We start from the raw sequence: 1,148,478 nt of genomic DNA, 5'->3' as shown, positions 1-1,148,478 counted from the left end.
GGCAGAAGGGCTTGCTGAAAGCAGCAGTGAGATGGGGCAGCAGAGCCAGGACGTGAGCTCAGCCTCACCCGGCTGGGATCGCACTGCTGGGCATGGCTTCAGGAACAGACAGGCTGTACCTCCCCTTGCAGCTGTGAATAAAAACACCCAAACTGCCCATAAAGCAAGCACACGTTCTTTTTTTTTTTTTTTATTCTAGTTCTTCCCCTACTTTATCACTACCAGCATATTCATGCCACTGTCACAGATGAGTAAGATTCAACGTAATTTATTGTGTTACACTGCTGCGAATGTCTACTTCTCCTACGCAGCCACGTGCTCAGCAGCTCTCAGCTATCTCCCACCAAAAAGGAAATATTTTGGTAGAAAAATGACACTTGGCAAGGCTTGGTGCCATTGCGCTCACCAGGCTGAACTGGGGTTAAGGAGAAGGGTGAACATAGGGGAAAGAATAATATTGCTCTCAGCATGAGATCTCATCTTCTATATCCACGGCAGTATGAATAGCTGCTAAGTGCTGCTGTGAGGAAAAGTATATTCTTATGCATATTTATATATATGCATAGAAATAATTTGAGAAACAATATATCACCATGTAATACAAAGTAAATTGATGTATATTTTCAGAGGCAACACAGGCTGGTCTCATAATACCTACGCTTGCATTGAAAAGACTATGGAGGGTAAACTGCTTATCATACTCCTATTAACACTTTACTCTTCTTCTTTTAAGGAATGGTTTTAAACTGCTATACTTACTGCTTTTTACATTTCACTGTTTGTGTTAGAAGGTAAACCTGCCCTCGAATAATAGATTACCCCATCTGAAGTGGTGCAAAGGTTAATGCAAAGATTTTTTGCTCTCATTAAGCTGCATTAGCCAATATGATGGCTTTTTCTAAAATGCAGTTTCAATGGTTCTGCTATTTCAAAATATGTTTGACTGTTTTGCTATCTTTTTTTTGAAGCTCATTATTTCCCAGCTGGGAATAGAGCAGACTGTGGGCTGAGGCAGCTGGCAGATGGACGGGGAGGAAGAACTGCCATCCCCCAACAGGCTTCACCCACACTTGCTGGGGAATTGCTTTCCTCAAAGCACAGCCCCAATTTAGGTTAGCTGGAAGCAACTCATTTTAAAAGAAATCTTATGATACCCAGTGTTAAGAGAAATGCAGTCAAGACTTCTGAGGTGTATTGCTACATCTCACCCCACTTTAAAGCAGTAAACCCCCCCCTACAATACATAATAGATTAAAAAAAAATCTGTCCCAAATGAAGACTTTAACTGTTGTCCCTCCTCATGTTTCCTTTTCTTCTTATGTCTTGATCTATGGATATTCAGAACTAATTGGAAAACCCACCCTGCTAATTTTCCTTTTGGTTTTGGAAGGAGGATTTCATCAGATATTGACAGCATGGAAATACCAAGTACTCCAGCCAAGTTTTTTGAGGGGGCTGAAGAAGGAAGTCCATCCAAGCACACTCCTTTAGACATCTGAGAAAAGAAGTCAGAGTGAACTTTTGAGTGATGAGACACAAGGATTCACAAGGGCCATCTTCACTGGTGCCATCTACAGCAACAGCAATAAATAGCTTTTTTGTTGTTGTTGTTGTTGTTTTTCTGATCTTCCGCTTCAGACACAGTTTGACTATGCAGCTGGAAAAGCCAGTGAGTCTCTTCCACATATGTGCTCTGTATTCCAAAATATACAATAAAATGTTCATGGTGCATATGGGACTTGGCTGTGCAATCGCTATGCAGGCAGCAAAGCAAGGGGCTGGACCACCAGGCTGGGCCATAAATACACTGCTGCTGCACCGGGGCTTTAGTTTTGGCTGCAGCTCAGAGCCCTGCAGAGCACACCCCCACCGGGACTCCACATCCCCTCCAAGTGAGCCCTCACTTGACTGCTGCAAACTGTGGTGACAGTTCAGACAGTCACAGCAAAACTGACACAACAAAATTCCCCTTTCACTGCCATTTACCTCTTAGCTTAAAAGAACACAAATTCACGTGCCTTCATTGACACCAGCTGCTATGAATGACTAAACCCCATGAATGACTAAAATTCATGACTTTTCCTAGACATTTCTCCTGTGGTAAAGTTGGCATGGCTAAATTATGGTAATTATTTGCTAATGACAATGTTTAGGCTCGCAGTAGGACTGTGGACTTAAGAGCTTCCATCTGTCCAGCTGGAGGGTAGCAACTACAGCACCTTAGGTGAGTCGTTCATTTCTCTGTGGCCGCAGTGCTGTTTCTGGCTCTAAGTAACCACTTCCAGCCCACAGGAAAGGCACAGCACATCCAGGAGTCCTTCTGGGACCAGCAGAGATTCACCGTGACAATATTCACTGGGTGATCACAGTGAGTTATTGGAGTCGTCCTGCGCTGCACTGCATTACACTTCCTCAACCAAAAGCAGCCTCTGCTCTACGAGAAGATCAAGCATATGAGCTAGGTCCACAAACAAGCACTGGGTCCTCCAAGGCAATTTCCAGTTTGGCTCCAGGAGGGCTGTAGTGCTGTGACTGACTGCTCCCCTGCATCCAAATGTGCTGGCACGGCACTTGTGTTCTGTAATTTACAGGGCTTCTGTAATTTACAGGGCCTGAGGCTTTAAATCCCTTAGGACGGGAGACCTCTTTTAGCTGGGGTTATACAGAGGGCATAATAATAGCCCTGTGCCTAGCACAATAACGGCCTACCACGTCTACTCATTATTACTGATGATCATGTTACGGTGTTATTAGCAATTCTCTTTATGCCAAAATTTCTCCAAAAAGCAGCTGGATGGCAGAAGGCACTAAAAACTTCCCCTCCACTATCCTACCCTGTGGCATGAACAGGTAACACTAAATCCCTGTAAAAAATGCCCAGCTCAGGCATCCTTCCTTCTCTCATTAAAAGGCACTTTCTTAGGGGGAGGTTAATTATTTAACGAGCTATTTGATTCACCTCCTTAACCCACTTTGCTTGGTCTTCCGCGGCTGGCTGCCCCGATGTTCCCCATGCTGCTCGTGCTGTGAGGATGCCGGGCGGTCCCTGGTGGGCACGATGCTCCTGCACCTGCCGAAGTCTGCTGGAGGAGGCTCCTTGCAGCACAGCTAGGGGGAGAGAGGCTGGCGTGGCTGCACATTTCCCACCTGTATCTCCCACCAATAGCCCTTGCTGCAGTGGCATGTGGCCAAGAAAACACACTTGCGTGTATCGGGAGCCTCCTTCCTGAGGCACGGACTCTCTTTGTTGAATTGCAGCTCTACATCCCACGTGCTGGCCTCTGCCCCAGCCCAGCCCTCCAGCACCCGCTCTGGTTTTAAATTGCTTGAAAAAGATCCCGCAGCATTTTCTACCTTAGCAGACACCTCTTTTGTAAGTCTTTCTTGATCTGCCTCAGCAGATCCCTATCAAGTGACTTTGCTGCAAAAAGACCATTGTCCGGATGTTTAGAGCAACTGTCTTGCTGCTGGCTCTGTGAGCGCTGGTGTTCGTGTCCAACACAGAGTTAGAGGGCTGACTGGGTAAAGGACTGCCTTTTAATTTCAAGAGAAACCTGTGGTTTCAAGCAGGTCAGTGTTGAGGCCCCCCAGGATAAATTAATTTCTGAGCTGGACATAAACATATTTTCTAAGCCAATGCACTGTATTCTACTCCTGCACATACTGTAAAAATTACAGAAAAGAAAAAAAAAAAAGCTTTAAAGGGCAATTATAGACCATTAAGCATACTTTAGCAAGACAGCATTACGCCTAAAAGACAACCAGAGTCCCATGAAGGAACCAAGGGAAAAATTAACAACGTCGGCAAGAAAGCTCAGTGCTGTGGAAATCAGTCATTAGCAATATGGCCGTGCTGCAGTGGTTCAGCAAAGCCAGCCGGTCCGATCGCCATCCTGCTGGTGCTGACCAATTTCAGGACGTGGCTGGTCATAATGACTTGCAGTTTTCATCTCAGTACTGGAGGGTACATCCCAATCACTCTAAATATTGCTTGCCAGTAAAGAAATATCATACCTGAATAGTGGAAATAAACTCTTACCCGCAAGGATTTTAAGACGGACCTTTACAGTATTTAGTTATATTTTCATTTGAAGCCCAAGTTAAGGCTTATAGACTGTTTCTAAATAAAAGCATGTTAACTGTAGATGGTGAGAACATTTGTTCCAGCTTAGTAAGAGACAAATTGACTTGATTAATGAGTACCTTGCTGGAATACTCACTTTAATCAGAAGCTTCATATCAATAGTTTTAATATATCAAAGATAAGGAGAAGTAGAGATCCGATGATTGCTTATTAGCATCATTCAAAGTTTGTCTGCTTCTGCCCTCCAAATTTTGCTTCTGTGCAATAAAGAATTTCTTGGCTGATATTATCCAGATATTATTATAGGCTGAAATAATTCAGATATTATTTTATTCAAGGAGCTTTCAGGAAAGGAGGGCTGATAGCTAGTGGAAAGGTCTTACCTGTATTTCTAAATGGAGCATTAATACTTTGTGTTATCTAGGGAAACTCATTATATTGTTGGTTCCTTGAGTTTCCTCAGAGAAACCAAATACATACTTTACTCCTATGTACCGTGGAAATTATTTCATCAGTACTTGTAAGCAACAGAAATCTTCAATGAAAGGTACGACACATGTGCTATTTCTTTTCTCTGTAGAAATTTCTTGGAGCATAATGCTACGAAATTAAATTTAAAATAAGTCTTGCAATTTTGCTTCCGGGTGAAGTATATTTTCCTGACGTGGCTCCGTTTGCTGATGCTGGGCCCACGTGTCAGCCCCAAACTGAAATAAATTCACAGTACCACCGACAATATGGCTACCTCTATTTTTAGGACCAGTGTAAGCAGCCAGCGAGCTGAGCTAGCCACACATAACGTAAACCTCCCTTCCAGCTGCTGAGCTCATTAAAATTTCACATATAACACTGTAAGATGGAGCCCATCACTTTTCCAGCAAAGGCCGAGCCACCGATGCTGAGTGGCTGCCTGTTTGATGCTGTGTCTGTCTGTGGCACATCACGTACGAGGTTACACCTCTGTGATAGCCCATCAGCTGGAGCCATAATCATCCAAAGGTTTTAATATGCTCTGAGGACTGTTTTTCAGGCACTCTCCTCTCTGTACAACTAATGGGCTCAGACAGCTGCATCTGTAACGAGCGTGCTCTCATTAGAGTATTATCTCAAGGTAACGTTCAGCGAATTTACTTTTCTGATGTGTTCAAAACTCTGAAATGAAATCAAAATATAAAACAGCACAGTATGGCTAACACATTGCTGTTCCTGCCGTCAGGAAGCCCTGTGGCAGTCATAGGAAAAATGTCTTACAGAAATTCCCAGGCCCTCATTCCTAGGGACCTTGGTGAGTTGTGTGTCTTAACTCAACTACATATTCAGCCTGTGGGAATAAGCTCCACAAATAAATACATAAATATAAAGGGAATTATATATGTGTCTGTATAATACACACACACACACACAGTTTCAGGACCCCTTTCTGTTTGAGATGTAGGCATCAATCCGTTGGTTGCCTTCCCCAGTATGCTCAGCTGCTAACGATCAGAGATAACATACCAGCTTTTCCTGAGAGCATGCTTGAACTCTCATTATGTTTGGGGCACAAAAGACTTCTTTTGACTGCTGAACTATGGAAAAGATCAAGCTTTAGGGACTTTCAACATAGCAACTTAGGACTAGCTTCATGGCATCAAAGCAGTGGTCTACCTGAAAGTGCCCCAAACCAGATGCCAATAGGGAAGAGTAAGTGGGTGTTCCCTCTGGGCACCCTCCCGAGGTCTGTGGAGCAGAGAGAGTCCCTTTAACTTGCTTTGTAGCCCCTCTGCCCTACAACAGGTTCAGGCTGGGATGGATGAGGATTTATTCACAGATTCAGCTTCTATGACCACATGAATCATTCAGGGTTTACTGACAACCATTAAAACCAAGTGAGCTAAATGTTTTTATCTTGTAGAGCTGTCCTTAGGGTATTTAATTAAAAATAGGCTCCTGACCAAAAGAATTTCATCAGATTATTTCTCATGAAAGCATTTCTGTGAAAGAAGGTAATTGCTTGGAAAAGACTTATCCCATGGCATGTTCTTCTATTATAAAAGCTGTTTCTGCTTATATTCCAGGTATTCTGCCAAGAAATGAAGGACCATAGCTGGGTATATATATATATTTTTTTTTTCCTCTGTATAGTATTTCAAGATAATATGACAAGCATTTGACAAAAAACAGTTTTTGCTTGCCCATTAAAGCAGAAGTTAAACTCTTGGCTATCATGGGAGGTTTGATGACCAGGTTAAAATTAAAAAAAAAAAATCCAGTCCTAAAAAATGGTGTTGGTAGTAACACGATTATAGGTTTTTCAGTTTCTCTTGCAATTTAGTCACTTGTCCATGAGATCTTCTTGGTTTCCACCCCCAGAGATACTTCAGCACATACATGGAAAGCTACTTCAGCGTTCATTAACGCATTTCTCCCTTAACACACCTGTGAATTGCTTTTATTCTTGTGTCTATAGCTAGAACAATGAGGCCCAGAGAGAGTGCCCCCTCCGCAGCCACAGGAGAAGTCTGCACAGCACGACAGCCATCTTCTCCAGAGTCCAAAAATAAGATGTTAACCACCTGCTGGAACATCCCCACTTGCTGCTGGCCAGCCCTGAAGCCTTATTCCTGCAGCTGAAAGCCCAAGCTATCGTCTTCACAGACTACAATGCCTTACTAAAGTTATTATTCAACAAACAGGATTCCCATTCCACACCTAATTCTGGCATTTTAAATTCTGTTTTTATGTTACAATTTAATACATGTAAATTATTTTAAATTAATATATTCCAAGATTTTAATATCATGTATAAGCCAAAAAGGAATATATTACCATTATTTTTTTTCCTCTAACTTTACCATTTTTAAAAGCATTCAGTAATGTTTATGAGCATTATTGAAACATTTTTGGTGAGATAATGAAAGTCATCTGGTAGATTTGGTTACATATAACATATTATTAAATATGCTTTACAAAACATCTAACACAGCCTTGCATTTTTTACTTGGAAACAGGTCTTTTGAAAAACTTCCCCCGGTTCAAATTACCAACAATTAAGATCTCGTAAGCCAAATGCTTTCAATTGTACTTGCCCAATCTTATTGTTTGTGATTCTGCATTTACAGCAAAATCTAACCAGGTTTTGGGACACTTACTGGAAACTTAGCTTTCCCCAAAGTTGTTCATCCATGATTCTGTCTTACCCTAAGGAAGGAAGAGCAAAAGCAAAGCACTGTTGTCATTCTGTTCTCTGCTTGTACCACATCAGCATTTTGTTGTGCACTAGGAGTGAGGTCCTGCCTCATTCGTGAGGGAGCAGCACCCTCCTCACACTGATTCAAAGACTGATTTGTAGTTGGCTACCAGCAGCAGGACAACCAAGAAAAAGCCCAGACCTTGAGGATAAACCTAATTAGGGGGAGGGAGTGCATTATTCCAGCAGTCCAGAATTGCTTTACTTCTGTTTGGGGCAAAACTTAAGGCCAGTTATCTTCTGTATGTGCTAAGTGTACAGAGCAGACTACAGCTTCTTATGCCATGGGTTCTGCCATGAGAGTTGAGCAGTTCATGCAAGGGGATGACTTGTCTTTCCTACAAACTAACTGCTGTAGAGCTGTTTGACAGCGTAATTCAAAATAAAATTGGGCAGCTAGGTTTAAACAAGAAGGGAAAAGCACTTTACAGGAGGTGCAATGAGTGCTGTACTTAATTCCCTTGCTGGTCCAACTTGCCCGCATCAGAATCTAATGCAAACTTGCTCTCTCTCTTTGCATTGGTGTCAGCCTGATGAGATCCATGCTTTTTCATACTTGTTCTTCGATAACATTCTTTCTGATCAAACAAAAAAAAACCCTTGCTCCTTTGCCCCCAAACATCAGCAAGGCTTTATCTTTTATTAATCAAACATAGCGCAGGTGACAACTTGGTTTGCCACCTTGATTTTGATAGAAATACCAGGATGGCCTTCCCATTCCCCCCAGCCCACCCCCTCGTTCTCACCAGCTCCTCCACCTCCTCTGGCCAGCGAAGGTGAGCAATGGGTCCCTGGACTAATGAGCTGGTCCAGCACCTGTTTCACTGCCTTATTGTCCAAACAAAACTGGTCCAATGTCTCTTAATGGCAAGGGAATCAGTCCCCCAATTTAATGAGAGAATATTTTAACCTCCTGGGGGACATGCCACTCAGAGACATTATTTTTCCCTTTTCCCCAAAATATAATTAACCTCTGCAAAGTGTGGAAAGCGTAGACCCTCTGCACTGAAGCCTTTTTTTTTTTTATTTAATGAAAAATAAAATAAACACACACATCCCTCAACCCCTGGTGCACCTCATTATGTTGAGCCCTCTACTAAAGCTGTTCTGGGATATTAGTACTAGCACAGCCTTGCCCTAACACAGTGAAGAAATGAGATGTCACAACCTTAGAGGTATGGTGTGCCAAAAGACACCACACAACGTGTAACAGCATGCCCCTACAACGTTCACCTCCATTTAGGAATAGACTGACCTTTTCAGAAGAAAGAGGGCCATATACAGACGTTGAAAATATTAATAATAATAATTAAGGTGGGCTATTTAAAAGCACAGCACTGGCTAACCCTGCTCACACCCAGAGCCCTGGCACAGCTGCCCTGTTGGCTGGATATCCTGGGCGCAGACCCACAGAAGTCTTGAGGTGGTTCAGGCGCACAAGTCCTAACAATTTGTAAGTGATGCAGGCACATTTATAACACTGCCCTCACTCCCTTGGGCCAGTTTCCTCCCTCATTATGCCCCAAGAGCTCAATCTGCCCAGGTGTTGTGGCAGAGACGTACAAGAGTTAGAGTAAGCACTCACCTGCTGCTCTCCGGAGCGCAGCAGGGTGGATGTCAGACCTCCCTCCTGTGTAATTCAGTATCTGTGGGTTCAGCTCAGTTACTTTAACCAGGGACTAATCCATCACCGACGCTTGAGTAACAGCACAGTTATTCCCAAACATTTGGTGTGTTTTTCTTCCCCTGGTAAGAGACTTTTACAATCTTAGCTGGCCCCTTGGCTGACATAATTCTGTTCAAGCCTGGAATAATATGTTCTTCACTAAGTTTGTCATATAATAGCCTCTACAACACTGAAGCAGATCAGTGTCCAGTTTCCCTTATTTATCCCCCCCAGTACAGTGCCTTTGTATAAACCACGTCTTTCATCATTCCCCATTTGACAACAGTAACTTTATTCACCACACTGAGGAGGAAATGTTTTATTTGCTCCACATAAAGCAAATATCCCAGAGAATTATTCCTTGATTAAGCATTAAGAAAGAGGGTAATGAAAGATCTTGTTTCACTGGACAACTAATTACACCTGTTGGGCATGGCAGCCTAAGAGTAATGCAAGCAAACACAGCGATGCAGTAATTCCCCTCGGGATACACACACAATTCTTCAGTGAAGTCAGCTGAGACTCTCTTGGTCAAAATGTCATTAGTGACATTAGGAAAATGCCACTGCCTGCTGATTTTTGCAAAGTCCAGGGACTCCTCAGAACTAGAGAAAATGTTGCCTGTGAATTTTAAGTCCAGCAAAAATATAGTTTCATATTGTTTATACGAGTATTTTTGTCGCTCCCACTCTTTGCCCTAAAAAGAACAAAAATAAATCTTGATTTTTTACTTGATGCAGACACAGAACTAAGAATATAATTATTACACTGGAATAACGGACTTTACACTACAAGGTTGACAGAAGATTAAAAACTTGATTTTTTTTTTTTGGGGGGGGGGGTTGTTTGTTTTTTTCTGGTTTGTTTTTAAATTAATACCATGTACCTCTCCAGAGGATATATGTCTGAGTATACTGCTCTTTATTCAGCTCCTGAAGCTTTAAACAGAGGAATGTCTCTTTCTTTTTTCAGTTTCCTTTGAATGCCATTTACCCATGATTCTGTTAGGAATAAAGCATAATTAAATAAATTTCTTTTGCATGGTGTTAGTATAAGCAGAATTAATATATTTGATATGGGAGTTACCAACCCAACCTGCCTTTTAATTATGTTTTGTTAGAATTACCCCCATGTCATTGGTAACAGTTATGTCAGGTTTACATGTCAAGGAGAGAACCCAGCTCCAAATGACATTTTTCCACCAAACCAAAAATATAACAGTTCTGTAAATACACTACTGAGCAACTATATTATTATATGTCAGATGCAAATGTCTGTTTGTAACTCTTGAGCAAATAAATGCATTCTTCCCTAATAAAATTATTGGATGTGCCACTTAGTTTATGCACAACTTGCTCATACTGCTTTAACTTATAACTGATAGCCCTCTGCATTGTGTTCAGATGAGATAGTATTTGGGGGATACAGACAGGAACTGCATATCACTTCATTCTGCTCTAACAGTATTTGAATTGTTTAAGGGAGTGGTCACCTTGACAAAAAACACACGCAAATCTGATCCAGTCGTGGCATGTGGAATTCCCTTCTAGAGACATCAAACTCATCAGAAGCTATGTAATTAGCATCACTGATAATTTTTTGTGTTTTTTGGGGGAGGGTTATTTACACTTTTATAGAGTTCCTGTTAAGAGCTCTCCTTAAACTTCTAGCAAAATTAATACACAATAAGATTGTGTGCATGCAAAACTACAGTTTTCTGATTTTGTCAGCTAAATCCTATTTCCTCCAAATCTTATGATTTTCTAATTAGGTTTACTGCTATGGTAAATTTTCTCTTTTAATTACTTTCTCTCTACATGGCACACAAACATCAGTGAAAAGCCCAGTGTAGAGAAGCTTTGCAAGCTATTCTAAGAAAAAAAATGAAGATGGTCCAAGATCCAGTGAAGGCAGTGAAAAGCCTCCCTTCCTGCGTCCTTTGGGAAGGGCTTCAAAGGGCAGAACAAGGTGCTGCCAGACTGCCCACTCACAAAGGTCTGGGCTCCAGCTTCTGTTCCTTGCACAAAAAGGTGGAAAATAGCGGGTAACACCTCTGCTCCATACCCATGCACTCCCACATGCAAGCCCAATGCATTTATACAGCCACATATATAGGTGCTGATATGCGAGCCCTGTTCTTAGAGACTCTCACTGTAGGAAAATGAGAAAATAAACTACTTAACTGTGCAAGTAATTTCAGCTGGAGCCGATTATCCGTCTGCTAATGCAGTGCAGCCTGGAAGCTTTGCCAATGACAGATTAAGGTCAAACAAATGATCATTCCTAGGAGATGCGCTCCTCTTCCTAAACGTGTTTTTCTTTTCACATGTTGCCCTACAGTGAAATCAAAGAGCCAACAATTATGTTGTATTAGTACATGTTTTGAACTGAAGGTACAGCAAGTTCCTACAGTAACTCTGGGGTCCAGACAAGCCAGACAGTGTTTATAAGAAAGACAGACCCTGGTCTAAAGAGCTCAAAGGCAAGACAGACAAAGCGGAGGAAAAACTGCAAGAAGACAGCATTGCTAGTTTATTTTACAGTAGCACAATAAAAGCAGACGCCTTGTGGGAACAGGGCACTAGGTGTGCAGACACTTAAATAACAGCAACATTAAAGCCTGCATCCAGTGGTAGGGTGAGGCCGAAACCCCTCTGTGATATATGCAGGGATAGTTTCCCCTGACCTGAATTTATGCCAGCTTGTTTTTGCAGAAGCAATTCTTCTAAAAGGCCTTTAGAGATCTCTGACAACCCCAGCCTGAGCAGCTGGGTGCACTCACATATACTGCATACAACTGAAAGCAAAGTCTTCCTATGGAAACTTAAGCAAAGCGAGTTATAGGCACTGCTAGCTCTGTGGCCTGAAATATGAAGAGGTCAGACAGCCTGGTGATTAGTAGTGTTCAATTTTATGACTAAAAGTTTGCAGAGAAAGGTAATTCAGGCTCACATCAGGCTGGGATGCAGGCCCTGAGTACGAAGCAGGCAATCCTCATCCACTCAGGCACACTGCTTTTCAGCTCAAGCGTTGTGAATCTTTGCACCATCTGTCTTGCCTCTGACCATGAGAAAACGCTCTTTTCTCCCAGCCAGGGAGCAGAAGATGCAAGCTGAGGACGGTCACGCCGACCTCCTTTTGCAGAGCACTGCAATGCCTCCTGACGAGGGACGGGTACTGCCTGGGAGCCGGGTACCTTACGTAAACCCGGCATCCTCGCGCCGGTAATCCACAGATATCTCCCGAGGGCTTGTGTAACGGGCTGGTGGGGTGAGGCATCCACAGGGCCTCCTCCCAGAGAAGCTGCTTTACACAGAGGGCAAGGGCCTGCTCAGTGCCCCTTGATGCAGTGGAGCCCTGCGGGTGTCCCCACAGAGGGACCACAGCACAGCCTGGGTGTGCAGAGTTGGGGTTAGAAATGGGTTGAGTTGCATTTCTGAAGGGGGAAGAGGATGGTAGGTAAAAACAGGAGTTTGCTGAAAATGGAGACAGTCTGGCAGAAATTTTAGGTTTTCTTACATTTTCATTCTTTCAAGGTAGTGCACAAACTACTTAGTCCCCATCTCTCCTTAACTTTTATATTCCCTGGTTAAAAAAAAAAAAAGGAAGGGGGGGAGGAAGAATAGGAAAAGTGAGGCCTGAAAAGCCTGCCTTCTTAAAGAGAATAGTTCACTGTGAAATACATTTTGTCACATACAAAGAAAGCTTTTTCAAAGGAAGTAAAACATAAAAACGGGTCATAAATGTCCACTGCTTTACAGTGCACTGCTGCTGGAAGTGCTTAGGACATGGATTTTTTCAGTACATGTGAGGTAAAGAAACATATTTAGATACCTAACACGTGCCTAATTTCTTCTATCTTTCCCTTAGGAACTATACAGCACCTATATTTTACTATTTCTCTGTAACATGGATATGCTTCAGTTGCAGCAGCGAATGTTCAATACTTTTGAAAAACAGATCAAGGACTTTGGAAGGAAGGAATCAAGACCCTCTGAAAACAAGGAGCATACAGGTAGTGACCACTAGACAGCTTGGTACAATGGGCTGAAAGAAGGTATCTTTAGGAAAAAGGGTTTGTTAAAATTGTTATGGAAAGTTGATTTAAAAAAAGAAAAAAGTGTTTTTTTTGTTGTTTTTTAAAAACATGCCAGAATACGCTTTTTTTTTTCCTTGAAAGTAGCAAAACATATTAGGGTTAAAAAAAACCACCAAATTTATAAAAGCAACCTTCCTAAAAACCAATAATTTTTGCCTGAGCATTTGAAACTCGATGAAGTTTTAAGGGTTCCTTGCAACAGGAAAGTGTTAAGCTGCCTTAAGCACAGAAAGACCCAAGAGGCTAAATCTTGTTATGGAAGGTTTGGTATCGATCAGGAACTTCTCTTCGAAAGTCCAGCACGGATCTATAGCTAATGAAACTTGCCCCCCACTAACAGAGGTTGGTCATGTGAATTGACTTTATGATGTCCTTGGACCACACATAAAAAGCATACAGTGAAGGAACAGAAATTAAAGGCTGACACAGAAAAGTAGCCAAGAACTTGGTGGGTTGTAGATGCTGGACTGCCAATTATTTCTGAGGGGGAGCTCTGTAGCCACGCAATGTGGTGAAGGAGCGCCCAGCTACCACTATCCTGTATCTTCTTCATCAGAACCATCAGCCAGGTATTCTTCCAAACAACTGATTCCTGACAGCTAAGTTATGCAGAGTTTTTACTAATTAATGACTAACTTGTGAAGGCATTGAGATGCTGCCTCACATCAGCAAGCATTTAGAGAGTGGAAGCTGAATCAGTCCTCCTTCCTCCACACCAAAAGTGAACCTACCCATGGCACAAAGGAGGGGAGGTCGATGGCAGGGAGTGGCAGCACCGGTGCCGTGTGGCCCCAGCACCACTCGGGGGGAGAAACTCCACCTATTGCAGTACCAGTGCTGCCTTAGCATCTGCAGTCCAGAAAGACTCACTGCAAAACATTCAAATAGGGAAACTGTGTGTGAATTGAATGTGCATCTCACAGCACTCAGATCTGCATCTCTTGCAATTCTGTAGTGTTTTAAAGCATTGCTAATGCATTTGCCATAGCTGTCAAGGGATTCATTACTCAGAGGTAAACAAAAGTTGGGTGAAGCGCATAGCGTATGCCACTAGAAGGAAACCTAAATCCCAGTAGCACAATTACAGAGTTAGGTATAAATCAAAAGGCTAATTTGCTAAATTGTTAGGTTTCTTTTATTATTATTATTATTGAAAAAATATATATTTTTAATTTAGTCAAGAACAAAAGAGAGGTATGGGAGGAGTTTTTTTAAAGTCAAAGGCCACTTCACTCTTCTTAACTGGCAAACTGCCCTTCTCAATCGATCAGATAAGTGTTTCAAAATCCCAGGGAAACCTGTTAAAAGCTTATCTCTTGTGGTTTAACTTCAGAGCACGCAGTACAGCGTGGCACAATGAAAAATCTTGTAGTGGTACTGACAGGTTTGTTACAGCAAGAATGTATTTCCCTATCTCTGTAATATTATTAGAAGATTTTTACCTTTACAACGAAAATTAGCAATGGTCTTTGCTTTTCTCAATTGTGTTGTAACCCATTGTTCCCAAAACAACATTTTCAGCAGTGTTTGCAATCAAACACAGCTCAATATACAAGTTCCTGTTGGTAAACCACATTGCGAGGTGATAAACAACATAAAGTTTTTATAAAACAGTCAACAAAAAAAGAAAAATAAAGTCAGCTTGCTAGCAAGTTCCAAATTCTCTCTATTTTGTCAGTAAAATCCTTCCTGGAAATTTCTAGGAAATGTTAAGGTTTATGCTCCCTGCTTTCATTCTGAAATGGCATTTTTTGCAGATCACTTAGCTCACGCTGAGCCCTCGTACCAATTACGCTTCATTATGTTGCTTGTATTGCTAATAAGACCCCTTTTTATCTGGCCTCCTGTTGGGCAGAGTGTGCCCAGGATGCTCCGTGCCCCCAGGCAGTACGTGCCATTGCTGGGTGGTAAGAAGAAAAGAGGCCTGACTTGACTCTCACCCGTCTTCAAGGGGGAGAGAAATGCACAAAGTGAGGGTGACTGAGCACGTGAAGGATGAGCTAAGACCTCTCATTTAAAGTTGTGTCTTCTATACTAGCATGTTCCTGTCGTGTCTGCTGAAAATGGGAAAACCTCTGTTTTGGCCACATGCCTAATGTGAGAGAGGGGGCTAAAAGGGCCAAGCAGTCCAAAAAAATTATGCTTTATAGTTAAGTAAACCTCACACCTTTAAGAGTCCTACAAGATCCATGCATTCTTGAATGCCGCATGGTCAGCACTTTATTAAAAAATTGCTCATAAGCAAAGAGATCACATCAGCCATACTGCTCCATGTCTGTACCACTGCTTGCCACTGTACTCTGGGCTCCCTTTCAAACAAGGTTGTTTGGACGCAGAAAAGAATTGACTGCCAATCCTGCCCTGAAAAGGTGCCTTGACCAACCATGTCCCGTCTCTGCTACTCCCTTCTGGGAAAACAAGATGCTCTCTCTTCCCTCTTCTCTCGTCATAAGGAAAGCACGTGTGTTCATCTTTTCCACAGCCTCCCACAGGATGGATGGTACGTTTTTCCTCCACCAAGAGTGCAAGTTCCTTCATTAGCATGAGACAGGCAGTAGTGAAGGAAACCAGAGGAAAGCTAAGTGCAACTTAGCTTCAAGAGCAACTGAGATTTTAAAGGAAAAACTCTTCCTAAGATCTCGGTACAACACAAGTATAAATAAATAGAGGGGGTAATTTAAGTGCAGATGTCTTTTGCTGAACATAAGACAAAACTCCAAAAACTAGGGAGACTCAGGGTATCTTTGACCGTGACCTAACATTGCCTTAATCATTAAAGCAAGAATGTTTAACTTGGTTACACCACTTTTGGCATATACATGAGTTCAGATTTTCATGATTCCCAAGAATGCACAGTCCTTTTGACTTCATAGGATTTAAAAATTTGCAATTCATTTCACTCATTTAGCTGTTGAAGTACAACCATATATTTTAAATTGGAAGACGTTGACCTTGACCTCTTTATTTCAGTTTCACCAACTGAAAGGCAGAGATAACAATATTTACCTATCTCGGTGTCTTCTGATTATTAATTGCTGTTTGTGAAGCAGCTTGACAGTGGAAATTTCATCCCTCAATGCTGCCTTCTTACAAAGGAAGTTAAAGACTTTCTTGTTGCTGGATATGCAAGAAGCAATCAAAAGGAAAACACACATGACTCGTAGGATGTGTCCAAAGAAAGCACAACCACGCGGAAGCATATATTTCCTTCACTGAATCAGTAACAGATTTTTTTTTTTAATTTTATTTATTTTTTTAATCTTTAAAGGAACAAGAACAACACAGGAAGGAGATATCATAGTCTCAGTTTGGTGTTACTTGTTAACTATCCCTGTATTGAGGGCCAGAAAGACCCATACTATGCTTTGAACTGTAACAGCTCTTAATTTTAATAGACTATATCCATACGGAAGAGAGCTGTACAAGGCAACAGAGATGAAACCAGAAGAACTGTGTAGTTTGCCACAGACACTGAGTCAGTGTTATTTACTGACCTACCCCTACCCCTATAATTTCTTCTGTAGCAAATGAAAATACCTTTGGTATTTTCTTGCCAAAGGGTGCTGACAAAAAGAGATACGAAGGAGTAAGAAAGGTACTTCAAATTGCATAAATGATGATCACATGGGAGTTATGGCTTCTAAGGAGGTACACTATAGGTATAATATTCAGCTTTTACTTTGGCATTTCCTGGAACAAATCCCATTATATTTTTGATTTGTGAAAATTGCATAATGAAAACACCAAGAAACAAGGGAACTTTCAGATGAGACAAATGTCTATTTATTTTAACCTGGCAGTATGGCAATTTAAATGATTCCAGGAAAATGTTAAATAAATAATCTCATTGAAGAACACATCTCTGTAAAGATGAAAATGAGTATGATCCTGTTAGAGACAATAAAAGCTAATAGATATGTGCACAACAGGAAAATAACAATAGCCTCACAGTCATTCTATGAGTTTCTAAAATGTTTTCAAAGCACACATATCTTCACCAGGGCACTAATTCACTGGATAAAATTGATAAAATACATGCATAAAACATTTTCAGAATATTTAAGCATGTTTGTCTTGCAATTCAAACCACTAGTGAATTGTATGATTGCATAGTCTGGTGAAACACCAGTTAATGCCAGAAAGACCAATTATCTCAGGAAGAGGTGGGAGAGGGAAAAAAAAAAAAAAAGAAAGAAATCGTCTGAGGCATGATTCCTGGCACATACAAGGAAATAACATTTTCTGATTTAAGGTATTATTATTTTGATACCATATAAGTACAGACTTTGAAGTAAAATCTGAAGCAACAAAGTAGTCTTGTATCCAAGCAGCCTTGCTGGAGACCACTTTGTTTATCAGTGCTCTGGTTTAGATTTAACTATCTAGAAGAAACAGTCTGAGAACAATGTAGTATACTGAATATAGTAACTGTGTTTGACTTAGATGTCACAAAGAGCCTTTGACAGTATTTACTGGATGGCATTCGTTACGTTCTGAAAGGAGAAATACCTTCAAGATGACCACTTGTTGCCTTGGTGGAGGTACACTGTATGTATTTTGATGGATTTCTCTAGCCATTCCCATCCTCCTAGCTGTATGGTGTTGGACAAGACATTTAAACCATGAGTCATTTAAAGCATTTGAGCAGTGCCAAAATAAGACATCTGCATGTTTAAAGTCATATTTTGCATTGATGTGCTGTATCTGAATACTCTCTAATTCAATTTCAGCACCTACAAAATGAGAATGATATTAACTTTCACAATGTGAACTCAGATTCTGTGCTGAAACGTGCCTCCCGATGCAAGGTATGTAAAGCGTAAAGCACTCCAAATTCTCAAAAGAGTGTGCCTGTTAAGATAAGATGGCACATATGAAAAAATTTGGGCAGCAAAACTTCTAGACCTTGCCTTTAATTTCTTTACTTTGAGAAATTATTTCTTTTTCTGTTTTTGTGTAAATGTTTTTCCAGTACTGCATTGCATTAGATAGCAGTCTCCAACTCCCAATTTGTTTTAGACAAAACTGAAATAAAAAAGAGGATTAAAAACATAATATTTCAGAAACAGAAACTAGGTCACATATTAAGGTTTTCTCTGTGGTTTACCAGAAAAATCAGAATCAGAATGAATTCAGTACTGACTTCTGTACAGTTCACTGGTGCTGAAGAAAACAGTGAGGATAGAAGGGCATGTATGCGTGGTACTTGGCTGGTACTTGGTACCCATGGCTGGTAGTCAAACATCTCTTCCAGACTGTAATGCCATGTCCTGAACATCCCAAAAGTACAGAGATGTATCATTATTGTCACTCATGAGATAAAACTGAGGGATGGGTAGGCTCAAAGCCCCCACAGTCATGCAGGAAATCTGCAGAAGAGGAGTGAACGGATCTTAAATTTTAGAAGTGCAAGGGTAGATGTGCTACACATTTTGCCCATATGGAGTGGCATCATCAGGCTTATTCATACCAGTATCAACACAACCTATTTTTGGTTGCATAATTTGACAATAAAGTCAGAGGAATTATTTTAGGAACATGTGAAGCAAATACATGGCTTACTCTCTGTATGTGGAAAGAAATTCTATTAGGGAGGAACAAAAGATTATGGTGTAAAGATAACATTGCTTATTAATTTTAGATCCCAATTCAGTAATATGTTTTCACACATATGTGGGGAGTCCTCTGCTACACAGATTTCAAAAATAAAATAACAGTTTGCAAATACATTCTCATACATGCTAATACAGTTAAAAACAAAAACAATGACAAAAAACCACCAACAAATGAACCAGTAATAATAATCTTGTAGTGGAATATATATGTTTTTTTCCCTAGTCATTTTTATACATTCATTCATTTCTTGTATAGTATTATTTCATTAAAAGATAAATTAAACTTATCATTTGAGAAATACTTTGCTTTTCTACTCTCAATATTCCTTAGCCTCTGTCCAACAAAAAACACAGCAACTGACATTTCAAACAATGACCGTTGCAATACCATTATGTTCCTATGTGTAATATTTTAAGAAATAATATGCAAACTAAAAAGAAAAAAAAAATACTTTAAAGTGGAGATTTTTCTAATCCACTCCCCAGAGGTGGCAGAGCCCTGGACAGAGATACAATGCAAACTTCTGTTTTCCCTTATTATTTTGATAAAACAACATATGAACACTAAAAATACCTCATCAGTTTTCTCTCAAGAAATTCCTTAAGACAGAAGCAAAGAGAAATATGAAAACAAAAGTTGCACACTGGAGAATTATTAGAAGCCTCAAGGTCCTTCTTCATCATTAACATTGTCTACAGTAGCATATATTAGAAAAGAGCAGCTGTGTGGAAACTCCATCCATCTCTATCCCCCCTTCTCTTGCACTTGCTCCTTCACCACTGGCCTTCTATCCACCACCTTCAAAAACATCAGAACAACACATAACAGCACAACGTATTTATTTTATTTAATTTTTTAATTTATTTAATTTTATATTTATTTTATCAGCGTGCCTTAGCAGGAGCATGCTGCAACAGTTTGAGCTCCTTGGGGAGCTCAGCACGGGCATGGCTTGCAAGGTTCAGTACAAGCTGAGCCGAGAGCAGCTAGATCCAGTACCATGCCTTAAGGAAATAAGCTTTTTTTCTAGAATAAGTCACGTGTTAGATTTCAAGTAGAAACAAAATACGGGTTCATATTAAAAGCAGAACAGCAGTTATGACCAATCATAGCTAGTAAATGAATTGAAAAGAACCAGTATCAGGTTTTTGCACTTATGCCCCTCTATTATGTTAACTGGACAGAGACACCAACAGGCTGGTATTACGGATACTTTAAGCAACATTTCCTCTGACTGAGCTCCAGCTGGAAAATAACAGCAACTGAGAAAACACTAACATTTAGCAAGATGATTGCTAATATTTCCTATTCTCTGGCTCCACTCTCATCATTCAGCTCAAGGCTTTGGTTTCTAGGAAACATCTTGCAATTTCCACCTGTAGCTCTTCAGCAGATGTCACTTCTCAGATCAGGCAGGATTTCTCATCAAATATTGGCCAGAACTTAAGAAAACTGAAGCTCCAATCCTGCTCCTTCTAAATGGGGTGAACTTTATAAGTGTTGTGGTCTTAGCAAGTGCTGCTAGGTTCACGTTTGTAAAGGCTCTTCCTCACACTCCCCTCCGGTCGGGTGAATATGAAAACGAATGCTGCCTCTCTTTGGCTCTTTGTATCAGCAGGAAATACTTCCTCAGGCATCCCTTCAACTTAATTCTTCATCTTTACCTTGAATGTCTTCTTCACATATATCTCACCGACAGTAATGCTCAACGTAGTCCATTACCTGACGTCTTTGGACAAAGTTAATTGCACCCCTGACTCACAACAGCATTTTTGTAGTCCTGCTTCGGCCCTAGCAAGTGGGATCTGCTCTGGATATTTTAATTTCCTGTCTCGTTAATTCCAATCAATAAATTTTGATCAGATGTTGATGGTAATGACTAATAATATTAGGCTATTTGCTTTAAGATAATCTTTATTATTTTTGTTTGTTCGTTTTTACTACAAAATTTCTAAATACAGCATTTAACTTAAATGACATTAACTGGTACCTCTTCTAGATGAAATGTTTGATCCCGTCCTCTTACAAAACCTATGGGAACAGCTTTTTTGATCATTTGAAAACATTTGCGGGCATTTTTGGCCTTTCTTCACATTGTTCTAATTCAATTTGCACACTGAAGCACAAATGACGAGAAACCCCACTTGCCATGCACAAGCTGTGTCACTGGAGGAATTTACAAACTGAGCATAATCTGGTTTAAATACACAACCATGCCCAAGTGGACCAGCATCGGTGGGAGCCTCTGTGCTGGCAGACGAATGGCTGCAGCATCACCTCAGGGAACTGCGTGAGGGTTTATGTCCAATTAGCTGCACCCTTCTGTGGTAGCTCGCTGCTCACTGTCAGGCTGCACAGAGATTAACTAATGTGAACTACGGGCTTGACAGCACTTGTAAAAGCAACGAAATTAAATGGGAAACATGGTCCCTGCTCTGTATTAGCCTGACACCTTGCTTTGAGAACTCAAGGAATATAGCACTGCTCTTTGAGAGAAAGGGTGAGAGTGTGGAGCTAGGATGATAGAAAACAGTTTTCATCTGAGGTCCCTGCAGAGTGTCACTACAGCTGTGGGAGTGGACAGATTCGTTTCTCCTCCACTAATCAACAGATAAGCTGGAGTCTGAACATAGGGAAAAAATCCACAAATTTTCAGAATCAAACTTTTTTTTTCCCTAAATGGAAATAATTTTTGTATCCTTCTAGGTGGAATCAGGGTGCTTTTTAAATTTTTTTTTTCTCTTTGAAGTTTTTACTGCCTGCATCTTCATTAACACATTTCTTGTAATTAAATAATATATACTTAGTAAAAAAATAAACCTTTACTCTTGTGCATTTATTTCATAAAACTCAAAGCAAATACATTTGATGAATTTGTTCCTACAGATGAGCCGAATTTTCACCAAAAACTTTTTGTTCCCGTTTTGTTAGAATCCATTCTTTTAACTTTTCTGCTATTCAGAGTTACTACAGGCAAAAGTCTTTCTGAGCACTGAGGTTTTATGATAAGTTCTGGCTGGGAACAATGCAAATGTTCCCTGTCGGCAGCAGGGTCTCAAGGAAAATTGAAGCCCTTCCAAAACACAAGTGGTGCTCTAAGAAATCGCGTTGAGTTGGCCAGACCAACGGCCATGCTAAGTGAGCAGGGAAGAAAAAGTTCACTGAACGGAGCCCTTAAACTCCACAAACCCGTAGGCAACAGGAGTAAAAAGTCAGCCCCACAGCGCTGTCGTGCTGCAATTAAAGCCATGTTTGAAGTGTGAGACTGGGGAGCAGCCAGAAGTGATGGTGTGGGGGCGCAGGGCCCTTTCTGTACACACAAATAACCGGGAACGGGCAGCATCAGCACGCCCATCGCTGGGGACGAACGTCAGCCCTGATCTCAGAGGTGTCTGGAGGTGAGCGAACAGTTTAATCTCATTTCTTCCCGGTTTAGCCTCTTTGCAGAGGCAGCCAATCGGGGAGCTATTTATTGCTAATTCTGATTACAGATATCCATCTGCTAGACGCTGGGCTAAACCCTCCAGCCAGGCATCGGCAAGAAGCCGCTGGGCTTGGTATCAATGGAGACGTCTGGTTCGCACGAAGTTTTCTTGCAAGACTGCAAACACCCACTGCTCAGACACCTTTACACGCACCTTCGCTTTCCTTGCAATTCATACTCTTAATTTTAGAGACGTGTCTCATGCTCTGTCTCACCTCATGCCGAAAGCTTGTTTCTCTCCCTTCAGACAGGCAGGGACTTGGCCCCCGGACCCGCTGAAGCCTCTCATATACCTCAGGCTCACTTCAAACTGCTGTGGAAGAAACCAAACGCCCTGTTTGGTTGCCTGGCGGGCTTTCTCCCACCTTCTCCCTGCCAGAGAGTCGTGCCGATAAGGCTTTTGAAAAGGGAGAAAAGTTACAGAAGAACCGTGGCAACGTGACAGCTCGGTGTGTGCACGCACGATCGCTCCCAAAATAATCTCTCAGTGCCTTCCACCGGAGCTATGTGCCTGGCATCTGCGCGCACGTGTTCAGCTGTCGGTGCTGTGCTTTCTCTGTTAACCAACTGCTCACATTAAAGCGAGCTCTCCCTCCCGGCACAGAGCTCTGCAAATCGCCGTCCTCCCTCCATCGGCCGGCGGTCCCTCCGCCAGAGGCAGGCTCCGGGTGCCTCTCCCACCCCCCCCCCCCCGCCCCCGACGAGCCCATCCCGGGGTCGGGGGCTCTCGGGGGCTGCCTCTGGGGGTCCCTCCGGCCCCGGGGGGCTGGGGTCCCGCCGCTCCCTCTCCTCCGAGGCTCCCCCCGTCGTTTTGCTGCGCCTCCCCGGAGCAAATCGCTTTCCAGACGTGTCCCTGATGTCAGCGCGCTAAGCCCAAGCCCCAATCTGCTCCGAGAGATGCTGATCGGCTTACGGGCCGGGAGTTTGCTCGCCGCCCTTCCGAAACCCCAGACCTGCCTCCCAAACCCCTCTCCCCTCCCTCCCGGTCCCGGGGGGGTCCCCGCAGCGGCATGGCCCGGCCCGGGGGCGGCCGGCGGGCAGGGGGCGACGAGACCCCCCCCAGGCTCCGGGACGCCTAGGCGGCGTGCCGGGGTGCCGGTGTCAGGGCCGTCGGTGTCAGGGGTGTCGGTGACAGGGGTGTCGGTGACAGGGTGTCGACATGGTGCTGCTGTCGGGGGCCGGGGGGCAGCTGGCCGGGGAGCGGGTCTGCCCCGCGCCGGGCTCCGGCAAGGAGCTGCCCGAGGCGGAGAGCGGCCCCGAGCAGGGGGCGGAGGGGGCTGCCGGCCAGGGGCAGGGCGACGAGGAGGGGGAGGAGGAGGAGGAGGAAGAAGAGGACTGCGAGGAGTACGAGGATTTCTCCGAGCTGCCCGACACCTGCAGCATCGCCTCGGACGACTCCTTCTACCCGCCGGGGGGGCTGGAGGACGAGGCGGGGGACGGCTGGTCCCTGGAGCAAGGGGACGGCGACAGCCCCGAGGCGCTGAGCCTCTTCCGAGCCTGCTGCACCAACAACGCCGTGGTGCTCCGGGCGCTCATCCGACAGGGCCCCGAGGAGGAGGAGGTGCGGGAGACCGACCGCAACCGCCGGGTGAGCAGCCCCGCACGGCCCGGGGATGGGATTTGGGGGGTGCGGGGAGGATCCGCTCGGGTTTTGGGTCCGCAGCCCCACGGGGGGAGGATGAGGTACGGGGGAGCTGAAATCCCGGACCGCCAGGGCGGGCAGCCCTCTGGGGGGCAAGGCTACCCGTCAGGGATATCTCCTTTAGGACCAAACCTTTCCCTTCGCCACCCCGTCCCTCCCCTTGTCACCTCGAGAATCTGGACTACGGCTCCAAGTCTGCCTTCCCCTTTCCGTTTTGTGTTTGTTTCTCTTTAGCTCTCTGAAAAGTTTGGGCTTGCTCTCGGTTCCCAGCACGCCAGGGGCAGAGCTTGGGGAATTCCTGCTCTACAGTCAGGCTTTGTGGAATTCACCTTGTGTTCGCTTTGTTGCCGGTGGCCTATTTTTGGATCTTGTGTCATTGCAATCTTTGTGATTTGGTTTCTGGCTGTTAGTTAGCTAACTGCAGGGCTGGACGGGTGTTTCAGTAAGTCAGAGGGTGAAAACTTTTCTGGGAATATGCAGCTGGGACATTTAAGTAACACACAAAATTATCAACAGCAACTCCAATCACTTGTTTTTTTCTACAGTTTATATTGAAACTATTAAAACTAAGTAATTTTTACTTGCAGTTTGCATAAGGAGTCTCAAAAAAAAACCAAACCAACAAACAAACAAAAAAACTATGACTACTCTGTGACAGGAACCTTTTGGAGGAAAGCCTGAGTGATTTTAATTGGGCAAGCGACTTGTAGGTTTTGGCAACTTAAGAGGACTTTGCATGGCAAATAAGACAATAATTTGGCTTGGGACCTGTTTAGAGATGGACTTTTCTTTGATCTTAATTGTATTTACCTGTAGGATTCTTTCTACAAAGAATCTTTCATCCCCTCCCCAAATGATTATTTTAATACAACTGTTTCAGCGATCTGATTGACAGTCTATTTCTACAAAAGTTACCAATGCAACAGGTTGTATTAACACATGCAAGGGGCAGCCATCTATGCCGTGGGGGCAGGAATGAGCTGTAGAGCACAGAAATGCTTTAAATCTACTTTTCTGCCAAAGGCAAGATATAGAGCAGGTATGCTCCTTGCTGGTGTTGTGTGAGATCCACCCCTACGTTGCAGCAGGTCTTGAAAGCCCTGCTCGGGTCCCTCCATCCCGTGCACGAGGCTCAGGCCTGTGCGTGTGGTGCTGGCCCGGGCCGGAGCCCCAGCCATGGCGGCTGGCCTCCATCTGTGTGGGTTCAGCAAGGCCTGGGGCACACGTGGCAGGGGGGCAGGTTTGGCACAAAATGCCCAGAGCTGTCCCTTTGGGGACACTTCTGGTGGGAAAAAAAAAAAATCAACAATACCAGCAAGTAAGAGATGTTTTGGAATACAGCGACTTCTGGAAGCCTCACTGGTGACATGGGGGGCGTGAATTCAATGCTCCCTCTGCCTGAGGGGATCTGAGCCCGCACAGAAGTGACCTTACAACAGCAACGCAGAGCAGGGCAGTATGACTTTTTCAGACCGATGAAAATGGGGTGCTGGAAGCTGTTGTCCCCATGGCAGGACTCCTGGGCCCTCTTTCAGGCCCTGCGTGGAATCAGTCTGTGAGCTGGCAGCCTGGACAAACCACAGCGCGTTCTCCGTTGAGTTTAAATAAAATGTACAAGAAAACACTGATTCCTCTTCCGATTTTGTGCATCTACTGCCAGTACTTTCCCCAGCCACTGCTGCTCAGAAAATCAGGGCAAATTCGTATTATTTTGCTATAGAAAAGCCACATTTCTCAGGGAATTTTACCTGACAAAAGTGAAGTTTCTCTCAGCTCTTTCTGTTTCCTGTGGAATTTTTGCTTCTGTTAAATTTGCAAGTTATATAAAATCATCGCACATTATGCATAAACAAAACTTATTTGTACTGCCAAAAAGTAACTTAAGAAGCTACATATTCCGCTTGTGCGGAATATGTAGCTCCTTTTTTTTTTTTTTTTTATTGCTCATATTTTTACTATTAGCTTGCAGAGTCTTCTTTTTGGCCAGGATGCTGTTTGTTTACAATGCTGTCCTACATGCATTTATTGGAAAACACCTTTAACTTTTTTTTTTTTTTTTTTTTTTTACACTGGGAACAAGTAAGATGAACTTTCATTTCTTCTGAAATTTTGTTTCTTTTCTGTGTGAGGCATGAGAAAGAAAAATTACTTATTTCAGGAGAATTGGGGTGGTGAATGGAGGGCTGTCCAATTGAGTAAAGTGACTATCTTCATGTCTCTGATCTAATAACTTCTGTAATGTTTGTACTGTGTAGTTGCATTTTCACGTTTATTTTTTTTTCAAAAAAAAAAAAGTGTAATAAGTAACTGTAGTAAGACAAGGCCATATTTTGATTCCCAAAGTAATTAAACCTAAATCTCAAAATATAATATGAGGAAGAAACTTCCGAATGGTTAAAATCTTAAAATGAATTTGGGAGCAAACATCTGGAATTTTGACATTGTTTTGTTTTTAATTTTTGACCCCAGCCCTGAAGTGATTCAATGTGTAGATTTAGATTTGGAAGAAATTATTTCCAAAAATGTTAAGATCCAGAGGTAACCTTACTTCTCACATATTTTTTTCTTGATGCTTTTATTGAAATACACCAATTTTCTTTTTTGAGACTATTTTCCAAGCCTAAACAGTGACTTTTCGCAGGGTTTCTGCAGGAGCTGACTTTTCCCATGCTGGGTTTATGAGCCGCAGAATCTCCTGCACAGGAACCACCTGTCAGGCACAGGCTTTCATTAAATTCACCTTCCTGCAGTAAAACAGACTTCGCTACACCCAATTTATTAGTCACCACATGTAGCCTGAAGACTGTCTCATTTTCATTGCCATGAAGAGAACAGCAGTTTACACCATTGTCTGTGTACGTTCCCGAAATGCTTCATCCCTGCATCCTCTGCCTGAGTGGGGAGTCCTGAAAGGCCTCTTTGATGTTGCCTCTTTCCTCTCCTTGGCAGGTCTAATACCAAAATATTTGGAAAACAATTATGACAACATATCATATACTAATTGCAGATCAGGCAGAATTGCCTCTCATTCCTTAATGTGTTTACCTGCTTCACATTGACAGTATTTACTGTGTTTACCTGCCTCACACTGGCAGCGTTGAGGGCTCTGCAAATATATATGAGAAGATAAAATCTTGGCTCCAGTGAAATCTCTTGACCCGATTGGGACCAAAATGCCATCCAGATAATGACAGGCTGGTGACAGACTTTTCACCAGGTGGTGTAAGGACTGCTTTTTTTTTTCCTCCTTACTGGCCACATTTTCAGAATTTCAGGTATTTGCATTTTGTAAGTTTAACATAATATTAAATCCTGTCTGGAGACAAGGATTATATATACTCAGAAAAAAAGAGTTTCAAAATTTGGTATTACCTAACCACAAAATGAGAGCCATGACAACAGAGAAGTCAATGAAGGAAGGGAGGAAAAGAAGGCAAAGAACATCCCCACGCCAGATTTAAAATAATCACTGTTGCTTATCCTCAGAAAGGTTTTGTGTCAGCTACTGAAGCTGTATAATCTGTTTTATTACATATGCTGAAGGTCCATATTTTAGAGTTGATATATGTGTACAAATGTTCTGTTGTAGTCTTCTTCAGCTTTTCATTTTTACGTCAGTATTCAGGCAGTCTTTCACCCAGCTCCACATATAACCAGGAACCACTGCTTGAAAAACAATTGGAATTAAACACTTTAGTGTTGTAAGTACACCATTATACAGTGGAGGTTGCGTATTTGTGATCTTAGCTGTTCCCTCTTAAAAGGTGTGAAACAAAACAATATAGGTGGCTCAGCTTGTGAGCTCTTACTTCTCCTTTCAGAAAATATTCTTAAATCCATCTATGAGCACAGTTAATTTTTCACATAAATGCTTCATACAGGATGCTGTTAGTCTGTACTGCTCTGTAGCAGGTTGTGCTTTGAGGCATCATAGTTCTGTAGCTCTGCCATCAAACAGGCCTGAATCTGTTTGTTTGGTCTTCTCTCCTTTTTCTTTTGAAGGGAGAAAACAGAGTTTCCAAGGTTGTTGTTGTTCTTTACAATCTAAGTTTCTTTTGATTTCCCCTCTCATTAGCAGCTGAAGTTAAGTAGAAAAAACAAAAGAATAAATACCTGGGGAGGGACAACAATGCTTCAGAAGCCTGGAAGTCACTGTACTCAATAAGCAAAACAAGGTGCTGATGTACTGTCTAGACACCTACCTGAAAAGCTTGTGAGATTGCGGGGTTGTGCCAACCATGGCAATAAGTCAAGTGAAGTAGGACTTCAGGTTTCCTGTGGGGGGGTCCGCACCATGGTGCGGTGCATGAATTAGGAAGAAGGTTTCTGCACGAATTAGGAAGGTTTCTGCTCATTCCTTCTCTACTCAGCAGAGAGCAGTGGATTTCTCCAGGTGGTGTTTCAGGGGTCTATGTTATGCTCGTGCTCTGATTGCTGTCCCCTCAAGCCCCTGTTGAAGAGCTTCTCTCTGTTGACTTTTGAGAGAGTTTACAGAGATTGCCTTCCTTGTTTGGGCACCGTGAACACCTCCTGAAGAAGATAGGATGTGTAGGAGGGAACCAGAGACAGACCCCCTGAATCGAGTGGAGATGTTTCACAGAATGCAACCTACATTTGTTTGCACGTTTCTGGCTCTAAAAGGATGTTTCAGAATGGCATTGCTCACCTAGTCTCCTTGGTGGACTTACAATGGTATTCAAGGCATCAAACATTTTTTTTTCCCTGCCTTGCACTGCAGACTGCTCCTCAGCAAGGCAAAATAGCCCCCGGATTTTGTGCCGCCACTGCTAGACTGCCTCAGGTTTCCAAGCTAGTTTAGGTACCATTACCCTTCACAGAGATATGCACGGTGAGTACTCCATGGAGATGACACCTGAATTTATATTTGCCAAAGGGTTGTGCTTCTAAAATTGTGACTGGCTGAGGGGGACACGGAGCTAGGGGTTCCCAGTTCGTGGGCAAAAGAGTACTGGGCTTGATAAGACTCTTCCAGAAAATCATGTATCACAAAAAGTATCAGAGCTTGTGTAACATGTAACGTGGTTGTTTGTTGTTGTTTGTTCTGTCTGCATGATGTTAACTTGCAGAAATGAAAAATTAGGACTGCCGTATTTTGCGGTGGGAGATAAAGGTCTCTGTCACATACCACTTTCAGCTGTTGTGGCACATAGTGTCTAAGTCCTCCCATGTCAGAAAAAAAAAAAAACAAAAAAAAAGAATGTCATCTGCTACACTTGTGGGAAATTTTTCATATTTCCATAGTCAGTTTCAGTTCCCTCATGTTCTCTCATGAAAGGTATTCTCATGGGAGGGATTGTATTGAAACGTAACATCATGACATTAAACCATAAAAGGGAATTTTTTAGGGTGGAATTAGTTTTAAAAAGACCCTAAAGGCAAAAGTAGTGTAATTTAAATCCTTATAAATAGTACAGAAATACCCAAACACACCAAAAAAAAAGTCCCCGGGGATATTTATATATTTAAAAAGGAAGTGAGTGAGCAAAACAAAACAAAACAAGGAATAGTAGATGGCAAAATACAGAAACAGCTCAAAATGAGTTGTGAACCCTTCAAATACTGTATTTGCAGCTCAAGCAAAGCCATCAAAAAGGAGCGGATAGACCATGGAAAATATGAAGTCATAGGCTAAGAGGGAATTCTGTGAAATAATCAGAGCATGGACCAGCCTGTCACAAATAGGCACTTGGAGGCATCGTCGGGATAGTGTAGGCAGGTTAGATGACTGCCTGCCCTTGTCTGCATTCATCCGAAATGTTAGGTGACTAATGCCTTTCTAAATCTGGCACAGAAACACATCCTTTAAAATAATGTAGAAGGGATATATACACGGAATGTTATTACTATGGAGTCAAGAGAACAGTTAATAAGGATTATGAGGGTGCTTAGAAATAAATGGAAACTCTTTATCAGACCACTGTAAATGCATAATGAGACCCGCTGCATCCTCCACTCATTAAGCAGGTAGTAAGACATGATTCGTACTTAGTGTCAAAAGCAGCATTAGCTAACAGAAGCAACTTAGTGGAATTGATAGATTCAGATTTGAAGATGTCGTCAACATGAGAAACTTGTACAAGTTTAATCTGGTTTCAAGAGATGCAGCTCTTAAAGAAACCAGATGAAGAGCAGTTTCCTTGAAGAATTTTGACAAGTTGTTTCTTGTAAAGTGTATTGAACAGGAGAGAGGTTTTCAGCCGGGCAGTAGCCCAGAAGTAAAGGTCATAAAAATCCTTTGTTCTAATATAAGTGATATTTCACGTCAGTATCTTAAGTATTTGGACTTGCAGAGCTCCTCAGTGACGATCCTGGTTACCCAGCTGAGCACAGGTTGACTCCAGATGTAATAAAATATAGCTGCATTAAGAGTCTAATGGTATTCTAACGAGACTGATTTCTGGGAGATTTGTCATTAATAATTATGACAGACTTATAATAATGTTTTCAGTAGAACACGTCTGTAACACAGATAAGAAATGTAACCTTAGTATGCCTTAAAGCATTTTTCCAGTAGAATCTTTCAGGTTTATTTTACAATGCACAATGTGACATTGCTGATTTCCTCATCCATTAGGAAATGCAAGTTCATATTCTTGACAGGGGACTATGGAGGAATTATTCTAGAAAGAATACTGACACTAATTTTTTCACTTACATGCTCCTAAGTTCCTTTCCCTGAAATTTTGTTGAGGTATAAAGTGCTCTCCGAGTTTCAGGATTTAGATAAATTTCAAGTTCTTGTAGTTTGGTATTTTAAAATTGTTATTTGGAAGTAATGCACAGACATTGTAGATATCTAGGCAACTTCAGACAAAAGTTCCTTTTGATGCTGAAACTGCGAAAGAGAGTAGGTCTAAAAACAGGAGGAAAGAAAGAAGCACTGGGAAAAAGGAGCTCAGAAAAATCCATTAAGAACTTCAGAAAATTCAGTTTTAAATCCTATAATAAAGCAGATGGAAAAAGATATTACTCTCCTCCTTGCTTGTGGTGGTGCTAGAATTTCCCATGCAGAAGACTTAGGTTTTTAACTGAAGCCTGATACAGGACAAGAAATCCATAGAAGCATCCTGGGACATGTAAAAGGTTATTTTTCCTTTTGGCTCTCTAATCTAGTGGTCACATATCTTCTTGTAGCAGGAAATGAACAATTTTTGATAATTTCTTCCTGGTTTGTCTCTTTGGTTCTGTTTTTTCTCCTTTCAATTTAAGTATTGCAGTTCTGTTTTTTTCAGCTCCATAGAAAGTCTTGAACAGATCATTAGTAGTGTCACGAGGATGCCTTAAAAAGTACCTGACTTTGGACTGAGAAACCTCAGATGCAGGATCAAATTTGCTTAATGCTTCCAGCATAAAACCACATCTGTGACAAAGTTTGTGCGTCTGAAACCTGTCAGAGGTGTTCAGTACTTAGAGAGAGCGAAAAGGCAGGAAGTTTTTCGAGGGATGGCCGTCAAGTTTCAGTAATGATTCACCTCTAGGCATAAAACAACCACAAAACTTGAATCTCAAGAACTATTCTGAGTATGAAGAAGTTTAAGAGGAGTGTTTTAAAGAACCTGCACGTGGGATACAGACAGCATAGCTGCTGCAAATTCAGCATCAAAAGTTCAGAAGTAGAAGGCATTTTCCACTAGTACAGAACTATACAAAGGTTCACGTTCCCCAAAGCATTCATTTGCTGTTCTTGCTGCCTTAGTTTTTCTGTGCCATTTGTATTTTCATTAATAGACTCAAATTTTTTTTTCAAAGAGGGTAAGACCAAAATGAAATGATGCTGGAGCTCTGTACTGTTTTATAGTGGCATTAAAACATTCATTTTTGAGCCATTCATTCAGTTTCAGTGACCACTGACATATATAAAGAAAGTGTGACTGTACGGAGAATCCACTTGTTTTGATTCCAGCAACTCTACTGATACCTGGCATACTAAAATATATACTAGTGGAAGTGATTAATCTCTGAGCTATGTTGTTGTTCTACCTTCCTCTGCCCTCCTCAATGACTAAGATATCTAATGTAGATTATAAAAGCTTCTAGTTTTCAGTAATACTTCTCTATGAGTCTAAGACAGAACAAATGCTTGACCATAGGGGTATTTCAGATCTCTGGACAAGGAGTGCTCCTTGAATTAGGATACTGTTCTGTGTAGAAGTCACTTTTCAGACCTCATGCCTGACCTGAAACAAAGTGCATGGCAATAACATCTTTCAGGAAGAAAGTGGAAGTTGAACGAGATGGCACTCTTAAGTAAGAAGCATCCACTTGTTCTGAAAAACTGGGTCCTGTTGGGTTTCAGTAGGTTGTAGAAGCTACCATGCTTCAAGTATGCTAGGAAAGGATGTGGGCTCAGAGGTCCAAAAATTCCAGAATTCTTCAGCTTTAAGCTAAGTACCAGCTGTTATATGTCTGGTGTCTTGTACGTTAAGGTTTTTGGTCTCAAGACATGAAATCTGAAGAGGAAGAACAAATGTTCCCATCTCAGGCGCTGGATTCAGAGCTTCCTGCTAAAAGAAGCACCACAGGAGCGATGGGTTTGGGTAAAGGCTGAGGGTAACAGCAGTTCCTCGTTCCACATCGTTCAGAGTCATCGAGAGCTTAACTTTGAGTTCCCTTCATGTCCGTCACTCCCAGTAGTGCTGGAAGTAGTGATTTGGGTTTTGGTTTCTGAAGGACCCCTGTCAACACTGACTTGTTGAAGGGAAGAGCTGGGCATCCCTCCCAGCAGGAGGCTCTTACTACTTTTCCTTCTGCTAGTACACTTCTCAGAGATGTGAGATGTGTTTGTTTTCCACTCAGTCTGGCTTATCTCTGGGTTTCAGGGGCCATTTCATAACGGTTTTGAAATATGTATGTGCCTCTTTTGCAAGTGGCACAGGAATTGCTTTTTTTCCATACTAATTTTACTCACTTGATCTTGTGTATGTGCTTGGGAATAATATAAACTGTGAAAATAAATACAGCTAAATGTCAAACAAGGAATACAATCAAAATACCTATTTGGATCTATCCAGACATTTCAGCAGGTACTATTACATTCGAAATCTGTCTTACTGTTCAAGAAGTCATATACTGGAAGATAAAAAAAACAAAGCCCTGTTATACATAGTGGTAATAACTACTGTGCAGCAGAGACCAGCAAAAATCAGGTAATTTATCACAGTACAGTTCTATGTGAGTAGTACTTCATTTTCACAGAGACTCAGTAGTAACTCTTGCATTACTTTACAGGTGTTGGTTGCTTAGTGCCAGATGAGCTTAATGCATATCAGGTTTATTTTAAATTACATTTCATTAAAACACAATTTTCTTCCTCTACAGAAAAGTGATACGTGATCATTAACTAAAAATCAGTGCTAATTTTGCAATAAAGATTGATTTAGATAGAGTCGGCAGCTTTTTAATGTAGAGGGACACACTCGATAAGCACAGGCTGTGTGATCACGGCCAAAGGAGATGGTCTCGGGCACTGGAGGATGTGTCCAGCCCAGCTCACATCCACCCTGCCCAGGGTCAGCCCTTCTGGAAGTGGCCAACAGTGTCCACACATCTAGCACCTGGACTAGACCCAAGTGGTTCTCCTAGTTCGTCATTTATTTCAGGCTTTTCAACAAATGGCTAACTATTTTTCTGTGCGCTCTTCCTGTTGTTGTACTGTGGAGTCAGATATAGCTGCACAAAGGACACTTACTAAAAACTGCTGGTAGTTTTTAAAATAGAAATTAAAATCTCTGGAGTATGTGCAAGCCATGAGGAACTCCTACTGGCTTTATTGGAGACAGGAGTTCTCCTTTAATGCTTTCATAAATAAGGCTGCTCTCAGAAGGTTACGTTATTAAATTATTTAAAATGCTATGCCACATAGATATGGATTTATCCATCTCTAAGGGTTCCGTCATTAAAAACAAACCCCAAAACCCCTCCAACCTGGGCTAAATATAATTTTGTTTCATGCCAAGAATATTACAATAAGAAATAATTAAGTACCATATGAAGGGGATGGTTGTCACAGAGTCTGTAGTTGCACATCTGGCAGCGAATTAGCAATTCAAATCGCAGCCACTATGGGAAAAACCCACAATGTGGAAATAGTTCCCATTTTTCAATTCTATTATTTTCTATTATGTCTGTTAAATTCCACAGGGAGTAATTTGAAAGCAAGCTGATTCAAAATGGGAATGACTCACGGTCAGGCTTTTGTTGCTTCACACATTTCGGATGTATAATGTTTCGAGCCTGACCCTGTAATACTTGGGCGGCTGATCTGGTGATATGTTAAAACCCTCTCACATATGTGCTGGGTTTTTGCTTTTGTTTTTGTTTCTTTGTCTTCTGCCTCTCTGTACATGAGGCCCTGTCTTTGAAACAGCCATTAAGTAGGCAAGCACTGATGCTGATACCTGCCAGCCACCACCATAGCCCAAAATTAGGCCCTGGAGGGAAGTTTGGTCTGTATTGCTACTAGAGGGACAGGCTGGCACTTAGAGCTATTGTTATTAGTTTTATGAAGAGGAAAAGTGGCAAGTAATGGAATATATTCATTATGCTTGAAAAAAATAAAAGGAGGTCTTTGGCATTTTTCTAGAAAACCTAGTAGGTATCTTGCTATTTGTAGCTCCTATGAAAAAAGTCTTGGCACACCATTTGCTTGGGAAACAGGGGAAGACCAGCCATGTTCTTGTAAAAGTGCCTTTAGGCATGGATGAAAGCAAAACAAAGCAAAACCAGCCCCAGCCCATGTCGAGCTGCTGTCCTCTGGCCGCTGACTTAGGGGAGGGCTGAATCTTCCTGGCCATCTGCCTCTCCTGTATGGGAAGGATGCTGCTGCAGGTTTTGCTTTGCTTTATTTTGCTGCTTCTGGCATTGGTGGTGTTTTCTCCTGCTGCCGCATGGGCTGTGGGCATTTCCCAGCCAGCGAAATCCTTCCTCATGAGAGTGCAACAGGGCTAGCCATGTGCAAAGGTATTCCTGAGCATAAGTGCTTGTGTCGTAGGACCCTTAATTGAGAACTAGGTACTTCATAATCTTGTTAGCGTCTTACCTGAGTTAAAATAGCCTGTGTGCAGCTGGCTGAATTCAGGTGTCTCAGTGCATTTACAACACTCATCTCCACACAAGTTCCCACGAAGTGCACTGGATCCATGACATAACTGTGGAAAACTCCCTGTGAAAGAGAGGTAATTTGATGTGACAGACAAGAGCTGCCTCACCAGTCATACCTGTTACAAGAAATGTAGCTGCCTGGAGACTTTGAAAAAGTTGTTTTTGAATTTTAAAAATACAAGCAGGTACCGCAGGCCTTTACTGCCATACATTACCTCCCAATCATCCTGTTAGTGATACAATGTGAATCAAATCAAAATATTTAATGCTAAACAGAGACACTTTAGAAGCAGTAAGGCATATGAGGTTTCCAGGAACAAAAAGGAGGAAAACAATGAATGAGGGAGGCATGGTGAATGAACGTCAGCCTTTCTGTTAAAACTTATCACCAAAATTGTTCTTCTCTAAGATGCAGGATTGTGAAATGTCTTTCACTCGCTATTGCCATTTTATCTTCTGCAAGCACTTTTAGATTGACCCAGTTTATGCTTATGGCAGGCAGTGCAGCTGATTTATGAGCAGAGCTCCTTGTGCACGGAGCCTCCCAGCAGGACTGCCTACAGGTGGGTGCCCGAGGAGCAGCGCTGTTTTTGTGTGCGGCTGTGAGATTGTCGCAGTACATTTCATGGACTGTGTGCGTACAGTGAACAGATCTCCCTCAAAGAATTTGAATTCAAATAAGAAAGAAAAAATTGCCTGGAGGTTTCTAGTAAGGTGATGCTGCTCCTCTACTTCTCATATCTCAGGTCTAGCACTTTGGTTTTTTTGTCCATAAAACTCCCAAATGACCTGACCTTAGATGAGGTCTGAAACAAGAAACTGCAACATTTAGTTAGCAACTGTAAACCATCTAAGTAAATTAGCTTTTACTCATCAAAGAAAGAAAAGAAAAAAAAATGTAGCTTCTGAAATTGTGACAAAGATGCTTTGCCTGATGAGCTGCAGGTGGAAGCTTGACCATATGGCCATACTTGTTCATATTTTTTTTGTTTCTATTTCATTTCTGTAAAAAATAGCCTTTCTCATCTGTGAAGTTGAAGGAAGATCTGAACAAGCTTTCCTTTTGTTTTTACTACAGTGCAGCTTTGCTGCACAGACCTGAGTCACCTTTATTCCTGTTGAATTAAAAATAAAAGCCAGTGGAAACTGAGCTTCACAGCCTATCTCCATATCAAAGCATTTCTAAAGAGTGATGAAAATTTTAGTAGACTTGATAGGGGAACTAGAAATGACTTATATATTTAATTATAAATTCTCTGAAAAGATTTTAAATCTCTGTAAGTTTACTGGTGTTTTTGTTCTTAAGTGAATGTTTAGGCCAGAGACTTCTGATGCAGAAAGCCACACGCTGATGAAGTTCCTCATGCCACAAACAATTTACCAGGAACCAATGAAGATATATGGAAGGTAAAATGCTATTAAATCAGTAATTTTCAAATCTGGCTGTGAAAACTATTTTACTTGTTCATGAACTTAAAAAGAGAAGGAAATTGTAAGTTGTCAATTTTCTGACAGAGGCAAGATCTTCATATTTCCTCCCTGAGCTTTGTAATCCAACTGAGGATGATGAGTTAGCACACAATTTTTAACAGAAGAAAAAACAAAACACAAACAACAACAACAAAACATGTCTGACTTAAAAATGGAAAGGATCATATCCTGCAAACAGTGTTTTCTTTGGAATCTGTAAGGTGCACACCTCCTTCTTTTTACTGCTCCTGTATGAGTCATCGCCACTGTGTGGCTGATACCATTTCATGTACTTCCTGAGGTGTGGAAGGGGCTTTTGGGTCTCATTCAGTAGTGCTGGCACAAGAGTGATGGACTTCTGTGGGGAGTTTTAAGTTCTCTGTTAAATACAGGGTCTGGAGGTTTAGAAGGCTACAAAGTGTGCATGTCCCTTCTCACCTTTTCACAACTGAGTGTTAGTTGTACATTTATTTTCTTTGGAAAAGAAGTGGGAAAGTCAGTCCTAGGAAATGAGACATTTGGCATCAGATGATAAAACACACATTAGAATAATAATAATCAAAAAGAAACACAAAACATCACCACCAACAACAAAAGCAACAGAAAATGCAGACCTCAATGCATTAGATTCCAGAGATTATGGCTGAAGAAACAGCACAGATGTGGATTTGGTGGCAGTGAAGGGTAGTGCTTGTGGCTACCACGGGTCCTGAGGTCCAACAGAACAGCAAGCCTGGGGGCAATGCCTTGCGCTGTTGGTGTGCCCCGGCTCAGCTCTGTGGGGAGATCAGGGAGGCTGGATTTACACAGAGCATTTCAAGGATGCTCAGAGGGGTCTGCTGTGGAAGGAGGATGGCAAATTCTCCACACACTCAGTTATGGTAATGTGACAAGAAGCCAAGTGCTAAAAAGGTGCAGAACAAAATATTTACCATTTAGCATCTTTGTTGTGGTATATTTAATCATCAAGCAAACCTGGAAATGTCACTCTTCTGTTTTTCTTCAGCCTCCTGCAAAATTATATGCTTTGTCCACAAATGTGACCTTTGAGTAATTGCTAAACGGACAAGGGGTAGCTTTATAAAAATGACTGTTACTCGTTTATAGTGTAAAAATGTCAAGTTAGTTAGGTTGCTTGGTTTTTGTTGTTGTTGTCTTCAGAATAATGTATATAATTAGGCTGCAGGGCTGAAAATTTACATTAAGAATGTCATACGTCACTTCTAACTAAATGCCAAATTTATAATAATAGAATCATAGAATGGCTTGGGTTGGGAGAGACCTTAAATATAGTTCCAACACCCTATAATATTTAGTTGTACCACTATATGTTATCTGCCTTTTAGACGCAGAAATACCTCTTCATCCCACCTTTTTATTCTCACTATTCCTGTTTACTGCTAACACTCCTATGGACATCCAGTTGTTGGAGAGTTTCTTTATCATGCTCTCCATCTTTATGAAATAGAAAAATTGCCCAAATGTTAATGGAATAATTTTTACAATATTTCTTCAAGGAAAATGTGTTTCTTTGTTCCCATTTCCTAGTCCAGCGCTGTGGAGTTGAGCACCACAAAAAATGAAGAAAATTGTGTTTCCAGGCCATTTCTACACTGGTTTAATGGGCTAGCGTCTCTAAGCAACCAAGTCCATTTCCACCAGAGGTCCTCATTTACCATATTGGGATCTCAGCAGTTGTGGGTATACCTTTGTTTATACCTTTAGCAGAAAAACACTTCCAGTTTTCCGCGCTTGCCAGCCTTTTTGCTAAGATGGAGTTCTCTAACAGCAACAGATCAGCCCTGACAGCCTGTGTGACCTTGATGCAGTACTGAGCTGATGGGAACTATCCTTCTGCTATACAAAATCCTGGGAAGCAGCACAGAGAGCTAATGGGTGTGCAGGCCCATTTGTTAATCTCTAATTTTTTCAAGACACGAACAGTTATGGCTGCAGCCAAAAGTGTAGTTAGATGAAAGCGCGAGTCCGATAATTGCTATGATGTTTGGCAAACACTGGATGTAATAAGGCGTTGTTATAAGATTTAATAAGATGAACGTACTGTTCTTGTGAACAGTAATAGCTAACACAAACCGAGATGGAGTGCATCGGGTAGCCAGCCAATATTTTTCTGTATCCTGTTATTTTATATAAAGGTATTCATTTGCTGATCTTCAGATGGAGAGATTGGAAAGCTTTGGTGGTGAGTCATGGGCATAAAACTATGTTTATTTTCTTTTGAAAGCTGTACGCTGCTTTGCAGCCAGCTAAGCAAAACTATTTTTCTTTTGTTTGCTTGGTTTTATTTGTTTGTTTTGGTTTTGTTTTGTTTTTAGTGTGTAGTTTCTGACTGTGTATTGAAAATGCTCTGTAAGACAGAAATCTTTCCTCCAGGGGCCTGGAGCATCATTCAAAAGACCCTTAGTGTGTCTAGATACTGCTCTCATTAGTGAGCCACTAGCAGGAAAAATACCATCCTGCAGTCAAACACTGCCCTGAAGCACCCAAAGAGCCAGTGTCACACTGGTGTAATTCTTCAGCTGCTGTGTCAAGCTCACTGCAAACAGCTCTGAAAAACTCAGTCAGATATGTTTGATATATACTGCTTTTTTTTTTTTTTTTTTTTTTTTTAAGCAGGTTTCTTTTCAGCAAGAATGTTACTTTCTTTGGAATACTGTGTTTTAAATGTTTCCTATTTCTCTTATAGGCACAGGTCCTTAAGAAGTAGATTGCTTATATGAATTCCTGGAGTTCAGACCCAAATATTTTCCAGTTTAATGGAGTAGAAGAAAAATAGTTTCTGGATTGTTTGACTGAAACAGTATTCCATAAAGTGGATATACAGTATTCTTGATTTAGCAGTCCTTTATACAGGCAGGTCATCTTTAGTAATTCTAGATATTTGAATATAAATATGAAATTACTCCTCCATCTTTTTATTGTTATTATTTTTTCAGATAGTTAATTCTGTCTTCTTTTTTCAAATTCAGCAATGTATTAATGATCAGTTCCCTCCCTACATGTCTTTATTATTTAGGTGAATGGGTTGTACTCATAAAATGATGAAATTCTTATGTCCAAACACAGAGGCAGAAGATGCTTTCCTGCCCTTATGGCATGAAACTAGACACTCAGCTGAGATGGACGGGGTGGCCACAGGCTTTGATAAGAGGAAGAACTGCACAAGTGACAGGTAGAACTTCACTCAGCTCTTGATGCTTAGTGACATACAGTTCAAACATGTACTGCATTGGCTTATTCATCTCCAGTTGCAGTACTGTAGTTGACTTAAGACAGGTAAGGTCTTCATGCTAGTGTCTCACTTGGATATTGTAAATACAATTTTCCCCTTAACAGAGCTGTTTGCTCATATATTGACACAGATTACAGCTGCAGTGAATGACGAATCCTTACTCAACTTATTGAGATAATGAGAAAATTAAAATATCTGCATATTAATAAACAAATAAACAAATAAATAAAAAGCTGCCTAAAAGCCATCCTCTTTGAGATTTTAGAAAATTGAATCTACAAAAAATGGTAACGTACTAGAGGTAAAAATGTCCCCTCTGAATTCAATGTCATGGTGTGTGGTTGCTCAAACAAAAAGTCAAGCTGAGCCTCTTGCAGGTAAGCATAAATGTGGACCAGCCTGTTCCCTAAATACAGTGCTAAATAAATGTAAGGCTGCTCCCTAGGACTTGAAAGCCAGTAGCAACAGTGCTCTTGATCTAGCTAAGTACTTGTCTCTGATTTTTCAGAAATACCATCCTGCCTTTTGTTAAAGCAGATGCATTTCTCCTAGGGTGATGCCAAACCTACACGTTCCTTACTGGGTTTCCACTCCAGTGGCCATATGCATCAGTTACTGCATTTATAGAATAGCAGAACAGTAGTTGGATGGTTTTTATAGCAGGAGTTAGTTCTTGCTCTCTAACCCAGTCATGAACGTTACAGAGTTGTCAGTGCTTGATAGTGTAAATCACAAGAGCACAATTTTCTTTGTCCTCGATCAAAGCATTTTCATTGTGGAGATTGGTCTGTTCCTCTATGTGAAGTTTGATTTGAGACACGCATGTGCATCCCATAGCCACACTGTGTGGGAGCTGGCATGCAAGACAAGTAAGGTGCAAGACAGCTGAGAGCTGACAAGCCTGATTTGTATCATCTTGATTTATATCAAGCTCTTTCTTAACAAGGTTTGGGTTTGGTGTGATTCCGCTACGAGATGGTTCAGAGAAATATAGGCCAAATGAATTTACAGAAGTTGGAGGAAAGGAACTGAAATTTCATGGGAAGTCTTTTCTAACACGACTACAGGAGATCACTGCCACAAGAGGGTGCTTGCAAACTCATCACTGGTAGCGTCTCTTCAGAGAGCTCCACAATGAAAATGCTCTGCACTAGGGCCTTTGAAATGTATTTTACAGGACAGGGAGATTAGAAACAATGATAGATTATGCGAGAGGAGAAAGTTGTGCATTTGTTTCTCACCCAGTGTCAAAATAAAACTTCTAGTTTCCAAAGATTTTGTGAATCATTATTTTTGGAGAGAGCTTCTGAAAAAAAACCCTATGCATTCAAACACTGTTTAGCCTCTTGCAACAGATCTAAGTTAGAGGCAGCCTGTGTCTGAAAGAACACAACAGCAAGAAAAATGCATCTATTGAACACACAGAAGAAGAGCTGAATGATATGCCTTGAAAGTCAAGGGAAATATTTTTTGATAGTTATGTTAGCGCACAAAATGTGTTTCACATTGCTTCTGAATATGCTACATAATATGTTTATAAAATGGTGCAAACTCTCCTTTTTAATCTTAAATGTGTGTGAACGGATGAACGGATGTGTGTGTGTATATATATGAGTGTGTTTAGATGCCAGAAGAAAAATTAACAGTAGCATCCATAAGGCCCAAGACTTGGAGTTCAGATCTAAACCGATTTCTGCACGTTCCTAAATGTACTGTGCTGAGAGACAGCACTGGACTGAAGTCACATCAGGTCTGGGTTATGCTGTTAGATGATCTGTCCATCATTTTGTTTAGGTCTTAGGGCTTTTGCCTTTTTGGGAAAAAAAAAACAAATCAAAAAATCAAATCAAAAAACAAACAAAAACATAAAAAAACGATGTTTCAATAGTGTAATTGATAGGAAGATAATTATTATAACTCCAGATTTTGAAGTCATTGGAAATTGAGGGATCCCCCAAAATGGTTTCTATGCACTTCTTTCCACAGAAAGTTTGATCCTTATGAAAATCTCATTTTTTTTCAGTGGTTCCCAGGCTCCCTGCAGCTTTGCACAGCAATCAGCAGGAGCAGTCAGAGCTCCCAGCCTAAACTTATTCATGGGGGGGAAGTGTTCAGTGCTGCCCTGTCTTAAATCCATCGCTCATTGGAAACACCTGTTCTGAGCAAGGCTTCCTAACCTGCTGTTCATTTTAGGACCCAGAAATGCATTATCCTTGTTTACAGGACTGTTTACGGCCCTTGGAAGCCTTGCTAAATGTTGCATAGGAAGACGGTGAAAGACAAAGATATGAAATTGAGATCAGCTCACCATTCACTGAGTCAGGATCTCTGTTAAAATGAAGTCCATCATTTACATTGTTTTCTGAAGTCAGACCTCTCGCTTCTGCCTTATCAATACCTCCTCCCTTACTTTGAAGCCAGAGAAGACCGACCTGTGTCTAGCACAAACACTGAAAAGCAGGCATAGCAAGGAGGAATGTATAAATTTGGCTGCCATGTATCTTGCATTATTACTGTCAACACCACCAAAACATAGCGCTAACATTTGACGGTATTAACACTGATTACTATGTGCTATAAAACAGTAAAGCTAGGATTAGTAAGGTTGCATTATTTGTCAGGGATCGTCACTTCTTAGTAGTTGTACCTAACATAATGGTCAAAATAAACTGAAAATGTGAAATGTAACCTGATAAAAATATTATTACTTCCCCTGCCATCTTCCCACAGTATTTTTTGTCCTCTGCAGCCAGGCCCTCAAAAGCAGAATACAGAACTTTTCCCCAGAAGCAGAATCCTGGTCTGTTTTCAGTGGTAGTGAACCCAGAGATAACTTCCTTTTAATGTATGGCTAATGGAAGTAAACTAGCCTAAGGCAACTCTTCTAGATGAACTGTCTGTTCATTTTAAGTACGTTTTATTTTTATTAAACACAATTTCTCTAAAGTTTCCTTACATATTCCTTTTCTACTATTGTACCTTGTTTACTTCTGCTGTGACCATGTCACATACATTGCAAAGATTAATTTTGCATTGATCTGAATACAATGAAAGTAGCTTCTGTTTTCAGTTATGGAACAATGATCCCAGTTCCCTTTATTTCCATATAAATGTCTTCATGATCTTTATAGGTTCTGCTGCACAAGCCTACTGTCACTAGCAATGGCATTTCTCCTACCTGATGGAGCTTAAGTCTGATCGGTACATACCTAATGTAGTCTCACCAGCTGTCACTGTAAAATTATATATTATTTTTACAAATCTTTTCTTTATCATGAATGTGTATACCTGCTAACAACCTGAACAAATAAATTATTTACATATATATATGTGTGTGTATATATATATATATATAAAAACTTGTTTATATTTTCAAGGGAAATTTAATGATTTTTTTTCCATTAAAATTCCTAATTCAAGTGCCCAAAAGTTAAAGTATTCCTGATTTTGTGGTACCTGCAATTTGCTTTTAACTGTGTGTTCAGGTCTTCAGTTCTTTGCTTCAGGCTAGAGTTCAGAGTGGAAACTACAAGAAAACATTTTTCATGCAGTAACATGATTCTGATTGCTTCTGTTTTAAGAATAATCACCAAGTGTCATCTGAACCCACAACAAAACATCTAGCAAGGCGATCCACTCCCCCTTGCAACTCAGCTGTGCCCCTCAGATCTTTTTATTTTTGCAGGGCTATTTCCACTCCTGAATGCACTCTGCTCCTGGCCTCCTGCAGCAAAGAGGATGGCAGAGAGGATGCAGGGGACCAAAATGGCCCTGCTTCTGCTCCATGCAGTACAGCAGTCAGGATGGTGAGGTGCTAGCAAGCACTGGCTGTTGGTCAGGTTATACAACCAAAAAATTTCTTCTGTACTGCAGCAGCCCTCCAGCCCTTTGCACACAGCGTGATTTGGGGGAAATGCAGGCAGAAGATGGCAAGGATAAAGGAGTGCTTTGCACACTGCGAGAGAAGAAGTGGCCCTCTGTGTCTGAGCCTCCCTTAGGAGATAAAGTGTGGTGAAGGGCTCCTGTACAACCAGCTTGCCTCAAGGGAAGGTCACGAGAACTTCCTGCAGGAGTGAGAAGGAAAAATGCTTGCTGCTTTCTGTGTAACAGTCCTGTTTTCATCTCATTGAGTTCATTTTTCTTGTGTGTTCCTTAGATCCTCGAGCAGCAGCTTCCCGAGGCTTCTGCCAGCTGCTGGTATTGCTAGTAACACTGAAGCCAGTTCAAACTGTACATGTCGTTAAAAAAGAGACATCACACTGCTTTAATTGCCCATTCTTTTTACTTCATTCATTACACAAGTGGCACTGGTTTTATTGGTTGTGTAATGCAAGCTTTTGCAAGTTCATTCAAAAATGAACTTTCCTGAAACTATTCTTAGAGGTGATTACCGAGATTTAGATTAGATGAGGTTAAGTAAGGGCCTTTGCAGAGATGATACGTATGCTAAACTATCCATTTATTTAAAGACATGTAATGTGACTGATACGACAGGGGTTTATTGTATAAGTGACATAAAACATATCCCACAAAATGGAGGGGGAAAACTGTGGCTCATCATCTTCCTGTCTGAACACTGTCCCGTGTTTTTTTCTCCTGGAGTGGGATTTGCATTGTAACATAAATCTGTTTGTAATGCTGTGAAGCAAAGGTGGCATTTTTGTGCCTTTCATGTTCAGCTGCTGGAATGGATAGCATCCTTCAAGCTTGCATTTGGGTACAAAGTTCTGCTTTAGGCTGCTGTGTTCCTCTGCAGATCACGGAGTTCTGCATGCCGCTGCATCACTTCATGCAGGGATACTCTTTCTGCTTTTGTCTCATTGCTTTCCACCGTGCAAACAGCATCTCCCCAGGCCAGGTGTCTGGGGTTTTGTCCAAACAACAGTTAGACAAAAATCATTTAAATTCCTGATTTTTTTTTCCAGTTTCCAAATGTAAATGTGTATGTGACTAAGCTGTAACAGTTCTTTCTCTCAAAGGTCAGCCTGAATTATTTTGTGCAGATAATGTTGAAGCTTATGCGCCTGATGGATTTCACATAAACACCACTTGACATGGGACTGATGACCTGAATAATTACCTCATCTCAGTCGCCACTGACATAATCAACTAAACCAATTACACTATAAGCTCAAGCCACTTACAAAAGTTTCTCAGATTGTTTTATTTGGACTGGAAGTTTTCATGCATTTTACACAAATTAGTACATAGCCAATAGTGATGCTCAGCACTAAAATTTTACTCTTCGCTAGTATGTAAACGTGTAGTTTCCCTGTTAACTCAAGTTCCACAGAGTTGCAGAGTATTTAATGGAGATCCATATTTCTCTCAGATCATTTTGGGAGATTTCTTTCTTAGTCTGATTATCTTGCCTTATATAATTAAAAAGTGATACACTTTAAGGTTACGTGTAACATGAAATATTACATTTATGAATTATTTTCATTTTCAGAAATTAATAAGAAAAAAAATAAAACCAGCTTTTTATTCCTTTATGTTTTATTGATCTTCCTTTTCTGTTACTCACCATATAGTTTGTGTAATATGCTTTTAACTTAGACATAATTTTTATAGTTCTCCCTGCATATGATTATGGATTGCAGTGAATCATTATCTCATTTAATTGAATTACAGGCTGGTTTAATCATTGCTGTTAAACCAACCTTGCAGAATTGTCATTAATACCATACAGGCTGCACGCAAAGCAAAGCGGACAGTTGTTTATCCTGATGTTTATAAAAAGATGTGAGTAGTGTCAAATGAATCTTCTGCCAGACTAAATTTTTGTTTGGGATAATAAGCAAAAAGCTATAATAATCTGTTCTCATTTTCAGTATCTTGGTGGAAAATATGTTGCCTGAAGAGATTTTTTTAAAAGCTAAAATAATTGTGTGTGGTATGTGATTTGCTCTGATGATCAGCTTGGATTATTTATTGATCCTCTAGTACTTTTTTTTTAAAATCTCTATTATCCATAACGATCTAGTTTACAAATAGCATTACATCTGTAATTTTGTCATAAAATCTGATTTATAAAATTGTCTCCTGAGATATCCACGGTCTCACTTAATCAGACATGTTCCTATATCATTAGCCAACAGAGCTGAGCAAATCAGACTGTTTTTGTAGCGGCAACATTATTCCAGTCTTACATGAAATCAAAGGCACATGAAGAAATGTCAGTTTAAGAGGAATCACAAGTTTCCCAAGACTATCTTGTTCCATTTCAAGTATGCACATTTCAAGTTTATGGTTCTATGGAAAATTTTAATAGAATACATATATTCCAGTTACAGAACAACACTGTGAATCTCTTCGAGTTCTTGAACATGGCTCGAGGAAGATGTTGCAACATCTGGTTAACTTTAGGTAGTCTCATGCCTGAAAATGTCCATTTAAGTATCAACCTAGTGATACTTTATTCAGAATATATGGAAAATCTGTCTTTTATCTCAGGCTGACTACTTTGCTATACATTTTAAATAAAATACTGTTAATTTTGCTCTGTCACTTCAAAACAAAAACGTTAGTTAAATAAAAATAAATACGTCATAAAGTATGGAAAAACTGTGCGGCAGCTCTTTGTAGTGCTAAATATTCCACAGAATAAACACAGAGCCCTCCACACCTGGCAGTATCATGGCTTGTAGCTGAAAAACAAACAAACAAACAAACAAAAAAAAGAAACCACCAAACTGTTACTGAGCTCAATGTCACACACACACAGACACACACACCCTTTATGGGAAACAATCTGCAGTAAATTTTAACATAGTTGATGTGATGGATGGCTCATACTTTCTTGTTTGTCACATGGAGCCTGTACGTGATATTTGAACATGAAATAGTATCTCTTGCACGAGTCAGGGAAGCCAGCAGCCCCAGTCTCCTGTAATGAAGAAATCACCTTTCCTACAGTTCAGAGGCATCAATGCTCTTTCGCATTTATGGTCTCCTCAGCTCTTCTTCTGCACAGAGAATTGAAGCAGATTTTTTGCCTGTTGTGTTTCATTGGTCTTGGGGAATGACTGGCAGCAACCCTGGGTGCTGAACAGGAGAGAAGAGGTCTCGGCCAACAAACCAGCCCTTGCAAAGCAGAAATACTGTGCTTGCATGGTGTGACCCACCAATAGCTATTCCTTCAAGTCATTCATTATTATTATTATCACAGAGTCATAGAATCATTAAGGTTGGAAAAGCTCTCCAAGATCATTTGGTCCAACCATCACCCCACTACCAATGTCACCCACTAAACCATGTCCTAGGTATTATCAATCTCTCTTCGAGCAAAGCACACACACCGACCACTTCACAGCTGCCCTAAGACCATTCATACGTGGAGCAGAATAATTGATGCCTTGGTAGAATGTTAGTGAGATAAAGTGTCATATCTTTTGTGAGGATAACCAGATTACTCAGGTTCAGGATTTTCTAGATAAAATTAATTTATACCGCTTTATGTTTATCTTCTGAAAAACATTAAGTGCTCAGCCGTATTTTATTGCAGACTGCTAAGATACAGGCTACTGCTTTACTGACTGCTTCAAAAAGCAATTTGCTGAAGACACTGTCGTATCAGTCGTAATTATTAACTGAGATTTTTGAAAAGAGCTTAAAACATATTAAGGTGGTGGATATTTGGTAGAGGAAGTTAAAAATGCGATGCACTGATTGTGTGTCCTGACTTATCTGTGCTAGTAACTTTCAGCAAGCAGAGTACAGGCAGGGCAAGAAATGGACGCAGGGAGGAAAAAAGAGGGAAAAAGAGCAACCTGAAACCACAAATTTTCATGGTGTCATTGAACTGAGTTTGGGGAAATAACAGTTGAATATGAGGGTTTGTTACAGCTTTCATTCGAAAGCTGCAGCCTCCTGCGACTCGCTTCATACCTAAGGCATTCCTGAGCGCTAGGCCAAGGAGGGCAGTCCTGCAGCACACTGCCTCTCCCACCCACCGTGCCATGAAATGGGGGGGGGGACTCACATCAGCTTTGCAGCCCTGGGCAGTGCTGGGAGGCATGCAGCACTGTAAATGAGTTTTAGAGTCTTGGGCAACTGCTCATCTTGCTGCTCAGCCAGAGGACACAGGTTATGCACTGTTAAATGTTGGGTTGTTGCATTCCTATCCGAGCCACTTCAGATTCACACAACTGTGCCTCAGAAGCGATTTTGCATGTTGCTGCACCATACCATACCCCGGAAAGCTCCACTCTCCGTTGTCCTTCCTTATCCTTAAGCAAGCAGACTTTTGACGGCGTCTTTGGAAAACTGAGTTTAGAAAACGTTGATACCTAACTAATCTCCTCATTTTGTAAATGCAAATGGTGAATGAGACTGACTTATTCTGAGGTACTTTGTGCCTCATATCTCCTGAAATCAGAATGTCGGTATGTGTTGGGCATGTCTTTAATGCTCTGTTTGTTGGAAATGCCTACCAAAAGTCACCAAATGGTCCCTACACACTGTAATGCCAAAGCTTGCTTGCAAAAAGAAGAACTAACGCTTGTAATTCTTTTCTTGTCTTACTGCTTGTTTTATTTTTAAAAAGAACAATAAATGAGCTTTTTTTTTCTTTTTTTTCTTTCTTTTTCTTTTCCCTTAGTATCTCGTAAATAACTTTGAAACACAAAATTTTCCTCTGAAAATATTCTGTCAAAATACATCTCAGACACTGAGTGAAACACATTCTTCCCTTAGAGACAATATCTATTTATCTACTCTAAATAATTCACAAGACTTTGCTGAAAATTCCAGTCTCTCCAAGAATTTTTCATTAAACATTAGGATCCCCCTTCTTATCGTCAAGAATTTTAGGCCTCCAAATTATTGTATGATGAGTTTTCTGATACATTTGTCATTGACATTTTTCTGGATGATTGAGTGGTATTTTAAATCTGCAGAGTTTTTGGATTTGTAAAGACCTATATCCCAAACATTAGGTGAAAAATGAAATTACTAAAGAATTAAAATAATGTTCAAGTTCTTACCAAGTTGTCACTGGCACATTTTTTTTTTCTTTAAAGCTAAGAGTGATTACATTGTAGTAAAACTTGGATGAATCTGAACAGTCCCCAACAAAAGAAATCTTTTAAAGTAATGATCTTACCCAGCGATGCAATTGCAAAATATCGTACGTAGCCTGTGAGCATCCCAAAGACCTGGCATTGCCTCTGTATCTTAATGAAGCTGATTGCGAACTAAATCAAAAGGACTATCCAGAATAATAATGAGCCAGGACACTGAAATATTAATACCTGGTTATCATGGTAATAAATCAGAAGCCATAGCTGTGGTCATTTGGTGACTGTCTCTGCCTCAGCAGTGTCCGCAGGGAAAAGAAATAAAAAGAGCATTGAGGCAAGATCAGCTTAGAAAAAGGGTGGGGGAGTCAGGCTGGACCATGCAGTATTTTACACTTATAAAGGTTTTAGTTTTTTTTTTTTTAGTTTTATTTCTTTTCAACACCAAGCTCTATTTCCTGCTGCTCATTTGTGGTTGTGAATTGATAGCGAGTCTGCGTGAGTGCATTTTCAGCAGGCAGGGTCACCAGAGAGGCTGAAGTGTATGTCATTTCTCCTACCCTTTCAATAGCCAGATGCTGATGCTACTCTGGAAAGAACTGAGCCACGTGTTGGCCGTGCAGAGGGGCTGCAGGAAGCTTTGGTGCACCTGCAAGTGCCCAGCTCCACACACATCAGCCCCGCACAGGCGAACACTGGGCTACCGAGTCATCCTGACGGCTGGGGATAATGGATTTAATCCCCGTGGTCAAGCAAGGAATCAGGATTATGTACTGTCGTTCCATGTAATTAATGACGACTGTATCTTGATACATTTTAGAGAAACTCGCAGTGTGTTGCCTTTGAGTGAAATGCTAGCTGGACACCAAGCTGAGTTGTAAGGTTCACCTCCTGGCTTGGCTTCCTCCTGGAAGTTTTACAGCTGTCATAAAGCACATGAAACAGGAACTCTAACCTCAATTTTATGTTATTTGTGCTCATCAAAAATGTCAGGTTCTAATGGGAAACCCCAAACCTTTAAGGACAGCAACAGGCAGCACGAACACATGGCTCCTCCCTATTGCTTTCCCTGCAGAGAACAAGTGCTCAATTTTCAGAGGATTAATATTCAAGTTGGGTAGAATTCATCTTACCTGCCTGGTTCATTTTATTATACAATAAAATCTGATTTATTCTCATTTGGATACGGAGTATATAGCTGTATAAGCATGCAACGCTTATAAACAGTTACTTTCCAAGTGGTACAACATAATACCTACTCTCGGAGGTATTTCTGAGGAATGACAAGTGTCACTTGCCAAAGGGCAGAGATAAAAAGCAGTGTTTTGGATCTGAACATTGTGCCTGGAGCTGATGACTAGTTATGCTGATACCTGTTCAGTTCTTCAGCCTAAAAAAAAAAAAAAAAACACACACCAAAAAAAAACAGCAAATAAAAAGCAGACTACTATGCTGATTTCTCAATGAACTTTTCTGAGTCCAGTAAACCTATATCTCTCTTTATGTTTTGCTTACAGAATGGTCTGATCGTTGCCTGTTACCAGGGGTATGTGGATATCGTAATAGCCTTATCACAATGCCCTCACCTTGATGTGAACTGGCAGGACAACGAAGGGAACACGGCCCTCATCACAGCTGCGCAGGCAGGTAAGGTTCTTTGCCTCGCCTCTTGTACAGGGTCTTAGGAGAAACGTGTGTTGTGAATATTATTTCCAGTATTTTTTTCAAAGCTCTAAAAGACATTAGTCTGTTTAAGGTTATCCTTGCCAAGCCTGCTCCCAAATAAGTCTGTCATGATTTTTTTGAACTAATAAAACTAAAGCAACATTTATCCTAGGGACAAAGAGAGAAAAAGATATACGTTTCTTGTATTTCTAGTTCTTGAATTAAAAATACAGAAAAGCATGCCCCACATGTGCAGTCCTGTATGACATGTGTCCTTTAAGCTTATTTTCCTATGTTTGCTCTGCCAAGCCACCAGCCATCATTGTGGTGGTATAATGCGCTGTTAATGCACAAAACTATGATCTCTTTTTCTCAAGCTTGTTGCACCTTCCTCAATGGGTCTGTACCAACTGCCGGCTGTAGGAAAATGTATCACCATTCAGAAATATCTTAGCTGCTAATACTTTCTTCAACCAGTCCACAGTAAAAAGCAAAAAGCCCTTCTTATAGAGTCTCAGCAGGACTCAGTGGCGACCAGCGCTGATTCTATCACGGACCGGCTGTATTGACATCAGCCGTGTTAATCCTGGTGCAGACTGGAGTGAGAGCAGAGCTTGTCTCCAGGCTGTCTTTTATCCCACCCAGCGTGGTGATATTCTGTCAGCAAGTGTAACAGATCGCATACGTGCAGGGGGTGCTCCCTGAAGCGGTACCGGTTCTAAGTGTACATACACAAAGCAATCTGCTGATTATCTCTGTTAAAACTGTGACAATGAATGTTAAGCCTTTAAGCGAAGCTCTAGCTTTCTTTTTCCAAGTGGTAATAAAATGCTGAAGCATACGGATTAGGAAAAATCTGACCGAGGGGGCTATCCCTTTGTAGTCTAAAAGCCGTCCTCTGGGCCTGCCTGGCTCTGCGTCCATGGGTTCCTTTGCATCCCTCAAGCATGCTCCCCAAAGGCACTTTGTAAGGACTGCACACCGAGTCTCTACCATTTCTTCTCACTGATTAAGAATATGGGAGACCATGGGAAATAATATTGCCTCTCAGAGCCTGCCTGTTCTTCTCTGGCTGGATAGAGGAAACAAATTTCTGTCAGACAACATCAATGGACGTTACAAGATTGGAGTGCTTAGGGTTTGATTTTAACTCAGAAATATTGCCACTAAGAATTTTCACTTAGTAACCAAACTTTGCTCTGTGTTGTACCAAAAAGTGAACGGTGCTAAAGATGTCACTGTGAGACAGGTCTTAAACACTGGAAGAAATAATTGCAACCAGAGTTGCCATGTTCCTGGCAAAGCCATGGGTATAGCAGTTCTCTAAAGAAAGCAGAGAAGTCTGCAAAACTCTCTACTTCTATTTATCTGCCTAGCATGAATCTGGACTATAAAAGTTTTAACATTAATACCGACTCCTTCCTGACCCTTATAACTCATGCTAATAAGCTCAGAATTAATCCAGGGGGCTGACATTGACCTGACTCTGTCTGCCAGCACTTGCTATTGATTCCCGACGCAACTGGAAACGACGGCAGTCAGCAGAAGCTAATGCAAACTCCTAACAACTGGGATGTTTTCCCCTGCCTGCAATAATCCCGAGCTCTGGCGTTGACACCAGTTATTTCATTCATTATCACAAGATACTGCTGTAGCATTAGTACAGATTACCATGTGGTTAACACTGCAATCAGAGGAGCTGCAGTGTGATAGATGCTGCTTAATTACTGCTGAGCGTTAAGTATTAACACCGAACAGTGTATTGTAGAGAACTGAAGGCAAAGTCTGTACGATCTTTCCTTTAGTGGTGGGTTTATTCAATTTTTACTCACGGGCCGTGGAAATAATAATATTTCTGCAAAATAAATTATTTTCAGAGATCACTGCTCTTTATGACAAAAATATATGATTTATGAAATATATGATTTATGAAATATATGATTTATGAAAAAAAATATTTTTTTTTCTTGTGGAAAGTCTAGTAGCAAACCCACATTCTTTCAGTTAATTGCAAGATGATATCAGGTGGCTTCAGAGAGCACTTCTGGTTTTGTTATGATGCTCTTCTCAGCTGGGCCATCACCTGTGGTCTGACCCCAGAAAGCAGCTTTGGGGTGGGAAGAGGCCACAGTCCTGTGGGATTCCTCTGTGGGCTTCAGGGGCTGCATCTGCACAACAGGGCACAGGTGGTGGGGAGACAGCAGGGAAGCCTCTTTCCTTTCACCAGAGGAATTTAAAATCCACACTTGCTTATGCAGGTTCATGGCTGCCTAGACATGCTGCTCCAAACTGAGCGGCAGATTGAAGTAAATAGAATTATTTTAAAGACCAGCTGAAGTCTCAGAAGATAATTGAATTCAGCTCCTTATAGCCATCTGCTTTTGATGACTTTAGATTCACATCTTTCAAAGAACCAATCTTAAACCGAAGGTCTTCTGCATGGGCTGACCTGAAAAAAAGTAGTCTGGAGGGACCAGTGGAAAGCAGTAGGTTCTTAATAAGCTGACTAGTATAGAAAAATAACCACAAACGAAGCACTTAACTGCATGTGTCAATTTCAGTTTAGAAAATCAGTCTGCTTGCTTGCTCTTCTCAATATTTCTTACAGACATGGGATGCTTTCTCAAAGAGAGCTTGCCCTTCAAAGCTGAAAATTTGTTGCAGCCTGCAGGAGATGGTGCCCAGAAATGGGTGCTAAAGCAGAAGCAAAGTCATCACGTGGCAGTATGAGGGCAGCACGGAAAAAATGGGAGATTGATGCAAATGAGTGAATGGAATAACAAGAAGTGGAAAGAGAGGAAGGAAGGAAAGTGGTTACAAAAAAGGGAAAAGGAAATATTACGTTAAATAGAAACTGCTGATTCTCAGTTTCTCTGTTCACGAGGACATAGTTACATCAGTGGCAACATATGGTAATTGGTATGTTCTGTTATTTACAGAGAGAATTTTATTTGCTCCCTTTTAAAGTATAGATGTTATATGATACAAGATTTTTGGGGCAGGCTTCAGCTCTTCAAACACAAAATCACAAAGTAACCCAATCTCTTTTCGTTAACGAAGACATGAGAACACAACCACCTAAAGCACACAGATCATAAAAGATTCGGTTCCATCTATCCCCCAGAAAGCATTCGCTGCTCATAGACCAAACACAGTCCATGACAGAGCATCTTCCTTACTATGCAGATTATCCTTCTGCCTGTATTACACAGATTATTAGGTAGCATTGTATTCATCATATGTATTCCTTCTGTGGCAGCAATTAAGTGAATTAAGCTATTACAGACATCTGTGCTGATCCCTAAATATGTCTCACAGGGCGAAGAACTGTGCCCTTCGCACGCCGGTTCTGCCAGTGGGTAGATCAGGCTGGCAGACAGCAGGAGCCTGATCCGAATTCAGTACGACCAAACCGGCTGAGGCCATGCTCATTTATTTTAGAGCTGCAAACAGCTTTCAGAGCAGGCTTTAAATCATCGAAGGCTCACCTGGTTTACGATTTAGATACGCGCTTTTGGTTCCTGCAAATGCAGGAGAACTGAAGCAAACGTTGTGGCCTTAAATCAAAAGCATATGACACAGTTTGAACAAAAACTTGGCAGCTCTGAGTTTTGCTTTGAATTTGATATTTGTTTGAACTTGAAATTTGAAGCAAACCTCAGAGGACAGAAACTTCTGCAGATTGTAACTGAAGTGGTTTTCAGGAATCCTTGTGACATGAAACTTCTGAGAATCACAAACCTCTCTTTTTCTTTTTCTTTCTTTTCTTTTCTTTTTCTTTTTCTTTTTCTTTTTCTTTTTCTTTTTCTTTTTCTTTTTCTTTTTCTTTTTCTTTTTCTTTTTCTTTTTCTTTTTCTTTTTCTTTTTCTTTTTCTTTTTCTTTTTCTTTTTCTTTTTCTTTTTCTTTTTCTTTTTCTTTTTCTTTTTCTTTTTCTTTTTCTTTTTCTTTTTCTTTTTTCTCTTTTTCTCTTTTTCTCTTTTTCTCTTTCTCCTTTTCTCCTTTTCTCCTTTTCTTTTTCCTTTTCTTTTTCCTTTTTTTTTCTCTTTCTCTTTCTCCTTTCTCTTTCTCTTTCTCCTTTTTTTCTCCTTTCTCTTTCTCTCTTTTTTTTGGTTGTTTTTTTTGTTATTTCATTGCTGAGTTTTGTTTTTTCTTCTCCCCATATCATGAGGCCATCTGTAGTCCCCTGGAGAGTTTTGCACGAACAAGGTCTCTCAGGATTGACTCTTAGGATCACCCTAGATTTGCAAAACATCTCTTACTGCAGCTATGGTTTTGGCAAAGGGAAGAACATCTTTAATAATGTAATAAGTGCTGAAAAATCTTCCTTTTTATTATTTCTCCTTGTTTCAGTTCCTGTCTCCAATTTCTGTGGTAGAAAAGCATTATTTCAGCTGTTCCAAAACCATCCTGAAGCACACTGTACATGAACAAAATAGAGCAAGTCCTGCAAAACAATTCGGGAACAAAGATTCTCCTGGTAGTAACTGATATCCTGTCAGGATCTGGTCTCATGCCATAAAGTCAGTGAAGCTGAAGCCTCTGTGTTGAGTAAGCAGGATCGGGTCACTTGATCCTGCCATGAACCCAGATCACTTTTGCTTTGCTCAGTTTGCTGTATCTTTATGTTTCATTTGCATCAAACTGGGAGCTCTTCACCTGATTTTCCCTGACTCTGGCATTGTCCAACTGATCTGTGCTCAAGTTTCAGCAGAGTTTCCAGTTATGCAGCAAGGTAGCAGAGTCCAGCAAATTCTAGGAGACCAAGAGTAACACCTATGAAACATCTTAAATTAGTTGGTAAAGGTTTTCTTAACTTGCTTTCCAAAGTGAGTGCAGGGCTGTGTCGGAACAAAGCAATGGCTGATGAAATCTGCACCTGATGTGACACCACAGACTTTAAAAATCGTCCTGTATGAATTATAATCTGTTTCAGTAACATTTGTAGATGAATTTGAGTGACACGCATCACAGAATATTCAGCTGGACTGCAGAGTGAGATGAGAGAATATTTTTACAGCTCCTGGTAATTAAATTGTGATTGTTGCAGCTGCCTGACAGACTGCGTTATTTTATAAAGCGTCAAAGCATCATAAAATGAATGACAAGTGAGGGAAAAGCTGTTTTGGATGACTCATAATGGCACTAGATATTTTTTCCTGTTCTGATAGTCCAATTATAATGGCTTGATGTTTTAATCGGTCTTCCCACCATCTAGCCAGAGACACCTTCAGCTACTCAGTACACCCTTGCTGACACCAGTTATCCGGGCTCACGAGGCACATGAATGGAGTTTGCTTTTAGTAAGAGAACTTCAGTTGTTCATTTTGCTACCAACATTGAAGAGCAGACCCATTTTGCTGTTGCTGGAGCAAGTGACTTTACATGGTCAGATGGAAAAATAAAAGCGTGGGATTCAAAGCAGAACATTTATTTGTCTAGTATCAGGCCTGAAATGGTTTGTTAGTAGTGTTGACTGGAACTACCACAAGTAATTGCATCTTAATGGAGCACTGTGAAGGTAAGGCTCAAATTTACCAGAGGAGTGAAAAAGCTGAATCTTTGCAACCACTTTCCCCAGGGGACAGGCAGTACTACCCATTGATCCAAGAAACTGAGGCCCCTTGCAACCTCAAAGTGACCACTTCTGGCCTTTAATTATGCCTTTACCTCAGATTGATTTCCGGAGAGAGGAACCCCCCACTGAGAGCAGCTTGAGGGAAGATGGGAGCCCAGGTTTCCAGGCTCCTATCCCAACACTCTTGCCACAAGACAGTGCCATCTAATGCTAAAGCTAGTGACTGCAGTGATCAGAAAAGGACATGAGGAAAACAGATCTCATAAATTGTCTGTATTTTTCCAGTTTCCAAACCTGCAGGATAGATTTTTGATTTGACCTTGAGACTGCCTCTTAATTCTGTGGTGGATTTTCTCTGTTTTTTTTTTTTTTTTTTCTATTTCTTTAAAGGGCACATAACCATTACAAACTACTTGTTGAACTATTTTCCCGGGCTTGACATTGAGAAGAGGAACGTGTTCGGATTCACAGCACTGATGAAATCTGCAATGCAGGGACGAACAGAATGTGTGAAAGCCTTGATGTTGGCAGGTATGCAAAACACTTTGCTGCTTCTTCTTCATCATCTAACTGTAAATACGAGACGGGCACAAACAAGCAACAACAAAAATTGCCTCTTGATGTGTGTATTCTGAGAGGCTTGGTGCAGCCTCCCCTGGAAATGGGTGCAGACTTCAACGAAATTGTAGGCAAGGAGGTGAAGCCACATGCTGCAGGAGGAAGAGTGCTCTGCTTGTCTGTGGAACCTCATCCATGAACTCTCCAGGTACTCTCAGTGTCATATTTGTTGTCTCCAGGAGAGGTCAGGGAATGTGGTCACTGAGATTTGTAGATGGTGAGCTAATGAAAGTTGTGACACAGCTGGGAAAGACATGCAGATCTCTTGCTGCCAGCTGCTGTGGCTGTGATGGTGCAGGGGTGGGTGATGGTAGTGTAACCACAGGGCTCCGTGGCTGGACATCCACGTCTCCCTCCAGCCATGGAGTAGGGAGTTTTGGGTGCAGGGTTCACAACCCACCAGGGATATTGGTGGGAAATTTGGCAATATAGGGAGAAACCTCTCTTTCTAGCCCCCCTACAGAGTTATGTCTCAAGGTTTATGAGTAATGGTGCCAGAAAGTCTGTACGAGCTGCAGGGAGGGAATCGCAGCCCAAGGAGTGAGGAAGTCCAGCTCCCTACCCACCTGCCTCTTTGCATCCGTGAACAGGAAATATGTTTCTCGTTGTTGGCCCTAGACTTTGCAGCTGAATTTCCAGCTGTAGTCATAGTGAGGTGAAGAGCTCCTGGAGAGGAAACCTGGAAGGGTGAGAGGCACTGGGGCAACATCCTCTACAGGAGCAGTACCAGACCCCTGGCAGGGCTGTACAGCACCTTTTAGCCACAATATTGGATGCTTCTGTTGTGTTATTAATATATAAATTATTAGTTCACGAGTATATAAGTGTATTAGTATATTTCATTGCAGGTATTTGGCACAAATCAAATTTTACGGACATGATAATAGATAACTTAGGAACATCATTGCTATTTAGACTAAAAATCCTACAGGTCCATTTCATTGTAGACTGAGATGTTGAATGGGTAGTTTATTTCAGCTATTTTGCTGTCACAGAAGTCTAACCCTTCATAATTTTAGTGTTTTAAGTAGAAAGCATTTGTCAAGCATAGTGATATTACTTTCACAATATCCAGTGTATAGATGTTGATATGGCACAGAAAATGCTTGAATGATATAGTAACTGATGTTATTTTCTCCAAGATTCTCTAGCTTTTTACACTGGAATCAAGGTTTTGGATTCAGATCAGTCACTTTGGAGCTAAATTTTTATAAATAAAAATTATAAAATGACTGTTAGAGCACTGCTAGACACAGATGCAGTTTCTGGACTAATATCTACTTTGTGCAGATGCTAGTTCAGAATTTTCCAGTGGCTGCTACGAATTATCACTTAAAATGAAACTTCAGTCGCCAGACCTTAAAACTTATCAAATTGACCTGACAGTGTCATGGCTTTCTATTACTACCATTGGAGATCTGATGGAAACTTGTTCTTTCTGTTTTGGTCACTAGAAGCTATTTTATAACCTTTCCATTTTTTTATATAACTCAGTCCAAGTTATTGTATTTCTTGTACAAAAAGTATCAATATCAAAGTTGAATATATGGTTGCTGACTCTGTCATCTGGATAGCCACCTTCTCTTTTTCATGTTATTTAAGCAAACAGAAGAGTGCGAAGAACAAACCTTCAGCCAGCCAGAAAATAGGTTTGTTAGCCTCCTATCAGGTTTACCTACAGAAAGTTATATTGGGCTGTTTGTTCATTATGGATAGTGAGGATACATACATTGGCTAAAGAGTAAAGGATTAATATACTCTGAGTTTCTAAGCTGCAGTTTACTTAAATGTTTTAGTAAGTATTTTGCAGGTCCACACATTTTCAGCTTAAAATAGGGACTTAAAACAGAGGAAGTGTGGTAAATTGCCTGCACCCATTTTAATATCTGATTATTGTTTAGTATTGGACAGTCTGGTGAAACGTAGGCAGGGAGCAGCTCATTCAGAATGGATTTAGACATAGTTGAAGGGAACTGAGTGGCTGCCAGCAATAAAGTGCCAGTTTGGTGAAAAAGGTGAAATAAATCATTACTGAAAGATCTGGGGAAAAAACAGTTTCACAAATAAAACAACCCCTCAGCTTCTAGCTAAATTCTATGTTAAAAGAATACTTGGAGATAAAGGGTCAAAGCACCCATTATCAGCCATGGGCCTACGTGCAGAACCTATGCCTGTAGTACAGCTACAGAACAGGTGTGTGTCTTGAAAAAAAGAGTTAGAGCCAGGCAGTTTTTAACCCCAGTATCTGCTTAATGGCTTGGGTGAAATCTCTGTTTTCTGGCACCTACTTAGGGCAATACAGGAGGTCAGTAAAGGAAAATAACTCACCTTTCCAGCTGCCCAAGTAGGATTTAACAATCAGATGGAGAAGAGGCAGCAGCAGAGCGTGACAGATGGCTAGAGCTGGATTTTCAAAGTGACTGCTCTTCCTGAAACTTGTGCTCCTGGAGGGTAGCCAAGGTCAATCACTACACGACGAAGATGTGCTGAGACACTTGGCCGTAATGTCTGCTCTTTCAAAGCGAGCCTTTGGAACATGTGGATTTGCTGTTTGGGAATGCAAAGCGAGTAAGAGAGGACCCGAGCTGCTCACGGGCAGTTTGTCACAGGCTGCTGCACGGCCAGGACCGCAGCGCTGCCAGCAGCCAGCCAGCCAGAGAGCCCGGGCAGGAGCACAGAAATGCCAGCCATAATTCACCACACGAGACCCATCGCGATCTCCAGTGTACACTGAGTGCTGCTTTAGTAAAGCCACTGGAGTGGCAGTGGATCTAGAGACTGGGCTTTAAATACTGTGTGTGAAACAGCTCGGTGACAGATGCCTGTCTTTCTGAGCTCTCCCGCTCCCTGTCATTAAACTCAGCTCCCTCCTGGGAAAGCTGTCCTATGGTTTCGCTTTCGTCTTTTTAATCTGATGTCTATTCCTAAGCCATGTGCTGTCTTGGGAATTCCCGAGTCTGAGGAATATTCTGGAGCTAAGAGCTCCCCAACCCACAGCCCTGCTTCTTGCACGTCTTCTGAGTTACCATGCGTGAGCCTCTGTGACTCTGTGCTGGAAAGGCCCTGCTCCTCCCTACCCCTGTCCTGCTGAGCCAGCTCAGCAATGCTTCTTAAGCATCTGCAGTGGTGTTCAGCACCTCCAGGCCCACCACAATCCTTTCAGAGGAAATAGAGGGGGACTCAAGCCCCCACCCTTAGTGTGAGTGTTGTCTGAAGGGAATCGCAGAGCTGATCTTGAAGTTCCCTCTTTCTCTGGGCCCTTCAGCATGGCAAGGCCAAGCAAAAGGGGCCTGGTTACCTATCAGGAAACCCACTAGGGTCTGATGGGGGGTCTGAGATGGAGAGCCGAAACTGTGGTTGTCTAGTTAATACTTAAAAAAGGACAAGACTATTCACGTCTCTTGCAGGTGACACGTTCTGTTGAATGACACCTTTGTTTAGAAATGCCTCTGGATTTGTACAGAAAATCAATACCACTGTAGTAAATCACTCCTTAGAGAGATTTTGTGATACAAGTTACAAAGTCAGCATTGATTTTTGTTGAAAGATCAAGATTTCCGTACTCTGTAGTATTGTTTCTCTACACAAAGTTTCCAAAATACCTGGGGACACATCTGTCAGGGATCAGCAAGTGTGGGCTTCACCTCAGAGGAAGGTGAGCCAAGGGTGACAGCAAGGCACACAGAGAAGACGCTAGTTTCACCAGCAAAGGTACTTCTTTAAGAAATGGAGCAGGTCTGGTGGGAACAACGAGGGTCAGCCTGTACTGCAGTGGCTGCCAGGCAGGCCTGTGGTGACGAGGCAAGTCCATAGGGTCAAGGCCTGAGGTCAGACCAGGAGCCAAGCCTGCAGGTCAAGGTCCAGACCAGCAGGGCACGAGGCCAGAGACAGCTACAACACAGCTCAGGCAAGGACCAGAGCTGAGAGTCTGAGCTTGAATGCAGCCACCAAGCAAAGATAGGGAACCCCCAGTGACACTTCTCACAGCACTTTCTCACACAGCTGTTTTTGTCTGGGACTCGTCCAGGGTGCCACAGCTGCAGCATATCAGAGCTGGCACTTATTTTTCTTGAAGATAATTGTAAACAGCTGTCTTCACCTCTTGCCTGCTTACAACCAGAGAATACTGTTCCTTAAAACGTATATTTAGACACAGTTCCTTTAGCTACTGCTTTTTCTTTAGTAAATCCATGGCTGTTATGTGTACAACAAAGAAACATCTTCCACATAGTTTGCCATGTTCCCAGTCACCTCTAGTGGGAAGGAGTGCAGACACAGGCAAATGTTAAGAAGGGGACAGGAAAAGTGGCTAGCCTGAAAGGAGAGTCAGGGATAGGAAATTTGTGTAGGGTGGTTTCAAGAACAAGCTAGTGAAGCGGGTGGACATGTTTTTGTGTGCCTTTTTCCGTCCTCCCCTCATTGGTTTGTCTGTAGCTTCTGTTGTCGTGAATATCTTCAAATCCAGCTGCCTTTGAGCTCTCACAATCCTTTCTTCAGTCCACAGCTAATGAACTGTTGGACTTGATTACACCTTCCTCTTCTTTGCCTCCTTCCAGACTGGGCCCCATGCTTGACTCTTTGAAGTGCTTTTTCTTGGAGCAGTCATTTCAAACTTCACTTAAACTACATTTAAATCAAGATCAACTTATTTGCTTAGGGTGCCTCCTTCCATCCACAGTCCAACCTGAGAAAAATAGTTTATCATGATGTTTCTCTAGCCTTTTCCCCAGGTCTCAGCCTCTGCACGCTTCTATTTCCCAAAGCAATGTGACAGAATGTCTTTTCTTTTGTGCCAAGATCTGTGTAGGTCAATTATGCGTTGACTGTTTGAGAATGGTGCTTCAGCTGGCAGAGAAGAAGTCAAAAGTTGTAGCCTGTTCATTTTTTAGCTTAAACCTTTTTCAATATACTCAGAGGTTATCTATAGTACCAGTGATACACATAAACCAAAACTGAATATGAAAGTGCTCACAAGTATGGGAAGTTTTGTTAATTAACAGTATTTGTTTTTCTTTTCCTTGAGGGGCCAATGTTCACTCGACTGACCCAAGCCGTGGACTGACTTCGTGGGAATGGGCTTGTTACACAGGAAGATCAGAATCTGCCTTCATCATGCAAAAGCTGATGGATAGGCCATGCCCAGAACAGTTATGTGATCAATACAAACCAGAATGGCCAAAGATGAAGGAACTCCTTGCCAAGGCTGCGGAGCCAAAGACCTGTTTGCAGAGGATTTCTGAGTGCATGAGGTCAGCTGTCTCATTCCGGGCTTTCCATGGCCCAGAAGAAGATGGGGTCCTTGATCACATGGTGAAGGTGACCACAAGTTTAGGCAGCCCTTTCATTGCTCTGTCATGCAGGACTGTGTGCCCAGGAAGCCCACCTTCTGTGGGAAAACGCAGACTGGCTGTGCAGGAAATCCTTAGAAAGCAGAGAGCCGAGGAGATCCGATCCCTGGACAAAGACCATGTTAGCAGCTATGAGAAATTATTTCAGAACTCCAAAATCACATTGATCCCCAAGAAGAAGGACCGGCGAGCCAGTCTGCAGCCCGTCAGCCTTGCAGTGTCTCAAGTGAACACTATAGCCACCAGGAAAACAAGCCTCTTGCCGCTCCACCTGCTCAGACGGAGCAGTGTGAGACCAGGATTTGTCATCCCCAAAGTCCGTATCAGCAAGGCTCCTCCTCCCACCTTCCAGCCAGAAAAGGCGAGAAGGAGGAGCAGTGCTAAAGATGACCCCTATTTGCAGATTCCTAAATGGAGGTACAAGGAGCTAAAAGAGGAGCGGAAGAAGGCAGAGGAACAGGAGAAGAAAAGAGCCGAAGAGGCTCAAAAACAGAGGCAGGTGTCTCCTGCCAGATCCAGGACCTGATTTAATGGCAGCGAGGAAGGTTTGAGAGCCATTAGTCTTGTTATCTCAGCAAGATAACAGACTGCATGCCATCATGCATGCCTGCTGTTGCTGGAGCTGGAATACTGAGCAATGGCCTTTACAGTGCATAAGCAGGGCAAGGGCTATGCCTCAGTGTGTCTGATCATGGACGTGAAGGTACTTTGGGGTGGGAGACAGAAAAGTTTACCTGTCTGCTTTTGATAGGAAGTTTAAGTGGTGCCATCCTTTTATGGTTTCCTTTTTTCCAGTTCCATGTGAATGACAGAGGAGCAGCTTGAAAAACAACATGTGTGAAAGGATCATATTTTGTGTTTGTTCATTTTGTAATGGACAAAATTGAGGAGTTGTGTTTTTGACACTAGATATTTTTCCTCTCCTTGTATAGGTAGACATATTTCAAAGTTTTATAGTAATAAGGAAAAGTTTAAAATATACCACAGAGTCTCAGTGGGCAGTGAAAATCCAATCCTATAATTGTTTTGAATATACCAAGCACTTTATATTATATTAATACAGTAATCAAAGTTTAAGACAGTATAGGTATTAAACTGTACAGCTCTATATGGTCTGTATGGATACAATTCTTAATGATATTGTTTTGTTGAGTATAAAGAAGGGCTGTATATGAAATATTTCTATAGTTGAGGTATTCACATCCTCTGCAGATAGAAATCAGGGGCAAGGACTGATTTCTTTGGAGCAACAGAGAAGCTGAACTAATTTTTGTATGCCACAGTCACCTAACATTTGCCTCCCCCATTAAGTTTCCCTGAATCCACTATCTGTTGTCTCCTCTTTAGTCTCAGGGATTTCTTTGTCATTGAATTTAACTGTGAAATGAGGGAGATGGTGAACCACAGGTGGGCTTTTTTTTTTATAATATATATATATATATTTAAATTCCTATTTAAAAAATAAAACCACCAGGCTTATTGTGTCTACTCTAGGACCTTTTTGCATTATAGCCAGGACAGAATAATCATGCAACTTCTGGAAATTCAAGCAATTTTCCGAGGTATCAAGTCTAGCCATATGCTATGAAAATCCAGTCAGTATCAGGCAGCTCAGCCACTGATATTTGGAAATCATGGCTGGATTCGTTGTGAGCTTTGATATTTTGCACCTGGGTGCCCACAGAAGGCAGGACACTACTCCACTTTCTCAACACTGGAAGAAAACACTCCCTAGCACTGAAGGTAAAGCAGGAATGGACCATGATGGTCCACAGTAAAAGACTGCCACATCAGACATCCTGTCCCAGACCCTGAAGCCCACTGGATATGTGGGGACGCACTGTCCTCACGATCCAAAGACTCTAAGAGCCATTCTCCCATCCCCAAACTTGATTTAAATTGTTGGGTTGGCCAGGGCAGCACACTGTGCTTACAGAAACACATCATTTAACTTGCTGCTTACTTAAAAAAAAAGAAAAAAAAAAAAAGAGCACATTCATAACGGTGGAAGTCAAAAGCAAAAAGCAGATGCTACAGTAAATGTCCATATTTTTGCTCAGGCTTTGCTCCTGTTTGATAAGAAATGGGCTGTGGTGTGTTCTCCTCATGGGGTTGTTCTGCTGGAGCCCAGGCTGACCACAGCTGCTGCTCTGACCAGCTTCTTCCAACAACTAAATACAGAGAAAACATTTACACCCTTTACTCCCACAGCACAAAGGCTGGCCAGAGTCTCACTGAACATGTAAAGAAACTGTACGTGTCATGGGAGAAATAAATTCAATCGATTGCAAACTGGTGCCCAGGCTGGTATTGCTAGCTAGCAGGGCTGGGGTCAGGTCTCCACAGAGGTTACAGCAGACTCGTGAAACAAGGATTTTCCACAGATCCTGTTCTTTGTCCATCTTGCTGGAATAGCTGTGCTGGCTAGGCTGCTTTGCCAGATAGCCCTCCAGCCCAGAGCTGATGGAATAAGCACCCTGCTAATAAACCCCTCCAGCACTACGAATATAAAGAGGATTTGGGTCTGTGACTGCATCAGTTCTGTGCAATTCATAGGCACTAATGTTGTAATAGGTTTTCTGTGACCAGAATATAAGGTAGAAGCTGAACTCATTTCTCTGGAGGGTAAGAAGATGCCCTTTTAGCCATCTGTGGCAGAGATGCCAGGATGGATTTTGATGTGGTACACTGTGTTGAATGGTTTAACTACTAATTTCTGCTTACTGCCAGCCCAGTGTACTTAAGATTTAGCATTCAGATTCAGCGTTGAAAAGCAACCTGTGCTGCAGGTGAATTTGCACTCTCAGGACCACTTGCAGGAGACACACAGTTGCCAGGTGCTCTCAGGGATTAACATACAGTGTGTTAGACACAGGGGCTGAAAATGAAGCCTGTTTTCTAACCCTTTGTACTTCACTGTGTAAATGTGTATAAATACGTGGTGTTTCCATTAAAAAGAGGCACAAGCTGTTGAACTTATCTGGTGACCTTATTCTTCAGAGAGCAGTGGGGAAGTCGCCTGCCACTCCTCAGCGCAGGGGAGCAGGGAGGGGCAGGGGCACAGCTGCCAGGCGGTGGAGGAGGAGGGAGAGCTCCCTGGCACAAGCTTGGCAGCTCCAAATGACATCTCTCTGGGTGAAACGCAGAGGTGACACCCCCTGACAGGTGTCTGTGTTTCTTCAGAGCCCCAAAGAAAGGAGCCTGGGCAGTTTTTTGGGTGTTCAGGAAGGTCCCAGCCCGTCCCCTCACGCTGCTTCTGAGCCCGCCGTGGCCAGACCCAACGAGCACCAGCAGCAGCAGAGCTCCTCGGGGATGCCAGCTGTAAAGTAGGGCAAAAAGATCTGCAAGAAACGGGAATTATCCTCACATTTTTCCTCCTTTTAAATCATCACAGGTAGAGCTACAAACCAATGCAGCCATCTGGGTCATTTAGAGAGGCTGTTCATTACTTAGTTAATTACTCACCAGCAGAGTGTATTCAGCAGAGACAGCAGCCGATGAGGCAGCCAGCAGTCCTCTCCAGGCAAGCTGAACTGGACTGACAGTTCTGCAGACTCTCTGTACAGTAAATTGTGCAATTAAACCTCTGAATTCCCAGTCACTAATGAAAAGTGCTAAGCCAACATTATTAGAGATAACAACCAGCAGAGGTAATCCCTGGGCAGAGAGGAGAGTGGACAAGAGCTAGTGGAGGCAATGAGGGGGGAAGAAAATGCACTGGCGGCTCTGTCGTGCCTCTGATCTAAACCAAGGCTGGCTTTTTGACCCAGCCGTTTCTGGCTATTAAGCAGACAAGAGTTAAAAGCAGTCATAAAGGCTTGCTGTGGTCCACCAAGGAGTATATTACTCAAAAAGAGCGGGATTCAGCATGGGCCTCCTTTGGTGTCTCCTTAGTTTCTCAGGGCTGGCTTTTCTACTTGTTTCAAGTAACCCTTTTCAGCACCTCTGCACACCTTCCTGAGCAGAGTAACTGGTTTGTACAACATATGCAAATACATTCACTTACTTTCTTAGTAAGGTAATGGTATACTCCACTTTCTTAGAGGTAATGGTATAGATATTGAAATATTTTAAGCTTCTTTTTTATTTTAACAATGAATAGCCTGTAAAATGTCACTGCAGTCATTAGGAGGCAAAAGTTATTGTTACAGAAACAAACAAAAAAACCAAGCAAAACCTCAACCCAAGCCCCCAGGTCCCTCAGTCTTTGTTATCAGTTGCTCTGATGTAATGTAGCTGTAGTAGATATCCCGCATGGAGAAAAGAAAATAAATACATTATAAGTAGGATGAGCAGGTGACATCAAGTAACTGATTTCAGTATAGACATGTTTCTGCTATTGCTCCTCCTCAAATAAGTCCAGAATTGCTCCTTTATGTTAATAGGGAGGCCGAAGGTGATGAACACAAACCAACTTTAAATAGTTTGTGAGGCAACAGGTTCCTCATAAATAAAGCTCTTCAGCTGAGTAACTCACACAGTCCTGTATCAGCTCAGTCCTACCAGGTTTTCCATGGGAGCTCTACAGGCTTTTTATCTGATCTTCCTGGGAACATTGTTTCTCTAGGATCTCCCCCCACAACCCAAATCATAATAATAATAATAACAACAATGATAGACTAATAGAATATCCTGAGTTGGATAATAGTAATAATGATGATGATGATGATAATAATAATAGTAATGCTTATTTTAATTGGTGAGTATTTAAAAAAAATGCTCATCATCCCCACATAACATATCTCTCAAACCACTTCCTCTGCTTGCAGAAGGCCAAGGGAGAATTATTTCCAGGGAAAATCAGTTTGGAAAGCCCACGAAGGACTGGAAAGTTGTATTAGGATATAATATTTGCAGTGTTTCTGACCACAACTCCTGGGTCATCCAAGTAAGCAAAAATAATGACATTCATACTTGAAAGGTATGGCAGGGTGTCACGGTGCTAGAAAAGAGGCCTGGATTACACAGAGCATCATGGGGTAGTTGAGAAGGGCCAAGTCGTATTGCTCTGGAGAACAGGAATTTTCTTCTGCCTGGAGAATTCCTGTGTACAGATAAATGCAGCACTTAAGGAAAACTTCATAAGCTGTGCACTCTTTTTGCCTTGGGTATAGAGCTGCTGACCACTAAGCATAAATTTCATCTGCCAGAGCCACACTTAGACCAAGACATGCTTTACAATGCTAAATATTCTGAATAAGGACATCCCAAACACGGTAAACTGAATGTCCCAAACCAGCTAACACTTTCATTCCCTGCCTATGTAATTAAATTATATTAATTATGCATGGTATTAAATTAAACCATACCCATAAAAATATCTGAAGGTAACAGTCATACATCATTAATATATATAGTAGTAGAATTATATATTTAGCATTTATATATTCATATGTATTTACAATTTTTTGAAATATACACATACAAAAGGCCTCTCACCTCCCAGCGATGATGTAGAGTGCTCCAATATGTTAATGGTGACCGTTGTAAGAAAGCCAGCAGTAAATAATTGTTCTGTAATAGCCTTTTATTCGGGCTATAATACAGAAGCTACAGAGAGAAAATAGACCAGCTGCCTTTTCACTGAACACTATGGAGCTCTTGCATGGAAAAAGGCAGGGGGTTCTGTGAAAAATCATACTTCATTGGGTAATTAAAGTTTTTATGCATATTAATTTTGCCTAGTCAGGTTAAAATTTGGCACTTCTCTCTGCATGTTTGAATTCACAATGTTCTTAGCACTCTTTCACGGCTACAAAACTGCAGAGAGGCTTGTGGATATTTAGCAGGCCAAATGTTTCTGGTTTGGGCTGCTCTTAGGGAAGCAGGAGAGGCTGGGGAAATGGTTTCAGGTGGCTCCTTTCCCCCCTCCCATTGCAGCAGCTTCCGACATGAGTGGCAGTTTTTTTGCACAAGCCCTCCTCCCAAACAAATAAAAAATGAATGCAAGCCCTGAAGAGGCAAATGTGGAAAAGCCATGCTAGAAGGCTCCATCCTGGATGCATTTAGGCACCAACTGAACTGTGAGCACTGGTAAATGTGGATCAAGAGATGCTCCAGCTTCTCTGCCCGGTGTGTGCACGTAAGGTATTTTTATCAGGGCTACAGTAACGGAGACCTGCTCAGGGCAGTGTTAGCACCTGAGGCGTTTCTGAGTATCTGTACTCAAGGTGGTAAAATATTTACATCCCAACTGCATCTGGCGATGGGATCTAAGGTTTCTTCATGCTTGTCTCCGCTGTATTGAAGCCAGTTTCTTGCAGAAGCTGGTCGCGTCGGGATGATCCGCTTCATTATGTGACACAAATCAATACGTGATTCAGTTAAGTAATTGCCCCACTAAAAGCCCTATTCCAACACAAGGTGAAACAGCATTTCAAAAGAATATACAAATGCAGTTGCATTGAAAATAGACATGCTTTATTACCAGCTTGGCTCCTTTCCCAGGAAAGTGCAGTGAAATAGCCATTGCTCAGGATTTGACCAGTTTCCACGGCCTTAGAAGTGATCGCTTTGACCACCTGGTACAATCTCAGGCTCCCCAAATATGTCATTATAACTGAAATGAAACAACTCACTTTTGCTGAGCAACAGAACTGAACAGACGAATCGTGCTAGATTAATTTTGCTTTGATTTTTTTTTTTCCTTGAAAATTTGTTTTGCAAACTTGAGTTCTACTAACATACTCATTCAAAGAAGTACTCTGTGGATGTTTGACATGATCATTTTTTCGCTTGTAGTGTGTGAAAACTATTTTTTTATTCTGTATGTGATGGATTGGATTAGCCTACTTTTTTTTTAAATACATCCATGGGCACAACGAGCAGCGTTTGCATGTGGTTTCCGAGCCACCAAGAGGCATCCTTCTCTGAGAGCCTTTCTGGGCTTCCCTGGGGCTTTCTGCACCAGCAGTGCAGAGTATTTATGAACCTTAAATTGAACTATCATAAGGCTTTCATGACTGACCTAGCTGCTGTGCTCAGAGAAAAACAAGGATAACATGCTGGACTTCAACTGCAAGTCAGCTCTCCAAAGACAACATAGCCAGCTATCTCGGTAAGGTCGTGTCTGTATTTAAAATAAATAATAACAGTTGAACTTGTGTAAGTGAAGAGCTGAGTTGAACAAATAGGTACCACAAGCAACACCCACTCTCTTATGTTGGTTTAAATCAGGCTTATACTCACTTGGTTTAATTTATCAAAAAAAGTTTGAGATTAAATTGACATAAATCATTCATTCTGAAATTAGAGTTTCTGGACAGAGAGTGGTAGTAACTTAATTAAATTGTTGGTGTTCCTTTTAAATAGGGAGTGCTGCCCTTTCATGGGCAGAGGGCTTTACCCTCCTCTCCTGCTTGAGCTCTGGCTTGAGCCCTGGGCCCACCCATTTCATTTTCACAGAACCACAGGACAGCTCAGGTTGGAAGGGACCTTAAGGATCACCCAGTTCCAACCCCCTGCCATGGGCAGGGACACCTCCCACCAGACCAGGCTGCCCAAAGCCCCATCCAGCCTGGCCTTGAACACCTCCAGGGATGGGGCATCCACAGCTTCTCTGGGCAGCCTGTGCCAGTGCCTCACCACCCTCTGAGTGAAGAATTTCTTCCTTATATCTAATCTAAATCTCCCCTCTTTTAGTTTAAAGCCATTTCCCTTTGTTCTCTCATTATCTTCCCAAGCAAAAGTTGCTCTCCATCTTTTTTTTAAGCCCCATTTAAGTATGGAAAAGTTGGATTAAGGTCTCTCTGGAGCCTTTTCTTCTTCAGGCTGAACATCCCAGCTCTCTCAGCCTTTCTCCATAGGAGAGGTGCTCTGGCCCTCTGATTGATCCGTAGTCCTCCTCTGGACCTGCTCTAACAGGTCCACACCCTTCTTGTGCCGGGCGTTTTCCTTGTACTGGGCTGGGCTTTCCTTGCAGCTTTCATTTCTTCAGCAGGACAGCAAGGTCCATGTTTCTCATCCACAGCCCGTGAGCTCTTTGCTACACAGCAGAGTCAGTGGCACCTCCAGCAGCAGGTCACCGCCTCTTACTTACCCTCAGCCAATTAGCAGTCTCCCTTTCATTAACACGGCTCACAACTTCTGCTCACACGCTCCCCAGCACCGTGCTACAGGTTTGCATTATTGTTTGGGTGACTAAAGTACTGCAGTGCAGGGTGCGGAGCCATATCGCTACAGTCCTGCTCAGGAAGCTGCTCTTCTTCCATCAGGTAAGACACTGGCTTCATCTTTAATTCAAGGCTGTCTTTAGAGGATCACAGCCCCAGCTCAGGAACAAAGTGAGCCTGACAACAATCGGAGGCAGATGATGAAATATTAATCCATGCTTTTGTGACATCCAGGCTGGATTATAGTAATTCCCTGTTTGCAGGTCTTCCCAAGGCCTCCTCCTACAAAGCACAGCTTGTAGGGAAGTCAGCCGTGGGATTTAAATGTGTCCTGCAGACAAGCAGTCGCCCTCCCAGCCACTAAGCTTGGAGCTTACTCAGAACCATCGATCAGTTCTTTATGTAAAGGTATGCCGTGAGCAGAGTGACAGCAGCAGTTATTTTTAGCCACTAAAAACACGTCTCAGGTTCAGGATGCGTCCTACCTGCGTGAGAAAGAAATGGAGAAAATCTATAAACACAGTAGGAAAGCTCTGTCTCTTTCCTTCCTCAGCCCATCACCCCAGGACACGGAACATGTGCTACATTGGTCACCCTCCTTCTAAGGGGTTGGGTGGTATTTGCTCAGTGCACGAATTAGTTAAACTGAAAAAGCAAGAAATGAGGCAGCAGTGAAGAGCTGAGGGTTGTGTACCAGCAGCTGGAATACAATCACAGTAAAGAGAAGGTGAGGCTGGGGAAGAACAAGGAAACCATCAGCACAGGGGACATGGCTGATGGCAGCTCCAAGAGAAGAAAAGGAATTAAAGCCAGCATCATCATCCAGATGGCTGCAGAAGCATCGAAGCTTCAGCAGTTCCTATCTATGTAGGCACATGCTTGGTTGCTTCTCACCTCCGTGCCTCGGTTTCCCTATCAATTACATAGAAATACTTGCCTAAATCCCTAGTCAACTCAGAAACAAAGCCACGTAACAGAAACTATGTCAGTAGTGTGCCATCAGAGCACACGTAATTTCTTCAGAAAGATGTGCAAAGTCCTCTGCAGATGGTGGAGGCAGCTCAGAGAGCAGCGGAGCCTGGGGCGACCCTGACGAGTGAGGCCTGGCACATCCTCAGTGTTGATCAGCTGCTGCTCGTGGCTAAGAGGAGACTGAACCTGTACAACTGCTCATGACAAAAAAAGCCTAAGAGTGCTTATGCATTCCCTACAATACGCAGACGTTGAACATATCAGCCTTTCAAACCCATGAGAGAAAAAACACACGTGCTTTCCCCAGCATAACAGCAAGGTGACAGCATCTTTGGCCTGTTCTTCCCACTAACTGCCTTCCTGAGATAAATGACATACTGAAAGCTTTGCTTAGAAATGCGAGGCTAAAAAGTTTTGCCTCGTATACCGCCATCACACACCACGTTTTCGGATAGCTCCAACTTATGGGGATTCCAGTGGGCTATTTAAGAGATTTATGAAGTCATGAAAGCAAAAGCCAGGTCCGTGCAGTCTAAATGACATTAAATCCCTGTGTTGCCATTTCCCATTAGCTAGACTCCTGAAACCCTCGTGGCAGCCCAGAAGACACATCAGAGATGACACTTAGAAGGGATTTAAGTGAATCACGGGTAGAGTGACAGAATGCACGGAGACAAGAGGGAGACAGATGGAGGCAGCAATCCAGCTGCAGCAGCACATGAGATGAAGCCAAATTCTAATTTAACAGCAATTGTCTCCCACCAGGGTTATTTAAAAATCACATTAATGTATGGACATGAACTTTGAATCTTCCCAGGCAATCGTGGGTTTGCACCCATCCCAATAACCTTCATATTTCTAGGCCCAAGGTGGAGCTGATTAAGTAGCATTGCCTTCTCTCAAATAGCCCGAATGCCCCCCACATCCCACCAGATCAGACATGTTTATCTTGCCATAGTTATCAAAACCAACCCAACTAGCTGATAATAAAGCTTGTGAAACAAGTAAAAGATGATCTGAGCATGAATTGATACATGCTTTAGGACGAGATATTTCATTACTTCAGGCTGGGCAAGATCACTTTTTAAAAGCCATGCAGTATTCAAGCATCATCTTTCCTCAGCTCCTTTGATTTTTTTCATAAATATAGCCGAGGCAGATGATGTTTGGATGGGGTTATAAAAGCTTCCTGTGCAGTGAGGGAGAATCACGTGTGAGGATGAAGCAAAAGGTGGTGAGCATGGCCCCAGGGACACCACAGCCAGCTGAGCCCACCCCCAGTCACAAGATGCAGGACACGCAGCAGTTTTTCATCTGTTTTAAATGAAGTTATTGAATTAAATATAAAAAGAAATGCTACAGTCAGTACAGGAGTCAGACATCTTATTCTGATATGAATTGGAATATGTCTTACCCTGCCTTCAGCTTCAATTTTAATGATGCTGCCAATTGTCAGCTTCAGCTTTCAGAGTCAACAATGCCATTAAGATGCATGAAGAGTCTCTTGTTTCTCAGAAATGGAGCTTAAGGTGGCCTGCAAACTCCGTTATCGATGTGCTGGTGACACTGTTCACAATTTTAAGAACACCATGAAAAGCCTCATGGTGGAAAGGAGGGGCAGCTGCAATTCTTGCTCACCAAGCTGCACCCACACCTCTGCAGCAAGGTCTGTACCTGTGCAATCCTTCATAAGAGGCTCACACCTTTCCTAGGATTCCTTGAAAAGCATTTCTGCTAACATTATTTATATATGCATTTTTCCCTTGAGAAAATATCTACTGAGTTAGGCAGTGAATGCTGGGATGCTGGCAGAGCATGGAGCTATTTAAATGGTTTTACACATCTGTTTTCACGGGCAAACCCTATCAAATTGTAACATTGACCACATTTTACTGGTAAGCAATCAATTTTGATGAAAGACAACAAAAGCTTCCACTGAAATGGGCTAGAAATTCAGATCCCTTAAAATCTGAGTCTGTATGCCACTAAATGCCACACTCCAGGCGTTGCTGTAAATGCTGTTTATTGAGGGACTCGTGCATGCTTTTATTAAGCATCACCAGAAGACATCGTCACACGTGGTGGGCAACCCCACGTATTTTGTGTGTGGTGCAAACTCTAACCACATAGCGTGGTCTGGAGGCAAACACTTGTGTCCCCCCCTCTCCTGCCAGCAGCTCACCAGCAGCAGCCTTCACAGGGTGCCCTCAGGGGTGGATGCTGCTGGACACCAGGAACACCCCATGTGCTGGGGCTCTCAGAGCTGCCTGAGCCGCACAGGCCATGCAAGACGGTGTCCAGAGCAGCGGCCCCCCAAACTCCTGCATCAATGGCATTTGGGTGTAAACCTCAGAGACCCTCACCAAGGAAGCATACAGAGATCACGTTCTGGTTAAGACCAAGGGCTGTACATCACATCATTCCTACAGCTGACTGGAAGAGACCAACACACGGTGACTCATTTCTAATGGCAGAAGCTGTTGAGAAGACTCGCAAACACTTTCTGATACTTCAGAAGATCTTTTAGGCTTTGTTGCTGCTGATTGTTCAGAAGATCAAAGACAGCATTCAAAATCCTTTTCTTCGAGTATCTGCTCTTTTCTCTGCTGTACAAATTTCTGTCAGGCCTGGACTCTCCCTGTGCAGCTAGGGAAATTTTGGGAAAGCCAAAGGCACCTTTTCAGCACTACTGTTTCTCCCCTTGCCAGAAGCTCTCACTTGGGATGCCAAGAGGCTCTCACCTCAGATTTCAGCAGCATAGTTGACTCCAGCAGGGCAGCTCCAGTGAGGGTAAATTTCAGGGAAGTGGGACAGGGGAGTTTGGGGCAGGGTCACTAGAAGACCACAGAACAGCCACCTTTTCTGCAAGAGCTGACGGGAAAAGGTGAAGAAAATGGGATCTGTGCCTACAGGAACGATGAGGCCGGGCAAGTGAAAGCTGCTAGTCCGTCACACATGTATTTCTCCCTGTCACAGGGACATCATGATTTGCTTATTCTGAGTGCCTTAGACAAAGTAATCCTGATGTATTATGTGAGCTGTATACACTTTTTTCTGAACTTAAGAGGTCTCATGTCCTCCTCCCAGCTCCAACCTCAACAGGACCAGGTGCGTTTCCAAGAATGCCGTCTGTAACATTTCCCTCTCACAAATTCACAATTAAATCAGCTCAGTTTGCTACCACGATCTTCTGGTAATATCCTCCCCAGATTTTGTCTGTTTGCCAAACTGTCCCTCAGCAAATCCACAGAAAATGCCTACCTGGCTTCAGCGTTCAGTGGCGATTTCAGGGAGTGAAGATGGGTGCTCAGCATGAGGTCTCTCTGGGTGCTCTTCCAGCCACTGCTTTTAGACACCCTGGACAAGCTCTCCCTCAAAGAAACCTAGCCCAGCACCAAGCAGTCCCAGCTGCTATACCGTTTGCAAGGCAGGAGTGGGAGCCAGGCCAAGGCATGGCATGGCAGCCTGCCCCTGAGAGGCGCCAGCAGGTGGGACAGGCCTACGTGTTACATGCTGCTGCCTCCCTGGCTCCCAGGGACTCCAGGCCCAACAGGCTTGGCTCACAAGTTAAGTCCCTCTTCCTACCCCTTAGCTGATGTTTTTTTCAAAATATTTTTCTCCCTTGTTACTACTGGGAATGTCTGTGAAGCAAAAAAAAAAGTCTCACCCAAATCAGCACTGATCAGACTGAAGTGATGCCGCAGCCAACTCCAGCAGACGCTGTCAGCAAGCTGCACAGGGACAGAGGATTTCTTCTCAAGAAGCATTTCTGTTAAGCGTGCACTGTGAAAACAAGCCTGTCTCTCCTTTTACACTTGAACAGGTTTTGCCGCACAGCTGATGGAAAGCAAAAAGTCTTCAGCCGTACTGTTATTAATGCCAGCAAACATGGCTGAAAATACACAGGGCTCATATTCATTGCTTGTAGCTTATATTACCCATTAGAACTATAATGCTATCAAAGTAATATTCTCTATTTACATCAGCACTAGCATTTTACCTTGAGTGCATACCATAAGCTAGCAAAATGCAGTGGCCCATAATGAACACAAAAGTGCCATCTTCAGACACCTTTCAGCGCACTAGTGCTAGGTCACTAATGCTGTGTAGAATTGCTTCTCAGGGTAATTGGTGTGCCTCTTAATCCTGAAGTGCTGTGCTTTAATCTTTTCACTCCATAATCTCGGCTCCTTATGAACAGCCACAGAAATATTCGTATTTTCGGAACATAAAGGACGATAAATCATGAGTGAAGTTCCTGCTTGATTCTGACTATTAAAAGCCTTTCAACAGTACCTATTTCTGGGCTGAGCAGGTACTTTGCCAATTGCTTTGCAGTCTTGCTTGGTCACAGGATAAGCAAAATGTGAAGCCTGAAGTTAGAAGAAACTGAAGAACAATAACCCTGGGACTGCTTTTGTTGATAAACTTGGGTTTTTTATCATGCCTCAGAAAAATGACTGTGGTAAGACTTACATTTCTGCTGAGATATACTATATATTCATTTATTAGGAATAGCAAAATCAGGGCATTTTTCCCTAGTTATTTAAATTGGGTAATACCAAATTATATAACGTGTACATAAATATATGTATACCTACATGTTATATGAGTGATTATTTTGCTTCCTATCTAGTAAGCTCATTTACTCCACACTATTTTGTTCAGTCTTTTCCAAAATAACTAATTTTTTTTTTTTCACTAAAAATATCTTTTCTTCTGAAGTTGCTATTCCAGCAAGGATCACTGCATAGACAGGCGCTCCTGATTCCAAGGAGCTCTGCTGAAATCCCATCCCCTGTTTTCAAAAGCATGAGACCTAGACAACAAGACACTGGGCTTATATTTTACATGACAAATTTTGTTTCACTCGCTGAAACCAGGGCCTTACAACACATTTGGGAGTCAGCAAGAAGCCCAGAAGCCAACGTTAGAGCAGTGGTTTAGTAGCCACCAAGCCCCAGAACTGAAGCACATAAAGTTGTCTAACGTTGACATCCCTCTGCAGAGCTCCAAGAGAGTAATGCACATAAAGCAAAAGGTCTGCCCTCCAGACTTCTCTTTCACCATTTTTCAGGTTTATAGGCTTACGAGGTCTGAGAAGAGAGACATTTGGAGGTCCATACCTTAAGTTTGTGTATGATCTAGCTTGACACTCCAGTTCTGCAAAACAAACCTGACATTAGCTTTACACCTTGGAGAGTATCACTGATGTTAGCAGGACTCCCTAAACACAAAGTACAAATCCTCTCTGAAAAACCAGTAGCCTTCACAGGATGGAAAAATACTATTTTGCATTACAGAAAGCTGAGTGTTTAGGCATCATCAATCTTCTCAGGATGGATCTGGTGGTAACGCTGGGTAACGTCATGCACCGGGGGGCTGGCAGAGGATTCTGCCTTTTAACCTGCTCCCCGCTGAACAAAGTCACACCTTTTACAAGGGACCAACTATCCGTGGGTGACACATGCTGCGCACAGTGACAGCCAGGAAAAAGGCTGTCTATAAACTAACCAAATGCCATGAACCTAGGAGAGAGGAGCGTTCTGAGTCATGATAAATAGTCAGATCACGCTCTATACTTTCCATAAATATTTATCTTAGAAACAATTGGCTAATGGTGAACCAGCTATTAGCATGTAAAGCAGAGCTCTTACACTACAAAGTATAGGTTTCCAGTGTGTACGTTTTAGGAGCTATTTGGCACGGTGAAAAGCGAGGCTGTGTGTTTAACAAACGTCCTCATAATAGGCTGAATTGAAAGGCTTATTTAAGGTTTCAGCCTTTCATTCCTGACCCCTCCAGCTGTCACAATTGTCATATCAGCAGCAGTGGGCTGATGTTTATTCTGTTCTGGATGATAAATCAGGCCCTAAAAAAGAACTCTTGCATTTGCTATTCATTATATTTTACCCAGCAAGTAGGGATTAGGTGGGGAATCTGCTTCTAATGTATTTTTTATTAGCAACTCGTATTTAAAGCAGTGAAAAGCTACCTGCAAGAAGGATGTCAAAGGTGTTCATCCAAACTATGTGTTCCTAGAAATCTGATCTCACGTTGCTCAATGCACCTGGGATGAATAAAATATTAGATTTTAGGTTCTAAATCTGACTACTTTCTTTCTTTGTAGGTATACACACACTACAATATTAATTAGGTCTCACTTCAACTGAAATACATCTCAATTCCACAGCCTACATGCATGTACACCCAATGCTGGCTCTTGCGGCAAAGAGAATGCATTTCTTTAAATCTTTTGGGTTAAAAGAACCATAAGTTTGATAAAATTTGTTTGCATTTGTAGATTTTCCTCATCCAAAGTTCCCTCCTGTGCAAAAAGATTCAAGGCCATGTAGATTTACGGATCAATGAGTTGTATGCTTAGTGCAAAATTAAGCAGTGCAAACTGTGGTCATTGTGTACTATAGGAAATGTTCAGTGTCCGGTCCTGAAACATGACGATACCTCATTTTTTTCTCTCTCATGATCTTCTAAGAGCACTTTCACAGAACACTACTGAATTCACTACTAGACATGAAGCCAGCTTAGTTGCCGTGTTTTTTAATGCATTTGCTTCTCCATATGTACAGTGATGTCAGTATCTTTTTGAATATGGTTTCAGACATCCACCGACACCTGACACATCTACCAAAAATGACTTGTAAGAAGTTATTTTACTTTCTTTCAAAACCTGACATTTGTCAGCCAAACTGAAGGATAAAACCCATTTTGCTGAACCAGCTTTAGGCACAACAATGTGAGAATATAACAAAGGTAATCCATGTGTCCTACTCTTGGCTGTAGAGAGCTCACAGCTCGTTAACAGCTAAACGATTTTTATAATCCTTAAAATCACTGTGGATTACAAATGCATTTCTTTTTTAAAGCTGGGAGTGACCTACAGAACCCTAGCCACTTGAGTTTTCTAAAAATACCTTCACTACAAGCTGGGCAGCAGAGATTATATTACAAGGGGTCCTTTCAAGGTCACTTGCAAGATTTATGCTTGCAATGGGTTTAATGGCTCTGTCTCAGTGTTGTCCCAGCCTGGCAGGGTTGGGAGTGAATTTTGGAAAAAAAAAAAAATCAGCAGCATCCATGTGTGCTTGTCAGCTCCAAGCAATATTAAATTATATTTAAGATTGTATTCTGTTCTCACCTGAAATCAGCATCCTCAAGGTAAAGGGAAGAGGTCTTTGTAACATACTTCATTCATGGAGTGCTTTGTAAAATAACACATTGCACTTCTCGTCTGGGGTTTCCTATCTACACACCTGCGTTAACTTTTATGAGAAGATTCACAGAAATAGCATACACCATATGCAGTCTCTTTTCTGATGCAAGATGAGGAAAACCAGTAAATGTGTTCTTAAAGGAGACCCAAGAACACACCAACAAGCAAACTACAAGACTCTGCCTTCTTAAGAAAAAATCGTACATGCCAGAGGTGTCATAAAGAAATTTTGAGGAAAAAAAGGAAAAAAAGGAATTCCATAGACTAGCAAGTTAAGTACCTTTACCAGTTATACATAATACAATAATGCACAACACTTACCAATGTTACACTGACAATGTACATTATATTTACCCATCTGTTGAGGAAGTTTGAAGATTCAACACTGTACGCTCGACTCAAGTTTCTTCTCATCTAGGCTCTTACAGTCAATATAATCTGGATTCCTAGACTTAAATCTCAATTCCTAGACAATATAATCTGGATTGGCCTAGACTTAAATCTCATTTAAACTTGATATACCAAAATCTGAAGGGGACACGAGAAGTGGTTTATAATATCCACACCTTCCTCCTCTGTGAAGACCATGAGCATTCAGAATAGTGTTGTTCTAAAGTTACAAAAACATATGTGCAAACCATCCCCTTCACCTCTGTATGAAAGAGATTGTTAGGAACATTTTCATTAAAGAGTCAAGGAGCACATAATGATTATACTACCATGAATAAAAGTCTAATACTTCTGTTTCAGTCTATCCAGTGAAAAAATGTTAGGCCATACTGTTGAAATTAGAAGCAAATAAACTCTAATTACTACTAACTGCTGAAAACAGGGCCATGGAACTTGGAATAATTATGGACAACTCAATCAACAAGCATGCCAGATGTCACAGCCATGTATTTTTCCAAAATTTAATGAAAGAAGACAGTTTTTGAACAATGTAGTGCATGACTGCTGAGGCTAAGGAGCTAACATTGTAATAGTCTCAAGAGAGCAAATCTATCATATTTGTACTGCGAGGTATCCTTTATGTTTACTATATACACACTAACCATATAGTAAATATAGGATGCCAAAAATATTAGAAAGCTTCCAAAAACCCTGTGGTCACTTATCCAAAGTCTTCTGTGAATCACTTGTGTAATGGCACGTACGATGCAATGTTATCTGTGGTATTACAAGAAGCCTGCCAACTCTTCTGGTTATAAAACTTTCATTTCTGAAAGAAGACTAGGACTTGAAAAGTAGCAGAAAATGTTAAATCTCATTTCCTTTACCATACTGATTTATTACTAGTCTAAGATTCTACACCTTGGCAAAGACCTAGTGGGGAAACTCCAATTTCATAGTGGAAGACAGCAACTTGCCTTCTAGTTGGAAGAATCCAAAACAGCTCATCCACTATGTCATAAAACTTCCTAATAATTTTCACTAACTATAAAATGTTGATTAGTCTTGTGGCATTCTGTACTAAAATTCCATAAAACCCACAAAACTCCACCCTGATTTGCACTGTGCTTATACAAAAATGAGCCCAATATACAATCTCATGCTTTATTGTTGCATTCTTGTCACTTTGACAATCCCAGAAAATTTCTTTTGCAATCATTTAATACTAATATCTGAACATCTGCTGTGCTTTTATGTTATTGTGACATATTTACTTACTTAGAAAGTATAATAATCATCAGTAGACAATCCAGATCACCAGTTATGATTCTTTATTCTCAGCAAGGTAACACTTTGGTAAGGCAACCTATGCATCAACATGGATACCTTCCAACAATACAGAATACGCTTTCATACAGAGACATTTTCTAACTGTATATGAATTCCTGCACTCTAAAAGGCACTAAAGCTATCTTGGGAGTCATACTCCATTGTACAAACATATATATCCATCTAAGTAATCAAAGACAAAATTCAGATACTGTCTATATAAGCTGTATATATATTGCATTAACAACCAGGAGCAGTTCGTAAGTCAAAAGCACCTGTATTCCCAATTTTTAATAAAAGGCTAGAAATATGGTGTTGCTTTCAAAAGGTAGAAACATACATTTGTACCTGCTGTTACTAGACACAGAGTAGAGGTATCCAGCCCCACTAAATTGTGTGCAACTATACCAAAGTACGTTTAGTTTTCCACTTCAGTCAATAGAGTCAAGAATGATTCAGGTTGTCTTGAAAATATTGGTCACATCATACCTACACCGACTGTTTTGACTACATTATTGTCTACAGTTTGAGCGTAGACACTACTTCAGATGTAGACACAAAACTAGAGCTGAATCCCATCCACATCACTCCCAATCATGGTCCATGCACTACAGTGCAATCAACAGTCCCATGCACTGCCAATGAGATGCCACCCCTTGCTGTCCTGAATCTTGCAAATGTTCCTGCCAGTGAATTAGCTCACATAAATATTCCACAAGGTTCAACAGTTCTACCTTTATGAATAAATTACTCATTTGTGAATCACTTGGACACTCATGAGTGGCAATGAACAAGGCCTCAGAAGTACCGACATCAGAAACAAAGCATATTTAAAAATTATGCATATTCTAATACAGAATAATTCTTAAAACCAATGTTCTCATTCTCTAAGACAAGTAGTCATCTAATTAAATTGAAAATAAGGACTGCATACATGGATTGTACATCCCTCCTCGGGTGCAGAATAAATATATGCATGCCTATCCTTTGTAGAACACCTTTTCCATTTCAAGCCTACAAAGAGATGGACGTGTCAGGTCCCTTTCACCCACATGAAGCGAGTTATTTCGCTTGTGAAATGGGCCATATTTCACAGAATTGTTGTTTTATATCAGTTATTCAAAGAATAATTATTGAAACTGCAGATATTTAAAGAAAATCTTAAAGAAAATCATGTTTTGAAACCCTCTTCACTGTTTTTTCCTAATATTTGGTTTTAAACATAAATGAACTAGTAAAGCCCCAAGTGACGCCAAACTTTAACTAAGTTGGCAGGTAAATAATTGCAGAGCTTGCTCCTGTACCCAGTTTTTGAGGTTGTTAGAAGTTTTATAAACCTACAGGGCATTAAAACCTGCACTGTATTTATAGTCAGTTAAAAACAGAAGTACACTTTAAAAATGTAGGTGGAATGTTTAAAAAATAATTTTTCCTGGGTTTTATAGAGGTGAGTTGTAGAAGGAAGATGATAGAGCTTGTGATTTTTTTCTTTTTGAACTGTGTAATGAAAAGATTTAATTATGTGGCCTAACCTAATCCAATTGCTTTATCTGAAAGGTAACTTTTATTCCCTTGTACCATTATTGTCCTTACAATAAAAAAAGGATGCACAACAGAGGTTGGGTCATAAACCTAAACACATTTAATGATGTTATCACTTATCTTCCAACAGTGATCTCAAAGTGTAATTTAAAAAAGAAAACAGATTTTTCTTCAGTTTATTTTAAGTTCAGTTCTGGAAGGTCCTGAACTGCTTCAGCTTGTTATTAGAACTGAGAAATTATCACCTCATAAAAATACAGGCCCCAGTGAGACCCATGAGATCATGGACCGGTAATCTACAGCAGCAGTGTACTTGTAACTCTGACTACGTCTCCCTCTCCATTCCACAGACCTCCGTACGTGCAGAGCTTGCACTGAAGAATTTCAGCAAGACTATGAGTGCGAAGGGGTAGAAAGAAGATTCAACTGGATTTCTGTCCATTTGAGAATATATTTGGACCCTTTTATCATTTCACTAGTTCAAATCAGAGGGCACAGCCACTGACACCTAACATCTTAGGAAGCTATCTATGGAATCTGTCTGTCTCACACACAAACTCCCTCCAGATAATAAAAGTAGCAGTACAAAAGGGTTGTTCTGTACTGATTTAGCATAAAAACTACATAATTATCTGCTATTGTAATGCCAGAACTAAAAGTACAAGCTTTAAGCTCATTAATCATATTCATACTAAAGTTTTGTCTTGGCAATAAGAGAGTCTTACCAAAAAAAGCCACCCTTGATCAGCAAATACAAAACAGAGAAGGGGAAAATTCTCCATCTGGTAAATCAACTGAATAATGTCTTCATTCTTATTAGCCCTTGGGAATTAAAGTAAAAGAAACAGAATATGATTTTAGGGGTCAATATTACAGATTTGATAGTGTAAATCGTAAAGTGTCATTGTCTTCTCTCAAACATATTCACTGATGGCAGTTTGGCTGAGATTTTGATGGAGAGCTCACTTGCGAGGTTGGTGAATATGCTGCTTGACATGTTGAGGGTGAGGAAGCTTTTCCACAGAAGGATGTGGTTTCTGATGAGCCACCTGAGCTGCAGCTGGAGGGAAGTCCTTATCACCCTGTATGAAGAACACATCGGGAAAAATTTAAGACATCTTAGAACCCTATGTTCCAGTTCAAGTGAATATAAGTTTTTCAAAATGTAAAGATCAGATGCAAAATAGTGCAACATATTCCTCTGAAGTCCCCCTGTACATGTACTATCTTGCTATTCTTTCAGACAACTTCAGAATCTCACTTGCACAGATTTAGTTTCTTCCAATTATACATAGCACCTAAGAACACGGTATCTTAAAGCAATCCAGTAGAAAAAAAAACACCACACAACACATTTTATCTTCAGCATTTAATAGATCCTTCTGCCAAGTCACTTTCACTGTCTCTGTACGGTCAGATCTATTCAATGTATTTGGTTTTCACAACACAGCAAGAAAGAGGAACTATTTCACAAATAATCTAAGGCAGCTTGAGAAATGACCTGCACAGGAAAACCAACTGTAGAAATGCTAGTTCTGTAGGAAGAAAGGCAGGATCTAAAACTATTCTTGACTCAAATCTCAGAGCTCCCTAGCTTTTAAGTTTAACTTGCTCTTTTAACGAGGTTTTAACGAGGTCTGCTAGTCTTAGTTCTCACTTGCTACTGTTCTACACTATCAATTCACATGTAATACTCATGTCACCAACTTAGAACTTTCTTTTCTAGGGTCAGTCCCATGAAGTTTTCAAAAAGCAGTGGGAAACAACTTCTATGAGTCCTCAATGACAGGGAGAGAACAGCACTGCAAATTCTGTTTAGAAAATGGGACAAACGCATGCGAAAAGTCTGTATTCCATGGGTTCATGGGGTGACAATGTTACACAGAAATATTTTGTATAAAGCAGACACCTCAGATTGCCTGTTTCACATGTGACCCCATTCCAACCTACTCCAAATTATTTGCTTCTACTCTGACAGCATTTTATTTTTATCTTGATCACTAGGTTAGCTTTTTACATTTTTTCTACTTTGTTCCATGCTCCAAGCTTCTTCTAATTTTCAAACACCTTTTCTCAGAATTGACATTTTCTACCTTTTTTCCCCTTCATGCTGTTCTGCGTTTTCCATACTTCTCTGCCCCCTTACACCCTATTGTCTCAAACAGAAGATGTGAATGCAGGTCTTCTGTGACTTGTTTGTAGACATATAAACCACATTACACACCCTAGTGATAACTATCATGTAAAGCCAAGATAAAAACCCTGTGCACAAGGCATGAATTACTGACCGGATGATTAATGGCTTGTTAATACTAATGATTAAGCTTATGGATTTCCAGGTCTTGCTCGCTGTTAAAGTTTAGGGAACAATGCTTAGAATTGCCTGTACCCCAAGGCACATAGGGTAGCTCCGTGTCTTCAAACATGTACCGCCACAGGCAGAAGTGCTGCTCCTCATCACAGGTCAAGCTATAGCAGCAGACTTAAATGCAATTGCCTTTAAAGACAGGAATGCAGTAATATCTCCCTTAGATATGAAAAGAAGATCCAATAAACTTTAAGTGCTGAAATTAAAACAGTGGAAGCCATTTCAATAATTTTAATTTCACACAAAACCCAGAAAGAATGCTCAAAGGGACTGAAACAAATGTAGAAAACATAAAGCTCTTTATAATAAAAGAGAAAGGGGAATGAAAGAGATTAATTTTATTCCGATCAGTAATAATTCTGAAAAGCCTACAATCATTTTCCTATGGCTGAAAGAAATTTAATGATAATCTTACCCTAGCAATGACACCAGAGATGAACACCGTTGGCTTAGGTGGGCTGAAAAAAAAAAAAAAAGGGATTACTTGCACAAAATATTTAGAAGATAAACATGAAAAGTATGTCACACATTCAATGCAAAAAAAGAAAAAAAAAAAGCATTTTTGGCAATTAATGTTTCAAATCAGAAAAATTTCCTCTTCAAATGACTTTTGCCTTACTACAGCCAAGAACACTGATACAGATCTGTATGTTTTGACTGCTCTTACTTCATGTTAATTGAGAGGCAGTGGTAAAAGACTAGTCTGAAAGCTTACTTTGTTACTTAAAGCTGAGAGTCTTGGTTTGTTTCCATTGGTTTATTAATCCTCCAATTTTATATATAAGCTGCCACCAGTATACTTTGGGCTTAGTATATTTGTATTGCAAGAAAAAATTGAAACTGTAGTTAGACTAAACTTACTGCTGTTATGGAAAATAAAATAAAATCCAACTTTATGTGAGTCAGTCAAATGAATTAAGATTCCGAGTCTCAGAAAAAACAAGACCTAATACTTTAAATCACAGATTTTAAAGCAGATATTTATCTACTCTATTACACAGTAGAACTATGTCCGCAATAAAACAAATGTTAAAAAAAAAACATAAAGCAAACTCTGCTCCACTTTTTGATTTGCAGACTTCCACTCACATCAATAGGAACAGACTCAACAGTAGAATTCAACTCACACTCCCAACACAAGGGATCAGATTCCCTGGACCACTGACCTACTGAACTGACAACCTCTAGAAGAAGACCAAACTGCAGACAAGCCAGCACGTATGGTGGTGTGCATTGCCATAGCATCTACATTTCATATGCTCAGCAACTTTGCTGGTGTATGGTAAGACCATACACCTGCGTGGAGGTCTGCAACAGGATCAAGAGCAGCAGCTTTACAAGATCTCTGTAATAGCTACGCAGCTTGTACAGATTTTTGGTATGATGCTATGCGAAGTTAGGGTGATGAGCAGCACGCTATGAGGCCTTGATATAATGGTCTAATAAATATCATCTGAGCCCTGATTAAGTGGGGGTATTGCTAGAGTCTCTGAACACCCCAGATGTTTAACAAAACTCACCACACCCTACAAATTTTTAAAAGTGAGAAAGACAGGATTAGAAAAAGGGGGAAAAAAAAGTTTTGCTTTATAATAGTTCCATTTAAGAGTACCAGTAATATTTTCTGCAATGAGAAAGAGTATTTTGCTAGCTGTATTAGCACCTCTTCAAATCTAATTTTCTGTCGGTATAAACTAATATCAAGCAAAGATCAACAGTAAAACACTTTCATTTTACCCTGATTGTACTGAGCCAATTAGTACATTACAGTCTGGATAAGGTATCTTGTATGTCGACCAACAAACTCAAAGAAATAACTCTGAGAGAACACAGATGTACTGTGGTGGCTGACAGCTCCATTCATAAACTAACGCCATGACAGTATAAAGGAAATGAATGGCAAAAACAGAAAAAAGACATAGCAAGTTCTTTACACATGGAATCTGGCTTTAATCATACTCAATGCAATGTCAGACCAATAACTGTTTCTCTATTAACAATATTAGATTATCAGGAATTCAAATGAGACTGATTTTTTCTTATATTCTTACTATGACCTTTGAGTGTTCCCTATGCTTGGGTGATGCATGAAATTCAAATCAACGTTTCCTGAAAAGAGCCTATATTTGCTGAACATGCTGTCGCTTGTCTGACTACCACCACGTCATACTTCTTGCTTTAAAAACAAATTAAATGTTTCATTGTTTTAGCCAAAAATGAAAACCAGAAGGAACCTCTAGCATAATGGTTGTTTCAAATAGAGCTCTTCCCACTGTACATTTTAAGTCTTCTGAGAAATTCTGGTATCCTGTTTAGGAATGTAATGCTGTTAATATTCAAGGAGCCAGAACTCGCAAGTCCTAAGTTCTCTGGGTACACAACAAAGTTGGACAGAGAATATTTGGTACATTTCTGTACTTATTTTTCACTTAGTTGTATGTTCTCTTGTCTAAGGAATTAGGCTAAAGATCATATAAGGATCATTTTCATAAAAAGTTATGCTAAAAGTCAGTCAGTATTCTACATTTCAGGTAGTAACACAAATGTAGTTGACATCTCCCTGTAGAGATGAAAAGAAATCAGTAATACCATTTTCCTGGTAAGAACTATATCCTTCATATATGACGAATTTACCTTGAATTCTATCATGAAATAATGTTTTTAGCCTTGTTTGTGTACAGCTTGTTCTGGGACTGTCATTAGCAGCACTATCTTAAGAATAAGAGAGTAATCAGGACTCACAGGTGTGGCAGTCACTAGAATGCCTTACGCTAACTTGACTAAAGTTAACGCAGAACATTTTAGGATGGCACAGAGCAATTCACTGACACAAAGGGAACAACCTACATGGAAACCAGAGTTGTAAAAACTTACCTACATCCAGCCGTAAAAGGATTTGACCTCAATTTTCACCCTTGTTTGCCCTTTGTGGCTTTTTGATTGGACTCCTCTTGCTTTATGCTAGATTTCCAGCCAACAGGAACTAATGAGAATGCTGACCTGACTTCCAGCTCAAGAACTTGTACTCTCCATCCAAAAGGCCTTTTTTTTTTTTTTTTTTTTTATTCCCCTCAGAAAACCCTGCATTCATTTCTGGCTGACCTGAGCAACCACACTCAATAAATGCTGCAATGAAGCTTCACCTCTGTAGTTAACTGATTACAAAAGCCAACAAGTGAACACTTCACTCCTATGGAAGTAACACCAGTCGACCACTAGGCTCATTTACATACGTTAATTATTCTTTTAGCAGGGAAAAAGACAGAAGGCTGGCCAGAAACGTGAATGATTGAATGTACCTGTATCCTTAAGATTCTATCTTAGAGCCACCGTCTTTTTCCTAATTTCTACTAGATCACATTGTCCCAGAAAAATCTTTAAAACTTTAATATTATCAATTATCTCAGATGATCTATTGAACCAGAATCAGGCCAGAGCATATATAATCATACACCTATACTAATGAGGAATTCAACTGATCAGAGAAAGGCTTGGATAATCACTCACTGAATTTATTGTGAAGAAGATCATCTGTAAAAAGATTTCTCTCATTAAAAATGAAATTAAAGCATGAATCAATCTCCACTGCCAGACTCTCAAACCATTGGCTTTGTCAGATACAGATTAGCTGCCAGGCCCGTAATTTCATAATCACACTCCAGGACATCTAGTGCAGTTGTGGTATTCCAACACCACTCACTATCCTTCCGAAGAGCTTACCAAAAATAGACACAAAACTAGAGAATATGCACAGGCTATTATTGCTACATTTGTAAAACACTGTCAAGTGCTTTAAATTCTATTGGTGTTTTATGTAAAGCACAACCTACATTTCTATTATTTTGTAAGCTGTGGTGGTTGCTTTGAGGATATACTTAATCTGATGAAAATTGGATTGACAGATGTTGTTTTGAAGATGCAGCATTCCTTTGTTTAGGCATCAGTAAGCAAGACAGCAAAAAAAAATTACTTTCTTATAAAAATTGGACTTGTTTACAAATATGTTTTAAAGCTATTTAATGCACACATTTGTTTATCATTAAATAATAGCCTTAGCGGATATTGTGCAGAAATACAACAGTGTATTTTCCAAGACTGCTTATTGTGTGTCAATATTTTCAGAGATAACACTTGTTTTATTATAACAGAGGAAAAGAACACATCTGTCAAGATTTCAGAGTTCGAAGAACTTACCCTGATTTTACATGTGTGACGCTGTTAAGAACTGCACCTGTTTAACTTTTGAATCTCCACTAGATTCATTTATCCCAATTGTATTCACATAAAATAAAGATTTCCATTATTTCATAATACTTAGCTTAAATAAGGTCTTTATCTGACATTGCAAGTAAATCACAAAGAAAATGGAATACTTGAAAAGATCATTAACTAGATGAAATGAGGCATTAATAATACTAAAATCTTACGTCTTCACCTTAGAGGGATTGGCTGAATTCAAGTCTGACAGAAATATTGTAAAGACAAACACAATGGCATTACTGTGGAATCTCCTATAGTCCACGGAAAATATGCAGAGGTGATTATTTATCCAATTCCATTTGAAATATAGAAACGGAATGGATCAGTTTTCCAACTAAATAGTGATTTTTATAGTCATTAACTAAATCTGTGTAGTGTACGCACACCCACACAGAGGCTATGTACTTATACAGCCTACACAGACCCACAACTTTTTAAGAGTGGTCGCGAGCACAGGAAAGAGCACAGCTTTTCCTGCCCTGTTTGCAGCACCTGGATTGCCTAGCACGGTGTTACTTGACAGGGTGGATCTGATGCCAGTTTCCAGTGGCTGGTTGAGTGGCAGTCTTGATCTGGAGAAAGGACTATGAGCATTACTCAAAGCATGATTCAGACTAAAAGACTATATTTAGAGATGACTAACTAGGAAATAGAACCATGGATCAAAGCTAGCACTCAATAATCACTGGTGATTGGAAAAATCAAAACACACTAAAACAAATAAAGAACAAGAAAAAGCAATGGTAAAAATAGTACCTCACACTATACGTCATTTAAAATACTGTATTCAGTCCAGGAACACCATAACAAAAGAATCAGAGCAGAAATAAAGATGGAAAAAATAACCAAAAGAGTATGCAGAACCTTCTACGTGAGTAAAGAGCTAAGACCTATTTGCGTTCTGTATACGCAAGGCTGGAGAATATTGTTCTCATTTATCTTCTTTATAGTATACATAAAAAGTAACACTTGCAGAAAGTAGAAGATGTCCATTTAAAACTAGTAAACACCTTTAAAATAACAGAGAATTGAATGCAGAACCTCCTGAAAATAAAGCAACATTAAGACCAAGAGTTTAGGGAGATTCAAAACCAGAATTAGACATTTATATGGCTTAAACACATTCACATCAGTATAGAAACATGAAAAAGTTGTAAAAATGCTGGTATTCTGGGGCTCAAGTTAACCTTGAAATTACAAGGTCTACAAAGAAACACCTGCACAGAGGTTAAACTTGGAAATTTCATTATCTTCTCCACTTTCGATTAGATATCACAAGAGGTTATTTTCCTGATATATCTGATTCATCAACAATTCATCTCAGTACTGTAGATCGGGTACAAGCATGCACTCAGGATTCCCAGTGTGGAAACATTTAAACAGGCTAGCCTGCTTTAAAAAGGATAGGAATGAACACATGCCAGTCTTTTGCTAGGCTAGATTTTTTTTTTTTTCAAAATAGGTACAAAAATGGTAAATGCTTTAAAACTACATTAAACTATATTATCTTCTAAATGTGAGTAGTTCATATTTGTCTTTTCCAATACGTGGGAATTAATTAATTATATACCTTCTTATCAGTGGTCATCATGTGCTGTTATGGGGGCCTGGCACACAGATGCATGAAATAATGGCATGACATGTTTTTCAAAGACTTAGGAACCACAAATCATGTCATAATTTTTAGCTATCAAAACCTGACGGTGAATTCTTTAATTTTGTGTTTCCTCGACCCTATCAAGCCACCCAGTGGCATACACTGTGACCTGCAGCTGGCCTCTCTGACCATGGAGCGTGAAGGAGCAACGCCAGAGACCTGCTGCCAACTGGAGAGGCACCTGAGCTGCTGGGCAAAGGCAGCATGCAGACAGCGCCTAGCCCCTCGAATACCCCAAAATAGCAAGGGCTTGAAAAGGGAGAAGAACCTTCTATTGACCAGCTTGCCCTCTATTTCTTTGCTCATTTTCCAAGTAAACATACCATGCACTCTCTTTAACAAGTTGCTTAGGCAAGCAAAGTGAAAAACATTAAGTAGTGTGTTCAATCACCCCTTGATCCCCCAACTGTTCCCTCATTAGAGCAAGTTTTGCTATTTTATACCTTGTGCCCACCAAAACAGTCACTCTATGAACAAAAAGTCCTCAAAATACTCTAGTCAGAAATTCAACTTCAGTCAACAAAACTTCTGACTTTAATCCTGCCCTTGGCTTTCTAGAATTAAAACCATTTTGGCAAGTTGTTCAAACCACCCAGCTTAATCTTCAAGGTTACTTGGAAATTCATATATTCTGGTTATGAAACATTAAAGCTAACTATTCTTAGTTTAATTCCTTTTTAAAGATGTCCAGATACTACTTTCTAGTGGTGCTTATTTGAATTTACGTGGTTGCTTTTAATTTTGGCATTGTCTGCAAAAATAAATTCTGAGATGATTAAAAACACACTGAGATGATTAAAAGCACATTTCTCAGCAACAGAGAAAGACTAACAAGCACATTGCTCATCAGCTTGCCTGAAATACTTTCCAATTGGCTGTAATGCATTTAGGTTATTAATTTTCTGGACAGAAAAGTAATAATTAGCCTGACTGACTACCAGAGGGAAATATGCTAGTTGATTGCGCAGGGACATACAGTATCTGATATTCCACGATAATTTATCCTGTTGAGGTCATTTATTTATCTGCCATAACTTTGAAACCTTTAAGATCACCCACAGGATGGCACTGTTGAACCTCTGAGTTTTCTGTACAGTAAGTATACACCCTCAAAGAAATCCAGGTGCCGTGGCAGATACTAAGACAAGTAAAAGCAATGCTTCCTCTCGATGAACTGAAATGCGTGCGTATATATGTGTGTGTTTATATATACTTATATATATGGACACCCAGGCATACACATAAATACACAGCCACACCCTACTTTTAGAGAAAAATTTTCTTGTCTCCACGTGTTTAGTTTGTGTTCCAGTATATCCCATGAGCTAGGTTCCACTCTGCTCAACCCTTCTTCTTCCTATGCAGACAAATGCAAGCTTTAAGGAAGAGCCTAAAACCCTATCAGGACATTTTAATGACTATTTGCTTGGCTATTCACACACAAGCAAATTGGGTATCCTGATCTTTTAGTGAGATGGTAAATCACTGCCCATTACATTTAATAGCAACTGATTGACATTCATTGTTCTTACAATCGCTGTCAACTTGCTGCAGCATATGGCCTGATTAATCTCACCAGATTAATCTCATTCATCTTTGGTTTTAGTGCACGTTTTAGCCACGAAGACAATTATTTAAGAAAGCTATCCACAACCTCTCATCTACATTGTTGTTCAAGCTATACAGAGAGTAAACTTCTTTCTTGCCTACTTCCGATCACAAAATGAAGACTTAAGTATTTCACTTTTCCTATAGACTCAGGGGATTTAGAAACAGACCACAGTTGGTTTGTTTACTGGGGTTCAACCTTGTCTAACTGCAGCATTAGCCCACATAATGTTTGTAGTCCCTTAAACAGAAAAATGAGAGCTACGAAAACTGACATAAAACAAGTAACATTTAAATGCTGACAACTCCAATGAAAGTCTAAAATAAGGAATTAAGAAGGGCAGACTTCAAGTACTTGCAAAATGGATGGCCAGCAAAGACCACGGTGCCAAAGGGAGAGAGGACCAAGTTTTTCACACTAGTCACACAGTTAAGTGCATTTCAGAATATGCTCCCATGATGGTAACATGCTTCCACACTGAGAATATGACAACTATGGGCCTGCACTACATTATCTCAGCATCAGAGATACATTATTCAGTTGCAGCACTGTCGCAGCTCCTCCAGCATCTGTAGCAGATGGAAGATGGAGTAGAACTTGAAAAATACCATTGACACTGCAACCAGGAATACATGATACGAGTGCAACGAAGGAGATGCAGAAATTAGAAGCTAATGAGAAGGCTGAAGTCTTCTCACTCCTGTCCTGGTGAATTTGTTCATCTCAGAGACACACAGCAGTGGCCCAGAACGTCCCAATCACAGCTGTTAGAAGCCATACCTCAACCTTGCCTTCACACGCCTCAAGCCATTAACCAACTCAGTAGGCGTGCACATTTCACTCTCTTATCGCTTTCAACAATTGCATTATCTTTTCTTATTACTCCAAACGACACTCTAGACACAGAGAGACATGTATGCATATTCATGTATGTAAATACTACACCATCTTCCACATCCACAGCACTATTGCAAGAAGCCTCCTTAACCCAACTTTACACTTCACATTCGGCACAGTTTCCATGCTGCAACAGCACCCTACTGTTGCACGAGTCTCTCCAATGCCAACACAGACAAAAATCAACTTTTTTGTTACTCCTGTGGATGTTCACAGCTCCCCCTGCAGCAGAAGAGATCATGACAAAATTCTTGCCCATTTCAATACACCACACCTGGGAAAGCTCCAAGCACAACCAAGGGTGTTTTGTAACGTTATGAAGACACTCTTGCACCGTCAGATCCCAGGCTGAAGATTGTGCAAGTTGGCTGGACTGGTCCGGAATATACTTTAGTTCAAACCCTTCCAACGTTATTGACACAACTCTCCTTACTAACCAGTGGCAAGTGCAGTTTCTAGAGGAATAAATCTTGTCATAGGAATAAGAGACTAGCAAATCTTAGAACACAAAATTTCTCTTAATTCAGACACAGGAAGCAAAGGAATCATTCTTTCTGTATTCTTGTATTTGGAGCTCATGAAGAAGCAACAGAAGACAGTTAAAAATGTTTTCAATTTAATAACTTGCTTTTAATAATAAAAAAATAAACAACAACAAAAAACTAGTCACTAATGAACTTAGCCCAGCTAGGTTTTTAATAAGACAAAAGACTTGGAACAAAGTTCTCTAAAAGAGATTCAGACAAGTGTATTTGTTTAAGTGAACTTGGAGAAACTCAATTTATCCACAGAGAAAACAACCTCCATTGACCTACCAGGAAGCAACCACTTAATTCCTCTACTACCATTGCTACCCCGCTGCTGATCGATCTGCGGTGGTAGGACAGCCAGGATCTTGCTTTTTCATCTAGAAACATCCAGTCACCTGAACAGTCAGAACAGATGGTTTCTTCCCTTATTTATCTTAAGGGCTTAATCCAGAAGGTCAACATTTGATATTACTAAAATCAACTGCAGAACTTCCACTAATGTCAATGGGACTGGAACTTCATACTGAGGAAATACACACAAAATGACCCTGAAGAAATCAATGGCAATGGGATTTAAAGCATTACAGTCTGAGGATTTCAAGAGGAGTTCTTGGATGTTAAACTTTCACTCACTGTGAAATAAATGTCCAGCTTTTTAAGTGATAATAAAATCTGTGGCAATTCAGATGGATAACAGATCAATGTGCTGTTAAATCTGAATATAGTTCTGTAATAGTACCCATTCATTTAAATGGGATGTAGGAGTCTTAAAGCAACTAAAAACCCCTGAATGTCAATACCACTACCGATTTTTCTGTTAATCTAACAAAAACAACTGCTAATTTTCTAGTACCAGGATGTGATAGATCTAACAGACTGAACATTTGTTTGAATGGCATTTATTAATAATAGCTACGGCAATTCTTTTCATTAAACAAGTATTATAGCACCTGCAAGATGGCAGCTAACCACTTGGCTACATTGGTTTCTACCATTCAGTATCAAACACTTAGTATAATATGGTTAGATTACACCTTTCTCTGTGACACGTACATAGCTCTGCTTCTTCACTTTGCTTTTAGAGGACAAACAGATCAGTCTGAGGAATTAAAACAAGCATCCAGAGCCTCAGCTGAATTTAAATTCATTAAACAGCAGTAATACTGTTGGCACTTTATACTAGTAGTTTGCAATAGTATTTTATACTCATCGTTTCCATGCAGATGACAACAGAAATAAAAAGACTGTAAAAATGACTCATTTTACCTTATCCACTACCTGGTGTCGCATTTCTTGCTAGACTGCTGTCTGAAGTTATGTTTCTGTAATTGTAGCTATGGGGTGTCCTCAGCAAGAACACAGCTTCTCCAAAACATCTGCATGGTGGTAGTACCTCTGGCTACTGTCTGGATATTATTAAAAGTGACAATATAATAATGGGAGTTGACTTACTATGTTATCAACTTCCTTACCTTTGAAATCAGGGACAACAGACATAAGTAAAGTGCATTTATTTTAAAAATAAATTGCACCTAAGCATCAAAGTTAAATTAGCAAAAAAAAAAAACAAAAGGGGGGGGGGGATGGTTCAGAAGATCCCTTGAATCTCCTGAATCTCCTGTACACTTTAAAGAGCCATTTCTATCATTCTGTGTGTACTTGGAGATATAAACATTTTAATTAATAATTTCCTAATGAGACAGGACAGAGCTTTTGTAGAAATTCATCAACATCTAAAGGTGGAGAACTCTACCAATTCAGTAGGTCATTTTTACTTTGCAGAGGTTGACAGAGTAATGGAGTTCCAGTAAATCACTGTGAAAATTAATGGATAACATATGATACCGGAATGAGATTTTCAAACAATTAAAAAAATGGAAATAGCAATTACTGCAGTAAGTGCACCTTCTATCACACACACAACCAGGTGTGCACATTTGTAACACTATAGTGCAGGACATTTCATAAAGTGGTGTGACTGATGGCTTGTTCTTTTCAATGTTCACATTTTCAAGAAATATTTTGTAAATATGAGACATTTCCACTACAAAAAAAAATATTTCCTTTTATTTTGTTTGTTTTTCAGCTGTTGGTTCTATAACATTTTCTTATGTCCCTTCCCATTATTAAGACCCTCCAGGCTGCTGGGACTTACGGATAACCAGCTGCGTAATGCTGACTACTTTAAGAATTCAGTACAAAACAGCTCCGTTTAGATTTAACTACAGAAGCAAGTGGTTAGAGGGAGCTCAACACCTGTAGGAGCAGGAACCAGAGGAAATTTCTAATGGTACTTTTTGGTAGAGGGTACAAGGAAGGTAATGGTCCCATCCTCTCCATTCCCTCAACCTCTAGCTGCCTCTAACAGTCTCTTAGCTCCCAAAGACTAGCTCTCAAATCAATAGCTTTTTGTTTGTTTTTAATGATTAACACATTAACTGTGCACAATGGCTAATTAATCATCCAATTGTTTATTTTCAAAAGAGTGAGGAATTTAGGTAACATTTCTCCAAACCTGCTGCTTTCCTAAAACGCACCTTTAACTTACAGCATAATCACTTCACATGTAAATAGATTGAGAATTTAGAATTTGTAGCGACCAAATTTTGCTGCAGTCTGGAGTATAAGATGATGCACTGCCTGATTCAGCTAAACTCTTCTGAATGCATGTGATCTTAGAAATCCCTGAAAACCTCTGCAATAAGAAGTCTTAAAATACTTTAGAGGAACTGGATTATTTTAGATCTTAACTTCCTTGTTTTTTTCAAGTCAAAAATTTAGGAATAAAAACACAGACACACTTGTCTGAGATGGCTAAGTCAAAGATCACCAAGAAGGTGTTCAAATGATTAACTTGCTTGCATTAGGAAAGCGTACCACGAAAGAACGTGAATGGTAAGAGAGACAGACAATAGGAATTGTACAGAGAGAAATATATGCATCTGAGAAAGGTCTCATACTCCATTAACTACCTAAATTCTGGTTTGATAACTTACAGTATGTACAAATCTTAAGAATTTGTCACTGAACAATTCTAGTGCTTCATTTATCTGAAAATTTGAAATACTATTTGAATATGTTATTCAGATGAGACAAAATTCTGAAACAAAATAGCAAAGGTTACTGGAAAGCAAGGGAACTAGATACAACCATAATATATTTTGAGAAATGTTGTCTGTCTATAGTCACTTCTTCTCGGTCTTGTAGTGATTCGCTACCGTATGGTAGGTGCAAATCAAGTGGTGAGGCAGGATTCTGCCCCCAGAAACATGCTGGGGTTCAGTGAAAATTAAGTCTCTGATGGGAGATAAAAAACCAGTCAGGGTGAGTACTACACGTTTTTGGTCAAAACATGATAGTTATGTTTATGAACCCAAAGAACAAAAAGCGATAATAACTCCAGACACTTTTACTGCTTGTTTTTGTATTCATTTATAATCCTCCTTTCACATTCTTTCCTGAGATTGTTTTATAAACCGATACGCATAAACCTTCAACCAGCAAAAAAAGTTTGCAGACTTCATACCAAATACCTACCCATTCATTTTGAGTTTATCATCACTAAGAAAGCAAAAAGACCAGCTGTAAAGAGAACACCTTTAATTTATCAAAAGACCAAACCATTTTCTAATTTTCATCCTCTATGGCAAAATTTTGTATTAACCAGTGTGGCATTCCTATTATTAACCTGCACGTTCAGAAGAGAAGACAGGCCTCTTGTGTATACTCGCTCTGAATTCTTGCTGCTATGACATTAAAATTGACAGAAGGGTATTGGGCTCCTGTCATATTTATTTAAAATCTTTATAGAGAAGAAGTCTGTTGAGACATACCCTAGGCACCCAGATGACAGCAATGCTATTGCTGCAACATAATGGCCAGCTGCAAACTGAAGTTTAATTTCTTTTTTGTCTATCAGAGGGAACTCGTCTAGATACTTCCAGTTGCAATGAAAGAAATTTCCACAAATTTTACAGCAGCAATTCTCGTTCGTTGCTGTACATATCAAGGGAAGTAGAAAGTAAAAGAGTGTAAAGGAGCTTCAAGCAATAAAAGAATTCTTTTTTACGAAGCTCTGCTACAAACAACAGCAACATTTCCCAGTGCAACACATATATACTAGCACAACCCACTGTTCAGAAAAATCACAATGGAAGCACGCTGCTTGTTCTGTGAGTAGAAGTAAGAAGAGAGGGCCCATTCTTCCCAAGGAACAGATAGCTCAAATTTTGTTTATTTTTTTTAAACAAGAGGCATAAGTACAGAACAGGAAACTGTAGGGGCAAGAGGAGGAAAAGAATGGGGAAAAGGATTTCCTAAAACACAGTGGAAGGTCAAGTTCCTGTGACAGGCCTAAATAACATGGCAGTAAGTGACATCAAGAGAAGCACTTCTTGTTACAAGAACCAGGGCTGAAACCTGCAGGCTCAGATGTGCTCCCATTAAAAAATAACCAGGAAGGCAGTTAACAGGCAGGTACTGCAGAGCTCAGTTGATTGCAACAGGATCACTGAAGTAAAGCAAGAGGACTGGGGAGTTCTCCAACAGGGCACTGAAAATCCAGAGTATCAGAAGCGAGAACATCCTCGTGAGATACAAATAAACTGCCTTACAACTACAATTAGAGCAAGGCAACAATTAATCTGCCTTACCTCCCGATTGGTAGTGAAGATCTCTTACAAGGATAATGGAGGACTGAAGCAAAAAGGAGATTCGTTCAAGTAACAAAGGCTGTTAGCAAGGATGCAGGAAGGGAAGCCAACCACTACCTCACAGCCAGGCACACATAGCCCAGTAAATATCCAGCACAGTACACCTCCATATACAAGGAAATAAACACATGTTCAGTGCTATCTGCCAGAAGTCTGAAAGTTCAACGTACCTTTAGCCTCAGTCATTTGGAAAATACAGCCCCATACTGCAAGTTAAACAATTGTGTTTCTTTACTTACTGCAAAACCACTATTGCCTTAAAAAATACACAGCTTTGATACATTCTGATCCTTCATTTTACATTCATAACACGCTTTTAAACATGAATCTAAAATAACTCTCTGGCTGTTCTATATATCCAAAGTTTGTTGCTTGAACTCTTGCAGACTTCAGCATCAAAATTTCTCATGGCTTCAGGCACCTGATAGGAGCAACAAACTACAGAGAACACTGATAAACTGAAAAGACACCTTAGCTTCTGATCTTGCTGCTAAAATGGTATTAAATTTGTTAACCTTTGTTAACCTTTCTAAATGCAAATCCTGCCTAATCAAAGCAACTTAGAATTATTAGCCATAAATGCACCTTGTTTTGTAGATAATACAAATAGTAGAGAAAGAATATGAAAATACATTGCAAAAATGCCATTGATTTGTGCATGAAAACCTTTGTTGTAGATGTTGCAGGGTACCATTAATGGGCATATTGCCATGGGCTTACTGCCTGGTCCAAACAAAGAACTCAGCTACAACCTTATGAAGCGTACAAAGGGAGTAAACATTAGTGCACAAAAATTCTTTCTTCTCCCTTTTCCATGTGTTTCCCCCTCAAACACGCATTTTATTCATGTCACATGAAGAAATGATCTGAGTGTTTTGTAGTCTACGCAGGGACGAGCACTCTCATTCTGCCAAAAGAGAGCACCAAAAGATGCATTTGAAAATAGGAAGCCAGCAAGTGTCAACAGCAGGCAATCACCCAACCTTGGAATCTGTTCTGTTCTGGCACAGTACAATCACGATGCGTGACACAAAGGATATACCCAGCCTGTGCTAAAGGGGGAGCGAGCTGTGATCGTTATCAGAAGTAAAAGACATCATGCTGATTTGCATCTGCATTTGCTTTGCAAAGCTTCAAGTAATAGTAGGGTGCCAAGGCAGAATGGAAACTCTACAGAAAACATCAGTTGAACCCATTCACTATTAAGAAAGCACACCTCTGTGTAATTCCTGTCCTTCTCTAGACAGAATCACCTATGTTGGAAAAGACCTTCAAGATCATCAACCTGACCTATCAAGTACCATCACTAAACCTTGTCCCTTCATGCCACATCCACACATCTCTTAAATACCTCCAGCTGTTACAATGCTTCACCATCCTCTCCATGAAGAAACTTGGTACATCTCTGAGGTCACTCGAGGTCATTGTGTCCTATCACTCGTCACCTGAGAAGAGAAACTGACACCCACCTCAATACTTTCAGGTAGTTGTAGAGAGCAATGAGGTCTCCCCTCAGACTCCTTTTCTCCAGACTAAACAATCCCAGTTTCAGTTTCCTCAGCTGCTCCTCCTAAGTCATGTTTTCTAGTCCCTTCACCAGCTTTATTGCTCTTTTCCGCACACACAAGCAACTCAGTAGCCTTCATGGGGGACCCAGAACTGAACACAGTATTTGAGGAGCTGTCTCACCAGTGCCATATACAAGGCAACAATCACTTCCCTAGTCTTGGCCACATTATTTCTGACACAGACCAGGATGCCATTCACCTTCTGGGCCACCTGGGCACATTGCTAGCTCACATTCAGCCAGCTGTAAAACAGCACTCCAGCTCCTTTTCAGCTGGGCAAGTTTCCAGCAGCTCTTCCCCAGTCTGTACCACTGCATCAGGTTGTTATGCCCCAAGTGCAGGATCCTGCATTTAACCTTGCTGAATATCATGCAATTGGACTTAGCCCACTGATCTAGCCTATCCAGATGCCTCTGCAAACCTGCATCTCACACACTGGCAAGCAGTCTCGCACAACCTTGCCATCAACTAATCAAATGCTCAAAAATTCTCATATTGATTTCACTTAATGGTCTCGCTGACATTTTTGGCATAGGAAGCAATTTGATCACCTGTTATTACAGTTTCTTTTATGTACAGTAATCTTGAGGGAAAAAAAAAACGATTACAAATTTAAACCAGGCTGACAGGTTTTTTTTTTTTGTTGTTGTTGTTTTAATGGACATGCATATTTACAACTTCAGGAAGACTTTACTTCATGATGAAAAGATTCAATTATTTCAGGTAGGTCAGGTTTGGGATCAGATCAAGATGCTAATATAGCTATGTGAAACTGTAGTTTAGTAGTGTTTATCTCCTTTGTCTAATCTAAACAGTACCTACCTATTCAGTATCTCAGCTATTGTGCACATAATGCAGGAGTTTCAAAAGCAGATTCTAAACTTGAACTTGAAATTTGGGTATTTACATTAATATAACCTGCCCTAGTTTTCACACAGATTAGGCATTCGCAATTTCACATGATGTAAACATGAACACTGTATCTCTGAAAATTGTGAAGAGTCTCAAGCAGGGTACTTGCACTCAAGAAACCGCTTCTGAATTTTCAGTAGAACGTAGCCTGAATAACCGCTGTCAAAGAAGCAAAGCAAAAGGCAAACATCTGACATAATCCTTGGATAAAATGCAAACAGAAGTTGAGAGTGAATGCACTGATTAAAGAGGACAAGGCAAGACAGCTTGTTGTCCACAACTTGGTCTTGATTCTTCTAGTCTATGTAAGCTGGTTTTCTGTATCTAGCCAGTATTTTCCTATGAACAATTTGGCCGTGATAAGGAAACGCAACATTCTGCAAAACACGGACTTGACAGCCAAAAGAGCTCAGTCCTTCCAAGTACAGAAGAGACAAAGAAATCAGAGGCAAACCTCAAACACCATTGCTATCGTGACCTTGTTCCTGACCTGCACTTCTGTATCGTCCCTAGTGGTTTTCCTGACTGTTAGCTTAGGCTCTGCTAGCCATGCCAACAGGCACCGGGCTACAGATAACAGGCTCATCACTACACTGCTGCAGTTGTTCAGTGCTCAGGGCAGATTATCTCTGGAGATTCAAATGCCCATGGCAATTTGCAGCACGTTTCACTTGGAAGACCACTGGGTTTTTCTTCCTTTGTATGTCACTGTTATATTTGATTATATTTTATACAGTATGTCACTGCATACGAACTTTTTTTTTGCAAACACACACATCTTACACTGGCACTCTGTTGGTCAGAAATCAAACCAGACAGTTTGGACCAGTGGGGTTGTAGAGAGAACCAAGAAGTAGCTTTCAGTTGTCCCACTGGAATCAGTAACCACAATTATTCCACCCCCAATTAGTAACATCTGGGAATACCTGCACGAGGTTTCACCCTGAAAAAGCTAAGTGACTCTACTAGATGATCCAGACTCCAGCGTTTGCTGCTTAGTTGGCTCCTCCTAGACAGTGGCACAAAGGAAAGTGCTTCCTCCCAGACAACTCTCACTAAAGGTCACTGCACGTTGGATTGATTTAAAATTGCTGTCTTGGATTATATTACTCCTTTACAATGATACAAGTCTCTTAAGGCTGCTCAGAGTACCGGAAAAAACTAATTCCTAACCTATTCACTGTACTTACTGTTTACACAATTCATAAAGTAAAACTGTCTTCAATGATTCTGCTTACTTTTAAGAACTACAAGAACCACTAAAGCTGGAAGACAAACACCACAAATAATAAAAAACCACAGAGCTGTAATTACAGAGCAGCCCATTACAGAATTACAGAAGGGCTGATAATTGCAGGGAACCTCTGGAGGTCATCTGTTTCAAACACCCCCGCTCAAGCAGGGCCACCTACTACCTGTTGCCCAGGACCACATCCAGGTGGCTATTGAAGATCTCCAAAGAGGAAGACTCCACAAACGCTCTGGGCAACCTGTGCCAGTGCTCTGTCACCCACACAGCAAAGAAGGGCTTCCTGATGTTTAGACAGAAGGAACCTCTTGCCTTCCAGTTCGTGCCCACTGCCTCTCATCCTGGCACTGGGTACCACTGAAAAGAGCCTGGCTCCATCTTCTTTACACCCTCCATTTAGGTTTTTTTTAGCCTTCTGTTCTTGAGGCTGAACAGTTCTGGCCCCTTTCAGCCTTTCCTCATCAGAGAGGTGCTCCAGACCCTTAACCAACTCCGAGGCCTTTCACTACTCACTCCAGTATGTCCATGTCTCTCTCTTGCACTGGGGGGGCCCAGAACTGGTCACAGTGCTCCAGGTGTTGCCTCCCTAGTGCTGAATAGAAGGGAAGGAAAGGACCATCTCCCTTGACCTGCTAGCAACACACCTGCCAATACAGCACAGGACACAGTTAGCCTTCTTTGCTAGAAATGATTGACTCGGTGCCCACCAAGAACCCCAAGTCCTTTTCTGCAAAGCTGCTTTCCAGCCGCGTGGCCCTAACATGTTAGTTGTTTCTCCCCAGGTGCAGGGATTCACACTTGCCCCTTGCTGAACCACATGAAGTTCCTGTAAAAGGCCCTTTCTATAGCTTGTCAAGGTCCCTCTGGGTGGCAGCACAAATATCTAGCACATCAGCCACTCCTCGCAGCTGTGGTCTCTGCAAACTTGCTGAGGATACGCTCTGCCCCAGCATCCAGACCACTACTGAGAATGTTGAACACTGTTCTGTTTAATTGCACCTGGGGTGCAATGCTTGCTGTTGGCCTCCAACTGGACTTCACACCACTAATCATCATCCTCTGGGCCTGACCGTTCACAGTCAGGTCTTACCCACCTCACTGTCTGCTCATCCAGCCCATAAATCAACTGAAGTCAAGGCAGATAACATTCACTACTCTCCCCTTGTCTACCAAGCCCATGATTTCACTGTAGAAGGCTATCAACTTGGTAAAGCATGACTTTCCCTTGAATTGAATCCATACTGACTACTCCTGATCACTTTCTTGTCCTAACGCTTGGAAGTGATTTCCGGGAGTAGTTGTCCCATCACCTTCTTGTGGAGATGAGGCTGACTGGCTTGTAGTCTGCTGGCTCTTCCTTCCTGTCCTGCTTGAAGTGCTTATGAACTTAGGAATTTTCTTCTTATCTTTGTTGACTCAAGTACAATTTTTACTGTATTGCAAGTTTCTCTTGAGTACTTTATGAAAACAAAAATGCAACTACAAGGGTGGTATTGATATACCAGTTACGAACAAAAATTTTTTTAAGATTAATGGGCTTTACTGGTACATACAAGTAAGATCTTTTCTTCTTCAAAACATTTTATTTTCATGTACTTTGATGAATTTGGCTCACAGCTTTTAACTTAAGAAAAGCGAAACTTTTAAGTGCCAAAGACAGCTCCATATAGAGCAATTAGAATTTCTGGAGTTGAGACATGCACAAGATTACATAGTATTATTCCGCAATAAATACCAAAGATAACTACTGAACTACAAATAAATGAATTATGATATACACATTTACTTTTTTTCTACGGTTTAGGATCAACTTATGTACATACACATTCCTCTACAAAAAGCAGAATAGGAAGTTTCAGCAGTAGAACATTTGCATTCCCCCAAAAGTTTGGGATTTACATAAGGTTTTAAAATTATTATCTACATAAACAGTTTTTACATGGCACTATCTGCACAACAGCATTCAATTTTCTCTTTCCTGGCATTCATGAGCTTAGCTTCTGCTAAAAGAATTCAAGCATTCTAATATCCTAGCCTGCTTTGCTTAGACGAGTTACAAGCACATAGGGGCACATTAAAGTATAGGAATGTGTAATTAGGGTATTGTTACACAGATACATAAAGGGTCGACTGCCTTAAAAGACATGTTTTTGTTTTGTTTCATAGACTGACCAGCACTAGTCTGATGAACAGCTAAGGTTCAGAGCAGGACTGACCACTGCCAGTATGTGCTTGTTGAAGGATATTCTGTCACGGTGAGGAAAGAACATTGCAAGAACTGAAAGTTAAGCCAAGAAGGAACACAAAGAAAACTTTCAAAATCATCAGCAATCTTGAGATGAGTCTCCAGACCCTAAGAAGGTCAAATGACAGACTGTACAATAAAATCTATGAAGGTACTTTTTCATAAGGTCTACGATTATTAGCCACCTCAATCAAGAATCATTTTTGATCGTGCTAACAGCTGGATGGGATGCTCACCTGTGCTACCAAGAACTAGAAGCCAACGGCATTCCGCAATCCTAAGTGACAGTAATCAAACCTGTAAATCACACACCCTCTGCCCAGCGATGTTTTAAATTGCTTCCTACTGGGATGCAGAGGAAACATTTGGAAGCATACTGTACAGAGAGGGCAGCCCTGAGAGGTCATTTCATTTCTTGTTTCTCACAACTGACGAGGCTGTGTATCAGTGCAAGAAGGTAAGTTGCCAATCCTAACAAATCAAAGTACCTTCTAGGCCCAGCCTCAATTCGCTCAGTCCAACTTTCATGTGTAACATCAGGATTCCCTGGCTACCTATTCCCGTTCTGTACTCTGGCAGCGTAAGTTCATGCATTACTCCTAACCTTCTCTAGTTCTAAGAACTTTGGGCCCCTCGCTACAGGAAGGACATGAAGGTGCTTGAGAGTCCAGAGAAGGGCAACAAAGCTGGTGAGGGGTCTGGAGAACAAGTCTTATGAGGAGCGGCTAAGGGAGATGGGATTGTTCAGCCCAGAAAAGAGGAGGCTCAGGGGCGACCTTATCACTCTCTATAGGTACCTTAAAGGAGGCTGTAGCGAGGTGGGGGTTGGTCTATTCTCCCACGTGCCTGGTGACAGGACGAGGGGGAATGGGCTAAAGTTGCAATAGGGGAGGTTTAGGTTGGATATTAAGAAGAACTTCTTTACTGAAAGGGTTGCTAGGCATTGGAATGGGCTGCCCAGGGAAGCAGTTGGGTCACTGTCCCTGGAGGTCTTTAAGAGACGTTTAGATGTAGAGCTTAGCGATATGGTTTAGTGGAGGACTTGTTAGTGTTAGGTCAGAGGTTGGACTTGGATCTTGGAGGTCTCTTCCAACCTAGATGGTTCTGTGAACTTCATCTGTCTCAGTAAAACGATATCTGAACGACATCTGTCTCAGTAAAAATGAATCCCTTGTGCATTGCAGAAAGTGTTCTCTGAGACACTAAAGTAGTCGCAACAGAGGGATGACAATCCCACATGCTCTGCATTTCGTATTCTACAAATTGAAAAACGACACACAAGACAAGGTATCTGGGAGGAAAAAAAAAAGAGGTAGTTTAAGAACAACATACAGATTAGCTAAGGATTGTTTTCCAGAAATAGGTAATTCTTGGAATTTATCGGGTAAGAGAAGGTTAAAAAAAAAAGTGCACACCAGAAGTCACATGAGGTGACTTCAGAAGGGTTGGATTCACATAACGTGATTCACTGGAACACCTCTAGCTATACAGAAGTCAGAGTATATTACTACTCAACTTTAAAAAAAATTCAACCTGATGCTTCTTGAAATATTCATGTATGACTGACAGCAGAACTCAAGACAGTTCCCACTGGGACTTGACTTCCCACACAGCAAAGAGGCTACTTACCCTCTGCAGGTAGAATTCTTCTCACAGGAAAAAAAAAGGGGATGTAGCCCAGCTGTTTGAATAACTAGCTTCAATGGGAAGGTAAGTTGTTCTGCCACATGAAAACTGGAACTTTAAGAAGCAGTAGCATTACCACAGCTTAGAGGAGAGGCTCAAATGATGCTTCCTCCCTCCAGCATTTGTGAGAGGGGGGCAAAAAAAATATAAGGGGTCCTTGAGGTGATAGCAGATAGCATTCATCCCACAATGGCATAAGAACATGGACAAGGCAAGATGTGTAGGTACTTTCAGGTGTGAAACAGAAGTCTTCATATTTGAAATATGAAAAGAGGGGCAGAGCCCAAAAGCTTATCTAAATTTCCAATGCTCTAATGAGATATTTCATCAGTGCTTGTAAATTACGCTTTGAAAATATTTGTGCTTGCAAGTATCTACTAGGCACGTGCTCAGGTAGAGTGAATACAGTTCACCCTGTACAAGATTCCTCAAAGCTTCATAGGTCAAATGGGACTTCCTGCAATTTCAGCAGGCTGCAATATCTACCAAGAACAACACATAAAACACCATCTATGCTTTATTATCATTGCTTCTATGTTGTCCCTATTATATACCCTTACACAGACAAATCCCCAAGAGGACTAAGTGCAGAAAATATGAGCTTGACAGGAAAAGCAGGAACAGATGAATACAAAAAAAAAACAGATTGGGATTTGCAGAAGAGAGGAAAAGACACCTGAAGCTAAACCAGAGAGAAACCTAACACAGAGTGCTAAGTGATAAAATACAGGCTGTAGGTAACGAGGCCAAAGAAGAGATCAGAAAGTTTTACATCTAATACTCTGGTTTTCTTGTGCGGGTGAACAGCAAACTGAACATGCCAGCAGTGTTCCCTGCTAGCAGAGAGGAATATGGGGGGATTGTGTTGGAGATTATCTCCTTCTGCTGAGTACTCATTGGACCACATATGGAATACTGCGTACAGTTTGGGGCCTCAAATATATAACACACCAGTATAGTAGAGTGAGCTCAGTAGAGCCACCTAGATTACCAGGGCATTGGACCACTCAGCCTGTGAGGAAAGGCACAACGAACTGGGTTTGTTCAGCTGCTTTGGGAGAAACCTAACAATAGCCTGCCAATACCTACAAGGAGGCTATCAAGAAAATGAAGCCATGCTCTAAACAGCAGTGCGTGGTAGCAGGATAACAGGCAATGGGCATAAGTTGAAATGAGAGGTCCACATGGGCTGTAAGGAGGAACTTACTCTGAGGACAGTCGAGCAGTAGGACAGGTTGCTTAGGGTGTTTCTGTGGGCTCCATCTTTTCAAGACCACGCTGGATATAGCCCTGAGTATCCTGGTCTGATTTCATAGCTGACGCTGATTTGAGGCCAGACTCCAGGTCCTCTTGAACGTGAATTATCCTATAATCCAGAGCCTGGAGTGAGTTAGTAATACACTGTAGTTTACAAGAAACTTAGAAGTATTGTACCCTAAACCAATCTACACCAGGCAATTTGGTTCCAGTGATCAACAACAAACCTTTAACAAAGCTGCTAATAGCTAATGAAAGCATACTGTAATCAGTTCCCTGCTATTTATCTCATCAACAGCTATTTGCCTTCATCTGTTCCCCTCCAGCTTGGCAATCTGCAGTTGAGAGATTTTTTGAAGTCTCGCCATTGCCTTTGCTGTCAGCATATACCTGTAATCAGCTCCAAAATGCAACTTATGCTTCCATTTAACAATGGCCTGAAAAAAATACACAGGTCTTCCACAGCTCCTGCTATTTTTATAAGAAAATTGCTAAACCAAAGCTCAATGAAGGTTAAACAGATTTATTTGTATTAAGCTTAGTTTCACCTAGTAATATTATTCAGGCTACCTGAAATCCCTCTTGCAGCAGCAGGGTGAGTAAAAGGATAGCTTGTGTTCTTCTGAAGATCACTTTTACAGGGTTGAAGGGTTGCACACAAGTCATCAGATGTTAAGTCTGCATGGGGTGAAATTTTCTCTAAGTTTGCTTTTAAAAAAACAAACTGGAGAAATCTGAGAACAGATTTTATCACACATCACCCCACTGACCATCACAACGATGAGCATCTGTAGATTCTTATGTTCACTGTAAGTATTTCTCACTTCAGCCAGAAGGGTAAATGATAGCAGCAATGAGCTGTCATCCTCTGCACTGGCCAGCACTGCATGAGGAAAGGACACTACTAGTGTTTTGCATCTAATTCCTGGCCACAAAGTAGTAGCAAAATTAGAAGCAAATATGCTTTTCTGCACTCCTTTCTGTTCCTCAAGTTTAATCTCTTCTGCCATTCCACTTTGAATATTGATTTCAGTCTCCTCCTTCCTTTCCCCCTTTCGACCTAGCTCCATACAAATTTCAGCAGGCTTCTCACTCACTAGTGGGCCCTCTGCACTATCGAGTACAGTTCCGGTCTCATACTTGCACAGCTTCACCTTCCCATTATCTTTTCAGACAATTACAATCTCTTCTTCCAAGTGCCCTGAATCTTGCTTTCATCCTAGGAAGACACTCATCCCCTCAGGACCTTTAATTCTTCTCCTTATTAACTAGCTCTGATAAATTGCTGCTTGGAGACATTAGGCCCCGCGTATTTCTACAGCCAGGATCCTCTGCTGATTTACATCTTGTTGCAGAATCAAAGTGGAAATTCAGGAAGTGCCACGTTTCTCTGCTGCCAATAACCAGTAACACTCCAAAACTGAAAACTTAGCAGATTGCAAAGCAGAAAAAAAAAAACACAATTCTTCAGGAAGAAACAAATGCCTACATATATTTATTTAAATGTCAATTTAACTTGACAAGCTGTGCTAAAATCCTTCTGGTACTGTTGTGCAGTTCTGGCCACTATCACAAGGCACGAGCTGATCAATGTACATTACTTCTTCAGAAAAACTAAATAACTGATGGAACAAAGCAAAGATAAGAAACTGGTGGTAAAGACAGCTGTCTTCAAAGACAGCACTTAATCCAGGTTGGTGCCTGAAGTCTTACTTTCCTGAGAAAACTGCATTTCTAACTTCAAAATTGGTCTCACAGAATTGTTTCACAAGCTTCTTTTCATTTTGGAGAGAACCAAGTGCATTCCGTGACTGCCTAAAAGGTAATGCCTAATTGCACGAACTAGTATGAAGCGATCACAATAAAACTGATTACTCATACAACTGGTTTCAAGCTTACCCATGCCAGTTGCCAAACAGTTCTTTTCAGTCTTTGGTTTGATCTGAGAAAATGACTTTGTTGTCCTTTTAATCCCAACTGTAAAATAAGCTTGCAATTAGATCTTTAAAGTTCAAGTGATTCTAATGAAATCTCTCATGACCAAAAATGCAAATTAATGCTTTAGTTCTACATCTTGATAGTTTAGGGAATTCAGATTGTTCTCTGTCCCAGATACACCAAAGGAAAGAAAATATACGAACAAGACCAAAAACATAGGGCTAAACATACTAACATGTCACCAGAACCAGCAGTATTTTTATGCTTGCACTAGTTAGCAAAGATTACAAAACAAGAGTAAAACAGTTTTTAAAGCCTTTGATGGAAAGAGTACAAAAACTTACATTATTTCTACAGAAGTGCAATTCACAGGCACTCATTCCTGAAAACATGCATGTTTCAGCTCTTCCTTTCTCATTAAGTCAAACAACAGTTAGATAATACAGCTGAAAACAATTTTGGTATCCATGTATTGAGTTTCCCAGCACATCAAGCTGTCAGACTAACAATTAGTTTCATTTCAAATTAAACCTGACAGGCAGTTCCTTGATGAAAGAACATGTGTTGAATTAACTAAAACATCTCTTCTCTTTCGAAATACCTCCTTCATCAAGCACTCAGCTTTTGCAATAGCCTCTGCCTACTAGGTGAATTTGTTCTTCCTGTCATCCCACAAATTCTTACTATGAACACAGCAAACCTCTAACTTACCCTCAGGTGGTATACAAAATGAAGACTTCCTCCCTCCATCCCTAAAGAAAGGGACACGAAATCTGAACTTAGGCTTCCCATAATTCACTAGTGTAGCAGCTAATAATTTATAAAAATGGAATGGCAGAGAGAACTTCTACGTTAGTCTACTAAGGGAGGATGACACTATACTCTGAGGAACTGATGCTTAACAAACACAGTGTCCTCTATACTTCATTGTTTATCCTCAGTCAGATTCATTGAGGGCAATTATCCATGCCCTCAACTCTTTTGCAACTGAGATCTACAAAGCTGCTCCAGGAGAGAGAGCAACAACAACCAAAGTAACACAATGAGGACAGTGGCCGCTTAGCTACCAGGAATTAAGGACACTGAAGGACAGCTGTCTTCCCATATCGAAATGAAAAGAAACACTCTGAGAAATACTAGCAAAATTAGCCTTGAAGATTTCCTTTTTTTCATTTAGCATCAGCCAGTGCTCCCTCTCATTCACAGGCTCATCTTGCCTCAGGAAAAAGTGTCAGACACACCACAGTTAGCAAATTATGTAAGAATCTGATAAGGAAATTTATTCCTTCTATATCACATGGAAGATTTTTTTTTTTTTTTAGGACTGTTGATATATAAATGATACTATAAATATTGCTATTTTAAGTCTTTTTAAACCCTAAAAAGTTCTTGCTTGCAATGACATCAAATTTCTCAAATGTGCTTCTGTCATTTTTTTGCTTGGACATTTAAAAATACAGTTACAAGCTGCCCAGTCATCTGAAATTTCACCAAATTAGAAAACAACATAATTAAAGTACTAACTGTAGATATAATCTATCTCAACTCAGTCCTTACACTCTCTTAGGAAGTTCCAGAGTATCTTACTGATCTGTCTCTTTTTAACAGATTTGGAGTACGTCAGAGATTTTCACAACCTCCTCAAAGCACTCTTACAGCACAATGTATTGAGAAATCTCAAGTTCAGCAGCAATGTTTACTGCATGCCAGATAATGATGAATAAAACCATTTAGGACTTACAGATGAAACCAAAACTCCACATTTGATTCATTAACTTAAGTTAAGAACCAACACATCTGCACAGACCACTGTTAAACTTATTGACAAAGTCAACTTCTGCATCTTAAGATGTGAAACTGCACTGGATTCAACTTCTCAGTGATCCATTATGGAGCACACAGCAGCAAAGGAGGGATATTTGTACCTCAGCGGTGATAACCCAGCAAAGGTCCAAGGCTTAAGGCCAGATACAGAGGGGAAGAGAACAGTTTGAAACTAGCACCTCCACACCTTAGCCTAAGAGTGTAGCAGCCACCTGATCGATCCCCTTGCAGGGCTCCTCAGCAATCTCTCATTTCACCTGGGCCTAGCTGAAGACAGATTGGGAAGTCAGCTTTGTCCCCCCATAAGACTCAACGCTTTTCTCCTCCAGAAGGTATCACAGACGGAGGTGGAAGGCTAGCAGTTTCATCTGCAGCTCCAAAAGCCTTAGAAGCTGCTTCCCTGGTTGGCCTGGAAGAGTAAATATAGGGCTCAAAACCTACATCAATAACCTCAGGCAACAAATTCTTCCTTGCAGGTGGATGCAAGGGAAAGAAGTTGATTCGCATTCTGGCTGCAGCCTAGATTTGAGTAATTTTATCTGTTAACTAGCACAAAATTGTGTTAGCCCACGACCAGGGCTCCAAGGTTAAATGTTCTAACAAAGGCACAGCTCTTACTACAGAACAGAGAGATTTAAGTATTTTACCAGTTGTCTTACCCTGCTCACAGCACACTATTTCTAACTCAATCTTTCTTTCTTTTCCCACTACCATACCACAGACAGGAATCTAGCAAAGATGGCAAGGTACCACATGAACATTTCAGACAGTAATCAGCCTGCAAGCCTCTCAGAAGCGTTACCATGTGTGAGGCAATACAGAGACTACAGTGCACTTGAAGGAATCTTTAGCAGCTTCTCACATTGCTGTGATGTATGATCATAAAAAATTCTCTACACACAGATCAGTTTGCTAGGAGACCTACCAACAAAACTTCAGTCATTTCTTTCTAGTTCATCTGAGAACAGCCACGTGTTTAATAGTTTGCTGTTCATGGGATATTCATCTTGTGTTATGGAAGAGGGCAAATAAAGGCATCACACATCACCTCCCTACCTGATTTACTGATACTTCTATTAGATCCTTCTTATTTCATAGTATTACAGAATAGTTTAGACTGCAAGGAACTTGGAGCAGAAGGTTGGACTGGTCACTTCCAAGTGCTGCGACATTACTGTGACTTGACCTGTCAATTTTTGCATACCTCCAAGAAGGATTCTGAAAATCTCCAGACACCTTCTTCAGCACCTGGACACCATCATCACTACATATTATTTTTTCCCTTCCTTATACCCAGTCAGATTTTCCTTCGCTGCCATTTGCAATCCTTGTCTCTCACTGTAGACTGCTGGGAGAAGTCCACCCCCATCTTCTCTACGATCACTCATTACGCTGTTTACTTACCAGATAATGTAGTGATCAGGCTCTCTAAGAGGGTTTACTTCTCTTTGCCCATGAAGGCCGTTTCAAATGCATTTTGAAAATATTGGTACAAGATACCAATTCTTTCAACCAACCTGTTTTGTTAATAAGGTTTTCGAGTATAATCACAGAATATCCCAAGTTGGAAGGGACCCACAAGGATCATGGAGTCCAAATCCTGGCTCCACGCAGCACCACACAAAAATCAGACCATGTGTTTGAGAGCGTTGTCCAAACGCTTCTTGAACTCCAGCAGGCTCGGTGCCGTGACCACTGCCCTGGGGAGCCTGTCCCAGTGCCCGACCACCCTCTGGGTGCAGAACCTTTCCCTAACCCCCAGCCTGACCCTCCCCTGTCCCAGCTCCATGCCGTTCCCTCGGGTCCTGTCGCTGTCCCCAGAGAGCAGAGCTCAGCGCCTGCCCCTCCGCTCCCCTCGTGAGGGAGCTGCAGGCCGCGCTAGACCCAGCTCACTGACCTCTGCTCCCAGGCAGACCCCAGCCCTGACCCACCACCTCGCCTGGCTGGCGATGGGAGCTGCCCCAGGACCACCTGTCCCTGCTGTGGGACTGGGGGCACTGCCTTGCTGCACCGTGGCAGCTCCAGGCCAGGTATGCACTTTGAACTGGGTGGTTTTGGCTTGGCTCCCAGCACGTAGTATGAGCCACATAACAAGTGGGCTTCCAGCACTTACTTGGCTAGCACTCCCAGAGTTAAGAGGTCAAATGTCTTCAGAACACAAGTCTTGCCTCAGGAAATGCTTCTATTGCCCTAGCTTAAAAAGATTTACTTTCTAACAATGTTGAAAAAGTGTCTCTGGTCCCAACTACTATGTGAATAAGTGATGGACATCAGTTCTGAAAAGTTACAGGATTGTCTGTAATTACTAGTTCACGAGTGCTACTACAGAAGTCAATGTTTACTCTGCCAATCGAATAGGAACACTTTGAGGACACTGCCTCCAAAACATCATTTCCAAATTATTTCAAGATGCCTTGCAGATGGACCAGAGACTTGCACCCTAAAAGAGAATTATCACACCAGGAGTGCAGTAAGTGGGACATGAAGGGAAGCTCAGTAATGAGTAGGAAGTCATGAACATCAAATACCAAACACTGAAATACAGCAACTGTATTCCACATACAGATTTTTTAGGTTTCTTCACATACACTGGCATTTCATCTATTCCAACAGTTTACTTTATGGAAGTCAAAGCACACAAAAGATGTACAGAACCAAATTAGACTTCTAGATCAAAAACATCCATGTCTTGACATCTATCCAAAGACCGACTAGCTTCACTGCAGGATTTATTTGCAGAGACTATGCTAGTTAGACTAACATGTGATACTTAAGTTTTTCATCTATATTTATCAGGTTTTCTCAGTCTTCAACTGAAAAAACAGACAAATCTGTACAAAACCTCTGCCAGTGGTTTTTTTTTTTTTTTCTTTTTTTCAGCTACTCTACATTTCCTTCCTTTCCCATATTTCGAAAGCTATAACGTGGTGTTAGGGTTTTTTTGTTCTCTTTTTAATCAAGCTGTGTTTGGCAGATCATGAATCATCAACCAACACTGCAACTCATACCTACTTTCATCTTAAAAAAGAAGAAATCAAACGAAAATGTATAAATTGAAGCTCCTCTTCTCTTTGCTTTAATGACCATTTTCATTCTTCTCTCTTTTCTGATACAAAAGCTCAGTCTGTACTTATGCACGTGACTGTAGTCTGAAGAAAGCAGGAAAGAATATCAAATTTATGCTGCAGATTAAAGATAACGGAAACAACTAAATAAAGCTTAGATGAGTTAAGGTGCTGACCCATGTATTGACGTGCCAAAACTGAAGTCAAGGAAGCACTCACTGGCAATCAAACCTAAAGAAGTTCAAGAAGAAGAAAAAAAAACTTGCATCTTGTTTTGTATTAAAGAAAACTCTCAGCATCTAAACCTAGAGAGTATGTCTTGGAACTTGGTCATACACCACAGCAACAAAAGCACCTCCTCTTTGAATGCATTAGCAGTCCTAGGCTTACAGTATTGCATACATTCTAAGGAATGAGTTCCAAAGAAACTCCAACTCATTAGAATTAAGATTTATGTGAATCTTGCTGAAGTATTTTCTGCTAATTGCAGTTTATATAACAGGATGCCTCTGACCAAGCTGCAATCATATAAATGTTACAATAAAGTCAGAAGGCAGCAAGTCTACTGCAGCGAACACTTTCCTGGCAAGTAATCTGCTGCAATGGAACAGCTAGCTCTATCAACTGCAACAGCAGACTAAATAAAACTCTGATGATATAACAAGCATTTTCAATGTTTTCTTCAATTCTCTCATGCCTTTCTGGCTTCTGGTACCAGTGCCCTGGAAGCAGCTGAGTGAAATTTCTTTCTGATTTGCCCAATGACAGTTTAAAAATAAATAAATAAATAAATCTTAAGTTTATTTTAATGCTAAACTGCTTCAACATTCAGTGCCTGACACAGTTGAGGCAGAAGAAACTTAACAAGGGAGAGGAAGGTGCTACTTGAAAAGCTAGATCCCCCCTTAGCACACATAGTGTCAGTCACACCTCCTACTCATTTTTAGCTCATGGCAATTTCACTTCAAACATAGGTTTTTGATTCTAAATAAATGAATAGCATCTGGTTCTTTGGCAGCTTTTTCTGATGGAAATTCATACCTTTAGCTTCAGAAAGGCCCCCAGAGTTGCCGAATATTTAAATAACAACTATCTGGGCTTAGTTGGCATAATGAAAAACATTTGATTATACTGTTGGGTTTGGAGATTCCTGTGTGTTACAATGCCTATGTAATACCTCTTTCAACATTGTTTTCTGCGTTCAAATTAGCAGAGTGACCTTCATTCCATGTATTACACTACTTTGGAAAGATACCAAGAGAAAAGCACAATGCAAAATACCTGCTAAAGTTATTAGCTTGAGGTATTTTACTTTTTGTACAGACACAATGTCGTGCTAAATAAGCTATGTCACTCAAGACACTACTTCGCTTCAGATCATTTTACTCCCGCATATGACTAAGCTTTTCTCACTTTCTTCATCACACAGAATACAAATCACAGGCTTTCATTCTTCTAAAATCATTTTCTTATACCAGCTTGGCTGACAATTCAACTCAGCTTTCTAGCTAATTTCATAAGACAACATATGTTTCTTTGGGACTGAACCCGGCTCTCACTGAGATGGATGGTGTATCTTCTTACTCACTTTGGGGGGGGGGAACATCAGATCTTTTCTTAGTTCTTTTCACACATGCACACAGTACTTGGTGAATATGAAAAGAGCTATCCATATAATACCGTAACTAGCACTTACATTGATGGATTTATCAACTTACTGCTTCAAGCATCAAGAAATACTGGAAGCATGCACCAGTGTTTCAGAAGACTCATATCTTCCTGTAAGAGAATGCTTCATTCATAATCTTGTTTAGTTTCTCTTCCATTCCCAACATGCACAGATGTTTTCACTTAATCAGAGATATTCACAAACTCTTTTCTTGCTTTACAGAAGTTCTGCATTTAAAAGTCAGTATTATGTATGCTATTTCTGTATTTATAGTTAAATCTATAACCATAAATGCATTTGATAAGGTTCAACACAGGTCATGGTAATTTTTTTGCTACTTCTCCTAGTGACTGGTCATCTGGAGAAGGTATTGTCCTGAAACAATTGCATGAAAATTGCTAATACTTTTTGTTTTCATAATTAAACAAATTATGCATGGATTAACAGATGCTCAAGCCTAATAAAGTTAATCATAAGCACTATGCAAAAGATTAAGACATGAAAATGAAGAATGAGGTGGGAAAATGTGTTGAGAGCAGTATCACTGAAACGAGAAGAATGTGATGTGTAAGAAGCTGTTCTCTTTACTGTGAAGTGAATTTAAGTCCAAAGTAAAGATGAAGAGGATGGGAGGAATGAAACAATACAAGACAAAGCACATTCTTCTGAGAAAAGAAAGATGTTTTTGAGAAGTAGAAAGCTACTTTCCCTCACTGTACTAAGATGTTTTATTCTCTGCTTAATAATATCACAGAATTATAGCTGCAGATTTTTGCAGCCCTTTTGCTAGCAGAACTTCCTTTTAGTCTTTGAAATATTTAACCAAGTAAAGAAAAAGTTCAAGTCACAGCAAACTCTGCTATGAAAAGGAGATAATGCCCAACATTTGCTAAAGCTTGTATCTTTCCCAGAAACTGCAAGCACGGTGTTTGCAGCCCAGTTGTTTTTTCCATTGCATTATCCCCAGACATTTCATTCTCTAACTAAGGCTAACTGCCTGCAAAGCTCCATACCTAAGTAATAAGAGCTAAAAGACCAAAGACATGAATAAAATCCTCAGGAGTCATATCCACTACACCCATACAGTTAATCAAGTTTTTGTTGTTTTGCTTGACCATGTGAAAACTCGCTCTTTGTACATAAACTTTGTATCAAGCCGACTCAGCTCACAGAGGTAACAGAATGAGGCTCCAAAAAGATCAGGAAATAGACTGGTAAAAGAAATGTGAATTCTGTCAAAGAAAAGGATCTGCATGTGGATGACTAATGCTTGTACATAACATCAGTTTATTCCTTCAGAGCTGCCTCCACCAACACAGTAGCACAAGGGGCCTCTTCAGGCAACAAGGTGGCACTGTTCCCAGAAAGGGAGTCTCAGTCAACCCTCAACCTATCTAGGGATTTTCCTCTCAAAAAATTAAAGCAGATGATAGAGCCTATCCTACTAGAGCTTGTCCTACTCCATCTCTTAAAAAAAAAAATATTGAATATTCATTACACTAAATCAATGCCCATTTTTCCAACATTTTGTTTTTATAGATATAGGAACATAAGAGTTCTTTCAAATATATGTTGGTGAACTACATGTGACAAACACTAATGCACTACTCATTCTGAGTATGTGCAGTAGTGCTACATGTTCACAGGGCTCTGGTTTCTATGTTTAACAAGCTGTAATTTTTTTTTTTTTTTGCTTAGAACTTCCAAGGTTTCCTTCTGTCAAGCATCCTTGTCTCTAAAACAGACAATATTAGAACAAATTGGACTGAAACATCGTCACCCATGATGTTAATTACCTCCTACAAGCCAGTGCAAGTGAACTGAATACCAGATGTCATTTCCAGTTCCTGGCCACGGTGAATGGCAGCTGCTTCAAAATTGAAGGGTCAAGACTTAGACTCTACAGCTCCTGCCCCAGTTAAATAACCAGAAAAGGGTGAAATACAAGGAACAGAAATAATTTCCAGCATTTCCATATTTAGGGTGTAAAGAAGTATACGTGTCTGCTCTAATGGCTTAGTTGTATAATTTTTTTTTTTTTAATTCTGTCAGAAGTTTGCATAACAAGGGACACTACATGGCAAAAAAATAAATATTTCAGTGACAGCAGACTCTTCAGTGGCAAATGAAAAATGGAAATATTGCCTGCAGCTTACTTCTTGTCAGTTACAAGAAAGCTACGTGAGGAAAAGGAAAAACAAATTGATTTCTGAATGAAAGTATAAATCCACAGACTAGACTTAAAAAGATTTCCACTGCACTTCTAGAAGAAAAAAAAACATGTGTAGCTTAACTAGAATATTCAGACTTAAATAACAGAGATACCTGAAGAATGACAGGGACCTTCAACAATTCCTCTCTCACTGTGAAACTGAGTAAGAACGGAGACAGGCTCTTTGACATATGGTCACCCATATGCTTCATTAGCACGGTTTTGCTTTTGAGTCCCCACATTCTAAATTATCCTCTTCAATTTTTCTTTTTCTATTGCACAATAAATACAGCCAAGGCCAATACCCCCATCCTAGACTGAATTAAAATCCAGGCTGCATAATTTATTCTTTCCATAGTTTAGGGGAAAGTCAGATGTAATGCTGGATTCACAATTTCCAGGTAAGCTGAAGATACAAACCACATACAATTTACATATGGATACTGAAATACCACTCTACTGCGTTTATGCTCAGTAATTACCCCAGTTTGTATTAGAAATACAACAGAAGAAAAGGAAATACTCTTTAGTCATGAAAGCCTTTGCAGTTTGTCCTGTTTGTTACAGGATAAAATGAGCCAGGTTTGCTTTACTTTTTCTGAAACCATCCAGATACCAATATGTGATTATAGTTTCTTCTTCCTGAGGTCCTAGAGAGACAGTTAAATGAAGCTGTTGTGCAAAACTGAATGAGTCATTCTCACTTCAAGTTATCTGCTTTTCAGTATTTATTATGGCCACAGTCAGATTTTGGCACAGGACTGAGCACAGTGTTACAAATCTCAGTTAAACATGCATTCTAATAAAGTCCTGAATTATGAGCAGCCTATTTATTCCAAATGACAAACAGTCCTGAAAAATGATGGTTTCTATTCATCACCCTACTTCTAATTGTTTCACCTTCATCCAGTACCACAAAACTTTCCAGCAGTAATCAGTATGACTGTCAATCAAAACTGCAACCATATCAAAAAAAAATAATGAATCAACGCATGTCTTAAGCAATTACAGAAACACAAGAAAAACAATAACTGATCACACCAGAAGTTCATCCAGACAGCATACTATCTCCAACCAAGCTGATCAAAATCACTGTTGTCCTAAAGAGCACGTGGGCCGCAGACCTCACCCTCACATTCAAGTTCACTGCTGACATCCTGACCACAGCGGTGCCACTGGTTTTGGATGCCACGAACACATGATTTTTAGTTCACCTAAATCCAGCAATGCAACTCTTCCCTTCCTTCATTGAGCTCTTCCCATATAATCAGATCTAGCCATTCCTCTAAATAGAGCTTTATTTATGGCACACATATAAAGACATATAAAAATGCTTCCATTAGCATTCAAGGCTGAGAGTTGTCTTGTAGGAAGAGTTTAAAATTAGTATAAGATCGTCTTACCACGTATTGTTTTAAGGAATCACAAACTGCCATGATGACAAGTCAACCTACCACAAAATGGCAGGTTGTCATAACATTTTTATTTTAGGAACCAGGACCGAATAAAATACTTTGCAAAGTAAATTACAGTAACTGGATTGCAAGGTGTTAAGTAACTAAGAGATAGAAGTATCTAAGATCTACATGGTGAATGTTATTTTAAAGGCATTTTGTCACTGCACTGTATCAGCTTTGCTTATATTAACACTAGGAACACTAACCCAGTGTCTTATTCTGCAAACACACTGCAAAAACAATGTTATCTGTCTTGAAAGCTACAGGTACTTTTATGAACTCTAGCTGCAAGCTTTCTTACTTGGCAACTATCTAGATTCCCATGCTGATGTGCAAACTCAGACAGGACACATTCTGAGAGTTCCCAGGGAATTTTGAAAGAATTTGAAATCTGCTGCAATTTATTGCTAGTTCCACTAATCTGTCCTCAACTAAGCCTACAGTAAGATTAAAACAATCGCTAGGTCATCTTAGCCTCCCTCTTAACACACAAAATTTGTTACTGTGTTTTATTATTTTTTATTGTCAGCTGACAGTATCACCTAGTAAGAACTGCTTGAAGGTCTATTGTTTCTTTTGACTTTGAATGCAACAGGGAGCACAGATTGCATCATACCAAAATACCACCTTAAAATTGTCTTAAAATGGGAAAGACTGAAAATGTAACAGGAGAAAGTTAAACATCTGCTCTCCTCATCTGCTTAGTGAGGAGACATAAAATACCAGCTAGCAATGACCGAAAACTACATTGATGCCAGAGAAACCAGAACAGAATGCTAGTGGCTTCTTCTACCCCTGCTGATAAACCTCTCTCCACTGGCATCAGAAATACAGATGTTTTACAAGGTCACCATGGATCACCAAGAGCAGAGGCACAGAAACTCTAGGGGACTGCACCTCCCAGAATGAAAGCAGTGAGCACACTGCAACCACGTAATTTAAAATTTGCAAACTGCTTTATGTACTATGGCCCGTGGAATTTGCTTATTCTGCCTATAGCTTTGATTTAAATCAAAGAAAGGAAATTCAGACCAAAGCTGTTTGTATTAAAATACATGCTCAAGAATAATTGTATGCATGAGTGCCTAAGGGACAGATAAAGGATTATCTACAAGAAAACCAAAGCAAAAAGCAGACTCCAAGTTCGTATTTTGACAATGAATTGATTGGATGGCTAAAGCCATGGATTTTGAGGTGCCACAGCTAACTATACACTAGTTAATGAAGTAGCTCCAGAAGTCATTCAACTTTCTACTCTCCTTTAGGCGCAAAAATTGCTCCTGGATCTGCTTTACAGTATTAATAGGGGACACATATTTGTTAGCATCTTATTTAAGACCATGGACTTCCCCTCCTGGTCATTCCGTCGGTCGCGCTCTGTTTTGCACCGTGGATTGATCTCGGGGCACCTGACCTGGACTTGCTGCAGAGAAAGCTAATCTCCAAGGACACACCTAATACGTGCCAGCTATTATTGGTCATTTGGAGCAGAGAACCAGACTAACTGACCTCCAGAACACACGTGTGTGAACATTAAGTTCTCAGCACTGTTTCCCTCTGTAGATCTGCTTTTATTGTGCCACAGTACTTGCTAGACCAGGCACAGCCAAATATAGCAAGGTAAAACTTTAACTTTTCCCGACACTGTTTGACTGAGAGACGAAAGTGATAAACTTGTTTGAAGAAATGAATAAAGGAGATAGCTATGCTGTACTACAGGTTTAGATCTGTGAGCAGCCATAAAAAGTCTTCTCATTTGGATCCTAATGAGATTGCCTCAACACAACATTGGCATGCCAAGAAAAAGGAAGAAATGGCAGGTATAAAACATACCCTAAATAAAAGCATGCATTCCCAAGAGTAACTACAAAATGCAATTTCATCCTTTGGACAAAACTCAACTGCAATACAAACTCTGTTGCAACTTATGTTCCACTACGCAGAATTACAAGATGACTGATTTGGTTAAAATTTAGTTTTCATTTAAACATATAAATTAAAATTACTTTCTCCTTCACGTAAACATGCTACTTCTTTCCTATTCACATTATGATTTAGTAAATAAATTAGTTTTATTCACAGACATTTTCACAATGCCTTTTTTCTTACCATTGTTTTAGATATTAAATAAACATTATGTAAGTATGCCTACTTACCAAAGTACAAGAGTAGCTATGACTTTTTTTTCTTGCCTTGAGCAAATTGCAAGGACAAAGCAATGGTAGTACATAAGGCTTTTACATAAATATAGTGTTGGCTACAAAGAAAAACAGCAAGCCAAGGAAAGCAGAAAAAAAAAAAGAAAGCTTTTGTATGAACATATAGCTTAGTTCATTGAATCTTTCCTGCCTTCATTTCTACACAGCAGTCACTTAGCAGATTTACCAGGTAACAGCTGTCTGTCTTGGTATCCTCCAGCACTAAAAGTGGAATTACCATATAAAACAAAAGTGGCTAATATTAATAACTTTATTTTTACTTGTCTTTGACTACCATATTGTCAAATACCTCTCAGAGAAGGGATTATGAACTGAACAGCAGAAGGAATCAACTAGCACATGGCAAGAAGACTTCACATACAGGATATGTAGGCTGACAGTCTAATGCTTGTGTCCAAACGTACCCAGACCGTTTCTGCACAGTCTGAAATGATGTTCAGAGATTTTTAGGAAAGTTGATGTCTTTCTTTAACTGCATTTTTTTCCCTCTATCCTTCTCTTACCTGCCAGAATCATATAAAGGAGGTCTGACAAGGTAAAAATACCTAAATTCCCCAAATATCTTGAAGGAACATATAACTTGCTACTGCTTGAAATCAATTTTGATACAAAACCAACCGTACCATTTGTTTACTATCCGCAAGGAAAACAAACTGCTGATAATGTTCAAGGTGATGGAAATTAGCTGTAGCATATGCACAAAAACAAAATGCTCACCTGCTGGTTTCCCAGTCTTGGTCATCCTTATCTTTTTCTTCTTTGGCATCAGAATTGTGTGGGTGTTTCTGCACAATCCGCATCCCGCCTGCTTTCACTGGAAAAAAAAAAATGGAGAAAGACACAACAAGTCTCAGTCAAACCAGTATATGTGAAGAACGAATGTTTTAAGGATGACACCCCCTCACACACACACTGTATTTTGCAGAGTAATTTAATAATAATCACAGTTTGAGAAAGGAGCCCAAGCTGTTTAGAAGTGGCAAATCTAAGGAGCAGCTACTTCAGGACTGCCTCTGCCATCTCCACTCATCCTGGGAGGCAGCCGCTTGTTTTATCAACCGCTTTCAATACTGTTTTAGGAAATTCAACTCTGTTTTAACTCTTCCCCCCACGTCTGTTAACTTGTAGCAATCAGAAGAAGAAACCAAGGTGATGGCTTGCATAATGCTACACAAAAGTCCACAAACTTGGAAATTAAATACTCTCATAAAACAAGAAGGGCTGAGGAATCTCATTTGTCATTTCAAGTTAAAAACTACAGCTATTATATAGTCATATTTTGTAAACAGCATAGTATAAAGCAAAGTTTAGGAGGCCTCCTAACTTGCATTTAGAACAGAGCTTTTCATTTTGCAAAACTATTACCGCATTTCCAATCCTTGTCATGATTTAGTTTTAGAAATGATGCAAACAGAAAAGAATCTCTCTGAAACACAAAACAAGAAGTGAAAGCAAATCCACTTATGTTCATCATCTATCCCCAGTAATGCTTAAATTTGAAATAGGAGCTAAACCCAGACTTTAACGCTGCAGCTACTAAGTGGAGCAACAGGCAGGATGGTTTTGATCTGCTTTCTGTTTTAATACTACAGGGTTTCGTCTGCTTCAACTATTGCTATAGGTGCTTACAGTGAAACACGGGATATATGATGCATCTTGTCAGCTAACTGGATGTGCTACACTGCAACCAGTCACCAACCAGAAAACCCCTAGGGCAGTCAAGAGTCAATGAGAACACCTACAGATGTGCTGCTCTGTGCTGGAAAGTCCACAGGCAGCCTGAGACATCACATAGTGGCAGGGCACAGACGTGGGTGACTGAAAAGGAGCTGAAGCAGCTTGTCCGTGTGGTTACGGGAGGCTGGGACTTCTGACAGCCCTTTTGTACCCAGCCATAGAGAAATTAAGGCACCTCACAACCATTCAGTACCAATCCCTGAAGCCTAGGAGCAGGTAAAGTTCTTAGTTTTTAGCTCAGCTTTTCAGAGCAGCGACGAACAGACACTCCTGAGCACAGGAGTGCTCAGCCTGCTTCAGGGAAGGAAATAAAGGGAAAGTGACCTGCCCCAAGAAGAACTGCATGTTTGGTCCCTGGATTTGTTAAATAGATTTTTAAGCTTTGTGATATTTGAAAGACAAGATTCTGATTTGATAAAGGACCTTAAAGACAAGCAATCAACAGAGGAAATAAAAAGAACTTTTATCAACAATAAAAACTCTGGCATTATCATGCATTGAAAAAAACACACAACGTATTAACCGTTTTTGTATTCTCTCCAGCATACAACCTACAATACTTAAATTTGTGAAACATGTTTGAGATGGCACAGGGAAAGACAGAAAGATTAGGTAACAAATAAATGTAGTTTTAGAGATGGCACAAAAATAAAAATTCCTATTATTTTCTCCTGATGCAAAGTCCTTACACATTCAAGGTGGTTCATAAAAGCAAACACTGAATTCTACCAAGTGCTGTCCTGTTCTAATGTCTCCATTTAACTTAATCAAAGTGCTTGATACATCCACAAGCCAGAACAAGAGCAAGACTGATCAGCTAAATAGCTGACACTATATGCCACATCTGAGACAGAAATAAACTACATCTAAACATTTATGCTTTTACAAATCCAAGTATTCATCTGTATTCTGTAGAAAACCTATCAACTGAACTAAAAAGAGTACAAGGCTATAGAAATGATTTATTTTTAATCTACAGTCTGATGGGACAGCATTGACCTGCAAAAAAAGTCCTAAAATCCTTACTTGCAGCACTTGTTTTACTTTACCTTCATTATTTTTTATTAACAGTAATTTATAGACTTAAAGCCTTGCACAATCAGTTCCTCTTAGCTCAATTTAAAATCACTTTTTGTGGAAGATGCTATCGCCCATCTGCCAGGTCACAAAACAGCATTTCCAGAGAACACCTGCGTGCTCCCACATTGCAGCTTTTCACCATCTGAGAGAGAACTAAGGGAAACAACACCCAAGGACTTAGCACAAACTTAGCTGGCCAAAATCCCTCCTGGTTTACATTATCTATCATCAGGCAACCAGCCACTTGTTTTCACTATTTGTCACTAGCAAGGACATCCAACTAACACGATCAGATTTCTCTACAGGTAGAGTTATGAAGGATTAAAAAACAAATAAGCAGACAATTAAAAGGCACGATAGCGAGTGACCAATGCAACAGGTTTGTTTTTTTTTCCCCCTCACTAATATCTACTGGCATAGTCATCTAGAAGTACATTGGTGCATAACTGAATGATCTTCAGTAATCCAGGGTTACTGTGCAAATCTGAAAACCAAAAGAAGAATCCAGCTGACAAGTGCAGTAATAATCTGAATTTCTGAGAACAAAAGTGGAATATTTATATAAGCATCCTGTACATGCAGCTGAGGTACATCTATGCCACCCAAGATACGATACAGTCATACCCAATCTGGTTTCAAAAGACTTTGCTTAAGAAGAGAAAGAATCTCTCTGCAACATAAATGACTTCTGTTTTCAAAAGATTTCAACCCAGCTACATGTCAGTGTTGGGCAGAGAAGAAATGATTATATGCACCAACTTAAAGTAAAAAATGCTCCATTTGTGAGATTTTCTTGGATTAAGAGGATTCATCTATTTCTTACTTGCCTGGTTTTCACCAAACAGCTTCACTGACGCTTACTACAGTGATTTTGTTACTTAAAAGTTGTTATTAAGAGAATATGAGCTCAGATTTTCCTACAGCAAATCCTTCACAGAGCGGAAAAAGCATTTAAATAACTGAGAAATCACCTTCCAAAACGCTGCCAAAAATAAATGCCCAAAACAGGAAGGTGTCAACAATTGTACTGGGAGTAGGAACAAGCCAGTTTCCACGGGCCTCAGACTGCAGTTACTGAGGGGGATCCTGGCAAGGGCAGGAGCCCAGGGAGCAGCTGCAGGTGGTAGGGAGCTGATGAGAAGCCACCAGCTTCTAAGGCGAGAAATAAAGAGGGGAACCAGTTACCGGCAACAGCAGAAGTCTGTTTGCCCAGTTGCTGGATGACAGCTTAGCTCTGGTTATTAACTACTGTTTGCCATGTTTGCTCTGAGGGGTAGACAGAAGCGTCTTGCTTATTCTGTGACTGGTAACCTGTGTTCCCCTTAAGGGTACATCTCTGCCAGACACCCTTTTGGAAATGCATTAAGCTACCACGTTAATCAATTAATATTCAAGACAATCTGGAATCGGTAATCATTCTCATTTTACTTACCCCTTCCTTCCTCCTAGTTTCCAAGACTTACTCCCGAAATAAATCACACCAAGTCACAGAAAGCACCAAGTGCCTGCAGAACCACTGCAAGCCTGGGCACTGCTCATTTAGATGGGTGATGTGCAACCTCACGGCCAGAGGCAGTCCCTTCTGGGCAAACCTTTTGGTGCAAGTGATATCACCCACTGTACTAGAAATCAACAGTACAACCAAGATCTTTAGCACCTCCCTGCTTTCCTTCAGCGTAGTATTAAATATTAATACAAAATTTATTTCTCATGAACCATATCAATATAATGGAATCTGTTATTATAAGATGTATGAAAAGCTAATACTGAGGGAAACTTTAAACAAGCCCTTCTGCACGCTTAAGGGAACATACGTTAGTGTCTGACAAAACAAGAATGGAAGTAAGAGTTATTATATACCATTATTTCATAGAAATCCTGGCTTAGAGCTATTTTTTTTAAATGCAGAACAAAAGCACGTAACTATTTCCATGAATCTATTGTAAAGCTTCATAAATAAACTATTAATACAATCACCTTGCTTTATTCATCCACAGTAGCTATTAGAAGAAATGAACAGCTGAAAGCATAATTACACAGCCGTTTTCAGAGTGACTGCAAGCCGTACAAAACCTACTCAGCATTGTATTATGGATACATTGATCTTACTGACAGATGGATATATATATTTATACATGAGGGTCCCAACTTAAGCTTTATTAAGTTTCAGAACGGAGTTCAAAGTTGCTTCGTGTACCCTGTTGCCAGCCTGAGGTCTTAAGGTTTCTTTCCATTTCATTATCCTTTCTGTTTTCAAGTGTTTTTCTTATCTTTCCGCCTCGCCCCCCATGGGAAAGATCAATGCAGAGAGGAAGCTAACAGACTGAATGCAGTCATAAGCAAGGGCTAACCGGGCACGTGAAATATAACGAGTTTGTCAATTCAGCTTCAATTTCATGATCTAAATCTTTCCTAACATTTACGCACGCGATTCATACTCAGCGGGGTAATACATCCCTAATTACAGAAACAACCATATGCAGCAAAACCAGAGCTGTCGAGCCATTAGTCAAAAAAGTTCCCCCATTTGCATCTTCGCCTTGCTAGAAATTAGCCTTTTTATTTATGAGCGCTATTCCAGCTGCATACAAGTAGTCATTTTTTGTTGGTGTTTTCAAGAATTCCTTACTTCTATTTTATTAAAACTTCCTTACAAACTGCCATATGGCATTACATTATTATTCGAGGATCTAAACCAGCTTGGGATAGAGGATTAAAACCCAGCTTCAGCCTGTACAGTAAGTATAAACTGCCATTAGTCAGCACATTTATTGTGGATTCTCGAAGTGTTAAAAGGACCACGCGTCAGAGGGACTTTCTTCTGCCAACCAGTTCAAAACCACCCTCCTGCAGGAATGACTTGAGGATACTGTAAAACATCGGTTGTCTCTGGCCTCAAAGACAGAGTTGGCGATCCCCTTCCAAAGCTGAATTGGTGCATACTCACAGAATACCCTCAGGGTTGCTACGGACCTTAAAAGGTACAAAGCTGAGCAAGGTCTTCAGCTCGTACGTGGATGCAAGTCTTAAAAAGGAAAAGAAAACACTGAAATACTCTGACAGCAATGAAAACCTGTATTGTACTGCAATTACAATTTTGCACTGTGCATTGCTCATTTCTAAAGGTGGCCTGTGAAGCCTAAACTAGGCCTTTAAAATAAAAAAAATCCCACGTTTAAAAACACAGGTTTTGAAACAAAACTTTAAAACATACAACAAAATAACACAGCCACAAAGCAACTAACTGGAAATAGATGCCACTCATCCTTTCTCCCTGTCAGTCGATGGTTTAGCTGTGCCCTCTGGTTGCACCAGTCTAACATCTCAATAATTCCTTCACACTGAAGCTGAACTGAAAGTGAGTGGATTTGAGGAGCTATGGCAGCAAAAACCATTGACATCTGGCAAATTAGTTTGGCTTAGTTACCTGAACCAGCTCACCACCAGGTCAGGCAAGGGCTAATGCTGGGACAGGGCAGGCTGCAGAAGTGGGACAACTCTGCTCAGCCAAGGGATCAGCTTAACTCAGCTATTGAATTGCATTTGCCACACAAAGGAAAGCAATTACCTCTCACTTCTCTTATCTATTTAAAGGAATTTCAGGTCCTCGCTATAGTAAAGAAGCAGAATTCAATTCAGGTTCGAGGACTGCTTTCAAATCCGCAACGTAAAATTTAGCTATTATATCCCATCAAATTATTTGAATTTGAAACTAGCTGTTCTGTGAATTGAGAATTTCAGCATTTTTGGACTGAAATACTTGAAAAACTATTCCACGAGGAAGCGTTACAAAACATAAGAAAAGGTGTCAGCGCAGGGACACTGTTCCCCTTCTAATAGCGCAGTTCCCCTTTCAATAGAGCAGCAGTAAAGAGGAAGAAAACCGAACAGCAGCAAGGAACAGTCCCACTGTGCAGAGGAGCTCTGGCCGTGGCTGGTGACGGGTCGATGCCACACCAAAGGCAGGCCCAGCTGCTCCCCACGCCCAACCACTGCTTCCCTCGCCCCTCAGCACTTAACACCGGGTGGAAACGGCCAGAACGGCCTCGGCGGGGCACTCAGTGAGCACCTCGCTTCCCACCAGGCCCACCCCCAGGATTAAAGCTGGGGACGAGCCAGCACCCAGCCAGCTCGCCCCGCTGGCGCAGCGAGGCAGAGTGCCGGCACAAAATGGATGTGGGGCGCGCTGTCAGCTCCCTGCCCGCGGGCTGCTCCTTCCCCGCCCCGCGCAGGCAGGGCACGGCTCCCTCCCTAAGGCTGCGGCGGGACGAGAGCCGCACAGAGCCAGCCCGGGGGCTCCGGGGGGCTTTGCTCCGCGGGGACGCGGCGCCGGAGCAGCCCCTGCCCGCCCTCCTGCCCGCCCAGCCCGGGGCACAGCTCCGCTCCGCTCCGCTCCGTCCCCCCCCAGGCCCGTCCCCGGAGGCGAGCGGAGCAGGAAGGAGCGGTGCGGCGGCGGCAGTACCAGCAGGAGGGTGTCCGGCCCGCGTCTCGGCTTTCTCCTTGGGGGGCGAAGACATGGCGGTGGTGGCGGCTCCCGCAGTGCCCGCACGGGCGCGCCCCTACCCCGCTCCCCCGCACCGGCCGCTCCCCGCTCCCCGCCGAGGCCGCGCCCCCTGTCAACGTGGCTGCCCCGGGGCTCCGCCGGGCCGCGCCCAGGCACCGTGGGGGCGGCACCGGGCCCGGCCCGGCCCAGCCAGGCCCCCCGGGCACGGAGGGTGAAGCCGGGCCCGGCCCCCTTCCTCACCCGCCTCGGGGCTGGAGGCTCCGTGGCGTACGCGGGGCCCGGGTCTGAAAATTTACTGCTCGCCGCCGCTGCTGGGCGTGCAGTGAGCGTTGTGAAACCGCCACCTTGGTGGTTTCCGTATTTTTTTCTTTCCTTCTTCTGCCCTGATATGAGTGCGGTTTGTGCAGCCGGTTCCTGCCTTTAAAAATCGCGTTTGGCTAGCGTGTGCTGTTTTAGAGGGCAGTACACCTTTATTATTTAATCATTAGGGTTGGAAAAGACCTCCAAGATCATCTGGTCCAACCATACCCCCTACCACCAATGTCACCCACTAAACCATGTCCCCAAGCACCCCGTCCAACCTTTCCTTGAACACCCCCAGGGACGGGGACTCCACCACCTCCCTGGGCAGCCCGTGCAATGCACGACCACTCTTTCTGAGAAGAAATGTCTCATGAGCAACTAACCGGCAGGTCAGGCCTTCCCCCTCGTCTTGTTCTGCCAAACCACACACGGGTGAAGTGGTGTGTACAGCGCTCATCTTGCTTGCACCTCAGATCTCATTATCTTTTCCTTTGAAATCACACTGCTGATTCACACCCATACAAGATTTTTTAATTTTTTTTTTTCCAAACACTTCGGTTACACTATCAAAATAACATGGAAAGGTATTGAGCACAGTGCCTAAATCAATTATATTACCAGCAAAGCGTAAACCATACAAGTTTGGGTTTTCTTTTATAACTTGCCATAAGGAAATCTAGCCCCTGAAAGCTGAGCGTGCAATGGTTGCAAGTTGAACCCTCCGAAAGTGCTGTAGTGGTACTGCCTCCCAGGTGTACCATAGGGAAATTAACGTAGCCATGGGGTGCAGGTCTTTTTTCCAATTACTATATTACCCTTGCCAAAATGTAAGTAATGGGTAATGGCATGTGGGGATTTTTGGCGATAGACCAAAATGTAATCACATCATAGTATCCTTAGCAGTCTGCATGAACAAATGTTATCAAAATACTGTAACTTAGTTGTTGCATTTTGCTGCTGGGTAATTTAATTTTCTTACACATACGGCACTTTGAAGTCTCAGATTATATTTTCAGCTGTCACCTTCTCTGTAGCCTAACACAAATTACTCCAATTCCCCTTCCAGTCTCTGTCAAAGCCTGTTCAGATTATAATTTTTTTTTTTCTGGGACAAAATTATCTCCTAAATGGAGATTATAATATTTCCCTGTCTACTTTCCTCTTGGTTTGAATGAAAAGATTACATGTTTGGTTATTCTTGGTTTTCCCAGGTATGCTTGGCTTGGAATTCCCTCTGCTGGTTATGGCAGTCAGTATGATGTTTTGCTGTTGCAGGTTTACTTTAAACCAGCTATTATAGAATTGAAATTCAAGAAAATGTGCTTTATGACATTAATTTTTTTTTTCCTCTGAGAATCAGTAATACTTTCATATTTCAGTGCAAGGATTTTGATGTGTGGGGGTGCACTGCAAGGAAGCATTGCATCAAAGATGTACTTGGCTGTTGTTGGGAAAGCTGCCAACATTTCATAATGCTCCAACGCTTGAATATTGCCATTAATACAAGTCCTCGTATAAAGGCTTGCTGTGGCTTCACTACTAAAACATGACATCCACCCTGAGTATGTGTCAGAAATGCAGGGCTGGAACAGGGCATTTCCTGCAAATGCAGCTGTGCATCAGATTTGGGAGCAGGGATCGCCAAGCAAATCATTCTGGTGCAAGAACTGGCATGGGGGAATAGAGATAAGAAACGGAGATGCCAAGGTGCAGGAGGACTTGGCCTGGGTGGACAAGGAGATGACGAGAAAGAGTTGAGTAGGAGGCGGCTGAGAGGTGAAATGAGAATTGTGGCAGCAGGGTGAATGCCAGAGTGGGAGAGCAGAAAATCCTCTTGTCACGCACTGAAGGGAAACTGGCTGGCTGGATGAGGCTAGGATGGGAAGCCCAGAGGGAGAGAGGAAAGGCCGAAGGTAGGTCAGGCAGGAGCAACACCCAGAGGATCAAGCTGCCGAAAGGGAGAGGAAAGGATCTTCGCTGCCTTCCAGAGCCTGAAGATTCTTGGGTGGTGTTGTACTTTCTGGAACTTATAGTTACTCATTTCCTCAAGTGACGGGTCTGTGCAAAAGCTGTTTTTCTGCTTGCAAAAGAGCTATATAGGTTTCAATATGCCATACGATAAAATTTCATTTTGAGTTATTAATTTATTAGTGTATTTAAAGTGTTTCAAGAGAAGCAAAAATTCAAATTAAAAATATATATATATAATAATAATAATATATTGAGATTTGGAAAATCAAGCACTTAAATGAGGAAATGACATAAAAGTTCTAAGAGAAATTTAATTTTTGTGCAACAGAGCAATTGGTTTCTTGGCAGACCTAAGGCAACAGGCATTCCTCCTGCTAGAGGCATTGCCGTAATGTCCTTCTCGATTATGCCAATAAGCAAGAAATACAGAGGTGGGTGGTAGACATTAAAATGCCAGGAGCTGTCAGTCACTGACGTTTCTAACAGTCCTGTTATTTCTACCAGGAGGCATGAAGGATAACAACTGTGGGAAACTTGTGAGGAAAACAGGCAGAGCATTTACAAAAAGTTGGCCTAACTTCCACTGCCAAGCCAGCCACACCTGGTGCTGACACCCGTGTCTCAGGGGTTGTAGCAAAGGCAAGTCTCTACTGGAAAAGCAGTAAATGAGAGCTTCACAGGACAGGGCACTGAAATGCAGAAGCACTGCGAGGGAAGAGTACGTAAGTCAGGCTGCTTAGAATATTTTTATTTCCTGCTTTAACCTGTTTTGAAGACCAGTGTTTATTTTAGAATAAGAGCACTTTTGTGAAAGGTTCCACAGCACACCTCTTCAGTTCACAGTTAAGAGCTCATAATAGGCATCTTAAGCATCTACAGTGCTATCCGGGACAACCAGGAAAGAACACTCTCCAGCTACTACTAATTTTAGCTAAAATAACAAGCAAAAAGAAGCTACGTGTTTTGTGGTAATGGTGGCGGCAAAAACCCAGCTTTCCATGTTCCTTCCCATCCCACAGTTAAAGGAAAAAATAAATAAAGAAAAAGAAAATAGGAAAAAGCCCTTTACAGAAGGAAAAAAAAAAAGAAAAAAAAACAACATGAAGAGATTAGATAGGAAAGCATGCAAAAGCATGCCAATAGAAACTATTTTCAGTTGCACTTGACCATTCACAAGACTTCTGACAATAATACTAGGTTCTTATTTTTGTGCTCGATAGCCCAACGTATGTTCAGTAAGCAGTCTATTTTAAAAATAGGCAGTCTGTTGAACTATGATTAGGACACCATTTGTGTCTATTTTGAAACTAGCCCACAGTACTTAACAGATGGCTACAATTTTTTTGTGCTTCTTCATGGGCCTGCAGCAAAGCTTTATGTTCTTCCTGAAAATATTAAAACATGTAGAAAAGCCTTTTCTTGGTTCAAGGCAGGGAGAAATTACAGTAATGCAATCTAGGGTCACTCAGCACTTGAAAGACAGCTAAATATTTTGCTACAACCCTCAAATTCTACCATCATCTCCAGCACACATAAGCACACGTATGCTGTAAACCTTGGGGAGCATGATAAATTGCTCCATATTTAGCCATGGAGTGGGCAAGACTCTTTCAGCGAATAGGCTTGTGTCAAATTTATAGATGAGCATAAAGTCAATGAAAACAACTAGCTGATTTTGATATGTATATAAAACAGTTTCACCTGAAAAGTTAGTTGTTTTGAAAGTTGAGCTGTTTTGTTTGAATGTTTTAAGATATTGGTATTTTTTAAAGATTAAAAAACATGGGGAAACTAAATGGTTTTTTAACTAAATCATTTTTTAAATGATCAGTTCTCCATGTAGTTCTAATCCTTCATGACATTTTCAGGATAGCATTTCTAAGAAATGGTAGACAAACCAAAGGGATTTTTTAGGGGAGAATTTTATCCTTCACTTTGACCTTTTGTGTTTGTAGATTTTTACTTGTATATCTCACCACCTGCTAATAAAACAACGGTTTCACAATATGATACAGTCACAACATGGGAAAATTCCCCGCTTTTCCTCCTCTATAGAAATAAATAAAGCCTTTATCAAAAGCCCCATAATGGTCACTTTAGGTCTGTCCATTGCTACTCTGCATTAAGAAAAGAGTGCATTTTTAAGACTATGGTTTGCTAGGAAATCTTCAGAGATTTTGTGCCATTCAAAAAGGTGATTTTGTTATAATGTACAGATCTGGGAAACAATTTATGTAAGAAAACAGGCAAACAAATCTGGGACAATGCTTTTCCACTCTTCCCTTACCGATTTTTGTTATATTGTCTTAATGATTAAAGTCACTTGGTTTGCCACTGTTTGCTAGTTTCTCCATATCTTGATGATATGATTGATTCCGTGTTGTTACTCCAACTGCACTGTTATTCTGACAAGAAACACAAATTTATTTGCTTGCTGGATTTACTAATTCAGTTTTCCAGGAAAACCTATATAATTCATTTTTTTTTTCTTTGGTTTTAGAGTAGGTTTCCACTGGGGCAAACATATAAATCTGTGAGTGTTAAAAGTTACTGAACTGAATCATAATGTGATTGTAAAACTCAAACCCTCTTTCATCTTAGTGTTTTATTAAATTTTCTTGGAAATGTTTCTGCTAAAGTGTGTGCAACAGGTCTATCTCATCAGAAAGGTGGAATGATATTTTCATAAAGAAATGTTGCAACCTTATACTGTCACTCTTTCATTATATTGTCATAAAGTTCAGGCTTCTGCGCTGTTATCAAACATAAAATCAGCACAAAAAGCAATTTCTCAGTGTGATGGATTACTGCTGAGATGCCAGTCACATTCAGGAGTTTCCTAGCAAGCTAAGAAGTTGTGCTGTATACCTTTTTCACATAAGCATTCTATTTTTCTCTAAGTAGTTAACTTAGATGTAATTATTACTTTTTATATTTGCTTCTCCCCACTATGGTTTACAATATTATTCTAGCTGCTAAGTTTTTCGCACAGTGCATGCTAAAGTGACATAATTTGATGCTAGGTGTCTTTTCTTTCAAGACCAGTCTCAGGGTTTTTTGTGCTGTGTGGCTGAAGCAGAAATTGGTTTGGACTTCACTGGAGAATTCTACCTTTACAGAAAACCCAAATGGAAACCATTATCACAATATAGCCTCGTGTTAAGCTAAAAGGTAGTGCTTTCCATTGAAATCTTTATAAATGTGTCTACTATTAAATACTGAAAGGAAAATAAAGAAAAATAAAGTGACTAAACATCTGTAAGTTTCCATAGACTTTGTGCTATAAAATGGCATTGTTCACTCTTCCTCCAATGCAGCGCGATTCAATTCTACTTTAGGACACTACTTACAGTGGTAATACTACAAAAGTATTCTGATATGTAAGACTGATACAGCAGCGTATAGATTCAAAGGAAGGAAGGGCAGAAGGAGGGAGGAGTACAAGGGAGAAGGGAAGGAAGGGAGGGAGGAAGGAAGGAAGGAAGGATAGGAAACTTCAGACTATCAGAAGAGATGAAAATGGAATCCAGGCCTCTTGGGGCACAGTTCTCTCCATTAAGTCTCATTAGTCTTGGACCTATTAAAGAAAAGAAATTGCAATATATTATCATTACAGATAATGGATACATTAGTGTTGCTCAGTTAGAGGGTGTTGCTTCTCCAGCTCTGTAGATTTCAAGGCTTCTTTTTGCACAACTGTGAGTGTGCACAATCTTGATTTCCTGAGTCACATGGAAGCACCACTACCAGTGGAAATGGGGACTGTGATTGCTCCTGTGAACTACTGCCACATCCATGGTAAATAACACCAAACTTCATTGATTTTAAAGTCTTAAGATTCTTTCAATTCTCTCATAGAAATTGTTTTTGGTGTCAGAGGGAATTTTGTGGAATTTTTTGGATCCAAATATGGTTTGTTGGACCTCGCATCTTAAAACCCATTTAAGACTGTAGGATCCTAAACCCTTTTTGACGTTTTAGTACGTGACGTGGCGATCCTCTTGGTACTAAAGCACAAGCAACCACTCCTAAGCGACATGATTGAAGTTGGTGTTCAGCTTTACACAGTAACAGGATCTGCCATTGGCTTTATCTAACCCCACTTCATTCATCCATGAGATATTCCAATTAAAAAAAACCACCAACAACAAAAAAAAAATAAAACAAAACAAAACAAAACAAAACACAACACTTTATCTCCTGGAATAGCCTCAGTTTCAGATCTCTGTTAGTCGACCTAAGATTTCTGTTAACTCTGCAGAAAATTTATCAATTGCAAAGTTCAGGTATTTACTCCATGCAATATTTATTTATGTTCCTTCCAGAGAACATTAAGTAATAGACAACAACAAATTATATCTTGTGGTATATATTTAGTCCAAATGTGTCTTTGTCTGGTGTAATGTAGTGTTTTTTAATCTTTGAACAGGCCATAACACATAGCTCAGTTGTAAATCTAGCCAATAATTTTCCTTTAGAAACACTACCTTATATAGAGAACAAATTGATAAACAGCAAAAATTCCCTTTTCATCTGAATCCTAAATGCCAGATTTCCATCCATAATTGTACCTCCTTCTTATTAGAAGGAGTCTGAGTTTGTCAACATTCTTATTGATGTTTTCTGCTGAATGCTTTGTTATAAAATGAACATAATTAAATGTAAGTAGACTGGTATTTCATCACAGCTCAAGGGTACAAGGCTAACACATTCTTTCTCCTGTTATCTCTCTCGTCCTCTTTCTTCTTACATGAAAAGAATGCAAAGTATCACAGTTCTTTAGGTTTGGGATGTCTCATGACCTCTCTGCAGGAAACTGCAATGTTTGAACAATGTTGGAAGGGTTATTTTATTTTTCAGTTGTATTCCAGAACTGTGTCAGTTTAAATGAGTATACTTACAAAATATTTGTTGGCTGAGAGCTAAAAGTTATGAGACGTGCTTGAGGTATGCATCTATATTTTATTTTTCTTTGCACAAAAATTCATTTTGTTTATTATTTGTCTCTTTTTTTTTTTTTTCAATTGTCCAGACTACATAATTTAAATTAATTTATTTTATTTGCTAGTATTACATTTTCTATACTGTTCATGGAAGTCTAGTTTTATGTTTAGCAATTCTCCTGTGTGGAGCGTTTATCAAAATATAAACAGAAGGCTTTTACTGTTTCATGCTTGTACTGGGTCTGGCTGGGATGGTGTTAATTCTCTTCCTAACAGCCCCTGTAGTGCAGTTTTGGATTTGTGACCAAAACGTTGTTAACACAGCAGTGTTGGCTGTCACTGAACAGCGCTTGCACAGCATGGAGGCTTTTTCTTTTTTTCACTCTTCCCCCCACAGCAAGTAGGCTGGGAGCGGGCAAGAATTTGTGAGGGGACACAGCTGGGACACCTGACCCGAACAGACCAAAGGGATGTCCCGTACCATATGACGTTCTGATCAGCAATGAAAGTTCAGGAAAAGAGGAAGGGGAGGTGTTTGGGATTATGGCTTCCTCTGAAAGGAAATTCTCCATAACATTTTTGTTTAATCTGGTGGCAAATTGATAGAAAATTCTGTAAACTGCTAAATGCAGAGTCTGACGTATAGTGTCATAACAGATATCTGTCATAAGACTGCATGTAAACAAGTGTTTATATACATATATTAAAAAAAAAAACAAACAAACATAGGATATGTAGAGGTATATTTGTTGCATTTGCAGCAGATATGGATAGACCAGTTGGAATGTCATATCAGGAATCATTTCATTTTCTTCTCAAAACACCAAAAGACAGGTAAGGCACACTTCAGTGTGCATCACCTACTGCGTAACTAATAGCCATGTGTGAAGGCAGAAGTCTGTGTGGACTAATGATTGAAACTCTATAATTGTCCATAAGTAGGGGGGATGCGTTCTCCACTTTTTTCCAAGAAATCCAAGTTTGACCATCTCTCAGTCCTAACCGGGGGTGGGACTCCTACACTGTTCCATGAAATCCGTCAGCCCTGTACTCAGAGCAACAACTACTGACTGACCTCTAGGGGTATGTTGCCAGGTCTTGCTCAATGAAGAAATCCATATCATGCAACCTGCAAGCATCACAGAGGTCATTTTTCTCCAAATTTACTTACATCAAGAACCTTAGAAAACTCTTCAGAATGTGCTTTTTTAGGCTCTCAGTATCTTCGGTGCAAAACAGATTTGCCTCCCTTGACCTAGTCCTTATTCAGGATCCATAATGCAAAGGCATTGCCCTGAGCAATTCACTGTCTGGGGAGCTAGTTTCCCAAACCAGCCTATTTTCCCGAATTTGAAATGTATTGTCTCATATACATTTACTCGACCCCACTATATCCTCATTTGGAACAAGATGTAATACCATCAGCAGTGCACCACAGGCTCCTTCCAAGTTAAGATCTAAGTGTCCCTCAGCAACACCCGCAGCTGTTTGAATGATCCTTCTTGTCCCCCTTCTCGTTCTGATTTCCATCTGCTCCTCCTGGGGCAGAGGTTGCTCTTACGCGGGTTCCTGCCATGTTTACCCTTTCATGGCAGTTTCTACAAAGAAAACCTCTGTCCTCTTACATGTCCATAGGGACTCTGTCTCCCTGCCACCACAACCTGCCACCACATCGTTGTGTACTATTGTCTCTTCGCATCAAAGTCCTCAGGATGGTAAGCTATCAGAGACATTCCACTTCCCATTTCACTGCCTATGCTGCGTTTTCATGAACTACCAGAAGCTGCGCTGGCCACAACAACCTATTGACATTTCTTTCTTGAAGAAATACTGTCCCTGGATCTTGAATCCCAGCAAACTGAAATCACGATGGTGAACTGGTAATAGCTGAAATACCAATTTTGTGTCACAATTTGCAAGTTGTGTTACAAGGCAGTAGGAAAGAAAGACTGATGCTGCTAGGCCAAGGAAAATGTATGTCAAAGAACTAATTGAGGGTCACCACCATCATTTATGGACCCTCTGTGAGGATGGGGTGGCGGTGGTGGTGAATGGATCATCGTGAATTCATTGCATCCTTTTGTCAATACCTGTCCTAGAGGAGTAAAGGGACCCATAATCCTCCTTGCAGCCACCTCGTTTATTATTTTTTGATAGGCCATTTCGTTCCAGCCCTTCACTGACTTTAAATTCTTGGCTGTTACAGTACTCCCGATTCTCCCTCAAGGACAACTCTGCTAGAAATATTGTTTCTTATGGTCATCCTTAAACTGAGCCTCAAGTTCATAAAGATTAAGTGGAAGACGTCTGGCTCCCTAAACTCCCTTCTCCTTCTGCACAAGGATTAGTGCTCCTTCCTTGCCCTTTTCATCTAGTCCTTATTGTTCTTCGTGCCCTTTTCCCTGGCACAAACGTAGCCTTAGTTTCCAAACCTACATCTAGCATAGCAGCATGAAAGTTTACAAGCTGTCAGAAAGGCAGTGCTCTGCGTCAAATCTGAACTTCATAAAGAAGCTGGGAAAAAATCCTCCTTCCTTTTCCTCTGTCCCTCTCTCCACTACTTGTCAATGCAGACCTATTGTCTGGAACCTGCTGATCTGTCACTCTGGCTGTCATTATCAACAGCCACAAGTCACACTTCACTCTGCTGTCCCCTGGTCAGCCATTAATTCTTGTCTATACTCAATCACAGGTTAAAAGCCCATCCTTCAAAAGATGCTATTTGGCCTGCCTCTGTTTCTGTAATGCTTGCTGCTATCTCGGTTTTCCCCTTCCTCTGCTCTATAGCTATCTTTTCCCAATGCAGCAAGAAAATAGCTCCATATGTTCCTGTTCCAAATGTCGTCTTTCTAGATTAGCCAGTCCTCCACATTGCTACCAGCTCTGAACGTGTGATGGAAATCCCTCCACCAACAGATTGTTCAGGAAAGAATGTCCCATTTCTTTGCTCTGCTCAGTCCAATAAATACCTGTTGTTTTGCCTGCCTTCTGTTCACATAATCCTCTGTTTGTCCTTTGGAGACAGTCCTGGAAGACAATCCTGCAGCATCAAGCTCGCCCTCAGCAATTGAAATTTATATGAAAACAATCTAGCTGCTTTTTAGCTTTTCTCACATCTCATGACTCCCAAGCCCTCCAGGGGAAAATAATTAAAAAAAAAAAAAAAGAAAAGAAAAAGAAAAAAAGAAAAATCCCAAGTAGTCTCACGTAGTCCCCGAGAGCTTCCGTTCCATCTGTTGGAGTGTTTTTTGTGGTCTGCTGTTGATACCCTTTTTCCCATCTGGGCATCTCTGCTGTCCTTTCAGCTATATGGGGCTTTACCCTGGACATTTCCTTGGCAAATGCTGGAACTCCTGTGCCTGGAGAGCACTTCTGTTCCAGTGGCCCTGGGGTACTGCTGCGATGTCTGAGAAGTGCTGAGTGAGAACGTGCACACTGCATTGACACCAATTAGCTGGATCGTGGACCCAAAATGAACCAAACCCCATGCTACAAATGTAGCCATCAGCTAGGGATGCCCTGCAGACATCAGCATGACATGAGCAGACGCGAGCTCAGTTGCATGTCTGTAATTGCTTCTGATAGCCAGATGTGGCATAGTCCATTGCTATGGTTGTGTAAAACGTGGCTGAAGCCTCATGGAAAATAAAAGCTTCTGAATAAAGCAATACTTCACACTGATTTTCTGAAGTATTTTGGTTTTGATCACATAGGAAAGGAAGCATATCAGTCAGCTGATTACCTGTTTGCTAATACTCAAACCAATGGGTTGGCTATGTCTGGTTTGCTGAAGAGAAACCATCATTTTCAAAGAGGCAAGGGCAATTAATAGGCAAGATGAAGATCCAAAGTGAAGGATCACTTTTCACTTAAGAGGTGAAGGTTCAAAATTTTGTGAGAGAAGAAATTTGATTTTGAATGTATTCTTAAAATATATTTTAAAGGAACGTAGTATAAAGGGTAACATTCTTCTCTGAGCCAAGATCCATTTGAAGTCTGGATCCTCAGCCAAGAGAGTGTGAATTTCTGCCAGTCTCTCAGCTGCATCATAATGGGTAAGAAGAAACTTTAGAGGCAACATAAATAATGACCAAAGATCTGCATGTGTTTTCCATTTCCTTTTTGCAACTTGACATTAGATAATTTTGCAACCACCTATTTTAAATTCCATAGACCAACATTCTTCTTCCTTTTAATGGTGGCTGGCTTGAATTAAGGATGATTTTGTGGTAAATAGGTAATGACTTAATCCCTTAGGTGCAGCTATTCTTAAACTAATTTCCTGGAATATTCTTGCAATGCCCAGCTTCGCAATGCATTTTTCCTTTCTGGAGCCTGTAAGATAGGGGTCTAAGTGGAAGAAACGTTTTCTGGTGTGAGTGAGGGAAGCAGCAGAATGGGGGTTAGAATATTTAACCTAAGAATTATGCCAGTTTGGGTGTGAGAATATTGCCTAACACTGAATGAAAGGATTTTTTAAATGTCGACTTTCATAAAATGAAAGGCATGCAGCACTGTGAGAAGCTGTAGGAAAATGATCTGTTATAAATATTTGAACTCTTGCTGAGGTATCTTTTCTCCTTTGTCCTCCCTGGAACAGCTAAAACTAACATCTCTATTGATCTTAAAGGACCAGGCCAGTCAACTATTGAACAGAGAGCGTTTGTCACCTAGAGGAGTGAATAATTAACGTAGCCTCACTAATCTGATATCAAAGGGAAGAAATTGTAAAAGCAAATATGCCTATGCATGGGGGAAAAAAAGACAATAGTAACATCCAATCAGGTGTGCATAAGTGCTTCACACACGTGAACCTGAGCTGAGGGTGCAAACTGAAATGCTTAATGGAAATAGGCTGACCGAGAAGCCAGAGTAATTTTTATATATATATATATATATATTTTTTTTTTCTGGTAAAAGAAGTGAGATGAAGGCAGAAAAGATTTCTGAGCCTGTTCAAAAGGAAGCAGAGGAAGTATTTCCAGCTGAAGATTTTGGACTTAGGAGATGAAATCACTGCTGCTAAGCTTGGCTATTCTCTAAGGTAATGAAAGATTCAGGCTTGTTGTATTTCTGTAACTTCTACAGTATATTCTGCCTCTGAATATAACTTAGGCAAATCTAAAGGTAGAAATCCATTTCATTTTCTATTCATTGTCAGAATATTTCTTTTAATGGTTCTTCCTCAACTTTTATGTATGTATATATGTATATATTCTGAAGATACTCCTATAAATTTGAACCAGCTGGAAGCTTGGCCACATTTTTGCAGGTAGATACTGTAGACTAAATGTTCAAAAATGTGCTAGAGACAGTGCAATCCACAGAGACAGTGTGGAAAAAAAACACAGGGTGAAAAGTAAAACAGGCACTGGTGAATAGCAAGTGTAAGCACAAGAAAATGTTTGGAGATTAGTAAGGTCCCCAGCAGCTGCAATGAAATTTATGCATATTTCTGTTTTGGAAACAACTAAAAAACTGTACTTGCAATCAGAGATGGAAGTGTGGAAAAGATGGGGAACTGACAGCATCGAAGAAAAATGCTCTGGGGGACTGTATATAATTTTTTATCTTACTGTGTGTAGTTCAAAGACTTTTCTCTATAAGCAAGTTGCACCAGGCTATTTAGATATGCAGTTTTAAATAAATATCCCAGACATTTCTATTTAAGCTTAAGCCCTTCCCTTCCCTTCCCTTCCCTTCCCTTCCCTTCCCTTCCCTTCCCTTCCCTTCCCTTCCCTTCCCTTCCCTTCCCTTCCCTTCCCTTCCCTTCTCCCTTTTTTCCCCCCTTAAATGCAGGACAATGAAAAACTTGCATATGCTATATACCAAGTAAGACAGTCTACACAAGAATTTGCTTTAGTTAAATTGAATTGGTTTTAAGCCTGGTTTAAATTAAATTGGGACATTTTTCTGTTTTAAAGAAGGCTTTAAGTATGTGCACTGTCCACAGTAGAGACACCTTGATACAAGAGTCAAAAAGTACTTCACTGCCAAGAAGGTACAACTGAGAATTCATTATTTTTTCAGATAAATACTTCAGGAAAGAAGCAAGAATTAAGAAAAATTGACTGCTTAATGGAAAACAAACAAGCAGGAAATTCTACATACGTAGCATGAAATCAGAGCACAAAATCAGGAACAAAAGGCAGACTGAAAGACAGAAAGTGCTATTCAACAAGCAGCATTAAAGAAAGCCAAGAGCATTGATACAGGCAGAGAAATATGTAGCATTTAGTGTGATGAAGAAACCAAATGACCTATTCAGAGAATTTAAACTATGTCATGTTTAACACTTTGAAAGATGAAGAAAGATTCAGTGACATGTTGTTGTTTTTAATGGATTGAAGCAAAATCTGAAAGGCTGCTGAGTTGCCATCTCATAGGCAAAGAAGAGCATACATAAAGTCACGTTTATCCCTGCTCTGCTCAGCACATAAGAGAAGTGAAATCCATTCACTTTTTTAGAAAAATCCATGTAACTTCCTGCCGCGAGGTAGGTGGGCCGTTGACAGTCTGTTGTGTGAAAAGGAAATACAACTCCTTGTTTTAGGGTGATGTGGGGGTTTTCTCTTCTCCAGCAGTCATATATCTTTTTAAAAATACAGCAATCAGTGGAATGCGGTCTGGGTAGAAGGCAGACTGTACAGATCTAGGAAATTATAAGAATTTCAGAACTTGAGGAGAAATAAAGGGCAAATTTTGCAATAATTTTCCTGGAAAATGTTCTCATTTTCAACAATCTGTGTGTACTAATGGAGGTAACCATGAGAGAAATATGAAAGGATCAAGCATATGCGATTCAGTAACACAGAATGGCAGTGAAGGAATAAAAGCAACTCTGTTAATAAATGTAAGCTAGGAAAAGAAAAAGGCATAGCTGATAAATAAGAGAGTCCATGGACTAAAAATACCTAGTGGTAGTAGTAGGAGACCATTACATGGCTGACTGCAGGCTAATTGCATTTGTTCAGTCATTGTGAAAATGGATACAGATGGGACGCACAAGTTTGGAAATATCCTACCGTTCAAGAGAAAATAAAGTGAATGTTACGTGATAAGCCATTACCTAAGATGATGGTGTTGGAGAGAGCTCAGAGGATCACATGTATGAAATATTCTTTTCTGCTTTAGCAGCTCTTTTATTTATTTATTTTTACATTTTCTGTTTTCTCTTTCTCTCTCTCTCTTTTTTTTTTCTCCTTGTCAAAAAGAAATGTAGGATGGTGACTGGGGACACATATCTTAGCCAGTCAGGTAGGTTTTCTTAGTCTGCCACTGACTCAAGTAACATAACACTTCCTTGCTTGAAACAGACCTTAGTTTCGTGAAAACCTACTAGATCCGGTTGCAGAGCTCCAGTGGCTCAACAAGTATTTTGCATTTCCTTCACTGCTGTGGAATTTCAAGCTCTTACTTACATGCCTTAGAAGGCACAGTCCAGATTTTACAAGGTTTTCCTAAGTAGAAACAGATGGGGAAACAGCTAATATCAAAGTTAACAATTCCACAGAGGTCTGAATACATTCCAGATTAAGAGGGAGGGGGAAAAAAGGGCAGGCCAGTCTTTTGTATCTGGTTTTCATATACTGATAGTACACCTAGTGGAAACTGGAACTCACAGCTGTTAATCCTGACTGCTCTGACTTAAACTACATGGTTCCTGGAAAGTTTGATCAGGTCCCAGCAAATCTTGTGCTGGCCAGAGGGGGAGCATAAAGCAAAGAAACTCTGTCTTCAGCTGCATAAGCAACACAGAATACTGTTCATTATCAAAATAGTAGGAGGTAGCTGATGTGTGCCAGGAAGATCTTCCTTACTAGTTAGCGTCCATCACGTCCCACAGTTCAGATTTACCAGTCAGAGGCCTTTGGGCTGGATGGTGGGCATGTCATTCTCTGCAGCTAAAGAAGGACAAATGTTCACAGAATCACAGAATATCCCAAGTTGGAAGGGACCCACAAGGATCACGGAGTCCAAATCCTGGCTCCACACAGCACCACACAAAAATCAAACCATGTATTTGAGAGCATCGTTCGAACGCTTTTTGAACTCTGGTAGGCTCGGTGCTGTGACCACGTCCCTGGGGAGCCTGTCCCAGTGCCCGACCACCCTCTGGGTGCAGAACCTTTCCCTAACCCCCAGCCTGACCCTCCCCTGTCCCAGCCCCATGCCGTTCCCTCGGGTCCTGTCGCTGTCCCCAGAGAGCAGAGCTCAGCGCCTGCCCCTCCGCTCCCCTCGTGAGGGAGCTGCAGGCCGCCATGAGGCCTCCCCTCAGCCTGCTCTGCTCTGGGCTGAGCAAACCAAGGGACCTCAGCTGCTGCTCCTATGTCTTGCCCTCCAGGTCCTTCACCATCTTTGCAGCTCTCCTTTGGACATTCTGTAATAGTTTCTAGTAGCAGTTTCTAATAGCTTCTAGTAGTTTCTAATAGTTTCTCTAATAGTGTTACACCTCATTAGCAAAATTTTAAAGATGTACTTGGCGGTCCATTCATCTTAGCAGCGTGACTATGATAGTTCATGTGAATCTATTACAGAGCTATTTCACTTTCCATCTCAGCACCTCAGGTAAGTCAGTTTTACTATATGCGTGTGTTTACTCATCTCTCAGAAGCACAGTGACAAAAAAATTAGTAAATATTTGCAAAATGCTCTGAGACTGCTGGATAAAACAGAATGGAAATGCAAAACTGTATAGATTTAAGTCTGAAGATTACAATAGTATTGTGTAGTGAGCAACACTGAGACATTTAGGTTGTTTCTTCAGACTGTCAGTTACCCTGATAAAGAGTCAGAAGGTCCCTGAGCTCTGGTAATTTAACACAAATTTTCATTCATTTTGGCTATATTGCTACAAACTTATGCAATCCATACTAATTAGATGAGCCATGGGAACTCTCTCTATTACAGCAGGAAGAACCTGTGAGGAAGGACCTTAAGACCTTTGAAGAAAACTCTAGAAGAAATGAACCACAGGGAGGATTGAAAATATACAGGAGAAACTCGGAAAATTGAAGTGTCAGGAAAAATAAAGAGCTTACGAGAAAGGGAACAATAGGGAAGGGGAGACAGAGCCAGTGATAATAGTTTCAATATCATTTAGAAGAAGGAAAAGGTCAGGTAGAGCAGTGTGCACCAAAGAATTATGTCTGAAGTTCACAAATCAGGAGGAAAAGCTCACTCTTTCTACCAATAATCTGCCTTTTTCAGGTTTAACTGACAGCAACAGGGGAGACTTAAAAAGCACTCCTGCAGGTACATCATAAGAAAGTTTGGGGAACATCACTATTCATTCTGTGAAAGACAGATGCTAAATATTTAAATTGATTTAAATGCAACTGTTCCATTGTAAGTCAGAGAAAATCTGTAACTGCATCAAAGACACACAAGGATTTTGGTAGCAGACTTTCCAAGGAAAGGACCTGAAAAACAATTACCTGAAATGTAATATCAAAACGTCTGTCTTCCATATCTGAAAAACAGGAATTTAAGCTGGTGTGACAAAGTCATTTACCGAATGTGTGGACTGTAGCTGCAAAGCAAAGGCTCTAACTAGAATTCACAGACTTGCTTCCTGTGTACTTCCAACCTCAGAGACCTTTGTGTGACCTCCCATCTGAACCTACAACAGGCTGATGAGAGGTGCCTAAAGCAGTCCAAATATCTCACAGCATCACTGAAGTCATGACGTCTTGCTGAGTGAGAGCAGAACTTCCAGGTGCTCTGGCTGGAAGGAAGAGGATGCTCTGTCGAAGGGAGTAGAACAATAACAACAAAATATTACAGAGGAGTTGCACAAGTAGTTACATTTAACACTATAATCTTACATTGTATTTTATCGTTTTTCTAAAATCTTTGCCATCAAGTTTTGCATTTTTATGTGATTTTCACTATTTTTCACTTTACTATGTGTAGCTGACTGTATGTTTTGTTGGAACATTGTGGTGTGTTGGTCACTCATGTCCAGTCTAACAGTTGGCTATCCTCTTTTGCCTGGATTAGTTGTTTGCGGTTTTCTATGTCCCATCAATAAGCAGGCCAATGTCACCCACTGCTCTCTGGGCTGGGACTGCTGGTTTCCCTCTGGGAGGGCTGAGACTCCTGTGCTGGTGACCAGGTTTGAATGAGGATGCCCACTGGTTATTTATCTGGCTCAAAACCCCTCTGAAAATGATTGACGGTGATTGCTTTTCTGAGCTAGGAGGCCACAAAACTTTCTCTCCAGCTCTGCAAGTACAGTTGTGTTTTCCATGTTGTCTCACTAGCACAGCCTGGATGACAGGAGCTGTGGTGAGCAGTCAGTCTTTTCCCTCACTATGTTTTACTGTTGATCCTGTGATGTTTCTTTTATGAAGTGCTGCATGTGTATTCAGTTCAAACCAAATTGTCATTTAAGTCCCTGAATGTTCCAATGAATGTACCATCCCCTTGGGTATCATGAAGTCTTTTCAAAAGTTAGTTTTATTAGGAGGTTCAGGAAGAGTATCCAGAGCAGCAGGATTCACTGTATGACTAAAATGTCTGGGCAGAAGCTGCCCAGAGGTTTGACATGATAGCAGTTTTAACTTTCATCCTGGGAGGTGAAGTACAAGCTCAATAGTGCACATTTGCCTGAGTCGAAAAGTTTGTTTGGATGTGGCGCCACGTTGATGATAGCTTCTGGCTGTCATGATAAATAGTAGCTTGTGGTCAAGCCAAGATACACATCCCTGCTATGCATAGCTTCATCAGTTTGTGATATTTACCAAGAAATCAGCTTCACAATAAAAATTAGTTTGTATAATTCCTCATTATGCCTTTGACATTTGATTTATTTAGGGTTTCTTTTCTTAAATATTTCATTGTCTTACTTAATCACCCCTCAGTAACTAACATTTACAGCACTTCAGGGACTTCTCTATCTTCAGAGAAAGCATTGACTGTCTGCATTTTTAGCATAGTTTCAGCTTTACAGTACTTAATTAAGTATCCAATTAACTTAAATTGTGAAAATTTAAATGGGCCTTTTGGTCTTGAATTACTTTGCTAAGTAGTTATTATCTAGCAAAGTAGTTATTTAGTTAGTACATTTTACTTCAGGAAATTCTTAATAGTAATTGCCTTACCTGATTCCAAGCTGCACTAAATACTCTGTCTTTGTCTTCACATCTTGCCAAACATATTTTTCTTGCTGTCATGACATTTCTTACTATATATGTGTCCTGATACTTGGGTCATATATCTGGTGAATTGAGCAGAAGCTTCAAGTGGCGTGACTTAGGTTTTGATGGCACTAGTCCTTAGGTGATACAAATAATATATCTTTCTAAAAAAAGAATTTCATGGGTGACAGGCTTTAGGAGGGGTCCTGAAACCATTATTCCTGTCATAAAGCACTCGCTCTTAGTGAGACAGGCTCTTCATACTTTATTGAAAGTTAATGAATGAGAAATAGAACAGAGTAGGATTTGAGTACAAGTTTGATACATACTGCATGACAAATTCCAAAGTATTAGAAAGAATAGCAGATAGGTAGATGGCATATGTACCTAGGAGTCAGGTCTCTGCAAAGACGGTATATGAGATGGCCTTAAGCAAGTCACTTAAGAATAATTCTCTGAAGAGAATTGTGTATGTACCATAATGCCTGATGTAATAGCTCTTAAGTTTGAGGTCACCTAGTCACCTGAGTGGGAGCTCTCACTAGGAAATGGAAATCAAAGTTCCCACTTTTTCCTGTGCTTGAGGAAGGTTCAAATGCACATCTTTTATTTTTTTATTTTTTTATTTTTTTTCTAGAAGTATATTCTCAACATTAAACAGTTAGATATCCCAATGGAAGGGAGCAGGAGAGACTGTTCCTTCAGGGACATGCCTCTTGGTCGTACCGGCTGAAGCATGCCTAACCTAAGGATCCATACTATATTTTTAGAGATATGTCTGACTACTCAGCTGCAATGACTACATCTGTACCAATAAGCTAAATAACACTAAAGAGTATCCTGTGGCCCTGAACTTTGTAGACCAGAACTGGTCTGGCCCAGCTTGGTTTGAGTGCATCCACTACATAGCAACTAACCTTCAGGCTCCTCCATGGGGTGCTTCTGAATCTTTCATCTCATAGTGTCTGAAACAATGAGGGAGCTTTAATACAGCCTGAAATGAAATGAAATGAAATGAAATGAAATGAAATGAAATGAAATAGAAGGTATGTGCTGCATGCATTACAGTATGGCACAACAGCATATAAAAAGGTTTGAGATTGCATGGTTGCCTGCAATAGCATTGAAGGACAGTGCAGGTGTGGTGGTTTTACCTGCTATGCATCTGAACTTCACCACAACTACTTCACACATTCCCCCTCCTCAAAGTAAAAGAGGGAGAAAAAATGCAATGGGAAGGGCTCAAGGGTTTAGATAAGGACAGGAAGATCACCCACCAATTATCATCATGAGCAAAACAGACTCAGTGTATGGAGATTAATATAATTTATTGTCTACCACTAGCAGACTAGCACAGTGAGAAACTAAAAGCAAACTGAAAACACCTTCCCCCCATCCACCTTCTTCTACCTCCTCCTCCCAAGCAGCACAGGGGAACGGGGAATGGGGGCTGCGGTCGGTCTCTGACGCTTTGTCTCCGCCGCTCCTTCACAGTTACTCTCTGCCCCTGCTCCACGTGGGGTTCCTCCCATGGGATGACGTCCTTCTCAAACTGATCCCACAGGCAGCAGCTCTTCAACAACTGCTCCCACATGGCTCCGTAGCACAGGGTCCATCCCCCAGGAGCAAACTGGTCCAGCACGGGTCCCCCATGGGTGGCAGCACCCCCAGACCCCCTCCTCTAGGTGTCTCAGGGTGTGCACTAGGTGTCTTAGGCAGGCAGGAGCTTCCCCCGGAAATGTGCCTGAAGGCTCCCAGGCAGGAGCTACTGGTGATTCTTCCAACCACACAGGAGACCTCTTCCTCTGAACGTGGAAGTAGAGAAGCCACAAAAACATTGAGAAGGTTTCTCCTTAACACTAGAGAAGAGAGCAAGGGTGAACCTCAGAGTGACCCCCACCACCCCTCCACCTCCAGGCCCCCAGGACCTCGGCAGCCCTCCCACAGACTCCCCGTGTTGTGGCAGCACAGCAGCGCAGAGACCAGGCCTTCTCCTCCCCCATGCCTTGGGACACAAGCGATGGCACCTCTTCACGCTGCGGGGGCAGGGGTAGGTGCAGGAGATGGCCCCTGAGAAGGGCTCATGGAGCACTTGATCATCAGCAGAGCTTTTATTGACCGCTGGGAGACCTGGTGGCACCTGGCCGTGCCTCCCTTGCCCATCTACAGGATGTCTGGGTGCTTTGCCCCCTCTCAGCTGCTGTCAGCATGGGGGGCTGCACCACTTGCAGGGAGCCTGGTTGGTGGCAGGGGGGTAGTGGAGGCCCTGCCCCTCCGGAAACACTGCTGCCACCATCTTGTGGCACAGGGAGCCCAGGCACAGGATGAGGAGGGGGCTGGAGGCCAGGGCACAGGAGGGGAGCTGGAGGGCAGGCCCTGTGCCCGAGGGGCAACCTGTCTCTCTGGCAGTCAAAATGGCCAGGGAGAGCCATCCCCAGGAAAGGGGCCCTCTGCCCCCTGACCCTCCTCCTCCTTCCTCGTGAGGGCGTCTTTCAGGCCACAGACACCTCTCCCAACACAGCCACGTTTGGCCATGCGTTGGCCACCATCACAGAGGCTTCCTGATGTCACAGTGGCATCTGCCCCCCGTATTGTTCCGGGCCCTATAAAATGCCCCTGCGCAGGGCCCACCACTCGCTGAGCTTCCAGGCCCTCTGACGACAGCCATCATGGATGGGAGGAAGAGGACCTGGAGCAGAGGCTGCCCACCCTTGAGTGGGTCCAGAGAGGATTCATTCCTCAATGCAAAGAGCAGGAGGCCACTGCCTATTATAAGGAAGTGGAAGAGGTCCGGCGCCCATGGTAAAAGAGCAGTGCCCTGCACTGCAGCTAATACTGTGGAGCCCATGGAGGTGGATCCACCTCCAGATGAAGAGCCAATGGAGGTGGATCCACCTCCAGATGAGCCAATGGAGGTCGATGTGCCAGGGCTCCCCGCCATCAAGACCCATCGGCGGCATCGCAGGAGCACACGACCAGCTCCATATGCACGGCCCGGCCTCCGTGCCTCGAAATAGCTGAGACCATCCACAGCCATCCTGCTGGCTCGCCTGCAGGGTGGCCTTTTTCCTGTCCCCCATCCTCCATCCCCCACCCCCACCTCGTCCAGAGGTGTCATCCCTTCTGCACGGAGTCCTGAGGAGTGGGCAAGAGGGGACTTGGCTTCCTCTGGGATGCTGCACCAGGGCGGCAGAAGGAACCCCTCAGAGAGCCACGGTGGACCTTGGGCCCTGGAGCCCGGCGATGTCTCCATCTGCGGACAAGAAGGCTGCCCCATGGCTGCTTGAAGAGGAAGCCGCACCCTCCGTGGCAATGCACAAAGAAGAGCAGCGGATCAGTCAAAGCTCTTAGGGAGACAGCTGCTCCTCTGAAGAAGCAGAAGACTTCAGGTCTGCCAGGAAGAAGTGCTGGGGTGCAGCGTTACTGTTCGTTCAGAGAAGAATGAATAAGAGCTTCATTAGGAGCTCTTCCAAGACCGGGCAATAAGTAGCAATAATAAAAAAAAAGTAATAAAAAATAACAGAAAGTCACTTTCTTCTTTGGGGACAATTTAGTGACTGTGTCTGTACTGCTGCATTCCCTTCTGTTCTCCACAGTACAGGAAAGATACTGATGTGCGTGTAGTGTGGGCCCAGCCCAGGGCATTCAAGACAGCGTGGGCCCGGGGCACACGGCGTACAAGGGCAGGCTGAGGGAACTCCTTGGGTCAGCATTATGGAGTGAAGGCTCAGGGGTGGACCCAACTGCTGCCTACAGCTGCCTTCTGGGAGCCTGTACAGCAACCCAGTAGCCCTCCTGCTACCAAGCCCTTGCCACATAAACCCAGTACAGCTACTGGCCAAACAGACTTAGTATGGTCTTGCCTGTGCTCCTATTGGTCTTCATCTTTGGTTCAGCTGTTTCAGAGGCTGCCGGTAGGCAGGGGAGAAACACATGCTAGAGAGCATGCAAACTTCATCGAAGCAAGAATAGTATAAGACAACCACTGAGTGCTTGAACATGTTTCTGAATCCTGTCCTAGTAAAGTGCATGAGTGCTCCCAAGAAAGGATTAGTCCATTTATAACTTTAAACATCTAAGGAGCTTGATTGCTAGAAACAGAAAAAGCTCATTGGATAGAAAGGAGTTTTGAAGAATTTAGAATTAGATGCCCCTCTGCTCAGTGTTTTGAGGACAAATAACATAATGATTTTACAGGTTTCAAGTAAAAAGAATAACAAGGGCCAAATGAGGACTTTGAGTAGTTTGACCATCAGAATGATAATGCAGTCTGACCACAGTACTGTCCTTCAGAGTTATAGACTATTTCAGCTCTGTCAACTACAATTAACTGCAATATTGTAAATTGACCGTAGTACTGTGTTGAAATTTTCCAGTTCCAGGTATCTGTGTCACCACTTGGATGGCCATTGATGTGCCCAAACCTCCTTCCTCTGACATGACTGTTGATAAGTATACCAAAAAATATTACATATAATTATCCTCGCCCTGCTTCCTCTTATCTGAAATACCCATATTATTTAACAAAGTCTTCCAAGTACAACACATTAGCCTCAGAGGTCCCAGGCAGGCCAGGCCCTCTCCGTGTCACACTACAAGTTATGTGACAACACTATGAAAATGGAACTTCCTTCAACCTCCTGAAACTGGAGGTTCAGTGCAGAGTACTGTGTTAGTCTCTTCCCAGGCCAGGCCTAGCTCATCTTATTGTATGCTGGATAGCAGTCTATCTGATGCCAGCATTTCATTGCTGTTAAATGCTGCCAGAAATCCCAATGAGTTATTTTTGCCTCTGTCGACCAGAGAAAATATTTTAGATGTCTCCTGGTGTGTTGCTTTTGGAGTGGTTTTAAATTTTCTGAGACTTATGGAGCTCATCTCCTTTAGGCTTTGGTGCTACTCCTGTAGTATATTACTGAGTCCAACCGCTATTCCGTTTGAAGGACACACAATAGAGGAACTTGGACTTTTGCCCAAGTACATAACATAGTAACACTTCAGGTTGGAAACATGAAAGCCTTTGCTTGGGGTAACTGGGAGCTTTGTGAGGTAGCAATAGGACTAACAACATTAGTGTTCATTAGTGTTTGAATCAGATTGTGTGTACTCTGTAGCAGAGAAACAGGATCTCTCATTTTGGGAGATACATGCTCATTTCCAAGGTGATGTTTAATTTACTTCATTTGTAAAAGTACTCTGTAAAAATCAAATCCTTGTGCTTGTAAAATGAATATAGATTTGCATGCATATAATTATATATTCAAAAACATTTCTGTATATAAATTTATAACTTTTGTATGAACTAACTGTTCAGCACAGATACATATGTAAGGAAAGAAAGAGTATATCTCTGTGAGGTAAAATCAGGAACAGAAATCATGTTCTTCAGACCCATGCTGACTCCCACCTCCATGAGCATGGAAGGTGGTTTAACATGCTGCTTAGCGTGCCTTGATGGTGCTGAGCCAGTCTTGGAATAAGGTCCTGGGCATGGTCCGAGACCTTTCCTCCACTCTGCTCTGCTTAAAATTCCCTCAAACCTAAGCACTCCAGCAGCCTTGCAGCATCATGGAGAAATGCTACAAGGGTTCAGCCCGTGCTGGAAGCCTGATGCTGCAGGCACCCAGAGCTCCTCAGCAAAGCGAACCTGCCCAGATTAGCAGGAAATGGGGCTGCACCCCAGCTAATAAGTGAAATGGGGGAAGGACACAGCTTCACAGGACATTGCCTGGTGAATGTCCAGACTTTCTGGTAGCACTGGCTGGTACTCCCTGAGAAGGTGCCAGGACACAGTGTAGAGTTACCAAGGATCAGAAACTATCTTAGGGTCATCATTATGCGTCAGGCCACAGTGTTTTGGGAAGAAAGGGTTCAACTGTATGCATACCAGTCCTTCGATGGTATTTGCTCCCTGGGACAGAGCAGAGGGGATTTAGGCAATGGGGTTTAGTGAGAAAGCATCCATGGCATTACTGCACTTCAGTGGACAGTATTTTGATGCTGTGGTGAGGGCCGTGTCTGTCCTTCGTCTCATCTGGTCTCACTTCTGGCCCACACATACAAATTAAGAGTCGAACTAGATCTTACCATGTGATTTCCAGACAAGGAAAGTCCTGGCAGCACAGGGGAGTGCCCTGTAGCCCAACTTGCTCTTCAGCGACCCTGTCTCCCTGCTGTGTAGCCCATACACCCCTCTGAGCCTCTATGCTCATATCAGTGCAGCCCCAGGACATGACCTAATGTGTCGCAGAGAGCGGGGAGCCCCAGGAGGCCCATGGCAGTGAGAGGATCCACTGCAGCTCCTGACTGCTTTACCTTTGTTAGGCATAGGAATTGACATAACAGGAGGAAGGAAACTCTGGGAACCTGCCCCCTGCAATGTGAGCTTCAATAGCTGTCACTTGTGAGGTTAACTTTTAATGCTCCATTTTCCTCCCTCTCCTGGAGTTAGAGGACTAGCTTCAGTCTAACCATCTAGTTAGACAGCTGATGGTTAGCTGTCAGTAGACTAAGTCTATCCGAAGTCAAAGCTATCTGACACCAAGTTCATCTTTATTGCTTTTTTCGAATGTGAGCAAAACTTCTTTGTACTCAGAGATAATTTAATCAAATTTCAGTCCCTGAGTGCACACAAAAAATCCCTCTGGCTAAAAAAAAAATAAAATAATAAAAAATAAAAATTCCATGGTATTTTTTGTTCTGAGATTTAAGATTAACAATTCTACTAGCCAAAACCACAGCAGCTGCTACTTTTCTGCCATTAAACTGGGTGACACAGCTATTACAGTTCAAGACAATTTTGATATGCTGGAGATAACTTGAAATGACTTAGCAAAATGTAAAACACATATGAATTTAAATTTTCAGTTTGTATTGCTATATATTTTATGGTTATTCATGTTTTATAGCATTACTCTGTGGAAATTCAGGAAGTCCAAATAAAATATAAGCACATAAGTATCTTTGTTTTTGCAGTTAATATTAGCAGAATAATAGCATGTATGGAGCAGAATAACTTATTTAGGTTATAGTATCTGTGCCCATTTCAGATGCAGAGTTTCAAAATTTTAATAAGCCTACCTGAAGATTTTTTTAAGCCAGAGAGAGCTGTGTGTTAAACATAAAATACTAAATTAAGGATATTAAATGGAGTTATGATATTGCCAGAAGCAAAATTTTGCTACAGTGGCAATACGTTTTTAATACTGTGCATGTCCTACATTTTGCAAACAGAGAGAAAAGTGAATATAACTAGATTTGGTAACCTTAACATCAGCATACACATGACGTGATAAGAAGCCGGGTATTGTTCTCTACAATTCTGTGCAGTATTACATATGTGCTTTAACTTTCTCTTTTGAGTCTGCCTGGTGATAAACTTAATAATCCTCCAATAACTATTGCAACAATTATCCCTCAAATGGTGATAAATCTGTTGCCTGTGATGTGTGGATGTTATTTTCAGTGTTTTCAATGAAAATGTGAGATGTTCCCCAAGGATTCTGCAAGTAGTAATGCAGATAAAAATCTGTTTAAATAAATGCTGTGGATTGTTTAAATTTTAAGATTATTATAGCTCAAATGCTATAATATGACAAATATTAGATCCTACATAATCTTTCTGTAGTTTACGACTATGTCTTTATGGAATAGTTATAAATGTTTGACAGAAGCTGACAACCACCCTAGACTCTTGGTTTTGTTCTCTTCAGGTACTACTCAATTGTGTTTCTGTTTTAAAACATTTTTTTTGAAATATGCTTAGGCTTTACATTTTTTTTATTTACTTTTTTTTTTTTTTCCTAGATAGGGAGGAGCAGAGCTTTAGTTTATCAAATTTCTTGAAGAATTTAAAAAGCCAGTAAAGAAGTGATATATTATCCCAACTAAATGTGTCCAAGATTTGTATCAGGTTTTCAGAGTACTGGCACCACAATACCTCTGCTTGTCATGTATGTCCCCTCCATGTATGGTCACACTGATACATAACACAGCGTAGCTTAATTTTGCGTCTCATATTTATTGCTTTGGGGAGCACACAGAAACAAGTTGATTTTCCTCCACTATTTCCTTGTAATATAACAGGTAGTCTTGCCTTGTGCTACGGCACAACTTGAAGTGACAAGCAAACCCAGTTAGCCTGGGCAGAACAAAATGCTACTACAGGCTTTGTTGTATCTTGCATGCCAGTGGGCACTAAGGTGCAAAGTCCAATGCTGATTTCTCAAAACTCTGCTAATCTGTTTATTCATGAAAATATCTCAGTTCCTCAGGCCTGGAAGCTTCTTAGAGTAGTAGCCCAGCAAAGGAAAATACTATGTCCTGCACCTGGAGAGGAATAACGCCATGTACCAGTGCTGGTTCGGGGCTGACTGGCTGGAAAGCAGCTTGGCAGAGGATGGCCTGGGGATCCTGGTGGACACCAAGTTGAACGCAAACCAGCAATGTGCCTTTGAAGGAAATAAAGCCATCAGCATCCTGGACTGCATCAGGAACGGCATTGCCAGCAGGTCAAGGGAGATGACCTTCCCTCTACTTAGCAGTGGTGAGGCCCCACCTGGAGCACTGGGTCCTCTCCTGGTCTGCCCTACAAGAAAGACATGGACTTACTGAAGCACGAGTGAAGTGAAGAGTAACAAAGATTATTAAGGGACTGGAGCATCTCTCATATGATGAAGGCTGAGAGAGATGGGATTATTCAGCCTAGAGAAGGATCAGAGGGATCTCGTCAATGTGTATAAATACATTTTGGGGGGGTGTGGTGGTGGTGCCAGATTTTTATCTGTAGTACCCAGTGATAGGACAAGAAGCAAACTGAAACATAGGGAATTCTACTTAAACCTAGGAAAATCACTTTTTTTTACTGTGAGGGTCAGTGAGCATTGGAACAGTTTGCCCAGACCAGTTGTCGATTCTCCATCTATGGACATATTCGAAACTTGACTAGACGTAACCTTGAGCAACCTTCTCTAGTAGACTCTGTTTTGAGCAGGGAATTTGGATAAGAAGATATTCAGAGGTCCCTTCCAGACTCAGTGGTGCTCTGGTTCTGTGATTCTGTTTTATCCCAGTGTCCAAGGTGTGTTTTTCTATCTTACAGAGATACTACAAGACGTGATAAAGGATGTGAGGTTCTTAAACACTGAAATAATAGTGTAAGAAATTAGCTATAAAGCCTAGCTTTGAAAATACAGTTTTTTTCCTGCATTATATTGAAGAAATAAAAGGCTGGTGACAGCCTCCTTCATGCCTAAGTACATTGCTCACTGAACTCTATATGTAAGCTGGTGCAGTTTTAGGTGTTTTAAGTACAGTCATTTGCTATTTGCTGAGTACCAGAGATACAGTTCAAGCTGTCCAGGCACATTTAAAAACTGTATCAGGAACTTAAAATGACACGGAGTCAGTACAGTGAATGCTACACTAGGAGTTTTTCATCTTTGTTTTCTGTCATGTTTTAGTAATCATTTCATAGACTGCACTGCCAAGATTCAATTTTGGTACAAAAGGATTTTTTTAAAGCAGAAATTGACTGTGGTATATGTTCTAAGTAGCACAATAGAAATATTCCACAAGTTGAAAAGCCTAATGCTACGTTACATTGCATTATTGTTTTCCTGTCATGGCATATCCGCATCATTTCCAAGCAGGGTACATTGGAGAAAAGGAGGCTGAAGGGAGACCTCACCACTCCCTACAATGACCTGGAAGGAGGCTGGAGCAAGGGTGGTGTCAATCTCTTTTCTCAGGTGACAAGTGATAGGACATGAGGAAGTAGCCACAAATTGCAATGGGGGAGGTTTAGATGGGTATAAGGAAGAATTTCTTCAAGAAAAGGGTGGTTAGGCATTGGGACTGGTTGCCCAGGGAAGCAGTGGAGTTGCCATCCCTGTAGGATTTAAGAAATGTGTGGATGTGACACACAGGGACATTGGTTAGTAGTAGACTTCTTGATAGTTAGGTGGACGGTTGGACTTGATGATCTTAATAGTCTTTTCCAACCTAAACGATTCTATGATTTCTGTGACGCCACAGCAGATTCTCAGTGCAACGGAGTTTTTATCTACCACATTAATGAATGGTTTAATAATACAGTAAGATAAACTGCTCACATAAAATGGTTTAATGATGGATGTCAGAACAGTTTGTAGATTGGATTTGTTTTAACATAGGCAAATGTGTTTCCTCAGGCATCTGTGGGATTACTACTAATAAAAGGAATGAACGTCATTAAATGGGTAACATGATGTGCCTACGCTTTTATTGTCCTTACTTTTATTATGTTTTACTAGGTGTTTTGAAACGTGAATCATAAAACACTCTTTGCCACATATATCGGCAGAGTTGAACAACCTGTGTTCATTGCAGTGTTGCCCAGTGTGTGCCCCTCATGGCATTCATTTAAATATATCTAAGCCACACACAGAGGTTAGAAGAATACCACTGTGTCAATTAGACTGATAGAATAATCAAAAGTAAATGATGATGCTATAAAAAATACAACTATTGTTCTCTATTTAAAAGAGAATATTAATAAGCTTTTTTTCTTCTTTAACTGACAAGTCATAGCTGCATTTTGATTCAAGCTGGAATAAAAGTTCTAACAGGCAATTTAGATTATTATGTTAAAGTACAAAGCACCAAACCTTTCTTCTTAGTATTTATGTAAAGATATACTTGGAAAAGTTATGTGTATTTTTTTCTGTTAAAACCCATGAAAGCAAGACAAGTTGGAAAAGGAGAAGTCCTAAGAAAAGCATCAATATTAAAGCCACTGCAGCAGAACAGATTTAAGGACAATGCAGATTCCCTTACAATACTGAACCTCCTTAGGGTTATAAAATAACAGCTCTCAATGAATGTGTCTCACTCTCATGTTATACTAGTCTCTAAAATAATTTACAAAATAATTTTAATTAGGAGTCAATACCTGCAACATATCTAGTTTCTTATTTGCTTGTTGAAGTAGGAAAACAAACAAACAAACAAAAAAAACCACATTCTTTTATTTATCATTATTTATCTTTATAAAAAACATATTTGCATTATATGTGTACTATGTAAAACCTGGATAAGGAATTTAGTAGACAATCTTTCCTCTATGCATGAAACTCATTTAAGTGAGCATAGTAAAATTAGATAGATTAGATTAGATTAGATTAGATTAGATTAGATTAGATTAGATTAGATTATTCACTCTCCTGTTACTGTGGTTTTGCTGCATAGGAATCAAGAATTTGAAAAATTATATGAAATATATTTCACTTCAAGTCTGAAATCCTGCCTCTGGCAGGGGCCAGTCCTTGGTGCATCAGATGAGGGCAGCAAAAAACAATACAAACCAAAATCTATAATTTGTCTATCCAATCATGTAATACTAAATATCTAGGGGAGAAATTTCATCTTGACCCTTACTTGATCATTACTAGCTCTGGAACAAGAGACATGAATGCCCATGTTTCCAACATTTATGTCCTAATTTAATCCAAAATTACTTTCTTGAAACCTACTGCTGGTAAAACAAGTATCCACTGTAATACATATATATATAATGTATGTATATAGATATGTATATATTTAGGTGTATCAAGTAAAACAAAAACAGAATGCTATATAATTTTAGTACCACATAACAGAATTTATTCTGAGAAGTCCTCCACATTGCTAGTTTCATTGATGAAAATAGCATTTAAAGGTCAACTGCAAATTGTTTTCAAAGTATTCCTTTTCTGAGGTTTTTGCCCTGACAGCTGTACTCTAAAGCTTTGACAAGTTTCCAAGGGAACTAATGGCTACAAATGTGACTGATAATTGAATAATACAATTTTATTTCCTAATGCAGCTACTAAATCTAGTTGGCACAATGTCCTTCCTGAAATCTTTGTATCCTTAAAAAGCAACCCTTATTTCTTCACTTCTATTAGGAATACATAATTAGTCTTCATTATTACACAGCAGTATGATTTATCTTTTTTCCTTCCTCTCATGAAAGCTGGGAAAGGATATGTACAAGCAGACCCACAGAACCATTTGGATAGGATTTCGATAGATTCTTAGGCCAACATTGCAGTCCTCAAAAACCTGTGCTCTGCTCACTCCTAACTCCCTCAAAATTACCTTTTTTTTCTTTTTTTCTTTTTTATTTTTTTTTCTCTTTTTGACTGTCCATTTGTATTACACATGCACTTCCATTTATGAGGAAGCTTAGAAATGTCTCAGTTTTGACAGGGCAGAGCATCTCTAAACCTACTCATGCATAAACCCTGTTAGCACCCATTAGGCAGGTACTTCACCTATTTTGCCAAAGGGCCTCTGTCAACAGGCACTGTCTAAGTGCATTTAATGGCTGGCTCTGCTCGAACTGCAGCAGTGGCTGCCATTCCTCTTGACTTCCACTCACTTTTGCTCACTGCTCTTCTACAGTCCCGTGCACTGGTTTAGGCAACCTGAATTAAGTCTCTGCTTTCTTTGCTTTTGCTGAGTGACCGCAGCGCCTGCTTTGCAGGAGTTGGTTTTTAGAATCCAGCTTTGGCAAGACATGACTGAAATTATTTGCTCCTTTGTATTCGAAGCTTCTTAAAAATGTCGTCCAATTTATTGAATGAATTGAGAATGTCATCCTGGAAAAACGGCGAACTTTTAACCGTGTTTATGGTATCTCATGTTTATATATCCAGATATGATATCTCATGTTTATGTATCCAGAAGCCCCAAGGTTTCTGTCCTCAGCACAGGTTCCTTGAAAGCAGGTATTATTCCCACTTCACTATGCTAATCTGCACATGCTGTTTTTCCTGAGAAGGTCATTCTCCATGACAACTCGAGCCTTGAGCTCCTGGCTAAAAATAGCAACAGGGATCCCAGCTGTGTCAGTCATCTCTGCAAGGCAGCCTCTTAACAGTAGACCAGCTGCAGGAGGCACAGAAATCTGCAGAGCAAAGCCTCCTGCATCCTCCAGGGAAGGATGGGAAAGGAAGACATGAGGGACTTGCCAGGCAGGAGGAAGCAGCAAGGCCCTAAAAGAGGGTGGCTGGGAGAGATGTGGTATTAGCCAAAAGCTCCTGGAGGATAGGGGAAAGAAGTCAGCTGGTGGCAGACAGAGAAGGACCACTACTGAGCTGATAGGGCATCAGATGAGGTGGCAAGTTTATAACAAGCGCATGGAAACAACTCCTCATGCATCTTCTGGCTAACTTTCCAAACTCCCTTCCATCAGATGATGCACCTACTGGGAGCTTGTGTGAGTTAAGAATAACCAGGCAGGAAGAAAATGAATTAATTGAAAGCTATTAGATAACCAAGACACCACATCTAGCACAGATGGTCCCTGAATCATAAACTGTGGAGTGCTGGGAGCAGGCCCCTGCCCACTGGGCCAGAGCTGTTACTGCCGTGACCCCCTGCCGCCAAGGCAGGGCCAGGCATGGCCTGAGGCCTTGCGCTGCCATCTTCCTAACGCGCCTCTGGCCTTCTGCTAGCAACAGCTGTAACTGTATTTACTTGGCTGCAAACTGCTTGCCCACTTTCTTACATTTTGGTCATTTTTTTTCTCTAGTTTTGGTCATTGTCACAAGTAAGATACAGATTGTTGGACTTCTGGATCAACCTTGTATGGCTGCTCTTAATTTCCAATGCAAGACTCCCTCTTCTCCTGCTTAGTGTTGATTAGCTGAGGGCAGAAATAACGAAGGAGGAATTAGACTCCAAAATTCACATTCAATCTTTCTGTTCTTCCATTCTTAGACAACAGATATTCCACAAATCACTTCCAGTCATTCTTGAGTCTCTTCTGATCTTCCCCAAAAGGTAGTTTTCCTGTAGAAAAAAATATTTTGTTACCTCATAATGACAGCAAAATACATTTTGGCGTCCTCTTCAGACAGAAAAATTCAAGCACACCTGTACTTATGCAAAGCCTTGAGCCAGCTCTGCCTCAGGTTACAAATGTGAAATTCATATCATATCTTTACTTAACCTTCATCACATATTTTACTCAAGCAAATTCCCTATGAAATAAATGTAGAAAAAGTTTTGAACTTTTCAATAGTTGCAATAAAAATATCTATTAATAAATAATCCTCCAGGACATTCACAGTGCTTTTGAAAAAGTTGGGTCTTTCTTCATTACAGTAAGCTTGCAGGAATGTTTTCTCAACCACAGAGGGCCATACATCAGACAAGACTACAGCCTACCTACCACTAAACCAAGGTACACAATTTCACTGATAAAACTTTCAGAACATATGATTTTGATTGTTCGAGAACTGACAAAAGTAGAGAAGAAAGACCAGGGAGGTCAGTCTCCTCCAGTGTGCAGGGCAAGTTATCCGATCATTCTGAAAGGTGCTCCTGTCAGACTTCATTCAATATTGGTAGCACTCCAATTTTAGTATCTTTTGTCTTTTACTCTCTACTTGATCAGCACAATGCATCAAACCCCCCAGGTACAGAGAGATCTATGGCCACATGATCACTGCTTCTGTAGGAGGGCTCACAGGCTTCTGAATCATTAAAAAATTTATTCTGCTTTGATAATATGCTTTACTCACAGTATGTTGCTACATTATTCTCCATTCTATGCTAACCTTCTTCAAAATCAAATATAAATTAAAAGCAAGAAAAGGAAAGACTCAAATTTTTAGTTATACTTAAACTGTTTGGCTAGAGTTATGCTGTTAGACCCAGATCAATAATCACATCTAAAAACATCAAGAGAACTTTTATGCTTCACTAAGGGAAAATAAAATAAAAGTTCATATAAACAGAATTTATTTTCAGAATGATCATTTTTCTCCATTACTTTACGTGGTGGTGTCATAGAGAGATGCTGCATACAAGACACTGAAGAGTGCTAACAAGGCCACAAAGTATTAATTTATTAATTCTTTTTTATTTTTTCTCTTCTCTTCTCTTCTCTTCTCTTCTCTTCTCTTCTCTTCTCTTCTCTTCTCTTCTCTTCTCTTCTCTTCTCTTCTCTTCTCTTCTCTTCTCTTCTCTTCTCTTCTCTTCTCTTCTCTTCTCTTCTCTTCTCTTCTCTTCTCTTCTCTTCTCTTCTCTTCTCTCTTCTCTCTTTTCTTCTCTTTTCTTTTTCTCTTTTCTTCTCTTTCCCAGCACACAAATATCTTTCCATTTCAGCACACAGCATGGGCAGAAAAATGGACAAAGAACTGCTTTAGTGATTGAAATTGTGCCTTATATTTACCAGTACTGAGAGCAGCTTACCAGTGAATTTCAGCAACAGCAAACGTGTTTGCTCTGTCAGGATAATTTCCTAGCTTGTAAAGGATGTAGGCAAATGAAAATGCAATTTCAAGTGGTCTTTATATTTCTCTTTACAGTTAATATGTAAATTTTGCACAATAGCACTCTAACAAGTCTGTGTCCTGCATTTCACTAACTACAAGACACAGGAATACTCTTACTACAGCTACTACTATCCCAAGTGCCTTAAATACTGACAAGTGGCAATAGCAAGGAATATCTCCAATCTGGTTAGTTTTGTGCTGAAGTGTAGTGTTTAGTTTAAGGAGGTGTTTCATACATCTCTGTGGAATCAACATCTTCCTTAATGTTCAGAAATGGCAAATACATGCATTTCTTTTAACTGCTTGCTGAAGGCTATATATCTTTCCTTCTTTATATTTTTTGTTGAAAGCCATTTTCTTGTTTGTTTGTTTATATAAACACTAATGTCCAGAATCCATTCCTCATTTCCAGTGCATCTGCATACAACTTTTTTTAGAGTAAGTCCATACTCAGTGAAATTTCTTGCTCTGCCCATTCAACATGGCAAGAACCAGCCACTTATACCAGGCACTCTTCTGAGGTAACTGAGAAAATAAGTTCTTACATCAAGAAACAGCAAGATTTTTTTCTTCTTTTGAGGTTGTTTATTAAATGATTTATTTTGCAATCATATGCAAGTATGTTAGAATAAGGCTGTACCTTGTGGGGAGGTTTATGAAGCACATGTACCTCCTATATCCTAAAAATATTTCTAGTTGGATTTATGTATCTACTTTGGCAGGGCCCTAATGTCAAACACGTGGAGGAGTGCTTCAAGGACTGGAGTAAGCTAAGGTAAGAGCCAAGGATAAATGTAAAGATCAATGGAGACATGAGGAAGACCGGCAGAACATGTAAGCACATGGTAACAGAAAACATCTGTGAGAAGCAAGATGGTTGGTTTTTGTTTCAGTGTAGTTGAAAAATAACAGACATAACCTATGGAAAATGTTAAAACTAGCAGAAATAAAAAGTTATTAAGGAAAGGCATATTTCTACTATGAGATTATCAAAAGTTCCTACAAATACTTGGCCTTCCTCTAACATAATTCATATTTTTATTTTGCAGGGTCTTGGCAGATACATGAAACAAATCACAACCACACTGCAGCTTTACTCAGTGAGGAATAAAACAGATGACACTAGAGATCCCCAAGATAGAAGACATCCAAGTCTATAAATGTAGCATGCTGCATTATCTGATGTAGTCTTACTTGGACTTATAAATATACAAGATCCCAACTGTCTATCATAAAAATAAATAAATAAATAAATCCCAGAATGCTTCCAGCAAGAGAAGAAGCTTGTGTTGATAGTGTTTCAATTCTGCTTACTCATGCTAGAGGAAAATGAATTCAAGATGGAGCAGATGTTGGAAAGAAGGTCTACTAGAATTACAAGAAAAAGAGAGGTTTGCAGAAGGCTATTAAAAAAGCTTTTTTAGAGAAAGGAGTGTGAATGTTATCTAAGAGCATCAATGTGCAGGATTTAATAACAGGAGATAAGAAGTATTTAAAATATCGGACAAGTAGGAAAGGTGTTCTGTGGAGCACTCAACCGTGACTCAGAAAAATCAGTTTCAGCTGCTTCCTTGTAATGTGGATAGTGACCTGCAGTTTCTTTCTGCCCAGATATCCAAATCAGTAGGCTAGAGGCATGTTCATTCTTTCTTTTGTAGTTCACAAGAGGTGGAACTAGTGTAAGAGAAGAAACGGAGTCTACCCCCCAGTCTTTTACATCAGGGTGCTGTAGCCTGGTGGTTTCTAAATTATGACACCACAATGAATATGAATTTCTTCCCCAAGAAGAAGGTGGGAGATGTTTACTGTAGCAAAATATTTTACATAAATTTTACATAGCTTTCATCTCCAATGGCATACAAAATGCTTCTCTTTGCTAGGGCCTCTACTGCTTTTGGGACTTCTGGAGCCTGATGGTCAAAACATGCTTCATAAGAATTATATCAGGAGAGAGATGAACCAGAAGCTCCCACTTCAGTAACTGAGCTGTCATATACAATCTATTTCTGTCCTCTTCATTTTGCAAGACATTGCTTTTGGCACTTGACCCTGGGAGAGGATGCAGAGAGGATGCAGAAGCCCGAAGGGAGCCACGCACCTTCCTCTATGTTAGAATAAGGCATACAGGCTCTTAAAGAGGACAAAATGTAAGACAGACCTCTCAGATTTTTTTATTTTTATTTTTGGTTAGGTAAGCTATCTGCCTAGAAGAACCAGCCAGCTGGCTTGTGTGGATCCCTTAGGCATGCATCCCTCTGTCTCCATGGATTATACAGAGAGCCTAAGCCTGAAAAAAAATCTGTATTCTACCTTGTTGATGGTTCTGTGACACTCGTGTGCAAGATTTAAGAGTATGAGAAGACAAGGTTGTGACAGATGTTAGTCAGATTGTTTCACACTCTACTGGAAGGTCCTCAGATAACAAGGAGTGTAGCCTAGTTTAAAAATTTCTGCATGCAGATGTTCAAGATCATATAAAGCTTTTGTTTAATGGAGGCACTTGCCCACATAAATCTAGCTGGAAATCTTGCGGTGTAAGTGAAACTCCAGTTGAGATCAGAGCATATCTTTATTATACTTTTCAATCTGCCTTATACTTTTAGTACATATCTACCTAGTCTGTAAATTCAATACACATTTTTAGTGCATCAGTGTTCAGATGACTAGAGGCCAAGATGTTCTGATCCCCATATAAACTTTTCATTGTTTTGTCACAACAAACTTGTTAGTCTAAAAAACAGAGGCTGAACACAATGCCACTAGCTTTGCCTTGATGCTTTTCTTTCCCATGTCCCATCTTCCCAGAACACACAGCAAAGTTATTAAAAATTGAAAAGCAGAACCATTAATGAGTCTCAGCCAACATGACTTTTTTTTTTTTTTTACTGTGCATCAAAGAACCATGCATATTTTTCCTAGTGTAGCACAGTTCCTTAAGGCATCTCATCATAAAAAGGTTGGCTTCAGACAAGGAAAGAGTGAAATGTTTAGCCCAACCTAAGTCAATACCTATTGAAAAATCCCCTTCAAGAGAATGTAATGCCATATTCCTTGACCATGCTTTCTTTCTGAATACTCTGCCTTTAGCATTATAATTTGCAGATAGCTCTCAGAATTCCCAGAAGATGGCTGTTGAAGCTGGTAAGCAGCTAAAAAGAGCATCAAAGGTAAAATTACTAACAATATAGTTGAAATGATGTGTGAAAAGCTGAAATAAAAAAAGTGAATAAGTGAATAACTTTGAGTCTGTTGCCAGAGCAAAGACAGAATATTGAGGACTACACATTATTCAAAATTTGTGGGTTTAGTTTTGTTCCCAAACTAGCATGCAGACAACTTTCTGAATGTCTTTTTTTTTTTTTTTTTACAGTCTTATTTGTGAGTAATCCCATGAGTAATCCCATTTAGCCCAACATTTTGAGCTAAAAGCCCAAATGACTGATCTGATGTAACATCTTTCCAGCTACCACCTATAGTCTAGACTGCAGGCAGGGATTGACACTATTCTGCAATGACTGGAGTTAATGAATAAAATATTTTCATGTTTTTAGGACTAAACTAAGACTATCAATGAATAGCCAAGCTGCAGAGGAAGGCATTAAAGACCTCACTACATAAAAAGACAAACAGAAAGTAATTTGTTTGTGTCTTGAGATGTGCAAGACTACACTGCAGACTAAACACAAAAGATTTCACTATGTTATTTTTTACACATTTTTGCATCTCCCCTTCATACACATTCTTAAAACCTTTCTGTATTGCATTTTTGTCCTTACAGATAAGCCTGTCTTCTGAACGTGGGATCATTTTAGGACATGGGCAGTTTGTAGCTACAAGTGCCCTTTGCTGTCTGCACCATTACACAGGCAGTTCTAAATTAGAGTTGTTTTTGATTTCCGTGAGTGGTTTCTAGGAAAAGGTGAACACTGTCTCATTTGAATTTTAGTTTCCATGAGTTGACATTCTTTGTATTATAACATTTGGGGCTTAACAAAAGCAGAAAGCAAAATTTTGCTTCAATATTTCAGAGAACAGGCCTGTATCCCTTTTGCACACTGCTGCTTAATTGCCAAATCTATTTGCAACCCTTCTTTGCTATAGTTAGCACGTGCCTTATTACTTATTACATTAATGACAGCTACAATCAGTTGCGTTCTACCACTGCAATGGGAAATCAGACATTTTTTATCTCGTCAGAAACTTGAGGTACTCAGGGAAAAGGCTTTCAGCTCACTCTGGGTGGACAGCTTTCTCCTTTGGGGAACCTCATGTAGAAATCACTGGATTTCTTAGTCAATGTGTTTAACTGGTGTGTTATGGATCAAAAGGCTGCTTTCTTAAGAAATTCTTTTGGTTCAGTAATGCAGTTTTGAGGCAAATCCCATTTCCATTTACTACCTTTTGGTAATTTCTCAGTGTGGCTTAGGTGCACAAAAGTAGATCTACTTGGAGAAAACAGCTGGAAGCTCTTCTTCAGAAATCACTGACTTTTAAATGGGAGCATTAAGTTCTGAACTATTGGGTGGGACACATCCAGTTTTCCAACATGAAAAGTTTTATTTGGAAAGTTTAGAATCTAAATTATAGTAAAAGCACTTGGGCCAGGGGATAAGACTAAATTTAAACTGAATTAAACTTCCTGTTATGGAGCTACAGGTGCAGGTTGCTCCACAGGGGAAGGCAAGCTGAGGACCAAGGGTGATGGTGGGGCAGGCAGGAGCAGCATCCTCAAAGACAAGGGGAGCAGAAGCATGTGCATGAACAAGATGAGCAGAGCTGTAACCAGACTCAGCTGACAATGATCACCAAAAATATGCTCCAATGATGGAGCAGATCTGAGGTCAAGCCAGGAGGTCTGATAAGCAAGATCAGGGAGGTCAGGGTCAGCAAGATATATGGCTGGGCACAGGCATACCACTACCATGTAACATAGGCAAGGAGCAAGGGCAAGGGCCTCAACTTAACCCCAGGCAAGGCTTCTCACAACGTAGCTGTTTTCATGGCACCATATCAAATTGATCCTGAACACAGCCAGCTGAACCCTGCTTCGTGGGGAAAGATGTTGAAGATCCTGTTGGTGTACTCATGGCCAATTTCACCCAGGGTTTGCAGGCTCTGCCAAAAAGGTGGAGACTCTAGGAGCATTACAAACCAAACAGGAGCTGAGTTTCATAAGCTGTCAGACAGCAATGCAAAGAAGATCTCTGTGTAGTTTTATATTCCATCCCTTATTCACCTGTGGCATTTGAGGAGCTCTCTCCTGACTCTCAACTCTTCCTTTCTGTTGCTGTTTTCTTGTCACCCATATGTTTGTTTCAATTTGTCAAAAATTGGTAAGTATTTCATTAAGCAGATCGTGTCTGGGTTTTTACCTTTTCTCATGTAGGAAAAGACCCAATGTTCAGGATTTTTTTCCAACCTAGTCTAAGTAGCTGTTTTAGTCCAGCAGGAGTGAAGTCCTTCCAAAAAATGAAAGGCTATGCCCTTTCTGTTTGCAAAAAGAAAGAGAATCCTTGCTGTATTTTTTGTGTCATGAAAAGAATTTCTGTATCAGCCAAGATTTGCCTGAGCATCAGCCTGAGATTAGCTGAGGCTCAAGTTAACTTTGTTCAAAACTTGGCCTGTCCCCCAGAAATTCAGCCTTTGTTTGCCAGAATCTTTTAAAGGACTTCGGATACACCCACTGCAGCCTTAGGACTAGATTAATTTTGCATTATTACTTATTTTTTATGAAGTAACACATAATTCCTACCCAAGCATCTTACTTATGCTAATTAGCTGAAATCTAGATGTTCTAGATGTGCCTTTTTTTTTTTTTTTTTTTTTAAAGATCATTTGGCTGTCAGTACCTCACAAACATTCAGGATGGTTTGCTCTTTTCCCATCCACCACATTACGATTTGCATTCAGGGTACATGCCACCACACTCTTCTCAGAGAATGGCAGTGAAGTAATTCCAGAGCAGCTCCACTGACTCCTGTGGAAGCTGAAAGTGTCAAGTGCCTTTGAAAATCAAGCTCCTTATTTAAAGACTTAACTCCAGGCATTCAAGTCTCAGTAAAGCTTATCCTTCAGTGCTCAAATCAGAGGATAATAAAGGGGTACAGAAGAGAAACACAGGAGAATGATACAATGCAGAGACCTGGCAGCTTTTAGACACACAAAGTAAAAAAAAAAAAAAAAAAAAAAAAAAAAAAAAAAAAAAAAAAAAAAGGAAAGAACTGTGAAACAGGGGCTTTGGAGTTTTTGCGGAACAACTTCAAAGCCACAGCCACTCTTTCAGGCAAAATGTCCCAGCTGGATTTCACAAATTTTATACAGATTCCCTAAATTCTTCAGGTTTGAACTCCCTGTTATACACCTACTGGAAGAAAAATTTCAGGAAGGGTTCTCAGAATTCCCTGTTAATCTGACTGTCTTGAGAAATGTGATTTAGATTTCCAGTTCTCACTTAGAGCAAATCTAATTGTCCAAAAAATAACAGTGACAGAATTGTTTAAATGAGGTAATCTGATAAACAAGAATAGAAATGATCTTTTATTATGAGTAAAACTTTCAGCCTAAAAAATGCAGTATATATACATGGAAAGGAATAGAGAATATTATAAATAAGTAGAATCAATTCTGTTTCTACCATCTAAGGCAAACTGGTGAATTTGAGAACTGTTCTGCTGTTTGTATTGTCACCATATACTGTGGTTAAATTCACTGATGTCAGGATATAACAACAAATTCAGGACTCTGAAAGAAGCAAGTTTTACTTCTGGTCTATTCATGATGCAGGTAAGGGATTTCAAAGCATGCCAGTTTCTGCCATGAAGGTAAATAGGGTATAAATATCTAGACAGAGACGGGCATTCCCTGGCTAGTAGATCTTCTTGTGATGGACCTGCAAATTGTTGATCAGCTTAGCAGTAGAAGGTGTATCTGGATGCTCAGTAGACTTCAACAATGATGTTGTAAAGAGACAGCTTCCTTACAATCCCCCTCACCTTCTGTGTTTGTTTGTATTCAGCTCTGAGTCACTGCTGCATGACTTGGGTTTTGAATCTGGGAAGTCAGTCCGCTTCTATCTCATGACAGGCTTAGTCTGCCAATAATGTAGTGTGATCTCCCCTGACATGCAAAGGCCTGCATGCCAGTGACATACCACTTATTGACTTCTTAATGCTACAAGGACTGGGATTATTTATTTATTAATTTATTTTTATTTTTTTTAGTTATTCCACTTTCAACCCTACCCTTCTCCTGTACATGTGTATTTGTGTGTGTGTGCGTGTGATTTCAAGGAACTTATAAGTGCCTCCATTTGTGCTGAAGACTCCAGCTATGAAACAGGTTTCTGAATTAACACAGGCTAAGAAAAAAGAGATGAAAACTGCACAGGTAGAACAAAACAGTTGTGAAATCCTCTTTTCTTCCTCAGCTGACTTAATGACGAATAATATCTTCCCAGTCTGTTCCTCGGCCATTTGGTGGAGCTAATATGATGGCATATTTTTATCTAATCTCTAATTATTCTATGAATATAAACCATGGTTTGTGAAATGCAGTGGAAAAAACTCATTGTGCCAATGTGTTAAAACAAGGTGCTGAAACACTCCACGAGTTTGAAGTTTAAACTGTTTCCTTATTTACTAAACTTAGTACTCTCAGGTTAGGTCTGAAAACCAAATGAAAATAACACCATAGGTTGATGTGGTTCACACAGGCTAGCAATGCCCATGATATAACCAAATCCTTATACTGAGTATGGATTGTCTTAGTAACAACACCCATGATTAATGTAAAATGTGATGCATCTTACCAGAGAAGGTACTACAGAGTAATTGCTAAATTGTTTTGCCTTCAGAATCTAAATGAGGTTTGGTTTCAGCCTTGCTTATTTGTTAAGAAAGTCCAAGTAGATGTTTGATAATTCATTATTGCATATGTTTTATTATCTTGCAAGATGACATTAGTTTAGCTATCTAACACACTGTACATGTCATGAGGTTGAAGATGAAGACAGGCTTAAGTTAGAAGAACAAATCAGATATTACATGTTTCTGGAGTAATTCACAAGCATCAAAATTATAAAAGGGAAAAACTGAAAAGCTCCATAAGCTGAAAGAAGGTATTATCTTACAATGAGAATTTTTTTCTCTCATAATGTGAATTCTTGTGTTTGAATAGTTCTGCATAGGAGATAATGGCTTGTTCAATAGCACCAAAACTGACTTATTTGAGATTAAATAAGTCAGAGACCTGGCCAGCTCTGCCTGCGCTCTCAGGACTCCAAAGGGTGAAATATGCTATTTGGTTGGAGTAGCCCCTAGCATTTGCAGTTTTTGCAATCAACAAAGGCTGCTGCTGCCAAAAAGATTGCTTTCTGTAGCCTAGCTAATGCCTGGGAGCACGTGTAGAACAATCTACATCCTGCAGTATACACAGAAGTCATGACTGTAATAACGCAGAGAAACCCTCCAGCACCCATGACTTAGGCAAATCTTGTTTCAAGCTAATCTGCAACCAGAATGTGATCATCTTCTTCACTCTCCGCTGCCCTGTTTCTGATACAGAGTGCCAGGGACCAGAACTGCACATCCGAGGCAACTTCAGGCCAACACACAAATTCTCTCCTACAGAAAATCCCTATTAAGAGAATTTAGTAACTTGCTAGACTTTTTGCTTTGAGGGCCATTATCCATGTTTTTTCTTGAGAGAATTAAATCCTCTCTTTTAAAACTCTAAATCCTCTATAATGTAGTAGTCATCACAGCTGTAAGTGATAGTGACAGATGGTCTCAGATGCTATGACCCTAAAACGTAATATATTCCAGAATATCAGTGAGCATGTCTTCTTAAACAGAAGGCTTAGAAAGCAATAATTTGCCATGGAGTTTGTTGGTCTATTTGCTGTAGTTTCCAAAGGTTTCAAAATAGAAATTTCTATTTAAAAATGCTGTTTTAAATAGTAAACTCTACCTGATAATAATTGAAGAACTACCTTGTGATTTCAGAAGCCACGGTATCTGGGGAGGTTCTGCACAGCACAGGGTCATCCTGGCATTTTTTTTTTTTTTTCAGGACTGAAGCTTTGCTCAGCTGCCACTGAAGGGAAATATTTGATTAGTATCAGAAAGTTCTGCTATGCTTTGCTGATATACTGAGGTTTTAATTTTATGCTCATTGCCGAAGGCCCATACTTTGTCACCCTCACTGAGCTCTCTGGAATTTCGACTTGCTACACAAATCCTTGCTTTGTGGAGATGCTGTAAAATCAACCATAACTAGATAAAGACCTACAATTGGTGTGGCCCTAGGCAAAGGAGATATCTGCCTTCTGGTTAAAGACTTGGGGAAGTAAAAGTGGGCGTAGAGGAGAAGAGAGGGGAGGAGAAGGTGGATGTTTCTGATTATGCCTATGATCAGTCCTAAAGTGTCAGGCTGGCCGTTGCTGCAGTCTCAGAGGTATCAGGTTCTTCACTCGTGAGATGGAGATGGGGACCCTGGCTCCTCCAAGCAGTCACGGCTGCCACCTCCCTGCTTCCTGCTCCCTGGTGGTCCCCTGAGTAATAAGCCCAACTCGGCAGGACTCTTTTCTAATGACAAAAGATTGGTATTGGTCTGTCATCCTTGGCTGAGAAAATTTGATTTTGCGTATTTCCTATGCCTTTAGTCAGTTCTGCTTATCTGTGTCACAGCTGGAGCCTGAAGATAAGGGATAATTTAGAATTTGGAAAGGTACCTAATTCATAAATAAAACATTATCTATACAAATCTTCTATTCCTCTGTGAAGTAGTTCAGATTGCATGACCCAAACTCAAAGGAAATTGAAATGTTACATCACCTGTAATGCATACCATAATCCTCTTCAGCCACAGATGTGCATCTTCCTGTGATCAGAGCAATCCAAAGGGAACTTCAGCTTGCTTAGCACTGGAAGCTTTCCAGAGCTTCCTTAGCCAAACTCACAGCATTACATACTCAGATGCCAGCCATCAGGTGGTGTTGTGAATTGGAAAAATCAGGCAAGGAACACTGGAAATGAGCGTGTTGCCCAATTTACGTAGAGGGAGCAGGTTGGTTTGGGATGATGAAAAATTAGCAGCTGAGGTTTTGTGGCTATGACAGTGAGGCCTGATGTTACCTGGAGCACTGAGATGGCACTATCAGCACTCTCCTTCTGGTCAGGGCTTTCCTGGTTGTGACATGACCTACATCACCTCCCCTGGCTCTCCAGGCAAACATCCTCTCACTGTTTCGTGCCCATCCACTTCTTGCTTTTCTCAGCCATTTCCTCACTTGCTTAACACCTGCTCTCCACCACCCTTCACCCAGCCCCATCCTGAGCTGACACTTCCCCTGCCCTTGCTCAGTGGATCCCAGGGAAAGCAAGAACTATCTTCTGCTCCACCCAGAGATTCCTCCTGACACAGACTACAGCAGCCAGGACAAGACTCTGAAATAGGGCAATGGATACCACACAGAAAACCACAGACACAGCAGATGTCAACTCGAAAGCTGCTCACTTCCTTCGGTTGTCTCTCCACCGTTTTTGTGGGTCTGTGTGCAAGAAATAGCATGCATTAATGCTAACAGCATTAATTCTACTGATCTTACAGAGAAAATATCCTGATGATACAAGTAAATATCCTGACTTTTACCAAGGATGTAATAAACACCTCTGCTAACACATATGTAACAGATTTCACTTGCAGAAAAACAGCAGAATAAATAATCATGCAAACTATTCATAAGCACCTAGAAGATAATGAGGTGAGGTGGCATATCCAACATGGACTTCCTAATTTGTTTTTATTTTACGGCAGCATTACAGGCCTTGTGCATATGGAGGCAGCAATAAATTTCATATATCTTGACTTCAGAAAGGTATTGCCCAGTCTCTAAGTAAGTCAGAGAAACACAGACTACTACATGAATTACTTTTATACAGGGAGGAAACTCTCTAGAAAATGTATCATAACAACAACTCACTGTCAAAATAGGAGAAAATATGTCAAGCAGGTTTCCACCAAGGGTTGATCTGTATCCAGAGTTTTTTTTAATGTTTTAATGAATGATCTGGATCAGGAAGTCTGAGAATAGAAAGTGGGACAGTGGAAGCAATGGAAGGGAAAGCAGGACTACTGAATCTGCATTTGGTGTCAACCTGTGAAGGACCTTACAGAACAACTTTAGGATTCCTGATAAACTTGTCAAATTGGAGGAATATTCTGCAAAGAAGACAGGGTACCATTCAGTCATAATCGGTCATATGCTTGGGCAGGAACAATCTTTTATGTAAACGGAGGGGCAAGAACATGCAAGGTAATGATTCTGCAGGAAAAAAAAAAGGTTTATCGTGAATAACATCTGTCATGCCATGTTATTGCTAAAAATACTAAGTCTACTATATTGTGAATTATTTTATATTCTTATATGTCTATATACAGGTAGAGAATGAAGGCATTATAACTCAGAAGATTGGATTCTGCTGCAACCAACATTGCTAGGGACTCAGCAGGAGTACTCTGTCCAGTTTCGGTCACATGCTTTGAAAAGGATGTGAAAAAAAAGCACTGCAGGGACGATGAGTGCTGGCAAACATCACCTACAGGGAAAAGTTAAGTCAGTTGAGGTAATTTAATCTAGAGAGGATAATGTCAAGGAAGATGTGTAGTAACAGTCTTTGGATGTGTAAAGATGTTGCTGCAGAAAGGAAGTGAATAAGCTCTTCTGTATGTCTGTAATAGGCAGGGGATAAAGTAATAGGTTTAAACTCAGGAGGAAAGATTCAAGTTAGACATCTGGGTATCAGGCATACTATTTTTCCCACAACAAAAAGAAAATTTAACTCAATCGAGGTTGACTTATTTCAGCAAGGGGACTGCATGTAATGGGGACTCAGAGAATGATCAGAACTTTCCAGACAATTACTGAATTAGATGTTACTCTATTGATGACAAAGAATGAAAGGAAAATTATACAAGTTGTGATGTAGAGAGAGGAAAAGTGTGGGATCCAGTGTAAATAACATTGCAGAAGAAAGATGAAAGGAATATTGGAGGCAGTATGCAAGAGGAAGCAGTGGGAATTAAATTAGGGTGGCGAGGGAAAGTGAGGATACACCCAGAATATAATAAGATGGGGATGGGGATGAGAAAAGAGAGACCCAGCACAGAAGTCTCAGTCTTAACTAGATCCCATGAGAGGTCTGGGGTATAGATGGAAAGATGGTCAGAAAGATCTGTTTTCTCCTAGATACTTCCAGACCACCGGTTTTCCAGACATTTCCACAAAGTTCTCTGTTTATATACTTCTACTTTCAGGAGTGACTGTGAAACCTATGGGGAAAGTGTTTCATCACTTTCTTCTTCCTTATTTTCTCACAAAGGATATAATAAGCACCTATGCTTCCTTACTTTCTCACAGCAGTTCATTGCACAGCCTCAATGTTTCTCAGTCACTGTTCTGAGAGATCAACACTTCTGCAAACCTGGCCCTGCTTGCTTTTGGGTACCAAGGAACTAATTACCCTGAAAAGTTTGATAATGAAGGAATCCCGCAGTAGGAGGTTGGAGAATAAAGCACATTTCTCCATGGCACCATTCTACTGGCTCGTCTCTTCTTTTTCTTTCTGCAGGCTCCTTCTTTACTTACCACATACTTCCTAAAATCTGCAATATAAGAATCAAGGGTGCTATAGGAAACAGTGTAGTTTGATGCTTGACTGCCTCTTCCATCCGCACATAGCCTGCCCTCACTTCAGAAGACATGGCACGGCAAACACAATATTTCTGAGGGTCTTGCAGTAACATATTGGTATCTTTTACTGCTGCAGTAGCATAAATATAAAGTAATCATTATTAACTTGCAGGGTATAGTTGTTTGTACTTGAAGAAAGGATGTATAAATAGCACAGATGGTAGCTCCTTTGGGGCAGGTAGTTACATTGCTCCCAGTTTTTCTGTGGGAGTAGAAAAGAATCACCAGCCACAAGGATTTCTTAGGGTAGTGCAAATGACAGTGGCAAAATGACTGGGAGGAGAACCATCAAACACCATGCAAGAGGAAAAAAAATGAGCCATTTGCTTCCTGTGGCACAAAACATAGCATTGTGTTTTGGACTGCCAAAGATTTTAACTGCGAGGATCACACATAAGATGTATTTATAGCTTACTGCAAAAAAACAACCAACCAACCAACCAAAACCCAGCAACAACACCAACAAAAAACCCATCAAGTTTTTCTTAAAAATATGTTTTCCCATTAATGTTTTTAGCCGTGTGTCTATTATTCATTTATTGGCTAATTCTACACAGGTGCATTGTCTTGGAAGTTTATGGCTTTTCCCCCTCAGCAACACTGTTTAATGTGATGAACAGTGTTGTCACGATGAGCTCTAATAATTTTCCCCTTAGCCAATAATTCACTGAATTACAGCCAGACTAGAAAATCTTTATGGAGTTAGAAAGAGCTCCCAACAAACCCCGTTGTGAGAAAAGAAAGCAAGCACTCTGATGCTTTATTGCCTAGGAAAGGGCTAAGATGACTGTGACACCAGTTTAAAGAAGCCACAAGGCCAGGCATGCTCAGGTTATTGGGGGGTGAGGGATGTAACTAAAAACCAACTTTTTTTCCATCTTAGGAACACATCTGTACATCAAAAATGCAGAAGTCTCCATTTTTTATGAAGCCCTCTTTCTCATGCCTTTTTTTTTTTTTTTTTTTTTTCCCTTTTGGGAATACTTTCTGTCCACCTAGCTAGATCACCCCTAACATCAATGTTCTTTTTTAATACAGGTTGTTTAACTTGGTAGTGAAACTCAGAGAAAAATGGCCTGGTAATGAACATTAAGATGTCAGGCTGAAGGAAATGTCATGAACAGAAGCAAAGCAAGGACAAACTAATAGCAAGCAAATAGTCTCCAAGTCTTTTATGCAATAAAACTCTGAGAGGCTGAATACAAAGCCCTAGTTCTGTCATTTTGCCCTTTTGAGCCCATTGCAGCTTCACTTTTAAGACTATTTCCCAATCACAAGGGAAAGAAAAACGAAACTGGACAATTGTGAGGTCCCAGCAACCGTACAGCGTGTCTCCCCACACCCTGGACTGACACACAGGAACATTCCTACTGTACAAAGAAAATGTGCTAATGAGCTTATTTCCTCCCCCCCTCAGAGATAAAAGGTAGCTTTCCTGAAAGGGAGTTGCTGTTAGAAGTTACCATTGAAGTAAATCAGCAGCAGACAGCAGGTTGCCATCATTTCTGGATTTCACTGAGACCAGAGGAAATTATATTCTTGTTTTGAACAGCAGATAAATTTCTGCAGCTGAAAACAAAATTCAAAAGACTTATAATACAAATCTACCCCCCTCCAACACTTTAACTTCATTTAACAGGTTCTCTCCATTTCCTTTTCCCTGCTAGTGAAAGTGCACAACTTCAGTAAGAATTCTTCACACAGGGATTATGAAATCTCAGCTCTCAACCTTCCTCCACTTTTTCATCAGAAATTTTCAAAAAGATGAAAGCACTAGGAAGCTTTTTTTTGATGTCCCAGAGTATTTCCACTGTATCAGATGTTGGAGAGGTTCCATAGACAGCAAAATATTTCTTGGTTTCAACAGTGTCTTTGTGAACAGAAAGACTATTAAATGTTACCTTATTTTTATTTTTTTTTTTTTGTTAGTGCTGGCTTGTGTTTACTTCATACAGATTCAGCAATCCTTAAAAAGAAAGCTGTATTTTCTACCCCTCCCAGACATGGAGAATGAAGCTACTCAAGACTTCAGTCTAGCTTCACCATCCATTCAATTCCCTTGACTGTATGGACCAGCATGTTTGATATGATACGCTTGTAGTTAATGACAGAGTACCTTCTGGAGCATGAAAGCATGCATTGCTTAAGCACTGCCTTGGAGCAGTAAAACAGCTTGTATTCTACATGTTTCTCTTTAGGCACAAAAAACATCACATTGCCACTGTGGCATTAAAGGTCAAAACCAAATGGTTTATCTAATTGCATGCATACCTTTAACCACCCCAGACATAGATCAGACAGGAAAAGAACAGAAGGTAGCTTTTTCCAGGGAACTAGCCATCGTGTGCCTGTCTGCAAATGGAGTAGATGCTGCGAGAACATCTCAGAATAAATGTGACAGAAACACAGCTCAGAGGGCAACCTGTGAAAATTTACAAAGCCAACTCATGTGGAGCTGCGAGACAGCAAATCAAAAACACGCAAGTAAAATAGTTTTACAGCTGCAGTATACTGTCAATTACTGCAGATGTCCTGAAAGAAAGAAAGAAAGAAAGAAAGAAAGAGAGAGAACACTGCAGAAACAGCAGAAGTTGTGCTGAGGTTTATCACAGAGTCCAACCTAAAGTGAAGTTCCTGTAGTAGATGAGCTTGTGCTCAGCATGAATAGAACCAGTACTGTTCGGGTTTATCAGGATGGCTCCAGAACAGTAAATCAATGTTGGACTCGACTCAGTCATTTCTGTACATATTTGAATCCATTATCCCACAGTTTCTTGGGAGTCTATCACTTTCTTAACCTATATTATGTGGTTGGTTGCCCACATACAAATATGTCTTTTGATACATATTGTGTAGCTGCCGAATCCTGTGTAGTGGATAGCTGTACCGCTGTGCTAGGCAGAGATTTGCTTGTTGCACTTAATATGCAAATAGCAATTGTTGCACTGTCTCAATACTACCAAAAAACATTAAAATGCAAACTGCAGTTTGAGTTATTACAGGAGACAGTACTGTGAAGAAGTTTGATTGTGCAGTTTGTTCAAAAGATTGAAGTTCAACATAATGTGACGTCTATATAAGAATGACTATATCCCTATGATTTTCTGTGATAGAGGTTATTCCATGAAAGCATAAAAAATCAAATATTTTTTGTTATTATTTTATTTTCTCATAACTATATTTCAGCAGGAGGTCCTTTCATTAATCTAGGAGAGTCAAACAAAACTGTGGTACTGACAGCCTCTTCACTGCGAGACTTTGAACAAGTGCTAGCAGAACTTTCTGAAGATTTTTCACCATCAGTTTTTGGGACAATACTAAATTGAGGGGTGTGTGTAGGGGTCCATACTCTGAATGGTAGAGCTTCAATTCAAAGGGATCTCTAACAGTTTGTGAACAGCCATCAGAAACCTCCTGAAGCTCGGTAAGGAGAAACGCAGAGCTCTGCTCTTGGGACAGAATAGCCCCACGCATGAAAAGAGGCTGGTGAGTGACTGCCCAAGTCATGGCCCTGCTGGGAAGCAGACGAGGATCATGGTGGACACCAAGCTGAGTAGGAGCCACCAGTGAGCTCCCACCAGAAATAAGGCAAATGGCATTCTACATTAGGAAGCCACATTAGGAGAATCATGGCAAGCAGGCCGAGGAAGGTTTTTATTCCCCTCTGCTCACCACTGGTGGGGCTTGGAGTATTATGTCCGGGAGTGGACTCCTCCTGTTCAAGAAGGATGTTGAGAGGCAGGGCAGAGTCCAGCAGATGGCTACCTGGGATGATCAGGGGCCTACAGTTAGGGGGAGATGGCCTTGTGTAGTCCAGAGGAGAGGAAAATAAGGGACCATGTAACAGACGCCCACAGCTACTTCAAGGAAAGGCAAAAAGATGGGAGAGCTGGGAGACTGCAGACAACTTCTGGTGATGGTTTTATTTCATTCACTGCCTTTGAGAGCATATGCATATTGCCCAGGGCAGAGGAACAATTCAGCAGCAAATTACTGAAATCGTAATTCATGTTTGGATATTCTAACAGCAGAGTCATGCCTGACTCACTTACAACAGGGAAAAAACGACAGCCTCAAACAAACCTGTGGATTTAAAGCTGTAGCTGGCAGTGTACAAACACAGGACAGAGTCCCCAGTGGGTCCTGAGCTGGTTTGGTTTTGGGGTTTAGCAGATCTGACAGACTTCTGGTGTGCTGTTCTGTGGTTTCCATAACCAAGGGTGAATGCCAAAGCCAGACATGCCACATATTATTTCCCCCTTCAGGAATTCCAGAAGCTATTCTCTCCTCAGCTTTTCTGCATTTCTGCAAAGTAACACGCTACATAGCAAGGAGCTTTAGTGAGTGCACTTCAGCTGCCTGTAGCGGGTACATTACAAAAGCAAAATCAAGCATCTCGCACAGCTGGAGAGCAGCACAGATAAAGCTTTTTAGACACTAGGGAGGTGTTGGTATGGATACTGTAATAATATGCACAGTTATGTATTCTAATACGTCTTCACAATTACGGAGAAGTTTCTGCAAAGCTTAATGGGAATATGGGGATTTTCTATTTTTTTGTAAACCAGAGCAGATTTACACAATGCATGTGCCCCAAAGTCCTTGTTTAGTGCCCTGTCTGCTGTGAGATAACAAACGATGTATGCCCAGTGTTGCAAAAGAGGTGATCGGTATGTGTGTAAAAAGTGACTACACAAAATCGTGGTAGAAACATCCCATTCACAGCTTTTAAACTAAAAGCACTGATTCTGCTCCAGGAAGTCCCTCGAGTGATGGCAGTTTGCTGGAAGCTGTTTGCACTCAGAAACTATGCACACTCGGGGAGAGTGAGGATAGCCCAGGATCAGTGGGTAGGGGATAAGGGAGAGCTGAGATGACGATGATTCCCTATCTAAATATAATCTTATATCAAGAGATTTGCTACATGTTCTATTGAAGTCTTTGATGTATACCTGATTGACTCATAAAACTGTTCCTGTTTGGATACCAAAAAAGAAAAGTTTGTATCTCTCAGCTGAAGAAAGATAAATGCAAACCCCAAATTATGTAATAAATAAATGAAAAATTACAACTTGAAAAAATAGTTGAGTACCCACTGACACCTATGTTGTGCCTGCTGAACCTTAAAGGTTTTTGTATAGCAGCATGAATCATTACAACATGGACATACAAGTTACAAAATTTCCTATTTTTACCTTTCCTATAATTGTAGTGCACACTTAAAGCACACATTTTAGAAGGTGCTGGCAACTCCTCTTTCTGGGAAACCCAAAACTTCTTATCTTTTGTCTCCTTTCTCTTCCAGTGCCAACATTACAGCAGTGGCAGGACCTCTTCATCCCGTTCCTTAAACAAGTGCAGTCCTTTCCTTACAGAGTTAGGGCACAGACAAGTGATTACTTGTGACTTTGCTTATCAAGTCTTTTCTCCACAGAGGATGATTTTCATGTTGCAAAGTAGTTTTCATATTCTTCAATGTATTCATATTTCTAGGGACACAGCCATAACTGGAATAAACTGGAGTAGCTCCACCAGCATCAGTGATTCAAATTTTAATATTTATTAGTATTAATTTAACACATACTGACTTTTTGATACATTGTGTATTAACATTGCATATTGAATTCCAACATTTATTTTCACAAGTCAGAATTATTAGAAATGTCTGTCAATACTGTTTTGTAATATGCCTTTTTGAAACATGTTATTAGGAACTTATTGAATCTATTGATCCAGAAAGAGTAGGGTGGTAGGACTGCATTTTTATAGACTGCATGTTGCCTTCATAAGCCAATTGATCTAAACAACCTGCTTCACGCTGGAGCATGACTCTTTCAGCGTTAACTGTTATTTTACCTCTGTTATTAAATTACTTTCTAATTGAGATATGTTAGATTAAATCATTTTAAAGACCAAACAAACAGCTCCAAATTTGATTAATTTGCAATTCATGAGTCACACTGAAGTCAGAAGAGGCTTTGTTTAGCAGCAAATTAGTATTAAACAATGCAAGTTCATGTTCATACAATATCACTGAGAACCCATTGAGAATATGCCTTACATAAATAGTTTCTGACTGAAAAGAACAAATCACCAAGTTTGTCAGTTTCTTCTTGATTGTACTGTAAAACATTGGGAATATTCACACTGAATTAATTGTAGTAGCTCAGATGCAAAATTCGAGATCTATGAGAAGAGGAAGGCCCATATTCCTGACAATGCAGTCACCCTCATATTTTTGAAGAAAGAAAAACAACTGCAGTGGAATTATGTAGATGTATATTATCATGAGAGAAGAGTCAGGCCTTATATTACGGAAAGACAGCTGATGAGGTTGTCATCTGTCCTATTGATAGGTTGGGGTGGGGGGTTGTTTATTTTGTTTTTCAGATGTTTTGTTTTAAAGTCTTAGCTCCTGGAATCATGATCCTATTGTAGGATTTTATCTTTCTTCTTTTAAACATTTTTAAAGTCTTGGAGACTGCTGGTCACCAGGGATTGCCTGTGTTTTCACTTGAATTCTCCCCGAATTTCTAGTTAACACTGTAAACAACCACTCATACAACTGCAACCTTCCTTATGCAGGAAAAGAGAACCAGCTCACATTGCTGTCTCCACTCACTGATTCTTTCAAAGGTCACTTGAACGTCTTCTTGTCTGGCAGGTGTTTGCCACCATCTTGTCCTTTCCTTCCCCACATGTATTTAGCAATGTTTGTGCTTTAAATGTCTATAGGTATATAGGAGGTCATGACTAGTGACTATACTGACAGTGGATATACTAAACATAATCCCCTTTCATGGGAATTATGCTTTATCCTCATAAAAGACAGATCATTGGCTTAAAGATGATCATATTAGCTCCCTTCATAGAACAGAAAATAGTCGCTTCCAGAAGTCATTCCTTCAATGGTAAGATGAATCCTTCTTTTAGAGGAAGCCTAAGAAACTAGGTTAAACTAGGTGCCTCATAAATGGCTGCAGTGTGGTGGGACATAGCCTCTCTGTAAATACTGAGGAATGAAAAAAAAGCTGTACCCACTACAGACTGAAATTCAACATGGTGGATAATATCCTTAATGGGGAATACTTGAAAATTCATCCCTGCTAACTCACCCAGAATTGCAACAACAGGTCACTGAATTGCTATTTATAGTGAAGCATATTATCATTTATCTTACTCAGGCTGAATGACCTTGGGATTTTTTTTCATCAGACCCTTGAAATTTCATTTATTGCCTAGTCTCTGGCAAGAAAAGGAGCCCAGCTACATGCTCTGCTTGCTAATGTGAACATAGAAGCACTATTTGCTATAGTGTTCTAGCTCTACATTTCAGCTTTTTACCACTGTCCAGTGTCAACAGCAGGCTGTTACTGACAGTCACTCTTTCTAAAGAAAGGAGAAGCTACTGAGTTTCAAGCTAGCACAAGTGCTACCTTTAAGATTTTTTCTGTTCTTCCCCTCCCCCCCCTTTTTTATAAGCCCGTCCTTTTTCCTTTTTCCTTTTTCCTTTTTTTTTTTTCTTTTTTTCCTTTTCTTTCCTGTTTGTATTTTTTCTTCAGTGTATATAAGCACGCAGGACATAAATAACCACCTGTGCTGAATCCTGTCCCTTCCTATCACATGCACCATGAAAAAAGCTTTAAAGGTGGTGTGTAACAACACAAAATATTAATATAAAGGTATATATATAAAAGTCATAGTGTAGAGAGCTTCCTTGATCCTGGGCAATTAAAGGTAACCTCCTGAAAAACTCATGGTGTTGTATAGGAGATAATCATCGCTGCCTTTGGATTACAAAGAAAATTCCTAGCCACATTTCCAGTTACAGCCTTAGTATGGTGGGACAGCCTTGAATGCAACGAAGAAAACTTGCCACAATAATTTCAGGATATTCTCTCTTTTTTATCATACTGTATTCAAATGTTTCAGTTATCCTAGTGCAAAAGATTGCTTTTGTCTTTTTAGTCAGTTGAAGGAAAACTTTTGTTCAGAATGATGAAGCATGGATAGAAAGGGTGAGAGCATACTTATGCTAAGTCTTGAGAAAGACAAAATCTCAGTGCACTGAGAGAAATCCAGAAATTCAATAATGTGTGATGACATCATGTGGCCAGACTGACGTATGAAGATGTTGTTTCTGAAGCTTACTATCTCAGCACTCTTACTATCCCAGTAACTGGATAGTATCCCATCACATTCCAAAGGCAACACCACTAACTGGTGCAGACAACTCAGGGTGGTTCACTGGTGCCCCTCTGTTCCAGGGAGACCAGCTTTTGTTGTTTTCAATCCAGTGCAGAAGAGCTTTATATATATATATATACACATATATATATATATATTTAATGATGCTATTTCCCACGTAGAGCAAAATTGTTCCCAGGCATTTGCACATGTAGTTAAATGCATAGACACATTGACACAAGCTAAGGTGCCAGGGCACTCTGGCTCTTGCTAACTTGGTAACATGACCTTGCAGCTGTAATAATATGCTCCCTATTAATGCATTTCATGCACAATTGCTTACAGTTCTTAAAAAGCAAGCCTCCGCGTAAGAAAATCAACATGAATAGTCCTGCCAGTGTGCCACCAGTGGCATCATGTGGCTAGAACTTTTTATTCTGGTGTTTCCTTACGTCGAGGCAAACTTTTATTGGAAGTGTTTTGGCATTCTTTATTCATAAATGGCTATATTCTCAACACAGTGCACAGAACATAGTTCTTCAAACTAATTCCACATTTATATCTGGTCTCCAAGCAGCCAAACCACCTCTCTGCAGAACTGCAGCGTGCTCCTGCAGAGTATCCCATTTGTTCTTTCCAGGCTGCAATCACTTCGTTGTAGTGGGCCACTTGATGCCTCACCCTAGCTCTTTCACTCACAGGCATGAATGGAAGTGCTTTTTGACACTAACTTCAGGTAGCTATTCAAGTCCTTTTTGCATGTAGACAACAGTAACCCATTACTCCAGCCAAGATGCCTGCTGGAAGCTCGGTGAGGCTATCAAGACAGCAGGCACATACTTGCCTCACACTTAATGGGTAAATCCTCCCATCCGCCCCAAAGGGTCTTTCCATTTTCTGCCAGTTGGTTTTAGCTGGTTGTCTGCAACAATAGATGCCTTTTACTGGAGAGGATAAAATATCTAAGGGGGAAATTTTTCTTTACGTGCTCCTTCTCTAGTTTATTTAGTTACCACAGCTTGCAATGGTACTGAGGATGGTGATGTAGACAGATTTGACTGCAGCAGTCCCCAGGAAAGGAATTAGTGCTTTGGGATTGAGAACTAGACCAGACTTTATGCACAGAGGATAATCTAAGTGTCTGTATTTAGCTCTTTGTTTTTCACAAAGCCTTCTCCAGGACATCAGCAGAGTTCAACAGATAAGGAAAAAGCTCTAAATGTGTTTTCATTCTGGCTCTTGGGCATGTGAGCCTGAATCCTCTCAGATATGTTAGAGAGGTTCTCTGAAAACCACGCGTGCTGTGAAAGGCCATTATGGTCCTACTGTTCTGTCCTGCTGGTCTGATGTTGGGGTGTCTGAAAAGACAAGCCCCCAGCAGGCTCCCTCACCATCACAGCCTGATGCCCCCCACCAAGGAGGGCATCTCTCCATCATCTGGTGTATCCTGTCTCTAAGGTCAGCCCTGTTAATACCACCAAAATATATTTTCCTCCTGTATCACTAATAATCCTGGGAAGTGGTGTTAATAATTAAACTTACCCTTTTCTCTAGTCTTCACACCAAATATATAGGTTTGAACACCAAAGGCTTGCAAATAATACTGAGACTTGAATTTTACAAAGCTTTTTACCCTTTTTCATCACATACCCCACCCAGTTATTTAATTCCTCAATGTTTTCATTTTGCTTCTTACCTTCTCTACAATTCGGAATAGGTAGAGTTGAAGCAAAATAATCCCTGTTATTTTCAGATCAGCTCTCTACATTTCTCCTCATTGCTTTAACAAGTATCCATTTCTTTGTTTCATGCACTGTGCAATATGTGGTCTCTGTGGACTCTGCAAATTATTCCCTGTAATGTCTACCAAAGGGCAAACTACTGGAATTGCAGCATAATCTCACCAAGCCTCACTTCTTCATTTTAAGAAGCATATATGAAGATAACCAAACAGTATGCCACATGGGGCCTATTCATAACCTAATCAGGCAGTTTCAAATTTGAAACACATTATTCCAACAGCAGCTTATATAGGTAGTTGCTAATCATTAAGAAAAATAGATATACCATTTACTGCTGGATATTATACTGTGCACATTCTCTCTGCTTTGTGGATCCATGGAGAAATCCTGATTGTAGGCACTTTTTTTCCTGTCCCATACAGTTTAAGCAGTTCTCTGTCAGCTGCTTGTAGTCTGTATGCAGAGAATCAGATCTTGATAAGTAAGAGCTGCTGGGAGTTCAGAGGGTTCAGACAGTTCTCCTGCTTACTGTCTCTCAGGAGATCCAACAAGGACCTAGGTAGGACATGTCACGTGAATGGTAACAGCCCAGTAACAAAGATTGCTGTATCTCTGGACGCTCTTCAAGTATTTCTTGTATTTCATTCCTTTGATCGGTATTTTGAAGACTAAGATTGTTTCTAAACACTCCACAGTTACTCTCTTCTGCATCTGCTAATGCGTTTCATAACAATTTCAAATACCCAATCACACTGGGAAAAAAAGTGACTCTACACTGCTCTCTGCTTTCCAATGCATCATACTGAAAGGTAGCTTTTAATTTTTCACTGAGAGCTCAGACACCTGATCTCTAGAACTCACGATCTGAGATAAAAGAAAATTGCTGTTATAATTTGGCCTTACAAACCCACTGAAACATTTGGATTCTGCCTGCTATAGTACTTGTGCACAGCTTATCTCTGTCCCTCTTACATGGCAGCAAACATGCACCAAATTGTATAAATACATAAATACACTATATTTACTTTTTCCCTCACTCCTTTCAAATCTACAATTTGCATGTACTATTTGTGCATAGCTCCTAGTAAATCACTGTAATCAGAAAACGTCCAAATACCATCTGGTGTTCGCCAGTCCAGCATGATATTAGTCATAAACATGTAACTACCCATAGCTTTATGCCTGTTGCTGTTGTATGTAGGAGCCACTTCATAGCATCAGTGGGAGCAGTGCTCCCACTTTTGCAAACACACTGGACTCCCATATGAACTTTGGGGGTTGGAGCTGGATGATCTTTAAGGTCCCTTCCAACCCAAACCATTCTATGATTTTATGATTCTAACATGAGGAAAATAACCTTTAGATTTAGACAAGTACATAACTTACTGTGTGGCACAGAGCTGGTCTTATTCCATATGTGCATGAGGCAGTATATCATAGCGTTTTTTAGATCATGTCTAATTTCCCTTTCTCATAAGCCAGGGTTTTTGCTTGGTCATGACAGCTATAGTACAGTATATGCGGACAGTTTTAAATTTTGATTTCTAAGCAAGAAGATCATTCTGTAGGCAGATATGGAAGACAGGATCCCAGAGAGAAAAAAAAATAAATATATATATATATATATATATAAAGAATCCTGGGAGATTGGGCTATTTGTTGTTGTTGTTTTTTTTTTGTTTGTTTGCTTGTTTGTTGATTAATGACTGCTTGTGTTCCATTCATTTCTGTTCTGCATTAGTGGTAAAACAGGTATTTTCTCACAAAACTGAGATTATTTAGAAAGAGTTTAATATTACTTATTGGGTTTAACTGTACATTTGATGCTGTTAACAGATGGACATTTACTACATGGTCTTAAAATTTACCATGAAGAAGGCTGTAGGCATAACTCAAATATTAATAAGCAAAATAAGAGATACTTGAGAGCCATATTAGCCACATCTTGATGTCCTGGCATCTATATTGCTGAGTCTTGTTCTTGGCCTTGGTCTTCTTCAGAGCTTTCCTTCAATACAGTGCCTAAATATTACTTGCACTGCTTTAAAACAATTTACTAGTTTTTATTCATTTGTTTTTCTCGGGAGCACAGAAAGGTGATGTCTTTCTAATAAGCTGGCCTACAACCAGAGAGCAAGATGAAGAGAAAATATGCTAAACATCACCCAGGCTGCATGCTTAACACTAATGACATTAGCTTACTAGCAGCCTGCAGTAACATACCCATATAACAATCTGTCCAGAGGTCACAAAACAATGACCCTTCACTTGAAAGTAGACCTGAAATCGCACCCTTTCAATTGCAAATATGTTAGTCATCGTTCAAGAAGAGTGATTAGTCTTAATGTCAGTAAACTTCAAGACTAACTTAACCATCTTCCCCGTCCACCAATCTGTTGCGCCATATGTCCAAATCTACAGCAAAGGCATGTCTCCAGAGAAGGTGACATATTTTGTGCCTTGAGACATCTGTCACAGCTGGGGCTATGCTCTGCCTTCTGAAATTCCTTCACCTGTGTCAGCCACTCCATTCCCCATAGGTGACATCCCAATGAGGCTGCTCACAGGGTTATTCAACTGCTCCAGGTGACAGGAAAATGGGGAATGGTAGTCTGAGGCCTTACAAACTAAAAGCCTTCCCTTGAAGCCCGTCAGTACCCAGACAAATGATGGAGCATGCACAGCCCGGAAGCTAGCCAAGACAAGCTATTACAAAGCAGCTAATAATACAGGAGCTGTAGCACTGACAACAAACATTATATGCAGTGCCTTGATTTATTTGCTGAGAATTAAGATGTGATAAATGTGTAGAAGAGCACCAAGACACAGCAGCTGGGGACTCTCAAGCCATTTACCGTGCTTTTTTCACTTGGCAGTGAATAGGAGATGCAGTTACATGTATTCATGTAGCTTCTGAGAGCATTGATTTGTGCATCTGGGTGGTTGATCTAAGAGGCCTATGCTTGACTCAGAAATACAGATCGTGGTTTGCTTCTTCCTCAGAAAGTTGATTAAAAATGCATGCTCCCTAAATTCATCTAAAACATCGATGAAAGTAACTTTTAACCCTGTAATAGGCAGGCATTTATTTTTCCTTTAGTAGGCAGTGGAGCTTAAGGCCAATCCTCAGTGAGCTCCATGATGTGACCCCTTTAATGCAACAGATGCTTAAAGGTGCCACAGGGAAACTGGAGAAAGAAAGGCAACTGAGTCAGAGAGCAGCCCCAGACCAAAAGAAAAGTCCATCTGGCAGCTCATTTTAGAGGGGGATTTATTTATTTATTTATTTATGGCAGTTACTGTTTAGGGAGAGTAAGGTTCTCTGTATTGCCTCTACTTGGAGACTCCTTCATCATGCAACAGAGTGGCTGAGGAGTGGAAGCCAAGTTTCGATGAAAAATCTTGTGATGGGGGAAAGACTAGAAGAAGAAGGATTTTCCTCACTGAGATTTGTGACACAACTGAAGCTACGTGATGTTCTGGATGCTATTTGAGTACAGGCAATATTCTGCAAGAGTATGAGGGTTGGCCATAGTCCTAAATATTTTCAGGACTGTATTTAGCTATATTTGATGTGTGGATCATGAACCTGATTCTCTTGACTAAAATTATATCTTCAGCTGTGTACATGGTTGAGCTGAGCTCCTCAAAACTTTGTCTCCTGAAGTAGATAGAAAATCTCTCTTGCTTAGAACCTCTTGTAAGACTGGGATCTCAAGAAAAACTGAATATATATTTAATATTTTACAAAACACGTGCTATAAATATATATAATCATATATATGAAAGCTGAATTATTAATATGTAAATACATAATATACAATACACAGTACACAAACGTAATATGCGATATACGTATATAACAAATTATAAAGCTTTACTTTTACAAAGTACAAGAAAGAAAGAAATAAAGAAAGAGAGAGAGAGAAAGAAGAAAGAAACAACAAAAACTCAGACATCTTTGATACGATTTTCAAGTTATCTTTTATCAGTCCTTTTATTGCTTTCAGCCTTCCTTGGAAAACAATAATTGAAGTTCACTGCAGACCATGATTTCTAATACTCAAATGAATTCTTCTCTCTCTCTGTCTCCTGGCAATATTCTGTATGATTTTTAACCCTATTTTTACTTCCAAAAACTCCTATGGCTCTATGGCCCTTAAAAATGTGTTTTACTTGTTTAGATCAAAAAGCGATGCTAGACTAGGCACACTTTTTTTTTTTTTTTCTATTCTCTTTTGCATATTCCTACTCTCTCTTGCTATACATAATGTAGCTGGGCCAGGCAGGATCTTCTCTGGGGCAGTATTTATTGAAACACTCATAGCCTTCATGCATCAGTTCCAGTGCCTGAGTGCTTAAAAGAGTGTGTTGTGGTAAGTGGTATGGTGTTTGCAAGAAGCCCTAGCATGTACAGAAAAAATTCTACAAATAAAGAAAGAGGTAGAAATCCATCTACCCATCTGCAGCTAGTCCTTGGAGGTCTGGTGGAGGTCTTGATTTGTTTGAAAGAGGAATGGAAAAGAAAAGAGAGCCCAGTATGTTGCTCCATATTTTAGAAAAGCTTGTGAAGAACTCCAAAAAGCCTTACAAAAATCTTATTATTTGGTAACCCCCAAGGAACACAGTACTTCATAGTTTGGATATGCTGAAATTTCTTCAAAAACTGTGAATCTCTTTGAACTACAAAATGACAAAGCTGCTTAAGATACCCCTTGTGTGTCAACAAAATATATTTTATATAACAAATAAAAATTGTGATTATGAAGTTAGGCTATACAAAGAAAAAGACAAGAGTGTAATATAAAAAAATATTTCAGAAATGTCATATGCCTTGCTATCCTTGCCTTGAGTAGCCTGGTCTTACCTTATTACTTAGATTCAAAAGGAAAATAAAATTTCAAAAGTGAAATAAAAGGGATTGGCTTGAGAAGGGCCACAGGAGATATGAGAGCTGGAGCTGCTGTGTGAGTGGAGTAAAAATGACCATTGCCATTACTGGAAAGAATATTAAGACGATATGATAAAGGCCATGAAATATTGCTTCAGCTCAGGACAGAGAGCTGCAACTCAAGAAAGAGATCTTGGAGACATTGCTGAAAGTTCTCCAAAACCATTGACTTGATGTGCAAGAGCAGCCAGAAAAGCCAGCAAAACCCTGGGCTTCTCTAGAAAACATATTGGTAAGAATATGCAGGGTGCCAACTACAGAAATCGGCAGTCATGTGCTCTCTGTAAGAAATGGACCCTAATTCTGAACTCTCTGGGCATTTCATACATTCTTAATAAAAAGTGCAGTGAAGAGTAATGCAGATACCTTACACCGGTCTGTAAAATGTAAGCAAGTGGACACTTGGTTTATTCCATAATCAATCAAGTGCAAACAAAAAAAAAAATTGAAGTTGTTTCACATATTCCAAATTCATGGAAATGATTGTGAATGACATGGAGTTAAGTAGGTCATCCAACCCAGACTTGAGCCTACCCACCAGACAGGGTAACAGCAAGAGAAATGTTTGTCAGTTAATCCCTGAAGACAGGAAGAGATTCTTTTTGTGTATAATCTTTTAATCACAATATGATTTGCGTTGGTTTGTTTGTGCTCTGGCACAATTATTCTGTTGCCCATGTGGAAGAAGGGAATTAATTCACAGTGTATTGCTCTCACTTTCTACAAAGGCAAAAACTTTAAAGGGCAAGTGGTAAAAAATAAGTAGTGACTTCCATAAATGAAAATGCATTTACTCTTGCTTTCTTAACTGTGGCAATTATGAATTCAGGACAGGTTGCTGTGTTCAGTTTTTCTCTGCACAGATTATTTTGAACAAATTTTCTCAAGTCCATACCTCTCCGATGGTCATGTCCACCAACTTTTGCCGTTTCTTTTTATTGTCTGTCAATGTACGGGGTCGGTTTTATTTTTCATTGTTGTTGTTGGCTTTGATTTTTTAATTGCTATTTTTTATTTTTATTTTAGAGCAGCTTGAGGACCTGTACTGCCAGAGTTGAGCACTGTGCTAGAGAGACATCTCCAGTAGCACAAGGGAAGCCCTAAATCTAACAGTTGGAAAACATTTTATAATTACAAAGCAGGAATGAAACCTCAGTTTGTGACAATGTGCATGATTTTGTATAAACACTATTTTTACAACTTTTCACCTTGATAGAAAAACCAGGTTTTCAACAGCCAGATTAATGGAAGTTTTAGGACATTATTATTATTTTCTTTCTAATTCTAGGTTGCCTTTATATTAGTATTTAACAAGATAAGTTAAGCCACTGCACAAAAGAGATTTAAAAACAAAACAAAACAAAACAAATCAAAAAAACCTTTGACTTTCTAGCTTAATAAAGCCTTGAAGATTTAGGCATATTTTGCTGTTCTGGTTTTCTTCCTCTCCATGACCCTCTTATTAAACATGGATATTGTACTATGAGAGACTCTGATGTGGGGCTTTAGAAGTTACAGCACAGTAATGTTGCCAAGAGCTATTCTGAGTGCTGAATCTCTAAATTAAAAGGAAATGACTGAAAACTCACCTACAGTATTACTTCCATGTGAAGTTACAGCTATAAAGAATGTTTTGCTGGAACTCTGATTTACAGAGACTTTAATTGTTACTGACGTTTCTGGGAGACAAGTAATTGTTTTCCCTGTAGCCTCAACAAACGAGGACTGCTTCTGCAAAATTTGAGCAGTTTGAGCAAAACTGAGCAGTTTCAGAAAGTCTCTTTTGTTCTGCTTGGGGAAAATGCATTACAGAAATTTCTAAACTTTAAATGCTTTATCTTGTAAACCTACTCTCTTACCCTAGTCAGCATCCAAAGTTCCTGGGCAATCCAACTTGCTCATACCTAGATAATGCAAGAAGACAATCCACATGTCCTCGTGGTGTTTTGTAAATGTAGGTGCCTGGTATCACAGGATGTACGGCATCTGCAGCATTCTTGTTTCATGGTATCTGTGTTCAGCCCTTGTGCCAGGACTTGACTGACAGCAACAAGGGCCCACTTCAGGTTTTAGAAGTCCCTAACAAAACGCTGGCTTGCAAATGCTGGGGGAAATTAAATTAAACTGGCAGTTGCTCAATGACCTAATCTTCCTCACTTGTGAGCAATGAATCAGCTGGCTTAGAACAAAGAGCAGAGCGTAAAGGAAGAGCAAGAAAAATGTAATGGAAAAAAAAACAGGTAGATGTATATTAACTAGATATTAATTTCCCAAAGTATATCCACAGCTATTTACAGTTCACTGCAGTGCCCCGTGAAGCAGTTGCTTGGTGAACTGGCTGCTTCCCATCTCCTGCAGCAAACTCTTGCCCACACTTTGGGGCTGTGAAGCCCCTGGGCTCTGTGCCGGGTCCAGCAGGAGAGCCCCCGCAGCACTCATGCCCACCAAAGCCCCACCAGCCACCCCAGTTGAGCTCCTGCTCTGCTCACGGCCTGGCTCTCAGCTTCCATCCTCAGCCACTCCTGCCTCTGAGCAGAAATAAATGTCCTCGGCAGGCCGCCCTCTGTTTCTGCAATCTTCTCCTTTGCACCATCCCAGTGCAAACTGCCTTAGCTTACCTGATGTGACCACTTACCACCTCAGAAACACATAGCCCAGGCTTTTATTATTGCAGTTATAACGTTTATTCAACTTTATGGCTCTTTCCTTTAGTGGAAGCATTCCCACATATATTAAAAGAAGCCTTGTTCCATTTATCTGTTTTATTAATCTCTCCTCTCCAACAGATGTTGGCAGGAGAGGCCTTTCTATGTTTTCAGGCATCAGCCACTTCAGTCTCCTGTGTAGTATCTGGTTGGACAAGAAGGGGCTATCACTGCCAGAAAAGCAAGAGAGCATACAGGTATCACCACCTGTGTTTTAGGGCTTCAGTCCACATGCAGATGAGACTGTCACACCAGACAAACCCGTTCTTCAAAGTCAGAGGTAACGCCACCTCCAAATTCTAGACAGAAAGAAAGAAAAAAGGAGCAAAGGTAGCTGGTTTTGCTTTAGAAGATCTTATTGACAGCAGCAGTTATGAAATCTGAAGTCCAGGACCCACTGATGTCAGAGCAGTGACTTTGCAGCTCACCAGAGGCTGCTGCACAGACTAGACATGAGCCTCGAGGCAATGCAACGTGTAAGGACTTGAATTTTATGGGATGATATATTTTTTTTTAATCTTACCTGCTACCGTTGGATTTGCTTCTGAGAGAAAAGGAGAAGGCTTTGTCAGGAGCAACTTGGAAGAGGTCACTGAGTTTTGGGGATGCTCTTCATCTGGGTTCAATGCTTTGAAAGAAAGCAAGCGTACCTCTTAGTTGCCATTCAGCAAGAGCACAGGGTAAAGGGATAGAGGATGGGCTGTACATGTCCAAAAGAAAGGCGGCTGGAGACCTCCAGATATGTTTTTTGGGAAGCAGTGCTGCTTCCAATACACGTATGGAACAAGGACATGTAAATTGAAGCCTAATGGGACAGAGGCCCTTCAGCATTTACCACTTCATGCTCCAAACTGCGTGTGACAGGACTCCAGATGGTGTGTGAAAGTGAAGAGGATTTGCCTGGACCTTTTCCTGCATTGAATTCCCCAAGCAGCTTTTAAACTCAGAAAAGCCTATGTTCATTGCAGCACAAACTTCACTGCTTACATTTGTGAATGGAGAAAGCACAAAGGTACTGGGGTTGCAACCCAGAAAAGGGGTAGAAAAGGGGATCTACAGAAGGGTCTACATGCTGCAGAAGTCAGGAAGCATGCAGTCAGTGCTGTGCCGTTTCTTCACGTAACTATAAGATTTCAACTGCTATTAGCGTAGGAGCTGGAAATATTTCCCCAACTAATTCTTAACGTCTCAATAACTGGGTTCTGTTTATTTTTTTTAGAGGAAAGTTTTTTGTTTTAATTAAGCTCAAAATGTTGGTTACATGACTGGTTTTCAATTCCTTCTTTCTTTCCATAGTTCCTTTCTAAAGAGATCTTTCTCTGAGCAGCCTCACAATGTCATCATCTTCATGTTGCAAGACTGTGGTAATTAGCTGGAGCATTGCTGAGTTTGTGGAAATCTTGTGAGTAAAGTCATTATAATAGTTTAGTGTTTCAGCCTATTGCTTTTATTTGCAAGATTATTGGCTTGATAAAAGAAAGAGATTTTGACAAGGTGATGGCTGTAGATACTTGAAAAAATGTCTCCAAATTCTTTTCTTTGTTAAGCGTACAGTACAGTCCCTTATTTAAGGAGCACTGTGACACTGTGTGTAGGAAGTTCAGGGAGATGGTGACAACTAGCTTAAATAATAAAGCACACACTGTCACCAATTTAGTTATGAGTCTCCAGCTGTGGCTAACCTCATGTATTTGCATCCTGTTACCAATTTTTGTGGGTTCACATTTCTCTTTAGTTTAAAAAAAAAAAAAAAAAAGGAAAAAAGGAATTAAGGAATTGCCTACTCTATTCTACTTAGCAGTGATTCAGAAAACTTGTGGTTGCCCCCTCCCTGGAAGTGCGCAAGGCCAGGTTGGATGGAGCTTTGAGCAATCTGTTCCAGTGGGAGGTGTCCCTGCCTATGACAGGGTTGGAATTAGATGATCTTTAAGGTCCCTTCCAACCCATAACATTCTGTGATGCTATGATTCTATGAAAAAAAAAAAAGTTATAGATTTCAAAAACATTAAAAAAATCAGCGTTATTAATTAAAGCACAAACTTAAACGTCTTCAGAAACAATGTCCTCAGCTTCTTCCTTTGAAAAGTGCAGTCTCAGAAAGGTAAATCCTTTCCAGGCAAGGCAGGCATCTGCCAATGCAGCTGTCTGCATAGACTATTTTGAGTGAAATATTTTGATAAAGTAGGTAATAAACTGGTGCTGGAATAGGTACAGTAACAAAAGGAAGGTGGACATGTTTGCAATAAAAGCCATCTGATGGGAAAGCCAAACAATTGGTGCACGAGTTAAAGTCTGACTTAGAAATATACCAGGTGTTAATGTGCTCCAGTGACTGAAATGACTTTTGAACCAAAAAGGTGTGAAAAATTTGGGCCAGGATAGGGATGGCTGCCTGCTTAACTTCCACCTTACACATCTGATGATATGAAAGGAAAGATGATGAAAGATCAGCTTGGATTCAGTATTGGAACATGAATTCAAAATTAATATGTTTTAATTTCCAGTAATGATATCCAAGGCTATGTGATGGTGTTTAAATAAGAGAATCTGTACACGAGACTTGTTCATTTATCTTGGTAAGAGGGTAAATGGTGGGAGCCAAAGACAATTTATCAGTATATTTTCTAAAACCTGTTTATTTCACATAGGAATTTATTTCAGACCTGAAAGTCCTTATGGCTAAATAAAATAACTCAGTGCAACAGTGAAGTATTCAAATAATTTTCTGCAAATAATTCTATGACAATTGTAGCTCTTTTTTTGCTAGCAAATTATTTGCCAACAGGCTATGAATTTTGAGTTTGTTCCAAAACAATTTTCAACACATTTCTTGCATATAATTTTTGTCAGCTTGCCATGATGAGTATTCAGTGTTTATTTGTGCCATATGAATATTCATTCAAATTTGCAAAGATGTTTTTCTCTACTGATTTGGCAACAATCATGTACACAAATAATTCATTGAACAGTTGTAATTTTTAAATAAAGCCTTGGTCTGAAGTCTACCAAGAGCATTGCAGCACTGCGAATCAGCTGCAAGAGACAGGGTTCTTTTGTCCAGATGCTCAAAAGTATTTGCATTAGTACTTTTGAAGTTTGGCTCTTGATAAAGACCCGTGAAACCATCATCCTCAACTTGTCACCTCAGCGTTACAGCACAGACTCCAGCCACAGCTTTGTGCGACTGCTGAAGTCTGAGCTACAGATTTCATAGTTTATTCACAGACTGGATAATCTATTATACACAAGCTGTGGTAAAACCTTGCCCGGTAGAGGCAAGCCTGTGTCAAGTGTTCCATGTTTACGCAAGATGCAACTTTTCCACTAAAGCTCTTAAAAGGAACTGGCTGGTTAGCAAGGGGACTGAAAAACAACATAATACAGCATAATGAGGATAATGTGTTGATTACGTGCAATGACGATGATTTTAATTGTCCAATTTCATGATAGAAAAAAAAATAAAAGTGAAAATGGATTTTCAAATGGAAATGGATTTCAGAAACAAGAACTTTTCAGTTTTTCATTGCCTCCTGTATTCTTACTATACTTGTGTACTTCATTTTTTATTTTAAAACGGGAGAGAAAGTAATTAAAAGTACATTTGTGTGCAACACTTTTTCTGCCGCCTTCACCATTTTTTTACGTCTCTCAAGCCAACAGGGAAGTCATAAGGTAATTGTGAGGCTTTTCTTGTGATTTTGACTTGGTAATCACATACACATAGCTAGTGTCATGGTAGCCTTTTCAGAAACATTTTCTATCTCAACAAAGTGTTGATAAAAAAGATAGTAAAAGTGATACACAGATATCGTAAAAGGGTAGTGAGGTTCAATCATTTATGTGATAAAATTTTGGGGCAGTATATTGTGAGCTCCTCTGCAGTGATTCATTCTAAAGCTACTTTCCAATTTACAGTTTCCATGATTATTTGAGTGGAATAAAACCTGGAAATAGAATGAAAATAAAGGACTTCATCACTTTGGGTTATATTTAATGTTTGGAAGACAGAAATTTATCATGTAGCTGGAATAAAGGGTTTCTTTTTTCATAATTGTTCTCTGTGTGATAAGGTATATCTGAAACAGAACATTTTAGAAGCAAAGCAAATATATTACAGTTACTGTTTAAGGTATCCTTAGTTCGTCTCATTGTTCTTTTGTTAAAAGGAAAAATCATTAAGTCTTATGGTCAGATTCATTGATATACTCTGCAGATAAAAGGGAACAATAAGCATGGCTTGACTAAATGTTTAACGTGATTTACATTTTACTTGGAATAATGGAGCATATTGCTTAATCTCCTGTTCAACATCACACCTCATTCTTAAAGCAGGTAGTAACTGGTACTCAAGACAAACAGTGGTTCTGGGACTGGTAATGGGACATCAGCTATGTGTGGGACTGAAGATGTGTAGATATACATTTATATACACTTACACATGCACATATATATATATATAAATCTGTGTGTTTGTGTGCACATGCATGCAGAAGAACCTATGCGTGCAGAGTCTAGATCTCCAAAATAACAATAAAAATTAACCAGGCAACACATTCTGAGAGTTATATCTGATTTCAGTACTAATATTTCCTTTTATTTATTTGTTTTAAATACGCATGTGATTTCCTGTCTGAACCTCTCCTAGTCACATTATTTTGCCAGACAAAGACAAAATTTATCTTCTTTATTTTCCATTCCGTGTTCTTTCTCAAAGAAGTATCTCAATTTCCTTCTCCAATAAAGATATCTACTTCAAAATTACTATTATTATTTTTTTTTCCTGGAAATATGGCATTCCTAGCAGACCAGCACCCTATAGTGCAGCTACTTTGCAGTTTTAAATTCTTCTCCACCCTCTACACACATTGGTCACATTCCCCTCTGCGTCGTGGATCTCACTAAGTTTATCTTGGGCAGAATGATGAATTTGCCCTGTAGACAGGCAGTCAATTCTTAAAATGAAGTTAGGTGTTCATTAAGAGCAATGATGAAGTGATGCAATTGCAACTGCCTCCTAGCAGCGTGCACAGGCTGCTTCCCTCATGGCTGCCTCAGGCCTGGCTTCTCCTCTCCCATTCTGGTGCAGCTCCACAGATGATTTGAAAAACATTTTGTCAGGGCTCGGATTTCTCACGGTGGTCCTACCATCAGTGTATCACTATTCTATCTGTACGGCACTACTGTGAAACCACCTGTGTAGCAATATGTTTTTAATATTTTGAAATTGGGTGATGAGCCTTGAAACAGCATTTCAAAATAATTTTATTGACCAGCACAATTAGTGTGGTTGTTGCAATATAGTCTTTTAGTCAATTAGCTTTGCTAGACATCCCATAATCCTCCTTCCAAGAAAGAAAAATGTCCTGGAGAAGTCTTTCATATGCTTTTGAACAGAATTAGTGAACATTTGGGCAATGTTTTATGCATTGGTTTATGTGAGATAAACTTGTCTTGGAGAAATTGATCGTAAAATCCGAGTAAAACCAGCATGAAACTACAGGCTCCTGCTTCTGTACTGGCAGTAGCAGTACAGAGCTCAATAACAGGAGCTCAGTAACAATAGCTCAACTGACCTGTTGGAGCTTGTGTGAGGAGCAATGGCAATGCCCAAACTATTCCCTTCTCCAACGAGAAAAGGAAAAGCTCCATCATTTGAAGTGGTCTGAGGCAATTCAGTAAGGTTGAATGGTGAATAACTTCCCCCAGTTCTCACACATGATTGTACTAAAAGAGACAACCAGTTAACAGTTGACATGGATCTTTCAATTAAAAACTTTTTTTTTTCCAGAAATAAAAATTGTTCTCATTAACACAGTAGTTAATTCTTCAAAGCATATGTTCAGAAAGTTTAGTAAAATCTATTTCTGTGCAAATGATGTGAGACTTTTGCAAAGTGTTGTAAAAAAATTAACTACAAAAGAAAGCACAAGCCTCTGTCTTCTCACAATTATATGGGAGCCTCCAGAACTTCATTGGCTTAATTGATGTTGAAGAGTGTTTGAACGGTTGTGAGTAGGCTCAGGCTTACAGATGGTGGTGTCTCTGGTCTGAATGAGATATCTTGCCATAATCGAGATTTTTAAATTATGGAGTATAAATAAGCAAGAGAAACTAAGGCTGTCTATATTGCCAAGCAGAGGCTATGGGGTGTACTGGGGTGTCCATCTTCCCAGCTCTTGTTATTGCTCCCATTAGGTGTTGTTCAGAAACTCACTGTGGATTTGCCCCTGACTCTGTGCATGGTTCTTGTTTTTGAAGGGAACTAGGATGTGGAAGCATCTTCTTGCTATGAAACAGGGATGGACCCCAGGAAGAAGGATGGGGGCATACCACAAGTATGTTAGATCGGTCTGGGTGCTGTGACTATCGTTTTCTGGTTTTAGTATTGATCTTTGCAACCTTGATGGCCCAAATCTCTGTCTGTGACATCATTATGAATCTGGAGATAACATACATAAAGGTCCAATTGGATTGGATCATTAACTACACCACAATTGTGCTAAGCCAGCAGCTGAAATAAATACTTCCATGCCAAATATGCTAACACATACTCACACACAAAAACTATGAATATATATGACATGCACAAACGACAAGACATGATTATGTAATAGCACTCAAACTCTTAAAAGGGTCTGCACTTAATTAACTAAATTTTATTTTCACTTAGTCTTTATGAACTTCATCTTTAACCTTCGCAGTCAAAGTTATGGCTCAAATGTTTTGGCTGTTTCATTTAAAACAACAACAACAACAACAACAAACTATGTTGTAATGTTGAGAGCGTTTTTTTTTTTCCCTTAAAAAGGCAATATTGCTTTGTAACTGAGATTATTATTTATAGATTCCAAGCCAGGTGCTGTAAGTAGATATCAAGATGCTATGATAAAAAATGCAAACAAAATTTCAGAGAGCAGGTACTCTTATCAGAGATATGAGAAACTAAATCTTTTAAAGATTTCAAAGTCTTTTTTGTTGTTTCTTTGTTTTTGTGAGTAACAGTAAACAAAGTTATATTTCTTTATGTTGGCCATATAGTCAAGTTGAGGACTGACTTCAAGAAGAACCTGCCTATTAGTTTGAAATGTAAAGCACTAATAATTGAAAACAAAGTCAGTATTTCGGATTTTGGTAATCGTATTATAACCAAAAAGCATTAGGTTTAAGTCATCATTTATCACTTATGAAACTTTGAAATGAAACATTGAAATGATTAAGTGTCACACCACCCAGGAGTAAAGTGCAACAAAGCTTTCCAGCTTCAAGACAGACCAGTCCACAACAATTCTCTTGAGGCAGAGGGGCCCTCTGCTCCCCGACCCTCCTCCTCCTTCCTGATGAGGGCGTCTTTCAGGCCACAGACACCTCTCCCAACACAGCCACGTTTGGCCATGCGTTGGCCACCATCACAGAGGCTTCCTGATGTCACAGTGGCATCTGCCCCCCGTATTGTTCCGGGCCCTATAAAATGCCCCTGCACAGGGCCCGCCACTCGCTGAGCTTCCAGGCCCTCTGACGACAGCCATCATGGATGGGAGGAAGAGGACCTGGAGCAGAGGCTGCCCACCCTTGAGTGGGTCCAGAGAGGATTCATTCCTCAATGCAAAGAGCAGGAGGCCACTGCCTATTATAAGGAAGTGGAAGAGGTCCGGCGCCCATGGTAAAAGAGCAGTGCCCTGCACTGCAGCTAATACTGTGGAGCCCATGGAGGTGGATCCACCTCCAGATGAAGAGCCAATGGAGGTGGATCCACCTCCAGATGAGCCAATGGAGGTCGATGTGCCAGGGCTCCCCGCCATCAGGACCCATCGGCGGCATCGCAGGAGCACACGACCAGCTCCATATGCACGGCCCGGCCTCCGTGCCTTGAAATAGCACAGCCATCCTGCTGGCTCGCCTGCAGGGTGGCCTTTTTCCTGTCCCCCATCCTCCATCCCCCACCCCCACCTCGTCCAGAGGTGTCATCCCTTCTGCACGGAGTCCCGAGGAGTGGGCAAGAGGGGACTTGGCTTCCTCTGGGATGCTGCACCAGGGCGGCAGAAGGAACCCCTCAGAGAGCCACGGTGGGCCTTGGGACCTGGAGCCCGGCGATGTCTCCATCTGCGGACAAGAAGGCTGCCCCATGGCTGCTTGAAGGGGAAGCCGCACCTTCCGTGGCAATGCACAAAGAAGAGCAGCAGATCAGTCAAAGCTGTTAGGGAGACAGTTGCTCCTATGAAGAAGCAGAAGACTTCAGGTCTGCCAGGAAGAAGTGCTGGGGTGCAGCGTTACTGTTCGTTCAGAGAAGAATGAATAAGAGCTTCATTAGGAGCTCTTCCAAGACCAGGCAATAAACAGCAATAATAAAAAATAAAATAAAAAAAGTAATAAAAAATAACAGAAAGTCACTTTCTTCTTTGGGGACAATTTAGTGACTGCGTCTGTACTGCTGCATTCCCTTCTGGTGTTCCCAGTACAGGAGAGATACTGATGTGTGGGTAGTGTGTGTAGTGCAGTGTGCCCAGCCCAGGGCATTCAGGACAGCATGGGCCTGGGGCACACGGTGTACAAGGGCAGGCTGAGGGAACTCTGGGTCAGAATTAAGGAGAGAAGGCACAGGGGTGGACCCTGCTGCTGCCTACAGCTGCCTACTGGGAGCGTGTAGAGAAGATGAAGCCTGAGATTTCTCAGGGGAAAGGCAAGCACCCCCAAGGCCACACTTGTAGATGGAGACATCCCAGTGGATAAAAGGAAAAGATTGTCCCCACAAGGGTGCTCAGACAGAAGAGGTGTCCAGAGAGGCTGCGCAGTCTCTATCCTGCGGGACACCTGAACTTGACTGAACAAGGTTGGATGTTCCCAGAGGTCACCTTGTCCTTGGTGTGCCGCTCAGGGATCTTCAGGCAGATGTAGCCCCTAGGCTTCCCAGATAAGGAGGGGAGGCTGGTCAGCTGGTTGCTTCTTGGATCCTCTGATTTGCCTGTCTTGAAGATGGTCCCAATGCTTGCCTCTTTCTAGTGCTCGGGAACCTGCCCCTGCTCCACATGGGGTCCCTCCCACGGGATGCTGTCTACTGATCGCTACTGATCTTACAGATAGGTGGGGGACGATGCTGCATCCCGTAGTCTGAGGGGAATGAAGAAAGATTTCGAGGCCTTGGGTCAGTTGGTGAAAGAGTCTGGGGCACAAATCATTTTTTCTTCCTTCCATTATGGGGTGATGATGTGGGATGGAAGAGAAAGATCCAGTCCATAAATGATTGGCTCTGTGACTGGTGCTACAGGCAGGGCTTTGGGTTCTTGGATAATGGCTGGTTTTATAAGATTCAGGCCTGACAGTAAGATGCAGGAGAGGTTTATCTCACAGGAGCAAAAGGGTTCTGGGACAGGAACTAGCAGGGCTCATTAGGAAAGCTTTAAACTAGATCCGAAGGGGGATGGGGTTGTAGCTGGGCTTGCACCACTACATCACTGCATCACTGCCCTAGCAGTGATGAAGACTGGGAGACCTCCCACCCCCTAGGGTGACATCGTCTTGCTCAGCTCGCTCCCTAAAGTGCTTGTGCACCAACGCAAGTAGCATGGGGAATAAGCAGGAGGAATTAGAAATCCATGTTCGGTCAGGAGACTATGATCCAGTGGCAATTACAGAGACTTGGTGGGACAGCTTACATGACTGGAATGTGGTCATGGATGGGTATGTCCTTCTCAGGAAAGACAGGCCAGCAAGGAGAGGTGGCAGAGTTACTCTTTACGTGAAAGAGCAACTACATTGTGTTGAGTCTGGGGTGGATGAGGAGTGAGTTGGGAGTCTGTGGGTGAGGATTAAGGGGCAGGCTGGCGTGGGGGATACTGTTGTGTCTATTACAGGCCGCCAGATCCAGATGAGGAAGTTGACGAGGCCTTCTACAGGCAGCTGATAGCAGTCTTGCAATCACAGTCCCTGCTTATTGTGGGGGATTTCAACTACCCTATCATTTGCTGGAAGGCCTACTTAGCCAGCCGTCCGCAGTCCAGGAGGTTCCTTCAGTGTATTCATGATAACTTCCTGATGCAAATGGTGGATGTGCCAACCAGGAGAGGAGCGCTGCTGGATCTTGTCCTGGTTGAAGCAGTGAAGGTTGAGGGCAGCCTTGGTTGCAGCTACCACGAGATGGTGGAGTTTAGGATCTCACATGGCAGGAACAGAGTACCAAGCAGATCTGCAACCCTGAACTTCAGTAGGGCTGACTTTAGTCTTTTCAAGCATTTGCTAGGGGAAATCCCATGGGACAAAGGAAGGAAAAGGGGCCCAAGATAGTTGGTAAGCGTTCAAGGACTGCTTCTTCTGAGCCTAAGAACAGAGCATCCCAACAGAGCAAGAAGGAGGACCCGGTTAAATATAGACTGGTCAGCCTCACCTCCATCCCTGGTAAGGTGATGGAACAACTTCTCCTTGGCATAGTCTCTAGTCATATCAAAGATGATAGGGTAATTAGGGGCAGTCAACATGGCTCCACCAAGGGGAAGTTGTACTTGACACCAACCTGATAGCCTTTCATGAGGATATAACTGGGTGGATAGATGATGCAAAGGCAGTGGACGTGGTCTATCTTGATTTCAGTAAAGCCTTTGACACCGTCTCCCACAGCATCCTCACAGCTAAACTGGGGCAGTGTGGTCTGGACAATCGGATAGTGAGATGGACTGTAAACTGGCTGAAGGGAAGAAGCCAGAGGGTTGTGGTTAATGGGACGGAGTTGAGTTGGAGTTCTGTATCTAGTGGAGTCCCTCAAGGGTCGGTACTGGGACCAGTGTTGTTCACTATATTCATGGATGACTTGGATAAAGGGAATGGAGGGCACCATCAGCAAGTTTGCAGATGACACTAAACTGGGAGGAGGGGCTGACATGCCTGAAGGCTGTGCTGCCATCCAGCGGGACCTCGACAGGTTGGAGAACTGGGCGGGGAGAAACTTAATGAAACATAATGAGGGCAAGTGTAGAGTCCTGCATCTCGGCAAGAACAACCCCAGACACCAGTATAAGTTGGGGACTGCCCTGCTGGAGAGCAGTGAAGGGGAGAGGGACCTGGGGGTCCTGGTGGACAGCCGGATGTCCATGAGCCAGCAGGGTGCTCTTGTGGCCAAGAAGGCCAATGGCACGCTGGGGTGTATCAGAAGGGATGTGCTTAGTAGGTCGAGAGAGGTTCTCCTCCCCCTCTGCTCTGCCCTGGTGAGACCACATCTAGAATATTGCGTCCAGTTCTGGGCCCCTCAGTTCAAGAAGGACAGTGAACTGCTCAAGAGAGTCCAGTGCAGAGACACGAGGCTGATTAAGGGAGTGGAGCATCTCCCTTGCGAGCAAAGGCTGAGGGAGCTGAGTCTCTTTAGCTTAGAGAAAAGGAGACTGAGGAGTCCTTATTAATGTTTATAAATATGTAAAGGGTGAGTGTCAGGAGGATGGAGCCAGGCTCTTCTCGGTGACATCCAATGACAGGACAAGGGACAACGGGTGCAAACTGGAACATAGGATGTTCTGCTTAAATATGAAATAAAACTTTTTTATGGTGAGGGTGACGGAGCACTGGAAGAGGCTGCCCAGGGGGGTTGTGGAGTCTCCTTCTCTGGAGACATTCAAAACCCACCTGGACGCATTCCTGTGTGACATGATTTAGGTGTTCCTGCTCCAGCAGGGGGATTGGACTAGATCTTTCAAGGTCCCTTCCAATCCCTCACATTCTATGATTCTATGATTCTTTGTGTAATTTGAAGCAAAATCTTTTATCGTTCTCAACATTAAAAATTCCCATTCTATGGTCAAATGTGTTCAAAATTTCAGACAATAACCACTTGAATCAAGATGTTACCTGTTCTCGGTATAATATACTTCAGATGTCAGAGAAAGTACTGCTGGGTCAGCCTGAAAGCTATAAAATTCACAATGGAGAAATTAATAGTTGCTTTACTGAGCAGTGTCCAATATTACAACTAAGGTGACATAAAAGCAACAAAGGAAAATGTCACCACATTGATATACACCCAGCTGAGCTGTGGTGCACTGATTTGTTCCAGGCCAGGTCTCCACAGTCCTTTCGCACCCTCTACTAGTTTAGAACATTATGAAACAGGGATGTCATACAATAGTTTTTCAGGCTAAATATTATGTCTGTCATTCAGGCTCCGGGGAGTGAATAATATCACTTTCAGGGGAGAAAAAAAATGTTATGACTGGAAACTCCACTGATTTACCTGGCAGTGCTGTGGGAGAGGAAACTGGAGAAACTCTGTACCACCTTCAAGGTACGGAGGCACATTCTGCAACTTGATAACAGAGCCAGAAGTTAGGGCTCTGATCCTGGAAATAGTTCACAGCCCTGTGCACCTGAGCATCTAAGAACGGCCCCACTGAGCTGTGGGTCTCTGAACATAGGCAGTGGTACTCATATACAGAAATGCCTGCAGGATCAAGCCCAAATGATCAGATAAGTCCTGTTTCTAAGGCCTAGTTCTAATCACCAGAAGACAGGTTGAAACTGAGCAATACTGCTGTCCTAATAATACAGTGAATGTGGTCATTTATCACTCTGTAATTGTCTAAATCACAATAAAAATAAAAACAGGTCTAAACAACCTTTTTGTCTTTTTCTTTTCCAAAATACATCTTATTTCATTTCCACCTCACTGACCCTGTAAACTGTTTCATTTTCATATTTTGCCAGACCTCTATGTCCTCTTGGAGAGAAATAAGTGTTCTCAAATTGGGAGGGCTTGAACAGTTTATGTTTGCTGATTAAAACTGGAAAATGTCAACCTTGACTTTGGTCCTTTAAAAATTAATCTTTTATGCACTTCTGTTGTTGTTGTTGTTGTTAAAATATTCTAAGTACACCTCCAAAATCTCCTAAAAGTTAAATTAACATCTGGTGCAGGAACTACCATGCCAACTTTTATCCTCACGGTAATGCATATTTTAGCCCAAATTTCACCTCAAAATAAAAAGGCAGAGGGGACAGCAGTGATTCAAGACCTGTCAGGTTATGCTTACCTGTCAGGTTTCTTTGTATCATCTGCCAACTAATTAAGGTAACCTTGTCACAGAATTAAATTAACACTCAAGTGAAATGACAGAGCTTTAGATGTCCTGGTTAGAGGTTAGCCCATTTCTCTTTTCTTGGCTGCAAGTGGCTGTTGCACACATGCTTTCTGATGTCCCACTGAAATTATATTTCATTGCAATGCTGAGACTTTTTAAACATTAATACCCTTTCCTCTAGTCTTCAGTGAACCATTTTTTATCTTCTTTCTTTTTGAATTTTATGTACAGTAGCCAGACAGAACAAGGGTTGCAAAGCAGAAAGATCTCAGGTAGCAAAACCACAGGACAGTAAGGCAGGACATGGTACTCAGTTTCTCTGGTTTTACTACAGACACACTCTGCAGCCATCAGCTGCTTGATTGAAGACATTTAAAAAAAAATAAATTGTCAAAGTCACATTTGTCAAAGTCACATGAGATCTTTGAAAAAAATATCTGACCATGAAAATTTTATTTGAAACTTTAATGTGCTGAGAATTTTACAAGATTTATTACATGATTGGTAGGTTTACCTGCGTGCTTTGCAGTATCTTGATTCTTCATCCATATAACAGTGTGTTGACTCCTACTGATGTTTGGAGCAAAGGAAGCTATTGCTATCTAGAATGCTCAGGAAGTAGTGACTGAGGTTTTAGATGGCTTCACAGAAGCCTCTCATCTCCTGCGCATGTGTAATTTGAAAGGGAATTTATGCTTTCAAGTCACCTTGGAAAAATCACTGAGACAAACACACCAAATGGATAGAACTATATCCTAGTGCATACATGCAATGCCCATTTTACATGTGATTTTTAACAGCAGAACAGAGTTGTGTTTAATACAATTAAGGTAAAGGGAACACCGTAGTAAATATAGAAATATTTCTGAAAATTGTGTAAAAAGTCCCCTGTACTAATAGTGGAGCTTAATTGGATAATAAAGTAGACTTACTTATGAAAAACTCAAGTAAAAGAACCTGTTTAGTTGGAAAGACAGTACAATCACATGAACAGTGAAAATATGACAAGAGAAAAAGGAAGCCAAAGAAGCAGTGTCAGCTCAAAGTAGAGTTAGCTGCGAATTTTATAACTCTCCAGAGAAGGGAGGACTCAAGAGATGGAAAAAATCATTTGCAAGCTCATCCAGGCACGAGAACAAATGGTAAGAGATACAAACAGTCTTGCTTATGTTAGAGGTAAATAAGGTATATTGGAAATGAATGCTGAATTAATTAGCAGTGCTTAGAGCGATTATTTTGCAAGAGTGCAACATGAAGAGAACGCAAGAGAGGAATTAAATCATGTAAATCCAACTGGGATGAGATTGGTTGTATTTAGAAGGAGCAAGTCATAAAAGCAGGTAGGGAAATGAAAATGAGGAAAGTATCTTGATGAAGCACCAATACATTTGCTGAAGTGACTTGTTATGGAAGGCATGTTTGATCGCTTTCCTAAGTCAGAGAAAGTACTAAACAAGTGTTGCAAAAGCTTTGCAGAGCTTATATTTAAATGTGGAGAAGTATTAAGCTCAGCACAAATTACCCAATGAAATGGTGCTGTAGAATATGAAGCCTTGACATAGATTACTGAAAGCATCTGGAGAGCATGAAATTTAGAGGTGTTAGACAGTTTCAGGGTAGGAGAGAATGGAGTTAATGGGAAGCTTGCTGAATGTATTTTCTTGGAAATTTAAATAAAAGAGGTAGCTCCTGGGATGGTCTTTGTAGAAACAGAAAAGGCACACAGACATGTAGTAAGAATGAGCAAGCTGGTTTGGAGAATTTGTATATGCTGCCTCTGCAAAAAAAAAAAAAAAAAGGTGCTCAAAAGTGAGAAAATATGAAGGGTACTACCATAGAATATGATATTATTTAGTGAGATGTGCAAAAGCTTGTGATGTCATATTAGGTAAATGTTGTCAATGGCAACATTTTCTTACTTAAGCATGAGTTAGAGTGATTGTTGGTAAGACTGAAGCCTCAGTAGGTGGTGAAAGGTATTGTTGTGGTTTAACCCGGCTGGCAGCTAAACACCACACAGCCGTTCGCTCACCCTCCCCCCTCCCTCTCTGGGATGGGGGAGAGAAACGGGAAAGTGAAGCCTGTGAGTTGAGATAAAGACAGTTTATTAAGACAGGAAAATAATAATAACAATAATAATAATAATAGTGATAATGGTAATAGTATTAACAATAATAATGTGTATGAAACAAGTGATGCACAATGCAATTGCTTACCACCCGCTGACCGATGCCCAGCCTATCCCCGAGCAGCCGGTCCCCCCACCCCGGCCAGCCACCCCTATATATTGTTTAGCATGACATCAGATGGTATGGAATACCCCTTTGGCCAGTTTGGGTCAGCTGTCCTGGGTCTGTCCCCTCCCAGCTCCTGCTGCACCCCCAGCCTGCTCGCTGGCAGGACAGAGCGAGAAGCTGAAAAGTCCTTGGCCTGGTGTAAACACTGCTCTGCAACAATTAAAACATCAGCATGTCATCAGCGCTCTTCTCATCCTAATCCAAAACATAGCACCCTACCAGCTACTATGAGCTACTTAACTCTGTCCTAACTGGAACCAGGACAGATATCCTCCTGAGAGGAAACAGACGACAAGACCTTAGAGAAAGCTAATAATAAAAGCCTTTCCTTCCTACAAGGGCATGCTGACTAAATTCTAATTTCTTTCTGCTTGCTTTTTTATTGCACCTCAGGTCTATGGTGTGACTCTATTCTTTCAAGAGTCTTGGTTAGTTGCAGTGTGGGAAATCAGTATGCCTCAGTTTCTGGAAATTCAGTTGGTGAAATGTAAAATTCAGTCTACTTCGTTGATCAAATGGTTGTCTGCTCTGTGAAAGGATAGAAGGAAGGAATAGGGCATTTTAGTGCAGGTTGTTCCAGCCAAAGTCATGCTGGGAAAAAAAAAAAAGGCTGAACTTTGCTAGCGGTGCATATAAGCACCTCAGGACAGTATTAGTAGGATAGGTCTAATACTACAGTGAAGTTACAACTGTAGGACAGACTATAGACCTTACATTCAGACAAGATTTACCAGGAAGCAAATATGCAAGAGATACTTCTCTACAGATATGGTAAAAAAACCTCCAGATGTCAGTAACTCCATCCAAGGAAAACTGCAAAAAAGAACTTTAATAACTTTAGTCTCTTCTCTGAAATGTCTGTCATTACCAAAAAAAAAAAAAAAAAAGAGTACTGTAGCGTACAGAGAAAAAAAAAAAAAGAAAAACAGAGAAAACATTAGACACCTACTCAAACATAGGCAAATAACCTATATTGTACATACGTTCAGATTTCCACATCTTTTCACAGGAAATTTATGCCTGTATGTATGCAAAGCATATGTATAGACAGACATTAGAGCATGTCTTTGGTTCTCCCACCTCACCTTTTGAAGCAGTCAAAGGGCTTTATTCTAACACCTTCAATGCTCAAGTTTATGACTACACGGATGCGATTATTATAGCCATCAGTCAGGCAGCACATTAAATCCTTCATAAGAGAGATGTCATATTGCTCATTCTACCACTTTTACTGATAGACTAAGGAGGCTAAATCTAGGTCTAGCAGTTGGACTTTTCATTTGAAGAGTCCACGTCACTTATTCAATCCTTGACTTGTTCTGCATATTGCCAACAAATATTGGCTTTGTGATGCTTGTTTTTTTTTTGGTGTGTGTTGTGGTTTTGAGTGATTTAGAGTAATCCATGTCCTTCCAGCTCAGGTCTACAGATACAGAATAATATGTTAGGTATTCTCATAATGATGTTGTTTTACAGATATCTGTTGGAAGATAAAAGCCTTTGAAACAGAATGCTGTCTTCAAGCAGTTAAGGCCAGGCTGGATGGGGCATTGAGCAACCTGGCCTAGTGGGAGGTGTCCCTGCCCATGGCAGGCGATTTGGAACTGGGTGAGCCTTAAGGTCCCTTCCAACCCAAACCATTCTGTGATTCTATGTTTCTATTAACCCAGTGACTAGCTACTGCCTTGTTAGTTCTGTAATAAGTTATACGTTATTTTGGTCTCTGTAATTATTTTCTCTGTGTTAGGCTAGCTTACAGTTGGCATCAAAAGCCATGGACTGTGCTCACACTGTTTTTCTGTGAGAAGAAACAATTCCTTAATGAACAAATCTCAGAAGCAAAGTTGAATTTAGTCAGAGTGCCCTTGAAGGAAGAAAAGGCTTTTATGAAAAACTCTAGGTTACATTTATGCTTCTAAACATGATGAAAAAGCTACTTAACCCTTTAGGTTAAGTAGGAAGATGGTGTCCTTATGAAAAAGAAATTATTCTTGCACAGGATATTAGCAAAAAAGGAAAAGGGGGGGGGAGGGGAGAGATAAATTAGTGGGAAGGAGAATATGCAGAATCAAAACAGTAATTTTAACAAATGGTGCAGACTTATCTGTTACTCCTTCCTTATTTTGTTGGACAAAATGCACTAACTCTAGTCAACGTGATAAAACAGCCTGCCCTTATATACCCATCATGGGAATCCATCTGGAAAATAAATTACTAAAAAAGGCTATCTATACAAATAAATGTTAGTAGCAGCAAATAAAATTGGCTTCAGTTACAGTGCTATATGAGGGTCATGGACTGTAAGCAGTACAGACTGACATGGGATATTGCCCTTCATGATTCTTCATGTTTTGAAATGCACACTCAGGCAAGGAAGATTTTCTAGTGAGAGTGGTTCCCTCCAGGACTGAAAAGCAGTATCAACTTACTGAGATTTATAAAAGCACTCTTTAACCAGTCCATGTGTTTTTCAAAAAACAAACAAACAAAAAAAAAAAAACAAAAACTAACAAACAAAAAAAAACCATACACAAATATCTAGCACAAAAGCGCAATTTAAAGTGGATGTTTGTCCTAAGTCAGAACTTACTTATCCAACCTCCTGCATGTTTGGGAAGTCCAAAACAAGAGATGCTCCCTGCAACACAAGATGTTTACTGACTTTGATTGATCAGAAGAACAAAGGAATTCTGGAACCAAGATTTAACCAGGATGAAGAGCCTTAGGCACCCTCTGATGTAAATCCAGTTTTAGGATCTTATTTTTTCTTTTGTGAAGACAATTAAGACAGTTTTACAATAAGCAGAGCTCCAGAATCTGTTGGGCTATATGAATTGATCACACTTCAAACCTGATGTTTTTGAAAAGCAATAGAAAGCCAGTTATGCACTATTTGATTATTGCTGTAAGGCATAAATGTCTTCAGTGAATTAATAGAAATTGCAGACAAATATTTTGTTTCCAGAAAAGAATCAATAGAATCCATATTTTGCTACATAGCTCTATAATAATGGAGGAAATTAAATAAGTAAATATTGCAAATAAATTATCAAACACATAAAAATAGACGTAATCATCCTTTCAGGGGATAATGACAACAGCATAAAGAGAACAAAGAAGAAAGACAGTATTTGGTCTTGTCTGTCCACACTGAATTCTATCTACATTTTAAAGCACCTGTCCTAATCTGCATCAGATTCAGCCAGACACAGCCAAATGATCCTATCGTTCTGCTTTTAGAAAATGGAGGTCAAGAGGAAAGGTTGAATATAGCAAAATCACTTCCTGCTGAAGCACAACGCTTTCATTGTCACCTGGAGATCCCTGCAGCCTGAGCTCACCTTGCACAGGGCTTTTGCTCCACAGAGCACTGAGCCTTTTCCTGTCATCTTCCAGCAGGAAGGAATGACATGGGGCATTCTCCCCTCCTGAAAGCTTTCTGTTTTATTAAATCTGACCCTGAGTTAACAGATGTGCTGAAGGAATTTTTTCATTCCCAGCAAAGTAAGCCAAACCCAAAGTTGAGCGGATCTGTGGCTTTGACAGCTGATAACTGACTGAAACAATATCTCATTAAAATGATTAAAATTTGAAGTCCTCACCTATAAACTCACTGTTGCAGGTGTGCTAGGGAGAAGAAGCAACTCACCTTCTGGTAGATTTTCGTTCTGGAATGGGCACAGACACTGCACTGTTTTGTAGGTCTTGGTCCTGTCTGTGCTACACAGCAAACCAATTGACAATACCTCTTGATTCTTGACGTAATTTATGTAATTTTAGCACATCTTACACTTGTGAAGAACAGACACACATTCAAAACTAAGCTAATTTTCCTTCCATAAGCTTGCCAGGCCTGGGAAATATTGAACTGGAGCTCCTTGCATGCAGAGCATCCTCTTCTGGTAACCCTCCAGTGGGGGAAACGTAATCTTCCTTACACATTTGCTGCCAACCAGGTTTTCTCCTCCTTCCATCCTCTTCCTGGCTGGTTCATTGGTTTGTGGGCACAGCCATGCTCTGCAATACTTACTAGATTGGCTGGCCTTGGATGCTGCTGCCCATGCCTCAGTCTACAGCTGTTTTATTGGTTATACTTTAACACTCCTGTGTCTGGATTAATATTTTTTCTCTCACTGACTGCTGACACCAGGCAGTTGTGCAAGGCTCAGCAAAACCCCAGCTAAGACTGATAAATGCTAAGACAGCTTCAGAAAGATGGATAACAGATTTGCTGCTACAGAAGTTTTTAGGACGATTTTTGCAAATACTGCTAAAATAGGTTAAAGACCAGACAAATCCAGACAAGGCCTGAGGCTTAATACAGTCTGTTATTGTCAGCAGGTTTAAAAGTTACTATTAATAAGAAATCATCGTTTTCATTAATACCATTATTGGTTGACAGCCTTTCCGACCTCGGCCTAGGCCTATCTCAGTGGCAGTGCCTGAGTCTGGGGAAGCGCTGGCTCCTCTGTGGCTCTCCTTACCTCTTGTGCCTTGGCCTCCCCTGCAGCACAGTGCCCCACATCCTTTCCCATGCCTTTCCAAGATTAAGGGAGATCTTTCAACACACGGCACTGCAAATGGCCCCAGGACCTTTGTCTTACAAGTCTCTTCAATTGCATCAAACTGGTTTGCCTTCAGTAGGCCTCAGCTGACTTCAGTTCCCGGTGGCTGTATTGCTTAACTTGCTTGCTGACCACAGTACAACAGCAGAAGTGAGAAGAATAAGGACCTAACAAAGAGGTAAAGGCAGCATTCAGTTGTGCCCCATGTTGTTCCTTGCTTTGCCAGCTAGGTCTGCAAGCAATTCCTGTGATTTTTGCCTTGCCACAAAGTACTATCTCACTTAGGACCTATGAAGTCCTTTACACATGGGAGGCTCCTAGAACAGCCTCTTCACTTTACAGTTGGCTCTAAAGATCATAAACAAAAGTGTTTCGTTGCTGGTGTTATTTTTTTTTTTTTTTTGAGTATAACTTTTGCATCCCAGGACTGGTTGCTATTGCTTTACAGTAGAACAGTTTCTTGCCCCAGGCACCTAATTGGCCCAGGCATCCACACACACACAAACACTTACCTGTTTTACAGAGCACTTTTTTTTTTTTTTTTTTTTTTTTTGGAAAATGCCTCCCAAACACAATGAAATGACTAATACAAGCTCTACCTGTTACAGGTCTGGTCATTCTGCTTGTCTGTCCTTCTCTCCACCACATGTTCATAGAGCACATCTCCCTTTGTAGCAACTTCTCCCCTCTGGAATAACTTTGTAGGTAGAATTGCTTTTGGTTGTCAGCCACTAGACCCATCCATATGGTACAGAAGAGTGAGTAGCACCTGGTACATCTTTGTTAATAGCATCTGAATTACCTGATGTTTCCAGTGGTTTGCCTACGCTGAAATTGCCCCAATCTGTTCCTGCTGTAAAAAAAATAAATCTTCTTCTATAGCCTTTTAGCTAAAATTATATATTGAAACCGTACCAGAAGCCACACACCAACAAAACAACAGCTAAAATGCCTTTAAACAGTTTTGTATGCCCCAGGGCGAAGGTGGGCTTTCTGTGTTTCGCCATGTGGCCGTGCTAAGGGCTGCACCACAGGACAGCCTGACCCCCCCACCCGCCCCCCCCTATTTCATCTTGTTTTTCTGTCAGCATGGCAATGTGCTCACCTCCTGTTTGGCTTCCCAAACTCAGACCCGTGTGCTGAGAGCTGATAAAAATATTGTTGGCTGTGCTGTGGGGCTCAGGTGGTGTTTTGTAAGTGGCCTTGCAGTGGGTAGCGAGGACCACCAGTGAGCACAGAGAGGAAATTCCTGGGAGTGAAGAGTCCCGGTCTTTCTGGGATAACTCATGATTGCTGGATGTGCTATTGGAAACACAGTAAAACATTACAATTTTCTGTCTTGTAGCACTTTTTTAACCTTAACTTTGGTATAGATAGGTATGTACACCATTAGCTAGATAAGGTACACACAGCTACCCTGATAGATACGGAACTTCACAGTCTATTATACTAAATTATTTGTATTTAAATCACGGTGTTGTTAAATCAGATTTTATCTTAACCTACACTTATATATCTAATTTTAGGAAGTCATAACGGCTTGTCTCAATCTGTCTTTTTCAATTATAAATATTAACATAACTTGTCCTTTTACTTAACTCAAAACACATTCCACAGATCGCTACATCAACATTTTTATTACCCTAAACCCTAATTATGAAAATAAAAAACAGCAACAACAAAAGCACAAACCACATCCCTTAGCGGTGGGAAGGGAACCCACACTTTTCCCCTGTGTTAAAGACTGCAGCTTTAATTCACCTGGTGTCTGGCTTTCAACTTGAAATTCCCTTCTTACTAATGTAAAATACCACACCCCGTGTGCTCCCTGAGGGAGAGCCTAGGCCATGGGCATGGCCTATTTAATGTGCTATCAGACTATGTATGTTTGAAGTATCCAGGTTTTTATTTAAAAAATTGGCTATCATGCAGATTTTGTTCAGGGCAGATCATTATCCTTACCTACTAAACAAGTGTTTTTTTAATTCTCATTTCTTCTCACCACCCCAATAAAAAGTCAAACCCATGGTAGCTTAGAGGAGAAGGTTGTTGCTGTTGTTGTTTTTTTAAAGGTTGTAAATCTTTTTTTTTCCAAAGTGACATATTTGCTATGTGACGTTAGGCTTCTTATAGTACATGCTCTTTTTTTTTTCTTTCTCAGTTGACGTCAAGTAGAGGTAAAAATCAATCGTGTTTGTGTACAGCAGCCTGAGTTCTCTGTTACACACTCTTCAGCCTTGATATGTTTAGTTATTAACATTTCTGCCTACATAACTTTCATGTACAGTAACCAAATTATTTAAAAAGCAACTCTCATAAGGGTTATATATAAATGAAAAGCTCTATGTCAATTAATACTTTAATTGAATTTGTGAAAAATGGTGAATCAGCAAACAGCTGTGATTTTTGCTTTCTTAGATTTAGTGCTAGGTTTCCTGTCTGGAAAAGAAAGTATTTCAGTGTCTGAAAGTACTCATCATGCTACTGAAATTAACTGCAACAATCAGTCACTGAGAGCACTTTTTATCCAATTTCTTAAAACCGTGAAAATAAAATTACAGAGAGCTGAATGCTATACAGTAAATTTTGAGAGACAAGTCCTAAGAAATAACTGGCCTTTTTCTTCTGCTGTCTACTAGTGCACTGCTGCCATCAGCATGGTTGCTGGGATGTCCCTGATGTCCTTTCATCCTTTAAGATGTTTGCACCAACAGTCTTTGACACATCTCACTTTGGGCCTGGCCCATTCCTCCCTGAAGTTACTGGAAGTCTTTCCAGGGACATCTGTTGGCTTTAAAATAAAGTGTGAGCTAAAGGTTTAAGCTTTGCAAGAGTTTAGCATGTGCTGTCTTCTTGGAAATCAATACCAATGCCCATACAGGAATGAAGCTGTTTTTAAAATTGCATTAAAAGTAGGCTTGATTGGGAATCAGTTTTAAGGGTAATGCATAGGCATGGTGCCTGCTAGAGGGCCGTGCCTGGCCGACACCAGGCCTCACACACGGGCCTTGCAGCAGGCCGTGGTATGCAGGTCTGAATGACGTGGCCCTGTCAAGATCATGTAAAAAAAAAACCTGGGGGAGTGCTAGGGAGAAAGAACTTGAGGTGCTTGTGCTAGCTGGAGTCATGGGCCTGGGACTCAGAAGACTTAATCCTGGAAGTGCTCCTAACGCAGATGTATCACCAAAGGTGACAGTCACTGCTTGTCTTAAGGTCTTTTTTGAACATCCTCGGCAGTGGTGATGCCCCCCTGCAAGTCAATGGCAGCTGCGTGCTGCGATCCCTTTAGACTGGGGCAGGCAGGAAACTCGTATCTCCCACTGTCAGAACAAATGTCTGAAACTGGCTTTAGGCTACTATTTAAAAAACAGTGAGTCCTCTGGAAAAAGAGGCGGCACAGCACAGCTCTTTAGGAGATGGACACCTCACCTGGCCTTGAGGAAAAACACTGGGCTTTGAGTTCCCAGTGGCTGGAGCCACTTCTCAGCTAGCTTGGGTTCAGACCCACCTATGCTGATAGTAAAGGGCTTGTGCCAGCTGGGTCCTTAAAGGAATTGTGCCCTATGTGCATGGTGTCCCCGTACCTGCTGGGGAGACAGCACTGCCACAGAGGATGTGTGGTGGGGGAGGGATTTGCAAAGAGCTGCCTCTGTTTTAGCTGTCTAGTCTCTTTTTTGGCTTAAAACCTCTGATTGAGAGTAATCCCCATCCTCTGTCCTTCATAGCAGCTAGCAGTCGGGTCGCTGTCCTTGTGCCCAGTGTGCTCTGCGCTTGGCTTGTTGCCTTGCAGGACAGAGCTGGAAGTGCCCAGCAGTGACCTGTGACTTCCCTCTGCTCTCCCCTCTTGCTTGGCTAGTGTAAAGCTTTGTGTGCAGCATGTCGCTGCTATTAACTCTTCAGTGCATCAGACTGTCAGTAATATTTGATGATCGCAGTACACAATGTACTGCCAGGCCCCATTCCACTGTTGGTCATTAGGGCTGTGTACAAGCCCTCTGTTTCTGTATGCTTATGCCCTTATGCTCCCTTTTTTTCCCACTCCAACCCAGGTTGCTACCTTCACACCTCCCACTCCCCAAGATACGAGCAGTAGCACTAAGCTCAGACCTTTTTCTGCTTGTTGGCAGGAGAGGGTGAGTAATAAAGGCAAAGGAGTCAAGAAAGCCTGCAGCACTTTACTTTGCACAGCAGCCTAAGCTGTGCCAAGGTAGAAAAAATAGTCAACATTCCTAATTTTAGTTGCAAGTCTCCCTGGCAAGACACTTCTGCAAGTCTTAGGCAAACTAGTCCCCATAAACACTCCTGAGCTGCTACATGTACGGAGGAGGCAAGCTCCTCAAACATGCAGAATTAAATCACTGGCTTTCTCTGAGTTCCTTGGCCACAGTCTACTTAACATTGGCGCAGTGATAGTAATTTTTAGTGTGCTCCCATCCAGTCGCACCATCCTTGAGGTTTTTCAGCTTTTTCAGCCTTAATTAGGGGTGAATTGGGTGTTGATACTGTTCTCAAAAATACCTTTCCCCTTTGCTTGCTGTTGAAAGTTGTGCTCATAAACCTGATTGGGGGTAAAGGGATGTGCATGACTTGAGAGATGATTAATATCCAATTAATAGTTAAAATAAGGGAATTGCAGGGGGTTGTTGGCTGTGTGAAGCTAGGAATCAACCTATGGAGTCAACTTCTGAGTTTAAACATATTGCACTATGACCAACAATTCTCCACAATACAGTAGGATTTATTCATAGAAAATATGTCAATATGAGTTTGTCTTTGTACATGTTAGCAACATGTACAGTGAAACACATTTTTTCTCAATCTATATTGTTATAGCTCTTTTTGTGTTATTTGACATAACCATTTATATTTTGGGCTTAAATATGTTATTTGTCAAAATGTACTTTCAGTGTTAATATACCTTTAAAATCATAGTTTATCTTTTAAATATTGAATTCACTTTTTTTTTTTTCAAATCAATATTGCTCATGTTAGTGCAAATTTGTTAATCTTGAGATAGGTTAACCATTCCTTCCAGACCATAAACAGCATTTAATAAAACAGTGAGATTTATATAGGTCTACACAACTGATCAAGATTCTAATGCGAAGCTTGTTAAAAAAAAAAAAAAAAAAGAAAGAAAAAGAAAAATCCGACATTTTACAGTACATCAATTGCATTTTATACATTTTTTGGAACAGTTTTGTTTCTCCTCTATTTCTGTGTGTGATCTAGTACAAGAATGAAGGGAACAGCAACAGGCAATGATACTTTCCTCAGTATTAAAAAGAATGCATCATAAATATCCCGTTCAGTATGGCAGCAGTGTTGGATTTCCAAGCCTGGAAAAGAAGCCAGGTAATTCCACACTTCTCAAAACTCAGTACAGCAAGAGTGAACATTATTAGTTGGAGCACTTGCCACTACAGAAGAATGGAAACAAAAGAACACAAACTATAGACAAAAGGTATTTTATGCCACTTCATCAGTCCAAAACGTCTCACTTGAGCAATGGTCAACGTTTGACTCCAACTAATTTCTAAGAGGAGCTGCAAGGGGGCAATATGGGCATTTAAGTAGTTTGAAGAATGGAAATAAATCCAGTTTACAATAACTTTCTGTCTAAAGAACTTTAAACAGAACAATGGGTCCCTTCAGCCTTTTTGCAATCCTGCATCTGAAGAACTGCACGAATCTGGTGGTTATTAGGCAGGCAAGAAGAACTTCAAGTTGCGAGTGACATTCTTTATTAAAAAAAAGTTTTTATACTGAAAATGTGCTTTGTTCAAAAGAGCACTGCAAATGTCACTTATTAAAATCAATGCAATAAATAAAATATAAACAACCTGTGTCCAAAACTATGAATAATATTTTCATCTACCTCACTATACATCTGGCCCGCTGTGCCCCTCCCACCCACCCTTTTTTAAATGATTTAAAAATTTTTTTGCATGCGATTTTTTTTCCCCCTGTTTACTACAAAGAGCAGATAAGGTTACATATCGTACACCGGGAAAAGCTGCCAAAAAAGATTAAACTATAGTCCTAGATTACCAAAAACCAATTCTACATCACAACACCTGCCTGCATGAACTACTCAGTCTGCATCCTACAGAGCAGGCAATGATTTGCAAGAGACTTCTTCCCCCGCACACAGCCAGAAGTGTGCCAGGTGATGTTGAGACTATTACAATGACTAATCACAGAAATGTTTGCAACCTAAAACAAATTCCTTAATTGTAATTTAAGCAATTTACAACTACTCCTTTTGTGTTGGATCTTATTCTGTGGAAACTGTATGCCAAACTCTTGGCTGAATCAAAGAAATGCTAGATTATTATTATTTTTTTTTAACTTCCCAAGAGCTAAGATTAGTATGCCAGCTCTTCTGGTCTCTTAGCCTAGTTTTCTTTCCTTTTGTTTGTTTGTTTGTTTGTTTGTTTTTTAATTCTGTTCCTTTTTTTTTTCAATTTTTTTTTTAGGGTTTTATTTTAAATGCACGGAAATGGCCAGTATCTTTCATATTTGAGGAATGCATTTTGTGTGTTGGGTTTTCTTTTTGGTATGGGTTAAAATAAATGATTGTCTGAATGGTTCAGGAGTTGGACCCTTCTGTAGCCTGAAGAGTTTGGAGACTCCAGACTTTAGTCTGTTGGGTCTTTGTTTTCCATTCCCTCAGGGAGATGGCAAGATCAAACTCTCTTCCTTGAGTGCTTGCTGGTTGGTGGCTGGAGAGTAATGAAATTTCTTTCCCCAAGAAAAGATCAAGAGATGCTATTTTAAAGGAAATGGCACCTAAGGGTGAAGGACTCAGTGAAAAACATCCTAAAACCCCTTCCTTTGTGAGTGTGTGGCCTAACAATTTTGAATTGCTATCAATGGTTAATAAAGTGAGTAAGAGAAAGCACATACTGGAGTTTCCACTGTTTAAAAAAAAAAAAAAAAAACAAAAAAATGAAAATCAAAAAAAAATGAAGTTTGAACGAGGAAAACATTGGATGAAAGTAAGTCTTACACCACACAAACGCACACGCTCAAACACATACACACACACAATACTATGCATACGTGGACACACACGAGTAAGAATGTATATTTGTATGATAGATTCTTGGAAATAGACATTCTTAGCAAATATGGATGACAGATCAATTGTAATTTATTTTCTTTTAACACTGTATCATCATAAAGAAAACTGGTATAAATGAAAAAATCTATTTCAAATATCTACATCTAAAATTTTAGGCAGTGAAAAAGCACTTTGTTGACAAGGAGTGTGGAATGATGAATGTTAATTGTCAGAAACTGCTGAATGCCTTTTTTTTAGTTGCCACAAACAAATTCACATATCAGAACGAACAATACTGCTAAATATTCCTTTTTTTTTTTTTCTTTTTTTCTTTTTTCTTTTTTTTTTGTTAAAACGCACCGGGGAGAAGAAAACAAAAAACTGGAAATTCATACATCTTTCAAAATTTGAAATTGAAGCAATATTTAGAACCATAGATGAAGAAACACTGTGGCATTGGTGTAATATACACAATGCACTTGTTTTTTTATCTGTAATGTACATCAAATACTTTACAACAATGCATTAACAAAAGGCAAGAAACATCTTGCTGTACAGAGGAAACCCCAAATGCAACTTGAAGCCTAGATTCACAATGAATGAGGATATTAAACAAAGTGTGAGAAGCTGTTCCCCATAAAATATGTACGCTGCTCAGTTACTTGTGCTTAACTCTTAACCCACATCCACTGTCATGTTCTCCCTACTTCCTTCAGCCACATTCAACACACAGCACCGAACTTTAGACTCTACAGGCCAACAGTAAAGTTGTCCCACACGTAAAATATATATATGTGTATATATATATATATTTCTTTCTAATTATTCCCAGGTTTAGCTTTCATTTCTTTTAGCCTTCTAAAAAAAATCTCTTAATTTTTTTCCTTACTGGTTATCTGGGCCTTCCTATGGAACAGGCTTTAACAAACTAAATTTGCAGGAAAAAAAATGTCTTGTGGTATGCATGCACATGCACAGTTCCTGGAGCTTTTGTATCTGCCCAAGTCTCAAACCCAGGAGTCGGGAGAGGCTGGATAGTGGCTTGTTTCATAGTTAAGTTCACTATAGGGACGAGCAGCTGAATAGAAGTCGACGTAGTTGCCAGTTGACTTTAGTCCCAGGTGCATGTTGTATTCACTTGCAGGTGGGCGATGATGCACTTGGTCCTCAAAGAAGGACTCATCATAGTTTCTGGTTGAATTCTGAAACGGCTGATATGGTTCGTAATCTTTTCTGCTGGGCTCCTGTGGAACTGGCTGTGTTGAAACCTGAAAGATAGCAATGCCCGCAGCTTGTTAGATGCAAGATGTTGTTGTAGGCAACAAGAGGGAAGAAGGAGTGAATCTCATTCTACGTTTGTCATGCTGGAAATAGAAAGTTGTGCATTGTCTTAACCTCTGCCCCAAAGCAGTGCTTGGTAGTCAATTAATTCCACAGCTCTGCCTTGTCAGTACGTTCTTTACATTTTCATTTATTATTTTATGTTACTGCTGCTAACAGATGCTGCTTTCTTTCAAAAGTGATTCAAATCTGGATCTGAGCAGTGTAGCTCACAGTAACTTTAGTAAATATGATCTGTATATAGCTTTCTGACTACTTTGCAGCTATACAACGCAAACATTGTTGGTCAAAACTCAGCCTTGAAGAATCTTAATGGAAGCGATACGCACTCCAAAGATGTTAAACGTTTTGCAGCTTCCTTTGCCACAGGTGAGATTGAGTAACAGCATATTGTTAAGAACCAAGTAATAGTCTTCGGGGCACTGACACGAGAACATTTCAAACTAAGTGCCCTGAAATGTGTTCTGCTGTTGTTGTTAAGTTGAACCAATTTCTTACCACTGCCTCAACGCTTCATGTTGACAATCTTGTGTTGCTGCAATGTTCCAGCAAGTTGCCTTGAGGTTGAAGTATTTATGATATACAGAAAAAAAAATCTCATGCAGTCCCCTAACCTAAGTCTGCCATAAAGCTTTTTTCAGACAGTCCTAGTGAGACTCTGCTTTTATACTTGGGACTTAATGAAAATCTGAAGTTTATAAGCATTTACTAAGTGTCTTTGTGACTGCAAAATGACACAGACTTTCAGTCTTCAGATGGTGTCTTTTCCAGTGAGCTACCACTGAGAATATCGATGCTCCAATGTCAGTGTTAGAAGAATTTTTGCAGAACCTGCTGACTATGCACAAGGTCATAAAGCTCCTTCAAGAAGAGAGGAACAGTTGCACTGCTGTGTCACAAACTGTTGGATACTATGATTCTTTGAAAGTGTCTGTGTTGGACTCTATGCACAGAATGCAAAAGGTAGTGTCCACTGCCTTTAACAGTCCCCCAAGTGATCTTACAACACTAGGCACAATATTAGAATGGCAATAGGAAGCATAACAACTCTGATTTCTATTTCTTGCACTGCTGTCATCTCACTCCACGTGTTCAAACACAGGTGCTTCATTTTGGACACAGTAGAAAAATTCTATACTAAGCAATGCATTCATAAGCCAAAAAGATAGAGCAGGTTGATTTTTTGAGTAGAAAATAGTGGACTGAGTTAGTCCTTTTTAATTTATTTTTTGTTAAACACATTATTTCTGATAGGTCAATCATAAACTTGACATTTCATTGAGACAGCAAGTGGGAAAAGGTGGAAAAGCACTTTTTTTGGGCTCTCACTCCAAAAATCATATTAGTTCATTCATGACTGCAGCTACATCGCACCAGCTGTTAAAACATCTCATACCCTTACTTTCTCTAAGTACTGTGTTAGTTAGAAGGGCTTTATCTCTTTAAAGGCAATAAAAGCAGAAACACCTCCATGCACTAAAGTGGTTCACACAAAGAAAGGACACCGCACAAAATCCTGTCTAAGAAGCAAAACCAATAAAGGGAAAATGGGGGCACGGAATATCAGAAACTCTCCTCACCTTCAGTTTGTGGACTGAAACTGAAATATCATTCATTGAAACTGAAATTTCAGGTAATCTAATTAAAATCTTCAGGGAAAAAAAAAAAAACTTTTTATCAATTCTCCTAAATATTCCTTTACTTGTTTCTTACTAGTAATAATTTAAAATGCTTGTCTGAAATGTTTTTTGGCCTTATATCTCTATTTGCTGCAACGTTTTGCACATTGCTTAAGGAAGCTGTGAAAACATTAAGGAACTGTGGTAATTAAGTGTAAGGTAGCATTACGCATAAGGATGAAACAAAAGCCTATCAATGCAGAAAAATGTTTCCGAGGGAGTAAGGAAATGCTGTACTGGAAACATATGGCCATATGAATGAAATACATGTCAATATTGTGACAACTCTTTTTCTCTTTCTGTAAGGTTGTGTTAGCTTGGCACCCATGCTGCCAATTATACTTTTCAAATGCCCTCCTTATCCAGACATACTTTTCGCTTTATGGTTTTCAGGGACAGGGCATTTTAGATGCTCAGTGTTCCTGACTGAATGGTTTGGATGTAAACCGGTGGGAAACTGTCCTTTCCGATGAAATGCTAGATTTTCTCTTATGCCCAGAAGCACACATTTAAAAAAAAAAAAAAAGGCAAACAAACAGCTTTGTTACAAATCATAGTTGTGGCGTGGCGAAATGACAAATCTGAGGGCTTTAGGTACACATAAGTACAGGGCACATGTCTGTCTAAAAGATACAGGGGAGTGCCTTTTCCAGGCCTGTTCAATACTTGAGTTTCTTCCAGAATGACTAAGCCTGTGACTCATGCAGTGCCAGCAGTAACGCTGAACGCCATGATGGATACACCCAAGTAATGAGATGTGAAGGGACTTCACCAAGTTCACTGGCATGGGACATCACAAGGTATTTGACAAAGTAGAAGTGCCCATTATATTAGTTTGGCTTTGAGAGTATGCATCACATATCCAGAACTTTAAAGGTCTCAAGCCTGTCTTGATTTCATTAAGAGTTACCAGCCTTAATACCTTAGATAATTTTTGTGCACATGCTGTCATAAACCATTGGACATTTTTGAAACTTGGGCTGAAATTCTGCATTAGCATAAATAATATAACTTGCCTGAAGCCAGTGGAATTGCTAGCATTTGGTCAAGCAGATGACTCATTTCTTCTAATCTAGGCTTTTTAATTCTTGTGATATTTTTATTAGTTTCCATTCAAAAATGTGACATTGGTGTCTTGCCATCTAGAACAGTGACATTTTAGTCTCCTTACTTACCTGGTTATGTTTGATATCTTCAGCAGGTGCACCGTAAGAATTCCTGTACAAAGTTGAGATGCCAGTGCTCTGAGCTGGAGAGAGAAAAGAGGAAGGAAAAGCAGTTTTACCAAACATACCTCTTTGGTCTAAAAATGAGTTGTTAAAGCTTCATTTAATACTTACATAGTGCCCATTTCTCATACACAAATATCTTTAAAAGTGTCTGCAGTCTTCTATTTTCTCACCCTCCCACTAAACAATTTTAATCTTTGCTTTGGTGAACATGCATGTACATGGTGTACCCTTATTAATGGTTACAGGCACTATGTTGTGTCCATACCAATCTCAGGCACTTCACACATAAATCAACAAAATAATTCCATATACAGTTAGCATTCAGTAATATATTCCAAATTATATATGGGATTTTGTATCACACATACATTGAGCAGGTAACAGTTGTAAATATTGAAATTAAGAAACATTTATCTCCTTTCAGTTCAGTTGCATGATGTTACATCAAATCCTACCCTACAGTGCCTTTGCTATATTGTGAACTCATTCATGGGAAAAGTGATTAAATAAAACAAAAAATGAGTTATGCAAAAATGTAATAAGCAGTTACACCAAAGAGATCTAGTCAAGATAGTCTCAAATCCATAAACTGCTGTCATTTTCTTCTCAGATGTCCTGCTACTAAAATACATGGACAAAACTGAACTAAGTGTTTGAAATCAGAAGTAACTCTAAGGAAAAGGATGACATCATACTGTTTTGCAAAAATATATTGCCATCCTCTCCGCCCATCCCCCCCCCCCTCAAAAAAAATAAAAAAAGACAAGGATTTTTCCTGCAAGGCTTTAGCCTTCACTGATGACCTTGATTTGGGTATATGGCTGAAACTCAGCCTTCTGGTAGAACCAGAAACTTTGTATTTCTCTTACTTGAAATAATATGAAGGAAAGATGTGTGGCTGCTGCACACTGTTCTTACTGGATACGCGTTATTAACTTCCCAGATATTTGAACCAATGTTTTGATGATATAATCATGACTCTCATTATAAGAGCATGTGCCTGAAAGAGAATTTTAGAAGTAGCTGTGAATCAGAATCATCACAGGAACTGAAACATGTTGCCCATTCAACTTCTCTCAGGTCTCTGTGCAATGGTATAAAGCCTGGAGGCACCAAAAGATGCTTTTAGTACCTTTGCAACGCAAAACTTTGAGGGCAAGGACTGAGCAGCAGAGCTGAAAGTTGGGTGTGGGACCCATGCTAGTCACGTCACTAAGAAGAGCCACGGTTACTGAAGAAGTAACCACTCCTTCTTCCCTTTGCAACCTGCTAGCATGGACCCCAGCGTGCAGAACTGCCTCCATCCTTCTTCCCCCAGCCACTACTCTCTGTGGAGAAAGGGAGGAATGGAATGGTCGTTAGTCAAAGTCGACTGCGAAATGTCAATCCTGATCTTCACATCTGCCACAGGTACCGTGCCGAAGGTACAATTTTTGACAGAGCTTGATGCACAGTCTCATGTTGTCACTTTACAGATCTCAGATGGTGCTCTTGAAGTTCTCCAGTATGGTCTTGAAACGGGATGAAGACAGGGCTTATATGGTCGGGTGATGAGATTTAACAATTGGGGGGGAAAAAAAACAACACATTTTTTTTTCACTTGATGACCATTAGCTAATAGGGGTGAAAAAAACCTCTTGGTTCTTCATGTGCTGGATGCAGTTACTAAGACAGATCATAGTCCTGTGTAGGAAATGTTGCAGAGCCCCACAGGTCTCCGAGTAGTGCAAAGGGATCCTTTCTGTGAAAGTGGGAAGTAAATGAGCTCTGGTAACAGACAACGGTTGGTCTTTTTGGTGGGAGATACTCTCAATTTTGCGTGTGTGCCATCAGGTGGTAACAGATGGAAGTGATGCCTGCTTGAGTAGTTTATATTTGGCCATAGACGTTAGGACTGAAGGGTTGATCTACAGAGGTTCTCTCTGTTCAGGATGCATTTTGTCACCAAACTTGATTGATGTGTGAGACTTGAGTGTTATTTCGTTTTTTTTTTTTTTTTTTTTTTTTTTTTTTTTTTTTTTTTTTTTTTTTTTATGAATTACAGCTGCATCCTCTGCTTTAGTGTTTGAAACTCTCCCTCCTGAAGACAGCGTTTGGTATTACAGGAGCCCGCATCAGCATTACTGTCTACATGTCTCCTTATGCCTATGTGGCTCTCAGTAGTGCCAGTGACAGATCCTTCTGTGATACCATCTTTTTTTATGCTGGCTTTATGAATTCTTTGCTTGCTCCATGGAGTGCTACAAGAAGGTGGCTTGAACAAAATGGAAGTGATACTCAGTGTCTTGGACTCTCATAAACCTGTAACCATTTTTGTTTCATGCAGATAAATCTCAAGCAGGACTTAAGTTTCATGCATGCAAGTTTTCAGGCAGGCAGGACCGAAAGATTTGATCTGGAGAGGACAATACTATTCATCATTGTTTGCTGTCAAGAACAAAAGAGGTGAAACACCTGAGGGTTTTATGGAGAATCTGATGAAAAATAGTAGATTGGTCACATGCTAGTTTAAATAGTATTCCCACAGGCAATCATAAAGACTTCAAGGAGTATCATGACCTTTCCATCTTTTTACAGGTAAATAAAAGGGCACAAGGATCCTGTATGCCCCTAATAGCCACGATTATTAAAAAACAGGAACAGTTCAGAGTTGGTGCATATCTGTCCAACACAGTCGTATTTGTCACATGCTAGATTGAAGACTTGCAGTCTCACAGATCACAGATTCTGCGATGGAAAAAATGGGTAGTCTGTGTATAAAAATAGCTGCAAGGTCTGCGCTGCTGATTTCACTGCAGTCACATGAATACAAATCCACAAATTCAAAATGCAAGCAAACTGTGGTATTCTTTTCTTAATGCGATAAAAAGGAATACAATGACACATTAAACGCTTGGAAATGAATGCCAAGAGTTCACAGACAAGAAATCTTGGCTTTGCCTAGCTGCGAGGCTGAGATAATTCTGTTTCTGGAGGAAATGTAAGTCAAGCAATGTAGCTGCCAGTAACGCATGCCGCCCCACTCCAGTACCTGCTTCTGAACACGCAGGCAGCATTCCTGGGAACTCCATTCCCCCTCTGCCATGCCTCAGTGAGCAGTTGACTCTTGCTGTCCAAAAGCAGGGGGCAAATATAAAAGAAAGAAGGGAGAGAATGAGCCAGGTATTGGGGTGATTAGTAACTGATTCTTGATGTTATATGTACAGGTGTCATCACAGTAAAATTATCAAACAGAGAGAGTTAATGAAATAATCTTCTTTTTTAAAACATGGCAGGAGAAGGGAAAGGGGTACAAGGAGCAGGAGATGGAGATTTTCCAGCAGCCATGCTTCCTTACAGAGATGTGAGAATTTTTGCTGCAGATGAAATGATTCCAGAATTGATGAGTGTGTGCGTGTGTATTTTATGTAGCATATAAACATCAGCACCATATAAACATCAGTACAAGATAGTACTGAGAGGTACATCTTACTGAGAAAAATTGTGATGGTTCTAAAGCGAGTACTGTGATCAACCTGCAGCATTTTGTGGTTGCGTTGTATAAAAAACAGAAAAATGCCTTACTTTTTATTTTCCTCATTCAGTTTTAAAGGTGATATTGATTTAAAAAAAAATCAAATAGTTTCCCACAGCAGTCTTCTCCACAGCTGATGACAACTTTGAAAATTATGTCAGTCAATGGTTTATGTGACAAAGTTATCGTTGACCAAAGCCCTCCCCATATATCTCAGTCACTTGGCTCATGGTTTAACATTCAACTTTCAGCTCCTAAAAGTATTAATTCAGAACTGATTTACAGACACTTTCAAATAATAAGGTACTAACCTTTTACACTCACAAACACAGACTGATAGTAAGAAAGGAAAGATCAATTGGGCAGGTAGTCATCCTCAGCCAGTATTGCATAGCCTGCTTTTTTTTACTGCCATCAGCAGGACCCCATTTTCTAAAATTTAGTTCAAGACAGTAAAGGCAAATGATGTTGTGCCTCACAAATATCATCTAACAGAGATCACTGCCTCACTTACCACTGTCACCTTCTTGTGTGGTGAAAGGGCATGACAAAAGATTACAGTGTACTGTGGTTTCTTAAAGTAGTAATAAGTTCAAGTAACCCGAGCATCTCTATCTACTATAACAGACTGTGGTTGTTTGTGTTTAGACAGTGCAGGGACTTATAAGTAAGCTGAAATGAGAAAAGTACAGATGTTAGATTACTGATAAGCAAAAGAATAAACTAATCAGGAGTTTCTGCTGGTGGAAGCAAAGAAACAGGAGGCAGACTGTAATGCACATATTAGTTCAGTAAGGGAATTAACAAAGTAAAAGAAACTTTGCAGTAGAGTCCCCATGATAGTATACAGTAAGCTTATCTTCTTTGTTCTGAAGGAGAGCACCAAGGCATAAATAACGTTATCACATTCATTTATAGTTCCTGTGTTTTTTTAAAGGACTATAATAGTTTTTGTCTTAAAAATATACTTTAGGTGATAAAATTTTATTATTGGTTATTATTTTCTACAGAAAAGAGAAGATGGATTGTAAATATACAAGGCATCATAAACCTGCGAAGTGAAGAGGGCAATGAGAACTTTGATATTGTTCCTCTATTTTTTAGCTGTCCTTGTGAAATCAATATAAGTTATCATTTTCAGCCAAACTGTTTACTTCATAGATTCTCCATTTTTTCCCAGAGGCTTCCTGACAACTCTCCACAATGGCAAGAAGCCAACATTTCTACTTCAAAAATCCATCAACAAACCTTCATTTCAGTCCCAGCCAAGAGGTCATAAAATTTTTGAACTATAAACTGAGAAGAGCTTTGGAGAAGAGCATGGAGACAGGTGTGGATAAATTGGGACTACAGCTGTAGCTCTACACTCTCTGTAAATCCATAAGTCAAGGAAAGCTTTGTGTAATACATCAGTTTGGCACAAAACACAGGAGCAGCTCAAAATATGTATACGCCAGGTGGAACTTGAAAAAACATTTATCTAAGTCCCATAGGCTCTGTGGATGTATGAGCTGCAATGCGTTATTTGATGCACAAAATGAAATACAGGCATTGGAATAAACTTGCTACATGAACTTACATTAGACCGGAGAAGCAAAGCCAAAATGCCTTACAATTAAAATCACAAATACTGTATTTTATATTGTTCTTTAATGAAATATTTATTATTTAATGAGCTACAGATAGTTATACAAATTTCACGTCCAATGTTGACAAGCAGGACTCCTTCTGTTATTTTCTTCTGTTCTTAAAATAGTGCTTAATTTGAGCTCAGACCAAATGAGCAGAGATTTGGTGATCTGAAAGAGAGAGCAAGTGATTTGTTAATTCCATATCCATTCATACGATGTCTATACAAGATTCTGAAGTATTATAGAACTTATCAATTTGTTTTTGATTTTTCTCACTGAGCTCAGTAACTGAAAAATAATGGATAGTCAAGTATGATGCTGAGAGCCTTGAGTTCTCTTATTAAGAGCCAACCCAAAAGATCAATAAGAACAGATAAAATACAAACATATTAAAGGAAAGCAGGAAGTAGAAATCAAAGTGGAACAAAGGTTGTTGGGGAAGTACAAACCTCAGGCTCCTAAAATTATATAGAAAGAGAAAGGAAATATGGGAGAACATAAGCACTCCAGTAAAAGACAAAATGAAAAGGGATGGGGAAAAAGCAATCAATAATTTTTTGAAGTGGGGAGAGACATGAAAGAATAAGTTACTATCTGCAAGGAAGCACAGAATTTCCATGTGAAAACCCTTTCTTGAGAACATTCTAATATAATCTGGTCATCTAATTTGCAGACACAGCTAAAATGAAATACTAATGTTTCTGCCTTTTCAGCTGCTGTTCTTACTCCTTAGATTCCCTCTACCTGGATCCTTGAAAAAGTAATGAAAAAATTTAAGTCTTGTCCTCACAATTACACAAGTAATGACCACTGAAGTGTTTGTAATAGTGTTTTGTGTAGTAACTATGAAACACCCAAAATGTTATAGATACATTAAATACAGTACCTTGACAGAATTCTCTGCAATTCCATGTAGTATCCTGCAGAGGCGATTCAAGACACTCATCGTTTCTGTGGTTTCCATATGTTCTTGACTGTCATTTCTCTTCTTCTGACTTTTACTTTCTTGCTAATTAATGTTCTGTTTTGCATTTTGACACAAGTTCAAAGGCTGGCCTTTAGATTTTGATTACACAACGGTGTGTAGCACAGAAGAAGCTGTATGAGTCATATCATGTCTTGAAAGCAGACACTATAGCATGGAGGGCTTGACACCTAATCAGCATAGTACTGGTGTCCCTGTGAGCTTAGGACAACCCATTCTGACATTCTCTGAGCAAAACCTACGCAGAGGGAGGGGAAAAGGTAACAGGCAGAAAGTGCAGAATGACTCCTCGCTGTAATTTTTTACTTGCACCAAGGTAACATTTGGTGGAGAAGACACCATGATGCTCAGCACTGTGCAAATATACCAAAACGCTCAACAAAGGTTATGTAAGTCTGTGCAGTGGTGATGGAGATCAACACTTATTTTGCAGAGAATTAAAGAAGAGATGCTGTACTAGACAAAAGAGTCAACATTTTGTAATTACTGAAATGTTAACAGGTTAATGAGCTCACTAGGAGAGAGAGGCCTTCACTAAAACCTGCAATAGATGCCGTAACACACACCAAGAACATTTTTGTATTTAAATCAGCCTAGCTATGAAAGCAATGGGGATAGACTTTCCAAACTGCTACTGAATTTCCTAGGAATGAGTGACATGTAAAAACATCTAACTGGTCCCAGAAAGCCATTCCCAGCAACAGACAGACATTAGGGGTCACCACAAGTGCTAAACCATTGTCATGCTTACAGAAACAGCACTAGTTAATATAAGCTGGATTTACCCACTTCCTTCTGAAAAGAAAACAAAATTGAAAAGAAATGAACAAGTGTTTTTAAAGCCTTTTCTGTTATAAAGAATCGTGGTCTTCACAAATCATTTTTGCAAAACATAGTATCATTAGTATCAAGTACTTCTTCAGTTGTATTTCTCAAGGTTGCTAAAACTTTGGAATCAGCCAAAGCAGGTTAACTCTTTTCAACATTACAATAAACTCAGGCAACCTTATAAAATCAGCCGTCTATCACAGCTGATTTTTACATATGCTATGTAAGCATAATCTCACCTGTCATGGTGTCTTTCCTAGAAGTGTGTTCTCCCTTATTTCCATGGTAAGTGGCGTTCGTTCCAGTTGATTCATAGTCTGTTTTCCTTTCTTTTAGGCTGATCATTTCCCGAGGTGAGGCTGGGGCACTTGCTAGATCATAAAAATGGATTTATTTTTTCTCACCACATATCACTGAATGTAGTGTTTAACTCTAAAGTAAACATTTTAGTAAAGTATGTATTTGCTAGCAGATTAATGTCAAGCTGTTTGAAGAAACACCTCCATGTTATGAAAGAAAAGAAAACATGCTGTTATTTTAAATACAGTACAAATGTTTTAATATGATTTATTAATTCCAAATATCATTTTCACCTTTTTTTACTTACACCCATCATCTAAGGTGATCATTAAGAAAAAGTACAATAATATTATTTTTTTTTCCCTTTTAGCTTTTCAGACTCAAAAAAAAAAAGTGTGTCAAAACTTTCCGGTATACGTACTTCTGCTTTTCTTCTCAAAATGGTCAATTCATTTCTGTTTAAAAGACCCTTAACTTTCAATTGGGTAGAAAAAAAAATATAAAAGGAGAAAAGCCCTTATAAAATGGATTCCTCCCTTCTCTGTTGAAAATAAACAAGCCCATGAAATAGTTCTAAGGGGAATGGGAAGAAAAGAAAGATGTTTTTTCATAGAAAACACGTAGGAAGAATCCCTAACACTTAAAGGTAAGTCAAATAATTTCTCTGTCACTAACTATCCATGTAGGAACAGTTGACATTAAAACAATATTTCTTTCACCATGTGCTGGGAAACTCTGCAAGTGTTTAGAAGCTGAGACAGCTGAAAAAGGAGGTTTGGGGGGGAATGTTACGGAAAAAAATTGGCTCATATTATTGTTCCACAATTGACTCTGAGTCAATAAGAAAGAGACTGGCTCTCAGTCAGTAAGAAAGAGGCTAACTGAAACTCCTGCTACAGCTAAAAGCAGGGAAGTGCCAGGTGACTAGGAGGAGAACCGGGTTTGTATGTGATTTTCATGCACTGGAGAATGTGAAGGTGGCACTGATCAAAAAGACTCACAGCTTGTGATGCTTAGACAGGAAAAGGAGAAAAAAGCAGGGACAAAAATAATGGATTGCAAGTGAACTGACTTCAGTGATTTAGGTGTTGGGAGATACCATGCACTTTCCCTGTTGTGGAGGGAAGGGGAGGGGAGGGAGTACAAGGTGAGCATCCCAGAGCCTAGTAAAGGCATAGTGGTAGAAAAATAGCTAAACTGCTGGTGCATATTTCTACACCTTCCCCAGCTGCCACCCAGACATTCAAGATGTTAAAATAATTTCCAAAGCAATAGCAATGTCATTTCTAAATAAAAATAAAAATTAAAAAATAAAAAAAAATAAGAAATGTCTTTCAGCATCTCTAAACCATGTTATAATTTTTAGTTAAGGAGCAGGGAATCCCTCCTTGCACAGTGATGCTGAATTCTGTTCAAATTGGTTCTGATGGCCCTAGCCTCTGAATTTACAGAGCAAATGTGGGACAGATGGCTTTTCTTATGAAGGAATTTAAACTGGGGATTGCTTTCAAGTTTCTTGTCAATACTGATGTAATTCTAAAGACGATAAAGGCAGCAAATATGAAGATATGAAGAAACATGACATTAAGTCACCATATCATCTAATGGGGACTTGACTCCAACAGGGAACAAAGCAGAATGCATACCTTGAAAAGGTAACTAACACTTGGATGCGTTTTGTTTCACATACTCTGGTAACACTTTAAAGTATTCCAGTGTTTTGAATACAATTGACTGATAAGGACAAAACCATCTCTCTCTGTTCCCTGTAGAAATTATACCTTTCCTCTCATCTTAGAACAATTGCCTTTTGGCAAGTGTTAAAATACAAAATTGCCTTCCTCCAGAGCTTTTATTGGAAGCAGAGATAAATCCAGTAGTCGACATATTGAAAAGTAATATCACGACTTTCTCCTCTTATTCTTAAAGTATACAAAATAGACAGAGCTTTCTACACTACATAAAGTATTGTATCTCCAAGTCCTCGGGATGGATGGGACATTATGGGTTCATTTACTTCAAATAGGTAGGATGCACTATACCAAAATAATTCTTGACAGACTTTTGTCTACAACTAAAGATCTCTGATGACAGAGACCACGTAACTGCTCCAAGCAGTTTATTACAGTGTTTTGTTTTCCTACCATTAGGAAATGTTCGATGTCTAGCTAACCTGACTCCTTGCTGCTCATTATTTTCATTTGTCTGCTATGAAAGTAGAAAAAGTTCATACCATGCCTCTTTGCAGCTGCCTGTTACATGTTTGAAGATTTGGTGTGTACCTCTTCTCACTGCCCTCATCTTGTCTCTGTTCTTTGAGTTAAACAGTTACAGTCCATTCAGTATGTCCTTGTATCCCTATTTCTCCATCTCCTGATATATGTTTGCAACTGACAAAAACCCCTAAATCATTTCTAATGCACTTCCATCTAGGTATTCCCCTTACAACTTATTTGTAAAGGATCAGATCTTTGTTTCCCTTTGGGCAGTATCTCCAATGTCTCAGGACAACTCTGAATTCTATTGATGCCCTCCAGGGTAGGTGAGTCTCTCCTAGGTTTACGTCACCTGCAAAGTTAACTGGCATCCTTTGTGTATTACCAGGGTCATTACTAAAAACATTGAAGAGTCCTCGACTCAAGACAAACCTCCAAGGAAAATATGCTTCCATTTAGCAAAAAGTCACACCTATTCTTTAAGAATGGCTTTCAGTCTGTTTTGTGTTGCCATGTTTTCTGGACTGTTTGCTAGCTTGCCCTAGCTTGCCTATAAAAATCACATGGGAAATAGTCTCACTTATTACTGTAGATTTCATTTACTGGCTATACCTTTCCACAAAGCCTTGCAACTATGCTGTGGAAGAAATTCAGATGGAATTACAAGAACAAATCCTATTGAATCAATGCTTGGATTTGATATGGGTACTACCAGACAGACAGTAACTTGCACTACAACGTAGAAGTAGATGCTCCTAAGCAGCATCTTATGTTCCTATTATCTTTGAGGTGTTCAGATTGTGATTACTTGCTCCAGCAGTTTTCTAGAGCATGAAGTTGAGCTGACCGGTCTGTAATCACATGGGCGCCTCTTCCTTCAGAAACAGCCACTACGTTTGTCCTTTGCCATTCGTCTGATGACTCCTCATAGCAGTAAGATTCATAAGAAATTTTTCTGAAGTATGTTCTATAAGCAACAGAAGTGAGGAGATAGTTCTGGCCAGAGACAGAACTAAGGTCTCAGGGACAGACATTTCAAGTGCCTTGCACTGGTGTTCAAAATAAGATTGTGAACAAAAAAGGCAAAGAAAAAAAAAAAAGGAATTCTTTGCAGACAGACTTGTGTAATGACGGTCAATAGCAGCTTTCACTGGGCTGTATTTCTGGCCACTTCAAATTTCCTCAGTGGTTGCTCTGCAGGACTAGGACACAGCTAATAGATACTTAAAACTATTTTCTTAAAAATGTATCTAGTGCATGATGCTGATGGCAATAATTGGTTTGGCCTAATTCTAAATTCCTAGTATACCTATGGAATGGCAGCATTTGATTGAGCAAGTAGTAAAATTGTTTTACTCTGTTTACCTTAAAAGAATTTCACTGAGAATGATTTTATCTAACCAAGATATGTTTTACCTTAGAATAAGATGATGAAAAGATGCTCAGATTTCCAAACAGAAAAATAAATTAACATGGAGGTGTAAATTGACATACTTACATTAATTCCTTGCAGGGATTGTACAGAATTAATGATAGCTGGTCTAAATATGTCATCAATATTACATGAATACCTGTAGTCAATCTTTTATTAAGCTTCCATATGCATGTGTATGTACACATATACACATACACACATTCACATATAATCAGAATAAACGCTGACAAAAATAATGTAGATCTTTCAACTTCTGCCAGATGTACAGAGTGGTCATAAACAACTTAACAGTTGTCATGACTAGCAAAAAGAGTAACAGTTTCCTCATGCTAACAATAGATTTAATCACCCTGAGATCTAGTCAGCTAATTTCCATCAGGAAAACACTGCATAGTAAATTAGTAAATAAGAAAAAGTAATATTCTTTCTGCTGTAGAACTTGCACAGTGTCATGCAAAAAAATAAAAATAATTCCTGCTTTGAATGGATAGTTCAGATAAGAGTAAATAATGCATTTTGTGCTATTTCACCATTCTTAACAGATCTGCATGCCAGTGACATTGCTTAACAGAGAAAAAAGACAATGATGGATTATTTCTGTCTTTACTTCAACCCTGGAAGGCTGCACTTACCTGAGCGGTTGTTAGGAGACATGCGCACGGGAGAGATGGAGGGCGTGCGTGATGAAGAGTATGGTCTTTGCCGATCCCTTTCTATTGTTGAAGATGAGGCTACAAAGTGATACTGTGACCATCCGTCCTGCAACATCAAACATTGTGACAGCAGTCAGCAAATACGCCATGCAGTTCCTGGTATTAAGTACAGAGTATTTTTCTCTAGTTTATTTTTACTACTTATACACAAGTAGGCTACTATCTCTTTCCTGCCACTGGGTGGCAAATAGTTTTACTGGTGCAGGATTTGACTTGCTGACTGTACTGAAACACCACAAGAAAAATTAAAATGCAGAAAGTTCCGTAAAGTATCATATTTCGGAAAGATTCATATTATGAAAACACTGAACAATGTCTTAAGTTATTTGTTTAATAGTTCTGTCTTTTTCCTTGCCTCTAGTTTCACATTCTAAATGATCTGAAAATATTCCAAGTCATGAAACTGCCTGTTTTCACAAGGTTTTGCTTTAAATCATTTCTGACTTATTAGGAAATGGAGTAAGTAGATGGTGAAGCTGCAGGATTATCAAAATTGATCTGACTATTTGGGTATCTGCAGTCTAGTAAAGTACATTAAGTGCCTATTTGTTCACACTGAGTGAAAAAGAATCTATTCATTTTCCTCATTGCATTTTTCTCCAAGATGCACAGAAAGAAATTGTATGTCTTGTATTTAAGACTGGTAATAGTGATGCATTTTAAGAAAAGAAAGTAATAAAAATGTTAGAAACTGCCAGTTTCGAAATAAAAAGGGAGTTTCACATTTTGTTCTTGTATACAATGTCATACCCCAAATTATGAACTTTACATTTTAAAATGGAAACTAAAAATAGTTTGAAAGTATTGTGAGAGCATAAATTGACTTTAGCTAGTGCCCTTAGTAAACCACAATATTTCAGATGTCTTTAAGTATTTACAGATTTTAAGTGTCTTTATCACTGTTTAATGTTAAATTTAACTCTGTAAAACAAATTGAGTTTGCCCAGTCTCACACTGAAGATATAATCCTTCTAAAAATGCCTGCTTTCTGTTGTGCTCAGTGGAAATTGAGTCAAGCACCTGGCATGGCACTAAACAAAATGTTGCAGTGAAATGCTGTGCTGGATAAAAAAACCAAAAACATTATATAATATTGACAAAAAACAGTTGGAATTTTGCTCTTGCTTATAGAAAAGTAACTCCGCCTTGGGGCAGAAAAGGACATTCCCACCCCCCTACCAGGGGCTGCTCCTGACACCCAGCTCTGACGCCCACCCTCTCCCACCTCTGCCTTGGCCCAAGCCAACTCTCCAGCTTTGTGCCCTCCACAGGCACCAGGCTCTCTGAGCTGCAATAGGGGATGGCTTCAATGCTTCCTTTCCACTAAACTTCTGTGAAATAGAACTCAGCAAGAGTGTGACACGCTTCGCTTTTGAAAACAGCAGGAAGAAAGAAGGCACTTACATTTGATGCAGAGGGAAACGTTGTAAGTACATTAGGAGAGACAGACTCAACACCTAACTACAAATTCTGAATGTCTGTACTCCTTACATAATGCATTTGTATAAACGTGTGTATATCTCAGTCATAAGTTTAGAAGAAAAAAAATGGAGGAGTGAAATCTGGGCCATGGCTTTTGTAGTGGGGTCATTATTTTCCCTAAAATAGGTAGTGAGCATATGTCCACGGGGGTCAGTCATGTTAATGAACTGCATCTTGTATTTCACGACAGTCATGTAAGAAAATATGAGGAAGAAAACTGGTTAATCAATATACGACAGCAAGAATTCTTGAAAAGGAAACAGCTAATCTTTAATACCACTTAAGCCAAAAATTTTTATTTCTGATCTTTCATTTCCAACAAGCCACTTTTGCACAAGCAGTGTCCTCCAACCTGGAGGGAGAACAAGAGCGCTAACAAAAATATCTGTAACCCCCTAACTACTTAATGCTGAATCAAATTGGAAATTATTAGAAACCTCTCAATACTTACATACAGAGTTTTAAAAAGAACCTGATAGCTTATAGTTGTAACTAACAGCTTACGTCTAATCATCTTATCCAAGCGTCAAGACTGTATAAAATACTTCGTGTTATTTTTACATCTCCCATTAAACAGTAACTTCCATGGTATTTTTTCTACTATAAAAATGAAGCCACAAATATGAGAAGCCCATGCCTTTATCCTGCTGAGGAAAAATGGTTCCACTCTTTCTCATTTTCTGGGGTCTGAAGTTCTTTTAAGAAAGGTGACCTCTATAATTCACTGTGTTACATTTTTCTAACCATTTATTTCTTTTAAGCGGACTCCTTTGCTGAAACAGAAAATACCAAGGGGACCAGACTCTAGATCTGATAAAAGAGGAAGGAAAAGGCTCTTTATTCCCGTCTACCTGCAAGAGAATGAGATACCTGCCATGCTGAGGCAATGCTTCCAGCCCCATGGATCTGGATGCACGCATGGCCATGCACACCATCCTTTTGCACTTTTGTTTCCCACAAATAACTCCCTGACATGTGGGTCACAGCAAAGGCATAGCACTCCCTGATGCATCCTTTGATCGAGATGATCAAGGGACTGAGCCTGTGGAGTGTGCTGGAGACTTTGTACCTGTTCCAGTACCTCAGCAAAGCCTGAGCTGCTTCAGTGAGACTCTGGGATTGTTTGCAAAGGGAACCATCAAGAAATTCAGGAAAAACTCTTTACAGGGAAGTCAGCCCCTGTTGAAAGGAGGTGTACAAAGCCCCTGTTACAGTCTTCCATCTTTTCCAGATAAATCTTTTTTCTAATTATTCATTAAAAGCTGAATGCTTAGTAACACTATGAATTATGAATTATTAAAGCCAGAGTGCAAGTTTGGATTTTCTAGATCCTGTCCACATTAGAAACTGGAATTTTACAAGCTGTGACAACTACAAACGAGTTAGAAAATGAATATAGGAGGCATGATTGTGCTCCATGAATGGACATAAACTTCTACAAACTTACAGTGTGAACTTAGTACGTGAGTAGCTTAAATACTTTCTTTTTATTTTAAATCAGAAAAAAAAAAGTGACCCGAACCTTCCCCTACGCCCCAATTTCCTCCCGTTCCCTACTCCCTCCTCTCTCTGTATTGTTCACATTAATATCTAGACCCACTATTCCGATGGGAAGTGGATGAAATCCCTGTAATGTGCACGGTCCCACAGACTCCAGAGGAACTGTGTTTGGTACCAGTTCTGTTTTGTGGAGTATCAATAGATACTTTGTCAGCATTGCTTCCTCACCAAGAGCATTGCAAGATATCTCACCATTAGGGAATGAAATCCTGCTACAGCTAGGATACTGGCAATGGCATTCTCTGTTTTTGCCCCTCTTCTCCCTGCAGATCTTAACTTTTCTCTTTGCTGGGGGTAGTGCCTGTTATAAAGTCTTCAAATAAAATGTGCTATATAACTTTCAAGTACGCAAGCATGATCAACTCAGCAAGTCGGGCCAAGAGTGAACTCTAACATGAATATAGCTGTGACTTGGCATTGCTTTTGACTAAACAAGGTATATTACTGTCACTGTATGAACAACTTCACGGTGTTTCTCAAGAGCATTTTGGCCAGCTCACAGATGCCACAGTATTCCAAAACTTTAATAATTTTAAGTGATCTGTCTTTAGCGCTCTTCTGTTGGAAGAAAAAAGTTCCTTTCCTTGGAAAGGTAAACAGTTTGTAACAAATTCATTAAAAGTATCCCCATCAACAATTCCAAAAGCTATTAGTGTTAAATATTGAAACTAATTTTTAAGAGCCTAAAGGGAGTATTTTCAATTTAATGCCGAGATAAATACCACCTGACATGATGGCTGCTTTCATTAGTTTGTTTCAGCTCTAGTGCCTGTAATGAAATTTAATTAAATTGATTTGGGTGCTTAAAGGTACAGTATATAAGTGTCCTGCAGAGACGAAAGCTAACTCAACAGCAAAGAGTGTGAGACTGCATTTCAGAAGCCAATTTACCAGCCACAGACATGATCTAGGAGAGGAAGAGGGAGACAAAAGGACCTGACAGATTGAAAAGAAATTCAATGTAGTTCTGTTACAGAATGGATAGCATTTGTTAACTGGCAGCAATTAATTAATAGGTAGCAACTGCACACTACAGGAAGGCACAGAACAACCACAGTACAGAAACATCATCCTGTGTTCCTGTCATCTCTTCCAAAATATCTTCTGTTGTGCTTTTCTCTATATTTTGGCTATAATGAATATATGCATTTTCCCTCAATTGCACTCCATTAAGTCAGATGTTATAGGGTATGTGTTAGAGCTCGATCTGCAATGATGTGTTTCTGATCACATGCTCTTTGGAAAGCTGCAGGGATTACATTTGGGGTGGAGGTTGGATCATTGCAGAAAACAAGTGTGATATTGTAGTCTCACTGAACACCTTTTACTGGGCTTAAGGAGTCAACAGGTCCTTGGTCTCCCTGCTCAACTCAGAGTCATTTTGAAAATAGTTTTCTTCAGGACCATATGAAATAATTATTTAGTCAGAGTGACTAGGCTTACTGTGCCAAATACCTATTATTACCTAGGTATTTTATCTTATGAAAAGATAATTTGGGTTTTCTCCATTATTCTTTTTCATGTTTAAAATGTAGGAGAAAAGAGAGAGTAGTTTTCTATTCTGTTTGAAATTTCCATATTGTGCTCAAATTTTTTGTGTGAACACAATTTCCAATTGTGTTCAAATTTCCATAGCTCTGTGGTAGCAGAGTCCTTGACTTCAGGTGATGACCTCCTGAGGTGGGTGATACCATACACGCTATTTATCTCGTTTGTAGTACAGTAACACCAAGAGGACTGAATGAAATTAAACCCTGACTGGAAGTGACACCACGGTGACACAATGGGGAAAGAGCTCCTGCCTGAAGAATTCACAGACCCGGGAGGTGAAAGGAGGTAAGACAAAATGGTGTGGCTAAGGGACAAAACATGGCACAGATGGGGACAGATATGGCCAGCCTGGATGACCTTGTGGCATCTGCTCAGAAAGAAATCCCACATCAGCTCTGATGCGAACTGCCATGCAGAAAAAATAAAAGAAACCCTACCCTCTGGTGGATTATGCTGATCGGCTGATACGATGACACTGACTTGAAAGTAACCAGTGGTACAGAAAAACTACTGTGGCTGCAAACAGAGAAATATCTGTCCACTCTGAAGAGCATTTTCTGCCCTGAGTGACTCCTGGCCACTGAGGTCCGAACATCCTTGGCAGGAAAAAAAGCAACGCCTCAAAAGCAGAAAAAATCTCACTAGGGAAAAAACACAAAAACGATGCAACAACTCTGATACTGAAACAGCTAAACCCCAAGAAACTACAGAGGATGTATCCCTCCCCCCTTTCAGCCTGCAAACTTCCCACCATGCTACTTCTTGCCTCAGGCCTGATCCTGCTCATGTTTGATTTAACAGCCCAATGACTTAGAGCATACAGGACCAGACTTGTTTTGTCCTCCTTCCTACCTGTAAGCCAGCATTTTGCTGGTTCCAGTATATTAATTGTACTAATAATTGCTTGTGGTAGCTGTAAAAAAAAGCTGTAAAAATGTAAAATTTTAATAGGCAACCACTTGCAGGAAACAGTAACTAGACCCACCACAAGTGGATGATAGTGCAATAAGGCAAGGTGCCTGTAAGAAAGTACATAGCATTGGATGTACTTGCTTTGAAACTCAGCCAGAAATTGCTGCAGGAGTTGCTGGTGTTGCCTTTTTCACGAGCTCAGGCCCTGCTGTCAGGTTACATGAAACTTTCTGACTGGTGTGCTCCAGTATGACACTGTCTACAGTAAAAGATAAATCTGATGTGAACTAAGTCAAGGCGCATCAGACTTACACAGGTTTGGGCAATTCTTCACTGGAATGTGTCGTCACGACACTAATAAGACATAACAGAAATTAGAACTGTATCAAATTATCTATGTACTTCGACATATGAAAGTTATGTGCATCACTTGACTGCAGTGAGAAACGGGAAATGATAACAAGGCTGGGGTGATCCACACATGTATCTAACTAAGCTCCTGAAGGGGATTTTTGACATATCATAGTTTAAATGTTTAGCAACCATCAAATTTATCATTAGGCTTTACAACCTGGGATTACTTTATTTTGTTCCAATAGAGGGGGCAGAAAGAAGAACATATACATTTCCCAGGGCTCCTCAGGAGGCTGCTCCATCAGTACTGCTGCTGAGACAGCAAGTCTGGCTTCTCTCTCCCCACCAGCACCCTTCCAGCAGACCCAAGCCACCCTCCCTGAACACGCATGAATATTCAGTTCCCTAGCAGGGCTGCTCTGTGTGTGCCAGTGAAGTGGCTGGCAAGGAAATGTCGGCTGCTGAAGGACAGGAGAGATGGCTGTTCTCTAAAAAGGCCCCTGCCTTTGTATTCGAAGTGTGTTTACTTTGAAAGAGGGATTTCAACAGAATTAAAAACCTCAGTGATGCTGGACACACTCCTGAAAAAAACAAACAGAACAACTAGTTCTAGATAGACCATATATGTTAAAAAAATAAAGTCATTCTTCAATTTTTGGGTTTAAATTTAAAATGCCAATTCGTAATATCAGTACACAATTCTTGAGAAGATTGTCCTTTCTAGATTCACTTTTTTTTTTTTTTTTTTAAGGGAAAGCTCAAAAACAGCAGGGAATTCCTGGCCATTGATCTACTTCATGATGTATTCTGAATTAATCTATTTCTCTGATTTTTTTTTTTTTTTAATGCCATCAACTAAGTTACGAACACTTATAAAGAGAAAATTGACATTTATACTCCCAGGGTTTTGTCTTTTACTTCCGAAGTGGGAACTCAAGATATGTCGTTGAACAGAGGGGTAGGGCTTGTGCCTGTAAGATCCTGACATTGTCCCAGCTTACACACTAGTTGTGTGCGTCTGAGTTAAATCCTTCAAACTGATTCTGCATTAAGTCTGCAGGTGGAAATCTGGTGTAATTTCACTAACTTCAAAAGACATAGGAATGCTGACTCTAGTTCTCCTGTTTTCTCTCCTCTCCCAAATAGTTATGAGCCAGGCCCTCAAAATCCACAGATACATGAAATGAAGACATGGATCGTCCAAGCTTACATTAATTTGAGGGTTTTAGTATTTGTGTATATAGTCTTATTTCCACAGCTTATGAAAGCCAGAAAGTTACTTAAAACAGAGATATTACACAGGTTTGGGGGGTTTAAAAATATTATAATCATTTGGATAAAGTTGCTCACAGTACAACCACTTGAACCATGCAGTTGTAAGAAGGTGGAAGTGGTCAAAGGAAAATACAGTTTGCTTTCCATGCCTTCTGATGATGGCGCTATGTACTTGCTGACGAGATGTTATGCTGGGAGGAGGACACCTGAAGCTGCACGAGCTTGGGATGAAGGCCTCTCATCCCTCCCTTGTCCCAGTGTAACTGAAGGCAGAGGGCAGGGATCCTGCTGAGGGCATCACAGGAGCAGTGCAATCCCTTGAGCGAAGGTGAAGAGGAAGGGAGGGGAAGGAGCAAGCCAGCTGGGTGGCAGAGCTGCCACCATGACAGCCACTCCTCCCGGCGGCTCTCAGCCCTTGGTGCCTCCCCACTGAGGGACTCCCTGGCCAGGTCTGCGCGGCTGTGCTCAGGATGCACACCGCATCAATCCCCTCTTACCATATGCAGTGGGCTCGACCTCAGGATTTCTCTCCTTTTTACTCCGAATTTAAACGTACAAATGTATTTTACTTATAAATGACCACATCTGCATTGCAGACACAGAGAAACTTCAATTTCTTATGAAGTTGTAAGAGGAATATCCATGCAGGGCAGCATGAGGCAAAAAAAGCTCCCAGTCAGACAATCATTTACCACAACAGAACTGCCTGGCACTGAATGAGGATTTTAAGTTTTCTGTGGGGTCTTTAAAGTGCCACTTTCACAATCAGCAGTTAGACTCACTTTGCTACACGAGACGCAATCCCCCCAGCTGCCACCTCAGCGACCCTGCGAGCAGAGCCATTTTTCTCCGATTGTCAGCCTTCCACACCAAACTCATCTACTACATTTTCTCTCCCCCGTTTTCAGTTATCATCGCAAAGCCTGAGGTACTTCTGAGAGCACCACCCATTTTTCCTTTCAAAGTACCTCAGATAGCCTTGTCCAGTTTGTTTTTTTCTCCCCAAATGTTTTTTGGTAGCATTATCATCTTCTAATCACATCTCCTACCATAACGTTAGATCTCATCCCTTGATTTTAGCAGTGGAGAGACACACAATAAAGGAGAGATATGTTAATTGCTTGCCAAATCTAGCCAAGTGAAAAACAACTAGATAACTATGCCTGGTTGTTTTATACAGCGCAGCTCTGGGGGGGTTCAGGAAGTCGCTGAGGCATTGCTTTACCTATCCATAATTAATTATTGATTTCCTGTTGTCTGAGTTGCAAAGATGACAAGACCTAATCTGATGAATAAAATAGCTGTAAGAAAAGGGAATTGTACGTGAGGCAAAGCATCAAGGACAAGATTTCAGATATAGCAGAGTTCATTACTCATTTTGCTGACGTTATATGCAGCCAAATAATAAACCTTTCAAAACACTGCAATAAAATGAAATAAATTCATTTTTCAAAGTATCACTTTGCCTCTTATACAGAAATAAAATTATTCAAATCTATTTCACAGGAAATGATGCAGTATCTGGCCCTTCAGCTAGAACTTCTGCTCCTTTTCTATTTTGCCCTGCATCAGATATGTAAGCTACAATTTAAATTATAAAAATCACAAATAACTGGTTTTGCTTCTATCTTGTATGCACAAAGAAAACTTTGTGCAAGAAAGTGTTTACAATAATTTTTGACTTGTTTTGTTATTTTAATCCCAGTAATGTTAAGCTCTCTTAACATTTTTATGCCCTATAAATGCAATCTCTGGCTCTTGTCAGGGACAATCCAACCAAAAAACCATCCAACACACCTTACTTATTTTGTATGTATCAAATCATAAATCAACCAAATACAACTTTTCTGTTATACCTGTGAACACAAACCATAATAAAATCATTATCAGAACAAAATTTGCACAGCTGGTTCTTATGAAAATGGTAGGATTACTGACAATGATTGTGACCAAGACCCCTTAGGGTTTTGTGCCCCCTAGGGAGCAGCACCGGGGATCACTTTGTTCAAGTGTGTAGCTGTCTGACAAACACGGAATCGGTGCCCCTTCAGAAAAAATCACTACCTGAAAAAAATCACACCCTGCTGTCCTTGGTTTCCATTCAAAAGTTCTTGCAAAAATACGCTTAGAGATCTTTAGATCTCTAAATTAGAGATAAGAGATCTGAGTGATTGTTATTAAGCTGCATGAGTTTTAAGGACATTCATCTTCAAACATCCAGTTAACGAACATACTCAGACATTAAGAAAGAGAAATGCATATTCTTTTTTACTGAAATACCACTAAGAGTTTTCAGTTCAGTAAATAAGACCTTTAGTACTGTTACATCAAACCGGAATATACTATTGCAGCAAAGCCTGTAGCTCTTTGGAAGAAACACAACTTTATAAGCACTTTGTAAAACTGCAAGTAATAAAAACCGTTTAGAAACTGTCAGTGAGACTTTTCATTTCTCCTTAAGAAAGACGAAGCTACAGCTCTTTTATCAAGATGAACTATATTGTCTAGTAAATGAAGTAAAACAGCTCAGAACAAAGCACGGGTACTAGAAAGGAGACTCCTTTCAAAATACAAGGGTTCTTTCTCAGAGTCTGAAATGGCAGACATGTTTAGGCCATTTTGGTATTCTGTTAGCTGTTTTAGGAAGGTAAGAGGAAACAAATAGGAAGGACTTCCAGCTATTTTTTCACCACCCATTATTAGGTCAGGTGGAAAATACAAGAATTGAGAATAGGATATTGACCCACCAGCTTAATATTTCATCAAACTCTGAGCTTAATATTTCATCAAACTCTGACTGAATTTACATGTTCTAGCCACATTAAACAAACACTTTTAATCCCTTACAGAACCTGTAAGAACTAGGATTTTGATAGCATAAGTACAGCATCACACAGGAGCACCAGCAAAAGATGACCAGTGCTATGTGCCATACCATCACAGATTGACTGTTTACCTATGAAAAGAAATTACGCTTTGAGAACCATAATAATGAATGCAATTTAATTTCCATCCCCTCTCTTGTGCTTGCATATTTCATTATTAGGAAAAGCTCTGCTGATTTGATTCCTTTGCAAAACTATAAGCAGCCCTCTGATGCATTGGTTCAAGTTTGCTGGGAAAAAACTGAATTTATTGCCCATAATTGCATGCCTGTGCTTTTATCTGTCTGAACCTAGATATGCAAAAATTGACAAAATTAAGTAAATTAAGGATGATATTCAACTGTGAAAGGTAGAAGTGTTTCTTGAGTGAATTTTTGGGATAAAGATTGACATGAATAAAAATGGTTTACCCTAGCATCTATCATTACGAGACAATGTTTTTATCTACAGATAAAAGGACTTTCCAGTATTGAACATCTGAACTGAGCTAAGTTTTGTTTGCCACTAACTGGTTTTATTTAAATCTATATTTAAAATTTTAATACATTATTTAAGTGGAGTGGGAATGTTCCCAGTCCAAAAGGATATGCATACAATCTTCTTGCTTTGTATTCAAGTATTAAAACCTAGTCTTATTCTGAGAAACTGTGCTTTTGCGGGGAAGAATTCTGAAGATGTGACCTTCCACTTCTGCATACCTCTTCAGACCCTCTTACCCTAAGGATATTTAAGAAACTTCAGTTATATAATTCCCTTCAGAAAGAAGGCTTTAAGTCAAACATACTGACTCCTGGGTTGCATTTTAAATGTTCTTTACTTCAGTGAAGTTCAAAAGGTGGAGTACCTTAGAGACAGACTTTACACAACCGTAAGTTTAAATTTCTGTCTTTAAAATCTATACTTCTACATCTAAAAATGGAATTGGGTTTTCAAGTGAAAAATACCTAGTGCTTCCTGCAAAAGTCAACTAGAGCTCACCAAGAGATACACTATTAGTGCTGAGAATGCTTTGGCATCACATACGTGTATGGTTCAATCTAGTGAATGGTTTCAAAAAACTTTGATTCTTTCCTTATTTGTTTAGCACCTCTTGAGACAAGCAGGTTTGGGATGAGAATGCTGTCAGCTTCTACACACCTCTTACTGATAATTTAGTAGAGCCACTTCTGAATCTGCTTTTTGAATTACTGCTTGTTACAATGCTAATGTTAAAAAGCACTAACGTGCCTTTAAGGCTCTCCTGGGGAAAGCCACAGTCAAGCATAGCTGCAGGTATTTTCTACATTCACAGCTCAAACCTTCAAGGTTTATTCTTTTAGGAATTCCCAGTCTCTCTGTTCAGACATCATGCTTAAAGGCAGGTTCTAAGACCATGCTGTGTTGTGAGTACATTTTACATACACACGTTCAAGTACACAGATATATGCACATACAGATATTTACTGGCACATATCAGATATGTAATCGCACAGATATATGTGTATTTGCAAGGACTGGGATGATTAACTTTGCTTTAACTGATCTTAGTAATCACATTTGATTTTTCTGAATACCATTCAGTAAAAGAGCCTCTACCAAAATAATGTAAGGACAGGCAAAGTTTGGCTTTAGCTATGCAGGATGGTTTTCATGAAAATACTATCATCAGTATTGAATCTTCAGTTGAGTATAGACTGTATCTCATTGCTAACATTTAAAATACAGGAGTAAACATAAAATGTTTTACAAAGAAACAAATACTGAAATAAGTGAAACATGACTAAAGGAATGGTACATGATACTGCATTGGAAACAAACATTTGAGAGAATATCACAGAGAATTTAACAAATACAAAATTACAAAAATAAATGAAGTCTATTATACAGTAAATATGATGGAATTCAGAAGCATAAGACATTTGAAAATATCTCCCTCTAAAGACTGAAATAGAAACACAAGTTTTGATACTCCATCATGTGTTGTCATCACCATATATGTAATACTGTTAGCATTTTGGATTCTGAAAGATTTTTTACCCTCTTTGTACAGATGTAAAGGCTAGAAGTAGAATTCAGCACAGAACTAGGCTAGAATATGTTTCCCTTTTGTTATTCAGCTAATGCTGAGCTTTGTCCTAGTCACAGTACTCTTTACCTACAAACTAAGGAACAGGGGGTATTTCATATATTGTCAAAGGTAGCAGTACCTTTAGGTCATGCAAAATAGAAAAAAATTGCAACAACATAATGGCAGCCCCTTCTCTTTCTAGCATTGTCTGGTATTGCTAAGAATTCCAAAGAGGTGAAAGGAACTAGGAAAAATAATACTTCATATGTTGGCTAAGTCAGGAAAATCAGAACATTATCTGCTCAGCTGCATGAAGGAAATGGCAGTTCTTGGCATTAAAATAAAATCTGAACAATACTCAGTTTGACTTCACATCTTGCAATACTTTAGCTATATAAATGCAGCTTTTTTTTTTTTTTTTAAACTGTTCTTAAAAATTTGCCAAATCATGATAAAACAGCTAGGTGAAAAGACTTACTATATTTCTGTTATGCTAGATGCCGAGAATCTCCCTCCTTTCATTTTTTTTTCCAGTTCAAGAACAGTTTATATACCATTTTTCCATGAGTGAATACTTTTGCATATCCCAAAGTTTTTACTTGTATAGTTCAGCTCAATTTATCTAAAAAAATTCCTCTTTAGACTTAATGATCTTGCTAAATTTCAGAAATTTTGTAAACTTCTCTTGTAGAGACGAACAGTGTATTGCTTAAGCAGGAAACCAGCAATGAAAAAAACACGTATGCTAAAATTTTCTTGACAGTTTTCAACGACTCTTAGAAAATCAATCCCTGGGAAGGCATATGCAATCAAAAGAAGAGTTAAGTCAAATGGTAAGTTTATAAGGTGTGGTGATGCAGCCTAGTTCTAATCGTGGTGAAAAAATAGTATCAAGCTAAAAAGAAAAACAAAATTCCAGACTAACATATCATTCCACTGAAGTGTCTTTTGTCTCTAAGAAAGACTGTGAAAAGATTAACAGGTAATTCTTTGGCCTGCAGCTACTACTTCTTACTGTCTGTGAAACAGGAAATGTATCTTCACTTTAATGAAGAAATACTTCATATTTGCACATGTGTTGGGAAGGGCAAACCTATCTTACACGAACATTGGAAGCTAGTATACAGCATGAAATGTAGAATTAATAATAATTCAAATCACAAACACAAAAATCAGTAATACCAATTTTTCTCTGGTACTCAAACCAATGACAATTTTGTAATTATGTAACTGAATTTCCATTTGATAAAAAGCCACATTTAAAATGTTCATTTAAAAGTAACATCTTTTTACATAAGAAAGACTGAAATAGGAAGTGTGTATTTGAAGACTATAATTTTTTTGCTATATTATTTATAGGGTCTGTATTTCCCAGAATTACTCAGATGATGTTTTCAAAATGCTTGAATAAGTTAATTCCACAAGAATGTTTCACATTTCCTTTATTTAATATCAATTTAGGAATTTGCTTAATTCCTGATCAACATAATAAAGGAATGTCACACACCATGATGAAATGCTGGGCATTTAAAAAATTGTATTCCTGTAACATAGAGATTAAAGGATTTACCCTAACCTTGACAGATATTTATGCCTGAGGTATTACAATGAGATCTCCTCTGATGTCTTCTCTCTTCCAGGTAAATTTAGTAGAGGAAAAATAAACTGAAAGAAATAGCATAACCAGTGTGTCCTGTGTTACCAGCAAAAACATCTAAACTCCTATTTTCTCTAAATATTTTAACAGAAATAATATATACATATATATATATAGGTTTCTACATAGATTTACTTGAATGTCACACACATATATATAAGATACTATTTTGTTCTTTAAGTAATGCCACAGAACCACACTTCATGCAAAAAATATTGGGAGAAAAAGAAAAAGCTATACTGGTTAAGGAAATGGAATTTTAATAACTAACTTAAATAATGCCTCTACTAAAAATGCCCAGTTGTGTTAATTCTCATTGCACTTAAGGCTGAAGGAACTCTCCCTTGTTCTTTATTAACAGAGAATTTGAAAATTAGCACTTTAAGAATTTCATTGCCTATTGGACACACTGATTTTCCTGTAGCTATACTAGTTCACCTAGAATCCTCTTACTGAAATACCTAGCTATTGCTTTTCTCTTAAAGATGCCACTGGACCAGAAAAGAAAGCTAAGTTCTTGATAAATTTAATCTGCTGTTGCAACACACTGGTTATCAATATCTGCCTTTCTGTTTGAAAGGTTCTGACAATCAAAAAAAAATTACATAAATGATTGGATGACTGAAAGGGAACTGAATGGACTCCACTTGTTCCTCTCTGGTATATGCTGTCCTGAGAGAAAGCAAAACTCTGCATACCTTACTCACACTGCTGAAATGAATGAGATTGCTCCTTCAGTGAAGTGAGCAGTTTTCAGTCTAGAAACTACAGAGTTCAGTACATTAAAATGTATATTTTTAAAATACATTCTCTAGTAGGTTTTTCTAGTTTTGATTCAACCATCGTCTGTAGAACTCTTTTGGGTACAAATCTCAGTACGCATTAAACATAACAATTCAACACTGGTCAGCTGACAGCCGGAATACCTGGGTTGGGGAATAGATTCTGGTTTCTCGGCTCTGGGAGAGAGTATGCTGAGCGTGCCATGACCCAGAGTGGTGGGTTGGTGAAAATCCTCTGTCCTCAGCCACACTGAAGCTTGGGGCCGCCCACTGCCATAAATCAATCAATCAGTCAATCATTTATTAATCAGGTACTTGCATTTTCATAGTTAATATAAAAATGGGCTCTAGACAATGCCTTCTCTGTAAAAATAATCCAGTTTTATATTACAGTGTGTGCAGGGGTTTACCTTAAGTTAATCCACCCTTTTTCTAAAAGGGTGATACATTCATCTGAAAAGGCCTCCTTGATTTTATAGAAATACATTAAGTCCCACTGAAAGATCAGTACAGGAAAATACATAAGCACATGAACAATTTGAGAACATGAATAGTTGGTTCCTTCAAGTCAAGCCACTTTTCCGAGGAACTTTGATGTTCTGGATTTGAAATTTAGACCTTAATGTAGGGTTTAAGTTCTGCACAGACCTTTCCACCAGACAAATTTTGCCTAAAGACAGCATCTTTTGGGGGGATGTCTGACTGATGATAACCTTGCCAGAAGAAAATCCAAATGAAGTGTTCCAAGTCTACAAGACAGCATGATGCAATTAATACTTTTAAAGGGTGAATAGGTGTATTTTAATAAAGGACTTTAGATTTTTAAAACCCCTTGCCTAGAGTTTTGAAGTTTATTGCTGGCAATTTTCATGGAACATTTAGCAACAAAGGACCTTCTCACAGAGTCATCGGTTTATTATTCTGAAAGTCACATGAAAAGAGTGTCTTCTCCTAGATCCGGACTGGCTTAACAGCTTTTAAGGCTTCAGGCAATTCTAAATATCTTTTCCATCCAATGACAGACAAGGCCATCTTCAGAGTGATTACTCTGACTTCATTAAATGCCTATCACAATACTCTTCCTGCTGTAAATGGCATGGTACACACTGAAGGACAACCACCTCTAACAGCCTCCTCATTTCAAGTAATTGGCTGTATTTTTTTCATATAGTAGCTGAATAGGACAAGCATTTCTATTATTCTATGCAGAACAGAAACCTATGATAATAAATGGAAAAGAAAAATCATTTCTACAAATTCTTTGTGATCTCTACTTATATTTTGGAAGATGGAGTAAATGTAAACATAATGAGAGAATGTAAACAGATATTTTGCTGGAGCCTAAGTGATTAGGCAAAGCAAACCAATTAATAGAAAACATATTCTTCCTGACAGTTCCTTCAGCTTTTTAATATTACATGCATTTAATGCTAATTGAAGCTTGTTTTAGGCTAATATTTTTTCTTTCATGTTAAGCTCATTTAGTTTCCCTTTTTGCACAACCCTTTTGCTCAAATTTCCTCATGCAATTTAACAAGCTATCTGTGTTCAAGAACAGTTGGTTATTTTCTTGAATATTGAGATAAATAGTCTACCGTCTGCAGCTAATGGAAGTCTGCTCTTCTATAGTCACATCTGGGTTTTCCAGGGTGTCCCCACATCTTCAGCCAGCTAACTACACTAAAGACTAGAGCAAGGTCCGGTGTTCCTCACTTGGAAATAGGTGCCTTTAAAGAATCACCACAGTAGCTCCTTTTGCCATGCTTGGGTGCTCAACCATAAGGACCTCTCTCCAGAGACTAAGCTGCACTTACTTCTCTCGCTAACTGCCCAGATAGTTCAAGAAGAGGAGTCTCCCATGCATCTCAAGCACAGGAACAAGCTGGGCAGCTACCCCACCTGTGTTACATTAAGTGCTGAGCCACTGATCCACTCTCTGGCTGTGGGCTTTGTGACCATTAGGAACTTTTGAAAAGCAGATTTTAAATGTTAAGGGATGGACCCCTGAAAACAGACACAGATAAAATAAATGATCAGTTAGGAAAATGTTAAGTCTTGCTTGTAGAGAACAAAGTTTGAAAATGACATGACATTAAAGTCACTCTTTGGAAGAAAATATTTCATCTACTGATGAAAAACTGCAATGATCACTTCTTTGTTACTTTCTAAGCTTTAGTGGTATTTAGAAATTAATCACACTGAATCATCTAAACACTGCTTACTTGGGATTGAACCATGTTTTCCTCTACATGGGAAGTTTTCAGGTTAGATTTCTGTTTCAGCTGTTAGTCAGCAAACTAAACACTATCACTTGAGAACTCCACCATGATGAAGCACCTGCAAGACATCTGGCAACTCCTTCACTTCAAGACTAAATTCATTGCTTCCTCTTGTTCCGTCAAGCTCTTTTTCTGTCTTTTCAGGACTGAAAACACTTATGCTTTTTACAACTTTTTCTTTTTGGACTGTGTTAGGTTAGTGCCAAATTAACTATACCAGAGAGTGATATTCTCTTTTTTTTTTCCCAAAGCACAAGCCTACACTGGACGGTGAACACTGTGTCCTCTCTCACAGATCTGAATGCTGACTATTTACCTTCTGTATCTTCTCCGTGCCAGCCCAGCCTAACAAGTCTATGCGTCCCATTAAAGCCAATCCATAGGTATTAACTGCAAATCCTAGTGCACTGGATAGAAGCTGTCAGTGTGACACAGCTCTGCAAACACAGTGCATAAGTTATGGTGGACTTAGAGCTTTCCAAGTAGAAACTGAGACTGCAGCTCCAGCTGTGGGAAATCTACCCTTCGCTCTCCTGAGCCAGAAAAGCTACAGCTTCCACCTGAGCAAGCTTTTTAGTGAACAAAGAGCTATTTGAGAAGAAAACCCATCAGTTTAAATAGAAGTGCAACTCCTCTTACATTAGCAATTAATAAATGGACACGATGTTCCTGATCCGGCAAACAGCTGAACAAAAGCAATGCACACACCTTCAGTCTTTGTTTTACAAAATTTTGGGAAGCACAGAACACAACGGATGCTGCAGACTAGTTAAGCTGTCTCCCCAGGAAAAGTTCAGTTGGCTGCAAAAATTCCCGATCTTGCTTTTGAGGCCTTATGGAAAGGTCCTAGGAAATGAATAGGGGCTTCTCACTGGGTGCAGGATCAGCCCGTTGCAGAGGAATTCCTGGGTGCCAGAACTCTGAGCTCTCGACTATGGGAGCTGTGTTACTGGCGGGGTTTGTTCTGCCCACCTGCTCTGCCTTTCTGTTCAAACACAGCACAGGAGATACTCTCCTTCCAGAAACACTTAAATCCCTCGCTTAACTTGGTTTACCAGTTGTAATATTCCATGCCTTCTGTCTCACTGATTTGTTGAAGAGTTTTGCATTTTTCAGGGTAAAAAATCTAGAGAGTATCTTCTTTAAAGATATTCTTTGTATTCTTGGCCAAATACACTAGCACCTTGAGACAGAGCATATTGTTTGATTTGGTCAATAAACTTAATGGAGTCACTGCAGTTGCTGCAAGTTTTGCAGTTTTTGGCTTTGAATGGCCCAGAGAAACAGGCAATTTGGTCAGACACCGAGCAGCACAATAAAATCTGTGCACACAAGTATTCTTTTCAGCAATATAACTGAAGCTGGCACCCTGAAATCTGTCAGTTTTGGCTATTTTGTATGCAACAGCTGAACTTGACAGTTTCCTTAGAGGCTGCTTAATTTAGATTTCACCATACAGGTGTACAACGTCGTCTTGGTTGAAGCTGCTTACCCATGATGTGGTGGGGCTTGAGGTTTTGATGGTTTTACTGATGCAGTCATATAGTTGGACTAAATCTATCAACTACTATTGTATTAGCAGTAAACATATATCACCTTCTTTCCCCATTAATACAAAGGATAATGCTCTTATTCTTTCTACCTCTCCTAATTTACTCTACTGTAAACATATAGCTCAAAAACGTACCAGAATTCAAACTATTTGGCTACACTGTTTCTCAAACAGTAAGGTAAGTGCTGTTGCTTTTTCTTACATGCAATGTGATATTTGTAATTTGCCTCTATCACAGTACTAAATTGTGCCTCTCTATGCCACCAATTCTTTGAAAGTAATTGTACAGATACTTCAACACATAGGAAGAAATTGCTGATGATTAGGCACAGGGATTTTCCTGCACTTCAAAAAGGCTGTGCAACTGCAAGATACTGCAAAGTGCTGATCATATACTGCCAGCTGTATAGTCACTCATTTTTACCAGCATAAGTATTTTAGTAGGACAAAATAAAGATTCTCTTGACCAGCTATGCTTATATTGCATAACTAGCTGATTACTAGTACAATGTAAACTTTTGTAATTTTCCAGTTAAAAAACCACTATTTTCCCAACAATCATGAAACACAGATATCCAGCAAAACAACTGGCCTACTACAGGCAAATTTAATAAATATTATGACTTTGTAAAATTAGCACGTCTTTTAACAAACAGAAGAATCTTAAATTAACTATCTGAACACTTTGAATACAAGAAACTGTATTTATACAATGCTTGACAGCATATATATGGACATATTAACATATAGGAATATTGCAGAGACTGAACTTCATTTCAAGATTTTGTTAAGTCTGTAGGAATTAGCTAAGTACAGTGATTTTTAAATTACTTCCTGAGAAAATATACAATCAGACTGTCTGCTAAGAATATCCTGGAACCTACCTCAAAGGCTAGCCTACCCTGTTTTCCATACCACAAGTTTGTACTCGTGGCCTCAGAAAATGTTCTTCTAAGCATGCAAGGTATTTAGTACCCAAGCATGCCTGATACATAAGTACATTACTTGGCAAATTTGCATTGGCAGCCAACAGAATGTCCTTTAGGTAGCAGCATACTCTAAGGCCATACAGCATATAGATTACCTCATGCATGGAGCAACCCCAGAAATTGCTTTTCCATCACAGCATATACATAAAGCCAGAAGGCAAAAAATGAGCCCGACATTATACAAACCTCTAAGAGATTACGGTGCAGTAAAGTTCATCCTCTACCTTGCAGCCACCCACACGCCCAGAAGTCAGGCTATGTGCACCTCAAGTGTGTTACTGCTTTGCCTCGAGAAAAGCCTGCTTTAGCTCGTGTTTACTTCCACCTCTCAATGGGACAACTGAGTACCAGTCATTACTTGGAACGCCTGCACATATGGTATCCCTAGGGCTGCCAAGGGTGACTGAAACTAATGGAAGTGAACAGTGGGAGTAACTCAGTAACTGTCTTCCGTGCTTCTCAGACTGACACAAGTCAGATATGAGCCATGCAGACGAATAGCGTTTCAAGCGGAAGATCAGCATCAGCCAGCTTGAGATCTGGTGTACAAATTTCACATAGCTAAGTGATTTCCTTGTGCAAAACACACATAGTGTGGACTACACCTCTGTGAACCTTCCCTCGCTTACATATCAGTCTTAACCAGGACCTGAACTTTTCTTCCAGATGAAACCTTAGCTCTCTTTGCTGAGATTACAAATATCAGTTATATCAGGTGTGAAACTGCACACAGTAAGAAGACTTTTGAGAACTAAGTCTGCAGGCTGATAGTTGCACGGTCAGTATAGTCACATTGTAACCATACTGTAATTCACTTTGGAAATATTCAGTAAAAAGTACTTGATATGTTGTCATTTACTACGTAGACACTTAAAAAAAAAACAAAAGCTACAAGAAATTGTTTCACAGGATCATTACCAGCATTGCAATTCATTTTTAAGAGGTTAGTGGGTTGGTGGGAATCATATGGTGCTCTCTATTGGCTGTCTGAAAACTAAGTATATGGTGCTACTGTCTGCCAGCTGATTGGAAGTGATGAAACCACCAAGTTTCAGTTGAGCTCCATAAGTACCTAAGCACCACTCCTTCAGATACTCTTGTTGGCAATCTCATGAGGAAATTTGGGAGCTGAAGGGCTGGAAATCTGGTAACCTCCTCAGGACACTGTGGGGAGGCGTAACAAGGAAAGATACAGCAGGAGAGCTTGCACAGGTTTGTTCAGCATGCAGAGGACTTCACTCTGCAGAGCTGCCAGATCCAGCATTTTCTGCATGAATTCTTTAGAAAATTAAATTCACAGCCTCTTTTCACCACCACACATTTTTTTTAAAGGTATTCCTATGTTAAAATTAGAAACGGGAAAAAAACACATCTCCAAGTCTCTGGGATTTTAAACTCTAGGTGAATTTCCAGTTCACATAAAGGTTTTGGTCTAAAGTCTCTCAGCCCCCAGATTCAGGTAACCACGTGAAAGATGACAAGTCTGGAAAAAAAAACCCAGGCCTTACCTTCTTGTAGAGACTTCTCAGGTCTCTGTACTGCCACATACTATTGAGGACCTGAGATGCTGCTTTCACCACTTTTGGCGAATGCCTGTTACATACATATATTAAAAAGAAAGAGAGAGAGAGAGAGAGAGAGAAGAAGGGTGAGAAAGAGACTGTTAAGTGCCAGACTCCATTCATCCACATTTTCAAGTGCATTGCTATGGATTTAAACCCACAATTAAAGTTGTGTTATCAATGTACCATAAGATCTTATGTTGGCATCTTGGAGAGCAATGTGTTTTTAAGCAAGGGCAATACATGTTATTTCTACAGTACTAATTATTCAGTGAGGAGGAAAATGGGTGTTGATCAGCACACTGAGAACAAGGATTCATGCTGAGAGCATAATTAGAGGAATGGGAGAGGTAGCAACATGAAAACTGTTGAGGAACCAACTGGCATTATGTACATCTAAGATGTCCTGGCTACAACTTTTGGCATAGAGGAGAAGAATTTAGAGCCAGAGTTTCTTCCTCTGTGTGGCCAAACTTAAGTCATGACAGTGTGCTCAAAGCATTAAGCATCTCTCAGCAGTGGCCAGAAGAAACACTAGATGGGTGATGAGCACCGCGTTTGAAGCTGCAGAGCAGTCAAGATGCAGAAATGCAACCGTTTATAAAAAGTCATGGCAAATTTCATCAGGATTGCCAGTTAGGACTTGTATCTTGCACACACCATGCTATTCATGAGGGCAATCTAACATATGTCATGTTAAAAACCATGCATAACTTCATGCGAACTTTCTCTTCAAAAAGGTTTTGAAATAGGCTCTAAGCTACTGTTTGAATCAGTTAGAGTCATATACTCCTCTTGGGATATGTAATTAAAAAAAAAAAAAAGAAAACAACAACAATTGAGCGTACACAGCTCAGTGAAGAAGGGTCGCAAAGAAGGGGACCAGGAGGATAACACAGCCCATGCAGGGAGCATACACTGTGTACTTAAGCCCTCATGCTGTACCAGTAGTACATATAAAGCAGCAGAGTGCTAGAAAAGCTTGCAAAGGCCAAATTCTGAAGTGAAGATTGATGGGGTTTGGGGCTGACGTTGAGGAGATTCATATTTTCCTCAGAAAAGGTAAAAGGACTGCAAAACCAAAGAGAAAACCTGAAAACCTGCAGCATATGTTACTGGTTTGGGCAGCAAGCCTTCTTAAGGGTGAGGCTCTGGTGCACTGTGACCCTTGAGAAGGGCCAATGGGAGGCTGACAGTAAAGCTGGTAACACAATGTTTATTTGGTGGATTTCCCCCTGCCATTTCCCACCCAGACTACAGCAATAGATGGGTAATTGGTGAATAAATAGTAATTTGATAAACACTTTCAAGCACAATTGTTTTTACTATACTTGCAGCTGTACTGGCTAGTGCGGTGCTGGTAGCATGGAGTAGTCAGGAAAATAAGTGTGCCAACCATACTGCGAGTACTGAGGAGAAACAGGAGCTAGGTGAAGATCTGAATTTGGCCAATATGACCTTATGAACACCGGTCTGCTCATGCTGTCTCATGCTGGGAGCATGCTAAAGCTCTGGGCATGTTCCAAAGGGTAGTGGGGCCAGTCCAGCACTCCCGGCACTGGTACATTTGTGTACTACACTGCCACCAGGATGCATGGCCAGACCAGTATCCTGTACTTGCAGGTACAGATGCTTCATCCTAGACAAGACAAATTCATGCTGAAGTGTTTTACTGTATTAAACTGAGAATACCAGAATTTGCTACCAGTCCAACAACTAGCAATTCTGATTTTTAAACAATGAGTTACCTGCAAGAAAGCAAACTAAAGCAATGGTGCAAAATACCAAACATTTCTGAAAGTTGAAAAAATGAAACTTTCACTTAAGATGAGCATGATTATAGCTGTGAGTTGACAGGTTTTCTTGTTCTGTACCGGTGTAACCTGTAACAGTAACAATGCAACTCAAAGTACTTTAAATGAGGGATAAATATCACAATTTTGGAGGGCATTTTAGAATTATTCAAAACTACCTGGGCTAAATACTTTCAGTCAACATAGACGTGTCTTTCAAAGTTATGAGTGATACTTAAACTGAGAACTATACCTTTAGATCCTCCTAAAACTGCCCATGATACTTTGAAAATCCCAGACTCGACGGGTATTAATAATCTATACCAGATAATGAACAGGTAGACAAACGTATTATTTTGAGGAGAGACACATTCAGCTTAAGAGAAATGGATATGAACCTGCTTGCAATCTGTACACTTGATCTGTCAAAAATAAATCAAAATTTTAAATAGATATAGTAATAAATAATGCAAATGTAAATAGATTAGCAGAGCATGGGGAGCTTCCACAACTGGAATCAAATACTTTGTTACTCTACTGTTTTTTACCCCTTACAATTAGCATGTGAGAATGTTTCAGTAATGAATTTGGTATGAAAAGAAAGAGTGACAATAGAGGAAAAGAAATGTGATTATATTGGCAATGCTCCGATCACATAGGCGAGCATAAGTTCTCATACCAAATGTAGGGTGCATAAATCTTTCCTTCAGGTTGTGGCCTGGCTTTGTGGGGCTCTTTTAGAGCTCTGATGCTGCAGTAGGCTGTGTGATGACAGCTTCGAGCAGGTGGACTGGACTGATGGGAGGTTTTGTACACTACAGTGAAGGCTTTTTGTTTTCAAACTGCCATAGTCCCATTGCACTATACTTCTGCGGGTTGACAAATATGAGAACCAGGCTATCTGTTTTAGGCAAAAGAAGGATAAAGAGTGAAATCTTCATGAAGAGTGCGTACATAGGAAAACAGACAAGATGAAACCATAGCTGCTCTGACAACGTCACAGTCGTGTAAGATTTTTTGCATGTTTTGGTGCCTCACCAAGTAGTCTGCAGTTATCCTAATGCTCTCTCAGAAGCAAGGTGTTGACAAAATCCATGGATCTATTTTTCTACTAAAGCGCACCTGACCAGCAAGCTGGTGGTGGCTGGGAAAAGGATGCTGTGAAGAGGGACAGTGACTATACAGTCTTCATGCACAGAGCAAGAGGAGCAGTAAGAGAACTATGGTGATGTCCCTTCCTTTCACAGGATCCCTCTACCTGCATGTCACCCCCTCTGCAGAGTGCAGTCTGACAGCTCTGTCCCTAATGTTTAGCAGGATTTCTGGAAGTGCTTTGAGGTAGCAGTTACTGGAGATAATTAGTCCTCCTCACACTGCACATACCTGCTGATGGTACATCAAAAATAAACCATAGCAGACAGTTTTGCTATTGTCATTGTTTCTTGTCACCCTTCACACTGGGCACATGATTTTTGATGAAACTAAAGTATTCAACTCACGATTGCACAGAGGAGGCAAACACATTAAGGACTAGTTAGAACTACTGGAGATGTTAAAAAAGGTGCAAGATGATTTGCAAAACATACTTGTCTCCTTTACTCTTAGATATGCCAACCAGTTTCTCAATGCCGCCTGCGTCTCGTAAGGCCTTGGCATTCTCCATGTTTTTAGTGATGACTTCATGCAGAGTGCAGCAAATGGCAGTAACGGTGTCATCAGACATGGCCTTGCTTGCTGAGCTGTTGCTGTTGTTAGCGCCTGGCAGTCGGTGGACCAGATCCCTCATGGCATACTTGCCTTTGTTGAAAGAAAACGAAGGGAGAATTCAGTAGATACAGTAAAAAAGGATGACGGTACAGGGAAAACATGCAAGACCGTATTAGCACCATTTTCATCATTGCATGTAATCTAATTGGCTACTGATACTGTTTTGGAGCAAGCCACATTTTTACAATTGCATGTTCAAGCATTTCACACTTTAGGGCCTCTGTTAATATTTCCATATTACATGAGTTGGAGACTTCAGATATGGGCTACATCATGTCCTTATGAGAATGAAACAACGATAATAAAGGCTAAGTATATGTATAAAGACAACCTGAACACCGTAACTTACAGAGCTTGTCAAGTCCTCATCTCCCACCACAGAACTCATCACTCAGCTAATGATACATAAAATACGCATCGGTTCTTAAAAATGCTACAGTGAATGCAAAGCCAATGAAACCATTGTTTGAGAAGCCTTCTCTGAAGGGTCAGTTTCACTGCATAAGGTTAGTTTTATACTATGTGCAGTAATTTAACTATGTTTATTGGTGTACCTATGACTTTACCAGTTATTCAGTGCTACATTGCACCGGCCACAGTGCAGAGATGACACAATGGTTTTCCATGCATCCTTAGTTGCGCGCATGGTACTGATCAGAAAGGAAACCTTTCTGACATATATTCCTGTCTGATATTTAGTAAGGAGCTATTTTATGTAACACTAACTTCCAGAACTCAAAATATTTCAAAATGAAAGGAGCAATGTATTTTTAAGATGGTCACACTAAACGGAAGACATGAAAAAGAAATACTGCTGATTACTGAAACTTTTTTCATATTTACATGAACAAAGAATGTTTTCTTAAAATTGACCAGAAAGTCATATATTGCTTGTGTAAATGACAGATGAGAAGCTTCTGAGAATTTATTTATATGTATGTATGAAGGTAGGGCAGGGTTGGCACTGGCAGCAGAACCTTCCAGCACAGCTATATGAGGTGCCTCACGCACTGCTAGGATGTTACTGCTACATGAAAATGGCAGCTCAGTCTTTCATCATGTTGAAGACAAGAACAGAGAGGGTGAGAACCTGACGAAGTTGTAGCTGAGGTCAGTGAAAAAACTCTGAGTCACCTTCAGTGCAGCTGTGATAGGAATTTGCATATAGCAATCATCATAAGAGTACATCATTCAGGATGAAAAAGACAGGAAAATTGGGAAAAATAAATGTAATTAGTAATCTAATCTACATCATGTTTTATGAACGACATAATCAGGTATGATTATTGTATATAATATGATAATTTAATCAGATTTTTTGGATAACTTTAAAAAGTTCTGATAAATTAGTATATATGAGTACTTATTAAAAATCTTAATTCTGAAGTCATGAATTCCATTGTGTGTCCATATTTGAAAACAGAGGTAAGAGGTAAATCACATCTTTTACCTATCAAATACTATATTATTTTTATTTTCTCACAATTTTGCCTGCTGTAGAAGAAATATAGCTAGTCATTTCAAACAATATTCACAGTAGAGATGAAAAATAAAATCTTTGTACTGTAGTGTTAAAACTTAGAGGCTATCAAGTTGATTTCTGTGGTTATGTGAGATCTTAGAAACTACTCACGTTATATCATGCAAAAGCCTTACCGATTATAAAATCATAGCATCACCAACAAAATGTGTGCAGTGGGATTCGAATCTTAAGAGTGTGCTGCAATTCAGATACAGATCTTGTTCTCAAATATTTTTATTTCTTTGCATTTAGTATTTAATCAGTCATTTGCACTATTAGCTTTTCAGGAGTACTAAGTTAGTATCAGATGCAGTACAGGTGTTAACACCACTTTCTCTTTCAGGAATGGTTTGTTTGAGCAAACTGCAGTTCTTTTTTTGCCCTACAAATATAAGAAATACCGTTCAAGAACAGCCTGTAATGCTATTTACATCTGCATCTGTTTGTTGTATGTAGCATGAACACATTAATAGCTGTTCATTGCTCACAGTGATTACTTCAGTCTGCAACATATACTAAATCAAGCTTGTGTATAAAAAATAAACAAACAAAACCAAATAAACATTCAAAAAATCCACAACCCAACAAGAAACCAAAACCATGATTTATTGTAGCTGTTACTCTTTTAAATGCAGTGTCTACCCCCAGCCAGTACATCAGTGAGACTCCCTGCTTTACACTGTTATACCTTCCCAGAAGAGACCCATCTTCCTTTCTCCTGTAAAGTGCAGGAGTATTGCAGTCTGAGTCCCCTGGCAGAACTGCATGGTAATCCCATTAGCAGCCAACAACTGTGTCCCTTAGCACTGGGTATAAGAAAAGCTGGATGGTTGCCGCAAGCAGATTTCTCCCTGGAACTGGCCTTGTATCCCAGGCAGCAACATTCATACCGGTGCACATGCCTAGACACACAAGCTTCTCCTTACAATAAATAAAGGCTTTGGAGCTGTCAGGAAAAGCTCAGTAGGAAATCTAAAATAAACAATCAAACACGGTATAAGCATTCTGGACGTGTTTCTGCTCAACAGCTCTAATATTTCTGCCACGCACACAATCAACTTCAGCCTGAGAATCAGTATTAGCTACATCAAACCAGCAGACCAGGCTTTCTGTAATTAATGTATAACACTGGGACAGTACAGCATTCCTTATTCTGAGCGGCTCTAGTGTTTCCACCTTCAAAAGAGCTGCTCACATGTCCAGGTAAAGCAGCTGACTGCATGAACAGGAAACACTGCTCAAGCTGTCTTTCCATACACTCACCAGAAAATGGTGGCAAAATAGATAGAAGGTCAGGGAAGTGGTTGTGCTGTAAGGTTGATCTAAGCTACTGTTTACATGGTCTAAAGATCTATTAACAAGTGTAACTGTTAACATATTTTCTCTGATTTTAGTATTTGGAACACTACGTTATCTGTTTGAAAATGTGTGGGACAAAAAAAAGCCTTAGCCATAAAAAATGTAATTAGTTTAATTAAATTCAAGACCTCTGAACTTATATTGAAAAAGCAGTACCTTTGCTCTAATACAGCTACATCATATAAGGTAAAAGTTAAGGACTTTACTATAGACTGTAGAAAATATTCCACAGTAAGTTGTCACATTTCAAGTGTGTTTTCTAAAACTATAGATCTAGTTAAATAATAAGTTACTGTGCAACATTCATATCTTTTTTTTTTCCATTTGTCAGTTACCTTCTCTTATTTCAGTTATGTACCTGCTGCTTTAAAAGAGGCATGTAGCAGACTCATGTTTTTAGCACTACTTGTAAAAGAAATCCTATGCTGGTTTAGAGAGGTGCAAATGTTGAGCAAAGCCAATGAAAGCAATGCTACAGCTGTATCAGCCCAACGCAGCTGACAACAATTGTAAGCCTTGACTTTGGCATTACTGCATGTTAGATTTGCACAGTGTTTGCATTTGGAATTCTTTTTTTTGACACTAAGAACATTTTTTGAAACCCGACTTAAATGTGTAATGGACACTAGCCTTGTAATGTCGGCACAGTTTTGTCTAGCTCTACCAGTAGGAGGACTGGGGAATTCAACCTGCAGCTCAGGAAGCCTCGCTGAGCTGAAGGAGTGAGAACTCATGAGGGTCCTGGGGAAGAGAGGAAGATGTGTGTGAGAATGGTATTAAAAATAAATGGCATTGTTAATTTTCGTCAGGGTTCATATAGAACGGCTTTGATCTACAAATAAATTGATTTTTTTTATTTGAGCAACATTACATGTTATAAGACCCAAAACAGATTCAATACTTTTAAATAGGATTTACATAACATGATTAAACTTAACCACTAGCTTGACAAGGGAAAAAGAAATCATGCTTATTTATTCCATTTCACTTGTAAAAGAAAGAAAGAAAGTATTAAATAGACATAATTTGAGGGCACTGCCACAGGAAAGGGATTGCTTCATCGGTGTTTGGGAGAGCATTTATCTGACACTACAAACTTTCAAGTTATTTTTCTAAGATAAAACTCCTGTCACTGTTTTATATGGAGAGCAAGATTCTTCCTGGAGCATATACTGTGATGTAAGATGATAATGTTTGCTTACTAAACACGCCAGCAATACAGATTTAACATATTTCCTTTGCATTTAAGGTCTCATTAGCACCTTAGTACATGCATCTATTTCTTAATTCAGGACATTTTCTCTTCTTAGGATCAGACTGATAGCTGTCCTAAGAAATATTTTGCCTACAGAGAAAATCAGTAGAAATAACTATTCTTCTGGTAGATTTAACAAGAGTGCAATTATTGCAGAAAAGGTTCCACTTCTGGAACTATTTCCCTATTGCTCCTTGAGCCAAATTCACTGCTGATGTAACCCCACTGACTTCATTTCGATTTCACTCATCTCTGAAAAATGACTTTGACACATTGGCATATTCCTTATATAGTTGTGGCATGGTTCCTGGTTTGAGAGAACAAGACTAGGAAAATTAATATATTGAAAACACAAGAAACCTCAAACATATTAATTCAAACTAAGAACCCTGTCCTAGAGGTAGAGCCTGCTCTAATATAAGTAATACATCATGATTTTTTTCCCCTCAAAGTTACCCATGAATTCACACCTTGTAGATAGATAATAGAAAATAGCAAAATGCCACCACATTTTATTGAATCATAGAATCATTCAGGTTGGAAAACACCTCTAAGATCATCTAGTCCAACCTTTAATTGTCGTTAATTGTAGCACTGCAATGCTACACATATCCTATCCCAGAACTACTGGTATCAGAACTCTACAATACAGGAAAATTTCATTCTCTTGGTTCTAACATGCGAGCACTATTTCAATTTCCAGATATCCATGCTTTTGTGCATTTTCATCATCCACATCCATTTTTAAGATCATTCAGTATTTCACAGCCTTTTCGGAAGGATTACTGGGAGAGCTTTTATTGTTACTTTCAATCAATATTTAATAAATGTGCCCAAACTGTCTATTTAATTATTATGGAACAAATTCTGATCATGAGTCTGTGTATTCAACTGACATTTCATAAATTAGAGTGTATCCATCACATGATAGCAGTGGCAAAAATACCACTACTGTGTTTGATAAATAATTCATTTGCATACCATGCTTTCTCTTGTCAGATACCGCTGTCATTACCGCTCGCTGTCATTACCAGCGTTAGTGTAGCACCTAAAAGTGCCTAGGGTTCTGGTGTCATGGTTCCAGAGGAACCTGTCCTGAACAGTGGAGATGTGGAATAGTGAGGTGCAAGAGGGAGGTGTCGCAAACCAAGCAGGCAGGAAGAGCCCACAAAGAAACGATGATGGTCAGTACAACGTGTAGCAAACTCTGGGCTCAGACTGTCAGTAAAACGGATTTAAGCACCAGAGCAGCAGTGAATCAGACATGATTTAAGAGGACAAAGGTTTATCGGTTTTCATAGGCAGATTTTATCCTGCCAGGGAAACATTTAGGGGAAAAACTATCAAGACTCTAAAGGCAAGCTAAGTTAAGAGATAAGAAATGCTGGCAGAGGGGGCCTTAGGGCAAAAACACTTGTAGTAAAATTTGTGGGACAGAAGAGGAAGCAAATCCTGAAGATGAAGGGTAATTCTTCTTCCTACAACCATTGTGCATGAAGTGTTATTGGATGAGAGAAGTGGAAAAAGTCCTGAGCAGTGAGACTGAAAAGCATGAACGCAAAAAAGCATGGGCCCCATAATTTCTAGCAAGTGTCAGAGAACTGAGGTATTTGGATCATTTTTGGATTAAGGCATAAAAGGAAAGCTAAAATGATCTTTAGGCAAGTTGGGGGAAATTCATGAGTCCAAATACAGAGAGCTAATGTGATTTCAGGTGCCCCTGGACACCTGAGATGTCTGCACAGAATGAGGAGACCTATGGAAGATTAACAGCCTTCTGGAAGGGCAGCTAGAGACAAGGTAGGATACTCTGTTGTCTTTAATGTTTAATGCTTATCTTTAGGCTCTCCCGAATCTCACTCCTAATGCTTGGTCAGAAATGCTTTTTAGGTATTCAAGTCCTACCACCTTATGTTAGGAATGCACACAAGTATTTGTAATCTCTGGCACTTCAGAGCAAATGCATATTAAGGCATTTAACTTCTTGAAGCTAATTGATTATAGTACTGCAATTATCCCTATCGAGAAAAAAAAAAAATCTTTGTTCCATCATTTTTAAAGGAAGTAGTGATGATTTAAGTGCTACAGGATCAGGCACTTAGAATGGTTTGAGTGAGCACCCCAGAAATGCATGGGCCAGAGCCACTGCTTTAGCTGCTTCATATTAAGCTTGGCCTGCCAATTAAGTTGGGAAAAAAGGTGCTTTAAGCTAGAGAACAATGCTAAGTTTCACCTCCTTGCATGTTTATCTGAAGTTATTTCAAAACTCTGTGGAAATAAATTATTTTTGGGGAAGACAGAAAGAATAAAAAACATTGCACACACACACCCTCCTGTGCCACCAAGAACCCAGGTGCACTTTGCTCACGACTGCTGAGACGGAACAAAAGATCAGGTGGAGGTCTCAGATTCTCTCTTCCCCTCAGAAGCATGATATGCACTTTTCACTTTTCCACCACTTCTGATGACAGGCGGCAAGATTTCAAGATATAAGACGTATTCAGGATGGCCCACAACAAAGAGGAACAATACCCTTCCTGACGCATTGTACCATTCATTGGTTTTCTTTTTTTAGTGTCTTTTCATCAAGAATAAATTCAGCCATAGGTAGTATAGCATATAAAGCCCTACAGGGAGTAGGAACATTAATCTTTGATAGTTTCAGGCAAGAAACCCTCAAACTGTCATAGAGTGATGAAAGCACACGAACCACCAATATCTGTGTTGGCAATGGCAATTGAGATTTGCTTGTAAAAGAATCAAATATCTAACAGAGTAACCAATATAGAAGCTTTTATCTTTTTTAAAAAGATTAGTGATGCTGGTTCTACCTTTTCCAAGAGAAAGGTATGGCATGAAGAGAACTAGGAATGACAAAGAGCACAGCCATAAGAAGGATGGAAGAGCAGTATGTATAGAAGCTAGTAACATTGGACAAAGAAAAAAGAGAAGCACTGTGGTAATTTCACCCTGAACATGCCATGGGAAATCACAACAGGGTGCAATGCAATCACAGCTTTTCAACAAATTGCTTTCTTAGATCCATGATCCTTGATAGATTTTCTTTCATGTTGCAGCATTTTAACCCAGCCACCTTTCTCCTTCAGCTTCCCTGTTTCCAGAAACCTAACTTTTCTATTTCATGTATTTCTTACCTCCCTCTGGCTGATCATTTTTCTTGCTTTCAACTCACCTTTTCAGGGTTGCCCCTTCTCCCCTCTATTACATGACTGATATTTTTCTTACTTGAACTGTACTCCTCAGCCCTTTGGTTCTTAACCACTAAGCTTTCCTGTTCCTTTGCTGTCTCTTGCATAGTTGATATTTAAGTGTATATCTCTGCATCTACCCTGTCTGCCAGGCTTTTCCATTCTCTCCTCATATTGGTTTAAACCACCTCCAGGTCGATGCTGAGCTATATCCTGATTATTTTTTTTCATGCCCAATACCTTCCTTCACCTGCTGTTCCTTGGTGTTGTGAAAGACAGCTAAGCAGCCTGTCTCCCCTCTCCCTCATGCTGGTGACCCTGTCCGCAAACAAACCATCATACACAGGCATTCCAACTCAAGGTGAGTTCTCTGACTTGCAGCCTGGTTTTGGAAGATGAATTTGGGAAGCTGCGTAGGGTAATTTGTTGACTGTCTCACCCATACCGAGACTATAAAAATGAGTCAGTTCAAGTCTAGCTTGACCTGCTTAATTACATGTTGACCTGATATGTCAAACAACTACAGAAAGAGAAAAATCTCCATGAAGAAGCTTCTATTTGTTATCTTAAGCAGCAAAGGAAGCAGCATTTTTTATGGTAAACTGTCACAAAGCCATAGATACTGCTGCTTTTGTTGTTGTTCCCCCTCTCCTGGTCAGAAAAAAAAGATTTGCATGTAGCTTTGGCCATCTTCCTTACAGTCTTAGCTTTACCACTTGAATAGGAACAGAAATGACAGACATGGACTTCATTGTTCTTGGATGCAAGGAATTTCATTGCTTGGGTATGCTGGACTTTTATATCCTGAATGACTGGAGTCCATGCGGACAATCACTCAAGTAATTTGTTTTAATTCATTTCGTTTACATTTCTTGTTAGGCCTACAAACTGGAAAAGGCAAGGAAAGGAGTTGTTTGCCAACCTTTTGACCCAAGTAGTGCAAATATAGATAATTAATCTGCTCCTTTACACACCAACAGATTTATTTCTCTTGTTTAGACTGCACTGTCATCTTTCTTTTCATCTTTCCACTAGCCCAAGTTAAAAAGATTCTGCAGAGGGAAGTGATTCTTCAGTTAATTGCTGCAGGCTAAGTTTTCTGATTACTTGAGCTGGTTTTAGCCCCTTACTATCCTCTTCCCTGCTCCCTGCTGAGAATACAGCTTTTGAAAGGCTGAATTTGAAAAAAAAAATGTAGTTGTTTAATTAATGTTATGATTAATCAGTATTTCTAGTCCTTTGAAGAGGAAAAGTGCCATGTGAGTGTTGAGTGGAATTTCAGTTTTATCTTTATTATTTTCTGAGATAGGATAATACTTTGTTAACAGTCTGTTTCAGGGGACTCTAAATTAGGCCATAATGAAGAAATAAGAATGTAATCTATTTTTGGAAAAATAAGTTTAGGTTTCAAGATCTATGTCCTGATCCACCACCCACTGAAATTAATGAGCCTGTCTACCAATGTCAGAAGTTATTAAATTGGATTCATAAAGCAGCAGCTTTTCTTTTCTACTTTAGTTTTTACTTTGTGTCCAAAACAGACAAAGATTCTGACAGGAGACCGATGTAACCAGGGTGAATTCCACCTAGACTTTATTCTGCTTTAACATTTCATGCAGCAATGCCTATTCATTTACTACTATTTTTTTCTTCTTCACTTGTTCTAGAATATTACCTGGAACTCATGAACAAATCTGTCCAAACTGTATGGTCTGAAAGACTGATTACTTTTGCATGCCTTTATATGCAGATACTATATATCATGGCAATATGTACAGAAATTCTTCTGCTGTTTAGAGATGTATGTGAAAACAGTAACAGAAATAAAAACAAAATGAAACCTCATGATACACTATGGCATTAAAAATTAAATACAATGCATAGATGAAAACGTGCTAGCTCAATAAATATATATCTTTGTAAAATGACAGTGCTTTTTAAAAACAATTCTAACAAATATCAAAACCACTCAAGGAATATATGGACATTGCAATATGACCTGAATTACTGTAATGTTCAAACATTTCTTAAATGATCACAAAGAAAATTCTACCTGGAGCAGTTAAGATAATTAATCTGTGTATGGAGCAAAATAACAACACCTAGAACACATATCAATATTTCATATTACTTTAGTGTGCACAATACAATAATACAATTTTTATTTAATGAGAAAACCCTGGTTAATGCTATCTTCACAGATGTAAATGTTTGGGAGAAGGACAAAAAGGAAAAGAAAACACATAAAAGACCGTCAAGAGGAGAAGTCCTAACTGTTTTAAAAATATTTTAAAAAGCTTCAAACACAATTTATATCCATGAAAGAGTAAAAATCTAATAAAGTATTTGCTTTTGTTTTGCAGTTTTAAAATTGTTAGCAAAGACTTCATGTAGCCACATTGTTTGTGTGTTGCACTGCTACTTATCAATGTAACTAGAGCAGACCATAGAAAGGTCTGCCATAGTAATAAAGTTACAGATACATTTATCAGAAATGGGGTCTCTCACTTTGGTCATGTAGAAAGTGAACAGGTATTCACTTTTGCTAGGTATTTTGCAGAGGTCAACTCAATTTGCAGATAATAATAATGTTCTGACTCAGTGTAATCCTGTTCTTGACAGGCTGCTTTGTGTTCTTTACAACTCAGCAATTTGAAAAGAGTAAATTATGTTTTAGTTTTATATGTTAATTCACTTGAAACTACTACAAGTTAAAGACTCAATACAGCAGATATGCAGGAAAGAATGCTTCAGAATTAAACTCTGTGTTCTCATGGTAAGGACGAAAATGAATCCGATAGCCTTCCTTATCTAGTGCATATTATATTATATTTTGATTGGACTATGGCAGGACCAATTTCTACATTTCACATGGGGGGGAAAAAAAAAAAAAAAGCACCCTCAGCTCTTCCTAGTTGTGCAGGTCATTAATAGCTGTGTTTGAAGAACTTGTGACAAATGAATCCCAGGCCAGACTCCTCCACTGGAGTACAGCTCTACCAGAGCACAGTTCTGCTTGTGCTTCCTCAGGAGGCGGGAGCCAAAGGGGGGACAATCTTACTTGTCTATGGGTTGTGCTACTGCTGTTCCTTTCAAGGTAACAGCTTCAGATGGCACCTTCAGGTGAGCTGGTGATCAAGTATTTTCCCTTGTGGCCCCCAAAGAAACCTCAGCTCCAGACATCCCATTGAGTCTGCTTAATGTCACTAAGTTACTGCTCTTTTTTAACCTGAGTCACAGCTGCTCACCTTCATTTGAGTAACACATGGAAGGAGGAGATGCAGCTGCCCACAGAGCAAGAGCCAGAGAGGCCATACCTTACCTTCCATCTGTGCATTCTTGGAGATCAAGTTGGATGGAGATCTGCTTAAGGCAAAGCCCATGACCCCTTGCATCCTCCAAGTTAATCTCTCCCAGACCTCTGCAACCTTGGCTGATCTCTGCTTCTTCCAAAAAGAAGAGGGCAATTAGGCAAGTCTTCCAAAAGTAGTTGTGTCCTCTCTCCAGACTTCGGGAAAAGAAGAACTTGCCAGAGACCATCTGGCTCCCTAACTCCATGTGCCCTATCCAAAACAATCAGAGTGCTATGAAAGACTTCGGGGGAGTCAGAGTGGAAGATTTACATGTACTCAGCAGCCTCTCCAGTGACAGATGGCTGAATATAAACTACAATCCATACTGCAGGGAAAGGATGGGAGTTCAGGTTTGAGGAGCTAGAAAAAACTAAACAATAACAACAAATAGAAAAACTCAGAAGAAAAATAAATGCTTTCAGTCAGAACAGGCAAGAATTCAGATGCAATGCAGACCTCCTAACCAATGGAGATTCAGAGGGCAACATTCCCAAAGGCAAACTATTTCTTCTTGATAGACTGCTCCACTGCAAAAGATGAATTACAACTGCATAATATAATGTTCCTTCTGTGAGAGCAACCCTCTAGCAGTGTCACCTTCAGAAATTTTGCACACAAATATATGACTTTGCATATACTCATGCTAATCATATGCATTTTATTCTAATTAAAATTAGCACTCTGATTATTTGCTAGAATAATCCTGAGTTATGAAATCCAAATAATGTATAAAACATATTGCTCTAAGAGCACCCTGAGTAGCACACAATCTAAGAGATCCTGTAACTTTTCTCCTAAGAGGAATAAGTCATGAGGCAATTTATTTTTCTCTTGTTACATCAAACAGTGAGTGAACTCTGAATTATACCTCTATACATTCTTTTGGTACGCTGAGCTGAATTACTGCCCTATGCTGCAAAATCTGCAAACTTGGTCTAGGAGGCTCTTTCTCCTTCTTGGTATTGCTGAAGATTTCTCAAGATTTTGAGAACGAAATTCAGAGCCTGTATCTTGAATAAAATGCAAGGACAGCTATAAACTACCAGCGTCATTCACTGATTAATTAAATGACTAAGTTCCTTATGTCAGAAAGACTAGTTCAGCTCTGTTCCTGTTCCCCAAAGGGCTAAGTCTATAAAACAGAGGTGCATGAATGAGGTGCCTAGCTTAGTCATGCTTGGCTGTGGACACTGATACTTCTGGCAGAAAAATGAAACAAAACTCAATGCAAATCATTTCCATACAAACCCTGGAATCACAGAACACTTAAAGGCTGGCAGGATCCCTGGAGACTACCTAGTCCAATTCCTCTACTCAGAGCAAGGTCAGGTTGGCATTTTTTTTATATTCTGATGGAATTTGCTGTATTTGAAGTTGTAACTATGACTGCTTGTCCTGTCAGTGGGCATCACAAAAAAGTGTTTGGCTTTGCCCATTTTACACCCTCCCATCAGGTGTAGTATATACATTGATGAGATCCCCCCTGAATCTCTTTTTTTCCAAGTTGAACAGTCCCATGTCTCAGCTCTTCCTCACAGGAGGAATGTTCCAGGCCCTTCATCTCCACAGCCCCTTGTTGGACTCTAGTATGCCCATGTCTCTCTTGTTCTAGGGGGATGCAGGCCTGGACCCCGCACTCAGCTGTGGCCTCACCAGTGTTGAATAGAGGGGAAGGATCACCTCCTTCCACCTGCCGGCAGCACTTCTAATGCAGCCCAGGAGGCTGTTGGCCTTTTTTCCTGTTGGGGCTCATGGCTGAGTCATAGATTTATTCAGATTTTTCTTGGCAGTTAAGGTGATGGCAGTGTAGTCACCATAGTGACTGTGAGACCGCATTTGTTAGGCCCTTATCCTAACCCTCAGCACTAACCCCGAGCCTAACTTGTAACTCTTACCCCTACTCCTACCTTGTACCCCAATTCTGTTCCCTGACCCCAATACCACAAAGCTAAAGTCCAAACCCATAACAAAAATACAATAATGAAAAATGTGCTAGAAGAAGAAAATTAATTGCCACAAGAAATATTTATAATTGCCAAAAATACGTCATACTTTTTTGGCATGATCTCGCTCTCCTAAAGCTGAGCAGGAGCAGTGAGGTGAGGTTTCATTTATCATCGTCTCAAGCAAACATTAGTTTTCACTGTGTAAGAAAATTGAAGTTTTTGCTCCTGTTAGCCATGTTATTTCTGTGGTACAATCTGTTTCCCAGTTTACTTGACTTAGATGAAATACTCAACAAAAATTCCTGCTTATGAACTAAATCCAGTGTAAAACAGCTGAAGGATAGTGATGGATCTGATGCAACACACTAGCAAATGCCACTGGTCTTCCATTTGACAATTATGCTAAATATTATATTTAAATGGCATCACTAAACTCAATGGCTCTTAAATATCATAAGAGCCATTAAAAAATGGCTTCTAAAAATTCCACTCAGAGAAATGACAATTTTGTAAAAAAAAGATGAGGAAAGGAAAGAGAATGTTTTTATTGGCATAACATATGACCATATACATGGCAAAAATACTATCAGCTTTTGAGTGAAATGCAGTAACAGCAATATCACGCAGCCATGCATTCCTTTAAATATGAGCTCCTTAACAGATATAATCAGCAATACAAAAATATTTGCTGTAATGATGTATGAAATTTATAGCAGAAAAACTACGCCGAACAGATTATCTTTTCGAATCATTAATATAAAGCACACTCTTACCAATTACATTGGATATTTCTTAGCTTTCGGATTTATTGACAGGCATATTCTTATCTTTGAAAATGTTTGAAATATGTCCTCAGTACATATTTATTTCAAATATTAAAAGTAAACATCCCTGAGACTATCTTGGAACCTGTCCCACTTCTAAGCTATGAAATCCTCTTCTGAAAACAAATTAAAGTAGATAAATCTGTCACTTATGTTCAAGTTCTCTTTGTCCTGGAATTATCTTTCCTTTCAGAGATTGAGTCAAATAATGTTCTCCTTGTAATTCATGGAAGTATTTGGTTTTAGATCCCCAAACACATGAAAAAATGTTTATATTAATATCAAGTACGTTTCATGATTATATCTAGAATCAGAATAATTGAGGTTGGAAAGGACACCTGAAGATTGTGTAGTCTGGCTCCCTTGCTCAAATCAATGTAATGCAAAAACATACAACATGGAGCTGCATATCAATAGGTGGAGACTGTTAAGGTAAAACACGTATATCTGATATAACTGACATAGTACACTGGACTGGATGTCCTTTTGCTGCTCTCCTGAAAAGGCTAATATTCCTAATGAAACAAATATTTAAATATGATGAATATCTCTCTTCATGTGTGCACATGCACGTTTAGTCTCTTCTTCCAGTACAATATTTAAGGAAATTTTGCATACATAAAGACACAATGGACTGGATTCTTTCTGATGTAAACATATTCTGGGAAATGAACGAACCAAGTATGTGTGAGTGGAAAGATTAGCTAATACAAACCAGAAACCATGTATTTATTTATAGAACTGTGGTGGAAAGTAAAAATGGTTTCTATGTATTGATAAACACACATACTACTATGGAGTCACAAGAGTCCATTAGACCTAAATCTTTCTCCAGCAGAAACCATTAGTACATTAAGATTTTAAATTATTCAGTGTTTTAGCCAGTCCAAAAAAAACTATGCTTATTTTCTCCTGTCATGGCAGTTGAAATTTGATGCTATCAAACATTTTGTAATCTGGGAGAAAAGTGAGCATAACGTCCCTGAAAGGAATGCACTGCTACAGCAGCTGCAGTTTACTCTCATGAAGTTATCCTTGCAGGTGTACAGCCTGCAGGAATGAAGGAAAAAAAAAAAAGAAAGAACTCCGAAATGCAGAACAGACTATTCAAAATCACAACAGCAGTAACATAACGTTCCTTATTTTTTTTTTCTTTTTGAAAACTGCTGGTACTTTGCACCTATTGAAATGTAAAACCAGCAGTAAAATACAGTATGTTTGCGGATTTTGTAGGTAAGAGACATATCCTTTAGCAGAAAGCCTCACGGAGGACAGCCTGTGGATTTCACTTCTGTTGACACTAGTAGCGCCTACAATAGTAGTGTCACATCACATTCTCATGAGAAAGCTAACAGCAATTGCTGCAAATGAGATGAAAAATGTTTGGATCCTGCTACTCAGAAGAGTTATCAGTTGTTTGTCATTAAAATAGAAGCACATAGCAAATGGATTCTGTCAAAAATGTACGAAACAAACTCTGCAGACCATCTTCTATCCTGGGCCTATATCTATCCAGTATCACAGTCAGCAGTACAGATGGTGAAAGAGACGACAGGGGCTGGAAAAATGTTTGAGGACTGGTTTAGAATTCAGTTATTTTGATTTAGGAAGACAGAATTCTTTAAAGGCAAATGGAGAATATTAGACACAGGAGATGATTATCTGCAGAAATACAGAACAAAGCATAACCTATTGAGAAATAATTCTGCAGAAAAGGATCAGGAATTCTGAAAGGATCACAAGATAGGCACGCAGGCATTGTAACATCAGTTGCTGTGAAAGACAGCTATACAGTAGTCTATGAACAGCTACGGCTGGCAGAACATATAGGTAACATTTTCCTTTGTGCAGAGCCCTACGGAGGAGTACCACAACCAGTCTGAATGCTGAACTTCTGGAAAGATACGGACCCACATGAGTAAGTCCAAATGAAACCAAGAAGAATGTCTAGGAATACAGACCAAATTAACTGCTGGTATCTTAGATTAAATAATACATTCAGCTACTCTAACTATACCTCGCCAATCTGTAAACAAGCTAATATAAGTTGCATCACCCTTACTGACTGTCTTCATGAATGAATAGACATATGGCAGAGGTTTCCACTGGAGGCTGCAGATCATCAAGAGAAGACAGAAGAAGCCGAGTCCCCAAATATATGACCCCATTCTATGTTCAGAATTGGGTCTTCAAACGGTCTGCTCAAAAAAACTTGAAGAAAGAGAATTGTGCACCGTGTCCAAATCAGAAGATTTTAAATAAATGGTTCAGTTGGTACTTTTTGTGGTTTCTGAATTTACACTAGCAAGCTTCCCTTTTCTGGCCTTTAAAAATACTTAGATGAAGTAGCCTCTTAGGTCCAGTAGCTGGAGTCTTGAAAGGAACCCAGTTTAAGCAGCCTTTCTTGGGTACAAGATAAGCAGAGAAGAGAGATGCAGTGGAAAAGACATGAAGTGCCATGTGATCGCAATGTCAAAGGAAAAAGAGGAAGAATTTGGGCCAGACTAGGAAAAAAAAGCAAAATGTGGGGACTGATGTGAAGACATTGTAGCTGGTGATGGCAGACAGGGAGAGTTCAGGGAGAAAATTGAGCTTGGAAGCCAAGTGAATGAGTCCACTACCTTGCTTGCAAAAGGAAAAAAACCACTCAGAGGTCCAAGAAGAGAAGCAAGTGAGATAAGAGACATGGCAGGTTCAACAACCTGAGGCACATGATCCAGGTCTTTGAATCTCAGTTTTCCCTACATTTTCAAACCTCACAATTCCCCAAGTTCATTTTATCACTATCCTTCTTTCCTTACCCCTCATGTTGTCTGCTTCCTTTCCTTCAGGATCAGAAGATGCAGAAAGCACAGGCATCTTATCTCCTTCCAGTACTCTTCATAATCCAGGGAATATCCTTCCTCTTTGTTCACAGCCTTCAGGTGACTGGACAAACCTGGCTTCCAGGTCACTGACAGATATAGGAGGGCCTGCTCTGACTCGCCTGCCTATCCTGCAAGAGTTATGCACACCCCAAGGGGCAAAATACACAGAGCACCTGCCCTCTGCAGCAAGATCAGTGTGTGAGTAGCTCACCTTGGATGCTTTCTCCCAGGTTCACTCTGCAATTTAATCTAGGCTATACCCCAAGACTGGTACTAAAGAACATTCTGTGTTGTTCATGGTGTCCTAGTTTACAGATTAGCACCACCATGTTGCAAGTACTCCCATCCATTTGTAGTAATGACTTGCTATTTTAGAATGCCTTTTAGCTGATGATCTCTAGACACTTTCTGCACATTACCACCCCTGACAATGACAGACTTGTGATTATTCATTTGCAGTTAAGGAAACAAATACAACTCAGGCCAGTGACCTGAGCTATCAAAAAGCCATCTAAGACGTAACAGTTCTGCTCAGGAATAACTGAACAAACCTAGAGAACAAATTAACTCTTCCAACTACTAGACATGATTGATTTTGCAACATTTGCCTTCTAAACCATTTAATTCTCTTAGTTTGTTTACTTCAGTGGCAAATATACAACAAATCTCTAGCCATAGGGCTCCTAATTGCAGTCTTATTAATACTGCCAGGCTAATAGCTGCTGATGTCTTATGTTTTAAAGTACATTTTATAATAAATAAGGGTGAAGAAAGACATTTGATTTCTGTAAGAATGTGGAAAGGGTTACAAATAAGCTAAACTCCAACACTTAATCATTTTTTGCCTTGTTTGAAGCTTTAACTAAAGGTGCAGTTCTTTTTTCTTTCTCTTTTTAATAACTTTGCTTCGGCTTTGAAGTTTCTGTAAGCTGAGGGTAGCTTATCAGAGAAGTCCCTGAGAATGAAAGATGCTTAAATAGGGCTACAAGCGAATGAGATGAATTTCAGTCTTCCTACGAGGAGGCTGAGCTCTTCAGTGTAAGGCACATACATATTCAATCTCAAGGCAGAAGAATGGATTTAACTACAGTGGATAATGCACAAAAATCCATCCTCAGAACCCTCATCTCAAAGGCTTTGCTCATGATGAACTCCCTATTTCAGATTGTTAGTGGCTCACAAGAGAGAAGGAGACATGCCCTTTTCTTTGGGGCTTGATTTAGACATTGCAGTACAGTTTTGTACAAGAGGGGATAACACCTTTAACTCCTGAAGATTTAATACCTACATAGGGAAATTATACACACAGCCGTGTCAACCTATCTGATATCATTGTATTTCAAAGCAGTCTGGTTTTGTCTGGCTAAAGCATGCAGCTTATCTGTTTTGTTATTGTAATTTTTAAGTAAAAACAGGAGAGAATTACCAAAACATTTATTTATTTTTTATTAAGATAACAGTTTAAACTGGTGCAGCAATACTATGGTAGGGTTCATAGTGGTTGCATTATAACAAATCAAAGCAACCTTCAGGGTGTGGGGGGACATCCAGTATGCAAGTGGAAAATGTATCAGATAATGACCCCATTTTGAGCCTCACAAGCACAACTGGGCCAGGCAGTTTTCCAACCCTCCTGTCAGCTACTCTTGTGAGTTGTTTGACTTCGTTCTGTTTAAGAAGAGTTTGTCTGCAAAAGAAAAGTCATATTTTGCTCACTCAGCTCATTTTGACCAATAAGTCAGGCAGCGCTGACTAACACAAGTAGTTTGAGTGTAGACATGGTGTGTTAATGAGAGGCTGGAGGGAGGCTAGGAGCAGGAATACCTTCTGCCATGGACTGCCTCAGGGTGAGTTATGGTGTCTCAGATTTGGGAAATAAATTTCCTAAACATGCTAACTCAACCAACTAAGAACCTATAACTTTACAGTGAGAACAGAAATTCCACTATTAAAAAAGGAACTCTTTTTATGTAATAGTTTAATACGATTTTATTTTCCTGTTAACTTTGCTTAGTGAGGAAAGTGCAACATTTTCAAAGAAACAAAAATGACTTAACTGGCATCCAACTCCATTTTCCAAAATTGACTATTAGTCCCCTTACAATAGTCTGCTTAGAGCCTATGTCATGACTGAAAATTGAAATTCAGTTCTTAATGCACCATCAAGCACCTAAAAACTCTACACAGTAAAACCAAGTTGTACTTTTACTTCCCCTGCTCTCATACTTAACTCATGGATTTACAGTAGACCTCAGCATTGCTTTACAATGTTATGATAATTAGCACCCTTTCAGACCTACTCACTCCTTGTTAATAATGCTGCTTTGTTACTGTGAGTTGAATCCTGTTTGTCATGAATGATGGAAAAATTCCTTTTAGCTTCCACAAGAAGAATTTTAAGCTGACAGCTACAAGATTTTATTCTGGTTGTTGCAATCACATGACATAATATGCGTTTTTTAAAGATAAATGGAATACCTTTCCATATGCATGTGTTCCCCACAAAACACTGTCCCTTCTTCTTTGGTGCAGGTAGAACCACATACATTCTTACAAATGTATATTTTGTGCGTATGTATTCATTTATATAAGGATTAATTTAAAGATACTCTATGCCATTTAATATGGGGGTAATTTTGCAGATGATATACACTGCCAAACTTGAAGAAAATTACAATAAAGGAGAGAAGAGAATGAAAATGTCTTTGTACGTATTAGTGTTTGTGATCACATTGCCTACAACCACCATTTTTTTTTCAATTTATCTGCAACAATTTTAAATTCTTATTATTGTTACACAATTTAATCATTTATCAGATCAGGTCAGAATCTATTAGACTACATGTGATTACTAAGACTAATTACTAAAGCATCACTACTGAACATTAAGGTAACTACATTTATTTCTATTGATTTTAAAATAACCGAAAGACAAAGTTAAACATGTTCCACAATATTTCCCTTTTTAAATTAGGAAGTTAGTGCCTCAGTAAAACCACAACATTTTGAACTATAATTCCCTCTCTTGTAAAGGAAGCAAACTCCTGTGTTTAAGTGGACTTAATGACAATTATCCTATTACTGCCTTAATTCCACAATAGGAATAATACGATCTGACCATGGTCCTCATACTTTGTCCCACTGAAATTGTGGTTTGAAATTTGGTGACACTGAAGTAATTTAAGTATATGCAATGATGTCACTGAGGTTAAACACATCGATATTGTGTTTATCCACTTCTGATTTTGGAATTACAGAGTTTACTCTGCATGGCTTGAAGTAATGAACACACCAGCTTACCCACTTCTTACTCACTATAGTATCCTTACAGCCAAACTGGTGACACTTTGATCAGATAAGTGGGTGGTATGGTGGATGGAAAACTGGCTTGACTGCTGGCCTCAAAAGGTGGTGATCAGCAGTGCAAAATCCAACTGGCAGGTGGTTACTACTGGTGTCCCACAGGTGTTGATAATGGGGGCAATACTGTTTAACACCCTCATTAACAACCTGAATGATAGAATAGAAAGCATTCTCAGAAAGCCTGTGGACAAAACCATGTTGCAAGGAGCAGTCAATATACTGCAACAGACAAAATACTGGAGGGCAGGGCTGCTACTCAGCTGAACAACTGGACAGGAACCTCAAAGTTAACAGGCAAATGTGAAGTCCTGCAGCTGGGAGGAAATAACCACACGCATCAGTACAGGTTGTGGGACAACTGGTTGGAGTGCAGGTTTTCAAAAGAAACTCAAAGCCTAGGGGTGCTAGTGGATGAGTTGAATATGAGTCAAAAATATGCCCTGGCAGCAAAGGCTGACCACATCCTAGGCTGTATTACATGGAGTCTAGCCACAAAAATGATTCTTCATATAGACTCAGATGATTCTTCCTCTAGCTTGCATGAAAAGTATTGCACCCAGTTTTGGTCTCCCCAGTACACGGTAAACACTGCAACAGTGGAACAAGTCTAGTGGAGCACCACAAAAATAGTCAGGGGGCTGGAACACATGGCATGCAAGAATGGCATTTGCCGGCACTAAGAAGGTTAAGGAGAGATCTTACTGCAACTACTTAAGGGATGGTGTAAAGAAGATGGAGTCAGGCTCATCTTGGAGTTTTATGACTCTTTCAACCAATATAATGAGTGTGTTTTAAAACACGTTCCTTAATTTCATGAAATATAACTGCAAGCAGAATTTGCTTACTCAAATCATTTCAGCTAGTATCCACACAAATTTCTTGGTATATGTATCCCAGGCTGTTAGTACGTAAGGCTGCCTATACAGAAATGTAAATTTTGACCTTCATTGTTGATGCCTTCCCTGCACATTCATCAGGGTTTACAAAAAAGCCCCACCAGTGACAAGGTAGATTTTATTTCCATTTCTTTCTATAGGGCAGGTCTCCGTATTCGTCTGAAAATTCTCAAAATGGTCTCTTTGGCGGTGGTTCTGCATTAAGCTTGTTCAAAGTTTTCAATCTGGAGTACTGGAGGGGTCACATCTAAAATATTCAATTATTTGGTTTCTTAAAAAAATGACTTCAATTATAAGCTTTAACAAAGTGCTGTATTCTTTTGTCATAATGCGATCCTTCAAATTGCATTATGCATACTATATTTCTACACAAAAAGCATGGATTTAAATAGTAATGCTTTCTTAGATCAATTGCTGAAGTCTAATCTATCATTATAAAGTATTATACATTTTATATATATATAAATTGCTAACTCTAGGGGGTAGTCATTGTATCTTTTTCATGTTTGCACGATCTTTTGCACAATGCAGCCACAAGAGGAAGCAAAAGGAAAATGAAAAACATAATACTAAAGATGATATCAGTAATACCAGATTTCACATAATTTCATAGAGATGCCATGGAGAGATCAATGGGGCTTTGAAGATGATTCTAAGGGTTCTCTAGGCTTTCCTTGGGAGGAAAACTTCTTTATTTTGTTTAATTGAGCCCATCGAGATATTAAGTACCAGAATCACAGTCTTACCTTATGGAATTATGATAATAAGGCCCCTCAGCAAATTGATTATTTCCTCACTTATATCAGATGATTAGGATTTGTTACCCTTTTAGTATTTTGTCACTGTGTATTACAAAACTGTTGCTACTCCATCCTAGCAGTTATACGCATGAAACAACAGACTTGGATTCTTTTTTTTTTTAATTGCTTGTGAAGTAGGGTTTCCAGCTGATTAATCTGAAACCTATTCAACTAGTATTCAACAGAAGAACCCCAAAATGAGCAGAAAGCTAACATAGTGGCACTGCTTCCAGCCATCCAGGACAGCATGTTCAGAGATAGTACGCACAGCTAAAGGTACACTATAAAGGCAGACAAGAAATGCAAGAATTCATTTGTAAAGGCTGCTGCTATAGGCTATTGTTCTGCTTTCTGTAATCAGGAGGATATTTGAAGTTTTAATAATAATATCTGAAACAAGAGCCTTTAACAGTAAAAAACATAATAAATGATGTAAACAACTGGTCTATGCCTCAGTTTTTACCAGCAGCCAAATCCTACATCAAAGTACTTCATGAAGAGCAATTATTCTGTAAGCAAAACAGCGGCATCTGAAGATGCCATGCAGAAACCAACCAGTATGAGACTAAACTGCCTTTTTACAACCGTCAAAGACTAAACGAACACAGCTCCCATATTTTGGGAAGGAATACATATAACCCATCAGAGAAATGCAGTCACCTTCTTTGTGGACTGGGGCTACTATTAACAACTAGGAATGTTAATGGTCAGGAATGGAAAAGAAAAACTACATTCAGTTTAACTACATTGAGATTTGGATAAAACACCAGTTATAAGAATGCAGATATCAGTACTACTTCCTAATCTGGCATTCCTTGCAAAACTACTCCCTGATTCTTTTATCTTTGCCATACTGCCCTTGGAAAATCAGACATTTTATGGTTCAAATGTTTAGCTAACGGATGATGATGAACATCTTTGTTGCATACCCACAGGTATTCTACACCCGTGCTAGCCTTTTTCCTTTCTCAGCTCCATGTTTAACAGCTTCCTTTGAAACTACAGTGCCCTAGACCCATTCCTAAGGTCTTCATGTACAAGAAGAATTTTTTACTTTACTCTATCAAATGATAATTCACTTGCCATATTCTACAGTTTTTCACTGATGTATCATGGGAAGGATAGGAGTTCTAGTTTCTTCAGGGAAATGTGCTTTTAGTAAAAAAATGCCATATATGTAATTTCTATCATTTGAAAATGGCTTAAATTGATAACAATTCCAGGAGAGAAAGGTATTTTGCATCTTATGTAGAATAAAATTATCTTACTGTTCCATGAATTGAAGATGATACACAATAGGCTCGAAACATCTGTTTTGATACACTTACCTGTTAATGTACATCTGTCACAAAAATTCGATTTTTGAAACTGCTTTGCAGATACAGAATAATTCCTCATGGATTTAAAGGTACTCTTAAAATTACTTTGGCAGTTTAAGACATTTGCATTTCTACTGTTGCATGTTTAATGCAATATGCAACTGAATTATATGCACTTTTTAGATCAGAACTCTGAATTCCCAGAAGTAGCACTTCTCAGCATGAACACACTGAGAAACAGACATGAAAATTAATATTGAATTGTTTGAAATGTCAATTTTCTGAGTGAGAAGTGCATACAGTTCAATTTAATTGCTTTATACCGTGTGCAGAAGACCAGAACCAAACGGAAATTGTTTATCATCTCAAAATGTAACATACAGGTTGGGGCACTTACTTATGTGTGAAATGCACATCAGAGAGGTGAGAAGGTACATCAGTTGTCTGCTTATTTATTTATTTAGTTTTTATGTTTGTTTTTGTTGTTTTTCTTTTGGCAGTCAAACTGAATCTAGGTTTTCCTGTTGCAATATTGCAGGTGACTCTCTCGAGACTTTGGCATTTAAAATATAAATGCCAAATATAGATGCCAATATATTTTCTAGGCATTTCTGCAGTTTATTCTACTGTGAGGAAAGAAAGGTTGACCTGGGGCTGTGTTATATGGTTAGTATTGTGAAGCATCTTGATCTTATTTTATGGAGAAGAACTGCTGTGTGTTTCTTTGACTATGGCATTACAATAAAAACCCCATCTCCGAAAGTGGTATTCTGTGATATGCTAGACCTGAGCCTGTATTCAGTTCTTTCTGTTGCTTTGAGTGGTAACAAAAAATTGCAGTGCTTTTTCACTAATTGTCCTTGCAAAGCCTAAGCTAATTAAAGGGGAGCAAGACAACTTATTCTGCATTATCAAAATAATTTCTTAAGATTCTACCTGCTTATCTTTAGTCTCCCAAAAGCTAGTCATCAAGTCTCTGGCTACTGCTCTAGGTTCTCACCCAGGATTCGTTCCACCCTAAGATCCAAGACTCATGGTGACAAAGGGGTGACTGGGGTGAACACCTACATGTGCTGTTTTCTCTCTGCAGTCTATAGCAGAAACCTACCTAACTAGCTTAAACATCACATTTTTATATGGTTCATGGTAGAGAGAAATTGATCCAAATCCATACTGCCGTACTTATGCAGTAGGGATGTTCAGATGTAAAGAAGACTTAATATAGTCTTAAAAATGCCTGATCGTGACTTTTATCTTAAAAACGAGAATTCAGTTTTACCAACTCTGTTTTTCTCCCTAAATCTCTTCACTTGAGAATGCTATTTAATAAGAAATGACTGAGGAAGGAAACCTTTCCTATCCTCTGTAACTGCCTGGTCTGCTTGCCAGAAATATATTTGAGATAAAACAGAGCAAAAGGCAATGCACAAGTGGCTGAAGGCACATGAAATGTCAAAATCTCCTTGACACAAAGCTTTTACACTCTAATGGAAAAATATTTAACATTTAAACTTCTATCAGTTTAAGTTCTCAGCTAACTTATGTATACAACATTAGAAAACAGGCAGTCTAAACTTTGCCATAGAGGTGTTATAAAACTTCAAAGCTAAATCATGTGTTTAAATAATATTCTTCTCTTCACTGATACAAAGTAAGGAGCATGAGCTATTAATGCATGACCATCTTTTCCATTTCCTAAATCAACTTCTTGATGACAACCTCTTTTAATTCAGGTATCTGTTTATTGTAATATATGTTTTGCACAGCTCAACTACTAAACATAGAAAATGAAGTGCAATAAAAAAGGACACAAATTGAACAAATAGTGGTATATATTCTTTCTTCAACTTCTGAAAAAATGTCTACGGTTTGTGATTAACACCTTCTGGCATCTTGTGCATCGTGAATTTATGTCAATTTAACATTTCAGTGACTAAGCTACTTTATAAGTCAATTAAAAAATCAATAAAAAAATCGGTGACTCAGCTTCTTGCAGATGTATATGTTACGAATTCAAAAGTGTTGACATTTAAAAAGGAAAGGAAACTGTGTGTATACACTCTAAGTGAGATGAAAACTGCATATTTGATATAATCACCTTCCAATCTATCACTGTATTCTCTATCAATATACATTACTAGGACTTAGAATTTTTATAGCTTTTTTTCTTGTAACTAAAAAAGTAAATACCTTCTCCACTTGGATTTACTACAAATTTATGGTATTAAAGAGTGGCCGTGTTCTAGGATAGAAGAAACCCACGTAGCTATTTATGCTCCAGAAGTCACATTCTGCTGTTAAAATGCAAATGCTTGTTTTTGACATGTTTTCAGCCAGCAGCTGAAAGCAAATCTTTCCAAATGTGAATCAATATCACACTTTGAAATAACATACGTGACCCTGCTCTGAGTGCAAGGCTGGGCTGGATGACCTCCTGAAGTTCCTTCTAACCTGAATTATTCTATGAGTCTAACAATTCATTAGAGTTGTGAACTCTTGATACATATTTCAACCAAACTTACTCAGATTTAGCAATAAAACTTTGAACCAAACACTGTGTACTTCAGACACTCAAATACATATACACTGCTCATGAGATGGCAAGACATACACTCAGCAGCAATTTACACGTTCCCCCCCCTTTTTTTTTTTTAATTTCTCAACAGTGGCTGGGCAGTAATAAAGGGTGAGATTCATCTTATCATATTAATTAAATCACTTTCTGAGAGTTTCTCTTTGTCTGTCAACTGTAAGGGAGTCTAATACAGGTATATTACATGGGATACTAAACTTATAGATACCTAGCAAGACTAAGCAGGTTCCAACACAAGCTGAGCAACAATAAAATTGATATGTTATCTTTATAACTAACTGTATTATCAGCAGATGAGTAGTGAATTGAGAATAATTCAGTACTGACACCTTATAGCCTGGAACAAGTATTAAAAATGACCCTCCTTTGCATGCCCTGTTTCAGGACTTGATTCAAAACTTTGTGAAGGCAACTGCACTTTTACCACTAACTTATTTGAATAATGCTTTTGCAATGATATCCACAAAAGTGATGTCTTAAGTACTGCAGCACTTTAATTTACCCCCTCACTAGAATCTAGAGACCTGAACAGATACATGGCTTCTCCACATACTATAAAGGAAGAGATATATAAGGATACAGCTCCTGCATAGGTCAGTAAGTCAACAAAAACCATTAGGTGAAATTGTCCTCCTTTTTTCCAAGGGTGAGTGACCAAAATACTTCTGGTTTCTTAAGACATCTTTTATTTAACCACAAAAATATAGCCCAAGTGGCCACAGAAATTGCATGAGTGGGGCTGTTGAAATAATAGTGCAATATTTCTCTCAATCACCATTGGCCCAGAATCACATTAGAAATCACTGTCAGGATAAGGACAAGCTGACAGAAAGACCTGAAGCACAAAACTGTGCACTGAAAGCATACAACAGGCAATATCAACTGTCAAACATTTCCAAGGCCCACAGTACTACTTCCCTCAGCTGTGGCACTGCTGGGAGAGAGACAACGTTGATGAACCTTCCCATGGGGCGCACTTTTGGGAAGCAACATAGAACGGGTGCTATTTTGTACAGATGATGGTCCTGAAATGCAAGTGGAAAATGAATATGACCTGAACATGACCGGGCAGTATGCCCAAGGAGGGAAAAACAGGTGCTGGATTAGCTAGTATCAGTACGAGATAGGCTAAGCTTACCGTGTCTTCATCTCAGTGTGGTTTAATTTTGGTGAGGAGAAAGATGAATTTGCCCACTGTCTGAACCTTCAACTAGAGAGCACGTGGCACAATGTAGAACTGATGGAGAAGGAGAAAAATGAGGGTCGTTTTAAGGACGGAGAGCATGTCCTAAATGAAACCCAGGAAGAAGAAATCGCTATGAAAAAAAAGAAAATGCTATATGGGGATGGCTGAGAAAAAGTTCAAGAGAAGGCTGTCACCAAACTTTATCAATGTAACAACACACCTGATAGATCTGTGACAAAACCAAAATAGATTGGTAAATTCGACAAAGTCTAGAAAGAAATTTGTGGTCATTTTGTTTGTTTTGTAGTTTGGTACAGGTGAGTCTGAATTTTAGCAAGCTTTCTGATATATTTGCCAGATGCCTCCACACTGATTTATGGGTTGTTTGGCAGCAGCAGAAAGAAATATCACATTCTGTGGCATATATCAGTAAAAATTTGTCAGCTGGGAATGGAACCACAGCACCACTGAAAAGAAATGCGATTATACCTACAGAATCTTTACTGTGTATACAGACGGACAATTAACCTTTAAAAAAGGTTATCCTAAGGCGAAAAACCCAGTCTGTGAGGTAGAGTTTGACACTGCAAGAATATGATGCACAAACTGAAACTTCAAAGAGGCACTATAAACAGGATGCTGATTCTACTTAGTTAGAAAGAGCTCATGTGATGAACACTAACAAGCCCCTCCTGATCCCTCCTTTCCATAGCAACAGTGAAGGTATCTCGGAACATGTGGAATTCCAATATTCACAGAACCAGACTGCCTACAACAAGTTGAAATCCTTGACAACTGCGGATGTTCAGCATTTATGAAAATCAGATCTATGATGTGACCAATTCACTATAAAATAATAATGAACAAGAGAAATAGTGACCATTATTACCGTTTCTTTGAAGTTCAGTGATAAAAGCCAAAGAAATAAATATACAAAGATCGTAGCTCAAATGGTTCAGGAACTGTAGTCATACCTTCCCTATCGTATTGGCATGTTTGCAGTTTTTCTAAACTGCAACAAATTTGTTTTGCAATTATAAAGTACAATTCCCCAGAATCACCCCACGAATAATTTAACTCTGAGCAGCACTGCACAGTCATAATCATCTGGCAAGATAAATAAAACTATTAGGTGATTATTGTCAACAGACTTTTTCTGTCTTTTTAAAATTCTTCTTTGTTTACATCACATGTTCTCTGAATACTCCATAAAACGTTAACATTTGGAAGCTATGCAATTTTATTATCCATAATTTGATGAGTATTTTGTATGGCATGTCATATTAAAAGACAGCTCTATTTTCACACGTTTAGCTTTACATTCCTAAATGAAATTTGCATATTCAGAAAGGAAATAAAAAAATTTCAATTATAAAATGAAAATCACAGTACGGAAAAGCTAACCAAAGCCTAATTCATAGCATTAGAAATCATGTTTACACTCAGTAAATTTGACTGTAAAATATTTTGTGCAATGTCAATAAGTAAATAAGAGATTATAGAAAAAAAAATGTGAATGTGGTTTGTGAACCCTATACAGAAAGTCCCATAAAAAAAGGACTAAGATGCTGAATAGAGACTATTACATGCTGAAGACTGAAAGTGGAGGTGGGATCATGAGACAAAATGAAAAGATCATCAGTTATTCACCCAGATTAGATGGACTGATATACTGGCTTCAGCAGTGATTTCTACTTTAAAATTCCTAGACAACAACAGAAAAAACAAAACACAAAAACAAACCACACGTGTGGCATCTTGCTTCCTGAAGGCTGAAAACAATACATCAAACAACTCTAATTTCATGCCAGTTTTATCAACTGTAACGTGAGCAAAAGCTGACCAAGTAAACTGGTCTGGCATGTGAAGAAAGCATCAGTCTGGAGTTCAATTCCTGGGTAATCCCAGCAGGTTTACACTATTCACCAGTCTCTACCTCTATTTGCTTTACAACATTTTATCAGTGAAGTTGTCACTAGTTTGTAAAATATGTGAGGAGAGTGATTGCCTTGTTTTAACAAGTTGCAGAGCACTGCTGCAATGAAGCGCTAACCCTGAGATAGCACTGAATATAAATAATAAAGCATTATGATCAAAGTTTCTATTTGTGGAATTCTGTAATTAAAGGCAGAGGAGGATAAGTATGCTTTAATGATAACAAATTAAGTAGCTAGCAAAAATGAAGAAAAATACACCCTTAATGTACAGTGGAAGTAGAAATGATTTTGTCATGAACTGTTGAAGTAATTCAAACCTAAGAAAGGGATTATTTTTCAAAGACAGAACATGAAAATAGAAATTTGATGATTCATATCATTGGGATGAATTTCAGGTAAAACCAAGCCAAAACAACAACAACAAAAATAAACAAAATAATAATATTAATAATAATAATTAAAAAAAAAACAACAAACAAAAACAAAAAACCACAAAAAAACAGAAAACCAAGAAGACTGCTTACCATACTATCAGAATTCAGAAACAGCAATGATTTATGTAAATTATTGTTTTCTTCCTTAACTGCACATATTTGAAAATTAAGTATCTCCCTGTTTTCTTGCTGGAGATACTAATATGCCCAGTAAATTCCTGGAACCATCTTTAAAGTCCATGATTTGACACTTCATAATATTACTTGCAATAGAGAATCTGAGGATCGGGGTGGCTGCTCTGCTCATATTCTTGATCTGGAAATTGCAAGTGCTACTGTCAGCCTATGAATGAAGTGCTAAATCAGAACGAAGCCATTATTCTTCTTCTGGAGATTACAGTATGACAAATCATAAAATGTTGCATGATGTTTAATTAATTTAACAATTCCTTGCAATATAGCATTAAGCTGTCACATAAAATATGAATATAACACATTAGAGAAAGAATTAAAGAAATTATGTTAGAAATGTGAGAATAATTGCTTTCATTGTGCTTATCCTGATGTAAGGTAAAAAAAAAATATATACAGAAAATAGAGACAGTTTGGAAAGAACATACCTATTAACTCCTTATTTCTGACATCTAAGGCCATGTTTCGTAAAGCTGTAGCTACTGCACACACCACCCGGTCGTTGTCTATTCGAAGCAGTTCTACCAGGATTGGCAGTCCTTTTTCTTTGCGGACAGCAGCGCGGATATACACTGACCACTGTAAAGACACATGGGAGAGCATGAAGAAGAAAGTGAGAAATGCATCCAAGATAGCAAGGCATCTGAGGTTACAGAGTAAGGCGTAACAGAAGCATGTGGATGTAAACTCTAAAGAGAGGAAATAATTGTGTTTATGATGCCAGGCGAATACTTGATTTGGAAATCCGCACTAATTTTTTATGGTGGCAGAGGAATTAATTGATGAATTTACTTGAATCCTAGCACACTTGGTTACATTTTACAGCCCAAGTCTTTGGAAAACTTGCTTTGCAGCAGCATTTGCTATGCAACATCTAATGTTGTTTGTTCACTGCTAAAACAACATTTATATTACAAAATATATACTACTAAGTAAGTTCAAGAGGTCTGAGAATTTCATTGCTGTGATCATAAGAATTAATCAGTAAAAAAAAATCTGGAAAATGATTTTATAATTTCTCTTGTGATTGCCAACTTGTTCAAGAAAGAAAAATGAGACAACTATACATTTGATTTTTGGCACCTTCCACCTAACTGGAAGACCACCGTACATCAAGGAGTTAGTAATTCACATACCAGTTGACCTGAGCAGGTGCAGGCCAGGGCAGTGCCATGCTGCACACACCATTTGGCTACAGGATAAACTCAGCAGCTAGTCATAACAGATGAACTTGTATGCACCTTCCACTTGGCACCTGATGACACCACTGACATGTCTTTGTCTTTATCTTAAAGTGAAGCAACATGTCCTTACATGAATATCCCCCCCCGCCCCTTTTTTTTGGACAGTGGAAGTGATGAACAGAGTTGTTTACTTCTATGAAAATCCTCAAAGAGATCTAAATAATATCATGCCAGTGAACCTCTTCATGGATGGGATCTGCACAGTGTGCCATGCCCTGAACAGGAGGTCCATTCATGGCTGTACAACCTGCGGTTCCCAGCATCTGAAGGAACGAAAGTTTAACTATACTATCCACTTCATTCTACTGTTAGCTCCAGAAGCTAGAAAAATGCAAACATGATGAAAACTGTGATGTTGTGTTTTTAAAATCTATGGTTATTGCCAAATTTGACACCTGCAGGATGTGCAGGTTGACTTAGCACAGCCCACTTTGAAACAAGCCATCTATTAGGCATACGCTCCTTCCAGTATTTTGAACTCTTCTCTCAAATTTTCATATAGTCCAAATTCACATTCCTTGTACTGATACCTGGAAGGAATTTACTGAAGCAGAGCTTTTTCCTCCTTTCAGCATCCTATGGCATGGATGCTTATCGTGTCTTCATACTGGGAAGGTAAAGGCAAAGTTCTGGAACCCCTTGGACTTTGAAATGTTTCAAATATTTCAGAAACTCGGATGCCTTAGCATTTTCAGATCATGGTGACCTTTCTCTTTTGACAAAACCTTAAAGAACAGTTACCTCGCACCTTAATGAACAGTTAGATCACAGCAGTGTTCTTCCAGAAACAGAAAGAGTAAAAAACAATTCAATGACATAAAGCATTAGAAAAAGGAAAGCACACTCATTACCAGCAGATCATGCTTAACCTCTGTATATGGAGGCCATATACTTATCACAGTTCAGGTGCTCACTTTAAAAAGCTAGTATCTGTTTATACTATAGACGGGTGCCCCTGAGCAGCAAAACAAAATGAATTTATGATAACAACAGCAGAAACAGGGACAGGCAAAGGCTGCAATGTTGCGATATTTGGAGTACAAATTCATTTCAGGTAATGTGACTCGGGGGAAATTGGGAAAAAGGATAAGAAAACAGCATTTAAAGAATATTATTTTATTATTTCTCCTCTGTAGTAAAGATGCATACCAAAAACTATCTGGCTGGACTTTGCTGTAGACAACAGGGATAATGGTTACAATAAGCTTTCAAGTCAGGTAAATGGGATGTAGGATTCTCAGCATCACTGAACACAATAATGTAGTATGTCTAAAATGTAAATGTGCCATCATTTTCTGCAGCAAAGCAAAGAATAGCTCTAAGGTGAGAGAATATAAACAAATGGTAGCAGGATTCGGGACTGACCTTATTCTATGCTTCTCTAGCATCTTCTCTACAACTAGTGTGTGGGATCATGAGATATAAAACAAAACAAAATCTTAAGGATCAGTGATTTTAATTTAAAGTATCTGCTGAAAGAACAGTATCTTTCCTAGAACTTGATTTTAATGGGATATTAAATACAAAAGACACCATGAAAACCCCAAAGTAATCTTGAGTTCCTTTTTTTTAATAACCATGCATATACCTGACAGTTAAATATGCTGTTACCTGCAGCTGGGTGTACCCAAAGCAATAACTCTTTGCACTTAAAAACTCCCATCCCTGTGTTTTCTATGCTTCTCCTAGGGAAGGCTGCCAGTGTGTCTGCTGCGATTATATGGGAACTGCCAGTGTGAGAGTTCGAGCTTGCAGTGAAGTTGTCCTGAGAATGTAGTGAGCCTCTCTGGTTGAGGAGCGAGTTCAAGCTAGCAGGCAGCATATTGAGAGATGCTGTTGTTCATTGTAAAAGTACATCCCAGATTTAGAGCTTTCAGTATGGATTACATGAGGAATCAGTGGGAGTGGTTTTTTTTTTTTTTTTTTAAAAAATTATTTATGTCTGCTCCATACCAGAGAGAATCTAAAATGATTTTATTGAGCTTTCACTGTATTATAAAACCCCCCATATTAAAACCTCCATGAACACTTTTCCTTTGAACTTTTAGCTACCAAGGGAAAACACAAGCACCTGTTTTATGAAAGACAGGCTTACAACAGACTTCTTGGTTGTTGCATTTTCATCATCTATTCCAAAACAAAAGTCTAAAAGAAGCAGGCGGAGATAGGAAATAAATTAAGAAGAATATATACTTTTTAACCTTGGAGGGAGCAAAAGACGTTGTAGGAAAAACACTGAAATAATTCAGTATGAAAAAAAAGAAAATATATATCCCTTCACTGAATAAATGACATGCAAGTCTTCAGTACATGTAATGTACCAATTAATTTGATCGTAATAGTCAATAATATGGCTTCCAAGTTTTCATATGGGGAAAGTTCCAGCTATAATGTTTTACAGATGCACATATGCACGTGCATAAATAAAACAATGGTCGAAAGACAGAAAAGTATGCGTGAAACCTCTCCTCTCCCCTGCACATTCCTCTTCCCCCCCTGGCTCTCTTTTCTGAAAGTGGAAAAGAGTGGCGAGGATGCCATCTGCTTCGGAAAAGTTCACAGGCTCCTCATGGCAAATCGCTATCATTTTGGCTCTGTTTCAAGTCAAGCACCTTAGGCAGAAAGACAGAAATGTCTATTAATTGTTTCAACAGTCTCCGGAGAACTTTCCATTTCGCAAGTGGTAGGAACTGTCTGTGTCTCTTTCCTTAAACTGCCAATTAGGACAAGTCTCTGCAAGCAATTATGCTGTGCTCTGTGTATTTCAGGAATACTCAAATTGAGATGCCTCAAAACTGCTATTTTATTCTCTCAGAGAATGGAAAAATTGATTCACTCTTGCGTATAGTGATAATTCTTTTGTTTGCCTAAAGCCATCATGAACATTCCTACATTTCCACATTGCAGGTCAACTGCTAATATGAGCTCAGTGGAGTATAAAAGAAAGAGATGAAAAATCATAAAAAAGAAAAGAGACAAAGGGTTTGTGGCCTATTGGTAAGTGAGGCACTCTGCCAATACACTTAATCATCCTGTTACTCCACAAATCAGCGGCGGTGTCAATGATCAAATACCTGTTCAGTTTGTAAAGAGAAAGGACTCCTATGGGAACAGCGCACACTTCAGATAGAACAAGGAAACAAACAAAATCATTATTGCTGCATCAGATTGCAGCTAAATTATCAGAGACAAGCACAGGAGCCACAATCTGTGCACGAATAGTCTTTACCGATAATTGAATTCGGACAGCATAACTACTATACATCACTTTGAAGGTATCTAGTGCATCTCTACGTCTACTTTCATTAGTAGTTTCTCTTTTATTTTTGTCATGGTAATTAAGAAGAAAAATACAGTAACCTGGAAAATTATTTCCTAGTTTGCCACAGTTATTATTATAAAGGACCCTTTCCAAAGCTGAATGCCTGTAGGGATTAAGATTACATTACATTAAAATTCAACAAAAGAGTAATTCATCTGAATCAAACTTATTTCTCTTTTAAAGAAAAATTTAAAAGCATTTAACAAGTTAACTCCTTCTAGTGTTTTATATGGTTTTCTATATTCTCCTGTAAGTCACTGACAGAGGAGAACAAACTAAAAGTGAACAAATGCCTAGCACAAAATGAAAACAAAAAAGAAACCAAACCAAACCAGTCAAACAAACAAACAAACAAAGACCCCCAAGGAATGCCAACAATTGAACAGACTTGATATTTTGGACGAATTCACTTTCTTGCCACTGACATCAGTGTCATCTGAGTACCTTCAGAACATTTCAACATCATATACTCAGTTTTGACTAAAATCGGCATTGTATTGGTGCAGGTCAACACTGTGATGCAGAGACTCTGTAGAGATACTAATTGTTAAGGGGAACTGACAAGACAAAAAACACAAAATGAAAGCCAAATCAGGGCAGTAATCATGATGGAGCAAACCGAATTACCAACAGAACCAGGAAGATTAGAGACAGAATTTGCTATGATGTATTAACTGGTTACTTTCCTCTTGCTCCAGTACCTTAGTCAAGCTCAGAGAGAAATGTATAATAGGGTGGGTGAAAATACACAAATAAATAAATAAATGAAAACTTAAATGCTTGTAACAGAAGGCATCTTCAGTCTTTGAGAAAGATAAAGTTCAGAAGGAGCTGTCTTTGCACCTTGTCTTTCTTGATTCTGCAGTACAAGTGGGTAATTTGTATTCAAAATGATCTGAGAGCAATTACAATGACTTTTCTAAGTGTTGCACCTACTATCATTATAAAAGAAAGGCTTCGGGACAAAAGTGATGCATATCATGGGAAGAAAATTGACTGCGAATACTTATATACTGCACTCACATTACTATGCTGTGCTCCCATTCAACAAACTGATACCCATGCTGATCTCCCCATGATGTCTGTGATGCTGCTGTTTCCAGCAGCACGTCTTGTTCCTTGAATATCATCTTGGCCCTTGAATATTATTCTCCTTCCTACAGGGCTAATAGGCTTCTCTGTACTAATTCCTGCAGCCTCATCTATGCAGGAGATTCCATCCAGGTAAGAATTTCTGCTAGATTAATGCATTGATTCTTTAAAAAGCTTGTCTTTATGAATTTGCTGATGTGTTGTAAGTGGTCTTCTCCATCCTATCATATAAGAGTTCATAATACTAATACTTTACAAAAAAGAAAAGAAAGTCTTTTCACTGGAATCCAAAAAATATCCTCCTGGCACAGCCTGATGAAACTCTAAAGGATTAACATGTAAATAATTAGTCATCAGAAAAGCCTGGCAAGAAACCCACAATATGGCCTTGCCTGATAAGAGGAAGATTGATAACCTTGATGTCTGCTATTTTAGACAATAATTATTCATTATCTGCAAGTGTTTGGATGGCAAGGCGCTCCAAACTCTTTTCTTTCTACTCTTTGAAGTCACTGCACTGACCTTCTGACTGAATCAGTCCCTTTTATGTTTTCTGTTTCTTTATCTAATAATTTACTTAATAGAGCTCTTACTCCCTGGAGACTCAGATTTCTCTAGGATGGAATTAAGAAAATAAATGTAGTTGTTTGCCTAAGGAACAAAGACTGGTATCTCATCTAGCTATCTCAAGAGATCAGGCCGTTGACCCAGAAACCCCATTCACATGGGTTTTGTACCTGTTGGGGATCAAAGGCAGGGACATTCTGTTGTCTAACCAAAGAGCACTACAGGAGGCAGAAAGAACCAGAGGAATGTTCTGTCTTCATACTCTTGCAAGATTTAAACAGAGCAGCACTTGTTCCTGGTGTTACAGAGCTCAAGAGACTAATGGCTGCTCAGGAAAATGAAGCCAGCCATCCTGCCATTAAAGCAGATGCAAGAAGTGTTTATGCATTACCTTCACAAGTTATAGTAGCATATTAAAACAAAACAGGGTCATGTGAATGAAGAAATGAGGTTTTAGGGGTTTATCCAAACTAAGGACATTATACTTGTGGTGACAACGCTATTTTTAATTGTAAGTAAGAGAGAAAATAACATTGCAGGTGACGAGTTCACAGCAACAAAAATTTCTCTGGCAGATAAACTGACAGCAGCCTAAATTTAGCTGTCAGATATATATAGATAAACATAAAAATATACAGATATCTCAATATCTCCTTTCTTTCTGAGAGCAAAATTTTGTTCAGAAAGGACATAACCTTGGATTCTTGACATTGTTAACTACAGGACATTTTGAACACAACTTTTTACATGCTCAGTAGATAGAATGCATTAATAGCCTATTGACCAATGCGAAAACTAACAAGAACTTGCTTCTTCTTTTATTCCCACCATCCAAGGAAACGTACTGATGCCAGACTGTACATAAAAATAACTTTGGAGATTTCCTTTTACAGGACAAGTCTTGTAATGTTATACCTCATAATTTTTTGATATCCAAAGTATTAAAATGAATAATGATATGAGGTTGCAGAAAGGACTTCAAGTCTGAAGTGTTACAGTGACAGAAATTTCTTAATGAGTAGACGGGTGTCTTTGGAATGTAGCAGGGTGAGTCAGTAAACCTCCTGTTTCTATTTGTGGATACTCCACAAACTTGACAACACCCTAATTAAACATTAAGGAAAGCTAACAGAGCTCCCAATCAAAGTGGATACCTAATGGGAGGTAAAGAGTCTCCACGACTTCAAAAGGCTACCTCAAACCTTATTTGCTCAGGGAAAACTCTAGCTAAGTTTGATGAGGAATGTATTTGCTTAGGTTTTTATTATTTCACTGTTGTAAGCAGCCTTAGAATATAAGTTTAAATTAAGTATAATTGGAAGTGGAATAAATACAATTAGATAAAGTCTACTTCTGGAAAAAAAAAACCTATGTAACAGTGGAAATGAAATAAAACAACTAAAATCAATGACTCTCTTTTTAATGTGCTTCTTCTAAGTTTTAAGGAACTTCTGCCTGCAGGAAGTTCAGGATACATTGAGATTACCCTGGTTATGATTTGATGGGAGAGAACATTTTGGAAAGCAATGAGTCCCCAGAAACCCACCATTATTATCATCCAGCATATGCACGTCATTTTCCATGAACGCAATGGATTTCTTTCCTCCAGATTCCAATACCGGTGTCCTCCCTGTGTAATTTTGCCCTGGTGCAGTAAAGAGAGATGAAGGAACTTCCAAATTCACCTGAAACAGACTCTACTCTAAAATCCTGCTTTCTGTATAAACTGTCAATCTATTCTTCAGAACCAGAATATGTGTCAAAATCAAGATATACAGACATCATCTTTCCCAAGTTAAGTTCTTGCACTGAAAATATCCTTTCTCACACCGAAAATATCCTCTCTCACACCTCAGGTCAGAATCATGTTTTATTGGTAAGCTTACATTTGGACTGGTTAATGTATTTATCACCATTATGCTCCTTTTTTGATTCATTATAGATTGTTTGGGTTCTAATAATAACTGCAGGGACCAAATATTTTATTAATCATTTAAAAAAAATCAAATTTACTCTACAAATGGGTATACATGGCAGAACTTCAGGTAATATTATGGCAAGACATTGGCCCAAAGTGTTTTATCTTGACAGAGAATAATATTATGCAAGTACATTTATTTAGCCCTTTTTTTTTTTTTGTAGTGCTTGGCTTTAGGAGGAATTCCTGCAAGTTAAACAGCGCTAAAAATGTACTAGAGATTAAGATTTATTATGTGCATATGTTGATTTTACGTGTATGGATCAATGAAAAACTGTATTCCCCGAAATAAAAACCCTTTCAGCCCTTTTCATCTGTTAATCCTTAGAGCTATGTACTGCTGCTTCTGTGTTTGAAACTTTCAAAAGTAGTCTAGGGGATTTAGACACACATCATCTGTTAATTCTGGTGGAAGACATTTATCTAAATCCCTTAGAATTTTTCTTTTTTTTTGTAATTATTCGAGGTTTCCTTTTATCTACTCACTTTCCCTTCATAATGATATTGATTAAGCACTGCCTGTGTTAAAAGTGTTACCTCTCTGTTACCGAAGGGGATTTAGTCAGCTTTATACCACAGGAACAAGAAGGGTGGAACTGCTAGAAAAGAACCATACAAGTGTATGAACTGTACTGGATTTTTTTTTTCCAGACCAGACTGTATCTTTGGAAGTGTTTGAGCATGCCTGGTGCACTGGCTACCTCATATATTCTGGAATTTTTCTGGCATTAAGATAATGTTATTTGGGGGGGAAAAATACCACCACAATTGCTATTTATTATTAACTGCAACTTCATCTGTTTTAATACAGTTTGCTCTTTTCCTCTTTTGCTTTATCATAAAGTATTTCTTGATAAACTTCAAGAAAAAAAAATCATTTCCCGTTTTCCCATTCTTTATACAAATATAATTTCTTGCAGGAGCTCGACAAAAAGAAAAAGAAAAGAAGAAAGAAAATCTCCCTTAGGAATAACCTCTTAAGATTTTTCTATCTTTTATTCCAGTCATTTTATATCCAGAAGACTGCAGCAGTGGAAAAGAGAGGTCAAAAGGTGGAAACATCAATGCTTATGTAATCCCCAAAGACGATTATTCCCCTCACAAAAATGGCTGGTATGACATGTGAAATTAAGGATATTCATTTTGTGTCTGCACATCACTTGTAATGAAATTGGTGAATCTTTAGAAAAATAGAGCAACAAGAGAACAACCAAGCTTTTTCCATGGTATCAGCATGGATAGTATTAAAGTTCAAATCAGTTTTTCTACCACATCACTTGTCCAAGAGCTCTGCGGAGCTCTTCTTCCTCTCTAGTTCACTGTACACATCTGTGAACTAAAGGATGACAGATAAAGATTTATTAGAAATGGGAGAGAGGGCACTGCTTGGATTTTAGCACTCCAATTAGTGCTGGCAAATAACGAATGCATTGTTTTCTCATTTGGACTAGGGCTACACCCATTCCCAGATGAATAAAGCACATTTATCACTTTTCTGTGCCAGAATCACACAACCATCTGATGTGATCTACAATATGAGAATAATAAACTTATAATGATTTTCAGGCACAGTGTATACATAGCACTTCGTAGGGCAAAACCCCTGGACAGAGACTTTTCACTCACTTCATCATGTTATTGAATGTAACAGTCAAAGGAATTTTATAAGTTTGGTGGAATGCAGTACTCAAAAAAATCACAATCATCCTCTAAAGATCTGCTGAATGTGCCAACTCAACTTCCAATAAAATTGTATGGGAAAAAAATGACATTCATTAGCCTCAGGTATAATATTTCGGAAGTAACACTTACTGAAATTGGTACTTATACACACTTCATATATGAATGACCACGTGCTTAAAACCAAACAGGACACCTTCTAAGACCTAATTTTGATAACTGCATTTCCCTATACATGTGTTCATTGTAAATATGAAAACTTCCCATGGAGAGTAAACTTAAAACCATTGCATTACCTTTATACAACAGGACTAGATAGTAAGTACTTTCACCCAATCAAATCAGTTTGACAAATTGCCCTAAAAAGTAAAACAAGCTCATCTGTTATCTCTGATTTTACTGATTTATTTTAAATTCAGGAATATTTTCTAAATCCAGTAAATAAATTCTTATTTTTTTTCCTCAATACACTAGAAATAATTGGAGAGGGAAAATGGATCATTACATTACAACTGAAAAGTAGGATTCGCTGGAACATAGTGCCTTGACTAAGCATTTTCTTGCTAATTGTACACGTTTAGTCATTCTGTTGACGTATGTTAATAATTTCTTAATATTTTTAAAAAGTAGATGATGAGATTGATTATTTGTGTTGGCGTCACTTAATTTATATCTTGCTATGTTCCTGCCTAGTTTCTCAATAGGAAACAAAATGTCAACCGGTTTCTCCAGTGACAAAACAATATGGTTTCATCTGATTGTCACTGGTGATATTTTTGACTCATTTTTCATGGTTCTGCCACTACAGATTCATAAAGATGCTGCATCTCCACATTTGGATATTGGTTTTCAGCAGCAATTTTTCATACTTGACCAATGTGATTTTTCACTGCTGTGTGCTGACTTTTCCTATGATATGATTATCTGTATCAGTTCAGAGGACTTAAAATACTATCTCAGCTTTGACTGCAGATAGTTCTGTGAAAACAGAGAGTTAATCCACTATCAGGAGCACTCAGATAAACTTATACCAACGATTTGCTGTCATTTGTAGAGAGTTCTGAATTAAAAAGAAATACTTATCAGGTCAATATTCCTACCTTCCAACTCCCAGCAGCCAAGTTCTGCAGTGCCCCTGCTGCCCCCTCCAGCGTGTCTGGATTTGAGCACTCAGAAAGAAGTGTGAGGTAGGGTTTGACTATTGAAGGGTGCCACAGCATCTGGATTCCTTTGGGTGGTTCTGCGCAGTCTGGGAGAGGTCCTACTCCATCCCACTGTTGGAAAATAAAAATCAGATTGTCAGCAAGGAACAGTGACGTACTTGAGAGCTGTCTCAGTTGAAGCTATAACACATTATATGTGTGTGCATGTAGGCGTCTGCGTGCACACAAGCGACCACTCTCAATTTTAGCATTTCATGTGATGATTCTTCATAGGGAAATGAAATTTCCTACAGAACACTCTTTACAGAAGAGCTGTAGCATTGGCAAAAATCACAGTGACATAGCTAGCTGACATAATAAAAACACTTTTCACTGCATTTATTTGGTTGGGAACAGAAATCAACTGAACATAAACATGTATTAAGAGGTAAATCTAGAACTTGCATAGGAAGGGATCTGATCAGTTCTCTGCAATCTCTCTTTTCATGAGAGGGAAAAACTAACAACTCGAGAAAACTAAATCATTCAAGGGCACGAGCACACCATCCCTTGACAGGTCCAAGCATGGCTGAGGTGTAAATCTTCCCCAGCCATGTAACTTCTGAATGCCTGCACGTGTTCTGCGTGCATTTGGCCATAGCATCAGGCAACCTTCAGGTTTTAGATTCTGATTTGTTTGGTAGGACCAACTCTCACATAACACACTCTTCCTCTCACCAAATACAGTGTTTTGTCATGAAAATGACCCTAGCCTGATATCCCAAATCGTTGATATTAAAACCTGGACAAGAAGCTGGATATTGCATAAAAGCTACTCCTACTGGAAAGAGAAACCTTATTCTAGCATAACACTGACATACCTTTCTACTGGAATGCACAAAACTTGCACTTAAGCATGAAACATCTTAGAAGAAGGACATTCAAGGACCATTTTTATTTTTCTAAACAAAAGTAATTTGTGGAATACATTTTTAATGATATTTTAAATACGTAATTTTTATCTACATATGCAGAAAACGTGTATTTTACTTTGCTTTGCTTTGTACTGATAAATGGATTTAGAAAATTCACAGCCTTAATACCCCTACTAAAACCAAGCCTTGATTTTTTAATACAGTCTTTTTTATAACACCTCTGACACGCACAGATTTCATGTTGTGGTACAAAATAAAGCTTTTAATGCCTACTGTGATTATGTAGATAAAAAATATGTATCAGAACATTAAATATCTACTAGACATACAAAGTTAGTACAGGGCAAATTAATTCCTTGTGTAGACTTGCAACTGTTAATTTTCCTAGTTGATTTAATCAGTTATGATTCATAACAACAGTACTCACACTGGGAAAGACCTAGATTCTCTCATTTTCAAAAGTATAAACTATAATTTTATTTAAGCTAATTTTAGAAATCTACACATAATCTAAAGGACAATGAATCTTTATCCAATACCGACTAACATATCTTAATCAATTGTAACAAGATTTTGTTAGATTACTACTGAGAATCAAGAATACTATTTTTTTTTTCTGAATTAAAGTAAAACAAACACCAAAATGGAAAGCTAGTGGGACTGTTTAATACACACAAGCTGTTACTCAAAACCAGAAAGTTGCTCTGATATAAAACTCACTGCACTGGACAAAAGTTACCATAGTTTAAGAGAATTGGCACAGCAATACCCAGCTGTGGCTGGGAAACGAGGAAAACTGCCTTCTGGAACAAAAAATTCCCTTTAAAAAATGCTGTTATAGGGCTGTTCTAAGATTTTTTTTCAATTCATTTCTGCCTTTAAACCAATAGGTTGATTTCACTGTATATGACTCTGTTCTCCAATTCAGTCCATATAAATCACCATTATTGCCAGAAACGTCCTCTTGCCAGCTCATAAAAAATACATTAAAACCTGCTTCTTATTTTAACTCTTGGAATTCAATCATTTGCACTGTCAGAACTTTTTGGAAAACAAATGAGAAACATGCCTTCCAGATCAAATCTGACTTCACACCAAATTTGGGCTTAGTAAGTCCACTAATGATTGACTTGTGATGTCTGAGGGCAGAAGTTCAGGTCTTCATCCATCTCATTCCAATTTGCATGTATCACAGATGCATTATACAACTGAAAAGTTTGCACAGGGTACTTATACTATCTCAGGGACGAAGTACCTATCATGTATCAAATGTATCAGATCTATCCAATATATTTTTTGTGCACGTGGGGATATAATTAAAAAAAACCACAAACCTCAAGTATTTACACTCTTACAATCCCAAGGACTGCTGAAAATCAGTGAAAATCAGCTGATATAGATAGAGCTGTATATGTGCTCATGCTGTACTGGTACATATAACACACTAGGAATCATAGTTGCAGATAAATTAATATTTAACATGGTTTTGCCATTCTGCCCAGTAATGAGAAAGTATTTTTAAAAAATGTGTGACAAATTACTGCATTTCCCTGCTGTTCTTGCTACTCACTTTTAGTACACAATTGTGCTATTTTATTACCAACTAGGAGGGAAAATGTCTGTGGGAGACCTTTTCTCAACACTGTGATGCGTCAGAGTCACTGGAAGGGTGACGGAAGGTTTGGTACCTCACATGCACGTGTGGCGAGGGTGCAGTAAAGGCAGTGAGGCACTGCATAAGCCTCCTGCACCGTTCTTCAGACTTGGTGTGTGTGCCTGGAGCAGCTGAGTGACACACACAGGCAGGGGTTAACTGCTAATCACGCACAGCATACGTACTGCACCTGTGGTAGCCTCTTAAAGGTCACGCAACAAAGAGTCACAAAAAAGATGCTCCTGTAGCCAGGTCCTGATCCCTTCTGGAAGGCAGAGGTCAAAAACATCTGTGACCTTTCATGCTCTCCCTGTTTCCACGCTTAGCTCTTTCCTCCTGCATGTGTGATCTCGGCTAAAGTCTCACTGAAGGGCTTAATGGCTTCTGGCATCTTCCTCCTACATGAGACCAGCGCCTCACCTGAGACATGGGGCATGCAGGACTAACACAGGTCAGAAAAGAAGTTATCGCAAAGGAAATTCTCCTGACCTTCACCCATTTATTTTCTTTCCTATAGATATAAACATCAGCTTCCCAGGCCAAAAAAAGGCAATTTCCTAAAACAATATAACAACACATTTTCTCAAACAGTGGCTAAGACGTGGCAGAAGTTGCTTTGTAGTTCACCTTGCTCAATATTAATGAGCCGAGGCAGCGTGTTAAATGACTCTAACCAGTGAATTACTGGAACAGTTACTGTGTTGTTGCAGACCATCAGGAATGATCAATAAGGTCTATTTGAGATAGGCTATGGATGTAGTAGGAACCTCTGAAAAAGAAGACAACTGTATTCAATTACTCTTCCTAGCTTATGCTAAGGAGGAAGCAAGTCATAAAGAAGTATTCTTTCCAGGCTTCCCTGCTTCAGCTGAAATTACCCACATATATTGTGGCTGAAGCTGACAAACTCTTCGTTATGTGGGTGAGATATGAATCTCTCATTTCCTGAAACTGGTGCAAAGAAGAGATGAAAGTCAAGAAGAATAAAAAGCTGAATGTAAGGATCTTTAAGAACTTTAAGACTTTTGAGAGTAAGAGTACTCTAATAAGTTTTTCAAGTTTTCACATTACTAAGGAACTTTGAGAGGAGAAAAAGATCACTCACTGAGGTGCTTCTCCATGCCACACAACCAGTTATCTATCATATTATTTCTCTTTTAATAAAAAAAATGTTTATAGCAGGATTGTACTGAATAACTGGAAAGGTTTCAACTCTGTAAGAGTTTAGTGTTCTTTATTTTTTCCCCACTAAAAATTCAAATTAGGAGGTGTTATTAAAGAGTATCAAAATATAAATATCTTTTACCTCTGAAACAAAACAAGTGATATTATTTTCATTTATTAAACATGGGCATTTTCCTATACAAAATATGACTACTAAAACAAGAATATCTAGGAAAAAAACAAAACACAACCAAACAAAATCCATCAATGTCTAAAAACTTTCCCCAGTGATCCTAGGCATTTAAGATACTCTTATAATGCTGTAGCTATGCTCTTTGTATCCACATTAAAAAAAACTAAAAAAATTTTATCAGCAATTTAACAGTCCTCACCAAAAGCATTTTTTGAAATTCCAAAGACTTTTAAACAAACAGGACAATGATTTCAGATCCTGCATATCCTAGTGACTGTGGAAGTCTATGCCAGCTGTCCCTAGGCATGTCAGTCCAACAATCTCTTTGGGAAACTGTTGTCCAAGAGTTGCACTGGCCAGTGCTGTAAAGAGCAGAAATCTGAAGTTAAGTGACAAAAGAAAGACAGGTGTGTTACAGTATGACCCATTCATATCCAGACATGCTATTTTTCTTTCTGCACTTTGGATAACTGCAAGCATAGTTTGTGGGAACTGTTAATTCAGGAACAGGGATGATGACTGCTTTATGGGATAAACTTAGTTTGATTTGGCACTCTAATCTCATTGCAGCCTAACACAGGAATCCCCCCAAAAGGCCATAATAAATGCAGGCTATCTAATGACTGCAGTGTTTAACTACAAGAGCAGGCGAAATTAAAATCTTACTAGTCGTGACCACTGCATTTTTCAGCACCTGAATCTTAGCTTGCTAATGTTCCTACAACTCTTCCACATTAATAGAATTTGCCTTTATGAAATCTGGAATATTTTCAATAACGGTTTATATCATTTATTCAAGTACCCTGTTTGCCTAATTGCTTGCTCAGATGAATATTGCCTTTGAGCAATCTGAAAGAAAAACAAGTGGTAATGGAAAGGAGTAGGTCTAGTAAGAGATGGAGAACTACCTGCTACCATCACAGGTCACTGGAAAAAGTTCATAAATCAGTAGCCATTCTCATTGCTAGTGTGTGATAAAACAAGGTCTGTAATATCACTGCCAGCATTCTCCAGTTTTTCAGTCAGAATGCAAAAGTAAGGAAATAAACATACTTTCAATGCACCTAAATCAAAAACCCACAGTACCTCAAATAACTTGAGGAAACTAAAGACCGTAATCCTCAATCTTTGGTAACAACATTAATTATATCAAAACATGCACAACATTCACTCACAGCACTTGATTCAGTCCTGTACAGTTTCCTCTTAAAATGCAAAGGCAGAGTATGAGACTAACTTTGAAACAAATACATATATGTATGAATTGGTCAAGCACTGGAATGGGTTGCCCAGGGGGGTGGTGGAGTCCCCTAGAGGTGTTCATGAGATGTGTAGACATGGCTTGAAGGGACATGGTTTAGTGATGAGATTCAGTAGGTCAGGTTGACGATTAGACTTGATCTTGAAGGTCTTTTTCAACCTAGATGATTTCTGATTCTATGATTCTAATTATAAGCCTGATGTTTGTCTGTATCAAGGCCTCTCTACACACATGGCTGTGCATGCAGATTACATCTGAATGTTAAGACAAACTTTTAACCATAGAAAGTTTCCTTTAATTGACTGAGCAGTTTACAGTACTTATTCCATTCACAGTATACACATAACTACAGTTTCCAGGTGCCGACATGTAACATGGAACTCTGTCCAGCAAATATATTTCTCTTCATTACTGCAGAACCATGCTCTGCTGTAAGCTCTCAGCTAATTAACAAAGGCAACAGTTTTGCATATTATGCCCTATGTACTTTATTTCTAATACGGTGCATTAATTATTTATATTTTCATGACGGGCATTTCAGCTACTTGCAATGCAACCGCAAGTAACTTTCATTACCTGATCTTGTGATTTCTTTTTCTTCTTCTTCTTCCCCCAGCATCCTGAACTCTCCGTGTCTTTTCCATTGGCATCGCCACAGAGTAATCCATCAAGTTCATCTGTTCCCATCTGCTGTCCCTGAGATGTTTCTGCAGCTAGCCTGTATGAGAGGTTCCTCAAAATGCACACACAGTTTTCAACGGTCTGAAAAGTGTGACAAAAAAAATGCAACAAAGAAAAACAGAAAAAATTAAAATCCTTCCCTTGCTCACTCTGTATACAAAGCAGACAAAATATCACTAATCTTTGCACATACATTTTCCTACCACAATTTTTATCTGTTCATAACCTTACTCCTGAGGGTTAACCACTGCTTAAGAGATGTAGAAAAAACTGGCAAGATCTCACACCCTCTTTTTATGGAGAGAAAGAGAGAAAACAGCAGTCTGGGCAATATTTTTTCCACGATTTTTTTATTGTCTTTCTGAACTTCATGCTGGAGCCTTATGTAAAATAGAAGCCAAGGTAAAAAGCGATCAAGAGAATGCAAATGCACAGAGAAAGCCAGTGAATTCCCCCTTTGGTGAACAGAAAACACTACAGAGAAAGTGGCAACAGTTCTGTACATTTGTTTGCTTTTAAACCAGAAATAACATTTATTTCTGCCATCAATTCTATGAGAATTACCAGAAAAAATGGGATCTGAGTACTGTTTCAGAAGTACTTGTAACATTAACAAATCATGTTTCTCGAGGCTGAGAAGCAAGATTACGAATTTCAGGACTCTTGCTTTTAGCCAGGCTGCAAATGATTAGTGGACAGCCTTTCATTCATTTGTCCCCAAATAGATTGGGCCTTGTGCAAAAGATATTGCTGAAGATCCAGAAATGGACTGAGACCCAGTGGAGGAAAAAGATGGCACTGATAATTCAGCAGACTTTCTTTAAGTCTAAAACAAGTTCAATTTTAGACTTGCTTGAAGCCTTCTCATATACCTGGCTCAATTTATTTTGACCATCATTAGAAGAATCTCGCTTAATTTCTGAAGGCAGGGAGAGCATGGTTTAAAAAAAAAAAAAAGTTATCCATCTGTATCTGTTTCAACTGTTCCTAATGCTCTGGGGAGATTAGAAGTGATAGTCACTACAGCCCAGCTCTGATGCTCCATTAACCCAGAACAGAATGAATATGAGGTTTTCAGCTCTATCCTACTCTGCCATGTTCACCAGCAAGGCAAGCAGATGGAGCTTCATTTACTTCCATGCATTGTATGAGCTTGTGCCAGGTATGCATTTGGCACACAGTTTTTGAGATGACATTAGTTGTGAGATGGTATTTAACAGACTTATCCAGACAGGATTATTATTATTTTTTGAGTAAATGAAACTTCACATTATACTTGCACTGATTTGAAATCTCCAGCCAAATATATAAACATGTATAAAATATATATATAGAAAATGTAAAACCTCCTAGTACCTTCCATACTTGAAAGCTATGACCTTATAGTGACCATAAATTTTAAAAACGTTTGTTTCCTCTTACTCTTCTTTAATACTTCCATATTCGAATTTTATTCACTGTTGCTAACAGTTACTTCTGTATAGCCATAACTTGCTGAAGTTGGAGCTTTGTGTTTGTTGATTATGGTTTGATATTTTATTTCCCATTCTTACAAATAATAGTTTCCACACTTTACATTTTCATTCTGCCAAGAACAGTTTGCTGAGTCCACCGTGAGGACAATTTTACCTCACAATAAAAACTGATATGGCCTTGAATGCAACCAATACCTTTGTCATTTGGGTGAACTCATACAAGACAAGAAAGCTCGTTTATTCATGTAGCTGGACAGACCTCACTGCTTTCTGATTTATGCCTCTGAACTTTCAAAGGACCTTGCATTCCTCATTCCTACAGATACGTCTTCAGTTTCATCATAAACAGCTGAAATACAAGTTTGGCAGCCTTTCTTCTTTAATAGATCAAATTAAGTTAAGAACAGAAGCTTTGTCACGTAACCACACCTAACTCACTCACTTTTAACATCATGAAGTATCATAGCTTTTTCTTATTAGAAGACATCACTGCCAAGATGTTCATAAGTTGGTAAGATTTATGCACTCTTAACTGCACCTGCATGAATCATTTATCAATTCTGCTAGTGCTTACGAGTCCCACACCCTCTTTCGGAGTTTGCAAGAGCAGGGACCTGTTTTTCAGCATTCAGTTCTTTGTCAATAACACTACTATAAAATTATCTAGTAGCACAGTTGTCATGGCATTTGGAAAATGACATTTATAACAAAAAAAAAACCTATAAAATTGTTATAGCAGCAGCATTTTTGAAACTAGATTACAAAATGATTTAGAGCCAGTTATTAAATTATTAGGTTTAATTAAAACCACTTTCTACTTCGTGAAAAGGATGCAAGACAAGAGACAACAGTTTGATGTTTTTTCTTTAACTGCACAAGTGCTTTACATCATAGAGTTGAAAATCTGCTAAACGAGAGGTTAAAACTACTAAGTCAGGGAGAATAATTTTTGTCTCATGTCCTCATTTTTTTCTCAATATGATTTAGCCTACAGTTTTTACCAAGTCCACAACAGTTACAAATGAGGGCATAGAGGGAGCATTCCACATTAGTGATAAGAGGCAAAACAGGGAGCTTACTGTGCTCCTTATTTAGCCCCTTTAGTAGTATAACAATCTTGAAATCAGCCTGGTCACCTACAAAGAAACTGTTCAAAGAGCAGCAGCTAAGCCGTGGGATGGTGAGGAACATGCTTTCTTCCCTACTCCTCAATCTACCTCCTGGTCTGCTCCAGTGATGCCCCCGAACTTCTTTCTGATAGACAAACTGAGTCAGGGAGCTTTGAAACAACTCCCAGTTCAGCTTTTCCAAAGCTAATGAAGCAAAAATCGCCCCCACATTTCTGAGCTGCTCTGCAGGAGGTGGCACTAAGGGGCAGGAAGGTGGCTGCTGGGTTTGCTCTGGGCCCTGTTGAAAGCGTGGTGCCTACTTTGTTGGCGAGCTTCATTCGATCATTACTACTCTACTAAAGGTTTGCTAATGGAAAGCCTACCCTAGACTACTAGGTTGTGGTGGGTTTGGGGTCTTCTGCTGCCAGACCTGCACTGTGTGCTAGAAACCTTCTGTTATTCCTTCCTCTGTCCCCTGAATGTATGACCAAGTTTCACCTATTTGGTTTAGCTAACAAACAGAAAGTTCTGGGTTGTTTCCCTCTCCAATCTACAAAATACCAGAGGTTCATAGACAACTCTGTGAAAGGTCATTCAGAAATACAAAGCCAGGAGGCTTTAAAACTTCTCTAAGTAAAAGGACACTCTACTCTGATTCTTAAGGATTGGCAAATTGACCAAGGTTGTCCTAAAGCAGCAATTTGAATTACTTTAGCACTGTATACTGAATGCAAAAAGTATTTGAAGCTAGCCTTTTCCTTCTTCTCTGGAATACTTTAATGTATTTGATATACTACAACCCTTCAATTTGTAAGTTCTTGATGTCCTTTTAATTAAGCAGTGCTTTCACCTTTGGAGAATCATGTCCATATCCTAGTACTTTCAAAGAAGTGAAGTTGACGTAAAAATACATCTTAAAAGAGTTACTGAAAGCATTCATTGATCCTCTTCAAAGAAGAAATCACGTTGGTAGCACTGTGAAATTGCCTATTAATTGTCCACTTGTTTGTTTTGTTCATTTGCCTTTTAAGCCTACCACACTATTATCAGGTCTGTCTCATACTAGGTATTGGAAATCAATTTTAAGGTAACCCTGGCAGAGTAGTATACGGACATTTACATGGAGTATGACATTTGCTCTTAAAGCAGTTATTACATTTTCTCTGTTAATAATCCAAGTGAGAGGAAGACATGATTACCTGCACACACTACATAGCTGGACACAAATCCAATATTTAGCACACAGAAATACACAGCTCAACAGAAGGAAAAGAAAAAGATGGACTAAACTACTCTTTGCTAAGCCACCCTCTGCGATGCATTTTTTGAAAAACTGTCACTATATAGTCCTGAGGTACCCTGAATATCTGTATTTCTTGCTCCTGAAAAGACAAAGATGACAAACCTTACTATCAATTTCACTGCTCCCCAGAGCAGACTGGATCACGTACAGCAATGCATCCGTCAGGCCATCACACTCCCTCATCCTTCTGCGGGCCTCCTCTCCAGCAGAGCTGACATTCCTGCAAGGCAACAGCAAAGGTCACCACCTGCACAGCTTCCATGCCCACTGCCCCTCCTCAAACATTTTTGCAATTAACATACAGATAAAACATTTGTTTCTTCTCCTTTCATCAGTTCAGAGCTGTGAATAATGAAGACAGCTGTGAATGAGTTCCGGAAATGTAACACAGAGGGGAGCAAATGGAAGTCATCAGGTCCTCTGCAAGAAAGGGCTAAGAGGCCAAGCAGCATGCGCCTACCTGAGCTGAGACTCATCCTACTATAATTTGGAGAAGAGATGATCATTTCTTTTTTTTTTTTTCTTAAGAATGGTTTTATATTTATGAAAAAGTGTTTTTAAAATGTGCATATGTACATATAAATCAAGCTTTGAAAACTCTAGAGGTTTTGCCAAAGACATCTCTTAGGATTTGAAGAGCCCAGTTGTCGGGGCTCTTAACCTGCGAGAAAAAGATTATCAAAGCATAACATAAAACACCTGGTATTGCTTGTTTCTCATTTTACTTGAGTGTTTCCTTTTCTCTCTTTTTGAGTGAACACCGATGCCAAAATCTTCTCTTTACATCATAATTTGCAAGTTGTTTTACATTGCAAAATTCAAAAGCTCATCTCATAATAATAATAATTGTGTTTCTCAGAGAGGGCCACAGGGCTTTCTAAACGTTTTTATACAAACGCAACTGAAACAAATTTTACTGAATAATATGTGTTATAAAGTTCAAAATATTGATATAAAATGACAATTCTGTATGAATGTGCATATATAAATAGAAACTGTACTTGTTAACATCAAGAAAAACTGAGAAAACTTGTATTCAAATTTGTGCAGTGGTTCTGATTGGAAATGGGTGAGCTATCAGTCTCAGGGACGGGGTAAAACTTTACAGATGGTTTCCGTCAGAAAGGGCAGACATCCCTCTGTTGAGGTGCTCATCCACAGCTTCCCTCTCCCCACTCCTGAAGTTTATACAAAGGAAGAACAGATAGGCACTCCCATCAGCCCTAAGTACTCAATATGAACGTATGGAAATGGAAAAGAGGGCATTTGTCATTTGATTTGGGAAGAAAGAAATCACTTTCTTTCTTTTACGCTATTTTAAATTGCCTTTGTATTAAAGGCAGAAAGAAGATACGAATCCTGGAAGAACGGAATAAATTTTAGGTGGAGGAAGGCAAAAGAACTTAAGGTTTCCTTTCAGTTCTTTGCTCTATCTACTTCTTCCTGTTCTGCCTCCTTATCATCCAAAAAAGAGCATTTCCATTCCAATAAAGCACCAAAGATTTTTCCTAATCAAGTACTCTCATAACTGGACCATCCCTCAACCACTTCAATTCAGGTTCCTAATTGATTCTACTCCCTAAGCACATGTGATTTTCAAGCTATACTTGCCACCCCACACTGTCCTAATCAGTCCTGCTCTCCCCCGCACAAGCTGCCTCAATTAATTCAATGCGGTTCCCTTCATGGATGCAGACGGTCCCATGAAAAACATACAGTCCAGGAGCTGTAACCAGAATTAATTCCTTTATCTCGCCAGCACACAAATTCATGCTTTCCATTCTCCTAGAAACTCCACACTTCTCCCTGCATCACAGATCAGAAATGTGCCCTCAATAATGGCTTGCAAGTTTTGTGTTCTTGCAAGTTTTATGTCATCTTGTTCTTCTGATCCCTGAACTCTACGCCTCTTCCCTTCTTCTGCTATAGAAGCAGTAGTTGAGTTTTCTTCTAACCCAGGAGGAAACTCTATTCTATCATTCAGAAAGCATCAACTGGAAAAAAATCTTTCATTAGCTCACTCTTTTGAGTGATGAAAATCTTCTGACTCCCCCTTTGGGTGATAGAAATCAGAAGATAAAAATTATAGTCTATGGCTTTCCCCAAACAGTGCTTATGCTTTTGCAGTGCTGGAGACTCTAGCTTAGGTATATTTTGAATAGACTGTCCCCTTTCAGCAGCTCTGCCTGAAATTCCTGAAGGGAAGCAAAAGTAGGACAAGCAGAGCCGTGGATCTGAAAAGTCCACTGGGGGTGGAGGGTGGGTGGTGAGAAGAGGGGATTAGTGAACTTCTTTTATCTAAAATTCTACTCTATTACCCTCTGGCAAGATAAAGAAAAACAGGAAGAGAAAGAAAGCTGTATCCAGCCCTAAAAGAATACTGCATATGGAATAACTGTACAAATTAAAATAAGAGGATGCTGAGGAAGTGTCCTCAGTACGCTGCATTTCCTTGCACCACTATCATTTAAAAAAAAAAAAAAAAAAAAAAAGCTAAAATATTACCGAATCCCTTTAAACAGCACTATATGTAGCATTTTTTATTACCATTGCATGTCCAGGCTTTTTCATTTTCTTAAGTTACATATGCTGAGTGCAAGCTTTCAAAACCACAGGCCAGTTGAAAGAGAGAGATACATTCTCCCTGGTCTTTTCACTGAGGTGATTTCTCCTTCTCTCTAGCATGACCATATGCATGTCACCAGAGCCTGCCTAGACTGGAAGCCTCTCAGCTCCTCTCCAAGCTCACCAGAAACATCCCAGCAAGTCAGCAATACAGACAACCTTCTAGTCCCTGAGCTGCGAGCTGTCTGCCTCATTCGCTTCTAGCTAAGCAAGGAATATGAGGCCTTTATACAGACACACTAGGGGCACATCTTGCACAGAAATTGCACTTCTTCTCCCTGTATGGAAGAGCTGTCAGGTTCACTTTTACAGTTTATCATCCTTCCTCATTATGCTCCAGCTGGTTCTGTAATCACAAGGTGGATATGCTGAATTCCCATGACTGCTTCTCCTTTTAAAAGTCTCCATGTAGATTCAGTACCGCCTCTTGAATACAGCTCACAGCTACTGCAGCCCTCTCCAGATCTAGCACATTTATTTAGATTTGAAATAGCTTAAAAAACAAGACAAATCCAAACTTCACATGAACACTTAGGTAGAAATAATTATTTATTTTAAAATAAATATATCGTATTATCTAACTATTCCCATTTCACCTCTGTTGCAGGAAACATATTCTCAGCCTTGCAAATCATTGCTAACTGAGATCTTTCACAGAAGGGCTCTAATGTGACCACGATCATGTTTAGGCTATGACGTTCTGTGCAAGAGAAACAATTCCAGGTTACTCAACCTGACAAAGAAAGCCCTCTGCCATCTTAATTTTCTTATTTCTAGTTGTTAACTCAAACAAGCTGTAGCTGGCAGTGTGACAGGGAGTAAGACATGATTTGTCATTTGTGAATTTACAGGTCACTGTGCAAACCATCAAATGGAGCATTAGTACTATCTACCAGTAGTAACACGTCCCACTAAGTAAACGCATATTTTTCCAGTGTCGGTCTCCAAATAGTTTTAAAGGGGAAACTATGTTTTCTGGATTTTAAAAAGATATGGAGATACAATGCACAAATTTTCAGGAAAAAAATAGTTTTCCATCACAAAGGCAGCCCAGCAAAAGCTCGATTGCCTGGTATATTTTCTTTCTGTGTGGAAGCTCTGTTCACAGGGTATATGTGAGAAAAGATTTATCAGGTGTAAGCTGACATTTTGAATCTAGGACAAGGAGCACTTTAGACCTCTGTAAACTAGTCAAATTAATCTCAGATGGAATTCACCCACACAGGAATACCAAAAATACAAAGTACTGAAGAGTAACTCTCAGGTTAATCAGAAAGTCTCACTCGGACCTCCAAAGACCAGCTAATGTAAAGAGCTTGTTCTCAAGAGAAGAACACCAAGAACAGAGTCTGAAAAAGAGCTCAGACCCATGGCTCATCACTCTGCTACTTTCTGAAAAGTGGCAGACCAACTCTGCTAATGATCTAGGGATAGAAAGAGAACTACAATAATCCAGCTTCAGTTTTATGGGAAGATGCATCACAGTTATCATGTCATCACCTGATTGATAACTAACAGAAGGTATGACCCTCCAGACATACTTAATGGCGATGTCAATCCAGTGTTCTACGGATACGAACTGGGTGGTACAGAGGTATTCACTGCACAACACATACCTGATTCCTGTCAACCCTGGTGCTTACCTTAGCTATTCAATGAATTTTGTGAGATTTGAGGTGGTGGAAGATGGGTGGTGCTAAGCAATTTCTCTCTCCTTTAGAGTCTTTTTCCATACAATATCCTGGTGACTATAAGATAACTAAGGCATTGAATAGAACAGTTTGGGTTGGAAAGGACCTAAAAGATCAAATTCCAATGCCCCTGCCATGGGCATGGACACCTCACACCAGAACAGGTTGCCCAAAGCCCCATCCAGCCTGGCCTTGAACTCCTCCAGGGATGGGGCATCCACAGCTTCTCTGGGCAACATGTGCCAGTGCCTCAAATAAATAAATTAGTAAATAAATTTACAAATTTATTAGTAAATAAATTGTTCCAAACATTCTAAATCTAGCTTCTTTTAGTTTAAAGCCATTCCCCCTTGTCCTACCACTATACTCTGTGACAAAAGTCCCTCCCCAGCTTTCCTGTAGGCCCCCTTTAGGTACTGGAAGGCCACTGTAAGGTCTCCCTGAAGCCTTCTCTTCTCCAGGCTGAACAACCCCAACTCCCTCAGCCTGTCTTCAGAGGAGAGGTGCTCCAGCCCTCTGATCGTCCTCATGGCCCTCCTCTGGATTCACTCCAACAGGCCCATGTCCTTGTGCTGGGGGCCCCAGAGCTGAACGCAGTACTTCAAGTGGGGTCTTATGAGAGCAGAGCAGAGGGGAACAATCACCTCCCTTGCCCTGCTGGCCAGAATGCTTTTGATGCAGCCCAGGATACGGGTGGCTTCTGGGCTGCAAGCGCACATTGCTGGCTCGTGTCGAGCTGCTCATCAGCCAACACCTCTGAGTCTTCCTCAGGGCTGCTCTCAGTCCGTTCTCCACCCAGCTGTATTTGTGCTCGGGATTGCTCCAAGCCAAGTGCAGGACCTTACACTCGACCTTGTTGAACTTCATGAGGTTCACACAGGCCCACCTCTCAAGCCTGTCCAGATCCCTCTGGATGGCATCCCTTCCCTCCAGCGTGTGGTCTCCAGAGAGGGACATGGAATGGATCATCTGCAAAGCCACTGTGCTGAGAGTCATCCTATGGATGTCATCCCTGGATATGGGATCACTTAGCAAACTTCTGACATTACTCCCAGTGGTAGTTCTACGAATTGCAAAGACAGTATCTACAGAGGCATCTGTCCTCCTTGAGCAGGCTCAGATCTCATCAAGTAGTTCGACCTTTTCTGTACCAGCAACAGTTCCACAGACTGCAGATCTGACTGCAGTCGTGTACGATAATAATTGAGAAAAAAATATCTGTGTTTAGCAAAGATGAAATTGAGATTGGTCCTTCTTATGGCCCCTTGTTAAAAAGAAAAAGCATGTTTAATATTCAGTATATGTATTTTTTTCCTATAGACTAGAAAGGACAGACACAGAAAGGGCAATAACCTAATTTAGGCGTAACTATGAAGTTATCTTTGGTATGAAACTTAAGATGAATCCAAAGTATAGTTTCATTCCAAAAAGTTTTGAGTAAGAAGGACTAAAGATAACAGCTTCAATCTTTTCCATCCTTCTACTTGAAATAATAGCCAAAAAAAGAGAGAGTTTTCCCAGAGAGGGGGAGAAGTTTATATAAACCAAGAACTCAAAAAAATGCCATTAATGTCATAGGAACTAAGTTTATGTTTCACTGAGGATACTAGCACGGGAAAATCCCTCAGGAGAATACTGAATAACCAAGTTGCAACTGAGCAAAAAAAAATGCCTGAGAATAATTTTGAGCGAGGCAGCAGGCAGATTTTGCTATTCAGCACATATTCATTGAGCTGCTAGAAAGCCCCATATTTTAACATCCAAAATAACTCCCCCTCACACGCACAATTTCATCATCAGTATCATACCCAGAAGAGCCTTTTCAGGCTGACCCATCTACATATTACACTGAATGTCTAATCTGTTCAGCTGTAAACACGTACTTGGTGCATAAATTCCTGTTATTATCAAGGCTGCTGCACTGCAGGAGGAGCTTTAGTCCTAAGAGCCATCATGCAGTGGACTACAAGGATGTCAGGCTTGGATGAAACTCTCTCTGTGAGGTGCTCTGTATGAACTCTGCCATGTATTGAAGATTGCAAAGGGACCTGCTCTGAAATGAGGAAGCTAGAAAGCAGGACTGCCTCAATCACCTTTAAGTACTGAAAGTTGCCCTGCTAACATGCTGTGTGTCATGTGTGTGAGAAACATGGGGCTCAGTGGAATGAGAGAAAGGCTGAGCAGGGAGAGCTGGGGAGTTAGAAATGCCTATGAAAGAATCACAGAAATTGTCAGATGCTGAGGTGGGTTCTCTTGAGGCACAAAGAGACTGACACATAGATGCAGTCAGCACCAGTAAATTCATGAAATGGGTTCTTAACTTCCTGCTCATGAACTCTCTGTTTCAACTTGAATAGCCCTTTAGAGCATGCAACTATTCTATAAGGTAGACTGTCAATGGCTATGTTTTATGATACCACTCCCAGTGATTGCTGCTTCCCACCAAAGGCAGCTGACCTGGGACTTCTCTTTTATGTTGCATGACCCAGGGCTTTGTCTACTGTCTCAGACTATCACACAACTTAATGTGTAGTGCATATGACAGCCTGGTTCCATACTCCATCTGCAACACGATGGTTGGCCACCAAGTCTCTTTGGCAGAACCGAGACCTTGTGACATCTAAAGCTCACCCTCAAAGCACTTCTTCATACAGGTTTTGCTCAGAGGCTCACTATGAAAGGACAAGTCCCATTGAAACATTTGGAAGGTTGTGCCATCATCACTGGGAACTCAAAGCATACCAGAATATGACATGGACACTGACATTAGATGCCTGTTGGATAAGCACAGAGAGAAAGACACATCTGTAGTCAGGAGAAACAAGTTGCCTTGATACATTCAGCTATAGGACCAAAGGATATTATGCAAGCTCTTCATTTGCTTTGGGATGAGACAGCTAGTTGAAATACCATGAAAACAGCCATCAGTGATGCAATGTGCCACGGTTGAGATAATGCCCAGCCTGCTGCTCAGAGTATATCATGAAAGCAGACTCCAGTGCAGCCAAGTTGTTGAGATGAACTGTGACTGTGTGGCAGGCTTTGCTCCTGCCCTGCTGCTATTCTGTTGTGTGTGGGGCATGAGGGATGACATGCTTTTAGAGCTGTTGCTAACACTAAAAGAAAAAGAAAGTGTATTTACACATGACTATGAATATGCACGAACAAGACAAGTAGAAGAGCGAAGTAAACTTTTGTGCTCCAGCAATATATCAAAAGCACCATGCCATATGTTGTCAAGTAAGACACTGATTACCTCCTGTGCTTGAATTTGAACATAAACAATTTGAACATGAAAATCACTGAATAACTGAAATTGGAAGGCACTCACAGACATTGTTTAGTCCACGGTCCCTGCTAAAAACAGGGTCAACTACGGTAGGTGGCTCAAGACAACCTGTTGCACTTTGGAACCTCGCTGGGCGACTTGTTCCTTTGTTTGACCACCCTCATGATAAAAAATATTTTTCTTAGGTTTAAGTGGCATTCTGTGTATTTGAATATTTCACAGAATCATAGGATCACTGAATGGTCTGGGTTGGAAGGGACCTTTAAGATCACCCGGTTCCAACCCCCCCTGCTATAGGCTGGGACACCTCCCACCAGACCAGGTTGCCCAAAGCCCCATCCAGCCTGGCCTTGAACACCTCCAGGGATGGGGCATCCACGGCTTCTCTGGCACCCTGTTCCACTGCCTCACCACCCTCACAGTGAAGAATTTCTTCCTTATATCTAATCTAAATCTTCCCTCTTTTATTTTAAAGCCATTACTCCTTGTCCTATCACTACACACTCCTTGAAAAAGAGTCCCTCCCCAGCTTCCCTGTAGGCCCACTTTAGGTATTGGAAGGCTGCCTTAAGGTCTTTCTTCAGAGCCTTCTCTTCTCCAGGCTGAACAACCCCAACTCCCTCAGCCTGTCTTCAGAGGAGAGGTGCTCCAGCCCTTTGATCATATTTGTGGCCCTCCTCTGGACTCGCGCCAGTATGTCCATGTCCTTCTTGTGTTGGGGTCCCAGAGCTGAACACAGGGCTCCAGGTGGGGTCTCACGAGACCAGAGCAGAGGGGGAGAATCACCTCCCTTACCCTGCTGGCCACGCTGCTTTTGATGCAGCCCAGGATACGGGTGGCTTTCTGGGCTGCAAGCTCACGTTGCTGAGCTGCTCATCAACTAACGCCTCCAAGTCCTTCTCCTCAGAGCTGGTCTCAATCCATTCTCCACCCAGCTGTATTTGTGTTTGGGATTGCTCCGAGCCAGATGCAGGACCTTGTACTTGGCCTTGTTGAGCTTCATGAGATTCGCACAGGCCCACCTCCCAGGCCTGTCCAGATTTTGCTCATGGCCTTTTATCCTATTACTCATTAACACTGAGAAGATTCTAGCCATGTCTTTTATACACCCTCCCGTAAGGTATTTATATACATGGATAAGGTCCTCCCTGAGACTTCTCTAAATACTCCCAGCTCTCTCAGCCACTCAGTATGCACAAAGTATGCATTTAAAAAAATACTAAAATAAAATAATAATAAAAAAAAATCAACCCTGATAACAGCCTTCTCTGCACGTGCTCTCTTATATGCTGCCTAGTTTTATTTCTGTCTGACTGGCTAAGCATTCTCCTTCAGTAACAGAGCCTTGTCTTGGTGGCAAGCTGGCATCCCCGGTCCTACTGTAAGCTGCAGCGAGCAGTTACAATTCTTTAAGTTGGTCTGCAATGTCGCAGATGATTCCCTAAGAGCTACTTCTTTTTTCTGTTTACTTCCAGCTGTTTCTATAAGCATTCAGACTCTTTGTTGCTAGAGTCTAATGTACTAACACAGCAAAAAGAAGCAACCAGTGCCATGCACATATCAGACAAGTGTGCTCACAATCCTCAGCAGTCCATTGACAACTATGAAATTTTAAGGGCTTTTTATAATGGAGTAGACCTTGAGTTGCATTGACTTATCTGCAAGTAGTCAGTGCAGCCTTTGGACATACAGTAAAGAGATTAAAAGGAGTTTTGCTACAGTAACTTCTGGACAAATTCTATTTCTTTTAATCATGATTTGTACACTAAGAATTTATTTAATCATTCCTTACTGCTGAAAACTAAACTAGCTGATGAGAACAGTTATTTCTCAGACAACATACAAATTTAAACTAGCCAATAAGTCAAAGACACAAGATGGTTCATCTCCATTATTATGAGTTTCTAACTGGTAGGCTTTTAGTGACTACAAAACCAGCTTATTGTCTGGAAGTAATAGAAAATGAAAATAGATTTTTCAGTAACTGCCTTAGATCTACCTTGCAGTTTTGCCTGATTTGAATAACAGTTCAATGCAGTATCATTTGAAAAGCACAGGAAAAAGCAGGACATTTTACCACTGCACTAAATCCAGCTATGACATGCAATAGTATCGCCATGAAAAATTCTTCTTGCTAAATGTTCTCAGTACCAATTATAGCCTTCTTATAAATAAAGTTGGTTTACAGACTAGTAAACATTTATCAATCCTGCCTGTGGATAGAAATAATGCAGGTTTTGAGGCAAATTCTCTACTACTAATTAGCCTATCTCAACTGTAATTAATGAAGCAGGAACAATTTATATCAACAAAAAAATTGGTTTCAGATCTTTATGTCTTAGGTATTAATTTCACTTTAAAAGCATACTTTGCAATTAGACAAACATCTGACAGCTTAATGTGGATACAGTCTTGGTTATTAACCTTTCTATCAAATGCTATGACAATGTGATTTAGCTTTGATTATTCAGCCATACCTTTCATTTTCAAAACATCAGAGCAATTAGCCTACCAAGTCAAGCACTCAACAGGTACCTTTTATTGCTGTGCTTCTGCCTGCCTGTCTATTCCTTAGGCTAAATGTACTCTTTTTTTATGACCAGTGTGTGTGATCTGTGAAACAATTGACGTCTAACATCAGTTTTTGCTATTTTGATATGTTTTGAAGAGATACCTGCTAGAAAAAGAACTTACACTGCCATAAACATCCTAAAAGAATTTTCTCTATAAAAACAAAAACAAAACAATAAAATTATGTCATACAATATTTTCTGTAAAAGTTCATGCTACAATGAACCACATCTGAAATAAACAAAAAATGTTCCTAAACTGCCTGCCCACATTTTGCTGTGTGTTGCCATTTGAAGTGCAACTTCTATTTAAGCACCATAGACAGAATTGCATAGAATTTGTTCAGCAAATATTTTAAATTATAGAATAAAAAAAAAAAAAAAAGAAACTGCAGCAAATTTCAGATTCGGTATTTATTTTCTTGGACATAAATCTGACTGCGTAAGATTAACTGCACTCAATGCTTAGCTGTTTAACCACTTTTAACACACTACCTGCAGGAGGTGAAATTCAGTTTGACGACAGTGTTCACTCAGCTGGTAAGAGCTGAAATATAGTGTCACTTACTGCCCTGGGGAAACAAGCTGCTGTGGTGCAGACTCTGAAGGTCACAACGGGAACAGTTTAAGGATGCCAATGTGAAGATATTTTTCTCCATTTTGAACTGTAACATTTCAAACCTGACTCTTTCCCAGAATTTAATAAGATGCTCTGAAGAGCAAACTCTCTAAATGGAGCTCTAAATGTGTCACAGACCTCTTGCACTGAAGTGTGGTCTGGTGGCTGGCCCTGGCCAGCAGCTAAGCACCACTCCGTCACTCACTCACACCCAGATATGAGAGTGGAAATTTGTAAAGGCCACTGCAGCAAATCCAGAGATGAGGAAAAGGGGACTTCTATTGCCAGTGAAGTCTTTTCTGTTTCCTCTAAGTATGAGGGAGCATAATAAATTGGTCAGTCCTAAGAATTTAGAATGGCTGCCTTATCCACTGAAAAGCACAATGTATAAATTAATGTGAGAAGGTACTGGGTAGAATTCAGCCTTTATTTCTGCTTGAACATACACTACATCAGGCCAGTTGCACTTTGAAAATCTTAGGGAAGTCATCCTTTGAATCCCTAATGATAGAGCACAATCTTCACTGTCACCTGTTTGTGCCATAACCACGGTGTACAGCCTCTCATTTTAAGCCACCTTGGTATTTCAGCACTGGAAGGATGTAAATACAACAGCATTTTGAAAAATGCTGTAAACTACAGCAAACTATAATCAAATATAGAACGAGGGGCACAGGAATAAATAAGATGTCCTAGGAGGAATAAAGAGGGATGATTCACAATACCACCTTTGAACTCTGAAGATATAATACCGAAGCAATAAGCATGTTAGATAAGGGACAGATGGATTGATAACATTTATTTCACTTTTCAGAAGACTTTTGACAAGATCTCTAACAAAAGGACTTCAATGAAACTAAGCAAGCATTGGAAGATAATGGACAGATAATTGTTAAAATATAGGAAATGAATGGTCAGTCCTCACAATGGAGGGTGGTCACCAGTGGAGTGATTTATTCATAAGCTATCAGGAACAGGAGATGAACAATGAAATGAAAATTTGCTGAAGATACTAAGTTACTATTCAGCGTAATAAGATGAGTGATAACAGGGAAGTACCGCAGAAGGACTTTAAAATAGATAAATGTAAAGTGATGTATATGAGAAAAAAAAAACCAACCACATTCCTGATTTCACTTACAATATGCTGGTCTCAGAACTGACCACTAAAACCTTGGAATTGTAATAGATACACCCATGAAAAGATAGCACAACACTCAAGAGCAGGCAAATGAGCCAAATGGGCTGTAAGGATATATGGCAATACATAAACTAGAAGAGAACAGCACTGTACCAGCATGAGCATCATCCTTATTATGGTATGCAACTCTGATCCCCTCAGCTCTAAAATGATACGGCAGAACTGGAAAAGATTCAAAGGAAGGCTACGTATTTCCACATTAGGAGCAACTTAGTAAGTCAGAACTCATTGCTTTGACAGAGTGACAGATAACAGGCTGGGGAGAATATGACAGAAATTTATGAAGTCATTATGGTCATGGAGAAGGTGGATAAAAACCAACTTTTTACTCCAACTGGAGAACTGTGTGTCACCAGATGGAACCAGACAAGGCAGGTTTAAAACAAAAAGGGGATAGTAGCTGAGTGAAGTTGAGCTGTAGACATCCTTCCCAAAAGAAGCCGTGGCTGACAAAAGTACATATGGGCTCAAAGGGAGTGAAGTTCATGGAAGAGAATTCTAGTAAGAGTTATTAAAACCAAAGAAATCACATCTGTTACAGGAAGACTGGAAGCCAGCAAGAAGTTTGGAGAGCAAAGAAGTAAGTAGGAGAAGTGAACCTGAAATGGCACTGGCCTCGTGAATCCAGAATCCTGAATTTAACCTTGGCAACTGCTTTGGGTCTCTTGCTCTTATGTGCAAACGAAACACCATGGAGTCATTCTGTTTCCCAGAGAAAACAGGCAATTTGAAAAGCCATTCAACAGCGGGAGAAGAAAGGGGAGGTGTACAGCATTTCAGCAATGGCTTCTGAATAGTGCTTAGAGCTGGTGGTCTGAGAGACATGCAATTCCTAACCTGTGTTAAGTGATATTATCATGTATAGCAATAAACACAGCTGAGTGTGGAAGAAGAAAGGATGTGGACAGTCTGGAGGGGTTTCTGGTCTGCCACTGTGTGTATTAGAAGAAATGAAGGTGTTCCAACAAGGCACAGAAGAGCAGCACAAATGCTGGTACATCCGCATTGTTCCTTGCATGTGATCTATCTGTTCCGCAGTTAGGTGAGGTGCTTTTGTTGGAATTTCTTGCCAGAAGATACTGGAGGTTTTCATTTTTGCATGAACCCAAGAGCAACTGAACAAATTCATAGGGAAGAACGCCACCGAGGCTGTTAAACACAAGCATCACTCTCCACGACAGCTCCCAGATAAATGCCTACATGGCCAGGGGGAGCATACTGGTCTAATTACTTCTTCCTTGGCCACCCACTCTATTCACTGTGAAACTCAAAAATATTGTGTCAGATGCTTCAGTGTTGCAAAGTAGTCTTTCCTGTTTTTCATTTTCTTATACAGCTTGATATCTTATTCTGAACAAAAGCACTAATCAGACATAAATGGTTTTCAATTAACCTCATTCTACCTATTATTTTCTAGATTATTTTCTTCAAATGCTTAAAAGTTGGCTTGTTTTGATGTTCTTAATTGCCTTCCTCTACATTAATTGTTCAAGCAATTTCTGAAGTATTTAAATTCAGGTTATTTCTTCATCATTTCTATGTCTACTTCTCTCCACCACTTAAAGATGAAGTCTATATTTATCTTGTTTAATCCTGTGGGAAAGTCTGTCTTGCATGAGTTGCACTAGCAAAAATAATTCCATGACAAGAAAAATATTCCCCTTTTATTTTTCATAGGCTATATTCTCAGTAAAAACTTGGCATTACATCTGCATTCATAAGAGTAATTGGAAAGAAGCAGGCAAAATGCTTTAGAGTACAGAATAAGCATAAAAATGTACTTCTTTCTGCAAAAGACAGTGATTTACTGTGTTTAAAACTATTATTCTTACTGTGTTTATTTATCAGCACTTCTTACACTGCTGAGATCACTTTTTAAAATCATTTGAATATTATTTGTCTAACACAATTTAAATTTTGTAATATTTGTACAGAAAAAAAAAAAATCATTCTCCTTCAGCCAAAATTTTAACACACACAACAGCTGGGAAAAGGGATTTTCCTTCTTACCTGAAACTTGAGAAATGTAGTTATCTCCACGTGGCGTGTGAAATTCCTCACAATCCTGTGACGTATTTGACCTTGTTTTAGCTTTAGAACAACTAATACTAACAAATGAAAACAAAAACTCTTGGTTTTGACAGTTCTTTCCCCATGGCTTATTCCCAGCGCAGCTCGTGATTTTCAGGGATACACGCAAACCTCTTCTCTGTACTCTCAGAAATGTTTGGAATGCCTGATTTGATTATGATCAAAGTACAACTTTGGAATCTAACATGGGGCCAAAATGTATTCCTGACCTGCTGCCAGGTTTTACCCTAAATTGTTCAATGCTAGCAGGCGTGTTCTAGCTACAGAAGTTCTGTTTGTATCTAGACTAATATGAAAGGACCAGACCATCGTATAAAATTAAGTTAAAAGTAAGCACGACACATTTCCAGACAGAGCAGTTTGCTTAATAAAAGTTCCAAATCAAAAAATCTGTGAAAAATTGTCACAAGTATGGTTTTGGAATCAGAAGAAAAAAAGCACAGAAAGAAGATTTTGAGTTATGTCTTTTTGATTTTTTTTTTTTTAGGTAAATACTTTGCTTTCTTTCTTAATCAATTGGTTTACTCGCCTGTTCTTTTCTCTGTCAAGGAATAATGAACCCAAGAAGTCCTGAGAGTTCGTTTTCTTTGGAGTCATTACCTGATCCCTTTTAAAAAGACACTTAAAACATGGTCTCCTGCATGCACTTAAGTCTTCTCTTAAAGAATACAGTTATGTTACCCCACAGAAGCAAAAAAAAAAAAAAAAAAAAAGTGATTTGAAGTCTTCTATATGTATTTAAACTTTCTCAGCCATTTGTGGGTCTTGGATTCAGAGTGAATTTCAATTGTTCCCTATACATTCTCTTAATTGTCTGTTATAAAAGAAAAATAGTGTTTTAATTACTAAATTATAGAACTTTATCTTGCTGATATTATTACTTGAGTCTCCTTTTTTGTTCACATGTACAAATGAAACACCAAAGTCAGTCAGCCTCCCAGACAGAAGAGGCAATCTGACTACCCAGTGAATAAATAGCCTGGTAAGTGCAAGATGTCCTTATGCCACATGAACCCATTGGCCATATATTTGAAGGACCTCCTAAAGTTTTAGTCACACAAATTCAGTTGAAGGCAACCAAACTTGTACAGTTAAAAGCCCCATGCCACAGCTATCAAATTCCTTCTATAAGACAACACAGTTAAAAGACAAAGCTGTGATAAAGAATAAAACTAGTGATTTTATGGTCAGCTGGTCAGACAATTACATTCCCAGACAAGTGTATATTTCAAAACAGTGGAAAGCAAAAATGAAATCTCCTAGTTTGATGATCTACGGACATCAGTGTGTGTCTATGCAAACATGAAAGCTACATTAAAAAAACAAAACAAGCAAAACAAAAAAAAAAACAGCGCGAGCTTGCTTATTATACACACACTAACTCAGGACTGCATACGTACAACGGCAATCTTGGGGCAGGATCTCATGAGACTTTTTCACTCTGTGTTAGACTAGCATTCTGCTTGGGCTAGATGACAATTCAGATGTGACTTCGTAGTCGTACAAATCTGAACAGGTGCATTCTGGTTCCTACTGTGACAAATGATTGTATTCTTTATGTTCTAATGCTCACTTTTCCATATGCTATGCTGATTTTTAAATTGACACTGTTGTCACTGAACCAAAATGAATTTTCCATCAGGTACTACAACATATTGCATATCCCTTTCACATACCTCCATAGGCACCTAAGCTCAGAAAGTTTGTGTGCATGTGCCCTTGAGTTTGAAACATTTAAAAGCATTACTGTTAATATGCTTCTTCTCAGGTCTTATAAATCAAAATATTGGAAACTAATACAGTCCTTTTGCTTTGCTTTTAGAATCAAGTGAAAAAGATAATCACCAAAATCAGATCATAAACAATGTAAATATATTTAGCAGAGTTAACAGTTTGAAAATCCTATGAATAAAGATTAAGTGCAGAAAAAAATACATGACTTGCAATAAGCAATCCTATCAACCTGCAGGAACAAACAAATAGGATCATGATTGCTTAAGTAAGATGATTCACCCTAACCTACAAAGCAATCTCTCTGTCATATCTGAGTTTCAAGTGCCTTCCTGCATCTTCCTTAGAGTCTTGAAAAAACATTATCAGTGCAGAGCCTTGAGAAGAAAGGATGGTAAATCAGCTTTGGTTGTTGACTAATCAGATAAGCACAATTAATTACAATACCAGTCAGTTCATTAGATTATTAGGTTCATCTTGTTCTGATCAGCTACTTAGAAATTTTAATATAGAGGATAAGAAGTCGTCACAAGCAGAACACTCACTAGAATATTAGAAAGTATGAAGCACTTTGGAATGAAACAAATTAAGTTACAACACAGCACAGAAAAGTAGAAGTCAAATGTTTTTCATCTGTGTGTATACTGATGCTCTCAGTGAATTGACTGCTATGACTGAATTGACTGATATTTTTCAGGCTGGAGCATTTCTCCAAACCTGAGAGGGATCTTTCTGGTCTACCAAACTAAAAAATCTTATAAATGCTTTCTTATATAAGTTCCTAGTTTAGACTAGTTACTACTCATTAATTCTACCTTTTATTTTACTGTTATTATCCACTCACTCTGTATTACCAGCATTTCCTTCACAATACTTAGTTAGGCATCTCAAAATTCATTTATTATTTGCTCATATTATTTCTTTCTAGTCATATAATTCATTTTTATGATACTGTTCTTGTGAAATTGCATTTTATTATTTCCAGAATGATCTCTCCCTTCAATTTTCTTATTTTTTATGCTTTAACTCCATAAAAAACATCAAAGTATCTATGCTGCTTTCTACTAACAACATCTCTCACAGTGTTATGATTTTTTATGCTAAATACATGTAAAAAAAAGTCAATATAATAAATTGCCTAACTGTAAAAAAATAAAATGTGATGCATAATATATCATAATTCTTATCCTTGGGCTAAATTTGCCTTCAGAATAAGAAATAAATATGTACGCTTATGTCCTATTTTCATGACAGTTAACCTGAAATTGCCAGAGTGTGTATCCTACCTCAGATTATGTCACTTCATCATATCTCCAAACGACTTTATGTGCATACTGAGAGATGATGAACTGACCCTCTAGCGTGCCCTTCAGCCTAACGAGTCATTGTGTATCATTGCTGCTCCAAATAACCTGTAAAAAAAGAAGGGAATCACTCTACCACAACCCTGCTTAGCCCCATCTAGTCCATGCCATACAAAACAATGAACACTCTTTACTACTAGCACTGTTTTCAATGCTCTCTGCCCCTTTGGCTTATACCCTAGGGATGATGTCTGACAACTTAGATCTTCTGCCAAAACAAACCTCTTTCAAAACCCTACGCTGCTCTGTCTCAGCGCCCTACTTTGTTGCATGTCATAATGATCACTTGGGGGACTGGCACCAGAGATTTCATTTTTCCCTTTTCATTTTATCACACACTCTTTGAGTCAATTCACTGGTCTCTGTTAAACTAAACACCAACTTCAAACTTCCCATCAGTGCCTCAAGATGCTCATGAAACTCTTGCATGAATAGCAGGCTCTCTTCTTCCACTTTATCCTTTGCTTTGCCATGAAATGTATCACGCTTACCTTCATACATTTTACTTTCTAATCTGCAAGTAGTACGTATTAGTATGTATTCATTTAGCATGTTACTATATTTGCCTCATCCTGATTCTTCCTATAAATTGAACCAAAACACCTGCATGGAGTCAAAGAAGAGGACCAAAACCAAACCAAACCAAAAAACAACAACAAAACAACCAAAATCCCATTCACCAAAACAATGGATTTTGCCAGAGCTGTGTGCATCTTACAGAGCAAAGGCGTCTGCAGAATCATTATGTTCTGTCCTTGGGATCACTTTTGTGCTTCCTGTCTCCATCAAGCATCACTGACATAGGGGCTTTACTTTGCATTCTTTGGGCCAAGGAGCACAGCATATTTGTCTTCTAAAATCCCATGATTAATCAACAACAAAAATAACTGGGGGTTGAGGGGCAGAGGTAATTATGCAAACCAAACAACTAAACAAGCAGACAAAGTTGAGAGCTGTTTTCAAATAGAAAGTTGCTGATGCTGTGGCAATGTTGAGCCAAAAACTCTCTATAATCATTCCTACAATGAGGGATTTCTGTAGCTGTGGTTATTCTTTAGTTGACAGATAAGCATATAATGAGTGACAGACACTCAGCACCATCAGACTTGCTCCCGTATGACCTGCTTTTGAACACACCCAGTGCACAAAACCTCATCTCTGGTACAATGCTTTGCCTGTGGTGCTGTTATGCCTGGGAAGAGTTTAATCCTTTGTATGCTTTGTGCGCCAGTCAGAGACCAAATTAGCAAAAAGATAATTACAGCTTATAGAGGTGTCTGTTCTTTTATGAATAAACACTCATTCTAATTTTGTAATTATTATTTTAGCATTCTCAGTTAATTGTCAGTTACTCAACAACACAGCTTCCTCCGGTATAGCGCAAACACAATTCCCAGAATTACAGTAAAATTTCCTACATTAGGTACAAGAGTACAAATTATTTAATACAACTTCATCAAGCTCTGAGCGTATCTGATTTCTATTACCAAAGCTTTCTGAACTAAATATGCTAATCCCAAAATTCTGCAAGACTGGTGGATTTTGTTTGTTTGTTTTGTTTTTTGTTTTCCTTACTGAGCAGGTGACCGTGGTAAAACGACGACCTGTCAAGATGATAGCTACATGCATAAAGCATCGCCATGTTCCAGCTCCCTGTGCTTGAATTATCTCTCTGCCCAGACCAGAAGAAGGCCCATGTACTCGCAAAGGATACTGCCTGTCTCCTTTGTGTGAGATGATGCACGTACAGACGCTGAACACACAATGGTGGAATTATTAATTATGATCAAAGTCACCTTTATATATACCACCTCTATATTATTTAATTTACCTCATCTTTTATACACACACGCGCTTCCCTCCCAGGTGCACACACCTGTGCCTATGACCCAGGACACCATTTCAAGCCCAGGCCTGGTCCTCAGTCCCTGCCCCAGTGACGCTGCAGCAGTGCTGCTCTCCAGCCCTGTTTCTGGCTTCCCTTTGGATTCCCTGCCTCATTCTTGGAGATGGATTGATCCTTTGCTTTCTCCTGATGCTCTCTGGATCCTCCTGAGAGGATCCTGTGCTGCTCAAGGTGCCCTTTGGTGAGGACATTGCCTGCCATGTCGCAGCCACCCTCAGCTCCCAGCTTACCGACAGCTGAGGAGCAGCCCTGCTCCCGCTGTCCCCCAAAACAGTTTAGTACACAGCTGACCCTCCCAAATCTGTTATTCTGGTCTTGAGATTCCTTCTCTTTCAACTCCTAAAGCCACTCAAGACTGAGCAGTGCTTTTGGTTAAAGATCTATAATTCTGAATGCCCCGGACCCTATACTTAACTGGAGTAGCCTGAAATTTATTGGCCTTCACAAGTGCAAAGTATACAGTCTAAATCTGAGATCCTCTGAATCTCAGCTTCCTCATAAACCCAAGGCCGTAATGATATAATTTTTAAATTCAATTGTTCTTATAGCTCTATACATACACAGATTGGAGGGCCAGATCAGTCCTGCATTTTCCTCTTCTTCTGTGGAGGGGATCTGCAGGATGCTACACTGCTGGCAGCCCTACACCCTTCCCTGCCACATGGGGTACAGGAATCAGAGGGTCCTCAGCTAAGGCTCAACCCCTCTTCCTCCCCGCTCTCTTATCAGGATCAGACAATGATTCAGCATGTTCTATCCTGACAGTACTCACAGGGAGAATTACTAAGAAATAGCTATTCTGCAGCTCTTTGCTCTCTGCTCTTCCACTGTGTAGGCAAGTTCCTAAGACAAAACTTAATGACTTCTCTCGGCTAAAACATGGGTTTAGCCCAGCCACAATAAGCAGAATTAGTCTATACCTGGGTTCAATTTAAACCTTAAGCCTGCTTCTCACCAACTATATCTGCTTTCTTGCCTGAACATTTTACCTCAAACGTTGCCTTCAGCATCATGCTATTAAGCCACGCGACACCATTGCTATGAATGTCACCAGCTCTCTGAGGATCTCCACTGAAGCAGCACCTCTTACACACTCTGGCAGCTCGAAAACAAGGAACTCGGTGTTCATCTGCCAATGCTTACCCACACTTTTTGTTGCTGTGTGAAGCTACTCCAACTAATGCTTCTGCCAGCGAGCAGTACTGCTGTGACTACTGCAGCAATTCATGTAGATGAATGCTGGAATTTGAACCTGTACAATGAAATCTTCTGTCAGAACATGCCTAGTTACATTGAACTGTTTAACATTTATAAATCAGGAGGCAAAACCTCAAACATTTGCATTTGCTCTTTAATATAGCCTCTTAACAGTAATCTTCTCATGACATCTAGTATGCCTCCCTCCCCCTTTCTCCATATAAAAATGCTTTACAACACTTAGGTCTTCTTCAGTGCACACGTTTATAACCTAAAGTCCATCTGGAGAGTGGCACTATCTGCCCCAGAAGATTCAGGCAGCCCATCATACTGTAAACTTGCTTTGGAAATCTACCCTGTTAACCGACTGAAGCATGACAGCCAAAAAAAGAAAAATAAAAAAATTGTGGTGCCAGAGAAGTTAACTGCTACTATTAACACTAAGGAAGAACAGCCGTAAGAAGCATAAAATCTGAAACTACTTCAAAGATAAAGTGCAATCATCATGTTCTTTTTTTAGCCCAATGATGAAGTCACTGCCAAATAAAAAGCAGTGTTCCGGAAGTTTTTCAGTATAAGTTCCAAAGAACTCTAGAAAAATATGGGTGTATTGGTGAGATCAATTGAAAAACAATACCTGTATGTTCCAAAGTCACATTAGTTAGGAAAATAAGCTAATAAAAAATCCATTGAACTTCTCCTACCTCCCTTCTTTCAAAAAAATATAGCATTAAAGTTTTGTATTGAATTTTGAAGTTAGATCTCAATATGGGTGATTTAATTGATTTTAGAGACCTGCAAATGTCACTTTAGACACTGTGCATGTAATGGTCAATACTTTTGTTCTGACTACAATTTCATCTTGATGTCAAAATTATAAACAGCAGCTTGTAGCAGCAATTCAAGATTACCTGTGCTCTTTTCATCACAAATACATATTTGAAAAAGTGGTAGTTACTGATAAAAAATCATCTTTTTTCTTCCAAAAAGTTTGCTTCATCAATGTTTTTCTGATCATTTTTTTTAATCCCATTTCTCTCTCTTTTATTGTCACACTGTATTTTTGCTTTCCATTGTGCAAAAACTAGTGAAGAATGAAATTTAATTAGAAGAAAAATACATATGGGAATGAATAGTTCATTAAACTAAAACAGTATGCTGCCTCCTAAATAAGCTGCCAATGTCCTTCCTCAAAGACAGATCGCATCACAGTGTCCAGCCTCCCGAGGAGAAGAGCAGCCAGTTCCATGTGCAGGCTGGCACCACTCCTCTGCCATCAGTGAGGGAGGTCTTCCTGGGGAGCTTGGCAGCAAGAAACCCCTCTTTAGCAGGGCACTTAATACCACAGAGGAGACAGTTTTGCCATTGAACTCAAGTAGCAGGTACATCTGGTGTGTTTCATAATGCTGCTATAATATACAAACAGTACACTTCAAAATTCATTTTCAGAGTTTTCAGTCATTTCACAGTTAGTTTCATTAAAATCAAGTTTTCTGGAGTGATGCCACTGCATTTACGCAGTGATATTTACGCGAAGAGCAGCAAGCAGATCTCCCGTTACTGTATTTCTGTAAGGGATTCTTATTTTGAGAACTAAATTCCACTCACATGCCTTGTGTTCAAACTATCTGCTTAGTGTTTAAAGTCATGGTGATTACTTAATGCTGCAGTGTGTGGAACAGACTCTATTTACATAAACATCTTCTACATGTGTCCAATGGCATAACTACACATTTCAATTTAAAATCCCATCAAAACACTACTTACTAATTCACGAAACTTTATTTACTTCATAAACTATTCTATGATTTAAAATTAATCTTAACAAAAATTAAGAGAAACACCAAATGAACACTCATTAATCTACACAACTGCAATTAAAAAAAGATGTTCCAAACACAAATCCTTTCTTTAGCTGTTCAGCTGACGTTTGAAAGTAATTATACCTGCAATTGCTAATCAGTTCATCATTATGAATTATAAAATATTTTACAGAGCAGTAAGGTTACAAAGTCAAGCACTGATGAAAACTTAAGTTATCACCAAATTTGAGTTTGCCCCTGCAACTTAACTTCGCCTGTTTTTTACAAAATGATCAAGGTATGCTGTCTACACTGTCACTTTTCAACCCCATAGGACTACATGCCTCGTGCACTGCACAAGAGGGCCTTACTTGGTGTGAATCAGAGATACATTGCAGAGAACATTGTTTTCTGTTAGTCTGCTTGCCTCTGTCAGAAATTAATATGAGCACTGCAGGAAAGAGAAATAATGGCCTGTACAGGTAAAGGAGGGAAGGGAATTTTGTACTCTTCCAGATTTTGTTTCAGAGCTTTCAATTTCTGTTTTCCTTGTTTTCTGAGGGCTTGACTAGAAACTCTGGAGTCACTCACAGAACCTCAGATATGCTGGGAGATAACCAGTCCAGCCTGTACTTGAAGCAGCACTATCACCAACACGAGGTAAGTTTGGTGGCTTTGCATAGGGAGCCTTGAAGACATCCAAGATAGACATCCCACCACCTCTCTGTTCCAGTGCTGCAATGCCTTCTTGGTGAAGCTTAATGTCCAGTTCGAACCTCCCAATCTGAAACTTGTGGCCTCTTCCCTACACCAAGTCCAGTTTCTGAACATCTTTGTTGAACTGAGTGGACCCGAAGCTGGACACAGTATTGCAGATGCAGCCACTCCAGTACTGAGTAAAGAGGAGAATGTACCTGTTAAGATTGAGGTGAAAAAAGGTGTTGAGTTCTTCAGTCTTCTGCCTTTTGTCCATCATTAGTTTGTCTTCACCATGCAACAGTGGACTTACATTCCTCTCACTTTCTTTGTGCTTTTAGGATAGATAAACCTGTAAAAACTCCTGCTGCGACCCTAGTTTGCTCTAGCTGGGCTTTGATCTTCCTTGTTTCATCCTCAAGTGCTGGAACTTGATTGTTTTTTCTGGCTTCCACTTCATGCTCTTTTTGTGCTTCAGTTTGCATCTTTTTGCTTCAGTATGAATCTTTTTGTTTATTCCAGTGAGCCTTCTGCCAGAATTTCCAGTCTTCTTGTAAGGAAGTTTGTTCCCAAGTTCTCACCAATTTATTTATTTATTTATTTAACTCAGTAAACACCCTTCTCCTATGAAACAGCTCCAGAGAGGGTTCTGCCTGGCAACCTTAGAGAAAGCTCTGGTCTGCAGAGGTGTCAGACATTTCCAACAGGAACTGACATTAAAACAAACTCATGCTTGGAATACATAAAGTGCCTTATAATGATCCACACAGACTGTGGCCTCTCTGCTACTGATAGCAAGGAATGGCAGTATCTCGATTCTTAGGATCTATCTTTAGACTCTTCTATTTCCTCTTGATCTCCTCTGCCATATTTCTACAGCCTGTTTTATCCTGATTTTTTCACAAGTTAGGATTTGCCCCAGTTTTTCTGATACCACAGACTCAAGTCCCAGTATATACTCCTTAGGATGCTCATTCTAGTCCATTCTCCTCTCTCAGACAATCTTCTATGTTGGTTCCACAAAGCAGTTACTAATGTTCTTCTGTACCAAACCTCTCCTTCTCATTACACCGTGTTCCAGTTCCAGTCAGTGGCAAAGCCACTTTTCTTTCTTCCATCATCACCTAATATCTCTCATTGCTCTCTTCGTTTCCTCTTTCTAGACGGATTGGCTCCCTCCTGGTTGCTTCCAGACAACCAGACTGCAGTGCCTCCTAACATATGCTCCCATTCACATTCCTACTCTGAGATTCATCCAACCTGTATAGCTTTTTTTTTTTTTTTTTTTTTTTTTTAAATGCTAACAGTGCTGATGGCCATAATCCCATGTTCCCCTACAGAAAAGGTGAACAGATCACACTTTCTGGGTAAACACAACCTGCAACAGCAAAGCAGTTCTTCAAAATCCACTGAATTTGTGACTGTCATGGAGATATTGGTGATGTTGTCAGGAAGAACAGTCAAAGCATATGTAGGTATGGTTAACAGCCAAAGTTAAATAGGAAAATATGCTATTATAGGTGAGAATTGCAATCTGAATTTATAGTCCGGGCCAACAAGAGGCATATAGGAAATGCAATGTTCTGTACTGTTGACTGAACAAGCTGATGTGTAGTTGCTGCAGCTACACCTACCCAGTGCTGCAAGCTAACCTTTCAGTTGCACCGCCAATGTAATTTCTGTTCCCTGCCTGAGTATCAAAGTCTGACGATAGTAGTATTGCTTTTAGTAAGACAGAAGCAGGAATTGTGCCAAGGCCACTAAAATCATTTCACACCAACTATTAAAAGAGCAGAGCAAACTCCAGACTAGCATCTGCTGGAAACCACTCTTTTTCTCACTGCAGATTTTGAACATGAACAAATATTTATTATTGGTAATATAGCAAAATCATTTATATTTTACTGTACACATGAGCTTCACAAAAATGAACAGCACAAGGACAGACCTCCAACAGAGAGGAATACGTGTGAAATGAATGACTAAGCAGGAAAGGAATGAATAAGCTTAGATTCTTTCCAGAAGTCACATTCCAAAAACCACTGCATGTCTACACCAAGGACTACTCCAGCTACTCATATATAATTGTAAACAATATTGACGTCTTTCTTATCGAAAAAGGAAAAAAAATAAAAAAAGAAAAAAAAAAAAAAAAAGAAGAAAGGAAAAAGAAAGATTATTTGTATTTTTGGAAACCAAGAAGGAAACTGGTGGATAGTTTCACTGTTACCTTCATAACACATTCCCGCACTTCATTTAACAATGGGAGCCCTTAGTTTGGCTTGGCTTTTAAGAAGAAAAGGAGGTCAATTTTAGTTTGTGGCAGCTTCTTCTAAGTGAGGAAGGCCAGTACATTACAGTTATCAAAGTATTAAAGATATTCCCACATACTTGTTTTTACCTACTATAGGATCTGGTTTGTAGTAACATCTCCCACATTCTCTGTGTACTAACTGGAAAATAATTTGAACAGTATGTCTTACAAAGTAAGATATATTTGCTTTGCTAAAGCGAGAGCTTAAAGTTCACACAAACTCGGAGGAGAGGAAACAATAATGATATGTAGGGATTATAATACTTTCACTTTGTAAACTCTAAATTCTTGGAGTTTCAAGTATAAAGATAATCTACAATAATGATCTACTCAAACCCTTGAAAAATGGCTGACTATATAACATATGCACTAGCAATAAAACATAATGATAGGGCTCATGTTATGAAAAACTAACATTTGTTTACATAAATTAGCCCCCATTTAGTAATTATACTGTATGCCTACAATAAGGTCAAGCAAAATGTAACCCTGGCAGAAGCAATACTGCATGCATTATATAGTCTAGACAGAACTATGATGGAGAATTATGGAGGATAATTAATCAGTTAATGCTTTCCATGTGTTTCATGATATGTGCAGCCACGATTCTAGAATGTTTGTGCTAATGAAGTCTCTTTCCACGTTCTTAAAAGAAATACTGCCAACTGCTTTTATTCAGTCCAAAGACAGCTACAATAAAAGGAAATATATAGCTATATAAACACATACAAACCCACACAAAGAATCACAGAATCATTCAGGTTGGAAAAGACCTCTAAAATCAGCAAGTCCAACCATTAACCTAGCACTGCCAAGTCTACCACTAAACCATGTCCCTAAGCACCATGTCTACATGTCTTCTGAATCCCTCCAGGGATAGTGACTCAACCACTTCGCTGGGCAGCCTGTTCCAATGCCCAGCAACCTTCACAGTGAAGAAATATTTCCTAGTATCCCACCTAAACCTCCCGACACAACTTGAGGCCATTTCCTCTTGTCCTATCGCCTGTTGCTTGGGAGAGAAAAATCATAGAATCATAGAGTGGTTTGGGCTGGAAGGGACTTTAAAGATCATCTAATTTCAGCTCTCCTGCCATGGGCAGGGGCACCTTCCACCAGACCAGGTTATTCAACCTGGCAAAAGCCCGGTCAAGAGACCAACCCCCACCCTCCTACAACCTCCTTTGAAGTAGTTGTAGAGAGTGATATGGTCTCCCCCAGCCTCCTCTTCTCTAGGCTAAATAACCCAAATTTCCTCAACTGATCCTTATAAGACTTGCTCTCTAGACTTTTCACCAGCTTCATTGCCCTTCTTTGGACTTGCTCCAGCACCTTGATGTCCCTCTTGTAGTGAAGGTCCCAAAACTGAACACAGTGTTCAAGGTGCAGCCTCACCAGAGCTGAGCACGGGGGACAATAACCTCCCTAGTCCTGCTGGCCACACTGATACAAGTCAGGTTGCTGTCGGCCTTCTTGACCACCTGAGCACATTGCTAGCTCATATTCAACCAGCTCTTGATCAATATTGACTAATACCACCACATCCCTTTCCACTGGGCAGCTTTCCACCCACTCTTCCTCTAGACTGTAGCACTGCATGGAGTTGTTGTGCCCCAAGTGCAGGACCCAGCACTTACCTTTGTTGAACCTCATACAGTTGGCCTTGGCCCATCAGTACAGCCTATCCAGATCCCTCTGCAGAGCCCTCCTGCCCTTGAGCAGATCAGCACTCGTGCCCAACTTGGTGTTTTCTGCAAACTTATGAGGGTGCACTCGATCCCCTTGTCCAGATCATTGACAAAGATATTGAAGAGAACTGGCCCCGGTACTGAGCCCTAGGGGACACCACTTGTGACTGGTCTCCAGGTGGATTTAACTCCATTCGCAACAACTCTTTGGGTCCGGCCACCCAGCCCTTTCTTTTTCCAACAAAGTTTATGCCTGTCCAAGCCATGCACAGTCAGTTTCTTCAGAAGAATGCTGTGGGAAATGGTGTCAAAAACATTACTGAATTCTAAGTAGGCAACATCCACAGCCTTTCCCTCATCCACTAAATGTCACCTTATCACAGAAGGAGATGAGGCTAGTCAAGCAGGACCTGCCTTTCATAAATCCGTGTTGACTGGGCCTGATCACCTGGTTGCCCTGTACGTTCTGAGTGACGGCACTCAAGATGATCTTCTCCATCATCTTCCCTGGCACCCAAGGTCAGACTGACAGGCCTGTAGTTCCCTGGGTCCTCCTTCCAGCCCTTCCTGTAGATGGGCATCCCATTTGCTAGCTACCAGTCAACTTGGACCTCCCCTGATAGCCAGGACTGCTGAAAAATGATGGAAAGTGGCTTGGTGAGCCCCTCCATCTCTTTCTTAGCAATTAATGATAATATATATGGATTTGATTTTGAGCAACTGGATCTAGTGAAAGGTGTCTCTTCACATAGCATGGTGATCTTTAAGGTCCCTTACAACCTGAACCTGAACATTAGCCAATGTGACGCCCATCTATAAGAAGGGCCGCAGGGCAGACCCGGGGAACTATAGGCCTGTCAGTTTGACCTCAGTGCCAGGAAAGCTCATGGAGCAGATTATCTTGAGGGTCATCACGCGGCACTTGCAGGGCAAGCAGGCAATCAGGCCCAGTCAGCATGGGTTTATGAAAGGCAGGTCCTGCTTGACGAACCTGATCTCCTTCTATGACCAAGTGACGCGCTTGGTGGATGAGGGAAAGGCTGTGGATGTGGTTTACCTTGACCTCAGTAAGGCTTTTGACACAGTTCCCCACAACATTCTCCTCAAGAAACTGGCTGCTCGGGGCTTGGACTGGCGTACGCTTCGCTGGGTTAGAAACTGGCTGGATAGCCAGGCCCAGAGAGTTGTGGTGAATGGAGTCAAATCTGGTTGGAGGCCGGTCACTAGTGGTGTCCCCCAGGGCTCGGTACTGGGGCCGGCCCTCTTTAATATCTTTATCGATGATCTGGATGAGGGCATCCAGTGCACCCTCAGTAAGTTTGCAGATGACACCAAGCTAAGTGCGTGTGTCGATCTGCTCGAGGGCAGGAAGGCTCTGCAGGAGGATCTGGATAGGCTGGAGCAATGGGCTGAGATCAACTGTATGAAGTTCAACAAGGCCAAGTGCCAGGTCCTGCACCTGGGGCGCAACAACCCCAAGCAGAGCTACAGGCTGGGAGATGAGTGGCTGGAAAGCTGCCTGGCCGAGAAGGACCTGGGAGTATTGGTTGATAGTCGGCTGAATATGAGCCAGCAGTGTGCTCAGGTGGCCAAGAAGGCCAACAGCATCCTGGCCTGCATAAGAAGCAGCGTGGCCAGCAGGTCTAGGGAAGTGATTGTGCCCCTGTACTCGGCTCTGGTGAGGCCGCACCTCGAGTACTGTGTTCAGTTTTGGGCCCCTTGCTACAGGAAGGACATGGACGTGCTCGAGCGAGTCCAGAGAAGGGCGACCAAGCTGGTGAGGGGTTTGGAGAACAAGTCTTACGAGGAGCGGCTGAGGGAGCTGGGCTTGTTCAGCCTGGAGAAGAGGAGGCTCAGGGGCAACCTTATCGCTCTCTACAGTTACCTTAAAGGAGGCTGTAGAGAGGTGGGGGTTGGTCTATTCTCCCACGTGCCTGGTGACAGGACGAGGGGGAATGGGCGAAAGTTGCGACAGGGGAGTTTTAGGTTGGATGTTAGGAAGTACTTCTTTACCGAAAGGGTTATTAAGCATTGGAATGGGCTGCCCAGGGAGGTGGTGGAGTCACCATCCCTGGAGGTCTTTAAAAGACGTTTAGATGTAGAGCTTAGCGATATGGTTTAGTGGAGTACTTAGTGTTAGGTCGGAGGTTGGACTCGATGATCTTGAGGTCTCTTCCAACCTAGAAATCTGTGATACTGTGATACTGTGATACCTTCATTCCGTGTAACAATAATATCAAAGTCTTTAACGTACCCATAGGTTCGGAGAAGCAAATGTTAAAAAAAGCTGCTTATTTGGAAAAGGTCATCTGTGTATAAATAAATGTGACACACTGGAGTAGGATGCCTCTATACAATCAGCACTAAATTCAGGTATCTAGTTAAGCAACCAACCTAAAACAAGCCAGAAATTGCTTTTATAATCAAAGGAAGGTGATTGATTTCCCTTAAGTCCTCCCAGATGGAAATGTTGCCTACTTAACCTTCAGCTTTTCAGGTTTCTTAATCAAATCTAAAATAAAAAAACAACTCACTATCCCCCCCTCCCCCTCCAAAAAAACACAACCAAAGAACAACAACAACTATACAAAAACAAAAACAACAAAAAAACACCATTCTGGGGAATATGAGCTTCTTTCAGTGCCTGAAGACTCTTTTAGTCCACTTTGTCTACAACGTAATTGAAGGGTATTTCCCTAATCACAATTTCCAGTGCTCTCAAAAGTAAAGTCTAAACAAATTAAAAAAAATCATACACGTCAAACCTTTAAAAACAAGTAAAAAAAAAAAAAAAATCGTTCCTGTAAATCTTGTAAAATTTCAGTTTGGAAAATATATCCTTCATGTGAATTTCCCTTTCCAGCATGGGCTATCCCAGTGGCAGCCACGCTCCAATTTCTTTTACTGGTGGATCCTTTACCTTTGTGTGGATTAGTTACTGTCCTTGGTAACCTCTGTAGCCTACTGGCACAAAAGTCTGACATGATTGTGTCAGGGAGTGGGATAAGAAAGGCTCCATTGCTTTTGTCTAGCATAGAAGACATCACCTTAGTTACATCACTGACCTTAGTGCAAAGTTAATAAAGCTGGGTCTTCCTTCTTAAATTTGTCCCAGGAGCTGAACATTCTCCTGTGCATAGCAAATATTTGTACAACCTCATAAATGTTTGTTTCTGCTTGGTCCTGCTGTAGGTGAAGGTAAGCAGAAGCATTAGTCTCTGCTGTGCCCTCTTCATCACAGAAGCTATAAGAAGAACGCTCAATCACACTCACCCAGTTTGTTAACTAAATATGAGATCTCTCTTGTTTCTGTGGGGTTACAAAACAGAAATAATATTTCTGAGATCACAAGCTGTGTCTGCAGCCAGGCAGACTTAGATCTACCCATTGACTGCAAACACTCACATGAGCAGTCCAGAATGCAGGTTGTGAGCACAAGCCCCTGTACAACTATAACATGAGTTACACCAAAAATACATACAACACTGCATATTTTCTCATATTTGTATACAGTAGAAGACACTCCTACTTAATGTGAAGCCTGACAATGAATGATAGTAGGTATAAATCAAAATCAATCAAGCTGACTGGTCCACTGAATAATTAGGTCAATACAAATTAATTTTATAAAATGAACCTAGGGAATTAAATGAATAGTTTGATGTATTTTTTTCTTTAATTTTCTTATTTATTATGTATTTTTACTTTGTTAGTGGATTGAAAAAAATCCTATATTTGTGTATGCACTATACTCACACCGTGCCCTTTCATGACTATCTCTCTGGAAACACTTTTCAATTATAGCACTTTTGTGCATAGTAAATCGGACATAAAGATGGATGACTGACAGCAGGGGAAGAGGAGGAGGTATTTCACAACACTACTGTCCTTCAAGAGAAAACGCTGAAACTGTAACCAACTAACTATAATAAATGAGTACCTGACAAAAAGAAATGAGCTGTGAAAGTAAAAAAGCTACCCTAGGATGAATACTTCAGAACTACTTTGTCACAGTAATCCTCTGTAGGTAGTGTGCAATCCTAGCTAAAAATACTATCCAACAGATATTAAATATTTTTATATAGTGCATGCAGGTTTAGTTAAATTACAGGATAATAATTATTATTAAAAATAAAATAAAATGCTTGCATTCTTTCCAAAAGAAAGTTTCTTAACAGTAATATAGAACTTGAAAACACAATATGAAACTAATTCAGGGAATGCAATTGGAAAAAAAAATAATAAAAAAAAAAACCTCAAACCTTTACGATCTTTGTTTAACTCCTTTTTAAAGAGTTAAGTCTTCCACTCTGCCTGCCACATTACGCTGAATCTTATCACAGACTTTGCTGAAAAAAGACATGATAAAACTTTCGTCCCATTCTGTTGTTGCACTGGGACCAAGGCTCTTTCTAAGCCAAGCAGTGTCTGCAAGGCTTTGGGCTTATCAGTGAGCTGTAGCTGGAACCAGCATCACCTTGCAGCTTGCCCTGACTATGAACCCTATTACTTCACATGCGTGGTAGTTTTTAGCATGGCCAGAGAAATATTCAAATTTGATACAATTGATGAAGCTGAACTAGTGACAGGCATCACACGCTTTTTACTTTGATCTTTATGAAAGTCTCAATTCACTCCAAATTAATTGTCCCTTTTGCAAATCCTCTCAGAAAGTGGGAAATTGCAAGTAATGGACTTCATCTTTCTTTGTCAAAGTGTTCTTATTAGATTGTCCTCTCTACTCAAGGGAAAAATCTTACCAAGAGCTAAAACTCTTACATGCAGATGTAGGAGTGACAATAAGAATACAAGCTCAATGCTCACCAGGCGAAGTTTTGCAAAAGATGACATCCAGAAATAGTCTTCTGCTTTTCAGTCTTCAGCTCAGACATCATGAGTGGACTGTATGCTAAGCAGGCTTGGCAGTCTATTTCAACACACTCCCAAGAGCTCTTTTTTTTTTTATTTATTTTCTATTTACTTACTTCATCATGAGGTTTTGTGGGAAAATATTTCCAGAACACATAACAGCAACAAAGTTTACAAGTGTGGCTGGTGGAGACTGCAGGTCTTAGGGCTTTAGTACTAAGGATATTACCGTGACATATTTCTCATGAGCTCTCAGCAGCTCACCAACTAGCAGAAATTTGGAATGCCATGAAAGCCTTCTTGCAGCAAAAGACTTGAGCACTGGCTCAACTTGAGCTGCTGGCATTAATTACTCTGGTGCTTGAAGTGAGACAGTTCACATGCTCAATACTTTCTGAAACAGTGTGATAAAATGTTTACTTTGCGATGCTGGCTGGCTTATCCAGAAGGATGAAGCAAGCTCAGCACACTTCAAAAAGATATCTCTACTGAAAATCCTCAGACTGACCAAAGAGACCAGATGATCTTCTCAATCCTAAGGGAAGTTTGCTCATATTTGAAGCAGTCTTTCATACGATAATGAGGGAAGGCTGCAAAATATGCCCTTCCTTTCCTTCACTATGCAGAGCCACGCGTTTTCACGTCCTCTAATACTGCAAGAGGAGAAAGGCTAGTTAATAAAGAAATCAAATGATGAGGGACAAAGAACCTCAACCCTCTTTTTGAGCAGGCATATAAACTCAGGATGCTTGTGTTTCTCATTTTCCTTGGGTAAATGAAACATCATCCTCTACAATCAGTCATCATGACCACAAGTGGTGCTAGAGAATTGTCACAATCAGTTTTTCTGTCCTGCTGAGACAAATAGTATTTTCTACAGGGCCAGCCAGACCAAATCAGCTTTACAAAGTAACCATTCAAAAAGGACTATCTGCAATTTTGTGTTGTAAGCCAAGCAACAAGTGAGGTACATGGTGGCTCCAGCAGACACCAGAGGCCTGCTGACCCTCCTGCTGCCTTGTGATTCTCTCTCAACCAAATTGTTTCTGGGCAACCCGCCAAAACAGTTGAGGCACAGCTCTGTCTGTTCAGCATCGCATCCCATGTAGTGACTGCCCGGAGACATGTTCTACAATACGGGCAGAACCACTCTGGCTTGGAGACTCTTCGTGAAAAGAAAATGGCTGGGTCACTGTAACACTCAGCTGTGCAGCTGGCTGTGGAGGAGAGGAGGAGCCCCCTTACAGTCAGCTGGACTTGGATTCAGCTCAAATTCAGTCATCGGGCCACCAAAATTCAGATCATAACTTATTATGGGTTCCTGAAAACTTAACTGCCAAGCTTAACACTCACTACTACACAAATAAAAACTGTTCTGAAATGGAAAACAAACTAACAAACAACACACAAAACCCCCCATCCCACAGTACAATCTAATCCTTTTCACAAAGCAAACAACTTCACTTTCTTCTGAACATCGACATCTTCACTAGTTAAGACTGTGACAAAATGAAATGTAAATTAACACTACCTAACCAGGCAAATGTGAGCAGACGTGTAATTTTCACATTAGACTTTAGTGAACAGCAGGCATTCAGCCTGAAGTGAATTAAAACGATCAAAAACTGGGGAAATAGTCAGTCATTCAAAACATACTTGAGATATTCAAGATATCCCTAATCCAAGGCTAGGGCACATCATAGGCCATTTAGCATAAGAAGAAGCTGTCAATAGTTTTGTCATCATCATCGAACTTAAGAATATCATAAGATGAAAGCAAAGGTACTGAGGCATATTCATTCTTTTGAGATGTGCGTGTAAAATTTCCAGCAAGTGAATTACAGGAAGAACACACTCCTGTCATAGGAACATGTAAATACTTATAACCGTATTACACCTAGTGTTTTTTTTTCCCTAAAAAAAACTCACATCATGAGTATTGAAGAAAATAAAAGATCTCAGTTGAAGAATAGGAACTAAATTTCAGTTATGTACTAAATTATCAGACTTTGACAAATATGTCCAATATTTTTAATTTGTATACAAACATGAAGTCCCATTGAAATGTATATGAGTTTCCTTGTTTGCTCAGGAATTACTTAATACTTACAAGATGGGGGTTCCCCATAACCTTTTTCTGTCTTGGTGTAAAATCAATACATTGGGAGTTCCTTCCGCATTTGAAGGCAGATTTAGGCAGAGTAGTCCAGGTTCTCTTACCAGATAAAATGATGGAGGAAGAAGGCACCCAGCCAAAGGCTGTTACGTGTTTCTAAGCATAGCAGAGCAAAAAGTGTCTCAAAAAAAGTATGATGTGCTATTTTTCAGACCAAAGAAGAATACAAAAGGTACTCAACAACAGTTTAAAAATAAAATTTCTGGTTGAGATTTTGATAAAATTTGAGCCCAGAATGAACTTCCAGATGTACAAGGAACTTGTAACATCAGTTTCATAGGCTGAAGCAAAGCTTTTAGCAGAAATGCTGAAACAGCATTGAACTTCAGAGTGCTATTTGAATACCAGTGCTATAATTAATACAGTATGACCTTGTGTAAACCTTATAAGTTTGTTCATGAATATGTAGAATGCAAGTAACTGCACCATTATGAAAAAGAGGGGTGCTTAAGGATCTGACACAGCTACACATTTAACACATTTAATTCTGTTCATAATTTTCCCTTGAGTATTTTTCTGAATAAAAATATTATAGCAGTAATCAGAGGACACTGATCTATTCAAACTAAAATCTTCTTCTGCCCCAAATTACAACATTAGATTTTTATTTCAGCTACATTTCTGAGTCATCACAGATTTCAGTAAGGCATAATCTCTCTCATACCCTGCATAAATTTGCCTCCTAAAATTTGTGTGTAAGTGGGACGCACCGTCATTGTAGCCTCTCCAATTGGTTTGTGACTTTTTCCTAGATTGGGCCTTTTACCTTCTTGAAAAGGTGAAACATCATCCACATTAGAATGACCACATTAGATTGACTCTTTATTCATTTCCTGTGACTTTTCCAGTTTTGGTTTGTGCTTTCAAGGTGAGGAACATGGCAGTCAACGTTTATACATAAGTTAGTGAAAGTTTTAGGCCTTTTGAAAAATACATTTTGTGTATTTCATGCCCATGAAAGCAGCTTGTCTGCAAGTTTTGCATTGAGGTGCCTGAAATTAGACATTTAAATTCATACTTAACTATCAACAACATCAAAACTGCAAATGAATTTCAGAGTTGATGAGTCAGTGGTAGTCTAGAAATACTCAAACCGTCTAAAAAGCAGGCTTTTATTGAGAGCCTATTCACTGATTAGAATGCCTGCCACTAGGTAAGTCTAACTTACCTAGTGGCAGGCTAGAGAGCTTGCTCCTTTCTAGCTTGTTTTAAAGGCAAGAAAAAGAAGTTCAGTTCATTTTCCCTGCAGTGAACTATGTTCCACTATGATACTTTGGAAAGTATTATCGAGTTTATAAAGACAGTTTTTCAAAATTCACTGTGTATAAGTAACACAGAACCTCCAAGCTAATAAATTTAAAAGTAAGCAATATAGTCATTATTTTAACTTCTATTTTAGTATATAAATATGCTATTGAGCTTTACGCTGGAAAGAAGAATGTAGAAGTCATGATCAAGGTACCTTCATTTATATTAAATGTATTTATTGAATTGGAAATTATCTGGTCGCTATTTATACAATATGTAACAGGAATTCTTGGTCTCTTCAAAATAACAGAGAGTTGACATTAATCCTTCAGTTCCTCCACAGTCTGTTGTTAGCCTGAGTTTTGTCCGCTATAACCTAACCCTGGATTCTGACAGGCTTCTTATAGAGCATGGACTTTCTGTTACTTGATGCCAAGACTGCAAGGTCAGCTTGAGAAGAGCTCCTAGACTCTAGAAAAAGTAATGGGAGATGCTGGACGGGTTGGCAAGTCCAACATCTCTACACTCATGACAGCATACAACGAGGAAAAACACTGCACGCCATTGATAGGAGGAGAACCAAAAAGAAGAAAAAAATCAGCAGCAAAGGTCCTAGTCCTAGTACTAGAAGCTAGCTCCATTATATGCATCTGAAGGTACTCAGACTTTGCACTGGTCATTAAAGACAGATACACATTTTACCTTCAACAATCAGTCCTTTTACATATATATATACACACATATATACATATGTGCATACAACTATATCAGTTTAGTATCCTAAGAAGTTTCATATATACATATAAAAGGTTTCTTTATATATATATATATATATATATATATCTAAGAACATATGGTAAATACTACTGTCCATGCTATTTATTTTATGCTGCTCCCACATTTTCCTTCGTCAGTACGCAGCAGAATGTTGTTTTCAAAAGAGATTGTAGAAGTTTCTAATAATATGAATCAAGCGTCTCTGGATGCTTAGAAAAGAACCAGAGGAGAAATAAGGCTGTGGGATAAATGCAATGGCTGTAAATGTCTGGGAAACAAATCGTTTGTCTGCAAAACAGATAAAAAGAGTTGCTTTCGGGCTTCACAGTTAACACAAATTGTTGTAAAAAGGTAATTTGTTCCTTCTAAAAGTTGACCTGTCTAGAAAATACTAAGCCTGTTACATTAAATTCATATTTTAAAAGCGGTTTGTCCCTTTGCTTTTCTACTCTGAGAACTTGCTACATATTTTTTTTTCATTTGAAAGAAATAATTCTACATATTTTCTGAAAGATTTGACAAGTATGAAAATAAGAAGTAGTAAAATTTGAAAAGTATGGGGCTTTATGAAGAAAAACTACTGGAGTTATTCTCCTATAGAATTTCAAATTTACTAACATGGGGGGAGATATCTATTTTAATATATTGCTGATTTTCACAGTCACCCCTATATGTCACCAGTGTACGATGAAAAATTAAATAGAACATGGAAGAAAGAAAAAGTCAGCATTTTATGATTTTGAATCTTGAAAAAGGTTTAGAATTTTAAAGCAATACTTTCTTAAAGCTCCTTAAAATCCTCAGATTACATTCTATTACCTTACATTCATCTCCAATTCATGAACAACAAAAAAACCACCACAAAACACCACACTATCTCCAGGTTCCAGATTGTACATCAGGATGAAGACTCTTGAAAAGATATTATCTGATGTTTTTTTCAGATGGTCTTTGCACAGGGATGTACTTCTGATAAGTAAACTTGACATGTCAGGTTAAAACAGTATTGTACAATGTGTCTCCTGTTGTTAGTAAATTTCAGATTAGGAATTATAAAACCTCCTATAAACAACTGGGACTCAAAATTCATTTTTCACTTGATTTTCTGTAGTAAGACTAAATGAATCAGAAACTACGAAACAAAGATATAGTATTTCACAAACACCACAAACACAAATAAACAAGTCATAGCTGAAACCTGAAAAGAAAAAAAGAAATCAGGCTTTCACAGAGCTTAATGAGGTAAGGTACTAGTATCTCAGTGGGGTGGTAAGTAAATTGGGTGATTACTCTAATACATGTCACATTGAGGCCTGGCAGTTTCTGAAAGATGAATATTAAGAATAAGTTCATAAGTGATAGGTATAAAACAGTATTTAGAGCTTTGAATTATCTAAAAAATTTCAAAATATTTGACTTATGTGAAATTAACTAGCACAATATTGTATTAAAGCTATTCTTTTATCAAATCATCAAAGTATGCAAGAGTGCAGTTTGTAAATAACCTCTTTCAGGAAAGAAGAAAATAACGGGAAAAAAAAAGGTCTGATTTTGCTGCTGTCTTTCATATGATTTCATACTGATTTCAGCTGGATCACTGTGTGACTGGAGTGTTCCTACATAGTGTTTTTTAAAATGTATTAAGAACTTGCTTAAAAATGATAACGAATAAGCAGGTAAGAGTACTAAAATTGTAGTTAATAAGCTACTTTGTAATTGAAAAAGCTAAGAATATCTCAACAAGAAACTGAGAAACGGGAAAATCAGTAGAAAGAACAACTCATCTAATATAGCAAAAAAAAAAACAACCCACAAACCAAAGACCTGTCTGCTTCTATATAGTAAGAACTGCAAACTGTTTATTGGCAATGCATATAGGAAGGTTTATATTATAGCACCTCTGAGACGTTATTTTAAGCTTTCAACAGTGAATGCCTCAGAAAATCAAATGTCCAGAAGATTAAACAAAACGAGTCCTGGCATATTTGGTAGCATTAAAACTTATAAAATACATCCTGATGTCTCTAAAATCTGTCAGCATTAGAGATTTAGGGACATTTGACAAATAGTTTGAAGATCATTCTCCTATGATATACTGAGCACCACCACTGAAAATCCTCGTGCAACTGCTATTAACCAACATCCCTTCACAGACCAGCTCAAACAAAAAGAGAAAAAGAAAATGGTGAAGGACAACCAAATGAGAGTCTTAGAACAAACTCTCACGTGGAAAAGGGCAAAGAACTTTACCACATACACACAACAATGTTTCAGCCAGCAACCCCATCACATCTTCTTGCCTTACATTATTTCCCCATCCAGTGATATCTTGAAATGGAAATCTGAAGCTTATATCCAGTCATCAGTGGAAAGTGTGAAAGCTTATTGGGGGTGGCATGTATTTAAGGAATGTTAATTATCATACTAGCAGCACAGAGTATGCACTACGCTCATCAGCTCTTGTAAAACACTGAGCTTTCTAATATTTTCTTTCTGACATTCAGCATTTCCTCCAGATAATGACCCCATTACCTTAGATGAATACAACACAAAAGTCTAGGCACCCCCTCAGAGGTCAGCTAATACTTTTGTCCCTTGCACAGCCTCAAATTTTACATTTTATTCAGACAGAAAGATTTTCAACAGCAACTGAGGAAAGGTAAACAAGAAAGTTCTTGCTAGTGTGAAGCAAAAGCAAATTCAACCGTCTCCAAATGTTCTGGCTTTGCCAAAGAGCATCCACACAGACTAAGTGGGATGAAATTATCTAAAGAAGATGGATGAAGGCCAAATAAATATCCGAAGCAGATACAGAGGGCAGAAAGATGCATCTAAGAAATAAGGAGGGTTTGAGATCAGAAAGATATTAAAAAGCCATAATATGGCCTGGTTTTAGAAGGAAAGAAGACCAGCCAGCTCAGGACAGGCATTTGAATTATTGCAGCTATCTGGGAAGGATTCAGGAGGTATAATATGCACAGTCTTTTGCAGGCAGATATGAGCTTATTTCGCACGAGATGACCAGAAGCCATTCTGCTATGACAGCATACCATCAAGCACTTGGTAGTAAGCCTTGCTGCAAAGCAGTGTAAATATACTGTGTCAGGCAACGTACCATTCTCGTGTGGCCACAAGTCCTCAGGCTGACCCAGAGTGCAGGCTACAGTAAGCTCACATCAGTTTGCAAATGGGCGTGCACATACACTCACAAAAAGAAAAGAAAGAAAGAAAGATAGATTTCAAGACCAATGTGCAATGAATCCAACAACTACCGGGTGGGAAGAACCGAGGTTTGCAGGAACAAGGATGGGAGAAGCAGTTAGGAAAAGTTAACAGGAAGACAGATCATGGTGTGGGGAGACCAACACTGAACATGCATGTTTAGGGAAGGGGCACAGTGAAGGCCCAAATTTATAAAGGACATTTCTTACAAAGGCAGCTCTTTAACTGAGACAGATTAAACATCAGAAGTGTGAGAAGTATTACATGGTACAAGTCCTTATGGAATGACTTCTGTCACAGTGATATGAGCAACTTTTTTTCTAGGGACTTGAATGTTTTGTATAGAATTATATTACCAATCTCTTTTCAAAACTCTTCAAAATTAATACAACTCAGATACAAATACCTAGCTACAAACACACAACCTGTTATAGCTGATATATGCATATACATACCTGTATTTAAGTCCAATACAAGTATATTTGCAATCAGTTATTACCTTCTGTATTTCATTCTCTTCTGATTACATATAAACAATCACTAATAATAAGTATTAGTTTTTCCCTTAAACTTTTCATATTTCAATTCTGAAAGGAAGATAGTTCATTTGATGAAAAGCACAAGGAGAAAAAGGTGCTTGCTATACATACATAATAAAACACTGCTATTTTATTTGCCTCCTAATCAAATAATGTATTTTGATTTACCTTTATCTGATGGATTTCTGATTTATATGCAACATACAACACATATTGTATCATTGATATATACTACTCACCTAACAAATTTCCTGTGATGTATGTAAAAATATTAACTAATTAATCTTCATAACATGTCTTTGAGATAGATTACAGAATCTCTACTATGCATGCAGAAAAAAAACACACAACACTTAGAGAACTTGCCTAATAAGTTAAAGCATATAAATGCACTAATATGGATCGGAATTCAGAAATTCCTACGAGTCAATCCTTTTGTAAGGCTTTGTCAGAACTTAAACTCTTCTTACTTATCCTATTTTCAATCTCACATCTACCGTGACTTTAAGGAATAGATAGGTCATGTTGCATATGTTTATGTAAGTGTAATTTGGTGTTGCATATACGCATTTGGTATATAAATATAAATACATACCATATTTTCTAAGGATCTATTTAGGTATGCTGGGTGCACAATGTTAAACTGGTTCGTCTCTTATTCCACTCCAACTTTCATCTTCACAGAGCAGAAAAAATGTACTTGATGCATTTATCAGAACTTTATCAATGGCATCGGGAACTTTTAAGGCATGTTACTTTTTTTAAGCATCTTCATTACTTTTTGTTTTAATTAAATTGGATGTAATAGTGACAACATACTGGCTTCACTTAAGCAACTGGGGGAATAGGAAAAATCTACAAAGAAAAAAACATCTGTAATATACAAACTTTGATGAGAAGATTGGTCAAAGCCATTAAGAAAAATGGCAAACTTGTAGAGATTGTTTTAGAATATCCTACAGCTTGTTTTCTAACTAATTTCAGACTTGAAGTTTACTGCACTGAAAGTCATCTTCGTTGCTGACAGACAAATTATTTATTTTACAGATGCCTAAGAATGAGAAATAATTCAAGATAAAGCAATATGATTCAGGCAAAGCAAATGTTTTGCTGTACTCACCTTAGGCACCCAGTGGCATTGCGCAGCACCTGTGATGAATGGAGTTGTATTTTATGATCATCCTGGAGCGGAGAATTTTCCCATCCAGAGTGAGGGATGATCACTGCATTGGTCAACACTGCAAGGGCATCCTGGATGATTGGCATTTTCAGTGCATCACAGGAGGATAGATTCCAGAGAACTCCTACAAAACAACCAAATGACTAATAATTAACACTTTTTTTAAAAAAAAGATTGAATAGTTTTAGATTCAAAAACAAATGCCAAAACCAAACCACATTATCGTTGCTCGTAACGAAGCTGTTCCTGTCAAGAGAAAAAAAAAATCTGCATCGTAAATGGGGCTGAATGATACCTGAACACTTTCACAATAGGAATACAGCCTTGAATACACAAATTGTCACAGAACCACTGGAAATTTCTCAGAGCTAGGCCTCAGCTCATTCTTACTTTCCTTCCCATGGAAACAGCAACCTGGCTTGACAGCTAGCCTTGAGGGGCAAAATTCAGTTTTGCCTGTATTGCTTTCAAGTCTTGAACCAACAAGGCAAAATATTATAATCACCACACATACATAATCACCAAGGTTGCAAATACGAACATTAAATTACACTATCAAAAAGCAAAGGGAGTGATGGTGGGCGGAAACTGCTAAAGACCTAAGAACGTGGGCTCAAACATTTATAAATATAAGCAGCAAGAACACTACTTGCTCCAGGCTTTCTTTAGCATTCTCTGTGTTGAAGGAGAGGTATAATTAACAGGAATCAACCTACTTTTTTTGGTTTCCCTTTAAAAGTAATTACTTCTACAGGAAGACTGTTTCGGTTATACAACTCCATGTTTTAATTATTTTATACAGAACTGTATATAAAGGCAGTTTTGCATTTTAATGTAAAAATTTTGCTTAGCATACCAGTAAAAGTCCAACTTAAAATCATCTGTATATAGTAAACAGACAGAAACTGACAGATTTTAGCTAGATACAAAAAAAAAAACAGAAATGAGAATACTGCTCTTTTTTTTTTTCACTTGTTACTTTAAAGAGTCTTTGTTTGATTTCTGCTACGAATGCCTTTATGAAAAGTAATACAGTATTTAAAGGAATAAAAGCATTCAGAATGATATTGATATTCACTTATCTATAACCTGTTCTTGGTAAGCTTCATTGGCACATCTACTGTTCTTGAAATACCTAGTATTTTGCAGGGTTTATTGAGTATAAAAAACAATGCAGTTGTATTTTTTTTTTTTTTTTTTTACATTTATCTAGATAGGTGTAAATGGTATGCAAATCTTTCCCTTTCCAAGGTCTGATTTAATACTTATACAAGGCAGTGTGTTGCTTCTCTGCAAAGAAGTCCTGTTTCAGATCTGAAGCAGAGAAGAGTTCTTTGATGGTAACAAAATAGCACTTTGGGCTTCAAGAACTAGTCACAGACTGGAAAAGCAGAAAAAAATACAGAAGAATAAAAAATAAGAGCTCTTTCTAGCAAAACGTAATGTACTATCTGTTATTCACTAGGTTCTTACTAATTAAAAGTAAACTCACGTAAACTTCATCTTTATTCCCTTGTTATCTACTTTAAATACACTTGATACTGTGTACAAGAGCTTTTGCTCAATAAACTTCCATAGGAACTGGCCAGCTCCAAATGAAAACCTACTCATTCCCTCAAGAGCCAGAAAATAGGGTCTGGTTTCACTAACTGGAAATAAAACCTTCACAGTAACAGAATGAAGGGATCACCAGACTAGATTCAGCTGTTCTGTGTTCTCCTAAATGATAATGACTTAAGGTAGAGTTAAACAAAACCGTGCTGCCTGGTAAGCCTGACAGTCTTTGAAGTTGTTGAACCTCACACACAGTTTAAAACTATAAGATAATCTTCCGTGCTATAGCAATGCCTTTTACCTAATTTAAAGGTGTTTTTTTTTTTTTTTTTGATGCTACCAACTACATTAATGAATGAAACAATTTAATTCTGACAAGTTATATTTTATTTTCTCAGTTGGTGGACTCTGCTGCTTGCTGAGGTCGGCATTTTAAGTGCCTCCTTGTACCCTTCCTTAATTAAAGGATTTACAGTTATAAAGGGAACTGGGAGTTCATTTCCCATTACTTTTGCTCAGAAGGACCTGGAGTTAATTTATGTGGAGACAAAGAAGATAATCCCTTCCCTGGACTTTTCAAGAAGCAGGAAGAAAACACGAACATCTTTTACCTGAGGCACCTTCCAATGTGGACATATCTCTGGTCCGTATGACTGAACACATCTTTCAAGCCCCATATGCATTACATTCCCTTTTAAGACTACAGTAAGGAGTTAATCATAGAGATCATTTGTCACTTTGCTCTGAAAGCCCTGACTGAATTGGCTTTCCAAGCACAATAAGCAAATCTGAAATAGCACTCAAAGTGCCTTGACTGCCCCCTAAATATTTGTATGCTATCAGCTGCCCATAGGAGGAGAAGGGACTGAACTCGGAGTATCTATGATTCATCGAGAATAGTGGAACCTACCCTGCTGAATATGGATTGGAAGAGTTGTTAATCCAATCTAGTCACTTAACTCAATATAGCTTACCATCTGTAGAACTACTTTTGTGAGGGGAGAGGAAATAAGGAACTGGTCAGATCAATGTTGAACATCTCTTACTCAATCACTTGTGTTCGTCGTACCTTATCTTCTCCTTGGATTTAAGGTTGTAATACATTGAAAGGAGGCATTTTGTCTCCCTGTTTATTTGCAAGCCACTTCGGTTTCTGTTGAATGCTGTACAGAAAGTGAAAAATAGCCGCACCAGACTGATCATGTTTATTTGAAGGTTGAAGCTTTCATCCTTACATGAAAAGAATTGAAGACCACAGGAAAAGTATCTTGCAATCTCATTTTGAGTTTAAACGTGAGAAACTCGTACTGAAAGCAATCCAGCTGGAAGATGGATTTGGGGTCTGAGTACCAATTACCAGTCTGCAGACATCAGATGAAGGACTCTTCAAAAGAGTCTACTGGAATGCTTGCTATGGAGATCTTGCTGTACCAAGTTAAATCTTCTGGAAGAGCTTATCAAAGGACATGCATTTACTAGGTTCAACAGGTTGTTTAACACACTAGAGAGAAATAATCTTTCCTAAGAAGGCCTTTCACAGACGACAACAATTAAATTTTAAAAATTTTGAAAATTGTTGTAACCAACATTTTTATAAGCTATGTTACAACTCAGTACAAACAGCTAAAAGGGTTTAAACTCAATTACTGGCATCTGTGGCCACTACGCAGGTTTTTTTGTTCTCTCTTTCTCTCTAATGTGGTAACACCAATCCTGCCCTAATTCTTTTAAATTATGCATAACTGAAGAACTTAATCTTAAATTACATATTAGTATAATCCTTAGTTCTTCTACTAGAACAATATTGTATGGGTTCCTATTACCAGTTGTGTTTTGTTGCCATCCTTTGCAGAAATATGTATGCTGGCAAATCAGAAATATATCACAGAATCATAGAATGGTTTGGTTTGGAAGGGACCTTAAAGATGATTTAATTCCATATGTACCTTAACATGTATGTATGTCCCCCTGGGATCTTTTGACAGATGTAGTTCATAAAGAAAACTACACATAGATCTTAATTAAAGCAATTTAAATTTGTTGCCATTGGAAGAGTGAACTGAGAACAGAGAACCAGGAAAAGTTTTGATTTACCTTTCTCTTAGCTGAAGTCTAGATTGAAGTCAAAGTCTAGACTGAAGACAAGACAAAGGCTTTTAAAAACACAGTCCAGGCTGATGGGATGTTACTGCTGCTAGACAGTGTGTACCCACTATGCCTTCAGCTTAGAAATAGCACCGCTTTCTGTATAAATCTAATTAATTTAAGCTATTGCAAAATAGCATCATTTAAATGAAAGGAGCAAAGCAAAATATTTTTTTTTAAATTTAAGACAATTTAATGGAGCAGTCTGAACATAAAAAAAACATTATCTTTAAATTGGGAGCTCAAACTCAACCTGACTAAAATCTTCAACAGATTTTTTAGCCAGTGTTTTACTCAGAACTGGTACTCATATATATAGATCTATAGACAACGGATGTAAGTAATGACCTGATTAGACAGGTACTATCCCTATTTCACTCAAAGTTAAGAAAGTAGAGATTCCATGCAAAAATATCACCGATATTTTTGAATATCATCAGATTTTATTTCTGACTGTAAGTAAATATATTATTGGGAGAAAAAATACCTTTGATTCTTCTCAATTTGGTATGTTTAAAACAGCCTTAAACTTATACTTAAGACTTGGCTTATCGAATATTCTTTGTTAAAAATAAAAATCAAAGTCTTCCAGGCTTTTCCTTCTATCTTAGTTTAATAGTTTGGTCATGGTCTGATGCAGAGTCTTTGGTAGAGTTGAGACCCTGCCTGCCTCACACTGAGTACAGCTTTGGCAGGCTGTTTGTTTATAAGCTGAAGGCATGCTGGTACTCCAGGGGGTTACCTTCACGCATATAACAAATCAGATTGAAATCTGAGAGCTAAATACCCTGCTGAGAAGCTAAGCACAAGGGATCTTTTGCTGGTGCCCTTAGGAAAAGCATCTTCTACCCCAAGCTCTCAAGTGCTAGAAAAGTCACTTACTGGCTCTCACTGCAGCTTTGATGCTCAAGAGCCCCTTGTAATTGTAATGCTGCTTGGCAGAGCTGATCAGCTCCATTGCAGCAGGGTGTGGGCTCTGTATGCATTACATCAGTTCTGCTGAGTTCAGGGCAGGGGCAGAGATGAAATCATTTATCTTACGGAGAAACACACATCTCTTTAAATGCAACTGGTGTTTAAGAAGCACAGGAGCCACCCTACAACTTCAGGAAAACTTAACTGACGTACATAAAAGACATCAAACATCAGTCATTGCATCATTTCTTAATGCTAGGTGCAAGAATACTTCACAGCTAGCTCGACCATCACGAACTGGTAAGTAACAGACTTTCAACAGGTGAAAAAAAAACACAGGGCCATTTGAACTCTGTCACCTGAACAATTCAGAGCTCATAAGATAGCTCCCTACAAGAGTATTTCAAAAATAATTAAATAAATAAATAATCAAAATTGGCATAACAGATAAGGAAGCTTCACTAATTTTCTTGAAATAATATTTTAACTGGTTAATGTATGACTACCTTATGGGGACCTTCATGTAATTCAGTACATGCATGTACATGCACAAAGGTGGTTTTCTATGTACCTGTGCATAAGATGGCCCATGAAAAGTGCAAATTGAGAAAGAACAGGTTTCAGTGAAAGTCATAAGCAGTTAAAAGTCCACGGAACAGAAAGTGAAGCTGCAGGCAGTTCAATTCTTTTCCTTCTGCAGCCATTCTCAGCCTTACAAAACAAAAACTTTCCTGGAAAGAGTATAAAGTTTATTTTTTTTTTTTAATTTGCAAACAAATACAAGCTTGATCTTGACTGAAGAGTAATTATAAGCATTTACTCTGAAAAGCTAATTCTTTCCTTCTTGAGTGCTGCTCTTTTCATTCCAAAATTAAATATAAGATTTTATTAAAACCTAAAGGACTGATTTTATTATTGTTTGCACAAACTTTGCTGAACAAATTCTGTCCAAATGCTATTGCATTAACTGAAAACTTCTGTTTACTTGTCAACAAGACTGAACTTCGACCTAGCATTACTGCTCTATCTCTGCTGTACGCTTTAAAATAACATCTAAGTGTGTAAGGGAAGAACTATTGGACACGAAAGTTAGACATGTCAGACAGCAGAGAAATTACCAGAAGAGTTGAATTCAGTTACTATGGAAAGACCAGTGATTCCAGCTTTTTTATTTATTTCCCTAACTGATGAAATTAAACTGGTCCCATATTACTGCCATAAAACACAGAAACCAAATCAAAAGCACTTAATTCTAAATGAGAGAAACACAGAAAAATAGACTGTTTTCAAACAAAATTTCACCCTAATGCATAATGACAATACCATTCTCAACTAAATCCCCTGTTAGAAAACAAGGAAATCAAACAAGCATATATAAATGGATGGGAAGATTTTTTTTTCAGTGTTTAAACATGTATTTTACAGAAGATTTTTTAGAGCACCCAAAATTAAAATACATGTTTTGTAACAGACACTAAGACAGAACAGAAGTGTTATACTTGAAAATGAACATCAAGTTAAAGCTCTAGGTACTAAAGTCCTTTCTCATAAGAACCATTTAGGAAGTTAGACCCATCTATAAAGTCATAGCTACATGCAAAATGGAAAGCTCAGTGTACACTTAAAAAAAACACAAGCCATATCTTAAAATTGATATTCAAGATCAGACAGGACTGAAATACAGATTATTGAAGGGAAGGGAAGTTGGCCTAAAATAAAAAATTAAATTTGCTTGGCCACAATGAAAAAAGAAATTCCATCACAAAATAAAATGTTTCAGCTTATCCTCCTTAGTTCTTTTTTTGTTTGTTTTGTAAACAAAAAGTGAAATACTCAGATCTATCTCAAAATATTTTAAAAAGAAAATTTAAGCTTTCTGTTTTGCAAACACAAACATTTCAAACTACAGAGTCCTTTTGAACTGCAAGTGTTTTAAAACTCCATCATTCAGGCAGGGGCATCAAAATTATACGCCAAGCTGATTTTTTCCAAAGGATTACTACTTGCTGAAGAAGTTCAATGCAGCTGTTACGTCAAGCCATATGCTGCAACAGATGTCCTCTATTTATCACTCCAGATTGTCTTGTTTGATATTTCATCTTAAACTTAGATTTGATCAAATTAAAAAAAAGTAAATACGAAAATGCTTCTTGTAGTATATTAGCAAGCAAATTATGAATTCTGTCCCTTTCATTGCCATATGAATGACCTGAATGAATTTCACAGAAGAAATTGCATAGAATATGCATCTCCCTGATTGTACAAGGAAAAGATGATCATTTCCAATTGTGCCTTGAAAGTTCAGTTTGGTTCATACGTGAGTTATTCCAATCCTAGACAGGAAAGGCAGGCACAGAGGGACCACCCTGGGCTGTGGGCTAGGACCAGGCATGGTAAATTCAGGACAACTGAGTAAGCGCAGCAGGGAGCTGGTGGCGCAGGCCTCAGGCCGTGCCATGGCGCAGGTCATGGCAGAGGCAGCCATGGCCACGTGGGAAGGAGCCTGCTGCCTCCCCAGCGCCGGCTTTGCTCCAGGAGGGCCTTGAGCTGTGGAAGCAGCCCCAAGCAGCCCCTGAGGCAGAGCAGTGAGGGACCTGCCCGTTGTGGACATCGCACTGCTGCCAGCCGAGACCTCAGGAAGCCGTGGAGTCATTGCGACTCCCCCCATTCGTCTTGAAGACTGACGCCGTCAACTTGAGGAAGGCTTTGTGTCACAGCTCTATCCGTGCCCACAATGACACACGGAGTGTAACTGACACACCAGATCAGTGCCCTGGCCTGTCACTAAGAAAGCAGAGCAGAAGATTTTGGACAGCATCAGTTTAAAACCATTTCCATATTTAATCGGTAAGAGCGAATGAGCTCATCTGATCATTCAGAAAAAGTTGAGAATGACTTCATGAAAACAACAAATCCTATCAGTGGGTTTCCCCATTTTCAGGGCCAAAATAGCGACAGCTTATTGAGAAAGGGGGGAAAAGCTGTTTTATAATTAGACAGTAAATTGCAATAGATTTTGTAGAAGAATATTCCACTGAAACTGTCAATATTGTTTGCATAAGTGTTATTTGATCAGACAGAATCATTTCTGAAGCAAAATTACACAATTTATTAAATTACTTTTACATTTGCCATTACAGATGAGCTACAAACAGAATGTGTTTTGAGCGGTGCTGCAATTTGTTGGTGATGCTGTAGACCACAGGCTGGAAATCAGCTTCCCAACAACTTACAAGTACGAGCAGCGCCGCCTTCTCCTTCTCCAGTGTGTGAGGAAGACAGCTTGTCAGGACAAGGATTTTGTGCCACAGTAACTGGTGCCAACTAATCCCTTCCCTGGATTTGTTTGGAAATCTCTCTTGCATTTCTAGAAATACAATGTTTTCTGTAGGTGACAAAAAATCTAAAATTTAAGCATTATCAGACTGTAGAATTGTACTGTAACGTACAACATCATTTCTCCATTTCACCACTTCTGCAGGCCAGGTATCTAGGCCTTTATTAGTTTTACTTCTGCATTATTGTGTTATATGCAAATTTTATTAAAATAGTAGCAGCAATTACTTTTCTGCATACAACAAATCCTTGGTTGCCTTTTCGCCTCGTAATATCTTTTTAAGTGTAACAGCAAGAGCCATAAAGTATAATATGTAAAGTTTCTGCTATGGGTTGAAATTCATGCTTTTGCTGGAACCCAAAATTTGCAGATTTGTAGGAGTTTGGCATTTTATATGAAATTCTTACTGACTCCCAGAACTCAGGAAAGAAGGACATTGAAGAATATCTTGTATACAACTATCTCAAACAATGACAGAGAGTCAAATTATTAGGTAACCTTGTGAACTAGAAATGCTTCTGAGCTCAAAGAGAAGAAATATCAGTAAAACTATACTATATAATTCCTCATTCAGCCATTGGCTTTGATCCAACATAAACAGATATGAATTTTCAGCCCAGAAATAATTTTATTAATGTTGAAAACATCTATAATTTAAAACTCCAAATCAGAGGTAAATTAGTACAAAAAGATTTAATCAACTTTTAAAATTGATTTTGCTAGGAAACTGTACTTACAATTACATCCATTTAATGAAACAGCAGGAAAGATTAGAGATAGTACCTGTCAAATCTCCCTTTTGAAGAAAATGCATTTAGCTTTTAAACATACAAGCAAATTTAAGTGGCTAAGCAAGTAGACTTGAAAATTGTGAATCTTATCCGAAACCTAATATTAAAAAAATAATTTAAAAGTATCCCTAAGAAAAATTTGGAAGTTTTTTCTATTTCATTTTCTCTTCCACAATTTTTGCAGCTGTTGACTGTAAGGAAGGTAAATATAGAGTTTGTAAGTCACCTGCTTCTGTGCTTGGTAAATTCTTCTAAGCACTTCTTTAAAGTTATTACAGGGAATTTGCATATCTGCAGAGGAGAAACTAAACAAGAAATGAATTAATGACTTTTATTGCCCAAATCAATACAAACGCTTCTGAAAGCTGTGTTTTATGCTAGCGGTTATCTATTTCCACACATCCCCTTTCTAATTTCCTTGATTGACAGGACAATGTGATTGGATGTTGGAGGTGCAGAAGCAGCTAATTCACAGAGCTGCATCTTAAAAGGCATTTGTAAACTTTCTTCATTGATTCCATTTTCTTTAACTACATAGAGTTACGTATCCCAAATTATATTCGGCAGTCTTATTAACTTAGCTAGGCATATAGTGAACCAAATTTATGTCAACCTTCTAGCAATGGTATTATCATGGTTATACCAGCACGACAATTTAAGCACATACATGGCTTTTCAAATTGTCTGATTGTGATAACCAGCATACATATCTGAACCTAAAACATATTATATCTTCATGATCTAACTTTCAGTTACTGTAAAGCCGTAAGCTTCTGTTTGGTTCTGAAAGCAAGCTACCTTATATCTTCCTACTTATCTTTTTATATTAAATATGAAGAGATTATAATTATTTAGACCTCTCACTGGCCAGGCTTCCTTATACTTTCATTGCTTCATTACAGCATTTAAATATAATTAATAAATGGGACACTTAATATGAAAGACACTGGAAGAGAACACCTAGTATAAACCTGAACAACAACAACAAAAAAGGATATAATAGATTTTTAGAAATATATCAAGGAGAAATATTATAACAACACAACTAATAGAAGGGTTTGGTTTTTCTTTACTTAAGTCAGTGGGAATGTCTCCTGGGAGTGAGAAAAAACACCTTTCATTCATCTTCAGATCAAATCTCCCAGGTGCAACAGTACTGCAAATAGTTGCCACCTCTAAGTGAAAGTTTACATCACAATAAAATGTCACATCTGTGTTTACACACTCCAGTAACTGAGTTGATGTCAAGGGCACTTTTTCAGAGAATTATTAAATTGATAAACTTCTTCAAGATCCTAAGTACTAAATACTCAGTCCTTTGCCATAATATTGTTAAATATTATTTACCATATATGAAATCTAAAGCCTAATATGTCAAAAAGTTAAATTAGAAAATAACATCACAAATAAGAAACAACCACTATTGTGTTACTTTGACTTTGGGAACTGCCAACAGAAGAATTGACATTGTACAATAAAGTTGAAAATGCCAAAGAATAGTCCACAATTACCTAAAAAATGAAAATAAAAATCACGATAAAGCTTCCACTGAGATAAGCCAAAGGGTCAATTTAAACAGAATATTCCCTTAAACTTGCTTTACACATCACTGCAGGTTCACTAACTTGCTATTGCACTGATTAGCGAAGACAAATACAAAACTCAAAGGGACCTTGCAGAGTTTCCTGACCAACCTGCTGATAATTTATGTACCTACTAATAACCAGTATGCAATCACAAAGAAGTTTAAACTGCAGTGGTTACCTCAAACCAGCTAGTTATAAGCAGGATAACATATAATAGCTTTCAGTAACACTGACAGAGTATCAGTAAGTTTATAAATACCTCATTTGAAACACCTGGCAAATGCTAAAAATGCAACATACAGCATAAAGCAACTACATAATAATGTTGCATAACATGGGGTGACAAACCTAGCCAAAAAGCAAATTGTCCACAGCTGAAATTAGAGACAACATAAATACATAATAGAAACCAAAACCCATGAAGTAGATGATAATTTTTCATGTCCAACCCTACTATATGCCAACGCTTCGGAAACTAGAAATTCTTTGAAAGAAATATAATGTAAAAAAGATTTTATATATATGTTTTTGGCAGGAACAGAATGTATGTGTTTCGATTCAATGAACATAAATGTGAATGAAATATACTGGGACTACATGTATCTTTCTGTACAGTATATATTTATAGTGTTACATAGTTTGTGCTTTTTTTAATTTTGAGGGGTAAAATTATGATTTTCGTAATTTTTTATTTTCATTAGACAATAGTTAAATCTCTGACACCTTAATGTCAACCAAAATAAGCAGCAGGCTGGCTGCCAGTACAAGTAAGAAATAATTTCCCCTATCATTATTTATATCTTTATTTCTTTATCATCATGTGCTTTCTAAAAGTGGATCATCCACTTTTATCTTTCAGTCAAATACAGCATATACAGTTTGAAAACTTTTGATGCAGCCATAGAGGAGTCCTGTTTAAAAGGAGCTATTTCTAATTTAGTTAACTCATTGTTCATGAAGCAGAAACAGCTCTTCCACTAGTGATGGATTTTTGTTTGTCAGAATGAAAAGAATAGGAGTTCACATCGTTGCATCTGAAACAGCTAACCAGTTACCAGACACAGCTGACAGAACGAAGAGCAAGTGTAGTTTGAATCTATCAACACCTGCTTGACCACACGTTCTCTACAATGAATCAACAGGATTCTTGCATTATTCTTGCTAACACATCTTACTTTTATGTTTGTTTGTTTTTTAATTTTATTTTTTTCCTAATAGTAAACCAAATAGGAAGAATGCTAAAATAGAATTTTATGGAAATGTTCATAATTAACATTAACTCAGGAAAGAAAAGCTTAGTCACAATCAGCTACACACTGTCATCATTAAGAAGTGATAACATTTTTCTACCATCTGCAGAATCTGTGCTAATTTTGTACTGTGTTCTTGTCTATTTATATTTACTAGGAAAGTGTTAACATACAATTATTTTAAAATAAAAGGCTTTTATTTTTTCCCATTTACAGGAGCTATCGTGGAACATAGAAGCACATGGCTTGGGTGAAAAAACAGCTAAATTAAGTGTGATGCATTCAGATTATATAGACTTTCATTTACAAATGTACGCAAAACAAGGCATTGCAATTCAGATTCTCCTTGTGTCTCTGGAGATTGTCAGAGGTTGCAGATTCCTCACTGCAGGCCCTGCTGAAAACCCTGTTTCTATCAGAATATTTCACTTCTTCATAGCATTTCCATTTTTTGCTATACCTCAGTTACTTTATCCAGGTTCTTCTAGTAAGAAAAGTTACTATGAAAGTGTTTCTCAAAGAGGAACCTTTCAGTATTTCAAGAAGTACTGCATGGGTATTAACACCATTTAATTTCATCACAGTTGGGCAGCCCAGTTCTCTCAAAGCTTTGAGATGGGAGCCTGCACTGAAACCATTTGCTCCACGTAATGAAAGTCTTGAAAATGTATCACTTTGCAATTAGGTTCAGTTTGCCGAATTCAAAAATTTGAGCTTAGTAAGGTTTTTCAATATTTGTCCAAGCCCTCTGTTACCAAGGAGGAGAACAATGAGATAAATGAAGAAGTGAAAAACTCTGTGTTGGGGGGATTATGGCAGAAAAAAAATAATCTGAAAAACAGGAGAAGCCACACATGATGCGAAGGGCAATGTTGAAAAGCAAGGAGCTACTAGGATAGAAAGCTGGTTTGCAGGTTTAAGTACCCTTGCAAAACCAGTCTTGAGATAGCTGGAAATTGAAATTCTAAGCTCCTTGGGGAGAAGCAACAAGAAGGAAGAAAATGTACATGTTTGAGGGAAGAACTAATATAATAACTTTCACCTTGGCGGGCATGTGCTTCATGGTACTTGAAGCAGGCAGTGAATGCTTCGCTACTGTTCAGATAAATTGAGCTGCTAAAAACATTTCCTGCCCATATTTCTTCCCTCGCTGCTAAGTGCCTACTCAAAGTGATTCACACCTTCGTCTTGGCAGATTTCTGGACAGGTCATTTAGACCTGATAGGCTCAGTTCCCCATCTGTAAAACTGAGATAATGATACTTCTCCACCCAAGAGAAGCACTCTGAGGACAGATGCATGAAGAATATTCAGAGGCTGTGCTGACAGAGTCCATATGAAGTCTTATGGCAAGAACTTTGTGCCCTCTCCAGAACTAAGAAACAGAACAGCTTTATGTAGACAGGATGCGCAATGAACATGGGATTGAAAGGCTTAAGCTATTATGTTTACTTCTAAAACACCCATTTGCTATTATTTTCTCAGTACTTCCTTCAGGCTACGGTGGCACTACTGAAATAATTATCTTCCTGCCACCTCATATCAAGAAAGCTGACAGGAAGCAGGAGAAATTTTTGTTTTCCCTCGTGCCCACCACCAAGTTAAATATTTTTTATTACTGAGGCAGCTGCTGCAGGAGTAATCCTTCTTTCCCCAGAAAAGACAGAGGGAAGGAATCTAACTGGGGCAGCTGTCACACTGTAACACTTCACAAAAAAAGCAAAGGAGAACTGATTATGATGCACAATTCCAGTCTGTTTTCTAAGAGACGGAGGATGAGAGGTGCAGCTATGAGCATGGCTTTGGAAAGGAGCTTTGCAGAGTACCACCACTATCAGGATTTCATTTTCAAAGCCAGTGCTACTGATTTGCATTCTGAAAGGCGCAGACGCAGCCAGGGGAAGCGGTGGCCTTCTGGGATGTACTGACTAATTAAAACAAAACAAACAAATAAAAACAAAACAAAAACACAACACAAAAGCTGGCCCAGGAATAAAATCCTGAGCTACCAATAACTCTCATTCCATTCCTCAGTCACCTCTCTCTGCATGCCTTCCATAGACGTCCAGCTCTCCTGATGCTTACTGTCCCCGTTAGCCGCATCTAACCATACGCAGGCTGGTTCCTACCACTGGTGGTTGGCACCTAAACTTCTCAGCAGTAACAGCTTGAGGGCATGCAGCACACACATCCTTTCTGTGGGAATTCAGAAAAATTTAACACCATACTGTGCAATGGAAGGAATGTAAACTGTAGCCTATTATCTTTTCTTTGAATGACCTGATGACATTATGTGTTCTGTCTACAGACAACATGGAAGCTGCTACTGAAACTGCTGAAGTCTACTGCTGATGTTCATTAGCAGTTTGCCACTTACTTCTCAGAATAAAAGAACAGAATGTTCCCTAGAGTCGGGGCATAGACAACATAACCAAGAGACAAACAAGTATGTTGAATCTGAAGCAGTGGTTACACTTTATTAGATCTGTCAGTAATTCTGTCACTCTGCAGGAGGCACCATCAGAGCTTGTGCAACCCAGCATCTCTGCACCATTAATCCTGCCTAACGAGTACAAGGTGATAGGTGTTGTAACCAAGAAGCAAAATCGAATATAAAAATCTACATTTAATAAGCACCATGGAGTTTATTCAGACACCCTCAAGGAAGGAATCAGGAGCCAACTGAAGGATGGAAATCTTATCAATTGTGTCCTAAATGAGGCCTGACCCACCAGGTTAAATAATTTCTGCAGAAGCACAGGTGATGCTGTGTACCCTGACACTTCTATGATAGAAATGAGAACTTTCTTCACATATTGTAGTAAGAAAATCATAATAGAAATTCAGGCATTGTAAAATGGGATGATGAAAAGATCTTAAGATTTTTTATTTGTAGCATTAATTACCACATTGACATTAGCAATCAAATAGAATGAAATCAGAAATCGAAAAACTCAAAAAAGCCATCCATCTTCTCTTTTGCATATTAAATAGGATAGATTAAGGGGAAGGTATCTCCAAATGTGTCAGATTGGTACTGTTTGAAAGCATTTCTGTATTTCTGTAAAAAACAAACCTGAATTTCATAAGGGAAAAAGCTTGAGCAACCTTAAAAATACTGGATTTTACTCTAGTGAAACAAGAAATTTACCACTACCTGAACATCCTATGTCTAACATACATCACATAGCATGATACCAAATTTCAGAAAAAAAAAAGCTTCAGAAGAGGATGCTGTCCATCTCTCCAGCATGCTTTTCCACTTTCCTTTCAAAACCATGTGAAAATTCAAAAGCAACAACAACAAAACCATCCTTCCCAGTATATAAAGTATAAAAGAAATTATTAATAGTGTCTAAGAAAATTCAGTAAATTCTGACTTCTTCATGGGCAGCCATACACCAGACTGGATGGGGAGCAGAGCACAGCTGATGGTAGGATTCTGCCCCACAACCCCACATCTATACATGAAGCACCTCCTGCAAGAACATTCATGGCTAACTGAGAAGAAAAAAAGCAGGAGCTGTAACAGGAAACAGACTGCATAATATCAAATAAAGCTATTCATATGTTACACACATCCAGGAGTCCTTAAAGTGTTGTGTTACAGCACAGAAGACGGTAATGAAATAAAAAGTTACTGATGGAGCTACTGACACACACCACAGACCTGTGCTTGTAGGGCCTGCATAGAGTTTGAACAAAAAATATCGAAAGATTCAAACCTGTGACCAGTTCTCTGATTTCCAAATCTGTAGTCTTGCGGAGTAACCGTACTAATGCTGGGATACCACCACAGTTTTTCAGAGCAATTTTGTTGTCATCATTTGCCTTCCCATATACCAAGTTTCTCAAAGCTCCACAGGCACTACGGTGGACTTCTGTCATCCGATGGTCCAATAGGTCCACCAGTAATTGTATTCCGCCTTGTCTTCTTATCTGAAACAGGCCAAAGTGATAACCATAACATTAGGGAATAAAGACCAGCATTATGTATGTTACCCCCATTTAATTAAGGTGTGGTTTATGCAGGCTATGCTCCAGTAAAGGTATGATGGCAGCCTTGCAAAGCCGCTGTGTTACACCCATTTGAATCCTCGTATTATTTTTTCTGTGGCAATATAACCATACAATGACAAACCTGAACCTCTGAAAAAACTGCCAAAATTTAGCCAACAGTGTTGCCTCAGCAAGATTTCTCAAGGTCCAGCAAGGTTTGCCTCGGCAAGGGTTTCTCTTGTGGTGGAGCAACATCATCTGCTTCAAAGTGCAACACGTCACAAGTTAAAGAGAATATGCACTGTAGGAAAAGACCACAAGACTACTGCAAATTTAAAAAAAAAAACAACTGAACTCAATAATGTTATTAGGAGTACCTCCTTTTGCATTTAATTAGTTGGAATGTCCGCAGCTACTATAGTACCTGTAAGGATATTATACCAACAAAACTGGGAAAAAAAGTCTTACAAGTGAAGTTGGAAGGCAAAAATGAGGAAGTCTGCAGAAACACAAAGACTAGGATGATGGACAAATCATGGAAAGTTCATTTTATTAAGTTTGAGGGTGACCCTTCAGTGATGTAAGAGAAGAAGTTTTATTCATTCCTAAGGTGGCCTATGAAATAAGTTTCTAATGCAATATCTGATATAAAATATCATTCTACAGGAAGAACAAAAATATTTAAAGCGAATGATCAAGGATGCCAAGAATATCAAGAACAGCTTATTACAAAATATTTTGCAGCAAATCCAGCTTGAGGGTACTCTGGTACTACCTGCTCTAAAAATAACAATCAATCTTGGACCTAGTTTTAAGAAACCAGACTGATTTGTAACTAAGATCCAAGGGGTACTAAGTTCAAGCAAGTTAGACAGACATCTGTCAAAAATTTTCTCACTGCGTGGGTTGTTGCTGAAGGCTCAAAGCAAGCCAGGCATTTTACCTGGCCATCTAACTACCTCTAGTAATATTCTGCCTAAGACATTATAAAGGAGGCAGCTATAGAGTATTTTCAAAACTGCAGAGAAAGGTGAGGCTTTTTTAGAATCAAAGTTTATGATGACAAAGTTTTGAAATTTTTTTGCAGTTGTTCTTGAATGTGTAAGTGTTCTTGGGGTTGTCTGCAGGGGTGAGGCTTGAGAGAAGGAAAAGGTTAAACAAACCACATTAAAATTTATTAGAAATTCATACTCTATCTGCTAACTTCAAAATATTGAAGTATAACTGATATATGGCATTTCATACACCTAACACAAACTTCACTGCAAATATAAATGGAAAAATGATTCAGCCTTTGAGTTTCCAAAATTGAGCTATACAAAATTACCCACTGATCAAATAGAAGCTCTCTCTTTTCTTCTACCAGCTTATCTGGCATATTCCAATTTCTATAATAAATAATAGAAAGACCCAGTAATAGAGCAGTTTCATGCTTAAAAAGCATATATACTGAGATGTTACCGTATTAAATTGTTATAACGTGTATACATTTACAATACAGCTTTGGGCTAATCACCAAAGCGATAGCTACTATTTAAAGATGAACTAAAACATCTTCCCTTAAGTAGTCATTTTATCATGTCCAACCCTCCGAGCAGTATTCCGGTCACTAGGAAGGCTGCAGCAACCAGCTCCACACGGGGAGTGCAGCACTGGGAATGGACATCAGTACGATCTATCAGCTGCAGGCATAACACTGCACTGATCTGTTTAGGAGCCCGTGCTTCCCCTGCTCAGACAGTGACATCCTTCAGTTCAGAAACCAGGAAAATAGATCAAAGAGAAAAGGTGCTGCGGTGCATCTCACAGATCACACCCTTACCACTGTTAATAGGATGACTTGCAACGGAATCAGTTGCTCCTGTCCAAGCCAGGCTTAATTAACCACATCTATCTGGGGGGAGTTTGGATGGGGGCAGAGGGAACTGGGGTGTTGTTTGTTTGCTTGTTTTTACAATCCACCAACATTTAATGTTTGGATTAAAATACGTTTGCTTCCCTACTTAACCAGATTTTCAAACCCAAGCAAACCACATGAAGAGCCACCTACATGACGAAATAGATGACATTTACTGAAACAGTCCAGAAACAAAAATCTATGCATCAGTACTACAAAAGGTGAACCAGCCACTGAGCTTTAGACTTGTACCTCTGAAAAGAGACAACATCTGATGGAAAAAAAAATGCCGTTGAGAAATATACAAGTTGTTCTGGTATGATGAGTAATATCAGGAACGACAGAATGAAAACATGCCTGCTGATCTTTGTGTTTCATATTTTTAAAGCACAATATGTTGAATGAATATTTTAATTGATTCATGGGTGAAAAAAAAAGAAAGATTATGTATGATGAGAGGAATGAGAAAAAATAGTAACTACAGAGCAAAAATCATTCTGTCTGCTATAACGTATCTGAAGCAGGAAAAGGCTCAGCCACTGCTCAGCAGCAAGCTGTGCCTGTGCTGTTTTCCCTACTCTTCCTCTTAGACACAGAGGACACCAGTGCCTGGTCCCTGCCCTGGTCCCAAGGTGAAAGCCGTTTTACATCTCCTAGTGACCAGCCAAGTGACAGGTTTTTCTGTCCTCTACTCCTTTTGAAGTGAAAATGTCTGCTTCTGCCACATATAGATGGTATTTCTGAGTTGTACCATCCCTTTTCAGCCGTGGTAACGCACAGCCCAGTTGTATTCAGCTCATGCAACTCATACTTTGACAAAACCTGAAGTTCTCAATGGACTGAAGTGATTCAAGGATAGTTTCTTAAAAGCAAGGGAATTAAATATTCATCTAAAATGCATATCTGTCAGGAAAAAAAAAAAGTAATACAACAGAAATGAAACTGATGATATATAACACTTCACCTAACCTGACAAATTTTCTCAAATTGTACTTTAGAAGAAACCCACCGGTACGTGGGAAAGACGATCTTTATTTTGCAAACTTTCCTTGAATTTCCAAGCTCAGGTACTTGGCAAAGTAGCTACATCGTGCATGCAGCAATAGAGCTCACTCCTCACAACTGGGAGCTCAGTTATTGATGCTGTTCTCTACCTGGACTACTCTGTTGCTTTGCTTTTGCTTTTCCAACTGCCAATTATTCCCTAGAAATCCCACCACATCTTTGTATTTCCATCATATATGATATAGCTGACTAATACTATATTCTCCAACATGTTTAACTACTACTCACAAATCATGAGAGTGATGAATGTTACCAGAACCTGTTCATGCTTACAGAAACTGAGGCAAAGAAAATTAAATTATTTCTTCAGGTCCTTTATGGAGTTACAGCTGCAGTCTGGAGGAGAGTAATTCTGACTTACTGAGTCTCTTTGGGCAGATTCTCTGTGGAGCTAAGTTGTCATGGCTCCTGTGAGCTCAACAGAGCTACTGCCAGATGTCTTTGCCAAGAATACTCGGATGGGTGGATAAGCAGCAATTTACCCCAGTGGGGCATCAAATCCCGCTCCTCCGGAGAATTTTGATAGGTACTTCTGCCTCTCTCCTGACTATACAGAGAGAACGTTTCTTAATGCAGTACTTATTGACACATTAGTAGCTACTGCCTCGCTACATCTAGAGGAAAAGAAAAAATATACCAAAGACTGCTCGCCTATGATAAGCAAATAATCAGCATAGTACCAAGTTATCAGGGAATACAGGAGACAAACTCTGTTGTCACACAGGTCAATTCCAGAACAGTCACTTCTGAATTCAGAAGAATTACTGTCTGGTTCTGCAGCACATCTAAGTTCAGCCACTCTTATAAAAGTTCATTCTCCCTTGAATATATTGTCCATTTTTTAACCCGACAAGAGGATCAGACAAGAAGTACTAAAATATGTCTGAATCAATACTGATATACTTGATTAATGTACGATTTTAGCATATGAATTATTTGATAGCTTTTCTAATTTGATATAAAAGATTGCATGGATTTGTGGAAAGAAAATAGTAGGACATGAAGGATATGTAGATACCTGGAATGCAAAGACACCTGTTTTGTGAGGACATCTGGTTAATGGCTGTCCAGCATAAAAACAGAGGTGAGACAGGAACGGTAATAAACCACGCTCTCATTTGCAAACCCTGCAGAACAGGAGACAGTACCAAAGACCAGGTCTAAGGTCACTGGCTGATGACCAAAGAAACCACTCAAAGGCTTGGAGACATTCAACCAGAGCTTTCGAAGTGGTAAGTATGTAATTTAGGTTAGTATATACTGTAGTATGCCCGAAATTTTACCTGTGCTCCATGTTCAGCCTTACATGTTTGCTGACAAGAGAAATCACCACCTGGCTCCTTAACCTAGTCTAAAGGAGAAGTGTCTACCTTCTGATGCAACACCATAACGTCTCCTGCTCCGTTTCCCAGCAGCAGGTGGAGTTTGGTCCCAATGACTTGGAACACTACTAACACAGCCAGGAGGTAGGTAGTTCAGGCGGCACTCAAGCACTACCCTTATACAAAAGATATACTGGAGTCTGTGGATCAAATACAGAGCTACATTCAAAAAATACCCAGGGACTTCTTCCTAGGTATATTTAGTTCCCTCTGGGAAAGATGACTGGATCTACAGCTTTTGGTATCTTCTTGCTCTGCTTTACACTGGTTAAATATTGCCTTTACTCTTTTTGAGAGTACTCTGGTCAAAGAATACTTTCTGTGCTCTAAAAACTGTCAGAAGGACAATTTATGAACATGAGATCCCCAAGGGAAAAGAAAAAAAAAAAAAAAAAGTGTAAGTATTGTAGGATATTTTGCAGCCTTCTTAATTTCCCTGTTATTTTTCATGATAAATACATGCTGAAGCTTGTACAAATCGTAACACAGCTTGAAACTGAATTATTGTCAAGTGTAAGCAGTAACGGTATTACAGTCCATGACCTTAATTGACAAAACATGCTACCTGTCACTGATTCAGCACAGAAGCCATGCTGTTCCTCCAGGCTCTCTATTTAAAGTCTAACAATTGGATGTGAAAACTCTACTGGCTTGCTTCCCTGGGGAAGAGGAAGGTTTGCCCTAAAAGCGAGGATAACCATGACTGTCAGCTCGAGCAGAATGCCTGCTTTGACTTACAATCAAAAGTATTATTTCTCCTACTTAAAAGGAGAGATAACTTTTCAAATGTGAACACAATAAAGGTGAGTCATCTTTCCATGTATCAAAGTATCAGAAAAACAGTCCTCACATTTGGTTGTTGCTTATGGCAGAAGCAAAGTCAAAGCAAATAGGAATTAGGTGTCTTCACTATTACTACTGTTCTGAACTCCAACGAATGCTGAAATAAAAATTATTCTATTCCTCCCAGCAGTAAAGAAGAGAAGGAAAAGACTCTCTCTCAGTTGTTGCATAATGGAAATTGCCTCTTCCATCCATTAGAAAGCTGTAACAATCAGAGCTAGAGACATAACAAGGAAAGAAAAGTAAAACTTCAATTTTTAACCGGTTTAGCCAAAGACTGTTAGGTAACGAAGCATTCCAACAGCCTAAAAATATTGCTGTGGTAGAAATCAAAACACCCTTCCTCTTCTATTTATACTTAGCAAGTGGGCATCTGAGATATTGTTCAAATGTTGCCAGTTGATATAATTTGAACATTCTCTTCTGTATTGAATTCTAACTACCATGCTTCACAAAGTAAAATATAATGGAAACAGAGATGGATTAAGAATAGCTGACAAAAAAAGTGTTTCTAAAATAATACAATCTTCTATTTCCAACAAGATGTTAAGTGTTCAGCCATTACGATCACCACAGTCTTAATGCAAAGATTAATTCATAGCTAAATATTCACTTTCAACATTCTTTTTAACAATTAGAGTAACTCTTCATCCAAAGGAAGTTAAAAAAAAATCTAACAGTCAAGCCTTTTGAGACATCACAGATATTAATTGTCAGCTTAATTGACATAACACACATCATCCACGACTTACACAGTGACATTTCCATTATTAAGAAAGCACGTTTCAATATGTCAAAGTGTAAGTGTTTAAACGTATAAAATTATTTCTTTGCCACTGTGTTATGTATGCAGCAATTGGAAAATAATTGACTGTTAGCACTGGTAATGGTATATATCCAATAGACCCCAAATTAAAAGGACAATTCATCTGAAGACTAGTTCTTGAAATTTATAGTAATCATTGGTTTTAATGTATTTAGATACTGGAAGGGGTTTTCCAACCAGCAAAATAAGTGCTTATGATTTCATACACAAATGGATTCCCAGCAATTCTGCTCCATGGATGAGGAAAGGCAGAACCAAATGCCAAAGGCATTTTGACAATGACAGGCAGCGCAGTGTTTATGAGACATTCCTTGACTACATACAACCAGTTTAGCACACTGGTGCCTCCATACAGACCAGTGCTACAGGCCAGTCCAAGAGGCCAATGCCCACACAGCAGCTTGGCCACACTGACCAGTTGTACACAGTATCTATAACATTATTACATATCTAGATTTTTATATTGCAATCCCAAATCCTTTCCATGAGAACTTTCCATTACTTATCTTTTGTTTACATTATTAAAACAACTTTCATCTAAGAAGAAAAAACACTGTATTTTAATTTTTTTTTTTTTGGAGAAGGGTTTGGAAGGTGTGCAGCCTCACTGGTAACTGTTAAGACCCCTCCAAAAGCTGATTCCTAAAAATTAAAATGGGTTTGAATGGGAGAAAAATCTCCATCAAAATAGGATAGGGGAATAATATTCAGGACAATAATTCTCTTAAGATAAAAGTATCGGTTCAAACTATAATTCTTCTTCACTATTTCTTTTGAAATGCCTATGGAGCAGCAGGTAGACAATGCAAAGTCCTTACATTGCAAACGCACGTGAGATTTATTACAGAGCAATTTACCTGTAACATCATAGAGTAATTTAGTCTCGTTAGCAAAGCAATTTGCTGCAGGTTTTAAAAAGTGCTGAGCAATTTCAGCTTAAAATAGAGTGGAATGTTATGCAAATTGCTGCATTAGCTCAGAAGTCTAATTTGTTTAAGGAGTCTAAATCAAGGTTTGGATCTTGGTCCCATTTAAGAACAGTTTTGCAGAACTGTCATTAAGGACTAGTTAGATCAGACACCATGGTGACATAAAGCTGCCAACAGGCATAATTTAAATAAATTCAACCACTGGTACGTATACAATGTTCTGCTTTAAGTTGAATAAGAACTGTTCTCCACATCCTAAACTGCAGCATGCGGAAAAAGAGGGGAACTTCTTTTCTGTGTTTGAAGAAATCACACTGTTATTTGGGGAAATGGTTATGTGACACATGACTCAAAGCACAGGGTCAATACTCAGAAGTTTTCCATCTGGGAGTGGTTATTTAATTCTGTTACCAAATATACATTTGTTTTTCCCTGTGTTTCTCTTAAGTGACCTCTTTAGACCCTGGGATCTATATGTGGGGTCAACATAGACTCAAAAACATGTTCCGACAGAAGAAGACTCAAAATTATGCTCTAAAATTGCCCTGAAAAAGTATGAATAAATGTGCTGCCTCCTCAGTCAGTAAGCCTTAATGTATTCTATACTGTGATGCAGTTTGTTTTTCACCCTCAGTAGGAAGGCTGTGCCTATTATAAATCAAGGTTTTAGCATGATTTTGTTTTTTACAACTAAGAAAACTCTACGGCTAGATACAAGTTACATATAGTAAAGCAATTTACCTAAATACTCATTAAAAATAGTAATTTGTAGGCCCATGCAAGAATCCTATCCTAAAACTAAACATCAAGTATTAATAGGATCACCCAAGTAATACTCTTATCTGCATACACAGGGCTGACCTAAAGTCCTAGCTTGAATGCGAAGGTATCAGGAACACAATTTTCAAGCCCTCTCTCCAAAGCAGCATCTCCTAAAATGAACAGATCAATAATGACTTGCATTAACCAGGCTTTTCAGCTTTTGAATCACTGGGGGGCGTGACTCAAACACACACCTATTAGGGAAGATACAAACAAGCCGAAGCCCCCAGAAGGTATTGAAATTAATTGCTTTAAATTTGTGGTCTCTCTGTTTTGAAACAGTTGAAAAAGGCACAATATTAAAGAAGGTTCAGCTGCATGCATTCAACAGATAATACGACAGCAATATTAATTTAGGATGCAAAAGTCACAGGCATTACTCAGGCGGTGATCTAGCACTGTCTGAAATTAAATGAAAAATGATGATTAACGCCAAGGGTTTGGATCATTTACTCTGTGGTATTAAAAAAGAATTAAGCATCTTTTTGAGTATGAAGGATTACATTTATTCTTGGGAAAAATATATCAACATATATACTTCACCTAAGAACATCCCGTTACTCCTATGGCCAGATTCCTTGCGAAGATAAATATGATACTTAAATCTCTACTCTTTCTTTGAAAAAAAAATCAGGTTCTTTAGACAAATGAAGTAGGTCAGTAGTCCAAATACTCTAACCAACAGTACCAGAGAACATCACCATAATAGCAGATGAAAATTTGTGAAGTGGCAATTAACTATATTCAGTTCAGCATATTACTAGTGGGATTTATTCAACGTAAACACAAATATGATCATGGAACAGTGGTCACATATAAGACCACAGACAATTCCTCTTTTTTTGGTGTTTAAGGACAAACATCTGACATTTCAACCCTAATTGAAAATTCAAAAAGATATTTATTTGAGGCATGCTGTAGCTATCTCAGATAGTTTGCCTCACAGAATAAACAACAGACCATTTCTTCTCAGATTAAAATATATATTTACAGTTATTAGATGAAGTATCATACTGCCACCTGATGACCTCTGCTCCCATGACATTCTCTACTGCAATTTAAACAAGAAGTATTATCTTATTTTAACTGATGTGTTTATCTTCAAAAAAATCTCTTAGTCACATGAGAATTTTCTGTCTTAGATAAAATATTTGGGGGATAGTTACTGTCTCAAAAACTAATTAATGCATTCTCAACATGCCTCTTTGTAAGAAAGGTTTGCCAAAACTCTTGATACGTAGAAACTTGGGCAAGTAAAATTACATTATTTGCCTAAGGTCACAAAGGAAGGCTATGGCACAGCTACAACTACAATGTGTAATTCAAGAGTTCCAATACAAAGCTGCACTACATAACCTTTTCTACACTTCCCCATTTACACTACTATTATAAACAGAGTGAAAGTCAGCACAAGCATCTGTCTCTGTCTTGTCTTACAGACTTCATAATGCTCATAGTTCAATATTCAAAATTTTAGGTATACATTCACACGTGCTTGTACAGGTTTGATTTTTTTTTTCCTTTGTCTCGGTCCAGTTCCTTTTCTCTTCCATGTCTCACAACTTTCTTCTGATGCCCCATATACCATAGTATTAGGCATTACTTTCATTTATGGTAGACTACCTCAGTGCTTCTGCTATGATATGGCTTTGGAAACAAGTGTGTGAATTGTGGCAATTTTTCAGTTGTTCTGGACATAAGAATAGCAAAATAGCAATTTGAAACAAGAAAACTCCAAACCTGTAATACTTCTGTCTGGAGTACAAATTATGTCCCTTTCTTTAGTGCTTTGCTTGGTTAACCATGTGTCTGTGATATGTCTAGGGAAGTACCCAGCCAGATTCAGCAGTGCTGGTGACACTGGTGAGCAGCATTTCCCACCTGCTCTTCAGCAACTACAGTGGCAGCAACAGCTCAGATGTAATGGTCTGAATCAGACCTGTTAAAGAAGGTTCAGAATAGGTATTACAATCCTTAATTTTTATCCAGATTTATAAATCCTTAATTTTTATGCAGATAAGTATGCAGGAAGAAATCAAACTTCTTTGTGAAACTAAATAAGTTACTGTATTCCAAATAACTCACAGATCTAATGCATTTCCTCTTCTGCCTGAACTGAGATCCGTACAAGATACTGACCTTAAAAATGTCAGCCTTTTATCGTTCAAGCAGTACTTTTCTGGGATGAGAAGGGAAGAATCAGGCCCATGATCAGTACAAAATGCACAGTAGTGCTTCAGACTTTTGAATGGATGATTTTTATACCTTGCTTTTATTTCTCTTGTTTTTGCTTTTATTTTCTTTGCAGCATGAGACAAACTCTTCTCTGAGCGATGTCTGCGTGAATCTAGAACAGCAGGACTAACTTCAGCATCATTGCTGTAAGTTTACTTCAAGATTACCTAAAGACTCTCTGATTCAAATGTCTTCAAACAGGTTTTTGCAGTGGCTGTATAGATAGGTAGGCATTTTAATCTCAGAGCCTTAGGCATCCTCATGACTCTAGAAAATGGTGCCTTCTGCTGCAACCGCTCTCAGTAGCTAAGTGACAGCCATCTCTGTATTTTCAAAAATATTTTGATGATCATCTGATGGTCTTTACATTAGATGCTCCATTTGGTGTAGCTTTTCTATCAGGACTAACATTCACCTTATTGAAATCATTTTGCTGCCAACCTTTTTACTATAGGTATCTTGAGAAAGCATCAAATTACAGATATTGATATTGATCTCCTTTATTTATACACAGTGTGTACGAAGTCTTACCTTGGCTCGCTGTGTGATGAGAACAGTAATAAAAAAAGTATGCTCTATAACAGGAAAGTAATCTCCCCCATTCATACATTGGCCTCATAAATCAGAGAGGCAATTGGCAGAAGGGTTATGTATGGAAAGAAATCCACGGAATGTACACTAGAACATTATGCTGCTTCAAAAAGCTGCAGATGTATTTAGCGCCCATTCAAAATGTGGAAACACCATATTACTTATGTCAAATGACGCTGCCTTTCAGTGTGTATTACTTTTCCTTCCCTACAGACTTGTATTTTCAAATACAAAAGACAGGGCTTTTACAAATGTTTAAATGCAACCAGGACAATTTTCCCAGGCCGATGAGAGAGGTTCAAGAAACAGCGCAATGTTCTTTCTGCACCTGCTGCATGCCGTAAGAAGTAGCATGAAGGCATTCATCTTGTGCACACAATACTGATTTTTTTTCTTTCCTCCTAATGTCATGAAAAGCATTATCACCAGATGTTCACATCTGAATTTTCTGGCTAATTGAATTTATTGCCTAAAATTCTTTTATACAAGGTTGCTTATGCAGAGGCAAACTGACTACTTATTAGCATCATAGAAAAGCGTATCTCAGAGGTAATTCTGGGAAGAGCGGGCGAAACTTTGTCCATTTGGCTGTTATCTGGAGGGGGAGTAATGGGGTGGGGTTGGGGAAGAAACAGGAAAGTAGTGTAAAGCAGGGTGAGTGGTAAACATACTGATACATGTTCTCAATATTAAGCCCATCATTTTGCAAAATAATAATGTTTTCAGTCACTTTGTAAATTCATTTGATCCAGCCTCTTTGAGAGATGAGAACAATGTAATTGTGCAAAATGACTGAAAACAGGAAGGAAGTATGCAAAGTGCCTAAATTTTGCTTATCTAGCATTAACTCAGAAAAAATAACTGCAATTAACTACAATTAGATTTTCAATTACATTTATGAAATCGTATACTTTTGTTTATTTATTTCTGAAACCATGTCACTTCACAGGACTGATGCTTTATTCCCAGTTGAGGCTATTTTGCCAAAGGAATAATTTCTAAATGTGAACAAAACAAAGCCAAAGCATTAATCAAGGTCCTTAGCAGTGCAGAGGAGAACAAAGATGAGAACTGATCCTCACTGATCTGCTACTATTTTGCAGAGCAGTCTTCAGTCTGCATCCTAACTCTTCTATTTCCTGTTTTAACCAAATGTTACTCTGGTGGGGCTTGTCATTAACTTGTTTATTTAACAACTGTAATATTTTCCCAGTTGTATCAAATGAAATATGCCAGGCACATTTTAAATTATTATTATAATTCAGGCACAATATCCTGACAATGAAATTGAGAGTAACCGTGGTTAAATGATCGCTGAGGGACCCTAGAGTGTAAAATGCCACTCTGTACAGAAAGTACAGGTTGTGTACATGCAGTACAACACTCAGTGATACTCATTAGTACTTGGTCTAATTGCATGTAAAGACTGTGCACAAAACAAAGACATGCACTTTACTGTCAGAAGAGATAAATATCATAAAGCTATAGTGCATAAATTAACTTCTGAAACTGATCAGAGAAATGCATTCACATCCTCCCCTCCCAGCCTGTGCAGAAGGGAGACAGAAGGGATTTTGCACCCCATACAAGAGCCTGCTGCTGGTAAGGATCCAGGATTTCATGCCCCGCCACATGGACTACAAACCGCTGCTGCCTCCTTTGAGCACCTTTCCACCTCCTGAAGCTGCCATGCATGAAAGACATACCTAACACTAAAACAGAGGCATGGGAGAAGCCTCTCACACACTTGCGGCTCAGCAAGGGCACTCCTCTGCTCTCACCGGCGTTCGTGTCAAAGAGAAGGATTTGGCATTTCAGCACCATTTGGGTATTTCACAAAAGTACCTAGAAAGCAAGCCAAGTGGGAAAACCCTCACAAAACTTTTCAACCTGAAACTGCACAGGTACCTTATTGACAGGTTGTTGCCAACTTATCACCCTTGAGAATAATAAAGTAAGTAGAATAAAATTATCATCCTCATTTTACAGGAGAGCCTATGGCAATACAGGGCTAAAAATGAACCCAGGGCTTGAGCCTTAGTCATGCACTTTCACTACAAACCAATTTATTTCGGATATACTCAGGTATACATGTATTACTTCATCTGTTCATCATTTATGACATTTTCTCATATTTTCCCTATCTTTCTTTCCTATCTCTCGCTACAAAGAAACATGTTATTTTTTTGTGTTGCAGCACAACACAAAACGATAGGCTGAAACTGAGATATTGTTGTGCTAGAGAAAGCTAAAATAACAGATACACAAACTGATCAAATTAATTGATCTTGTCGCAGTTTCTTTTTGTTATTATTATACCACCAGTTGACCAAATCTCATTTAATAATTATAGGTCAGTTATTTTACACTTTGCAGTTACTTCTCATGTAAGATGTACGCAGTACATCACATCAGTACTGTAATATTATAGCCCCTGATGGTTGAAAGACAGCCCTCAAAGTACCACCTAAAGCTTCACTGCAAAAATAAAGTCAGAAAGATAAATAAGTCTTGAAAAGGCAATACCAAAGAAGATGGCACTCCTCATGCTAAAGAATAAACATCTTGAATATAATGGACAAGAAGTAATCATAAGGGTATATTTAAAAGCTGCTGAAACCTCTGAAGAGGAGACTCAGTAATGCTGTGGTTGTGCATGGCTTTACACCTACCTGTATTTTAATGTAAAATCATACCCTTGAATGAAAAGGTACCACAAGACTGGAATGTCTTGAAAAAATCTATTCCAAAAAAGCTAATGACTAATTTACAGTTAAAATCAAAAGCAAACAAACAACCTATACTACAAAACTATACAGGATCTCACAGGATTTATTCACAAACTCTTTAGAAAACAGACTAGAGATCAGGAAGAACCAGAAGGTTAAGTCCTGTAAAATCATCAGTACTGAGGCATTCTAAAATAAAAAATTTAAACTCTTATATAGAGACTATTTCTGGGTGCCTCACTAGGTGTTTCTTTACTTCGTGAGGACAATTCATACCAGTAAAAACTAAACAAAAAGTGTATTGGTAAGGAACTGTTTGACATTTGCTTGCATAGGAGAAAGTGACTATCCAGCATGATGGGGAGATAGGCCCCAACAGTACTGCTTGCAGTAATGCAAATTTAGGCAAGCAAAAGCATGAACATACCGGTGCTTATTTGGGGAATAACATGTACGTAAGTGCCTCTTCATATAAATAATCATCAAGAAAAAAAAAATTACCTTGCAAAAGTATTTGGGGAAATATTCCTCAAACTGTGAGATTTTACCCATACTGATGTTTAACGTGAAAATAATGGTTATCGAAGTATGAATAAGCTGAACAGGGAAGTCTACGTTCTCTAAAAGTATGCTAATACTGTTTGCATGGAAATGCACTCGCAGCAAATGTTTTAGAGTCTCTCTGCAATTTCTCATTACTTTTCAGTATCACCTATGAGATACTTCTTCCGTTTAAATTAAATGCCACGTCTGTAACATCTTCCAGGAAGAGATTAAAGGAGTTTATACAGTGTCTCTAATGGAAGCCTGACAGTATTACAACTGGACAAGCCAAATTCCAGCCTTTAACTAAAGAGACAGTAAAGGAAAGACAGGAGAAGAAGATTATCGGAAGGCAAGGATGATGAGAGTACTTCTGACCTCTCCACAGGATCCTTCAAATACTACGGACTAAGGAATTCTGACAATATTAGCTAGCAGATCTAGAAGTCACACCACATGGACCACTTGTCCATCACCCCAAACTATGTGTTATGTACTCCCCGGGTCAAAGCCCTTCTAGAGAAAGGCACATAAGTATCCTTGACCATCATGGGTCTGGTGGCACTATGGGTGATATCAAAGTTACTACAACAATGCAATTACATGAACTACTGAAGTAAAAGAGAAGAAAATATATCCTGGAAGATGCTGAACTAACATTATATAACGAGATGTTTTTCTTATACTGTTTATGTTCACGAGGGTGGTGAGGAAACAGGCTGCCCAGAGAAGCTGTGGATGCCCCATCCCTGGAGGTGTTCAAGGCCAGGCTGGATGGGGCTTTGGGCAGCCTGGTCTGGTGGGAGGTGTCCCTGCCCATGGCAGGGGGTTGGAACTGGGTGGTCTTTAAGGTCCTTTCCAACCCAAACCATTCTGTGGTTCTGTGATTCATCCTCCATTTCAATCAAATGGGCTACTGTGCACTTACCAGAGTAGAGGATGAGAAAGAAAAATATGTATTTATCAAGCTCTCAGAAATGATAATCAACAGCAACATTATAAAAATAATGAGGACAACTGAGTTTAGTATAGCCTATGCACACTGAATGACATATGAAAGAACAGTGGGACCTTGTTGAAAAGGTTCTGGGCATATTCTGAAGAACTCATAGAAGAAGATGCAAAAACACTTTTAAAGTTAATGACCAAATGAAGGTGAATCATGGTTTTGAGTAAGAGAAAATGAACACTTTCAGCATGCAATCACTCATTTTTTGAACTCCATGCAGTAACGTCTGGATCGATACTTTTCTTCTAAGACTGTGAAGTGACTATACAAGATAAACAGGAAACTGTCCACTGCACCAGGGTTTATTAGGGATGCAAGGGAAGGCTGCAGGCAGGACAGTTCAGCAGTTAGTGCTCTTTTACTTGGCATCTTTGCACAATTTACCTGAGATAAGGACTTCCTAGTGCTATGGCTTTGATGGCTAAAATTAATTTCCTAGCTTGCAGAAGGGAGACATTGGTGCCAAAAACCCCGAGTGACCTGTTACACCTTTGCAGCTGACGGCAGGTTGCCATGTTCCATGAGAGTGAAATGGTGTTGGCGTGTGAAACTGCACAACTCAATCCTTTTATATGACGACCTCATACAAAGGAGTAAGCTGTCATTACAGGAAGAAAAATTGCTGTAGAAGAATGAATCCTGTGTTTAAAGAATGTGCTCTTTTAAAGAAATGTTCTCTGCTGACTAATCTAAAATGCTGCTCTTTTCCTATATCCCATGTTTGTTCCTTTTTGGCATCCAGGGCTAACTACTCTGGCGCTGCACACAATCTCACCATTGTTGGTGTAAAAGCCCTCTCCTAAGGACAAAATGCAATCTGAAAGACCCTTCTTGTGCTCTTTTGCCTAATAGCTTTGCATTTGCCTTCAAATATCTGATCTAAACCTCTTTCCTCCTTTCCTTTTGCATTCTAGTCGCATTCTTCACTGTTATCAATGAAAGCCTAATTTACGTGATAAATCTCCAATGCATTCTGAAATTCTGACTTTCAGAATTATGATGCCTATCTATAATGGGCTGTCTCAGAATATTTACAATCTTTAGCCCTCTCCCTACGTATGTCCCTTTTCACATATGTGAGATCTTCAGCTAGGACTGGTGTTTTATTCTGAAAAAAGAAAAACTATCGGACATTAGCAAAAATAATCAATGTTCTTCAACTCTGCTGTAATACTAGTCTGTTGCACCACTTAAGCACCAAGCACAAGGCATACGAGTAGAGAATTAGAAATGCTACTGACAACAGCTGTAGTGATCGTCTTACAGCCAGCAACAGTTAAGGAGATTCAGAAGTAGCATTTGAGGAAAACTTTCAGGTGAGACCAGCAGCTGCAATCACGCTTTTAAATAAAGACTGAACTGTTTTGAGTAGAATAAAGCAGCAGCATCTTCAAGCAACAACAACATCATCACCTTTACCAAGTGTGACTGCGTATCACATTTACATAGTACTAGCATGTTCATGGGCTGGAAGGGGAAAAATGAAAATTCTAAATGAAATTTAAAACCTATTTCACTCCAGAAGTTTCCAGAAGGTGTTTGTGTGTGTGTGTGTGTGTGTGTTGGAAAAAATAAATTACTTTCAACAGCTCTGTAGCCAGCCTGGCGCATCTTCACATAAACAGTTATCAACTTTGTCTGAAAGTCCTTTGAGTTACAGAAGGGCATTTGCAGATCTCATTGGTCTGAGAGAACTGCTGCATAAAAGAACAAGCAGGGCTTTTACGCTTATGCAGAAATAAAGATGCAATTAGAGTGATATCATCAAATCCAAAAGAAATCCTGAGATCAACATGTGGGTTAGAAATAACACCTAACATATAGAACACAATCAAGATTAGATGAAAAAGCTCTTTTCCCTAGCCATGCTTGGTATTTTGGACAGAATTTCTTTTTCAAGGTTGTCTTCTATAGAGCATTTCTACTTCCTTTTCTTGGTGATGACAGAGAGAAAGCAAGGGGTAGTTTTCCACATTTCGGCAACAGAAATTAAAATATTTTAGAACAGAAAAACATATTAGTAAAACCCTAAAAGGTGTTAGCATATCAGAAATGCATATAGTCACAGCCGCTGTTTTCCATTCCTATTTGTCTAAATTTTAGTTGATGCTATTCTACTCAGAAGGAATATAAAGGCTTCAGACCTACCATGTACATGTGGATGAATTTTATAACATATCACTAAACTCTCCTAAGAGTAGGACAAGTTTACCACTACACAAAAACAAAACTGGAAGAATGAAAGAATAGTCAAGTTCTGATGAAAAATCATTAATCACCTTTTTGGTAGACAATATAGCATAAATTATGCTTAAAATAATAGTAAATTTATTTCAAAATGGTTATTTCCAGAAATACAGGATAAAATAGACTTTCATTACAGATTGACAATTTGATGTTCATTAGTGATAAGTAAATGAATGCTATTTTTTTGTCAGGTAACTTCCAGAGTTGAAACTTTAACAACTACATTGCATTTCAAATTTCATACAACCACAGTCTAAATTGTTGCATAGTAATATTCATTCCCTGTGTGTGCATGATGACGTTCAAGGCCATGTTACACATCAACACTTATTAACTACTGAATTCAGCTAATTTGCTTTCTCTCACTGCCTGTCAGGAGTATGAAACACCAGCAGTTTTCTTAATTTACATGTTCCTATGTTTGGCCTTTCTCCAGAGTTTGAAAGGCCACCAAGGCAGTTTTCTTTCCTTAGTCCAAGTTACTTGCTATGTTGGTATTTGGTGAAAGAAAACAGTTTTCTGTGCTTCAAAAGAATTGGAATTTTTTCAGCTGTGTAATCCAAAGCTCACATTTGGACTTCACGATTTTCTTAATTACTAATAAAAAAATAGGTTGCAAGGAAAATAAAAATTAGGGTGTGTCCTGGAGCTTCTTTTCTATCCACCTTGCATCCAAGCTGGTGCATTTCCCTGTCATCATGGATGGCACAACTAGAGCTATAACTACAACTATTACCTAACATCTTCTTTCAGCTTGTAATTCAGACACATCCGTAAGAGTTAGCACGTGCTTTGTCCCATTAGGTTTAGCAGAACCACTCAAGTACTTCTGGCTGGGCAAAAGCCTAGTACGAATCTGGCCAACTTTGGGGTTGAGATCTGGTATAACATCCCCTTATTGACAGAATTTTGATCTCCTCACAGAAAAGGTTCCTCAAAAAATTCTTTTTCAGTGGAGAACCTAAGCAGACCTTAGGCATGCTATCGATCCCTTTGAGTAGCTCCTGATCCCAAGAAGCACACCCAAAATGTTTAAGTGGTTGGCTGAATCATGGCATAAACACAAAAGTACTTATGGTTAAAAGCTACGGGGAGATAGATAGATACATACAGATAAAATAGTTTGGTAGCATTCCATGCTACAGTTTAAAAAGTTTCATAAGGCATTAGAAAATTTGATGATACAATATTTTTTTTGTCTTCTTAAAAAATTCACAGTACTAGAAGTTTGAATGAATATTCTCCAGTGAGCTGTTGAAAAAAAATATGTATTTTGGCTTGTTTCCAAAGACAGTTTACCTATTATGGTGAGAGGAATACATCAAAGCCCTGAATAATAACAAATAAAGTGGGAAATCCTCATCTCATCTGCTGTCCTTTTTCAGAGAAGCACTGCATAGAGCTGCCTTGTGTTAGCCTGTTTGATGTTGCTCTACTCTGTGGTGGTTTTACCTTGCTAGGAAGCTGAACTCCACCACAACCACTCTCTCACTCTCCCTCCTCAGAAAAGCAGGGGAAGAAGAAACGAAAAAAAAGCAATTCACTGGTTGAGATACGGATAATTTAATTAAAGGAAAAGGAATTATTAAGGTAAAATTATTTTTAAGGGAAAATGAAATAATTTAACTAAAGGGAAAAGGCAATGTTTTATTGCTGAGTGTGATACCACATGGTATGGAATATCCCTTTGGTTGGTTTAAGTCAGCTGCCCTGGTGATGTCCCCTCCCCACCTCTTGCCCAGCACCAGCCTGCTGGCTCTGGGGGGGTTACAGAGAGTCCTGATGTGGTGCCAGTATTGCTCAGCAATAGACACAACACTGGTGTGATACCAGTGCTGCTCTAGCTACAAATGCAGAGCACAGCACTGTATGGGCTGCTGCAGGGAAAGTTAACTCCATCCCAGCCACACCCAGGACAACTCTCACCCTCCCAGGTCGAGTCCAAAGCTTACAAAGGCTGATGTCCTAACATAAGACTTGCTGTTGTCGATGTGACCCATGCTAGGTGATTTTTCCCTGAATAGTTAGCAAGAAAAATCAAACCATTTTCTTCCCTCAAATGTGATAGCTACCTAAGAGCTCTCAATCTATGGCTAACAGGAGGAAGCACAGATTGTACAATGAACAAATTGCTCTAATCATTTAACTGCCTTTCTCAGTGACTGATCAATTCCTTTACTGAGAAACTAATTAGTGAACTAAGGATGGAGAAAAGAATAGAGGGAGAGCGTGCAGTGAAACTTTCAGCTGTACCTCTAACACAGTTCTCTTTTCTTCTCTTTAACATTCATATATTTTTATTATTATTATTTCTGAGATGTTTGGGGTGATGTATGCACACAGTGCAGCTCTCCAGTGCAGTTCTGCCGATGCCAACAGACCGTATGCTTACCTACTCACGTGGGAATTTCCCCGGCATGAAAAATCCCCAAAGGGAAAGCTGCTACGGTGTGCAGTGTGCTGAGTGAGAGGGTAACAAGGGCTAGCAAGCCAGCATCATTTCACAGCCCAGACCAGCAAGTAATAGCAGATCTTGATCTCAGTTTGCCTTTATACCAGGCTAAGCGATGCCAGTACAGGCATGGATTTATGTGCACTCCACGTGTTCCTGATTAGCAGTATCTTTGAGAGGGCCAGAGAGGCAGCTGGGGCTGGTAACAGCTTCACTCATTCAATTTTAATTGACTCCTATGTGTCTGTCAGATCCCTGAGTGCTGCCTTCGTTCTGTTTTAACTTGTGCCAAAAGCTGAACTCGTCCCATCAACCACAGGCAACAAGCGAGCAAGACGTACAGATCAGCTACAGGTACAGAACAAAGTCTGTATTGCCTTTTGAATTACATTTTAGGTACAATCTGCACTGAATTTCAAGATCATAGAACAACTATCACAGGTCAAGCTACAAACCCAGTGAAATTAATCTCTAGTCACACAATTGTACATTAAAGCAGGCTTTGATTCAGGGTAAGTTTGTTTATTTTTCATTTTTTTTTGTGTTTATATTTAGTATGTTCTCTCTATGAAAATCCTAAGGAAATGCTTCAGTGGGATCAAGACTATACCACTAGCTGTTTAGAAACAACTACTGATAGTGTTTAAATGGTATGCAATCAATCGAAATACTCATAACCAAACACAAAAAAGTCATCCAAATGAGGGACAATAATATTTTCTGCAATCTTCCTTTCTCTAACAGTAACAAGTGACTTAAGTGAAACCTTGAAAAAATTGGTCCAGACACATATACAAGGTTTCTGTTGTAACTGTTTTTAAAATACGTATAAATAATGGTGAGGATAAATGGCAGACAGCATCACAGTTGAAAATAAAATAATTACAGGTCTTACCTCTGCTTTTATTTTATTGTCTCCGAAACAGAGGTGTTGTAAGTAGGCTGCAGCATTGGACTGTACTGAGGGAAATTGATGCTGTAACATCTGTATAACTTCTGGAAGCTCTGGATCTCGCCATCCAAACTCTCTGTGTGAAAACAAACATGAAAGATTCAGCAAAAATTCTGCTGTTAGAGGATAAATGTGGCGACAGTTTGGCCAGAAAGACAAAATACATGTCTAGGCAAAATCTTGATATTTTCTGCTATTTTCAAAGTGAAGATTCAATCAAATATTAAGCTTTTTTTTTCATTCTAAACTGTACTACCCTAAAAAAAAAAAAAAAAAAAAAAGAAGATAAAGCTAGATATAGCTGGAGTAAATAACTTCATGGAATTACATCTTTAAATGCTAAAGTTCCTTAAGTAAAAAAGGCTAGATAAAATTTAATATAAGAACAGAAAGAAGATCCATGCTTATACCATTATACCATCCGTCTCTATTAAAATTCAAATATAGAGCGCTAGAATCAGAACTCTTAAATGGTTTGCTAAGAAATGTTATTTTGTCAAAAAGTCTTTTTTACATACTGCAATCTTTATTTAATAAAAATTGTTATCTTATATAGGAAGTCATTACCTATTTTGTGTTTTGGTTTATTGTTGCCAGATATGGTCCATGCTTAATGTTATATTATAAAATTTGTATTATACATCGTATAATACATACTATAATTTTACAAATATTACACTTATACAATACACAGTTACACAACTGATTACTTTTAAGTCTTCATTAATACTACCCAACTTAAAGCAGATAGGCAAGTACAATGACTCAGTGTTTGCACTGTCCTTTAATCCTACGAAGCATGACACACCATTAGCATCAAATGAAACAACTGAACCCAAGTGTGTTGAACAAGCCCCAGCAGGCATTCTGCAGCTTCCAGAGCTGAACTTAACATCAGTCTGTCTCTGCAGGTAATTTGTCCTCTCTGAGTCTCTGGGTAAAAGGAGTCATGAAAATGGCTTTGGGCTTTGTGTCCCAAAAGCCAGACATGCATGCAGCCACTCTGCATGAGATACTCCAGTTCCCACATGCCTTCTTAAGGGCTAATTTTTGTGCCATATAAATATTTTTCATCATCTTCCATCTAGCACTGTACATAGAACATAATACAGGAATAGGGCTCTCTGGCCTTGGCCACGTTTGTCCCACTTGTCCTGTAGGAGGGAACAGGAGATTTGACACCACCTCATCCTCAGCATTCAGCTGGGGTCCCTGAATGGGGCACCTGGGAACCCTAACCCCTCACGGCTTCATTGGAGGCACACAAGAGCCACACTGGAGGATAATTCAGAGCAAGCAGCGCTGAATTTCCATTTGGTTTGTTTCTCTTCAGTGGAGCAGCCATGATGACTACAAACCCAATTTAGGTGTGTAACTTAGGTACCTAAAACAAGTGGAAGGAGTTGAGTCCCCAAACTTGTGTTGGGTCCCCCACCTGTGTCTGAATAAAGCTTACAGTAGCTCTGCAGTCTCAAGTAAACTCAGGCATCTCACGCCTCAAATATGACAGCTCTCCAAGACATTTCATTGAAACAAGACTCTTTTTACAATAATAATGGATTACTATGAAAGAGAAGTATTGTTTGTTCTTTTGTTTGTTCTTTTCTCACCCAGAATGTTTGCCAGATCGAGTTATTGTTAGTCGTATCTTTATGTAAAGATCTAGAATATAAATAGATGTAGAAAAATACATCCAGAATTTCATCTGCTACTTCTGCTCTGACAAAATAGATGTTAAGACATAAATATTACATTTCACATTAAGCGTTTAATACAAAGAAAACAGAAGTGTAATAATAAATCGCATGTGGACTATTCCAGTGAATCCTTGGGACAACATAGACTGTTGGGAAGCTTCTAAAGGAGACTTTTAGACCATAGATCAGCAAGATCTTAACACTGAACTGATATTTTGGAAATGTGGAACAATGAAAAGTTATTAGTGAAGGCTAGAAACTTTGGCAGCTGTTAGGAACAAACTGGGACATTAAGCAGCTAACGATGTTGGAAGCAGCTTCATCTGTAGGATAAGGACAATAACTATGGATTAAACAAACAAGATTTAAATAGTTCTCAGAAATGACACAGAAGAATACCTAATTTAAAATGAAAATGAGTATCTTCTTGAGGTGAACAAAACACTTCTTATGGAAATCCAGCCTCACAATGTTGGGAGACTTGAGTAGCCTTCACCAAAGAGACTCAGAAACTGAGCTGATGCTTGGAAGGATTCAGAGAACCCTGTGGTTTACAGGCTGAGCACCAAATACTTTGCTAGATAGCTCCTCTCAGAGGGACTGATTGACACTAGCTAACACCTAGCCCTTAATAAGATCAGGACTTGCAGCTGAAGATGATGGCATGGCTAACACCACATCTGCTACATATGCTAGCTCACTGTAACTCTACAGGTTAAGTGATACTTTGGTTAAGCACTTATTTCTGTTCAACAATGGGCTGAGCAAACTCACTAACAAATCATAAATTGACACAGGGCAGTGACAGAAACAACGTTATCTGATGTGTTAGCTTTCCCTTGTACTTACTTTCTCACGGTTACGATACCTAGGTAGTAACAAATGTTAAGAGGGAGTTCAACTATGCTAGACTTCTCTCCTATATACACGGCTCTCAACCAACTAGAAATCATCCAGAAAATATTTTTACATAAAAATAAAAAATGAAACAAAACAAAATCTCTTACTGATGAGCATTCATTATTTAAGCTCCTCTTCTAATTTATTCTCATTCTCATTCCTAGATCCCTAGTGCAGGTGTTGGTATTTTGGAGAGGATATAAAATACCAGAAGAAAACAGCTTGTATGACCAGACAATGAGTGGGAACATTTGAAAGGTGTTGTTTTAAACCAAGTAACTATACTTCAGAGTGTTGGAATTTCTAACACCAAAAAGCCTCCCAAAGGAAATTTTTTCCTTAATATGTGTATTACTCAACCAAATAAAGAAATACACATACACAAAAACAAGCAACATTATGTGCAATAGTATACCGTGTACTATGATAACCAGCTCAGATTCTTTGTTGTCTTATCTTGGAATCCAGGAGAAAAGAGGCAATCAAGGGGCAAAAGGAAAAGGTCCCTTAATCAAAGGCACAGTTAACAGTTCTAATGAACCTGAAGTCTTAACATGGTATTTACATATGAAAACAAGGCTGTGCCTACTTTTCCCCTCCGATCTCCTAAAAGACAAGCTGACAAGTAAGTGATGAATAAATACTTCTTGGCAATGTTTGTGTGTACCTTGGGCTTAAGTAGAAAATTAATTCAGAAAAGAAACTTTTAACACAGAATACTGTCATGTAACCAGTTCTAGGAAAGAGAATGAACAAAGCAGAAAAGTTAAAAAAAATTTAGCTCCGGTACGCACTGTCATTTCAAGCAGATGGTCTCTACGATTGTTATATTTTTAGTAGTTTCTAAATGAAATATGGTAGCTATATAAAAAAAAAACAACCAAAAACTTCTGTCAACAGTTAAGATTGCTTGAATAATTGTGATAATTTTAGCAGCCTTCAGGGCAGGGAGGACTAGTTTCTGGGAGTTTATATTTTTCATTTGTTTTTTAACAGTCTATTCTAGGTGGGAAAAAAAAAGTGAGTTAGGGAAAGATGATTTTACTTTTTAGAAAAGCAAGCTTGCAGCTCTATTAACAAAATTTACTTCAAAAAACAAGTATACACATTTTAAAATTCAGGTTAATTATGAATAGTTAGGACGGCTACTTAATGAAGTCTACTGGACAGAGGCATATCTGCATGACAAAAAATACTTAATAAAATGGAGAGTAAAACAGAAAGTAAAAGAAAAACTGGTATGGATAGGAAAGTAGACTGTAGAAGTCAAGAGTTGGGATAATTTGGGTTACGCCATGGAAAGGTAAGTAAAATGAGATAGCAAAATATCCTTTACTGACTGCATTGAAAAGCAGTAGTAGAGTCAGTACTTGATGAAGATTAGGGTCAGATTAAAGGAAGGGAAAAGGATAAGGAAAATCAAATTATCTCAATTTCTGTGAAACATCTGATATTGTGCCACATGGAAATGAGTTAAGCTGGCAACAAAAGAGGATCCAATCCCTAGTAAAATTATAATAGTAGAATTAAGCAAAATTTGAAAATTTATTGGGTAACCTAAGCAACCACTACCTGACGATGTGTCATTTATTAACATCGCCATGCTCATGAAATCTGAGAGAGGCGATACACATGGATGGTGAAAGGAGCCAGAAGGTTGGAGTAAATCTGAGGAGATGCTTGGCATGCAATTTTTGCAAATCCTATCAAATTATTTGTGCAATTGATCCAAAAATGAACAGTAAGCTAGCATATGCATTTTCAAGATCTTCTGCTACTGCCTACGTTGCCCTTGGAATACCAACACTACGCAGCTAAGGACAGCTAATGGCTTCTGGTGTCAGTGTGGCTTTTGCACAAGAAAATTGTAGCTGTGCGATAACTTGGCAGCTTTGGCTGGAAAGCAGCATTTGCAATACACTCCAGACAGTTCAGCAGGTTGTAGAAGTACATTATAACTAGGAAGCATCCTTATCTGAGGGGACTGACCAAAGCAGGCCACTGTGTTCCTTCCACCTTGTCTCTTTGACAGAAAATGTGTTTTAGGAGTATAAGACCGATCTCATCTAGAATCCTTCAAAAGGTTTTAGCTGGAACTGAATGACATGGATTGTGGTAGGCTACTGTCAAGAGGTGGAAGATGACCCAAAGGGGAACATTGAGTTATATGTAAGCTGGCTTTACGTGTATATTTGCTTAGAGAATATTGTCTGGGATCAACTGAAGAGAATCAGGTAAGAGTTGGACATGAGATACAACAAATCTGAAATGGAGCAGTATGAACAGCAATACCAAGAAATACAGTCTCTGACCCAAGGACACCAATTATTTTTGCATTGAAACCAATTTCTGCTCCCGCCATCATAGCACATGCGCATGCCAGAAGGAAAAGGAGATGCAGACTGAAGACGTAAGTGAGATTGTTAGTAACACAGCTAACTGCACTGGCTATGTGGGATCACTGAAAGGTGCTGTGCTGAGCACAGGGTATGTACAGCATCTGACTATTTGCTTGAATTTTGCAATAATTTTTTTTTCTTTTGCTACTGCAAATTCTGGTGACACACAGAAGAGCAACACCAAAAGCACTGATACATCTACCTAAGCACCTGTTTTCAAAAACGTACAAAATAAGTTTTATAACATAGGTGTCCAGCTGGTAACTAAGGATACCAATCAGAATCCTCACAGAGAATTTGAAAAGCAGGTGTGATGTCTCTGTATACTCTTTATCCGTTGGTCACAGTAAATTTAATGAGAGCTTGGATTCTTACTTCTAATTTACGTTATTAGAGCAGAACGTTCACATCTGATCAAGCAGTTGGCATAGGCAAGCACCGACACCCAGAGCTATTCCAATCTCAGCATCATTCTGCAAAGGCAGCGCTGTGAAGATGCCTGCCACCAAGAGCCATATGTTTGACAAAGACTGAACTACCACCAAGCACTTATCACAGAAAGGGAATGCACAATCTGTAAATATATTAATTATAAAATTGTATGTTTAAACCAGACTTATCCGCATGTACCTACCTGTCTTAAGAAGCATGCATGTCTGTGAGAAAGTCTCACAGACTGGTGAAGGAGAGGTTATCGTATATGAAGTGGTGCTCAAAGGCAAAGACAATTCGATCTGTGCTAAGGATAATGTTTCCTAGATTTCTGGTATTGCTAATGCCAGCCTACATGACTTTTGCTGCATGTATGCCTACAGAGATATACCCTCCTGTTTGTTTTTTTTTTTTTTAACCCCCCCCCAGATTTGATAAATAAAGCCTGAAAATCTCTTTCACCTCATCTCTGAAAGGAGAGTTCTGAGAATGGGTTTCTGGTAGTACTAGGAAGAAACAATTAACATATAGCTTAGGATCAAACACAGAGAGAATTAATCAAGAGTCCAAAGAACTACCTCCCACACTGAAGGGGAGAGATGTACTTCTATTAAAACCATTTGAAGGGGAGAGATGTACTTCTATTAAAACTATTCGGAAGGGAATATGCCAATACTACAGGAAATTCCCATTAAGGACTTTCTCTTAGTACATTTAAAAAGAGCATGATGGACAAGATGTTAAATCTAAATAATAAAAAAAATAATAAAGATCATCCAGAGACAAGGATTGTGATAGAAACACAAAGAAACTATCTAACAGCTTTTTCCCTCATTTTCTCTCTGCGGTTCTAGGGCTGTTGGTCAAACTGTTGGATTCTATGACACTTGGTTCAAGAGGCATTTGGATAATACCCTTAATAACATGCTTTAACTTGTGGTTAGCCCTGAAGTGGTCTGGTAGCTGGACTAGATGACCTTTGTAGGCCCTTTCCAACTGAACTATTATAATTCTAATTCTAAAACAAAAGCAAATATCTTATACTTCATTGATTGGGAATGGTATTTGAAATATTTCCTTATAATATTTTCCCATTTTCAAGCACACTTCTCCATACCCAAGCACATCCATATACACATAGTTATTTAGTTTATTATTGCAGATTGTAAGCCTGGTCTGAATCATCTGCTACAATTTAAAAGGAGGTAGAATTACTATATTTGCTACTGGCATTTCTGAAAATGTAACACATGAAAATTGGTTAGACTCAGGACACAATTTTAGGAATAGAATATAAAGATGTCAATCTCCATTCCACTCACCCTGTATAATGCACAAAACCCTTCACCATATCACATTGCCTTCTCTGACTTCTAGTCTAACTCGGAGGAAGGAGTGTGCAACATCGAGCAACTGATCACCTTCCCCTTCAGCCCCACGCTGATATGAACAACATACATCCACAAAATGTAATAACATCAGGTTTAGGCCTAAACCCCTTAAGGCAGCAATGAACGCATATCAGCAGAGAGCTAACTGTACTGCTGGTTTTGTCTTTCAGGAAAGATAAACCACACAAAAACTACTGAAAAAGTTTTTTTTTTTCAACTAAATGTGGAAGTACCAGAAGTAAGGGCAGGGAAAAGGCACCACGGATGTATCTTCTGTGAATAAAAATGTAAGTTCCAATAAAACAAATACATTTAAGTTATTGTTTATCCCAACCTGAAAACTGCATCCTATGTGCATCCATGCCTGTCTGTGCGGCACAGGCAGGAGAACAAAACAGAAATTATATTCTGACTTCTATAAATAAATAAAAGCACAATGACTCTACTACAGTCATGGAGCTACCTGCGTAGGTTATGGAAGAACAACTGCGGGGCTTTGCATGACAGAAACAAATGCACCCAATATCACACAATCTGGGTAAATGTTTACATCTCACCAACCCTGCCATTCTTGAATGTCACCGAATTTCACCATTTGTTTCTTCCACTAACAGAGATCTTAACACTTTTGGGAGAGCTGTTCAAGCAGCGTGCTTACCAAATGGCTTTGTAACATTGAAAAATGACTGGAATAACCTCTTCATTGAGGAGTTGCCTTTTTTTTTTTTTTTTTAAATATATGCACAACTGTAAATTTGCAGGCAAAAAAACAACCCAAAGCCTGTAAGAGTTGTACATATGGAATCAGAAAGAGAAGCAAGCATTTCACTGCAGAGTCCCACATTACATATGGAAAAGCTGATCTCAGAGCTTGCCAGCACTTGAATGGGCAAAAATTATAAAGATATGCATGGGTCAACAGTTACTGATTTTCACTTGAGTAACACACTGGATCTACTTACTCGGGCATACTGTGACCTGTTTCTATACGCCGTGTTAGGATTCTATCAGCCATACCTTGACCCACTTTACTGGATCGACAATTTCACTGAAATAAAAATAAAAAACATTTTGCATTCTGGCAATGTGCCACTTAAATATTAAGTGTATCATGCATGAGCAGTCAACAACATTTGACTGCACTTCAGTAATACACTTTTTTTTTTTTAAGCATGTGGCTTATCTCTTCTCTAGATTTCAAATTTAGCACAGCTGAATATAAAACAGCTGTACAAACATTTGACAATCCTGCTGAAAACCTGTGGAAAGAACCTTCAAGATGCTGCTCTAGGGTTTTGACATTCTCTAGGGTTTTGACATTCTCCTTGACTTATGCTTCCATGTGGCCAAACCCGGAAGAACCTTCCAGAAGTGCTTCCCTACCTCCCTCAAAAATCTGATTTTTGGACTGGTGTCATGATGTATTTGTGCCTGCAAATGAGATGCGGAAGAGGATGTGCTGTGGCAGGTGCACAGAATTCCTGCAGAGCAGTGGCAGAGATGCTCAACTACTCCCAGGTCGTTAACAGAACTGCAAACCTGAGATCTCGGGGCTAACCTGGCACTTCAAAACATCAGGTCTCCTGTATTGCGAAGGGCTATAACTGACCTGTACAACAGCAAGCATACTCTACTGCTCATTGCTAAAACAGTTTTGCCTTTATATGTTTTATATGCCCTCTTTAAGGTTGGACGTGGTGCTTAGGGACATGGTTTAGCGGGTGACGTTGGTAGTACGGTGATGGTTGGACCAGATGATCTTGGAGGTCTCTTCCAAACTTAATGATTCTGTGATTCTAAGGCATCCCTCTTCTGCTTTTACACTACTACCTGTGATTTAATTTTTAAAATAAGAAAACCTTAAGAAGTGAGCTTGTGAAGAGGCAAGATGAGAACTACTTCAACGTAACAAAAGTGGTCTGGAGCTGAATGGCCTGTAGATTTCTTGAACATCTTCTTAAGAGGAAAAGGTTTTTAAGACGGTACAGTTGAGAGAAGATTATCTAGTGACACTGGCCCACATGGTATTATTTACTGCTCTGTGGTACTGCCTGCAAACGGCATGATCACACTTAAAGGTATGAGTCTTATCTGTTCAAGGTCACCCTGACTTCTTTTTTAAATTGAAATATATTTACAAACTGCTATGAAATAATCTTTCACACTATTGATACACTGATCTTTACTTATTTAATTCCCTTACTCTCAGTGAGGGAAGTTTTAAGAAAAATGATGGCTGTCCTGAGGTAGCCATACCCCGCTGTTGCTGATATAATGTTATCTCTCCTCTAGACTGTGGGGTGGGAAGCAGAGAAAAATTAGGTACTTCAATGTTTTAGGATATTTTTAATTTTGCCTTTTGCATTTTTTTTTGTTTTGTTTCTGTAGTGTTTTTTTTGTTTGTTTGTTTTTTGTCTTTTTTTTTTTGTCAGAGTTGTATTATTCTTTTGGGGGCCGTTGAGCTGAAACAGTCTTGAAAATCTTGTTTCATCTCTTCCTCTGCAGGTATTTGCATATACAGGGACTGCTTCAACAGCGAATAAAAGGCAAATTAGGTAAGCTATCAAAATGTCTTCAGGCTGCCTAATTTATCTTCCTTCTCCCTGAAATGCATAACATTTCCCTGACCCCCTACTACAGAAGGGTTTCACAGTAGCTTAATGCATCACAGCTGTGAAAATATGCCACATTAACCCTTCCCTGAGAGACCCACTTACTTCTGCTTCTCTCTGTGCACAGGAGCTCACGTTTCATAGGGAAGATTTCACCAGGCTGTGAAACTTTGTTCAGCGGCAGCACTGCTGCTACAGACATGGGCATGCTCTTCTCGTAGATCAGGAGGGTGGAAATGTAGACGGGAGATGAGAACAGCAGGCAGACCTAAAGGTATCTGGCCTTGGCTCTGTCACGGACTTACTTTTGCAAGACAGTCATTTACTTATTGCCTTTCTCAGAGGTGTCTTTGGAGATCGTTAAACCAAAATTGTCTCTTTTTCTAGGTCTAGTGTTCCAATTCAGAGTTTCTTACACCTTTCTACATTTCCACGACAGGGGAGAAAAAGCTTTTGGGATCCCATCCCTGTCTGACCACATAGAAATGCGTCATTTCCAAAGAACAAATGTCTCTTGACAAAACCCCTATTTTCTCTGGGAAGTGGGACGAGCACTTCAGAGAGGAAGACAGCTATTTTATGTACCTGCACACATGACGGCACTTCACCACTGTGGCTACTAAACCAGCAGCAGGACAACTTCGCATTAACCCACCAGCACCAATGGTACCAGCTCACATCATGACCACCTGTAGGAGAGGAAAACAGCAAACACTCCCTCAAAGCCTCAGAGCATCCACTTTTTATTTGAAATAACCACCCCGACAGTTCCCAAAAGGTGCTGGGGCAACTCAACACCTCTTCAGCCTGTTTTTAACATCAGGTTATTATGCAAAATTATACCCAACGTGACAGCACATGGATCTGCTGTCCCCTTCCCCCTGTTCTCTCCTTCCTTAGTGGTTGGTTACTCCATCCAGTGCATTATTGGCTTACTTTGATACTGCGCAGCAGCAGCTCTCACATCATCTCTGCACATACATGCCTAAGCATCACTCTCATCTATCCAATACTTTACAGCACTTCCCGTCTTTTTGAGCAAGTTAAACTCTTCAAAGTAGACATTCTTTTGATGCTTAAATGATGAATATTAAACAATAAAACTTAAGGTGACTGAAAGTATCATACAAATTGATAAGCCCCAGAATTTGCCCTCAAATACTCAAGCACGGAGTCAGGAAAACCAAGAGAAAAACACACGTGAATTTATAATAATGAATTAGAAAAAAAAATAACAGCAACTCTATTCTCATTGTCTTTTTTACAATTACACTCCTATGCAATCTTTTTGAAAAGCAGAGGAACTATGTTCATTAAATTTGCAAGGTGTGCAACACAGTAAATGAACCTGAATTTGTTCTTCCTGTAAAAGGCAAATACAGACTAATGGCTTTTCTTTGTGGCCTTTACTTCAGTTTTTATTAAGCATGAAAAAAATGGTCTCCTGCAGGCTAACTAGATATATTTCAACATAAAACCACGAAAACTATGCCATAATGCAAAACACACTTGACACTCAAGCACTAGAGAGTTCACTGGATCAATAACAGAAGAGTTAAATTGTTAAAACGTGCTCAAATGTAAGGCTGATGGATAGAAGGAAAAATACCCATCAGTGCTGGGTACTGACACTCTAATACTACTGCTACTTCCCCTGTCACATGCCTTTCATCTATTTTAAAACACTGTAGAGATTCCTGGGACTTCTCCTAATGCAGTACATAGATATCATCACCTCATGTCACACATGGGTAGACAGAGAGCGTTTACATGACTCTCTCACAGGGGAAAACTGAAACAAGTGGCAGAAGCTAGAAGAGCAACTGTGAAATCCTCAGCACGTTTTCAGCTCTCTGACTGAATACGCTGATTCACTTTTAGCTGACTGCTACAGCAACAGAAAAATGCAGATGATCTGGACAGCATTTCAAGGGAGTGCAGGACCAGAAGAAACCTTCTGGGCCATCAAAGCTAATTTCTGATTCCAAATCTGCTACATGGCCCGTATGCTGCACCACACATTGCTCAAGCTAAAGACAGACTCACATAGGAAAATTTTAATCTATCTCAAAATCCTTTGACCAACGGTACAGGTTTATACATGAAAAAAAGAATTATCACACATATCCAAGAAGGGGTGTGTTTTTGTTTTTTTTTTCCCCATTTCTAGCAAGCTGTTCCAATCACATCCAACAAATGTAATATGTGTCTCATTTTTCAGATTGCTAAATCAGAAAACAAGGTTGCACTTGCAGGGGAAAGTAGGAGAAAGGATGGTTTCTAGCCTGGTATCTAGCAGGATAACATTTTTGTTCTCTGTCTGGCCCACGGGATAACCCAGAGACTCCCCACAACGGTACAAAAGCTAGCAGAAGAATGATGAGCTAACCGATGGACAAACCAGGCTAACGGGACTACCACTGCCCTACAAGACCAGGGGATCTCACAACCCTCAATTTGCCAGTAACAAAACTAGACCAAGAAGAGTGTGCCTTACATAAAAAAAAAAAAAAGGCCCTCCCCCCAAGCCAAATCAGAAAAAAGTGATTTTACATGGATGACACTGAGTTTATTGCAGATGGAGGCTGTAGATTTTAAGTAAACCTAAAATAGACAGCTTGACAGCTCATACATACATTCGTTAGCTTCACTTCAGTAAAATGCAACTCACAGAAAAACATCCTTTGAATGAGTAAAAACAGCTCCTCTTTTAGTTGCCATCCTACCAGGTTACAACTGGGTCATGACTTTTCCATCTTTTATAAGAAGAACGAGACTACAGGCTGGTCTGCAGAAATGCTTCTAGCTGAGCTGTGAAACACTAATAAACCCTCTGCACAAAATAATCGTGCTACTGATTCGGGGCAATTGCCCTTATTAACAAATGGGAGAAATACTGCCAAGGATCTGTCATTTAGAAATCAGAATCAATATCTTAAAGAGATCTTTGAAACTAGAATTTATTAAGGGATAATTTGTGCCTCAATCTATCAGAAATGTTTCCTCAGCCTGTGGAAGTAGAGCTACCTACAAAAAATGACGAGATCATGTTAGTTGCATGGTACTTATTTCCCCATGCAGCATGCTCTAGGTGGGACTTTTCATCTGATATACCAAATTCAAGTGCCCATTACCTTAACTGACCAAAGACGGTAGGTGGTTTGTGATACCCTGCCATATATTCTGCCAGCTGCAAGAAGTACAGGCTATGAATTGCATCCTCCCCCTTTTCACTTCAGAGCTTTTTTTTTTTTTTTTTTTTTTTTTTTCCAGAACTTGGGTAACCTTTTTCCCTCACATTTCCTTCTTAGAACTTAAAAGACTTTGCCTTTCCCTCTGCCCTGAAACTGTCCCCTACATGTTCAGCTGACAGCACTGACTCCAACTATAAAAACATCCTGCATTTACATCTTACAACTCTATCATAAAGAATTGCCTCAGACTTCAGTGACCATGCTCAGACCATGGTTACATACAACTAAGCAACTGATACCATAGCATGTGTAACCTATACGTATCTACTCGATTTTGACTAGATTGTCATTTGAGAAATTAGATTTTGCTCTAAGACACTCCCATAAAGGAACAGTGGGCTCAGTTGCTGAGCTGATGAAAGGTGTAACAACCCCTTCACCAGCCCTCCTGCACAGGCACTGAACCCGTTCTGACAGCCACTGATTTCCTTCCCTCTCCCCCAGAGGCTCACTCAGATCAGGGGCTGGACACCATCACCTGCTTTACAGAAGACAGATGCACACTTGCACAGAACAGATACAACAGCAAAGCAATCTTTCTTTTTCTTTTTTCTTAACAGCTACTGATCTCTGCAAACAGATAAAACAGAAATGCTATTCCATGATGTAAAGCATCTGAGGTGAGGACACCTCTGGCCAGGTGGCAAGAGGGGAAAAAGGAAAGGAAAAAAGTGCAAATTGAGAGGAAAACCAACGAGGGATACTCATTAGATTGAACAGATAGGTTCAACATACTGAAGGACTTAAGGAACCAGACCAAGGGAAAATAAAAGCTGATGACAAAACGTTACGATACGTTTCTTACACAAGCTTAATTTTATGGTTTTGGTCATCTCAGGACAAATATCTATCATTTTAAAAGATATCAAGCTGCAAATTTCAAAAACAAGTTCAGACACAACGTTCAGCTGTGTAGACTGCACAAGAGGAAGGTGGGAGTGGGAAAAGTTTGAGATTTTTTTAGGTCCATGTCAATACTTGCTGTTCAAAAGTTTTCATCTAATGGCAAATACGAATTCACTTAGGACCTTGTGTTCTTGATATAACTTGATAAAAATGAAACTCATATCCAGTTTCATTAAAACTCAGTGTGGAAAAGCTGTGGAACTGTTCTATTATAGAGGATATTGTATCTGGTATTATTTATTTATTAGTGGAGAAATCACTATATAGGCTATTGAAATGATTTTTCTCTGTTTCATAAAAATATCTCCCTCTATGATTTTTTTTGTCTGAACATAAAGAAAGGTGATCATATTGCAAACCTCTGTAGACTACACTGCAGATAAACTATGAAGCACACCACACTTCAGTTTGAGACGGTGTTTTTTGACCACTGCTTTAATTTACTACACCACATTACTGGAGTCTCTTTCACTCAGAAGCCAATGCAAGAAATATGGTCAGAGGTGGCTTTTAAAGAATTTCTATATATGAATTTACATGCACAAAGGAAATAAATATATTAAGACTTTCTCAGAAACCGATACTAATTTACTTTGAGGAGAATATTTTGCAGCCTTCTTTTCACAATCATGGATATCTGAGAAATAAAGCAAACACGGGGATTTTTGGAATATATAAAATTACATGGTTGTTGACAGACTGCAGGAAGCTTTCAGCCTTTCAGACAGGGGTCCAGATAGAACTCAAAAAATAAAGTAGTTGGGCATCTTTGCTTTTCAGTACGCTACCACAACTGTGCACCTGCATTATTAAAAGTGGTATTTAATGTATAAATGTCTAGTGTATAAGTGTTTAGATCTTTCTTCCTTTAAAGCATATCAAGTACAAATTTCAGCTTGCTAAGGACCATAAAAACTAATGTTAGATATGCACAGCAAATAGTCTCCACTTTCACTTGCTGCATAATGAGATCTAAAATATTTTACCTTTTGTGGAGAGCACAAGAGACCACTATGTCATAATCATTTTCATATGAATTACAGATGCACAACTGTCAAACTGGAAACCAGACATTTTACTCATACAGTATATATTTTAAGCAGAAATAAAGTTAAGTGCGTTAACTAGTTACTTGTGCCCACTGTAATTTCTGAATAAAAAAACTAAGAAAAAATTCAGCAAAGCAATAATTAAAAAGATATTGAGAGTATGCTTCTCATTGGCTCTGCAATTTTTTCATTTCTGAAGGTTTTGTGTAACTGATTACATCTTTTTTTTTTACTTCTACGAGTAAATAGCAAAACTAATTAGCTGCACACTATTAAGTTAATGCACATTTATCTACAACAATTCAATTCTGACTGTGAAATAATCTTTCTAGCCCATAATTACACTCCAGCTTAATTAGCATAATTTCCGCAGCACATTCTTTATTAAAGAAGCTGACATAAGGGTTGGTCTTAAATACCAAGGATATTCTAGACGACTAGAAAAAGGCAGACAGACATAGCTGCATTAAACACCTATTATATCATACAAGATAGCACATGTAAAACAGGATATGAATTAAATGCTATCTGCACTATAACAAGCATCTGAAGATGCTTTCAGAGGAGATATGCAAAGCACTCAAGGACTTGAGATGTCCTTGCTAGATGTGGTAGCACATCCTGCCTGGCTCCTTCAGCCCTTGCCCTGCATCTCATCCCTCTCACCGAGGGTTGCTGGCAGGTTACTTATTATCCCATTCAGCATATGAGCTTTCTTGATACTGCCTCTGTGAAGGAAAACATGATCTTGCATCATTTGTACCAACTTAATTGTAGCCAGTCGGTTCCCACCAAAGAGAGTCACTGTAAGTGAAGACACATCAGTCACCAGGCTCACTGCGTCCTTAGTCTCCTGGTGACGTTTTAATAATTAAGACTGCCAGCTGGGAGCACCTGGGCCTCTTATGGACACTTCATTCCCTGGTGCCTGGGATAACAATACCGAACTCATTTTCTATGGGCCAAGGAGCAGTATGTGCGCAACAGTATCCAAGTACTGCTGTGCTTGATGCGAACAAGAAGTTTTGGAAGAAATGCTTAGCAACCCTCTGAGTCATCTCGCTCGTCTCCTGCTCAGGTCTGTGACACGCCGGGTGTCAGTGCATGTAAGAGTTATGCTTCTGAGCTATGAAATGTAACCTCTACTGTAACACAGACTGACAAGAACCTCTCCTCGCAGTTAACTAAAATGAAAATAAAAAACAAAAAACCTTGCTTGTGTCTTCATCTAACTATTTCTAAACACTGGAAGCTTAAAATGAACTGTTATCTGAAGCGCTCTTGGGCTTTGTAAAGGATTTTGACTAAATGTATGCTGTTGGTGATGGTGTCCTTGCACTTTTCTATAATTACAAATGGTATAAAAGATACTTTCACCTGTGGAGGATTATCATTTATTGTGTGAGACAATGAAAGGCACTGACTAAGATTTTCAAAATCAACGAGGTGATTTAAAGGCAAAATCCTCATAAAGGATTTTAATTTAACAAGGTTTCCAAAATGCCTAAGACTCTCCTGAAAATGTAGGCTTCCTGCTTTTAAATCAAATAGACACTTTTAATAACTTTACTCACTCTAATTAACTTTTTATTTTGAGGTTAGTGCTATTAAGCAAGACCAGGACCGAAACCATTGCTGCATACTAATCAGTCATTGAATCCTGCTGCTGAAATGTCACATGTGAGGAGATGTCCTAAAAATTCAACATAAATTCAGAGCAACAGAAACTAGGAAATCTGTTATTGAAAAAAAACAAATCAGCAATACCTATTTCACCTTATTGCTTTCCTATGAACACAAACAACTATGCAAAGGCTGCTTGATTAGAATTTAAGATGAGGAAATCCATCATAAATGAGGTCATAAAACAACTTTTTATTTTTACTCAGACATACAAATGATACATCAACTACTGTCTCCAGACTACGCAAACACAGCCAGTTCACAATGTTTCAAAAGCACAGGAAAGCTGAAGCTGCCCCAGGAAGCTTCTCTGCTGCTCGTTCTGCCTTCACCCTAGAGCGATGCAATTTGATTTTGAGGCAGGCCCTGCTTTAGCAGGAATGGGGAGAGAGGCAGGGAGGCCATGCCTATCTATTTCTGCACCTGTAAAGCCTGCTTGGCCTTTGGGCTCCGGGCTGTGTAGGAGGATGCTCCCAGGACAGGCATCTTGTTGCCTGTTCTGAACCAGCACAAGCCAGGTCTGCTCGTGGCTGAAGTTTTGCAGCTCCCATCAGTTTGCAAAGCTAAACCAACAGCAGCTGAGCCTTTGCTTAAAGCTGTCCCTTTGAGCTGGAGTCAAACACATCAGAAATTAAAAACTAGCTTCTCAGAAGCCAAGTAACAAATATTTCTGGGTTAACCTTTCTTTTAACGGCTAAGACCAGAATTCACAAGCAATAAAAGTAGTCATACTTTCTACAGACTTTAATTGCCTTTTCTAAAACTATTTCATTTTGGCTATCTTTTTCGAATCTAGCTTTCTAAAAAGATATGTTAGCTGAGATTATCGATAGGAACTAATGATTGTGGCTGCCTCACTAAAGAGGGGCTTGGCTATTTGTCAAACTGTGCACCCCAGATTAGTGTACCTGTAATTGCTTGCCACTTTTAAAATCCTGGTCTCCTGTTAGCCCTGTATTTTCTCTTTGACAGTTATTTAGCTCTGCCAATTTTTATTTGCCTTCTCTTTCCAGAGCATCAGAGCACTAAGAACAGAAGAAAGAAATTCAGTTTCAGCCTTCGATCCTGCAGCTTTGAGTCATAAGATAAAGAGTTATGGCTTGAAGACATGACATAAAAGCAAAGCAATATACTCGCAGCCACAAACTCAATGAATTAAACTAAGAAAAAAACCCTGTAGGTCAGGCAGAGATCATGCAGAGTAAGCACAGCAAGGGACAAGGAAACGGGAAGCATAACTGTATTGTTATCTTTTCTGTGTCATTTCATCTCTCTATACGTCCATTCTGCTACCTATGAAAAAGGCTCTTCTGAAAGGCTCTTCTGAAAGCATTTTGAGAGCTTTCCATAAAAATCACTAAACTCCAGGTCAAAATATTATTACCTAGTGCTGCCATTCGGGTGCAGAGCAGACGCTGAGGCCTGGATGATTTTAAAAAGGGTGAAAATCCAAGAAAAAAAAAACAAAACACCAACACCAGTAGGCAGATTATTGACAACAATTTGTTAAACAAGAGCTGTGGTGAAAGAAAATAAGAGGATAAGAGTAGCTTAGTAAAAAGCTATTTGTTTCACGTGCCTAAAAAACCCTCAACATTTCTACACCTTATTAAATATAAACCTAGCACATGTAGCTGCAAGAGTGGTCAATCACTAGTACTCACCAAGGACAGGACTTAGTAAAATGACATCTTAAAGCAGCAGTCTACCTGTTCCTTCACTGAGCTGTCAATAAAATATGAGCGCCTCTCAGAGCTGAATGCTTGGGGAAGTTTCAGGACTGTTTTAGCAAGTTAAAATTGCTCCTCATTTTTAATGTGATAAAGGAATGACTCATCCAATACAGAGATGTCAAAAGGAAGACATCTTCCTGAACAGTTAGTTTTTACTTTATATACTCTCCAAGGCACTTCTATCTTACATATCATAGAAGGGCTTGGGTTGGAAAGGGCATTAAGGATCACCCAGTTCCAACCCCATCCAAGTAAGGGTTCTGAGGAAAAACTACTTGAAAAGGTTTCTTGTGAGGTAAAGTTATGAACTGTACACATTTAAAATGCACCCACTGCCCATTTCATTGGTGGGTAGGCAAGTACCCAAGATCTCCACGTTTGACTGGATTAACTGACAGGCAGTTCTCAACACACAGAAGTACTAAATCAAAGAACGACACCATAGTTTACTGCAAGGATTCAGCATAATCTGAACAGTCCAAAGCCCCATTTGAACACTGTGGAGGCAACGCTCAGCTCAATTACTCTCCATGCCTACTTCATGCCATGACAACCCCAAGGATGGTGAGAAGTCAGCCAGGAGCCTGCCCAGATGGGAACATTCCTCTGGAAGGAAACTGGCATCTGTCTACTGAGACCATTACTACATCAGGGCTGTTCCAGCACTTGGAGATGCACTGACTGCAGGAAAACATGCATGGAGAGGACTGAGATCATGCCTGCAACATGAAGTAGAGGCTGATATGGCTGGAGCAGTTTTATCCGATCTCACTTTGTACAATAAGAAGAGCTCAGCCACCCACACAGCTTTAATCTTGTCACAAAAAAAAACTGCTCAGGAACAAAATAAAACTTATTTAAGGGTATTTTTTTTTCAAGCTTCCTGTCAGCTTAACTATATGAAAAAATCAGGTGTAAGCTATCTTTCTGGCACCAAAGCGTTGAAATCACACCGAAAGGTGAGTGCACAGCTCTTTTGACACATTCACTTCTCTGCTCTCAGACTAAATGTATAGTTCACTAACTCCAGGAAGATGTAAACCAATTTTTCTCATCACTGAAACCCACGCACTTCTTCCCTGTATCGAGTGGAGTGGACTGTGAAGTCAAACTGAAATGACTGATGCCAATTCCATTCAGTAGGGACTATGGTGAGAAGAGGTCTCTCCCACTACTTCTGTAGGTGAAGTATGTGAAGGTGGGGAGGGAAGATGATTTTCTTGTCTTTCATTGCCTGGCCTGCTGTCATAAAGAAAATAACTGGCATTATAGAGCTTGCTTTAAGGACTCTGCAACACTTTTGAACCTCATGGGCCTGGTCAATCCACATCTGCTTCCTTTGTTCCACAGTGCACTGCAAATGGGTTATTACCGCTCTTTCAGATATAGGTAAGCAATCTCAATTTACTTCATGTGTGCTACAGAGTAACAAGATTGTACATGCACTTCATTACAGAAGAAGCTGTCATTTCATATTTTTTTTCTGAGAGAGCAGATCCCTGTTACTTCATTTAGCAGCTCCTCAGTGGCAGTTTGATCGCCCCATACTCATACCTGCTCTTCTGGGAGCTTGGAGAGGACAGGAACATAGACAGGAACGCACATTTAGCTGCTTGGCAAAAGGAGGAGGCATGCCCGCCTTGGGAAAACAGCAGCATGATGAAAAACAAAGTCTGAGTGGGAATTGGACTTCTATATTGGTTTGGAAATGAACCTGCTCTTAAAAACAAATAAAAGGATGGCACCCACCACTACCTAACGCCGAAGTTGCAGAATGTCACATCTCCTTCTACCTTGACATCTGCAGAGGTTTTAAAGACTCCTGTAAAAATCTTGACACATTTTTAATATTTTGTAATGAAATTCCAGATATTAGAAATCCATGAGTATTCAAACTCCTCTGCAGCTGTAATGGAGAAGAAAAATGCACAAATTACGAATGTTTTTATGCAATGTTCTCAGCTATACTGCATAATGACTTTTTTAATGTTGACTACTGCTGAAATTCAGATGGGATGTCAGAAGAGTGTAAGACCATCCACCACGAAAGTGATTGACAATGAGAGTGATAAACCCTAAAAACCTTACAATTCTCAGTGAGATGTGTGATTCATTTCCTAGTGCTGGGAGCTAAGACTTGTCAAAGGGCTGCCCAGAAAAATTAAATAATGACTTGATTTCTGTAAAGACTTGGTTTCAGGTATATTCAGAGCAAACTGACCTGCAAGTATCAGGGTGTCTCTAAATTAATGGCATGGGGTGTCTTTAAATAAAATAATTCCCATATGGAAGTTCTGCTACTGTTTTTATTTGAGTGACAGAAAAGAAAGTAGCAGAGAGAAGCTTTCTCCTTTAAATAGCTATTGATCTTGAGTACATACACAGAAAATCTTATGAGTTACAGACACTTTATTCTTTTCTTTCTACAATCTTTCCATGCACATCAAAACTGGCAATTAATAGCGCTAAATTTTGTAGACCTATCAGTATACTAGAAAGTGATCTCCAAATATCTAGTATGTCAGAGAAATGTGAAAAACTACATCATCACCAGAGCTTTAGCATCAACCTGATTAAAATAGCACAAACTTGTAAACTGACCATTAAGCAAAATGAGATCAAAAAGAAAAAGCTGTCTCTCTACCATTCAACTGCACCCTAGTGATCTACATTTTTTTCTAGGATACATTTAACTTACCTTTTGTATTTTACTGGAAAGGTAGTTGTAAAAACATTTATTTTAGTTCATATATGGCATATGTTCTATTCCTCATATTATGAGGCCAATTCAAGAACAGATAGGTCTTTGCACTGGATGAAAAGATAAAATCTAATATATATAACAATCTTTATGTTTTTAAACACACCAGTTAAACATATATCTTTGTAATTGGAAGGAGGTCAGACTGATACTACTATTACACAGAAGAGCCATGTCTGTACACGAGCATCCTAAAGTACAATTTATACGCCAAAATGAGATAGCTGCGTGTCCTGCTTCACAAAACAACTAGCTGATTTGAGGACAGCCAATTTTGGAAAAATAACATAGGCTTGCATTTTCATTATTTATTAAAAGAGTAGTATAGAGTATATGTAGTATATAATGACTGTCTGCCATAGATACAGTATGCACTTATATGATTTTTTTTTCTTCCCCACTAATAAAAAGAGGGACATTTTTTAACATTAATATCTCATACATATATATAAATATAAAACCTGTACATATGTGGCTGTGACCACAAGCTCCAAATCAAGTTTAAAGTAACTACATAGGAAAATGAGTACATTCTTTAGTGTTTCCCATCCCTGACACTATATAAGAAGCAAAAATGCAAACCTTTAAAATTCTTGATAATAAAGTGAGAGTTGTGCCCATTAGATTTCTTGGTTTCTTTCTCATGGTAACAGAAATAATATAGAAAAAATATAAAATTAATATGTTGACACTTAAGAAAAAAGACTAATAAAATTTAAACAACAACTTCACTAGGTATTGCACAGAATATACCACCATGTTTTTATTTGAATCTGTGCAATATAGATAGCATCAGTCACTTACAGTACAGTAACCCTTGAACTTGGTGTATTTTGACAGGCTTCCAAGTATTTTTCTTAGTGGAACTTAAGTTCAATTCAGTTGTTTGGCTATAAAGCTCTTTTACCATCCAGCACCAAGGAAAATTTGGGATCAGCACATCAAACTCAAATTTGCAGTGGGGTTGCTGTTGGCATCCCAGCTCATCAGGGAAATGCATGTGTCTTAACTGCCAGAGCTACCCAGCTCTGAACACATACCATTTGTGTGCAATGACATTCTGTTAGCAAACTGCACTACTGAGCAATCCCAACTTTATTAGATTCTTAAATCCTAATTTGTTTCAGGTTGACATGACATAGTATGTTTCAGCTCCTGCTGTTAGTGATATTGTTGCAATGAAGAAAAAAACCCATCTGTATCTTCCCACACAGTCAATGGCTGTGAGAATCTGCGTGCTAATGGATTTTTTGCTGCTCTGGAGTGTGAAGGCATTAAAATTTATCTCTACCACAAACAGCATGAATGAGTATTCAGATTTTCTAGCTTTTTTCATTTTTCTACTGTTTTTGTTGTACAAATGTACATTTTACCTAGACAATTAGTTTTTTCTATAATCTTCAGTCTTCTGCATTTTTAAGTGTCAAACTGCTGTGGATGATGTACTTAACAGTTAGATGTTTTAAGTTAGCCTGAAGCTGTTGGGACAGTATAAAAAGTGGAAGTTGATAGAGGATGAACCACAGCCGTGATCTGAAAGGCTACTTGGGGCACACGCGTTAGCATCATCTAGGAATTGCAAAGCAAAAACTCAGATGACAGATATAAGGACTAACATTTCCACAAAAGAAAGGACAGGATGTGGCAAATCTGGGCCATTAAGGCTAACAAAAAAGGTCTTGCTTTGTGTGTGGAAAGATTCTCTAGAAAGAAGATATTGCTTTCTAGTGGATTAGTTTTTAAGACAGCTTTATGAACTACTGCATACAGACTATAGCCTTTTACTGCATCACAAATTAAGGCCCATTGTTTTGACAAGAGTAGTAGTGAAAGAAAAGGCACTTCTAGACTCTCCTGATGCATAACTTATCTTCTGTATCCAAAAAGAACATGGAATATATAAATTAATCTGTGGTTTATTCTATTAATATTAACCTGTATTACGTCCGAAATAATGAAATGGTCAATGAGTTTTTCAGCCTGAAGCTTGCTGTTATTTTAATAAAACCAACATCACTGGCTCTGAATATCGTTTGGAAATTTTTAGCTAGATACTGGAGGATTTGATGAAGAGAAACAAACCTTCAACAAGAAGTAGTAAATGGCATTGCCAAATTCAGGACGTACTTCTGGGCTCACAATTTGAAATGCTAAGGAACTCATTAAGCAAATCAAAGTTGTTAAAAACCTCATCTCAGTCTTTTCAAGTACCACCACCTTTTTATGGTTGTTATTGACAACAAAAAAGCCACAATGGAATGAACTATTATCTTCATAAAGCTGTTGTCCTTGCCTCATATCAGGTTAAAACCTATCTCTGTATATGTGAAGGTAGGATTTTTTTTTTTTTTTTTTTTTTTTTTTTTTACATACATCACTTTATACTTACCCCAAATTGATTTCATTTGATTTTGGTGTGGCATCATTTTTTTTTTCTTTAAAAAGTATGTTTACTCTCTCAGTTTATTATTTTAGCACCTGAACTCATAATTTGTGTTCTTGCTAGGTTAAGGGTTGGACTGAATGATCTCAGAACTCTTTTCTAATCTAAATGATTTTGTAATTCTTGATTACTATTTCTATTAGTTTGATACAAATAGGATACTGATAGGAGCTGCCTACACCTACTTTGAAGCCCTTTTAGAAAGCAGGCATCACGTTGTGGATACCCCATCTACAGAATCATCTGAAGTCAGGTTGGATAGGGCTTTGGACAACCTGATTTAGTGAAAGATGTCCCTGACCATGGCAGAGAGGTTGGACTAGATGATCTTTAAGCTTCCAACCCAACCCATCTTAATAATTAGACAGTTCCCCGCAGCTAAAAGAAGAAAAAGTCACAGCACTATAGCCTACAGTTGGGCTATTATTTTTGGATGAACATTATCTAGTCCTGGCAATTTGTTATGCCTCGTTTAGTGTTGGTGGCAAAAGATATGGAACAACTACTACAGTTTGAGATGGATCCCATGGTAAGTTCATTTCCCCTTCCCTCAAAAAGAAGGAGGGAACATGAAAACTTTTCACATCATCTTCAAATGTTTTGATGGAAATTGCACATCTGGCAAAGAAATTCAGAAAGAAGTAAGTGTTCCTCTAGTGCAACAAACACTGATTCACAGGTTGAATTGACTGTTGGCAAATTCCGCATGAGTAATGTGATACTGAGGACATTTTCAACAAACTGCTGTGTTATGTTCTTCTCGATCCCACATAATTTCTTGTTATTTCTAAGCTTATCTTGATTTCAGGATGTCTGGTTCCAGAGATGACATCATTTTTACTGATAAGAGAGATATTTTCCCAGTTCAAGAGCTAGCTATGTGCTGAGAAATGGCACATACGGTTATGACATTAAGAACGGCAGAAATCAGATTGCAAGCAGTATAGTTTAAGGCAGCAACAAAGTTAACAGCTACCACTTACAGAACTCGGTGTCTCTCTCAGTGACATGGCCAAATGGTAGGTCACCTTTTAAACAGCAAAGGAAACCTGGAAATTTTTGTTGTAAAATCAAGCATATGAGAATGGGAAACATAGACACCTTATAGGCCAAGATTTCCCTTTCAGTCTTCATCACAAAAAAAAAGAGCAAACCAAAAAGATGGAGACCCATTTCTGTAGATAGGTTTGGAAATGTTTATTCTCTATTATGGATGATATGATGCAAACGCTATATTAGACTCACTGTATCTAGCACATTTAGTTAATGAAGTTGTGGACAAGGCCTAAAACCTTGATTGCTTATATTAAAATACTTTTTATTTTTTAAAAGTTAGAACTTGAATTTATGTCATAATTCCAAGTTAGCATTCATAAAATTGTATTTATTATGAATTTTAAATATCTTAAAAATAAGAATTGTAACTTCTTACCACTTTGTCAAACCACTTAGATACATGAATCAGTCTTGCATCTATTCACTAGACAGATTCACTTGTTGATTAATGATGTTTAAATGCTGCATTCACATTCTTCCCACCTCTAAAAATTAAATGCCTAATTATTATAGTTGTAGAAAAATCCCTTAAGAAAATTCAAAATCAGAGGAGACATCTCTAATTTTCAATTTCATTGATAATTTGAGAAATATTTAGTATCTACTGGATGATGGGCTGGGATTAGGGAACTGAGCTCCAAATTTGAGAACACTGGTTTCATTTACAGCTCTGCAAACGTTAAAGAAAAAAAAAGATCAAATTTAGGACAGTCTCTCAAAATAAAATTTCTCTTTTTTTTTTTTTTTAAATGCAAAATTTGAAATAAAACCTAAGGTTAAGCCAGTGATTGGACAGTGAAGAACTTTTAAATCTAAATATTATGAATCAGAACTCCTTACCAGTCTTATCCCATGCTTCTTCACGTAAAATCTATAAATATTATAGGGGAGAGGAAAACATTTGTAAATTGGATTGAGCCACTCTGAACGTTCCAAGTTCCATCTCCTACAGGAATTATGAAGATTCAGATCACGTCCTGCATATACATCTTGGCAAACCTTGTTGTCTTATTCTTTCCTGACAGCATGCATAATTCATATTAATAACATGATGAAAAAAAGAGTAAGCTAAAGAAAAACAGGCACAAAACTAAACACAACAGTAGTTTCTGGAACAAAATATTAAAAGAGAGAAGAAGAGTATCTGATTTTTAGAGGAGCTACAATGTTAATATTGAGCTGTACAAGCATGTAGTGCTTTGGAATGTAATTCCCTTCTAATGTATTGCACTTCTCTGTTCACTAACAGCTCACTTCTAATATATTGAGCTTTGGCTTTGTTTTTCCTGCTTTGGTCTTTTCATTGGAAAACTCAAACTGGATCATGAGAAGTCAAGTTACAAAAGTATTTGCAATTATAGATTTTAATATTCATCTTATATTAAAGAGAAAAATTCAGATTTCTTTTTACTAGCCACAAAGGTTTGTGATCTGCTTCTCCATTATTTTCAGATTTGGCAATTTGCTTCTTCATTGAAGAGTAAACATTTGACTTAGATAAATACAATTATTTACATGCTTTTGCCAAATGTTTCTCAGATGAACTGGAAAACAGAAACATTCTGGATACCCAAAGGAATAGCAACATTCTTGCAAACATAATACATACAGAAAATTGTCATTAGCATTTGCTTTCTCATGCTAAATTTATCTTTGGACTAATTCTGAAGAATATTTTTCTTGTATGTTATCCTGTTTAGCTTTAACTACTGTAGCTCAAATACCATATCTCTAAAATATCTGATTTGCCATCCACTATCATTCTTCACAATTACTTCTTGGCATTCTTTTTCTATGTATTATCAATTTGCAAGTAACAAACATACAAAAGCTAGAAGAGTAAATAAGTAAATTTTTTTTTTTTTGTCCTTATCTGGACATACTGAGGAAAAGGCTTCCAAACAGGAATTATGCACAGCTTTCACTGCCAGGCTTCCTCACTCCCTCTTCTGCTTTGTTAATAAGGACATATTGTTTAGAATGATAAGATATAGAGATTATTTAAAAAATAAAAATCCAGAACCTAAAACACCAGCTTTAATAATCATGCCTTTCAGAAGCTCTCAGAATAGATGACAACCTCAAACTGAAAATATGTGAATTCATTTGAGTCACATTTCATGAGGCACAGTATGAAATGCAAAACTAAATTCTAACAGATTTCACGTAAATATATTAAAACCCCAACATACTACTGAAATATTTAAATTACCACACAGAGAATTTGGAGGCCAAAATTATAGATCTGTGTTCAGTTTTTCTGTAGTACAAGCACACATCAAGACAACTACATTGAAACAATGGTCACGGAAGATTTATGATTGCTGGTAATTTATAAAGTCTGAAATAGTCTTTTTAGGAAACATCCAGACTACAAGTGAATAAATACAGTAAGATATAATAGGGATAAGTAAGTGAGACAGTGCTTTATGTCTTGTATATTGGCAAAATTCTTGTCATTTACACATCTATATGTCAAGTCTGTTCTGTTGGAACACTGCTGAATATTTCAGTGTTCAGTAGCTATGTACCCTTTCTTATACAAAGCTAACCCTCACCCTTTCTTATACAAAGCTAACCCTCACACAAAATATCTTTGAAAACACAAGTAATATATTCTGAGCAAAAAGGGAAAACGAATAATGCACTGTTATACTGGAAGCAAACACAAACGTGTACTCACAGTAGCGGAAAAACAAAACACGGGGGTGAAAACTCAGGAAGAGTTTCTGTGAAACAGCTGTGAGCCCCTGAAGAAACACAATAGCTATTCACAGTTTAGGATGTTTCAAGCCAGTCATGGAATTAAGCCGCAGAATTCCCCTTAATTAAATAGGGAGTTTTATCATGTGAGAGGGTAAGAGTGCACATGCACTTTGCCTGTTTGCGTTAGGACCGCTGGGGCAAAAGTTCATTGTCCTCACGTGGTTAAAGCTATTCAGTCTGGCAAGGCCAAGGGTGCAGTTTCTGAGAGTCGTGAACTGTCCCTGCAAAAAAGCCAGGAAATACCAGATGGATACACGGCTGCATGGCCCAACCAACAGCCCAGTGCTCTTGATAACAACTTATTTAATCATCCTGGTTTCAGAGCTGAGGAGAGATCACAGGAAATGCCTAGGGAGCAAATTTGGAGATGGCCCAAGGAAAATGGACCCACCCAAGCCCTGCCAACTCTGAGAACAGCCTCAAAGATGGAGGGACTGTAAATCAATGTGTGTCGTGGATAAGGGCAGCAAGACAACCTCAAGCTGTGACCTGACTCACTCAGGTATTCCTGATTTCTCAGAAGACAAAGATGGCTTTGGCCTGATTCCCTTATAGTTAGGAGGTTGAGAGTTATTCTGTTTTTTTGTAGCTTATAATTGATCATTAAAGACAAAAAGCACCTAATAAAATTTCCCCCAGTAAATTGCTTCTTCACATTGAAATTAAAAATGTCATGAATTCTGTTTTGTCTATAGCATATTGTTCAATGCTCTTGCTATTTTCAAAGGTAGAGTCCTATTTTTTCCTGGTATTTTAAAATACACTACATGAATATATTACTTTGTGCAACATTAAATATTTACATGTTTTTCTTTTGACCCTCTTGTATCAACAAAATTCAGTCTTATCTCTGAACCTTGTAAGATCAAGGACAGAAACTCACTCAGGAGAGCACTGGGGGTGGTAGGGAGAAGGAGGGAGGGAAGGAAGTTGTAACCAGAGATACAAAACTAGAAGCTGGGCAAGAAGCCCTTCCTGAAGCAAGGCGGGTCCTAACATGGAGGAGAGCTGTTGGGAAGGTCTACAGAAGTGAGCTAAGATGAATAGAAGTTTGGATCCAGTGGGAATCTGGCAACATCTGGTAATTAGGCAGTCAGATGAATCACCGCGAAGCATAAAACATCTTAAAGAACCACTGTTATACATCCAGATAGACAAATAAAGGCAGAATTCCAGCAAGAAGGCATCTGTTGCACGTCTAATTCACAAGTACCTGCTCTGCAGAGAACAGCCTGGGCAAATCATGGTGCAGACAACATCTCAGGGAACTTGGTTGAGGTGGCTGCAATCAAGGAGCTCTGAGAAACAGAGCCCATGGGTAGCACTCTCAGAGACACTGGTGAGCAGTCTGGTCTCCAAACATGGAAACCCAGTCCCTCTAAAAAAGAGGATGATCAGACTGGCAGAGCAGACTTTTGAAAACATCATAAAACAAGATCAAGTCCAGACTAACACCCACAAGATTATGTGGCAAGAGGGCATTAGGCCACTGAGGAGGAAACAGATGCTGTACTGAGACTTTTGTATCCAAAGATGGTCGTGCACCCTTCTGCTCTGGAACCAGGGACCGGTGACAGGGAAAAGGTTGGTTGTTACAGTGGGACTGGCACCTAGCAACTAGCGGGCAGGAACGTGAGTCTGCAAGACCAAAGGACAACATGCAGTGATTTGTTTGCTGGATGTGAAGGTCACATGAAGGGCATAGAGGTTCTGGATCACCAGGTGAGAAACACTGGTGAGAAACCTCCACTTCTGCTCTCAATGGGGAGCAGAAACACCAGGAACAGGGAAGACAGGTTCCAAAGGCAAAATTTAGAACCCTGCAAGGAAAGATGAAGACTAGGTCTTCCATGCAGCAGTGCTCGTATAGGCCTCACAGGACTGTAAACAGACAGAAATGCAAAGGTGTTTGGCTGAAACGTGTGGTTCACTATTTCATTAGGGAGTGGAGACACTTGTATACGAGACATTAGATATTGGAAATGAAGCTTGTACTGAAGGGACAGAGCTCACCTGAAACTTAAGGGAATCAACCTATTAGTACTTCAAATGCAGAAAGTCATGAGTGAACTTCTTACTGAGGAGTGGTGGTGCAGGACGGGTAGAAGGTGGTGGCTACAGAATAGCAGCACACAGTGGAGACTGAGCCATCTACTATTAAAGAAGACAAAGAAATAGTAAAACAGGAAATGAAGTACTGTCCTTTAAACAGGGCTCTATGAATTGAGCCAAAGTAGTGGTACACATGCTTCTACACAAATGCTGGAAGCCTAAGAACTAAGATGAACTAGAATGCCTAGCCCTAAAAGGCAAACAAACAAACAAGGATCTACATGCTTAGGAACTTGAAGGAAAAATTGGTGAGAGATGTAAAAAGAAGATACAGGATATACAGGAATAGTACAACAGCCTATGGTAGTGATGTATGATAGAACTCTGTCTAACGTTACACCAAACTCATCACCTCAATCTCCGTAGGGACTGACCTTGCAGGATTGCACAGGAAGAATATAGCATAGGATTCCCTGACCATTATCCTGACTGAGACACGTTAGAAGAGATCAGAGAAGCTGCAGACTCAGTCAATATACAGTAACAAGTGACTTCACTTACCTCTATGTAGAGTGGGTGAACATCACATCAGGGCATAACAGAGATATTGGGTACTGTCAATGACTGTTGATTGCAGCCACTACTTAAGGAGTCTTAGAATCATAGAATTATTTGGATTGGAAGGGACCTTAAAGACCATCCAGTTCCAATCCCCCTGCCATGGGCAGGGACACCTCCCACCAGACCAGGCTGCCCAAGGCCCCATCCAGCCTGGCCTTGAACACCTCCAGGACAGGGCATCCACAGCTTCTCTGGGCAGCCTGTGCCAGTGCCTCACCACCCTCTGAGTGAAGAATGTCTTCTGAATATCTAACCTAGATGTACCCTCTTTTAATTTAAACCCATTCCCCCTTGTCCTATCACTACACTCCCTGACACAGAGTCCCCAGCTTTCCTGTAGGCCCCCTTTAGGTACTGGAAAGCTGCTCTAAAGTCTCCCTGGGGCCTTCTCTTCTCCTATGCTAAATAACCCCAGCTCTCTCAGCCAGTCTTCACAGGAGGGGAACTCCAGCTCTCAAATCATATTCACAGGCTTCCTCAGGAGCTGCTCTAACAGGTCCATGTCTTTCTTATGCTGGGGACTCTACAGCTGAATGCAGTTCTCCAGATGGAGTCTAATAAGAGCAGACGTTGACCTGCTAGCTGTGCTTCTTTTGATGCAGCCCACGATAAGGTTGGCTTTCTGGGCTGCAAGCGCACAATGCTGGCTAATATTAAGTTTTTCATCCACCAGTTCATAACAGAAGCCCATAACACAACATGCAACTGGTGATTTTGCTGGCATGCAAGCTCTTTTGAAATCTTTTAACTGAAGAGCCATTCCATAACAGTGACTTAATTTCAACAATCCTATGTAAAACACGAAGGCAAAAATGTCCTCCATAATCTCAACTTCAGAGAAGGAGACTATATAAAAAATAAAAGATTGCTTAAAAAAATCCACACCTTTAAAGGGTAATAAAAATAATTTTATCTCCACAGGCAGTATGAATCCTCCCTTAGGACAACAGAAGAGAAGCCCTGTAGTACTGGTATCAGAAGGAGCTTGAGAAAAACTAGCTACAAAGGACCTAAAAAGATGAGAAAGGTTAATTTTCAAGATGTGCCTCTGAGGTCTTTGAAATCTGGTTGTTGAAAATGTGCAGAGGTTAGCGAAGTTGGAATATGAGGAGAATTCTAGAGTGGGCTTAGATCACTAGCTCAAGATAGGCGTGGTGAGATGATGTGATTCCACCTAAAGAGAGATAAAATAGTAACATCTGTCCCAGCAGAGGGACACCCCCATCTGTATGGCAGAGGGAAATTCAGAAGGCACCTAAAGCACAGAGTGCATCATGTCCATATATATGATTCAACAATGGAAGAATCATTTGAACAGAGGTGAAGCATACCAGCAGGGTAGTATTCAAAACATTCTAAGTGTGCTAAGTCAAAAAAAAAATCTAACGGAGACCTTTAGGAATTTTTATGCATTTCTCATTTCATTTCGAGAGCTGAAAATACTTTATAAACATTAACTTACCAAGACACATAAAATAGCATGCTTTAAGAACCAAGTCACAGCTGAATTAGAACAGTTACCTAATAACTGCCTTCAAATGCTCATTAAGAGCACATCATTATCTATTTCAGTGTAAGACATGAATAGACTTTGGGCTAGCTAATATTTTAACAGAAGAAGAGGGGAAAATAAAAAACAGATAAGCTCTTACTGACTAAAAAGCATCAGTCAGGGCTTTAGATTTTCTCTGTCTTTGCTGGCACTCCCCTACTATCATTCTGGACTCTGAATCAGCAGATGACTCAAAAGGTAAAGACTCTCACCTGCTGCATTCCCAGTAACGTTCCTAGAAAGGCTTTGTCTGAATACACATCTGGTATGTCCTTGCAAACAAACAAAAAAAAAAAGGGTAAAATCTGAAGAAATGGAAGCTCTACCTAGTAGGAGGAGACAGCAATACTACAAATGAGAATCCCATTAAGAATGGTTTTGCTAAACTGATCACCATTTTCTAATAATTGTTTTGTAAAGATATATAGAGAACAGTAAGGAACTCTAGACGGTGACTAATATTTCCTGATTTCCTATGAAACCAGCAATCAAAATTTTACACAACATTTACAGTAGCTAAAGATTATGAAACCCTCTGAAAAAAAGTACTGCTGCAAAACAAAACAAAGGGAAACAGACAAAGGGAAGGAAATAATAGAGAAAAACTGTACGGATAATAAGCTAGCTGAGGAGTTCAGTCTCTTGGTACTTTTCCTTCAGAGATTTATATGATTTGCATGACCCCTAAAGAATTCTGTAGTCAGTGTCTCTCGTTCATACTCAGCAGTTGTATGGCTAAAGCCAGTATCTAAATACATCTGAGACTGTATAAAAAATGAGTGAGACACTTCTTAAAACCTTTTACTGAACTTGTTCTAACTACTGACTGTGTAAGACAAAATGAGATCAATCAGTGAATATAACTTAGAAAAAGGCAGACTGAAGTGAATGTCCACTGACCTTCATGCTGTGACTGTTAACAATCATAGTATTGTAGCTACTTTTTCTATCCTGCTGTAACCACTTTTTAATGAAATCATATCCATTTATTTCATGAAACTCAAACATATGCTTCCAAAATATGCTCAGAATATATGTTCATCCCAACTGAATGCTCTCCTTATGACTTGTTTTAAGAAAGGACCCAAACCCTCTATGACTGAACAACTTACTAAACTTTCATGATTACTTTGGGCAACCTAGAATTTAGGGCCCCAACCCTACCTCTCTTAAGTTGATGTTCCCCAGTCTCAGGTAATAGGCTGTAAAGGTAATAGCGAAAAGAGATCAAGATCATTAACTACCATCTTCAGACATGAAATCTCATGTACTGCAGTTGAATTAACCTTGGGTAATATCTGGAACCCTCAGCATTGATCTGGCACACGTTTCAGAATTGCATAAGCCTCTCTGATTTAAATGATTTTGACCTGTTTGATAATGTCACACTTGCTTCTTTATTTTGTTAATTTCACAAAATTATGCAGACATAAACTAAAAGCATGTAAACAACTAAACCTAAGATTTACTTTATTTGCAAAGTCTCCTATGTATTGTTTATTAGCATATTTTTATTTTTACTTTAAATAAACCACAACATGTAGAAATCCGAAAAGCAATTCTAACTTGGATGGTCATTGCTTGAACTCGTTACGTATTTCCTGTTTAACCAGGCTGGTTGGAGAGCAGACTTGATTATTCCAGGAAAATACCAAGACACAATAATTCACTCGGAACAATAGTGAAGAGAACACTGGGTCCCTGACAGTTCTTGAACTGCTTGTGATTTTTTTAGCCTAAGAGGCAAAAATCTTACAGATGTTTTAACGCTTTCTGAGTGACTGGGCAGTTTTGGCTTAAGGCATCATTGCAATTGAGAGACAACCGAAGAGCTGATAGAAAAAGACAAAATACGAAGATGAAAATTAGCACTAGGGTAAGTTTATTAATCTGGAGAAAAAGATTTTTTAAAATTTAACCTTAAAAACCCAAAAAGCAACTAAGAGAAATACCAAGATTATCTGGATTATATTTTTGAAATAAAGAGGATTACCCTCATTAATAAATGCACATAAAGCTTGCCTTTTCAATAATTATTTACCTATTGTTACATTATAAATTGTTTTCACTTAATTACTTAAGTTTTAGTTTTTTTTGAGTCAAGTACATTTTCCACAGTTTGTTCATCCCCACTTAGATACAGAGCAAGATGCTTTAAGATGCCAAGCAAGAGTCCAATGTCTGCTAGCAGCTCCATGATTTTAAGCAATACAAAGGTCACATACAGTGGCAATGAAGTCACATCAGAAATTTATGACAACATCTGCAATCTAAAGATGTTTTCCTAGGTAACTACGCTCATGAATCTGTAATTGTACGCATCATGAATTAAGCTAATTTCTTAACTGCATGATCATATTATTCGACAGCAAACCCTGTAGGAAGTAACTCACAAAAATTTACCTATGTGCTACGTAGGCAGCTGTCCAGCTTAATGTGCAGTGACTGTTTCTTAAAAAAAATCTTCAGAAGAAATTGTAACAGGAGCACAGCATGCAATGGCTGCTGAACTTTCCTGCAGGATTGATTTAAAAGAAAAGCAATTTGGTATCAACAGTTTTGTTGTATCTTCATTTGCTGAATCTGTGTTTATTATCATCAATTTAACATTTAATGAATTCATACTTATTAAGATATTAAGTTAACATTAGTTGGGAAGCTCTAAGAAGCACTTGTTTAATATATACACTACAGAAGCAAAGTTTTAAGATGTTATAGGGAATAAAGACAGCAATATATACTATCACATATCAAGCAAATGTCAGGTATAATCCAAATGCAGCAGAGATGTCATTAATTATTCTATTTCTGACATCTATGGACAGTTTGAAAGAAATCAAAAGCAAAAGATGAAGATACAGGTGAGCAAGGTAGATCACAGTTTAAGCTGTGAAATTACTCTATTAGGTCATTTTTTTTTTCTTTTTTTTTTTTAATTATTTTTTAACAATAAAACCCAAATCACTATTCCACACAGTATGGAAGCAGTAAGGAAGAGATACACATTATTAGCTATAAAGATACCTGTTGCTGAAATCTAGCCCTTCCCAAATGGATGGGAAAGTCTGGTCTCTGCCTATTCCCCAGGTTCAGTCACCACAGTGCTGGCAGGCAAGTACCCGATGCCTCAAAGAGCATCAGTTCAAGAAGTGCACTTGGCATCCTGGGCTGCTGGAAACCATCTACAGTCACACCACAAGCTAGCCTCATGCTGGTCAGCTGCTGTGAGACTTATCTTTCTGCTTTGCTGTTAACTGCTGTTCACATTTTTAAACAGATTCAGATACCATCTGCACATTGCCAAATGGCCAAGTTTAACGGATGCCTGTAGTTACTGCTCTACTTTAGAGTCCAAAGTACTTCATTAACCACGCTCATAACTTTCTGGAACATCCTTCCAGCAGTAACAGTTTCTCCTGTATGCATTTATTTTTATTTTTTCCCTTTTTTCCCTGCAAAGTTTGAACACAGCCCTTAAAGTTTATTATTTTTTTTAATTACTATTTTTCTTTTAAGAGCCGAGGAACAACTTACAGACAATACAACTAACTACAATCAAAAAGCCTATGCCCCCTCAAAACTGTCACGAAGTCTAGTAGCCTTTTTAAAATCGCAATCTGACTTGTTTCCCCCTCTTCTGAGAAGCAGCAACATGCCTTTGTAGGAAAGAGCTATTACTCCTCTCTTCCTCCGTGAGCTGATGGCTCTGCAATTCAGCTCTTTATGTTCCCATCCTGCAGCCAGCAAGGAGTCCCAAGAGTCTCTTTTAGTACCACTATTTCCTACGTGAATGTCCCCATCTTTAAATAAATAAATTTGGTTCATTTCCCCCTAATTATATTAGTTTGCAATTTCCAAGTGAAATACTGTTTTGCCCTTTCCTTCTTCCCCTCTCCCCCTTCCTTTCTCTCCCCACTCCTCCCAGTTGTGCCAAATCACTTTGTCCTCTGTCCTGACTGGTAACTACGATATTCTTCAATTTATAAGAAACAGAACAAGACAGAAAATTAAAGTTAGCATATGCTTGTGCTCTTTCCAGATTAATAATGAAGACAGAGTGGAACTGTTCCCAGCATCAAGCTCCTGGCACCATATGCTTTGCTGTCTATCCCTACATTGCTATGTATGCTTGTTTTTTTTTTAATATGTCTTCTTTAAACAGTATTTATATTTTTCTCCCTGTAAGATCGAGCCTTTATTTTGGCTACTGTGAATTCATGACAGAATCAAATGGTACACAGACACGCAAAGACTACATCTCTTCTAATTTCTTCCAGATAGGCCGTATTTTTCTAATTTGTCTCAAGTTTGAAGAGTATCACTGAAAGTCTTCAATTTTTCAATGCAACAGCATGAATTTCACACAAAGAAACAAAACATGGATGAGATTCAGTTATCCCAGGAAACCTGGTTCAAGCTCCTGAGAAAAATCCAGACTTGTCCTTACTAATACCCATTCACTTGTAAAATTAAACTAGAATGAAGACCAAAAAACTGATGTATTGTTAGCATTTTATCCTCAGCTTTTGTCAAAGGACAGTGGTACAACAGACAGAAATAAACCTCAAGTTTTAATAGTGAACAGACCAAAATTATATACGACAGCTTAATGTATAAAAAGCTTGAGGAACTGACCCCTGAGCTCCAATGAAAAAAGGATATGCACAGGAGATGGAAACAAGGACAGGCTACAACGGATGCATGTGGAAGTACTGCTCAGTCATACACGGTTGCCATTATGAAAGCTGAAGGTCAGCTTGAGTTGAGATGTGCAAGAGGTGTCAAAGGCAATGAGAACAGCTCCTACTGATACATTAACAATAAAAAGGATGAACAAGGAACATGCAAGCTCACTGATAAAATGATAATTGCATGTACAGATAAGGTTGAGGTACCCAATGCCTTCTTTGTCTTAGTCTGACTGAAATCAGCTTCTGTAACATGAAGAAGAGATGGCTTTGGGTGTGGGCTGAACCTAACAGCAGCCTTCCATCATCAAAGAGGAGGTTACCCAGAAGAGTGAACACAAACTGAGGTCCGTGCCTGAAGGATGAAAGGCAGCAGTCATTAATTGAAACAAGAGAGGCTCTGACTTGATGTAAGGAAAAGATTGTTCAGTATGAGGGGAATTAAGCACGGGAAGAGGTTGTTCAGGGAGGCTTCAGGATCCCTGTCCTTGGAGGTTCTCAAGGAACACCTAGACAAAGCCCTGAGCAACCTGGTCTAAATTCAGTGTTGATGTGGCATTTAGAAGATAGTTGGATTAGGACCTCATGAAGTCTCTTCCAAGTAGAAAGATTTTACAGTTCTAACCTGAAGCTCTTTTCAAGAAAGCTCCAAGCTAGTAATTAAAAACAAAACAAACAACAAAAAAAAACTCACAACAAAACCCACTACTGGGATGATAATCATCTTCAATTTTGGCCTACATAAAGTTTCTCTAGTTAGTTAGAATTAACATTACGTTATCAAGCAAACAGTCTTGGTGCTCATATACTGCTGAATAATTAATACTCTACTGAATTGGTTATTACCATTTTAATGATTCTTTGAATTTAATGTTTACTCCACGAGATACAAAATACTGATTTCTTCCCTCTATGGTGGTACATAATTTCTAAAGCAACATGCAAGTAACATACTCAGCTTTTCATCCTTTAAAAGTAAACATGGCAGGAATAATGCTATTTTTCTATTTAATAGAACAGATAACAAAATTTTAAGTCCATTTTTCTTTCTTTTTGAGAGAGAGAAACTGAAATTTTCCTTAATATAAATGGCCTAACTACATCACTTGTATGCTTCTAGTTTTTTTGGCCGGCAGAGGTACAGAAGTAAAACTAATCAAATGTGTTCATTTACCTTTAATTTCAGAGAGATTTACAGACTAATCCCCAAATCCTCATTCACCAGTCTTTGCAGAAGCAAATTTCTTGAAATGAAATTGACTAGTTGCCTAAGAAAGGACTATTAACATGAGAAAGGAAGACCAAGTACTTCCCAACTCAAATGTTTCACCTTCACAAGTACGTTTATTGTGTCATCTAATGACAATACAACAGGCAAGAAGTCTATTTTGTTTTTATAACTAAGCCGTGGGTAAAACGGAACAGACTGCATGGTTTATTTCTTCTTACTTTTTTGTTTGTTTTTAAAACAACCCAATTATATTACACAACATAAAACTCCAAAGCTACTCAGATGCTCTGTGCAATTGCAAGCATTCACAGCACTAAGGTGACTTGCTCAATGGGATTAGAGTGGCAAATGAAGATATTAAGAAACCTAAAACATCTTTGTGTCATAACACTTCTCCTGATGATTCTTTGGCCTACTGAAGAAAATAATTTCAGCAGTAATTAATGTTTACATTTTCTCACATGCACAGAGAAAAACAAGATATGTAAAAGATGCTTAAGTTTCTCTAAGAACATTTAAGTCCTTAAGTATTTACACAAGTGATTTACTACTGGAATGTAATGTACGTAGCTGCAGGTACCTCAAAACTCTGGCCACCGCATAAGCTCAGCTGCTTCTCTACCTATGTTCTAAGTAAAAGCTGCTTTGGATTCCTACAGGTTTTCAGCATCTGGGGCTATAGCATGGGCTCTGTGGATACAGGAGTATCTAATGATCTAAGTTATAAGTTATATTTATCCTTAACTAGAGTCTTTTAAAATGGAAGACTGCAAAAATGTTTTAGCATATTTACCATTTAATTATTTATTCCTTATAAAGTACTGAGGTGTTTTATACATTCTACATTAATGGAAATTAAAATTGCTTTGAACACGTCAAGTATGACAAAATATTGTGATAGCACACTAAGTTAATCTCGACCTTTTCTCCGTCTAGCTTCTGTCCACATTGTGCCAGCAACAATGTTAAAAGCAAGAATCCAACATAGTTTTCCTAAATCACACGGAAGTGTTTGCTGTCAGAACTGTGTGACCCACTTCACCATACACTACCTATGGTAGTCGAACAGGGTATGAATTATGAAATGCTGATATCTGACCAACAGGTCTGAAGTTGTCAGCTAGCTACTATACCATGTACCTTGTAATACCTGTCTTATCTGTGTTGCCTTTAAGGTTTGCTCCATAGGGATAAAATACTTTAATTACGGATTTGCAGTCCTGACATTTAGTTGCCAACAGACTACTTAAAAACAAAAAACAGGCTTTATTCTTTTAATCCTTCCAAACAAGTAGTTCAGAAGCAACAACTAGAAATGATAAAACAAAACATTCATGAAAGGATGCCAATACTATGAACTCCTTGACAAGCATGAATACACCCATCCATAGTACGTATCACCTTTTGAAACTTTCTGTGATCTGGCCCCATGATCAGACTATGCTTGCATAGTAGTCAAGCAACTATAAATAGAATTAAAAAGCCCATTACTCAAGGAAACATCCTAGAGGAAGGTAATACACCTCTACCTGTAACTGCAGAAAGGTTTACTGTATCTTTGTTTAAAGTACAGATCACAGCTGCTGGGGTTGTCAAAAACTATTGTGTTAGTTTCAAGATTAAACATTACATCAAGTAGTTATTGATGTTGGCAGAAATGTTTTACTTCTTGTTTTGTTCAGAGGGGACCATGCAACCCCATAGACACATGGACATATTCCTTCTATTCAAAGAAAGCTGTGAGATATGTATCCAGACTGAACACATTCTTTAACAGGAGTTACGCTAAACTCTAATACTTCGCAAAAATCAAAGTAGATGTAATTACTCTTAAGTGAACACTGTGTTGTAAAATAACTATCACAAACTATTAGGTTTACACCCAGAATGGGCCCTCAGATAGACTGGTGTTGGGTAGATACAAGGATACAAGTGTGACAAATACCAATAAATACTGCAGGGAAGTAAAGACATCCATAGCAATATATTAAAGTCTAAAATTTAATATATTAAAATATATTAAAAGAACTTTCATCTGTGGGTCTGAATGAGAGCTTTGATTTTTTTCAGCTGATGTTAATGCCTACAATGAGTGGAATTTACCTTTCATTCTCAAAAATGACATCAGATTTTTCACCCTTTTTGGTCATCCTGTGGTCTTCGTGACTGATGTCAAAGTAGCAGGCCTGCATGGTGAAGCTCTCTCTAAGATAAAGGGGAAAAGGCTGTCACAGGTCTCTCGTACATGGCCTGGGGAATCAAGTCTGTAGATCAGAAGGCAGCTCAGAATCCAGATCCAGTCAAGCTTTACACATTTTCCCCATGTACTCATTACCCCAAAGAAGCATGTTGCAATATCACACCAGGAAATAAACACCTATTCTAGGTTCCTAATACTAGTCTGCTATCTAGAAAGCAGCTGTGATCCTTGATGTCAAAAACAGTAGTCTTCGTACCCTAACCAGCAAGCGTGCACAGAATATAAGACTGCTGCTGTGAATACCCATCAGCTGGAGTGGTAGAGCACAGAGCTGTATCTCGAAGTCCACACACTGCTGGAAATTCCTGTCAAGAGACATTATGATCCGTTATGACAGAAGTCTACCCACCAACAGTAAAGATAAGCTCTCTAAAAAGATACACCAAAAATTATTTCACCAAAAATAAGCCATAGCCTGTACAAAAACAACCAGATGGGAAAAGGACGCAACTTACATTTCTATAACGACTAACTGGAAATGCTTTGTAAACACAGCATTAACAGAATATGCAATATATCATTGTTACTACAGTAGCATCCCTAAATAGCACCAATGGGATCTAAGCCTTGTTATAAGATGTACTCTATAAATGTATATGCAAAGACATAAACCATACTTTAAAAAACACCTTTCACCTATTACAAAATATCATCTACCCCGATTGACTACAACACAAGGAAAGAGAACAGATGGTTAGGACGGCAACTGTAAACAAATTTTACAGATAGCTAAACTGCTCCTCATTATATCGGTTTTGAGATCTTCTGTTACGCCTCCACAATTTACAGTACGTAGCCCCCTTAACTGCCTTGTAAAAAAGTCTATAGACTCCCTGATTCGAATCAGACACCTTCCCTATCAAGCAGAGTTTCTCCTTGCTCCCTCTGTTCTTTCAGAAGGCATGGGAAAAGGCTTACCTCAGCTACTGCATGAATTAGGAAAAGTCCAAACAAAATCACAAATTATGTCAAATTTACGGTAGTGGTAACGATTATGTTTCTCTGATGTCTTGCTTTAATGCACCCTCCTTGCACAATAGTACCTGAGTGAGTCTTGCCTGGTATCTCAGACAGCCTATGCGATTGTGCCTCAAGTTTCTCTCCTGTTACAGGGTAAAGGGTGGCAGAAGAGCACTTGAACGTTATGTCCTCATTTCGATGTCATCGTTCCCTATCCTTTTTCTGGAACTTTGAGGAACAATTAGTGGTCAGTTATGAAAAACTATTAAAACTATTAGCATTTTCATTGTTCCTCTTTACCAATGAAAACCTAAAAGGTTAACTACTACCTTATAAAGAAAATTGATCTTTTGTTAGCTACGAAGTACATTTCTAGGTGGTGATCACCAGCAAAAAGTTGAAAAGCACTATTCTAATTTAAAAGCTCAAGTCCTATCTTTCAAAAAACTAAATATGTAAGAACTCCATCATAAGTCATTAATATTACCCCCCACAGCAAAAGTAACGTACTTTTTAAACAAGAACCAGACGTATGCCCAAGCCCAAATAGGACAGGTACAACTTCAGGACTGTACTACCAGGCACCTAGCAAAAATGGTGACAGCAGCTATGACATGCAGAGGGAAAACAGAGATGAGTGGAAGCAAAAAGCACTATTTATACAAATAGGATATAGATACAGAGCAGTGAAAGGGGGAGGTTGATCTTAGCATTAATTTTTAGCCATTGGCAATGTTACTGCATGGAAGGGCTAGTCCTTGCTAATCATGTAGAGAGTGTAATTTCCATGTTGGTCCTCACTTGTGCAAAAGGTCTAGACCATAATTTCAAAGAAAGTCTACCAAAAAATCATGATTTATACAGAAATTAAATATCTTTGTAGACACGCCCTCCCCATACCCCCCATCACTACAGCTGTGTTTGCCTTCAAGGAGAGGAATAACATTAGAATGAAGCAGTTTGCTAAGAAGAGGTTAAGAAGAGCAGCTAACAGTTTCTGTACTATCTTTCAAGGTTTAATACTGTTTAGGACATTATACTGAAGTCTAATGCAAATGAATTTAATTTTTTTTAAAAATAGCATCATGACTAAACAGCAGGGAAAAGGTCAGAATCAGAGGTTAAGAAAGTCTTCAGAAAACCTGGAATTGTTTAAGCAAGGTAAAGTAAATATCATAAACCAACACGTTAAACACAGAAAGTGAGGCAGATCAAAACAGTGGTCAAAAAAGTAGCTCAAGAACAATTTTCAAAAAGGTATAAAAGCAAGTGATAAATCCTTTTTCAAATATATATCAAGAGTAAAAAACAATCCTGAGAGCAGGTGTCCAAAATGCAGTACAAAAAGAATGTTCCTAAAGATGAAGGTGACAGCACAGAAACTAGACATTCATTATTTCCATGTTCAGTGTGGGAAAGTTCAACAAGCTCTTTGTAGGGACCTCACTGAGAAGCTGTCTCAAATTCAATGCTGCAGGAAATGCTAATTAAAAAAAAGAGGAGCGTTGCATGGGAACCACAGGCCTGTAAAACCTTAGCCAAATTTTAGAATCTATTCTAAAAAACTGAATCAATGAACACATGCAGCCACACAAACCACTGAAATCTTGTGAAGATGTGGAGTACACTGTTTTCCAGAAAAGCCAAGTCTTGGATTTTAATGAAGTTCTAAGAAAGTATTATTTCAGTACTCTGAAACATCCATGAAATCAACATGAACGTGAACAATTGGGAAAATCATTTAAGACAAAGATGGCTTTATCATTGTCTTAACATAAACACCCGTAACTTGAATTTTATGCATAAGTCTCATCTTCTTCTCACAGAAGCAATGAAGTAAACCTCAAAAAAAAGGAAGCCAAGCCTGTCAAGGAGGACTAAAACTTATAAAATGGCTTCCACAGTAGATGCTACTAAATACCCGGGGGACGCCTCAACCTGGAAAAAAAAAGAGTTACAGGATTTGCAGTAGACAGCTACACAATGATGAGTGGCATGAAGAAGAGAAATATGGATATACTGTCTACAATTCCTTCCACTACGAGAACTAAGGAGCACCTAATGAAACTTCTACTTGGTGGTTTCCACAGAAGTCTTCACACAAGGTGCATATATGCTCAAAAACCTGCCACATGACTGGATGCTAAAGCTCGCTAGTATTCAAAGGGAAACTAGATAAATGCAGGAATAACAATTCCATAATGGAATACCAAGTGCAAAGCTGCTACGTTCCTTGCTAATGATACCTGGTGGCGGGACTGGAAGAACATTCTGCACAACAGGCTTGCTCTGTCCTCTTCTCCAGGGGTTTTATTACTGGCCTCTGTCATAGAGGGAATACTGGCCTCAACAGCCCTTTGATTTGACTCAGAATTGTTATTCCAACGTTACTTTGCTTTCTCTTTCAGAAGGATACAAGTGTATAGACCACATTAAAAATAACAAGTAGAAGTCAACAGCAATTTGAGAGAAAGAAAAAAAACTCTCTCCTGGATGCATAACAGCAGTATTAAATAGAGAAAGCATAATGTACACAGTGGACATGTATCCGCTTTAACAACACTGCTTTGGGTACTGCTATTTCACAGTAGTTTTTCTTATAATTTCAGCAGCCCTTGTACGCTATGATAAAAGACAAATCATGCAGTATGTGTACATTTGAATATGCATCTGAAACCTAATAAAGGCAATCTTTATCAAAGAAAAAAAAATGATGCATAAAAGATCTGTAACAGAAAACAGTGAGGGAAGTTAGCATAATATTTAATTGCGCACTTTTAAAGTGAAGTTTGATTAGCAGTCTCCTGACTTAAAAAGGTTCTCTAAATTGACTTCCCTCTCAGGGCTTATGTGACAGCTGATTTTAATACCATCAGCATTAGTAAATGTAAAGCCTCGTACAGCATGATGCTGCTCTTCCTTGATTGTAGTTGTAAGTTCTGCCCATCCAAATGAATGCCTGTAACATGACATTTATAAAAGTATACTTGTTACCTGGTTACTTGCATTCTGTGGAACAGTGATGACAGTAATTGTCTAAGGATTTTCACCGTAATTTTACTTACACAATTGCCTGCCAACACTTCAGGCAATTCAGTCTTACTCTTCTGACCACTGAGCTGGGTCTCCCCGCCCTTGATCTTCTCCTCCAACACCATTTCCTATTTCTGAAGTTATTGTGGGAACACACAATCTTAGTGGACAGCGTATTTCCTAACATCTAGAATCTAGTGTTTTTTTCAGCTGCCTTCTCTTCATCAATGGTTTGAAGTGGACATCAAAATTTCCAGAGACTTACCTAAAGTGAGGTAAGCCTGGGAAAAGACCAGACTCTGGAAGGAAGTTGTAAGAAAGTATTCCTTTCTCCCTTCACTGAGGGACTAGTCTGAAGCAGATATTCTAAACAAACTTCAGAAATAGGCACAGCAAATACACCTTAAGTACAGTGATGCACATCAGCATATCCTTCTGAAGAGAAACAGGGTTAATATCTCAAGAATAGCACCCTCCACACAAGCTTATGCTGTTTTCAGGACTGCTCCTTCCTTATTTGTCTTTATATCAATAGCAACGTGCCTGTAAGCATAAAAACGCTGCAAAGACTGCCTCTCCATCTAGCTGTACACATACCATTAGTACATCCATCTGTACGAAATCCTTAAAAACTGCTGTATGGTCAAGACTTCTCTTAGAAGGATTTTACATCTTTCTTGTAAGAGGACACTGTAATAGTCTTTTTTCAATTTATTATAAGCTTCAGGATGTAGAGTTTGCAAAAAAGATTTAAAATAATTTCTTGCAAGACTACTACGAGCATTGCTTTAGGAAGTTATGAAAGTTATCCTTAAACTGCGACTGCAAACAAAGGTACAGCTTATGAACATTGATATTTAGTATCAATAAGCAATCTTAAGAGGAAAAGCAGAGGAATTGCTAATAGTGCAAACCATTGTGGATATCCAGATAATATTCCATCAGACCCCTCACATCAGCTGACCTCTTTAGGACACTGCTCCAGCAAGAGATTCTGAATCCACTGTCTTGACTTATAGCTTCTTCTTCAGTTTTGATTAATCTATTTAGAAGGCTTAGCATTCCTCATCTATTCCTTACATGCGTGTGTATGCACACACATAAATGAGGGAAGGAAAAGAACTAGAGCCCTGACAGTTTTCCTAGTAGCTGAAGACTTAAAGTAATATTCCTTCCTGAAGGCGCTTCAGAGATAAATTTTCAAGGAAGATGCCATGTTCTTTGTCTATCACTGCCTACACATGAATTTTGGCTACGAGTCTTTTTTGCTGAAAAGTGTGATGAGCTTGAAGAGGTGTTTTGACTCTGGCTTGAGAAAATGTTTGGCCAATGATGACTCTGCTAATCTGAAAGACACTGACTCTACAGCAGCCATCTTGTGTGGATTATATGGCCGTGAAGTAATGATGAAGCCTCTACATCTTCCATGAGAAGAACGAGGGTATACAGGCTGAGGAGTGATTATGGCAAAGCTTCTCTTCTTCAAATCCTGAATCCTCATAGAGCACCTCTTCTGACTGATCCTCTTGCCAGTGGTTAAGCAGGAAAGAGAGGCTGTCTTGTGAGAGGGGGCCTCAGCGTGTCATAGTAGCTCAGAACAGGCAACTGAGGCGTTACAGGTTGAACTATTTTATTTCAACATCTGGAAAGTAAACACTTATCAAATAGGTCACATAGGAAGGCATTCTTTTCTACAAAGCAACAAAAATAATCCAAAGATGGTAACGAATACAGACCAATGGCATGCTAAATGGAGATTTGGTAAGTGGGGTATGAGACAAAAACAACAAGAAGTTAAAATTAATGTAAGATTTTTTTTTTTTTATTAAACAGAAGAGTATAGACTCATTTTCAGTCTGCAGAGCAAGTGTTTCCTGAATATCAGACAAACTGTAGGGTCCACCTATAACCTCTCAAGGAGCAAAGGAATTCAATATATTCTCTTACGTTGGTTTCCAACGGGCATCTTGAGCAGGCTAAATCAAAGAGCAGGTGATGGATGACAGCAGCTAATTCTTGTGTCCTATCTAGAAAGAGACGTATCAGTTGTTGATGTCTACTCAGGTCATTTTCTCTTGCCCTTCTTTATGTTTTCATCTATTCTTTCCTGGCTTTATGGAGATCTTGGCTTAGCCAGACAAAACTGCATGTCTTAAAGCCAGTTACCAGGAAGGAACCTATCAGAAGTGTTACACAGTATTATGCTAATACAGGTCTACCAGATCTGAGTTAGTTTACAGGACTGGGCTGCTCTATCTTTCTCTAACACTAGCCTGTAAACAAGAGACAGCATTTTTAATTTTCTTCTCGTACTAACTTTGCACTTGATCCTCAGATCTGGATGGATTATGAAGATCTTGCTTGTCTTCAAAGAAGCAATATCAGAGTGTAACAAAAGCAGCCAAAATTCTAGCCTTCCTCAGCTTACTTGTTTCTCCAGAAAGGCCAGTTAATACTAGAATACTGTCCAGCAGAAGATTCGTTTTTTATAAACAACCTCACCTCCTACTTTTATGAAAAAAAATCACTTGGTGACCTAAAAATTACAGATTTTGCTAGAATTTTAATTGTAGGAAGGCATAAAACCACCCAGCTTTTGGTCATACACAAATTTTAGACTCGTAACATAGTGAAGACTATTACGTTTTCAGTAGTTCAGTGAAAAGACTTTGTAATAGTAATGATAAAGCATTTTAGCTTTGAAATAGCACACCAGAAAAGGACAACCACAGTTTATGCCAAACACCCAGTCAGCATATAATGCTTTCATTTTAGGCCAACCCCCTCCCACTCCAATCTTTAGACATGTTTAAAATGTTTCTCATCAGCTGAGAGAAAGCTGATGAGAAACGTCTTCAAGAAGGCATCACCTGGTTGCACACAGAGACTTTGCTGAATCTGCTCCATTTGTGAATAGTATTTGTGCACACATACACTTGTTCTTTCTCATCGAGGAACAACCTTGGTAAAAAGCCAAGAGATGTTGTGGCACCTAATTTCCACATTATGCACTTAAATTCAAGTTTGGAGGTCACATAATTACGTCAGTCAAAGCTGAACAGCAGGCAGTGTAGCAGGCATGTATTTTAATTGCAATTACTGAGGAGGCACTGTACCACTGTAGTCCAAAGACCCAGTTCATTTGAGCCTTGCCCAGTCATCACACAAACACAGCAGGTGGCAATGACTTACACACAGCTTCACTTCTCTGTATCAGGGCTCAGCTCTCTCCTCTGATGGTGTCAGAGTAATCTGTCATTCTGTAGCACTGACTATTTCTTCCTTACCAGGGAATAGTTTCTGTGGCGAGGATATTTTTGATCAGTTATGTTGCTACTTAACAATAATGTAATCAAGATCAGCAATCTAGAAAACAATTCTGTGAGGAACAGCATGTTAGAAAAACTAAGGTAATCTTACGAGGTTCTCAACAACATTTTGCAATAAACAGACAAGAAGCCACACAGCTAACAGCTTGCTAAGCTCCCAGTCTAAAAACCTGCAAGATTTATTTCATTTCATGTTGTATAGTATAATGAAAATAATTAATGTTTTGGAATTTATAAACAACTGTAACCCATGTAAGGTAAGAAATGCTCAGTATCGGCACAAGCCATTTTCCATTCTGGATTTTATATAAACGAAGTCTGTAAGCAGAGCACAAAAGATACTGAGGTGGGAGGGTGCAAAACAGGCAGATGATGGGGAAGCCCCCTAGGGAAGTTTATTTTAATACAGAACTTGCACTGTACTCCTGAATATCAGTGTTAGAAAAAAAATAAACTGTTTTATCACCTAAAAACCCAGATGGCCTCCAAGGAACAGTTGTTCAGGATAAGCTCTTCTATCCCAGAGGATTTTCAGTTTAATAATATGAAGGCAATGAAAAACTTTTTTTTTTTTGATTTAAAGTCTAGCTCATCTTTGTCCATCTATGCAGAGATATGGGTATCAGAAAAAATGAGCATACAACAACTCTCATGGATAATTTCCAATGTGCTATATGACAAGCTAGTGTTAAGTATTATGGTTTCTACTTTTCAAACGAGCTGACATTCCCACCCTGCATAGCAAACATTCTTAGCATCAGAACTTGTACCAGGAACACAATTAAAACTGCCATTTTTTTAATGAAGTCAGTGTTCAGCATTTTTACCATTAGATTTATGCTACATTTCTGCATTTAATCTGTGGTCAAAATAACAGATGTAAAGCATAAACCCAACAGTTTTCTGTGAAAACTGGGCAACAACTTTTCATACGCAGTGCAGTTGTTTTTTCACCAGTAGATCTTATAACAACATACGGCTGAACAGTGGAAATTTGGAAGGTCAACCACCACCCATTCATTCATACATAAGAATATCACTATTCTTGAACCTCTGTGGAGATGTAAAGCACCCTTAAAAGCTAAGGAGAGAGTTTATAATTATACACTGTCAATCAATCTAAAAATTTAAGAACAAATGAACAAAAAGGCTTCAAGAAGGTACTTTCAACTAATTAAAATAAATCCCAAACAAGATACTGCAAGCCAACCCCTTACCCCACTTCCAAAAACACTATGAACAGTTACAGGAAGAGTTCCTCTTGATGCATTTCTCCGCTAGAGAGAATTACTAATTAGAAGTATAAAGTAATATGACTTCCTACCTGTTACAATAAGTTAAGTCTAATGCTACCTAAAGAAATTTCAGAGGAATTTTCCAATTAACAGATGAGGGGATTAAGGGAATAGGTAAATATCACTGGGCCTGAAGCCATCAGTGACGATAAAAAAAAATGTAGATCACAGATATGCAAGCATGTCTGTAGAAAAACCAATCAAGAACGCATGAAAGGGACTGTGTAAAAATCTGACTTCTCTCAAAGTACTGGAAAGAGAACTGTGATAGGTATCAAAAATTAGTATTTACAGCAATCAGGAAAGCAAAGCTTTGTTTCATGGGTAAAGTTTAAACATAAATACCTAAGCAAAAACTGTTAGATATTAAACTATGACTTGGTTTTGTGCTTTACAAGCCAAACTAGATCTACAGATGCTGGGATTGCACAGCAGTGCTATGGGCATCCTATGGCATGATGCAGGCTGAGCTCTGCACTAGACAGTACAAACGAAAGATGAGGAGTGCCACATGATCCCCATCCCTTCCTTTTCCAAAGTTCTACTTCTAACTCCTTTCATCACATCCTTTCTTGGATTTCTAGCTTAAGTCTGTCTCTGTGATGAGCACACACGCACATAGATGCACACACACATTTATCACTCCCTTAGTGCTATCAGTCTTCTTTTGAAGATGACAGTGGAATGTAACATTGATAAAATTTGCAGAATTGGAGCCAATCCACGCTAGAAATAATATGCTATGTAAACACAGTCATACATTCAAATACCATCCTCTGGAAGTCTTAGAGACAGGTATCTTTCTTTCACATAAAACAAATAGATTTTCTTAACAGAATAGTATCATTTTGAGAATTCAGTAATCTCAAGAGTATGCATAAACTAGAGTTTATGTTGACAATTCAAAGTACATTTCAGCTAAAACTGCCTCACCTACCCATAGAGATAGAAACTGATAGACTCCTTCCTCAAATTGCTTTGCACAACAATTTTGGTTCTGCACATTGTTATCAAAACCCAGGCTGCTGAGCTCAGATTTGTATTATATTACTTATGCTGCCTGCCCAACAGTAGCAGTATTATAAACTTACCTTTAGTGAAAAGTGGCACCATCTTCAACACTAGGAACTTAAAGAGAGGTTGAAAGCAATTTCCATTCTGTTTTATATCTGTGGACCAGTAAATTTTAGAGCATTTATTGTAAATCGTATATTACACTTCCTGTCACAGATGAGTTACAATGAAGTATTCCAACATAAAAAGTAAATGCTTAGGGATTCATCCTCTTAAGAGGCTTACGCCCTTGGGAAAATGCTTCCCAAATTTCCTTTGTGTTCTTACACATTATACAACAAACTTTGAAAAATGAATAATTTTCTCCCTGATCCGCCTCTTACTTATAAGAGGAGGCATTTTCACACCTTTTCAATTACTTTTGCATGGGTGTAGAACCTTCAATAAACTGTAGACCTCTTCTTATAAGACTGGTGAAGTCCTTATATATTTATATAGTACAGCCTTCTTCAAAAAAGCTGGGTAAACTAACCTCATTTAGATATTAAATACATCGGTATGAACCAATTTAAAAAAGCAAGTGATTGTACCGTGAAAAATAAGTGACTTCCAACCAATATAGGTTACTCTGTCAGAGACTTACCAGCAAAAGTATCAATTTCAACATCTTTTTGATATAAACCAAAAAGAAACTAATTTTGATTATGCAGCTTATTCCTAGCTTTGCTACTCATGGCACTGACAAAGCCTTTACATTAGTGTGATTGACTTGGTATCAGAAAAAATACTCATGTAAGAGACAGCAAGCAGGGATTAACTTTCCTTTCACCTTAAAAGTGGTTTGTTATTGCACCAGCCTTTACCCCCATCCCAGACAGGCTCTGTGGAAATGAACACTGGATTGCCAGAAACTGTCACAATTTGGGTGTTTTCCCCCTTCTCCCTATTACATTTTATTTATTATACTGGAAACAAAACTTTGGCAAATAGTCAATAGATGAAACCTTGTCAAATTAGTAGCTACTATTTCACTGAAAAATGTAAATTGTCATCAAAACAGTAAATTTTAAATTATAGAATATCAGCTTGTGAAGAAGAAAGCCACCCTATGTGAAAGAGCACAGAAACCTCCCACTCAGCATTTTATTCTTTCTAAATCCGTATATTAAAGTCCTGAGGTACTGCGCTCAAATTCAAAGTCCTCTCTATGCTCAAATTCTATTAAACAAAAAATTTTTTCATGTACTTGAAAGTACAGCTTAATGTTCCAGAATGCAGACTGAAATGCAATTGCACAACTTTTTTTAGCCACAAAAAGCTGTAGAAGGGTATATTTGTAACTGAAATACGTATATGTGCATTCATGCATATGCATTCTTAACGAATAAATCTATAATATTCTTTGACTATAAAAAATAAAAAGTATGGAACAAATTCATTTTTTTTCCCAATCAGCAGATACAGCAAAAATATTTAGCATATTTAAATTCTTTTGTAAATTCAGAATGAAGATGGCAGAGATAATTCATCTCAGAACACATTCAAATAACAAACTGCAAACAGGGAGGCATGCCATATTTTAAATAATTCATGGTTTTGCATCAACTTCAACTTTACTAATTTGTTGCAATGAGAACCCTTACACCCCTCAGTGAGTGCCCTTCTGTGGGGAAAGGCAGACGCGATTGCATGTTTTTGTTTATTTTTGAAGTGCAGAATCCTTTTTCAGGATTCCCAAGGTTAAGGAGACAGCGAGCTTGATATATCCTAAAACAAGTAAATGGGACATTAAGCCACTGGTTTCAGGTCAGCTTGAACTCTGAAAATATTCACTAGCTTTCTATGACAGAAGATTCCTGATACCTACCTTTTAAATATTTTTTTTTCATACAGCTTTCCATATGGCATACTGTAAATTCTGTGACTGAATTCCACTCTTATTACAATTTTTGAAGTGGTGGGAGGAAGACAAAAAAGGCATCACCTCCTAGGCCTCCCACAGGTAGCTCAAACAATCAAGTAAAACAACGTGGAAAAAAAAACATTTTTTAATCTATAAATCAAACGCTAGCCAAGCAGCTTTTGTGCACCTCTTAGTCAACAATATGCTATGTCCACATTCACTAAGATGAGTTTTCTTTTTTAATTACGTGATATACAGCCTGTAACATTGATAAATAAAATTCAGGCATCTCTTCCAGTATTGCTTCCCAGAAACATGATACATACTGAAAGCTGCTACTGTTAAACTAATCCATAAGCAATTTGTAAGCAGCAGCTTACTATCAACACTCACAGCTTCATCTACCAACTCAAATACATTTTTTTTTTTTCCATTAGACCTGCTCCAGAAATCTCCTGGCTCTGCCAGCTAGAACACTGTCCGTGAGGAAAAGTCAGTCAAATAATAAACAAGATGGGGACCAAAGTCTGATGCAGCAAAAACATACTGTGCACAGTATAGCAAGGAATAGGCCCCTCAGGGAGTATGCATCTTTCTTCCACTACCAAATTTAGGCTGCAATTTGCTTTATGAGTTGTTCTGAATGATGAGGAATTAAGTCATACTCACGCTCTGCAGCTGAGGTGCCATCACACTGCCTCTGGGATGTACGCACATGTAAGCGAGCAAGAGTTCGGCTTCACCCCCCGGGCTTCTCACAGAACTCTGTGCAGCCATAATGAAATTCTGCTCCGAATTTCTCCTCTTTCACAAGAGAAGTTAGCAGTTATCCCAAGAAAACTAAATTTGCATCCTGTTTTGTGAGGGAAAATAAGCTTTATGTGTGAAGGAATGGGACAGAATCCCCAGTTTAAGCACAGAGAATGCTTTTGAGTTGAAAACTGTGACTGAATAGAAAGCTGTACACCCGGGCATGCAGCTAGAGGCTCTAGAAATAATAAGAAAGGGGAAAATAAAGGCAGACACCAATTTGCATTCCAAGGAAGTGTTATTTGGCAGGGACACATGCATGCCACAGTTTAACTAAATGCTAAACGTAAACTTTAGCATCCCACAGGTCATACTTAAATTTGAAGAATTCAGAAGTCAAGGAGCTAGAAATACCTCTTGGGATTAAAACAGCAGGAAGCAAATTTACCACTAGGAATACTGCTCTTGGAGTCCACATGTAAATCTACTTCACTGTAGCTCAAGTGTTTTCCTGCTTTTCCCTTTGACAAATTTAGAACATACATTTCAATGTCAATCTTCTGACCATTTTAATTCATACTAGTTTTCTATCTGCCACTCTACTACGTATTTTTAGTTGCTTGTTAAAGATCACTCAACTACGTCTAGTTAAAGCGTCAAACAAGCGAACATGACAAGAGGAAATTATCTATTCTGAGGACCAGGGGGACCGAATTCTTTGGCGTGCAGGTGAGGTTCACACCAGTGGGATTCTTCACTTGGTTCTTGTTAGGTTTGTATTATTGCAGGGTGACATTCTCCAGCACTCCTGAGGAAAACCAGAAAACTAGCTTTCGTTACTTTCCCTCATTTCTCAAGCTTCCATGGAAAGCATTATCCTCTAAGTCTGCGGAACACAGTTCTCCATTAAGCTTGATAGGAGTCTGCTTCCTGCCCAAAAGAAGGAAGCATCTTCTAATGTGATGTAGCATGCCATCATTTAAAATTATTCCACTACTCCTCAGTAAAGGGGATCTGAGCCCTAAACAGTAAAAGTAAAACCCTAATCAGGAACAATTGTTCTTAAAAAATTGCTGCATCCAATTCAAACATAAAAACAACCCCAAAACAAAAAAGTACCATATCTGTCAACAAGTAAATCTCATCGGAAGAACAACAACTTTGCTATCCTATATGTCAAACTGTTGTTTTACCAAGCGAAGATTTGCTCATAGATAGAGAGACTAAAATACTAATTAATACAGAGTCTCCTCTTTAAAAGTTTGGGCAAGTTCAGGTCTCATTTGTATGTCTTCCAGGAAGAGCAGTATCTCCTAGAAAGCCAATCATCTACAACTAATCCAAAGCCTATTTATTCCCTTGCCTCCTTCAAACTGAAAAGCTACTTGTCTTTTTTTTTTTTTTTTTTTAAAAAATCAAAAACCCAGTCATGAAACAAAGATGGGAACTTCAGTCTTACATACAGGTTTTATTGGGGTAGAGCTTCCAAATATCACACCATTAGTAAGATGCCAGGCTTTCTTAGACGTATCAGCTGACATAAACCAAGTCGGAGCAGTCCTTGTCATTTTGGAATTACACTTCCTTAATGCATATTTGGGTTCTTCATATAACTTACATACAGAAGTATGAGGCAGCACATCAGTCTGCTTGACAGGGGTGGCCTCCACCCTTACAATCACTGAATCAGATCTATGGTAGTGTACACAGTGCTGTAAAACGTGTTTTTTTTTTTTAAATACATGGATTATTTTTGTTTTAAACAAAGCATCCATGCTTTCTCTGTACTTGACATGAAGTTCTCTGTGACCTGCCTGCTATTAAAACACTGAAAATTAACAAGTCCTTTCATTGAAATGTCTGTCAGTGACAGATACCACAGATACAACTGAAATAAAATGATAGTGAAGTTTACACTTTATAAACAAGCAAGTTCCAGTGGCACCAATAAAACTAACTGCTGCAACTGAATTTGGTATGTAAAATTTGCAGCTTCTGAGCTCATCATTTCAAAACAGACAGAGAAGGTTCCTTGGACTGTCTAGTACAAAGAACACACAAGGAGGCGGGCAATGTCTCTGCCTGAAGCAGAGAGAAAGAAAACCAAATCCTTTCTGAAGATGATACTGGAAAGACCACATCCTTTCAATATGAGGCTGACGTGCCTCTGAACTGAAATCACACACCGCTCCTGAGCATATTCTGTATCCCCACGTACATACAGAGACAGGGCATACAGTTCCATGCCATGTACACATGGATTATGGATTCTGTGTAATACACATATATATTTATTATATATATATATATATTCATCAGAAGCATATATTTATACTTGCTTTTGTAATATATACAGAAAGACTTAAGTTCCTACAAGCTGTGTCTCTGTAAAAAAAAAAATCTGTGCTTTGTGCTTCCACTTTCTGAAACATCCAGTGGCCAAAAACGTGCTTGACCTAGAAGTCCTGAATACTATATATATATATATACACACACATAAATACACATACACACACATACATATATATGAACACAGAGTAAAACCTAGGAAATGCTAAGTGTGGAGTGGTAAAGAAACCACATTTTTTTTCCCCGAGTTACTTGACTAGACTTAATACTTGAGCATTTAGACTCCTAGCCTGTTTGAAAGATATGCTTTTTTTTGTTGTTGTTTTTCTAGCAACAAAGCTTTCAAAGCAGTTTTATTTTTATAAGATGACAGCATGAGACCGGTGAATATAGTTGGCTACATTTTCCACAGAGTTTTCATAGATTTCCAAGGTCCTTCACATTTCTGCCCTTTGCTGCACTCTTGGAAATGATTTTGTAACACCAACCATGAGCACATATTTGTCCACGTCTTCCAAAAACATTTTTGCAATTTTCACACAGCCTCCTTCCTACGGACTTTCACAGCTGACCTATCCAGAAAGGAACTACCCCTTTCTCAATCCCTGCATTTTCTACTGAGACATGCTTATGAAAAAAGCAGCAACATGTTCACTATATTAAAAGCAGTCTGGAGATACCAGTAATTATTTGTTGAGAAGAATAAAAGCTTTTGAGTGATTCATAGAGGTAAATCTATGCACATAATTAAACAATTTAACTGCTTTTATTTTTAACCCTGCCTTCCTTTCTACCTTCTCTTGCTCTTCCTATCTTCCTGCATTTCAAGTCAAACATAAGCTTTTTGATGCAAGGATATGCATTTTTATGTAATCATATCATGTACAGCAAAATGAAACCACCGGACCATTTAAATACTACCAAGATGCACAGAAACAGCAGCACAAATCCATGTATCTACCCTTGTTTTACATATTAACAAGGAATACAGGCTAGTAATTCACCTAGCACTTTTCATAGCTTTCCATCTAAGATGCATGTTCTCACCAGAGTTGCATCATTATCACTATCACATGCATATATTGAGAAGAATACAGAAATTTTCACAACAGTCTACTTTTCATTGGGATTCTACGAGAACTCAGTATTACAAAGCCTAATTTTTGCATGGGTTTAGGGAGAATGGGGAAGCCAATGTTCTTTCCCAAAAACTTCTTTCCCTGAGGTAAAAGGATTCAAGTCAGAGATTACATTTTTTTGGTAGTACTACAGCGCTCAGCTGACAGCAGCCAGGTCTCTTGCTTCTGAGCTTTCTAAACACTGAATAGGCCTCTGACTTCCTAGAAAAAAAAAAAAAAAAAAAAAAAAACAAACACAAACAGAAAACAAAAACAAACAAACAAAACCCACCTATATCTATTCCAGTTAGTTTTCATGCTATTTCTGGCTTTTATTTCAAAAGAACATTATTATTTTTCTGAAGTTAGAAACCAAAACCAAACACTAGCATATTAAAACTACTACTCACTCTACTAAAAGTCCATTTGCTTTTCTTTTTTATCACTGATAGATTAATTCAAACTTCAGTCTTAATATAAAAATGTAAAACATATTTCTCCATAGGTTTAATTAAAAAATATAAAGCTGGATCCATGACATTCATATTGCAATGAAATCCTTACTCTAAAAAGGTGTTGGCAGCGGAAATTTCTTGTTACACTGACGTCCGAACATTTTTGAGTGAGTTATTCACATAGACAGTTATTAGCCATGAAACTTTTTTTTCCCCCAACATTATCTGCCCAAATGTAGTAAAAAAAAAAACAAAACAAACAAAAATAAAATGACCACCAACACCACCAAAGAAAACAAACTGAACTACTTCTGGCTGTTATTAAGAAGCTGAGAGACTTATCCATCTCTTATTTAACAGAGGTAGAAGGAAACTACAATGACATTTTAGAGGAAATAGGCCAGAAAGTTTTATTTATGTATTTCTCATTGCACATACTTCATGAATTTGACATTTGTAACATTTACCCCCCTACATAGGAAGTTTCACAAAGTCAAGAAACATATATTGATAAACCCCCATCCTTGGGCTGTACTGAGGGCAAATGTGTAAGTGCAAGAGATTGTCACTGAATTTTCTGAAATTCACCAGTTTTCATCTTAATCCAAAAATGTCATATGACAGTCTCTTTTTCCCCTAAGAAACCTATGAAGATAACAGGGCTCTAAAAATCCCAGTTTGCATCTTTAACCACTGCTGATCACGGCCCACTGTGAAATTTTCATTTCAAAATTCCTTTGCATTGCTGCATTTACTCCATTCGAAGTTGCATTCCAAAGTAAATGGAATTTCCTCTTTGAAAAGGCTGCAAGATTTAGCTTATATTGCTGGCATTCTGCTGCTCAGCAGAACTGGGAGCACTGCGGGCTGTGCTTTCCCATGAAGCCTATGATATCAGGGAAATAAATCAATACCATGTGCACAGAACTCCATTTTCCAAAGAAGTTTAAAATGATAGAGAAGTGAGCTCATAAATAGTTTATTTTAAAATGGTTCTGGAAACTTTTGTGCACTTCATTATCCTTCAGGCTATACTGAAATTGTCAACACAAGCGTGACAGGCTACCTTCACTATTTTGAATGCATCAGCTGTCACCTACCAGCTCTATCATTCCTCCGCCATCCATTTCATTTTTAATTGTACAGAGGCAATATAAATAATACTCTGAAATAAATTTCAGAAAGATTGATGCATAGATCGCTTTCCTGAATTTTTCTCTGTAATTACTTTTCTGAACAAAAAAAACCCTCTACCAGTTCTTCCCTTCACCCTTCCAAAACACTTTTTTTCCTTTTTAGCAATGGAAATGCAGACTTTTCTTCACAATGGATACCTGAAAAGTAGTTCAGATGCTGATGACTCCAGTTCTATGCATAGTGTTAATTTAATAAATACACAGAACACTTCACTAAAACTGAACAAAATTAAGTCACGTTTAACATGACATAAAAGCAAAATCTAAGCCAAAAGCTTATTTTCTTTTAAAATGATAGAAGGAAGAAAGATTTAAGTTCAGTAACAGACTGATCTTTATGTCAATGAATATGTAACAGGACAGGAATAAGGCCTCTGCATTCCCATTTCAAATTATTCTGAAAAGCTGTTAGCTGTATTATTATGAGGCAAGTCTAGCCTAGTAATAAACCTGCTGGGGATTAGAAACTATTAGGCTCACTTTCACTGTACCCATGTGCACAACTGATACGATTACAAGCATATAGGGGGTGATAAACAGAGCCCTCAAGGAAAGTATTTCCACCTAGCTGACTTGAAAACCAAATCAGCAAGCACCAGTAATTGGAAAGGAAAATGTGAAGAGGAATTCAGTGTGCATTTTGAGAACCAGCTCTTGAATTGCCCTGTGAAACTCTGTCACATGCACGCAGTCATCAACAGCACAGAAGCTTCTGCACTGTTATACCCTGGCAGGGCAGCCAAACGTGAATGCAGTGCTGCTTCCCTCTCAAACCTCTCCTCGCTCTAGGTGACACAACTCAGTGCAAACACACTATAAAGTGATTAAAAGAAGAGCATTGTCACCGTTCTGACTTGTCTTCAAGAAGTGCCTAAGGAGGGGAGGCTTGCCCACCAACTGCACAAGGACATTTCCTTTAGGATGCCCCTCTGTGAAAGGGCAGCCCCCTTCTTCCTACACAGCATGAAGAAACTGCTCTGAATTTTCAGTTATCAGGCCCAAGAACCGGACCCACATGAAGTAAGTTACAGATAATCACGCATCCTTCAGAAGGAAGCCTTTGTGAAGCACTTTGTTTGGCTGGGGGGGAGGTTGTGGTGCGTAAATAGTGCAGAGGCAGAGACATAACAGATGGGTGCTGGAGACGTGCCACAGAAAATGCAGTGGCTGACAGGATCTGTTATGCCTTAGCGTCTGCAGATAAAACCTTTACAGTTTAGGATAAAGTTTCATTAAAACAAATGTAGCTGCTGACAAACAAAAAAAAAAATCCACTAGAGAAGACTAAGTGTATGACAACGAAGGTGTCGCCCCACAGAGAGGATTTTATGAATTTTAAACTATTTCTATGTACATGACTGGAGAAGGCTTGCCTAAATGGATGTTTTACAATTTAGATACCCACAGCAAACTCTATTTTCCATTACAATGTCCAAAGTCACAGGAGGAATTAAACCCCTTTTCCCACTTTTTCCTGAAAGGCCTAACATCTAAACAGCTAATGAATCCTCTATGCGCCAATTTGTGTGCAGTCAGAGTTTTACAAGAGATTTGGCAACTACTCTGATGCAAAAAAATGTCAAGTCTTCCCTATTAGAAGCTACTGGAAGAAATCAAAGAACCATACAGAAAACTCAGACAGGCATGAAAAGGGTAACCCCTCACAAAGGCCAACTTCTTGCACGGAGGAAAAAAAAAGCATCCATTTTATGCCCATTCAAGACCATAATCTTAAGTACTGCAATATAAACAACTATGTGGTTATAGGATCATGTCACAGAACAAGAAGCAGCTTTTATTCATGAATCATTTGATAAGAATTATGACTAAAATAGTTTAAACATTATATGTTTTCATCTACAATAAGCTTCATTAACAGTGAAGTATCAGTTGCAAGTAGGCCGAGATATTTTGACTCTCAGTATAACTGGCAAGCAGATAATTAACTGGGCACTCAAGTTTCAGAAATATTAAGCTGAAAGTATTGACCCGGAAAGGGGCTAGTAGTCATACAATTGAGCCAGTACGAAACTAACGACTCCAAAGAAATACAAAAACCTGTAGGTTGCTCCTATTGGCCCAAATGAATATTTTCTCCCTCTTGCAATGAAATAATCATTGGGCAGGGGGTTGTTACACAGTTAAATTGAACCTTAGGAGGTTTGGTCAGAGTAGAACCCCGCACTGCCAAACTGTGGAAATAACCTTGTTGATTTTAGGAGGCACGCAGAAGTCCTGGACAGAAATCATACCAGTGTTTCTATAAAGACATTGAAAACTGCAAACACTGTGTTAGCTGGCATTGCTTTGAAAGAAGTGATGGAGCCTGAGTGTTTTAAAGGACAATGTAAGTACATAAAAAACAGCTAAACAGGCCGTTTAGTTTCTGAGTATTTCCAAGATTCAAAGGGAGTCAAGAACTTTTTATCCTAATAAAAAGAGTTGGAACAAACAAGGCTGACTGATCAGCACAGTTTCTCCAAGAGAAGAGCGACACAATCCTGACCAACATGTAGGTAAGGGAGCCTCATTGACTGAGAAACTGTCTTGCACCTGTGTTGTTGGTATTCATTCCTCTCACTTGCACTTACAGAAACCCAGCCACTTTCTTTTAGCCATGTCAGCTATCATGGCCAAACTTTCAGACTTACATTCAAGACACTCAAATTCTGGTAGGTAGAAGGAAAAACATAGCATCAAACAGCATAAAAAAACAGCAGCCAGTCCTCCTCTCCAAAACTGTAATATATGACACACGTTATGTCCTGGCAGGGAACAAAAGGGTTATCAACCTAACTTGAAATTACTTTTTAAAAGTTGAAAGCTAAATTAAAATACTTTATTTTTGAACTTACTTACAAGTCCCCATATTGTGTCCCTGTGTGTACGTTTGTACATAGAATCACAGAACCACTGAGGCTGGAAAAGACCTCTAAGATCATCTAGTCCAACCTTTAACCTTGTACTGACAAGTCCATCACTAAACCATGCTACTAAGTTCTACATCTACACATTTCTTGAAGACCAACAAGGATGGCGACTCAGCCACTTCCTTGGGCAGCCTATCCCAATGCCGCACAATCCGTTCAGTAAAAGAAATTTATCCTAATATCCAACCTAAACCTCCTCTTGTGCAACTTGAGGCCATTTTCCCTTACTACTAGGTGCCTGGGAGAAGAGCATGATCCCTGTACAGCTTTTGCACATTTCCTGAGGAGACTTTGTTTTGTTTTACTCTGCAACAGAATTTGCACAGCACCTCCTTCCTCCACAAGTGCCTTCTGCCTCCATAGTTTTACCTTTGGTATATTCAAGAAATCTAGACAACCCCTTCTGTCCTCCTCTGGAGTACAAAAACTTTTCAATTTCCTTCCAGGTCTTCTGCTACCCAGTCCCCTCTACTCTGTTGCATGGTAAAGATAAGCATGACTCCCTCCCCCAAATTATTAGAGGCGGAATGCAAGCTAAACAGCAAATGATCCCTGATGCTGCAGTAGCTTAAAAAAAAAAAACAACAACAAAAAAAACATCAAAAAAGAAACAACAAGTAAAAAGAACAAATATTTCAGAGTAAATCTAGAGACTGGGAGTTTCCCCGGCAACAATGGCTGTAGGATTTCTATGGGATCAGTGGTGGCTCTTGGTTCCTAGGAAACCACTAGCTTAATGCTAAGACTCATGATGCACCTCTGAACTTGACTCGTTCAATGAGCTCCTGGAGTGGGGCAGTAGAAATGGGGTAGAGGGGAAGATTTAAGTGAAGGTGATGGAGATCACCACAGGAACAGCAGTACAATAGGGAAGAAAAGGCTAGGAGCAGGGCCTCACATTAGGCTCTGATCTTCAGTGAGCTGGCAGAGATTGGCCTTTTCCCATCTAACATGCTTAATCTACATACAGCACAGGTTGTTATCGAGTCAGGCTCTTAATTTTTAACAGCTATAAGATTTTACCAGAGACCAAGAGATGTTCCTGATCATTCTTTCCATACATCATTTTTAGCTAACCTCTACACTAGAAATGAGCAAACGTTTTGGTTGTATTCTCTTACATCATAGAGAGTGAAGAATTTCTCTATTTTGTACAACTGCTACAAAATTAGTTGACTTTTGCTTCCTGCTTATATAATAGCTGTACGACATCACACTGAGGTCTAGCTTCAGAAACTAACAACCCCTGCACAGCAATTTGTGTCAATGTCAGAAGATGATTTTCAGTTGTGGGTTTTTTTTTTTTTGAGAAAATTTCAGAACGTGTCCTGATTTTAGCAAGCTTCTTGAAATTTTTTCCCATTTATCTTCTCCACCTAATGTATTTCCCTCCCTCCCATCGCATTTCCCATCAAAGAAAGATCAAGATTACCCTTTGAACTTCAAAGCACCTTACAAATTTAACTTACTCTGAACATCCCTGTAAAGAAGATCATTATTATCCATTTGGCTGATGAGATGTCCAAGAGCTACTACTGAGAAGCTTATGTGGTTTATTCTTGCCAGGAGATTGTAACAGTTTACATGAGCCCAGTAAAACCTGAAAGCATGGCTCTTCCCCATGCTTTTAACGTCTGGTTGGAAAATGTACTTGCAACATTTTCTGGCTGTTACAGTCTGTCATCACAGAAAGGCACCACACAGATTTTGCATCTGTCAAAGTTTGCAAATGAGCCACAGGATACTGAGCAAAATGCGTGGCAAACAAAGGCAGAAACTGCACTGAGACATAGATTCACCGTTAGAAGCTGTGATGCGATTCAAGAGCCAAAAATGGACTATGAGCAGTATGAGGATGAGGTACACTGTCCACCTGCTTCTGTCTGTATGAATTAAGATATTAAAACACATGACAGATTAGGAAAGAAACTGGGAAAGGTATTTGTTCTTGAAAGGCTGCTCGTCAACTAGCAGACATATTGCGGGGAAAAAAATGGCTCAAAAGGAGGTGACGCTGGTCTTTATTTTGTCTTTGTTTTTTTCCAAACTTATCGACTACAAGGAACTCCAGCCACTGCTCTCCTGAATGCCCTGTATCACTGACAAGTACATAAGTAGTCTTTCACTTCTATCCCTCTGGCACAAAGTAAACAAATTACTTTCTGTTGGAGGTTGAAGATTGTAAGAGCTAAACTTCCAAATCAAACAAGAACTAAGACATCATCTCTATCTCAAAATTATACCTTGTATAGCACGTAAGTACCCTACCAAATAAAATGGCTACATATAACCTCTTCTCTGATGATGGTTAGGAACTCTAAGCACTTCAGGACACACTCATTACTCAAACTACATGGATCAGCAATATCCACGTTACTATGATACATAAATTGTGATGTTCTGTGATTACAGTAGAGCAGGTTTGCTAGTGATGAGATCAGATTTCATTTTAAACAACAGGATGATAGGATGGCAACAAAATGGAGTAGCCTCCTGCACAGTCAATAATTGGTACTAGTCATATAGAATAGTAAGTGAATAGTAGTGCTTTATGGGCTAAAAGCACAGACACTTTATTTTTGTAGAGTACGCTCTACTTTTGTAGAGTACACTTTTTTTTAATCATTTTTTTTTCCCCTCTCCTATGGATCCGAGAGAAAGGAGATTGCTAAAAAGTATGGGCCAAATCCAATTAAAAAAAACACACACACAAAAAAAGCTACAGATGATGCTTCTACGCACACCAAATCACATATTGTGAACTGGGGAATGACTCCACCTCTGTCCAGTGATTCCCCAGTCATTTTGAAACTACCCTGATGTAAGCAGTGGAAAGAGACAAACTGTTGGCATATACAGGAATGTTTTTACAAGTTCTGGGTGCTACTCCTCCACCGTAAGTTGACCCACATTGGATCACTTAGCACCTTGTTAATTGTGCCATGCCTGACTCGGAACTAAATATTCTTAATGCAAGTCTTTTCCAGCCAAGGTTTCCAGCCAAATCAGTCTACTGAAATTCTAAGTTAACAGACTATAAAATAATCAGTGAACCCCACGTCAACCATTTTAAATAAGCAGGTTTCATCCTTATTTACTAAAAGCTAAAAGGGGAAAGAGATCTCTGGTTAGTTTTCAGCTCTTCCACCTTTTCTCAAAGCGATTTTGCAGGCTAATTAAAAATTCATGCCATTTATATAGAAAAGATCTGTATGAAGAACTGCAATTTGCTCTGGACTTGCTAGTCTTGAATTGTGTGTATTTTTGTCCTGTTTAGACATTGATTTTATTTTCTCATTAAGGCCATTTTTTCTTACTCAGAGGAATATACATGAAATCCTGAGAGACTGTACCATTTTCACATAGGGAAAATTAACCAGATGTTCTTTTCTGAAGGAAAGACATACTTAACCACAGCGTTACAAAACAGTCGCTCTCAAAAAGCATCTGCTCGGTTCTGCCAATACAAGTCTTGGTCCTTACAAATTTGCTGTACAAAATTCTTCGCAGGGTGTTAGCAGGACCACAGAAGCTGAAGCATTAAATTTCTGGAACTAAGCCTATGTTGCCAAACATACACATGCTCAGATCCAGAAGAAATGTTTCCCATGGCTTCCCCACTACCACCATCTTCGGAGAACTTTCCCGTCCACTTTACTCCTCATTTCAGAGGAGAGTAAGAGAGACCTTTGAAAACTATTGAGTGAAAAGGAGACTTGCCTCTTGCATATATAGAATGGGAGTACATCTGCAAGCCATGCTTTGTCTCATTCTCACCAGGAATACAACTTCAGTCTTCTACCTCTTGGGTTTGAGAGAGATGCTCTGGTACCCCAGCTCTACCCCACCCCCCAACACAGACACACACACTCTATCTGCCCAAACTGTTTTAATGTAATTAATTCAGTATCAGAGATATTGATGTGATAGTTGGTGGTAAAGGCTTTAGCCTGGGATGGGGTAGACCGGTCCTTGCTGGGATAAATAACTACTGCAAGCTGCATTCCACCAGGAAGGACAGACACCCACCAACAGTATGTTGGACTCTGAAAGCCCAAGTGCACATCTCAGCACTGAACACGGCAGGGCTAGACACTGTCACCACTGGCTATTCTGTGATCACAGAATCATTAACGTTGGAAGAGACCTTCAAGACCATCTGGTCCAACCATCCCCCTACCACCAATATCACCCAGTAAACCATGTCCCTAAGCACCACGTCCAACCTTTCCTTGAACACCCCCAGGGACGATGATCATAGCAAGCCCTTCTCCCTCTGCCCAAGTTTCTTTCCGTGTGTGACAACCCTTCCTGAAGGAGCTACCAGACACACTCTCACAAAAATGCCCAAGCTCCCACACATGCAGGTTTACACTTACTTTCTTACCTTGTCACACTGTTCTAATGCCTGGCTGTTATTCAGATTTACAGCAGACTAACACCATTAACACTGAGACAATCCTTGGAACAAAGCAAGATTAAATATATGGTAAAGACTCCTGCAGAAACATTTACCCTTTAACAGGCCATGTTCCAAACTGCGTGTGCTGATCTCACAGGCACTTTTACTGGAACACAGAAGTTAACTAGAGTTTATTTTACCTCTGTCACAACTCCTACAGAAAAGAAAGCTTTCTAGCTTGCATTTTGGAAACACAGCACATTTTTTGGAAAAAAGAAAATGGAAAAAGAAAAATATACCAACAAGATAAGTTTTGAAATTTACAGTCCATACAGAATGTTCTGATCTAATTTATTTCCTTTCATAAGTGGAAAGAAAGCCAATCTTAAAGTTTAGAAAATAGGCAGCCAGCACCTCCATTTTCTGCTTAGGAGGAAAATTACAGCGAGCAGAGGTAACGAAATGGGATGTGGGCTCTGAATGCACGGAATGAAGCAGAAACGTCTCTGGGTATTACAGCTCAATCATGCAGTACCTGGAAAGCTCCGTCACTTTGTTGACCTATGCCCAGACAGTTCTAAAGCAAGAACTGCTGAGAGAAAGTTGGATTTAACTTTTTTTTTTCTTCCGCAGTTGCAACATGATTTCAATGCTACTGTTGGTATTAGTTTTCCTTTCTTTTTCCCTAAAAACAAAAAGTGCAATCATTGTTGCAGTCTGCACTTTGCAGCTGTGTTCACCAAATGAGACCATTTCTCCCAAAGAAAAAGTTCTAAGGGATACATATCCTGGGAAAGGGGATCCCTTGAAGCAATATTGTTAAGTGTAGATTAATGTAATGCAAATGGACATCTGAACACTGAAATTCATTTTGATAGCCTTCACAGAGCATTTTTCACAAAATTCTTCTAACTCAGCATCTTGCCATTCTGAGGGGAAAAAATATTTGTGTATATATGAGTGTAAATAAAATCAGGTAAGAATAAAAGAAGAGTCACAAAACAGTGAAAGACATGTCAACTCAGCCCATCAAAACAGACACAGAGTTCAAAACCAAAACTACTGCTACTACAAAATGTCATTGGTATATACTCAGCTGAAAGATACGAAAATTATGTATTTTTCACCTCTTATGCAGCTGGTATGATTCATCAGGAATGATACATATGCATGGTTTTGTAGTAATTCAAAAACTCAAAAATTAAGTAATTTTAATTTACACATATTTTGGAGTAGAAATTGGAAGGTACACAGACTGACAATTGCATACTAACATTTACATTTTTAGGGCTCCCCAGCTGACCTAAATTCTAGGGATGGACAGACCTTAAATAATTTATTGGTGCTTAGGGACAGATTGATCCTTCTTAAACAAAAGTAGGGTAGAAAATACAGCGAGCATATATTTCCAATACTTTAAAATACAACTTCTCTCGTTCACAGTTTAATAAGAAACAAAAGCAAGACAACAGTTAGAAAATAAATCATTGTTATGCTCTCACCCCCTTTCTATGCCACATTTTCATGTAGCAAATTATGGCATGAAACAGTTTATATCACATCTCTACTGCATATTTCTGTTCCTTTTTTGACCTGAAGTATATAAGGATGCTCTGAAGAATCAACCTGTAAATTGTCTTTGATATTTGACGTCTATTTTTCCATACACACAAGTTTTATTTCTGGCAGGTGGTAAGAAAAGGGGGCTCATTTCCTTTCTAAATAACGCAAATCATCAGACTCTCTGCCAGTATAGATGCATGTAGTCCTCACTGTCTTCACTACGTCAGTTCATACCATCTAAGTCTAAGTTAAAAATTATCCACTACCACAAACCTGATAATAAGTATTCTGATACATTTTGGAAATATTTTTTTTCCTAAACTTTAAGTTAATGAATATTACACTGCATTTTATGACAGTTGGATGATGGAGAACAGATGTTGAGCTAAAATTTCATTCGCCAAACGTCAGCTCAGAACATGTATGTAAAACGACAGTATTAGTAATCCAAACTACACAGTGAAAACAATGGAAAAAATTGTCAATTACTTCAGTGCCTGCCAACCATTTTTCTTGGACTTCAGATGGAAATCCCAGCTGAACTGAAGTCTAGAAAATAATGTTCAGTTTTAGAAACCATAATTGCTTATTAAGATAAGTATATTCTCTTCTGGGCATCTATTTTTTATCCTGAACTGACTGACATAAAGCAAATGCTGTTCAAAAGTCTGCAATTAATATGCTTTTGTCTTGCAGTTTTCTCTGCCGCCAGTGAACCCTTGTTTGGACATGTAGGCTTAGTGTCTGAAAATTATGCTTGCCACTCTCCTCAACAACTATGCAAGATCTTTTTAAAACAGACAAACCAACCGACCAACCACAAAAGCAGCAACAGCTCTGTAAAGACGCTCAAGATTTATCATTTTCTCAAGTCCAGCTACTGGCCAACATGTTTCTTGTTTCTTTCTGCCTAAGATATAAACGATAACCCTTTGAACAATACAATGAAACTTGACACAGCTACTGAAAGTTGTTCTTATATGAGACATATTCTCATTCTCCTAATTAAAACCACTACCTATAATTGTATTTCCTATGTGCTACTATATAAAGTTCTGTCCTTAAATTTTTTTCAAGCATCTGCAGTCATCTGTCCCCTCTTTTCCATGCTTGTAATTTATCCAAGATTTTGTACTTTATCCATAGAAATCAACATTAACAGTCTCCTGACCACTTTTATTTCTTTTCTGCATGCTCTTTCTAATTTTTCACAATCTTTCCAGTCTTTGAACTATCAGCAACTGCTATACTCCTCAAGAAGTTTCACAAAGCAGCCTGCCTAGGTGGACTATAGCTTCTGGGTACTAAGCCACAACATAACCACTAATATTCTTGACATTGCTTTATAAGAATTATTCTGCATCTACAAGTAAGGGCAGCAAAATTAAGTGATGGATACCATGCACAGTCTCATTCATCCATAGACTAAGTATAACACAAACCTCTTCTGCAGAAATGATTTTGTGAAAAATCCCAATTCATTTGTGATCATAACAAAAGGGTATTTAATGACTCCAAGATTTTATCAAATTCAGCTTATACCTGGATGTCTACTTGCTGCTACTTTACCTAAAGAAATCAATACTCATGAACGCACAAATGATCACAATACAAGAAAATGAAAAAACTGCCAAATGAAAAATCCGCAGGAGAAAACCTTCTTTTACAAGCACATTTCATAGGCAGTAACTGACTATCAGTTTCAAAGTGATTGCAGAGCAACTAAACAGAGGTGACCTTTTATTTTAAATAGACATAATATCTAGCACCTGTAGAGATACTGCAAATATGTCTTTCTTGTCTATTTGGAATAGTGCCTTCAGTAACATCATGCATTTCCTAAGAACATTTCATATGGATTACTGTCATTTTTCCTCTGGTTTAGTGCACTCCTAAAGCAATTTTCTTTAAGTTTGAAAATAAGACATTTACAAAGCAAAGCTTTTTTTCTTTCATGAGCTTTTATATTCTGGAACACAAACGTGTCGGAACATCAAGGTTTCAGAAACAGACCATTTCTCTCTGGTTACCAATGCTTGTTCTGGGGCAAGGGGAAAAAGGGTAGGAATTGAGTTCATATTTTTTCAAATTTCTGGAGGAATATCAAAAGCTAACGAAAAACATTGAAGATGGAAGTTTTCTCAAAAAGTAAAACTCTGTAGTAGCTGTAGTGGTCATGAGCTGTGATACTTTTGACGTGCCTTAATATTTATCTACTCTGGGGTTTTGGGAGAGGGAGAGAGAACTTCTATGATGTTAATCGTGTAGAGAGATCAGGTTGTGGATATTGGGTTTTTAATGCAGCAAGAGAAGCCTTTGCAAATTGTTAAACACCTCTACCATTTTTGCTGGGAGCAAATTTTTGGGTTCTCTTATCATGTATTACATGTAACAATAAATAAATACTTCACACCATCTGCCACAGTGGAAAAAAAAACCAAACCAAAACTTGTATAAATTAACATTTATGATGGGCTTAAACTTAAGTTACCAAAAATACCTGTTCTCTTTTCCATCAGAAAATTAAAGAAAATCACGAAGTGCATCAAGGATTGTAGTCAGCATTTCTATTATCGTTACCATGGAATTCAAAGCATTCGCCAGAAAACCCTCTCTATAATCTGTCCACCTGTGTGCCTGCTTGGCATATGCATGGCTATAAAGTTTCTCCTTGCACCTTCCCTAGGCATATGAACATATCTCGATGGACATGCACATACATTCTGCTACCTCATACCAGCATTAGAAGCTTGCACAAGACACAGGGTGAAGCACAAACCTGACACCACAGGCTGTTTCACATCACTCAGTCTCATCATCTAATACCAGAATATCCTTTTAAGCAGCTTTTGTGAATATTCACTGCAGAAAAACCAACACCCGTAACAACTCCTGCCCAAGGAGTGACTTGAAAGTTCAATCCAAAATGGTTAGTCAAAACAGTCATACCACTCCTTCCATTTTCAGAAAAAAAATCATTTCTCAGAAGACTTTGAGAAGCGCCAGTACTTGAAAGCAGGGTAAATATACATATCCAAGACAACACCTATCACTTCGTTTCAAAGAAGAGCTCATGAGAGCCTTCCAAGGCAAAGCATTAGAACAAAATTGTTATAGAAACAAAATTTTATACTTACAATCAGGTTTCGGGTTGTGGCATTTTTTGTTGTTGTATTTTTGGTGGTGATATTCAGTAGCGGAAACACACAAAGCAAACTGCAATTTCAAACCTCTGCACAAACAAGAAATAGTAGACAATTAAGGTTTCACCCACCTGGGATCTTTCTGAATGCTATCAATGGAAGGTGACCTAGCCAAGGTCCCCTCAGGTGGGATGGCTGGCCCAGATTTGCTGTATGGTGATTCAACAGAAGGACAATACTGCAGCTGTCGGTAGGGGTCTGCGTAATTGGAGGCTGGGCCTGCAGCATAGCTGGCCCTCTGGAAGGTCGCGGTTGCGTTCTGTGTGCCGTGTTGACTGCCTGTGCGCTGTAAGGGTACGGAGTCGACACCAGGGGAAGATGGGGCTACGACAGGAAAGTAGGGACAAAGTAAAAAATTGAGGACCTGTTCACAGAAATGGTTAACCAGGTCTAGGCAGAGGAAAAAAAAACACACACATATAAAACAGGGGTTCAAAAAGAATGAGAAAAAAAACAAAACAAACAAAGAACATCGTCATTTCCAAAACCATTGAAGTAAATAACTGTCAAATGAATTTCTAAAAGACATGCCACTCCTGCACTAGAAGGTCTCTAACACCAGCTAAACAGACCATGACAGTGCTTTTCACTTGGGGTTTTACTTGCACTAACCTGGAACAAAACAAGTGCAGAAAAGCATGGGACTAGTCAAACTAGGATTTATAAACACCAGCACATGAGGCTTTTGCAGTCCTTCGAAAGGTGGATGGAAGCAGAAGGAACATCAAATCAGGCTCAGGAGGCCAAATTGCCATGGACAGCTCTACGGCAGACGAAATGGACAGCCATGGCCAGCTCAAATTGATAGTCCTGCTATTGGTGAAACAGGTAAAACCAGACACCTGCCACTGACTGTTACTGTGCACACTTCAGTAACTTTTTTTTTTTTTTTTTTTTTTAAACTTTCCTTCTTCGTATTTCATCGTGAAGACGACTTAGAGGACTGCTACCACTACCTGAGTCTGCAAAAGAGCCAAGTATGAGGTGCCCACATAGATGTCTTAATTCATGTCAGCAACGGTTGTGCGCTGAGTTCAAGATTATTGTATTAGCAGGTTTGAGCGGCTTACTTACAGATTTAAACTGACTTAATGCTTTTGCGACTCAAAAATCTCACTAATCTCCCTCGGAGCCCATTATCTTCCTGTTATACCACAGTGTAATAAGGATGTGGTCGCCTTTGTGATTCTTATTAAATACGCAATATTTTTCAACCAAGGTCCAGTTAATGGCAAATGGCTTTGCACTGTAAGTGCTAGAGGAGCAACACCCATGTGATCTTTGGCCTGGAAACAAATACAAATTAAAAACTGGCTTGGACTCTCTGAAGTGGCAAATAAATTCTTCGCGGCTCCCACTTCCCCTTGGCCCAAGACCACAAGAGCACTTTTGCAAGCAGGAATGGGCCTACCTTCAGGATTAGTTTTAGCTGGGTCAAATTCATACACAGAACTGTATAGGCAAAATTGCATATTCAAGTGGCAGGTTTTAGTAAAATATTTCCCAATCTTTTCTGATTAACATGTACATTGACACTTTAGGATGGTAAATATTTTCAGTATACTATATATCCACAAAAAGGACTTTAAGCATTTTATCTCGAAGTGGCAGCAGATGAAATACACTGAGCTTAAAATAAAATTACTGCAGTTTTGTCTGAGCTAGCACAGGCCAGAAATTACAACGCCTGAACATTTTAAATTTTCAAACAAATTAAACATTCAAATTCTGCCTTTTCATTTTTTTCCCCGCGGTTCTCAAGTATAGCACTTTAAGATAACAAGTATGATCTTATAACTTTGTTACAAACATATATAAGAGGGATTACCTTGACATAAACACTCAGCAACATTTTAAAAGCACTGTTTTTAATTGCTAGTATATAATTCCTCGAGAAATGAGTAATAAAGACACAGAGACCTTTTCGTAAAAATGCGTCAGTTAAAATGCAAGAACATTTCATATTTCAAGTTCAAGAAAATGCATACTGAAACATCTCATGCATAAATCATTCCAAACTCAATGTTATGAAGACATAAGAACATCATCACCTTTTAACAGAAAATACACAATTCAAACCCAAAATTTGGTACCTTATGAGAAAAAGTGAAAAAGTTAGAGAATATACTGGAAATGTTTTCAAGTGAAAAAGCAAAAACTGAATTGTACACTGACATAGCATACTTATAAGAATTGCCAATACGCAGAATATCCTGCTGTTGACACATATGGGGAATTGCACAAAAACCCAACAACGCTAACAATGCTGAAAACAAGAACTCATTGTAATGGAGATTGCTTTTTGACATATTCCAGCCTATTTCCCTTCCTTTCTTTCGCAAGGCAGTTCAATGGAAATTGTGTTTGTTTTTAATTTCTTTAAAAACTTTTCTATTTTCTCGTTTGTCTGTTTATCAAAATAGGTATTTATATGAACCAAAACTAGCTGTCACCCTAACACCTACGTGCTTTTTGAGTCACTCTGATTCATTTCTCTAATTATCTTCCTAACAGACTTACTTCCTTTTGAATTTCTTCACAATGAACACAGAACTACCAGAGTTAGAATATGAAAATGAAACAAATCTATGATTTAGCTGCGCGTCCACATATCAGCTTGTTTGGTCAAGGTTAGATCAATTTGGAAAAGAAAAAAAACACTCACTTAAGAATAGCTTCTACATTTAACTAGATTAGAGTCATGGACTGTAAAGAGTTCAGTTTTAATAGACATTTTTACATGAACAGTTTCAAGTAAAACCGAAGAAAGGCATCTACCAAGCAATTACTGTTGCTTAAGTAAATTCTTTTAGCAGCCATATTTATTCATCAAAGTGTGGCTCTTCAGTCTATGACAAAGACTGCATTTATTGAGAATTTCCTTGGATTTAGGGCATATAAACATCAAAATCATAGCTATTATGTCTTTCAAAAAAGAAAAGTAAAGTCCATTTGCATCACCCAGAGACATTTAATCTTCAGTGAGCACAGGGTAATCCGCAGGCACATACAGCGGACTGGAGAGCATTCACATACCAGCTACATCTGCAGATGATCGTGCAACCTATTAACATATTTTTAAATTGAAAGCACTTACCCGTTCCTCTAACTTTTGCATTTGACTTCTCTCATCCTAAACCAAAGTCAGATACAGCCGTAACCACACAGCTACACCTGGACCAGGCCTGGCTCGCCACCGGCCAGAGGCAATGCTACTTGGGCAAGGACCAGGGCTTCACCCCAGCAAGGGAAGAGAGGGAAGAGAGGAGGTGTAGCAGAAGTGCTGTCCAAAGAGACACGTGCCAGCCACCAACCCAGCCTTTCTGGGACCTGGTCTGGCCAAAGCAGGTACATGGCCAAACCATGCTGTTGCCCTGGGTCTATTCTGCCTCTGCATACCTCTGAAGGTAAAACCAGAAGTGGTGACCAGACTGTGAAGAGGTAGGACTACTTTTGTGGACACCTTCAATCCCAAACTTCTCTTTAAAGAGAAGTCTTCAGTCTTCAACAGTCTCAAAACTGAGATCAGGATTAAAAAAAAAAAAAAAGAAACAAAGTATCTCAAAACCTTATTTCATCTTGCTTATTTCTTCTTCCTAAGTCACCACACATCATTTTTAATAGTTATTGCAGCCTTTCTAAAGGCTGCAATAACACTTTCTAAAAACTTCCATGGAAATTCTGTGGCTAAATGTTAGATAAAGTCTCAGAAACTCTCATGTAACTTGTCCAGCAGTTCCTGAGACCCAGCTGCAGAGCACAGCTCCTGCCAGCAGCCCCCTCCATGCAGGGATGGGGACTGCATGCTACAAACCTGAGTCTAGCTGGCACGGAGTAAGGCCAGAGCATCCACTCTGCATCGCAGTTAACAGACGCTGGATACAATAAACAACATGTTCAGAAGCAGGCCAGTAAAACCCTATGCATTCATGCTATTTTAAGCTTCAGTTCAATACAGGAACAATGCTTGAAGAAAATTTGAATTTTGGGTTACAAAAGGAGTTTCACCAAGAAGTTCCAAAGTGAACATTTCAAACTGTGCAAACCCAGAGCTACAGTCTCAAAGAGATTTCAATTTGTCACCTAAAGACTGCTTTTAAGATTTTGTTTTAGCTTGGCAAGTCATTCATGCCTTAGAAGTACCATATCGTCTCAAGCCTTCACTACTGCAGTACCGAAAATCATAACCCCAGAGAACGGAGGATACCATACAAATATTTAATACGTTCTTACGAATTTTCACCCAAGACAATAAATAAAGAGCCCTTGTTAACTACAGTGAAAATCCTCAAACAACTTGATATGTTACAGTTCTCTTAACTGCAGAAACAGCACGTAGAGGAGCCAGCCTATATCATTTCCTGCAGCTTTTGCTTAGTATAAAAACACACAAGTTTTATATTATATTAACACTGAAAAATTAGGTGCATCTCTAAATGCACTCATAGGCTCTTAACGAGATACTTAACTCAGAAATTCACTTTTAGATTATGTATGTTATTTTCAAATCTATAACATCTCAGGAAAGCAAGGAAAACCGAAAATCAAGAATATGCTGATTTAGACAGGGAGGGTATTGCACCACACCTAAGCATCTTAGGGAGACCAAATACATGTAAGAACTGCTAAGAAGTTCAGAATTCCTAAGTCAGGGGAAATTTCGTTAGCATATATAGGATCAGACCTTCAAAAAGGATAAACTCGTTTATGAGATTTATCTTACTACACCTTCTTGCTGAAGATTACTTGGCTGATACTACTGTTTGACATATAAATAACACCTTGTAAAAAAAACTTTCTTCTCTGTACTCTGTGCTCAGCTCACGTGTTCACCTTCTCCTTGTGCCTTTTATAAAAGTTTTGAATTCTTCAATTCAGAATTTATTTATTTAGGAACTAATTTGCACCTGCAGTTGATTCTTACTGTTGTGTGAAAACTGAATTTTTTCAAAAAATTGGACCCCAGTAAGACATCCTTTGGTGCAAGGTATGTCCATCTTCCCTCTATGAGTTCAAAAATGATATAATTGCAGTGCCTTCTGTTGGTAGCAAATGTACAGAAAGATTTATAAAGCAGGTACTTTTCCCATCTGATACACTGTAAAAATAACAGTGTATTCTCTATAAATTAGGAAACAGAATTCATCAGCTTTGAGGGATACAAACACTTCTTATCTCTAAATGTTAACTATGTTTTTCTGTGTCCCTTCCTCGACACATATTTTAATAAAAATAATAATATCCAAAGCAAACCAGGAGCAAATCAGCAATCCCAAGTAGTCAAGTTTAACACTGTTCAATATGTATGGCATTACGAATACGCTAAATTTGCTTAGCAGTTAAAACAAAGAATCACTTTTCCACATGGGAAGATTAGGATTTTAGAAATATATACAGTTGGGAGGAAGAGGAAAAAAAACACAATACTATAGTTGATACTAGTAAGACCCTCTAAAATAATTAAGATTTTATGAAAGCACAATCATATCCTCTGTGAGAAGTATAACTGCACAAGGAATTTCATACTTTAAACATGAGAAAAGACCAAAAAAGCACTAAAGGATTTCAGGATATAAAGCTTCAATTTAGATTTAAAATACTCAGGACCTTATACAAATATCAACAGCACAGAGGGGCTCTGTAGCTTGGGAAATTTGTAACAGTTTCCTGATTAATTCTAATCAGGAAAGACAGTCCAAATTATTCCAACTTTCATCTTTCGTTTTCCATCATCTTATCCCTCTCTTCTCTGTGTTGTCCTCTTTAGTTGCTGATCCTGCAATCAAAATTCCAGTTTCCAAATTCCATATTTATTCTCAGCCAGAACAGAAATAATAAGGATCTCTAATTAAGTTTTCCCCTTGCATCCTCACAGGACAGCCTCTTTCCTCCATCTCCTCTTAGCACATCATCCGTTTAGGACTTCCAGGATTGCATTGAACTCCACAGAACCAACTGCAAAAGCGTCTTTCCCTCTATCACCTCGACCTTCTGTCCCTCTCTCAGCAGTTTCTAGACTCAGCTACTCACATTCCCTAATTCTTTCTGCTGGCTCCACCATCTCCAGATGCTCATACGCTGTGTATCTCAGGGGAGATAACAACGTCCTTCTCTCCAGTCAGCTCCAACACGCTCAGCTCAGTGCCTTCAACAGCCAGGGCACAGCAAACAGCTACACTCTTTGCTGTACCAGGTATTTCCTTTTAGGGGAACTTAACATGTAATACAGGGAAAATAAAAGTAAAGCAAAGAAGCAGAAACTGGACAGAATGGTACTTTGCAAAAAGTACCCACGAACATGTTAAAATTCCCATAGGTACTGGATATACCTGTTACATCTACTTGTAATTAATGTGTGCAGGTGCTGTTCAAAGCACCTATTCAGATTATTTTTTAATTAGATATTTCCAATGACATGGTAAGAAGAAAGACTTTTTATCAAAGTAATGTGCACGCCTCCTCCAGATGATATCACAGGAGACTTAGGTTGTTCATAGTTTCCTATCCCACCTTCAAAATCCAAGGTAGTTATTTAACCACTACACGATTAGTACTTCTGGAAATATTCAGTACATCTCTAAGTTAGTTAAAAGAACCATTCCTGGCAGCTGCCAACTACTAAGCCTAATAAAGTTCATAAACCTACTCAATGTGATTGCATGCCCCAGTGATGACTTCATACCTATTTGCTATTTTGATTATTTCACAATCTTAAAATCATCTCCTGATCATCGCTGTATTTACATGCCACTGTTTTGTTGGACAACAACTCCTTACGCCCTTGAAACCAAGGTACGTGGTTTCAGTGAAGGAAACAAGGAATGCACTTGTGCTCTGCATATGGTCATATTTAATAAATTCTGTTTCAATGCAAAAAAATCTATAATCATTGAAGACTGAAGAACTGAAGTTGCTACTAGAATCATTTAGGTTGGAAAAGACCTCTAAGATCATCTGGTTCAACCTTTAACCTAGCACTGCCAAGCCTACCACTAAACCACGTCCCTGAGCACCACACCTGCATGTCTTTTGAAGGCCTCCAGGGATGGTGACTCAACCGCTTCCCTGGGCAACCCATTCCAATGCCTCACAACCTTTCCAGTGAAGAAATGTTTCCTAATATCCAACCTTAACCTCCCCTGGTACAATACGAGGCAATTTCCTCTTGTTGTATTGCCTGGGAGAAGAGACCGATCCCCACGCCGTTACAACCTCCTTCGAGGTAGTTGTAGAGAGCAATAAGGTCTCCCCTGAGCCTCCTCTTCTCCAGACTAAACCCCAGCTCCCTCAGCCGCTCCTCATAGGACTTGTGTTCCAGGCCCTTCACCAGCTTCGTTGCCCTTCTCTGGACACGCTCCAGGGCCTTGATGTCCTTCTCGTACCGAGGGGCCCAAAGCTGAACACAGTACTCGAGGTGCGGCCTCACCAGAGCTGAGTACAGGTGGATGATCACCTCCCTGTTCCTGCTGGCTACGCTGTTTCTGATACTGCACTGATGTATCCTTTCATTTTAATTTTCTCAAAGCCTTTTTAGACCTGACATTAACTGTTACAAGGCTCAAAGTTCCTTTGCTTAGAAACTGATGCTTCCCACTGATTCTTCCTGTATTACAGAAAAAAATACCGTGCTCTCTGTTTCTGAGCTACTCCTCTGTTTACAGAACAACTGGTGTCTGGTCACTTTGAAGGCTTCTTTTGTCTATACTGTTCCACTTCAGTTTGAACATTCTCACACTGTGTCTTAGTTTCCCTTTTGTGCTTACTTTTCTTTTGAAATACAAATTTATTTTTTCCCCCTTTTAATCTTCCCCCTTCTACCGGGGGAAGATGCACACTGATATTGCTTTACCCTTAGCATATGGAATAATTTTCTTGATCACCAATTTAGACTTGGCATTTCTTTACTAGGAATCATTTTATTTAAGGCTTCAAGTATGTGACCAGCAAGCATCAATCTGAAGTCACCCATTTCCATTAGGGTTTGCAATGGCAATGAATACATACCTTATGAATAAAGACATCTGAAAGAATATTTGTACCTCTAAACAAAAAAAAAAAAAAAAAAAAGAAATAGGCACAAAAATACTTCAGGCAACAACATTACTAACAGAATTTGTATCTTAGTGATCTGTATTTCAGTTTAGTAAATACAGGGCCTAAAATGAAAGAGTTATAATGAAACTTTATTTGCAACAATGTTTTAAAGGCTTCATTGAAACCTGATGAAGTCAAAACCTGAATGCAGCCTCCTTCTCAGACAGGTCTGTTACAAGGCTTCACTGCTGTGCCTCACCTCACGCCCCCATACCCACAACTTTTTCAAAATATGTATCCTTCCCTTCAATCATCTTTCACCATCAGGTTCCAAAGTTATGGGATGCCCATCACAATAATACGATCTGTATCTCAAAAGCGTGTATTGCTAAAGTATCATTTTGAGATCCATGTAGTTTTCTGAGGGGACACCAAGATTTTATGCAGATTAAAAACCTTTTTTTTTTCTTTTTACAATCAAGAAAGGCAGAAGCCATGACCTTCTCAAGTTTTCAATATAAAAAAAATTAAAAATGCCTTTCCACCTTCAGAAACTGACTGAATTTTAAGACTGACAGATTTTAATCTCCACTAATTTATGCAGCTTGCCTTCTCAGACTCTCAGATTTCTAGCATGCTTCAACATGCTTCTCTGCACAAAAAAAAAAAATGGTGCGTCCACATAAACATGATAATCAGATGCCAACTTTGGCTGCTAAAGGTATTCTGCCAAGATCTTTTCTCAGATCGCTTCTCATCTCTCTGAATTGCACCCCCTCAATTTGGGGAGAATATGCAGTTTAATTCATTTGTCACATGAGCATTTAAAAAGAGAAAGTATCAACTGCTGATGCCCTTGAAAGCAACTGCCTTTTCAGACTTGAAGATATTAAAATTCATCACGCCCATTTTCTCACTGGAGATAAAATTCAACCCTGAGCAATGGTACAACAGAAGACATATCCATCACTTTAGCCCTCTGTAGTACAACATGGTTTCTTTCACCTTGTGCACATGGAATATAATGACCATAACCATTATAAAACCCGATCAAAGCAAAAAAGACAACCAATGCTACTAAGTGTCGACAAGCAACTAAATTTCTACTTCTACTCCAAATTCACCTTCTCTTGAAATCTGTTACAAGTTTCTTTTCCAGCCAGCCAGCATAAAACAAAGGCACGGACCAAAGTCACAATTATTATCACAAAATGTTAAAAAAAAAGACAGTAACACATCAACAGATTAAAAATTTCCACATGTTGCGGAAACCTGTCTTCTCCTTCAGATTTTGACATCTTCCTAATAAGTACGCTATAATCCCAAGTTATAAAATGGTTATTTGTTGTTATTCTTTAGGACAGAGTAATGAACTTCAGCTATTTTAATTAACGTTTTTGACTTAAGAATATAGTTATTTTATTAATAAATTAGTCATAGTTGTATTCCAGTGTCAGACCACACATCTGTATATCTTAAAAATACTAACCTAAGTTCTGCAAATGATAGTTCGAAAGTTGATGGACCCATTAGAGTGAAAACTATCTTTGAATCCTTTATCTACTTGTAAAAACTCCAGCCCTACATGCACAATGCTGAAACGATGATGAGAGGAAGAGATTACCTATAAAAGTAGGTACTCTTAAAAAATAATAATAAAAATACAGCTTCAGTTAAAAATTATAATGGGCTGGTGATTTTTAAGAGTGGCTTTAAATACAATGCTGCAGAAAGAATGATGCTTTAACAAAAGCATTAGCCCTCCTGAAGACATTACTGGGTAGCTACCTCAGGCACAGCATTGTGTTTTCATTCAGCAAGTATTTACAAGGAGATTTATGAAATGTGTTTGAATCATTTCTTATTTCATAAAGGACAGCCTTCTACTCCTGTACAACAATGAAGTAAGTAAAAGATAATAGATATAGTCCTGTATCACTGAAGTCTAGTGTGACCAGGCTTTAACCTACCTGAAACTGCAGCTATAGAGTAAACAGTTGATTAATACACACTTTCTGACAGAGAGTAGTCACTGTATTTTCTCCATAGAGGCAGATGAGATTTACAGGGTATGTACTTCCCTGAGACTCAAAAGCATGGCCAAAAATTTATAATCATACTTCTACCTCGATGGGTGGCAAAAGTTAAGGGACGTCTAAGATGCATTAGACATACTTTGAGTCATCCCACTATCGAAAAAAAGAGCACAGAAAAATTAGAAAATACGTAGGGCATACCACAAACCTCTGGAGGTACTCTGTTTATGAGACAGAGGAAGGAGGCTGTGAATGCTAACAATTTTGACAAGTTTCTATTCTGAGCAACAGTGAAATCTGGGCTACCTTCAGATAGGTATGATATTCCTCCATGGAACTTAACCACGGGCTTCATACTTTAAAGAACCTTATTTAGAGGAAAGTTTCTCCACTCTAAGGGGGATATTGCTAACAGATTACAAAGGTGGATCTGCAGAGTTTTCATCTCCTGTCACTTTGCTCCCTCTCCCACCGCTCTTGTCCACAGCTTTACAGGGACCACTGAAATTCAAAGCAACGTCTTTCATTATTGTCCTTCCAAATTGTAAATAGGAATGAAAAAAAAACACAATCCTTTCTCAGACAAGATACCATACAGTGTACCTGGAAGAAGAGAAGCCTTAGAACAAACATACAAGAATATAATCACAGATCAGGCTACACCAGACAACCAGGATCTATCAAATGAAATGGGATTATGCCTTCCCATTGCTTTGAAGTGATTTGTTATTTCTCTATGCAGATCACTGTGGTGTTCTGTGCTCAATTTACTTTGTACTGAAGATTTGTTCTCCACCTGTTTCCTATAATTCTCTCCCCCAAACCAATGTCATCAAGTGGATGTCAGTTAGGAATGCAGGTCTATTATCACAACATTACCAAACTAATAGAGATGCAGTGGTAGGAGTAATTTTTCTTTTTTAATTTCCCTGAAAACATTATGTCCTATAGCCAGATCTCCATGCCGTGTGATTTACCAGCATGATTCTCAATTAATCTGCAGCTGTGGCATCACAGTATGCCACTGAATATCACATCAACTTGTGACAAAACAAAAGACAAACCAAACCAAACAAACAAACCTGCCCCACAGCCAGGAAAAAAAAAAAAACACACACAAAAACACAATCTAAGCAGAAGTAAGTGATTTATAAGCTATTTATAACCTAACTATTGTACTTTAGGACTGAAAAAAAAATAAAGATTTGAGAAGCAGTATAACAGACAAAAGGTTTAATCCAAATGGGGTAAAAACTGGTTTTGATGTCGCTGCTCCTTTTTGGCTAAAGTGACAACTTTAAGCCCCAAATAAAGAAAAATGTGTTTGAAACTAAAGTTATCTTGCTACTTCCAGATTAAATATTTGTAGTACAGGAACTAGCATGCAACAGGTAGCTTCTCGTTAATAGCTAGATGTTATTCTGAAAGCAAAGTGAAACTATACCAATGTAACATGATGCTCATTGTAACACTTTAAAGACACTTAACTGCATGTAAGAGAAAAAATACATCATTTCCCTATTAATTCTCTAAAAATTCATTTTACTCATCAAGTCTGAAGTCCATGGAATTGAGTCATACAACTAGTTATCTAAATTCCAGTTCCATGACGAGAAGCAATACTAACACAAACTGGAAAAGAATGAGATAGCTGTGGGATGGCTGGGATATCAATGGCTCTCTGAAGCCTGTCGCTGGTGATGTGGAAGGCTGAAGTCCCAGGTTCGATTCCCAGAACTGATGCTACACGTGCTGACCTTGCAGCTGTAGAAATACTTTCTGTGAACCAAGCCCACTATATGGAATTCATCACAACAATAAAACTGGATTCCCAAAACATCGTTTTTACATAGTCCCATTTCAACATTAGAATTCTGTGCTAGTTTCCCAGATCTTTTTTCAGCACATTTAAATACTATATGACTTCAGTGATTTTAAATGGCTAAAACCAACAATTTTCCAAAGGGCTGATTGCTATAAGGTATTGTAAATTGCTATCAAAAAGACACAGCAAAAAGACAAAACAAAGTTTAAGCAACATTCTTATATTTGTTTTAGATATCATCTTAATACTGGTATAAACTATTTCAAAAGCAATAAAAAAAACTTTAGAAGCTTATGGTTAAAACGATTAAAGGACAGTTTATCTATGACAACGTAAAAATTGCTATCACTTTGTGATGCCACAAGATTACTATAAAGTAGGCTTAATTGTTCTTAAAAGATGAGTAAATCATTGTTTTACAGGATACAGACATCAACTTTCTTCACATGGACAATTTTCCAAATAACAGAAAATTGCTTTGCAATTTTAGAAAGAATTTTCACCTTGAAATAATGCTGATTGCTAAAAATATCAAATATATCCTATACTTTATTACATATGAAGATAAATATTTACAGTCTTGTGAAATTGATATAATTTAGGCCAAGTGGTACATCCTTTGTAGAACTGTGCTCCTTCTGAAAGGGATAAAGGAGCTAAGAGAAAACAGCTAAATTTTGGGAATTGCAGAAAGCCTAAGCTATACCAGCATTAAAAAAAAATATGTAAAAGAAACATACAGCAAGTGGTATTTTAAAAAGTCTGATGGATCGGTACTGCAGCAACATTTTGTACAGGAAGACAAACTCCAAGGGCTTGAGGCAAATGGCACATGGACCCCGCAGCAAGAGCAGGAGGTGGGTGGGAGCCATGCACCTGGGAGGCAATCAGACACCGAAGAGTGGGGGATGTATGGCCTCGCTCTGCTTGCGCAACTCAAATAAGGAGAGGAGCTCTGGGCCATTTGAACACTCACGAGCAACAAAATGAGCTGTACTCTCACAAAAACAGACAGTACAATCAGTTTTGGAAAGCCTGTTCCTGTCTAGGGCAGCAAAAAAGGGGTTTTGCTTCTCCCTCTCCTGCCTTTCCTTTGGGTCCTGAATAGACCTGATCTTCGCCACAGATACTTCGTAAGATGGAACACGGAGGGAGAAAGGAAAAAGAGCCCAGCCATGCTGCAAGAAAGCCACCAGCTCAGTGACAAGAAAGGGAACACCAATCGTGCTTGTAAATCCTTCCCCCAGCTACTGCCTGACCTCCAGGACAGCAAAAGCCAGGTATGAAGCAGCGGGCACCAGCATGGATCCTCTTGCTGTCCCTCCAGCAGCATGTCTGATCCCCGGCACGTGTCTGTGCCCCACTTCACTCAGGAAGGTCCCCAGGTCACCAGAGGAGCAGACTGGACTCCAAGAGCAAACACTGCCCCTACCCCACTAAAGCAATAGTTCTACGGACAAAAGATAACGTTAGCTAGGAAAGCGGCTCTGTGCTGCATGTGCCCCTTATGTGCTGACCACTGAAAGTAAACAAACCCCTGAAAGCTCCTGCAATAAGCACATCTTGCCCAGTCACCGCTGCTGAAGTGTGACACGCTCTCGGCAGACACAGGACCAGCCTACCACGGGTAACTCTTCCCTCCGAAAAGCACCCCCTCCAACTCGCCACATCAACACCACAGTGCTCTCCTGACTGCAGCCTCCCTCTGCACAGAAACCCAGCTGACAAGGAGCCCTGTTTCTGTTTTGCACTTGCTATCACAAATTCCACAAGCCTCTTCTCTTTGATCAGCATCCTCCACCACGGCACCCAGGAGGCAGCACAGCTTGTGGCGCCACAGCTTTTAACAAAAGACAGCTTCAGGCTGGTGGAGGCACTGAGATCCGACTTGAACAAGCTCGGGGAGACCTGATCTGAAGGAGAAGAGGCCAGAGGAGAAGCTGTAGGGCAGCCTAGCAGCTGCCTGAGCACACAGGGATGGATGTCAGGCAGCTTCAGAAGCAGCAGCAAGAAGTGCTGCAGGAGTGTCCCTGCCGCACACGCGCTCCCTGACAGATAAACCACACGCGGTAAATCCTTCACGTCCTGTGCCAAGCCACTGTTCAAAGGCAATGCGAATTTTGACAGCTTATCCTTCCACTGTTTGACTTCATTTGCAACAGATGTTTTGTTTTGCTGTCTCCTTTTTAACTTCAGCTATGCTGCACCTGTTCAACCACAGAGCCTACTCTCTCTCCTCCCACAATTTCCTCCCACCTCCCTGGAAAGCACAGAATGGTGCTCCAAACGCCTTACACACCCTGTCTTTTTCAAGAGGTACGTGTACCGGTCTGATCACCCAGCACTCAATTCTAACATCAACTGACTGCACGACCATACAAAGCTGCTGGATTTCCCATGATGAGAGCTGTGCCACCAGGCATTCCCCACGGTGACCTTCAGGGGCCAGGGGCAGAGAGTCTGCGCACCCTGAGACAATGCTTCAGTTTTCTTTAAGGGTGTCGAGGTTCCTGGGAACCAGGGAGATGCATATCCTTCACAGGGCTGAGGAGGACAGGTTCATTCCTCCAGTGTAATTGCTGGTTCATTCTTCCCACTTAAGTGGGGTTGAGGACAAAGATACTCACTTACAGCCTCAAAAACCAAGAAACACTCTTTAGAGCATGAGCACTCCGCAAGTTTTTAGCTCTACATATCCACAGCTCACCAGTGCCTGTCTTGCTTTTAACAAGAATCACTTTTTTCAACTGATAAAGCTCCAAGCCCAAGTTGTGGAAGGTCCAGAGTAAGCACAGACCCCCCATTTACAACCAATCCCTCGCAGTATACTGGGAACCCCTCTCTTCCAAAGCTTTTAATAATTTTATCCAGAAATCACATCCTTTTACAGTAGAGGGCTTGTTTTCATTGGACCCTTGATGAAAGAGGCAAGTATCTCTAGGAAGTTGCAGACACAGTTTTGTCAGCTTCCAAAGGTTGATGGCAACTGATCTCATGAATACTACTGCTGTTGTAGCCGTGTTCCTGTACTGTAGGTCAACACCAACAGTCCAGAACCTGAGGAAAATTGCTTTCTCTTCAAGGAAACTACAGAAATCCCAGACTTGCAAGACAGCAAGATTTTACAAGCTTAGACTTGTTTCGTGTTTAACATGAGTTAAATGCCAATAATTGAGTTAAATAAGACTAAATCCCTAGTCCTAACCTCTAATTTGACAAACTAAGCAAACTTGCAAAAGAATGCCTATTCTGTGACCCATTCTGACTGTAAGGAAATCTATCTATTAATAATAGCACTCTTCAAGTTCCAGCGGTGCTCATGTAAACATCCCATCAAATAAGCTTGTCTCTACTCTTGTTAGCTCATGGTTTAAATGAGTAAAGCAAGGTCTTTAGATTTGTAAGGAAAATAAGTGACACACCTGTCTGGACAAAAATTATTAGTGTTATTAGGCTGAGTTGCAAATACAAGTTATAAGTTGCTATTCAGTAAGTAAATTATTTTGATATTTACATGTGTCTGAGTAGTCCCTCCAATTACATCTTTTGTGGATTCACATTTTGAAAGCAGGATTTCACATTTATTGCTAGTTTAAGTGCAGAAGTTCAGGCTGCTACGTTTTATAAGAGAGAAGGCGCTACCCTTTGAAGACCAGAAGTGACTGTTTAGTAAAAGCTATGAACCAAAGAAGCCTATGCAGCTACTGCTGTTAAGTTTGAAGGATTATTTTTAGCTGAGACAGCATGACAGGAATACACCCAGTCATAATTTAAGCTTCAAAGTGATGAAGAAGTCATTCTGCCCCCATCTGAAGTTATGCTGGAAAGGACGATGTTCTGCAAGGTCCTATTATTTTGTACCTCCTGCAATACTTAGCCTTTATTGCAGAACTCTGGTTATGCATTTCATTCATTAGTGAAATACATGAAAAATACAAAAGTACATGCATGAACAAAAATACAGTGAGTAAATAGCACAAAGTGAATTTAGTATACCCCATAGAGAAATCTTAGAGTTCTGTTCACTGATTGTTGCTTCACCTAGAGGATGAGAAACTGAGTAGGCTTTATCCTTAGTTGTGTAAACATTCCTGAATGTAGTAACTACTTCAGAGCTCACAACAGAGAGGTGATGTCTGTTTTTAAAAAAAAAGAAAGAAAAAGCATTTCCATTCTGAGTCAGAAATGTGAAAGCTTCAAATTCAGTAGGAGCTCTCTCTTTTCAAAAAAAAAAGCATAAATAGATGGCTTCCAAGTATAATTAGCATAATTTGTTTCTGATGTGTAATGTCAGCTGAAGAGGAAAAAAAAAATCAGACTTCATCCAAAGTCTTTCAACTAAGTTTACATTCTCTTTTCTGCATGAAGCAGAAGGAGTATGTTCCTATGGGCACTTGTGGTAGAGGCAGAAGGAGACTGAGAGCTCAAGGAGAAGGAGTCCAAGATTCCCTCTGAGCATTGACTGCTCTTCAGGCTGGTTGCACAAAAAGGCTGACAGCATCCATCTACACCAAGCAACACACTGTATGGCTTGGCATGTATCTAGCTTTCTTTGATGCCCTGATGATAGGGGCAGAGGGGAAAAGCGAGGGAGGGTCAGTTCAATGCAGAGCTGGATGGAGCGGTCTGTCAGAACGAGCCTGGAGTAATGTTCAAGTCTGTATCCCAAAGACAACAAAACAAAATTCACCTTCACAGGACCCATTTCTGCTATCCAAATCAGCATCTTTGTGCAGCTCTTCCTCTTTCCTTCTGAAAATCCATCTTCACGTATTACCCACAATGTCCTGTGTGCCAGTTGCACACCCTATACTTGTTATTTATGTTCATAGGGTTTCCTTACATAGGCAGGTGTTCTGAAGATAACAGCCACAAGACAGCCTGCTACTACTTCAGGCTTCTGCTTTGCTTTTGCAAGCAAAACAAGAAACCCTCTTCAGGGCATGATTGGGAAAGACTGCTTAGTATAAGAAATAAAAGGCCACATGTGGAATGCCAGGATCAAAGCTCAGTATAAACATTGCTTCACTCACTATCACTGCCTCTGCTGCTCAGTGATTTAGACAGATGTCTTATCCCAGTCATGCAAAGAACAGTCACCTTTCCTCATAGAAACATACAAATATGACTATGCAGAACATATACTACGTTAGTTTCTTCCACTGGAAGGACGTGGCATTCTTCAAAAAGTATGAAGTTGTTACAGGTATTTAACTAAAAAAGAAGTCACTCAGAATTTTTAAGTATTTTCACTTATACGCTCAACACTCAAAACTTTCATAAAGCAGTAGAAATTTCAGCCATGCAAAACTACCAGCTCTTCCTTTGGAAAAAAGATTTTAAAAAGAAAAATAAGTTTTATAACAAAGCAAACTCTCTTGCTCCAAAAAGTACATGTAACCTTCTTTTGATGAAAACAAGAGTAATTTGAGAACGGACAGAATCTTCCCTATTTGATCAATGCAGCAAAGATAAGACACCAGAAATACTTGCAATTCCTAAGGCAAGTTCTTTCCACATCTGCTTTAGGCTATTTTGGCTGTTGAATTTATATACTCTAATTATTTTGTGCATTAAATACCAGAAATATCCCTGTTGATTTGTGATCTATTTACGGGTTCCAACATACAGCTGCACTTCACTTGGTTGAGAGGACATTCTGTGAGCAGGACTTGTACACCAATGCACTTCATGGACAATCATTACTATTTACAGATAAATTGAGTGATGCTAACAGCTCTTCTCTGTGACATAGTTCAAGTTTGTGTCTATACCTATACCTAGGAGTACCTTTGTAGGAGAAAGGAAGAACATTTACATATTATTCATCTCAAAGCCAAATAAACAATCCTTCAGTTTCATGAGTAAGGAAATTCACAGTCCCTTTACAATATATACACAAAATATCTTTGCAAGCAAAAAAAAATCCTAGCAATTTCTTCAGAGATAATAGATTTCTCTTGAAGACAGTACACAAGATTAATAAAAACACTCTCCTTGTAAGTAAGCTCCCTCCCTAGATTAGCTTAACTTACTGTATACATAGCACAGCATTAAACATTTCTACATTTTGTGCATGCCTTTAGGGTTCTGTTGATAGCTGCATCTGTGTAAAGTATTTTGTTTGAGTGGCATGCACACAATGCGTGTTGTTTAGCACATCAGAAAGAGAAGAAAGAGTACTAAAGAGTAAGACAGAACTCGTAAAAAGACAATCATGCAAGTTACATTCACCTACCTGTACTAGTGCGATATGTGCCTGTGTGTGCTGGTTGCAGAGGGTCCCCCTGACTCTGGCTTAGACTCCTCATAGGGGGCTTCTGATAAACTCTGTCTTCGTAAATAGGATCTATATGATGTTCTGGAGACTGTAGTGCCCTTAACTCGGAGCCAAGGTGGCTGTGCTGGCTGCTGTAAGATGCCCGAGACCCAGCTGCAAGAGACATTTAAGAGACATTTAGGAGGTAGGGGAAAAAAAGTGGCAGATGCAGAATCTGACTTTAATTGCTACCTTCAAGTAAAATTTTTATAAACAACACCCCCCTTTTCCCCCAGAAAAAGTTTTCAGCATACAAAGAAACAGCATACAATGGCAGCAGTAGCTCCAGTTGCTTTCGTCGCATCATCCAGCTGCCTGTATCTACTCCAAAACCTCATTTTTTTTCAAGGGAACTATGGATATTGGAGAGAGAGAGGTATCATGAAAGGCCGCTAAAAAAGTCCTACACAGATATATGGGCAGGAGGAGCTGTTCCTAATCCATGAATGCTTCAGTCCAAAGGCAACCACAGAAGAATCAGGAATGGGGGAGAAGAGAAAGAGTCAGATCTAGCTTCGAGCTTTATGTCCGTATCTCAAGATCTACAAATGAAATAAAAGCTAATGAGCAGATGCAGTTGTATGAAGGCTGATCTTTTTGCTGATTCACTGGAAGTACAATAAAACGGTTGAGCCTTATCAGCATTCTGTCCTCAACTGTTTAAAAAAGTCGTATTTCTAAGACTCTACAACTTAAATCCTCTGAGGATGAATAAACTCAACACGCCATCTGGAAAAAATATTGCAAGGATACAACGCCTTTTTTTCCCCTCCCTCTAATAACAAGATCAACTGGAACTGCATTAAAATATTTTATTTTTCAACTACTAGAAATAGTTGACAAATAGTATTTCCTATCATGATGTTAAAAAAGAGACTTGTATATTGCTAGCTGTGATTAGTTTTGGCAAAACGATGCAAGTGACACTTTAGGAACATAGGTACTTCAGTTCCATGGTCAGTTTTCAAGATTCCCAAGGATAGTCATGGGGAAGGCATACAAACATTACACATTTCGAAGGCAAGAAGTAGGAAACTACGCAAGCAACACCTGACAAAGTTGGGTCTACACCACAACATGGTAGCATGCTATTTAAATATTTAGAAAAGCAACCAGAGATACAACTACCACATCCCTTTCTGATAATCCTATGAGATTAAAATCCTGGACGCAGGCTTCTTCCAGCTCATCTTGTGCTGCCCACAGACAAGTTATGTAGGCATGCCTGCTGAAAATCTCTACCACATTCATTGTAACAACAGCGGTTTTGCTGCATAAACAAACACTAAATATTTCTAAAACGCAAAGCAAAGATATAAAGTGATATATGACATCAACATAGGATAGAAATGAGAAGGATACATAAAATTATTTAAACCTTAATACAAATTGTCTGCAGGAAAAGAATAATTTCTTCCAATTCCTTCTTTCTAATAAGCATGTGCCATATTCAGGATTTATTCCAAAGTTTTCCACATACATGCATGTTTTAAGTGGAATATCTTATTTGCATATTTTTCCCTTCAAACATTTTTCGGACTGAGTTGCCATTAGCACACTACTGCAACTAATTCTGTTGTTGCCCTTACTGGAAAGCCTGCCAAGAACCTGAACAACATATTTTACCTAGAACGACTGCAATTATCCAGGAAGTTGACATTACTCTTGAATTAAATTTTCCCTGGTCCACATTTTCAAATGCTCTTTAACCCTTGCACCTTTGTGACTGATACTCAGAAAAGCTCTGCCAAAGTCTAGCAACCCTCAGAGTGGCCTAAAATACAGCCTATTATCGTAACGCCCAAATTTATGCATGAGCTGCTTTCACTGTGTACTTGGTTCAATCTGTATTTAGGGAAAATATACAGGGGAAAAAATGAAGGCAATGTTTCAGAAGTTCGACAGTGCATCAGCAAACCAGGCTTGCTGCAGAATAATTATACCTCCTTTTACAGGTATGACTTTTGTCCATTTAAAAATTAACAATCTCTTTGAAGCAATAGATTTCCTTATAATCTCGCTTACAGTGAACTGAAAGATTTTTTTTCCCCATTGATTTTTGTGGCAGTATAACCCAAATATTAACACGCTGTCAAACATTACGCTATGTTTATGCTCTGGCGAGGTGAGCTGATTTCAGCCTCTTCCATACTCTACCAACAGTCCTGAATCCGCGAGTGCTAAATGCTAGTCTATTTTAAAAACCACCACAGTAATTTATTTGCATACTGCACATACTACTAGGACAAGAACACTGTTGTACTAAACAGTAAACATATGTATAACCAGAGACACTTCCTGCCCAGATCGCATTACATTTCAAGCAAACAAGACAAGGAAGACAGGACAAACAGTAAAGGAAAACCGACATAACTTGCACATTCTCCCTATTACATTTCAGGAAGACAAAGATTTCAACAGATAATTAAAATACTTTCATTTTGGAAACGCTCTCAAATCTCCAATATTAAGGCTATCAGAACATGAGCCATTCCTGTATTCTTCTCTTTGTATTACAAGACTGTTAATGAAACGGGTACATTTCATCTTGTTGCACAAACTTGTAGATTTTTCCTTAAACATACTGCTTAGCAGCTTCAAAGTTGATACGACTTACTGTGCACATGTCTTTGAGTAATTTTTGTGTTAAACATTTGTTAATTCACAGAGAATGGTAAAATAAAACTACTCTAAGTAAATAAGTACTTTTTAAAACAAGTCCCTTAAACACAATTAGTTTCAGGCAGAAACTGATACTTTTCTACAGGGCTCATTAAGCAATTTTAATACACCATTTTCAAATAATCAGACATCAATGCTTAAACACAAAATATTAGCACCCTTGAAAGTTATTTTGTTAAAATTTTGTTTAAAAATTTTAATTTGTTTTAATTTTAATAATTTGTTAATAAATTTTGTTAAAAGCAATTTATAAGAAGATATAACATCACGTTCATTTTTAACATTTCTATTAACTTGTTATTTCTAAAGCCAGAATAGCTAGTTCTGCTTTCAATTAAAATGCCTTTTCTATTGCTCTGTCAATTCTTACACATTAATTTATTCAAGTCTAAACTTCGGAGCAACAGATTTTATTGTGCATTTTATTTAAATATTAAAATGACTAACCAACAGCCATCGGGAGAGAGGAGACAGTTGTGTCTGTTGCCGGTGCTGAATCACATCCGATAAAGATCAGATAGATAACTTTCTGAAAAGCTAACGTGCAATTACAGTTGAAATCAACAAAAGACTTGTTGTTTTTTGTATTATTAAAGAAAAAAGTGTGTGTGAGATGGATTTCAGACAGCTGCATCCCACCTACAGTCTCTGCCATGTCTTGTTGCTACTATAGAGGGCATTGGAAAGATGGTTAGAATAATCGATCAAAACCAAGACTGTGAACTTGGAGAATTGATGCTACTGAGAAAGGGACAGGTATAACATGCCTCCTGCCTGCACCTGGGTTAGCAGCAAATGGCTACATCCTTTACTGCCTGAGGCTGTGAGCGGATCTGCACTGTTTGCTTCAAAACAACTTGCATTCGTACAGTCTACAGCCCACAGAGGTCCAGAAAAGCAACAAGGTCAGAATGGAAAAGCACAAATCAATATACTACCAGGAAGTAATGAACACTGGATTACCGGGGCCGTTAGCATTCTCATGTTCAAGGAGGCTCATCACACTCAGAAGTTGCTTCCCTAAACCTAAAGCTGTCAGGAAGGCACTGCTCACCCCAAACTGCGCTTGCCTAAACCCTGCTTTCACCAGGCACCATCCCTTCACCCCACCACTCTGGGTTTCTTGAAATCGACGCAGTGATGTGCACCAAGCCTACATGCACCTCTCGTGCATCATCTGCAAACAGAATCATCCCCCTCCTTGGCCAGCCCACCCCAAACAGCAACACCATTTTGCCCTTGGGAGGGTACAAGGCATTGAGCCAGTTCAAGACAGGTCTACGTAGAAGTGCAAAGACAACTCATTATTACATCTACAGTTAAGCTGTTAATTACAGATGATGCATTTAGCATGAGAGTAGACACAGGATTGTTATGATCATGGTTCTGAAGTGTTTTATTTTCCTCCCTTCAAGATTAAAAAACAAAACAGAAGCACTGAGAAGAAGAAAACTATTATTTGAAGGCTGAAAAAAAACCCACAATTAATTCCTTAAATAGTCTAATCTTTAGTTCGAAAAAAAGACTGAAGAAATATTTGATTGCAATGCGGGAGATCCATCACAACTGAAAGTATGGAGAAGACTAAATGGGTCTAAAAAAAGCTGCAAGAAAAAATAGAAACAAAGCAGATAAGTCTTAAAAAACAAAACAGGGTATATTTGTTTTTTAAACAAAAATTGATTAACCATGAGAATGGAAAAGAGAGTCTTCTCTGCTTTCTGAAGTCTTCAAAATAAGACCGACACTAAGTGGGATGCCTCTTGTGTTTTCCACAAGTTTTACTGAATGAAGATGTCACATTCCTAAAAGTTTTGCTCTCTTCCAAGGGTGATAATAGAAAGAAGCTAGGAAAAGTGCAATCCTATCTACTGGACCAAAGAGAATCTCCACCCTTTATCCTTAAAAAAAAAAAAAAATCCCTACTAGATGAAGATTGCCATATTATTCAGTAATATGGGGATATGGTTGTTTGCTAGGATTTTTTTTTTTGACAAAAATCTCACTTTCCCCTAGAAGAAAAATATTATAATCAGATAAGCGTAATGTGAGAGAGAGACACAAAATAATCCCTAATTGCTTATTCAGAGTTTGTGCAAGCCGTCATGGAAATAAATACAATAGACGCATTTAAATGACACTGTTAATCTGACAGTGTAGGTCAATACAGTAAACCATCACACTGGCAGCATTTTTCATTTCAATAAGCTAGGGCCATTAAAACTATTCAAATTAATGGATACACAGGCATTTATATATGCATTAATAAACCCTGAACAGTTTTTATTTGTGCCACTTTTGACAGCCTTTACAACGAGTCACCCTGCCTTGCTGGAGCCCTACGGAGCCCTATGAATTCGTGATACTCTGAACATCTCCAAGAGCGAAGCACACAGTGCTGCCCTCCTCACCAGGATTTCAGAGCTCATTAGAATTATGAAATACACAAGCTATCAGCTCAACGTGAAGAAAACCACACAGATTTGACCAGATAAACTATTCAGCCCCTCATTTTGAAATCTGCCAAAACAGTCTTCAATGGTACCGTTAAGCACTTTCTCCTTATATATGTAATACAGGAACATCATTAATGAGACATGAGCTGAGGGTGAAGCTCAACATCCATTATATTACAAGAAGAAACACTTATCAGCAGTGTTTACATCATTTAATCTAACACTGTTACAACCCCACTCATTTCAACACATTTTCTCTCTGGCTACTTCAGGCTCTGAGTACCAAACTTGGATTTTGAACACACTACAAGGCAAAGCACTCAGGAGATTTGATTTCTTAGCAGAGAGGATTGACCATCCACAATTGCCTGTATAGATTTTTCATTTCAAATGTAATGACAACATCGCTCATTTAATTTGCAATGAGTTTTTCTTAGATTACAAGTGAAAAAATACACAATAAAATCACCCACACGATGGTAACATTGCAACGAGCTCATCCTTGAGATAGAAACGAGACTGCACATACAGAAACTACAGGAGAAGCGCAGCATTTTTTGTGGCTTTGGCATGCCACATGCTTTGCAGAAGACAGAAGTGAAGCGAGGTATAGCTTCATTCAGAAAAAGCAACATGAGAAAGAAGATATAAACAGTGGGGTTTCTGCTCTGAACTCATAAGTAAGACGACCTATTTTACAGACACTAAACTGGTCTAGTTTATGTGTAAAGAACCTGATGTGAAGCCAGGTGCAAAATTAGAGAGAACTGAGGGGATAGGAAAGAAATCAAACATTTATAACTGGAATTTTGGTAATAACACTGACCTTTTTCTCCAGAAATGTATGTAGGAACCTCTCCAGAGTGCTTGTCTGATGACATGCATCTTCTCCTTATACCATTGGAAAAGGACAGTACAGCTTACAACAAATGTTACTGTATCTACATCAAGAAATACGCTCAGAAACCAGGTCTATGCCAGTACTGTGTGATGAAAAGCAAGGTACGGAGGAGAAGAAAACGAAATCTAACTCAAGTGCTGAAAGTGAATACAAATCGTCAGGACGTGACAGATGGTTACATTAACCAGTAAGACAGGACAGGCCATATGGCAGAACCAGCTAATGCACACCTCGGGTGCATCAGTTTGTGCCCCCAGCATACCAATAATCTGCGCTAACCAGAACCAAAATAGACTCTAGAGTGAATTCCTTTTAATTTGGGTTTAGCTTTCTCTCATCTGGTTAGGTTTTATGCACACACACTCTATATATTGATTTGGGTCTCAAGTTTTTGTTTGTTTGGTTTTTACCCAAATGTTGAAATTAAGATTAACCAGCAGAAGTTCAGAATGAAACTAAATTTTTGTCTTTACACTCCTTTTCCATTCTCCTTCCACTACTCTGTTCATGACTCAGGTATATCCCTACAAATAAAGAAGGAAATAATACCATCACTGAGTTGATTGATTACGTATGATGCCTTTCAATTCACGTCAAATACTGGATGTCTACAAATAACATGCATGTGTTTCTCTTGCATCCGTGGCTCATACTATTTTTTGTGACGATCTCTCATGTGCTAAAATATAAAAGCCCTGAAAACTGAAAGAACATACTCGCTTCACTTTAGTATCTTAGACTGCTTTTCCTCATGCTTTCTATTTAAAAGATTAAACTGTAATATGATAAATGGTCTGGGGTGCTTCTTGTAAACTATCTTTGCACCACCAAACCTATTAGCAGTTTCACTGCCGGGATATTGTCGCATTCAGCAGCATGGTTCACACCGTGGAATTTCCCAGACACAATTTGTCCATTAACCAGATTAAGGGTTTTAGGGAAGTCTCCTCAAAAGAGATTGCCTTCGGCTGCTTAAAGGACATCGCAAAACCAGCCTGTAACCCAGGGTTAGTGCTTTTCCCATCACTGCTAAAAATAAAGAAAGGTAGCAAAAAAAAAATACATTTAAGTGTAATAAAATAATCTTTAAAATAATGTGATACGTTTACTATGTCTTATAAGAAATCTCAACATATTTTTTATCCCACTTAAAATAGTTTTTAAACCAAATGTTGAAGTTAGTTACATTTTTAAGCACATTTAAAAGAGAAACAAAGACAAGTATTTTTTTCAGTTTTCTATGCTCACGTTTTAGTTATGCAATGTGCTTTTGGTGCCTAGTTATGGTTATCAATAGCCATATAAAAAGCCAATAACCATAAATTCATTTTAAATTCTACATTAGTATAAGTGTAGGTGGAAACAAAAAAAAACAAAAACAGGTATGTTTCCTCACAACATTTTCTTTTCCCTGCTACTGTCCTCATTCTGTTGAAAAGCATTCACCTGCTTAAAACATTTTATCAAAAATAAATTGTTAGTGGGAAAAAAAGTAGTGTGACTGGGAGCAAAGAGATAAGAGGCAAAGATAGCCAGGAAGAAACAGCAGATTAAATGTGACAGACAAGTTCAGGGAGATAATTCCCATTTCATTTCTGATCCAGAGAACTGCCACTGAAGAAAAAACTGAAAACGAAAACTCCCCCAAACCAACCACTACCATACAGCAACAATTTGCCTTCATCAAGGCAGAAAGTAAAAGACAAAGATCATATACTTTTTTTTCCTTTAAATTATTAACTGCATGATCACATTGGGTGCTTTTTCCCTCCCTCCTCCTAAGTTCTGCCTCTTCGATTCCCCCCCTGTCCTGCCAAATTCATAGGAAAGGGGAAAGAAGCACTGGAAGAGGCAGCACCCCATGGCCAGAATCCCCATTTTCCACATGCAGCATCAGGGCGATGCCCAGCCTGCGCTGCTCGGGGGGCTCACCACTGCCTCACGACAACCAGAAACCAACACCAAGCCTCTTGGTGAACAGAAGAGACCTGTGAAGTTTTGCTCGACTTCCGCACCGACTAGAAATGAGAATTTATTAATTCCCAAGTTTTAACTGCAAAAGCTTCTGGAGCTCCACGAGCTCTATGGTAAGGCTGGTGCTAAGGCAATACATTCAGTGTATTTGGTGAGATGCAGAAAAAATATTCAGAAATAAACACTTTATGGGATATTTTGCACAACCTGACAGTTAACTCGTCTTCTTTTGCAAGCCAAAAGGAAGAACAGCAAGCCTATAACCCCCAGGCGAGGCCTGCCTTCCTCCACAAGGCTGCAGGCTGCGCAGGGGCAGACGTGGATATGTCAGCAGCAGCAGTACAGGCTACACACCCCCAAAGCCACAGACCTTTGTAGGGTGAGAGACCACTTCCAGCATCCAGCATGATGTGCTAAAAAGTTATCACTGCCTCCACCAAGGCAAACAGGGAAGCCTGCTTCTGCGCTGGCTCCCCGCCACACACCAAGTGCCATGGACACCCAGAGCTTAGACCAAACTAGACAGGGAAGACTCCAACTGGCACAGAAAATGTGTTGATTAAGGAATGCACTTTGCAAAGGACTGATTCTGAAGGGGAAATGTCACTGTGTAACACTTTGGTAAGGGTAACACCAGAAAACAAAACTCCCTGGGGTAATGAAGCGTCAACTCAGTCCAACTACACAATACTCCTCCATTGGCCTTTGCTGAATTTCTGATCTAATCATACTGGCACTCCTGCTTGTTCAGTTTCAGCAGGTAGCTTTTCCTGCTAACAGTGAAAATGCAAAGAAACCATTCCAATGAATCCCAACCATGCATGCATCTTCTAAAAAATATTGTTCTCTGTTGAATATTGCACATACTTCTTTGGCAAGCATTACGTTCCAGACTCTGCTACACACAGCTGAAATCCAAGACACCACACTTGGGGGTTGCTCACAGAAAAAAAATAGTGTTTGCAACTTATCTTTTGTAATTCCTTTTACAATGAGATTGCATATTATAAGATGTGCGAGCAATATTAACTTCTGGAGATTTTAATCTGTAACACTTTGTACCCAAACTTGCATTTCGCCAAGAGAACGAAAAAAAAAAAATCAGATAGCATTTGTTCTTTTAAGTAAAGTCACTTTTGATAGAATATTAAACACCTTCTCCTTCCAGCAGCCTTCTCGTCCTCAGCAGGCATTTGCTAATTCACTAAGACCCCAGGTGTAGGTCTGTGACATTCCAGGGGAAATGGGTCTATTATCTCTTTCTTTCAATACCACATTCAAGAAAGGGAAGATCTCTGGATGTTCTGTAATACTCTGCGTACTCATCAAGTTTTCAATCATCTATTTGAGACTCATTGCATTTAAAATACAAGAGTGAAAACATGCAGGTTTTATTAAATTTACAAATAATCAATTTGAATACAGTCTAAATTCTTTACTTATGCTTGTAAAAAGTTTAGCCCACTGATTATCCACTTTTACAATTAAGGCTTTTTGTTCAACCGATTGTTATAGTATTATTCAAGCTGTTTTCAGGTTGCTCCCATTACATACGTATCGAGACCTCTGCTAGAACACTTAAAAGTAATCTCCTATTATTAAAATCATTATAATCTACAGCAATTCTAACAGATTTTCTCTGAATAAAAGAAATGCTGAATGTAGTGATGAAGAAAAGGAATAGTGTTGATACTGAGACCATGAGGGGCTTAAAGACTTAAGCAAAGTTTAAAATGAAGTAATTGCTGCACAGCTCATGTCCAACAAATTTCTCTTTTAATCCATTATGCTTATTAATAGAGCAATTAAACAATAATAGTAAGCATTTAATATCAAACTTCCAAGAACTCAGAAAAAATCATATGTGAACCCTTCCAAAATAAGCAGCAAACAAAAAATGAAATGGATGGTTACATTTTTTTTTTTCCTCCCAAGTAATGTATTTAAAACAAACAGACAAAAGGACACATTCGCACCCCCCCCCCAAAAAAAAAAAACAACAGTAAAAAAGACTTTGCAGTGTGTCATTAATCTCACAGATTCAGATTTTCCCTAAAAGCACAGAAAGGAAAAGAATAACCTATGAGAGTCCTGTAACTCCAAGGCCAAGCTAAGAGGAAATGGCTGTGACAAATGCTGCAAGGGACGAATGCTGACAGGCCACCAGCAAAAAGACAGCAGGCTTAAGGTAAGAAACATACGAAAGGTGTTCACAGTAGTTATAACAACAGTTTGTGACAAACCATTGGAGGGATTCAGTTTCAAGGAGGACTTTAACAGTGGTTTCATTTGAATGACAAGATGCACTGTAGTCCAAAGGTGACAGACACTTGAGGGATTTTGAACTGTCCCACAATTAGTTCCTGATTATTCATAAATGCAAATCAACATCGTTTGCATATCAAATGGATGCCATCCTTACCTGCGAAACCAATACTTCTGTGATCATACAACCGGCAAATGAAGACATTTGCATTAAGTTTGGCCTAATTTTACAAAAGCAGTCTGAATCTTACTGCAAGACAGAGAAAAGCAGCGACTTGCATGATACACTTCAGAGAAGCAGAGATTTGGGACTAAAATAGTAATTACCAGATACTCAGGATGGGATCTTAAGCCAGGCAGGACACAAATTAGATCACTTTGAAGAAGACTGTTCAGTTAGGTCCAGCATTACCTTCAAATTCAGCTCTAGGTGCAACACAGACAAGAACTCCAACTTCAGACTGAAAGAAACGCTAAGTTTTTATGAATAAGCTTTGAAGCTCGGTCAGAAACCAGAAAAAGTGCAATTATGACTCGAGAGCCACTCTGTTTTCAATGTGGCTACCACTTTCAAGTCTTCAAGGGAAAACTGAAGAACATTAGCTACCACAAAGATTGTGAATACAAACCAAACACATCACGGCTGGTTAGTCAAAGCCCTAACAGCAAAGCCTGCTGTGCAAAAACATGCCACTAATGTGTTACTTTGTGCCTTCACTCCCTCTTTGGTCAGGTGCTACTTCCCCAAATGCCAGCAGGGCCTTGACTGATCTTTAAAAAAAGCCTGGCAAATCCTTCATGAAATTACTAATTCTTACCAGGATTAATTAGTCTTGATGTACAGCCTCCATTTACTAATTGCAGCTATACGAGCTAAAGTCAGGCTTCTTAATTTCTTGAGCATTCAGACAAATTAGTTTAGAACAGAAGAGGACTGGAAAGAGTCTTTCTTGAACCCAGAGGCTCACAGTTGAACACAGTTCCCCAGATAAAGTCCTTACCATACTTAACACTCCCAAATTTTGCTTGTTACATGATAAGGCCATGAAATATTCTGTTGTGTTTCTAAGATAGGTGGCTGGGACATACTGCAGACTAGCAGGTCACCCAGGTCTTTCCCCACTCTTTTTTCAGCCAAAGATCCCTGATTTGTAACCAGCTATTAGTTTTGCTATCAGCTCAGCTCCAGGTCTGTTTTTTCCCCCTGATCTGGGAAATTCTTTCTACGCAGGATTTATCTTCCTTTGTTCAGGAAATGCTTCCTAAGATCACATTAACCAGAAGCTTCCTTGGCATGTTCCTGGGTTTTGTGCCAAGATAAAAAAATGAAAAAATATTTTTCAAGTGCCCCAAAGAGTTCTTCTTGCGGAACGTTATTAGTAGCACGCTTCCTTTCCACTAATTTTATTTCAAAATGACACAGTGGCACTTCTCCTTTGACCAGGTCCTTGCCCAACTCCATTCTTGCAAGAATATCCATCTTTTCCAGCTTAACTATTTCCCAAGTGGTACTACAGAAAATGTGTACTCACAGTTCTGGTAGGAAACAGAACCACATCAGATATAATCTAAGAACAGGTCAGGGAGCAGGTTATTCTAACACAATCTGGCTTTGGTGAACTCATGTTGCAAATTACCCCGTTAACCATTTATCTTCTCATCTTGTATTATCTTTTAAATCAGCTTTTGTTGTAATGTATAACAAAGCACTGTGATTAGCGGGTCTGTAATTGTTCTTTTATTTCATCCTCCCTTTCTCCTGTGCATATTCGCTCCCAGCACATGAGGGGCTGTCTCCCTCCACCTTCTCTGCCTCCCCTTCCTCCCAAAAACATCAGAAAGGATCCAACTCACCCTCCGCTGCAAAACACAGTCCTAGGGCTTCAATACAAAGCCTTTGAAGAACTTCTGGCACCTTTTGGTGAGCAGACTCAAATATATCTGGATCCTTGCTGAACTGGGGGGCTCAGGGAAGGCCCCTGTGAGAAGGATTCCTTTTGCTCTCCTGTCACAGGAAACCTGTCCCAGCATCAGAGGGCCAGAGCTCCTTCTCCACCCTTGCTTTCCTCCCAGGCAACACTGTTTAAGCCCAAGGATAACTTTAGTCCTATGATCAAAAGGTTTTACTGCCTGAGCGCAGCACAGCTGGCTATCTGATAAACGGAATGGGCTCGCAGCTGGGCTGGAGGGGGAGGGTAAGGGGCCACAAGGCAAGTTATAGACATACAACGTGTGAGAGAGAAAGAAATATGGAAAAGGGTCTGCAAAAATTTTCTCAGATAAATGAGGGTTGCCTGAGATACCCAGCTACTTGTATTAAAATATCGCACTTTTCTATTCTTCATTTATACACTACAAGTTGCTGTCTGATGTACTTATTATTAAAATCTATGTCACCCAACCAGCAGTTTCATATGCCTTGCCTTGTAATTGTAAGATTAGTCATCACTTGGGCCTCCTGATTTCAGCGTATTAAATTCTGACTTTTGCTTCTACCCACTCACAATAATACACAGTTCCATGAATTCATTATCATTAGACAATCTCCCTCTGCCCTCTCTAATACCACTCCTATTAAAACCAAAAAGTATTCTGTCTGCTCTGAGTCCATACCCAGGTGATCTTCAAGTTCGACCCCACTCTTACAGCGAAACTGCCTCTTATCTCCCACAGCTGCTCACAGGGAGAATTTGGTCCAGCACAGTTTCTGGCAGCCACCACTGGCAGCTAACACATTCCCCACAAGCCCTGCAAACACTTTGCACTTCAGCATGGGCAAACACAGACACTTTCTCACCCAGGTTTTGTCCTTAAGTGAAGGGAACCTTCCTCATTTCCCCAGCCTGTAATCTTCCTACCGTAATTAACCACTTTAACTTTTGATTACAAGCACCTGCACTCTTTTAAAGCTGCTGTGTGCAGAGGAGAACCTAAAGCTGATAGATAACCCAGCAAATGAGTGGTTATGCTACTGACTAGATCTGCACTGACTTTCTAGATCTCACCTACTCTGCTTACTGCAGACGATTTGTGCACTACAACAACCAGAAATGATGAAGTTTTCTAGTACAATAATAATGAAGGTGTGTGCGTGTGTCCTCCCTTCCCTTATATACCTAAAGATTTCTGATACTATTTATTGAAGCTTTCACAACGAACGTTTCCAGGCTATTGTGTAATGCTTCGCAATGGGATTCCGGACCACGAGGAGGCCACAGCTCATGCTTGTACTGCCTTGGCCCAGCACACAAGCAAGACCAATGCTTGCTCCGATTTACACCACACAGCACAAGCAAGTATTTCCACTTATGCCCCAAAAGCCTGAGTACCAGAAATTGGAGCTCAAGGAGACCTTCCCCTTGCCTAACGCTCCCTTATCACCCCTAACAGCACTCCTTTCAACTCTCAGCAAATGAGTTTAAGGCCAAAGACATTTGGGAGGGCCCAGTATCACGTACCTGGCAACTGAAGAGGCAGCCAGCTATGCAGGGACACGATCCAGGCCCACAGGACAAAGCAGTAGTGACAGACAGGCCCAGGCAAGACTCAGCCCCAGCAGCCTGGCCTCAAGACCCAGAAGTCTGGGCCCATCACAGTCCCTGAGACCCCAACTGTTACTGTAATCTCAAACCTGAAAGTAATACAGCTGAACATAAGCAAGGAAAGGCTCTATGAATTAGTGTCAACGCTAGCAATGGGTTTTCATACTGCTAAACAAAAGTTCCATAAAGGTAGGCCTCCAAAAAGCTGCTCTTCAGCTTGATATAATTTTGTGGGATTTCAGTAGCCACGAAAAATTTGACAAAAGGATTCCATATCCTTGGATGAAGTGGCTCTCTGCTACAGACACTGACTCTTCTCTGCTAGCTTTTTGCCAAGTCCTCCCCATACTTCCTTTCAGCAGGTAAACAAGCACAGGTTGTTGAAATTCTACTCTGATGCTTAAGAAATTCCTGCAGGTGGCTTGCAAGCTTAGGAACAGCACTTGAATCCAGCATTATGGGTGAACTGCAAAAGTTCAAGACCAGAGGCCAGAAACTGTGTGCCAGGTTGTGTGGTTACAAGCAACAGTGAAGGCCTCAGTGCTGATCTGAAGCATCTTTGATGTTGCATTCACCTAAAAATCCAGGAACAGCCACTGACACTCAGTTTCCCACATTCAGTTAAACTGTTGTAATCTCCTATCAGTTGGATCTCCTTTCAACAACGCCGTAAACTGGTTTTCTTCACCTAAGAGCTTGTTATTTTGAAATACTTATTTGTTTTCTTACCCCTCTGAAAGACCGTCAGGAAGATCAGCCAACTGATTTACCATATCAAGAAAAGGAAGCGCAGGGACAGGTTATGGCCAGGATGCAAATTCAGACATATCCATAGTGTTTACTCGCACAGGAAGTCAAAGCTCAAGTTCTTTAGCTCAAAGACATACCCATGAAAACGGAGCCTCTTTACTTGGTTCTGTCAATTATGCCTCTCCTTAATTACATGCAAACTAGATTTGAAAGACACAGGAACAAAAACTATGGCAATAACAAGGTATTTCAAAGACATTCACCTTACAGCTTCTGCTTTATCGCTGAAGACTCTCCATTTCAGGTTCAAGGGGGACTTGAGCATTAGGGTAAATGTTTTAGTTGAAACAATTGATAACAGAATTATCACTGAAGGAATAGGTGGAAGTAGAACTAGTGGCAAAGGAAAAGCAAAGTGAACACTGAGATGTGTATTTGTAGCAGCTGAGAGTCCAGCATCAGCACTTCTAACCTCCAGGTTACAATGAGGAAAAAAACAACAGGATCACAGGGTTATCAAATTATAAGACTCCGATTAGTATCTGGAATATTACTGGATGCCTCAAACCCTTCTGTTTTGCTTTTTTGTCTGAAAGAAAGTCTCAAAACAAGAATATAAGGAGGGGAAAAAAAAACTGGAACTGCACTGTCTGTCCCAGAACAAAAGGGCATTAAGAATGTTGTCATGTGTAAAGGCTCTGACAGGCAGATGTAGGAATTTTCCAGCTAATCAAAACAAACAGAACCTAGGAAAAAAAATCAATAGAAAACCATTTTGACTAGAATTAATGAAGCAGTTTTGTTCTCCCCGTAAAAGAAATACTCACAAGATTCTGTAAAAATGAAAGAAAAATAGTTAAGGGAAACAAGTGAGTGTCCTTTTTGTTATCATCAATCACATTGATAGCCTGTCTCATTGTTTAACTTAAAGACAAAAAATAAAAAATAAAAAATAAAAAGATTTTCCTTCCTTACTTGTCCACAGAAGACTTAGTTCAGCCCTATACCTCAGATGGTGATTTTAAAGCACAAGGCGCTTTCAATTCTGGGGTTTTAGATCCACTTTGGCTTAGCTCTTGGGGATAACACTTTGCTTGCACCTTCACTATTTACAATGCTCTGCTCAAAAGCCGAATGATGATGCGCATGGTGAAGTCTTGCCTGCATTTCCAAACGTTGGTGGGAATTCGGTTTTGATGCACTCTAAAAAAAAATAATACTTCCATATAGTTTAAAGCCCTTGAAGAGGCTGATTTTAACTCGGGTTAGGTCTAACACTGATTCTAACACTAACTCTGCTGAAAGAGTTGTTTGTTCCCCATGTAGAGGTATGAAGGAAGGGGGTGGCTGCATGTATGCTTGCAAGCAGTAATACAGCCATTCTAGCACAAATGCACAGCACATTGTGATTTACCAGAGAATTTGTAACACTTGACTAGATAATTTTTTGTTAAGATGGTGATGAGCCAACGATATCTAGATGATTTGATATTTTCACACAATTGAAAGGGAATCTGAATCCAGACTAGTGGTAATGTCATTTATCCCATACACAGTCACATAAGCTGATCTGTTCTGTGCCCCTATGATTACACACCAAAACGCTAAAACTTGTCAACACTCACCATTAAATAGCAGTCCTGCCATACATCTCAGCAGGGAAGCAGGTTCAACATGTCACATGCAATGAAAAGCATACAGAAGGAGAAAGGGCAAAGGAAGGTTCCCAGCAAGTAGGGAGAAGAGTGAGACAAGGCAGATGAAGGAGCAGAAGGATTCTGTTTAGACCCTGATAAACTTAGAACTCTGCACTATAAAGAGTAAAAAAGCATATTTTTATATTACCCCATGCCACGTTTTTATAAGCCAGCGTTACTGTAGTACTAATACAACACATGCACACAGTCCCACTTCAGAAAGGACTTCTCTTTCTGATTTTACAAGACCTGAAAGAAGATTCTGCTTGCCAACATGAGACTGAGCACTGACGTTTTAATAAGTGGCAGCAGGAGTGTCTAAGACATGCTTCAGTTCTTGTTTGTAACGTGTCATCATTACACACAGAGTGGCCACATTATATTCTTAACAACTAACGCTATACAAAGTGATGCACATCAACATGCATTTCTTAAACCTAAATTTTCAGTACAGCTGAGAGAGTATGATGTAGTCTTCAGACATTTTTTTTTTCCCCTTTTAGCTTTTAAGGGCAACTTGTAATAAAGCAATGCATAAAATCACTTTCCACTGTCTTATGTGCCCTTAATCTTCCTTTAGATGGATGAAAAGGCAGGGGCGGCTCTGCAACCCCCACCACATAGCCTGAGGCACAAACTACCTCAGCAACACCCTTTCATTGCCTCCTCTCCCTCTGGTCCTCAGCAAACCTCTTCGGATCATGCATCTGATTCTTGCCAGCAAGAGATGCTTCAGAGGAGCCGGCACCTGTGCAATGCTCTGGCTATTGAAAGAGTTTCCCTGTGTTTCTGTTGCCATCTGCCCTGTGTGATCTGTATCGCTGCTTGAACTGTCGGCAGAGTAAGCTTCGGAGCAGCACAGATCAGAAAGCTACTGCCAAAACTGCAATTGCAGTTCAGAGCAGTGAAGCAGCTAGACCAAGAATAAGCACAGCAATTGCACAGTCCCAAGAACCACTACATACACATGCACACATTATGCATACACGTGCCCACTTGGCAGTGGCAACAGCTTGAGTGTAACTACACTGAAACCCCTTTCTGAGGACGTTTCTAAGCTTACTTGGTTAAAACTGAGTCACTGCATGCTTTTGCATGCCTTATTTCAAATTTGAGATGCAGTCTATAAATTGCTATTTTGATAATTTCAAGTTGTTTTATAACCTAGTTTATAGGAGATCATTATACATGATGCCATCTCTTCAATTAGGTCTTACACAGTTTCACTTTTGGGCAATCTGTGTTGGTATTGAACATTTTCAGTTACAACGTTAAGAAATGTTAATTATATCTGAAAGTCTTTCTGTTAGACACCCAGCCCTGGCACTGACACCGTTCTGGTTGTTAGCACCTTGAGACACAGCGGTATTCATGAACCAGACAGCTCCTGTAGGAATTACTAACATAATGCAAAAAATAAAACATGCATTATTTGTATTCCCAGTAATTACTACAATTGTTTATTTTTTCTTCTTGGGGATTAAAAAAATACCTATTTCTTTGAGTAACATCATCCCTGCAATGACACATACATACCAATGCAAGTTTGCATTAATCGCAGTAGGCAAACCATTAATCAGTGCAATGTGGCAACCATTCTCCACTCCTCCTCCTCCTCCTCCTCCCTCAAAGAAAAACTATCTTTGGATGTAGCGAACAAGCAGCTAAAATCCCATTTATTGAACACTAGCCTTTCAACATACAGTTGCTTGCTCTCACTCTCAAGGGGTTTGATTTCTAATGCAATGACTAGAAAACTCCTGCAACAATATACAATACCCACAGCTCAAATACAAAAACTGTTCTGAGCAAAAATGCTTATAGAAAAAAAAAAAGAAAAAAAAAAGAAAAAAAAAAGACGATACAGGAATGAAGATTGCCTTAGTAGTATCCATAACATCTGATCCAGGCTCACTCTAAAGCATACATTAATTTTAAGACTAAGTAGTCCATTGACTTCAGTGAATCCAGTAAAAGTCCAGAAGATTAGTCAAGCACTTAACACTGTTAGCAGATGTATAACTGCTTGAATGGTTGGCAGGCCACAATGAACATGCTACAGAATGTTAATGGAAAATAATGGCAGCGGGTACACAATAGGGAACTTTTGCAAAAGAATGGGTCATGTGATAGAGATCCTTGCAAGGACTACTTGAAAGGCCTGTCACCACTGTGGGAAGGAAAAAAAAAAAAAACAACAACAAAAAAACAACAACAGTATTTACTAACACAGTGTTGCTTCCACATATTTATTTATTTATTTATTAAGTGGCAACACTATTTCTGCATGTCTATCACCCAATTCTCCAGTTGTAGGATTTTCCATTTGTTATAAAATAAGGCACTGAGATTTTGCATAAGCTAAACACAAATCCCTAAGAGACACAGTAACTTGGACGCTCACTATGTCTGTTCAAAATGGCACAACACTCAGAAAAGTTAAGTGTTCTTTTGCAAACTTAATATCAAGTTCAGATAGTCAAGCACTATTCCCCTCTCATATTAAGATCCCCACAAAATACACCAGCCGTTTCCTAAATGCATACATCCATCAGCTTTTCTTTCACCCAGCCCTCACATCAGTCATGAGCAACTCCTCACGACAGGTCCTAAATAGAGGCAGGGAGGGAAGTACCGACGTCATGCAAGACGCAGAAGTCTATCAAAAGCTTTTATCTGAAAGCAACCTAAGAAAATCAACGTCAGTTTCTTAACGGAAGTAGCAAACCCCACGTAGGGCAACTATTGGCCAAACAGCCTAAAACGGTCCAAGTCCATGTTGTGACTTGGGTCCAGTGTAGGACAAACAGCTTCTCTGCCACTGTGAAGCATTTTGGGGTGGTTATGATGGGCCTTAAGCCCTACTGAACAAGTTTTCCTCCAGCTAGCATCGCAGGGCTAACGGTGCAATGCTATAAAGGATGCCTCCAAAAGAAAAAAAAAAAAACTCAGTACAACGCAAATTCCACTGCTAAAAGAAAATGAAGGAAACAGGGACTGTGCCTGATAGAAACCTCCACGGGCAAAGACGTCTATCCTAGAACAAAGACAAGGAGAATCAGGGGAATGCTGGTAGTAGATACCCACAGGTATACAAGTTTTACGTTTAATTACATTGACACTGACAGCTCCCCCCATGTCTATTGAGACTCAAACAACTCTGTTACAGCATGCTGTTGCAAAACTCCTCAAAATATAGTCTTTGGGAATTCTACATTTTCGCTTTATTCTACAAAGGCAGTACTTAATAGTTGTGGTCAACAGCGTCTCTTCTCCGTGACTGCAAGAAGTTATACTAAAATAGCTGCTAAACAGAACACGTGGTAATTTGAGAAAGGCTTAATGAATATTTGACAAGAGGAGTGATCAGACTGTGTCGCGGCATCGCTCAGTGATGCTGTCCTTTTACACGTTCTGAACTTTAAGAACAGTGTTAGATTTAAAAAAAAAAAAGAAAGTTTTCCAACCCGTGCCTCCACCTTTTAAATAGGAAAAAAAAAATCAGTAGTTCTTCCGATGACATAAATTAAGAGTGTATTGGATTATCAGTCACTTGAAGCTGTATTTTTAGGCGTCTGAGAGAGGAACTCTGTGAGTGCTGGAGCAGGGGAGGGAGGACGGGCGAAAGGGGACGAGCAGAGGCTTTAACTCCGGCAAGAAAGTTGTGTACCTGCCTGATAAACGCAGCCGACCCCCTTAACGCATCCTATTTATCTCCCAGTCTATTTATGTCAGGGAAGAGAACATGCGAGCATAGCAGCTGTTACTATAGCAATGAAGCTGGAAATTTTGCGAACACAAAAAAAAGAAAAACCACCACCGCCGGAGGATGCTCAGTTTAGCGGAGGGGCCGAGCAGCGGTCCCTCACTTGCAGGAGCTGCTCAAACTCCGGGGCTGCGGAGAGATCAGACGTGTTAGCAGCCCGGCCCTCGGGGGGCGAGCTTCCCGGGGGGGGGGGGGGTCCCCAAAACGCCGCCCGTGCCCGGGGGAGATGAGGGTGGCGGCGACCAGGGGAGCCCGGAGCGCTGCCGGGGAGGGGAAGGAATAGGGGGAAAGGGGGAAAGGGGAGGAAAGGGGAGGAAAGGGGCCGTGCCCCCCGCTCGCCCCCAGCCCCCCGCTTACCTGCGAGGGAGCCGGGTCTCTGCAGGGTGGCGGTGGCGAAGAGCTCCTGGGAGTGCTTGGCGTACGGGTCGGCGGCGTGAACCAGCCGCTTGGTGGGCGACAGAGTGGCGTAAGTGCCGATGGCGGAGCTTAACTGGTGGATAGGAGAGGAGGAGGAAACGTTAGAGCGGGCGGCGGGCGGGGAGCTCGCTCGGACGGCGGCCGCCGGCGGTCCGGCCGCGGAGGAGACGACGGCGGCGGCGACGTCGAGGGGCGAGCCGGTGTCGCCGGAGGGCTCGGCCGGGCGGCGGGGGGCCTGCCGCGGGGAGGAGGAGGAGGAGGAGGAGGAGGAGAGGCGCTGCGCCGAGCCGGAGGCGGCGCCCTCGGCGGCGGCGGCGGCAGCGGCGGCGGGGCCGGCCCGCGGCGGCCTGCCGGGGGAGCCGCCGGCCCGCGGGGCCCGCGGGGAGCTCACCCGCTGCGCCGGCGGCAGCGTGGCGCTGGCGTGGAGCCGGGCGGCGGCGGCGGCGGCGTGCTGGGGCTCGGGCAGGTGGAAGGCGCTGCCGAGGCTGGGCGCGAAGGGCTCCCGCGCCGGAGGGGCGGCGGCGGCGGCCGGCGGCGGCGGCAGCGGCGGCGGCGGCTCCGGGCCGCCCGGCTGGGCGCCGCGGCCCCCCGGGCCCTGCTGCGGGAAGGAAAAGGCAGAGACAGGAGTCAGAGCGGGGCGCCCGGAGGGACGGGGGGCGGCCGGGGGGGGACGGGGGGCGCCCGGTGCGAGGTGCGGGGGGGTGCGGGAGGCGCCCCGCCGGTGCCCGGGGCCGCCGCCGGACCCACAGAGCGGGCGGGCGGGCTCCTGTCACAGCCACGCGCACTTCGCCTCGCTTCACTCCACTTCATCCTTTTATTTTTCGTTTTTTTTTTTTACTTTTACTTCTTATTTATTTCATTTATTATCTATTATTTATTTTTTTTTATTATTCCATTTCATTTTCATCGCATTTCGCCTCACTTCATTTCGCTCCACCCCGCCTCATCTCATTTCGCCTCACTTCATTTCACCTCGCTTCACGTTTTTCTCCTCATCGTGCACGCAGTTTCGCTCCTCCACACCCCAGATCCCCCCCGAGTCCCCCAGTGCAGCTGAAATCGGCCTGACCGGTGCTTCGCTCAGACACAGCACCTCTCTCAGCTACAGGTTTCGTGAGGCAGAAAAGCCTTTAAAATGCTAATAGTGGGCTCTGCGACTCGATTCAGAGTTGCAGTGAATGCCTACAGCAGCGCTGCTTCAGGTTTAAATAGAAACGCGGCTTTTTTTTTTTTTTTTTAATACCACCCTACAGGGGAAAAAAAAAACACCACCAACAACAACAAAAAACACATAAAAGCACTGCGTTCCCGGCATGAAACTTGGCTTATTCTCACTGGGACTCCCAACAGGCGATTTGGGGCAGGAACTGAGAACAAGACAAGTGATGGGAATACAGCATATAGGAGGTCCATAATGCCAGAAACGCGTACTTCTTCAATCTCCTCCCACTGAAAAATGTTCGGTCCCTTGCCTTCTGCAGTTAACTTTTGGAGCCGTGCCCCTCATCTTGAACACATGGTGCTCCTGGGGGAAGACCGAGTATTTCCCTAGGCATGGACAAGAGGCAAGGCTCTGGAGGAGCCACTCCGTTAGCAGCAGGGAGGACACCGGCAGTCAGGGGATCACTGACAGACCCAAGCCTCCCAGAGGGGCTCCGGGAGGCTCCGTGCACTGCCGAGCCCTCTATATCCCTACAGATCTGAGGTGAGCTGTGCCCTCCAGCTGTTGTGCAGCCTCAGTCCTGAGCGGGCAGGGGCACCACAGGTGCCAGGAGCCTGCTCACCGTTGAGTTGGACATGCTCACAGTGGCCGGGGGGTAGGAACCCCACAGCACAGAGTACGCCTCCTGAAGCTTTCGTATGTGTCCGACAACTCCAAGTTGCTCATTTGAAAGACATGTTACAAAAATGAGGAAGGCAAACGCTGGGAACATCAAAGAACTTTTAAAAGCTACTTCCGTTACGAGCTTCTCACCATCTCTAAAGAGAAAAGAAGGGCTAATCTGCAGCTGGCTTTCCAATAATGCACTTGACAAGAGCACAGTTTTCATTTTCAAGGTTTAAACTGTGTGGCAACACCTTCTATAAAACAAAAGCAGGCTGCCAAGATTTAAAACAACAAGTACAAAGCAAAGTTTGCACGTGACAAAAGGTTGTTTGAGCCAGCTATATTATCCGCTACTTCTTGTTAACAAATTTTTACCTTTTGGACTGTTAAAATGGACAGGCATAATAGTGTACTTTGTAATATTCAAAATTGCTCCAAAATACAATAATGTGAACCGTTACCAGGGTGTAGCGAACACCCTGGTAACTTAAGTTTGTCATTGGTTTTAAGGATTCCAGGCAAGCCCTGTCATCATGTATACATAATTTCTGTTTCTAATCTACTTTTACACTGCTTGATATGTCAAGGACTTATAGTAATTAAAGTAAACCAATATTATCCCATATTCTCTCTATAAAGCTGTAGGCATTCTGCAAGCGCTAATTCAAAAAAAAAAAAAGGCAAAAAAAATCCCTTACATCATGATGGTCTGCTATAGGGAAGGAGATGTAGTGGAGGATACGAGAATTAAATGCTTAATTAAAAACACAGTGCTTAGCACTTTGTGAAAAGCCAAGCATTTGCTCTGTGTGAAGGAGAGAACTTTTGGATGAACAGATTGCAACGCAATGTTAGCATGCAGTATTTTCTGAGTTGTGACTAATCTCAGACCTGTCTTAAATTTGTTGTGAGGTTCTTATTTTTTTCAGAGGAACAAGTGTGTGCTCTTATTTTCCACTCATGTTTTCAGAGGCAAAATGCATTTCAGATTCTCCCTGGGTTTCTCCTTGTCTGTTGCTTAAGACAACCATACGTCATTGTTCATCCTGTGATGTGACATTACACTTTGTATGGAGGAATGAAATACAATGGTATTTGTTCCATTATTTTTCCATTTATCCATTACTGTTGTCAACCTGATAATGAAACTGTGTTTAAACTAATAAATTGAGAGCAAATTTGCTTTCCAGTTGTTATATCCTCCTTCATCAATCTGCTTCACAGACATGAAAAAAAATGAAGGACTTTCTTTCTCCAGCCCTGTAAATATCTATTCTAAGACTCAGAAATTTCAGTTTTTGCGGTATTCTAAAGAAAAGGATCCTGTTTTGCTTCTTTGGATTCAATATGTGGGTTCTGTCGTATCCTTTTTAACAGCAGAAATGCGTGAAAAAGCACAAGAACATTAATATAGCTATGAAAAATATTTTCTTTCCCTATTTAATCTTATTAAAATATCATTTCTTACTGATCCTGACAAAACAAGATCTGCAGAGCTCTATACATAAAATTACTGAGGGTGTCCAGTTAGGTTATGGTGGACTAGAGAGAACAGCCTAACTGATGTTTGCCTGCCATTATTCACACTTTTAATGTGCCAAATTTCAGCGCATCTGCTTTTATTGAAGTCAATTTAAATTGAAAATTTAAATCAGAACTTTGGCTGAAAAAGATCAAACGGAAGACACTGCTAGACAAGACTGCTGTTTCATAAAGTAGCATTGAGAGGGGCAAATAACCATGCTGCATTATTTATTCTGCTGAAAATTATTCATGGATAAGGAGCTAGAAAATCCTAGATGGCTAGACAGCTTAAGCAAAACTTTGGGCTGCTAATTACTGAAACATCAGCGGGCTGATTCTTGGAAGTTGCTCCCAAAGGGAAGAGCAATGTGTAAAACCAACAAAAACTGAACAGCCCAAGTCTCAGAGAAAAAAATGACCGTTATGGATGTATTAGCAGGTGCAGCAGATGTGTTTGGTGTATCACCTAAAATCCCTTCAAATTATTTTTTTCCTAGGCGTGCCAAAATGCAAAAGCAAAAACTGGTAGATTCTGTACCTCTGTGCTTCATAGGTGCGAAGGAACAGAACGTCTGTCAATGCAGCTGGCAGAGTCTCAGCAATAAGGACGCAAAAAGACTTTAGAGTCAGTTCCTGGGAATTAAATGAAGTTACATTTTCCAGGAACATGCTGGAAAATTTGCAGCACAGTACCGGTTACCCTTAGGAAACCACGGATTGTGCTCAATGTCCTGTGTACTTCCCCGACAGAACAGAAGAAACTGAAACGTTGGGTTACCTTTGAGCAAGTCTACTTGCCTGTTTTGGGTTTGGATGAACTTGTCTCCACAAGCATTTTTAGTACATGGCAGGTTTAGTGTTAAATAAGCCAGTTTTCATTCCGTTTAGCTCTCTGGAGCTCTCAGGGATTGCTTGGCCCTTAACATCTCAAACCCCAGCACACCACCACATCTTGAGACTTCTCCCAGCTTCCTGGGCAGGTTCCCAAAAGACGGTCACATCTGGTGACTGTGAAGACAGTCGTATACAGCACGTCTTTGCCTACGAGGAGACCTTTCTCTTGATTCTAGGAAGGACTTTCCAACTGGACACTCAAGTTGTGTGGAAGGCATCCCTCCAGGCTGCTCAAACACTGCTGCTCTGGCTTCTTGAACATCCGTGGTGGCTGTCAGCTGTAGGCAGCAAACCTGATCGTCCTTACAAGGGTTTTTGAGAGACACGGGTTGTCTTTTAAGGATCCAACTCTCCTTTCACAATCAAAATGATGTTCTGTGCTCTTTCAATCATTGCAAGACTTCCCAGTCTATTGAGGGTTTTGTATTTTTATTTTTCCCAGTCTTGAGGGTTTTGTATTTTTATTTTTTCAACTCAAAGAACCTCCCATATGGCTTATCTCAAGGTATCACCCTCCCCTGGTCCAAAACCTCTATCGATGTTCTTCTACAAAGGGCAGAAGAGGGCATGGAAAGTGCTTAACAATCCCTCCCTAGTCTTCATGATGCAGACTTCAGTCCTTGGGCAGCACCTATGGAAGGGTCTTTCCCTTGCCAGGCTGTTTTGCTGTCATTTAAAAGTTTCTGACCTAACTAGGAAGGTCCTTTGTTCAAATGCACTCATATGGTAACAGATGCCAGACCACACCTGGGAATCCTTCAGCTGTGGCCTCTTTTATTTATTTCTCCCAATTTCAACACAAAGGTCATGACCGGTGCAAGGTCATCTCTATACTGTGTTTGCAAAACATACCCCAACGCTATTAGGAAAACTTGTCAGCCTACCTGCTCCTAATCTCACAGGTCATACATCGATGAATGTAGCTAATTCCATCGTAGTCTTCTACACCCACAGACAGAATCGTGTGTGATCATTGCAGAATGTCCAGAGATGGTCAAGCTGTGGTTTTAAAGCAGCACCGCAAGCTGCAGTCATTACCTCCTGTAGGATCAAACCAGCATCCTGCAGACCAATTTCTCACTAACATAAACTCTGCTGGTGACTTGCTCTCTGCGAGTAGTAGTAGTAAGAGTAATCTGTCCTAAAATTTCATCTGCCTCCTGTACTTCTCATGTTCATATTTGGAATCCAATTTTAAACAGATCATCATCTGCCACATCCTACCAGAAGTGGAGTCCTTATTTTAGATCTTGTTTGGATAGAGTACCAGGCAGCTCATCACCTGACTCGTGGCAGGAGGAAACACACTCTAACTGAGAAGGGCCAACTTACAGTTTTCTCTTGACAACTGAACACATTCTGGTGCCCCTGTGCTAATACTCTAAACAGGGCTCGTGAGACACAGTGGTCTGATGAATACACACTTAACAACTTGGCTATAGGAAGAAGGAGACAAGTTGAAAAATTAACTGTTAAATAATTTTTCAAGGCTCTTTTTGTTTTCAGGGGTTGTCAAATTCTGTGCCATCATGTTCAGTCCAGAAGCTTTAGGAGCATAGGATAAAACACAGTAGTGATTTCCCTCAGTTGCTGGTTAGCCTCTGAGAAAGTTACATGATCAGCTAAAAAAATCTTCATCCAGAAACGTTAACTAGTTTTACTTCCTGTCCCTTCCCCTTGCAAATACGTGGCAGAGCACGCCAACACCCACCAGTTGTATTACATGCTATGTTTTATATTATATACATTATATATATCTACGGTGTAAGCTCACTGTTCTCACTGTGACAGTAAACCCCATCAGTTGTTCACAAATTGCATGTTGTCCAAATAGAGCGCTCACCTTTGAGTAACTCATCTGCAAAATCTGCTGCTTTTCCTAACACAAGCCACTACTGACTCTTTGCAAATAACGGTAATTGATCAATATAGGACGTATCAGGATCTGGACACCACGTTTGAGAAGCTGTTCTCAGCTGGGAAACAGAATAATTTCCTGCCACAGGAGCAGTCATTGCTAAGAAATTCAATTCCCATGGCACTTAGAAGATTAAAGTTTTGTTCTAAAGTACTCAAAGCACTGGAAAAACTCTATGATCTATAACATAGTCCTCCAAATTGACAAAAATGTTAGATTGCACTTTGCAGCTCTATACAGGAAATCCCAAGACTAATTAGTTCCTGGTTTTTATACAATTGCATTTTCAGAAATTGTTCTTGCTGTCACAGCTGGCCTTGGGACTATTTACATATTTTCCCACACATTTGGGCTATCAGTCATGTTCAGAGATAGCTGTACTCCTTGCACACAAACAGAAAAGGAAATTATCACAATCTGAGCAGTTATGACTCCTGAGGCTTATTTTAATTATAATAGGGATAGCAAAACAATTCCAAGGATTGGCTTTTTTCTCCTTAATTGTGGGATCAGCAATGGTCATATCCAGAACTTCTTAACTGACTCTTCCCTTTCTTGTATAACCCTTTAAAACATCCTTTACATGTTTTTTGTTTGTTTGTTTTTATGGTGTTAATTCATAGTTTATGTGGCAGTTTGTTAATACTTTGAACATATATTTTAATTTAACATGCTTTGAAATATAATGGTGTGAACTATTGTTTATTATGTTCCATGAGTTATTTCCTTGCAGGAACATCTAGCATATAAGCTGGAGGAACACAGAATAAGGAAAAAATAAAAATAAAAGATATGCAAGGTTACCTTGCTAACTTACTGGTAACATTACTGAAGGTAACCAGTTCTGTGTGACTGGGGCGATTCATGAGAATTTTTCAGAACTAAGCAATGGCTGTTCAGTGTAATTTAAATGAAAAAAAATCTAGATCACTGTTCTTTTCCCTCTTCATAAATTCATCCTTTTCCATCATTATGAGAAAATTTTTATTAAGAATATTAATATTTCAAAACCCTAGGCAACTGCATGTTTACGCTTTCCCCTCCTTCCTCCTTCTACTACTTTTTATTATTATTTTCAGATTCTTTCTTCTTTTCTCATCTCTTCTTTTCTGTTTTGGCTTGTTTCAACTGCTCTGTTACTCTTATAACCTGTTCCTTACCCGTTGGCTCACTCCTTTCTCTAGACTCCTTGAAGAATGCATCCCACCCTTTCAGGCTAACCCTTGGCTACGATGCTTTCCACGAAGCACAACTCCCGATGACATCTGCGCAGGCTACAGCTGGGTATTACAGCCTCCACCTTCTGGAGTCCTGCTCTCCTGCTGGCTCCAGTCGCCACGAGCATCAGGGAAGGCCTCTTTGGTAAACACAGGAAAACCCTGAGACCTGGCCACTGCACGGGCTCATTTTAAACTCTTGACAGAAGAAAAAAAAATACATATCCAATCTGAAATGAAATTTAACCGTGTTTTATTTCGTTTCTCAGTCTTAGAGGATTTTTTTTTTTTTCTGAGCAAATTGGGGGAATGCAATATTGTATGCCTCTTGGTATCCCACAAGCTGTGCGATGACTAATACTTGAAATCTCTTAGCAATTTAAGGCTTTGAAATTCAAATGCAGCTCACTTCTAGAGAATCCTGAATGATAACGTGTCCTAGTGTCACACTGAGATGGTCTGCTTTACCGTGGCAGTTAAGTTCTAAAAAGAGATAATAACCTGAACTGACCTGTGAAACCCAGTCAGACTTTGTTTACGTACAGAAGCATAAATACTTTGAGAAATTTTGGTCTAAACTGAAGCTTAACTTCCCAGTGAGAGGCTTTGACGTCGTGCTGGAAAGCACAAAAGGTGAGGGGGTTATGTGTCAAAAATGGAGGCAATCATTCAGACAGGAAGAGAGACCGAGAAAGTTTTCATGAGTATCTGAAACGAATTTCAAAAAGTTTGAAATGTACATGTGGCTCTCTGGTAAGTTGTTTGACTTAAAGAATGGCGAAGAAAAAGCAAAAAGTGATTCTTACAGGTAGGTGTGGGCAACAGCACCTGGCTCTGCTTGGCATCCCAAGCAGATTTTGCATCTAGTGTCACTTTGACTTTGTTTTTGTTCTCTGGCACCTAAGTGCTTTCTGAAATGACCTGACACCAACGCGGCAAGGTCCTAGTCCTTAGCTGGGACTCCCCAGCAGCACAGCAGCACAAATTTTCAAACTTACATGGCTAAACATTCAATCACCAAATATGCAAGCAAGAAAGTAAAACCGGCGTGTTAATCTTTCTCATCAGGATTATTTTACTACCATGCAAGCCAAACCGCTTCAGATTTACAGAAATCAAGGCGGTAATTCAACCCCGCTGCACAATGCCTCGAGCAAGACAAAAAGGCAAGCACCGGAGAGCTGGTGAGCACTGAGCAGCTCTCCTTCCTCGCCGCTCCCCAGCACGATTTCGGGTGGGAGAGCGCAGGGCAGCTTTAGGAAACCTACCTGGCTGTAGCTCTGGATGGCACCTCTGGCCTGGGCGCTGCGGGCCGGGAGCGGGGCGGCTGCCGTCTCGCCCAGGGCGAGGGTCTGGTTGCTGTGGTAGCTGGCCGAGTACTGGAAGGAGCCCTCGGGCTTGGTGTTGAGCTGGAGAGCGCTCTGGGAGAGGAGGCTGGGCCCTGCGGGGAGAGGGATGGAGCCGTCAGCAAGTCTCAGGGAAAGAGCACGCAGGCGCTGTGCACCGGGCGGCCCTCGGAGGCGTCAAACGCGTGCCACGTTTTGGCTTTGCAGTAATAAAAGTCACGGAAATTAAAGTGTCTCTTTACCCCTCAATCAGCAGCGTTATGCCGTTCAAGTTACAGAGCACGTCTCTTTCTTCAAAAGAAACAAACCGTCTGGGAAAGAAATTCCAAGCCTAAATAAAGCCAACCAAACGATTTGATAAAGAAGCCCTGGTTTTCAGCTCAGAATACTTTATGAGTGTTTTTTTTTTTTTTTTTTTTCCCCCCAGATAAGCCTGTTTATTTCACTTAATTACACCCAGTCGGTCAGTATGGGAAATGCTAATTTGTCCTTCCCCAGGCCCCAGCACATCGGATCTATTGACTGCTGCTCCTCTGCAGTGTACACACGGTGATGCAATACTTTGGTGCCTGTAGGGATGGATGGCAGCCTTTAAAATATTAATAGCTCCTCTCATCATGTAGAGCTCACCCTGATCTCGGTGAATTTTTGATGACTATTTTGTCAGCCTATCTTATCTTTCCCATCACAGTAGCACACAGTAGGAGAACACGGCGCAGGCAGAGAGCTCAGATTGGGGCTGCCAAACCGAGAGGTACATGCAGCGTCGGGAATATGAACAGTGACACCTTCAACAGTCAGTTAGCTGCTCTGCAAAACTCGAACATGTTCTCATGTTCATTAGGTTCGTTTGTGAGTGGTGGAGCTGATCACATCCACCCAGCAGATTTCCTGATTTGGGTTGTGAGAGCGTGTGTGGGGCAGGGGAAGGCTCTGGCTGCACCGCGCTGTCCGCGTGGCTTGAGACGGGACCTCCCAGAACCGCTGCTGACAGTGACCTCCTCCTGTCCCCATGCACAAAGAGCTGCGCTAAAGAATACCCACCTAATCCTCCCCTATGCCATCTCTGATCGCAGTCTCTCCTAGTTTTCAAGGAACTAGCTGACTCTTCCGTGGTGTCTGGGCCCAGCAAGCGAAAGAGAAGAGGAGAGAAAAGACGAGGGTTATGCCTTGGGCATTGCACGTGTTACATGGCAGTCTAGCTTCACCCCAGCAGCTACAACGCACAGCATATTCAGTGGCTCCACGGCGACAATACCTTCACGTGCTGGTTAGCACAAACAAGCTCACGAGAGCACAGCAGGTGACACAAACCTTAAGGTATGTGAAATGATAATGTTGGTTTAGCTCTGATAGCACACATGGAAAAATTTTAAAGAGACTTACGACAGTCAAATTTCAATGAATTTTACCAGAAATAATTCCCAATACATCTCTAATACAAATGCCAAATTTTGTGTTCTGCAAGCCTTTGCTAAGAGGATGATTACAAAGATTTCCATTTAAAAATGTGCAAACAACCCCCCTTCTCCCCAAAATTAACATGGAAAATATTTTTTCCCCAGCTTGTTTCTCAGAAATGGCAGACTCATTATAACTGACATTTTCCCAAATCCAACCTGAATGGCTCATATTACAAAAAAAAAAAAAAAAATGCAGTAGGCTGTGTAATAGTGGAAGCGCTCGCATCTGAGTGCAGACAGTGATTATGACACTATTTTACATACCGACAGTTTATCAATTGCCAAATCAATCTCATTCATCAGAATATTCCAGATCTAGGACAAATTTAGAAAATAAGTTCTGGGCCTTGTATTTTCCTTACAAGCGCAGAAGGAGGCAGGGCTTCATGTACGTTGAGAGGTTATTAATATCACATGCACAGGAGAGTTGAATTAATCCTGCATGGATGCTTAAAAAGCCAATATATGGTAGCTTTCTATTCCCCGACTCTGCAGATAACCCTTAATAAGCATTTCCCATTTAACTGTTTTTGTTGCAAATTTTGTTCTTTAATTAAAAAAAAAATATTTTCATAGTTTTCTTTAAAGATCATAAAATATAGGCATAGTTTTAAAATATATATTTTAGATGTTATATTAACCTTTTAACCTTTCAGATTTTGAATTTTCACTGAAAATTTGCCTACAATCAACCAACATGATTAAGTCCACAAAATTCACAAAAGCATAACTTTCCCAGGAGGGGAAAAAAGTTGAAGCAAGAAAGAAATTTTTGCACATGAAAGTGTTTCAACTCATTCTTAAAGTAATTATGCTATGACATTTCTAAAGCTTAAATAATGATTAAACTATCACATGTTATGAACTCAGTATGTTTAAATCTTCATTGCATCTGGCTTTTAAGCGTTCTTTTCGTATTATTATTGCTCACTAGGGGATGTACGTAGCCAGCTAGGATCACATACATGGGCTCCCTGCACCATTTAGCCTAAATGCTTCAATGCACTTTAAGAAATATATCCAAACTGGGGAAAAAAAAAGATAAAAAAAAAAAAAGTTAGGAAGTTTGAAGCACATGGCTGTGAACTCACTAAATATTAGATAGAAGTTTTTATTTTGTACCTTAACAAGCAGTAATGAACTATTATAACCTACATGCATTTGAGTAAAGTAATTACGAAGTAATTTAAGAGAAATAGACAGATATTTAAATTTCAAACATACTGTCAATTCTCAACCCAAAGTAGAACAAAATTGTGTCTGCTCACCTGCAAATAACTAAGTGTAAAACAAGCATAGAGACTGCAAGGCACATTTAAGATCAGAGTGATCTTGAAAAAACACAAGTTCCTTTTTTAGGATTTAGTGACTACAAGCAGTCCCATCTTGTTGATAGGGAAAAGATGGATCACATCTCCCATCAGGATTCTTGAGATTTCAATTTGAAGGCACAAACAAACCCTCTGAAGAGCCTGCAGCTCACACATAAGAGAAGAAAGTGGTTTGTTTGTGTACTGCTGTACACAGAAATAAATGGTAAGGCTTACTGATGGCTCTTTACAGCAAACTACTCTTTCTACCTGGCAACAATTTCAACTCCATTGTGTTAGTACAAGAAATTGTGTATGCAATTATTTTCCATTTGTTTTTGGAAGCATTAAAGCAACTGTAAATTCTTTATTTTCAGTCAGGTACTCTAAATCAGCAGTTAGCTATTGGAATAATTCAATCTCATTTGTTACCTTAATGCTACATAATTAAATATCAATCTTCAATTTAAAATATTCTTGAAAACAAACAGTTCCAGCTTCGTAAGGTTCAGTTTAGCAGATACTGAGTATTTATAATATTGCTTTAAATATTTGCACTACATTTTGTGTTGTTGCTGTTTGGGAGGACATAACTACCTGTTTTCCCATACATTTTTTCACCATTAAATCAAACACCTATTCTTCTTGTGGGAGAATATTAGTGGTGGGTTATTCATGGTGGGTAGTACCAAACTTGCACTGATTCAATGGATGTCGCTTTCCTCCTCTATTATCATCACTAAAATAGTTTCCTGAATTTCCTCTCACATTTGTACTAAGTCAGAGCCATCACGCCGCAGAAGGCACCACTGTGGACCAACTTCTAAAGATGGAGCAGGGTTCAGTAATTAACCCTCTACTTGTTTTCAGTTTGGTGGACATGTTCTGCAGAAAATACACTCTTCACCTCTTGCAGAACAGTGGCCAGGCTGCCTGCCTTCCTCACCACGGCTGCTGTAACCTGGGGCTTGGTGAGGAACTCTTGGGTGTGCACCTTGCTTGGGAAACTAAAGTGCACTTTAGCTGGGGAAAGCTTCTGGAGCACAGAGAAGGCCAGACAAGAAGAGAACAGAAGAGGATGAAGGACATTCCTACAGCAGGGAGCCAACCCACAGGGAAACCTCAGGGGTGAAGGAGAGCAGAGGACTTCTCCAGGAATCAGAGAAGGCAAATGGGAGTTTCCTTCACGGCCTGGAAACCCAGGTGCTAGAAGGCATGGCAGGGTTAGATGAAAAGAGTCACCCATTCAGAGAGTGAGGGAAGGGGATAAGTTTCTTTGGAAGCCCTTTTCATTAGCTTGTATTACCCACTGCTTTTAAAGTCAGTTGTGTTATAGGTTATTATTTTTTCTCCTTTAAAAACTTAATAGTTTAAGAGTTTCAGAGTACCTGCTAGTACCTGGAACGCTTACTTTAAGATCAACAGGGAAGGGGTGCAGATCCCAGTAGACTCTGGCCTACTTTGAGTCCCACCACTAAGGACAGCAGCACCAAGGCCTACACTTGCCTTTCTGCCACACTGTATTTGAGAATCACAGAATCATTAAGGTTGGAAAAGACCTCCAAGATCATCTGGTCCAACCATCCCCCCACCACCAATATCACCCACTAAACCATGTCCCTAAGCACCAAATCCAACCTTTCCTTGAACACCCCCAGGGATGGTGATGCCACCACTTCCCTGGGCAACCCGTTCCAATGCCTGATTACTCTTTCTCCTAATTTCCAACCTAAACCTCCCCTGGCACAACTTGAGGCCATTCCCTCTAGTCCTATCACTGTGAGAAGAGGCCGACCCCCAGCTCCCCACACCTTCCTTTCAGGCAGTTATAGAGAGCAATGAGGTCTCCCCTGAGCCTCCTCTTCTTCAGACAAAGCAACCCCAGTTCCCTCAGCTGCTCCTTATAGGACTTGTGTTCCAGACCCTTCACCAGCTTCGTAGCCCGTCTCTGGACACACTCCAGAAAATAAGCAGAGTCTGGCACTATAGTGAACAAGCTGATTTATGGCATTAAGTGTGGTGTTTATGGCTATAAATATAAGCTGCTGATTAATAGACTCCATCACAAACCACTGATGAAGGAGAAGCTGTGCAGCACCTCGCAGCTTCTGGCAAGGGTTGGTCACAGAGCTTGCAGAAGTGTGGGGCTGCAGAATTAGCCTCACCAGGCACAGCTGGGGCTGTTACTGAGCCCTTTACCTGTAGAGGATAAGGTGGTGCATGGCAGGATTTCACCTCAAGCCATTGTACTTCTTTCTGGATGATAACACAATGTGCAATGCTGCAATCTGGTGAAGCATAGCTATTTAAAAACCAAAGCAAGGAAGTGAACGGTCTTAAATGATAAGATTATTATTAATTCAATGAAATCATAGTAACAGTTGGTTACAGGAAATCAAAGTCACACAAACAGTCCTGATTATAATCATCTAAGCCTGTGTCAAAAGTAGGGAAAAAAAAAGAAAAAAAAAATGAAAACATTTGTCCTTTTATTTTTAAGTGCAATATTTTCTTTGGAAATCAAATCTTGTGCCTGCCCTTTCTGCTTTCTTCAGGCCACCTCCTCTTCCTTCTTCCAACATTCAGAATGAAAAAAAAATCCAAGCCAACCACATAACACAAAAAAAAGAGCAAGAACCAAAATTTCCATTTTGATTTCTTTTTAAAATAAGTTATTCTTGTACAGTGAGTGTTTGCATACAGACAGAATTGTTTCAGAACAGCAGAATAATAAGATACTTCTCGGTACTGGCAGGTACTGTTCTGGCTCTACCAGTGAATTCTAAGACAATGGAAAAAATAATTACAAATGGGAATCAGCTGGTGAGTCATGACGTGTTCTCTTCCCTTCTTTCAGAAGGTCCCTGTCTGGTGAATATGCAGTAGCAGTGATTTCCAGATCATATCCCATAGTGGTCATAAGCAAAAGAGTATCTCATGTAAGAAACCCACTAGGAATTTGGAGTCCAAGGAGCTTAACTGTGTCAGAAGTTAAGCATTTCTAGCAGTTAACTTTCGTAAGTGCTGAGAAGACATGCAGTGCTGAGAGGCTGGTGCACTACCTTTACACTGATTAGAGGTGGAGGGAAGAAAAACAGCCTATTAAATTTTGCTATTTGCAATATTAGTATATACTGAGTGAGGATTTAGAAACAAATATGTGATGTAAAATCTGATAAGAATTAGGTACGATCAGTATTGGTACTGATGCATTTTTATTTACAGGACAGCCAGGTAAGATAGTAGGAGTCTGTGGATTAACTTTATTATAATCTAAGATAACTTAATTATTATATATTTTTCTAACCTTATCTTGTAGTGTTGCTGGTTCACAAAACTAAATAGCCAGATTTAGAATGTGGGATTATTGTGAAGGAGGAACTCACAAAAAGAAACCAAAGAAATTATTCCCTGTGGTGGCATTAATGACAGCCTATCCCTACTGTCTGCCAGTCAGTCATCTGAAAAATTACTCATTTCCTAGTAAGTAGACTGCAGTATCTCATGGAATACATCACATAGGAAATTCTTAGAAATTGGAGCTTCACCGTACATGACAAGTCAATATATTTTTAGTTCATGCAATATAGCTATTGTATGGTCAATCTTCGATAGGAAAAAAAAAAGAATTATTAAACAGAACTAATATTTTGTATTACAGAACAAAAGGTATCGTGTAATAAGTATTCAATAACACATTATCTGTTAGCTGTTAAATGATGAAATAATCACCATATAATGACAAGTTACATACAGTACTATATTTATTAAAGATAAGGGCATGATTAATTCAGTAAACTAAATGTATGCAATAATTACTTCTGAATTGGCTAAAATAATTGTACTACAAACTACAGAAACTACACCTAGTCAGCCTCCATGAGATAATTACATGCTCGTTACTTAGTTTTCCATGTGAAGTTTCCAGTGAAAATATCATGCGAGTGGAAAGAGCAGGATGTTTTCTCTGCTTAAGATTTAAACCCAGTTGGATTACTGAGGCACAATTCCTCTCCAATTAAGTAGTAAACTGGAGCACAATTATTGTGTTATACATTTCCATTTGGTCAATCATCTATTGCAATGCCAGTTCTAATTGACAAAGGAAATAGACCAAAGCATGCTAGAACGAACATTTAATTAGCTCGCATACCAATTATAAACAACACTTCACTCACCTTCGATCAACTGACAGAAGTAGTAATGATAAATTATAGAGTAAGTGTAAATAAAGTGTTTTTAATTAGTGTAATTAATCACTTCACACATTCTTCAACCTGCTTTGCTCATTTGGGTAAGAGTTGAAACAAAGCACTAGCAAAACTCCTTTAATGTCCTTTAAACATTCATTTACAGAGTTAATAGGTTGAGGTGCCTCACATTCCAGCTAGAGGAATCATCTTCTAAGTGTTCATATAGGCCTAATTAAGGATTTCAAATACCAAAAGTCATTGTTTACTGTTCCTTCTTCCTCTTAGGTCATTTAGTTTCAGTGTGAAATATTGATTCCGACCCTACAACCTACTTTTCTTTGTTTAAGTGTGTATAGTCATGCAGAGTAGTTGCTAACCACTCCGAATGCCTGGTTGTATTTGTTGCCCAGTTTTGCAAAGAGATGTATGATTAAAACAAATTCAGTAAATTAAATAATCAGGTCAGGTATCTGTAGAGTGGGCGTTCAGTTTCTGACTGCTCAGCTTTAGCTGGGAAGATGGAAAATCCTGAAACTAGACTGAAAGGACAACAAAAACAGGGAGAGCCCTTGACGGTAATCTGAAAAGGTGTTTCCACAATATTTGATGGTAGCGTAGAGGGGATGATAGTTAAAGACAAGGTAGACAGACCCGTTTCCAGTGATACTAAATTCTTTGTCATCTCATTGGTGTCTCCTATTTTCCAAGTCTTGCTCCCAGAATCAGGCTAGGACCAGGAGTAAATTTTCCCTCAAAAACAGAAGAGCAAAGACCGTTTGTTTTAAAACCCTCCACTTCAGCATGCCTTATTTTCGAGATCATCTGAAACATTCTTTGAAGAAACTCTCTGTTGCTGAGATGATTTTGGACAGCGCTGGAAAGCTGAGGAATTGAGTGGAGGGAAGGTGAGGGAAACCCTGTAGGGGACTGCTCAGGATGGCAAGGAACAGCCACCTTGCTACCTAAGTGCAGACTTCTCTCCTCTCTTCCCTATTTCCTAGTCTCTGTGGAAGTTGCAACGAGTGTAGATGGAAGCAGCAGAGGCAGTGGTCAGTTGTGGGGAAAGCCATGGGAACTAGAAGGGAGACCTTTGTGGTATCATAAAAAGAAGATGTTTTCTTTATTACAGACAGAAAAAGGAAAAATTAGACCACAAGAAATTATAAAAATCTGAAGAAGATAATATAGCTCAGCCATCAACATGGGCTTGAGTCAGGGGCTTACTATGCATAAAATGACATGAGAAAAAATAAGGAGGAAAAAATTAAATGTATTGATGAAGACAAGTCCAGTCAGCTACGACAGGTCAAACATTCTGTAGGAAAAGAAGGACTTTAACTGTTAGTCACATCTCAGACAGAAGATAACAAGTAGCTGTGATATAATGATAACAGCAGGCATTCTCCCCACTTTCCGTTCAAATAAAGGACAGTACTAGGAAAATATTTCAAGATCTATATTCTAGGACATACTAAATATTACAGATGTCAGAACCTCTATTTTACAATAAAGAATGTCACAGTTGCAACATAACACAGGTATTCCATGATCTAGTAATGCACAAAGCTGAAAAAAGGGGGGAAAAAAGCATACACATACCTAAACTGAAGGAATAAGTAATAAACTTTATATTAAAGTAGCTCCCTTGTTATGAAACAAGCATATCTCCTTAGATGAGAGGCAGCATTCTCAAACAAGTACACTGAAAATGAACTTGTTTTACAGAAATGGAAAGTAATTTATATGCAATATCATGCTCTACCAATACTAGGAAGGCTATGTTCTACCTACAGATACAGAAAAGGGTTGTAGTGTTGTTACAGAACACATTTTTAGGTACAGGAAAATAGAATTTGGTGGAATGTGTTCAGAAATGTAGCCTAAGCTCATTTTCATCCAAGAACCTATAAATGATATGTATCTGGAGAAAAGATGTAAAAACTAGGCTGATACCATTATGCGAGGGAACAATACAAGGATATCCCTTCTAACTCTCTTTCTAACCTGATTGCTGCTAGAATAAAAGACAAAGATCACTTTATTTCAAGAGTAGGTGAACTGGGAACAGAAAACGGTTTCATTGCATTCTAGTTATCATATGCTTATGCCGATAAAAACTCGGGTATTATTGTAACAGAAAAACAGAAGGCTTTGGTTAGGATTTGAAATAATAAATCACTGCTGTGTGGGACAGCAAAGCACCACAAACATCCACAAGAAGTAGTGGGAAACTGTTAAGACCTGAAGTGAGAAAGCCATTTAGAAATTCCTCTGTCAATGACTCTCTGGAGCAGCTCTGCAATCAAGGCTGCTGGATAACAAGCACTAGCACCGACTATCAGGACTCCAGCATGTTACTGCAAACCCATACTGCCCGGTGGTTAAATTCACTAACTGTGCACCTGGGAGGGACAAGAAGAAAACCAGAAATAGCTGAACTGAGTGAGGAAGTGTATAAAGAGGAAGAATTTCTTCATGGATAACAAAAATTTGTAGGTGGTACATTATGAATGTAATAGAATTTCTAGTGAGATAAAATAAAAGTTGTTTGAAAGTTAGGAAGCATATGTGGCAAATATGAAATCCCAGACTCATAGAACAAGGCAACATAGCAAAGCCTAAAGCAACCCTGAAATAATAAGCTCAGTGTTATTTACTCAGATAGAGCATTATGTTTTACTTTCTATATCCATCCAGACATGGCATTACTCCAGATGTTTGTACGAAATGCAAGACAGATGAATATTCTTTCATAAGCAATACTTGGTAAAGTTTGATAGTAAGAAAAAATTGGGAGTTCTGTTTTGAATGAAAGAAATTATTGGAGATGTTAGAGATCAAGACCTAAAGATAAGGAACAAGCAATAATAGGTTTAAACATATTTAAACTCAGGATAAAGAAGTTCCCCTTGTCTTCGACTTTTATAGAAAAAAGAATTGTCTGAAATTTAGATTAAAAACAAGGATAAGCTACTACTGCAAATTTTTAAATGACCTCAGGATTAAACAACTTCTTTCATGGAAGATTAATCATATTTTATGAAATAGCTTGCTAAACTCTGCACATATTGAAATCAGATATTATCTGAAAGCCATAATTTATCATTAGCCATTAGGATGATGGGCTTTATAGGAGCAATGGATAGAAAGAGCCTGGGTGAAAGATGGGCAGCAAGGATAACAGCTCAATTGCATTTACAGAGGACACAAAGAGGAAAAGTAATTTCCTCTAGCCTTCTGTCTAGGGATGTGTAAGGTTGATCGGGAACTCTTTTCACAGAATCACAGAATCGTCTAGGTTGGAAGAGACCTCCAAGATCATCTAGTCCAACCTCTGTCCTAACACTAACAAGACCTCCACTAAACCATATCACTAAGGGCTACATCTAAGCATCTTTTAAAGACCTCCAGGGATGGTGACTCAACCACCTCCCTGGGCAGCCCATTCCAATGCCTAACAACCCTTTCCGTAAAGAAGTTCTTCCTAATATCCAACCTAAACTTCCTCTGGCGCAACTTTAGCCCATTCCCCCTTGTCCTGTCACCAGGCACGTGGGAGAATAGACCAACCCCCACCTCTCTACAGCCTCCTTTAAGGTACCTATAGAGAGTGATGAGGTCTCCCCTGAGCCTCCTCTTCTCCAGGCTAAACAACCCCAGCTCCCTCAGCCACTCCTCGTATGACAGGAGGACAGGAAGACAGTTTTTTGGCAGGAAAATTTCTGCTGGCACGTGTTACACCTTCATGAGGAGCCTCTGCCTACAAAACCTTGTCAGTGGGCTAAGGTAGACATGATGTGAATTACACCAGGAGTATAAACCTCTTCTTTCCACAAATAACCTGATTTGCTGATGGTGATGTTACTTCTGTGAAACTCTACAGGTGGTATGCAATACTAGGAGTGGCAGAAGTCACACAGTATTCAGTGTAACAGAAGTTTCCTGTCTATTAAAAGACCAGACTATGGAACAACAGTAGAACAGTACCCAAACTGGGCTTTTGGGACAGGATTAGATATGTTTCTGAAGGTGACCACAAGAAGAAACTTGCATGCAGGAAGATTCACAGTGTGCAGCTACGCAGACAGCAATCTCTGACTAGGAAGGAAGTCTCATACTTCCATTTGGGAAACACTGAATTTTGGCATAATTAATTGCATTTTGTAAAATTTATGTTTTCATTGTCAACCTATCTCCCATTTTGCAAGAAATATACACTTTTAAAATGGAGTGTGTGCTTGGTTTACAGGAAAAAAAAGCCAAGTAAATTAAGAACATCTTTTGTATGATTAAACCTTAATTTTTGGAAGCATTTTATACCTTAGAAGACCAACTGTCAATTTTGAGTGTTCCTAATCGCCCTCTCTGCCCAGCACAGCCTAAGGCTGCTATTGATAGTATTGAACGGAAGTGTTCCCTTTTTATTTCTAGGAAATAAAATCAGATGGTTACAGACATCACACAAGCATGACTCACATGAAAGCTGAGTGCATTATCAGAAATCAAAAAATTAGACAAATCTCTTCCGATAGACTTAGCCTATGCTGTTAACAAAACCAAAAACAAACATGGCAGCTTCTGGCTACAAAGCATATACAACCATTCACGGATATCTGGATCTGATACCAAAAGGTATCATTACATCTATTACTTTGTTCTATGAACTTTACTACTAGCACAGAATAGGTTTCCTCTGATGTGCAAAGTAGAACTCTTTTTTTTTTTTTTTCCCTGACCTTTCATAGGCTTAAATTTTGAATCTTTTCTGTCCACAAATGAAAATGGCTATTTGAGGTGAACCAGCTCAGAATGTATTTAACACTGCCTCGGAAGTCAGCTTACTAACAAGTAAGTCAACAAGGTCAAAATTTTATGAGAATTTTTTTCATATGCCAGAAAACCCAAGCCATAAAACAGAAGGTATGCCCCAATCTACGTGGGTTGAAGACAAACACCACCTAAAACTTCTCTGTGCATTTGGGTGGAGGTTTTATGAAAATATAACCAGACACCCATATTTCACCTATGCAACATCTCCAGCACAAGCAGCAGTTTGCAAGTTGTTCTTTGCAGATAAATAGTTGCAGCAAACTCCTTGTGCACCCAAGATTCTCTTGCTTTATTTTTTGCTTCTTCTTTCCGTTAAGTGTCCATGAATATGCACCACCCTGTGCTGCCATGTTGTACTCACAAAATGCATTTCTCCATTTCTAACTCCAGAATGGAAAAAAACGGAGGTGACTCCTTACTCTGTGTTATCATACAAGTCACAGGAATCCTACTTCACTGAGAGCTCTGTCAACTCCACGTAACACAAAAGACATTAAGGCCAAAACCACACCTGCCAAGATGATCTGCTCCACACACGTTTCGCACAGGCCAACAAGCCAATTACCTCTTTTGCACAGCCGTATCTGCAGACCGGTTTCGTGCTCACGAGCTGGCGTGGGTAGTTCACAGAGCTGTGCAGCTCTTGGCACTTCTAACTGTGCTGAGAGCGCGAGCGCTGGCATACCACTACGGCACGAGTAGGGTGAGTGCTTTATCAGTCTGTCATGAGGATGTGGGTGCACTTGTTTCCTGGCCCATGCTACAGACAAAATATTTACTGATGTACTTCCGTGCTGCCAGTTCAGATGCCAAAAATCTTTCTACGTTCTGCTTCTACAGATGCTACCATAAGTCACTGTCACTTTCTAATGAGTTTCAGTAACTGCTTCCTGCAGTGGATGAGGGAACACCTGGTTACTTGTGCAGGATTTGAATTTGCCACAGGCTAATCATTACAAGGTGATCATTACCTCCTTTCCATCTCTGAAGCTACTACTAATTGCTCCTGCTTTCCTGGTTTCAGTGCTCTCACCTTTCCATTCTCCCCCTCTATATATACTTTACCAGCTGTTATTACTCCTGTGTTAATTCAACTTTCACATTTTGAAGCACAGCAATAAAGCTAGATTTTAAAGGGTTGTTTTATTTAGGCAAGGGTTGTAAGTCACTTACACAGCATGAAATGACACCACGTACCCAAGTCACACTCATCTCAGGACAAGCAAGCTCAGACGTGAAGTAATATGAAGTAATATTCCATCAGTATGGGATTGATGCATAAAAAGTCCATTTCATCATGTAGGCACAACTTAAGATAAGGGAACCCTAAGTGACACGTTCTACGTGACTGCATTGAAACAGGAAATCAGACGATAGGTTGCTGTACTGAAGTGGAGGGAAATTACAAATGACTTTGTTGTAATGTTGTCATAGTATTACCTTTGGACTTGCAAGATGACACATCAATGAGCAATGTGGTTTAGCCTGAAGTTAGATAAACATGTAAAAAGTGAGGATTACAAGGCCACTTTTATACAGAAAGTGTGTTTTGATTTTTTTTTTCTCTGAGGGTGAGTAAGCATTTGTTTTGGGGACAGGGCACTGAGGTTTTATTTCATGATTTGTGAAAAGAAAGATAAAGGAACTGGAAAAGAAGATGAAACTGAAGCAAGAAGGGAAGTAATGGGCATACAGGTTTGGTAAGACAGGAATGGGTGGCTTATGGAAAGATGGGATAGCAAAGGATGAGAGCACAGGAAAGGAGAAGGCTAGACAGAGAGATTAAAATGGAGTCAGCATTTAGATCCAACAGGACAGGAACATACTGGACTGTCACGTCTTGAAGAGTTCTGCCAGTGCCTTCTAGCGCTCTCTCCCTGAGAAGCATGCAAATCCACCCGGGCACCCTACTGGTCTATAAAATGTCTGCAGAAAAACTTAGGCAGCTGGTGTCACGCACAGGAGGGTGCCCGCGGCAACCCCTGTGCTAGCCCTGAGGAACAAGCAAAAGGAGAAACAGCTTCCCTGAATGCTGCTGGCTCCTTTAGCCTTCCCCAGGCCTCCTGCTGGAAAACAATCGCATGTGAGATTGAAGACAGGCTGAGGATCTCAGCAGTGTGAGATAGCTGGACCCGAGTTACAATCCGTAACACCCCACTGCCTGAAAGCCATGGCAGACCACAGCTGATGAAACAGATACCAAAGGCTGTCAGGATTGCTGGTGGTGAGAGCCCCTGATGTGGCTCTGCTCCTAAGCCTGACTCTTTGCAGTGGCCTTCTCCTGCCTGCATAAGGGAAGTGACCATTAAGGAAAAGGGAAAAAAAAAAGAAGTAATTCACACTCTTGAAGTGAGAAGACTGGCATGAATTTAATTGGATGCAGTATGCTAGCAGCGAAGACATGCTTGTTTTACCCAAATCTTAGCGTGCTGATACCAGTGAAAAGAAGCAAAGGTGACCAAAGGAAGGTATAGAGTATGTAATGACGGTGTTTGAACTGCATCTTTTCATCCGGAGCTACTCTCAACACCTTTGAACTCAGCCTCTGACAGAGGATAAAAAAATGAAGTCCGAGCTAAAGATGCTTGGTGCTGACAGAGCATTTCCAAAGGCAGCGCTGGCTGTAAACATTGATTCTGAGATGTAAAAGCTGGCTCTTGGGTCAGCACTAGGGCTTGCTCCGTAATATCAGATCCTCACGTCTTAACAGGGTTTAGCAATGAATACACAGCAACTTTACATGGTCAGCTCTTCTGTAACGACATTAAGCTCCCCCTGAGGACTGCCACCGGGACCAGGTCTCAGTGTTGTAGGCATTGGTTTCACTGCTGGCCAGTGGCTATTACAATGTTAAACGACAGGATGATTATTTTATGCTCATATTTAGGGCGACTAGGGACAGAAAGGGAAGGTGGATAAGGATAAAGGAAGCAACATCTTATCCCTGTTACTCAGAAATCTAATTATTTAAGAACTGCTCCAAAAGACAGGACTTTATTCACAGTTTAGACAATTTGTGCACAACTTTCTCTGTGAGAACATGCCACAAATAACTGAGACCACCCTTTAACAAAAGGCGTTTGTGTTTGTCCACCTTTTAGAGGCTATACTTCATTAAAAATTGGGCAAAGATGACTTGGGAACCCCAGAGTTTTGAAGCCAATATATTGAAAAGGTTTGTATTAGAAGAGATGGATGGAGAGGCATCCAAAATATCCATCCGTAAGTATTTACTCTGAATATATTAAAATACTGTCAGATGTTTTATCAATAAATCAGAATTTCCTCAGGCCTCATACTTGGCATGATTTATCTGCAGCTAAGAACTGTTGAGTCAGACTGCCCAGTTTGCATTAATGCAACAGGAAAGAGAAGTAGGAGGAAAGGTGAGGTGACCCTTGTTGCACACTTACACCACCGCTACTCCAAAAATTCAATTTCTAAAATTAAAGAGGGGCACGCACACTGCCAAGGTGATTTTCTTTTCTGAAGTATACTCAAAGAGCACATGATTTTATTAGTGTGTATGTTTATCAGGAGATCCCATGAGAACACCTCCTTTGTGTGCACAAAGAATGACTCAGCTGGATCACCCTGGCACTCAGAGTAGATAATGAAATGGAAATAACTTCATCTATCAACAAATTGTGAGGTCCACTGATGCCAAATTTCATCTCATTCAGCATGTCAGCCATCTGACAGGTGGCAACTTCACAAAGCAAGAGCTATGGGATTGAAAACACATAAACACACATCTTTTTACACATTCATTGTGTAAATAGAGCCTTTTTGTTTCAATCCATTTTCAATATCTATGAATAAAGCAGCTGATAAAAGATGAAAATCATAAAGGTTGAACAAGGAGTGCTCTTTCAAACTGGGACATCTGCTTTCGCACTGAGTAAGGAGGATCTCTGTTATTGTAAAAAATTGCTGAAACAAAAATGAATTAAGACAATAAAATAAGAGCTCAGCCCATCTTTTTAGCCTCAGAATTAGGCAGCTTAGTTAAGTGAAAACCACATCTGTTTAATACAACAATTATATATAATTTCATGAGATAAAAATTATCTGTTCATGTAACATCTTTCATTCTTCAGAGGAAAAAAAAGCGACATCTAAATGGTACTACTATCCATCCAGGCTGCATTTTGGGCAAATAGTTTTAAGGGACTAAAAGAGTTCATATATCATGAGGCCGAGTCCTCTGTGGTGAGCCATGGTTTTTCTTCCCCGGAAGGGCTGAGATGTCCTTAACTGCCTGCATTTTTATTAACATGTAACAAGTGCACTCTGAAATGGCGATAGCCAAGAAGACAGTGTTATTTAATCTACACTGTATTTATTCCCTTATCAGTCTGCAATTAATCTTGAGCATAGGGCAATAGGGTCACAGATGTAAACAAAAATATATTCAGAAACCGTGAAAAAAAATTGTCTGGAGTACTGGCAGTCAGATGGGGAAAACTGCAATTCTAACACCAAATACTTATAAATTGAAGTTCAGAATGTAGCATTTTAAAAATATCAGACAATTGCAGCCATGTCACGCTGATCCAAGAATTTTTATGATTCATGTCAACAAAAACTCTGTAGCTGCAGTCTGTAGGAACTATTTAGAGAGCAAAGAAGAAGGGTTTCCACATAAAGTGATTAAGCAAGTGAAAAATAACTGGTGAGATGATTCCATTTCAGTTAGAAACTTAAACGCCAAAAGCTCCATAAATCTACTCCATAATCCTTTTAAGACCTGTCTTAGGTTCATTTTGTGGAGGCAAAGCAAAGGAAATAGCAGGAAAGATAAAAGTATAGATACCTTAAATTAAAATTAGAGACTTTTGGATTAGGAGACATTTGAGCCTGTGGTTTAAGTTAGGAAGAAAGTGCCAATGGATTTGCTCAATAATCTCAGTAGTCTGCCTAGCCCTCATTTTGCTAATGCCATGACAGATCGAGTAACCATTGCCTCTCCTCATTGCTGCAAGCCGTACAGGTCCGTAAGGACTCCATCTGCCTCAGCTAATTATTTCAGAACCGATTTTTACGCCAGTATCAAGCAGTCCATGATGGGGCATGCTAATGAACCACAGAGGCAGGGGCAAAGGGCAGCTAGTGGGAAGGAATAGTATAAAATACAGGACCAAAATTTTCCTCTCGTTCCGTGTTGATCTCACTCTTACTCACACTGCCCATCTTTAAAATGCAAACTTTCAAACATGGGCAGGAAAAGGCAATTTGGTCTGTAATGATCGCTCAGAGGCCTCCAGCTTCTCTGTGTCACAGAGGATGGACATCTCAGTGCCTCAGACAGTTCATCAGGACCTTTCCCACCTATCTGCAGGCCAGACTGTGACCTTATCAGGCCGTAATGAAAAATGTTCTCCAGCAATCAGCCTTCTTTGCCCACAGTTGTATATCTGTGTTTACTCGCCTTCCTTCCCTGAACCTTTCCAGCTTTTCAATTCTTCTTACATGTAACGGTAGGGGGAAAAAAATGGAGGCATAATGAACAGGTAGTAAAAGGAATGAACCTTTAGTAGTTGTTCGATTTGAGACAGTGGGGCAGTGATGGGGAGGAAAAAAGTGCCTTTTTTTTCCTTCACCCTCCGTTTTTCCAAGCTTTCTAATCTAAAATATTAATGAATGGTCTCCACAATGCATACTCAGTTCTCACAAAATGTACGTCACAAAACGTGACCTACAGTCACCTCTCAACGCTTCTGTGTCTTATGTCTGTCTGAAACATTAAAGTGTTAGCTCTTTCCTGAATGCTCTTCCCCAGCCCATCTAAATTTTGCTCCTCTTCATGTTTCTGTCTCCAGTGATTCCAGTCCCTAGACTTACAGTGGATTCCTGTCCCTCTCCTGTGACCCATTCCCAGAGTCTTCTGTACGACCAAACTCGGCTTCCACACCTCTGGCCTTTCCCCCGATCCTATTCAAAGTGACTGGTATTTATCTTCATCCATGCAAAAGCAGTACTCTGGGGCCCCACCAGAGAGGGACAACGGTGGATTGAGGAATAGTTTCAGAGAGGAACAGACAGCTCTGCTGTCTGCTCCAGGCTGCCACACAGGCTGTTACAGCTACTTACAACCAGGAAGAAGGACTGAGTGTCACAACAGCACACCAAGGGACCTGGCTGGTCCCTGGGACATGCAGTAGCTGATGGCTACTGCCATTAGCAGCAGCCCATACCTGCCACCCTCAGGGACGGAGGGTATGCGTGGACTGCTGGCCTTCTGCTGGTGGCATCCCCACAAGCACTCAAGATGATCTGAACTCCCGTCTGACACCATGTCAGCTCCTGTTTGATGTAAATGGGAGTGATACGGCGATGACTGATCTACAGCTATGCAAAGACAAAGGATTTGGTGCAGTACAGAAAGCTGGACAAGGATATGCAGGTTGAGGTCTTAACTCAGCTGCAGCCTTCTTCACAATTCTGGAATTTTCCTTACTTTTTATTTGTTTGTTTCTAAGTAGAAACACGTGTTTCTGGGAAGCCAGTTTATACTGAGTTGAGACAAAAGAAAGAGATGGGTCACAGTGCAGGAGCACCCATCAGATGCATACAGCCTTGTGCCAGGCACAGACAACCACAGAAAACTTGAGAGAATACAGCAGGTATGAATCTGTGTGACTTTGTCTGACACTAACTACTTCAAAAAATTAATCATTAATCGCTCTGCTTGTTTTGGCCCATATTAATAAAAGTTTTATGTAGCGGTACCTGTACATGTGTCTATTTGCTGATTCACATTCAGCAAAGATAATTAGCAAGCACCACTAGCTATATACAGACCTCCTGTGTAAGCCACTTTCATGTGATGTGTCTTGTTAGCCTATGTCCACAGCTTTTATTTGCTAGTAAAGGAATAGTAGGCATGATATTTGGGATTTGGAGAATTATAACAACTGCCTGTGCCTGCTATGTGACCACTTTTTATAAATAATTCTGAGAAACTCAGAGTGCGTAAAACTGAATCATAAAGATTCAGACTACAGACACACTAATCCTCTACAAAGGTAGAGCTACTCATAGATTAGCTTGTTACACTGGATGCGCACAGTTCAGAAAAAGAAGCTGTGGTCACATCTCTGGGCAAGCTTTCTTATGAATATTTTAAAAATCTGCCTCAACTAGTCTAGAACTGCCATGGCCGGCTAGAAATGCTTCCTCAGAGTCAGCCTAGTGATGTAAAATACAGTTATGCATTCAAAATGCAGAAGTAAAATTAAGTAAAATTGCAAGTTCAAGACCTCTGAAGTTAGGAGATGCCAGACCAAGGTGCCTTTTATGAACCACTGCTTCTCCCCTCTCTCCTTGCCTTATGGACAGTACACACCGTGCAAACATATTCAGTGTTTGTTGTGCAGTAGCCTCATTCTCCACAGCATGACCTCAGGCCTTCATTGAAGATTGTCCAACACAGAGAAAAAAACAGAGCCCTGGTGGACTACTAAGTGACACTCAACATTTAGTTCAAATGCATCACAAACAATGCTTTCTCTACCTGTAAAGTGAGACATTTTTCTCACTTCCTATTTGGAGACTGAAGGAATTAAGACAAAAAGTGCCTACGAAATACAAATACTGTAAGACACTTCAGAGTAAGTTTTAAATTTCCCTTTATACCACTATTCATATGTTTGAGACACTGCTTCCATAGGTTAGTTAGTTATGTTTGTCCTCAACACACCTGTGAACAATCCACTAATGAATAAAACTAGGTATCAGGAAAAGATAATGTGAATGATTTCACAGCTATGACATCAGAACTTTGGGATGCAAAAGAGATAAAAGTCAATTTTAAGTGAGAAGTTGAACTGCCAAATATGAGATTTTTGTTTTCATTTAGCAAATACATTCTACTCATTGCTTAGAAAAGTTAGAAGTGCTCAAGATGGAATCCCCCTTCCGTATGCTGTGCAGTCTGAACCTTATCTTTGGGAGTAAATGAGGCATGGACAGATAATGTTCAAAACAGGACGTGATAATAACTGTTGTGTAATGCAGTCACAAGAAAGACAAATTATGTTGTACAGACATCCTTGACTTTGTTACTTTTAACTTTGCAAACACAGTAACATTTTAACTGTCTGATGTGTCCATGATGTTTTATTCTAAATTGAAAAAAGACCACCCAACCAAAAAGAAACTCCAGCATATGACATCCTAATTGCATTTATGAGTGATTAGCAGAGCTGCGACTGTTGGCTTTGGCATATATATATGACTCTTAATTACAACCATAAATGGCAAATAGCAATGTAGTTTCATTATGAGGGAGGCCTAAACAGAGGAATATTGTACACTGACAAAAGCTTCACAGATATTTCCTAACAATGACGAGCTTCAAGCTTACAACTCTGTGGGGAAGCCTGCTCCCCTGTAAGCACATGCATCTGCCTGTTCTCTCCAAGTCTGTATTTCTTAGGGACAGCTATTGTCCTGTCCATAACTCTATCAGCATCTCATTTCTTGAATGTCATTCTCATCACCCTGTTGTTCACTCTCTTTGCACCTATCTCCTGATCCCATGAACAAACCATCCAACCAAGCAAATTCAGCTTCCAACTCTGTCCTCCTGCTTTAACAAATCTCAGTTCCTCTCCTGCTTGTTCCCCACACAGTCCATCTCTATTGCTCCTCTTCTCCATCACTGTTTTCCATTTGCCCACATTCCTTATTCTCCTTCCTATCTACATTCCTATTTGAGTCTTATCTTTTGGTGATACTCCTCAGAAATTTTTGTACTAGTTTTCTTCACTTACCCATTTTCTTTCCATTTACTGCCCTCATCCTTCCCTAACATTTTTCTTAAGTTTTCACCTCTTCATCCAGTTTCTGCCAAATGCCCATCCATGCTAGGATCTCCCTGCCACCAATCTCCTCTGCTGCCATCCACCCAGATTTACTTTTCTACAGAATCACAGTATGAAGACAATCCTAATCATGTCAGTCATTCAATCTGTTTCTCCTCACCCCCAAATGAATTAAAAAAAAGGGAATAAACAAAAAACGGAGCAAATTATAAGGGCTTATACTGTTACATCATGCTTTCTCAACAGAAGATTTTGCTCAGATCAAACAACATCTTACCAAGACTGTTGATGACATTGTAGACCCAGAAATCTTGTGTACATGAAAAGTGAAAAATTGCCTACTGTTCCAGGACTGTCAGCTGTGAATTTTACTGCAACTCTTCTTTTAAAATAATTCTGAAAAATGTTCTGACTTATTAAAATTCTGCCTTGCAATCAATGCCTTGCTTTCACTTGAAATGATGTTGACATTTCAGGTGACGATTCACCATTGCTAGAGAGGCTGTGCAGAAGGCGGTTGTCACATTAGCCCTTCCAAGGAAGGGGAAGTCATCCTCTTTGTTTTTGAGGAAGCTGAATTTGGACAACTACCTTGAAAGATGGCATTCAGTCACAGAGTACTGGGCAGCAGGGGACTGAAGAAAAACAAAGACGGCTCAAGGGAGCAGAGAGAAGGACATACAGAGGAATACTAGAGAAAATCGAAAGGTCAAGGTAATGCCTGGAGCAGCAGTGAAGGAAAGGGCACATGTTTTGTGGCAGAAGGGAACAGTGTATCAGTTAGGAGAGTGAAAAAAAGTAATGGAAAATAGGGAATTAACCTGCTTATTCAATGTCTAGGGTTACATCTCCTAACAGAGGTGTCAGCCTGTGGGAAAACTGTCTCAGTGTATGCAACTTATGAGCACAAACACTTGTAGACATCTGCTCTACTTATATATTGGGTGGCATGTCCCTCACTCCTTTTTGCTACTGGTTAGCCTTAAATTGCTGATCCCAGCAAAGGATCTATCCACTCACTGCATGCTTCTGCAAACAGAAGAGCTGCTAAATGACCAGTACACCAACCTTTAAGAAAAGGCTCCAGCTTTCTTGCTACAGCTGGCATTCTCTGCATCATCCTTAAGAAGTTCACCTAACTGCTTTTGTCTGTTTACCAATTTGAAAATCATAGTGTTAAGGAGTACCAGCTACCTGATGGCTGAGTGTTTAAGAAGTGACATTAGAATTACTCACACCACCACACTACAATTCATTATATTATTTTTGCATACTGAAACTATGCTGTTTGAAAGTTACTTTTGCAGTGGTGATGCTGAAGTCTTGTGTCATGACCTCACAGTGTAGTACAGCCATACTGCAATTACAAAATATATTCCTTAAAATATACTCCACAGGGATTTTGCCTACAAACTTCCAATAAAATTCTCTCCATTACAAACAAAATCAAAAATAAAATTGCAAATGCAGGGAGGCAACTACACATACATTGTCTTCTGCCAGCATCAGAAAATAATCAGGAAAAACATTATAAGAAAATGTCCCAATTTTTAGTTTTAAAGAATAAAATTCTCCAAATACTTCTGGGTTCTGAAAAGCACATTTTTAGCAACTTACTTTCACTGGCTGCATAGTCCTGTGGATCAAGTATCCCTGATTCCTGCAGTGATCTAATACAGGAGTCCACCAGCTCCAGACCAGTAGTGAGCTCATCTTCTATATCCTTCTGACCATCTGTAATAACATCAACACAAAAAAGTGAAAGAAAGGCAAAAGTTAAAACCAGTTGCATGCGATCATGTACAGTTACAGCTGATGAACAAATGGAGAACACACCAAGATTACATGTTTACAGGAGGCTGGTCGTATTGATCCAGGAAAACTATGCCATCTTTTGAAAGTGTGGCCTTGGATTAATAAAAGCTAATTGAGAAAGCTCAGGTCTCACCTTAAGAAAAAGCTAGAGGTGTTCAGCAATGCCCCCTCTTGAAAGACTGCACTATTCTAGGTGTCCTTTTTGCCAACCCTAACAACTTTTACCAAGTTTTGCCATTTTTTTCGGTAGTTTTCACACACTAGCAATAAAAACAAAACAAACAAACAAAAAAACACCCCTGCATAAATGCACATTGATTTCCCCTCTACCTTCTTTTGGAAGTATGACCACTCTGGTAGGAAATATATGTAGTACTCTAATGATAAGTACATTACCTTGTGTTTGCCAGTGAAACTGCTCTTCCGTTGAACTGTAAAGAAAGAAGAAGTGTTATTTTTTATGAAATGATTCAGTAGCATGCCATATTCAGCTCTAAATCTGTTCTGAAGAAACTGACTTAAGAATAAATAATGGATTTTATCCAGTACTATTTTTTTTTTTTCTGGAATGACTCGCAGAGCATTCATTCAGCAGGACAGAAACATCTTCGTTTCTTAACTAAATAATTTAAAACATGCATGTAGAAATCACACTCTTGGTCTTAATATACAAATTACACTGTTTCAAAGTAATAATGTTAACATTTTGCCCTTTTTTTGGATCCTATTTGTCTGATTTTTCTTTTTTGTAGAGAAAGCTACAAATTGTTTTCTCAAGTGAACAGTCACATGTGATTTCTAAATGAATTTATGTGCCTGATTCCCTGTTCTACTGATCATTATGTGCATTTCTATTATTCAAATGTGCAGCTAAGTTAATTCAATTGGCCTACACAAGAGAGTAAATTTAGATATGTTTGTGCTTCCACGTACAAGCACTTAAGCAATGGAAGCTCTTAATTTTAAAACAATGAGGATGCATACAAGAGGAAAGGTTAGGTAATTTTTTTTTCTATAGTAGATAAAATGAAGGATATATTCAATTAGGCAATGAGAACACTTTCCTCAAAGGCATAATCTGCTTATCCTTCACTATAGATCTTTCTCACATGCCAAATATACAAAAAAGTTTCAAGTTACTCAGCAATAATTATTCTTTTAGTAACAGTGAACTGACTATTATAATTATCATTACAACTTATTCTGCAGATTTTTACACAATTTTTATAGGAGAGAACAAAATCACCTGTTGCATCTATTGGAAAAAAAAAAGACAAATTATTTTTAACTGTTCAAACTAAAAAAAAAAAAAAATTACGATGTAGAGAACAAATGTTCTTTTTAATGAGCAAATGGATTTTAAATCTCAAATTGTTTTCCCTTTTCCCAGCGGATGCTGGATCTCTTATGAATATGTGAGTACAGCTCGTAGTATCCATTTTCTGTGAACAAGAATAATGCAAATGAAATAAAATGCTTCTTTTTGGAGTCCTTTTTTTTTACAGGAAAATAACCTAGGTTAATTATTAATCAAATTTGATAGTTACAAAAAAAAAAAAAAAGGATAATTGCCTGCTTTACATATAAACAGTACTAAAAGCACGTTTTAATTTCCAGCTGGCATCAGAAGTGTTAATCCAACAAATTCAAATCTATAGATCATCATTAATTTCCAAATATCTACCATCTGTGGTTTATTTTGATGCACTGGAGAGGGAATTCATAGATTAAGAAGCTATCCCTTCGATGAGACACTCAGCTAAAATGCTTGCATTCAAGTTCATTGAAGTTAATAATATTGAAGATAAACACAGCCAGAGTCTTCAGGCAAATAATAATGGCAAAACACTGAACTGGAAGAAATGACTTTAATTTAAATTACCTTTTCTAATGTAGCCTTGACTACATTTGGTGGTGACTTGGGACAGTGGCTCTTTTTGAAATATTAATTTTTCCAACTTGAAATTCTTTTTGCCCGATTTTCAAAACCATTGAACAACTGCAGCTTCAGCTGACACACTGGGACTTGAAAGCATTTTTCCTTTTTGGAATTAGGGCCATCCGTAATGAGCAATATGCTGTTTCCCACTATAAAGTCCCTATTCCAGGTGGTGATGGGTACCACCTCAGAAGACACCACAAAATTCAGTACCTCAGATGGCATTCTTGCTGGCAAAACAAACTACTCAATCCTGCTGGCAACAACACAGGGATGTAGAAGACTGCGTCATCTCATCCAAGTCAGTGAGAAAAGCAAATGAAGTCTGTGCATAAAGAATGAGCTATCATTTTCAGCAATTCCCTTTTTAAGCAGTAAATTCATATAAAATGTGGAAGTTTGTTATCGGCACAGTACAGATAGCATTAAATGAATCACTAGTGTCTGATCTGTAATGATCGTTAATGTCACCAGTCTGATTTTCACAGAAACTTTTTAATGTATTCATCTTAGGAAAACTTAAATGAGAACGTCTAAAAAAGGACTGCAACAAATTTTAGCTGTATTTTGGCTCTTCCAGTTTTAGTCAGGTTCCTATTCACAGATACTGCAATGGTCTTTTAATAAATAATCTAACCTACAGAGTGAAGGTAACAGACTGACCAACAAACTTTTCATCCTGATGTTAACTTCGGCTTCAACGTATTAAAAATTTATCTGCTCCCACAAGGATAGCAACATACTGTTATGAAAAGAGCGCTGCTTTCGCTAGTTAAATTTGTGCTCTTGAGCTTTTAAGCAGTCCCATATAGTTGTGTATTATGGGGCCTCTTCCTGGTTACAAACCAATGCCTCAGTCTTGCAGACAAACACATGGAAGGTTTACCTAGAAAAATCCTATTAGCACTTTACATAGTTTAAATTTAGGTACCCCGGTATTTCTTTGCTTTTGGTTTGGTTTTGATCCTAACTTTTTTTTTTTTTTTTTTTTAAAACTGTTTCCTGATTTTGGCCTGAAAAGAATTCCTGCCTGAAGCAACCAAGCGCGACTTGCAGGGAGTCTCTAGTCTGTCGCATGGGTGCGCCAAATCAGCTCCAGTGAGTAAAATCTCTTTTCTGTGCTTTTCTTTTAGGTATTTTTCCGCTATACAAGAGATCAGTGCCACTGACTGCATACTGACATCAAATACATGGAAACAAAACAGAACAAAAATAACAGAAGTATTCCCCCCTTAATTATTTTTTTAAGCACATTCAGCAAAATAAAGCTTTCTGCTTTATAGTTTTCCCAAAGGAAAGGTCGTAAGTTCACTATTAACAACTTTTCTGCACATTCCTGTCCCTCATTATATAAGTTTGTAAACTACCAGCTTGGACCAAGGAAGGCGAAAAACAAAGCACTTTATTGCAAAGTTGTGAACCAAACTTTTTTTGAGTTTGAGGACGGAGGAGGAATTTTTTTAACCAGTAGTACATTCGCATAGTTTAAGACAACAATAGCATAAAACACTAATGAGCTGAGAACTCAAGGAAGTATAATTGTTACCGCCCTGACCTGTCCCAGAACTGCCAGCGCCAGCAGAAAGCTCAGAGCAAGGTGAGCTACATGTGACCATCAAACATCTTACTCCACAATCTACAAGAGTCAAAAGCCATTTTGGTGGCTTGCAAGTGAATGTGAGGTGACACTAAAATATCACTTTCCTGGACCATGCTCACATATTTATGTAAAAGTAACCCTCATGGGAGGCAAACCAGAGGTAGGGAATACTGTTGATCACTTTGGCAGAAGAAAAACTGCCAAAGACATTCTCAGACAGCTTTGCCATGGGACCTGGGCCAACAACCAAGGATTTGCTTTCAGTGCAGGTGCCAGGGAACAGCAAGGGCAAGCTGCTTCATGAGGACTGGGAGCTGGGAGCCAAGGTGATGGCAAGGCAGTGACCTCCAGGAGATGGGGCAGAACCTTGAGCCAGTTAATCCATGTCAGGTTCAGGTACAGAGACAACGACCAGAGGCAGCCCTGGTACACACACATCTGTTAACATGGCACTTATGATGCAGGCTGTGGAAATTTACTTTCATTATCCCACCAAAACAGCTCAGTGCACATGCACATTAGGGTATGTGATTCAGTTATTCAAGTCACATGAAAGAACACTGTAGCAGAGGCATTTAAATCTTGGTAGGAAGGGATGTAGGTCTTCTCTAAAGTCACTCTTTCTGGCACATCTCTTAATTTATCATGGCACTTGCATACACGCATTCAGGGCAAACACCCACTGCTATATTCCTTTGACTATCCAAGAAATGTTTGTGTGCTTCTTTATGTGGTGAAGTCATTCAGTTTACAGTTGTCATTCAGTTTTTGAGAAAGTGCTACAGCTTATCTGCTATGCAAAATATTTCTTTTTATTGTTTTCTAAAACAATTCATGAAATTATATCTAACCCTACTATACAACATCTATGAAAGGATTTTTACAAGGAGCTGTATCAGCACATGATCTTTTCAATTATTTCAGCAATGGAGCCACAAAACATAGCTGTATATAATTACAGGCAGATACTGTCTCACTGATTTTTAAATTGCTATTCTGGATGTTCTCATTTGTGGAAGGTGGAAGAAAAAAGATTCAGAGGCATTTCACAAGAGGGAAAGAGGTTGAGAAACACTAATATTCCATCTCAAGCAAAGGAGAAGCAGCTCTTAAATCAGCAGTACATTTTATTGAATATTTTTCAGATAACCTAGTCTTTACCATCAACTGTCTGGAAAAAAAAAAAAGAAAAAAAAAAAGGAGAGAGACAAAAGAGGCAAGAGTAGATTTTACATTTTCACATGAAATAATCCCATGGAAAGGTACTAATCCCTCAATTACCATAGAAAAGGTCACCTCCCACATGCTATTTTTTTGGTTGCCCAGCATAAAATTACGTCAAAATTGCTAACTGCAATAGTCACCTCTATAGATGTGATGCAGTAACCTCTTTTTAAAGCACACTCTATTCATAGCCAGCTATGGTATCAACTTGGCTATCAGATCAAGAAGTCATTTTGATTGTCCAGCAAACCTAATCCAATCCTCTACAGTGATTCTGAAAATCAAAAACAAAACAAAACAAACACCTCTTGAACATACCAGTACTTTAATGATCACTGCCCTTTTCTACCCTCTGAATTTCAAAGTGACTTTTAAAATTGTTATGGAGTTCTTCATAGCTTAAGATGCCAGAAAACAGTTCTGGTGGTTATTCCCATCTGTATTAGAAAGACATTGCTACAAATTCCTACAGGGAAAGGGAATTGTCTGTTTTCTTTTTCAGACAATTTTTTGTTATTCCCTAGGTTTTACAAAATCAATAGCAGAACTTTGTGGCTCTGCTATGAGTGTTTTGTACTTCTTTTCAATGATGAAGTGAAATATTCACAGCCAATTTCCAATAGACTCAAAGACAAATTTCCAGTAAGGTACCAAGATCGATGCTTTCTTCTGCATTTAACACTTGCAGAAGTGTGCAGACATGCTTTCCTTTAACAGTGTTTTTTTAACTGCTCCAGTCCTGTTTATACCCACTTTTCCTATACTGATTATGCTTAAAAATAAACGTGCTATTTCTTCTTACTTAAGTGGGATTTAACGTTCAATGTGCTGCATTTATAAGAGCACTATTTAACTACAGAGCATGCACTGAAAGCCAGGAGAAGCACTTTTGCTTTCCACCCAGGGTGCTGCTGACGTAGTTGCAAAGCAGACAGCAAGGCTGCTATTGAATGGAGAGAGCATAAAATAGACCATTTCCCTGTAGTTTTTACCCTCACTCCTGAAATGGTCAATAAGAGTATCAATTATAATATATTTTTGGACCTCTAAGTTGCTGGAATCATTTCTTATATACCAACACACACCTCGAAAACATTTACTGCAGTTTTGATTGAACGTGGCCACCTAGAAACAAAACGCTATTTAGCTTGCCAAACCATCTAGCTTCCTTTTGTTTCAGTTTTGCAGTTTGTTACTTGTGTGACAGCGAAGACAGATTTTTTTCACAGAAGAAGCCTGTGAAGCTCTGCTATTGAAAGGGGAAGAATTCAGAGGACAATAAATGTGAATACTTGTTATATTTTACTTAATTTTAAACTTGGAAGCAATGACAGCATTAGGGAAAAAAGTATTATATGATTATCCTATTCTTTTTCTTCCCTACGTGTCTGTTTATGGCCTGTATGGGATATAAGGTACTGGGCTAGGTGGCCCCTAATTCTGAATCAATAAAACCATTCTCATGTTCTTATTTAGAGAAACTAAAATCAAATCAAATTACTTGTGTAATTTCCCTTCATTAATTAATTAAGAAAAAGGATGATGGTTTACAAGTAGTAGGAATTGGCTTAAGGCTGTATTTCTGCTAAGATAATACTGTTAGTTCTTCCTGTTTACTTCAATGGCTATCTTTATTTAAGAAAGGAGCTCACTCTCAAAACTGCACTACCTGAACAGGAGAACATTAAAAATTTATCGTGCCTCCACGAAGTATCAGTTTGGATAGTGGTATACTATTGTATTTGTTCAGCCTTAGTGATGGTATTTGGATCTGATCCAAACAAGCATCTAAATCACAGAATCATAGAATAGCTGGAGTTGGAAGGGACCCACAAGGATCATGGAGTCCAACTCCTGGCTCCACACAGCACCACCCAAAAATCAAACCCTATGTCTGAGAGCATTGCCCAAATGCTTCCTGAACTCCGTCAGGCTCGGTGCTGTGACCACTGCCCTGTGGAGCCTGTCCCAGTGCCCGACCACCCTCTGGGTGCAGAACCTTTCCCTCACACCCAGCCTGACCCTCCCCTGTCCCAGCTCCATGCCGTTCCCTCGGGTCCTGTCGCTGTCCCCAGAGAGCAGAGCTCAGCGCCTGCCCCTCCGCTCCCCTCGTGAGGGAGCTGCAGGCCGCCATGAGGCCTCCCCTCAGCCTGCTCTGCTCGGGGCTGAACATACCAAGGGACCTCAGCTGCTCCTCAAACATCTTGCCCTCTAAACACTTCACCATCTTTTCAGCCCTGCTTTGGACACTCTCTAACAGTTTTATGTCTTTCCTACACTGTCGCACCCCAAACTGTACACAGTGCTCGAGGCAAGGCCACAACTGCGCACAGCAGAGCGGAACAATCCCTTCCCTTGACCAGTTAGCCATGCTGTGCCTGATGTACCCCTCCAACCCGATGCACCCTCCCCATCCTGCAACCAGGATACAGTTGGCCCTCCTGGCTGCCAGGGCACACTGCTGGCTCATATTCAACTTGCTACCAACCCAAACCCCCAGGTCCCTTTCTACAGGGCTGTCCTTCAGCCTCTTGTCCCCATTCTGTACGTATAGCCAGGGTTGTCCCTTCCCAGGTGCAGAATCCAGCCCTTGCTCTTCTTAAACTTCATGTTGCTGGTGATTGCCCAGCCTTCTAATTTGTCAAGATCTCTCTGCAAGGTCTCTCCACCCCTGAGAGAGTCAACAGTTCCTCCTGGAGCAGTATTAGAAAGTGTTTGAGAAATAAATCAGAAGCTGCAAATTACAGAAATGCAATTGTGGATAGGTAGAATGACCTCCACCTTGAGGCAAGTGGAAAACTTGAAAGAAGAAATTAGGTCTGGTTCCTTCTTTCCCTCCTCCCTCTTACCCAGTCATTCGGGTATCAGAGCACTCAAGCACAATGTGATAGAACTAGATATAATTTTGTTTTATTAACCTGTGAGAATTCAAGCCAATACCTCATTTGTGTGCAACCATCAGGCTATTCCCTATCTTTCCTATGAAACCTCAATCCTATATGCAAAATAATATTTTATTTAAGGAACTCATTATAAAAGATGCCACCATAGCTACCCTTTCTTTGCACCAACGTTTGAAAAATGTCTTCAGAAAAAGGATGCAAGACAGTAACACAAAACTCCTCATCAGACAAACTGCACAAAAACACCCCCTTCTACACAAGGCTTAATCCTTAACATGCAGATTGAGCCAAGAGCCTCATGCTGACCATTGCTTTAAGTAAATTATTTTAAGCATGACTACACTTTTTTATGACTATTTCAACCACATTATTTGTTTTGTATTGTCTTTGATAGCTAATAAGAAAGTGGTTTTCTCTGTTTCTTGAGGGGTGATTCATTTCAAGCTCAGCACTTCCTCAGGGAAATGCTGCAGACAGAAGCCAGACGGCCTCTACCTTGAAGAAAGCACGTTCCATGCAGAACACTCCCAACAAACAAATAGCCTGTCACTTTGTGAAATCACACACCACAGCCCTTCCCAGTTCCTCTCCCTACAGCCTCTTCACATTAGCTTCCAAGAAACCTACCCCTTTCCTTTCTCCTCTTCCCATTTAAACAACCCTCTCTTTCCCTTTCCATTCCTTCTCCCCTCCTACAGAAGAAAACACAGAGGCAGGACGTTTCTTCTTTTTGCTTGGCTGGTTATTTTGCTGTTCTCTTTCCCACAGCTTATGCCTGTTATCAGCTCCTAGGGCCAGAAGCAAACTCCTTCTGTGCCAAAATACAAGCTGGAAGTCCCTTGTAACTAACAAAAAATATTCTTAATACACAGTCTGAATTTTGAGATTGAACAGATTGCATGGTAGCAATCGCCACCTTATATGTTGTCTTTTATTTCTGTATTCTCCACCAGATGTGTGGACATTGCCATGAAACAAAAGAAGGTTCTGCAGGAAAGATTTTGTTAATCATTTTTAAGGGAAGATAAACTAAACTACTTGCTGTGTTCATTAAAAAGGCAGGTTGACTTGACGTGTTAAACAAATTATTTTTTTGTTGAGCTAAAGGAGGGATAATTATAGATTAATTAAAGTCTGAATGACCTTTGGACATCACTTGGTCCAGCCCACACTTAATGCTGTGCTCACTTCGAAGTTAGCTGCTAATGGCCTTATGCTCGACAGAATGCTTTAACAACACACTGCGGAGGTTGCTTGAGTATTCTGCTGTTCAGGTTTTTTAGTTAATTCTCACATTTTAAAAGAGAAAATCAAAACTGATAAAAGGTCAACTCAGAAGAGTTTGGTAAGCTTAGATGAGGCTAAAGTCTGAGAAGGGAGCACAACGGGCTTTAATAAATGCGGCAAGGCAAAGTGACAGGAGAACAGTCAGGAAGCATACAGGTGGCACAGGAACAAAGAGGCTCAATCTTCTCATCGGAATTTTAGCAGGGAACTTTAAAAAGGTACTAAAATATTATGGAAGCAGCTATCTGATTTGAGGTAAGGGGGCAAAACCTAACCTGTTCTTATAATGTTCTCTGATAAATCTGTTAGAAAGAACTGATGTTAGTTTCAACTTCATGAAGCTAGACTACATCCCAGGATGGTCCCTGTAGTGGTCCACATCTCGCCCTCCTTCAAATAATCTCAGCCTGTGATCCTGGAAGCTGGATGATTGTTACATGATTTAGCACACACACAACTGCCTAAGTTAATACCTCAGGCCACCAGAAACACTGAGCAATGAAGAAACTTGGTCATTTGAGAAGCAGGCAGTACCAAGAACCACATATGCAAGGAATGATGGGTCTTAAATTTACATTTCAGTGGATGAATGTAAAGGCAGCAGAAAACTACTTTCTAACCTCAGCTGTTGGATGGATGTAAAGGTAATTCAGCTTATTAGGTGGATGTTAAGCAGCTGAATCAACCCGTGAACAATTGATATTGATTTATGAATTCAACTATGGGAGTGAAAATTCTTGTTTGTAAACTGTCTGCTGGTATACAGAGCTGACAAATTATCCAAAATGGCACATGGTAATAATGGCTATTTAGCTATACAGATAACCTTTAATCACACATTCATTACTGAAAATTACTAAAATTATATTAATGCAAGCTGACAAAAAGTAAATGTAAGCTTTAGACAGATCTGTAGTTTTGCCTGATAAAAATACAGTCTCTTTATCTGAGCTTTTTTCCCTGCTAAGGCTCACAGGGGGAAAAAAGAATGTTTCCTAAGAAAATAATATTCAGTTATTCATTGCCTACCAGTGACTAAAGAAATAAAACAGAGGTGACACTACTCATAAGTCAGACATTTGGTAAAGACAGATGTAAGAAACACATAATATTATTTAAGTATGTATACATTAAAGAGAATATTCCTAAAGGGTAAAAGGGTGTTCTTGTAGCAGCTTGAAGAAATGATCTTCCAGAGATCATACTAGTAATACTGAGAACAAAAATATTTTGCATTGGCTTTATTCCTAGCAGAATATCACAATATAAAATGTTGTTAAATAGTCACTTGACAAGAGCAATTCTTTGCCATTTTTTTTTTTGTTTTGTTAACAAAAGGATGAAACCACCTTTCTACTTAAACATATTCTAGATCCAGAACATGAAATTTCACTGTAAGGTTCAATATCAAATCTTTTCATCCTGGTCTATGTGCATAATCTACACATTTCAATACTGAGTTAAAACTTTGCAAGAGAGCTTCAGTGATGTGATTTCCTGCTGCTGTGCTCACTGACTTGCAGTTTAAGGTCTGCCAGACAGGTACACCATGAAGGGCTGCACTAGTAACAACGAGATTAAAAATCCGATCAAATAAAAAGCCAAACGTTCAGTTGATCTCTGAAGTTCTGTTAATCACTTCTTTCCTCCATCTGGCTTTCCTATAATGCTCAGTGCCTTCATAGCAAAACAAGTACCAAACTTCTTGTCTGCATCTCTAACCATGCAGCTGATTTTGCTGCAGCTTAATGGCTGGCAGATTTGTTTTCCTAAGACTTATAACTTTGTCTCTCTTCCTTCTTCTGCTTTGGGCAATCATTCATGAAAAACAAAAGCATACCCCTGGATTTCCATATTATTGTTCCTTCAAGCTGCCAAAAAGACCATCTTTGTCACCACAAACACCTGGAAGTGTGAAATTCACAGAATACTTTAAGTTTGATTTTGATCTTTTACTATTTTTTCCTATGTAAATGGGACCAACTTCGAAAGTTATTTGTTACCTCATTACCACAAACTTTTCTAATGCAAATCTGGCCCTAATGCCATTAGGTCTAGTAACCATTAGGTTACTAGACAGGTAACAAAAAGAATATTACAGGTTCTCAAGTTGAGTTCCCCCCAAAATCCAGGAGGCTTAGCTATCACTAAGCCATTTTAATCACTTGTAAAAATTTAAGAGACCAGTTATTCTATCACCTCTAATAGCACTGCGGTCATATCTCAGAAGCTCTCAATAGCACAATTTAACTGCTGAGATGGCTTGTTTGATAAAACTAAATTCTACCTGTCCGCATCCTGAAAGCATCTGAAATTAGAAAAGTGGTAACACTTAGAAGTGTTAAGACAGGGCACTGATCTTCATTCTGCTCAAGGGGCCACTTAGTACTTTCTGGAAAGTCTGTATAATTATGCAGCAAAATGTTTAATGCTTGTAGGTTAAATAAAAGCACTAATTTTCTCCGCTGACTCTGCTGAAAAAGCAGACAAGGGAAATGAAACACAGATCTCAAGTAACTAGCTGAGCTTTACATTGGCAGATATAGAATCACACTCAATTTTTAAAAGCCCTTTGTTTTGGTGAAGTGGTTCCTGGATAACAGTAAAATTAATCTCTTGGCCACCTAGGCAAATCTCTCTTTAGGATTTCTTAACATCACTTGTTCAAAACAATTCATTAAAAAAACACTTTCTTCCCCATGGCTGGCAGATGCAGAGTCCAAGTAAAGTTTCAAAGTTTCATACAGCTCATGCCACTAAGCAATCCCTATGCCCACCCACATGTTCTATCATTAAAAATATACATACATGAAATAGAAGTAACCAGCTTTGCATTTATCCTTCTTTTTTCTAGTTACCCAAAATGAAGCTTTGGTATTTCTCTACTGTGCTATCCAGGCATTTTGCTAACTATGCAAATCCTTTCCCTTTAAATATCTTAATCTAGCTTTAAAAGCTGCTCATAAAACTGAGAAGTATTTATTTTTCTATGTGTTCAGTCAGTGCATCTCAGAAATAGTCCAATCAAATGCCAAATCTGCATCCACAGGCAAAACGGAGCTCATATGAAAAAAAAAAAAAGAGAGATGATTTTTTTTTTTCCCCTGAATAAGAAACACAGAAAATCTTTCCTGGACTTGACAAAATTAATATCTCACAGTACAGAAGTGCTAAAGCTAATAGTTGAAAACAACTAAGAAAGCAATGTGTTTTGTAGCCCTTTTGAGGAAGCACAGTCTTTGAAAGTTGGCATAAGGACAGTCAGTGTTGAAAGCTGAGACAGACTTTTACTCCCAATCATTTCATTCAATGTCCTGCTAACTTGCACCGGTTAGGAGGTATGGCCATTCTTTAACTGTTAAAAATTGTGTCCACATCTTAATGCGTTTGCATTTCAAAGCCTATAATGCGTACAAAAAGGCTTATAAATAAAACACCCACCAATGAAAAACAACGTTAAGTATTTCTAGTGGTCAAACAAATTAAAGAAATTAAAAATACAACAAAACAAACCTAGTACAACCCCAGAATGACTGCAACCAGAACAATTTGGGAGTTAAGATGGGACTGGAAAAAAAGTCAATTAGATAGAGCCAAAAAATATATCTGGCCTCTTCAACAGTGTTCTACAGAAGCATCATGGTAAGGGGAGTTCAAAGAACACGGTATACTCTACATGCCATGATCAACTATATAACCTACATGTTTTAAACAGACATTACAAGATATTGTGCCTATTTAAGACAAGGGAAAAGAAAACAACCACAACCCAAGCCTAGGCTGACTATTAAAATTTAATAATTTGCTAATAATTAGAACTGTAATGGCCATGACGAAAACAAATACATGCATATTAAGGCTTCACACAGCTCATAAGATGGTAAATTTTTACGAGAGTAAAAAAAGGAAATACAGATCTAACATATTTGGAATTCCACCAGGCATTTAACCCATTATCTGATGACATTGGTGAATTAATAGCTTAAAAATAAAGTGGGAATCATCACAAGATGTGAACAGAAGGCATCAAAATGGACAGATGAGACAACCAGTAGTGTTAAGTTGAAGTTGAGCATTAGGGAAATGACACAGAATTACTCAAATATCAGTCTTGGGGTTGATCTTGGAATAAACTTTTCTCCAGGAGTGTTTAAGGCAAACTCATCCAGTTTGAAGATGATGCAAGATCAGAACCTGAAATGTACTAAACCAGTCTTCTGATAGCACATAAGACTGGACTTATTGTTTCTCAGGTTAATTACATATGAGTTTAAGCCTCCTCTTACTATGACTTAAACTTAACTTTTTCAGCAACTAAGACTGAAAATTGTCTTCCTTTTTCTTGGACAAATACATTTTTTTTGTTTGTTTGTTTTAATAATGAAATAGATTTTGAACAGGTTGTTGAAAAAAATTACAGGAATTCTGAAAATATTTTATGGTCATCTACAAAATGCAACTTACCATAGCAATACAACAAGACTAACAAGTCTTTAGTAAACTACTCCAAAATGTACTGTCAATAATGCAGACAGAATAATGCAGACAGACAAACGGAAAGACAAAGAGAAGACAAAGGTTTACTGTAATTACTACTACATGCATAAAAGAATAAGTCAAAACTTTATTTTGTCCAGTATTTTCATTAATTTTTCATTCAGCATGGAAACATTGCCTGTAATTCAAAAGATAGAAAGCATAGGACAGCTGAGAAAGAATATCCACAAAGTTATGTTTCAAGCATAGCCATTTGTTTCCATAAGCACCACAGTACATGTACATGTTCCATCTGCACATTACAGCATATTTTCATCTTCCAAGATGACAAATACCAGTTAGTTTTAATTCCACATTCCAGGCTTCAAGGAAAAGAAATGCCTCTAGTCTCTATCATGGGGAGGAGCTCTTCGCTTACACACATATATGTGAACATATATGTATATGTATACATATGTAGATGTATACATAGAGGTGGCATTGACCCATATAGAATCTTATCTGTGTCTGAGTCTTTACATTAAATCTAGCACTTCATATATTTAAGTCTGAAACAAAATTTAGTCATTAAAAAAAAATCTGAATGATTTCCTAACACTTATTTACCAAAGTTAACCTTTTATTTATCACGATGTTTATATCTTGCAGCTTTTTATAAAGACTTGTACTAAAACAAATGCTAGTAGACAAATGGCATGTGAAGTTCAGATGATGCACACTAATAGATGATTAAAATTTTCAGTCCTCTTTTTTCCTTAAGTCATCGTTTCACTGAGAGTTTAAATTCAAAAACTTGTTTTTCTGCAGCACTCTCAGCCCCAAACATCCTTAGTGTTTCTGTATTACAATAAAATGTCTCCTTAAAACTCATGTGCACTACAGAGTCTGCTTTGCAACAGCAGAAGCACTTTGAAGAATTAGTTTATAATTTAAAAAAATACAACCTGCACGGGAATATAGGTAACGCTGCATCACAGACTGATGCTATGTGTCAGATAGCTCCCAGGCAGCTGCAGAGTGCAGATTTGGGGATGCTGTAACAAGAAATGACCTCCATGTGACTGCCAGCAACCTCACATGCCTTTTAACAGGGCAAATTGGCCCCAGCGCTAGGGGATCCAGAAACCCCCAAGCACACGGGCGGGCACATTGTCAGTACTGGGAGAGAAGGATGAAGCTTGCCCTTCTTATCTTCCCATTAAATCTACATGAGGAATTTTTTCCCGAAGCAGATGGCATTTGTAAAGGTGGTGGCTTGACTGCCTATTTGTTCCTGTCCTCTGCTACCCAAAAAATAAAGTCTTCTGATAGAACTGCAAGTTTGCTGGTGAGTGTAAGCATACTAGAAGCAGCATCTTTCTGGAAACCTTTAGCATGAAGGCTTTTTTAAAAAACAATCTCTTTTGCTTTGCTTTTTAGAACAATTATCTCCTCTTCCCATTATCTGCCTTTTTTTTTCTGTTTTTGAAAAAGCATTAATGGAACTTGAAAAAAAAAAAAAAACAACAACAAAAAAAAAACAAGCATCCTGGAATCGCAAACAATATTTATCCAGTGAATAAACATATTTATCTTCAACTATTCATGTGTTCTTTCATTTCTTCCTAAGCAGTTCAGATTTTACCCAACTCAGTAGGAGCTGAAGAAGGCAAGAGGCAAACTGAAACACAGGCAGTTCTGTCTGAACACCAGGAAGCACTTCTTTGCTGTGCGGGTGACAGAGCACTGGCACAGGTTGCCCAGCGAGGTTGTGGAGTCTCCCTCCTTCAAAAACTGCCTGGACACGGTCCTGGTCAAGGGACTCTGGGTGACCCTGCTTGGGCAGGGGGTTTGGACCAGACAACCTCCAGAGACCCCTTCCAACCTCAGCTGTTCTGTGGCTCTGTGAAGGTAGATTACTGTGCAAGTATGGTGGCACTTATGACGTTAAAACTGGTGATTTCTTAAGAGACTTGGTTCCAAACATATGAAGCAGGTATGTTTTGAGTATGTCGATACATACACTAGACACATAGATTTCACTTCTGTAGACTTAGACCCAATGCAACCTGGAGAAAGCAGCTGTCTTGGCTGGCTTGTACAGTGTTCTCAGCATTACCACTTCTGTCCTGCTAAGCAGGACACTTCTCTGTCTACATTATGTGTGAGACACCTGGCTGCATTTATAATCCAGTCTGAAGCTTCAAGGTGGCACTTAGAAAAAAGAGAAGGGAAATGTAACCCTTATTTTTTTACTTCTAAACTGTGAAAATATCATCTGGAATCACAGGAACAGAAGAAGAAGAATCCAAACCATCTTCTCAGCATTGAACTGGATTTTCAGTGAAGTATTTCAAACAAAAGGATTGTTTCAATTTCCTCTTGAGCAGAGGGCAACAAGACGTATGTGGCATCCTCTGAAAAGCAACTGAAACTCAACAACAAGGCTACCTTCACTGCAATTCACTCTTTAGAGCTCTGACACAAGGCATGCATGTGACAGACAGGGCAACCTTTCTCACGGCTGCAGAAGAATAACCTGCCAGGAACAAACAGGGCATTATCTGAAGTGTCTGACAACAGACGGACTTCTTCCCCTTTTTTCTTCATGCCCCAAGCTTACATTAGAGAAAAGAATAACCTAATGTTTTGGTTATAAAAAGGAAATACAAATCATTCCTTCTCAGTCTATTCAGTTGCTATAGGGCATTTGACATAGTTGTTGTGTGTGGCAAATTCAGCTTCTTGCGGGCTGCTGGCTCTGTAGTTTTCACTTTTTCCACAAGGCTCAAGCTTATCTGTTTACACAAATGAGTTCGAAACATCTGCCCTAATGTTTTATGAAAGCATCATCCACTTGAAAATGAGTCTGTAGAAAGCCATGCCCTACCATGATGTGGATTGCACCTGCCCTGAATCCACACTTCTTTAAGTAACTGTATCAGAACAAAAGCAAAATCATACATTATGCAAACATCTTTCAAAAGAAAGATTTTTTTTTTTCAGCATACACTGTTACTTGTCATCTAACCACCTTTGTCTTACGTGGGAAAAGAGTCACTACTTATCAGAAGGAATTAATTATGACATGGCTTTATTGGGTGGCCTTGCTGACAGCATTTTGTAGATATACATGGAAGTGTGTGACTAATTTGGGTTTATACATATGCCGACTGTACCAAGAAGTAAGTTTGAATCAAAGGACAAGATCCAGAAGAACTGTTTTGATGCTCTGATAATGATGTGCATCTGGGGAACACGAGGCTCTAACAAGCCACCATCCGCAACACGGAGAGGTCTCTGGTGCCCACCAGCGGCCCAGCAGAAAGAGTCATAGCTTCTTGTGGCAGCATTCAGTCACAGCTCACAGAAGAGAGCTGGGACAGAGCTGCAAGAGCTGGCTGCTCCCTCTGCAAAGGGTGAGCACCACACAGGCCGTGCCTGTACCAGCCAGCCCCAGAGCTGTGTGAGCAGGGCAGGCAGGGCAGGGCGCTCAGGGGCTCCACCAGAGGCCCCAGGCAAGGCAGGGTGCTCAGTCAGCTCCTGACAGCCACCTGCAGCAGCACGACACAGGGACAGAGAGAGGTGACAGCACAGTCTGCATTCCACCCATGGGACAAGACCTAGAAACTATCTACAAGATGGGTCCATGCAGGAGAGAAGGCCGGACTGAGGAGGTGAAACAGGCCCCCCTGCAACACAGGACTGGTGGTGCTTGACATGCAGAAGCAGGGTAATCAGACAACACCACGTGTCCAGAAAGAAGAAAGACATCTCAAGCTTCTTTGACAGTGGCTTTTTCACTGTTGGGTTACTTCCACTTTAGCCTTCAGGAGTCCATTTCCATCTTCTTCAGTCCGCTTTCTTCAGTCCATTTCCATCTCCTTCCCATTCAGTGACAAACTGAATGTGGGTAAAATGCTCTTGATCACAGTGTTGAATAATATTGCTTGACTTACCAGCTGGAACTCCTCTCTACTTCTCGAGCAAATAATCCAGCATACCTTGCTGATCCCATTCACACCACATGTACAAGCAGCCGGACTACCTGACAGACATACACTTTCGCAATAAAAGGCATGGGCTACCAAACCTAAAATAAAACTATTTTCTCTAGGACTTCATCAAAACTATGCAGCGACTTCTCCACACATTTACAGCAGGAAAAACATTTCAATAATTCTGTGAGATCATAATACAGCCCAATCAGTAGCCAGGAGGGTGGTGTGTTTTTTTTGTTGTTGTTGTTTGTTTTGTTTTGTTTTTGTTTTTAATTTCTGAAGTTACCATCACTCCACACTTCACAGAGTGAATCATATTAAAAATTAATTTAACCTTTTAAATATTTTTGTCATAAACATTTTTTTTTCTATTCATCTGACTTTCAGGTCTAAATTCTACTCTACCATTTCATCAATTTACAGCTTTAAGGTTGTGAGTAATTCTTTGATTTTTATACAAGTGGATTAACAGATCCACAGCTGCCAGTACAATTATCACCAAGACCTTTGTAGCTCGAACCAAACTATAAAAACATTTAACTATAGCCTACTTAAATGAATAACCAATAAATTAATATTCTTGACAAAAATAGCACATCACCAGGAAGACAGTTATTTAGTGGGCTTTATCATCTATTAAGTATGAAGTCTGGAATCATGAACTATTACAAATAGACATATGTAGAACACATTTTAAGCACTGCAGCAGTAATTTCAAGATGTTAGTATTTCCTAAACTTTCTCCAAAGAAATGCACATAATAATAATGAACAGAATTAGCTCCATACTTCACTTAAGAATCAAATTCAGATACTAGTAAATTGAGGAGAGGTTATGTGTATGAAGTTGAAGGGGCATATACTGAAAACCAGGAACAAATATTAAAGATTATTTCCTTGTCAGTGAGACAGATTCAAAACTAATAAATATGGTACTCAAAATGAAGACACAGTGAGGCCTTGCACCTGAAAATCCTACCTTAATGCATATGTCCATAACTATTCTTTCCTAACTTTCCAAGTCCAGTATCCTTTAGATCCAAATTGCTGCTCTGGACCCCCTCAACAGACTATAAGAAATTAAGAAGTGTTCTTCAGCTCTTTGTGTGCAGCACATGGTGCCGTAACACCTACCCGCTCTCTTCATCAACTCATGTGAAAGGTGCCTAGATGAAAATATCACATGGATTAGTATTGGTCTGTAGGTGAGCTTTTTGACCATGATAATTTCATTATGTAGATGACAGGACAGAGTGCAACTTTAGCTAGTTTACAGATGATACAAAATTCTGAAGAGTGGCTGAAAGACCAGATGGCTGTGCTGCTGTTCAGAGGGACTTCAACAGACTGATGAAACAGCCTGACAAATAAAATACCTCCTGAAGTTCAAAAAAGGGGAATGACGCGTCCTGCACCTCAGCAGGAATAACCCCAGGGACTGGCATAGGCTTGGGGCTTTCTGTAGGCCTTAACCAGATCGAAAGCAGCTTTGCAGAGAAGGATCTGGGGGTACTGTTGGACAAGAAGAGAAAACGGAGCCAGCAATGACTCTTTGTGGTAAAGAAGGCTAACAGCATCCTGGGTTGCACTAGGAAAAGCACCGTCAATGAACTGTGGGAGGTGATCCTTCCCCTCTGCTCAGCACTGCTGAGACACGTCGGGAATGCTGGGTCCAGTTCTGGGCTCCCCAGGACAAAAGAGCCATGGACTTAATGGAGTGAGCCCCGTGAAGGGCCACGGAGATGACCTTTGCAATTGAGCCTCTACTGTATGAGAAAAGGCTGAGAGCTGGGATTGCTTAGCCTGGAAAAGTGAAAGCTCTGGGGGATCTTACCAATGTGTATAAATACCTGAGGGGAGGCAATAAAGAAGGCAGAGCTACACTCTTCTCAGTGGTAGCAAGTGAGAGGAAAACAGGAAATAAGCATGAATTAAAATACAATAGATTCCATTTAAACATTAGGTAAAACTTTTTTACAGTGAGTAAACTGTGAAGTTTACTTTTTTAGTGAGACTGGGGAGCTGCCATCCTTCAACCCCACTGGACCCAGCCTTGAGCAAGCTGCTCTTTCTCACCCTGCTTTGGGCAGGGAGGTTGCAGTAGACACCTCTGGAGGTGCTGCCTTACAGCCTCAACCACTCTGCAATTTTATGTCAGGATTCCAAAAAGATGGAGCATGTTGGGATCCCTATCTGATTTTGTAAGGGTCTCATAGCATGCCGTGTTTTGTAAAGGAACAGACAAGAAGTAGCAAAAAGTTTCTAGATTACCCGATTACCCTAAAACATTGTTACCAAGACAAGGTAAATACTGAACGAGAATTAAAACCCAGCTATAGCTGCAAAGTGAAACAAACAAACAAACAAACAAATAAATAAACCTCCTGAGGCATCACTGGCTTCAACCTTCACGTGTGACTTCATGGTTGTGTACAACACAAAGAAGTATGAAACTTTACACTCTCCATTTAATCACTGCAGCTCCTGTAGGAAACCTGAGATTACCTACCTGGGCACAAAAAAGACTTGAAAGTAAAAATTAAGTATCAAGAATGTCTTGTCCTTTCTGTGAACTCCTACACTGCAGCTCTCCACCAGAGAGGCACTGACAGTAAAGCTGAGGTGGAGATGAAAGGCACTGGTGTCATAACTGGCAGTATTGGTCTTTGGGCATCGAGCCTGGCCCTGGTTCAGTTCTTGGATGTCCCCCATATGCCCTGCAGTGTGCCGTGAAGAAGCGAGGATCCTGACTGCAAAGTATGCAACTTCCACCTGTCATATTTTCCCCTGGCTGAAGCTGAAGTGCTCTCGGTCCCTGCCAACACGTGCACTAACTCCTTACAGAGAGAAAAGCTCGGTTAAAAACTCAGTTATAAAAAAACTGCACCTGACATTAGATATAGGGATGCCACCGGCAGAAGTACAGTGCGCTCTGACTGTTTTGATCTAGTACTGAGGCTGCACGCAAGGAAAAAATTCATTTGGGTTATCCTTATAAGCCTTTCTGAAATACAACTCTAACTTTGCTATAAATATAATGGTATATCTTGTTTTAAAATATTATTATCATTAATAAGTTATTTTAGTAATTGCTAGTCATTTATTAATAAATATATATTGTTACAAATTTGTTTTATTACTTTAATGTTAAGCTACTCTCAACTAAATTAGTCTTATTTATGCAAAGCCATATATTTTAAAAAAACAGACATGTGTTTTCTTATTTTCCAGCTTAGCTACTAAATTTTTCCCCAATAATGTCCCATCCCTTCTTCCTGCTCCTTAGCTGTTTTCCATCACAATCAGAGACTTAACTAAATAGACTTTGTGTCATTTGTTTTTAATTTAAAAATATTTGGAAGGCAGCATAGACACATTTTTCAGAACACAGAAAGTAAGGTTCACATTTGCCAAAAAAAATAAAAAATGTGAATCTTAAAAAAAAGAACCTGAAAAGAAAGATGCTGTCCTGGAGCTCAGGTTCTTTCAAGTTTCAGAACCCAAAACAGTGATTGCCCCATCCTCTAATGGTCAGCTAAAAGAAAGGGGCTGGGATTTCAAACTTAGAAGACATCCTGAAAATACAAAACATTTGCAACTCCCAAAAACCCTTGCCAGCATATATCAACTTAGCTGGATCAAAAGCAAGCATCGGAAATACCATTTCTATTTTCAGAACATCATGCATCCAGGATGAAAGCTGGGTTCCTCCCACATCTAAATTGCTCAGTAAATCTTATATTTCAAGAACAGTCTCATGATAAATGTCAATTTTGTGCTAACTGCATTCTGCAAATATTTAAATTGAGATTTGCATCAAAAAGAGATTAGGAAGATTTCTTTAAATTGAGGATGTACCTTGGCCAAGCAAGAACAACATTTAAGCCACAAACTAAAGGTTAACATTCAGTCCAGTCGGAGTTGGGAAATATGTTTTTGCACACTCTTGAGATGTGTCAAAAATACATACATACAAGTAGAATGCTTAAAACATGAAGCTATGTGATACTACAAAATAGTTACAGTTGCAACTTGGGCAAAAATTAATAGACAGATGGTCTCCATTTTCTATTCTGAAAAGTAAAAAAGAAAAAAAAAAGATGACGCTGATGCTAATCTCTAAACAGCAAACTATTTTTACAATCCAGATTTTTGTGAAGTATTAAAAATTAATCTGTTCAAAGGAGATATGCACAGAAAACAAAAACATTGTAGAATTTTTCTGCAAATGTTGGTTTGAGTTAAAATAACCATTATCTGATACTTGTACAACTAGAAATCTTTTCTTTCATGAGAAGTGTGGCAGCAGCACGCCCTTCTCTTCAGAACAGTAGCTGCTACTAAATTATCTATTTTGCATCTGAGTTATGCCAGTATAGAAAATAGAATAAAAAAATACAACCATGAGACTAATTGGCTTATTATTTAAAACAATCAAAATATTCCATTATTAGGTTCTGAATCTCAAAACTGAATAAATACCTACCCTGATTGCTCCTTCCCTAAAAATACCTGATTTTTTATAGCTATGTTGCTATAGGGTACTCAGCAGACCACAAGCAGATGATGGGATAAGGATCTCATTTTACTGTCTAAATTGGAAACCAAAATGGAAAGTCTGACTTCCCAGCTAGCTGGTCTGTGGGTTAGAATTGAATGCATAGTTTTAGTTCAATTTCTCCACAGATGAAAATAATAATAGTTTAAAAGATAGCTTGGTTATCAGTCTTAGCTCAGCACAAGGCAGGTCTGGAGACATTCTCTGTCTCTGTTGCAAGACATCCTAGAAGATATTTCTGAAATAAGCAAGCCTACCAAGTAGTACCTGTATACTCAGAGCCTTTTAACCTTTCCCATACTTGATATCCTCTTTAGGATGTCAACATACTTCTGTTGTTTCTGTATATTTGTGCTGTATTTAAGAAAACTGGAGTTAATTAGAGAAAATGCTGTATATGGAAATTTCCATCTTTATATCTTCATCAGATAACAGAGGGTGAAATTTGAGTGGTGTACAGTGAATGTGGCTGGTAGAAGGAGCATCTCTCAGAAGTCAGGATAAAGCTACCGAAGATGCAAACACGGGGTTTCTCTCACTTGAGAAAGATCAACAAATTATTATGACATTGTATACATAGCTGTACATAAATGTTTAGCAATGAGGTTGGCTATCACTGAACGTTAATACGGTATATATTCATCGATTCTACCAACAAAAGGTAGGAAAAATGCTAACAGTTTAGTTCCGTTATAACTATTTCATATTTCATACTCTATGCAAACATGGAAAAAGGCACTACAGGGATTTTAGGAATATTGCATGAAAAAAAAACACAGTAGGGATGAAATGACTACCCCCAGACCTAACACGACAGGGAAAAAAAAAAAAAAGGCAAAAAAAAAAAAAAGCTTTTTCAGTAGACATCCATGGGTACTAAATACTACACTTGGTTTTCTGAGAAAGCCAAATAGATTTTTGGCTAAAAAATGCAAACTGCATAATCAGGTTGAGAATAAATATACATAATTTGAAGGAATTTTAAAGGAAAAAAAAATCAGGAATAATTTTTTGGATGCCATTATTAACTACCTAGAGTTTCTTAAGCTCCAACTGCAAAAATACATAATATATTAATTACATGAAACTATCACATTTTATATCATCCACAGAACTCACATCTCTCATTGGGTGTCACTTCCTGGATTAAACGATTAAGCTAAGAAATGTACACCAGAATTCAGTGCCTCAACAGGCAGCTTTGGACAGGGTGGGAGTCTTGAATTTCCCCATCAGCCAGAGAAACCAAACTCCCAGAAGAAGTAATGAGACACACTCTGGTGGATCAAAATTTTGAAGGGAATGTGCCAAGTTCTGCCAGCGTTGACAAGTGTTTCCTTAAAGGAAAAGAAAGGTGAGCTATGATTACTGTACCATCCATTCACAATAGCTTAACCTTCATACTGCATTTTTGCTAGAGCAGAAACACTGACACTAGCATTACCTAAGCACTCCCAATTCCTTAACTATTTTGGACAATTTCACCTAAACAAGAAGAATGGGAGCTCATCCTGTTAAACTGGCAACACTGTGAATCTGCTTACTTCTATGCTGGAAGAAAGACTTTCCATGAAACAAAACAAAACAAACAAACAAACAAAAACCAGAAAAGGTCTTGGCTTTATTTATTTACAGAATTGTGGTCCTTTGTTTAGATTAGAGTATCAACTCTTCCTGACAATGTCTAATACAATATGACTTGCCAGACTGGGCAAAACCACACAAATCTTTGTTTTGAGGGATGAGGCGCCCATCAGCAGCCTTCTAGAGATGTCCATGTCCCCATTCATCTCTACATTTCTTACTGTGGGGTAATCCAAGCCAGACGGCTCCTACCGACAACATCCTTAGCTGAACACCCGAACAGGGCTAAGTAAGGAGAGCCCGCTTGTGTCTGTGACCCCTTTACACTCGATCCATAGCTGAGTTAACTCAGTTGACCAGTGAACAACAATATTACAGGCTGTAGGAACTGCTTGAACATACTGCTGTGTCATGAAAAAGGTGTCGTGTTATAGAAAGTATGGTTTCCTACTACTGTGTCTTGTGGCAAAAAAAAGGAAAGGTGGCCTCATTTCCCCTCTGAACCAGATACTATCACCAACAGTTTGAACACCGTGCACTCCCTGCAGGCATGTTACAAGCTACAGGAACAGCCCTGTCCCAACAGAAAAGCCAACTCAATACTGTACTCTGATTCAAGATGTGAGAATCTAATACATTATACAGTTCAAACTATTTCATAACTTGAATAATGAAAAATAGAAGATTGGATTTTTTAATGGAAACAGGAAAATTTAATACAGGAAAGCTGTTATTCAATTAACAGGCTAATGTATTTCAGGATAGTGAATTAGATATAAATGGATAGTGAATTATTTACCATAGATAGACAATGCAAAATCTTACAAAGTTATAGCATGTGAACGCAGTTCCAGTAATTCATACGCAGGTTTATTTGTCCTTGATCTCAAATGCTGATTGCCAAAGCCTACTGATTCAATGGGTTTCAAGAAAAGCTCAAGATTAATCACTCGTGATTTACACTTAGAAAATGTTAAGTTTCACAATAAAATTTAATCTATGCAGTCTCCTTAGTACTTTATATTTGAACCTTTATCTAGGTAAGAAATTTAAGAACTACATACATAATCAGTGCATGATTACTTAGGACAACTTCAACAAAAATTACATCCCAACTCATGTTTCATCCATGTGTACTTGGAAACTAAAATGAAGAGCAAATGACAGGTACAACTGAGGGAAGCGTTACAAGTTTTTCCCTGCCTCATCAGAGCACTCCTTAGACCACGGCGGCTGCTTTGTGCACGTTGTTTGCGCTCTTGTTATTAGACCATCTCTTGGCTCAAACTGAAAACTGCTTTAGCAAATTCTAGCCAAGAAGTATACTAGTCTAAGCACAAGTTCTGAAATAAATCATGCCTGATTAACAACTGTTAAAGCTAGAATCATATTGTGGAGTCACACAACAGAGCGAGGAGAAACAACAGCAGTCTGGTTTCTGCGCTCTCCTTACAAGAAGTAGGCAGATCAAATCTAGTTGAAAGAATTTTACCATTTTTTTCTCAGCTCACTTTGTTATCCTTCCATTTGCTGAGGCTATTGATGGATCTATTAAGATATTGTCTGCTTTCAATGGCCAGGCTAGAGCTGATCCCAAACGTCAGTCAACAAGACTTTACTGATAAAAGGTATTACCAAAGTAATTTAATTCCCTTCTGAGATCTAAAGCTCCATTTTTAAAAAGTAACAATGGATACAGTTTCCACATTACCATTTTGATTTAGTATTTTCAGACAGCAAATTGGCCTGGGCAGCATCAAAGTACACGTAGAGAAATGGCTGGCATCTTTAGTGGCGAATGGGGACAGTTTGCGGGATTCTGTATAGCTAGCAAACGTAACATTTTCATTGACGAGCTGGAACTAAGCATTATAATCACGTTATAAAGGTTGCTGATGAGTAGAACTGGCTAAACTGTTAGATATGAGGGAACAAGTAGAAAGATTGATTGCAATTACTTTGCTAGGTAAGAATGTGTTTCCTAACAGCCAAAAGATGAGTAATTCCTTTTCTTTTTTTTTTTTTTTTTTTTTAAAAAAAAAAAAGGAATCCTCATCTTTCCTACAGAATGGAGAATGTTTCTTGGAAAAACAGTGACAGAGAGATTTAGGGGTTAAATGGTTTGACATCTAGGTAGGTGAGGTTGATATGCTGTGGCAGGAAGAGCTAATACAAACCTTGGATGCAAGAAGAGAATGAATAATACTAGGGAAAATTCTGTTTTGGTGGAAGGCTTTGGGGAATATTCTTGATATTTAAATATTGCTTACAGAGATCAAACTCAAAAGGGGTCATTGAAAAGGGCTGGAGAAAAAAAGTGAAGAATAATACAAATTAAACTGATGAAAATGCCTCTGTATGACCTGTCTGATTAAAAACGCTTAGCTTGATCAGTTAATCAAGGAGATTGAGAGGTTGTCTGATTACAATATATGTGACACTATTTCTCCCAGTCGAGGCACTAGAATTTTCTTCCAGCACAGAAAGCATAACAGGAGTACACTACAATAGCAAACTGTTCTTCTGAAAATCTGGCATAAATATTCATAAAGGTAGCTGACCACTAGGGCTACAAACTACCAAAGGCACTGATAGACCTTCCATCCCTAATGCTTGTACACCTAGAGTGTGCGTTTCTCTGAAAGTTATGGAGAGGTAAACACACGTTACTCAAATCCATACAGGCTGGTTGAATTGAAACGGTTTTAGAGATGTGAGAGGTCAGACCCAGGCTCTTAAAGTGTCATTTCTGTCCATGAACCCTTCAAATACTGCACCCAATGCATATTTGCATATCAGGGAAAACACAGTCTATCATCCATGCACAAAATTTAATGATTAAGAAGAAAATAAGAAAACCATAAGCAAATGTAAGATACATATTTAACCCCTGATATGTACTAAGTAGATTTTTGGTCTTCAACATCTATAACGTTCGGACAGACTGGGCCTAGATATCGTTCAACTTCTCTCCTGCACCTCTATACTAGAGCTTTGTCCCTCTTTAAAATCCAACAGCCTGAAACACAGTCTTTGGTTAGCTTATGTAAAGACAGTTTGCATAGCATAATACCCACATGCTCAATGAACGCCCAAACAAGCTACACCTGATGTATGAAAAGGTCAGTTTCTGCCCTGTAAAGTATCAAAATAATATGAAGATGGATGAAGGAGGAGGTTAAGAGGTGGGAAAGGAATAAAAAGGGGCACTAAAAAGTGACTTGTCCTTCAGTTTTATGTGACAGTCTTCCAGTTCTCGGTATCGGCCTTTTCTGTAGTCAGTACAGAATTCTTCAGTTTTATTCAGTGACCACAAAACAGTACAAGGAAGTCATCAAAGTCATCTGACTTCTGCAGCTCTCACACAGACACAGAATATATCTGAGCTGACAACTAGATTAGACGAAAATTAGACTTTTGACCTTAGCAAACAGCTCAGTCCTATCCCTCCACAAAGAGTCTTATGCAAACATTTTTAAAGGACAAAAGTACAACAATACATATGTTGGAATCACTTATCTTTTCTGTACTTACATAAGAGGTTTTGACTATTTCCATCAAGTTTTCTTAATACTCAGCTAGATAAAGAATGAATAAATGTTTTTAGCTGCCATTGGAAATTATGAAATAATGGGAAATCAGGAAATAACCATCAAATCAGGTGCTAAAATTCAAACCTGCAGATTAAGTGTCTGTCCTTTATTTCGGATTTCTCTTAAAGCATTATTATAATCACAAACACATATGTATGCTCTTCCATGTAGCTCATCTAATTGGCTGGATGATTACAAAGACTTACAGATGAAGTGCACTACAATGGATTATTCTAATACTTGACTGGTCTCAGAAAGCTGCAGGGCTTTGACAGCTGATACTTGGCAGATGTGCTTCCATTTTAATACTGGTTATCTCCAAGTGATCTTCTTCAAGGCATTTGGTCTTTTATTTGCAATGTGTGATTGTCTTCTGTAGGATCAGGCTAACACCATGCAACCACCTGACTGAAGGCACTGAACTAGAACTGTTAACTGTGCAAAAACTGCAGACAGCTTGTAAAACCTTAAAAACAGGATTCATAAGGATAATTAATCTTACGACATCTGGCTCCAGTGCTAGTGCTTAATATTTCAAAAGCTTTGATTTTCTTTTTCATTCTCAAGATTTGTGTGCTGTCACATGAGCATTCTTCTCTGCGATGTTCTTCCTCTGGGAGTAGCTGCTAGCTTTCTGCTTTGTCCTCTTTTCATATTAGAAAAAATGGCATAGGTGGGGAAAGGCAATTAACATTCCTCCTCATAAGCCTTGTGCTCACTCTATATCAGCTCTCTTGAGCAACTAACATACCGCCTTGATTAATTTATTCTTACAACCTATGCAAAGCTCAGTACACTTGTGGGTAATGGGCACAGTTCTATGCTGCTCCGGACATCATTAAAAGTGTTTGTCTAAGTTATAATTACTTTTTTTTTTTTTCTTCCAAGGGCAACAAATGCTACTGAGAAAATATTCTGAAAGCAGAACTACTCAAGTCTGACGTCTGCGTGTTGCCTCCAGCATGCCAGCAGTGTTGAAAGACCACACCCGCAGTTCCATGGCTGCTGACTTCAAAAAAAAAAAACACAAAGGTTTCGAAGGGAAAGCCTGTTACTTTAAACAAATCAGCACATTAAAATCCTAACAACTCTTTTAGGAAGATAAGTATTTTTCACTGTGAGACTACTTCAAATTCTATAAGAGGCATCATTGTGAGTTGAGAAATCTCCCTTTACTTGAACCCAGCCTGTACTGAGGCTGGGGATGTTCCCCCCTGTACCATTTTTACAGAACTAACTTCACACAGGCAGCAGCCTCTAACAGCAACTTCAGATATACAAACTGTATTCTCATCCCCCCACAACAAAGGAACCACTTTTTTTTTTTTTTTTTTCCCTAGGATCAGAGCAACAATAATTAAAGCATCTTTTTAATTTGTATTACTTTATTTGTTTACCCACATAAGATGTCACATTTAGCAAACGCTGGGTTGGCAATAAGGAAAAAAAAAAAGTTTACATTTTAGATGCGGATGTCACAGTCCTTGAAAACGCAGTACAGAAACAGTCCTGGAAGCACAGATGGGAATACAGGTATCTCTCCAGCTGTCAGAATAATGTTCCTTGACCTCTTTCCACTCAAGTGAATCTTCAGTTCTGTATACAGTAGAATGGCCATAACAGGAGGTGTAAAAGTAAATCTCAGTAAAAATAATTCATATGACTGGTCATTAAAAGATTTTTCTAGCAGAAGGGGGGAAAACTTGAATCTGGCTCTTAGACATTCCCTATGTCAAGCATCAAAAGCCTTTTCTGGTGGCCTTTTGGAGATGGGTAGAAGGTATCTGATACATTTTTTTTTTTTTTTAATACAGTTACATATACAGGCCAGTGGACTGTAAGAATACAGAATTACCTCCTGAAGCGTGCAGTGAAGGACCTGAAACATGGCTAGATGGTTACAGCTGCATTCTAATATGCTGTGAATTTAGGTATTCAGTATGTTGACTGTTTCAGATAATACTGAGAAACTCTTAACCTCAAGGTCACAGTAAATTATAGATAAGTTGTGTCCACAGTAACCAGCACTCATATCCTTTGGGGCTCAGCACACTCAAGAACACCTCCAGACTTAACCAAGGACAGTCATGAGATGTCTGATGGACAACTACTAAGTCCACTGTGCTATGCCTCTATCTGTCCAAACCACAAACTGCCAGAGATGAGATACAGACCTTCACATACACAACATTAAAGGTATCAACAAAAACATGTTGCAAGCAAATGTAAAGCCACTAAAAGCTGCAAATCTGTCCACAGTTGTATAAAAGGTAGGCCATTTTTATGGTGATGATGGCCTTATATTTTTTTGTCTACGTGTTCTCAGTATAACAACTTATTTTGACTTGGACTTATGTTTCTAGTCTTTGAGAATTACAAAGAATCTGTTTTAATATCATTCAAGCATTTGATGACAAATATTCAAGCTGAAACTCCCTCTTTACTACGCTAAAATTCCACTCATCCTCCAAGATTTTATCAAAGTTGTAGGATTTGACCCTCAGCTAGTAGATGTCAAATGAGATGCATGCACAACTTTTCAGCACAGGAAAACAAGAAAGGTAAGTCCATGACAGCTAGACAGAACAAAACTAACAGTTCGTCCCAGTTTGTGCGGTATTTCTGGAAGCAAAATGGAAAAACAGCCAAAACTTCTTTGCTTTACACTAGAACTTATTCAATATTGCACCTATCTTCATGACCACTACATAATTAGGAAGCACACATTTTGTCTCAGACCTGTGTATTTTTCCATTATGACAACAGCTCTTGCATCAGCTTCTTATTGTTTTAACGTGACTGCATGTGACTGCAATGTTCAGACATCAGAGGAAGACCACTCATCTAATTAAATTAAATGAAATTTTGGGGAGAACCAATGCATTTGACTTGATTATTTTGAATCAGTATTTTGGTATTATTACATTCATTTTGGATAACACAATCCTTTTCTATCTAAAATTTCTTTACAGACAGATGCTGTATCACTTTTACTACATTTTCTACTGTTACCAATGCTACTTATATTTAAAACCTTAGAAACTTTGCCATTCAAAAAAAACTAAAGAATTCTTTTCACCATTGGTAGATGAACAAGATTTTATTTTATATTTTTTTTTCTGAAGCATAAATACATAAAGAAGATGTATTGTGGTTTCAGTCCTTGGCATACAAATATCCAAAGCCTCTGCACTTGAAAAGTAGGCTTAAAAAGCGCACTGAATTTTCAAGTCTCTTGTTGAATGCATTTGTAATTACAGGTGCTTAAATGCATATAATCAACATTTGATTCCCATTTAGTGCTTTGTACTATATGTTCACCTGATACTAAGTTACAATATTTCTGTCAAAAAGATGCTTCGCGATATTATCCCAATCTCACATAATACAATGCTACAAGCAGTTACTAATGCTGCTGTCACTTCTTCTATGTTTTCTATAAAAATTAAAAGTTACTACAAATGTGTTCCAGATAAACAGGTACGAAAGTTAAGATTATAAACTTGTGCTTACCCAGGAAGTATTAAAATTAATTTATACAAAGGCTCTGGTGAAGGATGGAAATTTAAAGAAAATAATAATAAAATAAAATCAGAGAAGTCAAAATACAATAAAAATACATTGGTAATTTCCAAGTGACTTGGAAGAGGAAATATTTTTTTGTTTTGTTTCGGTAATTGCCCAGCTGTACTTTAGTACTATTTTTAACTAAATGCAGACAGCAAGAAGTTTCTGTACCAAATCTTCCAGGAATTAGAACCACAATAAAAACGCAGTAGTTGTACCACTTTGCTTTACATTTAAACACTTTAATTGTAACAGGATATAACTGGGCCATCCTACTTCTCATGGACATACAAAGCAGACTGATGCAAGTGAATGTTGCAATATTGTACTGTATGTGGGAGATGGGGTTTCTTCCACTATCAATACCTGAAAAATGTACCTTCCTACACAATAAAGTAATAATAAAATATTCTGGGTATTAAAATTAACTACTACAGTGAATTGAGAATCAATAATTTTTCCTCCAATTATTTCTATTTTGTAGCTATAGCTGTATTTTTAGGACCATGGAGCAAGATTGTTGAGCCTGACTTGCATTAATATTCCAATAATGCCAACTTGATTCATATCTAAGAGTACATTCACGATTTATCACAATAAAAACGAGAGGGGCTTACAGAAAAAAAAAAAAAGTTTCTAATTATTATTTCTCTCAAAAAAAGACCACAGACAGAAAGTTGGATTCATATTTATTGGCAAGGCTTTTGTTCCTCTTGCTTCTAACAGGAGAGTTACGTAGTATTCTTGTACCTCCTTTTCCTGGAAAGTCACTGCTCTCCTGAACTCCTTTTAGTATTTCTTCAGTCATCATCTGCTGTAAGGACTGAAGAAGCAGAAAATTAGAGCTGATGGAGCTTCTTTTGGCTCTAAAGGGACAGCATCCACACACAGCAGATCTAAACCTCTCAATTCTTGACTTACCCAAAGACGCTCCCTTAAGCAGGTGACAACTGCACCTTAAGCCACCACAATATTTTTATTAGAGAAGCAAAGTAATCTTCCACCAGAAAATCATTTAGCAGAATAGATTTTGCAACGTTTGCTATGCTACGGTCTTTTCTATTAACGCAAGGGACATCTACAGGCATGAACAGGAACATGCAGTGCTCACTCTCAACCAGTTTTATTCTTCCTGGAGTGGAGATTCCTATCCCGATTGTAGGCACCCTGCTGCTTCTAGGAGTGAAAACTAGGAGCCACAAACACCTTCCGTTGTACATTTTACTGACGTGCTTCAATGGTTGCCTTAAACCATGGCAGAATGCCATTCACTTCAGCAATGCAGAGCTGGTAAACCTTTCCCCATTAAGGTCTTTTGCTGTGGTGTAGCTGTTTTCCCCTCTTCTTTTCCAAACTATTACTTATTCTCACAGATAATTAGTCTGACATTTCCATCATAGCATTGACATGAGTCGCAGCCTGGGAAATAATGGTAAGGAAAGGAACACAAGCTGAGAATGCAAAAGAGCTGCAAGAAGCATGGTTTGGAGAATAATTGTTGGAAGCGCATGTATGAAACATGAAGCCACGGGGGCCAGTTTACAATCAGGGAAATTCAGATCATGTTTAAGCTCCAGACAAGGTGACATCAATTTGAAACGTGTTCAAAATTACAGAGGGAGGGGAAAAAAGAGCATTTAGGTTCCACAGCCTTTTTAAGGCCTTGCTGAGATGAATTCTGCATTCTGCCACCTAAGAGTCCTGCTGACTACAGCTCTGCCAGAAGAGTACTGGGTGTGAGAAGAAAATGATTTTAAGTGATGTACCTGGCTAAGTAAAAAGTACCCTGTAAGTGAGGATGGAAAACAGAAGTACTTCAGAAAGCATAAGAAATCATACCCAAAGTGAGTGAATATTGCTTGCAGTCATTTCTTTGGGTAGAGAAGAGTTATGAAGATTCACGCTTAAGACCAGCAAGAGACCGGACCTTATGACAATAAACTTCAGCCTACAAACCACCCAGAGACTAGTGCAATGCCTATTTTTTCTGATTTCAAGCAAGGCACACTTTAAGAGGAGAGGTAATTTATTACAACAGCCATTACAGGTGGCACACAAACCCCTTCATTGGGCAACTACACCACCACCACCACCTCTTCTTCAGAAGTTCCCATGTTTCTGGCAGCACTCCCAGTAAATGAATGTCAAAATTGCCAGGAGAACTTTAACCGTTGACTGAATGACTTCACTGATGGAGCTTTCAGATCAGAACAGAAATATACCAGAGAGCTTGACATTACTTAACATTTCAGCCACTAGAATAGAAATTAAAAAGTAAAATTCTAAGGCAAATAAATCAGGGAAAAGTCTCAAATCTTTCACTAGCTTTTTAGACTGAAGAGAAAACTGTTTAAAGTAAATGCAGATTAGGAATGCAGGAGTTCCCATGTTAATTGATTTGGAAGAGGTACTAACGATAGGAAGCAAATCAAGATTTAAGACTACATCACATTTAGATATGTAAAAGCCAAAGGAAAAAAAAAAATTACTTATGGCACATTGTTTGAGTCCCTGAACTAAAGTAGCTTGAGGATGAAATGCATTAATCTTGAGGGAAGCTAGAGGGGGTTAAATACACTCCACTTGTTTACTGCAATAAGAATACTTGTCTGTAATTTTCTGACACAGTAACATTTTATTTTGGGAACTAAGTATACCACTAACCATGATTACAATTACTGATCATCAGCGATTGATACATCACTGATCATGATTACAACTATTATAAGCTGTGATATATTTGCCAAAAGGGAAAAAATATCTGAATATCACCTCTTACCTCCACACAGGAATTTTCATCTATTGAAAGTAACTTACTGGATCAAAAGAGAAAGTGCATTTGTCACTCAGTTAACAAATAGCTTGGACATGCTGGAATACAATACTCTGAGGAAGTGACTAGTAATCGTACCGATGTTAGACCATCTGGTAAGCAACTCTACTAGCACTAAATTGATTGAGTTTAACAATTATTTCACTCAAATCAACATATTATTTGTATTGCCAACTAGTACAATCAATAGGACTTCTCATGTATCCCACACCTTTTCAAAAAGTTGTTTTAAAATGTTTCTTTCCCTGTTCGAGTATAAATTATTATATACTCCTTCCACTGTATAACAAACTGGGGATATTGAAACGGGCAGGATATCCTGATAGTCCTATTACAGAGACAATGATACTCATTTTCTCAATTAACTTAATCAATTCAATTCTTAAAACTGTCTTATTTTAAAGAATTTCTAGGCATCTTTCCCCTTTCTGTAAGCTTTCTGATTCTCCTTCCTCATCTTCACTTCACATAAATTTCTAGCTTGAAATTAACTATTTTATTTAATTTTATTTCATTTTGTTTCATTTTAACCAACCTGCTAACCCTGGGACTAATAAGTCTTTCAGGTAGCATTAGTATTGGTGACCAGATGGAAGATTTGACTCCAGTGTCCTTAGGTGCAGATCAACAATACAGATCAATAATACTTCTCTGAGCATCCCTCCCTTGTTCCCTCCATTTAATTAGGTAAAATTAAAAAGTGAAAACCATAACATCAGAGAACCAGTTCAGCTAAAGCAATACGGGATGAAAAAGAAATTTCCTTTTGAGAGCCTGAAACCAGCCAAAGTTAAATAATGTGATTTTTGCTTGTTTTTGTTTTTCCTTTCTGTCATTTTTCCAGAGCAGCAAGGGAATGGAAGCTGTGTACAGCAACACAAGCAGGATTATACCTTGCATTGTCACACCAGTACATGCACCTGTAAGGCCACTCATTTGGTAAGATGGCCTGAGAAGACTCTCAGAGTTAAAGGGTAGTTACAGGCTGCAACTTTCACAAGTTTGGGAAAACATGCAGAGGCCTTCAGATCCAGCTAAGGTCTCAAATCTTTGACCAGTTCATTCCTTAGATGGATTGTAGCATTTCGTTATCCATCTTCTTTCTGCCATAGACATAGCTTGCATCTTTATGTAGACATAATGTGTTGCAAACACATTTTTAGCCTCTCATTTACTCTTTTATGACTCCTTATTTCTGCCTTGGATTGCCTCTTTGTTCCAGGCTCTCCTCTCAGAACCTTCCTATTACTCCAGGCCACAAACATAACTTATTGAACAAACACAACTTTATGCAGGTCAGCATTTCCTGCATCCCTCAGTGAAACTGAAGATGAATGCAATGCAGGAGAACCTCTGGCAGCTGCTTTGTCAATTTGAAAGCCAGGTGAGGATAAAAAATAGCTTAGGAGTTTGAGATTCAAAAATAATACAGTATTTTTGCAGAATTAGTTGGCTGTGGATACATGTTCTACACTGTGGTCTACACTTTTTCTTTTTTTCCCTATAATAAGGGGATGAATTATATGTGATGGCTATACGATCATCTCTTGTATTTTATACAGCTGAGATCTTCAAAATTTGGTGTTGACTTTTATCTCAGTAATATAAATGCATGTGAATATGTACCTGTACGTTTTTCACTCCTATCATGACTCTACAAGCTACAATATGTAATAAATATATCAGGAAAACATTGCTAGATACAACAGTAACAACAAAAAAGATGCTAACATTCAATTATTTTTTCTCTTTGCTATGGCTTTACACCTGACTCAAGGTAGACATAAGACACTACACACCACACAGTGTTAACTCAAATCTACTGAAATAAATTTTCTTCTGAGATAGAAAGAAGTAGACAGAACTATATAGAAGCCTTAACTTTGAGCAGATGTGCTTCATGCTGTTATCTTCTCCCTTTTCTCGCAAAGGTTTATGGAGCAAATACAATGGGGGCAAACCGATCAAGTCCTGATCCAGCTTGTCCATGGTCAGAGATTATGGTTCTACTGAGCAACAGCAATGCGCATAAAGTATTGGTACCGGTGAATTCAAGAAAGTGCCTACCCAACCAACTTCACCCTCTTTAAGACCAGGAAGAGCAGGTATAAAATATATAGAAATAAATATATCTTTTGTGATGTACACTTTTAGCCCTTGAAACCAGCATGTATCAGCTCAGTACCAGTGACCTAAACTTTCTTTCAATTAAGTCAATGACAAAACTTCTCAAAATATGCAATACTTTACATAAAGATCATGGTACTTTTTTTTTTTTTTATCTTCTTCTTCTGATTGCATTCTTTAAGACCTTGTGACTTCACATATTTTTCTCTCAACTCTTTCCCTTTAAGCATGGCAGCTATTTAAATGAGATAAGTGGACTTCGCATCTGTGATTCCAAATGCACAGTATCTAATTTTCATGTAAGTATTTGCTATTAAATTCAAACATTAACCATTTATGGGACACCATATAAGGAGAGTGACTGTAAAATTATTCCAGAAAACAAAAGAAGATAGACTTATACCATCTCAAGTACTTATGTTCTTTATATCATATGCATTTTTTCCTTCATAGCCCAAATATAATTCACATTTAAAGTCTTATTTTTCTGAAAATAAGCCCTAGATCTTCACAAGAGAGGTTGGTGATTTCTTCCAACTACAGCAACAAATTAAATTGCCTAAAAATGAACGGTATACTCCAGGACTAAAAGGCTGCCTGCAACAAAAGTGAACAAGATCCTACATACAGAGTTCTTTCAATTCACTCATTGAGATTAGACTATTAAGACATGTTTTTTAGCTAGATTGCATCACAGCTGTTACTGATTCTAGGTAAGTAGCTCTAAATAGTTCAAAGAACTGATGAAATCCTTCCAACTTATTATTGTTCCCCATAAAGGTGATGCACTTTTTTTTTGAACTCGCAGTGAAGGACGAATGAACCAGAAATCACACTGATGATTTGGAAGACAAATTTTGAGAACTTGATTTCTAAAAGGATAGTGTACAGTACGGTTCATTTAACACATAAGATTATGTTCAGAGGTGTTACTCTTTTATATATCCATTTACATTTTAAAAACTTAATTTATTTTCAAAATATGCCTGGCCAAAAATTGCAAAGAAGGCTCAAGAGACAAAAGGAAAGCATGTTAATTCTGTAAGCATCCATCAGGCTTCTTCCTCTCAAGTGCCATACTCCTGCTAGATTGAAGAATACAGCATAACTGGATTAATATAATTTTAATATGCCCTACAATTAAAGAACTCATATTTAAGTTACATTGTGGATAAATGTATTTTCCACTGATTTCAGTATCAGTTTATGCTGAAGTTTCTTTAGCCTGGTGACATTTGAGAGCAGCAAGTTTTATTTCTGAGAGAAATTGCCTGAGCTTACTCTATTATGATTTGACATTTACATCGCAGTCATACCCTGCAGCTCCAGCCAAGATCAAATCCCCACTGTTCATGCACATAGAAATGTATGGTCCCTGCTCCAGAGAATTTAAATCCGAGGTCACCTGCTAAGCCAGCTACAGAAAACCAGAGAATTTAAATAACAAATTATAAACGTAGCCACTTAGACAACTGCAGCCCTGAGGTTATTGTTACTGACATAAAAAAAGCCCAAAGGAGGTTTTTTGCTTCCTATTGTGAAACTACTTTTTGTATGCAGCCCACATAATCTGGGTAAATATGCTTTCTAAGATGGAAACCAAACAACACAGATTTGTTGTGGCCTAATATTTGAATAGAGTAGTTTTTCTTGTACATATACGTCATCGTATGATTCAGACCACTGAGAAAGGGTCATTAATTTAGAATTCAATTTCTTTTACTTGTACATGAAAGGTTTGCATTACTGATTTTGCTGCAGTTCTATTATGTTTGCTTTGATGAAGACATACTTCTTAGGAAGACAGGCCTTCATTTTCAATTTTAAAAATGAAGACTTGTTGAAGTCTGGACTTGGTCCTGTCTTTTGATTGTGAAACATACTTTATCTTGATTTCTGTTTCAAAAAGATTGTACAAATTTGGAAGGGTTTCTGCAAACCAAAGACCTTAAGTTTTTCTTAATGACAAGGATACAAAACACCGCATTGCTTAGCCCTTTTAAGGTCCCTTTTAAGATCCCTTTCTCATCTCCTACCCTATAAGATGCCAACTATATTCAATAACTATATTCAAATATGTATTAATAAATGAAACACACAGACTCGAGGCTTTAAGTCCTTTTACCTTGCCTAAAGTCTACTGCTCGATTTAACTGTGCAGCCTGTCTGTGAGTTGTGAGCACTCTGAATCCAAGATTTGATCCTATCCTACTTGGGAAGCTCCCGCAGCGACATGCTGACGAAGTTTCACAACTCTCCATCATTCTGTCTCTCAAGCATAGACGTCCTCGGCAAGAAATTCTCTGGTGTCAGATAAAACACCCCCAGGCACTAGCAGTGTTACAGAAACAGGCCCTTCTCAAACAGCATAGCAGCAATTGTTAGTGACCCAACTTGTTCCAATTCTGCAGTCGCTAAGATAAGATCCATTCTTTCTTACCAGAGATTTCTTTAGATTAAAGATGTTGCCATCTGAAATAGCTTTTAATGCCATCCCTTGAAACTACCGCTTCTTTCTCTGGAAGGATATGCCATATAGAAGTTCGCTACTGTATGTGTTTTCAAGTGTTTTCTTCAAGACTGTTAGACTGCCGCTATATACAATATTTTCATCTTCTAGGCTTATTTTTTGCACATGCAGAGAAAGTGGTCTTTTTTTCTTCTAATTTTACTGATATTTAACATTTATTTGCAAACTACTACTCTGAATATTTAGGAAAATTAAAACACTTCTTTTTTAAGGCTAGAAAGTTCTCACTTTAAATCTCTCATTTTGACTAATTGCTTTCATATGCTGTATTTGACATTCCTTCATCTCACATCAGTAAGAGAAAAATGCAAAAGACAGCTATTTTGCTCAAATATAATTCTGCAAGGTTTTATAAACTTTGGGGGGAAGCATGGATATTAGAATTGAATCCTACTACCTATAAGGAGGCTAAAAAGTTTAGCACACTTTGCCCTGCCATATTTATAATGTGCTCTTACTAAAATTTCCTTTTTCTTCATCTGCAATTAAGTTTGCAGAATCTCTGTTAAAAGAATACTTTATTTTTAATCCAAATCCAAGTTAAGATTACTTTTTACTGTTATACTTGGAATGCTTTTTGAAATGCTATTTAAATTCCTTTATTGCATGACTGCACACCTCCGTTGTGAAGGATTTTATTGGTTTGTTGGACATACTTCAAATCCCATTAAAGATTATTCAGGATGTTGTTTCACTGGTTACTTTTCCACCAGTGAACACAAACTATTTTGTTGTACCTTTCACTGATCTTTATTTGATCAATTTTGTGCTTTCAGGTCCTTTTTTTCAAGTCATTTGCCAATTAAGTTGCTTAAAGCTGTGGATGTGATCTACCTTGACTTCAGTAAGGCTTTTGACACTGTTTCCCACAACATTCTCCTCAAGAAACTGGCTGCTCGGGGCTTGGACTGGCGTACGCTTCGCTGGGTTAGAAACTGGCTGGATAGCCGGGCCCAGAGAGTTGTGGTGAATGGAGTCAAATCTGGTTGGAGGCCGGTCACTAGTGGAGTCCCCCAGGGCTCGGTACTGGGGCCGGTCCTCTTTAATATCTTTATCGATGATCTGGATGAGGGCGTCCAGTGCACCCTCAGTAAGTCTGCAGACGACACCAAGTTAGGTGCGTGTGTCGATCTGCTCGAGGGCAGGAAGGCTCTGCAGGAGGATCTGGATAGGCTGGAGCGATGGGCTGAGGTCAACTGTATGAAGGTCAACAAGGCCAAGTGCCGGGTCCTGCGTCTGGGGCGTAACAACCCCAAGCAGAGCTACAGGCTGGGAGATGAGTGGCTGGAAAGCTGCCTGGCAGAGAAGGACCTGGGAGTACTGGTTGATAGGCAGCTGAATATGAGCCAGCAGTGTGTGTGCTCAGGTGGCCAAGAAGGCCAACGGCATCCTGGCTTGCATAAGAAGCAGTGTGGCCAGCAGGGCTAGGGAAGTGATTGTCCCCCTGTACTCGGCTCTGGTGAGGCCGCACCTCGAGTACTGTGTTCAGTTTTGGGCCCCTCGCTACAAGAAGGACATGGACGTGCTTGAGAGAGTCCAGAGGAGGGCAACGAAGCTGGTGAGGGGTCTGGAGAACAAGTCTTACGAGGAGGGGCTGAGGGAGCTGGGGTTGTTCAGCCTGGAGAAGAGGAGGCTCAGGGGAGACCTTATCGCTCTCTATAGGTACCTTAAAGGAGGCTGTAGAGAGGTGGGGGTTGGTCTGTTCTCCCACGTGCCTGGTGACAGGACGAGGGGGAATGGGCTAAAGTTGTGCCAGGGGAGGTTTAGGTTGGATATTAGGAAGAACTTCTTTACTGAAAGGGTTGTTAGGCATTGGAATGGGCTGCCCAGGGAGGTGGTTGAGTCGCCATCCCTGGAGGTCTTTAAAAGATGTTTAGATGTAGAGCTTAGGGATATGGTTTAGTGGAGGACTTGTTAGTGTTAGGACTGAGGTTGGACTAGATGATCTTGGAGGTCTCTTCCAACCTAGATGATTCTATGATTCTGTGAAATACATCCTTATTTACTAAAAGTGACCGCATTTTCTGCTTTGTTAGCAATAGTGGATAAACCTGTTATAAATACATAATGTATTAAAATAATGACTGAGGCCTTCACTGCTATCATTTTCTCTGCTTTAGTTTATACCAAGATCTGTATTATTCATAGTGGAATGCTTTGAACTCTGAAGGTTATGGAGAAACTGAGATGCCACTTTCAAGTTAGTGAAGTTCTGAAAAGCTTATAGGCTTGAATTTAAAATCCAGTATTGCTGTCACGAAGCTCCTGTTACTGTATGGCCTGAACACATTTCAAACGCAGTCACAGACAGGATTAATGTCTCTGGCCAAGCCTGTAGATAGGCCTGTTAACCGTCATTCAGGTAAACACCTCTCTGTACTTTCAGTGTTCCCCCAGTTGTCTTCATCTGTGAAAGCCTGTTAGACTTTGAAGTCCTTCAAAAGGTTCAAATCCTCCCGAGGCTGTTACTTCATTAATGGCCAGCACCCTCGCACTCACAAAAGGGAAGGGAAACATCAAGAGGAAACTGAAGCAAAAGACAGCATCTCTCCAGTGCAGCGGGAGCTTTCTGCAAATGTTGGCCCTCTCTTTTTCAATGAAGACTCAGAGGTGGCAGTCAAGAAGTAAACAAGGGTTGATCATATTTGGCCTCGCTACTGTCATCTCTGTGATTTTACTCCCTTAGGCTCTCCATACATAACCAGGGAGTGTTAAGCCACAATAACCCTTCTGTAGTGTTGCCACTTCTCAGTATGTATTGCAGAAACAGAGGTTTTTGTTTAGTTTTCTGCTTCAGTTTTCAAAATATATTTAAGGTGTACAAACATTTCATTGTAATGGTTGAAATACCTACCTGCGTCTTTATTTTTTTTTTCCACCAAACTAGATGCTTCTAATGAAGTCTTCTGTTACCACAGCTGGTCAATTTATGAACTGCCCAGAGACATCATGACCACAGGAGCACCAATATCCCAGCCCTGCCCAGGCCCAGGCCCTCATATTAGCCCCAGGGCCATCAGCCCCTGGTCAAGCAGGCTGCAGCAGGGATGAGCTCCAGCTCCCCACAGCCCTGATCCTGAATATGACTAATCATTTGGATTATATATTTTCTGTGTAATTGAAAACACAAGTGCTTATTTTCAAATAATGATGGTTTACTATGCTCAGCAGTACTGGTGTAGTAACACTTGCAGACGAAGCTATGTAAGTACTGAAAAAGGAGTAATGCCAGAAATAGGTACACTTTCTCATGACATTACAATTTTTTGGCACAGACTGGACATAGTATTTTGACGAATAAGGTCAAAAAACAAAGTTCAGGCCCAAGAACTATTCACTTTTTTTTTTTTTTTCTGAATGTTTAGCTGAACATGGATATGCAGTTCTCATAATGTCACTCAGACTGAGTTTTACGTAGTCATTCTTGGCAACAGGAAAGTTGCTAAAAAATCAGCCATAACTCCCCAAACTCAAATATCAAGCAGCATACTGGTTGTTTATTTATCTTGAAAAATGACAGTAAGAGGTGATCTGACAGTCAGTTTGCTAGAAATTGATGACGATTCTAGACTGGTCCAACTAAATTATCTTGCTTTTCAACATGACCAACTCCCTAATGGGAAATGTTGACACTGCAGCTATATATTCATTAGCGACTTTGTAAAATATGAAACAAAAATGCTCGCACTTACATGCAGATTTTCAAATCTCACACTATCACAACCTATTTTATTTAATATTCAAACACTTCATTTGTAGTTGCAATTATCTCATTTTTACTGTCAACCTTTCCAGATGTCTCCTACTTACTAAAAAAAAAAAGCTTAAAAATGCTGTAACAAAATAAGATTAGTTAACTAAGAATTATTCATTTTTTTGTGTATGAATAACGATACGACATTCCCATTACTCCTTCAGAAACAGTGATTTTATACAGCCTATGGATGAATACTATAAATGCTAACAATCTCTTGACAATGTCAATAATTCTCTAATGGCTATGTACCCCTGGGGGGTTTCTTTGGATTAAAGTGAAGTAATCAGTGTTCATTTCAGAGGGGTAGAAGAAAGGTAAAGAAAATAATAGACATGGACATTTCAGTGTCCTGTTTTCTAGAAAACCTTGCCTGGTGAGAAAAATTGTTCTCTAGAGTCAAAATGGCATAGAAATAACTGCAGGGAAGCATAGCAAATGATGAAGCGAGATTTCTCAGTCACAGCAATCAAAGCAACCATGTGGCATTTAGATGTTAACTGGAGTTCCTATGTCTGAGAGTTTTCTCTGCTGCAGAGGTGATACAGTATTATGTACATTTGCAGTGGTAAAAGACAATTTCCATTAGTAGCAAGGCCACTAATTTTAATTGGTCTTCCATTAAGAAGGAGCTATTCACTGAACAGTGGAAGTGTGTACCATGTGGGAAGGGAAAGGTTCAATAGTATCATTGACAGATGTATCATTTAACACAGATAGTGCATACAGAATATTAAAAGCAGTGCTGCCATCTCTTGGTTGTATTTGGCTGTAGTAAACGTACTGTGCTTTGTACATATTTAAAAAAAAAAAAAAAAAAAGAAAGAAATGCAACAATATGACACTGTTCAGCAATATCCAAACTCCAGGATATGAAAGGGTAACATTCTATATTTTTTGTAAATGGGGCTACCCCTGCAGATGAAGCTCTTGCTTCCCTTCCGGCTGTATAGTAAACATTTATAAAGATGGTGGTGTTTTTTTTCTCCTCTCCCTCTCTTCTTGCCTTTGGGGCAATTTTACTTCCTGAAGAAGAACACGTTTGGAGTAGACAGAAGGGAATCGTCTCAACACTTAGGATGTTATCTATTAAAATCTAAGCCTAAAAGTAAACGAGCTCTGCAGGGAAAAATTCTTCTAGGATTCAGGCGTTTTTGCTCAAGAGAATATAAGTGCTTTAAATTTGTGTGTGTGTAAATATACATATATGCAAATTTATTTATATATACAATAACGTTAAAGCATATAATGTTGCCTTATTACATTGGAGTAGTAAAAATCAATTTGCTTCATACTGCACAGATGTTGGTCCTGCCCTTCTGATAAAATTCAAAAGGCAAAAGTTGCTAACTGAAATAATCTACTGGAAAGGAAAAATATATTTGTTATTTCAACTTCAACAATGTAATGAATGTGCTTCATTAGCTATTTTCTGTTACTTAGCTGGACTCACCCTTGTTATCGTGGAACTATAGAAAAACTAAAGGTTGGAATGGACCTCTGCTCAGAGCAGGTCCAATTAGACCAGGTTGCTAAGGGCTGTGGTCATGTAAGGATTCACGATGTCCAAGGACAGAGGTTCCACATGCAAACCGTGCACCTGATCCCATATTCAGCCACTCCTGTGGTGAAAATAAAATTCCTCGTTTCTAATCAGTAATGCACATGTGGCAATTTTTGTCCATCGCCTTTCATTCTGCCACTGCTAGCTCAAGTTCCACCTGCTGTCCAGCAGGTCCCCAGAGCTGCTTTCCATCCAGGCAGCCCCAGCCTGTTCTGTCACAAAGGGTTATTCCATTTCAGATGTAGGACTTAATCTGCATGCAAAACGGGAAAAAACACAGGACATAAAGGACATTTGTCACAAGTGATTAAATGGAGTACATGGTGGAAAGGTAATAACGAAACCTATTCTTTCCATTGAATACCCACATCTAGCTTTTTTACAGCAGCTATTTGGCAGTACCGTCCATTATAGCTTAGGTGTGGGTGCAGGATGGAAGAGATATCAGATTATCAAATCTTTGATTCAGTATGACAGCTGATTTTTGCAATTACAATTTAAAATTACAACATGACTCTGTCACAGCTTACTACTGCTTTATACGTTGGTAATGCATAACTCTTCAGCTTCTTTACAGTTAGGATATATATGATACAGGGAAGCACTCTGGTACTGGACCCCCTTTGTACATAGTAGGGGAAGAAAAGTACAAAAAAGAGAAGCCAAAACACAGAAGGGAGAAACCATGCTGAGCAGAATTTACAACCTGTCATTGATCAAATTAACACATTCTGGATATAGTTGCAAAAGTAGGCTAGAAATTACTGTCCAGTACCACACAAGCAGAAAAAAAAATGCTCTGGCACTAAATGCAATGGAAACAGAAGCAAACACTTTAATACACAGTCCAAACTTAGCTGATTAAACTCTTTAACTCACTGCTGGGAAATACTATATCACATCAATATTAATACATTCAAGCAATGCAATGGGTGCACAAAGTCAGTCATTTAATTTCTTTTTCTTTCAAGATGCTAGCTTTTTTACAGATGTGGATGCAAAGATTGCCTTTACGTGAAGAATCTCATGCTCAAGGCTGAATGGTTACGCCCACCTATCCAACTGAGGTTTTGACTTGATATGTCCTAACAAAAAAAAGGATCTTTAGGTCCCAGATTTGCTTTAGTATTTAAAACCTGAGAGGCTGCAATGGAATCAAGAACCATTCTTTATTTTATGAAGTGGTACAAAATATAATATTGAGTCCCACATTGTTGCTATGAGTCTGAGGACAAAACAATCACACGGTAAAGGAGGAGTCTCAAGTACAGATATGCAGATTTATTTTCATGGCTTTATCTGCCTCATAGAAGATCTGAAGTTTTAAAGGAGAGTTAAATACCCCCTGAAATGTAACTGTTTCAGCAATAGTTTTCCTTTAAAAGTAATCAATTTATTTACTGAGAATGCCAAAGAAAATATGCTCTAGGCCAGTTCTGTATTTTGTTTCAATAGCTGACTGACTCTAGAAAGTTGATAATTTGGAAACTCTTGGCTTGCACCAGGAAGGCATGTCTTGGTAGCAAATCATCACTTTGTGGATGCTTCTAAAAAAAGCATAAAATTAGGTTGCAACTGCCAGAGGTGTGAATAAGAACTGTATTTTTTCCTGTTATTGTATGCAACTCCAAAAAACAACTAGTCCAGTGTCTTGTGTCTTACTACAGAATTGAATGAGCAGAAAAGAAAAATTACATTAAAAAAAAGAGTCACTGACACATCCAAAGTCTTCAGAATTGATAAAGTATGACATAACTTGGACACTATTCAGTGGGATATACCGTTCTGAACCTACTGCTCAAATATTATTGAACCTAAAGTTCAATAATAATAATAATGATAAGTGATCCTGGCTCAGATTATTTTGACTAAGCATAAATATGACAGAGTGCATCAAGAGAAAGAGATCAGCTCTGGAAGATGTACCATTATGCCACATACAGATTTTACTTCCAAATGACCACAAAGAGGAAAACATAATCGGCTTTTCTACTCAGATAAATAATGTTGGTTAGAAGAAATAATCAAAATAAATAAAAAAGAAAAAATGAGAAATACTTTTAAAGACATTATACACTTTTGCAATATTTTACTATAAAATTCAAGAACAATTTGCCTTGCAAATGAGGGTTTCAAGTTAACAAGTGGCACCCAAAGGGCATAGCCTTGTAGTAACAAAGTCACCAGATATAAAGTAGGCAGAAAAATAACTTGCATATAATAAAGCATCAGCATAACAGAACCAAAAGTAAGCATCCTGTACTAACAGCAGGGAGCTGATAACAATATGCAGCCATTGAAATATTTGAAGCCATTCTCTGGGCTTTAAAGCATCACTTCTGTATGACTGTTACATCTCTAGTTTTTCAGTGCATTATTTTTACTGGTTTCAATAACATTTGTATCATAAATTAATCACTTCTCTGACACTGTAAGCCCAAGAATGGTAGTTACTACGGTGTCTTATGTACTACTGACACTCCACAAGTATATCATCTCTCTGACTATGATTTTTTATAATAGTTCCAGTCTTTGACAATGCTTTTGGCAAGTATTCATTAGGCTACAATACCTAATCCTTGTAGTTTATTTGATGGATCCAGCAGCAAGGTGGAAGCAAGTTTTCTAGATACTTTTTGAACAGATACCTCTACTGTTGTCAGTGTAAATATATACTCTCAGTATTGTGACCAGTGCCTGTAACGAGGAACTACTGTCATATAGCTCTGTTCTTTCACAACAAAATATGCCAGACATAGTACTATTTGCACAGTTGCTCACCACCCATATAGCGTTTGATATATAGCACCTACATAATAATAATTTCCTAAAAAGACTTTTTTCTTGTAAATGAAACACTACTAAGGAAAACATTCCAACATCACCACTCCAGAAATGTGAACAGGTACAACTATGTAATACCCTAATGATGCATTTCTGATAATAGGTTCTCCTTCCCCCCAAAAAAATGAAGGCAATACTGAAATGTGCCCTAGAACTACTTAGATAAGGTTTCTCAAAGCTTCACTCATGGAGGCCCATTTTATGGGTGGGACAGTGTGCCAAAGGGTAATGTAACATTCACCTGTCAACTGATACTGTCAATTTTTTTTGTACCATCCCTAAAGGCTTCCAAGGCTGCAATCTGGGAGCAGTTGATAGTTAGCATTACTTAATACTTTCACTGAAGCTCATTTTTCTGTAATGTTTTCTTGTTGGGAATTTTTCTATTTATAGGGAATATCACTCTTCCTAACACTTTTTTTTTTTTTTTTAATCATCCATGAAGTGACCAAAAATAATGGTTTAGCTAGTGAAATGATTAATACTTATGCAAGAAGACAGAGAATGCTATCCTCATGAAATCCTCCTTAGTGTAGTGCATTTCTCACCTGAAATTCAAAAAATTACCTACTTCAAACACCCAGCATGCCCTGCAACATTCAACACACCTCTTTGCTATTCTGTAAACCTTATGTCCACATGCATGGTCTGGAGCATCTGCATCATCCGGTGTCATGACTCAAATGATGCCAGGTAGTAACTGTTCTTCCTAATTGTCTCTTAACTACATGAGTTTCCTTAAAAAGAAACCAGTTGCTGTGGAGACATCTACTGAAAATGAAAATCCATAAAAATTCTGACACTTTCTTTCATACCACCTCTATGAGGCTAATAGACAAGATACATTTAGTACTGTTTATCCCTAGTCCCTTCTCTGGCATTTCTTACAAGTGAGGCCTTCAACTATAATGAAGATGAAAATTAAAATGTGCTCCTAGAAATGCCAGGATGAAAGAGTCTGTTAGAAAAAAAGACTAAATTGAAATTTTCTTTAACTTTCCATGTTAACCCATTGTAATGTACTATCTGAGGTCAATTCAATTTCCTAGAATACCCGGGAGGCACGTTCCACAGCTAGGAACCTTTTGCAGACAAGTTTCCACAGGCTCGCCACCTTTAAAGATGAGCTTTAAGCTTAAGAGCTTATGTTATCCACAGCTGTGATAAGGATAAAAGCAGCCTTTCTAACAGCTAGGTACCAGTCCTCTTTGAGACTGGCCCCATGACATATTTTCTCCTGAGGCCCCATTTAAAAGCAGATCTGAGCAAGGCAAGATTTTTAACTGGAATCCAAAGAAGAAAACCTCAAAGGAGGGAACTGAAAACATTTTAGGGAATAGGAATTAGGTGCATTTCTCTGCAACTTCATCCTCTTGGATAGAGAAAGAACTGCTGGTCACAGATGAAGCAATGATTTTAACATGTCTATGTATTTTCACTGTTTTTGTTCTACAGCTGTCCTACCCTGCTTTCCTACAGTGTTAATCTAGGATGTGAACTTTCAGGAAAATATGTGTCCAGATCTATGGAGCTTACACCGTAACTGTGAAACAACGAGGAAACAATGATTGCAGTGTGACTGGGTACCAGGACTCTGCCTGTGTGCACACCCAGGGCTTTAGTCCTCAGTTTCCTGGGCGGCCCAAGAACTGCCAGGCTTGGGCAAACATGACTGAGATCCTGGAGTGGTTTGAGCCAGCAGAACAACCTCTCTCTGAGCTGCCTGTTTTTTAACAAACATACTGTCCACAAGTGTCTGTGCAACAATTATATCCAGCTGATCAGATCCTCTGAAATCAAGATAGAACATTCCTCAGTAAGGGTGAAAATTGCTAAAAGGCTGTTTTCTCTTCCCTGTTACACCTTCCTGGAGAGCAGAAAGGCACTTAAATAATTAACAGAGATGTGTTAGTAGTTTTCAGTAATGTTTATCTCAACTTACTGCTATGCCCTGTACAGAAAAGAACTATTGCTCAGATGAAAAGACGGCCTTGAATATTGATGGGTGAGTCCTTTGACTATTCAGGAAGACCTCAAGGCATCATCACATGGAGGTGACACTTCTATTTACCAAAAGCAAAGAGAACAATTAAAAGACATATCACAATCCCATGAACAGGTTGAAGAGTCTTAGTGTAAGGATTTTGACAAAATCAGTCTACTGCTTAAAACTTGCGTTTATTTATGACTTGAACTTTCCATAAGTCCAATGTAGACCCACAGCCTTAAATGTAAATTGGGAGCCAAGGTAACACAAGAAAAGTTGTTTTCAGCTGAGGAACTGGAAAATGAGGTGGCCACTTGTTTCAGGTACGTGAGAGTGTAGCAAGATCTTTGAAAATAATGAAAAGATATACTCACATCAAGAAACCTGTAACAAGAAGCTGTCCAAGCAGAAGCTGAGGATGTAGCTGCAGAGTCTGAAGCTACCATTTCTTTAAGAGATTGTTCTGTCAAGGCAATACTAGGTGAAAGATGAGACCTAAACCAATATGTAGTTAAAACACAGGAAATAATAGAGTTACACATTTAGTCCAGAAGGAGTAGTTGAACAAAGGCTGTTCAACAAGTGAGATCTATCACCAGACTAACCACATAGCCAATGGAGAAATAAATTCCTGAAATAATCATTAAACAGAATGGATTAAAAGAATCTTCAGATTGGTACACTTTCCTAGATGCAGCTAAAGCTGTGTTCGTAACACTACTAGGCACTAACTTATGCAGAGAAAAGAACTCATAATAGACCCTCATTTATACTATTTATATACTAGGAGGTGCCAGGAGGTATGACAACTACATGCATTTAAGAGGTATTGCAATCGTATAAACACAATTTCCTAAAACTCTGAAGGGCATATAAATTATTGCCTACAGTGGGTCTGTAATGAAAAAAAAAATCTTTAAAAACACTTCGATTTCTAGTAAACCATTTCTCCTATGAAATTCATGAATAGCAACTGCACCCTTTACTACTTATGCATTATCCTGGATCATGTGAGGTGCTTCTGCTGTTTATTTGACACCGGTTGACCTTGGGATAGCACCCACCTCAGAAATAATTTCAGTGAATGAAATTATGTTTACCAATACGTGAAAGACCTAGACAGATCTGATGAGAGAGCGTACACAGCTTAATAGAGGTCCAGGTTTGGGGAATTGCATTACCGCTTGCATCAGCCTAAATGATCCTACAACAACCATCCTGCATTGACACAGCTTGCAGATTTATGCACTGTGTAGCAGAGAGCCAGTCTTATCATAGCTCATCCACTATCAAGTGTTTGGAAAAGATAAGAATGCATTTGCATTTTTAATGACAGTGCAGTGTCTTGACTTCTTTGGATGCCACATTGACAAATACAAATTATGGCTGCAAACATTTGCTTCCTCTAGGCTTATTACAGATGGTTTGGGGATATATTTCTTCAATAAAGATCAAGCAGTTGTATGGCACCAATTGACATAGGTGAGTAATTATATGGTATTAAAAGTTTTATTAATTCCTTGATAGAGTATTTTAATATATCCTATAACCCCTGGGGTCACAGGGTTACAAGTTTTATCTGCATTCCATCTACAACCTGTCAGGATCAGAGATCACTACAAAGGTTTGTCAATAGATATTCACAACATGGAAATTAATTTCATCCATCCCTTCTTTTCCTCCATTTGCCCTCATCAGGCTAAGGTGCATGGGAAACTTCAGCAGTCAGCATCCATTTGCTAAATTACCTAATTATTAATGATAGTAATAGGTTAGATAGGTCACTCTTTTATATAGTTATCTACTTTGTTTAGTTTTAACATACACATCATTTGGCCAAATATACTTTTCCAAAATAAGTATAACAAAATGCACATATGACACCCTGATAGAAAAACATTCACAAAAAGATACTGCAAATGACCAACACACTGAATATTTGCCTTTCATTTCCAATGTATAAATATCAGAATACTACTTTCTTAATACAAACATACCTTAATAAAGTAATGTAATTCTTCTGAGAAGCTAAGCTGATACAAACAAGAATTAGCAAACATAAGGGACTTTCAAGGCGTTGTACTTAATTAATTATTCAGTTCTGAGACATTTCCAGGAACGTACACTGAGTTTATGCTATTTCTTAAGTCTGTATTCATAGTTTTGTACATCCTGAGTTAAACAACACTCATCCACTTTAGAGATGTCAACTTCTTATACTGTGTGACTACAGAACATTATCCATCCCTACTGAAATGTATCTCAATTTGATTAACAAGGCAGCATGCCTTCTGAAGGATTTGTTAAGGCATGGTGGATAAATGCATTTATCTAAATTCCATGCTGTCATACACAATACACAACTTCACTGAAGGACTGGTATTTAAATGAGCTCCAACACCTTGTATCATGTGCATTTTGCACCAGCTATTTCAAAAGTACAACAGAAAATTCCTGGAGAAGTTTCCACTGAAACCACAATGAGCAGAAGAGGGACATTGCGCTGTACTGCTTCCACATGGTTACCTTATGTACAATTCTGTTACACACTGTAGTATGTTTCACTATACCGTCATACGTAATTCTCACTCATACTAATGCTTTGTTTTTATACCAAAGATAAAGAAAGAGGAACTAATTTGCTATTGAAAAAATATGCTGTACAAGGCTAGACTATGTTTTCCTATAATGAAAACAGCTGGGTATGACTTGTGAAATTATGGAAAATTTGACAAGATGTGTTTGAAAATACAGGCATAAATCAGAATGTGTATTTTATTACAGAATAAAACTTGTCTCAGTATTACCTACTCTATTATGAAACACCACACTTAAAGCAGTAAGAGAGTGCCATTTTACAAACCTGCAGCTAAACAGAAGACTTGTTAATATTCATTTAGGCTAATTCATTTTGATAAAGTTCAAAGTGTGTTTCAGAGATGTATATTTATTGTTTGCTAACAACATATTAATTCATTTGAAAGTCTTAACTAAAAGATTATTTTCTTCATTCTTTTAAATTTTCTTCATTTACCTAATGCACTTTGTATATTCAAAATTGGTTATTGTTCATGTTAACCACAATCTTTTTTTCACATATTTTTACATCTCTATTTTCTATTGCACATCATCTTTTCTTATTCCCCGTATTTTTATGTTTGCTCTGTATTTCCATTTTGTTTAGGCTCAAAGCACGGTGGCCAGTGTGGATGCATCTTCTGTACACACCGATGCTGTAATGAGACAAAGACTATGCTCATGCCTTTTAGAAAACCTCATAAAAGATTTTTTCTGGCTCACTGCTCTCAGCCACACCCAAAATGAAATCACAAACTAAGCCTCTATCCTTTTACAATTTCCCAGAAATATTAGACTGATATTTTATTGGTGTAAGGCAAAATGTTTCATCCACAGACCTCCCCCTCTCACCTCAAAAGAAGAAAAAAAATAAAAATAAAAACAGGTATTCACCCAGGCCCATATTGACCTACAGACTCAGAATTGCAAAACCAAAGTTAAATTGCAAAGCTCATTCAAACTTGTAAAATCAGTGATGCAAAAACCCATGCTTCAAGCATTTTTCCCCATCCTACACTGAGCCTTCCCCCCATTCTTTAGACATATGCCCTGCTAGCTGACCTGATCTTGGTTACTCTCTATCAGCACTGCACTTAATTTTTGTTGAATCTATGAATGTTGCAATTTTTTTTTATTGCTATTTTTTGCATCCCTCTAGGCTGATGTTAAATAAAGCTGACAGGCAATGCCTACAGTATAGTGCACATTAGTGTACATATCAGAAGTTTTTATCTGCAAGGTAAACTATTCTCAACACATGAGAGACCACGTAAACTTAATCTGAGTGGCTGTTACGATATCACCTTCTTGTCTTGGGAAAAATTTCCCTGCAACATTTGAAATATTTCAAAAACACAGTCAGATACGGCTCAATGTTTGCTATCAATGTCTTGTGCTTTAGTAAAATATAGGCGTAATTATTCACGTGTGATGATCTGACTTGAAATACAACAAACCTTACACATAGCTCTGGATAGAGAAGCCTCTGTCTCCATCGTTTAGTTAACCATGAGCTTTAAATACCGTTGGTCTCTACGTTGAAACAGGCTTTTGAACTAATTCAGTTTTCTTCCTTTGACCTCTACAATGGAGTATCAGCAAGTCTGCAGGGGGTGAAACAACCCTGCACTGGACCCTTTCTATTTTTTACACCAGTTTTAGATAGCCAACCTTAAGACTGAAGCAACACATATTTTTGCATTCAGATATAAGTATTGTACACAAGTACTAACTAACTACATTGACAGAACAGGATAAAATTTGACATTTGGGAAAGTAGGAACTGCTACTAAATCACATTTTTAGAATGGGCTAAAATTCTGACTTTAATAGAAGGAATAAATCAACTAGTGTGTATTCTGATATTTGTGTGCCCTGCAGCACAGCAGCTGTGTACAATCTAGAATTTTACTAGCAAACAAGGAACACATTTCAGTAAACACAAGCAATGTGAAATCACGTATGGAGAAAGGAATTGCACACATTCTGGGACCATTAAAAAGCTAGTAAATGAAGTTTCCCAAGTTGTTCTTAACAGTTTTCTTGATTGAGGCAGTTTCGGTTTGCTTCTGTTCAGCACACGCAATAACAGCAGATGCATGGAAGAAGACTCTCTTTCTCAGACAAACACCAATTTAAGTTTTTAAGAATTCAAAATTGCTTGAAACAATTTTGTCATTTTTCTTGTCAGGATATCTTCCTCTCCTCCCTGATATAACAGTTCAGTATTGCACATTCTCAGCTGAGATTATGATACTTACTGTTTATTTATGTTTCATGCATTTAGGTCCTCTAGAAGAAGAGCAGAACTTCTACTGAGATACTGACAAAACGATGGGGAGGAAATATTAATGAAGTAACAAGATAACGTACAGTTTCAACCATTTTCTTCATGTGCTCTTCACAGGGTTTAAAATTTTGATAGGATGAGGGCCCACACTGGATACCCAGTTTGGCATATTACTGGTAGGTTGTCCTTCAGATCCTCAAAAGGAAGAACATTTTTGCTATGCTGCAAGGTGTGTTTTTCAAATAAATTCCTGACTGTCCAGGGTTTGATGATGAGCACACACACATCAGTGATAATGTTTGGATTAACTCATCCAGGTAAGGGCTCCTAAGGGGGTCAAGTCCCTGTCTGAGGGATTTACTTGAAGACTATAGACTCAGTTGCCATCGATGCACTTCATGTCGATATTTCAGTGTTTTGGAACAGTGTCCCAAATTCACTGCTGTCAGAGAACGTAGCCATAACATGGGTGAAATCCACAGATTTCCATGTAATTTTCAGTGGCTGATTTGTCACCTTGACAGGCACAGTGCCTACTGAAACATGACCAAGTTTTGTAATATCAACCACTAATGACATTTATAAGGCAGTAAAAACACAAAATGGGATTATATAGTAAATATCATTACAAAAAAATAAACATTGCTTGTGGTAGTGGAACATCTGTGTACAGAAAATAATGACAAGCTGAAGTCAAACAGTCACCTATGAAGGTTATTACAGCTAATTTTCTCAGAAATGTAAGGTTCTCCTTTTCTCTTCAATATAAAGCCATTGCTCCCAGTTCCATTTACCCTCACACTTTACACTGCCCTCTCTCGAGAGCCCGCAGTAGAAAGTGGTTGTGGATCATTTTATTATCTCAAAAAAAAAAGGATTAAGAAATCACCATCCTTAAGTCCCTGACAGTTCTGGAAGTCAGTCCTGGCAAATAAATTGGCTATTGCCCTGGAGGCATGTGGGCTGAAGACCATGATTTTGACTTGTCAGCAGTAGCCTGAGGAGCGATGATCGAAGGAGTTTCAAAGTTCATTTTCTTTGATTGTAATTGCAGGGTTAAACCAGGAACATTCTGATGCAGAAATTGCACTTGAGGATATGCTTAACTTGAAACAAGTGCTATTAGCAACTTGAATTGGGGCCTTGCTGTTCCTCTGCTGAATTATAGTAAGGCTCAGATTCATCTCCTTTAGTTGCATTTTACTTCTGAAATGTCTCTTGTCAATCACTGGTTATAAAAGTAAAACGAACAGAGTTAATCTTTACAGAAAGAAAAGTTTGTCATAACTAAAGGCATTCTGCACACATATTCATTCCTCCTGTTCTTCCTTCTTTGTAGAAGCACCTCATCTCAAGTTGTGTGACTTTGGAAGCTACCATACTCATTTTACCATATCAATGTCAAAGAAAGGAACACTTCCACGAATCACCATTTAATATTTCTATATTGTTACAATGTAGTCATTTCATTCTCAGCTTTTCTCCTGCCATCGCCCATCATATAATTGGAGTACTCATCAATAAATATTAGTTATTTGTTCAAACTTGAGATACAGAAATAAGCTACTCTCCCAACACTTGCTCTTTAGAAATAAGCATTTTAATAAACTCTTAAGTCATTAAATTACTAAAAATAATATGCATAATCTACAATATGCATAATTGCATCCCTTGTCATCAGTCAGCTAGCATTCAGTCAAGTGTACTTTCACAATGTCCAAACTGATGTCAATTACTACTGGCAAAATTAAACAGATGGATATTTACACAGACTTAAAGGGACAGTAAAGTAAAAAAAAAATAATTTAGAAATATTTTTTGATGAAAATTCTTTCAAAGATGAGCAACTTGAATCAGTTTTTCCTTTTCACATGCTCTTTGTATCTCTTTATCTAAAACTTCTATTTTTTCCTCTTTTTTTGTCCTCAAACATTTTCTGAATATGTATGTTCTGATCCTGTTGCGGAGACCAAGGTATATCAACAAACACAAGATGAAATGGTCATCTCTTGAAGGTGTGGTCAAACACAAGCAAATCTGATTAAAAAAAAAAAAAAAGTCTTCACTCTTCATAAAGATGAAGTGCTGCAAATTATATGCCTGTCAACCTCCCTGAACCCCTGCTGGCAAGGAAGACTACTACAGCCCTAGAATTAAAATAGTGACTCATACTTTGTGAACTATTGGTGCAGGGTGCCAAAATACTTGCACTTTAGTTAGTTTTAATAGACGACATCTCCTTTTTTTATGTCTGCAAGCACTGATGTCTCTTCCTCTGTAAGACAATTGAGAGTTCCAGGGTAAGCTGATGATTCAGCTTGGTTCCTGGATATTTAGAGTAGATGGTTGCTCAAAAAAATCTAATGTTTCCCAAGAGCTTTGGACCTACAGCATATGCAGTGTGCTTCTGAAGAGCTTTGACCCTACTACACATGGGCGGTATAGACTAGACTTCATGTACCGTGGATATTGTGTGGCCGTTCCTTGAGGATAAGACCAATATTACTAAAATAGACTTAGTCACTGAAGCACAAAAGCAACTAAAAAGTGCATTTTGGAAGGAGCAGCATTAACAGTTTCCCAAATAAATATAAAATTATTTATAATCATCAAGTTAAAGAGGGTATGCAAGGAAGGTAAAGGTACGAAGTGTTGCAAGTAAAGTAACAAATATAAATGCTTCAACTCTATCATTATACTGCTGGTGAAATATTTTTCTTTTTTTTTGTATTGCACTATGATTTCACTATTGTTTTAATTTCCATAATGAAAATTTCAACATCCTTGAACCTTGAGAGAGAGTATGAGAGTACGCAACCTAACACAGAGTTAACAATTGGTATTTAAGAGACATTATCCTGGATAATAATTTGTTCAAATAAAAGTGGCAGAAAATAAGTTTGTTGCACCCTTCCAAACTTTGTCACTGAGGTAGAAGCATTCAAATCAAGAAGTATTTGCCAATTGACTTTAATCTATTCCAGAGGACCAGAGGATGCTGTCACCTTACAAGGCAAGTTGACCTTTATTTGAAAAACAAAAACCAAAACCCCCACCTTCTTTGTTAATAAAGCAGGACAAGGAGAGAAAACTGGATAAAAGATATTAAGTTCAAGGCCCAAGGGCTTCACAACTGATGAGTACAGTGGGGGAAAGGTTAATTTCCTCAGTACGTTTGTATTCCATTTTCTCTTGGTCTAGTTTCAGAAACCACCAAAGCTAAGCTGATTTTTTTAAAATACAACTCATGTCTGCAGGGGATGGGCTGGAACCTTAAGTTTCTATCTGGCCACTCTTTAAACGATCTAGATATAGCACAGAATTTATAATTGTTTGCACTGGAAGTGTTCATTACACAGTATGAAATAGTTAATAAAAAGAAAACATACATACAAAACAACAACAAAACAAAAACAAGCAAACCCCCTTTCAATTTATCACTTCCAGACTGGTTTCAACTATGTAGCTATATAGGATTTCTCTTCAACTCAGAGTAAGAATCATGAAATCCTTTTATCTGCAGCAAGGCATTGTAAACTAAATGTGAAAAGTAACCACTGATCTTCACTCTTTTCTTACAATCTACTCTTTTGCTCAAAATTTTAAAAAGAATATCTTATTTTAGTGAAGAAATTACAAACATTTCAAAGATAAATTTTTAGACAGATTTCTTTTGCAGTTTTCTACTTGATTTTGTTCTCATTTCTTTGCACATTCTTCTGTACTTATAGATGTCATTTGACCCATCCTTTTATGGAAAATGAATCTCATGCTTTGTTTTTTAAATTATTTTATTATATTTTATTTTATTTGGGTGGGGGTGCTTTGTCTCCTAGTGTTATCAAGGGTGATGGCAATGCATGTAGCTCTGGAGATTTTATAGTTCAAACACCACTGATGGAAATCACAATATATCTTGTTAAATATAAAAATAATAAATAATAAAGTGTTAAAAATAATAATAAAAAAGTTTTCTTTAAATATCAATCCAAAAGAGATCTATTTTAAGAAACTAAATAGATTTCTTGTTCAGAATATATAAAAACTGATCAAATAGTTCAGTCACTGTTGGGATTTAGAACTACAGACTGGAAGTGATAATAGAAACAAAGCAAACACATAGGGAACCCAAGTGTACAGCACAATTTTAAAAACAGATGTTTAAAATTAATTTGTGATAAATATGTATATATATATATTTGCTTCAACAGTTTACAGATACTTTATTCTTTTGATATTCAATGACGCTTAAAGAGCATTCTGCATCAGAATACAGAACAGTCTTTTAAGTGCTTTCTATTAAGTTCTGTTTTCCAAATATTTAAGAGGGGTGGAGGGGAAGTATTGGCAAGATGCAAGATAGTGGAAAAACTCCAGGATTGAAGGACTTGTATTTATTTATTTTTTTAAATCTATTAGAATATCAATTTTGCTAGCAAGAGAGAATGCTTTCCTCTATTCTTTCAAGGACTCCTCAATTTAAAAGTACACTGCCAAGGTAATAATTTGAAAATCTGCAGACAAAATGGGGATACAGCATTCACAGGCAAACTGCTAAGTAACTGGAAACAAACCAACCCTAGCTGAACTAGATGCATATGCAGTTTTAGGTATATCTACAAAATGTTTACTGGAGTATATATTTGACAAAATTTGTCTTATTCAACTTGTAAAGAAGCACAAAAGATTCAAAATGTAACATCAGTGCCAACTTCTTAGTGAAAAAAGTATCAAGCTGCAGTCCTTACAGCCTTTCAAACCCCTTCTGCCTGGTGATACATTCAGAAAAGTCACTCGAGCAAACACTTAGCCCAAGGCACCTTTTCTTGTTTGCCTGGACTGGAAAGTTTTTTGTCGTTGTACAGTCCCTTACTAGCAGACGTGGTGCAACAACATGAAGAGGGCATGCACTAAGAAGAGCGGTTTGAGTTGCTTCAAGCCGCTGATGAAAACCTCCCTTTAATCCTCTGTTAGGAATTAAGAAATTTCCTTCCCCGTTTACAGAGAAGCAATGTGAAATTACCCCAAAACGAGAGTAGCCTGCTCAAAGGAAGAAATAGCTTTATAAAGTGCCAGTTACCAGCAAACCCAAACCATGAGTAGTATTAAAGTGTTCTCCTTTTTGATTGTCTAGTGCTAACAGTAAGCCTTTAAATCCAAGAATAATTAAGGCTGTAGCCTGTTATTCTCGAAGTCAAGGGCAGCTTTGTTTTGCCTCAGGCTGAACCATGATTTAGCAGCTTGCTGGAAAGCCCCAAGCAGCTCCACGCCAAGGATTTTGGTGGCCGCTGAGGGAAACTACGACCAGGTGCCCTTGTGAGGCTGGAGGCCTGTGGGGAGCGCAGAGCTCCCTGAAGGGGCTAAGGGCCGAAGGCCGTGCCACTCAGGCCAGGACACCCAGGCCCAACACCAGCAGCTGATGCTGGAGGATCAGGCAGTGGGGCAGGTGGTCTCAGCAGGATGTGAGGCGTTTGGGGATGAGGGGGAGCCTGAGGGACCGCTGAGCAGCCAGGCTGCCGGAGTGGATGGAGGGGAAATGCCACAAGGCCGGTGGGGGGACATGTTGAGAAGGACTCACTCACTGTACCAAGGCACGGCGGAAACACTTTGCGTTTCTATTCTGTTTTTTCCTGGTCACTTGGCATTTCTGTATTTAAAAGACATTTTTCCCCCTCTTCTTCAGCATTTAAAAGTCTTTCTGGTCTCCTTTGGGGAGCTCATTTTAAGGAAGAAGACTAGGCTTATTCATCTCACTCAAGATCTTGTCACAACCTCCTACAATGTACATCTCCTACCGGCAAGACAACTTCAGTAACACCCAGATTCTCTCCTGATGCATGGTTTTCAGACCAACTGCCACATAATTTTTGGCGTAAAGCCTTTTCCTCTAGTAAGCTGCAAAAGCAAAGATGGGTTGGTAGGTTCTGATAAAACAGAAGATGGAGTGCCGGGGTGGTGTCGTCTCTTAAAAAGGACCTGTCAGAAAGATTTTATCCTGCATATGCATTTCAGTTCCATCATTCCTGACAGCAAACTACTACTTCTATGAATCATTTGGGTGTCCAAACACTTCCTGATTTTGTAGAGTTTTTCACAAAAGAATTCAGGCCGCGTATCCCTTAACAACTCTTCAACTGCTAAAATATTGAACAAATTAAAGTCAACAAAATGTCCTGTATTAACCGTAACATTCTGGGAATTTGGCAGCATTGCCTGAATGTGCTTGCCATTTCAATATAAAATTTTCCAAATGTACCGAAGAGAAACGGTTAAAGAAAAAGAATCAGGCAGCAAAAATGTTTTAACTTGACATGCAAGCCATGTACCATTCAAAACAAGTACCTAGAAAACAACTTTGCAGCTATAGTCAGGGTTTCTCCATGACCTCTTCTGCCTCCAGAAAAAAATAAAATCCAACTTTTATTTCTGACAAGTACATATTAAACTAAGTATTAAAGTAAGTTGTACTATATAAATAACTGCAAATTACCTTTATTAGTGTGAAATTACCTCCAGTTTTTCCTACTTGCTGTTTTCCAGTGCATCATTAATTTGGTAAGAATGAACAAATAAATAAATGCAAATTACTGAGACACCCACTTCAGGTTTTCACTGTACATATAAACAGTTTTGATTTAAAAGTCTTCATCTTTTTACTGAACTGTTTTGTTCTGTGTCACTGCTCAGCACTACTCTTTGCAATTTCTTGTTACCTTTTTGCATATTGGAAAATCCCTAAGTGCTGCTGCTACAGTAAATAGATCCTAACACCTGTCAGAGTTCCTGTTGATCACAGAAGTTCGATCTTGTCCCAAGACATTATCAGAATAACTGGAAATCTGTCACTAATGTAATTAATTAATTGCAGAGAAAATGCGAAAATAAACAAGCCTTAATAGCAGCTGGCTCTTTTAGTTGGGGTAAATACTGAGGAACTTTGAAGTGGGAAAAAAACAGCAGTTCCCTATAGACTCCCTGGAGAATATCCCCATTATACACAGAAAGCTTTCCACAGGCCCTGTATAAAGCACTGCCTCGATTTGAGTAATGAGGTCTACACAAACATGACACTAAATATTCTGTTATGTCCTGGAGGCAAGGCACACTTTTCAGTAAGTGCTAGAAGAGATACCATTTCACCTTGGAAAGTCTGCCAGTTCAAAGATGCCCAGAACCCCCAAAATCTTCGTTAGGAGACCTGAGAACAGGGCAGATCTGTCCACTCCAGCAGGGAAAACCAGTCATAGAAACTGGAAATCCTTCCCAATGCCAACGTGCAGAAGGAATGGCACAGGAGGTGCAGCTTGTCTACAGCAGTGCCTGCCATCACAGCCAAATCCTGCTACTCTAAATGCTCATGGGGCACTTGCTTGAAGAAACTCCTTGCAGACTTTTTGCTGCTCTGCAATATGTCCTACTTTGGCATTGGGCCTGTAGAGCTAGTCTTACAAAATGAAATAGTCTATACAGGAAAGTGCATGCTGATGTTTAAATGACAATACTGTGCCACAGCCTTGGCTTTCCTTAACAAAGTTAACAGGAACAGAACACTGGTGACTATCTGCATTGGATTTACAGGCTAGAATTAACAAATTTTGATTTTCAGCTATTGGAAAAATCTCTAGAACTAAGTGCTTCAGCAGATGAAAGCAGGGACGGGGAGAGAAGGGGAAGGAAAGTTGCTGGTCCTCCTTCATTTTCTGGTGTGTATGTATGTACATTTTAGGTAGAGAATGAGACCAACCTGACCATCTAAGCTCCACTTCATAAAACAAAGTTGAAGTTTTTCTTTTGGAATGAAAATAGAGCTTTGTGAGTACCTCTAGTGGTCTTCTGAGTGTTTGGGATGGCTGCCTCAGGATGCGTTCCTCAAGGTTCAAATATAATTAAAGAGGGTTTTCTGAGCTTGGCTTCTGTTTGTGGCTTCATAAGCTGACTATTACCTTAGTGGCTGCTAAGGAGGTGAGGTGGGTGGCTGCTCTGCAGTGCTGAGCAGCCATGCTTTGGCTTCAGGGCTGTGGGGAGCCTTCATTTTCCCTTTGGTATTTTGCTTTAGACCACATGAATGGATGATGTCACCTGTGCTAATCCCAGGGTCAGTATCTGTGTATCTTGTGCTTATTTGAGGTCCTGTTAATGGTTTACAGAAACTTTTTCGGAGGTATATGGAGTGTAAATAAAGGGGGCGGGGGGGAAGTCCCTACCTTAACCAGAGCTTTCATGTGTTGACTTGACCTCCACTTGAGTCAGGGAACTGATTAACAGAGGTACACCACAGAGTTCACCTGTCATGCTTTCTAGCGCTCCCTACATACTGCCTTCCACATCACAGAAGATGGGGGTGGTCTGTGGACAGTGATTTTCGGTAAGAAGAAAAGAAATCCCTTTGCTGATAAAAGCACACCCAGGGGCCTGAAGATCTTAAAAAATATTTCCTTTAGATTTGCTCTATAGCAGGAATAAGCTGCTCTGCCTACCACAACTTGAAAGAGTACTTGAAAGAAAATGGCACAGTCTGAAACAGTTTCGTGTCTGTGTTGTCACTAGTTGACAAGTAACATCTGCCTCCAAGATTGTACAGAGCAGAGATTAAATACCACAGATTCATGGATAAACAGTACGGACAAGCATGAAAATGATTGTCCTATGTTGTTGTTCTTGTTTTAATTTTTTTTGGTAATAGTTCTTGCCCATTTCATGTGTTAATGAAGATAAACCAGTAGGTAGTCTTTGGAGGTATATCCTGAATGTTAATGTGGTTAAATAATTAATAAAAAGAACATATTTTCCAGTCATTGTTATATGAGATACAGAGATTAGACTTTCCTGTGACTATCAGGGCCTTGAATGCCCTCCTGTCTAGCTTTCTGCTCAGAAGGCCAGCTAGAAGAGCTTCAATAAAAAGCTGGAAGAAGACTCAGCTGCTCCCCTACTCCTTGTGCAGGAGCGGCTTTTTTAACCCGAGTGCTGGACACTCATCTGAGCTGGGCCTGTGCCTGGCCGTGTTCTCCACTGAATCAGATCCAGACCCTGACCTGCAGGCTAACTTTCCAGTGTGACTCACGAACCGTCTCATCACTATGATCTTGCCTGGTGGTCACTGGACTCCAGCTCTAGAGATACCTTGACCACGACTCACTGACTTGTGTTCCCAGCTCGACCCCAGACCAGCCTCACCACCACAAACTTGTCCAACATCTTCACTGAACCTTGCATGCTCTGATCTCTTCACTGAAGCTTGCTACCATCTCCAAACCTGCCCTACTTGGGGACTGCAGGATGGGGCCCTGGCTGGCGAGTCCCCTGCTCTGGCAGCTTTGTGAGTGCTCCCGGTCCCCAGCTCCCCGCTCCTCAGGGAGCAGCCATCCCTCGCGGGCCCTGACGGTAATCCTGGAACTGGGAGCACAGGCCGGATACGAACAGAATGAAGCTCTGGCACCGCGTGAGAGCCCTGCTGAGTTGGAAAGAGAATCCAAGAGCATCCTGTTAAGTGGTAAGAAATACTATTTTGTACTCAAACACTGTAGCCTTTGTAGAGGATGCTGGCAGAGCAGCAAAGTAAAACCTCTTGAACAGTCATTTCAAAAGCAGAATTTATACTCCTTCAGCTTGACATTGAGCAAAAAAGAACCTTAGCTCCCTGCAACTGTTTGTGGTGTGGGATGATCCTGCACGACAGGAACAGACTGCCAATGCACTGATTATCCTCATCACAAAGAAAGTCTTCTGGGGATCAAATTTTATTATTGGGCCAGTTTAACAGCAATTTGAACATAACCAGTGAGTTACAGTATCACCATCCAAATGACATCAAAACCAAAGTCACATGCACATGAAAATTGTACAGGGCTTCCTCTATCCTGGGTGAAATTTAACAATATTGAGAAAACACACTAATTTTGACAAAAACAAATTATACACTGTAACACATTATAAAAAGATGAAGAGACCATCCAAAATCCTGTTCCATTAAATTGCAATATTCAGATCACTTTTAATTCTTAGTAGAGGAACAGGTTTGTCAGATAAAGAATCATCTAGAGGCATCCTGATCTTCAGGATCAACTGAGAACACTCAGTGCCTTGCAGGATCTAACATTTACTTTAGATTATATAACCCATATCCTGACACTGGCATTTGACAAGTGAACAATTTGAAAAATCTGTATTTTCTGAAGTCTTTGTGAGTTACCAATTTTAAAGTTGTCCCATACAAGACAGAATATATTTTTTCTCTTCTGTTTGTTCACAGCTTAGCATACATCAAATCCTGATACTTGGAACAGGCATCAAAATTCATATTTCCCACAGTGATGGTAGGAATGAAGAAGTGTTTAGGACCATGGCTTGACAAAGGAAGAAGGGTGAAATCTGAGAAAATACGAGACAACTATTTATCCTTCATACTCTTCCTCCAGAACACATTATTTGAACCCATCTGATATATCTCTTCGTCTCTTCTACATACATAAAACAAGTCAAAGCCAGATGCAAAGCCCTGAAGTCAGCTGCTCAGCTGGCTTTGAGGGTTCCTTCTAGTGTTGCCCTCACAGAACAGTCTGTGGCTCCTCCACTGCCACTGTACAGAACAGTGACTACAGTGAAACACAGCACAGAGAAGCCAATCCTCACTGACACTGGTATTTCTATGGTCAAGGAAGAAACGAGAAAACTCATTTGGCTGAAAACAAAGACACAGCAGTCCCTCAGGAAAGGTAGCCCCTTGGCCCCAAAATGCAAACAAATCAAGAGCTTGGGCAGCAGGTCAGTGAAGGGGAGTGTCTCCAAACATTGCCACAATAAATTCTGGGTTGTAAGTTAAACTTTCCCCCTCCCCTTTACCTTTCTTGGCCCCTTCCCCCTGATCTTGGAATTTCAATTGCAGTGCAATAGGAACATTTTGTCTGCAGGTTCAGAGCTGAATTAGCCTGGCTACGCTTTCCATGCCCAGAGCAAAAAGGTCTGGACAGGGGAAGAGACAGTGTGTGCCAGGTACGTGTCCTCTTTGGAGAGTTAAGTATTGAGTTTGAGCACTCAGCCCTGAATCACTTACTTTGCCACAATAAGCATCCTCAAGATTAATCAAGCCATCAAAAGAAAGTGGTATATGCACTAGGATATCTTCCCCAAAAGCACAGCAGTGACCTTTTTCTTTAAAATAAAAATAAAATGAAACAGCAAAACCCAAAAAGACCTCTCTCTGTCAGTGACACTTACATTACTTGGTATTTTTACACAGAACCTAAAATGTCTGCGGGTATTTAGTCATATTTTTTAAGCCTAGTTTACTGATAAGTTGATGGCTGGATTGAGAAATGAATCTTTTTTGAAAAACAGTCAACAAGCATCTAAGTAAAGTATTTGCTTTGCTGTACCAATATGAAACAAAATTATTACTTTTACCAATCATTTAGTACAATGGAACCAAAATCCCTGCAGTCTAGCCTCAACACAAAACTTGCTTATCTCCCTATGAATACATGTTTTGGCTTTATCATCACCTATTATTTTTGATGATAAATTCTTCAACTCCTTCAGAGCAATCAGGAAGTAACAGGGGGCTATTGTCACAGACTGAATACCAAATTCAACTGACTTCTCTCAAATATATCCAAAATGTAACAAAAGCACATATGAAAGATCACTTTTCGTTATACCATAGCTTAATGTAGATTTTAACAGAAATGTACAGACATATATAACATGATTAGGAAGTCATTTTTGAGACAATCTCGCATAATACTACCCATTTATTTTTTTTATGTTTAATTTATTAATATCTTAAATTGCATAATAATTTTAGAACCATCCTCAGACCTGATCCATCCTGTTTACAGAATGACACAAGTGTTTATAGGCAAATAGCACATGTTCATGCTATTAAGGATCATAACTTATAAAGCATAAAACACTGTTACCTGGTATAATGTGTAAAACAGAAGCTATCTATTGCACAACTGACTCCATAAATATGGCATTATGCCAATACGGACTTCACCCACTCTCTGGAAGGTGGGTTGTTCCTACCCCACCAGGCTCCTCTGCCTTTCCTCCAAGCCCAACCTCTTCTGCTATATAGAGTACATTTTATTTCAGCTTGATTATAACCCCAGCATCTTTGTCCTTTCCTTCAACTTCTTAGCCTTTCTCTTGCACCCCCGTTAAAGTGCTTTTCTCCGCGACCAGCAGAAGGCCAGCAGCACAGTAGGAAGATGGCGGTGCAGGCCTCAGGCCCTTCCCTGGCGACAGGGAGTCATGGCGGAGGCAGCCATGGCCTGGTGGGCAGGGGCCTGCTGCCTCCCTGGAGCTGGCTTCACTATGGGAGGGCGTGGGGCAGGGTCTGGCACCCCCACACGCAGTTCCTGGGGGACAGACAGCCCCGCTGGGGGACAGATAGCCCCACCGGGGGACAGGGTGGGGGGCAGCCTGTGGCTACCAGGGCATGGGGAGGAGGGAGGCGGGCTGTGGTAGCAAAACTTGTGGAAACAGCCCCAGGGGAAGCCCAGGATTTGTGAGGAGGAACCCACCGCCATGATCGCTGTACTTGACCCAGCGAAGATCTTGGTACATTACTGGCATCCTGTGTTTGCTCAGCCATCCCCACCATACCCTCTCCTGCTCTTAACTTGACCTCCTTACTTTACTGCGCTCTCAAGCTTCTCACTATTAAGCATCAGTTTGCATTTCTCTGCCTCCTCCTCCTTTCTAGTTTTGCTCTGTTCAGTTCCTAGCTTCTCTTTTTCTCAAAAATAAAAAAGTAACACGAGAACCAGATGAAGACAGTAGGAGAAGTTTGGAAGCTTGCGACTTCCACACAGAGCAGAACCTTCTGAGAACCAGAAAAAGGGTCCCTGCAGCTGCATCCACCCCCTCCGTATTCATCAAGGGGATTCAACGATGATATTTACTCATATTTCAAACAGGTTTTCTTACAGCACCTGCTCTCGTTAATTAAAGTGTAATTAATCCACATCACTTTCTCCCACCTAAGCCAGACTCTACACTTGCACTGTGCTGCAGTCTCTAACTGCAGCTAGGTTTGAGAAAGTGGTAATTTTTCTTTTCTCGACTTTAAAGGGGAGAAAACTGATGGTAGAGAAAGAAAATGGATATATATCAGGAGCAAATTTTGTGCAGTGAGAAAAGATGTAGAATGGAGGATTTGGAACCCTCAAAGCAATTTTTATCTCCCTTCAAGAACACAGAAGGCTGTCATTACTTTAAGTACTACATTGAAACTGATTTATACTGGCCATTACAGTAAAAGACCAGGATGCAGCCTTGTAGATCTACATCCAGGCTTCCTCTTCTGTTTGAAAAAGATCTGCAGAGCTCTAACAGCTCTGCATAACTACCCCTTTTTTCCCTGTTCCTTTAGGACCCTCCAAGAGGCCTGAGACTTCAGTACCTCCTGGTGCACGTCAGGTTTAATGCATCAGTCCTCAGAAAAAAAAAAAAAAACCACAACACAATACAGAGAATGCACTGAACAGTTAACACAATTGAGAGCACACTTTCAGATAATGTTGTTATCCACTTGAAAACTCTTCTTTGAAAGAGACTTCTGATGAGAGATAAGAGAAGGTGTTGAAGTTTTTGAAAATGTAAGTCTAGAAGTCATGAAAATCCAGAATGGGACACCTGGACTACAGGTCTTCATCACAAGCCCCACAAGACTGCTGGGCATTAGTGACCTTATATTTAGTTCTTCATGAAAGAGTTTCCACGATGCTGTATGGCCGATAAGTGTCTTAAGAACTTCTCCTCTGAGCTGTCTCCTGCAACCGCAGGAATGGCCATGACCCTGTTGTCTTCCCTGTAACAGATATATCAACAGAACTGCATACATCACAGAAATATTGTCACTTCCCACTAGGCTCACTCCTTTTACATAACATTCACGTCTTCAATGATGCATATGGTATCTAAGTATTGCTGTCAAACCTCTGACACACCATGCTATTTTGCTGTGATTCTTAGCTAGGATGATGAGAAATAGGAACTGTCAGGGTTTGAATGTCCTTATTTTTGTAACTGAGGCAGCAGTCTCAGCATAATTTAATTAGATATTTTGTTTGGTTATGCCATTGACATATATTCTGGAATATACCTGGAATTACTGACAAAGTAATTGTATTCTTTCATGTTGTGATAAAATGGCTTCAATCAAAATAATTATGTAGCTGCAGTGGTTATATGCATTACATTAACATTTACATATACACATTCAGCTGTGATGTTCCCTACAATGCATGTAAGAAACCCTACGATCTCATAACTACGGCTTTGTACCAAGGGGCAGCCAAAGCTCAGAACAAAACAACTCGAGAGAAGCAGGTAAAGCGCTGGAATTGCCTACCTAAGGATAATGTTAATGATGACACTGATTTATACTGTGCTGCAGGGACACGTGTAATTCTATGCTGACTAAAATAAGAAAAGAAAAATGGTAGTTTTAATTTTTCAGACTTGGTTCTTTTTCAGCTGGTTTGGGAAGCAATTTTAATGAACAGGAAATATTCTGAAAGCAAGCCGTAGAAAGGTATATAGTAGATTTGTGACTGAAAAAGGGAGCAGTCTTGGGACAAAAAAAAATTCTGTGCCAATTGTATATATATATACACACAGGGGTAGGAAAAAAAGGGAAATCATCTATGCAGGTTGAGAGGCACAGCTAGGTTTCATTGCCCTGATTTTGAAAGTAGGGAAAGCAGTAGTGGGTGACCCTTGCCTCGTCAGTGACAGCAGGTAGATTTTGCTGCCCTCTTCTCACAACAGAAAAAAGGCAGAGATGTGTCTTGGGTTGGTTTCTTCTTGGAATACTCTCGATTTGTTTTGTCATGCTTAGGCTGCTTCTTTAGCTGGATGAAATTCAGAAGTGCAACAATAAGAAGTCCTGAGAATAGACACGGGTCCTCCTTTAAGTTAGCAAAATTTAGTTTGTGATAAAATGCTATGTATGCAAATGATAACCATAGAGGGGGATTTTATTATTTATTTATTTGTAATCCAAAAATATGACGACTCTAAAGCTTTTTCTAGCACAATTCTTAAACACGCTTCAGAAGTGCTGCCTTGGTAATTCCTGCATAAAGCTCCATCACACAAACTAATATACTTTGATATAACCTGTCACAACCTTGCTGGACATATTCACAAGGGTATTTTCCCTCAGGGAAAAATCATTTCAGTTGCATGAACGGTAACCATGGAAATATCAGATCAGTCAAGGTTTCAGAAGACAGATATGTTTATCAGTGATTTCACTTTCCCAAAGCATGTTTAATATAATAGATATATAACAAACATTAAGTACATTAAAAACATAGGCTAACTGCCCCACACATTTATATGCATTTGACACAAACCCAGTACTAAACTTGGACTGTCCTAGAACAAGGTATCAATGACTGCAGGACATAAGTAAGGCCAAAGGATCTTGCTTGGTATCTGCTTCTTTCCTCACACTGTATTGGATGCTTTGTACTGTCAAACACAATGCATAAATGTTATCTGCTATTTTCACTAAAAATGTGCATGTTTAGCTATCTTTCCTGGTTGCTGCACTCTGGATTTAGAACAACTATACAGAGAGAGAAGGAAAGGCTCCTAGGATGAGGCAGACATGGAGAAATGCACAGAGGGGAGAAGTCCTGCTCAGGGCAGAAAGCAGATCTCAACCGTACTGCAGAGAAATCTCTGGGGGGAAAAAAAAAAACAAATCCTTAAGAGCCTAGAGGTGTTGTATAGAATTCAATTGACCCAGGAAAAAATATCTGAAAGCTGCTAATGTACAAGCAAAAAGAATCAACTTACTGTACACAAATGTAAAAGGGAGACTTGATTTTAGAACTTCTACTTCATTCTGCCCGTATACCAGCACGGAGACTTCCAATTTCCAAAACTAACATGCTCTAATTAAGTAACATTATTTCCAGCAAAATCTGTATTTAGGGAGTAGAATACTTTCTCGCCTTTTGGTATGTTTATTTTAAAGCGAGGTGAGAGTGGTTCCACCATGAGACTCAGATTCAATCATAGACTGAGCAGTGTTTTAGTATGGTATTTTAAGCATTTTTTTTTTCTTAGAGAAAAAAATGGATTGGAAAGAAAACAGAACGGGAGTTTTGTCAGGCATAGGTAGAAAAATACAATGCACGGTTCCTATTTTTATCATCTTCTAAGTAGACAAAAATTAAAATTTGTAAGAGAATTGACCTCATACCAAAGCTGATCCCAAAGATTTTGGATACTAGAAGCGTAAGTTTTATGGGGCATTTGCTACTTTATCTGCCTATGAATCTCATGCTGATGTATAATGGTTTGCTCTTACATTCTGAAATCCTTCCATTCTTCTGAGAAGGCCAACAAAAAAAATAAGGACATCCAAATCCAGTGTTTCTGCATTTGTCAGGAAAGGTTTCCACAAGACACCTAAAAACATGCATTAGCTGCTGCAAACAAAGCTCTCCTGAAAACAAAACAAAACAAAACACAAACTGAATGATTTGAGGAATTCCACTCCATTTTTAAACAGTGAAATCTCAGCTGTACAAATTCTCAACCAGCAGCCATAATCTCTGAATAAACTTACATGCTTCTCCTTCAGGGTGTAGTTTCACATTATACTTAATTCAATCTAACAGCAGGCGGAGGCCAGAGGGGATGGACCTCCTTTCCCCTTGCTTTTGTGCTTCTTCCCTTGTGTTAAATTTAGCAACTGTGCAATTCTACAGTGACTCCAATCAGTTTGCTGATCTGAGGAAAACTCACCATTTTCCATGAGTTAGCTTTCCCTCCAAGCAGGGGTGAGTTACAGTGACAAGTCAAACTCAGAAAAGGAGGCAGAAGTGGCGCACAGACAGTGATGTGAGAATGAGGGCTATTACTCATTTCAGCTCCTGTCTAGTTAGACCAAACTAAGCATAACATGAAATCACATCCTAAGGCTGCATCTACATTACTGTTTCAGTCTGAAGCAGTTGTAGGATTTGAAGTGAATCGCCAATTAACAACCATATTAAATGTTGGTTCAGTTAGCAGAATAGCTGTGGTGTGTGCAAACTGGATTCTTTCAGGAGGAAACTTAGCTGAAAATATTGTTCCACAGGTACACCAAATATTTACTAGGCATTCATACGCCATCATGCATTACCTCACTGATTTCAAGCACAACCTTCCCGTGTATTTACAGAGTAACACAAGAAAACTCAAAAGCAAGGTCTGTATCCCTGTCACTCTCACAGTCAGTCAGTCTGCAAGTGCAGTCATCTCGTACGAAGCTCAGAGAGAACAAACATATTGTCACTTGGCTGCTACACTTGGTAAAAATTGACAATGCCACCTATCCGGGAGGCAATATCCATTTTCTGTAGGTAAAGCACTAGGGTACATTCAGAAAGGCTTTTCCGGTTAAACTTTTTTTCAGAGAACATTTAAATAGTCCACATTAAGTAATTCCCAGTCATTTCATTTGATAGGGTTACACTTCTTTAAACGTGCTTTCTAAAAATATCTGTCAGGGCCATATATTTACAGCCAGCAGCTTCCACTGAAAAGCAATCTTTCCCTAAGACTTGCACTTTAGAACACAGCTGTCCTACCTGTGTGTAAGGGACCAATGACTGGCACCTTGATACAGGATAGTAACTGTCCCTGTTTTTCATTTTTATTTTTTTTATCATTTAAAAACAATCCATTACATGATTCTATGAATAAGCATAACTTAAAAGTTTCTATTGCAAAACGTAGATTAAAGCAATGAAATATTTATCAAATATAAGTGAAATAAGAACAAAAAGAACAGTTCGTGTTCTTAACAGAGTTTGAAGTTTGTAGAAATTTTAATATTTTCAGGGTAATAAACGTCAGTTTAACACTTACAAGCAGATGTAGAGGCCCACATAAAACCCATAAATAAGGTGTATATCTACCCCAGAGAAGGGACTGGGAGTATTTCCTGACCATCAAGACTGACTGCAAGCAGACGACATGCTAGAATGAGATATGAGTGTGCACCGTGACCCTGCACATCTTGGCTTCCACTTGGTAGAAACTTGACGAGATGGACAGCGACGGAGCTACATCCAGACACTCAGGATTTCATGCCTGGACAGCTGGAGGACAAGTGGCAATGGGGAACAACGACCCTGCAGGGTAAACATGGGCAGTGACTACAGAAACCTGCAGCAGGCTGACCGCTCTGCTCCTCATCGTTCCAGCATGCAGCCAGTCTCAGCGGGTCCACACTCTCCAGAGGAGAAACTCAGGTTTCTCTCTTAAGTGCCACATGACCTAGGACTTCAAGAAGAGAGTCTTCTAAAAGTCTTAACTCAAAATATTAGTAATGAAAGAGTTCCACATGGAAGACATTTTTATTATAACCTCTTAAATAAAACAATTTTAGGTTGTATTTTTTAATCAAGAAGACACTTTAAATGTAACATTTCTATTAAGGAGAGCGATTCATAGTATGCAAATTATCATTACTTTGAATATAACTGAAAACAATCTTTAATAATTCTGAATTATTTGGATCAATTGAATCTTTAGCTTGCTTTAATTACTTTATGTTTACAGTCTCACAGGAAATGTGGAAATCACTGAAGGCCTCACAATGCCATTTTAAATAAACACCTGTTATTACTTTCATTAATTAAAAGCATGATTTTGATTCTGGGAAACAGAAGAAAAAAAAAAAACAAAACTATTTATGTAAAATGCATTTCTGTCATTATTCTATTGCTTATGAACTTGGCTGAAATATGAAAAGTTTCATATGCTGCAATATTGGAACAAATTGAATTTCAGGAGTAAGAGTAATACTCTGAAATCACTACTGTTGCTACAACTTCTAATAAGGTAGTGAATTGGTTTTAATCTTGATTTTTCCCATATTTCTTTTTAAAACATCATCTTTATTTTAGAAAACCCAATGCAGTCCAAATTGGCATTTAAAGGCATTTTGACCTGAGTTCCAAAAGTAAGAATTGCCATTTTAGATGCTACATTTCCCATAAAAGTCAGTTTACTCTTATGTATTTTAATCTTTTTTCCTAACTTGAAGAGGAACTTGCTCTGTGATGCTACCAAAAGACCATCAAGATGACAGTGGAAGAGATAAGAAGAGTCATCAAGCTGACTGTACATAGTGTCCTCTCAAATAAGTAAAGAAACTCTACTACACCTTCATTTACTCCATCCCTCCCTCCCCGTTTCTTTCATTGCAAGTTTTATGTTCAAAAAGAATAAGCCAAGCTTTTCCAAGCAGTAGTTGATGGCGAAGCTTTCCCATCAGGCTTCATGTTACCATATTACAAACCCATGGACTGGAAAGATCCTAGCTTTAGAAAGTCTCCAACTTAAAAATAAAGAAGGTATCACAGTGTGACAATCTTGGCAGAGTGCTGATGACACAGGAGAGAATGGATGCTTTGGCAGAACTGAATGCTTCATTCAGCCTGAAATCTTCCCTTCTTCCATGCAAATAAACTGTTGGGGTTTTTGTTTTTTGTTTCTTTTCCTCTCCTTCCTCTGCATGTGGGACCACGTCACAAAAGAACTGAAAGAAAGAAATCAACTTGTGTCCACAGGGTACAGCATCTAGGTCCCAACCTTTTAGAAATGAAGCATGACAAGAGAATCAGAACTTCAGTATTTATCTCTGTACAAACTGCATTATGAAAAGCAATTAAGATTTGACCTTCCTGATATAAAAATGGTCTGGTTGCTACTAGAAACTGACCTTGAACTTCTGCCTTGAAATTCTCAAAAATCTTATTTCTACAGATTTTCAAAGGGCTGAGTTTCCGAAAAAGAAAACTTGTAATCTAATAGAGATAGTTTAAATTTAGCTGTGATTATATTGGCCTTTTCAAAGCTTCTCTTGCAACCCCATTTTATAAGAAAGGCCAATGTCAAACCAATGCTGTAAGATTGTTTTTGGTGATTTTTTTTTTTGAAGTTAGCCTCTAACCATGGCAGACTAAGTCAAAGTGGTATTGCCAACCTTGTGAAAATCAATATAGAAGCATATCTACAGAATGCAATTAACCATGTATTTAACATCTTTATTTATATGCCCATAGTTCTTTTTCGTAAGAATGACGCAACAGCTCCACTAGCAATTTAAACAGGCAAAATCAAAAGTCATTTTCTAAGTTCTTTACCCAAGCAATACCTTTGAAATTAATGAGAGGTCATTGAATTAAAAACCAGCTGATAGACTTGTATCTTCCGTTAAAAGCATTCCTGCCTGCTTACAAGTCACATTGCATAGTGTTCCTCTTTGAGATTTGGCTGCACTAAAATTAAACATCAGTTGAAATGGATTTAATGATTTAATTTTTGAATAGATTACTTTACAAACTTTAGCAACATTGGTGCAATACTTTCAGACTGAGCTATTCAAAGAAGCCTAAGGGAGGAAGGCAACCACATTTCACTGAAACAGATGAAATGTCAGCTGAAATAAGTGCATATGTCTGCATATAATCTTCTATTTATAGCTGTTATCAAGAAATATAGCATGTAGTATTTCTGACAGACCTTCATGGAAGTACTTTATTCACTCCGAGTGCAAGCATCTATGAAAGCTTTGTCATCTTTTCCAAACTTTATTACCTCTCGTCTTGGAGCGCCAGATTCCGAGCTGGGAACCATTACTGAATATTAGCAGCGTACATAGGAAACTACGTGCTTTTTTCATCATCATGAATTGATGACAAAGCTTCAGTACACTAAGTGATCATTACTGTAGAGCCAAAGAGACAGAGACCTTCGAAAGACCGAAGAGAAGGTGAGGAGGGGATGTTGTAAAGTTCCATATCTATTCCTAGGTCAGCTGAGAACCAGAGACGCTCAGCAAAGAAAGAAAACCTCTGTCCTTTCAGACACATCTTATTTTTCAGAAAGGATTAATTGGTGAGGAATTGCAATTGTTAAGACTTCAAGACCTTGGGTCTTGAAATTCACGCATATGACATCATTCTGGTGAAATAAATTACGCATCTCATCAGACACTCTAGGAAGGCAAAATCCTTGAATCACAAGGCAATGATCATTGCTCATTAAAAGACCGACACTTTTCTAATACTAGTAAAAGAGAAAAGGCGGGACAGCACAACAGCTATAAATATGAGAAGAAGCTAAATCAGAACAGAAATGTTGAGAAATATACGGAAGCGGTAGAAAATATTAAATTGCAAGAAAGTCAAAAAATTATATTAAGAATAGCAAGTCATGTTTTATACCACAAAAGCGTAAACCAGACTAATTACAACTGCTCCTTGTTTATACCATTAACTACAACGAAGAAGAAAAATTGGCAGGTCAGAAGTAAAGCACGTGGATACCTGTTGGGGATCTGTCATGCACAAAGGTGTCAACATGACTGTCTCATGCAGCTCTGGGGCAGGAAGATCCTGCTCTACCCAAGGCCGTTTCAGTTACTGTCTGTCTTACTGTAACGAGTCCCGATCCCACTACCAGTCTGCTCTGTGTTACTATCTTACTTCATGCAATGCACAAGAAATGTTTCTCAATGTTTGATGAAAGATACCAACCAACCATTGCATTTCACAAGCTAAAACTGAGCCACCTGAACTTGGAACAACAAAGTAGTAACATCAAAACAACGCACTCATGTAAAATGTATATAAAAAGGCAAAATAAATCTTTTAAATCCTATCTTAATAACTGGATTAGATTAAGACTGTTTAGCAATATTACTGCTTAGCATCACTTAATATAGCTTTAAATTCTAACAGGATAAAGTGAAAGAATAGTATATCCAAAAAAACATACCCCAGGCTGGTTGCACTCGTAACTAATGCCATGGTACTGCTGAAATACTCACGTAACTACGGTTCTGTTCTTCGCTAAAAGTCAGCACTAATGCAGAAAGCTGTATATTTACCATAATATATAATTTTAATGACTAGTCAAAATTTTATCTCTTCACTGTGTATATCCGGCATTCTTTTAAACAAAATAAAAGCCATCCATAGCCTAGATTTCCAGTAAATGCTTGAAATAATCAAAACCTGACAAGGGTTTTATTATGCATGTTAACAGGGCTTTCTTTAATTTTTACTCATCAAGGAATAAAAGCCATGCTTATTTAAAATCACTGATGTGAAGGGGTTCATGTCACAGATTATCTTCATAATGTGAACAAGGGCTTTTATTGTAACTGCGTCAATATCCCTTTTTGTTGTTGGGGGGGGAGTTTAGCTCAATATAAACTGTCATCTAAATTCATTGCTAAGGAACAAAATACTGTATTATCAGTGCCTCGCTGCAGAAACAGAGCTGAACCTTGCAATGCTTGTGTATTCCTGGGCCACTAAAGTAAATATATTTACAGGCATTACTGGATATTTATTTATTATTGGTATTTTGTTCTTTTGTCTGAAAAATGGATCTATAAATTAAAAAAAAAATAAAAATAAAGTGATTTAAGTGGAAACCTATGTAAAAATTAAAGCAGAATGCCTGAGTAAGATTTTTGGTTAATTACTCATTTCTTAGGTACTAAGACTAAGTTCTCAATAGTAAAGTTGGCACATGCATAAGAACAAAACTGAGCCATACTACAACAGATTCTTAGGGTGGTAAGGAGGGTAACACATAACCCTTTGCTATTTCTAGAACTTCTGATTAGAGCCAAAAATAAAGACTTGACGAAGATGAATGTCTTGCAAGTCTTTAGCTTCAAATGAAAATGCTATTGTCTTCTTAATTACAGCACTAATTGAAAACACTTGAGGGAAGGAAGTCTAGAGAACAGGAATGGAGAAGCGATGGATGAGAGAACATCCAATAATAAACACACCACTCTTTTAACACCCAACTTTAAGTATTTTTTTAAACCAGAAAAAAAACACAATTATAAATCTGGGACATATAAATGCTGCTGCAGAAGCTCTTTCAGGTGGACTTCTGTAATATACTGCATAAGCTATGCCTCTTTTGCACATTTTATTCTACGTGATTAATACTGACTGGACAGAGAAAATCAGAAAGCTTTTTGTAAAAGCTTTCCATATATGAAGTCACTTATATCCTGACATTTACATATTCCTAGGAAGGAAAATGCTATATATTCTAATGTAATATATTTAGCAGACTAGCATATAAAGCAGAGGTAGTGATTACTTCAATTTATTAATAGGGTCTTCTGTTCTCGTCAGCAACTTGCAATGATTATTTCCTCCCAACAACTACGTTTATCAATTTACATACACTACATTTCATTGACAAATTATTTGGCCATGAATTTCCAAAAATCTGCCAGAGCTTTCTGTTAATCAACTAGAAGGGGAAAATTGGATAGCTGAACTACAAAGCACTGATTATAATTGGATCAGTCCTGAGAGTGTAATAAAGAAATTGCTTGCAATGTTCAACATATACTAGCCTAGCATTTGGACTAAAAGTGACTCAGTATAGACTAATGGTTCCACATTAATGTTCGTTAAATGCTGTTGTTGTATTAGATTGAAGTGGGTTTAAATTAAAATGCTACTTACAAACTGTTTTTTAGAATGAACAAATTTTGTGATTAACATAAAAGTAAAAAGGAATGATTAACTGCATTATGTTATTCCAACCACATACACCTCAATTTATGGAAGGGAAAGTATTTCAGCACTGGCAACAACTTGGCTTAGAGTGCAAGATCACACAATGACACATAAATAAACCCCAGGTGCAACACTACAGATATTGTAAAGGTAACAGTGTGCTTATCACTCAGTGAACCCATAAACCTGAATCAAAAATTAAATATTAATACCTCTCTTTTACACTAGGAGATCAGGGAAAGAAGGTGGTGTCAGATGGGGAAAAAGACCAAAACTAGAACTTTTGTGCAAGTGTTAATGCTGCATTTTCTGTACTGTGAAAGAATACTGCAAGCCTTCAGACAACCAAAATGAAGGGACTGCCTGTCTGCCAGTGTTACCCTCCTAGTTCCTACAGCTGCCTTACTTTCATAGAATCACAGAATCGTGGAATCATTAAGGTTGGAAAAGACCTCCAAGATCACCTGGTCCAACCATCACCCTATCACCTGCCATCAACCTATCACCCTTCATCCAGCAGAGGTACCTTGCCAACAGTACTTGCTGTCTTTGGCTCCTTTCTTGCAGGGCCTGACCCAAAGCAGAGTTGCTTATACCAGGTACCAGGCAGCTCAGCAGAGCAGTTATCACCGTTGTGAGATGAGCAGTCTTCTCTATCCCAGTCATCTCCCAAGTGGAATTTGTGCTCCCCAGGGATGTGCAAGATAATCCACTGGAGTGCAGGAAGAAAGTATTTTTGATATTATTAAATAAAGTGTTTACTTCATTTTTATCTCATCTTTTACTAATTTCTATTTTGGTGTGCTTTGTAACGTACGTAATATCTTAGTACAATAGTACACATAATCTATAAATAAATAACTATACATGCGGTGGGGGTGCATGCTTAAAAATGTCATACTGCCAGGGGTGCATGATCAATATGTTTGGCGCCCACTGCTCTAATTCAGCAGGGAGGCTGTTTTAGGAACACTGATCAGAATCCAAGGAGGCTGCTCAGAAGTCAGTCTTGAAACCGATGACTGTTTTTGTCGGGAGAGGAATGTCATTAGGAACGTCATTGCTTCAGGGAACCAGTGAAGCTGGATGAAGCCCTCACTGAAGCCGTAACATGTCTACCAAGTATCTGAGGACTAGGATTTCTTCTTTTTTTCTGATAAATTTCGAAGATAATATGTTTATCTAAGCTGAAGACATTCCTTTCATGGTAATCACTGGCTCCTGTTACCCACTCATGAATACTTTCAACAAAATCAGTAGCCGTACTGAAAACCTTCAAGGCACCTTTCACAGGATATTTGGAATTAGGCAAACTTCATGCTCTACTCAATTTGATCCTTATCCTATTGCAGCTATATTCACAGAAGTCTAAGTGATGAAGATTTAATTGAAACCAAAATACAACAATTTAATCTTGATCTTGTTTCAAGATAACAGGATACAAATGTAAAGGCTGTACTATATCTTCCATCTCTACACCTGGAGAGTAGGGTGCTCTACAGAGAGTGAGGAGGTAGAGAGCTGGAGTGCAAAAGTCTATTATTTTTAATTAAACCTTTGTTCAGGCAGATGAGCAGTGTTGAGACATGAGGTAAAAATAAAAGGGGTAGAGGAAAGCCAGAAGGAGACACAATATTTATTCACAATTAGTAGTAACTGAGACTATATCTACTATGTGCTGAAAGCATGAGAGATTTAAAAGCCCCTTAACGTTTAACACATTAAAATCTATAAAATCTTCAGCTAACTGCTGAAATGGCAATGTGCCTAGAGAGCATATAACATTAGCCATTCAAAGCATGTTGCTATCAAATTGTGAGACGCCTGCGGAAACGAACTGTGCTCATTCATCTCTTTCCTGGAATTCAGCTAAATATATTAATACCTCCTATGTGCTTTTGATATTTGATATACTTGAGCGTCAAGGAATGCAAAGTTCAGTTTCTGCTTACAGAACAGTCATGGTTGTAGCAGCACCACTGAGATGTTTATCTATGCCAGTTCCTCAGAAAAAGCAGATAGACAACAAAAAGGAAAATAATATCAGGACCAATTCCTGTGCACATTATCTCATATGAACAAGGAGAGACCTATTATTAATAATAACAATGTTGATTTCTAAAGCAAGAGGAAAAATCACCAACACCACCACCCAAAAAAAACAAAAACAAACAAAAAAAAACACAAAGACAAATCTTTTCAAAGTGAATTGATAAGTCTTAAATTTCCTGCAAACACTACAGCTAAATACAACAATAGGATACAGGATCCACTTTCAATGTGGCAACAGAAATTACTACTGTAGACATGAGTGTATTTCTGAAAACTATGTCTAATGAGAAAGCCGTAACTTCCACCAATACATTTTTATTGAAAATTTCCATTTTATAAAAAGATTGCATTGAAAAACAACTCTAAATAAAACCATGACCAAGCTTAAATAAAACCATAAACCTAGCTTAATGGAAAAGTAACTTAGTCATTTGCTAAGGACAGATAAACTACCTTGGAAGAGTTTTTGGCAAGAATTATTAGCAACTGTTCCCTTATCTACACTAGTGAAAGGTGATCAGGACTTGTCAAAGTAAGGAAGTGCAGGAGGTAAGGGCTTTATTTTGGCAAACTGCAGTGTTCAGGCACGTGAACTGGGTGGAATATAAACTTAGGCAATGGAAACGGAGAGGAGGGTGGTCAAGACAAGTCAAGGTCAGCTACACAAGCTCAGAAAGTGAGAAGCAGAAGGTCACGGTGATGAAGGGAAAGAAAATATAGCGCCTGACTGCAATATTTCTTTGAAATGACACAAAGTTGAATTTGTTCCCTCAAGAACAGGGAAAAGATAGGCTTTGTTTTCATCTGCGGAACAAAAAAAAATGTTTGGAGTTCTGGGAAGCTTTCAGCTGACTGCGTTTGGCTCAGCCCTGGTATAAATGCATTGCTATACAACTTCTGTTTCATGACCATTTCATTTCTAAACTGCTTTGGGGATAAATCATGTTGTGTGGAGGGATGCTGTTGTCTACAGAGCCAATGGAGTTTCATAAGCTGCAAGATGTGTATCATGGAGAGAAATATCTATCTGCGTATAAAAATAGCTGAAGGCAATCCAATGGTATTGTATCAACTTCTGCTGCCTAATTCTGTTGTAAAGATTCATTTGAATTGTTGTCAGGTATTCACTGTTTCTCATTTCCCTGTACAGCCTTCCAGATATGCAGAGATCCTAATAACAAGATAGTATCTCAGGAACTGACATACAGATGTGATAACTACTCATAACAGCAAATGAGATTTGTTTTCAACAATTAGACCCCACATTTCTCAACTCAAGTAGCCGTTTTGAATGAGTATTTTCAACTTTTGTCTTTGGTTTTCCCAATGGTAAGAAGGGCACAATATGGTTCCATGACACCTCTGCCTCGTCCTCCTGTTCTTTAGACTCTGCCCCAGTCTCATTTTCTTCATCCTGCTCCGTCCCGCTCTTCATTTCTCAGACCCTCTGATTCATGTGTGTGCCTATTAAATTCAAGTCTTCACTTTTTAGACTGCATCTGGGTTTTCCCAGATGCCTCACCCACTTTGTGTACAAGCGTTCCCCCTTGCAAACTTTCCCCCCCACACACACGCTTGTAACTGGGATCCTACAGGCCCCTGGAGGTCTGCTTCTTGACTTCTTTACATTGGGCTTGAAAAGAGTCCTTCCTACCCTGACCACTCTGGGGGATGGATGGGATAACACCACACAGACCGCCCTTCCAGCTCCAGCATGGCTGGGCAGGGCTGAGGGAGCAGGAGCCCAGCCCAGCTGCAGCACCCGGGGCTGCTGTGGGAGCCCAGGCCTGGGCAAGGTGGGGAAGGCCCAGGGCATGGGGCACGAGGAGAGTCAGGGCTGGTGGCGTGAGTCTGGAACACCACCAAGAGCAGCAACGATGATGATGATGACGACTTGAAATCCTTGTCAGAACCTCAACATGTCTCTCAATGTGCATCTTGAAAAGAAAATATTTAACCTGGGAGGCTCAGCTTGACAAAACAAGGGACAATTGAAATCTTGGTTCAATACAAAACAGTAGACAACATTAGTGATAGATACCGCTTATAGTCTCTGTCCTCAACACTGACTCTTTGAGGCACCTTGGCTTCCCTATTTCTGTTAGTGTTTGATTCCAATTGCCCATGGCCATTAAATAGTGTCATCATATTACAGAATCTGTTCTCAGCCATAAAACACCTACTTCTAAGATATCAAAAATAAAATGGCATCTAGTATGTTTGGTCTACAAGCAGTAAGCACTAAAAATCAACTTTCCTGGACAAGTTTAATCAAACTTTCCTGAAAATACTCCAAATTCAAGAACTTTACAATAACAAGGCGCTCTCCCTCAGCATTATCCTCAGTCTTGTCTTCCTCCAGCCCTATCCAAAAACATTTCAACATCTGATAAGTAAGGATGGGGACAAAAAGAATATTGTCAAATTATTAAAGCAGAGCCCAAAGAAGTATCATAAAAAGTAGAGCTCAAAGGGCTGTAGAGAAATAGTTGTGTCATCCATATCCCACTCTTGACAGATATTCTACATGTGTTTAAGCTTCAAATGATAGTATTTAATGTCTCTTTAGGCAATCTACTGCAGTGCTTATCTGTCCTTAATGGTAAATGGTATTGCTCAAATTTTTCAGAAAATGGTTTGTTATAAGTGGTCCAAACACATATCCTGATTCTGTAAGATATAACTAAGTTTTACGTCAATAAAGATAAACATGGAAGTATTGATCTTAGGAAGCATATTTCAAATTAGTGCAATATTCAAGTGTCAGGCTTGCAACAAGACATAAATGTGAATGTTACAATTGTTAAGAGTTTTCAGACATCTCAGTATCATCCTAGCAATGCACTGAGTTAGAAATTACACTCTTGAACCGTCTTCATTGGCTTTCTTATCCGTAAATGATTACATGTAAAATATAAAAGGTTTTTATTCTGTTGTCTTCATTATGCTTTTTTTGAGTTTTTGTTTTAATTTTCCTGGTATTAGTAAAACAAACAAACAAAAAAAAGACAAGCTAATTGAGAGAGAAGCAAAGTGACAACTGGCAGCCCCAAATAAAGGCTTTTAGCTGAAAAGACCATTTCTTAAGGCACTAGAGGGAAAAATATCTATATCATTATTGTCATAGCTTCTCTGAAGTAGCGTGGATGAGATTAAAATAAAATCTGATACCTTAATTTCATAAACATGCCAGCATTGCAAGTTTGGCAATGCTCAATGTTACTGTGTCACTGCTCTCATGGAGGTGATATCTCAGGCAGAAAAGGAGAGTACTTGGCAAGCAGGAGAAGGGAGAGAGCATCTGTGGAGGGGGTGTTTTACAAAGTCTTGTTGGAGTTTGTGCCTACAGAGATATGTCTAGAAATGATACAACCTATAATACTATTGCAAAAGATATGGCTGTATTGTAAAAAAAAGAAAATCACACTAGACTCAATTGCTTGGACATTTGCTGGAAATTTGCCTTTCAGCAACAGAAGCTTATCTGCTGCAAAACCGTGAAACTAGTTAGTTCCCTGTAGGAGATCAACAGGACGAATCTGTTTTCTCAATGTGCTTTATTATAGAGAACTAGCACAAAGCAAAACTCTAAATTAATGGAAATACCAAAAAAGTTTTACAACTTTTGACTATCTCATTTTCATGATTTTTTTGGTACTTCAAACGAACAAAAAACAACAAACAAACAAACTAAAAAAAAAAAAAAACACTGGCTCCCTAAATCATAGAATGGCTTGTGCTGGAAGAGACCTTAAAGATCACCCAGTTCCAAGCCCCCTGCCATGGCCAGGGACACCTCCCACTACACCAGGTTGCTCCAAGCCCCATCCAGCCTGGCCTTGAACACTTCCAGGGATGGGGCATTCACAGCTTCTCAGGGCAGCCTGTTCCAGTGCCTCTCCACCCTCTGAATGAAGTAAATACTGGACTTCCATACAGTGAGTACAGACAAATTCATACTTATGACAAACATCAGAGATCCACCATAATCAGTCAGCAGGGTATTTATAATACATCCTTTATTATATATACATTGGCTATTAAAACAAAATTCTGTACAACAATTGTTTTCATTTTGTCTTAGGAATCAACTGTAGAGATTTTAAAAAATGAATATACGTCTAAATAGAAAATATATCTAACATACCTCTAAATAGAAGTAACAGTCCCACTGAAGAATAGAAATAAATAAATGGACAAAGAGTGTTGTCATCTAAATATGTAATAGTTACATGCACTTCTTCTTCATGACTATAGCACACGCAAAGGTAAAATCTTAAATTTGAAATTTAAGAAAATTATAAACAATTCTTCATTGAAAATTTCTTTTCAGAATACCAAGTTTTCGGATTAGAATCCTTCCCCCATCACTGAATTGTTTTTTTGGATTTAGGATTATATGAAAATCAAATGTTATATCAGGTTGCTCCAAATGATCCAGTCATAAGTCTGATGTATTAATAATGGTCTCAAACTAACTTATTCACCAAGTCTGGAATGTCTATTGGGATACAGTGTCCATCACTGTTCAAGTCTATCTTTTCACTATGTCATAGCCAAAAGATCAAGAGAGAGCAAGTACAAGGCAAAACAAACAAGGAAAGAGTATTTAAAATACTTTCCTCAGTATTTCCCTAATCACTTTTCTTACTTCTAAACCACATCCTCTGACTTTCACACTCTTAAATGTGGTGCTACACATGAAACCAGCAACATCAACTATTGACGTCAAACTCACATAGGAAATCAGTCGTGGTGCGTTGTGATACGTGTCACATTAAGCAGAATCTGTCCATTCTGCTTCTTGGCAACTCAACTACTTCACAAAATTCTTATTCCTAAACAAAGACTCCAGAAGTGCCCAAATGCTGTGTTTAGGCATGTAAAACAGCAGGCTGACTTTCAGAAGTGCTGGACTTCTGCCTTTACCTAGAGGAAACATATTAGCACAGTGATCATCATCCACCAAGTAGCAACTCAATACCATGAAAGTCACCAAAGATTTCTGTGATAGGTGAGTAGATTGTTGGAGACTAACAACACATCCTGAAACACCAGTTGGTAAATGGGAGAGCTTCAGAGAGACGCATGCAAAGACCTCTGCTATTGTGGCAGTATACATTTTAGTTTTCTTGGAAAAACAGTTATGTCATAAGAAATTTGAATGTTACTAGATCTCATTTTGCAACTGTTTTTTATAAGCATATGCTCTTTACAGTTTTGGTAATGTGCTTTATACAACTAGTGTTTTCCTGTCACTGTCATTTCTTTTATTTTACTGTGGGAAGTTTTGAAGGTATCAGTAAGAATAATGGTAACCAAAGGGAAAAAAAACAGGTATGTTTTCACCTTGGCGTATGAGAAAACAAAATATTGTATCTCAAATAAATATTCTAGTTAGCAGGTTTTTTTTTTTTATTTCATTACTCAGATTTATATTTCACTTGTCTATATTTCTGGCAAGGTCCCTATAAAGACATACAACCATGAAATTTAGCACTTCCAGAATCTAGTACTTGCTGAGACAACCTTCAGAAAAAGTGAAGTATTAGTAAGACCTAAATCACTAAGTCACTTCATACCCAAACTATTGATGCCACCCATCTGTCCTGTCTAACTAGAACCACTTCTCACCAGGCAGGATCAATCTGAGGTATGGAGCTATACCACCACAGTATTGCACAGTGACTCCAGTGCTGCATAGCTATAAGCAGTTGCATTGAGGTATTAAAAATTACCTTGCATTACTTTCTGTATCCTGATATCTATGATAAAATAAAAAAAGGTTATATCGTAAGTTTATAATGACTAAAATTGAGCCACCTGGAGCTTCACAGTACAGCTGGATACACAGCTCCTTGTGGGCCAAGTGTTAGATGTGCAAGAAAAGTGCAGAAAGGAAGAAGAAAGAAAAAGAAAAAAGCAGCCAGAAATAACAGGCTTTTAGCATGTTCCTAAAAACATGGTTTCTAGGGCACAATCTTAAGACACACAGGAAGACTTCATAAAATTCAAGTTCCAAGGAGGTAAAACTGAGAACACTTTTCCTGGTGTCTCCACTATGAAGTGCACTATAAATACCTCTTTGCTATGTGCATGTGCAGTTGTTTTAAGATTTTAGATCAAGATATGGCAGTAAACAACACTGAAAGCTGGTTTAGCCAGACTACCATTGCAAATATAGATAGCTGCTGCACATACTAGATTTAGATACCCGTGATACCACCTATGTAACAAATATTAACAAGAAAAAATCATTTTTGGTATTTTGAGTGAATTTTAAAGTGATTAAAAAAAATCTAACTTTATGGTATTAAAATATGCTGATTATAATTAGTCCAGTTTGATTATTCCCTGATAAGAAAAGGCATATGAATAATAAATCTAGATGCTACCAGATCCCAGAATCATGGAGTTGTAGGGGTTGGAAGGGACCTCCAGAGATCATCGGGTCCAACCCCCCTGCCAAAGCGGGTTCCCTAGAGCAGGTTGCCCAGGTAGGCGTCCAGACGGGCCTTAAATATCTCCAGAAAAGGAGACTCCACAACCTCCCTGGACAGCCTGTTCCAGTGCTCCTTCACCCTCACTGTGAAGAAGTTCTTTTGCATGTTGGTGCGGAACTTTCTGGGATCCATTTTGTGGCCATTACCCCTTGTCCTGTCCCCACAAACCACTGAGAAGAGGTTGGCCAAATCCCTCTGTCTCCCACACCTCAGGTATTTATACACATTGATAAGATCCCCTCTCAGTCTTCTCTTCTCAAGGCTGAACAGACCCAGGTCTCTCAGCCTTTCCTCACAGGGAAGATGCTCCAGGCCCCGTATCATCTTTTTGGTCCTCCGCTGGACTCTTTCCAGGAGATCCCTGTCTTGTTTGTACCGGGGAGCCCAGAACTGGACACGGCACTCCAGGTGAGGCCTGACCATGGCAGAGTAGAGGGGGCGGATCACCTCCCTTGAGCTGCTGGCCATGCTCCTTTTAATGCACACCAGGATCCCATTGGCCTTCCTGGCCACCAGGGCACACTGCTGGCTCATGGCCAACCTGTCGTCCACCAGGACCCCCAGGTCCTTCTCCTCAGAGCTCCTCTCCAGCAGGTCATCCCCCAGCCTGTACTGATACATGTGGTTGTTCCTTCCCAGGTGCAGGACTCTACACTTGCTCTTGTTAAACTTCATTTGGTTTCTTCCTGCCCATCTCTCCAGCCGGTCCAGGTCTCGCTGAATGGCAGCACAGCCTTCTGTGATGATGATGGTCACATCACTGAAGGATGTATGGTCACTTCTACTGGAGACTCAGAGGCAGGATTTCACTTTAAATGACAGAATTTAAAGTAAATGCAACTGATTTAAAGATGGTTTTAAAAATGTCTTTACCTATAGAGGCTTAATAATAAGAACTTTAAGTTTTGGTTTTAGTTTACGTTCTGCCTAAAAAGCATGCTTAAAACAAACACATCATTTCATTCAGAGATCAATTAATTTTATTTATTTTTTTGAATAAACTACATTAAAATAAGAGGATCTTTATAACCCATATTCAAAAAAGTAAAATAGTTTCATTTATTCAGTAGTAATAATGAAAACCCTTGTTTCAAGAAAAGGATCCAGAGCAGGAGGATTTTTCTTACTTTCTTCCACAGTACTGCTGGGCATGTATAGTTTCAAAAACAATAGTCGTTTGTTAATTTTAAATCCTGCTTTGTCACGTTCGAGACACTTTCTGTTACTTATACAAACATGAAGGGCAAACTGCACTCACTGTTTTCACTGGAGTTTCCATTCACTCATTCCGCTCCACTAGAGGCGTAGTAATTCCTCCGCGACAGGAACAGTATTACTGTCTCCCATAGTTATGGGCCCACACTTATTTCATCAGTATATTTGAAACTGCTATAGGGCAAGTGGTACCCATCGTAAGTACAGTCCTTAGCGTTTTATTGCTGTTGTTGTGATTTTATATTAGCTGTAGGTCTCCACTGATACTTGCTGGTAAAGGTTATACATTTTTTTTCCACATGGGTGAAAAGTGCTCTAATGCAATTGGCTATTGACCTGTTGTGAAAATACCAGAAGAAGAAAAGAGATAATAAAAGTAAACCCCAACATGTATTTTAATTACGTGGTTGAAGCATGCTTTATTTTTCCAGAACTTTGGTGATAGTTTTGTCCCCAGGGTTTTTGTTTGCTTTTTTTTTTCCTCCTTTTTTCCTTAGAAGTGTAGCAGTATAAGGATGGAACTAGGCAGAATCGCACAAGTTGTACTCAGGGAGCGCAAACATAAGACTGGAGAATGAAGCTTCAAAAGCAGGACTTCCCATAACAAAATCCTAGGAAGGAGGAAGGGGGCTTCTTCCCTCTCTCTAATAAGACACTTCCACATTCAAACAGCTCTGTAATTGGAAAAGCAAAAGCTAAACACAGATAAACAGAGATCTAAATCTTGATAACTGTGCTATCGCTATAATACTGACTGCAATGGAAACCTTAAGTACACTCTATTTACATATATTAACAAGCGCTATGTAAGAAGACAGAGATATTAAAATCCATACTGTTGCTTCAGAGGACAGAAGTTGTCCCATATACTAGGTTGAAAAAAGATTAAGGGAATCCCAAATTCTTTCAGAATTCATTTGTTAGCCGCAAATTTATTCTTTTGATCAGCCCAGTCCTCTTCCTTTTTCTCCTACGCAGAGATCAGTCTCAAAGGAAGACTGCCACTATGTTCAGATACAGAGATGAGGTCAATAAATAATCTTCCCAGTAAGAAACATTGTTTTGTGAGGATTTTTAATTTCTATCAAATTAATAAGAAAACACAATTATTTTTAACTTCAAAAATCTCCAGTTTCCCCTGTACACATACTGAAACCTCTTAAGAAAGTTCAAGACTTAATCTACATTTTTGGAACTATTCTCATCACTTGAACTTCTTAGCTTGAAAGGAATTGATTGAAGTAGGAAAGCGAATAAACTTTAAATGTTAATGTGAACATTAATTACAAAAAGTCATGGGACAGAATCAATCTCTGCTGAACCTGAATCTTTATTCTCAAAGGAATTATCAAGTTTTGCCAAACCCAGTAACTCACATCAATTTACTTTAATACTAAACACAAGCAGTATTTTAAAATTCTGATTATTTTCTTGAAAAAAAAACAAAAACTGTTAACTGCAGATTATCATTATAGCTACAGAAGTAACAGGATTAATTGGGAATCTACTAGGGAACTCTTAATGAATGATTCAAAAACTTGTAATATTGTCACTTCCAGTGCAGTAGCAAAGATGTTAACATTTAAATGATTTAACAACTTAATGAATGACATTTGTTTTTATGGTTATTCTGGGAAGTGTAGCCTGCTTCAGACTTCCTGGGTTTACTCTCTTGGCTGAATAAAAAAGACATAAAATTCTTCAAATTGTACTGTATCAGTAAAAGAGTAATTTTTTAAATGTTTACAATTTTCAATAAAATTAGCCACCTTGTTTTAAGGTATGTCTGTCTAAAAAGTATTTTGAAGCAAGTCTCTCTCTAACTCTACAGACTCCAGTCAGCTGGAAAGTCAGCATATCAGCCTGATTGATATTTAATTTCATTTAATATTTTTGTTTGTTCTACACCCTTCCATAATTTTTGAGTATTTTAAAACTAACAAAAAAAGGTCATGTAGTATGTAAGGGAAAAACGATGACCCAACAAAAACGATACTAGACTATTAGTAGTTTCCTTTTAAAATCACATGCCAAGTCTACGAACTCCTATTTAATTGTAAGTTTTTAATGTTATTTCAAGTAGTTGTTAAAATGCTAGAAATTTTAAACTCTCCTATGTAAAACATTTCGGGGGCAATTATTATTGTTCTTTTTTTAAACATGCAGTCTCCTAAATTATTCCAGGTACTGGTTTGTTCTACAGAGAGATTAGTAGTCAAACTATTAAATTTCTCAAACAACTGAAGAGTCTTAAGAAACAGATGAATGACCTCGACAACACTGATGACTAAAAAGTCTAACTTCACTGACAGGAAAGAAATTCACCAAAAAAACCATTTCCTTCCAAACAAGGAATTTCCCAGTCTCCATATCACCAACTGGAATAATCATAAGATAACAGCATTATTCAAAATTAGTTCGGGCAGCTTTTTTGAAATGCAGTCACACCATATGTAAAAATGAGATTACTGTGGGAATGCACCTAAAGTGCAAATATAGTACAGTACTACATTGCAAAATGTTACCTACTCTGTGTTTAAATAATTCAAAATACTACAGATTCTCTAACACTAATATAAGTGTACCTGGTAAGAAAAAACACATACATTAGAATAAAATTTTCTCTTAGGGAGTTAATTCTTGATTTATTGTTAAGAATTTTTGTACTTAAATGAACTTCATCTACAGCTTCTGTTGAATTACTGAAAGATTCTTCTGAATTTTGCCATGTTAATGGCACTGTTACATATAGCATTTTTGTTGCATCTGTTGCATTCTACTGAATAGTTATTTCCTAATTAACATGGAAAACAATTTATTTAACTGAAATGCAATCTGAGTTACTTAAACTGAGTTTATTCTTATAGTGACAGATTTTTTCCAATTCCAGATATTTTCATAAGTTTTTCTACTTGTATCACACAAAACTTAATACTAAGCTTGGCATATTATACTTCATCTTATGTATTCAAAAGATATCACACTTAATATTTCCACAAATTAAAAAGGGAGATATGTCCATACAGCATTTTTTCTGGTCTTTGAAACCCAAGTGCTATCATCTTTCATTTACTAACTTCATCTGAGAAAACAAACTACTGTGAAGAAGCTCAAGGCTACCAAATCTTTACTCAAACCAAACTGACCAAGAGATCAGCCTGCTTTTGTACAACTGCTTAAATAACACTGCCATCATCCAAACAATTTATCAGAATAATCTAATTTAAGAAAGCCAGTGTTTAAAAACATATTTTTAAAGTGATATTATTACATTTTGATGTCAAGTTGGCAGCTTTAAGTAACTAAATTACATATGCAGGTAAAAGGATCTCTCTAAAGCTTTTAATACTTTCAGTGATGAAGTTTTGATAAAACAGATTCACACACTTATCAATACATCTCTGCTCTCAGAAATCTCTGGCTGAAAATGATAGCTAGAAATAGGAATTCCACCAAACAGGTAACAGAAACAGGAGTTCTTCTATTAATCCACTCAGACTATAGCAAGTCGATGAATTCCAAATATGACTAGTATCTTGTTACTGGACAAAGCAGATAACAATTACATAAAATTCATCCTCTTCTTGAGCTTTTTTTTTTTTTTTAAAAAAAAATGTGGATCAGAATTCAAAATTCCAAATGACTAAAATCTCATGCTCCCTGATGTATGTATATGTATTTTTTGACAAGATGATCAATGCTGTTTATTTTCAATGGTAATTCATAACAGCAGCAAAATTCATTACCAAACAAAGGAATTAGTAATTTATATATTACCTAATGCTGCTCATGCTTCCAGTTTCTGATCCAAGCTTACATCTCTCCAGTTGGCTAGCTACAATCTGACGTTCAGCTTCAAGTTCTCGAGTCAGTCTCTCAAATTGCAGTTCCTGAAAAAAAATAAATGAAACCGGTCATTTTAACTTATCTCGAGATTAATAAGATATCTCAGTACATAACAATAATCGTGCAAAAAAAATGCTAGTATAGTATCTTACAGGAAAACCTTTTTTGTTTTAACACATTCACAATTCAAGTTTTTGAGGTAACACCTACTCATTCCTTCATTCACTTTAATGATACGTGTCGTAGAATCAACAGTTTATCAGGAATGGAATTTACAAGCCATGTTAAAGTCATTCACAGTCCACATAGATCTCTTACTAGCATAAAAATATGTTTTTGAAAAGGTGATCTAACTATATTGTCATAAGAAACAATTTCTATTACTTAAAAAAAAAAAAGATGTAAAATTCTGCAGATGATCATATGGCGATGAAAGCTTTTCTAAATGAAGAAGAAAATCAGTCATCATAGTACAGGCTACTGAAATAAATTATACTGAAGGTATATTGTTATGTACTGAACATGGTTTAATTTCAGCATTTAATGATGTGCAGAAGGGAAACCCAAAGTTTTGGGCAAAAGCCGTATTTAAAATCCTGCCACTAATTGAATATATTTTCTTTTACTCTGTCAGGGAAGTCAGACTAGCCCCACCAGGCAAGGTTTATCCACAGACCTCATAATTATATTTCTAACAAATTTACATTTTTATACACAAGAGACTATTTTCTTAAATAAATAAATAATCAAAACAAGAAAAAATAAGTAAAATCCTCACTATTCCCTACAAAGCTGTATTTCCCACATATGGTATCAGTACTTTTATCAAATACAAAATATAAACACTTTTAGGGAATTATGTTTATTTTAATTTTGCCAGACTTTGCTGCCCTTTCATTTTGGTCATAGTTACATAAAATCATGTTCATACGTAAAAGGAAGAAGTTCTCTGGCCTCTCTATGCATTTGTTGAGGGCTGAAGGAGATGCATTTTGTGAAACCACTTGTTAAACTATACTTGTGTCCACACAAATGCATTCATTCTCTCTTTCTCCCCCTTTTCTTTCAAAAGACGCCTTCCTGTGCTGTAGAGGTATGGGAGAGGGTGCACGGGAAACGGTCTGGGCCCAGCTCTTAGACCCACTAAGTGCCTCTGAGGAACTTGGCATGTGGGAGAAAGGAAGAAATGGCAGGGGCAGAGGGAAGGATCCAAAAAGTCTTTGCCCTCTCTGCTACCTAAAATCTTTGACCAAGAACCCAGTAGCATATGGAGGCATAAAATTTGTGAGTCTCTGTCAGTAGGGAAACAGTAACTGAAATGGAAGAAGGAAAGGACTGGTGGCTGTTCTGCCTTATTTAGCTGGGCCATCCCCCTTTGTTTCTATTGTTACCACCATGGAATTATTTCTCTCCTGCACTAAACGTAAGGGGGAACCACCACACAGACTATGTACAGCAAGGAAAAGCTGGTGTACACTGAATGGCCACTAACTATTTGACAGAGCCTACTTAATTCTGCATTCATTACTCCAAGCAAGACTACCAAGGGTGCACCACCATCAAAAGAGTCAGACTGATGTAAAGAGCAACCAAGACGTAACACTCCTCGCTGAATGTTAATACTGCATCAGGAATCGTAGTTAATATTCTCTGCATGTGCTTTTGTTGTACTCCAAAATGTCTTTTTCTTTGTTGTTTATAGATAACACTATTAAAAATCACCTAACAGAAATCACCTGGTTTGGATACGCCTACTTCACACAGAGCATTTGCTTGCTCACCTAATAAAATCACTTGTCTGAAAAGAGACTGTAGATCAACTTTCTAAGAGTTGTTGTTCAAATCCTGGCCTTGTTTGAGTGAAATAATACACTTACTGCAGAAAGGATTGCAACAGAAATATTATTGAAGTTTTGAAGAACATAAAAGCAAAGTGCTATAGAATTTGCTGCATGAGCTTGCTTATACCTAAGCACATAAGCACTAAGAATTTTTGATAGCATGAAATAAAACAAAACCAAACATAACACAGTTTACTTCCAAAACAAAAGCTTTAACAGCTGTTCTATTCCACAGCCTTTTTAAGTTACTTTATTCTATCACGGCAATGCTACCAATGCAGACTTTGAAGCTTAGCTTATGGCTTCAGCCATCCACCTTCATTTCCTGTCCCAGCTGAGGTAGGCCAGACACGTTCTTGTCCACGGCCTAAGAGAAGGCACTTTTTTTTTTTTTCACCTGCATCATCTTTTTCTTTCCTGCTATCTGCATTGCATATCTTCTCATATATTTTATGTGCTTCATATTCCTTCAGTTAATCACTCCACTGACTACTTTCCAGACACTTCTGTATCTTCCCAAAACCTTTATGCCACAAGAAAAAAAAATGTTCTGAAGACAAATTATTCATGAATCTGTTCTTCAAAACACACCTTTCTGTATTTGATGACCATCGTTTATCTTTCTTTTTCACTCCTTTCTCTTCTCTTCTGCATTCCCTCTCTCTCTCATTTCCTAGCATACTTCATGACTCATCCTCCACTAATCTCCTTCAGTCCCACTATACGAATTCCTATTCTAGCAAATTCCCTAAAATTACAGGTTTAGGCAGGCTTTTTCTCCAAACAATTAGTCCCTTATTGAGGGAATACTTCTCTTCTTGAGATGTATAAATCCATGTTTTCTGCTTTTACTGTCCATAATATTTAAGTCCTGCCCTGCAGAGATGAATGGAAAAGGACAGTTGTGTGTACAACCCTTCTTAAACAGGAAGCAGAGAGGTGCTGGATCACTTATGGAAAAAAATAACCTTGGGTTCCTAGAGCATGAAAGTTGCTGGAACAGGTAACCAGTAACTTCATTACTAGCTTGCTTCAATGGCTGCTATTTCTTACTTCATCGTCTCCTATCAGGTGACATCAGAAGTTACCAAGGGAAGGAAGGAGATGAAGGTGGGGGGAATGAGGATGTGTGAGGGGGCAGATCCACACAACTATCCCCATCCCCCTATTTTCAACATTCAATATAACAAAAAATTGTGTTAGGTATTCCCTCATGTGATGTCCAACATGTAGGTCCACAGGGTTGCCTCAGGAGTGAAAGAAGAAAAGGACTCAGATAATAGTAGGGAGAATCTGCTATTCCTTTTTATCAAGAATCTGTCAGAAAAAAGAAATTAATAAGCTTCCTCCTCTTTGTATGAGAAGCAGTTAAGAGTGACTAATATTTGAATAAATCCATATGCTTAGATTTCAAGCAGCTGTCACAGTGCAAGAAGACAGAAACTAGAAACAGTGTTTGCTTACATTTCATAAAAATAACCACTGAACCTGACTCCATCATTTGTCTTACTTGTTCTGTTTACAATCATTTTCACCAGTTCATGCCATGTTGTGTTATCATCACAACCTTCTATTATTCATCGGAATCAAGCTAATCTGAACATCAAATTTAAAAACAAATTCCTACCCGCTGATCATGCAAATCTGTTGTCAAGACAATCGCAGAATGAAGAACTGCGGGACCTACAATGCAACATCAACACTGATCTAAGTAATGCCACATCAAATGCAGCCTCATAAGACTGCAAAGGCCAATGATGCCAATGCAAAGTGCACATGCAAAGACAACGCAAAGCTGAAGTGACCAGTCTGACAGTCCTTAGCAACAGAGAAAGTGTGGGAGTGTGAAGCCAACAGAAAGATTAGACATCATCATGAGAGTAATCCAGAGAAATCACTCAAGAGAGCAGCCAAGGAAAAGGAGGAACTTCATGACAACTTCACCAAATTGTACTGAAGTGCTAAAAAGAGCACCTATCTGCCAGGGCATGAAACAATTTGTATTTAAAAGTTGTAGTTGTCCACTATCAACATTTTTTGGGGAAAAAAATATTATTTAGTCTATAGAGGGCAAGTGAGCAGGTTTCCTTTTTCAGTATGGGACTTCTATTCCATCTACTCTCTACAGCCACTAAAGCATCAAGCAGTAAATAAGACTTGAGACAAACCACTTGTCTAGCAGTGGTCTAGAAAACTGAACAGGACTGACTGAAAGTTTCTCATTTGTATCTGCTGAGTGGCTTGTACTGACTCATTTGCATGTCAGGAGCAGTAAAACAGCTTCAAAGAAATGTGGCTGATACCTAGAGCTGATCTCGCCTTACTCTGCCCTTTGCAATCTTAAAAGTAATCCTTCAATCCTCTCACAGACAGATGTGTATTGACGCTGAACAAAAGGCACAAAAAAATTAGCAGAGATGGTAAAAAAAAAACAGCTGAAAAAAATTAATTTAAACATAATTGAATCTAAATTTAGGCTGACCAGCCTTATGAATTTATTGAATTCCTAAGAATCTTGGTTTCATAACATTAAAAGAGAAAAAATGTCTCACTTTTGACAGTAAACATGCTACATAAAACCACATTGGTGCACTGACAGTCATTTAAATCTTCAAATACAGACAAATAACAATACTGAGGAAAGGTTGGGAATCCCAGGTGAGATGAATAGAGAAAGCTTGGTTACAGCTACACAAAAGAAATGCTCTTGTGGACTGAAGTCTCTTATAGAAATACCTTAGGAAACACAGAACTTCCTAAGGTACATAGGATGTGGAAATATACAACACTCTCTACTTTGTCTTAATATATTTAACAAGAAAAGTTGTACCTCAATGTCACAAGCACTCTGTGTATATTGCTATGCACATCCTATGGTATCATGCATACTTCCATACACTGCACATCTATAAACTCCCAATTAAGCCATTACTTAGCATTGTGGTGGCAACAAGCCCTTCCTAACATATCATACTGGAAACACATGAGAAGCTGTATGCAAGGTACCTACTTCCTGTGGAAAACAGCAAAATCTAGAAAAGTTTAACTTGTTGGAAGTCCTGGAACAGCATTCAGACATGAACGAGACCTGACAACCCACCCTACATCTAGAAGGAAAACAGAAAATCTTGATGGTTTCACGAAAGATTAAAAACATCACTGGCAATGCCCCTATCGATCTGACACTGAATGTTGTTCAGAAGCTTCAAAATTGGGCTTTAGAATGTACCATTCAGTCATTCTAGCTTCTCTACTTTCTCTGTTACTAGACTGTGTTTTCACTTGTACTGTTCTTATTCTTTTCCACTGAAGCATTTCATTCTTCTCCATTTAATAAAATTAGGGTGTGGGTAACTGCCCAGAACAAGGCAATTAGATGAACAGAGTGGTGGAAAATTCCAAAAACTCCGTAGTAAACACTTCGCAGGATCTTAACAGAGGCATAAAAAGTCAAAATTTAAAAAAAAAAAAAAAAAAAAGTCTTGCTAATAGCTATGAATGTACCTGTATGAAACTTCAAGTTTCCAGGTGACATCAATTTGGAGGAAGCAATTCATACACTGAAGGGCAGGACTGCCATTCAGACAAACCTTGAGAAGCTGCAGAAATAGACCAACAGGAACATCATGAAGTTCAAGAAAGAAAAAATGGAAAGTCCTGAACATCATGAAATTCCGAAGAGAAAAATGAGAAGTCCTGCATGAAGGTTGGACTAATCCCATGTAATCAGGACAGCATCTACACAAAAAGGATGTGGAAGTCTAGTGGACAAGAAGTTGCAAGTCAGCAATGCATTCCTGTGGTGATGATGGCCAACAATATACTTTGCTGTGCTACCAAGAGAACTGGCAGCAGGATAGGGAAGTAATTATCCCTCTCTGTTTGGTACTCATGAAGCTGCATCTTGAGTATAGTCCCTGGTTTGGGGCCAAAAGAACAAGAAACACAAGATTTTAAAGACAAAACTTCAGAGGGTCACCAAGACGGTTAGAGGATTGAACATATTAAACAAGGAGAAGCTGAATGATTTATTTATTTATTGATTTAGGCTGGGGAAGAAAAGGTCTCTGAGGATCTAACTACAGACTTTTACTACTTAATAGGGGACAATAGGGAAGACAGCACCAGACTCTAGTCAGAGGTACACAGCAAACGAATAGATAAAAGACAGCAGTGACAAGTTGCAATAATGCCTTATATGCAGTCAGAATTTGCAAAACAAAAAGACAAAAAACCATCACGGGTGGTTAAGCCCTGGAAGAGGTTGCCTAGACAAGTTGTGGAATCTTTAAATTTCCATTCTTGTAGATTTTGAACTGCACATCTGATCCAACACTGAAGCCAGTCCTGCTTGGCGTAGACCTCCAATGGTCTCTTTTAACCGAGACTTCCCAGGATTCTAGAACTGACAAATTCTGGGAATTATTGTTCGAAGACATGTGCCAATCTGTATTATGGATTAGAAGAAGAGATCTGCCCAGAACAGATCGGTGACTACCAAACTCTGATCATCATCTTGCTTACATAAAGATACATTTGAGTTAACACAAGTGCTAGCATTTTATCAGCCAGAATCTGCATTTCTCTAGTTCGTGCACTCACCTACGCGAGAGCTTTTACAATCACATGCTTATCTACAGGAGACTAGCATGGCAATTCCCAATTTAGGCTGGTTTTCGTATGGATTATTTATGAAGTCAAGAACGATTTTAGATGATCATGTTTAAATATACACAATTTCTTCCTTTTCACTGAAGATTACTTCAGAGAAATCCCTTTCATGCCTTTAAAAACTTTTACAGAAATCAGACCCCATTTTATTTTCTATTTTTAGGATTCTGATACAAATGATGTCACAATTACATTCAGTTGCATGTTTCAGCTCTCCAGGCACACTGCCCTGGTTCCTCTTTGAGTTACAGGCAAGCCTTGCTCTCTGAAGGCATACTGCCCAATTGCCTGGACTTCTGTTCCTAGCAAAATTACATTATTTCTTCTCCAGCACAATCACCAAAGTTATTCAAATTATCTTTTTTTTTTCTTTTTTGTTTTTGTTACAATTACCCAGTCCTTTTTAATTCCATTTTTCCTCCTGTTTTGTATTCAGCTGCCATCTTTTAGCTCTCTCGTTTGTTTTTTTTTCCTTCTCACTAGTTTTTGCATCCCTTGCCAACACGCACAATGGTTTATCATGCACCATGATTGCTGTGGTATTCCACTTCCTCTCAGGCAAACTACTTCAGTCCCCAAAGTAACAAAATGTAAGCAAAAGCCTTGGAGTGTTAGGACAGGATTAGAACTACTAAGAGCTTTCTTATCTCATATGTTGGCTACTACTCCTTTCGGAGTAGCAATGTAAAGAGGATGTAAGATAAATTGACTTTCTAACTCACTTTGACTTGCTTTAGGGCTTATTAATTGTAAAGTTCAAGGTGGTAGCAAAACAAAACCTCTGAGACACTGGATATTCTCCAAGGAGAGCAAGAGAAACAGGGCTGGAGTTAAGTAACAGATCTTGACTCTTCAGTATTAAATTGGCCTGAAATTGTAATCCTGGTTTACTCCTCAGCTGTCAAAGATTTACTAAATCTATGTTGAAAATAATAACGTATTAAAAAATCCTTTTATGGTGGCAGTTTTTGGAGCCCAGTTTTGCATGTTCAGGAAATCTAGTACATCAGACAGAACTGTGGACTGATGCCTTTTACCTTGATCTTTTGATACATATCTGTAGGGTATTTCTGTTCTGAAAAGAGTAACGTTGTCCTGTTATAGCTGGAAGATGCTTATGATGATGTAAAGATTACTTGTATGGTTTAAAGATGTAAAAAGCTAAGGAAGTGAAACAATGTGGTTTCATAAAGTGAAACTTCTAATAATGATGTAGACATCGAAGCACTGAGAGAACACTCTTTGATTCTGACAACACACTCAGGTTCCACTTTTCTTTCTTCTCTGATCTATGGTCTGCTGTGCATTATGCCAAGATGCTAGTGATACCTACAGAGGTGTCAGTAAACCCACCCACATATGTGCATACTAAAGCCACACAACTCTTTGCATGCAATGTTTCTATCAACATTTATAAATTCAAAGTCTTCTCCAGCATCTCACTCATGGGGTTCTCCAGTTCTCCATTTATACATCTCTTACTAGTCTTCCTTTCCAGAGTTTTGAAGTTACATGTCATCCTAGGCATTGCACGCAGATGAAGAGTAAGCATTATAAATCCTGTCCAGAATAGTCTTAAGGAATTAGAGATGTCTGGTCGCTTCCTCTTCTCCTGCTTCCAGTGGAGAAATTATTCAGGCGAACAATCTTCTCTCTTGTTTTTACTTGTCTTGTACGAGACTGATTTCTCAATCAATACATAGACTGTCAGTGTAGTACATCCAAGAACAGACTGCGTAATTTGCAATTATCATTGAATGTTTGAATTAATCAGGATTGTAGATCTGAATATTGTCATGAGTAGCTATTAAAGAACTAGTTATTAATATGTTGGTCAGAGATTCAGAAATTATATAACAAAGCAAAACAGGCTAGTTATTTTTTAGAATAACTTACTGTATGCAACCTAATGTCTACAAGATTTTGCTCTTCTTTTCTTCCAGCTAATAACACAGAAGCTTGATTTTCTGCATACTTGCAGGACTCAGTTTGCTACACTTACTAAATGTAGCTGGACTTTCAAACAAATAGAGAATTATAATGAAACTGATTTTAATGATGTTTTTAAACAACAACAAAAGTCTAGTATTCTAGCAGACAGTACATTGATTAGTCAAATAAATTACATATTTCTACTACTCTGAAGTAGTAAAGAAAAAAGGAGAGAGTCTTTCAAACAGCACTGGCTAAAAAGTTGAGCTTAAGGACTGCCAGCCCTCAAGATTTGCTCATTTTCTCTCACAGATGATTCTGTGGCAGTAGCAGTTAAATTTGATAGTCCAAAATACGCTTCGGAATTTTTCCTCTTTCATTACTTCTGCCATTAAAAATATAAAAAGATGAGAACTAGTACAATAATTAGACAATTCATTCCTTTTCTGGCTACCCTGCAGAAATACCATGCATTAAGGTAATTCCCAACAGATTCATATTGTTTCTTATGAAAGAGAAACGCAATTAGTAATGAAAATGTTAGTTTTAAAAAGGTAACATTATGATCTTAATGTGGTATGAATAGGCTCATCATTTGAACAAAGTAAAAAGGTTTTCATAATGAAATTACAGTCTAAAAATTACCTGTTTGAAAACAAGAAGGTAAGGAACACACAGTTCAGGATAACACTTGCAGTATGGACAAAGATAATTTATTTAATTTGATTCTAAGGTCTTTCTCTATCTAACTGAATGAAAATAACTTGTATGGGTTGACATTACAAAAACACAGTACGGAATCTGCAGTACTGGCTGTCTAGTAACACAGAGACATTTTCAAAGAGGTTAGAGAGGAAAGGAGGGTACAAAATTAATAGTTCTGGGAGTCTTCTACTATCTCTATGGTTTGTACAGTCCACCAGAAGGGTGACAGCAAGACATGGAACAGAGACGGAATTTTGGATCCCAGCATAGGGAGTGCTCAGGATGCCCACAAGAAAAGACCAAATTCTTGCCAGTCTCAGTGCACAAAAGATGGTTTGAAACCTTGCAGCTGAGTTGTTCTTTAACAGTGATCATTGTGTGATCAGATCTAACTTCCCCACCAAAGCCAGAAAATCAACCAGTTATAAGGCACATAAAGAGAGAAAACACATAACAGCAACAAAATCAAGCATTAGCTAAGAGTTAAGTCCTCACAGGCAGCATGATACGGTATCCTTAACAACACCATATTGGAAGCACATGCAAGGCCAACATAGGAGTCAAGAAAAGCTTAAGACAGAACAAAAAGAAGTTAGCACAGTGAAACGGGAAGGCAAAGGAAGTCAATGGAAACAAAAAGTCTCCTTCTGAAAGCTGAAATCATATTCTTCCTAAGTGACTATAAATACTGACAGATTAAACATAAAACCACAAGACAGTACAATATGGTTTTGAGTGGCAAATATCCAAAGGCATCAAAGCTAACAGCAAATCCTCCTTCAAATGCATCAGGAGCAAAAAGCTGCCTGGGGACTCTGTAGGGCCACTGGGTGATCAGGATACAAAAGGGTTCACTGAAGAGAAACTAAGTGATTCCTTCAGAAACGTTTGTGCTAATTCATGGGAAATTCCCATGGTAAGAACTCACTGAGGGAGCCTTATGACAGAATCTGTCAGAAATTGAAGTGACTTCAGAATAGGTTCATGAAACACAGTGACAAAATAAACAGTACCATCTGATCTTCCAGTTTATTTCCTCAGGAGTTCTGAAAGAACTAAAAACTTGCATCGCTTAAAACTGAGGCAGTACCTGAGAACTGAAAGACACTGAATTTGGTGCCAGTTTCCGGGAAGATTTGATTTGTACCAGGCAAATAAGTAGGGCCTGTTGCATGGAACAGAATTAGCAGACACCGTAATAAACATGAACTACTTATCCAAATGGCTTCTGTATGGCAAAGTACTTTCTTAAGCAGGAGATGAAGGGCAGTAATAAAGGGTAAACTCTCACAGATGAATGTGTCCACCAATGAAGTTCTCTTTCAACATTGATTAATACACATACAACTGACGTGAAACAAGGAGGGAACAAGAGGGGACCATGTTTGCCAATGATACAGAAGCACGTATGACAGTAAGGTTGATTACATAAAGTTTTAGAAGGATCTTTTCACAGTCTGAAAATACAGGATACAAAATGGGAGATGAAGTTACAGAAGGTGATCCTCAAGGAGCAAAAACAATCTTAACTTCACATGCTCTTCACAGGCCCTTCAACTGCCTCGATATGGCTTCCATGAGTTGCATTATTTTACCTAGAAACATAATGCTGACTAGGTCTGTGGTTTCCTGGATCTTCCTCTCTGGCCTTTTTGTAGAGAGGTATAATATTTTTTTGTTTTCCATATATATGGGATTTCCCCTGAATTCCATGATCCTTCAAAGATGTTAAGGATTGCTTTTGTGATGATATCAGCCAACTATCTCAGCACCCTCAGATACATCTTCCCATGTCCCACAAAGTTGTACTTGTCTGGTTTGTACAGATGGTTCCTCACTTGACCCTTCTCTACTGTCTCTGTATGGCTATTTGTCATTGCTTCTTAACTGAGTTTTGGGGCCTGGCATTACTTGTAAAGAAGGCCAAGTACCTCAGCCGTGTCTGTGCCATTTTTAACCAACCTGCTGGCCCTATTCATCATCAGGCCCACATCTTTCTTGTACATCTGCTTCCAACTAACATACCTGCGGGAACTTGTACACTATTCTTGTTATCTCTTGCCAATTTGAGCTTCAGCTGAGCTTTTGCCTTCCTAATTGCACCTCTGCACATCGAAGCAGTATTTCTATATTCCTCTTTTTGGGAGTCTGCTCCATTTTGCACTGCTCTAGTGCTTCTTTCTCCATTTGAGCTCTCTGTAGCTCACTTTTTTCCAGCTAATTTCTTTTTATGCTTGCTCCTTTTCCTTCATAAGAGGTTAGACCTGCTCTTGTGCTTCAAGAAGCAGCTGTAGAAGAAAATCAGGACTCCAGACACTTAAACTTTCCCACTGTGTTCCTGTAATTCCAATGACATTGTAACTCTGACCCTACAAGGAACTCCATTTCTTCTGTTTTGTTCTCCAGAGTGTGAAGACTGGTGCACAGGCACTTGAGATGATGTCCCATCTGCTCCTTGCCTCCAAGGAGAGTGTCGTAGCCTCCCCTCTCACTCTGCTCCATACGTGCTTTCATATTGTCCCCTCTGGCCTTGCTTGTCTCCAGTTCTTTAACCCTAGCTTCAAGTCCAATTCATTGTTAGAGAGAATTGGAAAAGATGTCCTTGCACCTGTTTGATAAGTGGATCTCTTCTCCCCACCGTAGCTCACAATCTTAGGAGAGTGTCACTTGATTATGGAAGCTGAAATACTGTCAATGACACCAGCCACACAGGTAGATGTTGACCTAAATGATAAGCCCACTTCTGCCTGCACCCTTCCCTGGCAAAACTGAGTACAAAAATCCGAGAACCTGTCTCCTTGACTTCAACCTCAAGGTCTCTGCAATCTTGCTTAACTTTTTCCAGGTCACACTTCACAATATTACTGGTGCCCACATGCAAGGGCATTAAGTCTTTGGGCTTGATGAGTCTTGTTAGGATTCTTGATGGAAGCAGCCGACATCCCGTGACTGTGTGTCAAGTCACCAGATGCACACCAGTTTCCCACAAAAAGGACTCTCCTGCTGATGATACTCACTATTGTCCCTTCCAGAGGAATGTATTCATCCTTCCATTCTATTGCCAAAACTCTGCATCTGTTCTTCGGCTGATTTTTTTTTAAATGAGAGGGGAGCTGCTGTCTTGCTGCCACAGGTCTCAAGCTTCCAGGGTGCCTTGTTCTGCTATTCTTTCCGTATTTAAGTTTGCTTCTGATCTTCTGCTTTCTGCACAGAGGCCTCAGATACTGCCCCTGGTACGTTGCTGCTGAAGTCTTCTTTATTTCCTGCTCAGTCACCCTACTGAAACATAACTTACCTGCACTGCCTGCAGTTCCTATGCCTGCCAGCTCCAAGGTCCATCAGGGCACGTGCCCCAGAGGCGAAGCCCCTGTCCTGACCCCAGCCCAGTGAAGAGCAGCAGGCGCTCCCTGCTGTCACTTATCCAAGCGTCTGCATCCCCCCCCCCTCAGGAGCTCTGGCTGGGTCAATGCCTCCGTCATTGTAGGAACAGCCCTATGGTCAGCAGCGTCATGTCACCACCATTTGATCACCAGCTTTACTACCAGAATGTTATGCCACTGAACAAGCGTGCTAGAATCTAGAAAGCTCTGAAGTTCTGCTCTTTTCATGTCAGAAATGACGTGGCAGAACTGAAAAGATAGAGAGAAGGGCTGCAATGATGATTAAAGGTATGAAATGGATTTTCTGCCAGGAAAAACAGAGATGTGGTGCTTCCATCTGGAAAAGAAACAGCTTAGGGAGGATATGACCGACGTCTACAAAACCCTATATGGCATGTTCATTAGCTCTTCCAAACCAGAAAGTAGGGCATATCAAATGAATAAGAGGCAGACTTGGAAACAGGTGAAAGAAGCTGGTTCTTTACCTAAAAGACATGTTTATTGATGTTTACTAAACACACAATGAATTTACTGGGTTGTCGAAATATGAAAACAGGCAGGTTTTTATTATTACATTGCAGTATCATGTATTCTTTCCATCTTCTTACTCTTCCTTCCGCATACGCATATGGTCATTGGCAAAGTCAAATTGTCTGACCATGGACAGCTGTTCTCATTAGTGAAACATACATTTATTGCCACAAAACAGAAACCAGAAAACATAATCAATCACATAAATATATATATATACACACATATATACATATTCATCCACAAAACATCCGGACTCAGAATCTGGACCATTCCTCCAGTATAACACAAAATATTTTTAATGAACAGCCAAACAAAAGCCTTGCAGTATTCATTCCATGGAAAATGGAACACATGAATTTGATGCACTGTAGTGGATCTGTGGCTATGATTCTGGGAGATCAGACAAAAATGACACTTCCAGAAGTATCAGTCGTCACTAAAATAATGAAGCTGCATTCACAACAACAGTGATTACAGACTCTTGGTTCTAACACTAGTCATCAGCCACTGAAACATCAGTAGATGAAAATGGACAGAAGCATCTCTACAGGGATGTTCGTTACAGCAGAGGTACCAGATTTATAGCTACAGTACAATTACAAAACAAGAGCGCCATAGGAATCATTGGTATTGATCATCAAAATAGGAAGAAAAGAATTCAAATCAATGAATCAACTTGTTCCATAACTGCAATCAGGGTATTTCATTGACATTGCTGTTGAAGTCACCTGAAATTTAACTCATTATTACAGCAAAGACAACAATCAAAACTGGATCTAACCCTGCATGATGAATGTAGAAGCCTTATTCTGTCAACGTCGTTATCTCCAACTATTCTGTGCAAGACCAGGCACATATAATGCATATCATTACAGCCCCAGGCCATGAGTACAGAGCAAGAAGATAGGAATTCATGCTCCCTTTTCAGAACAGACTGGTTTTTGGTATCAGAGTTGCTGAAGAAAGGCAAAGTAGAAAACAAAACAAAACAACAACAACAAAAAACAACGAAACAAGCCAGACCACACTGAATTTTAACCTCAGCACCTCAAGCTAATACAATGGAAGGAAGGGGTGTGGGGGTATAAGAACTGATTTCCAGCCACAGTTTCCAAGCTATGGTTTCTCTTCTCTCCGTCACCTCCCATCTTAAATCTGCCTCCCCTGACTGCGGTGGGAACGGGGGCTCAGCGAAACGCACGCTCCCTGCTCCCTAGACCTGGCAGCGCCTGAATGCCACACGCTCCCTCTGCCGCGACCGCAGGCACCGTCTCCATGGCAGCGCGAGGAAAACCGCTCCTGCCACGAACCGAGGCCGCGCCTGGGACCTCGCTCTTATTTCACGCGTACAGATGAAGCTTGACATTTCTGAATGATCTTGGCTAGCTTAAGCTGTCAACCTGGAATGGCAAAGTACGCTTGCACAGCCTATCGAGGACACGAGATTACTCTGGCCAGTTGCAAACACCAGTCAAGCCACCTGCTCGCACACCACAAGGCAGTGTATCTCAGCACCACACTAGGCCCTAATCACGCACGATAGATATCTCTGCAGCATCGCAGAAGGGTTGAGGTTGGAAGGGACCTCTGATGGTCATCTGGTCCAAGTCCCATGCCCAGAGAGGGCCACCTACAGCAGGCAGCCCAGGACCACACCAAGATGGCTTCTGAAGACCTCCAAGGTGGAGGTAGACTCCATCACCTGTCTGAACAACCTATGCCAGTCACCCGCAAAGGACAGAAATGCGTTCTGATGTTCAGAGGGAGCCCTGTGGCCCCAACACAGCTGCAGCAGAAGGGACGAATCACCTCCCTCGGCCTGCTGGCAACACTCCCCCTAATGCAGCCCTGGAGGCCACCGGCCTCTTGTTGCAAGGGCACACTGCTGGCTCCTGTTCAACCTGGCACCCACCAGGACCTTCTGGTCCTTTTCTGCAAAGCTGCTTTCCAACTGGTTAGCCACCAGCATGTCCTGGTGCCTGGGATTAAATGGTGCAACCCTGTTTGCAACAAGACCTACCAAGGTTACTAAGGGAAATATCATCTCAGGAGCAGAAAACGTTGACTAGCCTTTCCAGAGGAGTCTCTGCAGTCCAGAATACACAAGTACTAGTGACATTTGCAATGCTAAACTATAAGAATAGAAGAAAGACTGCTTAATTTTCTGGGTCTGCTCTGTTGTCTATTCCTTGCATATTTCTGATTATGCAACCACTTGAGGAGGAAAATGTGAAATCAGACTGATTACTTAGCAAGTGCTGGGAATTTATGAAGTGATTTAGTCTTTGGCATAAAAAGGAAGCCTAAATATTTAGTGCACTGAAGTCACAGTTTTAAGCCAAATTTCATCTCTACCAAAACTTGTATTATTATTATTGTGTTGGTTTCCCACTCCTAAGCTTGATTTTTATTCAGTAAAGACTGATTTTTCTTATTACATGGCTGGCAAAGTCTATATGGTTTCCAAAAGCAAAGTCACTGGCATTAGAATGAAAGAAATAATTTAATGGGATGCACTGACTGTACTTACTCCACTCTACTTCATTTCCTCAAACAAGAGGCTGCATTGACTGAGAGAGACACTTCTCTGGCTCATGTCCATTGCACAGCAATGTCAGAAAGAGAGAGAAAGGGAGAAAGCAATACAGCCTTCCCTCCCTTGAATACATTCAAAAAAGTGGGCAGATACCCCTTTGCAACAGTGTTTCAGGATGCATTTGACAGCTACATTGGAAAATAAAGTGTCTCCAGCTACTTTATCTTTTTTTTTTCCCCCCTAGGAGCAAAACCCTCCACAAGTGTAACACTACTTCAAGGATTTTGAAAAATCTGACTCTTATAAATCAGATCCCCTCCCTTTAAGCAGCTTCATATCCCCATACAGTAGAACAGCTCCTCTCTCCTTCCAGTTCGTGCTCAACACAGGGAAGTAGTACAGAGCCCTCAGAATCACTCATCCCAGAAGCATAAAAGGCAGTCTCTACATCCAAGAGGAACTACGAAAAACTAACCCTATTTCTATTATGGAGTTTGGCAACCTCATTATTATCAGAACCTGGGGAAGAAGCCTCCTGGAGGCTGTTGAAGTGGGTACCAGTTATTTATTTTTAAACAGAGTTTTAATTTCATTTGCTGAACTTGCAGAGCATCTCTCAATCCAGGAAAACATGCTTTAGTTTACCTGCTATTGAGTTTACAAGCAGTTTTATGTACGTTACTACTCTGGGCACATTTTCTACCATTCTCATCACTATGTTTCTCAGGAAAAGAGGATGGCAAGAATCTCTGTAGCAATTGAGTATCCATTGCTCTGAATACAGGACTTAAGTCAAGATAATTCACAACATTTTACCTAGAAAAACACTCCATAATTTGACTCCCAATATGATGGGGACTACAAAATTACATACAGTGAAAGAAACTTGAGAAGCAGTCATGGGAGAAGTAGCACTGGGTTAGAAGGACAAGAACTATGTGTCCTGAAATATAAATTCAATTATTTAGAGTTGGGAAAGCTTTAGATAATCAGATACCAAGACACTGTAACTACTCAAAGTGCCAATTTTTAAATGACAACCACCATATGTAAATGATCTAATTACAAACATGAACACAAAATGCTTTTGTCGAAAACCAGCAGGAGACGTTTTGAACAGTTTAGAAAGAAGAAAAAAACACTTTAAAAATATTACTGTGTATGTACAATAACGAGGTCTCCTAATAAATACTGAATCTTATTTACTGAAGTTTTGCTGTGTGATTCAGATGTTAATTTCATGCTGCATTAAAGGAACAACAGATAAAAACCCCTTTAAATGCTCACATCAGCTTTAAAAAAAAATACAGTTTGATACAATTTTGAATTAACCTTACAAAAAAACCTGCATTTAAATTTGCAAGCCACAATGACTTATAATTTTAATAGTTCTGGTAGTGGGAATGGAGAGAGAAGGGCCTGGAAGACACACGATAACCTACTCATACCTGCAGACTGACAACAGGACCTTTTGATTGCAGTACAGCTAGATTCACCACCAGTTTTATTTATACTTAAACAGGCCTGAAGAACAATGATTAATAACTTAATGATCTAAGGAATTTATGAAAAATAATTAAGTATTCTAATATTGTACCGATTGGGTTTGGCCAAAGTTTTATTTTGTTCATTTCAGAATTGACTACATTTCTGGTTCACACACACAATAGAAAACCGAACAAAGGCAAAAATAATTCAGTTAAATAAACCTAAAGGCTTTCAGGCTTTTCTTTTCCCCCCCAAGGATGAGGTTCGAAAAGTGAGTAATTTATCTTCTCTCTCTCTCTGTAAAGGTACAAAGTGTCCAGCCTCATTTTCTCACCACAACAATAGCCTTCTAGATACCAAAACCATAAAGCAAGCCTAATGCTTAAATAAGTTTGGGAAGAAAGATAAAATTAAGAAAGCCAAAATAATAATAAAACTTTAAAAAATCTGCAACTGAGACAGTACACTCACTACATGGCTGCTGCTAGAGGTGGACTGTTTTGTAAGATTAGCAGCCTGCCATAAAATCCTTCTCCGTAACAGAGCGAACCACAACGTGACAGTAGATAAACTCCATTAGAGTGAATTTAAGCACATGTATCCATGTAGACAGAATATCCCAAACATCTGCCCATGTTTTTTTTCTGTACTCTGTTGATGCTGCTGTCATCTGGACACATTATCCACACGTCCCCTGAAACCATGTATTGCAATTTCCATCAACTGAAATTACACCTGCTGAAGAGGGCAGAACTGATCGACTACAGCTTCTCCTGCTGTTGAGCTCAGACAAGCTGTTCATGAATTCAGCAGATGTTTTAGTAAACTAGGCCAAACTGATCTTTTGAAATCAATTTTCAACTTCACAAAAAATATATATAAATAAAGAGTAAAAGTCAGTGCTCTTCACAGCTATATGTTCCCACTCGGGCGTGCTTCAGAATTTCCTCAGGGACCAGCATGAGATGATAACAAAAATATGTAATGAACAGTAATTCCCTAACACGTAGCAGTATTTTTATGTCATGACAGAAAGGCATCTGGAAACAGTAGGGGTGGTGCTGACCATCAATAGCGACTGAGCTCCCATTGGAAAGGAGGTCAACCTAGTGCCCGAAAGTTCCTGTAAAGATCACAGCAGATGCAGAAGCACTTTCATTCCCTTCACAGACTACAGATTTCATTTTTTCCAAATTGCCTTCTGAGATGTATTAATTTTTAAAGGGAACAGCACTTTTTCTTAAATAAACTTACTCTGTCATTTAGAAAAAAAATCAATGAGAAAACATGAAGTCCCTGTGCCATCTCAAAATTGCAGCTGATTTCTTCAAACTAATAAAAAACAAAGCCATTTGGTTAAGCTTTCCAGAAACATTAAAAATAAAAGTTTAAAGGAAGGAAAGTTACACAAGCAGGTTGTGCAACAGCTTGGGGAACATGCCTGTGTCCCAATACAAGTTGCACTGATTTTATGGATAGCATTTCTGTTTTTCAACAGCCAGTATTAATTAGAACTCAGACCAATGTGTTTCCTGTCATACAAACGTAAAAGTAAGGACAGGAGTCCCTGGCAGGACAAAAGATTTAAAAACAAATCCATTCAGAGTTTGTCCAAACATATATCCAGAGTCTATTCGGAGGTCATATCCAACCAGGCTATTTGTTTGGCTGCCTTATCTTGCATGCAGGCCACAGCCATCCCTGTTGTACTACTTACTAACAAAAGGAGGTTATTTTCAGAAACGAGTGTCTGGACACCTTGCCTCTACATTTATCCATGCTCATTTCCATTCTGGGGCAGTATAATGCTGATGCCGAAAACTAAAAGAATAGGAAACAGTAATAATCACTGCTGCCAGACTTTCCAAGCTGAAGCAATGCAGTAGCCCCAAGTTCTGAACATGCTACAGGAAAGAAATGGAATAAAGGGATATTGGCAGTCTAACAATATCGTAGATTTTGAGCATTCAAAATATTGAATTTATTTCTAGCAATCCAGTAACTAATAGTTGGAATCAATATCTGAATTAATTTTTGTTTTAAAAATCTCAATTTCTTTGAAAAAAAGGTTTGCAAATTCAAAAATATACTCTACAAGAAACACTTTAATCTGTATGTATTTACAGACAAAATAAAGCTGCGCTCAAAAAAAAAAAAAAGCAGGTAATATTTGCATTTGCATTTCTGTTTATGAGCAAACGAGTCTTCGCTTATCCCTAGGAGCAAATTTACTATAGCCATATGTGCAATTTCTAAGCATGTCAACAACTAAAAAAGAACACAGAATTCAGATAAAAAAACAACTTCTGCTTTTAGATGAACTCATGCAATTCCCATTGAAAAACATACCATATGCTTCAATACATAACATCAGGTAAGAGAAGGACAGCCCTAAGCCAGAGCAGCCTTCGGGAACTTAGCAAGCCTCATTCATAACAAGGTAGGATGACAGGAGCGAACATGAGTAAAAGCCTAACAGAGGAAAGGAAGTGATGCAGCACTGCCAGAATCACTTACACAGTTGGTTACTCCTAATGCGACATGCTTTATTCCTAGTTTAAAAAAAAAAGAAAAAAAAAGTGACAGTAATGTCAAAGAAAACGCTGTTTCTGAAAGTTGTATAAGCCAGAGAAGACAACTCTAACAGTCAGGAGATCCAGTACAAGTAAGACCACCATGCACTCTGGAAGAAGAGACACCCTTCCAGCTGCTCAAGACTTCCTCGGTGGTCTCATCAACCATGGAAATACTTCAAATATGAGAACACCTAAAACAACCCCAATATAATTATGATAGCTGCCCTGATGATAGGTTAGTGCTCATATGGTGTATTGGACACATATGCCTTACTTGCTGTCACCTGTTGTGATTACAAGCGACTGTCTCCTTGTCAGTGCGGTATTTCTGAACCTAAACATGGGCTGGATGGTAATCACCACCTACAAGCACGTGGCTGTTTGATGACTTTCTTGTTTACATACAACAACAATAGTTCGCAGTCCAAAGCATATGGGATTTGGCTACTAATTCCAGCAGTGAGCATCTTATCCTGTGGAACATTAGCACTCATGTCTTAAGAGCATGCACCTGCAGGAAAGTAGATGACAAACTGAAGCCGTAGCCAAAATTATCCCGCCTGTTTGTTTCTCTCAAATATCACCAAGCATGATTCCCACTGCACCTCAAAGGCTGAGATGTATCACGTCATTTCTGATGCCAAGGGTATAAATATATAATCGCATACTCAGTGGTCTATTGGTGTTTCCGGAATACCAGTACAGGTGACATTTTCTACAAATGGAGAAATTCACAAACATAGTGCATGGGCTCTGAAGCAGTGCTGTTGTTTGTATGCAAGTCATCACCCACACATGGGGAAACTGACTAAATGTTAAGATCCTGACACAACAGGCTAACAAAGATGTCCTAAACATGCAAGTCTGGGGAAGGTGCTGTAACAGCTTATCCATGAAATGAAATCCTGTAACTTTCAGGTAATGTTTTCAGGTAGTCCTCTGGATAGTGTACTCTTTGAGTGCACAGAAGAACTCCTTCCCAATCTCTTGATCCATCCTACTTTAGTGGAACCTAATATCCAAATGCATACAAGAACACTGGAAAGGTGCTTTGGGTCTCACTCAACACATGATGATGGATCTGTAAGTCTTGCTGCTTGCTTCCTTCCTTCCAACCATCAATCTCCTGTTAGCATGCTGTTAAAGAGCAGCAGCTTTTCCCTTGGAGTTGGAAGGATTGATCTCTGAGCTAGAAGTCTGAACAAAAAACAGACCCTGAGAACCTTTTAAAGGATCTGCATATTGTTTATCCTCCTTTTCCCTCCCCGAAGTCTAGACTTATCTTCAGGTCCAGTACAGAGCTATGACTACAAAGCAAGTTAACTTCTGGCCTAGTCAGCCAGCTGGAAGTGAGCACTGAGCTCCTCAGAACAAAGGAAAGCATGCCTGAGTTAAAGTCCTAAACATACCAGAACTTAGTGACAATATATGACATTCGGCTCCTACAATATTTATTACACACTACACAGGTTCATATGATAATTTAACATTAAATTAATGACGTAATTTTAAATTACCGTTAAGCACTGTGAACATAACACACTGTCAAAGTAAAAGGTACTGTGAACAAAACTGTTAGGAACAGTGTTTTGTGAAATGTTATTCTTCAAAGGCAACTTGTGGAATGAACACAGCATTACATACATGCTCCAGATAAAATTCTTATTTAAATGCAGAGCTCATTTTGATATTGTTTATATTTAGGTAAATCTGCACAGCATATAAATATGCATGTGCTTTTAAACAACTGCAGAACTTTATTTAAGAGGGACAGTGGCATTTGAAAAGCCCTGTTATGGGTACACTTTAAAAGAGAAAGTTTTCCTTATTTAAATATTTATTAGAATAAATTGCATAGGGTACCTAGAGCAATAGCAAAATAATAGCTGAAAAGCTAACAAAATAATAGCTATTTCACCTTGGAAATAATATTAGAACAATGGTCTTAAAAAAAAACAAACAAACAAAAAAACACAAACACAACCAACACCACAATAAAACACGGATTGTCTGCACATCAGTAAATGCAGCTATCTGTGGTAATGAGATACTGGAGGTGCATTCTGATCTGCTCTAAAAATGGATGTGAGAAACATCCAGAGTTGAAGCCCTATGACAAAAATGAATGAAAAATCTATATACTCCATTATGTTACTGAAAATAATTTCCTACCCCTATAACTACAATTTCACTACATTTCATGTTTTGATTGTGAATGCACAGCATCTCTTACAGAAGCTGTATTACTTCTGATGAAAATTACTAGCATTACTGCACCAGAGAATCCAGGCTTAAAGTAAACTGAGTCAGAAGAAGGAAATATGGTTAATGCAACACCTACTCAATACATGTTTTATACTACATATGAGTATGCGAATAGTTAGAATAAAACTGCTCTAAATTATTTTCTATATGCTTGTTCAATTAATCATTTGGAAGAAAAAAACCAACAAACTATTAATCTAATCCTAGCACCACCATATCACTTATTGGGAATGATTTTTTAGGTATCTGTGCTTTGTAAGAATTAAAATAAGTCAGTCTTTGAAGCGTAATAAACATTGAGCCCATGCTTTTCTACTGTGACATCTAACCTCATGACTGTTTAGAAGGAAACAAAACTTGATAAGGATACTGAAGAGTTAGTTAAAATGTTTTTCACAGTTTATGTACAAAATATGTTTTTTGTTCTTTTAACCACATCTTACTAGGTGAACAGCTTCAAGCAATTTATGTAGATAAAGCAGGTGATGTTTCCTCCTCCACAGGTTATGCCAATATGTGATTTCATTCAGTATGCCCAAAGTCACTTAAAGCAGTTGTGCATTTGCTGAAACAACGTTACACAAGACCACCTATGACTCCTGAAAGCTCAGTTAAGTCTCTTCCACAGCTGGAAGTATACCATACAGCAACCCAGCACAGACCTACCTTCTCTAGGTCAGTTAAGCTGCACTAACTTCAATAGATCTCATTATCTTTTTTTAAAACCATCTGAGAACTTGTTCTGGCTTTTATTGCAAGTCACTGATTTGGTTAGGAAAGGGAAAGCACCGGAAACAAATCAAAAATATATTCTTTAACCCAGCAGCCACAGGTTTCCTGCTTGATGGCACTGAATTTCACATGAGAACCAAGGGACGGTTCCCTCCCAGGCTAATGGCAGGGACTAAACTGACAGAAGCTTTTCTGAAGGACTCACAGGGTAAGTCTGAGCACCAGTTAGGTGGGAAGTTTTCTAAAAACTGTCATAGCCTAGGAGTATTTGGCTGTGCACAGATAATGGCTTCTAGAATTAGGGAGAGACAAAAAAAAAGTCACTGGGCAGTGAGAGCTGGAGACAAGGAGCACAGCCCGAGCACGAGGAGAACTTGCTCCTCACAAAAAACTCACACTGAGCCATTTGTATGCTCAACACTCCATCTGAAATTTGGCCACTGAATTTTTTAGCGCATCCAAACCAGATGAGTCAGCTGTGGAGCCAAAGGAAAGCTGCTCTGAAACCAGAGCAGTGCTGATGCATAACACTTCAACCTTGAAGGACAGAAGAAAAAACTTAGGCAATTTTTTTAAATCTCTGCTAGCAGATCTTTTTATTTTTCTGTACTAATTGACAATTTATCATCTCTTGCAGAAGAATTTGAAGTTTTCCAAGTTATAAGTTTCATTGCTTATTGACCAACATGTGAGAACAAACAGCTTTAACAGTCCAAAAGAAAAACATTACAAGGTTCATGCTATCACTGGGCCCAGTGATAAAATATTGGCCCATCTAAAGATGGGCCACTAAAATAACAGTAAAAAACAAAACAAAACAAAAACGTATGTAACACAGACTCTTCACTTTTATGTTGCTATCTACATTTTAGCCAAAAGTAGCCCTGATATTATTGATGATGGATGAATTTTCATATCTATGCAAGAGAACGTGTTAGATTTTGGCATATCCCTTCAGCACACTTGTAAACTCTGAAACTTGAGAAAACTTGAGAAAAGTTGAAGTTGTACACATTGAAAAGTGAACTCAGCACTGAACCAGGTCAGCTGAGGTAAGAAATCAAGATGGAACTGCCTATTAATGTTGAAACTTTACCAATAAATTCACTCAAAAACAAGAGTGAGGGGAGCAATAGACAGAGGCTAACTCAACCATGTTTTACCTTAGAAATACCACAAGGAAACTGAAACACATGAAGATGCAGTGGTTTCACAAGTAAGAGATGAGCACCTGCACAACCAAGGCTGGAATGAGGATGCTTTTGTTTCCTGTGCAGTTTGCTGGGCCACATTGCGGGCTGGAAAAGCAGCCTACTTTTCTCTCACCACAGTATACAGCTAGAAAGCAAACTATGTACTAGAAAGCAAAGACATCTGCCTTCAGTTCCCAAATGAACTATTTGCTACCACTCCACCACAAATATCCTTAGACAACACTTGTACAACCCTAGGAGAATGGTTATAGTCAATATAAATCTTTATTACATGATCAAATTATCTTAGCACACGCCACACACACTCACTGATGATACTATTTAAACAATGCAAGCCTTCTTTTAATGAAGAGAAAAATCAATTCATCACTATCATCACTATTCATCACTATCAGCAAAATGAAGGCCACAGCAAGACAACACACAGTGACATCTTCCTGAGTGCCAGCTGATCATCAAAGGACCTAATGTTATATCTCACAGTTTCAAATATTATCTGTTTCACTGCCTGAAGTTTCAGCAGAGGCTGTCATTGAACGCTCATTTCATTCTCTTACAGCCTTTCTTAGCCCAGCAGGGAGAAGCATCCAAACTGTTAGCTTCTCCAACAACTTCTACAGCTGTGGAAGTTGTTCAGCTTCAGGATATTTCAATCCACCGAGAAGAAAAACTTTTAGCATTGGTCAAAGCACAAGTTTTACACAACATTAATAATTTTCAGGCACTATACTAACTGTACTTTATGTTTTTTTCCTATCCACTCCCAAGTTTTGATCTGTCCCGCTCCACTCCTCTGCTGTACAACCAAGGCCCTGAGCCGAGCAGCACGGTCACGCACCGTAACTAGAGGGTGAGGCGCAGGGCGTGCAGGGAGAGCCCTACCCTGACTGGCAGCCAGCTGTGTTTCCCAGGGCTTTTTCTTCCAGATCCTGAAAAAACCTAGTTCGGTAGCATTTGACATGGACTGAGACAGATTCACAGCTCTGCAGCCACACAGGGCACATGTTCAAGGCTGAGAAAATGAGGTGCCCGCCCTAAGTATCAGGCAAGCTTTTTCAAAGGCAAATTAATGGAATGGCCACATTGAGAGCTTCACGCCAGAGGTCGAGACCTCTGGAGGAAACTATTCGTAACAGCGTGAACTGCTGCTAGCACTCTTCTGAAAGGACCTCTTTGGATCTCAAATTTGAAGTTTCTCATTAAAATGTTCCCAATTATTTCCTACAGCACTGATCTCTAATTAAAAAAAAAAAGTTTTTTAAAAAATCAAGAAAACCCCAATAAAAGAATGACCAATTTCATATACCAGATTTAAATGTAGGGCTAGCAGTGTCCATCAGATGCACTATTTACTCCCCCATCCGAACATCCAACCCGATAGCGGCATGTTACATCTTGTGTTAGATCAAGGCTTGCCGTTTTCTGTTACTTCTGCCTAAGAGAGAGAAGTCCCTAATATATTTAAGATACTGACATGCATTCAGCTTATACACATATTTACATACATGCATGCACACACACAAACGCAGCAAGTGTATCATGGACCCACTGTATGAAAAGCTACGTAAAATAAGGAAAAAGTCTCTACTGTAAAAAAAGTATCACTACAAAAAAAGCATGTCAAGACCTTCTATTTAGTAGGTTATTAGGATGATTTTTTCCTACAGGCACACAGCAGTTTTGTCACATCTCTGTCAGTTATCTTTGGGTCCAGCAAATAAAAGCCTAAAGCAGCAACTAGAAGACTGAACATGACTTTGTTTGTTTTTTTTTTTCCCTTCTTCTTTTTATGGAAAAAAAGAAATTATACCTTCTGCTTATGACTATTTTAATGAAGGAATGCCTAAGTTACTGATACGTTATTAGTTTCTACATAAACAACTTCCACCTGTATAATAAAAATCACTGAAGTAATTCCAACTTTGCCTTGAACTTACAAAAAAAATCAAGATATACATACGGTTGAATTAGTACAGTTACTCAGAAATTGGTGGAGTAATACTAAAGATAAATTTGGCCCATTATCTACCTGCAAAGCACAAATGAATAATGCAAATGTGCATGCAAAGGACCATGAAGTCTCTCAGCTTAGCAATGCATTTAAAATGTATCACTAACTTTCAGCTTCTTGAAATATTTATCAGCTGCACTGGGTTCCACAGAGCGCACTCGATTAGGGACTTCACCGAATTTGGATTTCTCCGCCTGACTCAGGGGATTTTAGAAAAGGAGTCTGAAACCAAGCCCTAAGGCAATGTCAGGTCCATCACTGCTGTCAGCACGCACTGCAAAGTTCCTCATTAACCGGTCCTGGTTCGCCTCAGTGCCCACCCCACATCCCACCAGACCGGGGTCTCCACACCTTGCGTTTCGGAGGAAGGGAGAGGAAAACAGGACGCTTCTCATGTTTAGCTTCAGAAGCCACTAACAAAAAGCTGCGTGCAACCAGAACTAGGAACAAGCTTGGAACAACTGGGCAAAGCATTTAAGCTACTGAATGACTGTCAAATGCTGATTTAGTTTCACCAAACTTTTTTGAGATAAAATTATTTCCTCATCTTGAGGTGATTAAAATAGTTTCGTTGGTTTATTAGGGGTCAGAACATTCAAAGCAAGAGTTTTCATGCTGAACACTCCAGAATATGCAAAAAAAAAAAAAGGGGGGGGGGGGGGGGAAGGCAGGGTGGGGAGAGAGAGAGAGCAGAAACCAGTCCTTACCTTAAGACTGAGCAATAAGGCTGGTTTAATCTAGAAAGCTTTTTGTTTCTAACAACATCTAACCCCTATGGGGCAATATCAAAAGAGAATTCCCTGAAAGATGTATGTTTGATTCATTATGAGCTTTTGGAGGGTACACGCTTTTTCATTTAAGCCGAAAACCACTCTCCCCTAATAAACAGTATTAATCCACAACAACGTACTTCTGCAGTATCTCGAGTCAATACCTAGAACCAATCTATCGCTCTGTACACTTTTTCTGTAGCAAGTACTAGACACAGGGGGATTTGTTTTTCTCTCAAGCTTTTCAGATATTTCTCTTGAATTCGGCCAAAAGATGAGGCCAGTAAATAACCTGTTACTTTACACGCAGATCTGTACGCAGACCCGTGCCAGAACACAGTCCGTGCTCGGACTGCTTCACGCAACTCACTTGCGCATGAAACTAATTTAGTTAGCTCCTTGAGCAGTCAGTCCCATTTCCCTGGGACTTCAGCAGCACCAGGTGAGTTGAGCAGGTCGTAACCGTGCATCGTTTTCGCTAATCTTCTGTAACGAGTTTCAAGTTAGCCGAGCCATCTACGCTTAAGTCTACCTGGAAAGCTTACTGAGGACTTTGAAGTTACACAGAATTACGAGGGACGCAAATCCCACTCTCACTTACTCAATATGATACTCTGACAAGAAAGAAGAAGAAGATATCAATCTTCTGGATACAACTCTGTTTATGGAGCAGCTTTTCTAGGGTAAAAGCGCACAGCAACAGGTCCGCGCGCCCAAAACGCACTACTTGGAAGAGACACCTCGGGGCAAGAGAGATCAGCCCGTTAGATGCCTTATCTCGGCGGAACGCCGCCTTCGCTCCACTCTTCACCCGAGGCAGGCTGCAACAAGCCAGAGTCCCCGGCCAGGACAGGCAGGAGGAGCGCGGCACGGCCGCCACCCAGCCGGCTCCAAAATGGACGCCCCGCGCCCCTCCGCCCCGCAACCGCCGCCGCCCCCGGCCCCTTACCTGCGCCGCCCGCCCGCCCGCAGCGGCTTCAACCCCTCAGGGCACGGCGCCGCCCCCCCGCCGCCACCACCTCGGAACCGCGGCGAGGGCACGGCGGGGAGCGCTGCCGGACATCCCCGGGGCAGGGGCAGCAGGAGCAGGAGCAGGAGCAGCGAGCCGCCCGCCCGCCCAGCCGGCTGGGCCGAGCGCAGCCAGGCACAAAGGTCGCCATGGCAACAGCGCGCGTGCCCCCGCCGCGCCGTGCAGGCAACGTCTCATCACCCCGCCCCGCCCCGCCCACCGCCCGTTCCCGCCCGGCGCCCCTCTGCGGGCAGCCCCGCGCCCCATGATGGCGGCGTGCCCCGTAATGGCGCCCCGTGGCGCCGCGCCCCTTGCGCCGCCTGCCATCTCCAGGCGAAAGTCGCCCGGCCGCTGTAGGACCTCGAGACGGCGCAGCCTGGAGCTGAGTTCACCACAAGCGGGGCGGCTTGCCTTGGCGGTCCCCACAGTGTGAAGCACCGTGTTCTGGGCGCTTGCTGCTGCTTTTAAACTTGGCGGAGTTCGCCACAAGCAGCTATGAATCTTTTCTATTAAATCATAGAGCCGTATTGTAGGTTCATAAAGTACGCATGAATCATAAATCATACAATCATATCGTAGATTCATAAAATACAACTGAATTATATCACCTAGACTGTCCCTCAACTAACGGCACACTGAGCCAGCAGCACTCCCCATCACCCCCCATCGCTCATACCCACACCTTCATGAGCACTTGCAGCACCAACAGGCGAGGCTACAAGGCGAGGGCCACCTGCCTCTCCCCTCCATCCTGCCCTTGGCCCTGAGCCCAGAAGCAGCTGCCCCTGTAGGACCCTTCACGCCCACCCCTGCAGGCCTGCACTGGCCTGGCAGGAGAGGCCTCGGCAGGAGGAGATGCCAAAGATGGCAACAAAGCAGAAGCAAAATGGTTGACGATTCCCACAAACTCCTGCCAGATCGCTGGGGATGCGGTCGCGCTTGGGAAAGCTTATTATGGGTCTTTGGAGAGAGAGGTGCAAACGGGTAAGCGACTCGATTATTCCGCTCAAGTCGAAAAGGCTTAGCTTGCTCCCAAGGATCTCCTGCTCAAGTGCCTTCTTCACACTACACATCGCAGTTGGCCGACATCTACACAATCTGAACGCTGGAGGATAACAGCTATTTGATTATTTTGTATACAAGGTTCTTTCATGAAAAACAGCCTTCTCTTTCTTTCACAGAAATATGAGCTTCATATTCAAATATTTCATCTGAATAAAACTGCATCAGCTTAGACTCCAAAATGAGCACTTCCCTTAATGATGCTTTTAATGAAAGTAAATGTACTCATTTTACTTAAAAAAAAAAATTCACAGTACATACTCTTCATTATTTGCTGGCGATGTTTAGCTAAAAGGCTGATGGATTAGACTACTTGCATTTTATCCTTGAAAAGGAAAAAAATAATATTCAATCTAGATTTTCAAGAAATAGTTCCTTTCTACTTATGAAGTAGATAGTAGTCCCCTTTTCTGAAACATGATGGTCAAGTACCTACCATCCTCTATCAATCAACAACTTGTACCATTAGCAACTGGGAGTCATAAAATTTCAGTGCGCATTTCAGTAGTCTTCTCTCTAAATGTCACAGTGGAGCTCAGGTCAATTCTGCCTCATTTTATAGCACACCGGATATGCATTTGAGAAGGAAGAGCGACATTTCGGGGTCTGAAGAAAATAAACAACCAGTGCTGACTCAGTTTCTACCAGCCTTCCCTAGGATAAATCCACCCTCCCTGGGGCAGAGGTGAGCACAGGGGCTCCCAGAGCTCCCCAAAAAGGGGTCAGAGGGAAGAAAGGAAAGTGACTAAGCAGGCTCAGATGTGCACCTGGGCTTAGCATTAAGAACTTCTTTTAAACACCTGAGGAGGCCAGTGCTCTAACGGAACAGGATGCCACCAGCTGTTTCTCTCAGAAACTTTTGGAAGGAGAAATCACAACAATTAACTGTATTTCTAAAATTTCAAGGATGTAAAATGTTGCTGGGGGCAATGGATGGAAAATACCTTGTAAAGCCCTTTATTTTAGCTCCCAAATTGCAAACATACTGGCTTCCTTGTAACTCTGCCAAGCTGTAAGTGTCACTTAAGGAGAACAATGGAACAATTTATTGTTGTTCTCTGTTGCTGCCTAGGATGTAGAAAGAAGATTGTTTATGATAAATTAAAGGTCACAAATAAATGGCAATTTAATAGAAGAAAATCTACTCCACATGAAATAATATCTCCAAGGGGTAATTAATTATGCAGCAGTCTGAGCACGTTCTGTTTCATTGAAACATTGTGAATGGCCATCCTGTTTCATTTCAATGTGCTAATACGCATCACCGTCTCAGAAAAGCTCTGCTGGAAAAAGAATGCAACGGGTACTGGAAAGTCATCGCATCTGTTGCAGCAGTACACAGAGCTTGCAATCTAGCAGTGTATTTATTAGAGAAATTTATTATGACTATCAAATACAAAGGGATCTCACTCTTGTTGCAGAGGTCAATGATTTTTAGTTAAAATGGATTGGCACTGAATCATGAGAGGGTTGTTAAATATCTGAAATTTGCACAGATTGCAATCTTGATGTAACTGGATCCTATCTCATATAAAACTGATTGATGAAAGTGGAAGAAAGCTATTTTTATTCTAAACCTGTATAAGCCCTTCATGTTGTTAGAATACATACTTTTTTCTGAATCACAAGAATTCCTTTAATTTGGTCAGATCCTTAAGTGCATTGTTGATGTTTGACTTCAAGATGTGTGACTGAAGATGTGCAAACTTTGAGAGTTTGAACAAGGAGAAATAGCAGGAAATTCTATAATGTATTTTAGGCTTTCTACTAATAGTCACTGCCCTTAAGTTGGTATACTAAGAATGGAGCTTAGATATATGTGCAGGATTTTTCTGTTGCTTATGCAGCATATGAATGGTTCTCTCTAAATCATTGCACTGACATTCACTTCATTTTAAATCGACATAAATGCATGTGCCCATCTTCTTCACACTGATTCTTTAGGAATCATTTCCAACATCTCCAAACATCTAGAGCGTAGCAGCTAGATGCATTCTTTATAATTTGAATGGAAAACAACAATATTCAAATCTACATTTTTTCAGAAGAGATAAATCTGTAAACATTTCAAGGGAGCAATACTAAGGCCAGAGTTAAAGGTTAGCTTGTGTGCTCCTTTATGTGTCTAGTAAGCCAAGAGGATGCATACATGCAAAAAATTGCTGTGCAAAGCAGAAATAAGATTACTACACTTAAAACCACATAAATATTTACTGAACTAATTTCATACAGATTTCTTTTTTTTTTTTTCTTCCTGTCTACTAAATCCTTTCTAAGGCACATTTAGCTGTTCTTCTGCTTGACAGTCTATGCATATGTAGGCTGAGATTACTCCAGAATCATTCCTTTTTCTCTACTACCATTTTCTGTTTTGTGACATTAAAGCTACCATGAAACAACTCTGCAATTACTGCAAAACTTCAGATGCTTTCCGAAGACTCAGACCTATGTCCCATTTTCTTTTGGTGCTTTATTCACATTTATGTTTTGATTTGAGGTTAACAAAAACAAACAAGGTTTTTGTGTTGCGCTGTGCATGGTGACTCTGTGGACTCCTACAATATCTCTTGCATTGCATACTCAGCTCAGTCAAACAGTATACATAGGGAATTTTGTTCTTCCATTAAAAAAGAAGAAAGCCTTTTTCATGGTCTGAATAGAAAGCAATATATAACATTTATTTCAACCAACTTCCACTCTTTATGTACTGCAAAATTAATGAATAGCAGAATTCTTTTAAAAGATACTATAGGGCAAGCAGTCTTTAAAACTTACCCTGTTACACTGTCTGTGGGAACAATCACTTCACTGATTTTAAGAAAGAAGAGAAAACGACTAAGCACTAGAACATATTCTGCTAAACTTTGTTAAAAGTGCTACCTAGAAATTCTCTACCATTTTATAACAGCTTTAAGTATTCCTGAAAGTTCTTCCACAGCCAACAATAACTTTCCAGAATAGGAGCCACTTTGAAGTATGCCAGTAGAAAATAAGACAATTTGAAAAGGGTTGGGCACATCCATGACTTCCTGGTACCCAGAAGTAAAACCCAGTCTGATTCCAGTGGTAACAAATGGGTGGCAATCAGAGTTACTATGGAGAGCTAGCACTTACGGAAGTGCTGTTCTCAAACCCCAACTAACTGGGATAGTGGTGATTTCTGCAAGTTACAAAAAGGTTTTCTGGATATGCTGTTTAGAAAATTTTTGAAAAACAAGATGTACAATTAAAAAGTTCATATGGTGTTTCTGGATTTCTCATAGGTATACAGTTTAATTGTATTTCATGCTTATGGTTTTAAAGGTAAGGATATCCTTTATGGCAATCAAATCTGTGCAATCTGCTGAGGCAACAGTAGAACATACAATATTTATTATAACGAGAAATTGTATATCATTGGAGAAATCACACACACACACACACATTCTATTTCTACAATTCATGGAATTGTGTTGTGTTACTATAAGCACAAATAGGACCAGTTTGTAGTTCGATATTTGTTAACAATATCACCTCTTGCAGTTAAAACAGAAGAAAAATGGCGCGCCAGCAGGCACGACTGCTGGTTAAGTCTCCAAGAATGATTCGGTTGCCTGTTCACTGCATTAAAAAAATCCACCCAGCAATGCTGAACACAATGTGCTGGCACAAGAAAACTACCTGTTCACTTTAGTTTCACATCAAAAAGTTGCTAGTAAAGGTTTTCTTATCAACCAAAATCTAATTATCCATGCTGATTCAGAGTTCAAGGTCTCATTTCATATCTTTCTGACACATACTTCTAGCTCAAAATACTAGAATGGAAAAAGAAACAGCACATCACAAACAATGAAAGGCTTTCTTTTCCCCTGACTAGCAGTATTATGCTGAACAATTGACAAAGAAGGGGTGCGGGAGTACCCACACAATGAATGATCTTACACACTAGCAGAGGATGCCCCTGTTGTTAGAAGTGCTGTTCCAGGAGACCAGTATTTTGCACAATCACAAGAAATAAAAGGAAGGCAGGTGCTTCTTTCGCAAGTGCATTCATGGTACGTCTCACCTCAACAACTGACTTGTCACAGCGGCAATATGGAACCATGGAAAACCAAATTAATGAGAGGATATGCTTCACTGTTAAAATCTTAGAGGACTGAGTGATGTGTGCTGTTTAGCCATTAAATATAGGATATATTTTTTTTTTTCAGTTAAAAGTTATTCTTCAAATAAAGGAAACTTCAAAGTTACTTTATGTAATAGTAAAGTAAGTTCCGTGGGGGAAAAAAAAAAAAAAGGTATATTGAAAAATAAAAAAAAAAATCAATATTAGAACTAACAAATGGAATGTGAAAATGTATTATTACAGTGGTGTACTGCACGGCTAGTGTAGTGATCAGTGACAGAAATAATTTATCACCACAACACAAAACAATGTCTGTAACATAATTCCACTTACTACTCCTTGTTTGATGTATACAAACGGCAGGTATAGTTCAACACCTGCGATGCTGAAGCTTTGTAATAGTCAAACGTTGTGATGGGCTTTCTATCAAACTAAAATGAGTTCAAGAGCCAAGGGGGCACTTTGAGTCTGCAGAACAAGCACACTGTAGCTTCACATGTCATAACAGTCTTGCACAGAGTCACTTCTTCAGTCTCGCAGTCACTCCAAACAAGCAGAAAGCTTTTAAAGTGTGACTTTGCATCACAAGGCAAAGAAGAGATATATCCTTTTATCTGGGAATTCATCTCTGACCAGGAATAAAGTCTTGCTGCTCACAACTGGTTATCTTCCTTTTCTTTCTGAATATAAAACTATTCTACTTGCCTGGTGGCATGAGCCTGCTATTTGCCTCCAAAAAGATCTTGAAAATGAAGGTATGCCTTTTGCCAAAGAACACGGTGCAATGTAAGAGATGAGAACAAAGGTGAAATTTTGTACGGAGAACAAAGATTTTGATTTTCAAGTGAACCTCAGCATATACAGGTCAGGAGCTAGTAATCAAAAACATAACGGAAATCCATGATGGGGTTGGACAGTACTGACAAACATGCTTTTAATTAGAAAATACTTTCTGTGTCAATTTTTGAATTAAGAAAATCAATCAGAAGTGAATATGTAGACATAGCAGCGCACAGAAGCAGCAGAAGTAAGTACAGCAGTGAGAAGCTGAGAAATCAATTTGACCTTTAGTCAGAAACTTTACCAGCTCTGCAGAAATAATACATTAAGCAAATAGCCCTAACACAGGTCGAATTACTAAGCAAGCATGGGAATTCAAAATCATCCTAAACTCTGGCCTACCTGTAACAGTAAATCCTGCTGCTCTGGAAAACAGCCTTCCAGGATGCAGCTGCAGCTTGGTGGGAAGGCAAGAATAAGGAGGAACTCTTCAGGAAAGCCAAATTCTGTGTTCAGTTCAATTACCAAGCAGATGTAACTAAAATTTTAGAGGGAAAATGGAAGTGTTTTTAAGGTCAAAGATGAGGGGAAAAGTAGAGGGAGGGTGTGAGGGAGAAAAAAGCCATTTCAGGCTTCTCTTTTGATAGTTTCAATACTCCGCTTTTTGAAAATGTCCATATACTGCTGTTTTTTTTTTTTCTATGTATATTTAAAACGTACATTATGAAATCATTGGGCACAGACATAATGTTAACAACTTCTCTTTTTTCATGCAAAATTTCTTTGACAGCTTGGCATATAGTTAATCACTTTTTAAAACTGAATGCACCCCAACACAGAGGACCTAATTTTCCAATCTGTCAGCCAGAATTTGTCATTAACAAACTTTACAAAACAGATTAAATACTTCAGTTTTTTTTTCCTCGTGCTTATGGCTTGGCAATGGGCTGAAGAAAATGTGTATTTCCAGCAAGATTAATGAGTAATTATTAGTTGAGATTAACCTGTTATACAAATTTAATGGATTTCTATATCGGTTGTGCAAGTTCTCAGAATAAATTGATGAATGATTGCTACAAATGAAAACAAGTTAACCTGATCAGAAGGAGTCGTGGAGGCTAAGGAAGAAAAGGAGAATAGGTAAAAAGCAGGGAGTGAATCCAAGGTTCAGAAAGCTATTTGTGCCATTGATACCAACAGAAAAGAGAGAAAAGCACTCATTAATGACTGCACCCACCGTTCCCTTGGGGGCGACAGACGCATTAACCTTTGTGAGCAATCCTATCAGGTACAAAATAAATCGATTTCAGAGAATTCTTTGGGAAAACCATGACTGCTTGGCTACAGGGATTTTAGTTCAGGCTTTTGATCAGACAGAGGTAGAGGTGTTATTTCCTCCAAAAAACACAAAGTGCACCTGGTTTACAAGTTTTATTAAGGATATAATGTCTTAGTGGAACAGAAAGATATGGAACTATACTCACAGAGCTTAAGAGCGGATATTCAAGGCCTCAAATATTACTATTTAAAAATTATTTGCAGAAAACAAACAAACAAACAAACAAAAACCAACACCGTTATGTATGCTCAAGAGAAAGCAAGCAATTTGGCCAGTGACTAAGGCTAATTAAGTGACTTAAACTTTTGCAAACATCCTCCAGTCAATCATGCATTCACTCTAATAACTTACTTACAGGTGCTATATTTAGATAACATCCTTCCCACACCACCAACTTCACTCTGCAGGTTCATCGTTCTCCTCTCTCCTCAATATCTCTCACTACCTTTTCCTTCCCTTTCACGCGTCCCACCTCTCTCTTTAGGCCAGGCCCAGTTCCCCCAAGAAACAAAACAAAAATACCAGCAACCATCTGCAAGCACACTTTCTTTCTGCTTCTGTGCTATCTCTCTTTCTGCCCCTCAAACGATCTTAAAAATATCTTGGAGAGAAAAAACACCTACAGCCATTTCTGTTCATGCTGTTGGAGCCTGTGTTGTGAGTAGCTTACAGCGTAGTAAGCATGAATAGCAGAAAGAGCTATAAATCACTTTCAGTCTAAATTGCTTCCTATCTTCCTCTCTACACTTCAAAATGTAGCGCAGAGCAATCAGCACCCCAAAATCCCTAGACCCACCCCTACACCCAACCATCCCAATGCAGGGTGACCCACTGCTGCCCGCTCCAACACCATAAGGCCTCAGCGCCCACAGGCCCAGCACCTCCATTTTTGCTCAGCCTGGGCCTGCAACGCTGTTGTCAGCCCTGCCCCGGGGAGCAGCAGCCTCAGGGGGGGATGAAGGTGCCCATGACACGGGCAGGGCAGCAGCCCCACTGCACCTCTTCTGTGTCTAAAAGGAATAGGCAATACACATCGCTGCGTAACATATCCTTCACCCCACCTCTACTTGCCCTGCCAGCCCTGAGTAACGTTGACGTAGTGGATGAGAATTTTTCTGCGCACAGGGTACTCCTCCACTCTACTTCCTTCTCCCGCTCCACAAATTTCAAGAGATTTTGGTCATGTCACCTCTTCCCATGCAGGGATATAAATTCGTTGCCTCCTTTCTGTTTTTGGCAATACATCTTGCAAGAGCTTCTGCATGTGACCTGACCCATGCTGAGCTGTCTGTCAGCCTTTACACTTTGCCTGGGAGTGTTAAAGTCAAAATCTGCATCCAGGCTTTTAGAGAAGCTGCACTCGTGGTGAAATGTTTGTAGCTGTTACTGATTCAAGCTGATGATATGCTGTATGGAAAACACTAGTGAAAACGACCTACGATAACTAAAGGGACTGGTCTAAGGACTTACTTTGATATTTGACACCACATTATCTTTATAAACTGGAAGATGCAAAGTTGCATCATGTTGATCCACCGAAGAGCTCAAACTGACCTATGTTAAAAATATCTGCCGGGAGTGGGCGAGGAAAGGCAGGAACACATTTCCCAGAATGTCTTACTAGAGAAAGAAAGCAAAGCCTCCTAACAAGTACTTTTGCTGGCTGTATAAATTTCCAAAAAAGAATGGCTATAATCTTCCTTAATTCATGCCTCTTGAAACATCTTTAAAATAGCTGGCTTTTGGATTAATGCAGCTTAGGATTTACAGTATATTTATTGTACTACCTGTAGCTGTAGGTGATACAGCTTTCTAGCTGTAGTAATGCAGCAAGACTTACAACCATTAAAAAGTTGTGTGGTTTTTATGAAAAGATTTTTTCTCATGCAGAATAAAACAAACTGCCTTCTCAGCCACTTTGAATCTTAAGCAGATGTACATATGTGATAGTCATAATTGATAATCATATCTATGTTTCTGCTCCTTCATGTTAATGAAGACAATGAGAAAACAAGGAAAGGTTCAGTTAAAAGAAAAGTCTTTTGCCGGCTGTACAGCAGTAAGTATTGGAATAAAGTCAGTCTGGAGATTAATTCACACTACTTCATAAGCCTAAAGCAAACTACTGAGCCTGTGGGAACATAATTGAAAGCAGTCAGTAAGGAGAGCGTAGAGCCTAGCAAAGCTGTTTCACCAGCTCCCATAACCTGTGGGATATTAGCTATTAGTGCTACTTCAGGAAATCACAACCAAAAGCTCAGGGAGGAGGGCTTGTTGCCTTGCCTCATGAGCAGTCTTTCACTGAACAAGACTAAGACTTACAAATGATGTCTTAGATGTCAGAATTATTCCTTAAACTCTTCACCAATTCACAAGCAACTCCCTTTTGGGGGAGTCCATCATTGGCTTTGAAACATCTTAGGGATCTGACACAAAGGACTGTGTAGTAACAGAGAAAAACATGAATGACTAAATCTAAGTCATTCAGAAAGGGTGAGGCATTTTCTGGCCTTTCTGTCCCATCATGGTAGTTGTTACTCTTAATGCATCAAAAAGCTGGGTAAAGTGGTAGGCAGCACTTAAAGCAGAACACGAGGCTACCTGCAGAATGTGTTCACTTGTTTTGCTTTTTCCAACTCTCTGCAACCTAACATTTAGAAGCTATTTTTGTTATTCTGCCTTTTCCAGTCTTTTTGACCTGCCTCTCACAGCTTTTACTTTTTCTATTTGAGTTCCTCTCATTATTTTCCTGCATCCTAAGTTAAGGGCAAGTATTCTATTCCTTCCTTTATATTTAAAATAGTATAAAGTTCACATGGAAGACTAGTTACAATGCAATAGTCTTCTTTTTTAATTAGGACAGCTGCTTCACAAATCTAATACATTATATTGCACTTAAAAATGCCAGGTAGTTTTTCAATTCAGGATTTTGCACAAAACAAAGAAACCCCTAGCATATTACTGAGTACCTAATTAAGGAAAAAAATGTCTATGGCATAAAAGATTCAAAGAATCTTGTTTATAAGCCCAAATGTTTTGTCACCTGCTGCTACTTCACCGGAGGCAGAAACCCCATATACCTTCATAATTTCTTCTACAACAAAGACATTTGAATTACTTAAGTCAAATATCCAGGAGAAAAACAAAAACAAAAACATAGAAAGTAGTGTGCCATATGTGAGGCACATAATATTTTTCTTAACATGAAGAGATTTTTAATTTGATAAACTTACTACACTTAAATTCACAAAGTAGATGCTAACCATATTGAGCAATTAGGTGTAAGGAAGGAGCTCTATTTAATACCTGACAGTATTATGGCTTTATGATATGCATGCATAAGTAGATTTAAATAAAATATATAAGTATTTTTTATCTGACTATAAATTAAAATATACTGATGTTTTTTGTTTGTTTTTTGTTTTTCAGGGAAAAAATACAACACTTTAGAAATGGGGAAAAAGTTCTTTAAGTCTAGACCACCCCTATATATTAAAAAATAAGTTTTTATTGAACCCCGAAACAGATTAGAGATGCACTACCGAGCTAATGAAAATACCTGAATATAACATTTTAAAATTATGTGAAGATAAAAGTAATGAAAACAAGAATTGCGTATCAGCTTGGAGCATAATTCAAATGAATATAGGAGATATACAGAAGAAATTTTGAAGTACATGCCTAAACAATGACAATATCTTTTGATTCTACCATTATTTTGTATATTTGTAATTAAATATGTGAAAAATACAGACACAGTATGTAGGACTTTATGGAAGGCCACTTCAATATGAGAGCAGTAAGGACTAAACTGTTTCTGTATAGAATTCAATTTTTATTCTGTTATCCAAAACAATTCTTTACTCTGGAAACACAAAATGCCCATGGTGCCAATACCTGCTATAAATACTAGGAGATGAACATACAAGGGCATCATTACAGTGCTTCAGGCAATTTTACTACTGTCAGTCATGTGTCCAAACAGTTCAACAGTTAGATACCATGGTTAGAAACACTTAGACATCCCCCTAAGTTACATTAAATCATTAAAACTTTCATTCTTTCAATGAGAAGGAATTCGGAATGAAACTATGTGAGATTTAAAAAAAATAAAAATAAAGGCAATGAAACAAAGTAGCAGGCTATGTTTTTAACTTCATTAAACCATATGAAAAAAATATGGCATGATACATTTATTATTTTCAAAATGGCTGGGACAAAGTATAGTACTATGAGGGTGTGACACAGAACCTGTAAGGCTGTTTGGAGAAAAAACATTTAATTCTGAAAAGAAAGTTACATGGCTTTAGCAGTGTAATAGTCTTACATAGTACAGGTTTTGCATCAGCATTCAACCAAAATGGCACTGCCATTTTAAACTTATTTTATGGATTTTTTTTTTTATTTTATTTTTTAAATAGCAAACCAGAAACTCTGCTAGTTGGAGAAAGGATCAAAGCCTTCAGAGTATTACATTACCCAGTGGTACATGTTTCAGACTTGGTCTTGGGTGGAAAAGGATGGCAAATTAAAACCCATATCCTTCTCTCTTCCAAAGAAATCTTTGTTACTTGAAATCCAGATACATGAAATAAATAGAAAGAATTTATCACAATAAAAACAATATTGAGGCCAACAATGTCACAAGATAAATGTACTCTGAAGGTAGTATTAACTGAAGAATGTGAAGCCCTTCTTTCTTCCCACCTTCTGTCCTTCTTATGGCCTGACCTCAACAACTGAGTGCTCTCTCTCAAAAACAAATACAAAAGTACAGCTTCTCTGTATTTACTGGATCGATGCTGCTAGAAGAAATGAAGTGCTTGGAAAAACTACCGTAGATGCGCCATGTCAAAAAAATTGCCATGCACAAAGTAAATTTAATATTTATACCTCAATCTTGCCCTCTTTTTGATTTTAAAACCTCTTCAGACCCTCTGGTTGGCAATCTACAGACACAGAACTGTTTGTCTGAGAAGGTCAGCTCTAGGTACTAGAGCCCTGGCAAATGACCATTCACCACTCTGAATGTTTTGCACATTGTTTTGCATCCAAGCTATGAATGGAAGTAAAGACTGAGGTCTTAGGAAAGGAAAGAAGAAGTTTCTTCTTAGGAAGAAACTGCAAGGATGTTCTGTGCATTATCTTCACAAGCACATACTTCTAAATTCTCCTCATTCACATGGCGTAAAAACCTTTTTTTTTTTTTCCCCACAGGAATGGGTGAAGTGGTGATAATTACTATGCTGTATCAAGGCCCTGGAGCATGTCCAAAGAAGAGCAACAAGGCTGGTGAAGGGTCTAGAGAACAGGTCTTATGAGGAGCAGCTGAGGGAAATGGTGTTATTTAACTTGAGAGAAAAGAAGGCTCAGGGGAGACATTTTTGTACTTTACAATTACCTTAAAGGAGGTTGTAGCAAGGTGGGGATTGGTCTGTTCTCCCAAGCACCAAGTGACAAGATGAGGGGAAATGGCCTCAAGTTGCATGAGGGAGGTTTATGTTGGATATTAGGAGAAAGGTCTTTACTGAAGGGGTCACACGGCACTGGAATAGGCTGCCCAGGGAAGTGGTTGAGTCACCATCCCTGGAGGCCTTTAAGAAGTATGTAGATGTAGAAGTTAGTAGCGTGGTATACTGGTGGACTTCAGTGGTACTAGATTAAGGCTTGGACTATATAATCTTAGAGGTCTTTTCCAACCTGAATGGTTCTATGGTTAACAGCTCACTGCACACCAAAAACATTATTAATAACCTAATCCTTCTGAAAGATAAAAAAAAAAAAGGAGGGGGTGCACATAATTTCCTTGTTATGTACCTTGTGCATCATTCGTTTTGTACTGTGCTACACATGAGTTAGCGATACTGACATTCACAATGGAATAACAGCTTCAGTCACACTTTTTATAAGGATAGCTAAAAAATTACTTTCAGGATGTACTTGAACCTTCAGACAAAGCAGATTGTCTCACTTTTATAGTGGTTCCCGTGGTTCCCAACAGTGTTCTTCAGTTTTTTTTCAGACTTTCAAAATGTTTTCAATTATTTTCGTACTGTCATACTCTATTTTTTCACAACTCAACATTTAAAGATAAATTTAAAAATTAAAATAGAACGCACTCCCTGGTTACCTGGTGATTTTTAGTTTTCTTTTATTTCATACATTCTATAGCCCTAATAGTGTTGTTCTCCACCTTACCTGGGTCATTACAGGAAAACTTGCAACACAGGCGTACCAACTCTGTACTAATCTCTGGAGTCCTACTCTAATCTCAGCCTGACTGACTTTTCTTTATGTCAAATCTATTTCATGTTACTTTGAATTCTGAAGGTGAATAATGTTGAGACAGACTCCTTTGGGCAGTTCAAAATGATAGGTTTGTTTGGTTATTATTTTAATAGTTGAAGGTGGAAACTTAACATAAAATTGTTAATGATGCTGATGCTTCCAATTGGCATTGCATGCTTTATCACTGGGCATGCTGAGCCAGTTTGGACAAAAAGAATGACAGCATGAAAGCAGTGATGTGTGTACTAATCACAGACATAAAAGGCCGTACTGCCTCAAAGGGTGATACTATCTCAGAGCATTGCATTGCACTTAGTAAGGGTAAGAAATCCAGAAAGAGACATTATAGTGCCAGGGCCTTTCCAGACATAACTCAGGATCCCTTTCTCCACAGTTTTACTGTCACAGCAGGAGAACCACAATGCAGCTGGAGGAAAGGAAGAACATCCAGGACAATGCTAGTGCCCCGTATCTTTTGTAGCCACACACATATGGGTTGAGAGCCTCGAGATTTCACTTGACTGCTGTGAGAAGACACACTCTCCAGAAATGTCAAAAGACCAACAGGCTAGAAAACAAAAAAATAAGCCAAATGCTATTTAGGCCAAATATTTCCTGAATCCAGTCCCCAGATTCTAGTCACCTGAATTCAGACAAAGGATTGCAATTACTTCCAATAATGTTTAATAAAAATACTATAAAACTGAAAATATCCAAAATCAATGAAGTTGATGAATCAATGGATATTCCAAGTCACAGCTTCCATGCAATCAAGATATTTTTGATTTTAAACCTGTGACTTTTCCTATGCAGCTCCTGTAATATTTACTCTTGGTGCCATCTATAGGTTGTCCTTACTGTAAAATGCTTGTCTACTGAGACAGTCAAAGATGTTATGATCACCCATATACTTTTTTCTACTACAAATGCTGTTGGGCTCACATTAAGCAGACATAAAATTTCAGTTGTTTTTTTAAATTGCATCTAAGTGATTTGTACCTTCAGAAAACACGTCAGATCTGATTCACTGTCCTGGTTTTGGCTGGGGTAGAGTTAATTTTCTTGATAGAGGCTCATATGATGCTGTGTTTGGATGAGAATGATGAAAATAGTGGTGATAGCACACTGATGTTTCAGTTGTTGCAGACCAGAGCTCACATGGAGCCAAGGCCTTTCCAGCTCCTGGTGCTGCCCTGCCAGCGAGGAGGCTGGGGGTGCCCCAGGAGCTGGGAGGGGACACAGCCAGGACAGCTGGCCCAGGCTGGCCCAAGGGATGCCCCACACCGTGTGGAGTCATGCTCAGCAATAGCAGCTGGGGGAAAGGAGGAGGAAGAGGTGGACATTCAGAGTGCTGGCGTTTGTCTTCCCAAGGAACCATTACACACGATGAACCCTGCTGTCCTGGAAGTAGCTGAACACCTGCCTGCTGATGGGAAGCAGCAAACAAATTTCTTGTTTTGCTTTGTTTGCACATGTGGCTTTTGCTTTGCCTTGTAAACTGTCCTTATCTCAGTCCATGAGCTCTTGCACTTTTCTGATTCTCTCCCCATCCAACCTGGGGGAAATGAGCGAGTGTCTGGGTGATGCTGACCTGCCTGCCAGGTTAAACCACAACATTCACCTAAACCCATGACTTCAATTCATCTTCACTTCTTCCCATTTTTATAATTCACTCAAAATTTAAATTGCAATCTGAGCAGAAAGACAAGACACAAGATCAAATCCAAAACTTCTACGAAAGTTGAAAAACAATCTCTTCGCTCAGCATACTGTAAAAATGCAGTATTTTGTGCAGACATTGCTAGACTGATATGAAGAAATATGTGCTTTGAAGTTGTTCCTTGAAGAACAGAAAAAAAAATTAAAATAAAAAACCCTTCATTAATATGCCATGGAGGAGCACAGCAAAAAAAAAAAAAAAAAATCAACTTTAAAATATGTAATGTTATTATAATGTATCATGTGTTGCATAAGTCTTGGACACACGTATCCTCACCGTGATAACCTCACAATTTTATGATGAGGAAAAAAAGAAATTCTTGTCTCTAAATTGGAGACATGGATTTGATGGATGGACCACCTGGCAGGTAAGGCATTGGCTGGAAGGTTGCACTCAGATTTTTGCAGTCAATGGCTCAATGTCTGGGTGGAGGTCAATAACGAGTGGTGTTCCTCATGGGTCAGTATTGGGACCGGCACTGTTTAACATCTTTGTCATTGACATGGACAGTAGGATGGTGAGGCACTGGAACAGGCTGCCCAGAGAAGCTGTGGATGCCCCATCCCTGGAGATGTTCAAGGCCAGGCTGGATGGGGCTTTGGGCAACCTGGTCTGGTGGGAGGTGTCCCTGCCCATGGCAGGGGGTTGAAACTGGGTGATCTTTAAGGTCCCTTCCAACTCAAACCTTTCCATAATTCTATGATTCTATAAAATCTGTTCTTGAAGTTTAATTGCAAAATTGTACTTGCCATCACCTAAACAGGGAAGAAAAAAAAAAAAAAAAGATGCATATGCATGTGGTGTATGCCACATTTCAGTTTGTTTTATGGAATCTAAAAGCCTAAAAGGTAAAATAACCAAATCCACAAAACTTCCTCATATTCAATTTAGGACCATGCGTGGTTTGGTGTCTCATCTGAACTTGAATGCTTTTTACAAACCACTAACATTTCCAGATCATTTTATTGAGTCATATCCTTTAAGAATTACCCCACTTTAAATTATTTTTTGTAAGAAATATTAATAAGTGTTTTAGCTTTGGAATATAAATAGGGTCTACATGAGAAGGAAAAGCTCTTTAGTTGACAGACAGTTTATTTGGCCTAGCTGAAGGAAAAGCAAAACAAATTGAGAAATAAGATGTAAGCTTTTAACAATAAAGGAAATAAAATATAAGAGTCACTTCCCAGAATTGTAATGGATTACGCATCACTTCATATTTTTAGATTGACTGACTTTCTAAAATGACTCAACTGAGCAGCCACAGCTTTTGAGATGGATACTATGATTTATGCCTGAAATCTTATGCCCACAAAATGCATCATGGGTTATCAGAATGGTTCCCTTTATCCTTCAAGTCTCTTGTATCAAAATCTGAATGGATGACAACTGAAGGCTCCGCATAAAGATAGTTGAAGATAGATAAACACAAGTGGGTAGAACGACAAAGCCTTTTTTCCTTCTCCTAACACAGAGGGGGTATCTCAACCTAAGGATAAGAGTATACTTGGTTATTGCATGTGTGCTAGAGGAGCACAATACCAACAGGCATTGATGTAAAGAGAAGCATTCTCACTGAAATGTGTAATCCACTTCATTCAACCAGGAATCAGTGAAGATGTAATAGGACTAGGAACAGAAAGCAAATCAGAAAAAAAAAAGAAAAAAGATTTGAATATTATCAAAAAAAGGAAATATTAACTAACATGTTCTTTAATATCATAGTCAATAATAAATATTTTTGATGTCTCATTATTAGAGTTGTATTGTATTTGCCAGAGATAGGTAAGGGTATAAGACATTTTGTTTTCTTACTTAGCAAAATGTGGTATAGTGTACACAGTGAGTTGTGTGACAAGCTTTTACCAACATTTCATGGCTTCATCAAGCACTGTTGAGTACCCTCCTCTGGCATCCTTCCTACCTACCATGTATTCCCTGTTTTATATGTACCCTGGAGCCCAGATTATTTAATTAGCCAATAAACAATAACAGCAAAAGGTTTACCTATTGCTCCTTTTGATTGTTCAACTGCATGTTACAAACCGATTATTTGTTGCCCAGTGCTGCAAACTGATTACCTGATTTAAAGCTCTTAATTAAATATCCATTCATTAAACACACCGTTAAATAGAACATGTGATATTTTGTAATTAAAACAGATTGTTGCACACAGTATCTTTTAATTCAATAGATTTCTACAGCCTGTTAACAGTATGTAAAGCTTGAACAGAAAAGAAACAGTGACTGAAGAGAAAAAGGGATAAACAATATACTTTGAATGGGAAATAACTACATGGCAATAAATAGCAAGTTATTATTTATAATAGCTATTATCATTTTATATCAATTTTAAACAAGGTTACAATTATCTCACTGATCAGCCCCAGTTTTCCATACCTGTACCTACACCAGGTGTTTGGCAAGAGGTGATTGCTGCTCCCTCCACAAAATATTTGACTGGGGATGGCATCCACTAGTATTAGAAGAAAGCAATCAGACTCTCCTCCACAGAATATGTGCACATAAATGCTCCAATGCATATTAAAGAATCTGGAGTTGTTTCCCTTCCCTGGTAAATCAGTTTCCTTCCCAGTCTTTTTTCTATGTTACAATTTGCTTTTTCAGCTCCAGTGCTGCTTCCCATCTTGCCTCCTGCCAGCAAGCACAGAGCCTTCCAGTTGTATTCTTGTCACTTGGTCACTACAATTTTCTTTCCTGAACTTCTCTGCTTATTTATCCTGAGCCATCTGTGGCTAGTCAGGTCATACTTCTGTTTTCAGACAGGAAACTATTTTTTTTTGTCCTCCCAGGACAGTGCATTGACCACTGTGACTAGACATGAGATGAGATATGGAATGAAGGTTATTTTTATCGTAGTAGCATAAAAGGTAAGATAAAGACAGCTTCTGCAACTCCATACAGTGAAAAGAATACTGCCTTGAAGCATCCGGTTAGCTTTGGATACATATGGATGCATATGAAATACAACGGCCTTTTTTTTTTTTCAAGAAAATAATTCTAACATTTAAATCACTGTGCTTTTGCTGGTTTATTCTTCAACAGCCCCTTCCTTTGCCTGTTGCACATAGCTAAATTTTTGCCCTCTTGCAGAATAAACCAGGATCAGCAGAATGAACTCCACTATTCTTGATGAAGAAGAAAATAAAAAGAAAGAGGAATGAAGTACAACACCTTACCTCTTCAAACTAAAAATCTTCACATTATGGAAAACAAAGACCCCAAAAGTTGAAGTATGTTTCAGGTGAATTTTTTTCATTAGAGGGCCCAGAAAAAAAAAATGAATAAAGTTTACCTAGCATGCTCTCTATGTAGTCTTTTTTTTTTTTTTTTTTTTAATACATTCAAAGTAGACAAATAATTTCCTGGCTGGAAGCTTCTGAATAGTGGTGCTTTCTTGTAGTTTGAGTTCATCTAATTTTTTTCTTTTGTCAATTAGTAATAACTTGATAAAAATAACTTTATAAAAAATAACTGTATAACGCTTATAGTTTAATCCTGTAATGAGAATTAGCACAGAATACCAATTTTATTCAAGTGCATTTAAAAATCTTACCTACTTGCTGCTAAAAATGAGTTATCTGAAAGTCAAGTCAATATCAAAATTAAATCTTGGTTTTGTTTTGCAACAGAATGCTTGTGAAGATCATAACATCTACAAGATTAAAGCAGCATTACTAGTAATGGGTACAAGAAAAGACACATTTGATTTTACTTTCAGGGTACAGCACTCTGTGCACCACAGAATTGGCCTTGCACCCTGACAAAAGGCTTCAGGCTCCATTAGTACAGCTACCTATGCTAGGGCATGATGATGAAATACACACCTTAGTAAAGCTGCAACCCAAATTTGTTTGGCTATTTGAGTTACAGAACAGCACATATAAAATACTTTTCCTCACTTCAGCGAAATTGAAAGCAACTGTCATACAAAATAGTCATAAAAAAAGAGTTACAGCCAAGAATGTGGTCTTTTAAAATAATATTAATAGAATATGCAATTCATAACCCATCTTAACTACTTGTAACTGCTATTAAGTTGCAGGCATAGTGCAACTCCAAACTTAATCAGTCATCATGAAACCTACCCTTTTCTCGCCTTTAACTACAAGCATGAACTGAAAGGTCTTAGTACATGCCCTTTATTTACAACACACCGGAACAGCCTTTCAACCCCGCTGGATTACTTATCAAGGAGATACAAATCTACAGAAGTGCAAAATTTGTCTGACCAGGTATAGGATGTTTAGTCAAAAGAACTGCACCAGTCCCAGGGGTCCGTGTATCTGATTCTAAACTGCAGTGTGCATCTCCACACAAGAAGCAGTTCTGAGAATATCCCAGTTCTGCTGGTAATGGCATATATTATTTAATACTCCCGAAATAGTGGCCTGTACTAAAGAATTGAGTCATTTTCTTACATTAATTTATTCCTGTATAAGTGCTGTGTTAAAAAATGAATATTCTCCATTAGAGAAAAACGTAGTCTTGCAGCAGTAACTACAGTTCTTTTAACTCCCCCCACGGCACCCCCTTTTTCTCCTGGAAAAAATGCATGAAAAACAAACAAACAAACAAAGTGTTTAAGTGCAGTTGTAGCCAGACTAGACTTGCCCTGACTCCCTCCTTGTTCCTTCCATGTACCCCACACAAGGGTGTCCTCCCAAACAAGGTATCCCCCTATGCTTTTATCTTTTCACTGTCATCTCTTTTTCTCCCTCTCTGCATTCATCTCCATTCAGCTCCTTCCCTACTCCAATCAAGCAACCTCGTGCAACTTGCTTGTACTTGCCACGCTGCTCAGGCTGGGAAACTCCTCTGGAGGGGACAGGCTCTGTTTGCCAATCCCTAGCATGGCAATGTTCGTATTTCATTATCTACTAAATATAACTTCTAAGTATAGAAATATGGTTTATGCGGGGCTAAATGACCTCTGCTACAGCAATATCTCAGTATCCAATCACTTTTTACGTATTTATCCTTACCTACCCCATTAAGTAGGGAAGCGTGGAGAACTGGGGAACAGAGAAATTGTTCTAACAGTAACAAGAAGAAAATCACATAAGCATCTGCTACTGCATTGTCCACAATGTCTCAGCACCAAGATCCGTAAGAATCATTATCTCTTTTCTCAGGATGAAATTCAGCCTCTGTATCACACCAACATCCTTTTAAGTGCTCCAAATGGTCTTGCTTTCGACGCCGTAGCTTCTAAAAGTCTAAACACAGTATACTGTATCAGTAACCACTTCGCCTCCAGCTATTTTAATATCTGTCACAATGAATATGGAGAGGAGCTGAATTGACCTATATCAGTGCTCACACATACAGTTAGTTTATTTTTAGAGCTTCAGCACAATGGGCTTGTTTGCTTTATTTTAAAATTTTAGTTTGCTGAAAGAGTGACAATCTTTGCATTGTATTTTCACTTACATGCATTTGGAAAAAAAAAACAACCACAAAGGCCTTTGTTATCAACAAAAATATCTGAAAATTTGCAGCGCATTCAGTTTTCATTCTCAGTCTGAAATATGAGTTGCTATTCACAGCTGAAATCTCTCACTAGGTGCAAGTGAAAAACAGCTAATATTTCAGGGTATTAATATAGTGAATTAAATTATTCATTAGGAAAATATACTAACCAACTAAAAGTAACTTCAATTGACATAAATCTGCCAGCACAAGGAAATGACTGTAGTATTTTTATAATAGATTGGTTAAGAAAAAAATTGCTTAGAGCATTAGAAAAAAAGAACATCTTTAATGGGAAGTTTTCTTTGGACACCTGAATATGAGAGGCACAGAAGGCCAAAAATCCAAGAGTACAAGCTAGAACAGGGCTCCTTGATAAGGTAAAAAATGAAATAGTATTATTTCAGTACTATGATTGTAAAAAAATTGCCCAATATATTGTCGGAAAACAGCATGTATGTAGAAAGTGGTTTTTGCTTTCCAGAAGATGACCTTTCAGAATCCAGTATGGATGAGAAATATTATGGAAATGCAGATTATGGGATATACTTTCAGAGATAATAAACTTCATTTGTGATTAAGTTTCAGTTACATTCTACCTTAATTACAGTTCGATATATTACAATGACCAAAACATGAACACTGGCAGAGATTTTTCATGGTCCAGAAGATGTGAGTTCCCATAGCGGGACTCTGAATGTGTTTTTCTGCTTAAGATGGAGTATGTCTTTCCCACTAGGTGAATTTGCAAAGGGAAAACAGCAGAGACATAACAGAGTTAAGAATGACTTAATCTGCACATATAGATCCTCCCTCATAAAATGCCTTTTTGCATGTTAGAAAAAAAAAAGTTGCTCAAAGCTGTTAAATCAAATTACTCAATGAGAAATTGTTTGTGTCCTTTTCTTGGCTCTCATTCACCTAACCAGAGAAAACAAATTTTGACGGATGTACTGCTGAACCCTGCTAATCAATGCATTGCGAAAAATACTTGCTTTTGCAAGCAAAATGTGCGATTTTGTGTCCTGGAATAGCTGAATCTCTTGCCTCACACTGCTGATAGTGGGTCTTGAAGGGGTGTAAAACTTGTCTTGACCAAGTGGACAGGCATTTTGACAGTCTGATGACCACCACTTAAGCTTGTTATAGTGTTCAGGGATTTCCCACACAAAGTATTCTAAAATTCAGTAATCAGCAAGACCTGAATGGAGTCAAATTATCAAACAATTTAAATAACACAATGTTTAAATGCTCTTCCCAAAAACTCATGTAATAATTCTATAGGATTCATACCCAAAGCAAAAGGTACATAAGTGTAAGAGAGATGTTGATGTGACAAAGACGAACTAGGAATGGATAGCTGCCCAAGCCAGCACATCCTAGCATGGCTGCAAAGGATGATGACAACACCAATTAACGGGATCACTGTGTGTACTCTATTAGATAATTATCCAGATAAGGTCAAGGCTCACATTCTCCTCAAGTGCTTTGATAATGGTTTATTACAGCAGCCCATTTCAAGTTACATTAGGCTGACAGTTGGTGTATGGAATACATTTCAGCACAGCTGCAATGAACCGATCTGGAGGTTAATGGAGGGGCCTGGCAGCCAGACATGCGGGGCTCTCCTCTCCGGACTGCCTCTGCAAGGGCTGAGAAACCACCGTGTAGCACTCTCTGTGCAATTCCCACTGCGTATGCACCACGGTGTGCATTACTTCTGCAGTCACAAAAGCCCTGAGCATTGTACAGACAACTCCTGCCTCCGTGGGATTCCTGCTGATGAACATTTAAGACAAAATGCCTCTTGCGGCATCGGGGTCCCACCCCTGGGATTCCTGTTATTTGCACGAGCCCTGCATAGATAACCACAGTCAAGCCCTACATCACCAAGCAATTTAATCGTTTTAATGAAATCCTCTTTTCATTTATATTTTATTTATAAATCTAACTTTTCAGAAGCATATTTCAAGAATTAAAAAGTACTTCAATGTTGTTGTTAGGTAATCCATTTTAAAATTATTCAAGGCATATATGCACTTGCAAAGCTCTGGCTGAAATATAGAACTTAATAAAGAGATACACCTTTTTCTTCCGTTGACTTCACTGAACTTTGAATTATGCCCGTAATATTTTAGCTGCTTGGTGCCACTCACTGCCTTTAAAACACCTGCTGTAGTTGCAGAGTCTATTCATTTGATATTAATATTAAGTCCTGCTTACAAGAGTTTATTTATGGATGAAGTCTTCACAGAAGGCACATTATGACTTCCCTATATAATGAAAGCCCTTCTTAAATTTTTTAATATTCTGAGAAGCCAAGATAACTAAAGCTAGCTTCTTAAATCCATACTTGAAGCAGCTGTTTAAGTGACCTGATTAAAAAAAAAAAAAAAGGAAAAAAAAAAAAAAGAAAACTGCATATTTCCTCTTGACTTCAGTGAGAGCTGCTGAGTACTCAGAACAGAAAATGAAGTCACATATTCAGAAGCCTTACTTTGATTTAATTCATCCTGCCACGGTTCAGAAATTATGGTCAGATAGATTTTAAATCAAATTTTCAAGTGCAAGCTGCAGAGGTTTCTCACTTCCCAGGATTTTACTTCCTAGATTAGAAAAGGAATTTGTCTCTCTGACTTCAATGAGATTACACAGATAAAAACACAAATAGATTGTTCTCTCTCATGTCTTAGATTTAACTGTCTTATAAACTTTCATCTTTGAAACTTTTTCTAAATATCAACTAATTAATCCTTACAAGATTGTGGGAAGAAAATACTCTAATTTGCCACTGGGAGAAGAGGAGCTACAGGTGCACCTGCAAAATAAGCATGTAACAGTGGGTATGCAATCTTACAAGCTCTGTCCTCAATCTACACCACCAGACCTGGGCATCCTGCTACATGTGCACACTGTCCCCATAGGCCTGTGCTGCTCAATCGTTTATCAAAAGAATAAAGTAAGTAGTGGCAGTGCACATGCATCAACAGTCTTGCTGTTACTGCATAATCTTTTGATTATGCCACTCTAACAGTTGACTAAAAAAGCTGTCTCAAGACAGCATGCTATCTGGAAGCACACCTCTTGAGGTCTCGCGGCAATTCCCCTCGTAACAAGAAAATCACTCTGCCTCCAGTGAAAGGACACTGCCAGAACAGGTGAGCCAATGAAAGGGCTGACTTCAAATAGTTTCATCAGTCATCCTTCTTTTTCTGTTGGGAATTCATGACAGATCATGGCTGTGAGTTCACAGTATGCTTTACGATTTTGCTTATGTGCCTGGAATGTGAACTGCCTAAATTGTGCTGATCATAAAAAAGGACTAAGTATCTATCCCAGGTACCCCTAAGGTGCCTGGCTATACCACACACAGGCCCTAATCACGCACAGCAGACACCTTCACAGAATCCCAGAATGGCTGAGGTTGGCAGCAACCTCTGGAGCTCATCTAGTCAAAGCCCCCTACTCAAGCAAGGCCACCAAGAGCCACTTGCCCAGGACCACATCTAGATGGCTTTTGAAGATCTCCAGTGATGGAGGCTTCGCAGCATCTCTGCGCAACCTGTGCCAGTGCTTGGTCACCTGCCCAGCACAGAAGTGCTTCCTGATGTTCAGAGGGAACCTCCTGTGTTCCAGTCTGTGCCCATTGCCTCTTGTCCTGTCGTGAGGCACCACGGAAAAGAGCCTCGCTCTGTCCCCTTTGCACCCTCCCTTCAGGTATTAATACACATTGATCAGATCCCCCCTGAGCCTCCTTTTCTCCAGGCTGAATAGTCCTGGCTCTCTCAGCCTCTCCTCTTAGGAGAGATGTTCCAGGCCCTTCATCATCTTTGCGGCCCTTCGCTGGACTCTGTCAACTATGTCCAGGTCTCTCTTGTACTGAGGAGTTTAGACCTGTACCCAGCACTTCAGGTGTGGCCTCACCAGTGTTGAGGACCTCATCCCTCCACCTGCTGGACTCACCAGGGCTGAGCAGAGGGAAAGGACCACATCCCTCCACCTGCTGGTGACATTCCTGAGCAGCTCAGAACACCATCAGCCTCCTTTGCTGCTAGGGCACGCAGCTGGCTCATGTTCAATTTGGTTTCCACCAGGACTTCCAGGTCCTTTGCTCTCTTGGTTACCTTGATATATAAATTTGGCGTGATAATTGTGGATTGCAGAAATAAAAGTGATACACCACAGAAAAGTTTTGTCCAGCCTGTGATGGTGGATATTCAGAGAAATGTGTGAAAAGCTCTCATCAGACAAGACTAGATGCAGTCAGCACATGTTGGGGCTTATCTTTATTAAGAGACATTTCAATGGCTTAAGTTTTTCTTATTAACTTGTTTCCCCAAAACTGACTACTAACTATCTGTAGAAGGTATTTCCAGAACCCAAGGACACAGTATTTTTTTTTTAAATCAATCAAGGGAGCTTTGAGTCAATTTGTGAGTACAGAAAGTATTACTGAGATATTGAAGTTTAGCAAAGACGTTGCACGTGTCCCATCCTCTGTCATGAAATACTTCAGCAAGTACACAAAATTGGAAGTTTAAAGTATAGGAGTTTGGAGTGAATGAAGCATGAAGACTCATTCCTGAATGCATATATATCAAGCAGCAACATTTTTTCTAGAAGCTAAAGTCACCTCTCCGATAATATATTTTACTATTTTGTTACTAGTTTCTCCCTCTATATTTGTGACTGCTAAGCAATAATTTATGATATAATTTAAGAACACTTTGATTTTTAATTTGAAAGCAAGAATGATTCTATGGTTCTATGGTTCAAAGTCCCTCAAGTACTGAGTAATAAATCTAGCAGCAGCACTCATGAGGCATCATTTGCCAGATTTGATGGCACCAAAAGTGAAGTATGACATCTAAGACTGAAACATTTTGAAAATAATTAGATGACTTCTGTCTGGGATGTTATATGTGGAATATGTTGCCCTTATGATGGTGGAAGAGAATGAAAGTGACTACTTAGAACATACCAAATCAAAAACCTTTAATGCACTCTTTAAAACAAAGTTCTTTTGCTCTTCAGTGTCTGCCTCCTTACTTTCCTCACCACATCAAGCCTGCCACATTCACATCACAGGAATTCTCTTTTTAAGTCATGCCTGCCCAGCCACCAAACATGCACAAGATGAAACATCCATAAGTAGAGCCACTCCCTATTACAGCCAAGAATCCTTAAAACCAACGGTGTACAGCGAGCCAGATTTCATTTCACACCTCTTTTCTAGGACGATTTCTTAGAAATATACTATTATTTATCTTCCTTCCAGGTACAAAATGTGACTTTATTTCTCACACTAAAACAGCTTAATGGAGCAGACATTAATCCTTATGTGAATGCTGTACATTACAATGTGTTAGAAACAATCCAAGTTTTCATCTGCAAACATTCACAGTAACAATCAATGCTATAGAAATAAAAACAAAATAGTGAGAAACAAAGTCTACACTTGTGTTGTATAATAAAGATAGGTCTGAAAACAATGCTGAAAATTACTGTTTCTCTCTTAAAGGAAAAACGAAAGAAGAACATATTACTGAGTATGCCTAAAACAGCAAGACTATTTCTCACTCTAATAATCTAAATCTCTTTAAAAGTGAGACTCATCAGGACACAGACACATAACGACATCTGCTGAAACTGTCAACAAATCAATGAAGATAAACAAACAAATGAAAGAATGAAATTGAATTAGGCTTGGACAAGAGTGAAACAGTTCATTTGCTTTTGGATGGACAAAATATAACTCGAAGAAGCTGTTGCTAGGGAATGAAGGGATGGAAAAGAAATGTAATTTCTCTTATTTTTCTCATGGTAAGGACCAATTGTTTATTTGCTTGTATTTTAGTGGACAGAATTTTAGGCATCCAGCATTTTGTGGGCAAAAGATGAAAACTGAATAAAATTGTTTATAATTATTAAACAAATATTTTTCGTATTTATATAAACTAACTTTACATAAAACATTATGTTCACTTTTACTGTTAAATATCATATTCTTGTATTATGTGGTCAAGTTGGCAACATTAAGGTTTACATTTCTCTTCTTACTTTGTATTCCCTGGCTGAAATGTTTGTTACTGTAGTACACAATAAACACGCCTTTGTCTTGGAAGGGGCTTACATACATCAGATTCCCTACTTACATCATGAAAAAGGTCAGTGCATATTTTACTTCACAACAGTGGCATAGTGCAGGATGAATAAAATCTGTTTATAAAGTTGGACTGTAAGACTGATTTTGAGGCAATAGTCTTGCATGATTGGAGAGAGAAGATCAACTTAATAACAAAAAACAATCTATATGTATAGCAACTAAGCTAGCTACTAAAAATGAGGAAACAAAAAAAAAGAATTACAAAATGCTGGAATTGACTATTTTGCCTTCTGACGATTCCATCACAGTGGAGCCCCCACCAGCATATGTGGGAATTGGAGGAATGTATCAGAATGTCAAAATAGCAGAGAATATTCTTAAAAGAGCTCTTGCCACAGAAAGGAATGCAGTCTGTTTAAGCAAATTAAAAGTTTTGTCAACGAAAATAGTAAAACATACATGAAAGTATGGTTACTGAAACCAAAATTTAAAAATACTGTGAACCATTTTTGTTGTAATAAAAAAATGAAAAGTTTATCTCATTTATCAGGTACATCTTTATTCAAGAAAAAATTCTGCATCTAAGTAAACGATCCTAGGTTAAATGCTGTAACAAATATATATTTTTTCATCTATATAGTTGCTTACAGTTCAAATATGCTACAAATGTTAACACTTATCAGAACCAATGTCATTTCCTCATTGTAAGTGCACCAAATAGGGAATATTGGTTAAAGTGGTAATAATTATAAATTTGAATGAACTTTTAAAGTGGATCCACTGCATAGACTGTTGAAATGTTAAAGCAATTAGAATATATTTTTTTTTTCAGCAGATTAATTCAGAAAAAAATTCTGTGCAACAGTGAAGTAGCTCTTGGAAAATAATTACTAAGATAGTAAATGAAGTTCACAATCAACAAAGACGCTAAGTTAATGAAGCACGGTTTCCTCCTGAATAGATGATATACCATGTCACGCTAACCAAGCTGTGATACAGGTCACTTGAAACCATACCTTGAGAAAAGAAACAAACAGCTGCACGAATGATGGCATCTAGATCTCATTCCTGCTGGAACTGATTTAACTTAGGGAAGCTGCAGCTACTCATCACTGAAACTTACCCTAAACACAGTAATGGATGCAGATATAGGAGGGTGAAAAGAGAGACAGAGTTCTGGTCATGATAGATATTGTGATATATCTATGATGGGAATGACTTCAGTAACTGGCTTCATCAATCAGAAAAAGCTCAATTTGTTTCTAAATAAGTGCTCAAGCAAAATTTACACAGCAAAAATTGGGGCCTTTTCTGTGGTCTAAGCTAGAAGTACACGACAGATCACATTGGCTATCTATGAGAAAAACAAGAACTTTTGGATCTGTTTTGTGGTATAGCTAAAATCCATTTTGTTGCAAATCAACAGATTGCCATATTGTTTAAAATCTGTAGTAGAATTCTTTTGTTACTGCTCGAAATGCAGCTTGGATGCTGCCATTCAGTATATTGCAAATAGCTTTCAATCTCTTAATGTATCCAAAAAATGGCAGCCCAAAGTGCCACAGCAAAAATACCACATTTGAAAGGCAGGTTGCAGCATTCGGTTCAATACAACTGGGAGGATGGGGGCACGCACAGCCCATGCTGGAAGCTCATCCCTCTCTAGTTGCAAGGTGTCCTGTCAGGTGAAACCAGGTCACTTTAGGAACCTGCTCTAGCACTAGCCCTTCTCTACCTCAGCTGGACGCCACTGTCTGTGTCTGCATCCCCTGCTGCTGCCTGCAGCTGGATTTAAGAAGCATTTCTGCATGGGCAGCTCTTCATGGCAGGTTCTGTCAGCATCCCTTCTCAGCAGAATCAGCAACAGCTGCTCAAGATGGAGACTGCAGTTGCCATATGGGAGGCTCCATCATGAAGAAGCCACCTGGACCCTGGTAGATGACTCTTTGATACACCTTGATACACTTCTTGAGCATTCATATTGTTGTACAGGATGTGGAGATCCTTATTTAACCCCATTTTACATCTAAAGGGATAAAGGGCAGACAAAACAGGATGGGAGAGAAGGATCTCAAATAGGATCCATGTGACAAGGCAGGTTGAGACAGGAAAGATAAAGGTCCAGTACCAAGGAATAATACTTTTTGAAGACTCATGCTGAAGAAATGTGTATTAATGAAGCTCTAACATAGGTTTACATGCACTTTATCACGTTTTTAAGGATCAGGAATCAAGTTACCTGGAAATGTAAAGTTTCCTAAGGAATTTGAGACATTGGTTCATATGGACAATGATGGGAGAGTCCCAGTGAAAAGGCTTTAAGTACTCACTCTTAAGGTTTAGGCATTCATGACTCCATGAAGTTGTTGGCCATGGTATCAGTAAGCTCACCCATCCTGGCCTTGCTTACATGACTTGTACTGTCACTTAGAGCTCACTTCAGGCCAAGCTGGCATCTGACTGACAGTTTATAATCCAAACAGTATTGATCCAAGTGGTTCTGGAAGGTTGCCCACTGGTTTGTGATGCTGTCATATTCGTAGGCATGGTCAACCTTGCAGAGGTGCCCAGTGTAGACGGTATAGCTAAAGTCCAGGCAACGCCTGGCAGGGAATTTTAGATGTGTGCCTGGCAGACCTTAAGCTCTGAGGAAAACAAGTTGAAGTTTTAAGGCACCTGGCAAACTACAATTCTTTTTCTTTCCCCCACAATATTTGCTAATAAGATTAGGGAATGATATTTCCTAACCATGGCAGCACATCTGTAGCTATGCAGTATTTATGTTGCAAGCTGTACCTTTGTTCTTGCTTTCTTGTGTTCATGACGTCCTTTTGCTGAACCTTGGAATCTGTACGGCTCTGCCACAGTTTCAATTAACAATAAATTATTTTATTGTTTGTTTGTTTGCTTTAGAAATTGTTCCAGCAGGAATTTGGCTAAGTGAATTCAGGTAGGACAATCCTACTAACTGAATACAATACAGTGTGATACAGAGGAAACACATAATAGTTTGTGAAGCTTGGGGAAATCTGGGTTCTTTCCTCTTTGTCGTAGTGCAGAAATACAAAAATGGGTGGTGGTGATGGGGTAGTGGTGGGGTGTGACATGACGCAGATCTTCCCATTAAATCTTCCTTTCATTTAAAAGAAAAACAGAAATAAAAAACATATCATACACTTAGAGGAATGAATGCTTTGCTTTGGATCCTCCTCACCATAATATGAAAACTTAATAGTTAAACCAACAGATGAATCAAGGAAAGACAATGAAAATAACCTACTTCATAGGATACAAAAGCCTGACAAATTTTGTCAAAACAGAAAGGGGATATGCATACAGTGTTACTTCACCTAGAATATATCCTACTGTGGGCTTACCTAGTTTCTTTTACTGTTTCAAATACAGATATTATTTCCTGTTGGAACAAAATGTCTGCATTGAAAAGTATCCAAAAAAGTCTTGCCAATTTAATGAAACTTTAATTGCAACAGTAATTGCAAGGGCTTATCTTATTTGGAAAGAGTATTTTACTGATCCCTTCATGCAAAAATTAGAAACTTTATCCTAAATTGTTGTAATACCTATTACCTATGAATTAAATCCAGGAATAAAGAAAACGGAATATGAAAATAACTGTAGCTTAATCCAATGCTTTGAAATGATGAATGATTTTATGTATATATATATAAAATAAAATCATTCATCATTTATATATATATGTGTGTGTATATATATATATATATACACACAAAGAAAATTTATGCCAGGATAAGACAGCATCTGTATTTTCAGCTTTTTGAACCACTGAAAGGATTATTCATGTTTGTTTAAGAACAGATGCTGTCATCTTCATTTCCATAGGTAACTGCTTTTCTAGCCAAGTAGTCCAAGTCAATGCTAGAGTTTTAATGTGGAATAAGGCATAAGACATAGCAAATAAATATGGCAGGAACTGGCACAAAGTCAGGTTTTCATTTCCTTCTGTGAGGACCCAAATTTCATTTACCATACAAATTTCCAGCCACCTTTTTAATGTGATTACAAATTCATACAGTTACTTTTTTTTTTCTCTCCAGAAGCAATTGCAGCTGAACATTAAGAACTGCAATAAAACTAACTTAAGCAGAAAGGAACTTTGTTGACACGTCTCAGTGAATCCTTTACAAAAAAACATATTTCTACAGCATAACAATACTTGTTTTGTGGAACTTTCTAACATAGCATGAAATGAATCCAATATACATAAATTTACGACCGATTTCAACACAAAATTCTTTCTCATTGTTTTAACTTCAGTTTTCCAAAGATGTAATCTAATGATCAAACACATACCCTGATCTGAATTCATTAGAATTTCTCATTAATATTCATCCATTACATTAAAAGCATTCAGGTGGAGAACTGCAAGGGCACTCAACTTGCAAGTGATCAGAAAGCAAAGAAGTTTAACTTGTGCCGTATTTCAACCAGATCAGACAGTCTAAAATTACATCAAATATATTAGCTCAAATTAACCCCTGATGTTGCAGAAAATCATGCCAGCTCCTCAGGAGATGACATCCCTGTGCTTACTCAAGTGAGCTGCTGCTAAACTGATAGCTTCTGATTGGAGGTCAAGTTGCATTGCAACCAAGGGGGGTGGGGGGGTGAAGAGCACAAGTGCAAATAATTTCTGCTCTTTTAGCATTATCTTCAGGGCTGAGAAAGAAAAGCAAAGATCTAGCTAAATTTCAGCACTGGCAAAATATTTCTTTTCAATCAAATTCATTCTACTTCATTCTTCAGGAAAAGGTAATATTCACTACCTCTGATGTATAATCAAATAATATACAAGGGATTCCTTTAAAAAGGTTTATGATTCAGTGTTAGGTTGCAGTTTGGGATATTATAGCCTTAAATCATGGAAATACTTCATTAAAGATTAGGTGATAAAGTATTACTTTTGGCATTTTCATGTTAAGTAACAAGACCTAAATAACTTGGGAAATGCTAAATCCTAGCCTGCTGTATTAGCTTCCTTCATTATACATTAGGTTGTGTATTATTTCACTCCTTCCATCAAGAGAAATAAAACAGACAAGAGTATATGTTTACACATGTACGGAAATGAATTCAACAGGTCAGTTGCCACAGCTGGAACACTGTAATTCCTCCAAAATTGAAAATCTAATAAGAGTCCCCTACACAGGTTTTATTCTCCCCAGCTGTGGTCAGTTACTCAGTCAATGTATCTACACTGTCAAATAAAAATCCAGAAGTTAGCTGTAAATGACAGTCTGCATTATCACTGAAGGGAAAACTTGCTTGGACCAGAAACACTCTGATCATTTCTTGCATCAGGAAACTGATCAGTTATCCTTGCTAGAAGATGTCAGGAGGCATGGTATACATTTGTTAGAAGGAAACTCCAAGCTGATGACAGCATGATACCAGCTTCCATGTTCTAGGCTACTAGGAAAGTAAATGCTTATTGCTTCTGCACTCAGATTTGTATTGCTGAACCTCCTAGTGGAACTGGCAAAACGGGAAGAAGTGAAGTTGCTTTTGCAGGGCTTGTTCAGATCAGAGAAAACCTGTAAATATTCAGACAGCCTGCCTCTATTCCTTTAGCCTTCATTGCAGCAAAGCATTTAAACACATAGTTAGTTTCAATTGGCTTTATTGGGATTTAAGTGCATGCTAAAGTGCTTCTAATTGTATTCTGAATTGACATCTCAATGATTAACAGACCAAGAATATTGTCTGCTGCTATTACCAGGAATCCAAAGGGACTTCAGGCAATAGAATGGCTGGTCAGGAGCTGAGAAACTGCTTCACAGCAAATCCGAAGACATTTCAAGCATAACATTTTCACTCCATCATTTTAAAAGTAGGATCATATGTACTAGGAAATCAACACACATGGCAGGGTTTCCAGAGGCTTCTGAAATACCTTTTATGACATAATTAATTATTACTTAAATCAAATTAGGAAATGTGTTACTGAAAACACCATTCACTAATTTTACACACACAAAAGTTAATTACTGCCGTGCTCCTGCAATTTAGGAGCATGCAAGAGGAAAATCACTAGATTTGTGTTTGAAAATATGTATTATAATTACAAGTAAAAAGAGAGATAATTCTACCTGAAAGGGATTTGTGAAAGAATTCTTACATGAAGATATGGAGGGAATCTACAAGTTGGTAGTTTCAGTTTCCTTGCACGGACAGCTTTCTCTTACTAGGAAGGAATGACTACTCCCAACCCACCCAGAAACCTTTTTAAGAAAACAGAGAGAAAAAAATATTTATTTATCTTTAAAAAGGAATTAAAACATAACCATCAGGGAATACAATTTTGGATCAAGTCTAGTCAAGTCTATGGCTTGAAGACAGACCAGAGTTTGATAATAGAGTTTTAAAATTCTGTTCACAAAGAGTTTTAAAATTCTATTTAAAAAGAGTTTTAGTACTCTTACAATTGTTATTATGTAACATTAAATGCACTTAAAAAGGCCTTTAAGGAAAAAAATCCCTTTTCCAGGTTTACAAGATACTCCAGTTAACAAAATTCCCTGGGAAAATAAATATTATTACATAATGTTTTAAGTTCTTACTGACTAGGAGACAATTCTTTGTGCATCAAAAGTAATGACACATTGCAGAAGCAGTCAGGCTGTTCTTCACCTGAGAAGTGGCACAAATGCTACAGGAGTATCCAAGACTACTCCATTTTAAGACTGTTGCGGTGACTTTCCTTGAAAGATTACCAAGTATAGCAGGGATTAGGCCAAAGCAGCAGTGTTTTTGCGCATTATTCTTGTAACAGGTGTGACTTATTTGTAACATCAATCACTTATTTTTAAACATCATTGTAACCTCAATCTGCAACACTAGCTTCTGCAGGTGTAAAATTAGAAACCCTATTTTCAGGGTCAGCATGCAAGGCTCAGATTCAAGAAAGCACTTAAGTATTTGACTTTTAGTATGAGCTCAAATGCTTTACTGCAGTTGTTAATGGGGTCTGCAGCAGATTTTAAAAATATCTTCTGCACTGAATGAAAAAAAATAAAAAAAAATAAAATACCACCATGTGGACATTAGCTAGCAGAAAATGAAGTGCCCCTGTGGAGTGAGAACTGCTCTTATATTAAGCACAGCAGGGAAACTCTCATGTTCCCTGGCTTGCCTGTATGTTTCTCACTTTTTGCCAATAAACTGCATAGATTTGAAAAAAAAATAAAAATAGATCACCATTCCCCAAATAAAAACACATTAAATTGGTTCCCATCACACATGCCCTATAACAAGGCAAGCACTTAGGTAAATTTTGACTGACTTTTGGATTACTGGCCTTGGTTACAAAAACCAAGAAAATTATTGCAACAAACCTTTTCTTCCTGACTAATGAAAAACAAACAAACAAAAAAACACTGGTTCCAGTCATCGCAATATTTAGCAGCTGGCAAAGTTTTCCCATGTAAATAAAACTCAGTCATTTAAATATATGCACGAGCAGATATAAGTAATAACAGAAATCAACAAACAAAAAAATCCTTATTTAAATGCTGGCAGCTGGAAAGAAGGATATATAGATATTAATTAGTTGAATTAAATTCTCTCTAATGCTGAAATAACAATGGAGTACCATAAGCACGACACGAACAAAACATGTCTGACTTGCTGGGGAAGCTGACCAGGGCCTCTGCCATGCAGCTGGTAGAGTGGTTACAAGCAGAAGCATTTCCTTCAGTTGAACCAATCATTGAAAAAGGTGAAATACACACAATCCATGAGTTTTATCTCCATTCACACTACTACTTTTATTCAGCTGACCACCATGTGGATGCGAGCTTGTAAAACTGTTTTTGCTTCTTACTTCTGAACAACTTCTTGCACATTTGAACAGTGCATCAATGTCCAGTAACTGTAATAACCACTCATGTCCAGGACAACTCCATACTTTGAAGCCACACTCATCGCTCTGCCTCCCACTTAGCCCAGAGGTCCTTTCTCTCTCAAAGGTATGTGATTGCGGGTCCTATACAAATGAAGATTTTGGCAGCTAATTCATAAGGTGAGGAAGGACAGCCATATGGCTTTGAAATGTTTTATTTTCTATCAATGAAAAAAGACAACTTTGTGCGTTTTACGAATTAACTGTTGTTTTTTGTTTGTTTGGTTGGTTTTGTTTGTTTTCAGTTGACTTTTAGATCTGGTCAGTCTTTTCCTTTTATCATGAAGTGATGCATAAGCCAACCGAATACTGTCTAGTCATCGCCTTTTCAGGTTTTTCAATTTTCTTTAAGCATGGGGTCAGTCAGTATCTGTTGTACCTGTTCATACCAACCTTAGTTTTAGTTCCCCCTTCACAGGGAAAGCAATAACATTCACTCAAATTCTTTCCTAAAAATTTATTTGGAAACAAGCACTGTCATTATGCTTTTCTGAAATACAGAAAAATAATTTGATTTCCTGCTTCAGGCAATCACTGAGCTAATCACTTTGTAAAATCAAAACTGGGACAGCTGAAAAAAGTCAGTTTCCTTTCTAGTATTCCTAAAGACTTTCTCTATTAAGAAAATAAAAATAAAATAATAATAAAAAAAAACTTCTTATTATCCAAAGGCTCCCTAGAGGCAAATTGTCTTTTCAACCTCAGGAGGAGTTTCTTTTATAACACAAAGATGACATACTCAATAAAATCTTCCTTCTGCTCTCTCAGTTTCTATTTAAACAGGCATATTCTATCAAGCAACCTCCAAAAATTGACAGGAGAAGGCGGCTCTCTCACCTGACTGAAGGTTTCCAGCTCACCAGTTTCATTGCTAAAACTCATCGTCTAACCATTTTCCTTATTTAAAAAGAAAAAAAAAAAACAACTCACTTTTTACTGCTTCATCCTTGAAGAGAGCTTTACTGTTTAAGCTTTAGTGTCTCAGCCCCATGGGCTGCCATCATCAACCCATGTAGAAAACAACAATAAAATGAAATCACCCATAGAGGTCATTCCTTTTGTCCTGTGATAATATGAAGAACCAGAGGACTAGCAATGAATTCCAGAACTTTAACAACCTGAATAAATTGTGAAGTACAAAACAGAATGAATATAGGATGTGACATTCATTTCACATGAGTCAATGCACAGAGGTGCAGTCCGAATTCTGCAAAGATATCTTCCTGTTTTTATTGAAGAAAAATGACAAAGAAAGGAGATCGGCTGGTTTTTACATTTTTTTTTGGTACAGCAAAAAATAGTTTTTTAGATCTGGAAAGTGGGAAATAGTAAATAAAATACTATCCAAATGAAAGCATTCCAGAATTGTAACCAAAGTCCAATGACTGCAACAAGACTTCTCGTTGTTTCTCTCCTCTCTTCTCTTCTCCCTCCTCAAGACAAACCAAATCCCCCAAACCCTACCCTAGAACCTGTTACATAGTTCATTATTGAAATAAATAGGCTTGCAATGACTCAACCTGGAGGAGTACAACAGAAAAAAAATATTTAAAAGCACTGTCTTCTCACTGGAAAAAGCCTTCAGTCAAGCCTGACTCATCAAAATGGCGATGTCATTGAAAACGTTCATTCAATCATTTTAACACAATTATATAACGTAACATAAATACTACTTTTTCTTATGTGACAGCACAGAACTGAATATTTAGGAGAAAAAAAAAAAGGTCACAAACTGTCTAAGTTCTCAAGACGATCTCTTAATGACACAGCTTCAAGGGCCCAAACATGGCTGTCACTTTAAGCTTTTTTAGATGAATATTTTGCAAGATTGTTCCAGCACATATGATAATGTATACCACACATGGAGAGAATGAAAAGATTAAAAAAATTACCAAGATTTAATTTTGTCAAGGAACTTTCTATGACATTTTCTGCACACTCAGACACTTAATATGCACAGAAATTTAATTCTTATGTTTCATTCCAGATTTTCAAGCAAATATCTAATTACTCCCATTATGGAAATTCTCTCTGCTTTTGAAAGCAGTACTAACTCAGAATGACCATAACATCAAGAATGTTCCCTTGACTAACATGACAGCAAATAACAAGGTGGCAAAGGAAGAGGTATTTAAATATAGATGTGACTTTAGGAGACTGAAACCATTGGATTAATTTAAGAAAGCACCTGCAGTTTTCAGAATGGTCTAATCAGTGACCACGGACACAAACTGCTATATCATACACTCCCACCTTTTCCTGAAGAAGGTGCATGCTTGCATAAGTTAGGATGGTTAGCAAGGACAAGAAGAAAGGCATTTGAATAGGTGCACAAATAGTTCCCAAGAACTGAGTCTTGCTGCAAATACTTCTAAAATAAGACTTTTTGGAACAAAATAATAGTAACTTTAAGAGCAATCTTGAGCCAGGTACTAGAGAAAATGAAATAGTGTATTAAGGAAAATCAGAGAATCACAGTAAAAAAAAAAAAGTGCAGATCATATATGTATATATTCTACACATAGTTATACACATAGTTTGATCTGGATGAGGACGTCCAGTGCACCCTCAGTAAGTTTTGCAGATGACACCAAGCTAAGTGCGTGTGTCGATCTGCTCGAGGGCAGGAAGGCTCTGCAGGAGGATCTGGATAGGCTGGAGCGATGGGCTGAGGTCAACTGCATGAAGTTCAACAAGGCCAAGTGCCGGGTCCTGCACCTGGGGCGCAACAACCCCAAGCAGCGCTACAGGCTGGGAGATGAGTGGCTGGAAAGCTGCCTGGCAGAGAGGGACCTGGGAGTATTGGTTGATAGGCAGCTGAATATGAGCCAGCAGTGTGCTCAGGTGGCCAAGAAGGCCAACGGCATCCTGGCTTGCATAAGAAGCAGTGTGGCCAGCAGGTCTAGGGAAGTGATTGTGCCCCTGTACTCGGCTCTGGTCAGGCCGCACCTCGAGTACTGTGTTCAGTTTTGGGCCCCTCGCTACAGGAAGGACATGGAGGTGCTCGAGCGAGTCCAGAGAAGGGCGACCAAGCTGGTGAGGGGTCTGGAGAACAAGTCTTACGAGGAGCGGCTGAGGGAGCTGGGCTTGTTCAGCCTGGAGAAGAGGAGGCTCAGGGGCGACCTCATCGCTCTCTACAGTTACCTGAAAGGAGGCTGTAGTGAGGTAGGGGTTGGTCTGTTCTCCCACGTGCCTGGTGACAGGACGAGGGGGAATGGGCGAAAGTTGCGACAGGGGAGTTTTAGGTTGGATGTTAGGAAGTACTTCTTTACCGAAAGGGTTATTAAGCATTGGAACGGGCTGCCCAGGGAGGTGGTGGAGTCACCATCCCTGGAGGTCTTTAAAAGACGTTTAGATGTAGAGCTTAGCGATATGGTTTAGTGGAGTACTTAGTGTTAGGTCGGAGGTTGGACTCGATGATCTTGAGGTCTCTTCCAACCTAGAAATCTGTGATACTGTGATACTGTGATACTTTTTATATAAATTTAGAACCAGTAATACTAGGAATTTCTGAAAAGACTGATGGAACTGTTGTTGACCAATGTTCTCCAATAACATGCATACAACTACAACTCACTGTATTGAGAGTTTCGTGTGTGTAGCTTGAACATCAGTGGCATAACAAAAAGGATGAGATGCACCAGAACTGTGGTCACATAACAGAAGTACCTGGAAAATCAAATGACATTTGGCAGCTAAGCCTGAAAGACATTGTGAGAAGTCCAACCAGGGAACTCCTATAAAACTTAACCAATTTATTCAGCCTTAGAGAATACTTTAGGTACCTGGTCGTATGTCTACTGGAAGAGTAACTTTTATTTTGTATATAATAAAAGAAAAGAATAACGAACTTATTTTTCACCTGAGGCAACCCCAAAATGTAAATACAAACAATTTTGTAGATTCAGCATCTTCAAGCCTTTCAGATTCCTAATGCTTCCTCACAAGAACAAGACCCCACATCTGTTTTTTCTGTTTTTCATCTGTTTTTCAGGGAATCCTAAAATTCAGGGAAACCTCCCTGGTCAACCTGTGCCACTGGTTCGAACACCCTCACAACACAAAGGCATTGTCTTCCCTGCAAAATAATAGCATTAGATAAAAATTAAGTATAGTAGTTACATTCAAGGAACAATTTCAAAAAATTCTGACAGGAGAAATGATCAGGAAATGCTCCTGCTTATTAATAGTAGTAGATGCTAAAACTACAGTTAGCAGAATACTACTTTAAAGAATAATTTTCCAGAAAGAAAAATAATCTGTGCTTTTCATCTATTTTTTTTTTTCACTCTCTACAAGATACCTGAATGAATAAAACAAGATTTTAGAGACTTTTGAGAAATTTTTTATACAGCTCTTCGTGGGCTTCATTTGAGTATGAACTGAAATCTCACAGAAAACTCTGAAGTGATCAAAGCTGAGTGGTGTATCTCTGTCCTCCTCAAGTAAAAATCTTTCTTACTCAAGTGGACTACACTGAAACCAAGAGCAATTAGCACGAATAACACTAGTTATTCACCCTTCTGGCAGAGAAAACAGAAGAGTACTCACTGCCTTTCCTAATTCTACTTTCCTGCCTTGTGTAGGTTTCTCTTAGGCCATTCCTACCAAGAAAACCTCTAAACCTCTTATCCTTCCTCATATATAATGTACATGTGTCTATCAAGATGAAGGAAGAGAAAACTAAAGCCCAGCTACACCCCACTCCCCATACCACACAACTAGATGGCTTCATGAAAAACTAACTTCAGTTAAGTCCCGTCAGGGAAACACGTTTTCAAAAACCTCTCTGAAAGAAACGAAAGGGTTCCTTTTCAGCCTGTGAGATCAAAGTATGATACACCCTCCCTCTGAACAATTTGAAGATTTTTTTTCTTCAAACTTCAATTTGAGAAAACCAGGGAGCTCGAAAAATGGTTTAAAGGGAATACTACTACATAAATAATGTTAGTCACAATGGCTTTAATATAATTTTTCTTCTGGATGCTTCAACTGGCAATTCAAATAAGCCCTAATATTTGGAATTTCTAATGACCAAAGATGGTGACTGGCAATAGGAAGGAGAAATACATCAGCAGGAGACATCAGCAAAGACATAATATATATACCATCTATGTACTCTGTCTTGTATAGGCTCTGCTACCCGTAGAAAATAAACTTTTTTTTTTTTTTTTAAATATATGTTAAGGAGAAGTATTGGAGTAATGACAGCAAGCCATAAGGCTGTGCAAAGATGAAAGTCGTGCTGCATCTCACTCAGCAGCTCCCAGAATCTGCATGAGACATCTTATCCAGCTCATGAACTGCATCTGCCTCATACCAGAAGACAGTAGTCCTCCGGCAAAGCAAGGCACTGTATTCACTTGGATTGGATTCTAGGGGGAGCAGTCAAAAATGACATAAATCCTAACAACTTTTCTGTATGCAATAGAAAAATAATTTGTAAGCATGGTTAAGTATGGCATCTTAAATTCTTTAAATTCTCTAAACACTGGAAAACAATCTAATTTACTAGCAGATGATGAATTTCAAAAGCATATGTCATGTGTATTTCCAAAACAAACAAAATGAAACACAATACAGATTATGTCATAAACTAATCTTCCCTATCTTTAAATGAATAAATAAATCTTTGTGATACTAATGGTTATTTTGTTGTTCTTCACTCTTTCACTTTCCTCAGAAAAATAACTGTAAAAATTACACAGTGCGATGTGTGGAGTCTGATTAAAGTGAACAAAACATAATAGTACGAAGTTACCAAAAATATGTGCTTGTGTCTAGAACATTTATAGTAAATTTAATAAGACTGTATTGTTTGTTCTCAGCACAGAAATGCTTTCACTGCTTATGGGATGTATAATGACTATAAGAAAAAGGAGCAAAAAAGAGGATTCTCAAAGAATGACTTAAACAGGAGAATGCAATGAACCAAAACAATATCAATGACTTTAATGGATCTACTTGAGAGCTATTTCTGTTTGTTTCCACATTTTTTTTTCAAGTGTGCAAAACTTAAGTTCATAAAAGAACTACCTTTCATAAAATGTATTTATCATGGCTCATTTTGTCTGCCTGCTGAAACTGTAACCCTTCAAGGACAGGGATCTGTGTCTAACAAGTCTTAGGAGTTTCAGTCATAGTATTTAGCAAATACTCTCAATGGCAAGTCTACACCTGCAATTTCTTGGGTTTTACAATACTAACATAAGGAAAAACCCAAGTCATTTAATTTCATTACCTCATTTAATTATATTCATAACTGTAAATCATTCTTGATAGTTTTTGAGGCAGTCCAGTTTCGTAGGTGGACTGCAGAATTGCAGCTGGACAGATAAAATGAAACAGACCTGGAATTGAACTCAATAGGAAATAGAAGTAGGGAAAAAAGCTATATACCTGCCAAATGTTAGTCCAAACAAACTGGCCGAGGAATAGTTACGCATATCTGCCATCCATTGGCTAGAAAACTCAGCTAGGAGCAGCTTTTGAGAAAAAATGGTACTGAGATAAGGGAAAAATAGAGTCTCTGGGGAAGGTAGCACAGCAAGCATGTGCACACTAAGCACATAGTGCCTTCTAGATCCTGGAAAACTTGATACATTCCTGAATATCAGGATAAAATGGTATTTTATCCATCTGTCATGAAACACCTAAGAAATAACTATGTTCTTAGTGCTGATCTATGCATAAAATTACAATTACTATCAGTTGTCTCCTCAGCTTCACTGACAGAAGCCCATGCAATAGATGTGACACTTCCAGCTCTGTAGTTGTCAGCATGTTGCCCCATGTTGAAAAGTGCTTTCTCATTTACCTTTGGAAAATTTTCCCATCTATAAATAGAGGAAAGCTACATAACATGCTATTATCAAGATTACAAAGCAACTCATTCAAAACTAGGACTTATCACCCCCCCCCCCCCCCCCCCCCTCGCCCCCCCCAAAAAAAAAGTTCAAGAGAAATCTGCCTATTTCAAGGCATGTGTTGAGCATATCCTGGGGATATATACATTCTGTAATCACTGAGACCATTTTCTTCACAATTTGTTGAGGAAGCTGCAATTTACGTTCCTTAGCTTTAGTCTTAATGCATGAATAGACAGGATAGCTAGATAGTTCAGGCACTCCAGTGCTGTACTATACAAATTAACTTGAATTTAAATAAGTGTAAGGCTTTTCAGAGTGAGTCATCACAGGTTGTGAGTTCCTCGCATTTCTTTATCTTAAGAAAATGGGAGCTGTGCTTTGAATATATAAAACATTGAATAAACGGAGTACAACAAAAGGTCATGTTCTAGGCATCTCAGATGGGTAATGCAAAATAAATACACACCTTTGACCGCAATTTTTCTGTGCCCCAGTTCCCCACCACTGAAAAACTAAACATATATTTTTGCATTGTAGTACAGTGCATGCTATTGAAAAGCTTCCTGGAAAAGCCAATGAGGAAATTGAAAAATCTATTTCAACACAGAAGTCAAGCAGTTTTAATTAATAAGACCTGAGGCTGAATGAAGGTAAAGCAAATTACTGAATAGACAAGTGAATACTGAATACTTTTTACATTAAATAAGGCAAATGCTCTGAAAAACTGTGGTGTGATCACGTAACAAGAGATTATCTGAATGTGAACACAAATAGGTTCCTTACAAATCTTAATCCTAATGACTCAAGTTTTGAGCAACTGATTTAATAATCTTGAGTTTTATTCTCTTTCTTCAACCATTTCAAAAATTAATAATAACATATTTGGTTCTATTGTACAAATTTCATAAAAAAAAAAAAGAATGATCAGGGGAATGTCATTCAACTTCTCTGAAAATCACAAATTCCCATTTCCTTGCTTTAAAATACTTTTCTACCAGCATCTTCATTTACCTCCTACTTCAGAGTTCTTTCCGTAGGCATTTATCTCTGGAGTGAAAGCCTGTCAAATTCTTTTGAAATGTAAGGATGTACATACTCTAAATTCTCCTTATCTTTCTTACCACTAATATCTTCAAAGAACTCAAACAGATTAGTTCAGCATGACCTCTTCTGCCTGAATTCAAGCTGGATATCCTTTATCAAAATGTTTTACTAGGTGTTATTCTACTTCATTTTAAAAATAGATTTCCAAAGTTTTTCTCAAAATAGGGGCCTTCAGATACTGTTTTTTTTCCCCCTCCATTTAAACAATTTTGTAAGAAATCTTAAGCATGATATTAAGTATCTTCATAATATCAAGTGAGAGTTGAGCAGGATTTTATTTTATTTGCAAATCAGTTACTTTGTAGATTATGTATATATTTTGTTAAGACTGTATCTGTTTTCACTGTATTGCCTCTCAGGTCCCTGCACAGTTTCTGTATTTGTTACTTGCATCTTTTGCTAGCAGTGTATAGTTTCAGGTAGCATGTAAGTTGGCGCATGTTCTCCATAGATGCTCAAGTCCTCAGGCACATTGTCTCTACATGCACTTTTTAAGCACTCACGACTACCTGGGTTAGTGTCAGAATGGAAGAGAAAATAAGAGAAACCCATACTCAGACCACCTCTCGGTGCCTGAGATTTTTACATTTCTCCTGAGCTGCATTTCACTAAAATTATAAAGGACTGCTAACAATTTTTAACTGTCTATTGCCACGGCAAGAAACCTACCCTGATATACATGTGGAGGAGCACACTATCATTAAACTGAAGGAAGGCAGAGTAAGTGGGAGCTGGCAGAATCAAGACTACCAACCTTACGGGGAGAAGACAGAGCCCACATAGAAAGTCAAACGACAGCAACAGATTTGGTCACTACAATGAACTGCTACAATTTTACCTTTTCTCAACTGTGTGACTGTTTCTTGTGTGATTTTAGCCCTTCACCAAAACCAATATTCTGTCAAAACACTTGCAATAAAACCATACTTATCCTATATAAATAGCAAACCATCTCATATCTTCAGCCTTAATAATATGCATTTAGGCCTCTTTATGTGGTGGCTACATTTTCTTTTTCTCAGTCTCCACTTCCAATTAGAAAATCTATCTTTCATGGTTGCTGATGTCAGTTTACTCATTGTCCATTTCATTCTTTATACTTATTTCTATAATATTAATACTAAATAATAGTGATCAGACACTTCCCTTATTTCTCTGCATTTTAATGTTTATGTTTTGTACTTATTTCTACTAAGCCCCAATGATTTCTGTTCCTTTTCCAGATATTTTAGGTTTTCAGTATGACTTTCAAGTATGGATTATTCAGCTCTTTTAAATATCCCTTTACGTTTCAAATGTCCATTTCTCAGATGCTTCTGAGTTTTCCTCCACACTTTCCATTTTCTTTCAGAACTAGTACAGAGCCAGGACGGGTAATGCATTGGCATCACTGGAGCTGAGTCCTAGACCAAACACCAAAGCTTGCTTATTCTCCCCTCACATATTATTCCCCTGCATCTCCCTCTACCACCCTCACATGGCTTTTGTTGCGCTGTTTTCTTTGAGCACTCCTGCCTCGTAATTTTCTATTTCCTTTTATATTTAAAACAACAACAACAAAAGCACTCTTTCTGGCTGTGTCATTCTGCTCCAGAGGATGGAGGATGCTCTCCCACATTGCGTCCGGCAATGCAGCATGCTGTAACTCAGTGTTCTGCTTCAAGGTTCGCTCAGGACATCCTACAGAGAAGCTCAAGAGGCTGGCAGTGCCCTTGCATGGCTCCTGGGGCAGCATATTCTTGGCACCAGCTAGACCCTGCTGCTTGTACTGAGAGGCTCTTGCTAAGCTGCTGTGCTTAGGAGACCATTCGTGTGAACAAAACTTGATTGTCTTTGTCCTTATTCTGTGTCTTACTGCCACATTTTTTTTTTGTGCCAAGTGTTCAGTGTTGGAAACCACTGCTCTTTTTTCTGCTTTTGCTTCCTGCCAGATTTTCCTGATTATTCTTATAATTATCTTCTTGAATGAATTTTTTACTACACGGGTATAATGGACTAGTTTAAATGTGTATGTCATCATACAATGCAAATACAAAACAGGTTAAAGCCTTATTTTATAACACCTACAGTTACATATGTTGATGATTATACTCATATTTTATAATGAAAAATGAACAACAAGAACCTCATAATAGTATCTAATCCTTAAGAATGGAAGTATTATGTTTTTTTCCAGTCAAATTTAAATACCTAAATCAAATGAATCTATCTTAGGCAACTAGCCTGAATATAATGAAGTGGTATGCATACAGGAAAAAGGCTCTTTGGTATGATTCTTTATCTTCCTTTTTGGAAAGCAACTATAACAGCAATGCATTCCTTGCATTGTTTGTCTTTTTCTAGAATCAAACTCCAAAATACTAGATACACCTTCTTTACCAATATTTTATGATGGCACAGGCTTATTATGATCTGTATAATGTTTGCTTGAAATAATTCTCCTAGATTTTTCCTGGCTGATTTGTTGGAACTAAACACCTGTTTTCACTGAGTTCATGATCTAGGGAAAAAAAACAATCAGATCTCCATCAGGGAGAACCTGATTAAAGGAACAACCTGCACTCAAATTTCAGTGAAAAACATCAGTCCTTAGCTCAGCAGAAGTGTTAAAATTGTTTAACAAACAAACAACTCCCTATCTGAAATGCAGGTTATATCCCCTTCCTTGTTATATTTTGTCTTTTACTAATTTAAAATACCTGAATTCATTAATAAATATGAAAAAAAAAAAGTCCAGATTCTGCCAAATTTTATTTTGTTGGGAATCATATGAGGGGTAAGATTACAAATAGATAGCAAATCTTTTCAAAAAGGGAAAAAATACACCCTTGATGTGTCTTATTTTTAAAGCTTCACTGTCTTTTTTTATGGGCAAAACCACTCTGGTAGTCAGACAATTTTATTTAAAAGTCAGAGTTAAAATGTCATTCTTGAAAAGATTTATTGGTCCTGTTACAATTTATCACATTTGAAATGTAAACTTCTTAATGTACTCACTGGCTCAAAACCAAAAAGTGTTTGTTTATTTATTTGTCTTGTTTTACAGGCATGCTTGGATTTGGTGGAATCCCTACAGCAGTTTGTGAATTATGCATGCAAAAAGCAAAAATATCCCTGTAGTGGATATCTACACACCCACAAAACAAAACAAAACCCCTTCACATCAGTCTTATCACTTCTCTGCCATTTGCTGTGGAATAAAAAGATAAAATTTTCACTTCTCTTAGCCAAGGTTGTCAATTCAGCTTATAAAATCTAAAACCAAACTCATGTTTATTTGAAGTTATGAAGGATTATTTAAATTGCCCTTTTTTATGTTCCCTCCTAGGCATTCCACATCTTTCAAACACCTTTATGCATAAATATCAATTGTGGCGTACAAAGGATGTTTTTTCTTCTTGTTCACAGTTCTTTGATTTGAATCAAAATGAAATTAAGTCACTAGTTTTAAAACTCATTTTCTGTGTTTATTTTATATTCTTCAAAAGAGTTGGCTTCCTTTAGTTGGTAACCATGAAGACATTTCATTTTCACTTAAAAATGACTAAATACAGAAATGAACAAAGAAGGATTTGTATAGTAAGGATGCATGAAAAAATTAAAGGCAATCAAGATATGGACTAAAAAACAGATTAGTAGTGCACTTAATTTTTAGGAAGAACAGCTTTTTAGGAAGGATGAAGGATGTCAGGTGGAATAAGGATATTGAAACAGAAATGGCTGCATCCAAATTGACAAGAAAAAAGAAAAAAAATCATCGAGCTTACCAAACCCAAGTCAAGAGCTGGCATAATGTCCATGACTAATGCAGCTAACATAAACAATGCTACTCAATAAGAAGTATCAAGAAATGCATCAAGTGACTGTAAAATGTGAAACAGACTAAGAGGTCTGGAGGTACTGCAGATACTTTGAACACATTTGTTCTTGACAAACACCAAGGGACATTTTTGCACGGTCCTTTTGGTGGCTTCCCTTTTGTCTTCTATCTACAGCTCTGTACCCTTTCACCCCCAGGCCAGGGGAGTGTTTTCCAAAGTCTCCGTGGATGTATTTTGCCCTGTTGTTCCCCTGTAATTGCTCTCATGCTATTATCCGTATGGCCTTGCACCTGCAAACTGCACCAGCATTGTTACAGCGGTTCTCAGGGGAAACCACCACCAGTCACTCCTCCTTTCTCCTCTTTTCCTAGCCCTTCACTGTAGCTCTTGGTTTACATATGGGGAAGCAATAAAAGCAAGCAGAGAGGTTAACAGCCAAGCAGTGTGCAGCGCTGCTGCCCTCGATCTAAGCGTGCTATGAGAGGCAGGCAGCTGGGAGTTGGAGTCAGCCCTGAGTAAAACTGTAGGGAAAATGCTACGAGGGGAATTGCCTGCTGCTCTAGAGAGGACACACAGGGAAGGATGCCTGCCTGGGTTCCCCCGAATGCTTCTCTTCCCAGCTGGTCACTGGGAGAGTTTGCCCTTTCTCTCTGCCTCTCCTCTCTTCTCTTTCTCATTTTTCCCCAGAAGTAGCTTTCACTGTTAACAGTCAGGATATGTCATCAGATGCAGATCCCTGCTAATAAATCTTCAAGCTTGTGAACTTGTCTCAACATCTTTTGTGTAACAGCATGGCCATCTACCCTAGCAGAAGACTGGCACTTTGAACTCAGGGAGACTGTCACTTGTGTCCTTGCTAATAAAGCTTAAAGATGACCAAAACCCTTCTTTGTTAGTGTTCTTCACTTCTAATTTTCTTAACCACACATAGAAATAATATTGTCAGGAAGACAAACAGACTCAAACATAACTGCTGGAATATACACGAGACTTTCAACACACTTTTCAATGCATACATTGTATTTTGTACTTATGGAATTTCAACACATATTCCTTTATTTTTTTCATCTAAACTTCTCACGACAACTTAGAAGCCTCATTTGAATCATTACAAAACCATTGTGATAAGTGCTCTTTTCCTTTCTTCTCTGACCATGTTGCCACAGTGAGAAACCTTACGAGTTGTCCCAGTCACGAAAAAATGAGTAACAGAGTGCTTCTCTTATAATACAGCCATGTACACTGACAATGATAAATGACAGAGAACAGGATCCACACTTTAAAGACACAACTTTTTTTTTTCTTTTTTCTGCTAGCATCCAAATAAAATAATATTTTGCTTATATTGGTTTTAGTAACATTCCTTTTGTCATCCAGTGTCACAGTGCTCTCAGTAACATCATTGTACTGGGTAAGAATTTAGTCAATATTTAAATATATATTGAAAATGAAATTATATGAAATCTTCCTTATCAGAATTATCTGATGTCAGAGTAGAATGCATCAAAACTTGGTTTTTGAGATTCTGAGCTTTCAGTTGCTGTGATAAGTTACTGTGGCTGCAGGAACCCCTTTCTACACAAGAGAAAGGTTCCCACACTGTAAGACAACTCCTTAAGTCATGACAAGTTTGAGCCTCATTAGAGGTTTTCAGAAAATAATTCTAAGAGGATGACCAAGTTTTTTCTCACTGACGACCAGTCAGAAAACTCACCTGGTCATCATGATTACTATTCAGATCTGGTCCCCTCGTCTTACCAAAAATGAGAGACTGTAACATCGGATGAGTAAGAGGGTGCTCAAAAATGTAAGCAACTATTTGAAAAGCAAGTAATAGAATAGAAGTAGATATCTAAAAAGAAAATATGACTGACGAAGAGTAAATAAGGAATTTCTCTTCTAGTACAAGACCAAGCAATCACCAAAGGAAGAGAAGTCGCTATTTCCACATAAGACAGTGGTACTTACAAGACATAGTGAAGCTGTGTAGGCTATCATAGCTGATAAAAATGTACGTGGGTTTTCGGTGAAAATCCAAAAGCACCATTTCTGGTCCAGGAAGTAAAAGGCATCCTGAGGAAGTGTTGGTACATGTTTACCTTCTTATATTCCTTTTTTAAGACACTTGCTTATGACTCTTTTTGAAGACTGGATACTAAGCTAGTTGGATCTTTGCCCTAGCTTGGTGTAATAGTGCTTATATAATGAACAAACTGCACACTGCTGTACACCATTGAACATAATCCTTTTGTATTATGAAGGATTACTGTGTACTCAAAATCATTTTGAGTAGTGACATTTGAGTTTTGATTAATATTATTTCTCATGTTTGTTGGATTGGAGAATATATTCCGTAACAAGTAACTATATCTAGTTTGGTTTCCAATATAAAAGAAGCTATAAGGTTTCTCTGAACTAAGCAACTTCATTTTAAAATACAGTACACATAGTAGAATAATCTTAATGGTATATGCATGATAACTCTTACAATAGCTTACCAAAACTTATTTATTACTACCTACTTAACTCTTTAACTTAAATTTATTTATTTAACTATGAACTTCTCCATTAATGATTCACGACTCATTACTTGAGTTTGAACTTTCATAGACTCCATTTCTAGAGTTTGGATGATTTACCTCTAACTGTCTTATCACATATGTTTTTCCTGGGTAGATATATCTCTATTTGGTCATCTCCTTGATAAGTTAATCAGATCAAATTTTCTGAATTTCTGACCACAGGAAAAGTTTTCTATACCTTTGGCCATTCTCATTCTCCAAATAATCCTCAATTTATCAGCATCTTTCTTGATCTATTGACAAACAAAAATGAGGATATTTCTCTAAAAGTATTACAAACAAAGACTGCTAAAATGACTACTGGTCTCCAACCAAATATTCTCACTTGGTTTCAAAGTGACTTGGAAAGGAACTCTTGGCAAGGAACTCTTGCATCAGGACTCTCTGCCATTTCCACAACAGAGCTGATGATTTTTAAATGTGGTCTGAAACTTTGTATATGCAATATACAAATACATACATAAATATATGTATATGTATAAATATGACATCTGGGTTTTTCTTTGTCTCCCCTGAGATAACACCGATTAACCTGTCTGTAAATTTACCATTCATGACTGCTCCTTTACCAACAATTGTCCTTTTCAGTTGTAGTAATCATTGTGCAAATATCTAAAGCAGTAAGTTTATGTTGCCATCTGGGACACTACCAAAAAAAAACTTACAAAAAGAAGAGTCAAAGTTTTTTTGTTGTTCAGCAGACACCAATAAATTTGGCAGTTTTTTTCCCTAAGGGAGCTTTGAAATTAATCAAATACCTGATTATTTATTTATTTAATTCATGCCATTTTGAATTCTCAATACAGAGGTAACACCAAATTAAGTATTTTAGGGAAGTCTGTTCTACCATTGCTGTCCCTTTTATCAATGCATTTTGAATTTAACCAAAACAAGAAAAAGTATAATCATCTAAAATTCCTGACTAAATAGTGATTCTATTTCCTCTTTTAATATTTTAATAGCAGTAACACTAATAAGAGTCCTCCTAATGGGAGTAATTTTTTGACTACAAACGTTGCATAATATGAACTTCTATTATCCTTCAAAAAACACTTTTTGTCATCTTAACATTGCTAATTACAGACTTCTGTTTATATTTCTTACCTCCTAAATTCTCTAAATCTCTCTGATTGATTCTAATTGTATTTACACTTAATAACTTGACCTTTTTATCTATTTACCTGTGAAAGCATACATACACACATATATATATTATTAAACTGCCTTCATATTGTATTTTGCCGGCTGATCTTTTCTACCCATTAACTGCATTATTTCCCAGTTATCTTGAAAATTAATTGCTTACTAATTATTTCATTTTTTCTTGTTTAAATACTTTCTTCCAGATAATGTGCCTTATAATTGTTTTCTCTGCTGTGAAATCAGCTATTTAGATGTAGCACCAGTCATTCCTACTGACTTGCATTTTATTCCATTTCAATCCAACAATTAATAATCCAATAATTTATACAGATCACTTTATTAACCAGATCAGATGCAGAAAGCATCTCTGAATCATGAATTAGAGCCCAACAACTAACCTCTCCACACCTACAATCCAAGAGCTCTGAACACACTCTCTTGCATTTTTTACCAGTCAACAATTACTGTTTTGTTTGTTTGTTTTTATAGTGGTTTTCTGACCTATTTGTAACTCTGGAAGATGACTACAGAGAAAAGAAACCTTTACACCTATCTCGCTCACTTTTTATTCAAGTTTTTGCATTTCTTCTGTGTTTCTCACTCATCTTGATAGGTCTCCCATTTTTGCTCTTAGTCACCTGCATAAAATGATATTATTTTTGTGCAATTTCCTATGGAATTCTGATGTAGGTAAGCACGTTTTTTTACAGGACTAAGTACTGGATAGCATAGCATAATTGGAAGTCTCTGTTTTAATAAACATAGCTGATAGAAAACACATCCCCATTCCAAGTGGAATCTACCATTAAAAGTCAAACCGATTCAGCTGCAAGTTAATTATCCTGAAGAGTAATATGCAGGGTCACAAATACCAAATGCAGGACAGATTTTAGAAAATGAGAAGTTGTCTGAAACACCAATATGAAAGATGAATCAGAAGAAAGAGTTTTAAAATATTATGGCAAAGCACCTGTACAACTCTGTGAAATGAACCCTATGATATGGTGTTCAAATTAAAAACAAAACAAAACAAAAACAATCATATTAAACTAGATTACAGTCTTGCTGAGAACATCATGATAGATATTATGAAGCTGAAATTTTAAGGAGTACTGCAGTAAAAACAAATAAATTACGATGGAAGAGATGAAAATATTTCTTAGATTTTTTTTTTTTCTGATATAGGTTATGTACCAGTTATTCCCTGTCTGATGAACAAAAATCATTAGGACTATATCACTTCACTTTCAACACTTATGAGAAAGCAAACCAGTTGAGATGTTTTTTGTGTTCTTCTCAAATATCGTGATGAAATATTGCAATTCCGGTTTATTTCACTGCAACTGATTAGGGTCATTATTATTTAAGCTGTACAGCCCTGGAATAAATGTACTTATTTTTTCTTCTGTAGTTGAAACTATGTTGAAACAATTTTGTGCCTAGTTTGAGAAAAGGAAGGGGAAGCAAAATATATTTGAGCAACTTAATGTTTATTCGTATCTTCTGAAGGGATTTGAGATGAAAGAATAGTTAGAAAACACATAGTATGGGATGAAAGAAAATCAATAAAGGCTGAAAAAGGATTTAATTGATTGTCAATGCAGTAAATTAGAGGTCAATTAAATGAGTAAATTACAAATATATATACTTATAATATTAAGTATTTATTTAGTAATTATCTGAAAACACTTTGCAAAGAAGGAATTAATCTGTATAAAGAAAAAATATCAAATTACATTGACTGTGAAAAGTTATGAATGCTAGAAAGTTGATTTAATTCAATTTTTTCTTCAATATTTATTTTAGAGCAAAATTAGTTACCTGATTCTAATGAAAGTCAAGATTGCAAGGAGTGAGAACAAGCCATGGTTCAACAAGTTTGAACTACTATCTCATTTAAAACACTGTTTTTATTTCTTGATGACTCGCTTATATACAACTGACACTTTGTTTTATTAAACAAGTGGAGAAATTCAAATGTCAGAACAAAGATGTCAGATGTAAATGAAGTAACCTTTTAAGCCTGAAAAGAAATATTTCATGTTTGTGCAGCAAACTGTAAAGAAAAAAAATAATGACAAATTTATGTAAATGTAGATTTTTAGTCATGCATATTGTGATCTGAGCCTGTGATTCAAATGTAATTTAAAGCTGTGTAAACCCATTAAACAGCTTAGTTCACTTGCAACAATACAGCCAATGCAAGAGTAAAGGAAATAAAGCAAAGCAAGGGCATTGGAATCAAACAATTGAAACTACATTCAACAAAAACAGTATCTACAAAACTTAATTAAACAGAGAGGGTTATGTGTCTGGTTTGTTGTTGTTTTCTTAGTTTACAAGAGGTAATTTCTCCATTCTGCTGATGGAATACAAGCAAAATATGCCTTTTTTTTTTTTTTTTTTTTTAAACAGGCTGTGAATTTGTTAGCAATTCCATTTGGACCAAGACTGCATTTCTCAGGCCAAATCCTCCGATCCACTTCACTGAATTTCCTATGTAATTGCTCAGCTCCCAGAGCAGTTTTGTGAACAAATCAGACTTAGGAAAACTAAACTAGAAGCATTGCACCAGAGTGCTCTACAACTTTTATGGGTATCAATGGGTCTAAACTCAGGTGGGTGCTGGCACCACCACATACAACACTAGCACCACTAAAAGGTTCTTAAACCATCACAAAAAATCAGGAGGTTCCTTCCACCACATGAAGTGACAAATTCTGTGTGTCTTCCTATCTGCCAATAACAGCAACTCCTCAAACTTTCTTCAACTCTGCTGCTCCTTCTTCACTCATACACATCCCTGGTCTAAAATCCTTTCTCTTTTTTACCTATCTTTCCTTCTACTGCAATCTCCTTTTGCTAAACTTTATTTTTCCAACTGTAATTTGTTATCCCTTTTTACTTTTAACTCTCTTCTGTCACATTAATCAATGGCTCTCTCTTTCCACTGGTTGAAAATCAGAAGTGTGACTTGATGTCACAACAATATGGTAATACTTATGACTCACCCTCTCCAAGAGGGCTGCGAGTTTCTTGGGCCGCAGCTTAGCTTGGTGATAACATCGCCCAGTTGACAAATTATGACTGCAGACTAATATGAGAGGAAGATAGAAAATAGTACCGTGGCTGAGCAGGGTGGGTAGTGAAATGCCAGTGGATACTGCTGAGGCTCCTGGGCCTCCTCCATGCTTAAAGGCAGGGCTCAAGGAGGAGAGGGATTAGCAGCAGTGGACGATGACTAGGTAAGAGATTACTTGTGAGAACTCTACTTTTGCAAGTCTGTCGGACTTGTTGAACTGCATTCAAGAGCTGTCTGATGTCATAAGCAAAGCCAGTCAGCCTTCCTTCAGCCCATGGGAAAATTGTGGACAAATACCTGTTTGTGTAGGAGGTTATAGTAAACTCCTTATGAAGTACCTTCCAACATTAGTATCATCTGGAAAATTTACAGAGACTTATGCCACTTATGTGTTTTCTGTATAGGAAAGCAAAAAGGCACTGAAGTAAATGTGCAGAAAATGGAAGCATGACAAAGACTAACCTAACATTACAGAGAAGTCTAAATATAGATGACAACATGCAGAGTGCATCAATGACAACAATTTATAAAAATGTCAAGTAAAACCTCATGTGCAAACTGATTTGGTTTATGCAAACTGCACAAACCAAAATGCAGCTAGAAAGAACTGTGTCTGAAGGGATACTGCACAACTACATGTACAGTCTGGCAAGTGATATGGATGTATTATGAAACAATATAGATTTTAGGATGGAAAAAAATGTAGTTTTTATTCCTGTATTAAAAATACCAAATATTGTTCCTCACAAAGAAAACTTTTCAAGTTGAAATTTTCTTCATTATTAGATATGATAAACACCAAGGAGTCAGCATAGAAGAGAACAGATGACCGTACCACAGAAACACTGAGCACTTGCATGAAGATGATACAAAGAAACTTTAAGACTTCTGGAGTCTGTGATACTAATGTGCATACAGACAGCTGAAATACAGTAACACCAGCCTCTAGGATGGGACTTTGCACCACTGACTCTAAATGTCTGAAACAAAATGTGATTAACAAAAGAAGGAAAAACGAGAGGGGAAAAATCCAGTTAGCCTCAAACCCCTACCCTGAATTATGATATCCAAGAGATATTATCCTAATTGTTTGTAGGGTTCCCATGAACACTTATACACAACATTTGAAGAGTGGCTGCATAAAAATACAAACAAAAAGATGTTTGAGCAGCTCATTCCTCATCCTTTTGCTAACAATGCTACTAGTTCGTCCTTCACCTTTTTGCATTCTCTCTGATACTACCACCTCAGACGAGGCAAAAACCATTCCACTCTTCAGGAAGATTCCTTCTTGAATCAACACACAAACCCATTCTTCAAGAAGCACATATCCATTGTTCAGCTAGCATTTGTGGCAGGGTAAGTGTGAGTTCAAAAGCAATGTTTTACTTAATGGCAATAATAACTTAGTTGGAGAGTTAATACAGCCTTTGGAGTCAAAAGCTAGATGACCTCACAGGTCTCTCCTAGCTCAGTTTTTAATGATGCTATGAAACAAACCAAACTAACAATGTGGAATGACAGATTTTATTAATCTTTACATGAACAATAAAAATGGTATGTAAAACTGTATGGCATTACGTTAATACAGAAAAAGACATACTAACTAAATACACCGTGAAAGCTTATAATATTAATCCTTTGCTAACAGTAGCCTTTCTCCTACTATAATGAGGTACTGGCTTTATTGATAATAGGTCTAACTATTGAACTCCTACATGAAGAGTTAAAGAAAAAATAATGACCTTCTTTTGATAACAAGCTATCACACTGCATCATCTTACTTGAATATTGCAAATGAGTGTTGATGTTGGGTTCCCTAAAGCAATTCAACAGAAATAATCAAGCCTAATGCTGTGGAAATGCAAGACAAAAAAAAAAAAGTTTGAAAAAAGACTGTAACCATCTGCAGTAGCTTGGGGGGAGCATTTCAACTACAAGAAAAAAAAAGTGAGATAAATATATTATATTTTACATCAGTCATTTCCCACCATTTAAAATTAGCTTCTTCCATTTAAAGTCATTAGCTACAGCTAACATGCCATCCAATTGATCATCCTCTCCAAGTCTTCATGCCTTAAATTGTGATTTTTGAGACAATAAATGAAAACAAAACACTTTAATCCAGGGTAAAATATTAGTTACTGTGGTTCCAATGAAATAAAATACATAAGCACATACTATATGCATCTGCTTGGCTAAACACATTATGCACAAGGCTGAATTTGGGGCATGTGCTTAATATGAAATTCATGCTTAAACTATGAAGTCAAATGTGTGACTGAGTGACATTTCTAACCAAAAAACAGAAAGGATATGGTACTGTCAGATGTTGTTTACAGAAAGAGTTTCAATACACAATGAATTATTTAAAAAGAGAAAATTTGGGTACACCTGTTAACACTGAATGAGACTGCATAATTTTGTCACTTAAGCAAACTTGAGGGAATTTGAGACAGAATCCCATCCACCAAGACAGACAGAACCGCAAAAGCAGTAAATAGGAACTAGAGAGTGATCAGGCTTTCTGCTGTTTTCTAACATAGATCATCATCCTGAAAAGCACCTTGGGGAGTTTGTTCTCCCCCAGATATTTTTCAAAGAGATAGACAGACTGCTAAGAAGAGAAAGAGTTTGTGTAATTAATTTCTACCTAACTTTTTATCTTAAAGGATTAAAGTTATAAGACAAAGTCATCAAAATACTTTTAAAATTATATGATAGACTATCTTCTCAGCTAATTGCTTTGATGTTATCTTTTGTCAAAAATATTTCGTTTCCTACTTAATTGTAAATTGGGTACAAATAATTATACCTTCTGTTGTAATATCTATACATTTCTACATCCTCATTTCATCTTTCTAAAAAAGGCGAAAATGTATTTGGTCTGTTAGATACTGAACTAAATTGTAGCAAAGCACTTTTTTTTTTTCCCCTGTATAAAACTGCTAAAAAACTGCTAATACATGGCTATGATCTTTTGTGTATGATGCTCATTTTTTTATATACCATCTTGCGCTGTAATCCTTGGTACAGAAGTAGGAATTATGCCAGCTTACTGGACTCTTAGTCCATGCTAACCCATCCTGAAGAGGGTTTATTTTTCTTAGTTGCCTCTGGATTACCAGTAAGTGAACAAAAAATTAATCTTTAGTTTGCAAAACAGTCAAGCTGCCCTCACACACAACTAGCTTTAAAGAACAGCTTGCTGTCCCCTGTGCAGGTAAATACCACAATCATTGTCCCTGCCTTCCCACTGTTATTTTGTAATTCAGTAATACACCATCCACAGCTCACTGCTGGTGAATCATCTTGCGTCCTAATGCACCATTTGAACTACCTACATGCTATGTAGCGGACATGATGTAAATGCCATAACCAAAACATTTAAGAAAGCTTGCTGGGTGTCTGTCTGAGTAGCTGCTCCTTTGGCTACTACAGGAAAGTTTATAAAATAATCTAACCCAATCTTATTTAGACAAAGTACATCTTACCACAGAAAGCATCTGCATAGCCCTACTATTACTTACTATTAACAGACAGATGGCAGTAAGATGATATTGAACTTTTCCTATACCACCCAGAATTTCAGAGATGTCCTTGCAAGAGAAATTTAAATAGACAACCGCCTAAGTTCTCAAAGAAGCCCCCTGCCCTGATATTTGTAACAGATGCCATATTTAAACCACAAAATTAGAAGTACCAGAACGTCTTATTTCTCTAGATACCATCCTTGGGAAAAAAATGGAAGAGCGCTGGATCCTCCTCCCAGAATAACAGTACAGGAGAAGTAGTATCTATGGAATATAACCTGGGAAGAGAGCAAGAGACTAATGGCTTCTACTTTGCTATAGGCTCAAAATATTCTAAATGCATCTTACCCCACTTTGCCAAACTCAGAGAATATCTTTTTCTTCATATGAGACACCAGACTTCTCTCTCCCATAACTTCTGCTTTATCATTTTGGCCCTTCCTGAGCTCACAATTCCTGTATGATCCCATCAATCCCCCCTAAATGTCCAGATGCTGTGAATTTCCCAGAACACTCAGTCGTATTTTGTGCATCCAGTGTGCTCCCCCTTCTGTCCCATGCACTTTAGAGATCAGTAAAAGACAACAGCACTTCTGCCTGCCTCAGTTGCTTGAGCTCCAACCACTGGAACAGAAAGCATGCATTTATTGGCAACGCCACAGAAATAACCTAAAGATTTCCAGGATCCTCTAGCCAGGAGAACAAATCCAAGTGTAAAACCCCAGGGAACATATGGGGAGCAGGCAACAGAGAGCTAGTGCCTCCTCCTCCTCATGCATCTGCTTACACACATCAACATTTTGCATCCACACAGGTGATACCAGGCTGCTCCATCTCTCCTTTAGAAAAAGGCCGAAAAACGGGGAGGAGAAAGAGGCATAATGGTAATGATGCTGCACAGCAGCTCTTTAAACAGAAACAGTAAGCAAAAGGATGCCAAGCTCTGGAGAAGTACATGCATTATTAGGAATTAAAGTGACTTCAAACCTTCTTGTAGAGGCCACAGAAAGCACTGGGACTCTGAAGCTTCCTAGAAGGGAAGCTGTGCTCACCAGCTGTTCAATTTCAGAGCAGCCCTCGCCTGGTGGAAGTCAGTGGTACAAAAAAGCTCTGACACTCACCTCCACCTCAAGCAGCTTTCCAACCCAAGCAGTCTACATTGTACACTTTTGCAGAGAAGCTCAGCAGAAGGAAGTGGGTGGCAGTAACTCCTGGGGGCCTGGCTTGGGACTGGCAGAAGGGCAAAAAAACCTGCTTTGCTCTGAAGTAGTGGTCACTGCTTACACCTCTGTGGAGTCTTGATGAAGCTCTATCACACTCAGCAACAGGACAGAGCCTACCTGCCTCTGTTAGAAACTGCTGCAGAATTAGGTGACAAACCAATCCCTTTCCTACCCTGAGATTTTGTAGCACACTTTCCCCAAAACGATACTTAGAAGTAGATCAGATCAGACAGCTGGGATCACAGAACAGCAAACTGGAAGCTAGGGATGCTGTGGACATACATGAGCTGGCTGAGCTAATGTCCCTGATCTTAACTTACTATATAAACCAGTTTGAACTTGGTACTGAACACATTTTTGAGACTTCAAATCAGGTTCATACTTCACCAGAGTGAAAGGAATTGCATCATAAGTAAAGTAAAGCAATTTTCTCGTGCGATTTGGACACATAATAAAGATGCAGGCTCTTGGATTTATTGTTTATTATCCATATGCAATTTAAATAATCCCTATTGATTTATCACCACATTGACTCATGGAAAGGGAAAAAATCCTTCCCAGCAATTCTGCAGAATGCTAAGAAGTGACACACTTTTATCTAAAAAGACCCTGAAGCAGGAGTGTAGGATATAGCCAGACATTTTTCCCTTTTAATCTGGCATAATGAATATACAATCCAGTTACTCTTGATTTATGCCTTTTTTTTTTTTTTTTTTTTGACTATGGGACTCAATTGGCAGCAGTTTCTAGAAGCCTTGCTAAGATGACATCAAGAATTGACAGTCATTTTCATGCAGAACTTCTGCATGAAATTCTGGATTTCATGTACTGGATCCAAGGCACTTTATGATTATCCATATGGGACTTGGAATTAGGTTTTCTATTTTTGAATCATTTTATCAAGCCCTTCTCTCCTACAGCTGAAATTTAAGTCAGCTAGAAAGTTACCCGCCAAATCTTTTTTTTTTCCTTTTTGTATAGAGAATTAAAATTTTCAAAATTACATAGTTTAAGTAGAATTTTATAAATCTGTGAACTTGAGATACTTTGCCTCCCACTTTGATTTGACATCTTGCTTAGAGCTGATCTGAAAAGCTATGATTTTCTCTTTTGAAGTATTTTTGTTACCTTGTTCTATCAGTCTACTTAATCATTTGCAATTGTATTCATCTCTTTCCTGAATGTGTTAACATTCTTAGATGCCACACGTTCCTTGTATCTTTATTAAAATTAACACACCCCATTTCTCACCTTGCTTCTGTGTCAGTTTTTGCAATTATCTTTGCACGTAAAAGGCTTTGGTAACTTCTCACAATGTCCCTATTTAGGACTCCCATTGTAGTTTATAGGCTAACAGTGACAGGTTGATTTCAATGTGCATAATCTGCATTTGATTTGAAGAACTTATACTTGCAAGGGGTATATATTAAATGCTATCTAAGTGTTTAGGAAGATAATTAGTACCTAAGACAATTATTTGAGGCAAATGATGCAAGCCTAACACAGGAACAGAAATCACAACACCTTGAACAAATGTGTCAACTGATGTTCAGAAAAGTTCAGGATAACACTTAACAAGGAATTTTAATGAAGTGAGATTCAGGAATATATATGCTGAGTTTGAGGTACTCAGAACACATATGAGAGAGGTGTAAAATAGGAGGCACAGATGCCAAAGTTGAGAGTATTAATTCACCCGATCAGAAGTAATACTGATGAAGAATGGAGGAATTTAATGAGTAGCAGACCTGGACTTGACAATGCATTCTATCAAACACCTTCAAGAACTAAACTGGCTGATGCTTATAAAAGACCAGAAGAAAGCCAAAGGCTATGAGAAACAGAACTAAAATCCAAGAAAGTAACAAGCTACCTAAAGAAGAGCAAGATAGGAAATAGCCAAGAAAATATAAGAGATGCCTTATTCTCAAAAAATCTGAGCAAATTCTAGCCACATGGAGCTTAAAAAAACATCTCATACTGCCTTAAAAACTGTAATTCTTCACATTTCTATGAAAAAAATGCTGTGATCTTTCTGAAAAGAAAATTTCATAGGATAAAATCAGATCATTTGATTGTTAGAATTACAACGTATCTTTCAAAAGAAAAGAAGCAAAAAACCAATGCCTCCTGAGAAGCTCACTCACTTTTTCCTCACACTATATGCTTTAATTTAAATGGAACAGATTAAGCAGACTTCTCAAGGTTGTTTTTTTCCACACTTTTGCAGGCTCCATCCAGTTGTAATATTATAAAATACTCTATTCATTATTGATCAAATAAAGCTTAAGGCAGACAGAAATGTTACGTTTCTCAATATCAATATTTGTTGTTTTATTAACTCCAAATTCTATGGATAATGGTTGGCACTTCGTTTCCATTTTCCTTTACCTGCTTATTATAAACAAAACCAATCTATTCCATAGCACCTCAGTACAACACCATTAATATTGGATACAAAACAGGAAGACTGCAGCAGGCTACTCTATTGGAAGACTTCAGATATGTTTAGACCTATTTTTTTTTTTTTTAATATTAAAAGTTACTACATAACTTTTACATTCACAAAGTGTTTCATTGGACTACTCCTGCGGAGTAACAGAAAATACAGAGCCCTACACAGCCAGCAGTTGCATCCAGCCAAAAAAAAAAATTGCAAAGGTTACACTGAATATGGGCACTTATAACCCACTCAGGTGTCCTGCCCTCCAGAAGCTTCCTCTAAACTTCAGTTTGAAGCTTGTCAGCTTTCATCCAGCATGGGAATATAAAAGAGAAATTTATTTGTGCGAAGAAGCTATCCAGTGAAAATAAGGCATTCTTTTTAAGTAGTTCTGGAACTGAAAATAGTAATGTTAAGAATTTAAAGCTGTTGGGATTATTGGTATTGAAATCATGACGTAAACAGAGATTGTGAAGAAATCTAGTTAAAATCAGTCCTAAGCAAGGCACAAGGAGCTGACCAAGTGGGAAAGACCACCAAGCACAAAAATAATAGAGAAAAAGATAGAATCACAGAACCACAGAATGGTTTGGGTTGGAAGGGACCTTAAAGCCCACACAGTTCCACCCCCCCTGCTATGGGCAGGGACACCTCCCACCAGACCAGGCTGCCCAAAGCCCCATCCAACCTGGCCTTGAACACCTCCAGGGATGGGGCATCCACAGCTTCTCTGGGCAGCCTGTGCCAGTGCCTCACCACCCTCTGAGTGACGGATTCTTAATGTCTAATTTAATTCTACCCACTTTTAGTTTCAAGCCATTACCCTTTGTCCTACCACTACGCTCCCTGACAGAGTCCCTCCACAGCTTTCCTGTAGGCCCCATTTAGGTCCATTATTTATATCAGTTTATTTCCTTGTTCTTGTTTAATTTCTTGATTTCTATTCTCTCTAAAACTGATCATCATCTTACCTTTACAGGTAAGAAATCTTAGACAAGGTTTGCAAAAAACCCTCAATTTCTATTCATACGCTTGTCTACCATGTGATCTTAGACATGCATGTTTACAAGGTTAAGTTTCCCAACCCCTGAGAACCAGTAAGCAATTGCATTTCCTTCATTTAAGATTGATCTACTTATGTACAAACAAAAAATTCTACAATAAGTGTTATCCTCCCAGCAACCCCTACCCCCAAATAAATAAATAAATAAAAGAAAGAATAGCTTAAGTTATATGAGGAAACAAGAAAATTTAAGGAATTAATTCATAGTTTTGAGAAATTTACAATGTTTGCAACTTGATAAATATTGCCTATTCCAGTGAATAGGCAATTCATATTCCAATGGCTTGAGTGGCCAACAGTTACAGTCTATTTCTAAAACACTTTAAAAGAAGAAAGAAGTTCTCCCATACAATGAAAATGAAGAAATCACTTCAGACTTTACTGAAGCCTATACTACAAGCAGTAAATCCCCTAAAGTCAATGAAAACCAGATACAAGTTCCACAGGTTGTTTCTTTATCTTACTTTTTTTTCTTTCTTTTTTTTTTTTTATGAATTGAGTATCATTAGATGAGAATAAAAGCATTGTGAATGTATAATTAAGCATATATTTTGATACTGAGTATTAACATGTAGCTTAGTTTGGTTTATTATTTTACAAGGTACAAAATGCATAGAGATATGTATCACATTAGTTATTCAGATATGCAGAGAGTAGTATTTCTTTCCTCAAACAGGTTTTTAAGGTTATTTTATTTATTATGCTGTGCCTTAGGATACTGGCCTTTTCAATTCACACCTGATTTGACAAGGACAGAGTTCGAGTGATAATTAGATTCTCTTGTATTGATTTTGGCTGGTAAGTAACCAAGCTAGTCTTGTTACATTCTGTCCTCACTTTGAGCCCTTTCATGATTAACTGCTCTAGACACACATGTGAATTGTGTCGTGGCATAAGTAAATGCGGCTCATATTCTGACAGGTAAATTCATATTACAATTCAGCCAGCCCAATACATATGCAACTGTTGCTTTTACATATGCATACTTTTTGCTGGTACACAAGGAAGGTGAACTTTATTAAAGAGGTTTCAGGAAGCTTTGGGGACAAAAACATTCTTTCCACTGACTTTTAGTATGTTATAACTGAAGAGAACAGAAGATTATAAAAAAAATGCTTGGGATACACAGATACTCCAAAAGCAGAAAGAAAAACTGTTATCGGGATTAATTGTTGAAATATTTGGTAATATAGAGAGCTTGCACAGTAGAGATTGCCTCTTCCTACTTCAGACATGCAATTATACTCTGCAAACTTTGGGTAGCAAGAGAGGAGAGAGAAGCTACTAAATTTAGACAGCTAAATCCCATGCAATGAAGCTTAGTAAACTGAGAGAAAACAGGAACAAAAAAGCTTATTAGTTTTCTGTACCAGCATCCCACATGGGAGGTTGCAGCCTCAGTTTATAGGAGGGGATGGATGAATGGATGTGTCACTGCCACGTGATGCGAGAGCATCAGCTGTACCAACCAGTGCAATAAAAGGCAAAGTCACCTTAGCTCATGTGGTAAATCTATATCTGTCTCTCACTTGTCATGCCACTCTCTTGGGCCTGCAACTGCCAGTCATTATTTACAGAAGGTTTACTATTTCTTTCTGTGGCTGATACTGCAATTTAAGTTCAGCAAATTATATTACTTTATCATGAAGTATGACTCCATCATAATCTTAATCATCAAAAGTTATCAAAAGAAAGGAAGAGAACACAATTTTCTGAAATCATTGAGATATTTTCTGAATCTGCTTAGGAAGCCAAAAAGCTGAAGTCTTTGGCATGCTTCCTTAAATTAAAAAGCCTCTCAGGAAAATAATATTCATCATAATTACATCATCACGGGGAAAAAAAAAAAAAGGAAAGAGAGAAGGAAAGAGAGAAGGAAAGAGAGAAGGAAAGAGAGAAGGAAAGAGAGAAGGAAAGAGAGAAGGAAAGAGAGAAGGAAAGAGAGAAGGAAAGAGAGAAGGAAAGAACAAACGAACTGCCAGGGAGACAGTGAGAAAATTCCAATTCCAAAAGTTCCAATTTAACTAGTTAAAATGAGGAGAATTAAGAAAGGCACTACTCTGCAAATTCCCAAAGTTAAAAGTATCAAGCGTTTTAAAACCTAGGGCATGGAGAAAACATTTCTAATGTATGTGAACTAAGCAATGGAAATTAATTTTTCAGTCCAGCTTCAAAACTATTCATATATAAGCTTGCTGTTAGAAATTCTGAATCTTTAGAGAAGTAATAAGGATATGAATTTAACTGTTACTTTGAAATCTGAGGTGCAGACCCACAAAGCAGTTCAAAAGCTTCTTTCACATCTCTTGCTCAGAAACAATTGCAGCTGACTGTAGACAACACTAGATATTCTCAATTTATTCAACAGAAAGCAGCTAGAACCTTGCATGGAGAGAAAATGGTTTCTACGACCTCTTTACTGTAAACTGGTCAGAAGTCATGTGAGAAAATGAACAGCTTTCAAAGATATAATAATCATAATCTGTTGCTCATTGGCTTCATGTTGTCTATTTAATTAGTTTGAATTTATATCAATAGAAAACTAACATACCTCACAGAAAACTTAAATGTGTATTTTTTAACGTAAGATTTATGTTTCATTACTAAATTTACTTTTAACCCCATTCTTTAAAGAGCAGTTAGTTATAAATAATAAAGCAAATCACTGTATCTTTAAAACCCATGTATTTTCTTCTCTGAAAATCAGGTTTCATTTTGATTCTGCCACCTTTGTTCAACCCTTGTCACTAATAGTCATGTCCTAAAAGACATACTTTTACTGGCAAATGAATTAAAGCACTTCAATTGTTGCTTATTCTAAACTTAAAACTCAGTAAGACTCAAGACATGATAGTTTTAATTAATACCCTCACAAGTTTGCAAATTGAATCAAAATTTAACTGTTTCCTTTAAACTCACCCTGCAGACCAGCTACTTTATTTCTCTAGTTTGCAGTTAATTAACTTAAGAACATTTTTTCTGAACGACAAAACAGATCAAAGCATTTTTTAATCAGAGATCTACAAATAATTTTAAAATAATAGTTTTCCTAGACAGCAAAATAAAATGCAAATATACAGCAGTAATAAAACTTACGTAGCTTACATTGCACTTTGAGGTCAAAACACAAAACAATATCAACCATAGTGTGGTCTTAAGTATAGCATTACAAGTTCATAAAATGAAATATAAAGAATATTGAGTGGGATTGAATATGGCTCCCAAGCAAATTCATTAATAAAGCAATTGGATTACAAGACTAACTAAAATAAAAACGAGACAATATAGATATATTATTTCATTTATGGAGTAATTCATGCCCTTTCTAAAAACAAATAATAAAAAAAACAAAAACAAGCAACCAACCAACCGAAAAGCTAAATAACCCTGGAGTTTTACTTGCAACTAAGATGTGTACATAGACTTCTGGAAAACAGATTGTGTGAAACTATTTTAGATCTTTAACACAAAGAAGGGCAAAGCAGCTCTCTTGAAAAATATCCTCTATAAAAATATCTAGTATTATCACCATTGGACATAATATTATCAGATCTACACACATATTATATCCACTGTTTACATCACAGAACTTCCAGTTTGAAGCTCTTTATCTGGAGGATTTTTTTCATGTGAAATGAAGGAAGGGAATTAACATTCTTCCCTCTCAGCATCCTAAAGTATTGATGTCTCAGCCTTTAAACACAGTATGTTTTAGAAGTAACACAGATGCAAGGGTCATTTAAACATTCCAGCCGAGAACATAGGTCTTCCTTTCTGGCCACAAAACCATTTAATCTCTGGTGAAAGGAGTGACATAATGAGTTACATTAATCCATATAAAACAAGCAAATTAAAAAGCCTTGTCCATTGAGGAAAAGCAATATAGAAGAACAACTCTTTCCCTTCCTTAGCCCTTATCTTGCTTCCCCACACTAGGAAGTCTGTCAATCAGTGCTATAGAGGTAGGATTTACTCTTTAATCCGATTTTACTCCGAACAATTACTCAGTACCACTCTGTGGCATATTTTATATTCTTTCTTCCCACAGAGGGTCAAAACATAGTTGCTAAGATCCCAGATCAAGCTATCATCCAGAATGAGACAGCAGAAACATTTATTTAGCATACTCCATGAATTGGAGTATATTACATTTCTTAGAGAGGAAAGTGATTGTTTTTTTTTTTTTTTTTCCCCCATATTTAAATGAATGGATCAAGACATGAAATGTAACACCTTCTATAGAAAATTTTGTGTTATATTTTTCTAATGAAATACTTAGCTCATCTATGAATACCTTCAAAGATGTCTCCTGGTTTTATGTAGTTTATTCCTTGTCTGATCTGCAGTATATTGCTATGGAGACTCTTTGATAAGAGAAAGTGGAATCTGTATGTAATTACTGTACACACACAAAAAAAACCACACTTTGTTGTTGGTGTTTTTTTTTTCCCCATAAATCATGGTTTTTGTAATTTCTTTACCACTTTTCTATACATAAACTTGAAAATTCAATACATCAAGAATAGTCATAACCCCTTTCAGTATTTTCAATATTAGTTGATAACCTTTATAAGACTCAGCTACAGGGCAGGGAGCCAGAAACTATAAGAGGAGCTAGGAAATATCCTACAAGAGGTATTCGTACAGCTAATGAACCTGAAAAGACCAGAGGTCAGTGGGGGATTTGAAAAGTAGGTTTTATCCAAACATGCCTGTAGCTACAGAACAAGCACAACAAACGAAAAGAATCAATATTATCATCTTCCAGAATTTTTAAAGCTTGATGCCTTAATTTAGACTTGTAGATCCTGACTCATTCACCAAGTGCATAGCTTGATTTCAAAATACAGAGCACTTGCAGCTCCCACTATCACAGAATTCAATAATCCAAACCAACTCCATCTTCGTGATGCAAATATTCCAGTGCACAGAGACACAGACCTTTAGAAATCAAGTTTGAAAATTCCATGTTTTCTTCAGTTTATGAAAAACAATGTTCTTGGTTACATGAATGTTTCATTTTGCTTTTATTCATGTAGTTATATTATCCTTAAATATCCAGGCTATTTCTGACTATTATGTATAACGGTTGTTTCCTCATTGCCAAATCGTATAAAGAAAACTTACAAAATAAAAGCAAATAACTTCTCATCCAAGCCTCACTTATATGTAGACCAAACAAGTCTTAGCAGAAACATGTAAAAACGAATCAAAAATATGAATGTGGGTGTCTTAAGAGAGAGGTGCCAAATTTACAAGCCAACATTTTACTTCATATATTCAGATAACCTGTCATACAAACATGTTTTTCAATATTTTCAAAAGTAGTCTTGTACTTCAATCAGCAATACAGCTGATTGTATATCATATTCTGAAACAATCACGCTGCTGTAGAATAGGCTTTCCTGCATCAAAAATGATTATACACCTTAGGCAGGACAGAACAGAATTTTTTATGGATAATCCCAGCACATGTGCGTGGGATATAATTCTGTTCTCATGTACCTCTAGCAATTCAACAAGGAATGATGTCAGACCAGACCTGCTCTCTGCATTCTCACAATCTAAGGATTATCAATCAACATGAATAAACTTTAAAATCCACCAGGAAAATAAAGCTGGCATTATTTTTGGCTTCAAAAATAGGAAGAGTTTCTTCAGCCTTTTTAACAGCACAGAGCTTGACAGCACAGAATGAACAGGTCTAGTTTCTCCACAGTATGACAGAGTTTGGATGAATCAATTATCAACTGAGTTTAAGGTGTTCTATGGCTGACATACAACTGATTTGTGCACTTCAAAAATATTGGCATTTGCACTGCAGCTCTAAGATATGCAAATCCTAAGTGAATATTTATGTCAAGGTCATACCTACAAAATCCCTTGCTTTTGAGCCCACTTTCCCAAGTCATCTCCACACAAAACGCTCATCTTCTTCTAATCTCTGCTTATCTGTAGTGGTTTATGGGTTAGGTTACCTGTCTTTATTTATAAAGACGGATCGTGACACATCCACTTGGCTGCTCAGGAGGGTCAGCAGTGACATTTGGGATTTTGGAACTTTTCAGGACGACACTGCTGCACTTCGGGCCTTCCTTTTACTTGGATTAACACCTGTGTGACATTTGATCTGGACGAATACTTTGCTCTTTATTTTACAACGTCTATCCTATTCAAATGTCTGTCCTATTTCTGCAGTACTCCTGTCATCTGTCCCAGACAGTATTGGAAGCCATCACCCCATCACACCGCTGCCTGGTCAGAAGCTTCCAGACAGAGTTCAGGGTGATTTCTGCATAAACATGCATTTAACATTTTAAGCTAAGTTTTTAACTATCAGTCTGTGAACCGAGTTTGACTGAGCACTGGTGCTTTGACATCCAATCACCACTAACTGCATTCTCAAATACCTACCCTTGTGATCTGTAGATTGAGAACAACATTCAGGTTTAAAAATCTATCTTTAAAAGCCTAAAGCAGAATACCTTTTTATGATCTATAGATGACAGAGACTTGCTGAAATGTTTCCAGTTATGTAACATCCAACGTCTAAGTCTGACATAAGCTTTGCTATACTAAAATAGAATTATTCCTGTGTTCAAATACATTCTGCCTCGAAGACTTCAGTGAAACGGAGCTGTGAGTTTGAAAAGCAGCTGCGATAAAGTAGTTAAGGTTGTGTGGGTGCTGTGAGAGGGCTGTTAAGGTTATATGGGTGCCCTAACTGTGCATTTTCACATCACAATATGGCTGACTTAATTTTAGAAAAGACAGAAATAGCTGAAACTTCATGTATCTAAATAAGGCATAATCTTACCATATGTAATGGTCTTGGTTTGATTCACTGAATAACTCTTCTAAATTACTACATTACTACAGAACTCCCCTAAAACTATGGCTTCTGGAATATTCGGTATCACTTATTGTCATCTGTATTTCATAACAAATAAAACAACTTATTGCCTCTGTGGTGAGACTATTAAAAGAAAACATTTGATCATAATGTGGATTATAATTATACTGAATATCACAAGATATTAATTGAACATCACTAAGATTATAACTATAAATATTTAGAATAGAAACAACAGTTGTTTATTTAAGAAAAATGAGTTACTGCAATGGTAGTTGAAGGCACTGGATATAAGTAGTTACTACATAAAACAACTATAAATTAAAACAACTGTTATTTTCAGTGTTTTTCCTAATTAATATAATCAGTATATTTAAGATATAATGATCATAGAGCGTATACAACTCTTGTAAGATAGTTGCAAAAAGTAAAACAAGCCTCCAACATTTTGTACACAGGTTTTCCAGGTTGCTAATGTAGCTATCCTTCTGAAATAGTTTTTATGTTAAATTTTCAAATCTAGGTCACACCTGAAGCATTTTGAGCATCTATGAGCTTTTTAACTGACAAACTATTAAAAAAAAATTCCTTTTACCCTGAAGACATAAACTTCCCTGTCCATCCATACAAAGCATATGTACAGAACTTCTTATCAGCAGTTCTGAAAGCAGAATAATATATATATATATACACGTATTTTTCTCCAAGACAGTTATAATCAGTAAGTTCCAAAAGGAACTATGATTCTGAATAATTTTGTCATCAACTGGAGTGCTAAAAGCACTCTTCAAACACAACTTTGTACTGCATCTATAAATAAACTTGGTCAAATCCCAGTCACTCTAGTGATGCTAAGGGTGAATGATGACAGAGACTGTTTCACATGATGCATATCTTATCTTCTGTACACAAGCATTTAATACTGTTTTTTTACCTCATACCTATTACGTAGAAACTGTTGAAAGAAAGCCCATACAAATGTCTACTTTGCACATGCAAAACCACAAGCTGCATCTTCTTCTAGTTTATATCTAGTTTGCCAGCTTTCACATACATGCAGTGAGCATTCACATAACTGAGGCTAAATATTTGTGGAATAAAACTCTCTCCACTGTCAGGAGATGGAAGCAGAAACAAGCTACAAAAGAGGGAGTTAGAAAACATTGCCTAGGCATGTAGGGATGGTCTTGGGAAAAGCCAAAACTCAACTAGAGATAAGACTTCAAACAGACACTGAGTACTACAAAAAGACTTTCTACAACTACATTACTAGTAAAAAATAGAACAAGTAAAATGTGGGAACATGGGTGACTGGGGCAGGTGATTTAATGACAGCAAATACAGGCACATGTTGAGGTACCTGATGCCTCCTCTGCTTGTCCTCACCAACAAAGTCTCCCGAGACTCTATACTCAGAGGAAGAATTTGGAAAGGAGAGGCAATACAAGGAGTGAAAGAGGATCAAGTCAACAGTTACCCAAGATCTCAGCTCACCTGATGGGCTTCATCCAAGCATGCGGAGAGCTGCCTGATGTCCAGATACAGAAAAATGATAGCTGGACAGTGGACTGCAAGTTAATGATAAAGAAAAAGGCTGCGTACAGTTCTTATTTTTTTGTTCATGAGAGAGTGGGGGAAAAGAGTGTCTCAGACCTACCAGTGTAGAGCTCTTTTCATTTCCCTTTGAAGGGACTTAGATCTGCTAGCTGTGTCCTTCTCAGGCATACATTCCTTGTCAGTGTACTGGAAAGGTGAAGTCTCCCCCTTGTTCTTCCACATTTGAGGACAAACAGCCCTGTGTGGACATGAATGGCCCTGGGACCCATCCATGCTCTTCTGTGAGCAGAGCATGGGAGGCCTCCTAAGAGGCACTCTGAGTGTAGACCAGGATGAAGAGCTAAAAAAAGCCATGACAGTTACCTGGGAAAGGAGGAGTAAGATCACAAAGATGAATAAGCCCTTGAACCTTCTGGTCCTCTTGTATTCATCATTCAATTAAACAATAATAAAAATTCAACATCAGGTGAGAACCCTTTCTGCTTCTCAATATCTTTAGAAGAATCAAGATTAAATTTAAGGAGAATTTATAAGTGTTATTAAATTTGCATATTTACTAATAATGCAAAAGTTTGGGTCAAATTTGAGATCGATACTGGAGAAGGAGAGAAAATGGTTAAAAGATGATTTTTTTTGTTTTGTTTTATTTTCCCTTTATTGTTTTATTTACTGGGTTTTGAGGTTTGTTTTGTTTTATTTGAAGACTTAAGTAAAAGCTCTTATCATGTTGTAATAAGTAAATACATATTGCAGACTTTTTTTTTTTTTTTTCCCCTCTCCATATTACAATCACAATCCTCTGTGGAAGAAATGGTCAGAGGTATATGCAAACCCTAAGTTTTTACCATGGATAAATAGCTTAAGACATGATAAATAGAAAAGCATTATTTAGCATATAACCTGAGCTAAATGGTATTGACAGATTATATGCTGTCCACATAATATACTGTTTTGCAATACACTCATTGAGAAGAGGAATAAAAGAAAAAAGGTCAATGTTTTAAGTATTATTAGCTTCTAAAATGACTTTAGAAGGTGGGGAGTGGGTGAAAAGTTAAAAGTAATGACCCATATGTTGAAAGGGATGCTAGAGTAGGGTAGTTAATCAGCTTAAATTTAGGAGGTATATGCTTATAATTACTTTTCCCTACAGCACCCAAAGCTGTTAAGGCTGAAATAAAAACTGTGATTCCATTCACCCATCCCATTAAGCAGTTAGGCTTGCAAAATTCCAGCTTCGGCCATTCCCACAGCAGTGCAGTGAATGGGGAGAGGCCCTCAGTGATCATGTACTATCATTGACTAAGTCAACAACCCCAGGCTGAAAGTCTCATATGTGCGCTGTTATGACCATGGTTACCAAAAAGAAATACTTCCATTACATCTTACATTAATGACAAGCTATGGGGATAATGTATACATAAATTTGGCCAATGCTATATATGGTCTTTGCAAACCAAGTTCAATGAAACTCAAATATTTAGAAATCTGACATTCAAGTTACCTGTCAAGCCGAACTGTTCCTCTTCTCCAAGGACTGCTTCCAACCCTACACATTTTCATTACAAGTCCGTTACAACTTGCTGTATACAAATAAAGTAATCTGTCTGCACTAAACACTGTTTTCAGCCTACACAAAGCCTCCCATTGTGTACCTGATGCTATCTAATACAGCACTTGCACTTACCCAGCATTAAACTTAGGGCCCTCATTTAATTTCCACCTCACTGCTAACGATCCCTAAGGAAAAGACTACCTGTATCTGTACTGTAAAATATGACCTGGGACAAAACTTCTGGTATCTTTTTTTCTAAAAAGATACCAAAAAGTTATTATCCAAATAGCATTCTCCTAGCAAGAAACCTTTATGAAATATTGTTAAAATGAAGTAAAACCGAGCAAAGGAAAGAGCCCAACTCTTCTAGATTTAACCCAAAATCTGAGTGTCTGTGGATTGTTCTTTTAAATCCTTGAAAGAGGTAAGTGCTGAGATGACTTCAGTTCATTCAGAAAGCCTTCTAATATGTCAGACATTATAGAATTATGATAAGGAAATCTTACATAGCAAACTTTCAATAGTTTAGAGAAACAACTGTAAATATTCAATATTGCTTTATTCATAAACACAACTTTTGCTTTTCTACCATGCATTTCTAGAAGACTGAAATAGCATGCTATTTATGAGTAAATTTAATTTGTATCCATTGCAAGTCTAACTGCTTGAGTTTAAATTCTTTACAACAAAGTACTTCTGAATGAAATGGGTGAAACTTAATGGAACCACAACTCTTCAGCTTTGTACTGGTATTTTAGGTTTGCCTGCTTTGCACAAAAGCTATTTCAGCAATCTTTCCTTTATATACAAATCAATGTAATGGTTACAGAGCTAATATCTCATAAAATAGTGTTTTACAAGGAAAAGCCCAGAGTTATTGCATCAGTTTTCTTTATGTGATGATTACTGTTCAAAGGTCTAAACAGTTTATGAAACAAGGAAAGTTTAAACAAATGCTTTATATTTTTAGTGCTGCAGTTAAAAACATGCATCTCTCCTGTAATTTCAAATAAAGAGGATTTTTTTTTTTTTTAACTTAAAAATTAATGACCTCAAGTTGAAACCAAGCCTGGAATAATTTCTGCCCCCCTAAAAAGGACATGAGGAAGTTACGACCATTTAAAAATCTATGAGCTATGTAATGAAAACTGCATTTCAACATGACATTTCCTTATTAGCACTGCCTTCCACAATCCTTCAAAAACTGTTTAAGCACTGTCTGAGCTTTGTGTCTATACGTTACAGCTGCTCAAATCTTCCTCTGCTTCACAACGGTATATCACGAACAAGCAGACACACGGGTGAGATTCCCAGCTGTATTCTTTTTGCAGGTACGAACAGACTTTACAGTTAGAACCAGAAAGAGTGTAAGCAGCTCAGTTTTCTGTAGGCAAGTTTGACTGCATCCATTCATGCACGCAGCACTGAGGTAATCATTTTTTAACAGAAAGCTGGCAGCCAGGAGCAAGACATCAACATTCTTAAGAGTCCCTCCGCAAAGCCAAGCTTTGCTCAGGTATGGTCAACACAGAAACCAAGTCAACAAGGTGCCTTATACCAAAGCACTAATTAGCAGATTAGGTATCTGAACCAGGAACCCAAGAAGTTCATGGAGATTAATAAGAACAGTCTTGCTGAACATGCAGAGGGCCAGCTTGGGTCAAATGCTACATCTGAGCCAAAAGCTCTTCTGTCTCCCAGAGCACTGCAGCACTTAGCACAGACACTAGGCAGGAGCCACCTCTGAGCCAGCCAACCCACTTATGCTGCCTTGTTCTGCACAGACCACACCATGCATGGGCTGCCCTAGGCAGCGTGGGATGTCTGCATGGGCACAAACCATTGCTACCGGCAGTGTCTGGGGCAGCTGCACTGCCACCGGTTCTCCTCACAGGATGGTCCCATGAGGTACTCAGGTAACTGGAAGCTCACTCTTTTACAGGAAACCCCATGCTCCAAAATATCCTTACTAAAGATGGGGTATCAAAGCATTAAATGCATATGTCTTTACTGCCAGAGAAAATCTCTTTTTTTTTTTTTTTTTTTTTTTTAAATCTCTCCATGAGCTGTGGTAACAAAGAACAACTACAGGTGTTGGAAGACAATGATTTGGCTTTTGTGTTTCCAAGCAGCTATTTCATTCAGTTAATACGGCCATTTGAAAAAGACTTTCCTTAACAAGAATGGCAGCCTCTGAAAAATATGAAACTTGTCCACAGAGTTAGTGGACTACACAGTGAAGAGCCAGACTAAATAAATTACATTTGATTTGAAATTTACTATAACATGGATTTTCAGACGGGAATCAATTAAGTGGAAAACTGCATTAAACATCTGTTGTGAACTTTTATTGTTTATTCAACAGGGCTTAGTACACACAGGATTGAAGTATTAATTACGAATGAGGTACTGGTGAGCATTCCACATTCTCTGAGCTCCAGTTACCTGCAGTTGACTGTGGCTGGGGAATCCAAAATTGCAAATTGAATCATGAAATCAAAATATCAACATGCATGTATAATGCAAGTAGCTTTCTTGTAATACAACTCACATTAAATATGCAAGTTGAATTGCAAGTAAACTGCTCTCTATGATCAGTTCTAACTATGGCATGACTATATATACTAGCTGGAAAGAGTTTTCACTATTCGTTATGCTGTCATCAGAAATGCTATGTGTCAAAAACAACATTCAATTACTCATTCTTACACACCCAGTGCTTTTGCCAGATAGCTTTTTTATTTGGTGCTTAAGTAACTTAAGAGAGAGTCCTATGCAACTGGATGCATCTTCCTATCTCTCAGAAGAATCTAGCATCAAGCCTGATAATTTCAGACTTTTTGAGTGCTGGGAGGCTCAAAAATATAACAACTCATTTTTTTTTTTTTTATATTAGGAAAAGTTACATTTTCTGTCTCTGTTTTCATGAGTCTGTTTCCTGCCTCTCAGAAATTTTCTATTCAGTTATTTCTGTAATAACTTGTTCCAGCAAAGGAAGTCTTTTTGTCTCAATACAAGTTTTACTCTTGTTGACTGTGATGTTGTAGTGAATCAAACCCTGAAGTATTCTATGCTTCACGGAGTACTGCAAAATCAAGACTCCTCAATGCTTTCACATGTTTTACTAAGCAGGAGTTCAAATACAAAGGGGTATCTGCTCAGCTTTCATTGCAACGTAGTGCTGCATTAGGGTCATTCAAAGTTACTACATATGCCCCTTCAGAGGACTATGTTAGTAGCAAGGGAGGACTGCACCACAGGACGTATTTCTGGTGACAGCTTTTATTCATTTACTCGAGCTGAGCTGGAGTATGCTTAAACACAAGTGTAGTTAGTATTCAAGACTGCTCAAGCACTCCCTTACCTCAGGAAGAATCCTATACCACCTGCTACTACCAAGCGCTCTCCAGGTGCCTGGGTCACTGGCATGAAACGTCATCTAATGCAACACAAATTACTTTTAAGCTGACTTTCATTTTAGAAAGAATTCAAGCCCTTTCATTTTAGTGACACTCTAAAAGCCTCCTACTCTTTATTGTGCTTCTCAAACTTGGACAGGTTCACATCTATCATTTCCCCATAAAACAAAACTGAAGCAAACTGGTAGTCTTGGCTAAACTACTGGTACCCACTTTCAGCTTTAAATTCTTTTCTACCCTTAACTTAACAGTTGTCATGCTATTTTTATTTTCTGCCCAAGTAAAATTCTGCCTTTTGTGACACTGTATTCAGCGTTTGAGATTTCCACACAAGCTCAGCGGCATCCAGAAAAGGAGATTAAAAACTGTACCTGTGCCAGCCTGTCAGCATTTCTAATAAGACTGTTATTTAAATTTAGCTTTGACAGCAAGTTAAATATTAGTTTAATTGTAAATTACATTCTAAACCAAATTTTCTAGTAAGGGCAATGAATGTTTGCTACTGAGTGATGGTTTAATTTACTTCTAACAGGGTCTTAAAAGACTTCTCTTGCAATTGTACTAAAAGTGGAAAGGACGGAATGAAATAAGAACTCATTTGCAGATATAAGTTTAAAGGAAATTTTGCACATTATAAAAATACCAATTTAAAATCTTATAAAAACTCATAGACTGGGAAATGCAGACACCAGAAATAACTTTTTAAATCACTAAAGGAAACAAAAGGATTGAGTGGGAACAACGTTTGAGAGACGGGTGGAGACTGCCTTTGTATTTTAAGTAATCTCCTAAGTATTGTAAAGAATTTCTGAGAGTCAGTTTTTGAGTTTGAAGCCAGTTCTCCTAGCTGCCACACACTGCTACTATTACTGCTAAAAAAGACTGGATTACCTAAAGCATTCAAGTACGAATTACTGATTTTCAGTGATTGCTAGATGCTTAATATTTTAATATTAATAAACAATACCTGCTCATTTAGTATACAAATAATCATAAATACAGTTAATCTACAAATTTTAATATTGAGAAGAATGAGCTAAATTTAGACTATTTTCTAGTTTAAGATTTTGTAATTAACCCTGAATAATGATTTCCTCTGTAAATCGGAACACTTTCTGAAGAACTCACGAGAATATCAAGAGATCCTACTGTTAAAATTCGTATAGGGACACAACAGATTTCCATTGTTCTTTATCCTTACCTACTGCAAAAGGTAGGTCAAAGTGGCAGCCTTCGGGTTATTTGGTGTCACATTTCCTGAAAGCTTTGCCTTCTTTCTCTCCGGTAATTCTAAGAAAATCCCATTATTATTATTATTTTTTTCTTTCAAAAAAGACATACCCATGCCATGTACTTATGAAGAAGCATGAAAATGTTAATCACTCAGTTCAAAATCTGAAATATTAAATAAATGCGCTCCAAAATAAAATACCAAGATTTTTGTTGGCCTATGCAAGAATATTTATGTTTGTACTAAAAATCCTTTTTGGGGGAAGCTAACTCTCTTCAGTCTTGTAGGTAGGTACTACCACTGTGACATAAGGCAGGAGGCCTTCTTGCCTTTTTTCTTTTTCCTTTACTGAACACTTTGAGTCCAAAGTAAAAGTTCTTCTCTCCATAAAGTACTATATAGTTTATCACTGTCTGTGAAAACACTGTCAATCTTCCAATTAACTTTTGATGTAGTGTAACAGTGACGTGGAATTATTTCTTGTAACAAAAGATGAATTCAGCTGTTTTCACATATAAATCATGGCAGAAAATGTTCAGCTAGTTAGTTAGTTTGTGTGAACTTTGAAACAAACCATGCAAACCCCTGAGAGACCCAGTGGCATATAGCAGCTATTAAGTCGTCTCAAAACATTTCAGTGCTCCTTATCCTCCAGAGAGCCAGCTGCATATTGACATACTGATCTCAGCAGGCAGACAGGTCAGCTAAGGAGGAGACAGCACTCTGCACTGTGTTGCAGAAAGAGGGAAGAAAATGCTGTGTGTAATGCCAAGTCAGCAGCACCTGCCTACTGTCTTGCTCCCCTCTCCCAGGTAGCCCGTACGAAGCAGCGAAGCATGTGCTGTTCTCAGGTTTAAGTAAACTTCCATTTTTATTTATATACCCATATAGGCAGAAAGTGAACAAAGCAACCCTTTTCCTACAGTGGAGTAATTTCTTCATCTAACAAAAACAAAGGTTGATTCTAGCAACTGAAAGCTTTCACTGCATTAAAATTTGACAGGTGGGAAAGAATTTTTAAAGCTGTTGACAGGTTTACTTGGAGGGTATGCAGGCACATCAGGCAAGAACATAAAAAATAACAACAAAATCAGGAAAATATAATTTGAATTCTCATGTTTTACTAAGAGCAAAGATAAAATATTTAGATGTTATTTGGAAGTGCCTCTTTTGTTTATTACTATATTTGCTTGTTTCACTGAAGCTGGTACTAGGCAGATAAGATATAAATATGTACAAAGCCAAAATAATTTATAACAAATTACTGAAAAGATGTGGATGACAGATATAGTTTCTTCAGTCCTCTCCTCTAGTTTCAAAGACTGTCAGAAAACATTAAGGGGAGGGGAGGGACAAACAACAACCAGCAGCTCAAGTTTAAAAAAAGTACTACAGAAACAAACATCAATTTAATTACCTTGTATATTAAAGACCAAAAAGCAAATAATAAATTGTTACCAATTATTTTCTTTACAAAGAGCTTTATAACTGATCATATCGGATTTGAACTTTCGTAGCCTTCCGGGGACTTAAATTCAAAAATTGGAAAGATATGCTCAAAAAGTATATTTAATTCTATTTTGTCCAAAATCTAGAGAAATGGTATTGAAACAAGTATGCCACAGGGACTCATTTCAATCCTTTTGCTTGCTAATACTTGTTACTGTGTATGCCTATAAAACTGTTTTCCTGATTTTCAATTGTATCAGATTAAAATAGGCACTTTTTTTTTTTTTTTTTTTTTTTAAATGAGAGTAAAACTGGAAAAGAGTCCTTCTGGTAGAATTATAACCGGTGCATATTAACGTATTTTTTTAATGTAGGTTACACTGTCATACCCCAACAAGTGTTTCTTTTTAAATAGTTACATTTTTGCAGCACAGGAAAACCCATAGCTAAGGAAGAAAATTCTTAAATTTACTACTGAAATTAGCATACATTTTAAAAAAAAAAAAAAAAGTATTGCTTAATAGCATACAGACACAACACCCCAGGAAATATTAAAATAATTAATTTTAAGTTCCAAAGTCTTCATAATGTCCTTCTGACAGACAAAGTCTACATTTAAAAACTTTTAGAACGGAGGCAAAATATGACTTATTGAACAGTGCATCCCTTTCAACTGTTCTACTTCTAGACAGTCTTTCATTACCTTCAACCTCTGATGGCTCTGCAATAAAAGTACCTGACGTCTTTTTGTGCCTATACAGACTATTCAGCCATTCCTGCCTCATAAGGGAAGGTACCTACTGGCAAGTACCCAGTTCCATGACCTTCTTTAATATATTTGCCTTTTCATGCCTCCTTTAGGTATTTGCCAAGCCTAGCCTACATTCTGCTTTTGTGATTCCACTGGTGTAACAAGACTGAGATGCAACTCAGAACAGACGTGCTGCACATGTGTAAGCTGCAATGTCTTTTGAGCTCTCAGAAGTAATTTCTTTCTCTATAGACTGCAACTGCCACCTGTTTACAGTGCCACTTGCTAAATTAGTCTGCATCACTGCTAAAAAGCTCAGAGCAAACCAGCCTGAAATTTTCAGGCATCGCTTTTGTAAACATATGAACAGGAAAAAAAAAAAAAAAAACAAAAAAACACCAAAACTACACACACATCCCAAAGAATTTCAGACGAACAGGATTTTTTTCCTGCGGGGAAATGTAAACATAATTTTCAGTAGTTGCATACACTAAATATGAATTACAAGCTGCGGTTCAACAGGTATAACACTGATAGGCTGATGATGTCCCTTCACCCCAGTCATCACACCTGCTGCCGTACCCTGGAATTAATTAGCTGCGCAGTAGAAAAAGATTCATTCCGGAGCTGAAGTTATATGCTATGTACACAAACCCAAATGGTGTTATTCTGATATCCAGTATCAGTTTTCAGCCACAACTATTTCTGTCACAATTACACAAGCCCATCTTAAACGCACTAAGAAATAGACTTTCTGCTCAGTAAGATAACTGAAGTATCAGTGAAGCGTTCTGTATGCTGGTCCAATTGTCAAAAGATGGTGGGAGCCCCTACACTTCTCACTGACCTTAGAGGAAAAGGAATGTTCAGCATCTGTGTGGAAAAAAAATACTCTTTGCTTTATTTTTTTTTTTAATTAATTACTATTATTTTCTTTCTTTCAGTTTTTAAGATTCCTAGTTGAACACATTTCAGTTTTGAGAAAATCACTTGTTCATTAGTTCTGGCAAAGCTCCTGAGATCTATAATCAAGCCAGCTTTTTCCTCTTTGCATATCACTGCAAGGATGATGATGCAGTACACAGACTCATACCCCTGCAGCTGTGAATCTCCTTTTATTTTGTTTGTCTTGCAGTGATAACCAATAAAATTCAATGAGCTTGTAAAGGAGGTAGTGAAGACAGAATACAAACATTCAGAACACAGAGAAAGATCAGACAGCAGATGCATGAGAAGAAAAGGCATTTTGCTCCCTCTTCTGCAACATTATTGTGCTACCATGGCTAAAATAACTTTGCAGTTTTCACTAAATGCATCTAATGAGTAAGATCCTTAAAAATAATTTAATCTTTATGCAAAATAAACAACCTAAAGTTCTTCTCTATCAGTAGGTTGGTAATATTTACAATCCTAATTATAAACATATTAAACTTTCTGATCATATCAGAATTGGCTGGTTAAGTCGTCCAGAATTCCTTCTGCAAAGTGACTAGATAGCAGTAAAATTTTAGCATTCATCTAAATGAATGACCTGCTTTTGAATACCCCACCAAAATATTTTCTTGTGGGGAAATGCTTATTAGTCAAGGAGCAAGATGGTACCCTGAAAGACAATTTTAGTTGTGAGGTTGGAGTAGAGCAGGGAACAGAGAAGCATTTCATTAAGGCCAAGGTGTTTAATCTTGAACATCTGGGGGGGGGGGGGGGGGGGGGGGTAGGTCTTTTGTTTGAAAACAAAACCAAAAAAAAACAGAAACAAAAACAACCTCACATTCTTTCTTGCAGATTTCTTTTAGGAACCTCACAACATTGAGCATAAAATTGAAAAGATTTTAATCCTATTTTTATTTTATCTTAAGGAAGAAGAACTAACCCTGCTACAAGTAATTCTCAAAACATTAGCTTGTCCTACATGTTACAACCCTTCTTCCATGTCATCAAGCATGCGCAATCTAACTTTCTATTGATAAACAAGTATTTTAATAATAACACTCTAAAGTAGAATTAGTTTATAATGTTAACATTTTAAATTATTAATCTGGATGCTTAACTAATTTTCTTTCAGATAGTTCTTTGTAGTCTTTATGAAGACAGAAGAACAGAAGTACTTCTTTAGCAAAAGACAAGTAAAAAGTGTTCATTCTCAAAACATTGCCATTGATTGAATTTCTCACTTCAGATTTTCTCAACTGCAGACCAGCCTTTTCACATTCTACAGACTTTCTACAGTATTTTAAAAAACAAACAAGCAAAAAAGTAATTTCAAATTCCCAGCAAGCCTAACAGAGATACAGGTATCTTAATCTTGAAAGCCACCTTAAGTATAAAACGTGGAAAAATTAGACAAAACCCCTCTGAAAACCAAACACACTATACTACATAAAATATAACATGAATTACGAATAAAAATGTTTACAAGTATGTTATTTGTAAAATTATGTAAATTCAATGGCCTACTTCTTCTTCATGCAGGAAATAAGTTTCCAGAAGTAGGAAAAATAAAAATAGAAAAATGTAAAAAGTCATAGGATTTGGATATCATATCATTTACATTTGGAAATTTATGTTAAATTTGCTTTTATACTTTTATATATGGATTCACTTTTATAATTATCTTCATCTGGTTCCAAGTCTTCAAAGGTGAACCTTCAGAGTTAAAACCAGGACTCAAATCTCTAAGCCATCTGACTTGCAAATAACTCACATGAATAACTTTATTAGTTGTAATATGATAGTCACGTGAGTGTAGTTAGTCATGCCCAAGAACTAGACCTTTTTCTCAATTATATTTACACAGAAACTGGTTGAAAATTGAACTTCGGGCTATTCAAATGAATACGGCTGCTTGTTCAACAGCCACAGGAGTCTGTCTGCCCTCCACACGCTCTGTGGCAAGACAGTGCATTAGAAAGGAGTTCTCAGATACATCAGTATAGGGATGGTATGGTGGGGAGCTCCAACTAACTTTTCTACCCAAGGAAAGATAAGATTATTTCCTATTTTCCATAACCGGACAACTAACATGCTTTATGATTCCTTTTATACCACTGCTTTTTGTCCCATTTCCTTTTCAGACATTTCTGTAGCTGGAAGATGTTTAGTACCTCTCACAGCTCAGAAGGCTGAATACAACTAGGTTGAGAAAAGGCTCAGTAGCAACTTCAGAGCATGGAAAAAAGGTAGGTTTTGGAGAAAACAATCCCAGGAGGTAGCAAGACACACTCTTGCAGCTACAGAACTTTGAAAAATTGAGAGGTCAAGAAGAGTCTTTGAATTTTATTAATTCACATACAGTGCCAATCTTTGTAAGCCATTACACACCTGCTGGGCTCTAGAAGCAACACATTTCTTCTGTTTCTTTACTTTTCAAAATAAGTGCTGGAAAACACGGTGAATTCCTCTGATCTCATAAAGCCGGCTTGGGTCTCCCTGAGCACATTGGTGCAAGCAGAGCATTAGCCTTCCCAGGCACTGCCTGCCTGCTAACACACTGAGGAATCCACACCTCTAAAATCCAATCGATCCATTACCCAGCGCACGCAAGTAACAAAGTCTTGTTTAGAACAACTTCAAGAGATTGTGATAAATGTCTGTTAAAGCTTATTCTGAAAATCAAGTTATTCTAATTCAAAAATTGCATGATAACATCCAGAGGTCCCAGCAATAGACAAGGATGCTGCTGTACGGGGAGGGGGGGGGAAGAAAAAAAAAGCTAATAGAGAAAAGTGATCTCTACACAATACACATGTTCTTTCCACAAAATTCAATAAAGCAGACCTCATTTAAGAAACAAAATTAAGACATGGAGATGGTAAACGGATGACAATTCTTGCTCTGCTTCATTAGGACTAAAATTAAAAAGTGCATAAGTGACCAATACACAGTAACCAACAAGCTTTAAAAATCTCATCCTGATATAAAATCTTTGCTTTCACAAGCTCCAAGTCTTTATTCAAGTATTTTAGAATGTATTCAGTACTACATGATCCACTGAGAACCGCCCCCCCTACCCCCAAACACTGCCAGATGATATCTTTAATCCAAATCCAGACAGTATCTAAGAAGGAAACCATATTCGTTGATGTAACCAATAAAACTATTGGAAAAATACTAAGTTTTTTTAAATAAACTCTCTGAAGACAGTACAGCTTGACCAGCATAAGAAAATGCAAAACACACCTCAGTTTTATTGACAATGATGCAACAGAAGGAAATTGGGCAAGTAAACTTTAACGGTAAACAGACACTGTTGAAGAAACACCGACATATAGTACATTAGACAATATAAGCTGCAGCAGGTTTTGCAGAAAACTTATTATTATTACATTTCCTTCCTGGGCACTGCTTGAATACACAGGAGCCAATAAGGTACAGAACAGAACTGAAAAAAAAAATCCATTAAAATAGCACAAAAACTAAAACAGTATGGGTGAATAACATCTCAGTAAACTACATGATGCCAACCAAAGGCAGTTAAGTATGGATTTTCTTTAAAGGACCAGGCATTTCTCAGGATTTGACCTGGTAGGAAGGAGTGGGGGGAGGGAACGGGTATTGGTCTACAGCTACTGTACCAATAGTCAAATAAGGTAGACAGAAACAGGTCACAATCCTGCTTGTGTTGCATGAAATCCTAACCTGGCATTAGAAATTCCTCTAAATAAGCCCTAAATGAACAAGAACCATCTCCAGCACGAACAATCTTTATTTTCATAGCAACCACTTAAACATGATGGAGATAACAATCAATGTACTACATCCTAAAGTACATTACTGCAAGTATTACATTGTATTTCTCCCACAGCTTTAGAAAGAGCTGAACAAACACCAGGAAATACCTCGCTAAAGCCAAGGATTAACGCAAAGAATTGTCTCCTGCAGACCTGGTTGTGCATTCAGGGAGTGCTTGGCCTTTCTCTGCGCCACTGAGACCAAGCAGGTCAGCCAACCAGCTTATGCAGCAGCCTGAATAGTCACTCAGATTCATTTATTAGGAATATCTTGCCCTGATTTCCAGTCTATTTACCCATATGCTACACACAGACTACAAGGCGATTAATTTTCTTACTGGAGGCATAACTGACTTGCTTGCCTTCATTTTTTGTGTCACCTGAGGTTCAAGTCACACAGGCGGATACAGAGCATCTACAAATGAGTTCTGAATCCTCTGATGGGAAGGTTCAGCTGCCATGGTATAGCAACCTTCACCACATTAAAGTGTGCAACATAGTTTTTGTACCTATTTCGCTCTTTGTCAACTATTCATCTGATACAGTCAACTGATACAAACTGAACTGCCTACCTTAAGGGGCCTATACTGTTCTCTTCATGTACTTATACACAAAACCTGTCTGAAATTTAGGAAGAAGTTACTATTACCAACGCAAAAAAAAAAAAAAATGGAGCTAAGAGATTGTGAAGAAAATGGATCTGTTACATAAAGTTTGATAAAAGATATCAAATTTAAATGTGAGGCTACATTTACACTTTTGTATTATTAACTTTAGGAATGCTTTTTTTTTCCATGTTGTTGTCCTTTAACTATTTAGGTCTGGTCAAGTTTGAGAAGTAATAGCTTGGCCTTTAAAACCTGCTTAGAAAGCAAAACTTTCATATAACAACAAAGATGGGAGATATCACCAGGAAACAGAAAAAAAAGTAGATCTTACCAAAAACTTCCAGTAACCCATTCTGCATTCACTAGCTTTCTCCTTCATCCACCAATCCTGTTGGCTGATTTATTATTCCAGTCCTTATCCCTTAACACAAACATTACAAATTAATGAGATTATTCTTCAATAATCAGCTTTCCTCTGTCTCTAATCTTATTTTTAAAAGTGTTAAAAACTAAACTAATCAAATGGGCGTAATTATTAAGCCACACTATCCTCCTTCAAAGTTTATTTTCCACAGTCTAGGTACAAAGGTGTAAATTTGAAGGAAAATAAGTGCATTAGAGTTGAATTAATAATCTTAAAACTACAGAAATTTTGGCTGTAAGTTACCTAGTCTCACCTCCCACTAAAAATACAATCATTTCCAAAACCAGATTGGGACTGATTCCTGAAAGCTCAGGCTCATAGCCTCTCTGGGTCACCTGTTTGAATACTACAGTAGCCTCTACAGTAAAGTTTTGCTGTGTGCAGTTTGACCTGACCAAGCTGCCATTTATAGCTATTGCTACTGGCTGAACTGCATGCCACCACTGAGAGAAGTTTGGTGCCATTATCTTTGTCATTCCACTTGAAGTTATTGTAGGCTAATGTAAGAATCATCCCTCAGCCTCATCTTCACCAGCCGAGCTCCCTAAAATCGCAGCTCCCTATCATCTGCTGTTACGTCATGTGGTCCAGGCCTCTCACCGTTTTGGTATCCTCTGACTAAACTATTTCCAGATTCTCACCATCCCCTTTGTATTGAAGATTACCAAAACAACACACAGCTGTCCAAAATCAGCTTTATCAGCTCCAAGCAAAAGTGATAACAGCTTCCTTCAGTCCAGTAGTCATGTTCTTCCTTCCTTCTAATGTAGCCCAGTATGCAGTTAATCCTGTGCACTAAAAACACACCGTCTCATATCATCTCATATTCAGATTGACATTCATAATGATCCAAGGTGTTTTTCAGCAGGGCTGTTACTCAGCCAGATGCTTCCCATCCTGGGCTGATGCACTGGGTTCTTCCACCTCAGATGCAGAATTTTAGTCTGTTTATTTTTAAATCCACAAGCTTCCTGTTGTCTCAGTCCCCAGGTTTCTTAGGGTCTCAAGATGCTTTAAGATTGAAGTTGTACTTCAACTTTCCAAGCATCACCCTAATTTAACATCATTCACAAATTTGCTGAGGGCACATTCTGTTCAGTTCTGTCATCCAAGTCACTAATGAATCGAATAGCAGAAGAATAAACCCTATAAGAATCCCACTTATTACTGTCTGCTAAGTAGACAAGCTATTGATTACTACCCTTTCAGTCCAGTAGTTCAGCCAATTTTCAGCTCACTTAATACCCAGCCCATGCTTCCTCAGGTTACTGTTGACAAAAATGTGGGAAAAGGTATCATAAGCCTTCATAAAGTCCTAGTTACAGCATATCACCTATTCCCCCATCATTCACATTGCCCTAGAAAGCAAGACATTGCCTAGATTAGCCCGATATTGATTGCACTTAAGAAATCTGTGTTGACTCTTTCCATTTACCCTCTTGCTCTTCACATGTCCAGAAACAAGTGCCAAGCAGATGCGTGCCATGATCTTTCTGGGGACTGACACTGACCTGACACAGCCTATAGATTCCTCCATCATTCTCCTTATCTTTCTTAAACACTGGTATAGCGTTAGCCTCCTCCTTCTCAGGACTTTACTCAATTGCCATGTTATTTTTTTCTCAGATGATAGCTGCCTTGCAATCATATCACCTGAAAGAACTCTTGTCAATCTTCACATAGAGTCCTAAGAAGCTGAATATATCCACTTTCTCTAAATAGTCCCCCAAAGTGTGGCTCTTCCATGTTGTATTCTCTTGTCTGGAAACAGTTAAAAACCTGAGAAATTCCTGCTTTTTCTGTGTTGTCCATCATTAAATTGCTTCCAGTGTTCATCTCTGGACATACCTTTCCCTGGGTTTCCTTCTGCTACTCACCTAGTTGTAGAACTCTTTCATTTACAGAACTTCTACTTTATGCACCCAAATTCAGCTCCAAATAGCCTTTGCTCTTCTTGATTTTATCAGTTTACCTTCTCCAGAAATAACTTAGAAAATTAAAGTTAGCATATGAAGCACACTACAGCAGAATTGCACTCAACTTCTAGATCAGCATGTGTGTAAGGTTAGACATTGTAATCTATATTCTCTGAAAGAGAACAGGCAAGGTGAATAGCTGTAGGCTTGTTAATCACTGTCACAAAGCATTGCACATTGAAACGTTCATCCCACAGGGAGTGTGTATGCCAAAGTTCTAAAAAGTATCTGGAAGCTTTGTAGAAAAAAAGAAACAAAAACTGATGAGTTTTTCCTTACTATAAAATAATTGATGCACCATTAAAAAAAAGAATACAGCTGGTGTTGATCTTATTAATTCGCTTATTAAAATGAATGGGACTGACTTAATTTGTTTCATACTATGCTTTTCAGTAATGAGCAGAAGTATTTTGAAAATAGCGCAGTATTTATATATATCTAAACCAAATATTGATCTTACAGAAAAAAGAAAAGCAATGTTAGAGCACAACTTCAAGGATACGTTGTCTCCATAATTTAATGGCTCTTTCAAGCACATACTGAGAAAAGAGAGGCTAAGAATAAACATAGCCAACTAAGAAGGAATATGTCAACAATATTCAAATTAAAAAGAATTATTTTAATTTCAGTAACTGCTGCTTCTTTGTCAACATTAATCCAATCCTTTCAAACGTTAACCTGAAGCTTCACAGTTTTCTTAAGTCAGCCCATTCATCCATAGCTTACTGATGAGAGGTAAAACCTCTATCTGCAGTTCTCCCTTTTGAGGTAAAGCAGCTTAGTGATCATAAAAGAAAAAAAAAAGGCAGCAACAGACACACACATTGAAACCTTAGTCTGACAAAATAGGAAGTTTAACAAAGTATCTAAAATACTGAACAGAAAAGATGCAAATTAATGTGCTTTTAAGATACTTTCCTTCTCTGTATGCAGATGCACTGACATACCAAAGGAGCCACTGCCTGTCATCATACAAGCACAAACCATGCAAACAGTGCAGTTATTGCAGTAATATTCAAGTATATTATCAATGCAAGATCCAAGAACCCACCCCCCCTTTTTTTTTTTTCTAAAATATTTTTTAAAATATTGAGCCAGAAAAAGACGAACACCATTTACAATATGACGCCTTCGTATCAGGGAAGGCTTGTAATGAGAAGTATTTGCTGTTAGAACAACCTAATGGTGAAAAAAAAAAAAAAAAACAAGGTCAAGCATCCAGGTGCACAAGTCAGACCAGCAGAAAAGGTTGCATATCTTTTTCCTTTAATAGTTGGTCTCATAAGTTATATTACCTATGTCTATAAATCTTGCATTATAACTATATAACGATGGCTTATCTTCTCAAAGAAAAGGCAACAAAAAATTCTCAAGGGACATTAATTACATATCATTCAAATTTACAGAAAGAAATCGTAAAATAATTCCTTGCAAGACCACAGATGAGCTGAGAGGGAGTAGATACAGTTGTCAATGCAAGAAAATCGGGAGCTAAATTGTGGTGAGAAAAACAGAGAAGGGTAAGCTCCACATGAATCTTAATACGGTTGAAAAGGGGAAGGGAACACATCGGTTTCTGTTCAGATGCAACTGAAGAAAACCAGACAGATTCCTCTTAATCCATTTGTTCCCAATGCATTCAGGAAAACACGACTAGATAAGGTCTTCAGAAACCAGCAAAATGTACCAAAAAAACTGACAGTGATAATTCTCTTTCTCTCATACTCTCTCTCAAACAATCTAGCAAAATGTTAAGTCTCATGCCGTGTAAGGGAATACAGCTGCACATTACCTACATCCCACTCTGCCAGAAAGTACTTTTTCATTTGTATATATACTTACAGACTCACAGAATAAACTGTAGTTCATTTTCTGAAGGTGAATGACAAGTGCCTAATGGACTTATCATCAGCCTCCAAATACTCACCTGCTACTAAAGAAATAAACATACTAATTTGAGTCATTAGCTTAGCTCTTCTGCATGTACAGTGGCATTGCTGTGGCATATGCTATCAATGAATTTGTATTTCTGTGTCTGAGAGTGAATCTGCTGTGTTAAAGTACAGTGCAAGTAGCAGTGTCAATTCGGTATCAGCAAACAGGCAACATGTCAAACCTCACTCCGTGGCTATCAAATTTATTACAGACAACTGTCCTTTTCCTACAGTCCATCATTCAGCCTCAGCATGAAAAACCTCCAAAGAAGGTGTGCTGGTGCTGCAAATAAACTGTGGGATGCTTACAAATCTTTATAGACTGCAGTGGGGAAAAGTCACAGTTATGTACACCTTTTATGATGCTTTTCAAACCCAATATGCATCACTGCGGTACATCCAGTCCTGCTTCCAGAAACAGAAGTACTTACTAGTGTTACACCTGGTTTTGCAATGCATTTGTACATATAAAAAGAGAATGATGAACCCACATTATTAATTTAATCCTAAGAATTTAGGCATGATTTAAATAAGGTTTCAGAACCCACGGGAGAATGTGGAAGCAGGAATCAGAAGCTGGTTATTTTATATGTACAGCAGCATACATAGCAGTCAAAGGCTTCAGAGAGAAAGATGCTTGTTCACCAGAGCTACTTCTAAGTCCCTTCCTGCAGTTGTAGCCATACAGAAAGTGCAAACTATCGCAGGTTTTTCCATGACTGACAGCCTTCAGCCAGTAGAACAGTATCTTAGAGCTGTACCGGAAGATCACCTTAAACTGCAGCAGGAACACAGGGTCTTTGGTTGGTCTCTGCCACAATTTGTCATAAACAAACAAACACCCTAATCCAAAGAAACATGTACTTTCACAGCACACACTACTGAGAACGTGTAGAAAGAGGAACACCATCCTCTATTTTCTGTGACCTGAAGCAAAGAGAACAGCATAAACTGTGCTGGAGCAGGTTCTCCTACAGAAGCGTTGCTTTGTGAAATAAAAACAGAAGTTTAAAAAAATAGTTTGACTGGTCCATTTTTTCCCCTGCAAACAAAACAAGTATTCCCATGTTAATTCAGAATGATTCAATTCTAGAATATCAAAGTTTCGAATATTTCAATACGTTAAAAACTGTTATGCTACTGGTTGACAAAAGAAAGAGGTAAACCTTCCATTTTATCAAACCTATTACGAACCTGAGAATTTTCAAGTGAATCTGCTGAGTTGCTATGAAGAACCAGGCCCATTTATAGCATCAGATGCAGTTACCCTCAGGTGCTCTGTCAACAAAAGCTTCAAATAATGACCTACACTGACAATGAAGTGAACAAAGATGGGTGTAACTACACACAGGAGAGATAGTATTTAAAGAAAAAAAAACAACAAACAACTACTTTGAGAAAGGAAAACATTACTTTCCATGGGAACCAGTTGTAACACCTGAAGCACAAATATACTTCAGTAAATATACATTAAAAACATAAATAGGATTTTACCGAGATATATTGCTGTATTGGAATCAGATGGATGCCGAAAACAGGATATTTACCAGTTTCAAGACAGCGTTCTTAAGTATCCCTATGTACAACAGAACTATGAAGACTATGAAATACATAGAAGTGAATGGATAAAGTCAGGATTTTTTTTCCATTCTTTTTTTTTTTTTACCAGTGAAAAAATGTGTTGAAAAATGCTTATCAATGTGAACAAAAACTAAGAGACTTCCTAGATGAAGAGGCTGGTGATGGTATACAAAAGTCCTGATTTAAATCCTAATTACACAGCCAGACATGTAATTGCAGTGTTGCTGTCTGTTGGGGTGGATAGATACTTGTGACCAAGGGATAACACTGCAACATGAGTTGCACAGGCTACTGTGATGGAATACCACATTAACCAGCATGATGCCATTCCAGGCAATTATTTTGGAGGGTGCTGGACAGCTGAGGAAGTGAGGCTCAATGCAGACAGGTACCAGTTATACATACGTGGAACTGTGAAAAATGCAGGGAAAAAAAGAAAAAAAAAAGTCTTATGAGGACTCAAGGAGAGCCAAGTATGGAAACTGAATGAACACAGATGAAACCTGAGAAGCACAGCACACATTTTGAAACAACCAAGAAGCTACTCACTGTGTGACAATCCAGACTAAAGAAATTGAGAGAATACTAATGGAAATAGAAATACTACTTTGTATGCTGTCAAGTAGATAACCAGTGGCAGTTTTTCACTGACAGAAGTTGCTGTCATGGGATATTATTACCTACAAAAGTAAATTTCTGCACATAAGAAAGAAAGATTTTGTACCACTACAGGTAAGATAAGGGGACAAAGGGCTGGGAGTGATCAGAGAATTCCCCCCCACACACCCCCACAAATCCCCATCCACAGCAAAGGAGTGCTCTGAAGCGATAAGTAGAGGCTACATGGTCTTAAGGCCCTGGGGAGAATAACGAAGTGATTGATCACAACCATTGAAAAGGAAGTTAAACTCACCTCAAAGCTGAATCAAACACAGGGGTGCCTTTGTTTTAGACAAATCTGCTATACCAGCAAAGTATTGCAACTGTTTGCAAAACTGCTTGTCCCTGATGCACAGAAACAGACCAATGCAAAACCATAGCACAGCAGAACTGGGTGTTTAGCACTGTTAGATCCTTTGCTGTAGAGCCCAGCCATCCCCTCAGCAAGTGACTTTGCCGGCTGTGATTCCACCTACAGTTAGTGGCTGATGAAGCAGCAACGCAAGAGCACAAATGGGAGGCAGGCCAGCAGAGCTGAGCCCACCCCACCTGCCCCAAGAGCCTCACTGCCCAGTGGCTGCTGGCCTCGCACAGCAGCTCGCCCTGGGGCTCAGAGGGAGGAATGCGTGCCCCACTGCTGAGCTTGCTGGGCAGCTTCACAGGAACGATGTTAACAAAATGGTTCAGCGTGGCACCAAGCTCGCAAGAGCTTGGGGCTGATCCTTGTCAGGCTTTCTCTGTCTGAACTTTGCTTGGCCTGTCTGCAGCTTTGTTTTACTTGGTTTAGCTGTAGCTGCAATTTTTGTAATTGAGCAAGTGCCTATGGCTAATTTGTTATGATCATAGTTTATACAGATCACAGTATTAAGCAGTTCTTCTGTGTACAGCAAGGTATTTAACGCCACTGCAATGATGAGAGACCAGCCTGATGTGATAGCACTGGCCTCAGAAGTGGAAAAAAAAAAGTGCAGCGCAGGCACAAAGGGATAAGAGGTGGGCCACTGGTTGGCACTGGCGACCTTATGGCTATAACGACGTGACTGGACCAGTACTGGGAGTGTGTATCTGGCTAAGATCTACACAAGGTACCAAAATCAAACAACAATAAGCAAAGGGCTCTGAAAAGAGCTACGAACTTCAGCTGCTTCAAACCCACATACTCCTTCCTGATGTCTGTGGGTGCTCAGCATCATGGTGGTGAGCATATTCTAGATAACAAGATTCATATTTATATTGTTATCTGTACTGTAATTGCTATACTCTGATACGTGTAACTTCTAATTAAATTGTAATTTGAGTGCACTGCTGTGTCACTGCGCTAAATCAAAATCCTCTGCAACTGCAAGTAACTTCAAATTAATTAAGCTTGATATTATATGTTAAACCCTCCACATGTGGAATATCCAAAGGAATGTGGTCAGGGAGTATTGCTTGTGACAAGGTCTCAATATCAAGGAAAAAGATATCCCAGAAGACAGGTTTCCACATTTACAGAATCACAGAATCGTCTAGGTTGGAAGAGACCTCCAAGATCATCTAGTCCAACCTCAGCCCTAACACTAACAAGTCCTACACTAAACCATATCACTAAGATTTAAATACGCATAATCTCATCTCATCTATCCCTTACATAAAAAATAAATAAAACTTCCAGAAAAGTCTTTAAAAATAAAAACGGCAGAAAAAAACCTGCCCTGGGTCTTAGGATTTGGATTTGCTGTTTGTGCAGAAGAGGAAAATATATGTACAAAGGTACAAAGAGTAACAGGAAACCCATGCAAAACCAGCGTGGCTCCACTGTTATATGCTATGGGTTAATACAAGTAAAACCTCCCTCCGAAACAAAGCGAGTGACCTTCCACCAAAACTGCAATTTAGATTTGAGGGAAAGAATTTATGAATTAAGCAGTTTGTCTAGAACTTTTAAAAGCTGTGAGGATTCTTAGCAAAGGTTAAAGTCTTTTGCTGGCCTCTTATCCCTTCACAATGGAAACGTTCTGATCAGAGGCAACTGTAGAATAAGTTTCTGTCACCAGAAATTTCAGAGATACACTTCATCTTCACTACAAAGGAAGGAAAAAAAGATAAGTGCATACTACACACTGTTAAAAATAGTTTATCATGTGATTCTAAACTGTTTTAATATTATCATAACTACATAAGTAAAAGACAAGGTTAAAACATATTTGGGTAGTAATGCAACTTAACTCTCAAGTGTAGATTTATTTTACATTTAAACTTAGCGTAGCATTTACTGGGTTCTAGTTTTTATCATTTATGGATAAACAGAATTGTAACATATTTTATCAAAGCGTAATACCCGTAGTGTTCAGCTACCCATTAAAGTAGATTTTTCTTAGAATAAAAAGATTTAAATTACCCACAGAAAGATAGAGTTCCATTTAGCAGTAAATGCATCAAGGAGTAGAAAATGCCATCACGTGACAAAACACACAGAAACAGATGGGAAAGCACAATGGAAGTATTCAAGTTTTCAAAATGACATAAAGGGAACAAAAAAAAATAATAAATAAAACAATGATGAAAATTAAATCCCCTTCAAAAATCCTTTTCAAAACTGAAGTTGTAAAAGTAAGCTGCCTGAAGAGTACTAGCAAGGGAAGTTAAACAAGAAGGGTCACTATGGGACCCAGGGAGTGCTTTTACTGTTTTTCCTTCATTTCCAGAGAAGACACAAGAAATTAAAACAATCACTAACTGAAGTGTTCCCAGTTTAGTCTTTTAACAGCACATTCTTTTCTATGTAGAAGAGGTATGCTGTCTTGGAAAGCCAGAAGCCTTACAAACTTATTTTTCATGCAAATAAAAACTGATGTAGATTGATTTTGCTTAATAAGCATAGAAGGAGAAAAATACCAAAACCAGATAAATCAGAGGAACATCAAATATACAGAAGCATGACTTTGACAACTTTCAGAGAAGGAAGTGGGGCAGAGCTGGGGAAGGCACACCCAAATCTCCTGCTACCCTGCATATTTTGCACATTTAAACAGAGATGTTACATTAGACTTTCTGAAGCATTCTAAACACTGCAAAAATAAGTTAACCCATGGTTTGAAGTATACTTTTACAGCAGCCTTGCTAAAAAGCCCAGCTCTTGAGAAGAAATAGGCGAACTGATCCAATCACCACTCCCTCCTCCTCCAAAAAAAAAAAAAAAAAAAAAAAGCAAAACAGCTCAACCTTCTGCCTTCTAATCTTTTTGAAGAGTTGTTTTCAAGCCATTCAGCTCCCCAGCAGCATTCCCCTCATGGCTGCATAAATCCACATGCTTCATTCAGCACAAGTTCAGTAGCCACTCCTGAACATTTCAAGTTCAGTTGGGTCTTCACAGTGACTTCAAGGTAAGATTGAGAATCTACGCCAATAGCATGGTTAAAATACTTGAGCTTAGATGTGAAAATATTTTAGATTAAAAAAAAAAAAGCCCCAAAGAATTATATCAGAGAGAAAGATCAGTAGTGTTAAACTGTTACAAAAGTAATATATAAGAATTCCAATTCAGAGCTCATTATTATATTGCTTTCTTAGGGTATCTTTATTCTGAGTTTGAAATTCTTCTACTAATGACAAAAAATGAGTTGAGGCAGAAGTGCTTGTGGATCAGAAAAAGTGTGTTCAAATTCTGGCTGCATGAGAACAAAGAATATTTTGCCTTTACAATGCCCTTTAATAGTGCTTTAAATTAGCATTAGACTGAGCTGTCACTAAGTGGTATTTTACCCAGCTTCTCTGAAATTCTTGGCTTTGAATTACTAATTTTTCAACACTGCTTTAAGTTAAAATAGCATAATATTTAACTAATTTTATTCTCCTAATTGGCATTTTCTTCCTTCTCCTCAAAGATGGTCTTGGTGGGAGGTTGTATTCTCTCAATATCCTTCATTACACTAAATCTTCACAGAAGCCTTTCCACTCCTAGCTCATCTCCAACAATCTGTAAAATATGTATTTTAGATTATCACCCCATCCCTTTTTCCAGTAAAGTAATTTTTAGTTTCTTTATACTCCATTGTGTACAGCTTCTGTGTCTTTGGGATGCCTTACAGAATACAGGCTTCTGAAAAGGAATTACTTGTTTAGGTCTTTACTCTTGTAACACTGCCATTTTCTGCGAAGCACAACATGAATACACCCATGGCTGCTCCACAGTGCTCTATGAAAACAGAACCAAATTAAATCAAGAACTCAAGAATCGTACAGAGCAGAGCATACAATATATTAAATGATTTTCTTCTTCACCAGCCACTGTGATGCCACTCTTCAATACTTCTGCACTTGACTCCAGTAGTGGGAATCGCGCATCTCAAAAGCCATGCCATCAATTTGAGAATGTATCTAGGAAGTGGCAGCTGTACTTGCACAGCCTCAAATTTCAATAGTAAGTTGGTCCATCCAGCACCTTAGATAAACGGTGTCTGCTGTATATATACTTGTGATATTCAAAACATATCATACAGTCAAGTTCCTGTTATACTGTATTAACATCTAAAGTTAATATATTAATGAAAAGTAAAGATGGCAAAAAGGAAGAGGAATATCTCTGAAATATTTTTTAAAACTCCATTGGAAACAAGTGAGTTCTATAACTAAAGAAGTAAATACATTGGCATGCTACTGAGAGAGATGGTGAAAGAAATATATAAATTAAATATAATTAGTCTGGGTCTGAAACAGAGCTGCCAAAAATTGTAAAGGCAAAGACGGAGTCTGATGTTTGAGGGCAAGAAAGACATGAATATATCATAAATGAACCTATTTAGAAAAGCTACAGAATACTTCAGGTTATTACACTAATTATTGGTTCCTATAATGAGATTTTATTTTGATGAATATTATGCATTACAATATGGCATTCAGTTTAATACGATAAACAGCTGCAAAAGTCACTCTGTGATCTGATTTGCAGCTCAGCACTTGGATGACTGTATGAAATGAAGTGACCTGCTGGTCAGACTAAATGATTTCCTAACACTCTTTTGTCCTTAAAACCTTAGAAAAAATAGCCTGAATTCAACCATTCACTTAAATTCATGATTTCTATTCTGAAACTTCTTGCATGATATAAAGACATGACATAAACAATCTGGCAGAACCAAGAAAAGAAAGGAAATCTTTCAACTTTTAGAGCCATTTTCTATCTGCAGTTTTACTTACATATATAAAACGTGCATAACACATATAACCGTTTCCAAAAAGTATTAATACCAAATAAGTTAACATAAGTCGTGTGTATTATTTTCATTTAATACTGACATGCATTACAAGGCTAAGTTATTATTGCCTTTTGTTTGGTTTTAGGCCAGTTTCAGCCAGAATTTCTTGACAAACAGGTAGTTTACTAACGATAATATTGATAAATATTTTAAAGTATCAGAAGTTACTTTAGAAAAAAAAAAATCTAAGTCTTACAAAGCTGGGAGAGGTTTAACCCTAGAGATCGCTCTTTCATCCTTGTTTTAATAAAAAAGCCATCAGTAACCATTGCAAAGCCAGAGACATCTGTTTTCTGTGAAATCAGCAATATAATTTAAATAACATATTAATCAATCATTTATTTTAATGGTGTGAGAAACATTCCAACAATGTAAGAGGCTAAGCTTTTTTTGGAAGGGGAAGGGAAAACAAACATATGAAAAAAATATTTTGATTTGAAATAGGTAGATTTCAAAGCAATTCAAAAGAAAGATGAAATGTTACACAAGTTGCTCTTTACACAAGTTTTCTGAAAGGTAAAGGAGCTGTTCTCTGGAACAGGCTACTACTAAGATGGTGAAAGAAACTAAATATAAGTCACAAAAAAAAACAACAATGCAAATATATGATACTATTTCTGCACTGAGTATAGATGTCAGTTCTTCAAGAGCTCTCTTGCTCTTAGGAAATTATTTTATCTCATGTTCTTCAAGCATGTTCACAAAAAAAAAATAAAAATCTGCCATAACAAGCCTCTACTAGGTCACTGTCACTAGACTCTTCCTCAGCTTCCAAGAGAACTGTTTCTGTACACCAGGAAGTGAAGTACTGTCAACCACAGACTTCCAGGAAAAGCATTAGCTTTACTACATATTTACTCAAAAGGTTCTCAAGCAGCTATTTCTACATTCAAAACAGTATTAGGGACAGCTCTCTTCCCACAAACCTTTTATCACCAAGTGGGGTCAAAAGTCTCTTGCACAGATGAAAATTCCCAGCCAGAAACATACCACGCTTTTTGCAGAAGAAATAAATTCTTCTAGTTGCACATATCATATAATATATGTTCTCAGAAATCATAAAATCACATCTCATTTTGTTGAAGAATTGTTCTCATACTTACAGATATAAAAGCAGATGACAATGCAGAAAAAGGAATGGCCTAATAATGTTTTCTATAGCCTGCGAAACATTTTGCCAAATGCGTTTGCCACTATATCATAACAAAGAATAAGTCTTTCTTCATACAGATATTTGACCACAATTTATCCAGCATGGAAAACTGAAATTGTCTAGTGATTTTAAGAGGGCTTCATGCTTTCTCCTTAAAAGACAGTATTCTGACAGGAAAAACAAACAAACAAACAAAAACTTTCACAGATGTTCTTAACCCACAGAAGTTCTTATTTATGGGGACAGCTTGAAAACACCTAAGCTAAATTTCACTGCCTAGCATCTTGTGATTACTTAAAAAATATGGTGTATTATTCTGACCTCACCTTCAGCAGTGCTTGTTGACTTTTAAAAAGTTTGAAACATGGGACAAAACCTGGGTTCATACTGTTTATCCGTTGCTTCTTTTCAATTGTTTCTTAAAAGTCTGAAACTTGAATGTCATTCAGTGTGCTAGTTCAGGGTTAAAACACAAAAGAAACGTCTTATATGTCAAAGCAAGGAGCACAGCAAAACTTCAGATTTTCCAAATAAAGTATTTGTTTCACATAGGAAATTTAAGTAAAGCAAATATAGCACCTATGACATATTCTCTTGCCTTCTTTTACATATCCTGCCTTCTTCAAAGAAGCACCCATTACAGTCATCAATATCAAAAATCCCACAGTTTACTCTGTTGCAGTCACTCAAAAATACCTAGATATTTAATGAGAAATAACATATGAAGGTGCCACAAGTGTTTCAAGGTAATTTTAAGAAGTAATGTCACTTTTTAAAGTTAAGAATCAGCACAGACAAAGAAGAAAATGGTCTATATTTGATTCATCCAAACATAAAAATTACGAACTCAATAATTCTTTTTCTTTACTAGCAACACTTTTGAAAAATTGCCTGTTTGTATTTCTAAAAATTGAAGTTTATTTTTGGCTACAGTCACAAACAAAGCAAAATCACATACCAGGCAGTCAAGCCATTCATTCATTCTTCTAAAAAGCAAGGGATAGCCATCTGAGCAGACAGAGACTTCATCTACTCTACTAATGTTGAATTAACACAACGCATTTCATCTGCCTGCAGCATGGGAACGATGGCCCAGGATTCCTCCAATGAAACACTAACTAATGGAAGCCTGTCAAAACATACACTATATTATGGAAAACAAACAAACAGTTTGCTCTTTCTAAACCTTTACTACAACGTAGAAAGATAATATTGGAGTAACATGGCTTCCCAGTACCGTGGCTGAACGTAGAACCATGTCAAACTGACTTTGCTGAAGTAACCATATACTCTGAGGAATGCATTAACATCCCTGAAAAAATCAGGCTCATTTTTGAGCTTAGTATACACAATCTTCCAGATTCAAGATGGATCTGACTACAGATCACCTATCAAGAAGGAAGTTCACTTAAAAGAACACCTGTCACATTGGTATACTCTGTACCACAACGATTATCTTGTTAGTCAGCAGTACCTTAGGTTAGCTGTCTAGGCTGTTCTTAGTGGTAAGGGAGTGCAGAATTCCTTTCCTGCAGGCTCCTTTTCGCTGTGGTTCACAGGAATCAGAAATAACTTTGATCATTTTTTTTTCCAATTAAAATCCTTTTTGGACAGTGGATTCAGTGACAATTCCCTCTAGTACTCACTGATTTATTGTTTTGTTTGCTTATTGGTTGTTCAGTTGCAAAATATGACTAGGCATAATCTAGCAGCACCATCACAAAACTCACCAACAGAAAAATACTTCTCACTATTCCATCCCGTGTTTCACATTCCAACAGACAGGTACAGTCTATCTTCTACCCATGTAACTTCCATGTACGTTCTTTCAACATCAGAAAGTCAATAGCCAAGGCAAATACTTTTCTTGGTAATAACATAGTACACCACAGGCTGAAACACTGGTCTTAAATGGTTTTAAAACACAATCACATGCACAGGTAACACTACTGCCCTGGAAGAAGACATACATTAAAACATTTAAACCATGGTAAACCCGACACAACAGCATGCCATAAATCCTAAGACAAAAATCCACTTTACTACCATTCTTCCTTGCAATTGCCTTTAAAAGAAAAAAATAAAAAAGAAAAAAGAACCCCCCCCCCCAAAAAAAAAAAACATAAACAAAATACAAATAACCTCTAACACCTGAAAGAGATACTTGATATGTATCAAACAGAAAAAAATAAGAGCAAGGTCACATTTTTTTTGTAAAAGGCCAATGACTGGAGCGGTGTTAGATATCATAGACTGAATTCATGTATTAATTTCACTCAAGTAGCAGTGAATGTCTTCAGCAGGTAAGTTCACTACTTCATAACACGAGGAACAATTTAGCAAGAGAAAGTTGACTAAAAGCAACCATCATATGCCTCTTGAGGATATCTGCTTCTGCTGAGGCAAATGAGGTAGTAGTGGGGATCAGGTGTTTTCACGAACTAGAATACCAACCATCTCCTCATGTACAAAGAGGCATTAAGCAAAATCTGAGGGAATCAACCCACCAAAATTGACATAAAAATGTCCAAATCCATCTTTCTAGAATCATGCAGAGTGTCACACAAAAGGTCTTTCATTCAAAGATTTCTACTAGTTTTGGTTTTAACTTTCTAAGGCCAAAAGCCTCTGTCTATACCCAATTTTGCCCTCATCTCATTTCAAGTTGTGCATACGATAAAAACATTAACAAGCATATGTTAAATTTAATAATCTTCATATTCTTTAAGATTTTACCTAAAAAGTCTGGAATAACAGTTATTCAAAGCTACTTGTTTGTTGGTAGCTCTTATACGCCATGCCACATGCAGACTGCCAACAAGAAAAGCAGACATCTTTCAAAAGCACCATTCACAATAAGTAAATGTGCAGAATAAAATGAACAGTTCAATTATATTGCATCTATCATAGGACAGTACACGGAAGCATACTGACACGAAGAAATATTTCACATTCTTTGCAATTTGCATTTGCTAATGAAATTATTTGTATACCACCTCTGCAACCTTGCTAAAACCATTAAATCACATTATTCTCTTATAGAATGCAGATGCAGCACTTGCATACCTGTTCTTTAACTGAAGCTAGAATGGCAGAGGTTGTCTCAGTTTCCGAGCCATCGCCGTTGGATGTGTTCAACACAGGACTAAGGGAACTTGTCTTATCAGAAGACGAGGGCTGATCTGGCACAGGCATAGCTTCTGCAATTTATGGAAAAACAAAAGAATGATTTTGTTACAAGAAAGCCTATATATATATATATATAATAATAATATATATACATGTCAGAAATAATAATAATACTAATTTAAGGAAAAATGTAGAACATACATGCATCTGTTGTATAATACACACATAATTAATTTATAACTTATTTTAAACTATAAATACATTAAAAAAGTGGTTTCAAAACAAAATATTAAAATATCTCCCAGCCTTACTCTTAAATATTCATGACAATACATTTGGAGAATATTCATATCATTTATATCTGTGATTTTTGTATAGTATTCCAGTGGCAGTATCCAACACAAAATTACTGTATCATGAAAGTAATGAATCATGAAGTGCTTTGCAAACAGTAAACCAACAAAAGATACAAGAGAAATATAAAACTTCTAGTGTTCCTAGAACTTCCTAAACTGAGTGACTATTTCATAGGTATTGTATTTGAGGCCTAAGGTGACTATGTCTTCATTCTAGTCTAAAAGGCATTTTTGACAATATTTTATCAAAGTATTTTTGAAAAAAAAAAAAAACAAACAAACAAAACACACAAAAACAGCACACCAGTTCTTAAGCCATTTTTGAGACCTGTTACAAGAAAAATGATTCTTTTTTTTTTTTTTTAAAAAAAAGGAGTGACTGTAGAAAGATATATCTTTCTGAAGGCTAAGCTATAGAATAGTACCTCTAGTTAAATACCACTACATGCATACCTCAGTAGCAAAGTCATGCCACTTCCCAGAACTAAGTGAGCAGAGAAGTAGCATGCATCTTTACGCACAAGCAATTTAGGAAAAGATCAGACCCATGTGGGAGATGGACAAAATTATTTTGTGGAACAAAACTGGCCCACAGGCTGTCAGCTGGATGGCCTTCCTAAAGAGCAGTGGGGAAATTCCCAGGGATGTCATCAGCAGGATAATATGTGCACAGCAATCATCATTCACATCAGTGGCAAAACTCCTGCCTTTGCTCCACCCTGCCGTTCAAAGCCCATGTTTCTATAAAACATATTTTTTTTTCTCTTAAGCAAAATCTCAGGCTAGATTATAGTTTACATATTGAAGCACAAGATTATAAATCAGAAAACATTATTTTTAACTAAAGCAGCTACATATTTCCATATGACTCTTTTTGTAAGCAAATCAACTAAAGTGGTAAATACTGATTTTTTTAGCTTTGGTAACGTCATTGCTCCGGATACATAAGTAGGGTTTTTGGGGAGGGAGAGTGTACGAACGTGTGCACATGCATGTATGCATGCTCAAGGGAGGGACTGTAGGAGGAGCTCACCCATCACCTCACCTAAGGGACTGAGTCGAACAAGTAGTACTGGGAAGGGACACCAGGGTGGGGGGAAGAGAGGTGTCTTCTCCACATTTTCATTTAACCAGTTGTCTTCTCTGTTTCTCAATACCAGAAACAATAATTTGAAGTTCATGTTAATTGGCAATATACCTAATTAAGAAAAATTCCTGGACTCAGGCCTGGTTTTGGCCTGTGACACTCTCCAAGAGCAATGCCAAATGAGGCCAACCAAGGACTGGTGGTTTTCTACTGCTGTTAGGTTTTCAGGAATGTGGGGGAAAATGAGCCTGCATGAGTTGCTGGAAAACATTTACCTGCAACACAAAATACTTGCCTAGCACAAGCACTCCAAAATATTTAAAGTCTGCGTGTGAGAGACAGTAAGGATCAATGGGGAAGCCTCTCGGTGACCTTAAAAGACGCTACTGATAAGACAACAGCCATTTCTCTGTGTTCAGAATGATTACATCAGCGTGGTACTGTGTGTGTTTCTATCCTGAACTTTTTTTTTGGAACCATATTCAACTTTTTTTTAATTTTAATTTTCAGGCAGATTTTTTTTTTTTTTTGGTAAACCCTTTGTTTCCACCAAAGAACACTATGTTGCTAAAGCAGTTTTTGAAATTTTGCAAAAACCAATTTAAGCAGGAAAAAATCTGGTAACACAACCAACTGTTGCAATAAACTGTAAGTACAGCTTATTGCAACAATCAAATAGGCTCAACATCTGGACTGAACAGTAGCTAATATACAGCCACTGCATGTTTCCAGGATTTCTGTTTTTGTTTCATTTTGTTTGTTTGTTTTTATTTGGAGCTTGAAAAATGATTTAAAAAAAAAGGCATGTCCTGTTTAGCTAGAAACAGAGAAATCACAAGCAATGTGCCTGATGTTAAAAGTAATGTGTTGTGCACCCATTAAAACACTTCTTTTGGACAAAATATTATTTTTAATTTCTATGTCATTAGTTCAGTTTATTACTACAGGTATTTGAGATGGAAAGATTGCAACAAATTGCATTTAATTAGATAATGACATTGAATCTTCAGCGTGACTTTATCCAGCTGAGGTTTTAATATTATCTGTTTCAGCATTTTTGCATTACACAAATTTATATGAGAAACACCGTGTAGAAAGAAAACAGATAATGTGTTTTCAAAAATAACTGAGAAGCTACTGTACTAAAGGTAGTTATGTTCAAAAAAATCATACATGGATCAGCAGCAATAGCATTGCTCAACACTTAACGGAGCAAAGGCATGCATTTGCACTAGTCCACCTGATCAGTTTAGGTACACGTTTTAATTCAGCTTGGTCCTCAGTATAAGAAATTGGACATTCTTGGGTCTTATTGGGACTTAAAATTGATAGTACTGAAGAATTACAGAGGATACAGCTGAAAAGGACCTCCAAGTTCCCTACCCCACTGCCAAACCTCCTCAACACTGAAGATTATTTTTTTTCTGCCCAAGTAATCTGGAATATTTAAGACACATAATCAGTCCTTCACAACATCCCTTGCTGAAGCCTCCCATGGCCTCCTCAGTCTGTCTCAGGTTTCCACCCACCTTTCTGCCAGAAAGCTTGCTTTACTGCTTAATATGAGCTTTTCCTAGTACAATTTAAGTTCCATGTTTCCTGTCATATGTACAATAGACACAGAAATTGAATTATTTCATCAGTCCTCTTCAAAAATCACTAGCATATAGGATGACTATCATACCCTTCCTTCTGCTCTGGGCCCTTTTCTTAGAAAACCCACCCCAATTATTTTCATCTTCCCTCACAAATTAGGTTTGATGATGATAAGCCTTTAACTGACATACAAGGGCATTTAGCACTAAAAACAAATGGAAAAATAGAGCAAGTAGAAGAAAAATAAAAATTAAGAAGCCTAACAGAGTACAACAGAGCCGAATAACCACAATGTAAAATAAATCTGTTGTATTTAATTTCCACAACAGCAGCACTATTTCATACCAGTGTCACAGAAAAACAAATGAGATTCTGTAAGTCAGAGCATATACATGCTCCTGAGAGAATCAAATTTAAATCTTGGATGATCATAGATAGATGAACAGGAAAAATACTACTAGCCTGTTGGGAACATACTGGAAGTCATACATAAATAATTCATGTATTCCTGTACCTAATATCACTGCTGAAATTCTGCTTGGAGTTTGAACACACACACGCACACACACATAAACACACAGAGAATTGTCTTTCTAAGATTATCTGAAAACTTCACCTCAGTTTTCATGGAGGGAAAGAAAAAAAAAAAAAAGCTATACATCCAAAAAAAAACATCTTATCCCCACTGTTGGCCTTCAGGTACCCAGGCAGCAGCAGGGGGCTGCAGGGCCGCTGTGTGAGGGGAGGCCGGAGCTGCCCCATGCCGGACCCAGCCTGTTCCGGCCAGCTCCAACGGCCCCACCTGATCAAGGCCGGGGGAAGCGTATTCTGATTTTTGTCTTTCTCACCATCCTACTCTGTTTTTCTTTGACAATACATTAAATTAATTTTCCCCAAGTCAAGTCTTTTTGAGTCTTTTGCTTAGGACAGTAACTGGTAAGAGCTCTCCACCATGGAGGTGACAACACTGGCTTTTCTGTCTAATTTCCTGTTGAGGAAGGGGCGTGAGACAGTGACTGGGTGGTGGCCTGGCTGCCACCAAAGATCAACCCACCACACCCCACATACTCTTGTTGACCTGAACAAGAAAATTAGACAATAAAATTGATTAAATTCCACAAGAAACGCGAAGTTCTGCACCCAGGAAGGAACAACCCCAGGTATTTGGTGAGGGCCACCTAGCTAGAAAGAAGTTGTGCAGAAGAAGACCTAGGAGTCCTGGTGGACACCAAGTTGAACATGAGTCTGCAATGTGTCCTTGCTGCTACATTAGCTAACAGTATTCCTGGCTGCATCAGGCAAAGTATCCCCAGCAGCTCAAGAGACATGATCCTTCCTCTCAGCAATGGTGAGGCTGCACCTAGAGTATGTGTCCAGCTCTGGGCTCCCAGTACAAGAGAGACCTAGACATACTGGGAAGAGTCCAATGAATGCTACCAAGATAGTCAAGGGACTGGAGCACCTCTTCTTTGAGGAGAGGCAGAGAGAGTTGGGACTGTTCAGCCTGGAGAAGTGGAGGCTTAGGAGGGCTTAACATAAACACCTGAAAGAAGGGTGCAGAAAAGGACGGAGCCAGACTCTTCAGTGGTGCCCAGTAACAGGACAAGAGGCCGTGGGCACAAACTGGAACACAAGAGGTGCCATCTGAACACCAAGAAGCGCACCATTGCTGTGTGGGTGATGGAGCACTGGAAATGGTTGTCCAGAGAGGCTATGGAGTCTCTCTCCTCAGAGATCTTCAAGAGCCACCTGTACATGGTGATGGGCAACCTGCTCTAGGTGTCCCTGCCTGAGCAGTGGGGTTGGACCAGGTGTCCCTCAGAGGTCCCTTCCAGCCTTAAACATTCTGAGATTCTGTGGTTATTTCTTATTTATTTATTGATCTTGTGACAGCATGGTTTCCTGGACTCATTGAAACAATCTGCAAGAATATAGCCTACAATCAACAGCTACCATTGTGACCATCTCATGACCTAATGACAGCTGTATAAAATGTCAGCAGGTTAATATCCCTGTTTAATCACTATTGAGTACAGTGATGGAGGGTATAAAAAAATTAAAAATGGACTGAGCAAAATAAGAAATAGAAGTAAACAATAACAACTATGGTAAAACAGATAACCATCAAAAAACAGCGCCAAGGTACGTAATTGAATTCCACTATATTGTCTGGAATACAGATAGAAAAATACTGCTCAGTGCATAACCGAATCAGAGAAACTCCCCATCTTACATAGATATATTGGTTACTTTAACTCCCCCATCACAGTAACTTCAGCAACACTTCACTCTTCAGTATCTACCCACTACATTTCCATAAGCTGTAACTAACTGCCAAGGAATCCATCTCCTTCAGGATAGCAACTGATTTCAACTTTTTTTTTTTTCTAAATTACTTTTTCAAAATGGAATAAAATCAGCCAGCAGAGTTAAAAATCTTTCTAAAATCTACCTTTTACATACGCTCAAAAACAGAGGTTTCAGTAACTTTTAAATATTTATTCAAACTAAGCACTCAATATAAATTTCAAAATTATTTTTAATTATTTCTCTTGTATTTCTTTTAAACATTTGTAACAGCTTTTTCCAGTGAGTTTTTAAGATTCTTCTAGGACACAGTTCTTGGGCTGGTAGTAGCCCTTTCTTGGTCACATGAAATTCCATTAAAAATAAATAAGGAGATGGCTTATGTATCTAAGTCCTTTCTTACGGATGCATCATGGAAATTTTTAGCAATGTGGAACAAAATGGAAAACTTTTTTTTTTTTTTTTTTTTTTTATGACTAGGCTCCACAAATGCCCAGTAGCAATAGTAACATAACATTTAGAACTGGAAGATGAAAGATTGTAAGACCAGATTCCTTCTGTGACCCCTTGGGATGACAATGGATGGTAGATGGTGGACACCCTTCCTCTTAGAAGGGTTTCACACCTCAGAGGTTATACACCCAACTTTGCTCACTCCAAGGTCAAATTGCAAAAGCCTGTTCAGGCTGAACTCAGGCACAGGTACATAAAGGTATATTTTATACTATAAATAAATCCTTAGGTAAAACAAAAAAATATTTATTCTATTTATTAATGCTCATGGAAATGTCGATGTCAGATGCTACGGTTTCATTTGAAAGCTTAATCTTGTACGTGCACTTTTATGAAAATTTTAATCATACTGGGCATGGATTTGCTAAGTAGGGAACTCATTGGGTGTAACCACAAAGACATCGCTCGTAAAAGCATTTAGGTGACATAGTTCACTGCTGACATGCTGTCACTCTCTGTCAGATAGTGTAGCTGCATCTACCTTTCAGTGATCTTATTCTCCTCCTCCACAACAGAAATACCATGCTTCAATCAGCACATCCATGTAGAATACTGAAAAAAAAAAAAAACTAGAACTGAAAAAGCAGCATAATCATCTGTAAAATGATCTCTTAATTTCTTTTCCAACTTAAACTGAATTGTTTTAATAGGTTCTTGTTGTTTTGCAAACTATGTTTAAAGAAGTGAATCTTGTTTAAAGAAGAAGATATGTTTTAAAATATTAGACTGACATTCCTTTAAATGTCACTTTCTTAACGTTGTTTCCATGGTCTACTGTTACATCACCCTTCTGTGGGTAGAAAGTACAGATACATTTAAAAAAGCTCCAGTGTCGGGAAATCTATGGTAAAAGCCAAATTATCCACTACACTGGCAACTGCATCAAATCAGTAGAATAAGAAAATCCAAATATGTTTCCTTAATTAAAAGGTATCGCAGTAAGGAATACGTACTCCCCAGTGAGTTTTCCCTGTATGGTGAATCATTAATCAGTATGAGTATTCATTATAAAAGTGTAAGTCATGCTGTCTTACTGCACAGCAATCAAATTTGGCTCAAAGAGGTAATCTGGAGAACCATAAATGACACTGAAGTAGCCTTGGATAAGAACCAATCACTTACGAGAATCCAATATGTAGTTATGCATCTAGAAATATTTCTTGCTTCCTTTCCTCTAACAGGAATTTACTGTATACAGAGATTGCAGCGTGACTACCATTTAATAATACGCATTTCTATTATTCCTATTAAAGTTTGCTTTTTTTTTTTTTTTGCTATTGTTTCAAAATTACGGGGATTTACCATAAAATGAAAACATTTGAATGCTTTTATTTTACCTAAAAAGTGTATGTTTATGGCTATACTTCAATTTAGTGTTTATAATTTCAGTGACTCACATCAAGATTTCAGAAGCAAAGACTAATGCCGATCCTGTTGCTAGCTGATTTTAATTAAAAAACAAATATATAAAATACTCCAATGTTCTTCAACACAATAATTGCATGATTGCAATAGGAAACCTCTATTTCTCTCTGCGTGAATGAACAACAGATGTTATGTGTAAGCTTACCATTGTGAAAAGCTCTGACACACTAGCTTTCAACAACTAGGGTAAACAAAAAAAGCAACAAGTTTGGAACTGTATCTATGAACATGAAAACAACCCACTTTCATGGCATTCACTGAGGCATCCTGACAAGGAAAGAATTCAGTGGGTATAAATTAGGAGCCAGAACAACATAGAATACAATAGCTCTGGCAGTTCTTGCAGATTATTACCTATATATAATTCTATATACATCAAAAGTCTTGTTTGGTGCAGATATAGAAAAAAATACACAAAATAATCATTTCCACTATTATACATTGTTAAGCCAATTCAAACATTTGAGACTTTGCTTAGTCTAATTATTACATAGATATAACTATTAGAGTAACCAGGATGTTTTCAGTAAGTTTTCAGAATAAAATCCCAACTGGAGGAGATAGAAAGTGGCACTGCTTGAGAATTTAAACACGCAAGGAATCAACATCAGCAGAAAGATCACCCTCTTGCACTCCTTTGGTAATGTCAAACTACAGAGGTGATGGAAGACTGAGACAGCACTGGCTCTAGGCAGCAGAATACGTTATCTACTAACACTGCAATAAACTTTTCAGTATTGTAGTTCAAATACTCATTGTTGCATCATATGTGTAATGAAACTAAATCCTTCAGCTGTGTGGTAGGGAAACAGGAAGCACATAAAGACATGCCTTCCCGTCTCCTGCACACAGAGCCAGCAAAACTGTAGATTTCTTTTACCAAGGGCTCATTTTGTCCTATCTTTGCTGACAGTTTGATACAATTTGTGCCTGGGTAAGTGTTCTTAAAAACAGGCTGATAATCTCTTGAGTCCATGAATCAAGGGGAAGATAAGAAAATCTTCCAGACCCTGTCAAATACCTCAAAGAAGAAAATTTTTTCTGATTGCTTAAGTAATTATCACAACATCCTAAAGCATGTATCTGCTGTGTTGAAATTACTAGATGGGAAAACAGATTAGTTAAAGGAGACATAATATCTTAAAGACCTTTGTAAAGGCTTAAGCTCAACGAGGGGCCAGGGATATGAGGGATCAAGTCAGCACTCTTCCTATTCTAGCTAGCCCATCAGAGGGGCTTTCCAAAAAGCAGAAACTCCATTCTCTTTCTAAGATTGTTTGCTTCTTTCTACAATAATTTGAATTTCAAGTACTTTGAATTACTATTCAGCCTTCGTCCTTAAAATCAAACAAAAACTCCTAAAACATGCCCAATGATTTTAGCAGGATAACTCGAAAGAAGTGCATGAGAGAAAAGCTTCAGCATTTAGCCCAGAAAGCTTTGGGAAAAAAAAAAAAGCCAAGAGAAAGACGTCCAATTGTACATCACATTTTTTTTTTTTTAACTTGAGTAAGCACCAGTGCTGGTTGTGTAAAGATTTAAAGATCAGACTCAACCCATGAAGACAAAGTACTCTGTCAGTTAACTGCTCCCAACCCCCTTCTCTACCAATATATCATTGCAACTAAGTGATTAATTAGGACAGATAAAACACATGCTGGCTTGAAGTATGTTCCCACATCACTGGTATTGAAATCACCTACTTAATCTGTAAGAATTTTCCCTTTCCAGTTAGCATTCACCATTTGAGAACTGAACAACCTCCTAAAATTCTTACGAAAATATTTCACAGCTGGAGTCAGCAACATGATCACAAAGAGAAACAGACATAAAAATTCATACTGCTGCCAACATTCTACAGGTCTCAGCATGGGGATATACAATAATTGATTTCAGTTTTGCTGAAAAGTCTATTCATAAATCAAACAAAATTGTTCTATTTGTGGAATCCTGTAAGAGGATATTGTTTGCTGGTGTTACTGAGGGAATGAGAGTTCTTATTTTAGTGACAATGCCAATATCCTCAAGCATTCAGAACAAAACACAACTACAAACAAAAGTTAAAAACACTCCTATAGCAAATTCTTAAAATTTTGTATGACCTAGACATCATAAGAGAAGATGATACTAACAAAATATGTGATGTTTACTTTGTATTTCTTCAGTCATCATTTATATTCACAGGTCACCCCAGTCAATAAGTTGGAAATAAGTTGGAAATTAGAAATTTCTTCTCAGAAAGAATGGTTAGGCATTGGAATGGGTTGCCCAGGGAGGTGGTGAGTCACCATGTCTGGGGGTGTTTAAGGAAAGGTTGGACACGGTGTTTAGGGACATGGTTTAGTGGGTGACATTGGTAGTAGGGTGATGGTTGGACCAGATGATCTTGGAGGTCTTTTCCAACCTTAATGATTCTGTGATTCTAAGTGACACCTTGCACTAGGTCTGGTTGGGATAGAGTTAATTTTCTTCATAGCGGCTCATATGGTGATGTTATGTTCTAGGTTTGTGACCAAAACATTGTTTTAGCTCCTGCTGAACAGTGCTTGCACAGCATCAAGACCTCTCTGTTTGTCACACTGCCCCCCGCAACAGGGAGGCTGAGGGAGGGCAAGAGGCTGGTAGAAGATGCAGCTAGGACAGCTGACATGAACTGATCAAAGGTGTATACCTTACTGTATAATAGCATGCACAGCAATAAAACTGGAGGGAGTTTCTCCAAAGCAGCTGTTGCTTAGGGACTGGCTGGTGGTGAGTGATTGCTTTTGCATCATTTGTTTTTCTTTCTTTCATTTATTAAACTGTCTTGATCTTGATCCACTGGTTTTTCTTCTCACTTTCTACCATCTGATTCTCTCCTCCATCCCACTGGCAGTGGTGGTGAGCAAGTGACTGAATGAGGGCTTAGCTGCCAGCTGGGATCAATCCTCCACACACCATTAGTAAGTAATTCCCCCCAGCATTGCCAGCAGTAATGAGAGAAAAACATATTTCCTAGTTCAAGAGATGGGGTCAGTGGCAGCAACACCTGAAGGCACATTTATTAAAAAGAACAGAAATAGCAAGGCAAGACCACAGCTCTTTAAGTCTAAGGCAAGTCATTCACTAAGGTTTTGTGCCAAAATAGACTGTTTACTACACCTACTTAAATTTAAATTGCAAGCTGATTCATGCTGACTACTCTTAATGTTTCCCATGGCTTTGAACCTGAAGTAGGATAGACAGTTCTGTTACTGGTGTAATCTCAGGACTAATCTACTTCTGCACTAATTCCTCCAGTTAAGGAGCTTACTTATATATATTATACTAAATTGCACATATCCTCTTTACTTCATCATGTCTCAGTCTTTTATAAGAGCCAGAGAGCAGAATGCATACTTCCAGGCCCCATACAACACTGTGCAGTGTATCTCTAGATGATCCTTCAGAGACACAAATGACGTCCAGCAGCCAGGACTGCACTAGGGAACCAGTGCCGCAGTCCCTCTGGGACTCCTTTCACAGCTGTATCCCCTAAACAGAAAGCTGCTGAAAGAGCACAAAGTATCCTCACTCACTCACTACATGCTGAACTAGCAACTTACTGGGGTAGGGAAGCCTTCTCTTTTGAAGGGCTGGATCTACCTCCCCCTGCCTAAGATGAGCACGACAATCAAACAGTTCCTTAGTATTTTCCTGAAGAGCCAAGATGTGTCTGCAGGGCGGGTGACTGCTTTGCTTTTCTCTCCCCACACACAGTATCTTGCTGGCAAGATACTGGCAGAGCTGTCTGGTGGTCTGGGAGTCCTGAGCAGTACTCCTGATGGGAGCTGTGGCTGGTCATTTCCTCTCTCCTTTTCAGATGGACAGCAAAACTCACATCAGATTCCTCCCTCAGGTTACCAGAGCTTTTGACCATGTAAGTTATCAGAGGGGAAGAGCTGTCTAAAAGAGGTCACTGCGGGACCTATGACAGCACATTACCCAAGGGAGATACTACACACACCACACACTTAGACTTCTCTGAAGATCTGTGGACATTGTGCATTGTCTGTTTGACATACCTTCCTGAACCTTTCCTTTCAAGCTTGTAATTACACACCACTCTTGTTTTCTCACACTATTCCTCCTTATGCTGGGTTTGATCCCAGCTTCATCCATTCTTTCACAGACTTTCCAATCTGTTCCTCACCTCCTTGCTTCTGTGTAACAAAATGATGGATTCTGAGATCATTTTAACACGTGAAACTGGGATGTTTTACCCCGCTTCTTCTCCACAAGTGCTTCATTTTACATTAATCCACATAAATTTTCAGCATGCAAGCACTCAGCTTTGCAGTTTTTCCCACATTTATTTATTATTATTTTTTTTAATCTTGAATAGCTTAGCATCTTCATAAAACTATGTCCTTTCACTATTCACTTCCTTTTCCAAGCCATTTACAGATGTGTTGAACAACACACACCCACTGCTGGATGTCACTTTGGTGAGCTACCTCTACAGTGAAAACTCACCACTTACAGATACTGTCTCTTTCTTATATTTTAAGCAGCTTTTCATGTAAGAGCTTCCCCCTTACCCGATGGTGACTTAGATTATTTAAGAGCTCTAGGAAAGTGACATTATTACAATCTTTAGGAAAATCCAGTAAATACCAACCAGAAACACACAGGCTCTTTCCAGGAACTCCCGCAAAATTGTGATGAACGGCTTCCCTTTCACAAGAGCTAGGCTTCACAAAACTTCATTTTTATTTATTTATCCACTAATTATTATATTTTACATAGTTTCAACAAATTGCCTAGAATTGACTTGTGGTCTCTAGCTAATGAACATCCCTGACAGCCCTTTTAAGTCTCTCCAGTGTAACTGGGCACTTTCAAATCCGCTAGCACTTGTAGGGGAGGTTACACAGCACCACCCTTATAAATTCAGGTATTTGATTCTTGAGTTACCTTAGAACTCTGAAGTGAACATCACCTTTTCCTGGCAATTTATCCCTATTTATTTTGGTTTCTGGCTTCAAAGCCTTTTTACAATATTTTGAAATCCCAGGCATCCCCACAAAGAATGGTTTCAATATGGTGAGTTCCTCAAGCATACTTAAAGACCAAGAAAAACAACAATAAAAACAAAACAAAAACAACAACAACAACAAGAAAACAACAACAACAACACCCTTAGTTTTTCTTCACTATCTGTAGTAGTTAACATGACTTATTCCTAGACGGGTAGCTCTTAGCATAAGCCTGTAAGCGTTAACCAACTCTTTGCTGTGGCAGAAGCAGATGAAATACAGTCAACCACCTGTTCCAAAGAACAAAACAGGTTTTATGTGCTAAAGAAAACAGATAGCCAACCTATGCAATCAACCTGTTGATTATCAGAAAGTGCAAACACATCCAGAAGCATCTGGAACAAGCAGATTGTGAGCAACAACAGCAGCAACGGCAAATCACAATTTGAAAGGACTAACCATCAATAAGGTATTCCCTGCCCAATCCTGCAACTAAGGATACTTAATACTGTGAGTAACCAGTGTACCAAACAGGCAGAGGGGAGAACCCCATGACGGGGCACCAGAATCCCACAGAAGAAGGAAGACTTCTTAATTTTTAAAATTGAATAGATCTGTGATAAAAGCTTTTGCATCCAAATCCATTTAGCCTCCATATTGTGATTTGGTCTTAAATGGCAAAGATCTCTAACTGTCCTATTAACTATTAGACCCTGCACACTCACTGCCAAGCTTTTTGCTCTAGATATTAAGATGTTTTCATTAATTTTTTAATGCCTTTTGTTATCTCTTAAATTTTTTTATAGTCAGGTTATTATAGTTTTATATTTACACTGCCAAAATGCAAAATACTTTCTATTTCTTACATTGGAACTTTACCTCAACACTTGGTTTTGCTGGATATTCATGCCAGCTCTCTTTTTGCTTTTTTGTTGTATTCAGTTGTTCATCACTCAAAAACTGTGTTCTTCAAGTCATCTCTATGCCTTCTTCAAATAATTAATCTTTTAACTGACCACTTTTAGATTTCTTGAGAATTGTTCTTTTCACATGTTCCTTGGATTGAGCTCAGTGTGGTAGATACTTTGCCAATTTCATCATTAGTGGAAAAATTAGAATACAACAGGTGGGCTAGTATTTACTTTCCTGATGATGGATTTTAATTGTACATATTTTTAAAACCAAGTGTTTTAGTGTTCCCAAAATTTTGCTTATAAAATCATAGCTGTACTGCTCATTCACATTATGCTGTACTTGGTATAGTAAGTCCAGTTCTCTTTCTCTCTCACTAAATAAACAGGTTAATAGTCACATTTCAGTAGTGGTGAGTGAAGATGTTTTAGTTGAAGCCTATGAGAAAAACAAAATTTCCTTTTATTACCAAAAAATATACAACTTCTAGGTCAGATGACACCTGAAATGTCTATATGAAAGTAATGGTAGGTATAATGCTATGAAATCTGAGACGAGACAAAGTAACGTTACCTGCACAATTATGTTTTAGAATATACATGGACTTGGAACAAATGCCATAGTTTTCTTTGTGTGAATAACTGATCATAAAAACTGTAACACCTAAAATAGTGGCAAGATGAGGGAGGGAAATGTGTAGCTGAATTGTCAAGTTTACAGAAGGACAAAGAATAAAATAATAATGCCTCAGCTAAATAAACGTGAAAAAAATATTTTTCCCACTATCAAAAAACAAAACAAAGAATACACAATTAATACGATTCGTGAGGATCAACCTGGTTTTTCCAGAAAATTCAACAGCATTCCTGTGATTGTGTGCATCTGAGATGCCAGAATACTTTCCCTAAGGAATTTACATGATCTACTTCATCATTTTACAGTGTAAGAAGTATTATCCAACACTCCTAAGAAAAGAAAATACAACCATTCACTTTTTACAGGGTGCAGACACAAAAAGGCCAAGTATTCTACCTTGTTTTTTTTTTTTCCTAAACTGCATACAGAGAAATATTGTGTGTGTTCCTGAGAATGGAACCTGGATTTTCATAGAAATAAATGCTGAAAGAATTTGTTTCTGACATATCAACTAATAACACGAATTAAAAACACCATTTAAAAAAGCCTGAAAAATAGAAAACTGTCTCTGCCTGACATAAAGCAGGGGTAGAAATCTTCACTCTAATACATGTTTTTTTACAAAGTCTACTTTACACACACAAAATGAGTTTGAAAGTTCAGATTCAACTCAAGTACACTTAAAACAACAAAGAACAATAATCATGAGTGTGCGATGACAACTTCTTTAAATTTGGTTTGTTGAAAACTTACAGCCAGATGTTGTGGTATTAACTGAGCAATACACAGTAAAGTACATAAAGTATGGGGTTATATGTCTGCTTGTACATTGTGCCCTGTGATTTAGAGAGAGAGAAATAAAAATGGAAATGACTGCTATGTGAAATTATTAATCCCTTCACATAGTTGCTCAACCAAGCACAGTGTTCCTATAAAGTACAGATCTTCTATTTTGGTTTCTTTCTAGCCAAAATGATATCCAGGATATAAGTAATTGATGGAAAAGGATAAAAATGTGTACATTTAAGACTGTAATTATTCTAATAGTTTCAGTCTTCAGTCTGTCACACTAAAAGGGCATCAATTTGCAGTGTTATCTTTAAACATATATGTTGAGCACATTCTTAAAATATATGAGCTAGGAATACATCACTTGCAAGACTTATAATAGACTGGCTGTATTATGCCTTTCCTCTTCCTGTTTTCAATACATCAAGATGGTTACATTAAATGATAGCAAAAATGAATGGGGGAAAAAATACAGACAAACCTAAACCTTTGTGTAACTCCCTCAAAGCCAACTTTTTAATGGTTATTTTAAAATTGCTGCCTACCTTCACCAACAGGTTGGAATTTCTCATCCTTGTGCCTTCTAATCCTCCCAGATTAGGGACCTCAAAGTTTTGTTAATTTAACAAATGCATTGATCTGGGATGTATAAAATAAAATCTTATGTATATTCTAATATTTAGAAATACTACAATGTGTACACAAAATCAAAGAGCGGAACACAGCATATAGCATCCCAAATAGTGACAGGGACACTCAGAGCAGCATGCAGGCTCCAAATGTGAAGGAGTTTCAGACTGACAGTGTGAATTGCATTTCTGAATAATGTGAATCATGCCTTGCTTGTCCACAGCCATTTTGCCTAGAAAACCCACAAGCTAAATGTCTCCAATTGATCTCTCACCTGGAATCAACAGACTAATTTGGCGATTTTTAAAACACTGAAGTGCCATAGCAACTCCTGTAAAGGAATGGTCCCACAGCACTATCTGAACCCCAAAAAGTTTCTTACTTCAATGTCAATGTTGCCTGAAAAGACACAGACTTTTCTAGAAAGGAGACACTGGACCCTATTCGCAGTAACAATAAACAATTTAACTAGTATAGTAACATTACACTAGCCTTTAATAATGACTACTTTTTTATTGCACCTACAAGTATCCCAAGGCAAGCGAATTTGTAGTAATTTTTTTAGAAAGACTAGAACCAGAGCCTGCTTTTACAATATTGCATCATCACTGTCTTCTCTTAACGGCCTGTTTACTTTGACAGGACTTACCAAGGATGTTTACTGATTACCGTATGTCAGTACAGAATCTGATTCTTAAACCAGACTCATAATAAAAAGGTACACACTAAGATATCAGAAACAATAATGAAGCAGTCGTAGCAACAAGGCATAGGAAACAACTCAGCTCTCCCCTCAGTATGTTAGGTTTAAACCAGATGGTTGCACAGAAGTGAAAACTGCCCTAAAATCAGCCCCATCAGCCCCAGAATTTTACTATTCAGTGTTGTATCTCTATTTTGCTACATCAAATCTATTAGCGGTAACAGAAAAGGAATCCACATGTTCAGTTCAGTACATATTCTCTAGCATCTACTGCTTCGATTTATTGTAACCCTTATAATCTTACAAAGGTATATATTTTTTTTTTGTTTTGTTTTGTTTTCTTTCTGTTTCTTTGACTGACTACTTCTCTGCTGGTCCATCCCAACCTCCCTGCAGATCCACTTGTTTTAACTGTTACTTCTTTTCAGATTACAATAAGAGCTATCATCCAAGTTTTCAAAAGAATCAATGCCAAATTAATGCAACGATTAAATACTGAAAATTGCCTTGCTGTCTGCTGTAGCATGTAATGCAGGTTAAACTGGAGCAGTATAACAATGCTGTCCTCTGTTTTCATTTGTGAGGTTGATGTAAGATGCCAGAGTTCCTTTGGACTGTCAGCTGGCTGGAACAGTAGCAACATCCACCCCAAGCAATATATTTCACTGCACATACAAAGTCATACGCACACAATTGCTTTCAGTTATATACGTGTTTACCAGTGTCTGTGTTAGCTGCCTACGTTGCCTAGTTTTAACCAGCTACATGGACACTTTAGGAATGTATTTGCAGGATATTACTTTATCTATAGAATCTAAATTGTATGTATGATTTTATTTACAAGCTCATCCTGTGAAATTACACATCATAACAGAGAATCCAGTTTCTCCATCTTAAAAGCTTGCACAAGTTCAGCCTGCATTGTATTCAGGCATGCACTGCTGGAGATGTAGCAAAAGACCCTGGGGATGAGGCCAAGAACACAGGAGGGAGCCAAGAAGGCAGCTGCTGCTCCCCCCAGCACTGCCTCTCCCCTTCCCACCCCTCCAACAAGGTAAGAAGGCCTGCATCCCAAACCTGGGCCAGAGCAGAGGGGGAAGGTGTGCAGTGCAGACCCGAGATGTCTCAGCTTCCAGGAAAGCAGCAGCAGGGAATCAAGCCTCCTGAGAACAGTTTTTAAACAGCTTTGGTGGAATCCACTTATTTCACAAATGTAAAGCTGCTGAGAAAGTTTCTCAATTTTCTTTCTAGCTTTCTCTTGTACTTACAGGCAGAGCCAGCAGTGCTTAGCACTTCTCAGTTTAAGATCCTATTTTGAGCCACTTACACTTCTGACAAGCGAACTGTTTGGGCTGAAACACTCCATCCAAGCAGCTGTGTCATAATTAAGCCTCCCTCTCCCCCCCAGTCTTAAAACAGTTCAGGCATTTCCAAGAATTTTATTTCTGGAAAGTATCTTTTTCTGTTTGCATTTTATATATATATATGTGTGTATATATACATATATGAAGTCTCTCTCTCTCAAAAAAGTGGAAGCCCTGGAAGTGTTCATATTCTACAAGGCATAGCAACAAATTATTATTTGTATTATAGGAACATCTAGAGCCTTTGACTGCAATTGAAGATCCACTGCTCTAAGGACTGCAAAAAATAAGAAAAGACATTGCTCAGCCCTGGAAAGCTTACAGCCTAGATTGGTAAAACAAAGAATGACAGGGAAAACGTACACAGAGAGAGAAAGTGATCTATTCAAGATAAGGGAAGGATATTGCAGATTGGTAACACTGCTCAAGAAAAAAGCCCGAATGTGAATTCCAGTCTAGTCCTCTGTCCTTCAGACTCTGCTGTTGCCTCTCCTAGAGAAAGCTTCACAGAGGAAGCTGTCAGCCTATGTTAGATGCAGCCTGAGATGTGCTCTCAAGTACAGCCCTAAGGGGAAAGCAGTGCAAGAGTCCAGTCCCACTACTCAGGAAGAAGGGTGCATTAAAAAAAAAAAAAAAAAAAGGATGGTGTGTCCTACAGAGCTGCTTGCTCTGTAGCTTATCAGTTTACCGCAAACATGCATCATTCCTCAGCACTTGATTAAGATTGAAGATTGATAATGCAGCCGTTGTGAATCAGAAATCTTTGAGACATACAAATGAGAACAGTGATGGAAAACTCATGGAGAATAGAAATTGTATGTACTCATTCTTTACATGCTAAACAGAAAGGAAGGCTAGCAGACAGGGCACTAAAATTGGTAAACATTTAAGAGATTAAAGACTTGTCTAGAACTCACTATTTCCATTCTACATAATCTTACCCTGCCTTACTAAATCCTCCTATCATTTCAATTTACTAAAATATTCTTTGTTTTTCCCTTCTCAGTTCTACATGTGGTAGGGTATTTACATGCATGCATATATTATACACACTTATAAATAAAATCACACATTTTACCTTTGTATCTTCCATGCACATACATAATATATATATATTACAATGTCCAAGACATAGAGAACTGCCATGGAACTGTAAGTAGCTACAAGCAAGCCCACAAGTAGAGCAGAATATCAGTAAAAGGAAAAATGATGGCTAATTTAGTCCTTTAAAGATATTCCAAGGTAAAAGTATTATAAAAACAAAATACACAATTATAAGATACTTAGCTACATTACAGAAACTCAGATCTTGCTACTGAATTCCATACTCTCAAGTAAGCAAGCACATAAGTTAACATATGTGATTATTTTCTGACTACAAAATAAATTATTCAAAAGCATTATTCATTAATTGCTTGATACTATGAAGAGACTTGCAGCTTGTTAGTCCAAACATGCACAAAATAAAGAAATTCAACTGCAATAAAGCTGGCTAGGAGAAGCAGTGGATACTCATAGCTCTGAGGTGCCCTCCTACACTCTACAGAGACTTAAAGCTGAAGCAGTCTATAGTTAATAGTCTCTATGGCCACTTAAAGGCGAAGATTTTTTCCCATTGCTCTTCCCTCTCAAACAAACAAAAAAAACCCTCTAAAATAATTTAAAAAGCATTTTAAAATGTGCAGCAAATCATTGTTTTGTGATCTCCAACATCTTTTGTGATCATCCAAACAGCAAGATTTACAGATGAAAACACAGACACAAAGGCTAGAAATAGATATTCATTTGCTGTATTCATGACTATCCATTTCCTTTATTAGTGGTGTTAAAGTTTGCTAGCGACATTTGAATATAAAACCCCAAAAGAACAGTTATTCTAATGAATCCTCTTGACCTAACATTTATTGTGCTGTTGCCTGCCAAAGACAAATCTTAGTAACACGGTTGTTTCCTGTCCTATACCTTAAATCATCAAATACATTCTATATATTGAGCTGATACAACATGACTTTCATTGTTCAGTGCCAAGCTGAAAGCTAAGCATTTTTACTATTATGAGTTCAAGTTGGGCTTTTGTAAGTATTTGTGAATTGACAGGAGTTTTTTATGAAGTATACTCAATTCCTCTACTAGTTGAAAGATTTTTTCTTTCAATTACTGTTTGAAATAAATAACACTTCAGATTTCATCTGACTTAATCTGAAGTGGGTACATGCTCATGTATCGGACCTGTCCCAAAGAGGACTCACATATTGTAAAGGGAGAAGAAAAAAGGCATATATCCATCAACAATCTCTTGGTTCTTGATTCTAAGTAAGACAAAGAAGCAAATGAAAAGGCAATTCCAGAACACATCCACAGACTTACCTCACACACATCATTTCTACGGTTTCCACAGAGCATCTCAATGGTATCTACCCTACTTAAATGTATTTCAGCCCCACACAGCACAGATATTGCATGTGAATAAGCCAACATTTCTTACCAGTGATTAGGAAACGAAAGACTGAAGAAAGTTTAGAATCAGAATCATAGAATATCCTGAGTTGGAAAGGACCCATAAGAATTATCGAGTCCAACTCCTGGCATCACACAGGTCAACCCAAAATTTTAGACCATGTGACTAAGTACACAGTCCAAACTCTTCTTAAACTCCGACAGGCTTGGTGCAGTGACTACTTCACTGGGGAGCCTGTTCCAGTATGCGACCACCCTCACAGTGAAGAACCTCTTCCTGATGTCTAGACTAGACGTCCCCTGCCTCAGCTTGACACCATTCCCGCAGGTCCTGTCACTGGTGATAACAGAGAATAGGTTGGCGCCTGCCCCTCCACTCCCCCTCACAAGGAAGCCGTAGACTGCGATGAGGTCTCCCCTCAGCCTCCTCTTTTCCAGGCTGAAAAGGCCAAGTGACCTCAGCCGCTCCTCATATGCCTTCCTCTCTAGGCCCTTCACCATCTTCGTCGCCCTCCTCTGGACACTCTCCAATAATTTCACGTCCTTTTTGTGCTGTGGTGCCCAGAACTGCACACAGTACTCAAGATGAGGCCGCACCAGCGCAGAGTAGAGCGGGACAATCACTTCCCTCGACCGACTAGCAATGCCGCGCTTGATGCACCCCAGGATACGGTTGGCCCTCCTGGCTGCCAGGGCACACTGCTGGCTCATATTCACTTGCTGTCAACCACAACCCCCAGATCCCTCTCTGCGGGGCTGCTCTCCAGCAACTCATCGCCCAGTCTGTACGTATAGCCAGGGTTGCCCCATCCCAGGTGCAGGACCCGGCACTTGCTTTTGTTAAGCTTCATGTGGCTGGTGATCACCCAGCTCTCCAGTCTGTCCAGGTCTCTCTGCAAGGCCTTTCCACCCTCAGCCTAGTCTACAACTCCTCCAAGTTTGGTGTCATTGGCAAATTTGCTCAAAACACCTTCTAGTCCTACATCCAAATTGCTTATAAAAACATTGAAGAAGACTGGCCCTAAAATGGAGCGTTGGGGGACCCCACTAGTGACCATCCACCAGCCTGATGTGGCCCCATTTATCACTACCCTTTGAGCCCTGCCCATCAGCCAATTGCTCACCCATCGCATGATGTTTTTGTTTAGCTGTATGCTGGACATTTTGTCCAGTAGAATCCTATGGGAAACTGTGTCAAAAGCTTTGCTGAAGTCCAAAAAGATCACATCAGCTGGTTTCCCTTGATCAACTAGATGGGTGATCTTATCATAAAAGGAAATCAATTTTTTACAATTTAATGGAAGTATGAATATTTTTTGTGTGCTCTTAAGTATATTGGAAAAATCCTGTTACTGAAAACAAAGTGTTGCTTCACTGTATTTTGTTGACAGTTTTGAGGTTGCCTCTAGACTCCAGTACTGGAGTAGAAGGGAAATAATTTCTGAGATCTCCAGAGAAGGGGTGGTTTAACAAACAACCAAAAAAAAAAACCAACCACAAAACAACCCCCCCCTCTGCAAACAATCCACTCTGTACATCTAGAAAAAGAGAGACAACTATGTTACTGTATTCATGTTTCCAAATAGTCATCGCATCAGGTACATATCTTCAATTCAGGATCCAGGTGGAATACATTCCAGACTAGTAAGCAGAAATGCAAATTTGCATCATCTACCAACAGCCCTAAAATGGGCTTAGGGAATTTAAGATTAATCTTTTTTAGATGTGCCCATTTCTATTCCTCCAAGTTTTAGTGATGTCTGGAAAGAGAAGCACAATCCAGAATTAGTCTGGATGTTGAGCTTTACAAAATAATTACATAAAACTAGTTGTCCTGTAAGAGCTAGCTGCCTATATTCTCTTCCTAGTTCATAGGGGAAAACAGGTGTTTCTGCAGAGTGATTAATTCTATCACAACACAAACCTCAAAGGCAGACAGGATGACTCATGTTTAGGGAGAGGAGGAATCATCTCTATTACCAGTAGCAAGTGCTTAGACAACTATTTTAAACTCAATGACTACATTTTCAGGTAGCTAAAATTAGGTAAGATGAATTGCAACTGAGACGCAGAATAAATATACCAACAAATAAGCTCATCAGGAAAATGCTATCTAATCAGAAGGTTATTCAAAACTTCTAGAGATGAGTATAAATATCCAGTGCTAGAAATTGTCCCTGACATGTAAATACGTTTTTCTTATACCTTTTCTGTTTCATACACATAATTAAGTAGCATGGGATATTTTTTTTCCCCAAACATTTTCAACAGAAATATGTGCATGCAAATTCAGTACAAAAATAATTATGTAAAGTACACTGCACTTATGATTAAGTTGATTGTTTTTTATCTTTTGAGAAGGAGATGATGTAATACTCCTCCAGTGCACAGAAGAATTGATTCCTAGCAAGGAGTTCTTACAGAAATATTATTTTTACCTGTTCTTTAGTCATGTCTGTATTAAAATATAAGAACTCAGTCAAGTGAGTACTGAATGGCAATAAGAACAGATTTATTCTCCACAATATAATTCTTTTTTAAAACATTTGTTTTTCAGCTAAGAGTTTGGATATGAATAAACATGCAAGTATAACATGAAAATCAGTAATAGGGAATAATTATTCAGGTGAGAACAGACCTCAGAAGGGTTATCTTATCAAACTTCCTGAACAAAGCAGATCAGCACTGAATTCAGACAAGGTGATAAAGGCTTTGTCCAGTTGGCTCTTGAAAAACTCCAAGAATGAAGATCCTACAGCCTGTCCAGGTGACTTCTTGCAATGGTTAATTACACTCACAGTGCACGTTTTTTTCCTCCCTTAAGTCAAAATATATCCTCTTTTACTTAATGAGTCAACCTCCAGCTCTACACCTCAGTGAAAGAGCCTGCCTCAGTCTTCTTGGTAACCTCCTCACAGATATGAGAAGGCTGCTGCTAGGTCCCCTAAAGCATCCTCTTTTCCATGCTGAACAAGCCCCATTTTCTCAGAAAATTATCCTGCATTGGGGTGCCCACAGGCCTGGGCACAATATTCTGAGATATAGTCCAATGAGTGTTGAATAGAACTGAATAAACTTCTCCCTCAGACTACTGGATGTGTTCCTGTAGATAGAGCCCAAGATGCCTTGTTTGCTGCCACAGCACACTGCTGGCTCACACTGAGGTTGCCATCTGCAGCAGAGCTGCTCCCCAGTCAGTGAGTGCCCAGGAGGTACTGATGGCCTGAGTCAGCCCATCCCAGGCTCATGACTACATTATTTGTCCTTACAAGTTTTATGAGGGTGCTGTCATCCCCCTCCTCTGGGCTGTGTAGGCTCTCCTCGATGGCTGCCAGTCTCCTGGGTGCTTCAACTGCACCTTCCAATTGGTTGTCATCCACAGACTTGATGAGAATGCCTTGCATCTCCAACTCCACGTCACAGATCATGAACTAAGCAAGACAGGAGCCCAGGATGGACCCTCTAAGGGACTGCACTTGTACTTGGATTCATAACCCAACCAGTTTTTCATGCATCCAGTAGTCCACTCACCTGTGGTGTAGCGTGTCAACCTGGGTACAAGGACACTGCAGCACACTGTGTCAAAGCTTTTCTGAAGTCCTTCATTGAAAGCTTTTGGGTAAACAGGAGAGGTATCACATAGGATGGAAGGTCCCTCCATGAGTAACTGATTTCATAAGAGGTATATTATTTTAAAGTAGAGAGAGTAAGCTCTTCCTATGGAGTGAAAGCAATGACTAATTCCCAGAGAAAGCTGTGTTGTAGTCTGTGGCGTTTAGCATATCCATACTACTCCTTTTTCTGGACTGCAGGAAGCAATGAAATTTACTAATGTTACTAAATTGAAAGTATTACTGAAAATGGCTAATTAGGGAGAACTACAGAGCACCTTACAAGACTGAATGACTGAGCAACAAAATAGCTATAGTTCAACTGCCTCTTGAATACCGTGAGGCAGCTATGGTTCCTCTTCATTAAAAGGGGACAGTAGAATCGGAAAGGCAGAGAAGGACAATAAAAACAACCAAAGGCATGAAATTGCCTCTGTGTAGGGAACAATGAAGCATACCAGAACTTTTTGGTCCAGAAAAGACAGAACTGAGATGGTGAATGAGAAAGCTTTCTAAAATCCTCCGTAGCACAGGCAGAGTGAATAGTGGGTAAGAATAAACTGGAAGAGCAAATGAAGTGAGGAATTGGTAAATTATAAGCCAACAAAAGGAAGTGGTTACTTGTCTATCACTGAGCTGTTGAAGTCTTTTCAAAAAAAAAAAAAAAACTACTGAGATTACTAAGCAAACACACGGAAAACACACAGAACCACAATTTTTTAAAAATCTCTTGAGACTGCTACTATGCTAAAAAGATATGTAATGTGCACTTGCCTTGTTCAGATCTTCCTTTCCAATAATTTGGTTTGGGCCATTTTTAACAACCAGACAGGGGGCTAAATGGACCCCCAGTCTGATCCAATACAGCCAATACAACCATTCCCATTTTTTTCTGTTGGCTTCTCAACATAACCAATTCAAAATAACTACATTAAAGCTAACCATAGGTGTGTACTGCCTTTGGGTATCGTCTGCACTCCAAGCAGACACTGCTGGAGTCTCTTGTAGATTCTGTATCAAATCTGCCATGCAGAAACCTCAGGTACCAGGGATGTCTCAAAAGGCATTAGGCATCGAAGGTAGCTGAATTGAAGCCCTCTGTTTCTAGAACACAGTGAAATGAGAAAAATGCCGTATGAAGAGCTTAGTAAGGGGAATATATACATATTTTTCACAGAAAACCTGTTTTCACAGCACACACCTGATTCAGAGGAAATGTATTGCACCAGAGTTTGCTATAGAAACAAGACCCTTATTCTGACTGCATGCTGAGGAGATATGGAATGACTATGCGCATAACAAAAGGAGTATTGCAACTCCTCAGTGGTTCCAAGTTTACATGAGTTTTAAGCAATGAACTACTGAAAGCTGCAAAGGCTCAAAACCAAATCTTGTTAACCAAATGGACAAAAAACACGAGTTCATGAAGAGAAGTAAAAATTGAACTACATTATTATGAACAAAATGAAAAAGTAAACTTGATACTGGCAAGCATGTTGACTTCAGGACTATGCCACTGACACATTGATCTATTGTGAACAAGGGGACAAAATGATTTCTATAGAAATAAATTCACACACTGCTATCCCTCCTTTCTTTAAGGGTCTGACAGAGAATTTAAATATCATTTTTTGAAACATCCCACACATATAATTTGCTAGAGTACTAATTCAAAATTGTTTTTATACAAAATTTTGTTACTTAAAACAAGAACGTCTGCACATTCAAGAAAACTTGGGCAATAATGTTTCAACATTGTGCTTCATTTTCTAAATTATTTTACTAAGCCTCTATAACTTAAAAAGAACCACTGAAGATTTTCACTCTACCATTTTTTTAAGACAAATTTTTTTTTTTTCCTTTCCTATTTAGGCATGCAACATAACCAACATATAGGAGTAGATTCATGATCTGCCAATAAATACTAGGTGTTGCAAGGGTTCAAATGGAAGCTGAATAGATTCCCAAATACTCTGCCCCAAGGACATCACAAGTGGCCAGCAAAATACTCAGAATTACTGGCAGGAAGCAATGGACCATATGCTCCAGCCATGCTGAGTTAATCAAAGTTGTCTCCTTCAGAAGGATTGGATTTCAGGAGTTACAAGGCAAAATACCATTATTCTGTCACATTAGACAAACACTCCAGCTGGAACAATCACACATTGTTAAGCTCTGTTTGACTTGATGGATATAAATTGAGCTCTTCTTGTACAACAAATCCTTTACATAACTTTGTTTTGAAGATTTCATTTTTGTGTTTAGGTGCAATTGCTTTTGAGACGTATTGCACGATGATGTATACAATTTAAAGCAATTGGGCAAATTTTCCAAATTAAGAGTGGATGCCTTGAAACTAAGGTCCAAAACAAGAAATCTACAGCAAAAAGAAATGTAAATAATATTCATGACATTTACAGTTCCATTTTACTTACCCTGAATGTGCAATGTAAAAGTTATATGCATGGAGTACAAACAGATTATAGCATGTTATTGACGATACAGATTTAAATTGATGGTTGTAATGACAAAGGTTTCCTCAAAGTGTCTCTCCCTCTCTGTTTTTTTTTTTTTTTGTTTTATTATTTACATAAAGAAAATTTGCATTAAAAATAACAATTCCCTGAGCACAAAGATAATTCAATACACATAATTTACACAACAGATTCAAAAACAGGCTCCTCCACATTTCTCTTGAAAACTGCAGTTGCATTATAAAGCTTCTCCCTGTGAGATAGCCCTTATCCAGTATGAAGGAAGCAACCTTGTTCACTGAGCAAGAAAACAGTTCTGTCTACATACAGTGAACCTTTGGCCTCTAGAACAAGGTGGTAGGAGAGGTGCATAAGGATCAACAGTGGTGCACAATCTGCTGCTTGCTCCCTACCAGTGCTGCACTTACATTTGTCAGCATCTGCCAACAGATAAATGATGGTCAGCTAGATCCAGACTGCTGGACTGAAAATAAAAGCTCTATTATCAGAGCTTTGAATTATTCCATTTCTATGAAATCCTTTTCCTTCCCACATGTCAAGCATCTCAATATAAGAAAAAATAATCTATTGAATAGAGGCGATACTGCAATGATTTACACAGCTATAGAACTGGTACTGTATGAATTCCCTCTTCTGGAACTAAGTTTACCTCTCAGAAGTATTTTGAAGCATGAAAACAGGTATAACCAAAAGCCATGTATCAAAGATAATACATAATAAAGGTGAGTAAACATAATGAGACCTTATTATAAAGCTAAGCTTTACAAAAGCCTATGTAAAGACTTTGTAATGCATTTAAAGACAAGCAACATCATGTTTCTCTTAATTGAATACAACTTTCAATGTAATACCACTGTTTATTTTTTTGTGTGTGACGTCATTAAGAAAGAAAAAAAAAAAAGAGTATTTTACCATGCTTATTATTTGCTTATTTGTATTGGCAGAGCTTCCTTATCCTTAACAACTACAAACCTTGAGATCAGCTGGTTGGGCAGACTGCATTGAATAGATAAGAGAATTTTAGCAAGACACACAGGGAAAAAAAAAAAGGTTTATTAGTAAAAAATGTCTGACTTTAGAATGTCTTCTCTAATACTGACCCCAAAACTAATATGGAGAGATGTTATCTTAGAAAAATATGAACACCACAAAGTATTGCAAGTTGGGCAAAATTCTTCTACAGAAAGATTCTTCCCCAGATATCAAATTTTACTGTGAAGTTTATGATTATGCACTTTTATTTTAACCAGTGAATGGTAGGTGCTAGGCTAATTTCTGTTGCAATGAACTGACAAAGCATGAAACAGGCATTTAAAAACCATTCATACACATTTTTAAAATACCCCCTTTACCAGTAAACATGTGCTTGTATGTAGCAACAATTTTTCCAGTCCAGATAACGAAAGACTGTTACAAGCAGAGTTATGATTTGTATATGTATTATCTGAACTTCAAACCTTGTATTTCTGCACTGATTTTAAACCATCCATTATATTTAATAGCACATAATGATCTGGAAAACATTGGTGTTCACAGCTGTAAGAATATGGCTAATCTCCCACATGAGTAACAGCAACTAGATCCAAGGGAAACATGTCAGGAAATCAGTGTTATTAGAGATCAAGGAAAACAATACATAGCTCACTTGAAATAAGCAATGTAATACATCAATTAGCAAAGATCAGGAGAATAGCTAATGAAGTCTACAATGTTGACAGTTATAATTAGTTTCTTCCTCAGATATCAAGACAAGAAAAGGATGGCACATAAATCCATATCTTTCTTTATGCTGAAATTGTACTTCAAGAACCTAAAGCAAGTGCTTACAAAGTCGGTTTTTTTTTTTTTTTTTTTTTTTTTTTTTTTGGTTAAATATCAGTCAGTACAGAGATTATGGAACTGTGAAATAATCCACCTGGGAAGTTTGTCAAGCCTACTTGGAAACCATACACCGAATAAACCACTTACTAAAGTAATGCAGTACTTATTACTGCTGTGAGGTGACTTGGACTTAGTGCAGTCAACAAATTGTCACAAGACAGAGAAATAATGAAATTACTAATGACAGTAGCCAGTCATTTTGAAAGCAGATAGCCAGGCCAGGCAGCCAGCAGGAATGATTAGACAAATAAATAACCGAAGATTTCCACCAGAAGTGACAAATACAAGCCCTGAAAGGTAGGTTCTTACTATTGAAGTCAGATCTGAAGCAGGATGCTGTTGAGAAAATCAGCACCTGAAAAACATTTCCTAGACTATTAATCAAGAGACTGAGAGACAAATCAGGGAAGAAACAGGAAGCCACAGAAATGGCCTTGGCACACTGGCCTACATCCTTTAGCGCACAGGATCCACACACATTAATGTCACAGAAAACCACTGAAAAAGAGGGATTTGTCTGTGCCCCCCTTGCAGTGGAATATATCCACTTTCATAAAAGCTCTGGAGTTTGCTTCGATTCCGTAATACTTGTTATGCTGAGTCTTAAGGAAATGCTTAGGAACGTGGTATGTTTGGTAGACATCCAGCATTGCCACTCACTATTCAGTGAGTACTTCCTTTACTTTTATTAACAATACATATGCATGCTAGTTCTCATGCATTCATTTACAAAGAATATTAAATCTCTAACAATCTTCTCAATGAAAATAATTAACAACTGCTAAGTGCAGTGCTTTGATTTAATCTTTTTGAAATACTTAGCAATTTCACACAGTTGCATGGCAGATCTGGTGAAACACACTAATAATATTTCAAATATCTACAGCAAGTCATGTTTCTGGCTTGTTTAGTTCCCTTTCCTATATTGTTAAGACTGATTTAAAGAAAACATTTACTTTATCCACCTTTCTCTTCCACACCCAGGGGATATAGATGATTTGAACAGCATTTTCCAAAGTAGCTTGTATATACCTCTGTAGTAAATAAGCTTGGCTGGGAGATAAATACTTTCTGCTTCTTTGGCCTTTAATTACCACAAAATTGTACTTCTGTCCTATAGTTTGATTGAAGTAAGATTTGCTAATTCTTTATTTTATACTTCTCAAGAATAATTTTTTCTTTTCTCTTTTGTCATTTCTTAGATTGTATTTGTGATTTTGTTTGACTTGTTTTTTATTTTGTGTGTGTGTGGTTTTTTTTACTTGGTTGGGCTTTTCTTTGTTTGGTTCTTCTTCCTCCTTTCCTCATATAAACACGTCTTCCTACTTTTGATCTTTAATTGGGTATTTCTTATTCCATCATGATTCTGTGTTGTCTTTTACAAACTTGAATTTTTGAGCTGCAGCTACATTTGTACTTTTTCTTGTGATTTTGCTGTACCAGTAACATCAGGTAATTTGCTTCATGAAGAGGTCCATTACTACCCTAGGGGCTTACAGTCCCCAGTTAAGTCCATGAGTCCATTTTATGATCTCCCTTGTCTTGGCTTTCAGGTTTGCATTTTGTAAATCTGATAATTTTTTTCTCGATTAAAATTACAAAAACATTTAGAGTACAGAGCTGTCCTTAACAGAAAGCGTTAATTTGATTTGTTATAATTAGGAGTTTGTCAGATGTATGTCACAGCCATCTCAAACTCAACCCAGAGAAAAACAAAGCTTCTTAAAGGCTTTCACCTCAAACTTCCCTCCATTTTTTTCCACAATGGGGATATCTGAGTTTATTTAGACTTTTACTGCAACAGTTTCAACTACATTGTCCCCAAATTTAATATTTAAATGGCAACAACTCAAGCAATACTCCCTTTCAGAGACAAAGGAAAAAAAAAAGTTTTCCTTTGGACATAATCTCAGAAGTAGTAGAATGAGTCAGAGATTTCACTTTGAAATCTTGTACAAATTAAAATAATAAATCCTATTTCTCTACTGAAGGCTACAGTCTTGTGCTGCTTTTGCACTTTTGCTTACAGCTGTGGACTCATGTTCTCCTTTGCCAAAGAACAGGTACCTATCTATTTCCATTTTTACAGATGCCTTAGAATGCTGATTTACGCATATTTACAAAAAAAGGTTTTCCAGTGCTGTAACTCAGAGAACAGTGAGGCAGGCTTCTGACAAGTTGAAGATGTTGACGTCAAGAAAATTACTGGGATGTTGGTTAAGCTGTTACATCTACAACGCCACAGTGAGGATCACCTCCAAACACGAGGTTGTGACACTTTAGGTAGACACACTAATAATTTTCTTAAACTGCTGTGAAACAGCACTTACAGCGGGTACAGTTTTCTTACCCTTCACTTGCAGAATAAACTTTAGTGCAGTTCTTCTGCCGTAGCTCTGGGTTGATGGAAGTGTAGTCGTATAAACCATAAATATTAGAAGATATATATGCTCAAATTTATGTGATGAAACACAAATGAAGAAAAATGCTCTTGAATACTGCTGCCCAAAGTACAAAAGAAACTACTGAAAAACCCAAACAGAATACATCTGTGGTGGTTTCACCCTAACGGGCAGATAAAATCCAGCACACTGCTCTTTCACTCCCTGTCCTTAAGGGAAGAAAATACAATGAAAAAGGGCTCAAGGGTTGAGATAAGGACAGGGAAATCACTCTTTTTAGTATAACTTAAGAATAATTTGTTTCACATAAATAGCTACCCCAGAGGAGAGATTTAGCTAGAAACACACACTGGACACACATATCTTTCTTACCACAAGAGAAGCCATACTGGGTTTTCAAGGATATCTGTCCCTTGGGTATTATACTAATGTGCAACACACAGACACGTTTTCTCCAAGAAAATTTGCCAAAACAGAAAAAAGCATTAGAACAGCATTTACAAGTAACCTAAATACTCCCCCAGCAATCAGGTTTCCTTTCTCAGGACATATGGAAAGCAATTTCTCAGGCTGTGTAGAGCTGTGCCAGCTAGTAACTTCTGTGATCAGAGCACACGCAAGGTAGGCACACAGTTAGCAGGCTGTTAAAATAAAATAATGCACTGGACTACATGGACACCCTTAAAAAAACATTTCATTCCAATAACAATCAAAGGTCAGTGGACATACCAACAGTTCACCTGCAGTTAACGTTTGTCCAGTTTATCTGCTTTTAATAGATAGGCTCAAGACATGTGGAGAAATTCCTCTCCATGTTGACAAAGTAGAAGGAAGGTGATTGAGATGTTACAGGAGGACTGATATCAGTGACTGAGGAGAAGGGAAAAACATCATTCACCTAAGTAAACTGAGTAGCGTAATGTATTGCTAGCAACACAGGGCGTTTTTGAAACTCACTCCATGTATATGAGTCAACAAGGACTGGTGAGATAACAAAAGCAGTGCTCTGTGACAGGATGCCGGGTAAACAATCAGTGTTTCTCATGAAGGAGCCCCAGGTATATACCAGCATGACCGAAGGCAGAAGAACAGAATTTGAAGTCCAGATCTTGAATGCAAAAGTTCAGTTTTTGGTCCAACCCTGAACCAGAAGTGTGTATGGAAGAGCACATGCATATTCATCCCTTTCGGAAAAAAAAAAAAAAAAAGAAAAAACGAATAATCTGAACAGCCTATGTTCTTTAAAATTCATACATCCTATTGCTTTAAATATTATTATATATTTTTCAAGCTTGCACAAAAAGTAGCTGTTGTAGGACATACACTTCAATACAAAATAAATGGAGGCGTCTTAGGAAACAACACCCCAGTGATGATTCGCTTAAATAAGAAGTGTGATTTTGGTTTTTCACCTAGCGCACATTCACAGAACACAAAAGCATAAACAAGCTGGGCAGATGCAATTTCTCTTCTCCCTTTAGAAAGTATACAGTGCCATAAAGTGATGAACCAAGCATACTGTTCCCCTGACTTTGCCACCTAAGCTGATGCTTAAAGAGTGCATATCCAGTGAATTACACTGAGATGAAAGAATCACATCACTGATTCATAAAAGAAAAAAAAAAGTATAAAAATAAGGGAAACTGTTTCAGGCAGTTTATGATCCAAGTTCAATTAGAAGATGGCAGTGACCTCCCCCCAACCTACTTCAGTTATGCAGTAAATGTACAGTATTTAAACCAATCAAGTCAGTTTGACAAGAAGCAGGTGTCTTTCTTCATAACTACTTCCACAGAGTTCGTGGAAGTTTGGGGAAAAAAAAAGCATTTTGAAGGTTGCAGTACTTATTGTTAACAACTGCTTGGAGGTAAAGAAGAAAGCCTCAAACACACTTTGTTCCTATAGTCTTCTGACCAGAGGGAAAAGCTCTCAGCTGTATAAATGCTGCTACATCAGAATCCTAGCAAAAAGTGCAGCACGGCCACCATCCACAGCGTTCAATAGGCTTGATTTGATATTCAGGCTTCACTCAGACTTTTTTTTTATTTTTTTATTTTCTTTCATTACTTTGCTAACTTTCATTCTTTGATTACCAAACTCAATGGTTCCATCTAGTAATACCACAAGGATGGCTTGCTAAGAGGAAGAGATTTTATTATGAGTTGGAATATAATGTATTTACCCAGTTACACTTTTCCAAAGGCAATGGATTCAGTCAGATTTCATTCTGATCATGGCAATAGCTGTTATGCTTAATAACAGCAACAGATTAGAAGAAAGTAATTGGTTTAAATACTTTTTTAAAAAATAAACATTTACACTATTATGTATCTGTCTTATCATGCCAGTTTTTGTTGTTAATAATATAAATTAAAAAGTTAAATTAGCTCTGCAGTTCTTTACAAGTATGTATTTACTTCAAATAATTAGTTTGTTTTGTTTTTAAAAAAGATCTCCCACTGATATTACTCCAATTCATCATTTAGTAAGTGTATTTTTAATCTAAAAATATATAGAAAACTCTTTAATTTACAAAATGTGTATGTAAATTATGTGGGATTGTATATTTTGTAGCTATAAGCATTTCAAAGGAGAAATTAAACTTGGTACAGTTGATCAACTTATATGCGTACATACACAGACACACTCAAGTGCAGACTAACTCTAACAACCTAATTAGTTCTGACTTTAGCTCTCTAAACATTGACTCTGAGAGCCCTCTCAGAGAAGAAGATACCCTTGAGTTTTGCCCCCCTTTCCTAGTGTTTACTAGGGGTAAAATTTAAGGCAACATCTTGAATGTACTCCTCAACCTGCAATGATTTCTGGGTTGAATCAATACCTCTAGGAAGCAGACAAGCACTTCCAAACTTTAACCCCACTAATAAATTTTTTCTTAAAGGGGAAATTTAAACAGTCCTTTCTTTGGAAACAGCCACTTTCTGAAACCATCTCTCATTCCTGCTCTTGTGTTGCAGTTAAGACGGGGTGAGGAAAGGCAGCAGCTGTTCCTGCTCTTCTTGGCATCTATGCAGCAGATCAGTAAGATCTTCATCACCTTACAAATCTAGCAATTACTGGTGACTGCCCTCTGCCACCTCCCAACATTTGGTCTTTCCAGTACTCCAATGGAAGTACACCATCTTCGGAATAAGCTGAATCTAGAATGTATTTTTTTTAAGACAAGCTACATCTATCTGGAAGGAAGTGCAAAACAAATGTCATACTAAGCAGTATAGTTGCAGGCTAGTACTAAGAAAGCATCAACAAAAAACCAAAGACTTTCCTAATTTGATGCCTATATAAGTCCTTGAACTGACAAGGAAAAAGAATATGTATGTATAAATAGGTAACAATAGTAGGGGAAAAAAAATGAATTGGTTTCCAGGAAACAATCAAAAGAGACAAAAGCATGCAACGTATCTAGAGGGACAGCTTGGGGTTTGAGAGTGTTTATGTTGCTGGTACCAAGTCTGGGGGCGTTTGAGGAAAATCTGCTTCATGTATTTAAGTTTTAGGGGGGTTGTTTTTGTTTTTTTTTTAAAGGAAGATAGTGTCACCCTCCTCCACATCCCACCCCTCCCCCAGTTACTTTCTAAGATAAAAGGGAAGGAAAAGGGGAAAGGTGAACAGTTCAAGAATTATGATTTCCGTACTGAATAGGGTTTATGAACCCTTGTTTACTTGCCTTTCTAGAAAACAGATCCCTCACATTAAAGGTCTAGTGTTTTTCCCACGGATAACCTAAAATGGGGTCAGTTTATTGACATAAAATCCTACATACAGAATTGCATGCCTTACTACATTCTATGAAAAACACACAGACGATGACTAACGGCATTTCATACCTCATTCTCTCTGCATCACAGGAAATGTAATGGCAATGTAAAAGTAACTATCAATTATGAAACAACTACTAAAGATAGGAAGATAAACAAAAAACATTGACAATGGACTGAAAAAATACTCATCACCAGCCCAGCATATCATTTCAGATTCTGCCAGCTGTAGAATGCTACCATCTGCAACACAACAACTTTTGGAGACAGCAATAATGAAAAAGATAATCAAATAAAATCTACAAAAGATTTTTTAAAAAATCAGTAATAGCACGCCACATACTATGGTAGTTGCTTCAAAGGACTGTCTGGACTCAGCCTATTGTGAAACAGCAGAGCCAGAAAAATAGAGAGAACTGGGAGAGAAAAAGGAGTGTGCAATATCACCCATGAGAAATACAACAGAGTAAGAATGGTTTTCTTTCTGAGATGCCTTATACGAGAGTGAAACAAAGGAGGATGCAGAAGAGAAACAGGAAGGACCAGGAAGGACCATTAGCAGTAGTTCACCAGCTGGCACTCTGCAATAAAATTATGCTTAAAAATATACTGAACGAGATCTTTTCAGCCTATACGACAGGAAAAGGAAGGCATTCAGAGCTGAATCACGTGCAGAAAAACACTGAATTTTGCCAGCCCTTTTCAAGATAGTCAATTAAGAGAACAGCAGAATTTTCAGGAAAAACATTGCTGTTTTCGCTGTCTGAAAACAAGCAGTTCTCCATACATGACACAGCTGAATGCTTTAGAATTATATTATTATATTTATATATATAATTTATATATATTATATATAACATTATAAATATATTTTTTATATATATTATATATATATAAAAAATTAAATGAACAGCTAAAAAACAGGATAAAAGATGCCAGTTGATCATGCTCAATAGTATTTTAATATCTTACCAAATAAAGAAAGTTCTTACCGCAGAAGTTGTTTTGTCTGGTAATCTTGGAAGTAAACTCAGTAACAAACTTATTGATCACCTTCATACAAAAGGTAGCAGGGGTAAAATGAAGTCTTACAGTAGAGAGGATTCTCTCTAAAAAAAAAGTTTCCTAAAGAAAAATGTGAAATCAGAGGTCCTTATAATAAGTTATAATAAGAGAATTACAGAAGTTTGTATGACAATTCCAAAGATGGATTAAGGGGTCTCACTTCTACTTCTGTGTAAAGGTCAAACTTCTAACTCCAAGACTTTCCCCTCATCAAAAACATGTGCTATTTGAGATGCCTTTCTGAACATGTCAATCCTATGCTCAATGTCTTTTCTTTTTTCTTAGTTCTAATGCTACATAAACCATTTTGATTTTTTTTTTAAAACTAAATTAATTCATTAAAAAAGTTGACAGTAGTTGGAGGTGGGGACAGATAATGTATGTTGTCATCATAACACCTGTTCAGACTTCTTTCATAGTCCTGACCTTCCTTTACTGTATTTTTGATACACAATTGATATAGTGTTTGTTTATAGGGATTGTGACCAAGCAAACAATGCTGTTCCTGTTACAGAAACACTTGGAAAAAAAATGCAACTGAATTTTCTCATTCTTAAGGGATCCTTCCAAATTTATGCATTTAATTTAAAAAGAAAACCCCATACATGATTTGTACTGCATAGATTTTTTTTTCTTATATTGCTTTCCAAAAGCTCTGTAGAAAATGCTCAAGAGTTCCACAAATTCCCAAATCAAATAATCAAAATAAAACCCACTTAAAATGCAATGCAACTTTTTTTAAACAAAGGAAAACCTAAGAGATAAAGAACACAGATTCAAAACAAAGTTCTGCACCCACTAAATTGCATATTTTGTGAAATTATTACACAAGATCTGTTCACGTTTGTACTGTTTTGCACTACTTACTGACATGTAAAAGAAATTAGGAACAAATTCAAGTCCATTTTAACACACACTTTAAACATAATATTGCACATAGATACATATTGGAACACTTTATTACTGTATGCTTGAAATAATTTGTAATTGCACACGAAAGCAATGGTTGTCACCTGAGAAAAGAGACCTCCTTTCAGGTAGTTGTAGAGAGTAATGTGGTCTCCCCTCAGCCTTCTCCTCTCCAGACTAAACAACCCCAGATCCCTCAGCCATTCCTCATAACTTTTGTTTTCTCATCCCTTCACAAATTTTGTTCTCTTCTCTGCACACACTCAAGCAACTCCACGTCCTTTTTGCAGTGAGGGGTCCAAATCTTGTAGTGAGGCACCCAAAATAATACCAATCCTGCCAAGCACTGAGATTATGCACTAGACCTTGATTTAGAGAGACAGGAACATGAGGAACAATTATTTTGAAGACACAGGGGAGCTAAAGCAAAGCATGGGGTTTGGGGAAACAAAGTCTAAGCTTAGATCATAGAATCATAGAATATCCCGAGTTGGAAGGAACCCATGAGGATCATCAAGTCCAACTCCTGGGTCGCCAAAGGGCCACCCAAAAATATCAGACCACGTGTCTGAGAGCATTGTCCAAATGCTTCTTGAACTCTGGCAGGCTCGGTGCTGTGACCACTTCATGGGCAAGGAATGACTTGATGAGGGCTACCTCGCTAGGCTAGTTTGAGAAGAAAAACACCAAGAAAACAACATACTCTGGTGTGTCTAAGCCAAACCTCAAAGCAAGATCCACCTGGCATTTGCTTTTTCTTACAAGGCCAAGGGCTCTTTTCCGCTCACAAGATGGGTGATATTCAACTAGGAAGTGTCCCATTTTCTGTGGGACAAAACCCTATAGGATAGGCTCCACAGCAAACAACTTTACCTCTCCCAATAGCATGGGTATTTCCTCTGAGATTGTAATGCTTTCACCTAGACAAAACTGACTCAATTCTGCACAGAAGCACTCATTACGAATAGAGGAAAATTTGCAAGATTTACCAAAAGAAGGGTAGGGCAATGTATAGTAAAAACCATGATTTACAAGCCAGTCTAAGCTGAACAAAGGATGAAGTTCAACTAGCTGATGCAAATGCATTCTGTCTACTGAAAGAGCACAACAGTGAAAACGATCTCTGATTTTTTTTTTTTTTTTTTTATCTTAATGCAAAGGGATTTAAGTTTCCCTTATTGTGCAAAATTCACAGCCTCCTTAACTGTGGGAATGCCAGATATGTTGTTTTTTAATCTAAACAATATCTGCTGCTTAGTAAACTCAGGTGGTATTCAACAAGATAACATTTCTATGACAAATGAAGAAACAGCAACGCTATTTCAAGTCAACTTTGCAAAGCTGCTTGTTATCACTTCTGAACATAAAACCAGTTTTGTTACTATGAAGGGTATTAAAGGAAAAGTAGTCCAAACCTGTAACTCTGTATTATATTTGTATCTAAAATGTTACATATCTAAATGTTTAACAAAGCATTTTGAATAATGATGAAATGCAGCTAAATTTACTGTAAAAAGCATTGCCCAAACATAATGAAAGCTTAGGAAGTATCAAAGCTCTGATTAATTGTTTTTGAAAGCTTCCAGGTACTGCTTTTATATCTGACATGTTTTGCTTTGCTTGCTAAAACCAATTCTGTCTCCACTACTTTGGGATGAAAAAAACAAGCATCTTCTCCATCACTGGTGATACCATTCAAGGACCCTGAAACTTCACAGCATTCATGATTGATATGAATATCTGACAGAGGTCTGCTGTTTGTTGTTTAGGATGGTAAAATGCTGACAGGAATATGATTTTGTTCAGTCCAGATCTACACTTTTTTTTTTTTAATGACAAAATGTGAAAAGACTACATGATAAATGTAAGTTGGGGAGGAGGACTTTTTTGTTTTTAATACACATGAAAGTCAGAGAAATGTGACTTGTGATGCTCTGGCCTGGGACTTCATTGTAAAACCTCTATCAGCTGATTACAATGATGTTATGTTTGAGATGAGAAATATAACCCACGTTCCATTCTCTACCTTTGCCCTTTTGCCACCTGGCAATGCACTTTCTACATACAAGGGCCAGTGCCAGACTGTCAATATAGCTGTAAGTAGCTCAACGCAACACTGCTGCTCCAATGCAAAGACCAAGTGCAGATCCTTCTCCAACCCCTACACAAAATGTCTGGTGGGTTCCAAGCACAGTGTTTTTAGTAACAGCTGCTGAAATTCTTGCCAAATGATACGTATCTTTGGGATTTGCAGCTGGCACAAATGATTTCGAGAACAAACGTGGCTATAATCAGAACAAATTGCAAGACTTCTCACTGGGTTTCCCTCAACCACAAGTTATGAAACCCTGCAACTATGCTCACTGCCCAAATGCAATTCATTTCCTGATCTTTAAGGCTGTATGCAATGTAGACACTCTCTTGATTTTCCCTTTTAATAGGAAAAATTAACACCTCAAATCTATACTATTGAAAGGTATAGAAGTATTGTGGTTATTGCCATCTTCATAGAATCATAGAATCATTAAGGTTGGAAAAGACCTTCAAGATCACCTGGTACAACCATCACCCTACCACCACTATCACCCACACTAAACTATGCCCCCAAGCACCAGGTTCAATCTTTCCTTAAACACCCCCAGGGATGGTGACTCCACCACCTCCCTGGACAACCCATTTCAATAGCTGACAACTCTCTCTGCGAAGAAATATCTCCTAATGTCCAACCTAAACCTCCCCTGGCACAACTTGAGGCCATTCCCAAGTCCTATCACCAGTTACCTGTGAGAAGAGGCCGACCCCCAGCTCCCCACACCTTCCTTTCAAGTAGTTGTGGAGAGCAATAAGGTCTCCCCTGAGCCTCCTCTTCTCCAGACTAAACAACCTCAGTTCCCTCAGCTGCTCCTCACAGGACTTGTGTTCCATGCCCTTCACCTTTTCTAAACATTTCCAATACTTACCAACTTAGAAAATATTAATTCTTATGAACTTTCTCCCAAAGATCCAATTATCTACTAAGAGTTTTCATAATCATAAATTGAAAAGGGTTAGAAGCCTGGTCTGTTCCAAAAGAACTACTTTTGTTAAATTATGCCTCCACAAAATAATAATAATAATAATAAATAATAATAATAAATAATAATAATAATAATAATAATAATAATAAATATATATATGCATTCACTTTTTTTTTTTAAAGATTATGAAATGACTATTTAGAGGGAAAAGAAAACGGAAAACTAGCTAAACTAGACACTAAGATAAAAACTATCTTTTTTTTTAACTTTTTTTTTTTTTTTTTTTTTTTTTTTTTAGAGATTTAAAAACCAAGCTCTGGGTACCCTTCATATCATTCAAGAAATGCTATGCTCAAGGAAATCAAATATCTACTGTACCTTGTCAGTCATAATTCCTTTGAAACAGATCAATGATGCTGTAAACTAGACTCCTGTAAAATACCTTGTACACACATCATTCACAGATAATGGCTAGGAAAACTCTTAACGCTGTTGTCTCCTTGACACTTCATGAAGGAGACCTCTGAACACACTTAAATGAACTAATATGAAATAAAACTGGTTCACTACGATGACATTCCTTGCTGAAAAATGTCTCATCTTTAACATGGAAGTTAGAAGTACATAAGTCACATTAGGAAGAAAGCTTTTTCAACCTTAACTTGAGTTTATCAGATTATGAAATTACTGGAATTAACCTTTTTTTTCCTCAGTACTGTATCACTATTATTCATTTGTAATGCATATTAACTGAAATACCATTACACAAATGTACAAACCACAAGCTACCAGCTTTTAACCAGATGTCTGGCCTTCATGAAAACTGCTCATCATCCACTACCTTTCCGGTTTCCTCCCGGCTTGGCTACCAGCAAAGTATGTCATTACTTATGGAAGATGCATGCTGTAATGACAGCTAAGTTTTTGCTACATTTACACTGCATTTTGAGCATGATTCTGAGCCTACACACAAATCCAAACCCTCCCATCATACATGACTTGTGAACACAAGCTTGCACTGCATGGATATATGAACGGGAACTTTAGGGTCTAGAAGCCACACAACTTCGATCATGAAGGAAAAAAAAAAGAAATGAACTCTCCTAAATGACCATCATTTTAAAGCAATTATCTCTATTGCAAAAATAAGCACCTTCCACACTCACAAAAAAAATAATTGATTGGATCAACATGAACGTCAAGCAAGACCCCAAATTTGTTCCATCATGGTTTTGGCTGGAACAGAGTTAGTTTTCTTTGTAAAGGCTCACACGTTGCGTGCTGGATTTTAGATGAAAATAGTGGTGGTAACACACTGATGTTTTAGCTGTTGCAGAGCAGAGCTCATGTAGAGCCAAGGCCTTTCCAGCTCCTGGTGCTGCCCTGCCAGCGAGGAGGCTGGGGGTGCCCCAGGAGCTGGGAGGGGACACAGCCAGGACAGCTGGCCCAGGCTGGCCTAAGGGATGTCCCACACCGTGTGGAGTCATGCTCAGCAATAACATTGCTGGGGGAAAGTAGGAGGAGGAGGAGGGGGGGGGATGTTCAGAGTGATGGCATTTTTCTTCCCAAGAAGCCACTGCGTGTGACAAGTTCTGCTTTCCTCAGAGTGGCTGAACACCTGCCTGACGACGGGAAGCAGCAAACAAATTCCTTGGTTTGCTTTGCTCGTGTGTGCAGATTTTCCTTTACCCAGTGAACTGTCCTTATCTCAGCCCATGAGCTCTCGCACTTTTACCTTTTTGATTCTCTCCCCCACCTCATGTGGGGAGAGTGAGCGAGCAGCAGGGTGGTGCTGAGTTGTCCGCAGGGTTAAACCACAACTTTTACAAAAATGTCTCATTCTCTAATACATCTAGAAGCATCATTACCTACACTAGTGCATTTTTCTAGCATTTCTTTACTACTCAAAAAGACAAGAGTATGGGAAAAAAAATAAGAAAAAGAGGACCCTGAAATGGCAATAATGGTCTGCCTTATGCTTTGCAGAAAATAAAAAGAAAGTAAATTAAGCAGAGTACTTCAATATAACCAGCTTTAAACATCTAACCAGTCCAGTAATCAGAATATATTTAATTTAGTAAAGGGCCTTAAGTACCAGAAATGCTTTACCTGATTTTTATCAAAATCGAGCAAGTAAGAGCAGCACAGCAAACACCAAGCACTGCTCAGTGCTTATTTGCTCACTACTAAACAAAGTCCAGCTTTTTAAGTCTATTCCCCCAGACATGGGCTTATTATCAATATCAATGCTTCTTTCTAGGTTCCACATCCACTAACAACATCTGAATTTAGTTAGAACAGTAACAGAATGAATTAACCTTAACTAGTTTCTTTCTTATTCTCGGAAAACTCTTTCTTGCCTGTACTCCTTTATCAGTCAATATCTCGAACATAAAACCTGTTAAAAACTACTGAATTAACCTTCATGGGAGTAACATTTACCTTCCTGGGCAAAATATAAATGGTGATGTTCAGCACATCACATAGAAAGACACTGAAGATCAGAACAGCATCTTATTCACTGCTCAGGAAGCACTGTCAATTACAGCGAGTCAAAGGACTTTGCAAGATTTCCTTTTTAGCTATACACTTCATTAGAATTTCTGAATATGGAAAGTGCTTTAGCACTTGTACACAACTTTGAAGAAAAAGATAGTGGACTCTTGACATTTTGTTTTGCCTTTTTCCCTGCGTAACATGGAATCTCTCAAGAAGGTCTCCAAGAAGCACTTACATGACATCCAGTGATGTCAGGAGCTCAAAGATTCCCAATTAAGTGTGAAGACAAAGTAGAATAAATGCAAAACCACAATAAATACATGATTTCACGTCTTAAGAAAAACTTGGGCTGTCTAATGCTCTCCTATCAAACAGATATTTTTCTGTTCTTAATGCTGGTCACTGAGCAAGTATACAGCTAATTAATGCACTAAAAGCACTGTTGTTGAAGGTACCAGTAGACTTCATAATTTCATTTTCCTCATTTAATTACATGACAATAAGGTGTCACATTCACAGACTTACAGATCACAAATTTGCTGCAAGCTGCAATTACTGCTTTTCAACATTATGACACACACTTAGACCGCATCTGCAATAAGATGTGATTACTGTACATACAGAAAGGTAGGACTTTTAAAAATCACTGGAAGAAACCTAACGGGATCAACAAAGAAAGACGTAGCAACTCAAGAGTACATCTGCGTGATCAGGCTTCGAATTAAGTATCATGTTATCATTAAGTGACTTTTTCTTTGAGGCTTGTTTCAAAATGCATTAGTTTTACTTAACGCGTTTTAAAAATAGATCAAATTTATCACACGAACAAAAGAAAAAATGTAATGCTGTAAAGTGGGAAAGCTACTGAAAGAAATCAAAAGGTAGCTGCTGCCAGATTTCAAATGAGCATTTTTAGGAAGTTTCGGCAGGGGAGGGGAAGAGCTTGGCAGGTAGACAAAGGACATTTTACCCTCCAGCTTTCAAATGAGCAATAAACTAAAAGCTATTCACTTCCATCTCTCACTTAACATAGCCACAGTCAAAGCAATGATTTCTTTGCTCAGATGAAGTGCCCCTTAAGCATGCCCTAGATTTTTGATGAATTCAGTGTGATTTTAGCTACACAGCTTCCACTGACTTAAATGGAAACTACACGACAAAAAGACTAAGCAATTTTATATAGAACTTCTTGAAATGATCAGTATATTCAATGTCAGGTTTTGGAAACCTTAAGGCATTTTTTTTTTCCCTCTGGTTCATACTACAAGTAAATTATTACACATGGTACGTTAATTTAAGCACATGCATATAAATAATTAAAGTAACTGTACTTCCACTCTTCAGTAAACTATACCCATTTCGATGATTAAATAAGATGAGAATACTTCCATTCATCAGCCCATTAATTTGCTCAATTTATTATACAACATTCGTCCTCTTGGAACACAATTTGCATTCCTTTTTTATATTTAATTATATAGAAATATAAAATAAAAATAAAATATATATTTGTATACTTGCAGCACACTATTTGTTTCTTGCATAGATCCCAAGGGAGCAGCTTTCAAATCCAGTTTGAATAGCTAACATTATGTTGATAAAATGTTCATGCGTTAGTTTCTGTTTATTATTTTCTGAAACAGGGACTGTGATTACTTTATTTAAACACTCTGATATTTTTGATTAATTCAGATGGTAAATTCAGATGACAAAGGAGAAAAAGGTGGGGGTTTTGTGTGTGTGTGTTTTGTTTTTAAATAACACCTAGGCATAAGATTTGAAACAAATAATATGAACAGTTTGGTGCTGTTCAGCTAAAATTGGAAAGGACTTAGATGAGAAGCACCAGTGAAGTCAATCAAACTACATGCATGAATGAGGGCAGTATAATTGGTCAGCTAAATTAGATCCTTTATTATAGTTTTTATACTTTTTTATAAGGTCAAACTAATTTTCACTTTCATATTTGAATAAATATTCACATTAAATACTGAATTTAATTTTCAAAGCCATTGTAACAGTGGAAGACATTTTATAACAAGTCTTTCACTGCCAAAGCATTAAGAAATCCTAAAATCCTAAATAAGTTGCTTGTCTTTGTTACCAAGTTTCCCATCAGAAATGAAAATGCTTAAAGACAGAACAAAACCATCACCACAGATGAAAAATAACTACTCATAACTATAACATATATTTACACATGCAACAGTATCTTGTATAGCTTTTATTAAGAGAATTAGAATGAAAATAACTATAGGGGAAATCAACAGCAGATGACACAATAGAAAACTACGACACCATAGGTCTGCAGGTCAATGCCTCAGTCTTGTGGGCATGGCTATCAGTCTTACATTTGAATTTCTGATAGTAGAAAACCCTGAGGGAAAATTACACCTAACATATAAGAAGAAAGCAATGGGATTGTTATTTTCATCTGTTCAAACATGGAACAATGTAATAAGAAAAGATTTCTTCTTTTTCATTACTTCAGTTATGTAGTTTTAATGAACAGCTTGTTCCTGGATATATTAACAATTGCAAAACCAGGATCAGCTAGACAAAAAGTGGAGAACTAGAGAAAGGCAAGCATATGTATTCACCATATAGCTAAATCACTCTAAATATTACATATATGTATATATGCACATATATATGCATATGTGTGCATGCATAAGTATATACACACGTATATATATATTTATTTTTAAACCTCCATTACATAATTAAACCATATCCTGAGAGTCCTTTGGTGCAGGGCTGCTTCTTGCTGCAGTAGAAAAATTCAAATGTGCATATTTTAGTAAGCGCAAAGATCTTTGAATTCCCCAGCAAGGAAGAAACTGCAGGAAAGGACTACCAGGAGTCTCCCTCACTTGAGATTCAGTGAGCCATCCAATCTGAGGAACTACGAGTTAAAAAGATAGCGGGCTGGGAAACTGCAGTATTGGCTTCCCATTTTCACCAGTGTCTTGACAGGCTGCCATTCGCTCTTGCAAAGCTGCAGAACCCACATGTGAATTCTTCAGCAAGAAAAGCAGGTCCCTAGGAAAACAGATGGGAGGGAATATTAATTGGAGGCTACCTCTCTCCTTGAACCAACATGCCTGCAGGTTTACTTTCCACTTGCATGTGCTGTCAGGATCAAAAAACTATGAAAACCTTAGAGATTGGTCTCGAAAGAAAGAGTGGTGAAGCTGTCAAAAAGGCACTGGGGCATCAGATCACTGCTAGTGACACAAGAAGAGGAAAAGAACACTACAAGTGTGGTTTTCTCAGCAGAGCAATGGAAAATAAACATCTTTCAGTGGCAAGAAGATCAGTGAACTATAGTTAAGACCCACACCTAATAAGTTTTCCACCTACGGCATACATTTTGAGCTGGATTCTAAGACTATCTGGATGTATAAATGGCATGTTGATTGGAAGAGTTTTCAGACAAAGATCTGGCATTTCAGGCTCCTGAAAGAATGGGACTTTCATATTATGAATATAGTATGGCAGACTGGGTCACTAAACATTTCAACCTCATTCCTAGAGAGCAGTGGAACTATTGAGATCTCTTGCTAAAAGGATGAGCTCCAGCAGAATCATATGGAAGGCTTAGAGTTCACTCTTTATCTGCATTAACAACACCCCATATTCTGTTGGTGTGAAACTCTTAATGTGAATTTGCCTCATACAGAATACTGAGTCTAAACACCCCAAAATTCTGAAAGTCATGAAAAGTATTAAAAAAAACATTTTTGCACTTTTTTAAACCACACAGTTCCAATTTTTGCGGTTACCAAGTGGAAGAAGAGAGCCCCGTGGCTGCATCCAGGAAGCTCAGCACAGCTTCTGGGTCAAACACTGTTCAAGTCTGCCCAACGTGCGGCTGGTGCTTGTTACTCAGAATACATTTGGTTTGGAAGCATCGTTTTTAGGGAGGGTTGAAACTGTTGCATCCCACATTTCATATCACTTCATTATGTTTTACTGGATAGGTAACAAACATGCATCACATCTAACAAACGAATGATAAAATAAAGAAGGGCAAGATGTCACTGATAACGCTAACTATGAAATTGAGCAAACAGATAGCTAAGGGGAAGAAAAGAAGGTGCAGTGCCTTAAGTCATCTCTTCCTAAAGCATGGTGCTGAAACAAATGTTAGAAAAGGTGTTTTGCTTTGGATTTTTTAAGGATGCACCAACAGTACCTGAAAACTCATCGGATTTACCAGGGTAATACTTGGATTTGAGCTGATAGCCTCTCCTTTGGCACTTGGCTCATTTTAGTCATGCTGGAAACTAACAAGGCCAAGCACTCAGACCCCAGGTTATCAAAGATGTAAGAGAAATGCCTCAGAACAAGGGGCTCTGCAGAGGGGCCATGTGGTGAAGAGCAGCAGATGAAAGCTGTTTTGTCCCCGCTAGGAACAGGGAATAAACCGACCGGGGATAAGGCATATTGGTAAAACTGCCTAACAAAGATAACACTTGCTGTGCTTGGTCTCTGGAGAGAAACAAAGCACAAGAAAAGCAAATCAATCCACTTCCAGGGCACAGCCTCCTGTCTTCTACCTCACAGATGATTAAGTCAGCTGGAAAAGTAATTTCAAAAGAAATTAAGGAGAACACTTTAGCTTTAGTACCTTTATAAACTTCACAGGGACTGCACGGAACTTGACATTTCTGCTTAATGCCCACCTTGCCATTACCTCCCAGCACTTGTAGTTTTCCATTAGCATTACTTGGGGGCGGGGGGGGGAGTCAATGCTGGAGCACAGCTCCTACTCCTGTGAGTGTTATGAAAACCTAGTGGACATCAATTAGTCATCGTAACACACAAGCATATGTTGCAAATTTTAAAACACTATGTAATTAAAAAGACTACTTTCAAGTGCTTGCATATGGTGTTGCAAATTCACTTCTAGGAAAAAGTCAACAGTTTTCCAGCTGCTTGGTTTTAAACAGCCTCGCAAGACTGCAGCTTCTCCTCTTGCTGTAAAAGACGTGTTCCATAGAGGCATGCAGTTCCCTGAACTGGCTTCAGACTTCTGCTCGTGGATAGGAGAAACCATACACCTCATTATGTCTGAACAGGAAACAAATTTAAAAAGAACCCCAAACAAAAGAACAGTATCAGACAAAGCCAAATTTCAGTCCTTTAGTTTCATAATAATATTTTAACATTAAAAGAAAGCATCTGAAAACTTAGTATTTTCTAATTCTCTCAAGTGCTAGTTTCCATCTCGCTACACCTCAGTCATAACATTAAGATTTTCCCAAGCTATCAAGGGCTATTTTAGCATTTTTTCCCCCACGATTAAAAGTTTTCTTATTTTCAGATCCCAAGAATGTTTTGAGGTTTTGACCGATGTATTTATTTATTTATTTATTATTTGGGAAGCACCTTTAGAGCAGGACTAGCATTTTTATGTTTCAGAAGGGTCCACAGGAACCAGTCTCTTTAACAATTAAATAACCTGGAATATGAAATTACATTATGTTTCATAAACAGAACTTAAAGTCCTGCTGAAGGAACTCTGACATCCTTTTCTCATCTCCCTAGTTTCTTAATGACACCTTAATGAAGCTTAGAGATAGGACTAGTGTTATTTAATTAAAAATAACATTGCTTGAAATGGTATTTGCTTAGGAATAAGCAATAAGAAAGGTCATATGACAGGGACTAAAGGGACCTGGGTCCTATCACTGCTCTATTTAATTCACCTTGGATGAATCATTCTCTCTTCTCTTCTCCTCTCACTTTCCCTATTATAAACCTGGGAAATACAGAAGGGAGGAGAAAAAAAAAAAAAAAAATATATATATATATATATATACTGACCTCTGTCACAAAGTGTCTGAATGCAAAAAACATTTTTTTTTTCATATGATAAAGCTACAAACATTTCAGATAACATGCGTTAGAATAGATTTTTAGACATCCCTTTGTACATCTAACTACTACACATGCATTAACATATGAGCATTTAGATCAAGATTAGCAGTAAGCATAGTGCAAGGTTAAGTGTATCTCAGAGCAAGTCCAAAGACTTTCCAGTAATTTTAAAGGAGCCCCCCCTCAATCCTGACAGAGATCATATCCTGTGCTGCAAACTGCACTGTGTATTCCAGTCAAGTGCAACTTCTTTTATCCACAAAGAATTCTTCTGCAATGTGAAGACTATGTCTTTAATTGGAAGTGTACATGACACTTTGCCCAACCTGGGAGAAGAAAACAACTGGCTTTCTATTCTCTTTTTAATGGACAGACTGAAGTCTCCTGAAAATAGTGTTTTGCTTATAATGAAAACATTAAGCTTTGCAAGAAAATACAGACAAATGAAGGCAACAAGATGCATTAACTTTGTCAGCACAAAATATCATCTAATTAGAAAGTAATCTGTATTAAAGCAGACAGTAACCTATTCCACTGTAATCATCTAGCAAGGTTCAAGATCCCCCACTTTTTCATTAAAAAAAGAAATTAAGATAGAAGGGAAAATTTAAATACTTCTCATAAACAGTCTTAAGTTTTTAAAAATATCTGCAGTCTTTTTTTTTTATATATATATGTATTCTTAAGCAGGAAAAGTATTCTGGACTGTTAGACATTCATTAAAATCACTACAGTGATGCAAATTACCGTCCTTCAGACAATGTGCTCTGCTGTTTACTCTACAAAACCACAATTTCTGATTCAGATATGAAAATGTTGCTTTCGGCATAAACCAGAGTTTTCTACCATATGAAATCTGGAAATCAAAGCTTGGTTTTAAGCTCCGGGAATTTTACTAGCTGTTTTGCCACACTGATTTGAATACCATACTTTAAAACAATGTTTTCCATCCAGTAAGACCACTAAAACCTTCCCAGTACCAAATGAAAGTACATGCAAAATACTTATGTTAGCAAACCCTTCAAGTGATATCATGTGACTTTATTATATTTACTCATTAATTCAAAACCTGTGTCTATACAATGCATCCTTGGCACTTTAATATAGATGAAAAAGCCGTTTAATTTATGGAGGGTGTTACACAGGCAACTCTGAGCTTTATGTCATAAGAATTACAACAGAAGGGTAGTGAAATTTTGTACTAAGAAGGTTTTATACTTATTCTTTAAGGTCACCTTCACAAAAATAGCACAACGGACACGTTTCAATCCATATCACTTCTCTGTTAAGATTCTGAATTGATTCCATAATCATATAAAAACAAGCTCAATACACAATTAGAGCTAACTGTGGCCCTTACCACTGAAAAGCACAAGAAGAAAAAATATTTTTTCTTTTCTGAGGTTCACTGTTTAAAAAAAACCATTTTCCATAGTAAGCAGCATTTCTGAACATAACTCTGAGAACTAATCGGATCAGCTTCAAGAAAATGTCAAGAACATTGCCCCAGGCAATGTTCTGAAAATTAAACTTACATTGCACTCAACTGGAAAGAAATGAATTACTTTTTTTCTAATGAATACTTTTTGTATACTAAAAGTGAATATATTTGCCATTTAATTTAAGTATGATTTCAATTACAATCAGCTGTCTTGACTATCTTCAGTGTGACAACCAGTAACTTTGATTCTAATGTTCCACATAACAGGCAAGAAACAAGCATGTTTCTGATATTTTTGCATTTTAAGTAACCAGTCTTCTGCTTGATAGACAATTTGCCTGAGCTAGTTTTCATACGAATGTAAACCTTTCCTGCAAATTCTTCACTGCACTTCTGAAAGACAGGACTGGGGACAAAACCACATATTTTGAGCTCACTAAATGAGTTAAAAACCTCATACTTTGATCAGAAGAGTACAGCAACCCCAAAAGATCAAAATGGCATATAACGGCATTGTAAGAGACCCTCGCACTATCAAAACAGGATGATGCATCTACTATCACATTACCAGAAAATAAGCTATAGAAATATGCTCTAGATAAATATATAGAAAAGAGGAAAAAAAAAAAGAAAACCACAAATATTGAATTGTTTGGAAAGCAATCCTGAATTAACTATCACGAGCAGAAGGTATTTTGAGTGCAATTCCCAACAATCTGATCTGCAATTATTTCCAACACCTAGATGATCAACTGCAGCTATTAAACCTATGGATTGTGTAATGGAGCGGAAGCACAATCAAAATAGAATTAGAATTCAGTATGGTGTGGGGAGGAAAAAAAAAAAAAACAGGGATGGGAGCAGATGCCAGCCAGTCAACTGCCAGATTCCACAGCAAGAGAGAACTCAGCACACAACAATGAACAAGCAGCAGCATCAATGGAAGGCATTGTGTGCCCATTGTGTGCCCTGTACCACAGACAGTGACCCCAGACCTGCTCCAAAGGGTGCTCCAGAGAGCTGTCCCCATCAGCCCATGGTGATAGGTGTCGGTCCCAGGCCACGGGGATGTCCCTCCTGGGACAGCCCTTAGAGGGGCCTGGAAAGGGACTGCTTTCTCTGAGATATTAGGGTTCCCCCACCTGCCGTCCTGCTTCTGTGATCCTCCATGCATGTGCCTTCTTTCATATAACTTGACAGTTTTGAAAAGTAGAGTCATTAGCTAAAAGCGTTCATTCGTATTGCTTACCGTGTTTGCAAGTGAAACATAGAACATCAGGGAAATAATGTGAAAACACAGAAATAAACAACATGTAAATAAACCAATTAGAAATGCAGGAGTAGAGAGACCAGAGAATTTAGTGACAAATCCTACTAACCAATACCTTGGGAGATATTTTAAGGTTGTATAATTCATTAGTGTAAATTATTCATCACTTAAAGCTAAGTTGGTGGTTAAAGAAACAGTTGCCCTTTATTCTGTATTTAACAGTTTGTAAATGTCTAATCTATTGTTTCTTCCACTGAGTCAGTCAAACTACTAATCTAGGATCACAATTTTGTTTTCAAAGTTTCCTAGTTCAGATTTGCCAGGTACCTAAGGTTTTTCCATCCCAAAGGTATTAGTTGCTCTTATGTACTTGGTTTCTCTCTAGGTTAAAAGAAACAATAATAATAATAGCATTATCCAGAGGAATGTGCATTACTCTGACTGCATCTTCACTTGTTTTCAGGGCTTTAAAGCACGGGGGCCCACAATATTTTCAGAAACAAATGAGAAGGATGACAAGAAAAATGAGATTGCTGCTGAACTGTAGCTTATTACCTTTACATTTCATGGCTGCAGTCACAACCGACAAGGAATTCTTTTAATGGCACAAAAAAGAGCACAGCTATCTTTATGTTACTATCCAATATCTATCCACAGGCGCAGCCAATTCCAGGGTTTGCTCATCCAAGCTCCCTGAGCTCCTATACTCAAGGATTCTGCCCATTTGCCTTTAAATACCTGAAGTGTTTAAAAAGTTGCAATATATCTCAACTCAAAGAGAATGCTCATGACATGACTTGGAACGCAACCAACTGAAAGTCAATCTCCTTTATTAATATGCTTCAAGGAAACCATTCTTTTGTTTTGCGAGAAACTTGAAAATCTTTTCCCACAACTGCCAGGGAACTGTAGCCAAAGCTTCTGAGATACTATGTGAAAAGATTCAGCTTCTAGAACAATAATTTTAGAGCAATCTTAAATTTAAGCACCATTTTGCATTTTCAGAGCAGCGGCATTTTAACTCTTTTTAATAGGCAACAGAAAACTCACTAACATCAAGTATTTTCTCACCTGATCAATGAACAGGGTTTACCCAAGGTGCAAGTTTGAAGAAGTTATTTTCTTATTTCTTGGACAGAACGGCATGTTAGAGATCACACCACACATTTTTAACAAACAGAGAAGGCAACTCCTTATCTTCAGAGGCTAAGTGTAACACACAGTTGCATAAGTATCTCAGCCTACTTGATTGATCTCACTGTTTCAGATGGTAAAATATTCTGAAAAGCCTCTGGCAGGTATGTATTGTGCTAAAAATATAAAGGTCCTTAAGAAGTATAAACACAAACTAATACTGAGTGACAAAAGTGAAGCCTGAGCAAAGACTCAGAGTGGATGTCAAGATGTCTACAGCACGTTTTATTTATTCTGTAATAATGAAGAGCTTCTGTGGTAGTTTCACCTATTCAGAAATACAAAATCATCTGTTAACAAACAGAAAAAAACTTTTTCCCCCCCCCTCCTGCAAATCAGACATCTTTATTTCATGCAATATGAAGGAGATCAATAAAAGGATGAGTCTACAACACCAGGGAAATAGGGAGTACGCAGATTGCCACTACAGGACTCTCTCTACAGTAAAGCACATGGGCACAGAGTGGGCAAAGGTGCAATGCAACACACCACACCCCTGCCGCAGTAGCACCTCCCATGCTGCCAACAGCACAGCTCCTTCTGGTTATGGGAAGTCTTTCGGAGGCCACCCCTCTTACTCACAAAATCCCCCTAGTACCCTCAACAGCAGTCCTGGAATAACCAAGGTGTCCTTTTTCCCTCCTGTCACTCTTTTATATTCTACTAGTCCAGGGGGTATTGCAGACACTATACTAAGAGTGTGAACAATTTGCATTAAAAATAAGGCAACAGTGATCAACAAAGGAAACAAAACAACAATGGAAAAAAAGGAGGAAAAAAAGCCACCCTAGGAACTCTTCATTGTGTATGCAGATAGCCTTAGGCATTTAAGTAGTGAAAACCATTTGTTTTCAAGAATTCATTCATATTGCCATTCTTGCCAAGGGGAATTAAATGTGATTTTACACTATTCTAAATATTCTACAGCCTGGGTCTGCTCTCTGTTTACAAGAGAAATGCTTGGTGTTAGATTGGGTAGCTAATAAAAAGTAAGCTATGAACGTTGCACACAAACAAAACAGTATTTGAAGATCTTGTAAAGAAAGCTCTATGCATATCAAGTAAAAAATGAATCTATTGATTTTCTAGGTCCTTCCTCCTCTTTTGGTTTTCTGGACAGCATTCTGCAGGAAGTTCTCTAAATATAGTACATCTCTTAGTATCTAGAGATGTATTACCTTCCTCCTCTGGATATATCTCAGTTCCTCCTTGTTTCAAGTACAGCACACATTTTTCAGAGGACTGCAAAGATGTAGGAGCTTGAACAGCTTTTTTCTTCATTCTCTCACTTACTCAGTTTTTAATACTCTACTATGAAGCTGCAGATTAACCTTGTCATACCTTCCTAACAGTAGTTAACTACTGCCTAGAGATAGAAGTGTTAAATAAAAAAAAATAGACAGCTTGCTTTTAAATCTAACAGGTGCACAAATGCAGGTTAAAAGAACCAAGTATAATATACAAGCAGTGTTATGAAAAACAAACTGCAATTGCCTGCATAATATTATGAGGATTTTAGCATCTTAGCTAAATTCAAGCAACTAAAACAAACAAACAAACAACAACAACAAAAAACAATTATATATTTAAAAAGTGTTCCCCACTTAGGTATTCTGATGGTGAGCTCCCCTACCCATGGTGAAAACAATATACTAAGCTATACTTCCAGTATAGAAGCATTGTATTTACAGTTCTTGTAGATGAGTACTAACCATGTTTGCAAAAGCAGATAAATTACATTAAAATCAAGACTTTCAAGAGGTTAAAAATGACCCAACAGGATACTACTGCCCATACCACAGCTAGAAACAAACACTAAGTAATGTCCAAGTAACTCAAGAGAGATGAAGAAATGTTCTTAAAAGATACTTTTAAGAGTTAGTCTTTCACACATTGATAGTCCACAAAGAGACACATTCACCAGCTTAGGTGTTTGTACAGTAAGGTAGTATCTAATTCATTCCTACTTCTACATCAAGCTCTTAACACAGCCCCACTTTGACCTTTGACCAGCTAACACATCTTTTCACAATACAATCACCAGTAACCTCCCCACAGTTGCCTGATCAACAGCAACATTTTGGGGCTGCCATAATTACCTGACATCACAAGGCAACTGGAAAGATCTGAATATTCAATGATTAAAAGTTTCGTGCACTAAGCACCACATCTTGTTTCTTTTTTTTTTTTCTTTTCCATGTTCCTCTTCCTTCTGTTCCACTACCATTTCTGCTATGTTTTGTAGATGGTCCAACTGATTAAAAGAGAGCTACATGCCCTGCACCACTATTACTTCATTTTCAGTAGTAGTCAGTGGTCTAGCCTCAATTTCATAGAATCATGAGCTAAATGAGGTTGGAAGGAACCTCAAAGTCATCCAGGCCAACCTCCTGCGCAAAGCAGGGCCATCTACAAGATCACACCAGGTGGCTTAGGGATTTATCCATCTGTGGTTCGAAAACCCCCAGGGATGGAGGCTGCCCAGCCTCCGCCTGTTCTCACTGTTAATTTCTTCTTCTCCAGAAAAGGAGTCCTACACCACACTAGATTCATTATTTGTGGTGACATTTGTACCGTGATAGTTATTATTCTTAGACAAAAAAAAAAAAAAAAGAATCTTTAATTTGTCCTTATAGAAGCTCTTTGGCATTATTTTGTTTATTCAAATAACACGCATTTTAACCTTCAGCATTTAAGCTACTCACCTTTTGGTGACCAAAAATAATGCCACATTTAGAAGTTCTTATTGAAACACTAATCAGTCACTATCACAAGATGGTTTCATGGGAAGTTTTAGAAGTGCCAAATATAAGGGAACCTGGAAGACAGAAGCACATATTGACAATGCTTTGCCAGGAAGATTTCACTGTGCTAGATAGCCCCATACAAGTGAGTGCTGCATCCAACTCACCGGGAACCTTCTTCACCAGCAGCCTGAACAGACTAAAGGCCTGAGAGCAACCAGTCAAAGCTGAAGTTGCTACAAGTATGGTGAGAGAAGAAACACTTGGAAAGTATCCATTTTAAAATTTATCTTGCAAGAAAAACACTGTGTAGTTATGCATGCAGTTTGAGAAGAGGCAACCACAGTCCTGCTGGTTTTCAGTTGTGTGTTATCTCCTTGATTCCTTGTTGCCAGTCATATATGAGAACAAAATCACATCTCAAGTAAGGTCTGAATGATCCAAAAACACATTAGCTCATCTACTTTGCTAAAAATACATTTCTCCAGAAGCTGTTTACTAAACTGTGTATCAAGATGAAAAACAAAGTGAATAAAAAAAACAACAACAAAAAAAAAACATCTCAAGACCTAAATCCCCATTAAAAAAAAAAGTTTTCATTAGGTAATCTATTACACTTAGTAAAATAAATAAATACATCCCATCAGTATGAGCATTTATTACTTCAGTTACCACTCTTCCCTCATCTTTTTCTACCGAGGCCAAACGTCACTATCAGGCTGTGTTAGAGATCTCTTCACATTAACTAACTTCTGAGAATCCTTCCAATGCCTTAAAAACAAAACAAAATGTCAAACATGAATGACCAACATCTGAAAATACTGATATTCATTTGGGACAGGAGTTGAGAAGGTGAAGGTAAAAGAATATTCCTGGGTTGTTTGGGACATACAGAGATCTCAGTGTACACAACATACTATCAACAATGCGATTAAAGTCACCTGTGATCTCAAACACAACATAAGGGAGTAAAATTATGGGACTATATACTCTCGTCATTTTTTCTATATGGTAAATAGGAAAATAGATCAATTCATAATACGTGCTTCACCCATCGCTTTGGCTGACCATTAAAATGGAATATGCAGTAAAATTTTCTGAGATCTTAATACCATCTCTTTCTACTGTGATCATTTGTCAAAATAGGAGTTCCTTTGATTTAGAAAGGTTTTTTTAGGAAAACCAGGATGCAGAAATAAAGTACATGGTCTCTTTAAAACAGTGTTATTACTCAACTTAAATACGCACAGATCTAGGGTACATTAAATAGAAAAATGTCAGATTTACATAAGTATTTACATATGTAAAAAGTAATAAAACTAGTAGCAAGGGAAGAACGATATATAACTTAAGCCCCCAGAAATACAAGACAAATAGTGTCACATTCTCACAGTGAAGGCTGCCTGCCTCCACACCCTGAGGTAAGCCTGAATGGAGATCTAAATTCCTACCTCCAATTCTAACGCAAAGCAATCTCAGTGCAGCATACCTGTTCTGTACGATACATCAATCAAGAAAACCTATAAACAGCCATATGAGTTTATATGCATGGAGTACAATGCCACTTAACATTTTCCACTGAATAGCAGATTTAATTTTACCATGCAAGTGAAATTACTGAGAACTGTTCTTAAGTAGAGTGAATAAAAAGAATACCCACAGTAAATGCTCTATTGATAAAATAATTAGAGTAATTATGTGTCTATCAAGATAACATTTTATATTAAGTAAGGAATGAAACCTAGAAGGACAATTTTCCTTGCCTGAATGTAATAGTTATATTGGTGTTCTTCCATATGGGCAAAGGCCTTCATGTCCGTTGAAACGCTAAGAAAATGGATCTAGAAAGTCACCATGGCACACTCTAAATGAATATAGAACTGCCAGGTATATTCAGATGTTGCACTTTCTATTTAATGGGAAAGAACACAGGTAACAGCTATGAACTGAAATAGGAATGAAAATACAGTTAATAATCCAATACCAAACACGTGGTTAATGTGTTAACTTCTGATACCCATAGTAAAAAGATGCACTGAAAGAGAGCAAAGGAGTACAGAGACTTACTTTCTAAATTAATAATCAATGACCTAGTAGGTTATAGAAAATCTTGATCTGTATAAATATATGGGAACAGATAAACAGGATAGAAATTGTATTATCTTCTAGATTAAGAGCTGGACCTCAAAAATAGCTAAATTGCTACTTTAAATCCATTTTGAGCTTTTAACAAAGAGGCTAATCATCTACAGCAGTAGCTGAACAAGGATGTTTGTTCACCAGGAGACATCTTACCTTAAAGAATTAATATTGTCTAAATCAGAATTTTCCTGAATGTTTCAGGTAAGGACAACTACATCAACTGAGGTCCCTCTTTGCTATAACATGCTGTCTCCCAGAAAAGGTTTTCCCAGTATAGATTGCATTTATGGTATTGCTACACAGAAAGAAAGAAAAAAAGAGAAAAAGAAAAAAGCTAGGCTACAGAGCATCCCAATCTTTCTGCTTCATTTACAGACTTTTAGAATAATTTGCATTATGGGAAAAGCCCCAAAGCGAGGACCAAGTGAGGCTATGCCCAAAGCTACAACAATTACGGTGTCTGCTGTGCCCTTGCAGGAACTAGAATGCATGTATCCACCTCTTCTCAAGCAAGTCTCTCTATTTTGGGGCAAAATAAATGCATCTTAGTAAAGGGTGACACTATTACTCAAGCTCAAGTTATTTTTCCCCTTGAGATATACAAACAAAATAATGAAAAATATAGTAAATAGTTCCTTTCTTTTGTACTAAGCAGTAATATCAGAATTATAAGATTGCAGGTTATTTTGATTATGGCTGAGCAACAGAAGTGGAAAAAAATCCCAAAGTTTTAAAAATAAACAAGAAAGAAAAAAAAGTAAAAATGATTACATCTAAATCTATTTTTATTTTACCTCCACGTTTGCAATACACTCTGCAATGGTCTGGAGGAGATCTGAGCTGCTGATTACATGAGATTAGGGATAAATGGGAGGTTAAAAAGCAGTCATTTTGGAGCTTTCTTGTTGCTAGATTTGGGCTTTTTTATTATTATTTATTTAAACAAGCATACCTCAATATATCTGAGACTACACTGACTAAAGACAATAGCAACAATACATACATTCCAGATTCCATCCTTACCTACCACCTGAATGAACAGAACAATCCATTACCCTGAAAACAAGTATTTCGGTGTTATTTACCCAATCAAGTATACATTAAAATAATTCCTGCATCAGAGAGAGCAGATTATGAAGACACATTCTACACATCAAACAGAAGGAAATTTGTTCAATCAGCATTGGGACTTTTTTGTTAAGTGGGGATCCCTGATTCAATCCAAGTGTTTCAGATAATTTACTTATCTAGAATGTGGTTTTGAACGGTATTGCAATTCACATTCTGACCAACTTTAACCATCTGCTCTCTTAGCTGGACCCAAATTAACCACATACATTGACAACCATAAATGCTCATCTTGGAGACTAGAGAAAAAAATCAGCAAAACCTCAAATGTATACAGATGATATAAATATTAAAATAATATAAAAATTAAATATAAATATAAAAATTAAAATACCAAAGACTCTTTACTGAAATGTGTAGTTATTTGCCTTTTTTTTTTTTTTTTGAAGTTTAGGTGTGTTTTAAGGAAAAAAGGAGTACCTAGTAACATTTTTGTTTCTTTTCACAATAAATTCTAAGTCAAACCCTCTGAAAAGTGCCAGACAACATCCCAATGATTTCTCCGAAGTACAAAGCATTACATTTCTCTTGTACTTGTTGAATCATGGGTAATTCTGAACATTTAAAACAGATCCTATTCAACTTAAGATATTTGTACTTGCAGTCTAGTTCACTCCTTAGTTTTAACCAATAAATGGAAAAGTTCTAAATCATCCCCATGAACACCTAAATCATCCCCATGAACACCTTATTTCTGTGATTCTGTCAGAGCACAGTAGATGGCTGAAGCCATTGTACTGGTCAACTGGAATCTTTCATAAACCTTTCAGCACTCAGAAAGACAAACGAGAATCCCAAACACCTCACACACTTCTCCAAGGATTTCTAGGAGTTTTGTGGTGTAACCCCACGGGCAGCTCAGCGCCACCCAGTTGTTTGCTCACCCCACCCTGTACAGTATGTGTGTGTGTGGCAGGGAGAGGAGGGAGGGGGGGAGTGGAATCATGGGTTGAGATAAAGACAGTTTAATAGGACAAAAAGGGAGGGATGATAATAAGTTATAAATATATACACACACCAAAATAAGTGATGTACAGTGCAATTGCTCACTACCTGCTCACCAATGTCCAGCCCGTCCCCAAACAGTGCCCCCGGGTCCCAGCCAGTGACCCCAGCTATTAACCCCAGCTGTTATTGCTGAGCATGACCCCACATGGTGTGGGACATCCCTTGAGCCAGGCTGGGTCACCTGTCCTGTCTGTGTCCCCTCCCAACCTCCTCGCTGGCAGGGCAGCACCAGAAGCTGAAAAGGCCATGGCTCCGTGTGAGCTCTGCAACAACTGAAACATCGGTGTATTATAAGCATTATTCTCATCCTAAATCCAAAACACAGCACCACATCTGCCATTATGAAGAAAATTAACTCTATCACATCTGAAACCAGTACAGAGGGCTGTGATAACACCCAAAAATCAATTTAGCATGCTCCCCGTCCCCCAGCATTTACCTCAACACATAATCTTTTCTGGATGAACCCTGACATCAGTTATTTTCTAAGAACTAATTAGAAGTGTGAGACTTTCATATTGTTCTGTGTTAAGCCTCAGGTAAGAATAACGAAGTCCCAGACATTGTTCTGATGCTTATTGCATTCCATATTATCCTTTAAGAGGTAACGACACATTTTCATTTTCACATTCAGCATATCTTGTCTTTAAAAAAATAAAAATAAATGGCGCTGACCCAGTGAAACTGTAGATAGTGCCCAAAATAGATATCCAACACACATATATGACAAATCATAGTGATTACATAATGATTAAGAATGAATTATTCTTCTAACTTAAATTTATTTTATTTGTAGAGTCAAACACAATTGGTTTCAACTGCAGGGTGTGGCAAGAAATAGATGAGAACAGAAAAAAAAATACACCTCCTATGCTGTTTGCATTTGAGTTTGAGAATATCATTCTGGAAACAAAACTAGAGCAAGCGTAAGTAGTACTCACCCACTGTTGCAAGCAACTGATGGAGGCAATGATTCAAGATATGGAATGCAGCCTTTTGCCTCCAAAAATTGATGTCTGACTTCACATTCATTTTACTGCAACTTAGTTAACAATAGGGGTGGGGAAAAAAGTTTTGAAACTACAATGTTCCAAGTGCAACAGTAGAAGGAATAAAAAAGGAAGAAAATTGTACAAGATGATGCTGGCTGTATCAGCAACCGGCACTTAGAATTTGAATCTTCCTCACATAAAAGCAAGTTTTATCTTTAATACAGATTCATTCCTGTTATCTTGTAATTATCCTCCAGGCTGCCTTTATGTTTCCAAGTTCCTTGAATTGGCATTATATTATTTCATTATTTACTTCTATCTCCATCATCCCCATCCACAATTCTTTTAACATCCTCTTTGAAAGAATGAGCATAGAGTTCTGAAAACATTGAAGCATTGTCCTGAAAACATTCATAATGAAAGGTTTTCAGTCAGTCACCCCCCCCCCCCCAAACTAGAGTCCCTATTCCATTTTTTCCAGAGTTAGATAGCCTTCAACACTGCATTGTATAACATTTATCTTCTTTTCCTTTCATTATTTGTTACAAATTTGGCTGATCCTGAAACATTTTGTCTTCTTTGCTGCTGTTCCATTTGGTCTAGTCCCTCCTTTTTGTAAAAATAAATAAATAAATAAATAAAAAAAAAGGAAATTAATTTTTTGTTCCATAAATAAAGCACAATTTTCTTATGATACTATGATGTGATAATTTTATTGGTTTTGTTACCATAGTAAAGTTCCAAGATGAGTGAGTTTCAGAAAGTTAATGAAGTAGTAGTTACTAATTCTGCCAGTTCTCCAGAAATAAGCAAACAAAGCAAAAACAAATACAAAAACAAAAAAATTGTTTAGGTTAACTTTCAGCTACTCAGAAGTATGATTAACGTGGAAAAAGAATCACAGATCAGTTAAGGCTGGCAGGGACCTCTAGAAGTAATTTTGTCCAACTCTTCTGCTCAAGCAGGGCCACCCAGAACTGCTTGCCCAGGACCACATCCAGACGACTTTTGAAGATCTCCAAGGAGGGAGCCTCCACATCTCTGTGCAACCTGTGCTAGTGCTTCATCAACTGCACAGCACAGCAATGTTTCCTGATGTTCAGAGGGGACCTCCTGTGCTTTTGTTTGTGCCCGTTGCCTTTTGTTCTGCCACTGGGCACCAGTAAAAAGAGCCTGGCTCCATCCTCTCTGCATCTTCCCTTCAGGTCTTATAATACATTGATGAGAATCCTTCCAAACCTTCTCTTTCTGAAGGCTGAACAGTTCCAGCTCTCTATAGTCTTCCTTTTGTCGCTAATGTGCTTACAGAAGCCCTTCCTGCTGTCTCTAACACTCCTTGCCAGCCTCTGTTCCAGTCAGGCACTGGCTTTGCTAACTCCATCCACACTGAGACAATGTGTCTATATTCCTCCCAGGTTACCTGTCCCTGCTTCTACCTTCTGAATACTTCCTTTTGTGTTTGAGGCTTTAATACCAAATATAAAATCTAAGGCGAGATTATAAATGTGTGTTGTTTTTTATTTGTTTTTACATTCCTTTGCAGACAACACTATGCCTCAAACATATTTAAAAAAAAAAGGGGGGGCAAAAGAATGAACAAAACAGAATTTAAGTCAAGGTTGCTGTGTTACAACTTTTTAGATTACAACACTAGCGTACTCCGGCCCATCTTGTCACCTGAAATGTAAAACTTGTTATAGAAAGTGCTTAAAAGTGTAAGCAAAAGGGTGTCTCAAGTAAAACCAAATACTGCCTTCCCCCAAAAAATCAGAAGTGATAGCAGCTGTGTAAATCCTTCCTGGACTTAATAATTATTCCACAACACTGGGGTCATAAGGAGACAAATAATCCTTACACAAAACGTATTACAAATTAAAAATACTGTTTACAACCTTTTCTGACTATACAGCTTTGAAATATGGCCAAGTAGAAGGAAATACCAGCAAAATCCACCAGAAAATATACTTCAGACAGACTTTTGCCTGTCTCTTAATAACATCTTCAAGCAAACATTTCAGAAAATGCTAAAAATGATTGCACAGTAAGACCACCTATTATGTTAACCTACATCTTTCGCTATTCTGAGATGCATTAATGTGTTTTTTTCCATCCCAGTTATGGCTACCTAATTAAAATGAGCATGGGAGGAGAGCCATTGTATTAAGCATTTCATGTTGTTCAATCTTTGAATTTTATCACCTGCCAAAAGGAGAAGTCCAACTAGCAGTCATGATGGACAGAACATCTACAGCTAAGATCAAGTACATAAATTTATTCTTTATAAAGAAGATGCAAAAGAGCACAGGTATCTCTTCAATTACTTTTCCAATCTTATTCAGGCCCTGAGAATCACAAGGCAGCCTCATTTCTGCCACCTATGAAGTCAGACAACATAAAGGGAAAGGGATGTATGGGCAGAACAAAACCCCTGGCTAACTAAAACAGTGCACAAAGCTGCCAGTTTTGATTGTCTGAGTAGGAAAAAAGAGCAGGAAAGATAGGGTGAAGTTAGGACTGCTGGCAAGGTTTCAGTCACTTGGAGCACAACCATTACACAGCTGAGCAGAGCAGGGCTCCCTGCTCTGGTCACAGACAGCAGTCCTCTCCCAGGAGCAGACTGGATGCAAGGATGTCCAACAACCCCCAATTATTTTTTTCCAGTCTTTCCCACTGGTGGGTTATGCAGCCAGGAGACACCTGTACTATCACACACACACACACACAAAAAGCCTTTCAGCAAGTCCTGGTTGATTTTTACCCATTAAATAGGATGTCCATACACATGCACATTTGTTAGACTTGCACAGGCATCTGTTTCTCCTTGTGCTGGCTGTTTTCTTGCAAAATACTTACATCCTTCTAAGTGCCTTCATGCTTACATGTATATTAAAATACAACTAGAAGAAGTTTTCTTAGTCAACACTTTGGGCAGGAAATACAGTCACTATGAAATGGGATGTAAAAAAATAGACTTGCCACTAAGCCTACAAACATGATCTGTAGAGAATGCATCATTGTTCAAAGCAGAGCAACTTTATACCACCCCAAAAACTCATAGGATTTGTCAGAGCAGATCACGTTGCTTCCCTGAAATCTGGCAGGCAGCCTCCAGCACTGGCCCATACCTGATGCTACACAGAAAAGTGAGTAGTAGCATATTGCACCTGGCTAATCTTGAGAGATTTGCTCTTTAATTGCTAAGCAGAGCAGAAAAGAAGCACACTGAAGTTCCTCTTGGGCTATGTAAGTCATTTTGCTTATGTTTAAATTTAGCAATATAGACACCTTCAGGTAACACTGCATTAAATGCAGTCAATTAAAATTAGTTTCTGGCATTCAGCTGATAGAGCCAATTTAGATAAATGTTCAAGGAACTACAATTAATAGAGCCATGACTCCCACAAAAGCTAACAGTAACTGATTCTATTTTCCTAGTCACTATACAAGGAACTAACGGTAAGGGTTTGTCTTATCATCACCCTCCCCCCCCCAGGCAAGAGGAAGGGTGCATCCCACAGGCAGACAAGTCTGCTAAATTCTGATCTGGGGTTGTATACAGCTATTGTCTGTGACAATAAGGAAGCTGGTCTCCTTCAGCAACTCTGGGAGATCCCCATGGAACAGAAGGACGTAAAGAAAAAATATAACTAAGAGTTTGCACCTCTGGTCCTGCACAATCTTTCCCACCTGCTTATAGTCCCCATTTCCACCTCAATCCTCACCCCACTGCCCCAGTCCTTCCTACCTCACATTTCTGGCTCTCCTTTAGAAAACTCACAACAGATAAATTTCCATACAAAATATCCCTCATTGTACCCTAAAATAATACTCAGGCAGAGAAAAGAAACAATGAGGACAGAAGAGCCACATTTTTATAGTGAATGCTTACAACAACTATCTTTGACAACACAATATGAAAGTCATTTATTCAACCCAACACCAACATAATGATTTTGTGGAAAAAATGAGAATCCTTCAAAAATTACTTCTTATGACTAAATTATGCCACATTCAGCTCACATTTTTCTCAAGTTATCTCATTTGCTTTATAGATTGATGATGATCTTCATGCCCAAGCCTACATATACAGGATAAACATTTTCAACCTACTCATCAGTCTGTCACATTCCTCACTTTTTATGACCCTCTTCAATTTAGTCAAACTACTTTTGCTGGCAGAGCAGGATACAGTGCAATTGGATTTCTCACCATTTGAGATAAACAAGATGGACTTTATCCTTCCTTCCTCAATTATTTCAAGCAGTTTTGAAAGATACAATACCATATAAGGTCTTGGTAGGCCGTCACTATTTTTAAAAGACTAATTCTGGTAAAGTTTAAATAATCAAAGACTGAATTCAAAACCAGAAGGAAACAACGAGGATTTAACAGTTTCAAGACACTCTCACTCAGTATTTCCTGATACAATTAGTTTTTCACTATAAGCAAATCCACTGTGAACCATTTCAGCTTATTAGCTAAAATCCTTAGACTCAAGACGAAAAAAAATAACAAATAAAGTCAAAGGTCTGCTAATTCAAATAACCAGCTGACTTTAGTTTTCTGAAGCAGGCATCTGAAGAGGCTAGTACCAAAAAAAAAAAAAAAAAAAAAAAAAATTCTTTGAGAGCACTTACTAGCTTAAAACAGTGTTATTTCATTGTGATTTTCCCCCACAAGGTAGTGAGAGATAACGTGTCCAAAAAAAGAGGGATTACTATTTAGCATCAGTGGTGTTATTCTCATTGCTGCTAACATTTTCTTTGTTGTCAAATCACTACCTTCCTTTTCCATCATACATTTTTGAAAAAGCCATTTAATTATTTGGTGTATTTGCTATGTAGTAAACACCCATTGTTCAACCCTTTTAGATGCCTGTAATCAACACAGAACTTGATACGTAGCCTATTACAGAAATAAAGAGCTATTTCCAGTTCAGCACTTGTCCCTTTCCACCTCTGCTATCTAACTTTGTTTACAAAAGCTCTCATTTACCAATGCTGTTATCTACTATAAGTTGCACCAAGAGATAACAAGCTACTTGACTGCATAGGAAAAGTAAAGGGACTGTCAGGAACCTCTCACTCAACCTCTGTGATATGAGAATTTTGAAAGATGGATACATTCCTTAGCCAAATCAGAGCATTTTCAATAATTCAGAACATCTTCAGCTAGGCCACAATTATGGATAAGTATTTAATCCCTACATGAAGAAACTGAAAAATTTTACAGTCAGTGCATCTTGTAAATTATGAATTACACACAAAAGTTACACCAAACTAAGTTGTAAATTACAATGCAATGGGTAACAGCTAATCTTCATATCTTCATAGAAATAATACACTGTATGCTTCACCATGATGTATTAGCTAGTAGCACTTGCACACAATCAAGAGAAACTAATGAACATCCTTTTCAAGTTCACGTCCACCCAATACAGTTTTATAGTTTTGAAAATATTTACATGCATAGTACTAGCAACTCAGTGGAGTAAAATAACATCTAAATGTCTGTTGCAGTATTTTCTTTTTTCTTTTTGGCCAATGTAAATCTCAGATATTGTAAGCTGACTGAAGTTAGTCAAATTCTTATGCCAGTATGAAATCAACAAGTCTGGTGTGAAAGCTCAGTCCTACGCAATCCTAGAAATGTATGGATTAATCTGTCAGAATTATACGGAAGACCATAGTTATACAATTAAAAACTCCAAAACACTACATTTTAGTCTAGTGCTCAAGATGGCTCCATCTGGGTTCAAGAGGATCAGGAAAATTACAGCTCTGAAATGCTAAGTTTTTCCTTCTCCTACATTCCTCCTACATTTTCCCCAAAAGAAAAAAAAAGACCAGACCATCACATTTCCAGTAAATTCCACTCCCCACCATCACTGATATGCTTCCCTTTTCCCCTTACAGCCACCCTGATCTCCCTAAACTGCTGTTATCAGTTTGGCTGTCAGCTCTGATTATGTCAGATACCCTAGAAGGGAGAGTATTGAAAAAGGATGAAAAAGAAAAACGTTACAAGGTGGGACAGTGAAAAGGAATGGGCTGTATATTCTAGGAAAGAGCATCTTGAGGGTGAATGTTCAAAAATTGCCTCTGGAGGCACAGTGACTCAGACCTCAAGTAACACTTGTTTGGAAGTGTGAGAGGATCACATTGTGTGTTTCAAGGAATGACTAGCTCTCATGTAGAATCAGCACTGATAACCAGATAGGCAGTGATAGCTATCTTGCCTCTGCAGTGGAAAGACACCAAATCATAGCACTTTTGAGATGATGTGCACTTTGCAGATTAAGAAGTTGAGGCCTGAGTCTTATGTCTCGAACACTTCAGGGGAGGAGGAGAATGAATCAATACATGGAACAGTGCTGTTTACTGTCTGGTCTACAGGAGCCAGGTTTCATTAAACTGTTTTGAGTCCAGGTTACCTATCCAAGTCTTACACCTCTTCTGCATAGCAAAACTGTCCTAGTTTCAGTGGGTCTATGCTACTTACAGTCTAAGCAGCACAGATAAGGCAGCATTAGATTTTGCAACAAAGTGTAATTCAACGTGACACATTCCAAGAAAAATTTAGAAGCCCAATTCTACTGAACTACACGTGCCAAATTTTACAGACTCCTACACATCCTTCAGGAAACTTTCAGGAGTGCTCCTGCCATCAGGAGGTACACGTGTGCCATACTCCAGAGGCTCTGCAACAGCACAACTGTCAAGGAACCATCACTGCCAGCGTAAGCAGCAGTTGCAAGGCCTGAACCCACCTGCAATGCAGATGAGTGACAGAAGTGACACTGCCATTTTCTCACTGTTCCTTGCCACCCCCCTTCAGGAGTTCTTGGCCTCAGAGGCACTCACATTCAGGGAGAGCAGCAGCCAGCCTTCCTCTCCCGACCTCGGTTTGCAGAAGTAACTACGGGGCATTTTTTGCCTGAACAGGATTCACCACTGTGCATGGGCAACTTCTCAGTTGCTTCTCTATTCTGCTGTTTGGTTCAAACTACCACTCGCAGCCTTCACTTGTCACTTCCAGGCTTCGTCCCTGTTTCATTCCTCTTTCGTCTTTTCCCATTACAGAGTTTACAATTTTACATGTATGTCAGGGTTATTCAAGAATTCAATAGCTCTTAGGAAAGCCAATTTAGGGTTAAGTACCCCTTCTGTCAAATGTTATACAACTTTTCACATTAAATGGCAGTATCAGAGCAAAAGAATTTACGATTTCAGATTATCAACACTTCAAAATACTGCCTTCATCATTAAATTCCACGCTTATATGCTTTCTTAATCTGTAATAAACTTGCTACAGGTAACAGAGTTCTCCTCTGGGTGGTACTGGAAGCGAATCGGTTTCCCTCATCTTGCATTCACTGTCTGAAGTGACTTCTTAGGTGCGATCTTCAGGTCAGTGCTGATAGTACCAAAATATTTGAAATCTGACTTCATGGAGTCTGCCATCACTATGGCTATTAATGGAATAGACCAGTGGTCAAGCTGGAACAGGGAAAAAGTTTTTTTTTTCTTTGGGATAAACAAAACTCAACTTGCTGAAGTGAGGTCTCAGTGAAAGTATGCATGGGGAGGTCAATAATCTGACATCATCTTCCTCACTAACCTCAGCTGAATATCTTGCCAGATATACATCGTAGTAGCACAGGATACAAACCAAATTCTTTTCCCCAAACCAAACCGTATTTCACTACCAGAATATATGTCAACTGTTCCTAAATCAAAATCAGAGTATGTTTATGCTAATGTCGTTTACCACCACAGTTATTCCCACTGACTGACAGACCGCAATCAACAAACTCCCTCCACTGCAGCAGCAGTTACACTGGCAGAATTGCCACTTTGCCAACATAATTAATTCCACACAGGAATATGAAATTACATTTCAGTCTATAGATTTGCCAGCACTATTCCACTGCTACCATCACATCACAAAGCTTTTACAGTTTAGGCATATCCTTAGTAAGTAGCTTTTTGAGCTCCAAAGTCACAACGCAGGACTGAGAAAGAGGTGTCAGCAGTTACGCTCAAGCCTCTTAGAAACCCTATACTCAAAAGAACCACCTTCTTCCTCTCAATGTACTAGTATATACAGCTTGTTCAACATCTCTTTGTAAAAGCCATTTCAGTAAAACTAACACGCCGACCATTGTGATATAAATATGTAAAGCTATCTGTCTACCAGCTGAGAAGTATTAAGGAAGGTTGATAAAAACATAATTTCAATAAGCTCCCACAGGAAGGAAAGCCATGCCTAAGGCTAACCTTCTGATACCTTCCACTGAACCTTGATAGGGTTTCTCACAAATACTTTTGGTGCATGGCTATATTGGAACATTTTGTCTTGCATTTGTCTCACACCAAAAATAAACTTGTTTCCACCCTACATAAAATAAATAAATACAGAACATCTTTTGTGCCAGTAATATACGTCCTTGCCTTCTTTTTTTCTTTCCTTCCTCCTAACATTAAGGCTCTGAATTTTGATAATTTTTTTTTTTAAATAGTCTCTCATTTGCATAAATTTTGCAAATTTCAGAGACAATCCATTGTCACATAGCAAAATCCTTTTATTTTATGGTGGATAACCTGTTCCAGCCTCTTGATTTGGGGCATGGTGGGGAGATGCAGAGGAATAAGAAAGAAAAGGATGAAAATTGAGAATTATACTGTACAAATAACACCAATAGTTTAGGAATATACACTATCACATTTTGTTAATTTTTTTTTATTATTATTATCCAGTTACTGTTCGGGGATCCCGAAGAGTCTGATACTATACGGAAACAAGCTGAAGAAAAAAGTACTCACACAAAACTTACCTGTCAAGTTAAAGCTTTATGCATGATAAAGGCACATACAAAGTAGGCAAAGATTCAGAGTTTCTTAAAGCATTTAAAGAGTTATCCTGATAAAAACAACTGTGAGGTTCTGACTGAGATAGAATTTTCCAACTTATTTACAGATGTTCATTAACTCTCCCAATCAACACATCATTTAAGGTTTTTTTTTTTTTTTTTTCTCCTTTCTTTTAATTGAAGCATATAGTCCCCAAGCCCTCTGACAACCCTTACCTGGGTTTTAATCTCTGGAAAATAAATATCATTTTTGACCTTCTGTGACTGATCCTTTTTTTTCCTCCCCCTGAAGAAGTAACTGGTTGTACATACATGTTCTCTAGCTACACTTGCAATGTGCAGCTGAAAAATTACACCTAAGAGCAAGATTTATTTTATTCTCTTAATGTTCACAAGGTTTACATAGGTTTGGTGTTAGAACATATGGACTAGGAGGACACGCCCCTTGGATAAATCAGGGTAATGTCAACTTTAAGATTCTTGGAAAAGAGGGAAAAGTGAGGATCTTATTCACTTACTCTAAAGACATTTTTGCATTTCCTGGGGGTGGGGAGGAGATACAAAGAATTCTGAAGATTTCAATTAAGACCATGAGACCTTAAATTAAAGGTTTGAAGAACATTTAAGATTTTGTCACTCTGCTTTTTTGTTTGTTTAAATGGAAAGATTTATATAAACTGAAAAACTGTTGAGTGCTAGTTAACTAAGGTAATTATTCCACTTGCATAAAGTAATGCAAATACTCCTTCGGTAAGTGTAATTTGGAATTTAAAGTTATTCATTTACAAATTTACTGGCTAATTTGTGGTTAAATGGTGAACTAATTAAGTAAAGCTCCTATCCTCCTTTCAAAGAACAGTAGTTCCAAGTCAGAATGATAAAGCTATCTAGGATGGGAGCTAATAAGGTTCAGCATCTTAATCGTGCTCGTTACTTCAGAAGGAGAAAGTCCAGCTTTTTTCTGTGTTTTTTTTTTTTTTTTTCGGTTGTGTGTGTGTGTGTGTCAGAAAATAGGAAGAAGAGCTGTAGAACATGTGAACTAAATGTCCTAAATGTCTGCTGTAATGTATTCGATCCTTTTACAGTACAGTAACTGCAAAATTGCACTGGAAAAGATACCCAGGTATTGACTGTCAAGCCCAAAAACAGATGAAGGAAGCCAAATTCCATGTGGTCATTCTGTATTAATCATCATCTACATGTGAGTCTTTCTAACACATGGAAGAGATGGCCAGAGCTGGCACTGAATTTTGCACTGGTTGCTCATGACCAACAGCTCTATAGATGCTACAGCACGTGCCTGGAGCACTACTGTTTAAGACAGCCTTGGGAGTTCTTGCTGCTGGCTGGTACAGCTAACTGGTACACTAGCTATTGTCAACGTAGGCTTAAGTGAGTTACTTCTCTACTTCCTGACCGCATCAACGCACTGACCATGATGTCCTGAGATACATCTCTGCTCGCAGACAAAAACTAACACCAAAAGCCATATCACTGCTGTGCTCATGAAGTGACACATCAAAAGAAGAATAGGCTTTTTAATCAATAAAATGCTGCATTTCCTTGAGAAATGTCACGTCAACTATATGTCCACCTCAGAATTGAGCTTACTCTGAAGATGATTGGTAAAGGCTGCCCAAGTGGATTAAAAACAACACTGTTTTATTGGCCTCAAACCTGGAACCAGCAGTCCATTCTGAACATTATTTTTAAGTTCAAGAGCCCCCAAAATGAGCCCTGGACTTACAGCAAAGGAATAAAATTATTGTCCACAGAGATGACGTGGTCACTTCCTTGAAAACCATGAAATTAAGAGGAGACAGTTTTTCAGGGAGGACAGAGGCACAGGAGCAACAGCAGCACAGCCACCTCATTACACAAGGATTAGTGATTATAATGAGCAGTGCTTACGTTAATCAGCCAAAGATATATCACTGTATCAGGCAACTATGCAACAACATACTACGACTCGTCTCAATCTCTCATTTTCAAACTTGTCAAAATGGAGAGGGGAAAAGTTTTCAATTGACCCCTTTCCAAATGAAATCTGAAAACATACAGAGAATAGCTGGTACAGAGGCTTATGTCAGGCTTCTTAAAGAGAGCTTGAATAGAAGTTATCAGACAAAAATTTTTCCCAGTATTTCCATGAGATATGGAGGCAGAAAGGTGATTATAATATTACTAAAAATATCATCACAGTCTACTTAGAGTAACCTTAATTTTTAAAGAAAGGTTTGATTGAGGATTCTATCTCAGTTTCATGCTTCAGCTGGGCAGGCTTTTTGATTCCCAGGAACAGATAAAGAAAAAAAAAACACTTTTTTTTTTTTTTTTTTTTACAAGACTTGAACATTTCTTAAAGTAGATTATTCTAAAAACAATTTAGAGCTCAAAACTGATGAATCAAACTCACTACATGAGGATACATTGACAGATATTTGGAAAAAAAACAATACTAATGCTCGACTATCCTCTTACTCTAACCTACATTTGCTTAGGGAAGTAAGGCTTAAATCCAAATTTAGTTCTACAAGCTTTCAGCAATTTAGAATAATGTTCCTCGCATATTTCTCTCAAAGAAGAAATATTAAAATATTTGTCAATATTAAGTCAGAGCACTAAGAAATTTGCAAGATTTTTCTTCTATTACATTTGTACAGAGCTGCAGTTAAATACATATTTAAGCAAAAGATCTTATTAATGAGTTGTTACTCTCTATATCTATTTCAGTCCAGTAGCCAGATTAAATCCCAATTTATAAGACTGGAAGGAGTCCAAAATAGGAAATCAGTATAGTTCCTTAACAGATTTTTTTTTTTGAGAGAGAGAAAGACAGAGTCATTCTGAATTACATTACAAAGCCTTCTAATGAAAATCAATGGCATTTTAAAGTTAAAGGTTTAGAGTGCAATCAAAGATTTTAAATGTCAAAACCAGCAACGTGTGCTTCAAATTTTGATTTTCTTTTGTATGCCCAAATTGGCCTGGTCCATTCATCACCTCAAGGCAAAGAAGTGACTTTTTGAGCTGCCACCGAGCAGCCTTGGCTAATGAGAAGTCCCCATACGCCAGGATGTGGAGCGCCAGATGACATGTTCTGGCAGGTTATCCATCCCCAGTTTGAAGGCCCATTTTCTTTGCATTTGCTCTCAACTGCCCTCTCCCTGAGAGCACCCTCTCCTCGGCCAGCAGCTGGCTTTCAGGGTGCCTCTGGACTCCCTCTAGAGCTGCTGTCCAGAGGAAGGCTATCAGCAGGCCATGGCCAGCACCACAACTCTGGCTTCAGGTCTGGCCAAAAAGCACTTTATATGATCGTATATCTGCTTTAGATGTAACTGCAAATATCAATAAGGGTCAGGAAGGGGTCAGGAGAGTTATTTCCAATAGCTGTACACTGACTTTGCAGTGACCTATTTTCTACAGCTTCACAGTAGCTTACTTTGCTACATCTTAATGCTGACTCTGCAAAGACTTGCTTTAACCGTAAGTGATAAAGGTCCAAGTAAAATAAGCAGTCCCTGTGCAGTTACATGGCAAGCCATTTAGAAAAGAAAGAGTGGCTGAACACAGGGTTTACAAACATACAAGAACCCACAGCAGAGCCCACACCTCCCCAACATGCACGGCCAGAGAAGGGTGGAGGAGGACGATGTTCCTCCACACCCCTGCCCTTGGGCAGGGCTGATACCACTGACCTCAGCACCCAGAGAGATGCTCCAAGGGTGACCATGATGCAATAGGGGAAGGTGCAAGGACATTCATGAATAACAATTTCAAGCGTATTAACAATTTTAAGCATACTATTGAGTATTCTTAAGTTCAAAATATGAGTTTTTACAATTTTGAATGAACAAATACTGAAATGAACAACGAAAACTGATAACGTATTGAAAATTAACTTTCAGGAATCACCTTTATGTCAGTATCATATATATATATATATTTTCACAGAATACTCTATCTTGCATCCTTTGGAGTTTCCTTTATAGAATTACAAATTTAAGAGATCAAGTAAATTTTATGTTTGCTTATGAAGACTAATTCTTTCCTGTATTGCAGGAAATCAGTAACATAAGTGGGATCAGCCTGCCAAATAAGTAACTTTTAATCTCTATCAAATCTCACTGCAGAAACCATTAACGTTTTTGACCTTTGCGTCACAGATTGTGTTTATGTGAACAAACTGATCCTTCTGTGTATGAACTAATGATTTTCTTTCACTCATATCTGTATAATGAAAAAAAAAAACCAAACATGCATATCTACTACCAAACAATACCGTTGAAATAAGTTAAATTTACTTCTGCTTATTCAGCCTGTTCATTCACACACTGAAATTACTCTGGCCTTAGCTACAAATAGAAAAAAGAGTAGCAAATATTAAAATTCTGGTCTTCCTCGATCTGCTGAATGGTAGTCCTTCAAATACAACTATAAAGAGAGGTTTCCAAAAAAAAAAAATTCAAGAAAAGTATTTTTGATTGATTGTGAAAGTAGAGGGCTGTTCTAGAAAACACGCTCTATCTCAGGTAATTTAAACATCATCATCAAGGAAAATGCTTAGTTTACAGCTGTGTAAGACAAGGTCGCTGTCCCCCTCCCCCAGTTCTGTAGACAGCAGCAACACAAATTAAAAATCAGTATTTGTTCAGGGAAATATTTTGCATAGCATCAAGCAGTAACCCCAAAACTGAGTCACTTATCATGGAATTTCAGAAATAACCTAAATTTTAACAAGTTGTAATTCATCAGAGAATGATACCCCTAAACATTTCCAGTTCTTATTGTTTTTAACTGGAGATGTACCTACTCTTTTTCCCATACTGCAACAGAAGGCCTGCCTTGAGAACAGTGAGTTCTTCCAAATTCACCCGTTGTTAACCTATAAACACCTTGCAGCCAAATCACACCAACGCCAAAGAGTACACCACATGAAATTTCATCTTCCCAAGACAGTCATTTGTATACCCACAAAATATGGTAGGTAGAGGCTTATGGAAGAGATGACAAATCCTGAAGCACTTTCAAAATTGTCCTCCTCCACGTACATCCCTACACCAAGTTCAAATAATGAAAAGAACTGCCAGGAGCAGCAGAGGCAGCAGAGAACTGAACACACTCTACATATAGTATGAAGGCTTGCAGCAGCACTGACCATACTCAAGTATCCTCTCCACTAGAAGGACCGAAACAGAAGAAATAAAAGGAACGAGTCATAAGTCAACAGTTACAGGTCAAGTATTTTATCCCTAGCTCTCACTTCACCTCCCCTGCTTTCCACCACCCCAAGTATCTCCCCAGGTGTAGCTGATTAGCAGGACAAGATCTTGCTCATCATGGTGAGTCGGGTTTCCATCAGATATTTTTCCACCTGAAATCTGCCAGTTGATTACACTGATGTAATAAAATTAAGTTCATTGGGACAAGGATTATCTTATAATTAGCTTAATTCAGTCAACCCAGCCACAGATTCACATTTATTCTACTATAAAAGAAAGGCAGAAGTACTACTGATTGTAAATAGTACAGAAAGTCATTATAAGCATGAGACTTTTTTGGGGCCCACAAACCTCTTAAATAGTATTGTACAATTGTGACTGAAACCTGTATTTTCTCCCCATTTAATTTACAAGCTTTATACTGCTTTACTGTTGCAACCGAGTAACAAGCCTGTGTGAGAGAACAAGGAAACAATATGAAGATAATTACATACTATTGCATATGGTGAAATTGACTGAAGCTCAAAGCAGCTTGGATTTCTTTTAAAATACATCTTTCTTACAAGAGTAGTAAAAAGCCTTTTCCTTAGACACAATTTGAGGCAGGCTGGTAAGTACCTCTTACGTTTATTTCAAGATGAACCTTTAAATGCAAATTATCATCCTCTAACATAAATCTAGCACTACAGCATGGATTGAGCAGCCCTCAATGCCATGCTGCAGAAATGGGTGAAGGAGACAGGCTCTGTATCATCTCTCCTCTAGGCTGCTCTCACTCCCTAAATTGCTAGGGGAGAAGAGTAGTGACAGCCCTCTCTGTTGATATCACTCTTGGTAAATGAACTGAAGAGAATGACATGAATAGTGACAACAGTTGCCTCCTGACTGTGCTGCTGGAAATCCCAGGGGAAAGGGCAAACTCTAGGATTTAGGGACTATTTACGTTCCCAATGCTCCTTTGTATTTTTATTTCAGGCAAAGGTCACACAGAATAAATTCATTATTTAAGGAGTAGCAGAAAGAAGATGACTGCATTAAACTTAGCATAGCAAGATGATCAAAAGAGGTGATTTTCCTGATATATGTAGTGGTGTTGTGGCCTAACCTTGAATATTGCATATAGTTCTGAGTTCCACAATATAAAAGGGATATTAAAGTACTTGAGAACATCCAGAGGAAGGCAAAAAAGCTGGTGAAAGGGCTAGGAGGCATGTCCTGTGAGAAGAGGCTGAGGACACTTGGGTTGTCTCATCTGAAGAAGAGGAGGCTGAGAGGTGACCCCGTGGCTCTCTGCAACTCCCTGAGGAGTAAGAATGGACGCACCCATCTCTGCTCCCTGGTCAGTGATGGCAGGATGGGAACAGCACAAAGCTGCGCCAGGGGAGGGTCAGGCTGGACATGAGGAAAATGTCTCTATCATGAGAGTGGCCAAACACTGGCACAGGCTTCCTAGCGAGGTGGTTGATGCCCCGTGCCTGTCAGTGTTCAAGAGGTATTTGGACAATGCCCTCAATAAGCTGCTTTGAGTTTCAGTTAGCCCTGAGGAGGTCAGGCAGTTGGGCTAGATGATCTTCCCTTCCAACTGAACTATTCTAAATATCGTGGCGGCCTTAAAAATTTGTTAACTTCACAGTTCTCTTTCCTCACTCCTACTTGTATCTACTTCTTAATTCCTGCTGCAATAATGTAAGTATTCTTACTCTCAAATTCACCCAGACGACAATTATCAGAGATGCTACATTGAATAATTTAATTAAAGGAAGGAAGTCCTTAATATAAATAAGTGCATATTTCACAAAACAGAACAGAAACAGAGGAAAGAAACCCTGATCCTGAAAGTCATCTGGAGGATATTTATCCAGTTAAATCAAGCTGAAAAGACAGTGAGGTCTGCAGCAGATAGCTTCTTCCTGCTCAACCTACTGCAGGCAGCTGCGGACTGCAGTGGGCTGGCATGCTGGGACCATACTGGAGGATCTCCTGACTGTTCTGAACAATGAATCTCTGCATTAACAAATCTTGCTTAGAGTGTTTATTTATTTATTTCCTTTCTTAACACAGGAAGAAATTAAGTACTTAAAATAGTAAGAGAAATACAGGAATTATGCATTTTTATCTCTGTGATAACAGCTCCAAAAATATCTTTTTAATAAAAAGAAATTAAATTTAGGCATACAAAAGCAATGTGTTTGTATATAAGATAACCATTTATTTTTTCCTATGGAGAAAGTAAATACAGACACCTAAAACTTTGGAGCTCATGTGCCATATAATACGGTCTTAACCATGAAGTAGGGCACTTTCAGTGTTGTGCATCTCCCTTCAAAACAGATACATGCAGAAAAGTGCAATATGCTTACTACTAATGACAGATCAACCTCTTGTTTCTTGGTCATTATGGGCTTCTGCCCATTTACAAAAATTATTCTCAAATCTATGGGATAATTCTGTAAAGGTTAATACTAAAGAAAGGCTAAGATTGGAGCATGGGGTTTAGGTGCATTCACAAGGCACAATTTGCAATCAGCAAGCAACTTGGTCAGAAGCACATCGTGGCTCATGGATTTGAGAACGTATTTAATAAACTTGGTGGGCTTTTTTTTTTTTAAAAAAAAATAAAATTTCCTCTCCCCTTCTGTTCCTCTCTCCCCTGTCTCTCACAAATAGTAGCTTTTTCAAAAAATTTTCCTTTCACTTCAGCGGTTCTTGGAAAGGGAGGCAAGCAGTTACCCCTTTAGGTCTCCATTTCTTTCCCCTAGGATGCCCTGACTCCTATCCTCACCCCAATTACATATCACCAGACAGCAGAAACATGCCAAGCACTGCTGCAATGGTGCATCTCAAAAAACTCAGTCAGTCTGTGTGCACACCTCTGCTAAAGAAAAACATCTCCCAGAACCAAGAAACAAAACAGAGGGACACTCCTAGGACAAACTCTCCACCAGAAGAATGATAAAGAGCCATCATGTATCTTTGCATTTTTGCGAAAATGTAACCTACTCTAAGCTTGAGTGAGTAGCAAAACTTTTGGGAAATTCAACTTCATTGGACTAAGATATTTTATAATAATTTAGGATTGTTTTTTTTTTTTCTTGTTATGTCTCCTTATTAGCAATACCCCCCTTGTTCACGAAATAGGCTACCAGGATGAAATTTCTCATAAATGCTCAACCTGCCAGTCCTACAGCTCTGCTTTTTTCTCTACAACTATATTTCCCAGAGAAAATGCTTTGTTTTACCATTTAATTTCTATTATAGTCACAATGGGGAAGTATTAATTATATATTCACTTTCCAGCTATGAAATTTAAGCTCTTCCATTCTTTCACAAAAAAATACTATTTTCCAGGTGGAGAAAACAATTCCTTTAACTGCTATACAAACTGGTATTACTAGAAAAAATATCTCAGCAATGTCTTTAAAAGAACGAAAGACAAAGTCCCCTAGTCATTGTGCAGCTTTTCTTGGACTCTGAGAGGTTTGACTCAGTTCAAAAACAGTAATTACTGAAGGATTTCTGAAATTTCGGCTGTTTTGTTAACTATACCCTCCATCCCTCTGTTTATTCTGTAAGCATGTCATCTGTCAAGCAGATGAAAAACCACTTAGCCACAGTTCAGTTTTTGTCCTGTGTGGTAACCGACAGCTCAGAAATACTTGTTTCTAATTAAGACACAAGACCCACAGCAGCTTGTTTCACAGACAAGAAAATACATGATGATAATTATCCAGGTAATAGAAACCACTGAAGAATAGCAGTATTTACTGACAAAACAAAACAAAAAAACACCAAGAATTTTCCCTAGTGCTTAGCAAGAAAAAGTACACAACAGTGAGAAGCCAATTAGATTTCAAAATATGAATCTCCAAGACTTTCCTTTATAGTACTACTAAAAAGATATGTTCCTGCAAGTCTTTCTCATGCCACTAACTCCAATGACTTTTTTTTTAGTGTTTCAGTTAATAAAATCAATTCTTCAAACTTGGTTTAATGAAGTATGAAACAAAGAAATGCCTGGGGAAAAAAATACAGCAAAAGAAACAAAGATATGAAGAAAAGTCATTGTATAAAGCTACAATGCAAGGAAAGGTAACTAATAAATGTAATATATTCTAGATTCTTTCATGAGGTATAGCTAGGGAGCTAGATGGATGCCAGTTTTTAATAGTGGTTAGTCATATCAGGATGCATCTTATCACTGCAAGAGAAAAGTAACCACCAAGATCAAGATGAGAGCTACAGAATACGGAGATTAATTACCATTTCCATTGTTAAGACAAGTGAAAGATTGTGCAGTCTGTGAACATTACCCAAACCATATGCCTGCAATGGTCTCCATAAGTCATTGCTTTCACAGTCAAATCTGACATCAAGGGGGAAGCTGAAGAATAAATGGAAACCCTGATATGATGGCAGCTTCCACTTGCTGTCAACCATGAATTTTCTTGTGCACAAGTTTGAAGTATCAGAAAGTTAAAGAATGAGATATGATTATGTTTAGCTGTGATTTTTTTTAAATTAACTCTTTTTTTTTTTTTTTTTTGAGCTGGTGGTTGTAAGCATCCTAAACAACAATTGAAAGGGTAACAAAGAAGGATTTTCAAACCCCACCACCACCATTTTCAAACCTGTTAGTTCCTTTTTCAAAACACCCCTAAACACATCCAACAACCATCTGAGGTTCTGGCAGAGGCATGCAAGTAGCAACCAGGGTCCTCATCTCCTTGTGAATGGCGTATACCATGTTGCTAAAAGCAACCAACACCATCTTAGGACTTCAAAATAGCTCACCAATATCTATTAGCATTGAATGCAAGCAGATTTCCTCAGAGTTCTCTGGCAAGTAATTTCTAAATGGACAACAGAAAGTATTTAATGAGTGCCCCGGTAGCTACTATTTTATCTTCTCTTACTGACACCTTTCCAGAAAACATAAATTAAAAAAAAAAAAAAAAAAAAAAATCACAGGCTCCCAAAACGAAAATTTTCTTCTGGCAAAACTGTGACTCCAGCTAAATTATTGTAACCTGTCACACTTTTGACAATTAGCACATACAGAATTATTACACTGACTTATCACCTTCCATAACTGATTGCTTCAGTGTGCTTTCTCCTGTATTCTAGAACAGAGTAAGAACTATCACTAAGAACATCTTCATCTGACGTTAGCTACCTGTCAAACATCTCATCAACTCCATTGGTGAGAATATTTTGTTATCTTCAAATGTATTTTAAAACAAGCATTTGATCATTCAACAGGAAGAGTCTTTGTATGTAAAACATTACATTCTTCACAATGTCCTTTTCTTTCTCTGAATGGTTCCAGAGTCTTCCTACAAATTCTCATAATACCATTTCAGGTGACTTATTAAATTCTTATTTTTGCTCCCGTTTTGATAAAAACAATTCTAACTAACACATACAAATAAAAGAGTGTTCTTTAAGTTGAACTACATGTCATTATATATAGATGTCAGGGACCACCAAGAAAAGTTTATTGCACAGAAGCTGACAAAAGAACAGTAACTATATATGGTATAGAGACCTCCAACAAAGAGGCAGAAACAAGTCTAAATATTTTCTCTATAATACAGTTGCATAAAGAATACTAAAATTAGCAATGAGTACAGTGTTTACCAGTTGATTAATCACAGTTGAACACAAATTTCTGAGCTTTCAGTTTTGGGAAACAGCATGTTTATACAAATTTCTTCCCTTTTTGTAAAACCTGGTACAACGTATGTTATAAACTTCAACATTTTGTTTCACTACTAGTCTTTCAATGAGAAAGTATAAGGTGAACAGAATGAAATAATTGCATTTAGCTGAATATAAAACTCAAATTTCATTAGGTTGTGATCATATAATGGATCATATTTGTGATCCATTAATAGACAGTCCTCTGTCATTGACTAGTTTCGTAGCTTCTTTTTGCCCCCTCCCCCCCCCCCCCCCCCCAAATGGGCAAATAAGTATTTAAGACCAAAGCCAGCTGAACCAAAGAGCGTACATGCTTAATTGCGTCACATCTTTGACTTGACAGTATATGCACGCAGGCTCTTGTTTTTTTCAAGTGTTATCTGTCTAGCTTAATATATTAACATTGCTTTTCACCATGCCATGTAAAGACCATACTAACAATAGCCTTGATGATTGTTAAAAACTTCGGTGTTTATTTATCGGTATAAATATGTTAATAGTATATTAATGCTGAAGCCTGGAAATTTTGATTAAGTATGTTTCATGTGGATATAAATCTTGTGAAGACTTCCAAGTGTTTTCTAACATGGTCTATGAGTGTTTAACCGGACAAAGACTACCAACCAAAAAGTAAAGTCATCACTTTTTAAAGCCATCATGCACTTTCTGGTTTCTTCTTATATATATCAATGCAAAAGACACAGTGGGAGACAACCAGCTTCCAGCCACAGGCGAAATATGGTGACTACTAACATTTGTTTTAGAACAGAAGAGAAGATGGGAATCATGTGTCAAACATCAACAAAGAATAAGCCAAAGCAGCCTATCTTCACTTGGAAAGCTTTTTATGGAATACATTCCCTGCTTCAGGTTTTTGTTTTATAAAAATGTTTCTGGCAGATGTAGTCTGGTCTATAGATCCCTTTCATTGTCCTCTTCATTCCACCCACGTGCTTTCCAGAGAAGTCTGCTGGATGCCATACCCACAGATCAGATTTAATATACATTGAGTTAGGAGTGGAAAGAAGTGCATAAAGCTCTGTAAGTTCATTAGTATTTCTAGAGTTCTGCTCCTACCTCTCTTGCAGTCATCACATATTTGCTATTAACATTAATTTATTCAAATATGAAGAAGCTGTTATAGCTGTTCTCTATCTGCAGTTCTTGAAACATGTTGTGATAATTAAAAATCCCACACACACTGAAAAAAGTTACAGCGAATAAATTTGTTACAATATCCTCATACCCTATGCTCACTTGCTGCATTCAAAGCACATTATGTTAAATTACATGCCCTTAATTATGTACTGGATATTTTCTACAGGCTATTACAAACTGCCACCAACCACACAGGACAAAAGTTTGCTAATTTAAGGAGCTCACTTTCTTGACATGATTATTTGAATGGCATTTGGACTTCAGTTACCTACTCAGATTGTCCAGCAGGAGATGAATCTTGAATATTTTTGAATTAATTAAACACTGAATACTTTGTATGCAGACACTCGCTTGTACTTGGCAACTTATCCAAAGGATAAAGTAGTCTAATTTTTTGCAGTTTGAAACATTTCCTTCTGATCTTATTACATAGAAGTATCATTATAAAGTTACTGAACTAAATACCTAGGCATATATGATATGCCTTCATATGCTTTCATCTTCATGAAGAATGCATCTTCACAAAGATTGACAGTCTTCAAAGGACTATTTTCTTTATGAGAGAAGAGTAAGCTCAGAACAGGATACCAATTCTGTAGGCAAGAAACAGTGATGAAGGAATTTTGTGCCAAACTGAATGCTGAACTACCACTGAAAATCAACAAAACCAACAGCCAGATAAAAATCACCTGTGCCCTTTTCCAGTAAACAGATGTTTTTATTTCATGCCTTTATAATGATTTCAGTGTCTTAGATCATCAGTATGAATCAATCAACAACTAATCACTGACAGGCTGTCAGACTATGACATCATACAGTTAAGGTTTGCAAAGGTGGCAAATCCTGAGTAGATACAACAACCCACATTTAGGTAATAGGCTGATCCTTGAGGCAAAACATGGCAGTTTCAATAGTCAGAGTTTCATCCTCTGTCTCTAGTAGCAGCCAAAACCCAGTTCTCTCATATACTCTCCCCAACTCTAGTGGAAAAATTACTGTATTTAACAGCTCTCAATGGATGTTCTTCTTCCATTATTTTTCCATATGATTTTTAACACAAGGATTTAATGTAACTAACACTTATTTTATTATTATTATTTTGTTTAAATTGACAGCCACAACAAGCAGTACCACCTAATTCCCCTTTTTAGGGGAGAACCATTCTCTCACATTTTCAACCCCTTTCCTTGGTTGCTTCATTTGATAACCACCTGTCTGCAAATGGAAGAGATAATAACTATCCCTTCTCTAGACTGTCGGTCCCAACCACCCCTCAGAAAAGCTGTACCATACTCTGAAAATTCTTCCCATTCTCTGTGCATTTTTCCATCTCTACAAATTTTGGGTCACTGCATAATTCTAGTGGTTGGGCAGATGAATCTCTCACATCTGAAATGTTAGCTCATAAAAAACATTTGACTTCTTTTGCTTGATCACCTATAAGGAAGTCCGTGAATTTTCATTGAAGACATTCACTTCAACTCCTCCTTCTCTGGGTCTTCCTTGGTTCACAGAATCATACTATAATTCATGTATCAAAGGCCTTAGGAGGTCACCTACTTCCACCTCCTGCTCCAAGCATGGTCAGCAATGAATTAAGAACAGGTTGCTCAGGGCTTTGCCAGGCAGCACTTGAAAACTCATAAGGACAGAGATTGTCTAGGCAAGCTCTCTTCCAATGCCTAATTATCTTCACAGTGAATGGTTTTTGTTCTTGCAGTATTTTTCCCTCAAGTCAGAGCCTCTTGGTTTATGTACATTATTTCCCATCTTCTGGCCATGCACTTCAGTAAAAAGACTGGCTCTGCTTCTTGATTACATCCCCATAGGTATTGGAATGCTGTCGTTAGGTTCTCTCACCATTGAAACCTCTTCTTTAGTCTGAAGAAGCCCCATTCCCTCGCCTTCTCCTCAGAGGACACATGCTTCAGTCTTTGACTATTTTGGTGGCCCTCCACTGAAAACATTCGAGTCAACCCATGTCTCTCTTGCACTGGGCAAAGGGGATGTGGAGTGTCCACACCTGGACACAATAATCCAGGTGTGGTGAATGCTGAGAGACAGGCGAATTAAACACTTCCATCAACATGCTAATACAGCCCAGGATGCTGTTGGCTCAACTGCTGCCAGGGTACACTGCAAGATCATAAGCTATAAAAGCCTACTGAACTTTAAAAACAGTTTCCTCATCTCTTGCCCATCTCTGATGAGAAGTTTCACATCATTCCTTTGGGAGAGGCGGCACTTCTTCTTACATGTCTATAATACTGTCTTGACTGAATTTTGTAGGTGCTACCACAGTAGAATTTGCTATTATTGCAAAGATGAATGAAAAGTTCTCCTTACCTTCATGGCTAAACAACATTTGAATACAAGAGAGAAACATGCAAGTCACTTTCTCAGTTCACCTTCTATAACCCTGCCTGAACCAGTGGAGAACAACTGAACATGTTGATTAGGGGCAGATGGAGAAATCGCAGGCATAAAAACACCTGTCTCACCATGGAACAAACCTTCTTGTTTTTCCTACAGTGATGGAGGAGCAATTCTACTGTTCATGCGATGAGGAAAATGAGATCGTAGAAATTTGGTTCTGGCTCTGACAGGTATTTGATTGGGGAGATTATAGGCTCTAAATTGTTTGGAATAGAGATTGTACTCGAGCATTGCCTGTTTAGGGAATACATTTGCCAGACAGACAGTAAACAGTGTGGAAAAAGAAAATCACAGTTAAATAGAATAATAATTTAAACAGCAAAGATGCTTGTCTTAAGTTTTGTCAAAAAAATGCAATTGCTCACTGTAGTCTGACACGTTAGAGGCTAGGTTCTTTTGCTTGAACTGCTCTTGACAGATTTTAATGTTAATTGGTCTGGGGAACATGCCAGGCAACCTAAAATGTTTGCCGCAAAACAAATGTGAAGGAAATATGGTTCAGGATGGGGAGTCTCACAATTCACAATAGCAGAGAACAAACACCATTCTTTACAGGGAATGACAGAGTAAGCTGAAGAAAAAAAAATATTTTTAAGTGGCAAGCAACAAGCAACTCTGCCACAGAATTTACTTCCTGTACATTAAGCAGCAATAAAACATTAATTTCACTACAGTAAAAATGCTGACTATAAACTACAAGGTCTCAGCAGAAACACAAAGCAGTTGCAGTCAGCAGGATCTTTTCTGTACGCAAATTACCATTTACAGCTAGCTGAAAAAATACTCAAGAAAGGAAAAGCAAGGGAAACCGAGTCATGAACAAGTCCCTCAGAGAAAAGGCAACATTGGCTGTCTCTTCTCACAGACAGAGACACTCACCCTAACCTCTCATCCCCTGTGCCACGTCTGCCACACTCAGCTACAACCTAACTGGAGAACATCAGCTGGGATGTTCGTTGCTGGGATTGAGTAATGGCACTGTAACTTGGCACATTTAATAGACCAGCAGCAACCACAAGACTTTTGACCAAGGCAGGGCCATCATTTCCAAGGAAGAGACCTTGGAACAGCACCCATAAACAGCACAGCTTGTGTTAGCTGTACAGCCAGCAGTATTTCAGACTTCGCAGCACACACAAAAAGCTCTGCAGCTCCAGCAAAAGCCTTCATCACAACGCTTCTTGTGACAACACAAGCAAGTCTTCTACTTTGTGAAATTGCTCAGTTTCCCAGTATGAAATGGAAGGGAGGGGGGTCTGCTAAATACAGAGTATATTGGATGCCCAATTCTCACTCATTTTCATAAATGAGTGAGAATTCATACTTTTTCATAATACAGGTGTGCACAGCTATGTAACAGACTTGCAAACTGACAGAAGTTGAGAAGACATCTTCAAATAAAGCTGCACAGATATGGATGTTACTCAAGGAGATCTCTCTGGAAGGACACTTGCCTCCCAGACCTGACCAGGACACATGAGAGCATGTGCAATACAAAATCGTAATTTTGCAGAGTTTTGCTATTTGCTATTCTGTCTGCTCCTATACATCAGGAAAGGATGCAGGCTCTTTCCTCAAACTAAAGACATAAAGTACCTCCATAGACATGGGAGGGTGGGGGTAAGTTAGAGAGGAAGGAAGGAAAATGAGAATCTTCATGTTCTACTTTTTGAGTAAAGTCTGAACTAAGTCTGTTTCTCCCATGAGAAATCAATATATTGACATTAAGAGGATTCTGGCCAAAGAGAAAGAATCTCATTCATGGATGTGAAGGAGCTTGGAGAACAAATTGACCCAAGCTATTTAACCCTTCAGGAAGAAAACCAGTAGTGAAACACAGGTACAACCAACTGCAAAATATCATTCTCTTTAAGAACAGAAAATAAGCTACACCGACTGTTGGTCTCTCTACCATTTACAAAAACAAAATGACTATTTACCCAAATACAAAGGCTCAAATACTAACACAACCCACCATTTAGCAGGCAGATGAGATAAAGCAATGACAGAGAATGAACAAGAATTCTGTAACAGCAGAGAACGAAAACAAAAGTGAAAGGCTTTATTTCTCTCAAATACATTAGCTTAGCACCCACAGATAAACAAGGACATTTTTTCATATACCTGAAAGATTTAAAGAAATCCTTTCCATCTGAATCCTCCAGTACAAATAGTTTATAGCAATCAATTGATAAATTCATCATCTGTGTATATACTTCTCACATTTCACTGAAAGCTAAAATTCATAATTAAGAAGTTATTCATTTTGCTTTCTCTAAAGTTATTTACATTTTTACAATCTGGTTAATTTTTAGATCATGAGATTAAATTTAAATGTAAGTACTTAATTGAAAAAAAACAAGTGATTTAGTATTTTCACAAAAACCTTGACATCGTGTCACCAGTATTTAAAAAAAAGGTTAATTTAAGAAATTGTATTGCAATGTGTGCCACTTTTATATAGTACCAGTTAAAAGTTAATGTTTTTAAAGCAAAATTGTGTCCAAATATTTTAAGATCATTTGCATCACAGGAAAAAAAAAGTTTTAGATGCAGCTTACTTCTAGAGGCTGGCATTAATGAACTGCTACTAACTACTATGATCCACTAATGTTATTAATCCCCCCAGCTTTTCAGCACAGTAGCACAGAGGCACCCACAAGGCCTTCCTTTCAGAAGTATATCCCAAGATATGGCATCTTCCCATTTATAAGGGACCTACTCCAATAGACAAACCAATAAAATACCTGCTCGCTTAGTTCACACACTCTTCCAAAAAAGCCCGTAAAAAAAAAAAAGGTTAATATATCTCATATATGCTTAAAGCCATACACACTTATATTACAACAATGTATATTTCTTAGATCTGCCACGTGGGACTGAAAAACACCCATTTGTTGTGAAAGTTGTGAAAGTTTTGCAAATCCTACTATGCAAATGTAAAGTACCATTTCTGGAGTTACATGCTGGGTTGGGAACTCAAAGCATTGCCCACGATAAACTTAACGCTCCAGTTATCGGGTTTTCATAGTTGGCATGATCAGTCTAACCTATGAATACCTCTGAACTAGAGATGCCAGCCTAAGGAGCAAGGTTGCCTCTGGAAGGGTAGGCAGGGAGCCAAAGCCTAAGAAACAAGACTGCCTCTCTGGAAAAGCAGGTGGAGAACCATAGTTTCATCATCTCATACACAGATTTGCAAACCAAGAGTGAACCACTCAAACCCCTCAACCAAGTGTGCCCATGCCTTTTTTTTTTTTTTTTAAAGGAGCTATTGTAAGAGATACAGCACCTGAGACTGCAAAGATAAAGATCAATACAACTAGCAGCCTAAAGTAAAAAAGCTCTATCCGTTTTAAAGAAATATTCATTAAAGAATTTGTAAAACTAAATTTCAGTAGGTAAAATCTGAATACAGCACAAATTCACAGGAATTTCCTAAGCTAGGGGAAATACAGAACACAATACTTTACCGTAAGTAGTGACAAATAAAGTTTTATACAATAAAGATTTTATAGTGTAGTTTCAATATAGGCTTTAAAAAGAAATCCCATTTCTACCATACATTTCCCTTCCTAAGTAATTTACTGATACATTTGAGTGTTCAGATACAAACCTATTAATAAAAGAAGGAACCTGTGGCAGGCAGACTCAGCGTCATCCTAGCACTGTTGCAACAGATTCTTACTATTCATTTGTTACACTCAAGTATGAGGAAGAACTTCTGGTATGACAAGGTTTATTTGCCATTTCAGGACTTTGAAGGGCATAAATATTTTTCTCATTTTTACCATAATATGGTGGAAGTATGAAATTAGTACAAGTATCACTAAGAAAAATTACAAAATTATATTTGTAAAAATATAAAAAAGGAAAAAAAATGAGTAAATAATAAATATTGTGAGATTTTCTTTAATGTAACATAGGAAGGCATATGTTGATATACAGAAAAAAATTACCATGTTTTAGTATAACCTAATTATTCAGTAATCCTACAGAGAGCACAGTGACTACATTTTTAGTACCAAAACTTTTCAATCCACCAGTTGAAAGAAATTACTGAAACCACCTTCAAAAAAGAAAGGAAAAAATTACACAAATGAAGTTCTGTTCTATCACAGGAACCCACAGTTCAGTTTTGTTGAGAAAGTTGTATTTAAAATAATTTATATACTCCAGTATAAAAACTAAATAAAGAAAAGTAATGCACATTTCTAGGGGTTTCCATTTTGTGAAAGAGCAAGCTGCACTGAGAAGTCATACACAGTATGCTCTTACGCATAATTATTAGTCTTCTTCATTTTGCTTTCCCCGGGGGTTATCTAGGCTGATGTGCTCTATGGGAATGGGAAATTATAAAGACATCTTAGCAGTTTGGTTTCAGGCAGTGGTAGCAGTACTCAAATTGAATGGAGGAGGACAATACAGATTTACAAAGCAAGTTCTGCTTGGATACCACATGTGCACAGGAGATTAAAAATATACAAAGAAACCAAGAAAATCAACCACCTGAAGTGAAACTCTCATGCATTTAAGATGAGATTTCTCTTTAACAGATTGGAGTATAACCCTTAGCTGCCTTTTCTAAGCATGAATGAAAAGATTTTGTGTTGAAGCTGCTGTTGTATTTGGAAGTACAAAAATGATGTCTTTTGTGGCCACAAATTCAAGAAATTAGAACATTCCATGCAAAAGCTTTGATGTGAATTAGCAGCACAATACCCTCTCAGTTTTCCTTTACTGCATGATAGAAATATGAAGTTAATTTTATTGTTTCTAGCAGAAAGTCAGTGCAGAGATGTTCTTTGCAGTCTGCCTGACTTGTCTTCCAAGGCTTAACACGTTTACCCAGTGCTGGTTCCCACTAAGGAAAATGTTGATTGTACATACAGTCTGTCCATACTATTCTCTATGATCAAGTTTAAATGACTGCAACATGGGAACAGGCACGCCATATGTGACAGTAGTATTATGCACCCTTTTAAAAATACTGTACTTGAAGCAACTGAACACCAGCACAATGTTGCATACTATTAACTGCAGTCATACTACATCTTTTTACTCTATCCTAAATTCTGGCGCTCACCAAGAACAGTAACATTTTATTAACGGCCTTGGTTGGTAACAGCGGACTCCCTCCTGCTCAGCATCTGCAAAGCTCAAGGAGACACTTGACTGCTTAGACAGAACTGGTCCTAGCACATCATTTGTAGTGTGAGGGACGTGCTTCCCTAAGCATCAGTGCTTTTTGCTTTAACTTCTGAGCTGTTCAAACAGGGACCTAACAGAGCGCTCTAGCAACCACAACTCCATCTCCATTTGTGATGACTGTTCTGGGGATTTAAATCCTGTAATTTGGAATATGGTCAGGGCTGTATAATCTCTTCTGCCTTGATCTCCCAGACTTCCCACCTTAGAGAGAGGTTGTGTAATTGGAAATTATCAGTTAGAAATTTAAGAGGAGAGTAAGTTTCAAACACCTTATACAACATTACTGTAATAGGACTGCTATATAGGATAAAGTTTTGATAGGAATCTTAAGTTTCTTTAGGACGAGGCAAGAATATTACCTAGCAACCCATACAGATATACTGTATGTTAGCATCTCAGCAGTTGGGTCACCATGTCCACTTAAGATTCAGTTCAAAGCCCCATTGAAGCCCGGCTACATGACCGATTAATCTGCATCAAATAAGACAATTTTCATGCTATTCAGTGTTACTATACTACTGCACAGAGCACGTACCATTCTTAAAGACATGTTTGAATGGAAAGGCATGGATACCACACCATTTTTAAACATCAGATATCCATTTTGTAGAGTTAAGACCTTGATGACTTACATTTCAATAATTATTTCAGAACAGACAAATGGAATAATTACAATAAGAGGATTCTTAGCATATGTTGTTTATTTTATACAGTAAAAGGAAAAGATAATTGCCTTTTTTTTTTTTTAATACCAACTGTGTTTCAGGCAATTTACAAACATTTGGATTGTTTTAGAATGAAATGACCTAAAATTTGCCAGATTTGTAGTGTTAGAAAAAAAAAGATTATGTGCAAAAAAGGTTTGAGAGATTATTAAAGCTCTCAACATTTGCAGCATTAAAAAAAGCCTCAACAGAGCTCAGTGTTTTCTAACATGGAATTAAAGCACAAATGGAAGAATTCTGATAACACATCGCAACACAGACGCTACTATAGCTTTCTGCCTCTGCAGGCAGATCACATATTCAGACCTTCCTAACACTGCTTAATAAAATAGGTAGTCTACGAGAAAGATAAAATATTAACAAAGAAGCAAAGAATTCTACATAAACTATGAGAACAGTTCAACCCCCACAGCCACCTGGTATACCCAAACTCAGCAGCCATGAGCTTGGCTCCAGATACAGAAACCAGACTGCATTATCAAGGCAGTATCTGTGGAACATAAGACTACTACTCAGACTTCAGCAATGATTTCCTGGAGTGTACAAAAGAAAGAAGATCGTGTATGGAAGAATCAAAAGCAAGATAGAGTTAAAGATGCCAATGTGTATGTCCATAAACATAAATGTCACAAGCACAAAGGGTTTATATATTCTAAATATCAAAAAGACGTTATTTATTTTAAGTCATATGTACAATTCTGCCCCAATTAAAAAGGCCAAAGCTGTTAGTGTCTGACCAAAGCAAGCACAGGAATTGTATTTGTTTTCTCTAAAATCCAAAGTTATTTTACGATTTTAATATTTTTAGAATAAAGGAAAAACACTTCAGGAGGAAAAAGCTGTGCTCACAAAGCAACATATCTCCCCCCCCCGCCATACACTTATACTTTGTACTAGTTTCCTACTCAGTAGTTTAGGTGTTATCAAATTCATCTACTAAACATATTTCCATGTTTATTTCAGCCTTTATAACAAACAAATAGATTGACAATCCAGTGCTATCTTTGAATTTTATCAGCAGATTGGCCAGTTTCCAAAAAGAAAAACTTTCAATGGTTCTAAATAAGTAAAACAAACAAACAAAAAAAAGCACAAATCCACAACAAACAAGAAGTACATACAACCAATACTGAGCTTTTATGGTTTCCCCCACTTCCAGGGTATGGTTTTATATATGATCTCATTTACTAATAATACTCCTACAGGTCAAGTCTACAACCCTACAGCTAGAAGAGCAGGTGACCAGAGTTGGGCTAGTAAGTGATCAGTTTACTACTGGTGAAAATACATCTAACACTTTTGGAGAATGATCTGGAATTGAATTTTTAAGTTAATTTTCCTTATATCAAATCAACTCATAATTCACTTAAATAGTTTTTTTTTTTTTTCTTTACTGCTATTTACTTAATTCTGCTCATCCAGACTGATCTATGGTGCAAAACAATGTTCTGCCTATGTGCAGACAAAACTTAAACAAGCATTGCAGTCTAATCCTATCACTGACTTGGAACATCCAGACAATCTCTCAAATTTCTTTACTATGCCAACATGTACATCCACAGCATATCCTTCAGCACTGTTGGGGAACAGTGCATCTACCACATCTTTCACCTGAGACCATGCATGACGGAAAGGAATGTATAATTCATCACTCTAGGGCTGGAAAGTTTTAACAGCTTCTTAAGAAAAAGGTAGAACAACACTATCATGACTCCTGTACAGAACTATGAAACTTCTGCAGTGTGAAGCAACAACTACTGCTTATTTTGGCAGAGCAAAGCATCTCTGAATGTGCTGAAATATGTAAATAAGAAACAACCTAAGTTAAAGAGTAACCTTACATTAACAAGTCTGCCTGTAGGAAATGCTGCTATGTTATCACAGCATCACTGTAGCAAATCTTATAGGTGAAGGTGACTCCCCCTCTCTGGATAGCAGCCAGAGAGGGGTTCTGGGTTTGTTCCCTGCTGGCAGCTCCTGAAGGCTGCAATCAGGCTTTTTCCACCCTGAAGGCCTTCAGGCCTTGATCACTCCTTTGCCTCTTGACTTGGGTCTCCAGAAAAGCTGCATTTTAGACCCATTCATTCCTGGAGCCCCTTTGCTGCAAGTTATTCCTTCTGGGGTTTCAACACCCATATGTTCCCATTCAGACCAACTTTCAGACTACTATTGCAGTTCTCTAGACATACAGTGAGGGAGTGGGGTGAATTAGAATGCGCTGACTAAATTCATTTACTCCTGGTTCTTCCAAGTTCATGACTTGGACATGAGACTATGGGAGAGTATCTTTTGGAAAAAATAATACCCATTCTTGGTGAGCATGCAACAAATAGCCTTTAACAGATTTTTTTTTTTTTAATACCTGTGTATTTAGTAGAAATCTGAATGTATAAGAGTAAATTTTCTCCTTTAATTCTGTCTGAGGCACCATTTTCTTGTACTTAAAGGTTTTTAAGGCCTGGTAATCTTTCTGCCCTCCAAACCTTTTTTTTTTTTTTTTAATACAAGTTTATCACCAATTACTTATGCCTCAGAAATAAATTAATCAGCCTTTGTTATAAGAAAGGACTGATAGAGTTTACCAACATTTTATTGCCCATTATTTCATTCCAGAAAGACATCAGCCAAGCACAAGAAAGAAGAGGATGCACTTCCACAAGCCCCTGCACACAAAACTGGCTACTGCATTCACTGCTTGCAGTCTTCTTATTTCACTGCTTTTGTTTCTCATCATACGTTACAGGAATAAAGAGCCAAATGCACGAAGCAGCAGCTTTATATTAAATGTTTTATCACCATCTGCAAATTACAATGCCTAACCATGTAGGTATTTTGGTTAGCTTGGTTCTTCTCCAAGCATTCCTTGATGTAATTCAGAATCAGCCTTCCAGTTGAACTGGTTCCTTGTGCAGCTAGTTGATGCATTTATTCATTAGCTTTAGCAAAGCCCTAGGCATAGTGACAGTATGAATAATATTACACAGTAAAGCCCAACATGCTCAACAAATACCATAGTTTACTAAGGAAAGTAAACATTTTTTTTTCCCTCCTATCTTTAAGGAGCACATACAGTCTTGAGAGACAGGATAACCAGGCTCATGATTTCTCCCTGAATGTGTGCAGATCTGACCAGATATCAGCTCAGATGTGTGGCATGTTCTATTCAAACACTCACATAAAACTGCATACGCTTCTATTAGTTCAGATTCAGAGAAATAAACTACCTGAATTTTAATTCTAAACTTTACTCATTTTTGTAATCTCAGCTAATTCTGCCCATAGCTCAAAGGAGAGAGGGGGCAACACAAAACTAGTCAAAACAAAACTGGAAGCAGCACTCTGAATTAATTAGTTCTATAAATTTGACTTAAGTGTTACAATACAGAAGCAATAACAAGTGTTTTGTTTGTTGCAGTTTTTTAAAATCAAGCTTAAACATCTTGAAAATCTTCAGCCAAACATCCTTTATATAATGCCGTTTGCCCCCCATACTAGATAAAAAGTACCCTGACTGATAATACCTTTCCTTCCCACTCCTCACCTCAAAAATCACAGTTCACCTTATATTTTTCAGCAGAGTTTAGGTTTTACAGCCATTCCAGTAGCATTCATTAAGTTGATTTAGTGGTAGGTTGAGGGGTGGAGAGCAGGGCTTCCTATTTTACTATCATTTAACACTAATTTTAAATTAAAAAAAACAAAACTGTCAACAGGTTTCATCTTTCCACTCCTGTCTCAATAATAGAAGTCAAGAGGGACAATCCTTCACTATAGCCTAAAACCATATAGAAGAGGTTTTGGACATCTGTGAAGAATTGTTTGGTTTGTGCTTGTTTATTGTTTGTTCGCCTTTTGAAGAAAAAAAGAGATACAAACTAGTTCAAAGTTTGTACTAGTTCATACAAACTAGTTCAAAGGATTCTTTATTTGCTTTATGACTCATGATCATTGTAAAATTACTCTTAAAATACCTTAACATTTGCTAAACATGACCTTAGTCATAATTGTGTAAATTTTGATTTAAACGCACGCCAAAAAGTTAGAGTAAATCTAAGTCTTGATGATACCCATATTGCAGAGTTCCATAGATTTATTTACCAAGGGAACCTACTGGAAACACACAAAGAAAATCATTGGCAAATAAGCAGTATTTTTTCTTAAGTTTACAATGGAAACAGAATATAATCAATGTACATACTAGCTGATGAAGCCGGTCATTGCATCAACCATTTCAAAGTCATTTTAATGTTTGGATGTTTAAAGCAAACACAATGTGATTGCATCAATATGCAGAGTACTTTTTTTTCCTCATGATGTATTTTTTTCTGATTTTTAAATATTTACAGAGTAAATAGCAACATCCATAATCAAACTTGTATTTGAGATCATTAGACAATATATAGTCACTCCTCTATTAGCTCTCTTTTTAACTTAAACGATGACAGAATATTTACAGAATATTTACATAAGCAGCCACTCTTTAAGTTGTTAATCAAAGCTGTGAGGAGAAATGAACAACTGCAAACGGGAAAAAAGAGACAAAACATTAAAGCTGAAAAGAGTGGTACAAAGAAAAAAATAGCTAGAACACCAAGAACAAAATTAAGTATACAATCTTGCAGTACATCCAAAACGTTTCTTCCTTACTTTACCTCCTAATATCTTGTCTGAGCTAACCTGGCACTATTAATTAGCATATAGTAATAACCTATTAGTCATTACTACCCCATACTGGTGATCCTTATGACAGGTGTGTATCTTCTGGGATTTTAATTTTTATTTTTGTTCATAGCTTGATACAGAAGCAGCTTGATCTGGTGGAAGGTTTCAGAGACTGCAGCAGGACAGTCACAAAAATAGCCAGCCAGGTGCTCAACCCTGGAAAAATAGAAAGGGTTTCCCCCAGATTAGATGGGACTATGTAGTTTGCCGCCATGACAGCTAAACTTGACAAAAAGGATTCTCCCTGCCAGGACACAGCTGGGTTAAAAAAAAAAAGTTACACACTGTCCTCTTTCTCTTTTATTCCTGTCTTACTCCCTTCACTTACAGTTTTAAGGCAAGTGTCTTTCTTCCTAGTAAAACCTGATGCTTTCTTAATGTCTAAGTCATCCGGTCTTCTCTGTAGACCTGATAACAGAAGGTGGTATAGGGAAATGTATATCAAAGTTCTGGTCAGCTCAGAACTACATGGTCAACACAGTCACATTCCTTCAACTCTACATTTTCTATCCTACTTTTATACTACATGCATAATCAGTGAGTCAAGGGCATCTGGATTTATCACAGACAGCAGCATACTACAACACAAGTCTAATTTACTTTGTATGTGTCTGAGTTACAGAATTAAATGCAGAAATAGCTTCCACCATGAGCAAACACCTGCCATTCATTCCACCAAGTAACAAAACTCTTCCATTTTACACTTCAGCAATGTTTGTGCTAGAACACGACATGCAAGGGGAAGTCAGTCAGAGAAGCCAAAGTACTTCCAAAACCTGGCAGTGATCTAATATACTAGGACGTGTGATCCACAGATTAGACCACCAGTTCAGAGAAAAGCTGACTTTATCCTGTCCTGAAGAGAGTACAGACCAAGGGGGCTTTCCGGGCAAGGAAAACAAAAGGCTCATTCTCTTCTTTTGAAGCACGTACTATTTTGTTTGCAATGAGATAAGAACAAAGAATCCTGTTCACACTGAATATCTGTATCCTTCAACAGGACATAAGAAACAAATTTCTTACTATAAGGACACTTGGCATCGTTAGAGCATAATACACCTCAGCTAGTAGGCCCAGCACAGAGCCTGTGCTTCAAATAAGCCTTCAAAATACTATCAAGTTAGGATTTGTATGATCCATAGACTTTCTGCTGAACATATGAAAAAGAGCATATTTCACACCTACAGCAGAAACCCAAGCTCCTCACATCAGCAAAAAGCCCAGCAAAACACAGAAATGCAGAGCCAGCCTTTGCTTGCTGACTTCAGCTTAGTCTCCTAACTGCATTGATGGACCATGTAATAGGCTTGCTGCTTTGATGAATATTAATCCTTACAGGCCTTTTCTTAACCTTCTTAAAAAGTTTCCAAAAATATTATAAGTTGTTTGCAGCACAATTGTTAGGTTTGGCAATACACACACACACACACACATATATATATTTGCAAGAATACTAACACACAGTTTAATTTTTAGAGTGGGGGAAAATCTGGATCTCAGAGAAATATGTTCAAGAAAGAATCATAGCATGGAGCAAAGTTCCAAAAGATGTATATTTATGTTAAAAATCATAATAGATAAAATATAATGCCTCCATTATTGAAACAACATGGTTTGTTTAATGTGCTTTGTTGAAATTTCAGGAACTCTACATCTCAGAAGTTTGTCCCTAGAATAAATTTTAATTCCTTTTCAGTACTTATATTCTGGTAGGCTTGCATATTACAAGTTAATATCTGTTAAAGATCATTTCAATTTATGAAAGGTTGAAGTTTGAGAATGAGTGAATTTAAGTGTATACTTCAAAATTCACATTGACATTTGAACATCACAAGTTTACACTGTGCACACCAAAATAGCCTGGCTCTGTCACCCAGACACCTGAGGCATCATACTCTTCTAAATAACAGCAAGCAGATGGATTTAATTTTTTTCCCCCATGAATTAGCTGCAGTAGTTTTTTTTTTAAAGTTCTGTAGTAACATACAACTTCATGTTCTTCCTCAAGCTTCAATATAAATATGACATTAGATGAAAGGACACATTTTAATTTAACATTTAGGAACTAATTTTGACTAATTTTAACTGACTTCTGAGCAGTGTCTGAACTGGATGCAAATGAAAAAATAGCTGGCTTTCATCTGTAAGTGCTGTTCCTGTATCACAGATACTCTCATCTGAGACTGGAAAAAATACACTCCATATCTTCATAAAGTGGAAACAGCTGCAATGACAACTGATTTTTGGCAACTTCAGTCCCTATCTACTTGTAGGTACCAGAAGCAGTCTCAATCACATATTAAAACTAATTAACAAACCCAATAAACACCACCATAGCAAATACAAATGCCAGTTTCATCAGCTAGAGCAAATATCTCTCTTACACTGTATTTCCAGAGCAACTTCCAAAGCATTTTATGGAAGGAGATGAGCAGATCTATCCATATATCTCAGATCTCCACAAGCATCTTCCTCTCCATCTACCACAGTGAAATATTTTTTATTTTTTATTTTTTTGCAAGGACAGGTAACCTGGGCTTTGGACTTAAGGCAACAGAATCAAAGCAGAACTAAATACTATAGGAGCATCACAGCTTGGCAGATCTCACAGCACTGAAAATAAGATCCTATCTTTCTGCAGTGCTGCAGAATAAGCAATTTATGCATTTTCTTCCATAACTTCATGCTAAAGAGGAGAATTTTCTGCTTTCATGGCAGGAGAGCACACTGTGATTAAACCCCCCAAATGGGTGCAGGAATAGTGAAATGTTAGAAAAGCACTACAGCACTAAAACACAGGCCACACTGGGAAACAAAATCCTCTTCATGAGACTTTCTTGCCATCTATAGTTCAAGTACATGAGATGGACGAACTGGTTTGAATGAATCCTGTTTCATGAGGGAGTAAAAAAAAAATAAGTAAAAACAAACCTGAAGATTTTCTGCAAAGGTTCTAAAACAAATCACATCTTAAAATATCTGAATATGGTGATTTTTGGTCAATCAGCACAGTGCACTTCAAAGGCACAGCAAAAACGATGAAGCCTCTATACAGTGAGACATCTACTAACAGCTGTAAAAAATCCTGCAGAGTCCTTTTTCTTTTGTACCCTTCCTCCCACTGAGAACAGGAATATACTGCAAGGCAGCCACGAGATGAGGATATGGCCACAACGTGTCTGGAAACCTTAGAAAGAGACTGGAAAGCTGGGAAAGGAGAGCCTCCCCTAAACCAGCAGTAACAGTGCTGGTGGCCCTGTGTAGAGAGCACAGAGCTAGGGAAACAGGGACAAAAAGGCCACAGGCTTTTTTCTTTTCCTGTGGACCAGCATGAGCAAGTACACCCTCCCTACTTAAAAAAAAAAGCAACACCCATTACAATGTTTAAATTAAGCAAATGAGGTTGATTTACAGGTCTAGCTTTTTCCTGACTAAATCCCAAACTGAGTAGGGTTTATCAACAGTGCTACCACTAAAGCAGGCATTCTCTTGGTAGGAGTCAGACAAAACACTTAACACTGATCAGACTACAGAGCACAAAGGTTCCTAAATTTATATTTTACTTTGCTAATTGTCAAGGGGTAGTGCCTCCCAGAACAAGCTAAGAAGCCTGACTGCTTTTCTGTGCCAAATTATTCCTAAAAATAATAAATCCTACCACATCACATAACAGCAAACCTAAGCTTCCTAATGCAGAGTGCTGTAATGCTGTCCCAAGTCAGCAGACAGAAAGCTGAATTAATCTCCCTGGTTACACAGAGGCTTGTTAAACGGTGGCAGAGTGAAAACAAAAAGAGCGTGTTATTATCACTCGGTGCTGCCACTGAGAGCCCAGTGGGGAGCCATGGCACCTAGCATGAACCACGCTCACTTTGCAGCTCTGCTGTTGGCAAGACCCTGTGAAGAGCATCAGAAGCAAGCAGTGAAGTTATTCATGAGCTAGATGGATGCCAGAAACACCACATAGAGGGTAAAGGGATGGCAATGGAAATTTGCACCTCTCTGTTCTTCTGACAGGACTGGTAGGTGAAAGAGACAGATCCATTAGTCTCTGTCCCAACATCTGCACTGGTACAGAAGTTTTGGCCAAGCCAGAAAAAGGCTTCTGCTCTCACATCCGCTGTAAAATTGGGCTTGAAAAATAGAGAAAGACCTCTCACTGCCAGAAAAGGAGAGGAAGACCTAAGGACTTTTCCTGCACTTCCACAGATCAATATGTATATCCTCTGTATATGTCTCTCAAACAGAAGCAGCATAAGATTGAAGACAGGCATTTTACGGGAGATGTTCTTACAGCATACACATAATGAAGAGGCTCTCCAGAACAGTGACCTGGACAGATATTAAACTGACAGGTGTTCAGCATGTATCTGGGAGACAAAGCACTATTAATCTCAAAGAAAAATAATGCAGTGTGATAATGTGACATCTGGCCATGCACAATAAAAATACCAAAACATTTATTGTTCCCTATTCGCTAAATAAGCAATGAATCTTAATTATCCACATCAAAACCAGGTTCAAAAAATGACAAAAATATTTGAAACACAAGGGAGACAGTATTTTTTGGTAAGTGAAAAAAGGATGGTACTACTTGCGGACCTGATTCTGTCCATGTTTATCAAGCTTCCCCCCTTGAAGTCAATGGCTATCCATGCACAGATGAAAGCAAGTTTCTGTAATCCAGATTCTAAAAGTGAAAACAAAGTTCTAACATCATTTCAAATCATGTTTGAATTTTTGTTCTTCTATTCCCTCTCGAGCATTTCTATAATCTTTTTTTTTTTTGTGACTTATGTTGCCTATTCTTAATCCATTCAAGTAAGAGGTAGGCTTAGCACATCTTTTTAAAATAAATCATCAGATGTGATGATTTTGCAACAGCACACAGCAATTACTTATGTGCAATTAGGTGTCTTTGGGCACCAAGGACGTAAGCATTAATTATTCTGAACACAGAAACAGTTTTTCGTTAGACGAAGCAGCTAAAAAAATCCTAAAAAAAAAAATGCCTTTCTGAACTTGTCTGAACTCCACTGAAAATCACTGATGTTATATTAATGAATGTTTATTTAGAACTAGAAATTGGATTAAACAACCTTGAACATAATTCAACGATTTTTCATAGTATCTCATATGCTCGTTGCTGAACCGTCACTATTTCTGACTAACTACAAAACAGTTTCATCTTTTCCATAAGTCAAAATTTCACCAGTTTACCAAAAAAATAACCTCAAGGAATAATGTAATAAAATCTTTGTACCTCAGATTAACATTTCATACCCTCACAAGGGTATTTTTGAAAGATACACATTTTATTTGTAAAAAAAATTGTTAGAAGTACCATTTCACTCTGAGGTAAAGCTAATCTTATAACACCAGCATTTAATCACTAAGTCCACTAACTCCTCTGTTAATTTTAGCAGATTTACCATAAGGAAGGATGCAGAATGCAAACTGTCAGCAAACTGGACTGAATCTTGTCCTGATTACTTCAGCTTGGGGATGTTTCAAGACCCCTTACATAATGCTATTTATTTCACCTGACATTGCAATTGCTCTTTCAAGCATGATTTGTATAAATCAAGAAAGCATCTTTAGTTCCCCTTTCGTAAAGCCTTATCTTCAACACAGTGGCTTCCCCCTCAGAGTGACAGTTCTAGACCCAGACTGCAATGCAAAGCTGGTCCTTCCACATTTCAGAAGACACAACTTAGCCAAACCATACAGCCCAACAGCAACATAAAACCCACATCTCTCCTGGCACAACACAAGCTGGCTCAAGAAAAGCTACACACTGTTTAAAAGGCTTCACGATTTATCCATTGCTTAAGAGAGAAGCTTTGATGCTTTACCCAAAGACCTCAGAAAATAGTGCAAGCAAGAGGTAACAGAGAGCAAGAATATGACTTCTTGACTAGCAGGTAGCTGCTCAAGGTATACCAGTACCAAACCCTCCAGAAAACAGTGAAAGTTCACAGAATCGCACAATTGTAGGGGTTGGAAGGGACCTCCAGAGATCATCAGGCCCAACCCCCCTGCCAAGGCAGGTTCCCTAGAGCAGCTGGCCCAGGTAGCCATCCAGATGGGTCTTCAATATCTCCAGAGAAGGAGATCCCACAACCTCCCTGGGCAAAGTCACTTCTGGACTCTGAGATTTCACTTTTGCCTGGAGCCAACAGAGAAGAGACTATGACTGTGGTTTCCTTAAGTTCTATGAAAAAATTGCATATATATATATATACACACACATATATAATGTAAATACTACAAAAAGATGTCCACAAACAACCTATTTTAAGAGGCCAATAGCTTGCCACTCCAGATAGAGTGGACCATACTAGCAACGCATTAAAAAAAAAAAAATCCTATGAAAAAAGCACCTGAGTAACTGTAATGCAACAGGAGACAATGACATATCTCTCCAGGCAAATGTGGCACACTCATGCATTGGAATGTTATTTACAAAACGGATGAAGAAGTCCAGAGTGAAAAAGTGACTCAGAACCTTATTCTTCTGATAAATAGCTCAATGTACTTTTTAGAACCCCAGAAGCGGCACTGCCTTCAATACAGGCTTCTGATTAGCCACACATTGAAACATGAAGCTATTAAAAAACTAGGTATAAAAATAAGCACAAGAATCATCTTCTACCTGCACGTGCATTTCTCTCTCAGTTATGAGATGTGCTATTTCTGAACTCCTAGATCACTCAAGAGATATGACACTGTAACAGGAAAAAAATTTCTAAAGTCTCATTATTATCTGATCCATTTCAATTTACAAGTATAAATGATTAAAAACCACAGAAAATGATATCTTTGGTCATTAAACACTTAGAATAATCACCTTCTTCTAAACCAAATATCATCATGTAACATATAATTTCTGCATCATTTAAAGGTGTTTAGGTTACATTGGTGATTACTCTTCAGAGACAACAGAAATCAGTATTTGCCACCATATTTTGGGAAAACTAGGAATCAAAAGGCTAATGTGCACTGCCTTGGAATGAGCTGGACAGGGGCACTCAAAAGGAGCAGATGACTCCTCTATTTAGGAAGAGATAACACTACAAGCTACAAAATTACATTTGAAAGGCTCTCCCTATTACTCGTTTTGGGTACTATAATTTCCCAAGAAACATTTCTAACTATTGAGTTCTTACTAAATTCCAACAACGCTTCCTTTAGCAAAGTATTTACTAAAGTAAATCCCAGTAAGGTATCCTGCCAAAGGAAATGTTTGTGGGAATTTAGTAAAATTGTCTTCACCTTAACTGTTATAAGATACTGTCAACACTGTATACACATTTTATTATTCCATAAACATCTTACTGACATATTACTAATAAAATTATTAGCTCACTTTTGCACAAAATGACATTATACATATGATAAGCAAACTGTTTCACAAAAGCTGAGTATAAATGAGAGTTCACTACTATAATAATAAGTCAGGGTCTGTGATTTGAATTCCAATGTTAATCTAAATGTTGTTTTTAAAGGTTTGTTAAATTCTCATACACACATAAGTGACATTATGATGCAGTTATGTGATGGCAGTATCAGATGTTTAAGTACCTACCTCCCCAGAAAACAAAACAAACAAAAAAAAAACAAACAAGACTAACTCTTGACAACAACAAAAATCACAACTAGATAAAAACACTGGGAAATGGACTAGTAGGTAGATAAATATATATATATTATTATTATATATTATATATATATATTACATTTTAATCAGCACCAGCAGAAGCAGTTAACAGGATATATGAATTTAACACCAGATTGATATGACAGAGAAATCGCAATAGAGTTTTCACTTTGTATTGCTAATAAATCTCTCTGTGCATCAAAATTGATACAAATTACCCTAAATATAATTCCCTACCCACAGAAAATAAAAATCCATTGGTATAATGTATGAGACACATCAAGGCTTGGAAAGGTGAAGCCTTAAAATCCAAGAATGAAAGTCTAACTTCTAGGTGTCTAACCAGGTTGTTACAAAACCAAAAGCTCACTAGTCCACGACAGCTGGATTTTATACATGCTGTCTGTAGTTTTCACTGCAACTGTAGTAAGTGATGCGTATTTCTTATGAAGTGGATATTGAGAATAAAGAACTTCCTATTCCCCACCACCGCCATAAAACAATGAAAAGCCTCCTTGCTTTCATAACGTTAAGATGTTTAAAATTAGTAGAGTTTAATTAGCACTCCTGAGAAACCTAACTGAAGCATCACAAGAACCAGTTAGATAAGCAGTTATATTTTCAGAAGAGATATGCTTAATCTTAAATTGCAATGCTCTGTATCACCTCACCTTAAGGCTGTTTAAAACATGCATTCTGTACAGTTACCTAAGCCTATACCCTGTTGATTCATGGAAGAGCTTAAGCCTTGTAACACTAGTTGTTTATATTAAGAAACTAAGCAGAATGCATCATTTGATGTATCATGTATTTAGATATTCAGGTTTTGCCAAATACCAAAATACCTACTGAATCTGTACTGATTGTATTAAAAGAAAATACAGAATATACAACAAGTACATTGAAGAACACTGGTGAGCAACTGAGAACAATCAAAATGTTCTCTGCAATGCATCAGTTCAGCAATGAATTCATAGATATAAAGCCACATAATAACTTGAAATCTGATATCCACAATAGTTTACTAGTCTGATTACAGATAGATTTTTAAACACATATATACTTGAAATACATTCAAGAAATACATTAAGACTGCTGTCCTTTAAGAGTTTTATTTCCATGGTGAACTATAACCAGTATGAAAAACTCTAAACTCATTTCTAAATAAAAATATATATATATATATATATATTTAATCTTAGCCAACAACTCCAGACCTCATTATTTGCTACAGAATTAAAAAGCCCTCCATCCGAAATCAATTCCCTGCAGGAGCAGGCTGCAGTCAGTTTCCTCCCTAGGAAAAAAAAAAAAAAAAGGATAACAAACTTCATCATCTTGCCCAGGTGTTTTCTAGATCACAAGCCACTACTTTAAGACCCTTCTCAATACACTTGCAGTGTCTCAGCTAATTGCAGTAAAGGGTAAGGATCCTCAAATCAAGTCATTTTCAAGCTATTTTAGAACATTCAACTAATTTACTAATTTTAATCCAATGCATATACAATGGGACAGATTTTTTTTTTTTTTTAACTCCCAATCTTCTGTTCTTTCTTCGAAAGATGAAATGATAGCAAATCTGCATTCTTAAGACTTGCTAGCTAACAAGTCTATACTTAAGCCTATACTTAACTGGGACAATCTTTTATTTACCTAGCCTTCTCTCACCATTTTTCCCAGCACTCTATTCAAAATGAAAATCACCAATTATGACTATGTTGACTTTTTTATAGTATGATTTTTTTTTTCAGGCAGTTATTTATGCAGTATTCTTGAAGTCCTCTTTAGGTGGTCATGTAATTAATTTATACACAGTATAATTCCTGTAGACTAAACATGAATTTGGATCATAAACATTATAAATGCTGTGTTAATACATATAAATTACCAAATTTGTTAGGAGATTATACAGTTTGGGAAAAATCCCAATGGTTTTTAGTCATGTAAATAGTCCCACTGATGTCAACAGGATTTTGAGAGTAAATATAAACAGGACTTCATTATGTTGACCGGCATGCAAAGATTCCCCATACCTTCAGAATGGAATGGAGAGGAAATACTCCTAGGTCATATACAAAATCCCCAAACTACAATATTTCACAGCAGAAGCTTCCAAATATCTACAACTCCCCTAAAAGCTGGAGAAGAAGGTTCTTAATGTGATGATGACTCAGTCTTTGATATACCATCTTACTTTTAAGTACGTCATTACTGCCTACAAGCATTTTAAGTCTAGCAACTTTATTTTGAACTACAAATATATGAACATATCCAGATATTTCTGGTATGCATATAAGGAAAGAGACAAAAAAAATAATGCAAATTTAGCCCCTACGAGTATGCAGTGGGAACAGTTACTAGCCCTCTAAAACGCTGTGCTTCTGATGGTTCCTTCTTCACCACTACCTGCAGCTGACTGGCAGTGACATTGTTGATATACAGTTCAGCTGGCAAGGTTTCATCATATTTCATATGTTTAACAGTTATTAAGCAGTGTTTCTTAAAAAAATCTTTTTTTTTCTTTTCTCTTGAAATATGCTTTCATGTCAAGAAATCAATTAGGAATAAGTATTTAATGAAACCGTTCCTTAAGCTTCTACTCCGTCTTTACGATTGAAACCATTATACACATATATATATTTAAACACGTACAATGTTAGAACTTTTTTTTTTTTTTTTTAACAAACCTAGCAACAAAGCTCACAGTCTAGGACAAGATTACAAGTGAGAAAGAAATTGGTAAATATATAACTTGTAGACATCTAGTCTTGGTCAAAGAAACTGTATCTTAATGTGTGATCTATGTGACATTAGAAACATCGTGCATTCTTCCAGTATGGAGAAGTTATGAACAAAAATTAAATGTTTTAAAAAAAATCCAAAACCAGACCTGTCAGCCATACAGATAGTGCCTACTATAAAAAGAAAACACAAACACTCAAAAATGACTATCATCACATAGTAGAAAGACTTCAGAACCAACATTAAAGGAACAGTCGTTTAAGGCACGAGTTACTGGTATAGCAGGAAGACCGTTCAGAACTGAACTCTGACCTGCAATTGTGCGCTTCTGACATCAGTACCAGAGGACCTAGAAAGTTCTTTAACCGAAAGCAGGTTTGGGGCACCCTCTAGAGGTTTTGCTCCCACAGAGGAACAGTTCAGAAGCAACTGGTAACTTTCATAGAACCTGGGAGTTTAAGATCCAAAACCGCAGCCTTAAATGCAGACTGATAGGAAAAGGTTCGTTCTAGAGTGAAATAGCAATGCACCAGAAGTACAACTCTGTTTTCAATCTGTGTAATCAGATTGCTTGCCCCATTCAATTAGGCCAGGTCTACTGGGTCTATATAATCAAAAACTAGACAAAAACACATTGCAACTGTTACTCTTCTGTTGGAAATCAAGAGGAACCTCTTTTCCATCACATGACAGTTTCTAACACTACAGAATTTAACTTATGTAATGAGAAAAGAAACCAAAGATAGCTAGCAAAATAACAGATCACCCATCTATGCAATGCTCTAAAATAAAATCCCAAACCTTTAGCATCACATAGATTTTGTTGGATTTTTATTTCTTATAAGGTGGAATTTAAATGCTGTGAATGTTCTCTGAATAAAAGCAGTATTAATCATTTAATCTGCTATTCTATTCATCCAGACATTTTGCCCACCCTTTCCTCCCAAACCTTGTCCATACAAAATATGAAGGGAAAGATGACTTTCTACTACAAATCTACTTGATGCTTCCTGACTTTTTGATCAAACTGGTGCTAGGATGAAATTTCCTATAACATATAATGGTGAACGGTCTGTTTAAATCTTGGTGGATCATGCTCTCCGGGTCCAATACAAATGTGCTCAGACAAAGCATTAATTTTCTGTTATCATCATCCTACAAGTCTGGAAATACAGGGTCTTTCAAGTAGTTATACTGCTTTGAGCAACTTCCTCAAAATAAAGAAGAAAACAATAGCTCATTTAAGATGCTTCATTATGAACAACAAAAAAAGGAAAAAACACTTAATCTGAATATTAAAGAGGCATTTCCTACCATCAATGGTATCACAAACATGTAGGTTCCAACTGTGAGGTGTTTATTTTTAGGATAGTTTGAAACTGCAAGCCATTAATGCAAAGCTTTCTAACTCAGATTACTGATGTTTTGCCAAAAATATTTATATTTACTTTTGGTAGGAAAGCAAATCAAAACCACTTGGATTAGAGTGTCCAGAATATCCCAGCAGCAACAGAAAAAAGCAAGTACACAACACACTTCGCCAGTTCCACTTTCGGAGTAATTTGAGACATACGCATCTCTTTATTCAAAGCAGACCGCCCAATCGGTCACAGGTGAAATCAAATGAAGACCAATCACTAATAAAATCACAGAGTATCTGCTTCAGAGAAAACTGTAATAAGATTCTTGAAATGTCTTGATGATGGCTCCTCAGGGATCCAGCTCTACTTATTGTGTATTTTGAATTTCAGGAATTTAGTTCTTAAATGTAGAAGAGCTGGTCTTAGGCAAGGCTGAATGTTGCTTCACAGGCAGCCTTACTGCTGGCATTTGGGCCCTACTATAAACTGTGCAAAGCTTTGAGCTCCTTTACAGACTGTTACATCCAAGTTCTCAGGTAGCATCGGAACACTGCTTTGCTATTTGCCTACCAAGAAATTTCTCCTGCACACAGGACAGCCTACAGTAACCAATGCATATGACATCCTTGGGATGATTAATGCATCCAGTGTTGAATATGAACACATGAACTCAAGTTTACAGAGAAATGAGAATTGCCTACTGTGTCAAAAGCAAGCATCTGATGGAACACATCAGGCCCATACTTGACCAACTTTCCCTAGTCCCAAACAGCTTCTATTCCCAGTTTAAAGTTTTGTTCCTCATTTGAAATCAAGTAACAGTTAAATAGATGTTGCAGCCCACTAATACCTGAATTTCTCTTTGGCAGATACCAAAACAAAAGTTAAAGAACAGTTGAGAATTATCTAAAATTGCAGCAGAACTGGGCACAGCTCTCCAGATATGACCTCATCAGTACTGAGCAGAGGGAAGAACCACTTCCCTCCACCTCCCAGTGATGCTTTTCCTAACACAGCCCAGGAGACTGTTGGTCGTCTTTGCCATAAGAGCACACTGCTGGCTCACATTCAACTTCTTATCTGATAGGACCTCTGGGTCCCTGTCTACAAAGCTGCTTTCCAGCCAGCTGGCACCCAGCATGTACAAGGCTCAAGATGTTACTTCTACCCACGTGCAGAGCTTGACATTCTGCCTCTGTTAGAACTTCATGAGGTTCCTGTCAGCCCATTTCTCCATCTTGTCAACACCTCTCTGAATAGCTGCACAATTATCTGGTGTATAAACCAGTCCTCAGAGTTTTGAATCATCTGGGAACTTGCTGACAGTGTATCTGTGTCCCACAACCCAGATCATTAACCACAGTGTTAGACAATACAAAACCCAGTATTTTGGATTACCATTACCCTTTGAGCCCAGTGATTCAGCCAGTTTTCAGTCCATATTACTATCAATTTATCTAACCAGTACTTCAAAAGCTTGTCTACCACAATGATATGTGATGCCGTCAAAAGCCTTACTAAAGTTGAGATAAGTAACAGTCAACGCTCTCCACTTGTCTACCACAGTCATCTCATTGTAGAAGGCTGGTCAACCATGTTATCTCTTTCACAAATTAATGCTGATTACTTACAATCACTTTCTTTGCCCTTCATGTATTTGGAAATGATTTACAGGAGGATTTGCTCCATTACCTTCCTGTGGTCTGAAGTGAGGCTGACTGGCCTGTAGTTCTCCACATCTTCCTTCTTGCCCTTCTTGATGACAGGAGTGACATTTGTTTTCCCCAAGTCCTCAGGGACTTCCCTGATCATCATGACCTTTCAAAGATAATTAGAGACTTTAAATCTCCTAAAACTAGTACTAAAGTAGAAATTTTAATGTAGGATATGCATAGATAACATGATGAAGTACATTAACTGAATGTCTTTTTGCAAATGGACATACTGAAAAGCACTGACACATTGGAAAGCGTCCAACAGAGGGCCACCAAGACGATGAAGGGACTGGAGCACCTCTCCTACGAGGAGATGTTGAAAGAGCTAGGACTGCAGCCTGGAGAAGAGGAGGCTCAGCACGGCTTAACATAAACATTTGAAGGGAGGGTGTAAAGAGGACAGAGCCAAGTTGTGCCCAGTGCCAGGACAAAAGCCAATGGGCACACACTGGCACACAGGAAGTTCCCTCTGAACATCAGGAAGTACTTCTGTCCTGTGTGGGTGACTGAGCACTGGCCCTGGTTGCCCAAAGAGGTTATGGAATCTCCCTCTGTAGACAACTCAAAAAGCTGTCTCAACACGGCCCTGGGCAACCTGTTCTAGGTCTCCCTGCTTGAGGAGAGGGTTTGGACCAGATGACCTCCAGAGGTCCGTTCCAACCTAAACCATTCTTCAACCGTGATTCTGTGACTCCTCCACTCCTCAACAGAGAAATACACTGTTGCCTACAAGCTGATTCTGAAGCCAGCTCTTTATTAGCATTTGGTCTGTTACAGTGCAAGAACAGATCCAAGTCCATGCTGTAATACATGAAAAAGCACTACTGGAATGTCCCCGAGATAGCTTTATAGTCCAGAGCAATAATGTGATACCACAAAATATCAAGTTACCATACGTGTGATAAGTGAACTCTGGTTCTCCAGCACTTAGAGCAGCCTAAGCCCTAACTCAGCTAAAAGCAGGATACAAAATAAGTGAGCTAGTAACTGAAAATAAAAGTATTGAATCATGGAGCAAAATACATGAGAACAGGAGATGGAGTGATGTCAGGGAAGGGTGCACAACTGTGGAACAGTCTACCAGAAGAAAAAAGGGAAAAATAAAAAAAAGAATCAAAGTCTATCTATCCTCTGAGCACAGAAAATAATTAGTGGATAGAATGGATAAAGGAGATAACACACTCTGCAATATCCGCATCCATCAGTAAGCAAACTTATCACCTGGAAACTATGATTTTTAAACTGAAATTTCTCTTCAGATTATATCTTTAGCCAATACCATCACCATTCTTATTATATTTACCCTTCTGTGACGTAAGTGGCTTGTTATCTACACATCTTGTGAATTGTGATCTGACAACCTAGAGGAACAACGAATAGAAAAAAAATGCTTTGAGCAACATCCAGAATATAAATGCATACAAGCATAATCACCTTAGGAAGATGTATTTAGAAGAGTGACATTTAGAAACATTAGAGGACAGATGTTCTAGAACTCAGATCACATTCCACCAGACCTTACAATAAAGGCTGACAACAAGTATATCAATGTATCCTAGTTGTGAAAGTTAAATTTGTCCAGATAGAAATGTTTTGCTCAGCAAGACTTTTTTTTTTTTTTTTTTTTTTTTTTGCAAAATAGCACCAGCTACAAAGCCAGAACTCTTCCCCCCCCCCCCATGGATTTCGTAAGTTTGATGAGTTTGGTTTTTCAAAAATGAATACCGCATCAAATAGATTTTTGATTGTGTATTATGTTACTAAGTTATTCCAGAACAATATAGTCCACCAGCCATATCAAAAGCATCATTATACAATCCTGGCAAAGTCAAATCTAGACTTGTTGAGATATTTTACTTAATTTTAAACACATTAAATGATAAAGTCAGCTGCTACCTAATACACAAACCACATTTTATTGTCTTGTAATAACATTCTGACACTGATTAAAAAAAGTTGTCCTATCTTGTTGGAGAAACAGTTATTTTGAGTAACCATGCTAGCCTTGAAATATATTCTTTCTTCCTCCCCCAAAATCTTTCCAGTTTACTTCCGTATGTTATTGTTGCAGGGGAAAAAAAGGGTTCTCATACCACAGGCATATACCTCAGATCCTTACTGAAGCTGGTATTAGCTTAAATTTCTTGTTCTGGTGACATACCCTAATGGAGGGGAAAAAATAAGTCACTGGTTACATTGCGATCCACTGAGTTTGGTCAAAATGCCTAGGCTGCTCTACCATATTGGTGTGTATGTGGTTTTAACCTTACAGTCACACACACACGCAAAAATAAAAAATCTAAGAACAGACCAGTTCCAGGAAATCTTAAAACCTTGGAGGTATTTAAGGGGGGAAAAAAAAAAAAGAGAGAGAGAGAAAGAATAGCATTTAATGTTTTGTTAGAGCGAAAGCAAAAAAAGCTGAGAGATTGTCCAAATATCCTAAGGTCTACCTATACCAAGTATTTTGCTGAAGGAATATTTAATTACTTCAACATCAGCTTGACCTCCATTTGATGAAAACAACCTAAGGATATAGGAAACTCAAACATTTGTCCCTAATCTTTCTGATGTAGTCTGCTTGCTTCTTTTTGCTTGAAACAAAAAAGGAAATAAGGATTGGAAGGAAATTACTACTGGTACCAAGGCAAGGCTTAAACCAGAAGCTGTCTTTCCAATTCTCTCTCAACACATGATGAAACAATAGCAGCAGACCCTTGCTCACAAGCGAGTTTAATGCCACTCCTTGTACACTCCACATTAATACAACATTACAGTTACAGACCAGCATGAGAGTATTCGCCAATGCTTTATATAGCTTCATTATTGTTGCAAAAGAAAGTTCTAATTTAGAAAGTTCTCATTTAGTTTTTTAAACTTCTCATGAAAGAACATCAGTACAGTTTACATTCTTCCTCTTTTCCTCAGCCCCCCCCCCCCCCCCCCCCTTATTTATTTTGGGAGGAGGGGGGAAGCTGAGTAATGATATTTTCTGTTTTGGTAAAAAGCCTCCTGGATATGATAAAACGTTACTTATCTGTGAAAATTTCACATGAAGTCAATCAAAAGTTAGTTTTATGCCATCCATGCACTGTTAGCAGTATATCAAGAGACAAGTCTTTGCCTGAGCAAAGCTAAAAGAGATGCATGTTCTGGGAGACAGAGTACTTAAGCAACCAGGATTCTGTTTTCATGCTTGTACCTGACCTGTTTTCAACCTCTTTATACATGTTTTCCCTTCAGCAGTTGTGTTAGCTAGGTTTTTTGAACTCTTCAACACAAGGACCATCTGTAAAAATGTTTAGGACAGCACCAGTTCAACAGGGTTGTGATCTAAATTAAGTTGTCAAAACACTGCTGTAGTACAAAACAAAAAGCCACTACTATGTTTGATTGCTTAGATGATTGATAAATTAGCACTGCAGTCTGTTACTCCATCTGCATTCTTGCATATGGTCCTTCATATATGGAACCATTAACGAATTTACTGCATATGATTTTCCAAACACATGGTTGGACTGAGTGGGTTATGTGCCACTGTACCTACAAAGATACTGCTGAAACTTCTTTCTGACTTGTTTGTTATGGACTGTAAAAAGTCAGGGATTAACTCAGAGTTGTTGAGCTCATTCAATTGTTGAGCTCACTCAAGGTGAGAAATGCTGGGATACTCATGAGTTTCAACAACTGTTTATTTCAGGTCCAGTTTCATAACAAAATTAGTTTACTGAAATCCAGTAGTAATAAGTAAATACACTTCAACTCAAACTTTGGTTTCACATCTGTAGAATGGTTAAGAAAAAAAAGTTTGAAACGAGAATTGTAAACAGGATGATTGAAGGAGTTTTCTAGGACTTCTACCACAAGCTAGTCTACATATAAAGTTAGGGGCTTCAGCCCCCTTAGCAACACCTTTTGCACCATAAAATAATTTCAGCTGTAAACCTTACTTCTACCAAGTAGTATGATGAACTATTAATACATAACACACATTTGTTAAACAATGGTAGTGCTCACATCCTGTCAGAGAGCAGGAGTGATCCCAGATGCCTGAAATGCAAAAAAATGCAACAAGAGTTCACAAGGCAACAAGATCTTCCATAATATTTTATTTAAGCCATTAATGACTCTTTCAAGACAACCAACCAAAAAGTCTTTTCAAAAAAAGAGGAAATCTGAAATAAAAAGAATTACAGAAAAAGAATTAAAGAAATAACAAGTTGAGAGAGTCAGTACTGCTTTATACATTTGTTATGTTTTGGTTAATATTTGAATGTCTTGTTTAAGCAGTATTAAAAATCCTATTTAAAAAAATACGTTCAAACTTCAGAAGTTTTAAATGTAGAAATACTCAGACCTTAAATTACAAGCCCCTTATTGTTATTCTCCTCTACAAGTATATGAAAAAAGAGATGAAGATTAAAACATCAGAAACTTTGTGTAATGTCCTATAAATGCATTCAGCAGGGTAAGCCACATTTTGAAGAGGCTCTATAAAGTGATTCATGTGCAAAGAAGAAAAGGCTTTGTGCTGGCCTTTCTTTCTCTGACTGTTCTTGTGTAATGCAGATGTATAGCTGTGCTTCAGAAATATACTTTATATCTAGAACCTGGTATTGTGAAATAAATCACAAGTCCCTAACCCTTTCACGTAAGTTGCTGTAAATTGCACATTGAAGGGAATAGAACACAAAACTAGAATTATTTTAGCCATCCTCAAACTCCATTGAAGTAGTTGAGGATTTATTGCACTGATATTACCTCCTTCAGCTGATCCAAAACCAAAAATAAGTCTCAGCTCACACTATTCCAACAGGTAAGATTCTTGATGTATTATACAGGCATCTGAGATGCTGTAGCTTCCACTGCTGCTGAGGTTGATTTCCCTTCTGAATCAAAACAGCCACTGAAAGCCCATACTACAGTTCCACGTCGACATTTCTGCCTTTACATACATTCCACCACCTTGAAATATGACTATTCTTTTGCCTGTCTCTTATACTACCTACTTAATTTAGTTGTATCACAATATTGAATAAGATTTTAGCCTTGTTCAGTTGTTTCACTGTAAGAAAACTAATATTTTTGCTTTAAAAAGAAAGAAAAATAAAGAACATCTATATGAAAAACAAAAGTTAGTTTAATTCTCAGACAGCAATCACACAAATGTGTACAGTTCTCTCTCAGAGAAAATGAAGACAGCTACTGTGTCTTATTAAAAGCTTGCTTATAACCTCTTCTTGCTACTTACTAGACTTGATTGAGTGCAAGTTGATAAAATTTATGAAGACTTCTGGAAAGTACAATTCAGAAAAACAAAAGAAACAAGACCTACAATTTTAGTGGCATTACACAGGTACTATGATTTCTAGAAAGTAAGATCCAGCTTAAACATTTTTATAGTTTTAGATCTTGCTCTGGGAAATTCACACAACATGATGTGAAAAGGGTAACAAAGACAACCAAATTTAAAATAACTACAAAAACACAGAAGCAGAGTTGTTTTTAAAAACATCACTCAATTCAGACTCAGAAAAATTATATAGGCGTTCTATGCAGATGAACAGGTCTTACCAGCCTGAGTTTCAGATGGCTACCACACTTCCTAGTGATAAGAAGGGAAATTTACAGAGTTCAATTTTCTCTCTCATCTTTTTATTTGAAAGCTTTATTCAAGTAACAATATTCCACATTTATAAGTGCATTCAACAGACATACAGAAAAATCAATATTTCTGAATGTATTCTCAATATCCAAAGCTTGCACTCCTATCTTCACATGAACAGAAAAAAGCTGAACCTGAAGTCCCATAGCTTATTCCAGATCTGAAGACTAAACCACATCATTAAAGTGTGAAACTCATTAATCCTATTTTCAACGCAAACACTGACACAAGTTCTTTGTAGGGTGACAACATCCTAACCTGTATTAACAAGTTTACCAGAACATGGTTTTGGTGGATAGGCAGGCAAGTATGAAAGAAGAGTAGAACCCAAAAGAACAAACTAAAATCACCTTGAATGTGCATAGGGGAAGAAACAGAGTACATACATCTCCATAGAAACAGTTCAAGAGACTATAGTAAGGATTCACCTGTATCCTTACAGTCCACAGTGTAGGACTGATGCATTTCAGAAAGGGGATCAACAGGTATGTAGAACAGTTAGTCAACGATCTGCACTTTTAACTCTGTAACCTCAAGAGCAATCACTACTCCTTTCCATTCTCCCTCTTACTTCAGTTTTAAGTACAGCTTCACTTTTCTACTAGTACCATTCTTTATGGTCAACTCAGCCTTTTCACACCAGCCACTCATTCTCATTTGTTAACCAGAAGTATGACTATTGCAATGACAAATTAGACACTTAAATAAAACCAGGTGAAAAAAGCAAATGGTTTTCAGCTACCTGTCAATATCTGGTAGTAATTAAACCCAAAGTAGAACCAAAAGACCATATTTAAATAAAGATTTATTTGAATAGTATTTGAAAAATATGGGTATTTAAACGTTATTAATAAATGTAATTATCCCCTACAAGAACACATTTCCATGTATTTAGTTACTTGTTTTAAAGGTCTTTGTCTAGAAAGTAATACAATTTATTGACAAGCACTCTATAGCATCAGGTAAACAAGCCTTGCACTTCCAGAACCTGACTGTTCTAGAGGTGGGGAAAAATATCTCTGTAAAGTAAATTAGCTAAACAAGCTACCAATGATTTTTTTCTTCTTTCTTTCTCCTTCCCACACCTCCATCATCATCCCCCACCTAGAACTCTTATACATTGGTCAAAGTTGGAAAAGGATCATTTGACCCAGTATGGCAAGATTTATAAATAATAAACTATAAGAAAAATTATGAACTAGTACTGAGATTACTCATTCTGCCTGTTTTATGATGCCACTGCAAATACCTGTGATTTTCTTTAAATCAAAGAAAAACCCCCACATCATTACAAACATGAGATTACAGAGTTATGGAGGAGTCAAGCTGGTGAAAAAATTAAAGAAGAAAAATTATTTCTGACAGAGCTTCATCTTGTAAAGCACAGATCTCCCATTGAATCTGTTGAATTTCTGTTACCTAATTCAGTAAGAATATTATTGTTTTTTTCTTGGGGGAGAACCACGAAGTTGTACAGCTTTGGAGCTTAGTACACATGATATGTAATAAAGATGCAAAAGGAATTTCAATATTTGACAGAGGTGCAGCTAGTTCCATACTTGCTTATAGCATATAAATAGTGTCAATGCACACATATCTTAAGCATGTTTGAACTGTTTTGGTTTGGAGTATCTGCACAAATGTCCTGTTAGAACTTGTATACTTTTGCAAATAAAGCACTCCAGAAAACATATTTCTAAAAACGTTTACTAGAAATCATCAGATTGGCTGAACTATCTATGTTAAAGGATTGAATCAGCATCTTTCTACTTCACTGACAGTACAGCAAGCATGACTTTCAGCCTCTCTCCTGTCCCCACTTTCCTTCCCCCACCATTATTTTTTGTGCGTGTCACACAGGGAAAAATGCAAAAGCCATTTATATTGCAGAGATTCTTTGGCTCCTTGACAAACATCACTGCTCCCAGTCTGCTCTGTCAGTAGATCTCCACCAATCTGTCATTCGGGGACCTGAAATATTGTCATCACCACTGATCAAAAGCCAAGCAGCTCCCTGCTGGATATTTTTAGAGGGGAGACCATGCTGAGAGAGCCTCAAAGAGCAATCCATCAACCATGCCAGCCTGAAGACTCGAGTGGGCAGAGCAACGCTGTAGAGGAAACCCCTGCTCCTCGTAGGCCAGCTGAGACAAGGTTCTGGTTTAAGTGCACTTCTGCTGAGAGAGCAACCAGGGTCTGCCTTTGGCCATAAGACCCTATAAAGGGACCTCCACCGTGATACTATACAGCACCTACAAAAATATAGGTAGTTCTACTCACACAAAAAGGAAAATCAGGTTCTCTGAGGTGACTTTGCCCAGTACGCTTTCCAATAACACCAGCAGATTCAGGAGGTCAGAGATGCCAGATCTCAAATATACAACGTACCAAAGTTCTGACAGAAGATCAAGATTATCTGGCATTTAGCTAGTATTTAGTGACAGATATACTATATTCCTCAAACATTGATGTTGCACTTATCCAAAAGCAAAAAAAAAATAATAATAAAAAAATCTTACTCTGGAAATCAAGCTAAATTGCCTTACTTAACTGTGCAAAGCTTTAGCCATTCAAAACTAAAACAAAGGCATAAAACATGATCAGAGTATAGAAATTTGTTTTTACCACTCTAAGTCTTCTCAGTTTAAAGCTTTTTATACTAATGCAAATGAACTAGAAAAAATATCTATTATTTACCTAAAATTTATGTCTCTTCAAATTGTCTGGGGAAAAAAAATACAGTGAACTTATACACACACTGTACCTCCTGGACAGAGGCAGAAAAGTAAGAATTTAATCCTATCAACTTCTAATTAAAAGTTATTTACAGAGAGGGAGCATTTAGGACAACTGATCAAAACTCAGTCTCAGAAAGGCAAAGAAGAGATGTAAATGTTGTTTTACATCATATTCCCACATTCCATCCACAGAATGTAGCTGCTGCACAGATCTAGGCAGGTCTGAAGTGACAGAGAATATAAGGAAGCACTTGTTTCTTTTTGAAATGAGGAGTATTATCCATCCTCTGATAGCTCATTATAACAGTCAGCACTGAGAATTAAGTGTGTAGTATCCCAGAGGAAGCACATAGGAGCTAACGAACTTCCCTAATTTGACCAGAAATGCATGCTTCAGTATTTGTTTTTACTGCATGAAATGTAATGGCACATTTTAAACACTTATTTACCTCAGTGTGTTAAACAGTTGCTTTATAGAATAATGCACTAAACTTCTTGAATACATGATGGCCTCTGTTCAATGCTGCCATTTATATGAAAGATTTCTTTGTATCATGAGTGCTTCTAATGCCAGTTTTTAAAAATATGCAGTTCTAAACTTACTCTTCAATTAGACATGCATGTTTCTAATTATGTTCAACCTGTCCATCCTTCTTTGAAATGATAGTGTCAGAGTCCACCAAGACCCTTGAGGCTTTGTGCAATAGTGTACTTGTTCTTGCCAAGCTTGTCAGACTTTCAACCAAAAATACATACTTCTGATCCCATAGAAATCTTTAGGGGACCATTGTATTTATGCAGGTGAAAAAGAGGAAATGACACTACATATCTAAAAAGCATTCAATTATAGCATGCTATATGTCATTAGTAAAATAAAAGCATATGTACTAGTCAATCCTTAATGAGGTGTGCGCCATTTTACAAATGCTGTTTTTCTCAGAGCGAACAAAACTTTACCTTAAAAAAAGAAGGAAAAAAAATCAGACATAGCAGAGAAGCACTTGGGAATTAATTTGGTGATCCCTAAGCAGGGCTTCCAACACTGTTACTCTAAATCCTTCTGTTGAGCTTAAATGCCATAGACCTTATTTAATGACATAAATAAAGAAACCAAATGTCAAGCATCTTTAGTTGTTTCTTCATAATGATCATTCTGAGAATGCATTTGGCCTTCTATATTATTGACACTGACAAAGAAGAGACATGCTTTTATACAAGTTTTTCATGCACTGCCAGATAACATACTTCAGCATTGCAGTAGAAATCCACATATACAGCCACATGCTATTTGTAACTCAAGCTTCAGAAATATTTGCAGTAATAATGGCAAGAATAATGATTCATCAACTACTGTCAACTTGCTTCACTACTGCACAAGCTTTTTTTCCCCTCTTTTTTTTTTTTTTTTTTTAAATATCCGAAGCTTGTTCATTCTATTTACTACTTTTGCAAGCATAGTTGGTCAGACAAGATTAGACACTGAACTGAAGGTCAGGTTACCCTGAACAGTTACTTCATCAGAAATATTCAGACAATTTAACAAAATGGTAAATCATATTTGATTTTTTAAAAACGCTCATAGAATGATAGACTTTGATTTGTAAGAGCGCACCAGATGATCAATTTTGTGGACCCATTCTAGCATCTACACTGTTTAGGAGTCCAAGTCCCACACCGCAAGAGACTTCAGCTTCCAGACCATGCAATCTCCCTCTCAAAGGTACCAAGCCATTCTGAAATAAGATGATGCCATTAGGCATGTTCAAAAGCTGCAGTGAAGTTTAGCTGTTGTAAGAAATGTGAGACAGAGATGATTTCAAAAATGCCTTCAGGTATCTGCTTATTTAAAAAGCTCAATTTCTCTGAAAATTCTGGCATAAGGACAGCAACAAGGCTTGCCCAGGCAGGCTTTCCCTGTCTGTATTTCTCTAACCTTGAGCCATTTACATTGCTGAAACATTTAAGCTGTTGTTTCTGTAGATAACTGTTCTCTGACCCAGCCTTCTGGGTCAGTCTTTTTTTCAGACATCTCCATATTCAATGTCATGCCATTTTTCATCCCCCCCCAAAAAAAAAGAAAAAAAAAGCTTTTGCCCTTCCCCATGCCAAACAGGTAAGGTAGCAGTCAACCTCTTAGGAAAAAAGATGATTATATTTTTAAACGTGCAAGTCTGACTTTGATGACAACCTACTTTTTGAGAAAGTACATGTTCATGAATGAAGAAATCTGAATACTGCCCAGCCAGGTACAACATTAGGAGAAGCTACCAGAATGCCAGGCCTTGCTATGATTCTATGATTGTGCACATCATTTTCAGAGACCAGCACTCATTGGTATGAGCCAGACTCTTCATTCAGATAAATATAAAATTATTTAAGTATATATAAAAAAAAACAACACCAACAACAAAAAGTCTGCCAGCAAACCAGTAACATGCACATTCCCAAGTTTCAGTATTTTGTTGGAAAAATATAAACAAAAATTGTAAGGTTCACGTGCTCCATATTCAATACACAGTACAGTGTTTCACAGCTATCCATCTTCAAATATTGTGGAAGTAGTACTCTATAGGGAAACAGGATTTAAAAGATAATACATTCCTCAAAATGTAGCGTCTAGAGCCTCAAGCCACCCCCGAGAATCTTGCCAATCTTCCTAACTGCTTGCTGGTTTTAATGTGAGATATATGCCCTTCCAAGACACAGATTACAAATTTAAGTAATCCTAGTGGTGCTAAAAGGTAAAACCATTCTCCACCGCCACACTGAAACTTATTTCCAATTATTTCCCCAAACATTTTAGTAATTTAAAAGAAAGTAACCTGAGATAAACGAATATGTAAAAGTTAAGTCTCATCCAGCATGTTTAAAAGTATTAAGAAGCTCATCAAAATTCCTGGTTTTGCTACATGCCTAATTTCACTTGGTTCCCTTCAAAAATTCAGCCTTACAGGGATATTCTGGTGTTGCTCAATTGAACAATACTTGACTGTGTTAGGACAGAAGAACGTACCTATGGCTGAAAAGGGAATCTGTATATACTAAGCAGACAAAAGTAAGTTTTATTGCCAGTTTCTAAAAGAAGTTTTCTTGACAAAAAGCACTGTATTGTGAAAATTTTGGTAGATGAAGTCAATGGCAAACTTGGTAAGAAAAAGGGGGTGGGGAGAGAAAAAAATTGCAAAATCTTCCCCATTTGATTAAAAGCCCCTTTGGCTCTCAGATGTTTTAAATTTATGTTACTACTTTATGTGGACTCTGCATATTTCTGGCTCCCCAAAAATGAATGAAAACAGGTAAAAAATAATAGTTTGTTATACTGTGAAACTGTAATGGTGAAAGCAATAAAACAAGCAAATGTTACATTAAACATTGTTATTATATAGAGACATTTTAAGAAGGTCACCGCCTTCTTGGTAGGTTTGAGAAATATAAAGTTTTAAAATTTCATTAGAAGCCTTCCCCCCCCCCCCCCCCCCCCCAAGAAAAAACTTCAACAAAACAGGGAGTGACTAAAAGGACAAGATAATACATACTCTTCTGCACTCTATGTCTCCTGAAGTTACTGCTTATTACTATAATTGAATTTTGTAAAGCAGAACAGGCAGATTAAGAGCCAGTAGGATGCACTAGAAGTTTTCATGCCAAGAACAATTTAAACAAATATTAAAATACTTGCTGTCATAGATAATGTTTCCCTGTTTCCTAGTTTTACACTAAACAAGGAACTCATACAAGAAAAAAGAAAATCTATTAACATAGCTATCATTTTCTATGTAAACAGATATCACATTTCCTTTATATTTATAATGTCCACAATACTGTCAGAGAATCTGGTCAGGCAATCTGCTCTTACAACTCATTCACAACACCAAGTCATCACATCCCAAAGAAACAGAAGAAATTATTTCAGTGTCACCCTCCATTCAGGCCTCTTTCCAAGTAAGCCTAACTACAGAAGTGCCACAAACCAAAGGATTGCATGGTTTGCAATACACAAGCAGAGGATTGCATCGTTGTCCTACACAGAGAACTTGTATTGACACGAGATACACTAAGCTCAACATTTTACCATCATATTCCCCCTTAAAAAAAAGGAAGAAAAACAATGTTTTTGCAGGCATATTGACTTGTCAGGGAAGTCAACCTCTCACAGAAGCAAAAGCATTTTAGTGCTATTTGAGAGTCATTCTGTCACTTAAAAAAATAAACACATTATATTTAAAAATCCTGTCTCTGTTACAATTTATTACTAATGCTGTGCATAATTAAACTACTAAATTTAATATTGTGCAGTTAAATAATCAACCAAAACTCATCCTGCAATAAGATCTTACTGAGACCTTCAAAAATGAGAGAAGCAATCCATTTCATTTTTGTCAAAGTAAGCTGTAACCGGAAATAGCAAACTTCATGACTTACAAGTGCGATCAATAAGAATCAAAACTACAGGTTCTTATTTAAGTAAAGAGTGCCATAATAAATGTGTTTTCCTTATCTTGCTGACAGTCTTGAAAACAGTTGCTTCTAGGAATTGTTGAAACGTACGTCTGAAATCCTAACAAAGATATGCTGGAATTTCCACAAGTGATAGGCTCTAAAAATCGTATCACAGTGAACCATGAAATAGAAAATGTATCTGAAATTTAGTGCAAAATTTAACACTCATGAGTTCTGCTGATTTTGTTATCTGCTCCATTTACATGCCGATCTACAGCCCTACTTAAAAGCATATTTCTTAAAACCCTTAAAATAAGCTGTTCCATTACTTCCTTTGTAGCGTAAGTTGATTTTTACACATCTTGAGAAACAAACACATTACACCAAATCACAGCCACTAAATTGATACCATCCATCAGCAAAGGTAAATTATGCAAATAAGAATTATGCAAACACTTTTTTTTTTAGTTGATACTGTTTCTATTTTGTGCAGCTGTCTGTCAGAGTTCATTATGTGAGAACAAAATTATTTTAGGAGCATCACTTAAAAAAAAAAAACACAACACACAACAGAAGTCAAAAGCTAGTGCCACTGATGAGCTATTTATCACTGTTTAACATGAGCTAATGTACCTGACAAACAGAACTCAAGCACGGTAGCTGGAGTTCCCTCCCAAACGCATCTTTCTTGCAGTCCACAAAGAGTCATGCAACCGGCATTCAGAAATACTTTGCTTCTTACTGGCAGCTTTGAGAGGTATTTCCTTTGGTGCATATACACAGCACAGTTCACTACTCTTCCTCCTCCCCCCCTCCCCAAAGCTTCTCTTATATAACAGGCTGCAAAAACCATCTCTGAACAGCACGATCGGGATGCGATCAATCACAGAATGCATGAGCCCTGCTTATTTATCACACCCTTCCTTGGTGGTTTGGTTTTAGGGTCAGGGTTGCGCCCATGTAAGCTGTGCAAAGTGGTTCACAGAAGCTCTGGGGCCGTTGGGGTCTGAGGCCCACAGGTAGAGCATGCATCAGCTTTCCCTGCAGCCCTGCACTTTGCTCCCTCGCGCCACGTCATTTCTACGCTGACCAACTAACTGAGCTGCTTGGAAAACATCAGGCTGGCCTATGGGAGTTAGATAACTTTATCAGCTCATTTTTCAAGACAGGATGAACACATCCTTAAAGACAGGATGACACAGATATTCTTCCTTCTCCTGGTTTGGCAAAAGCCCACAACAGACTTACATAAACTCCACACGATCCCAGGTAGTCCTCCCAATACCTTGAGGTACAGCGGTACGTCTCCACACAGAGCTACAAACTACAGTTCGGGAGGGTTCAGTATTTTCACTTTACATGCAGACTACCTACATACAGACTGTGAAAAAGCCTGCAACGTGAAGTTTTTACTTTAATCGTGTTACTACCAGTAGGTATTACTGGGCATACATGGCTTTAGGTGCACGAATATCAGCCACTGCAGCCAATAAAGTTAACAAATGGCTGTTTAATGAAGGGCCTCTGCATTTCTACATATTTTTCTAGAAGTGTCAGCTATTCCCCTATAATGCTTAATTGTGTCACCCTGAATCAGAACAAAGCACACGCTACCACTTAAACTGTGAGAAAGAAAATGTCTGAGCACAACAAGACGCTGTATTCCCATCTTTCACGTATCCATGCCTCGAGTCCCTCCAGGGGAAATTTAACATGGTTTCTAAAATGATTTCTCCTCGGGGTTTTTCCATTTTTATTTTTTTTTTTATCCGAGATGCCGGGCCAGATGAATTTGTGTACGACACGCACTGCCTGCGCCGCTGCTGCACCTCCTCTGTGGTGACTTGATTCAGCTGAAGCCACACTTCACCCGATCGATGCGAGCACATTACACACCAGAATAAGGGTAAGGTGAGGGCAAAGAAAAGCAAAGCGCCTTTCCTTTCAGCCATTAAATATAGATCAACGGAGCATCGCGCTGCACAGCGCGGCTCCCTTCCCCACCCCCCCCTGCCCGCTCCTCGAGCGCAGGATTTCGGGCACGCCGGCTTCAAAGGCGAACCCCCCCCTTCCATCATCCCCACCACTGCTCAGGCAACACACGGCCGCCCAGACGGACAGACACACGGACACCCGCAGCCGCCCCAGGCCCACCGCGGTGGCACCTCCCGAGCGGGCTCCGCGCAGGGCCGGGCGCTGCCCCCGCCCGCGGGTCCCCGGGAGCCTTCCTCCTCCTCCTCCTCCTCCTCCTCCTCCTGCTGCTGCTGCTTCTGCTGCTCTCCCCCAGCCCCGGCCCCTGACTCCGCTGCCGTAACGAGTGCATTAGTGCAGGGCGTCGGGAGACACGGTGCCGCGGATGCCCTACATAAGCGACGGGCAACGTATGAAGAAAGGGAGGGAAGGACTGGGAGGAACGAGGGGGAAATAAGGCACTTTGTCACCTCTCCGCTGAAGGCACAAACGCAGCCCAGCCCAGCCCGGCTGCCTCACGGAGGGGAGCAGCGCAAGAGCCCGCACCGAGAAGAAATAACCGCGCAGAGGGAGGAAGGAGAAGGGGGGGGGGGGGGGGGAGCTGGCACCATTACGGTGCCTGCCGTACTCACCGATCGGCGCCGCTTCCCCCTGCTTCCTCCCGAGCAGCCTCCAAAACCCAACAGCAAATCCTCAGTCCAAGGATAGAAAAAGAAAGGGGGGGGGGGGGGGGGGGGGGGGCGAGCGACGGCCCCGGTCTTCACCGCAAGGTCCTGACCTTGCCCAGCTGCAGCACCTTCGGCTTCATCCCCCCCCTCCCCGGTGCGCCCCCGTGAGCGCGCCCAGCCGGCTCCGGGGGGCTCCGCCGCAGGACAGCGGCGGGGCTCGGCCCCCACCGCCCCGCGGGGCGAGGCGCAGGACTGCTGCTGCTGCTCCCGGTGCTGCTGCTCCTGGTGCTGCTGCTGCTGCTGCTCTGGTGCTGCTGGGGCTGCGGAGGGCTGCGCGGCGGCGCCGTAGCGCAGCGCGCCTGGCGGGCGCACCGGCCGCGGGCTGTGGCCGAAGGAGAGCCGGGCTCCGCCGCAGCATCTGCCGCTGCCGCCGCCGCCGCTCGCTCCCGCCCTCGCCCCTCCCTCCCGCCCCCCTTCCCCGCTCCCCTCCCCGGCAGCAGGAGCGCGGCCGAGCGGGCGGGGCCGCGCCCGGGCCCCCCCGGTACTGTTGGAGCCGGGCAAGGGGCGCGGAGATGGGGTGGGGGAGACGGGGTGAGGCCCCAAGCCGGCCGGGTGGGGTGGCTAAAACTTGAGGCCCGCCAGCACAAAGGGTAAAAGCGGCGAGGAGGCAGGATTTTTTTTTACGCCCCAGCTCGTTTCTCCCTCAGTTTGCTCTCTGCATCCGTAGGAATCCTCGGGTAGAAAAACCCGAGTCTCTGCGAGCGAAGAGGGCCAGGGACGTGGAAGTCGTGTTTACTCACACCGGCGCTTAACCCTTTGCTGAGAAACTTGCGGGAAAGGCGACTGAAACGCGGTTTCACCTGCAAGCTGCCGTGCCACCGGGCCCGCTACCCGGCCGTGCGGAGCCCCCGAGGCAGGCGGCAGGGGGGCTGCCCCGCGGCAGGATTGCTGCTATGGGACTCTCGCCGTCACCTACACATCGGGGAGACCCCTGTGCTGGGGGACACACGTCGGGGGGCAACGCCTAACCTCTGCCGTTCAGCCCCAGGAGCCGAGGCCGGCTTGGCAGGGCCGAAAAGAGCATCTTCCTCGGGGGTGAGGGGCCCTCCGGATGGGGCAAGGGAGAGACTTGGGGTGCTGTGACAGCAGCATGGCTTCAGGAGACCCCTTGCAGTCCCCTCGGGGCCGCGCTAACACCTGCGGGGCCGCCCGAGCATCCCGCAGGCAGGCGCCGCGGAGCGCCACCGCCGGCTCGCAGAGCGACTCCCTGCTGCCACCTCCCGCCCGGTGCCGCCGCCGCTCTCCCCAGCCCTGCCCGCGAGCCAAAAAACTGCTCCCCGCTGGGCCCTGGGCGAGGTTATTCCCCACCAGGCGGCCACAGACCCCTTGTTCCCTTCGTGCTGCGTCCGACGTTAGAAATACTCGTTCTCTGCGTGTGCTCTCCCTTCTGTATTATTATTATGTCACTATATAACTTCCCTTTATTTCATTTATTTATTTTACTATTGCCATTTACCTGGAGAAGGATTAAAACTAGACTTTTGTGCGCCCTGCCTTGAGGTCAGCTCATTTATCAGGCATCACAACAAGCACACTAGTTTTCATTTACTCAAGGATACACCCCAGGAACAGAAGAGAGGGGGTAAACACACAGCAATGAGGACCCTCTGTAGGGGAAGGCTGGAGGCAGAAGGGTTTTGGAGGAATCTGAGAGGTGTCTGAAGACACCCCGTTTTCTCTCAGATTGCCTGTTTTCCCATCGCTATCCACCATGATGGAGCACTCACCTTAAAACATTGCAGGATTCACAGAGCTACTCCTTCATCTGTTGATTCTCTCCCCTGAGTTTCCCTGCATCACCTTTAAAAGTTTCCATGCCTTATCCCTCATGGGGAGGTCAGAGAAGGGGCTTGGTCTGAGCCCCTTCGTGGTCTCCTCATCCCCTTGTGTGGATGAGGAGTGGGACGAGGTAACTAAACCAGATCTCCAGAAGGGCCTTACTGCTCCAGTTAGGGCTGCTGTGGAGGAAGGGTAAGGGAGAGATAGGGGGATGTCCCCACACTAAAGGGATAACGAAGGTTAAAAGGGGTAGGACCAACTTTTAGAAGGTGTGGCCCCCTCCATTGTAGCTACTGTCTGCCTACTTCTCTCCCAGTGACTAAGCCTTTTGTCTGGACAAGCCAAAAGCCCAGACAGGTGGAGGCTGTTTGCTTTTTTGGTCAATCCTAGCCTTCTCAGGTGTAAGCAATAAACCTTAGGCTTACTTGGTCTGTGCCTTGGGAATGGTGTATATGACCTAATCCTTGGTTAACTTCCTTTTTTTTTTTTTTTTTGTGTGTGTGTGTGGGGGGGGGTTTCCTCTTGAAAAAAAAAGGAGGAAAAAGTAAAGGAAATGATGATCATATCAAAGCAAAGATTTTCATGCACAGGAGATGTAAAAAGTCTTTGTCATTTATACATGCCTGTAATAATTTCAAAGATCCTTGAGGCCTTAGGTTTCTATTGGGTTAAAATAATGGCAAGTAAAAATTGTAGTTTAAAAATGTAAAAAATATAGTAACATGAATAGATTTAAATCTAGTAATAGATTTTTTTTTTCAGACAATTTCCCACCTGAACAATAACAACAAAAATTGTTTAAGCTTAGTCTCAAGGGTTGTGAGTTACTATAGCTAGTTGTCATTGATTGTTTTCACCTGTTAACTAGATTAGGCAATCTTTAGCAAGCCTGGAATAAAATCAGGAAAACATGTTGCTGTTTTTTGTGTGCCCTTTTTAATCAACTGAAAAATCATCTAAGCATAACTAGTTTTTCAAGTTAAGACTAACACTTTAAAGAAGTTATTGTTATCACTGTTTTATCACTTTCTAAAAATCATTTAAAGGTGGAATTATTTAAAGAAATGGAAAGCATCCATTCAAATAAACATTTCAGATAAGAAAGAGTGTGTTTCTTGAGACATATGGTATGGTGTCCTCGTGAAAACAAAGTGGGAGTGAATTTAAACAGCTGATTCAAATTTCTTCTCCCCTATTTGACTATGATATTATCTTTAATAAGTCAAGTCAACAGTAGATTATAGTAACATTATCTGTGTTTTCCATTTTTCCTAAATTGTTGTGTGGTATTATATACACAATTGCTTACTTAACAGCAAAGTACATATAAATCCTGGAATGAGAATAGCTTCCTATAAAACAAAAAGACGACAAGAGAAGGTTTACATGATTGCATTTGCATAAGCTTGTGCCCTGACCCTATGGAAATATTTTTTAACAGTAGTATTTGAAAGAAATACAGGGTATTTTCTATTCTGAGACACAGCTGGTTTTGACTCAGTCTGGTTATGAGTAAATTACTGTTGAAGTGCTAAGCTTGACTGGCAATAGGAAGATACAATTGATTTTGTGGTACCTGCAGATTTTGTAAAGGAACTTATATTTGCATTGGAAAAGTTGGATTGTATGTACCGAAGACAGCTCTCAGTTTCCTGAAACCTGACTGAAATTTTCTCCTTCCCAGCTTCATCCAGGGATGATTAAATAGACAGTTATGAAAAAAATGTCTATTCAAATAGATTGATTAAAGTCTTTTTTATATTTTTATTTTTGGATCTGCTGGACTTTAAAAAATCATTTTAAGAATGAGTATTTAGCTAATAGCTTCCATTAATCACCTAAGAAATTTGACATTTTCAGCCTATCAGATCTTCATGTAAAATGATAAAAAAGGTTTTTTTAAAAAATCTGTTGTCCGCCCCAGTTACAGATAAACAGCCATGTTATTCAATAATAATTATTTAATAACCGAGCTTTATCTGAGAAGTCCTGACTAATGGGACGGTTGGGATTTCACAGAACTCCAAGAAAAAACATATTAAAATAACACTTAAGGGGAGAAGAGAAAATGTGACTGATTATTCCTATCAATTAAGCACATGAATTAAAGATAGTTTGAGGATTTTATATACAATTATCTTAAAAAACTGTTGGTAAGTTGTCCTTCAGAAGGTGGAAGGCCAGAAGTTCAAACAAAATTCAGTGTAATGTAACAATTGTGCTTTCCAGCTTCTGGTAAAAACAAAGTTCACTGTTAAAGATTCACATCCTATACGAGCACAGGTCATACAAATACCTGAATGTTCTGAAACAATTTCTAAACCCTAATCTCATGAAAGAAAGTAATCTCAGTCTATCTTCCCATGAACCAGTTTTACGAGCAGTGCAATGTCAACTCAGCTGAAAATTGAAGTCTAGTTTTAATAGTTCAAAACATGTTTATCCCTATTAGTGTCAATTAAAATGCCAAGCTATTCTCAGAATGTATTCTTTAATACACTTAGAGCTGCAAAAGCATTTAGGATTAAGGTCTAACACTTAAAAAACTGCATTGTAACTCTCAGATTCTTTTTTCCTTTCCGCGGTACCTGTTCACATTGTGCATTGAATAAGTCTATCTCAACAGTAGAGACTATCCTGCAAAAGGCCAAGTAGAATCTGGATCTCTGGCAAGATTTCTATTTGAATAACAGTTACTGAAACATCATTATAGTGCTTATCCTTTTATTTAATCCAATTATGTGTGAGTTTTAGTTCATATTTTTCTATGATGGGAAATACTGTCACAGTTCAAGGAAACAGTAAATTCAGCAACTATTTAGACTTCAATGAAGACTTAGATATTACTTACCCTGGAAGAGAAGTGAATGTTTTGGTATATCTTGCGATTACGTAGTGTATTTTCTAATCTATTCTCTAACATATTTAATCAGTAGCAGGAAAGATGAAGCTAAATTTAATTGTCTGTTAACTCCATGAACAGCACTCTCTAAAAGTCACACACTTCTGCTTTTTCCATCCAGCATGGTTTATGTTTCCAGAGACTGTTAATCTGTTTTCCCAGTGTGCAGAAAACTCACATCTCATATGATGCCTGTACAGATCCATACTCTCAGGTTCATTTAGTAGTTACACTTGCAACCTTTGTGAAAAAACAAACCACTGAAGGTCTACAGGTTAGCAAGTACTTCTTGCGAGAATTTCCCTGCTCCTCACAGCTTTTGTTTAGTCTTCGTACATGACATGTGCATTAGTGTTTTAGTGTACTGGAGAACTCTTGATAATATTCTTTATGTCCGTACCAGAATTTCTCACTTATGCACTTGATGTATTCAAAGTGGTTGCCCCACAGATATGTGCTATTCTGGAGGGCACCAATTACAACATGTAGCCAAGGTCCTCTAGCATGCCCTATACGTACTGAGGCCCAGCAACTACTGCGGACTTTATTGATGATGTAGATGCAGTGCAGGCATAGAGTCCTGCAACCTTAACAGATGTCAAAAAACTCAACCTGTTTTCCACTCCTTGCACTGTACTGGTGAGTAATGAAGATATTCCCTGTTGGAACAAAGGATGCTTCAGCCAAGTGGGTCAAGAAACAAAAGTACTTATTTTCATCTCTTTCCTCAGCTGAGCTCTTCTGTACTTCGTAGTTGTGAAACAGATCAAAGAATCATTTCATAGAATAGTTTAGGTTGGAAGGGACCTTAAAGATCATCTAATTCCAACCCCCCTGCCATAGGCAGGGGGACACCTCCCGCTAGACCAGGTTGCTCAAAGCCCCATCCAACCTGGCCTGGGGCATCCATAGCTTCTCTTGGCAACCTGTGCCAGTACTTCACCACCCTCATAGTAAAGAATTTGTTCCTTATATCTAATCTAAACATACCATTTAAAGCAATTTCTCCTTGTCCTGTCATGACACTCCCTGACACTCCCTCCCCAGCTTTCCTGTAGGGCTCCTTTAGTTACTGGAAGGCTGAAATGAGCTCTTCCTGGAGCCTTCTCTTCTTCAGGCTGAACAACCCCAACTCCCTCATTCTGTCTTCATAAGAGAGATGCTCCAGCCCTTTGACCATCTTCATGGCCCTCCTCTGGACTTGCTCTAATACTCCTATGTCCTTCTTGTGCTGGGAGCCCCAGAGCTGAATGCACTACAGAGGCATCTTTCTCCCACTTTGACCTGAGAATTCCTTTGGTCAAACCCCAGTATTCATTTGTCTCAGGAAAATTTTGGAGTGCATCAAACTGTCTTGTTCATGTAAGTTAGCTAGTCTTACACTTTTTGTTACAGGTTCTCCTGCATAACTGGATATCTGTAGTACCGTATGTGATCTGTAATGGAGAGACATATTTGTCATCATCCCATAGAGTTTTCAGTCTTAATCTCACTTCCATGAACTAACTTTTTTAGAAAGAATTATTTTAGCAAGGAAGGAGCGTTAATTGCTGCAGATTAAATGGCCATTTACCAAAGAGTAAAATGGATGTGTAGACAATTACTTGCTTAGGGATGATAAGTAGAACGCTGAATTTTCCTTATGAAAGTTTTCAGCATTGTGGTTTTCTACCTGAGAAATTAGATTTTAACAATGTTGTTTTAAAAATGGAAATAATGACAAGTTGATTTAAATAACATTTAAAAATTATAACTTGTCCAACTTGTTACCTTGATTGTAGATAGCTTTCAGCACTACTTTTAAATACATCAAGAAAATAGGGGGAGCACATAGGGCAGGATTTTTTTCCTCCGTCTTTTCTGCTTCTGCTCTTTTGATCTCAGGGTAACAGCTATTGAAGGGGAACATGAGTTTCTTATCCTGTGCTTTTTCAGCAGAAAAAGTAACTGCTTATTTTGGTCTAATCCTGTTATTTAAATCTCCATATTACTGCAGACCACCTTGTGTTATTTTCAACCTAGTGAAAAATAGAAAGATATATTTTATCAGTACCACCTGCTTCAATTAAAAAGAAAAAGATAAATTAATTTTGTATGCTGTTACCTTTCATGCAAAAAGGAAAAAAAAAAAAAAAAAAAGAAGTCAAAAGAAATTAAGTAATACAAAGTACTAAGAGGGAAAATATTAAGATGTTGTTGGATCCTAATGTAACATTTTTTTTCCTCCTTTTTTATATATTTTTTTTTTATTCAAGGCCTTATTAAAAATGTATCTACATTAAATTTATTCAGCCATTGTTTTTGTCTGGATTTTGGATTTCTTATTTCTACAGTGGCCACACACTACAAAGCAACTGTAGATTTCAAAAGTAACAGGGTAAGTACCAGAATCAGCCCTTTTGGAGAGAAGTTAAAAGTATGCTGTGACAGCTTTGACAAACTCAACAGCAAGAATACCTTTAAACTGGTAAAACCTTTTAACCGAGGTACAAAAAAACTTCGGCATTTCCCATCTCAATTGGGACCCTAAAATAAGTTACCATTGCCACAGAGTTCAGATCGCAATTTTAATTTATTTATTTATTTCACTCTAGGACATTGATTCAGGAAATCATATTAGTGTCCTTTGATTATGTTTATGTTATTTTGTGAAGCCTGGCAGATTTTTCAGCTGTTATAAAGCAGCAGAGAGTAGTACTGTGCTTTTGGAAGTTTGACTGTCTTCTGCAGAAAAGTGTTGGTGAGCAACTATCCATCTTTTGACTCTTGTTCCTCTTATTTTTTGCAGTGAGAAACTGACAAGAGGGCTGCCAATTTAATCTAATACTACATTGAGCAATTATGTGACACAGCGTAGACATACATACATATATATACATCTTTAAACATAATTGTGAATTTTAAGTTTAAAATTGACCTTCAGTTTGTGGAGCTGTGTCTCCATTTCTTGTAAATGATAATATTATATAATAATAAATAATAATTATAATTAATAATTAAATAAATTATAAATAATAATAATAAATAATAATAATAAATAAACCTATTGAGTCACAAGTCCATAATGTGAATGATATCATCTTTCTGTCATGTCACTTTAGTAGTCCAGAGTGGCTAAAATAAAGTTTTGAAAAGCTACAGGTTTTTCTATCATACACAGAGCTGAAAAGAAAAAATAATTCCTCTTTAAACAGTACAGTATATGCTCATAAGTATTAAGAATAGCAAGCATTAGTTTGAACAATATATAGATCTTATTTTGCACTTCTGTTTCATGTGTAGAAGTAATGGTCACTGTATTATGGTGAAGAAAAATATTTTAATATGTACAGGATATTTTGTCAGCTGTTTAGTGATTTGTTCTTTTGGTATTTTATTGCTATTGTCCATTATAAGAAATGTGATCTGGAACTCTAATATATCTATTAACAATTTCAAGATTGTTATAGCAGTAGGGATAGCAGACCATCAGTACGTTCTGCTGTATATATGTATGAGGCAGTCATTAGAACAGATGACTGAGGGTCAGGATGCTCTGTTATGGATGTTCACTGAGTCCATGCTAACTTCTGTACAACCATTTTCTGCTTTTTACTTAAAAAAAATTGGGATATCACACTTACTAGTGGACTAGATTGAGGTCTTTGGAGAATGGGCAACATATAATTATGTAGGATATGATAAAAATGTCTTAATATAGGCAGTATACTCCAGAGTGGCTAAGTAAAACATACATCGCAATGTGATATGCAATGAAAAGCAGACTGTGCTGACTATGGATGTCATTGTGGTAGTCTTCTCTTCCACTGGTTTGTCAGGTGGTCTCAGCCTTCCCTCTTCTGTGTAACTAGAAATAAACATGATGTTACAGGAAGAGATTGACAGCCATATATTGAAATCTGCAGACGTTTTATTGTGGAAAATGACCAAAATGTCATGATCATGACCATTACAAGAGCCTGTCTACTCTTTCAGATGAGTAGATCTTTATTAGCCTTACAGAACTAATTGAGAAGGCGCTTTACTTTATCACAGGTACCTTCTTTGCTCTTGACTTCCTCTCTCTGTAGATCCATCATCATCATTTTCACTGTTACGGTCTACCTCAGCTACCTTTGTCATCCTTCAAACAGTTTTTGTCTGTGCTACTGACCTCTGTATAGACCAGTTGTTACTTTTAGGTCAAATTTCATTTCCAGTACCCTACTGACTCTAAGACTCCTTTATCCTAAAAGACTACAAAGACTTTCATGTTTATTCTTAGGGACTCTGTTTTCCTCCTCTGTGCATCCCAGCATTGCAATTTTCCTTAAGCAAATGTAGCAAACTATGACTTCTTAGCAACACATTTAGACTTGGCTTTCTTCTCCCATGACAATAATTCAGTCCATTGTCTGTAAGTAATCTACAGTGGCTTAATGGAAATAAGGTAAATTAATTGTAATTGTAGAAGTAATTACAAGGTGAGAATGCAAGATTATACATCTGGGAACTAGAAAGAGTTGCTTCTTCCCACTCCTCCTCATCACTCTTGAACAGAAGTTATAATACAGCTGTTACCTGAGGAATTCCTGGGTATGTATGAAGGGTTGCCAAATCCAGTGAAGTTTAAGGCCCAATAGATTTCTTCTACCCAGTCTGTTTTTGATTCCAGTTAGTAGGATCGTTCAGTAGCCAGGCTTGGTGTGCCTTCCCAATATACACACTGGCACAGCACACACATGCCTGGCCACACAGATGGACATAGCGTGCAGTGCCTTTGCTAGCACCTGCATAAGCACCAACAGCACTCATGCAGAAATGAACAACACAGCCCAGTCCTGTTCCCACTGTCCAGATGATCAGTTTGCTGGTGGACATTCACATACCTTCACTGTTCATTCATAGTTGCTCCTACATTCACAGGTCCCTAGATCAGATGGGTCTGCCCAGGATCCATGTGCAAAAACATGGCCCATTTAACCCAGCTCCAGATTTAGGTCTTTCCAGATTCTGAGCTCCTCCAACTTACTGTGTAGCCCAGCTTGAAGTTTGCTAGTGAGTTACCTCCGCCTACCTCCACACAGAGAGCAAGGTCACACAGAAAAGGGTTAGGAACAGCGCTCATGAAAATAGTATGGACTCTAGTGATCATGTGCAGAGCTCAGTCGGACAAGGGTTTTAAGCCTTTTTCTGACTTAGTTCCTTTCCTAAACATCCTGTATTAAGTTTCACACATTCCCATAAGCCCCTTCAAGACACTCAGAATAAGTTTGCTTTTTCCTGACACCCATGATACTCTTGTTTGCCATTCCCAACCCTTGTTATCAGTTAGGAAAAGCTGATTGAACCTCTCCAAGACCTTTAGTGATTCATTCAGTTGTGTTTCACTAATAAGCAACCCAGGAGATCTGATCTTTACTATTGTTTCTGTTATCTCTTGCCTTTAGGGTCTGTGTGCCTTGGTGGGATTTGTTACTTTCTGTCTCCTCCTTTTGTTTTTATGCAGGATAGCCATTAACCAGATATTCTCAGAAAATATCCTTACATTACGGTAAGGTATCTACAATTCACATAGCTTTTATGTTCTCCATATCCTTGCAGTATTTATTAATAAAAACTAAAGCTCAACTGCTTAAGAAACAACCAGAAAATAAAGCCAATCCTTTCTTTGGGACATTTATTAAAAAGATTCTGAGGATAGCATCACCCAGGGTTCTTCTAAGCAATACAACGTACATTTTGCAGACTCTGAAGAGAGCAGCAACTACAGAAATAAATTTTGATTTTTACATGTTATTTTACTGGTAGAAGAAATGCACTGATATTAAAAGAAAAACAGCTCTGGTAACAACAAATAACTAGCCATTTGCATTATATCATAACTTAACATGAACAATCAAGACAGACATCAGGACTATGTGCTTTTAAAATACCCAGTAATCTTTAGAGCCTTTGAAGTTGTTTTGGCAGCTTTTCTACAATAGAAACCAAGAGAGTCAAGAGTGTTCTTCACAGAGATTGGAGTATTCAGAAAAAAAAAATCAAAACCAGAATATTTTAGCTGCAACACTCTATGTTTCCCAGAGTATTTTCTTTAGCTCTTTTTTGGCAATTTCACTGCTGTAGTGCTTTATGTGAGAAGAAGTTGCACATAAGACTTCATTTCACATCATGTTCTTCAGCTGTGAAACTGAAATTATTGAAAAGCTCATTTTTCTTTTTTTTTTTTTTCTTTTCTACAGGAAGAGAATACTTGATGAACACACACCATTATGTGAAGGGGAAAAAAAAAAAAAAAAAGAACAATTCTGTCTCAATCATGAGTGAAAATATTTGACCTGCTCTAGAAAGCCAGATCATTATCTGTCAAGATGTTCCATTCCTTCCCTGAATCAGCTTGCTCTTTCCTTTGTGTCTTTGTGTGACACAGACCTAAGCTGTTCCCTTACTGTGAGGCAATCATAATTTTGATTGAACTGTGGATTTGGGGGACTGGAGCTCAAAGTACTAAAAATCTGAGAGATCAAGATATCCATCAGGTCTACTTGAGTCTGGAGGCAACATTTTAAAATGTATGTTTCTCTCACTTATTTTCAAAATCCAGCTAATTATTATTGTCCTGATAACTATTCGGACACCTTCTGGGATCATTTTTCCATAGAGTAGATCTCATCCTTTTCCCTGCATGTCTAAATTCAATTAAATATTGCAAATTAGATCTTATTTTGCTTAAAATATTCAGTTTCAACCTGCAGTTGATAGCGCATTTTCTCAGCCTTTCCTGGTATATGTAGAACAGTACTAGATAACAGGTGTACATCATAGGCACATGGAAGGTTTAGAAGTGTTCTGTCTTTCAGAAGCAATCCTCTGAGAGTAGCCTTTTCATGCTCACATTGTTTATCTCTTCCCATAAGACTCATTTCTAACAGGTTGCTTTTAACCTTTTACTTGCACAACTGCACACTGCATTTTTCACTGCTAAACTCATTGTTTTGTCAGGTTATTTCTGCAATTTGTCAAAGTCATTTTGAATTGTAATGTTATGTTTCAACATACTTGTATCCTCACCTGGTTTTCCATCATCTGTGCATTTAATAAGCTTGCCTTCTACATCAGTATCAAATTCATTAATGACAAGGGTTAAGTAAAAATGGATTCTGAGCAGACCTCTTCTACTGTGGGCGGTAATTCATTGATAGCTACCCTTCTGATTATGGTTTTCCAATAAGATTTACACCTACAGTGTTGGAGGTTTTATCCAGATTGTTCTGTAATAAATTACATCTAGATCATATCTCCCTAACCTGCTTATCAGAGTATCATGCAGGACATCATTAGAAGTTATATTAGTGTCATGATATGAAATATGTTTCTACTGTTTCTGTTTTTCCATTCTATCCACAAGTCTCGTTACCTCACTGAAGAATAAAATTATTTTGAGTTGACATGTTTAATCTTTTACAAATCCACATTAGCTGCTATTAATCTTGTAATCTTTCAGTATCTTCACTACTTGCAAATGGTTTATTTATTTGTATCAATGTTACTGAGGGTTCACAATGAAGCCAAACAATGTGCAAAATCCCCATGCTCTTGTGTTTTACCATTCTTAGGGTTAGTCTGCATTTAGGCTGCCTCTTTTCTCTATGAATTTTCAGAAATAAGTGCTAGTGACTGTGTTTATTTCAGCCAGTTCCATAAGTATTTATAGGAGGAAATTTATTGGGGGCAGCTGATCACAAAACAATTACCTTGTCTACATGCATTCATACTTGTTTTCTCGTTGCTCCAGGCTGAGATCTTATCCCACTATTGTGAATTGATCTATCATGGTAGCCAAATGCTGATGGATGGAGAATTTGAGGAAGGCAAGATTCAAAAAGGGCAAGAAGCACATGGGTTTTCTTAGATGATGGTAATTTTCTTCTCTGTTAGATAACAAGTTACTATTTTTTCTACTCTGCTAGCATGCTATGCATTTGTTATTGTGATATGTCTTTTTGTTTTCATGGGTTTTATGCCTTGGTCATTTGATTCCATGTGCTTGCCTATGTTATTCTGCATTCATCCTTAGCAATCTGATTCAGCCTTCACTTCCTGGATTCTTCTTTTGTTTGAAGTAACTGAAGAATTCAGTAGTTGAATCAATTGCTTCTTATCCTTCCTCTTCAGTACACCGTAAGACTGTGTGAAAATATGACTCTGGCTTAAAAATCAGCGTAATTTGAAATCCTTTTGGAATAGGTGAACATAAACAAAAGTACAAAAGATGGATAAAAAATATCAGAGGCATATATATAGCTAATAAAATAGTTAGTTGGCTTTTTCTTAATCAGCCATACATCTTATTTACATAGCATGCAGATTCACTAGAATTTGGGTTTATCAATTAAATATTTTAATATTAATACAATAAACTTGTATAGGAGAGAGTTAACACATTTTTTGTCTATTATCTGTTTTCAGAAAGGCTGTTTTATAACCCTACAAGTCGTTCATTAATTCTGTTTTTCAAACAGTGCTAATACTAGTCAATTATACTAGCTAGCATTTGACAAGACCTAGAAACACCTCACAGATTACCAACAGAGTCACTACATGAGCAGGAGTTTACAGATACGAACAATGCTGACATTTGCATTTGTAAGTGTTTCTGACTGTTTTTGTTTTGATTACTTACACACACATGCACACAAGCAGGAGTCATCAGCTCATCATAGCTGGAAAGTTGACTCAGTCTGGCAACTGATGCATCTACAGCGGATCAGCTGTTCTCTTATTAGAAGCTCTCAGTGCAGCCTATAAAAATTGTTATAATTAACATTGCAGAAATCAGTTTTGCCGGACAGAGGTGGATTCCCTTATGCTGAAAGTATTAAATAGTCCCAGTGTTTACACAGTAAATGACATCTGGCAAGGCACAGAATCTTGTTTTTTTGTAATTTATAATCTTTTCTAATAATTTTGGAAAAATATTGCTTTTCCCTCCACAAAAACAAAACAACAACAACAACAAAATCTAGGAAATAACATACAAGGTAAGGTAAATAAAAGATCTTAAGTTCATGCTTTCCTACATGCATGAAGGCATGTTTCTATCACGTCTCAGGTTGTGTAGGATTGACACATTTTATCTGAGAAGAAAGGCTTCCACGATGCAAATGACCTCTCATTTTTTCTGTGATTTGGTCAGATGAGAGAATTCATACCTCCTTGTCCTAAGCTCCACAATGAAATTGCAATAACACTACACCATTTGGTTAGATCCAACATTTTTTTACTATATCTCTAGTCTCAAGATCTGTTATAGCATTCTTGTCCTGTTAGACTCACCTGAGTTATTTGTGTGAACTTCCTTACCGTTTCAGGAGAACATGTCAGTGCACAAAGCAGCTCTCTGTCAAGCTCTAGACCATTCTTCAAGAAGCTTTCTTCATGCTGAGAAGAACATGAGGAATCCTTATATTACTGGAACTCTAACATGTATTTCAAATTTGCAGAGCTTGGCTTTATATAGCATCCGGAAGCATTGTCTAAGAGTAAAAAAGGACAGATTTAATTTCTAGGGTTTCTTAGTTATACACTCGAACTTGCAGAGAAAACTAACCACTAGCTAGTCACTGGTCTGCCTTCAGGAAATTCAGCAGAAGTAGTGCTCCTGGGTTTTTGTAGTGGCTATGATATCTGCCACATTGAATTCCGGTCTCTGTTAGGTTCATGTGACAAGGTTTTGGTAGCAAGGGGGTGCAGGGGTGGCCTCTGAGAGCAGAGCCCAGCAGCTGCCCCATGTCAGATCAGAGCCACCTCCAGCCGTCTCCAAAAGGGACCTGCTGCTGGCCATGGCCTAGTCAGGGAGCGATGCCGGATGGGCTTCTGGGAGAGCAGACTGAAGAAAGGAAAAAAAAATCTGCTATGCTACAGCTGCTGGGAGAGAGGAGTAAGAATCATCCCTGCAGACCCCAAGGTCAGTGCAGAAGGAGGGCAGGAGGTGCTCCAGGCACACAACAGCAGTTCCCCTGCGGGCTGTGGAGAGGCCCCTGGTGGAGCAGGCTGTCCCCCTGCAGCCCACGGGTCCCACACGGAGCAGATCTCCACGCTGCAGCCCGTGGAGGAGCCCCCGGTGGAGCAGGTGGATGTGGCCTGGAGGAGGCTGCGGCCCATGGAGAGCCCCCGCAGGAGCAGGCCCCGGGCCGGAGCTGCAGCCCGTGGAGAGGAGCCCACGCAGGAGCAGGGGGTCTGGGGGGAGCTGCCGCCCACCCGTGGGGGATCCGTGCTGGAGCAGTTTGCTCCTGGGGGATGGACCCCGTGGTACGGAGCCATGTGGGAGCAGTTCTTGAAGAGCTGCTGCCTGTGGGAAGCCTCCGCAGGATCAGTTTGGGAAGAACGGCATCCCGTGGGAGGGACCCCACGGGGAGCAGGGGCAGGGAGGGACCGTGAAGGAGTGGTGGAGACGAAGCATCAGGGACTGGCCACAGTCCCCATTCCCCGTTCCCCTGTGCCCCTTGGAGGGAGGACGTGGAAGAGGGTGGATGGGGGGAAATTGTTTGCAGTTTGTTTTTTTTTTTGGTTTCTCACTGCTCTAGCTTGTTAGTAATAGGCAATAAATTTTATTAATCTCCCTACACTGAGTGTGTTTTGCCCATCATGATAATTGTTGAGTGACCTCCCTGTCCTTATCTCAACCCTTGAGCCCTTTTCAATGTATTTTCTACCCCTTTCCCTTTGAGGAGGAGGAGTGAGAGAGTGGTTGTGGTGGAGCTCAGCTGCCCAGCTGAGTAAAGCCACCACACCTTCTTCTTTATGCTCTGTCAAAGCTGACTGGAAGGATTTACCTCACTAGCACAAGGCATAGGAAAAGGATGAGCTGTAATAAAGGTGGGCCCCCAAAGGTGGGCCACACCCATGCAAGCACACACACACACACACACCACTATATCTAACAGGACATGAAGAAAGGAATGGAGAAGCATATGTTCTGTGCCCACACACTACTGTGGGCAATGGCCTTCTCCCATTATTTAAATGACAAGATTGGGGCCTGGAAATCCTTCCATCCATATCTGTATGAAAAGGAAGAAGGAGGGAGGTAGTTCCAAAAATGCACCTCCATGAAGCAGGTTAAAAGTTTCTGGCCAGCACCCCTTTCAGTTCCTGGAAAGTACATCTCCTCCACCTTTGGAACCAGCGCTGCTCAGTCTCATCTAACAGCAGATAGTAACTATAGCCAGAGGAAAAGAAGGAAGGAATGTGACCAGCAGGGTTCAAAGGGGAACACAGAGCCTGCTAAAACTACTGAGGAGTACCCAGCGGAACAGGGCAACATCCCTGACATCTTAGAGTCTCGGACCACCCATGCCACGTGCATGCTCTGTAAGGCAGGAGAAGGCTGTAACTGGAAGAAGGTAAATGAGCTAGGAATAGGTAGCAGAGGGGCTGGGATGGAAAATATAGGCCATATGAGCTCTGAATGCAGTCAAACAGTGGGGAGTATGTGGCCTGCACAACAGCTGCCATCACCTGTGCTGAAGAGGCTTTTTTCCCTCTTGCCTGTCTGATTTTCAATGCTGTGGTAGTACTTGCTTCTGATTGCATCAAAACAGACATTTGTGTGTTGTAGGATACAGTTAGGCATTATTTTGGACAGCATTTGGCAGCTCCGGGAAAACAACAACAAAAAAAAGGGTTTTAAACCTAGATACAAAATGAAGCTAGTTGTATTTTCAAAGGGAAAAATGCTGAAATGTTTTTCATTTTATATTTGAAAACCATCTTATCAGAGTGTACCCGTGGTTAATTTTCCTAACATTTATGTCTGTAACACAAAGGGATGATAAAAAATTGGGAAAGGTAAAAACAATCAAAGATTGTTAGATAGACCATATGGTGAGGGCAGACCTTAAAGAACAATAAAGTCATCATCTTCTGGCCTTTAATGTTTATTTGTTTTCCTGTTAGTTTGTAATGTGCCCTGTGGTAACATTATAAATCTTCTTTGTGTGTAATAACTCTTATTACTTTTTTTCTTGCAATTACAGAAGGTGTTTTATGTTTATCAGCCATTCCAGACAACACAGAACCTGTCTATTATATATCTGGAGCAGTAAAAAGATTGAGTGTATCAGTGCCTCATATAGTGTGATACATAAAATCAAACATTAATAAAGGCTTTTGACAATCTCCATCTGCTTGATCTTCACACTTCCCCCTCCACTTTTTTAAAAGATAAAGTCTTGAAATATTTTAGCATTTCCCATAACTCATCTAGTCTGCCAATTTTTGTGAAGATCAGAAAATCTCAGTTTATGAGTCACATAGTCCTATGACCAGAGCAGAGAACAGTGTTTTTGTTGGGGTCACGGGTGTTAATTCTGTGTCTCTGGAAAACATGCTGAAAATATTCTGGAGGACTTCTGAATTTGAGGATGAGTTGCTGCAAAGAGTTGACTTCAGGGTCATGGAAAGCTGTGGAAATTGTGATTACATGTACTGAGATGTAAAGGGAAAAAAGATTGAGAAGCTCTTGAATAGAATATCCAGTTATAAGGCTCCACTTGTGCTGAAAATAGAATTACCATTTCACTGCTACAAGCATAAAATATCAGGTCATTTTTTCTTGAGGTAGTTTGTTAATGTCCATCCTAGCAGTTAAAGCACAGCAATTCTCTCTTCACACTTGTAGCCTTCTTTAACATAAATAAGATGAAAAAATTTAAAAGTAAGTATCTAAACCAATATTTTTGTCCCTATATTTAGAACCCTGACTTAGAAACCATATTTCCTAGTTACACTGTCCCCCAATTCAAAATTAAAGTCAGAATTTACCACATTAAAAATACAGAAAATGGGAAGTATGAATCCATAGGCTGAAAATGATTGTTTCCATGTGTTCTAACTCTTGGTTTTTCTACACATTATTTACTGCTCTCCTGTAAGCACAAGCATTAGGCTACAGTCTCATGCTCTCAGTGAGTCTAATGTAGAGGAAATATATTTAAGATTCATAAAGGCAAAAAAAAAATATTAAAACTATATATTTTGCTATGTGAAGAAATGGCATTGAAATTAAACATACCTCAAGAATGATCATGTAAAACTAAAATATTTAAAACAATTCAACTCTTTTCTTGTACTAGTTCTTCTTTATAAATATATATTTTTCCATTTGCTTAAAATAACATTAATCTTGTATTTGGAAAGATGAAAAAACAGTAACCTGAAGTGTTTCACATCATGTTGTGAGCAACAATTTAGACTAGTTCAAACTTTTCTTCTTCGTAAAGACATAATCTCATCTTCCACACAGAAAACAAAACAAAACAAAACAAAACAACACTCAAATCATTATACACTACTCTTCTTTTATAGTTGATGCCATACTAGTCACAAATTTTTATTAATTTTCATTTTTATAGATCCTAATTCTGACATATTTTAGAAAGTGGAAATGTATTTAAATGATGAATAATGTAAGTCTTAGAAAGTAACTATCTGTAGAATAAATGTATTAGAAAGTCCTTCTCACTTACTCAAATTGAAATTTCACAATGTAACATACCACTTCTTAAGAGCATCAAAGCTAAGCAGCACCAAACTAAGCATCTGTCCTCTATTTATGAAGGAAGATCAAGCAGACAATTTTAATTTTGTTAATTTCCTGAAGGAAGAATTGTTTCCCTAAAACTGTAACCTACATTTGGGTCAACAAAGCAGCTTAACAAAACGTTTACTAGCAGACTATGTGGTCATGTTAGAGTAAGAAGGATTTTTCCTTAAAATGGAAGTTCTGGACAAAGCCCAAAGCAGTGTGGTCTGTTAACCCTGCATTGAGAATGAAGTTGGGACTACGTGGTCTCCCAAGGTTCTTTCCTAACTGAATAAACTTGTGAGTCTATGACCTCAATCTAATTTTTAAAATGTTTATTTACAACCAAAAATCTAGCCATGAGTGTGATAAAATACTGTGGATCAAAACCCATTTTAGAAGCCTATAGTATTCACTGCTTTTGACATGTTAGCTGAGTCCGACAGCGGCTTCTGGACCAGATGTGACTTATGGGATGCTTCTGGCTGACTGCTACTTACCTGGAGAAGAGTGAGCAACAGTTCATGAAATCAATGCTGCCTAAGCATCCAAACACCCTCATTTATATTTCAGCTTTCCTTCTTCTGTATAGCAGTTTCTCTCTCTTTTAATATGATCTTGTGAGATTTCTTTTGTTCTCAGGCTATGGATTGCTTCGATATATTCTGCTCGGCCAAATTTCATTTACATGTTCTTCTACTTCAAGCTCATTTAAATTCTTTTATTCTTTAATGAATGAAAAAAAAAATGGGTAATTGCCATTCTATCCTAGAAACTGCATTACACTAAATTTCCTTTAAATTCTAGATTTGCATATTTTTTCCCATATCTGTTAAGAAAAATATTTTATAGTGAAATGATGGTTAAAAAAGGCAGAGCCATGCGCTCTCATAGGCCAGACAAAAATAGTATTCAGACTTGGATTTTCCTTCTTTTTACTCACAATTTTGGTTACAATCTTAAAAAATATAGATTCCTATAATGCTGAAATATTGATTTTCTCTGCTAAACTATTGGACTGTATTCTGCTAGTGAAGTTAACATCTATTTTCCATGCATACACTGGGGATGATCAAACTGCATTTTTTTTTTCTTAATTAATGTGTTCTAGCACCTGTATTAAGCCACAAGGAATTTTCATGGTAGCATAATCATTTCACCAAAAGACAACCAAACCATCTGAGTGCTCTACTCTCCCAACTGCTTTTGTCCATTATCCACCTGGATATTCCTCACTAATGAAAGAAATAAAGAAAGACCTTGCATTGTTTTGGCAGGCTCTTTAGTGAGAGTAAATGGATGAGACAGCACATCAAAGGGACACTGCTTCTGTTGTTCTTTACACTTCTACCATCATGCATAGGGCTCACAAGAGGACTTTACTTGCCCAATGTGCTCATAATTATTTCTTTCCCTCTCATCTCTGTAGGTATCATTTTTCATTACCCTGAAAAAGGCCTCATACCCATATTTTTCCTTTCAGGCCTTTCCCAACAGATGGCACAGGGTAACAGGTTGTTTTCCTTAGCCTCCTTCAGACAAAGCAAAGTGCCTCTCCAATGCTTTCCTCCTATTTTCTTGTAATTCCTAATTCCAGTGTTTATCAGAGGGTCCCATTTGTACTAGCATTCCTGAAAGAGCTTAGAGTATGAGGAAGAATACTAAGTTATATGAGTATTCCTAATTTGTCTGAAATTATTCACACTGATAAGCATAAACAGATGTGTGCGTGCGTGTTTCTGCATGCATGCATATGTCTGTGTACTGTGCATGTAAAGAAAAGAGAATTTCCTTTCTTATGGGAACTGCAATACTTCAAACTTCTTGAAAGTGGAGAAAACAGAAATATCAACAATTCTCTAGAACAAAATAAACAATACTTTTTAGTTTATGAATGCTACCTTTTGTTTAGAAGTCTTACCTGCAACAAGACAGCCCCTGTCCTCCTAACTGCAAAACTCCTCTTCCTTATTGTTAAACTATAACAAAGAACAAAAACAGTAGCTATCACAGTAGAGTTTTTCTAGGTTAATTGTTTCTGTCAGCTCCCTCTGTATGTTTTCCAGTCTAAGATGGCCTCTGTAGCATATTTCTGAATGTATAATTTGAATTGCTACAAACACAAACACTACATAAATCTCTTTTGTGTTTAATCAGTTATTTGATGCTTTACTTTCATCTGAACTGTCCATTATAACATTAATTTCAGCCAGAATGATAAGTTTGAGGATTTCTATCCATGACTGAGTATATTCCTGTAGTGCTGTCATGAGAATGCACTGCTGAATCAAAGACCAGAATTCTTGTGGAAAATCAATATGTTGTTTAATTTGAACTGAAATATCACCTTATCTTCCATTTATGTGAACCTCAATGCTCTTTGGAGATTACTTTGCACAACTTTTGTTTCAGAATATGATGAAAAATTAATTCAAATTGGCTAAGCATTGTTAGGACCCAAAATGTGGTTGAAGAATTTTATATATAGCAAGTAATACTGACAAGAAACTCATGGTATGAGAGTAGTTGGTCATACTGCAGACAATGATTTCACTTATTTTCAATTTACTTAAATCATTTAACTCATCATAACTTGCAAGTACCGTGTACAGAACAATAGGCTAAAAATCAAACACAGAGCTAACATATTACACTGAATAAGGAGCTGGAGTTTCTTGCTATTAAAGAATATAATACAGTTTGAACATTAGAGGCTGAAAAAGTAAAAACTTTTTAGTTAAGTAACTTTCATGATGATTTAACAACATTAAGAAATGAAATGTTCATGGCCAGTTAGTATTTGCATTTTACGGTAAGACATGATTTCAGGAGTATGAAACCAAATTGCCTCATACCATGAGTTTCAGAATAGAAATGTATTAGCAACTAAATATATCGTAGTGTCGGATGGTAAGGAAATATTGCACCTCCAGCTTGTTGAAGGTCCAATAATCAGTAAATTCTATCAATATAATCAATCAATGCTACTTCACTGGGATGAATGACAATTAAACAACTGGCTAATGACACCCCATTTCACCGTAAAGCAATCTGTCAGAAAGCAGATATGTTTATTTAAATCCTGATTAACTTAGGACATAGTTGTGTCTCCTAAGGAGGAGATACACAGAATATTCAATAAATAAAATATATATACTACAATCAATGTATTGATATAAATTGATGTGCAATGTTATGCTGGGTGATTTAAAAAAAATAGACATGACATTTACACAGTGATGCATCAGACTCAAAACCTTTAAACTTTAGCTGTGAAAATATAATTGAATACTTAAATTGTCATATGCCCTGGGATGAATTCTGTCTAAGTTAAAAACATAAGAAGAAATGGTTCAATGAGGTAAGACTGTGGCAAGAAATAGTGTAAAGACCTTGTCCTGAGAAGTGTATGATAATGCAAAAGAAAGGTGGGATAACTTAAATTATGCATTTAATAGGCAGTTGGGAGCATGTCTAAGGAACAAAGGTTTGTAAGTAATTCTTGGAAAAATCACCTAAGCATTAACAAAATTATATAATTTGAGAATAATTTCACCTTAAATTGTATTTATGCTGGGATCCCACTATATGTGAAAGGAAGAGGCATTTTTGATATACCTTGTTAACCTTATCTATTGAAAAACTGGAAAGCTCATTACCCTAAACTGTTATTCAAACATGATTGGTAAAAGCCTTACTGTTTCATACTATTCATATAAAGGTAGATATACAATGCGTAGCTCTCCATAACACACCCGCACCTATATCAAATTAAAATTTATCTGAAGCTGTTTTAGGGATATTTTCAGAAAACATATTTCAGTTACATTCTCCATCAGTAGTCATGAGGGAAGCCTAGTGTCTGTTGTTCACTGACACAGAAAAATGCATTTATTCTGAGCAGCATTCATCAGTCATCAACAGCTGTATTTTGGCAAGGAAAACAAGGGCAAAAACTTCCAGGAACTGGCAAAAGTGGATTAGACAGCAGCTGCTAGCAGTATGAATGCTGACCTTTGTGTCTATGTAGTGGTCTGATGTCCTCTTATTTCTCACCTAAGGCTCTGCTAGCTCCTCACACCTTCTGCCACAGCCCATAAAGAGTGGTTTGTTCAGTGGCATGATTTAGCATTTCTGAAGTCATATTGGATTGCTCAGTTATAAATGAGCTTCTGCACCATTACTTTTTATTCTAAAACGGTAAATGAGCCTAATGAACTACCAACATTTATATTGCTATTCCATTATAACATTGTATTAGATGGTTTTTGGTAATGGTAATGGTAAATTGGTTTTAAGTAGAGATATCTCTACTTTCTTACCATTTCACAGAAACTAGGAAATACATGCTAAAATAAGAAATATTGATTAAAAAATACCACCAACAGTAAAAAACAAAAACAAAAAGCAAGAGTCAAATCTGGTTGCAAAACTGAAAACTATGGCTAAGAACCATCAATGTCCTTTTCTATTTTTAATGTAAGAACTTATTATTATGATCAGAGGGCTGGAGCATCTCTCCTATGCAGAAAGGTTGAGGGGACTGGGCTTGTTTAGCTTGGAGAAGAGGAGGCTCTGGGGAGACCTCATTGTGGCCTTCTGGTACTTGAAGGTATAAATGGGGTGGGGGTGGGGGGGAATGCCTGTTTACATGTGTTGGTAGTGATAGGACAAGGGGAAATGGTTCGAAACTAAGACAGGGGAGATTTAGGTTGGAAATTAGGAGAAAGGTTTTCACTCAGAGGGTGGTGAGGCACTGGAACGGGTTGCCCGGGGAGGTTGTAGATGCCCCATCCCTGGAGGCATTCAAGGCCAGGCTTGATGCAACTCTGGGCAGCCTGTTCTAGTGGCTGGCAACCCTGCCCAGAGCAGGGGGCTTGAAACTAGATGATCTTTAATGTCCTTTTCAACCCAGGCCATTCTATGATTCTATGATTAATTAAAATCTAATGCCGTCATATGAACATATGTCATGGGCAAAAAAAAAAAAAAATTAAATCTATTTCTGTTTTCAGTTCTTTGACAGACATTCATTCTCCTACTTTTTAAGAAAACAAAACCATATGGGGAAATAATGAAATCATAATGATAGGAGAAGTATGATTTTTCGGCTTGCTTTTTAGCATCCATGGCTGGTGCTCAGTTATAGTTGTTTCTATCACCAAAGTCTTTCCACTGGATTCTTGGAAGATAAGAGGGAAGAGGACAGCCTCACATTAATCAGGAAGGGGTCTTTGCTAACTTTATAATGAGCTAATTTAGTAACATCCTTAGAAAGGTAAAAAGAATATTATTGGCCTTCTCTATGTTTGGATTCCGTGTCCACTTTTTCCTCTCAAACTGCCATAAAAAAGGCAGTAATTAAGGGTACAGACTACATTTCCAACACACTGATTTTGTTTCATTCATTTCTGTGATGCTTTTGTTTACCAAAGGTGGCTTCATTGCAGTCTTTTTATGGTGTCCATGGTCTGTTATTACTTGTTTTTAGATGTTTTCTCTCTCTTTTCTCTCTAGTTTATAGTTTTTCCCATCTTTTTAAGTTGTTAGGAGTTATGGAACACTTTATAAACTTTCACTGACTTTGCGGAACTTCAGCTAACAACTGGGATAGACCTCACGAACCTCAGTTATTACAGTTGTCAGAAATAGATCTGTTATTTTCTCAGTGTAAAGCTGATTCAATACTACTGTTAACAAAATTGAAAAGATTGAAAGCACTTGCTGCTACATCTCTGGGCTTGACATTTCTAAATAATCTTAGAGATTCCCCTGTCATTTCCACTGTTGCTCAAGGGCCCAGACTCTGGGAAGCTTAGTCAGGAAATTATTCCATTATGCAGGAGACTGAAATACTACATGGGGTGAATAAGGTTCAAATCTGGACCAAAAGGAGTTTCTCATAAAAACTGAAGATAGTTCATTTTCTTTGTGGTATTGAATAAATATAAAACTTAATATTATATCTCATGAACCTGAACTTCTGTGTTTGTTGATGACTAAACTCTTGAGTTAGAAATAGGACTTTAGGGAAACTCTAAAGTAATGCCTGACACTGTAAGTTTGTTAGGACTTAGCTAAACAGTGGCCTCATCCCTTTTGGAAACAGAACTTCCTATGATTCACTGGCTTAGTCAGCATGTTGCTTCAGCAGAGAATCCCAGAGCACAAGAAGGTTGTTTGAAACTACTTATTACAGTTTGTGTGAGAGTTGGCCAAGATACAAAAGAGAGGGAACACAGTTATTATTTTTCTTGTGCTTGATCATAAAGTCTAGAAAGGCAAAATTTGCAGAAAAAAGTCAGTTTGAAAACTCAGCAGGAGTCTTGCCTGACTAAGGCCTGCACAGTTAGGTCCATAATTGCTTAAATTGTTAGTTGAAGAAGACAATTAATTATGAGATGTGCTGCCTGACTAACAAGAGCTATGAAGAAGTAAAGAGACTTTTAGGGACTCTGTTCAGTTGTAACTTCACTCCAGTTGTAGCTTTCCATGTTTCCCTCTCTTCAGCATTGAGTGGAAGCTCAAACCGATAGCTCATGGTTCTTCCCTGATCTGGCTTGGCAAATCCCCAAGGTAAAGAAGATCAAGTCTGTTTGTTTCCTGAGGAGCAGTCTTTGCTGTACTAGGGAAGGGAGAATAAAGTCAGGTAGAAAATGGGGTGACAATGTCAGGGAGAAAGAATGCTCTTTCCAGGAGAGGAGAGGAAGAAATAGAGGCAGCCAGGGGCAGGAATGTAAAAAAAAAAGTAAGGTGAATTATGTCAAAAAGAGAACTGAAAACAGAATACTTGGGAAATAAATAAGGAACTCATAGAAACATCACAAATCTGTGTAAGTTTTTGCTATTGGAGACTGCTGTTAGAGAACTGACAATCCTGAAGCCAAAGCAGAATTGAAGAATGGAAAACAGACTGCCTGACAGACAGAAGAATAAAATGTGGATATAAGGAAAAATAATATGATGGGAACAAATAAATATCTACTAATTGGTATTATCAAGGACAAATATTGCCACTGAAATGTCTTAAGTATGACTGAGCTAGACATTAAAAGGAGCAGAGGTCCTAGATTAACTTACTAGTCAAATCAGTTCTGGGGGAGGATTGAAAAAATCTGCAGCAACACTAGAAATACTCTGTAGATTCCAAGAATTTTAGTTTGTAGTTCTTAGCGTTATAAATACTATAGGTATTTATATTTGTTTACTTACCAGATTTTTAATTTCTTACATATACATGATAGAAAAATTGTTAGTCAGAATAGCACAGTCATTTCTGTTTGGGATAACTGAGCAATTTTGTCATTAAAGAGTGATACTTTGACACGAAATAAAGCTATTCCAGAAGTAAGAAGTAAGTATGCAATTAAATGCCTTGAGAAGGTTCAACTTAAATTAAAACTAAGGATAAACAAGTAGCTGCTAATTAATGTTTTCTGCTTCAAAATCACTGATTTGAGGTATATAAAGGAATTTAGGGAGGTCAGACTGGAAAGATCTGTGTATTGAAAGCTCTGTCAAGGAAACATACACAGACTATTTTGGTTTTGTTGACAATCACAAGGAAATTTCTGTAGGGGAGGCTCTAAATGTAGCTGGATAGCTAGACAGCTCAAGCAGGATACTTCTAATCTTCAGGGACGTATCTTTCTTAAAAAATACAATAATTAACCAGGTTCATCCTAATCAGTGATGAAAGACTCAAATTTACTCTAGCTATAGCTCAAGCCTGAAGTAGTACTCTGCCTTCGTTTTCAGAAAGTGGGGCGTTGCTGAATATGTGACAGGAATAAGAAGGCTCTCAGAATGTGGAAACCAACACATCTGAAATGACAGGAAAAATTGAGGATGTCAGTGTAATGGGTGGACTGTGTGATGGGATGGATTACCTCCAGTTTTCATATTGCTGACTACAGAAATATGGGAAATCACAAATGAGTCTGGTAGCAATAATTTCTTCTAAAAGTCCAGTGTTGTGTACATGGAAAATAGTTCATGAAGTAGTAACTTTTCAGAAGGAAAAAGCTATCTAGACAGCTGCAGATAAATTACTTTGACCTCTGCAGTGTGCAAAACTTGGAATATATTACCAAATAAAAAGCAATTAAGGCTAGAGAGGCAAATAGAAATTGATCTAAAATGAAAGGTCTTGCAAGTAAGGACCGATAAAAGAACTTTCTTCTATAAATGAAAGTTTCATGAAAAAGAAATGACAGTGGAGGAGAAAAGTTTGAGTTCATAAAGATGTAATAAATTATCAGTGTGATGTGGCCAAGAGAAAGGAAATATAACTAAAGATATCAGAAGAATTTGTAGAATCATTAATGCGGGACCCTAGAAAATTATCATGAGTACTACGTATATAGTGATCATCCACTTTCTAGAAAACTGAATTAGTATGAGAAGGACTACAGAGACTGTTCAGAGAAAGGGTAGATTTTTTTGCGAACAGTGACTAACAGAATATGGTTTAGTAGTCTAGCTAGAGACTGAAGGAGACACGCTTGATTTCTCTGGGAGAGACCTTCACTTCCCTCTACTTTTCTAGAGCAGAAACTGTAAAGATGAACTAAAGCTGAAAGATAATATTGGCACACACACACACACAATCTAGGTTAGAACTAAGAAGGTATTTTTAACAAAATGAGACTCTGAACCATACTTCCAGTAGGAAGTGGGGTGAAAAAACTCAACAGTTTTCAGAGTAGAATGTGCCTACTTTATGAAACTATTCAACCCAACTTCTTGGCATAGTTGAGGACTCCCGTTTTTCTTTTCCCCCTTTTTTTTTTTGATATTTTTATAACCTACTTTTTACTGTACCAACAAATCTTTTTTTTTTTTTTTTTTTTTTTGGATTACTATCCAATTGAAATGGTCAAATATGGTGAGGTATTGCTTGCAATATTCACCTTTTTCATCTTATCACTAGCATTAGTTTATTTATCCCTACTATATATTTAAAGTTTCTATCTGAAATGTGATATTGGACACTATTAGATAGATCTAGAGTGCTGTTCTGTCTAGATAAATTTGAAATGGTTATTCCCATGCTTCTTTATTCTTACTTGTAGAAGAAGCCTTCTAAAACTTTAAAACATTAATTTGAACAATGGGAGAGGAACAAACCCTCTGATCGTCACAGGTATATGACCCTCATGAATCAATTTATAAATAACTTCAAATGCTTATTTTTATTCCAGTTGTCAGATTGTAGTGGAAGCTCACCAAAGTGTAAACTGAATACATAAGATTAAATAGGTCTCTGTTATATTTTAGAAAGTGAAATGAGAAGGTACATAAATTGTTGAATTCATATAGATCATAATTTATTTACAAGATGTAAATAACAAACATATCAGGCAATATTAATATGTATATATGACTACTATATATATATGTATAAAAATACTGACTGATATAGGTGTTTAAAGGTATAGATATTAGCCTACTGACATGTAGGCTAATTCTTTTGCTGAAGCCTGCCATCAGGAGTCACACGTTTGTGTTAAAGATCCTTGTCTTAAAGATAGTCATAGAGAAAGGTCCCCTCCAACTTGGGATATTCTATGATTCTAAGAAACTTCTTTTGGATCTAAGAATGCGAAAGGATTTCAAGGATCATTGAATTCAACGCCTGACTCTGCACAGCACCACCCAAAAATCAAACCATATGTCTGAGAGTTTTGTTCAAATGCTTCTTGAACTCCGTCAGGCTCGTTGCCATGACCACTTCCCTGAGGAGCCTGTTCCAGTGTCCGACCACCCTCTCAGTGAAGATCCTTTTCCTGATATCCAGCCTCAACCTCCCCTGATGCATCTTCTTAAGTTAAGTCAGCTGAGACTTACTGTGTTTTTAACCCAGGATACATTGAATCGCTTATCTTTAGCTGCTCCAGGAGATAAATTCATGTAATGACAAACTTTAGGAAAGCTTTGAATATCTTCCAAGATGACTAAAGCTAAGTACTAATAGAAACTTCCTGTTCATACATGGAAACACAGTGCACTGTAAAAAAGAAGAAGCATTTGTAGAAACTATAAACTACAACAGTTTTTACACCACACAAGTGCCAGCATTTTATTTTATTTTATTTTATTTTATTTTATTTTATTTTATTTTATTTTATTTATTTTAATTTATTTTATTTTATTTATTTTATTTTATTTTATTTTTATTTTTATTTTTATTTTTATTTTTATTTTTATTTTTATTTTTATTTTTATTTTTATTTTTTATTTTTATTTTTATTTTATTTTTATTTTTATTTTTATTTTTATTTTTATTTTTATTTATTTGTTTTGTTTTGTTTTTGTGACTGTCTCTATCTGACTTAGGTAGCTGGTTGAGATACGTTTCACCTTTTATCAGGGAAAAATCTATTTTTCAGTACCTTGAATAACCTCTCCATACAACAGTCTCCACAGATATGCCTTGATTATACTGTCTGGCTTGCAACAATGCAGCTTTCAAAGCCTCAATTTTGATTTAACAGTTGCTAATAATACAATGGTCTCCATGCTATATTAAATAGTTTTACTTTCTACTGTTTCCCTTTTTTTACCGTGTTGCATATTGGGATGGTAAATTTTAATTTAACACATTTATCCATAATGAAGTATGGCATAAATAAAGCCCCAAAACAGAGACATATTTATAAAAAAATTAGATAATGTTTGCAAAGTACTTTGAAATGTGTTTTGCTAAATCCATGCTACATATCATCAACCTGAAATAATTAAATCATAAATAACTGGTATTCTTGTAATACTGCTTCACATTATGTACCCTTTGTCAAATTGTCAAATTGTCAAAAAACATGATTGATTTCAGATCTTCACCAAAGCATGGCATCTACCATTCATCAGGAAATTAAGTTATATTTTTCACCAACAGGTGGTACTCTGAATTTCTGTATTCCTTAAAATATTCATACTGCAATATATGGCTGGTGGATCTTACTCTTAGGAAGTATTCTAAGTCGTTACTTAGGAATTCAATTTTTTTGTTAGGAACCTTAAACAAATGTGTACCCTTTAGTGAAGAAAAATTGCCCATATATATAATGATTCTAAAAATTTAACTTGTTTGCTAACATTTTGTGTTATCCAAAATATTTTTGCATACTATGAATTGCAGGTAGGTACTTTATCAGCAGCTAGCCATGATTATGCATCAGTATATAATTTTTAATGTCTCCTCTTTTCCTCAGGCAATCACAACAATTCATTGTGTATTTTGTGCCAGATTCATATAAATTCTGAGCCCTCCCTACTTTATTCAGTTACAAAGTACCTATTTCCTGAAAATATCCAGATATTAAGAACTAAAAGAATATATTGTAGCTCAACTCAAAGCTCACAATTCACACTCTCATTAAGTGCAACATACAGTGGGAAATAACAAGCAAAAAAGTAAGAAACAGAATATTAAATAAAGGGTACAAGTAAGAATAAGCTGAATCTTAGTTTTGATATAAATTGACAGCAGAGACAAAACATTCTGAATGATGATTCTCTGGAAAATGTTCGCAGTTTTATGTTACAAATTATGGAGGATTTGAAAATGACAGCAGTAATAAAATTATGCATGTACTGATAGTTTTATGCTGACAGATCAGTCATGAGTAAAAAACAAAACAAAATAAAACAAAACAAAACAAAACAAAACTTAAATGGACCTTATCCAAAATAAAACTCCTATAATTCAGGAAAGGAAATCATATTGTTTACTACATTTAAATTTAAAAGTTATTATACTCCCTTGGTTCCATAGATTTGAGGATTTGAAAGTCAAATAGCTTGTTTATAGATTTCTGCTTCCACATATTTTGGGAATTCAGGACCAGACAATCATTTATAGTCATAGAATGGTGAAGCTCAAATCTTTTTCCAGCCCTTCAGGCCACAGAGCAGCTTTTGGCTGAAGGTACCTCATATTTTAGAAGTGAAAAGACCAGGATGGAGAGAAATGAAAGAAAAAATAAATCACACTTCCTAGCATTACAGTTTTGGTTTATTGCTACATTTAAAGACTATACCATATTTTATAAGTCACCATGTCACTGAGTAAATGATTGAACATGATTCTCAGTAGTTTTCTGTTTGTGAGACTCATTTTACTTCAGAGAGTCTTGGTAATTCATGGATTCTATCATTAATTTTCATGTACAAAATATATTTGTGCAAGAAATTTCTTTTTAAGAATATTATGGCCATAATACTTTTGTTGAGCAATGCAGTAATTATGATGAAGCTTTCTTGCAACCAACAGCTTCACCTTTAGCTCAAGTAGAAGAGCTTTCTCTCTTTGAATTCACAGGCTGTGGGTTCTCTTTTCAGTGTACGTGTACTCACTGGCAATTGAATGCTTGTACCTAAGGTTGCACCACAATAATTTAACGTTAATACTTCCTTTTATATCTTTTATTTCAGAAAGAGAATCTAGTTCATGCTAGAGCTACATTAACCTTTCAGAGATTAAAAATTAGAGGTAGTCATCATATACTTAAATGTTAGACACTTTTACTACCTGAAGCATCTTCCCACAAAGAAGTTTAGGCAAGTGCAGTCTTGAAAAAAATGTGGCTTTAAAATTTGTTTTATTTTGTTGTTGAGCCATTCTTTTTCATGTTTGATTTTTTGGGGGGCATGTATGCATCTCTAAAAAACAATAAGGAAACAACTGAAAAAAAAAGAAGCATGATATAACACAATGTTGATACTTCAATGAGCAAGGGAAAATTAAATATCTATTAGACCAGCTTTCTCTCATTGTTTCCTCTGTCCAAAATTTATTTTCCTTCAGCAGGGTATAGAGTAAAAAAAAATAACAGCTAGGTGTAGTCTGGCTCATTGATCTGAAGACACAGGGGGAGAGGAAATGGGTATTATTGTGTACCTCCCTGATCACCACTTCTAGCCATACAAGGTAATTAACTTTCCACAAATTAGATAACTGCTTAGAAACCCTTTAGTTCTTTTCAGCACAGCTACTATATGCTTTCTGCTAACATGTACATGTTTTTCAGAGCTGTATCTGCAGTATGCTCCATATAACAGACTATCCACTTGGAAATCACATGGTTAGCTGAGTTTAAAGTTTCCTGTTGCTATCTGCATTGCCAGATTTCATGAAGATACTGCAATATTCAAGCTATTACTTGGTTTCTGATCTCTCAGTCTAAGCTGGCAGGCATCTGGCTTACCTGATGTTGCACAGAGGGAGATTTTCAAAGACAAACAGTAGCTGGGAATCAAGATTCCCTGCAACAGCAAAGCCATCACATATAATTTCATGAATATCATATGGAGGGCTTTAAAAAGAAAAGGAAAAGCACACTTCAGTAGGGTGGTGACATCTAAATATCTCAGCTCCTGAATGTACTGGACAACAGAGGGTAAACTGACTCAGGGAAAGCACTGCTCTGATTACTTTTCCTTTTCCTTTTCCTTTTCCTTTTCCTTTTCCTTTTCCTTTTCCTTTTCCTTCTCCCTTTCCTTTTACTTTTCCCTTTCCCTTCATTTTCCTTTTCCATTTCCTTTTCCATTTCCTTTTCCATTTCCTTTTCCTTTTCCATTTCCATTTCCTTTTCCATTTCCTTTTCCATTTCCATTTCCTTTTCCATTTCCTTTTCCATTTCCTTTTCCTTTTCCTTTTCCTTTTCCTTTTCCTTTTCCTTTTTTTCCTTTTCCTTTTCCTTTTCCTTTTCCTTTTCCTTTTCCTTTTCCTTTTCCTTTTCCTTTTCCTTTTCCTTTTCCTTTTCCTTTTCCTTTTCCCTTTCCCTTTCCTTTTCCTTTTCTTTTTCTCTTCTTCTTTCTTCTTCTTTCTTCTTTCTTCTTTCTTCTTCTTCTTCTTCTTCTTCTTCTTCTTCTTCTTCTTCTTCTTTCTTCTTCTTCTTCTTCTTCTTCTTCTTCTTCTTCTTCTTCTTCTTCTTCTTCTTCTTCTTTCTTCTTCTTCTTCTTCTTCTTCTTCTTCTTCTTCTTCTTCTTCTTCTTCTTCTTCTTCTTCTTTTCTTCTTCTTCTTCTTCTTCTTCTTCTTCTTCTTCTTCTTCTTCTTCTTCTTCTTCTTCTTCTTCTTCTTCTGATTGCCAGCCAATTGTTAAGCTGGTAAAAAAATGACTAAAGGGAGAGTTTAACATGTCAGAAGGGAGGGGCATTGTCTCTTGACAACATCATAGGGACTGTTCCTTTTTAATAAATGCAGTAGTGCATCTATTAGAACAGCAAGTAAGGAGTAGGCAGGTACTAAGCCACCAGGTAAGGAGTAGTTCGTTTAATTGGGGAAAATAGGAAGCTGGAGCACGAAATGAGGAAGCAGCAGGAACAGAGTGATGTTAAAAAATGAAAAGTCAGACACCGGAGGAGATTGAAACAACTGCTACAGACTGCTTAGTTGTCCAAATGGAAACCAAACAGGAGAAATTAATCTGTGTGTATGGTCAACTGGAGAAGGCCACTGAGCTGACAGCACAATGTGCAAGAACAGCTTATGGCAAAGCAGAGAAGTGTCTGACAGAGAGGCAGAGTTACCAGAACTGCTCTTTGAGACACTGGCAGGACCTCATCTGAAGTACCATATACAGCTTAGACTAGCCTTTGTACAGAAACAGAAATCTGAGCTGAAGACAGAAGATAGTTCACTAAATAAATTAAGGGAGCAGAGTATCTGTCTTAAGAAGTGAGACTAAAATTGATCCCCTTCTTTAGCTAAACAGAGTATGAGGGGGATGTCAACACAGGAACCTGAACTGTGACAGTTCTCAGTCTCTTCCAATCCTTGTGGTGGTTATAATTACAGATTTCCATCTTTTATGAGCAACCCTATGATTACTAGAAATTATTCATAGCTTTCTGCAGACGACTCTTTTCTGTGAAATTTTCTGAACCTAATTATTCTGTTGCATAGCTGCTATGGTATAAGAGGGGGGCTGACCACTGAGGTGGTTCTTTCCAAATCTGCTTAAAATCTCAGGCAGTGCTTAGATAGGTGACAAAGTTTTTGACAGATCATGAATTTCTTGTAGTTCATGAGTCACACTGATGAAATTGCACAGCTTTGCTTTGTAATAGCAAAAGAGCTGGTGTTCTTATAAATGTTTCATTGATAACAGTGGGGAATCATTAGTAATATTTATTTTAATTGGCTTTTCAGTATCTTGTAAGAAAAGTTATGTGCCTAATACTCCAAAAACTTCCAGTATTACAGTTTTATGATATTATATGAATATGAAATACCTTTATTGTACAATGTGGATCACTTCTGTAATACAAAGTATAACACCAGAGAAAAATAACCAAGTCACTCGAAAATTTGAGCAACTACCACTAGAATAAATGCAAAGTCCCACAAAAAAAAAAAAAAAAGTGGTGGTGGGATTTAAAGTTCTGTAGTATTTAGGTATTTATACCTGTAGTTTCACATCTCTGTTACTTCAGCTCCTTGTTTTACTACCCTGAACAATTTGGACTTTTTTCCATACCAGATATTTTTGTTTCCATTGTACTATCCCCACCTTTCTTACTTGATTGCATTATCATCTTTTAATATTTAGGTGTACTTCATTATTTTTCTCCTTAATTTCATGTCAGTCTGCAGTATACTGTTTTTACCCATTTTATTAACTTCTCGCTTTATGGCAAACGAAAATGTGTCACTTTCTTTTTCTTTGCAAGTGCTAGGTCTAACATAGGTTGTTGGTCTTTTTTAAATCTTTGAACTGCTAAGATGTAGTTCTATTATAACCATTTTTCCATGTGCATGCTCTGTTGTTACTCTCCTATTCTTCATCTCTGTAAGACTGTTTAATCATCCTAGGAAGTCTGTAGCCAGGTAGTTTTTTTTTTTTTTTAATTTGTTTGTGTTTGTTTCCCCTCCACCCCAACCCCCCCAAAAATGCAAGTACCAAGTTATGCCATTAACTGGGACACAACGGAATTCTGCAAGTTCATGTTCTTTAACTCATCATCTTAGGAAACCTTGCTAGAAAATTTCCAGTATTTCTTACGGTTTGTTTTTCTGAAAATCCAAATACATTGAACTCCTGACTTACTAATAGGATTTTTCCTGTCACTTCATCAACATTTTCTGTCACTAAAAATAAAACTAGTATCAATTTTTTTTTTATAACCTCTATTACATAAACGAATATGGTGTTTTTTTAACATAACAAGGAATGTGGTGTCTGGTGTATTCATTTATCTAGGTTTGGGAAATTAAAATTGCATATAATCCTTCCATTTTCACTGCTAATTATTTGTCTTACAATCTTATAAATTATTCTAGCCATCTCAAGACTCAGTCCTCATCAGACCCCACACCCTAATTTTCACCACATCTGTCTGTTTCACCAAAAAGACTTGTTTTGTTCAAACTTTTTTGAGTTTTGTTTCAACTCTTTACAATCATTGATTTAACCAAAATGTCCTTTTGCCTCTAGTTTCATTTATGTCTCTACAGAATAGCTGTGTCCTATATTTTAATCATGATTTGCACCACTGATCATTCTTTTATTACTACTCCTGTAACATCCTTCTTGATGTCTTGCTCGGGAGTTTGTTCCTCCATTTTACTACCCAGACTTCTGATTTTTCTGAACGAGAATTAAAAAAAAAAAAAGCCATGTTAGTATTTACAGCTAAAAATCATCCTATTTATGCACTAGCTTATCTCCAACACGTCTAATGTGTTTTCCTTTTTGTTTTTGCTGCATCCTTATAAACTTCAGTGCTGCTCGTCTCTACACATATATACGGAGATTAGGCATAACTTTCAATTTTCTCACCCAATGCGCCGATCTCAAGCTTGTTTTGCTGTTATCTCAAGCTTGTTTTTACGAGTCTCAACCCATCACTTGGGTTGAGACTGTATCTGAAGTGAAACAAGTCTGTGATTACTTCCAGGTAGTGAAACATACACAGCCTGATAGCATCACTTTGTGAATCATCTGCTAGTCTTTAGAATCTTACTGTATCTCCATCCTACTTCTCTAGAGAGGAAAATCATCCCATCAAGGCCCCGATTATTTGAGCAATCTCTTCCCCCTTTTAATTTGATTGATTTGCTGAAGATCTCCACATGCTCCCATACATTTTATCAGTGGAAAGACCAGTTGAATAAAATAGGGTTCTATATAGGCACAGGATTTTGATATGCTGATGTGGAGATCTGCTTCCTGATCTTTTGTCCTGTCTTGGCTTGTTGAAGAACAACTAACAACAAACAAACAACAAACCTGGCAAGATCATGGAGCAGATATCTGTGGATATCAGTAACAAGCGGTGTTCCTCAGGGGTCGGTATTGGGACTGCCATTGTTAAACACCTTTGTTGGTGACATGGACAGTGAGATTGAGTGCACCCACAGCAAGTTTGCCAATGACACCAATCTGTGTGGTGCAGTTGACATGCTGAAGGGAAGGAATGCCATCCAGAGGGACCTGGACACCAAAGTATTAGACTAAGTCCAGAGGAGGGCCATGAGGATGATCCAAAGGCTGGAGCATCTCTCCTTTGAAGACAGGTCGAGGGAGTTGGGGCTGTTCATCCTGGAGAAGAGAAGGCTCCTGGGAGACCTTATAGCAGCCTTCCAGTACCTAAAGGGGGCGTACAGAAAAGCTGGGGAGGGACTCTGTCAGGGAGTGCAGTGATAGGACAAGGAGTAATGGTTTTAAACCAAAAAGAGGGTAGATTTAGATTAGATATAAGGAAGAAAGTCTTTACTATGAGTGTGGTGAGGCACTGGAAAAGGTTGCCCAGAGAAGCTGCGGATGCCTGGAAGTGTTCAAGGCCAGGTTGGATACTTTGAGCAACCTGTTCTGGTAGGAGGTGTCCCTGCTCATGACATGGGGTTTGGAATTGGATGATCTTTAAGGTCACTTCCAACCCAAACCATTCAGTGATTCTATGATTCTAAGAAGTATTTTATTTCTCAACATTATTTATTTAGGACTGTTGTTGCAATGTAATGCAAGGTACAAGCGCATGAAATAGACCATTCCTCGTAAACAGTGATATCAGACCAAAAATAAGGTTTAAACAAAACATTAAAAATTACATTCTTCTTTCCTTATTTTGATTTCAATGTATTTATTTATTTATTTATTTATTTATTATTATTTTTACTTAGTTGAGGCTGTTTGCCTATGTTTATTAAAAATCAATCTCAAATTCTTACAAAGTCCTGATTTTGCAGTGGCCAAAGGTAATCTACTTTTATGCACTGGAAATAATATTAAAATAATTAGTATCAGTATGTACTCATTGATCTAACTAATCTATCTGCCCTAACACTGTACTCAGGTCTCTTTCTCCCTACATTTGTATCTCCTTTGACAGTGCTTCACTCCTAAAATTCACACCTATCTGTGTCTTTCCAATTTTTCCATCTCCTATCTGTCTCTGCTGCTCTGTTTATTCTCATATAAATCCATTGACTTATTTGACCCCTGCTTTGTTCCACCATCTCCAGTGTAGTCCCAACATGTTTTGCTCTTCCCTCATAAGTTCTCAGAATTCATCAGTTTTCAGTCTGCATCCAGAAGGAATCTAGTGCTCACAACAAGTATCTGAAAGCATTAAAAAGGAAGGAACACTTCATTATTTTGCCACTCTCCAAATTAAAAAAAGCTTGCAGTGTTATTATCACTGAAATTTTATAATTGATTCATCTGAAGTAAGAGATGCTGAACTCTAATGTCATTCTCCTTTAGGATGCACATTCTGTGGTACATTAATCTTGTGGGTCCTTGAGAACTCCAGACTATACATAAGGAGGGGTAAAAATTAATTATTCAACAACCTAAAAATACTTCTAACAACTGAAGGATAGGATGGGAAATTTTATGTAACTCATTACAGTTTTCTTTAACAAGAAAGATTTTACCTGTATTAGAAAGACAGGAGAAAATTCACGTGACAAGAAACTATCACCATATAATTTATATAACTAATAAATAAGTGTATGACTAAACAAAGATACAAGATAGTAGTACAGATTATAATAAACTGCAAAATGACATATTCTAAATAAAATGTACATGAAATCTAATGGACATAGCATAAATACAGTGAAAAAAGAAAGCTAATAAAATGATCAGTTTACATAAAGTTAATATAAAGCAGGGAGTGAAATTGATGTTTTTATTAAAGGAATCCTATGCCAGCCAGAGAAAAAAAGAGATAAGATAGGAAATAAATTGTTCAACTTACTGGGAATATCATATAGAGGTGGAGGAACTGCGTAGTTTGATTTTCAGTTTCTTCAATTTTCAGTTGGGGTTTTCAGTTATTGAAAGAAGGTGCTGAAATGAATTCAGTTTGTCAAAGAATATTTTGTATACTTAAGCCTCATACAGTTTACATTTAAAAAAAAGCAACAACACAGGAACTATGTTTATCTCCTTTAAAAGTTGTATTCTATTTGTATATTGCTGCACAGTCATTGATGATAACTATTATAAAAAGTTTTAAAATAGAGTTCGTCAATGACTCTCTAGTTATCTGTATTATTCCTGCATAACTACTATTTGAAAAGTAGAATGAATTAAAAAGAAACTCCACGTTCGGGAACTGAGTAAATTTTCCCTTCTTTTTCATTTTAAAAATAATATTTGTCACCATTTCTGCTGCCCTTCAGCTAGGATTGCTGTAAATAATGTATATGTCCCTGTAAGTGCTCATCCACCAGTTTGCTTAACATAAGATAGCTCTATAATTGAAAATACCAATATTGCCATTGAATCTAGAAATCTGAAGCCTTCTGTTCTGTATATGCATGTCCAGTCCTTGCCTATTATAACCACATGAAAAAATGTAACAGCCACTCTGTGCTGAAATTTGTGACTCCTGCTTGCTTGCTGTGTCTGTCACATCTTGTCTCATTTCACAGCACTTCTCCCTAGAGTGTGTAAGGATTGGCCACATTTAAGTAATTAAACAATTTTTTGTTCTATTCTCCTATTTCCACAGAAGAAAAAGGGTTCCTGAAGCAGGGCAAAGGCAGAAGGAAGAATGAGATGAATGAGCATCAGATAAAAATAGGTGAAAAATTAAGTTAAAGAAATCACATCATTGTCTAGGGTGAGGAAACATGGAAAAAAGTGCAGTTAATCACTGTGTGTGACTGGTTACAAATAACCTGTAAGCAGTTTAGAAGGAATCTGTTATCTTATGTAGGTGATGTCTAACTGTCTGATGTGACAGAAAAGGCTAACCTCTTGAAGTATGGAGCAGACTTTCAGACAAAATTACAGATTACAAACTCATCTCCATCCTTTCCAAGAAAGATATTTTTGTGGAGCCTTGAAGGCAGAATCCTGGCCATCGCCTTGATGCACTTCCTGCAGTAAGGAGAATGAACAGGAATGGAGGAGGTGGGAGCTGGGACTGGCAAGCAAATGAGGAAGCCAGAGCGATGCTGTGGGGATGGAATGAAAATCCCAGACAGCCAAGTTCTTACCAGGGTTTTCAGACAATGCACACTCCATTCTCTCCCTCTCTCCAGCCTGACACCCACAGCTGCACCTGGCCAAACAAAATCACGTTGTGAATTTGATGGGCCAGTCTCAGTGGCGATGCTGTGAAGTAAGGAACACACAGCATGTGTTCTATTATCTTAGGACTGGTGCCATGTTAAATCCTTAATGACTTTCTTTTTAAAGGCTCAAAATAATCACTTGGTATGTGATCAGTGCTGGTGCTCACAGCCAGAAGTTTTATAACTGGTATTTTATGTATTTGGGTTTATTGAATTGATTTTTTTTTCTCCTGTTTTCTCCTGAATTATAGAATTCTATGATTCTTCTGTAAGAAACAGGGGAGTTATTCAGGTACCTGAATATAATAGGTTCCTGTGCTATTTTAGCACAGGGTAGCATGTTTAGATTACAGTTGCCATTACAGAAGAAAATCAGGCCCTGTTCTTATACCTGTCTGTCCCATGCATATACCTCAGGGCACAGTAAGCACACAATGTTTATGCTCACTGTGTTTAAACATCTAGTTACCTATGTCTAGGATAGGCCAAGATCATCTGTTAAATCTCACAGTACTTTGTCAAACAAAATGTGGATTTATTCAATGTTAATTTTGCTTAAGTCAAGAGCAGAATTTTGATGAGTGGGTTTCTCCTAGAATGTAGAACCTACTGGTAATACAGTTCCTTCGCAAAACCATATATATAAACAAGTATACCCATTTCACCTGAGGTGACATCCAACATGGTTAGTCTACTGTGAAATAAGGAAGACCAATATCCTTTACAGGTCATGTAAATGTCAGGCTCAGCAGTTTCTTCTGTAATGAAATATGCTGGACTAGATTTACTGCTCCAGTGGGATACCTCTGCAATGCTCGACTAGTGCAAAATAATCTACTACAAGTGGTATATCTGCAGATAACCTGGAATGGGAGATGCTCAACTTGCCCAGTACTGATATTGCAGGGTGCTTTCCCTCTTTTCTGTTCCAGCATTCATATAAGAATATCTTAGGGTTTATAGAATTAAAAAAATCTTCTGTCTGTCTCCTATGGAGCTGTGTCCCTTGTGCCTCTGCCATACAAGGCAGCATGGACCAAGTTTGTCCCTCTGCTGGGTAAGTCCCATATGATGCAGAGTGAGCTTGTGCAGATTTTTTGACTATTCTGGGCATACCCTTCAAAACAGAAACAGTCCTCTGGTCCAACTAAAAACACAACATGAAATAAGATGAGCAACCTGGCTCCAGTTTTCTTTTGCTGCCAGCTTTCATTTCTTAATGTGATTTTAATTTTCCAAAATGTTTGATTTGCTTTCAACCTAATATCTTTTCATTTTCAGAAAAAGAATCTTCTCCCTCCAAGAGCTGTATTTTTATAATTCTCTCTGCTTCTTTATTTTATAGATACTGCTCAATCTGGCTTTAAAGATGTTGATCAATGAAATAATTCAACAGAATTTTCTCATGTCAGCACTTGCTTTCTGACATTTCATAATTTCTTCATTCAGAATGTCACAATCTAATCAGTGTGTTTGCTGTGCAGAAGTAATAAAAATGTCTGTCTCTTCAATTTTATTCTTGGAAGTACTGACTCAAAGTTGTTACCTTTTCCAAGTGACATCTCTTTGCTGAGTCCAAGCAGTTTCAAAGCATTATCTGAGAAGAGGAATATGCATTTGATGGAATTACAAGTTGGTGGGAAGGAACAGGCAGGTAACAAATCTATGAGCAATACATATCCATTCATATTGTGAAATGAAAAATAACCATGAGAGAGGGCTTCTAATCTCATTACACTAGTTCAGCCCAAAAACTGCAATGCTGGGTTTTACTGTGAAATCAGTCTCAGACTCTGCAGATCACAGGATTCTAGCTTCTGAAGCTTATAAACACTAATACAAAATTTTCCATTTATTTAGTGGGCATTGAATGAACCCAATAGCATCAGTTTGACCATCCAATCTGGCACATGCTTCATTCTCTACAGTCCCAAGGAAAGTGGGTTGTACCACATAGTAGGAGTACGTGGAGAATTAGACCATGTGTCTGTATTTTGCTACTGGAAAGCTGAGATGTATTGAGCTGGCTACCATTGCTAGTCACCTAGCAAAGCTACTTTTACTTCAGGAGCTACACAGCCGTGGGATTTCCTCAGTGCTGGGCAGAAAATGTGAAGGCATTGATAATGCTGCTCAGAGACTCTATTTGCACTCCGGGAGGTTTTCACCTGGTATGTACTATACAGCAGCTCATCTTTCAGCTTCAGTCCTTCCCTATGCTGTTGCAATTCCTGCAGACTAGCTAAAGCCTGACACAGCTGCAAGTTGGTTGCAAGACTCATTTCCGTAGTTTTGCAGAGAATGAAACATAAATAGAGTTGCTATTGCTTCTCTTCCACATACCCCTGCCAAGTTTCACCAATTTTAGCTTTACTTTGCCAAGGAAAGGACGAACTTAATCCTCTGTTTGTAAAATACAGCTAAAGACAGCATTGGCAAAACATCTTGAAAACATGTACTTTTTGAAAGACCTTTTCTTCCATTAGGAGACACTGACGACATTTTGAACACTCTTTTGATGCAGCAGCTAAAGATAAGCAGGCCACAGGAAATGACTGAAAAGAGCTCATCATCACTGCATCTGCTAGTTCAAGAGAATAATGCATATTAAAGAATGGTGTGCATTGAAAGGTTTGGTGTAAAGCCGAATGGCTTAGATTTCAGAAATAGTTTTGTAAGGCTCCCAAGCAGTATTATTATGTGAATTAATTACTTAAAGAGGAAAATTCATTAACATGATAGTATAAAGAGTGTTTGCAGGGTAAAACAAACAAATTTCTTTGTTCTATGTCAAGCAAATTATTGCTATCTGGTTACTGGGTCTAGGTATGCTCTCTTCAGAAAGGTTTGTTGAGGTCTGACAGTATATTATGGAACAATGGTTTATATGTTAGATATTGAAATAACTGTACAGGTAGTGTAATGGGAGCATGGCTGACAGAGCGTTATGGCAAGCTCTCATGGACCTTGTTGTAGAATTGACTGGTCACATTTCAAAAATAACACTTGAAGTATATATTAATTTTCACCTTCCATTTTCTCTTCACTCGGGTTGTCATTTAAATAATTTCCTCAGTATATCTTCAAATGCTTTTATTTACTGTTTTTAGTAAATGTTCAATATTATCATTTTAAGATGGACTGATTTTGCATACCCTTGTCTAATTCTGTATTTCCTGAGTTTTCATGTGGTAGAACTTCTATAAGTAAAAATATACTTAATTTACTTTCCCAGTGTAATATGAGGTAGACATTTAAAATCAGTATTTGGAGGCACTTTGAGGAAAATAATAATTTGTTGAATATTTGTAAAGAATGGCGATAGTGTGATGTGAAAAGAGATCAGTTATCATTAAAAACAATGCTTGAGAGAAGATGCAAAAATGAGGATTAGGCAGTTATCTCTTCCTGTCCTTATTATAGGAACATATAACAAAGTTTTGATAAGTGTCATTTTCTTCAGAGACCAAATTAAAATCTGATATCATAGACATCTTTGCTAATTTTTAAGTTATATGCTCTTATCCATTGCTTAGAACTTCTTCTGAAAACCTATGCTCTTTTTCTGAGGACATAACAATCATAATACATTATCTCTACTTATGTATTTTATGCTTAACACATTAAAGGGATATAATTTTGTGCCTTTCATTAGACTCATTCTACATGACTATAAATCTGAAATTAATTCTGCTATTTTATTCAGTTTGGACAAATACAACATAACCGTGACTCCACACATTACTTTTCAGTCTGTTACTGTAATTCCTTTTAGATATCACCTTTATTTTTTCTGCATCCACATATAAAAGGAAGAGGAATTGGTTAGTTCAGAAAAAAAAGATTAAAATAGTGTTTAGTAAAAATGTTTTTGCTTTGGAGCCAGTGATGCTGTTATGTTCTAAAAAGGTCTTATAATGCAGACAAATATGTTGGAGTAAGGCTTTCTGCTATGTGACGTGGGCTTAGCCATTTGACTTCAGACCTCCTCCATCAGAGATTCTCCTGTTTCTTCATGTTAATCTAGAACTCTAGAATGTTGATCTAGTGCTGGGAATCCTAAAGTTGAGTTTTAACATGTATCAAAGATTCACATGGAGGAAGAAGTAATGCCAAACTTCGTGTAAGTCCTGACAATCGGTGTTGGTGATGTTGAAATTAGTGGTTAAGAGTAGCATGCTTGCTTTTCCTTGACTAATTATTTGACTTGTTTTTAAAATGTTTATGTATAAAAACTCTACTCATTCTGATCCCTGAAGTTTCTTTTTTTTTTTTTTTTCCTAACAGGTGCAGAAAACACCTGTGTATTTCCAACAGAGAGGATTAAAAGCAACTTCCCATCCAAAAAACTTAAATATATGGGAATATTAAGAAGGAAAAAGAGGAAAAAGATACCTGATTACTCTGGAGTAATCAGACAAAAGAGAAGCCATAGACAAAGGATCACAGGAGTTCTACGGTTATGAAAAAAAGCAGAACAACAATAGCAAACATATAAAAGAATTTCAGCTTATATCAGCTAGAAACAAACCTAGATTACAAGAATTTTTTTTTTCCCTCATAGCTTCTCAAATGTGAGAATTACAGGACTCCCCAGTTATCCATAGATTATTTATCAGTTTAATTATTTTCATTTACCTATTCACTTTTGGGTGTTTATTTTTTTTTCAAATGTAAAATATATATATATACATATATATATGTCTTTCTCTTTATATGTGTATTCTCTGTGCCCTTGTCTCATAAACACACAAAGGATCTATCTAAGTGGAAATACTGTTCACAGTTCTGCACTGATTATACCAGGGCATCTTTCCTTCTGCCCCTATTTATCTGTCATCTTTGTGTTTTATTGTTTTGTAACGAGAATGTGTTTTGTCACATTCATGAATTGCAGATCAGTTTCTTATGAACTGGCAGGACTGATAGCAGTAGTTTTTCTTCTCAGCAGTCTATAATTCTACTTCTTTCTCATTGTTTGTCATTTATGTTTCTGCCTTATCTGTTTCTTTCTCCCCATAGATGGGGAAAGCTGCCTGGAATACTAGTTGGCAATTACATTCTGCAGATGATTTCTGTAAATTAGTCTACTTTTCAAACACTTAAAAGCAAATTTATTTTAGCTGAGAGGAGATCAACTTAAGAAAAGGAAGAAGAAAAGTATGTCTCATTTGCATGGTTGAATATACAGGCTTCAGATTAGACAGCATAAATACTATTTATATATATGTTAGATAATGTTCACCAGCTTTGTTCCTGAAAAGTATTTTTTAACACTCCTATTCTTTCAATGCATATTCTTTTAGAAAATATATATATATTTAAATCTAGTTGTTGTCTGCGTGTTTGATATACACTTAGTAATCTCATTTTTCCTCAAATTTAGCCTCAATATGATAATATATGTCAAGTACAACTTTTAGAAATATTCAACTTAATTTAGTCATTGATAAATCTGAGAAAGGTTAGGCAAAAGTGAGCACTTCAGGAAATCTTATTATTTGGAATGCTACCCTGTGTTTCATCCTAAAGAAACAGAAGTGTTGTGTTACAAACTAATATAATCATCACTTTACAGATCACTGAAATGTAGCCACAGATGAGTGGAGTAAAATTAGGAGGGGGAAAAAAAAGTATCTAATTGAAATGATAGTGATATTTTCAACAATCACTGTGACCAATACATGTGTTGGATACTTTGGATCTTTTGAGGGTAAAATTAAGAATTCTGTTTTAAGTCCATTGAAAAGCTGGAAACTCATCAACATAATGCATTAAAGATCCACATTCTTTTATCTTTAGAAATTGCTAGAACTGCTTCTTGGGTTTCAAAATGGCAACATGTCATTTTTCCCTTTGGTCAGAAGACTCATCTCTCATCCTTCTTGAGCAAGCCTCCCTTCTAGCTAGGAGAAGAACTGATCCCTCCGCTGTACTGACAGTGCTCAAGGATCAGGCTCCACAATATTCATCAGCTTTCATGACTGATCCATGGCAAAGATGACAGTCTGTCAGAATAGAAAGACTTTAGTGGTCATCAAAACTGAAGTGCTCATAATGTCAATGCCTTGGTTTGTAGATATTGCTGTTAGGTGTTGTTGTATCTTGCACAGGTTTCCGGCCTGCTTAGACACAAGTTGCTGTGAGGCAGCATATATTTCAGGAAGACTGGAAATGGCACAGAGGTAAATCTGTAGTAGTTTAACCAATGCAGAGCACCATGGTGCCACAATTTAATCTCTTTCTGCAACCTGTCTGAAAAAGAGTTGAGCTCTTGATTGAGACACAAACACATGATGTGTGAAAGAGAATTTACTTACAGAGTAGGGAGATTACACCCAGGGGAGATAAAAGACTTCTGAACGTGGTTTTGTGTCAATATCTCTATCTATCTTCCTGACTTCTTACCTTACAAATGCAAAAATGCCCAAGATCTCTATCCCTGCTGCATACGGGAGTGAAGCAGTAAATGAGCATATTCATAGCAAGACTAAAACAGAAAATTAAAAAAATTATGGGACGTAAAAGAAGAAAAAGATGAAGGACTTATTACTTGGTTAACAGATATTAAATTGGCAGGAAATTTGAATTCCCCAACACATATTGATCTTTGATCAGTGTCTTTATAACACTAAATCTTATACAAGATAATAAGTATTTAATTTACACAATGCTCTCTGGTCAAGTAATATTTTCTGAATATGTGAGACATTATCTTTCAGAATTTGAGTCACAATAAAGACTCCTGCATTTTTGATTTTCTATAAATGCAAAGTCTTTATTACATATTTATTTTATTATTTTATTTTATATTATTTTTTAAATTTAAGCAGTGAGACAATTGCTAGTAGAAAAAACAGAGTTGAGAGAAATGCTGTAATTCACTTCTCTTTGGTCATAGTGCAGGTTAGCAGCAAATTTGAAAAAAGACTGTTCTCCAAAGGCCATGCCTTTGCTCTTCTTTCACCCTGTCTACTCAGACAGCTTGTACGTTATGATGACAAGCACACCAGGTACTGACATACTGTAACATACATATTTGTTATTTCAAAAGTAATTATTCTCCCCTTTTAGAATTAAAATTTTGTAATATTCAGATATATTTGCTACATAAAATATCTAAAATAATTGTGAGACCATTATAAAAAACACATTTCTAGAAATTCTAAACAACTTAAATAAGCAGGTATTCAGCTATTGTTAATAACAGTAGTCAACTGAAATAAATGTAAATATGTATCAGAGGAATTACTGTTTGACATTGAAATTCTAAATCAGGAAAAGGACTAGGGAACCCTTTATTTCTAAAACTACCATGACACTTAATTTTCCTTAATATCTGAGACTATCAAAAAGTTTTTCAATATATACTAACTTGTTTGGAGAAAAATATATTAAATTACTTAAAATGAACAATACCATATTCTTAACTCATAACTCATAACTTAAAATTTTTAAATTTTAAAACTTTTCCTTAGTTCAGCCTTTTTTTATGGTGTATTCTGAATTTGATGGATCGTCTCAGTTGAGTAAGCCATTGCTCATATATATTGTCCTAAATAACTTAGTAAAGTTGACAGACTTTTTCACCTCACTGCTTAGCTAATGACAAGGTTGCTAATGACAAAGTTAAAAATCATTGAGTCAAGTGCAAATCTCTAAGAGATTATTCTGGCAGTCTTCCTCCATTGTACAAACTAACAATATCTGTGACTTTTCTCTCTCTTAATCAGTAATTTATTTATCCATTTTAGTCCCCTTTTCCAAAGTCATCTTCATCTCTTTTAGGACCCTTGGCTGTAGATATTTTTCAATGCCTTTTCAAAATCAAGGTGCACAATATTGTCCTGATTGCTCTAGTCAGGAGGTTTGCTGACTACTTCAGAGAACTGTATATTTGTGAGAAGTGGTATCCACTTGCTAAGCCACGTCGCTCTTCCCTAATAGTTCATATTTATTCAGGTGCACATTAATTCAAATGTTCAGAGAGTTTCGACTAGCTAACTGCAGTTACAACTGCAGACATTGAACTACTGGTCAGTCTTTGGATTCCCCTAGATACAGCATTCTGAAATAATGGTGCCACATTGGCCACGTGTCAGTCCTCTGCCTCTACACTCTGAGGGAGAGACCTGCTTCATCCTCAACTCCCCCTGGAGTCCAAAGGGAAAATACCAATCAGTTGTGCAGATTTTTTACTATTCATTTTACCTATTGCTTCAACAACTTCTTCTTTTGCTGATGGTTGGACATATCCTACTATGTGTCCACAGGAGGGAAAAAAAAAAAAAAGTTCAGCTCAAAAATACCTTAATTTACACATGTTGAGTAGGGATATAAATGACTAACTTTTCTTCTCTGCTATGGCTTCCTTTCCTCTGTACGTTCTTTTCATGCCCTGATCCATTTATTATTATTATTATTATTAATAATAATAATATTATTTATATCTGCACCTTGTTTTGCAAACTCTTTCTTTGGTGCTGCCATTTTGTGTTTTTACGTATAACCAACATATTAGTGATTATTATTCTTTCTAATATCCAAATTTCAACATAACTTAAGGTTTTTAATGAATTGCTGTATCTAATGATACCCCGTAGCTAACTGAATTTTCTCAAGTCTTTGCTGACAGGTTGTATTCCTTTACTTGGCAAAGCCATATGGTGGTATTAGATACTCGCTTTGCCACTGGGAATGATTAATCTCTTTAACCTTTTTCTAACAACTTTTCTCATTTATATGTGATTTCTATTCTTAAAATCAATCGGCAGTAGACCTTTTGATTTAGTAGCTTCAGGATTTTGGAATCTAAGTGTCTTATGTTTATTCCTTATGCAGTGACTTGTAATGACATCATTTGAACCAATTTCTGCACATTGGCCTGGGCTGGACCTTTAAGATATCTAGATATTTAATCCTAGAATCATCAACAGATGTGATGTTTACCTAGACTATGAGGGAACAGAAGCTTCACATTATTCTTGTGTCTTTTCTACTTCCTTTCAGATTTCAAACTCTCCTTTAGTATTGTGATGCCGCTGTCATCACCTTAGTCAGTTGAAGTAATATAATCCCAATAGTTTTTGTTTGTTTGCTTTGTTTTGCTTTGTTTCCTGATTGTGGTGGTTTTACCCTGATAGCCAAAAAAACTCGACGACACTGCTCCCTCACTCCCTTTCTTCAAAGTACAATGAAAATGGCCTCAAGAGTTGAGATGACAGGGAGATTGCTCACCAGTTACTACCATGGGGAAAACAAACTCAGTGTAGGGAGAGTAATATAATTTATTGCCTGATGCTAGCAAACTAAGGAAGGGAGAAACTAAAAGAAAACAACAACAACAAGAAAACCCTTCCCCCATCCATCCTGCCCCCGAGCAGCACAGGAGAACAGGGAATGGGGCCTGCGGCCAATCCCTAATGCTTCACCTCTGCCGCTCCTTCACAGTCACTCCCTGTCCCCACACCATGTGGGGTCCCTCCCACGGGATGCCGTCCTTCCCGAACTGAGCCTGCGGGGGCTGCACACAGGCAGCATCTCTTCAGGAACTGCTCCCACATGGCTCCGTACCACGGGGTCCATCCCCCCCAGGAGCAAACTGCTCCAGCACGGGTCCCCCACGGGCGGCAGCTCCCCCCAGACCCCTGCTCCTGCGTGGGCTCCTCTCCACGGGCTGCAGCTCCGGCCCGGGGCCTGCTCCTGCGGGGGCTTTCCATGGGCCGCAGCCTCCTCCAGGCCACATCCACCTGCTCCACCGGGGGCTCCTCCACGGGCTGCAGCGTGGAGATCTGCTCCATGTGGGACCCATGGGCTGCAGGGGGACAGCTTGCTCCGCCAGGGGCCTCTCCACAGGCTGCAGGGGAACTTCTGTCTGTGTGCCTGGAGCACCTTCTGCCCTCCTTCTGCACTGGCCTGGGTGTCTGCAGACTGAGATTTAGGCTGTTTCTCACACCTATCTCCCAGCTGGTGTGGCACAGGAGTTTGTTGTTGTTGCTGTTTTTTTCTTTTTTCTTTTTCCCTTTTCTTCAATCTCCTTTCCCAGCAGCCCAACCAGCATCTCTCCCTGGCCTGGCTCTCGCCAGCGGTGGGTCCCTTTTGGAGCTGGCTGGAGCTGGTTCTGAACTAGACATGGACCAGCTGCTGGGCTTTGATCACCAAGTGTCCAAGAGTTGATGTATTGGAGAAGAGTCTGCTTCACATTTTAAGTTTTAATGTTTAACATAGCAGTTAGGCAAGGATCCAGAAAATAATCATGTTAAACTTAAAACCTATTAAGCATCCAGTTCTTGAATATGGACAATCACAGTTATCTGCCTGAGAAAGGATTCATGTGACTACCAGTAGCTATTAAAGTTTAGCTTAGTAAAGCTGTTGTTGTAGATTAACTTGTCTTTCAGTTGTCTTGTCTATGCCATTTAGTTGAGATCTAACCAAACACCATTGGTCAAAAACCTTTTAATGTTAACCAGCTACAGATTAAAAGTCATTATTTTATCTACTACTTTCTGACAACTACAGAGGTGTTTGGCACTTCCTGAACAACAAATTGATTTATTAAGAATAATAAAAAAACTATCCAACAACCAAAAAAAATGAAAACAATCCATGAAAAAACTGTAAGTATCATTTTTTCTCAAACAAGCACAAGACAATGACATGCAAGTGCCAGAGGTAAAAAACAGTCCCAGAATTAAAAAAAAAAAAAAAAAAAAAAGAGAGATGTAGAAGCATACTGCATCTTTTCTGCAACTCTGCTCTGCTTAAGCTCACACTGAACCAGAACAAGAGGAAATTATCAATCATCCGGAGGGAAGATAATGAAATGGGATCATGTTGTTATTGGCTAATGTGTTCGTCATGTAGTCATCTTGTCCCCAACTCTTTCCCTAAACTGTTGCTTCTGAGAGGATAATCAGCATTGTGAGAGATGCTGTCATTATACAGGGAAAAGCTTCTATTTGAGCCCTGATAAATGCCATTTATGTCTATCAACAGAATGTATAAACTTAGTCAGTCATTGTGAATTCAGTCCAAAATAGATTCAAATAAATCTCCACTAAAGTTGAGAACACGATAATGGATTCCTTGTACTCAGGTTCTACTGTGTCCCAGGGATTTCTTTAAAACAGAAGTAATAGATCTTAGCATCAGTTAGGATATATGGCAGAAGTATACTAAAATTCTCATTTCTAGTTCTGAAAATAAACAAAGGAATTGAAATTTTGAAATTTATTTCAGTTCTGATCATTATATTGAAGCTGGTAAGCCTAAGTTTATGACAAAATAAAATTGGGGCATGATATTAAAAGACCTTAGATCATTATGAGCTGCTTAGTTTACTCCAAATCCAACAGTCTATTAACATATATCAGGATCTAAGTGTTCATTATAATGGCAGAACTCTTTCCAGTTTACTCTAGGACCTCATGACTCGTATGGTCCCTGTACTTCACGCAGACATACTGTAAGGAGTCCAGTGGAGGACCACCAAGATGAGCAAGGACCTGGGACATCTCTCCTATGAGGAAAGGCTGAGAGAGCTGGGGCTGTTCAGTCTGGAGAAGAGAAAGCTCAGGTGGGATCTCGTCCGTGTATATAAATACCTGAAAAGAGGATGCAAAGAGGATGGAGTCAGGCTCTTTATGGCAGTGCCCAGTGCCGGGACAGGAGGCAACGGGCACAAACTGGAACATAGGAACTTCTCTCTGAACACCAGGAAACACTTCTGTCCTGTGCAGGTGATAGAGCACTGACACAAGTTGTTGTCCTGGTTTCAGCTAGGATAGAGTTAATTGTCCTCCGAATAGCTGGTATGGTGCTGTGTTTGGGATTTAGGATGAGCATAATGTTGATAACACGCTGATGTTTTAATTGTTGCAGAGCAGTGCTTACTCTAAGCCAAGGACTTTTCGGCTTCTCACACTGTCCTGCCAGTAGGCAGGCTGGGGGTGCAGCAGGAGCTGGGAGGGGACACAGCCAGGACAGCTGACCCAAAGTGGCCAATGGGTATACTGTATCATCTGACGTCATGCTGAGCAATTAATATAGGGTGGCTGGCCGGGGTGGGGGGGCCAGCTGCTCGGGGGTAGGCTGGGCATCAGTCAGTGGGTGAAGAGCAAGTGTATTTTGCATCACTTGTTTTGTACACATTATTATTAGTAGTACTATTATTATTTTATTTTCCTTTCTTTTCTGTCCTAATAAACTGTCTTTATTTCAACCCACAGGCTTTCATTTTTTTCTGATTCTCTCCCCCATTCCAGAGAGGGAGGGGAGGAGTGTGAACGAATGGCTCTGTGGTGCTTAGCTGCCGGACAGGTTAAACCACAGCAGTTGTCCAGAGACATTCTGCAGTCTTCCTCCGTAGAGGTCTTTGAAAGCTGTCTGGACACGTCCCTGCTCTAGGTGTGCCTGCTTGAGCAGGGGGGTTCAACCAGATGACCTCCAGAGGTCCTTTCCAATCTTAACCATTCTGTGATTCTGTGATTCTCATCTTCCTATTTTCATAGTATGCATGTTTCAATACCTTTTCCAAAGGGTGGGCTTTTAAATGCAGAGAGATACAAGATATAACCATTTCAAGCTTTCTTACTTAAAATTATTCTGATGTTACTTTTCTCTTTCTTAAATAAATCTGTATTTCAATAGCTTTGCTTGATCATTATTTTTTTTTTCAGGTATTTTCAAAACATTCCAATGATCCTTACATTTTTTATTTTATTTTTATTTTTTTCTCCACACAGTTGAAGGTAACATGACCACGCATACTCTAGGAAACTCTTCCAGATACATTTTTAAGTAAATATTCAGATCTACATGTTAGTACTTGTTTTCTCTAATTCAAAAGAAGTCACAATCACTTCATTAGTCTGAAAACACATTCTGACATTCTCATTTGGATGACACTGAAGGTTTCTGGCTTAATGAACAATTCAGTAATGCGCAAGACATTATTCATAGGCTTTCTTCAGTTATTTAAATAAATTTACCACACCTGGTAAATCACTGTTTTCCCTTAATTTATTCAGATAAAATTGTGCTTATTTCTGAGGTTTCCTTTTGTGGCAAAAAAAAATGTTTATTTTGCTGTTACATGTAACTCCATCTCTTCTTTAATAACAAAAGGACTAAAACCAACCTAGAAGCACAAAATAGAAAGAAACACTCTTGGAATAAGGAGTGTCTTGTTTTTGTGCATTTTTGCAGGAATTGTACCCAGTGGCTTAAGCCTTGGCCTGGCCTTCCATTACAACCAAAATAGTTTAGTTTCCTAATTTAGGCCTCTGCAAAGCTTTCAGCAGCCCCACCTCCTTTAACTTTCTTTGTGCAGTGTGAAGTACATTACTGACAACATCTGCTATCTTCCTTTCAATGAGTTAATAAATTTATAGGTGCTGCACAGTGAATGCTTTTCTTTTTCACTGTTCCAGCTGTGCTTTTCTTCATTCACTGGTTTCAGATGAATAGTCTTTCAGCTCTTCTTTCTGTGAAGTTTACAGGGAATTTACAATTCCCAAAGAGCAACTGCTAGAACAATATCAGACATACTATTACAATCCTTTTTGCTTTCTTCCTGACTTTTAAGGTGTACATTTTGTATCTGAGTTATCTTATTATTATTATTACTATTTTTTGATTTCACCACTTGACGCTGATTGCTTCAGGATCCAGAGGGAATCAAGCTACTTTGTGTGGGATGAACTCCCTGGCAGTTTTTCTGACTTTGCTGTTAAAGTGGAGAAAATAAGAGAGAGATGGGGCATTGTGTTGACAGGCACAGACTCTCTGGAGTTGCATGAATTCACTGTGCCTCAGCAGAGAACTGCAAACTCCCATCAACAAATGGTTAAAACCACATGTGTATACTCTGGGCTATAATTAGAAGAATAATGCAGAATTGCTGCATTTCATGTCATCTACACAGGCAATTCAATGCTTGCTATTATTTCTTGATATTTGATCACAAACACAGATACTTCTTTAGGGGAATAATGCACAAGATTTTGATGGGAGTGGCTGTGAAAATAGAAAATAACTGAAGAGACAGGATTTTTTTTTTTAAATCTTTTTATTTTTCCTCCCCTCTTCCTCTGAAGTAACAGATCTTGGCCATTTATGAAGCCATGGAACCCCAGAAGAGACAGCACCATATTAAGATGACATTTAGCAAATATTATGGCCCTAGTTGTGCTATTCTCGATCTTGTTTAATAATTTCTGTTCCAAGATCTCTATTCTACAGCGCCCTCAGACTTCTCACTCACAATACTCAGGGCTCTCCAGTTCAACTGTGACCTGCACCACAGATCTGTGGAAATATGACAGTATTCTAACTTATCAACATGTCCAAGTCTTTGCTGGTAGCCTGACCCCAAAGTGTAGCTGTTCCACCTTGGACTCAGTCTTCTTCACAGTGTCAGACTTCTATGTACAGCATTCCTTTTGTCCCCTTGCTCCCCAGCTCCTCCCCAAGGGACTATTGTTTTCACTATGTATTGCTTTCTAAATTAGGTTAGGTAAGGCTGATTTTTTTTTTTTTTTTAATTCCCCTACATGGAAAACCAGTTAGCGTTTTTTTTTTTTTAACCTGGATTTCTACCACAGTGTGGTCTCCTCCCCCTAACAGGTTACAAGGGTGTGATGTTGCCAACAGTAATGCTGAAGTTTATCTGTCCTTTTTTGTTTTCCAATGGATACTGGATTAATCTAGTCAGTTAGAGCTGTGTATATGTCAGATCTCATGTATCAGAGCAGTACTTTCAGGTAAGCTTTATGACATGACACATACTCTGAGGAATTTTAATTGCTGTGTTTGGAGTAAATAAGGAATTTTCTTCCAGCTCAGACTGGCTTAGAAACTGGGCTTTTTATTTATTTATTTATTTTTTTTTTTTTCATGTTCCTCTGCAGCACTGAGCAGAAGTTGTTGCCTGAGATCAGCATCTTAACCTATCGTTTTCAAAATGCTTCCTTTCATTGTTGGAACATCACACAAGAGTGTCCTCTTATTTTTCCTTATGCTTTCCGCAAGTCTGGAGCTAACACAGAGTCTAGAAATGTCTTTTGTTTGGGACATGATTGTATACACTGCTTAGACTACGGAAAAAAAATGGGAATTTTGCATATGTTTGAAAAACGTTTAGCTTAAAGAATCCCCAAAAGCCAGAGGACATGAGGCAGAAAGTTGCTGGAACCCTGGGGTAGGAAAGTGTAACTCACAAGATCATACTAAACCCTAAGTATGCTTGTTTGCTTATCCAACTGAAAATAGTTAATTGAAAAAAAAAAGAGGGGGGGGGAGCTTTTGCAGAGATGAGATGACAACTCCTCTGACAGTAACGTATGGCAAATAACCCTGGTAAAAATCAATATGGTCAGGCTATTAAACCCCAAGACACTTTTCTTATTTAAATATATATATATATTTTTATTATTGAAGCCTTCTCCCTTGACTATGCTGTCACTTAAAATATCATTGTAATATGGGAAAAATATTGTTTTTCTATACCATTGATTTTGCTCTGCATGAGTATAAATGGTGTCACCAGATGGAAGGCAGATCAATAGGTCAGAACTTACCGATGATATAAAAAATTCCTCCAGGTTTCAAGATAAATACATCAAGTCTTTCAACTGTGGCTATAAAAAACTGCCCATTTTCTTTTTACAAGTTGTCTTAAAGAACTAGAAAACAGTTACTTACCTGGCAGTCTATTTTGCTATGGCAGTTTTATTGTCTTCTTTCTGGCATGCGATGGAAAGGGCATATATTTTCAGCATGGAATGGTTTAAGATATGAAAACACTAAGCTCTCAACAGCCTTTCATCAAAAAGAAAATCTCCCCTCCAAGGTCTTTTAAGAGAAACAAAACATTGAGATGCCATTGAAGCAAATGGATGCATACAAGCAATGGATATAATTTTAAATAAATAAATAAATAAACAAGCGGTCATGAAATATTGCTCCACCTCAGGTCTGACATCTCCTCTCTTATTTGCACTCAGTAGTAGTCTCATTCAAAAAGTCTATCTGAACTGAGTAAGTTGTTGTGAGATGCAAGAATACATATAATTCCTCTGTAATCAGGCACGCCAACGTAATGACAAATTTTAAAGTCTGGTTTCAGATGTCAGTTCAACTGAGCTATATTGTATCATTTGTAGATTTTGCCCAGAGAGGATCATAATAAGGCTTCTTCACTGATGGAAAATAACTGTTCAATATTCTGGTTTGCTGGTCGTTATGCGAGAGACTAAAGCACTACACGGTGATACAGACAGAACATTATACAGGGGTATGGTTGCAATGCCAATATACCAGGTTCTTTGAGAGAAGATAGAGAATTTGGTTTTGAATTTAACAGACATGCTCCAGGACTAAAAAGAAAGAAAAACAACAACAACAGCAAAAAACATAAAATCAATACTTAAGCATGGTTGATGCTATTTTAAGCAAATGGAGAACTTGATTAACTAAAATATTAAAATATTTCTTTTCATTTTTCTTTTTTTTTTTTCTTTCCACTAATGTCCTCACAGCTCAGTTGTTCTATGCTTGACAATTGCAAGACAAAAGAAAACAGATCATAAACCTCAGGCATGTACACCTTCTACTGATGACAGTAGGAGTCTCTTGATAAACATAAAGAAGAACACGACCTGGTGCTTTTGTAGGTTATGGGCATGCCTACTGAAAAATATGAGATGATTGAAAACTCAATTATCATTAATCAGTATTTAATCAAAAACATATAGTTCAGGATTAAGATGCAGTAATGCAAACTCTAATGTTTGGGGACCCAAATTGTAATGTTCATGACAGTGATGCATCAACTCAGTTTAGATTTGAACTTCCAGTAGAGGTTTCTGTTCCTTTACAAGAACACTAGACAAATCCATATTTGGGTGAGCTGTCTCAGGGCTTTCTTCTCTCATAGCAAATAATTAAACCAAGCTAAGTATATGGAATTTTCCAGAAAGGTGACTCACTCTGTTGAATGCTGCATACATTATAACCTTGATAATGCTACTGGAATGGGTTATTTTTACAGGAAAATGTTCTTTTGACTCTATACAAGTGCCAATCTGTTTACTGAAAATAACAATTGGAATGCAGCAAAGATGAATTTTAAAAATTGAAGTCATTGAAGTAAGCCACTTCAGACTATGAATAAATTAATTTGAGGAGTGTAGTTTATTTTAATGACTTTTTGTATTCTATTAAATGACCAGAAAGGCTTCAGCTTTCCTGATGTACTTCAGAATCAAGTATTTGCTTTATTCTCAAAAGACCACATCATGAAATAATTTCAAGTGACTTGTCTTATGAGAGCTTTCCTGCAAGAGTTCAGTTCTTTTGGGTTGAACTGTACCTATACAGCTTGTAAGGCCTCATTGTGTTCCCAGCTGAATAAACTGGAGTTGTGTACCAACAGATCTCAGTGAAGACAGCCCTAAGTGAATATTGAGATTTTTGCTTTGTCTTGCCCTTCGTTTTCTTCCAGTGACTGTCAGTTTGTAGCATATATTTAACAATAATAATTGGTAAACAGCCATTAGGTATGAGTGACATGCAGCAATTTTACCCATAGTCAGACAAGAATAACAGTTACAAACATTATATATCTTCAAACAGCCTTAGGAATATAGTACTGCAATTATGGGAACTTTCTTGTGAGCAACTCTGGAGGTCTGCTGGGTGTTATAATAATGTGAGTTTATTTTTATCCTGGTTTCCTAAGAAGAAAGGTTGTATGCAATCATGTTGTCTATGTTCATTTATCTATTTTCTTCATGTGATTGTTGAAGATTAATTTAATACATAATTACAGTACCATAGGGATTGTTGTGATCTGAGATGATCATAAAGAAGTTAGGGAAGTGGTTGTAAACCTTTACTAATTAACTGTAATTAGTAAATTATTTCTAATAATCTAGTAAAGCTGTGTTTGGTATTGACCAGTGTGAAATATAAAGTAAAAAAAAAGAGTTTGGAAAAACTGGCATGTGATAAAAACACCTTTGGTCCTGAAGAGTCAGTTTACAAATTTTCATCTTCAGAATTCTGCCTACAATTTAATTACAAGTACTCTCCAAGCATGGAAACATCACCACTTTCTATGAAAAACTTAGTCCCAGTGCCATTTCATGGCAAGGAATTATTCCAGTGAATTACACACAGTAGTGCCAGATTAACTGCACCTTTTTGGTCTCCCAAAAGAAATGATAAAGGAATTTACCATTTTCTGACTTCTCTTCTCTCCTTTTTTCTGGTATCCATTGTTGTGTTTGAAACTGATACATTTTTACTCTTCATAAACGTATGGAGATATAATTGAGTGATTCACACAGTCTCTTTCTGAGTCTACTCCTTATATGTTGTTTCCCTTTGTAAGTAAGACCATAACTGAACACTGTACTGCAGCTGAGCTGTGTATTGAAGTATTAATTCCTTTGTACCTGGAAACATTATCATCCCAAGGCAAATACTTCATAATCTCTTGTCTTTATTGTGCTCCTTTGAGAAACTTTACAACATATTCTACTACTGCAGAACCAAAAGCTTTTTAATTGTTAGTGATATTACTCTTTCTTGATTATATTCAGTTCTAAATCATTAATTAACTCCACTGGATTCTTCAACATCTAGCTTGAAAAGTTGTGCATTTTCACAGATACAAAATATTATTATTGTTTAACATTTCTTTTCTTTCCTTTACATTGAATTTATGCACCTGCTTATTTGATAATTAGAGCTAATTATGCAAATTAAATCTCGCAAAATTACATTCAGTCAACATTACATTTAGGGGCAAGGCCATAACTGAGATGGAACAATGGATAACAGAGCAGCTGTATCTGGGTACCTACAGCAGGTTGCAAGGCTTCAGAAGTATGATTTTCACCCTGCAGTGAAGCACAGTGGGCAAAAGAAGGCATCACAGTACTTCATTGATAGCATGTACCAACTGAGATTCATTGCCTTTGTAGCCTTTACTCTTGTTCAGCTGTACCTTGATGGGAGCAATGGGTGCACCCTGAGGTCCTGTTCTGGCATGCGTAGTTGCTTGCTTTGAAGTATAAGGATGTGGTGTGAGCTCTTATGTCTCCTACTGTGCTTAATCACAATTCAATTATTTGAGTTCATATTGATAAAAGTTGAGCTAAGTTTCCATAGCAACCATAATGATCAGAAAATTGTTACGTGGTATACAAACACTGTTCAGTTTGTCAACTTCAAATGCAGTGAAGCCAGCTAAAGAACATTGAGATCAGTGGTTTACATTCACTAATTTAGAATTGGATCCATCTCACTGACCTTTACTTAAGCACCAAGATTAACCTTGTACTTGAGACTACCTTTGCATCTCATGAGGAAAGGCAGAAACCTCCAAAGAATGATATATTTCTTTCTGAAATAGCTTAGATTTTATATCTTAAGTTAATCAATAAATATCCTTTTTTTTTTTTTTTTTTTTAAACTCCCATCCACTCATCCCCTTTGGCCAATAAATGATAATGCTACCTTCCATTCTTCTATTTATTCTCCTGTGTTTGGAATTATGTTCTGAGATCCATGGCTGATAGCAAGCAAAGAAATATCAGTTTACTCATCTAATCAATTACCAGAAAGAAAAAAGCAGAGAAATAAAGTAAGAAAGAGGGTAATTGCTATATTTGAGGTCAAAGTAACACAGGATCCCAGTGTGATCCTAAGAGAGTAATCATCCAACATGTTAAGGAAATGTATTAACATATTAACATATCTTACATAATTATCAAAAATCATTTTTTTAACATACGATCTTCATTAGCTCTCTCAATTTCAGTTCTTCGTGCAAGTGGCTTAGACTGGAGGAAGGTGTCAAAGACATTGTGACTTTATCTAATTCAAGAAGCAAGGTGTTCTGTTAATTGTCCTTTTCAACCTGTCCTAGTTAAAATATTTAGAAAACTACATTTATTTATTTTTTATTTTTTTTTTAACACAAATACAGACAAGAGAAATGACATTTACAATTTCATGTAGAGTTCCCCACCTTTTTGTCTCAATTGAAATGCATAAGCTTTTATCAACAACAACAAAAAAATGTTTACACAAGTACAGACTTTTTGTTACCAAAGTTGTGCTCTGTTCCTTAGAACCTTTATTTGTTTTAAATATAAAGATCTCTTTAAAACATCTGGCACCTTCTGGCACTTTTTCCTTCTAAATGCCTGTGGATGGTCAAGTTGAAAACTTGTGAATTAAGATGAACTTACACTTTTCTCTACATTTTCAATAGTTATATTTAAAACAAATGAAAGATATGAAGTTTCTTGAATTCATTTGAAAAATTGAAGGTTTAAGAAAAGTAATTATCTCAATTTTTGAAAGAATTATTTTCCCATTGCTGTCCTCTCCTTCCTCAGTTATTTCAGAAATGTGTAGTGCAAGCATTTTTCTGTTGGCAAAATAAGAGGTGTTTCAGGCTTCTTAGCACAGAACTTGTGAGTTCCAAGATGTTAGCTAGTGTTGCCATTCTGGAGTTAGGGCTTCGTAAGCATATATGCTCTGAATTAAATTGGTTTATCAAAGAGGAAAAAGGAAAAAAATGTGGAAACTTACAGATTAACATATTTTATCATGAAAATTTGCATCAATAAATTTAGAATTCAAAAGAGATGACAAAAGAGATGATCTCTAAAGAGATTAGAACAGATAAATTGTGAAAATTTTGAATAAATCAATTCAGTATATACATGTGGAAAAAAGTTTTATTCTACTTGTCTGATACATTTGAAAACCTATTGACAGCAGGTTTGAAAAAATCTATTGACAATACTGGAAAAGAATGGGAATGCTAATTGGCAATAGCATGCTCTGTGAAAAGTTGAGACACATTTTTCCCTAAAGTAACCTTTTTTTCTGACTCATTATTTCATCTGACACAGAGAAAATACTCCCCAGTTATCCTAATATTTTCTTGTTAGTATTCTGCTAGAAAACCTTTAGGAGAGGTTCATCTGGAATAATGTCTTTACTCTAATGTGGCACATTGATGCTTTAGGTTTTTCTAAATTATCCTAATTGGAGCTGAAACCCAAGGTATGATTAACTTCTGGAGAGTATTTACTTGTGGGAAAATAACAAATTAAGCAAACATTCAACAGTAAATAAAAAATCTTGAAATTCTACAATTCTACTTACAAGCAAACCCCAGTGAAGAGCTGAATACTATGCTATGCTCACTTCAGTGAAAGGCAAATTAAAACACTCCCTAGAATTTTACTGGAACTCGTGATATAAATCATGCATTTCCATGTAAGACATACACACTTTTTTTTTTTTATAATAATCCTTGTTAATCTGTTGATGGCATATCTTTGCCTTGCTAAATGATATCTACTTGAAAGACTGATATATATTATGAGACAACATAAATTGGAAAGAAAAGGGAAGAAGAAGATAAAAACATATTTTATAGTCTTCTCACTGGGACAACCAAAGAACATTGGAAAAAATATTTTTACATGTATATGTGTTTTGTTTACCAGCGCAAGTAGAAGAGTTAGCACATCAGCCCTTGAAGAGCTCATGACATAAGTTTTTCCTTTGAAAAGATGACATAAATTTGTTTCTTAAAAATAGGCTAAGGGAAAAAAAATAAAAAAATACAATCCATTCCTCAGCAAGCAGCCAAACAAAACCAAATAAGAAATGATAAGTATAATTGAAGTTTTTATATATCTCCAAGCACTGATATGTAGGTATTTGGTACCAGTGTTCCAAGTAAAGAAAGTATTTACAAAGCAAATGGAGAAAAGTTTAATTGTTCTTGCATTGTAAAACAAGAAGATTCTTGTTATGAGAAGCTCGAAACATGAGGAAGCATTGAAGCAGATTGATTACTACTACGAATGATTGCTTTCCAATTCAGGCAGCAATATTGAAAATACATAAAGGTCTCTTGGTCATGTAATTAGAATAGCAGTTGTAAAGGTTTCATTGTTTGTAAATGGTAGAGGTAGCACAGTTGTTTTCATTGTGTTCTGCTCTATTACATCCTATTGTTCCAAAGAAACCCTGCTAAAATGTACAGTATAAATTTTAAGTGTCAGTGTTAAAAAAAAAGTAAATGTAAAAGAATAGATGCAAATAAATGATTTCATGCATTAATTAAGTCACTGTAATCATCTTCTCCAATATACGTAGCAAAGGTATCAACCTATATTTGACAGAATTTTCTCCATATTATGTATACGCTGTGTACTTATGTGCTCATTCTACCAAATGTATTTGTGAAGATAGATCCAGTACTACTTAAACTCTATCTTCGTATGTGTAGGGAGGGAAACAAAAAAGCCGTGCAGTGCATAAGTGAATGTTGTTTATTTGAAGCACAGCTAACTTTGTAGGAAAACGTGTACGATGTTAGCTAAAGTCAGTTTGTGTGGGCAGAAATTTAATAATTGCTCAGAGAATTATACCTTATTTCTGAAGTTAATTAATTAGGAGTGTGTTATCCAGATCGTCATGAAACTGAATGAGACTGCTGAAAAATGAATATATTCATCTCATACTCAGGCAACCATAAAGGACTCTGTGGAAAAGGTACTTAGTGTCAGCACTGAAAAGCAGAGTATGATGTCTAAGTAAAAATATTCCTCACTTCAGAAATCATGCCATGTCCCTGTCCCTGATACTGCTACCCTGAGAACAGATTATTGCATTTTACCTTCACCTGTTCACAAAATGTTTTCCTGTTTAGACATCTGGCCCTGGAGAAGGACAGCCATGCTCCACTGACTTCAGGCTAGACACCAGCTACATTAGTCCTGCTTGCATCTAACTATGTTACTTGCAATGCTTTCAAAGCAGTCAGATTAAAAGCAGCCCAGCTGCATTTGGCCATTACACTCGAAAAACATGCACAAAAATCTAATTTACCTTGATGTTTGCTTTCATTAGTGGACAGGTGAGACAATTCTTTTTAAGCACTTGTCTCAACCATAGTTTACTGGAATGAACCATTTATAATTTTTAGAATTTGTAAGCTTGTATTTTCAATACACTTCCATAATATTAGTTCTTGTTTGCTTTAACTTCATCTTCAAATTAAGGTATTTTAACACATTTTCACCTTCTAAGTTATCTTTTTTCTATGGTTTGTTACTGTATATCTTCTCTAGTGAACCAAACTAGCTTGACATTTGGAAAAACCCTTAACAGATTATCAAGAGAGAAAAGCTTCATGCTCATTTTAATACTTTCGTTAGGTAGAAGAGGAGACTGCAAGGAATAAGAAATAAAAGATCTCATCTCAAATCTGTGGATCTGTCCAATGCATAGACTACTGTAAAATAGACTAGTGCTTTCAATAAAGCCTTCTTGAAAATAATGAATTGTAGTCTGAAACTCAGTGACATTGTTTAGAAACTTCTTTGTGAAGTCTGAAAATTTTTCATTGTGCTTGGATTGCAAACTACCAGAAAGGATCTAGAAGACAGGTTTAAATACGTAATATCAAGTAAATTTCCCATCTTCCCATTCTGGCTCTCTAGGAGCCGACCCAGTGTTAGTGTCTTCTTACCTGCAAAAGCGTGCCCATCTGAAACTGCTCTAAGGCCACATGATAATACTTCTCCCCCATATTTTCTTCCAGGCTTTTAATCATGTATCTCTTACAGCCAGACTGGAAGTGTTCTGGGAAGCTGTGGGGAAGGTGCTGGTGCCATGAGGCCCAGAAGGGGTGCTGGCAAGTTCACACCAGGAGGCTTGATCTGTCCATCCTGGGCATTCTCTTGATATTATGTGAAGGCAGTGGACCACCTAGGTTCACCTAAGGATAGAGGCAGGCTCAAAATATTTTCTGGCGTGAGAACAATGGTTCTGCTTTGCCCAGCTGTGGTAATCAAACACCAAGATGGCCTGGCTGGTCTACCTAGATAGCTCCAATAACATTCTCTGCTGATACTTTCTATTCCCTTTTTCCTCTCCTATTTTTTTTTTCTTTTTACCACCCTATCCCCTAACAAATAAACAACCTTCCCCTAAATATTCCCCGCCCCGCCCCCCCCCCCCCCCCCCCCCCCCCCCCCCATTATTCCTGTCTTTGGTACATCTGAACCTTAATTTGGTAGTTCTCATACTGTTATGCCTGTGATTTCAACACATGTGGTATTGGTGATATGGCTTCCAAGATTTCCTAAGCCTTGGAAAATGTGGAAGATTGCTCTTCCCAAAAGCCCTCTGTACTCTCCTCTTGTGAAGTCTGACTGTTTCTTACATATCTGCACCTGAAACACCTATGAAATCCACCCATCCCTCATAGCACTTCTGTAACTTTCATTGGGTTCTCATGCATCCATGTTATTACATCCAGAAGTTTCTCAGGTCCAGTAGTTTTCCATGTCCCCTTCAACTAGCTTAACTCCAGGCCAAGACCTAGGCAGTCATCAGCCTGCAACCCCAGTGCAGTGGAGATAGCCTGAATGAAAAAAACAATCAGCAGAAGAGGATGCCTTTTAATAAACCTAAAACATCAGTTTCAGAAAAAGAAATGCTTAAGAAGAATGTAAATGCCTGCTTCAACAAGTATGGCAATGTATTTTAGACCATAGTCTTGTTCTGAAGAATAAGTAAAAATCTCATTTGTACTACACTCATGAGAGCGATCTCCACTGATAGTATAAACAGCCTACAGAGGAATGATGCAGATGCCCTTGCTTACTGAAAAGAGAGGATAAAAGCAATGTGCTCCACTGCCTTATTCATGATGCGTCACTGTCTTCATGAATAATAGGTTATGTGATTTAGTAATTAAATATCTTTTACTACTTCCCACCTTATGTAATCACATTTACTTTTAGGACTGTAGCACTCAAAGACCTCCTGACCCATCAGATCCACCCAGCTGTGATTACAGTGAGCCATTTAATAAATATCTCTTCTAGAAAGGGATATACTGACATACACTGCATCACAAAGCACTTCAGTGCCTTAGAAATTAAGATCTTTAGTGTAAAATATCACAAAAAGAGGAGGAGGGCAGGAACAATCAAGTGTATCAGCAATCCCCATGGCAGTAGAATGTCAGATAACTTTTTTTAGGTGAATATGCTCTGATGAGCCTGGGAAACAGATGACGCATGATGATACAGAGGAGGATAAAAATAACTTGGTCAACACAGCAGCAAAAAATACAACCACATCAGGATGATGAGCTTTTTTGTACCCATAAAGGTGACTACACAAAGGTATAATAATCCTGTGGAAAATGATAGTATGTGCCCTAAAGTGCAGAAGTAAAATTGTGCAAGGATTTTTAACTTGCAATTTCTTTTTAAATTTATTGCATGATCTTTCCACTATTTCTTTTAGGTTTTACTTTTTCTTAAAAATGTTGAAGTTTGACTTTCTGTCAAAAAGCATTAGATTGATCAGTCCTCAGTAAGGGTAACTTTATGAAGTTAAAAGTTTTTTTTAGAAATCCTAACCTCCAGGATTCTTGTAGGGAAACTAAACATTGCAATCATTATTTGATCATATATTTGCATTTTCAAAAGAGATTCAGCAATTACTTATCTTCGGTGCTTTTGAAGTGCATATACAACTTGGACATAAGCTAAACAAATAGACTTTATTTTTTTATTTTACTTTCTTTTTAATTTTTATTTGAAGTAATAGTTATGTTGCTATTACACTTAAAGAACTGTTAGATTTAGATACAGTACGTCAAGCATGCAGTGGAGAGCATCACACAAAAAAAAAGGGATATAATTTACTAATAAATAATAGAATAATAGAATCATAGAATCATTAAGGCTGGAAAAGACCTCAAAGATCATCTGGTCCAACCATCCCTCTGCCACCAATGTCACCCACTAAACCATGTCCCTAAGCACCAGGTCCAACCGTTCCTTAAATACCCCCAGGGATGGTGACTCCACCACCTCCCTGGACAACCCGTTCCAATGCCTGACTACTCTTTCTGAGAAGAAATGTCTCCTAATGTCCAACCTAAATGTCCCCTGGCACAACTTGAGGCCATTCCCTCTAGTCCTATCACCAGTTTTCTGTGAGAAGAGGCCAATGCCCAGCTCCCCACACCTTCCTTTCAGGTAGTTGTAGAGAGCAATAAGTTCTCCCCTGAGCCTCCTTTTCTCCAGGCTAAACAACCCCAGTTCCCTTAGCCGCTCTTCATAGGACTTTTGTTCCAGGCACTTCACCAGCTTTGTAGCCCAATGCAGTCCCCCACTACCACAAGTTATGCAGTTGAGTTTCCTGCATTTGGGGAAATCGCGGGGCTCAGCATACCCGGAATGCAGGGGATGATCCTCACCCTAGGAAAACCACCTGTGTGATCATGGTGTCTCCCTGCCAGGTAAGTATTTACATACTTATTATAACTTATTATTATATTTATTATACTTTATATACATAGTATTTCTAGTATAATAATTCCTAATTTGTTTATAACTTACTAATACTCTATTTGGCTTTGGTGAGGCTGCACCTGGAGTACTGTCTCCAGTTTCTGTGTCTCCCAGCACAAGAGACATATGGACATACTGGAAAGAGTCCAATGTAGGGCCACAAAGATTATCAAGTGTCTGGTGCATCTTTCCTATGAGGAAAGGCTGAGAGAGCTGGGACTGTTCAGTCTGGAGCAGAGAAGGCTCAGGTGGGATCTCATCCATGTATATAAATACGTGAAGAGAGGATGCAAAGAGGATGGAGTCAGGCTCTTTATGGTGGTGCCCAGTGCCGGGACAGGAGGCAATGGGCACAGACTAGAACACAGGAGGTTCCTTCTAACATCAGGAAACACTTCTGTGCAGGTGACAGAGAACTGGCACTGTTGTTTTTGCACGTGATTTTGAAGACATTTTATTGCATGCACATATAAGTTAAGTTTTATAAAGCAGTTGCTTTGCTGTACATTGTAAAATTTATTATTAATTATTAATAATTAGATTAGTATATTAGAAATTATTTAATTATAACTTGTTAGTTTCAGGTATGTCTGTTAAAATAATGAAAAATCTTTCCAAACATTTATGCATATCAGATAATTTCATATTATGAGAGAACTGTGATCCTCTAAGTGAATTCCTCGTAAGTTCCTAGAGTGCGTCAAAGTCACATATCTTTTGCAAAGTATCTTAAAAAGTAAAATAGAAGCATTCTACTGCACAATTATCCTCTCTGATCAAAAGGTCAGATGGATTGAAACATCTGCAAATCCACACAGTCACAGTAGCTGTTTGATAAAGAAAAAATCTGGCATCTGAAAGAAATCTTAGTTATGAATCTGAAGGTCAAGATCATTACATCTGATGTGGATCCATAAACATGTCAAACTTACCCACCTTGTTCAATCAAAGTCTTCCAAATATTTAGTAATGAAAACGTGAAAGCCACCAAGCATTATATTCAGAAGTGTCTGAACTCTCTAAATCATAATAGATATGTCATGGCCGTGACAAAAGCTTAGAGAGCCACAGCTTGAGCATGATACACTGAGAATAATGAATGCCAAGAGGCCTAATGAGAGATTATTTCAATGTAATCACGATGGTAGTAAAAATTGGCAATTCTAGCAAAGAATGACGAATTTTCACAAGGGTCAGAAATGGGATTATGATACTTTTCTGCACGTTTACTCTATCAAGGGTTAATTTACAATTCCCAGCACAAATTATTACATACACTATAAACATTTAGATACCAAAGAACTGTTTAACTTTTTTTCATCTTTGAGATTCGCTTTTCAAGAACATTAGGTCGGGGATGTTTTAGGAAAATCTACTGCCTTACTTAGGGAAGGACCATACAGATATAGATTAGGTACATATCTATATAGGTACATTACTTAATTCTTTTGAGAAATAAGATCTAAGCAAGAAAAAAAAAACACATTTTTTTTGGTAACAGTTGAACTTCTACTGAGAAGAATTTTAAACAACTAAAAATATTCTGACACTTTTCTAAAAATGAGGCTAAATTTAAACTCATTTTTCTAAATGAGAAAAGATGAATTTTGAGGAGGAAACGGGGTTATATTTGATTTTTTTTTTTTTTTTGGCTACCTGTATTTACTTGCAATTAATAGTTTGATCACAAAATGTAAGCATAAGACATTACAGTAAAAAGAGAAATAAAACTGGAAAATTACACCTTGCTAGAGAATTTTTTTCTCTTTGATCAGATGAGACAATTTCATTTCAGTTATAGAATTGGCCAAATTTAAATAGTTATGCCTAGAACATAAAAAACTCAGATATCTCCAAGTCAAGTTTTATTTTTTGGCAGATTTGATCAAATTTTCACCACACATAGAAGGAATATGGAAATAATACAGCGTGTTTTCTCTATATTGTTATCTTCCAATTCACTGACATTTTGGAGAAGCAGACCAGGAGGTAAGGCATCACAGAACGGGCCTTCATCCTAGAGAAACATATAATAAATTAACTTGTTACAGTCACTGTATATAGTTTGCATACACTTCCAGTTCATGATGCCACAGAGATCACCTCTGGAACTGTGAAATCCTGGAGTCATAAGAGTCTATCATCAATTCATTTCTAATATATTATTTAATGCAACTCTGATAATTCACTATAACATATTAGTAAGGGCTTCCTTAGTGTGAGGAAAGAAACATGAATTATATCCTTCTCCCATCAGAATGATTTCTCCCTCTGAACAGATATGAGATATATCCAATACATACTATTTTTGGTCAAAATTCCATTTAAGTCAAATGCAGCTTAAGCAACTGTATAAAAAAATGGTCTATTTTTACTTTTGATAGAGAAAGTCTTTCTGAAAGTTTTTTCTTAGCAGCAGTGACCAAAAAGAAAGGATGAGAGGGTAGTAAAGTATGAGTATGAATGAGAAAGCCCAAAGAGTAAAAAGTGTGTAGACCTCTTTTTTTTTTTTTTTCCCAATGTCCTAGTTTCAGCTAGGATAGAGTTAATTGTCCTCCTGGTAGCTCATATGGTGCTGCGTTTTGGATTTAGCATGAGAATAATGTTGATAACACACTGATGTTTTAGTTGTTGCAGAGCAGTGCTTACACCAAGCCAGGGACTCTTCAGCTTCTCACTCTGTCCTGCCAGCGGGCAAGCTGGGGGTGCAGCACGAGCTGGGAGGGGACACAGCCAGGACACCTGACCCAAACTGGCCAAAGGGGTATTCCATCCCATCTGGCGTCATGCTAAACAATATATAGGGGTGGCTAGCCGGGGTTGAGGGGACCAGCTGCTCAAGGATAGGCTGGGCATTGGTCAGCAGGTGGTGAGCGATTGCATTGTTCATCACTTGTTCTCTACACATTACTACAGTACTACTACAGTAGTAGTACTACAAACATTATTATTATTATTTTCATTTCTTTTCTGTCCTAATAAACTGTCTTTATCTCAACCCAAAGGCTTCATTTTTCTGATTCTCTCCCCCATCTCAGAGAGGGAGTGGGGAGGGTGAGCGAATGGCTTTGTGGTGCTTAGCTGCCGGACAGGTTAAACCACAACACTAATGATATGTAAAGCTGCTGGTCATATGTCCATAGTATAACTCTGATTGGTTAGGACATCACAAAGCTTCTTGCCTAAACCCCCAAAGTATGGTCAGCTGTGATATCAAAACAGGCTACCTGTTTTTTTTCCAGTTCAGTCTGGGCAACTTTTAACACTGGAAACTTCACAGCTTCTCTGGGCAGCCTCTTTCAGTGTTTTATTTTTATTTTTGATCATCAGAGAGCAAATGGCATGAGTTTGCGAGGACAAGGGAGACTTCACTGACATGGAGCACAGTCCCACAGTGCCTGTGCAGCGTGAACAGAGCAGGTCCAGTGATGGTAACTATAGTCAACCACAATTCAGCAGCCACCAGTCATGTTCGTAGTTACAAGACAGGTCCAAAGTCAAGTCAAAACAATAAGGTAAGTGATAGAGCACAACATTCACACTCTGGAGATCAGGCAAGGATCAAGGCAAAAGTTCTGAGTTTACATCCATCTCTTGGTGAGAGGCTGCCTGGGTGGAGATCCCAGATGAGGCTGGTCAGGGTACTCAGAACCTTTAGGTATGCTTATGGCCCAAACACCAAAAATGAATGCTTGATAATTACTTTGCAATTTTTGTAACTAATAGTTCATATACTTCATTACAGATTCTTCTATAATGTATTTCTGTAAGAAAATTCTAATCACATATAAAAATTTAAAATGATAGCGTCCCATCAAAATATTACTGAAATGAAGAATGTTCCTAGTTGTCATTCCTTACACCCAGTAGGCCAGTTATTCTATTCTGGTAAAGAAGGAAATTGGGCCTCAGTAAATTTGGGCTTGTTATACTGTCATCTTTACATATGCACACTGTAATCATTTAACTAGTACTACTATCTTTCAAAGTTTGCAACTAAATAGTTGAAGATTCCCATTTTCATTTCCCTTGTTTTAAATATGGGTGCTGTGTTGCAGCCTCTAGCTCTGAGATCATAGAATCACAGAATTATGGAATAGTTGGGTTGGATGGGACTTTAAAGATCATCTAATTCCACCCCCCTCTGCCATGGGCAGGGACACCTCCTATCAGACCAGGTAGCTCAATGCCTCATCCGATCTGGCTTTGAACACTTACATGGATGGAGCATCCGCAACTTCTCTGGGCAACGTTTTCCAGTGCCTCACCACACTCATAGTAAAGACTTTCTTCCTTATATCTAATCTAAATCTACCCTCTTTTGGTTTAAAACCATTACTCCTTGTCCTATCACTACAGTCCCTGATAGAGTCCCTCCCCAGCTTTCCTGTACGCCCCCTTTAGGTATTGGAAGGTCACTATAAGTCTACCTGAAGCCTTCTTTTCTCCAGGCTGAACAGTCCCAACTCCCTCAGCTTCTCTTTGTAGGAGAGGTGCTCCAGCCCTTTGATCATCCTCATGGCCCTCCTCTGGACTTTAATAATTCCATGTCCTTCTTGTGCTGGGGGCCCCAGAGCTGAATACAGTGCTCTAGGTGGTGTCTCACAAGAGCAGATGGGGAAGAGTCACCTCTCTCACCCTGCTAGCAACTGATATATTTTCAGTATACTATTAATTTTTCAATATTTCTGGTAAGACTTAGTTCCTCCCTCATTTTTTGCAAAAATATAAATCAAATGCAGAGATCTGATCTTTTAAAGAACTTCAAGGTGATCTAAACAAAATACCTTTGTAATGAGCCCTGAAATATAACTTAAAATAGATTCTCACCCCTGGGAATAATGAATAGAAAAAAGTAGAAATTTAAACATTATTAACAGGAGTTAAAAAATAGTATGTCTACAGTCTCCTATATGCAAATTAACTCTGAACGAATGTAAAATGCAAATCTGAAAGAGATACCTCTAAAACAACGTAGAAAGAATTTACAAAGAGTACTATATAGATGTGACTAAAATTTCATCCCATGTCTCACTGCCATATTAAGGGTTAATGAATTTTGCTAATGACAATCCACTGTATACAGCATGTACTAAACCAGAAGAGTAATGTTCCATGTAAAACAAACTGTCAAAACTATATATAAAACTAATTTTATTACTTTCCACTTGTTTCTATGCATCGTCTAGCTAAATATAAGTATTAGGGAAAATGACATAGCTAATAAGACGTCTACAGGAAACAAACAAAATGTGTTCCACTCTGTAAATAACATTTAAAAGGATATCAGTTATGATCATTTAAAAAACAATGGTCAAAAAGTAGCATTTTGATGATACCAGGATTTTCATGGCACAGACCATCTAAGGTTATTTTTCAGTGGCTGCTTCAACAGATATGTTCACCGGAAATTAATTTTCAGCCTTCTGAAAAAGGGTAGAAGCAGAGGAAAACCATTGTACCTTGAAAAACTCCCTGCAAATGCATCCTGTTTTCTGAATGTACTGCTGTACAACAATAAGCATATATTGGTAATGCTAAGGGTGCAGCAAAATTTAGATGCTCTGGAGCCACTCTCCTTAATATTTTTCATGTCTGGTACAAAAATGGATAGCCACCAGGATAATGTAAATTTTATGGAGATTTCTAGTCTAACTTCCTTCTCTCCTCCTTCTCTCCTTTTGGTCATAGGAAAGTGGGCCACAGAAAGAGTATAAAACAGACTTTTTAAATTTTTGATCCTATTATTTAAGAATATCTGTTTTGTAGTTAGCGGTTATTTTTTGTTTGTTTGTTTGTTTTGAAAAAAGTATGTAAATTAAATACACTTTCAACTTAGAATATTCTTTCCTTGCTCTTAGTGGAATACAGCACATCCAATCCGCTCTCTTACATATGACAATTTTTATTGCTTTTATTTTTCTAGTCAAGACCTAATTTACTGGGCCCTGGAGCTATGGATGCCTCTGAAGCCCTCTCTATTTTGTAGGATAGGCTATGAACAAAGAATCCTTTTGTATGTGATTCTCTAATATAATTTGAACTAAAATAGCTTCAAGACTCAGCAAGCAGGCAAACTAACTAACTGTCTGAATAGAAAACCAAGTCTATAATTCTAACATAAACAATTTTAGAGTTGAATAAATAGACATGCAAGCAGTTATCTGAGCACTCCCAATAATGTATTTTTAATACTCTGAGAAATGAGTGCAGAAAGGAATCAACATAGTCCCCCAGGCTATAAAGAGCTTCAAGTGGCTTTTACCTTATATCCTGCTATATTATTGAAAGTGTGTAATTATAACCATCTTAAAATTTCAAGGTTTCTCACCTTACATAAACAGTCATACAAGTAGAAATATAAAGAAAACACATGGTAACCATAAAGAAGAGTGAAAATGTTAAATTCCAGTTAAGTCTTATAGATTTTTGGAGTGTATTTTAAATGGGGGCATAGCTGGGGGGGCATACAACCATATAATGGTTGTATGTGCAATGTGTAAGTATGGAAGACAATGTAAAATCTGTTGCTGTGAATTTAATGCAGACATTAGCAAGATAGCTAGGCATTTAAAAATTATCAGCATTTCTTGGGTGGTTTTATATTTGTTAAATCATTTTGGAAATATCAATGGAGGCATAGGGTAATACGACAAATATGTTGTTTTTAATTCTGTGCAAGGATGTGGCAAATTGTGACAAGATAAACCATATTGCTAGTAAGATATTCTGTGTAATGTAAACATCAGTAATTTTGAGGTCTTATACATATCAGGCCATCGTTGCCGCTGCTCAAATTTTCTTGCATGTAATAAGTGCTGGAATACACAACATCGTATGCAGACAAATAATTCTTCAGAGTCAATAATGCCTTAACATTATCCTAGAAAGTCAGAAATGAATGGGAATCCAACATCAGCTAAAATTAGTGTCTTTTGATGTCTCAGAGAAACTGGAGAAGATTAGTCCTGCCTCTGAGAAGGGAATGAAATTCTGATGTTAACTCTGAAGTGCTGGAGCTGAATTCCCTTGGTTCAGAAGCAACTTAGATTCTGCTTAACTGTAGTAAAATTCAGTCAGACCTATCTTTGGTTCTGAACCCCAAGAGAAAGTACCTGTATATATGAATGGGCAGCTTTTTAAAACAGTTGAAGGGGTCCAAAGGAATGGCCAGATTGCTAAAAATACTAAAAAGTCAGGTGTTAAAGTTATTTTAAAAAATCTGTCATGATGGCCTCAGTGATTTTTTTTTTTTCCCTAAGAATTAGGAGACTCAACATGGCTAAGTGCTGAGTCCTGCAATTTGGTCACAACAACCCCATGCAATGCTACAAGCTTGGGGCAGAGTGGCTGGAAGGCTGTGCAGAGGAAAAAGATCTGGGGCTGTTGGACAGTGCTTACCTGAACATGAGCTAGCAGTGTGCCCACGGGGCCAAGAAGGCCAATGGCATCCTGGCTTGTAATCAGGAATAGTGTAGCCAGCAGGACGAGGGAGGTGATCATCCCCCTGTACTCTGCTCTGGTGAGGCCACAGCTTAAGTACTGTGTTCAGCTTTGGGCCCCTCAGTACAAGAAGGACATCAAGGCCCTGGAGCGTGTCCAGAGAAGGGCTACAAAGCTGGAGAAGGGCCTGGAACACAAGTCCTATGAGAAGTGGCTGAGGGAACTGGGGTTGTTTAGTCTGGAGAAGAGGAGGCTCAGGAGAGACCTTATTGCTCTCTACAACTACCTGAAAGGAATCTGTGGGGAGCTGGGGGTCACCCTCTTCTCACAGAAAACTGGTGACAGGACTAGAGGGAATGGCCTCAAGTAGCGGTGTGCGTGTCTGTTTGTGTGTGTGTTAGGTTGGAAATGTGGAGACATTTCTTTTCAGAATGAGTGGTTAGGCATGGAACAGGTTGTCCAGGGAGGTGATGGAGTCACTGTCCCTGGGGGTGGTTAAGTAAAGGTTGGACATCGTGCTTAGGGACACGGTTTATTGGGTGATACTGGTGGTAGGGAGATGGTTGGACCAGATGATCTTTGAGGTCTTTTCCAACCTTAATGATTCTATGATACTATTAGAAAAATTGAATGTATTTAATTGTCTAAAAATGTTACTGCTCTTTTTTGAAAATCAGATGTGCGATTTCAACATGCTGGAAACAAACAATTTCTTGTCCTATATTGTACTTTGCCTCAAAATTAAAAAAGTAACAAATGTGCGTATAGAAGAATCTGCTGCTCAGACTCAATTCATCCATTGAAAGAAACATTTGCATATATCAAGAGTTAAGCATTTGAGATTTGAGCTATTCCTTTTTTATGCTATAGCTCTTTTACCCCAAGGAGTAGCTGAGTACACTGTAAAAGCTGACAGGGACTGTGCTATGTGCAGTAATTAAATTCAGTACTTTTGCTGCAGTTTCTGGAGATGAATTCCTCCTGCTGATTTCTGATGAACACCATATTAATGGGATACTAAATAAAGTATTGAATTGTATGTAGCTGTGTTTTCTTTTTTTCCTTTTTTTTTTTTCTCTCTCTCAAGAATGCTTTAAATATAGACAAGGTTCTAAGTCTTGTATAGTAACTTTTGTAGAGCAAATAGGAATTCCTAAAGAGAATAGCTTATTTCAAAATAAATGTGAAACCAATTATTAAACATTTTATAATCCCATAAGAACTTAGCACGTTAGATTCAGAGTCCATCTCATACCTTACTGTCATGAAAAAGATTAAGAGTCTCCCATTCTCTTTTAATCATGTAGAATGTGTGAGAAGTACAGCATAAGGAACAGCTAAAAATCCATTTCTGTTGTTCTGAGATTTTTTAAAAATGAAGTTACAATTCATTATATTGGGAGTTGCGGATGTAACTCAAGAGTGGTGACATTGTTATTAGAATCACTATGCACTGACATATGCCTTTGACATGCTGGCATATGCTTTTGACAATGCGAGATTCTAGTCTTCCTACAGTTCTTGGCTACCTCATACTGGTTTCACTGAGAATTTTAGGTTTATTAAAAGTATTGAGCTTTAATTTTTCCTATTATTATTTTTTATTTTGCTGGCATAATAAAGAGAAAATATGATAGTGTATTAATATTTACCTAGACAATGAACTTTTTTATTGAAGGTTTGTTAAAAAAAAAAAAAAGACATTATTTTTTTCTCATATGTTTATTATCACATTAATTGATTTAATATGCAAAACAATAACAAAGACCTGCATTACAGGACTAAGAATGTGTACAAAAATAAAGGAAATGGAAGATAAAAAGGTGAATTTCTTCACATAGAGTTTTCCAGAATTTATGAGCTCAGGAAAAGGATTTTGTATTGTGTAATCCTGTATATGACCTCTGAGTTAAAGGAGAAACAAGATAGCTTTGTTTTCTTCTGGCTGAACAAATTAAACTGATAACCTGTATATAATGGTAGTGTTACTACAGCAATGACAATCTAAAGATGCATGTTAGACTAAGTTTACAAGTGGCAGAAACACTTCTTTTGTTACATCCACTGCCATAGCTACAGAAAGTCAGGCAAGGTTTCAGGCACACAAAAGACAAGATTTCTGGCACTCTAATCTTTCTTCAGGTCAGTGAACAGAAGAAACAAACTCCAAAACTAGAAGCAAATTTGGAAGAAGTGATTGAAATTTAGTTAGATATGTATCAGTTAGACTATTTCCAAAAGATAAGGCAGCTAGTACCTGTCAAGTGGAAAGAATTTTTGGGAGGTGACTTCCATTTCTCAAAAAATCCATTTCTGAGAGCTGATAAGGTATCAGTCTCCTAAGGGAAGGAGAGAGACAAGTAGTTTCTAGTCTCTGCAATGTAGAGAAGAGAGGGAGGGGGAAAAGATTACAACAGGCTGTAAAACCAATACCTATAATGAATCTGTGGTTTTAGATATTCAGTAGAACTATGAAACTTAGTGCTTGAGGGGCAAGTTTTTACATCAGGCTGCCAAGTATATGTTCCTAATTACTGGTATTTTTCAGTGACTTATTGTTGCTAGTCTTAAATCCTAGTCTGCTTTCTCATTTTAAAATGTAGCTACTAATAATAGAATGAACAATATTAGGTACCTATACTCCAGATAGTCCTTGAGTCTTAATTCAAACAATGTTCAGAAAAAAAGCTTTGACAAAATCCTTCATGCAAGACCTTCAAAGAAAGTAAATTTGTGAAAGAAGGAAGTAAGAGAAAAGCTACTGGCATGTTCAAGAATTATTTCTAAAGTAGCAGACAGGAAATTAAATAAAATACTCAGCTCTCAGAATGGAGGGTAATAAGCAGTGGAATTCTGCCTGTCAGCCTGACCTCCATGCCAGGAAAGGTGATGGAACTGGTCATCTTGAATGCAATCACACAGCATGTGTGGGACAACCTGGGGATCAGACCCAGTCAGCATGCGTTCATGAAAGGCAAATCCTGCCTGACCAACCTCATCTTCTTCTATGATCAGGTGACCTGTCTGGTAGATGAGGGAAAGGATGTTGACATAGCCTACCCAGACTTCAGCAAAGCCTTTGACACGGTCTCCCACAGTATTCTGGAGAAGCTGCAGCCCATGGCTTGGACAGGTAGAGTCTTTGCTGGGTTAAAAACTGGCTGGATGGCTGGGCCCAAAAAGTGGTAGTGAATGAAATTAAATCCAGCTGGCAACCGGTTACGAGTGGTATTGGAGACCAACCTCTTTAATTTCTTTATTGATGATTTGGATGAGGGAATCAAGTACACTCTCAATATGTTTGCAGATGACACCAGGTTGGGGGGAAGTTTCGACCTGTTGGAGGCTAGGAAGGCCCTGCAAAGAGACCTGGACAGGATGGGTCAATTGGCAGAGGCCAATGGGATGAGGTTCAATATGGCTAAGTGCTGAGTCCTGCAATTTGGTCACAACAACCCCATGCAATGCTACAAGCTTGGGGCAGAGTGGCTGGAAGGCTGTGCAGAGGAAAAAGATCTGGGGCTGTTGGACAATGCTTACCTGAACATGAGCTAGCAGTGTGCCCACGGGGCCAAGAAGGCCAATGGCATCCTGGCTTGTAATCAGGAATAGTGTAGCCAGCAGGACGAGGGAGGTGATCATCCCCCTGTACTCTGCTCTGGTGAGGCCACAGCTTAAGCACTGTGTTCAGTTTTGGGCCCCTCAGTACAAGAAGGACATCAAGGCCCTGGAGCGTGTCCAGAGAAGGGCTACAAAGCTGGAGAAGGGCCTGGAACACAAGTCCTATGAGAAGTGGCTGAGGGAACTGGGGTTGTTTAGTCTGGAGAAGAGGAGGCTCAGGAGAGACCTTATTGCTCTCTACAACTACCTGAAAGGAATCTGTGGGGAGCTGGGTGTCACCCTCTTCTCACAGAAAACTGGTGACAGGACTAGAGGGAATGGCCTCAAGTAGTAGTGTGCGTGTCTGTTTGTGTGTGTGTTAGGTTGGAAATGTGGAGACATTTCTTTTCAGAATGAGTGGTTAGGCATGGAACAGGTTGTCCAGGGAGGTGATGGAGTCACTGTCCCTGGGGGTGGTTAAGTAAAGGTTGGACGTCGTGCTTAGGGACACGGTTTATTGGGTGATACCGGTGGTAGGGAGATGGTTGGACCAGATGATCTTTGAGGTCTTTTCCAACCTTAATGATTCTATGATTCTATGAACTATGCTAGTTAGTGTAATCTCAGATACCCATGAAGAGAGGAAGAAGAGAGGAAAAGAACATCTGCTAATGATACCAGGTTAGTCAGGATATGAAATGTGAGTCTTTCTTGAAAAAATTGCAGAAGTAGAGAGGTAATACAATGTCAGCCTAAATTCAGTGTAGATGACTATAGAGGAAAACACATGAGGAAAGTGGTGTGAAAATGTAACTGAGAGGTTAAAATGCTGGGCTTTGCTGACTGCTCACTGAATGGACATATGGCTCCTTCCCAAGGTAGAGGGAAGTTTAAAGATCCTCTGTGAAGGTTACAGCCCTGGGCAGCCTGTTCCAATGCTGTATAACTCTTTCAGTAAATTCAGAAAATTCTCCTAATATCCAAGCTAAACCTCCCCTGGTGGAACATGAAGCCATTTCCCCATTTTCATATTTGGAGACCTGGTGAAGGACCTTGGAGAGAAATCTCCAAGAGGGAGATGGATTTCTAGGTTCTTCCATAATGTGCATGCTGGTGAGTCAATAGGGTGATTTTTGAGAAGTGCCCCTACAATGGCAGATGCATGTCTTTACTACTAATTGCGTGTGTTCGTTCTGGTGCATATTGATTGCCTAGTTTCACTAGCTATCATGAGGGAACCTAGCACACTGAATGAAGTATATTATGTCACTTCTTTTATTGCTAAATTGCCCAGTAATAACACCTGAAGGGGGGGGGGGGGGGGGGGGAAGTAATGGGAAAAAAACAAAATATAAAAATATGCCATTAAATATTACTAAGAACACAGGACTTCATTGCATGTAAATGTTACTTGGGAAGACAAATGACATAACCACGGATGTCTCACCCCTTCTTCTCTTTTCCTCAAGGTTTTATTGCTGAGCATGATGCCACATGGTAAGGAATGTCCCTATGTCCCTTTGGTTTGTTTAGGTCAGCTAAAATTTCTTTCAATTTCTACTCACTGCGGGGGGCAGAATAGGAAAAAGATAACTTCAGTGCTGTGCAAGCACTGCTCGGCAATAGCCAAAGCACTGTTTTCTTATAAACACTGTTTTAATCACAAATCCAAAATGCAAAACCATGGCAACTGGTATGAATAAAATTAACTCCATCCCTCCCGGACCCAATGAAATCATTAAAAACAGTGAGTACAAAATCATGAATAATAGCCACCAGCCTGTTTTAATAGATAGTTATAACTAAATTAACTTTAAGTTAATGATAAATAACAGTACTTTGGGGAAAAGTCAACAAAGAGTTTTGTGGAAAAGGGTCGCTTTCAAAAAAACTACTTAAAAATGGTTTAGCAAACTTGCCGTAAAGCAAAAAAAATAACATACTGAAAAGGGTTTCTCAGTTGAAAAATTTCAAAAATGACTTGCAGAAAAGGTACCATGGAATAAACTTCTTTATTTTACTGTTTGAAATGTAACAAAGGGACCTAACACTGAAATTCTAATTTTCATGGAGTTTTTTCCATTTTCTTTTCCAGTTCTGCACACAGTGATGTCTTTTGAATGTACTTTGTTGCCACACAGAGGAAGGAAACAAACTGTTGCCCCATTTCACTGTAGAAAATAGCATTGACCTTTAACTGCTGGAGGAAATAAGATTTTTAGACCTAAAGAAAACCTCTGAAGTTAAACATATTAAGACATTGGTAAATTTCGTGAGAAATGTGTGGAATAACTGTTGTGAGGAATTTTTAAGAAAGGGAAGGAGAAGCATCTGTTAAGAGATGAGTATGACTGTGCTCACCCTAGGTCATTTGTTCTTTTCTCTTACCCTCTTAGTTTCAATTCTTGTGTCTTGTTCTGGTTTATGATTTTACTGCTAGCGCTCCACAGGGCTGCCTCTCCTCATTGTTCAGATGAAAGAACTGTCATTGTTGGGTGTTAAGAAAACAAGACATGCAAAAAAAAAATAAATAAAAAGCTTACTGCTATCTTTGAAGTACCTACTTAAAAAATAGACTAGCTAATCCAAATACAAAGCCGCGTAAGTTTGACACGTGTTCATACAGTATATTTCATGCTGTTTACTTTTAGGTTTCCGTTCCCACATTTCATGTTTCACTTTACTTCAAATAACAGCCATTTCCCTTTTGTGACTAATTTCCAAAGTCCATCAGTGGTTTAATTGATCTATTGAGAGGATAACAGGTGTACTTTGTAAGTTTGCAACCATAATGTAAACATGCGTTCTTGATTTTCAGATAAATGTTTGCTTTGTAAGTGTCAGGAAAAAGGTAAAGATCACAAACAGTGTAATCCTTGCAACGAGAGCTCATGAACAACGTATTCAATAAATCGATACAAATACATTTTTGAGTAATTAAGGTCTGAAACCTCGGTTTTCTTAGTCTGTTTTCCTGTGGTATGTTGGCAGAAGTAATGTTGAGCATAGCACATACATGGCTATTTAAATTGGTGAGTTCTAGATTGTGTTAGAAGAGTGTCAAAGATAGACATCACAAAAAGTGTTTAAATAGGAAAATTAGCTGTAATGCTTAGTGGTATATTTTGTAGGTACTATACAAATTCCTTTGTGCTTTGGGGGCCTCACCCCCAACAGAGCTCTGCAGCAGGAATACCACTGCCTAGCTGTGAGACTGTGGGGAATGTCTGGGGCCTTTCCCTGGTGCTGGGGACCTCTCTTGTAGAAGATACACACTGTGGCACTGTCACCCAGTGATGAACCTGAAGGAAGGGGTAAACAGGCCATACACCATCAGGAGGAGATTGACTGGATACAAAATTGTCAGAGATGAAAGCCTGACCCATACAAAGCAATAAAGGAATGAGAAGTCATGGTCAAACAAACAGTGGAAGTGGAGGCAGCCTGTCAAGATGAAGAATGCTGTCAGATTTTGACTTCTGGTTCCTGTTTCACCTCCAGATCTGCAGCTTCAGAATAGGTACTAGTACTAGTGAGGTCTTCCCAATCCTGCCAGTGAGGAGGAAAAACTTGAGCAGAAGTGGGCTCATCCAGCAGATCAACACCTTGCTGTGGGGCTTTTATTGTGGATGGAGCTTTGGCCTGGTTATTGCTGGATGGAGGTTGCTACCTGATGGTCTTCCTGTACTTCAGAGTTGCAACATACATGATGGAAATAATTTGAGTTATTTGCATCTACAGGAAAATATTGAAGCTGCAGGCTGGTTTATTGCAAAATGGCAATATGAAGCAGAATTTAACATCCCAGAAGACTGGGATGGGGTCACATGGTACTTCTCAGATACAACACATTGCACTACACAAAGAGCTATGTGGGAAAATGAGGGAAGGCAAATATCTATCAGGAATCAGAGTTTTAACATTTTGTCCTAGTTTATACTTAAAAGTTAGCTCAGCTTGGCTTTCAGTTTCAAGCATTTTTTGTTCCTTCATTCTTTCTGTTTGCTTGCACTTTTTTTTTTTTTTAAAGAGGGAATAATTATGAAATTTAATTACAAAATTAGCATTTTAAGCCTTCAGTTTCAATTATCTTGAGTCAGAAATTATTTGTTAGTAAGGAACATTTCCCCCTGACTTTTACTCTGCAAGTTCATTCTGGAACCTTAAGATCAACTTCTACTTTTCCTTGAATATTAAAACTTGTCAGTGATTTAAAGGAAGAACTGTTCCTCCATTTGCTTTCTGACCATTGAATGGATTTACAGAGAAAGTGATTGAGTCCATTACTTGAATTCACCAAGTTGTTGCCTTGATTCAAGGAAGGAGCTGTATTCATCTCACAACACCTCATCCTCAAGGGTTAAAAAGAGTCAATAGATAGGGGTACATAGAGGTAAACCTGTCAGTCTGGCTAGTGATTAATTTTACACATTGTTTTTCGCACTGTGTTATAGTAGTGAAAAGCACTTGTCGGGGCTAATGCAAACAAACAGCCAACAGTGGGAATCTTAAAAAATAGATGAGAATAATTATCTGAGGTCAGACCAAGCATCTGTCTAGCCAAATAGTCTGTCTCCAAGAGTCATCAAAAACAGATGCAAAGGAAAAGAATAAAACAATAAACACAAGATAAGCACATAGTGCAAATTTCCCTCAGAGTAGAAATCACTGAAGGCTGAGAGTGTGAGTCAGGGACTTCTGGAGTCAAAGTTAGCATTTTAACATGTAAGCTTTAGCATGGAATAAAAAAATATTAGAAACATGTCCTGTTCTGGTCACAGAAGTACGATCAGGAATTAGAAGGTGATCATAGTCTGTTTAGTCAGAGAGGCAACTACAACAGTAATTTAGAAAAATCAGAAATGGTGCAAAAGTCATTATTAAATAAAATACAGGAAAATTTCACTTCTTCCTGAGATTTTTTTTTTTGAATTATTAATGAAATATGGATGGAGCTGAACACGTGACTAATTTGTTTAATGCAAAAACTTTGGTTAAGCTTTTTTGCATGTAGGAGTCTAAATGGACAATACTTTTCATTTAGTTACAGAGTTTACAACTCCTATCATTAAGCTTCCTACAAAAGAAAGGCCCTCCTTCTCCTCTGCTTTCTTCCTTTAAATATCTTTCTGTCTCAGTTTTGCTTTGACTTCACATATAGTGCGGCTATTTAGAAACAGAATAAAAATATATTTTGTAATGGCATAAAAATAAATTCTGTAGAGTATTTACAAACACAGAGCAAAACTGAGCAACTTGTTACAAGTTGGCAAATGCAATCTGAGTGCCAGCCAAGGAAGATTTCAGACATTTTCATGGTGAGATGCAAATTGCTCAGATTGTTCTCATAGTGCTGCCACTTGTCTTTCTTTTGAATTTTAAGTCTGAGTGTAACTGCTATGTTGTGGTACCTTGTACAGAATGATTGCAGCTTACCACAGAGCTCTCACTTTTGCGTTAATGTATTTTTTTTGTTTTGTTTTATTTTGTTCTAGAAAGCTGTGTTACTAAAAATCTGAAATAGCTCATGCAATCATTACAGGTTATTTTGCCCATCTGGAAGGTGAAATCAGTTCCTTAGGCTTAAATGGCTTAGTGCCAGCTGCTCACCAAGCCCATCTTCCCTTGTTCTAACATTTAAGGAGAAGGAAAAAAAGGGAAGAGATCCTAACCAAAGTTACAGAGGAAGGAAGGCAAGCTTGTTTTCAGACTAGCAGTGTAACTTCCTTTTTGTTTTTAATGACTACATTGTCACCAGGATTGGATATTCTAATCAACTTAGTCAAAACACAGTATGTATACTTCCCCTGATTTATTCAGTTACCATCTAATATTTTCTCTCACCATCATGTCTGTGACAACTCAATACATTGTTTTAGACTGCTGCTTTCTCTGGCTGGACAGTGACTACTTCTGGGAAGTCTCTACTGTAGTATTGCCTCTTCTTCTTCCTCCCATACACTTATACTGCTAAAATATACTCCATATTGTCTTAATTCTATAAATTGTATTTCTTACTATTCCTTTTTTAGACTTAGTATCAACTTATGTTGCCACTAGCTAAAAAAATGGTATTTTACCCAGTTTTGATTTAGGCTTCATTAATTTAAACATATGATTCAGCTAACATATGTAAAAGCTTTAGAAGTCTGGAAATATATTTACATACCATACAATAGACTTACTAATCCTACTTCATACTTTATAATCCTCCCCAAGGTTTATAAATCTTACCTCCTATATGTAATTCCTGTGATTAACTTACAAATCATCCCAATAAATCCTAAATTAAAATAAGTAGATTTGTAAATCCTTTCTTTGCAAATGAAGTACAGAACAAGTAGATAATTTGTGAGGCCTTCAAAGCTAGACAATTACAATTAACTCTATATGCAGTCTAATTCTTCTTACCTCTCTATCTTTCCAACTTTGTCTGTAAATCATGGCCATCTGTTTCTTTCATGAAATTAAGCTTTGTTTAAACAAGACAGAAATTCCATGAACTTTTATTTGCTTCAGTTGACTTAGCCACATAGCTATAATCATACCAGCTTGAAGCCCTCCCAGCCTCACTGTGCTGGAGGAAATTGATTGAACCAGAGACCCAAGAGAGCATGCAGGATGTGCCAGGAAGTGGTGCTGGGAATTCAGTTGAAAGTATTTTCTTTTAAAAAACAGCAACTGCAGTACGCTCTATCATGATGTTTGATTATTCTGTGACAATCCAAGATTCTTTTAAATGGCTTCACAAAGTGTTATTCCTTAAAACCTTAACAGCTTTTGTGCCTGAAATTGTGGCTTTATAGACTGTTAAAACTCACTTCATTTATAATCTCAAAAGCAAGAGAGTTTTACTTCTGCTGAAAGTTACAGAGTAGCTGAGAAACTGGGATGACAATCTTTGTTCATGTCTCTGGAAGACTCAAATGAATTATCCAAATTACTTTCATAGGTTCTTCAGGTCTGTACACTTGTATAATCTTACCTACACATTTATACAATTCACAAGCATACAAGTAACTGATCTGTACAAGTCCAAAATGAATGAAAGAAACAACTTTATTTGAAAATCCTGTCTAAGTTGTTTAAATATGTATTAATTGGCAAAAACTCTTTGTCAGCATTTTTGACGTCAGGGCTGTGTCTAAGTCTTTGAGTTTGCCATGCATGCAGTGGAAAACTTTTAATATTCCAATCATTCTGTGAAATCCTCCCTCCAGCCATAAATTACAACTTATGTGGTCACTAAATACCTTCTCCTCCCATGAATGCCAGTTGTCTATTACCTTTTTCTCTACAAGTGCATAGCTCTATTAAGCATTTTAAAAGTTTCATTCAGCCATTAAACCCATCAAAATTTAACCAATATCCTGCTTATCTCACATTGAATTCTGTCTTTCAGTTCTTGTAACTAGCTCCCTGTGGTGCTACTGCTTGACTACAAGGAGCAGGGCTGAATTCCAACTTTTCTTCTTACAAGGCCACATACTCTTATAGCTTCTCCTACATTGATTTCTATGTGCCCCTCCATGTAGTTTTATTGCCTGTGTCCCTCATCCCATGGGCAGGGACACCTCCCACCAGACCAGGTTGCTCAAAACCCTGTCCAACCTGGCCTTAAACACTTCCAGGAATGGACCATCTACAGCTTCTCTGGGCAATCTGTTCCAATGCAACCTGTTCCAATCCAACCTCACAGTAAATATTTTCTTCCTAATACCTGATCTAAATCTACCCTTTTTCTGTTTAAAGTCATTACTCCTTGTCCTATCACTATACTTCCTGATAAAAGAGTCCCTCTCCAGCTTTCCTGCAGGCTCCCCTGAGGTCCTGGAAGGCTGCTATAAGGTCTCCCCAGAGCCTTCTCTTCTCCAGGCTGAACAACCCGAACTCCCTCAACCTGTCTTCACAGGAGAGGCACTCCAGCCCCTTGGTCATCTATGTGGCTCTCTTTTGTACGCACTCCAACAGGTTCATGTTCTTCTTGTGCTGGGGGCCCCAGAGCTGAATGCAGGGCTCCAGGTGGGGTCTCATGAGAGCAGAGTAGTGGGCCCAGGCTCTGGGCCTCCATATGTCAAATACGAATAAGGAGAGGAATAGATAGACATTTTATCCAAATTGTACTGCTCTGTATTCTCTCTTGCCTTTCCTAATCAGTTTCTAATCTCCTATGACTTCTTAATTATACAGCTGCACACACATTTATATCCTCTCTCACACCTTCTTTTCCTCTTCTTTCTAAGCCATCTTCAAAGACACTGGTGATGTGGGTGTTCTTTGTAAGTAACTGTCTCTTTGCAGTCTATAAGTAGGGATGGAGTGAAACTTTAGCAATAAACCAGTTTTTCTGCTAAGTGGTTGGCAAAACTATGTTAAAAAAAAAAAAAAAGGAAAGGAAATAGGAAATGGGAAATGAAATGCTGGAACTACAAACGTAAGATTAAATCCATTTAAATGTTTTTGAATGATAAAAGAAGCAGCTAAAATAGAAGCCAAGAAGAAGGTTTAAAAGCTTGCCTGTAATTTTTGTTTCAAAGCCTGTATTGGCCATAACGAAAGTGGTCCAGGCGAAAAGATTAATGGGTTCAAAGAAAAGAACATTTTGTTTCTTTATTTTAGAGAGGAAACAATTTCATAGACCAGGTTTCTGGGCAAAGCCAAAAAAAAAAAAATAATTTAAAAGCATATATGAATAGAAGTATTATGTACAAATAAACATTAATTTTTCAATAGTTTATTACTTAGACAACATACACTATTATCCTCTGATGGCTACCTTAACATACTGGTTATAAATAAAGAACAATATTTTTATGATAATGTTATTATAACTTAATACAAGGAATGCTGAATATCCTGTAGCACATTTCTCCCATCTCTTTTTTCTATAGTTTTGGTTTACATATTTCCATCTAGAACAAACATGACATCTTTACCATTGTGTCTGAGATTTTGTAGCAATTTTTGGTAATGATTTACCAGATCTTTTGAGTACCATTACATTAACAAATGAAGCCCTAATTGAAGCTAAATTTATTTAAACCCAGTGGAGTATCCCATTTATAGCAATGTATGGCTTGTGTCAGAAGCATTCCAAACTAAAGAGGAAACAAACTTTGTCCTCTAGAGCTGCCAAAGACACACTTATTGGGCCAGCTCAATTTTATTATGAAATTGTTGTTATCATAATCACGACTCATTTATTTTGAGGTTCTATATCCCTGTACTTGTTACTGAACTTCATAATTGTTATAATTGTTTCAACTTAGTCTGTGATATTGATAATGAAGTGGAAGAATCTCCTTCCTCACATTCTAATGATTTTATATCTACCTTGACAGAGGACAGATATGCACTTTGTTTAAAGATCCATGAAGAAAAGAGTCCTTTATGGGAAAGAATACCTCTTACAGATAAAAGAGGATTTTTACAACAGAGTTGGAAAGCTCATCCTCTTTCTCCACCCTCCACCGGTCAAAATCATTCTTTTATAGAGAATCAGGATTGTAATGCTCTAGAGGTTAAAAATACTATATCAATCATCCAAGACATTTTTTTGATGTTTAGTCTGGCAAATATACTTGCAGAACAAGGAAGCTCAGCATTAAAGTTTACAGAAAATAGTATTTGAAAATATTCCAAGAAAATGAAAGACATTCATCAGCCTATTATACAATTTGTAGATACAAATTCAGAAGTTCATTGCAAAGGGTAGCAAACAAAAATACATAATTAAATAAGCACCAATAAAACAGATTTTGAAATCAAACGAGTGAAAAATGAGAAAAAAAAGATTTGCTAGCAAAATGAAATTCTAATTATTATTATTTTTTTTTTTTTTTAAAGGAGAGAGGCAGCACTGTCAGCAGCAGTAGGAGTTTGCTGACATTGTTTTGATACAGTGAAGAACTGGACCCAGCTCCTGTTGCCTTTTCCATGATGTTATGTAGCACTGTATTAAGTGTCAGGGCTCTGAGCACATTCTTTTGCCTGTGTGTTTGGCTGCCAGGGCTCAGGGCCAGCTCAGAGGCAGTGCAGCTGATGGCTGCTCTCTTCCATCTTGTCTCCTTGGGAAGAGTGTTTCCAACCTGTGGGCCTTTCAGACCTACCATCTAACTTGTCTCTTGCCCTTGGCCTGTCCCCATCCCTGTCCCCAGGGACAGCATTGTTTCACAGTGTAGAATTATTTCAAGTCCACACAAGATACAGGAGATAAAAAAATAAAAGTAAACAAAGACTATGTCTTAATAGCAGTCAGTGGTGTGAGAAAGAATTTCCATCTTCTGTACTGACCATTTGAAACACTTGACATGACTGAACATATATCCTCATTAAAGTATCAGACATGAGCTTCCCCCTCAAAATGAATAAATTGCTTATTATCTTTATATAGGCAAAACTCAGAGTTTTGCAAGGAGATTCACTTACAGATATTATTGTACTTTCCAGGGATGCTTGAGCAGAAACATGCCAGAGGAATCAGGAATTCGATCTATTCACCTGAAAAGTGACTTAGCACAAACAGAAACAACATACTGAAGTCTCCCCTGCAACTTGGAATTAGGCCATGGTGTTCCTGAGGCATTTTGCTTTCCCTGCTGTCTCTTTAACAGACTGTTTCTGAGGACTTGAAGAAAGGCAAAGTACATTGGGAACCCTATAGAGCCTACATTTCCCCAGCAATTTTCATCTCAGCTAGACCCTTCATCTGCTTTGCCATTTTGCATCCCATTAATCTCCACCTAATCTTAAATTAGCTTCCACCCTGCTCACTTTTGGAGTAGTCTTACCAGTTTTATGCTGACTACTCTGGATAACCTCTGTAAATACTTTTGCATTTTTGTCTTCACCTTGATCGTTGGCTGGTTTTCCATATGTACAAGTGTCAGCAAAGCAAAAGAAAGATGTTTAAGTGGCAAGTTGAGATAGCATTTTCCTATTGCCTTCCTCAGAAACCAAAATATTATGCTTGTTCTACTGAGCTGCAGATGTAACTGGACATATTTTCAAATGGAAAAACTTTGACAGCAAAGCAAAGGTGGCACTATATTGGTAGAAATTTACATACACTGAAGTGAAAGCTATCATTTCATCATGACACAAGACACTAGTGTTGTCTTTATGATCCTTCTATCACAAGCAATAATTTGCATTACCTCAGAATATTCCATTAATAAATTTAAATATAAACTTCCCAGTAAAGACGTTAATGTGATAAATCAAAATTCTTAAAAGTCTCAAGAATATTTACAATTATCTTTGAAAACAAGCAGACCTTCAGAACACTTTACGCTACTGCTTAGCTTACGAAATTGAATGTCATATAAAAAATACAGCACTTGAACATTTCATTGAACAGTGCATCCAGGAGACCCAGGTGCAGTATGTATTTATATTCTTACATAAAAATAAAATGAGGAACCCATTCAATGCTTTAATGCCCCAACCACAAATGAATAAAAGAGAATTAGAAGTAACTAGAGAGCAGAAAGCTAAATTCACCTCATTTTCTCATGAAGGCAAATATCTAAAGAAATTGGAATATATGGAAAACAAAAATTACAGCTCTCATGTCCACATTTATGTTGGACATAACGTACCAGTATCTTCATATATTAGAAGCGTAAGTCTCTGGCACTAGCCAGGGAACTGTGGTTGACAATAATGGACAAGTATTAAGCCATAAAAACTAAGTGAATGGAAAGACTCCATTTGATTCCACTCTTATTGCTGAGCTGGCAGCAAGACATGAAAAAACCTTACTCTCTGGACATATTTGTTATTGCAAATGAGGAAGTATTTGGCTCACCTTCTGATTGCTTCCTTTCATTATGTCCAGTGATGGCTCTTTCCCCTTCCCTTCCCTTCCCTTCCCTTCCCTTCCCTTCCCTTCCCTTCCCTTCCCTTCCCTTCCCTTCCCTTCCCTTCCCTTCCCTTCCCTTCCCTTCCCTTCCCTTCCCTTCCCTTCCCTTCCCTTCCCTTCCCTTCCCTTCCCTTCCCTTCCCTTCCCTTCCCTTCCCTTCCCTTCCCTTCCCTTCCCTTCCCTTCCCTTCCCTTCCCTTCCCTTCCCTTCCCTTCCCTTCCCTTCCCTTCCCTTCCCTTCCCCCTTCCCTTCCCTTCCCTTCCCTTCCCTTCCCTTCCCCCTTCCCTTCCCTTCCCTTCCCTTCCCTTCCCTTCCCTTCCCTTCCCTTCCCTTCCCTTCCCTTCCCTTCCCTTCCCTTCCCTTCCCTTCCCTTCCCTTCCCTTCCCTTCCCTTCCCTTCCCTTCCCTTCCCTTCCCTTCCCTTCCCTTCCCTTCCCTTCCCTTCCCTTCCCTTCCCTTCCCTTCCCTTCCCTTCCCTTCCCTTCCCTTCCCTTCCCTTCCCTTCCCTTCCCTTCCCCTCTTTAGATTACCGGTATAAATATAGATGGGGGACTAGATAGGATTCTGAAGCTTCTAGGGTACCTCATCTTAGAAGCCACAGATCAAAACTCCTTATCAGGGCAGACCAACACACATGTCCACTTTTTCCAAGGATGAAACAGATTTCTCAATTAACTACACTGGTTGCTAATGACATCTAATGTTACTAATGCCACTCGTGCACGTGGATTATTTAAATTCAGTTATATCCTCTAAGTGAAAATACAAGCCTACACTTGTTTCCTACAAGAGTCCTGCAAGTATATGGCTATTCTAGTTCTCAGGTTCTGGAGATATTTTCCACAGCAATCTTATGGGATCTGTGCCATTGTGTAGGTAATCCAAGGTCTGTTTGGTCAGAGACCAAACATAAATGAATTATTAGTCTTTGTTCTACACTTAGAAAAGGGAGTCATTAGCACCATTTTCTGCACGAGCAACTACTTATCTTTCATGTATTTGCCCTTTCGTATTTAGTCATTCATTCATACTTAAATATGAGCTGTTCAGCCATGTGTACCTGAAGTGTTTCACTACGCCCACAGTGTAGTTCATTAACTGTGGAACCTGTATGAGAAAAGGTTTCAGAAGTGTCAAATGAACATGGAAATTATGATTTCAGGTACATATCTATGAAAAAAATTATTTTTCCTGAGATTTACAACAACTCAACAGGGGTTTGAAAAAATATCTAGTTTTTTGACTTGCATATTGAGAGGTTTGGGTAACTAAATTCTTTTGTCATCTCACTAACATGGCTGTAATGTCATATTCTCTGCTGATGTTCTCAGCCAGTGATGTTCCTCATGCACCTAATCCAACACTGTTGGACTGCCATTGTGTAATTCCTGTAGTTTCTTACAAAATCAGGAAACTGGTTTATTTGTCACAATAAAATAAAATAAAATAAAATAAAATAAAATAAAATAAAATAAAATAAAATAAAATAAAATAAAAAAAACAAAACAAAATAAAATAATAAAAATAGCCACACACATTCACCACCGGTTGTACTGTTGCTGGCAAAGATGTGGGTGAAGCAGAAATCTGTACACTGGAATGGGCTGTGTCATGTCACTATAATAATAAATGTGAAGTATGGGAGAGGACTTCAATACCATTTCCAGTAAAAAAACTTCTAAAAAGTAATTAGGTGAGACATAAACCAACATCATTCAAAACTATGTCAATTAATAAAATTCTAATCAGCTTATAGAAAAGCACACTTATCAGCCAACCTCTTGGCTAGATTCCTTTGTTTGGTTGTGCACTTTGGTGAATTACCTACAGATTCCACAGAAAAGCTCTGTTTATTGTTCTCGCTTATCTCATCTAGAACTATTAAAAGAAGGAAAAACAAACCAAACCAAAATCAAAAGCAACCAACCAATCAAACAAACAAACAAAAAAGAGAGCTTAGGAAAAGCTGCAGACAGCAAAGATGCTAGACAGCTATTGTAGTTCAGTCTTGTTAACTAGCAGACCTAGATATTTACTTGAGCTTTCGCTTTATATAGTAAACACTAACAGAAAAGTAAACCCTAAAACTATCATTTGTAGTAATGTCACACACATTTCCTTGGTTTTGCATTTGTTTTTACTTCTGTTTGAACATTAATTATTCCAGGGAAAGCATTGTTTACAGCATAATTTAGGACAGTTCAATTATTTAATTGTATTGCTGATACTGTCACAGGTATCCTTTTTTACCTTATATTATTATCTAACCTCAATAGAACTCTGTGCATTAGAGGTCAAACTGGGAATGAATTTTCATTGCCAAGTGCATTTAATTTTAATCTAGGTTTGAAGCTCAGATTTAGTTTTTTTTTTTTTTTTTCTTGGATTTTTGATGAGTATGAGAGAAAAGGTTGCTGTGATAGAGAGAGGAAGGGAGGTGCTTATCAATTTATTTTTAAAGTTTGGGGGCTTGGCAAGTTTTTGCTACCTCACCCTCTGAAAAACCTTTCTGTTATTTATTTGCAGGTAATGGACTGTAAAATATTTGATATTAACTGGTTAAATGGAGATAAAATCATAAATTTATATGGTTTGATAGAAAAAAAATAATAGTCTGATCAACTCTTAAGGTCAGAATAAGTATGTGATCCTTTTTATGATAATGTTATTTACAACAGTACTACCGGGGAAACAAACAAACAATACAGAAAAAAAACAAAACAAAAAACAAAACACAAGTTTCTAAACTTATCTTAAATGAGAAATACATGAACAAGTAAAAATTAGCTATCATTTCTACTTTATAAATCGAAAGAAATCATATTCATCAGCTATAAAATAATTATCGTATTTGGGTATGGTTCAAATATGCACTATGACATGCTGGAATTGTCTTCTGTTAAGTGCGTAGTACCTTACAGAATTATTGTGGCTGAATTCGCAGTCATTTTAAAATCTCTTAGGTATCCTCAGTAGGATGCAATACTTGATATTATCAATTTTATTTTATTATAACGCAACAGAAATAGCATTGAATAAGCATTTGACAGTAGAATTACCTAGTTTTAGCTGATGTTTACAGTCACTACCTAAATAAAACCCCAATCCCTACGTACAGAAGAGAAACCAACTGCTAGTTCAGAAATGGCTGCTACAAAAAATGCATTTGTTGTTGTTGTTGTCATTTGTAAAATTTCAAGGGATGATTTCCCTTATAAATAGAGGAATTCAGAAAGTTAACATCAACACAAGCTAGCAAAATGAAATTTGTAAAAGGAGGTGAATGGCCTACTTCAATACAGAAGCTTTCTTTACTGATAAATTATTTAAATGCAGAATAATAGACCGTACAGTTTACAAGGAACCTGAGTAAATTCTCATTTTTTAATCTTGTATTTGAGTCATCAGTACCCCTTGTGACAGATGCTATAGGATCATATAATAGCAAAAGCCTACTGAATTAGTACTATAAATGATACACAGAGAGCTGAAGATTCAGTCAGCAGCAAGCCCAAAAGGAAACTGCTGAACTAGAGGATACTCCTTAAGAGTCTGGAAAATGTTGGGAGCCAGTAAAAGCACATCCTTATGGTGAAACCATGCAAGTGAAAATTCTTTTAAAGTGTCACTGTCCAAATCTTATGTCCTCCAGCAGGAATACTTTAAATAGTTAGTCCTAGCCAGGGCGGCAAAAAAGAAAATAGGACTTTAAATTTCTAAAATTGGCAGTTATAGCCTGAAAAATAGATACTGCTTTCAAATGAGTGGTCTGGGACTGTAGCAAGTACAATAAGTGTTAGGGGAAATGTCATGGTCTGTTTGATTCTCTCAAATTTACAGGAACATCCACTCTTTAATTTAAAATTTAATCTATGAGCTCATAAAGAAAGAAAACATCAAAAAAAGGGTTCAGTCTACTTTGTACAGGCTAGTCTAATGTGAATTCACTAAGTCATCACTTCAGTAATTCATGTAGTCTAACTCACAACTTCTGTACCTTGTAACTTGTGCCTGTGAGCAAAACAGTTACCTTGCCCAGGGCAAGAGCACTCATCCTTCCTTGCCTGTCAAAGTGCAGATGTCCCCTGCACCACACAGGGAAGCAGGAAAGCTTCAGCAGTCCTGCTACTGTTGGATCCACTTCAAAAACTTTTTGGGTAAATTGATGTATTGATAACTTCCAGCTTGGAAGCTTGGTTGATGTCATTTCCACAATTTAGTGGATTCTGAAGAACTTGCCAGGCAATTAACATGCAAGGATACAGGAGACAATGGCTGCAGGAGAAAGCGAGCTGCAGGTGATAATAGCTGCACACTGACCTTTATCCATTCCTGTCCATTCTGTCCTGCATACATGTTGCTCTTTTTTTGACCTAATGGCACTGCTCCCAGCAGACACAGGGGGTCTAAGAAAGAGCTGCTTAAAAGACACCTCATCCAGTCAACATTAATTGCTGTGTTACATCCTGTGTTTTACTATTGTGATTGGTTTTGCTAAGTTATAGACTGGGTTATAGTACCAACAATGTCTGTCCTTAATTTCAAGGCTTGATGGCATGAAAAATCAGATCTCACACTGTCTGTCTTGTGTTCTTTTTTTTTTTTTTTTTATGTTGCCTAATAGAGCATTAACTCCTTATACATCCTTAACCCACATTCTAGTTCATGCACCCAAATTTCAATGAAATGTTTTCTCTAGACACCACTCCCGTTTTTTGTTTTTTTTTTTTTTTTTCTAATGAATTCTCCGGAACACATAATTTTTTCCTTACTTGCATTACTTAATTTTGGAGCTATTTAGTCATTCAATGGCAATACTTTACAGAATTGTTACTTTACATCATCACGTTATAGTAACTATACTATACTTTTTTTCTTGTTACTCTTGGAATTTTCAGTATTTTTCAATACAATTGTATTTCAAATGTGCAATTTTTGTAACTGTGTCAGCACAAGGGACTTGTAGTATGTACATATATCTTTCTAAAGATTTCCTCTCCTATTACAGTAAATCTTTCGGTATATATATTACACAGTTGTTTTTTTTTTTTGTTTGTTTGTTTTTTGTCATACTGTGTGGTCTCACAAGTATGTTCACCTAGGCTAGGTCCAAACTAAATACTGCCCCATCAACAGAAGCTGTTCTAACAAAATACCAGACATAAGTCATGCAAGACTACTTTCTTCATCTTCTAACTGATTGACTGTGAAAGTGATCTTTTGCTTCCTAAGAGCCCCGTGAGAAGCCACCTGCACACATTCAGAATTGATTCCTACATATTGTCTAGCAACCAGTTTTAACATTTATATGAATTTAGTAATCTGATGGTGGTAGGGGTTTGAGGAAAAAATATGGAATGCTGTGGAAAGAATAATCTTGTATTTCAGAAATTCAAAACTTTTTTTTTTTTTTTTTTTTTTTTTTTTACCCCACAAAGTACTGTAACAGCCTATCCTCTCCTGAACCTGGTAATCAATCCAGAATGTGATTATGAAACTTACTGAAAAATGAAAAAAAAAGGAATCACAAAGGTCCATTCACAAAGAAAATACATTATGTTGCATCTATCTGGTTTTATTATAACAATAAAAAAATGGTTTAAAACAGTCTTCCATAGACAAAAACTTAAAAAGAACCCAGTCCATGCAATTCACCCAACAGTGTCACTACTAGTGGAACATTAGAAAATAAGGCATGCTAAAATTAAAGCTTCACATTTTTGGCATTTTTGGCAGTACATACTAGTGAATAAAAAAGGTTATTTTGCTGTTTGTGATGTGGTGAGGAAAACAGCTGACTTAAATTTGAATTTAGGAGTAAAAAATGAACGATTTGGGTGGAAGTTGAAATAGCATAGGACAGGACAGGGCTAAGAAGAATTTTGAGAAGAAACTGAACAGAAAGTTACAAATTTAGGAGAAAAACATGGCAATGCAAAAGATGCAGAAGAAAAGTGTTACTGTACAGAACAGTGTTGAAGATAAGGCAAGATCCTGGGATTTGGGTGCCTTGATCTTGTTCCATCCTGTAGCATAGTTGAGTAGTTTTCATTCAGGCTCTGCATGTGGTCAGTATAAGCATTCCAAGACTCATCTATTGTCATCACAAGGGACATATATCCCAAAAATTCTATATATCTATATATCTTTCTCCAATATATTGTATCATATATATCATATATCTATATATCCTTCTCCAATAATCTTTTGTGGTGCAGTTTCTGAAAGAGGGGATGTCTTTGGATAATGCAGAGCTCAGCAGCAGGATGCCAGGCCATAAAGTGAAAGTGCAAGGAGAAGGAAAAGGGAATTGATGAAGCAAAACAAAAAGGAGAGTAGAGAGAAAGCACTAAGAGGAAAGTAAGAATATTGGCAAGCACATATCTTCAAAAGAAATATTAAAAATATGGAATACTAACAATACTCCTTCAGCCAGTGATCAGCTTCCAGGAAATCCCTACTCAACAAGATATGTTGATTGCTGTGAACTGTTAGAAGCTCATATAAAACATTTGCATTTGTGAGGTAAAGGAGGTGTCGGTTCCAAAGCCATACCTCTGTCCTTAACCAATATAGAGAGGAATTCTCCAGATAGAAAAGCCAGACCAAGAAAGTGCTTGAGTTTTATGTGCAGCTAGTATGCAGAACAAAATTTGTACATAACCCCCTGGTCTCTTTTTCTTGTGCATAGGCATAGAAACTTTGCCAGCTTATCCTATGCTTTTTGTTGTGCCAATTAAATATACGTCTCATTTATTTGTTGAATTTAGTTATTACAAAATTTAATCTGGATATCTAAAACAAAGATAAGCTAAATGCATTTAGCAAGCCTCACAGGGACAGCAGTTTCTTATGCAGAAGCTGATGTGTATGGTAGGTACATGGGCAACATTAGGGTCAGATCTATTTGTTTTAATTCCTCACTAGGTTAGCCTTGTGAGATAAATGTTTTGACTACATCCTCTGTCAGTAGGAAATTAATGTAGTACATAAAAATACATTGATTTATATGAACTAAGCACAGAGGTCATTCTTTTCCTTTAGAGATTCTGAAGGACAGTAGTCATACAATACTGCAGCATATATTTGTATGGATCAGACCAAATGAATGTAAAATTCACCAGATTAACTGTTCAGTTAAAATTGTCAAAGACAAAACAAGTAGTTCAAATTTAAATTAATTTAAAATTAAAGGACTTTAAAATATATGTGACTTCACAAAGACTTCATGACTATTGCATAAAGACAGAAACTGTCACAGATGTGCAGTAAGGACAAAGGATTAAAACTGATACAGACAGAACTTACAACATCTTGATTCAGTGAGACACATAACTTATTTAGGTGTTTACTGCTATCTTCTCATAAGTCTTTCTATAGAATTGCTTGGAGGCAATGAAAAATTAATATATATATATATTTGAATGGAAACGGTATGGATAAAAATCTAACTCTGTTTAACCATACATGCAATATTATGAAGATACACTTAGGACAAAGCTAATGTGTACTTTAGCCCTCCTGTACCTATGAAGAGTTATGGAGTAGGAGTGTGTCAGACATCTCTGATGCCCCTCTGATATTTCAAAACAGATGTATAAAACAGACCCCTTGAAGTTTCAAGAACCATTTTAAAGAAAGGAAGCTTTGTTGTGAGATAAAGGAGGACCAAGTGACTTGCATGATCTCCAATGTTTTACCTTAGGACATCTAAGTTGAGTTTGGAAATTGCCAATTCAACAGCAAAACGGTTTGTCTTTGTTAAATTTTGCCTCTTTCCAGTGATCCTTTCTGACAGGAATCGTATGCCATGAAGAACTGTGGGAAGATGAAGCTACTGAAGATCTATACTGATGCAAAGAAAGACAGATAAAGATTATTCAGATACGACAGATAGGAAAAGCAGAATCCCATATTTATGGTATGTCCCTTTAACGGATATAATTTGAGTGAAGAGTCTTTCTGAAGTCGCAGGGCCACAGTGAAAGTTGAAAGTGAAGCTAAAATGTTCCTGGTGTATCTGTAGGTTGGGGCTTATGGTTTACTGCAACATAACAGCTACATAAGTTTGTTGCAGCCCAGACACAGTTTGGCCTTAGAACATAACATTGCATAGCTGGGTTCTGAAGCTGCAAGCAGTTAAGGTATGTGAATGTCTTCAATGATGTTCCCTCAGCATCGTCTTTCAGCATCAGTATTCTACCCAGATGCACTGCAATATGGTTTCCATAACTGAAAATTGTCTGTAAGTAGGTATAAGAAATTCCCTGCTGTTTTTCCAAATAATTTTTTTTCCCTCCTCTATTAGACCATGAATTTCAAATCTTGAATTTTATCGATCTGAGAATTTGACTTGAGACAAATCAGGCCTAGAGGCACAGACTCTAGGCTCTCACCTGAAGAATATAATACCGTCCCCTAAGTAGGTTAAATGCACAGAGAAAAACAATCTGTTACTGGTTATATGAGGTGTAGGTAGCAGGTTTTGGCATTAGGAGTGGGGCACTGCATTGTTGCTGTGCGGGGCAATGCTGGAGCTGCCCTTGCCGGCCCCAGACGGTTCCAGCTGGCCCCAACAGCCCCACCGCAGCGCACGGCTGGGCCCAGCAGCCAAGATGGCAGCGCCTCGCCTCAGGGACAGCCTGGGGAAGGGAGGGTAAAATGGTGCTCAGCAGCCAGGAGAAAGAAAGGGAGAGAAACAGCCCTGCTGGCACCCCAGAGAGAGGAGGAGGAGGGCAGGAGGGCTCCAGGCATGAGAGCAGAGATCCTCAATGTGGAGCAGAGGAAAAGTACGAGAAGAAGGCAGCAGCAGAGAGAAACCAGCACATACTGACCCTAGTCCACACCTTTGTTCATTTTCTTGCTGAAGGGACTGAGTGTAAATTGTGGTGATAACAAGGGTGGGAGGAGAGGAGTTGGGTGTGAAGGATGACAGTTGGAAAGGGGGAAGGAAAGGTGCCGTTTTAATCTTTCTATTTCCCACTACCCAAATTAGTAATTACTAATATTTAATTTCTTTGGCAATAAATTACTTTGGCAATAAATTACTTTTCTCCAAAGTGAGTCTATTCTGCCTGCAGTAGCAGTTTGTAAGCAGTCTCCCTGTCTTTAGCTCAGCCTGTGAGGTTTCTCATTCCTGTCCTTCCCGTTTTCTCTCCCTGTCCCGCTGGGAGTGAGCAAGCAGCTGGATGGGTGTTTGGCTGTCAGATGGCCCCAGTCCGTCATATCGGTGAATCTTAGAAAGGGGAACTATCATCTTTGTGACATCAGTACTGAAATTCCCAAGAGCTTTCATGGCACCTAGCTTTCACACACATCATTTATCAAAACCATTTTACTTCATTCTATTAATTCTTTTTTGTGTAAAATGTTCTCAACCTTTTGTGCTTCAAAGAGAGATTTTAATATGTGCATTTGACAAAAAGACTGAGAGCTCTAGGTAGACTCTGAGACAGGAATGAGGAATTTAAGCTTCCCATCTGGTATTTCTTACATGGTTAACGATATGCTCTTTCCTGTCTTGGCCACTGACTTATGGGATACTTATTATGGTGTAGTGTTTCATGTCTTTGTGTCTGTAGGAATATGTCTATTTTAAGGGACACTGGGAAGGACAGTGCTTTGACAGGTATTTGCTGGGACAGTTAACACACTGAGTCGTGCAAAGTACAAAGCTTGACTTACCAGTTCTCACTGCTTTCTGTTTTCAAAGGCTGGCACAGAGCAGAATTACAGACCAATACTGATGCCATTCAGGATGGCTCATTTCTCTTTCCAAACATATTACATACCCCTTCTCAATAGGAAAGCATTGTTTAGTGACAGCTTTCCTATGGCTGATGGTTTATGAAATGAGTGTGCGAGGACTGCAAAGAAAACAGTTTACGCTTCAGGACCTTTCCTGGTTTCTTCAGTTTTAACTAAGTATGTAAGTTTGAAGCTAGTGACAGCATAGAGTAACCAGCCATTGAAACCATGTTACTTAGGGAATTTTGTTAGCAAAGGGAACAGGTCCTGTTGAATTTAACCTTTAAACCGTGTAACTATTAAACTGTTTTTTAAATTATTAAATACACGCATTGCAGGGGGGCATCTGAGAGCAGGTGTTTCATCCCTGTTTTCCTTATATGTGGGCCTGAAGTTCTTTTTTCGTATGGGATATAATCAAAGGCTGACCTCAAGCATTCAAACATCTAAAAAGCAGAGAACACTATTCCTTTGGAATTTATTTGCAAAGCATAATAAAGCTGCTGATTGGTTTTATGTAATGAAAAGTGTATACTTATGAACAATTGTGGAGATAATGACACCCATGAGTGTATGGAATACTAATACAATATATGAATAAAGTGTATGCAAAGATCAAATTTAACCAGTTACATCAAATACTCATCATATAAATTGTTATAGCAAATGCACAGTTTTTGTTTTGGCAACAGACAACTTAAGAAGTCAGAAGTTAGAGTAACATGTTATTAATTCAAAAAGAAAAATTCAGGTATAAATACAAAACCTAGGAAGGTTAAATTTTGGCATGGATCAATGGAAACCTAATGTATGAATACAGGTAAAATGTAGCTATATAATTTTGTAAAAAAAGGAAATTTGTTGTGATGGAAAGCAATAGCACAATTACAGCAGCTGTGAAAACAGAAGAACATCCTCTAATCTTTGGAAAAAAATATGTGAAAAGCTGAGGATTTTCATGGTGTCAGAATGATTGATTTCATTCCAAATGAAGTCAGTTGAAGTCATTCCATTTAACTGCAGCATTAGGTCACCTATTTATCCAAGTCTTTTCAACTGCAGCTTGATATATTCAAATTTTCTGACAAATAAAAAATAACAAGAGAAGTTGAAATGCATAATATTGAACGATGGAAAATAATCAGTAAAAAAGATAATTTTACAAGAAATAGGAAAGTAATCAAAGAATTAAATAATCAAAAAACAGATAGAAAGTCAGCAAAAGCTCGTTAAATATCCTTACATTTAAGCTGTAGCCAACTGGAAAAAAAATCAAACATTTGAATCAGGTTTAACTCTTTAAATATAAAAAGAAAACAGCAAGACTATTTAATGTTCAAACTTACCACCTCTTCCACATACCAAATTCTCCATCAGCACTTGCTGAAAGTAGGGTTTATGACTCTGTCCTGTGCTTTTTAGAGAAGAAACGAAGAATTGTACAGATGAAAATCACATTGTGATGGATGTATTATGTGCAGAGAGAATGTGATGACTTATTCTTGTACCTGTCATTATCTTGATGTACTGCATCTTTTGTAGTGAGAAGACTGTTCTTCACTATGAAATCGAATATATTTCTAGGAATGTAATGAAGTCAGAGAAACAGAAATTCAAAAAGGAATATAACTTGCACATATTATGTAAAGCATGAGCTAGTAGCTAAGCTATACTCAAATACAAATGTTTTCAACAGTTGTGATTTCCAGATTGTTAGGGAGTGTGCTCAGAATGGAGTTTGGTTTTCAACTTTTGTCCTAGGTCAGCAGAACAAATGCCTGATTTAAAACTCAGTTTAGCTCAACCCACAAAAACTAATATTTTCTTCACGTGGACAAGTATAAAATATTAAGATTTTTAAAAACTGTCATTATATTGGAAAAAGCGAAGAACACTTCACACTATGAAACACTACCCATTTTCATTATGTTCCTTTTTGTAGGAGCTCGTTACATAATAAAACTGTGCCTGTCATAATAAATCCTGAGGAGTTCAAAGATATGCTACTCCATAGTTATTATGGTTAAGACTCTAACTGCAGCTTTACTTCAGGATTTAAGAATTGAAGGCTCAAAGTCAAGACTTCTTGCATTGGATTTAACATAGAGTGAATCCTACCAATGTATAAATCCAAGAGTTCATGGAAGGGAACAAAAAAATTAGCCACATAATGTATTATTAAAGATAGCCCAATTTTCTTAAATATCTGGAAGTGGATAAAGGTATACTGAAGAAAATTCATTTCATCCTAAATCAGAATACATATCTAGATACATCATACTTTGTAAAGCTGCATGCTTTGAGCACAAAGGCCTCCCATTACCACTGAAGTGAAAATGTATTTCAAGAATAGGCCTCTTCCCCAAAGACATAATCGTATTTATTCAATGCTTTGCTATTTATAGATTGTTTCATTTCAGACAGGGTGAAGTAAACAAAAGTTTACGCTGTGGTTTAGTAAATATTAATTTCATGTGGCACTGAGTCATGAATTTTTAAGCCTGAAACACAAGGGAAAGCGAGCAGAGAGAGCAATCATCATGTAAAGGTGAATTGAGATAGTTTTACAGATCTGTAGAGGCAATTGCTACAATAAGACATATTATCATTTATATAGAGCAGGTAACCACTGCTCTTGGTTAATTGACGGAATGCCAGAAGTGCAGACCATTAAGCCAGTCACAGAGCAGCTCTTAACAACTTGTGTTTCTCTCTCTTTTTCTTTTTTTTCTTTTTCTTTTTCTTTTTCTTTTTCTTTTTCTTTTTCTTTTTCTTTTTCTTTTTCTTTTTCTTTTTCTTTTTCTTTTTCTTTTTCTTTTTCTTTTTCTTTTTCTTTTTCTTTTTCTTTTTCTTTTTCTTTTTCTTTTTCTTTTTCTTTTTCTTTTTCTTTTTCTTTTTCTTTTTCTTTTTCTTTTTCTTTTTCTTTTTCTTTTTCTTTTTCTTTTTCTTTTTCTTTTCCTTTTTCTTTTCCTTTTCCTTTTCCTTTTCCTTTTCCTTTTCCTTTTCCTCTTCCTCTTCCTCTTCCTCTTCCTCTTCCTCTTCCTCTTCCTCTTCCTCTTCCTCTTCCTTTTCCTTTTCCTTTTCCTTTTCCTTTTCCTTTTCCTTTTCCTTTTCCTTTTCCTTTTTCTTTTTTTTTTTTTTTTTCCCCTCTGATGCTAGGAGTACCAGAAAAGAGTAGGTGACAGAAGCAACACAAGTCAATCAAGTTAAGATAAAACTCAGGACTCTTAATAAAATGATAAATTATGATATAATAGAAAATTTACCTAAAACTAAAATGCAACCTTTTGGTGGGACAATGTATTAACTTCTGTTTCACTTGAGAAGAACAAAGATTTAAAGGAAAATGACATTTTTCTCTGTGGCAATTGTTGCCACAATCTATGGAAATATTGCTGCATTTCTGACTGTTGCTCCTTATTACACTGTTGGAAAAAGGAGTAAACTGTTTCCTATTTGTTTACTTAATGAACAGAAATGAAACCACATGTTCTGGTAGCATAGAGTTAATTTTCCTCAAACAAGCTGGTACAGTGCTGTGTTTTGGATTTAGGATAATGTTGAGAGTAGTTTGATAACACACTGATGTTTCAGTTGTTGCAGATCAGTGCTTAAACTAAGCCAAGGACTTTTCAGCTTCTCCTGTTGTCCTGCTAATGAGGCTGGGTGTTCACAAGAAGATGAGAGAGGACAGAACCACGACAGCTGACTCAAACTGGTCAAAGGGATATTCTGTACCATATGGCGTCATGCTGAACAATTATATCAGGTGGCTGGCTGGGGTGGAAGGGGACCGTTGCTTGTGGACAGGCTGGGTCAGCAGGTGCTGAGCAATTGCATTGTGCAACACTTACTTTGTACATTTATTATTATTATTATTATATTTCTCTGTCCTATTAAACTGTCTTTATCTCAACCCACAAGCTTTAACTTTTTCTTTGCCTGACTCTCTTCCCCATCCCACTGTGGGGGAGAGGAGTGTGAGCAAACAGCTCTGTAGTGCTTAGCTGCCTCACAACACCCCATTAAGATTATCTGACCAAAAAAAAAAAAAAAAAAAGAGGAAAAAAAAGCCAAATTACTTTAAACTTGATGTTCTGTCTTTATCTGCTAGCAATTCAATGTTAACTTCCTGAGATATTTGTAATAAATTAATAAGTTAGTGGAAAATGAAAATGGCCATTTGTTTCCATCTATGTTTCTGTGCAAGCTAGTGAAACAAATTCCAGACATCATCATTTAAAAGTCACTTAAAAGATTTGGAAGTTGAGAGAACTTTTCTGTAATTTCCTCACTTCTATCGAATTGCAAATATATTTTCAAACATTCTAGAGATGCTGCCTTTGTCTGCTTGAACAAAACAGCATCTTGAAACACAACCCCTGCTGGCATGTTATCTCAAAACTCTGAGATGCAAAGGTCTTTGAAATAGTTTCCAGTCTCTTGAATGTAGTTTTGTGTAGTAACTCTCAACCAAAAAAAACCATCTGCTTTTTATAAATTATTTGCATGTTGTACACATGGTCATGAGGAAGAGAGGTTGTTCACAAAGAAAATATGACTATTTCTTTCACAATACCAATGTTTTTTCATGTTCTAATTTCAAAATTCCATGCAATGGATGTCTACACATTGAAGTTTATGGTGTAAAACATTAAATAGAACAAACTCTGGCACTCTTTTCTTTAAAAGAAACAGGTTGAAACAATACAAAAAGTTATCATCAGCAAAGGATTTTATTACTGTTGTCAGTAAGTATAAGACTCAAATACCTAAGTGTTCATCCCACTTCAGTTACTGGAGGAAGATGCTGACCTTTTACGAAAACACAAATCAGAATGTTATGCATTTACAGGTTTGGTAGCATGAGCAAGATATTTTGGAAATCTTGCTTTTTTTTTTTTTTTTGCCTGGTCATATACAGGTTCTTTTGCATCTATTTCTTGCAGAAAATTTTATGCCAAACCCAATTTTAAATACAAGACAGGCAAGCGTGTTTACTTAAAGAGACTAATGCACTGCTGAGACACACTATATAACAGGTGTTTTAAGACCAAGTTAAAAAAAGTGAAATGTTTATCAGAGGAAGATGTAGACATACATTTAAGAGAAAAATAAATGTTACTCTAAAGGAAAATAATATTGCTTTCTGAGACGCCAAAATTAATCCAAAACTTTGTGCTTTATTTTTCATTTTATCCCTTGTTTCCTCCAAGTAAGATTGTTATCCTAAGTCCTTAACACTTTTCTCCTTAGTTCTATCCTACAGTCATCCTTCAGTGGTGACAACAGTCTGAGACTGGGTGTGAAGATACATATAACTTTTGAGGTCAAGAAATGATTTTGCTGTCTGCGAAAGAGAACTTTGGGAGAAATTGCCCTTTAAAAAAGATGAATGGATATATAGAGCTTGTTGTAAGCAGGCCTCATCTTGTGCAGGCCTTCTGATTCGTGAATGACTTCATGGATTGTTTTTTAGGCAGTGTAAAGCTTATTCTCATTCTGCAAGCAAGTGAGGTGGTCAGGTAAGCTCTGCAGCCCAGGACAGGAGGACATGCAAGACACTGCAAGGCCAAGTTGAATGGGGCTTTTGAGCAACTTGGTCTGGTGGAAGTGTCCCTGCCCATGGCAAGGGGCTTGGAATTACATGATTTTTAAGGTCCTTTCCAACCCAGAGCATTCTATGATTCTATGAATTATCATGAGTTGAGGTTCTGTACAGAGACACATTTTGATCTCAGCAATAGAATGTGATAGATATGATGATTTAGGAGACCATGAGAACAGCAACAAGGAATAAAAATGATTGCTGTTTTTATTGGCTGTTGGCTCTCTACTTTAAAAGAAAGATTAGAAAGATTCACTGGAAACAAAAATTAACTTCAAAGGTTACTTGTTTGAAATCTGATACAATGTGAGACTTTGTGTAGGAAAATGAAAAATGTATGGATTCAGAGGAAATAACCTTAAAAATAGGGGGAAAAAAGGAAAAAAAATCTAACTTGCTCATAATAAAAGGCAGAAAAAATCATAAAATTGTTGATTTGGGGATAGTAAAATCAGGGAATGAATGCAAGATGCTATTAAGAATGTTTAAAGAAATGCTGTGCTTGACGATATTTATGGCCTGGCAAACAAAATATCTCTAAATCTTAAAATATCTCTTAATCGAGATTATCATTATTACAATCTGAATGCTGCTGTAGAACTAGAACAAAGTCCCCAGAATTCACTTTTAAACAAATTATTTCATGATGATATGGCTGTAGCACAACATAGAGTTTTCACATAAACTGAAAACAGCAGAGAAATATGTTAAACATGTTGAACACACTTGTCTCAAGGAAAGTCTCAAGAAGTCTATTCACTCTGTTCTATATAAAGCAATATAAAGATTTTATAAACTCCCTAGGGAAACTTTTATTATTATTATTATTTTCTGTTTATAATTAGGCTTGCAGCTGGAAAAAAAATATAATAAATGATCACTTATGATAATTATATTTACCAGTCCCCTCTCCAAACAAACAAGCAAACAGAGAACAATCAATTAACCATTTTTACTGAGCTTTTAATCTAGGGAAACTTGTGCCCTATTTTAGTGTCTTCTTTTCTAGACCCAGAAAAAGCAATCTTTTGACTCAGTCCTTATAGTTCAATATACCAAATAACCTACAGTGCTTGTCACTTTTTAATTCCCTCTGCTGTTGGTTTATACATTGTCACCAACCAAGACAGTATTTTCGTAAAGTTTCAGTGTTGGCAAATAAAGTAAAGCAATTTAATTTTAATTAAATGAATTAAATTAATTGTTGTTCTGCTAATACTTTGTAGAAGTACAGGTGCATTTTTATTTGAAGTAGTTTCATATCTTTTCTTCTCATGTTCACCCAATATTTGGGTATGTAGGACAGTGCAGTCTGCACATTCCCCAGTTTCATCTCAGCATAGAGTTCTAAGTGGTTGACAAGATCTTGAAAAAGATGCTAAGTATGAATGATTAATGTGTTTGTGGATAAAATATATTTTAAATTCCCAGTTATTTTTCTCCCTTTGATATTTGTATGGAATCACAGTGTGGGTAATTTTACAAATTATCTGGCATAGCCTGCATATTCAGAGTCTCTCGTGTGGTCCTGAAGTCTCAAGGGAAAACAACCTCAGAATTGTTCTTCAAAAAGGTGACATTATATGCCTTTTCTGAAAATATATATAAACTTTTTTTTTTTTTTTAATGAGCATTCTTTGAAAAAGATGGTAATGGAGATAACACTCAGCAAGACACCTGCAATAATTTTGGCTCCAGTGGAATATACTTTGTTCCCTTTGATCAGTGAAGGAAAATACTCTTAGGCATAAGGTATTTTAACATGGCCCCTGATACTCTGTGTAGAGATCTCTAGTTATTGACCTAAACAACCACTGGGGTTTTCAGAACAGTCAACTTGCCATCGTTATGGGGAAGTGCGGGGCATAGCAGTGGTCGGCAATCACGGGGAGTCATAGAGGAGTGATAGTGACTACAGAAGGCCCAGGGAGGGGCCAAAGAAAAAGAAGAATACTCTATTTTTTTGGTGGGTGAAAAGCTTGACATGAGGCGGCAGTGTGTGCTTGCAGTGCAGAAGGCCAGTTGCATCCTGGCCTGCATCAAAAGAGGAATGGCCAGCCAGTTGAGGGAGGTGATTGTCCCCCTCTGCTCTGCCTTTGTGAGACCCACCTTGGAACAGTGTCTGAAGCTCCCAGCACAAGAAAGATGTGGGCCTGGTGGAGTGGGTCCAGAGAAGATGATCACAGGGCTGGAGCACCTCTCCTCGGAAGAAAGATTGAGAGGGCTGGGGTTGTTCAGCCTGGAGAAGAGAAGGCTCTGGGGAGACCTCATTGCAGCCTTTCAGTACTTAAAGAGGGCTTATGAAAAAGAAGGAGAGTGAATTTTTACACAGACAGTGATAGGACAAGGGAGAATATTTTTAAACTAAAAGAGGGTAGATTTAGGTTAGATATAGGGAAGAAATTCTTTACTCAGAGGGTGGTGAGGCACTAGAACAAGTTGCCCAGAGAAGCTGTGGATGCCCCATCCTGGAGGTGTTCAAGGCCACGTTAGATGGGGCCCTGAGCAACTTGATCTGGTGGGAGGTGTCCCTGCCCGTGGCAGGAGGGTTGGAACTAAATGATCTTTAACCTAAACTAGTCTATGATTCTAAGAACTCCATTTCAGATAGAGGTTATTCCTGCCTGATACCTAATAACCTTAATCAAGCAGTAGCCTTTTACCAACAAAGGAAGACTAGACTACAAACTGTTGGCCAAAACAGAAGTTTAGATTTAAAAAAAAAAAAAAAAAGAGACCTGTGCAGCTGACAGAGAGTAGCTTACTCTGCAGTTATTGACTACATCAGATTCTTTTCTTACAGTTGCTTATTACTGCATTTCAGGCAAATCCAAAGAATTTTACTTGTGTTCCTTACTTAAAAAACTTTCTTGCATGGTAGGTACGTGTACTGATCCTCTTTAGTGAACTTTGTTCTGCCCTGTTGACCTTATCTGCTAAGTTCATGGAATATGCTATTGGACATAAATTATGATCTAATCACCCAGTCCAAGCAGTGTGAGAAAATCTTAAGTGCCTTATTTCTGTTCTGATAACACAATGTCTATATTGCTTTCTCACTGCACATATGCCTAATTTTTGTACAAGTCTTTTCAGTATCAGATACACAAAAAACAATTTAGAAATTTCAATGAGCATCGAGATTGAGCCTATACAGAATAAATAAATAAATAAATGACTTTAGCTTGGAATGGTAAAACTAGTGAAAACAACAACAACAAAAAAATTAATGTCCTGATTCCATCAGACTTGGATTAGTACTAAGTCAGTTATTTCTCCTTAGGTAGAACCCGTGATAAATTGTGACAGAGATCTTATTCATAAAGGAAATGATGTAAGGGAATGATTACGACCATGTGAATCTCTTACTTCCTCACAGAAGAAATCACCTCCAAAAAAGCTGTTTTCACAGACAGAAAGAGTAATGAACAATTTCCAACTGTGTAGAGTATCAAGTTAAATACTGTAGAGAAATATGGTTTCCTGTTAGTAGGAATAGCTTCACAAATCTGTTATAATCCAGTGTGGATAGTAATGGATTGAAATGAGAAGGAAAGAAAGGAAAAGGAAATGTCTGACACACTAAAAAGAATTTAAGATTCTTACAGTAAACTTAATTTTAGCATCACAAGGCAGAGGTCTGTGGCAATCATCAGGCCATACAGGCTAATAGGTATTAACAAAAACAGCAGTGATCTAATGGTGATCTCCCCACTGGCCTGTCCCAGGCCAGCTATTGCAGCTGGGATTTAAAGGATCTAAATTGGTATTTCTGTCTGTTTTATGAGACCAAGGGTACTCTGGAAACTCTGGTGGTGTGTTATCATTAACAGTGAACTCCAATCTGCAATTACACAGCTCTAGCCTTAAGTCAAATTGACAGTTTTCTTTGGCAGCCAATATCTTATCAGCAAGAAAATGTGTTCTGCAACAGTTGACGAAAAAGTGAGAAACTTCAGTTGCTTTGTTAATCATCTAATCAGAAAGATGCATACAACTGTGCTACAGTGTCCTCTCTTCAGTGCAGATCAGACACCGAAGTAATACAGGAGCACGTGTGTAAGAGATGTCGCAACTATATTTAGTTAACCACCTAAATAGTTAAACAGCTAATAGCAAACCAGTAATTTGGATCTTACTTGGCTGTGTCTAAGAGAAAAAGAATTTCATACCCATAAATCTCCAGTCTTTTGGGGCTTTGTCCAGCCTCCTACTACTCTATGGCCATTTTGTTTGTTTGTTTGTTTGTTTGTTTGTTTGTTTGTTTGTTTTACCCATGCTTCTGTGTAAGTGGTAAAGAGCAGACATACAGAGAAACACGTATCTGCAAAAGGCGCATACTTTCTGCTCATTATTCTACTATGCTGAGAGTCTGGGTTTGGTAGGTGTTGAATGCAAGATTCTTAACCACTTTGTTAATGAAGGAGATTATTAAATATCCAGCAAAAAAGTGAAGGATAGCCATGTGAATGAGCTGGCTTTGTAACTTACTTTAATAGAAGGGGAAATGAACAGATACTCCCTATTTCCTAAGATTTGAGATTTTGGGGGGTCATTGTTTTAGGCTTGGGACTCTTTCGTTCCAGATAAAAGGGTCGGAGTTTCAACTCTGAGCAATCCTATATAATGGTGTTAAACAAAACAAACAGTCCATTGTAGGGGAAAAGTATGTAAGCTGCAAATATGCTGTGTTACATATCCACATATTTCTGTTTTGCATTCAAACATTATAGTCAGACTCCAGAGTCCAAACATGGCTCTATTGTGACACTGAAAGGTTATTTTTGGTATGAATCTGTCTCAGCCAAACAGCATTTTGCCTTGAAATGTGTCCTCCTCAAGATCTCAAACAATAAGAGAAAATACACCTTGCCCTTGCAGAGTGGGAGGAACTCTAATAGAATTTAAAGACACCCCTCCTGTTGGAGCCAGCCCTGAAAATGGAAAGTGAGACCTTACAACTCAGAAACACATAGAAATACCAAATGAACTTACTAGATCCTTCTACGGAGAGGTGAGCTTTTAATACCCCCAAATCAAGAAAAAAGAAAAAAGTTTTTAATTCTGACTTCCTATATTTGATTTTGCTAAGGCATTCAGGGTCACTGCAGCTGGGGTAGGCATTGAGGGCATTGGCAAGGTTGTATCCTCACTGGCAGGGACATGTTCTTGCTATTTGCATTACAGAGGTCCTTGTGTGCAGAAATCCATAAAGCTCACTGCCTGCCACAGAGCAGAATGTTATATCTCTGATGGATTATCTGATGTCTACTTACTAGCAAAGCCCTTGTTGCTTTTTATTTATTTGCATCTTGGTAGTATCATACCATTTTTGTCCCACTTATTGAAAGAACACATCTTGTTCTTTAAACTAGTGACTCCTCTTAGACTGGAATTTTCTACAATATTATACATATATTCTTGATTCCTTCTTTCAAGCCATTAATGAAAATATTTATTAGAACTTGGCCCAGGCCGGATCCCCGCAGGTATCCACCTGAAGTATCTTCCCAGCTAATCAGTGAACCATTATTATCTACTCAAAGAAGTAGTAGAAGTAGTACTCAAAGTAGTTCCACTGAGTTAGGAATTTGGCTTGTGGCCATAGTATCTAACCTGGTCTTCTCAATGTTATATATGTCAGGTAGGCCAGTAGCAGAAAGTTTACTAAGGTTAAAATATATCATATGTACTGCTTTATCCTTATTTGCTAGGCCAGTTATGTTGTTAAAAAGGAAGTGCATTTTTTGGAAATAGTTTGTTCTTAACAAATGCAATGATCAGAAATCATATATGTTCTTTACTGCTTTTGTCATTCAGTTGCTTATAAAATGATTATTAAATTTGAAAAAAAAATAAGTTAAAGCAAGAAATCTATGTCTTCATATACTCCTTCTTCTGTTGATAAAGTTCCATTTGGGAAGATAAACTTCCTGAAAAAAATCTCCTTAATGATTACGGAGAGTTTAGATATGATCTTGATAACTTCTCAGGTATACCAGGATGAATTTTAACATTCTCTGCACAACTGAACCTCTCTAACTTACCCTACCCAAGGTTGCCCTCCATACATTTTGTAGGACTGTGCCCTACATACTGTTTTCCAGCAAATAATTAGGTACTTAGTGTCTTATTGCTGTCATCCTTTGGTTGCTGCTGTTATGTGATCAAAACACTTCATCTACTGCTACTTTCTGATAAGGACATTTCTTTTGTTCTTTCTCCTTTTATCTTCACCCAGAGAAATGCAACAAATTTGCCTCACCTCTTTTTCAGTTTCGGAGAGTGACTTCAAAGTGTTCTTGATCTACAGTGTGATATTGGTTTTCTTTCTTTTCCTGTTCATGCTTCCTGAATATACTATTTCTTTTTTACTAGCCTTCCAGATCTATTGATTTGTTTCACCAGTTCTCTGTGACATTAATTAACCACGTTTTTTTGGTTGTAAAGCAAGATTTCAGATCCTTTCTCTTCAGTTTCTGTACTGTTTTAAACTTATATGTAAAATATGAGTTTGAACTGATTCTTCTTGGTTTAAAGATGACAGAAGAAAACATCTTTATACCTCAATAAAATATCAGTGTCATGCAATAAGCCAGATCTCCTCCATAAGGATGCATTGTCACTAAAGCTGAGATGCTACGTTAGGAGACTTGCCACCATTAGGACACCAAGCCACCATTCTTGAAGGTTCACACTCAGAAGGCCACCTTCTTCTTAAGGGTGGTATTTCAGGATGGCAGATGGTTGTCTTCTCCTCTGGTGGGGTGATTTACTTCTACTTGCAGTGTATATTTCTACTGCTGTCTTTAGGTGGTGATTGTGAACACCTTAGCTTTAGGTATTTCTCACTATTAGGCATTCCTTTGTTTTGCAGACCCAGAACAGTGTGATAGTTTTGGGACACCAGGAAGATGGGATTATGAGGCAAGTTCTTGTACATCTGATTGTTTTGCCGTAGTACTCTCAAGCCAACTGATCTCTACTGTCTTGTTTACTCATTTCTGCCCATTCATTGAGTACTACCATTCTTTCCAGTGAAATGACTTACTCCAACAGCTCAGTCTAGTTTCCTGAGAGAATCCAACTGGAAACCTTCTTTTAAACAGGCAGAATGTCCGACGTGAATTTCTTCTGTTGGTTGGTTCATTAAAATCTGATTAAGTTCAACATAATTTCTTTAAGTATGGTATTCACTCAGGCAGTAGAAATTATGGAAATACTTTCATTATACTCAAAATCCTTTTGCTGTCAAAAGGGAACAGACCAATATGAAGCCAAGGATTCACTGCAAGCCTAATTAAAATCTTGATAGTCTAATTATTATTAACAGTTATTTATTATTAAACTAGTTGCAGTACTACTAAGACATATAAGCCAAATTAATACAGTAAGGCCTCATTTAAAATAGTATCCCTAAAACCGTTACATAAAAAAAAAAACAACTCCAAATATCTTTTTATTTGGTGTTATGCTCACTCTTAGAACATCCTTGTGGTTACTAACATCAATAGTGACCACATTTCTGAAAGAATGGTGTGGTTTAACCCGGCCGGCAGCTAAGCACCACACAGCCATTCACTCAACCTCCCCCCTCCCTCTCTGGGATGGGGGAGAGAAACGGGAAAGTGAAGCCTGTGAGTTGAGATAAAGACAGTTTATTAAGACAGGAAAATTATTATTATTATTATTATTATTATTATTATTATTATTGTTGTTGTTGTTGTTGTTGTTTTGTTGTTGTTGTTGTTATATATTAATATTTATATAATAACAATAATAATAATAATAATAGTGTACGAAAAAAGTGATGCACAATGCAACTGCTCACCACCCACTGACTGATGCCCAGCCTACCCCTGAGCAGCCGGCCCCCCCACTCCGGCTAGCCACCCTTATATATTGTTTAGCATGACGTCAGATGGTACGGAATACCCCTTTGGCCAGTTTGGGTCAGTTGTCCTGGGTCTGTCCCCTCCCAGCTCCTGTTGCACCCCTAGTCTGCCCGCTGGCAGGACAGAACGAGGAGCTGAAAAGTCCTTGGCTTGGTGTAAGCACCGCTCTGCAACAATTAAAACATCAGCATGTTATCAGCGCTCTTCTCATCCTAATCCAAAACATAGCACCCTACCAGCTACTAGGAGGAAAATTAACTCTATCCTAACTGAAACCAGGACAAAGAACATGACCATGGGTGACACAGTAAGCAGTCATCATCCCAAATTCTTTACCATGAGACATACAATGTTTATGGGGGGTATCCCTTCCTCCTCAGCCTTAAAGTCTACTTGGACCTATTTTTCTATATTGTCTTGCCACAGCCTGCCTCCTTATTGTTGCTCTCTAGGCAAACTTAGTTAGCTACATGCTACTTTTCCCTCAGTTGATAGGGGCTGTTTGTACCCCAGTAGCTATGTTCCCCCTACAGTGGCTACTCTTCCCCCAGGCATCTGCTATGGGCACTCCCAGAGCAAAGACAACACAGGAGAGAGAACAGACCACCACGAAATTGGTGGTGTGGTTAAAACATGCTTCTGCCAAAGCATGCAGACAAGTACAAAAAGGATGTAAAACTGCTGGGAGAGTGTCCAGAGGAGGGCGACGAAGATCATGAAGGGCCTAGAGGGGAAGACGTGTGAGGAGCGGCTGAGGTCACTTGGCCTGTTCAGCCTGGAGAAGAGGAGGCTGAGGGGAGACCTCATCGCAGTCTACAGCTTCCTTGCGAGGGGGAGTGGAGGGGCAGGCGCCGACCTATTCTCCCTAATCACCATTGATAGGACCCACGGGAATGGTGTCAAGCTGAGGCAGGGGATGTTTAGGCTAGACATCAGGAAGAGGTTCTTCACCGTGAGGGTGGTCGCGCACTGGAACAGGCTCCCCAGGGAACTAGTCATTGCACCAAGCCTGTCTGAATTTAAGAGACGTTTGGACTGTACACTTAGTCACATGGTCTAAAATTTTGGGTAGACCTGTGTGGTGCCAGGAGTTGGACTCGATGATCCTTATGGGTCCCTTCCAACCGGGATATAAGCCTGTACTTATGAGTAAAAGCAAGAGAGATTCCTATCAGAACACTAGAGATCTGATTTCCTGTTTGTAATTTTTCCAGACAGCTTCTATTTCAGTACATCAAGGAGGAGTGGGCTTCAACCTAAATGCCATGTCTGGTGTTTTCATTCTTTAAAGCAGTTTTGATGCTTTCACTGAGTATTGCTGTTTATAAGTATGGATCCCAGTCTGCTGTCCTTTTTCATATGCCTAAGACATACCTTAAAGATACAAATAAAATCCAAACTGGTGGCATTTCTAAGGAAAGATGCATTTGTATGATGGTCGTAAGATCAGGATCTAAGTTTTCCAAGGAAGTGATGACTTTAAAGTTAGGCAAATAATCATACGGTCATTTAAAAATGATATAATGATTGTTTGAAATTTTTATTCTGATATCACAAATCAGTGAGTGCCCTTAACCCTCTCACTAAAAACATTAGTGCTAAGGACATATTTCACTCTATTGGTACTGTAGTGATAATAATCATTACATCACTTAATCACTTTAATCCTTTGTTTTGGAGATTTGACAGAATGTAGTGTTTTTTTTTTTTTTTTTTTTTTTTTTTTTTGTGGGAGCCTTTACTACATCATTAAACTTTTATAAAACATGAGTTGGAAAGCTTTATTGGTAATAGAAAGCAAACAGTCAAGATACAGAGGTGTGTGCATGTGTCAATTGAAGCTCTAAATAAGATTTATAAATCCCTGACTTCTAAAGGCTTTTCACTAGAATCCTAGATCCAAATTTGAAATTCTCTGCACTGTAGATAGCAATTTTTAAAACTGCTTTAATCTCTCAAATTCCTGTAAGATACTTACAGAATCATAGAATCATAAAACCATTTAGGTTGGAAAAGACCTCTAAGATTATCTAGTCCAACCTTTAACCTAGCAACTACTACTTCATGCCCTAAATCTAAATGAAGTGATATGTTTTTTTGTGCCTAATTGCTATACAGCTTAAAAACATTTCTGTGGCAATCTGTGACGGAATAGAAACAGAAAACCTAGAATGCCTCAACCAGATAGACAAATCCTTAAATATTTGTATTGAAATGCAAGTAAAATCCATGTGTATTTTAGCATACTAGAAAACAGTAATTAGTCAATGAAGTTTTGTTTAAGGTCTGTGTAGGGCAGAGACTCAGTTTTATGATTGCTCTGAATAATGAGTTATTTTTACATCTTGATGGTTTTCTGTGTCGCATGCTCTTAAATACAAAACCAACCAGACAAACAAACAAAAACTTAAAAGATGAATTTACTTCAGTAAATAATATAATTCACTGCAAGCTTATTCTGTTCAGGTCTCACTTCCAAAAATTTTCACTCATGTAAATAACACTTAATCTTACATGTAACTATCTGCACGATGAAGGATTGATAAAAGAGTGTAAATCCTAGGTTACCCTGTGGCAAAGGCATGCATCCCTCTTTCTCCACAGTGAAAGCAATTTAAAAAATCAACTTGGATGGAGTTAAAATAAAACATGTCTAAACCATGGTTTAGATACCATATCCAAAACCACCAGTCCCCAGGTGTGCTTCTGCTTGCCTTAAAAGTTCACTGTGTTAACTTTTCTCATTCTGCACACTGCCTGCTGAGGATGGTTTGTCACCTGACAGGAAATGTCCTCTCTTTTTCACATGGGACAGCAGATGGTGGACCAGTGAGGCCCTGGACCAAGAACAGAACCAGAGTACATTTGTCACAAACCCACAAATAGATCTCTCACTAAATGTGGTTGAAACAACTCCTTTAAAATTGCTGGAAAAAAAACAACACCATAGTGGCTACAGCACTTGCCAAAGGGCTTATTCTCACCTAAGCCTGAGTGGGTTTGAGCTCACACTTCCCCAAAAAGTTGCCTGTGGTTCCTGAGAGGTCTGAGTGGTCTGTCTGCTTCATAATTGTAGCTGCTCTGCTACTGAGGAAGGAGTATGAAAGGCCTTTCAAGATTTATGGTGTCAGACAGAATAAGAAAGGTCATGAGAGCCTGTGTCTGTAATGTAATAATGAGGCAACTTGCTTTTGCAATTTGCATTAAGTAATCACTGAATAAAAATGAAAGTAAATTAGGGGAATGCTCCTGAGATCCATGAAATACCTGGTTTGAAGCCTGGCTGGTGCAGAAGGGAGTGTTCTGACAGTGGTGTGAAGAATAGGCAGAGGCAATCAGGCCTTCTCTGTGTGCTCTTAAAGAAAAAATTATTAGTACAGTTCAGTTACATTTTCCAGGTGAGGCGCTGTAATACTACTGTGGTTTAAATTCCACTGTGTTATTTAAATCAGTGTGTAATTTAAAAATTAGGTGTTGCAAGTTTAGCAAGAACTTGGAAGTTCTTTGCAAATGGTGCTATGTTTATATCAAATATTAACAAACAGCTCTGTATCTTATGCATAAATTTTCTTATTATGGAAAATAATTATTATTATGGTACAAAACCTCGTTGCCACTGAACATATGCGTATATATGCATTATATAAATGTGTATGTGTATGATATATATATGTTATTGAATCACTGTGAAACAACGGTTTAGAAGAGTGGTAAATCAGGCCAGCTTTACACTAGAAAACTAAACGTTTACTCAGATTGCTCACTCTTGCTGATCTTCAGATTTTAATACTAATCCTCATTAACACATATGCAAAAATGTTTGACTTTAAAAGCCATATTCTAAATTAACTGTAATTGTATAATACCATGGAGCAAATGCCATATAGTTAGTACTAATGAGTGCGGGCCTTCATGGTTCTTAGTTGCAGAAGTCCCAGCGATCAGGCTTGAGAGTTCATCAACAAGAGAAGTCAGAAATTAAGAGGGCTAATCTTCCTTCAGTTCCTCCAGTTCTCCAATTCTCCTCTCTTGTGCTTGATATTTTTATACTACTATCTCCTCCCATCACAGGCACTGGGAAAGTCTTCCTCCACTCCCATATATTGTATCTTGTTCTCTTTGTCTTGCCAGTCATTCTTGTCTATGTGGAAGGATGACCTGCCCATTTACAGTCCCATGTGCTTATCTTGCTCTTTGTCTGGCAGCTTTAGTTATCTGGATGCCTGGATGCAAATAAACCTATTTTTCTCTGCCTCTTTGGTGATCTTGTAATTCACATACTTAAGAAAAATTGTTTCTGACTATGCCATCTCAGTGCTATAAATACATACTGCTGTTAATTATAGTATTTAATAGTTAATAATTATAGTAAAGCTTATGCTAATTATACCCTGATTAGTCCATTTATAATTTATTGGTGTCACAGGCCTCTGCATTGGCTAAAATCTCCTTATTTGTTTTGAATTAATTATTTCCCCTATTTATTTTTTTTCATTTGACTGCAAAAACTGTGGCATAAATCTTTCATAATGGAGTGAGCTTGTGGAAGGAGACTTTTTTTTTTTTTTCTGGCTATCTGCAGAGATGACTCAGCCCCTTTCACCCAGTGAGCTGTCCATGACAAAATTGCTTTGCTTTAAACCAGAGTCAGAAGAGAAAAGTGCTGTTTTCCATCAGCTAAGTGATTGTATCACTGTCTGTATGGAAGTATTAAATTTCCACCAGAAACAGCATGTATATTATTAATGCTTCTAATGCTGAAATGGCTTACTTATTTCTTTAATCAAATAGTAAAGAGAAAATACAATTATTTAGTACAAGCTTGAATGACAAATTAATCAGACCTCTTTAAAGTTCTTATTTTGGATCTGGAATGTTGTCTACTCTGTTTAAGAGCATTTTGCCAAGTACTTAAGGTGCTCAAAATGTACAAACTGAGAAGCATGTGTATTTTCCTGGCAAATGTCCTCTGCATCTACTTCAGCTATGTATCTCTTAGCTGTTATTCCAGAGTAACACTACTTTCGTAGTTCTCAAAGTACATTTTTGCTACCAGGGAAGAGGAAATTCAGTCAGTTATTTCTGGGTCCAGATGTATTTCCTGCTTATGTATTTGGGTTGTTAAATCACAGTGAAATTTACTTTAAGCAAAGTCTCTGTAAAAACTGAAAAGTAAATCAAATTTTCTTGAGTTTTATATATGGTTACTCAGTGGGAACCAGGAAAGAAATCAATTTCATAAATATTACCCAGGTCTTCAAGTGTAGCTTTCAAATAGCCTCCTGTGATCATGGCACACAGACTGCCTAAAGAACAAACCATTGTGGAGTAGCAGATCGTATGTAATTTTTGATAATGTCAAAGCATTTATTTATACATTACCTTGTTCACTTAAATTCTACCTTGTGAAAGAATGACTGACTCTGAAGAGGCACCTTTAATCACCAGCCCTGTGTGCCATTTTTTACCAAAGCATACCAAGTGAATGTCAACAAATTCAATCTGGGAATCACCAACTATTCATTTTTTCCCTAAGCCATCTGCTGTGTTATGGTGGGAAAAAGAGTGTCTGCTTCAGAGTGGAGAATTAGCCACCACAGAGGTTGTTGTGGCTACAGTTTTAAGTTCTCAATAGTTAAAACCTAGCTTGGACACCTACCCATTGCTGCCTGCCGAGTGAAACAGCAGGTGTCTACTCTCTTCTCCTCTCCCTCTGCTCCTCATTACATTCAATGTTGAGGTTGAGAGCCACTACTGACTGCAAAACTTTTCATATGTCTTACTACAATCAGCTTCATCTTCATTTTAGAAGTGTTCCTTTTCTTGGTTTGTCTGTCTGTATCCAGGGACAAACAGAAGTTAATATCACATTAAAACTAAACTAGCATTAATCCAAATAAAATAAGTGTTCTTGGTATACTGAGAGAAAATATCTCAAATTGAGATTTGAAATCCATTATGTACTTTGTGTAGTCACTCGTTACACGGCTATCAGATTTTTTTTGTGTATTTGGCTCTCTGTGCAGGAAAGAAAAATGATAGCATCAATAGGAAACACAGAGAGAATATGTTAGCCATTTTATTCAGTTTGAAAAATATATCATTTGGCAGGGGCCACCAACTTGCATAGGCTAACACTGAAAAATCAGACAGATTAGGAGGTTAATACTATTAAAATGAAAATTTGGATGAAAAATATCCTTTACATCTGTAAAACAAGATTTGGACAAAAGAACTTTTATTAGACTTAAGCAAAAAGTTTCTTGAAATTAATATTTCAGGTAAATGTGTTTCATACATGAGATCAGATTGGACTCAACAGGTACCCTATTACATTACAGGTCTCATGTTGGGTTGGCAGGAAAATACAGGAGTTTATTTCATGGACAACATACATTAACTTTTTCCAGAAAAACAGAGTCTTGACCAGCTACTTCAAGAAAAAAAAAAAAAAGAAAAAGAAAAAGAGAAACATCCATAAGATTCCCGAATAACCAGACGTCCATAGAATTTGAATGTTTGGGCAAATGCCTGGAAATGCGACGTGCGCTTAAGTATTCTCAACTATTTTGAGACAAAGGGTTTCCCTAGTTTTGGCAATATAAAACAAAGAAGTAACAACAACAAAAACTAGCAGTACACCCTTCCTTCCCCTCAATCAAACCACATCCATACTATCCAGTTTAAATACTTATCAGTTCTGCATAAAAGCAATGATAACAGAAATGGTGTTATACTTCCAGTAATACACTCACAGGTGCGCCAATATCTGTGATTGCTGTATCTTTGATAATTAAACCTAGGATATGAGTTTTTCACAGCTCATCTTTCAACATGCATACACAGCCAGTTACACACAATGAGGGATTTCTTGAACTGAGATACATACAAAATGCAAATACCACAGAACCTCCATGTGGCAATAAAAACATTTTTGTCATTTGTATTGGTGGTGAGAATCTAATGAGCAGCAGAGATTTGGAAACTCACAGAAACATAACAATTACGGAAAAAATTTGAAGAATATAGCATTTTAGAACGGGATCAGAAACTCAATCAAAGAGATAAACAAATGTTTGTCCATTTATTAAAGCCTAGGTAATGCTGAAGTACTCCTGGAACAAAACACGATAACACAGGTAATTCTGAAGTGCTCCTGGAAAGAAACATTATTTATAAATAATTTTATGTTCTGTGCAGCTAGTGACAGAGAGAAAAGATGGTTATATTATACCAGGGACCAGAAATGGTCACCTAACCCCCATAGAGCATTGTAAAATATGAAGAACAGAAAGAAATCAGTTGCCCAGTGAGACTGTCCTCATTAACTGCAGCTATGTGAACTACAGAGACTGCCTTCAACAGAGCTCAGGGAGCCTATGTCTGTCTTATCATGGATAAAAAAACACCATTAAAAAATGTAAGACTTGGCAAAAATTCAGGATATTTTTTTAGATGGGTTGTGCTGTATCCTACTGTCAGTACTGTGCAGTAAAATACAAGATCAAGATAAGAGTACTGTAAAGAAAACTTAGATGTCTTATCCTTTTTTCATTTTGTGATCCCCTTTTGGGATATTTCAATGGAAAAAGGCAATATGGACCCAGTATGTTCTCTCTGCTAGCTTGCTTATTTGTGCAGTCATTTCAATGAGACTGCTATGCTTCAGATGCTTCAGAGACTTGCTGTAGTTCTGTAACAAAGAAAATAAATCACATTAAAGTTTACTCTTTAGCCTCCTGTTTTGTTTGTTTATGTTTTCCTTCTCAACTGTAATGTACAGTGCTTAGCAAAAATAATTTCGCCTAGAGTGAAAACTGATGGAACAGGACAACAAACCTTTTGTGTAGTGCTTGTAAAACTCGCACAATGCCTGGCCTTGCTTTCTGCACTACATTTGTCACTGCAAAGATATCTTTTGCTACTGAGGTAAAACAAAACTAGCTTTCCATATCACCTTTTGCATGAAATAAATACAATGCCTTCTTTAAAAATAAATAAATAAATAAATATTATTTATTGTTTCAGTCAGGCAGCATAATGTAATAACATTAATGTAAATAAAACTACCTTAGTCTACTCATCAAAAATACACCGATGGCAGGAAAAAAATTTTTCATTATTTACATAACACCAAAAAAGACATTTATTTGCATCTTCCATTTATCTATTATACTCTACTAATGAATAGATGACTAAATTGAATATCTAATTTTATAACTGCAGTAAAAAAAAAAAACACAAAACAAAACAAAACAAACAAACAAACAAAGGAAGTCTTCATTCAGGGATTCTATAAACGTTAAACTTCTGTGGTTATTTAGAGTACATGCAGTACAAGTAATCTTACTTGAAGAAGCTGAGCACCTCAGAAACATTAATTTTGTTTACCAGAAAAGCTTTAGAGTTTCAAATACTTAAATGTACGTATTTCTCTCAGGTTCTGATGCAGTTAAGTTGGAAACTTGTAGGCCTCTCACATTTTGCTAATACATTTATTTTCTATTTCTTTAGTAATCAACAAAGTGTAATAAATATACTCACATCACAAAAGATATTAAAAATATTTGGCTTTAACCTAAATAGAAAATAAACTTATTTTTAAATTTAAGAAAAATCTATTGGGGCTGAAGTATTATTAAAATAACAGAAGAAGAATTTTTTTTATACACAACATGTTTCAGATTTTATTCCAGACCCTACACCATTAACCTTGTTTTTAGCTAAATTTATGGTAAAGTAAAGGTCCTGAGCCTCATGGTTTGGGTTTATATTCAAAACAAAAGCTCTAATGGCTCAAATTGTGAATAAACTAAGAGATTGCTACTAACAAATCGATTTATTAAGAGAAATTTCTTAAGCCAAAGAAAGATTATGATCTTACTTTGCCAGGTCTCTGGCAAGCATGAGTTAAACCACTCACTGGATCCAGTACAGCAGGTGCCTGGGAAGAGGGAGCAAGGCTCAGGCTCTCCCTCTATGTGAGTGCTTCAATAGGAAAGGTACAGTAATGTAGCATTCATGAGCAAAATCTTCTCACCTCTTGCTGGCCAGGTGAATGAGATTCTTTGCTGCAGTATAGCAGGGCTTTAGCAGAAGTGGATAAATTCCCTGATACAAGTTGCTGGCTGAAAAACAGTTTCACCAGCAAAAGAGAGGGAGAAAGTATGCAGCTGAAAAGAAATGAAGGAGTAGTGAGGGGGGATGAGAGTGAGACCAGTATTAGTTCAGCACTGACATACATTGATTCAAAGTGCTCACAGAACTGTTGTATAGCATGTCAAAACAATTTTAAAGAGCTTGAATTTTTGTCATCTGTTTGGCTAAGGTTTTGACATTCCTACCCAAGTAAACTTTTCATCATACACTTTCCTAAATAACACATATTCACAAGTCTTATGAGGAGTGGCTGAGGGAGCTGGGGTTGTTTAGTCTGCAGAAGAGGAGACTCAGGGGAGACCTTATTGCTCTCTACAACTACCTGAAAGGAAGTTGTGGGGAGCAGATTACTAGTGATAGGACTAGAGGGAATGGCCTCAAGTTGGACATTAGGTTGGACATAGTGCTTAGGGACATGGTTTAGTGGGTGATATTGGTGGTAGGGAGATGGTTGGACCAGATGATCTTGGAGGACTTTTCCAACCTTAATGATTCCATGATTCTATGATTCTATATTATATATTATATATATATATATATATTTTTTTTTTTCCCCAGAGGATCTTCTTGGTTTTATATAGTCACGTTTCAGTTTTAATGTATTTTTATTTCTTTCTTTTTAACTGCCAATGAATCGGTAGTCTGCTTATTGTTTAATGTAAAATACTTGATAATATACTTAATCAATTTATCTTACTTTATGTACCTTAATTTAATGACAATATATCTTCTTTTACCCACTACCTTATCTTTCAAATTCAAAGATGAACAGGAGAAGCTTTATTCCCCAGGAAATCATTTGGTTTATCATAAGACATAATGTATTTGAAACTGATGGAGCATCCTAAATCAAGAAAACTTCTTAAAATTTCATTCTTTACCTATTATCAAGTATGTTGAATTCTGTGATGTTTACTATATGCGATAACCTCCACATTGCATATATTGAATTCACATTCAGGGCATCTTTGAAGTTAGATCTTGGGCTAGCATTAAGTTAGTATAAACAACTAAATATTTCAGTGGACTCAGCATTTCCTCAAGTGAATGCAAAGATCAGTGATGATGTACAGCAACTTAATATTTAACCTCACATCTTATTGGTTAGATATTTATTCTGACAAAAATATAAACATAAGTTCCACTGATGTCCAGATGAACAAGTTTTCTATCTCTCAGTAAAGCTTTTGTTTTCATTCAAGATAAAAACCAAGTATATTTAATTCTGACCTCTGATTCTGGAGTTTATGGGCTGTAGACTTAGTAACAACAATTTGAAACAAGTTGCATAACATTCCTTTAGTAGTCCTCACAGCTAGTGAGGAAAATACTCATGATTCACCAAAAGTAGAAAGCAAACCGGCACTTAATGATGACAGCAAGAGGTTTAATCTTTCCATTTTGTATTTCTCTATCACCTGCTGTCTGTTTAAGCACAAAACTATATAAATGACTTATACTGCACTAACATGAATAAGTGACATAAGTAATTTGAAAGATCAAAAATTCTGTGATAATCTGAATTTTAGCATTTTAATACTAGATTATTTAAAGATTATAGTTAAACCTACTTTTCACCAGTGGGTTTCATGATATTTCAACAAACATTCCTATTCTGATGCTAAAATCAAAACTAAGTAGTATCTCTAGTCTGAAAAGAGTGCATTCTTTATCAACAAAATATAATCTTTACACAGACCTGTGTCTTATATGCAACATACAGTTTTAAGAATATAGGCTATTTGATGACAGAACAATTCCTTTCAAACAATGTTTTCTCACTCTCAGTCACCAAGGGCCTGTGTTTATTATCTGGAAAATACTTAGTTGTCTTTCATTTTTGAACTCCTCTGACTATACCATGAACTTTAAAAAATACAGTTTAAACAGGGAATGTGAAATACATCTACAAATTTGACGGAACAGATAGAATGAAGATTGTGTTGCACCAAACAGTGAAACTAAACTTACCGTATGGTCAAAGTGATATATTTCAGACCCAGTCCTCATTTTCAGCCCACTTTTGAGTTGTGACATAAGCTGTATTTTTGAATGAGAACATTCCTTGTTTTTGAGTAATGGGTACTTTTATGAGCAAACAAGAATGAAACCCATCAAACCCTCAAATTACTCTTTCTAAGCTACAGCCATGTATTTAGTTCCTCTAGACTGACACTAACCATGTCTCTTCTCACAGAAGCAGCCTGATGGTTACCTCATGTCTACTTCAGAACTCAAACGTCATTGACTGAGAAATTCCTTTCCAAGCAAGATTGCTTGTTTACTTTATTGTCAGTTTGTTATATAAGAATCTAAGTATGTAGGGAACCTTGGGGAAGGGGTAATGGTGACAGAGAAGGGAGAAAAATGTACTTCTTAATAACCAGAGGATCAGAAGAGCAACAGAATTGGTGCAGCTGTCTGTCATACTTTATGTCCCATGGACTAAAAAAGGTACTGGAATCTTGGACTGCATTGATGGATCTGAAGTATAGTGATGTCCATGCACCCTAACAGAGAAAGACTGGAGTCTAATAGGAATCAGCAGCAAGGGCCATACACATAGGACATGTGTCCCAACGAGGTACAAAGGCAGGCTGTAAAAAGCTTTTAGTTGCACTTTCCAGTGTTTTTAGGAACTCTCAGAAAAAAAAGAGATAAACGGTGTAATTCCAGTGTCATCTTGTGAGAGTGGGAACTTCTACAGCATCCTCTGATAGACTGCAAAATCACCTGAGTTGTATGCACACTCTCCTAAGCAGAAACCTGACACAGGGACCTTTCAAACTCTCTATTACAATTGTTCGAAACTAAGCCTTCCAGCATGCAATTATGGTATGTTTAAAATAAGCCCTTTGGTTCAAAAATATCCCTAATATCCTTCCCATTCAGAGGAGTTTAATAGAGCTTGCTGAGGCTTAAAAAAACTCTAAAAGTAAAGGTGCCTTCAAAGATATTCAGTTTTTGTCTACCTACATGCATTGTCCAATAAATAATACAAAGGGTCACACATAATCGATATAACTTGAAAGCGACTGTTACTCAACTGTTGTCAAAGCTGGTTGCATTTTATTTTGGAATTCAGTCACATAATATTCTCTCTAAAATTAAATTTCTTACAGTGTGTACATAAACTAATTAGTGATTTAAGTTTAATATGAATTTCTCCATGACTATCGGATGTATTTTAAATAGACCCTTAAGGTCTATATGTATGGCTTGTTGTCAGAACATTTTGTTTTCCTGAATGGTAAGAAAATGATAGAGACATGTCAAACATGTTATACAGAGCAGTGTAATTAAATAATTTCAGAAAAAGTTCAATGAAAAGAGGAAAGAAGAGAAAAACTTTATTGCAATATAAATTCCATAATTTTGAAATGTGGATTTGTTCTTGTAAGAAAGAATTCTGAAAATGTTTTTTTTTTTTTTCATTTGTTTTAACTTATTCTGAGTAACTGTATAATAACTGAAAATTCATTTAAGTTAATATATGTACATATATTAACACATAGTACATGGTTAAGTTAGTAGGTAACTATTCTGAATAATTTAGAAAATTAAGACTTAAGTTTTGAAAGTGGCATAATAAGCTACTTGGGATGAAAATTTTAAATTTCAGTACATTCCCAAAAGGCTTTTACCCTTTTTAGTGCACTTTCTGGCCATATCAGTTCATAAAGAACATGTGAAATGGTTGACTGACTTCAATCTGTAACATCCAGTGTCAATTTTTTTACTCAAAGTAAAGTTTTCATTTCCTATCCATACAGATTTCATCCAATTCTCATGTGTGTGATGCAATTGCCTGAAGTAACTAGGAAAATAAAACTAACATTCACATTTTAAAGAAAATGTACAGCATTGAAGAGGCTTTCAGGGTAGGGTGTAGCTGCATTACCTGAGCGTTCCCTAGGCTTCCAACCTTAGATGCTATCACACTGGGGGAACCTGGTGTGCTGGCTCTAAGGAACAGTATGGAGCGTAGAGTGGAGTGGAGACACCACAGCTAGGCTCTGTGACCAGGTGGGGACTCGATTGTTCTCGTGCACACCAAGACTGATAAACTGCACTTTTTGCTACCCTGAGCCAACGACCTGTCATGTTTTGACAAATGCTGTACTCCAGTGTACTTTTGCTCATTATAATTTCATTATAATACCAAAACACACCTCCATCCCAAAAGCTACCTGCCTCCAAGGTGCGACCACCCCTCACTGAGCATGCGCTCTGAATTTCTCGGAGCCTATTCCTTTAAACAGAGACGGGAAAACTTTTTACCAATCATAACTAAGATATGCTTGACTAGAGTCACTCAAGCTCCACCTAAAAGGTAGAAAATAATATAAATTGGCCTAAGAGAGAGGGGATGTTAGGGAAGATACCATCATAAGAGAAGATACCACCATCAGGGGAGATACAATCCCGAGGGAATACACCATCCTGAGGACCTCCTGACTCCTGGGATCAGTCGACGGGCTGAGCCTCTCTTTTGAACACTTGGTAATGCTGTGTGTCTCCGCGGAAACTTAGAAATCTCTAAAGAGTCTTTGTGCCTTTTAACGCGTTAATTTCCAGGCTGCGCACCTGTGTATTTCATGCATGCTAGCTTGCTTTTGCAGACAGTAACTATCGCCAGCAATCCAAAGAACCTGTGTACCTGTTGCTGTAATAAATTGCACTTAACTGCATTGTTCCTAGCCGTGATAGTTCTCATTGAACGCGGCTAGAGCAAGGGTGTTTATATGTTACTGGTGAATCCGTGACCATGGTAGTTCAGTGCTCTGAATCCGACCAGACCCATATCGGTTAAAGCCTCATTTGTTAATCTGTGATTGTGATAGTTCAGTACCCTGAATCCGACCGGACCCGTAATGGTTAATTGGCTACACCCCTTAACGCGACAATGTGCTACTAGTTACCTCTGGCTTTATTTATTTATCTATTTTTTTCTCTGTGTCATACTAGTATGTCTGATAACTACTGTTTTGTCTGATAACATATAATAAGGTATTTCTGTTTTTTTTTTTTTTTTTTCCCAGTAAGATCATGTGAGCTAATAAGAGGTACTACTTTGCTCTACAAATTTGGTTGTATTCAACTGTAATGACAAAAATATGCAGCTGCAGGGGAAGAGAGACTTGCACAGATTTTTTTAACACATTATATATAACATTCTTCTGATTGCTATAGTTAAAATTAACTCTTCTGCATAGTAAAAGTTACATAATTTGAATGCCCAGCTGATTCTGTATTGTAACAACAACCATCTGAGGTCTGTGATATTATGGAAATCTAAGCAATTAATGTTTTAAGGGAGCACTAGATTTAAAATCATCTTCATTAATATCCCAGAGCTTCTACTGAAAACTGTTTCATTCCAACTGACTTTCAGGTTTTGCAAGTATGATTAATATTTCTGCCAGTGGAAAGAATTCTCATAACCATTCATTGCAAGAAATTGAAATGCAAAAATTCAGTTATACGGGAAGGTGGGATGAAGAGTTTCACCATTCCAGTAAATACTCTCAGATCATGGATTTTGAATACTGAAGTGGAATATATATCAGTTTGGGCAATGGAGCACGTTATGTTGTTTTCAAGTAGAACTGGCTATTCACTTACAGTGGTTCCTGCTTCTTGCAGCCAAAATACATTGACAAATGTGTCAATGGTAGTAGTGCATAAAGCCATCTACTACAACATCAACTGCTAAAAGCAGAAAAATGAAGGCTGTCCAGACAATGCATGTAGTGTTGCAAACAGCTTTATTGGATTTCAAAGATTTGAAAAATACTAAGGAAAATTCGTTCAACAGAGGATCTTGTGGCTGTCCTTCAGACAAAGCCACATTCATTCATGAGAAGTGAGCTTGAGCTTGAGTAAAAGCATATAAGGCCTGTGGAAAATCATGTGTATCTGGCACTTAAGAAACATTACTTTCCTGCTTCAAATTTTAAAATAATGATGATAATAATAATAATAATAATAAACACTATGAGGTAATTTCATTCTCCCCTTACATAGATGTATATACTGGGATTCCTTGTCCGTTGCTTAGCTTTTTTGTGGTCTGGAGGAAATACAGAGTTTAGAGGAATTTGTCTCAATCATTGTCACTTAAGTGTTAAGGTATTTCTAATTTCATAGTAATTTTACTATTATTTATGTTAGATGAGTTTCCCAGAGTCTACAGTTATCCTTCCCTCCAAAATGTCCACTGTGTCACTAAAATTGGAAATTGCAATCCTCTTAATTTTAGCTGCAGGTATTATGAGATAAGACGGCAACTTGCCAACTGTTGTCAGACTAAGTCTATTTTTGCAGAAACTTCAAAGTAGGTATTTGCTACTGGTAAAATATGGGGTTTGTCTCATAACAGACATTCAGGGCCTTACACCAAGTACAGTGAAGTACTGTATAAGGTAATTCTGTTGCTGTGTTTTACTGATAACCCAGCTGCCATGGTTTCTGGATGAGCATCAGAACTCTTCAAAATTCCTTATTGTTTTGTCATTGTTTTGGTTTGACAGCTGGGATACCAGGTTGAAAGAGTCCGCTTTCCAGAATTCCAGTTATATTCTACACTCTTATCTGAAAGAAAGCTGCTTCTCTGCTGTATGGATATGAAACAGTTCAGTTGGGAATGCTCAGGGAATGTGGGTAACTCAAGGGAGTCATGGTTCCTGAAAGAGGGTACTTCTCCTCACACATTTATGCAGACATTAAGCATGCAGAAGGCTGAACATCATCAAAACAGGTAGTGCCAAATCCGCTTGAAGCCACTGCCAGAGCTTCTTGCCAGCATTAGCATTTACAGTGTATCTCTGTACTCTGGCATATTTAACAAGGTTTGAAAACAACTACAATATTTCTTTACTCTAAACAAATTTAAAACACTTTGGCTTAGAAGGCATGATAGCTTCAAATACTTCTTGATTTTTTTTAATTTTTTTTTAATTATTTTTTTTTATAGTAGTTGGCCCATAGTAACAACTGTGGGTACAGAGCTCTTTATTCCACTAAATGAAAATAGCAGAAAAGAAAACACTAAGACAATATATATATATTTTTCTTTTTCCTTTTTAAAGTCATTCCAGTACTATCACTCTTATATTATATACACAGCAGCCCCCAAAAACATGCTGTGCTCTCAGCTTTTGCAAGGGTCATTGTTTTATATTGCCTGTCTCACTAGATGCTTGCTGAGTGTTTGATTTCATGGAGACCTTGTATCGTAGAAACATAGAATATCCCGAGTTGGAAGGGACCCACAAGGAACATCGAGTCCAACTCCTGGCTCCACACAGCACCCCCCAAAAGCCAGAACATATTTCTGAGAGTTTTGTCCAAATGCTTCCTGAACTCTGACAGGCTTGGTGCCATGGCCACTTCCCTGGGGAGCCTGTTCCAGTGCCTGACCACCCTCTTGGTGAAGACCCTTTTCGTAATATATAATGTGAACCCCCCCTGATGCAGTTTTGTGCCATTACCTCAGGTCCTATTGCTGGTCACCTCATAGATCACCTAGTCAAAACCATCTCCAGCCACACATCAGCGTCTCCACTGTGTCGTTCTGTTACTTTTGTCATTGAAGAGTTGTAGTGACCTTTCTTTTACAGAAGAAAGATTACCCCCCATATACTGTCTCCACAGACTACTATGATTCATTCATTCTTTGAAATTGACAGCCAGATACCAGTGATTATGCCTACCTTTACATGTAAAGCTCAGTGAATGCTGTTCTGCATTAAATACAGTTTTGTTTAGACAACCCATTTAGCCAGTCATGCTTTCTCATTTTACTATTTTATAAAAATCCCAATAATGTTTTAACTATATCTTGTAGTATGGGAAATCCACCATTTACCACAGACTACAGCACCCACTAACTCATTTGGCATTTGTGTAGTTTCAAGGAGGGTTACAAATATGGTGAAGTGTCTAGAGGGGGAGACAGATGAGGAGTGGCTGAAGTCCCTTGGTTTGTTCAGCCCCGAGCAGAGCAGGCTGAGGGGAGGCCTCATGGCGGCCTGCAGCTCCCTCACGAGGGGAGCGAAGGGGCAGGCGCTGAGCTCTGCTCTCTGGTGACCAGCAACAGGACCTGAGGGAACAGCGTGGAGCTGGGACAGGGGAGGGTCAGGCTGGATATTAGGGAAAGGTCTTTCACTGAGAGGGTAGTCAGGCACTGGAATGGGCTCCCCAGGCACCAAGCCCAATGGAGTTCAAGAAGCATTTGAACGAAACTCTCAGACATATGGTTTGATTTTTGGGTGGTGCCGTGTGAAGACAGGAGTTGGACTCAATGATCTTTGTGGGTCCCTTCCAACTTGGAACATTTTATGATTCTAAGTTTTACTGAAATAATAATACACACTTTTTGAGAAATTCCAGTGGTTCTCTGAAATATCTGTACCTTTGTTGCTGAAAAATGTAACATAACTTATTAAAACCATGTGCTGTGTAGCATGCCCTCTTTTACTGTTGATAAATCTGTTTCACTTCTTTGATCCTCCTGTATCTCTTCTGTGATTTTACAGCAACATCGGTTATCTGGTTAAGCATTTTCCAATTTCAGCTGGTCCATCGGAAAGTATACTGAGGAATGGTACCTGAGTTACTGAGTATGTTATTACCTGATGACACATATTGTGTGCACCACATGATAGGACAGGAAATCACACAACCCCCCCACTTTCCTAGCACATTAAAAAATAATAATATAATCATGTATGAGAGGATACACTAGTTTCTACACTACAATCCACAAAATATAAAGGACAAACAGCCTGCATACTCCAACATTCCTTTGCTACCTGAGCCATGCAATGCTTTCTTCCAAAATTTCTTGTAACCTAGTGAGCCCAAGGCTTTAAGCAGCTATAAAAACTCAAGTCTCACATGCTGGGAAACAACCTTCCCGGTATTTAGTCCTGTAGTGCATTTTATTACTCCTTACAACTGCTATGCAAGAAAAAAATGATGTTGTAATCCCAGTCCTAGGAGCACAGAAGGATAACCTGGGGACTGGAATAAATGAATTTCTGGTCTGATTGTGCTGGGAGAAGAGTTGTTGCCTGGAGAATTTCCCAGTAGGAACACATGGAGAAACATGGTTGAGTAAATTCTGACAGACACATAGAATAGTGCCGTTTAAAGGAAATGAAAGCTAGTAGAATGAAGGTCAAAGATAACAACCAATGGCCAGGAAAAGTTTGTCTGATGTACTCATACTGTAATGAGCTGACCCAAAACTTGATCTGAAAAAATGTCAGTTTACAACACATGGTCCACAATGGTATTGTGAGGAATGACAGTCTGCACTCTGGGCCAACATTGAAACCAGGTGTCTAAGTGAATAAATTCAACAAGACACCACATTCCAGGGATAGGGTGTTGATTTTTCTTACCTCCCTTCCCTGGCTATTTGGCAGCACTTATCACAGCAACCGTGTGCATCACAACTTTTTCCTTACTTGGAACAAACTTGGCCCCCCAAAAAATCTATTATTGCATCTGGAGAAAACAGACAAAAAAAATCCTTAGAAGAAGTCTGTGCTCAACCATGTATGCAGAAACCCAGAATTTTACTGTCACTGGCATCTTGTGGACTTCATGGTGCTACACCCAAAATAGGCCAGGTGGAATACAAGATGCTGACAGGGGGAGTGACATGCCAGAATGGCAGATCACACCTTTCTTCCATAGTACAGAGAGCAATGCAATAGCCAAAATTAATTGCTTGGGTGTAAAAAACTCCATTTCAATATATAGAGATTCATTTCAGCCACAAGCCACACAATAGTCCTGATACTGAGCAGGGAGTACCAGCTGCCAACCTTGTTAGTACTCCTGTTGGCTAGTAAGCATCTGACCTTCAGTCATAATAGCAGCTAGATGTTAATATCCCAGGCTTGTCTTGTGCTCCTTCAGAGGAGATTCTTATGGTTCACACAGCAAGAACAGAACCAATGATGTAAGAAGCAATGGACAAAATTATTTCAGAAGACATGGTACCCACTGTAAGATAAAGTTTCCATAATATCCATTTTCCATAGCAACTCCTGGTGCAAAGACATAGCAAGGTATATGACTGCACAGCTGTAGAACAACATAACGAGACTTCCATATGATTGTAATGGTTGTCATCATTGACTTGAGTGGAAATGTACACAATTTACCAATGACCAGGTCATCCCACTGGCTTGCTTTAAAACGAAAAAGAGAACTGAAGTGAAAACACATCTCACAACAATGATAGTCTATTTCGCATCCTAATTTCCAATGGCTTTTAACAACACCAAAAGATGTTGTAAGCAACTTTGTCCCCAGGCCAAAGCTCAGGAACCACTAGTCTATATTTTCAGTTCTAAATGTCTGTAAGTTTGGTCATTTCTTGAAATACTCCCCAAAGAACACATTTCACACATTTAGCATGGTATATTTCTCTTTCACACTCAATCTAAAAATAAATGAATAAGCAAATAAATCATCTAGGATAAGACCCATTTCTCAAATATGTTCCCAGCTAGAATACCAAGTAGTATTTTACTGTTGGTTATATTACAGTATCACACAGTATCACAGATTTCTAGATTGGAAGAGACCTCAAGATCATCGAGTCCAACCTCCGACCTAACACTAAGTACTCCACTAAACCATATCGCTAAGCTCTACATCTAAACGTCTTTTAAAGACCTCCAGGGATAGTGACTCCACCACCTCCCTGGGCAGCCCGTTCCAATGCTTAATAACCCTTTCGGTAAAGAAGTACTTCCTAACATCCAACCTAAAACTCCGCTGTCGCAACTTTCGCCCATTCCCCCTCGTCCTGTCACCATGCACGTGGGAGAACAGACCAACCCCCACCTCTTTACAGCCTCCTTTAAGGTAACTGTAGAGAGCGATAAGGTCGCCCCTGAGCCTCCTCTTCTCCAGGCTGAACAAGCCCAGCTCCCTCAGCCGCTCCTCGTAAGACTTGTTCTCCAGACCCCTCACCAGCTTGGTCACCCTTCGCTCGAGCACCTCCATGTCCTTCCTGTAGCGAGGGGCCCAAAACTGAACACAGTACTCAAGGTGAGGCCTCACCAGAGCTGAGTACAGGGGGACAATCACTTCCCTAGACCTGCTGGCCACACTGCTTCTTATACAGGCCAGGATGCTGTTGGCCTTCTTGGCCACCTGAGCACACTGCTGGCTCATATTCAGCCGACTATCAACCAATACTCCCAGGTCCTTCTCGGCCAGGCAGCTTTCCAGCCACTCATCTCCCAGCCTGTAGCTCTGCTTGGGGTTGTTGCGCCCCAGGTGCAGGACCCAGCACTTGGCCTTGTTGAACTTCATACAGTTGACCTCAGCCCATCGCTCCAGCCTATCCAGATCCTCCTGCAGAGCCTTCCTGCCCTCGAGCAGATCGACACACGCACTTAGCTTGGTGTCATCTGCAAACTTACTGAGGGTGCACTGGACGCCCTCATCCAGATCATCGATAAAGATATTAAAGAGGACCGGCCCCAGTACCGAGCCCTGGGGGACACCACTAGTGACCAGCCTCCAACCAGATTTGACTCCATTCACCACAACTCTCTGGGCCCGGCTATCCAGCCAGTTTCTAACCCAGCGAAGCGTACGCCAGTCCAAGCCCTGAGCAGCCAGTTTCTTGAGGAGAATGTTGTGGGGAACGGTGTCAAAAGCCTTTAGAGTATAAAGCTATTATATCTACCACTGAAGATCCAGAAAACTTCATAAGTATTCAGGGTGGGGTGGAAAAAGATAATGTGTTTTCAAGGGGATTTTCAGTCAAGACAAACTATTTCTTTCTCATTCTAACATTGCATTGTGAAAGGAATAATTTCTGTTAATCACTGCTGCACCACAGACTGAAATCATATTTCTCTCCAGGTCTCCATACCTGCTTTTGTTGTGTCAACCTCTCTACATCTCTGACTTTTCATGGGTCTAAATATATAGCTGGAATGGAAGCAGGGAGTCTCTGAGGAGTGAGGATATTATAGAATGGGAGAGGTTTAGAGGCATACAGCTGTTCCCTGTGACTTACTGACAAGCCTTGAAAAGGTAAAACAGTTGTAAAGATTATAAACTTTACCATCCACTGTAGCACTGATGGATTTTTCAGGATTGTAATTGATAGGAGAAAATAACCTTGTATTTTTAAAACAATGTAAGTCATGTTTTAGTGTCAAAAAGTTGTCCTCAAGTAACTAGTCAATCTTTCAGTTAATTTCTGAATCTCTATTTCCCTCTAGTACATCCAGAATATTACTGTTTAGTAATGGAATAGCATAAGGAAGATCCTAAGTGCTAATTGCTATGATCTCTGGAATCAGGGGGAAAAAAAGAAAAAAAAAAAAAGAGAAAAAAAGAAAAGCTCAGTATTGAACATCTACCTCATTTACTTATAATTGCATGAACAGATGTTTACTCCAAGAATCGTTTACTCAACATAAGATGAAGTTTACCCTGTAACTTGTACTAATTATCACTGTAGGGAAATGAAATTTCCTGGTAATGTACAAAACATTAAAAACGGTGTTTGGATCAGGAGAATCTGTTTCCTTGTGTGCCACTTAAATATATAGATATATTAGAAAGTAAAGCAGCAAAGAAATAAACTGAATTCCATCCATTTTGATGGCTATAGTTAATGCATCACCTCTGCTCAAGCAGCATGATAGCAGAGCCTTATAACTGCTTCTAGAGAACTCAAACATGGAAATTCTGCTTTCTGCCAGAGACGTTAGCAGAACACTGCAATTGCTAATACTGATTTTTATTGTCTGAGACAAGACACAACTTACAAAGTCAATCAAGCTTGCTTGGGCTTGCCCTAGACTAAGAGTATTTGTAAAAATTCTGAAAGCAGTTGCAAATTAGGCTAGATGGAACTTTTAAATACATGTTCAAAGCTTTTGAAGTCTTCAGTTGTAGCGTAACAACCACACGGACACCAGGGTTCTTTTAGGATCAGTAACTGCTACTTCTTTATTGATGACATATCTTCAACTCTCTCTTACTGGGGGCATAACTTCATCTCCTTATTGAGGACAGGCTCCCTTCTTATACCATTCGCCCCACAGCAGTACTTTTCCACTAACCATTCATTGGTCAACAACTTTGCCCGGCAACAGCAAACACCCAGCAACTTCCATGTTTTAACGGCTGGAGAACAAGCAGTCCGAGACAGCAAGGCTTCTCCTGAATCACCCTTCTTTTTTCCCTCTAAACTCTTTACATTCCTGATGGCCTCATTGTTAAGAGTCCGATGTTATCCCCAACCATGGGGCTTGTTGACCCCCATGGCCACACTCCCACATTCAGTTATTGCTATCACATTTTGTTAATAATAAGCAATTACAAATCTAAAAGTTAAAGGATAATAAACAGAACATGAAAACTACAATCCATACAAATATTGCAGGTGCCATTCAGAATTGCACTCATTCAACCCAAATTTCAGGGTTTGTATTAGATGACACGCTCATATCTATGGCACAAACCTGAAACAAAAAAAGATTACAAGGTGCCATTGAGCCTTGCAGCAAGATTAAAAGAAGCATTAGGAAATTACAATCCTAATGTAGAAAGCCTTGGACAGGTTTCAGGTAACAAAAGGAGTTTATATATTCCGACTTGATTATCTGCATCTATTACTTCCTAGAACTGCTATTGAATGCCAAGACAAATATTGCAATTAAATTTATATAATCAAGAAAACAGTCACAGAATCAGAGGATCACAAATTGGCTGAGGCAGAAGAGATCTTAGAAGATATCTGGTACAACCTCCATGCCACCCAGAGCAGGTTGTCCAGGACCATGTCCAGGTGGCCTTTCAATAACTCCAAGGAGGGAAACTCTACAACCTCTCTAGACAAGCTGTGCCTTTTTTTCAGTCACCCTTACAGTGCAGAAGTTTTTCCTGACATTCAGGCTGAACCTCCTGTGTTTCAGTTTGCACCCACTGACTCTTGTCCTGTCACTGGGCAATGAAAAGAACCTTATTCCCCCTTCTTTACACCCTGTACATTGATAAGATCTCCCCTGAGCCTTCTCTTGTCCAGGCTGAAGAGTCCCATCTCTCTCAGCCTTTCCTCATGAGAGAGGTTCTCCAGTCTCTTCATCATCTCTATGTCCCTTTGCTGAACTCTTTCCAGTAGTACTATAACCTTCTTGTGCCAGGGAGCCCAGAACAAGATACAACTCTCCAGGTATGGCCTCAGCAGTGCTAAGTAGAGGGAAAGGATCACCTCCCTTGACCTGATGGCAGCCCGGGATACCATTAACCCTCTTTGCTGCAAGTGGTCATTGCTGGCTCGGGGTCAACTTAGGGTCTGCCAGAACCCCCAGGTCCTTTTCTGCCAAGCTGCTTTCCAGCTGCAAGGCCCCCAGCATGTAGTTGTTTCTCTACAGGTGCAGGACTGCACTTTGCCTTGTTGAACTTCATGAGGTTCCTGCAAACCCATCTCTCCAGCCTGTTAAGGCCCCTCTGAATGTCGGCATAGTTGCCTGGTGCATCAGCCATTCCTGCAGACTTGCTGAGGGTACAGTCTGTCCCCCATCCAGATCATTAATAAAGATATTAAACAGGATCAGACCCCTAGGATATACAATTAGTAGTCTCCAACTAGACTTCATGCCACCAATCACCACCCTCTAGACCTGGCCATTCAGCCAGTTTTCACCCTACCTCTGCTGATCCAGCACATATTTTATCAGCTTCTCTATGAGGATCTTATGGGAGACTGTTGAAAGCCTTACTGTCTAGATAGATGATATCCACTGCTCATCTACCAAGCCAGTCACATCATCATAGAAGGTTATTAAGTTGGTCATACTTTGCTTCCCCTTGATGAATAAATGCTCGCTCCTCCTAATGACTTTGTAGTCCTTCATGTGCTTGAAAATAGTTTCCAGGATTAGCTCCTCCATCACATTGCCAGAGATTGAGGTGAAGCTGACTGGCCTCTACTTCCCTGGGTCCTCCTTTATACCCTTCCTGAAGACAGGAGTGACATTTGCTTTCCTCCTGTCCTCAGACTCTTCTCTCAGTAGCCACGATCATTCAAGATTATCAGTAGTGGCCTCTCAAAGTCTTCAGACAGCTCCTTTAACATTTGTGGGTGCATTTGAACAGGGCTTATGGATTTATATATGTCAGGTTTGCTTATGTAGTCCCTTATCTGATCCTCTTCCACCAAAGTTGCATTTTCTTTCCTTCAGCCTTTCCCCCAGTCCCTAAGGGAAACTCCTATCCTTCTCTTATTACAAAACAACAACAAAACAAACAAACACAAAAAAAGACAACTTCCATACTTTTTGAACTCAGAGCTGCTATTATGTAGGTAGAGTTTTATGCATTTCAGCTAGAGATTTTAATAGAGTTCTCAGTCCACAACAAGGAAATTTTGTGTGAAACAATGATTAGAAACTTTTATTCAAAAATTTGCATTTTTCTCACACAATACTTGAACTATCTATTAGTTGTTTGTAGAAGTGGCCCAAATATATGGTAACTCAGGATGCAAATGCCAATAAAAGTGCTACATTTATTATGGTAAAACAGACTGAAATAATGTCTCATTTTAATAAATAAGGAATGACTGCATTAATCAGGTTATTTTGTATGTTTGTATACATGATTCCTTCTGAATTTATATGTACATTAGGAAAAGGCATTCTGTACTGGGTTAGCAATGTACATACAAGTCAGGAAAAGTTAAAAGCAATATGTGAGTTACTTTTTAGATGCCATATGCTGAAGGGTCTGCAAAGTGAGACAGTACTTATAGAAGGGTCTGACAATGGAGAACAAAGTGGAAATAGCAGTTGATGATTACTGACTTGGTTTGCAAAATATGTCTGCAACTACTTCTTACTACCCAAGAGAAGAATAGCAGTGCAAAGCTGTACTGCCTTTCTTCATCATTGTTATGTCAGTACATCACTGAGCTCTGAGACAAACTGTGCTGCTGCCAGACATCCTCACTAGAAAATAATATGTTTTGTGGGGAGCTTCAGTGTCGATTAGCCCACATGGAGAACAGTGATATACAAGGTCACTGTCTGGTGCACTAATATTCTCATAGCTCAGGGCTCCTTTTCCATAATCCTTCTTTACCCATCCTGCAATTTAATATTAAAAATAAATAAATAAAATTCCATAGCCCATCAGACTCCATTTTTTTTTTTCTTACTGTCATTTTGCCATCAAAACCCTATCGATCCTACACATATCAATCAAATGTTTATCTCAGTCATTATAGAGATGCTGCATGGTGATAATAATAGAAGAGGTAAAGAAATAGGTTAGCCTGAGATTTTAAATTATCTTCTCTTCTCCTATGCTTTTGATCCCTGTTTTAGATAAATTCTTGTTCACACTGTGAACTTCTGGAAGCTTGCCTATATTTAATTTGGGAATGTAACTTGGCCTTTCTCACCAGACCAGAGTTTGAGGAAATCTTCGAATTCTTTTATAGCCTTGGCATTATTATGAAGCTCATATTATATTTATTTATTTATTTATTAATTTCCCAGAAGGTCTTTGGAAGTAGATATAGAAGGAAAAAAAAAGGAAAAAAAAAAAAAGGAAAAAGTTCTTAATAGCTCCAGGTTTGTCTTAGAGTAGACCTGAAAGGAGCAAGCCTGAGAAAGGAAGTTGGACAAACTCTATAAGCAATTCAGTAGCTGTTGCTCCCCTGTTTGAAGGCTAACCAATATATTAACAAAGGAGAAGCTGTGCAGTATGACTGATTACGAAATGAGTATTTGAAAACAAATATTAATGTTAGTTGCACAACATTATTCTATACATCTAAATTAATTTTGGCTTTTTTTTTTAGGCTCTCAGCAGTGTATTTTTGGCTGTGCTTTAGGAAGGTATATATGCACATCTGTGTAGTGTAGAGAAATAAATTATTTTTTTTGTGTTCCTTTAATCTTATTTATTTTTAATGTAGGCATTTTTTTTTTTCTGAGTACATCTTTCATATTATTTGTAGGAATTAAAAAACATTTAAAAGTTTGAAACAAGTTCTTCCAAGGAAAATATAAATGAATCATTAAAAATGAACAATTAATAGAATCATCAAATATTGGAGAACACTGGGCACAAAAATGAAAATGTACAATAATATTCTAATTTTCTATCTAGTGAATAACCATCAGATTTCATCAAGGATGACCATAGATATATGAGAAACTTCCCAAAAGACTGGAATTTTTGAACATCCCTTTTTCAGCAAGAAATAACCAGCTGATTCTACACTTTTAAAAGTTAACATTATATATGGCAATAGTTCAGACCATATGAGACCATATGGAAGAAAAGAATCATAGAATCATAGAATGGTTTGGGTTGGAAGGCACCTTATCTAGTTCCAAACCCCCTGCCATGGGCAGGGATGCCACCCACTATATCGGGTTGCCCAGGGCTTTGTCCGTCCTGGTCTTGAACACCTCCAGGGATGGGGTATCCACAACTTCTCTGGGCAACCTGTTCCAATGCCTCACTGCTCACAGTAGATAATTGCTTCATAATATCTAATCTAAAATTAGATATTAGAAAGTAAGTAACTTTAAATTGTGAGTTCTTATTCTTGCCTGTGATGGTCTTACTCAGGTGGGCGGCCGAGCTCCACCACAACCACTCTCTCACTCCCCCTCCTCAAATTGGAACGGGGAGAAAATATGATGGAAAGGGCTCAAGGGTTGAGATAAGGACAGGGAGATTACGCAGTAATTATTGTGACGGGCAAAAGAGACTCAGCATAGGGAGATAGTAAGATTTATTGCTTATTACTAACAAGCTAGAGAAGTGGGAAAGAAACCAGAAGCACCTTCCCCCTATCCACCCTCTTCCACCTCCTCCCTCTGAGCAGTGCAGGGGAACGGGGGGATGGGGGTTATGGTCAGTCTATAGCGCTTCTTCTCTGCCGCTCCTTCTTGGTCACTCTTGTCCCCTGTGCTGTGGGGTCTTTCCCATGGGATGCAGTCCTTGCTGAACTGATCCAGTGTGGGCTTTCCACAGGCAGCAGCTCTTCAAGAACTTCTCCCACATGGCTCCGTACCACGGGGTCCATCCCTCAGGAGCGAACTGCTCCAACCTGGGTCCCACACAGGCAGCAGCTCCTGCCAGGTCACCTGCTCCTGCGTGGTCTCCTCTCCACAGGCCACAGCTCCGGCCCGGAATCTGCTCCCACGGGGGTCCTCCACAGGCAGCAGCCTCCGTCGGTGCAGGTCCACCTGCTCCACAGTGGTCTCCTCCACGGGCTGCAGCGTGGAACCCTGCTCCACCGTGGTACTCCATGGGCTGCAGGGGGACAGCCTGCTTCACCATGGTCCTCACCACAGGCCGCAGGGGACTTCTGCTCCGGCACCTGGAGCACCTCTCCCCCTCCTTCTTCACTGACCTTGGTGCCTGCAAGGCTGTTCCTCACTCCTCTCACTCTCCCAGCTGCTATGTGGCACAGCGTTTCTTTTTCCCTGTCTTAAATATGCTCTCATAGAGGAGCAAACAACATCACTTACTGTCTTGGCTCTGGTCAGCAGTGGGGCCCTTACCTAATATGGGGCAGCTTCTAGATCCTTCTCACAGAAGCCACCCCTATGGCCCCCTGCTACCAAAACCTTGCCACGTAAACCCACTGCATTGCCTCTTGTCTTAGCAGATCTTCTATTTATTTACCAGATTTATTTTTTTTAATTATTATATTTTAAAGGAAACTAAAAGTAACAAAGGTGGCATATATGTAAAACAAGAAATCATAGCCTGTATTTTTCAAGTTGCTCTTTCCTGGGGTATAGTCTGTGAAATGCGATAATTTAATACTGGAGACAGTACTAAATACTATACAAGAACAACTCTGCACTGAGCTGTTCCTGATCTTCCTAAAGCCAGCCACTTAAGACTCTCAGAAAGAAAACAAAAAAATTACAATATGAAAAACTATGATTGTACATCAGTGCTGGAGTCCAAGTTTGCATTCAGTTAGAATTTATCTTTAAGTCAGTGTTAAGACACTCAGTGTCAGACATGAAGAAGTTGTTGAATTTCCATCAGACAGCTATTGATACAGTCATTTACTGTGGTAATTTACCAGCCCTGGCCCTTCTGGAAAGCTTATGTAGCTGATGGTGGTATTTGATCTAAAAAAATACTGTTGTGCAGAAACTGATCTTTAAAAAAGATCTTTGATGAGAGCAAGAAAGGTCTCCAAATGTAGTAATGCTTTCTATTTTTTCTTCTCATACATTATTCTGTATGAGAAGAAAATCTGAGTATATTAATTGGCTTATTACTTGAAATAAGCAGAGACTTTATATGGCAATGTAGGCTGCTGAAATCTTCATATCACTGATATTTATAATTAGTGGAAGGATTTAATTTATGTTCTGACTTGTGATTGGTCCTTGAGTATTTAGACAGTATTTCAGCACTTTTGGTCTAAAAGAATAAATGCAACTTTGGAGGGAGGAAGTTATAAGTTCTAGTGAAGCCTTCTGCATTAACATGCATTTTCAGATTTGTTACCAAGTTCTAAAAAAATTTACTGCCACTTGTCATCAAAAAGAAATAACAAGAGTTGGTTACATCTCTGAAGAACATATATAGACCAAAATTGTAGTTTAAGAGAAATCTATAGAAATTTCGTCATGACTTAAGCAGAAGCTAGGACTCAGGAGTTTTTAAATTTAAATAATTCTAAAGATCAATTGCATTTTACCATGCCAACACAAGAACATAATGTGATCAATAATGAGAAGAAAGGTTGAAAAAGCAACCTGGTCTAGTGGAAGGCGTCCCTACCCATGGTGGGAAGGCTGGAACAAAAAGATCTTTAAGGTCCCTTCCAACACAAGACATTCTGTGAATATCCTATAGAGAGCGATAAGCTGTGGTATTATTGTTTAATTGAAGTAATTGCTCAATAAAACATGAGATTAGAGCACATCATAAAGATGGGAGGCAATATTTTAAGATAATGTTCACTCTTGCCAAAAAGCCAAAAAATTTTGGGTTGACAAATTAACAAATAAGACAGAGAAAGCAAAATGGGGAGAACTTTTAAAGCAATATGAAGTATTTTTTAGTGTAATGGATTATTTATGTCTTAAAAAAAATACTACATTGAGTTAAAAAAAAATCCTAGCTTTAAAATTTTAAGAGAGCTGTTCGTATCTTAAACATATGTTATGTTGCCTGATCCAAAGCAAAGAATATAAGGAATATTTTTAAACAATTCTGACCTTAGGTACTTGGAAAATAAATAATTGTATGGTGTGGGAGTTCCCAGGATCTTCAGGCAGATATAACCTGAAGAAAGCTATGCTCTGTGGAGTGGATCCAACTCAGGAGCAAGTTTATCTCAAAGGATTACAGCCAATGGAAAGGACCACGCTGGAGAAGACAAAAAGTGTGAGGAGGAGAGAGCAGCAAAGATAAGCTGTTAGACTGACCCCATTCCCAATCCCCTTGCAACACTCGGGGGGAGGAGGTAGAAGAGTTGGGGATGAAGTTGAGCCTGGGAACAAGAAGGGGTGGGGGAATGTGTTGCTTTATTATTATCATTATCATTATCATTATCGTTATTGTCATTATTATTATATCACCATTGTTATTATTATAAAACAACAATAATAATTATTAATAATTAATAATAATCAACAATTTTCATCCCCAAATCTATTCTAATTTGCAATAAATTAAATAATTTTTCCCCAAGTCAAATCTGTTTTGCTTATGATTGTAATTGGTGATCTCCCTGTCCTTATTGTCATCCATAATATTTTTCATCTTATTTCTCCTCCTGTTCTGTTGAGGAGGAGATGTGAAAGAACGTCTGGGTTGATTGGGCAGCCAGCCAAGGTTACTGCACCACAATAATGAAGCAGTCAACTTAGTATAATTTTTCTTTGATAACCTGACACAGTCTAGCGATTCTTCCACCAAAGATCTAAGCACATCCTACTTTTAGCAGGATTTCAGAAAAGGGTAAAAATATAACTCAGCCATCCTCCTTGTATGACTTAATAGCATTTGGTATTCAATTGTTTAAGGACCGTCTAAGTAGAAAATGAATAATTACACCTTATTAGCTTTTTCTATATTGTTCATGATTTTATGATATCCCTCAGTTTTCTGCTGTTTAGACAGAGGCATTACAATCAGTTTCTCTTATTCCATGGAAAGCATTCCTTATTTCTGACCACCTTTGTTATCTTCTCTGTAGTTTTGTGCAGTGAGGAAGTTGGAAAATCAAGAATTGCAAAGTGCACACAAGATGTGGTAGCAATGTATTTATCATAGAATCATAAAATCATAGAATGTCTTGGGTTGGAAGGGACTTTAAAGATAATCTAGTTCAACCCCCCTGCCATGGGCAGGGATGCCACCGACTAGATCAGGTTGCTCAGGACCCCATCCAACCTGGCCTTGAATACCTCCAGAGATGAGGCATCCATAACTTCTCTCGGCAACCTGTTCCAGTGTCTCACCAACCTCTGAGTTAAGAATTTCCTCCTTATATCTAATCTAAACCTAACCTCTTTTAGTTTAAAGCCATTCCCCCTTTTCCTATCATTATCTACCCAAGTAAAAATTTGCTCTTCATCTTTTTTTATAAGCCCCCTTTAATTACTGGAAGTCTAGAGTTAGGTTTCCCTGGAGACCTTCTTCAGGCTGAACATCCCTAGCTCTCTCAGTCTTTATTCACAGGAGAGGTGTTCCAGCCCTCTGATCATCCTCGTGGCCCTCCTCTAGACCCACTCTAACAGGTCAACTTCTTTCTTCTGCTAGGGGCCCCAGACCTGGATGCAGTACTCTACATGGGGCCTCATGACAGCAGAGCAGATGGGGATGATCACCTCCTTTGACCTGCTGGCCATGGCTGTGGTGATGGAGTCTAGAATACAGCTGACCTTCTGGGCTGCAAGAGCAATTTATGTGGTGGTATACTACTATTTTCTGTTTTGTTCTCTGAAATGATTTTGAACGAACTCTAAGTAGTGACTATCTACAATTGTTAAGATCTCCTTCATAAGCAGTGGTAGTAGCTACTATTGAACCATAACAATTTGCATACGGTATTGTCTGTGTGCTCATGTTTTATTTTTCACATGTTGATATAGAATTTTATCTGCAATGTCTGTCATCTAGTTATTCAATATCATAAGATCTCAACGTAGTTCTTCGGACTCAGCTTTAGTTTGGACTGCCATGAGGACAGTCTATTTTCCACTGCAACCTTACTTACCTTGTTATCCACTCTCTTTATCAAGAACTTATGAGTAAGTTAATGGAACCATATCTTTCTGCTCTTTCATTATTACTGTCCCTCTGTGAGGCAAACTTTGCTGCTTAACCAGTGCAACATACTTTCCTAAGAGCTGAGTGAATACTGTTGTACTGAAGGCCCCTTGTGTTATTTCCTAAAAAACATGAATTACTTGTTTGGAGACACTCTGATATACAACTATGCAAGGTATAACATTTTTATTTATTTTTTTTTAATGAAACATTTTTTTTTTTTCCCAGAGCTTACTTTTTAATTATTCTCAGAAAAATATAGAAAATATTGTAGTTTTTGGACACACTGGTGATATAGCTAGTCATTAAGAGAGATAACAGTATTTTCAACACTTATAGTTAAAAGTTAAAGTTATCTTAGAGGAAGCCCAAGTACAATTACTATCAGAATATGAATGTTAATTAATAGAATTAAAATACAGAACTTACACACATATGGAAATTAATTAAATGCTCTGCTGGTATCAACTGGGTACCTCACTACAGTTTTTATATCTAAAGTAAAAACATTCAAATACTGATATACTGATTTACTGAACTGTGATCTATGCAGGGAAAGGATTTGAGTTAACAGCTCCCCTCCTTACAAGACTGGCTCTGTTCAAACTCTGCACTCTGAAATTCGCTGAATACCAGCTTTACAGACTCCAGAAATCCTCCTTCAAAGAAAACCTAAGGGCTTTCTTTAAATCCCGAGAAAGCCCTAGGAGATTGCTACATTTCTTTCCTAGGTAGAACCAAAGAATTGCAAGAAGAATCTGTTCATACTGCAGAATCTCTTTATACAGCAGAAAAAGCTCCAGATTTATTTGGAAGAATAAATATTAATAGTACTGTATTCTGAGTTATTTAATAAGCTTATTACTTTATCATGTTGTTACAAGAGATGTTGTGCTGTATGCCTCTGTTCAACTGAGTAGCATTCAGTGGAGGACTCACAAAAATGTATCCCTTCTCTTTTTCCCTCCTCTCCTAATCTCAGGGATATAACCACAAAATACATTTTGTCCTTTGGCAGAATTACTTTGAAGAAAATGAGGCTTTCCACAGATTCACAAACCTTTCACATCCAGGACAATTATGGATCAAAACATTTCCTTGACACATATTTTACATAAGTATTTTAGCAAGGAAATATTTTCCATTCCCATTGTCAATTACTAAAGCCATATACCCTTTTTATGTTTCCTAGTATGTCCTTTGTCTGGATTCCATAGCAAAATTACCATATTAATAATTTATATAGAATAACTTAGTAACTACAAAAATTGATAGGCTTTTAAAAACATGGAGGAAACATGAAATAAGCAAGAAAGATGAATACGAAAGATCTTATGAAATACATCAACCTGAAGTTGAAATATTTCAAATTTGTCATAGAATAATTTAGACCCCATAGGAATGGCACATACTTTGGTGATTCATGCTACAAGAAGATAATACCATTATGGTAATTTGTCTCATGGTGAGAATCTATGTTTTCAAGCTGCTAATCAAATAGTACACTTCAGTAATCTTAGAGAATAACTACTGACAAGTGGATTTCTAAAGACAAGCTACCAAATTAACTGGAGAATATAACATGGAACTGTCTGAGTATCTGAAAAAAATCTGGTCAGTTATTATATCTTTATATTATGTCCAGTTATTTAAGGAGTAAAAGACACATAAAGAAACATAGTGATATTTTACAGCAGATAATTAATCTCAGGGGATTTTCTGTGTGTCAGACCAATAATACCAACTGTAAACTCAGCAGTTTAATTTTAAATTATTTTTCCTCATTGCTGTTTTAGGAAATAGCTCTCAGAGTTGATTCTGTTTTCCAAAATAAATTCTATAATATCTTTCTAGCTTTAAAGATGCTCTTGTTTTCAAAATATATTTGTTCATACCTAGCAGACAACTGACAGTAACAGGCATAACTGAAGATGTATATAATTTAGTAAAATCTGTTTAGGAATATTTCTAGAGCTTTAGTGAATCATAGTCGGAAAAGTCCAAACTGTTGTATTGGTTGGAGAAGAAAAAGTCTTGTGTTAGCAGTAGTGTGATAAAAAAAAAATATATATCAAAACAAAACAACAAAAAAAATGTATACCCTGCCCTTGGGACAGAATGGTGATGTGAAAGATAAAAGCAAGCTTCTGAATTTTTCATCAAAATTCATCCAAGTTCAAGTACTTCTGTTATGTTGGTTAAAAAAAAAAAAAAGGCAACTTACAGTACACAATGTCTTTGAATCTGCAGGAATGTTGAAACACCATTCCACTTGTCACTCACCTTAGTTAATCACCTTCAAAATGTCAATGAAGGGAGTTAAAATGCATTTTGGATATCTGCATTCTGAATAGGTTGCTACTCATATAATCTCAGGTGATGTAGCACTATCATGTGACATGACAATAAAATTAGTTTTTACCAAGAAGAAAACATGCCCATTGTGCAAGTCACTTTTTTGGAATTTCAGTTCTGTCAACCATAATGAGTAATGACGTTACAGATATCTTCATATATATACTTAGAGAATAAGGGAGAAAAGTTTAGACTTAAACACTGAAGCAGATTGTTTTTTTGTTGTTTTGTTTGTTGTTGTTTTTAATTATGGAAAATGAGCACTTGCTTTTTTTTTTTTTTTTTTTTTTTTAACCAGAACTGTAAGTATTGCATAAAGATCTTGTGTTATTTGTATCTCAGCTAAAGTTAGAATCCATTGAAATTTTCAGAGAAAACTTTTTGTGAGCTATTGGAAAGCTAAAGTCTCCAAAAGGAATCAGATCTGGGTATTTTCTGATTTTCTCCTCACTCTGCAATAATTCCTGACTACAATTTAATCTTCTTGTTTTCTGAAGCCTAACATGCTCCAGGAAGAAATGTTCTTTTCCTTCCTGGAAACAGGGCATCTGATTCCTAAATGGATCACAATCACCTCAGAAACACCAGTACCTTGAATTAATCGCATCCAAAAGCTGGCTGGAGTCAACAGTAATTTCAGTGGAGTAAAATTGACCATGATATTAAACAAAATTTGTACATGGGCTCCTGAAGACAACAATTGAAAACTGCTGCTGATAAAATATAGCCTTCAGTTCATCAACCTGCATTATTCAGCACTCTCTTAAAAAGAAAATTTGGGGCATAGTGCCCATGAGAGTGTTTAAATTGGATGATCCCTCTAGTTTTGGGGATAATATTTATACCAGGAATGCTTTCAGTAAATTTAGACATTCATTCTTAAGTAGTCTGGTTTGCTTGAGCAAAGGCTCTTGATAAATGCTTGGTAAATTATTTCAGAATGCATGAGGAATTTATGGTGTTTCCAGTAGAACAATTCACAGCTCTGATTTCAAATGGAGTAGATACTTCAGGACAACTTTTGTCAACAAAACGCTCTCCTGCTTGTACTGTTGAGCAGAGTACCACATTTTAAAAATTTCATCATGTTTCAATGTCTGTACAGGTTAACTATTTCCTACCATTACTAGTTTCCACTGGAATGAAAATATGCTTTTTTTTTTTTTTTCCCCCAAACATTCAATGTCCATCCAGACAAACACTCCAAACACAATCATTATCCTTTCACACTTTTCCTTATTCCAGGAAATGATAGTGTAATTGTATTTGACAATTAAATTAGCAACTTAAATAATTAGGTCACAAAAAGATTCTATTTAAGGAAACAAACACCTAACACTATTTTTCCTATTGCTCATAAAAGCTCAAACAGGAAATAACAATAAAATATCTTAATAGAGGGGAAGTGTTGAAACACATTCTAAAAAAGAAAAAACACACACACAAAACAAACAAACAAAAAAAAACACTTAAGAAACAATTAACACCGAACATGTAAGTTTACCAGACTAATGCTTGCTACATGTCGTGTAACATGGCCAGAAAAATCAATTATAGCTCTTTGTGTCAGCATGATTATTGATCACTGAATCATAATCCTGGCAAAAAAATTACATCATCCAAACCTGGCTTGTCAAAAACAAAAACAAACAAAAACAAAAATTTTAAAAATTAAATAATTATGGCCTTTGATTTTTTCCATTTGGCTCCAAAATAAATGAAAGACAACCTTCCATAAACCATTTTCATTCATTTTCATGTCACTGAAACCTGAGTAACTGCGCCCACAATTAGCACTGACTGAACTAACAACAGAAATTACTTGTTCAAAAGCTAGAAAATGATTGCTAAATTTCCCTCTTTAATGTTCACAGCAATCACTTGTAACTCCTATTCACCACTTTAAGTCCCAAGTCAGTGCACATGTAAACAGAGGTTAATAGTTTTCTCACAGGAGCTAAACCGGATGGATTTATGTCTTCTATCTAATCTATCTAATTCTATCTAATCTAAACCGGTTGATATGACTGAGTCAGAAAATCTTGTTGATTAAATCCTGAAATAACACAAAATAATGCCGAGTCTTATTCAAGGTAACTTCTCTGTCTTTTAAATTATTTGCAATTGTTTTAAAGGACTTCATTTTGAACACACTCATGTTGGTGGGCTCAAGAAACTGAAAGTTGTCAGTGAAAGCTTAAAATTTTTGCAAAGCCTTGATAGTTTCTTAACATAAATTAAGGAACTTGCATTTCCTAACTTAAGCTGACCAGAAGCTTCGGAACTGACAAGTATTTACATGTTACACTGGTAACATTGGTGCTATGTGTAAAAGCCACTTGTAGGCTTCTTAGCCTACAAGTTACGGTGAGCACTGAGCATTACTCTATAACCACTCTTATTGTCAACAGCAGAAACATCTAGAGAAGGGCTCCATGGGATGGTCAGAAGCCTCAGATAAAAGATAGTAAAGGCGTGAAGAAAACAACAACATGGATGAGTATTACACCTCCGTGACAATCTAGCAAAACCAAACCACCAAACCACCAATTTTACATTCAGGGTCTAGAAGCTCATCATTTGTTCCTGTGTACAGTGTGTTTTTGTGTGGGCGGGTGGGGGAAGGTGGGTAGGGGGAGGTGGGAGGAGAATAAAGGAAATCTCAGAACAGTTTCACAGTTACAAGAGCAGTAGGTTTCATCTATGTAAAAATGAAACGGAAGAGGTGAGAAGAACGTGTGGGCATGATGTGCTTGAGCAACAGGTTTAGTCTGTGCATGGTACTCAGATGTCTGGCATTGGAATGTCAAACTATTGCATAGCTAGCTCAATTCATTTTTATTTATTTATTTAATTAATTAATCTTTTTTTTTTTTTCCCCCTCTGCAAAGCAGAATACTTCCTTCTTTCCAAGATAATCCATTTGTTTCACACACATTCATAGCCTTTCTCAAAGATTCATAATCAAGAAGCAAATCATAAATTAAATGAAGCAAAACACCAACTTACTGGCATACAAAATTGGAAAACAGGTAACTTATGTTCTGCTTTATCCTTGAAGGAACAGAAGTCACGGTGATTTACATACTTAATTTTTTTGACCAATAAACATTAAAGAGCTTTCTATTCTACTGATTCTCACCTGCTGCAGTCATATTCTCTGTGCAAAGTGATGAAGTGATGCTAATGGTGAAAAATATGTCTGAAATGGCAAAAATAGAGATGGTAGATCATATTAATGGTTCGGTAAAATTGCCTGCATCCTAAAACTGCCTTGTAGTTCGTGTTCTCCCTGGCCATTGTCTTGCACTCCTGGCTGGGTTAAAATTTCATTAACTGATTCTCTACCTTAATTTCTTGCAAATCACTTAGCCTTTCTCTGATTTTCTTATGAATGGCAGGGATTTAACTGCTGTAATCTGGTTTTCATGTATTCTAAATTGTGGAGTCCAAATAAGAAACAAAGTGTAAGTAAATGACACTGTCAAATTTAGCTAGGTTTGTGTTGCAGGGATCCTGATCCTGAAGTTCTGTTCAGCCTAACTGTTTCTGCAGCCACTTTCTGAAATGCTACATTCTTAAAAAATAAAATAAAAATAAAAATAGAAATAGAAATAAAAATAAAAATATAATCTCATCAGGTCTTCTCTATTAGTCATTGCTTTTAACTGCTTGATCTGAACTGAAAATTTGAAAAGGTTCATCTACACGCCCTAAAGTGTTTGGGCCCAAATACCATTATCAGAGTGTGCAACATAAAAGCCTAGATTATGATTTTAAAAATGTATATATATTTGCTATTCAAGACAATAAATGTCTCCCATCCTTTCTGCATATAATATCACTTCAGAAATTTTTCTGATAATAAATGTCTGATGAGACCATGAAGACACTTTCATTTCTATCCAAAGTGCCACAGGTAAAACTGATTTACAAGAAATAAACCTGATTTCAAGTGGGTAGCAACAAAAATACGTGATAATGAGTTGAGTTTTTCTAACTACATTATTATTTCTAAAATGATGAAAGTTAAAAATGTATACTCTTCAGGACTGTGATATTTAAACATACACACACAGGGGATATATATGTGTATATGTACATGTATATTATATCATACTTAAAATACATAGCATATACGTAAGAAATACACTATATATATCACGTACACCTATCACATTGAACGCATTCTACATAATACACATAATATGTATAAAATAATTACTACTCATAACTATGTTTTTCTTCTGATATTTTTTTTAAATCCAGAGTTACAATTTCTAGATAAAGTGAAAAAATAAGTAACTTGTAAAATTTTTTTTTGTTTTCATATTCTGTTTTCCCTAATTATTCAATACGTGATTTGTGTATACTTTATTTTCCTTTCTAATATCTATGTATATTCATGTAAAGTTATTTTTGACTATAACTTGAGCTTTTAGCCAGTAGCTAATTTGGCAAACAGAATAAAAGAAGTTTTAATAAATGTAAATGTTATCTGAAAGTTAATATTGCAATTGATGTCCTCATTGCTTTGATAACTGATAGCTCATTTTCTCATTAGTTATTCTAATTGACCATTTATAATAGCTATTGTAAAAGAATTTCAATAAAAATACAGTATAATTTTTTAATACAAATACAAGAGAAATTCAAAATAGTATTTCATGCCAATAAACACAGTCTATTTTTTTCTGTAAATGCAATTAATTTGGCATTATTTTCTCTTCACATGTGGAGAGTACCTGAGATATTGTTTAAAGGGACATAGGAAACTCCATGTCATTTAGACTTTCAGCATAGGATAATTTAAAAAATACTATTGAAAAAAAATATTGTACAAAAGCCACCCATCAGTGAGAGTGAATGCCAAGTTTTGGACTCTCCAGTTCAGCAGAATGACAGATTAGGTGGGACAAGACCCTTGAACACCCTTGGGAACCTGATCGACGTTGCTGTGCTCTGAGTGGGACCAGATGATGTTCCTGCCACCCCAGGCTCATCGAGGACATTATTTTGTGACTCTAAGGTGAAGCAGTTGGACTCGTTGCTGAGCTTGAGACTGAGCAAAGCCTAGCGAGCACATAAAATCTTCACAACTAATCGCATAAGCTAGTCAGGATGATGAGAGGCAAGTCTACATAAAGGAATCATCTTCATTAGCATTACTCTGACAAAATTAAAGCAGCTGGTCTTCAGCATAAAGATGTACTCAAAAGAAATGACTTTGCTATTTAGTGATAACACAATGTTAACTCTTTTGCTTTCAGAATAGGAACTGATGTGTCAGGCTTCCATATCACTATTTTTCTCAACATGAAGTCATCTCAAATTCACTCTATATATTAGGAATAAATAGTGAATATTCAATGCAGCACAAAATTTCAAGGGAAGGAGTGTAGTCTAAATCTGTTCATATGCTTGTGAACTTTGGTTTTGCAACGTGAACAGCTGAGGTAAAGGTGGATGATGGAATGGATGCACTCTTCTACATTTCCAGATATTAATTAAGAAAAGCAAGCCTTTTTTATGCCTGTTCTGAAAAGCATCCAATGAAAAGTTATCAGCATCAGCCACATACAGACTAAATATCCCACCCCGTCTAACAGCTTTTGTGCTGGAGAGAAAAGAAAGCAAGGGGAGAACTTTTTACAGTAGACTAGTGTTCATCTACTTGGTCAAAGACCGTTACCAAAAACATACACAGGAAGAACACTAATTTAGAAGACAGGATTTTTTAGTGTAGTAGTTTCTGATGTAAGAAAGATTTTGGGATTGACTTGTCCCGTGACAGGTATTTGCCTCAATACCCCTTTATATGAAAAGGTTGTTTTGGTGTCTCTGCTCTCTGCTCTCTCTCTCTTTCTCTCCTTATGTAAAATTGATGTATATTCCATCAAGCTCAGCATATAGTCCCAGTGTTAATATTTTTAACTGAGAAGGCAGGTGGGGTTGAATCCAAACTCCAAAAGGCATTCTAAATGAAAAGTGGTATCAACAGCAACTTTGATTCTTCCTTTTAGGCTAGGAATTCTTCATGGTTTGTTCCAGGCTCCTGGACTCTGTATAGTGTGTACCCTAAGATAAAGACACAAATTCAGGAAACATGACACTGGGAAGAGTGCTTTTGAAAGGGTAAACTAGGTATGAAAAAGGCATGTTCTGTGCCAGAAGACTGAATGGAAGAGAGAAAGAAGCAAGTGGTCTGACACTCTTTCCAAACAAGGAGAGAAAAGTAGAGAGAAAAGGAGGTTGTTTGTTTGCCTTTTTTTTTTTTTTTTTTTTTTTTTTTTTGTCCAGACAGCTTAGCTACTACAGTGATCGAAATGACTTCACAGAGCTTGGTGTCTGGTATTGTGAGCCATGGGCAGATGTGAGAGTGGAAAGTGGAATCAGGTTGTGCTTAGCACTGCCAGAGAGCACAATCCTGCAGACAAAGCTGCAGCATCTATGCACAGTTCATACAAATTCTTGAAGGGTGCAGTGTTTTTCCAGTACACTGGCATGTGGCAAGACCTGCAGGAATCTCCATCTTGCAGCCAGCTGGCCCAGTGCAGTTATGAGTCTGCAAGGGTTCAGTGCAAAAGCAAGGGAACATGCCAGTCACCAGAGCATAAGTGCTGTCTCCAGCAGTATTGAGTTTCACTTGGTGCCTTTCTTTGGGGGAGTGGAAAGAGGGTGCCATGAAATCTCAGTAGAACCAGCTAGAGTTATATACAGTGAAGCACTCATCAATTTCTTCTGCATCCTCATCTCTATATATGATGGACATTTCCAACAGAGTGAGAAAACTTCCACACAGTGGAAAAAATAACTTGGACTCATTACAGAGCCTGAGGCAATCCCAGAAACACATCTCAGATGGTGACAACACTTCTCAGTGGGAAAAGCAGCAGAAACAACAGCAGCTTATTATACCAACAAGAGCTAAACAGGATTTGCAGCCAAAAAAATGACAGGCCAGAAAGTATTTCTCTTGTTCTCTAAGATCATGTTAAACATATTTCATGGACTTAGGTTCATCTCACTCTTTAAGTTCTCTCTATATTGATTCAAACAATAAGTGTAAGAGGAGGGATTCGATGGATTAATCTTTTATTTCCAGAATGGTGAGCTTCAGTCCTTTGTTTTCATTACAAATAAATGTCAGTTTGATGCTCTCATCACTGTCCCTTCTTTGCCTTTTCAGTTTTTAAGGACAAATCTATTTGCACTTTAAAATTAAGTCTATTGTAAAGTTGGCTATTGTAATGGTGAACTGAAATGTAAATGAGTGCCGCAGAGGTACATCTGTCTCCATACCTACCTCTTGCAGTATGAGTCTTCTGCCAGTTCAGTTTGTGCATCAGTTGGAATAACAAATACATAGCAGCTGAACTCAACTTGAAATCTTTAATCTCTGCATGGATTCTTACAGTGTGGCTGAGAGGTCAGTAATGATTTTTTTAAGTATAGACCATTGCTTGTCTTGATCATAACAAGCCTTCATGCCTATGTAGAACAGAATATCCAGGTCCCAAAGGGAATAGAAGATTTCATTTATCTAGCAGACAGTGTAGGTTGTTAATTTTACACTGGCAACAATGAAAAAATTGTAAAAATCAGAGGAATCAGTATCTATCCCTATAACTGAACCAGTTTTATAGTGATAGGATTTGATTCTCTTGGGAATATCCAGAGAAAACAATTTCAAACTATATGCCTAGAAAAAAAAATAATCTCATAGTAGTATTAATTATGTACAAATAGCATTTGCATTTTTTTTTCTTCCTTCCTGTACATTTTGGAAGGCTTATTAGCATTTTCAGTGTTATACATTCTGGCTTGAATAAAATGTTTTCTGTATACTGAAAGATTGACAACCTTTTTCTCTAATTGTCCATTGGCTCTTCTCAATGTTTTCAGTACATAGCATGGTGTAGTGCTGTTTTCACGTAGTAAGATTACAATGAAATAAGTATTGGAAAGCTGTATAAAATATTTTAATTAACTTACAGCCAAGAAATAATTTTCCTTTCTATTTTAATAAAGAAATGGTGTAAGTGTGTTATTGTAGCAGGGTTTTATTTTCAATTTTGTATGATGTCCATAAATAGTTCAATCTATTTATTTTTAGATTGCAGTAATATACAACTTCTTGGAGATAAATTGAAAAACTAGAAGATTAGGCAGAAAAAAACAGTTCTTACCTGTTAAGGTGAGAACAAATGGTACAGCTAATTTTCAGGATTATAAATTCTTCATATTTCTATCAGTATTTGTATCAGAAAAAATATATTAATATTGAATTAATTTAAGGTGTTTGAGATCTTAAAGATGTACTAAGATCTGTGCTGCTTCGTACCTTAAAAGTATATAATTATACCCCAACCACGTTTCATAGCAAAACAAAGACAAGATAATCAGGGAAAAATCAAATTGTCAGGTAAATGAGCTTTCATCTTTGAAGTAGGGAATAGATTTGCTCTAGATTTCCTCTAACACATGAACCATAATTATCAGATATTCATAAAAAAACAGTAAATAAAATTGTAATGCTGACTTCCTTAAAATAAACTAAATTTTGTCATTGACCATTGTACGTGCAATTTCTTCCCTAAGAATTAGTCACAGAAATTATTGTGGAAACTCATTTAAAGATCTATTAAGGAAAAAGCTAAACAGGAGCATAATTTGCTTTTAACCCTTTCCAAAAAATATCTAGAAAAGTTTATTAAAGAAAGAATTTATTGCATCTCACTTGCCTTTCAAATTTAGGCTGCCTTTTAAAATATTCGCCTTTGTTAGTTAAAATTTTCTCACATATCTCCTCCCATGCTGCCTGTCATCAAAGTATTTGCCACTTATTTCAATTTTCAAGAATCTTGTAGACACAGAATTCTATTTACTTATTTATTTATTTTAGGCTCAAATCTCATTTCCACATTTCATTGCATTTGTCCAGCATGCAGAGGAGGGAAGTGACATTTTCATGTAGCTTAAAGGAAAACTGCTCTCATTTCAAGAAGTCCAGCTTTCTAAAAGTTCACACATTAAGAATCATTTGTCAACTGAGACACAGAATAACATTAAAAAAAAAAAGTGTTAAATATCAGTTGACGTTTTGTAGGGAAACAATATGTGGAATTTATCTCAGTGCGAGAAACTATGCAAAATTTTCCAGCTTTATTTTGCTTATGCCTTCAATGGAAGAAAAACAGTAACTCTCTGATTGTTCCCCCCTCCCGCCCCCCCCCCCCCCCCCCCCCCCCCCCCCCCGAAATTTTATTGCATAATAATCTGCTGTGAAGTTTCTGTGTGTTTCACTGAAGCAGTGCTGTAGAAAATGTCCTGGACTGGACAACTAAACTACCTGGTACACGTGGTACTCTCCTCACATGTGAACAATATTCTCTTTAAACTTTCTTAAGAAAATGTCAGGGTCAAACCCACAACATTACATGCACATAATTTTTGATGCTGATTAAAGAAATAGGTTAAAACTACGGAAAATCTGAGACATTTTATGATTGGGGATGATGCAATGAAGTTTTTGAAAATGTTGAGATTCAATTTCAATTTAATTAAGAGGTAGATTATTTTGGCTGTTCTGAGAGTAAGCATAAATTGTGAAGTACCTTGAAGTCTGATTTAATATGATCTTTAGACGTAGCTTTACACCATATTTGTAGTTGTTTTCTCTTTACACTTCCAATGCATGAACCTTACAAGTATTTTGATTAATCTGAATTAAAGTAAGAAGTAAATTAAAAAAATATTCAACCAAACAACCAAACAACTTCCCTCCTCCACTTGACAGGTAGAATTTCCTGAAAAAGAAGAAGCTGTTATATTTATTTTATATATATATAAATATATATATAAATATATATATATTTTATATATATATTATATATATATATATTTTATATATATATATTATATATTTATATATATTTATATATATATTTTATATATATATATATTTTATATATATTTTATATATATATTATATATATATAACATATTATAATATATATATAACGCAAAAAAAAAAAGGACTCTCCCTCTATATATATTACATAGATAATAGGTATGTGTAATATAATATAACATAATATAATATAAATTAAAGATATAATTCCATATTATGTATATATATAGTTCCATATATATATATTATATTCTCTATATTAGATTATATATATATATATGGAGTTGTAGTTTTTGATCATTGTTGTTACTGAGAATATTAAAGATAGAATAACTGGAAAAAAATAAATGATTTCATAGGGGCATGTACAGATTTATAGTTCTCTTCAATCTGTCTGGTGAGCAAGTATAACTTTTAAAATATACGTTTAGATAGACAAAAGATTTGTGATTTAAAAACTTTAACGTTAATTAATTAATTTGTTATTGTTCAGGAACATAAATTCAGGAGACATAGCAAGGAAGTTTAGAAAGAGGGATTAACAAGATAATGCCTGTATGAGGAAAAGAAAGGTTACCTATAGGATCAAAAGGCAGGGAAAGGAAATGGCTTAATATAACAGGAATCTGTGAAAAAGAAGTGCAGAGTTACAGGTAAAAGTGTGGTCTGTGGTAGAGTGTTTTGGGTAAAGGAAGCAAATTGTCAGCACTGAATAGCAAGATGTGGACAGAGAAATACCAGATTAGAAATCAGGTAAGAAACAAGACTTTTAAGTGCCTTCACCTGGAAGATGAACAAAGGGATAACAGAGGAGTGTTTCTGGCATGGTATAATTTATCCCTGAACTCTACAAATTTATTATGCCTGTTAAAAACTTTTCATTCTTACTGTCCTGTGAATAGATGTTCAAAAACATTTGGTGGAATATTCCAAACATTTCTGTTGCTAAATAACTCACAAAGCATAAAGTTAATTTTCATTTAATTCACTGGTAATGCTTTTTGCCCTCTTCTCAAACAGTTCATGACTATCTTTCAACATTTTTATGAAAGGCTGCAATATGCAAAAGTTACTGCTTTGAAAACGAGACTGCTTTACCAGCCACGGTCAACATTTTCAGAAATTAATGTCTCCAGAAAGTAACCTAAGTTGACACTTTGTCTGAAACTTTTTCAGAAAACACCATATCCCTGGAAATTGCCTACAGTGACAACCTCCATGCAAAGCAAAAACAGTGGCACAATTTTGAAAAGTATAGGATCCATTTAGATATCAGGAACTTTCTTTTTTGTTTTTGTTTTATGTTGAATTGCTGCCTGAAAATAGCAACATTTTATATGTATATACAGACACACACATATATGTATATGGTTACATACATATATACATTATCAAGTTTACAGTTTGAGCGCTTGATAATTGCTATAATGGTATAAGTCCTATTTGCATACTTAAACCTCAGCTGTGATCTATGAGAAACAGGAACTACCTTTCTAATTACCTGATTTTCTTGTTACAAGGAATATAATACTTAAAGAGAAAATTAATACATACTTTTTTCACCCATGTTTTGGACATCTCCATTCATCACAAGTATTAGCATATCTATGTGATATCTATATATAGAATTAATGAATTAGTTTCAAGGGATGGTGCCTTATAGATATGCACAGGAAATTTTTAAGTAGGTCAGACAAAAATCATTCCATTTTGACAGACAAACTACCCGGCAGAAGCATGCTGGTACTGAGGTAATCCCAAGGGCCCAGTCTGCAGATGAATCAGCAAATACTGTTGAAAGACACAACACTATTGATGGATCATAAATGCATAGTGGCTCAGAGATAGCCATTAATATTTTATATATAGCATTTTTAATTAAGATATAATCTAATGACATTTAAGATGTATGGGAAATATATAATGTTAGGTTGTGAAGCTGTGACCAATGGATTTCTGCTGAGTGGCATAGGCTCACTGTCTTCTTTCCACTCAGAATTCAGTGACTGGTACTAGACAAAATCCAATTGTGTGGAAGTATTTATATTGCATCCATTTTTTAAGGGAACTTTAAATGGACTTTTACCTATCCTGTGCCTCAGAAACTATTAATAGTACTGTATTTCAGTCAGTAGTCTGCATTCTCTCGGCTGAGGTTTCAGAACATGCCTCAAATATTTTTCAAAAGTGAGATTATGTGTAATGAAGCAATTCTACAGTATTTGACTGAACGTGAACACTGAGCTTCATGGAAGAGCTGAAAATGTATCTGACAGAGCTTCCTTATCTGATACCTACATCAGCAGTATGTTTGGCCTCTTGAAGCTCTCTATCCTTGGCATTTTGCAACATGCTGAACAGAAAGAAAGAGACAATAGAATGCTGACCTCCCACTACTCCTGTTCTGGTGGCGTGCATGTGAAAGTCTACTATACTGCATTTAAACCAGGCACATTCAGTCTATTCGCTAATACAAGTCTCTAAACATTTCTAAAGATCATCACTGCACGGATTATGATATTCATTTTAAAACTGAGTGAATTCATCTATGTGTTTCTTTGAAAAGTGGCTTATATTAGTCAATGAACATTGTGTCCTGGTAATTCTTCAAAATCAAAGTCTTAACACTATGTCACATATGGATCATTGCCAATTTACTAATAAATTGATTATGTAGTGGAAAACTGTTGGCAATAGAGGAAACCTTGCAAGTACATCTCAAACCTCACATGGTTTGTCTTTCAGTATATAGATTGAAACAGCAGGTACTCAGTGCAAAATGACAGTATATGAAAAATAATCCTGACTTCAGTGTAAGATGATGGATACTTAACAATATTGAAAATGTAATAATTTGTTCAGTAACCTGTCCTTCGGTTGCTGCTTGGTGATAAGGTATGTACCTTCTGGATTTTAATATGCAATAAATTTGAGATTTAGATCGAGCATAGCATAGTTTTCCAGAAATGCTGATCTATGTTTCTTCCCTTTAATTTAGCACATGGTTTGGCATGGGTGAAAGGGAATAAAAAAACAGAGCATCAAGTACTGGTAAACTGACACATTTTACAAAGTACAGCTAGAACAAGTTTTCAAAGAATAATGTTTATCATAGCATTAAAAAAAATGAATAAAAAATCTGGTGTTGAACATCAATATAGAGAAAAAAAAGGAAATGAAAGAAAGTGAAAAGCATTCTTAGATTTCTTCAGTCAAAACCAGCATGAAGTACATCAGTTGTAAGTAAAAGAGAATCATTCAAAATCAGTGTAGCTCAGAGAGGATTACTCAAAATATACAGAAATTGACAGTTGTTTGCTTGTTTGTTTGTTTGTTTCTTCATATGACGATACAGGTTACCTTATTTAGCAGTCAGGCAACTCAGTAAGACCCGGCAATTACATATGCTCAGCTACATCCCTTCATAGTAAAAAGAAAGACTGAGAGTGATGGGGCTGTTCAGCCTACAGAAGAGAAGGCTCAGGGGTGATCTTATTGCAACTTTTCAATACTTAAAGGGAGCTGGCTTATATAAAAGATGGAGAGCAACTTTTTGCTCAGGCAGATAATGACAGGACAAGGGAAATAATTTTAAACTAAAAGAGGGGAGATTTAGATTACAGGTTAGGAGGAAATTTTTCACTCAAAGGGTGGTGAGGCACTGAAACAGGTTGCCCAGAGAAGTTGTGGATGCCCCCTTCCTGGCAGTGTTTAAGACCAGGTTGGATTGGACCCTGGGTAACCAGATCTAGTGGGTGCAGGGGGGTTGGAACTAGTTGATCGTTATAGTTGCTTCCAACCCAAGCCATTCTATGATGATAATACAGACTAAACACCCTCTTAAATAGACTTTTGCTTCCCTTCCTCTGATCTGAGAGATTTTTCAGAAATCCTTTCTTTTGATGGTCAGATGTCCTGTAATATCTGGGCTAAATTTAATTATAACCAGTTTATTCACATTTGTGCTTTTGCCAACAGTGATATTTAGCTCTACCAGCTTCTCTAATAGCTTCTCTTATGACATATTCAAAGAAAGTAATCTTTTCAACATTTCAAAATTTGAAAATGTTCAAAGACAGTAACCCTTTTCAACATTTATTTTGCTCATAAAATCAAGTTGTGCTCTTCTACCAGAATCCTCTTCAAGGACAGGCTCTGCATTCGCCTGATGCTCCTTGTTGCCTTTCTGTTGTCCGGTTTGGGACCACATTCCTATGTCCCATATCCATTTTGGTTATTTTATCTTGAATGTGATTGACTAGAACTTTACAGTTTTCCAGATGAGTTCTGACTGGACCCTTATACAATGGCACTAATACATCTATACTTTTCTTGGAAATGTTTTGCCTGAGGCATCCTAGGATTGGATTTGCCTTTTTCACAGATGCATCACGTTATTTCAGGAATTTGATTTCACTGAAAGGAACAGTTAAATTAAAATAACTTTGAAATAAGCTCATTCCCACACTGTTGCTATGTGGACTCAGTAAACAGAGTACATTTCTTGCAGACATCTTTCCTTCATTATGTATCAGATTCCATCTTTTTGTCATAAAAATAGACTTTTTAGTTCAACAGTTTTGTTTTCACCAATAGATTTAATATGGTGATCCTCCATATGTGAAATTCTATGTTTTGGATTAGGATGAGAGGAGCGCTGATAACATGCTGATGTTTTAATTGTTGCAGAGCAGTGTTTACACCAGGCCAAGGACTTTTCGGCTTCTTGCTCTGTCCTGCCAGCGAGCAGGCTGGGGGTGCAGCAGGAGCTGGGAGGGGACAGACCCAGGACAGCTGACCCAAACTGGCCAAAGGGGTATTCCATACCATCTGACGTCATGCTAAACAATATATAGGGGTGGCTGGCCGGGGTGGGGGGGCCGGCTGCTCGGGAATAGGCTGGGCATCGGTCAGCGGGTGGTGAGCAATTGCATTGTGCATCACTTGTTTTCTTACACATTATTATTGTTAATACTATTACCATTATCACTATTATTATTATTATTGTTATTATTATTTTCCTGTCTTAATAAACTGTCTTTATCTCAACTCACCGGCTTCACTTTCCCGTTTCTCTCCCCCCATCCCAGAGAGGGAGGGGGGAGGGTGAGCGAACGGCTGTGTGGTGTTCAAATGTAGTTTAAAGGAAAACATTTAGGAAGCACAGAATAAATTTTATGTAGCCAATTCAGAGTCTGTCTCAAACCATATAAAGGATACATCACTTCTCAAGAAAGTACAGTTTTCATAAACATATTGCAAATTACTTTAGGTAGATAAAAACATATTGAAAACTAAGTGATTTTTCAATTTATCAACATTATTATAAGAAATAATGATGAAAGGTGACTACTTCCTTTGTAAGCACATAAATAAGCAAATATCAAATATACATTTGCAAGTTATATTAAAAATGTGAACATGTGTATTGAACTATATTAACATTTCGAAGCACATACTTACCTATCAAAATCGAGTAAAACTCCACTAACTGTGAAAGAGAAACTGTATTGAAATTACTCTTTATAATAAAACTGAAGGAAAAAAAAATTACATTCAAACTGCATGACAAAAGACAAATATAACTACAGGCTGAAAGGCTCAATGTTTCTTAATGTTCATGGTAAAGACACCCTCTATCCTTCCTACCCCAAAGAACAAAACTTTTTTCCCCAGATTTTAGAGGAAATTCATAGTCAATAACATGAAGTAATAGTAATATTAGGCAAAGGAGTATAGTTTTGTTAAATGCCAAACAAACGTATTGGTTTATATAAGAATACTGATGACAGAGCAATCTGAAAGAATACTAGGACTGGAGACTAAATAAGACGGGGAAACAACTGTCAGTTGTCAGTCTTCACCATATGAAAGGCCGCTTTTAGTGGTTAGTAGATGGTACTAACCTTCATTATGTCTTCCTCCTGAAATATTCTGGTTCCTGCTAATTTTATTATGAAATATTATGACTAAAAGACCGATGAAAACAATCATGGCAATAAAGTTAAGGATAAGCATGAAGAGAGTATAAGTGAGAAACAGGACAGAGTGAAAAATTAAACTCTAAGTAAGTAAATGCACAATTTTATAAATGAACTGATTGGTATATCATTGTTCCTTTGACGGGTTACAAAAGACAGTACTGAATGAAGGCAATGCATCAGGGTATAGAAATGTTATCAAAATATTAGAGAATATCACCTCATCGATTTGACTGAGACCAATTTATATCTATCATGAAAATACAAAAATCTTGTTGACAGTTCAATACAAAGTGTACTGATACAGATCAGTGGACTGAGATGGAATACTTTACCAGAGTCTGAATAGATTATGTTTTCATTCTGGGTTTATCAAATAAATAAAATACAATGGGAGCTAGAAGGGTTGGAATTATCATTAAAAATTAATTAAACAGGAGAACTAGTTATAAGGAGGAAGAAAAGGAAAAGAAACCTCCTTTGGAGGAGAGGGTACTACTGAAAGCAAAACAAAACAAAACAACAAACAAACAAAAAAGAGGGAGTAAATGGTGAAGGAATGATGTACATCATATATTTCAACTCAAATCTGCCAACAGAATACTCTCTTTGAATGATAGGAAAAAACGGTGCTAAATCTGACAACAAGCAAACAAACAAACAAACAAAAACCGTTACTTATGCTAGGTATGCATAGAAGCCAGCAACAGTTTTACATGTGACACGCAACAACGAGATTTTTTAAATAAAATCTTGAAATTAATGTTGTTGAAAATTTCAAGACAAAAAGGTTTTTCATAGCTATTTTATTAGATTATTTGGATAAGCCTGTTAGATGTTAGATCCAGAAGTTATTTTACAAATTTATCAGTTCACTTTATTTTTGTGCATGAATTTGTTTCAGTTTTAGTACTTTAGTAATCCTGTTGATTCTTCAACCTTTGATTCATTTGATCAAAGAAAGCTTAATTATATACTATATATTGCGTGTCTTACTTCCCCTGAATCATGGAAGAACAGTATTTTGACCCTGCTCCTGAATTAGAGATGAAATGTGGAGTTTATAACCTTAGCATTTGCGCATTCATTACATCAGAATGTGCCTGTGTAACTGAAGTCTATTTATTTATTTATTTTGTGGCTGACAACACAAGAAACAGAAATGACAGAGATGAAGAAAGTGAACAGAGTGGTTACTGAAAATAAATTAAGTTTGAAGATGTTGAACTACAACGCATCAGTCCTTTACCAGTAAAGCAGCTTAGGTTGCACTGCTTTTAATCCAGTGTCCCATTATTGTTTTCACTTGCAATTATATAAGCTTTCTGGTACTGAATAAAGACATATTGTAGAAAGAATGGAATACTTAAAACCAAAAAAAGTAATATTAAAAAAATGCATCTAATTTGTGACAAACTGATCTCTTTATTGCAAGTAAGTTCAGCAAGTGAAACAAATCCGTAAGAATATCTTTAGTATCAGAGTGTTTTGAGATAAAGTGTCATCTTAAAAAAAAAAAATAAAAAAAAAAAAAAGCAGTTCATAACTGCCTAATGATATTGTAAGTTCGAAGACCTCGGTGTAAATTATAGAAAGGCTTATTAAACGGAATATTTAGCCTCTATCTTTTTTAAACTATATCAGATATATACCATGCATTGTTTCTAGAAGTAAATTAAAATGAACTGACCTGTTTGAGTCAATGAATACTTCTGCTTATTGTTCAGTAGTAGGAGAAAAAAAAAAAAGAAAAAAGAAAACAAACAAACAAAAAAAGCCCAAAGCTATCTGACTAGGCATATCAATTACTTGTAACTGGTATCTGGGTGACCATGGAAAGCATCTTCACATCTAGCTTACCTTTAGAGATCTTTGACTTCATTGACTTCCTTACTAAGAAAGGAGATCCTGTTCTTACATGAACAACTAAAATCACCTTTCCTGTCACAGCTATCTCAGCTTGCAGCTCCACTGCCAAATCTGTCAGTACAGACATTTCATCTTTGGCAACGTAATCATTCTGCCACTTGGATCTATTTCAGACAGTGCTGAACAATAACTCCTAACACATAAGTTCAGCAGGCTACATGAAAATGGCTTAGACCAATGGATTTTCTAACTCAGTATCTTTCTTCCAACGGGGTCTATGAGCCATCTCATTGGACTCTTTTCAGAGATCAGGTGTCCAGTTTTCAGCCTACCTTTTGGGTTCCTTATCTTTTCTGCTTTTAATCCTCTGACCCACAGTTCATTCCATGCCTCCCATTGCCATTCACCCCAACTTGTTGTCTTAAACCCATTTATTTTCTTCTTGATGTCTTTTATTAACCTCATTTTGTCAGGGATCTGAGGATATATTAGATATATCTCTTTTCATCTGCATGCTAAAACCAATAGGCAGAGTAAGAATAAACTAATGGTTAGTAAAGTGTAAAAACAGGGCAAGATTGCAAAATATTTCTCCTTAATACTATCCAACCTTTTAAGTGTTATGAACTTAGGCCCCTGAAAAAAATTCTGTCTGTTCCCATGGTCCTTAGAACAACTTAGGCCCCTGAAAAAAATTCTGTCTGTTCCCATGGTCCTTAGAACCAATATATTCTTATATTCACAACAACTTCTGGACAGGCTGCTGGGTAAACATTCCAAGAAGACTTTTGTCTCTGTCCTTTTGTTTTTTTTAATTGACTCTTAATAGCTTGATAAATTGGACTTGAAAGGATAAGAAGGCCTCTTTAGGCCATTACTTTTAGCTCTTCTATTTAAAGTGAAAGCATTCTCACATCCTTCTGTCCTAGCAAGATCAATTTTAGTTAGCACTGTCTTAATAATCATAAAATAAGTTAACTCCAGCATCTTGCCTCATCACCTGGACTTGACTCTTTCTGTTATACAAACAATGCCTCAATTCTGAGTAATACGGCACATGGACTATTTACAGCTCTGTCAAGCAGTGTTAGATTGGCATAAAAAGTGTAAATTTTAAGTTCATCAGAAATACTAAAGATCAATAAAAAAAAAGCTGTATTTGTTCTCTTTCACATTATTTCTAGACTGATCATCACTAGGGATGATAATGAGCTGATACACTTCTTTTTTTTTTTTTTTTTTAAGTTATAATTATATTGCAAATTTACCTGTATGTTTGTCTATTATACACTTCTGGATTTAAATCTTTGAAAGTTTTTTTTTTTTCTTAAACTATAAAAGAAAATATAGAATACCTCTCTGTTGAATGATATTACTGGTACTATTAAATGTTGAAACTTTTAAAATGGATATTTTTCTTCTTACAGTTAAATTTATTGAAAAAATTCCATCTAAAACCTAGATATTTTTAGATTGTGGAAGTTGTGTTACTATCATATAAAGTATATTTCATGCTATAGATTAGAAGTATTTCCAATTAATGAACTAAAAGAGTTGTTATTTATGTTTAAGGAAGGAAGTGCAATACTTCAATGATAGTCATTGATTTTTCACAAATCTTTTCTGACTGGATAAAGCTCAGCTCATGAACATACTGAAGGAACTACAGTATGGAGGAATTTAATTGGGAAGAACTTTCCAGGAGATGCTAAGAAATTTTCTGTCATCACAGTTACTATGGGACAGATTCTGCTGGTGACTCTTGAATACTGTTGCTGAAAATAAACCAGGATCTGGGGCCTAAGAAGAAAAATCCAGATGGCCTTTTGGTGTTTACTTTATGATATGCAACAAATAAAAAGGCAGTGTTCAAATGCACTAATTGAAAATCTTTAATTTGTCAAAATTTCTGCAAACCATAGTAGTAGCAAAATTTGGGGTGTATATTTTACAGAATGTGTGACTATCTCTGGTGACTTAGAGGCTATTCAAATAGGACCTTTGTGGCAAGACACAGTAATTGAAAACTTAGTTTGATATGTAAAATCTAGGTTAGGGACCATTGCACAAACTCTCATGAACTGCATATTTAAAAAAAGCAGCAACCCTAATTTGTAGGAATCTTTGCATAGGGTAATGTGTGTGTGAGGTATCAAATCTTTTGAATAGGGCATTTGGTTGCTGTGCAGATGGCAATGGGAGTCTCCATAGAAGGTCCTTGCAATGGTGCCTTCAGCAGGATCAAGTGAGACTCCCTGATTTGCTGTGCTGCTGAACTCTTCTCCAGCTTGCCAACTGTTCTGTGTGACTTCACATGCACAGGTTGTTGCTAATAGTGTTTCTAAACTATATACAAAGAATCGCTGAACTAAATTGGTGCACAAAGATTTTTTGACATAACCACTTTGACACTTGTAGAACAGTTTTCACTGACTCTTTACAAGTTTTAACCTATGTACAATGGTAATTTCTGTATCAGCAACTCTCTGGGAGTACCTGTTATGGCCAGATTCTTTACCCAGGATGTTAATCTATCCATTGAAACATACTGGTTTCTCTGAGTACAGCAAGAGCCACCTGGAGGAATCTTCAGGGCAGTTGAAGATTGCAATCTGCAGACTCATATTCAAATACTTGAATCCATTGAATACGTATTCAAATGGCTAGACTTCAGTCAATCATTTGGTCTCAGGTCAGTTCACTGTCCCAAATAAGTCCATTGCCTCATCTGTGCAGATGAGTAACTCAGAAGTTTCTGGGCCATCAGGGAAGTTAATCACTTAAGTGCATGTGAGCAGAGCCCTGACATAACTATGCCATGAGTACAGCTATAGAGAAGAATTTGAATTTGATTCTTAACTCTCATTTACAATTTAAATTCCATTGTTGTTGCCACAGGACTAAACCAAACTGTATGACTGCATCCTAACTGCATACGGCACTTGGTATCCTGGGTTGATTACAGTTATAATCAACATAGAATAAAACTTCACACAACTTGTTGCGTGTATGCTACAGCAATAAAGACATATCTATTAAAGCAATGTCTTTTGTATCATACAACGGTAGAGCTATAAGGATGTGAAGACAGAGAAATATAAAAGGTCAGAATATTCAGAGTATTTTCTCCACAGCTAATAGTTCTTGATAGTCCAATTGAGTTTAATCCTGTACTTATACTATGAAGAAGCAGGAGCACCAGGACAGAGATTTATGTAAAGCATTGGTTTCCATCAAAAGAATTTTTAAAAGTAATGAAAACCAGGCAATTTAAGATGACTGGCAGTTCTTCGGCCTTCTTCACTGCACACAACAAAATATGTTTAAATGAATATTTAGTCAAGCAGTCCATGAAACCGAAATTTAAAAAATATTTTAAGCCATTTAGCTGAAACCGAAATTTAATAAGAGGCACTCACACTAAGAGGCCACTGTCTTGAAAATTGTTCAGTTGTATCAACAGTTGTATCAACAGCAGATTTTTGTCATAATAAATTGACTATTGATTCCCATAAAATGTAATTAAATTGGAAATTAGGATGTGCTTGGCATGTGTTAATGCATTCTATAGTCACGCACATATCCTTATGCACACACACAAATAATACTTTACTTTGTCCAATATTTCCATTTATGCTACCTTTTGCCAATAGCCAACAAAGTTTCAGAACAGACACCTCACTGTGGAGGTCATAAAGTTTAGTAATAGCACAAAACAAAAAATGGTACGTGAAAGTAGCTCTGAACAAGATCTATATTCTCTACTCTCTTTATCTGATATATTTATATTTCAAGAATCTTTTTCATTTCAAACTTAAGAAAAGAAGAGATCATATCAGACCACAGGCGAGAATTTAACACCATAATAATTTTAAATAAATGCTTGGCAGCTAAAATCAAATCCTCAGGTTGGTGCGATGTTTTCAGATGAAGAGTACATTTGATGTTGACATCTTATATCATCAGTCTTCATGTTGCTTTAAAAAATGTCTAGTAAGTTATCCATAAAGTAATTTATTTCAGATATTACACAGTCAATGCATAATGCTCCCACTAAAATTATACCTGAGAGTCATTCCTATTCCCCTCCTCCCTTTGCCATTTTGCTTTTATAGCTTTTTCACAGAGTTAGGGTTCAAATCAGTAAACCAGAGTAATTTGACATTGTAATTCTCTTTGCTTTTAACCACATCACATATGAATTAAGATCATTCATATAATGAAAGGTAGGTCATTTAGTCCTGCATGGCATTGTACTCTACATCTTTGTTGTAGTAAAGAAAAAAAAAATCTTTCATAGATTTGCATTTTTGACCATCATAAAAATCACAGCTGGATCCTAACTTAGCCACAGTGAAGTTATGTTGGCAACTGACATGAAAGAAATACTGTGGAGAAAATCCAAATCATACACAGGTTTGCATAGGCAGGCTTTGGTCTAAGTACTTATTCCTCCTTTCAGATTTGTTCTTCCTCTACCGTGTGAATAAGGGACCAGGGCTCGTACATTTATTTTGCAGTTGTTTTAAGATGGCTGCAGTATGCAGAATGGGCATGAAATTTGAGAATTAGGGTAGTGAAGAATCAGGAAGGTGATTTTCTAACCTATGTTGCATTCTTCATGATGCAGGATAGGATCTGAATCTTGTATGGAAAATAGTTCAGGCAGGGATTTTATCTTAGCTCACATTAGTCTGCACTGCCTTTCAGCTGTCAGTTCAGCTCCCAGTCATTCACCTTCTGTAATTTTTCACAGTTGGATGTCATCTTTACTACCCTGAATAGTCTAACAGAATCAGCAACTTCTGTCATTTCAATATTCACCTCCCTTTTCCAGGATACATATACATATGTTGAACACTAAAGGACCCAACACAGATCTCTATGGAGATTCTGCTGTGAACTGTCTTCCACTGCAAGAACTGTTGTTCATTTAGTCCTGTCCTTTTTATTTTATTTTATTTTATTTTATTTTATTTTATTTTATTTTATTTTATTGATTAACCTTTTCATTAGAAGTACTTTTTTCAGTTTAGTACTCTTAAAAAACATTGGTGAAGTATTAGTGAAAGCACTCTGCAAATCCAAAGAAATGTTAGTCAGATTTCCTTTATCTAAATGCTTGTTAGTCTCTTCAAAAACTCCAGTAGGTTTGTGACATCCCATATTTATCCATATGTCTCTTAATTCCAGTCTTTATTCATCTGTAGTTCCCCTGGAGCTATTTCTACAAATAAATAAATAAATAAATTGGCGTAGTTTTAACCACTTTCCAGTTCTCTGACACTGAGTCAGTTTTCTACACACCACAGTTTGTAGTTTGGTTATTTCACACTCGAATTCCCTCAGAAGTCTGGGGCAGAAGCCATCTGGTCCTGGTGATTTGTTATTGCTCATATCATCTTGATACATAACCTTTTCTGCCAATAATTTAATTTCAGACAAAGCCTCTGACACATATGTTGAAAAGAAAGATCCCTGCTTCTACACTTCAAACTGTCCCACAGTTAACATGGATGCAAAATAAATAAATAAATAAATAAATAAAAATAAAAATAAATGCACGAACAAAAATAGACAACCAACCAACCACAACGCCCCCCCACCCCCAGCGCTATAGCCTTTATCTACTTAAAACATTATTTCTTTACTTCAGTTATTCTGCAATCTGCAGATTATCTGCAAACCTTCCTGTTTCTGTTCTATACGAAAAAAAATGTAGTATCAGTTTTTGCACCTTTCCAAGTTGTTTTTCAGACGCTTTTTGTGATCCGCTGATCCACCTTACTATCTTTTTATACTGTGCCTGCTGAAGTTTATGTTTTCTTGGACACAAATTCATTTTTTTCAAGGACATCTTAATTTATTAGCTTCCTTTGCATTGCTGTTTAGCTATTTGTATTTGCCATTTCTCAAGTCTTTATTGACAGGTGGGGTGCTTTTGATTTAAACTTCCACTAGTTTTCATGCTGCTTTCAAATTTATTTATTTTTTGTCCCCTTCTGCTAGCTTTCTCACTTTCCTGTGACTCCCTTTTTGAAAACTGTGTACAGATATGGTGAACTTCTTTTTGTTGTTCCTTGAGAGAGGTTGAATCTGAGCACTTTGCAGTCACTGTTTCAGAATGTCTCTTTTAAGATTTTGGAGCAAGTCCCACATGATGGTGTAGACCAAATCGGCAGTCACTTCCTTCATGAAAGAGTCATGATGGGTAACTAAAACAAGCTTTAGTGTCATGCTTCAGTGTTACCTTTCTCCAACCTGTAAAAAAAGTAAATTAAATATTCCATTCTCATTGCCTCTTTTACTTCCTGAGCATGTTAACGTCACTGTTACCATAGTAGAAAGAAACGACATATTCCTTGCCTATAGATTTTTGGCTATAGTAGCAAAAGATAGTACTGAAAAATCGGGAAACAGGAGTCTTCAGTCTATTCAGTTCAGTTGAATTTCTTTTTTATTCTTCATGTTGTTTCTTAATAACACATTTTCACATGCAGACTTATTACTAAAGAAAGCATAGGCCAAATTCACATCTCTCCTCATGCAGTAAATGTAAGCTGTTCCTTTCTGCTTATGCAGTCATATGCCTCTGCATCAGCATCCAATGCTTTCCCTGTACCACACCCTTCCACATATGGTTCCTATTCCTCTGCCTCATAGTCTAATTTTCTTTCCAGATTTATTGCAGGGGTTGTGCAACTATAAATTCAACATAAAAGAGTAGTTAGATGATATGGTTGTAATTTGCTGTTATTCAAACCAGCCAGCATAGATATCCATGATTAAATAAGTGCGAAGCCCTTGTGCTGAAATTAGTTGGAACACTTCAAAATTCTGAGTCAATGAGTTAATATTAGATGTAATATTATACTGATAGGTCCTACTGCACATTTGCCTTCCATTTTTAATGTTATTCTTCCATGTTAACACACTCTCATATAATCTCTTTATTACTGAAAAGCTAAGTAACTATTCATATATACTCCTGTATAAATGCAAAATATACTATGTAAAACAATTTATCACACATATATTCCTCCCACATTTTTCTAAAACAAATACACAGTCCAAATTAAAGCATTCTGAATTTTTTCTTTCCTCATTTGTTTATTTTTACTCCATACTCAACAGACTTCACAAACCCTATTTCCAAATAGCTACTTTCAAACTGATAGTATTGTACACAATATAAAGCTATGCAAATACTAAGGAAATACTCAACTATCAGCAAAAATGATACCCTGCACTTCAGCCCCAAACAAATTGCTAGAGTAAATGGCAGCTGTTTTGCATCTTTCCTGGTAGGGCTTCCACTTACAAACCTCAGTTATGGTCATACATGTTATGTTTCATTCTATAAGAAATGGAATGAAACTTCTGGATTATCAAATCCACTCTCACCTACAAAATGGTGTAGAAGTGTCATTCATGGAAAACATGCAATGCCAGCTGCATACAACAGCTTCTTATCTTAAAACACATTTAAGAATTAAAATAGTAGGTAAAAATCCACAACCCTATTAGCCACAAGAAGATAAGAGAAAAAAAATAATCATATGGATCTGACAGTTCTAAGAATAGGAAGTAAATTAGCAGCAAGCTTAGGAACAAGGGGTTAAGTCGGAGGACAATTTTAGTAAGTGCTGTTAGACAGTGCTAGAAAGCATACTACTAGCTACACTAATGAACAAAATCCTTTCTTCTCATCTTCTGCCTCATAAAAGGGCACCCACATCATAAAATCACAGCATCAAGATTGTAGGGAATAATAGTTTCCCATGGTACAGCAAAAGTCGAAGATTACCCTTGCAAATACCCCCACCCCAGAATTACCTTCTTTTAAAGGAGGTACATCTGCTGTGTCCAGTCTCAACCACCAAGAGCTAGGAAAAATCAGAGATGGTACCATGTGTGTTTGTATAACTGGCTGGAGAAGATTATGGTTATGAAGTGTGCTACTGAAAGAAACATGATGTAAAACTGTAGTCCCTATCAGCAAGGGAAGATGGTGAAGGATTTTATTGCTTGTTGGAGTAAATTTTGATGGCTAAATGCAAAATTTGAGTAGAACCTCTGGATGACCCTGAGAAGAAGCCAAGAAACAGTCTGTAAAATCAGCATGTTTCAGCAATGAATGGTTTGCTGTGGGGTGCACAGACCACCGTGCCAAGCACTGATGAAATGAAAATCCCCGTGAGTCAGTAAAGAGACATTCTAAACACAACATTGGTTTAATATGAATAACAAATTATTATTATTATTTATTTATTTATTTATTAAATTCCCTCACTTTTGACTTATTATATTGTTGTGGTTTTACCCAGCTGAGCAGCTGAGTTCCACCACAATTGCTCTCACTCCCCTTCCTCAAAGGGAAGGGGGGAGAAAATATGATGGAAAAGGGCTCAAGGGCTGAGATAAAGACGATAAAGACAGGGAGATCACTCAATAATTAGTGTCACGGACAAAACAGACTCAGCATAGGGAGATTAATGTAATTTATTAACTATTACTAACAAGGTAGGACAGTGAGAAACTAAACAACAAACAAACAAAAAAACTAAATCCACCTTCCCCCCATCCACTCTCTTCCACGTCCTCTCCCAAGTGGTGCAGGGGAACAGTGAATGGCGGCTGTGGTCAGTCCCTAACGCTTCATCTCTGCCTGCCGCTGCTTCAAGGTCACTCTCTGCCCCTGCTCCACGTGGCGTCCCTCCCACGGGATGCCGTCCTTCCCGAACTGATCCTGCGGGGGCTGCCCACAGGCAGCAGCTCTTCAGGAACTGTTTCCACACGGCTCCGTACCACGGGGTCCATTCCCCAGGAGCAAACTGCTCCAGCACGGGTCCCCCACGGGTGGGCGGCAGCTCCCCCCAGACCCCCTGCTCCTGCGTGGGCTCCTCTCCACGGGCTGCAGCTCCGGCCCGGGGCCTGCTTCTGCTGGGGCTCTCCTTGGGCCGCAGCCTCCTCCAGGCCACATCCACCTGCTCCACCGGGGGCTCCTCCACGGGCTGCAGCGTGGAGATCTGCTCCGTGTGGGACCCATGGGCTGCAGGGGGACAGCCTGCTCCACCAGGGGCCTCTCCACAGGCTGCAGGGGAACTGCTGCTGCCTGCCTGGAGCACCTCCTGCCCTCCTTCTGCACTGACCTGGGGGTCTGCAGGGCTGCTTCTCACAGCTCGCTTTCCCAGCTACTGTGTCTCAGCCTTTTTTTCCCTTTCTTAAATCTGCTCTCACAGAGGCTCCCTGGTTCAGCTCTGGCCATCAGTGGGTCCCTTTGGAGCCAGCTGAAAATGGCCTTTATCTAACATGGGGCAGCTTCTGGACTCCTCTGAGAGGTTACCCCTACAGCTGCCCCACTATCAAAACTGCCACATAAACCCAATACATATATATTTCTGAATTTGCTGATTATTTTTGATGTGTTAAATTAATGCTATCACTTACATTTTACCTTAGTTTGCATAACTTAAGATATTAAGATATTCAGTCTTACTGACTAATATCAAGACATTTGACACTCAGAGATATGGTAAGTAAACCTGGGGCATTTGAGCACCCTTACAAATGCTTCACTCCTCAACGCACTTTTTCCATGTATCTGAAGAAACTCTATGGTATATTTGCTATATTTCACTCTACGGAGAATTTATATCATAGGAATCAGAGGAGGTATTTTCTAGCCTGGCATGTGGGAAGGTAACAAGCAGTAGAGTTGCTGGGACCCCAAACGTTTTCTCAAGAGACAGTAAAAAATACTTGATAGATTTTAATTTCTCTAGGGTCCTAGGTCATTGCCTTACTTTCCAATTTTATATCACATTTCTAATCCTTCAGAATCAACAGGAAAAAATACAAAAATCAAGTTATGCATCAAGGGAGATAAATAAAGCCTGTCTGGTCTCAAAAGAGAAGTCATTGCCTGTAGTTCTGTAGTTGTAGCATTTATTCATTTCTAATTAATTTTATGACTTCTGTGCTTTTTTTTTTTTTTGTCAGAAATCCTCAATAAGCTTTCTATTCTGAATCCTTAAAGTCCTGTGAGTTTGAGTTTTCTCAGAATAACTGAAATCATAAGAAGTACTGCAACATTAACATAAAATAGAAAAATAAAACATTCCCTTTTGGTTTTGCTTTTATTTTGATTTGTGAGGTTTTTATTATTTAATTATTTATTTTAATAAGAAGCAAGTGTTATTCTGTCTTCTAACTGATGGCTAATTATTAGCGCGTTGTGGATATGTCTCCAGGATGGCCTCTTTAGCTGTCTCTCCTAGTAGGACAAGCCACAAGTTCTTATATTTTCCACCCTTTCAGTGGAAGGATTAAGTTCCTACTGAACTTCCATTATTTTATACAATTTCCTTCTTTTAAGCTATATTTTGATTTTAAAAAAAAATGGCTCCTCTAAGTTAAATTTCTGTTATGAAAGCATTTTATTACTTGGCTTTCTGAATTCACTTGCCCTTTATTAATGCTTTTCAAGCATACCAAAGTTCTTTTTCAGTATTTCAACCACATGGTTGCTATTAAATTTCAAATAAATTTCCAGAAGATCTGCCTTCAGCTTATGCATTTATATTTTTTAGCTTTTGATAGCAAAAGGCAAAAGCTAAGCAGGAATAAAAACTGCTGTAACAGAGCTAGCCTACACCCAACCTCTTTTACAATCTTAATTATTGTGGTGGCCAGCAGTTAAGAGTGAAGAATATAGAGAGAACAAGCTAACAGTTCATTATTTTACTACAAGACAAATTTTCTTTCTCTTAGTGATCACTTCATACAATACGACTGTTTAAATGTAGATTGAGAATAGTGATACAATCAGCGTCAAATATTAAAAACTAAATTCTGTCTGATTGTTGTATTCTTGTGTCTTAATACGCAACTGGTATTTGGTTTAAACACCACTCTCTCGGAACAGAACATCACCCAAAGGATGTATCACCTAGAAAAACAATGCATTGTTTTCTCATGTGTAATGAAAGTTACCTTCTGTTCATATGAATAAACCTTGAAAATGGAATCTGCATGTTTGGTCGAACTGTGATCAAACCATCAATAATTCTTAGGAAGGAGAAAGGCAACTCCTTATGTTAAATTCCAACCCCAGTTTACTGCCTCTCAGGGTAGAGGCAACTGAACAGAGCTATTTAGCAAGAAGAATGAACTCTGTGTTAGCAGCCTAATATTGCTCTCACAAACTAAGAGGGGTCTGTAATGAGCCCAGCAGCTCTCCTGCTCTCTCCACTCACTTATGTGGAGATGTTTCTCCTGCTCTCCCTGCAGTGCAGGGAGGGGGACACTGTTGCACTTCTCGTCTCCTGCCTCCAGAAGTGAGTCAAGAACGTTAGGAGAGGAACAAGGTCAGGAGAGGCAGAATGGGTCACACTGAGATCGTGTGATAGATGTGGGATTAAACCCAGGCAGGAAAGGACTGAAGTGGGTATGAGGCAGCAGAACTAAATCTTCAGCAGAGAATAGCTGAATGTGGGATCCAGAGCTGTTGTATAAATAATCAAAATTTCAAATCTTCTTAGGTAAACTGGAAATGCAAATGGTCACAAATACTTTACCACCTGGGTGGGAATAGGGAGTTCCGAAAAAAAAAAAAAAAAAAGGAAAAAAAAAGACCAAAACCCAGAACAGAAACCCTCCAAGAATTTGCAATAATTTAAACCAATGATCAAGGAGTTGCTTTCTTAAATACACAAGAAAACAGTCGCCTTTCTAGCTTACATCTTAAATTCTGTTTGCATTAGAATCTAAGTCTGCTTAATACATGGTGGTGGAAAACCCACATACAATCTTAGAAATAAGAATGTGCATTCTACAAATTAAAAATGAGTAGTGCATTGCTGAATGATATTAAAATTAAGAAAAAAAATAATTTTGTTGGAAAATTACTGAACAGACTTCACAACAAAAAGAGACAGCCGGGATTGCTTACCATTTGGTTATTGGTGCAACCTGCAGTATGGCTTTATTTTTGGTAGACTCACTGGAAATACTGTAACTAATGTAAGAAATAACAGTGACTTGAAAGGGACTCTGAAGTGAAAGTATAGATAGAAGATCCTGGTTTTGCAATCGAGTTTATTTATGATGAATCATAATTGCAATTATGCATCAGTTGTGTTTGTTGTGTGTCTTCAGTTACTTTTGTAACTGTGGAATACTATCTGATGTGGTTCTATGAAATAAAATTATATGGCGAAATACCTGAAAGTAGAAATTTATAAGTGTTTTTATTTATTCTACCTCTGTCATTTTAACCAAGATTAGAGATTACTTCATGACTTCTTTGATGGTAAGCCTGACATGAGCGAGGAATGTGCACTCGCAGCCCAGAAAGCCAGTTGTATCCTGGTCTGCATCAAAAGAAGTATAGCCAGAAGGTCGAGGGAGGTGATTCTCCCCCTCTACTCTGCTCTCATGAGACTCCACCTGGAGTACTGCGTTCAGCTCTGGGGCCCCAAGCACTAGAAGGACATGGAAGTATTAGAACGACTCCAGAGGAGGGCCACAAAAATGATCAAGGGACTAGAGCACCTCTCGTATGAGGACAAGCTGAGGCGGTTGGGGTTGTTCAGTCTGGAGAAGAGAAGGCTCTGGGGAGATCTTATAGGCCTTCCAGTACCTAAAGGGGGCCTACAGGAAAGCTGGGGAGGGACTCTTTTTCAGGGAGTGTAGTGATAGGACAAAGGGTAATGGCTTTAAATGAAAAGAGGGTATGTTTAGATTAGATATAAGGAGGAAATTCTTTAGGCACTGGAACAGGTTGCCCAGAGAAGCTGTGGATGCCCCATCCCTGGAAGTGTTTAAAGCCAAGTTTGATGGTGCTTTGAGCAACCTGGTCTATTGGAAGGTGTCCCTGCCCATGGAAGGGTGTGTGGGGGGGGTTAGAATTACATGATCTTTAAGAGCCCTTGCAAAAGCATTCCAAAGCATTCTGTGATTCTATGACTTCTTTTTAAGGGGAATGTTTATTAGCAGTTATGATTTACCTGAGTTATGAGAGAAAGACAGGTTTTGTAAATAGAAAAGAAAAATATGCTAAAAAGTAGATATAAAATATAAACAAACAAAAAAAAATCAATGCAAAATGTTTTAGTTAAAAAGATGAACTTGACATATTAAATGTCTGAGAAGCAGTAAAATATACAAATGTGCTGAAAAGTGCCCTTTGTTCTTCAGGAGAAAATTTCAGTACCTTAGTCAAAAAGTTAACATCACCTGAGGCACCCAGTTATAGCATACTGGTCTCTAAGGAAATCCCGAGTGTTCTGTGTAATAGTATCTTTCATGCAGACAGTCATTTGCATTAAACATTTTTCCTCATTTGGAAGAGATAAAGCATCATTGTTAGAGGAAGTGATGATACATTTCAAGTCTTTTTCTCCTGTGGTTTCAGCTACCTTTAACATGGAAAGAAATACCGTTTAAACTATCAGCACAGTATCTCCATCTCACAACAGCAACGAGTTGATATAGTAACAACATTTAGAAACTTTAATATTACTGATATAGGTCAGCAAATCTTAAGTGGAATTTAGGAGGGACTAAGAGCACTGTGGTATTTACCTAATGAATTTCTCCATACCAAGAGAGATCCATATTATTTCTTAATCAGAACCCAAACAGCAAAACTGTCTTGCCACAGCTATAACTGAGGAAGGTGCCATCTCAACAAAAGATATATACATGTGTGTTCATTTAACCTCTTTGATAAAATGTCCATTGAAATAAATATTTTGCTTGTGTATTAATTATGCTAGTAGACTATACTAATTTGCACCTGACTTAGAACTCCAGCTAATTGCAACCAAGACACACAAGGAAAATTTCCTAGATGCTCTTTTCCCAGTGGATAATCAGGTGAAATGATATCAAGAGAATGAAGAAAAAGAGCATAGCCTTAATACCTTCTCTGTGCTCTTGTGAGCTCTTGTGTCACTACAGGTGCACAAAAGCCAACAAGTATTTAAACAGATCCTCACATCACTAAGGAGACATTACCTAGTGTTTGGAAACTACCACTTGCTACTAATTCAACTTAACAGCAGCCTGCACTCAGAGGGAAGTATTTTGGTTCCTTAGGGGCAAGAGTCTATTTGGAAAATAACGGGAATGCAATGTAGCCAGGTTGGAGCAGAAGTGGTTCATTCCTGCAGCTGCAGAAGATATCACAAAGCAGTGGAATGACAGGCTCTGCTGATAGGAACTTGCCCAGATGGGGCAGTTACAGGTTCATGCACCTTTATTTAGGGTATGGAACCTGTTCTTCACCAAAAGTGGGTCAGGTAGGTAGGCATATAAACAACAGTATCGACTGAAATCTTTCAGATAAGGCTCTAGGCAGCAAATATTTTTTTTTAATTATTTTTTATTTATTTATTTATTTATTAATAATCCACTTACTTGTTAGTTAAATCTTGCCAACTGGAAAGACTGCAAATATTTTTTAACTAGTGAGGCCTGCAAAGGTCTGTAAGACATTAACTGTTTTATGTCCACATTGTATGTGCTGGAAATTACAACCAGAGCCACAGATCAAAAAAGTGTAGTCAGTGGAAAGAACTAGGCTAATTTACTTCAGTTACTGGATTTTGGTATAGTTTCACTTCATTGATCAAATGCCAAACATTTAGACAGGGAAATAATCAGTGATGGTTCTATGATTTCATTCTATTGTATAATTAATTAATGTGTTAGGGCATCAACATTCTTTGATATTTAACTAGTTACAATTTTATGTCAAAATCACAAATGAATTCATAACTAACACTTATGCACACATACTATTGTTCTCTCTCTAAATGTAAGCACAAGATTTAGATACTGTTGACACTCTGAAAGAACACAAATTCAGAAAAAAAAAAGAGGGCACTACTATAGAATACAGAAGGATGTTCTTGAGTCTTTCTTTTATATTTCTAGCATTAGGAAAACAAAAACCAAAACCAAAACCCACAAAACCACAACTGATAAAGAATATGGAAATAAATGAAAGAAAATAGCCTTCAGCTGCAGACCAGGGCCAGACAGCATTTATCCATGGTCAGGAGCACAGAGAATTAGTGGAAATAAACAACCTTAGCTCATCTTCATTATCAAAGAAAAATGAAATCAGTGCTTGCCAAGTTCATGCCTTTTGCATACAAAAAAAAAAAAAGTATTTATTTTAAAATAAATATATAAATAAATATAAATATAAAAATATAAATATAATATAAATATAAAAATATAATATAAATATAATATAAGATAATATAATAAATATAAATATAAAAAATATAATATATAAATAAATATATAAAATATTTATTTTTAGTTATTTTTAAATTTCTCCCTCTTGGAGCTGTTCTACTGCATTCTGTCAAGTAAAAGAAGATTGGGGGAGAGAATGAGAGAAAGTGGTGAAATCAAGAATAAATTATGTTTATATACATACTTATATGCTTGTAAATGTCCTGGGATCTCAAAGCAAACTGTTTTTACAGAGATAAAGAAAGATCACCGTTAAGGAAAGAGTATCATTGATTCTGGCAGAGGAGCAATAATTCCTTGCTTTTGTCACTCATCTTTAAAACAGTGATACAAACTGGTCAATTAATTGACAGATTTGATTACATATTTATGACAACATCCTGAAGGTTTATTTGAAGGGGGAAGAAAAGCATAGAGGAACTGGTTGGCTATCTTGTTTTTTTAAAAAGACAGGTTTCTTTCTCTAATGCTCCCATTTTGAAAGTAAAATGTGCATTAAGAAATCAATGTAAAGTATTTTCTTCATGTCAAATTTAAAGTTGTTATCCCAGGAATGTTTATACAGCATTAGATATATTATTTCATTACATTTTTCAAATACCTTTTTAAGTTTCTCTTAGAGCACCCTGAAAGATATGAAGTCCCTTAGATCGCATGTCATCTAAATGCAGGGGAAAAATGTATGATGAAACATGTTTTAGTGTTATCCAAAGACTGTGGTACAGGAAGTGTACCAAATATCAGAATACTTCTTCCCATTCATCTTGTTTCACACCCATGCAGGTTTTGTTTCAGAGTTTTCATGTGGATTTTGGGGGTATTGGATATTGGCAGGGAAATTCAATTCTGCACTTGGAGGCCAAGAAATAGACATTTTATTTTTTCCCAACTTTCCAAAAGATAGTACATGCAATAGCGCCATAAATTTTAGTTTTAAGTAAATACTTGACAAGCAGAAAATATATATTTTTATATATATATATTCTGCTTGTCAAGTATTTACTTAAAAAAAATATAAATATATTATATTATTTATATAATGTATTATATATATTATATAATACATATACATTATATATATGTATATATATTATATATATTTATTTAAATATAATATATATATGTGTATATATGTGTATATAATAGTGTATATATATATAAAAGGTCTGAATTTTTGGATAGACCTGTGTGGAGCCAGGAGTTGGACTCAATGATCCTTATGGGTCCTTTCCAACTCAGGATATTCTATGATTCTAATATATATATTAGTGTGCTTGGCAAGCATTTGGGAGCAATTTGACAAAAGATTTTGCTAACCCAACGCAAAACTGCAGATAAATGCTAGCTGAGCTTATGTCATATTAATGAATTGTGCATGAGAGCTCAGAGCTACATCTTAGTATGAGGCATCAATGGCCCCAAAATTAAGCAGAATGAGCTTTTCTGTCCAATCTGCCTCCAAATGCAGACTGCAGCTAAATAAGCTTAGAAAAAAATGTTTGCTACACATCATGTGAGAAAGGCTGAGCCACTGCTGTGTGTTCCTAGCAACTGAATCAGAGTTCTTCTACAGGCAGAGATATTGTCAGTAAATTCTCTCTTCTCAGAACATGGACATGGGTTGTAAATTGCAGCACAACCTTTGTTCTTAAAAAGAAAATGAAGGGGAAAATAAAAGGAAAAAAGAGGATTTCTGTGACAGTGTTTGGTAAGGGAAAGCCCCTGGCAGGGGCCCAGTGCTCTTCCTCTTACTTAATCACTGCTCACAACTTGCCCCATTCTTCCTGCTTGGGCCTGTTTGCCTGCAGAGCTAGGAAGAAGAATTGCTTTAAGTGCCATTTCACATCAGAAATCAAGCCTTCGGTGTGCCCTTCTCCACACATGTAAGGCAATGCCCCTCAAAGGCGTAAATGCTAGCTGGAGTAGTGTGTCTGCATGTGCACAAGGGATATATCGGAAGCCCTTTGGGGAATATATTTTCTACAGTGAGAGGCACTTTTATGGGCACAAATTGGTTAAGCATGTTAATAACACAACTTGGAATATACTGTGAAACAAAAGATATCTCTGTGAACTGACTGGAAAAAAACAGTCGAGCGGTGCAGACCTGTAATCATAGCAGCTCACGCTATACACGGCTGATCACTGCCATAGCAACAGACTGTGTTTAGTTACATCACTGCAATCAAGGGGGGATAAGCTACAAGGGCGAACAGATACCAAACAGTTTCTGTAAAGAAGAAATTTGTTTGAATATATACATTGAGCAATTCACAATGTTAAACAAACCAAAGGGTAGAGGAAGCAGGAAAAAGAACTCAAAACATACGTACAGAAATTTCAAGTGACTCAATGAGCTTTATTGTTATCTTCCAATTTTTCCATATAAAGTGCATTTGTGTTGAACATCTTTAGTTTTCTTTGATATTTCTTAGAGACGTGATATGGGACAATCTGCAAAACAAGCTATCCAAGATAGCTGAAGAAAGAGTAAGGCCTTTTATGATTTTGCTCCAGGATTATACTTTTTACTTATTTGTTTAACACTAGAAATGCCTACAGCGTTACCAAAGGGAAGAAAAAAAAAAAAGGAAAAAAAAAAAGTAAGTTACTCTTTTAGAGTGGGACACAAATCTTATGTATAGAGAGAACAAGAAAAAAAAAACTGTGCAGAAACTGAGATGAAATACTGATAAAGAGACTGTGAGAGTCAGCTGGCATGACAGCTCACTACAATCCAAGCAATGCACCCAATGCTCTTAGCTTCATTGAAGTCTAAGTCTTTTAATTGATTTCCAATGGTTTTGTGCCTTCCTAAAAAAGTGAGTATTTGACCTCCAACTTATGCAAGAAACTAAACTTTAGAACTGATCCAAGACTCAGATTTCACAAAGTACTAGTATCTTTTTGCTGTGCTGTAGGTCTAAAATATGTGAGTGAGCCTAGAAACCTAATTTAAGGCGTTTCTTATTTTCAAGTTCATTTCACAGATCAACTTCTTCATTGCAGACTGTTTTGTGGTAATTTTTTTCATTTACTGATACCTTTTTACTTTGCTGTTTGCTGTTATAGTCTTGTATGTTCTCACACAAATTTTATAAAAGGAGTGATCAATTTTCAATAAAAAGAAGAGTCAAAAAAAAAAAAGGAAAGAAAAACCACATCACAAGTTCCTGAAATAAAAAATGTATAACGTACTGTACAATGTTGACTATGCAAGAATAACTTGCAGACACAGGTATTCCTCTGGAGGATGTAGTAGTGGTATTCAGACAAAAAGGTGAATATTCCCTTATACAGATTTCTTTGGATTAGGTCATGTATTAATTTCCTTATCAGATTTGCTTCTACACATTCTCCAATAATACAAAAGCTGGGTGCAGTTAAGCAATAGCAAAAATTAATTAAATAAAAAGAAATGTAAAAGAAAATGTGATGAAGAGAATTAAAAATGTGCTTGGGTATTTATATGAATAACCCTCCAAAAATGTCAGCAGTTATAGGCACGGACAAGTTTCAAAATGTATCAGGGCACTTACTAAAGCAAAAAGGTAAACACCTTACAACAGGCACTCAGGATTTTATGTCTTTTTTTTTTTTTTGATATATATGTTCTAAATTTAATTTTGATCACTGGTACAAGAAGAGTGCTAACTCTATGTAGAAAAATCAGAGAATAAAGGATTTTCCAAAGTGTAAGAAAAGAATACAGAAATAATGGTCAGTTTTAAATTAACTTAAGGTTTCATAGGGAAGCAGGATTGGCATTACAGAGGATTTGAATCAGGCTGATAATATGTATTATCATTACATATTAGCTTGTAATGATAATAGTCTTCTTTTCATAGCTAGTTAAGTGATTATTTTTCCTTGAAATAATACAGTGATTAAATAACAAGTAGTAATCCAAGGTATTACTGCCTCATATTTGTAAAATAAATTAAGCTAGCATTAGATACAAAGTTATTCATTCTTCTCTTTAAAAAAAAAAAAAAGAAAAGAAAAAAAAGAAAGATCTGCTAATGCTTAAAATACTTACTATATCATAAATTTGCTCATCACTGAGTCAAGCTTTAAAAGGTTTACTTATTACTTATAAATATTCACAAATCGTACAATAGAGAGATAGAGAGATCATCTATGTTAATAATATGATTTAATAATACAATTTAAAACTGATATTGGGCTCTCACTTCAGAGCACTCAAAAATTAATTAAATACAATTTAGTTCATGAATTTTTGTATGAAACTGACAAAGCCTATTTAATTCAATTGACATGTGCAAATCCTTTTCTCCACCCATCCCAACTTCAGTTCCAGAGACCAGGTCTTTATATACAGAAGAAGCTATAAAGTTGAAAATATAAAAATATGTTGCAGATGATATTCCAAAGGCATCTTAAAAACTCTCATCACAACAGACACCTAAGGAACCTTACTTACTTCATTTTAAGAAAGAAAACCAAACCAAACCAGCCAACCAACCACATGTGCAATTTCATTGCCAAGTCTGCTCAAGAATAATTATTTTCCTTCATTTTTATCTGAATATTCCATTATAGTATTCCAGTAGGAAGTGTTTTGTTACTGCTCCTTTATAGCACTGTGTTGACCCTATACATACATCAGCAAGCTATAGACTACATTTATAAGAATCATTGAAAAGTAAACCAAGTTTTCTTTTTAATACATACCTAGTTATGTACAAATACCTCCACAGAAGTGAAAAACATAGGTTTTGGTAACTGCTAGCTGCTCACCTGCAATAAGTTATTGGTATTACAGAAGAGAGGGAATGAAACAGTTACCATTTTACTGATATATTGGTAGATTCTAGAAAAGTGTAAAAGTCTTGCAAAATGCTATACAAATACTAATCTTGCATCAAGTAGTCCTACAGACTACAGTGTCACAGTTCACATGCTTAACACTTAGTCAGAAGGAATCTATTTCGATTCAGAAGAGCTTGTATGGGCAGCTCCTGAGCTTTCAGTCTGTATCTCCATAGTGCTCACAATAATGCCTACAGTTCGCTGAACTTCACTGAAACAAATGTAAACAAAGCTGTTTAGTAGCTTGGAGTAGAGAACCATTAATTTTACAGTAATTTTTATATGCTTTGACTTCTAAAGAAAATAAAATTAGATTGAAGAATGTGCCAAGGTTATGCATTTGGACCCCATGTGAACGAGTCTCTTAAAGCACCACAAAATTCCATTTTATTTGCTCTATTTTTCCAAAACTTTGTATTACCATAAAGAGAAAAGCTGGATTCATTAAATTAAGGAGCAAAAAAATTCCTTTTCTTAGAAAAAAATTACAATGAAATTAACTGTAAAGAATTGCAGTTCTTATTTTTACCAGTATTTTAAAAATGTATCTTGAGTTCCAAGTAAATAAATCAAGATGTTGCATAATAATCTTAGCTTTTTTTTTGTTGTTTTTTTTTTTCCTCTCTTATGATTTAAAAGATATCCTGCACTACTTGGTCAGTGCCCCTAAAATTGTGAATGTAATTATTTTCTAAAATTGAAAAATAGGAAGAACAGAAAAAATTCAGCAATGTGACTCAAGTATTCTTCATTTTTTTCCTTTAAGATCCCTTACACAACAGTGTTCCAAAAAGACAAGTAGTCTCCACAAAGCCAGTTGATTCTCTTTGTTTAGCATGAAAATATTATTTACTATAATGTATACATAGCTGCATTCCAACAGCTTTTATATTGAGCAGTTCTGGTGGGTTGACTTGGCTGGCTGCCAGATCCCCACACAGCCACTCTCTCACTCCCCCTCCTTAACAGATCAGGGATTGAAAATAAGATGGAAAAACTTATGGACAGTGACATCACTCTCCAGTAACTGTCATGGGCAAAACAGACGTGGCTTGGAGAATATTGACTTACTTTATCACCACTGAATAACAACACAGCACAGTGAGCTAAAAGCAAACTAAAACCACCATACCCCCATCCACATGCATCTACCTCCTCCCCTAAAGCCCTGCAGTGGAATAAGGAATGAGGGCTGCAGTCAGTCCATAACGCTTCATCATCTGCCACTCCTTCATCCTCACTCTCTTCCCCTGGTCCCTCCCATGGGATGCCATCCTTCCCAAACTGATCCTGCGTGGGCTTCCCACAGGCTGCAGCTCTTCAGAGAACTGCTCCAACATGGTTCCGTACCACAGGGTCCATCTGTCAGGAGCAAACTGCGCCAACGTGCTCCTGCGTGGGCTCCTCTTATAGAATCATAGAATCATGAAGGTTGGAAAAGACCTCCAAGATCATCTGGTCCAACCATCACCCTACTACCAATATCATCCACTAAGCCATGTCCCTAAGCACCAGGTCCAACCTTTCCTTAAACATCCCTAGGGACAAAGACTCCACCACTTCCCTGGACAACCCGTTCCAATGCCTGACTGCTCTTTCTGAGAAGCAATGTTTCCTAACGTACAACCTAAATCTCCCCTGGCGCAACTTGAGGCCATTCCCTCTAGTCCTATCACTAGTTACCTGTGAGAAGAGGCTGACCCCCAGCTCCCCACAACTTCTTTTCAGGTAGCTGTAGAGAGCAATAAGGTCTTCCCTGAACTTCCTCTTCTCCAGACTAAACAACCCCAGTTCCCTCAGCCACTCCTCATAGGACCTTCAGGCCCTTCACCAGCTTTGTAGCCCTTCTCTGGACACGCTCCAGGGCCTCAATGTCCTTCTTGTAGTGAGGGGCCCAAAGCTGAACACAGCATTCGAGGTGCAGCCTCACCAGGGCAGAGTACAGGGGGGCAATCTCCTCCCTGGTCCTGCTGGCTACACTATTCCTGATACAAGCCAGGATGCTGTTGGCCTTCTTGGCCACCTGGGCACAATGCTGGCTCATGATCAGGTGAGCATCGATTAACACCCCCGGATCCTTTTCCTCTGCACAGCCTTCCAGCCACTCTGCCCCAAGCCTGTAGCATTGCATGGGATCATTGTGACCAAAGCGCAGGACTGAGCACTTAGCCACGTTGAACCAATTGGCCTCACCCCACTGGCCTCTGCCCATCAATCCAGCATGTCCAGGTCTCTCCGCAGGGCCTTTCTACCCTCTCACAGATCAATCCTTCCCCCTAATTTGGTGTCATTTGCAAACTTACTGAGGGCGCACGCAATTCCCTCGTCCAAATCATCAATAAAGAATTAAAGAGGATGGGCCGCAACAACGACCCCTGGGGAACAAACAGGCTGTAGCTCCAGCCCGGGGCCTGCTCCTGCAGGGGCTCTCCATGGGCCACAGCCTCCTCCCGTCCCCCTTCACCTGCTGCACCAGGGGCTTCTCCACGGGCTGCAGCGTGGAGATCTGCTCCGTGTGGGACCCATGGGCTGCAGGGGGACAGCCTGCTCCACCAGGGGCCTCTGCACAGGCCGCAGGGGAACTTTTACTCCATTCCTGGAGCACCTCCTGCCCTCCTGCTGCACTGACCTGGGGGTCTGTGGGATTGTTTCTTGCACATTTGCTTACTCACCTCTCCCAGTGGCTCTTGTGCTGGATTTTTTTTTTCTGTTCCTTGCCTATGCTCTCACAGAGGCACAATTACATTGCTTGTTAGCTTAGCTCTGGCCAGAAGAGGGTCCCTTTTTGGAGCTGGCTGGAATTGGCTCTTATCTAACATGGGGTAATTTCTGGACTCTTCTCTGAGAGGTTACCCCTGCAGCCACCTGGCTACCAAAACTTTGCCACATAAACCCAATAGAACAGTTTTATTCTTTTGCGTAAGTATGGTATATTAGCAGTAACAAAAAAAGGAAAAAAAAAAAAAAAAAGCAACTAGATGCTTCAGTTGTAAAATGCCTTGATCTTGTATTGTATTTTACATTTTCCATCTTTTCTGAGGATCTGTACTAGAATCTTTTAGGATCCAAACTGAGATACAGAAGCCAAACTTATGCTCATATTTTAATATGAAAATATGTGAGGCTTAGCACATTTGGGTAACACAAACAATGAGAAAGCTCCTAAAAGATTTGAGGGGCTTCTCTAGAAAGGAAAAAGATGAACCACTTTTTTTTTTTTTTTTAATCTGGTTTAAGTTTCATCTGGTTAAACAAATAGTATTTTTATGCAAAAAGAATTTTTTATAAACAGAATATTTTGCAAGCTAGCACTTGATGGTGTTTTCAGCTGAAATGTTTTCATGAAATTTCTCATAAATGTTTCGTAGGGTACTGGGTAGATCTAAGGTATCAAAACACTCAGAAGGATTAAGTTCTGTCTGAAAATTTCAAAGCTTTACTTCCCTAATGCAGTTACTTGGAGGGGTGGCAACACTGTTGATTTTTCATGTGAAAAGGTTAAATTTTATTGATAATGGACTGAGATCACAAACATTAAATTGTGGTCACCACCCACAAAAGAGACTAAGAACTGGTCCTGTCTGGGTTTGCCTAAATAACACTTCGCGTGAAGATCTGTTACTTTTTCTCAATATAGTGCATTTTTAATCTGTGAACAGGAAACTACACTTCAAAGAAGAAAAGCTGCTTGTAAGGAGCTCTTTGGGGGAAAAATACAGTAGTTTGGTCATAAGAGGAGACCTTAGAAGTGTTTTTTGAAAGTAGACTGATTGCTTTTGAAGAATACGCACAAGTCTAACATCTGTTGCCTCTGACAGGGCTTCCCTAGTGGTATAGATGTTTTTATTTTTTAGATTAATTTAGAAAAGTTTAAACACTTTAAAGAGACAAGTCTGAATCTAATGTAAACTGGAATTCTTACTATTTCAAGTCACAAGGAAAAAAAAAAGCTCCAGCACCACCACCACCGAAAAACAACCCACTCCCCTCCCCCCCCAAAAAAAACCTGCAAAAACTAAACTTATTGTTCTTTCTGTTCTTATACTAAAACAGAAGTTCTAATTCTGAAAAGGGTTGCAAAACCTTGCGTGTATACCAATTATGAATAGGAGTGATATTTGTCCTTCCAAGTTGCTGTGTGTAGTAGAATACAGAAAGCACACCGCATGCTGCAGACTGACAATATTGAAGCAGAGTAAGCTGAGACTTCAATAATGACATGTAATTTGCTTGCTTTTACTGATAACTCCTTTTTGCCCACCCATACTGTGTTTTTATATTTTACATACACGCAGGCTAAGACAGATTGTCTCTTATGGTAAGTCTGTACAGTGGCCAATAAAATAGGATTCTGACAGGTATCTCTGGATACAATCCCTATGCAAATAATAAAGAATCATGGCCCCTAATCTGAAGAAAAGTACTTGTTTGAAAAATACACTAAAAACTTTTCTAAATGGGAATTTCCATATTGGAAGTGTCAGGCAAGAGACATACAACAGCCATATCAAGTCTTTCTGTATGGCATAAGGTTTTGCAGGTTCTGTACATGTAAGGTGATGCCACAAAAACAGGTTGTCTTGTGACTGCAGAGCTGCAGAGAGCACTCCCAGGATGATCACAGTTTCATAAGACACATTCGGAATTGTACCTCTGACTGCAGGTACGCTGGAGAGTTTTGGTTCCTGGGTAGGTCCATATCAAGGTGAGTCCCTTCTTCCCTTGCCCTCCACAGAAGGAAATGGAGGAGAGGAGGACCACATTTAAGCAAGACTTGTAATTGAATGGATGAATAACCACGACCCTGATACCCACTGTAGTGCTTACTCACAGGCAAAGTTAAACACAGTCTGCAGGGTTAGGTACATCTAATAAAAAAATTGCAAAGGTTCTGTACAATAACAGATAGGAACTATGCCTTTAGTGCTAAAAGGCTTACATTTTAAAGAAAAAGCTAACCCAGAGGAAGTAAAAATTAGTTCTGTATATAAGATGTATTGTGTTTGAACCTGCTCTGTATCTCATACTGGCTCATGACTAATTTATCCCACATTATGTTGGAAGCATATTATAATTGTATTAAAATGTGCTTGGCATATGGGACCATTAGTGTACCAAATGAAGTGTCCACATTCACATGTGCAGGTGTAAACTACCTTCATTTTTGTTGGAGGGTAAGAATGTAGGACAGCTTAACAATATCTAGAAGATTAACATGTTTCAATAGACAAAGAATGGCGTTACAGGATTATGAAATCCTTCAAAAGCTGATTTAGAATCAGAAGAAATAACTGTCTAATTGGAATCAGTAGTGTTTAGTAATTGACTCCAGAATGCTGTGTTTGATGAACTATCAAACAGTAAGCTGAATCAATTTTTACCTTTGTCTGTGTATTAATGGCTTCCTTGATGATTTTTAACTTAATATTCACTCATCTGTCTGTCTAAACATAAATTCTTTGAAATACACATTGATTTCTTTGTAAAAACAAGTAGATGTATGAGCTGTTAATCCACCTTTAAGAGCCATGTGTTCCATGGGACTCAATACAAAACAAGCATAAAAATACCTACCCTTTTCGAGATGTGTGAGTTGTTTTATGTGCAGTGATAATAACCTACATTTGAAGGAGTGTTTCACTAGAAGCCATAACTATGTCTGTATATAACTATGTTGGTAACATACTACATGGAGATGTACTTAGTACGTACTTAGTATAGTTATGTGTCACATAACTCGGTTTAAGTAAGTTTAGTATTCCCATTTCCCTCCAAATAGGTTCACATTGCTCTACATGCATCTTTATGAAATCATGAGATTTTTGTATTCTCTATTTCTGTCTAGAAACCCCAGAAGATCACAGCAGGTAGTTGAAGTGAAAGAGCTAGGAATGGACCCCAAAATTCCCACTCGGCTGTCATGTAATGTAGTAATAGACAGGCATAAACACAGCCAAATCTTTCAACAGTTCAGTGTTTAGGTTTTTGTGAGAATTTATATATAAGCATTCGTTACATTATCTTAGTGTATATACATCTGACTCTATTTGCTTAGCTTACAAGGAGATGTCCTTCTACTGCATGGGCAGAATAGTCCTCTGCTTTGATTACAGAACATAGTCACAGATATACAATATTCCAAAGCATTATATTATAGCAAGAAAATAGCTTGGGACAAAAAATCCGGTTTTATTGGTTTTGAATGTGGAAGGTTGGGAAAAAAAAATCATACACAAATACATAATGAAAGCAGCAAGAACAGTTGCATGAAAATTTACTTAAGTGCTAACAATGTTCTTGGCCATAAAATAGTCTGTTAGCTTTTTCTAGTCTGGGAAAGATAGTTTATTATTTTTACTATTATTGTATTTGAAACTGGAATTTTAATGTAACGGTTATGTGAAAACTAAAGTCAAGGCATGAAATTTATTTAGAAACCTGAACACAAAAAATGTTTTGTTTTTTTTTTTTAAGCTAAATGTGATTTTTAGAAAGCTAATAGTTAGGCACTGGGATCTGAACCACGTCAACTGAAAAAAAAGTATGTTTTAGAGAGAATGTGGTTTTCTGAACTACAGTTGAAATTTATGTATCATTCAGGGTATGTGACTTATCAGTCCATTAAAAGTATCTGAATTGTGCCTTTCTAGCACTCTCACTTAGTTTAAACAGAGGAAGTAGAAAAGCATTGACAAAATTGGTGGCAAATGTGCAGATCTCCTTAGGAGATTGCACCTTCTCTAGCAATTGGGCATGTTCAGACAAAAGACAAAAAAAAACTCCTTGAGTGCAGGGTGGGACATGCCAAGAGTGAGTGTTCAGCAAGCTGTGTGTCTGGAACACAAGAGAGACTGGTGAGAGAAGCAAGCAGAAGACACACAGACAGATCACAGATGTGATTATAAAAAAAGAAGAAAAGAATACCGAAAATTGCAGATGTTCTCAACTAAGAGCAATCCTGAAAGAAAATAATTGGTCTGTTATGAACTTGGAATTTATTCCTGTTCCCACTCATTCTATTTTCAGAACTTTTGTTGTTGTTGTTGTTGTTGCTGTTCTTTGTTATTACGTTCAAATACAATACAAATTTTTTACAGCTTTTGGTCTAAAGATAAGAGTCTACTCAGATCCATCTAAAACGTTGGCCAAATCAGGGTCTTGTCACAAGGAGACAGCAGTGAAATCTCCTTCATGCAGCAGAGCCAAGTTCAATTAATCTGTCTGGGTGGCTGCAAATAAATAAAATCAAACAAGTGACCTCTTCCCTTTCTGCCTTCCAAAGCAAATGTCAAAACACAAAATTAGTATTCCCACTAAAATCTGTTTTGGCATCTAGTAAGCATGACAAATAGTATTCTATGACCTATAAATGTAAATTGCCAGACATTCTGGAGATGTAACAGAGTCTTCTCACTCCTTCTAATTACTTAGCATGACTATACCTGCAAAATTAAAAATGAGTTATTTAACTGACAGCCTTTAACAGTTGAAGCACTCATTGTGATCCATTAATCTAGTCTCTACCTGCAGCCTGCATGAAACAGAATTTCATCTGCTAATTTCATTATCAAACCCTTGACTTCTAATCTATTTCCTGCAAATATTTCAGAGAAATACATTGACTGAAAACAATGAAACAACTACTATGTTGCTGGGTCTTTTGTTTCCATGTTTAATCTCTCTCACTGTGACTCTTTGCAGTTTAGAATTAAGTAAGGCAAGAATTAGTGTCCTAGCAGGAGGAAAATTCACATAGCTTTATTCACCTTTCATTACACGGAAAGGTACCACTCCACTATGTGCGGTCTATAGCTTTCATTAGTTCATACAGTAGATGAAAAATACATAGCTGAAGTCCAAGACACTCAAAAAAAAAATCATAACACAGTGCCATTAGCTGGAGACCATCCTAGTTATTACTCACCTCATTGATGGAAAGTTTTGCAAAGAAATACCCACAAGTAATTGCTGTCCATATGCTGATGGGGGCCCTAATAATGCTTATGTTCAAAAATGAAGAGATTTAAATACTAGTAAATTTATACTGAAAGGAGATAAAATTATGGGCAAATAATGGGAAGTTATTATGTAATTCTTGATTCTTGTTCTTGATTGTTTGGACTCTCCCAATAGCTTACAGCAACCCTTTCTCAATACTTAACCAACTTTATGAGCCTCTTCCTTTACAGAGCAAAATGGTGACTGATAATGACAGAGCATCTGGTTTTGCAGAAAGCTTTGCCCAGTGTTTCCTTTCATCACAATGCTCATGTATGAGAGAGAAGAAAGGACAGAATTGATTAGAAGAACTTTTCCAGTATAATGTCTTGATCGCAGAAGAGCGAGTTCACCTTTCTTTAGATGAATTTGTGGGAGGAAGAAAAGCATTTGTTGGAGAGATAGGTGGCAGAAGGGAGAACCCAATTCCGATTAGAAAAGACTGACCTCCTGTTGTGGTTTAACCCGGCTGGCAGCTAAACACCACACAGCCGTTCGCTCACCCTCCCCCCTCCCTCTCTGGGATGGGGGAGAGAAACGGGAAAGTGAAGCCAGTGAGTTGAGATAAAGACAGTTTATTAAGACAGGAATATAATAATATAAGGAATATAAGGAATATAATAATAACAATAATAATAGTAATAGTGATAATGATAATAGTATTAACAATAATAATGTGTAAGAAAACAAGTGATGCACAATGCAATTGCTCACCACCCGCTGACCGATGCCCAGCCTATTCCCGAGCAGCCGGCCCCCCCCACCCCGGCCAGCCACCCCTATATATTGTTTAGCATGACGTCAGATGGTATGGAATACCCCTTTGGCCAGTTTGGGTCAGCTGTCCTGGGTCTGTCCCCTTCCAGCTCCTGCTGCACCCCCAGCCTGCTCGCTGGCAGGACAGAGCAAGAAGCCGAAAAGTCCTTGGCCTGGTGTAAACACTGCTTTGCAACAATTAAAACATCAGCATGTTATCAGCGCTCTTCTCATCCTAATCCAAAACATAGCACCCTACCAGCTACTATGAGCTACTTAACTCTGTCCTAACTGGAACCAGGACAGATATCCACTCCTTATTCCATACCATTTATGTCATGCTCAGGTTATACTCTGTCCAATACATTCTAATTAATCACCATTTTCATCTATGATATATAGCAATCATGGTAGTGATGACATACATTATTATATAATAATTAACATACTACAATCCAACTCATGGGCTATTCTCACCCAGTATTAAATCCCCTTGAGGTACACACCAGACCTCCCCATTCTTTTGCATTACCCAGCAAGTGCATACAGGTCCCTGAGCAAAAGCAATCCCACGAATGGGTTTGCCTTTTCCTGAGGCAGGAGTAGCCCAGACTGTTTTACCCAGCATGTTTCTTACGTGCACTACAGGAACTTTATCCCCTTCTACAGTGCGTAACAGGTTTGATTGGGCAGGTCCAGCTCGGTTGGCAGATCCCCTGGTATTGACTAACCAGGTGGCCTTTGCCAAATGTGTATCCCAATTTTTGAATATCCCAGCACCCATTGCTTTCAGTGTAGTCTTCAACAGTCCATTGTATCGTTCAACTTTTCCAGAGGCTGGTGCATGATAGGGGATGTGATACACCCACTCAATACCATGTTCTTTGGCCCAAGTGTCTATAAGGTTGTTTCGGAAATGAGTCCCGTTGTCTGACTCAATTCTCTCTGGGGTGCCATGTCGCCATAGGACTTGCTTTTCAAGGCCCAGGATAGTGTTCCGGGCGGTGGCATGGGGCACAGGATATGTTTCCAGCCATCCGGTGGTTGCTTCCACCATTCTAAGTACGTGGCGCTTGCCGTTGCGGGTTTGAGGGAGTGTGATGTAATCAATCTGCCAGGCCTCTCCATATTTATATTTCAGCCATCGTCCTCCATACCAAAGAGGTTTTGACCGTTTGGCTTGCTTGATTGCAGCACATGTTTCACAGTCATGAATAACCTGTGCTATAGTGTCCATGGTCAGGTCCACCCCTCGATCACGAGCCCATCTGTAGGTTGCATCTCTACCTTGATGGCCTGAGGTGTCATGGGCCCATCGGGCTATAAATAATTCACCTTTATGTTGCCAGTCCAGGTCCACCTGAGCCACTTCAATCTTAGCAGCCTGATCCACCTGCTGGTTGTTTTGATGTTCTTCAGTAGCCCGATTCTTGGGCACATGAGCATCTACATGGCGTACCTTTACAACCAGGTTCTCTACCCGGGCAGCAATATCTTGCCACAATGCCGCAGCCCAGATGGGCTTGCCCCTGCGCTGCCAGTTGTTCTGCTTCCATTGCTGTAACCACCCCCACAGGGCATTTGCTACCATCCATGAATCAGTATAGAGATAGAGAACTGGCCACTTTTCTCGTTCAGCAATATCTAAAGCCAGCTGAATGGCTTTCACTTCTGCAAACTGACTCGATTCACCTTCTCCCTCAGCAGCTTCTGCAACTCGTCGTGTAGGACTCCATACAGCAGCTTTCCATCTCCGATGCTTTCCCACAATACGACAGGACCCGTCAGTGAACAAGGCATATTTCTTCTCATTTTCTGGTAGCTTGTTGTACAGTGGGGCTTCTTCAGCACGAACCACCTCCTCCTCTGATGATATCCCAAAGTATTTGCCTTCTGGCCAGTCCATAATCACCTCCAAGATTCCTGGGCGACTGGGGTTTCCTATTCGAGCTCGCTGAGTAATCAGTGCAACCCACTTGCTCCATGTAGCATCAGTTGCATGATGTGTAGAGGGGACCCTTCCTTTGAACATCCAGCCTAGTACCGGCAGTCGGGGTGCCAGGAGGAGCTGCGCTTCAGTACCGACCACTTCCGAAGCAGATCGAACTCCTTCATATGCTGCCAATATCTCCTTTTCAGTTGGAGTATAGCGGGCTTCAGATCCTCTGTATCCCCGACTCCAAAACCCCAGGGGTCGACCTTGAGTTTCCCCAGGTTCTTTCTGCCAGAGGCTCCAGGTGGGACCATTCTCCCCGGCTGCGGTGTAGAGCACATTCTTTACATCTGGTCCTGTTCGGACTGGCCCGAGGGCTACTGCATGAACTATTTCCTGCTTAATTTGTTCAAAGGCTTGTCGTTGCTCAGGGCCCCATTCAAAAGCATTCTTCTTACGGGTTACTTGGTAGAGCGGGTTTACAATCAGACTGTAATTTGGAATATGCATTCTCCAAAACCCCACGACACCTAGGAAAGTTTGTGTTTCTTTTTTTCTAGTTGGTGGAGACATAGCTGTTATCTTGTTGATCACATCCATTGGGATTTGACAGCGTCCATCTTGCCATTTTATTCCTAAAAACTGGATCTCTCGTGCAGGTCCTTTAACTTTATTCTGTTTTATGGCAAAACCGGCCTTCAGAAGGATTTGGACTATTTTCTTCCCTTTCTCGAAAACTTCTTCTGCAGTGTCACCCCACACAATGATGTCATCGATGTACTGCAGGTGTTCAGGAGCTTCCCCCTGCTCCAGCGCAGACTGGATCAGTCCATGGCAAATGGTAGGGCTGTGTTTCCACCCCTGGGGCAGCCGATTCCAAGTATATTGGACTCCCCTCCAAGTGAAAGCAAACTGTGGCCTGCACTGTGCTGCTAGAGGGATGGAGAAAAATGCATTAGCGATATCAATTGTGGCATACCACTTGGCTGCCTTTGATTCCAGTTCATGCTGGAGTTCTAGCATGTCCGGCACTGCAGCACTCAGTGGTGGCGTGACTTCGTTCAGGCCACGATAGTCCACTGTTAGTCTCCACTCACCATTAGACTTTCGCACTGGCCATATGGGACTATTAAAAGGTGAATGAGTCTTGCTGATCACTCCTTGGCTCTCCAGTTGACGAATTAGCTTATGGATGGGACTCAGGGAGTCTCGGTTGGTGCGATATTGCCGCCGGTGCACAGCTGTGGTAGCGATCGGCACTTGCTGTTCTTCAACCCTCAGCAACCCCACAACAGAAGGGTCCTCTGAGAGACCAGGCAAGGTAGACAACTGTTTAATGTCCTCTGTCTCCAAGGCAGCTATGCCAAAAGCCCAGCGGAACCCTTTTGGGTCCTTGAAATATCCTCTTCTAAGATAGTCTATGCCAAGGATGCACGGAGCATCTGGGCCAGTCACAATACGGTGCTTTTGCCACTCATTACCGGTTAGACTCACTTCAGCCTCCAATACAGTTAACTGCTGGGATCCCCCCGTCACACCATAAATACAGATGGGCTCTGGCCCTTTATAGCTTGATGGCATTAGAGTACGTTGTGCACCAGTGTCTACCAAAGCCTTATACTTCTGTGCGTCTGACGTGCCAGGCCATCGAATCCACACAGTCCAATAAACTCGATTGTCCCTTTCCTCCCCCTGGCTGGAGGCAGGGCCCCTCTAGTCCTGGTCAGAATCTTCGTTTCTGTGTCTAAAGGACTGCCTGCTGGAAGTTGGAGCAGCAAACTTTTCAGAGAATTCCTTTTTCCCACTTGTTTTCCTTTGCAATTCACGTACCCGTGCCTCTAGGGTCGCAGTAGATTTTCCATCCCATTTTCTCATGTCCTCTCCATGGTCACGTAGGTAAAACCACAGGGTGGCGCGGGGTGTGTGCCCACCATATTGTCTTCCTTGCATAGATGAACGTTTACCCCTAATAGCTGAGACACTGGTTTGTACAGGTGGGGAGGAAAATAATCTCTCTTCAAGTTGGTGGATCTTTTCAGAAAGTTTCTCCAAAGTATTCTCTTTTAGCTGGTGGACACTGTTTCGTTCAGGTGGAGGGGAAGATAATCTTTCTTCAAGTTGGTGGATCTTTTCAGAAAGTTTCTCCAAAGCATTCTCTTTTAGCTGGTGGACACTGGTTCGTTCAGGTGGAGGGGAAGATAAATTCTCTTTAAGTTGGTGGACCTCTTCAGAGAGTTTCTCCACAGCCGAGACACAGGCCTGTAGGGAAGAGGAGAGATTTCCTTCGTACTGCCGGAGTAATTTAGCCACTTCATTCACTGGGGGATTCTCCTCCGCTTTCCAGGCTATTATTGCCAATGAGCTGGCATATGATGATGGTGCACTCCGTACAAACTTCCGCCACATAGGTGGTGTACACTGGACTGCATCTGGATCTGCGGATGTTTGTGCGTCGTCTAGGTCCTTATAAATTACTTCCCGTACGGCCAATTCCCTCAGGTACTGAATTCCCTTCTCCGTGGTGGTCCATTTGCCTGGTAGACATACAAGTTCTTCCTTGAAGGGATACCTTTCCTGCACAGCTGACAGGAGACGCCTCCAGAGACTGCGAGATCATGCTCCATCTCCAATTGCTTTGTCAATGCATGCGTCCCTAGCAAGGGATCCCAGCCGCCTGGCTTCCTTGCCCTCTAATTCCACATAATTGGCTCCCGTGTCCCAGCACCGGAGCAGCCAGGTGACAAGCTGCTCGCCTATACAGCGACCAAAATCTTTTCGCACATCTCGTAGCTCACACTGGTATAGAGTCCGGGTAGTTACTGTTGATTTTTCGACACCCTCATCTCATCTTCAGTCTCCTGCACCTTTGATGGCTGGTGTAGAGTCCGGGTAGTTACTGTTGATTTTTCGACATCCTCATCCTCATCTTCAGTCTCCTGCACCTTTGATGGCCCAGCCTCGTCTTCACTATGCCCAGACTTAGCAGAAGACTGTTTGCGTTGTAAACGACCTGAGCCTCTATACCATTTCTTCACCTTGTCTACAGGGGCAACTTGCACTGCTACAGCTCGTTTCTCTAATCCAGACACAGGGTCTGCCACAGGGGTTGGAATACCCTCTGTGGGGTCAACTTGCACTGCTACAGCTCGTTTCTCTGACCCAGCCACAGGGTCTGCCACAGGGAGCTGGAATACCCTCTGCAGGGGCAACTTGCACTGCTACAGCTCGTTTCTCTGACCCAGCTGGAGTGGGAGCAGCTGCAGGAGCTGGAGCTGCTGCAGGGGCTGGAGTGGCTGTGGGAGCTGGAGCTGGAGCGGCTGCAGGAGCTGGAGCTGGAGCGGCTGCAGGAGCTGGAGCGGCTGCAGGAGCTGGAACTGGAATGGCTGCAGGAGCTGGAGCGGCTGCAGGAGCTGGAGCTAGGTTGCTAGTAGCATCAATTGCAGCTCGATAGGCACAAGCCAGACCCCAGCACGCTACAGTGATTTGTGTCACTTTGGAACTGCCAGAGTCATGACACCTTTTTTTCAAGCATTCTGCCAGCTTTTTAGGATATTGCAGTTGTTCAGGGGTGAATGTCCAAAACACTGGAGGTGACCACTGCTCTAGAAACCTGCCCATATCCTCCCACACTCCCTGCCACTCGCAACTATCCCGCCTCAAGACAGATCTCTGGATGAGATTCCTAAGTAGTTGTTTAACCCTCAACAAAACCTGAAGCGCATTCAGGAGACATAACAACAAGAGCAGGCTGGTCTGAGTATCCCAAGGATATTCAACATCTCGGAGAACCACCGTAACTAGCTCGGGGGATAAGAGGGTGGTGGTGAAGGAGAAAGGGAGAGTGAACAGGTAGGGAAACATGTCTTCCCCTGTCCCCTTCACAGATTGGCTCCCTAACGAAAACAGGCAATAGGTGTAATTGCTAATAGTTTCTGAGATATGGTTTCCAAAGTATAGAGTCGACGTCAGTGCTGAGTACAAATACCAGGTTAAAGTCGTGACCAGATATTTCATCATTTCATAAGCCATTGTTACACCCCACAGTACCATAACAATCTTAAACCAGGGCCCGGAAAGGATAAACAGTGCAACAGGGAGCACATACAGAAAGTAACGCACCATAAAACTCAATTTGGAATACAGGTACAGCAGACTGGAGATTAAGGCAATCAACATCGTGACTAGCAACTATTAAGCAGGTCCAATACTTATACCAGTTTTAGTTTAACACACTCTGGTCAGATTTGTCGATATCTCAACCCTTTGTGCCCCACGTTGGGCGCCAAAAGGACTGTTGTGGTTTAACCCGGCTGGCAGCTAAACACCACACAGCCGTTCGCTCACCCTCCCCCCTCCCTCTCTGGGATGGGGGAGAGAAACGGGAAAGTGAAGCCGGTGAGTTGAGATAAAGACAGTTTATTAAGACAGGAATATAATAATATAAGGAATATAAGGAATATAATAATAACAATAATAATAGTAATAGTGATAATGATAATAGTATTAACAATAATAATGTGTAAGAAAACAAGTGATGCACAATGCAATTGCTCACCACCCGCTGACCGATGCCCAGCCTATTCCCGAGCAGCTGGCCCCCCCACCCCGGCCAGCCACCCCTATATATTGTTTAGCATGACGTCAGATGGTATGGAATACCCCTTTGGCCAGTTTGGGTCAGCTGTCCTGGGTCTGTCCCCTCCCAGCTCCTGCTGCACCCCCAGCCTGCTCGCTGGCAGGACAGAGCGAGAAGCCGAAAAGTCCTTGGCCTGGTGTAAACACTGCTCTGCAACAATTAAAACATCAGCATGTTATCAGCGCTCTTCTCATCCTAATCCAAAACATAGCACCCTACCAGCTACTATGAGCTACTTAACTCTGTCCTAACTGGAACCAGGACAGCTCCCTTCACAGCATTCCTGTTCTTTCACTAAGTTGGAAGTTCTTCAGCCTGGAGACCAAGACTGGTGTGGAACTCCTGGATCATACTGTCACATTTCAGAGTTAACAGGCCTTCTTGATGCTATGCTATTTTCTTGCCACAGATGAAAAGAGGAATAAAAAATGGCAGTTTCATTGCCAATATACAAGCAAACTAGCAGCCTCAGCTGTTGCTTCACCTTCCCAAATATTCCTGTTTTTCTTCACATCTTCCTCCAAATGTAAAATTGTCATTTTTGATTTTTTTTAACCATCTCTCTTCTCCTTTCCTCCCTCACCCGTTCCGAATAACAAACAAACAAACAAACAACAAAAAAAGCATAACAAAAAACCTCAAACACATAGAAAATAATTACTTCAATCCTTGCTAAGTGCAGCTCACTCCTGAGCTGTAGAAAAACACTTGCTACCTCATGGTCATTCTTGTATTCTCATAGCAACACCTATTGCTGGCTAGGCAACAGTTGTTACAAGGCTCACTGTTGCATTTATTCAGCTGAATTGCAGGAGGTCATGAAAATATACAGCCTTCACAGGAGCATGATCCAGATCTTTTCATAGTAACAACTACACAGTAATATTGTTACTATAATAAAATATCAATTTATTAGTATTAGTAACTAATTAACTTTATTAATTGTACAGACTCAGATCCTCACATTATGGAACACAGATATTTGGTGCTTGCCCATTACACAAAAAATACACAGCCTTCAAACTTCTGCATTGACACATGGTGAGCAAGAGACTTGATTTTTTTTTTTTGTATGTTGGTAAACAGTGCTGTACTTGAACAAAAGCAGAATGCATCTCTTCAGAATTAACTGTGTTTTTATTCCTTTGCCAGAATGCAGACCTCTCATTTATTTGCAAACTAAATTCTGAAAGATATTGTGCCCTTTCTTTACAAAGACTTTAACGGGAGTTAAAATTCAGTGGAAGTTATAATTCACTCATGGGAGAGAAGGGAATCTGCAAGCCAAGGTAAACAAACCTTCTCCTAATCATGAGTACAATATTTCTGTAGCTCTTTTTCATGTCACCCAAATACAGGATTAGGGATGAAACAAGAACAAACTGCTAAAATGGTGCAGGAAATACATTTACTATCACTGGCACAGACTCTTTTTATGTGTAAATCAGGTTAGTGCTAAACAGTCAAAGAAGCTGTATCAATTTGCAACACATGAACATCTCACTTTATTCTAGGTTAGGAGCAAGGTCATTAATATCTTTTCAGGTTTATATTTGAAATCAGACAGGTATGTTAAAAAGCTTATTATCCATGAAAACCCTGGTGACATCTTTCTGTACATGCTGTACTATTAATGCACAATTCCAACAGGTTATCTGTGCATTGGGATGAATGATAATCAAAGATAGATGCCAGTAAGGGACAACTCACTATTTCCAAGCACAAAAGACAGAATATAAAATCAAAATGTTCTTTTGTTTCCTCAAAATGTACAATGCTTGTATGATCACAAATCTTGCCCAACCATTAAATAACCAAAGCAAATCAAACTTTTACCTCTGCATTTCTGAAAGCAAGAGCAGGAAAACCGATAGGTTCCTTTTGATCTTGAGTGTCATAAGAGATAAAGAACTTCTGCATCTTCAGTTAGCACAGTTTAATTCTTTGAAGTGTTGTATTTAAATGTATCTGCCAACCTGACCTAGACTGCTCACCTCTTTTCCAAAGAAGTCAGTGCTGAAAAATCCTGTTCTGAAAAAGTCTGTATTTAGTATCCATTATAATGGTATTTCAAAGATCTTCCACAGCAGTTATGCAACTAGCTACCCTTAAACATCGGTGGCTGGAAAGCTTGAGAAAAATGTAACCCTGAAGTAATCAGATAACATCAGAAACAAAATACAGTCTGAAGGTATTGTCATATTAATGAATATGAATAAATTACTCCAGTACAATCCAGTGCAGAGAAGATAATGGAACTCTCTTTCATAGCTGAAAGCTTGGCAAGAAATAAACAGCTTCACTAATTTATGTCCTTCAGACGCCTCCTCTGTATTTCAGCATACTAGATTCTTGAAATACATAATTGAAATGCACAAAAGTCGTATTCAACTAGTTGTAGACTAGCTAGTAAAGTGTTCATTATACTTGATATTTTGTGCAGGTTCTCTGTGGTTCCTTAGCAGGTCTAAACTGCTCTTTAAACAGATAACTAAAATATGTAAACAGTGGGTGCCATACCATTCAGGTTTCAGATAATACTCTTGGTCTGTGCAGTTGGAATGCTGTGATCATCAACTCTGTAACAAAACATAAACAATGCTTTCAGGACTTCTCTTCAGCCATATACCACAATAGATGGTATTTGATGGTAATCTGTACATTTCATGCCTCACTTCTCCTGCAGCTCCTTCTCCTTCACTTATAGCTCACTTTCAATGTTTATCACCAGAATTTACTCTCTTTTCCATATCCATCTACTGTCTTTGGTCTTTTCTATGTATTAATGATGCATTTCTTTGTTCCAGTGAGCTCTCATTCTGCTTTTCAGGGCAATCCGTTACACTCTGGAACTCTCTGTTTTTCTACCTCCTCCCGCTTGTCCCAGCTGCCTCCCCTGCCCTTTTTTTTTTTTTTTTTTTTTTTTTTATGGAAACCTTTCTGTTTTTACTTAATCTGTTAGTCTGTCCTTTTATTCTAAGGATAAAATTTTGTTCTTACAGTTTAGTTACATCAGTTAATTTTTTTTTCTTTTAAAATTGTTTCACTCTGACCAACAAAATTTGGAGCACATAGACTCTTACAAAAGCTCAGACTACTGCTCAAACAAACAACAAAACAAACAAAAAGCACCATGTAGAAGTCACCAGGACAATTTGTGTGCATGCAATTCTTAGTAACATTTTTGGAGGGACATCAAAATTAAAAAGAGAACGAATAGAAATATAGCATTTTTATTTCCTGATGACAGAACAAAATATGTGGTAAATCTTTCCTTTGAATCTAACTTCTTCACTGAGAAAAAATATAGACTGATATGCCTGAGTTTCAAAAATATTTCTGTCCTCATGCAAGACAGCAATCTTGTTTTAGTGAAGGAAACTAACCAATTGTAATTTCCAGTTCAAGTTTTGGCAACTTGCATCAAAATTCTCAATGCACTCTGTTTAGAGCACACTTCTAAGTATGCGCCATATATGGCTCATATCTCTATTGCCAAAGAGCAGATGGGTAGTAAATGGAAGCATAAAGCATCTGCGCTATGTGCAGCTTATTCAGCGCTAAATAAAGTTTTCATTTTATCGTAATGTTAGAGAATAAATATGAAAATAACCTATATGGTACTGTTATCATTACTACCTTGTGTCTTATAACTGTTAATAAAAAGACAAAGCTCAAACCAACATGTCTAATGTAATTAACATTTGAATGCTTATGACAGTTATATGGTTGAGACAGAAAAGATGTCATTTTATGTGAAACAGTACTAAGGCAAATTTTTTTACATTGTGTATGCTGATGTCAGTGAAGTAAACGCACTGCCTCTTAACATGAGAGCAAAAGGTAGTAATTCATGATGCATGTGTGAAAGAGTAGATTTTAGAAAATGTTTTTGTTTTGGACATGTGCACTATTTTTTAAGTTGTGAGAAAACAATTTAATAGAGGAGAGTACAGAGATAACTTTATATTTCTCTGTTAAATCATGTTAGGAGTTATTTACAATAAAATAAATCCTAGAGTACTGTACCAAGAGATTTGCAACCTGCCTATTAGACACAATAAAAAAAAAAAAACATAATTTGTCCTACAAGTTAGAAAATATATCTGGTAACAAGGGAAATCTCAGACTGAATAATAGTAACCTGCTTTTGTCATCAAATTCCTTTTCTGAATAAATAAATATTAAACACATTAAAAAAGTAATAAAAAAAAGATTATTACTTACGTTAGTTCCCTGCCTGAATCATTCAGAAATCATCTGAAAACCAGAGGTAATAACATCTAATTTAAGGTAAGATATCTTCATGTCTTTCACTTCTGATTGAAAAAGATGGAGATCTTATTTGGGTTGGGGTAGAGAAGATGCCTTCCTCTCCTAAATTTCCTGGAGAACATAAAAGTGAACTGTATAATATCAAAACTCTGTAAATAAAGGGAGATTAGGTGTGTGTAAAATGATTAAATTGGACAGAGAAATAATGCAACCTTTAAATGCTATCAGATGTTTAGGCAATCTAGTATGTTTCCAGACAGGAAAGTGCCCAGTAGTTAATGATGAGTGGTTTTAATACTTCAGCAGGGCAATACATAGGATTTTGTTATTGTTGACTCATGATCATAGAATAAAAACTAAGTTTCTGGTTATGGTAATTAAAATTCTTTTTATACTGTAATTAAGCATGCAGATAAGAGCAGGTACTTTTCCTGATGGATTAGATGAAATATTCAAGCACTAAACACTGCAAGTAGCAATTATTGACTTCTACCTCTACCATAGTCCCAAATGTTAAATGTTAAACTTTGGCATCAAGGGGAAATAAACCAACAAATAAACAAACCAGCTTTAGGTAGAACTGTAATCTGCAGTGTCATAATAGCAAAGAACAGATGGGCATGATTTTCAGGGCTGCAGCAGGAGAAAGATGGAGATGGAAAGAAGATACAGATTGAGCAGGTAAACTGAGATTACTGGAATTAATATTCTGAGTCAGGGAATAATTCAGATGAAAGCAACTTCAAGTATTTCTGTATCAGCACTGTTAACTGGACAGATATTGATTAGGTCAAGCAACACAAAGTTGCAAACTTACTAGAAGGAAATTCCACTTAGACGGTCTACAAAGCCATCTGAAACAGGACATGACATAAAGGTGAAAGTTTGAGCTAATTTACAATGAAGACCTCAATGTCCTAGATGGTTATGGAGAAATAAAAATACATTAAACAAATCTGGCTTGACATCCAATCATGTGGGAGCTGAATGCATCATTCTGACTTATGTGGAGCTACAGAAAATTGTGAAGATTGAGTAAAATCCATTCCTGTGTGCTGAAGGCTATATGTTGCTTAAGCCAGATCTTAAGTGCTTAAGCTCTTTGGACTAGAAGTGGTGGCTTCTTCAGAACTGTTGCCTTGCCTCACAGGAAGTGCTCAAGTGAAATACCATGGGACTGGACCTCAGAGCACAGCCCAATGTACAAAGTGCTTGGCAGCAGTAAATGACATTGTATTTGGTGTCTTTTAGGGCACAAGAGTGTACAGTTTTATATATGCATAGCATCATCTAAAGGAACTTTTTCTGATGACATTTCAAGTACATTTCTCCAGTGCAGTGCAGTATCAAAAAACAGAAGATTCTTGCTTATTTACACAGTGTAGGGCTGCGTAGAGAAAGGAGCTCAGGCCCCAAAATAGTGTTGTTAAATCAGTTCAGTCCAAGCTGATGAAGCCATACTGCTTCCAACTCCAGAGACAGCTGATTGATGTTTGCTTCGGGATCTCTGATCTGCACAATATAAACATACTTTTGTCTGACTAGAAAAGTTAGATGTCAGGGAAGAAGAGGGTTTGAGGAGCTATATATTCAACCTGGTAATCATCTCTTTATACGGATCTGGTCCAGTGAATAGATTTTTGCCTGACAAAAAACACTGTCCCAAAGCGCTCACAGTTTCAAAAAAAATAAAAAATCACTCAACACTTTCTGTACTGTTTCCACTTCTTCAGGTGATAGAAAATACAAAGGCTAACTGCTACCCTTGTTTTGACAGTGCTCTCACTGCAATGATAAAAATATCTTCTCTTCTGCAATATAGTATTTCATCAGTCAGGCACAAAGAGGATAAGACCCAGTAATACTATTGCTTCTCATACTGCTTCTCTCACATTCACCTGTCTGAGCTATTTTACACCACTGTCATAATTACAGAGAAAGGCTTGTTCAAAAGAAACCAACCAACCAACCAAAAAAAAAAAATCACACCATTACTGCGTTAATGTGACTGAGTTAAAGAAGTGTATTTGGAGCTGCTTCTGGGATTCTGACAAAATTAGGGAAATAGTAGTTTACCCAGAAAATCAAATAATTAATTACTTTACAAGAAGTAATGGCCTAGCTTAATATTTTAAGAGTTCCCATTTCTATGTGAACTGATCTGGAAGCTAAATACATAGAAGTTAATGTGTTTGAGCACTCTGAACAAAACTCTGAAGTTAATGTCCAGTGTACACAACATGTATTTTACATGTATTTATTCACACTTTGGTTCACAACACATCTCAAGGGGTTCAAGGTAAAATAAAATCCTTGAAACAATCAGAAATGGCAAACATACAGTTAACTAATATAGCTAGTTTTACTGTAACCAAAATCTTTTATATATATGATTAGTTCTCTTCTTCCTATGCTCCCTACCATATTCTTAATCTCAATGGGATTATTTCAAAGGTCATTTTTTAAAGGTCATTCTGTAAAGGTAAAGATATATGCATATTTTTACGAGCTCCAAAAAAGAAAGATTTAACCTACCTCTGTTATCTAGAGTATGAATGCTTACTGAGCTCAACATAAATCTATAATGATTAAATGCCTTCACATTTTTTAAGTATATAAAATGTAAGAAATTTAGAATTATGTAGAAAACAGTTCACAAGCTGTATAACATCATCCCTATATATATATGTATATTTAAGTATTCATCAAATTAATTATAAAGTCTATTTCATAAATTAACTAATATGTCTTAACTGAGCCACTAATTATGGCAACAATTATTTACAATGACAACTTACTGTGTAAAGGCTTAAGACTTCTAAATCAATTAAAATAAATAGAACTGTCCTGCTGACTCCGCATTTTGTAAGTAAACAACAGTCTTTCTACAGAATGATCTTGAAGAAATTTTGAATAATGTACTTTAGTAAGATGTAATATTTGCCTTCTAAACTTGAAACCAGTATTTTTGTTTTGTAACAATTTCATTTCTTGCTATGTCCAGTGAATTATTGCTTAATTTGAATACAAAGAGAAAGTTTGTTAAATTAAAAGTTACAAAACTCTTCTAAATGTTTCAGACATTTTCCTGATCAAAAAAACAACCAACCAACCAACCAACCAAAAAAAACCCAATGTTGAAAAAAAGCCTTTCAAACAATATAAGGTGGTGTTTGTTGGTTGGTTGGTTCGTTTGCTGGTTTTTTTTTTTTTGTTGTTGTTGGTGGTTTTTTTTCATCTTTATTTTTCCTGATATTTTTACTTCTTTTTTTTACTGGTAGCTGGGGAGAATAGCTAGGGTGACAAAAAGAATCTCTGTGTCACTCAGGTTAATACAAACAACTTTTAGTACTTCTAATATATGGAAACAAAGCAATGTCTAATAGTAGAGTGCCAAAAAACTATACGAAAAATGTTAACAATTCTTAAACTAGATATAGACTCTACTATATACTGGGACATCCTCACAGTCTTCAAGAATGTCTTTAAGTGACAGTCCAGACAGTCCTCCAAGTTAATTCAAATCTTCTGAATAGGATGTCAATATGATCAGTTACCTGCTCAAGTTTATACATATTGTTTAATTGGATTATAGAAGAATTTATTTTGTAAACAATGTTGCAAGAATTCAACAGATGTGATTGATTGTCAGAACTGTCACTATTTTCAAAACCACAGCTGCCAAAATAATAAAATTTTGAGAAAAGAAAAACATTTCTAAAAATTCACAGCAGTAATTTTTTTAAATTATTATTATTATATCTTTTTTTAATGAAATATATGCAGAAAAATCATGGAAATATCCAAATAATCATCAACATGTTATGATGGAAGCACAAGGTACTGCAAGCAGATTGTTTCACACTTTGCGGAATCAAGGAGTACGGTTTTAAACTAAAAAAAGGGTAGGTTTAGATTAGATATAAGGAAGAAATTCTTTACTATGTGGGTGGTGAGGCACTGGAACAGGTTCCTCAGAGAAGTGGTGGGTGCCCCCTTCCTAGAAGAGTTCAAGGACAAGTTGGGTGGGGCTTTGGGCAACCTGGTCTGGTGGGAGGTGTCCCTGCCCATGGCAGGGGGTTGGAACGAAGTGATCTTTAAGGTTCCTTCCAGCCCAAACCATTCTATGCTTCTATGAATTGGAGCTTGGGCCTGGCTCCTCACAGAGAGCATATTTAATGATTCTCCACTAAAGAAACAAAACTGAGAAGAGTGGCTTGTGCTCATTTATGCCTAAGGTAGGCATGGGGGAGTATAGGGGGATAAGATGTTTTGTTAGTATCATGAGACATAACAGTGTAATTTTTTTATGATATGTTAAAATCAAAATTATACTGTGTCAGTCACATGGGCATTGCAGAGAATACATGTCAGAAAGTACAGACAGTTTAGAGAAAATTTATGAGACAGCAATAACCAACAGCAAAGCTGTACTTTTATGAGTGTGATTGAACTATTCTGCTTTAAATAAGGCTTTAAGTAAGGCTGATTAGTGTAAATAAACAAAAATGATGGTGTTCAATCTATACAACTGATTCATGAGATAACAGAACATAAGAGAGAGCACGAGAGCATAGCTACAACAGCCCTGAACATTGCTAAAACTGACAGAATGGTGTGCTGGAAGCTGAGTTTCCTCAACTGTATCATCCTGTGATAAGGATGTATACAATAACAGCACTTATTTTATGCCAGCTTACTGACTGTACTTTTTTTTTTTTTTTTTTTTTTTTTTTTTGTGTGTATGGAAAAGGAAACATGAGGCTGTGGAATGTTCTGGTCTTTTGATGGGTATAACCAAGCTGACTACTACAGGTTCAGTTTCCTGCTAAATATTGTACTGTGCAAACTGCAAATCATCTGTGCTGCATGACGGAAAAAAAGCTAGAGTGGATAATGACATCTTTATCTTCATTTGGTAACTGTTTTCCACATCTAACCAACATCACCTTGACTTGTCAGGCATTAGTTTTGCTCCCTTGCCTCTTATCTAAACCTCAGATGCACAGTAAAACGAGGGTGGCAATTTTGGTGGATTGCTAAAATAGAGATTGATGAAGGACTGTATTACTAGCCTTTCAGAAACTTTTAAGCCCATGTTTGGTTCTAAGCTCTTATATGTAAATATTCATAATGGAATGGAATAATACTGAGCCCTGAGGAAGAGCAGATGAGAAAGACTTCCAATACTATCAAATTCACAACATTTGTCCACTGGCACCTCTGCAGAGTAACACATGAGGAATGCTAGAAGACTATTTGCATATCTCCAGATCCTCCAGATTGGGGCTGCAATCTTTGTACACAGATTAGTTATCAGTAGTCAGCAAGGCAAAATTACTTCAGGAGGTTCACCCAGATTTAACTCACAATTAACCAGATTTAACTTAAAATGTTAGACTTCAGAAAACATATTTAGGCATCCTTCCTTGGTTACCCAACAGTTTTGAAAGACAGGGATGAGGTAATTGCTCAGCTCCTCCATCCCCAGAAAAGGCTAATGTGTTGCTAAAGGAAACATTCTGAGCTGACTGTGGCCATGCTTTGATTGAGAGCCCACAAATCAAGGAGAGTGTTTGGCTTTGCTAATTCACATATGCTTATGAAAGGCCTGACAGCTGATTGAGAGTATTTTTCATTAACGAACACAATGACAGTAGAGTTTTCACAAAAGTGTTTGTGTCATTAAACACTTTTGTCTTTTTTCAATGTTTTGTTAACACAGGAGTCTGGGTCTTACAAGATTTGGTCACTCAAAACACATTAGCTTTAATCCAGTAGAGTAGTGACTAGAAGATGGGATTGTACAGTATTAAAATCTTTTCACAGTTTTCAGAATTTTGCAATTTTTGATTATCCTTGAAGAATTTCCAGCTTACTTGAACTTGACATGTAAAAAAAACAGCATCTGATAAATATCAAGGTCCTCACCATAGCCTACATTTTTGCCCAGTGTAAGGAATTTCATGTGATATGTCCTGCACCATTTTAATACTGTGCCTTAGGAAACCCTCAGTTCTCCCAGGAAGAACATACATTTTATGCATGGTAAGACAAAAGAGGTACAAACCCAAACAGTTAGTGAATGGTAACATTTGCCATGATAATTCCTACTATATATTCAATGGACAAGCATTTTTTGGCTTTTTTTTTTTTTTTTTTTTTTTTAATTCAAATCACAACATGGCACTGAGAGAAGTTTACCAAGGTTTTCTAAGTGCATTGAGACAGTTTTTATCAGAAGAGTGTGGAGACAGAAGAGTAAAAAGACAGTTGACTAATAAAAAAAAAAATAAAAAATACTTCAGAATATAGAAGAAAAAAAAAAACACATATTCCTTGGGAATTTTGCTGAGGCACAAGTGGGAAATAGCTTGCTAGTAATTAATATGACTTTTTTATACAAAGTTTAATTAATATAACTTTTTTTAATTAATATGACTTTTTTTTACAAAGTTGTGTTTTTGCAGTAGAGAATTACTTTTTTGTATTCCAAGGTAGTTGTGTAGTCATAATAAGGAGAAATGCTAAGTAGAGAAGTGGACAGTAGAAGGCCTCACTGTTCCAAAATAAGGTAGCGGCTTGAGAAAAACAGGATGAGCAGTGTGAGAACAGTAAAACAAAGATCACAAGTTCTCAAAACATGAGAAAGGAGAAATTAAAGGGTTGAAAAAAAAAAAATTGTACATATATGGTATAGAGGAGAGTTGAGTAGCTTGTGAACCTGTAGTACTCAGCCAATGAGGAAACAGGGGAGGTGATCAGGCGTGGGGTAATAGGGAATAAAAGTTTATGATTTGTTTACTAAAATGCGCTCCTGATTGACAGGACGCCCGCCATTGCAATCGCGAATAAAATAGCTTCACAGAAGATCCTGTCTGAAGAAAATTATTTGAGATTTTTCTCACAAAACTAAGACCAATAGTCATCCCTTTCACTAGGCAATTAAACATGCTTTCAGTATTTACTGGGAAAATCTGGTGGTGGAGAGAGATGAGGAACTTGAAGAGTTTTGCAAAGTTGGGAGAATAAATGATTCCACAAATATTCTTTTTTTTTTTTTTCTGTGTGGCTAATGGCAGAGCTATTTTACATGGTAAAAATCATTATTCCTTCCTGGAGCCAAGTTCTATATTGTTCAGAATGTGGTCAGGGTTGAGATTACAGAGTGAGAAAAGTAGTAGGAAATTTCTTAAGGTAAATAAACTGAAAGTGATGAAGAAAAAGAATATGTGTAGGGTAGATCTTACACAAAAATGGATTTGAAAGAAATAATCATATGCATAATTTTTAAGAGAAAAAAAAAAATGTTCTGAACCAGATCAAAAAAAATCAAGGTCAGTGAAAATGTTGTAGTGAAATCATGCCCACCAAGAATGAGATTTCGGATATAAACTTTTCCTTCCCTAAAATCTATTTAAAAATCAGTCTTGATTCTTCATTTCAACAATTAGTTTTGTTGAGACTATTTTCATCTGTTCTTGTCTTCTGCACTGCCATCGTCCTTTTCCAATTTCAAGAAATTCCTTTTAATATAAAATGAAAATTATCCTGGTCAAGCAGAAATTCTACGGACTAATATTGTTAAATGTGTCAAACAAACTTTCTGCATTCCTTTCCACAGCATGTTCTACCTAGCTTTTCTTGCACATTACTGGGATACTGACATTTCAGCAATGCAGAAGCTTTACTTCCAATTTGACTTATTTTTTGGAGGACTACCTTTGATTCTGACGACATACTGTTCCAGTGTTTATGGTAAGCTTTTTTGTAAACTCATAAATAAATGGACAGCCAATTTGGTATCCACAGTGAAAGCCCTTCTTAAAATAAATTTTTGCTACAAAAAGACTCCAAAGATGTACACAGTTGGTGTTTCATGATTGCTCATTCTTAGAGTATTCATGAATGTCTTTGTTACTTTATGTTTTCTACTTTTATTTTAAATGATATATGGTTTAAAGAATTATTAGTTTTTATTATTATTTTTATTTTTTATGCCAGAGCATAGTTCCAAATGATGATGACTCCTACAGCCAAAAAAAAAAAAAAAAAAAAAAAAAGTACTAAATAATTTCCTTGATTCCGAAAGTTAGTATAAAAGTAGAGTTTATTTATTTCATAACTGTAAGGTAGATACTTTCAGATCTAGGGACATTGCATGTTGGAAAATTCGGAAATAATAATGTTGAAATATATATATATATATGTTGAGAAACACAAGGTTTCACTTGTATATGGGTTCTTTTGCTGTCCTTGCCACAGGTCAAACTGAAAAGGAACTCTAGTCCAATCATATAGTGAATGTGCAAAGTGCTTTGAGATGAAAGGTGCTATATGAATTCAAAAACATTATGAAGGCTTAATGCCACAATACTTTTTAAAAGCCAAATGCTGTTACCTCCTGTCACTTGGCACGAGTCATTCAAATTAACACAGTTTTTAGCTTTCCATATTGCTTCTAGTCTGCTGTTGGAAAATCTCCTGAGAGCTGACTGCTTGTTGAATCACAGTGTAAATGAGGTCTTGTAGTTCATTCCCTTACCCTAAAGCAGGGTCAACTGTGCCTACAAAATTCCTGACATATACTGATATATAACCTCTTCCCAAAGATCTCAGATGATGGAGAATTCACAGTCTCTCCAGACATCACTTTATTTTCTATTCCATTCTATTTCCTATTCAGTATCCTATTATGCAAAATGAACTGTGCTTGCAGTGGCATAGAGATATTATTGTGCTCCTGATGAAGTCTGTTAAGTAGACACAAGTATTAAGTAGACTACTTGTATGATACAGCTATATTTCTTTCTCCAGCTTGCTGCTATTAAGAGTAACTGGAACTTTTCGGCAAATAAATTACATAATTTGGTATCCTGTTTTCTAAATTATGGACAATTTTCAACCCTCCTATGTAAATAGTAACACAAGATTTTCAAACTCTGAAGACCACTCTGTGATTCATGTTTGCCAAAAGTGAGGAGTGCCTTTTTATTGCTTGTTGGATCAAGTGACAGCATTTATTGGTTTACAGAGTATCCACACTCTTGAGGAATATCAAACTGTTCTCAAATTACCTTAAGTCACAATTGTCATTCCTCAGCGAAGAATATATCTGGACCTTACATGCTTTACTAGTGCATTAAGAACATACATGGTGGAAGCATACCAAGCAGGCCAGCTGGTGGAGCTTACGGCTAGCTCCTGATGAGCTCAGGCATAGTGACAACTAGCACCTCTTGTGTTCATGGTGAAAGGCTGTTGACTTCTTCCTCTTAGTCATACCAGAGTAGCCTATTGTTGGGGACTGCTGCCAGGAAGCCAACTTCCCCTTGCTTTCCTATGCAACAGAGAAGCAGCAGGCAAAACTGGCTCCTGCTCTGCGATGAGCAAGCCCAGAGGTGTCAGGAAGCGCAGGGGAGCTTTCCAGTGGCTTTTAGTCCGTAAATATTTATGATATCATTGGGATCTTGTCCCTAGCTCCATTCAAATCCAGAATGGACATTCTTTCAGTAATATCAAGCTTTTAGAAAATGGTTGGGTAGGCCATAAAATGGGGAGAAAAGAGATCACACAATAATTGCAGATTAGTTTGTGGATGTTTGAAGATCCTAGAAAAATTCTCAAGCTTTAGGTGGTATTTTAAGAACATTTATTATTATTATTATTATTATTATTATTATTATTATTATTATTGATATTAATTTATTATTATTATAGCTTTTCTATTCTGATTTAGAAGACTGCTGTCTTATTCATATTATGATACCATCTGTTGCAGGAAGGGTTAATTCTAGAGAATCTTCTCTTCTAGTTATTTTTAAACATCAATAAATATTCTATGTACCATATAGGTTAGTCAGTAGCACTTTTAAAACCACTTTGAAATTAATGGGCATTTAAGCTATTCAGTTCCTTTTTTTTTTTTTTACTTCTTTGTAGTTTAAGTTAAGCTTTTCTATTGGTAAGGGATAAAAACACTAAATTAAGAGATATGGATTGGATAGCTTACATTGTCTTTAATCTATAAGGCTAAAAAAAAAAATCCCCAAACTGAGATCTTACTTACATAAGAGAAACTAAACCTAAAAGAGGAAAAATAATGATCCAGGTGATAGTACTGAAAAGTTGCCTAATTTTATGGTATGAGGGGCAGCTAGTGAAGACAAATGTAGACACTAAGAAGTCAGAAAAAAAAAAAAAAGATAAGTCCTGATAATTGTGCTCTGACTCCTTAAAAATGGCATCCTTAGAGATCATGAAGAGAAATACTAAAGTATATGTCTTTTGTTTAATTAGCATTTTTAATTCATACAGCTGGGTATATAGTATGTGTGTTTGTGTGCCTGTGCATGCACATGCACAAAAAAACCCCACTCAATTATATTGTTACTAATTATGCTATTACTGCTGCAAGTAAAATTTTAGCATTGCTAAATGCAATATTAGCCAGAGAGAAATCAAATACTTAACAGGCAATAAATCAGTGACATAAAGAATCATACTTAGTAATAATATTTTTGACTCTGAAAATCTAATTTTGAGCAAATCAAAAATCCAAGTTTTCTGAACATGTGTTCTTGCTTCTAAAATTAATATTCTTTGCTTTTAGGAAAGGAAGAAGTTGAATGGATGCTTCAGAGTAAAAACTGATAAAAAGAAGGTAGATGTCACATGAATTGCCCTGTAACACTTTCATTAAAATCTTATTTAAACAATGAATTGGTCTAGAACTTTACTTTTATTTTATCTATTAGTTACAGAAAATATTTTTCACTACTTTTTACGTAACAGTCATGTTACTAAGAGACAGATCTTGAGGTTTTCATGTACTTCTTGAAGTAGATTGACTAACAGATTTACATAAAAATTGCAAGACTCATCTTGCTTTCTATGAATGGTAATTTACCATTAAAGATATCACCAGTACGGTTAAAAGTACATCAAACATTCATGAAGGGTGGTTTCTACCACTGTACAGAAAGTTAGTGCTGGAACTAATGTGCTACCGAAAGCTTGTTTAATTCCAAGGCTTTGACAAGAGTTTCTGGATGACAATTGTAGAATAATCAACTCAGTCTAGTATTCCCTTAATAAAAATTAGGTTTCTCTCTCTCTTTTCCCAGCCACATATTTTTCAAACACTATTTTGTCTATCTTGTTTCCTAGTATTCATCCCATGTATCCTAGCAGTCAGAAATTAATGTTCACTTCTGAATTTTGAAACTGGTGCTTTCATTTCTGGGACACAGGCAAATAATTTGTTACATTGTTTATACTATCCTAAGCTGGCCTAAATGTGTGTGCATAAGCATAGGTACATAAAACACATGCAAAAATTGTTTAGAAGTACATTAATCTTGAAAAACTTAAAGACAAGTTCAGTCATGAGAACATAATTTCTCAACAATTAAGTTGCCACAGAACTGACTTATGCCTAAATATCTTTTTTTATCTTTTAAATATATCTTTTTATCTTTATATCTTTTTTATTATTCTCTACCTTTGACCTTACATATCCAATCACTGTATGGCTGTCCAGAGATAATTGAAATGCATTTAAAATACCTTAAAGAAATGCACTTTATTTCTTTTATTCCTGCAGTTCAGCAGTTGCTTTGCCTTGTGTGCACCTCTCCTTACTCCCGCCCCCAAAGTCATGTCACTGTGTCAGTTTTGAGACAAAGAAAGTGAGAAGCATATCTAAATACATGGATGTCAAGGGAGCGATTTACCTAGCAACAGTAACTATGTGAAAGTTTTCCAGAAATGTCTCCCTGTGCATGTGATAGTACCTTAATGGCTTGGATTTCAGAGGATTGACGAAATGGCTGGGAGGATTCTAGCTGAGCAAAGCACCAAACGACATGCAGTGCACATACATTCTGGGAAATATAATGCCATCAGTGCACCAGGGAATTTATGCACATCCTTTCCATTAATACTGTAAGGATTTTTGGTCATAAAGCCATAGTTAGAAAAACATTATTTTTCCCTGTGCTACATTAGTTATAAAAAATATGTGAACTGAGGAAACATGTTAGGGTAAATGTTTCTGAGTTGTAATAGCTGTCATTTTTTAAAAGCAAAGCACCACATACAGAATTATCTGAAGTGTTACAACAATAACCCTGAGACCAAGGAGAGGCAAAAAGCTAAGATGACACTGTGATATATAGCTATTTACTGCTGTATCAGTAATGGATGCTGCTGACAGATGACCCAGGGGATCAAGCCCCAGTGTACAAAATGAATAGTTTTGTCTTAGGCAACTGCATTCGATACAGCCAACTGAGAGGAAACTGCATTCACATAAATTCTGCATAGTTACAGGTAAGCATAGTTTAAAATAATGTAAATCCATAATAATCCAATTGCGGACTTAATAAAATCACTGTACATCCATGCTATTTGAATTCAACAAGTGATCTAAAGCAAATTCTCCAGATGAGATTGTGGTTCTACCACACCATTTCTGTTCCAGACCATTTTGCCTTTTCCCACATTTTGCCCTCTACTCCTGTAAACTTAGTGTGTTTCAGAAACATATTGTAACCTGAACCACCAGAATTTTAAGATAGATAGCCTATAGTGAGCCCCCAATAAAGACTAGAAACCTCAGAAAAGCCTGATTTTATTACAGAATAAGAATTAACTTTTTGTATATAGAAAGTTCAAATTAGATCAGACAGAATAGAAATAAAGAAAGGTTTATATCTAACCCTGCCCATGATATCTTTGCTTCTAGGTGTGGCTTCAGTCAGTCTAGAAATTTTTGATGTTGTAGCAAACTCACCATGTTCCACCTTGGTCACTAAGACTTTTCTCTTTCTGTCATCTCTGAGGACTAGAAGGCTACTCGCTGTTTCTCTGAGATGGAACCTTCTCTTCATTCCCTGCTGCACGCTTTCAACCATATACATTTTTCTCCCAGTGAACAAACTCAACTGCTACTCAATGACTGTGCAACCTCCTTTTCCTTGCAGAGGTTCCCTCTGACCCAGTTTTCCAGAAACTCACAGCTGAGAACATGGAGTTCATCACATCTATGATCATAGCAATATTCTCCTTGGTTCTTCGTCTGAGATACCATTTCTTCTCCCAAGACTTCTTTTGTCTTTTCCTCTGTTACAGCTCTGAGGTCTTCTTAGAATCATAGAATCATAGAATATCCCAAGTTGGAAGGACCCCGTAAGGATCATCGAGTCCAACTCCTTCTTCAATATGGTTTACCAAATGCATTCGTATATTTCTGCCTTTCCTACATGGTATTTCTTCAACTTGGAGTCTTTTTCAGAATTTCACTCCCTCTTTTCCCTAACAATGATTCTGACTATTCATCTTTCCCTTTTCCAACTCTTCTTGTCAGAAAAGGTATGCACTTCCTCTACATCAGGCAGTTTCTTCTATCAGACCATCTGTTCTGGAGTGATCCCTTTCTCCTGAAGCTTGTCTTCCCATATCAGTAGTAACTTTTTCTTTTAAGACTCTTCCATTGGTCCTCAAAGGGACAGAGTATGATAACATTAAATTGGTGGTATCAGGGTGGAGAGATATGACTCTGCTCTCAACTAATGATTTTACAAGTGGTGGAAGAATATTGCCTTCTCTCAGCTTTGAAATGTATTCACTACAGATTAATGGAACCTCAGGCAGAGATCAATATCATCTGGTAGGAAGCACTACCAACCAAAATTAGCCCCAGCACTGAGAGAAAAACATTTTATGTAAATTGGACAGAATTGGACACTCAGTAAAATTCTGCTGACAGGTCCAGTGACTTTGCTGTTCTGTTCCATTCTTGCTGAAAAGACATTTGTAATTACAAGTCTTAAAAAACTTCAGGCTTTTCCTTTCCAGAGAACTGGGGACTTTTTAAAGTTCTGCTTTAACAAACTGTAGCTAAGGTGCTGTGATTTCCGTTATTTGGACATTGACTTCTTACTATATACACACCTAAAGATTTTGTTGATTTAGTTTAAATATACACGTGACTGGTTCTAGCCACTCACTAGCTACCATAAGCTGTTTCACTGGTAAGCAGCAGTAAGTAGGCAGAAATTATGTCCATGATACACGTTAAGAGACCTGTGGTTGAATAATCTCAACATGTTCTAGCTTTAGCACTCCCAAGTTATATTCTCTTATTCATTTTCTTGCTATCAAAATCTCTTTTAGTATATTTAGGCCCATGTTATCTCTAAAACATGCAGACCACATGCACCCTCTCTGTCTGCCTGAATGGTTCATCTAATCTGAACAACTGAAGAGGTTAGGTACTAATTTGACATAAATGTCCAGCTTGTATCTGAATAATACCTCCTCCTCCTCTCTGCTTCACTCTGTGTTAGTTAAATCTGGCTTTCCTCTATGTCTAAACCAAGAAAATCATAGATAATCTTCATTGTTATTCCTTTAACAGACAAACGCATCTGTTGACTGAAGCAGATACTTAGTCAATGATGTCCCATCATGTTCTAGAAAAAAAAATCTATAGAAATATCAAAAATTTACAACATTTAGAGTTAACGAGTACTATTTTCCCTTCTAGCAGAGGATTCACCTGTTAGTAAATACTGATCTTTTGGGAAAGCTTGCATATATAATATCAATTGTCTTTACGGTGATGCAGGAAGATGGAGAGGCAGCCACTGTTCCTGTTAGATCAGTCCTTCCACTGTTTTGACAAGATTCTTGCCAGAATAGAGAATTATCTACTCTGGTTGAGGAAGGTTCTCATTTCAAGTTGCTACCAGCACAGAAAATAATAGCCACTGCTGACACACCTCTCCACTAAACTGTGTTCATGGGCACATCCTGAAAAAATGTTTTCACAAAGTCTCAGATCTTGAAAAGGAAATCTAAAGGCAAAATGTTGTGTCTAGCACTTTCATTAACACTACTCATGTCAGGCAGGACCAGCTGAAGTTCTTTAACGCTTTTCAACAAGCAAGTTAAAATCTTGTATTAGATGAAAATAACCACAATAACAAAAATATAGTATTCTGTATTCAAAATTAGGCAAAGTAATACTTAATTGAACTGCGTGTGCTACTAATTTTCAAGTGTGCATGAAATTCTGGAAATTTGTTTTCAGAAAGTTCAATGAAATCAATTAAATCGGGCAGAAGTATTGTTAGATACACATTCAGAAGCAAAATTTACAACTGGATTCAAATTTATTCCAAAATTTTCTAGTATTACAATTGGAGATAAAATCATTCAATATGGTACATGATTTTTTCAAAACCTAATAGGAAAAGCATTTATGCAATACAGTCCCCAAACTACAATTTAGAGACTACAAATAGGAGTATTCTGTATTCTCCATGGATATCCTTATAATAGTATGAATGTTATTTATAAAAATTAATTGCGAAATTGTTAGTTAAAAAAAAAAAACAAAACAACTATGGCACCGTAATTTCTCAAAAAATTATTTTCTTAATTAACCGTGTATGCCAGCTGTGCCTTTTTTTTTTTTTTTTTTTTTTTGTCAGATTTTCAAAAGATTGTTAGGTTATTTTCCAGGTACCTATCACTCAATTAAAAATAAAAATAAAAAATTCCAGTACACATCAAAATACAGCCTGTTATAGAAATTTGTTGTGACAGATTTAAACTGGGTGAAATTCTACAGTATTTGTAAAACTGTTGTATTTCAATTCCGGTAAAATTAATTATTTTCAAAGTACAGTGACCGTACATCCTGTCATTGCTGTACAAGGTACATTTATGAAAGTACCTGGGCAAACAACAAAGCATACCTTTTGATAAAAGGACACTTGTTTAACTGGCATAGCATTTATGACTCAATTTGTTGTATTGAAAATGGCTCGCTTCATGATTGGTTACCAATTTCATAGAATCACTGAATGGTTTGGGTTGGAAGGGACCTTAAAGATCACCCAGTTCTAATCCCCCTGCCATGGGCAGGGACACCTCTCAGCAGACCAGGTTGCTCAAAGCCCCATCCAACCTGGCCTTGAACACCTCCAGGGATGGGGCATCCACAGCTTCTCTGGGCAACCTGTTCCAATACCTCACCACCCACATAGTAAAGAATTTCTTCCTTATATCTAACCTAAATCTATTCTCTTTTAGTTTAAAGCCATTACTCCTTGTCCTATCACGACATCACCTGACAAAGAGTCCCTCCCCAGCTTTCCTGTATGCCCCATTTGGGTACTGGAAGGCTGCAATGATGTCTCCCCAGTCTTCTCTTTTCCAGGCTGAACAGCCCCAACTCCCTCACCTTCTCTTCATGGGAGAGGTGCTCTGTCCCTTTAATCATTCTCATGGCCCTCCTCTAGACTCACTCTAATATGTACATGTCCTTCTTGTGCTGGGGGCCCCAGAGCTGAATGCAGTGCTCCAGGTGGGGTCTCACGAGAGCAGAGCAGAGGGGGAGAATTACCTCCCTTGACCTGCTGGTCACACTTCTATATAGTTCATATATTCATTTGTGTGGTTTAGTAGAGTTTAATATTTAGTGGTAGTTTTCAGGGGTTATACTTTCCAAGAAAAATTATTTTGGTTCAGTAATTGAAATGAACATTAGGCCCAACTTTTTTTTTTTTCCTTTCTTCTATTAAACCTATTACACAAGCTTAACTTTTTAAAAAAATACTACAGATATACTTACAAATTGAGATCTACCATAGATTTCCAGGTTAGAAACTACAAAACCCAGTCAAGGGTGTTAAGCTCTGCCCACTGCTACACAGAAAAACAACTGTTTGCTAAGATTTAATTGCTGCAGTTGGAGTCAGCTCTGACTTCAGCATTAGTAATTGCTGAACTTTTGGAAATCAGCCTGCCTGTGACAGCCAAAAATTGTGGTAAGGGCATTTGGCTTATAGCAGGTTATGGTGTTGTAAACTAATAAAACAACATAGTTCTTTTATATGACTATCAGTTCGTTTTATTAACATGATGCAGCTGGTATGATAAGCATTTGCGTATTATTTATAAGAATGACGTTTACTGCTATGCAGATTGAAAGCATTTTACCTCATTCTTACATGGACTGAGAAACCTAATGATGAGAATTTATCTACCGTGGTGTATGCATTCCTTTGTGTGACTTACAGTTCTCCCATAGTCCTATTTCTATTAAAGCTTTCATATAATCAGCCTTATTACAGAACATTCTTTTTAACATTTAAATACTTTGAATATTTTTTACAGGTATTATTCTGGAAATTCATCTAATAAAAACAATTGTCTGTGGATATAACTTCATGACACTGACAATTACTTAATTGGAGCAATTCTTTTTCCTACATGATGTGCCATTTAAATGATTTTGTTGAATTTAACTGTCAATAACTGGGGAGTGGGAAGGATACCCTCTGTACCTCCATTTTCACATTTCTGAATGAGAAATAATAATGTTAAAACCTGCATGAAATGTATTGCACAGTATGTGAAACTGACTGATACATTCTTCTGTCTTCCCTAATGGATTATGAAGTAGTTGACTTTTTGCCAGAATATTCCCTCATTACTTGTTCAACTCAAAAAACCCTCACCATCCACTCAGTATCTCTGTCTGAATTGTCAATAAAGAAATCATCAACTAAACTGAATATATGGCTTTGAAGTTAGAGTTGTATAAAGCATACAAAACACTAACTAGCTATAAAGCCCTAATATATATGGTGAAATTAAAGGGAAAAGCACAGTTGCCATGATAGTACTGGACTTGCATCTATAGTGTTTCAGCCATGAGATGACAGTTTCAGTGTAAAGGATTAATAAACTAGACTGGAAGTGTAGCGTGAGGGCAACCCTTGAAGTTGGCACAGCCACCAATTGACGGATCAGTGTTAGAACATGAAATGGATAAATGCAGTTGAAGAAACAAAATAATCATTTTATCAGCTCATTGCTATCATTGCCAGTGAGTACCACTGCAAAAGGTTGCTCCATGTAAGCAGCTCAGGTACTGCAGCTGCTCTGGTTGTTAATAAGAAAAGTGTTTCTCTCCAAAAATACTCACATTTCATATGATTTGTTGCAGCATTCAGGCAAGTGATGCACCTAAGATATACAGAAACAAAAATCAGTTCCAGATTATAAAGTAAAAACCTCACTGAGAAAACTGCAAAAACTGAGTGTCTGGCAACAAAGCCAGAAAGGAAAAAAAAAACAAAAAAACAAAGAGTCCTTGTTGTTCAAAGACTGATTCTTCTAAAGTGTCATCTTCTTCCAGAAAAGCCTGAGAGACAAAGCAAAAGCAAGATAGGAAGTGTTGGATCTGTTCTGGATCTTCAGGAGGTGCTCAGTGCTTAGAAGGATTATGGTTGGTGTGTCGCAAAGGGAAAAATTCAGTATATATATGATATTATAGTACAAATATTTCAGCTGTATTCTTGTGTACGTTGACATTCTGGCAATTATTACCTGCAACGATTAGTCAAAACCTGTAAAATAATTTGATAATTTGAAACAAACAAAAAATAGAATCTCACTCATACACTTTCTGTTTAAATAATCACTGTACTGTAATTTTGCAGTTGAAGAAGAACATTTTGAAACATTTAAGCCCCCTTGATTTCTTATGGTATGACCATTTATCAAGTAAGCTATGAATTCCAGGTGCTTTGCATTCACATGGAGCCCTTTAAATTATGCCATTATGACACTAAGCCTTTGCAGTGAGTTCATCAATATACTAAGAACATTCTTTGTCACATTCTGCAGGAAGCTTACAGATGTTGACAGCTGCTTCTATGTCTTCAGGGCAGTGTTGGAGTAAGAGGACAATATAAAGACTTAACCTTGGAATGGCAGTGTTCTTCATGCAGTTTAAATGTTGAAGATTGCGATAAAGAAACAATATCTGTAATGTTTTAGTGGTTGAACTGCACTGTGATATAAAATTTCTAGAGAATATATAACAGTAGTAAAGTATCGCCACTTTGATCAAGGTATGTCACAGCTAGTTGTGTTCACATAAGGGCTAGGAAACATGAACACTGGATGTGTAGCTCATGCTTTATTCACTACTTCAAAGAACAGGCAGAATTTCAATTTCATTATTATTATAATCTGTAAATACAGTTTTGATGTGGTCAGATTTCTATCACTAGGGAAAGAGATAATACCTGTTAATTTTACCTTGTTGGTATTGGCAATATGAGAAGCTTCAAGTAACCCGTGGGCTGTGATACATTCAGGCACCTGAAGAGAAACACAGACGTGTTGATGTTCTGTCTTTAATGAAGAACTTTGATGTCTTGGCCTTCTGCTGTTCTAGTGGAATTAATGGGAAGAAGTCTGAGATCAGTTTTATATACAAATTCATATACTTTGTTATTATGAGAAAGAAAAGTATCATCTGCTCATGTGGATTACAGGATGAAAGTGTGAATATGTTTTTAATTACCATACTGTCTTTTGCTAACAGTCTGGGTTGATCTTGTATATTTTACTACACTTGAATTTCATTCTCGTTTAAAGCACCCCTCATTCCAAATCAATCACTACAGAATTGTCTTTCTGGGCATTTTTGGAAAACAGGCTTTCTGCTGTATGATCCCCAAAAAAGACAACATAGCAAAAAATCTTCTGTGTATGTTAGAAAATCTGGTCCTCTCAGTATCATGGGTATACTTTATATCACAGTGGCACTGGCAACTCCACATGATCCACAAAGTTGCAGAGCTCCCAACCAGTGGCATCTGTATGAAGAAGTTTCTGAAAATTCACAGAAAGCATTAGCAAAGTTGTTTTTTTGTTCTTCATCTGTTCTGGTCCATCTGGTCAATTCCTCTTTCTTCCATCTCCACTCACGTAAGACAAGATCTTTATAGATAATATGGCAAATATTCTGAAGTGAAAAATTCTCTTGAGCTCTTCCTCTTTCTTTCCATTCAGTCACTAAGCAAACAAGGAAGCACAAGCAAGCTTCCCTACAACCACAATATTAACTTGTGAATTTTAGTGCAGCAAGACAGTTTGAAAGCTCATTTCTTTTATAATGAATAAAAAAATAAAAACAATTTAACATATTGAAGTTCAATAGAAGTACCTCTTGCATGCCATAACTGTGAAAATAATGCTTTTAAAAATCAAGAGCAGGATAGAGTTTCAAATGTTCTGTAATTTTACTTTTCCTTAGATCTAAGGATAGTTTTAAACTTCTGCGTTCCAAAGCATTCAAACCAAAACACACTGAGATATAGATATCAGGGCTCCATCACCCTAACAACAAACTGTACAGTGCAAAGATAGAGTTGCTATGGATCCATTGTCCTTTTCTTTCTGAATATGCAATAAAACTCTATTTTGCGAGCAAAAAAGGAGACAGCTCCTGTAACGACTATCTTGAGAACTCCCTCTGCTCCAGATTTTGTACCAACTTGGTAGATATTATTTAGGAAAATAAATAAGTAAATAAAAATAGACTCCCTACAATGCATTTTCTTGTGTTAACACACATGATGAGCATGTATTTATTTTCAGAGGTAATAATGAGTAGTCTATATATATGCTACAACTTTTAGAGGTACGGTAAGGAAGCAGCAGGAGCTAGTTGCTCTAGAAGGTAAGGCAAGCCAGGAGTGACAGCAGGACAGGAGGGGCAGTGTCCTCAAAGATAAGGACATAGTCCCATGATTCCCAAGAAAAAATGAACACTTCCAGTGATCAAGTTCATCTGATGGTCCCAATCACAACGTTAGCTTATAGCCACAGGACATTTCCAAGCTCAATCTGGAAAGTCAAGTCCACAGGTCAGGATCAGCAAGATATATGGCTGACCACAGACAGAGATGAAACATAGCTCTGGCAAAGACAAGGCTAAGCATTTTGACTTAAAAACACCTGTCATGCAAAGAGGAGTAAGTTGCCAAAAAGGATTCTCACAGCCCTTTCTCTCTGAGCTGTTTTTACAGCACTCTTTCCCTGAGTCCCACAGTTAACACAAGATCAGATCTGGCATTGAGCACAGGCAGCTAAACCCCAGTGGAGAAGTGGGGAATAATATAGGTCTCTGACAGATAATTAGGAATGTTAAATTTTGTAACTGTGCTACACCTGGTGTGAACAGTTACTATTGGCCTTCATAAATAGAATAAATTAATAACAACTCCACTGCATTTATCTGAAGACCTCAAAGCAATTTAGAACAATTAATGAGTTAAGCTTCTTACCAACTCTTTGATGTGGAGAATTAGTTTTATCTCCAGCATACAGATGTAGAAGTTGGACACAGCAAAAGAAATTGTAAAGTCAACAGCAGTTTGACCTCAATGAGTGAGGCCAGGATTTCATCCATAGAAGTCAATTGAGTTTCCTAGGATCACAGAAGGGTCTTAAAGTTCCTCTGTGTTGTATTGACAGAGTTCTTATTACAGTTGTAGGTTTGCATTACTTTTTTTTTTTTTTTAAAGCAAAACATTTGTTGCAAAAACAAGGATAAAAATTACAACCCCTTTACCTAAGGCTTATGATTTAATCCTAAAATTGTCCTTGCTTACTTTGTAACACAATATAATTTTTACCTTCCTTCACTTGATTGCTTTGAACCTTCAGAGTGTAGTATGTACTGAGTACATCTAAAAATGATTCCACAATTTCTGCAGTTTTGACCAAATACAGACTACTCATAATTTCATAATGCTTAACTGTGTTCCATTTTTTTTGCAGTTAGTAAAAAACAAACAAAAAAATTTCTTTCTATAAGCTGCAACTATTTACAAAACCTTTATATTTTATTCCATAAACATATATTCAATTTTATAAGTTCTCCCAGTGTTACTTACTGCCCTTACTCCTCTCCTTATTTTGAAATACAGTTGTTTCAGATACAAAGTGAAAGCAAATTTGAAATCTCCCGAAAGCACAGATTATGGACTGCTTCTATTCTGAGTGAAAACATGCAAGAATAAGGAACTTATTTAAATTTATACAACATTTGATTATTTTTTTTTAAATTTTATTTCATTAGCTGTTTTCTTTTATGTGTTGCCATATATCCATTTATATATACATATAGCCAGGTGCAATCAAACACACATGCATGCTAAATGCTGATTTTATGTATAGGACTTAGATTTTTCTTCACTTCTGTTCCTTTAAAAGCATCAAAGTGTTCACCAAAATGAAGACCTAGAATTTTCATTTAACCCAATCAGAATTCCAATTTTAGGGAGGGAAATCTAAATGTACATCTAATGTTATATATATTATATATTATATATATATAGTTGCTCAAACTATTCTTCATTTTAGCTCGTTTAGTTAAGCCCTGAAGCATTTTTTTCCTAAAGCTTGAAAGTTTTTGATATTTTTTCCGTACATTTCTTTTTCCTCAGCAGTTTAACCCTTGGTTGTATTTCCTGTTTACTCAGTTCTTCCCAGTTTCCCTAGAATTTGCCTCATGTACTTCCATTTCTTTCACTCTGAATGGCAAACACACACAAAAAGTTTTAAGCAAGATATTCCATAGAATTTCAACATTTTCTAGATGGTCTGTACTTATAAAGAATAAAATTCTTTCAGTAGCCTTCCTTCTTACTAGCTTTCTTTTGCAGTGCTGTAACCATAAACTGGTTCAATGGAACATGATATCAAGGTTTATGAACACAGCCACTGTAGTCCCAAAATTATTGAGATACCCAGTCACAGTGATTTACTGTAAATTCTCCCTGCCTTCATGGGTGTGCATACTCACGGTGGGCAGAAATTGGTCCTGCTCTAAAGTGATTTAGGAAAGAATCAAACTGTCATGTTTTTGTAGGGTCTGGTTTTCATTTATTTATTTATTTAATATATATATATATTTTCTTTCTCTTTCCTGGAAACAAATGACAAAAAAATTATTGGAAATGAAGCACCTGCAGGGCATGAAAATGAAAATATAAATATAAGCATATCTAGTAAAGGGCTTTAACAAAACTCCTGTTGAACAGGAGGAGAAACAACAGAGTGTATATGCTAGCATGTAGAACAAAGAAGATAAACATTGACATTAAGGAATGAAATTAATAATAAACTAGATTTTTATCTGGTTGCAGACTGTTATGGACTGTTATGTTATGGATTAAAATTATACAGTTTAATATGAATTTTAATATGAAAAAGGAAAATTAATTTTCATTCATATGAAATTTATTGTACTATGTTATTGCTGAATTTGTTTGATCATGTGACAGTAATTCAGCATCTTTCCATAGTGTACACCTCCAACCTCCTCACCAAAATAAAAAGGAAAGGATCAGATCTCATTATCATTATTGGATTGGAGAAAGTTATAAAGGGAAAAAGATAACAGAAGGCCAACTGTCTATGCTGCAAATTAGAATCACCTTGCAACAAGGTCAGGACACAGCAGCCCTTTAATCAAATTCTATACTATTTGTATTTGTAATATTGACAAATCTGAATTATAATGAAATACTGTTTGTTCCCTGCTGTTGAATGTTTCTGTTGTAATGACTATTGTGATTTTAACTAACTGAGTTTATAATTCACTTTCTTGGCTGAGACTAAAAAGTTAAAATTGAAAGAAATAAATGAGAGGTGGAAAAGAGTGTAAGTATGGGTGGAGTGCAAGCAAAAATGATAAAAACGAAACTTTTAAATCTTTTTATTTACCTCTAGTAGAATCTGTCAGTTTAGTACCACATTGCTATCCAGAAGTACTTAAAACAGTGCAAACTAAAAGTGGCATATTGCCATTAATATTCATTAATATTAATATCATTAATATTTGCATATTTTAGTCATGTAGTCACTGCAATCTTACGTGGGTCATTGCAAAATTGCTTGTCATGTCAATTTCTTTGACTCTTGGATACTAATAAGATTATTTGATCTGTGGGCATGTTTTTAATAGTCTGTTAGTCATCACTAAGATACTCCAGCAGTAATTCTGGAAAAAAACTAGTCAGGGACTTCATTCACTGTCTTTTAAATAAGGTTACATTATAAAAAAGAAAACTTATAATAGTGTTGTTGAGCACAAAAGAATGAAATCTTTCCTGAACCTTCCTAAAGATGCTCTCCTACGCACACAGGTATAATCTTATGATTGACTTTCACTAGTTTTTTTTTTCTCAATTTCATGCACTTTCTCCAAAATTCTCTTTGCTTTTTGCTACTTTAGCAATTGTTACCTGAATCATAAAAATCAGTAAAATAAAACAATTTTATGAGATTATAGTGTCAGTTTCTGCACATTCAGAGCTTCAGCAACCTCCAGAAACTGAGAGATTATTCCCTACAGGGGAACATTAATGGGAGAGGTATAGGATGAACTATGAGGAAGTGACATGTTCCAGTCTCCATTGGCTTATTAGGGAACCAGAAACATTGATTTTTCACATCACACTACAATCTTATTTCAAGCAAGAATGTTCTATTTCTTTCATTACCTCCAAAATACCTTCCTAAAATGAAAATTAATGTCTTTTGGCCAATCAAAGTCATGTAATTGTCAAATATCTCATATCCTGATATTTGTGGTATCCTGATGTTAGTAGGAACTTGGCATGCACAGGTCCAAATTTCTGTATCAAATAGAGGTGAAATAAAGTGGAAACCTAATGCTCCAACCTTTACATTAAAAATATTACTAGTATGTTTGAAATCTATTACCACTGTAGGACAACTTGAATATTTTCAGATTGTGAAATTTGTCATATGACATTTGCAACACAGGTAAAGACAGATTACACCTAATGTATAGATGTTCCTATATCAGATATTAGAATTTCCCATCAGTGAATAGCATGCAAGATTAAAAATTACAACAAAGAACTAAATTTCTACGAATGCATGACAACATCCTTCTGTGTTTATAGGACCTGAGGCCGAAAGAATTCCAATAATGCCACTTACAACCCTTTTAATACCCATTTAGGCCTTTGTTACAAATAAAACTTACCATGAGGTGTTCAAGCATTACAACAGTTTATATCCAGAAGATTTTCCTGTTAAAGAAGAATTGCGTATCTTGGTTAGGAAACCATTAATTTAAGAAAACATTATCCTTCTTGGTTCAAGAATCACAATTTATTATTTGTTTACTTATTTTATTTTATTTTTTATATTCTGACAATGCACTCAAATTAGATTAGATAGCAAAGTTAAAAATGTTTTGGTGTTTATGTTTTATCTTCCCTCTTCTCCTTCATTTATGTTTTCTTTCTATATTTTCCCTTTGTGGGAAAAGAAGGAAAGGGGGGAAAAGATCTGGAAAACAAGGGAAAACTCAGAACTGCAAAATAACATTTCTTTTGTGCCTGCTTTTTCTTCTATATTTTAATATTAATTAATATTCTTAAATAATTAATTAATATTATATATTTTATGTGAAAAAGGAAAAGAAAGGAGGACTCAAACAACAACAGCAGCAAATCCAAAAGCAAACATCAAGGGCAAAAAAGCAAACAGAGAAAGCAGTCTTAATCACCAAACTATGAGTTACCTGACCATTACTGATTATTTCTTCAGAAGTTCCACCTCAACAAACCACTATAAAACAATTCAAAAAAGAAAATAGGTGTTTGATATATGGCACTGATAAAGGACCAAGGAGGAATTGATTGTAAAAAAAAACAAGATAAAAAAAGTTTCAGATGATCATGTTAACAGCTAATTCTGTGTGTTATTCCTTTTCCCTCCCTTTTGTCTGTGAAGAAGCAAGATGCTCATTCATGATATCTTGCAGGTTTGAATTCAAAGAACTATGCTGCCATGAAGTCCAGGGAGGTCCATACTTGACATAGCAGCAGAGGTTGGATTCCCCACAGATTTGCTATATGAATATATAGGAAAGATTTTGTTTCTATCTACCTTGTTTTTACCCTATGAACATGATCTAAACTCTTGGCTGTATGAAGTCAGCAGAGCAGAAAAGAACAACAGTAGCAGTGACTACTCAACTCCTCAGAGAAAATATGGCAGAAGCAGCTGAATTTTGTGTAGCAGTCAACATTTGGAACACTTTATTACAATCTGGACTCAAGAGTAAGACTAAACTTTTTATAGACTTTTTACTCTTTAACCTGAACAAACATGGAAAAAACATAAATGAGTAATACTGAGTGACAACTATACACAGAGGAGATACAGAACAGGCTGATGTTATATTTTCGCTCTGGGTCATCACCCTGAAATTCTCTTGTGATCTGTAAAACAACATTTACACTGTGAACTTGCACTTTACAACCCATAACATGATTTTATTTTTTAATGACAAATGAATTATTGTGAAATGAAAACAAGGCATGTTTCACTCACACAACAGTTGCTTGAGTATGAAGTTTAAAGGCTCAATATAAAGAATGATTTCTAACCCATTATTATTTTGAAAAAAAAAAGTATATATATATGTAGCTGATGTTATGATTTGACGCTTGGGACAGTCAGAGTAATTTCTGGATGTATGATGCTAGCACTGCTGTCTTACCAGGCGGATTTAGGTGAGGACAGGCCTGGCACAAACCCATGTCTCTGCTCTGTTATTATTTTTTAGTGTATGTGTCTTATGTATGTCTTCTTTCCTGCCTCCATAGGGAAATTTGCATGACGGTCAAGCAGTATCCAGTTCTAAATCTCAGATTTATACTTGTACCTAATATTGATAAGACGTTTAAGTGACTCTCATATTTACACTTTAGTTCGAAATACTATGTGTATGATTCCTGCAGTTGTATTTTACACTGCTGTTTAAACAGCACACTATGTGGGCAGAAGTCAGTGAAAAGTTACATAAAAGAACACAAGAACTGAATTCCATCTGAAATTTGTTCTAGCCACCGTAAATGGCACATAACACTGGGCAGTGACTGATTTACAGAGTACTTGGTTCAAATAATTTCCATTGTGTTGAAGCTGTGAATTGGTCATTATCTTCTCTTAACAACCTCACAAATTTGCTTTAAATCTTCACGTTAGCATACTTTAAAATGATTCAGAATTATTTATTTATTTATTTATTTTTATTTCCTACCTTGTTTCCACATTGCCATTTCTATGTTTTTTTTTTTTTTTTCCTTTTTCTGGTTTCAAAATCAGGCAGTCTTGCAACAGCATGGATTCCATTTGAAATAAGTAAATGCATTTTCAGCTGTGGCCTCAGCCCTGGAAAGGTCCCTCGCATTCTAATCTTAACTCCCATATAATAGGGAAGAAAGGTTCTTCCTGCCTTACATGGCACGTAATCTTAGTGTAGCCTTAAATGTAAAATGTTTTTCTAATGTTTTGTGGTTTAGGTGGTTTGTGAATTGCAAAAATAAATGATAAGAATACAAGCTAAATTTGACAATAGAAATGCATTCTGGATGAAAATGAAGGCATTTGTAGGTTTCTTTATTGACAGCATCAGGAGCAAAATCCCATCTACCTCCAGTATAATATCACAGCTATTGTATAAATAAGATGGGAGATATTTTAATTCATTTTGTTTTTAAAGGGGGAAGCAGAGCTATCTTTGGATATAACAGCTTTAATATATCTGTAACACTAGCATGCTTGAATAAATTAATTCTTTAGCTTCAGAAATGGGTTAAAATGTCCTTAAATGGTTAACAGGATGAGTGTGCAACATGCATCACTTAAGTATTTTATTATATTGTCTACATTCTTTGAAATCATCATGATGTTGGTGAGCTGTTACTACAGAAACAGGTACAGAAGTGCTTTTGGATTGTTTGTTCCTTTTCAGATCCTTTTGCAAACCTTCTGATGCTACTGTAGCCAACTCATATGAACTTCTAATGCTCTTAGTTTGCTTTAACTGCTAGAAAAGCTTCTAAACTGTAGTTCATTTTCTTTTCCAAACCCACAGTATACAGGCTGATTTTACTGAGTTTTCCTCCAAGTTGTAACCTGATTTGAAGCCCTTCTTACTCAGGGAAAAGCATTACTAGTAGCAACATGGTAGAGAGGTAGAAAGCTGCCAATCAAGTAGCTCAGGTATTTTTCTGTTCTTCTGTAATGACACATTCAAAACCCGTAACTGGCCAATTATCACTAGACATCAGTTAGGCTCAGCCACCAGAGAGTACAACGTGGGTCCCTTTCTCCCTTTTACTCTACAGATATTTTTATTTTATTTTATTTTATTTGTTTTGTTTTGTTTTTCTTCTACAGACTTTTCTGGGCTCCACTCTTGTAACAGAACTCAGGGTAGCACATATTCATGGCTCCTGTCTTGTAATGTCTGAACTGATTCTTTTGTTACTGTGTTGATAAGGGACGTACACTTATTACTGTATAGCTTCAGAGACTTCCAAATCTTAACAGCCAGAACACTCCCACTCTTGCCTCCATACTCGAACGGAATGTGCTTAAAACACTGCAGTTAAGTCTTTCTTACTCTTGTGGGAGTTAATTGAACAATAAAGTCACACTTCTGTTGTCCTATTAGACATATAGTTGTCTTTCACAACAAGACAGACGCCAAGGCCATGAAAAAGCTTGAGACTGATGAATGAAACTGGGAAAAGCATGCTGTCATTCTTCATGGCTGAGAAATAATATGCCTCTAGATTTAAAGTGATGCTATCAGAGTAATATATCTTTGTCAGATAAATAAAAAATGTCTCTCAGTTTTCTCTATTTTTCATCTTATGGATGACAGTCTATCATCATGAGATATGGAGGAAAGTAGTTTATAATTAAATGGCTGGAGTCTGGACAGTGTTCATTTGCTGAACATTCCTTTGTGATGTTTCTTATCAAAGCAAATGGGTTTTAGAGTTGGCAACAGTAAGATAAAATGACAAAAAATACTGTCTTGGAGTGATATAACCACATGCTAACTGTGTCCTTAATGAAAGTATCACAGACCTTCAAAGCAAATGTCTTTGAACAGGGAATACTCTGTAAGAAAACAAGATTGTTTATTTATTTATTTATTTATTTATAAAGAGCACAATTCTATACAGTGAATTATGTAATATAAAAATACCGCACAGCGTTCTTTCTTCTAGACGGATAAAGCTCAAATCAGTCTTTGCTTTAGCTGACATCCTCCAATAAATACAGCATTAGGTGACAGAACCAAAGTTTTTAATGGGTGAAGCCCAAGGAATCCAGAAGTGCTTTTCAGTTCTTGCATCCAAAGGAGTAAGTATTTCCTAATAGCCACAGATGTTTATAATGTTTGTCAGTGACTAACAATAACGCTGTAATTTGGTTTAGTATACTGGAACATCTCAAGCACAGTCACCTGTTTATTTCGTTACTGAGAACTTTTGACCTGCTTGTTAGGCAAGACGTCATTACCTTACAGGAATTAATTGTCATACTAATTAGAGGATAGGAACTAACATATCTGTTGTAGTGAAATTTATACATTGCAATATCTTCTATTGCTGGTTTTTTTATTTATTTATTTATAGATTTTTGATGAACATAGTGGTGATAGCACAATGTTTTAGTTGTTGCAGAGCAGTGCTTACACTGAACCAAGGACTTGTCAGCTTCTCATGCTGCCCTGCCAGCAAGGTGGCTGGGGGTGCACCAGGAGCTGGGAGGAAACATAGCAGGACAGCTGGCCCAGGCTGGCCAAAGAAACTATATGGCATCATGGTCAGCAATAAAAGCTGGGGTAAAGAAGGAGGAAGGAGAGGAACATTGAGAGTGATGGTATTTGTCTTCCCAATAAACCATTACATGTGATGAGCCCTGTTTTCCTGGAAGTGGCTGAACACCCATCTGCTTATGGGAAGCAGCAAATGAATTCCTTGTTTTGCTTTTGTTTTGCCTATAAAACTGTCTTTATCTCAAACCATGAGTTCTCACACTTTTACCTTTCTAATTCTCTCCCCCACCCCACCTGGAGAGAGCGAGCAAGCAGCTGTGTGGTACTGAGTTGCCTGCTGGGTTAAACAACAACAGTACCTTAAAACACAGGGTGGCAAGGAGGGTTGCTGTAGGAAAAAAAAATAGCAATAACAATAATAATGAAAAAAACTTTTCAGTCTGTTCATAGGGAGACTTGCTTCAGGTAGAAAAGTCCTGCAAGGGGTTACGTCTTCAAATGCCTTCTACTTTTCAGGTGGGCATATGCAACAGATGGAAGACATAAGGTCTTTTTGCATGATGGAAGAAGTAATGATACTTTTTATTTAATATTTTTACCATAATCTGACTTCTCATTTCAAGTTCAGTCCCTTGCTGTGGTTTTGTTCTCTTAATAATATCTGTTGCCTCAGCTAAATGCTGAGGCGCTTCTTTATTTACTTCATAGAAACAGAATCATTCAGGTCGGAAAAGGCCTCTAAGATTATCTAGTCCAACCTTTAACTTATTACTGACAAGCCCACTGCTAAACCATGCTACTAAGTTCTACATCTACATACTTCTTGAAGACCTTCAGGGATGGTGACTCAACCACTTCCCTGGGCAGCCTATTCCAACGCTGTACAACCCTTTTAGTAAGGAAATTTCTCCAAATATCTAACCTAAACCTCCCCTGGTGCAACTTGAGGCCATTTCCCCTTGCTTTTTCACTTGGTGTGTGGGAGAAGAGCCTGATCCCCACCTCACTATCACCTCCTTTAGGTTGTGAAGGATAATAAGGTCTCCCCTGCAACTCCTTTTCTCCAAGCTAAACAACCTCAGCTCTCTCAGCTGCTCCTCATAAGACTTGTTCTCTAAAAAAGCTGATCTTTCACATTATTCTACAAAATCGATTGGTTGACATTGCTGCTTGCCTTTCTACACCAAACTAAGGTATCTGATAACAGTACTTTCACTTTTGCTATTAGTTTAAGAAAGTCTTCTTGAGTTGAGTCATTGCAGCTACTTAGAGAGGTACTAGAATTTCTGGTAATTCCCGATCTCAATCCTTGTTGTGTTCAGGACTGTTTTTTGGGGGGTGAAACCTGCCTGAACATACACCTCCCTAACAGTTGTAGACTGTTTAAGTACTTGGAATAATTATTTCATCCATAAAAAATACATCTTGGTTGTAATCATCTTATTTGAAATTGAATTCTTGATCTGATTCTTGGAATACCCAAGTGTCACAAAAATACTACATGTTTTTATTCGTATACTATGTGCATACATATGATGAGAATTAAGACTGCCAGTGTTCACAAGCAGAGTCCCAAATCTGTTTGTGAAAGTTGTGACTGTTACTTATAGAAGTTAAATTCTTCTAAGATCAGGTAGCTGTCCAGTTTAATCTGAACTCAGTCATAGAGGTCATGAGCCCTTTGAAACCCAAAGTTTCAAAAGGTAGCTTTCATCATTCTTTGCCTGCATTTTTTTGCAACACTGCAAGATATTGCTAGTCTGTCCACTGAGTGGAACAACTGAGATGATTTCGTTTCAGTTAAGGTTACGATTTCTCTCTCCCTCATCCTCTCCTCCTTCTCAATTTCTCTAATACATGTGTTTTATAGAAGTTTCCATAACAAAAACTACAGCATTTTGCTTATTTGTTCCATGCAGCACCTGGTGCTTCTTCTAATTCTATATCTTTACAATTGCAGAATGTAGACCAGCTATCTCAATGTAATTCAGTATTAGAAATGTGTTTCTGTCAGTCATGTGGGTTTGTACCATATGCCTCCAACTGTTAGCCCCTCCACTGAGGTTGTGCTGATTCACTGACAGTCAGATTTAAGCACACATCTCTTTTTGTAGGAAATGTTTCCAAGAAAACCACATTATTTTCAATTCTAGATACTGAAGAAAGCATCACATGGAACGGTGGTGACAGTGTGATGACCTAAACAACACAACCCCAATGTAAGCCATGGCAGGATCATGGTAGAAGAATCAGGATCATGCAGGATCATGTGGGCATTTATATAGAGGTCGACATCAATCTTCCCTCCACTCAAGATTATCTCTGACAATAGAATTTTCTAAGGATCCCTTGTAGAAGCTGACACATAATTACTTCTTGTTTTCTACAAAACCCTCTGCAAACTTCAGTGGTTCATGAGTGGCTTCTAACATGAAGTTCAAATCTGTGACTGTTAATCTGTATGTACTGCCACAGTTGATCTGTAAGTACTGCTATTTGACTTGATTAGTCTCTAATAAAGGAGATCAAAACTATTTTAATAGCTGCATGGAATAACATGGTAATGTCACTAAAATGGTGAGGAAGCTTGATCTTGGGGTTATGGCTGGTGTACTGGCAAATATAAATTTTCAGTGCTTAACAGGTGATTTAAACCTCTCTTGCTCAGCATAAACCAAGAATCCCATCTTTCATACACATTTCACAACAGTATAAGAAGGATATAAAACTATTAGAGAGTGTACAAAGGAGAGCAACAAAGGTGATGAAAGGTCTAGATGGCAAGAGGTATGAAGAGCAGCTGACAAAACTTGGTTTGTTCAGCTCAGAGAAAAAAAAAGTTGAGGGGTGACATCACAATCTACAGCTTCCTCATGACAGGGAGCAGAGGGGCAGATGCTTATCTCTTCTTTCTGGTGACCAGCAATAAGACCCGAGGGAATGGCATGAAACTGTATCAGGGTAGGTTCAGATGCTGGATATTAGAAGAACGTTCTTCACTGAGAGGATGGTTGGGCACTGGAACAGGTTCCCCAGGGAAGTCATCATGGCATCAAGCCTGCTGGAGTTCAAGAAGTGTTTGGACAATGTTCTCAGAAATATGGTTTGATTTTGGGGTGGTCCTGTGTGGATTCAGGAGTTAGACTCGATAATCCTTGTGGCTCCTTTCCAACTTGAGATATACTATGATTCAATAATTATGCTCTCAAAGAGGTCCTTATATGAAAGTATTATCACTAAGGCTCTCTTCCTTTTGCTTTTTACATGGTGGATCCTTCCCTTATTTTTTGTTTGTTTGGGTTTGTATTATTTTCTTAGGCTGGGGGTGGTGTTGGTGAGGGAAAGTGTAAAGAAAGAGAGTGTAAAAGAAGAGAGGTGGAGACCAAAAACATTTCCTGGCAACCAGTCAATGTCACAATAAAAATCTCAATCTTTTTTTTTTTTTTTTCATTTTCAAGCAAGCTGAAAACAGACGCAATTCATCACATTTAAGAACAAAAACAATAATTTAACTTTACTTTGTTCTTTTGCTTTTCTCCATGAACTTCTATGAGATTGAGCCTCCTAGGATCATTCCCACAAAAAAATAAAGCCTCCTATCCTCTGTTCTCCTTCCATCTAGAAGGTAGTTTAAATCAGCTGAGAATTATGGCCTAAGACTGATACCCAGCATAGACGCATAGTTTTCTTGTAAAGGCAAACAAATTCTTAAAGTCAAGCAAACTATTCTTTTCAATTATTTGAAAGGGCCAATATACCCCTTTATTGTATGACCAGTAATCTGGAAATTTTGTGATTTCTATCAAATCACTTCATCAGTTTTTACTTTCCCTATGTTGACTGATGCTCGTGTACTTACTAATAATTTATACTGACTGCTGATACTCTGTCAATATGACAGTGCTTTCAGAGAGCATGAAAAAACCTGCTTAGGCCTTATTGGCCTTCAATCTAAAGAAAATGGATTAGGCCTGAAAATCCCTTTGTTCTCTAATATCCTTCTTTTTCTCTATTTACAGAGCTAATATGTAGCTTCCAGGAAGTCATGAGCACAGGCATGGCCAGCCATTTTCTGTATTGTATTCCTTCTTACTGCCACATGGCTTTTGAGCTCTCTTCAGCCTACAGTGATACTTTCCAATCTTTTGTCTTTTATTAATCCTTTATGTGTACTTTACTCATCCTGCAATGGTTTCTAATTTTCTTCTGGGTTTCTTGTCTCACTTAGCAGGGCTTTTCAACTGTGCATTACGGTTACGCTTGGCAGCTTATACCTCATTTGTAAGTACTGCTTCCATCAATAACTAAAGGAACTTTAGCCTTCATTCCAAGATTAAGGCAAGTAATTACTATTTGTTAATATGTTAAAAGATAACTATTAGAAATATCAATCAAAAACATATGATTGTAATTATTCCAACACTAAAGCTCACAAAACAGTGGAGTTTCACTGTGCCTCTGTTTTATGTTCATAAGTATAAGGCACAGAGTATTCTCTCCTTGAAATGACACAGGTGAATTCCTTTAAACTGTGCTCATTTCAAGTTTCCCATCCATAGGCTTCTGAATGCTTTCAAAGAGAATGACTTCTGAAGGTAATAGAGGTTCCACAGGCTGAACAATAGCTCAAATCTGTTTTGACATGAATGAAGGGATTATGGTCTCAGAAAACTTTCCCTTCTCATTCACCAACTTGACCCTCCCCAGCTGCAGGTTTCTATTTGACCTCTGATGACAAGGCTCACTGGATTGAGACAGGCATTGCCTGCCCTGGTTTAGCATCTGCACAGTGATATCAATAACCATAATATGGAGGAAGGCATAAAATCCACATTTGTTTTTGGCACCCTCTTTTTTCATTTAACAGGAATTAGCTCCCACTATCAATCCTTAAAGGAAGGAAGGTTCATTTCCCCCCAGAAACAGTCCATAGATTTCATTTTCTAATTTCAGTTAAGTTCACCGTCTCACACAAAACACCAGTTGTTATAGGGGTGTCACCACCCAAACATTATCTAAAAGGTTGGCCTTATCTTTATATAACACAGAGCTTAACAGAGAAGGTCACAGGTTACAGATGGAGTAGGTAAAGGATTTTATGACGTGGTAGGAATTCCTGTAAATAAGACAGCAGACATGAGCAGGTCTTCTTTGGAAATTACTACAATACTTCAACATTCTTTGGTGCCACATAATGTTGGCTCTAATGTTGCCTCCTTAATGTCTCATTGTCACTAATTTTCCACTAACGTAAAATAACAAGACAATACATTAATGTAGACTGTTCCCTCCACACAAGCAAAGGCACTAGCATATTTCATTTTATCATAGTCAAACCTTCTGTGCAGTTGCAATCTTCACTGACAAGCAGACATAGTTACTGCAAATTACAGTTTCCTTTTTTGCCCAGCTCTTAAAAATATTAGTCATATTAATTAGTACAGGAAATATTGTACAAAATAATGAAAATTAAGCAAGCAAGCCTCAAACTCAATAATCAGGAAAACTGCTTAAGAGTCTTAGGTGCATTTAATGAGATGCAGCCTGAATAGGAGCCCTCCAGATTCTTGTTCTTCCAGGAAGAATCATTATATGATCCACTTTAGTGATAATGTTGCACTGAGTGTTTGTTTTGGGAAGGATAAAAGAAGGACTAACCAGAGTCTGCTGTCTTCTGCTCCTGCATTGAAGATCCTCATTTCTGCTGTAAGGCTACTTTTGTGATATTCACTATATATAGCTTAGTTGTGTCATTTCTTACAGCGTGTCCTCTGTGCCATGTCTCTCAGAAAAGTTGTCTCAGCACTGTATCTTATCATTTGTGCAACATGCAGCAACACATATCTCATGGGAGAGCAGTAATGAGCCACCATACCTTTTGAATGGAAACTTGCCTGCTGGGAAATGAGCTCTTCAGTCAGAGACGTTTCCCTTAACTGAACCTTTCTGGGTATCCATTATCCTCCTAGACTTAAAATTCCTATGCAGTTACTACAGCTAGCTAGAAATTTTCAAACTGAAACTGTGGGTGCAATTCTAGTTTCCATTTCAAAAAGGGATAAAATGCAAAACTTTGTCTTCTCCTGTGAAGTGGAAAATCCACTGTTCATCACCTCTGATTGCTAGACTGCTTCTCCAAATATCCCTAGAGGAACTGTGAGTGAGTGATGAATGTCTAACACTTTTTTCCAATTTTTCCAGACAAAAAGAATAAAAAATTCTTTTCTGTCAGGAATTTTAGATCACTGGAATTGCATGAAACTGTCAGTCTTTGGAAGAAAACTGTATTTTATGTTTACTGAAGTCAGTTGCTGATAATGTTTAAACAAAGTATTCTGAGAAAATAAGCAACCCCAGTCCTGTATTATTTATACTATAAAATGAGTTATATTATACTTATTTCCCAACAACAACAACAAAAAATGTTATTTTGTTATCTTTTTGACTACTTTCCTACTGGATCCCAGTGTTTTTCCATACATGTAAGTCAGAATTTATTCTTCGCTGACAATCAATTTAAGAGAATGCTTGAGGAAACGTGTCTTGAGCTACCACACAATGTGGCTGCAGGAAAAGCAAGAAGGAGAATGAAAGCATGCAGTATGTATTTACACGAGGGAGTAAACACATTCACGAATATATTCTGGCTCTGATGCCACTGGCATAGAACAAACCCTTCTAAGCTATGTTAATTTCTTGTTTCCTGAAACAAGACAATCTTGATCAAACCGAAAATTAGCTGACACAGAACATATTCCACAGGCTTTTGTGATTGTTCAGCATAACTGAACTGATTATATGAACTGATTGTTCGGTTCATAACTGTCTATCACAACATGCTTGCCATTTTCTCCCATTATCTGCAGGCATCATACCTTCTGCTCCTTAAGAAACAGCCCACCCCCACCCTGCTAGGTCTGCTGTCCCTGGTGAGCTTTCAGTATTTCAGTACACAGCTCACAATTGCTGCCAGTGTGCCTTGAGACCCTGTGTCTCCTGAAAGTCCTGTTATTCCTTCTTTTGCTGTTTATGTTCAAGCTAGCTGAATTTTAGTATCTGTTTTAGCTTATATAGGAATCATATCCTTTCTTGGTGTGTGGCTCAGACATCTGCTGCTCTCTGGTGGCTCATTAATACACTGGATGGACATATGGAGTTGTCTTGCCTCTTAAGACACTGTTGGACAGGGATGTGGATAAGGATGTGGATAGCAGCAAACAGGAATGTTCCCCAGAATATGGAGCAAACTAGGTATGCTGTCAATATGCTCAAGGGCCAGACTGCCACTCAGATGAACTTAGACTGGATAAAGGAATGAGCCAACAAGAGCATTGTGAAATTTAAGAGAGACAGATGCAGTCCTACACTAGAAACAGACATACTTCCTACATTGCTACAGCATAGTGATGGACTGACAGGGGATCAGATATGATGAAAAGGCCCTCAGTGTCCTGGTGGATGGTAGGATACATGCAAGTCAGCAGAGTGCTCTGGCAGCAAAGAAATCTAACAGCATCTGGTGGACTGTATTGCTGGAAAGTATTGTCTCTGGTAAGTGATCGTTCCCATTTACTTATCTCTTACAAGACCATGTCCTAAGTGTCCCACCTAAGTTTGGGCTCTCCAGTACAAGAAAAATGTGGACAAACTTGTGTGAATCCATTAGAGGGCCCTCGAGATGGTCAGAGGGCTGGAGCTGTCTGTGAGAAGAGTCTGTTCAACCTGCAGAAGCAATGTCTTTCAGGGGACCCCCTGCCAGTAGTCTTCCAACTCCTACAAAGAGTAGTGGTTTTTTTGTTTTTTTTTTTTTTTTTTTTTTTTCCATCTCCTCAGTAACTGAGAAGACAAAGCCAGGCTCCTTACTGAGGGGTATGGCTGGAGGACAAGAGGCCATACAAGAGTATTTAACTAGGGGAGGGCAGAGGAGACAGCGGGAGCTGTTGCAAATGGGGAACCATATCTTGGGGGGTGCATGTGAGCTTGTGGGTGCTACCTCACCAGCTGCAGGAAGCAGCATGGGGCTCCACAAGACTAGAACATTCACAGGAGATGTGTGCAAACTTGGGAACCTACGTCCCCAGACAGGGTGGGGGCACTTGTAACCCACACGTGTTGCTAGAGAGGGATTGTGTGTGAAACACTGCATGTATATGTGTGATTAGAATTTCTTGGGATTAGCTATTGAGAGGTCTTTAGAAATCTGAATGGGTTTATTAACATTTTGTAAATGTCTAGTGTTCTGCTTTATCTGTTATATTAACGATATTCATCCTGCATGTATAGTTCTCTGATTGCTGGTTAATTATGTGTCATTAACAAACTAATAAACCATTTAAAACCTGATCTGGGTTTAAACTTTATGAAATTAATAATTTTTCTATGTGACACATTCCAACCTGAATGATTCTGTGATTTTATCTTGTGATAATGTTTTAATTATCAAAATGTGTTTGGGAATTGTTTAGGAAGCCAGTAATTAACACAGACTGAATTCGTGTCCACAGGCATTTCTGTGCATGCTTGAGTTCACTGGTACAGGGGTAGCTACTTTTTTCTACCATGCACCCATCATTACGCCTACCTAACATCAAATTTTCAGGGGGACTAGGTTTTCCAGAGCTGAGTTCTGCATACATTTAGAAGTTCAATACTCAATGCATTATTTTATTATTATTATTATTTATTTATTTTAAACAACTCATCTTCAAGCATTAAATATGGGGAAAAGTTTGACCTCTTAAATTTTCTGAAAATTTAGTCTAGTTTGCTTAGACAATGGAACAGTGTAACTGTCCATCTGTTTTGGAATTGCAGCCTCACAGTTTCTGACTAGTCCTTAAAAAAAAAAAAAAAAAAAAAAAAAGAGAGAGACTAAGAAATGATTCTTTAAAGAACTTTGTTGTCGTGTTTCTCACTCCTGCTTTTCAAAACACAATTGAGCCTATAATACACAGTCAAATTGACATTAGGCTTTCACTCTCTTATAAGCATGTGCATGACAATTTTCTGCTTGTAAGAGCAGATATTGAAGTGAGTAGCTGAATATGTCCAGTCTTGCATAAGGGCTGCTGTGTTCATTTGCATTTACATGGGAAAATGAGAAGCGTTGAGTTACAATCTGAACTGATAAAGCTCAAACTCCTGATCACACTGTTATTCAAACACCATTACACTTCTCAACTTTATAGAGTGCAAGAAGCTGTAATTTAGAACTGTCAACAAGACTAAGAACCATAGACAACACAGGAAAAATTTTACATTTCTGGCAGTATTGGATGTTACTGGTGCCAAATGATTAATGGAGAAATGAGGAGATGAAGTGATGGAGTCAATGGGGAAAAGAGATGAAAGCTCGGGTCACGGGTCAGGACAAAGGCAGAAAAGTAAAATGAAAGAAGAATTTAGAAAGGCACTGTACTTTATAGAGGAAACTCATCTTTACACAGACAGGCTCTATCCTAACCCTTATAACTAGTTTCTCTAGTTTTCATCTTTGTGAATTCTTCTTTTTGACCTTCTGTTTTCTTACAGCTTTGTATAAGTAAATGGTCAGTGTTAAAGCTAATCCTCAAAGAATAGATGTAAAAGTCCTCAAATGAATGATCCAATAAAAAAGAAAAGATTGTAGCAGAAGTGTGAATATCATTTTAGTATCAGTGGTATACTTCATTAATTAACACAAAAGTAAAAAAGACAATCTGACAGATGTAGTACTTAAGGAAGCATGTTCATTAAAAGAAAAAAAAATCAGTCTTGCACTAGGTACTATGGAGATCAAAGACAAATATGAAAAGACTAATGACAGGACAGTAAGGAATTAACTCCCTCTTTTAACCACTGAGACTGCTGGACAGTCTCTGGACAGTCTCTTCCTTGCTGGAGAGCAAAGAACATGAGGAAGACAAAGTAGAAGGAAAATAATAAGGACAAAATTGTAGACAAATTTTTAATGCTTAAGATCCTAAGCCATGCTTTGGAAGATTGTTGTAATCAGGCTTCAGAAAATGAGAGGCTAGATAAACTGAAGAATCTGTGGCTGTATCATTTCACAAGCATAGAAGTCCAGATACTTCTTATCTTGCCTTTTTGTGTCTGAAAAACAGAAAGGAGAACGAGCGCCAGCTATTCAAAAAATTCGTAATTGCTTCCCTGTCTCTATATATGTAGTTTGAGATAACTATTATTATTATTATTATTAATGCTTCTTGATCTGGCAGATATTTTTCTAATAAGTTTCACTGGGCATGTCTTGCTGTATCTTTTGTGGGACATAGTTACCTGGTTACATTTCTGATTTATTTCTTTATTTATTTTTAGAATGACAGGTTGCTTTCCTACATTGGTAGATCAGTGAAATGTTTTCTATCTTGTTTTTATCAGCTTGCCTATCAAAACTGAATGACTCTTCATGGAATTAAAACCTTCAGAGAAACAGCTCATATGGTGACAGGACCATAAAAACTCATTCTGCTGCTGGGACTAAAAAATATTTTCTTTCCATACAATTAAAATATAAATAAATGAATAAATAAAACACAAAACAAAATAGAAGAACATTTAGCCCAATAAAAAAAATTTGTATTTTGAGAATGTTTTTGTAAAGATGACTTCTTTACAAAAAGAGAAAAAATCTAGACTATTTCCTTATATATTCTATTTATTATTCTAGTCACTTGAACACTATCAGCAGCTATTTCACTACATCAGGCAAAAACAGAGTGATCTTTCAGAATGTTTGGATATCACTAAATCTGATTCTTTTCCAAGAAACAAAAAAACAACCAAACAAACAAACCAAAAAAAAACACCAACCAACCAACCAAAAACCCCATAGAAGTAATTTTCTGAACTCTTTCCACAGTGGTAGCATCTCCAGACAGTAATTTAGAGCTTAATATTGTTGTTTTTCAGTTTCATGTTCTTGAAGGAGTTTTTTTTGTTTGTTTGTTTGTTTTGTTTTGTTTTCTGGGAAATGGCCAATTTGTATTTTAATGTTTAAGTATGTCACAACAGGTGAGAAAGCAATACTCTTAGTGACTGTTCTAAGACACGACTGCAAAATGTATTTACAGGAATTTATACATAAACGATCTTCTAATCATGCGAAAAAAATGTGAATCTTTCTGCCAGACTGACTGATTTATACACCATTAAAGACAGAGGAAAGGCTCTTGCTGCTTTATATATGTAGGAACATCACTCATTTCAATCACTGAGCTACCACCTTTAAAGATCAATCTGTTGTCCTCTCACTTTTGTTAAAATTACCAGCATCAGGGGAAAAAAAAAAATTAATAGAGATTTCTATCTGGAATAAGTAGCTACTGTAAAACTCATATTTTAAAGTCACATTTCTTTGTTTTCTGCATGGATTATTCTGCATTCCTGTTATACATTTTATTATAGCTTTTAGCATTGATAACACCAAAGTTCGGATATAAAGAGAAGTTAACTGAGACTTTTAGGCAACTTATACACTCCTTTTTCATTCCTTACTGACTTTTGCTACCATAAGAATAGAGAGAGGAATTACCCTAATTAAGGGCAGGCTCTTTGAAGAAATGCATGTAACAAAAGTAAATATCACAGCACATGCCATTTTATGTCATAATATTATGCATAAAATACTTTGGTTTTGACTACAGGCAGTGATATATTGACAGTGTCATGCTAAAGTAGTTGTGTCTGCTCTCAGTAAAAGGCAGGTATTTAAAGTTTTTAAACTGCATATGAAATTGAAGCAAGGGTTGAACATAATTTCTAGTGTCATACCCTTACAGTTTGTAAAGTGTCCATCCAGACATCCAGATCTAGATCTAAGGTTTATGATTTTGCCCATCTCCCTGGCATACATCTCCAGATTACAGTTATGTTTGGAATACATGGAAGAATAATCCATGTTGGTTGACATTTTTTTTTTTTTTCTAAGTGGAAGGATAAACTTTAAAAGATAAACTTTAAAATACCTACAGAGTTTAAACTGTGCATTATTATAGTGTTTGCCAATAATATGACCAATCTTCTGTTATCTCTTACTAATCTTGCCCTAATAAGGAATTTTTATAAAAACAAATACACATATTTGTTTGCATTCCTTCTCAACATTTGAAAGAAAGAAAGAAAAAAAATGCAGTTTGGACTGATTGTCATTTTTTTCAAGGTAAAGTATAGATTATTTCATGAAGATTACTGTGTGCTCTACTGTCCATAAAGATTTCATATGTATCTATATTTTTCTTTCTGTCTACCTTCAATAACAGCAAACAGAGTCCATGAGGACAATTCAAATAATAAAATAAAGGAGTAGTGTGGATACAATATGACTTCTAACAACCTATGTGGCACTTCACAGGTGCAAAATTTCAGTCTAAATTCCAGCTGCAGGGATCTCTAGAGATTTAAAAGTAAAAGAAAGATTTTTGTTTATACCTACTTTTTTCTTTTCTTGACAACCACTCTCACTGACAGAAGACAGCTCCTTCTTAAGGTAAATCAACTAGCACTGGCTAACAACGTGTGATTCGTGTGACCCATGGTCTTTCACTGATTCTGAGGGAGGCTCTGTCTATGTGAACAGAGGTTTTGTTTAGAAAGCATATGGCACAAAGTCTTTATCACTCACTTAGTCCATTGCTGTTGGCACACATAATTCTTATATTAATAAATGCAGTACCCTTTCCCTTACTATATTTACACTAGTCTTCTGTCAGATCTTACTGATGATCTTTTAAGAATGGAAGTCATCAAACATACTGAAAGTATATGAAAAGTAATGAAATTAGTGAAGAAATTAAGAGCTTCCTATTGCACAAGTATAAAAGGAAGCTAAGACTACCTGTTTTATCCAAAGTATCAAAGATAAACCATACAAATAACAGTCACTTAAAAGACAGTTGTCAAACACACAAATAACTTTTTAAAGCTTGGAAACAGCAGGTTAGTCACAGATATTTCAGAAATTGAGGGACAAGCCCTGTGAATTATTTGCTGAACTTCATTTCTGGGCAGTGGTGAATAAGCTTGGCTGCTGCGGGGTGGCATTAAGTTTATTACTTAAGCCAATCTTAAGTCAAAATTCCTCCTTTCCCTGAGGACAGACAGATGGTAAACTTCTGATAGCTTACAGTATCAGCTAATCAGAAGAATTCTTACATTCATTTATTCAGTGGTATTGACCAAGAAAATGGAAAGTTAGGCCATAACTATGCCCAGCGCCAGCACCTTGCCAGGGATCCAATCTAAAGTGTGAGTAGCCAGCAGAAAGACAGATTTATTCATGCATATTTAAGCAACAGAAAGATAATAGGGCTTTCTCAGCTTCCTGACTGGGTGTCAAATCAAATTCAAGTCTAAACCTTACCATCTGGTCTTTCTTTGCACTGTGTCACAGACAATGAGGAACAGTCCCCACCATGAGCTTGTAGTAAGATAAACTTTATTTTAATAATCACTAAATACAAGTCTCCATTCTACAAACTGGAGTTTTAAGGCAGTTTTTAAAAACTGAGTTGCAAATACAGTATTTTATTTAGAAGATAATCTTATGCCTTTTTATTTTGGACATGAATCTTTGCAGTTGGTCTATTCTGATTTCTAACCAGATGGGTCCCAAAGGGATATAAATGAAGACAAATGTTTCTTAAAACTGAATAAAGCAATAGTCTTTTTTAGAAAACGTGCTACTATTTGATGACATTTTGTCGCGTACATTGTAAATGTTATCTTGAGAAAAACAGATGAAAACTACAAACATTCAAAGAGACTGCATTGTAAATATAAAAACCAACAATAGACTAACAAAAAACAAATTATCATGGTGGTAAACATACTTCATAGAAGTAAGAGGATAGTTGTTAATATCCCTAAAGTTGAAAGGTCACTTTACAACTACAGTAGCTGCACTTATCTTCCTTTTGTCTGAAAGCTGTCAGCAGAATATAAATGCCTACATCCATCCTAATCACAACATGGGTTTTATCACGTGATCACATGCTTGCCAAAACCAACAATTTAAGTCTTGTCTAGGTAGCGACACTGAAGAAAAATGACCTGGTTTAACTTTTAAATGACTTAAGCAGTGACAAACCCTTGCAGAGAAAAAATTATCCAGGACCAAAATGTCTGTAATTTCATCTAATTTATTCATTTAATTCTAGTCTAAAATAAACTGAAACATTCCGATTTCTTTCTGAATGAATCTATGCAAATATACACATTTAGCTAATCTGCTTTGAAGCTAAACTTCGAATCAATTTGGTTTTAGTGGCCCTCTAAAAACAAACTCTTAGCTACTTTAAGTACACACAGTACAGGAACTGATAAGATACAGCTACTCACATGTCACTCAGTGACAGAGCTCCAGTCAAATGTATCAGGAATATTAGTTCCCAATATTAACTTCATTTCCAAAGTCAAAGCACCAGATCTAGCTGGCCTCATGAAAGCAAATTTACACTGTTTCATGCCATAGCACAAGGCTTTGTAAAAGATACTTTGAGACTTCATTTTTTTGGAAAAGCAGGCCAAGACAAATAATTAGCAACGGTATTTATGAAGTTCCCATGCTCCTGGGGCATTGCAAATGACTTTTTCATTTTCTTCATGGCTTAACCAGGAGTCTTTATTATTTTCCCTATATTGCTTCCTCTATCTTTCTCTGGACTCTGAAGTGCGGGGAAGACTTCTGCCAGAAACAAAATGTGACTTATTAAATTTAAATGATCAAAATTTCTTTTCAAAAGCAAAAGGGTTGCCCGGTAGATTTCCACGTGGTCGTAGTATTTTCCATTTTTTTCTGTTGCATTATCTGAGAGGAATTCTTTCTTAGCTATCCAATGATTGTGAAAATTAAGTGCTATAATTAGAAGAACACAAGAGAAAATAAGTAAAGATTATCCTTCCTTGAAGTGAAGATTCATAGAATCACCGAATGAATCATAGAATGGCTTGGGTTGGAAAGGACCTTAAAGATCACTTAGTTCCAACCCCCCTGCCATAGCCAGGGATGCCACCTACTAGATCAGGTTTACCAGGACCCCATCCAGCCTGTCCTTGAACACCTCCAGCGATGGGGCATCCACAACCTCTCTGGACAACCTGTTTCAGTGCCTCACCACCCTCTGAGTGAAGAATTTCCTCCTAACATCTAATCTAAATCTTCCCTTTTTCAGTTTAAAACCATTCCCCCTTGTCCTATCATTATCTACATGAGTAAAGAGTCCCTCTCCATCCTTTTTATAAGAACCCTTTAAGTATTGAAAGGCTGCAATGAGGTTTCCATGGAGCCTTCTCTTCTCCAGGCTTAACATCCCCAGCTCTCTCAGCCTTTCTTCATAGGAGAGGTGCTCAAGACCTCTGATCATCTTTGTGGCCGTCCTCTAGACCTGTTCTAACAGGTCCACATCTGTCTTGTGCTGGGGGCCCCAGACCTGGACGCAGTATTCCAAGTGGGGCATCATGAGGGCAGAGTAGAGGGGGACAATCACCTCCCTCCATCTGCTGGCCATACCTCTCTTGGTGCAGCCCAGGACATAGTTGGTCTTCTGGGCTGCAAGTGCACACTGCTGGCTTATGTCGGGCTTCTCATCCCCCAGATCCCTCTCCGCAGGGCTGCTCTCAACAAGTTCTTCTCCCAGTCTGTACTCGTGCCTGGGATTGCTCTGACCCAGGTGCAGCACCTTCCACTTGGACTTGTTGAATCTCATTCTGTTCACATGGGCCTACTTCTCAACCTTATCTAAGTCCCTTTGCATGGCATCCCTTCCTTCTGGTGTATCAACTGCACCACTCAGCTTGGTGTCATCTGCAAACTTGCTGAGGGTGCATTCAATCCCATCATCTATGTCATTGATGAAGATACTGAAAAGCACCGGTCCCAAGACAGACCCGAGGGACACCACTCGTCACCGATCTCCACCTGGATATAGAACCAGTGACCACTACTCTCTGGGTGCATCCATCAAGCCAATTCCTTATCCACCAAATAGTCCACCCTTCAAATTTAGAAATCAGGATGTCATGTGGGACCATGTCAAAAGCCTTACAGAAGTCCAGGTAGATGACATTGGTCAGTCTGTCCTTGTCAACTGATGCAGTCACTCCATCACAAAAGGCCACCAGATTGGTCAGGCATGATTTGCCCTTGGTGAAGCCATGCTGGCTGTCTCAGATCACCTCCTGGTCTTGCATGTGCCTTAATATTGCTTCCAGCAGGATTGGTTCCATGATCTTGCCAGGCACAGAGGTGAGGCTCACTGGTCTGTAGTTTTCCGGGTCTTCCTTTCTATCCTTTTTAAAAATAGGAGTGATGTTTCCCTTTTTCCAGTCACCAGGGACTTCACCTGACTGCCATGACTTTTCAAATATGATGGAAAGTGGCTTGGAAGCTACATCAGCCAGTTCCCTCAGGACCCTGGGATGGATGTCAACAGGCCTCGTAGACTTGTAGCTCTTCAGTTGCATCAGGAGGTCCTGAACCTGCTCTTCGCTTACAGAGGGAGGGACTCTGCTCTCCCTGCCTCCACCTAGATATTTAGGGACTCAAGAGATGTGGGAAGCCCGACTGCCGGTGAAGACTGAAGCAAAGAATTTGTTAAGTACCTCAGCCTTCTCCATGTCTGTTGTTACCAGTCCTCCATCTCCATTTCTCAGAGGTGGTACACTCTCCTTAGTCTTTCTTTTCTGGCCAATGAATCTGTAGAATCCCTTCTAGTTATTTTTTGCATCCCTCACCAAGTTTAGCTCTGCCAGTGCCTTGGCTTTCCTGATCCCATCCCTGCACATCCAGACAGTTTTTCTGTACTCTTCCCTGGGCACACGGCCCTTTTTCCACTGCCTGTGCAGTTCCTTCTTTTGCCTAAGCTTGACCAGGAGGTCATTGCTCAGCCATACCAGTTTCCTGCCTTCTCTGCTTGATTTGTTGCATGTGGGGATGGAGAGCTCTTGCGCTCTACTAAAAATATCCTTACAGAGTTTCCAGCTCTGTACAGATCCTCTGTCCCTAAGGACAGTGCCTCATGGGATCTCATCCACTAATTCTTTGAACAACTGGAATTTTGCTCTTCTAAAGTTGAGGGTCCTGACTTTGCTCTTTGCTAGGCCCACATCGCTCAAGATCACAAAATCAACCAGGGTGTGGTCACTGCAACCCAGGCTGCTTCCAATCTAGCCTCTTTAATGAGGTCATCCACATTGGTGAACACCAAGTCCAGAAATGTTTCTCCTCCGGTTGGTTTGTCTGATACTGCACTCCAGGAATTTCCTGGATTGCTTATTGCCTGCTGTGTAACTTTCCCAGCAGACATCCAGGTGGTTGAAATCCCCCAGCAAGATGAGAGCCCATGAGCGCAATACTTCTTGTAGTTGGAGCAAGAAGGTTTCATCAAAAGGCTCCCCCTGTTTGGTCGGCCTGTAGTAGACCCCAACCACAAGGTGCCCTTTATTGGTCTGACGCTTAATTTTTACTCACAGGCTCTCAACCTGCTCGTGGCTATTTCTCAGAGGCAACTCTTCACAATCTATCCATTTCTTAACATAGAGGGCAACACCCCCATGCTTCCTTCCCTGCCTATCTTTCCTGTAAAACTTGTAGTCCTCCATTCCAGTGTTCCAGTTGTATGATTTGTCCCAACGTCTCCATGACAGCAATTAGATCGTATTTTTCTAATTGCACCATGGCTTCCAACTCCTCCTGCTTATTCCCCATGCTGTGTGCATTGGTGTAGAGACACTGCCGGTGGACTATGGGTCGTGTTACCTTTTTAGAGGAGTCATTCCCAATTCCTATGGGACAATTCACAGGTGTCTCTCCATTGTTTTCTAGAGTATTGACATCCACTGGTTCTTTTGCGTCTCTTACAGGTACATCCCCTTTCCCCACCAAGTCTAGTTTAAAGCTCTACTAATGAGTCCATCCAGCTTGCTGCCCAGGATGCTCTTGGCCCACTTTGTTAGGTGTGCCCCATCTGTGTCAGCATTCCTGGTATCTCAGAAAAATGCCCAAGATTGTAGAACCTGAAACCCTGAGCAGGGTACCATCTACGCAGCCAATCATTCAGCTGATTTGTACATTGCCTCCTCCTTGGGTCCCAGTCCCCAGCTGGGAGGACTGAGGAGAACACTACTTGCACTCCCAATCCCTTCACCATCTTTCCAAGGGACATAAAATCCCTTTTAATGTTTCATAGTTTCCTTGTAGTGACCTCATTTGTTCCTACATGAAAGAGTAGGAATGGGTGGTAGTAGTGTGGTTTAACCAAGCTTGGTAGCCTCTTTGTGATGTCATGAATGTGGGCCCCAGGCAGGCAGCAAACCTCTCTCGAGAGATTGTCTGGGCGGCAAATGGGTGCTTCAGTGCCTCTCAGAGAGGAATCTCCAATTACCAACAACTTTTTTTTTTTTTTTTTTTGGGGGGGGCGGGGGGGGTGGGGGCACTGGTTCTTATACATGTGGTTTGCTGGTCCACCTTTATACTGTTGCCCTTTCCTGGGGCTTGACCATTACAATTGTTGTTATTATTATCCTCTCCTTTTTTTGAGCCCCAGAGCATCATACCTACTGCATAGCAGCACTTTGGGGGCAAAGGGGATATTCCTCCTCCTGCTCCGAGCAGAGATGAGGGTCCAGCTTCTCTTGTCTTTCGAGTCCCTTGATTGCACCAGTTCAGGATTGGAGGCTCCCTTACCAGTCCCTTGTGAGGACTTAAGGCAGGGCTGTTGCTCAGCCTGTGCCAGTGCTTGATACCATGCAAAGAGGGTCTGGGAAGCTCTTTCGGTCCTCAGGGGCTCTGTCTGCATGTGGGCATCTGCCATGGGGGGTTGTGGCCCCCCGTCTGGGTTTTGGTCTTGGCCCGGCATGTGCGGCAAGTGGACACCATTTTTGCTTCAGAATCAGCCTGCTCCTTGTCACTACAGGAACAGAGTGGCGGCCTCCCGCCCTCCTACACGCCCTACCCAGGGGCACTGCCATGCGTACTGCAGCACCACGCCCTGGCTGATGTTCCACGCCCTGTTTGCCTGCACTCCTGCCCACTCGCGCTCCCTGGGGGCTGCCTTTGTATATGAGGGGGGGAACAGCGGCTGCTTCCAGCTCCACCCAAGCCTCATCAGTGACTCTTGCGAGGGCTGCCAGCCGCCTCAAGTTGCCTCGATGTAGGAAATGCCTCACACATTGTGATCACGTGCTCTGCTGCAGAATGTGTCTGCCCCAGAGCCTATCGCCTCAGCGATTCACCTGATTAGATCTACATTTTCATGGCCTCTTTTAATTATTGATATCATACAGAAACTTTTAGTGTTCTACATCTCTCCCTTAACATTCTGAGAACACTACTATTGTGATTTACATTTTTTTCCCTAGACTGCTATTTACATACCTGTAATAAACTTACCGTGGAAGAACTCATAACACATTTCACCCATTTGACAAAGTATTTAAATTAGACACTTTTTAATAGCTAACAAAGTAAGCTTATTTGCTCTGTTGGGACCCAGAAAACAATAATTGCTTCATTTAGGTTTTCATTTTAAATCCAGGTAAAGGTTTGATTTCTTAATGTAAATGGTTAGAGAAAAATCCAGATCTGTCATGAAAACTACAGTTTTGTATTCATATAGTCCTATTCAGTATTCAAACTGCTGGTTTAAGTCTACCTTTTCAGTGGTCATGAAAAGTACCCAATAGATGGTAAAATCTATTGCATGGGAAAGAAGTTACAACCTATTGTATGGGAAAGAAGTTACATATCCTCCTTCTTGGCTTATTCTGATTTTCTGTACATTTGCTGTGGGATTCAAGAATATATTTGATTCTAATTCTTTGTCAAAAGAAGAGAGTGAAGGATGCAGAAGTCATAGGCAGGACTACCAGAAAGGTGTTGACAATATTCCTGTGTGAAAGAGTAGGATTATATATATATATATATGTATATTATATATGTATATTTTGCTCACTTATTTCAAATAAAACTTATTTTCCATTTAGATAAATGTTAGCTTTGCTCTTAAATTTTAGTCAAAACTTTGAGTCCTATACTTTATTTCAGTTAGAAGCAAAAATTATTATTGAAGTCAAGTATCTCAGATGTGATCACAATTATTTATAAACAATGGACAGTGACATCTGAACAACAGGGAAATCAAGAGAGGTTTTTTTTGTTTGTTTGTTTTTTGTCATGTTTTTCCTTTTTGTGGTTAATCATATTTTGACCAATGCTCATAATGAGAACTATTAATGACTTTCTGATTTGTGTCCTCTTGGGTCCTTCCTTTCTGCTACTTGTCCATTTGCATAAAATTAAACTAGAGATGTAAGAGACAAGTAATGAGGAAAAAAAAATCCAGCAAACATTATCTAAGACATGCCTATACTTTGAACCATATGTTTTTATTTTATGTGAATGATTTTCATGTGTCAGCTTTCTGGTCCTACAAAGATATCTTACAATTTCTTACACTGACTCCAAATAAAGGAGTTTCCTGATGTTTACTTAACACGTTCTCCTACAGTGGACAAGGCAAAAATGATTTTAAAAAAATCTTAGACCTGACATTTTTATTTCTTCAACGTTCGTAAAACTGTTTCTTTTTCAATCATAATGGACCCCTTTTGGCATGTGGAAGGAGCTCTTCACTGACCTGTTTCCACTGGAGGGAACAGAGAGGCTTGTAGATACAGCCAAACTCCTAATGTGGTCAAGCTTACAGAAGAGGCTATGGGGGTGGGTAGGAAGGAGATACAATCCTTTCGGTTTGACTGCAACTGAAATTTTCAGGGAATCATCTGCTACAACTGCATCAGAATGAGTAGTAGAGTTGAAGGAGATCGTCTCCTCCAAAACTAAACACAGATTTTAGGATGTAGCTGGAAATTAAATGGGCCCATTTAAGGTCCTCAGAAAATCTCTTGCCAGAGGGAAGCCAACTGCTGCCGAGGGAAATATAATTCCCTCCGTTATTTTTTTCTGTACGCTTACTGGTTGCCAATGACTGATAAATCTGATTCCATGCACAAAATGGAAGGAAACTGAAGCAGGCATGGAAATTTATCTAAGGATCTCAGCAGGGAGAGGTATGGCCTTTTTCCAGACACACTTTACCACAAGCTGTATCTAATTTGCTATTCACAGTCACCCTTGAAGTAGGTTTTGAATGTTAGCTGTTCTTCCTTTCCACTGAGTGTATATAGCTCAGATTACTATTTCTCCCTTCAACACACAGTATAGTCAGTCATATTTCCAGATTAAACTTTAAGATTTAATTCCTGGTGATATGAAGAGAAATAAGATTTGTTTATTTTAAGATGAATAATTAAATGTTTATAAGCATATTTTATTATAAAATTATCTCTTCCCTCTCCTTTATTAAAGAAGTGGTAAGGGAAAAACAACAACAACAACAAAGATGTTTCAAACAGTAAAATGAAGAATCTTTGATCTTCTGGTGCACTTAGATTCTCTACTCATAGGGAGAAGTTCTCCAGTGTAGGCTATCTATCTAATTTAAGCAATACTCTAAATAAAATAGCTATAAGCAGCGTATCTGAAAATCTGTGCTTCTGTAGAAAGCCATAGCTGAAGTAAGCTGATGCCTGTTCTTTAAAAGACAGAAAAAGAGAAGCAAGACATTATTATATATGTTTAGAGCTGTTACTTAAAAATCTAGCATAATGCTAATGAAGATGCTGCAATATATTGCCTATCATCCCTTATATCAGAGGCAGGATGCAGTATCATTTCTATCAATCAAAAAAACATTTACTTGAAGAGCTGTTTCTCGCTTTATTTTAGCTGAAAGATTGTCTAAGGCAACAAATAAATGCTGAACAAAGAATGTGTTGTGCCTGAGAAAAAATCTCAGAGAAAAAAAGAAACAGTAAAAAATTACCAATCAGGTTAATAAATATACATGCAGAAAAAATAAAGATTGATTGTACTAAAGCAAAGAACGTATTGAAGTTTGGAAGTCCTTCATTATCTGGTGTGCTGGCAGCTGCGCCAAATGTTTCCAATATTCCTAAAAATACATTAAATGTTGAGGGGTAGTATAAACTGTGCTGATATTATTCTTAACTCCTTAATATACAACAATGAACATAACGATGTACCACTGTACTCTCTCTCACATGTGAAGCTAAATAGATAGACGAAACAGTAAAAAAAAAAGAATTTTTCCCATTTTAAGCACATTGACCCATCATGAAAGGATGCAAAGACAACTTGTTGGTTCAAAACCAATTATTGTGCAGTTCTTTTGTAAAATAGGTAGAATAACCTTTGCAGCCTCCTATGACTCATTAGTGAATATGTCGAGAACGTGTAAATAACACTTGAAACTTGCTTTTTCATGTCTTAATTAAACTAATAGTGAAAGTCTTATCTCTTGAGGCATATGTTGTTTTCCTCAATATTTTAAGTAATATTTCATTTCTTGCAGTTGTTTTCACTTTAAGTATGAAGGTGAATTAAACAAATAATAGTTTTCTGTTTGAACTCAAAATTACCAGATCAAACTTATTTAATATAACTAATTTGCTTGATCTACACCCTCGGATCAGGCCCTTCTAAATTTTATAGAGCAGAGATGTTTTATTGTAATGCTTGCATACAGTCCCATCTACAGAAGTTTAGAAGCTCTAGTTATAAAGTGAAGTGAACATCTGGCTTTTTTTTATTATTATTATTATTTATTTTATTTTTTAATAATGAAGCTGCAAGCACGTTATTGTCAAAATTTCAAAATCTGTTTTCACCTGAAGAGAGTTTTATATGACTTGCAGTTTTTTAAAGAAAATTCCTTGGAGGTCCTTCTCCACTGGCTGAAAGATGGTGAAACTGCTTCAGCCACTGTAGTAACCAAAATTCACTTTATAACTTTCTTTCACAGCACAGAAATATATATTCATCAAATCTCAGGGAGCATCAACAAGAGTTTCCATTGCCTTCAGGTTCTGTTCCTTGTTTCGATTGTATGAGGTAGTCAGGAAATATCAAAAATAAGGCATAATGGGGAAAATACTGCTCTTTCACATTGCTTTCTTTTACACACTTGGAATATGGCAACAGTATCTTCCACCAGAGGGTACCTTTGGAACCAACTGGACTGCTCTTCCAGCAGCTTCAATCAACCACTACTTACCTAATTTGTTTTCAGTTACAAAATTATCTTTGGTCTAGAATAAGTTTGACTCCACTTCGTTGTTTGCATGGCATAGATCTCAAAGGATTACCATACTCTTGACTAAATTCTTTTGTTACTTTTAAGGCAAATATTGGATATATTACCCATCCTCCACGATACTTCATGCAGTTTTATAGAAAAATCTCATATAGTCATTTTAGGATGACTTTCTCTGGTATTTTGTATTTCAGAACTCAGAGATGTAATACTAGTAACTGTTCTTTATGTGACTAATCATCATAAGCCATACAAATATTATTATTAGTGTGCAGGATTCCTCCTACCATTCCTTCATTTTCTTCCATCTTCCATTCTTGATTCCAACAGTTTATTCCTCATTTAGGGTTCAAGAATTTCAAGATTCCATTATTAAGATGTTTAGTTTATATATATAAAAGGGGAAAAAAATCTAGGGAAGAAAAACATTTTGTATTATTTTCCATCTCCTTAGAAACACAGTATTACCTGGGTTACCTATTTATGTTTTGATTGTCTTGAAAATTCTAACCTGAACACATTGACTGTAATCAAAAGCCCATTTGAGGGAACGCAAAGACATCATCCTCGTACCAGGACTTTGGATCAAGTCCTGGGTAGATTGCAATCTTGTTGTGTTTGTTTGTTTGTTTGCTTGCTTGTTTCTTTCTTTCTTTCTTTCTTTCTTTCTTTCTTTCTTTCTTTCTTTCTTTCTTTCTTTCTTTCTTTCTTTCTTTCTTTTCTTTCTTTCTTTCTTTCTTTCTTTCTTTCTTTCTTTCTTTCTTTCTTTCTTTCTTTCTTTCTTTCTTTCTTTCTTTCTTTCTTTCCCCCAGTAACAAGGCAGTTGTGCTGATATACAAACTATAAATTAGAGGCACTGAGTGCTCTGCTAAAGGTTCATGACTAAAAAATCCTTAACCTGCCCCATCTATATATAGTCACTTCACAGTCTCCATAAGGAAGTAAGAAGCTACTTTAAATCTCATAACTTCCCCATGATGGCCACAGTCTGCTCCATGGCAGTCAGAAAACTTTTGTTGTGCCATATCACTTCTACAAATAATCATGTAGGGATGGATTTTTCTTCACCCTGCCAACAGGTGTAATGCCTTCTTCATGCCTTCACAATAGAAGTAGAATCACAGTTCCTTTGTCTAAAACCACTCTTCATTTAATCATAACAATAGCAGGAATATTTCCTTTAACATTTCCTAGAGAAACAAATAACTTTTTTAGTTTTGACTTTCTCTTCATATCTGTTGTGTGTTAACTATTGAATTTATCATGGAAAGCCAATAAAGTATTAGAAAGATTTCAAAATATTTAGTTTGATTTCAGATAAACAGCTGTCATCCAAATAAAGCTGTAATAATAATATACATAAAGAAGAGATCAAAGGATTAAAAAATTAAAAGGCACACAAGAAACATGAAAAAATTACATGAAAAATTTGAAGTCACAGCTCTTCATAAATGAAAGAATATAATGATAAACATTATTAAGACACTTTTGAAAACTGAAAAATCATTGCATGCTATGAAATAATCTGTCCTGAGTATGCAGCTAAACTATCTATCACTATCCAACAACCTGTAAGAAATGGGAAAGAAGGCAGTACTTGTTTGCCAAAATCTGAAACTTTTCCTAATTTGTGAAGCATTCATAAATTCAAATTGGAAAAACTCCAAGACCAACTTGTTCAAATTGGAAAAAGTTCAGTAAGACCAAAGAATCACACACCCATATGATTGGTTATGCATCGCTCATTTTTGAAGTACCCATGTTTTGTAAGCATTCTGGAATTTATTTTCACAATACTTTATAAAGTTTAAAAAAAAAAAATTACTTCATCTTCACATGCGGAAAATAAAGCCTAGACCTCCCAAACTGAAGGAGTTAAGTTTTAGAAATCTGTCTTTACTGTCGAATGGGAAAGACAAGACTTGGATTTTTTTTATCACTTTTTAGCTAGAACATTCAACTCTGTTTACCCCAGAAGAACAAATGTCTGAACTGACACTAATTAATGACTTGAAACTTGCAGTGCAGAAAAGATAAGTTTAAAGATGTTACACTCAGATCTCCAATAAATTGTATGGGATATAAAGCATTTTTTGCACTTGCTTAGGGAACAATCTGATAGGTCACCAGTGCCAACAGTTGATTCACAACGAAGTGAATTTCTATTTCTCCTTTCCACTCTTTCTCACTTAGTTGAGCAAAGGAAGCCAGCTGATGTAATCTTTTTGGATTTCAGCAAAGCTTTTATACTGTTTCTCACAGTATCTTTCTGGACAAAATGTCCAGCATACAGATAGATAAGGGGCTGGGCACAAAAGGTTATAGTAAATGGGGTAACATCCAGCTGGTGGCCAGTTACTAGTGATGTTTCACAGGGCTCCATTTTAGAGCCAATTCTCCTTAATATTTTTATAAATGCTCTGGATGTAGGACTTGACTAAGTAAGTTTGCAAGTGATATTAAATTAAGAGGAGTTGTTGACTCCCTAAAGAGCAGAAAGGCCTTGCAGAGAATCTTGACAAATTAGAGGGCTTGGCAATCACTAAGTACTTGAAGTTCCAAAAGGGTATGTGCTAGATTCTGCATCTGAGATGGGGCAACCCTGGATATATATGTACAGACCGAGGGGTGAGAGGCTGTAGAGCAGCCCTGTGGAAAGGGATCTGGGGGTTCTGGTTGATGACAAGTTAAACATGAGTCAGCAGTGTGCCCTGGGAGCCAAAAGGGCCTGGGGTGCATCAAGAACAGCATTGCTAGCTGGTCAGGGGAAGTTATTATCCTGCTCTATTCTGTGCTGGTGTAGCCTAACCTTGAGTCTTATGTGCAGTTTTGGGTGCCACAATATAAGAAGGACATAAAACTGTCAGAGAGCATCTACAAGAGAGCAATGAAGATGGTGAAGTGTCTAGAGGGCAAGACACATGAAGAATGGTTGAAGTTACTTGTTTTGTTTCAGCCTGGAGAAGAGCAGACTAAGAGGAGACCTCATGGAGGCCTACAACTTCCTCATGAGGGGGAGAAGAAGTCCAGGTGCTGGTTTTGTCTCTCTGGTGACCAGTGACAAGACCTGAGGCCATGAAGCTGAGTCGGCAGAGGTTCAGGTTGTATATTAGGAAAAGATTCTTCACCAAGAGATCATACAGGTGCTAGAACAGTCTTCCCGGGGAAGTGGTCATGGCACCAAACCTGCTGGAGTTCAAGAAGTATTTGAACAATGCTCTCAAACATATGGTTTGATTTTTGGGTAGTCCTATGTGGAGCCAAAAATTGGACTTAATGGTCCTTTTGGTCCCTTCCAACCTGGCATATTCTATGATATTATGATTCTATAATTCTAAGGTATGAAACAAGTAGAGGACATTTTCTAGATGTTGAAGACCTGTGAAATGCTGCATGCAGAATTAGGTCTTTGTATTTGAGGTTTATATGATTGAGACTCCAAGTAGTATTAAGCACTTTTTTTTTTTTTTTTTTTCCTTTTTCAGCAGGACAGTATGCAAGCAGATGCCAGGAAACTGAAATTCTAGAGTCTCAGTCAGTGAATTTATTATGTAAATTTGGACAAGTCATCTAAAAAATCAGTCCCTGTTTCCTTATCAGTAAGGAAACCTATGCACTTTGTAAAACAAACAAACAAACAAACAAAAACAAACAAAAACAAACAAACAAAAACCAACCAACCAACAAACAAATAAAAGGAAAAATATCTAGTGTAACCTACCTGCATAACTGCAAGCGAAGGGGCAATTAAGAAAGCACATCCTTATTTACCTAAATATAGAAGAAGGAGCCAAAGTGTCCCACGTCCCAAAGAGCCTAAACAAATTTAAAAACAGATAAAAAATACCAAAAAAAACAACCACCAAAAAACTCTGAAAAATGTTCCCGTACACCAATTAGATCCTCTAAATTTTTCTGTTATGTATGAAAGAGTACAATTTACAATTCTATTTATATTCTACAAGAACAAACTGCAAAATAAGTTTCATAAGCATGAAGCATTTTTTTTTTTTTTCTATATGTATATAGTAAAAGGGCAAGAAAGTTAAAACTGAAGTACACTTGGCTTAAACCCCATTGCAACTTACAGTCTATGTTCACCTCACAGCAAGACCTGCACAAGCTTGTGTGGACAACAGTACAAAAAATTATACACCAAATTTGTTTTATACTTTCCATTATTATTTATATTCTGATTTTCAATGATTTAAGTGAACCCTATTTTTTTGCATTTTTTTTATAGGTATTTTTTAGGGATCTCTTTTAACTCTGATTGTGTTATTTAGGTTTTCATTGCCTGTAATTCATTAACATCGTGCTTCTTTCTCTGAAACCATACTCATTGGAATTTTTTTTTTTTAATACTGCTATCAGTGATGTGAAAAACAACACAAGTGAATGTGTGAATTTTTCAATCTATATATAGAATGATAGATACATACACTGCCATCTCAGATGCAGGAAATATGATGCATTCCCTGTGGTCATTAGCCTTCTTGTGACAGCTGTTAAACAGTGGTGAGCTCTTGGAGAAGCAGAAAAGCTTTGGATGCTTCTGAAACCCTGGTTATCCCACAGTAGGTAACCATTCATCCTTTGCTGATGATACTGACCCCCTGCCTTTTAAAGACGAAGCCTGTTGTAGTTTTTTTGGGGAAATGTTTAGGCTTCTCTTTAGCACTGAAGCATTGTCTCATGCTGTTTCTCATGCTGCCTGGCTGATCTTGAGCCTGGGATAATTGGTAGAGAGGTCACACTTTTGTAGAAGAAAATAAAGTCTCTATCTTTATGGTCCTAGATAAGCATTATTTGATGGCAAAGGAGTTACTAAGCTGATGTATTACATACTGTATCTAAACAGATATTACCATTACTGTATCATTTTAATATAGCAGCCTGTACAGCAGAGGAGGCAAAGAATGAGCTATAAAACATTTAAAGATCTTTTGCTTGATGAAAGCAGGAGTATATCTGGCAATGACTATATTTCATCTCTAGACACCTAGATCTATCAAGGACATAAGTGATAGATATAGGACAATCCTTATAGGACAAGGATTCAACAGAAACCGAAGCAAGTGAAGCAAACCTAATTAGCAGTAATAGGATATTAAATCTAAGCTATATTACTGAATTCTTGTATCCATCTACAGGTGATAACCAGTGATTACTTCAGTCATAGCGTGCAATTTCTAACTTGCTGAACCTCTCCAAAACTGCAGCACAATAAAGTACCTAAAGTAACGTTAATTACAGATTAAAAGTATCACCTGATGTAACAAATGCAGTAGAGTATCTTGTAAAAAAAAAAAAAACATACAGATAAAATCTCACTTTTGTGCTTCTTGTTTTCTTAAATGACAGAAGTCAGAAGGACTATTGCCAGTGATTTATCCATGAAGAATTCCGATACCTTCAGATGACACAACTACAAGCCTGTGTTAAAACATGTTGTGAATGATGTTTGAAACACATATTTTTAAAGGAAAATAGTGATTTTTAAGCAGCGTTATTCTAGTAACCAAAACCCACTATAAGCTGAGTGTACAACAGCTAAGAATAGAGATAGAAAGACTTAAAGCATGACATGAAATCCAAATTGGTCATGGTTTTCTGTATTTGTCCCTTTTCTAAAAGTTAAAATATTGTAACAAGTTGTTGACTTTGTTAATGAAAAAGAAGACAAGTGGGCACATTCTTCAGCAGTGTAGTGTGCTGAAATCCTGACATCTAAAAAAAGAAATGCACAGAATGAGAGACAAATAAGCAAACCTAACCCCCAAGCACAAGAAATTAGACAACACATACCAGATAAGAGCCATATTTGAAGAACTACTTTTGTACAATAATGGATCCAATAACATGGTGAAATTAATTTTACAGATTTTTTCATATGTATGTATATTTAATAGAAACATAGAGTAGTTTAGGTTGGAAGGGACCTTACAGATCATCCAGTTTCAGCCCTCCTGCTATGGGCAGGGATACCTCCCACAAGACCAGGTTGCCCAAAGCTCCATACAACCAGGCCTTGAACACCTCCAGGGATGGGGTATCCACCACTTCTCTGGGCAACCTGTTCCTGTGCCTCACCACCCTCTGAGTGAGGAATTTCTTCCTAATATCTAATATAAATCTACCCTCTTTTAGTTTAAAGCTGTTACCAATTGTCCTATTATCATATTACTACACACCCTGACAAAGATTTCTTTGCCAGTTTTCTGGTAGGCCCCCGTTCAAGTCTTCCTGGAGCCTTCTCTTCTCCAGGCTGAACAACCCCAGCTCTCTCAGCCTGTCTTCATAGGATCCATCTCTTTGATCATCCTCCTGGCCCTCCTCTGCACTTGCTCCAACAAATCCATGTCTTTCTTGTTCTGGGGACCCCCAGAGCTGAACACAGTACTCCAGGTGGAGTCTCACAAGAGAGGACTATAAGGGAAGAATCACATCCCTCGACCTGTCAGCCAAGCTTCTTTAAATGCAGCCCATGATAGGGTTGGCCTTCTGGGCTGCAAGCGCACATTGCCAGCTCATGTTGAGCTTGTCATCAACCAACACCACCAAATCCTTCTCCTCAGGGCTGCTCTCAGTTTAAACATAAAGAAAACAGAAACATATGGAAAAGCAAAATGATCTAAAAAATAGAGTTTGATCTTGACAGTAATAATGTATTTTGTCATGGCTCAGTAGAAAGATGTAGACCAAGTGAGTGTTTTTGGCATAAAAACATGGCCTTTTTTTCAATTTATTTTCATACTAGGATAAACTTGTTCACCTTTAGGACAGACAAGCACTTGAACTGGTTGTTCAGAGAGGTTGTGTAGTCTCCTGGAGGTTTTTAATATCTGGCTGAACAACTTGGCCTGACCTCACATCTGACCCTTCTTTGAGTAAGAGGTCAGACTGGATGACCTCCTGAGATTACTTCCAAGCTTGAATGACCCTGTGGTTATAAGAATTATGGTATGTGTAATCTCTTCTGTGATAAACTTTGCTATCTGTGGCAGCTGCTAATTGTCATTACTTACTGCCTAATGAAGTTGTAACAGAAATGTCTCTCTCCTTCTCACATCCAGACTGTCTGCTTATTGCATGATCATAGGAGACAAGGTAGTAAACACAATTTTTAATTATCATTATGAAGGACATGGAAGAGGGCATCACCTCTTGCATGTACAAGTCCAGCCCTTCTTAATCTTACCTTTTGAAGGTGCAAGCCTCAAGAAATCCATACTCAGTGTAGCTTCTTATTTGAACTTTGACACCTCATATTTTAAAGGAACTTTACTTATACTCCTGTTGCAGTTCACACTGTGTCAACATTTTGAGTATTATCATAGCTGCTATTCAAAAAGAATAGGATCATCTCCAACATCAAGTTATTTTGTTTGTTTGTTTGTTTGTTTTGGAGGCAGGGGTTAAGAACACAAAATTGAAGATTGTCTTTTGTCATATATACGGTCACCATATCTCAAAGAACCACGGTACTGTGAAGTAGGGAATCTTCATTTACTTATCCAAATAATGTTCTACTTTATGTGGCTCTGAGGTACAGATCTGGATCAGAGGAAGCTATGCACATACGTGCAGAAGAGCTGCAAATCAGGTCTACTAAAAAGGACGTAATAATTCTATGGTGACATGAAAAGCTTTAAATCTCCATGTATTAGCTTGAGGTAATCTTGGTAATCTTTGATGTTGGGCATTAAGACTTTTTCCCTGAGAAAAGCTTTTTTTAATTGCTTGCTATTTTGCATTTTGCAAAGTGTTTGTTTTTTTTTTTTCCTTGTTGTCTGATGCTGGTTATTGTAGGAAACAAGGTATCAGTTAGTTCAGCCCAGTTAGCTTTTCTGCATTTCTACAAATGAATGAACACCACCAAGATTTTCCATGAATAGGCAAATATATATAAACATATATAAACATAATTTGAGATTATTATTTCTTCAGAAATACTACAAAAGAATGTTCCAGCATCTTAATTTGCTAGTTAGAATACTTCCATAAGTAACCATTTCTAAAGAAAAGAAAGAAAATTATTTTGAATTTCAAATTCATATGTTTAGGAAAAAATCTGTAAAATAAGTTGAAACCAAAATGCTACAAAAAACTTTTAAATCTGTAAATCTGTCTAACAAAAATGTTTCTGATAGAAGTATGCTCAGATAATTTTCTGTGTCATTCAAGAAGCTGATAACTAATCAAGAAACCAGAAATTGTTCAACTCCCCAGAACAGCTCTGTCTTTTAGGGTGTACAACTCCTGCATTGGATACAAAATATAAACTTCCTAATAATTTGTGATCCTGTGCCTATATATTCTTCCCTACCCCCAATTAATAATGAAACTAGTTTTTTAGCTATTGTTTTTGTTTTTGTTTGTTTTTCATAAATTAAAATAGTCTTCATGGAGTCATAGAACCATTTAGATTGGAAAAGATTCTTAAGATCATCAAGTCTACCCATCCACGTAACACTACCCAGTCTACCATTAAACCATGTCCCTTAATGCCATGACCACACATCTCTTAAATACCTCCAGGGGTGACGATTCCATCACTTCCCTGGGCAGCCTGTTCCAATTCCTAACTACCCTTTCCATGAATAAATTCTTCTTGATATCCAATCTAAACCACCCTTGGCACAAATGTAGGCCATTGCTTTTCATCTTATCACTTGTTACCTGTTAAACAGGCCGACATTCTCCTCACTCCAACCTTCTTTCAGGTAGTGGTATCAAATTTCAAATGACTAAATATTGGAAACATGAGCACGAAATGGCATTTGATAAATCATTAAGCACAATTAAATTTGGATACAATATTTAATGTATTTGCAGTTCCAGCAATTACTTTGGTAAAACTTCAGAAGTTTCAAGGTAAAAATATGCTTAGACACCATGCTAAGGGCTGCCCAAAACATATGTTGTGATAAATCAGATCTTGTAATAAGATTAGCATTAGACTTATAGATCTCTCTGCTAAGATTGTAATCAATTGTCTGTTCTACCCATGATAATCTTAGTTTTGCAGTTTCTATCCTGTGCAAATGGAAGTGATTTTAACAGGTGTTCTTTCATGGACCAAACACTTTAGTATGAATTAGCCTTTGACTAGATTCTCTTTGGAGGAAATGAACTCCTGTAAACACCAAGCTAAGCATGTTTACATTACAAAAGCTCTTTTGCATGGTTTGCAGAGAACTCTGTGCCAATATTCAGGAAGAAGTAGTACCTGTATCAGTAGCAAAGTGACGCATATGCCCAATGTACTTTATCCAAATGGTTCACAATAGTGTGATACTAAAAAAAAAAAAAAAAAAAAAAAAGCCAACAGACACCACTAATGAGACAATTTTACAGCTGTGGTTTGGTGTATCCTCCTTTTCAGGAACCATCAGGTTCTTGAAAGACTTACATTAAAGATCTTGCAGTTTGACACCTTAAGAAAAAGTAAATAACATGACTTCTAGGTAAATAAAATAAATTGGCACCAAAAAGAGAAGATAATGGTCTAATTTTGAAGGAACAGAAATGAACTATATATTCCTGATTCCATAAAATCTCTCGATATCTGTGTGACATTCCTTATAGAGTTTAGAATATGTTTTCTAAACAAAATTGTTCAACTCATAAGACTTCATGAGATTCATTTTAACAGTAGATGCGACAGAAAAACAATTGCTATGTTTTTTTTAACAAAAATGTATTAGATATATCACAATGAGAAAACTGAGTTTTTATTTATTAAAATACAATATTTAAAGTAAATAGAATAGGTATTTATTCCATCTGCCCCCAGTTCATATAATTTGTGACTTAGAGTTTTGACTAAGTACATTTCTATAGTACATTGTTTTACCTTATATCTGATGCTGTTTGAACCATATCTGCCGCAACAGTCTAGACAGATGCAATTCAGTGTCAAACTTGCTACAAAAAAAATGTATCAACATTTCCAAATGGATATTTCAAACTTCGTTCTTCAAAATGACCTTCAATATTCCAATCTATCATTTCTTAAAATTAAGTAGACATTTAGAATTCTGTTTAGTTTTAATTAAACCATGCGATAGTGCCAAGCAATTCTAAGAAATCTTTCTATTAGGAGGAAAAATAAATAAACACACACACACACACACACATACACACAAAATAAAGACCAAACAAAACCTGCCATAATTTTACATTATAGATCTCTCCTCTCTTTTTTTTCCTTTTTTTTTTTTTCTAGACCCATAGACTCAATAGTGTTGCTACTGCAGAGTCTCATGGGAAGCAGCTACAATCAGTGTAAGAATTACCTTTATTTTCCACCTTTCTCCCTGCCATTCCAAGCTAACCTGTGGTTGGAGCTTTTGATTTATATTTGGATATATTACAGTAGTAAGCATCCAGAGAGGTTAGCACCCAAGCAGCGTGTACTACCTGCCCCTGATCTAGTCAGTAGTCCAGACAGCTGCATAAGCAGATAAAATCAGGTTGGAAATTGAGTAGGTCCTGATGGAAACCATATAGTCACTATGTGAAAAGTATTGGGGGGGGGGGGTGTGTGGAATCACTGCATAAGGGAATACACACAGGCAAGTATGCTAAGTATGCTTCTCTGTGGATCTCTGTTGCTTCTTTTCATGACTGGCTACTGGGAAAATTTGTCTTGTTTCCTTTTCTTTCCCCTTTCCTTTTTCCTTCCCCTTTCACTTCCCCTTCTCCTTCCTATTCCCTTCTCCCTCTCCATACCTTTCCCCTTCCTCTTCTGTCTCTCTTTTACTCTTTCTCCCTCCTTTCTTTTTCTTATGCCCCAAAGTAAGTTTTGCCATTACAACAGCTGTTTGCCCTCTGCTAAAGACCCCACGAATAAATCTTTGTACATCTGAACCTGCCTTAATAACCTTCGTGCAACACCAAAGGAAGTGCATGAACCAACTTTTCTGAAAGCTTTGCTTCAATGTTATAACACATCAAAACAGATTGCACTGGGTCTGGCTGGGATGGATTTTTTTTTTTTTTCTTTCACAGCTGCTCATATGGTTCTGTGTTTTGGATTTATGACCAAAACAGGGTCACTAACGATGATGTTTTAGCTGTTGCTGAGCAGTGCTTGCACAGCATCAATATATTTTCTGTTTCTCACACTGCTCTGCAAAGGAGTAGAATGGAGGTTCACAAGAAGTTCAGAAGGGGACACAGCTGGGACAACAGACCCCAACTGTCCAAAGGGATATCCCATACCAAAGGATGCTGTACTCAGCAATAAAAGCTGGAAGAAACTAGGGGGAGAGGGAGGGGAAGGTGGGGGATGTTAAGAGTGATGGCATTTGTCTTCCCAAGTAACCCTAAGTGTATAAACTCCTGATGCCTCCTGATGAGAAGGAGTGAATGAATTCCTAATTTTACTTGACTCGTGTACACAACTTTTGCTTTACTTACTAAACTGTGTTCATCTCAACCCATAAATTTTCTCTCTTCTACCTTTCTGATTCTCTTCCCCATTCCACTGTGGGGGAGTGAGTGTGAGGCTGTGTGGTACCTAACTGCTTACTGTTGTTAAACCACAACAATGATAAAAGTTTTAAATGGTCATCACGTTCTTATACTTCAAAGTAAGTCCTAACATGTATTTATAATCTCAACTATCTCACTGAGAAAGCAGAAAGAACTGAAGCACTGACATGTGTAGATACTAAATATATTCCTTATGCTACACCAACCTCCCCCCCCCCAAAAATAAAAAAAAAAGGATAAAAAAAAAAAGATTGAATTTGGAAGAAATGAAATAAAGGCTCAATTTCATGCTGTGTCCTATAAATCCACCATGAACCATGAACTCCAGGTAAAATAAAATAAAGCATTCTTATGATGCTAGCATGGTATTGGAAGGCTTGGCAGTAAACTAACACAATGTATGAATTATCTATGCGTAATATATACCGGGAGTTCCAACTTTGTTAAACAATTTTTGTGGGGGAAAAAATAAATAAATAAATAAATAACTCCTAATAAGTATCAGTTTAACAAAATTGCAATTATTTTCATATAAAATTCAGCATTGTAACTAAGAAGGCATTATCTCTTCCATAACCTTTCAGAGAAGATTAAATTGTAGAAGGGACAATAATTAATACAATTCTACAATTGTAGAAAGAACAATTAATAGAATCCTACTAACCTAAAGAACACTTCTTCACTAGGGGAATAGTTTCTGTGTAGAGGACATATTTCTATAAAACAAGGAAGTTGTTTTGGTACACGGGATAACAGAGCCAATTTTTAAAAAGCAATTGAGTTAGAAGAATACCTTAGAAATAATATTATTGGACATTAATATAAAACAATTTTAAGACCAGTTATAACAGCAGAAATTGTGTTTATGCATGTCTTCTTGTATGTATCTGAAATGACACTGGAGAAATGATGAGCAGGATCAATGCATAGCTACTGCCTTATATTGTATTTTGAACATAACATGGGACATTTACAATAGTTTTTTTAAGGATAATATCTACAGATACTTCAAAATTCTAACATATCATCCTTCACCGTGTAGATTTAGATGAGTTTATTTTAAGTCAGAATCAGTCAGATGGTCAGCTATATCAACTGCAAATTCTAAGGCAGAAAATCTCTACAGCATTTCATTTCATTTGAGAACAGAAAAAAAAAAAAAGGAAAAAAATCAACAAAACCTTCACTGGAAATATACTACGTGTGTAAATATAATATATTGTCACTCACTATTTAGGAAAAGCAACCTGAGAGATTAATATAATATGTAAAACAGGGTGTGTGTATACACGTGTTTATGTATTATGAACAGATATTTTTGGCTTTGTTCAGACAATGAGAAATTATTTTCCCTTCAAAGTACATTACATATTTTAATAATTTTCATAATTCTCAACAATTTTGTCCATATTCCAAAACCTCCTGCTGCTGCTCAAGATAAAGGTGAGCTTCCAGCTTTCTTTTTTCCTTTATTTAAATTAAAAACAAAACAAAACAAAGCCAACCTCCTCTGGGAGAGAGGACAGAAAACGAATCCCTCCTTTCTAGTCAGCTGCCTTCTGTAATAATTTGGCATTCTAACTCAAATGAATTGCGCTTGTTTGTTTTCCATTAGCCAAGAAAATGTATTTTTACATACATTTCAAATTGTGTGGTATAGAGTTCTGTGTTCTCCTTGATAATTATGAAGAACCTATATTCCAATATTTTTATTATGTTGTATTGTATTTGCTCCTATCAATGAAACTTCTGTCATGATTTGCAAGTCCTTAGTATTTGTTTATATATGCATTTGGGCAAAACTTGCAGTGTTGGATGTTCTTAGAACCTTGAAACCTGACCAGTTTTAGAAATTGTTTACTGACTTGCAGGATGAAGTCTCTGAACACATATTATATTAAAAAAAAGAAAAAAGGCTCTGTCAAAACCTTCTTGGTTCTTTTCCTGTAGTAACACTCAAATTCTTATTCTATTGCAGCCAAGTTACTGAGATAAAATGAATACTAATTGCAGCATGTAAATTTTGTATATCAGTAAAAGAGGATCTGCTAATAACCACTTAATATCAATATCAAATTATAGAAAGTAGCCTAAGATGGTAGATCATGAGATACAATCATTAGCAACAAGACTGTTGAATTTTCTGTACTATATTCTAGCTCAGACTAAATGATGGAACTTAAGCAACTGAGGCATGGATCATGCCAACAGATTGCATATTGCAATGAGCTTAAAGGAACTTATATTTATTTTCAGGTGCTTAAAAAAGAAAAAAAAAAAAGAAAAAAAAGAACAAACAAACAAACAAACAAGCAAAAACCATAACATTCTGGTGTGCTGATGATTCTGATTTTTGAGAATTTAGAAAAGTAAAACAATATACCAGGAATGTGAAATGGTGAACCACAAGCTGATGTTTGATAAGATTAAATATATATATATACATATGTATATATTTATATAAAAAATGACTCTCAAAATTTTGGTTGAAACTTAACCTGAAAAAAGATGAATGGTTCTAATTTCTAGTAGAAATGGGGGCCTGACTGCTTTGAGTTTGAGTAGATGTTGACCTCTATCAGAAAAAAATACTGCTCTAGGTGAAAATAAGACTATCGCTAATAAACAAAACCAAATTGAAAAACCCAAAAGAAGAACAACAACAACAATCCCAGGATGCACTCAGTTTAGTTTTGATGGATATAATAGCAAGAAATTTTAAATGAAGACCATCACAATAATGATATAAAAATTCAAAAGGAAAGAATTTATGTCTCCAGCCTTGATCATTGGGTTGTTTTTCTGTAAGAGTTTCCTCTAATATCACTTGAACAGTAAGCTAGTAACTGCTAGACTGAAGAAATAAAATATATATAAAGTTTTTTTCCACTGTCAAAAGAAGAATAGTAACTGTCTTATTTTTCAAGACAAGCTGTCTTTTTCTCTTTAAAAGGGCAAAAAATGAAATAATCAGTTTCATTTGTATGTAAAGTGGCTCCTGACATTATGTACAGTCCAGCCATGTATTCACTCTTGTGACACTGAAATTACACAGAAGAAAAATGAAATCTAATGAAAAAATTTTCATTTTTCTTGAAGGTCACCCCTTCGTGTCTTGTGGGTGGTGGTCATCCAATTGCTGTGACTCTGTGGGATGTTTCTTTGAGCGTTAGCTCAGTTTTGGACCTAACAAACCTCCTAGTCTGTATTTTTGTCTGGGTAACTAGTTGTACCTTCCTGGTTTAATCTTGTTCAACTCTAGGTATAGCTCAAGAAAAAAAAAAATTATGCAGTTACTCATGTCCTGCAGTAAAGCAGATATTTTTCTACTAATATTACCAATAAATAAAAAAATACTGCCTATTGAACTTTATGTTCAAATGAAGTGGTTATACCTTCCATCACATGGTGTCATCTCTAAGAAGCAGCATGTGTACCCCTACTCTTTTTCATCAAAAATTCAAATGAGTTTGTTGACTCTTTGCTTGACTCTTGAATTAGGGTGCAGTGAAAGAAAGAAAAGCTAGTTCTGTGAACAGAGTTATGGAAGTCTGAAAAGAAAAGCAGTCACATGAAGACATTTTCAGCTTTGTAGTATAAAGGATTGATAATTGTTTTACTATTTAGAGATTTGTGTTTGTGCAGTTCCAAGCAACACAGTTATTTACACATTTTGCTTTTTCTAAGAGAAAATTGCACACAGAAAAAATTACCAATTTTTGCATTTATGCACACTGTTGAACTTAGTTCTGATAGAACATACTTTGTTAGAAAAAGAAAATATTCAACTGTTATTATCTTAGATGCTTTTCATGTGAAACAAGAAAATACACATTTCCTAAGTCTCTTTTATTTTTCCTTTCACTGAAAATTTCACAGTAGAGTACGACATCAGATTTCTTTGTCTTTTTAGTACTTCTTTTTATAAGGCTTCACTAAATCATTCTATGGGAGTTTAGAATCTACAGATGCCTTTATTTTACTCCTAATAAAATTTTCTGGGAAGCTACAGCTGGAATAGTGTTTCACCTTGTTAGAGGCTTTCTGTTGTTGAAACTAAATTCTCTAGTAACTACATTCTTTGGTTATAAAACAGCCTTCCTTGAAAGCTAATAAATCAGGAACTGATCATAATAGGCTTGGTTTGACAGTTGTCACCTTCTGAAAATTCTCTTCAATACATTTTAATTACTTGTTTAAGTTAGCATTTATATGATTTACTGCAGAACTAAGTTAGTGGTGGCTTGCATCCAGTGAAGGAAAGTATTCTGCAGACTGATTCTGTCCTTCATTATTTATTGAGAACTGACCTTGGCAAGGAGGCTTGGATAGGCCTGTTAACTTGAATGAGAACTACTGCCAGGCAACTCATCCTCCCTGTCCAGGATGAGTGAGATGCTGAAATATCATGAGTGCTCCCTGACTGCTGTGAACAGGCTAGAACTAAATATACCCAATGGATAATTATAGGTAGTATTTGGGACCAAAGGAATAAAAGCTAAAGATTGGAGTGATAGGACAGCAAGGGAAAACAAACAAACAAAACATAAACAAACAAAATTCTTGCACTTCTAGGGACTACATTTGGTCCACCAGCAACCACATCCAGTAACTCATTTATTTCTATCAGTAATTCATGAATGCAAATTTGACCAAATTCAAACTCACCAAACTATGGGTTATTATAAAATTATAGAATCATGAGTTGGAAGGGACCCACAAGGATCATCTAGTCCAACAACTCCAATTCATGGGTCCCCAAAGAAACACACACACACACACACACACACAAAAAAAAATCTAATAATTGCAGATGTCATAGTTAAAGCTGAAGAGATGCATTTTTGCAATCATTAAGTCCAATTTACTGGCATAAAAGCAAACAATAATTTTGAATTACGTTAATAATGGTGTCATTGATGTAAAATTGAAAAGTAATATTTGCAATTTACACAAACCTAGTTGGATTTGTAGACAGTCAAAAGCAATAGCTTAATTGAAAGCATAAATTGCAAGTCACGGTTGATATAAACAAATAATAGACCATGTGCCCAATGTATCTTGCATACACTGATTAGTATGAATGAATGTGTTAATGCACTAGCAATCTATGTAATCAATTTGAGAATGCTTAGCATGCTGCAGCTAAACAATAACCAAATTATAGCTTATGAATTGCTCTATGCAAGTAGCTAACTCATCAAGACCCCAAATCAACTTAAAAACCCCTCTGTCTTCTCTAAGAAATTGAGAAAGAACTCCAGGAAAACAAACAAACAAACAAACAAACAAACAAAACAAAACAAACAAAAAAAACCCAGGGATTATCCATTTTACTGTGAGCATCTCCTGAAAAGGTAGCATACATATATTTATAATACAGACCACCTGTAGTCCTCACAGAATATTTTAGCCCTTGAGAGCAGAGAAGTTGAACTGGTGAGGTTCACTCACAATAAGTTTAAGAACATCTTTAAGCAGATTCTTCTCAACGCAAATAACCCCCCCTTGCTGAGAACAGCAGCATTGCTCCATAGATGTTTTCAGGAACACCACACAGCAGAATCAGGTTCAAGATTTCAGTCCCATCTTCTGGGAAGAGGACACTGAAGGTCAATAATTCCTGTCTTCATTGGAAGATGGTCATTTATTTTTTGCACTGAGGTCATCTCTTTGGGCAGAAACCCAAGCTAGGAGAAAGAGTCAGACTTTAGTGGCAGAAGATGCTATTTCAACAAAATTGACAGCTTCTCATCCAAGGAATATTGTACGGTGATTTGTGTCTCAAGTGCCAAAGTGTCTGACCTCAAAAAGAACCTGGTTCCACACTACAAATTTCTGGAGAGAAGCCAGCAATTGCATTTACGTGGATATGGCTGACAATGACATCTGGGGGCTAACTCAGGCAATTCATAATAAATATGGCAGTCAGTACTCTTATGCTAGTGAAATGCTCCTAAACCCATAGGACCAAAGGAGATGAAGAATCTCAGTTTCTGGCTAAGAAGGTGCAAGGAGCAAGAACTTGGATTCATCAGAAACCAAGGACACTGGATTAAAAAGCATCTGCACAGAAGCCATGGATTTTATCTCACTGATAAGGGAACCAGGATTCTTGTGCCTGAAATAAATAACGAAATTATAATTATTTTTCTAAGCTGGCGAATGGGGAAATCTTGTGAAAGCTGAATATTGCAGTTTGGAATGATGCTTCTGTTATGGAAAAAGACATGCACACTCAATTCATAAGCAAAGAAAACAGGAACAGAGTACTTTTTATACAGGATGTCAAGACAAGAATCAAAACAGCAATACATTATGTGTTTCAAGCATCTTCTGCATGAAAGCTGGAAGTTTTAGAAACTATATGGATGATCTATTTAGTCTAGCACTAAATAAGGACACGGATATAAACACAGACTGAATACTTTTCTCATCAGTGGCAGAATGAAATCGAGCATGTAGATATGCAGAACTAGTACTGAAGTTCAGTTTATACGAAAAACTGAAACTACTTACTTCAGCAGGTAACAGAATCTGAATGGACTGAAATTTCAGGTTTCAGATAGGATGAATATGTTTTTGGATCTATGTTCCTGATGACATGGGGTGCAAGCAGATCAGAGACACTGATTATGATCTGCTTACAGAGATCAGAGGCAGGAAATGCAAGTCATGGGAGACTCGACTCCGTGTTGACTGGCAAGGTGTATTTTAATATATTAGAGTGGCTCCTCAACTGTATCAGTAATTGTAATATATGTAAATGTATTCTATCTGAAAGAAAGGCTCACTGCATAAAATATGATGAAATTGTCAAAGATCTACAAGGGCCCATTAAGACACTCCGATGTCTGCAGGTGGAGAGGCATAAGAAAGGATGAAATGAACACGAAAAAGTTAAGTAATAGGGTTAAGTGAAGTTACTGAAAACAAGAAAGCATTCTCCAAAAACTTGAAATTGCTTCCAAATGAAGAACATAGCAGGGCTCAAGTCTTGCAGAAGGGGCATAATAAACAAGCAAATGAAGTTTTAAAGTTTGAGAAACATCTAAACAAAAAGAATAAAAAATTTCAGATTCCCCTCCAACCACAACAAAGATCAAAAAGGTTATCAGACAGTCTACAGAATAAATGGATAATCAATATACAATAAAAGCATTGCAGAGAAGCTAAATTCATCCATAGTAATGATGCTCAGTGCGGAAAAAGTTGTGGAGATTATAATGCCAAAATCTATTCAGAGGATCAATTTGAACTTGAAATGAGTGATTAGAAGAAGAAATGGAGTAAAAAGATGAAAATATTGTCAATATTGAGTGGTATTCACCCAAGAGTTTGAAGGAACACATTGGGCGAAATAGTCGAATTACTAATGAAGAATGTAGCTTCTTCCATACCACTGTCTTGAAATATGGCAAAAGTGATGGAAACTATTTCAAGGAAGATATTGGCAACTACATACTTACAGGCCAGCACTGGCCGTATAATCAGAAATTATAAAATAAAAAATAGTGGACACCTAGATAAATAGAACCTACTGGGCGAAAGGGAGGGTAAGCATGTCTTTGGCAAAAAAGGAGTCCTGCTCCACAAAGCTACTGGACTTCTCTGATGGAGACAGAAAGTTCATGAGAAAGGGTGATCTGGTTAATATAGTCTTGGATTTCTAAGCCAAAGAGTCTTTTCTCTAAGGCTCTTTAGAGCCAAAGGCTCTTAAGAGAATTTGGTAACTACAAATTAAGTGGGAAGATCTTGCATGGTGTTGTGGTTTAACCCGGCTGGCAGCTAAACACCACAGCCATTCACTCACCTTCCCCCTTCCTCTCTGGGATGGGGAGAGTATCAGGAAAATGAAGCCTGTGAGTTGAGATAGAGACAGTTTATTAGGACAGAAAAATAATAATAATAATAATGATAATAGTACTACTACTACTAATATTTACAAAAAAAGTGATGTACGATGCAATTGCTCACCACCCACTGACCGATGCCCAGCCTATCCCCGAGCAGACAGTCTCCCTACCCTGGCTAGCCACCCCTATATATTGTTTAGCATGACGTCAGATGGTATGGAATACCCCTTTGGCCAGTTTGGGTCAGCTGTCCTGGGTCTGTCCCCTCCCAGCTCCTGCTGCACCCCTAGCCTGCCTGCTGGCAGGATAGAGCGAGAAGCTGAAAAGTCCTCGGCCTGGTGTAAGCACTGCTCTGCAACAGTTAAAACATCAGCATGTTATCAACATTCTTCTCATCCTAATCCAAAACATAGCACCCTACCAGCTACTGGGAGGAAAATTAACTCTATCCTAACTGAAACCAGGACACATGGATAAAAAAGTAACTACATGGCAAGATGTTAAGTAATTATAAAGATTATAAATATACTCTGTGGACAGAGGTCATCAGTGGAGTCCTGAAAGGAAATTTCTTGGAATCCTGAGTTTTTCAGAAAACAGATCAAGCAATCCTTGCATGCCTCTAACTGAGTAAGTGGAATGAGTTCAAGAATAGGTGGACTCCACAGCAGCAGTGTTTACTCCATAAACCTAGGACTAATATTGTTCTTCAACTGGTCTTGTAGTATCAGAATGAGAGTTGCACTCAAACCAACCAGGCTGCATGTACTTCCAACCAATCATTCTGTTCTCTAGTAGATTGATATTGTCTTGTTCTATGCTGTTCAAGGCATTCATCTTGTCAAACTGTGAATACACCTTTATGATAGCATATGATATACACTTTTTTTACACTTTTTTTTTTTTTTTTGATTTGGAATAAAATTGTAGTTTATAATCATTCAAATATTTCTGATCACAGGAATCCATAACTGTGGTCAGGCAATTAATGGAGCATTAGCTCAAATGAATAACAGGAATATAGCTTCCAACTTAATTTAAATTGCTGTATAGTCACCAAGTACTATACAGATCATGTGAAATTAAAATTCATAAGAAACAAACAAACAAACAAAGGGGTTTCATAATTACAACCAGTTACCTGAACTAACTAATGATAAGTTTTTGTTGTTGTTGTTGTTGTTTTTAACCATTTAAAATGCTCTTTTGGGTAAGACAGTGAATTTGAGTATTTTTGAGAAATGCAACTAGTTTCATACTAATTTGAAATTCTGTTCCACTCATCTTTTTTGTTTATTTGTTTGTTTGTTTTGTTTCTGTGTGAAATATGTACATCAGAAATAGAAAGGAATGTATCTATGTAGTTATAGATATACTGGCAAGTTAGAGATTTATGATTAACTGATGAGATTCTATGCTCAGTGCAGATAAAATTACGTGAAAAAGATCATGTGAATTTTCTTACAATACTATACTTCCTCCTGTATCCAACAAAACAGACAATGTCAGAAGTTTAAATTCTCTTTTGTTTTAGAAAAAAATACACCAGGCAGACCAGACACTGATAAGATTATTACTGGCTAGCACCTCAACTTTATATAAACTTCCTTTCAGTAGATGCCTTTTTACTCTTTTCAGTTTTAAAATGGGATTTATATGTACCTGCTTCTACTTGTAACTACAAGTAGTTTCTACTCATGCAATTTTTTATTTTAAGGACTATACAAAATGCATATCTTGGAAGCTTGTTTTCCTGTGTTCCTGCAATACTGCATGAGCAACATATTTAGGCCTTTTTTTTTTTTTTTGTCATGCTGAGTTTGTCTTGTGGTTTTACTATAGCTGAAGAAGTGTTGGCTTGAAAATGTCTGAACTTATTTACAAAGTCACCATAGTCTGACATAATATTAAACTTTGTAAGATTCAAGAAAGCTTTGCTTTCTGCTACTAGCAATTCATTTTCCAGAATGACATGGTTTCTATGTTGTTAAGTAAGCAACATATTAATAAATACATCCAAAATTCAAGTATCTAATTTATGTTAAAATCTGTTCATGACTTTACTTTAGGTTATGCAGTTTTACCTAACTAGTTTGTACTGAAACAAGAAAACAAAAATTCTGCCTACTTGTATATTAGATACATGTAATTCACTTTGGATTAAGTAGTTACTATTAAAGAAGTCAGGTCATACTGTAAGAAATTATAAATCACTTTATTAACATAACGGATTAATTTTACAAATTTTTTTTTTTTTTTCTAAACTTATCAGGAAATCTGGTATATTTTGAAATCTATTTGGGTCACTTTCTGTAAAAGGTGAGTGCTTCTATTTACACACTACAAAAAAATACAGCAAGATCTCTTTTTATACTTGCTGCTTTCTTTTCTTTGTGCCATGGATCACTGTCATGACTATTAATCCTGACGTATTTTTTAAATTTGAATTTAAAACATCACTCCATAAAGATATGTCAGGAATGGTTTGATTTCTTCACATTCTACTACAGGTATTCTGAAACAACTCCATTCTCAAACCAGAACTGATGTTCTCAAAGAACAGTTTGAAAATCTACTCAAGACAGCATTCATTACCTCACTGATGTTCCATACATACATCAAAGAGAAGTGCAAATCCTGGTTGTATGTGTGATATATACACATTTTATAGACTTCATACATATTTGGCAATTAGAATTCTTTTTGCCACATTCTGACACTGGCAATTCTTTCAGGCTTTAATTCTGTTCTTAAGAAATGGGGACTTGTTTTAGTGTGACTATTCATAAAATCATATGCATTAAAAAATGTGTTTGGGCATACTGTCTTGATGACTGAATATGTAAATACATTTTTATGCCCAGATTTTGGTCTTACTTTTTTTTTAAGGATTATAATTTATCAGTTACATACTGAAACTTTTTTCTTCCATATAAACTTAATGGCAGAAGAGACGAATACAGTCTGAAGAGTATTGTTCTTAAACTGTTTAAACTTTTTTTTTTTTGAAGTCACATTGCTATTTAATATATAGAAGAGCAATTAGTAGAGCAAAGCTCACCTGCTTGTTAAATTAATGGTACAGTGAGGAAAAAGTGTTTCCCATTTTGATGTTGCCTGATACTACCAATACCAAACAAACGAACAAACAAAACATATTTTAGTAAAAGTTAAATTCTGAGCAGGATGTTAATAAGGGAAGTCAACCATGGGACTTTAAAAATTCTTCATTAAAATGAATAACTCTCAAACTCTATTCATTTTGTGTCCAACATCCCCATCCAATCTGTGAAAACCACAATCTGAAACATGCCACTTGAGAACTAAGCTTAATGACTAGTATTCTTTAGTTGCATAAAATGAGAAGAAAAATGTAAACAATCAAACTGACAAGCACCCTTTTTAGAACATTTAAGAAAAGAGTCCACAGCACAAAAAGGGCTGAGTACAAAGATGATCTGCATAATATTTTTTTGATCACAATTTTTTCAGTCTGAAAGTGAGTAAAAACACACAGAGATTAAATTTGGGTCATACACACAAATACACAAACAACACTGCTAAGTTTTTCAGAGAGAGTGTTGAACACCTTCAATAAATTTACCAGTTATTTTGCATTTTATATTTTTAATTATTGTTTTATTACCTTTGTTCATAAACATAAATGCTACTATGATAGACCGCAAGCATCTTCAAGGTAGTATGGGGATTCTCTGCACTGAAGACTGCATTTGTTAACTAAATTCAAAAAAATAAATAATTTCTACAAGAAATAGTACTACATTTCTACAAGAAATCAGTACTAAATAGTACTGATAATGCTTAGAAATAACACATAGTTCATAAAAAATAAATTCTACTTCTTATTTAGTCTTCAAGGTTATCTAAACCAAAGCCCTGTGATAAGCTGGGATTCATTACATAGAATTTTGTCTCATCTGTTCTGAAAAATCCTCTGAATACTGTTCAATGTGGTGTTTTTTGTTCCTCGTAGTTTTCTGAAATGTTTTAGTATGTGTGCATATGCAGGGATATGCGCAAATTGTAATAAACTACTACCATGTTCTTTTAAACAATTTTTCACATATTGACAGACACCCTTAATCAGTTGTAGATAATATTTGCTAAATCTCTAATCCCTGTTCTTTAGACTCTTTCTTAGTCATTTATCTTTAAGGAATGCAGTTTAAAAGAAGATAAAAGGCTGGTAAATTTTGTCCTTTCTGTTACACACAAGAAAAAGTTATCTGACAAGTTAACAACATTTCATAATGTCATAATAGATAATAATATCTCCCTCCTTTCTTTTGGTGGCTTTTTTTCCTGACATATTTCATTGTATTACGATCTATTTAATTCTCTCTATACTTTGTTATACTCTAATATAGAATGCTGTATTCTGTATTTCTATTTCTTTTTATGATATGCTTCATGCCCCCAAAAAACAATTGTTCACAATGTTCATGGTTTGAAGTTACATTTAACTAACAGATGACAGATTATAGATATCCCATTAAAACAAAACAAAACAAAACAACAACAGAACACAAGCAAACAACCCCCCATTCTGCAATAGTTAAGGATACATTATGCTGTATATGAGGAAAAATATACAATGGCTACTATGAAGAATTTGCTATTTTCCAAGCCTAAATTTGAAAGTTTTGTTTCAAATACCTGTAAAAGAGGATGAAGACATAATCATTCTACATTTCTGAAGTTCATTTACAAATATTTAATTAACATATACACTTAAGAATAATTAAATAGAGCCTTTGAGATATCAACATATTCCCTTTAATAAGGTTTCCCAAATATTTTCTTAAAGTATTGTCATCTCTCTATTTATATTTAGAGTTGAATGAGTATTCCAAACTAGTCTTGGTTAATTTTATTTATTTCTCCAAAGTAAAATTTTATGAGGCAATTCCAGTGTTATTACTTCCAATAATAACAAAAATGTAATGTGGGTTAACTTTAGATATTCATACACTAGTGCTTCCAGAATACCATATAAATAATTTTTATTTTAAAGCTGTAAATAATAGGTCAGTACTCATCGTCATTTAGTTTGAGCTTTTGCTGAACAACAAACTGTATGATGTTCTAATATGTACTTTATAATGGACAGAAACAGTGTATTTCACAGTGCTGTTCTTGCAAATCATTTCTGTCTAGTTGGGTGATGGTGTAAAAATCAGCCCACCACCTTCCAATTCCTCCTTCAGTAGTGAACCCTACTGCATTTATTTTTCTTTGCAAGAAGAGGCATAGTATCCAATATTGATATCAAGGGGACATTAAATAACAATTAAATTCTTTCCAGACAGAAATCTTTGCTATAAACCCCAGCCCTGTAGCAGACAGAAACTTCTGGCTAGGCATAATCTTATTGTAATAATGCATGCTTTATCTGGTGGCATTGAAATGACATATGTTCAGCTACCCAAAAATATTTTATTTTCTTCAACATTTTTTTCCTGAATATGTTTTTGCTGTTTTTAGCCCATGTTTTGAATGATTTTTCGGACAAGCTTAAAAGTTTGGTTATTGTCATATGAGTGTACAAGCTGCTTTTATCTGTTCTGTAAAGAGGTAAAGGATTCTAACCACTCTTAGAATCATGGCAATTTCATTTTGCTAAAGGTTTAGGAATTGAGAAGACAAATCTTAAATTTCTGGTGTATAATTTCTGTAGTATACACCCTAGCATACACTCAGTGTACATGACTCCAAGTCCTATTTTATATCCTCTTTTCAAACAATCCACATTCTCTCTCTCTCTCTTTTTTTTTTTTTTTCTTTTTTTCATAAAGTCACAGAAATAATAGTGGTGGCTTGAAGGGAATGTTGGAGGTCATCTAATCCATTCTCCAATTCAAAAAGGGACTACATCTACATTGCATCAGGTCACACATGACTTTGTCTTACTGTGTCTCAAAAATAAAGGATAGAGATTCCACAACATCTCTGCATAACCTGTTCTGGTACACCCTTCTGGTGAATAAGATTTCTGAGGCAAAAGGTAAATTCTATTAATTTTCTACTCTGATGCAGGTCTATGAGGACTTCTCTAATCACCCCCATAAAAGAAAATCTTTAATTTCCTTACAAATAAGTAAACTGAAACCTTCTAGAAATCTCTTTTACCATAGGTTACTTCTGGCAAAGATGTTCCCGGTTATTACAGTATGACAAGAAATGAACTTATCACAAAAACTTATGACCTTCTAAATAGCACTGTTTCATACCTACAAGTAAAAAATACATTTCTGCATGTGTTTTTCCTCTAGATTAGGCATGTGTTAATAGATAATTTAATACATTTAATATACTTTACTGTATTTACTTTGAGCAGAGACAAAGGAAGAAGTTTCCAATGATACTTGAGTTCTTTTTCATCACTCAGGAAAACTATGATGTCATCTCCAGAAATTTCTTGGCCCTTCTAGGTGTACTGTTCACAGCTGTAGGCTTCTTTCTTTTCTTATGTCAATTATGAATAATTTTTAATGAATACATATTTTAAAAAGAAGCTCAGTTTCACAAAAACTGTTTTTAAAAAATGTGCTATAGTTGAAATATACGATTTTTCAGCAGCAGTCATAAAACTGTTGAAGTGAAAGTGTGTAAGAAAACTTTATTATAAAACATTTGTATTCATAAATTGTACACATTAATCTCAAGAACCATTGTAGCATCTGCATCTGGAATGTGAACAGAACATGTGAACAGAAAAAACTGCAGGGTCAATACTCTTCCATGTGCATTGAATTCACAGTATGAATATGAACACTTTGGAGACACACTGGAGACTTAGAAACAAGACATAAAAAATATTAAGGGTCCTACACTCCCACAGTGCAATAGGCTTTTAAACTTTTCTAGACATTTTCTCATGCAAATGAGTTAACTAAGATCCCTTAATTTGTTTGGAGAATGTTCTGTACCCACGAAAATTTGAAACAATACTTGCTTAAGAAACAGACAGTTTTTTCTTAATTCCGAGACTGCCGATATTATTGCAGATATTTGCTCTCTTTTCGTTTAAAAGTAACCTGAGGTCTGGAATTCTGTCAAACACTAAATTACTAACGTATATATATTTCTTAACCTTAATGTAATAAAGTCTAAAATTTCTATTCACAAGACATTTATGGCAGTGAAAATGCAAAAATAATCTGCCCTGTGTAGCAGTTTTCCTGGAATCAAACTGATTTCTCACTTGCAGCAATAATGTGGTTTATTTTTCAAAAGAAAAAGGCATTGTTTATAAAAGTAAAATATACTCAAAGCAGTCTAGTCAAAGTTAACTGAAAGTTTTCATCAACAGCATTACACAAGGGCAAGTTATTAACATACTTTAGTTTTTCAGTATAAATGACCTAGACACAAGTTTACAGAACCATATCTTGAATTAGGTTGGAAAGGTCCTCTGAAGATCATCTAGTCGAAACTCTTGTTCTAAGCAAGGCTAACTTTGAAGCTTATCAGGTTGCTCAGGACTTTGTCTTGTTTAGTTTTTAGTATGTCAAAGTATGGAGTTTTCACAAGTCCACTGGACATTTCCAGCCTCAACAATCTTATGATTATGTAAAATTCAAGTAAACAAAGATACTTTTAGTGAAAGTCAAGAGATTAAGAATATTTTAGACAAAGAGTGTGCATTTTAGAGAGTGGTCTGTTCTTTACAAAATGTTGGTGCTACAGAATTGTGAAGAGCTTCCATGTTTGGCCATCTATTTTCATATCTGGATTAAAGTATCTATACAGTGATCTATACTTATTACTGAATTTTGAATTATTATATTTTAATTATATTTTGATTTATATCTATTACTAAATTACAGAGATTCTGTTTCTCTGTCTTTAAGGAAATTTTCCTGAAGAATATGAAGGACAATGAAGATGTCACCTTCTGGAAGAGAAAAAATGTCATACTTTTCTCAAGCCCTTTATTCAAAATTAACAGATTTTGTCTATCGTGTCTGGACTGCTAAAACAACATAGTCTTTCTCAAGTCGCCCCTATCAAAACAGGTCCTCTTTATTAAAGGGAAGGGGAAGTGGGTGGAAGGAGGTGTGTTTTAGTTTTTATCTTTATTTCTCACTATTCAAATCTATTTTAGTTTGTAATAAATTAAATGTCTCCACATCAAATCTGTTTTGCCTGTGATAGTAATCAGTAGGTGATCTCCTTGTGTTTATCCCAACCCACAGGCTTTTCCATCTTTTTTTCTCCCTTTGTCATGTTAAGAAGGGGGAGTGAGAAAGCAGCTTTGTGGGGGCCTGGCAGCAGCTCTAGGTCAACATACAAATAATTTCCACATAAATATAAACTTTACCAGTATCCATCTTCTTTAAAAAACATCAGTTCATATGTTGTTTTGCTGTGGATTTTTTATTTATATTATTTTTAGAAAACCCATTATAATCATTAGTTT

The 1,148,478-nt window shown here is 38.4% G+C and overlaps 3 protein-coding genes, 2 long non-coding RNA genes and 1 other non-coding gene across 18 annotated transcripts; 1 reads left to right on the top strand and 5 right to left on the bottom strand.

Annotated features, from left to right (window-relative positions):
- Nucleotides 1–22,877: 22,877 nt before the first annotated feature.
- Nucleotides 22,878–64,870, top strand: ANKRD33B (ankyrin repeat domain 33B). The gene is made up of 4 exons (XM_013181977.3): nt 22,878–23,766; nt 50,202–50,331; nt 56,316–56,456; nt 61,567–64,870. The coding sequence occupies exons 1-4, from the start codon at nt 23,338–23,340 to the stop codon at nt 62,415–62,417; spliced, it is 1,551 nt and encodes a 516-aa protein (XP_013037431.3). The 5' UTR covers nt 22,878–23,337; the 3' UTR covers nt 62,418–64,870.
- A 15,042-nt stretch (nt 64,871–79,912) lies between these two features.
- On the bottom strand, nt 79,913–128,250 carry DAP (death associated protein). 2 transcript variants are annotated; one of them, XR_010829530.1, is made up of 5 exons: nt 128,083–128,250; nt 121,521–121,617; nt 106,370–106,528; nt 84,253–84,295; nt 82,455–82,551 (listed from the first exon to the last, which is right to left on the bottom strand). XR_010829530.1 is itself a non-coding variant. In XM_048076399.2 (4 exons), the coding sequence occupies exons 1-4, from the start codon at nt 128,135–128,137 to the stop codon at nt 82,432–82,434; spliced, it is 315 nt and encodes a 104-aa protein (XP_047932356.1). In that variant the 5' UTR covers nt 128,138–128,240; the 3' UTR covers nt 79,913–82,431. The 2 variants fall into 2 exon arrangements, 1 of the variants encoding a protein (XP_047932356.1); XM_048076399.2 differs by lacking the exon at nt 106,370–106,528 and having other exon boundaries at nt 79,913–82,551; nt 128,083–128,240.
- A 16,702-nt stretch (nt 128,251–144,952) lies between these two features.
- On the bottom strand, nt 144,953–150,098 carry LOC106036524 (uncharacterized). Its single transcript, XR_010829528.1, has 4 exons — nt 147,893–150,098; nt 147,400–147,476; nt 146,447–146,562; nt 144,953–145,087 (listed from the first exon to the last, which is right to left on the bottom strand). It is a non-coding gene; the product is annotated as an uncharacterized lncRNA (long non-coding RNA).
- A 67,057-nt stretch (nt 150,099–217,155) lies between these two features.
- Nucleotides 217,156–865,709, bottom strand: CTNND2 (catenin delta 2). 12 transcript variants are annotated; one of them, XM_066992566.1, is made up of 27 exons: nt 865,238–865,706; nt 742,970–743,103; nt 615,358–615,470; nt 525,385–525,419; nt 524,791–524,907; nt 503,594–503,668; nt 502,472–502,644; nt 494,214–494,420; nt 493,763–493,895; nt 473,292–473,486; nt 455,230–455,482; nt 425,502–425,603; nt 386,116–386,248; nt 365,377–365,590; nt 350,015–350,198; nt 309,382–309,499; nt 305,288–305,473; nt 299,463–299,636; nt 288,908–289,058; nt 259,244–259,454; nt 255,811–255,895; nt 249,627–249,752; nt 234,897–235,023; nt 230,553–230,684; nt 226,387–226,464; nt 223,299–223,372; nt 217,156–220,371 (listed from the first exon to the last, which is right to left on the bottom strand). In XM_066992566.1, the coding sequence occupies exons 2-27, from the start codon at nt 743,096–743,098 to the stop codon at nt 220,111–220,113; spliced, it is 3,786 nt and encodes a 1,261-aa protein (XP_066848667.1). In that variant the 5' UTR covers nt 743,099–743,103; nt 865,238–865,706; the 3' UTR covers nt 217,156–220,110. The 12 variants fall into 12 exon arrangements, 11 of the variants coding, with proteins under 11 accessions (XP_066848667.1, XP_066848669.1, XP_066848670.1 ...); XM_066992568.1 differs by lacking the exon at nt 494,214–494,420 and having other exon boundaries at nt 865,238–865,700; XM_066992569.1 differs by lacking the exons at nt 742,970–743,103; nt 865,238–865,706 and adding an exon at nt 643,031–643,261.
- Nucleotides 226,747–230,546, bottom strand: LOC125184353 (uncharacterized). Its single transcript, XR_007168263.2, has 2 exons — nt 229,387–230,546; nt 226,747–228,668 (listed from the first exon to the last, which is right to left on the bottom strand). It is a non-coding gene; the product is annotated as an uncharacterized lncRNA (long non-coding RNA).
- A 64,627-nt stretch (nt 865,710–930,336) lies between the features above and the next one.
- Nucleotides 930,337–930,494, bottom strand: LOC125184356 (U1 spliceosomal RNA). Its single transcript, XR_007168266.1, has one exon. It is a non-coding gene; the product is annotated as a U1 spliceosomal RNA (small nuclear RNA).
- Between the last annotated feature and the right edge of the window lie 217,984 nt (nt 930,495–1,148,478).

Source organism: Anser cygnoides, chromosome 2 (assembly GCF_040182565.1).
Source record: "Anser cygnoides isolate HZ-2024a breed goose chromosome 2, Taihu_goose_T2T_genome, whole genome shotgun sequence".
In the NCBI taxonomy this organism is placed as follows: Eukaryota; Metazoa; Chordata; class Aves; order Anseriformes; family Anatidae; genus Anser; species Anser cygnoides.
The sequence above is the reverse complement of the archived record's forward strand: the minus strand, read 5'-3'. Positions and strand labels throughout refer to the sequence as shown.

Coding starts and splice junctions, on each gene's coding strand:
- ANKRD33B (XM_013181977.3), top strand. CDS start 23,338: ATGGTGCTGCTGTCGGGGGCCGGGGGGCAGCTGGCCGGGGAGCGGGTC. Junction 23,767..50,201: donor AGACCGACCGCAACCGCCGG/GTGAGCAGCCCC, acceptor TTTTGCTTACAG/AATGGTCTGATCGTTGCCTG. Junction 56,457..61,566: donor GAAAGCCTTGATGTTGGCAG/GTATGCAAAACA, acceptor CTTTTCCTTGAG/GGGCCAATGTTCACTCGACT.
- DAP (XM_048076399.2), bottom strand. CDS start 128,137: ATGTCTTCGCCCCCCAAGGAGAAAGCCGAGACGCGGGCCGGACACCCT. Junction 121,618..128,082: donor GGCCGGACACCCTCCTGCTG/GTACTGCCGCCG, acceptor TTTTTTTTCCAG/TGAAAGCAGGCGGGATGCGG. Junction 84,296..121,520: donor CAAGACTGGGAAACCAGCAG/GTGAGCATTTTG, acceptor TTTTTTTTTCAG/CCCACCTAAGCCAACGGTGT.
- CTNND2 (XM_066992559.1), bottom strand. CDS start 743,098: ATGCCTGTGCCAGATCAGCCCTCGTCTTCTGATAAGACAAGTTCCCTT. Junction 524,908..525,384: donor GTTTCACTGGCAAACACAAG/GTAATGTACTTA, acceptor ATGTTATTACAG/ATGGTCAGAAGGATATAGAA. Junction 502,645..524,790: donor GGACTATGCAGCCAGTGAAA/GTAAGTTGCTAA, acceptor CTCTCCCCGCAG/GGCCCAGCCTCCTCTCCCAG.